Consider the following 1,061,891-nt stretch of genomic DNA (forward strand, 5'->3'; position numbering starts at 1 on the left):
ATATTCAAGTTAGTTCTGTCTCCGTTTGGAAACATCACTGTCAAATGAACTGTGAAGTTCATCAGAAGGGTCTAGACCTGAAACGTCAGCTTTCCTGCTCCTCTGATGCTGCTTTGGCCTGTTGTGTTCATCCAGCTCTACATCTTGTTATCTCAGTCAAACTTGTGCTGTCGTGTAGAGTTACAGGTAGGCCAGATTGTAGACATAAACATTGCGCTAATATGTGCGTCTAAAGTTCATTTCTGTCATAGGTATGAAATTGATTGGTGAAAATGCCGAGGAAGTAATTAGGGTCTAGGCCCGAAACGTCAGCTTTTGTGCTCCTGAGATGCTGCTTGGCCTGCTGTGTTCATCCAGCCTCACATTTTATTATCTTGGAATTCTCCAGCATCTGCAGTTCCCATTATCTCTGACCCCAGTAATTACTTAGTGTTTGTTAGTTCCCTGTGTACACATGCCTGTAGACACGTGACTCTTCACAATGGGGACGGTGGGAGCAGGAGGGGGGCGGTATAGCGCAGGCGCACAGGGACTGATGCGGTTGCTATGACTCCGCGGTCAACAGGCCGAGGCCCGGGACTGGAGCGGAGAGGGCAGGAGGCCGTAGCCGGAGAATCACAACCCCGACACGGCGCAACGACTGATTCAGGTCTACTTCCCGACGACTTTCTGCTCGCTGTTAGATCCGCTCAAGTCAGAAGGAGACCTTCCCCCCCCCCCCCGGGAGTGTCCGCGACACCGGGTTGGAGACCCCCCCCGGGAGTATCCGCGACCCCGGGATGGTGACCCCCCGAGTGTATCTGCGACCAGGGAGTATCCGTGACCCTGGGGTGAAGACTCCCCGGGAGTATCCTCAACCTCCGAGGCGGTGACCCCCCGGGAGTATCCTCAACCCCGGGCGGAGGGGGGTCCCTCCTGGGAGTATCTGCGAACCCCGGGACGAAAACTCTCCTGGGAGTATCTGCGACCGCGGGGTGGGGGGTGGGGACCCCCCGGGAGTATTCCCAACCAGGGACGGAGATCCTCACGAATCAAGAAACGTACTCAGTTCTTGACCCACTTTTATATTTAATTAAACATTTGTAAAACTTAATGTCTATTAGCAAGGTTAAAGCAAACTAGTCGTAGATATTCAAGTTAGCTCTGTCTCCCTTTGGAGGCATCACTTTCGAATGAACTCTGAAATTAGACGTCTAGGGCCTTCTGGAATTCAACCACATTGCATACAAGCATCCCAAGATATAAAACATCCCATTCTAGCATTATGTCTTTCTCTTACTGAACCAATTTTTTTCTTCCTGTTGAATAAAGTATGAAATGGTCTCAGAGTCCAAAAGCAGAGAGTGGTTGTGATCAGTTGTTTTTCACTCTGAAGGCATGTATACACTTGTGTCCCTGAGCACATATTATTAGAACAATTACTATTCAATATCTATTGATAGCCTGGACTTTGGTATACAGGGCATATTTTTTAAAATGTGCCAATTACTGAAACTCTGAGAAGTAGTGAGGAGAATAGTAACTTCAGCAGGCCACAGATGGATCAGTGAACTGGTGAAGCACGGAGAATAGGCAATGCATCACAGGAGATTGAGAAGTGATGCTATTTTATAGGAAGAATTAGGCGAGGTGATATAAATTAACATAATTTCAAAGGGGAAATTAGGAGTATGCATACATAAATCTCAGATGGCAGGATGAATTGGGAAGATTACTAAAAAATAGTAGTTGTTCAACTTTATAGGTGTGGCCGTGGAATAGAATACATCTGAAAATTAGGTAAATCATTATAAATTGTAACTAAGTGACCCAGTAAAGTACATATCCAATTCTGGCCACCAAACTTTCTTTAGGAAGTCAAAATCTGTAAGGGGTTGGAGAAGAAAACGCTATAGCAGTACATGGGGGAGGAGAAGGGGTTTCTGAAATACATGGGGGAGGAGAAGGGATTTCTGAAATCAATAGGGAGAGGAGGGAGGTGGATCGAAGATGGATGTAGGAGAAGATAGGTGTAGAGGATACAGACGGGTCAAAGAGCTGAGGACGGAGCCAGTAAAGGTGAGTGTAGGTGGGGAGTTAGGGAGGAGATAGGTCAGCCCAGGGAGGACGGACAGGTCAAGAGGGCAGGATGAGGTTGGTATGTAGGAGATGGGGGTGGGGCTTGAGGTGGGAGGAGCGGTTAAGTGGGAGGAAGGGCAGGTTAGGGAGGCAGAGACGGGCTGGGCTGGTTGTGGGATGCGGTCAGGGGAAGGGAGATCTTGAAGCTTGTGAAGTCCACATTGATACCATTGAGCTGCAGGGTTTTCAAGGACTGCAACTTCCCCCCCCCACTCAGTGGTTGAGAATGCCCTCGACCATGTCTTCCACATTTCCCGCAACTCATCCCTCACATCCTGCCCGCAATAACAGCCAAAACAGAATCCCCCTCGTCCTCATACCACCCTACCAACCTCCGGATCCAACACATCATTCTCCAACACTTCCATCATCTGCAATCCGACCCCACTACCAAAGATATTTTTCACACCCCACCCGTATCTGCTTTCCGGAGGGACCACTCTCTCTGTGACTCCTCTATCTGCTCCACATTCCCCTCCAGCCCCACATCACCCGACACTTTTCCCTGCAACCGCAGGAAGTACTACACCTGCACCTACCCCCTCACCCCCATTCCAGGCCCCAAGAAGACTTTTCACGTCAAGTAGATGTTCACCTGCACATCTGCTAATGTGGTATGCTGCATCCGCTGCTCCCTTTGTGACCTCCTCTACATCAGGGAAACCAAGTGGAGGCCTGGGGACCGCTTTGCAGAACACCTACATTGGGTTTACACTAAACAACTGCACCTCCCATTCGTGAACCATTTCAACTCCCCCTCCCATTCCTCAGACGACATGCCTCTTGCAGTGTCACAACAATGCCACCCGAAGGTTGCAGGAACAGCAACTCACATTCGGCTTGGGAACCCTGCAGCCCAATGGTATCAATGTGGACTTCACAAGCTTCAAAATCTCCCCTCCCCCTACCGCATCCCAAAACCAGCCCTGCCTCACTAACCTGCCCTTCCTCCCACTTACCCCCTCCTCCCACCTCAAGCCCCACCCAATTTTCCTACCTACTAGCTTCATCCCACCCCTTTGACCTGTCCGCCCTGCCTGGGCTAACCTATCTCCTCCCTAACTGCCCATCTGCACCCACCTTTACTGGCTCCATCCCCGCCTCTTTGCCCTGTCTGTATCCTCTTCACGTATCCTCTCTTCTATCCATCTTCTATCCGCCTCCCCCCCACTATTTATTTCAGAACCCCTTTCCCCTCCCTGACTTCTGAAGAAGAGTCTAGGCCCGAAACGTCAGCCTTCCTGCTCCTCTGATGCTGCTTGCCCTGCTGTATTCATCCAGCTCTACACCTTGTTATCTCAGATTCTTCAGCTTCTGCAGTTCCTACTAATCTCTATAACAGTACAAGGGACTTTTTAAACATTAGTTTATGAGATGTGGGGTGTGTTGTCTAGGTCACGATTTATTACCCATTCTTATATGTGGTGGCGAAAGTCGGTGCTGAGCTACTTCATTGAACCTTTGCACTCCTTGGGATGTTGTGCCATCCACAGTGCTGTTAAAAAGGGTGTTCCAGGACTTTGACCCAGTGGCTTCAAGTCAGGATGGGGCATGGAAATTGCTGGTGGCGGTGTTCCTATGCTTTAGCCATTCTACTCAGTCGAGCCTACAGGTTTTGAAACTATTTGATGAGTTCTGCTTGTGGATGGTACATATTGCTGCTTTTGAACATCAGTGCTGAAGCGAGTGGACATTGAATGTGGTAGATGGAGTGCCAATCAGTAGGCTGATTTGTCTTTTATAGTGCTAAGTCTTTTGAATGTTTTTGGATCCTCAGCCATCCAAGCAAGGGAAGAGTATCACTTTCTTATTCTTTTATCTTTCTTTTTTAATTCATTCATGGGTTGAGCATGTCACTGGCCAGGCCAGCATTTATTTCACAGCGTTAATGAAACAATTTCAAAGAAGTTCTGAGAAATGGTCGCCGGACCCGAAACATTAACTCTTTTTTTCTTTCACAGATGCTGCCAGACCTGCTGAGCTTTTCCAGCAACTTTGTTTTTATTCCTGATTTACAGCATCCACAGTTCTTACAGTCAATTTGCATTTTGTATTATACATAATATGTATTGAAGAAGAATCATACCAGAAATAGACCCTTTAAAGAAGTCTAGATTGTTTATTCCTATTTCCTACAATTTAAAGGTATTAGATGAATTGACAAGTTTATTCTGTAGCATGACAAGTCAGGAGTAAGAAGAATACTCTTATCATGCCTGAATGAGTGTATTTTCCCAGAAAACCCTCAAACATTTCAATGCATCACACCCTATCCACCAACCTAAAAATTCACACCCTTCACCTCTGGTGGACTGTGGCTGTAGTGTGAACTATCTACGAACTGCAGTTCAGTAACTCAGCAAAACTTCTTCAACAGGAAATTCCAAACCTGCAAACTCTATCATTTGAAAAAACAAAGACAAAAGGCACATGGAAAACCATTACCTGTAGGTTCAGCTATGAGTCACATGTCATCCTGATTTGGAAATATCATGCTTTTCCTTCACAACTACTGGATCGCAGTTCTGGAACTTCATTCCTCAAAACGCTGTGAAGTATATGCCTCATATGGACTACAATAGTTTCAGAAAGTAGCTCCCACACTTTCTCAAAGGAACTAAGAATGAGTAAATTGAAGGACCCATATCATGAGGAGCAAAAACAGAAGTTGCTGGAAAAGCTTGTCAGGTCTGGCAGCATCTGTGAAGAGAAAATTAGAGTTAACATTGCGGCTCTGGTGACCCTTCCTCAGAAGTTAACACTAATTAGAAGTTGACTCTCATTAGTTAACTCTAATTTTCTCTTCACAGATGCTGTCAGACCTGCTGAGCTTTTCCAGCAACTTCTGTTTTTGTTCCACATTTACAGCATTTGCAGTTCTTTCAAATTTTATGGACCCATATCATGAAATTAATTTTAAAAAAAATTAGGCTGAACTCAGTATTATAAAAAATGCCTTTCTGTTTTGTGCAGAAAAATGGCAGAAAATGAAGACCATAACCAGGAAGCTGAAGAACAAAACGTTACATTTGAGCAAGATGAGCACACTTACGAACATGCCATAGAAATACATGAAGTGTTAGATGAAGGCCGCTCTGAAGAGCCTGCAGATGGATTAGATGATACAAAATCCAGAGAATATGTTGTTGAGTTACCGTCAGGTAAAATCGCATTTTGAATTGGGATAATAAACTTATGTTCTTGCTGTGCAGAATCAATTGAAGTCTTTAAAAATGAGATATATACTTGTAAAATGAGAACCAGATTAGAAAAGGGGATTAAAAGGCTAAATCTTCCACAGCTAACAAGCTTGTCGGGACCAAATGCACTACTTCACTTCTTTTATTTCTACATCAGGCAAAGTACAGACTTTTTGCTTTTTTTTTCTTAATGATCCTATGTTTTTCCTCCTTCACAATGCTACTGCAATTGGAAATAAATATCTACCACATTATGTTTACTTACCCATCTATACCGTAACCAAGCGGAGGTTTAGGGACTGCTTTGCAGAACACCTCCGCTCGGTTCACAGCAAACGACTGCACCTCCCAGTCGCGAACCATTTTAACTCCCCCTCCCATTCCTCAGACGACATGTCCATCATGGGCCTCCTGCAGTGCCACAATGATGCCACCCGAAGGTTGCAAGAACAGCAACTCATATTCCGCTTGGGAACCCTGCAGCCCAATGGTATCAATGTGGACTTCACAAGCTTCAAAATCTCCCCTTCCACCACCGCATCCCAAAACCAGCCCAGTTCTTTCCCTCCCCCCACTGCATCACAAAACCAGCCCAGCTCGTCCCCTCCCCCCATTGCATCCCAAAACCAGCCCAGCCTGTCTCCGCTTCCCTAACCTGTTCTTCCTCTCACCCATCCCTTCCTCCCACCCCAAGCTGCACCTCCATTTCCTACCTACCACCTCATCCCACCTCCTTGACCTGTCCGTCTTCCCTGGACTGACCTATCCCCTCCCTACCTCCTCACCTATACTCTCCTCTCCACCTATCTTCTTTTCTCTCCATCTCCGGTCCGCCTCCTCCTCTCTCCCTGTTTATTCCAGAACCCTCTCCCCATCCCCCTCTCTGATGAAGGGTCTAGGCCCGAAACATCAGCTTTTGTGCTCCTGAGATGCTGCTTGGCCTGCTGTGTTCATCCAGTTCCACACTTCGTTATCTTATACCGTAACTAATCATTGGTGCAAACATTACACTTCTGTTCAGCTAAGAATGCTAAGGAAGTTGAGTGTCCTATGATAGAATACTACTGATTTATTTAACGTTATGACTGTATTGAATATTAATACTGTAATTGCTAGTGTCTTCACAATAAGTTTCGTATTGGAATTGTGATAAGTTCTCTTTTTCAAAGTGATATGCGTCTTCATTTTCCTTTTTCAATTAATTTCCCTTCGGCCATTACTTTTTTCCCCTTTGTTCATTCAAGGGATGAGGGCGTCACTGACCAGGCAGCATTTATTGCCCATCCTACTTGCCCCAGAGACAACCACATTGATGTGGGTCTGGAGTCGCATGCAGGCCAGACCAGCTAAAGATGGCAGTTTCCTCCCTTAAAGGGCATTAGTGAATCAGGTTGGTTTTTCCCTAAAAATTGGCAACGGGTTCATGGTCATTGTTAAATTCTTAATTCCGAATATTTTATGAATTCAAATTCCACCATCTGCTGTGGTAGGGTTCAAAGTGCATCCCCAGAACATTATGAGAGTCTCTGGATTAACAGTCCAGCGATAATCCTACTAGGCCATTGCCTCCCTTATGCAACATATGCCCTCCTGGCAGAAACAAATATACATTTATCATCCTACAGCAGATGTATGTCATCGATAAATAATGGCAATGTGAGAAAAGCAGAACCTCTGTGTATTTCAATTGGGGAAATTATTGAATAGATTTTTCATAGGACTTTTAATGGACAGAGTAATATGGCTTGAATTTGTTTTCATTGGCTGCAGTAGATTTTTGGCTTTTCATTGTTTCAAGGCCTAAATATTGGCTAATATAAAAACTATCCAATTTTGGTTGATTTAAAGGATACACTCATCTGCTCAACTAAATGGAGAAATATCAAAGCTTGCTGTTCTACAAGTTTCAGGTGGTGATGCAGTGAGAAACGCTATAAAAGCATTAGGAACACATTGATAAATTAGTAGTTTGGGAAAAATTTAGCAGGTACATTCAATACAGAAAAAAAATGAAGTGTTACGCTTTGGAAGTAAAAATAGAAAAATGGAAAATATAGTAATTTGAAGTGTCAGTTAGTTCAAGAGGGCAAGTTGTTACTTTTTTTTCTGTCAATTTCCTCATTGTATGAACATGGCTTGTTGTGATGGTCCAGTCTGCAACTCTTTTCTCATTGCTAAAGTGGAAGACATAGCCAAGTATAAATTTTGGAGCTTCCTAACCCTAGTTGGAGCTTTTATTTTAGGAGGTAGCTTTGAAAGAAAATTATTTCTGAGTTGTTTGCTAAATTAAATGAACCATTTGTTGATTGGAATCCATTTTAAACGGCAGGCCAGTGGGTCAAGCCTTTCTCCCACACAGGTTTAGGCGAACAGTTTACAAAGTCAGCCTGTCTCTGGCTATTTCTAATTCTTTTTCAACTAACAAAAAATGCCTGGATTGATAAAACATCAAGTAGTCAAACTAGAATGAAAATATTCTTCTGTCGTAAAAATATTCGATATGTTCAAAGAAAATGTAACTTTTTTTTGTTTTCTTACCCAAAGATACCTTAGGATATTCATGTTCTCAACTTTGGAAATTATGCTTGCTTTATTTTTGCATTTTATATAAATTAGTTTTAGATCAAAAAGTTACAACTCATTTGAATAGAGTTTGTATTAATCCACACCTATGAAAAGGGGAAAACAGTAACTTGTGTCATAGATAATGTTCACTGTTACAAAGTAACCAGCTTTTGCACAATTCTCTGTACCATGCTATTATTTAATTACAAATTGTGCAGAGCAAATAAATAGGAGTGACCTTGAACAATGAACTTAATGAATATCTAATTCAAAATATATGGAAATCCCCAAATGCAATATTAAAATGACAGATGAAAATTTCCATACCATGAATATCTCATTTCTGTCAAGTGAAAAATTGCAGCTCAATGGCTCTACCAAATACATTGATCCTGAGATTAAACATTCAAATTTGAGTGTCAAACATATATTGTGTCATTCCATCTAACACCATGCACACAATCTAACTACATGTTAACCTACTGTAGCTTTACATCTTTTGTTTCCTATCCACCTGTATGTGTGATAACCTAATTTATTGAAATTTCACAACATAAACGCATTGACTGTTGTAATAGTAAGTTCTGACTTTTCAGACAATGATATGGGAGCAACTTCAGTATCCTCAGCTTCTTTGATTGATGAAGAAACAGTAAATAAAACATCAGAAGAAATTATGTCAATGGAGAATCCTGAAGTTATCAATCCAACAGGTATTGTAAATTGTTAATAGAAAAAAAGGTGTTCAGAAACTACTGAATTCTTATTTTTAAAATTACTGTTGAAATTTCAGTTTAAAAACTATGAATGTGTTGGCACGAATGGCAGATATGGTAATACATCTATTAACATTAATAGTTTCTCAGTTTTTGTGATTTTTCAATTGCATCCTTTTGGATTCCACATATCTTGCCTCATGCCCTATTCAAAACTGGATGGATGTGTTGTTTTGAAGTTATTCTCCTTATTACAGCAGAACTATCTGCAGTAGATGCTCAAGTGCATTTCAAAATAGCTCACCTAGCCTTTCCAAAATCATATACCCTTCTTTCAGTGCACCACTCCTTACCAAAAAGAAAATGACCAACTTGGAAAGCTTATGTAGTATTGTGGATGCAAATATACAACTCTGGAGATGTGACTGTGCAATTGTTGTCAATTGATTTTGATGCTATCATTCCATTATTTTTGTTTAAAATGATAGGGGAATAGATTTCAGCCATGTTTGAAGAGATTGGATTTTATGGGTCCTTTAAGGTAGTGAGGAAAATAACGAAATGGTCTTGTGAAAATTCCAGAGGGCACAAATACCATGACTGACTGATCAACATTCTTTGGTAGAAAAGAAACCAAAGGGTAAACCCCACACCAACAAGGAAAAAGATACACAAAACAGAAACAGAAATTGCTGGAGGAGCTCGGCATGCCTGGGAGCATCTGTGGATAGAAAGCAGAGTTAATGTGCCAATGTGTGATCTTTCTTCAGAGGAATCTGCTCTGAAAAAGGGTCACTTGACTCGGAACAGTAATCCTTAGAATTCCAATAGTGCAGAAAAAGGCCATTCAGCCCAATGAGTCCACACCGACCCTCTAAAGGGCACCCCCACCCAGACTCATACCCCTACCCTGTCCCTATAGCCCTGCATTGCCCAAAGCTAACACTCCTAACCTAAACATCTGTGAAAACTATGGACAATCTAGCATGGCCAATCCACCTAACTCACACTGTAAAAGAAAATCGGAGCACCCAGCAGAAACCCACACAGAAACAAGGAGAGTGCTCAAACTCCACACAGACATTCATCTGAGAGTGGAATCAAATCCAAGTCTCTGGCACTGTGAGGCAGCGTTGCTAACGACTCAGCCACCATGCCTCTGCTTCCTCTCCAGAGATGCAGCCAGACCTGCTGAGTTTCTTCAGCAATTTCTGTTTTCGTTTTAGATTTCCAGCATTTGTAGTTCTTTGTTTTATTTTACGGAAGAAGATGTGGTCGCAATATGTATCTTGTAAAGCTTCAGGTAAAAAGATGTGATGATTTACCATGTGTGAATTTTGCTCAAATTGTATTGCTGGCACAAAAGACTCCAAAATTTTAGAATCACAGAGAACTGTTGACGGCATGAGAGTGATGGGTGTGTGGGCCTCAGTGCAGTAGGAAGCACAAGCTGAGAAGTCCTGGTATCTCAGTAGATTGTAGGGGTGGGAGTCTGGCAAAGATACCTTCAGAATACTCAATTTGGTTGTGTATGTCCATTAGTTCACACTAATTTTTTGTATGACAGGTTTTTAAAAATTGGTATTGTTATACTATTCACTTCCCTGCCTTCTACCTCCCCCAGACAAAAGCATTCCGAGAAGCTTAAAGGTAGGGCAAAAAGAATGACAAGAAACTGGTGCTGAAAGGGCCAGTAAGAAGAATAAAAGGAGAAGAGAATATGGATAGGCATTCTATCTCTTAACTGACATTAAAGCAAGGCCACTTGCTTTGTTCTTGTAGTTGGAAAGTAAGTTGTGCACAAATGTAAATCCAGCTGATTATTTTGCCTCTATTTTAGGTGAGAAATCAGTAAGATGAGACTTGTACACATATGAATTCTTCAATTCTCTTGGGAAGCGTATAATCTTGTAAATTTTTTGTGATAACATGCTCAATCACTCAGGATGCAATTTATTTAGTTAGATTATGTTTTATCTCAATTAATTTCAATGGTCAAGCATTTATTCTATTTTTATTGCAACCTAATTGATCTCATTCATTTGGAGCAGAAGATCTTGAATCCCCAGAACAAAATGTTGGGGAAAATCCTGTAGATGAAGTCACAGCTGTTGAAACGATGGTAGAAAACGATGTTACAACAGAAGACATGGAGTCAGCAGGTGGTGCTGACATGAGCAAACCAGGTAATTTGACATTTTTACAGATTGTAATATGTGCAGAATCTTACAGGGGGCTGAATGAAGTTGGCTGTTAGTGGCAGAATCCTATGAGATGTTTGGCAAGGCTTACCTTGACATTAAGAGCATCTCGTTCCATCATAATACTTTTTATAACTGCTGTAGCAAGGTTCTAGGCAGCAATAAGTTGTCTATTGACAGTGATTAAACCTTGTTAAATATCTTATTGATGGTGTAACTCACCTCATTGCCCTTCAGCTTTATATTTTATCAAATGTGCCAAACAAGCAAGACATCAAGAAAACTTGACATGTAACCCAAGTCTGGTGAATGCTGCTCACCTCTTGCACCAAAGGACTTCCATGTTGGACGTCGGGCACCAACATCTCAAGGTGTGCTCAATGGGCACAAGCCACATTCTATATTCACAGACATTGGCATCTAAGATGTTCCAGCCTCTAAGAAACTTCTGAAACATCGCCAAACAACTTACAGGATGCTTCTACACTTCAACACGGTGTCTTTGGGAGCAACAGCAACTATCATTATAATGTGCAGTAAAGACGCTGTTTGCACAGTGATATACACCCAATTCACTCGTGGACTGGATCAAGCTGCGGCTCTTTGGGCTCTTTGCTCTCTGTCAGAATGCACAGTCACTCTGAGCCTACATAGATGCCCACAAAATTCCTACTTTGAAAAACCTTTCCTTACTACTTCTGTTATGCCTTGCCATTCAGCGCTGACATAAAGGAAGGAAGCTTGTCATGATTACCAGCATGTCTCAGTCAAGTCAATAATGTTGCCGGTGGATCCAAAGAAAGACAATTCATGGAACGTTTACAGGATGGCTTTTTGGAACAGCTTGTGATGGAGCCCACAAGGGAGCAGGCTATTCTGGACTTATTGCTATGTAATGAGCCTGACTTTATAAAAGATCTTAAAGTAAGGGAACACTCAGGAGGCGGCCATCATAATATGGTAAAGTTCAGTCTGCAGTTTGAAATAGAGAAGGCAAAATCGGATGTAATAGTGTTACAGTTAAATAAAGGTAATTACAGGGGCATGAGAGAGGAATTGACGAAAATCGACTGGAAGCAGAGCCTAGCAGGGAAGACAGTAGAGCAACAATAGCAGGAGTTTCTGAGTGTAATTGAGGACACAGTACAGAGGTTCATCCCAAAGAAAAGAAAGATTATCCGGGGTGGGATTAGACAGCCATGACTGACAAAGGAAGTCAGGATATGTATCAAAGAAAAAGAGACAGCCTATAAAGTGGCCAAGAGCACTGGGAAATCAGAAGATTGGGAAGGCTACAAAATCAAACAGAGGATAACAAAGAGAGAAATAAGGAAGGTGAGGATCAAATATGAACTAGCTAGTAATATTAGAAATGATAGTAAAAGTTTCTTTCAATATATAAGAAACAAACGAGAGGCAAATGTAGACATTGGGCCGCTCCGAATTGATGCTGGAAGGCTAGTGATGGGAGAGAAGGAAATAGCTGAAGAACTTAATAAGTACTTTGCATCAGTCTTCACAGTGGAAGACATGAGTAGTATGCCAACAATTAAGGAGAATTGGGGGCAGAGTTGAGTATAGTAGGCATTACAAAAGAGAAAGTGCTAGAAAAGCTAAAAGGTCTAAAAATTGATAAATCTCCTGGCCCCGATGGGCTACATCCTAGAGTTTTGAGGGAGGTGGCTGAGGAAATAGCAGAGTCTTTGGTTGTGATCTTTCAAAAGTCACTGGAGTAAGGGAAAGCCCCAGATGATTGGAAAATTGCTGTTGTAACCCCCTTCTTTAAGAAAGGATCAAGGCAAAAGATGGAAAATTACAGGCCGATTATCCTAACGTCGGTTGTTGGTAAAATTCTAGAATCCATTGTTAAGGATGAGATTTCTAAATTCCTGGAAGTGCAGGGTCAGATTAGAACAAGTCACTATGGATTTAGTAAGGGGAGGTTGTGCCTGACAAACCTGTTAGAATTCTTTGAAGAGGTAACAAGTATGTTAGACCAGGGAAACCCAGTGGATGTTATCTATCTCGACTTCCAAAAGGCCTTTGATAAGGTGCCTCATGGGAGGCTGCTGAGTAAGGTGAGGGTCCATGGTGTCTGAGGTGAGCTACTGGCTTGGATTGAGGATTGGCTGTCTGACAGAAGGGAGAGAGTTGGGATCAAAGGCTCTTTTTCGGAATGGCAACCAGTGACAAGTGGTGTTCCGCAAGGTTCAGTGTTGGGGTCGTAGCTGTTCATTTTATATATTAATGATCTGGATGAAGGGACTGGGGGCATTCTGGCGAAGTTTGCTGATGATACGAAGATAGGTGGACAGGCAGGTAGTACTGAAGAGGTGGGGAGGCTGCAGAAAGATTTAGACAGTTCAAAAGTCACTGGAGTCTGGGAAAGTCTCAGATGATTGGAAAATTGCTGTTGTAACCCTCTTGTTTAAGAAAGGATCAAGGCAAAAGATGGAAAATTATAGGCCGATTAGCCTAACCTCGGTTGTTGGTAAAACTCTAGAATCCGTTGTTAAGGATGAGATTTCTAAATTCCTGGAACTGCAGGGTCTGATTAGAACAAGTCAGTATGGATTTAGTAAGGGGAGGTCGTGGCTCCCCACAGTTTAGGAGAGTGGTCCAGGAAATGGCTGATGAAATTCAACGCGAGCAAATGCGAGGTCTTGCACTTTGGAGAAAAGAATACAGGCATGGACTATTTTCTAAACAGTGAGAAAATTTGTAAAGCAGAAGTACAAAGGGATCTGGGAGTGTTGGTCCAGGATTCTCTGAAGGTTAATTTGCAGGTAGAGTCCGTGATTAAGAAAGCGAATGTAATGTTGTCATTTATCTCAAGAGGAATATAAATGCAGTGATGTGCTTCTGAGACTTTATAAAGCTCTAGTTAGGCCCCATTTGGAATACTGTGTCCGATTTTGGGCCCCACACTTCAGGAAGGACATACTGGCGCTAGAGCTTGTCCAGCGGAGATTCACACGGATGATCCCTGGAATGGTAGGTTTAACGTACGTTGAAAGGCTAAGGATCCTGGGATTGTACTCATTAGAGTTTAGAAGGTTGAGGGCTGATCTAATAGAAACTGACAAGATAATGTATGGCTTAGAAAGGGTGGACGCTGGGAAGTTGTTTCCGTTAGGCGGGGAGACTAGGACCCGTGGGCACAGCCTTAGAATTAGAGGGGGTAAATTTAAAATGGAAATGAGGAGACATTTCTTCAGCCAGAGAGTGGTGGGCCTGTGGAATTCATTTGCCACGGAGTGCAGTGGAGGCCGGGACGTTAAATGTCTTCAAGACAGAGATTGATAAATTCTTGATCTCACAAGGAATCAGGGGCTACGGGGAGAGTGCAGGAAAGTGGAGTTGAAATGACCATCAGCCATGATTTAAATGGCAGAGTGGACTTGATGGGCTGAATGGCCTTACTTCCACTCCTATGTCTTATGGTCTTATGGTCTTATAACCTTTACTCAGGGGCCCAACACAATGAATTCATTGACAGTTGGGAATTAAGAGCCTAACAATGACAGTGAAACCATTGTCGATGGTCAGGAAAAATTCATCTAGTTCACTAATGTCTTTTAGGGAAGGAAACAGCCATCCTTATCTGAGGTGGACTACATGTGACTCCAGCAATGTGGTTGACTCATAAATGTCTTCTGGATTGGGCAATAAATGCCCTCATCCCATGGAAAAATAAAGTAAAAGTCAGAGTGTTCTCCACATAAGAACTGAGGAGCTGAATGTCGGACTCCCCACCACTTGACTGAATCGTTCTTGTTGTAGTCTGTTTTCCTCCTGAAATGAGAGAGGGATGGAGAATGAGAGAGAGAGACAGAGAGAGATATATATTTTTTAAGGGAGATGTAAGTTGGTAATACAACTATTACTTCTAGTGCTGGCAGGAGGGGTCCTGGGTAAGTGATTAGACTGTGCTGAGCCAAGCAGTGTTAGTCATTTTGGGGTTGATGAGAGTGACTGATGGCATATATTGCAGGCATTAATGATAGTCGTAGAGCATTGAGCCTTATTGGGAGGTCAGTACAGTAGCAGAGGTGGAGTGAGTGTGAAGAATCAAAGATGGTAACAGTTAACGCTGGCAAAGTGGAGAAGGATATTGACATCCTACAGTGGTGTGCATTCCTCTGAAGAGCTAAGACTGTACCAACCCAGGTGCCAGCCTCAAACCAGGCTGACATGGTCTGGTGTACTGACCTGTAGTATTGATCCTTGAGGAAGAGGAAGTCTTTATACCACCCCAACTAGTAGGACCGCCAGGTCTCTGCCGACAAAGTGAGACACCTGTTTCCCCCTCTGCCATGTCAAGGACAAAATATCAGAAACAGTGCAGGGTAGCTCCAGACTTGTCTGGATGCATTGTGATTTTTTGAGGATGGTGTGGGTAGAAAGGATGCCGGTGAATTCCATATATGGACAAACACAGCTATCTCTTTAAAATAGGACCCAGTCCCCTTTCTCCAACCACTTTGTGAGCATTGTTTAGACTTCTTTGCTCGTCATCTTGTCCAGCCTAACTTGGTAGTGAGAAGAAACCATTTTAACTGACATCCTTATCAGTAACTGAATCTCAGTGCCAATATCAGTATCAGAGCCACTGGTGAGTTCTCAATGGTCCCACATCTTTTACCTTTCACATTTTCAATGGTACTGTTAGCCTGGCATTTTTGCTAAGTTCCTTTGTTACAAACACCATGTGTTCCTATTCAGTCTCATTTAGGTCAGGGTCACCAATTTTGTAAGTTTTTAGAAGTCTTATAATTCAAACTCAAATACCACTATGAATTTGTTCATTTGAAATTTATAGTCTTGAAAAAGGAAGCATTTACAACCACGACTCAATGATTGTTACCCTGAGCTTCTGTCTCAAGGTTTGCTTAATTTGGTGAAATCTCCAATAAATCAGACACTTATTGCTGTTAACTTTTTATCCCCTTGGAGTCATTTGTTCTAATTGATCTTGTCTATGTTGTGTTTGAATGTTTAGAAACAGTTTGTGTTACCTTTTACTTTAAAGGCCTAGTTAATACAGAATGAAGCAGTTTCTTGCAAATTGTTGTAAAGGTATGTTACTGTCTAAAGGATCATACAGGTGCAAACTAAAATCCATTGTTAAAAAGTTAGCTCTAATACAGTTGTTATACTTCTGATACATGAATACAAGGATTTTTTTAGAAAGTGCTAATAAGCCAGGAGAACACTGTTTCTGTCTTATTGAAACAAAGAAGTCTGGACCTGAAACTTAACAGAAACCTGATGCTTGCAGCTGTAAGTCAACGTATTAGGTTATTGTCTTTACCCTGCTTGCAATCCTGTGGCACATTTTTAGCACATGAGGCTAAGCAGTCACATGATTTTACAGTAATAAGGCCTTTATTGGCTCTAGTTAAACAGAGTATTACAATATTGTATAGATCAATGAATGTACATTAATTCTGTGTTTATGGCTAAACTAAAGTGTATCAAGAAATGTTAGTTTCCTTACTAATCTTCTCAATGATAAGGAGAGGCTAATCTTCCCAATGATAAGGAGACCATACAGATCAGTTCTGATCTGATTGAATAGTAGAACAACTTCAAGGGATGAAAGGGATTTTACATTTTGACAAAAAAATATAATATTCTGTTGTCAGGTATCCACTTGCCATGAAGCTATTCTCCAAGTCATATGCAAGAATGGTACAAGTTCATTGACTTCTTGATGTTCCCACCTTGCTTCTAAATCAAAAAAAAAGGTCTCTATTTGGCTGTGACAGATGACACCCAAATGAGTTTTAAAAGTTTCTTGGATGTGGAGTACAGGAGAAATGATTTGCAGGCCAATTAACTACCATTTCACATTAGTTTGCAATGGATTTTCCAGTTCATAAATATCTACTGTATTCAAACAACAGTGTGCCTAATCAATATTTATTTGTAAGTAACATTTTTGTTTGACCGCTTCTGTTCCCTCTTTGAACTGCTGTAAACCAATGATCACAAATAAAGAGATGGCAAGAGAAGGGCTTATAATTATTGACTGTACCAAAATTGGAACAGAAAACTGTTTAGAAGCTGAGTCTGATCAATCAAATATGAAGCCAGAAGGTAATGTCCAATTTTACTTGATAGCAAAATGTTATTACTTTATTCAATTTTATTACATTTTCAATTATTAACCAAGTTTATAAGAATTGTGAGCTAGTCTATAGTGAACTACACTTAGTCAGTCACTATTGTTGCATTTCGTCATTTCTTCAAAACATAAAATATATCTCATAGTTTTCTTTTTTGCCAATTATTTTTCCAAATGATTTGGAAAGATTTTATTGCAATTTTTGAGTGAGTTTTCAATGACATTGCCATTCTCAACTATTTCAGCAACCAGAAACAGATTAATTTGTTAAACATTTCGGGGCTATTTGTAAAATGTTGCTGTGTGGTGAGATACTGTGCTTACATTGGCAATATGACAGTATGATTTATTCATTTAAGGGGAGGCATTGGCCTAATAGTAATTGGGCTAGTAATCCAGATGACCAAGCTGATGTGCTGGGAACAAAGCTTCAAATCTCACCATGGTGGATGGTAAACTTTGAATTCAATAAAAATATGGATTTGAAGTGAGATCACCAATAATTTTCATTAAAAAAACCCATCTGGTTCCCTTCAAGGAAGGGAAATCTGCCTTCCTTACCTGGTCTTGCCTTCATGTGACTCCAGATCCATAACAGCATGGTTGACTCTTAACTTCCCTCAGATAATTGGAGGTGGGTAATAAATACTGGCCTGACCAGCAATGACACAACATGCCATGAATGAATTTATAATCTTAATTTTTAGATAAGATTTTAGACAAAGGTTTTTAAGGGTGGTAAAAAGGGCTTGGAGCAGATATGATATGAAGCTTTAGAATGTTGAAAGGATTAGATTTAGTGTAGTTAGATTGTTTAGGATGAATAGGGATTGTAGAATCAGAAAAATCTGTATAATAAGGCTTGATGGATGCCCATGGTCTTTATTTGTCCCTTTGAAATATTTACTTAGTTGTGAGCTCACTGGATAGAATAAACATACTATGCTCCTGATTGCCCTAGTTACTCTGTGTTCAGGTGACTCACTGGCAACTATGGTCATTGCTTTGTTTTGCTCGTTTTAACTGAAACTATCTTATTAGCTCTCCTGCTATTTTACTCTAAAGAACATTCAGTAATTGCATGTTCGACAATATTCAAATTATTCAGCATGCAAACAGAAGCACACACACATGTCATATCAAGTGTATATTAAAGGGGAACCAGCAAAAAATGATGGAGGCAAGATTTGAACCTCTGTAATGATCAGGTAAGGGGAATATTTTGCATTCAAAAAGGGAAACCCAATCCACCCACCTCCAGAGCACTACTTTTATCAAAGGCATAGTGAAGTGCAGGCAATAAACCTATTGCCCAGAAACATCCGTGTTTAAGCATTTTAATCTGGCTGTCAGTGAGTTGGGAAGAAGTGTCCAAAAAATTTAAACGAGGGCCTGAGCCATCACATCTCCATTACTCCTCCACTGTCACCCCACGAATAATATGACACAAATTTCTACATCCTACTCCAACTTCTGAAGTAAGAAGTAAAGATGGCTAACTGGACCACTTGTATTTCATGATTCCATTCATATATGTGCAAAATGAATGTGAATTCCTCAGTTTTAACAGTTATTTTTCAAAATAGTTGCAAAACCTCAACATTATGACATATATTTTAGGTGGATTATTATTTTTTGATACTTTTCTTTGATTTTTCTTGTGGTTTATTTAGACTTTGAGAAATTTTATTCTCATATTGGTGCTAAATAAATATAAGTTGTTCAGTTCTTTGAAACATCTTATTTTTTGAACTGGACACCACACACACTGTTTTCTAATTTATATACCATATATAGATTCATCAATTCATACGGCACAGAAAAGGCCCTTCAGCCCATCAAGCCTGCATCAGCTTAATTACCATTAAAAGTAGCTAATCCCAATTTCTTACACGTGTCCCATATCCTTAGATATTATGATATTTGAAGTAATCATCCAAATTTTTTTTTAAAGTTTGAGTAAGTGTCAATGTTGACTTTGATTTCTCTTTACAGATTTCTGCTGCCAGACCTACTGAAATTTTCTAGCAACTTCTGTTTTTGATTCTGATTTGCAGCATTGACAGTGATTTCAGTTTTTATTTAGCCTTCTATCACTACCCTTTATGTCCTATTACTAAGCCAGACGGTGACCTATCTTGCAAAGTGTCCTGCAGTTCCTTGTGCATTATCCCTCACACTCAGTCTCCCATATGGGACCATGTCAAAACCTTCGCTAAAATCCACATAAACTACATTAACCAAATTTTTTCATCCACACGTTGAGCACATCTTCAAAAAACTTGTAAAAAATCTGTTAGGCAGGACAAAGCCATGCTGAATATCCTTAATTATCCCCTGCCTTTCCCATTGGGTATTATTTTCCTTCTTCAGAATGTTCTCCAGTAGCTTCCCTACCACTAATGTGAGACTCACCGGTCTGTAATTTCCTGCTTCACTTCTACCATCCCTCTTAAAAAGTGAAACCACATTAGCTGCCCTTCAGCCCTCTGGTACTTCCCCTGTGACTCGAAAGGAATTAAAAATTAGTGTCAGAGGCCCTGCAATTTCCTGCCTCACTTTCCACAGCAGCCTAGAATGCAATTCATCTGGGCCAGGATGTTTGTCTGTTTTTAAGCTTGACAGAGCCTCCAATACCTCCCTATTTCCTATGTCAAACTGTGCAAGTTCCTCACAGTCCCTTTTCTTGAATTCAATACTTATATTCTCCATTTCCAATATGAAGACAGAAGAGATATATTCATTCAACACCCAGTATCCTGTGGCTTCATACATAGGTTGCCCTCTTCGTCCCTAATGGACCATACTCTTTTCCCTGGTTAACCTCATCCTTTTAATGTATTTATCAAATTCATTATAACTAATGTACATATATAGCTGTCTTGTTCCCAAGTCTCCTTTCGATTCAGATGGTTGAAGTGTCAGAGAGTAAAATTATCAACACATTTTTAAAATTGACTTTTCCAGTTGGTTTTATAGGTTACAGAATTGTTTCCTCCCTCTCCCCACAAACAGCTTTGGTACATCCTGATTGCAGGTTTTCAAATACAAATGTTAGTTCTGCTTTTTTCAAACTGTTTCAAGTGCTCAGTTTTCATACATTGACCACAGTGGTTTCATTTATGCAATATTTTGATGATTTACTGATTTATGTTTTCCCCTGTGCATAGAGTAATTCCACTTTAGCCATGTACAATTATCTTGTTGATTTTAACTCTGCATTTGGCATCCATTCCTTAAATGTTGTGCAGGAATGACACAACGTAATTCACATATCAATTTTCCCTTCTTTCCTTTAAAGGAGCATTTCATTTCAAATTACCTACTACAGCTCGCCCAAATGAGATGAAATGCTTAGTAGATACAGAATTTTGTGAAGAAAAATGTGTCCATGACGTCCTGTCACATTGGTTTGCTATGTTGGGACTACAGTTTAGCTCATTAGCATTTATTTTGAATTAATGTTTTCACAACTTTTTTTCTGTTGCATTCCTGAAATAGATGTGACAGCGAAATCAGACACGCTAGTTTTGGACTGTTCTAAATGTGCTACAACAGAAAGCCCTACACCAATTGTCTCAAATGAGTACCCAGAAGGTAAATGCTAACGTGTAGCAATTTATTGTTGATTTCTACTTGATGTTGTGTTACTTGTTTTCTGCATGCAAATTTGCCAATCACACAAAGGACTGCGAGCAGTTAAGTAGATTACTTTATTTGAAGGTTAGAACTAATGCCTGAAAAATCAAGAGAGGCTGAACAAACAGGCTTTTTCTAGGATTTAACACATAAATGCCAGCTAGTCGCATGGTGCTTTACATCTCTTTCTTCAGTATACATCTGGGATATTCGTATATTTTCATAAAGAATTACTGTATCACCCTATGCACTCATGTAAAAGTTGATTTTTTTCAAACAATCTATCAAAAGTCATGGGATTGACTTTTATACGGGTAATGTTTCTCACATGCATGGTTGATTTGGGCCACATTGAATGGGCAAGATGACCTTGAATAGGTGGGGAGCTGAGGCATTGCCAAATAAATTTAAGTTGCTTTTAACCTATTATAAAAGGGAGTCGAAGTTCATCAAATAAACTTTACAAATCTGATCCTCTGCTAAATATTTTTAATTATATATCGCTGAAAGAAACCCAAGGCAGCTATTGCATTTGCACTGCATTTTCGAAAGACATCCTTCCTTTGCTATTGTTTTTGAGTGATATATCAGTAAGTTGTAGTGAATTCCAAACAATATTCTTTCCAATTTAACAAAGAAATTAAATCCAATATAATCTCAGCTGCTATCACTGTAATTATTTCTGTAACTTTTCTAATTGCTGGATTAAATTTTTGCTATTCTTATTCATATTAGGAAGTACTTTCAGTAGTTTTACTCTTGCTTTTTCAATTGTAGCCCAAGCCTTTAAAGCAATTGCTTCTCACTTCCCAACTTCGTGTAACCTTTGATTCTGAACTTTTCATGCTTTCACCCCTGAAAAGCTATGGTCAACTTTTACATGGGGTATATGTTTCATTAAGGCCAAAAATCATGGGATGAACTTTTACATGGAGATTGAATTTTATAATAGGTATATACAATATGCCACAGTTCAAATTATTAGCTGAAATTTGTAAGTGAATTTTATGAACCATTGTCTGCAGTGAGCATTCTAGTCATTGTACAGCTGCTATACAGCTGTGGTTTATCACTCATGTAAAATATTGATTTACATTTTTCTATTATTCCTTCCCACCCAGCATTAACTGCTTCATCAGTATGTAGATTCGTTCAAGTGGGCTTTAAAGATTCCAGAGCATCTTTGAAGAACAGTGATTTTCTCAGTGTCAATGTCAACAACACATTCCCAACAAACAGCACCAAAAAAAAACTTCCAGATTAATTGGTTATTTGTTTCAATGCTATTTAAGTGATGCTATTAAGTGGACTTGACATGCTTATTTGATTTGGCCAAATTGAATGAACAAGATGACCTCCAGTAGCTGGAAAGCTGAAGTATTGCCAGATTAATTTATATATGCCTTAATGCTTTGTAAAAGGGAACCAAAGTCTGCAATATTAGGATTTTGGGGCGGCACAGTGGCTTAGTGGTTAACACTGTTGCCTCACAACACTAGGGTCCCGGGTTTGATTCCACGCTTGGGTAACCGAATGTGCGGAGTTTGCACATTCTCCCCGTGTCTGCGTGGGTTTCTTCCGGGTGCTGTGGTTTCCTCCCACAGTCCAAAGATGTGCAGGCTAGGTGGATCAGCCATGCTAAATTTCCCATAGTGTTCAGGGGTGTGTGGTTTACAGGGGGATGGGTCTGGGTGAGATGCTCCAAGGGGCGGTGTGGACTTGTTGGGCCGAAGGGCCTGTTTCCACAGTGTAGGGAATCTAATCTAAATTGTCCATAGCGCTCAGGGATGTGTCAGCTAGGTGTGTTATAGGGGGATGGAGCTGGGTGGGATGCTCTGAGGGTCAGTGTGAACTTGTTGGGCCAAAGGGCCTGTTTCCACACTGTAGGGATTCTTTGAGTTCTATGAATAAACATGAGACCTCAACCACATAGAAGGACAAGGGTAGCAGATGTATGAAAACACCCTTACCTGCAAGTTCACCTCCGAGCCACACATTATCTGATTTGGAAATGTGTCTATGTTCTTTCACTGATTGTGTGTCAGCATTCTGGATCTCCCTCCTTAACAGCATTATGGGTATACCTTTGCCAAGGACTGCAAAAAATCAAAAAGGTAGTTCACCATGACATTTAGGAATGACACAGGGCATTTAGGAATGGGTGATAAATGCTTGCCTAGTGATTGTCCAGTGATGTCAAAGTGCCAGGAATGATTAAAATACATTGGAGTATAAAATTTCAAATGATGTTCAATTAGCCGCTTGGAATGAGATCCTGGAAAATGTTTTCCATATCTTGAGAAATTCTGTTCAAGAGCATCAGACATATAAGACAAAATTCATAATTGCCACTGGGCGAGGTCAGCCTTTAACCAGCTGAGGATAAAAGTACTAGAGGACCAGAAGCTCAAACCTGAGATGAAAGCCATAGTTTACCAGGCAACAGTGACTCCACTTGAATAACCTGCAGTTAGTATCTCAAAGCACTGGAAAAGTACTACCAGCGATGCCTTTGCAAGATCCACAGCGGTGGGAATAGGAGGTCTTTGTGTCTATGTTAGAAACACACCTCCAATAGGAAACTGACTGAAATTCAGACATTTTTGGACATTAGTCTTTAATTGATGTGGAGGTGGATTTTCTGTTCAATTGGAGGCAGTGTAATCAGAAATGAAAATGGATGAGATGAAGTGTGGGACTCATTTAGACACTCCATTGGCAGCCTTCTGTGAGACAGCTGGTTGGCCTGAGGAAGATATCTGTGGTTTTGTATCAATGTTTTCCACTACACACAAAGAATTGAAATGGCTCATAGGAACTGGAGACCTTGCACTCAGGGCTGACAGTAAGTTTATCGCCCACTGACTTGGATCTGTTGCTGGGGGCCGTGAATGAGAAGAGGGAAGTTCTCTTCCCAGAGGCTTGCAAGATAAGGCTACTTTGTTATGCAGCAGAAGCATCTCCGTGTGGATTCCAATAATCTTGCTTAGTGCACTTAGTCGTACAATGTCAATTGAATGATGACCTCTTGAACTAACTAAATTTTCATGCTGATTCTTCTCCTCTCCAGTAATGGGCTACTGCAACTTTTTCTTCAAAGGAGTAAACCTTTTTAACTCTGATCAGTCTTTAACCTTATCTGTGAAAACATTCGTGTCTCTCTGACTTTCACCCAGTTAGTCTGAGGCAGGTGGCTTCCAAACACCAGATTTGGAGGTCAACCTGAATCATATCAACACAATTTCTTTTGGGTATCTTACCTCTGTTTCGTGGGGAACACATCCTAGAATGGTAAAATGTGGATTTTTCAAGCTTCAATAAAGCTGCAGAGGGGAATGACCAGAATTGGTTCTACAGCTAGGTTTAGGCCTATTTACTTCAGAGAAATACAGACCCTAAACAGATATTTTTTTTATTTAAGTAAGAGCTTGGACTCAATGTGGTTAGGTTATTAGAAATAAATAGAGATGGTAGGGTTGGAAAACATGAGTGTGCATTATTATTTGTGGGGATAAGAATTGAAAGACCTATGGACTTAGTTTGCCTTTTTGTATTAAACCCAGTTTATTAGAATGAACACATCAAATTCCTGATAACAAAGTGTGAAGCTGGATGAACACAGCAGGCCAAGCAGCATCTCAGGAGCACAAAAGCTGATGTTTCGGGCCTAGACCCTTTTGCTTTCATTTTCTTGTATTTATCCATGTTTCTCATGTTAGTCACATCAGCAAATATTTACTTTGCCTTCCTTTAGTTATTTTCATTTAAGCTATGTTTATTTCTCACTTTCTGTTTTACTTAGCAGAAGAACCAGAAACTGAGCCTGCAATATCTTGTGATGAATTAAGGGAGAAACTAGAAGCACAGATAGCTGCCATTGCGGCAGTGCATGGTAAAATTGAACCTGAAAAGACTAATGAAAAACTAGTTTCCAAAGGAACAGGTAAATCTGATACCCAAAGTGTTTTAATTTGCAGCTAATTAATGTTAAATTGGTTAGTTTTATTATCATGTTTTGAAGTGCTTTATAGAACTAGCAAAAACTCAAACAAAAACCCATTTTGATGTACAGAGAGATCGGGTGTTCAGGTCCATTGTTCCCTGAAGGTGGCAACGCAGGTGAATAGAGTGGTCCAGAAGGCATACAGCATGCTTTCCATCATCGGACGGGGTATTGAGTAGAAGAGTTGGCAGGTCATGTTACAGTTGTAATAGACTTTGGTTCGGCCACATTTTGAGTACTGCATACAGTTCTGGTTGCCACATTACCAAAAGGATGTGGATGCTTTGGAGAGGGTGCAGAGGAGGTTCTCCAGGATGTTGCCTGGAATGGAGGGTGCTAGCTATGAAGGAAGGTTGAGGAGATTAGGATTACTTTCATTAGAAAGAAGGAGATTGAGAGGGGACCTAATTGAGGACTACAAAATCATGAGGGGCATAGACTAGGTGGATAGCAAGAAGCTTTTTCCAAGAGTGGGGGGTCACTTACTAGGGATCATGAGTTCAAAGTGAGAAGTGGAAAGTTTATGGGAGATATGCGTGGAAAATTCTTCACGCAGAGGGTGGTGGGTGCCTGGAGCATGTTGCCAGTGCAGGTGGTAGATGCAGACACGACAGTGTCTTTTAAGATGTATCTGTTCAGGTACATGGATGGGCAGGGAGCAAAGGGATACAGACTCTTAGAAAATAGATGACAGGTTTAGACAGAGGATCTCAATCGGCGCAGGCATGGAGGGCCAAAGGGCCTGTTCCGGTGCTGTAATTTGTTCTTTGTTCAAACCATTTTAAAGTGAACGTAGTTGGCAGGTACAATGTCAACTCTATATTAGATCTCTGGGAGCAGAATTATCAAACTGATTTTTTTTGTTCATTTGTCCCGTTGGACATTGGTCTGAACCAATTTCCTCTCATTCCACACAACAACTTCACTTGACCAGAATAGAGTTCTTTAAAAATAACAGATTTGTTTAAACTGTTCTGTACTTTTTTAGGAATCACGTAAAAGCAAGTTCCAGTATGGAACATTTAATCTGAGCCTCTTGAATCAAAGGATATCACTGTTTAAAAACATGAATGGTTGGAATTTGTGTAAATGATTTAGCTTTAGACTATTACCATACACAGTCAACACTTGGTTCACCTGCACTTCATAGTTGACCATTGGTAGATAAAGATTAGTGAGGTGTTTGTCAAAATGTATGCATTTTTTAAAACTAGTTCTGTTTTATTGGAATAAAATAGCAGCCAGGCTTTATGTGCGGTGCATGTGCGAGGAGAGGCTGAGTAACGCATCAGAATTGGCCAGTTTGGCATCTAATAGTGATTTCCTTGTGTCCACCAATAAAACCAGAGGCTAAAATGTTGGTCAGACAGAACCCAGGCCTGTGCTTTTATGGTTAGAGTTTCCAACATAAACATCGACAACTTCAACAACCATGCTTACTTGATCCCATAGTATAAAATGATTGGGTTGAGCACATAATCATAACTACCCCGATCCTGCCACAAACACATCAGTGCTTTAGATTTTGACCCAGCCATTTCTAGGAAGTTTTGTGTAAATCATTCTTTGGTTAGAATAATGCTTTGCTTTTAATCATTGACTTACAAACAGCTAAATCCACTATTACTAATGTTAAAACCAAGTTTAAAATGTTGTATGGACAGAATCTCCTCATTGTGGTCAGTTTTATTCCAACACCTAGTTCTTTTAATCAGCTTGATATGGAAATGTTACAATGTGTTTCTGGTTTGGTCCAGAGGTAGGGATAGTACAACTGTGTCTTAAGACCCCTTCCCCATATAAGAGTGTAAAACTAGAAGCAGAAGTAAGTCATTTGGCTCTTTAAGTCTTCTCCACCATTCAATGAGATCATTGCTGATCTGGTAAACCTCACATCCATTTTCTTGCCTTTTCCCCATGACCTTTGATTCCCCTACAGAATAAATACCTGTATATTTCAGACTTGAATATATTTAATGACATGGCCTCTGCAGCCCTCTGTGGCAAAGAATTCCACCAAGTCCACGCTGTCTGTCTTAAATAGTGAGGCCTTCTCTGAGATTTTTCCCTCTGGTCTATCCCATAAGGGAGAACAATTTTTCCCCATCTACCTTATCAAGCTCCCTAAGCCTCTGAATTCCAATTCAGCCTGGAATGATTATAGGCTGAAATGCACCTAATCAAGCTCTCACCTAATTAATTTATAACTATCACCAGTCCATTTGACCTCTGCATCCTTACCAGACCCCACTATATAATGACAAAGACTTCAGGATAAACTAATAAGCAATTATTAAATCTCAAAATTTTTTTGGTGGTTGTTCCTAATCATGAGCATTTAATTGTTTATAAGGTTAGGAAGGCAAAAAATGTTCTTCTGGACTCATCTGCAAGTTTATTCAATGAGTATTTGAGCGTTACAGTGATTCTAAGTTTTCTCCCCACGTTTCCCCTGATTTAGTGATCTCAGATAAACCAATGGTGAGAGCACTACAATTGAACTCATTGTACTGGCTTAAGAATCATGAAATTCCTGCTATAATTCCTTTTTCTGTTGGGATTTACAGTAATCACAGTGAGAAAATGTGGTAAGGTTAGCATAAGGTATGGCATGATCTCTCCCGAAGAAGCAAAACAAAGCTTTCATTCAAGAATCAGGCACTGAAACTGGTTACACAGTGGTAACCCAGCGAGGAGTCAACTTTAGCTAAAATGCATCCTGCATAAAACAGGAGAGAGTACAATAGAAGCAAATATGATGAAACTTTGATGGTTTGTGTGCATTTCGGTATTTGAACAGAAACATGTAAATTAATCATTGCAAACATGCCAGCTCTACCAATCTCGAGATGCACAAACTGTTAGGATATGAATGAAAGAAGCCAGTGTCACTGTGTTAGAACAGCTTGAAATTTTGTCACATCTTTAAATTTTACATTTATTTCCCTTTTTCCTTTTGCTGGTAAGATGCTACTGAGTGCTTGGTTTATCGAACTCCATCAACTGCTGCTGACAGAGACTTAAAAAAGAGATCAGTTCTACAGGCATATCCTCCGCTACCAAAGACCCCACCACCAGACATTGCAAGTAGTACAGCCACAGGTACTGACTCCCAGAGTGTTGTTCCCAGTGCTGAAATATCAGAAATATATCATTGTACGTATTTCGTTTTATGGTTTACCTGATTAACTGACTTGACAGTAAGAGTTTTAACTGTATTTTGCAATGTCAGCCAGTGTTTTATTTGACTATTGGATGGCATATAATGGTTTGAAGAATTTACCAAACTTTGAATTTTCAGAAAACTGCTAAATATTCATAAACATTGTATTGTACGGAAGCAGAATGATTGAATTTTACGAATGTGCCTTTCCAGTTCATTTTAATTCTGTAATCAGATGTCTTCCTCAAATATACAGTTTTTGGGGAGGGACCGTTGCTTTACAGGTTTTTTTTAAAACTAACAGGCTATAATATAAATAATGACTATAAATAAATGACTCAAATGTTAGTTCAATAGAACATTACCAGGTTTATTTTCATGTTCCAACTAATTTATTGTGTTTTTTTAAAATTTAGTCAAAGTTGCCCTACTTCCTACCGGTGATGTTATGACCGTGGCACTTCCCATCTGCCTTACAACAGGGAAGCTAAAAGCACGATTTGGAAAAGAATTGAAAGTACCAGCAAATAAACTGGAAATAACATGTGACAGTAAGCCTGAAATAAGTAACGAAACTTTTTGGCACTATGAGAGAAATGACATGCGTGTTTACTGAAATGCAATCTACGGCATTGTAGGCCATGAAATCTTCCAGCCTGGCAGTTGGTCATTTTGTCAATCAGTTTGATCCCATTGTTTTTATTAACTTAAGCCACCTTGTCTTGGAAATTGCTTCCTCTCCAAATATTCGAAGTATTACGCTATTTCAAACAATTTCCTTTTTGAAAGTACTTATGCATTCTGCTGGAACAAAATTGTAGAAGAGAGTTCTACATTCTAATCACACACAATCTAACGATTTTCTTAACTGCCCGTTCAATTCTTTTTGTGCTTACTTTAGAACTGTACTCTCTCACGTATATCTCACAGGTCAATCTTCCATTTTCTAATGCCTCTAACAGGTCAATAACTATACCTTTTAAAGACCACTGGTTAGAACCCTAACCCTTTAAGTGTGGGTACATAACTGTAACACCTCCACCTCTGGTAAGATGCTAATAAATGCGGGAGTTATTCTGTTCCTTTCCATCCACCCCTACCACCCTTGTAACTTTTTATAAGGTGTTTCTGTCACAAGTATAGATCGAGTCAAGCCAAATTAAATGAACTTGATGTGGAATGCCAAGTGAAATGGATGTTACAGTCTTTTTGGTGGATTTGGACTATTGTTGGTACAAGGCTTTGCTTCAGAATGTTACCTACTTACACTGGATCGTCATAGTTTACCAGATGTACTGGGGCTTTCTAGCATAGATATGCAGCTGTTACATTCACTACTTTACAACCTGAAGAAGCAGATAAAAATTGATTAACAAGGTAACATCTAGGGTTAGTCTCGCCTGCAGTGCCATCAACCTGTCATGTGGCTGCAAATTGTGATTGTGACTATTGACACAACCATTTTAAAGTGGGGCCCATAAGATTTTTGAATATCAGTTTCCTTACTGTGGCTAGTCTTAAAAGTGATCTGTAACTTTCAGTTATTCTGGCTAGTACTAACTCATAGAATTCTAACAGGGTCAGGCACATTAGTAGCTGGCATAATGTAAATCTATTGTCATGATTGCAAAGGAGGATCATAGGATAGTGGAATTAATGGACAGAATTTTTTCCCTTCCTGGTCACGGTGAGAGAAATGGTGAGAAGGGGAATTAATCGGGCAAATCTGTTTGATGAGATGCCCACCCTTTCTTGCCATCTTGCTGAAGTAGGGTGGCACGGTGGCTCAGTGGTTAGCACTGCAGCCTCACAGTGCCAGGGACCTGGGTTCAATTCCAGCCTTGAGCAACTGTCTGTGTGGAGTTTGCACATTCTCCCGTGTCTGTGTGGGTTTCCTCCGAGTGCTCCGGTTTCCGCCCACAGTCCAAAGATGTGCAGGTTAGGTGAATTGGCCATACCAAATTGCCCGTAGAGTTCAGAGATGTGTGGGTTATAGGGGGATGGGTCTCGGTGGAAGCTGCAAAGGGCAGTGTGGACTTGTTGGGCCGAAGGGTCTGTTTCCACATTATAGGGAATCTAATATAATCTAATCTTTCAAGTAGAAGTCCTTTTGGAACCTGCTCAATTTCCCAGTAATGAAGACATTTAAGTAGTCAATTAAGGATCATTGAAGTGTCATAACTCCTGATCACCTTTTTGATTACCTGTCTTCCCATTGGGTGGGAAAGTTTCCGAAGGGTGGCCTGACTGCTGGTTTTGGATGGACTGGAGACAAAGCAATGGCCTCTGAAAGGCAGCCCTCTGCCCTTGCCTTTGATGCCCCTTTCCCTGCAGCCGGACCCCGCAATAAGATATTGAAGGCAAAAAAACCTGGAGTTGCTGGACTCCCGGGTAGACAAACAGGAGGCTGGAAGAACACAGCAAGTCAGGCAGCATCTTGAGGAAAAGAGAAGTCAGTGTTTTGGGTATTACCCTTTTTCAGATAAAGCCATCTACCTTCTCTCACTGCTGGATTACCCAAGGCTTATGCCTGGATTGAAGGTACTCAAATCCCAGAAGCTTGATGCCTCTGTTTGTCCAGCAGCTTCAGGCAATCCAGGATACCGTGATGAGGGCTATGATGGCCCGAGAAACCCACCTACACTCCTAATAAACTGATTACAACATAGCGAGTTTTGAGAAGATTTGTAGCTCAGGTTGAGGTTCTGGATGTGAGTTTGCTCGCTGAGCTGGAAGGGTAGTTTTCAGACGTTTCGTCACTTTTTTTTATTTGAAAAAATATACTTTATTCATAAGATGTACAAAAAATACAACATTTGTACACCTACCCAGTCATGCAAGCCGCTCCGGGTTACCCAGGGGGTACGTACACCAACTAAAGGAAAAAAACAAAACAAAGAAGAAAATAAACAAAGCCAAGAAAATACCCCGGCAGTCGTCACCCCGCACAGTCCCAGTTGGCCCCCTGACCAGGTGGGGAAGGCCCCATCTGGGCCCAGTTAACAGATAGGGCACTTTTTTCCATTCTGGACGAGGGGTTTCATACCGTGTTCTTTCACCACTGCGCCTTGGCGGCGGCTGCCCCAAGCTTTAGCATGTCCCTCAGCACATAGTCCTGGACCTTGGAGTGTGCCAATCTGCAACACTCGGTCGGGGTCAGTTCTTTCAGCTGGCAGACCAGCAAGTTGCGGGCAGACCAAAGAGCGTCTTTCACCGCATTGATGGTCCTCCAGGTGCAGTTGATGTTGGTCTCGGTGTGCGTCCCGGGAAACAGCCCGTAGAGCACGGAGTCCCGCGTCACAGAGCTGCTCGAGATGAACCTCAACAAATACCACTGTGTACCACAAATACACAGACCTCCTGTGCATAGGCACACTCCAGAAGGAGGTGATCGACAGTCTCGTTCCCCCCCTGCAGCCGCCTCGAGGGCAGCGTGCGGTGGCGCAGAGATTCCGGGCATGCATAAAGGATCTCACTGGCAGAGCCCATCTCACCGCCAGCCAAGCAATGTCCTTGTGCTTGTTTAAAAGTTCTGGCGATGACACATTCTGCCAAATGACTTGAGCAGTCTGCGTGGGGAACCACACGATGGGAACAACCCTCTCCTTTTCCCGAAGGGTCTCAAGGATACTACGTGCTGACCACTGCCTACGGCCTTGTGGTCAAAGGTGTTTCCCTTCAAAAATTTCTCCACGATGGACAGGTGGTATGGGACGGTCCAATTACTCGGAGTGTTATGCGGCAATGAGGCCAGGCCCATGCTTCGCAACAGCGGGACAGGTAGAACCTCAGTAAGTAGTGACACTTGGTATTTGCGTACTGAGGATCTACGCACAGCTTGATGCAGCCGCACACAAAGGTAGCCATCAGGGCAAGGGTGGCGTTTGGTACGCCCTTTCCCCCATTTTCCAGGTCTTTGTACATGGTGTTCCTGCGGACCCGGTCCATCCTCGACCCCCAAATGAAGTGGAAGATGGCCCAGGTGACCGCAGCGGTGCAGGTCCAGGGAATAGGCCAGGCCTGCGCCACATATAACAGTACAGAAAGCCCCTCGCACCTGACACCAGGTTCTTACCCGCGATGGAGAGGGACCGGAGCGTCCACCTGCCCAGCTTCTGCTTCAGTTTGGTGATACGCTCCTCCCAAGTCTTAGTGCACGCCCCAGCTCCACCGAACCAAACACCCAGCACTTTCAGGTAGTCTGTCCCAACGGTGAAGGGGATGAAGGAGCGGTCGTCCCAGTCCCCGAAGAACATGACCTCGCTCTTACCCCTATTGACTTTGGCACCCGAGGCCAGTTCAAACTGGCCGCAGATGTCCAATAGCCTACTCACCGACTGATGATCGGTGCAGAAGACGGTGACATCATCCATGTACAGGGAGGCCTTGACCTGAAGGCCTCCGCTGCCTGGAATAGTCACGCCCTTCAGGCTCACGTCCTTCCTGATGGAGGCGGCGAAGGGCTCCACACAGCACACGAACAAGGCAGGAGAGAGCGGGCAGCCCTGTCTGACTCCAGATCTGATGGGAAAACTGTCCTATTCCCACCCGTTGATTGAGACTGCGCCTACAATGTTGGTGTAGAGCAGCTGGATCCAATTGCGGATGCCCTCCTTGAACCCCAATTTGGAGAGGACATCCCTCATGTAAGCATGAGAGACCCTGTCAAAGGCCTTCTCCTGGTCCAGGCTGACGAGGCAGGTGTCCACCCGCCTGTCCTGCACGTAGGCGATCGTATCCCTGATGAGCATGAGGCTCTCAGCGATCTTCCTGCCCGGCACAGCACAGGTTTGGTCAGGGTGAATCACCGACTCCAGGAAAGACCTGACCTGGTTGGCTATGATAATAAAATGTGAGGCTGGATGAACACAGCAGGCCAAGCAGCATCTCAGGAGCACAAAAGCTGACGTTTCGGGCCTAGACCCTTCATCAGAGAGGGGGATGGGGAGAGGGAACTGGAATAAATAGGGAGAGAGGGGGAGGCGGACCGAAGACGGAGAGTAAAGAAGATAGGTGGAGAGAGTATAGGTGGGGAGGTAGGGAGGGGATAGTGTAGCATACTTGCCCCCACACCTCCTCCCTCACCCCTATCCCAGGCCCCAAGATGACATTCCACATTAAGCAGAGGTTCACCTGCACTTGCCCCCACACCTCCTCCCTCACCCCTATCCCAGGCCCCAAGATGACATTCCACATTAAGCAGAGGTTCACCTGCACATCTGCCAATGTGGTATACTGCATCCACTGTACCCGGTGCGGCTTCCTCTACATTGGGGAAACCAAGCGGAGGCTTGGAGACCGCTTTGCAGAACACCTCCGCTCAGTTCGCAACAAACAACTGCACCTCCCAGTCGCAAACCATTTCCACTCCCCCTCCCATTCTCTAGATGACATGTCCATCATGGGCCTCCTGCACTGCCACAATGATGCCACCCGAAGGTTGCAGGAACAGCAACTCATATTCCGCCTGGGAACCCTGCAGCCTAATGGTATCAATGTGGACTTCACCAGTTTCAAAATCTCCCCTTCCCCTACTGCATCCCTAAACCAGCCCAGTTCGTCCCCTCCCTCCACTGCACCACACAACCAGCCCAGCTCTTCCCCCCCACCCACTGCATCCCAAAACCAGTCCAACCTGTCTCTGCCTCCCTAACCGGTTCTTCCTCTCATCCATCCCTTCCTCCCACCCCAAGCCGCACCCCCATCTACCTACTAACCTCATCCCACCTCCTTGACCTGTCTGTCTTCCCCGGACTGACTTATCCCCTCCCTACCTCCCCACCTATACTCTCTCCACCTATCACATTTTATTATCTTGGAATTCTCCAGCATCTGCAGTTCCCATTATCTCCGGTTGGCTATGACCTTGGCCAGGATTTTGTAGTCCACGTTCAATAGTGAAATGGGACGCCAATTCTTAATTTCTTCCCTCTCCCCCTTCCTCTTGTAAATGAGGGTGATGATGACCCTCTTCATGGACTTGCACATTTCCCCTGCCCAAAGCGCACTATCGTACACCTCCAGCAGGTCCTGGCCGACCAGGTCCCACAGAGCGGAATACAGCTCGACCGGTAAGCCGTCTCTCCCGGAAGTCTTATTCCTCTCCACGGACTTGAGGGCTCTGGTCAGCTCGTCCAGGGATATCAGCCGGTCCAGCCACTCCCTCGTGCCGTCGTCTAAGACCTCCGTGATAGACGACAGGAGCGATTCGGAGGCCGTGCTGTCTGTGGGCTTCGTGTCGTACAGTCCGGCATAGAAGGATCTGCTGATCCTCGAAATGTCGGGCCGAGACGACGTCACTGAGCCGTCGTCCTTCAGCCGGCTAAGCACAGAGCTCTCTTTGTGCACCTTCTGAAAGAAGAAACGCGAGCACGTCTCGTCCTGCTCCACGGAGCGGACCCTGGACTGGAAGATTATCCTGGAGGCCTCCGCGGCAAAGAATGAGGCTTGCTGGCCCCTCACCTCGTGGAGGTTCTCCATGACATCGACCCCCATCAACTGCAGAAGGAGCAGGTTCTGCACCCTTTTCTGGAGTCACGACAGCTTTCCCCGCCTCTCTTTCGCCTTCTGAACACCCTTGAGGACAAAGAACCTCTTGATGTTCTCCTTCACCGTATCCCACCAGTCGCCCGGAGACTCAAAGAGGGGTTTCACGGTTCTCCAACCGGCGTACTCCCTCTTAAGCTCCTTGACGTTCTCTGGGTTCAACAGAGTCGTGTTGAGCTTCCACGTCCCCTTGCCGGCCGGCTGGTCGTCCTGTAAGTGACAGTCGGCCAGCAGGAGGCAGTGGTCAGAGAAGAACACCGGCTCGACGCCGGTGGACCTGACCGAAAACGCCCGTGACACAAACAGGAAGTCTATCCTTGAGCGAATAGACCCGTCTGGCCGCAACCAGGTATACCTCTGCTGCGCTCCGTCTGCAGGGGTGCTGAAGACGTCGAGCAGCTTGGCGTCCTTCACCGTGCCCATCAGGAATCTGGATGTGACGTCCAGTGGACTCCCCCCACCCGCTGTCCCCACGCCGGATCTTCCGTCTGCATCAATGATGCAGTTGAAGTCTCCGCCCAGGATGACCAGCCTGGACGTAGCCAGCAGGGGTGGAAGCCGCTGCAGGACGGCCAACCGCTCAGTCCGTACCGCTGGGGCGTACACGTTGATCAGCCTCAGGGGAGCATTCCTGTAGGTGACATCAGCCACTAGGAGGCGTCCCCCACCACCTCCTGAACTTGAGGGATGGTGAAGTCGCGCCCCCGCAGCAGAATAGCCAGGCCCAAGGAGCGACAGTTGTTACCCCCGACCAGATCGAAGGCCCACAGGTCCAGGCGCCGGACCTGCCGAGGTGCGGTATCCCGCACTCCTGCAGAAACAGGAGGTCCGCCTTGACGGTGGTCAGGTAGGCCAACGTGGACACACATCTTGCGGTGGACTTGACGCTGCGCACATTAATGCTTGCAACTCATTCCCCCATTGTGGGCAGTGACCGCAGTACCCTCCCCAAGTCCAAGGTCCAGCCCCTCCATCTGTCCCTTCATGCCCATTGCCCAGGCTAACTGCTGGACGCTCTCCGGGCTGAGGAAACCATCCGTGCTGCTTTCCGGGTGGCATCCCCCCGTCGGGGTTACGGAGGCAGGAGAGTCCGGCTCTGGGTCAGGCTGGGGATGCGCTGTTTCCTCCTTCCCGCCTGGAAGTTCCGGGGGGCCCTCCAGTGCCCCAGCGGCACGTGACTGGTTGTCGGAGGGAGCCTCAGGACGCCTCCCGTCACCTGGAAGCGTGGTGCTGCTTTCCTTCCCCCTTGAGATCTTTAACTTCTGCTTCGGGTGGGCCCTCTCCGAATCGCCCTCGTCAGAGGAGCTCTTATAGCCCCCCTGTAGCTGCCTCTTCCCGCCTGATGGTTGCGGTTCCTGGGCCCGCCGACACGCCTTCCTCCTCGCATTCCGGACTGTCGTCCTCTCCCCTGGGTCACCTGTAGCCGCCTCCATCGACTCCGGGTTGTCGGTGGGGGGGGAGCGGAGCCTGGAGGGGCACTTTGCTGGCATTGGGCCCATCCTGCGGGGCTGGGCCCTCCTGCACGACCTGGCCCTCCCGCACATTAGTGGGGTCCTTGCAGGGCCCTGGTGCCTTTCTCTCCTCCGGCGGGGGGCTGGCCCGGCATTGCCCCTGCTGGCGACCTGGGCGTAGGTGGTCCCCCGCCACGGACATGCCCTATAGAAGTGGCCCGCTTCCCCGCAAAGGTTGCAGCTTTTCTCTTGTGGGCAATCCTTTGCAAGGTGTCCCTCCTCCCTGCAGTTCCTGCAGATGGTGGCTTTGCAGTCGGCCGCCACATGACCTGACCTACCACGGGCATGGCAGACTTTAGGTTGCCCCGCATAGGTCAGGTAGCCCTTGCTCCCGCTGATCGCGAAGCTGGACGGTGGGTGTACGACGTTCCCATCCGCGCCCATCCTCAGCGTCACCTTGACCTGCCTCTTACTGGTCCAGATGCCAAAGGGGTCCATGATGTCAGTTAGGTCCCCTTCCACCTTCACATACCTTCCGAGGAAGGTCAGGACATCAACTGCTGGCACATGCAGGTTGTACATGTGTACAGTCACCATACGGCTCCTCTGCGCTGGCATCACAAACAGCGGGACAGCGGTCAATACAGAGAGGGGGCCCTCACCTCCTTTCTCCTTGAAAACCTCCAGGAAGCGCTCGCAAAGCTTGGCACTCCTGAAGGTCACATCGTAAAAACCTCCTCCGGGGAAATCCTGCAGGCAGTAAATGTCCGCAGCAGCGAACCCACAACAGTCCAACAGGAGCCTCTTCACGAAGAAGGTGTGGTCCACAGGTGCACCTTCATCCACCTTCTTCACGGAAACACAGATGGTGTTCCGGACCCCCTGACCTGGGGCACGAGCACTTGCCGCAGCCGTCGTTGCAGGTTGGCTGCTCCCCTGAACCAGCGTTAGGCCGAAGCCAGCATTAAGATCCACTGGTTGCAAGGGTGCACAGCCAATCCGACGTCTTCCTTCCACCTCCAACACAGCGCTCTCCTCCTCTCGGTCCACAGAAGAGTGGGTCTTTATTTTGTTCCGGATGTAAGCTGGTTCACTGAGCTGGAAGGTTTGCTTTCAGATGTTTTGTCACCATTCTCGGTGACATCATCAGTGAGCCTCCAAAAAAGCACTGGTGTTATGTCCCGCTTTCTGTTTGTCTGGTTAGGTTTCCTTGGGTTGGTGATGTCATTTCCTGCATTGGTGATGCCATTTCCTGTTCTTTTTCTCAGGGGATGGTAGATTGGCTCCAAATCAATGTGTTTGTTAATGGAGTTCCGGTTGGAATGCCATGCTTCTAGGAATTCTTGTGTGTGTCTCTGTTTGGCTTGTCCCAGGATGGTTGTGTTGTCCCAATCAAAGTAGCGTCCTTCCTCATCTGTATGTAAGGATACGAGTGATAGTGGGTCATGTCGTTTTGTGGCTAGTTGATGTTCATGTATCCTGGTGGCTAGCTTCTGCCTGTTTGTCCAATGTAGTGTTTGTCACAGTTCTTGCAAGGTATTTTGTAGATGACGTTCGTTTTGCTTGTTGTCTGTATAGGGTCTTTTAAGTTCATTAGATGCTGTTTTAGTGTGTTGGTGGGTTTGTGGGCTACCCTGATGCCAAGAGGTCCAAGTAGTCTGGCAGTCATTTCGGAAATGTCTTTGATGTAGGGGAGAGTGGTTATGGTTTCTGAGCCCGTTTTGTCTGTTTGTTTGGGTTTATTGCTGAGGAATTACTATGCTGATTACCACATGATAGGTCAAAGTATTTTGCATTGGGAGCTGGCATGTGAGTAAGTGTCTAACATAGCCCATTCTGACTAAAAATGGGAAAATTTTGCCTGAAGTCTTTTAGACCATAAGACATAGGAGGGGGAGTAAGGCCATTCGGCCCATCAGGTCCACTCCGCCATTTAAATCATGGCTGATGGGCATTTCAACTCCACTTCCCTGCACTCTCCCCGTAGCCCTTGATTCCTTGTGAGATCAAGAATTTGTCAGTCTCTGCCTTGAAGGCATCCAACGTCCCGGCCTCCACTGCTCTCCGTGGCAATGAATTCCACAAGCCCACCAGTCTCTGGCTGAAGAAATGTCATCTCATTTCAGATTAAAATTTACCCCCTCTAATTTTAAGGCTGTGCCCATGGGTCCTAGTCTCCCCGCCTAATGGAAACAACTTCCTAGCGTCCACCCCTTCCAAGCCATACATTATCTTGTAAGTTTCTATTAGATTTCCCCTCAACCTTCTAAACTCTAATGAGTACAATCCCAGGATCCTTAGCCATTCATTATACGTTAAACCTACCATTCCAGGGATCATCCATGTGAATCTCCGCGAGACACACTCCAGGGCTAGTATGTCCTTCCTGAGGTGTGGAGCCCAAAATTGGACACAGTATTCTAAATGGGGCCCAACTAGAGCTTTATAAAACCTCAGAAGCATATCGCTGCTTTTGTATTCCAACCCTCTTGAGATAAATTTATATTCCAACCCTCTTGAGATATGTCTTTTGTAGCCATAATTTTGAATTAACTTAGTGCTGATTGATTTGGAGCTCCTTACCTCTGATAAATTAATGAAACTGCAGATCCAAATCCTTACTGCAGTTTATGTATAGATTTATATCGGATTGTTTCAGTTCAGATGCAGGTGATTTACATTATTCAGTTCAGTAAGCCCTGTTGATTTGTTTAGTGTACTTACGATGAATCTTGTCAATATCAATATTCCGTAACTTGTTAATTTTGCTTCACAATGCTCTTGTAAAGTGCAAGGGGGTGTTTTATTACATTACAGATGCTGTGTAGATACATGTTATTGTTAAAACAATATATTTTTGAAAATATTGTGAAGAATGGGTTGCATTTTTTATTATATCATGAAGTCTACTATTTTCATGTTGAATGAATGGATCAGAAAATTTTTAATGAACATTGGGTGTTGATGAATTAATGTTTTGATGTTATCTTTTAGGCAAAATAGCTAAGGATTCTGAAACACTGGTTGATTTAGGAGTTAGACCCCATGGCTCTATCCAGCTGGAACTGAGATCTGTTGACCCTGAAAACCACCCAATCAAACTAATTAGGCCACAGCAGGAATCAACCACATCTGATGTGATAACTGTCAACATTCAGAAAGGTATTGCATATGCACCATCCCATGAATATTAGATACTATGATAAATCCATTCCGATTTGTCCAAGAATGCGCAGCTCTGCAGCAATTAGATGGATGCCTTAGAATTATGGAGAAAATTAAAGAGCAGTATGGATCTTTTATCTTTAACTTTTGACCCTTTTTATCAATTCTTGAACTTTTTCATTTTTAAATATGAGATGTGTGTAAACTTGTGATTAGTTCTTGCGTTTAATTGATGCCTGATGCACATAGAGAGGCCTTCTGCTGCCAGGCCTCATTTTGAGCATAAAGGTCAATGACATTTTCATGCAAAGAGTTGAGAGTTTTGGTGATGTGTTGACTCAATTTCCATGCAAGACCAATGAAGCTGTTGACTCATGTTATTCGCTCATAAATGTCTGTTCGAGATGAAATTAAAAACAGATTTTGGGGATAAGAGTTCTCGGGCCTTAGTTGTCTGCACATTGTTTCACAATGGTATATCGAGGTCTTAGAGCAATCAATAAATTTATTTATGCTGTTTTAGTGTACTAGCATGCTGATTGGAGGTATGGGAGAAGATAGACTTATACCTGCAGTTTATCAATCACTAAACTTTTAGTCTCAACTATTAGTTAACTGGAGAAAGACTGCAGAAAGCTACAACACAGAGTGATTTGTGAGCCATTGTGCATAAATTCCACAAGCACTGCTGTCTCACAATGCCAGGGACTTGGGTTTGATTCCAGCCTTGTGTGCTGTCTGTGGGGAGTTTGCATGTTCTTCTAGTGTGTGCATGGGTTTCCACTGGATGTTCTGGTTTCTACGCACTGTCCAAAGATGCGTAGATTGGGTGGATTAGCCATGGTAAATGTAGGGTTACAGGGATAGGATGGGGTGGCTTGAAAGGCTTGGGCGTTGCATTTCATTACTTCAGCCTCTGAACTAATGTGCTCCTCGTTTATAGTCAAGTATTTATTAAATTAAAACAAGAATATATGATGTCATTTAAGCATTCATAAAGTCTAGCATACAAACATTATCAAACCAAATGATTAGAGTCATATAATTATAGAGTCCTACAGCACGGAGGCAGACCCTTCAGCTCAAACTGGTCCATGCCAACCAAAATGTTCATCCACCCTAACCCCATTTCCATGCACTTGGCCTGTATCCTTCTAAACCTTTCCTATCCATGCCTGCGCCCAAATGCCTTTTAAATGTTTAGATTAGATTCCCTACAGTGTGGAAACAGGCCCTTCGGTTCAACAAGTCCACACTGCCCCTTGAAGAATCCCACCCAGACGTATCCCCCTATACCCCACTCACCCCTGAACACTACAGGCAATTTAGTATGGCCAATCCACCTAGCCTGCACATCCTTGGACTGTGGAAGGAAACCGGAGCACTCGGAGGAAACCCATATCCCATGCAGATAAGGGGAGAATGTGCAAACTCCACACAGTCGCCCAAGGCTAGAATTGAACCTGGGTCCCTGGCGCTGTGAGGCTGCAGTGCTAACCGCTAAGCCACCATGCCGCCCCAAAAGTGACTTCCCCAGGCTGAGCACTAAAGCGACCAGGAAAAATAGGCTGCCCGGAGACTTGAACTGAGATCCCAGCGGTCAGAAACCTGAGTGCTCACCATTACGCCACGGCAACCAGAGCATGTAATTAATGTACTTGCCTTAACCATATCCCCTGGCAGCTCATTCCATATGCGTACCACCCTCTGCATCAAAAAAATCATCTCTCAGGTTCCCATATATTCTTTCCCCTCTTACCTTAAATTGATGCCCTGTAGTCCCTGATTCCCCACCCCTGGGAAAAAGACTGCATTCACCCTAACCATTGCCTCATGATCTTATGCACTTCTATCAGTCTCAGCCTCCTCAGCCTCTGTTATGGTCTAAAGATAAAAGTCCTAGCTTGTCCAGCCTCACCTATAACTCAGTCCATAAGACCATAAGACATAGGAGTGGAAGTAAGGCCATTTGGCCCATCAAGTCCACTCCGCCATTTAAATCATGGCTGATGGGCATTTCAACTCCACTTCCCTGCACTCTCCCCGTAGCCCTTGATTCCTTGTGAGATCAAGAATTTGTCGATCTCTGCCTTGAAGGCATCCAACGTCCCTTCAGTCCTGGCAATATCCTTGTAAATTTCTTCTGCAATCTTTCTTGTTTAACAATATCTTTCCTACAGCAAGGTGACCAAACTGAATACAATACTCCAAATGCAGCCTCACTAACATCCTGTACAACTGCAACATAACTTCCCAACTTATATACTCAGTGCCCTGACTAACAAAGTCCAGTTTTTCAAAAGTCTTCTTCACTGCCTTGTTTCCCTATGACTCCATTTTCAGAGAACCAGCACCTGAACTCCAAGGTCCCTCTGTTCCTCTACACTCCTAAAGGCCCTACCATTCACAATGAAACCCCTACCTTGATTTGACTTTCCAAAATGCAACACCTCACACTTAAACTCCATTTGCCATTTCTTGGCCTGCTTCCCCAGCTGATCAAGATGCTGCTGCAAATTCTGCTAACCTTCCTCAATGTCCACAATACCACCTATTTTAGTATCATCTGCAAACTTATTAATCATGCCATGTACATTTTCGTCCAAATCATTGATGTAGATAACAAACAACAATGGGTCCAGCACTGATCTTTGAGGCACACCTATAGTCCAACAATCATCCTTACACTAATACTATTTGCTTCCTACCATCAAGCAAATTGCATATCCAGTTTGCCAGCTCTCCCTGGATTCAATGCAGTCTAACCTTATTTAGCAACCTACCATGTAGAGCTTTATCAAAGGCCTTACTGAAATCCATGCAGACTACATCTACTGTACTGCCCTCATCAACCTTCCTGGCCATTTCATCAAAGAACTCTAACAAATTTTGTGAGGCATGATCTCCCATGCATGAACAAAGATGTTAGCCTTACTGTTCCATAATTCCCAGGCTTTACTTTGCGGCCATTCTTGAACAAGGGCACAACATTGACTATCGTCTAGTCTTCAGGACCTCACCCATGGCTAATGATGACGCAAATTTAGCAGCCTCAATTTCTTCACTAGCATCTTGCGGGATATATCTGGTCAGTGCCAGGAGATTTACCCATCTTCATACATTCTAATATGCCCAAAACATTGTGATCTGAACTGTCCCCAACCTATCGCCACTCACTGTCCAAATTCCCAAGTATTCATGTCTTTCTCTGCGGTAAACACAGAGGAGAAATCTTCATTGACAACCCTACCTGTTTCTTGAGGTTCTACACGTACATGTCTGATTTAGTCTTTGCGAGGTCCTATTCTCTCTCTAGTTATTCTTTTTCCTTTAAGATACTTGAAGAATCTCTCTGGAGTCACCCAAACCTTCTCAGCCAAAGCTACCTTGTGATCCCTTTTTGCTCTCCTGATTTCCTTCTTCAGTAAACTCCTCTATCCCCTATATACCTTCAAGGATTCCCTTGATCCCTGTCAGCTGCCTGTATCTGAGCTATGCCTCCATTTTTTCTGGTCAAAGCCTCAATATCTGTTGTCAGCCAGGGTTCCCTACTCCTGCCAACCTTGCCCTTCACCCTCACAGCAACATATGGACCTTGAACTCAAGCTAATACACTTTTAAAGGCCTCCCACTTGCCAGAGTTTCCTTTGCCTATAAACAAACTACTCCAGTCAACCCCTGTAAGCTTCTATCTAATTCCACCAAAATTCACCTTGCCCTGGTTTAGAACTCGAACTTGTGGACCAGTTTTATCCTTCTCCATAACTATTTTAAAAATAATAGAATTATGGTCACTGGTCCCAAAGTACTCCCCCACTGTCACCTGTCCTGCCCTATTTCCTAAGAGTAGGTTGAGTTTTGCCCCATCCCGAGTAGGACCCTCTATCTACTGCTTGAGGAAGCTTTCCTGAACAATTTAACAAATTCCACGCCATCTAAACCCTTAATACGATGGAGGTCACAGTCTATGTTCAGAAAATTAAAATCCCCCACTTATGACAACCCTATTGCACATTAAGCTGCCAGTCCTCTCCCTCCTTCAGCCATGTTTCTGTACTGGATATAATATCCAGTCCCATGTACCTTTCCACACTCTGAGTTCACCGGCCTTATCTGTCAGCTTTCTTGCATTGAAGTAGATGCAATTTAATTCAACAGGCATTCCTCACTCTATGTTGGTATTCCAGCCTGACCTGTCTCTTCAGTTTGCTATTTCTGATTACTGTATCTCCTTCCAGCCTCACACTTGCCTACCTGCTGTTGAGGATCCCACTGTCCTGCCAACCCTCCCCTGCAGTACAAGCAAATCTGCCTGCCAGGATATTGGTCCCTCTCCGGTTCAGGTGCAACCTGTCCCTCTTGAACAAGTCATCCCTGCCCCAGAAATGAATCCAAAAAAGAATCTGAATCCCTGCTCCCAGCACTTATTCTTTAGCCGTACTTTCATCTGCCGTATCGTCTTGTTCTTACCCTCACTCGCACGTGGCACTGGAAGTAATCCAGAGATTACCTTTGTTGAAGGTGGTAATTGGAGGAGAAAATACTGGATTAAAACAATTGCTTGTGACAAACATATTCTGAAAGTGTTCTGTTTCAACAAGTAACACTGATTTCTTACAGATGATGATACATGTTTCTCTGTGGTGGTGGAAATCGAAAGACGACCTTATCACAAGCCTTTTTTAGGTGGCTTCAAGCACAAACTTACAGGAAAAGAATTTCATCATGCAGGAACACAGACTCCAATCAAAAAAGCAAACTGTTATTGTGTGGAGAGATTCTGCAGGGAAACACAGGTAAAAATTGATGCACTTTGGCCCTATAATTTGTTAGATTTTTTAAAAATGCTTTTCAAATTTTAATCTGCTATTTTGTTTTGTAAGTATGTTATTGCTTTCTTGAAAATTCCACCTTATGAAAAGTATTGTCCTGACATGTAGCTGTTCAGAAATAAACGTTCATCTTTAAAGCTAATTTCAACACTTTTGTAGTAACCAGTGGCAGAAATGTCAAATTAAGCCATAAAGGCAGTTCTTTTACTTTTCCATTCCTCGGATGAAATCCTGTTTCCCTGTGCAAGCCCAGTTAATAGATGTTGAGAACATTTGTCTTTGCAAGGACAGGTACAATATTAGGAGGATCTTTTAAGTTGTTTTTAACACTGAGAAGAACTTCCTACCACAAATGCTCGTCATTCCTAAGACCAGCTATTTCCACCTCAATAGTGCTACTAACTCTATCCTTGCCTGTGTTTATCAATAAACTCTTGGCTAGCCCATACAAGGGAAACTTAATTTAATTCAAACTCTACTGCCTGTGCCCTAATTCATATCAATTCCTGCTCACCCATCTCTCCCATTTACATCTATGAGTAAAGGATAAATGATCCATGCTAGTTCTCAGGTTTAGTTCTCAAGTTTAAGCAATGCATTGTTTTCATATCATGATATGGTCTCGCCACTTCCTATCTTTGAAATTTGCTTCTAATCCATAACCCTCTAAGATTCTTCACTCGCTGAATTCAGGCCTCTTCAACATCTCCAATTTTAAATGCTTCTCAATTACTGACCATGCCTTAGTTGCTTAGATACTACATGCTGGAATTTCCTCCATGAACATCTCTACAACCCTTTCCTCCTTTAAGACTCCTTTTAAAATCTACTTCTTTGAAAGAAAGACCAATCTGGTATAATATAGCTTGGTTCTGTAACATAATTTATTTCGTAATGCTGTTGGGAAATGCCTTGGGATGTTTTATAACATTGAAGATGCCATTTTATTTGTTATATTTGTTCTTCCTCAGTATGTTTTTACTATCAATATGCTAACTGCTTGCAGGATTTGGAAAAGAATGGCTCTTATACATCTGGAGTTAATTAGCCTAATTATTAATGGGGTAAATTTAACACAAAGCTAATGAGAAAATCAGAAAGGAGTCCATGATGTTTGTTTTCCACAAATTTCCCTTATTATAATAAACACTTATTTTCTTTTGTCTTTGGCAAATTTCCTCCATTTAGACAGTTTCTGACAAGAATCAGTATCAGCAAACAGCAAATGACACATCCACACAGATGACCAAAATCGGCTGTTATGTGTCCAATATCACAGACAAATTGGTTACTCCAGGAAAATACTTCACTGCTGCACAATACCATGCTCAGAGGTTGAAAGCGGTGAGTTATTAATGTATCAAAATGGATTATAAACATTTTTAAAACTTCTGAATCAGCAACCTAACTACATAATTATACAATTCTTCTTCCATGGTAATAGGTCAAATAACAATTTGTTGATTTAGTTGGGAGGAAGCTGATATAAAGTTATGGTTGATTGTTCTCATTTTCAGTAAGTGTTTTATCAAGTAAGATTCATGGCACCTGATCCACCATGGATCAAAGTGGCTTTTCTCGTGAAATTGTTTGCTCTTCACTGCATGAATGCAACTGGGCTCTCTTGGCATCTGTTTTATGGAATTCCATGGCAGCAGAACTGGAAGGGTTTGCCACTTCAGAAATCTTGTAACATTCACACACTGTCTCTGCTGGCAAGCCAGGCCGCTGCCATGCCAAGAGTCCCACTTCAGCTGCAGATGTCGCCTAGCCGGTGCTGCCATCTTGAAGGGTGCAGTGCCAGTGCCCTCAGTCACTGGACGAGCTTTGCTGCCACGCATGCCAGCCCCAAATGCCAGAAGGACTTTGTTGTGGCCACTGCCTCCAATCACTGGGAGAAGTTACGTCGGCCACTCTACACATGGCCCATTTTCGCAGCTGCTGACCAAATAGCCACAGAAAAGAAAGAAAAAGCGTGGAAGCAAAAAAATGGAAAGCAGATGAGCTTAATCTTATGGAGTACAGAAGCTCGTTGACAGTTTTGTGCAGTGCCAGATGTCTCTTCTGAATTTGGACCAGATTGTGAATTGGGTCCAGGCTGGTTTTGGCTGTTGGCATGGCATCCTGTGGCAGATGACAGGAAAGAAGTTGGCACACTACTGTTCACCTATCCAGCAGCACCTCCAGTTTCCTGTACATGATGCACAGTGTGAAGGAAAGTCCCTAGTTTATAGTGTCCAAAGCAATGTGCAGTCGGGTTTAAGTATAGTGCTAGCAATCTGAAGAGATGCTGCCTAAAGTTTGGCAACTCCCACATTGGTGGGTCCAGTGCAGGCAGCAGTAGAGGTCTCTCTTTCAGTTATAGAACATAGAACATTACAGCACAGTACAGACCCTTCGGCCCTCGATGTTGTGCCGACCTGTCATACTGATCTCAAGCCCATCTAACCTACACTATTCCATGTACGTCCATTTGCTTATCCAATGATGACTTAAATGTACCTAAAGTTGGCGAATCTACTACCGTTGCAGGCAAAGCGTTCCATTCCCTTACTACTATCTGAGTAAAGAAACTACCTCTGACATCTGCCCTATATCTTTCACCCCTCAATTTAAAGCTATGCCCCCTCGTGCTCGCCGTCACCATCCTAGGAAAAAGGCTCTCCCTATCCACCCTATCTAACCATCTGATTATTTTATATGTTTCAATTAAGTCACCTCTCAACCTTCTTCTCTCTAATGAAAACAGCCTCAAGTCCCTCAGCCTTTCCTCATAAGACCTTCCCTCCATACCAGGCAACATCCTAGTAAATCTCCTCTGCACCCTTTCCAAAGCTTCCACATCCTTCTTATAATGCGGTGACCAGAACTGTACGCAATACTCCAAGTGCGGCCGCACCAGACTTTTGTACAGCTGCAGCATAACCTCTTGGTTCCGGAACTCGATCCCTCTATTAATAAAAGCTAAAACACTGTATGCCTTCTTAACAGCCCTGTCAACCTGGGTGGCAACTTTTCAGGATCTGTGTAAATGAACACCGAGATCTCTCTGCTCATCTACACTACTAAGAATCTTACCATTAGCCCAGTACTTTGTCTTCTGGTTACTCCTACCAAAGTGCATCACCTCACACTTGTCCGCATTAAACTCCATTTGCCACCTCTCTGCGCAGCTCTGCAGTTTATCTATGTCTCTCTGCAACCTACAGCATCCTTTGTCACTATCCACAACTCCACCGACCTTAGTGACGTCTGCAAATTTACTAACCCATCCTTCTATGCCCTTATCCAGGTCATTTATAAAAATGACAAACAGCAGTGGACCCAACACTGAGCCTTGTGGTACACCACTAGTAACTGGTCTCCAGGATGAACATTTCCCATCAACAACCACCCTCTGTCTTCTTTCAGCAAGCCAATTTCCGATCCACACTGCTATATCTCCCACTATCCCATTCTTCTGCATTTTTACAACTGTTACTGGAGGTTGGGTGCTAATTGGATTGGGCTTGAAAGCCTATTCTTCTGAACTTTTTGTTTCTTTGGTTTTTAAATTTGTTCCAATGATCTGCAGTGCTGGACTTCTTATTTCTTTGTTTTTCTATTTCTTTTTCCTAAGAGTTTGTTCTTCAGAATCTGTACCGAGGTACCATTGTACCTAAGATGCCACCATAATGTGGTGACTTTTAAAATTTTCACTGTACTCATTTGACTACATGTAACAATAAAGCTAAATAAAAACCAGAAAAAGTGCAGATGTTGTAAGTCAGAAACAAAAACAGAAATTTTGAGGTAGGCTCATCAGACTCAAAACATTAACTCTTCACAGATGCCACCAGACCTGCTGAGCTTTTCCTGTGATTTCTGTTTTTGTAACAATAAAGATAATTCAATTCATATTCTCCCTGCACCCCTCACTTACAGGGCCACCTCCCGACTCGAACTCTGCCATTGCACATTATTCTAACCAACGATCGTTGTTTACAACTCTCACTATTGCATGCACCATATCCAATCAACAGCTCTGTCCCGTTCAAACTCCCATGCTAATAACTCTTCATGCCAACTTGAGTTTCCTGCTCAACCTGTCCTACTCATACATTATCATGAACAGCTTTAATATCCACGTTCATTATACTTAATCCCTCCTTTTGTCTCATTGCAGGCTCAAATTGGCCGATAATTGGGCCAGGATGTGCATTGCTGGGTGAGGGCAAGTGTTGTGGACATTCTCATTGTGTACAGGAAGATTGTCAAAGTAGACAAAAAAGAGCATGTGGTGACTGAGAGATATCAGTGGCCACTCAACCCAGCCAACTTCATTTTTCTTCATTGCTCTCCGTTAATGTTGTTGCTAACTTTTTCTTAATCTGCGCAAGCTTTGACTTGAAGCGAATAATTCCATCTCTTGTCTTATGCATACACAAGCTACACTCAATAAATCTTTGCCAAGATAAGGCCAGCACCAGAAACTTTCAGCTCCATCTCTGATGAGGAAACTTCAAAGGATGCCCGAAAAGGTATTCTCCTGCACCCTTCACCAGCTCAGGTCTCTTATCTGAGTGTATTCTCTTATCACATTAGATTCAAGAGCACAGTCTGATCAGTACATCACAGACATATCTACACCTGACGGAAAAAGGAATGTTCTGGCCTCTGGTACTCAAAGGACTCCTGGAGACCACTCGCCATCTCCGCACCAAGCAAAAGATGATTCCATAGCATTGGCCATTTTCAGAATGCACAGGCAGGCACAGAAATGGTATACAGATTTCTCAGAGATGTTCAGTAAATTAAATTAAAAGACCAAGGAGTCCTAATGTTATCAGACCTGTGACGGCTTCATTATACATATACCTGACTGTCTCCATCGGAGGTTAACAGCATCTATAGAGACCCAGGTTCAGCATGCTCTGTCTCTGCCAGATATATATTGCTCTTGTTATAGGTTCTTAATGTCAATGGCAGGGTGAAATGGGGTCCAAGGGATCTCAACCTCACTCTGGTTAGGGGCAGAGGTCCTCTTTTCATGGAGCAAGATGTTTCCATCAGACACCAAAGGTAGGCTAGGAGAGGTAGGACTTCAAGAAACCTCTCAGGAATTCCAGAGATGCCCGGCCCCTCCATGTCCCCATTGCCAATGTGCGCAAAGCCTCTAGAAATTCAAACCGAAGGGGATGAATTTGCGACCAGGTAGGATATTCTCAGTAACGCATCCAGGTATCACCGTCTAGTCTCCAGTCAACATTGCCAAGTACAGAGCATGATTTCTCGACCTCCAGCTTTGTAAGTTGGGCCTGCGCTTAGACATGGTGGAGAACAGAATAAGAAAAATATACTTTCTGAAGGCTAGATGGCATAGGTGAAATATGGCATGGGTGTAAATAACCTTTCTCTTTAGTGATCATATTTTCTCTTTCGTGGTTAAAAAGTATGCTCTAGTATATTTTCATTAATGTACCTAGTTAACTTGAACCCTCTTGAGAGAAGAGCAGTGTCTTCAGACGTCCAAAAAGGAAAGGAGTTATAACATCCAAGCACTGCTCATCTATCACAAGCAACCAACACTTTTACTACAGTTAGCCTCAGATGTCAGAGATTCTTCAACCGTGATGTTGAGGACTACAGCCGAGGCATGCACTTTAATGTGGACAATACTTAAGATTCTGCCCAGTGTTTATCCTATCAGGCTGTGAGTGATATAGGCTATGGGAATATGTCTGGCAGAATTGGGCAAGGTGTTCTTGCCCCCCTAATGAGACAAAAAACAAAATATTTGTTCATTTCATTTTCTGCTTCTTTTTATCAACTATTAATTTCCCATTCTCATTCTCTGCAGGACCCCAACTCTCAATTTGCTTACTTGTCTCCTTTTTAACTATATAGAGAAGCTGTTGCCTAACTCTTTTTGGTTAGATTTGTCTTATGCTTTCATTTCTTCCTCCTGGTCAACCTTATGGCCATTTTCTGCATACTTTATATTCTGACCAATGATCTGACTTGCCACTCATTTTTGTGTAATTAAGTCCTATTTTCTTAAACTTGATGCTTTCCCTACTTTAGATAACTGTGGATGCTAGGTCCTTAATTTTGATTTTTTTTTCATAATAGAAGCATACTTATTCTGAGTATTCTGAAATACCCCCTAAAATGTCCGCCACTACTTTCCTATTTACCGAGTAGATGGCTTTGTATGTCAGATGTGTTCAGCTTGCTCAACTTTCATGCCCACATAGTTTCCCTTATTTAGGTTTAAAATGGTAGTCTTAGATCCAGTCTTCTCTGTTTCAAACCAGATGTAAAAGTCAATCACATTGTGTCCACTATTATGGAGGGGTGCCTTAACCCTAGCACTGTTAACGCTGACTCCGCCACCCACCTTCCACCCCAAAAGAAAAGGTCCCCTTTCATTGCCTGGTCTGGAGCGCAGGCCCTATGAAGAAAGGCGGAGGGACTTGGGTCTGTTCTCATTGGAGAGAAGGAGGCTAAGTGGGGATTGAATAGAGACGTACAAGATGATCAGAGGATTAGATAGGGTGGACAGTGAGAGTCTTTTTCCGAGGATCATGACTTCAGCTTGTACAAGGGGGCATAGCTACAAATTGAGGGGTGATAGATTTAAGAGATGTCAGAGGCAGGTTCTTTACTCAGAGAATGGTAAGGGTGTGGAACACCCTGCCTGCCAATGTAATTAACTCAGCCACATTAGGGGCATTTAAACAGTCCTTGGATAAGCATATGGATAATGATGGGATAGTGTAGAGGTTTGGGCTTAGATTAGTTCACAGGTCAGCGCAACATTGAGGGCCAAAGGGCCTGTTCTGCGCTGTATTGTTCTATGTTCTATGTTCTATGTTCTATGTCTCACACTATGTTCTTATGTACTTAAGTTCAGTGTGTGCATATGGTAGCTGCCAAACATTGTCAGCTTTTACCCATGGAGTATGTTTGTAAAATTGAAAGCTCAGCTCCAGTTTTTAAGTGCTTTTATCTGATTACATTTGCTTAGCTGATGGTATAACAACAGTGTGATAGTCATGATTGTTTGAAGTCATATTTCTTGGTCAGTATTCATGCACAATGAATGACCTATGAAATGTAAATTGAAGCCAGATAGGTGACATTACTGAATGATTGCAGGCATGATTACTGCAACTTCCCTTAGCAGGGCCTCTAATTTGAAAACAAGGAACAAAAACAAAGTTGCTGAAAAAACTCAGCAGGTCTGGCAGCATCTGTGAAGGAAAAGACAGATTTAACATTTTGGGTCTGGTGGCCCTTCCTCAGAAATGAGTCCGGGCCACCAGACCCAAAACGTTATTTTGTTTTATCCTTCACAGATGCTGCCAGACCTGCTGAGCTTTTCCAGCAACTTTGTTTGTGTTCCTGATTTACAGCATCCGCAGTCGTTCGATTTTTATTTCTCTAATTTGAAAAGCTCACCTCTGGAAAACATACAGTGATTGATGGCATCAAGGGATATAGAAATAGTGTTAGCTCGTGGCATTGCGTAGATGATCAGCCGTGATCTAGAATGTTCGGCAATCTCGATGGACTAAATGGCTTACTCATGTTACTGATCCATAGGTTGCAAGGGCACGAGTCCCCAGTGGAACCAAGTGCCTGACAGAATGTAACCATCACCTAGCCTAGAATCAGATGAACTCTTTGACCGATTGCAGTGTTACTCCCTGACCAACCACAGTCCACCTTGATAACTTTAAGTCTGCTCCCCTTTGACTTTCACACGTAGTCATTTGCTTGAAGCAAACACTGTCAGTTTGCTATGTGAACTCCTGGTCTGTGCTACATGCATGACTTTAACATAGCACAGAAGCACACAGCAACACCACCCTTGAATGTTCAGTGCTTCTTACTGTGACAAGATGTCTACCTGTCTCTCTCTGTTCTCAAAGCTACTGCAAGCCACAGAGGCTGCAGCCTGTAGCTTGGCACTGAAGAGCTAAGAAAGCAGTTTCACCTACACAATTGCTGGCAGTGCTGAATTCAGTAGCTGTGCACAAGGGAAGCAATGTGAATTAGACAAGCTGGCATTATGAAATAAGTGCAAATTAAGTGAGCACTAGCAAAGCAAGCTAAGAGTCATAAGTATCTTGTGCAGGTGCAGGAGTTGCGTGTGTAACCATCACACAAAGCAAATTGGCAGAAATATGCATATTGTTGGCATTTCACAGTTCTGAAGTAAAATGTCGAAAAGCTAAAATGGTGTGAGTTGTTCTGAGAACATGTATGGCAAAGCTGATAGTTTGCAATTGCCAACTTGCATGGATGAGGAGGATGGTGTCGATGGAGTACGTAGGGTGGTACAGAGCATGTGGTGAAGGTACAGCGGAATGATTGCTGGGACAAGGAATCGGTGAACTGCTGCCGCCAGCTATCTGCCCTGATTTACCTGTTGGGAATTAGTACTGGCTAATTTCTTGGAGAAGGACAAGATGATTAAATGGCAGTAAAAAATAAGCTTCATCACCTTGACAAAAACTTTATTTTGAAAAATGTCAGTGTTAGTGCTTTGATGTACTATCAGAAATTCACGTGTGATTTTTATCTGTATGGTTTTATTCCTCTTTTTAGGTAATTGTGCTGCAGACCTACTTTAGACGCTGGGCTGCTAAGAATTATGTTCAACAACTGAGGATGCAAAGGAATCGGAGGATACAATGGGAACAGGAGCAAGAACTGAAAATTGAAATGGGAAAGCAAGAATACTTGAAGAAACAGTATGAAAGGAGAATGAACCCTAAGACAAAAGAAGATTTTGATCTACTCTTTCATGCCTTGGAAGGTATATTCATGCTTTAGGACAGACCTTATGTCCTTGCTTCCTGTAATATGTACATAATTTTTTAGCTAAATATTATTTTATCCTTAAACTTGTAAATTTTGTCTCAGTTCAGAGATGATATTCACTTTCAGTTCTGATTTTTTTTGCCTTGCTGTGACTCACTGGGTAACATGCTGGAAATCAAGCCCTGCTTTCCCTGATGCCCCATGAAAGTTAAAGATTTTATAGAAGTGCCTATAATTACCTAATTTACCTGACTTTTAGACCCGGATTGACAGAAATTATGAACCTGGTTTCTGCTCATATAAATAGATTCTAGCTACATGTAAATAATTATGAACCAATGACAGGTAATTCTGCTGCTTAAGGGGGTTACTCTAATATCCCTCAGAAAACTCTACACAGTCACTCAAACACAGGAAGATATGGATGTGAAAGGTGGACAGAGAGACGGGAAAGGCAATTCAGTGGTTCTTGTTTACAGGATTTGCTGAAATGATCCTTTTTTTGGCTTGTCAGGACTTGTTGCCCCTGGACCTTCCTTCTTGCTTGCAGGTGAGAAAAAGTGGTTCACATACGAAAATCTCTGACTTATTGATTAACTGCCACAACTTAACAATAACTGATGAGGGAACTTGCTTTCTTCAGGCTTGAAATTTTTTTTAAAGTGTAGAGAATGGACCAGCTCCTTCCTTTCCAGAGGCCCATGGTCGCCACCTAAACATTCATATCCACAAACTGTTCACCTGCCTAGCAGCCAATCAAATGGTTGTTGGCAGGTGGAACAGAGGGGCCTAGAGGTTCAGGTGCATAATTATTTGAAGCTTGCATCACATACAGACAAAAGTTAAGTAAGCATTTAGCATGCTTGCCTTTGTTGCTCAGTCCTTTGAATATAGGAGTTGGGATGTCATGTTGAGATTGTACAACATGCTGGTGAGGCCTGTTATGGAATACATTATCCAGTTCTGGTCACCCTGTTATTGGAAGGTAATTGTTAAGCTAGATAGGGTTCAAAAAAGATTTATCAGGATGTTGCCAGGTATAGAAGGTTTGAGTTATAATGAGAGGCTGGATAGGTTGGGATTTTGTTTTTCTCTGGAGCGTAAGAGGTTGAGAGGTGACCATATAAAGGTTCATAAAATCACGACAGGTATTGATAGGGTTAGTGGTGGCTATCTTTTCTCTAGGATGAGGGATTTGAAGACAAGGGGGCATATTTTTAAGGTGAGAGGACAGAGATTTTAAAAAGGCATGAGGGGCAAATTTTTAACACCAGGTGGTTTGTGAGGAAGTGGTGGATGTGAGCCAGTTACAACATTTAAAAGACACTTTGGTAAGTACATGGATAGGAATGGTTTGGAGGGCATTGGGCCAGGAGCAGGCAGGTGGGATGGTTTAGTTGGGTTATGTTTGGCATGAACTGGTTGGACTGAAGGGTCTGTTTCTGTTTGACTGTATGAATCTATGACTCTCGATGGCCTATGCTGCTGATAACAAGTCGTTATTTCCCAGACCAATCAGTTCCTTATTACTGGTCAGATCTCCATTCTCAGGTGCCCTTTGGCTCCAGCTTATCTGCAACTAGATACTTACCACTGTTTGAACGAACAGCTGTGTAAATAGCACTTACAATGACTGTTCGGTAACTTGCTTTAAAAAAGTACAGTAATCCTTTAATTTTTAGAGCAGTTCTTTTATAATTTTAACTTATATAATTTAGCCCAAATTACAAAAGAATAAAATGATATGGTCTTGATGATTTGTTGCTGGTCCTCATGGTTGTAGTGAGACTGAAAAATGAGATTACCTTTTATGTTCTCCATCTATATGTATTTAGTGTGGAAGCAGGAGGAGCTGAGTAACATAAACCGTACCCTTACTGGACCTGAGAGAAAAGCAGCTCTTTACACACTCCTTGAACAAGAAGCACAGCTCATTGCATCAATTTCTCGACACAAAATTGATGCTGCTAAGGAAACTGGACCAAAACTAATTCAGAATCTTTTGAATAAGGTCAGTGTTACTAATTATATTAAAACAGTTTCATACACGCCAGGTTTTATTTGAAATGTTGATCAAATAAGGCAATGAATATGGCAGATCCTGCATTAGGGAAATTAGATATTCACTGAACAGTATCTCTGGTGTATCGTGGAACAATATAAAACTAAACAGCAAAAATCTCAAAGCATTTCTTCTAGAACATATTTCAGAGGCCATTTGCCACATACGAATGTAATTCAAATATGCTAAGAGAAACTAGATTTTTCTCATTAGCTTCTCATAATTCCATGAAGTCTCTCTGCAACACTAGCCAAGAGCAGGGTGCCATTTAGTGGTAATTGGGGGTTGGGATTTTGACCTATATGGGAGGTAGATACAGAGCTACAGAGATGTGAAAATCCATGCTGCTAGCCAGCATGCCTGTTTCCAGTTACCATCCAATCATCAGGCCATCTCTCTGGACATTGGATAAGGGTCACAAGTGATTGATGACCAATTAAAAGGAATTAAAGGTCAGTTGAGGCCTATTTTTAATGCCTGACTGGTTGTCAGGCCATCAAGGAATGAGCCAACTGCCTGGAGGTGACCTCCCAGTGGCAGATCAGAGGTCAGAGCTCCAGGCAGGCTTCTAGGGCCCTCTTATTGTGAAAGATCCTCCTCCACAAGGAGGATATTTTTAGTTGAAAATTGTTAGTAGTTGGACATAGCCATTTTCTCTTGTTTTTTATCTGTACTAAATATTTGCTGTTGGACTTCTTGCTCCAGAGAATCTGTCTAACATTTCTAATTGGGCAGCGTGCGATCTGACTGCTAATTGGTCAAGTTGGAAAAAATTACTGACTGGAGATGTTTTCTAAACAAGGCAGGTACATGGCCTTCATATAACCTTGGCAGCAGAATCCAACTCAAATTTAAAGTCCTGCTATTGAATTCCAAATTTCAAGATGACTGTGGTTATATATGGAGTCATAGTTCACAAAGCACTGTAGGCTTCTCTCTTCATTACAGAGACGCAATTGGTTTTGCGTAGGTGGAGGGTAACCACTCCACAAGCAGGTGGTAAGGGGTGGGGTTAAACCTTCATGAATTGTTGAGATTGAACGCATATTTTCTACACAACAATCTAGCTGTGTAGCCAAGTGAACAAACCAACCTTCTGTGCCCCCTTTCAAATGTAAAATAATGATTGAAAATATGTAGATTGATAAGTGGCATAATTCATACTTGTTCACCTTTAAAAGTATAGTTCCATTGTTGTGATAAGAATTTCTTCCTTGTTATATTTACAACAAAATTCACATTCATCATCTCTTAAGTATGCTGGTGTTCCAGTCTAGGCAGGTTTGAAAGGCATTGACATCTGTATAAATCTTGCAAAAATCCATATGTTAATTTAATTTCTTATAATGTCAGTTCAGTCAGCTATTATTTCAAAATTGAAAATGCAGGCAAATATGTGGTACTTTGTCTTATGTTAATTTCAGCTTTTCTTTCTTATCAAGCTTTCTTTACTTTGTTTGGCTTAGGTGAAATCTTGCTAAGCTATTATTAACATAACTGTTCATATTTCCATCTGCCTGCCTAAAAACGTTGCTTTTATTTAATTAGGAATTTACATTAAAGAATAAAAACTAACAAAAATGCCTTGTACCTCAAATGTTTATTTAGCTGTACTTTTCAAATAAACTAATTGCACTACTCTCTCATTAAGTGTTAAAATAGTTTGATGGAATATATTTTATTGACCGTTTGCAATATGGGAAAAGCTTTTGTTCTAAATGCAATTTAATATGAGCTGTGAAAAGTTTTTTTTTAAAGCATATATATTTAACTGTTGTAGTGTGCAGATCCCATAAGGTGGAAAGCATATGATGGGAGAGTTACTGAAATGGACACACCGTTCACCATCCGGGCCAGAGAGTTACGAGATATTTACAACAGTATTAACATGAAATACTTGACCCAAGATGAGAGGCTGGATGCTCTTTTGACCCTAAAGCATACGGTCAAGGTATTGAAGTGTGTAAAATCGGCACAGAGCTAGTCATGTTAGTGCTTAGTTCAGAGCAGTTCTGAAGAAGGGCCACTGTATTTGAAATGTTAACTCTATTTTCCCTCTACAGATGCTGCTGGACCTGTTGAATTTCTCCAGCAATTTCTGTTTTTTATTTGTTATTAACCACTGATGATTTTTTTGTGTTAAAAACTCAGGTACATGCCTAGAAAAATATGTGCAGGGATCAGTAGATAAGATGAGGTTGTGATTTAAGACCATAAGATACATGTGCAGAAGTAGTCCATTCAGCCCATCAAGTTTTCTCCACCATTTGGTGAGATCATGGCTGATCTGATGATCCTCAACTCCACTTTCCTGTATTTTCTTCCAAACCCTTGTCTCCCTGATATATTAAGAATTCTGCCCATTTCCATCTTGAAAATAGTTTATGATCCTCAATAGCTGCAGTAAAGAAGTTCACAGATTCACCAGCCTCTGAGGGGGGAGAAAAAGCTCCTCATCTCTACCTTGTTCTGAGCTTCAGCCCTCTGCTCCTAGACTCCCCCACAAGAGGAAACAATCTGTCCAAATTTTTCATGTCAAGCCCCCAAAGAATCTTCTGTGTTTTAATAAGGTAGCTCCAATGAGTACTGATTTACGCAACCTCATGCCTAGGAAAAGCCTTCCATACCTAGGGTCAACCTACTGAACCTTATCTGACTGCCTCCAATGCCAGTTTACCTTTCCTTAGATAAGGGGGCCAATTTTTTTTTTGTACATCGATATTAGTGTAATTATGGTAGGGTGCAGATGTGTACCACTCATGAAAACAAAGACATTCAGTTTATAAAATATTTTAAGGAGTTAGCATAGGCATGGAAGAAAAAGGAAGAATTTTAATATTAGGTATTAACAATAATAAGATGCACATTAATAAGATCCATATGGAATCAAATAAAAATAAAATTAGGACTACAATATATTAATGTGCAGAGCTGGAAATTGCTGGTCATTGCTGGTGCAGTAACGACTGTCTCAATGGAAACATAATTGATAAACATATTGCTGATCGGTGTGTGTAGGTGATCAGGCAAAGAAGCAACATACCACAATGTGCTAACTATTCAATGCTTATTTCTCACTTTCTGGTAAATCTCAAAGCCAGCAGCGTGCTAATGATCTCCATATTCTGGCATCTCATTGTGTGTTAAGAAATCCGCAGCAGCCCCTGCACTAAACTTCCGGCTTCCCAATAGCAATGGCCACTGCCCACTTCCCACTTCCCAGCAGCAACCTGCAAGCTCCCATCGATCTCTCAACCAATCTTTACTTGCCCTTTGACACTTTCTCTGGAAGACAAAAGGATTTTAGAATAAGTTTCTTATAGTGTAATTGAATGGTGTCTGTAATTATGACTTCAGCCTCTATCATTAAATGCACTATGTAACGTAAGTGCTTTCCTCGTTTCATATTTTATTTGCTTTATAAATTCTAAGAGTTTGCCTTTTATCCTTGTCTTCCTTTTCAACTAAACATTAACTGTCTTTCATTCTCATGCTACAACTTGAATTAAATTGTAACTGTTTTCTGTTTTGCCTTCAAATGCTTTACAGTATTTATAGTTTTGTGATTTGATTCTTAAGTTCTAGGTTAAATGCTGATATCAATTATTTTTTCTGTATAGGAACATGACTGTAAGTTAACACAAGAAATTGTGGAATTGATTGACAGAGAGGCAGATCTTCTCATGAGACAAGTAAAGGAGTCTTACTTGGAAGGACTCAGACAGAGAATATCAACACTCTTTCTTCAGTATATAAAAACACCAACATTTAACCCAGAAATCGCTAGATTTCTTAAGGTACAAAAAAGAACTAACATGGTTTCATATGACAGGGTCAATTTAGATGTAAACATTTATACACTTCTGCACTTCTATTGTTCTAAAAGTAATCTTTCTAATATCTAGGATCAGCAAGAATCCTATGTACTAGGCTTTTGTAGATTTACATGCAGCTGGCAGCGTGAACCTCTGTACAATTCCTCCCTGATTCAGAGTTTTGTCACAACAAATCTGAACATGTTGATTTAAAGAAAGCAGTAAAGTAACTTCAGTTCTAGGAAAGAGTACTGAAAATATGGAAAAGCCATCAAAAAAAATCGGACCGTTGTGGCATTCTTGTTATCTAAAAATATGGAAGAAAAAGGTGATTTTTAAAATTAGCTCAATGGACATGGCCATCACCAGTATTTATTACTCATGCGAAGATGGTGATAAGCTGCCTGTTTGAACTGATACAGTCCATTGGGAGCAGTTACTCCCACAGTGCCACTGGAGGTGGTTCTCCATGAGTTTGATCCAGTGACATTGAAGGAATGGTGATATATTTCCATGTCAGGATGGCCAGTGGCTTGGAGGGAAACTTGTGGGTTGTGATGCATGGAGCAGCTGTCCTTGTGGATGGTGGGCAGGCTTTGGGAAATCAGGAGTTGACTTACTCACTGAAGGATTCCAAGCTTCTGACCTGCTTTAGTACCCACAATATTAGCATTTCTGTGTGCACTTCATGGAGTTGGAAATACTGAGAGACTCCAAGACATCAGAGTCCTGCCACTTCTGCCTTATACAATAAATTCAACCTCTAATGGAAAATACTGGATGCTATTTCTGATGACTTATGTTCAACTTTGCAGCAGTTTTGCTGCTTGCTGGCTAATCCTGGAACTATTTCATACATTCCTTTATATGGGATAATTAATATTCTGTGATGAAATTGGGCCTGATAGTAACACCTCTGGTTGAATAGTGAACTGACAAATGGTGATTGTAAGCCTCCAAGTGATTAAACCACTGATTAGTAACCCTCTCTGGCTGGAGCGTGATGTCATTACAAAGCTCCATTGTTGATGTTGGATGTGCCACTGCAAGCACAAAACTCGCACCCAATTAATTTTGGACAAGGCCATGAGGAGATCCAAATTTTAAGCTGTGCTGCACATCTGGCAACACTACTGCTCCATCCCAATTCCAGGTTTCCAATAGGTATGTTATGTTGTTATATTGTGACTAAGTGTAGTGTTTGCTCTTGTGTCTGGTATTTAGTTTTCATTTCCTACAGGTAGTATGGTAGCTCGGTGGTTAGGATTGCTGCCTCATAGTACTATGGTCCTGGGTTCGATTCCAGCCTTGGGTCACTGTGTTTGGAATTTGCATGTTCTCCACATGTCTGTGGATTTTCCTCTGGGTGCTCCAGTTCCTCCCTCAGTCTAAGGATGTGTAGGTGAAGTGGATTTGTCATGGTAAATGGTTACAGGGATAGGGTGGAGTGTCAGGTTTGGGTGCAGTGCTCTTCAGAAAGTTGGTGCAGACTTGATGGGCTGAATGACCTCTTTCTGTACAGTAGGGTTTCTATGATCCCGTGACCTTCAGTAGAAGGTTAGACTGATTTCTCCTTCGATGTTGCTGTGCAAACAGTAGAAATGGGGTGAACTGTTTTCAGTTTCCACACAGCAGCACAAATTGAAGGTTTAGTTAACTCTGTAAGGAGAAGATTCTATCTCTTTTATAGGTGCCACAGGATCCAATGCAATTGCGCAAAAATATTTACTTCTGTTCAAGCTGTGGAAGCTATTTACCATCCACAGAGTTCCCCTTGTCACTAACTTCACAAACTCTTAAAATATGTCGACAATGCTATAAGCTGAATAATGAAGCTCGACGTCGTGAAGAATCAAGCTTGTACAAAACAATGCTTAAACGGCTGAGAAAATCTGAGGCAAACTTTGAAGATGGATCCCAGCTGGCATTCTTATTACAGGTACAATACAATTCTTATGCAAAAGTTTTAAACAAATATTTTTTGGTATTCATTTTCTCACCTAATTATTAATGAAAATATATGTCAGTATAAAGCAGACCTGTTAATTTCATGCTGCTAAATGTTTCCTAATATTAAAAAAAATTCTAGTAGTCAGAAGTAATGTTACATGCAGAGATAGTAGGAACTGCTGATGCTGGAGAATTTGAGATAATAAGGTGTAGAGCTGGATGAACCCAGCAGGACAAGCAGCATCAGAGGAGCAGGAAGGCTGATGTTTCACGTCTGGTCCCTTCTTCAGAAATTTCTGACCCACAACGCCAGCTTTCCCCCTCCTCTGATGCTGCCTGGCCTGAAGTGTTCATCCAACTACACCTTGTTATGACAGTACATGCATGTACTTTTTATGTCAAATGGTTTTTATCTTTAAAAGAGTAAAATATTGTTGGTGTTGGGTAATCTGACAGAAGAACAGTGCACACTGGAAACACAGGAAAATGTAGAGAGGTGAATACCTATCTTTTATATTGCAGACAGAAGAGGAAGCATTGGCGACAACAAGAGTTGTACTTTGTCCGATACCTCCATAATAAAATTTTGCACCTTTTACAAAATAGCTATTTAGAGTTTAACATTTTTGAGCCACTACTTTTTAGTTTGACATTAAGTTATTAACTAACTATTATATTGGCAGGAACAAGATATGAAGCATCTGGTTGACAGTATTTGGGGAACACAATCTGCACTGAGTGCTTCAAAGAATCTGAAAGATTTAACAATGATAAGGTGGGACAAAAGGTTTGAGTGGTCACCATGGAACTGTATCCTGCTGACAGAAGAGGAAGCTGTGGCCCATCTTAAACTTAACAATATTGAAAAGGTACATAAACTCATTTCTCTTTTTTTAAACTTGCTTATTCTTTCATATTTTAGTACTTGCTGAATGTTGTTCGTTTTTTATGATCTCTCTTACTGTTGCTCCCTGTAAACCTTTTTCTTTTCTCTTGGGCTCATTTGTCTTTCCTCTATGGGTTTAGGAACTCATGACTTTGATTATCTAATGTTCCCAGTTTTCATAACTTTTCCTTGTGCTTCATGTCTTTCATTCCGTAGTGTTCCCATACTGTTCTTAAACTAATGATGTCAGCTTCAAGACTTTTCACACTCATGCTGCAAATGGAAAATACAAATATGAATTTACAATGTGTTCAAAGAAAATTTCATCTCTGAGCCTTCAACTTGAAATAACAGTGACTTACACAGGTTTGTGTTGTTATTCACCATGCAGGATTATGAGGCCACATTCGTTCGCAAGATCAAGCACCGGCACACTTTGGGAAAGACTTATTTTTCTCGGATTCCTGAAATAGTCAATTATGCACACACTTGCTTGATGCAAGACTTGACTTCCGCAAATAACCTTGTCGTTACAAATTCACTTAATTCTAAACGGAAGTTGTAGTTGTTAGACAGCCTTGTTGCGATGTTTAATTTCAATTAAAAATGACAGACTTGTTGAATAAAATCTGTAATTCAATTCCATTGTCATCAGTTATAGGTGTATATTCGTAACCCTAACTCTAATTAATATTTTCATAGTTTATAGTTCATTATATTACATGAACCTCATAGACTCAAGAAAGGCAAATGAACTGAAATGTAACTGAAACTAAATTTAAAATCCTTTTTGTAGAAAATTTTCTTCAACATAATTGAGTATATTCAGTCCTAATACTTTGAGACCATAATTATTTCCAGAGGCACCAGAATTACACAAAATATTTGGTGTGGTATTCACACAGAAAAAACAATAAGTCCTACAGCCATTTGCATATGCACTGGAAATAATGTTGGCTGCATTGCTCATACAATGTGGATGTCTTCAAATTGGTGAAAAACACAACATATCAGCTCAGGGTATTTAAAAAAAAGTGCTAGATACTTTTATGGAGAAGTAATTCTATATAGGTGCAGAATATTGGTAATGCAACCCTCAGTTTATTTCTGGATAATAAGTTTGTCAATTAAATTTTGGCTCAAAGATCCATGACATATCATGTTGTTAAGGAGTGACATTCAGTTCGGTGATGACCTGAATAGCATCTGAGCTGTTGGCCTCGGAAAATCAGAGTTCTCATTTTAACACTCAATACTTCTTAAAAAACATTTATCTAATACTCATTAAAATCCCATTATTGAACAGTTCCAACTGGGAGCACATCTCAAGAAATTGAGAGTGTGTAACTTGTAATTTTCCATCCATTATCTTCACTGAATAGAAAATCACCAGTTGCGTACATAATTTTTTTTAACATGCAGGCCTTGTAATTGCAGCTGCCTGCTGGATATGTGAGATTGGTGAATCAGCTCAAATGTTTAATAAAAGACAAAGAGATATATGTAGGCACAATATGATGGTTTGACAAGGGTGAAATTTCATCAGGTAAAGTATATCAGTTTGAGAAATTGAAGTCGCAATTCATCAAAGTGCTAAATTACTCCTCTCAGCGCCATTTTGGAAAGTTATGAGGAGATACAGATTTCATTTAAACACTTATTGAGCAGAACGATATGATTGCCCTTCTCCTCTCTCTGTCAGACACAACTATGTCTGAAAAGAATCATTTGGGATCTTATGAAAAATCCTGTTTAATCTATAAATCACATTTCACAACCTTTGTCATTAAACGTGGATATTAACTTAAAGCCCAGTTGTGTTTAGACTTTTTGCTTACAATATTGTTTAATGCACTGCATGTAATCTTTAAGGCATCAGTCCATCAGTTTTCAGCTGATATGCAATTCTGACAGTGTTGGAGCTCTGAACAAAAATACTACCACTTGTGTTCTAAATTTTACTACATAATTCTTAAAGATTCCAACCAGTGCCATGAAACATCAGTCAAAGCAAAGGCAGTGTAAGGTGTCACTGTATTGATTCAACATAAAATGGAAAAAACATTTTGGACATTTTGCCTTTAGTCAAAGTGCATCATTGGTTATCTTTAATTTGTCTACTTATTAAAAAATCTCACAGTCAGTTGGGGCCGCACGGTGGCTCAGGGATTAGCACTGCAGCCTCACAGTGCCAGGGACCCAGGTTCGATTCCAGCCTCAGACGACTGTCTGTGTGGAGTTTGCATATTCTCCCTGTGTCTGGGTGGGTTTCTTCCGGGTGCTCTGGTTTCCTCCCACTGTCCAAAGATGTGCAGGCTAAGTGGATTGGCCATGCTAAGTTGCCTGTAGTGTTTAGGGTTGTGTCGGTTATAGGGGGATGGGTCTGGCTGGGATGCTTCAAGGGGCAGTGTGGACTTGTTGGGCCAAAGGGCCTGTTCCCACGCTGTAGGGAATCTAATCTAATTAATCAAGTACTGAAACCGTGATTTTTACTTTATTGCATGTAGCAACCAAGAGAATTCTCTTTAAGTAAGCAAGTCAAGCCCCACAACTCAGCTAGGCTATTATCCCATTTAATGGTGGAATTAAGCAACGACTCCAACCAATAGTGTCTGTTTCTGGAAGTGTCCAGGGTTTGGTCCTTGTACAGTGTTGTTCTTCAAAGTTCAGTTAATGAAGGGCTCTGTGTTGGATTCTTCTACAGATCCCCATCCTTCAGGTCTATGATGTGATCTCATTGATTCCTTAGAGTCCTTTTATCCAAAATATAGATTAATTTTCTGAAATCAATGAGTCTGCAACTTACCAGAAGTAGCCTTCCTGTTTCATGCTACATTTGGCATTGATAGTTGTTTGAAGACACACGCTGTCTTAGAATTAGCTCATTAAATTCTTCAACAGAGCAAACATTTATCCTTATGGTCTAAAGCATCCAGTTATCAAGCAGGTGTCAAAACAGTTTTATTTATGTAGCCCCACTCCTTTTTCCAGACATTGCTAATTGCTTTCAATCCTGTGTAAGTTTGTCCTTTCCCTTAATAGTTTGTTTCAGACAGAGCTATTGTACCTTATTTCCATGTATAACAGTTTATCTTTGATGCTTTCAATCCATGAACAATTATTAAAGTTCTGAGATTTGCACTATCACACTATCACAGTGTAGGCGATGTATAAGCTTTGAATAAAGTTAAAAGTAGTGCTGTTAGAATGATTTGAAACTTAAAATCCCTGTGTTGAAATGATAAGCTTAAATAGCTGACTGAATCAATTTCACTTCCATCACATCCTCTCTTTCATGTTCCAGGTGTACAGAGCTTGGTATAATAGGGTTATGCATTATACACTGGAGTGTACTGCAAAGCCCCCCTCCCCGACTGATTCAGATATCAGAACCTCATCTTCGGGGGGCATATTGTCTACTCTGCAATGACACTGGTGGAACAATGAGTTGTATCTGCAATCAGCCACAGTCATTTGTGTAACTGATTAATCAGCCATGATTGTAGAGAGTAATCCTTGTCTCCCATTAAAATAATGCAACAACCTGAGTTATTGAGAAAACAGGAATCATGGCAGCTCCCAGGCCATTTGGCACAGACTCTAAGGTATATTACTGATGACTTGTACATTGCTGGTTTGTTAGTTCGCTGACGTTTCATTACCCTGTGCAGCCACCGATGAAGCGCTGTTGTCTTCTCCTGCCTGCTATTTAAACTCTGAGGGGTGTGGGATTTGATTACCTCAGTTCTGGTTTTCCTTCTCAATATTGTATGCATAGGGTCTGGTTCTATGCGTTTGTTGATGGCCTTCTTGATGGAGAATCAGCCTTCTAGGAATTCCCGTGCTTGTCTCTGTTTGGCCTGTCCTAGGATCCTAGTGTTGTCCCAAAGGAACTGGTGGTTCTCGTTATCTGTGTGAATGGAGATGAGTGAGTATTGCTCGTGTCTTTTTGTTGCTAGTTGGCGCTCATATACTCTTGTGGTTAATTTTCTTCCTGTCTGCCCAATGTAATGTTTGTCATAATCCTTGCACTGAATTTTGTACATTACATTGGTTCTGTCCATAATGGGTAAGGGGTCTTTGGTTCGAGTTAGCAGTTGACATAGGGTTGCCTCAACCCTACACCGTGTCAACTCTAACTCGAACCAAAGACCTGCTATCCTATATGGGCAGAACCAACATAACAGACAAAATTCTGTGCAAGGATTGTGACAAACGTTACATTGGACAGACAGGAAGAAAATTGACCATAAGAGTATATGAGCACCAACTAGTAACAAAAAGACATGAGCAATACTCACTCATCTCCATTCACACAGATAAGGAGAACCACCAGTTCCTTTGGGACAAAACCTGGATCCCAGGACAGCCCAAAAAGAGACAAGCACGGGAATTCCTAGAAGCCTGGTTCTCCACCACGAAGGCCATCAACAAACGCATAGAACTAGACCGTATACATATGCTACTGAGAAGGAAAACCAGAAATGAGGTAATCGAATCCCACACCCCTCAGGGTTTAAATACCAGGTGGGAAAAGACAACAGCGCTTCATTGGTGGCTGCACTGATGATGTTACCCAGCAGGGTAATGAAACGTTGTTGAACTAATAAGACCATAAGACGTAGGAGTGGATGTAAGGCCATTCGGCCCATCAAGTCCACTCTGCCATTTAAATCATGGCTGATGGGCATTTCAACTCCACTTCCCTGCACTCTCCCCATAGCCCTTGATGAACGAGCTCGGTGAGAGAACCAACCACAGTATCCACAAGCTGAGCTGCAAATCTACTCAAGAAACTTATTCATTGACCAAACAAAATAGTTTTCTATTACTGAAGTCAGCTGAGTTCTAATATAGTGCTCTCAACATATGTTTAATTGTCTGCCGCACCCTGTCTCCAACTATATTGGCAAAACATCCTTCATGGGCTACAGCACTGCCCTCAACACGGGGAAACAAAATGAAACAGTGTGATTTTTCACAAATTGCATTGCTAACTGCCTTGATACATTTGTGGGTCAATGTTTGTGACATTACATGCAGATTCCCAGTAGGTACTTGGAAGCAGCCGAATTCATCAAAATTTAGTGCAGTTTTCAATTTGACAACCAGGATAGAATGTCCACATGCTTCTTCAGGTTTCAGATCCCATTCCAGCAGATGGTGCAGTTTTGTGACAGTATCCCAGGACATCCTCAGCCTGTGGAAATCGCATCAAGGATAATAAACTCTGAACCTGCATTACCTCCTGTTGCCTAGTCATGTGAGCAGTCAGCATTTACATCACACACACACACACACACACACACACACATACAACATGGTAGAATAGTCCTGGATACAGCGGGACACGGAGGAATCTGACATGGAGGGCTCTAGAATGTCTATAAATGGACTTTCCACACAGAGATCCTTATTCCAATGCAGCACAAGCCATTTTGCACAAATGCAATAGCAGATTGTAAGTGCAGTAAGATTACTGAAATCGCCCCCACTCATCACCCAAGAAAGGTAGCATCACGTATTGTGAAATATTTACAGTTGAAGTAGAGAGAAAATCAGCTCCATTTATTGTGCCGTGTCTAAGACCTTGAATTGTCTCTGTAAATTACAGCAGCCAAGTGAAACTTTTAAGGTCACCTGTGATTACTTCTGCTTCATGGAGCTGGCCATAATGATTTTCCAATATTCAATGACGTGGCCAAGATTGCTTGTGGCAAAGATTTTATATCCTGCACGGTTTTAGAGCCATAGAATCATGCAGCACTGAAACATTCCTTTGGCTCAATTCGTCCATACCAAATATAAACCAAGAGAACTGTGGATGCTGTAAATTAGAAACCAAAACAGAAGTTGCTGGATAAGCTCAGCAGGTTTGGTAGCATCTGTGCAGAGAATCAAAATTAAAGTTTCAGATCAGGTGACCCTTCTTCAGAATTCATACCAAACAGGTTTCCTGAATGGAACTAATTCCATTTGCCTGTATTTGGCCCATATCCCTCCAAACCATTCCTATTCATGTACTCGTCTAAATGTATTTTAAATGGTGTAACTGTCGGTCACTGCATTCAGTTCATATGTGGAATTCTATGATTGCAACTGTTTGAAACCTGTACATGTAAGCACACAATTAATGTTGCACCTTGAAAGGCCTCACAATAGTCATCAGTATTCTTTGAATGTTATCAGTTATTCTATGGTGCAGACTGATGCAAGGTATTTCTTCAACCCCTCTGTCATTTCCTTGTTCTCCATTGTTAATTCGCCATCCTCAGTCATGAAGGGGCCAAGGGGATTCTGAAGAAAGGCCAGAGGACATGAAACATTAACTCTGCATTCACTCCACAGATGCTGCCAGAACTGTTGATTTTCTTCAGCAAATTCTGTTTCACTTTAAGATTTCCAGCATTGACTGTTCTTTATTTCAGTGAGGGGTCTATGTTTACTTTAATCTCTATATCTTCTTTTTCATATACACAGAGAAGCTCTTGAACTATGTCTTGATGTTACTTGCACTCAAACTTCACCCTCAAAGTTGATATCCTCATTTTTTTGTCATATTTTGTAGTTTTTTAAACTTTCCCATTTCTATGGCTTACCATTCATCTTTGCCATATTGTATGTTTTTCTCTCAATTTAATACTACCGTTTACTTCCCTGGTTAAACATGGTTGGCTTATCTGCTTCTGAGAATCAATCTTGCTCATTGAAATAAGTCTTTGTTGTGAGCCATGAACTAATTTCTGAAATGTCTGCCATTGTTCTTCAATTGTCTTTGCTACTAAACTCCTTTCACATTCCACTCTAATTTGTTCAGCCCTCATTCTTTTGTAATTACCTCATTTAAGTTTAGCGCAGTTGCTTTCTCTATCTCAAACTGAATATTAATTCTGCCATATTCCATCCTCTTCTCTTTCTTAGGGATCTTTTACCCTGACATTATTTAATAAATCTGCCTCATTACACACGACCAGATCCAAAATAGCCCGGTTCGTGGTTGTGATATTCTGGGAAACTGTCCAAAATGTACCCTATGATTTCTTCCATATTGGCCTCCTCTGCCAATCTGACTTTCCCAATCTACACGAAGGTTAAAGTCATGCATGATTAAAGTATAGCCTCTCTTGTATGCCCTCATTATCTCCTGATTTATACAATATCCTTCCATATAGCTACAGTTAGTGAGCCTACAGACTGAACAATGTCTCAAATAAAGGCAAACTGCCAGGAATCTGAAATGAAAGAAGTATTTGCTGGAAAAAGTCAGCAGGTTCATAGCTCCTCGGAAGTAGAGTCACAGGTAGACAAGATTGTGAAGGAAATGTTTAATAGGTTTGTGCCTTTATTGATCAGTGCACTGAGTACAAGAGTTGGGAGGTCATGTTGCAGCTGTACAGGACATTGGTTAGGCTACTTTTGGAATGCTGTGTGCAATTCTGTCCTCCTGCTACAGGAGGGATGTTGTGGAACTTGAAAGGGTTCAAAAAAGATTTAGAAGGACGTTGCCAGCTGGGGCTATTTTCCCTGGAGCTCAGAGGCTGAGGGGTGACCTTATAGAAGTTTATAAAATCATGAGGAGCATGGAATAGGATGAGTAGCCAATGTCTTTTCCTCAGGGTAGTGGAGTCCAAAACGAGAGGGCATACGTTTAAGGTGAGAGGGGAAAGATTTAAAAGGGACCTAAGAGACAGTTTCTTTCACGTGGGGGGTCATGCATGTGTGGAATGAGCTGCCAGAGGAAGTGGTGGAGACTGGTACAATTGCAGCATTTAAAAGGCTTCAGGATGGCTATGTGAATAGGAAAGGTTGAGAGGGATGTGGGCCAAATGCTGGTAAATGGGACTAGATTAATTTAGGATATCTGGTCAGCATGGTCAAGTTGGACCAAAGGGAATGTTTCCATACTGTCCAGCTCCTTGATTCTATGTTTGACTGCATCCGTGGAGACAGAAACAGAGTTAATAGTTTGAAGCCACTCTTATTCAGAACTGTTCATATCAACCATTTTCCATGTTGATCAGTAATGTGGAAATATTTCACCTAATATATCTGTCATTAGTTTGTTTGAAATTCCAGCAGGTCAGTTCTTGTCCACTATTTTTTGCATGATGTTATAGTTACAAAGTTTGGAACAAGGCTATCAACTATTAATCAACTATTGATTAAGAATGAACTGCTTTCTGCATGAAAATCAGAAATGTTGTAAACAGTGGATTTCTTAAGAGAGCTCTGTAATAAAATGCTAAACCTTTTATGAAGGATCAGTTTAGGATTTTGTTGGCATGTGGAGGAAATCTGCACTAAATTTTTATTACAATTTACTCTAAAAATACTGTAAACTTGTTAATGCTCTGTGGATCTTTCAACTCACTTCTTCCAGAAAATCAGGTTAGGTATGAAACCTAAGAAATGGAAGGAGTGCTTACATTTGAAGCTGGGAGCTACATGGTAATTTTAATGTTAAGATGTTATGCTCTTATTAATGATTAAAAAAACACTCACACCCTTTGTGTCACTAGTTCATGATACATTCGGAAAAAATAAATTATTTATTATGTCTTTCTTCTCCAAAGTGCCCTTGTTTTTTTTTCACTTACCCACTGATTTATCAGTGTTTTCTCCAAAACAAGAGAATACCAGATGAGCCGAGTTGGTTCTGGTCACTATTGAAATCTGGCCAAGGCAGTTTGATTTTTAACAAAAACACATTTATGTTTTTTTCATTTCAGTGTGTCATCATTGGAGATGAGAGTGTCTGGAAGTGCCATGGATCAGGTTCATTGTTTGCAGTTTCTGTTTTACTGGGCTTTAGTTGGCTTACCTCAAGGTAATTCAGCTGTTGAACATGTTCCTGTGCTGATGTGGTCAAACTTCAGGTGAGTGTGAGACCACCATTTGATGAAAACAGAGGTATTTTTCAGCTAGAAAAATACCTGTGACTCTACTTTCAAGGAGCTATGAACTTACTGACTTTTTCCGGCAAATACTTCTTTCATTTCAGATTCCTGGCAGTTTGCCTTTATTTGTAAATTCTTACTATTTACAGCCATCCACCATGAGTCAGATTCTGCTACAAAATGAAGCCAGGGAAGCGAACGTAAAGTGAAACCAAAGTAAATTCTCTTTGGAGAGCCAACTGCTGTCAGGAAATACATTCTAAATCAGCTATCAAAAAGATTGTTTAAATGTGGTCTAACTTCCATTGGGAAAACCAAATAATGTTAACTTTGAAGTGGTTGTTTCTATTTTCCTCAACTCAATTAACCTAAATACCTTAGTGAGAAGAGTAATAACTCAATAGGTCACAAAGTAATCTCCAGCTAATGGATGATATGTACTTGTTACGGGTGTTTAAGATTTCTGATGATTACGTCTTAGCTTTGTGATAAAACTGAAAGACTTGGACCTCATTTTTCAGCTCATAGTTAGCATTTCCTTTCTGAGTCTCCTTCAGTCAATGAATGGATTGTCAATTTTGATTATGGTGTTTGAAAAATGCTGTGGTGAGTGAGCCAACATGAGGATATACAACTAGCAATCTAAGATCAGCATTGGACAGATGGTTGGTAATTCAGTATGAGCTTATTAACATGAAAAGTTCTCATCTACAAGATTTGATTTGGAACCTTGATGATTTGGTATGGTCACCGTAAATCATGAATTGATCTAACCTTTTCTGTTGTGAAAGGTGAAGAAATAGCATTTACCATCAAGCTTATCAGCAGCTGGGATATTGTTAATGGAGATTTCCAGTCAACTGGCATCTATTTCAACATGGCAGTTCTAAATGGTGTCAACTGATCAGAGCGACTAGCTGGGAGAATCATCTCCAAAAATCACAGGAAATATAGCTTAAATTTGAATCAGTATACGAGAAGCTAACCAAGGATTGGGTGTACACGTGGGATTAAGGGGCAGATTTTTTTTAAAAAGCATAGAAGAAAGAACTCAATTTCTTCCTTTTTAAAAATCTGTATCATCTTCTTTTCAGGAAATATGATTGCACACCAAACCAAATTGTAAAACTTGTAGAAAGATTGCCATTTAAAAGCATACTGACAAGCCTTGACTATTTCAATGATCCTTTTATGTGAGACTTGTGGGTACCTGTTATAGGGTCATGCTATTATGATTTTCTTGCAAATTCTACTGGTGAAAACTGCAGTATTGTTATTATAATAAAATCTGTCTCTATTTAGGTTTTATTACTGAAAAGACTAAAAAGAAACATTTCATTTTTATGAAATAGTTTTACTACGCTTCATGTACAGTGAATGCCTCTTATTATACATGTGGCAAAAAGGGCCAGTGAAATGAATGGGATTAGGTATCTAATGAGATACATCTTTTGACGGTGTGCCTATTATGACTGAATTTCTTTTAGCTTTAGCACCACCGTTCTGAAAGTAATTAAAACAACATCTGCTTGTTTTCTACAAGTTAACAAGTCAAGAATAAGCAAACTAAATTAACTGAATTGCTAAACCTTTTAAAGCAAAACGTTTCCTGACAAATAATCGTAGCCAGATCTGTATCTACCAAATGCAAAATATTTACTGTGGTCTCATTTTACAATGTAGATTTGATGCTGGTATTTTTTGGAGTTCAACATTGTAGCTATCCTCCTCTCTTAACCTAACATATTTGAATGTGCGTTCAGCAGAGAGAATGACCCTCCACCAATGCTACATAAAGAGACTGTAGACATCTTAAAGGTACATTGCCAGTTGATTTTGTCTGGTTTTTGTGATGATTTGGTAGCTGTTTGTGCATTCTATAAATATTCAATGTTGCAAAAATCAATAAGGAGTGGTGTGGTACGTGCTCAGGGAGATTTTATTGGCTCAGGTCTATGGCACAAACCATTTACTTCCCACTCATGCATGTATTAATAAGCCTTTCCCAAGGGATTCATGACTTGGAGAATACAGAGAAGCCTATGCAGTAAAGGCCAAGCAACTCAATGCAGGAGAAGGAGGGTCCCATTACAGAATCACAGAATTGTTACAATATGGAAAAAGGCCATTTGGCCCGTTGTACCTGCACTGGTTCTATTACCCTGTGCCAATCTCCTGCCTTTTACCCATATTCCTCAAACGATTTGTATTCAAATAATCATTCAAATGCCCTCTCGAATGCCTCAATTGAACCTACCTTCATCACATGTTCAGGCAACGCATTCTGTATTCTAATACTTGCTGAGTGAACAAAGTTTTTTCTCTCATCACTTTAAATCTATGTCCTCTTGTTCTTTCTCTTTTACAAGTGGAAACAGCTTCTCTCTATCTACTCCTACTCCATCCAATCTGCTTACGATTTTGAAAACTTCCGTTAAATTAGGAGACCGTATCCACCCAATGTCTACAGAGGGCCTGTCTTCCACCTAAACTATAGTACAATAACATGTGACATTTCTGAACTTCAGTAGGGATCTTCCCTCTAAAACCCACCTTTTCTTTTACAATAGCCACACCTCAGAACAAGCCAAAGATCTTGTTGCCGATTTCTGTGAAGTTGACCGTGGAATTGATTTTCAATGGCTCTGTCACTTTGCAGATGGGATCAGGGAATGCTACATAATCCACAAAAAGGCAGGACTAGCCAGATCTCATTGCCAGGACTCTATCTAAGGCAAAACTTTCATTTGGAGGAAGTGAGTTATGTAAAAGGTGAATTTGTTCAATATGAACTCAGCCAGGCTGAGAAAGTTGTGAATTGGTTTGACCTCAGTCCATGATAGTGATAAAAAGTCTGATATCATCCTGGTAGGGATTGGAGGTGTACTGCAACTGAATATGCATAATGAACTAGAGACAGATCAGGGAAATTGAAAATTATTTAAGTGATCAGGAGCATCCAAAGGAACACACGTGGGAAGAGAGTAGACAAAGGCAGAAAAGTAGCGTCGAGTTAGGAAGAAGCCATTTCGGTGAGATGGAAAATAGATGAAAGGTATGTCTGCTTGGACGTGTTTCTGTGTTTATCTTACGGATTTTAGGAAGGAGTTAGAAATAGGTTATTCAGGTTTGGAGGACTATAAGGTTTGAGACTGTGGAGGCAAGATCTCCAAAGGAGATGAGGAAACTGCCCTAGAATTAATGGTTTGATGTTTGATACAAGAGGTGTGGTCCAGAGGAGGTAGGAGAACACATCTGAGAATTGATGTTTGGCATCCATCTACAATAGGAAGATCATGGTCGAGTTGGATGAAAAGAAATGCTGTAAGGATAGAAAGCAGAGTGTGATTTCAGATGTCTGTATTACAGACTGGAGGGAGGTGGAGGGCTCCCAAGGGCCTGTGCCAGGACTACTGTTAATTTTGATTCCATGTAGATGGTTCAAATTTGGAATATGGAGAAAAGTTTCAAAATTTGTCTGTAATATCAAACTTAGAGGCATAGCAATCAATGCCAAATGAATTGTTTAAAACAGCACATAGTTAGGCTAACAAAACAGAACACTGAGCAGTGGTATTTAATGCAGCTATGGTAATAAATCTTGTCAGAAGGGACAGAGAGAGGCAAAATGGACATCATGGCACAATTCTAAGCAGTGAGCAGGATCAGACTGACCCATCAATACTCGAAGGTGGCAGGATGTTGTGAGAGAATGGTTAGTAAAGCATTTGGAGTCATGGGCTTCATAAATAGTGACAGTAAATACAAAAACAGGAGAGCAATTTTGAATCTTTATAAAGTTCTGGTTAGGTCACAAGAAGAATATTGCGTGTTGTTTTGATCACCACATTTCAGGAAGGATGTGAAGGATCTTGAGAGGATGCAGGGGACATTCGCCAGAATGGCCCAGGAATGGTTTGTTTTTTTCAATGGTTAGATTGGAAAAGCTGTGGTTGTTCTTCTTTGGTGAAAGGGCATTATGAAAGGTTTGATGGAGGCATACAAGATCAGCAGAGGCTTAGATGATGTAGACAAGGAAAAGGTTAGCTGATGGTATAAGGATAGGGTACACAAATCTAAGACTTTGTTCAGGCGGTGCTGAGGAATGTGAGGAAGAACCTTTATGTGCAGTGAATGATAATGTCCTGGAGCTCACTGCCAAGGAGAGTTTTGGGAAGCAGAATCAGTCAATGATTTCAAAAGGATACTGATGGGCACTTAAAAGAAATGAATGTTACAGCTACGGGGATCAAGGGCAGTGAGTGGAACTGGCTTGATTGTTCTGCGGGAGCTAACAGTGAATGGCATCCTTCTATGTAATAAATGAATATGGCTATGATAATATGATTGCATAGGTCAGTTCACAAGACAGCACCTTGTCAGCAGGGGTCTTTTTGAACATCAGGGACTGACCTGAGACAATAACTGAGGTCAGAATGAAACAGATTTAGAATAAGTGCAGCAGAAAAATAGAAGTGCATAATGTCATGCTGGCTTTTCTCAATGATAAAAGGCTACAGGGAGGAGTCCAGGGAGGGATATGTAAAAGAGCTCATTGTACTGGGGGAGAACTCTTGGATAAAGAATTGGGTGCAGGAGAAAAAGCAACATAACTCACTGTTACACTGAGCTTGGAATTAATTCACATTGGAGCATAAGGAGATGAAGCTGAGACTTCTGCCAATGACAGATCATTCAGGGTCAGGGAGGGGAAATTTGGAGGGCATTATCAATGGCCCACCTTCCCACATTTTATTTGCTTAAAACTCTTACAGCTCTAACAACCCACTTCTGGGAAAATGTTAACTCCATTTCTCTTTCCAAAGATGGATTCAGACCTGCTGAGTATTTCCAGCATTTTCTTAGTTTATTATATATTGGGAGCAAGTTTCAAAGGAAGAACAATGCTGACTAAAGAAACTAAATTTCTAAAATCAATCTTTTAACTATGATCCCTGAAATGCACATAGAAGATAAACTACTTTTCAGCCGATTTTGTCTCAAAGTAAACAGAATTAATATGTTTATTTAATGCCCAAGCCATGTTTAAATTGTAAACATACCTTTATCCAACTGAAGATTTTTTCTTGTTTAGGGCAGTCTTGAGAAACTAGTAAGAGATAGTAACTGCTTTTACTGTTCTAAACCTGTTCAGTAACCAGTGCGTGGTGGACAGAGATATAACATGACCTTCACAAGCACAACTATGACATGATACAAATATATCTGAAGTATATGTCGTGATAAGTCATGGATTGTTAGAGGAGAAAATTTGTCTGAATTACTTGAAAAGACCACTGCTCCGTCCCTTGACCTTATGTGACTTCACTTGTTTTCAACGTTTACTTTGATTGCAAAATATTTCTTCTTCAGTTTCTCCTATTCAAGGTTCTCCTTTTTTACTTATTTTTGAAGCACATCTGTTCATACTTTTGAAAGTTGTATCTGAGTTTTCAATATTTATTTTTCAAATTAAAATGCTAAGAAATTCTGATAATATACAGTTGTTGGCCTGTACCATAAGCCAGAAGAACTATTGAAAGAGCTGCTGCATTGGAGCTTACTTGGAAATAAAAGTGAAAACTTTGCCTGTGCACATGTAAAACAAGACTTGAGGGACTGAATTGTTTACTTCTGCTGCTATATTTGTCTAACTTCTTTGATGTCCTGTTGCTCAACTTCTATTCAGATTTCGATGATACAGATACTGAGAGATTTGAGTTGTGATCTTTGTGGAATTCACCCAATGTGAGGGAGAGTCCCTGTTCACTTGTATGGTAATATCCTGCCAATCTGGGGAAAGTTGGCAGAATTGGCTCAGAAAAAAAAAAATCAGCACATTAGGGGCATTTAAACAGTCCTTGGATAAGTGTATGGATGATGATGGGATAGTGTGGGGGATGGGCTTAGATTAGTTCACAGGTCGGAGCAACATCGAGGGCCGAAGGGCCTGTTCTGCGCTGTATTGTTCCATATTCTATGTTCTAGGACAATTTTAAACACATGGATTAGGCTCAAAGCCACCTATCCAAGTGTTTTCCATTATCTATCAAGTCAATTTATGCCCTGTTTCTTCCTGTATCAGGCCCTCCCCACAAAGCAGGCATTTCCCTAGATCAATGAAGTTAGTTCAAGAATGGTCATGATTCACTCTTTTTCATATAACCATGTTAAGAGACATGGTCACTGGACCTGAAACATTAACTCTCATCTCTCTTCACAGATGCTGCCAGACCTGCTGAGCTTTTCCAACAACTTCTGTTTTTGTTTCTGATTTACTGCATCCACAGTTCTTTTGGTTTTTATTCAACAGTGTTAAGAGACTGACTAACAACAAAGCTAATAAATTGTTTAGTGCCATTTGCCTTCAAGTCATTTTGAATCATTTTAAATCAGTTTCATCACAGCTTGAGGACATTCTCGTTCGAGGAAATTATTTTCAGTGCCAAACCCATTTTCAGCTGCCGAAATAAAACAGCACCAGATCGTTACTCTTCAATCCATCAAGGAGCAGTTTTTACTGGAAAGAAAAACCAAGTAAATTATAACATTCTATTGCACTGTTTGGCTTCATAGGTTCATTTACTATTTTACTTCTGTGATTATGCAAACAATTTCCATTAGCAACTTGAACTGTGACTTGAGCAACCCAATTTCAAGCACATTCTGAAAGCAGAAACTAAATCCTAATAAATCCAACAATTGCTATGCTGGAACTGAACATATCATAAATGATAAATGCCATTTTGGATCATGTTACCACAGTTTGCAATTATTCCAGTACCTTTCAAAGCATTAAGCCACCAAACATGTTGTTATGCCCATGTTTAAGTTTGAAAGCTTCCATCAAAATTAATTCAGAGGAACTTAGGTGATTTGTCTGGACATTTCTGTATTAAGTTGAATATTCATATGCAAACACTTAATGAATTTCCTTTTCCAAATATTTGGCATGTCTAACCTAAATTCCCAGATGCAATTCTACTTGTTCTCAAAAGTAGAAATGTCTAAATAAATAAATTCCTTAACATGATAATTAGGTGCCTCCTCTGCAGAAAAGCACTTCGACATAAAATAAACTCTAAACTTGGCCAGATTTTTAAAACGTTCCAGCTGATGTGAGGTAAATTGAATGCACATGCATAAGTTACAATAAGTAATATTTTTAACTTCAACAACAGCATCTTTGACGTCCTAATGCTCATCCCCCAACTTCTATCCAAATTTCCATGCAACTGATGCTGAGAGATGTGAATAATGATTTTTGTGATTGGCCTAATATGAGATAGAGTCTCTGTTCATCTGTGCTGGTAATATCTATGCAATCCAAGGGAATGTTGGCAGAAATAGCTCCAAAACTCAGGAAATTTTAAACATGGGGATTAAGCTCAAAGCTGCCTATATTATGTGAGATAATGGGAACTGCAGATGCTGGAGATTCCAAGATAATAAAATGTGGGGCTGGATGAACACAGCAGGCCAAGCAGCATCTCAGGAGCACAAAAGCTGACGTTTCGGGCCTAGACCCTTCATCAGAGAGGGGGATGGGGGGTGGGAACTGGAATAAATAGGGAGAGAGGGGGAGGCGGACCGAAGATGGAGAGTAAAGGAGATAGGTGGAGAGAGTGTGGGTGGGGAGGTAGGGAGGGGATAGGTCAGTCCAGGGAAGACGGACAGGTCAAGGAGGTGGGATGAGGTTAGTAGGTAGCTGGGGGTGCGGCTTGGGGTGGGAGGAAGGGATGGGTGAGAGGAAGAACCGGTTAGGGAGGCAGAGACAGGTTGGACTGGTTTTGGGATGCAGTGGGTGGGGGGGAAGAGCTGGGCTGGTTGTGTGGTGCAGTGGGGGGAGGGGATGAACTGGGCTGGTTTAGGGATGCAGTAGGGGAAGGGGAGATTTTGAAACTGGTGAAGTCCACATTGATACCATATGGCTGCAGGGTTCCCAGGCGGAATATGAGTTGCTTTTCCTGCAACCTTCGGGTGGCATCATTGTGGCAGTGCAGGAGGCCCATGATGGACATGTCATCAAGAGAATGGGAGGGGGAGTGGAAATGGTTTGCGACTGGGAGGTGCAGTTGTTTGTTGCGAACTGAGCGGAGGTGTTCTGCAAAGCGGTCCCCAAGCCTCCGCTTGGTTTCCCCAATGTAGAGGAAGCCACACCGGGTACAGTGGATGTGTTTCACACAATGTATCAAGTTAGTTTATGTCTTGTTTTTCTCATGCAGACAATGCTCCAAAATATTTGACATCCGCTTCATTCAAATTTTGACACAGCCAAAAGGAGAGATGTTAAAAGAAGTAATCGATAGATCAGGGAGGTCGGTTGGAAGGAGGGTGGTAGAGAGTGAGGGGAAGGGGATGAGGTGGCACTTGAAAATTAGAATAATGGTATATTCCTGCCCCCTGCTGCTTTTTTCAGAGATGGTTTGTACAGCCGATTAGTTACCATCAGAAATGGCTGAGTGAGTCATTCAGCTCAAAAACAATTTGGGATGGGCAAAAAATACAGGCTTTGCTGATGTTGCCTACATTGAAGAAAATATAAAGAACACAGGAGGAGCTTTCCTACTTAGAAGATGTCTGGATGATTGGACTGGCAATCCTGCTACTGTGGCAATCATTTTGCAACCCCAAGATAACCTGACCTCCAGAATCCAGCCAATGCTTCAGTTTTAGTGACAAAAGTGTCCATAAGACAATTGTTGTAACTGAAGACAGAAGGACTGTAGAAGAGGCAGCCAGGGATTCAGCTGCATTGTTGCTTGCTATTGCTTTTAAGGTATTATAGCATCAACATAATACATGTTGACAATTTTAAAATCTTCTGCAGTTGTTTGTTCTTAATCTAGATGTGGCAAATGAACATACATTATATTTATAATAAAATACAAAAAAATGCTGGAAATCTGAAACAAAAAACATAAATTGATTGAAGAAACTCAGCAGGTCTGGCAGCATCCATGGAGAGAAAGCACAGTTCACTTTTTTTGAGGCCAGTAACTCTTTTTCAGAGCTGAAGAAAGTAGAATTAGGCTTTACAGTGTTGGTGGACTATAATCTTGGAGGCTCTCTGGGAGAACTCTCCAGATAAGTTACGATTAATGACTGTCATGGACATAAAAGCCTGATGTTTGATGGTGAGTTCATGGTCCAGGAGGAGACAGGAGGAGGTAGAGGTCAGTATTCCAGACAACAAAGTCACCACCCTGGTCCACAGGCTTGATTACAGTCAGGGTTGGATCTGAAAGCATGAAGTGCAGTCAGTTCAGTGGGAAATAGTTTGGAATGGGTAAGGAAGGGGGGCAGAAAAATTGAGCTGACTGATGTCACGTCGACAGCTCTCAAAGGACAGGTTGAGTATAAGTAAAAGACCAGATGGAGGGAACGTGTTGGAGGTGAGTGAAGGGGCCTGTGGCATAGGGAGAAGACACTTGTCCAAAGAAATAAGCGTGGAAGTGAAGGTGCCAGAAGAGGAGTTGAACATCATGTCATGCCTGAAATTCATTAAGGTGGCAGAGGGATAAAAATGAGACCTTTGCTGAATGTAGAATGTTCAGCATCAGAGTGCGGGAGGTCAGAAGGGATAGTAAATACCCAATGAGAGGAGAAAGGATGGAGTCAGAATGAAGGGAAGGGGGCAGGAGGAAAGATTCAGAAGGGTGTGGGTAGGTTGTTGAAGCTTGTGTTTATTAATGCCTAAAAGGAAGAGAACAGATTTCTTGTTAGAACATTGAAGAAACTGGAAAATGAAGAGGAACTGGGGTCAGGACAGTTCTGAGATAGTGTGAGGCAGTGCTGTTGGAGAAAGAGAGGCCAACAGTGTGCATATGGCAGTGTGTGGCATTGGGTGTAGATCTCAGGATGTGGCAAGAACAGCTGTCTGAGGAACATTGTACATCATGGAGATGCCTGTGATCCTGGGTGTAATTCAGGGCTGAAACTGAGCTGCAGGCAGTCACTGATGAATGTGATGTGACTTTGGTCATGAGTTTTGGCAAATACCTTGTCAAACACCAGGATTGACTACGAAAGCAATGACAGTGAACAAGACGGAAAATTAGAATGGAGATCCTGTCGGAGAGAGGAGCAGCACTTCAACATGGGCAGACCTGGAAGAGCTGTAGCAGTGAGTTAAGCAGTGAAATAAAACAAGGAACTATGGATGCCAGAAATGTGAAACAAAAACAGAAGTTTTCTGGAGAAACTCAGCAGATCTGGCAGCAGCAACTGCAAAGAAGGGGCACTGAACTCGGAATGTTAACTCTGATTTCTCTCCATAATTTATATTTAGATGGTTTGATCCTTTGATTAGAATAATTAAAAAGAAGAATAATTGTTATAAGCTTTGAGCTTTCCTGGATTCCCAGTTATTGACACTGGATTATTATGGGATATTTGCACATTCTGCTTATGTTGATAATGTTGGTAGAAAATTTGAGTATGAGTGAACAATGACAAAATATGCATTATTAAGCATAATTTTATGCATTGCTTCCTGATTACACTCCAACAACTATTTCTATTTCCATAAATATGTTTTGGGGAATGTTTAAAATACCTATTACAGTGCAGAGGAGAATTTTCCATATATTTACTGCATATGAATGGACTCAATTCCACATGTCTAATATAATTTTTAACATCACACAACCTACGTAATTCCATGGCACCTTCATATGTTCCAATGATAAGTTTTTGGAAGATGAGAACAATCACAGGCCACCCACTTCCTTGAGCGTGCTCCATCAGTCATTTTTTAAAATATCATTCAAGGGATATGGGTATTGCTGACAGGACCAGAATCTATTGCCCATACCTAGTTACCCTTGAAAAAATACTGGTGTTTTGTCTTCCTGAATCACTGCAGTCCATGTGCTGTACATTAACTAACAAAGATGTTAGGAAGTTCCAGGATTTTGACCAAGTGACACTGAAGAAACAGAGACATATTTCCAAGTCAGGGTAGTGAGTGGCTTGGAGGGGAACTTGTATGCCATGTGCTCCATGTATCTGATGCCTTTGTCCTTCTAGATGGAAGTAGTTGTGAGCTTGGAAGCTACTGTTTGAAGGGCTTTAGTGAAATTCTTGAAGATTGCGCACACTGCCATTACTAAACATCAGTGATAGAAGGAGATAATGTTTATAGATATGGTGCAAATCATGTGGGCTGCTTTGTTCTGGATGGTGTCAAGCTTCTTGAGAGTTGTTAGAGCTGCACCCTTCCAGGCAAGTGGAGAGTATTCCATCGCACTCCTGACTTGTACCTTTTAGATGGAAGCCAGGCTTTGGGGCCAGAAACTGAGTTAATCGCTGCAGGATTTCTAGTTTCAGATCTGCTGCTGCAGCCACAGTATTTATACGTCTGATCCAGTTCAACTTCTGGTCAATGGTAACCCTCAGGATGTTGTCAACATCAGAAATCACACAACACCAGGTTATAGTTCAACAGGTTTATTTGAAGTCACTAGCTTGTGGAGCGCTGCTATTTCACCAGGTGAAGTCCAACCCAGGCCAAAGCCAGCACTACCATGCACCGGGATGTTGATAGAATTAGATGATGGCTGCTTTGTACTTGAACTTCTAAGCTCTGTCAAGCTGTATAACTCTGTTTAGTGCTGTTATCTTTTTAAGAGATAAATGTCATGGGTTGGTGTATGGGTGCTCTTAGGTCTCCTGAAGAACAGAAGTAAATTCTAGCAACTATAAGCCAAATCTCTGCATAAAGCATGAGCAAGGCAAATACTGATCCTAACGGACCAAGTTCACTTTGACAAGCAGGTTTTGTAAAAAGAAAGATTAATTTATACAGCCCTTTACTTGTCCACTGGATACCTCGAAGTACTTTACAGGTAATAAATTATTTCTGATATGTAGCCATTGGAATAGAATAGCAAATATAATTATAAGATAAACATCAGTTTAGCATTTCTGGTGGAGTTTTATTAGATTTTAGCAAAACAAAAAGGGACTGAAGGACAAACACCGGGATTGTCTAGTATATCAAAATTTATAGACAAATGCCAAGACCTTGGTACAATTTCAACACTGTTGCATTTTAATATTGTCAAGGGAACAGTCATACTTCAAGGCAGTTTCTTCAAGTTCATTTCAAATTCTAGAACTCCAAAGTAGTTGTAATTCTAAAAAAAAACAAGAAGAACTTTAAATAAATGATGTACAAAGTACATGCATTTGATTTTACAAATAAAATATAATACTTTGGATAATAGCTGAACAAAACATGCAAATGTCTTCAATTTTCTGTGAACTAAGTAATGTTTATATTTTATTGTGTCTGCATGTGAATACTTACACAAGCCCACCTTTTGTGATTCACCTTCAGCTCCTTAAGGAATATGAAAAGTGCAACATATGAAGGTCAAATCATTAAAATCCATGAGCTGCAAACCTTCTTGAAACCGATTTTTAAACAGGATTCTCAGAATATCATTCTCTTTTTACAGAATGAGGTTGGTAATAGCTAATTTTTATGATCAATGTTAACGTATCAATTTTTGTTGAATGAATTCTGAAGTTTGTGCCTAAATTTTACCATTTTTACCTCAGCTTAGTGTCGAAGACTTCACATGTTATGGTCCTGATTATGGAAACAAAGAAATATTTTACAATATCCAGGTAAATACAGCTAAATAACAGAGTTTTTTGCTGTGTATGAATGTGAAAAAGTGTAAATGAAATCTCTGATTGCATTCCATGCTTTTGATTCAACACTTGCAACCTGTTGGACAAAGAAGCAAAGTTATTTTCTGTCTTTCTTATAAACTCTATTAAGTTTAATTAAGGTGTGACTGCATTTAGACAAAACATAAAGAAAGAAATCAAGAAAATACATTCTTACACCATCTTCCATGGCCTTGAGATTGAGGTGACCCAGATTGTGAGGAAAGCCTGTGTTTACTTCTTGTCTAATGCCCCTTTAAGAATTAGCATAGGCTGGTGAATATTGGCTAGTTGGTTTCCTGATTAAGCTATTATTGGGTTTCAAGAAATGATAAAAAGACCTGAGGTTGCCATGGAGATGAACAGTTTAGAAGCCAAGGGTAAATACAAGATTAAGAGCAATGTGGTTGGATTAGCCAATATTTTCAATGTGGCAAATCTGAACACACAGATGATTTGTGCATAGCGGAACAAGCAAGGTCCTCTTGAAATAGATCTATTTTAAGCTTTGCAGTCTTTGCACAATTTGTTGTGCTCAAGCAGAGCTCTGAGAATAGACCAGGGTCTGTGTTATTGTGAGACTAGGCTAGTAGAAAGAACAGAAGACAAGAAGATATTGTTATTTGGACAAAATCTGTTGCCACTATTTCCAGAGTCCCACCAGATTCCTAAAAAGGGATGAAGAAGTTAGTCTCTGGTGATGCTTTGTTAACTGAACTGTTGTGACCCATGTCTGAAATGGTACATAGATATGTGCCATGTCAGTCTTGATCATGTCACAGTAAATGGCTTTTCATTGGCAGGGAAATTGAGTTTAAGAGCTGCGAGGTTATGCTGCAGCTCTATAAAACCCTAATTAGACCACACTTGGAATATTGTGTTCAGTTCTGGTCGCGTCATTATAGGGAAGATGTGGAAGCTTTAGAGAGGGTGCAGAGGAGATTTACCAGGTTGCTGCCTGGACTGGAGGGCAGGTCTTATGAGGAAAAGTTGAAGGAGCTAGGGCTTTTTTCATTGGAGTGAAGAAGGATGAGAGGTGACTTGATAGGGGTGCTCGAGATGATGACAAATGTAGATAGAGTAGACAGCAAGAGACTTTTTTGCAGGGCAGAAAGGACTGTTATGAGGGGGGCATAATTTTAAGGCGATTGGAGGAAGGTGTAGGGAGATGTCAGAGCTAGGTTCTTTACATGAAGAGTGGCGGACATGTGGAATGCACTGCCGACAGTGGTAGTGGAGGTCAGGTATCTTAGGGACATTTAAGTGACTCTTGGATAGTCACATGGATGATAGTGTAATGTAGGATATGTAGGGTAGTTTGATCTTCATAGGATAATAGGTCTGCACAACATCATGGGCCGAAGGGCCTGTACTGTTCTAAGTTCTAAATTTGCTGGAATATGTCTACTGGCTAATGTAACTGAAAAGCCAAGACTGTTGAGTAGGAAATGAGGGATTCAACATAGCAGAGGATGATTTGGAATGACTGTGAAATTGTACAAGATTCCACATTTATGTGGCAAATAATATGAGTGCTTATAACCACAAAAGACGTTTCTTTGTTGCATCTAATATTTGAGGTGAGATTTACCTTCTTATTTGAAATATACTTATAGAGTTGTAGAATCATACATCACAGAATCAGATACTTCAGTCTAACTCATTCATGCCAACCAAGCTTCCCAAACTGAATAAAAAAACCAAAAGAACTACGGACGCTGTTAATCAGGAACAAAAAGGGAAGTTACTGGAAAAGCCGAGAGGTCTGGCAGCATCTGTAAATAAAAGATTTCCTTCACAGATACTGCCAGATCTGTTCAGCTTTTCCAGAAACTTCTGTTTTGTTTTTCCCAAACTAAACTGGTCCCATTTGTCTGCATTTGGCCTGTATCCCTCCAAACCTTACCTCTTCATGAACCTGTCAAAATGTCTTTGAAATATTGTAACTGTACTTGCCTTGATCAGTCCCTCTGGCAGTTCATTCCAGATATCTCTCCAGTATCCTCTGTGTGAAAAAGTTGCCTCTCAGGTCCATTTTAAATCTTTCTCCTTTCATCTTATAAATATGCCGACTAGTTTAGAACTCCCCTACCCAGTGAAAAGGCTTTGGCTATTCACCTAATCCATGCCCTTCATGATCCTATAAACCCCTATAACATAACCCTTCAGCCTCTGACACTCTAGGGAAAAAGTGATAGCCTCTCCTTATAACTTAAACCATCCAGTCTAGGTAACATCATTGTAAATCTTTTCGGCACATCTCCAATTTAATAACATCATCAGTTAATGAATGAATAGATTATGTTGATCTATTTGCTGCTTTAAAATTTTAAAAATTGAACTCTAGCCCATTACTTTTTTTTCCATTGGATTTGTGGGATTTCCTTTTTCAAAATTATCAGTCTGCATGGAATTGCAATAGATGCTCAATGTACTTTACAGACAAGTGGGTATTTTTGATGTCTCGAGCTGATCATAATTTTTATATATCAACCTTCCAATAAAAATGACCAGATGATGGTTGGAATCATCCCAACACTGGACAACGTGGCACTGGAAGTACAATTTGATAAATAGGGTGAGATGTACAGTAAGGAGATTCTCAACATTGAGGGCAAAATGTCCCACTTTCCACGCCAGTCTTGAACAGTGAGACATGTGTCTTAGTCCTGAACAGTGAGAGGCCTATTTGCATCCATAGTATGCACTAGTGTGCCATTATTAGTTACTCTTGCTTCAATGATATACAGTTTCCCATTCTCCCTCCCAGGGGATGGAAACAAGACAGTGTCAATTCCTGACATGAAAGCCCAAAGCACTCACTTGGTGACTCCAGCTTGCCACTTGCTCCTCCAGCCCTCCACCATGGGCACTAGTCACCAACATCTCAGGCATGATCTATGTGTAGCAACCATACGCAGCCCTATCTGTCTACAAACTTTGGCACTGGACATGTGTCAGCCTTACCATGTCTTCATGGCACATCTCCGAGCCACATACAATACGATTCTGCAGCTCAATGTTGCAGTGTGGACAACACTGGCATCTTTCATTGTAATGCCTTGCCAGCACACTTTGCTCACAGATACAGGTATCCAACTGTTGGTTTTGACTTGTAAGCACCTCAAAGCTCCTCTCTTGCTCTCCGAACGCACACCATAAAACCGTATGATAAAGGGACTGAATTAGGCCATTTGGCCCATCAAATCTTCTTCCTAATTCAATCATGGCTGATATGTTTCTCAACCCCATTCCGCTGCCTTCTGTCTGTAATCCTTAATCCCCTTACCAATCAAGACCCTATCTATGAGGTTGTTGACTTGCTTACCAAGCTGACGGGTTGTAGTTTAGACGTTTCGTCACCATGCTAGGTGACATCATCGGTAAGGCCCTGATGAACCTTTTCAAGATCCTTAAAGACCCTATCTATCTCTGTCTTAAATACACTCAATGACTTGGCCTCCACAACCTGTGTGACAATGAGTTCCAAAGACTAACCACCCTCAGGCTAAAGAAATTCCTCCTCATCTCAGTTCTAAAGGGTTGTCTCTTCATTCTTAGGCAGTGCCCTTGGGTTTTAGTCTCTCCTACTAGTGAAAACGTCATGTCCATATCTACTCTATCCAGGCCTCTCAGTATTCGTTAAGTTTCTGTCGGATTCCTGTTTGCTTCCTTCTCAGCTCCATCGAGTGCAGACCCAGAGTCCTCAACTGCGCCACATATGACAATATGATTCTAGTGAACCTCCTCTGGACCCCCTACAACACCAGCAAATCCTTCCTTAGATATAGAGACAAGAACTGTTCACAATATTCCAAATATGGTCTGACCAGAACCTTATACAGCCTTAGCTGTGCATCCTTGCTTTTATACAGTAGCCTTCTTGAAATGAATGCTATCGAGTTTTGAGAAGATTTGTAGCTCAGGTTGAGGTTCTGGATGTGAGTTTGCTCGCTGAGCTGGAAGGTTCGTTTTCAGACGTTTTGTCACCATTCTAGGTAACATCATCAGTGAGCCTCCGACGAAGCACTGGTGTTATGTCCCGCTTTCTATTTATCTGGTTAGGTTTCCTTGGGTTGGTGGTGTCATTTCCTGTTCTTTTTCTCAGGGGATGGTAGATTGGCTCCAAATCAATGTGTTTGTTGATGGAGTTCCGGTTGGAATGCCATGCTTCTAGGAATTCTCGTGCATGTCTCTGTTTGGCTTGTCCTAGGATGGATGTGTTGTCCCAATCAAAGTGGCGTCCTTCCTCATCTGTATGTAAGGATACGAGTGATAGTGGGTCATGTCGTTTTGTGGCTAGTTGATGTTCATGTATCCTGGTGGCTAGCTTTCTGCCAGTTTGTCCGATGTACGATGTCTGTGACAAACACTACATCGGACAAACTGGCAGAAAGCTAGCCACCAGGATACATGAACATCAACTAGTCACAAAACGACATGACCCACTATCACTCGTATCCTTACATACAGATAAGGAAGGACGCCACTTTGATTGGGACAACACATCCATCCTAGGACAAGCCAAACAGAGACATGCACGAGAATTCCTAGAAGCATGGCATTCCAACCGGAACTCCGTCAACAAACACCTTGATTTGGAGCCAATCTACCATCCCCTGAGAAAAAGAACAGGAAATGACATCACCAACGCAGGAAATGACACCACCAACCCAAGGAAACCTAACCAGATAAATAGAAAGCGGGACATAACACCAGTGCTTCGTCGGAGGCTCACTGATGATGTTACCTAGAATGGTGACAAAACGTCTGAAAGCGAACCTTCCAGCTCAGCGAGCAAACTCACATCCATGAATGCTAACGTTACAATTGACTTCTTAACTGCCAACTGAACCTGCGGATTAACCTTAATTCCCAAGTGCTTTCGTGCTTCAGATTTCCAAAGCCTTTCCTCATTTAGAAAACAGTCTACACCTCTTTTCTTCCTATCAAAATGCATAACCTCACACGTTACCACACTGCATTTCATCTGTTACTTCTTTATCCACTCCTAGCCTGTCTAAGTCATTCTGCAGCCTTCCCACTTCCTCAAATCTACCTGTCCCTCTACCTATCTTTTTGTCATGTGCAAACTTAGCAACAATGCCCTCGATTCCTTTGTCCAGATTGTTAATGTTTCATGTGAATAGTTGTGGTCTTAACACTGACCCCTGAGGAATTCCACAAATCACCAACTGGCATCCTGAAAAATATCCCTTTTTCCCCAGCTTTCTGCTTTCTGACAGTCAGCCAATTGTCTATCCATGCCAGTACCTTGCCTTAACACCATGGGCTCTTAGCTCACTTAACAGCCTCCTACATAACACCTTGTCGAAGGCATTTGAGAAATAGATCGCATCCACTGTCTCTCCTTTGTCTAACTTGCTCATTACTTCCTCAAAGAATTCAAACAGATTCGACAAGCATGGTATCCCCTTGATGACGGCATGCTGACTTTGTCACAAATTACCATGCATTTTTACCACTTACTCTGTAATCTCATCTTTAATAATGAATGATAAAATCTTGCCAATGACCAAGGTCAGGCTAGCCAGCCTATGGACTCTCATCTTCTTCCCCCTTCCCTTCTGAAACAGATGTGTCGTATTAGCCATTTTTCACCCTCTAGGACTCTCTCTAACTCTAGTGATTCCTGAAAGATCACCATCAACACCTCTGCAATCTCCTCAGCTATGTTATACAATATTCTGAGGTGTAGTCCATCCGATTTATCGGACTTCAAACCTTTCAGCTTCCCCAGCACCTTCTCCTTGGCAATGGTTCCTACACTCACCTCTGCTGCCTGCGTCTCTTCGAGTTCTGGTATATTGCTGATGTCTTCTGCTGTGAAAATGTGTGCTAAGTACCAATTCTTCCGCCATTTCTTTTTTCCCTATTACGACTTCTCCAGCTTCATTTTCCAGTGATCCAATGACCACTCTTGCCTCGCTCTTATTTTTTAGATGTTGAAAAAAGGTCTCCTACAATCTTCTTTTATATTACTTGCTAGCTTATCTCATTTAATCTTGTCCCCCTTATCACTTTCTTAGTTAACCTCTGCTGGATTTTAAAAGATTCCCAATCCTCTGGCTTCCAATTAACCTTCACTATATTGTATTCTTTTTCTTTTATGCAGTCTCTGACTTCCCTTTTGAGCCACAATTGCCTTATCCTCCCCTTAGTATGTTTCTGGGATGAATTTCTGCTGCGCCTCCCAAGTTATCTCCCTGAAACTCCTACAATTAATGTTCTGCTGTCTTCCCTGCCACACTCCCCTTCTAATCAATTCTGGCCAGCTTCTCCATCATGACTTTTTAGTCACCATTCCTCTGTTGTAATACCGTTACATCTGATTCCAGCGTCTCCCTCTCAATCTGCAAGGTGAACTCAATCATATTATTGGCACGGGCATATCAGCCCGAAACATCAGCTTTTGTGCTCCTGAGATGCTGCTTGGCCTGCTGTGTTCATCCAGCTCCACACTTTTTATCTTGGATTCTCCAGTATCTGCAGTTCCCATTATTTCTCATATTATTGGCACTGCTGCCTAGGGGTTCCTTCACCTTCAGCTCTCTTAAAATTGCTGCCTTGTTAAGCATCATTAAAAACAGAATTGCCTGTCCCCTAGTGGGCTCCACCACAAGCTGCTCCAAATGAAACCATCTCATAGACATTCCACAAATTCTTTTTTCTTGACACCCGCTACCAACCCAATTTTCCTAGTCCATATGCATGTTGAAATCCCCCCGATTATTGTAATCACGCCGAGTTATGTCAATCTCTCACAAGTACAATATTCAGAGGCTTACACAGCAAATACAACGAATGTGCATCAACCAAATGATCATGTCACAAAGTCAAAGAGGAATAGCCCTCAATCAAGTCCAGGGAGACAGCCTTCAGTCAGGGGTTCACAGCAAAATAAGTCAAGCCAGCATCCAGTATCAGTTCAGAGGCTTGAGCACAGTCTTTCAGCCTCTTGGAGCAGTTTGGGAGTTTATATTCACGACAGTTTGGGGAGTGGGCCATGGTTAGTCTGGCCGGTCCACTGAAACCAAACCCAGGCATCACGGTAAATCAGATCGGGGGTCTGCACAGAGATCAGTCAGGGGTCTGGTCACTCATCAGTTGCGGCTGCCCATTCAAGTAGATCAAGGGATTGGGCTATGGGACCAGTGGATCCAGCTGCGGCAGGGATTATTTTCACAGTTGTTGTTGTGTAACAAAGGTGCAAAGAGATTGAGGAGATGCACCAGCAAGTCCAGAAACAGCAGTGACCTTCAGTGGCTGCCAAATAATCTCCACATGAAAAGATTACAGCTGAAAGTCTCCACAGGATGCAGAGTTGGTACAGGAGGCTCAGAGCCTATTGTCCTCAATGACATTTCCTCACAATGACTGAGGTGCAGCGTTGCTGCAGGCTGAAGATGTTCTAGGATGTTCTACATGTTTTCACTGTACTGATTGAGTATATGTGACAAGAAAGGCTGTTCTATTCTATTCTATTCTTAAAGTACAGCAGCTTCCTACAGGTCAATATTCCTTAAGCCCAGGCCAATGAGCATTTACAACACTGCTCATTGTTCTTTCCTTGTATGCACTCAATATCAGGGGATTTTGGGAGTGAGTTTCATGATGGAGATTAGTTTCATATGTATTGGAATAGCCTTTATCTTTTACGTCAAACTCATCAAACCAAGTTGAGTAAATTTCTTTTCAAACAAGAGATATTTGGACAATTCATTACACATGTTGACAAATCACTGCATACCTAATTGAGTGAAACCCTCATGCAGAATACAAGTTGCAGTTATTAATTCTTGTCAGCAGCCATTAGCTACATGGATCTCAAAAGTAATGACCTGCAAAGGACGTTTTCAAATCAGAGTAAAATATTTGCCATGAACTTGGCTTTTAAATATTAATATGAATGCTGTGACTTGATTGCAAAATCTGACTGTCAGGGTTGAACAGGTACTTTTTAATCAATCTGTTGAGAGATGCTACTACACACCTCTGCAAAAGGTGGGATTTGAACCTGGGCCTCCTTGCTTAGAGGTAGGGGCAATACCACTGCACAAGAGCCATTATTGCAAGTACTACACAATATGATTGATTTCGCACAATTAATGGACGTTTGAATGTAAACTTCCAGTGTCTGACAAGATGATTCATAAAGTCCTGAATTCTTTTTCTAGTTAACTATCTAACCTACCACAAACAATTAAATCAATTTCAATAGTAAATAGGATTACTCATGACATTGACAGCACGGTATGCTGAGGGACACTTTTGTTTCACTTGAGTTCCAATGGAATAATAAGGTATGACTGAAGGCATCGCTTTAGGATGACCTTTCTCCGTGCAGTTAAATTGAAGCTTATAAAATGTCACAAGAATGGTACGGTGCTGATTAAAACAGAGCTCCCTGTGCATATGGAGAACAGCGAGAAAGGCAAAAATACTTGCATATTTATACTTGGTACTGAAAAAAGTTTTCAACTTCGTTTCTAACAGAATTTACCTGTCAGCTTTTATGACAATTGATCTACAGCCAAGGATATTCCTTCAGGTCAAAATGGCTGACTCATTTTGAAGAGGAAGAAAAGTTCATCTGGTATTTTTGATGAAAATGTGATAATAGACAATCAGAATCTGAGCTGGCAGCTATTTCTCTGTGATCAAAATTGTGATGCCTAAATTCATTATTGGTAATAGGAGAAAGAAATGGGCAAAAACATAACAGTGAAAAACACCCAAAGGCTGGTAATCTGATAATACTAACAACGTAACTTCTAAATAAATAACTTAGCATATGATGGAACATACTTTATTAGTGTGTTATTTCGGCTTATCTATTCTATTTATAGGGCAAAATAATCTGTCAATCAAAAGGCTTAACCTTCACAGGAATTATGGAAAACATCGAGAATTTCAAGATGTGAAAATAGCATAGTTTACCTTCCTGTTAGGCTAACAGTTGTAATCAATCATTTATTTCCATGATATTTGTCAAGTTTTATCTACCAGAAAAGAGAAACAAATTTTTCTGATTAGCTCTTAATTGTTCCACTTTTACACTTAATTGTTGTTGGTTTATTGGTCTTAGTTCTATTATTTGTGAAATAATAACATTCATACATTTAATGCTGCATATTTTCTGTCCAAAGCAAAATAATGAACTATAAATTACAGTCTAAAAATGTAAGAAACTAAGGAAAATATGCTGAACATTTAAAATACAAAGGAAATTAGCCCCCAGGATGTACAGTGTGGATGGTTGTAATAAATTATTTAAAACCCAAGAGTATGGGAAACAGAGTTCTATGAGATCATTTGGCTCTTCAAGCTTGTTCGGTCATTCAAGAAGTTCACAGTTAGTCTTATATTTAATTGCACCTTCTTGTACTATCTTCAAATTCCTAATACCCAAAGATGTATCAGCCCCTTTCTTGAATATTCTCAATTGTTGAGATACCATACAGCTCTGGGACAGAACTTTCCAAAATTTCATAACTCTTGTAGTGAATAAATTTCTCCTCATTGCAGTCAAAACAGATCTTGGTCATACTCATAACCACCCTTTTCTTGCTTCGGTATATTTTCACTGGCTGTCAAAGACCAGGGTGAACTGAAAACTAGAAATTTTTTAACAATGGATTATACATCATTTTGTTTCCTACTTGATTAAAATGAGCCTTTCTGGATAGATCAGCCTTACATGGCATGGTTCCAGAGTTGTTAGCCTCTTCATCTCCGGTATGTCACGCTTCAAGCAACCCTTGACCCCACCCATTCCACATAGGCCTGAACTATGGCCCAAAGCAATCACCTTGAAATCTGAAAAAATCCAAAGTCTGACACAACCCCGCTCATGACGCTATTGAAGTTGAGAGACAGTACCTGCATATTTAAAAAAGAAAGGGGAAGTGCAGTAACCTTTAATAATTTTTTTTCTTGCTTTTCTGTAAAGTGACTAAATTAATATCATATTAATGCTTGAACTATGACATGATTTAAAAATTGTTTATAAGACATAAATTATGGAATTTGATAGCATCACAGTGGGTCTCGACCCAGTACTATCAGTTGGAAAAGTCTGTCTATTCTAGCCCCAGATGCATGCTTTACACCATTACACTAAAATAGGCTCCTTCAAGTATTTGAGATAACAAAGTGTAGAGCTGGATGAACACAGCAGGCCAAGCAGCATCTTAGGAGCACAAAAGCTGCTGTTTCGGGCCTAGACCCTTTGTCCATTTGCCTTTTAATTGTTCTTCTAGAATCAGCTCCTACAATCCCTTTAGATATTATGTTCCAGATCGTAGCAATCCAATGTGTGAAGAAATTTCATCTCGCTTCCCCTCGAGTTCTTACGTTAATTATTTTAAATTTATGACCTCTCATTACTGACACATTTAGAAGAGGAAACCATTTGTTCTTACTTAATCAATCAAAGCCACACATAATTCTAAATATCTCAATGAAGTTCCTCTTAATCTTTTCTGCTTGAAGGATGACAACCCTGTTGCTCTAGCTATTCCATACAACTGAAGTTTTCAACTCTGGTATTATCCCGGTAAATTTCTGCATGTCTAAATCCCTCAACTCTTGCACCCTGTCAAAATTTTGATTAAATTTCCTCTCCGTGTTGTTATGATAAAAGTCTGCAGAGGAATGCAGGAAGGTTAAGCAAGTGGGCAAAACTTTGGCAGATGGAATATAATGTGGAGAAATGTCAGGTTATGCACTTAGGCAGGAAGAATAGAGGGACTAAATATTATTTAATAGGAGAAAGGCTGCAGGAAGCTGCGGCACAGAGGAATTTGGAAGTTTTTGTCCATGAACCACAAGAAGCTAGCAACCAGATTCATGAAACGTTGGCCTTTAATTCAGAGAATGGAATATAAAAGCAGAGAGATTTCGTTGAAACTATACCAGGTACCGGTCAGGTCACAGATGGAATACTGTGAACAGTTTTGAGCCACTCATGATTTTATAAAACTCCATAAAGTCATCTCTCAGCTTCTGATAGTCCAGGGAAAATTGCTCAAGCCTCTTCAGCCTCTCACAACAGCTCAAAGCTTCCAAACCTGGCAACATCTTAGTAAATCTTTCAAGTTTCACATCATCCTTCCTAGAGCAGGGGGACCAGAACTGCACACAGTATTCCAGTAGTGCTCTAACCAATGTCCTGTACAGCCGCAACATGACCTCCCAATTCTATACTCAAAGCACTGACCAACAATAACAAGCGTACCAAATGCCTTCTTCACTATCCTACCTACCCATGACTCCACTTTCAGGAGTGTTGGTGTGCAGCTTTTCTACTGAGGCAACTTATTTGAAATACAAAGTGAGCAGTACTTATTAGGCTGGAAATTGGTGATGACAGCCGAACAAATGTTATAATACCAACAAATAATATTAAAGCTCCACTTCAGCAGGGAAAATGAGAAGCAGGGGCTAATAATTGGTGGTGATATACCTTTTCTATCTCTTCTTTTGGAGGCGCACTGCCTCAAGACTGATTTTTTGATTAGAAATGCACGAATAGAAAAATGAGAGATCTCCATTATGCTCCGAGTGACATTTGAAGCCTATCCGTCTCTAGTACACAACGGTGCAAAATGCCAAGATCGTAGTATGAAATGGAAAGATTATGACTGTAGCAGTGCCAGCGAATACACCTCCAGCAAGATGCCACTACCAGATATATATTCCCCCTCCCATCCCTTGCCCGTCTTCCGCAGGAACCATTCCCGCCGGGAAACCCTGTTCCATTTTTCCTTCATCCCCAACACCCTCCACAGCCCCACAGCAGCTTCTGCAACCAGTGAAGGTGTAACACCTGCCCATTTACCTCCTTCCTCCCTGGTATCCAAGGGCCCGAACATACTTTTCAGTGAAGCAACACTTCACTTGCACTTCCCAGAATCTAGTCTACAGCATTCGCTGCTCACAACGTGGTCTCCTCCATACTGGGGAAATGAAGCGTAGACTGGGTGACCGCTTCGCAGACATCTACGCTCTGCTTGCAAAGAAGACCCTGAACTACCTGTTGCCTGCCACTTTCACACACCATCCTGCTCCCTGGCCAACATTTCTTGTCTCTGGCTTGTTGAAGTTTTCCAGCGAAGCTCAGCGCAAGCTGGAAGAACAACACCTCATTTTCCACTTGGGGACCCTGCAGCCTTCTGGACTCAATACCGAGTTCAATAATTTTAAACTGAGCTCTCCCAGGTCTCAGCCCCCTACCCCATACACCAGGCCCTGTTATCACATAGTCTGCCATTACACACCACTTATTTTTAGTCACGAACAGGCCCCATTAACAACTCTTCGCTCTCCTAGCCAGATTGTTATCAATTCCTTTGTCTATCCAACTGCACTTCTCTCTGTTTAGGCTCTATCCTATTGTTTACTCCCTACCCCATCCCCTTCCCTAATTTCTGCATATAAGCCAATGTTTTCCCAATTTCCCTCAGCTCTGAGGAAGGGTCACCGAACCCGTAACATTAACTCTGTTTTCTCCTTCACAGATGCTACCAGACCTGCTGAGCTTTTCAAGCAACTGCTGGTTTTGTTCCTGATTAAGAGCATCTGCAGTTCTTTTGGTTTTTATTTGGCACAATTAATATGTTTGTAATAAAGAAATAAATTTCTTTCAGTCTGTGTATTTCTAAATCAATAAACCCATAGAACAAATTATACTCCATTGAGGTTTAGTGTATGGTCATTTTTTTCAATGTTTCCCTTGACAGATGATTTGATTTGTGAAGTTGATTCTGTGAATCTGACCAATCAAATGTATTTTTTTTCAGCAATTACTTGAATCCTCAAACTCATCCCTGATTCTGCCAGCGGTTGATCAGAGCGCCATAAAACATCTGCAGGAAAATCAAAATTGGACCAAAGCTCAAATTGACCAACTTGACGTGTCAGAACTGGAAATAAATCCTTCAAAACCAAATTTAATCATCATAAATTTAGCAGCAGTTGACAGGTAAATCTTTAAGTACCTAACCATTTCCATATGGTGCGCTGCCTCCTCGTTTTTAAGCCGTAACTAGGCAAAAGACCGTCTGAATGTTAAGAACTGCTATAGAGCAACCAAAGCATTCAATGAGTTTTTACCTTTGATCCTTTTGTTGTCACTGAAAGTATGTCAAAATGTTAAGTACAAAAGCACATCACTAGATCTTAATGCATCAAGTGCAATGATAAACCTGATGATAAAGTTAGTTCATTTGTCATTTGATTCTGAGCTGTTTGTCCATGAATAGATAAATGTGAGCAGACTTTGATCTAGAAAAGAAGGACAAAGAAACCTATGATGAATCTTACAAGTATAATCTTCTGAAGTTCAATCTTCATGGGGAAGAATAGAGAAAGTATCATTTCTTGATTAAGTCTTTTGAGTAAGTTATCTGCTGCATGTATATTAATGGCTGAAAAGGACATTCCAGATGGGCAGAATCTCCCATAAGTGCCACACAGAGGACTTTCCCATTTGCAGAGTTGTAGGATAATCTCTGCAAACATGTTGCTTGTGGGCTGCCACCTGATTTCAAGCTTCTGAAACCACATGTCATTGTATTAGTGAACTCCTGCCCTTAGCTGCACTTGTCATTCGCTTGGAATGCCCGCCTAATCTTCCCACTTGTCAGGATCAATGACGGCAGTTTTGGCTCTCTTTCGACAGCATCCTTGAATTAGAGTTTTGGATAGCCTTCTGGTATTTTGGCAGGAGTTGCCTTCCTGTATAACATGCTCTTGGAGATACAGCCACCTTCTATCCTGTGCATGTGCCCACGTCACTGAAGTGTGGCTTATTTAGCTCCTCCCTCCTCTGTTGTTTGCACTCTGCAGGGTCAGTTCCCTCCGTAACACCACAGCACATTCCTCCATGATGCGTGACGGGTCTTCTCTCCCCCATTGACACCTTCGCTTGCAATCACAGCAGGTGTAACACTTGCCCTTTCACTTCCTTATTCCTTGCTGCCCAAGGCTCCAGCTACATATTCTAGGTGAAGCAATATGTTACATGTGCTTCTTACAATCTAATCCACCGTATTTACTGCCCACAATGTGGGACCCTTTACATTTGGGGACACAAACACAGGCAGCATGACTGCTTTTGGTAACATCTCTACTTTGTCCATAAAAATTGCCATTTCAATAAACTACCCTGCTCTCATGTTAACATTTGGTCCAGAGCCTGCTGCAATGGTCCATTGAAGCAGCTTAGATTACCATTAACATCCTTGATGAGGTTAAATTAATTAATTGACCAAATCGTTCACGGCAGTGAAGCCAGCACCAGTTTTGTACCATTCCTCTTTTCTACAATGATTCCAAGGGAATGTGTAACCGGCACTGATTTCCTTGAGGTCCCCTCTTCTGGTAGATGAATCTCACTGAGGGTGATTATCTGGATATTTTACTGAACTGGCTTTTTACCAACAAGGCCAGTTCTTCCCTCAAGTCTCTGAAGAAGAATCATAGTGGCCTTGAAATATTAACTTCAGTTCTCTCCCCAAACGTGCTGCCAGACCTGCTGAGTTTCTGTAACATCTTCCATTTTCATTTCTTCTCTCAAATCTGTCAGCTAGTATCAACCATCCATATACCAATGGTGATCACTGTCACCTTTACTGTGACTGATGCAAGGTCACTTTCGTGACTTCCATACCAGTTGCGAACATGTTGGCAAGAATGACTGAAGCAAATCAATGTTTTGGGCACATTTTCCAGCATATTCCTCATTAGGAAAGCGATTGCACAATCACACAGTAAGCTGCTGAGTTCCCGCTTCTGTTTCCAACATTGAATATGCCAGTCGGCCGGTTCACAGCTCCAGCTCCCTGAGGCTCCACACTTGCTTCAACACTGCTCACCCATCACCACAGGACTTGTAACATCAAATGATGGAAGACAGATGATAGAAAGATGATGAACATGGCTTCCATTCCATATCGGATTATAGTGAGGGTTATTGGATTATTGTGCAGTGCCAATCTTGCTTCCTCAAACTCAGTTGCAAAAAAATTCTAAATGCCTGGAGGTGGATCTTGGTGCACCAGGTGACCAGGACATCTTCTTTGTCCTGCCGTGCTCTAGGCATTTCACAACATGGTGGAGAACTGCCTTGAAGACATTTGAATCATGGACTGCTCTTATCTACCCAGTTTGCTAGCATTGGTCCTCTCATACCAGGATAGACAAATCTCTAGGCCACTGATGTTACAGATTCATGAACCACCCTCATTTGGTTTGTCCTGCCAGTCAAAGTTATTTACTGAGGTGTGGCAATGTTGCACATTAACACCTACTTGGAGCTTGAGGTAACAGCTGAATGAAAGGTGAGTACAAACACAGAATGAATCCTCTGAAGAGTGAAGCAAACCCAGCTGTGAGAGGCGCAGTCCCTCACATACACCCAGTTCAGCAGCCATGAATGAATTTTGAAACATAAACCTCAAAGTATTGAATTATGCTGAGGAATTGCATTAATAATTGTTATTGTAGCACATTTATATTAACAAGTGTTTCCATCTTAATGAACAGCTCAACTGATTCAAAACTGGCACAGACACTCATGGATAATGGTATGATTGATTCTAATTTTGCTAATTTTTCTTGTCATACATATGTTAATGATTGAATTTGCACTGATTGTCCACTTAGTGGGTTTTGATAGATGTGCTTAAACAGCCGACAGCACACAATAGTTACAGAATTAATACTGGAAGGAGTGGGGTTTTGCCTGCACCAGGCAACTGGCATGGGGTTATAGAGGACATGATGGTAACAGGTAAAAAGAGAGTTTTATGTGAGTTTTGGCAGGTAATAATAATGAAAGATATTAAATCCTTGAGATATAGCTTATTTAGAATAGATTACAAAAGCAGCTCATTTGGAATGTGTTCTTTTATTTCTCGAGGTCATGTGTTCAGATTGCTAAAGAGTCCACACTTGTCATTGTTCATATCCCATTAAAGACAATGACAGCAGTGGCAATGGATATTTATGTAACAACTTTAATGTGATAAAATATCAGAAGCAACTCATAGAAGCATTGTAAAACAAAATATGGATTGAGTCACATAATTAAACATTAGGTCAGATGGCCGGCACTTTGGTTGAATTGGTTTGAGGAGTGCCCTAAAGCAGCAAAGGGGAGGCTAAGAGGTGTAGGGAGGGTACTCTAGAGCTTAGCGCTGAGATATCTGAATATGCAACCACCAACAGCAGACAGATCAAAATTGGGGATACACCAGAGGCCGGAATTAGAGGACTCCACTGTCTTTGCAGGTTCTCAGGCTAAGAGGAGATCACAGAGCTTTGAAGGGATTTGAAAACAAAAATGAGAATTTTTCATGTCACTTGACAAAGTAGGTCAAGAAGCACGGAGGTGATAGGCAAACCAGGGACAGTAGTATTTTGGATGACCTCAAGTTAATGGACCATGGAATGCGAGGCACCAGCCAGGAGTAGACTGGCAGAGTCTGGTGTCAAGCTAGAGGATTATAAAGGGTTTGTCAGCAACTGAAACATAAGGTGATGTAAGGCCAAGTTACGTAGATGGAAAGACACAGTGTTAGTCATGGCATGCAAGGGTTAGGTCAGAAGCTCAACTAAATTTCAAATGTGTCTTCAAGATTGTGAGCAGACTGGTTTCATCACAGATGTTTGCCAGAATGGCTTCAGTCTTCCCAATATCTAATTGGGGGAAATTTCTGCAGTCTGATGTCAGACTTTCAGTTTGATAATTTAGCTTCAGTAAGGAGTTGAGAGTGGTGATGCTGAGGTAGAGATGGGTGTCTTCAATGTATGTAAGAAATCTAATGCTGTGTTTTTACATGATGTGGCTGAGGGCAGTAAAACTGGGGGCCATCTAATGATGACAATGAAATCAATGCCGATTGTCAGAAAAACCATCTGGTTCACTAATGTACTTTAGGGAAGGAAACTGCCATTCTCACCTGATCTAGCCTACATGTGACTCCAGACCCACAGCAATGTGGTTGACTCTTAACTGCTCTCTAGGCAATTAAGGATGGACAAAAATACTGCTCTAGTCAGTGATGTCCTCATCCTGTGAATGAATAAAAAAACTTCAAATGTTCTCTCAAACCAAAAACTGTAAATAGTCAAATATGTTCAAATCAGTATGAGTTATGAACCACTTATAAAGCATTTTTCAGAATGAAAATCTTTGGCATGTCATGGTCCGAAGATACATAGATGAACCATTCCCTGCAAAAATGAAACAATTATGAGTAACAACAGCATTGTTGTTCCTCTTGTCACCTTACAAATGCATTTTTTTGTAGTTCAGAAATCTGAAAAATCTTACTGCACAAGTTGGAATTCATTACAAATAGCTTTCCACAGCTTAATATTATGTTGGATGAACTCAGCAGGCCAAACAGCATCAGAGGAGCAGGAAAGCTGTTGTTTCGGGCCTAGACCCTACTTCAGAATTTGCATTTCTGAAGAAGGGTCCAGGCCCGAAACATCAGCTTTCCTGCTCCTCTGATGCTGCTTGGCCTGCCGTGTTCATCCAGCTCTACATCTCGTTATCTCAGATTCTCCAGCATCGGCAGTTCCTACTATCTCTAATATTATGATGCATTTTTGGAAATGTTCCAGGGCAAGATGGACTTCTCAAAGATGATGTAGACCTGCACCAAGTTCCCCTTTGCATGTACATATGCATTGTGGGATATGGGTATGCTTGAGTGAATAAAGCAATGTGCACATAAAGTAATGAGTTCATCTTTGTTCCAGGTCTATGATCCAGAAGTGAATTTCAATTAGTCTTTTAGGCAAAGTAGACAAAGTTTTCTCGTCAACATTGCTTGCACCTGCCATCATATGCACATCCTCCAATTGCAGTTACAACTGATCTCTGGCCAAAAGAATAACAGCTAAAACTATATGAAAAGTTTATTTGCGACTCCATTTCATCCTCGAGCTGGGATTCTCCAGATAGCAATGATTTCAAAAGGCCTCTGAGATCTTCAGACATGATCCAAACACTGCTTTTTGTCATTTCCATCTTTCTCCTACCCAATGACACCACCGCCTCCACTCCATCTCCACAAGCTCAATAACATTTAGGGTCACAATAAAGAAGGGTTTGATTTAAAATATATACAGTTTCGGAACGGGCAACTGATTTATATATAAGTGTAAAACAATTGTTTTTGTTCTCATTTAATCTTATGCAGGGTGGCAGGGTGACTCAGTGGTTTGCTCTGCTGCCACACAGCACTAGTGACCTGGATTTGATACAAGCCTGGGGCAACTGTCTGTGTGGAGTTTGCACATTCTCCCCGTGTCTGTGTGAGTTTCCTCTCAGTGTTCCAGTTTCCTCCTACAGTCTAAAGATGTGCAGGCTAGGTGGATTGGCCATGCTAAATTGCCCATAGTGTTCAGGGATGTGCACATTAAGTTGGTTAGTAAATGTGGCAGCACAGGGATAGGGTGGGTCTGGGTGTGGTGGCCCTTCAAAGGTTTGGTGCAGACTCAGTGGACTAAATGGCCTCTATTTGCACTGTAGGAGTTATATGATTCAAAAAGTGTGCAAAATATAACAGTTTGATGTATGCACAAGTTCAAAGTGGTGAACCTTAATTGTATGTATTTAAGAGCTTTGCTGTACAAATATTCTCAAGTGAACATTCCATCCATTGCCTTATTTCAGCTGATTATTCATTCAGTTGCTAGTAGTATTCATTCTTATCATGTTGAGAAAGTAGAAGTGTTTCAACCATATTAGATTTGACTGCCCTATTTTTGTTTTTTAAATGTGTCCTGGATATCATAAATCATTTCAGTTCAATTTCTAGATAAAGTGATTGGAATGGTAATCAATACTTTGAGAAAGAAAGGACTACCATTTTCTGGCATTTATACAGCTTTGAGATCTAACGTGGTGAGTAATAGCATTCTATAATTAAATTATGAAGTGTTCCGAGACTTCTGTATCAACTTCTAACCTCTAAGTACAGTTGTAAATTCTTCCATGTAAATCACTAACCCATTAGCCATTAATGGTTTATATGTTTTGTTCCATAAGTGGTTTGAATTTGCTATCACATTTTAGTCTCAAGCAATGCTGAATGAATAATGTTTCAAAATCCTCCAAGTGAAAATTGTATAAACTTGTACATTTTTAATTTTCTCTATTCTCCTGGCATCCTTTAAGAATGTATTGATTCTGATCATAGGGGGTTTAAGGAGGTGGGGTCTCAATGGGATGAATCCGGATTGTTTGGGAACCTTCCTGAATCAGTTCCTCACTTACATAAACTTGCCACCCTTTGCTTGTAGCATGTTCTGCCTCTGACTTGACCTTCTCAAGAATGGTTTGGGACATAGTCAGTGCTGACAGTTGGGCGATTGGGGGTACTGTTACGCAGGTAGGCAAATTGCAAGGGATCAAGGCAAACTAGGAAGCTGGAGTTGATGTCAGCCATGGAAAGCCTCTCGGAACACTTCATAATTTAATTATAGAATCATAGAATCCCTACAGTGTGCAAACAGGCCATTCGGCCCATAAAGTCCAACTGAACATCCAAAGTGCATCCAACCCACACTCTCCCAATCCCTGTCACCCTGCTTTTCCCATGGCTAATCCACCTAACCTGCACATTGTTGAAATGTGAGAGTAAAATGGATGTCAAAGCCACCAGGCGATAGTCTTGAGGCACGCTGCATGATTTTTCTCTGGCACCGGCATGATACTTAGAAGCAGTAACTGCTTTGGTGGACTTACAAAGAGGAAAATTGAGGTAGAACGAAAGTAATCTTGAAATTTTGTGAGACTTAATTTAGAATTGACAAGATTAAGATGGTTGTAAACAGAAATGGTGCATAAACAAGGGACACATTTTACAGGAAAATACACTGCAAGGCACACAGGCACATGCCCACAGTTGCAGGCACAGGGATACAAGCACACACACTCAAGCACACAAACACACAGACACATTCTGTCAACATCACATTGACTGGAACTATCTGGCTGCCTTGCTGAAATATTAGGCTGGAGTCAGTATATAATGGATCAAAGCAGGGCCTTAGAGACAGGACGTCCTCACTGGGAGATCTGCTGTAGATCCTGAGATAAATCTGGGGAGTTAGACAGAGCTGCCTGCAGGCCCCACCCTGAGGGAAAGAAAATGTAAAAATATGTAATTGGAAATTAACAAGCAAATTGCAGTTATCGTCCAACTTAAAGCATGCAAGATGAGTCAAATCAATATGGGGAAGTGATAGGTGAGTGGTGTTATTGCTAGACTATTAATTCAGAGAGCCAGGTAATGTTCTGGGGACCTGGGTTCAAATCCCACCATGGCAGATGGTAAAGTTTGAGCTCAAACCAAAAAACATGTAGAGTTAGGAGTCTAATGATGACCATGAATCCATTGACGATTGTCGGAAAAGTCCATCTGATTCATTAATGTCCATTAGGAAAGGAAACTGCCATCCTTACTTGGTCTGGACTACATGTGACTCCAGAACTACAGCAATGTGGTTGACTCTGAATGAGATGAACAAAAAAAAAGTCTAATTCAACAGTTCCCATCTGGACAGTGAGAATGAGCGACAGAGAGTTTTAGATTTTGGTGGGGGGATACACAGAAGAGTATAATTTTAGAGCATGTTTCAGTGATCACAGATGACACCATCACCACCATCCCCCCCCCCCCCCACCCCCCCAACGCGGTCTCCGAGGAGGGTACATGGCTGTCTTGCCTGCCAAAACTCTGTACATTGAAAGCTGCTGGGCTGTTCACCAGTACTCACCCTTCTCTGCAGACCAAAGAATTGCAGCTGAGAGAAAATGAGGCCCTTAAGTGACTATTAATTGTCTCCTTCAGAGCACTCACCAGGCCTTAGTTTGGACTTGCTGCCTTACCAGTATATGGTGTACTAAAAGGTAAGAGACCAGCCACATGCTTTATTTTCATGTCACTATCTTCAGATAGACCAGCAGAGGGCCTATAAAATTCAGCACATGGGCACTAAAGCAAGACTATGTACCATGGGTTTATTTACCTGTAGTGAGGATCTAAATGGTATGTAAGGGTATGATTCATTGTTAATGTTTCCACTGTTTGTAATCAAATTGTTTCACCTCTTTTTACTGATATTCTCTCTTTACCATTTCAGGTTATCAGAAAGACTAGCAATGAAGTTGTTCAAACTGGACGGCGATTAATGACCACAGATTCATTTAGCTCTGTTCTGTACCCACCCCTGAATGTAACAAATGGTACAAATACATGCATTCTTTTCCATGCTACCAGTCTGCAACTAACAGCCAATGGAACATTGTTCGACTTGACCAATAAAACTTTCATATCCAATTCAGTGGACTCCACAAACTCGATATGTTCAACCACTAATAGCACGTAAGTTGATAAGTACTAAAGACGGACATCACTTTCTTTTGTCTAAGTAGCTGATTTTATCTGCCCACAGTTCACAATTTGCAAAGTAAGGCATATTCCTGAATAACCACTAACAATTGTCTGAAGCTCACTTTTGGCAGCTTGGATGTGAATTTGTAGCTGCTTATGAGGTGTATAGGTCGAAAGAAAATTATGTCTATCCTGCTATCCAATAGGTTTATTTAGCAGATTATAATTTGCTTATAATTCTAAAGTATTCTTTTCCCACAAACTTGGACCTTATATTCAGCAGTGAGTCATTATGACACAGAAGGGTGTCAACTGGCCCACCTAAGCCAGTTCTCTGTGGTTTAATACAATCAGTCTCATTTATTCACCCTATCTCCATAGCCCTGCAAATATATTTCATTTGAATTTCCATCCAAACTTATTCTCCAATTGTTGATCAACTCTGCTTCCACAACACATGGGCAGAGAGCTCCCAGTCATCACCACACATTGTGTCAGAAATATTCTTCCTTATCATTACTGTGATGATGTTGTGGTTTTAAGAGGTGTGTTTTGTCCTTGTTTCTTTTGGTGGGAGACTAGGGGACAGGTGTAATATATGAGAATACAAACAACTCGTGAAGACTTGGTTTTTTTTAAAAAGGTTGAAACAATAGAAGCAGCCTGACTGGGTGTGATCGAGCTCCCACAGAACCAAGGATTTTACTTCAGTTTTCAGCAATTGTTGCTGGGGTCTCAGAAGGGTTGGAACTGTTACACATGCTCTCTGAGATTTCTCTGGATATTTTTTCTCCTGGGCTGTGGGAGTTGCATGTGAGACAATTCTGTTATTCTGAATTTGCCTTCTACCAAATGTGTGCTTAGGGACTGTTACTATATTGTAACAGTTACTGTTTAGATTAAAATAATCCATTATTCTATTAAGCTTTCCAATAAAGTTGATAGTTGAAGTACCTCTTTCTTTTGTTGTATTTTAACGATACTGTTTGAATAAATTGTGTTTTGCTTAATGTTGAGTAGTTTGACAAATCAAATTACATCTGGAACACAGAACCTCACATTTACCTTTAAAATAAGAATAAGTTAGGTTCTAGGCTACTTTCTTATTGTATTTTGAGGGGATCTGGTCTGATCCATAACATTACCTTTGAATCACTTGCACAAAATCTTATATTTGTGCTCCTGGTTCTTGTAAGATCAGCTAATTGGAAGAAATTCACCTTATCCATATTATCAGATTTCCCCTTAATCCCCTTTTATCCAGTAGCAGCTTCAACCCAACTCCCCAAACCTAATTTTCTAGGTAGCATTCAGGTTGGTGTCTGTGGATTCGATCTTCGTTATGCACAGAACATAAACTAGAAGTATTACAAACTGAAGTATTAATGAAAGGATTTCAGCAGAATTTAAAAGGGTCACTGATGACCCTTAAAGTTATCCTTTTAATGAACTATAAAACCGGCCCATTTAATTTGATGAGTTTGAATCTACAGCTCCGTGATATCCACAGAGAGATTACTATTTTGTAGTGTGTGCTCCCCTATAAAAACAACAGAACCAGGGCAGCAGAAATGCATGTGAGAGAACAATTGAATGCTGTCTCATCCATGGTCAGAAGCTGGTAATATGCGATGAACAAACACCTAGCATCTGTGTTATGATTTACTCTGAATTTGCTGCTCAATATCACAGTGACCATGAGCTATGCTTTGCTAAACTTGTAATTTTCTAAATGTATAGGAATGCTTATTTTCTAATGGTCATGGTATACATTTCTGCACAGTCTCAGGGCTGTAGTGAGGTGTCAGCCTAAATGTTTCAAGTGTTGTGCTCTTGGAGGCTTGAACCCATATTGGCATTGTAGGAGGTTATATTATTTATCAGTCATATTTTTATTCTAATCATACAATTTTCTGATTTTATATAATCCAGAATTAGCCAAAATGTCTTTATCTTGTGCTTTCAAATTTATGCATGGAATTCTGAACTTCAGGTTTAAAGAGTGATCTAATAAAACCTATCATGTTATGTATCTTATTTCAGATTATCACTAAAGTATTCACTTCAAAAAAATCCTCTCCTCTGCATTAATACTCTGGAGATCAGGTAATTTTCATGCAATTTCTGATTTAGTGACAGAGATTTGTTTTTATGCAAGCAAAAAGTTGTTGTAGTCTATTTAATAAGGTCACAACTTTCAAACTAGACTGATAAAGACCTAAAATAGCAGCTGGCTCCTGATAATTATGTAGTTACATCTGCTTTAAACAAAACTAACTTTGACATACATAAAACTCGTGAACAAAGCAAGCACATAGTAATACTTTAGTTTGTTAGTACTTAACCCAGCTCCGTTTTTAATTCCCAATTTCACCTAAGAGCTCTCTTATACATTATGATATCTTAAGCGTTCATCCACTTCTCCTCCTGAGATCAAACAAAATTTGTCACAGCTCCCTGGAACTCACTCAGGTTTCTCCTCAACGTTCCAGGCATTTTCTGAGATATAAAATTTCATGGAGAGCCTTCTATTAACTTTTTGCTCAACATCTCTCCAACTTAACATTAAAACCTCGTTCCTAAGGACTTCACAATTCAAGTTTGGCCTCACCTCAAACGTGCTCAGTGATTTAAAACTCATGGACATGCCCACAGTTCCTAATGGCCAGTTGTTGCTTGTCCTGGCTGTGGACAGACATGAATTGCTTTTTCCAGTGTGTCCTTGGGCTATCTACTATTTGTTACGAATGTTACTGTAGATTTCTCTCTGTAGCATCATGCTGGGAAAAGCTTCCAGCCTTTTTTCTTCTCATTAACTCTTCCTCCAGAATGAACATAAACTGACAGTTGGTGTGATCCCTGACAAAGTTAGTATTTCACAAGATTTTCATTCATCTACATTTAAATTCTGTTTATCAACTAAAAGCTGTTTTTTTAAAAACATGTGAATTATGAAATCAGATATTTGCAATAATTTTCAAGTTGAACATGTTCCAAGGGCATCCTCCATTATAAACATGGACATAAAAGTTTTTGATGGAAGAAATTAACTGTAAATAGATTTGGATGTTCTGTTATGTGTTGACTTTCCATGATATTCATACATCATCAAGACTATACATTATATTTAAGTAAAATTGGATTGGTGGGTAGGAAATTTTGGTTTCAAGACTTTTAAACATAATTCCATCACAATTTTTTAAAGTCATACATTTTGTGCCTTAAAATACAATGCTTTTATTTCATATTGTCACTTTTCAATGTCATAGCATCCTATATAATAAATCAATGGAAGTGGTCCTTTCTTAACTGTTGTTTATATCCTTTGGCTGCTGCCACTATCTCACCTCTACTCCTCACCTATGACTATTTCTTATAAATTAATTCCTTCAGTGTTTTCATTGTCATTTGAAGTACATTTGTCATAAGTCAAAAGAACATTGTTAACCAATTACATTGGCATGGTATTTTTTTCTGCTACATTGTAGGAAAACTAAATTCTTTTGAACAATTCATTTACCAAGCTGTAAGATAATTTACAAAATGGTTTGATTGTTTTAATTTCCTTCAAAGGTTTTTAATGAGGAACAAGTTCTATCCTGGATCTGCACGAAACTGGTTCAAATTAGATTTTGTTGAAATTGTGCAGGATGAGCTGCATGTCGCAGTGTTTAATGTGTCTGGTGTATCAGCACCACAGGAATATTCCTTTCACTGTCAGCTTGTAGGAACCAGCTGGCTTAACGGTGTGACATTCATCCCTGCTAACAAGGCAGCTAAGGCTTGGACTATCACCATTTCTGAATTTCAGGTAAGTAGGTGACATGGAATGAATTAATCTGCCGGACTCTTTATTATTAAGAAGCACAACTGTTGGTTGAATAGTAAGTATGAGAAGTTCAAATTTGGCTGCTTTCCATCAAACCTTACAATGATCACATTAAAGAAGCCAACATTTTCATTCACAACAGTTTTATTATGTTGGGCGAGTTGCTTTAAAAGACATACTAATTTTAAGTAGTATGAGGAGACAAAACAGTCCACGTTACATCGCTAGCCAACACACAGTCTCTTCGGATTTCAGTGTTTGCTGTTTCTTATCAGAGAAAATGAAACTGAGATCTTCTGAAAAGTGGCATATTAAAGCATCCTCAATTCAAGATGCAGTAATGCTGCTTCCTGCACCTGCTGGTGCACTGTTAACAATTTCACATGCTGTGAACAGAATCTGCTATTCCATTGCCCTGTGTGGAACAGGAAATGGTATAATCTGTAGTCTTATACTCGAGTGAGCTACATTTCAATGTATTCATCTTTTTGTACTTGGATCTGCTGAATAAGAAGAATTGAAGTTGTGGCTCCTTAATATGAGAAGCCCATGCACAGTATATTGCACACATTTTGGGTGTCCAAAACCTTCGCATTTAAGAAAGTACTTCTTGAAATGTAGCCATGTGTTCATTGTTGTAATGCTGTTATGGGACAACTAATTTGCATTCACCAAGGTCCCATTAACAGAAATGACAGCAATGGTAATCTGTTCCTTGAGTGGTGTTGGTTGAGGGATCACTATTGGACATGGGAAACAGACAACAGAAGACCTCCTTTTCTCTTGCAATGGTACCATGGTGTACTTGTTGTCAACTTAACAGAGCATAATTTTTTTTGTGGGTTATGGGCATTTGTTGATCATCTCCAATTGCACTTGAACTGAAAGCTTTGCTATGTTGCAGAGGGCACTCAAAGGCCAACCACATTGCTGTAGGCCATAGCGGGTAAGGATGACAGATAATATTCCCTAAAGAATATCAATGAATCAGTTAAGTTTTTGTAACAATTGATAATAGTTTTGTGGTCACCATTGCTGAGACTAATTTTTAATTCCAGACTTATCCATGGAGATTAAGTTCCACCAGCTACTGTGGTGGGATGAACCCACGTCTCCAGACCATAGTCTGGGATACTGTCCAGTGACATTACCACTCTATCACTGTCTCCTGCAGAATTCAGATCCCATTAGAAAAATAGCGCCTCTCGCAGTGCCAAACTCAAGCCAACTCAACACATTACAAGATTTATTACGTTGCTCTGCATAGAAGCAAATGCAAGTTTCTATAATGTAGATTTGCTCTTGACTAAAGTACTAAGCTATGCTTCAAATTTTCTTGTTTTATAATATTTTATTTTCCTCAACAGATTCAGGGTTTCAACGTGGAAAATAACCTATTTTCTTATGCAGTTGACTGTACCGCATTCTTCACTCATGCAATCTGGATGGCCCTGGTGACATCTCTGGTTCTTTTGTGCATCCTTACCTATGGCATCCATATGATCATGCAGCTAACAACTAATGATCGCTTTGATGATCCTAAAGGACAAGCTCTAACAGTCCCTCAGACTGACTAAGTTCGTTCATTGAGCTGAATCTGTTTCATCTCCTTTACTCATTATTTTCATTACCTGAATCAAATCTACATGGCAGATTTTACAGATTTTACCCTTCACAGTGTGATGAAGTTCATTATAATATTCACGTACTGGACCTTTAAAACTCATACTGATTATATATTTACACCACATTTCATGAAAGCCTGGAGGGTGCAGTGACCTGGGAAGACACCATACAAATTGTTCATTTGTGACAGTTTTCAAACTATGAAAGAGTAAAAATAAAAACAGCCATAAAAATGCTCACCAGGTGTAGGACCTTCTGATAGACAATTTGAATACGAGAAAGTAGGGAGATGATGGGGCATTAAAATATATGAACAAAGGCAAATGAAATGTATATGTTTGAAACTAATTTAGGCCTACCATGTAAATAACAGTCAGATGTCACATCTTGTTCCATTAGTAAACAAGAGATTGAGGTGACAAATTCAAAACTTAAGCTAAACAGCTAAACTGAGCACTCCAAACTGTAACAATAATGGGTTATTTTGGAGAAAGCACTGGTTATTGAGCATTTTTTGACAGAAGTTAAATTGACTTACATTTAAACTTACCATGATAATGTTATGAAGGTGGCCCAACTTCAGTGCGAAACTTATACTTAAGTAAAATATTTCATTTCAAAAATTACAAATACAGATTGGAAGTAGATTGACTCATTTAATAAATTGAAGTGGAGTCATAAATAAGTTATCCACATGCTCAGTTATTATTGATTTAAATTGTATTAGCAGACGCACTGTCTATCTGAGCTTCAGCTCTGATGAAAAGTCATCTAGGCTCATAGCATTAGCTTGGTCTCTCTCTCTCCATGGATGCTGTCTGACCCGCTGTCATCTCCAGCTTATGTTGTTTTCAGCACAGTCTTTCTGATATGGCTTCCCCCCACCACCACTGAGATTTGTATTCATGTCTGCAACAGCTAAAATTAAAATGTCAATCCACAAAGGTATAAAGTTATTTGGATGTTTGCAGGTGAAATACGTTAACAACAGATGAAATTTAACTGCCAAACATAACTCAATGTATAATTACTGTGGGCAGGTGACACAGAAAATTGTCAACAACATGAAAATCAGTGAAGCAGATTGCAAGAGGTAAACATTTGCTGCTGCGGTAAGATGTGTTCTCCCACATTTAGTGATGAATGATTGGTTGAAGTAACTGAAATTTTACATTGTGTTACTGAGCCAAGGTAAAATGATGTTTTCTCCAAAGCTCTTGTCATTTTGGCAAGCGTTCTTTAAAAAGTATTTAACCCTGTTCAAACCATCTATTTTGTTTCCAATATTCTCATTAACTTAGCAAGTATTCCTTATGTATGCAGCTTGGCCACATCAAGTTGTTTTCATCTTTGTGAAAATGAGACTGTCATGTCCCTAAAACATTTATGCAAATTTAAATTTTGATGATCTATTTAAATAAATGCAATTTAAAGCAATTATTGTTAAGTATTGGGATGGAATTCTGTCCAAACATAAATGACTTTATTTTAACAAATTTTCAGATCATTTACAGTTTTTAAAATGATAGTGCAGACTTAGTTAGAACACTGCATGGGAAAATTCTCTTTCTTTAATTTTGTACAGGAAGAGCAGCATTATTGGCTGAACTTACTGCAATACCAAATTGCAAATGAGCATTATATTGTATGTCAAACTAAACTGTTACAAATTTGAATTGGAGAAGGTCATTGACATGAAAAGGGAATACAGAGCTACTGAGGCCACTTCTCAGCACTTCTGAATCAGAAATGGATTGTTTGTCAGTTTGTTTTCTCTCTAGTAGTGAAGTTGGCTCAGTAGCACATGGTTGACAGGATGCAAACATATTTATGTTCCAATTTGTCAAACTGACTGCAAAATTAAGTACAGAATATTTTCAACTCTACTTTTTTAAGTCATCAATGATCAATCTAATGTAGGGGTTAGCAACTCTGCATTTTTGATTCATCATGAAATTTGCGTCACTGGGGAATGGAGCTAACACGATAAAAGATGGTGTTTGTTTTACTAATCTTTTATAAATGTAAGGCATATATAATATAGCCTTAATTCCTAGACTATGTGGTCACTGCACAAATCTGAAGAAAATATTGGGCCGTACTAAGTTTCACTATATAGACAGTGGTCTGTTTTTCTCTGCAGACAAGTTTGAAATAGAGTTGTCCCTCCAGATTCTTTTTGCAGTCTATCGTTATTTGTGGAAGTAATAAACTGGGGGTCGTGTCTCTGTCCTGAAAAAGGACTGGGCTGCAAGAGTCTGCTAATTATCAATGCTTGTTAACCTCATGTACGATAGTTTTGTAGGATAATTCAAATTTGTGGTGATGGAAGCAGATGCTGGAACATACTGGGAATGTCATGTCAGCTAATGAATATGTGATCCTCAGCAATAAACATTCTGTCTGGTAATCTATAAAAGTGCTGGAATTTATTTTAAATGACAACAATTTATGTGATTTTAGTTAAAATATGACAAATACAAGTCAACACTCATATTGCCAAATTATATTATTGGCAGATGAATTTTCACATCATTTTTAAAGGTAGAAGCTCTGAATGAAAGTGATAGTAATTGGGTGGAAAACTTTCATATAATTTTTCTTTGCAACTTGTGATCCCTTTGAATGATAAACATATCAGTTAATTAAGGTATGACAATCAGAGTGCAGATTTCAATTATATCTGGAACTGAAAGAATTAACTTTGACTGGAATCTGACCAATAATATCTTATTTGTTCAGAAGACCATTATAATTGTAAGTGCATGTTTTAATATTGATGCTTTGGATGTTCTCCATGGGCCAGATCTGCATTTATTGTCTATCCCTAGTTGTCAGGCAGACGAGAGTTGATCAATGGAGTTATAAACATATTCTCTAATCTAGCTTTACAGAGTTATTATGACACACCAGGTCTCCTGACACTACTGTTGCACCTCAAGAGCCCAAAAGCAACAATTATTGACAGTTCAGATTCCACAGGAGATGCAGATTTCCTTCCTTCACTGAACCAGTGCAGAAGTTACAACAATCCAATCGCTGTGTGATCAGTTACCTGTTTGGAGTTGCCAGCAGATTTTAAGGGTGGCGGGAAGGGGAGAGCAGAAGAATGAAATGCTTGCAGATTCTGAAGTTAGGGGACATCATTTTACATAATAAGTGCTCACTGTGTACCAGACCCGTGATTGTAAAACTCAAGGAAAGCTGCAACAGAATTAAATTATACCCTGAAAACTCATGGGAATCTGCAGTCGCTGGTTGAGATAAAAGTAGATCAACTTTCAGTTGTCTAATCATTTTAATGATTGTCATGGGCAGTGTTAACTATGCTGTTTGTTAGCTGCAGCAAGCCTCAGCAGATGGTCCAAAACATAGCTTGATAGTGCTGCTCAAAGCAAACATGCATCTCTTCAAGAGGAATAAAACAATGAATCGTGGATGCTGAAGATCGGAAACAAAGTCAGACATTGCTGAAGGAGCGCAACAGCTCTGGCAGCGTCTATGGAGACCAAGCAAAGTTAACTTTTCAGATCCAGAGAGTCATACCAGACTCAAACCATTAACTCTATTCTCCACAGCTACTGCCGGGCCTGCTGACTTTCTGTGGTAAGAGATAATGGGAACTGCAGATGCTGGAGAATCTGAGATAACAAAGTGTAGAGCTGGATGAACACAGCAGGCCAAGCAGCATCTCAGGAGCACAAAAGCTGACGTTTCGGGCCTAGACCCTTCATTAGAGTGGCTCTCTGATGGAAAGTCTAGGCCCAGAGCATCAGCGTTTGTGCTCCTGAGATGCTGCTTGGCCTGCTGTGTCCATCCAGCTCCACACTGAGTTTCTGTGGTTATTCCTGTTTCTCTTAAAGAGGAGTTGCATTGCGGCTGGAGAATGTACTTGTATGAAGCCTGGCAAAGAGTAAGGAATGGCAACGTGCAAAGAGTAGGCTCCAACCTTATCAGATTCTGTACTGGAGGTTTTGGTGGAGAGGAGGGGAGACAACCTACATCCGTAATGGGGCAGAAAGCACTTTAGGCCCATACCGAAAGGTCCTGTGGGATCAATGCCAGGAGTTGAGTTTCCAGCATCTAGATGTGGCATCACAAGAAATTCGACGATCTCACTCAAGTAGTCAAGGTCAGTGAGTGTTTGATAACTGCAACTGTTAACCTCAACCGCTATTTAATCACCAAACCTGTATCATTCACCTACTACCGGTCTTGATCAATCAGAACTCATGCCTAACATTCATGATTTCACCTCACCCTCATATAGTTAACATTACACCCAGATCTCATAAATTGTACATGTTTCCAGTTATTCAGCCATGATTTTCACATCAGCCAGAAAGATAGGATAATGTAACAGGGACTCCATCAGCAAGTGGCTATTGGTGAGGAAGGGAACTGAGCAGTTGAGCGGACCCTTGATGGAGGAAAGGGTGTCTCTGTCAGGAAAAAAACACATACAGGGAGAATGAGAGAGATGGACAGAGGCTGACAAAGGAGTTTCTCAACCAGATATGAAGTAAAGGCTTAATCCCATGCAAATACTCTGATTTCCCACTTTAACCACAACTTCACTTCATGCTTGTAGAGGTCTGATGCCAGTAGAATACAGAACCCCTGCTTCATAATGTTTGGACCTTCTGTATGCTTGAATCTTGCATTGCATATTTGCTGCTGTTGGCAGGATCCCACAGAAGCAGCTCCAGTGTGGTTGTGTGCTATGACTTTAGTTGAGGAAATTGGACTTTTAGACGAAACCCAGGCAGAGGCTCCCAATATGTATTCTCTTCACATTATGGGGCAAGAAAGTGGTGCTCCTTGTTGGATATGGTTTACAGATGAGTAGAAGCTGACAGATTTTGACGGAGATTGGGAACACCCAATGATCCAGTGATTGAAGTCTTGTTTAAGGTCATGCAGCTCAATCTAGCAACCAGGGGCAGCAACATGTGCAAGTAAGCAGCATTTATAATAGAACATCAGTATGGGAAAGTCCATCAGGAAGAGATACAGATGTTTAAAGGAGTTGTCAACAGGTTGTTTGTAGTATGGATTGCAATAGCCTGACACAGCTACAGCAAATGTTTTATGGGTACAAGTAAGCAGAAGGAGTGGACCTAGCCTTTGTATTCCTGGGACTGGTGAACTCGTTCTACCACACCATTGTTCTGGATCCCTCCTTCATACTGAACAAGGCAGGAGCTGAAGTGATTTAACAGACCTAAGTAAACAGTGCCAAGCTCTCCAAATTCAGGCAGTCAGATAGGTCCTGGCAAAGAGAGTGGTGATTTTTCTTTCATTCACAGGATGTGACATCATTGACTAGGCCAATGTTCGTTGCCTATCACCAGCTGAACTTGAGAAAGCGACAGGAAGCCAGCTTCTTCAAAGACTTTTTCCCATGTAGTGTAGCAACACAGACAGTGTAGTTAAGGAAGGATATGTAGGATTTGAGTTGCTGCAGACAGGCGCTACAGTTGTACAGGCAATCGGGGCCACAGGGTAACTAAGTAGGAGGGCCTACTCCCACCTGCAAGAAGCCCACCTGGACATTTCCGTTAACCTTCCCAGGTGGCAAAAGTCTCTTAGGGGTGGTGGGGATTGGTCTGTGGGAAGGGTGAGATGCGTAGATGGGAGAGAAGATGGACAGGTTGTGTCAGGTCAAGGAGGAGAGAGGGAGGAGGTTTGGGGCTGGGGGAGGGGAGGTGGGATAGTGATAGATGGACGCAGGTGGGGGATAGTATGGATTGGTCAGTGGGAAAGATGGAGCGGAGAGGTAGGGAAGAAGATGGACAGGTGTGTCAGGTTAAGGAGGCAGAGATGAAAGAGAGGGTTGAACATGGGTTACTTCTTAAAGTCATGTTAGAAAATCTAAGATTTTGAATCTAACAGTGGCCATAATTTTGGAGGGTAATGAAGGAAAACGCACAAGCCTTTGTGCCCCATAGCAGGAAAACATAGTTGGTGAGTAAGCTCAGGCATTGTGAAGCTAAGTGAGGGTTCATTGCATTCTGCAGCACTGCAGGGATAGGCAGAACATTAGATAAGCAGGAACAATTTTGGGGTGTGAGACAACTTGGTATTATTCATGATGGTCAAAGAAGTGGGCAATGAATCCCAGCTGCTTTAGTGCTGATGTGCCCATGGCAAGTTCTGCACATACACTTTAGCCCTCAAGGAATTGATGGGATCATAATGCAGGTTAAAATGAAAGTCATCCTTTCAATGAATAGATAAAGCAAGTGAAAATCCATCTAAATCTAGGAGTATTGTTGAATACAGCAAGCTGATGCTTGACAGCCAACTGCATAAATAGGAGCAGGACATGTACATGGGCAGCTCAGTTATCTTGGAAGCGGGTCACTATAAGGTTGGCTTTGTTCTCTCTGGCACATTGGAACATTGCTCTTTTGAATATGTCTTTGATAATCCTCCTCACCTATCTCAGGCTTCACCACATCATCTTCCTCCTCCAGAGGTTTCCTTTGTTCTTCCTGTGGCAACTGTGATTGTAGAGCAGCTATACACCCTGAGTGGGTACACTTCAACATCTTGGATGAATGTTCAGACATCAGAATTTCATGTTCAGGGCTCTGTTCTCCAGTGGTGCTTGGCAAAGGCCATGTAGTCTTATGTATGGAAATTAAGGGCATCTTTTATGTTTACGGCTGTGGGAAATGGATTGACATCCAGGCTATATGATTGCAGGTCCACGTTCAACAGTTGGCACAGGTATGAGATGTTGTCTCAGGACATCCTGACGTTCCTTCAATGTTGACCCTCACTTATCCAGAGATATCTGCATCAGATCCATGGATCCTGTCCCTTCCCCTTCTGTAGGTTGAGCATCAAGTAGCCACTGCTGCTGTTCTCTCAGGTGCATTCAGTGGTGGTTCTTGTGGAGTTGTAGGAGCAGAAGAAGAATCTGTGCCATGTTTTCATTTTAAGCAGATCAGTAAGAATAGTGAGAGCACACAGTCCTACTAATAGAATAGTTTATCCCTGACTACAGAGTCCAAAAATCTGTAGGTTCTGCCCTGACAGACGTTAGTTTTACATGTGCCCAAGTCCCTGATCAGTATGCACTCCATGTGATTCTGTACTGTTGTGTGATTTGAGGGGACAGCTCCTTACTTGCATATCACAGATGCTTGGAGACAGTTACTTTTGAAGTCATCACCAATGAAGAAGGTAAGGCTTTGTGTGAATGACCCTTGCTCCATTGACTAATGACTAATCACTGCTGATTGAAATAGCCCCTCACTTGGTTATACATTGCAGCCATCAACTCTGCCCCATTACAGGAAAAAAAGTGCTAATTAGCCTGGTCATTTTGTGTGCTGCCTTGTCAATGTAAGCACACAGTTTAGATCATGTTATTATCAATATGTTGAGCTTCAGAATTTGTGTTTGCTGCAGATATGCAGGCTTCCCTGTGACCCAATAGATCACTCCCATTCTGTACCTCCCCGACTGTTTCATAATTCCTGTTTTCCTGATAACCCTCACCTTCCCCGCTTGTTGGTTAATCTACTTTATTCTTTGATCAATGTTCCCAATTCACCACTGGTGTCTCTCGAAATTGATTTATATAAGCTCTTGACAGCCCTGTACCCTCTCCAGATCAAAGCCACAGTTGCTCAGAGATTCCATGAGCTGTTTCAAGAACATGCATGCTCCCCCCACCCTACCTCAATCCACCAGATCTGGAACTATTCCATTCAATTGTCTCTGGTCAATACAACAAGACCGATCCTCAGACTTGAACTCACCACAGCCTCCTTGACACCATGGAGAGATATTACAATTCCCCATACACCCTGGTTTCTGCTCCTTCCAGCAATGTTTGATTGTGGCCCTTATCCCAGTTTAAATTTGTAGCAATCCCTGCGCTTGATTTCAACCTACTGCCTGATTAACTATAATCTTACAGAGTAGAAATAGCTCTGAAACTGGACTGATAATTGTAACCATTGGCTGTTAGGAGTCCATCTTCAATACACTAACCAATTCCCTCCCTTCACGTTTGCATACTGTCATGCTTTTCAAGTGCATGCATTATCTTTTAACCATTGAAAATAGGTCAGACATTACACAATGCCAGTTTGTAGTCCAACAGGTTTATTTGAAAACACAAGCTTTTGGAACCTCGCTCCATCTTCAGGTGTTAGTGAGGTAGTATCACGCACAGAACTTGTAAACAAAACATCAGATGTCATACCACTGATGAGGATGTATCAAATGTACCTAAGATGCTGTTAAATCTTTAATCAGTTAGAAAGTTTTAATTGATTAATATGTATATGAACATCCCGGAGTTCCTTTCAAGTCACTGCCCTGAGGGAACTAAAAGTTTTATCAGTGACATTTTAGGTCAGACAATGCGTGTTAGGTGCGAGGAGGCTTTGTTGAGAATCTGTTTGTGTTTTTGTTTGGAGTCAGACTGGTTTTATTTCTAAAGTAAGCATTTATAAAATGCCATGCTGAGTGACTATCTACGAATTGTGTGTTCTTTGAACAAACGAGAATGTACACGCAAAGATAAATTTACCCCATAGTTTCATGTGGTAGCACCTTGGGAAAACCCATTGCCAACTTCTCTGACCACACCCTTCACCCGGGTAAGATTGAAGTTCTCAGCTGGGGACACAATTTCTGCCCCATACCCAAAATATAAACTGACGTTTTCCCAGCCACCATCAGTTCTGAGGAAGGGTCACCGCACCTGAAACGTTAAGTTTTTTTCTTCACAGATGCTGCCAGACCTGCTAAACTTTCCCAGCAATTTCTGCTTTTGTTCCTGATTTACAGCATCTGCAGTTTTCTTTTGGTCTCAATGAACCGGAACAATTGACAGAGAGATCCATGGGGGACCGGGCAAAGAAGGAGTGGAATTGAACCCCTACGGAGAGCCATTGCCCGGGGTTCAACAGGTATGTTCAAGCCATTGGAGAATGTGTAAACGCCTGATTCATCAGCTGAGCTCATAGGGTAATGCAAAACATCACTCAGGCACAACGCAATGCTGTCCGTGCTCTCAAGACCAATCACAACATTGACATCAAGCCAGCAGACAAAGGAGGATCCATCATTACACCGAATAGAACAGTCTACTGCATGGAAGGGTATGGACAGTTGAATAACCAGTAACATTACAGACACCTACCTGCTGATCCGACCGAAGAACACACCCATCAACTGAACAGACTGATCAAGACTTATGATCCAGTCCTTCAGAGTACCCTATGCATTCTCATTCTGTGTACTTCTCACCCAGGGGACTTCTACTGCCTTCCAAAGATACACAAAAGCCAACACACCTGGCCATCCCATAATATCAGGCAATGGTACCTTGTGAGAAAACCTCTCTGGCTACGTCGAAGGCATCTTGAAACCCATTGTACAAGGAATCCCCAGCTTCTGTCATGACATTACAGATTTCTTACAGAAACTCAGCACCCACAGACCAATCAAACCAGGAACATTGCTCATCACAATGGACGTTTCAGCACTCTACACCAGAATCCCCCATGACAACGGCATCACTGCAACAGCCTCTGTGCTCAAAACCAACAACTGTCAACTTCTAGACACCACCCTACAGCTCATCCACTTCATTCTCAACCACAACATCTTTACCTTTGGCAATCAGTTCTTCATCCAGACACATGGAACAGCCATGAGGACCAGATTTGCTCCCTGATATGCCAACATTTTCATGCACAGGTTCAAACAAGACCTCTCTGCTGCAGAGAACCTCTGACCGATGCTACATACACAATACATTGGCAAAATTTTCTTCCTTTGGACTCATAGCGAGGCATCACTGAAACAGCAACACAATGATATCAACAAGTATCATGCCACCATCAGTCTTACCATGGACTTCTCTTCAGAATCAGTCTCATTTTTGGGCACACACATCTCTATCAAGGACAGACATCTCTGTACCTCACTCTACCGCAAACCCAATTGCCTCACAGTGCCAGGGACCCGGGTTTGATCCCCCCTCGGGCGACTTCAGTATGGAGTCTGCACATTCTCCCCGTGTCTATGTGGGTTTCCTCCAGGTGCTCCGGTTTCCTCCCACAGTCCAAAGATGTGCAGGCTAGGTGGATTGGCCACACTAAATTGCTCACAATGTTCAGGGTTGTGTAGATGAGGTGGGTTATAGGGGGATGGGTCTGGGTGGGATGCTCGGACAGATCCTCTCTCATACACACTGACCCTCTCTCTCTCTCTCTCTCTCTCTCTCTCACACACACACACACACACACACACACACACACACACACACACACACACACACTCTCTCACACAGATCCTAAGACCATAAGACATAGGATTGGCAGTAAGGCCATTCAGTCCATCAAGTCCACTCCACCATTTAAATCACGGCTGATGTGCATTTCAACTCCACTTACCTGCACTCTCCCTGTCGTCCTTGATTCCTTGTGAGATCAAGAATTTATCGATCTCTGTCTTGAAGGCATCTAACGTCCCGGTCTCCACTGCACTCCGTGGCAGTGAATTCCACAAGCCCGCTACTCTCTGGCTGAAGAAATGTCTCCTCATTTCCATTTTAAATTTACCCCCTTCTAATTCTAAAGCTGTGCCCACGGGTCCTAGTCTCCCCGCCTAATGGAAACAACTTCCTAGCATCCACCCCTTCTAAGCCATACATTATCTTGTAAGTTTCTATCAGATCTCCCCTCAACCTTCTAAACTCTAATGAGTACAATCCCAGGATCCTTAGCCGTTCATCATATGTTAAACCTACCATTCCAGGGATCATCCGTGTGAATCTCCGCTGGACACGCTCCAGGGCTAGTATGTCCTTCCTGAGGTGTGGGGCCCAAAATTGGACACAGTATTCTGAATGGGTCCTAACTAGAGCTTTATAAAATCTCAGAAGCACATCGCTGCTTTTATATTCCAACCCTCTTGAGATAAACGACAACACTTCATTCGCTTTCTTAATCACGGACTCTACCGGCAAGTTAACTTTTAGAGAATTCTGGACCAACACACCCAGATCCCTTTGTACTTCTGCTTTACGAATTTTCTCACCGTTTAGAAAATAGTCCATGCCTATATTTTTTTTCCAAAGTGCAAAACCTCACTCTCATACACACTAACTCTCTCTCTCTCTTACACACACACACACTCACGCACGCACGCACATGTGCACGCGCACACACACACACACACACACACACACACACACACACACGCACACAGCCACACACACACATTCTCACACAGATCCTGTCTTGTGCACATACTGACTCTCTCTCTCACGCTCACACACACACACACACAGACACACACGCACACACACCCTCATAAACACACACACTCCCCCCACCTCTGCACATACATAAATCTAAGATTTGAATTTGTATTTTCAGATATACTCTATTTTCTTCCAAAAGCACTCAATTTATAGACAGTCCATGTGGCATTTTATAGCTTCCTACTTTAGAAATAAAACCAGTCTAACTCCAAACAAAAACACAAACAGATGCCAAACAAGGCCTCACACCTAACTTGCATTATCTGACCCAAAATGTCACCTCTTCTTTACATTGATAAAACCTTTAGTTCTCTCAGGGCAGTGACTTGAAAGGAATTCTGGGATTTACATTTCCATAATAATCAATTAAAACCTTCTAACTGATTAAAGATTTGTGAGCATCTTGGATTTGTTTGATACATCTTCATCAGTGGCATGACCCTTTGATTTTTTACTTATAAATTCTATGTCTGATACCACCTGTCTCATTAACATCCGAAGAAGGAATGAGGCTCTGAAAGTTTGTGCTTTCAAATAAACCTGTTGGACTATAAAACAAGAACAAAAACACAGTTGCTGGAAAAGCTCAGCAGGTCTGGCAGCATCTATAAAGGAAAAAAGATTTAACATGTCTGAAGCACCAAGTATCTCAATGAGGAAGAAGTTAGTTTGGAACACTGACTTAATTCCAGCATGTGGTACATGTGACTAGGATCTTGCCACATGATGGTAGGTTGACTCACCTTCTGAAGTGGGAGGACTTACTTGCTAAAGTTTGTCTTTAGGACAACATGGATTTTTGATCGGTTGAAACATTTCCGAAGCTTAAAAAACATGCTGACATGGATAGAAACAGGATCATGTTTAAAACAGAACAGAATATTTCAGAGTATTTTTCAAAGAGTGAAAACCCTGATGACAGTTCTGAGTCTTGCTTGAAAGGAGACGAAGGGTATTGATGAATCCAAAGGGTAAGAAGTGATAGTGTAGCCAATTCCTCCTTGGATTCTAATTCATAGCCACTAGACCCTGAGAATTTATTTGGGTTTTCAACAAGCTGCAATGTAATGATTGATGAGGCGAACAAGACCAAACCAGTTGTAAAACATTTGGGCCCATCATGAATATGAATCACGCATCCAGACTGTCCACAATCTAATACAGATTTTGAAAAGCAACATAACAAATAAAATCAGGGAGCCAGTCAATACAGACCACAAGCTGGTGTTCATTTAAAAAGTTTAAAACAAGGAGAAAAAGGCAACCTCAATGCTACAGAGTGCCACATGATCCCACAGCCATTTACATTACAAATCATGTAATGTAAATCATGCAGGCCAAATCTTGTGACAGCATCCATATTGTCAAAAGTAAAGAACAATAACAATATCTTAAAGCCAACTGTATGTTAAAGCACCACCGCAGTCTAAAGCATACCATGTCTGAGTGTCCATTGAGGGTTGTTCGCTGCAAGGTCTGGCAGGTTTTCTCACTGTATCTTACCAAAGTCACCACTTAACCGCATACCCCACCATTATGGCATCTTTCATGTCTGATTCAAGTTATACCTTACGAAGTGCTATTCCGAGAATCACTCACCACTCAGCAGATAAGTCTTAGTGGTTAGCACTGCTGCCTCATGGCGCCAGGGACACGGGTTCGATTCCAGCCTCAGGTGACTGTCTGTGCAGAGTTTGCACATTCTCCTCGTGTCTGCGTGGGTTTCCTCCGGGTGCTCCGGTTTCCTCCCACAGTCCAAAGATGTACATATTAGGTGGATTGGCCATGTTAAATTGTCCATAGTATCTAGGGTGGGAAATGCAGGGATTGGTAGGGGTTGGGTCTGGGTGGGATGCTCTTTGGAGGGGCATTGTGGACTTGATGAGCTGAATGGCCTGCTTCTGCACAGTAGGGAATCTATGATACTTCTTTGATATCCGCTGAAAGAATGGCATCGCTTGCACTTGCACTATCTTTCAAAGGCTGGCTGTTCACCCAGAGAAGTGTTGGCAATCCAACGTCACCCTTCACTATTTATTTCTGCGGCTATCCCTGGCTGAGTCAGCAATCATTGCCCTTCCCTAATTGCCCTGGAAATGAATGCCTTGCGAGGCCATTTCCTCAGAGTCAACCACATTGCTGTGGGACTGGAATCAGATGTGGGCCAGGATAGGTAAATATAACAGGCTTTCTCCTCTAAAGGATATTAATGATCAAGATGGTTTTTCAAAATAATCGACGGTGTTGCCATTACATGGTTACTTCCATAAACACTGGACCATTTTCATTTACTCCTTCATTCAAATTGCACCATCTGCCATTTTGGATTTTGAACTTATGTGTGGAGAGCATAAGCCTGGGGTTCTGAATTACTAGTCGAGTAGCATTACTACTGCGCTACTGACTGCTTACTGTAATTTCCAAGGTTAATGTCAGTGCAATATTTGTGATAAGCTTCCCATCAGAGGGAACACTGGCTAACATTTGAGAATCAGGGAAGCTTATTGCTGGCACATTTAAAGGACTTGAAACAATGTAACAGTTGAGGAAAAAAGAAAAAATTGGATACAAGTTCAAATTGAAAATAAAACCTCTAATATGAATCAACCGGATTACTGCTGAACTGCTAAAATTACTGCATCCAATGGCTAAAACAAAAACACAGAGGCAATCCTTAGCAGCATGTAGGATTGAAACATAATATTTAATGCCTCTCTCCATATGGCTAGAATGTGGTTATTATAGTTTGTTTTGCTGTTTCTTTCTCATGGTCAATAGAGTCAGAATTTGCAAACATGATGCTCGTGGTAGCAATAAATTGGCTTACAGAAGCAATGCCTCTTCCTATGGCAGGCTTACTCCCAGCCCTCACATTTCCACTCTTTGGCATCATGCAGTCTAAGGAAGTGAGTAATGGTATAGCCTTTCTAGAAATTAACAGTGTACATTTTGATGAATACAGTTTCAATTATTAAACATGCTTTTGAATGATTAAAAATTGATGTTGGTTCTCGATAATTTCTGCAATATATTAAAATAAAACAAGCTGGAATTAAATCCAGCACAGCATGGTGGGGAACATAACAAACATGCCCACTTTGTTGTGGGAAATGCTGCACATTAATTCCCGTCAGTAGAAATACTTCCTGGAATTAATTCGGAAAATTATTGAAACTCACCAGCTCGTGATAAGGTGACAATTGGTTTTGGTAATGAGTCATAGATTCATAGGGCCATAGAATTATACAGCCCAGAAACAGACCCTTCAGCCCAACTTGCCTGCAGTAAGCAGATATCCTAAACAAATATAGTTCCATTTGCCAGCATTTGGCCCATACACCTCTTCGTGTACCCATCCAGATGCATTTTAAATGCAATCATACCCATCTCCACAATTAACTTTAAAAAATTTACATTAGACACCAAATATTTTGGCATCTGTCAGAATCTAATGGGTCCTACATCGCCAGATGCCCTGCACCTAATCAGGGATCCAACTTTTAGAAAGAGACAGGAGTGCTGAAAGCCAACTCCTGCTTTGTCACCAATCTCCTTGTCACCCTCCCTTCAAATTGCCTCCCCATGGTCCCATTCCACCCTCCCTCGCCCGGTTGATAATTTCACTGATGATACACAAATAGCTAGGAAAGTAGACTGTGAAGAGGGCACAATCAGTCTGCAAAAGGACTCAGGTAGGTTAAGTAGGTACTCAAAGATTTGGCCGACAAAGTATAATAGGGGAAAATGTAAACTTGTCTGTTTTGGCAGGAAAGAAAGAAAAGCAAGATATTATTCAAAAGGAGACTGCAGAGCTTTGTGGTACAAAGGGATTTAGGTGTCTGGTATATGATTCACTAAAGGTTAGTGTTCAAGCACAGTATATGATTACGCAGGAAAATGGAATGCCATCATTTATTGCAAGGGGAGTGGAACATAAATGTATGTGTGTTTTGCAACAGTTATGCAGAGCATGGTTGAGTCTGTGTCTGTATACAGTTTTGGTTTCATGGTGTAAAAGAGGATGGAAATCATTAAAAACAGTTGAGAGAAGGTCACTCAACTGATGTCTAGTTTGAGGTGGGTTATTTTACATTGAAAGATTACACAGGCTGGGCCTTTTCTCATGAGATTTTTGAAGGATTATCAGTGATCTTAGACTCAAAATTAGGCTTTATTATCACGAGTACCTCATGTACAGAGATACAGCAGTACAGCCAAAAGTGTACAAAATCACCATTCTCTGGCGCGATCTTAAAAAGCAAAACCAGAATTTAAGGAAACAAGAGAAAAAGTAAAAGAAACAGAGCCAAAAGGAAAATTTTTTTAAAAAGTTAGATCTTAAAGTCCTTATCCAAAATAAAAAGAACAAGTCCAGCTCTTAAAATCTTATCTCCTTGAGCTTAGCTCTGACCTGGAGTTTCAGTCAGCCTCCTCCTTGGGCTTGGTCCACCGATAACCAGCTGCTTTTGTTGCTTCAGCTGCTGCCACTGATCTTCTGGAAACATATCAGATCCTGAGAGGATACGATGGGATGTATGCTAGAATTACATATCCCCTGGTGGGAGGGACTAGAACTAGGGGAAACAGCTTGAATATAAGTGATCTCCCTTCCGAAATGAAGTAACACTCTCAAAGGACTATGAGTCTTTGGTATTCTCTTCTCCAAGAGTGGTGGAAGCTGGACTTTTGAATACTTTTAAGGCAGACAGAGATAGTTCCTTGACTAACAAGGGAGTCAATGGTTTTCCAGGATAGGTAGGAATGTGGAGAGTGGCTACAATCAGGCCAGCTATCAGGTCAGAGCAGTCAGAAGAGATGGACAATTCATGCTCCTAATTCATATAATCACATTCATGTAGCCAGCTCTAGTGAAGTCCCAGGAGCACAATCAACAACAGCTACTTCTCCCACTGGCACTGCTGACAATGCGGGACTGTCAGCGTCAGATTGTCCTGCATCTCTGGGGTCCAAATCCCAGAGAGGGCTAAACACTGGTCCAATTATTTCATCAGGCCTCTCCCAGAAAATAAGAAAGAAACATCTGTTCTCCAGCCAATTCACAAGGTCAGGATCAGAAATATTAAATCCAACCCAATGAGTCACACTTCTATGATTCGAGTGGAGATACGGAATTTTCTCCACATCATGAGTTAAAAGCATTAATCAGTGTTTTCAAGTTGCATTTATCCATTTCAAAGACTCCCACCTTTTGTTGATTCGTGTTATTTGCTTGACCACATCTTTTGAAAAATGGAATCTGCACAAAAGAATGGCCCTGATGATGGTGATATTGACAGGAGTCGATCCTGGATGGTAGAAATTTATTTGATAATAGCCTGGCTAATTACAATAGCACTACAAAAATAATGTTTAGATCTCAGCTGTTCACAGTACTGGACAAGGCAGATCCAGAGACAGATCTGGCTTGAGAGACCATACCTTTTATTGCTGCTATTTGGTTACTATAGTAGTCAGTCACTGGACATATTCTCATATGGCTGGAAATATACTTCCACAATATAACAGTAGATTATTACACAAAAGGAAAGAGAAAAAATACATAGCAATTTGGAAAGATCTTCTCATGAACGGACTAACTTCTCTTTAGCATGATTGGAGTACATCGCTGGATTTTCTGTCGATTGTTTATGTTGCTGTTTATAAGTAGAAACTCTGATGATGCCCAAGCAACTTGCCACCTTATTGTTAAAGAACAAAGCTGGGCAATAAATTGCAACTTACAAAAATCTATCATCACATTCCCAAAGCAAATCGAAAGGCTGAGTTAAGCTGATAGAACCATATTGACCAGACATTCTGGTGCTGTCTGAAGAACTTATATACATAGTTGTGATTTTGCTGTGTGCTCTATTAGCTCTATTCATTTTTAAATCATTTCATGAATGGATTATGATCATGATTTTGGTGTTTCTTCATCTAGTGAATGAATTTCTTTTCTCTATCATTCTCTAGAATGAGATCAAGCAATCTATTGCCAATAGTTTATCAATATTATTTAATAACCACTTGCAACAGGTTGCATGATCATTCAATGAAACAAGCCCACTTCAGTTTTTCAAGCCAGAATGAGCCCAATGTCCAACTGCTGCATCCTCAAATTAGCTGAGACCAAATTTGACTAGATGTAGATTAATGCTGAACTTTACAATGGGTGGGGTGGTTTAGGGAGTGGTTCAGAGCAAGCTCATCTGCAATTAGCTGCTCGTGCAGCCCGTTTGCAGCCAGTGGGCCATTTTGGCTTCATATGGAACTTAGCCCCACTTAAAATGTCCTGCTTTCAAGAACAGCCAGCTAGTCAAATCTGTCCAGCAACTCTCTTGTCTCAGCACTTCCACCGGAGAAGACTGCACTAACTGGGACTGCGGAGAAGAAGAGGAACCAGTAACTAAGGAAAGGTGAATCTTGGATGTTGGTGGGACCAGGCCAGCAGTTGTGAGCGAGCTGAGGTATGGACAGAAAAGATGGGAAAGGAAACACTTGGGCATGAGACTGAATCTTGGGCAATTTATCTCCTGCAGACACAGTCAAATAGGAAGCACCAGTCCATTCCTTGGCCCAGCAACCAGCTTTTACTGACTGTATATTTGATGTGGGCCTACCCACTGCAAGAAAAACCATAGAAGCAGCAGGAGAACTTTGAGTCAACATTAAATGGTTGGTTAGGAGCCTGATGTTGACCATCAGGTGTCACTGAGTTCCCCTTCCCCAATGTGGGTAAAAGATGTACAAATGCAGGTACGAAGTGTGTAGACAGTGAAAGATGCTACTGTTGCACCAATTTTATGTCCCCTGCCAGCTGCTGGACCATGCTGTGAGCCATAAATTTAGCCCCAGGATTCATTATTTTCAAAAAAATCAGCCTACGAGATTAATCATCAAATGTAAAATGTGACACTCCCAAAAACATAAATGCATTCCTTTACCATCTGTGTAAATATCACTGTTTTACAAAGTAATGTGTCCAATATTATTGCTGCCTGGTGAACCTTGCTGCGGTCTTTTTGTTAATGGATCATAATGTTCTGGATTTAACAGATTAGTGATGGGTTTTATGCTCAGTTGTCCCTTCCTTTCTATGTGGCACCAATGCACCTCAACTGCAGCCAATGGCAATGACAATTAAGCTGATAATTCATGCAGAAGGAGTGATTGGTATCACTAAAAACACCATGAATGGAGTTACAAGCCGAGTCTTGGAATTGATGGTAATGTCTGAAAGGACTAATAGAGTTTTATGCAGAAGCAGTGAGTTTCTCTTTTGGTTAAATGGTTGTATTTTGTATTTTAAATTGAATACTTCATTTGTCCTCTTTTGAATCAAAGGAAAAGACTCCAAATTGAAAAACATCGGTTTAGGAGTGCATTGCCCTCAGCTCAAATTTTGGTAGTCAAAGCATATTGAGATAACGTCTAATAGAATATTTGTTATATTGAACAAACAACATCTTGACTGATTAAAGGGAACACTCCCTCTTCCAGTCAGAGGAAATGGAAAAATATTTTATGTTTTCTTTTGGCATTTGACTCTTGAGATTTTACCTGAATTTTAATTCATTGGTCACAGAGATAACATTAGAGATGTTCTATAATTATTTTAAAATAGTAATAAAACCTGTTTTAGAATATCTGCAGGTGATAATAATAGTTGTGTGTTTGTATCCAAGTGTAATTTCAGTTGATAGCAGCAAATATGTGCCTGACACAGAAAATTAGGCCCAAGAGGAATAGATGTTCAGGAGGCTCCCCACTAATTACATATTTTCAAATGTTTACTTTTAATAATCAGCAATAAACATTTGGAATCAAAGTCAAAATCATTATACATTTATTAAAATAAAGAAAATACAGAATAAAATCTTTCCAACATTTTTCTGGATATGACAGGATTCAAGACTGCAAGAGTACAACTCAAAAAGTGTTCTTTTTCTCTAAATACCTTTGACTTGCCAGAGTTTTTGTCCTCCAAGGTGGGGCAGTGAAGACAATCTGAATCATAGCTACCTCCAACTCAAACATGCTTCTGTAAGGGAACAATAAGTAACCAGATATAAAGGAGCCTAGTTATCTGTATTAGCTTTTCCATCTCATTAAACAGAACTCTCCTTGGAGAGAAAGCTAGCTTTCCATTTCTCGGTAAAAACTGACAAACTTTTCTGCTGATCCAGAAGACGTCATGATGAAGACTAATGATTGGGACCTAGCATCACTGAGGATTTCATGAGACAAATGGGATAATTCGCAAAAAATATGTTTGTCATATAACACCATAGCTAATAATAACTAGCACAATAAGAAGAACAAAGTCTTTGTGAATCTTTTCTAAATTCATTCATGGGATACGGGTGCTGCTGGCTGTGCTAGCATTAATTATCCATTCCTTATTGCCCTTGTGCTGAGTGGCTTTCTAGGCCATTTCAGTCAGCAATTAAAAAACGACCACATTGTTGTGAGGGTCATGTACAGGCCAGACCAAGTCAGGATGGCAGATTTCCTTCCTGAAAGGGCATTCAAGATTGAGAACTGAATTAAATTTTAGCATTCACCATGGAGGTTTCAAGCCCATCTGTCTCCAGAACATTAGTCTGGGATTCTGGATTAATAGCCTTGTAACATTACTACTGCACTACACTACGACCTCCCCAGTTCACCCGGATTAGTCTGCATGCTGCCCTGCTACAGACTATGTACTTTAAAGCTGACAATTCCATCCAGTGTTTTGGGCTTTAATTACATCTCAAATGTTCATTTTAAACAGTTTATAAGGTGCAAAGCCACATGGTGCTATTTGGAACTTACTTGCAATGCTAATGATCATTTTCAACCTACTATTAATCTGAAAGTTCTATGTGATATGAAGCTATTTGCATTTATGAATTATTCATAATCTTCTCCATTTCTATTCTCTTTCCATACACTGAGCATGCCGTTCTTTGATTTTTAAAGAAATTATTCCTTATGTAAATCCATGGTATCTCATCAATTTCCAGACTAGAAAGAAAATTATTCATAATAATTGTTGCTTATGATTTTTTTCAGCAAACCCACTCAGATAATGTGCTATACTTGTCATATAGCCGTGACTAATTTTCACATTTTTCATGTTGGTTAAATTCAGTCTCAATGCTTAAACATTTGATGATTTGCAATCAATACACTCTATACCAAACTATCTCAGCAAATATGCTAAAATTTGTGTTTACACCTGAAGCTTTATTCCTATTTCATTTCATCCAGCTATTTCATTGGTGAGGAAATTTGTGCACTCAAAATAGAATCCAGTGACGCAAATCATTTCATTATTTAAATGTTGCTCAACTTAAAAGCAAAATCATGTACAAAACGAAATATAGCAATATTGTTGAAGAAGCTCTTATAATATTGCATTTTATGGGACTGAATGTTGGTTGTATTATCTCCCACAGTATCCAGTTGGTTTTGTGACAATGTATCTTTCCTCTCTTGAAGGTGCTGAATCTGGTTCACATTTCAGCGGCAACCAGAGCTTTCAGTGCCTTTGTCAAATGACCATTCACAAAAACATAATGTTACAATGCAGATGGAGGCCATTCAGCCCATTGTGTCACTAGACACTCTCTGACCATATCTGTCTTTTCTCCACACTGCTACACATTATTTCTATTTTTTAAAAATCATCTAATGTCATTTTGATTGTCTTGATTGAACCTGCCTGCGATGTAATTTCAGGCAGTGCATTACTGCAAGCAAGCCTGGTTATGATTTTTGGTAAACATAGGGATCATATCATATCCAAACCAAATGTTAATTTTGGTCCCCACACTTATCCAACACTTTTCCCTCTTCTATGTTGAGATAACTGTAATCAATTCCTTCCCACTACACCGAGTGGGCACAGATAGTTTGGACAGGTTGAATTTGGTTCCAGTGGAGTTCAGAAAGTGAACAGAAGTTCAGATTTCCAATGGGCAATTACCCAGAGTTTGAAACCCTCTGAAAGTGTTCAACTCTAATTTAGAGTTGCATACATTAAATGGTTCTGACTTATTTACCCCACTTTAGTGACCCTCTGCTGACCCAACACACCCCAATACTATAAAACCACATCTGACAGACCCTGACATGAAACCCCCTTAACTTAACCCTGGCATGCCTCCCCTCCCATCCCACATACTGCACCCTCACACTTACCTGTCACCCTATCCACTCACCCATGCGGGCACCCAACTCTCACCCACCCACCTGTCACCCCATTTCTCACCCACTTATCTTACATCTTTACTTCATCTCTACTGCTAGTAAAATTATCTTTGGGATCTTTAAACAGTTACTGCAATAGTGGAAGGCTTCTAGATCATGTACTCACCACATTTCCCAAGATGGTCGAATCCAACATTAGGCCAGAAGTACAGGGTTCCAGTACCAGGTAAGTCAAAGACTAGTAGAATGGCAATCTGATGGTGATTGTCATTCCTCACAATTTGCAGCCCAATGAGTTTGCCAAGACCAACTACTGGTAGAAGCCAACATTATATTTACACAGATAGCAAGGTGTAGAGCTGGGTGAACACAGCAGGCCAAGCAGCATCAGAGGAGCAGGATTTTCTGAAGAAGAGTCTAGGCCCGAAACATCAGCCTTCCTGCTCCTCTGATGTTGCTTGGCCTGCTGTGTTCATCCAGATCTACACCCTGTTATCTCAGATTCTCCAGCATCTGCAGTTCCTACTATCTCTGACATGATTATAATTACACATCTGAGTCTACTGTGAAAACTGAGAGAGAGACTTCTTTCGCTAATTTGAGTGGGAGAGCTGAGATCCTGTGAAGTTCATATATTAGAAAATAAGAAATAGGAGCAGGAGCATGCTATCTTATCCATCGAGCATGCTCCACCATACAGTTAGATCATAGCTGATCTTTTCATGAGCTCAGTTCCACTTACCTGCCTGCTCAGCATAATCCTTAATTTCTTTACTGTTCAAAAATCTATCTTTATCTTTAAAACATCTAAAGAGCTAGGCTCAACTGTTTCACTTGTCAGGGATTTCCACAGGTTCACAACCATTTGGGTGATAAAGTTCCTCCTGAACTCAGTCTGAAATTTGCTCCCCCTGATTTTAAGGCTATGCCGCCTAGTTTTAGTTTCACCTGCCAGTGGAAACAGCCTCACTGCTTCTATTTAATCTATTCCCTTCATCACTTTATATGTATCTACAAGGTCCCACCTGATTTTTCTAAATTCCAATGAACACAGTCCCAGTCTACTCAATCTCTCCTCATAAGGCAACCTTCTCAATTCCAGAATCAATCTCCTCTACACTCCTTCCAGTGCTTGTATATCCTTACTCAAGTAAGGAGACCAAAACTGTACACAGTACTCCAGGTTTGGCCTCACCAGCACCCTATACAGCTTTAGCACAACCTCCTAAACTCAATCCCCATGACAATGAAGGACAATTTTCCATTTGCCTTCTTAATTAACTGCTGCACCTGCAAACCAACCTTCGGTGTTTCATGTGCAAGGATACCCAGGTTCCTCTGCATAGCAGCATATTGCAATTTTTCACCATTTAAAAAATAGCCCATTTTGCTATTATTCCTCTGGAAATAGATGGCCTCACATTTTCCAACTTTGTACTCCATCTGCCAGACCCTTGCCAATTAACTTAACCTATTTATATCCTTCTGTAGACATTCAGAGTCCTCTGCACAACTTGCTCTACCACTCATCTTAGTGACGGCTGCAAACTTTGGCACATTACACTTGGTCCTCAACTCTAAATCATTTATTTAAATTGTAAATAATTGCGGGTCCCAACACTGATCCTGAGGCACACCATTAGCCACTAATCGCCAACCAGAAAAACACCCAATTATCCTCATTCTTTGCTTTCTTTTAATTAACCAATCTTTTATTTGTGCTAATACATTACATCATTCGACGATTCTCGAATTACTCATAAAGCTGTGTACCTTTATCTCAATATGACTGAAATGCATTAAAACATAATATTTGAACTTTTTTGGTTTGTAAAACATGTCTTGAATTTCAGCCTTTACCATAAACTGGTGGTAGCAATTTCAGAAAAAAAGTAATTCATTTTCCAATGTCAGTTTTTATGTTTAATTAAATATATTCTAATGTTAAGCAGAAATACATTGGAGTTTGGCTCAAAGTCATGGGTATCCATAAATGATAAAATATTTACATTTTGGAATCATGGATTGTTGTTTTAAAAGATTAATGTTCATCAACAAACACAAACATTCTAATGTGCTCTTAATCTCACTGTTTGACACACTTTTGAAGAAGAGACTGGAAGCAAATACAATCGTGAGAAAGGCCTTAATTTATGGAAAGGAATGTATCTGTTGTTCAATCATTTGAGGACTAGCTATTATTACTGGCAGCTTTACTAATGTCATTTTTGCTGAACAGTTCAACATGTGAGTATATCCTTGTGTTTCTAAATAGTTTTAATTGAATTTTCCCGGTCAGTGTGGTTACCTAATTGCGCAGTTGATCCATTCTGAGAAAGGGTCACCAGACCCGAAATGTTAACTCTGATTCCTCTCCACAGATGCTGATAGATCTGCTGAACTTTCCAGCAACTTCTCTCTTTGTTAGTAAAATAGGAAATCTTGGAGCTGTTAAAAGATCCCAAACAGGGCATGATAGGAATTGCCAACAGGCTGACAAATATACCAAAGGAATTAGTTTCTGTGATTCAATGGATGGTAGTACTTAGAAAATCTAGTCAGGTCCTGGATAACTGTGGGTTGTGAAATTAAATGCAACTTTCAGCCCTTTTGATTTATTTTGCTTTTGTAGTTTGCTTGTTCAACTAAGATCATACAGATTTACACAACAGAAAAAAAGGCTCTATGGCCCATCATGGCCATGCATTTCAAAAATTACTTATAGATATCTATTTTCAGATGTATACACCATTTCTTTATTTGAGAATGATGAATAACTGGTACAGATAAAATGTTTGTAGCAAAATACTAATTATACAATGATTTAATCATTTGGGGACTTTCATGAGTAAACATCTAAAAATAAATATCTATATATAATTTAAATAAGTTGTACTAAATTTACACACTTGTCTGCTCATGGTACATTCCAAGCTATTTGAATTTGCAAGGGTATACATACTCAATTTGACAATCCAATATACTTGTGTCATTACTTGCTAAGATGGCTTAGAATGGAGACAATGGGAACTACAGATGCTGGAGAATCCGAGATAACAAAGTGGGGAGCTGGATGAACACAGCAGGCCAAGCAACTAAGATGCTGCTTGGCCTGCTGTGTTCATCCAGCTCCACACTTTGTTATCATGGCTTAGAATGGCCTAGATTTCGTGATCAGCCTTAAATTAAAGAAACTCATTGTTCACCAGATGTACAACTATCAATTGCCTTGACACTTCCTCAGGTTTTTGGATGGCAACTCATAGCACTTCAGGATCCCCTCTGAATCCCCGAATCAGGATGTATGATTTGTAAAAACAGGATAAGCAACAATGTAGCTCTTCAACCTAACAGATTCAAACATTCTCAATGAAGCGCGTGTTTCCAGTTGGGTAGGGCTGGGTCAGTTCAACAGAGTTTGCCAGGTCCACTGGTGTTGTGTTTGTGCCAGGTGGTTTGTGTGTCAGATCTGGAAGTTCAACGATGAGGGAAGTTCAATATGGGATTCTTACATTGAGGTGGGGGTAGGCTTGTGGGGTCACTAAACTTGTGAGTCTGAGCTTTGAGAATTGTCTGGTTTTAAGAGCCTATTCTGGGTGGCTTCCATGTGCAGGACTATTGCCAGTTGGAAGTGTCAGTTTCCCAGGCAATTCCCATTGAATCTTCGTTGTACATATTTCCAGTCCTGTTGTACAACTGCTGTCTGAAATGCTGTAATGACTATATGGGCATCATAATGTCTAAACCTTTGTTCTTACTTCTCAATAATGTCTTTTTACTTAGATCCTACCTAGAAGCCACCATACAGACCTGGGTCTTAGTTCATAGTGGAGTTGTCCATGATTGTAACCATTCTGCTTTTAACCTGACTCTGATTGCATGTGATTTACTTTGACTTCAGGGGAGCAAACTTGAAGATTGCGCTGTCCGAATTGCTGGAGGGAATATTTAAAAATACTTGCACTGTGTGCTTGTGTTCACGAAATAAAGACAAGGTCATTTTCTAACCACGGACTTAGCAAGAATTGCTGCTATCTGAGTAATTTTGAGTGTAATGTAAGCATTTTTATCACTCATGGATTTTGTATTTTTCAATATTTACAACACAAATTATATCCACCTCCAACTGTAGCATAAATCATTCTTTTTAAAATAGATATGCAATCTCAAAATAAAACTTAATAATACAGGAATGGTTGGAATATCTACAGACATCAACTCTATGTCAGCACTAAAGTCAGAAATCACTATTGTCATTTCGGCAAGATGTAAAGGGGGGACGATGGCCTGGTGGTGTTGTCGCTGGACTATTAATGCACAGATCCAGGTAAAGTTCTGGGGATCCACGTTCATCTCCTGCCATGGCAGGTAGTGGAATTTGAAATGAGTAAAAAAAAAATCTGGAATTTAGAGTTTAATGATGAACATGAATCCATTGTTGATTGTCAGGAAAAACCCTTTTGGTTTGTTTAAGGCAGGGAAACTGCTGATGTTATCTGGTCTGGCCTACATGTGCCTCCAGGCCCACAACAATGTGATTGGCTCTCAACTGCCCTCTGGACAATTTGGGTTGGAGAATTTGCCCTCACCCCATTAAAAAATTAAACTTTTGTAAAGAATTTGAAAAAAAAGTATGATGTGGATAATCTCTAATTTTGAGGTTTGGATTTTAGAGTAGAATACATTTCCACCAGGGCTATGTTTGGTTTTCATTGTAACTCAATGTGTTGAGCCATTTCCTCCATCTGCTCCTACACCAACAAGCACAAGCAAAATCACAGAATTTTTGTGGTGTAAAAGGAGGCCATTTAGCTCAATTGTGTCTGACTGTCTAAATGAGCATTGTGTCTTAGTGCCAACTTTCCTGCCAATTCCTCCATCCCACCCCACCAACCTCCGGATACACCCGGCACCTTCCCCTGCAACCGCAGGAAGCGCTACACTTGCCCCCACACCTCCTCCCTCACCCCATCCCAGGCCCCAAGATGACCTTCCATATCAAGCAGATGTTCACCTGCACATCTGCCAGTGTGGTATATTGTATCCATTGTACCCGGTGTGGCTTCCTCCACATTGGGGAAACCAAGCGGAGGCTTGGGGACCGCTTTGCAGAACACCTCCGCTCGGTTCGCAACAAACAACTTCACTTCCCAGTCGCAAACCATTTTTACTCCCCCTCCCATTCTTCTGATGACATGTCCATCATGGGCCTCCTGCAGTGCCACAATGATGCCACCCGAAGGTTGCAAGAACAGCAACTCATATTCCACTTGGGAACCCTGCAGCCCAATGGCATCAATGTGGACTTCACCAGCTTCAAAATCTCCCCTTCCACCACTGCATCCCAAAACCAGCCCAGTTCTTCCCCTCCCCCCACTGCATCACAAAACCAGCCCAGCTCGACCCCTGCCCCCCCAATGCATCCCAAAACCAGCCCAGCCTGTCTCCGCTTCCCTAACCTGTTCTTCCTCTCACCCATCCCTTCCTCCCACCTCAAGCCGCACCTCCATTTCCCACCTACTAACCTCATCCCGCCTCCTTGACCCGTCTGTCTTCCCTGGACTGACCTATCCCCTCCCTACCTCCCCACCTATACTCTCCTCTCCACCTATCTTCTTTTCTCTCCATCTTTGGTCCGCCTCCCCCACTATCCCTGTTTATTCCAGAACCCTCTCCCCATCCCCCTCTCTGATGAAGGGTCTAGGCCCGAAACATGAGCTTTTGTGTTCCTGAGATGCTGCTTAAGCTGCTGTGTTCATCCAGCTCCACACTTAGTTACCTCCATCCCTGCATATTGTTTCTGTTCAGATAACCATCCAAAGCTCTCCTGAATGCTTCAATTGAATCTGTTACCACCACATTCCCAAGTAATGTGTTCCAGGCACTAACTACTTCCTATATGAAGAAGATAATAAAATGTGAGGCTGGATGAACACAGCAGGCCAAGCAGCATCTTATTATCTTGGAATCTCCAGCATCTGCAGTTCCCATTATCTCTGATCCTATATGAAGAAGTTTTGTTTTCACCTCACATTTTATTCTTTCACAAATTACTATGTCTCAGGCTTTTGCTAACTTTATTTTTATTTTGGCAAGTTACAGAGCTGCACTGTTATCTGACAGAGTGAATAACCTGGTCACACATTTCCAGTTACACCTTTTTGTATATGAGTGTGAAAAGGTTAATTCTTGATTGGTTCAGTAAATAGCAACGGTGATGTGAAGATGTCATGGGCACGTTGTCAGAAGAAACTTGTAGGAGGCAGACCTAGGATTAGTGTGTCCCTTACAGTCTCAGTACTAATGCCACAAAACTGATAAGTACCCAACAATGTGGAAAATTGCCCAGGCATGTCCTGTACACAAAAGAAAACAGAACAAACCCATCCTGGCTAATTATTGCTCTTTGAATCTACTCTCATTCATCAGTAAAAGGGTTGGATTGTGTCATCATCGCTGGTATCAAGCAGTACCTGCTCAGCAATAACATACTCACTGACACCCAGTTTGGGTTTCGCCAGGGCCACTCCTTAGTTGGTTTCACTCCTCAGAGCCTTTGTTCTAATATGAATTAAAAAGCTGAATTGCAAAGGTGGGGTGAGAGTGACAGTCCTTGATATCAAGGCTGCATTCAACCAAGTCTGGCATCAAGGATTCCTAGCAAAACTGGAATCAATGGATATTGGGGGGACCTCTCCGGTGGCTGGAATCATGCCTGGCACATAGGAACAAAAACAAAGATGCTGGAAAAGCTCAGCAGGTCTGGCAGCATTTGTGAAGGAAAAAACAGAGTCAATGTTTTGGATCTGGTGACCATTCCTTAGAACAAAATATCTATTTTATTTCCTTCACAGATGCTGCTAGACCAGCTCAGCTTTTCCAGCAACTTTGTTTTTATTCCTGATTTATGGCATATACAGGTCTTTCGGTTTTACCTAGCACATAGAAAGATGGCTGTGGTTGTTGGAGGTTCAGGTAATCTCAGCTCCAGGATATCCCTGTAGGAGTTCCTGGGAGTAGTGTCCTTGGCCCCACCACCTTCAGCTGTTTCATAAATGACCTTCCCTCCACCATAAGGTCAGAAGTAGGGATGTTTGCCAATGCTTGCACAATGTTCAGCTCCATTGGCAACTCCTCAGATACTGAAGCAGCCGATACTGAGATGCAACAAAAGGTGGGCAATCTCCAGGGTCGGGCTTACAAGTGGCAAGTGACATTTGTACCACACAAATGCTAGGCTTTCACCATCACCAATAAGAGATAATCCAACCACCACCTGTTGATATTCAATGGTGTTACAATCACTGAGGCCCACTATCAACATCCTGGAGGTTTCATTTGTACATTCAATTTCATGTTTATTCACTGAGCTTTGAAGAAAACATTTGATATGGTTAGTTTACAGAAAAGAGATTTGTGATACAAGATTCTATCACGTCCAAACAATGTAATGAGTAAGGAGCATGCAAACCTTTGCTTCCTACTCAACAGAATGATTGAGAATTATAACCCAACACTTAACACACTTCTGACTGACTGCACACATCGCATCAGGGTCTAATTCGTGTGGAGCTATCATGAGTTGAAGCTAGCCTGCACTTCTTAAAGGTAAGCTGTACCTCTTAAAGGGACTGCTGACAGTGTCTTTGTAAATGTCTCGTAATGAAGAATGAGGATTACTTCATCAGCGGGCTACAGAGAATACTCCCACATTCTCTGTTGCCTTCATCTCAAAACAGACATCAAGCAGAATTTAAATTATGTGCTGAGCTCTGCCTCTTATCAACCTCTTTGCCCTGCACATAGTCTCTTGCTGAAACAAAGCTCAGGAAATAAACTCAAAATCTTTGTATTCTGGGAGGCACTCTTGTCCAGAAGAGAAACTTAAAGGTGCTAATATGTTTTGATGACCATTTCCAGATTAAGGATGCAATCTGAAAATCAATTGCGAGCTTATGTGCCTGAGAGTACTATTTTTCAGTCACAGCTAATCATCTTTCTCCATTTGATGTTGCAAAATAGACTCATTTATGGCACCCTTCTGGCTGCTCTTGGAAAAGTATTGCTTTTAAACTTGCAGTTGAAGCTTTGCCTGCTATTATCATTGGATTATGAGGTACTAAGATATGTACAGAATATGAACATTTCTTTACACTTCTGAAAAGCATTCTCTTGAGGAGAATTCCCACCATCCTTAAGTTTCCTTGAACAGTTACCTTGAGGATTCTGTCATGGTTATAGTTAGGCAAAGAATTTTGCACTGATTTACCTACTGTTATGATCCAGTGAGGGTGGATGAACTGGCTCCCCTTCTACCCACCTCCCTGCTTGGCTGCAAAATTCGCTTAGCAATGATTCATACTGTGTTGTGCCTGACTGAGGACATATGGCATTGTCACAAACACTGGTCAAATCCAAAATGAAACAGATCACATATCCTAGCTCTGTACGACCAGCTGTCTATCATACAAGATGAAGTTTCTGATGCTGAAAATATCAAATCCATCATCCATAATGTTTGATACCCATCTGCCTACAAAGGTAGTTAACACATCAAGGATTAGATCATATTATACATCATATATTTGTTGTATGTTCTCTGTCAGCAAGCAGCCATTCAGTCAGCTCCATCCATAGGATAACAATAATTTAAGTAACCAGATAAGACAAATTATATGTGTAAGTCTGAAATGTCATGGTGTCACTCTGAATCACAAACCAGCTGTCCTGCCTTCTGAGCTCACTGACTCCAAAGTGTGGGTTCAATTCCCATACTAGCTGAGGTTACTATGAGATACTCGCTTTCTCAACCTTTCCCCTCATCTGAGGCATGATGATCCCCAGATTAAACCACTCCCAGTCATCTCTCTGTAATGAAACAGCAGACCCCTTTGGTCGTCTGGGATTATGATAACTTTTCTTTATTAGTGCACATGATTAGTTGTCAATAAACTTTCAGATCTCTGATTCAATATGCATGCGTTTCTTCTAGGTGGTCCAGTTTCTTCCCACAGTCCAAAGATGTGCAGTTTAGGTGCATTGGTAATGCTATATTGCCCATAGTATCTTGGAATGTATAGGTTAGGAAGGTTAGCAATGGGAAATGCAGATTATAGGGTTGGATGGGGTGGGTGTAGGTGGGATGCTCCTCTTCAGAGGGTCAGTGTGGATTCAATGTGCCAAAAAGCCTGCTTCTGCTGTATTTCTATGAATATAGAGATAGCGGACGCAGCATCACATTATTGTACAGATGGGTCAGTGGTATGAACTGCTGTACGCAATGAAGATTGCTGCCAGCATTTTCTTTAGGTGGAGGAAACCCCATGCAATGTTTGTTTAGTCTGGTAAAAGAAATCCACTTCCTAGAGGAGGTCTAACCAAATGAGTTTTTTGAGAGTTAACAAGGTTATGTTTATTGCGTATCAGCAACTGGTTATGGGTAGAGTGATATAATAGAGATTACTACAATGACTTTCAGGAAGACCAGGTGTTAGGTCTCATTGTTTCAGGATTCTAATATATTCTCAAGCCCATTTGATATCATCATAGTGCGTAGTGTCTACAGTCCCCTCAGCATTAGCCCTTTCAATCCATTTACTGTATCTCCCACAGATTTTATTTCATTAACCTGCTACATTTGTATATATAATTATATTAATGGCCTCCACATCACTAAGCATTCCCAAGTCTCTGATTTTACAAATTCTGGTGATCTAGTAGTGTCGCTATTCTCGCAGCCTTGAAGATAAACAAATTTGATTCTTTCCTGGTAGTCTGAGACCTGTAGGTTCCTTGTTCTTTCAAACATTTTATTTGTTCTGAGGTTTAAATGATTGTTGAAGGTTTTCATTACCTTTTCGAAAGCATTGGTTGTTCCCTTTAACTCTTGGTGCGTTATAACATCATAAGCTAACCTCCCAATTATGTACAAAATTGCACTTACCTATTCAGCTTATAGTTTAATATATAATTTGGAAGCTACACTATATCTCAAAAAAATCTTTTCTCCAAGTTGTCCAATTCTGTGCTTTATAGAACATAGAACTGTACAGCATAGGAACGGGTCTTTTGGCCCAAGGTGTTGGGCCAAAAATGCATCAAATTAAATTAATCCCTTCAGTCTTCCCTTAGTCCATGTCTCTCCATTCCTTGCATGTTCATGTGCTTATCTAAAAGTTTATCAAATGCCCCTATCATATCTGCTTCCACCACCAGGACATTCTACACTCTACTATTCTCTGTGCAAAAAAACTGTCCCTCACATCTTCTTTGAACTTTTCCCTGTCACCTTAAATGCATGCCCCCTAGTTTTAGACATTTCAACTCCAGGAAAAGGGTTATGTCTATGTAGCTCTTAAATTTATAGAATTCTATCAAGTCTCCCTTCAGCCTCCATCAATCCAGAGAAAACAACCCGGGTTTTTCTAGCCCCTCCTTTTGATTCATACTCTTTAATCTAGGCAGCATCTTGATAAACCTCTACTGCACCCTCTCCAAAGCCTTTACATCCTTCCTGTAATATGGCAACCTGAATTGAATGCAGCACTCTAAGTGTGGCCGAACCAAAATCTTATAAAGCTGCAAAGTGTCATCCCAACTCTTGTATCCAATTCCCCAACTGATAAAGGCAAGCTTTATTTTGTCCAATTCTATAAGTAAATTTTCCTGACAATGTTATTTCTAGGATCATATCTTCCTAATGTGATTATACTTTGGATTGGTTTAAAGGGCCTTTATTTTCAACAATAGCTGTTGTGCTGCTTTTTGTTGTCTCACAGAGGATTTTCCTACATTTTGCAGCTAAGAATCCCATATTTTTGTAGGCAAAATGGAGGATTCATGCATCTGTGAAGAGAAAATCAGAGTTAATGTTTTAGGTCTGGTGACCCTTCCTCAGAACATTCCTCACGCGTTCTAAGGAAGGGTCACTGGACCCGAAACATTAGCTCTGATTTTCTCTTCACAGATACTGCCAAACCTGCTGATCTTTTCCAGCAACTTCTGTTTTCTCTCTTTCCCAGGTAAAATTCTTCACCTAAATGATTCTCAGCATTACCTGAGTTGCAGTTTGGCTTCTTTTTAAGAGCTGCAGGTTAACTTTATGTACTGCTAGTTATTAATGACATTAGGCTGCTTATTAATCTGTATGAAAAAATTAATCTATGAAAAAAAAATGATAATCTAGTCAGCATAAAATCAGTATGTTAGCTGAATTCTACAATTTCTGCACCAATTCTAATATATCCCTCACGGGCTCAACAACTTTGTCATCATTTTCTAACAGGGCAAATTTATCACTGAAATTTGTATGTATGTCTGAAGAACCATAGATCAGAGAATTCCTGCACTGTGGAAAGAGGCCTTTTGGCCCATCAGGCCTGCACACACCCTCTTAAAAACATCCCAGCCAGCCCCAGTCCCAGCCCCGATGCAACCACCCCCCCCCAACCCTATCCCCATAACCTCACGTTTAACGTGACTAACTCACCTAACTTGCACATCAGTCAACACTGCAGGGAAATGTAGCATGGTCAATCCACCTAACCTGCCACCTTTGGACCCTGGGAGGAAACTGGACCATGTGAAAGAAATCTACGCTGACACAGGGAGAATGTGCAAACTTTACACAGACAATCATCCAAAGCTCGAATCAAACGCAGGACCATGACACTGTGAGGCAGCAGTGCTAAGCACTAAGTCACTATGCTTAAATGAATGCTTAAAGCATTTCTATAAAATTTAATATATGTTCACCTCAGGGCGAATCTATTTCTTTTAATTGTGTTCCTGGCTTACAGATGAGGACAGATGCATTTTATATGACTCCTTCAAGCCTTTGTCCATTAATATTTCCAATCATAGCTTTTAAGCTTATATCTGAAATAATTTCAATTTCACAGTACAGTCTAACTGCCATCCCTCAAACAGGACAGCCTTTCCAACACATTTCAAAACACCATTGAAAAAGCATCAATAAAAATGATTGAAGACAATTACAAGAATTTTGGACCAATGGTGTAACACATCAATTGTAATAATTCATTTTAATCACTGAAAAAAATAAGATGTTGTCGTGAAATTATGCTAAGGTAAAAGCATAGAAATGTTTAACACAATTATACGTAATCTGTCTGCTAAGCCAGAAAAGTAAAAAAAAATTTAAATTAGTCATATTAATGCCTCCATAAAATGATTGCTAATGAGTTTTTCAGACAATACATTGCTTTACAATTTTAGAGCTTTATTTTCACTTACCAAATATATTCTTTCAACTAATCATATTTTAAATTCTAATTTGCAACTTCTGTGATAATATTTAGTGTCAAACAAGCTTATGATTGGGAGGAATTACATGTGCAGTTTTGGTCTCTTTTTCTGAGGGAGGATGCTCTTGCTCTCAAGGGAGTGCAGCGAAAGTTTACCAGGCTGATTCCGGGGATGGCGGGCCTGACATATGAAGAGAGATTGACTGGGTTGGAATGGTTATTGCTGGAGTTCAGACAGATGAGGGGGGATCTCATAGAGACTTTATAAAATTCTAACGGGACTGGACAGGGTAGATGCAGGGAGGACATTCCCAATGGGGGTGGGGGTGGGGGGGGCTGTCCAGAACTAGGGGTCACACTATGAGGATTTGGATAGACGGTTTAGAACAGAGATGAGGAGACGTTTCTTCACCCAAAGAGTGATGAGCCAGTGGAATCCATTACCACAGGCAGTAGTTGATGCCAAAACATTGAAGGTATTCAATAGGCAACTAAATATAATACTTGAGGTGAATGGGATCAAAGGTTATGGAGAGAAAGCAGGATTGCGTTGGACAATCAGCCATGAACGTGATGAATGGCAGAGCAGACTCAAAGGGCCAAATGGCCTCCTGCTGCTCCTATCTTCTATGATTCTATCTTTCTATGTATTTTGATGGCAAAATAATTGTCTTTTAATTTTATTTAAGCTCTAATGACTGCTTGGGAATATCCTGATTACAGAAAGTAGTTTTAACTTTGGGAAAGGATCCTATTTTCAAAGTTTTGTGACGACACCGCTTTTGAGGGATATTTTATCTCCCTCACATGGAAAGAAATGTTTTGAGTGTTGATCAGTGTATTCTAATTGCAGTTCCAGATGAAAACCATTTCTTCAATTGGTTTTGCCTTACTAACAAGTTGGACTTAATAGAATGCTTCAGTCTTTATCATGCCTAGTTGATTTCTAAAAGTAAGTGTAGCCTTTGAAATCATTTTAGAAATTACCATAAACATCATTTTAGGATGCAGGTCCACGCCATATGGTTTCATTAGGATCTATGCTGCACTGTGAAAATTACTCTTGTGAAATCAAGGTAATATCTTGAAGTCCCCCACCAAGTTTAATATGGAGCTTTTACTGATCAGATGCCATATTTTATTTTAAAATTCTACTTAATGGAGATTCTGCTGGTTACCAGACTATTTCTGTTTTAGCAAGAACTCCCTCCCAAATTAAACTTTGGACAGAATAATGATTAGTATTTTGTCATGTGTGATAAAAGGATTGAGATCTCTTAACACATTTATTATCATGGAGATAGAAGGTCAGTATTTAATTACGTCACCATTGCAATGTGACTTTGACATTCGTCAATTAGGTTCTGTTTTTGATTTTAAGTTACTTGCAGTTGAGTACAATTTGTACATTTGTATAATTGCATGTCAATGAACTGAAATGTGCATGTCTAAAGAAGTTGTTATACTGCGCATCTGTCAATAATAAAACATGCATAAGGACTGTTCACACGTACAGTAGGGGTTCTGCTTTCCAACTTGACGCTGTAGTTAGTCATTGCCAGAGATTAAATTCTGCTTCTCATTAAAATGCATTGGCAAGACAGGGAGCAGGGTTTTTGCATGAAATGGCTTACAAGTAGACAATCTGCACTCTGAAGGGAAATTATGAACACCTAACATTCAAACACTCATACTTACGAACATGATCTCATAAGAGGGTGTACTTTTAATGATCCAACATATAAACGTTTCCTATACTTATGAGCGGCTACTTTATGCTATCTTGCATTGTGTTCTGATTCGCGTACAAATCATCTTGCAAGTGGACTCAGTTGGAAGGCGATAGTAGGAATTGCAGATGCTGGAGAATCTGAGATAACAAGGTGTAGAACTGGATGAACACAGCAGGCCAAGCAGCATCAGAGGAGCAGGAAAGCTGATGTTTTGGGCCTAGACCTTTCTTCAGGCATGGGGGATGGGAAGGGGGTTCTGAAATAAATAGGGAGAGAGGGGAAAGTGGATAGAAGATGCATAAAGGAGACGATAGGTGGAGAGGAGACAGACAGGTCAAGGAGACGGGGATGGAGCCAGTAAAGGTGAATGTAGGTGGGGAATTAGGGAGTGGATAGGTAAGTCCATGGAGGATGATCAGGTCAAGGGGGTGTGACGAGGCTAGTTGGTAGGGAATGGGGGTGGGGATTGAGGTGGGAGGAGGGGATAGGTGGGAGGAAGGTTACGGAGGTGGGGGCAAGCTGGGCTGGTTTTGAGACACAGTTGGGGAAGGGGAGATTTTGAAGCTTGTGAAATCCACTTTGATACTATTGCGCTGCAGGGTTCCCAAGCGAAATAGGAGGCGCTGTTCCTGCAACCTTTGGGTGACATTGTTGTGGCACTGCAGGAGGCCCAGGATGGACGTGTATTCTAAGGAATGGGAGGGGAAGTTGAAATGGTTTGCGACTGGGAGGTGCAGTTGTTTAGTGCAAACTGAGTGTAGGTGCTCTGCAGAGCGTTCCCCAAGCATCTGCTTGGTTTCTCCCATGTAGAAAAGGCCACAAAGGATACAGCGGATGCTGTATACCACATTAGCAGGTTTGCATGTGAACATCTGTTTGATGTGGACGGTCTTCTTGGGGACTGGGATGGAGGTGAGGGGGGAGGTGTAGGGGCAGGTGTAGCACTTCCTGCCGTTGCAGGGAAAAGTGCCAGGTGAGGTGGGGCTGGAGGGCAGAGCGGAGTGGACAATGGAGTCATGGAGACAGTAGTCCCTCCAGAAAGCAGATGAGGGTGGGAAGGGAAAAATGTCTTTGGTGGTGGGGTCAGATTGCAAATGGTGGAAGTTTCGGAGGATGATGCATCGGATCCAAAGGTTGGTGGGGCGGTACATGAGGACGAGGGGGATTCTGTTTTCATTGCTATTGAGGGGAGGGGATGTGAGGGATGAGTTGCGGGAAATCTGCTCATGTGGTATTCTGTCTCTATTCTGTATCTGGGTTTAACTAGCACAGGAAGAGTTCGGAATGGGGATTGTAACAGCAGAGATACAGGGGAATAAAACCACAATGGAATCTAAATGCAACAAGAATATCAAATTCAAACTTTGTTTCAGAATTAAATAAAATGAAGGTTTTTGTCTTGCACTCAACAAGATTGCAAACGCCAATTTACACAACATGAGAAGAGGGTATGGATTGTCGCCAATGGAAATGCAGCAGAAGCTGTTAATTGTCAATTAAATTTAGGAGGGCAGGTATATTCTGATTGGTCAGGGAATTGGTCAGGGAGAATGCAGTAGGGTCCCTTAATGCAGAAAAGAGCACTTTATGAGCAAATTCCTCTTGTCTAAAATTCTGGGTATGAATATATGTAGGCCCTAGCAAATACAGATGAATCACATAGCGAACCTAACTAATAAATCTTTAAATTTCTGGTTTCTGCTGTAATTCTTAGCACAATCACGATTGTTAAGTAGGTGTTGCTCAGAGTCATAATCAAACATGATGTTAGTCATGGTCTTCTGAGGTTTTCATGCATGAGCTGGAATTAGGAGTGTAACGATAACCACAAAACCATCGTCGATTGTCAGGAAAAGCACACTTGGTTCACTAATGACCTTTAGTGGAGGAAGCTGCAATCCTTACCTGGTCTGATTGCCAAGTGACTCCAGATCCACAGCAATATTGTTGGCACTTAACTGCCCTCCAAACAATTAGGGATAGATAATAAATGGCAGGTGATGCCCATGTCCTGTGAGTAATTTAATAAAAAGAGATTTGAATGAGCTGAAAGTTAAAATGGGTGAAGGATGAAAGATTTGTTTGGGAAGCATTTAATGTATTCAGGGTGTAGGTAAAAAATTAATGGGTGAGGATCCTTATTGTCCGAAAGGTTGAGTAAAGCACCTGATGGGATGTAGGTAAGGAAGTTATGATGCTTGATTGGAAGCACCATCAAGAAAATTGACATTGTTTGTATTTCTTGTTGCTTTTTATGGACATTTCATTATAAACACCTTTATATCTTCCTTTTTCTTCAAATCTACCTTTTTGACCATGCCTCTGGTCACCTCCTCCATGTCTTTTCACTATTGGGTTTGAAATTCCTTTCCTACAGTATATGTAAACTGGTCCTTAGATTTTCTGCTAGAACCAAAGTGCCATCTCAAAACAAATAAAAGCTAAAGATTTATTTTGTGTGTTTCGGGTATTGGGTTTTTACCCTCATTATGTTTTGCCCAACGACATTATTGTAGTTTATCCGCAATCCAGACTTCTTTCCCTGGCTGGTCCTTTCTTTTCCCAAAGGAAGTGTAAGCAGACCAATTTGGTTCCATGTCTGAAAACAATAGGGATTGAGATTCTAAGTTGACCAGGAATTATGAAAATTGGTTTTTGTACACTTATAACAATGACATTCTGCCACTTACTAAGGTAATATAACAGGATTATTGACAATAGCTGGAGTCTGTTGCATTACTTAACGTGCAATCTTAAAGCAAAGGAGTTGTTTTAAACACACACTAACTTTCAAGCTGTATGTGCAATATGCACCCACAGGCCTTAATAACAGATCTGGGCCTCATTAACATTAGACTATAGGCTTCCCACTTGATCTTACCAGGAACAGAAACCCTGCCCATTGGCTCAGTGTAATTTTCAGCATGTTTCCAGGACCCTACTTAAAATCAGGTTATGTATCTTAAAAGAAAGTTTGATGCTCCTATTTCCTGATTGTTCTGTAATTTTGCTGCAAGAATTTTTTTTTTCAGGAACACGTTGGCAATGCCCCGGTCACCGTGGAAGACTTGGTGGAATTTTACAAAGACTGACAGATATCTGGTGATAGGTGGCAAAAATCAATAGTCCAGGCTAATTATTGGAGAACCTGGTGAAATACAGGAAGAATGCCAAAATCCTCCGGTGAATTACACAGCTAATTGTCGCTACCCTCAGCGCGATAAAGTGAATGTCTTCTGCCTCTCTCTGGCACTCTCATCTTTCGTGAGCTTGAGTATTCAGGAGTCACCAGATACAATCAACTTGAACATATGTGAGAGCAGTATTCCACCTTAGAAATTCTTTTTGCATTCTAAGCTAAATATTTTATAGCATAAGATCTATGTCTGTATTTTAAAGCAACATTGACCTCTATGCTAGCATCCCACATAATGATTGTCATTGGTTTTAACATATTGCAGCCATGGACAGATGACTGTGTTTTCAAGGAAGATCAGAGTTCTTGCTGAATTGCCATTATCCACTTTGGTAGAAATAGCAGTAAAATGGACTATTACTTGAATAAAAAAATTTCAGCATGCTGCTAAGCAGAGGGGCCTGGGTGTCCTTGTACATGAATTGCAGAAGGTTGGTTTGAAGGTACAACAAGTAATTAAGAAGGCAAATGGAATTTTGTCATTCATTGCTAGAGGGATTGAGTTTAAAAGCACAGAGGTTATGTTGCAGCTACATAGGGTGCTGGTGAGGCCACACCTGGAGTACTGTGTACAGTTTTGATTTCCTTACTTGAGAAAGGATATACTATCACTGGAGAGGGTGCAGAGGGGATTCACTCGGTTGATTCCAGAGTTATGAGGGTTGGCTTATGAGGAGGCGTTGAATGCACTGGGATTATATTCATTGGAATTTAGAAGAATCAGTGGGGATCTAACAGAAATATATAAAATTATGAAGGGAATAGATAAAATAAAAGCAGGCAGGATGTTTACACCAGCAGGTGAAACTAGAACAAGAGAGCATAGCCTCAAAATTAGGGGGAGCAGATTTAGGACTGAATTGAGGAAGAACTTCATCACCACAAAGGGTTGTGAATATGTAAAATTCCCTACACAGTGAAGTACTTGAGGCTTCCTCACTGAATGTTTTTAAAGCTAAGATGGATCATTTTTGAATAGTGAAAGTATAAAGGCTTATGGTGAGAAGGTGGGTAAGTGGAACTGAGTCCGTGAAAAGATCAGCCATGATCTTATTGAATGGCAGAGCAAGAGTGATAGGCCAATGCTGCTCCTGGTTCTTATGTTCCTTTCATAATTGGTAGTACGAGAAAAAAACAGGATCAACCAAACTTTCAGAAAAGCCATCATGAAGCTTTGCACGTACAGAATTTAAATTGCAAATATGTGTCAAACAAATGTTGTGCTTTCAGTTTATTTCACAGTCTGAATAACTTTGTGACTTTTTGTTTGGATATGGTGTCTTTTTTTTTAATTTTAACACTGCCATGAAATTTATTTTATGAATATTTGTAATTTCTGTCTTTAGAAACAGCTGTTTGAATACTTTTGCAATATTTTCTCTAAGTGTCAAAGATATTGTTAGCATTTAAACTGTACACTTTATTGCAAGACTATGTGGTTTTGTGACACTGTGGTAGTGCTTCAAGCTCTTGGCCAGAAGGCGCAGGCTCAAGTCCCACCTACCTGGAGGTGGGCCATAACATGTACAAAAAGTTTGAATTAAATAACTAATAATAATCCAGAGGACAGCTTGCCAGTATGTTGAGAATAATGGTCAGTGTTGTGTGTATGATGAACGAAGTGTAGTTGTTCAGGGGATACATTTTGAATTTTTCCCCATAATGCACTGTCTTTTGAGTTGCCGTCTCCAGCTTTAAATCTGTTGTGCAGCAGTGAATGAAACTCTCTCACGTGGAACACAGACACCTGAGGAATGCTTACCATTGAATTGTAGTTGTACGTTAATGATAACTGAATTAGTCAGCTCTGAATAGATCAGCCATTAGTGGTAGCACCACAACAACAAAACTTTGCACTGATAGGCACTAGCTTTGAACATTATAAAATATCCCACAGTACTTCACAGGAGCAATACCAAACAAAAGCACAGTGGAGGCCGGGACGTCAGATGCCTTCAAGGCAGAGATCGACAAATTCTTGATCTCACAAGGAATGAAGGGCTACGGGGAGAGTGCAGGGAAGTGGAGTTGAAATGCCCATCAGCCATGATTTAAATGGCAGAGTGGACTTGATGGTCCAAATGGCCTTACTTCCACTCCTATGTCTTATGGTCCTTAAAACTTGATAGCAAGTCACCAAGGGAGACATTACAAGAAGTGAAATTCAGAGTTTAAGGCAAGGTTGCTGAAGGTGAAACACTTAAAATTAGGAATGAACAAGGAGCCCGAATTGGTGGGGTGCAGAGATATCAGAGTTCTGTAGGGTTGGAGAATATTACAAAAACAGGGCAAGGCAATAGAGAAATTTTAAAACTACAGTGTCACAGTCAATGAGTCAATTTTGAGTGAATAAGCATGAAGGTGTCGAGTGAACAGGAACTCACGTGAGTTACAAATTGAGCAGCAGAATTTTGGATGTCCTCAAGCTTATGAATAATGGAAAACAAGAGACCACCCAGAACAAACTTGGATTATTTAAATCAACTGTGAAAAATACCATTGATAAGGGTTTTAGGGGCAGATGAGCTGAAGCAAAGTCAGAAATAGACTGTAAGAAATTATTAGATTTAGATGATGAAGACAATTTATGGTTGGAAATTCACCTTAGGGTCAAATTGGATGGCAAGATTGCCCAGAACCAGGTTCAGCATCAGCCCATGATTACGATAATTTGCATAGTTGATAGATAGCTAAGTAATAGTGAGACATAAAATCAGGATACATTTTCAACTAAAAGCTGTTTTTGAATGTGCCATAAAATATTGCAGAAAATAGTGTCGGGTTTTCGGAGCTGAACTTTACTGTCAGTTAACAAGTCCCAATGCAAACTAAATGCAAATTTTTCTTTTGCAACTACAAAGGATTTGCCATAAATTCTTTGGGGGCCCTCTTGCTTGGACCCTTACCCATTGATGGGCCTACTTCAGCTATAAAATAGAGATGAGTATTTATTTCAGATTTTTCACTTAATTTAGCAGTTTTAACTACAATCTGAACAGATTAATAATCACCCCAACAATTGTTGTTCACTCTCAAAATGTAGACTGTCATCTGATCCAATGACATAGAATACTCAAATCAATTGAGTTTAATTAAATGATGCATGTTGAGGTTGCTGTATAATTTGTTGCCTTGGGTCACAAACTCAACACTGTCCTTTGCATTCAGTAAAATCACAAAGCCCATTAATGAATGACAAGAGACAGGAAATTGAGACACACATTTGGTTTGAAGGAGAAAACACAAGTTTCCAGGCCTGAACCTTGTAATGAGTCACAAAAGTGGTACTAACCATGGCTTTCAAGAAACCATGAACTTCTAGACAATATCCCATTGTATTAGAGACAAAAGCAGAAGTTGCTGGAAAAGCTCAATAGGTCTGGAAGCAACTGTGAAGAGAAATCTAATGTAAGAGAAACATAACTCTGATTTCTCTTCACAGATACAGCCAGATCTGCTCAGCTTCCCAGCAACTTCTGTTTTTGTTTCTGATTCACAGCATCCACGGTTCTTTTGGTTTTTATTTCTTGTTGTATAGTTTATTTGTAATTTCCCTGTGTCTAATTTACTTACTCATCCATCTTAATGCAACGGAGTAAAGATTGATAAATTCAATTTTCGATGCTCAAGCAAACACATTTCTGTTAGTTTTGGAGTATTTGCATATAATAATAATGTCTTTAGAGAAATGTTGCAGTATCCAGTGAATAACGATGACCTACAGAGGATTATCAACAGAAGCCTTTCAGTTAACAGGGGCTTGAATGCAGTAATAACCTGCTCAATGGCACTCAGCTTGGGTTTTATCAGAAGGGCTCAACTCCTCACTTCATTGCAGCATTAGTCCAAATGAACTTTAGAGATGAACTCAAAAGGTGACATAAGAATAACTATTCTTGGTATCAGCTAGTCAGTTGACCAAGCAAGCTATCAAGGAACCGTAGCTAAACTAGAGTCAATGGGAATTGGGAGAAACCTTACCAATGACTGGAATCATATCAGCATGAAGGGACGTTGTGTGAGTTGTTGGGAGATCAATCATAAATCATCAATTCCAGGGGGTCACTGCAAGAGTTCTTCAGCAGTCTCCTAACACAACCATTTTCAGCTATTTCACCAATGACCCTCCCTCCAGCATAATGTTAGAGGAAGAGTGTTCACTGATGATTGTACAATATTCAGCCATCCGGACTTAGAAAGATATTGCTGTTCCTTAACTATTGCTGAGTCAAAATTCTGGAACTGCAGGTGTGCCTATCCTAATGGACTGTAGCAATTAAAGAAGATAGTTTGTAACCACCTTCTCGAGGGAAATTAATTGGTCATTGCAGCAAGTGTCTGAAAGCTGTGGGTTGCACTGCAAACTTGCTTGGGTAGTTTGTGGGACCTAAGATCTCATCTTGTCAGTGGCAGATGATTCCATCAAGCACAGGTACTTGCACTCCCAACAATGGTAAAATGTCAGCAGCAATCTTCTTATTTGACCACTTAATTGTCTGCTGGGCAGGAACCCATCTGCAACCTCGTCTGTTATGCAAGCTGGTATGGAAGTAAGAAGATGTCAGGCATAACATCCTATCTCCATTCATCACCTTACAGACCATCTACCTCCAAAGCTTTCCTCAGAGTGTTGATAAAGTGCAGTCCAGAAACCTGGACTATTGGACAGCTGAAAGAAGCTGACTAGAGGATTAGGAGAAAATTTGATACAGGCATTTAAAATAATTGCGAGCACTGATAAGTGCAAAGGGGGAAATTGATTCTGTTCTTGGAGGGATCAATAATCAGAGCATACCATGTTAAGATCATTGGCAAAATGGAGCAAAATGAGAAAGAATTGTGATATATATCAAGCTGTTAATCTGGGTTTCACCGTGTCAAAGGACAGTGGAAAGAGTTGAGGTGGTAAGTTCCAAAAGGAAATTACTTACATGCTTGAATAGGAGAGATTTAGAGGGCCATGGGAGAGCAGGGGAGTGGAATCAATTATTTTTTCAGAGGAATTACAGGCAAAATAGGGCAAATGGTCTGCTTCTTTGCTGAAGGGTCTATAATAGTGTGAACTGTGATATTTTAAAATATTCTGCTATATAATTACATAATCAATTGCTATCAGCACCATTTGTGATCTTAACATGAGTGAGAAGGCATTTGGAAACACTGTAAAGCAGGTTTAACTGCTGTTTAAGATACTATAATCCTTTTTGATCTACCAATGTCAACTGTTCAAGTCCTTAAATATTGGAGAGTGTAATGTAGATAAAGGGACAATTGGGATTTTTTTTATCTATGTACAAATTAAGGGAATTGAGTAGAATGTCTAAGTGACAAGGCCAAAGTGACAAAGTGCAGCGTAGAGTTCAGTGGAAACAGTGACTGAAAACTTGTACAGATGAAGGTTTATTGACATATTCATTTCAGAAAATTATACTGTGCAATATTTTGTTTGTGAACTTATTCCTGATGAGATTTTGTGATTGTACAAGATTTACAATTAATTCTCTTTGTATAATACAATTTATACAGATTCCAGCATGTCATGTGAAATGGTATTTTGCTGATTTACCAGAACTTTTTTTTTAACCAGACGATTCATGAAATACATACGGCTTTGTCACTGAGAAAAACATTATTGTATCTTGGGACTTGGGAGATTGCGATAAGGGGATATATAAATGCAAGTTATTTCTTGCTTTTTAGACAGTAGTTGCTACAATATATTGCACATTAACAAACTGTACGATGAAGAAAAGTTGGCAGGTTCACACTTGTGATTTCACAATATGCTGACAGTATTGCATAACCCAGAGGGGAGAATTGCTGAGAAGATACCAACTGTTACACTTCAGGCTATGAGAAATGATTAGAGACCAGCTTGCTATGATCCCATTCTTGATTTTGCTGTTCATAGTTTATTAGCAAAGGTCTGAGAGTGCTATCTTAGCTTGGAAAAGAATCAGTTTTGGTTATTATCAAGATAGAGAAGGATCAGCCATTTTTCAAAGTAAGAATAATAATCAGTTTTGATGTAAATTTTTTACTGTGTAATGACTGTACTTCAATGCTCATGTTTCTTCTCTCAATTTTTGGCCAAGGTTTTCCGTCAACATTTCCCAATCAATTTACTTGCATCAAGGGAATTAATGTAATTACAGCCTCTGGCCACTTAGTGGCTCCACGCGACAGGTGTATGGAACCAACATGTATACTTCTAAAAATGATGTCCATCATTTGATGGTAGACAGCACCACAAATCATTTACTTTCAAAATGCGATTCTCACATCATAATGTTTTTTTTTCTGCTTGCATTCTTTTACCACGCACACTCTTTCACAACTTTGTGTAAGGTACACTGAAACCTTGAAAATATTTGGAAAGGATTTCAAACTCACCTTTTCAAAAAATTGCAGTTTTCTAATCTGAGTTCACATGTTCAGTTTTGGCACCAAGAGAAAGTAGTTTTGGAACACAGGAAAGGAGACATTTTCCAAGAGAAACAACTTACACCGAAAAGAAAGGTCCCTAAATTACTCCCCTTGTGGTGTCTTCATCCTTCTGCTCAGTCATAGTCATACAGCAAGGAAACAGACCTCTGGGTCCAACCAGTCCATACTGACTGTAATCCCAAACTAAACTAATCCCACCTGTTTGAGTTTGGCCCATATCCCTCCAAATATATCTCAGTCATGTACTTATCCACCTGTCTTTTAAATGTTGCAACTATACTGGCATCCGCCATTTACTCTGGAAATTCATTGCACACACAAGGTACTCTCAGTTCTCCTCTCACCTTAAAAATATTTCCCTAAAGCTTTTGAGAAGATTCGTAGCTTGGTGTGTAGATGAGGTTGTAAACAAGCCAGTCTTGTTTGGTTGCAGACATTTTGTCACCCTGCTTGGTAACATCATCAGTGTGCCTCCAGTGAAGAGTTGGTGTTCTGTCTCACTTGTTATTTATATGCCCTGGTTTGCTGGGGTGGTTTGTATTGCTTCCAGTTCTGTTTTTCAGTGATTTGTATATTGGACCCAGTTCAATGTGTTTGTTGGCAGAGTTCTGGTTGGAATGTCAGGCATCCAGGAATTCCCTGGCACTTCTCTGTTTGGCTTATGCTATTATGGATGTGTTGTCTTGGTCAAATTAGTGCCCTTCTTTGTCCGTGTGTATTGAGACCAGTGAGAATTGGTTGTATCTCTTGGTGGCTTGCTGACAATAGGATACACAAATATCAAATGGCCACCAAGAGGCATGACCAGTTCTCTCTGGTCTCATAACATGCGGACATAGAAGGACACAAACTTGACTGGGTCAACACCTCCATAATAGCACAAGCCAGACTGAGACATGCCAGGGAATTCCTGGAGGCCTGACATTCCAACCAGAACTCCTTCAACAAACACATTGAACTGGCCCCAATATACAAACCACTGAAAAACAGAACCAGAAATGATGCTAACCACCCCAGCAAACTGAGGCATTTAAGTAACATGCAGGACAGAACACCAGCACTTCACCGGAGGTGCACTGATGATGTTATTTAGCAGAATAGCGGAACGTCTGCAATCAAACAGCGAGCAAGTCTACAACTTCAATATGCCCCTACCCACCCAAGTTGAATGGCAAGTATCTTTCCCTTATCTATACCCCTCATGATTTTATAAACCTTCATAAGATTTCTCATCAACCCCTACGCTCCAGTGATAAAGGTCCCAGCCTATCCAGCCTTTCCTTATAACTTAAACTCTCCATTCCTGGCAACATGCTGACAAATCTCTTTCTGGGCCCTTCTGAGCTTAATAATATCCTACCTAAAACAGGGCGAGCTTTGCCACAATGCATTTTTAGTTTTCAATAGGCCTCTATAACAATCTCAGGACTTTTCATCATAATACCATTAATCAGCTTGTGACTTTAACTTAAAGTTTCAAAAATTCACATGTGCCCCATATGGCAATGCATTCTAAAGCAAGTGTAGGCATGTAGATCCCTCTACTGCCTGCGATTTCTTTGCAATTGCAAGTATATGTACTCTAAGGTGCAGTGAATGGAATGGAGATACAAAAGATTAACTCAAAGAAATTCACTCTGAGAATGACCTACCTCATAGACGTGAAGGATAAAACCGCGATGGAGGATTTATCAGAAGGGTACTTTCAGAAGTTCTGCTAAAAAAGTAAGAATTGGAAGCAGAGATAACACGGTGTGAAGCTGGATGAACACAGCAGGCCAAGCAGCATCTCAGGAGCAGGAAAGTTTGATGTTTCGGTTCGGGACCCTTCTTCAGAAAAAAAATATATTTGATAACTAAAAATGCATTGTGGCAAAGCTCGCCCTGTTTTCGGTAGGATATTGTTAGGCTCTGAAGGGCTCAGAAAGAGATTTGTCAGAATGTTGCCAGGAATGGAGAGTTTAAGTTATAAGGAGAGGCTGGATAGGCTGGGACCGTTATCACTGGAGCGTAAGAAGTTTTTTTTTTCTCAAGAAGGGCCCCCACCCGAAACGTCAAACTATCCTGCTCCTCTAACGCTGCTTGACTTGCTGTGTTCATCCAGGTTCACACTGTGTTATCTCAGATTCTCCAGCATCAGCAGTTCCTACTATCTCTGTAAGAATTGGAAGCATCTTGGATCACGGTTCTGAAGAAATGATTTGATCATAGATAACATTTTGATCATAGAATCCCAACAGTGTGGCCCAACAAGTCCACACTGACCTTTGGAGCATCCTAATCAGACCCATCCCCTTATAACCCACCTAAGCTACACATCCCTGAACACTATGGGCAATTTAGCATGGCCAATCCACCTAACCTGCACATCTTTGGACTGCGGGAGGAAAATCACGCAGACATAGGGAGAATGTTCAAACTCCACACAGACAGTTGCCCAAGGGTGGAATTGAACCCAGGTCCCTGTCACTGTGAGGCAGCAGTGCTAACCACTGAGCTATTTGACTCATAATGTCTCTGTTTCTCTCTCCACAGCTGCTGTCAGACATCTTTAGTATTACCATTACTTTCAGTTTTCATTTCAGATTCCCAACATTTACAGTTTTTGTGCAATCAGCCCTATTTTCATAATCCACCAAACTATTGCTGGGACTCATAGAAGCAGGACATTCTGAATATCTTACTAAATATCAGTAAACGCAGGCACTAACAAAATTACAAAAGTTCAGTCGCTGATGTTATTGGATTAAAACATTACTTGTTCTCATATTACTCTTATAATGAAATGATAACTAATCAATTAATTCCCAGAGTCATCAGACCTTCCTGGCACTACTAACAATTCAGAGGCACAGATTCACTAATGCAAACATAAGAGGTATTTTGCAGGAAGGTAATTTTGCCATTAGTTGTATGCTGCATAGACCAGCTTCAGCTGAACAAATTCCCATGGTAACTGTAGCTGTAAGAATGTGAGCACTTTGCAAAATTCCCAGCGGGATATCATATGCTGTATGTTTACTCCAATTAAAGCAATCAGAATAATTCCAGCATAATTCCTGAAAGTCCACATTGAAAATATTTTTGAAACAGTGTTCAGAACAGTCAAAAGCATGCTGTAAGAGTAAGGCATCAATATTTGGTCCTCATAGTTAGACATTGCTACATTCTACAATTCACAAACAATGTGCACATCAAGCTCCCAACTCACACTATCCCATTACTATTTGCTCCCTTTTGTAGCCTGAGACCCAACATACATACTGATTCATGCCCAATTCATTTGAAACTACATCTAATGACTGACCATGCGTTTTTGCTAAACTGGCTTATGAATTCATGAGTTTTCATCATGTTGCGAATTGTTTTGACAGGGTCGGGTCTTGTGAACTTACAACTTTGCTGCAAAAATAACTGACCTGTTACAAGCTGTGAGTTAAATAGGAATATTATGTTATGTCCGTGATCTTGCTTAAGAAGGTAGACATTGCCTGTCAAGTTGCCTCAGCTCCACACATCAAAACAGCTATGTGGGAGGTCCTAATTCTGTAGGATCATATTACAAAAGATTGCGAACGAACTCAAAATATGAGATTTGAAAAGAGATAATTACAGAAAAGAAACATCTCAACTATTGACAGTAAAATTGTATGGGCAAGACTATTGGGATGTATGAACAGCAAAATTCAATACAACTTCAATAGTCTGGAAACAGCATTCAGGAGAGTAGTGGAAAACTATCAGAAGGAGCAATATCTACACCATGAGATTTTTTTCTGAAGAAGGGTCTAGACCCGAAATTTTGGCTTTCCTGCTTGTCTGATGCTGCTTGGCCTGCTGTGTTCATCCAGCTCTACATCTTGTTATCTCAATATCTAGGCCACAGCGTTTTTGTCACTGAAACTCTTTATCACAATAGAGGATGGTGCCTATAACATACAAAGATATCAACTTAAATTCACCTATCAGCTCACTCCTTCAAACACTGTAGTAGCAGTGTGTACCATTTACAAGATGCACTACAGCAACTCGCCAGGGTTCTTTTGATAGCACCTTAAAAACCTCTGACCTCTACCACCTGGAAGGGCAAGGGCAGCAGATATCAGGGGACACCACCACATACAAGCTCTGTTCCAAGTCACATGGCATCCTGACTTGGAACTAATGTTACTGCTCCTTCACTATCACTGAATCAAAATTCCCAAAATTCCTTATTTACAACACTGTGCACCAATCCCCCCTTTGGGCTACACTTGTTCAAGAAAGCAACACCTTCTCAAGGGCAATTAGAGATGAGTGATTAAATGCTGGCCTGGCCAATAGAATCCAATGTGCCATGAATGAATAAAAAAGATCCCGGAATAATAAAACAAAGTTGATTGTGTCAGCTTATCAATGTAGAATGATGTCAGGTTGACTCCTTTTTCTCCGACACTGCTTCCTGACCTGCTATTTCCAACTTATTCTATTTTACTTTGGCGAGTTGTCTTCGAAGGAAAGGCTGCACAGGCAAAACTGTATCCACTGGAGCTTAGAAGAATAAGAGATGATGATTGAAACACATAAGATCCTAAGGGGCCTTGACAGGATAAGTGTACTTTCTGTTACAAGAGTCTAGAACTAGGGGTCACTATTTAATAAGCAGTGATCGAAAATTCAAAATAAAGGTTGGACAAGGTTATTTTTTTTCTCTCAGAGGGTTAGTAGTACTTCAAACAGTCTTCCCGAAAAAGAGGAATTTCTGAATGAGGCAGAGTAGATAGATTCTTGTTAAGCAAAAGTTGAAAAGTTATCGGGGATCATGGTGGATTGTCCACCAGGAATCTCACATGAAAATGTACTTTGCCAAAGAAATGGGAAAATTCATCCCCATTTTCTGTATATGGCAGTGTCAAGAAGCAACATAGAGTGATCTGAATGTTCTTAAGTATGAAACTCAGTAAGGTAGCATGCAGGTGTAGCAAGTTATTATGGAGGTAAATGGAAAGTAGATGTTATGGAGATGTTTCAGATAGTGAGGGAAGCACAAACTAGAAGATAACAATATATTTATTTAAAACAAATCTGTGAAGGAATTTCTTCTGTCAGAAAATATCTGAAATTCTCTACCCTGGAGTGTTATGAAGCTATATTACTGAAAACATTTAAAGAATAGATAGGTAGAATTTTGAAATATCAAGGATTGGAGAGCTATGAGGGACTGGCGAGAAAGAAGTGTTGACGTCTGATGTAGATCAACCACAGGGCTTGAGGTTAGCTTGAGGGTCTGAATAATCTATTCTGGCTCCAATTTCTTATGTTTTGATGTATTATCGATGTAAATCGAGGTGTTTTTGGGGCGCTGGGAAGCTTGGTGACAGAAAGAGGCAGTAGTAACTGTTGTTGTATTACAAAAAACTGAAGGTACTGTCGTGTTTTTAAAGTGAATGCACAATCCTACTGCATTTGCACTGAAACATTGGCATGCTGTTTATTCAGAAAATAATGTTTTATAATCAGAGGATTGTTTGTTATCAGCACACTGAGATTAAGCATATTAAACTCTACAAGTTTGATCAACAGACACTTAGCAAATCGTCCTACGAAAAAGAGTTGATTTTTTTCAAAATAATTGACTCAAGTGAGTCATTTTCAACTATTTAATTTGTAGGTTTTTGTAATAGTTTTTACACTCAAAACATTCAATCTGAACAGTCAGCATTACAAGATCAGAAACAAAATGGGCCAAATAAATTTTCCCTAACTACCATGGCAACAAGTTACTTTAATCACAATATCAATTCATTTTCTCCTATCCTGGGGATTAATTTCTCTTTCCTGAGCAAGACTATCCCTCCAGCCTGAATTAATATGGTGGCTATCTATCTTTTAAGATGAAGACTATCAAATCCACTTTCTTATTCAGATAGTTCTAGAGTCGTGGAATCATATGTCACAGAAAGAGTCCCTTCAGTCCAACTTTTTCAAGCCATCCTGATTTCCCAAAATAAACTAGTTCCATTTGCCACTTGGCCCATATCCCTTTAAACCTTTCATATTTATGTACCTATGTAAATGTCTTTTAAATGACTATTCCTGCCTCTATTACGTCCTCTTCCAGTTCATTCCATATACGTACCACCCTCTGTGTGAATTATTTGAGATAAAGAAAATTTACTTAATTTGCCTTTCAACTTGATGCTAATTCATTCAATCGCCTTTTCTTTTCAATAATGAGAGCATGAATTTTCGCAAGTGTTCAAGCCATCTATCCCTCAATCAGCCTCAAAGATGATTGTCTGGCTATTATTCTCTATTCATTTTGAAGGATGTCACTGTGCATAAATTGGCTGCTCAGTTTCCCCACAATGCAACAGTGATTACAATTAATTGCCCTTAAAACATTTTACAAAAATTCAAATTAGGTGCATATGTAGCCTATTTGGCTCCTCGGACATTCCCCTTGAATAAAATCTTGACTAGCCTGTTTGTATTTCAAATTTCATATTTCCATTACCCCGATATCCTTTGATTCCATTGCCTAACAAAAATCTATCGATCTCCACCTTGAAAATATTCAATTATCTCATCTCCACTGACATCACAGGCAGTGTTTCAAAGTTGCACAACTGTCTGAGAGAAAAACGCTCTCATCTCTGTCCTGAAAGCAACGCTTAACTTTAAACAGGACCCACCAACAAGAGGAAACATCATTTTCCACATCCACCTTGTTAGGACTGTTCAGGATCTTACATATTTCAATCAAGTCACCATGTACTCTTTTTAAACTCCAGTGAAAATGGGCCTAGTCTGCTCAACCTTTTCTCATAAGACAACCCACTCATTCCGGGTATCAATTTTGTACACCTGTTCTGAATTCCCAGCAATGCATTTGCAATCTTAAATAGAGACCAAAGCTGCAAAAGCATTCATAAGTGGTAATGGGAACTGCAGATGCTGGAGAATCCAAGATAATAAAATGTGAGGCTGGATGAACACAGCAGGCCCAGCAGCATCTCAGGAGCACAAAAACATTCATAATGTGGTTTTACCAATACCCCATTCTTTGGGATATTCTGAGAGTATGAATACAGCTGCATAAATGCAAATAATTTCAAAATTTTGAAGCCCCCTCAACAGAGAAAGCAATTTTTTTTCTCTGTTTGATTGAATGGACGTTGGCACAGCAAAAATACAAAGCTGGCATTGTTATACTGCAATTTTCTTTAACTTGCAATTCATTCATTTTTTGTGACTATTTTAAGAAATTATTTCACATGGGATTTATTGTACACATGACCAAAGCAGCTTCACACTTTGATCTCTTCCTTGGTATTGGCTTATTTTTGTTTTTTTTTGCTCTCATTCTTCTGTGTCAGCATTTATAGTAATTAAATATCTTCATAAATTTACACTCCAAATTAATTTGAAATAAATATGGTGAAAAAACATTCAGTTTTTACAAGAGCCAACAGTACTACTTGACTGTAAGATAAGCAATTTCATTCAAAGACTCGTTGCCAAAAAAATTTCTGGCAAAATCCAATTTTCCAGGAGCAGAAAACTCATGAATGTCCTCTTCTAAATGTTATGTGCAACTGAAATATATTTGCCTATAATTTACACAGTGGAATTGAACTATAACTAACGAGCTGTTTACCAAAACTTTTCATGAGGATAGAAGCTTTTCAGCACAAATCTGTACCGTGTACAGGTCAGAACATAGTCTCAATAATGCGATCATATTCTAGCAAATCACCTATCATACAATTAACATCCTTGGAAAGGATCAAAAGCCTTTTTGTAGGCTGTTCGTATTATTAATACCAGAACACAGGTCTACAAGTTAACAGATTTTCACAATGTTATTGCCATGCGAAGTTGCTTGTTTTCTGTCAGTACCCTTTACCAAAGCAGATTTTCCAAGGAAAATTCTATTTTTGAATGCAAGGTTTTGGAACAACAGTAGAAAAATTCATTACAAAAGAGCATTTATTAGGGTAGAAGAATCATGTTTGCATTGGAGTGGAACTATAAACGCTAATGTTACCTGGTTTGTTATGTGGAACAGTAACTTTCCTAGATTGTCCGATGACAGGAATCACAAAAGGCTTTGGCACCATTGTCTACCAATGATTACGTGAGGTACTTGAAAATTAGCATAGGGTACATAACATTGGAGAGATGAATATGCAGGTCAGAAACAATCATGGAGGAGGAAGTTCCAATTCGTTAGCCACCGATAACTGTAAGTGGGGGCTGTAGCTTTAGGATGGCCTACACAAAGGTATTCCAAATGTTGCCAGTTCCTGTGACTTCAGGGAAAGATGCCAGAACCAATATCAGTTCTTGATATCAAACTTGGAAAGATGACTAACATCTGAGAATTTGTAGTTAAGCTTTCCAAGAGACGAATCTTCAGTAGCCTTCTCTTTGGTTGAATATTTAGTCAGATCCACATCAGCATGTACAACGCAATCCTTTTAAAATACAAGTAAAGGAGGTGTACCAATCAGTATGAAATTTGATTTTCTCTTTGATGTTTTCTATCATGGAATCCAATGCCTGTTCAATCATATCCTGAATGTGAATTCTGTGAGGATATTCAAAGCCAGTTGAGGTATTATCTTGCATATGTAATGCTGCATTGCCTTGACAGCTGCCAATAGAATCAACATTGTCATTTTTTTTCTATTCATTTGTGGGATGTGGGCATCGCTGGCTGGTCAGCATTTCTTGCTCATCCCTAGTTGTCCTTGAGAAGGTGGTGGTGAGCTGCCTTCTTGAGCTGCTGCATTCCTCCCTCCGTGGGTTGACCCACAATGCTATTAGGGAGCGAATTCCAGGATTTTGACCCAGCAACAGTGAAGGAATGGTGATATATTTCCAAGTCAGAATGGTGAGTGACTTGGAAAGGAACTTGGAGTTTGTGATGTTCCCATACGTCTGCTGCCCTTGTCCTTCTAGTTAGAAGTGGTCGTGGGTTTGGAAGGTGCTGTCTGAGGATCTTTGGTGTATTTCTGCAGTGCATCTTGTAGATAGTACACACTGCTGCTACTGAGCATCAGTGATGGAGGGAGTGAATGCTTGTGGGTGTAGTGCCAATCAAGCAGGCTGCTTTGTCCTGGATGGTGTCAAGCTTCTTGAGTATTGTTGGGACTGCACTCATCCAGGCTAGTGTGGAGCATTCCATCACACTTCTGACTTGTGCCTTGTAGATGGTGGACAGGCTTTGGGGAGTCAGGAGATGAGTTACATGCTGTAGTATTCCCAGCTTCTGATCTGCTCTTGTAGCTAGTGTGTTAATATGATGAGTCCAGTTGAGTTTCGGTCAATGGTAGCCCCCAGGACGTTGATAGTCGGGGATTCAGTGAAGGTAACACCATTGAATGTGAAGGGATGGTTGTGAGATTTGTCTCTTATTGGTGATGGTCACAGCCTGGCATTTGTGTGGCGCGAATGTCACTTGCCACTTGTCAGCCCCAGCCTGAATATTGTCCAGATCTTGTTGCACTTGAACATGGGCTGCTTCAGTATCTGAGGAGTCACAAATGGTCCTGTACATTGTGCAATCATCAGTGAACATCCCCACTTCTGATCTAATGATGGAGGGAAGGTCATTGGTGACGCAGCTGAAAATGGTTGGGCCTAGGACACTACCCTGTGGAGCTGCTGCAGAGATGTTCTGGAGCTGAGATGATTGATCTCCCAAAACCACAACCATATTCCTCTGTGTCAGGTATAATTCCAGCCACCAGAGAGTTTTCCGCTGATACCCATTGATTCCAGTTTTGCTAGGGCTCCTTGACACACTCGGTCGAATGCAGCCTTGATATCAAGCGCAGTCACTCTCACCTCACCTCTGGAATTCATCTCTTTTGTCCATGTTTGAACCAAAGCTGTAATGAGGTCAGGAGCTGAGTGGTCCTGGCGGAACCCAAACTGGGCGTCACTGACCAGGCTATTTCTGAGCAGGTGCTGCTTGATCGTACCATTTGTTGACACCTTCCATCACTTTACTGATGATTGAGAGGAGACTGATGGGGCGGTAATTGGCTGCGTTGGATTTGCCCTGCTTTTCATGTACCGGACATACTTGGGAAACTTTCCACATTGTCAGGTAGATACCAATGTTCCAGACTGGAACAGATTGGCTAAGGGAGCAGCAAGTTCTGGAGAACAAATCTTCAGTATTGTTGCTGGAATGTTGTCAGGGCCGGTAGCCTTTGCAGTATCCAGTCTCTCCAACCATTTCTTGATATCACGTGGAGTGAATTGAATTGGCTAAAGACTGGTGTCTGTAATGCTAGGGACCGCTGAAGGAGGCTGAGATAGATTGCCCACTTGGCACTTCTGGCTGAAGATTGTTGCAACTGCTTCAGCCTTGTCTTTTGCAGTGATGTGCTGGGCTCTTCCATCATTGAGGATGGGGATATTTGTGGAGCCTCTTCCTCCAGCAAGTTGTTTAGTTGTCCACCACCATTCATGACTGGATGTGGCAGGACTGCAGAGCTTAGATCTGATTCATTGGTTGTGGGATCGCTTGGCTCCGTCTATCACTTGCTGCTTTTGCTGTTTGGTGTGCAAGTAGTCCGTTTGGTGGCTTTACCAGGTTGATGCTTCACCTTCAGGTATGCCTGGTGCTGCTCCTGGCATGTCCTCCACCGCTCTTCATTGAACCAGGGTTGATTCCCTGGCTTGGTGGTAATAGTTGAGTGTTGGATATGTCGGCCCATGAGGTTACAGATTGTGCTGCGGTACAATTCTGCTGTTGTTGATGGCCCACAGCACTTCATGGATGCCCAGTCTTGAGCTGCTATATCTGTTTGAAGTCTGTCCCATTTAGCACAGTGACAGTGCCAGACAACTTGACGGAGATTGCTCTCAATGTGAAGGCGGGACTTCGTCTCCACAAGGACTGTGCGATGGTCACTCTTACCGATACTGATATGGGCAAATGCAACTGTAGTTGGCAGATTGGTAAGGATGAGATTGAGTATGTTTTTCCCTCTTGTTGGTCCCTCACCACCTGCTGCAGACCCAGTCTAGCAGCTATGTCCTTTAGGACCTGACCAACTGGATCAGTAATACTGCTGCTGAGCCACTCTTGGTGGTGGGCATTGAAATCCCCGACCCAGAGTACATTTTGTGCCCTTGTCATCCTCAATGCTTCCGCTGAATGTTGTTTAACATTAAGGCGCACTGATCCATCAGCTGAGGGAGGACGGTATGTGGTAATCAGCAGGAGGTTTCCTTGCCCATGTTCAACTTGAAGCCATGAGACTTCATGGGGTCTGGAGCCAATATTGAGGACTCCTGGAGCAACACCCTCCTGACTGTATGCCACTGTGCTGCCGCCTCTGCTGGGTCTGTCCTGCCGGTGAGACAGCATACGTCCAGGGATGGTAATGGTGGTGTCTGGGACATTGTTTGTAAGGTATGATTCTGTGAGTATGACTATGTCAGGCTGTTGCTTGACTAGTCTGTGAGACAGCTCTCCCAATTTTGGCACTAACCACCAGATGTTAGTGAGGAGGATCGACAGGACTGTTTCTGCTGTTTCGTTTCCGGTGCCTAGGTTGATGGTGGGTGATCTGTCTGGTTTCATTTCTTTGAGGCTTTGTAGCGATCGGTACAACTGAGAGGCTTGCTAGGCCAATTCAGAGGGCAATTGAGAGCCAACCACATTGCTGTGGGTCTGGAGTCACATGTAGGCCAGACCAGGTGAGGGTGGCAGATTTCCTTCCTGGAAGGACATCAGTGAATCAGATGGGTTTTTCTTACATAATAACAAAGTGTGGAGCTGGATGAACACAGCAGGCCAGGCAGCATCTCAGGAGCACAAAAGCTGAAGTTCCGGGCCTAGACCCTTCATCAGAGAGCAGTTTTTCTTACAATCGGCAATGATTTCATGGTGATCAGTAGTTTCTTCATTCCAGCCCTTTTTTTTGAATTCCAATTCCACCACCTGTTTTGGTGAGATTCGACCCCGGGTCCCCAGAACATCAGCTGGGTTTTTGGTTTAAGACTCTGAGTATATATTAATCTGGTGATGGATGGGCTCAATACTGACGTCTGGAAGTTTTGGTGTTTCAACTAATAATCTCCTTATCTTAGGAAACGTAATAAGAGGTATGGATAGAGTGGACAACCAGAGACTTTTTTCCCAGGGTGGAGGTAGCTATTATGAGGGGGTATAGTTTTAATGTGAATGGTGGTAAATATAGGAGATGTGTCAGAGGTAGGTTCTTTACTCAGAGGGCGGTCGGGACATGGAATGTGTTGCCAGAGAGGGTAGTGTAGATGGCCTCATTAGGGGCATTTAAGCAGCTATTAGATAGGCATATGGATGAGAGTATAAGGTAGGGGTGGAAGTTAGATATACCTTAGGTTTAGGGTAAAAGTTCAGCATAACATCATGGGCCAAAGGGCCTGTATTGTGCTGTACTGTTCTATGTTCTATAAGAAGTAGATCTATGACTACAGGCAAACTAGTCATAGAAGGCTTTGAAGTATCAATAATCTGCATAACTTCTAGCATCCAGAACAAGGGTCTGAAGACAGAAAATGCTAATCCAAAGGATTTCAGACACGTTGAGAGCAGTTATATTTGGTGTGGATTGTAGCACATTGTGCATGTTTACTGACTCTACTTTGTGTAGGGTTGGTATGGCGATGATATTTACACTCGAACCAGTGTCAATCTTGGTATTTAATGAACTTTGTCCTTTAATTTTGGGGTGTATCACACAGATGGAGGTGAAAGCTTCAACTTTCCTGGTGATGTCTATGTATGTGTTAAATTGACCACATGTACTGTCTGACTGATGTCTGTACGCTGCAATGTTGTGGGTACCTCTTCGACTTCATTGACGTGCTTTCATGACATAGATGGAACTTCGGAAATGTCTTGACACTGTTCTTCAGTTGATTCTTCCTCACATGCCGATATGGCGCACTGTGTTGCACTTTGGGTTTCCGTAAGCAATTGGATTGCTTGCACATTTTAGCCTCATGCGCTCGCCTAGGCCATAACTTACACACATTACAAAATGCGTGACATTGTTTCGGTGAGTGAGACAAGCCGCAATGTACAAGAGTTGTATGTTTTGTTGAATGTGTTGACTGTTGCATCAATTAATGGCACCAAACACTTGAAGATGTTGCTGGCGAGGTACGATTGGTTCAATCTTTCATCTTTTTTTAACGGTGCATCAACGGCATGTTCTTTGGATTTGTCTAGAAATGTCGTTCCGAAGGATTTAATGGGAATAGAGACAATAACCAGTTCTAACCAAGCTAGCATTGGTGAAATCATATGCCATACTATTATGTCAACAATTGCCTTTATATTGGCTGATTGTTTCATCTGGCTGTAGTTGATATGACATGAACTCTAAAAACCAAAAGAACTGCAGATGCTTTAAATCAGGAACAAAAACAAAGTTGCTGGAAAAGCTCAGATAACAAGGTGTAGAGCTGAATGAACACAGCAAGCAACATCAGAGGAGCAGGAAGGCTGACGTTTTGGGCTGAAGAAGTGTCTAGGCCTGAAACGTCAGCCTTTCTGCTCTTCTGATACTGCTTGGCCTTCTGTGTTCATCCAGCTCACACCTTGTTATCTCAGATTCTCCAGAAGCGGCAGTTCTTACTATCTGCTGGAAAAGCTCAGCAGGTCTGGCAGCATCTGTGGAGGAGAAAACAGAGTTAACATTTTGGTCTGGAGACCCTTCCTGAGTTCTGAGGAAGGGTCACTGGACCTGAAATGTTAACTCTGTTTTCTCCTCTGCAGATGCTGCCAGACCTGCTGAGCTTTTCCAGTAACTTTGTTTTTGTTGTGACATGAACTCAAGCTTGTGTATCCTGAAGTGGATTTGAACTTTAAGCTGCTCTTTTAATATCTGGAATATCAGGATCTTTGCGGTTACCATTAGGAATATTGGAGGGTTTGACTCTGATTTGTTCATTTCCAAATGTCATGAAGATTTTGACTGCCTGTCTTTCCTCATCATCAATTTGTTTTAGAGAGAGCCACTTGTATGAAAATAGTAGGTGAGAGCAACTACCAGAGATTCCCTGCCTGTCTTTACATAGACATGAGAGGGGGAGATTCAGTAGCTTTTCCTCGCGGTGCAGAAGCTTCTCCTATATTGTCTACAGAAAAGATTGTAGCCACTTATCCAAGAACCAATTAATTGGTTGTCACTGAGGTAAGCACTCCTGATCTACACAATGGTCTTGATCGAAAAAACAATCAAAAGGCTATCTCTGGGGAAAATGAGCTACCTTTTACACACACACACACACACACGCTGTGTTGATGTGTCTAACCTCTTTCTCCACTATTTGATTAAGGCTGCATTTTAAATAAAACTCAAATTGTGCTCCAGTAACTCATTTTTAACAATACAACACCTTCTTCCACAGTTTCCTTGATGTAAAAATAAGAAAATATTACTTGATTAGACTGCAGTCCAAAAAATGTGGTCTTTTCAACTTATGCTTTTGTTTTGGTTTTTGAGTATTTTACAAAGTGTGAAGTGGCAGAATTGACTGAAATCTAGACGCAGGTAAGGTTTTTTTTAATGTACAAAGCTATTTTGGACAGTAGTTTAATGTATGAATGCTTTGAAAAGTTGAAGCTGACCTTCAGCACCTATTAAATAAGTTTTTCTTCAATCCAATCTGCTGTGGCTTCTGAGTTTATTCTTAAAGAGAGAGATAAAGTACCGGACTCACAAATGTTTCTAGCTTCAGTGCAAGTTTGCGTTACATTAGCCTTGGTTCTCAGCTGTAACTTCAGCCCTGAACTCATTGTTCAGAAATGTATGCTAAGCAGTCACTACTGTTTTAATCTTTGCAGCCTTTAATATGAACTGCTGCTACTAAACACTATCGCTGATCACTTATAGTACTAACTTCCTGCCAGCATGATGTGCCATCATTGCATTGTTTCTTGGGCCAAACACCACTGCCAGTATGCTATGGTCTGAGTGCTGTCCAATATGCTAGCTCACTTAACATATATAATAAAGATTGGGTTCTTTTGGAGACAGATGTCTTCAAATTTATGAACAAAACTACTTACTGTTCTTTAATATCGTAAACTTTTATGTAGCCTGCATTCTGTGCTTACTGATGTTACTGTACCTATGCACTATACTGATTCCATTATATTGAGAGAATGACTGGTGAGGCAGGTACATTTATGCCAGAGTTTCACAATTCAGGATGTCATGTAACTATTTTAAAGGTACATGGTGTGTCTTGTCTGGAATTTATGCAAGAGTACAGCATATAGCAGGAATTTAAAATTATATGCTCAGTGATATGAAAGTCAATAACAGAGATCAAATTTACTCTTTTCATTAATAGCTGGCTCTGATTTACACTATGAACAAAGAAAATATTTAAAGACTTTTATAGACTGAATCCAGCAAGCACTTTGTAATGTCTAATCTTACCTATAGGTGGTGTGGAACAATTATATATGGATGGCTTTTGGCAAAGGCATTCCAGAAGTACTCTCCTGTGAAGTATCTAAACAATTTTCTGTAATTTTCTATAGTCTTGAAATACTTGAAATATCAGATGATTATAAAACCCACTGATGCATAAAAACTAATTCAGTAAAGAAATGATTTTATGTTGCACCATCTGAAGAAGTTTGCTTTCACTGGAATCAGAAGTGATCCATTAAGGGATCAGCATTTTCAATCTCGCATATGGGCATCAAGGGCAAGACTGGCACTTAAAAATGTGTAAAAGAAGAAGGTTTCCATGGAAACTGACGGAGGAAAATTGGAGACTTCAAACAATGATGTGTATCCTTCCATAGTAAAGAGATCAAAACTGGACACAGTACTTCAGGTGTAGTCTCATCAAAGTCCCATTAGATCAAGAAGACCTTACCTTTGTTTCCCAATAAAAGCTAACATGCCAACTACCTTCCTAATTATTTACTGTACCTGCGCATTAGCTTTTTTTGAATCATGTACAAGGACACCCAAATATTTCTGCATATAAATATTTGCTAGCTTCTTGCCTTTAACAATTACTCTGCTTCCCTATATTTCCAGCATGCTCAATGACTTCTGATTTCTCCACTTTATGCTTCACCCATGACATTTTTGTCAGATCATGTAAACTTTCCATATTCCCTTCCAAACACGTCTTACTTACCCATCTAGTTTTTTTTAAAATCTACAAATAAAAACAACAAAATTTCATATTGTTTCAAAATGTGATTTTTAGAAGAAAACCACAATATTTATGCAGTTTGTCTGTAGGTGAACTCAGAATTGCTCAGGATGACAAGTTTTTTGCATGGGTATGGTCATGTTTTCTGTTGACAGAACGTTGCATAGTTCTGTGTCTAACATTATGTGATCCAGTCTCAGTCTCAGTTTTGTCTTAAGAAGCTACCAAGATGTTTACAACAAGTTCTCCAACTGTGTAAAACAGGTAACAACTTTGCAACTCATTAATAAGTGAGCTTTTCTTTCTCAACTAATATCTAACATGGGCTTAAAACTGAAAGAACTAAAAATGCTATAAATCAGAAACAAAAGCAGAAAAACTCAACAAGTTTTGCAGCATCTGTGAAGAGAAATTAGAGTTAACTTTTCAGATCCAGTGACCCTTCCTCAGCAACTTGCATGTGGTTGCTGTTTTCAACATTTATCTCTGAAATATGCACAAGCAGACAGAAGACTTAAATCCAGTGTGGTTGACACTGAAGCAACCCCTGTTGTAAGGACAATTAAGGATGTCAGTGCCACATCCCAAAAATAAATAAATGAGATTGATGCTGATGCAACAGATATAACACAGTGTGGAGCTGGAGGAACACAGCAGGCCAGGCAGCATCTGGGGAGCAGGAAAGCTGACGTTTCATGTCAGGAACCTTCTTCAGAGATGGGGTAGGGAGCTCATAAATAAATAGAGAAGGGGTGGGGCTGGGGAAGGTAGATGGGATTGTGGTAGGTGAGTGCACATAGGCAGCGATGGGGATTAGTCAGTGAGGTGGAAGGAGTGGATAGGTGGGAAAGAAGATAGACAGGTTGTGCCAGCTCAAGGAGGTGGGGATGAGCAGGAGGGTTGGTCATGGGATGAGGCCAGGTGTGGGGAGATTTTTAAACTGGTAAAGTCCACGTTGAGACCATTGGGCTGTAGGCTCCCGAGGAGGAATATGAGGCGCTGCTCCTCCAGTTTCTGGGTGGCGTCATTTTGACACAGGAGGAGGCCCAGGATGGGCATGTCACCCAGGGAGTGGGAGGGGGAGTTGAAATGGTTCACAACTGGAAGGTGCTGTCATTTATTGTGAACAGAGAGCAGGTGCTCTACAGTGCAGTCTCCAAGACTCCGCTTGGTCTGACCAATGTAGAGGAGGGCACATCAGGAGCAGCGGATGCAATAGACCACATTGATGGATGTTCAGGTGAACCCCTGTCAGATCTGAGGGTTTTGTTTGTGTTGTTGGATGGAGGTGAGGGGGAGGTGTGGGGCAAGTGTAGCACTTCCTGCAGTTGCAGGGAAAAGTGCCGGGGGTGGTGGGGCTAGTAGGGAGTGTGTTTCAGACAAGGGAGTCGCGGACAGAGTCGACCCTACGGAAGGCAGAAGACTTAAATCCAGTGCAGTTGACACTGAAGCACCCTCTGTTGTAAGAACAATTAAGGATGTCAGTGCCTAAGGGTGGGGGAGGGAATTGTATCCTTGGTTGTGGGGTTGGATTGCAGGTGGCGGAAATGGCAGAGAATGATACATTGAAACCAGAGGTTAGTGGGGTGATACGTGAGGACAAGGGGTGTTCTGTCTTTGCTTTTGTTGCAGGGAGGGGGTGTGAGGGCTGAGGTGCTGGAAATGCAAGAGATGCAGTCGAGAGCATTTTCGACCACTGAAAGGGAGAAGTTGCTGTCCTTGAAACAAGAGGACATCTGGGATGTTTGGGAATGGAGCGCCCCGTCTTGGGAGCAGACATGGCGGAGGTGGAGGAATTGGGAGTAGGGATCGCATTCTTGCAGGAGGCTGGGTGAGAGGAGGTGTAGTCCAGGTAGCGGTGGGAGTTGGCGGGCTTGAAATAGATGTCAGTTTCAAGGTGGTCACCAGAGATGGAGACAGAGGTCAAGGAAAGAGAGAGGTATCAGGGATGGTCCAGGTGAACTTGAGGTTGGGGTGGAAGGCGTTAGTGTAGTTGATGAACCGTTCAGCACCGATACAGTCATCGATGTAGCAGAGGAAGAGGTGGGGGATGGGGCCAGTGTCACTACAGAAGAGGTACTGTTCCACATATCCTACAAAGAGGCAGGTATAGCTTAGACCCATGTTGGTTCCCATGGCCACCCCCTTAGTCTGTTGAAAGTGGGAGGAGTTGAAGGAGAAGTTGTTAAGGATAAGGACGAATTCAGTTCAGTGGATGAGGGTGTCACTGGAGGGGGACTGCTTGGTCCTGCGGAAGAAGAAGAAGCTAAAGGCTTTTAGGCCATCTGCATGAAGAATTTAAGTGTATAGGGACTGGATGCCCAATGCTGATGTTGATGCTGATGCAAAACTGCTTTGTGCTGACTCCTTCAACTGAAATGTAGATTAGCACTAATGGATACCAATATCCCAATAACCAACTAACAAAAAGGTATATGGATGTGAGTTTGCTCGCTGAGCTGGAAGGTTAGTTTTCAGACGTTTCGTCACCATTCTAGGGAACATCATCAGTGAGCCTCTGGTGAAGCGCTGGTGTTATGTCCCGCTTTCTATTTATCAACCTGAGCTACAAATCTTCTCAAAACTCGCTAGAAAAGGTATATCAACAGGAAAGCCTGTTATTGAGTTAGAAGGGATAAACACGTAGAATGGAAGAATTTATTTTTGTTTACAAACATGTATCACACATCTGAACACATTTGATCTGAGTAGTTTCGGTTCATAGTGATATCATTTGACGTCTTTCAGTTATCACATCAGCCTAACACATTCCAAGGAACAACTTTTTTCAATATTATATCTCCACCCTTCAGTATATCACAGCAATTTCAGTGATGTCTATGATAAATGATATTGTCTGTTCCTCTGAAATATCTGAACACTGTCAGTGACAAAGTGGTTTTATAAACACCAGTTGTACTTAATCTATGGTGCGAAGATAAACAAAAGAATTGCCCAATTTACTTCAAACAAATTAATTAAGCCTTTATCGCTCGGTTACATTTTCCAATGAACTAATCACATTTGGTGCGTTTGAGAAACTAAAATACTTTTCTCTAAATTGCTGCAATTTCAGTCAGCATTCTATATATTGTCTTCGTAAAAATCAGTAGATTGCATATGGTATGATTATATGAATATTGGATGATCATAATTATACTGCAAATCTAAAAGTCATTCATGGTAAACATTGGATGAATATCAGAAGCATTGATAATTGTTCAAATTATGCCTGTTACATTTCCCAGAAAATGAGAATCCTACATATTTAAAGAAAGCCTTTGTGGAGCTGATTTTAAGAAATTGATTTTTAAATCTTGCCATGTTTATTGAATGTTATTAACTTAACCTCCAAATAAGTTCAGAGTAATGAAATAAGGATGTGTATACTGCATTTCATTGCTGTAGTATTAAGAACATATAAGTGATGGGGATCATCCAGGCAGTAGTGAGCATAATATTGTACACTTGAAGATAATGATAGTGAAGGACAGAATTAAGATGGCATCCAGGTTAATAATTTGGGAAATTTGATTTTTAGCAGCTGAAAATCTATATATTGGGAAATATTATGGATTACAATATTGGTGAACAATATGTAGAACAACAATGGGGGATACTTGAAACAGTGCCCAAAAGTGCAAGAAAACCCTCTTTTACAAAAATCAAAGAAATGTCTAACACCATTGAGAAGTATATGTATAAGGGAGAAAAATGAGGGGTGGGAAACAGGTACAGATTAAAATGGAGACAATAGGTAACAAGGCACAGAGATTTGAAAGCAAGTTAAATTTTAAAAAAACATCAGGAAGGCTAAAAGGGACCACAAAATGAAAACAGCAAGGAATAAATAACAAAGCCAAAAATAATTCTGCAAATGTGCCAATAAAATAGAGGACCGTAGTGATGGGAATAAAACCAACAGGAATGTATCACTGATGACAATAATGGACAGAATTCTAAATAATTATTTTAATTGGGTATTCACTAGGAAGATTGAAAATACAGAGACAATATTGACTGATGAGATCATCAATGAGATATGTGCAATAAGATTTTAAATCAATCGAGTTCAAAGAGAATAATGGCTTTTGCCCAGAATGAAGTCACCTACAGTACTTATTTTAAAAGAATGTAGGTAAAAGATAGCAGGGACATTATTACACATATTTAATACTTTGTTCAAAAAGATGAAATGAAAGTGGAATGCCTGACAGCTAATGTAGTTCCCATATATAATGAAGGGGGTAGAACATTCCCAAGGAGTTATGCTTAACATAATTAACATAATTATGCTTAACATTGGAGATAGGAAACCTGATGAAAATCCGACTAAAAGAGAGAGTAGAAGAACAATGAGAAGGATTTTAAAAATAAAAGTCTTGCTTGATGAATCTTATATTTTTCCAATGAGGTAAGAGAGAGTAGGTAAAGATAATGTGGTAGATGTAGATTATCTGGACTCTAGAAAAGTCTTCAAGATGGTACCCCCACAATAGATGGATAAAGAGAACGTGAAGTCAGAGTAATAATGATAGAATAAATTGCTAACTGGTTGCAAGACAAAAAGCAAATCACAGGATAAGGGGTCTTTATTTAATATAAAGGAAGTTGGGGAGTGGCATTGTCCATTAAAATTAATGCCGGGACAGCATCGTTTACAAGTTGTAATAACAGTTTGAACTTTGGAATCACAAGCACCAGGATTCAGAACAACAATGAGAAATACATAAAATTGTGCTCAAAAAATGTGTTGGTAAACTGTATTCCACAAAAATGAAGTTTTCTATATTTTAGGTAATTTTATGGAGAAATTCTCTTCATTGCTGAGTTTGATCACACTATTCACAACTGTTGACCTAAAGAATGAATAAATGAATGAACTCATTGGATTAATCTAGCTTCCACTGTACTGCTTCATGCAATCTCACATTTAGCAGAGGTGGAGGTGCTTACCAATACTGGCACCTAACTGCAGATGCCCAGCTTTCCTTCTAATAGTGGCTTAAAACATCTTAAACAAAACTCTGATTCGTTAATTACACTGAGCAATCTGCCAGCATTGCTCAATTTTGGCCTATGTGTAACTTGAGACACCATCTGAAATGACCTAGCAAAGTTAAATATGGTTCACCATTACTTCCCAAGGATAATAGAGATGGGTAATAAATTTTTCCCTTGACAATGATGTCCGTAGCCTGTGAATGAATTTTTTAAAAAACCCTTGATTGCTCAAGACTAAATCCCAAAATAAGGGTTTTAAGAATTGAAGCTTTGATTTTGTGTGACATGAGGGGACACCTCAATGTCTGCACCTTGCTGTGTCAAAATTCTTCTTTATCCCTAAACCTTCCTTGATCTCTCCACATCATCCTGCATGTTGACTACTATTTGTATCAATCAGGTGTACTTAACAATGTCATTACTTTATCATTCTAAAGGTATGAGGAACTTAAGTTTACTTTGAATGCAATGTGCTGTTGATTTTCATTCATTAAGATTTTGTCTCCTTTTTTCAAAGAGCTGATTCATTAGTGCAAGTTGTCTTTGGCACTTTGCCAATGAGTAACAAAGGCCCTGCATTTCTATCATGCTTTTCAGAATGTCAGTGTGTTCCAAAGTGCATAATGGCCAATTTGATATTTTGGAATTGTTGTCACTGTTGAAATGTAGAAAGATTAGCTTCAAAGTGTTATAAGCTATTGAACCTACCAATCCAAGCCTGATCCCCTCAAGTCAATGCCGTTCCCATTATCTCTAATCTAGTTCTTGCATGTGGTCACTGAACAGGAATTAGAAGCAGGATATCCACTTGATTTATTTTAATGGCCAAAACTTCACAACAACTTTGTTTACTGAACCAAAATAGTAGAGACACTTAAAGGCGACATTATCAAAGTAATGTATTTAAATGTTGTAGATCTTATTATTGTCTTTGGATAAAATATCATATTTAAGTTGACAAACATTGGCACTCAACTAATGATTTGCACCTAATATAGTGCTTAATGTCAGTATTTTAAAAGGGAGTGTTTGCATTAAATATTTCGCTTAATACAGTGCATTTAGAAAAAGATGTGATTGTAATTTCAGTGACATCAATTATTTAAGCTGTATTTGAATGGCATAAACTAGAAGCATAATAAAACCAACGAGATGTGTTTGAATTTGAAGAAGAGAATGCAAACTTTTTTTATTAAACATGAATGCCAGCTCATAAATAATTTGCACTGTGGAAAAGGCTCTAACTGTGAAATCAAACCATTGCTGCCTGGAATCTTAAGCAGCTTTGTAGTACTTGGATGATGAAGGAGTTCCGAAATGCTAGATCTATATTATAGGTGCATACACACAAGCTCAGGCTGCAAAATGTTTTATATCTTAACCTCTTTTATCCCGTGTCATACATGGCTCAGTTTGATGGCACCCAGACCTCTAACTCGGAATGTGAGGAGCTCAAGTCCCACTATAGAAACTTAAGTACAAATTTCTAGGCTGAAATCCCAATGAAATGCCAGAGGAGTGTTGCAGGTGCCACCTTTTGGATGAAATACCAAACCAAAGGCCCTGCCTGCCCTCTCAGAAATCCCATGGCACTAGTTTAACGGAAACCTGTGGAATGTTGTTGTCCCAGCCAGCATTTATCTCTTAACATAATGAAGACAGGTGATATTCTCATTGTTACAATATTATTTGTGAGCATACTGTGCACAAATTGCTGACAGTATTTCTTGCACTGCGGTAGAATCTTATTCTAAAGTACATCATTGACTATAAATCATACAAATGCAACCTGATGTGTGAAGGGTGTTATATAAATGGAAGCCTTTTTTACAACCTTACAAACAGCTGACTACCATTCTACTTGTTTCAATGTCCTTCACATGCTCCTATAAAATTGCAACACCGATGGATGTTTGTTAATTCAAGGTATCATGGGATGTGGGGCCGAAACTAAATGAGTTCAGATACAGAAGACACTTCAACAAAATTTGAAAGAAATATCCTTTGGGATGTGAGCACCATTACAAAGGTAGAAATTATTGCCCAAGCTTAATTCAAATTATTGCTTGATTGATCATTCAAGGTTAAACTCAGTGTATCAGAGGGACAGACTGGGTAAGGCCAACAGATATCCTTCCCAAGGACTTTCGTGAACAATCTAAGACAATCACTATTAATTATACAGTTGAATTTAACAAAAGGACCTGAGTAAAGTTGGTCGAGATGTTTTGACTGGTACACAGCCAGATTGGGATGAGACAGGCTGTCGGGCAAGACAACCTGCGATGCGTAGTAGCATCCAAAGGGGGCAGAAGAGAGCAAATGGGATGATGTTTTTAATCACAGACCGCAGTGTTCCCTTTCATTGGTCAGGAGGCTAATTGTAGCATCCTAGCCTAAAAGAAATATTCTTGCTAGACTTGACCTAAATGTGGCAGTGGAAAGGCACTAAGTTGACAGGTCTGGCCTTTCAAGTCTTTTAGTTGTTACCAAGTTTCCCAAATCCTGAGAAACTGAACGCACAGACAGAAGTCTGCTAAAATTTGACACACAAAGCCTCATTAATACACTTAAGTCGTTAACCCATCTCTTGAAGTAGATTAGTCACATGTCACGTTGACATACTTCCATTAAAATGAGATGGATGAAAAAGCTGAATGATACATTCTTTGATACAACAGATAACATAGGACCTCTATTGTTGCAAAACAGTGCATTTATTTGACTGAACTTGAACAACATTAAATAAAAACCAAAAGAACTTTATATGCTATAAATCAGGAATGAAAACAGAAGCTGGAATATCTCAGCAGATCTGGCAGTATCTGTGAAGAAAAAATCAGAGTTAACATTTCGGGTCCAGTGACCCTTCCTCAGAGCTGGGTTCTGAGTTCTGAGGAAGGGTCACTAGACCCGAAACGTTAACTCTGACTTATTCTTCACAGATGCTGCCAGACCTGCTGAGTTTTTCCAGCAACTTCGGTTTTTGAAAAATGCCAACTTCTTTTCACTGACAGTAGGAACTGGCGATGCTGGAGAATCTGAGATAACACGGTGTGAAGCTACTTGAACACAGCAGGCCAAACAGTATCAGAGGAGCAGGAAAGCTGACGTTTTGGGTTGAGGCCCTTCTACAGAAGTGGGGGAGGGGAAGGGGTATCTGAAAAAAATAGGGAGAGAGGGGGAGCCGGACAGAAGATGGATAAAGGAGAAGATAGGGTGAGAGGAGACAGACAGGTCAAAGAGGCGGGATTAGACCCAGTGAAGATGAATGTAGGTGGGGAGTTAGGGAGGGGTTAGGTCGGTCTGGGGAAGACAGACAGGTCAAGGAGGCGGGATGAGATTAGTGGGTAGGAGATGGGAGTGGGGCTTGAGGTGGGAGGAATGGCTAAGGAGGCTGGGACAAGCTAGGCTGGTTTTGGGATGTGGTTGTGGGAGGGGAGATTTTGAAGCTTGTGAAGTCCATATCAGTACCATTGGGCTGCAGGGTTCCCAAGCGAAATGTGAGGTGCTGTTCCTGCATCTTTCGGGTGGTGTCATCATGGCAATGCAGGAGGCCCGGGTTGGACATGTCATCCGAGGGGTAGTGGGGGGAGTTGAAGTGGTTCATGACGGGCAGGTGCAGTTGTTTGTTGCAAACTGTACGTGTTCTGCAGAGCAGTCCCCAAGCCTCCATTTTGTTTCCCTGATGTAGAGGAGGCCTTGTCTGCTCCACACTCCCCTCCAGCCCCACCATCCCTGGTACTTTTCCCTGCAACTGGAGCCAGTAGTACACCTGCCCATACACCTCCCCCTTCACCCCCATCCCAGGCCCTAAGAAGACCTTCCACATCAAACAGATGTTTACCTGGACGTCTATTGATGTGATGTAGTGTATCCGCTGTTCCCGTTGTGGCTTCGTCTATATCAGGGAAACAAAGCAGAGGATTGGGGACCGGTTTGCTGAGCACATACGCTCACTTTGCACTAAACAACTGCACCTCCCAGATGCGAACTATTTCAACTACCCCCACTACTCTTCGGGCGATATGTCTACCCTGGGCCTCCTGCATTGCCACAATGACTCCACCCGAAAGTTGCAGGAACAGCATCTTATATTTTGCTTGGGAACCCTGCAGCCCAAGGCTATCAATGTGGACTTCACAAGCTTCAAAATCTCCCCTCCTCCAGCTGCATCGCAAAGCCAGCCCAGCTAGTCCCCACCTCCTGAACCATTCCTCCCACCTCAAGCCCCACCCCCATCTCCTACCCACTAACCTCATCCCGCCTCCTTGACCTGTCCACCCTCCCTGGGCCAACCTATCCCCTCCCTAGCTCCCTATCTGCATTCACCTTCACTGGCTCTAACCCCACTTCTTTGACCTGTCTGTTTCCTCTCACCCTATCTTCTCCTTTATCCATCTTCTATTTGCCTCCTCCTCTCTCCCTGTTTATCTCAGAATCCCCTTCCCCTCTCCCATTTCTGAAAAAGGGTCTCGGCCCGAAACGTCAACTTTCCTGCTCCTCTGAGGCTGCTTGGCCTGCTGTGTTCATCCAGCTCCACACCTTGTAATGTCAACTTCTTTTCACTGATTTGATTTACATGTGGATTTCTTTAAGGATCTCCTGTAGAGCATCACAGTGAGACAGGAGCTGAAGATTTGTTCTTGCAATGAGTTATGGTAAATGTGCTGTTTATGAACAGGGTTAAGAATGCTATATGGGAGAATTAAGTCTCATGTAATAGGCTGCTCAGGCATATTGCACATCATCACAGCAAGTGCTGCAATGTCACATGAATTTTTAGTGTGTAACCTTACAATAAGACAAAAACACAAAGTTTTTTTAAAGTAAGACTAATGTTTTCCTCACCTCAACACACTTTATCACTTTTATTAAACAGCACAACATTAGTTGGTGGTAGCAATTGAAATGACAAGCTGGAAAAGTTTCCTTCATTTGGAAAAATTTTGGTAAGGTCGAAGATCCCAATCAGCCATAAACGTGGTTGAATTCATACCACACATTTACAAAGTATTGTGTTGTATCTGACAACAAAGCAGAGTCAAGCAGTGAGCAATTCTGTACTCTTTTATACGCAATGGGAGCTTTGTCAAGGGATCGATGAAGGAAAAAGCTATGCACGAGGCAGGAATAAAAGTGCTCAATGCCTACGTCAATCTGCAAAAAATCCCATTATCAATCAGAATAAATTTAATAAGCACACTCAGCAACTGGGAAAATATTATTACTCTTATCAATGATCTGTGCAGACTTACAGAGAACTGTGAGTACGGCAGTTTAAAGGCAAATCTAATCAGAGACAGAACATTGTTTGTGTCTTAGATGAAACATTGTCTAACCACTTGAAGTTGAGGGATAAATTATTATTAATAATAAACCGTAATAAACTGAGCAGAAAATCTGAGGTCAGGGAGTAAAATTGTTTGGGAAACCATGTCCAAAAAACAACAGTAGACTCAAATGGAATATGTTATTAGCATTTCTGTATGGTCACAGCATACCTTCCTTGCATTGCCTTTTTGCCCTTTGTATTGCCCCCCATCCCACTCCAACTAACATCCTAAAATGTTGATACCCAGTGTCCATCAAAGAGGCTGAAAAATAAAGCAGACAGCTGAGACTACCAGATACATGCTTTGGTTTCCTTGTCAAGTTATCAGAGCAAATTGTGTCTTTGGCGAGTTTGGTAAGATGGGAGGCTGAATACTAATGAGTTGAACTGGGCTCTGAACAAGGCCTTTAACATTCAACGTAGAAATGTCAGGGTTAACATTTCAAGTCCAGTGACCCTCCCTCATGTTCTGAAGGGTCACTGGGCCCAAAACTTTAACTCCAATTTTTTTTTCACCGAAACTGCCAGAACCGCTGAGCTTTTCCAGTGACTTCTGTTTTCGCTCCTGATTTACAGCATCGACAACTCTTTTGGTTTTCTTTAACATTCAATAATCATCATCAATTAGCAAGTCACCAGCAATTAGCATGAATCTCGCCACTCTGCATGTCAAAACTCTAAAATATGGCACAGGTTGCTCACAATGTCAAAATGGGCCTCATTCACTTGCCGTCAGATTCTGCCACGCATCTTATCAAAATCTATTTTACGCAGGCCCCTATAAACTCTATCCTAAGTTTTTATTAATTAATTAATTCTTATTAATTACACCATTTTGGAGATTTTGTTTCAACAGATTACCCGTTAGCATCATATTAGGAGCAGAAACCTTTCAGACGACAATGTCAAATAAACTAGAAAGTTTGAATACGGTTACTGTTACAACCAAGTGAGGATAAGTGATCTGTTTCCCTCATCTTAAAACCCTCTGGGCTGGTTGCCACAAATATGTTTGCATTTCATATTTAGCATATGCCTATCATACTTCATTAAAACTTAGTTAGCCAGATCAAAAACTGCACAACAGCTAATTCCATGGATTTCTTGAGTTAGAGTGGAGTTTTATTATCTGTTAAACAACAATGAGAAATAAGGCAATGTGACGTACACATAACAGCAGCGAATAATGTTTTAAAAGGAAAAGGAGAGGTTTTCAATTTGGACAGGAAGACTAAAGCAGTTGCAGTGTAAAGTTTTCAGAATCCTTGAGTTATGAAGGTGAAACTTGAGGACTAATGTTTAGCTGATGTCCTGTTTCCTGAGGATTGGTAAAGCTTGCAGGTAACGTCAATTTCTTAGCGAGCAGCAGTTTTTCCAAGTTACTTGTCAACTGGTGCTTCTTTCTGAGGTTGAGAGAAAAAGGAGAGGAAGGGAGAGTGGAACTTTCAGCATTCCTGGTGTCATCAGTCCATGCGACTTTCTCTCCCCCCAACCAGCCTCTTTGTTGTTGAAACCGAACCGTTAATACATAATTCCTTTGCAGATTCAGAAAACTGTGTCATTGCAGCATTCCAAGCTGGACAGCTGAGGCAGATCAATCAAAATTTGAGTTTACCCTGCAAGTGTGAGTAAACAACAGATGTGAATGGCATGTTACCGCACTGATTAAAATAGTGATTACTAAGTAGCCGGTTTAGTATATTCCACTTGGGTTCACTGAGCTTGTCAGATAATCACAACAGCCAGTTTAGGCCAGTACAGTCATAGACTCAGAGATTGTCCCAGATATGAAGTCAAGGTAACTGAGTAAGGGATTAGGGTGGGGAGCAAGAGGCAGGGTAAATAGGGTGACAGGGTGGGTAAATAGGTAATATGAGATAACAAGGTGTAGACCTGGGTGGCCCGAAATGTCAGCCTTCCAGCTCCTCTGATGCTGCTTGCCCTGCTGTGTTCATCCAGATCTACACCTTGTTATCTCAGAATTTACGTTCACTTGGGATTCAAAGCTTGCCTTCCAAACTTTCAGGATTTCTGGAGTCAGTGTTTTTTTTTCATTCTTCAGACAGTTTCAGAGCGAAACACATTTTGGCCACAGTGTCTTCTCAACAGTAAAAAAGTTCTACCAACTCATAACTTCTCTGTCTCATTCGACAACTCTTAACATTGCCATTACATGTGGAAAAATTGTCACCCTTGGTTTATGTCACCTTTTATTTTGACTCAAGCCAGGAAACAAAAATGTTATGTCCTTTTCTCTTATATGTGTTGTACCATAGTTCTATTTCTCAAATTCTGGGAGCAACTTTCACAGCTCTTCCGATCAGTAATTGTTCATTTTTTACAGACTGAGTCTCAGCTCCACTTCTGATACTACACCTGATTGAAACAAACAGCAGTCTGGTCAGAATGAATTCTTTATTGAGGTATCAGGTAGATGGCTGCCAGTAACCTGTGCTTCATGGTTGATGTCACATGACTATGACAGACCAGAAAAGACATTTGAGAATCATTATCCATACAGGATACAGTTCAGAAAATGATGCAAATCTTATGATATCGCTCGGTCTTGCAGCATCCTAGCAAGATGAATTCACAGCATGATGTTTCCCAAATAAAGTTAATGTTTTCCATCCCTCAGGAGACTGCAAGTTTTTTTAACAGCACAATGAAACCCAAAATATCGGAATGATTTGTTCTCAAAATTTTAATGAGGGAATCTTGTGTCATTACTTCTTTTTCACAAAGCTCCAGTTACTTTGATTCAATCACACTTATTATTTGACTGTGCAAATATCTATTCACTCATTTATTCATTTGAATAAGATATCGCTTTATTAGAAAGCATGAGCAAAAATCATTATGAAGATATGTGTCTAATGCCTTTCTGGTCACCGTTGTCTGCGGTAGTGAAATCACATTTAAACTAAATGTAGATTTGCCTGATTTGAAGCTCTCAACTCTTATTGTAGTTAATGTGAATCAGGTTACTCCCTGGTGATTAAAATAATTACTTTCGTTGATACAGAAAATTTCTCAAAGTGCTTTGCAAAAGGTTCACGAAAGGTTAATAAATCATAAAGTACACAACTCACAGTCACTCTGGCAACAAATTTCAAATCAACATATTAAAAGGGATGCACATAAAGATACATTTTTAGAACTTCTTTGCTATATCTAATTGATTAACAAATATTGATAATGTGTGGTGTCAGTTATAGAATGACAGTTTAGAAATCAGATTAGCAGCAATTTTCATAGACGCTTACATCTGTAGTTTGTAAATGAAAGACGTGTAAAAATCAAATATGAGATTTCTTTAAAAGAATTGCAAAAAAACTAAAGGAACATGTGTTAAGATTTATAAAAACAAACTGCATGACATCCTGTACAATATCCCTCAATAAAAGGCTCCCTTGATTTAAAAACGTAGCCCCCTTTCATTTTGATTTGCAAAGAGATAAATTATTTAGAGATCACAGTTAACCTCGTCTTAACAAGCCGCAGGGAAGTTAATCTCACTCGAGGTTTGATTTCGGAGAGATGGAAGTAAGTACTTCAGTCGCTGCAGTGGAAAATACAATATTTTCAGAATTAATGTGATGTTCTGATTAAATTATACATTCATGATTATTCTGTAGCATTTCAACTCCACTGCTTCACCAAGCTTAAAGGGTTTAAAGAAAGTTGTTTCCTTTTGAGATGTTTACTGGAGTGATTGAACAACATAAAAGGCAAGTCCTGTCAGATGTTTTCTTTGTAAAATTGCTAATTAGAAAACTGCTGTAGAAAATAGATGGGGGCTTTTGTTGGAACAAGGGAAGCACTATTTGGAATATTAAGATTTTGCAATGTGTGTCCATAGGGAAATAGGGAGTCACTACCACCTGTAGGTTGAAGTCACAAAACTGATTTCTATCAACATTGCATACATTAGAAGTTTCATTATGAAAATTGGATGACATGCCACACAATCTCTGCAAATAGGGTAACTTATTAAAAGGCAAGTAATGAACAGTTCAGAATACCTCAATACTGCTTTTCTATAGAGTTTCTCCTAAAAACATACCTTGTTTGGAGAAATATTTTAGTCATCTGTCCTGCTATCTCCTTCTGCAGCCCAGCACTAAATTTTCTTTGATAACTGGCCTTGGACATGCTTTGCAAAATTTTAAGATGCTGATTTATAAAACACAAGTTATTCTCATACTGCAGACTGCACAAGTATTTTGTGTTGTGTTTCCAGGCTAGTTGTTTCAGATTATGTTTTAGTAAATGCACAGTAAATGACATGCTTGAACATTCATTTCAGAAATGTTCTGATTCCCATTCCAGCCCATATTCATAACCTTGCTCTGAGTTCTCTAAATGTGGTTTTACTTGAGCTTTCATCTCATTTCTTAATTTAACTCATTCACAGATGACAGCATCACTGGCAAGCTGCCTCCTGGAACCACCGCAGACAGTGTCAACATGTACATACACATTGTGAGAAGATACTCCCACAATGCCTATGGTAGAGAGATCCGTTTTTAACCCAACTTGGATGAAGTAACAGTGATGTATTCCAAAGTCAGGATGATACATGCCTTGAGGAAAATTGGAACTAGTGCTGTTCCATGCATTTGTTATCTTGACTCTTCCAAGTGTTAGTGGTTGTGTGTTTGGAAAGTGATGTTAGTGAATCCTTGGTGATTTTCTGCAACACATCTTGTAGATAGTATATGCTGAAGGCACAGTGCATGAATGATGAACGGTGTGATTGTTTTAGATGGTAGATGAAGTGCCAATAAAAAAGAAAGTTGTTTTATCTTTGATAGTCATACCTTGTTTTTTTGGTAGAACCAGGGACTGGTTTGGAGCAGAGGGGAACGGAGGGGGCTTGTTACATCAGGGCCCAACAAATGGGGCCCTAGTCCCTAGGATGCACACTGACCTCAGATCGGGGGTAAGCTCAGGTTGGGGAGGCCGTGGGCCACTGTTCATGGCTCAAGAATTGAGATTACTGTGTTCAGGTTGGCAGCACTACCACTGTACTGAGACCTGGGGTGCTGGGTTACTGTTTTCAGGTTTGGAGCAGGGCTCCTGAGCTAGGGTTGGGTGTGAGGCCTGGGCCAGGAGTGGCTCTGAGGCCCAGGATTTCTGTCCCAGTCTTTGTTTAAACACATTTCATTCAGGCGAGTATTCCAACACAATACTGACTTGTCTCTTATGTGAAAGTGAGTTAATTACTACATAACTTCCAGCTTCTGGTTTGTTCTTACTGCTATTGTATTTAAATGGCAAGTAAACTGAATTTTTTGTGATGACCCCTCCATCTTCCTGCCCCAAATTATGACGGCGGTAAATTCAATGATGATAATCCAAATATAATTCAATTGAAGGTGGTCATTGTTACACTTGTATTTGTGCATATGATATGAGAGCCCAAATGCCAACCTCTCTTCTTTCCAACATTATAATGGGGGACAGCTCATTGATGCAAAAATTAGAGATGGTTGGAGCCTAGGGAACTGTCGTGGACAACTCCTCTCTTAGCATTCTGGGTTGGGAGAGTTGGTCCTCATCAACTATTTTGTGTTAAGCATGATTCCAGCTACTGCAAAGAATTCTACCTGATTTCAGTTACTTTGGATTTTATCAGGGCTCATTGAAGGTACACTCAGTCAATTTCTGCCTTGATGTCAAGCACAGTTATTCTCACCTCATCTCTGGAATATAGGTGTTTTTGTCCACGTTTGGTCCAAAGCTGCCAAGATGTCTGGAACCAAATGAAACCTAACTCAACATCAATAAACAGATTTTTTTTTCTGAAGAAAGGTCTAGGCCCAAAACGTCAGCCTTCCTGCTCCTCTGATGCTGCTTGGCCTGCTGTGTTCATCCAGCTCTACACCTTGTTATCTCAGATTCTCCAGCATCTGCAGTTCCTACTATCCCTCAATAAACAGATCATTGGCTAGTTGGTGCTGCTTGATAGTTTCATAAATGACCACTTAGATCACTTTTCTGATGATTGAGAACAAACTGATGGGACAGCTATTGGCAGAATTAGATGTATCCAGCTTTTTGAGGATACAGCATATCTAGGAATTTTTCCATTTTGTTGTTTAGCTGACAGTATTGCAGGTGTTCTGGAACTGTCTCAATAAGAAAGATAGTTAGCGCTTGAGCACAATCCTCAGCATGACAGCTGATAACTTGTCGGTATCCATAGCATTTACTAGATTCATACAGACGATCTTACTGGCTAAAACCTGTCATCTGTGATGAGGAAAATCTCAGGAAGAAGCTGAGAATGATCACTCACTCAACACTCAAATCAAAGCCAAAAACTGCAGACGCTGCAAATTGGAAACAAACATGGAATGCTGGTGAAACTCAACAAGTTGGCTGGCATCTGTGGAAAGAGAAACAAAGTTAATGTTTAATTCTGATATGACTCTTCATTCATGCAACACTCTGGCTGCAGTCAATCACTTCACCCGGTCTTTTGCACTCACATGTTGAGTTCTACAAACATCATGGATAAGGATAGTCAAGGATTCTCTCTTCCTTGTTAACTGTTTTTTTAATTGTCCATCACTATTCATGACTTAGAATGACCAGCTGCCTCAGAACACCACGGACCTGGGTTCGATTCTATCCTCGGGCAACTGTCTGTGCAAAGTTTGTACATTCTCCCTGTTGCAAGGGTTTCCTCCCACAGTCCAAAGATGTGCATATTAGGTGGATTGGCCATGCTAAATTGCCCGTAGTGGTTGGGGATGTGTAGAATGGGTAGGTTACAGGGAGTTGGGTCTGGGTGGGATGATCTGAGGTTCAGTGTGGACTTGTTGGGCTGAAGGCCTGTTTCCACACTGTAAGGATTCTATGGCAGGACTACTAAGGCTTGATGTGACCTGTTGCTTGTGTGTTTGTTTAGATCTGTCCTTCGCACACTACTTATGCATATTGTGTATGCATGTCATCCTGTGTTGTAGCTTAACAGTTTGGCACCTTATGTTTTGTATTTCTGGTCATCACAAATCAAAACACTGGCTTTCATTATCACATATAATTCTTAATACCAAACTTCAGAAGCGCAGTACTTGCACTAATTTCACTACACAATAGAAACAGAACTGCATTGCTACTGTTATAAGAAGTAAAGAAGAAACAAACAGCATGCATCTTAATTTGACCCCAAGCTGAGGGTGGACCATACAGCCTCTCCATTATTAGTTAATGTTCATAATTTATTTTTCCTGAGATTCTGTGTTACAGTCAATTTGTTCACTTATAATGTGGTTGAAGGGGTTAATTTAAGTAAAGTACCGCAGGGTTTGGAATAGTGATTCAAAATAGAGACAGATAGGAACAAAAATAGAAATTGCTGGAAAAGGTCAGCAGGTCTGGCAGCATCTGTGGAGTGAAATCAAGGTTACTGCTTTAGGTCCAATGGGAAGGGTCACTGCACTCAAAATGTTAACTCTGATTTCTCTCCACAGATGCTGCCATACCGGCTGAGCTTTTCCAGCAAGTTTTATTTTTGTTTCTGATTTCCAGCTTCCACAGTCAGTTTGGTTTATATTTAGAGACAGATAGGTATTAATTATTTTTGTGAAGGGCTTTATTTTCTTTTAAAAGACAGTCTTTTGTAACAGTGTGGGTGAGTGTAGATCCCCGTGGTGTTAATGGAGCTTGTTTGTACTTTAACATTTACTACAGGCTGGGCAAACATGTGGCTTTTCAAGTTTAGACTGTGAAACTTCCAAGCCAGCAGAGTTTGTTTAGAAATCTGGAGGTTATTAGAGCTGAAAAAGTTCAGCTCTTGAATTTGTGAAAAGTTCCATGTTGGCAAACTTGAAAAGGTCACATCGAATTATCTCCAAGAAATGAATCCATCAGGAATTTGTCAAGTAGAACAGTGAAGGCCTGAGATAGGGATGTAATTTCTCTGGAGCTGTGTCTCTGTAACAGATAGAATAAGGAAACTTTGTTCTGCTGCATGTTGTAGATCTTGTTAACTATATTTAGAAAACATTTTATTTTGTTTCTTCTTTAGTGTAATAAAAGTTTATTTTGTTGTGAAACAATATCTGTAATCTCGTGTGAATGTTTCAGTGACCAACCCCCGTGTTAAACAACAAAACAAAGACAATTAACAAAAGATCCATCAAAGGTTACATTATGGGATCTAACGTGTTTAATAGTGTCATCAAATGGGCCCATGATGAGTTGCAATCAGTAGTACAGTTAAGGTTCAGCTGGAATAAATGTGGGCTGATAGGTAAATATTTTCCTCCTCCACTGATTTAACCCAATTTCCAATCAGGTTTCTTTATCCTCACAAAACAAAACAAAAATACCATGATTTGCAAAATGGTGTATACAGAGACTGTGACATGGTGTCATGGAGTCTGCACCTTTCAGGGGAAGAATTTCCACACCTCAATGAAATGTTTGTGCCTCAGAAACATCACTGAAAGCCTAATCATGAATTGAACCTTATTTTCTGCTTCTTATTATACTCACTAAACTTAGATCACTGGCTAGATTTTCCAATCCCTAATATGATGATAGGTGCAGCAAGTGAACTCATTCGGGCAAGAGAGCAAAATATCTGATTCTTGCCATCAAAATAGACTTTGGTGATTAAGGAGGTAGCTGATGCTGAAATGTTGTAGCTAGATGCATTATCAATGGTTACAATGACAGGATGTAGAGAATGTCAGAAACAAAACAGCTTCAGTGTAATGTGACTAGTCAGCAGACATGCTCAAGTTAGACTTTACCTTAGGCCTTGATACAGTGGGACTTGGAGGCATTTGACAAAGAGGATGTCTCTACATGAACCTCTGACATATTAGGACTTATTCAAATGGATGCTGTGAAAGCCACACCCTGCAAATAACGTAGAAGATTGTAAATGCGGTAATATCATTGTAACTTTGTACGCCGCCTCCAAAGTATGTTCTCATACACAAACAGTTCGATAGGAGAGGTAAGCAGTGCTGTGCCCTTGTGTAGCCCATGAGACCCATGGAATGTGTTTGGGAATTCACCACTGCAGATGAGACCTGCAATCACTTCTGATTGTCAACTCTGAATCCCAACATTCTTACTCCAATGCCCCCAGTTAGCTTCCTCAATTTCCTTAACACAGCATTGCCCCCAGATAATCTGCCTTAATGTTTAGTGTGCACACTCCCAGGACTGATTGGGGCCCACACTTCAGACCGACTTGGGAGGATAGCCCTGGCTGAGGACAGACCAAACTCCTGACTGATTTCTATGCAGCTTTCCAGTTGTCTTGCCAGTAAGCACCAGACTGGTGAACTCATCTTGCAGGACTGTAAAAATTGTAAGAACAAGGATCCCGAGCCCCTAATCACACCAAATTGCTGATTGACAATAGCTACACCAGTGGACTCACAATGCCCATGGCACTTCCTCACTGACCACATGCTCCTTGATTGAACTGAGGGCTGCGCCCCTTAGAATGTCTGAGACGGCCATTGGTTGAAGAACATGCAGTGTGTTTGCTGTGGATGTGACATTGATGTAGCACGGTGCCATTAAGAAACATGTCTGCACCCCCACCCCCATGCCTCCACCCCTCCCACTACCCCCTGGGCTGTTCACTGCTAGTAAACATGACAAGCCAAAAGGAAAGGCAGAACTACTGTGAGCCTGTGAATTCCAAATTAAGCAGCAATACATGAAAAGGCAAGACAGAGATGCTGTGATTATCCAAGTAGATGCAAAGTGAGTGAGTATTAAGAAAGCAAGCCAATAGCCCAAGTCCATATGTCCCTGTGCTCAGTGACCTGGCAGCAGAATTGCAGAGTAAGGTGTCAGTGAGTTGCAATGAAGTGCTGGGTTGTATTATGAATTAGTGAGAAATATGCTATGAAGATGCTGTGAGGCTGGTCGCTGACCCTTTGCCAATACAGTAACTTTCTTGGATGGAAGGTGCAGTCCATCGCTGCTCTGAGAGGATTTCCGAAGAGACCGGGCATTTCTGGCCAAGATAGAGTGTAAAATGCTATCAATCTGAAGCCACCAGGTAACCAGACTGACTTTTGAATTTAAAACCAAAAGAGCTGCGGATGCTGTAAATCAGGAGCAAAAACAGAAGTTGCTGGAAAAGCTCAGCAGGCCTGGCAGCATCTGTGAATTAAAAACTAGTGTTAATATTTCAGGTCCAGTAACCCTTCCTCAGATCTGATGGCAGATTGGAAAATGCCGGTGTATGTGCAGAATTTAGGGAGGGGCAAGGAATAGGGAGTAAACAATGGCTAGGGATAGTGCCCAAAGAGAGAGAAAAGCAGTTGGATAGACAAAGGATTGATAATAATCTGGCTAAGAGGGTGAATAGCTGTAAAAGGGAACTGTTAGTGACTAATAATAGCTAGTGTGGAATGGCAGGCTATGTGATAACGTGGCCTGATGTGTTGGGGTAGGGGGCTGGGACATGGGAGAGTTTAGGCCCGAAAATTACTGAACTTGATATTGAGTCCAGAGGGCTGCAGGGTCCCCCCAAAAAATGAGGTGTTGTTCTTCCAGCTTGGGCTGAGCTTCACTGGAAAACTGCAGCAAGCCTGAAACAGAGATGTCGACCAGGGAACAGGGCGGCTCGTTAAAGCGGAAGGCAACTGGCAACTCAGGGTCTTCTTTGTGAGCAGAACGTGGATGTTCTGCAAAGTGGTCACCCAGTCTACACTTTGTTTCCCCAATGTAGAGGAGAACGCACTGTGAGCAACTAATATAGTAGGCCAGATTCTCAGAAGTGTAGGTCAAGTGCTGCTTCATATGGAAGGAATGTTTGAGCCCTTGGATACTGGGGGCAGAGGAGGTAAATGGGCAGAAGTTACACCTTCGCCAGTTGTAGGAGACGGTGTTGTGGGGCTGTGGGGTTGATGGCTGTGTCGAAAATGGTGCTGGGAAATCTTCAGTGCTATTTCACATTCTTGTCTAGACTTGGAAACGTTCATCGCATGCACTTCCAATTTTCACCCCACCCTCACTATCACTTGGTGTATCTCTGCTCTTCTCTTCCTTTCTTCAACATCTCTGTTTCCAGCAATACCCACTAATATCCACTATAAACCCGACGACTGCCACAGCTATTTGGAGTATGCATCCTTGCACCTTGCTTCCTGTGAAGGCTCCACTCCATTCTGTCAGTTCCTCAATCTCCATCACATGCCATTCTGTTTATTTGGCAAGCGGTCTTGACAAGCTTGGTTCACACATGGACAAAAAAGCTGAATTCCAGAGTGAAGCAAGTTGGGCGGCACAGTGGTTCGTACTGCTGCCTCACAGCACCAGGGGCCCGGGTTCAATTCTACCCTCGGGTGACTGTCTATGCGGAGTTTGCATATTGTCCCACGTGTCTGCGTGGGTTTCCTTCAGGTGCTCTGGTTTCCTCCCAGAGTCCAAAGATGTGCAGGTTAAGTGGATTGTCTGTGCTAAATTGCCTGTCGTGTTCAGGGAGGTGTAGATTAGATGCATTATAGGGAGATGGGTCTGGGTGGGATGCTCTGACGTTCAGTGTGGACGTATTGGGCCAAAGGGCCTGTTTCCATACTGTAGGGATTCTATGAGAACAACAGCCCTGGACATCACGGCTGCATTTAACCGAGCGTGGCATCATGGACCCCCAGCGCTACTGGAATCAGTTGGTATTGGGGGCAAACTCTCCACTGGTTAGAATCATATCTGGCACATAGACGGTAGTGGTTGCTGAAGGTCAATCATCTAAGATCCAGGACATCCCTGCAGGAGTTCCTCTGGTTTGTGTCCTAGGTTTAACCATCTTCAGCTGCTTCATCAATGGCCTTCCCTCGCTCCCAAGGTCAGAAGAGGTGATGTTCAATAATGATTGCACAATGTTCAGGATTGTTTCTGACTCCTCAGTGACTGATGCAGTCCATGTTGAAACACAACAAGACCTGGACAATATCCGGGCTTGGGCTTATGAGTGGTAAGTAACAGTCACATCACACAAATGCCAGGCAATGACCATCTCCAATAATTCCAACTGTCACAACTTGACCTTCACTGAATCCCTCACTACCAACATCCTGGGGTTACCATTGGCCTGAAACTCAACTGGACTTACCACATGAACAGAATAGCTACAAATTGTGTCAGTGGTTGCAACAAGTAACTCACCTCCTGACTTCCCAAATTTTCTCAGAGAAAACGGTCCCTGTGGAACGTGAATAAGGGAGGGGACTATGTATCTGGTGGTGGCATCTCACTGGAGGTGGTGGAAATGACACCTGATGATCTTCTGAATGTAGATACTGGTAGGATGGTAGGTAAGAACAAGTAGAACCATATGGTTATTGCAGGAGGAAAAAGAGGCGGTGAGGGTGGATGTGTGGGAGGTGGGTTGGATGCAGTTGAGGGCCCTGTTGACAACTGTGCTGAGAATCTTTGGTTGAGGACAAAGGTGGACATCTCAGAGTCTGCCTTATCAAAGTTGGCCTTACCTGTTTTCTGTTGCAACAAATAACTCACCACCTGACTCCCCAAATTCTCTCCACAGGACACAAGTTAGGAGAGTGATGGAATACATCTGACTTGCCGGGATGGGTGCAGTCCCAACAACACTCAAGAAGCTTGAGTGGCCCTGGCAGAATCCGTCTCAGGCATCACTGAGTGGGTTAGTGCTATCCAGGTGCTACTTGATAGTGCTGTTGATGACACTTTCTATCACTTTACTGATGATTGATTTCCAATTTTTGTGGAATGATCATTGTCCTGCTTTTTTTGTACAGGACATACCTGGGAAATTTTCCCCATTCTCAGATAAATGCCAGTGTTGTAGCTGTACTGCAGCTAAGCTAGGTGTAGAGCAAGTTCTGGTCTCTAAGTCTACAGCACCAGTGCTACAATGTTGTCAGGGCTCATTTTGATATAAATGCTCAAACTGCAACAATGAAGATTATTGAAGTCATCTTTTATTTGGTTCAAGCCAAAGTGTGCAAATGTATTTCAACTAGTTAAATATTTACTTTTATATGCCTTTCATGATGCCAGGATCACACCCAATGAAGTACTTTTGACCTGTGGCACCTATTGTATTGTAAGAAATGTAGCTATTAGTTTGTGCAAACACACTAATGAGCAGATAATCAGTTTTCATTGATGTTGATTGAGGGACAAAGATTTCTGCAACTGGTGCGCACCGAAGGATATTCTTTGATTCAGTTCAATCAATTCATTGATTCATGTTATCAAATTACCATTTATTCAAGTACTTTTTTACTATGGACCGGCTGATAGTTGTGTTTGAATACTAGAGGACTGGTTAATCTGCCATTAGATAGCTGTGATCAAAAGAAGGGTGCACGTTCTCCTCTCATGACCTCCCAAGGCAATATATTCAAACTTCTCAGAAATACTCAATAATGAGTGGACACTACTAAAAAATGAAATTTAAGCTAGTTAATTAATAAGATTTATTTTTTAAAGATGACATACATTTTCAGTTTGGATGCTATCCATTATCAATAGTGGTTTTTTTTCAGAAGGAGAAAACAACAAAACTTACAAATGATGCATTCTGGTCAAACTGCAAATTTATTTCGAATTATCACTGATCTTTTTGCTGCTTTTAACCTCAAGGTTAGGAGAATACCTTCAGTTATCCAGGTGAGCAATGATTCTTAGACCATTTGTTTTCTTTAGTCATAAATGGGATGAGAGCGTTGCTGGCTGGGCAGCATTTATTGCCCCATCCCTAATTACCCAGAGGGCAGTTCAGAGTCAACAACATTGCTGTGGGTCTGGTGTCACATGTAGGCCAGACCAGGTAAGGCTGGCAGTTTCATTCCCTAAAGGACATTAGTGAGCCAGATGGATTTTTCCCAACAATCAGCAAGAGAGTTATGGTCATCATTAATCTGCCAATTCCATATACTTATCGAATTCAAATTCCACCATCTGCTGTGGTGGGATTTGAGCCCAGGTCCCCAGAACATCATCTGAGTTTCTGGATTAACAGTTCAGTGATAATACCACTAGACCAACACCTCCCTTTCAATCATGATGCATATTAATTACAAGAATTTAGAAAGAAATTTTAATTTATCCCACAAAGTGGAAATGGAGGCGTGCAAGATTGAAGCTTTTCATTATTTATTTGGATGTGAATATGAGAGGTATGGTTAGTAAGTTTGCAGATGACACCAAAATTGAGGGTGTAGTGGACAGTGATGGTCACGAGGTCAGCCAGGTGGACCTCATTGAATATGAGTTCCCTGATTGGAGCTGTTAATCTGGTCCAAACACAGAGCCCTAGCTGACAAATAACAAGAGGAGTGGCAGACATCTTGTTCACTCTAAGATCTGGCTTTGAGGAATCTGGATCAGTGTCAAGGACTCTGCACATGTGAAAAATGTTGATTTGATGATTGGGTATAATCTTCCATAGAGTTATTTCATAGTGGACAGTGAAGAAGGTTATCTCAGATTACAACAGGATCCTGATCAAATGAGCCAATGGGCTGAGGGAGTTTAATTTAGATAACAGTGAGATGTTGCATTTTGGTAAGACAAACCAGGACAGGGCTTATACAATTGATTGCAGGGCCCTGGGGAGTGTTGCTGAACAAAGAGACCCAGAGGTGCAAGTGCATAGTTCCTTGAAAGTGGAATCACAGATAGAATGGGAAACAGTCGTAGGTAAACAGAATGGGAAAGAAGCAGTTTGGTATGCTTGCCTGCACTGGACAGTGCAATGAGTACTGGAATTGGGACTCTGATGAAGGGTCTAGGCCCGAAACGTCAGCTTTTGTGCTCCTGAGATGCTGCTTGGCCTGCTGTGTTCATCCAGCCTCACATTTTGTTATCTTGGAATTCTCCAGCATCTGCAGTTCCCATTACCACTGGACTTGGGACGTCATGTGGCAGCTGTACAGAACATTGGTGAGGTCACTTTTAGAATACTGTGTACAGTTGTGGTCTCCCTGCTATAGAAAGGATGTTATTAAATTTGAAAGGCTTCAGAAAAGATTTACAAGGATGTTGCTGGGGTTGGAGGGTTTGAACTGTAAAGGCTGGGGAATTTTCTCCCTGGAGTGTTGGAGGCTGAGTGGTGACCTTTTAGAGGTTTATAAAATCGTGAAGAGTATGAATACAGTGAATAGCCAACATTGCTTTTCGCGAGCGATTGGCAGTCCAAAAACTAGAGGGCATAACTTGAAGGTAAGGGGGAAAAGATGTAAGAGCGATTTTAAGGAGCAACTTTTTCATGCAAAGTGGGATGTGTATATGAAACGAGCTGCCAGAGAATGTGGTAGAGGCAGGTACAATGACAACATTTAAAAAACATTTGGATGGCTATGTGAATAGGAAGGGTTTACAGGGATATGGGTCGGATGCTGGTAAATGGGACTAGATTAATTTGGGATATCTGGTCAGCATGGATGAGTTGGACTGAAGAGTCGGTTCTGTGCTGACGTCTCTATGCAATTTACATAGCTGGAGAAAGACTTGCCACCACATTCGTGATTGATTCCAAACTACTGCCATTTTAACTGGGCCCTTTCTTTAGGTGCTTGCTTGGTTCAGACAGAAATCTCATTAGCTTGTCCTGATTTTGCTCATTTGACATCAATAGAAGCTCAATGGCATTTAAAAATCTACTTTAATGCCTTCTTTATTGGTGAGCTAGAGAAATCTCTTTAAGATAAATCAAACCTGTCCCTGTGGAGCGAGTTAATAATTTTCCCTTAAGCCTCTCAAAGGAATACTTGTTTCTTGCTTTGCAGGTTCTCGCTGGCAAAATGGCTTCAAATCCCCACCCATCTCATGTGGCTTTTGGGGCAATGTGATTTTGTTCTGTAGATGCTGGTCAGCTGTTCCTCTGTGTCTGTTGGAATTAATTGAAGGCTGTTAACATTTACTCCCGACTTCCTGCCCAGGATTAAAATTTACCACTTAATGCCTGGTTTGTTGTTCTTGGCGGGGAGTCAAGACATTTCTCAACTCATCCATGTCAAGTCACCAAAATCTGGACCCCAAGTTTGAAATGATTAACTGAAAAAGGAGGTATGACAAAACCAAAACATACAAATATAGTGAACAAAATGTTAAAATATTTTTCAGCTATTTAAGCTTAAAATAAAAGATGGTTAACCGAGTGCCTCCTGATGACTGCTCACCCAAGGGATGTTGTCCTTAAATTACATGGGTTAGTAATGGCTCCAATCTTGTACCTTTTGTTCCAGAATTTCAAACCTGATTTTTCTGTCAGAGTGACTTGTTGGATTGCATTTCTGTTGCTGTGTGCCTTTGGCTATTGAGAAGGAGACAAGCTGAAATCTTCTGGGCCTTTTGCAATAGGAAAGCTAACAAATCGGTGAAGAAAATAGTGAATGCTGGAACCAATGTCTTGCTGTTGCCATGACAAATTTGACCAGAGGTGGTAAGTTTGATAGACTGGTTGCCTACAGCAAAGGCACTTTACAAATGAGCAAGCTAACGGTTACTTTCTGCTTGGATGGGCATTGCCTTTTGTTGGTGGGAGCTTGAGTGCCAGGCAGCCAATACCACCGAGCGTACAGTAAAACTCGGGCAGCCTTATGGCATGTTCAGTGGATTTGGTGTGGTCTCTTTCTTTCAGAGGCACTTTATGGTCCAAGGAGGGATTTCAGGGTGACAATGGCAATGGCTATCCCTGATGCATTGAAACCTGCAACTATTTAAGGCCTATTTGCCTGTTCCCAATTTATCCAAACCCACTTACAACTTGTGGGGCTAAGGCTAGATATGAGAGACTTAAATGCAGCAGGATTGATAGCAAAATATTTGACAGATTGGAAGAGCGAGGGAAGAAAGATTGACAACTTTTGTGGGGACCAGTAGTAAAATGGGGTAAGATGACAGTAGAAGATTTGAGTGCAGTTACATGATGAACTCCTTCTACTGAACTAAGGAGAAAGGCCTAACTTTACAGCTGGCCTTAGTGGTCATTCTGCTTGTATACACTCACTTGAAAATTCTTCAGGGATGTGTTTATAACAGTCCTAGCAGGGGTCGCTTCCATTTCATGAAATAAATCAACAAAACCTTTTCAAACTCAAGAAACAGAATTACATTTCATAGCTTATTTAAATCTATTGGAGCATTTTTCAAAGTATTGGTGCTTCTACAAATTTACACTAAAAGAACATTTCAAACAACTTTATCAAAAACAGGGAACAAACTGTAACTTTACTATAGCGATGTAATACGGTATGTATTTCTCTGAATGGGAATATTCTGCAGAAACAGGGCTGCACTTTTACATTCTCAAACTCCGGAGTAAATGACTTACCTATTCATTAACTAATCATTATTTATTTAGATACGTTATTTTTGTGCTCTTATAGTGAACAAGTGTTTATTACATATTCAATTTTATGTTAAAATGTTTTTGTTACAAAATTAGAGCTCTTTGTTTGTAATGAGCATCTTACTTTAATAGAGAAGGTAATTGTTTAAAACACATGTGGTCATATACAGGTTACAACTGTCTTCATCACTTTTGAGGGATTATATAAAAGACTTTTTGTACAGTGCAAAATGAAATGCTTGTATGCTACAGAAATACACTAGAAAAGCCTTTCAGCCAAACATATGATAACACCCAACAAGACTTCATCATTTTTGAGATATACTTCATGATTGACGCAACTATGGAAAAAGAACAACAAAAATTTTTAGAAATGTCATGTATTTTTTCTTTACAAGTTCAAATCAATTGCTTTGCTTGAGGCATCAAATAGAACCTTTGAGGGAATGAAGAGCAGAAGCCATGGCTAGTAATGTAAAAATGTTGGCTAATAGGTACCCACTGTTATGTACTGACAGCTTGAGTGTCCCTCCTTTATAAATGGGTTCAGTCTGGAAGAAGGTTGTACTTCTTTTCTTTTGATGTGGTGAAATGTCCAGTACCTATGACAATGCCTGAGGGATTTGTCATAAAAAGTAGTTATGAGGTAGCAAATACAAAGTGCAGAGAAAGAGTAACAATCCTAATTTTGTTGTTACTATTCTCATGTGTCTTAATCTTTATAAGTGTTGTTGTAAAGTTGTCATTTAGGAAAAGAAGTGACTGATCCCTAATAACATCAACATGATAAAGGTCAAACCTAGACACTCCTGACTTGTGCACAGCTGTGATTTGTCATTCATTGTTACTGATAGCTTGAAGTGTGGTTACAGCCCTGCTTAGTCATTTTGCCTGACATGATGATTAGGTGCCAAAATTAGAATGAAAGCTGTGTCAGTGACGTTGTGTAATCACTGGGTGCCCCATAATACACTCATGCACCAATTATGATCAGATTCGGAATGCCTTTCCTCGGAGGGATTTGACAATATGAATGCATCATTAACACATTTGTTTTTTTTTCACATTTCAAAAATCATTGGTGGATGGGATTTAAAATAATCCACCAACAAAAAGCTGAGCAATATGAATAGTATTTTTTTGTTTTTCTCAATTAGTTTCCTTGAATTATGCAACAGACAGAGGATTGTCAATACAACATTTAGTTTTCAGAGAACCAAAATCATTGTTGACACAAGTGAAAAGAATATATTATGAGGGCCTTTTTTAAAAATTTCCTCCTCGTGAGCAATAGTTTTCATATCATCTGTCAGTTGCGCATTGGACTTAAACTCAATGACTTGCTGGCTTTGATTTGCACAAAGCTCGTTCACGCTTTATATGCATCCCAAATATCAGTTAATACTTTAATAAATTGAATTATCATTTTGCATTTGACTTCCTCCCTCATTCCAGCCCTTAAACTGTTTCCTTCATCCTGATGCATTGAACGTTACAGATCCCATATCTTTACTTAAAGTCGGACAGCAATTCTACCAGAGCTCTGACCAGCAGTCACACCACTGACAATGCTCTAACCATGTTGTACAGTCCATTGCAATTTGTGAGTTCCTTGTCTAATATGTTGCTGTACACGAGTATGATGGTTTGCCTGTAAAATGCTGTGAGATTTTTCTAACAGACTCAATAAGGTGTGTATAAATTAGCACTCTTGAACAGAAAAGAGCAACTAATTTCAGCCTTTTAACTAACAGTTGCAAATGCTAAGGTGAGAAAACACCATAAGTGAAGTGCAGAAATAATTGCAATCATAAAATTAATCTTAGCGCTTTAGAACCATACCTGCTAATCTCAGGTGACCAGACAACACAGTAATTCTTATTAGTCTACAGTATAAGGGAGACTTCCAGTTTCACCTTCTTCAGTTTCCTCAATGGTCTTATAACCAAAGGTATCGTCTTCCATGTAGGTAAGACCTTGAATTTTCTGAGCTTCCTCCAATTCGTGTTTTGTTTCTCTTATGCATCACTTTGCTCTGCAAGTATTGAAGTAGTTTGGGAAGATTGTAAACGGAATAGAAACATGTACCTAACCCCTAACCTACCTTGTACATTCCTAATTGACCAAGCTGTTGTGTGATGCCTTTTTTCCTTTATTTATGAACGGGATGAGGGCATCGCTGGCTAGGCAGCATTTATTGCCCAGAGGGCAGATGAGAGTCAACCACATTGCTGTGAGTCTGGGGTCACATGTAGACCAGACCAGGTAATGACAGCAGTTTCCTTCCCTGAAGGGCATTAGTGAACCAGATGGGTTTTTCCAACAATCGACATGGTCATCATTAGATTCTTAATTCCAAATATTTTAATTTAATTCAAATTCCACCATTTTCCATGGCTGGATTCAAACCCTGGTTCCCAGAACATTATCTGGGTCTCTGGATTAACAGTCCAGCGATAATACCACCAGGCCATTGCCTTCCCTCTTTTAAATATTTCAGTATTGGAAGTGTTTTCATCCTAAGTTCCAAAACATTATGGTGTGTCTGAACATAAATGTCAATAAAATGCAACTTTAATCCTCTATGCTTCATTTGAATATAAACCACACTAAACCAAAATTTATGCTCCGTGGACGTGAGTTCCCTCTGTGCAGACTAGCTTGCCTAGAAAAGAAAATGTATTCAAAATGTCAAATCCCTGGAGCTTGTATTGAAAGCAGGCAGTATTTCCCATGTACCACTGTCCTGCCGGAATCATGGACATACAGAATTTCCACTCTAAAGACAACTTGACAATAGACAATAGACAATAGACAATAGGTGCTGGAGGAGGCCATTAGGCCCATCAAGCCAGCACCACCATTCATTATGATCATGGCTGATCCTCCACAATCAGTATCCTGTTCCTGCCTTATCCCCATAACCCTTGATTTCACTATCTTTAAGAGCTCTATCCATCTCTTTCTAGAAAGTATCCAGAAAGTTAGCCTCCACTGCCTTCTGGGGCAGAGCATTCCATATATCCACCACTCTCTGGGTGAAGAAGTTTTTCCTCAACTCTGTTCTAAATGACCTACCCCTTATTTTTAAACTGTGTCCTCTGGTCCTGGACTCACCCATCAGCGGAAACATGCTTCCTGCCTCCACAGTGTCCAATCCCTTAATACTCTTATACGTCTCAATCAGATCCCCTCTCATCCTTCTAAACTCAAGAGTATCTAAGCCCAGTCATTCCAATCTTTCGACATATGATAGTCCCGCCGTTCCGGGGATTGACCTTGTGAACCTATGCTGCACTCCCTCAATAGCAAGAATGTCCTTCCTCAAATTGGGCGACCAAAACTGCACACAATACTCCAGGTGCGGTCTCACCAGGGCCCTGTACAGCTGCAGAAGGACCTCTTTGCTCCTATACTCAATTCCTCTTGTGATGAAGGCCAGCATGCCATTAGTTTTCTTCACTGCCTGCTGTACTGCATGCTTGCTTTCACTGACTGATGTACAAGAACACCTAGATCTCGTTGTGCTTCCCCTTTACCTAACTTGACTCCATTAGGACAGTAATCTGCCTTCCTGTTCTTGCCACCAAAGTGTATAACCGCACATTTATCCACATTAAACTGCATCTGCCATGCATCCGTCCACTCAGCTAGCCTGTCCAGGTCACCCTGCATTTTCATAACATCCTCCTCACATTTCACACTGCCACCCAACTTTGTGTCATCAGCAAATTTGCTAATATTACTTTTAATGCCTTCATCGATCTCATTAATGTATATCGTAAACAGCTGCGGTCCCAGCACCGAACGTTGTGGTACCCTACTGGTCACAGCCTGCCATTCTGAAAGGGACCCATTTATCACTACTCTTTGCTTCCTGTCAGCCAGCCAATTTTCAATCCAACTCAGTATTTTTCCCCCGAAACCATGTGCCCTAATTTTGTTCACCAATCTCCTATGCAGGACTTTATCAAAAGCTTTCTGAAAGTCCAGATACACTACATCAACTGGTTCTCCCCTATCAACCTTCATAGATACATCCTCAAAAAATTCCAGAAGATTAGTCAAGCACGATTTCCCCTTTTTTAAATCCATGCTGACTCTGTTACTGCTATCCAATATAACTGATACATGACATAGCTGACTGACTGTGCTGTGCCGCAACTTTCACCCCGCAGTGGTCGAGAATGCCCTTGACCACATCTCCCGCATTTCCCACAACACATCCCTCACACCCCACCCCCGGCACAACCGCCCCAAGAGGATCCCCCTTGTTCTCACACACCACCCCACCAACCTCTGGATACATCGCATCATCCTCCGACACTTCCACCATCTACAATCCGACCCCACCACCCAAGACAATTTTCCATCCCCACCCTTGTCTACCTTCTGGAGAGACCACTCTCTCCGTGACTCCCTTGTTCACTCCACACTCCCCTCCAACCCCACCACACCCGGCACCTTCCCCTGCAACCGCAGGAAGTGCTACACTTGCCCCCACACCTCCTCCCTCACTCCCATCCCAAACCCCAAGATGACTTTCCATATTCAGCAGATGTTCATCTGCACATCTGCCAATGTAGTCTACTGTATCCATTGTACCCGGTGTGGCTTCCTCCACATTGGGGAAACCAAGCGGAGGCTTGGGGACCGCTTTGCAGAACATCTCCGCTCGGTTCACAATAAACTACTGCACCTCCCAGTCGTGAACCATTTTAACTCCCCCTCCCATTCCTCAGACGATATGTCCATCCTGGGCCTTCTGCAGTGCCACAATGATGCCACCTGAAGGTTGCAGGAACAGCAACTCATATTCCGCTTGGGAACCCTGCAGCCCAATCGTATCAATGTTGACTTCACAAGCTTCAAAATCTCCCCTTCCCCCACCGCATCCCAAAACCAGCCCAGTTCATCCCCTCCACCCACTGCATCACAAAACCAGCCCAGCTCTTCCCCCCCTCCCACTGCATCCAAAAACCAGCCCAGTCTGTCTCCGCCTCCCTAACCTGTTCTTCCTCTCACCCATCCCTTCCTCCCACCTCAAGTGGCACTTCCATTTCCTACCTACTAACCTCATTCCACCTCCTTGACCTGTCCATCTTCCCTGCATTGACCTATCCCCACCTATACTCTCCTCTACACCTATCTTCTTTTCTCTCCATCTTTGGTCCGTCTCCCCCTCTCTCCCTATTTATTCCAGAACCCTCTCCCCATGCCCCTCTCTCCGATGAAGGGTCTAGGCCTGAAACATCAGCTTTTGTGCTCCTGAGATGCTGCTGGGCCTGCTGTGTTCATCCAGCTCCACACTTTGTTATCTCCACACTGTGAAGGCGACTTTTGCCTGGCCACCAGGGCCTTGGTCCAAACGGAGCACTTACCATGAAGTACTGTAAAGTTGAACACGCTTTCTTTATTTCTTCATTGTTCTGTCTTTGTATTCAATGTTTTAGCTTATTCTTCTGTGTTTTAAGATGGCACCAAAGAGTGGTGACACTTTTCACTGTATTTTGTAGCAAAATACACATGGCAATAAATTAAGCAAATAAAATCAATTTATCAAATTGCCCATACCCAGAGATGTGCAGACTCGGTGGATTAGCCACAGGAAATGCAGCGTTACAGTGATAGGGTAAAGGGTTGGGTCCGGTTGGGATGCTCTTCAGAGGCTCAGCGTGCACTTCTTGGGCTAAGTGACCTGCTTCTACACTGTAGGGATTCTATGAATGTACAACCAAGAGCCGCCGGTCCATGGCCTTACCTATCAGATGGACTGTGACATAAATGTACATGAACAAGAGTTGGGTTGGTTAGCTGAATAGCCTGGACAGCTGGCTTGTGATGCCAACAGCAGGGGTTCAGTTCCTGCATTGTCTGAGATTGCCATGTAGAACTCTCCTTCTCAACGTTACAACTCGCCTGAGTTGTGGTGAGCCCTGGGTTACACCTCCAACAGTCATCTTCCTCTAAGGAGAGAGCTGCCCTCTGGGACTATAGTGACCTCATCTTTACATGAAAAATAATCAAAATTTCTGTATCAATACCTGAAGGACTCAGACAAGAACAACCTCAATCAAACAGGTTTGTTAGGGTAGTCATGAAACAAACACCTGCCCTACCTTTAATATGACCGCTTGTTTCTCCACACTCAGTGCAATATTATGGAATCATGCCACTCCTGATGCTGACTATCTGTAACCTCCAGAATGTGCTTCATTTGACCACCTTCATCAGGTCTATTCTTCACCTTTCATGTTGTGTAGAGTTCCAGTTTCTGTGCTCTGTTTTAGTAAATGCTTCCCATTCTTGGTGTCACCATTGTGAACTTTGCTGCTCATTCTTCGAGTTTATTTTTAATGTAGAAAATCCCTAACTACATGCAAAAGAGTAAAAGTTACAAAATGGCTACTTTTAGCATATACTGTGCAAAATTATGCCAGCTCAGTCTCTGATTTGCCATCCTTTGCAAACATTGTGTGTATAGTTGTGGGCTGCAAATGCATAGTTTTAAATTTGGTACTTCTAGTGTGAGCCAGAAGCAGAGTATTTAAAGTTCCACACGTAAACAGTGAGTTCTGATAGTACCTTCCCTTTTCACCTAACAATACTGCCATTAACAAATCATCAAATTTTGTAAATGCATCCAGTCATCTTTCATCAGCCGTACATGATACTATTCAATTTTTCTCTACTGCGTTTAGACAATTGCCACACAAAGGAAATGTGATGGAGGATGTTTTGGAATTGTTATTCCTCTGCAGCTTTTGTTTAAAATATGATCATTATCCGTAATTTGTGAGAATGCAATGTTTCTACTTTCCTTTTGATGAATATTTGTAGTTTTAGTCAGAGTTTGTGAAGGTCAGCTGATTTACTTAACAGAGAATGTAGTGCACACGACTGGAGTTTGAATATTTTATTTTGAGATATGAGCGAATGGTGTCTGTTTCTGGAGCGCAGTGGCTTCATTAACTGAAAGCAAATCATGGCTTTTTAAATCATGGTTGCTGCGCTTTTTCTTGCTGTATTTAGTTATTAATTCTTTGTTTGTCAGAGATCTTGTTCAGCTGTTTTTGGGAGTCTGGTGACCATTTTACAGATGAAAAGCAGAACTAGACCATTAGGATCATTGGGTCAGCCTCGCCATTCAGTAAGAACATGAATGATCTGATTGTGTTCTCCCTTAATAACTGTTGTTTTCCTTGCCTATCAAGAATATATCTATCTCTCTGTTTCAAGCACTTAATGTCCCTGCTTCTATTGCTTTCTGCGGCAGAGAATTCCAAAGTCTACCAATGCTCTAGGAGAAAAAAAATCTTCTAATCATGTCCTAAAAGGGAGACCACTATTTTTAAAACTGTCTGGGAGTCTCAAAAGTGGGAACATCCTTCTCATATCCACCTGGTCAAGACCATTTCAGAATCTTGTACAACTCAATCATTTCACAGAGATAGTAAGAACTGCAGGTGCTGGAGTCAGAGATAACACACTGTGGAACTGGAGGAACACAGAAGGCCAGGCAGCATCAGAGGGGCAGGAAAGTTGATGTTTCGAAGGGTCCCAACCCGAAATGTCAACTTTCCTGCTGCTCTGATGCTGCTTGGCCTGCTATGTTCCTCCAGCTCCACACTGTGTTATCTCAATCATTTCTCACCTCACTCTTCTAAAACTCCATCAGAAACAAGTCCAGCCATCCAAACTATCCACATGAGACAAGCTATCCATCTTTCTTGTCAATCTACCAAACCTTCTCTGAATTGCCAGCAATGCATTTTAAATTTTCCTTAAATTAATAAGACTAAAACTGCACTCAGTATTCAATATGTGGTCTCCCCCACCAATTCACTGTATAACTGAAGCGCAACTTCTTTAATTTTTTGTTTGATTCCTTTCAGTAAGGGAATTATCCCAATAGCTTTCTGCACCAATTGCAGAGGCTTAATTTCCTTCTAACCTTTGTGATGTTTTGATAGACTTTTCATGCTGAATAGAATTAAAATTGTAGCCAGTGCAATAATAAAAAGAATCCTGGAGGTTGTAAACAAAAACGAACACAAAACAATTCCTATCCTCTTTATCATGAAAAAATTAATTTGACACGTAGTTGACATGTAGACAAAAGCAAGCCAGTTAGTTTTACAAATTTGTGTCAATGCTTACCCACACGTCTTTAGCTATCTTACTTCAGCTCTTTCCAATTGCACAGTCATCTACCCCTTTCTGTGTCATGTACGTGGATTGACCTCAGTCAGTCTGAGCAGTGGCAGCAGCAACAGAGCAAATGAGAGTGAACTTGGGGTGAACAGTGGCAGCAGGATAAATACCTGAGGAGCAGGTTCAGTTAGAGAGAACCTGGAGGTGAACAGCAAGATAAATACATGAGGGTAACAAAGTGCGGGGCTGGATGAACACAGCAGGCCAAGCAGCATCTTAGGAGCACAAAACTGACGTTTCGGGCCTAGACCCTTCATCAGAAAAGGGGGATGGGGAGAGGGTTCTGAAATAAATTGGGAGAGAGGGGGAGGCAGACCGAAGATGGATAGAGGAGAAGATAGGTGGAGAGGAGAGTATAGGTGGGGAGGTAGGGAGGGGATAGGTCAGTCCGGGGAGGACGGACAGGTCAAGGAGGCAGGATGAGGTTAGTAGGTGGGAAATGGAGGTGCAGCTTGAGGTGGGAGGAGGGGATAGGTGAGTGGAAGAACAGGTTAGGCAGGAGGGGATGAACTGGGCTGGTTTTGGGATGCGGTGGGGGGAGGGGAGATTTTGAAGCTTGTGAAGTCCACACTGATACCATTGGGCTGCAGGATCCCCAAGTGGAATAAGAGTTGCTGTTCCTGCAACCTTCGGGTGGCATCATTGTGGCACTGCAGGAGGCCCAGGATGGACATGTCATCTAAGGAATGGGAGGGGGAGTTGAAATGGTTCACGACTGGGAGGTGCAGTTGTTCATTGTGAACCGAGTGGAGGTGTTCTACAAAGCGGTCCCCAAGCCTCCGCTTGGTTTCCCCAATGTAGAGGAAGCCACAACGGGTACAGCAGATACAGTATACTACATTCACACTTTGTTATCTTGGATTCTCCAGCATCTGCAGTTCCCATTATCTCTAAATACATGAGGAGCAGGGTCAGTCGGACTGTTAAGTAATGGGTTCAGTAAGAAGTTGAAAATCTTGGGAACACTTTCTGTGCCATGTGCCAGTGAGGCTAGCAATCCAAAAATTATGCAGTTAATTACTAAATACTAGTGTAAGTGGGAGGGCTTTGGGAATGTGGATCATTGAGATGTCTCCTGGGGCAGGTGGCACCTGTACAAGAAGGACGGGTTTCACCTAAACTGGAGGGGCGTCGACATCCTAGCAGACAGGTTTGCTAGTACCACTCAGGAAAATTTAAACTAGTGTGGCAAGGGGTTAGGAACCAGAGCAGTAGGTCAGAAAGTAAAATGACCGAGAAAGAGTCAGAAACTAAGGTCAGTAAGTCTGAGAGGACGAACAGACATAGAGAGGTTACTGAACATTGTGGGACTGGTAGACTGAGGTCTACTTGTTTTTATGTGAGGAGTATGGCAGATAAGGCAGAGCTTGAACTAGTATATTTAACTATGATATTCTAGCTATTACAGAGTCTTGGTTGAGAGCGAGACAAGACTAGCAACTTAATGATTCAGGATCTAGAGGTTCCAGAGGACTGGAGAATAGCTAACCTTGTTCCTTTGTTTAAGAAGGGAAACATGGATCCTGGAAATTACAGGCCAGTGAGACTTACGTCAGCAGTAGGGAAATTATTGGAGTAGATTCTTAGGGATAGGATTTGCTCGCGTTTGGGAAAATATGGACTTATTAACAATACGAGGGCTTTGTACATGGAAGGACATGTCTGGCAAATTTAACGGAGAAAGTGACAAAGATGACTGAGGGTAATGCGTGTTTTCTATACGGAGTTCAGCAATGTCTTTGACAAGGTGCCTCATGGCAGTATGATATAGAAGGTGAAGTCTATCAGATCTACGGTGACTTGGTAAGATAGATACAGAACTGGCTTAGTCATAGGCAACAGTAGCAATGGAAGGGTGCCTTTCTGACTGGAGATCTGTGACCAGGAGTGGTCTGCAGTGATCAGTGCTAGAACCCCTATGTTACAGGTGCTATATTAATGTAAATTGTTGTCATTTAGAAATGTATAAGCATAGCATTTTAAATTAGTAATTACCTACTTAAGTAGGCCAGTCAAAAACTTTCTGGACCTTCTCAGCAGAGCTACAGCTTAAGGCAGAATTTGTAGATTTCCCAGGTAAATCGGCACACACCCGAATAGTGCCAGTTCGACAAAAAAAACTTTGATATGTGAAAATATATGTGTTTCTGCTGCTTCCAAGATGTACCTACCAAAATCCTCCGCTGTTCATTTACATAGCTCTAGCCCACGCAAGGAAAGCACTGTATAGGCACAACACATATCTATAGAAGTTAATTATTTTGGTCATTTGCTTTGCATTCTTTCTTACCGCAATCCAAAACTATCATATTTAATTGAAGAGCTTTCAGTCCTGGAGAACTAAAAGAAACTTTTAGGCCTCCATTTCCACCACCCCCACATTGTTCTGACTATGATGTAGGATCAACTCTTGGGCAATCTCCTTCCTCATATAGTTCATAATGGTATGTTTCAAGTAAGTACTAGAATCTTGATGGTGGGGTTTATTTACTTCATACATACATGACAAGGTTGTTCAGGATAAATATATACAGCGTAACTTTACTCTCCCATTAACTGTTGGAAAGTAGGTTCCTTTATGGACTTTTGTAAAAGGCAAATATCACAGATAAGATGTACTTGCCCTTGAAAACTTCAAAATTGTAGATAGTTCCTTCAAACAAAACTCTGCTCTCTTTGCTTTTGAATCTTTTGACAAGTGGTTTTATTAATAATGATTTCAGAAATGACCCTCCCATATTATACCTGTACCTTAAACTAACCACTAAACTGGTATTTTAATCATTCATGGTCAATATCATGCCTGGCCCCATTTCTTTGTCAAGGCATTCCTTTGATTTTCTGACATAACAAGGTGTAGAGCTGAATGAACACAGCAGGCCAAGCAGCATCAGAGGAGCAGGAAGGGTCTAGGCCCGAAATGTCAGCTTTCCTGCTCCTCTGATGCTGCTTGGCCTGCTGTGTTCATCCAGCTCTACACCTTGCTATCTCAGGTTTTCCAGCGTCTGCAGTTCCTACTACCTTTGATTTTTTGTTTACTTTGGAAACCTTGTTAGTCAAAAGAGCAAGGTCATTTGATTTTTAATCTCTCCAATATGTCCGACACTACGCTACTTGAATGGCCTCCCCAGTGGATAGATCTTTTTTGTAGATTTTCTCTATCATAACTGCAGGGGCATTTTTATTCTTTATTGATTCACTCTGGAGCATTAGAGGCTGAGGGGTGACCTTATAGGGGTTTATAAAATCATGAGGGGCATGGATAGAGTGAATAGACAAGGTCTTTTCCCTGGGCTGGGGGAGGTAAAATTAGAGAGCATAGGTTTCAGGTGAGAAGGAGAAGATTGAAAAGGAGCAACTTTTTCACACAGAGGGAGGTGCGCGTATGGAACGAAGTGATGCAGGCTGGTACAGTTACGGCATTTAAATGGCATCTGGATGGGTGTGTGGATAGGATGAGTCTAGAGGGATATGGGACAAATGCTGGCAAATGGGGCTAGATTAATTTAGGACATCTGGTCAGCACGGATAAGTTGGACTGAAGGCACTGTTTCCATGCTGTGCAGCTCTGTGATTATGGAGGGTTTCTCATCACCAGACCCAGTCAGATTTCATGTTGGATTTCACCTCAATAACTATCTATGTGGCTTGAGTGACCCTTCTCTCGGCCAGTTATAGCTCCATTCTATCGCACGCTGAGTCCAGAGCAATTCACCACTACCAGGATATCTTAGAATGAACCAGCATCACAGGTGCCGACGCTACCTTTATTAGGCTATTGCATGCTCTGATAAATACTCTTAGTCCAGAGCTGCCCTGCATAGTTGCTGACATTTGCCCCAGCCATGGGAATGAAGGGGATACTGATTCACACTTTGTGAGTAAGGACTGGAGGTCCTGGTGTTCAGGGTGATACAAAGGCAGGATGTCCACTAACCCCAGGACCAGCAGTGGAGGCCACAACACTAGTCCATGCCAGCTTGGTTGAAGGTTGCCATCCAGTTAGTGCAGAGTCAGCCATCTGGAGGAATGTACAGCACTCTAGGAAGAGAGTCAAATTCCTTCTCCGCTCTGCCACGGTATGTACCACCATCTTCTCACTGATGCCTCACACTCATCCTCTCTTTCTGCTGTGGTACCCACCTTCCACCCCATCCCCTGACACCTGCGTGCCCTCTGTGCTGCCTACTCAATTAGACTGGACATCTCTCCACCAGCACCAACAATAACAGCTGTACCATCTATTTTCCTCTCTCTAGCACTTTCTTCTAACTCATTTCAGGAGGAAAACTGCCCACAATAGGGCAGATGAATTCAAGACTGGTAAGAATTTGCCCAATATTTGGCTCCTTAGACCTTATGAAGGGAGCATCCTGACTGAGTGCCCTGAGCAGCTGACTGACCATGTCCAAGCCAGGCCCCCTTAACTGGTAGTGGGAGCTGCCCTTGACTTCTTGTGAAGGGTGCCCCAACTGACAACATTCTCCCTTGATCTAAGTGAGGACTGCTGACAACCAAGACTGCTTTCTGGCAGTGTGTCTGTGCTAAGCAGCACAATGAAACACCCTGTGTGCCTGGTATCTTTAGCTGAGGTGCAAGGTGCAAAACTGCAAGGCAAAGTATCGCTAGGATCAGATTGAATGAGTACTAGAAGAACAGGTGTAGATGACTGAAATGGCCTAGTCGATGAACTGGCTGCATGTCCCTTAGCACAAAGTGTCCTGGCTGCAGCATTACACTGTTAGTTTCTGTTATAAGACCATAAGACATAGGAGTGGGAGTAAGGCCATTCGGCCCATCAAGTCCACTCTGCCATTTAAATCATGGCTGATGGGCATTTCAACTCCACTTCCCTGCACTCTCCCCGTAGCCCTTGATTCCTTGTGAGATCAAGACTTTGTCAATCTCTGCCTTGAAGGCATCTAACGTCCCGGCCTCCACCACACTCCGTGGCAATGAATTCCACAAGCCCACCACGCTCTGGCTGAAGAAATGTCTCCTCATTTCCGTTCTAAATTTACCCCCTCTAATTTTAAGGCTGTGCCCACGGGTCCTAGTCTCCCAGCCTAATGGAAACAACTTCCCAGCGTCCACCTTTTTCTAAGCCATACATTATCTTGTAAGTTTCTATTAGATCTCCCCTCAACCTTCTAAACTCTAATGAATACAATCCCAGGATCTTCAGCTGTTCATCATATACGCTAAGCCTACCATTCCAGGGATCATCCGTATGAATCTCCGCTGGACACACTCCAAGGCTAGTATGTCCTTCCTGAGGTGTGGGGCCCAAAATTGGACACAGCATTCTAAATGGGGCCTAACTAGAGCTTTATAAAGTCTCAGTTATACCCTACGATGTAGCATTGAAGTGTAGAAAGCATCCTGTAAGGGGATCAGAGGTGTATCTCAGGTTCTTAGAGGCTGGTCATGTGACAATCTTCATGGACATGTCTGTGGGTGGCTGGTGCCTTGGACCATGCCCTGAGATGTTTGTACCTGGTTTCCAACAAGGAGGCCCTTTCAATCACAAACTCAAATTATTTAGTACTAATCAGGCCAGCATGGACAAATTGGATGCAAGGGTCAGTTTTTGTGTCCACACATCTCTTGTGACTCTATTTAAAGGCAGAACTACATTGGGTGTTAGGAAATGTTTCCCTGAGACAATCACATTGTATAGCAGGCTTCTAGAATGAGCAGTCAACGCTGACACATTGAATTCCTTTGAGTGAGAACTGCAGTTATTTCTCATTGTGGCTGGAGATCAATCTCTTACAAGAAGTAAATAATCTATAAATTATAATTTAAATCAATGCGAGGGTCATCACTTGGACTCATTTAATAACATATCGGTGGAGAGAGGAATTTACTAGGTTATTTTTATCTTGATGTCTGGATCATCCCCAATAAATGACTAACAGTTGAGATGTAAATGCATTTAGAATCGTAACGCATCATTTTTATGTGGGACAGGATGGATGGAGCAATAGACAAATCTTTGTCTGTCCCTCAATCCTTATTCATGTACTGCTCCAGCATTTGTGTTCTTGTTATCATTGATGCTTATATAAATCGAAAGAAATGGAAAAACCTGAAACTTTCAAACTAAAGGTTTCTCACTTGAAAGACAGCAATTTGGCTTTAATCAGCATGCAACAGTGAGCCAAGCGATAGCTTTCCCTGGGAATGAAGCAGGCAGCTTTTAGTCAATAGGTTGATGCAGACAATCTGTTGTACAAGCTGTTTGAAGTATTGTGCAACAATTCACAGCTAAAATATTTTAATTTGCTGCAAAACCATAGATCATCAGTGCTGGCTTTTTTTATTCATAAAATAAAATATAAAAAATGATGTTTCAGGAAACTGAAATTCTCGGTAAAATGAACACTGTGGAGTAATGTTTCGCCCAATAATAAATGCCTGACGGTTGTTAGGCTGTGGAAGTTTTCAGATCCTCGATTACATCGCCCCTCTTGCACGGTGACAATTAGAACTAACTCGCCAGTAAGTGAAGCGGTGTGTTGGTGTTGTATTCATTGTTATCTTGAAACTGGTCTGTGAATTTACTGAGTTAAATGATCCCAGTCAAAGGAGCGGCAGCCAATTGTTTTGATAGTGAACTCAAGTGGTTTGAATGTCCTGACCAAGAAAGGAAACAAAAAGCATCCACTCCAGCTTGTTATTCAATCACTCTTGTACTGGAAGTCCGGATGTGGACAGAATTAAGTGCGGATTGTAATACTCTATGTGGTTCTTAATCATGTCTCTAGCCTTGCATGTGAAAAACAGACTTTGGCAAACTTGGGGTACGTGAACTGCATCATTCAGGAGAAGCGAGGGAAAGAAGTGTTTTATTTCGTTTTGAAAGCATAAATATTTTGTTAATTTCCTTTTGCTGTTTTCTCGAAGGTTCAATAGCAGGGAAATTTAATGAATAAAACATTGGTGCTACATACTGCAGTCGTACAGTGCTACATGCGACACCGAGCCTGAGTTTTGATTATTCTTTCTGGCATGTAAGACCGATTGTGAGAGTGAACTCAAGATTCATTGTTCAAAGAACTGGTAAAGAAATGCATAAATAAGGAGAGCAGAGAAACCATGCATGTTCTCCAGGCTTTACTTTGAACAAGATCCAGCTGCACAGTGGTTGATGCATATGGTTGAATAATACAGGAAGTTTGAGTGCTGAGGGAAATGCTACCTTGTGATTGATGTCTGTACGCCAAGCTGTCACCTTCCAAAGGGTATGCCCTCACTACATGACTCAAGTAGATTTCTAAATGCAACTTGCTTAGTTAAAAAATGCAAGGCAGTCTCTGACCTGTGTGTATCTTGGGACCAGTTGTTTTTGCCATCAACTAATGGCTAGATTTACATGCAAATGCATTGAATATTGTTTCGTTGATTGACAAAGTATTGATCTACAAAAGAGTCATAGTCGAACTACATGGAAACAGACCCCACGGCCCAACACATCTGTGCTGACCAGACATCCCGAACTGACCTAGTCCCATTTGTCCCACTGAAGCCTTCCTATTCATAAACTCACCCAGTTGCCTTTTCAGTATTGCAATTGGACCAGCTCTTCCTCTGGCAGCGTGTTCCAGATACGCACCACCTACTACATGAAAAAGTTACCCCGAAAGTCCTTTTTAAATCTTTCTTCTGTCAACTTAAACCAATGTCCTCTAGTTTTTGACTCCTCGAACCGAGGAAAAAGACCTTGGATATCAGCCTATTCATGCCCCTCATGATTTTATAAAGCTCATAAGGTCACCCCTCATGCTCTAGGGAGAAAAGCCTCTCCCTATTCAGCCTCTCCCTGTAACTCAAACCCTCTAACCCTTGTAAATCTTTTCTGCACCCTCTCAAGTTTAAGAATATCCTACTATAGAAGGGCGAGCAGAATTGTACACAGTATTCCAAAAGTGTCTCGCCAATGCCCTGTTCAGCCACAAAATGACATCCCAACTCCTACGCTTAATGTTTTGACCAATGAAGGCAAATGTGTCAAACACCTTCTTCACCACTCTGTCTACCTGTGACTCCACTTTCAAGGAACTATGCACTTGCAGCTCTTTGTCTGGCAACATCCCCCAGGACTCTACCGTCTACCGTACAAGTCCTGCCCTGGTCTGCCTTACCAAAATACACCTTGCACATATTTAAATTAAACTCCATCTGCCACTCCTTGGCCCACTGGCCTGTCTGATCAAGGCCCTGTTGTCCTCTTCACTGTCCACTATACCACCTATTTTGGTGTCACCTGCAAACTTACTAACCATTCCTCCTATTTCCACATCCAAATCATTTATATAAATGGCGAAAAGTAGTGGACTCAGCACTGATCCTTGGGGTACACCACTGATGAGAGGCCTCCCATCTGAAAAACATGCCTCCACCACAACCCTCTGTCTCCTACCTTCAAGCCAATTTTGTATTCAGTTGGCTAGCTCCCCTCAATAGTTTGTGCTTGGTTTCCAAAGTGAACTGCTGGCTAAAGAAGTACATTTGGAATCTTGCGATACTGAATGCCGGAGAGTTCCACATTCTATGTTGGGGTAGTTGGACTGAGCTTGCAATAGATCTTTGGATTTAAACACAATTGATTTGCCATCTTGTGTGATGTTCTTTCTTAGCCCTTTCTGAAATGCATCACCCTCCAGGATCTTCATCTTCATTGGGTTGTATTGCTACTGTACAGATTTCTTCAGGCAACATTTATTTGATTGATTCAAACATGTGTCAGTGGTCTGCCTGCCACATATATGAAGCATTTTAAAAGCTTGATCTGTGTAGTACTAGGAAGTTTAAAAATCTGAGACAACTATACAGATCTTCTTTGCTTTGGGGAGTAAACATAAGCCATACCATCCTTCGTCTCACCTGAGTCTAGATGGATCCCTCAGCCTGACCAGATCAAGCCAGAATAGTTGATCTGACCTACATAGCACTTCTTAATGTTGAAAGTGAGTCCTTCACAATGAGCTGCCACTGTCAGTGCATATAGATCTTTGTCTGCTGTTCGGTTTTACCCATCACTACAATATCATTGGCAATACACACATCCAGGAATGTTTTCTGTCATTCTGTCCATATAATGCTAACAGATCCTGACGGATCCTGGCAACATCCCCCAGGACTCAGAAGTGGTCCCTGGAAGCCTTATCTTCCAAATGCTGTTCTGGGAAGAGTGATTTCTTGAATGAACTGACCAATATCAATGCTAGGCATCCAGACTGGGAAAGGATCTTGCTCCTGTGAGTTTTGAATTCAGTTCTCCTCATATTGAGATTTTGAGTGACACCTCTTTATGGAACAAATTAAGATGTCGTGAGTCCAGACGTAGCCTGATCATGCAATCTGTCTTTCGCACATATGTAATTAAACAGCTCCAGTCTCTGTGTTAATGCTGTGCCAATACATTTCATATAATCTAGCCTTCTTTTCATCCAGCTCACTCTTAAACTTGTATTGTCTGTTCCCACTGCATTTTCTGGGAGGGTAGATTGATAGAATTTCATCTTCTGAAGTGCAATACAACATCAGCTTTGAAGTTTCCAACAGCATCAAATCTTTCTGGGTTTTTTCTATTGTAAGTTCTGGACTGATTCAATGGGAGTATTCTTGGGCTGTTCAGCTGTAATAGGTAAGTTGGCAATTTTATGAATGGTCACATTGTTGAGTTCCCTGCCCATTGGTAGTCCTGCTGTTTCTCATTCATGCAGAATTTTATTGGCTGGATTTCATCATCAATGTACAAATGCACTGGATGAGTGTCACATTATGTTCAGTCAGTTTTGCCGCTGTATGTTACATTATTGACTTCCAATGGTGCAGGTTCTCAGACCAGCAGGATGTTTGCACTAGCTCCCATATCACCTTTGGTTTTGAGATTATGTTTGCCAATTTTATTCAAACATGTGATGCTATCAGTGACAAAAGTTTCTAATTTTGATTTCATCCACACAATATGTCACATGCTCAATGTGGAAACACTATTGCCTTTGGTTGGAGGTTCTTCCACCCTGAATCTTGCCCACAGTTAGTCTTGATGTGCTTGTGATTAAGTAAATTGTGGGCACACTTGCTGATGTTGCTGACAGTATGTTGCAAATACTTTTTGCTCAGTTGCCTCTGATTATATTTCTGTAATTAGACATTCTGCTTATACAAGTCATTTTGCACCGTGTGACATGAAAACATCTTGGAACACAGGCAGCTATGCAATGGTCATACAGACCATATTTCCTGCATAGTTTTTTTGTTTTCTGTGTCCTAGCTACCGCACCAATACTCTTGAATGCAGCTAATGTGGTGGAAGCTGTTGTCCAGCTACAATGGTTTTATATTTTCTGCCGTCTTTTGGAATTGTGCTAAAGCAGTTACCTTTTGTTTGAAAATGAGCCGTTTGATCTAACATATCCTGCTGCATAGATTCATGATTGTCTGCTTAATGAAGTGAGGCTTTTGAAGCAGTGTACGTCCTTAAAGCTACCAGCTAATGGTCTCTCGGCTTTATGAGTAGATAATTCCCCTTCTGTGCAGCTCTTTTCATCCCAGTGTTACTGAATAGCTCTGGCTGCAGATTATCCTGATTAATGAGCCTGCTACTACTGCATCACTTTCTGCTAATTTCCTTCCATCCAAAGGAATGAAAAGCAAAGGTAAAACTGATGAGCAGTGCAAGTAAGGGATAAGAAAATCAGAAAGAATTAAACTCCAAACTCAACGCTTCCTTTTTGTTACTTTATTGTTTTCAAGGGATGCAAATGTCACTAAACCAGCACTTGTTTCCCACCCCCAATTGCCATTCTGCCAAATGTCTTCCAGGTCAATTTAAAAGGTAGTTAGTAGTCAACAACATTGCTGTCAATTTGAAACTATGTGTAGGCCAGACCAGGTAAGGCTGGCATGTTTCCCTCCCCAAAGGACAGCAATGAAACAGATGGATTTTGCAAAAATTGATGAAAACTTTGAGATCATGATCACTGGGACTTGCTTTTAGTTACAGATTTATTGATTAAATTCAAATTTCATCAGCTACCATAGCGGGATTTAAATCCACACTGCCAAATTATTAGTCCAGTGTTACTGCCGCTATGCCATTCATTAAAATACCATGGAAAACAGATTCTAATGATCTGTAAGTTATCCTTTTAAATAATGTCATGTTTGCTGAAGCCAATCACAATTAGGCCAATCTCAATCTCAATAAGGCCCTTATTCTAGAAGATTTCTGCTGGGGAAGAATTCTGACTCACTTGGTTAAAATTGCACTGATGTCTTCACCTTGTGACGAAAGACCAATTTACATTAATGAAGCATAAATCTGCTTCTGACAGCTGCTTTTGACACCTTGGTCACTTGTGGTTTTGAAAATAGTCATCACGGCGGTTTCAACGGGAATGGAACAGTAAATAAATTTATCATTTTTGATGCTAAGTTTCAGCTGGGCTCACTGGTTTAAAATATGTGTTTGAGTTTTAATCAATTGCACATGATTTTTCCAAACACTGTGGCTTGTCCCTCAGTCTCCACTCTTGTCAGAGCCTATTTTTTTCTCACAACTTCCATCAGCTGTAATGCAGGATTTGGGAGGCAGCCCTGAAGTACATTTAAACATTGTGACGTACCCATTAATTTCCATGGAGTGAGAATTTTGTTTTCAGTGGTCATTTGTATCACCAGTGTTCACGTTGAGATATTAATCACAGAAATATGTACTTTACATCATGAGGTAAATAGAATGTAACACAAAATTGGTAAACCAGTAATTGTTTGATTTTTGTTTTAAATAAAGAAAGGCAGACTAACCAGATAATTGAATTAAAGCTCATGTTGAGTACTGACTCATATGGGTTGTTATGAATAAGGAATTACAAACTACTGATGAAAGTAAAGTGAAATAATGCATTTTTCATAAGATGTAGAACAACTATGAAGCAGTTGCTAAACTGCAAATAATTTCAGTTCTATTGTGTTATGATATTTTTATTTTAAAGTACCAACCTGTAACAGTCTATCCAACATTAACAATAAGTAGATAATTGTTGACAAGGCTCTTTTTCAGGCACAGGGTACAGTCTCATTGAGGCAGGCAGCTTGCAAAATTTGTGCTGCTTCCTCAAAGAAACACATAAAAGGAAGGAAGCCAGTCAGTCTATTGTGGATATATTCACTGAAAAGAACTATCCAGTATAGTCCCACTGGTTCAGTGCTAGGTCCAATGCCCTGGAGGTTATGACTGTGTTTTGGTGCATCTAAGTGAATCCTGCTGTAATACAACACAGCAGGAAATGTGTTGTAGAGATAATGGGAACTGCAGATGCTGGAGAATCCGAGATAACAAAGTGTGGAGCTGGATGAACACAGCAGGCCAAGCAGCATCTTAGGAGCACAAATTTTTCTGATGAAGGGTCTAGGCCCGAAACGTCAGTTTTTGTGCTCCTAAGATGCTGCCTGGCCTGCTGTGTTCATCCAGCGCCACACTTTGTTATCTAGGAAATGTGTTGCAGTCTGGCTGCATATTCAAAAGGGGGATCAGCAATGTGTGAGATTAACATGTACCTCTCAAAGACATCCTTCCTTTCTTAAAGGGGAGCTGTATCCCTCGGACTGATTGTTGAGTAAAGTGTGAATTGTACCTTTTTTTTCTAAGAATAGTCACTAAGCTTGAGCAAAAAGAGCTTTACCGTAATGATGTCAGATCACATGGAACTGGAGCCTGAGTCTGCAAGAACACCCTCTTGCACCATGACTTGGAAACAGTTATGTTTAATAAAGCTAGTTAATGTGCACTCAGTGGTATATGGATCACATGTTTCCACACAGACCTTACTTCAGACTGTCTTTGGAAGACTTTGATAGAAACAAAAGTACAAGAAATGGATCAACCAGCATGAGAGTGGATTCACAGGTTTTCTGATGTGCTGCTGGAAGTATTAATTCTGGAGGATCTGGACCATGCAGATCAGTAAGGACAAATTATTCTCATTGGTGGTGGAATTGAGAACATGAGGACACTGATTTAGGGTGGTGCATAAAAGAAGCAGAACGGCATGAGAGAAACCTTCTCTCTGAAAGTGGAGCGAGTGGCCAAATATCTGGATTGCAATGCTGTGAGTATGCTGGAGACAGATTCAATTGTGGGCTTGGAAAAGGAGTTGGATAATTATCTGAAAAGGAAAAAATTGCAGAGCTCAAAGGAATAGGCAAGAGTGGGACCAGCTTCAACTCTTACAGGGAGCTGGTATGGATGCAAATGGCCTCCTGCTGTGCTGTATCTATTCTAGGTGCTTTCGAGGCGATTGGAGGAGTCGGACAATGTTCTTGCAAAAGTGAGTGACAAACTCTGACAAGTAACTATGAATAAGTGTCCATGAAGTCAAGTGCCAGGTTCTGTCCCTGAGGAGTTGACTGCAATGCCACGTGGATTCCAATGATCAACCATTGATCAGTAAACTGACCGAATGCATCTTCTCATGATGTTATCATTTTCCAGAACACTAGCTCTTTATGCTGCTCAAAGCGCCATCATTCACCCATCTGTAATTCTAAGCAATTAGTGCCCTCTCCAGCCTATCATGCAGATATTCCTTTTCACCCACACATAACTTCACTCCAATGCTCCAGCTTTAAGCCCTTCTCTTACTGCTTCAACAAACTTGCAATGATTCAGTTATGGCAGGTGCATCATGCAAACTCAATAAGACACAATTATGAATGTTCTGCCCGCTCTATTGCAGAACATGATCATCCATAATAGGATGGGACTGGATGGAGGTTGGGGGGTGGGGAGAGCAGACCAGCACCACACCCCCACACTATCACCCTGCCCTCAGCTAAGTTAGTTCTCTGTAACATGTAACTGGTTGTTATTGAATCCATTGCATTCAGTACCACCTGAATCCTCCTCCTCTCTCTCCTCATCCCCATCCACTCATCTTCCCTATTCTGCTGCCAAGTCATGCACATGACAGCTCTGATTCCCCAGGCTAATCAACTCCTCTGTTGTCCTGTTCACAATCCAGGGCCACCCTTAACATTACCAGAGATTAGCAATTAGGGTGACACGGTGGCTCAGTGGTTGGCACTCCTGTCTCACAGTGCCAGGGACTTGGGTTTGATTCCAGCCTCAGGTGACTGTCTGTGTGGGTTTCTTCCAGGTGCTGTGGTTTCCTCCCACAGTCCAAAGATGTGCAGGCTGGGTGGATGGGCACACCCAAGTAGGGATGTGCAGATCACATGGGTTATAGGGGATAAGTCTGGGTGGGATGCTCTGAGGTTCAGTGTGGACTTTTTGGGCCAAAGCGCCTGTTCCCACACTGTAGTGATTTTAAAAAAAATTCACCAATAAGCACAATCCAACATCCATTAAATGTGCACCAACAGATGTAAATTAAAAGCATTTTTTTTGGTCTCAGAAAGGTTAGCCCTTAAAATAATACAGGTCACAGAGGTGATGATATTAACCAACCTTGTGCTATCTGAAATTGCAGATCAGCATTATAGGCTGTTCACCATTACATTCACCCACTTGGCACAATTGCAGAATACTCTTGATGGAGCTGTGCTGGCACTCTGCCTCTCAAGGTGTTGAACCTGGTTCCAAAAAGGTTACTACTTGATTGACTTCAGTAGTACCACCCTCCTCAACCGTGTTTCTCGCATTTCCTGCAACTCATCCCTCACACCCCCTCCCCACAACAACAACCAAAACAGAATCCCCCTTGTCCTCACGTACTACCCCACCAATCTCTGGATCCAACACATCATCTTCTGCCACTTCCACCACCTGCAGTCTGACCCCACTACCAAAGACATTTTTCCCTCCCCACCCATATCCACCCTCTGGAGGGACTGCTCTCTCCATGACTCCCTTGTCTGCTCCACACTCCCCCAGTGCACCTTTCCCTGCAACCGCAGGAAGTGCTACACCTGCCCCTACACCTCCCCACTCACCCTCATGCCAGGGCACAAGGAGACCCTCCACATCAAGCAGATGTTCACTTGAGAATCTGCTATGTGGTACACTGTATCCACTGTTCCCGATGTGGCCTCCTGTACATCGGGGAAACCAAGCGGAGGCTTGGAAACTGCTTTGTGGAACACCTACATTCGGTTCGCAACAAAAGACTATACCTCCCAGTCGTGAACCACTTCAACTCCCCCTCCCACTCCTCAGATGACATGTCTATCCTGGGTCTCCTGAGGTGCCACTACGATGCCACCCGAAGGTTGCAGGAACAGAACCTCATATTCCGCTTGTGAACCCTGCAGCCCAATGGTATCAATGTGGACTTCACAAGCTTCAAAATCTCCCCTCCCCCTACTGCATCCCAAGACCAGCCCAAATTGTCCCCACCTCCCTAAACTATCCGTCCTTTCTTCCACCTATCCATTCCTCCCACCTCAACCCCCACCCCCACCTCCTACCCACCAGCCTCATCCCTGCCTCTTTGCCTGTCTGTCTTCCCTGGACAGACCAAACCCCACCCTAACTCCCCACCTACACTCACCTTTACTGGCTCCATCTCCACCTCCTTGATCTGTCCGTCTCCTCTCCACCTATCTGCTCCTTTATCCATCTTCCATCTTCCTACCCCTCTCTCTCTAGTTATTTCAAAATCCCCATCCCCTCCCCCATTTCTGAAGAAGGGTCCAGACCCGAAACGTCAGCTTTCCTGCTCCTCTGATGCTCCATGGCCTGCTGTGTTCATCCAGCTCTACACTTTGTTACCCCCACTGTGATGATGTTCAAAGAAACTGTGAAGAAAGTAAAGTGAGCTCCGAACAGTCTCTGTGTTAATGAAGATTATTTTCATGCAATCTACAAATAGGCACAAAAGCAATAAACTTTTAATTGTGTAAGCTACAAGACTCTTCTTGTTAGACCAGAAGTGTGGTTATCCTCATCCATTCTAGATAGCTTTAGGCTTGAAGGAACCCCACACGGGCAGCAGAAGCCAGACAAGTAGTGACTAGAAGCATCCCAGCCAATTTTTCACTTGTTTGAAGCTTCACTACAGAGTTCACACTGAGGCTTGTCCTTTCCTCCACCCATGAACAAGCCCTGTAAACATCACACCATCAATGTCCTGCTGTGCTATAGGTACAAAATAGTCTTAAGGTGAGGGGAGCCTCAGTATCCCTGAGTATTACCTGCTACAGATGTTATGTAATAACATCATGAAATATCTAATTTGCAACCTAAAACTGATGAGTACTTTCCAATCTGCTAGCTTCCTTGATGAGACTATTAAAGTCTGGAATGACAGGCTGTGCTTCCTTAACAACAATTAGGCTTTGATGCAGATTGATATTTTCACCATCCTGCAGAGTAATTATCAGGCAAGGCGGAATGTGGAAATCAGGCATGATGCTTGAAATGCATGTGACCTGATCCTTCACATCACTGCTCAGCTGTTGAAGTCGAAAATCTGCCCCAGTTTATGACTTTAAATAGATTCGGTTCATATAAAGGGTGCAGTACATTACAGAGAATCAGACTCCTGTACATTACCAGCTGTACATCATTCAACTTTATCACAAGAAACATTGCAAATCATTACTTCTGCCCTTCTTCATTGAAAAAAGTTGGAGCCACACATAGTACATCAGGGACATTACGTGATGACATCAGTCTGCAGCACATTTGACCTGGTTATTGGTGAGCAGAGAGTGTGCAAATGGATGTAGGTCCCATGAAGTGAATTGGTGAGAAAATATCCATGTGTGAGTTAAAAAACAACTTGTCTCTTGGTAGCCGTCAGATTGAAAGGCTAGCTTTAGTTTCTTTTTTGAACATCTTAAGGAGTCCTGTCAGAGATGCTACACTCCCAACTTTCCAGTCCTAGGACATTCTATTTCACTGTAGGACAGAAGCACAAGGAGCTTAAATAATTGACCTGGCTTCACTAAATCCTGTAGGGTTTGCTCAAGTGCATTGGGAAGTGAGCCAGCTGTGAATTCTGTCCTAGCTGCTGTCATGGTATATGAACAATGCGTTTGATCAGACTTATCACCAAAATAAAGACAGTGAAAATGATTACCCATGTGTCTAGTTGTGCCGATTTCTGAAACAATCATTTTGCAAAAGCTGGACTTCTCTGTCACACATGGAGCTTTCACACTTATTTAATGCTCCACTCATTTGATAATTTTTCTCATCATAAGGTCAAGAATCTGCTTCAGTGAAATAAAAAGTATTCATTGAATTAAAAGCATACCTACAATGGAGCTAAAATGGAGGTAAATGGCAGAGCATAGAGATATTGCGACATGATAACCAATTTCTTATTATGTAAATGCATCAGGAAATTATTTGCCCAAAATATATTGTATTTATCATTGGTTGTGTAATTGTAGTTGGAGCTACTGACTTCCTATGATATAGTTTATGTTCCATTTATTGAAAGCATTGTAGTACCAAGGCAACAATCACAGTTCAGCCATTTCTAAAGTTCAAAGGACAACCAACTGTTTCAAATGTGAACATTATCTCAAATGAGCAGCTAGCAAAAAAAAGTCGACAAACCGTCATTTGTGATGAATGGTGTCTCATGGGCTACAAAACAGACCATGGAATAATGAACTCTGTTGCAAAATATATACCCCTAACTGTTAGCTTTAGAGACATCTAAACTCCGAACAGTCCCATCTCCACAAACACCACCAGCAACTTTGTTGCGTGATCCAGTAACCATTAAATGAAATGATTTGGTAATACAGTCAATGTCATTGGATTTGCTGACTTTATTCTTCAGATAAATTAATAAATCAGAACTGTTGTGTTTTGTGAATGTGCAAGATTGAGATTAAGTTAATTCAACAGGTCTTAAATCAAGTTAATTCAAGAAAAAAATCATTTGACAATTTTACAAATCAGGCATTTTGAAAAAAATGTATATTATCAACTTTTTAAAAATACTTCATTCACTCCACAATAAGTAAATACTCCTTAAATGGTCAATAAAGTTCTAACTGCTGTCACTTTCTTAAAGATAATGTAACACTTATTGCGAGCTACAAATGGGGGCTTAAAAACAGAGGAGTTATCACTCTTCCTCTTGATAATAGGTGCTCTGAATGGCACTGGGTTAGTCTACAGGTACAGTAAGGAGGAAACATAATAGAATATTAGCATTTATTGCAAGTTGAATACATAAGTACATGGGTTATGTTTCAGTTATATAAGGCATTGGTGAGATCATATCGTGAATACTATAAATGTTGTAGAATCCCTCACTTAAGGAAAGATATTAATACTTGGAAGAAGTTCGGAGATGGTTTACTGGACTAATATCTGGAATGAGTGAGTAGTCGTTTGAGAAAGATTGGACGTGTATCCATTGTAGTGATAGATGATTCGCTTGAAACACGTAAGGTCCTGAGTGTATTGATCAGGTGCATGTAGAAAGGATATTTTCTTTGGTAGGAGAATCTAAAACAATGAGTCATTGTTTAAAGTTGTACACAAAAGGAGAATTTTAAAAAAATCTTGGCCTGAGTCTTGGGAACTCTGCTTCGAACACTTTTTAACAGAGTCCTTAAGCAGCAAAGGGAAAGGTGGTGAAAGGTTCTCAGTGGGAGATGGGAATGTGCTGTATTGAAAGAGCATATTTACGGGGCCAAGTGGTCTACCTCAGCTCCTAATTTGTGTATATGTCTGTTGTGGAGTACAAATATGTCCTCATTTAAAAGAAAAGCTGTGAAGAAGCATTTTTAATGGAACAGAGCGTGGAAGCTTCACACAAAATATTTTCTTCAGTCCTTTCTTGGTATCTTTTAAAGTCTTAACTCAAGATGAGTATAAATCAAGTGTTCCTGAAATCACCCCAAGTGGGGTTGTCAGCTGGGTTGCAAGATCTAAGGCAGCAGTGGCTGTTATGGAATTCTGCCCCGTCCCACCACCTCCTTATCTCACTGGTTCTCTATCCATCACTCTGTCTCTGCCAGTTCCCAATTGCAAATGTTTTCAGGCCCCAAAATGAAGTCATAATGGGGGAAATGTTTCCTAAGTGCTGGTGTAAATCTTACCTGACTTTGTCTTAACTTATCATTCTCAATATACTATAGACAGCAGGTGGAGCAGGAAGTGAAGGAAGCAGTTGGTATGTTGGCCTTTGTAGCAAAAGGATTCACTTACACAAGCAGGGATGTCTTGCTCTATTTGTACAGCACCTTGAGTCAGATCCCCATACCTGTCACAGAAAGTGATTGAGGTCAAATCATTTCAAGGAGTTAGATATAGTTCTGAGGGCTAAAGGATTCAAAGAGTATGGGTTGAAAGCAGGAACAGCTGATGGAGTTGGACGATCAGCTGTGATTGTATGGAATAGGACAGTAGATTGAAGGGCTGAATGGCCTACTCCTTTCATTTCCATCTTTCTATGTTTAGTACAAATGTTGAATCTACACTTTTTTTCACATTCATTGCAGTACAACTTCTTAAGTACCTGGGATAAGTTAACATTTCCGAAGACAGTTGTTACTGGCTCAGTTTGCAAGGTCAACCCTACTGACTGTACTGAACTAAGGCCAGACTTTTTAATCTGTTCAATAATACTTTTAAACATTGTTGTTTTAAACCATTCCAGTCTTGATTCTCTGAATCTCTTTCACATCAGTCAGTGCTGCAATCGGATGAGATCGCCGTACTCGTGGTCTCTTGCACATTCTCGATTTCCTTTCGTAGTAGGAGCTACAGATGCTGGAGAATCTGAGATAACAAGGTGTAGAGCTGGATGAACACAGCAGGCCAAGCAGCATCAGAAGAGCAGGAAGGGTGACGTTTCGGGTCTGGACCATTCTTTCCTGCTCTTCTGATGCTGCTTGGTCTGCTGTGTTCATCCAGCTCCACACCGTGTTATCCTTGATTTTCTTTTCCTGTATTTCAGGTGCTGAATCTATAAACTCTAGAATTCTCTTGTTCAGCCTCTCCACGTCCTCCAATGAGAAGTTCCTCACAATTTTAATACAGCATTCCCCCAAAATATGTAATAGATAATTGTGCTTATTTTAAAAAAAACTTCGCTTGTTAATTTTCCTCTCTTTGTTCCTCTTCAGCAGACTTTGTGATTTCACAGGACTCAGTCGAAGTTCATTCAGACCGCACTTCAACTTGGTGAATTTATATAGTTGGAGCCCGGGACCTCCAGTATGTTCTCGGGAAGGAAAAATCGGGCCCACAACAAAATCCACTCGCAGCAAGTGACCTGCGCTTTTCCCTAAAAAGGTAATAAACACCTCACTAAGAAAACTATCGCAGAGGGTAGGGGAAGAAATACGGGAGCGGGGCTGATAACAAGGTGTGGAGCTGGATGACCGCAGCAGCCCCAGCAGCATCAGAGGAGCAGGAAAGCTAATAAAGTAGCTTTTTCAACGATGTAGCAGAGGCCCACAAAGGGTTTATCGCGCCTTTCTCTGAAGTGTCGCTCTTTGATTTTATTCCCCAAATCAAAACACAAGAAACTCCCAGAATCAGAGCTGGAGTCGGGGCTAGATCTGGCACGGGCATGTTTTCCTATTAAATTGTAATTAATTTGTCGACTTTGCTTCATTCACTGCTGACAGTAACGTTAAATACTTGGATATTTAAAAAGTAACACGCGTTCAATTTTTCTTTGCTTTGCCCTTGTCCCATTGCAGGGACCATATATTTGGCTCACGTTGTTGTTGTGTGTGTAGAGAAGGTGGGGTGATGCTGTTAGTCTCGTAATCTGTCGCCCCATCTTTACCATTGAGGGATTTGAGTTCAAATGCGACAACTGTGGAATTTAAATATGATTAAAGAGGTGAATCTGGAATAAGGGGGAAACGCTTCACTGTGTAATAATGACAATCAAACTACTGGATTGATAGAAATCTCCGTCTCCAATTCACATCCTCATTGGTCATTGGGGATAAGAAATAAAATGTTCCATAAATGATTTTTTATACATTTAAAAATTCAAATTCAATGTGAATACAGCCTTTTACAAAACAAAAATAAATCCCTGAAGCTAACAATACAAAAAAAACTGATTGTTATTATTCTTGATTTGCTTAGATTTCTCTCTCCTCATCGTTTGTAGATCTTTTAAAATTATTTTGGCAAACAAAATTTATTTTTCCCTTGTACTTTATTTTCTGGCCGATGACGTGCGCTTCCGGGGTGAATTAATTCTTTTACAAGTGCTGGGTGTCTGTGATGATTATTGACACTCAAAGGGTTAACAGCAGATCGTCTCTTGCAGTCCTGGATCGCGAAAGGAGGAGACGCTAATCTGTCTGAACATCTGACTTCCTGCTGTGTTTGAGCTCCAGGTTGTGGTTCAATGACATTACAGTTTTGCTTTTCAATGCGAGGGCAGATCCGATTCTGTCCTCCGCCCCACCCCAGGTTTGTGAACTGTTGGAGTGCAGCGAGGGAGAGACAGGTCTAATACTGTAAGTTGAAAGAGTCTGTTTGCTGCTTGCAGAGCCCCACGTGTTGCTTGCTCACTAAGCTACAGGTTGGATACCTGTGACTTAGCGCTTCCTGGCGAACTTCCATCTGTGATAGGTCTATGCAAGCAAATCGTCCGGGACTCACTGAGCACCAACTCCGCCCTATTTCAGGCTCCACTTTATTAAGGAGGTGGAGAGAGAGAGAGTGTGTGGTAGACTGTGTGCAGGCAGTCAGTAACTAAGGCGTGTGGTGATGGAGGAGAGCGGGCTTTGCCTTTAAAGCTCTCAGTCTTCACACCCACCCCCCCCCCCCCCGAAAAAAAACCTTCTTCAGTCACTGGCTTCTCCCCAGTCTCTGTATTTCTTTAGTGGACCATGTTGGACCCGTCCTCCAGCGAGGAGGAGTCGGACGGTGTACTGGAAGGCGATGCCGCTAAGGAGCCACCGCTGGCCGGCGGGGGGAGCGGCGGGAGCACCCGCTCCCTGCCGGCCACCCGGGTCAGCGAGGGGCGAGGGACGGCCAGTGCTCGCTCCGTCAGCCCGAGCCCGTCTCTGGCCAGCGAGAAGGAGAGAGAAGAGCAGGAGAGGATCCAGCGGGAGGAGGAAGACTCGCAGAAGAGGAAGGCGCTGCAGCTCTACGTGTTCCTGCTGCGGTGCATCGCTTACCCCTTTAATGCCAAACAACCCACTGACATGGCCAGGAGACAGCAGAAGGTGAGTGAGAGCCCGGGGCACCCTCTTACCCCCGCACTTTACACTTTCACCCTCACTTCCCACTCTGCAGCCAAGCTGGAAACGCCTGCCGCTTACACCGAGCTTGCTGTATCCAAATCAATGCAAACTCTGCTTAGCACACTTCAACGTGTGCGTTTTTATAAAGAGTTAGCCGCACTCTTCATGCCGGCCCACTGTCCCTCGCTTCCTTTCCCTGCTGTTATCCAGCCCGCACTTGCAGCTATAGGAGCTACCCACCCACTGAAATAACGCCTAAACATACAATGATCGCCTTATACTTGACCAACTTTCTCCCTCCCCTCGGAGGTTGTCTTAATCGGAATAAAATCTCCAGCCTCAAACTGCAATCCCTTCGGCATTTAGCCACGCCGATGAGCACTTCTCGCCCTCCGTCCGATCTTATTTATCCCACTAACTCGCTCTTTTCTCAAATACTTTGAGTTGCTTTGAAACTTTTTTCTGCTTTCATCCCCCTGCCCCCACCATACCATAACAATTTGACTAATTCCTTTTCTAACATTAATAATATTCTTTTGTACTTTGCACTTGCTGTACCCTTTGAAATCAGGGTAAATTATTGAAACACTTCAAGATTTGTTTTAACTGAAGCTTCTCAACTAAATCTCCTGTCATATTTCTCACCCAAGAGAACAACCCCCAGCTTCTCCTGTCTCACTAAATGACCAGGTCTCATCTTGTGGGAGGGCTACGATTTACTAATACAAGCAAATAGTTGCTCATTTAGTTCACGGATGAGGAGGACCCTCTTTAGAGGGTAGAGGATCGGAGGCTTCAACTACGGAGGGCTTTGAGTTGATGTCATGAAGTATATTCAAGGCTGAGTCAGATCCTTGATCAGTTGGGGAATCAAGGGCTTACATGGAGAAGGCTGAAAGCTGGAACTGAGGATATTGGTTCAGCCTCAATCATTGACCTGAAAATCTGACTAGCTTACTTTTGTTCTTGTGGCTTAATGTCTTATCCGTGATGCCCCTCTGCTGAGCCTCTTCTGTATCTGCTCCAAGGCCTTGACATTCTAGCCAAATGGCTACTGCCCAGTCCTGGCCACCTGCTCCAATTGAGGCCTAGTCAGTGCTCTTTTATAGATTAAGAGCAACTCCCTTCCCATTGGCAGAAAGGTTAAGAACCAGAGGATGCTGCTTTTTGAAGTGGTTACCAAAAGTGACATGAGGGAAATGCTCAGTTGACTGAAGGGCTGGTTTCCCAATAGTGTGGATTCATTTCCTGTATCGGCTCTGCTTGTTGTGAAGGGCTGTCCTTGTCCATGTCTCCCCTTGCCTGAAGTGTGGTGACTGTTGGGTGACAGAACCAACAGCCGTCTCTACAATAAGAGCAGGTGCACCCTGGTACATCTGTGGTGGCTTTACGTCAAATGCGGGATGTGGTTAGGATCTGGAATGCACGAACTGCAAGTGAGATGGAGACAAGTCTAAATGTAGCTTTCAGAAGAGGATGTCATGATTACTGAAGAGATATTTCCAGGCCTGTAGGGAAAAGGAGGGAAATAAGACTGGCTGCTTTAGCAGAAAGCTTTTTGAAGATAAAATAAGCCAAATGGCTGTGCTGTTATCATTCTGAATTTTTTTTTGTCCTCTAGTCATCAGACTAAATATCTCTAACAGTCTCTCAAACTTGTGCTATTATGCAGAACTCAAAACCTGCAGCTTTCTGCACCACACTATTTCCAGTGGAAGGTCTGGAGAAATTGGAATTGTTCCCCTTTCAGCATGGTGACCATTAAAGATATGTTTAATAGATGCTGTCAAAAATTGACGGATAGAGAGAAACTGCTTCCATCAGTGAGAGCATCAGTAACTAGCTGACTTGGTTGGAAGTTAATTGTCAAAAAAATCCAAGGTGGTTGGGGACTTTTTTGTCAGTGGGTTATGATTGTAATAAGTTGCTTGAAAGGGCAGTCGGAAGTGACTTCAATAACTTTTCAAAAGCTATCTCTGCTTGAAATGGAGAAATTTGCAGTGTGAGTGAGGAAAGGCAGTGCAGTGAGACTAATTGGATGGTTCTTCCATACACCACACCAGCATGATGGGTCGAATGGCCGTCTTCTGCATTCTGATTCAATAGCATGCACTGTCACCTTTTTAAGGATTCCTGTTTTTTAAATCTGAGTTCAGTTGACATTAACTCCTGAGAAACTAAATGGGCCTGAGTTTTGAACCTTGGTTTATTTGTTACATTGTCAATTTGTTCACGTCAATGCCGTTCAATATGCGACCTCTTCACTGCAGGCTGGAAATACCTTTAGTTCCCTGCTGTGGTTCCACGTTGCAATGGTATCTTGATTCTGTGTTGAAGAGACTTTTTTGGGCAGGACATTCAATCAATAACAATGTTTGTAATTCAGTGAACAAATGCAACACTTTCTTTTCAAAGACTTTGTGAAAACACTAGTTCAGAGTAGAAGTAAAACTCCACTCTTGTGTCTACCTTTTAAATTTCACCCTTTACTTAAACCTGTTAGTGAAATAAGGAGATGGGGAAAATGACATTAGCGTAATTCTGCTTATTCAGTTTATTGTGAAACATTGTTACTTCCCTCTAGACCTGTGGTGCTAGAAGCTGCAGTTCCTTTTACATTTTGAAATGTAATTTTAATGTGCTCCCAACAATCCAACTAATTTTGCCTCCCAGTAAATCATCTGAATTGATTGAGATAATGAGCTTGCAATTGCATTGGACATCATACTAGACACTGCCAAACTCCATTTCCTTGGCTGTTTGAAGCTTTTGTTTTATTGTACCTACATTCGTCCTCTTAGCCTTGGTAGGGCATGTCACTTCTTCAGCTGGGTTGTTAATGCAAGTGACAGGGCTTTTCTTCCTTATGACATCATGTAGCTATGTTTTGTTTCTAGTCTACCAATTTGTTGCTTTATGATGTATTGCTCTGTAAGAACCAGTGTTATACAATTTAATAGGCAGTGTTTTTTGTTTCATTCATGTAGTAGTGCTGTCTCTAGATATCTAAGTAATCAGTTACTTGGATTAATTCGAGTTGAACTTTTGATTTGCAAGATGGACCTGTAAGTGTTTAGAAGCAGTTAGCATTAAGTGACAAGTGTTTTTCCTTGTATGTTCAGCCCTCAGGTTGTATCTGTTAACGATATGTCTAAGCTCACCACAATGACTCAAATGTTATTTAAATTGCTTTAAATATACACTTGTGGATTTTTTTCATGATTCTTGATGTGAAACATACTTGATTTCCAAGGTGTTTGGATGTTCAAATCCCTACCTGTTTGGTGTGGTCACATCTGTACCTGTGTATTTTCATCAAGTCACTGCTTGATGACTGCTATGTTTGGCTGTTTACGCTTGCCAGCTGCCTTCACAGAAGGAATCACTGCAAGTCATGTAGTGACTTCGATTCTCTCTGCAAAGTCCAAATTGCTTTATAATATGCATGGCAGCATTAATATCTAAGGCAGTTTCAAGAGACAATATCAAAATAATTATAATTCACTTTGTCTGCCTAAGTGAGTGAGTCACTTGATAGTTCTCAGATGAATTTTTACTTTCCAGTGTTTTTTTAAATTTATCCCCTGCTGTTGTGACCTGCATAGCCTTCTGAGTATGAGACAAGTGTTTTGCCTTTGACCCTGTACCTTGGAGCTTATGCAGCACAGCAGTTTGGTTAGTGAGCAACTGTGTGCATGTACACAAAGTAACGTGTCTAACAGTGGCCAAGTGAGCTACACTTTTTTCTCCCACATTGGATTTTATCATGGAAGTATTTATTCTGAAGCATCAATTGTTTTATCAGAATAAGTCAGCATTTGCCTAAGTTTTTGACACCCTTTTTTTTTTTGCAGCAAACATTCTACAAAGCTGAAGAAAGACCAGCTTTTGCACGGGGTATTTATAAGTTCAGGATATCTTTCAGCATCCCCAGTATTTTGGGCTGTCCATGTGTCCAACATTTCAGCTCACTGTTTGTTGTGCTTTGATTAACCTGATCTGGGTAAAGTTGGTTTCCAAAAGCATTATCAGATCGTGCTTGCATGGTGATTTATCTTTCAACTTTGGCCAATAACTAATTTTAACCCAACTTGGCTGGATTACTGGCATACTGCCAGTTATACAATGAAAAGCAGTTTTCCTTTTTGGAAACTGAGATCCTGGGCAAATAAATTATCCACTTTCAGGGCCTACACTCATCTCACAACCAGTCAATGAACTTTCAAAATGTGAAGATGAACAGTGTCTTTTCCTTTGTCACATGTCAAGAATAGCAAGCTGCTCGGGTACAATTTTCCAGTGAATTATTTAATTATGCCTTCATTACATTGCATTGTAGATTGAGTAATTGATGTATAGAATCTTTTCTTTGCATCATGTTTGTGTCTTTGGAAAACTAGTTAACTAAATGTCCTCTTTTGATCCTGTTATAAGCTGGAACACATTTCTCATTATTTTCCCAAATCCCTTGCAACTTTGAAAACTTGTATCCAATCTGCCTTGTTCCTTCCCAAAAAAATCTCTTAACCTTTTTCTGTTAAAAGGTAAGTTGGAAATATATCTTCTCTGGAACCATTGTCAAACCTATTCTCAACTCTTTCCCAGGATTTACATCCTATGGTGAGTGAGCAGAGCTGTACACGGTACTGTAGTCCAGATGAAGCCAAATCAATGTCTTTTGCTGTTGTAAAGTGTGATCCTAGGCTTCATTAACAGCTTTCCCAATCTGTCTTGTTGTCTTAATGACACAAGCACAGGTACAGCCAGGTTCCTCTTCCTATTCACCCTTCAATGTAATAAACTTCATATTGTCTCCACTTCCTTTGCATCACTTCCCCACTTTTGAACTTCATCTGTCTGTCCACTCCAGTTAATCAACTTCCTTTTTTATGAAGTTCTATGTTATCCAAGTTTCATATCATCCAGAAATTTTGAACTATTCCTGCACACCAAGGTATATTACTATTAAATATTAATTAATTGTATTAATACTTAATCAGAAAAAGCAATGTCCCAGTATTGACCCTTGGGGACCTCTGACTGCAAAACTTTCTCCAGCCTGAAAAGTCATTAGCCACTTTCAATTTCCAATAACCTTTATTAATTTTCCATCCTCATTGTTACTTCCCCTTTCATTCCATGCACTATACTCTTCCAATAATCTTTGCAGCACTGTATTCAAACTTTTTGAAAGTTCATGTACATAACATTAACAACGTTGCCCTCATTAACTTTCCCTCTTACTACTTGGAGGTTAAAAAAGAACTGATTTAATTAAGCATGTCACATCTTCTATCACTTCCAGCTCTTGAGGCATACTAGATTTGAAACATTAACTCTGTTCCTCTCACCCAGACCTGCTGAGCTGCTTCAGTGTTCTGTTTCTTTCAAATTTTCAGCATCTGCAGTTTGCTTTTAGTTTCACTTTTTTCTTGTGGTGTTTCACTTGTATCAATCAAAACAATTTCAGTGATCACATCAGTCGTATCAGTACACAAAGGACAGAATGAACCATATTTTCCAAAATCATGAAAAGTTGTCTCTGAAATCCATGCTTTCTGAAGCATTAAGAATTCCCTTGTGCCAGTGTCTAATTCAGGCTTGCCTTGAGCACTGGATTCCTTACTCCTTTTAACCCCAGAAATTTCTAACTGATGACTTCTTTCCAGATCCTAGAGAAATCTTGGGTTTTCCCCATTCTATCCCTCCCAGATTCTTGCCTTACTAGGGTATGATAATGTGGATAACATCCACACCATGTTTTCCCATCCTAGTGTTCTATTCCAGCTCATACTAGTGGACAAGTCCAAACTTAAAATGAAACGCATCCAGCAAATCACCAACTTTTTTGTCTAACACCACTGACCTTTTTGCATTAGACTGCAGATTTTCTTGAACAGCAGTCAGATGCCTATTACACAAAACAAATACACAATTTAAATATAGAAAATAGTAAGATATGACAAAATAAAGCTTAAACCTGTTTCCTGACACTACCTGTTACAGAAGCAAGTGTAGAGAAATGATATGCCTATCTCACCTCCTGGTTCTACCTCTGCATTGGACTGTGGAGTCAATGCAGTGAGACCTCTTTAAACTTGCCAGTGTGAAATTTTCACAAGTCTGAGAGCCTAAATCTAGTTCTAATAACCTAGTAATTTCTTACAAGATTTTCCTGCATTTGAAACTTACTAACTCCAACCCTTCTCCTGAGCTGGTTTTTTGTCCTCACTTCTAGAGTTGAAAGTTTCTTCTAAACTCAGCTCTGCCTTCTGAACTGAGATTTTTTAAAAAAAGTCTATCCACAGGCTTCTAAATTGAAAACAAAGCTAATGTTCTTGTGTATAATAAAATGAGGCTGGATGAACACAGCAGGCCCAGCAGCATCGCAGGAGCACAGAAGCTGACGTTTTGGGCCTAGACCCTTCTTCAGAGAGGGATGGGGAGAGGGTTCTGGAATAAATAGGAGAGGGGGAGGCAGACTGTAAGTGGAGAAGAGAGTATAGGTAGGGAGGGGATAGGTCTGTCCAGGGAAGACGGACAGGTCAAGGAGGTGGGATGAGCTTAGTATGTAGGAGATGGAGGTGCGGCTTGGGGTGGGAGGAAGGGATGGGTGAGAGGAAGAACAGGTTAGGGAGGCAGATACAGGTTTTGGTTGCAGTGGGGGGAGGGGATGAACTGGGCTGGTTTTGGATGCAGTGGGGAAGGGGAGATTTTGAAGCTGGTGAAGTCCACATCGATACCATTGGGCTGCAGGGTTCCCAAGCGGAATATGAGTTGCTGTTCCTGCAACCTTCGGGTGGCATCACTGTGGCACTGCAGGAGGCCCGTGATGGACATGCCATCTAAAGAATGGGAGGGGGAGTGGAAATGGTTTGCGACTGGGAGGTGCAGTTGTTTACTGTGAACCGAGCAGAGGTGCTCTGCAAAGCGGTCCCCAAGCCTCCGCTTGGTTTCTCCAATGTAGAGGAAGCCACACTGGGTACAGTGGATGCAGTATACCACATTGGCAGATGTGCAGGTGAACCTCTGCTTAATGTGGAAAGTCATCTTGGGGCCTGGGATAGGGGTGAGGGAGGAGGTGTGGGGGCAAGTGTAGCATTTCCTGCGGTTGCAGGGGAAGGTGCCGGGTGTGGTGGGGTTGGAGGGCAGTGTGGAGCGGACAAGGGAGTCACGGAGAGAATGGTCTCTCCGGAAAGCAGACAGGGGTGGGGATGGAAAAATGTCTTGGGTGGTGGGGTCGGATTGTAGGTGGCGGAAGTGTCGGAGGATGATGCGTTGTATCCGGAGGTTGGTAGGGTGGTGTGTGAGAACGAGGGGGATCCTCTTAGGGCGGTTGTGACTTTCCACATTAAGCAGAGGTTCACCTGCACATCTGCCATTGTGGTATACTGCATCCACTGTACCCGGTGTGGCTTCCTCTACATTGGGGAAACCAAGCGGAGGCTTGGAGACCGCTTTGCAGAACACCTCCGCTCAGTCCGCAACAAACAACTGCACCTCCCAGTCGCCAACCATTTCCACTCCCCCTCCCATTCTCTTGATGACATGTCCATCATGGGCCTCCTGCACTGCCACAATGATGCCACCCGAAGGTTGCAGGAACAGCAACTCATATTCCGCCTGGGAACCCTGCAGCCATATGGTATCAATGTGGACTTCACCAGCTTCAAAATCTCCTCCCCCTCCCCCCACTGCATCACACAACCAGCCCAGCTCTTCCCTTCCACCCACCATCCCAAAACCAGTCCAACTTGTCTCTGCCTCCCTAACCTGTTCTTCCCCTCACCCATCCCTTCCTCCCGCCCCAAGCCACACCTCCATCTCCTACATACTAACCTCATCCCACCTCCATGACCTGTCTGTCTTCCCTGGACTGACCTATCCCCTCCCTACCTCCCCACCTATACTCTCCTCTCCACCTATCATCTTTTCTCTTCATCTTCAGTCCGCCCATCCCCCTCTCTGAAGGGTCTAGGCCCGAAACGTCAGCTTCTGTGCTCCTGAGATGCTGCTGGGCCTGCTGTGTTCATCCAGCCTCTCGTTTTATTATCTTCTGCAGTTCCCATTATCACTAATGTTCTTGTGTGTCATAACGCCATGTTATATTGTCACAGTTCTGGGTGAGGTTCCCAATGTTATGGCCCAATTTGTTAAGTCTCTAGGTGGGGAAGAATTCAATGGCTCCCTTTCCTTCCTTGCGTTCCCCCCCCCTCCCCCCCCCCCCCCCCCCCCCCCCAGCCACCGCACGCGCACACACCCCACCCTCTTCAGTTGCTTGCAACCAGAAGTATTACATACTCAGGGAATCTTATCCCCCAATCCAAATTCTTTTCTTTTAAAAGAAGCCAATTTAATCAGGCTTTCTTTGGTTAACAGTGAGTCTGTTACTAAGCTTGTGGTGAATAGATAATGGAATGTTGATAGTCAAGCAGTTGACTTTTGGGTTTCTAGCATACCAGCTTAGTTGATCTTTCTTTAGACAGTGATTGGGCTGGCAGCACTGTACTTCTGTTTGCCTAGCTAGTTGGCTTCCAGCACACTCTCTCTTTTTCTGTTCATTAGCTGTGTTGCAGTAGTGTTTAATGGCTGTACTTGAAGCTGTGACTTTCACAACACAATTTGTGCGCACACCAGATTATTCGTCCCCATTGCACAGACCAGCACTGAACCCCTCATTTTCTCCCCTGTCTCAGTATATTCCTGTATGGGGAGAATGCAAATGTAGCTCTTGCTGTCTTATGGTCACAGTCTGACATATTTGCTGAGATTCTAGTTTGTGTGGGTCTCTCTCCTGACCTATGGAGACAGCACAATGTGAACACCTTTTTGTTAATGTCACAGTGGACTTCAGTCACCTGCTATATGACAATTAGATTTGGTGACTATACCAGAAGAATAGTTAGACACATTTATTTTGAAGGAAAATTCTTCAGAAGCTGTTGTCAACCATCTACCCCTCTTAGACATCCCAATTCTAAAATTTTAAAATATATAAACCATACACCCTCTGTCAATCTTGTGATTTTTTTTGGGCTTGCTGGCTTTGGCAAAAAATATATTTGGCCATGGATGGTGCTAGAGCACAGTAATCCATACCACCCACTTGACCATCATTCACCAAGGCTTGTTGGATGGTAATTAGCTGTTGGGACACCCTGAGATTCCTTTCTTTTCGGATTGGCTGTTGGATCTGGGTAAACCTGACCATAGACCAGGAAACCATCACTGATGAATTCCCCAATACAAAAGAGCCTGTTTTTAATGCTTTGTCGTTGGAAGAATACTACATATGTCTCCTTGAGCTTGATGCCAAGTAGAAGGGACCACTAAGGGAAAGATTCTGAAATCAAGGATAGTTTCATTGTACTCTGCAATTGCCCACACTAAAATTTTTTTTAACCAGGGACTGTATCAACTTTTCTTAGCATCAGAATTTTTTTCTGAAGAACAGTCTCGACCTGAAATGTCAGCTTTCCTGCTCCTCTGATGCTGCTGGGCCTGCTGTGTTCATCCAACGTCACACCATGTTATATCATTACGAAGTCTGCTTGCCTTCATTTGCTTACAAACATATGAAAAAAAAACTGAAGTAGACCATTCAGCCCCTACAGTCTGCTACACCATTCAGTCAGTTCATGGCTGATTGGTTTCTTTCTGATCAACATTCCAGTCTTCAATTCCCTTGCCTCAGAATTCATCTGTTTCTGTCTTTAGAAATTCAATGACTCCACTTAAGGCAAAGTTTCAAAGCCATATAGCCCTTGGGCCGAGTTTTCCCCCTCATCTCTTAAAGTGCAACCCTAAATTTTTAAAATAGTGGCTGAGTTTTAGACTCTTGACAAAAGTCATGGTAGCTCAGTGGCTAACACTGATGTCTCATAGTGCCAGACACCAGGTTTGATTCCAGCCTTGGGAGAATGTATGGACAGATATTCTCAAGGCCTGCATGGGTTTCTTCCCATTGTCCAAAGATGTGCAGGTTAGGTGGATTAGCAATGCTAAATTGCTTGTAGTGTCCAGGGCTGTGAGGGCTGGGTGAGTAAGCTGTGGGAAATGCAGGGGTAGGGGAGCGGGGGGTGGGGTGTGGGTGGGATGTGCTTTGTAGGGTCAATGCTGACTTGATGGGTCAAATTATCTTCCTGCACTGAGATTCTATTAAGTTTCCCCTTGTCAAGATCACCTTAGAATCTTCTACACTTCATTAAATTCAGCACTCACTATTTATCTTTTTAAATCTCAGGATGGGTTTTCTGGGGAGTAAGAGTTGGGCAAAATCCAATGGGGTGTGTATCTATACACTTGTTTGCAGATGAGCATTTGCTTTGGGCCTAGTGAAGTACACCTCTGTTAACCCTCCAAGAACTGCTTTCTTTCCAGCCAACTCCCCATAATCTCTTCACTCACCCCTAATATCATGTGAGCATTCAAGATAAGTGTGAAGCTGGATGTACACAGCAGGCGAAGCAGCATTTCAGGAGCACAAAGCTGCTGTTTCGGGCCTAGACCTCAGCTTTTGTGCTCCTGAGATGCTGTTTGGCCTGCTGTGTTCATCCAGCTTCACACGTTGTTATCTTGGATTCTCCAGCATCTGCAGTTCCCATTATCACTCGTGAGCATTGCTTGATATGCCTGCCCACACCCCTCCCATCCAGCCTCCAAATGACCATCATGGGAATTGCTGCCATTACATGTGCTTGCCCTTGTGGGTTTTAAATCTGTCAAGCATCTGCTCCAACTGAGGTTTCCTCCATCTGCAAGCTCCCTTTGGGCCAGAAGATCACCTCAAGGCACCTTTTGCAGTCAAATTCCAGCAGGACTTTAAGGAAATGTATTTTTGATTCCCAACACTTTTTGTTACACACCTCCATGTTAAACTTCAGCCGTTGCTGTCTTCAAATGCAAGGAGTGATGAAGCTGACAGCATTCTTGGACTCTGGAGAGTGTTGTAGCTACTTTGTATTTTGTCTTAACAGAAGTAACTGTCTACCTGAGTTATGACAGTGTAGATAATGTATTCCATGGATTCACTGCTTTGATTTGTTCCTTTTGCAGTAATGGTTGGACTGTTTTCACTTGAGTGAGAAGATCTCTTCAATGAAAACAGTCTGTGGGTGACAGAAATCATAGCACAAATGGATTAGAGGGAGCACTGTATAAACCCGAGACCCAAAGAAAACAGCTTGGATTTGTAGATGTGGGGGGGAAACTAGTTTGCTTTTACAAGTAAAAATAAATAAATGCTTTTTCCACTGTCATGTCCAATATTGATGATAAAAGATGATCCAGCCCACTGAGTGATGTCACAAACTGCTTTGAATTGTGTAAACAATATGACACTAGTAGCAATTATTCTGCAGTGGTTTCATGGGAGTAACAATGTTCTTTGTATCAGGAATATGTACAAAATATAGCCCTTATCTAAATATTCTATGCAATGGCTAATTATTTTCTTTCAGGAGTTGCGTTGCATTGCAAAGTAGCCTGACTCATGCTACTTGTGTTCTTTTTAATTTGTAATTTTTCCATTACTTAAATTGGTGAATTCATTTTGTGCTTATGGACCACTGAAGTTGATTGCCAGAACCTCATTAACTTGATGATTTCAAGCAATGTTTTTTGATTCTGCCATACTGAACAATGTCCTGATATAATATAATTTTATATTCTTGTTTCTAAGTGTAATTATACTTCTGTTTTAAAGCTATATTATCTTTTGAATAATGAGTACATTGTTAAAAGAAGGTTAATTTTGTCACTTGAAGAAATGATTTGATTGCAGAGTCAAGGAACTTCTACTGAGATGGAATTCATTATGCTATGTAATGTGAAATCTCACCTTCAGTTCAATAGTTCAAGATATTTGTAGGGTCCTCTGATACAAATTATGGTTTATGGACTTAATTTACACTTACCTCCTCACAAGCTGTAACAACTTGCTGTAGAGAATGGGTCCTTTTTCGTCCAAACTGCACATTTGTCTCAAGTATTTACTCCTGGTCTTTTATTTTGAAATGTGGATTGAACATTTCTTAATTATTTCATAGCAATTTTTCAATGCAACTAGATGGGAAGTGATTAAATTTTTAAGAGCAAAATTTAAGACAATCTGTACCTTGATGTACAAGTCTATAGATCCTTGTGTCTGAATAGGTAGATGGGTCAGTGAGGAAGGAATGTGAAATCATAGACAAAGAAGTGTCTGTGCTAAACTCTGAGACAGCAGTGTGGAGCTGGAGGAACACAGTAGGTTAGGCAGCATCAGAGGCACGGGAAAGTTGACATTTCAGGTTGGGACCTTTCTTCAGAAATGGAAGGGGAAGGGAGCTCAAATAGAGGGGTGTGCTGGGGAAGGTAGGTGGGATGGTGATAGGTGAGTGTAGGTGGGGTGTGGTGGTGGTGGTTTGGCCAGTGAAGAGGCGAGGTGCGGACGGGTGGGAGAGATGTCCAGTTTTTTGGACAGATCACATGACTGTCACTTCAAAGGAGTGAACTGACTAGCAAAGCTGGAGCCCAGCCTGAGAAGGACTCTCATTCACTAATCTTAAAGCCTGAGCATCCCCTTCACAATTAGACAACTGTTTTGACTCACGTTGCCTCCATTGGTCCTGTTTAGCTTTTCATTTGTGTCTCTCTGTCAGCTCATTCAGTCTCCCCACTCCTTGTTGTCAAGGCAAATACCTCTCTTCTCCCAAATGCTGTTGGCTGTCATGAGGGGTCATTGTGCACGCATGTTAACTCTACTTTCACTCCAGCGATGCTGCCAGACCAGAGTTTCTCCAGCAGTTTCTTCTTCAGATTTCTAGCATCCACAGATTCACAACAAATTAAATACACAGGTTCCTCTTTACTCATTCTCTAAATTTTCCAGAAGGTGTTTGACAATTTGACACAAAATAAGAACATATTAGCATGGGTAGGATGGCCAAACACAATGGCTGCAGAATGGTGAAGGTAATGAGAAGATTAGTTTGCTAACAGGAACTAGTTCATGAATTGGTTTTTGTGGTGGCAAAATGTGATACATGGGTGTCATGCAGTCATTGAGAATACTCACAAGTGAGGAGACTTTATGTATGATTGTCAGATTTGCTTACCTTACAAATTATAGGTCAGAGCAAATTGTAAAGATGGTACAGGGAGCCTACAAATGAATATCAAGAAGCTGTGTGGCCAAAAATTTGGATGTGGAAAGTGTGGGCTTCTTTCTGCTAAATGAAGAAATAAGAAAAGAATTAAATATCTGCAATACTTGATGGTACAGAGGGATCCCCCTGTCCTCCATGAAGTAGAAGATGAGATATAAACACTGAATGATTAGAAAGGTAAATGGAAAGTTTGTGAAGGAAAGGCCTGTAAAAGTCTTCCTAAAGTTGCTTGGGGCATTGAGACCCCCAGCTGGAGGATTGTGCACAGTTTTGGTTGACTTATTTAGAGGCTATCATTTGTTCGAAGCAGTGCTGAGATGGCCCATGTGACTGACTCTAGAGGGTGGGGATTATCAGGGGAAAGGCTGACCAGATTGGGCCTGTGTTCATAAGAGTTCAGAAGAATAGGGGATGATCTTATGAGACAAGATCTTAAGAGGACTTGTAGAGTGGATTCTTGAAAGGATAGTTCCCTTTTCAGAGAGACTAGATCTAGGGGACGCAATTCCAGAACAGGCCTTCTCCTTTTGGAGGTGAGCTTTTTTAGTGTTATGGATCTTTGGAACATTCTTCCCTCTAACTGTGTGGAGGTGAAGTTATAGAATATTTTCAGATTCATGATAGATCATGCCCCTAGCTAGTTAACAGTCCAAGGTTATCTGGAGTAGGTCCAAGTGTACTGTTGAGATTGTAGTTGGAGGAGCCACAATTTTATTGAATGGCAGAGCAAGCTCAGAAGGGCTGAGTGGCTTACTTTATTGCATCTAATTCAGAAGTATGTTCAGTTGTTTTGCTGATTTAGTGTAAATGCAGGACCAACATGGATTTTTTAAACAAAGCAAATGTATAATCTGGAATGTGCTGTCCAGAAGGGTGATGGATGCAGAGTGGATTGATGACATTAGAATGCTACTACAATTTCAGTTCAAATGCCAGAGAATCCATGCAGTACAGAGAGGCTATTCAGCGCATTGAGTCTGCACTGACCCTCTGAAGAGCATCCAACGCAGACCTCATGGTATCTCCATAACCCTGCATTTCCCATGGCTAACCTTCTCATCATGGACGCTATGGAGCAATTTAGTGCAGCCAGTCCAACTAACTTGCATGCCTTTGTCTGCAAGGGGTTTCCTTCCACAGTTCAATGTGCAAACATTACTCGGATAGTCACCTGAAGTTGGAATCAAATCTGGGTTGCTGATGCTGTGTGGCAATGTACTAATCATGAGTCACTAGGTCACTACCGCCGCCTCCCCCAGAAAGAAGCCCAAAATATGGGTTTAATTGAATGCTGACTTAAGGCTGTGATCCAGGGAGCTGAATTCCAAAGTAGTCTGTGCTCCTTTGAACATTCCAATGGAATAATGAGCCCAGAGTTTGAATCAATAGAAGATGTTGCAATTACAATGGCCCATCCTTCACGTTACCATTTTCAACCCTGACTTTTTATGTAGTGTTAATTTTGTTTAATTTTACAAAGCAGGAAATATCGTCCGAATTTAATTTGAAGAACAAGGTTTAATCCAGCCAGTTGTGACAGGATGCAAGGTACCAAGCCTGTTTCCAAACAGGAGAGGCTATCTGCTTCTTCCTGGTGGGGAAACCATTCATGATGTTGGGGATACCAAGGAGCTGATACAAGAAACTTGTTTGCTTCTGACTGGATGTTAATTGTGTTCATATACCAGTTGACAGAAATTATAGCTGAGCCTGCCAGAATGTAATAGTGGCTTGGTTATATGGAATGTGAGGGCCTATCTACTTGTTTTAAAACTTTTTTCTCAAAAGCTGAGAAGCAACCATTTGCCACTATCAATATATGATCACCTGTGTTGGTCTTTTTTGGCATGTTGCTTCACTGGAAGTGCTATCCTATAATAAATCTTGATGCCACCATTATTATAGTAACAGAACTGTGTTTTAGGACATGATAAATGCTCGTATGCTAAAATAGTACTTCTGAAGTTTTTGTGATGCATGTTTGAGAAACTTTACTGTAAAGTCGACCATTTGGTCAAGCATCTAAGCATGCAGTGGAGATCAAATTGGCCATGGCTACTGCAATTCTGTAATTCCCTACCCTGCGCTCCTTTTTCACAAATTGGCTCCCCTGTGGGAGCTCTGAATTGGACAGTTTACCCTTTTGGTGGTCTCCATCTGAGTATTGTATCCACTTGCTGTTTGTAGTCCTGGCCTGAATTTGAAATCCCAGCATGCAGGTTAGTGACAATTGTATTTAACAATTTTTTGTTTTGTAATTTACCATTTTTAATTTTCATTGTTTTGGGTGGAAGGTTGCTTTATTGAATCACACTTGTGATTATGATGCAAAACTGACCTTTTTTATTTTACTCTAACAATTGTATTAATGACAGCATCTGGGTGGAGGTTGCTATAGTAATCTCTCATACCAAGTAATATAACTGCAAGCTGCTTACCAGATGCACTTCCCAGTGTATGGGAAGGACTGATGCTTGCAGTGAAAACACTTGCATATTGTGACAGCTCCTAATTCACGTCTTGGCTTGGATTTAAATTGAACCACAGCTGCCAAAGTCACTTCACTATTCTTTATCTTGTGAATTCTTGATAGACAGCTGTTTGCTTAGACAGAATTTGTCCATAATATGGAGATGGGGTTTTGCTATATTTTTAATCTTGTTTGGAGCTAATGGGATGGTTCATAGGTTTTTAACGAGGGCTAAGAGCAGGAGCTTTTTAACAAACTACTTGAACAAATCACTTAACAAATCAAACTTTTTTGTTTAGCTGTTACTTAAGATGATGCTATTTCACACCTTTAGCTACTCTGTTGCTGTGTACAGATCGGGAATTTGTCTGAATCCTGGATGCTGCAAAACAACTGTGCTTGCCAACACACATTTCTGGATAACTGGCAGTATTTTTGTGGGTCCATGTGGTAATGTGCAGACATGTGGCAACAAATAACTTTTCTCTATACCACCACTTGTTTGTGCATCTCTGCTAGTTATTAATAATTTGTCTGCTTTGACATCTACAGAAACTGCTGTAGAACTGCTTTCTGTCCACAGGTGGTGCAAGACCTGAATTTCTCCCTTAACTTTTTTGTTTTTTTTTGCTTCAGCATCTGCAGCTCTTTATTTTTAATCTGCAACATTGAAATGCTTATTCTTTAAATTTTATCGACAGACATCTGATGGAGCATTGGAATCTTGGCTATAACAAAATTTCCAGTTTAAACTGGTGAAGTTTGAAGTCTGTTAAGAGGAATCTTTTTGAAGACCTGACTAAATTGCCAATTTAATGTTGGTTGATAGCCCACTTAAAAAGTCCTGGTCTATGCTCTTACCCAGCACAACTAGTAGGATTATTGCAGACATGTAATAAACCTATCCAGATGGTATTAAAGTCTTGTGGGGCTTGGACTAGCCTTCTGGCCCAGTGGTAGGGATACTACCACAGTTACAAGAGACTTGTAAGAGTATTGCAGGAAATGGGGTGGGGGGGGGGGGTAACAAGGTGGGTTTTTAACTTCCGTTCAATAGATCTATGAATTGCCACTAATATGGTGGCTAAATGTAGGTCTCTGCTAATCAATGAGACATTCTGCATATCTGGAGTGGGCCAGACATGAACACAGGCCTCCTGCCTTAGAGCTAGAAAAATGGCCATTGTGCCACCAAGAGCCCTAGAAATTCAGTGTAATACTGTTACTATCAGGTAGTACACCTGCTTTAATTGCAATCCACTGGTCCCAGTGGGGAAGTGAATTGGGTAAGAAGTCTAGAATGGATGTGGTTGGACTATGATTTTCATTAAGTTATCCCCATTGATTTTTAAAAACATACACTTATGGGTACATGTAGAACATTTGGGTCACCTATTCCAATGTGATTTGACTTCTGTGAAATTAACTCAACAGGGGTTGCTGTCACTTTCTTTTTTTTAAAGAAAAAGGATTGTTGCCTTGTCTGGACACTGTCCTTTAAATTGGGATTCATTTGGAAGAATGTAAAATCCCTATGACATACTTCTAATGGAGGATTCCTGCTACTTTTCTAGGGTCTGCCTACTGAAAAGGTGTCCATTTGATCACCAGAGTAGTCTAGGGACAAAGTTTTTAGTTGTCTAACTCACGTTATTTGAAGTGATTGAGACATTGTTTCAAATGTGAAGTTATTTTCCAATATCAGTTTGAATAATGCAATGTTAGTGGTGATTCCATCAATGGATGATGAGATGGCAATACTAGCAATATGTTGAGGGCTCACATTGTGGTTGGGGTTTCCATGATTGCCTGTAAGTTAAACAAGAATATAATACTTTTTGAGAGCTGCCATGATCTTGTGATTTATTATAGCAGATGAAGAGGTCAAGTATGAAAAGCAGCAAAAGTCAAGTCAGTGTCAACTTTGATTTTTCTAGTGTGTGTGTGTGTGTGTGTGAGAGACGAGGCATTTCCGACGTGACACATGACCTCTGTTATTCTCTCCAGATCTGACGTTCTCTTGCTACGTTCATCACCTGCTGTATTATCTTTGATTTGGGATCTTTAAAAGGCTTGGGTTACTTGCCTGGACCATTGGCAGGTATCAGCGACATCCTTGTACATACAGCGGTTCCTTCAACTGATGTTGCGTTCCTATGATTAACAGATCAAAAGCAATTTAAGTGCAAGCCTGACAATAGTGGCACAATGCCATCGAAACTGAAGTGTTTGAGGTTCCTTCTCAAACTAAATGTTTGCACTGCATCACTTCCATTAAATGGAGGCATAACCATGTACATTTCCTTTTTTAAAAAAAAAATGGTCAGGAACACTTCTTGATTTGAAACAATATGCAGGAGTTGTGTATGTGTCAGACATTCCTCCTGTGCAATTTCCCCCAACTCCCTTGCCAGGGACTGGATTGAAAAGTTCAATGTCAATGAATCTTTGGAACTTCAGACCCAGTCATGATACCTGACATCACTTCGTTTCCTGTGGATGTGGCCCATCTTCAAGCCATTGTCTAACTGCTAATAAACTGGTTGTTTTACTCCTAGCCACCAGGTGCATGGCATTTGATGTAGTTACTTAATACAAGTTTGCTGGTGAGTGGGACACGTGTCCCACCAACCCCCCGCCCCAAAAAATAAATTTGAGGCCTTCCTTCTGCTGGCCATCCCTCTGATCCTGGGCCTCCTGAGCCTCACTGAGGAAAGTACAGCATCTAGCCTCTGTCACTTGATTTCAGTGAGCCAATCCTCAGTGGCAACAATGCAGGGCTTCCATCAGACTGCTAGCTGCAGACAGGACTCCTGTCTATTGCTTCTCCATAGGGTAGTGTTTTCAAAAACTTAACATTTCCTCAATTAGAGTTTCTCTTACAAAACTGGATCCAGTACACATTTCAAATGAAATTCTGCCCCATTTCTGTGGGCTATTACTTCCATATTCTGCCATGTAAGGTTAATATTGGTGCCACTTGACCTAAAATCCATTGGATACTTGCTGATTATTTTCAAATTCAGCAGAGGAGAGCTTTTAATTTCACCAGTTTCTTTCAAAGATGAGCTGACTATATTGAAGTATTCATTGGAAATTTGACAAATTGCAGTGTAATTTGACTGAAAATTGAACAAGCCTTTCCTCACTTCTTTATATGTTGTACTCGTCTTGCCAAGCATGTGTTGTAATTCTAAATTTAACAAAGACCTGTCAATTTGATCGAGTCGCACTATCTTAAGATCAAAGAGGACATGATTTTTGGGTGGAAATTAAGACAATATTTCTCTCTCTCTCTCTCCTGGAGTCCTAGTTTTGTCAATCCTAAAACCAACTCTACTGCCTCATTTTGAGCTGATCAACAGTGTTAATGGGCAAAAAGGGCTCAACACTCTGGTACTTTGCATACAGACACAAGGGGTAATTTCCTTCAGCCTGAGCAGGATTTGATTATTGGCGCAACAGAATTCACTCGCACATGTGTTTCAGAAAGCAGACTTAGAATTTGCAAAATACAGGCAATTTGATAATCTGTGTTCTGCTTATGTACATTTGATGCCTTGAACATGACCCCCTCTGGTCACATTTTTAGTTTGCACAGACCCACTTAATTGTAGTCACTCCTAATACATATTCTGTCCTTCTGTTTGCAACATGAAAATGAGCCAGATTCTCCAAAGGCTGGCAACAAAAATACAGCAATTGTGGTTTCAATTGCCTTACAGAAAGTGTTACAGATGTCAGGGAGCATGACAAGCACTTGGGTTGCTTGGTACATGAACAATTAGTGTCTGAGGTTGAGGCACGGAATGCATACACATGCCTGTTCTCATGACAAATGAGATTGGCAACCTTTTAAGAAAAGTGAGAAAATCCAGAGAGCTGAACATTAGGTTTGACATGGCACAATTTATGTAATTATGTCAAGGGTAAACTTGCGGTAATTGAAATAGTCTTGGTACATTTATGAACATATTACAAAATGTTAGACTTTTTGTTAGTCAAGCATTTGAACTAATGTCACTTTTAGCACTGTGATACTAAGGTTCCATTGGCAGCAGAGCAAGAAGCTGCTGTGAGGAAATATTAATCAGAGCATTTTGTTTTCTCAATGCAGGTGTAGTTGCTTTTGGAAAACCCAGATGAGATTTTGTCCCTTTAATCGTGAACAAGTCCCCAAACCACTTTCACTTTTCAGTATCACCTTGCATGTAGCTGGGGCCATGATAGTTTTCTCTTGGAAATTCTACTCCTTGAAAGCTTAAAGCTTTTTAAATTCATACGTGGGCTTTAGACTTCGGCTAGATCGCCACTTATTGTCCATCACAAATTGCCCTTGATGTTGAACTGTCTTCTTGAAGCACTTCAATCCATTTGGTGAGTACAACTGCAGTGTTTTAGGAAGGGAGCTACAAGATTTTGACCCAGCAACTGTAAAGAAATGGCAATATTTCCAAGTCAAGGTGATGAGTGAGTGGTTTGGTGGGAAACCTTTCTAGTGGTGTTATCACACTTGCTGCCCTTGATCTTTTTTTAAATGGTAGTGGTGAATTTCTGCAGTGTGTCTTGTAGATGGTACTTGCAGTTACTTTCACATAGGTGGTGAAAGGATTGAATGTTCGTGGCTCTGGTGCCAATAAAAGGGACTCTCTTTTAAATCCTGAAAGGTGTGAAGTTTCTTGCATTGTTGGAGCTGCACATATTCAGACAAGTGGGAAATAATCATCATTATTTAAGTTATGTTCTTGTAAATAGTGCATAGGGAGTGGGAGAGTTGGTAGGTGAGTTTCTTCCTACAGGATTCATAGCATCTGACTTGCTTTTGTAGCCACAGTATTTGTGTGGCTAGTCCTGTTCTGATTTTGGCCAATGGTAAGTCAGTGACGATGTCACTGCCCAATGACCTTTTTTGAAATTTAACTTCTTTCATGGGGGATGTTATTGCTATGGTATGAATGCTACTTGCAATTCATCAGTGCAAGCCTGAATATCATCCAGATCTTGTTGCATTTGGATATGGACTGCATCACTACCTGAGGTTGCAATTGGTGCTATTAGTTGGTAAACTTGAGACAAGGAACTGACTTTTAAATTTCTGATTTAAAATAAATATTTAACAAAAAGACAGCAATTGTGGCTTCAATTGCCTGACAAAGTTGCTCTGTAAAATGAACAAATGGGGTCTGATGTGGCTGAGGCAAATGGCTAAAAATGAATTGCTGTTCATATTCATAATTGTACGAGGCAATAGAACAACACTAAATACATTTAGCTTGCTCCCCTGATAAGGCTGGGTCTAGACTGAAACCTGTAAGTACCTGTTTGGTGATGCTCTTGTAATGAAACTTCAGCCAACATACTGAGTCCCAAAGCTGTTTTCAATTTTGTTGCAATCTATACAGTTTTAAATGATTTGCAAGTTGTTTTATATTGATTGCCTATGATTTTATCAGCTGGTCCCTTTTTGAGTTCATTAACTGAATTGTCTCAATCAGGAAGTGTCATTGAGTGACATTTCAAACTTAGAATAAATTCGGAAAGGAGAACTTGTGACATTTGAGTTTTTGGACTTTTATTTTTTTGCTCTTTTCTGTGTGAGGAATTCCTCACCAAATCATGGCTCAGACACAATCATCCTGTGGAGAGTTGCAATAGCTAGCAACTGAAGTAGCAATGTAGAACTTGTGCATACCAAACCTTTAAACTTCACAATTTTCTTCAATAAATCAAAAGAAATATAGCTTAATAGTTAAAGCTAGCTTTTGACTTCAAGCTACTGGCCTGGGAGAAAGCCAGTATGCACCCTGCCTCAGGGTTTGAGAATCTGCTTATCTGCTCAGTTACAATGCTGACAGTTTTTTTTTTCCACCTCCCTTCTCTTGGTCAGCAGATAGACTTGGTGCTCTTTGGAATTATTGACTGGTCCTTGGGAATTTGTTGGATTCAATCTTCTAACTTTCATTCCAGTTTTTTTTCCACTGATATTACCATTCAATCTGCTAAGGTACTTACACCCTCTGTCGTGGTTTTTTTCAACAAAAAAAGTCTAAAACATTGCCTGTGCCTGACTCTCCAATCCACTACCTGGATGTCTTGCAATTTGTCTTCTATTCATTGTCACAGCAGAAAGCCTTCATGGACCACATCAGACTGAGGGGAAGTGTGCATGTGTCCCAAATAGTCTTGTTGGAATGCAGACATGGAATCCGATAGGGTTTCCTTTTTAGAATGATATATGCATACACTGCCGGACAAACTGGGGTCTGCGGCTTTTGGCTCAGACCAATTGGCTGTGATCACATGCTGGGGCTTTTTGCCTCGGTGACGGGGAAATTGAGTGGGGATTTGGGATTGTACACGGTCTTGGCAAAAACAAAAATCTGTGCGTAGAGCAACAAAGTCAATGTTTCATGTCCAACGTACTTCACCTATCTAGCCCAGATGCCTTTAAAATGGAAAGATCCCAAACTGAAGAAGGGTCTTGACCTGAAACATCAACTTTCCTGCTCCTCTGTTGCTTGGTCTGCTGTGTTCATCCAGCTCTATACCATGTGATCCCAAACTGAAACTAAGTTTTCTATAAATGTTGATCATCCATGGAATAACCACTTTATTTTCTCAAATCTTCAGCTTGTGTATGGTTGTCTTTTTGGTTTTCTGCAGATTTTACCCAAACACCAAAGTTTAAAACTTCACTATTTATCTCTAATTGACAACCAGTTCTCCAAACACTTGGGGTGGAAATTCCCTTTTTTAAAAAGTGAGATCATTGTTACCCAACAAAATGATCCACTGCTGGCTTTGCTTTTGTTTTGTTTGCCTGCCATTCAGGTCATGTAAAACTGACAATTCAGTAAAGGTGAATATTTTTCTCTTGATCAGTGGTCTCCGCACTAGCAACCCCGTGTCAAAAACTGTCCCTGTCCAAAGTCTAGACCTCCGGAATCTGCCAACAAGAAGGTAATTTTTGGGCTTTAGAGGGGTTGGTGGCCAAGGTGGGGAGTTGATACGAAGCCATGTTTTTCCACCTTTTTTGTGCCTGTGCCCCCCAGATTGGGGCAATTGTAGTCATTCTACACCCCCCCCGCCCCCCCCACCAACCTGACAGATTGGTAACTAAACTAACCACACTTCTCACCCACCTAGGATGGTAGATAATCACAGACTGGGAGAGTTGAGGCTCAAGTGGTCTACGTAAAAGCATTCATTGTTCTCTCATTAACAGCTTACAATAAAGCTGTGTTCAGAACAGAAAACTGCATGGCTGTTTTCTTTTGGTTCCTTGTTGGAAGTGACCATATCAAATGTTACACTTTTTTGTTTGGTGTCCATATATCCATGTCATTCTTTTTGAGGTCAAGCTAAGAGGAGTTTTCAAAAGGAATTGTATATTTTTCACAGTACTAGGATTTAATTATTTTCCTGAACACTTCACTTTGCCTGAAATCTGAAGAATGGAAATTCATCATCTTTGTTCCATAATTTTTAGGCATTTGCTTCAAGACTTAGGGGAAACACAAACATCCACCTCCTAACACAACAATAACAGTTTCAGTCTTCTAGTACAGAACCACCAGTGAATCCCCAGTTAATGCCCACCACCTGCATACAATTAAGTATGATTAGTGTACAGTCCAGATAATTGCTTGAAATGCTAATGAAGTATCAGTGAGAATCCAATTATTTTTGCAATTCTTCCAGGAGTACAGTACAACGTGGTGTGTGAATGTAAACATCTCTTGAAGATTTAAGATAGTAAGCCACCATATTTGCAAAAATGACTTGTTCAATTGTAAGAATTACAAACTGGCATAGGTCAATCAGCCCCTCAGATCTAGCCTATCCTTTTGTAAGACCATAGATGATTTGTCCCAAGCTTCAACTCAATTAATCTTTCATGCTAGTTCCTCAGCCCTGAACTCCCCACGTTCTAAAATGTCTGCTTCCCCTTAAGTATTTGCCTACAGAACTGTGATAGATTTCTTACCCTCCAATGAAATCCTGAGTCTATTTTATTTGAGCATTCCTTTACCCCTGTATGTCCCTTTTTTACAACTTCTTCCACTAATGGAAACCTCCTCTTCTTACCCCCCCCCCCCATTCTTCTAAACTCAAATTAAAGGCCTGACATTCAGCCTCCAGTTAAACCCTCCCTCACCCCAGAAATCAGTCGTGAGCCTCTTTAGAACTGCCTTCAATATCAGAATGTCCTCCTTTAAATAGAGACCAAAATTGGATGTAGTCCTCCAGGTGTGGCCTCACCAACACGTACAATATTGTTATTTTTAAGCTCAACCCTTACTCCTCTCTTAGCAATAAAAGCTAAAATGCCATTTATTGCTATCTGCACTTGCATGATCACATTGTTTCATGTGCAAGAACGCAAACATTCCTTTGAGTCTCTTTCCATCTAACTAATGACCTGATTTTTATTCTTAATGTCAAAAGTGCATGATCTCTCTTTTTGCTACATTTCAAACTCCATCTATTGCAACTTTGTCCACCCCCTCAATTTGTACAATCCCATTGCAGATTCCTTTATGTCACCATATTAACATACTCTTCCACCTATTTATTTGTATTGTCAGAAAACTTGGATATATTACATGGGTCACATCTTTCTGACTCCAGGTCACCAGTGTAGATTAATAAATAATTGAGGATCTTTTGTGGCACCTGTAATTGCGACCTTTCTGACATGAAAGAACCATTTTATCTTGACTGGTTAACAGAGGACAGTTATCAATCCATGCTAATTTCACCTCTCTCTCTCTCTCTCTCTCTCTCTCTCTCTCTCTCTCTCTCTCTCTCTCTCTCTCTCTCTCTCTCTCTCTCCCCTCTCTCCCCCCCCGTCTTGTGCAAGAGTCTTTTTTTTGTCACAATCTCAAATGCCTTCTGGAAACCCAAACGCCACCTCTCTGCTCCCCTTGATCAACTCTGCTTGTTATGCCCTTAACTAAGTTTTTCAACCACAATTTACACTTTACGTGTTGATTCTGATAGGCTTTTTAAAAGCTTAATGCAGTTTCTTCCTTTAAGTCTCTAGAAATTGACAGGGAAAACTGATGCCAAATCCTCTGGCCTGCTGCTGGGTTTTACTGCTTCATGTACTTTTAGTTTTTGATTTGGATATTGTCTGAGTTCCTTTTGTCCCAGTCACAGGGGCTGCTTCCTCCTTGATGATCAAGTAATGGCTTAAATATCGCCACTGTTTATTCACTAATGTTTCCTTTTTGTCTAAAGTCAGCTGTGACTATAGGCTACTCTTCCTTTGTATCTCTACAATTGCTCTTTTAAGTGGAGGACATAAATTTGACAACCAAGTTGCTCTCCCTTAAACTGAATTTGAAATTCTCCCTAATCATGTTTGCTAATTGCTCAAAATTCCTTTAACTGCACGATTCCTTAATCCTACCTCCAGACAGTGTCTCTTTTTTAGATCTTTAAACAGCCTTATCTTGGATGGTGCCTTACTACTTGAGTGTTGCAGCTCTATTACTCCAGAGTGGAGGATAATCCTTAAATTCTTGGATTGTACCATTATGGATGGTGCACATGCAGTGGGGAGACAAGAGTGTTCGTCTATATGTGCAGGATTCCTGGCTTTTTGATCTGCTCTTGTATTTCTAAACTGGCTAGATACTGCACCCCCCCCCCCCCCCCCCCCCCCAAGCATGTGACATATGTAGCTCTTGTGTTTTGCCAATATTTCTATGATCTGATAGTTGCCATTACCAAATATTTTCAATGTTTCCAACCTTATAGTGGAAAGTGAGTGAATAGTCTACGAAAACAGTCAATCTATAGCCTTCATGAGCTTTAGTGATTACCTTAACTACAGTTTAAGCTAGAATTTATCTCCTGATCTCCATTAATACAATACCACCTTTTTAATGGCAGCTAAATCAGGAAAATAATATGGTTACCCTGACCTTTGCTTTTGGCCCCATACCCGCTCCATTATTCTTAGCGAAGCGATGGGTTAGTGGTATTATCGCTAGATTAATTCAAACTCTGCTAATGTTCTAGGGACACAGGTTTGAGTCCTGCCATGGCAAATGGTGGAATTTTAATTCGATAAACATTTGGAATTAAGAATCTACTGATGACCTTGACCTTAACCATTGTCACTTGTTTGGGGAAAACCATCGGTCACAAGTATCCTTTTATTCTCACCCCTCTGGCCTACATGTAACTCCAGACCCACAGCAATGCGGTTGACTCTGAATTGCCCTCTGAAACAGCCTAGCAAAGCCATTCAGTTGTATCAATCGCTTATACAAGTCTGTTCAAGGGCACCTAGGGATGGGCAGTAAATGCTGGCCAACCAGCAATGCCCACATCACACAAATGAATAAAAATAATCTTCCACCTACCTAATTTCACACTTTCAGTTCAAAAGCTGTTTAAACCCCCGCTCCGTGCTTTGTTACCCCTTGACTATTGCATTTCTGACTTGTATCTTGTATTCTCAAATTTCCAGCAATTCAAAACTGTCTGTCTCCTACTACCTGATTTTTGCCCTTCATTACTTGTTTACATTTGTTACTGGTCTGATAACACTTGTTTACATTTTCATCCATGTTTACAAATTCCTTCTGGAGCCTCACCCTTGTCTGTCTTGCCTGCTTTTTGACTTTAAGGTCCCAAGGGTGAGTCTCAAAACCCAACAATGTGTGGTTATTTAATAAGGATGTGGCAGTTTAATAATCTGACGAGTAGCGAACATCAGTGGTTAGGTGTTTAAATAGAAGGGTGGTTTGGACATTACCACTTGAAGAGAGGCTGTGCTTAAACTAAAAATGCTTTTTTAAAATATGGCCAACTGAAGTTGCTTCGCTTCCTTAGTGTGGATCTGGAGGAACACAGGTCAGGCAGCATCAGGAGAGCTGACGTTTCATCAGGATAGAGTCTAGGCCCAAAACGTTGACTTTCCAGCTCCTCTGCTGCCTGAGCTGTTTCTCCAGCTCCACACTGTTTACTCTGACTTGGGCATCTGCAGTTCTTGCTATCTCAATGCCTCATTTCCTTTTGCATTTTTTTTATCAACAGAAGACCAGCAACAGGACACTTGCCCTTCAAGCCTGTTCTGCCATTCAATTCGATCATGATTGATCCAAGTCCTAAATGCATCTTGGTTCTGGTAACCCGTAGATTTTTTGACAGGTGTACAATTTAATCTTTATTTTGAATTGTTCTAACCTCATATTTGAGTGGTCCTGATGTCTTCTACTTTTCATGGAGAAATGTTTTCCGACGTCATCCCGAACAGCCTGAGGTTGTCATTGCTGCTTTAAGTCACAATCTGTGCACTTCCTAAAATTTCACCTTTTCTTCCTCCTCCTGCCATTCCCTTTCCACAAACTGAGCAAGATGATGCATAGGGTGGGTTTCCTCCGGGTGCTCTGGTTTCCTTCCACAGTCCAAAGATGTGCAGGTGAGCTGGATTGGCCATGCTAAATTGCCCATAGTGCTCAGGGGTGAGTGGGTTATAGGGGTTGGGTCTGGGTGGGATCCCTCAAGGGATGGTGTGGACTTGTTGGGCCAAAGGGCCTGTTTTCACACTGTAGGGAATCTAATAAAATCTCAACCAGAGTCCTGCTGGTTGTGGTAGCATTACCAACTACACGGTGAGGATAACAGAACACTTGTTTCATTTCCAAATTTTGTAGGAATCTGTTCTTTGGCATCAAGTCAGATCTTGGCCACAAGTTTTGTTTCTCTTCCTCCCACTCAGCCAAGGTGTACAAGAGGCAGAGCTTCTGTCTGCTGCCTCTTCAAAAATTTCCCTCAAGATGAGGACATCTCAGCTCTATTGCCTGTCACTCAGGGCAGTCAAGAGCCGATTGCAATGCAGTGGGTGTGGAATCGTATGTCGGCCAGACCAGCTAAGGACAGCAATTTCCTTCCCCAAAAGACTCTTAATGAATCAGATCATGTTTCCTGACAATAAGCGAAGGTTTTGAAGTCCTCATCAGACTCCTAATTCCAGACTTTTATAGAATTCAGATTCCATGAAGATTCATTGGTCTTGAACTACCGACGACTTTCTCTCCACAGATGCTGCCAGATCTGCAGTGTATTTTTTATTTTCGGCAAATTTTGCATTTGTTCCTACCTGGTCCTGCTTAGCTCCGTGCACAGCCCACTTTCAGCTTCCCCTAAACTGGGTGGCTGGCAGTGTTCTGCAAACATTCCAGTGAGTTAGGTAATCTTGCTCCTACAAGCTGAGCCAATAGAACTGTCCTAAGACAAGTGGAACCTGATTATTGTTGACATATCTAAAGTGATACTCATCAGTAGTACCACTTCTGCTGTACAAGATGTTTCAACATTAAATATAATGGATGCACAGTTTCATATTTGGATCACACATTGTGCTTGCATTAGGCACAGCCCCTAATGAGGACACTCTTACTACCAGTTAGCTATGGTTAGCAACTTTTTTTGCTGACAATGTGATCGTGTTGGCTCTCAGCAAGACTTTTAGCTGGTTAACTATTGATTTAAAATTTCAAGTCTCCATGATCTACAATAATGCGACTTTTTAAGACCTGTGGGGAATATTGGGAGGAAATGTTTCTCTTGGTTGGGGGGGGGGGGCGGTGGGGAGTGCAATGTGTTTTTTTTGGAATAATATTCAAGGGCAGTGGAACATCATCTCTACCACTTCTTAATGCAATAACCTCTTTCAGAATTGAACAAACACATTTTGGTCATTGAATTATTAAAAGATGTGGATTTTCATGCAAATGACAGCTGTTTTGGATTTGCTAGATAAATTGTTCCAGTCTGGGTCACAGTGGAAGTGTTTAATACTCTGGACCAGACTCAGCTGTTGATGTGACACCTAGAAAGATATTTTCTCCTTTCCCCTGGAAAATGAGGGGTAATTGAAATCGAGAGATACTGTGCTTGCTGTTTCTTTTTTCCACATGTTTAGAGGCTGTTGGCTCTCCTGCCAAGTTCTCTCGAATGCAGTTAACCAATTCTAGGAGTTTTTAAACTTTTTGACCAGGGAGCAACTGACCAGATGTTGTCAAATTCAGATGTTCTCCCTTTTTATTCTCTTCCCATTCCTTAGTCAACTTTACACTCCTTTTTCATAGCCACTTTGAACTAATAAACCCTGAATATTAAATTTCAGACCTTGACATTAACATTTGTATTGCATGCAGGCTAATGTTTTCTTTGGCTATTCTAAGTTTTCTGTGCTAAAATAAATAGGCATTATCTCTGTTTACACTGTGGACAATGGAGTAATCTAATCTAGCCATTGCTAATATTTGCATAAATCACAATTGAAGGGCACTTTCCCATTGAAATTTTGTAGTTAGAGGTCTGTCAGACTTAATTATGCCCCTTTAAATGCATGTTGCCAGAGTTGGTATCTTTTAAGATTTTAGAACATGCCCTTTTTGTGACCTGGCTTGAGTTCTAAGTTTAATAACAATTCTGAATTGTTTTAATTTTTTTAAACTTTGAAATAGACAAGTTAGATCCTGAAGTAAATTTTAAATGCTTTTTGCTTAATGAAGAAATGGTTCCTTAATGTTTTTCTAATACTGGGACAGAGCAATTAGCTCATTCAAGATGAGGTTTATTTCCTCTGTTTTTTTTGTTTGTTCTGTCTCTACCCAAGTGTATTCACTAATTTGTTTGAGGGAATGGAAATATCCGCAATGATTACTCTTTGGCCCATGGAAATTGTGAAAGGATAATTATTGCAGATGGGGTTTGTTTCAACAGTACTGTGAAGCCATCCACTTTGAATGGAGAAAAACGAAATGGACTGCTGTTAGAAAGCAGGTAAGAAACTGGAAAAAGTGCGTTAGTCACAGGAGACCATTGATATAGCAGCAGTATTAGGTCATTTGGCCCATTGGCTGCGCTACCATTTGATGATGGCTGATGTTTCTTACCCCCATTCTCCTGCCATTTTTCTCGGTAACCTTTTGATCCTCTTACTAATAAAGAACCTTCAATGCACTCTGACTTGGCCTCCTCAGCTTTCTGCAGCAGTGAATCCCACAGATTCACTGCCCTCCTGGTTGAATAAATTTGTCATCTTTTCAATGAAATGAACATTACCTTTTCCCATGCAGTGAGTACTTGAGGTCTAGGAATGTATTTCTAGAGCATGTGATGGCAACATTCATCTGAGGCATTCAAAACAGGAACTGAACTACAATTTCTAAATAAACATTGCAGGATTAGGTGAGCTCATCTTTCAGCTAGAGGAGAGCTGATGGACTGAATGGCCTTGCACTTCATTCATCTTGTGAGTCAAAGTAATCCATGGACTCTGACTAATGCTTTGGGGAGTGAAAATACCACTAAGATTGCTGGTTTAATTTAAATTTGAGTATTGAATCTGGAAGAGGAGAGGTAATAGCAAGCAAGAAATTGGAGTTCTGTGTTGACTTGCAGAGAAGGAAGTGTGTGACTCCCTGACTAATCTGCTCTGTGTGCAGCTTCAGACAGCAGTGTGGTCACCTGTTGACTGCCTTCTGAAATGACCAAGCAAGCCACTCTAATGTATCAAACCATAACAGAACAAGAAGCATTGAGGTGAGCAAGGACACCAGATATTCAGAGGACACAGCTAAATGCATCTGAGTTGGCAGAGTCCCATCTGATGGACTAGCGATAGATGAACCCAGAAGACCACAAGATATGGGAGCAGAATTAGGCCGTTTGGCTTAGCGACCACTTGATCGTGGGTGATGTGTTTCTCAATCCCATTTTGTTTTCGCACCTCTAAATCTTGATTTCCCCTTACTAATAAAGAGCCCATCTGTCTTTGTCTTAAATGCACTCAATGATTTGGCCTCTGCAGCAATGAATTCCACAGACACCACACTCTGGCTAAAGAAATTCTTCTTCCCTCTATTCAAAAAAAGCTATTGCTTCATGCGGAGACTGTGCCCTCAGATCTTTTCTCCTACTAGTGGAAACACCACCTCCATGATCTCAGTTCACCCGAGAACATCTGATGTTTTGGAGGTCAGGTCATTGTTTTGAGGTTGAAGTTTGTTGGACCTAGATCACTTTCATGAGGAGTTCAGCGATGTCCCTGGAACTAAGTGAATGGCTTTTGGTTATTTGTCGTCTGCCTTTGTGTTAAGTATAGTTGTAAACAATGGAGCCTTTATCCTGTTTGCTGTGATTTTCTATTTTTCTCAGAATTTGACACATCAGCAAACATGTCTTGATGTCAAGGACATCCTGCGTTGCCTTGAGTATACAGCTTTTTGTATCAAGAGTGGGATGAGACCAGGAGCTGAGTGGCCCTGGCAGAGTCCAAATGAATAGGAGTGTGCCTGTATTGTTGGACAACAGCTCTTTGAATAAACTCAGTGCCATTTGATCACTCCATTTGTGATCAAGTTGACAATTAATGTAGCAGTTGATCAGGTTGGATTTGGCTTTTCCTGTCCACAAAAAGAAAGCCAAGTGTGTGGCATTCACCAAACAAGGCGGTGAAGATGTTGTAATTCAGGGGCACCAGTCTTCAGTATTGCAGCTAAAGTGGTGTCAGGACCCAAAGCCTTTGACACTAACCAGTGTGCTTGGTTGGCTCTTGATTTATCATGTCGAATGAGTCACATTGGCCGTGCCTAGGGTATGCTGAAGCTTGGGATGATGGGAGGAGGCTGAGGTGGGCCATCAACTTGGTGCTTCTGTGTTGGCTGTATTTTAAACAGGTTGGTTTTATGAATATATTTCCCAAATGTTTTCAAAGTTCTTGTTAAAATATGCTTCCTTTTTTTTTGGAAGAGGGCACTTTATAATGTTTTTCAAATTTGTACCTCCCCAATTGATTCCTCTAGATTTAGTCATTATTTTTTCTGTGCCCAGTAACTCCTCATTGTAAAATGTCACAACATCTTTGACAAGAGAATTATTAAAGAAAGTGTGACACCTCAGTGCTAAAAAGCAATATTCGGGCACAGGTGAAATCTACACCAACGGGTAGATCAGGAAAGAGAATCTGAGAAGGAGCGGGAGAGGTTAGAGAATTCCAAAGCTTCTAGACCAGCTGCTGAAGGCATGGCTGTCAATGTTGAGTAATTGGGGCAGCACAATGGCTCAATGGTTAGCACTGGTGCCTCTCAGTAATGTTTGATATTCCATGTCCTCCCTTGGAGGCTGTGTGCAGTTCAGCTTTTTTCATAGTTACACCTAGTGTGTAAACAGCCAAAATCATGGCCTACCCTACTAATGCAGCTGAACTGCCTGGGGGAGGAATACAAGGTGCATTTCCTGATGACCTAGGGAATGTTTTCACTTTACTGCCTATATCAGACCCCTAAGTCCCTCTTGACTTAGAACTATACCAGATTCCCTTTATCTTGCTACATAATCAAAGTTGATCATTTCTAGTGTTTCTTCTTGTAGCCTTGGTATTCTTTAAAAATTGGTGACTGGAATTGGACAGCTTAGGCCATTTGAAAATGCTTGAATTATAAGTATCAGCTGCTGGACTACCTTTGGACATTGATTGGGAAGGAACCAAGTGGCAAAATCCAGTAATGGATGTGTTGAGCTATATGGCACCTCACACAAGTCAGCATGACCTGGAACAGTGCATGTACATTTATCTGTCTGCACAGTATAAATGCCCAGCACCCAACATGCAGAGCTGTTTTATTGTGAGTTTAGCAGCTGTCTTGGAGTATTGTTGGTGGTTGAGCAATTGTCATGCTCTCAACTTTTATATTGTGTACATTAAACTGAAAGTTAAAATAGATGTTCTAAAATGTGGAATCCACTTTTTTGTCAACAAGATCTGAGAGCTTGTACATCCTTGAGTCCAAACTTTTTTACAACTCTATTTCTATAGAAGACTTTATTTGTGAACTAATCTGTCTGCCTGCAAGATGTTTGCCAGCAATTATGTGAATTTAACAAGGTAAGCCAAGCAGATAAATCTGACAGTTGAAGCTGTGCTTGGCAGCTGCATAAAAATGAAAAGAACACTAGCTCCTTTGCTGTTTTTAGCAGAGTGGGGTGAATACTAGCACATGTCTGAGCATTATGGGTAAATACTTGGTCTAGTACGCCACTGAATCTGAAGATTGTGCTCATTTACTGAACTGCATTAGGTTGACTGGTCCCAGACAGATGCGCTGTGGGACGTTTGCAGTAGGAAGAAAAAGTTGAGTTCTCATCATTATGCATTGATTCTTGTCTAATTTCCATATAATTGGAAGGAGATTGTGTCCACTCCTTTGGATACTCAGACCAATAGAACAATATTAAGATATGATCAGAAGTGTTTTGGGCAAGATGCTTGTCAGCTTCCCACCTGGTGGAATTGTATAGCATATTGTGCTTGCCCTGTCCTACAATCAAAGGATTAGTGGTGAGATTGGGGGGGGCGCTCAAAATCTGGAACCAAGGCAATATTTTGAGCACTATATATTGGAGGAACTTTCTCAAAGAACTCTGGGGAAGCAGCTCCTCAGCATTGTGAACACGGCCTAAAAGTGTTCCTTTAGATCTCTAAAGGGAACACTCTGACATGGACTAAAGACAGTATACAACTGTGCGTGTGACATGGGGAGGTGATAATCCTGGACGATCACCTGCAAGAACTCTGTTCCCTGTCTCCATTACATCCTGTATTCCCCAACTCCCAAGACAATTCCTGTACACCCCAGGTTCAACTGAATGAACCTTCTCTGGACTATTTTCAATGCTTGTCCATCTTTTTCCCCCTTTTTTTTAAGGGCCCCAAAACTGTGTTCTCTAGTCCAGTTTTGGTCTGACTCGCACCTTGTACAATTGTTTGTCTTCACCACCCCCCCCCCCCAAAAAAAAATGCTATCTGCACTATATTCCCTTTGAAATAACAACGGTCAATTTGTTTGCCTTGGCTGTTGCCAGCTGATCCTAGATGCATGGTTTTTTTGTCGTTACATGTACTCAAGTCACCCAAATCCCTCTGTGCTGCAGCTTTCTGCAGTCTTTCTCCATATTAAATATCATTTGGCTCCTCCATTATTTTTGTCCATGTGTAAACTCATTTTTCAACACTTGTATTTCATCTGCCATTTTTTTGCCCACTTACTTAACCTGTCTATATCCCCCTGTACAGACTTTATCACTCTTACCACTTCCCTCCCCACCTACCTTTTGTCATCCACAAACTTGGCTACAGTGCATTCTCTTCTCTAATCCAAATACGATAAGTAATTGTGCATCAAGCCCTGATCCCTGTGGCACTCTACCTAGTTATGGATGACCATACTGAAAATAATCTTCCCACCTCCTTCATTCCAGTTGTGTTTATTAGTTACTCGGTCCTCCACACAAGCTAATGTACTGCCTCCAGAACCAGGGACACTCGAGTAGTCTTAGCATGTTGTTCCTTTTATCAAATGACTTCTGAAAATTCAAATGTCAGATATACCATTACCTCTAAAAGAACACAATCTTTCTCAGGCATGATTTCCATATTGAACCATGCAGTCTCTGCTTGATCATATGTATTTCAGCATGCTTTGCTATTACATCCTCTTTATAACGGAGTCTAACGCTTGACTAATGACAGATATTAAACTGAGTAGCCTGTGGTTATCAGTTTTCCTGTAGTCACTGGCTCAAAGTTCTCATTCTTATTTTTAAATCTCACCCCTTCCCATATTCTAGGCGTTTCCTCTAATTCCCAAAACCGTGCATTCTGGCTCCTTGAGTACTCCCAATTTTTGACAATTTTTCCCACTTCTTTAGGTATCCAGTCCCAGGAATTTCCTCAAACTGCCACTACATCTGCATTCTCTACCTCCTTTGTTCCTTTAAAATAACCACTGGCCACATTTTTGTTGGCCATCTACCCAAATGCCACTTTTTAGTTAGATTGGTGTTGCCTTTGCTTGATAATGCTCCTTTTGAAATATTTTCTTTTTTTTTTAAAAAGTTGTGGATGACTCCTAATGGCATTTATAATGTACATTGCTCATTGGTTTGTTTTTGTTATTGTAGTAATGTTGATTTGTAGGAGAGTGACTGAAGACTTGGTCAGATTATTGGACAAATGTTTTAAACATAAATCATGTTTTGAATGAGTGAAAATATATACCATTTAGTAATTGAAAGCAATTGTACCATGCAGCTGTTTCTGTTACAGAATACTTACCCCACATTAAATCCATGTTCAGGCAGTATAATCATAATAAACAACGTAAGGGTTTTTGAATTTCGGGCAGCATGATTTCAACTCTCTAAAAAGAAATTAGCACCAATAGATTTTTTGTCAATAACTATAGTGTAGGGAAGATTGACTAACTGACTACTAGTTTGATGCTGCCTCTCGTTACTTTAGTTGCTTTGTGTTTATCGATTGTCGTCATCAATTCATGAAATTTTGCAGGCAGTACTTCCTTTAACAGCAAGGAGTGTTTGGTAACCATTGGGTGTCTAATTTTATGTAATATAGATTTGGCTTTTTTGATGCAACACTGTTATAAAATTGAAGAACTTGTCTTGACTAATGCCTTGCTGCCTTAGAATGAGATGAATTGTACAAAAGCATTATCAACAGAGGAGTGAGCATTGCTGTCACAGGAATTATAGGGTTTTAACTCTTGGTGGGAAAACAAACACTGGGCAGTAGGACATGCGTCTGAGAAGAGGCGTTCATTTCCTGACAACACCAGTGGATGTTCCACATGAAATATTTAATTATTGTAATGAATTTGAAAGAAATTGACACCAAAACTTGGCATTCTAATGCAGCCTTTGAAACAATTGAAGGAAATAGGTAGAGCTCGCTTAGTATTTCCCGTTATGCTTCTGCTTCATAGCATAAATACATAAGAATCTGCTCATTCTTGAAACCGTTTTCACTGGCTTTCCATTTTTCTTTTGGTTATTTGTAGCTCTAATTTTGTATGAACATTAGTCATTTAATTCTGCTAAGAGGCTCCATTATTAAAGTTTTATGTATGAATAGAATCCTGCACACTTAGTCTTGTGTAAATATATGCATAGAGAAATCCAGAATGAATGTGGAATGGTCAGGTTTCATCTGTGCAGAAATTGTGTGCGTGATCTGACTCTTATTCCACTGACTTTCTAGTTTTTAACTGCAAGTCTTGGACTTGATCTCCATATGAGATGATGTTTCCTCTTACATTTTACAGAAATATTACATTTTATTGTTTCAAGTACAAAACATATACTTAAAAAAAAAAGTGCAGTCCAGCCCTTCCACAAGACCATTTGACTGGGCACAGGTATTTTGCTCTATAATTTTAAACTTGTGTTTGATCTTACGACTTGTGCATCAAACAACTAACCAACACTTGTTAGCCACTCTGCCTTGTGTATGATCAGACATATTCTCAACTCTAATTGGTTTAATCATGCATGAAGTTAATGATTGATATTTAGATTGGTTAAATAGTCACTTCCAATTCTTTAAAAGTAATGGTCAGTTTAGTGACCTCATTTCTTACCATCTCACGGTTCATTCTTTGTATAAATATTTTGTAAGGTCATCTCTTTTTTTTTTGTCCATAGTTGTGTACCTCAATCAGGTGACACCAGTGAACGATTTGTGTAACTGTTAAGAGGTTTGTTATTGGGGCAAAGAAGGATCAGTATTTGTTTTAAGGAAATGGTGACATAGATCACTTGTTTTGTTTGCATGCTCTATTTCATTTCACCATTTTAGCCAAATTCTGCTATTGTGTGCTCAGTAGATATAGGGTATGATACTGATCGCTCGGTAGATCAGAGGTTCGATCTATGACCAGAGAATTGATGTTTAAACCGTACTGTGGAGGCTTACTGTTTTGATTTTACTTTAAAGTAAGCTGTTAGATTGTTGGAGAAACTAACTTGTTGAGAGCATCTCTTAGAGTAGGAAACATACTGTTATTCTGTGTTCTGTACATAATGCCAGTTCCACACCAATGTGGTTGACTCTCTGCCCTCTACAGTAACATAATTGGCCACTCAACTGTAGCAAACTGCTTTTAGTGATTCTTCAAGAGGCAGTCCACCACCTACCCCTTCCAGGAAGCTGAAGATTGGCAATAAACTGCCAATATCATGTCCACTTCCTGGAGTGGGATGTTGTGTGCAAATCAAGAAATAATAGACTTGCTGCTAATGTTGCAGCTTTAAAGGTGAAGATATTGGAGGTTGCTAATGGTGCACTTATTGTACAAGTTGATTACTGGTCGATTCCTTCTGTAATCGGCTATGCCTGAACAAGTTGTACATGGGAAGTATTGTTTTATGCTAACTATGTGTAATAACACAACTTGCTCAAATGTGAAGCTAGCATGAGGTGCTATGTTTTGGAAAGACAAATCAGGGCAGGACTTGTACATTTACAATGGTAAGGCCCTAGGGAGTGTGGCTGATCAGAGTCCTTGGCATGCATGCTCAAATTTCTTCTGAAAGTGGAATCACAGGTAGATAAGATTGTGAAGGTGTTCGGTATGCTTGCCTTGGCCAGTATATTGGGTAAAGGAGTTGAGGTTTTGTGGCTATACAGGACATTGGTTTGGCCACTATTGGAGTATTGTGTGCAATTCTGGACAGACTCCCTCCTATAGGAAGGATATTGTGAATTTAGAAATGGTTCAGAAGATTTGAGGAAGCTGCCAGGGTTGGGGGGCTTGAGCTCTGGGAGAGGCTGAAATAAGCTGTGGCTATTTTTTCCTGGAGTGTCAGAGCCGGAGAGGTAACCTTGACAGAGGCTTACAAAATCATGAGGGGCATGGATAGGGTAAAAGGGCCTTTACCTAGGTGTTGGGTTAGTCCAAAACTAGAGGACATAGGGTTAAGATAAGGGGAAAGAATCAGAGGCTAAGGGGCAACTTTTTCACATGGAGTGTTGCGCATAGGTGGAATCAGCTGCCAGACAAAAGTGGGGGCTTTAAAAGGCATCTGAATGGGTCCATGAATAAGGAGAATTGAGGAATTTGGGGCCAAATGCTGGCAAATGCTCTTATAATTCTATAAGATGTGTTCAGTAGGAACAAGTTGGACTGAGGGTCTGTTGGTGCTGTATAGCTCTGACTCTTGACATCAATTTTTAAATTTTATTACTTGAACCCTATTTGCAAAGATGGAGAAATAACTTTCTTTGCCTCATCCTTGCTTCTACTGCCACTTTTTAAAAAATAATAACCTAAATGATGGATGAGGTGACTGACTAGTTGAACTGTTTAAAGTGTAATTGAGGATCTTTATGAATGCTTCCTGTTTTTCTTCCAATAGCTTTCAAGAGAGTTGCAAGAACATGACAGCAGTGTGTCTTTAAAAAATGCCACTGCCTGCAGTACTCGGATGGAATTAGGCAATGTACTTAATTTCTGGAGTGGATTCTCCTCTTGTGACTTGCAAATGATAGCAACTAAACTGACTATTCAGTTAGATTGTGGTCATGGGGAACTCTGAACCATCTTCTTTGGCCCCACATGTGGGCAAAATGAATTTTGTGCTTGTGACATGAAGCCACGTAATTCAGTGTTATTGTTGGATCTCCGCACATCTTAAGTGCTTCACAGCTAATGGAACACTTTTTTCCCCCCATGTTGCCCCTTGTGGTGAGGACAGGATCTTGCCTTTCAGATGAAATGTAAACCAATATCTCTGGTACAGAACTTTCTCTAAACTGTACTGGGATGTTGGAATGGAATCTGCCCTGTAATCCATGGGATGGGACATGATTCTGCAACCTTGGGGATGGGGAAAGTAACCTTCCTCCCCAAAGCTGATACCAAGGACAAATGATCAGTGACGAGTCATGATGATAACATACAGATGTTTTCCTGCTTGAGTCATTGTGGAGGTTATAACTGGGGCTTGAACTTCACCCTTTTTACAGGATTTGCTTGACAGGTTGGTCTTGGAATACTGTTTTTGTATCCTGTGAAGGAGCCTTTGACTTGGTTAATGGCTATTGTTATGTATTGATCTTTGGAAGTTCTTAGGAATCTTTCTCACTTTCAACTATAACAGACTACTTTTTAAGCATTTGAGGTACAGCAAATGCACAACACTACTAAAGTTCAATTTATATACACAGTTTAATCATGCCCAGATATTACATGAATCTCCTTTTTTGATGCCCAGATATTACATGAGTCTCCTTGTTGTCTGCCTGATGTTTACTGGGATTGTAACATCCATCTTATCTGCACAAATTCAGATCAGATTCCTGATTGAAAACTGCTATAAGTATTACAGCAGTTTTGAATACTCTGCTTTGAATGCTGTCAATACTTCTCAAGCAGGAAATACTGGGGCCAAGTCCCATTCTAGACATTTTGGTGCACAATTTGAGGTTCATGTTCTTTGCAGTGTCGGTACTGAGGGAAGGCTGCACCATCTTTCGGATGAGATATTAAATTGAATCCCCATGTGCCCTCTTTAATGAGCACAGGATTCCACTACTCATTAATTGGTGGAGTTCCCCAGGTATTCTGATCAACATCTAGCTGTCACCACCAACCAGTGCCTTGATTTACAGGAAACAGGCTTGATAATTACTTTTCTGATTTTCCTCCAGTATCCTGGGCACAAATGTAATGTGTATTTTCCAGTAGTGCCAAGCAAAGATTTATATTATACGCATCACTTGATTTTAGTGCTGATCACTGCCATAATGCTTAAATCCTGCAAAAAAATTTGTACTTTTCCTGTTCTACTAAATGATAACAAACGTCAGTTGCGATAATGTTTTCATTATTGGTTTCACTTCAAATTTTTAAGCAATTAGTTATCATAACTTCCTCCACTTGCCATCTCTATAAAACCATATTCAATTGGCATTACCATTTTCCATCTGACTATAAGCAGGTTATTTTTGCCTGTGATTTTCCATCCTTCCCACCTCTCTCATTCAGCTCTAGTTTTACTCTAAAACTGAGTTGGATGACTCCTTTTTTTTCTAACTGCTGGTGCTTGTTACCCCACCAAAAGCACATCCATTTGTCCTGAGCTCTTCTGTCAGTCTGCATGTTTAGTCAGTCTGACTTAGAAAACTGTCGCAACATTGGGGAAGAGGAAAGCCATCATTAGGCCTCACGCTGTTATTTAATCCCATATTTGATGTCTTAGTCAAGCTTCAAGTTAGGAACATCCAGGAACAGGAGTAGGCCGCTCAGTCTATCAAACCAGCTCCACTGTTTTACTACAATTATCACCACTCATCCATTCCACTCAGTGTCATTTTTATTTTTATTGACATGTTATCCCAAGACCTTTTTTATGTCATTGATATTAGAAATCTGTCATCTAGTTTAAAGTAGAAACTAACTGAGCTTTTCAGTCCTGAGTTTGAGAATTTCACAAATTTAGTAAATGATTCTTCTCATCTGTCTGAAGTTACTTTCCCTTTTTGTTTGTTTTCTGCTGGTTCTATGGGAACAATATTTTCTCTATAAACCCAATCTATCTATCTTGGAATGTACAAAATACTTAAAATGAGTTCACCTTGCATGCTTTGAAACTTCAGTGTATACAGACCCAGTTTGCTCCATGTCTTTTCACAGGACTTGCCTTCCTGGGAACAAATCTGGTAAGCCTTGTCCTTTGAACTCACTCTATGGCAATAACATCTTTTTGTAAGGTATGGGAACCAAAATTGCACGCAGGACTCCAAATTCCTATACTATTGAAGCGAGACTGTTACTCTTGTATGCAAATCCCGTTGTGATTAAAGGATTAGCCTTCCTAACTGCTGAACCTGCATGTTGGCTTTCATGTCTTGTTGACAAGGACTCCCAGGTCCCCCTCTTTTTGTTTCTCTTTTTTCATTCATACACTTTTTTTTCTAATCTCAGTACTTTAAGAACTACACTGTTCTTCCCTACCAGTGGCTAACCTTATTTTCCACACACTTACATCTGTGTAATGATTTGCTTAATAATAAAAATTGTTTTAAAGCATCATAAAGCTTTTATCTTTCTTTCAGAACACACTCATCTCCCAGACTTAAATATTTATTCCCATACACCCAAGTGACCATGTTGTGAATTGCTCGGGCCCTAAATATTGCAGTCTCCAACACCAGTTTCTATGGAGGAAAGTGCAGTCAAGAGGAGACGGTGATTATTTTAAATTGAAGAAAGATTGGAGGGGCTTGAAGAGAAAAACAGACTGGCGTGAATTTATGCTGCTTATTTGAGGAGCTGGTACGACCACTGACTTAACAGTTACATCTTGCGCTGTAACAATTGAGATTTTTCTCCTAAATTATGCTTTTTGACCTAATGCTGACTTTAAAGTATTAAAATTTATTACCAATAATATAAGGAGTTATCAAGGTCACTGTTTTGCTATTTGTAAAATCAAGTTCAGACTCATTTTCACCCAGTGGGAGTGAACTATTCTCGCTCTCTTGCACTTTCTTGCCTTCATATTTTGCTAAAGTGTGCCATTTAAATGAAGTATCACAATTTTGTGTACTCTTCAGGCTTGTGTGATCATGTGAAAATGGTGTAACACTCTCTTTTTTTCTTTCCTTGTTGAAATGAATGACCACTTTTAAGCCATTAATTTAAAGTACTCTTTAGTGTTTCTTTCTTGGACATTTGGATTTTCTTTGTAAATTGTGTGGTTCTCACTACATCAGCTAGCTGTTGGTTTGCAAGGGGAGATCAGGTTAGCTTTCCAATTCAATTTGAGTTAGCACATTGAAACTAATAGTGAAAGGAACTTTGCAGCAAGACAATGTGCATAATAAATGCCACTGGGGTACACTTGAGAACCAAACATGCAGTTCACAACAGTAGAGATAACGGGAACTGCAGATGCTGGAGAATCTGAGATAAGTGTGGAGCTGGATGAACACAGCAGGCTACTTTCCGATGAAGGATTGAGGCCTGAAACATCTGCTTTTGTGCTCCTGATGCTGCTTGGCCTGCTGTGTTCATCCAGCTCCACACTTTATCCTAATTCACAATAGTAGAGTGTTTTTTGGGGTGATCTTTCCAAGCTCACTCCTGATTTTAGGGGCATTACCTGAAATCTGGAATTTTGTGGACTGCATGTTTTCAATTCTCGATCTGCTTTCCTGAGGAGAATGAACATTCCACTTCATTTTGAATAGCTGTGCTTTTCTAGATGAGAACTTCTCTCTTTTTTTGCATGTTCACTACACCCTGTTCAAATAGATGGTACTCATGTTTTTGAGGGGCTGTTGCAACTGGCCTCAGATATGTGAAGTTTGATGTGTGACAGGATGGTTCCTCATTGCCTTCTCCTAACCTGTTTTGTTTATTTCTACCTTTTTTTAAAAATGTATTTCTACTGCTTTTTTTGTTTTGAAACTCTTTCTTTCTCCCCTTCCCCCCCCCCCCACTACTTGCCCATCTGCACCCCCTCCCCCCCCACCCCCCTACCGACCCCACAACCAAACCCAACCCCAAGACAAAAGGTCAGTCATTTGCTTGCACTCTTTTTTTGGCTGTAGTCTCTATATAGTTTTTTTGAGTCTCCTGTATCTCATCCTTTTTTCCTTTAAAAGCATATGACTTTTTCTTGTTCCTTCACAAACACTTCATAGATCATTATATTTTCCTTTTTTGGTCCTGGTCAATTTTCAGACATTTAATTATAGTTTTATTTTTTCCCAGTTCTCATAGAATCCTTAACAGTGTGGAAACAGGCCTTGCAGCCCAACAAATCCACATCACCCCTCCAAAGAGCATCCACCTGTACCCATTTTCCCCTACCCCTGCATTTCCCATGCCTAACCCACCTATCTTGAACATCCTTGAGCACGATCGGCAATTTAACATCTTTTGGACTGTGGCAGGAAACCAGAACACCAGGAAGAAACCCATGCAGACTCCCCACATAGTTGCCTGAAGGTGGAATTTAACCTCGATCCCTGGCACTCTGAGGCAGCTGTGCTAACCACTGAGCTACTGTGCTTTTCTTGAATTGTTGACTCCTTCCAAAGATGCTGAAGTTTTCCTATTTTGTTTTGTAAATATTGGATTTGGTGTGTAATACAGTGGCATAGACCCATCATAATTTGTCTTAATTAGCTACTGTTGAGGGACATGTACCTAAGTTACATCAGAAAGCATACAGTATCGAAAACAGGCCACTGTCCAACTGGTCTACTCATGGATTCTCAATTCTGCTCCACCCCAGTCACTTTCTATGCTGTTGCATCTAAGCCAAAGTGTTCTGTTTCCTTTGTCCCACTTTGCACTGACCTAATTTCCCAAAATTACATCAGCTGTTTCCCTCCACGACCCCTCCTTCTGGTGGCTCATTTCACATTCTTGCTATCCTCTGGATAAAGAAGTTTTTGCTAACTCCTTATTTTCCTAAATTCCTCACTTTGCATTTTATGACCTCCAGTTTCAGACTATCAACAGATAGAATGTCTTTCTTTTTTTCTGTCCTAGAAAACTGTTCCTGAATACTTTTCAGGTTACCCCCTCATTCATCTTAGATCTAGGGAAATATACTACAGCCTGTTAAGCTCTTTTTTAAAATCTATTCTAGTACCATTTTGAGTCATTTTCTCTCCTTCCATGTCTCTACCTTGTAGCAGATATCACACTTACTTGGTAATAGTTCAGCACAAAAGGTGACCATTCACTGGCAGCAAGATTGTGTAATATATAGTCACTTAAAACTGAGATGAGGAATTTCTCTTGAAGGTTGAGAGTCCTTGGGAAGTCCTTGCTGCAAAGCTGTGGGAGTGGAGACTTCTGTTTATCTAAAGCTGAGATGAATCCTTGCTCGGCAGGGGAATGGATGGTTACATGGCAGTGACAGGAATGTAAGATTAGCCTGTTGAATGGTGGAGGAGGCTCTAGGGCAAAACTACTTCTTCTGTTCCTGTTGCTTTTTTGGATGGTCATATTAGATGTTTTAAGTAGCTGATCTGTGAATCTGCATTTTTCCCCCCTAAGACTGAGAGCAGTGCAACTTCCTGCTAACAAAATGATTTAAAGTCCTGATCTGACACCTAAGCAAGCTGATTTGTTGCCAAAATATTGGGCTGAAAGTAATGATTTCGGCACTGAAGTATCTCTTTCAGTATTTTTTAAAGATTGCAGTAGAATAAAACATCACAAAGCTTCAATAAATATATTTCCAGCAAAATATTTACAACTCAGCCTGGAGTAAAGATAAGTTATTCCAATCTATCACTTTCTTCCTACAAATCAGGTCATCTCTTAAAATCTGAACTATAATGCCTATCAAATGCCCAACTATTTTCCAGTACCTCACCACTGAACCTGAAGACTAATTCTCAGGTTGGGTCTTAGTTGCAAGTCAGAACAATATGATAATACTTGATGTTTTACACTACAGTTCTCTTGGCACCATTTCTTCTTAGATTTTGAAAACTGATTTTTTAAAAAAAATTTTACTGTTCTAGAACTAGTGGAGTTAACACTATTGGTTTTGGTTTGAGCATTTTTTTGGGGAAAAGGGCTGAAGCAAATTGCCAATAAAACAGGGATGCTATTTGAGATAGAATAGAAAAGCAGATTAACATTTTTAAGGCCCACACTACTGTGCCCAGTTTTATCACCTTGGTTTCTTTTACAACAGAAAAGCGTGGATGTCACAAGTTTAAAGATCAAATCAGCTTAGTTAAATTTAAGGTACAAGAAGGAAGCAATTGTTGCTCAGGTGAACCTATAGACCACCAGCAAGTAGGAAAGAACAAATCTGCAGGAAAGAGATGCCAACATTATAGAGTAGTTATGTGGGACTTTTATTACACATGTATGACCCTAGGATAGCAGTAATGCAAGGGACAGCAAGGAGCAAATGTTCTGAGATGGTGTTCAGGAGAATTTCCTATAGCAATGTGTCCAGTCCAACATGCAAGGATGTACCGTTGGACCTGGTTCTTGGAAATTAACTTGCCCAGAGTAAGTGTTTGTGCTACAGCCTTTAAGTGCTAGTGATAGTTGTTATATTGAAGTTTTTTGGGACAACAGCTGAAAAACGAGTAGTCGATCCTGATGAAGAAAAATCAGTTGGCAGTGATCCACCCTAAATGGGGAAAGAATGGAGATGGGTAAGATAAACTGGAGTGAAAGTTTTTTTGGTGGGGAAAACCTGAGTGATATGCTACCTTCAGAGTATATGCTTTGGGTACAGTTGGGGTAAACCCACTCAAATGGGAAGGATAGAAAGAACAAATCCAGAGCGCTCTGGATGACAAAATAGGTAGAAATTAAGATGAGATTTCAGGTAGAAAATATAACTGAAACCAATGCACAAGGTTCAGATAGGATATGACTAGGAGTATTAGAAGGAAAGAGTAATTGAGAGACTGACAGACAACATGAGAAATCCCCAAAGTCTCTTAGGTATACAACTAAGAATAGTAACAACAGATGGGGTGATTATGGACAAAACAGTGAATTTGTACATGTGGGATGCTGAGTTATTGAATTAATACCTTTTATTGCTCTGAATGAAGGCAGTTGATGTTAACCAGGCAATGACAGTTTTGCCTGTCGCCAGACGGTCTCAAAGCTGGTAAGGAAGAAGTGATTTGATTGATTAAATTTGGTACTGCAAGTTGCCAGAATCTGATGTGATACAACTAAGGATACCACAAAGTGAGACTGGAAGTTGCTCTTGCATGGACCATAATCTTTGCCTTCTCTAGGATCTGGTGGAGAAGCCAGAAAACTGGACATTGCAAACTTCACCCTTTTTTCTTTTAAAGAAAATCTATAGATGTAAACCCAGCAATTAGATCAGTCAATTTATACACTGTGTGTGGGGTAGGGAATCTTCAAGAAACCATTATTAAAGATTAAGTTAGCAGCCATACACAAGCAGTTAATTAGGAACAACCATGACATTCTCAAGATGTTATATTAACTAACTTAGAATAATATCCCTAAAGTGCAGGTAGAGACCATTTTGCATCAAGTTTCCACTGACCCTCGGAGCATCCTACCCAAATCTAATTTCTCACCCATCACCTGACCCCAGTCCCTGTAACCCTGCATTTCCCATGGCTAACCCATCTGGCCTACGGAACTCTAGACACTACAGGGCAATTTATCACTTAACCTGCACACTTTTGCACTCGGAGGAAACCAGAGCACCCGAGGTTGGAATCAAACCCAGGTACCTGGTGCGGAGACATCAGTGCTAACCACTGAGCCACTGCTGCATGAACTTGCTGGAGGTTTTTCTTTTGAAAGTGTAACAAAAGGTGGTTGAAGGTAGTGCTGTTTGTGATGTACATTGCCTTTGAGGAGGTTGTCGCTATAGTGCAAACAGTAGAATTGAGTGGGAAGTTATTGAACAAAAGGGACAGTGGCAAACTGGCTGAATGATAAACAGATGAATGGACTTCAGCCTGGAGGAAGGCCTATGGTGGAGCTTGGGCTCTGCTTTTCTGCATGTAACAATGGTTGTATGCTAACCTAAACTGGTATGCAGAATAGTTTATACAGTTTGTGGATAACGTGAAACTGTAAGCTATGTAGACTGAAGAGAAAGTGTAGAACTTCAACAGTACTTGACAAGTTGGTAGAGGTGGGTTGATTAAAATGTCCCAAAATTCTTCACAGGAGCCTGACAAAATGTGACCATGCGAAACTAAGTCAGATGACCAGATACTTAGCCACGAGGCAGATTTGAAGAAAGTAGGGTGTATCACAGTTGCAGGAATGGCTATTAGTGATGGAGCAATTGTAATTTGGATTCATGAGCCTCCAGAATTAGAGGCACTGTTTCCTTTCACACGATCGATGGGGTTCAGATTTGTGGAGGGCTTTGAAAACCAGACTGAGCATTTTATCTTCCAGATGTTGGCTCCTTGTCAAAAATTTAGGTCTGCAGTAACGAGTGGCAGAGGAATGGGACTTGAGAGTTAAACAGGGAGTAGAGTTTGGATGACTCCCAACCTAGAATGTGGGCATGGAACGGAAATGTGTTCGAGTTTTTGTGTCTATGAATATAAATATGTAAATGAGCAGTTAAGGGTATCACAGAAAGATAACAACCTCACTGTTTTTAAGTAACAGGACCATGTCTACGCTACATAACTTCTTTTTTACTATCTGCTCAGACATTGTGGAATATGTGGGGTAGGTGGCACTTGAATGTATTTTGGCCTGGAGGAGTGGACACTATCCGGTGACCCCCCCCCAAGCGCTCAAAGTATTTGCATCTGGTCAAACTCTGTAGCCTTGCTGCACTGAATCATGAATAGGACTAGACAATTATAAACTAACTGCAGGAGGAGGTGGCACAAATATCCTTATCCTCAATGATTGGGAGCCCAGAACATTGTCCCTTTTCTTTTGTCTTTATTTTCTTTCCTCCATTAAAGTATTTCCATCTGTTTTTGGTCAGGATATTGATTGGATGATTCATCTTGGTCTCCTCCTGTAACTAATGGTGTTACAGATGTTAGTCTTTAGGCAATTTGACTTGCTGAATGTGCTATCATGAAGCTGCTGAGCAGCCTGAATACAGCAAAGGCTATGGGCCCTGACAACATTCTGTTGTCCCCTGGACAAGCTGTTCGCATTCAACTGCAGCGGTGGCTTTTACCAACTAATTGTTCAGAATTGCCCAAGTATGTCTTGTACACAAGAAGCATCGCAACTCTAATCTGGGCAATTTATGCCTCTTTTGGAAGTTGCCATCAACCTTGTGATGTCAATGACTCAACAGCCTGCTCATATTTCTTAGTTTGAGTTCCACCCAGGACACTTTGCTCCTGACTTCATTGCAGTCCAGGTTCAAACAGGGATGAGAGTGATTATTTGACAAAGTATTGGACTGTGACACCAGTTCTTGGAAAAATCAGTCAATGGAAATGGAGCTTGGTTGGCTGTTGGATAATGTTTCTCTCATTGGAGTCATACCCAAAGCACAGGCTATGATTTGTTGAAGGATAATCATCTAAACCCAGGATGCTGCTGTTTAATTCCTAAAGAAGGGTGCCCCAGGACAAACCAAATTCAGCTGCTTCATTAATGACCTGTCCTCTGAGAGAAGCATTACCCTCCTTCCATCTACCAGGCTCCGAAGAGGAGTGGGATGGAATACTCCCCACTTTGAGTAAGTGCATGGTGGAGGCAATGGCCTAGTGGTGGTATTGCTGGACTGTTAATCCAGAGGACCAGAAAATGTTCTCGGACCCTGGGTGTGAATCCTGCTGCAGCAGGAATGGTAGAATTTGAATCCCATTTTTAAAAAACCTGGAGTTGAGTAAAACTATATCACCAGGAACCCATCTCGTTCGCTAATGTCCTTTTTTAGCTGGTCTGGCCTACGTGTGACCCCCCCCCCCGACCCACAGCAATGTGGTTTACCCTTAATTGCCCTCAGTAATTAGGAATTGATGATTAATGCTGCCTGGCCAGCCAAGCCCTCATCACATGAATGAATAAAAGAACCTTAACATTCAACTCTGCTATCCAGGACAAAGCAACTCATCGTGATTGGCCCACATCCACCGCCAATGTTTGCATTCTCCACTGGTACACCAAGGTAGCAGTATGAATCAGCTATGAGATGCAATTGATGCTCATTAGATAGCATCTTACCACCTAGAACAAGGATTAATGGAAATACAGCTATTTAAATGTTTCCTTCTAAGTTACATACCAAACAAATTCCTGCAAATTGTGTCTGGGAGGAGAGCTGCCTGGAAGATGCTGCCTTTTGTTAACTAACACTATGGGCTGAACAGAAATGAGTGGTGTTTGCAGTGGAAAATTTGGTTAAGGTTTTTTAGATGATAAATTGATACTGACTTTGCTGTTCTGTCAGCATCACTAAGTCCAAATGCTGCAATTCCTGCACTGGACAGCATTGTGTCCAAACTGCACAGTCAAGTGTTCGAGGAAACTGCTTGGCCATTTCAAAAGGCACTGCAATAATTAGTGAGTATTGTTGGACTGTTACTAGTTTGTCACATCGTAGCCTTTCCTGTCATTTAGTTCCAATCTTGATCATATTCTTGATGTCACAACTACCATGTGAAAGGTATGATGCCAGAGATAAAATAGATCTATTTCTGGACTTGAATTTGCCAATGTGTTTTCTCCCAATTCAAATACATTGCTCTGTATATTATGCTGTTCCGCAATTTCATAATTTTTTTTAACCCTAAGAGTCTCAATGGTGATTTTTAAAACTGTCTGCTTTGTAAACTGTTCAAGACTTTTTAATCCTGAGATTTGAAACTTCAATTTTTTTTCCAGACAGATGGACAGTCCAGTGCCAGAGAATGGCTTATTAAAAGAATCAGACGGAACTTTGTTGAAAAGTAGTGGTGGAAGGCAGACTTTGAGGTGCCACTCTAACATTTAACAATTGTCAGACTGGTGCATTTTTCAAAATTTGTTGCAGAAAGGTTGAGTAATCACTAATGTTTCTAATTATTTAGATAAGTGTGGAGCTGGAGGAACACAGCAGGCTAGGCAGCACCAGAGGAACAGGAAAGCTGGCATTCCTTCAGGAAAAAAATTGATCCTTTATTCTGAGGAGGGGTCCTGACCTGAAACATCAGCTTTCCTGCTCCTCTGCTGCCTGGCCTGCTGTGTTCCTTCAGCTCCAGTGTTATCTGACTCCAGCATTGGCAGTTCTTGTTATGAGTGGGCAACCCATAGTGATTATGGGTATGAGGTGGCTTGTGAATATATATGCTATTTTTAGTTATTCATCAAATCCCTTCATTATGGAAGCAGGCCATTTGGCCCATTGGGTCAATGAGCATTCCTCCCCCTTCTCTCCCCTCCCCCACCCCGACCACATCCCCTCCCCTTTACTGTATCCCTCTAACTTTGAATTTCCATGGCTAACCCACCCAGCTTGCACATCCCTAGACACTATGGGCAGTTTATCATGGCCTTTTTACCTAACCTGCACATCCTTGGACTGTTGGAAATCTGAGCAAATGGAGGAAGCCCACACAGACATGAGAACATGCAAACTCCACACAGTTGCCCGAGGGTAGCATCACACCCAGGGCCCTGGCAACGCGAAGCAGCAGTGCTAACTTGAGCCACCAAGTCACTCCATTTGAAAAGTTGTTCTAGTTCCTTTTAAATATCCTGTTTTAATCATGAATAGACCAAACTGGAGCCTGTATTTTTTTGCCAATGGGCTCGTGTTACTATGAGAAGTAGTGGCTCAGACTAAGTAATGTTTTCCCAGATGGTGCAAGGTGTTCACACTGCCCAGCCATTGTACTTTGTGCTGAGCTTCAGTCCATGCTCAATATTGCAATGACTTGGCAGATGGCATCCTTGCTACCCTGAGACTTCTGTGCAACATTAATCCTGATCAATTAAGGCAACTTGGATGAAGATGATTCTCTTTTTTTTTCAGATGAAATTTGGCTTGCTGGAACTCTCCAGTACAGTGTGATGACTGATTTTGGAGATGATTCTAGAGTTTTTTTGATCAGTGTTATCTAGCCACACACTGTTCTGGTACCAAGGTCACCTACAGCAGAAGAGAATCTGTACAACTGGCACTTCGAAAAGGAATGTGACCTGCTGACTGAATACAGAGCAGCACAGGACAGTAGGTGGTTCTAAGTTCAAAGGTTTCAACACCCTGACAAAAGCAGCCATCTGAGGAAGTGAGAGGATTTAAAGCAGTCTTAAGTGCTGTCTTAAATTGCCCCGTTCTTTAAATATCTGCTAATGTTCCTTGCTTATAACTGGCAGAATTTAGCATCCGTTTGTAAAGAAAATCCAAAGTGATGCTGACGGTGTACCACTTAAACCTCATCTACCCCTTTAAGTGTCTTCACTCTTTTTTTTTCTTTGTTGCCCAGTTCTGGTTCTTCAAACAAAACAAAGGTAAGAATGCACAGACGTTGTGCGCAAGTACTATAAGTGGACTTCTAGACAGAATCAACATTAATTTTGATCATACTGACATTTCTGGGTGCAGTAACTTTTTGACTTGGAATCAGAGCTGGTTGCCTCTTGAGTCAATGCAGCTGCCATGGTATGATGCAGAGTGTGGGGTTTTTTGACTCCCCTTGCTCGTTTTAGCCCCAGGTCACAACTGAAAGCTTGTATTCAGTCATAAGATTTTGCCTGTATGCTCCCGCTCTTGCGCTCTATCCACTACTACCACCACCTCCTTGAGTAGCTTACTCCATCATTTTTCTTTCCCCTTTGTTGATTCATTACCAAGCTGATTTGATCATGGAGGCCATTAATAGTCAAACTGAGTGGCTTATGGTTGTAGTTGAGTTATTTTTTCAAATTGTTTTGTTTCTTTGAATAATCACCACCTGTGCAGATGCCCATATTGCTAGCAAGTCTATTATTTGAAGTCTTCTCTTTCCCCTGGTGAATTTTAAGTGTTCACAACTTTAGGTCAAAATTCTGGAACCACCTTGCAAGAACGATGGATGTTCAAATTGGAATGGCATGAATTTTGGGATTGTGTATTCACATGCAATTGTGACACCTTCCCTCCATAGGTTAGAGATGCTTTTGCAGCCTTGGAAAGCTTTTGTCGTATTATCTGCAGTCAGTTTTCATGTTTTGGTTGCTCGTGGCATGTTGTCATTGCTGGCTCAGCCAGCATTTATTGCCCATTTCCCAGTTGCCCTTTTAAGGTAGTGATGAACTGCCTTCTTGATCCACTTCCTGTAGGTACACCTGCAAGACTTAGGGAGGGGATTCTAGGATTTTGACCCAGTGACACTGAAGGGACACTCAGACTACACACCAGTACCACTAATGGTCACCAGTGGAGGACTGAATGTTTGTTTGTTTGTTTGTGGGTGTCCAGTGAATTGAATTGTCCTAGATAGTACCAAGCTTCTCCAATGTTGTTGGAGTTGCAGGCAAGTGAGAAGTATTCCATCACACTCCTGACTTGTGATCTGTAGGTGATGGATGGATTTTGGGGAGTCAGGAAGTGAGTTACTGGCTACAGTAATCCTAGCCTTTTGACTATGCTTATGTGCAAGTCCAGTTGCATTTTCTAGTTTTTATTTTGTGTGGGGGGTGGGGGGGGTGTGGAGGAGGAGGAGGAGGATTCAGTGATGGTAATGCCACTGAATTTCATGGACATTGTTCAGGTTATCTCTTGTTGTCATAGATGTCCATTGGCTTGCACAAATGGGTGTGAGGCCACTTGCAGCAGGCTGTCTGTTGTGATGCAATCTTAGATGTTCCTTCAAAGGAAGGTAGTAACCTGGCTTTACTGGCTGAGTGTTAGATGAAGGAAAGGTATCCTGATGACTCATTCAAGAATGTTTTAAAGAACGGAGATGTGGAAAGTCTCAATTTATTTGCACAGTGACCCAATGTTTTGAAATGGTACAAAATGTAGCGCCAGTGAGACTAGCTGTTCCTTAAAGAATCTTTTACTATCACCTTAGTTGCAAAATAGACATGTGAAAAATCCTGTAAAGTTCACACTTTATAAGAACAAAGGCTGCCCACAATAAAGGGGATAATGACCTTCTTAAGGTGGTATTCCCACTCCCCACCTAATTCTGCTATATTGGTGTTGTGACAATATTCCAAATTTGCCAGTGGGGTAAACCAAATTAACTAACTAGTTTTACAAGCTGAGCTGGAAGCTAGAATTTATACTGAGTTGTATTTCTGGAGAGGAGCTTCTATTTTTGTTTCTTAGGAAATTATCTGTTAGAACAGGAGGAGGAATAAGGAAGCATATTGTGCTTCATTTGCAGAATAAGTCTCAAGTGGAGGAGTATAGGGATTCAAACACAAATTGGTAATAATTATTTTGGGTTAATCAGGCCAGTTTGCACTTCTGCTTTTTTCAAAGATGCAGAAAGCAAGCTGAACAAGGTGAAGCTACACACCTCGGATGAGATTTACAGGAAAATGTTTTCTGATGAATCAATTTTTTTAATAAATGCAAAAACTTGCACTTGGTATTCTATTTGCTGAGACTGTCTTCATCTCGCTACTCAAATCTGATTCTGCTTATTTATTGAAAATCCCACTTTTTAAATCTCTAGTCTAGCTATTTTAAATGACTTGGCTGATCTCCCAAATTCTGCCATCTATAAAGTTTTGAGGCCATCTAAAATTCTGGCTGTGTCCTGGCTCGTGTTCTATTCTCATATCTGTCACTGATGTACTTTTAGGCATGATTTAACCAGAAGCCAAAATTGTAAAACACTCATCCTTATCCTTGTTTTCAGACTCTGCCATGGCCTGAACTCACCCTTTCTCCTTCTTTAGTCCAACGGTGCTCTGCTGTGCACCTTCAATCCTACCTTGTTGACCATCCGTGATTTTATTGGTTTCACCATTGAGGCCATTGTCATCAGCTGTCAAGACCATAATCTCAAACTTTTCTCTAAATCTCACTCATTCTATTTTTCTTTTCCTGTTTTCTTTATTTGCCTACTCTTTTAAAAATCTACCTCTCTCTCTCAAATGATTGTTAGTTTTGCTTTGTTTCTGTATAATGTTGAACTTTTATGACATATTTGCTGTATAAATTCAAGTTGTGATGGCAGTTGCTTTTCAAATGGGGTTGGTGCAAGAATGTCTGGCTTCAACTTTTTAAATTTTATTCTGAAAGCACGAAAGAGTTGAGCATTATACATATAAGCAAAGTGAATGTGGGTGTGAGAGGATGGTCAAAAGCTTTTATTAATACTTCTAATTTTCTGACATCAGTACATTTTGAAGAATATTGCAATCTTGTACAAGTTGACTGTTTTTGAGATAACCAGGTGTAGAGCTGGATGAAACAGCAGGCCAGGCAGCATCAGGAGCAGGAAGGCTGACGTTTTGGGCCTAAACCCTCCATCAGAAAATTCAGTCTAGGCCTGAAACATCAGCTTTCCTGCTCCTCTGCTTGGTCTGCTGTGTTTATCCAACTCTACACCCTGTTATCGCAGATTCTGCAGTTCCTACTATCTGAAACAAGTTGGGTTTTCCCCCCACTCTCAGGCGACTATGAAGTATAAAGCAATAAACAAGCTGCATTGAGGTGAATGGCTGGCTTCAGTTTGATTTAACTGGCATGCAAATTAAAATGCTGCTTTTTCCACTGCTAACAGAACAACATAGCACTGAAGTACTGCACTTTTTTCTAAATCTTCCATGGGACTTGGGTGTCACTAGCTGAGTGGGCATTAATTGTTCATCCTGGTTGTCCTTGAGGGTGGTGGTGAGTGCCACATTGAACTGGTGCCATCCATTGCTGTTTTGGGGTGGGAGGGGGGGGTGGTGGAGTGAGTTTGAGTGACCCAGCATCCTTCAAGGAACAGGAACATAATTCCAGGTAAGGATGGTGAGTGGCTGATGGTGATGGAGGAGAACTTGCATGTAGTGGTGTCGCCATTTATTGCTGCCCTTGTCCTTCTGTATGGAAGTGGTTGTGGGTTTAAAAGGTGAAGTGGAGCAGTCAGCTTTTAATGCATTGACCCCCTCACTGCTAACACCTTTTTTTTTCTTGTTGAAGGTGTGATATTTGTGGGTAAAGGAAGTTGCTGCTAATCGTCTTTCTATGTTCACCTCTGTCACTGTAAATCAATTAGATCTTTAGACCAAGAGAATGATTTTGAGGGTAGAGATGTCCTAGAGCAGAAATGACTGACCAACCACAAGTATCTTCTCTTATAGCAGGTATGACAAGGCTGAGGTTACCTGTTCATGTGAATTTACATGAATATTTAAGCCTAATTAACTGCGTTGCTCCCAACCCTCCATCTTTTTTTTTTCCCCCATTTCCACACGTGCTGGTAGTGGATCTGTACTGAGCTTGGAGTGCTCCAGGGTTTCTAGGGACATCCTCAAGTGCCTTTTTTATACTCCAGAAGGATGATTATAGTGTTACACTGGTATGGTTCCTGTATCACCCCCAGCATGGGTACTTCTGTAATGCTGTATCTCATGGTACTTGACTGGACAGATTATAGATTTGGCCTCTAAGAGTATGGAGAGATTTTTGAGACCTGTAGAGCCACTTGTGGCGGACAGCTTGTGAAATGTCCAACCCCAGTCAGGGGTCTCCTACTCGGTCAGATCCAGCTGGCCCTTGTTCTGAGCACCAGTTTTCCAGCCCAGACCCTGCTGAGCTCCTGGTGCCACTCCTACCACCTGCGACCCATGATCCCCTCATTTGTTATATTTTAATCTCAGGAGGCCATGGGTGTTGTATAGTTTTCAGGATTGCTATAACTCTGCAGTCTTTCTCGAGCTAAATTTGTTGGTTTTGTTTTGATGGGACTAAGGCTACCTTGCATAATGACTGTGGTGAAGATATGTAATAAAGGGCAAAAATGTCAGAATTTCACGTTACATGGTAATGTTTGGATGTGTGATCATTCTTTTTCCTGTTTCAGTTGCCTTTTTAAAAAAGAATCAAAATGACGTTGTTCTCAGATTCTTGTCAATTGATGAGTAACATTTTCTCGATTTACAAATACCATATTAACACTCTTTTTTTTTTCACTGACCAGAATGCCTTTAGTCTAATGAACTCTTAATGGGAATGTTTAGTTCATATTAAACTGTGATTGGGTCACAGATGAAACAGGCATAAGTCCAAAAAGAAGGATCTATCTCTTGGTATCTGTGCTCCAAACTACAGGGGGAACAATACTTTGGGGGAATTGAGAGAAGTGTTGTGGTTGTATTGAGGAAATTCTGGAAGTGGACCAGAAAGTGGAAGCCATGTGCTGGGTATTGGCCTCGGGCTTTCTGGGTTCAGATCTCTGCATCCGTTTTCTATCGTTTTGTGAAATGAGTTTATTATCAAATTCCCTGGTTTCTTTAATCTTCGTATTAAAGGAGTATAGTTTGAGAATTCAAATAGACCTACTTGGTATGTAGATGAATAATAAAGGCCACTGGGGTCCTATCAGATCTTGGCCCCATCTGTACAGGGGCAGTATGCCTTCAGCATGGAGTTGAATACCAAGCAGAATTATTTCCCCCTTGTTAATTATTTTCAGGTGAAGTCTCATCTGATGGAGCAGCACTCAAAGCTCGTGATTTCCAATGTGCCTGTTGGGACTATAACCTGGTGTATGACTTCTGACTTTGTTCATGCCAGTCCAACACTGGCACTTCCATCTTGATCTTTAATCTCCAGGATGCGTGGATCCCATGCAAGGACAAAAGCAGTTTAGTAGATAACTTTTTGACTCCGAACTGAAGCCTGACACAACTGCACATCTTTCATGTGAATATTGACAAATTTGGAATTCTAATATGGATTGCCCAATCCCTTAATCCTTACCCCCAGCAATGAATTTGTGCTTCCCACAGTGAGGGACAGATTTTGTGGTCAGCGATCATTTGATAACCAACTACTATATTTGGCAAATTATTTGTGGCCTCTTAGTTATGGAAGTAATGGATTTCCATTTGTTGCAAGAGACTTGTCTCTTTCCTTTTCTATATTGCCTGATGCCCTTACTATGGAAGTTTAATTTTTATTCTCGTGGGTGTGACTCACTTGACAAAAGGGGGAAAATATTGATTTCAGTTCTAGGCCGTAAATTGGGAAATCTCCCACCAAAAAACAGCTGATATGTAATATAAACCTGAACATGCTTTTCAAACGAAAAAAGCATGCTATCGATGATCTTTGACAGATGTTTCTTGCTCCAAAACCTGATACAAAGACTGAGGCTAGTCCAAAGTTGGCTATGGCCAACTTTTTGTCTGTCATTCTGTACAGATACGGATGTGGACCCTTTGGTCATACCAGTCCATGTCAACCATAATCCAAACTAAACTAGTCCCATCTGCCCGTGCTTGGCCAACCTATCTCCAACTTCTTTCTGATTCATGTACTTATCCAAATGTCTTTTAAATGTTGTAACTATACCCACTTTCACAACTTCCTCTGGAAGTTCATTCCACACAAATTTAAATTCTGTCAAAGAAAGTTGCCCTGGATATCTTAAGTCTCTTTCTCCTCTCCCCTTTTTAAAAGTATGCACTCCAGTCTTGAAATCCCCCATCCTAAGGAAAAACACCTGCCATTCCCTTTATCCATAGCCCTCATGACCTTCAGCTTGTATCAGGTCATCCCTTAACCCCAACGCTCCAGTGGAAGAAGTCCCAGCCTCTCCCTATGACTCAAACCTTCCATTCAAAGCAACATTGTTGTAAATTTACTGAACCCTCTCCAGCTTGATATCCTTTTGAGAGGGCATTCAGAACTGGACATAGTACTCCAGAAGGGGCCTCACCAATGTCCTGTACAATCTCAACATGATGTCCCAACTTCTACACTCAGTAGCCTGAGCAATGAAGGCAAGTGTGCTAAACACCTTAAACACCCTACTTCTTGGTTGAAGAAGAGATTGAACACTTTGGCAGGCCAAATGCTTGATGGATTAATGCAACAGGAGAGTAAACTTTGTGCCTTTGAAAAGCCATTTGTTTAGCTATTTCAAATTGGGTTAGGCACTGCCGAGAGGCAGAAGACTGGAGTGCATGCACTGATTGAATTAAGTCCATCAGATTTTGGCCCAGATATATCTAGCAATAAAACTAAATCTCTTTACTTTTATCTGACCCAAATTTGAGAGAAGTTCAATTGTATGTTTCGTAGGGAAAAAAGTTTATGTATGGAAAGTATGTGTGTATATAAGCTTAATGCTCAGGCATAGCAAGCTAAAGAAGAACTGTGCAGTTCATAATTTGAGAAGTGTATTTCTGTGGTCTCTAGCAATACAGGAGATTAGAGATTTTTCACTTGACTCCCTAAAATATCATGTGACTCATGAGTTTGTTGGGCTAATTTTTACTGATGGAGCAGTTTCCTCTTTGTCATTAGTGAAACTGGAAGTTGTAACTGGGATTAACCACCTTTTGAAAAGACAGTTAATGTTTTCACTGGTGCAGAGAGGAAAGAGACAGTCTTAGTCTTAGTGTCATTATGTGGCTATTGGTTTATTTTTAATAGGGTTTAGTTTTTTCAGAATATTGAACAGTAATTGGGGGAGTAAATTTGAAAGAACTTCGAGGAAGTAGCTAAAAGCTGCAGAAAAGATTCTTTACTGAGAGCGGGGTAATTCCTAGGATAAAATGATGACTCCAAGATATATTTGTACCTTTTAATGAGCCTGTTTCTAGCCATGTGAATCTGGCAATATAGCACAAGTCTGTCCTAATCTCACTCTATGACAAAGGCCATGCAGGGCAATGTTCTTCTAAGAGGTGCTCATTGCCTGGGAGTTTCTTTCTTAAAGAATGTCTTTGTCTTTTTAATGCTTTTTTTCTTAGTACTTTTTGAAATTTTTTTGCGAATACCTATGAAAAGCATCCATTCCTTTCCTTTCAACTTGCTGTTTTACTTTTTCAGAAAATTCATCAAAATCGAGCAAATCTCATCTGTCTTTTACAATGCCATGCTGGGGTCAGCTTAACTCATCAAATGCCTAATTTGTTTTAAATATCCATCCCCTTTTTAGTTTTCTGTTTATAAAAAAAAACCTATCCATTACTGAGGTATAATGACAAACTGTTGAGCTACAAGAAATGTCCCTATAATCCACTCTTGAAGGAGTGTCTCCCATAGCACTTGCCAATTCTCTGGCAGTTCTCCTGTGTCTGTGGAAGAGGTATGACAAACCCTTCTGCTATTGCTATTCCCACCTCCTTCAACAGCTTTTGAGAACAGGCAACTGGTCCACACTTGGCGTAGCCAGCTTTTCCAGTGAACGTCTATCCACTTTAACAAAGCCCATTTATTACCTCTGCTTCTGCCTGTATTTTGTCAATGAACTTTTGGATTGGAGTTTGATACTTAAAATGGACAAAATATTCTCATGGTTTGGTTCCTCTGAACATCTTGCCCTTTTCATTACCTAGCATACCTGCCACTACTTGCACCTTTTAATCTTTATTTACTCACATAGGAAATTTTGGGTTTTATTTTGTTAATACTTCTATTGTCATTCTCTTTCCCAACCTAATTTTAACTTCCTGCCTCCAACTTGTTGTAATTATTGCAAATTCACTGAGAATCATCCTGACATCCAATAAACATTTTTGTTTCATTGCATCCCCTGTCTCTTATCCAAGATGCCATGATTTTGGTTCCTCAGCCTTCACTCATGTTGGAATGTACTTGGCCTGTAGCTGTACATTCTTTCAAAAGCTCAACTATATGCCCACTTACAGATTTCCTCCATCAATCTTTGGTTTCATTTTACCCTGGCTAATCTCTTGTCATTTTGTTAAAGCTGCTCCTCTTTAATTTAGAACTTCTTTTTTGGATTATCCCATGCTAACTGAAACCTCTTCATGCCACACAGCGATCACATGTACTTACCTGAGTGTATGTTTGTTGTTCCCAAAGACAACATGACTGTCACTTCAGTGCTTCCTTCCCAGAACATGCTGATCAAAACAGTTGTTTTACAGAGCACATCTTAAATCCCTTCCCTTGCTTTTTTATTGCAAATATTAATTGCCCAAATACTGATTTAGATACTGTCTCAATGTGGTTGTTTATATTATCAGATGTGCAATGTCTGTGTCTGTCGTGCTCTCTTGTGCATGTTGTTTAGTCTTATTGATTATCCCTGGTAGCATGATCATTTTGCTTGTCAGCACTAACTGATAGTATAATTTCCCCAAGGACATAATCCCTTTGCAAAGCTACTATATCTTCCTGAATCAGTACTGCCACCCCAATGCTCTTTCCTTCCCATTCTCCTCTGAGCACATCAAATTTTAAATGCCCAAAACTTGAGGCTTCAAGTTGTTTTGTTCAGTTTACTATTTTAACCCTTGTACTTGTAGCCCTGATCTAATTCACCACTTTAGAGATAATGGGAACTGCAGATGCTGGAGAATTCCAAGATAATAAAATGTGAGGCTGGATGAACACAGCAGGCCAAGCAGCATCTGAGATGCTGCTTGGCCTGCTGTGTTCATCCAGCTTCACATTTTATTATCTAATTCACCACTTTTTTGTGCAGTAGTAAATGTACCTTTTTGTATTCCTCTTCTCCTTTCTACTAATCTGTGTTCCTTCTGTAGTTCTAGACAATATTCACTTTATTTCTCTACGCACCTCTTTAAATTCCTGTTCAGGGTTTATACAATGGTTCCACTCCCCTTTCAAATTAAGTTTTAAACTTCAACCAGTCATCCTGATTTGAATAAATAATTCTTGCTCAGAACTAGTTAGTATCCCCAATGTGAAGCCCTCCCTCTCATAGCATTACAATGAAAATGGAGTACAGTACTTTCCACAAGGTTTATAATCTTAGCTGTGTGCTGTACCATTTTATTACGTGAAGAAAATCTTTAGTTTGGACTCTTCTGAAATGATAAAGCATCTCTAATACTTTCGATCATTGGTGTTCTTTAAATTCTGGGAGGTGGTTTTAAAGGTCAAATGATTACTTTCATGCAGTAAACCTAGAAGGCATTATTGTGTTCTCCAGTTGCCATGGGAGAACATTACTATAGCTGTTCACAATTTAGTTTTTAAAAAAGATGCTTTAACTGGAATGAGTCAATTAAAGCTGCAGTTCAGTATATTCTGTGAACTCTTTGCCTCAGTCAGTGTGTAGATCCCTGAATTTCAAATTCACACTGCCTGGAGATGTCCTTAGCACTCTTACTATCTCCATTTGAATCAAAATGAATTAGAGCATAGAACCTGTTCTTGTTAATTTGCTTACAGGATATAGCTGTCATTGGTAGGGCCAGAAACCCTTCATTGTCCTTTTTGAAGGTAATGATGAGTTGCTGTCTTAACCTGCTGCAATCTGTGGGGTCGGTGCACCCAGAGTATTGTTAGGAATGAAGCTCCTGGATTTTGGGAATCAAAAAATGTTTTCAATCATCTGCATCTGAAAGGAAACTTGTACCTTGTGGTTTCCTGTTGTTCTTCTAAGGTTATGGGTCTAGTACAGACAAGAGATGCAAAAGTGGAGATGTGCTCCATACCACTAGCAGAACCTATGTGGACACTTCTTTTCGTTCTGTTCGTCCGTCCGTTCTTTCGTTCTTTGTCCCATTTGGCTTGTGATTCCTATCAGGAGGTCTGCTGTCATAGTATGTCATGATGGTCTATCTTGTATCACATACATCAACTGTAGCTCATGAGTAACTACTTTGAAATCCATCATCCCACTTTCCTTAGGTCAACCCTTTCTCCTTCAAGTTCCCCTGATCAAATGCTGAACACTTTTCTTTTTCTGGATGTCACTTGGTTCTTGCAACTTAACACAAAAGGTGTGTTAAAATTCAAGCTGGGAACAAACTTCTTAATCTGAGCTACAGTTTATCCACTGCCCTTTAATACCACAGAACCTTGATGCTAAGACATGAGTCAGAGTCCTAATTATAACTAACAGAAACGGACCCTTTTGATCCACCTTGTCCTTGCTGACCAGATATGCTAAACTGATCTAGTCCCATTTGCCAGCATTTGGCCCATATCCTGCTAAATCCTTCATATTCACACACCCATCCAGATGCCTTTTAAATGTTGCAATTGTACCAGCCTCCTAGCTTATTGCATACATGCATCACCTGGAAAAAGTTGCTCCTCACAACCCTCTTTAAATCTTTATCCTGTTACCTTAAACCTGTGCCCTCTAGTTTTGGATGCTTCTCACCTGGGGAAAATAGATTTTCACTTTGTCTTGTGGTCAGTATGTGAAATTAAGCATGTCTTAGCATCAAGATTCTGTGGTATTAAGGGCAGTGGATAAACTGTAGCTCTGAGATTTTTAAGCAGTTTGTTCCCAGCTTGAATTTTAACACCTTTTGTCACAAAATTACTTCTGGCTATCTCTGTCCTCCCAATTTTTGACATTACCTGTGCCGTCTTCTTCGGTTTGTCCTAAGCAAATGAAGTATCTACTTGTTCCAGTATGACACCACCCAACTCACTTCAACCTTTTACTTTTTAGTTTCTTCTAATATTCTTTAAGTTGTTACCTTTTTTGGCATTCATACTTCCTCTATGTTCCCAGCTTCTAGATTTTCTTATTTGATCTATGATATTTTGAAGGTCCTCTTATTCTGCAAGTAGTGCTGACATCCTCTGATGAAAGGTCAGCTTTTGTGCTCCTGAGATGCTGCTTGGCCTGCTGTGTTCGTCCAGTTTCACACTTTGTTATCCGTGCATTACATGTTCGTTCTTGCCTCCAGTTTTTATTCCTGGGAATGCATCCGTGTGCGTAGTACATCTCATTGTAGTCTTCACTCCAATGTATTGAATTGTTGATCTTTTGAACCTGTTACTCAATGTTTGGTCTCTGTGTATGCTCTATACCTCCAACAATACTTATGAATATTTAGTTACAGATGCTTTTTCATCATCTGCAAAATATGCATAAATGCCTTTGTTTAAGATGCAATATTTGAGATTAGTCATTCCTTTATGAACAGGTGCTGTGGTTAACTCTGAACTGTTTTTTATTTTTGATGTACAGAGACTTACTGCCCTCAGGGCATTAATACCTGGTGAGGTGATACTTGTGTAAGCTGCCATGGTATAAGAACTAAATTTTGAGATGTGGTCTGATAGAATCTATAAATATTTATTGCAGTGCTAGGATCCCCATGTGCCTGGGCTAGCACTGACCAATTCAGGTGCAAACTATAACATCCTTCCTTTGGTGTATCATGCTGTACATAGCTTCAGTAAAATGGAGACCAAGACCTTTTTGTATACCTTTTGGATCACATGCCACATTACAAGAATGATATCCAGAGCTCTTAGATATTTAACATTTAGCTGTGAAAAGTACCTCAACAGTTTACTTGCAAATTGTACATTGGCGGCTTTGCTTGGGTCAGAGTCTATCGCTCTCTTCACACAGGATTGTAGCCAGGTTTTGTTCTTACCAATTTCTACTTCAGAGTGCTATTACGACTTTGCATAATTTTCAAGATTACTTAAATGGAATGATTGTTTTAAGCTTAGTTTTAAAATCATTGCTTTAATTTTTTTAGGTAGCTTTAATGAATAATAAATGTCTTGAATATCCTTTTTGGCATATATTTGGTCACGGATTTCTGTTGTCACATTAATTCTGTCTCTCCAAGAGCTTTTAGATCTTTTGTTGATACTTCATCAATGCCTGGCACTGTTCCTGTTCTTGTCAATCTCAAGACATACTTTACCTTTTGGCAGCATGTTTGGTCCATCGTTTGCCTCTACCTTGAGGGATCCCTTTTACGGTATTACAATAAATGATGTAATTATCAGTGACAGCACTGAGGTATGTCCAATTTGATATCCATTAGGAAATTGTCTAATCAGACAAGAGATTTTTGAATTGCATGTTTCAAAATGTAATCTTTAAATTGCAAACCCGTCATCTGATTAGTTAAATAGGCTGTCAGTCAAAATGAGCTGCACAAATTGTATTGTCAATCTCCATTCTATAGCTGATTAACTGCATCATCTGTGTCCAATTTAAAAAAAAAATTGGACCGTGCCATCTCTGAATTGTGGAGGCTGAAGAGCAGATTGTAAAGCTGTCTTTTCAATTTCAGTTGGTCACAATCCAGTTTTTTGAACTGTTTTAACCTGCCATGAAGCACAATAAAATCCTTGCTGATAGGGAGAGTAACTGAACAGACTCCTTTTTCATCCTAAAGAAGTTTGATTCAAATTCCTAACTGATTCAGCCACTTTTGTCCCTCAACAGACTGCAAAGTCCTATTGATTCAAAATTGCTTGCTCTAAACTAATTTTATCAATATTTCCAGTGTCAAGCTTGAGAGCAGAATGCAACAATTTCAATGTAGCCTTGAAATAGTTTTGGCAAGTGTACTATGAATTTTTCTGTTTTCTGTTGTTTTTTCTATAATAGCAGTGCCAACCATTCTCTTCTCTTAACTAAGTGGTCTCTGAATGACTTTCTCCAAATATTTGAATCTGCGTAGTAGTGCCTGATAGCATGTGATGTATACATTCTCAACTATGCTTTTAATTTGTCATTGGTCAAGATAGACAATAAAATGTGGAATACTATGCCAGAGTTCTAGTAAAATACGCCACTATGTGAAGTAGCCATGTGGTGATTTGCCTTGCATCTCGCTGCAGAGCCAACCTCCACGTCCTGGGACCTTTGCAAACCTCTTGTGCTTCTTTTGGAGTGTCAAATAATTTGTATCAGAAGTGTGTATAATGTCAGTCATTAGTGGAGGAAGCTGGAAGGGAACAGAAGCTTTTAAGAGTGCAAAGAGAATGTATACAGGTTTAAGCTGTAAATAAAGTATTCTGGAAAAATGTAGCTTAAACTCCCCAGTATTTAACCTGGGAGATGTACATCCCCCAAAAAACCCTTCCAGAAGAACAAATAGCATTTCTTGATGCTTGTGTAATCTACTCATTCCATAGAGCTACATCTGAGTCTCAGCAAATAAGGGGCTATCATTTGACCTCCAAAGATTTACATTCTCTGAACAAAATAGCCCACCCCTTGCAGTAACCAATATGCTTCGAATAACAGCAGTTGATTCTGATTACTACCAGGGTCAGCTCTTGCTGATAAGAGGAAATGCAGGAAGTATTCAGTGTCTATTTCTAGAAAAAGTGTGGAGCTCAGCTGTTCTTGTGCAGTATTGTATTTTGTCAACCAGTAATATGTAACAAAATATCTTTTTGGTCACCAAATTGAAACCAGTTGCTGTGCACTTGACCTTCAAAGCTAAAGAAGCAGTCTGCCCAGAGATGCTTCTGCAACATCTTTTTTACAATTTCTTCCAGGTCAACCTAACTGGCCTTGCAGATTTTTCAGGCACAATTTTTTCTGTCAGGTTTCCCTGATAACATGAGGTTACAAAATGTGTTCATTAAATATTTGCTAACCGCATCCTCCTCAAGTCGATCATATTTCTGATATGTCTACATCATCCTATCTGTCTCCACATTCAGAACCTTTTTTGATGTTTCTAACATTCTGTCTGTCTGAATCATTTGAAAATGCTGCATATTTTAAATTGCAGTTTTAATGTTGCTACTCCAGGGTGAAAGGGAGCCAAGAGGACAGATTTTGTTGAGTTGGCACCTGACTCTATTAGGCACCTGAGGCCATAGGCACTTGTTAACCAACTTGCTTCGTCATTGGGAGATTTGTGGAGGAAACCAACAGCACAGGAGTATGGTCAGTAGCTTCACTGACATGTGCAAGGTTTTAGCTGAATTATGTAAGATATTACCCAAATGCTTATACCAGACTAGTCGAAAGTATGTGATGGATGGCAACCATTACACAAGTCTCTCAAATTGCTAGGAAAACTCCAAGTTTGGCAGCATCTGTGGAATGAAAGAAGAATTAGTGTTTTGAATTCAGTAACCCTTCTAAGGATGCCAGAAGAAAGGTGACTGGACTCTGTTAAATTTGCTTTCCCTCCATAGATACTTGCAGAACTGGAGTTTTTGTGGCAACTTGTTTTTGTTTTTAATTTTTCCAGCATCCACAGTAGTCTTTCCAGCAGGAAGAGGGTAACTTCTTGAAGGTAGGCATCCTTGGAGGCTTCGTAGTGGGGTGAGAACTCAGTCAGTAGGAAATGCCGATGCTGGAGTCTGAGATAACATGGTGTGGGGCTGGATGAACACAGCAGCGTTCCTACTATCTCCACGGCCTTTTTGTTTTTTTTGCTTCATTCCTAAAGCACATTAGCATCACACCTCAGTGTAGCTTGCCTTATTCACTTTTTAGCTCTTGTTAAATCCAGGAGTAATCTGATTTTCATGTGTTGCAGGAGATGCATTTTCTTCCCTTTAAAGTTAAATAACTTAAGGGCAGGACCTTACTTTACACTATTTCAATCATACCTTTTAGTAGGAGTTGGAAGTACAGAGAAGATGCATTATTGGAAAATGCCAAGCTAATTCACTCACTTCTAAAACCCTTTTAGCTACGCAGGTACTTTTTAATGTAGTTAAAAGTCACAATGTACTTCAAGGCAAGATTATGCAACAGCATCCACACAGCCACATCGCGATACTTTCAATAAATTTGGAAAGGCACTTCAGGGTTGTGGGGGAGTGGGGTTTGGGTGGAAATGAGTGCTGGAAGGCTTAGGGAGGACTTCCAGAGTGAAGGTGGGGTGGGGGGAAAACCAGTTGTAAATGTTGACACAGGCAGCATGATGAGAATCAGATGCTGGAGAGGCCACATTCGACGAAGAGCAGGGTAGTGGAAAGAACATGTTGGCCGAGTGGAATTATCACTACACCAGAATCCAAAGATCCAACCCTTGTTCTGGGACCTGGGTTGGAATCCTGCCATGGCAGATGGTGGAATCTGCGTTAGTTGAAAATCTGGAATTGCAAGTCTAATGATTACTGTGAAACCATGGTTGATTTTTGTTGGGAAGGACCCACTTGGTTCACTCATGTCCTTTTTTTGTTTTAGAAACTGCTGTTCTTGCCCAGTCAGGTCTATGCGACTCCAGATCCACAGCAATGTGATTGTCCCAAGGGCTGTTATAAATCAATGAGGGATGGGCAATAAGCACTGGCTTAGCCAGTGACAGCCAGATCCTCTGAACAAATTTTAAAAAAAAAAAAGTTAAGCCAGAGGATGACAAATTTTGGGTGACCTCCAGCTTGGAGAGAAGAACACTAGGGGGCTGGTGACAGATGTTTTGGAATAGTTAGGTCTAGAGTGGAGAAAAATCAAATGAGTGAAGCTGCAGTTGAATGGTGAAGAGCTGAGTTAGGCAATGTAATGGGTGAAAATAGATGGTCTTGTGTAAGTATATACTCAGAAGCTCATCTGTGTCAAATATGATAACGAGCTGGTGAAGACAGGGTCAGCATCAGGTAGTTCCCAGGTAGAACAATAGTGCAGTTAAGGTGTAGTTTGTGTTGGGGGCCCGTGAATAATGGCTTTGAACGACTCAATATTTAGTCAAAAGGAAGTTTCCATACCAGTACTGAATGTCAGACGAAGGCAGTTGCCAAGCAGAAACTGACAGCCAAGCTCCATACCCATGAAGACTGCCTCATCCAGGTGATGCTGTCAAAGCACAACAGTAAGGAAGGTCTTTACAAATACAGAACAGTGCAGTGGGGTCACATGATGTGTTGCATTACATGAACCCAGGATCACAGTTAAGGCAGTCTTCATGGGTATGGAGCTTGGCTGTCTTTCTGCTTGGCAATTGCTGTATGGAGGTCACCTCAGGAAGATCGGAAGCTAAATTCTCTTGATCGCTGAAGTGTTCTGAGTGGGAGATAACGTTCCTGTTGCGCAACTTTTGTTTGGTGTCCATTCATCTGTTGTAGCAGGTGCATGGTCTTCAAAATACCATGCCTCCAGGTATCTTTGCCTGCGGCACGTGAGACCATATTGGCCAAGTCACATGAGTATCTGTGCATATAGTGGGTGGTGTCACCACATGTGATGGTAGTATCTGTCAATGATCTCTAGCGTGTCTTGCAGAGGTTGTCATGACAAGGTTGTGTGGTGGTGTTGTCAATGTTGCCCTGAAGCGGAGTAGTTTGCAGCAAACAATAGTCGGGACTTTGGACTGAGATGGACAATACTGGCACCTCCATATTTGCATTCTCTCAACTTGTCACTGAGGAACAGCAGGTGGACAAGAAGTGAGTGGGGTGTACGGATAGGTCCGTAACAAATGCCAGACATAACCTCAGCAGTGTAAAAGGATTGTAAGTCAGTCTTCCACAATTGAGTACGTATGTAGCCATGTGAGTGTATTCCAGTCTAGCTAGGCAACTGTTCAGAGACTTGGGATGATGGTATAGTCCATTTATGTCAAAGGGTATAGATGGTAAAGGAGGACTTGGAAGGATACTTCATCTTTGTTACAATTAATAAGTTTGTGACTTCGTAGTCAGATTTCCACCACCTGAGAACCAGAGATCCAAACATGGAGTTCTGGGAAAGCTGGACAGGGTTCTTCACTTTTTTAATGGACATTAGAAAAGGAAAGAATGTTTGTTTGATTTATAGGTCATGGAGACAGTTAGCCAATTAGCCCCTTGAGCCTCCTTTCCCATTCAAATGGAACAAACCTGAGCTCAGGCATAACTCTAAACAGTGAGGTTGGAAGGTAAAGACTGCATTTTTATTTTTTTTGGAATAAATGTTGACCTAAAGAGAAGGAAAATACTTGAGTGGAGGGAATAGGTAACACAAATTTTGAGTGAAGACAAAGTTGTGTTCTGCAGCTTTAATAGATAAATGGTTGAGGGGAGTCAGATGTTGGCCTTCCAGACTGGGAGAGCTTGTTGATGGCATTAGGATTGATAGGAGTGAATCCAGAGCTAAGACACAAGGGAGGATATTTGAGCTAGAGGAAGGGTGGGAAATGGTAGGGGCAGGAAAGTTTTTTTTTAATGTATGAAAATACAGCAATGTTTTTAACTGGCATTGGGAGAGTGCTGACTGATCAAATATTCTAGTCAATCAAGAGGTCCATGTAATCAATGTAAAAACACACTAAGTGATGGAAATGTAATGCAGGGGCCATACACATCGCTATTATTTATTCACTGCATAAATCACTTAAATAATAATGCAACTTTGTCTTGTATAAAACTTACCAGCAGAGAGCCTTCTCACTCGTGTTGTCAACTGAGGCGAAATTCACTTGCAATTGAATCAACTGTTGATATTTCGCAAGGCCACTTGATTGAACAAGAATACTTACTTACATCCCAGTGAATAAATAAAACTATAATAATTGGACAGAATATATACCTTTTAAATGTCAAAGTTTACTGTATTAATGTTTGCCAGTTTATCAAGCATGCCAGTTAAAACAATCTGCTGTTTTGTATCAGTGAGAAGAGTAACTTGGAAGGTGAATCAAGAATTCTCTTTTCCCTCCAGTATATATTTCTGGTATTCACTTTCACTTTTCCTTTCCCTCTTGTATGACCTAACACACACTGTCCCATGTTTCTAAGCTAAGTGGATGAGTTAATATTACTAATTTGCAGACATGATTTGAGTTGGAACACACTGACCTCTGAATAATTTTGTGGGTTCAAGTCCCACCCTAGTAGTAAGGGAAAATTGCATCGTTGAACATGTGGATTTTCAGATGAAATATTAAATGGAATTCCCATCAGCCTGCTTGGGAGGTAGTTTATTTTAAAAATAAACTGCATTATTTTAAAGACCTACTAGAGTTATCCCAGTGTCCGCATCAATATTTCCCTCCATTAGCATCACTAAGAATAGATTAAGTGGTCATTGTCATTGCTTGTGGGAGCAATGAGCACAAGTTGACTTTGGTGTAATTCCAACATTACAACAGTGTCGACACTTTGGAAGGGACTTCATTGATTGCAATGTACTTTGGAAGTTCCAATGCTAACAGACAAAATGCAAAAAATGAGGCTTTTCCTTAGTATGATAATTCTTACAGAATGGAAAAAAGTTTTCAAATCTTCATGTTAGTTAATCATTAATGTTAAACCTAATTGTTACTTTTTCTATGTGGGTATAGTACCCTGTGCATCAACCTGTATATGTCGGCACTGAAATATCCCAAGATGTTTATATGATCGAATCCTCTCTCAAACTGCCAATGACCATTGAAAAATTAATGGCTTCATTTTACAGCCAGTAAGCATTTCAGTTGTGCTGAGTAATATCCCACAACAAGGTGACTATGTCACTGTTCTTTTTCAAAATAAACCATGGCATCTTTCGTTTGGCAGAAGTTTCAGCCAATGGCACTCATTCGAATCAGTGTGACGCTTCTCTGATGCTGTAGGCTGGGACTTCATTCATTGGAGCAGAGGAGGTTGATTTGGTGAGAGAAAAAAATCATGAGGGGCATAGAGAAGGTGAAGAGCCAAGTTTTTTTTCCCCCTAGGGTGGGGCAAGCTCAAACCTAGAGGGCATATTTTTAAGGTGAGAGGAGAAAGTTTAAAAGTGACAAGTAGATCAATACATGGAATCAACTCTGTGGAAGTGGCAGATGTGGACACAGTCATGATGCAAAAAGGTATTTAGATAAATTCACGAATGTGGAATGTTTGGAGGGATATGGGCCAAATGCAGGCAAGTGGGATGAAATTTTTTTAAAGTGAGAATGGTGGATGCTGTAAATCGGGAACCAAAACCCAAGTTCCTGGAAAAGCTCAGCGGGTCTGGCAGCATCTAAAGACAAAATTGAAGTGACGCTTCAGGTTTGGTGACCCTCCAGAACAGTTCTGGACTTGAAATGTTAACTCTGAAGAAAAACCAGATGCTGCCAGATCTGCTGAGCTTTTCCAGCAATTTGTTTTTTGTTCCTGATTTACAGCATCTGCACTTCCTTGGTCTTATCCTACTGTCTCCTAGATCATGACCCCACCCCCAAGCACCAAACCATCATCTCCCAAACCATCCACAACCTCCTCGTTCCCCAACCTTATGCCACCTGCTTCTACCTCCTTCCCAAAATCCACAAACCTGACTACCCTGGTCGACTCTGCCTCTCTGCCTGCCTGCCTCTCTGCTGGCCTGCTGCCTCCTGCCCCACCAAATGCATTGTCATCTATCTGGATAGTAAAATGTGAGGCTGGATGAACACAGCAGGCCAAGCAGCATCTCAGGAGCACCTGAGATGCTGCTTGGCCTGCTGTGTTCATCCAGCCTCACATTTTACTATCTTGGAATCTCCAGCATCTGCAGTTCCCATTATCTCCGTCATCTATCTGGACTCCATTTTATCCCCCTTTGGTCCATGAACTCCCTACCTACATCTGTGACACAACCCACACCCGCCACCTCCAGAACTTCCAATTCCCCAGCCCCCAACACCACATCATGGATGTCCAGTCCCTATACACCTGCATTTCCCCTACAGATGGCCTAAAGGCCGTCCGCTTCCTGTCCTGCAGGCCCAACCAGTCCTGCTCCACTAACACCTTTTATCCGCTTAGCCAAACTTGTCCTCCCGCTCAACAACTACTCTCTTGATTCCTCCCTCTTACTACAGACAAAGTGGTGGCCGTGGGTACCCGCATGGGCCCAAGCTATGCCTGCCTCTTTGTAGGTTAGATGGAACAATCCCTCTTCTGCACCTACACTGGCCCTAAACTGTGTCTCTGTGTGTCTCTGTGTGTCTCTGTGTGTCTCTGTGTGTCTCTGTGTGTCTCTGTGTGTCTCTGTGTGTCTCTGTGTGTCTCTGTGTGTCTCTGTGTGTCTCTGTGTGTCTCTGTGTGTCTCTGTGTGTCTCTGTGTGTCTCTGTGTGTCTCTGTGTGTCTCTGTGTGTCTCTGTGTGTCTCTGTGTGTCTCTGTGTGTCTCTGGTTCATCCACTTCAACACCTTCCACCCCAACCTTAAGTTCACCTGGACTATCTCTAACAACACCTCCCTCACCTTCTTGGACACCTATCTCCATGTCGGGCAACCTCTTAGAAACTAATATCCATTTCAAGCCCACTGACTCCCACAGCTACTTAGAATACACCTCCTCCCATCCAACATCTGGCAAAAAAGCCATCCCCTATTCCCCATTCCTTCGCCTCCACAGCATCTGCTCCCAGGATGAGGCTTTCCACTCTCGTACATCTCAGACATTCTCTGTTCTCTGTCCTCTGTCAACCACAACTTTCTCCCACTGCAGTAGTCGTGCACGCCTTCGACCATGTCTCCTGCAACTCATCCCTTACACCCCGTCCACAATAACAACCAAAAGAGAATCCCTTTGTCCTCACATACCACCCCACCAACTTCCAGATCCAACGCATCATCCTCCAGCACTTCTGCCATCCAACCCCACCACCAAAGACATTTTTCCCCTCCCCTGACCCTTGTCTGCCTTCTGGAGGGACCACTCTCTGACTCCCTTTTGTCTGATTTATTGGCTAGTTTGTACTTTCCAGATTCCCTTAAGTGTATGAGTTCAAGGGTACTGCAGATGAGCATACAACCTTGAATGTGTACAATTGAATATGGTTACATATTGCTAGGAGTAATGTCTTACTATCCTTAGAATTTTTTATAATCAACCTCTTTGGCCATTATGGCCTCTAGCCATCACCTCCTGAGGTTTGCCTGGAATCCAGTCTTTCTGGCCCTAAGACGGAACCACCACAATGCCTTAAGGCCCTTTGGGAGGGTGCTTGATAGAGCAAGCTATTGACTTGTTATCCTTAATTGTACCTACATTTGATCTCCACTAAATATGGCCCTGGGTACTATAGTATTGAAAGAATGGGTTTTTTGTGCTGCTGTCCTGATCCTAATCCCTGTGACTGACAGTAGCTACTCTCCTGGTCACATTTACTGGTTGTGGAGAGTATTTGTATTTTATTTACTTGAATATTCCAAATTGCCATAGTATTGACAATGTTGATCATTTCAAAAACTAAATTCCTAATGTTTTGTCAGCATTAAGCAATTTAAGTTGAATTCTGCTGTGTGCAAATGAGAATTGTACCTTCACTGAGGAGGCTGGACTATTTTCTAAACAGCAAAAATTTGTAAAGCAGAAGTACTGAGGGATCTGAGAGTGTTGCTCCAGGATTATCTAAAAGTTAACTTGCAGGTAGAGTCTGTGATTTAAGAAGGCGAATGTAATGTTTATCTCAAGAGGGTTGGAATGTAGAAGCAGCGATGTGCTTCTGAGGCTTTATAAAGCTCTAGTTAGGTCCCATTTAGAATGCTGTGTCCAATTTTGGGCTCCACACCTCAGGAAGGACATACTGGCCCTGGAGCGTGTCCAACGGAGATTCACCCGGATGATATCTGGAATGGTAGGTTTGACGTATGATGAATGGTTAAGCATCCTGGGATTGTATTCATTGGAGTTTAGAAGGTTGAGGGGAGATCTAATAGAAACTGACAAGATAATGTATGGCTTAGGGGTGGATGCTGGGAAGCTGTTCCTGTTAGGCAGGGAGAGTAGGACCCGTGGGCACAGCCTTAGAATTGGGGGTAAACTTAAAACGAAATGAGACAACATTTCTTCAGCCAGAGTGTGGTGGGCCTGTGGAATTCATTGCCACGGAGTGCAGTGGAGGCTGGGACGTTAGATGCCCTCAAGGCAGAGATCGACAAATTCTTGATCTCTCAAGGAATTGAGGGCTATGGGAAGAGTGCGGGTAAGTGGAGTTGAAATGCCCATCAGCCATGACTTAAATCGCTGAGTGGACTCGATGGACTGAATGGCCTTATGGCTGTTTTAAAGGTAGTTTTCTTATTGCCTTCCTTGGACCATTGTTTAATGACGCTGAGTAACTTGCCATACTTAATCATGAAATACTGATACACGCACTTGCAGCTCTTGTGTGAAATCTAATTCTTACCTGCTACAACTAACCATAATGTAATGCCACTTTATTAAGGCTTCAGCCAGACTGAGTGCAGCACCTAACTTATTTTCCATAGCATGCACTAATTACTTATTCTGTTAGCAATTTGTAGCATTCATTCCTGAAATATTTGAAATTTCCTAAATGTTTCTGTGACTATAAATTAATAGCTGTTGTAGCAGATGAATTCTTAGTGCTATCTTCTGCTCATTTTTTAAGTGTTACCCTGTTTAACACAGTCTGCTTGTTTGTTTAAAATGCAATATGCTAATTATTTTGAAATAGCAAGCTGAGGGATGTCGCAGTTCAGGCAGATTTGCCTTTAACTCTAATTCTATTTAGAAAACTAAATCATTAAGAAAACAGTTTAAATGTTTCTCGAGCTATCAGTAGACAGCTTTTGACTTCTGTGTTCTCAATGGATTCACAAATTTTGTTACCAGTAGCATATCTGATCAGAGATAACAATTCTAAAATATCTTGCCAGCTTCTTTTGGCAGTGTGTTTTCCGTTGTGGCTTTCACATATGTCATATATACTTCAGCCCCTCATCACTCCAACATCAATCATGACTCCAAGTGCTTTGTGGACTTGTAAACTGTAATTTTCTCTCTGGTAACTTCAGGCCTTCACTATAGCCTCCACTTTCTGGTGGGAGTTAATGACGTGAGATCTGTGTGCCAGAGTTTCTGGCAGTGGGAGCTGGAACTTTGGTTAGAAATATATATCTCAAGAATTAATCTGCTGTTTGTTTTTTCTTCCAACTCTTGACATTTTGTTTTCCTGCGCCCTGTCCCCTTGCTGCTGCTTCCCCCACGTTGGTTTTAAAAAATCGCCCATCTATACCATGTGGGGAGAAGGAAATAAAGGGACAGAAAAATGCAGGTCAGTTTGAGGTAGGGGATATTTAGAACTCCTGATTGTATCAGACAGGTAAATGGAGTGTTCAGGAGCTCACTCTGGCCTCAAACTTCCTAATGTCCCTGTCTTTTGTAAGAAGTGACATCAGCTCGCAAACTAAATATTGTTTGAACGCTTGCCAGTTCTTGGAATTACATCAAGTCTCCATCATACAAGTCAACAGCCTGCTCCAAGATTATCTTGACTGGGTGACAGCACCTGAAATCCACCCCAAATTTATCCTTTAATATTGTGAGCCCTTGTTCTCTTAACCCCCCTATTTTGTACTGGCAGCGCTGTATTTCTCTCCTAGACTTTTTTAAATGCTCATGGGATGTAGGCATTGTTGGCTGGGCCAACATTTATTGTCTGTCCTTAGTTACTCTTGAGCTGTCTTGACCTGCTGCAGACTATATGCTGTAGGAAAATCTACAGTGCTGTTATGGAACGAGTTGCAGCATTTTGACAGTGATCTAGTGGTGTGCTTGGTGTGGAATTTTGTAGGTGGTAGTGTTTGCAACTGCCTTTGTCCTTCTGGGAAGTGGTCGTGAGTTTGGAAGATGCTGTAATGGAGTGGTCAATTTTAATGCATTGTCCCCTCTTTGCTATCACTGTCTTAACTCTTGTTGAGTTTGTGATATTTGTGGGTAGAAGGAAGTTGCCACAAATCCCCTCTTTCCTTTGTTCACCTCCAGCATTGTAAACTAAAACTCTTTAGATCTAGAGACTGAATATTATCAAGGAGAAACTTGTTCTCACAAAATGTAGCCATTGCACTTTAGAATTCTGGTATAATTACACTTTCAGTTTGTTAGACACTCCTAAAGACTAGGAAGCTGGTGTGAATTTGGGTCCTTGCTCAGATCCAAAGACATCTGCCTTATCCCCACCCAAGCTTGCATGACGGCATTATATTGGTTCGATCTTAATGCAGTCTCTAATATTAACCCTTTCAGAACCATTTACCTTGTAGCTGAGGAAGCCGTTTCATTTGTGGCAGTCTTTTGGGAATGCTTCCAGAAGACCTCTGTAATATCAAGGCAGATGTAGAAAAGTTGTTTTAACAAATTTAGATCATGGAAACAATATGATGGTGTTTGAAAATTCTGTTGGGGCAGAGTATTTGCAAGTGGAGTGCTTCAAGTTATGAATGCTGGACTGAGCAGTTATAGTTACAAGATTAAATGACAATTGTTCAAGATTTCAAACATGTTCGTAGGTTAAAAACCACTTGTTGCACATAGCCTGTCCAATACAGTTGCAAGAATTATCTCTTGTAGGATGTGATCTCCTCTCATCTGCAATCCATCTATGTCCTTCTGTCCCTTCAAAGCTCCATGCGGATCAGGACTTGTCTTGTAAGCTAATACCTCCTTTTTAGAGTGGATTTGATAAGTGGGTAAGGGTAAAGAGGATGGAAGGACATAGGAACATAGTGAATAAACAATTATTGGTTCCCATTGTTACGTTGACTCGGGCCAGCTGGGCTGGTTGGTCTGTGTTGTAACTCTTATGTACTTCAGTTCCAAAGTTGGAATTTAAACAATGCAGATTTCAAAGAAAACCAGGCTGAAATCCAAACCATTAATCCCAATTTATTACTCAAATGATGATGATATTCAGAACATGTGCAATTGTCCTGGAGTTTAAGTAACACTAAGTGACTTTATCCTAAATGACCCACTGGGATATTCAACTGAAACCTCCCATAGTCACTTTTACAATTTACAATGCACAAATTGGCTATTCTTGTCCAACTGGTCAATGCTGATGTTTGTCTAGTCCCAGTTCTCATTCGGTTAGGGTATCTGCATATTCCTCTATTCTCTTATGCCTTATGTGCTTGCTTCTCCTTTAGAGATTTTGGTGCTGCTCACCTCAATTTTCTGTGGTAGTATACTGCACAATCTAACATCCAGTGGTATATCAATTTGCTTTTTAGCAAAGGTACATGTGAAATGGCAGGAGTAGAGTAATGCACAAGTATAGTAATGTAGAGCTGCAAATGGCCAAGACATCATGAGAATGTTAAATGCATGATTAACAGAATTCATTGGAAATGTCGCGGTCTAAATTCCCAGAGAATACCAGGAATGAGGAGATATTATCTTGCCACAATTAATTGGCCCAGGGGTGGCTATCTGTATTGGAGTTCAGAGACTATTAGAATGATTTTATAAAATACTGAGCTGGTACATGACAAAACAGTACTGTGGAATTAGTTTTTAAAAACTAATGTACATGAAGGGAAAATTGGAATTGCATTTTGAACTAAGAATTGTGGAAATACACTCCATCTTAACTTTTTTGATTTGAGACTACATGAGTCATAATGAATGATTATGACAAACATTTGCAGCTAAAAGTGAATGAGTACATAGGCTTGTGATGGCCTCGCTACCTCTGGACCATAGGTCCTGGTTCAGCTCCTATTTGGCTCGGAGCTGGGCATTAAGAAGCCAAGCAGGTTGAAAATAATAAGGACAGAGCTGGGAGACTGAAGTTGGCATAGTCACCAAGTGGCTTTCTTCTGTGCTGAAATGGTTGATTTTTGTGTACTAGCACGGCAAATCCAAAAGATTTTTCTTGAGCTCAGAATATAGGATGTCCATAAATCATTCATTTTAGTGCAACAGTGAAGAGAGTCATTCGATCCCTGGGACCTGTGATGATGAACTTTACAGATCACTTGGGTTTGTCCTGCTCCTCTGTTCTTTTCTGATTTTACTGTGCTTTTTTTAATTCCCTCTTTCAAGTATTTATCAAATTCCCTGTTGAAACCATATCAACAACCCCCTCAGGCAGTGGTTTAGCTCAGTTGTTTAGATAGCTGGTTCACGATGCAGCGTGAAACTAAAAGTGCAAGTTCATTTCCCATGCTGGCTGAGGTTGCTGTGAAGGATTCGCCTTCTCAGCCTCTCCCCTTGCATGTGGTGTGGAGACCCTCTGGTTGAACCACCCACCTGTTATCTCTGAGCAGCCCTATGGACTAGTAGGAATATGGCAGCTCTGGTTGGTAAAAGTAGTGTAGTTGAAAGGTTTTTCCTTGTTACTCAGGCTCTCTGGTTGTAAGCAATGGGAAACTGTGTTTTTGTCTCTTTACTTTAAACCTGTCATGAATTGAAATGCCTCCTGTGCTTACAAATGTCCCGTTTGCCCCTTGTGATCTCTCTCAACTATAATCATTCATCTCTAATAAAGTCCCATCTGTTTTCTCTCCAAATCCGTTTTCTTACTGTTATCTAAGATTGGGCTGAATTCATGCTTGAAATGTATATTGATCATAATTTTCTGACTCTTCCACATCTCTCCCACCCCTCCTCCAACTTTTCATTCTGTCTGTCTCTTCCCTTTTTACTGCTTGTGATGATTCTCTTGTACTATCAAGGTGACAACTGTCCAGTGCCCCATTTTCTGCTCCCCTTCTGCTTTATCATCCAGAGGATTCTAGTGCATTTCTACAAGTGGAAAAACCAAAGGGATAATCAACCAGCTCATGTTTTTGACAGATTGCCCATTGTCACATTTTGTCCTTTTTGATACCAGTATATTGAGACTAGGTTCCTGCTGAAATTAGCCCTCATCCAGCCAAATAATAACCTAGACCTTTTTGTCCTTCTCCATAACTAATCTAAACATTAAGTGACAGGTCACAGTTCAAGATGTTTGCCAACAGTGACACTTGCCACCTTTCTTCAACACAAAATCTGGTAAGTGGTTGCTCCTTCCTCCATTGGATAGGAAATGCACTGATCACAAGGATTCCACCGAACAGACTTAAGAAATTGCTGTCCTTCTGTGCTTCTAACACTCACTGCTCCATTTTGATATTGGGATAATTAAAATGTTTCATCCCAACTACTTTCTTTGTGTTTTTATTTTTGTTCGTAATCAGTCATCTGTGTAAATTTGTTCATCTATCCAAAATTTGGTGGATGTGTAAAATGCACTACTCACTTAATATCAAGTTTCTCAACTTCGGGCAAATATTGTGTGCTGTTTGTTCAGGGGTAAAGTCAGAAAGAACAGCAGCACAAGGATAGGCCCTACAGCCTGCTAAACCTGTGCTGACTCCTCATGCCTTGCTAAATTTAATAGCCTTTTGTCTCTATGCAGTCCATATTCCTCTTCCTTGCCTGTTTAGGTATCTATCAAATATATCCATCAAGATACCTCTTTTAAATGTTGCTGTTGTATCTGCATCTACCACTGCCTCTGGCAGCATCCAGGCAATCACCACCCTAGTAATTAATATTGGTAGGTGGGAGTGGGGTGGGGTTGGAGATTTGAGTGGTCTTCTCCAATTCCCGTTGGTCAGTCTCTATCCCTTCTCCCCTCTTTCCTTCCCTGCTTTTCTATACTTTGAAAACATTGAGCATGAAACCCTCTTTTTCTTTTGGTTGAGGCAGGTCTCTCCAATAGCTATTAGAATCATTCTGTCATAGCCATCTGCACCTGCAACATTCTTGTGTGCACATGCTCCAAATCTAACTTTTTAATATCTTTGTACTTTGATTATTTTTAACTGTCTTCTGTGCACTTCTTCTTCTTTGCTTCTTTTAGTTACTTTTGTTACTTACCTAGTTTAAACCTTAACAAGAGTACTGAGTCTATTTGAGAATTGTGGCCTCCACTTCATACAATGCAACCTATACATCTTGAACAGATTTCTTCTGTGATTTGATCCTAATGTCCTAGGAACCTGATGGCTTCCATGTGCCATGTCTTTTTTTTAATGCATTAACTCAAGCCATGCTCTGATTTTTACCTTTTTTGAACCAATACACTTTAACGTTCTGTACATTCCATTGCCTCATGGTGCCAGGCTGAGGAATGTGGTTCTTATCTGCCTCCCTGTTTGGGAATGTGGCAAACGATATCCACTAGGGTCTTCCAGTCCTGGATCCCCCTGCTTCCTCTTTGCCAGTTTGCTTACTTGTTACTCTGAACTCTGTTCAGCTATTGGCCAGCCAACTGTGGAGCCTGCAATTCAGCAAATGCATTGAGGCATGCCAGTGACTGAGTATGTTTAGGTGCCTCCAGTTCAGAGCATTCACTTTGAGATGTTAAGTGATGGGAGGCACTTCTAGCACACGTGGGTCTCTGACAAATTAAGTGTCTGACATTCTCAAGTGGTACAGAATTGCATGTGCTGTTCTAATTTTTACCACTGCAATAAATTGTGCAGAACCCACACTAAAAAAGCATCTTATTGGATTCAAGAAAGTGGTGTGACTTCACTCATCCAGATCACTGGAAGTCCATGAAAGATCAATAAGCAGAATCTGGCCAGAAAGCTTGTGGTAATCTAGTTTTAACATCTGACATTCTTATTGTATGGTTCTTAGACAACTGATTTTGGGGTGTAGAAATTGATTAGTGTACAAACAAGATAAATGCTCATCAATTTGCATTTTTCTTCCAAAGAAGCAGCATTATAGTTGACTATCCACAATTAACTTGGTTATCTTTAACTAGAACCTCAATTGGATCACCACAAACAGTGGCTACAAGAGAAGGCCAGAGGCTAGGAATGCTGTGACAAGTAACTACCTGACTCCCTAATGCTTGTCCATCGTCTGCAAGGAACAAGTCAGGGGTGTGATGGAGTACACCCCTCTTGCCTGGATGGGTGCAGCTCCAACAATATCGGGACGCAGCAGCCTGCTTGATTGGCACTATAATTCACAATCATCCACTCCCCTCAACAGCAGTGTAGATTACCTACAAGATGAACGGCAGAAATTTTGCCAAGGCTCTTTAGTCAGCACTTTCCAAACCCATGACAGCTTCCATCCAGAATGACAAGGGGAATAGATACATTGGAGCACCTACTTGCAATTGCCCCTCCAAGACACTCCACATCCTTGCACATGGAAATGTGTTGCCATTCCTTCATTGTGGCTGGATCAAAGTCCAAGAATTCCCACCCTAAGGGCATTGTAGGCCTACCTACAGCACATGGACTGTAGTGCTTAAGGAGGTGGCTCACCACCACATTCTCCATAGTAACTAATAAACAGGATGATCAGTGCTGGCCAGCCAGCAACATCCACATTTCACAGGTAAAGGAACAAAAAGCTGATTGTTTAGTGCACTTTTTTCAGTACCTGCAAGAATTTTCTTGTCAGAATGCTTGTTAGAAATTTGAGCTTCACTAAAATACAATTGATATACAATTGATCTGCAATGGACCAGACAGTTTACTTCTACTCTAGTTGCTGCACATACACCAGCTAACTCCATTCACTCCCTACTCTACCTTCATTTTTTTTCCACTGATTTAATGTTTTGTTTTCAAAGGTAGATGCTATATATGTGTACAGTAAAGATACTGATAACAATAAATGGAATGTTCCTTTTATGTGCACAACATCTAGAGACTGCACCAGACTAGAGTAAAAACTTTGAAGCTCCTTCAGTGTTGAGAACAGCTAAGACAATTCGAGGGAAGTGCTTTCCTAATTCTTTAAGACTGGGAATTGAAAGAAACAGTTAAAATAAGCCTATAGATGTGATAGGGAAGCAGTGATCCTATTAGGATAGGCAGAATTATGCTTTTACTGTGTACTTTGAAATATGAGTTGTTAAATGTGAATAGTTCAGTTGCTTTTTAAAATTCTTTCATGACAAATTTCTGGTTTTAAAATTAATAAAAGCAAAATCTGCAGCACTGTGTGTTTGTTTTTTCTGTATGAGACGATCTTGTTAGATGGTAAGCTTTCCTGAAGAAGGGTCTAGGCCCAAAACGTCAGTGTTCCTGCCCCTCTGATGCTTGGCCCGCTGTGTTCATTCAGTTCTACACCTTGTTATCTCAGGTTCTCCAGCGTCTGCAGTTCATACTATCTCTTATTAGAAGGTATTTTGTTTCTAATTTATAAAGCCAGATTTCAGTCTGGGATTTGACCTTGTCTGATAAAATCAGATGGCATCGTGATGACAACAGTGTTTAATTTAGATTCCAAATACCATGAATAGGTCCAGCATGGGGCAGACACCATTGAATAATGAAATAGAGCCTGCATCAGCCTAAAACACTCCGCTCTCCGTCTCTGCATCTCTGTAGGATGACTGCATGAGGCAAGTGGGAGAGCGAATCGTCTTTGATATACTGGTGCATTCTGATAGTTAGCAATCACCCCTGCAGTGATGAGCAACCAGTTAGTGAGGAGTCTGGGAATCCTGAGGGGAGAAGAAAATACTTGGCCTCTTGAGCCTGCTCTGCTGGACAACAAGATTATATTTCTACTTGGGCTTCATGTTTCCATCATCCCTCAAACCCTTTGTACCCTAGAATTCCATTCGGAGAGCTGAGAATCTTGATTTGCCTACCTCAAAAGGCCTGTGAATGCTCATTTAAGAGTTGAGCCTGAGACCGTTGTCTGGGTGGTTCAGCCATGAATACACAATAAGGTTTGGCTGAGACTTTAACTAGCCTATAGCAAAAGCTGCATCCAAGTGAAAACAATCAAAACATTGAAACTAAGTGTAGCAGGAATCAGGCATATGGCCTATCAAGCTCACTCCACTGTTCATAATCATGGCTGATCCTCTCTCGCATTGCCTTACTTCTACACTCACCATGCACCAATAGCCCCAAGAATTGTATGTCTTTTTTATCCCCCAGGTATATGTAGTGATTTGCCTTGTGGTAGAAAATTCCACAGGTTCACCACCTCCTCTGAAGACATTTCTCCTCCCTTTTGTATTAGTTCTGTTGGAATATTATCCATTCTAATTAGATGTGCTATCATCCTTCTTCACTTCAGTGTTTAGAGGCCTAATTGACCTGATCTCCCCTTATGACAAACATTCCTGTCAAAGGTTTCAGTTTGGTGAACATTGCTGTATTCCCTCTGTGTGACAAATATATCCTTTTTTGATAAGGAGACCAAAGCTTCCCATAATAATTCTAGTGTGGTCCCCTCATGGCCTGTGCAGCTGCAGTAAGGCTTCCGAGTGCCTGTACACAAACGTTTCAAGGAAGGCAAATGGTATGTTGGCCTTGCAAACTGCTGTACCTGCATGTTTTCTTTCAATAACTAGAGTTTGAGGACACCTCTCTGTCCCATTGTCCATTGCCATTGAACTAATATGCTGGGGAGAGCTAGTAAACTACAATGATAGTGACCTTCTGGTCTCTTGACTCAGGGTTCAAGTTTCACGTGCTTCGGAGGTGTCATTACATCTCTGAACAGCTTAGAAAACAAACAATATGCTGCTGTTTTGTTTTTCCCCACAAAAGTAGACAACTTCATTTATCTACGTTATAACACATCTGCCATGTATTTACCCGCTCATTCAAATTGTCCAAATCACCATCCAGTTTCTTTGCAGCCCATGCCCTTGCCGTCGCCGTCGCCCTCGCCCTGAGTCACTAGCAAATTTGGAAATATTGCACTCCATTCCCTGATGATGTGATTAACATATTGTGAACAGATGGGACCTAGACACTGATTTGTCATACTGTACTCTTTCATCTCAAAAATGACCCACTTTCTGAAGAAGGGTCCCAACCTGAAATGTCAACTTTCCTGCTCCTCTGATGCTGCTTAACCTGCTGTGCTCCTCCAGCTCTACACTGCATTTCTTTATTTCCATTGTTTGTTTTTTTTTGCCTTCCAACCAATTCCTAGTCCATGCCAGCATATCAGCAAGTGCTTCGATTTTGAGAAGCTTTCTGAAAATTTCAAATCTTCTAGTTACATAACAGTCAAAAACCAAGGTCAGACAAACATGATTTCCTCCTTTATAAATTGATGTTGGCTTTGTCAAACCTTGGTACTTTTTAAATATCCTTTTCTGTGTGATTGATACTGTCTTCTGTGATCTATTCTGTCAAATGCTCAATGTTTATTTCCATAAATAGATATCAAATGCTGGCTGTTTCTGCCCTAATAGTTTAAGTTTGCAGAATTAGAAGTGTAATAGTGCATTTTTTAAAAAAAAATTGACTTTTAATGAAAAGTCTTTCTATGCGTGCCACTTAAATAGTTCATTTTGGCTCTGACAGGGTATAGATATTTTCTAGTCTAATCGTGTGATGACCCACCCCTAGATCAGGTGGGACTTGAACCCATGTCTTCTGGCTCACCAGGTTGGGATACTCCCACTGTATCACAAGACCTAGCGACTTGGCTTGGAAAGATATGATGGGACTTTGTGGTCGGTGGAGGGGCATAGTTTGAATGCTGGCACTGCCTACTACTTTTAAATGTACTGCTCAAAAGGTGCCCTCACCCAAACTATAGCTCACGATAGAGGCTGAGGATGGAACTGGCCTGACTCTCGTGGCATGGGGAGTGGGGCTCGGAGGTGGCTGTCCTGCTATGGAGCCAGCAAAGAATGGGAATTCAAGACGTGGGCTTGCAAATTGCGTCACCCTGAACTCCTGCCCCATCCAATTAATTGGACATGCGATGGAGCTAGTAGTCTTTTTAATAGGATGCCACTCTCCATTCCTTTTGAACTCTACAATGTCTTCCTGGCTTGACCCTGCAATTCCCGTGAGGCTACTATGGAATAATCATTCAGCAAATTGTTAGTTTTTCAGCAGACAATTCTGGGTCACCCTGCTATAGGAAGGATGTTGTTAAACTGGAAAGGGTGTGGGGGTGGATTTTTTCCTGAGATGTTATCAAAACTGGAAGGCTTGAGTTAGAAGGAGAGGCTAGATAGGCTGGGATGTTTTTCCCTGGAGCTGAGGGGTGTCCTCTTTTATAAATATTTGTTTTTAAAAAAAAAATCAGGAGGCATAGATAACGCGAATGGACATGTTTTTCTCAAATCCGCCAGGATAGGAGGGTCCAGAACCCGAGGGCATTAGCTTGAGGTGAGAGCGGAAAGATTTAAAAGGGCCCTAAGGAGGTATTTTCTCACGCAGAGTGTGGTTTGCATATAGAATGAGCTGCCAGAGGAAGTGGTAGAGGTGGGTACAATTACAACAATTAAAAGACGTTTGGACAGGTGTATGGATAGGAAAGATTTGGAGGGAAATGGGCCAAATATGGACAAATGGGACTAGTTCAGTTTAGGTAACTCGATTGGCACGGATGAGTTGGGCCAAAGGGCCGATTTTCTGTGCTGACTGTATAAATATCCAAGTACTGTAACTGAATTATTAAGGGGAAACCTTTTGCAGCTTAATTTCAATGGGCTTTTTTTTGATGACCTATTCTTAAGATATTGTTTTAAGATCACCTATCCTTCTTGAGCAGTTGGTTTGTTTTTAAAGCATTCTGTGTCCTCCCCACATTTTTCCAAAATAACTGCAACTTCCAGCTCATTCTTCTTATCACCGGTTTAATACTGTGATGGGACATTTAAAAAAGGGGCACTTTGCTAAACTTTAGCTCAGCATCCCCTACTCTAAATAATTGAAATCTAGTGTAAACCCAACCTTTGCTTTTTATCTTTGCCAGATCTGCGAACATTTTGTCATTTTTGTTTCGTTGAAATGTTTGTTTCAGAAGTTTATAGCACGTTTTGGTTCAATGTTGTTAGTTAACATCCGAAGCCTTCATTTCTTTTTTTTGGTTTCTGATGACTCCTGCCTAGGTAATGCTGCTTCCCAGGAAGGTGATTCAGTGACTCTGCATCAAATTTATGATGGAATAATGGAGCATTTTATCAACAAGACTAGTTGAGGTAGAGATCTTCCCAACTATCATAGGATAAAGTTGGAAATAAATACTTGAAGTTGAGGAAGCTGAAGGCTCTGGGAAGAGGACTTAGATTTGGTAGTAATTTTGAACTGAAGAACCACCTTCTGTCCAGGAAATATTTACACAATCAAAACTGGGAAAGCTGCATCCACTGTTTGTAATGTCAGCCACACACAGAATTTTTCCTAAAACTTACATTGTTTGACTTAAAAATACATACATAAATTAAATACAGTGGAAAAATTCCAAATTCAACATTCTTAACATTGTCTTGTAAAAGCTAGCAAGACCAAATAAATCACGTTCCTTTTCTTAACAGCTTGATGCGTCTGTTTTACCTCCAACAATGCTTCAAACATTGATCAACACGTGGTGTAATCGGCGTATAAAGCTGTCTAGATAATAACACTTTTATTGTTGAAAGCACACACCATGCAGTACTTTGTATGCATGTGATGAATAACACAGTCTCTGAGGCACAGACATTTCACCTGCCTATTGACCACCATTCGTTTTGTGTTCACTTTCTATTATTTATTGATTTCCTGTAACAGGGGAACTATTTCATTGAAACACATAATTAACTGCTTTGGGTTAGACACCTGGGACTCTTAAGTGAAATAATGACCTAGTCAGTTTGAAGTTGTGATCTTGTTTTTCCTCTTTATATTACTTGTCGTCATCCCAGTGATGGAAATCTTTAGCCTTGCCTTGAAATCTGATGATCTGTAGGCTAATGTGTGAAATTAAATTGGAATTTTGGTCATTTTAGAATAGATATGAGCAGCTGATATTGCTCTGATTTTATTTATTGTCACATCTACCAAAATACAACAAAAAGCTTTGAGCTGTACAGGCAGATCACTAGTAAGCAAAGGATGTACAGAACAAGAAGACTTGTTCGGAGGTAACATTGCACAGGGCATGTGTTAGTTGAGATCAAGGTTAATAAGATCAGCATTATTTCAGGCTAGAGAGTCCATTCATCTGTCTTAACGGTTAGGAAGAAGCTGTTCCTGAACCAGCTGGAGCATGTTCAACCTTCTGTAACTTCTGCCTGACAGAGGTTGTAAGAGTTCATTACTGGGTTGCGATGAGTCTTTGGCTGCCTTTCCATGGCAGTGAGCTGTATAAATAGTCCATAGAAGGAAGTTTGGCCTCCGCAATGGTCTGAGCTGTGCACATAACCTTCTGTAGTTTCTTATGGTCCTGAGCAGAGCGTTTGCCATACCAGGCTGTTATGCACCTGGAACTATGCTTTCAATAGTGCATCTGAAGAAGTCTAACTAATATCTGAATTTCATCTTCACTGCTTGTGCCTTTTCACATATCCACACATTCATGTGTTGTCATCTCATGAATTCCATATTCTGGCCACCAATGCTTGCATCAAGTCTACTGCATGTCACCAATGGGCCATGTCTCTTGGTCCTAAGTTTATCATGTAATTTAGTTTCATCTCTTTATTTGCATCCTGCCTTTGGAGCAGGGTTCTGCAATCAGTAAGATTTTGATCCTCTTTTCTAGACGTCATTGTTTCTGGGTAACTTTTTTTTTGGAACCTTTTCAATTTTTAGTAGATATCATCATTTGAATTGTATAATTGTTCCAACCATCATATGTGAAGTGAATCTAATCTGCGGCTAGATTTATCCAGTCTTTTGTGTAAGAAAATAAATGTTTTGTTTGTTTTTAGAGTCCATGTCATTTGGGTTTACAACACAGAAATGGACCCTTCAACCGAATTGTCAATGCCAACCAGAAATCCTCAATAAATCTAGTCCTGTTTGTCAGCATTTGGCCCATATCCCCCTCAACCCTTCCTATTCATACCAATCCAGATTTCTTTTTGAATGTTTCTATTGTATCTGCCTTTACTGCTTTCTCTAGCAGCTCATTCTATCCACACACCATCCTCTGTGTGGAAAAAATTGCCCCTTAGGTCCCCGTTGAATCTTTCTCCACTCACCTTTTAAAAGTATTCCCTCTAGTTTTGAGCTTCCACCACCCCAGGGAAAACATGTTGTCTATTCACCCTATCCATGCCCTGCATGATTTTATAAACGTGAGGTCATCCCTCAGCCTCCAACACTCAAAGGCAAATAGTGCCGGCCTATTCAGCTTCTCCCTCCAGCTCAAACCCTCCAACCCTAGCAATTTCATTGTAAATAGTTTCTGAACCCTTTCAAGTTTCACAACATCCTTCCTATATCAGCAAGACTAGAATTACACGCAATGCTCCAATAGTGGCCGAACCAATCTCCTGTGTAGCCACAACATGACCTCCCAACTCCTGTACTCAGTGCATTGACCAATAAGGGCAAGCATACCAAATACCACCTTCACTATCCTATCTACCTGTCACTCCACTTTCAAGGAATTATGAACCTGCACTCCAAGGCGCCTCTTTCCAGCAACACTTCCCAGGGCCTTACTATTTAAATGTATAAGTCCTGCCCTGATTTACCTTACCAAAATTCAGCACCTCAACATTTATCTAAATTAAACTTCATCTGCCACTTCTGGCCCATTGGTCCATCTGATCAAGATCACATTGTACCGTCTGAGGTAACCTTCTTTGCTATCAACTATACCACGAATTATAGTGTCATCTGCAAACTTACTAACCATATGTCCTATGTTCATGTCCAAATCATTTTATGAATGATGAAAACCAGTGGACTTAGCATGGATCCTTGTGGCACACTACTGGTCACCAGGTCTCAAGTCTGAAAAATAACCCTCCACCACCACCCTCTATTTTTCCACTTTCAAGCCAGTTCTGCATCCAGATGGACAGTTCTCCCTGTATTCTGTGTGATCTCACCTTACTTACCAGTGAACCATGAGGAACCTTGTCGAATGCCTTACTGAAGTCAACATAGATCCTGTCCACCACTCTAAAGAGAATGTTTGGAGTCTTTACAATTCAAGCCATATTTAGATAATATCCAATGTCTTGCTGATTATAAGTTTCGTATGGAAAGTAATGAGAATGGCGCTTTTCAATAGTATAAAGTAATGCCTTAGATACTGAAATGACAGTATCGAGCACATTGAGGGCGGCACGGTGGCTCAGTGGTTAGCACTGCAGCCTCGCAACACCAGGGACCCAGATTCAATTCCAGCCTCGGGTGACTGTCTGTGTGGAGTTTGCACATTCTCCCCGTGTCTGCGTGGGTTTCCTCCGGGTGCTCAGGTTTCCTCCCACAGTCCAAATATGTGCAGGCTAGGTGGACTGGCCATGCTAAATTGCCCATAGTGTTCAGGGGTGTGTGGGTTATAGGGGGATGGGTCTGAGTGGGATATTTCAAGGGCATTGTGGACTTGTTGGGCCAAAAGGCCTGTTTCCACTCTGTAGGTAATCTATCTATTGTCCTCTGGACATGAGTGTTTATTTGACTTGAGTTTTTAGATCTGGGTACAAGTCTCGCTCGAAATATACACTTCCTCATTGCAAGGTAACTGACTGTGTCAATGTGCATTGTTTTAGAAAGTGTCCAAAAAGTCCAATCTATTTGTGTTGCTTTTCAGTATGTCTCCTTTATCTTGACTGCACAAACTCTATTTCAAAAGTCCTTGAACTGTTTGCATTTTTAATGGCTGTGAATTTACGCAGCTCATTGAAATATGAAAATTTCACAAATAACAACATTTGCACTTTTTTTGGGGGGTGGGTGGCGCAGATTTGTTACATGCATGGCATTGAATGTTTCAGCAATGTATGACAAAGCAAGCCTGGTGTTGGAGGTTTTCAAAGGCTATTTAAAAGTAGCTAGCAATAGGAGTTTGAATTCCATCAACCCAAGCCTAGCAGTTGGTGTTCCCTGAAGCCTATCAAAAGGAGATACTGTCTTCAACTGAATGTGTGAAATGAGATGGCTTGCCTTTTCATAAGGAGGACTCAATTTGCATTCTTTCATTTCATTGTCAAATGGGTATTCTTCTCGCCAGCATGTCTAAATCTACTAAGGAAGTGCCACAAGCAATGCTATATGGAATTTGAGCTCCCTTTTTTTGTCCCAATGAAGCCAATTATATTTGACCCCAGGAAAAATGATATTTTTAAACTTTTAAAACCCTCCAATGAGACCAATTGTCATCTTCAATCAAGGGAACTGGAGTGCATACATTTATTTCAACTGATTTAATTCTCTTCTTTCTTTCGTGATTTGCATGTTTACATTTTGTGCCGCCTTTTTAAAAGGGAGCAACTTGATTACTTTTGGTTAGGTGATACTGAGGAAAGTAGAGTTGCCTCATGTTCCTAACTTGATGAGGGAACCAATTTTTTTATATATGTTCAGTCAATTGTGTACAAACCAATTTGCAGCTATTAAGTATTAAATATGTAGACCGTCACACTCTTGTGTTGAAGATTGATTGATTGCTAACCAGTTGTAAACTGTTTTATTTCTCGTGAGGTTGCTGTGAAATTTGAGTTTTTAAACTGCTTTCCTGCAGTGAATTCCTTTTTGAACTATGGATTACACAAGCGCTTGATTGATTAAATTGTAAGAAATTACCTGCAGTGAAGTCAGCCATATATAAAACTCATTGCAATATCCTTTTTAGTGCCAAATCAATTATACCAGAATGTACAGCAGAAAGTGACCTCATCTGACAATAGGGCTTACTCAGTTTTTGAGGGGAAAAAGTCCTAATTATACACTTTAACCTTGATTATTTGGGACAAGTTGACTCTTGCAAAGATTACCAACTCCGAAATAATTGCAATGGTTTTTGAACTGTGCTTTTTTAAAGCCATATGTTATGCTCTGGACACTCACCAGAGTGGTGTATTTTCCATACAAAGCAAAAGAACAGTGGATGCTGTAAAGCAAGAACAAAAAGTTGCTGGAAAAGCTCAGCAGGTCTGGCAGCATCTGTGAAGGAGAAAACAGAATTAACATTTTGGGTCTGGTGACCCTTCCTCAGAATTATAGTGTATTTTACACTTTTTTTTAAAAGAAATAAAGCTTGTTTCATGGTGTTAGGACATTTCAAAGCCAGTATAGTCATTGTAACAATCTGTTAATGTAGTGCCAAATTTTGTTTTTTTCAGAAGGGTAACTATTGACCAGGACAGTGGGGTGACTCCCTTACTTACTTGAAAACATATTTCCAGCATCTCTTATACCCACTTAATGTGCACATATGCCTCACTTTAAAGTCTCACCTCGAAAGTAGACGTCTCTGATAGCACAACATGCAGTGCTCCTCAGTACTGTACTGCAGAGTTAACCTTAATTCTGTGCTATCCAATGACCCACAGCTAAAAGTAAGTACTGTCAAATTGTCAGTAGGTAAGGTAATTGTTGTACACTTGCTGTTGTTGAAAGAGTGAGCGAGCTGTTCTTTGTCAATACTACTTTTAGCTTCAGAAGAATGGTGTATCTTGATCCGTGTACAATAAGAGCATTGTTGATCAAAATGATGACCTATTGAGTTCTATACTATGATAGGGTCAGCCCTTGGCTAGTTTTGTTGGTGTATGACTGCCCTATTATGGAGATGCCATTAATACAACTGGAGCCAATTGACTGGTCAGCACTAAAATACATTGAAAAGCCCCTCCAGTTGTATTTTGCCCACTTGGACTTCATTTAGATGGTTCGCAGGTTGGGTGGCATTCATTTTTGCAGGTTTAACATGAATAGCAAAATGCAAAGAATGAGCAATTGGCTTGCAGTGTAATCTGTTTTAGAGGAGGGTTTAAGTGAAGGAAGTGGCTCATTACCTGAAAGATCAACCCATTAAATATCAAGACGCATAACGAAATTATCACTTATGATGTCTGCTGTTAATTTCAGGCCTAATTCACGCTTTTCAAAATAGCAAATTCAGTGTTGTTTTTGGAACAGTGACTTCACTAAGAAGACCATGCCAATTTCTTGTACAACTCACATTTGATGCCAATTGATTTAATTGTTAATAAACTGATGGGTTAAATACATAATATCAGGAAGCAGCATTCCTGATTATTGTGAAGTATAGCAGAAAAAATGTGACGTACTAGGGTCCTGACCCAAAAATGTCAACTTTCCTGCTCCTGATGCTGCCTGGCCTGCTGTGCTCCTCCAATTCCACACTTTTCTCTGACTCCAGCATTGACAGTTCTTACTTTCTCTGGTTTTCATGCCTTTTTAGGAATTTGACACTTGCTTAATTTGAAGGCTTTGGAAGGTTCAATAGCATTTGAATTTTAGTCGCTAAAAGATTTAGAAATAATCTGAGCGACAAAGGTCTATCCTCACCATTGCTTTAAACTTTTAAATGCTTTTACTTGTGTTGAAGTGCTTCGAAGCAGAAGTCACTACTTTAATTTAATTAAAACTGAAAGAACTGCGAATGTTGTAAATCAGGACCAAAAGCAGAAGTTGCTGGAAAAGCTCAGCAGGCCTGGCAGCGTTTGTGAAGAAACAATCAGAATTAATGTTTTGGCTCCAGTGACCCTTCCTCAGAACCTTAATTAACTAAGTATGGTTCAGCTGACTTAAAATAAGTCATGTGAATTAAGAATTGGAGAAACTCTTGTTTTATCCACTTTTTTTTGAATCTGGGAAAGTGGGTGGGAATTTATTTCCCAGAGGTAATGCAGTCTAGCAATCAATCAACTTGTCTTGGTATCCTGTGCTAAAACTGAGAGCCACAGTTGACCCTAAAAAGTTCTGTCAGATTGCCAGTCAGTTAGATCACTGTATTCTTGTGTGATCGGTTTAAATGAGTGAACAAGCTGTTCTTTCTGTCAAGTCGCCATGCAGTTCCTTGTTGAACTCTGTATTTGTGACGATAAGAGTTCCAGGATGATGAGTACAGTCAAGGAGCTGGACTGCTCAGTAAGGGCAAGGTATTTGGTCATTTTGTTTTTACTAAAATATAGAATCCTTACAATGTCTAAGCAGGTCACTTGGCCCGTCAAGTCCACATCTACCAAAGAGCATCCCAGCCTTTGACTGTTGCCATGGCTAATCCACCTGACCTACACATCCCTGGACACTATGTGCAATTTAGCACGGCCAATCCACATAACCTGCACATCTTTGGACTGTGGGTGCAATCCAGAGGACCTGGAGGAAACCCATGTAGACATGGGGAGAATGTTCAAATTCCACACTGGCAGTCTTCTGAGGGTGGAATTGAAGTGGGGTCCCTGGCACTGTGAAGCAGCAGTGCTAACCACTGAGCCACTGTGCCACCCATGTGGGCCTGACCCACTGAAAAGAAGCTAAAATGTTACCTGTAAAAGCCTTATCGTCCTTTGAACTTGTCACTAGCAGTCAGTTTGTTTGATCTCTTCTCCATCCAGAGTTGGCAGCAATAGGAAAGTTACTGTTGATCTCCATGTCTTGCACTATACCTGTATACAACAGCTACTGACTTGGCCTGAGTGGGATTTACTGAAGGATGTTTTCTAATCACCCTGTTCAGTGACTGTGTTGCACTCCTGCTGGAGGAGGTGGGAGTTGAACCTGGGTCTCCTGGTTTTGGGGTAGGTACACTAATTTATTGAAACATGACCTATGATACCTCCGGTAGTAGAGCCAAAATGACTACCCTTCTTGATGAGACTGATTTAAACAGAGGCATTTTAACAAAATACTGGAGGAAGATGTTAGTGTGCTTTGTCAAGGGTCAGAGTCGTCACTTTCAGGTCAAGAGGAAGGAAGAAATTTGAGGAGAAAAGCTGGAAGAGGAGTTGTTATCAATTGATGTTTACTGTGACTTATTTGTAAATGTTAAGAACTTCTTTTTAAAATTTTTACTTTGCTTACTGTTACAAGAGCAACATACCGTGGATGCTTGAAACATGAAATAAAATTGGGAACGCTGGAAATGCAGAGGTAGCATCTCTGGAGAGAGAAATAATGAATTTTTGATGTCCATGGTCCTTTGCTTTGTTAGAAACTCCAGTACCGTGGTTGTTTTCACACAGAAACTGCATTTGGGTTCAGTCCCCCCTCACTGCTGAAACTCTCAATTGTCAGAACTAATCATGTGCTGTTTCTCTCTATCCCCATTATTTCCTATTACTGTTGATGAAATATAAGGAGCAAGAGCAGAGCAAATGTGACGAGAACCCAGATTTTCTACAGTGCCAAAGCAAGTTTAAGTGTGGTTACTGCCTGTCCTAATATTGGACTGGACATCATTTAGCTGGAAGACTGAATTTTGAAACTGGCAAATAGAATTGAAGACAAATATAGTTTTTCAGCAAGTACCCAGGGATGTAATTCGTAAAGATATGTGATGTTCCTCTGTAGAGTAAAATTCCAAGCACTCTACTATTTCAGTTAGTTTACTGACTGACTGGCTGTTGCCTGTGTATTTTAGAATCAAACCTTTACTCCAATATCCTGCCTTTTTCAAAAAAACCAGATTTGTAGACTGACTTTTATTCCCCAAAGTCGTTTGTGAAAATTTGATCTCTTGCAAGCCAGCAAATGCAAACATTCTGTCATCTGTAGCTGACAATAGTGGTTTACTGTGTGTCAGAGCATGGCCGATCCATTCAAATATGGTTAAGTTGTGGATGGGGGAGGGAATGGGAATGTGGTATAGAACTTTCATTTTAAGCAATCGATTAGTTAGGAGACTTGAATGGGAAATGTGCCCTGTTTTTAAATTTTGGCTATCAAACTGGAGAGTCTTGTTTTTGAGGTGAGCATTTTGAATTGGTTGGGCAATAATCTTTGCAAACTGCGTATTTCTCCACAGGATAGATATATTTTGTCTTACCAGGGCTTTGTCATGCAGTGATGGTGTCTCTGTCTGTACCGGGCAATCCAGGCTCTGGTCCTACCTTAATAATAAAATGTGAGGCTGGATGAACACAGCAGGCCCAGCAGCATCTCAGGAGCACAAAAGCTGACGTTTCGGGCCTAGATGAAGGGTCTAGGCCCGAAACGTCAGCTTTTGTGCTCCTGAGATGCTGCTTGGCCTGCTGTGTTCATCCAGCCCCACATTTTATTATCTTGGAATCTCCAGCATCTGCAGTTCCCATTATCTCTGGTCCTACCTTCCCTTGATATGGTTAATAACGTACCTAAACTGACTGACACAAACTGTGTTGACTCGCTCGCATGTTGCATGACTTTAGGTATTGTATATTTCTTTTTGTATTTTTAATATCCTGTCTAGAGGTTAGGATATGGTTTGTATGATTTTAATGCTCACGGAAATGTAGACTTTACCAGAGGAGCTGTTGGGAATGTCGCCAAAAATGTCAGTATTGGCTGTGATCTCAGAGGAGAGCACTGATATTAGCTGGGCCTCACCAGCAATGTATCAACATTGACAGAAGGACTGTCTGTGTTTGCAGTACCCTGACTCTTTTTCTCTCCCCTTCCCCCCCAAGAGTATGTAAGCATCTGCTGAGCATAGTAGGGAGTACATCAGTCAACATTTCTCCATTGACCACTCCAGAGGATAATTTGACAACCACAGGTTTTATAGATTATGTTCTGTGAGTATTAACCATATCACTGAATGTACTTTGCTTGGTTTCTTCCATTTTAATGAGTAAGACATTGCAATGCAGACATTGTTGAACCAAGTAGTAGTAGTAAAAGTAGTATGAAATGCCAGGGCAGTACAAGAAGGTTTCATCATAATCTGTTACCACTGCCACTCAAAAGGAAGACAAGGTGGTTTAATGAAACGGTACAATTATCTTCTAAAAATATACATGCAGACCAATAAAGAGATGTGGAGTTCTTTTAAAAAACCCACCCCAAGAATTTGTCAGAAGCCAGGATCGTGTTTGAGACAAGTAGCTATGTGAACATTTCCCAGAGACCTGTACTAATGTGCCTGCTGCTGCCTTATTAGAGATGCATATATCATGAATGACATACTAGTCAGAGAATGTATTTATCACTGGTGGTATCTTTGAATTTTTGTGATCTCTTTCTCTCGTCTAATAGACTAAATTTGACTTTGTTATTCACCCATCATAAACATTTCTCAAATCCATTTTCTCAGTTACTTTGAGTGATGTAGCCACTGTGGTTGGTCCTACCTTATCCACTGAGAACCCTTGTCAAAATAAAGCGAATAGTGTGACAAGCTGGTTCGGAACGCTGCTATAAACTTTGCTCAACCTATTACTTGTATAGAATTGATTAGAATAATTAATTAGATTAGCTTCCTGACAGTGTGGAAACAGGCCCTTCAGCCCAACAAGTCCACACTGCCCCTTGAAGCATCCCACCCAGACCCATCCCCCTATAACCCACGCACCCCTGAACACTGCGGGCAATTTAGCTTGGCCGATCCACCTAGCCTGCACATCTTTGGACTGTGGGGGGAAAAGGGAGCACCTGGAGGAAACCCACACCGATATGGGGAGCATGTGTGGAGTTTGTACAGAGAGTCGCTCGAGGCTCGAATCGAACCCGGGTCCCTGGCGCTGTGAAGCTGCAGTGCTGCTATTCCAGATTGTGAATTGGAAATAAGGGAGAAGTGCATGGTTCCTTAAGAGGTAAAGTGTTTCTCTAAGCTTAGAGATGTACAAAGAAAATGTGTGTGAATGTAGCTGAAGATGTACAGCTAGTTCTGAAATTTTAAAATGTAACAATTAGCTGTGTGATTGCAAACCTTAGGATTGTTTTGATGTTTTGGCAACTAGCTGGAATCGGCCAACTAATTTAAATCAAGCACTTAACAATTGAAAGCCAATTGAACTTAAATCTGACGATTTTGGCAACCTCTGATCATTGCTACTGTAAGAAAATTGATATACCATTCAAGGTATATAAGGAAAGGGTTTTTGAAAATCAGCGTGAGTGAACTGCCTTCTGAGAAATAAGCATCTACCTCTTAGAAGAAATTGCTAAGGTCTATAATAGCACCATTTATCAGTAAAAGGTACCACGACACCTCTAGCTAAGAGTCCTCACAGAAGACTTTGTTGAAAATATCCCTGACAGCTGAATCTGCAGAATAAAGGCATCAATGACTTGCAAAGCAGGAGAAAGGTGTGTAGACTTAGAGTAAGTTTCTCTTTATTTTCTTTATTACTTGTGTTTCTATAAGTGGGACTTGTGTTTATTGAAACAGCAGACCAGCAGAATTTAGTTCAGTTAGGGAATAGTTAGTTAAGGGGGGGGAGCGGTTACTGTTCAGTTTGTTAGTAATTCTGTTAATTTGTTTACTGTTAGGGTTCAATAAATAAACAGTTACTTTGTTACTTCAAGTGAATATCAGATTTTTTTCATTTAACCGCCACTTCTCCATAACACTTAACCATGTCACAAGCTATCCTTCCAAACCATGTTTTTAATCAGATGAGTTCTGTCAGACTTCAATATTCTTAACTCTCCATCTTTGAGTACCACCCTCCCCTAACTACTTCCCATTGAACAAAATAGGTGGTTTATGTAACAATTTAGCAGCATAATTAAAACAGATTGTCATGCCATTATCGTGTTGCTATTTATGGCACTGTTTTCTGTTATCATGTGACATGGTCTGAAGGAATCCCTAAGATCCGACGGATGTATTAATTGAGTTAATTTGATTTTGAGTTGTTTGCATAAATATGGGAAGCTAGTAATCAGTTGGATGTGAGTTTTTTTTTAATACTGGCCAACTGAAATAATAATCATGGAAACATAGAAAATAGGTGCAGGAGTAGGCCACTTGACCCTTCAAACCTGTGTCATTTACGATCATGGCCAGTCATTCAATCTTTGTATCCCATTCCCTTCTCCCCATACCCCTTGATTCCTTTTGCTGCAAGGGCCCCTCCAGCTCCCTCTTGAATATATCTAATGAACAGACTCCAACTGCTTCCTTGTGGGAGAGAATTCCACACGCTCATGACTGAATGAATGAAGAAATTCTTCCTCATCCCTGTCCTGAATGGTTTACCCCTTATTCTGAGACTGTGACCGTTGTTCTGGGCTTCCCCCAACATTGGGAACATGCTTCCTACGTCTGGCCTGTCTAGCCCTACCAGGATTTTGTTTCTGAGATCCCCTTCATTCTTCGAAATTCCAGTGTAAACAAGTCCAGTTGACCCAGCCTTTCCTCACATCAGTCCTACCATCCCACGAATCAGTCTGGTGAACCTTTTGCAGGACTCCCGTAATATCAAATAGTGTTCTCCTTCAGACTCCAAGACCAAAACTGCACAGAATACTCAAGGTGTGGCCTCACCAAGGCCCTGTATAACTGCACCAAGACATCCTTACTTTGATACCCAAATCCCCACGCTGTGCAGACCAGCATGCCATTGGCTTTCCTCACTGCCTGCTATACCTGCATACCAACCTTCAGTGAATGTATCACCAGGTCTTGTTACACCTCACCTTTTCCTAAGCTATCACCATTCAGATCATAGTCTGCCTTCCTGTTTTTGTGGCCAAAGTAGATAACCTCACATTTATACACATTATATCCGTCCAAGTCACCCTGCAGCATTTAGCATCCTCCTCACAGCACACACTCCCACTTAGCTTAGTGTTGCTTGCAGACTTGGAGATATGGCATTCAATTCCTTCATCCAAGTCATTAATGTATGTTGCGAGCAGCTGAGGTCTCAGTGCCGAACCCTGCGGCATCCCAATTGTCACTGTCTGCAACTCTGAAAAGGACCCATTTATTCCTACTCTCTGCTTCCTGTCTCCCAACCAGTTCTGTATCCATGTCAATACATTATCTCTGCCATGAGCTTTGAGTTCACTTATTAATCTCTTGCATGGAGCCTTGACAAAAGCAGCCTTTTATTAAAAGCAGCATGGTGGTTCAGTGGTTAGCACCACTGCCTCTTAGTGCCAGGAATGTGGGCTCATTTCTGTCTTTGGGTGGCTGTGTCTGTCTGTGTGAAGTTTGCATATTTTCCCTGTGGGTTTCCTCCGGGTGCTCTGGTTTCCTTGCACAGTCCAAAGATATGCAGGTTTGGTGGAGTGGCCGTGCTAAATTGCCGATAGTGTCCAGAGATATGCAGACTGGTTTGGTTACAGGGATGTGCAAAGTGGGAGGGTGGGAGGTTCGGTGTGGATTTGATGAGCTGAATGGCCTGCATCCACACTCTGGGGATTCTGTGACTGTCTGTCTGAGTAAAAATCCTTTTAAGCAGAGTCCAAGTCCACAATCGTCCAGCTCATGGTTCTTGTGTGTACATTTGCTGTGGTAGTGCTAGTGACCAACTGAAGTGTTTACATTCAATTTCTGAGTTGTCCAAGGTCATGAAAGGTGCTAGATAAATGCAGATGTGCTTTATCACTACTTTTCAGGCTATTGGGGTAATGGGAAACAGAAAGAAAAGAGAATATATTGTGGCCGTAGGACACCCCTCTTGATGGAAACTGACTGATGTCTTGTCCTTTTATCATTAATAATCTGGATGCATTGCCAGAAGTGGAGGCAGTGACGCCTTAAAGAAATAAACATATTACTTGCCAGAAAATAGTTAAGAATGTATGGTTTGAGCAGGTACCTCCTGATTGGAGTTAGCACCTCACGATTGGTTCAATAGAACAGAGAACAGCACTCACTCAGCAGTGGAAGCCTCCGTGAAGGAATTGTTGCTATTTTTTTCATGAGTACTTTGCTTTAAGACACTTTGTTATATCTATTTCAGCAATAGTGTATTGGTTCCAAATATATCCTGATTTTACAATGTTTGGAAATTAATCAATTAAAGGACATAATGCACACAATGAAGGAACAGCTTTCCACTGTGCTAGACTGAGCTGTAAAACAGATTATTGTCAAAGGGACTTACAGCTTCCATTTTTTTTTCTCGTGCCAAGCTTTTATTTTGCTTCTCCTATTAAAGCCTAAGTGACTTCTGTTTTCCATGAGTAAAGTGGAGCTTTGAGAATTTTGGACTGTAAAACTATGTATCTCATTGAGATGATACTTCATTGGAGCTGAGATGGATTTTTAATTTAATGTTGAAGATGTTACAATGGCAAGGCAAGAGGACCATTCCACTTTAATCCACTGAGTGAGTGGATTGATCATTTCTTCAAGCAAAATTTACTTCACTGGAAACAAGTGGAGAGATTTTGAAGATGACAGGTGATGGTAATCAATGGTTTTTATTGGACATTGATATCAAGAGTTTTTTATTTAATTCATCTTGATGTGGGTGTCACCGGCTGGGCCAGCAAGTATTACTGCTCCCTAGTTGCCCTTGAGAAAGGTGGTGGTGTGCCACTTCGTTGAACCACTGCAGTCTACTGCTGTGGGTTGACCCATAATGCCATTAGGGAGTGGATTCCAGGATTTTGATCCAGCACTAGTGAAAGAAAGGCGATTTATATTTCCAAGTCAGGATGGTGAGTGGCTTGGAGGGGTACTTGGTCGTGGCATTCCATCCTTCTGACCTCATCCTTCTAGATAGAAATGATTTGTGGGTTTGGAAGGTGTTGGCTCAGGATCTTTGAATTTCTCTGGAGCATCTTGTAGATAAGGGACACTGCTGCTCCTGAGTGTTGGTGGTAGAGGGAGTGAATGCTTGTGGAAGTGGTACCAATCAAGCAGGCTGCTTTGCCCTGGATGATGTCAAGCTTCTTGAGTGTTGTTGGGGCTGTACTCATCAGGCAAGTGGGCAGTATTCAATTACACTGCTGACTTGTGCTTTGTAGATGGTGGACAGTCTTTGGGGAGTCAGGACATGTTACTTGTTACAGCAATTTTAGCCTCTGACCTGTTCTTGTAGCCACTGTTTGTGTTGAGTCCGTTTGAGCTTCTGATCATTTGATAACTCCCAGGATATTGATTAGTAGGGAATTTGGTGATGGTAACACCATTGAATGTGAAGGGGCGGTGGTTAGACTTGTTTCTTATTGGTGATGGTCATAGCCTGGCATTTGTGTGGCATGAATGTCACTTGCTACTTGTCAGCCCAAGCCTGGATATTGTCCTGATCTTGTTGCATTTGAATACAGACTGCTTCTGTATCTGAGGAGTCCTGTATGGTGCTGACCATTTGTGTAATCACGGGCAAACATCTCCAATTCTGACCTAATGATGGAGGGAAGGCCGTTGACGAAGTTGCTGAAGATGGTTGGGACTAAGGCACTACCCTGAGGAACTCCTGCAGAGATGTCCTGGAGCTGAGACGACTGACCTCCAACAACCACAACCATCTTCCTATGTGGCAGGTATGACTCTGACTCTAACCACTGGAGAGTTTGCCCCCAGATACCCATTGATTTTCAATTTTGCTAGGGCTCCTTAATGCCACACTTGATTGAATGCAGCCTTTATATCAAGGGCTGTCACTCTCTCGCCTCACTCTGCAATTCACCTCCTTTTGTCCATGTTTGAACCAAGGCTGTATTGAGGTCAGCAGCTGAGTAGCCCTGGTGGAACCCAAACTGGGCATCACTGAGCAGGTGCTACTTGGTAGTACTGTCGATGACATCTTCCATCACTTTACTGATTGAGAGGAGTGTGATGGGGCGGTAATTGATCAGGTTGGATTTGCCCTGTTTTTTGTGTAGAGGACATACTTGGGCAATTTTCCACATTGTCTGGTAGATAGCAGTGTCGTAACAGTACTGGAACAGCTTGGCTGGGGAAGCAGCAAGTTCTGGAGCATAAGGCTTCAGTACTATTGCTGGAATGTTGTCAGGGCCCATAGCCTTTGCAGCATCCTGTGCCTCCGACCATTTCTTAATATCACGTGGAGTGAATCCAATCTATTGAAGACTGGTATCTGATGCTGGGAACCACTGGAGGGGCCAAGATGAATAAATCACTTGACACTTCTGGCTGAAAATTACTATGAAAGTGTCAGCATTATCTTTTGCACTGATATGCTATCTTCAAGAATTATGGTGCAGATCAGAGATAAATTAACTGAATGATCAAAACAGGAAAAGTCATTCAATCCTTCAAATCCTGTGCTGACACTTAATTTGTACTCGGTTAAAGCACAGAGAAAAAAAGTCCGGCTGGTGATAAGATACTGCCGAAATGTAGTGAATGATTTGTGTATTCATCATTTTAAAGAGGTGTTTCCTCTGCTCCTTGCTCAATTCCAGCCTTTTTTTTGCTTTTTATTTGATATTCTCATGCTGTGTAGCTGATAAGACAGGTTGACTGAAGGAAGACCACACAGCTGAAGCTGGCTGTGCACTCTCCTACTCTTGAGTATGCATCAACCACATCGCTTCTTGTCAACTTGAAAAGGCACCAGGACTGAACAAAGGTGCAACCACAAGTACTGAAGGGAGAGTGAGTGAAAATTGTGGCGGCATTGGTCATTGGTTTCTGGTTGGTCTTGGACTTTAGGGAGGGCTGGAGGGGTGAACATCAATCCTTCTTTACAAGAAGTGTAAAGAGCAATTTAGCGACTACATGCCCATCAGTCTAACTTCCATAGATAATGGGAACCGCAGATGCTGGAGACTCCAAGACGACAAAATGTGAGGCTGGATGAACACAGCAGGCCAAGCAGCATCCCAGGAGCACAAAAGCTGACGTTTCGGGCCCAGACCCTTCATCAGAGTCTAACTTCCATGATGTGTAGGCTTCCAGAAATGTAATTCATGACAAAATCAAACTCACTTGGCCAAATAGGGGTAATTAAAGAAAGCTGGCATAAATTTGACAAGGGCACATCAAATTTGAATTGATAGGCAGATTAACTTTGTTTCCCACAGCAATGCTTTGCTAATCAAAGTAAACAATGGCCAACACCTTTTTCATTGAATTGATATGTGTCCTTTGCAAACAGAATGGAGACCTGTGAATGAATTAATGTAGCGTTCCATGTGGACAAGTGAGCCATGCTACAATCTGACCAACAATTGACTATAACTTCGTTGACGGTGTAATTTTCCTAATATCGGTGTCTGAGGGTTGGGGTGGGGGGAGGTGTTAACATTTGATCAGAAACTGAACTGGACTGGCTACATGAATACTGTGGCTACAAGAACAAGTCAGAGGTTCAGAAATCTGTGTTGCATATCTTGCCTCGTGGATCCTCCAAAGCCTGTCTGCCATTTTCAAGGCACATTCCTGGTGCATAGTGGAATATTCTCCATTTGCCTGGATGCGTGCAGACAAAATCATTCCGGAAGCTCTCAGCAGGTAAGGCTAAACCTAACTGATACTTCATTTGCCACCTTCACGACTGATGTTTGGCCACGCGCTCGGCCTCCTCCAATAGGACCTTCCATAACCATGGCCTTTAGATTTTAGGTTTTATAGATTTGAGTTTTTATTATTAGATCATATTGTATTAGATTCCCTACAGTGTGGAAACAGGCCCTTCGGCCCAACAAGTCCACACCACCCCTTGAAGAATCCCACCCAGACCCATCCTCCGATAAGCCACACACCCCTGAACACTACGGGCAATTTAGCATGGCTGATCCACCTAGCCTGCACACCTTTGGACTGTGGGAGGAAACCGGAGGAAACCCACGCAGACACGGGGAGAATGTGCAAACGCCACACAGACAGTCACCCGAGGCTGGAATTGAGCCCAGGTCCCTGGCGCTGTGAGGTTGCAGTGTTAACCACTGAGCCACCGTGCCGCCCCATTATCTCATGTACCCCCATATTTGGGTACAAGAGTGAAGTGAAAATTGTACAAATGTCACCACACGCTGCATCATTTTAGGTACAAAGTACCTAACTACAAAAACAAAGGAATAAATTAAATTCAGCACTACCTTACAGACTTTTGTTAAGCCATGGGCCTGCGTATGCTCCGAGCTGGGCTTCCCCCAGCTCTCCCCTCTGCTGGACATGTTTTACCACCAGAAGGACAATGGCAGCTGGTGCATGCTTGCAAGCTCCCATCCAAGGCACCCATCACCTGATTTGGAGCTACACCACTGCTCCAGGGCTAAAGTACTGGAAAACCCTTTGTAACAACACCAGGTTTACTTTGTTGCCAGCAGCAATTTCAGAAGGCAGCTTGCAACCGTCACCTTTAGGGCAATTGGGATGGGAAAAGCCTAAGATGCCCACACCCCATGAATGAATTGTAAAGAATTACTCCTTCAGAGGGTCAGTACAGACATGAAGGGCCAAATGATCACCACCTATGTAGTAATAATTGTGTGATTCAATGCCAGAGACCCATTTCAATCCGAAAATAGGCAGCTATTGCCATTGTTCCTCCTGCCGTCTCCAAAAAGTGCATTGTTGACCAATAACTAAGACTATTGAAGTGACAGACGGACACACAAATGCAAGTTCAGAAGGAATGGATGATGCACCCATGTAAATCTCTTTGTAGCTGGTCATCAACACCATGACAACTAAAAGCTGCTTTTGACCCTTGGAGTCAATTTGCCTCAGGACATAAGGAAATTCATCCTGGGATTCAGCCTGTCTCTTAATTAAAGCTGTCATCTTGATAGCGTGCCAAGCAGCAATTTCATTCTTTGATATCACCTTGCAATCAACTCGGGACATCCAGTGAATGAATTTGCTGAAAATCTGTCTCTTCAGACTCCTTTTATCTGATTTAGTGGCAACAGCCTAGGTACATCAGCTATGAATTGATTAAAAACTGATTTTTTTTTTAAAAAACCACTTAACCCTCAAATGAGTCGGTAGAAAACATGTTGTTGGCTTGTTGAATGAATCACCTGTGGCTGTTTTGAGTGTGAAAGTCCTGTGGGAAGGTAGCGTGGAACACTGACTCTCTGAGCCAGCTCCAGCAGCAGTTCATCTGTTCCGAAGTTCACCAATTGTTTACGAAATGTATTTTAGATTGAGAGTTGCATCTGCTGTAGCTCAGGAATAGGGAGCTGTCCAATTAGGATCATTTTGTTCCAACTAAATCTCATTCACAAGGCAGCTTTCATACCTTTTGGCTTTTCAGTCTAAGGTTTTCTTCTAGCTGTATAATATTGCAGCGAGTCATGTAGATCCTCCATCACCTGAAATGCCAGTCAGCTGGGAAAATTGATGGGGGCGGCACGGTGGCTCATTGGTTGGCTCTGCTGCCTCACACTGCCAGGGACCCGAGTTCGATTCCTCCCTTGGGCAACTGTCTGTGTGGAGTTTGCACATTGTGTGGGTTTCCCCTGGGTGCTCCGGTTACTTCCCACAGTCCTAGCACATGCAGGGTGGGTGGATTGGCTATGCTAGAGTTCCCCATAGTGTTCAGGGATATGTGGACTAGGTGGGTTATAGGGGGATGGGTGTGGGTGGGGTGCTCTGAGAGTCAGTGTGGATTTGTTGGGCCAAAGGGCCTGTTTCCACACTGTGTAGGGATTCTTTGATTTACGATCTGTGTACATTCTCAATTATGTATCAGACAAAAAATTGTGGATCTTGGAAATCTGAAACAAAAATAATAATTGGGGAAACCCAGCAGGTCTGTGGAGAGAATGCAGAGTTAATGTTGGCAAACCTGGAAGAGATGTTGCCGTGTGTACAACACTAAAATAAAATAAAGAACAGTGGATGCTGGAAATCTGAAACAAAAACAGAAATTGCAGATATTGTCAATTGTCTTTGTGAGCATTTTATACATTTTTGAATCATGCTATTCAGAGATGTTGTTATAAATCTCTGCAGCAGGTAGGATTTTGATGCCAAGACATAAGACTATGGACCAACTGCTGAAAAATGGGATTAGAATAGTTAGATTGACAGTGTTTTTGATCAGCACAGACTAGATGGTCAAATGGCCTTTTTCAGTACAGTAGACCTCTGCCTTCCCCATGCAACGGGGGTGCAGGTGTGGAAATTATACTGGCTTTGCTGCTGTTGGTTTTTTTGAATATAATGCCAGTTTGGAGAGTGAATAATGCTCTTGCAGGCTTGCAGTGTGTTTGGGAAATCAATAGTGGGCTAAAAAATTCTTCAAGAAGGATATGGTCTGAAATGAAATGGTCAGATATCCCAAAGATGTAACTAATGGGGTGCCATAGGGTTTGATCCTCAGGACCCAATTATGTTTGCTTATCAACATGCTGCATCTCTAGCCCTGTACTCATCCCTGGAACATCTGGACAACAAAGACAGCAACAGCAGATTCCTGCTGTTGACTGCAGGTCCACTTTTGGCACCATTAACCCCTCCCAGACTGGTCTCAAAACCATGTGACCTTGGTCTCCGCTCCACCCTCTGCAACTGGATCTTCCATTTTCTGATGCACAGACTGTAATCAGTGAGGATAGGTAACTGGACCACCTCCATGATAACACTCAACACTGGAGTCTCTCAAGGAGGCATCCTCAGCCCCCTTGCTGTACTCCGTGATCCTATGAACACATCAATGGAATGGAGGTTGAGAGAGTGAAGAGCATCAAGCTCTTAGGAGTGACCATAACTGACAACCTGTCCTGGACTTCCCACCTTAATGCGACTGTCAAGAAGGTACAACAACTCCTCCTCTTCCTTGGGTGGCTCAGGAGAGTTTTGGCATGTCTTTAAGGTCCCTTACCAACTTCATTGAAAGTTGCACCATTGAAAGCATACTGTCCAGGTGCATATAACTGCACAGTAGGGCTACTGCTCTGCCCAGGATCATGAACTACAGGAGGTTTTGGGCACTGCCCAGACCAGACCATCACAGAAGCCAACCTTTCATTCATTGACTCCACTTTGCATGGGTTGCTGCTGTGGAAAAGCAGCCAACATCAAAGATCCATCACACCCGGGTATTGATCTCCTACCTGACCAAAGAGGTTGTATGAGATACAGAATCCTTAACATACCAGCAGGTTCAGGAACGGCTTGCCGGCTGTTCTCAGACTGTTGAATGGACTCTAGCCTCAAATAATGTAACCTGTATGCTTAAATCTTTTTGATCTCTATTTCCTTTGATTGCTGTGATCTGTCTGTGCTGCACGTGAACAGAACTTTTCACTGTGTTTCGGTACCCATGACAATCAATATTTATAATCTCCTATTAATGACTCGGGTGCAGGAATGGAGCGTAGCTAAGTTTGCAGGTGACTGAAATAGTTGGAAAAATAAATTGTAATGAAGTAAGAAATTTACAAATTAATATGGATAGGTTAGGTGCATGGGCAAGTTTTGCCTGAAATTTAATTGGATAAGTGAGCAGTTATCCATTTTGGTCAGAAGAATAGAAAGGCATCCTATTATCTAAATGCAGAACAGCTTAAGAGTGCTTCAGTGCAGGGGAATCTGGGTGTCCTTGTGCATGAATCATGGAAAACTAGGGTGCATGTACAGCAGGTAGTGAAGAAGGCAAGTGGAATTTTACTATTTATTTCTTAAGGGACGTAAAGAAAAAAGTTTTGCTGCAACTGTGTGAGGTGTTAGTGAAACTACACCTGGAGTATTGTGTATAACTTTGGTCCCGTTAATTGAAGAGGAATGTAGTTACATTGGAAGCAGTTCAGTGGAGGCTCACTTGATGGATTCAAGAGATAAGTTTGTCTGCAGAAGGGAATTTGAGTAGTTTAGGTCTGTAATCTGTCTAGAGTTGAGAAGAGTGAGAGGATATCTAATTGAGGTATATAAGCTGCTAAAGGGGATTTACTAAGTAGATGCAGAGAGAATGTTTCCTCTTATGGGGCAATCTAGAAAAAGAAGTCTTAATGTTAGGAGAAGCAGTACCAGGTTTAAAACAAGATGGGGAGAAATTCATTGTCACAAATTTTGGGATTCACTGCCCAAGAGTATTGTGGATGCTGGGACATTGAGTTAATTTAAGGAGATAGGCAAACAGGTTTAAATTAGTAACAGGCAGAAGGGCAGTGGAGACCTGGCAGGAAGGTGGAGTTGAAGGTGAGATAAGATCAGCCATGACTGTATTAAATGGAGCAGCACCCGTGAGGGGCTGAGTAGCGTTCCAGGCTGAGTTCAATTAACTTGATGGTCGTAGACTCTCAACTTTCTAATCTGTATAGCTCAATTACTTTCTGGATAAACTCAATCATGTCAGACCTATGTTGCTGCCACTCTTTAAGTTAACTGAAACTGTGCCATACCATGGACACTTGGGCAGACAGGTAATCAGAAACTTTGGCCAATTCAATCCATGGACAAGCTCCTTGAAATGCAAGATTTCAAGCCATCTGCTAGGCTTCCCACCTATTGCTGCAAATAGGCATGTGCGCAGCTTGTTACCTGCTCCCACTGGGACATTGCAAATTCAAATATGTGGATGCCATCAGGCTATGCACTGAAAAATGGCCTTGTTTTACTGATAACAGATTTGCCATGCAGCAGGAAAGAGTACCTACTTTTTCAAGAACCAGAGGGAGTATACTTGATTGTGGAAAGTGCTAAGCTGGAGTGAACATTTTGCTGATGGTGTTACCAAGGAGTTGTAGACAGGTAATGCAAGGAAGGTGATCCTGCTGACCATTTTCCCAAACCAAATTAGTCCCACGCCAGTGTTTGGCCCATATCCCTCCAAACATTTCCTATTCACGTACTTATCCAAATGTCCTTTTTTCAAATGTTACAACTGAACCTGCATCCACCACTACTTCTGGCAGTTCATTTCACAGACAAACAACGCTGGAGTTGTGGAATTTGCCAGTTGAGTCCTTTCTTAAAACTGTTTTTCCTCCCTCGTCTCACCTCTTAAAAATATGCCACCCAGTTTTGAATTCCCCCACCCTAGTGAGAAGGCTCTGGCTCCTCCCCTTTTTGTAAATCTGATAGTAAAATCATGAGGGGCAAGGTGAGAATTGTGGCTTTAGTTTAGCTCATAACCAAAGCTAATTTCAAGCCAAAATGCAAGTTGTGTGCATAATCAATTCCAGCCACTGCCAAGCCCAGTTGACAAAAAGTAATATGTTTCCTTGTTAATAAAGTGTGAAGCTGGATGAACACAGCAGACCAAGCAGCATCTCAGGAGCACAAGAGTTGACGTTTCGGGCCTAGACACTTCATCAGAGAGAGGGATGGGGTGAGGGTTCTGGAATAAATAGGGAGAGAGGGGGAGGCGGACCAAAGATGGAGAGAAAAGAAGATAGGTGGAGAGGAGAGTATAGGTGGGGAGGTAGGGAGGGGATAGGTCAGTCCAGGGAAGACGGACAAGTCAAGGAGGTGGGATGAGGTTAGTAGGTAGGAAATGGAGGTGCGGCTTGAGGTGAGAGGAAGAACAGGTTAGAGAGGCAGAACAGGCTGGGCTGGTTTTGGGATGCAGTGGGTGGAGGGGAAGAGCTGGGCTGGTTGTGTGGTGCAGTGGGGGGAGGGGACGAACTGGGCTGGTTTAGGGATGCGGTGGGGGAAGGGGAGATTTTGAAGCTGGTGAAGTCCACATTGATACCATTGGGCTGCAGGGTTCCCAAGCAGAATATGAGTTGCTGTTCCTGCAACCTTCGGGTGGCATCATTGTGGCACTGCAGGAGGCCCATGATGGGCACTTCGTCTAAAGAATGGGAGGGGGAGTTGAAATGGTTGGCGACTGGGAGGTGCAGTTGTTTATTGCAAACTGAGCGGAGGTGTTCTGCAAAGCGGTCCCCAAGCCTCCGTTTGGTTTTCCTAATGTAGAGGAAGCCACACCGGGTACAGTGGATACAGTATACCACATTGGCAGATGTGCAGATGAACATCTGCTTAATATGGAAAGTCATCTTGGGGCCTGGGATAGGGGTGAGGGAGGAGGTGTGGGGGCAAGTGTAGCACTTCCTGCGGTTGCAGGGGAAGGTGCCGGGTGTGGTGGGGTTGGAGGGCAGTGTGGAGCGAGATGGCGGAAGTGTCGGAGGATGATGCGTTGTATCTGGAGGTTGGTGGGATGGTGTGTGAGAATGAGGGGGATCCTCTTTGGGCAGGTGTGGCGGGGGCGGGGTGTGAGCAATGTGTTGCGGGAAATGCGGGAGACGTGGTCAAGGGCATTCTTGACCACTGTGGGGGGGAAAGTTGCGGTCCTTGAAGAACTTGGACATCTGGGATGTGTGGGAGTGTAATGCCTCATCCTAGGAGCAGATGCGGCAGAGGCGGAGGAATTGGGAATAGGGGATGGAATTTTTGCAGAAGGGTGGGTGGGAGGAGGTGTATTCTAGGTAGTTGTGGGAGTCAGTGGGCTTGAAATGGACATCAGTTACAAGCTGGTTGCCTGAGATGGAGACTGAGAGGTCCAGGAAGGTGAGGGATGTGCTGGAGATGGTCCAGGTGAACTTGAAGTTGGGGTGGAAGGTGTTGAAGTGGATGAACTGTTCCTTGTGTTTCCTTGTGATGGGTTGTTCTTGTCCTAATTGAACATATTTAGTGGGTGGGGTTGGATGGGGGAGGGGGCTTGGGTGAAAAATAGTCTTTGGTAAATGGACATGATTCCGCCTCCGCCGCATCTGCTCCCAGGATGAGGCATTACACTCCCACACATCCCAGATGTCCAAGTTCTTCAAGGACCGCAACTTTCCCCCCCACAGTGGCCGAGAACACCCTTGACCACGTCTCCCGCATTTCCCGCAACACATTGCTCACGCCCCGCCCCTGCCACAACCGCCCAAAGAGGATTCCCCTCATTCTCACTTGCTGACACTTGCGTACATTTAATGATGTGTGGTTGTAAGGTACTGTAAAAATTGTTGTCCTTGGTTCAGCATCAACTTCAGAAAAACTTGTCTGTAAAATCGTGCTAAAGTTCTCATCTGTGAGGAAGGGATGCAGGTTTACAGGTTTAAATGGATGGTTTTAGCTGTGCAGCTCTGACATAATTAAGACTTCATTTATCTGTCACAATTACTGCGCACTCGATGTGGTTTAAGTGCTTCGTGATTGCTGCACTGCATTTCACTTTGCCTTCCATTTTTGCAATCCGTGATGAGACAGATCAAAATTGAAGTCCACGTGCATCCTGACAATTCATTGCAGTGGAACACTTTCATAATTAATCTTGCCTTTGTTTTTGCCCATACTCTTCTGCCTTTTTATTTATGCCTCTCATTCCCTGAAGGTGTATTTGCAGTGAGTAATTTATTTAAATTGCTTGTAATGTAGAATGGTGAATGCTGCTTTGTAATTGTTTAATTGACAGCAAATGTTTGAGATAATGGATTAATCAACCAAGAGGCCATCTAATAATTATTGTGTTATTCATGAGGGCAATAGCTTATTACTGCTTACTTGCCTCCTGAAAAGAATCCTGTCAAAATGATGAAAATTGATTATTTTTATATACATCCTTATATACAACAAAAGTTGGCTAGTAACTGTCTCCTTCCCTGAAGCAGCCTTGTGGACGGGAGTTACTTTGTATTAGCTTTTATTCAACAACCTGCACTTTTATAGGGTTTTTTTGTCCAATATAGGAAAACATCAGTTCACATTTTTTTTTCAGCAAAATTAGAGACTGAACTACTTATGTTTCACAGTGCACTTCGTAATTTGGAGCAGGAGGGCACAATCTTAAGTCTGAGCAATGTAGGTTATGGTGAGTTGTACGACAGAATTAGTTGACAAATGCAGCAAGGCTGTCTCTATGTTGGGGATAACTCTCACCGTCGTTTGTTTCTCACAAGCAGCATGATGCAATTCTCACCAGGCCACAGTGAGTTAACAGTTGACAGTTTTATTGTTGGTTAATTGCTCTATTTAACAGACCAACTCGATTCATTGGTAAGATGGGAGGCTGAATATTAAACTCACCAAGTAAGCTTGAAATCAGAAACTTGACAAGGAAATCCAATTCAGCTTGCTACTTGCTCCAAGTTGACCACCTTGTTGGAAACTGAGTACCAATGTCTCATGGAATGCTCCATGGGTACAGACCACATGTACCTTACATCCATAGATATTGGCATCTGCCTCTCAGATCTCTCATGACACATCTTGGATCCATTTATAGAGCACCTACACGTCACTCCTGCTTTCTGGCTGCCTTGATAGCTAGCATTGTAATGCTGCAGCAAGGACACTGTTCAGGGTCACGCGCCCAGCTCAAGAACAGGAATAGATTGCATCTCAGGCCCTTTTTTGTTTTCGCTCAGTGCTCACTTACTCTGACCTTCTCTCAGCACTCTGCCCTTGTCCCTCAAGCGGAGATATGCACGGTTTATTGCTGTTTTGCTGCACCACTTCCCCCACTTCCCCCACACAATCAGGAACCTTGTCATTGTTGTTAGCAGGCTGCAGTCTTGTCAGAAGGGTAAGGCTGCCTTCAGGTTCTGCCACAGTAAATCTAGGGCAGTCTCGGATATCAAGCCAAGGCATACTTGGGATGGTCAGAGTCAGGAACCTCTCCACATAAGCCAAACCTGAGGGTATTGATTTGAGGTGAGGTGGGAAAGATTTAAAAGGGACCTCAGGGGCAACTACTTCATGCAGAGCATGGTGCATGCATGGAATGAACTGCCAGACAGTGGTCATAGTATTACAACACTTTAAAATGCATCTGGGTGTATGAATAGACAGGGTGTGGAGGGATATGGGCCAAATGCTGGCAAATGGGACTAGTGGTGTAGGATATTTTGTTGGTGCGAACGCATTGGATCAAAGAGTCTCTGACTGTGGCTGTAATTGGTGAGGATGGGCAGCACAATACCAACTATGACACTCTGCTGGATAATGTTGGCTGTTTTCTTCCTGAAATGAGAGGCAGGTCTATGGAAGTCAGTAGTGGGTGGTACAGCTATTGCTGGTGAAAGGTGATGAGTAAATGAGGAAGGCAGCACAGAGAGCATGTGGTGTTTAGTAGTAATGTTATCTCAAATAATATTTTCTGATCTGTGCAGACCTCTGAGGTCCATTCACGGCAGTAGTTTCTAGAAACACAAACCACGTTTTGGCACACAATTCAGCATGGATCGAGCTTCCCAGCAGCTGTACAGCTTAGACGGATTTGGTTGGGCTGGTTCAGAGTGAGTCAGAAGATGCTGGAGGCAATAGTGGGAGTAGTAGAGCGTGAGCTTTGGTTTAAGGTGGGTGCAATGGCAGAGTGAGAGTGAGGTATTGGAGAGAAGATGGCAGAATCCACCTTTTTGGAGTGGAGAAGATGTTTACCTTCTGACTGAATGCTGGGCATTCCTTTGCCAGGTGGCTGAGACTGCTTTGCAGGGTGGCAACCTCAGACCATGTTGGCATGCTCTGTGGTATGGCCTCCATTACTGGTCTTGGGAGAGGCAGAAGTTCCACATCAGCATTACCCTGTCCAGGATTTCCAGCGGCCTTCAAGCAAAGCAGATGCTTTTATTCCTTCTGTCTACCATTTTTCCCAGAGGGCAATTAAGGCCCAACCACGTTGATGTGCATTTGGAGTGACATGTAGGCCAGACCAGGTGAGGATGACAGCTTCCAAAGGACAGTAGTGAACCAGATGATGGTAGTTTTTTGGCAATAGATTCATCGTCAACATTGCACTCTTAAATCCAGGCTTTTAATTGAATTCAAACTCCTCCATCTGCCATAGCAGGATTTGAACCTCTGTCCCCACATTAACAGTCGAATTACCATACCACGAGGCCATCATCAACCCATTTCGAAATGGCATTTGGCAAAAGGGGCAAGAATCAGCTGTAAGAGACATTGATACAATATGAATTGGTTCCATAGAGTTTTAGGGAGGGGTTTCCAGACCTGGTGCCCAAGTACCTGCCAGTAGCTAGCATAGCCACTGATAGTAGACATGAGAGTTTCTGTATTTTCAATAAAGATAAAATTCTAGAATAACTTTTTTTCTTTTTGTTGAATCATTTGCCCACTGTGTACCTCCCTACAGTCACTTTTTAATTGTGAAAGTATGGTGATAAGGCCAACTCATACTAGTTGATTCCATTGCCACCCAATGACCTCAAAAGTACACCTTTCGACAAACATTGGTGGACAACCATCAGAATAGGATCCTGCGTGAGAGGAATCAAAAATACAGGAGCAATTTCTAATGAGAGGCACTTTTTAAATGCACAAAAATGTTTCTAAAATTTTCTGTGACTCAATTAGACAAAAGTTGGGCCAATTGAAAAGAGCATGTTATGAAGACATTGTGACAATTTTGGGCTTGCATTTGAAGGATGATAGACACTGGAATTATTTTCTTTCAATTTGGTCAATTAGAGAACATTGGAATTTATTTACAAGGCATTGCATGGTAGTTGCATGTCATGTAATAAGTGCTTATTCACTGGAGTGACTTAAGTTCCACTTTTGCTTCCAATGTCTATTTTTGTGAAGAAGGCCACTGAAATACAGAAGCCCCATAGTTCAGCTTTCCTAGTTCTAGGAACAGTCCTTGTTGTGGGTCCAAGCATTTTACCTGGAGCCCTTGACCAGCTGGCTGTCATGTGAGAAGGCCCTGAGAGATTTTGTTGATATTTCCTGAGCAATTGTGCCCATAATGTTCCCCAGAAACAACTGCATATATTCAGTGATATCTGTCTTTTGTGCATTAGGCCATCAGACTGACCATCCGAACATCTCATACCTTATCTGTGATAATAGGAACTGCCGATGCTGGAGAATCTGAGATAACAAGGTGTAGAGCTGAATGAACACAGCAGGCTACGCAGCATCAGAGGAGCAGGAACCTGACCTTTTGGGTCTGGATCCTTTTTCTGAAGTAGGGTGCAGACCCAAAACATCAGCTTTCCTGCTCCTCTGATGCTGCCTGGTCAGCTGTGCTCATCCAGCCCTAATCCTTGTTATCTCACCTTATCTGAATTGCTTTTTTAAGAATGAAGACTTTGAGGTCAAACATTTGTTAAAAATTTTGTACAGAGAAATCTTGCATTCCTGTACATGTGTGGGAGAGACATTTTGAGGGGTAAACATTTTTAGCCCCGAATTATGAACTGAGTATTTTAACCAGTTTTGCATATTTGTGGAATTGGCTGTGTGTTTTACAATAGATCAACAATTTGGGATTTATTAAAGAAACCTAGTTGATAGAAGAGGAGATCTAAGTCTAACATAGAGAAAGCATGATTAGCCATGTCAGAACTGTGCAAAACAATTAAACTTTGTGACCTGTAGAGTTGGGGGATTAAAGACACCATGCAGTTCCCAACTTGTTGTAATGATATTAGGAGGGGTGACTAAACATTTGGTCAAAGACGGGTTTTAAATTGACTTTTCAAAATACTGAATGAGTTACAAGGGCAGAGGGGTTCAGAGTTCCAGGATTTATGGCTTAGTTGGCTGAAAGTACAACGGTCAGTGATGGGACCAAGGCTGCAAGCGATGCACAAAGACTAAAATTAGATAAATAGATCTTGCTAGAGTGAACTGATACTGGTAATAGGGATTGAGGATTGAGGTCATGAATCGACTTGAGCACTGCAGGATATGGTTTTAAAACTTGGGGCCTGGGACCCAATGCAGGTCATGGATCACCTAAAAGGCCGGGAATTGGTTTAATTTAACACACTGGCAGCAAAGCTGATTTTTATGGAAATTGAAGGATGAGCAGTTGGACCAAAGAATACTTTGAACAGTCTGGTCCAAAGGCAACAGGCATTTTTAACTTGCGTTTGACTTCTTAATTTAAATTTTGTGTTTGAAGTATACACAATTGCATTACAACTCTGTTCTTTGTCAGTTAAATTTTACTGTTCAGCCAACTTGTTTGTGAGGAAAGGATGAATCAGATAATGAAGTGGAGTCAGAATTCATCCAATCATTGATGAAGTTCATGTCTGTTGCTGTGAAATTTGTCAAGTGTAACCATGGCAAAACAACTGGGTGGACTGTTACTTTAACCGAGGGAGGACAAATAGATGTTATCCAGATGTACATATTGCACACAATAACATTTACATTTAAAACAATACACTGGATGTCTTTGGGGGAGAGCTGGTTTAATTTATCATACATTTGGTACTATAACGTTAAAAATCTTTCTGCAATTGACACATTAGTATTTTTGAGAAATTCAGAATGCAAACAATACCTCAACAGTTTTTTTTGAGTTCCGACAGTGTGGAAACAGGCCCTTCAACCCAACGAGTCCACATTTACCCTCAGAGCATCCTACCCTGACCCATCCCCCTATTCTACATATCCCTGAACACTACAGGCAATTTAGCATGGCCAATCCGCCTAAACTGTACATCTTTGGACTGTGGGAGGAAATCGGAGCACCCGGAGGAAACCCACACAGACACAGGGAGAATGTGCAAACTTCACACAGACTGTTACCTGAAGGCGGAATCGAACCCGAGTGCCTGGCGCTGTGAGGTGGCAGTGCTAACCACTGAGCCACTGTGATTTTTGACTAAACTTATTTCATTTATAAATAAACCGTTTTGAACATTTTTCCTTTTTAAAACGGGAATTAGCTACATTATGAAATAAATCCCTGTAATTTTCAGCACTTGTATATCGTAGTCTGCAGTTCGTATAATTTTGGCAGTGTGGCTGTTGGTGACAATGTGTTTTCTATCATGTCAATGTGGACAGCGTTTTAAAATGCAACATTTTAGTTTGCATGTCTCTGCTTTGCTTTGCTTTGTTTTAGATGAATGTTGTGTAACTTTAATCATGCTCTGGTTATACTGTTTTAAACAGTGTAATTTAAAACTTTACTTTGTCATTAGTGACTTTCCACTATAATGTTGTGACTTCCTTCACTGTTTTTGGTTCATTTCATATTTGATATTGATAGACCTTGACTGCAACAGCTCAAGATCTGTGATGGTTGATTGGCTTTTGAGATGTGCTCTAAAGTGCGATCTATGATTAAACTTTTGCAGTTCTTTTTCCCTAAACTAAACTGCAGCTGTGGCAAACGAACAATTTTTCAGGCTGCACCCTCAAACAACCTCTAATCAGCAGATTATGAAGCTCCAATTGATAAGCTTCATCTGTGCGGGTAAAACTAAATGAAAGCGAAGTCTTCCATCATGGTCCACGGATGTCAATTTTGAAGCAGTCCACAGATGAGGTCACTCTGCTTGTGGCCCATGGTGTCAAAGAAGCTGAAAATGTTGGTGCAGTAGATATGTTGCTGAGTCAAGAGATTTTGTGCATTTTTTTTTTGACCAATGAGTTTTAATAAATAGCAAATGGTATTCTGTCACATAACTTATCTGATATTGCCTATAGCCCTGTAACTGTAGCTAATCTAGTTGCCTAGTCCTTTCTGTGCCTTTGTTTTCCGGGGCCATTAATTTAAGATGAATTGATCAGCATTTTTTTGGCTGGTGGCATTGCTGTTGAAATTTGTTTTCTTTTGTCTTTTAAATTTGTCATCTCCCCAATAGCATCCATTCCAAAAATGTGCTGGGTTGCTGTAGGTTTGTATGCTTCATTTGTATAGAAGGCTCCAACTACTCCCTGATCATAAACTGTTGGCAGCACTTTACAGCCCGTTATTTACAGAGGCTGACCTGATGTAGATAAAAACCAAAAGAACTGTGGATGCTGTAAATCAGGAACAAAAACAGAAGTTGCTGGAAAAGCTCAGCAGGTCTGGCAGCATCTGTGAAGAGAAATCTGAGTTAACATTTCAGATCCCGTGACCCTTCCAGAAATTGGTATGAGTGATTCTGAGGGAGGGTCACCAGACCCGAAACGTTAACTCTGTTTGTTCTTCACAGATACTGCCAGACCTGCTGAGCTTTTCCAGCAACTTCTGTTTTTGTCCCTGACCTGCTCATTGGCCATATGCCAAGCCCATCTGTTTCATTTCTAAATTATATTTAAATTATAACCTATAACAGCTGTAGTAAAATGTATTCCTAAATACTTGGTATCCTTGATCCTGATCTATTTTCCCTATTTCTGTCAATGTACATAATGTATATAATACATATAAAAAATTTCTTCATGTAACTATTAATGAGTTGTGTTATATTTGCTATTAATGTTTAATTCCATCACTTTTTAATATCTGTGCCTTGCTTTTGCGGGGGTGGGGGGGAAATCACCTTCTTTTTAGATGAGCCTGCCCCTCTTTTTTTTGTTTCAAACAGCTGCAAAAGTTACCTGAGCTCTAAGAGGGCTGATCTCCATGTGGAATTAATGGATGCCTAAACAGCATTGCTGAAAGAACTGACTTGGCAAAGACCTGAAAATGGCAATAAGTAAGAGACCGGTCATTTTCAGGAATGACCTGAGATACAGAAAAAAATCTATTGACACCTTGTTCAAAGGCAAGGATGAGGGAGACCCATACACATGTGCTTACGTGTGTAGACACACTACACATGCAGTAAAAAGGGGGGAAAAATAATTTCTGTATTAAAAATTTTAACAAACGTTTAGCCACAAAGTCTTTTTTCCTGCAAGCAATTCAGATAAAGTATGAGATGTTCAGATGACCGTCAGTCTGACTGTCTGGTGCACAAGGACAGATGTCAGTGAGGACATGCAGTTGTTTAGAACATGCAGCTTAATTTTTAACCTTGAAGTCCAGATATGATTTTGGTAAATCTATATCCTGTGTGCTTTCCATGTCAAATCAGTTCTTCCAAATGTGTGGTGTCCAGAATTGCTGTCAGTACTCCAGCTATATATAATTGCATAAGGTTTTTATATAATTGGGAGTATGACTCTTGTCTCTCGATCTGTTGTTCCAGTTGCCATTTTGATTCATACTTTGGATTTAGGCAAGGCTTACTTCAGCTACGTTGAGTTTCATCTTCTTTCGTGATTTTGATCATGTGATGACAACTATTGGCTAAATACCTAAGCATTTTGTTAACAGCCTAATAATGCTTAGGTATTTAGCCAATAGTTGTCAAATACTTAGCTCTTGGTCACCATGAACCATGGGAAATTTGCTAGCAAATTATAAGAACGACACTTTGTGGAATGAAATATGCATTTTTTTATTCGTCAGAACTTTGAGTCACCCTCCTGATATAGAAACACAGAATTGTCAGGCATTTTATAATTATGGACGAAAAGAAAAATAGTCTGTTATACAGTGAGAAACTTCGGGTGGCACCCTGGCCCAGTGGTTAGCGCTGTTGCCTCACAGTAGCAGGGACCCGGGTTCAATTCCAGCCTTGGGCAACTGTCTGTGTGGGTTTCCTCCGGGTGTTCCAGTTTCCTCCCACGTCCAAAGATGTGCAGGTTAGGTGAATTGGCCATGCTAAATTGCCCCATAGGGATGTGTAGATTAGGTGGGTTATAGGGGGATGAGTCTGGGTGGAATGCTTTGAGGGTCGGTGTGGACTTGTTGGCCCAAAGGACCTGTTTCCACAGCGTAAGGGTTCTAAATATCTCAAGAAAGCTGTTTAAACAAAGTAAATGTTTCCTTTCGAGAAAAGGTTATATCAGAATTAAGGAACTATAAACAAAGTAAACACTCTTCTAAAATTTAAAAATCAAGTGAGTCAGCAAAAAAAAATTCAGATGCAATATTTCACCTTGAACTAGCAAACTAGATATATCAGTAAAGTATGCCAGTTGTTGTTTGAAATGATTAAAGATGTGTGTGCTTTTACTATGCTTTTTTTGCACAGGGAAGGCAATGGGAAATCATCTCACTTTGTTTTCCTCAATTACATTGTTCATTGAAGTTGAAAATGCTGTGAGCAACAAGAGGAAAGAACAGGGTAGTGGACATGAAGAAATGAGGACCTGACCTTGGGCATATACCCAGTATGCATATGTGCATGAATAACTATATTGAATTTACTCACAAAAATTGTATTTTTTATCTTTATAGCCTCTCTATTATTATAGTGTGTCTGAAAAGCTTTGAGTTTACATTAATGTTCTTCCAAGTGTGATTATTTTCATTAGGAGCAACAATCTTAACAGTTGGACATGTGCTTGCATTGCAATAACGCTGCAGTTTGTGTGTGTGTGTGTGTGTATGTGTGTGTGGTAGAATGCACTGTATGATAACATTGCCCATGAGCAACAAAGAGCAATGTATCTGTCTTCTGGAAACAAAACAGAAATTGCTGGAAAAGCTCAGCAGGTCTGGCAGCATCTGTGAAGGAAAAAGAGTTAATGTTTTGGGTCTGGTGACCATTCCTCAGAATCTGTCCGTCCACCTGGTTGTGATGATAATTGTGTTTGCTCGCTGTTTTATTAGCTATTTCAAAACAATATGTAATGTTCACTTTTAGTTATGGGTTAACAAGCATTATTCTTAAATGTTTGTTTTTTCTTTGAGGGAGGGACAAAGAATGGAATTGGTTCACTTTTCTATTTATTTTTTCTCTGGAATCTGAAGGAGAAAAACACATTCACAGAACCTTTCTGCTAATACAGCTGTAGTATCTTTATTTATCTAATTGCAGGGTAGAAGGAAAGCAATAATTAGATCTTTTTTCAGAAAAAATGTAATGGTGGCTTCATTGTCTCCTGGGAGGTCATTTGATTTCTGCCTAATTGAACATCTCAGTGTTGAACACAAACAGAAGTTGCTGGAAAAGCTCAGTAGGTCCAGCAGCATTCAGGAGAAAAATGAGTTAATGTTTTGGGAACTGTTCTGAGGAAGGGTCACTGCACTCAATGCGTTGACTCAGATTTTTCTTCTGGATACTGCCAGACCAGCTCAGCTTTTCCAGTAACTTCTGTTCTTGTTTGATACTTGGCATCCGTACTTCTTTCAGTTTATATCCAGTAGAGAACACCTCGGGTGAGGGTGGGGGACTCTTGCGATGCATCGGTATTCCTCCTACCTCTGGACCAGGAGACCTGAATTCAAGCCCCCATCAGTTATATAGATATTTCCTAACCCCTCTGAACAGGTTGATTAGAAAATATCTAGAACATATTGGAGTTTTTAGATCTCTGTGTGGCAAGTAATATAGGCTTATAGGCACAAATGATATCAAGAATATAATTTCAATACACCATTGCCATAAGTTTGGAATTAATGGTAAATATATTACAACATGGATCTAATATATTCTATGGATACAGTCTATGTTTTGAGAGACAAATCAAGTGTTAGAGGTCTGAGAGACATGGGCTATGTGGAAATGTGTGGCCAAGTCTAGTGAGAAATGCTGAGACAACTGTATGTTGAAATGACCTCGCTTTATCATGTGCTTTTCACAAGGAGTGTGGTGAGATTTGAGCTAAAATGAGGGATTAATACTTATTAAAGATGCTATTTACAGCACAATTTACCTCAGTTATAATCAGATTCCCATTTTGCCAAGCACTCCAAACAATCTCAATGTCACAAATTTGACCAGGAAACCAGAGTGAGCAACTGGTAGATCCAAGCCACTACTTACTCCCAACTGTTCCATGTTGGAAACTGGGCATCAACTTCTTGGACATGCTCCATGGGACACTGGGTACATGCAGCCCACATCCACAGTCATATCTACTAACAAATAAAACCCATCAGATCTATTTACAGCACTTGAATGCTGCAACTTAGGCTGCAATGGCAACTATGGTTGTAATGCTGCTGCTGCAAGGACATGCACCCAGTCCATGGACTAGACCAGGCTGCGTCTCTTCACTCACTGTCACAGCACTCGCTCCCAGTTGAGACTATCTTGATGTTCGCAGAATGCCTGCATGGTGTACTTTGCCTTGCCTTTTTGCACTTTGTGCCTTCTGCCAGAGAGACAGGCTCATATTACTTCTGGCTTTTGATGCTGTTTAACAAAGCCAAAGCTTGGTACAAAGCCAGAAAGCTTGTCATAGTTGTCAGCGTGCGTCAGTAACATCAAACGGGATAACCTTCACTCGGGTTCCTGGCACGGTTAACCTCCGGGTAGTCCAAGTCAAGTTCCACTTCTCAAGGGTTGAGGAGCCGAATTATGTGATTTCACATGACCTAACACTTACTGCCCTATGTGTTTTCTCTCATCATAGAAAATGTGCAGATGGGGAGCTGTTCTGAGTTGGTCAGAAGACAGCACAGAGGAAAGAGTTAGTGGTGTTGGGGTGAGGCTGAGTGGGAAAGATATTGCAGACAATACCGTGATTAGTAGAGCAGGAACCTTGGTTGGAGGTGGGTACAAAAGCAGAGATAATGTGAGATTTTTGAGAGAAGGTGGTGTCACTGTTGGCAGAGCAGAGAAGCACATCGACCCTCATTTTCGCCCACTGCTGGGCGTTTCTTCAGACAACTGAAGTAGCTTTCAAACCAGGTGACATTACTGGACCAGGCTGCTATATTGTGCCCTTTTCTGCAGGTCCTGGAGAAGAAGAACCCCTGCCAATGCACCACTCCATTCCGCAAAACCTCAAGGATCTTATTGACAAGTTGGTCTCTTTTATATTGTCATTGTGCCTAGCCCCTAAACCCCAGCTCTTCACAAGGGACTTGCAATAATTCCTTGTTTCCTTAGCAACAACACATTCATCTCTCCCTGATAAGTAAGATTCAATTCCCAATACAAGCCCAATCCTCTACTATACCCACTTAAAAATTAACACAAGTCACTCCTTTTGAGGTATGAAACATTTGGGGTTCTTTCCAGGTCTGTTAAGAAAAACTCAACTTTTTAACTGAAGAAATATCTTTGGGTGGGTCCTTTTGACGAAAACTATTTGATTTGGGAGAAGAAGGGGGGAGAAATTGAAAAGTGTAAAATTGCGGACGCTGAAATTTAAATGAGGAATTTAAAAATGTTGGTGATATTCAGCTGTGAGAGAAGAACAGGATTAAGCTTTCAGGTTCATGGTCCTCCATCACAATGTGTCTAAAATGCTGCCAAGGAAAGATAAATTGTGGCTAATCAAAAATAACTAGAAAATAAGAGAACTGGCTTAGAGTTAGGAGGAATAAATGAGTAGCATCTGAAGAAAAAATTTGTCGGTTAACAATGGAATGTGGAATAAAATTATTTTGTAAATTATTTTGCAAAAAAGAGCAAAGGTTAGTCCTACCTTATCTTGAATTCTGCAAAAATGCTTGTTTAGCAGTATTTCCAATCTTTTACTTGTATGATTGGTAACTTTTCAGTATGCACATAGTGTGCAGTGCTGTCTTTCTAATCCACATTGCTTAGTAGATTTGCTGTATTATCGTGATTGATGAATCACTGATGCACCGAGCCTGCACTAGGCCAAATGGAAGCATCAGAAGCAACGTTCCAGTTCTGGATGAACCTTGAGCAAAGCCACAGGCAATCTGAGATTGCCATCAATTTAGTCTCCAGTGTTATAAGTGTCCCGGTGATCAATCTTCAAATATGTAATCAAGAAGAAAAGTTATTGAGGAGTTAACATTGTTTTGCTTTATCTTCCAATTTCTTTAAACACTTTTTTAAATTCTGAAAATATTGGAAATAAAGGAACGAGAGTTTTTGCCAATTCACATACAGTACAATTGTATAAAGATTGTTTGCTTCGCTTTCCAATTGGTTGTGGAAATGCTTGTCCTCAGGAAAGGCATGAAGGGCAACAAATGACTGAAAAATGGGAGCAGATCATAGGCAGGAAGCTATACAATGAAATCTCCTCTGCCTGATAGGGGTGGCATGGTGGCTCAGTAATTAACACTGCCGCCTCACAGCACCAGGGACCCAGGTTCGATTCCACTCTTTTGGGTGACTGTCTGTGTGCATATTCTCCCCATGTCTGCTTTGGTTTCCGCCCACAGTCCAAAGATGTGCAGGCTGGGTGGATTGGCCATGCTAAATTGCCCATAGCGTTTAGGGATATATAGATTAAGTGGCTTGTAGGCAGATGGGTCTGGGTAGTATGCTCTGAGGGTTGGTGTGGACTTGTTGGGCTGAAGGACCTGTTTCCAAACTGTAGGGATTCTATGTTTCTACTGTTGTAGGTGAAACTGAAGTTATATTTTTTTAAACAAAAAAAAATTTAGCTAAAACATACCAGAACAGTTCCTGATTATGAAATAAATTAATGTTGGAAGATTAAGCTTTTCTGAAAAGCCGTAGGTTTGAATTTATAGGACTTTCCAGAGCTATCATTCTGTCCTATTATGGCTACTTTTTTGACTGAAGACCAGGCTGCCATGTTTTGTAATTAATATCTCAAAGTCTGTCCCCAGTAATGGAGATTCAGTGATTGGAAATTAAATCCAATCCGTTGTAATGTCTGTAAATTTAGGAAGGTTAATTGTCATTAAAAAAAAGCAACAGATTAGATGTTTTTAAAAATTTTGTTTTATTGTGCATCAAGATAGGATGTAAAATCAAAAGCATTGTATTTTCCTACAGAGTAAAAAGCAATTCAGTACGTCACAGTACACACGATATTTTAAGGTATCTTCCAGTGGTACAAGGTAGATTACATAAACATGTCAATTGACATTAGTGCTCATTTTTCTGTTGCTTAACTTATTGAGCTGATTGTCTGATAGAGATACAAAGAGACGAATAATTTAAGACCATTCTTTGCTCAAAATAACATCTGTGACAAAATGGGAATTAAAAATTCATAAATGCCTGAAATGATCAACGATTAACAGATGAAAAGCATTATAGAAACATTTTTTAAAATATTATTTATTTACAGTTAGAGGAATATTATCAGAGCTGTAGCAAAGTTGGGTTTGAAGTCTGGGAATCTAGCAATGAATGAATCTGCTGTGAAATTTCATCCTTTTTGTTGAGTTACAGGTTTTTAAATACATTTAGTAAGATTTATTATTTGTTACAAATTAACAGATTCTAGCTATAAATAACAAATAATAACATGTAACTCAAATTTAAACTCGATACCTCCTTGTATCACAGAGAAAGAGAGGGGGGCAGTTGGACATGACTTTTTCTTCCCCTCTCTCTCTGATGGTCCCGCCTACAGGATTATCTGAGCTGATCCTTTTTAGCTTGCTGTTTCTTGATCTGTCTTCTGTGCACTTCACTTGCTTGTAGAAGGCACAGAGTGCCTGGTTCACAATTAAAAGTCTCTGACAAATTACATAAGAAGGGTCAGCTTATAGCAGCTAGTGAGGGAAAATTTAAACAGGCGTTCTTCTGGCTTAAGGTACTTCGACGGATGAGAAAAGGACACCACCCGTTTTCATGGTTTGAAGACTGCTAGCAATATTGTCCTAATCTCCAAACTGTTTTAAGTATCGCAGTTGTTGGCAGCCAAAACGTCATCACTTCACAGACCAATCAGCTATCGTTGCTGGCTGAATCTGTCTCTATATACACCTTGGTGCCAGTCTGTCTGCAGTGACCTGCTCCCACTGCTTGAATAACAGTTCAAACAGCATTTTGCAATAAATGCTGGAAGCTTGACTTTTTAAATGTGCAGTCATCTCTCCCACAATCCTTGGTTTGTAAAACAGTTCCTTTCCTATTTCTGCCCATAATCAAACCCACACGGAAACTGGTTCTTTCCTGCACTGCATCCTATATCTTCTTTTACCTTCCCCCACGCTGTAGCCTTTCATTATTTTGTACTCCTGTAACTCTGAAGCCTCTTTCAGGCTTGTCTTTCTGTTTGCACGCCCCAACCCTTGTCTCTTGACTTTGCTTTCCGCTCTGGGTCCTTTTTCATGTTTAGATCCTGAACTCTGGAATACCGTCTGTAAGCCTGCCTCCAATCTTCACACGATTCAAATCTGTGGAGTAGACCGGTTTGAGTCTGGCATCCTTTTTAGATCTTGTCCAATTTTTACTTTCCATTCACTTTAATAAAGAGGAAAATTGCAAAAGATGAAAAGTGAACACCCAGTATGGCTCATTTCTCATGGCCAGGGTGGGTTAAAGTTGGGAGTCAGATGTTTAATCTTGTTTCTGATCAAAACTACCATCTTTTATTCTTGCATTCCCACTTTGTTCTTTGAATTGTGAAATATCACTGTCTGTCACAAAGTAACCCACACATCTGTGGTATTTGCAGAATATAGAGCAACCTATGCATCGACTGCAGTGATTTAATGTTGTGTCAACTAATAAATATCTAATTCTATTGTCCAATTTTTCAAGAATTGTTCCTTAAAGTGGGCTTATATTGCATGAAGGAGAATCTCACATGGTTTTTCTAGTTTTTTTTCCCCTTTTTGCAGCAGAGAATCTGAAATTTTGCATTAGATTGCCATTACCAGTCACAGCTTGCTACGTTGTGTCACAACCCATCTGTGCTATACAGGCACAAAAGGAGCACCATATGCAGGTTAATCCGAAAACCCGACATTGCAAGCCAGATGGTTGGAGTGATGATCATACTGCAGTGAAAGGCCCGCACTCGACTTTATTCTGCTGCAGTTCATTTAATGTTAAGGGAATTGTAATTCCCTAACTTGGGACAGCTGTGTACTGAATTACATTAAGGCTTGACTAGAACTTAATGCAATGACAGGGTCGTCAATGGCCACACATTATAACGCGAAGTAATAATTCAGCAGCCAAAGATGTCACAGGTGCTACCGTTTGTGACAGAACAGAATGTGTAAATTCTGTGACTCATTGCTGACCAAGGGCTTTCATGTTCCCCCCCCCCCCAAAAAAAAATTCCAGATTGACTGGAACTTGTGTATTTGTCTTTTGCAATTAATCCAGCAGCTAATGTGGTCTGCTTGCTTTTTGAAAGTAAGCTGTTTCTCTTGGTTCCTTCTCCCCACCTCTCTTCCCCCAACCCTTCCTTTCCTCCAAGCCTCATTGCCAGGCTTCTGCCAGTATCATTTTATGCTTAGTGTGAGTTAAGGGGCAGGAGTAGCATGCAGGCTGATTAACATACACAAAACTGTAGTTTCTACCAGTATCCTTTTCATGTCATTTCCAAGTGCTTCACATCACCAATGTAGCACCCATGTTAATCCAAATACTTCATTGTTTTAGAAATGTAGCTAGAGAATGGCAGCATTTCAAAGTTGGGTATTAAATAAGTTGACATTCAGTATCATTGAAAAAAGACACATTTTGTCAAAGCTTTTCATCTTATGCTGATCAGGACAATTTGCAAGAACACTAGTTTAAGGAGAAACCAATGTATATACTACATGAGAGAAGACTGCCAATTAGTTAACAAATGGAATCTGCTGCAATCACCATTAGTAGCATTTCTACCAGTTAATGATGACTGATGACTTGGCATTGTTATGGTATCTAAATTTTCTGGTGTAGACTGAATTCACCCCTTTCTGTCTGTTCTGATTTATTTCCTTGAATGAGTTTAAAATTTTAATGTTTTTTGCTAGTATATGAAAACTTGGATGTTGATAGAAACAAAGTTTTACAAATCACGATGAAATAGGTGACTCTTCAGAGTATTGATAGACTCGATGGGCTGAATAGCCTGTTTCCCGACTGTCTATTCTATTCTAAGTTTTTTTTTAAAATGTAAACCAAACCTAATCAAAGTTTTCAGGTTATTTTCTGACATGTAGTATCGCAGCAAGAATAGGCTGTAAAGAAAATGCTCCAACACACTGTCTAATTTTTCCGCATTCAGGGCAAAACAAATTTGGTGGCCTACCTCTATCCAGGAGCTTAAAATAGGAAAATATAAGGACAATAAATGGTCCATCTCATTCAGCAAAGAATCAAGTCAAATAAATCTTTCATGGTGCAAATAAAAATGCCATCTGCTTAACATAATCATGTCATTGAACTTAAATAGAGGAAATTAATTCTATGGTGATGCATTCCAAGAGAGTCCTCTGAGATTCCACAAAACAAATCTTTTTGAGATGAAGGACAGAATTCATTACCATTTGTAGTTAACTTTGTATCTGTTCACTGGCTTGCAATGATTTCTGTATTTGATTTACATAATTTTTGCTGATGCCATTCAAAACTCATTAATCTTGTGTTCTCCCACGTTTAACTCGCATTTACCACTGTTTTTGTCATCAGTTTAACTATTAAAGCCCCTTTGCAGCTTTCCGCTCCCATTTTCACTCCTTACTATGTCACTTTATCCAAATGTTATCAGCTCATTTAGACATGTGGTTTTCTGTCCTTCCATTAAGTAATTTACAAATATACTGAAACTCTGTTGCCCAGATAAAAGTTGCACAAATCCTTGGGAGACAACATTCATTGCATCCTGCCCGTTTCAGTATGTAGCCATTATTTACTAAATCCTGGAACCAGGCAATAGTTTTTTTTTGCTTAAGTTTCAGGCAGTTAGACTGTATGAGGATGCTTCTAATATACTTGGATATGAACAGAATGCTGCACAAGTGGATAAGGGACTTGTACTTGGGCTCCAGCAGTGAAGATTGCCTGTCCTAGACATGTTTTAATGAGGACCACTCCTGCCAGGTTAGTTCAAAGCCTGGTTTGTCACAAGAAATTTGGGTTTTTGTGGATCCATTCTTTGATCAAACAATGACAAGTTGCTGGCCAATGTCCCTACTTTTGGATAAGGAATTGGTTACAAAAGAAAAAGACAATCAATAGGATGCCTCCAATTATTGTTAACAGCCTCTTTTTCTTGTTTTTGTTTTTGTAGAATGTTATTTAATGACCTGTAAACACCCATATAAATTAAACATATAAAAAGGCAATGGCAATTCAATGTTCACTATCTATTAACTGTTCTACCCAGACTCTTGTGATTGATTTTTCTCTCAATTCTCCAAATTAGTTACCAAAAATTTTAAATTTTCATCTTCTCTTTCTGAATTCATTTGTGTTGCAATCACTGTTATTTTGATGTTCCCGTTAGATTATTGACTAATTCAGCTTTCTTACTCATTGTGAAATCAAAGAAGACCAGCTCTATGTCACCATCCCACTGTTGCTAAATTTGAGATCGCTCGTCTAATTTTGAGTACTGATTTAGAAGAAATTTCTTTCTATTTAAATAATGGGAAGATTAAAGCCTTTGTTTTTGATCCTGGATCCACATTTTGTTGGCTGTCTACTAATTCTATTCCATTGATTGGCAACAGTTTGAGATTAAGCCAGAAATTCACAACCTTGGTATCGTATTTGATCTCGAAATGAGTTTGTGAGCTCTCATTCACGCCATCTCTAAGACTGTCTGCCACCTTAATGTCAGAAGATTCTGCCAGTGACTGGCCCATCTGCTGCTGGAAATATCAATCATGCTTTGATTTACCTCGTTGAGTTACCCATTCTGCTGGATTCTGAGTGTTAACATGCATTCTACCTTCGGTAAATCCGAGGCTGTTCAAAACTCTGCTTGTCTCTTAAGTTGCAGCAAGCTACTGTCACCCCAGTGCTCAATAATCTACACGCAGCTCTCGGTCAAGAAGCTTCTTAATTTCAAAATTTTCATTTTGCTGAAAATTCTGTGGCTTTCCCCCTCCCTCCCCTACCTCTATCATCTTCTCCAACCATGCGGGCCCTCGGAGATATCTGTACTTTTCTAATTCTAGCTGTTTGCATTCCCAATCATAGTCACTTCACTATTGATGGCCTTCAGTTGTCCAGGCCCTTAGCCCCTAAACCCTGCTATCATTCTTACCACCTTTTTTAAAATGCTGTTTATAACCTTATAGTCATATTTATGACTATGCTTTTGCTTACTGGACTTAACGTTATTTATATGAAGTCTTTGGGAGCTGATCTGGTGAACTCAAAGCTTGTAAAGTGTACTTGCATTCAGTTACTTGAATCACTTTCAGGTTCCCATGTCGTCTCAAACTCTAAAGCTGAAGTTAGTTTCGCTGGTATACAATTAACAGTGATGGATTGTGTTGCTTTGTGACAGGCATGACAAAATTGGGAAAAGATGTTACTTGCCTGAAGCCCATTTAATTATACAGATAGTTTATTGTTGTATTGGGACAGGGTAAGAGCAGCGATCCATCTTTCTTTGTTTGTGCCAGTTAGGTTTACGGGTGCTGTGTCTGGGCTACGTGCTTGCCTAGCTGGAGAGTATTGGTAGCTTTCTCAGTGCGAGGCGAATCCTGTGCCAGCACAGATGCACTTCTAGCAACCGTCTCCCCTCTCTTCCCTTTACTGCATTAACTGCAGCCTGCCTTAGCAGTCCTATTATTTTCAAGTCAACTTTGATGTATCTTAGTTTTGATGCTGTTATCTTCCTAGTTTGCTAATGGTGGGCACATCAGTAGGTAAACCAGAAGGAAGGCTTCTGATAAACTTGTTCCTGTTATTCCGTGCTGCTGTTGGAGATGGGTATAAGAAACCTCGCGCTATTTATTGTGTGCTGTGGGTTATTGTAACTGTCTAGTGTGAACACGCATAAATCTTGGAGAGCAGGATAGATATTGGTGATCAAATTCTGATCTTAAAGTGATCCAGATTGACTGACCTGTGTTCATTTAGTTTGCATATTGTTGAATTCAGTAACATTGTAGTCACATTAGAATCATAAATTTACAACATTGAAGGAAATTGCTCAATCCTTCTGGCCTCCACCCGTCATCAATGAACCATCCAGCCTAACTCCGAAGCTAAATCACGTGGATTCCCAGACACTGAAAGGAAAATAGGAAATGTTGGAAATATTTAGCAGGTCAGGTTAAAATCTGTGGTTGAAGAAATAGTGTTAATGTTTCAGCTATCTTGTGTTTCAGGATTGGAAAATGATGCTCAGAGACTCTATTTCTTGCTTGTCATAACATCTTAAGATATGTTTAATTGGGGTAATAGGATTTACATACCAACAGAGGAGCAAGCGAATGCCATTCAGCCCGTCGAGTCTGCTGTGCCATTTATTATGATCAGAGGTCAATGAGGATGATGAATGCAGCCTCTGCCCATAGATTGTCCAGTCTGGCGCTACTGGTACTAGGTTGCGACTCCTGATATAGTTGGGGTCAGATATCACAATTGATGTGGATGTTTGGAGTGGAGTGTTCAGAACCAACTGCAACCGAACGTCCCAAGTTCAAGAATGGACGGAGCTTGTGATTTATGAATCCAAGTTGTGTTGATTTATTTTAGAAGATGAATTAGCAGTAGTTTAAGCAGCCTGAGTTGACGTGTCCTTAACAGGTCCTGCACTACCGGCCCTGCGTCTGTGTCTCTGCCAATCAAAATAAAAGTATATAGCAACTATTCAATTGAGGAGGAAACATTTTATCTCCTGTCCTGTCACCAGTTTGTATGTACTGTTAAATTGTGCTGTATGCTCTTTTATTGGCATAGCTCAGTTATTTTTAAACAACTTCGAGAATTATTGACATGAAATAGGGTTCATTTCCAACTGATGTGTCAAACGGTTCAGAGGCACTTAATTATTCATTTTTAGTTTTGACCTGCTGGCAGTAATGTTTGTTCTCTTCAGGCATTAACCTTTATTGCCTTGCATACTGCTCATTGAGTGGGATACAAGTTTTAAGATGGAATTCCATTTTGCTTCTGTCAGTATTTGACCATGTCTGTCTTGACTTTGGCAGATTAAGGGCAGATGAGTGCCACAAAGCTTTGAAATTGTGTAGCTGAATAACTGTAACAAAGAGATTCTGGAACTTAGTAATATCTTCCATGCTAAGTGTTCCTGTATGGAGGAGACAGGGATCAAAATTAGAGAGACAAGGATAAGGAATAGTCCAGTTCTCTGATGTTGCATCCTGTTGGGCCTGTGATTAATTTTTTTTCCTGGCACGTTGGCAATCAGAAGCAGATTAAACAAAGCAGGAACAAAGAAGAAGTTGGTTCACTTTACCAACCAGCCACTGATTTTGGAAATGTGAATTTGCAATCATTTTGTGTCAGCTGTCAGCATTGAGTTCAAAACACTGCCAATGAGTGGAAGCAAGAGTGAGTTTGAGGGTTTGTGAAGGTAGAGGGTATTGGAGATGGGCTGGAGTAAACAGTTCAGCATTGCAAACACAGGGAGGGAAATTTTAAATTTGAAGGATTGGTGGAGAAGAGCCAATATACATTAGCATGGATGGCGAATAGGGTATGGTCAGCAGAGTTTTGGTTGTGCTGAAGTATAAGGGAGTGTAGCAGAAGTGGAAGCTTGTTGATTCGAGCAAACTTTAGGGAGAACAGTGGTATAGGCTGAAGCTTTAGCAGCAGCTAGGGCTATGGTAAAGAATGTTAGAAATTTAAGTAGGTAGCCTTTCTGATTGCAAGATTAGGATGATAAAAGCACAGCTCCGGCTTAAATAGAGTGCTGAGGTTGTTAATGAGTCAGTTGTGCCCTTGATATGGCTGTGGAGGAGGATAAGGGGTAACAGTTAGGAGATGGCATTTATGCTGAAGCCGAAGATGAGATTGCTTTGTGCTTTTCAGTACTTATGTGAGCCACAGTTTCCTCCAGCTAAGGCAGATGTTAGACGCCTGAACAAAGTACTGCAGATGCCAGAAATATGAAATGATAAAATACAAAAAAAAGAAAAGCACAGCGTCATTGGAAAGAAAAGGCGTGTTAATGTTTCGGGTGTCTGACGAAGGTGAGCAAAGTCACAGACCTGAACTATTGAGTTTCTTTCCCTTCTGACAAATTGTGTTAATCCAGTGAGTATTTCTACAACTATCTGTTTTGGCTGCGGGTAGTGGACCATCTGATAGCACTGGCACAAAAGGGAAGGTGAAACTAATATCAGTATAGATATGGAAACTGTTCCTCCGTTTTACATATATCTCACCAAGACGGCTGCATGCAAATATGGGAGAGAAGGGAACCAAGGATAGATCTTTGTGGGATTCTGGAGTGATTGCAAAGAGATGCTATGGCTCCAGTAGGATCAGCAGAAGTACCACTGAGGTTATTGCTGTCCAGCTGGCCAACATTATCATAGAGTGCAGAGCTGCCTTGAAGTCCAAAACAGAATGATACAAGACATTTACTGCCACAACATGCTGTTCCTGGTTTTAGCTGGTAGGTGGAGACTTTAGTGGGCAAATGTCAGGATGGAGTAAGCAAATCACTGGCTGCAGAGGTATAGTGAAGAATAGAGGTTTTATGACTGGGAGTATTTTGTCTCTATTTTTATGGTATGTTTTTGTGGCAGCTTTTGAGGTCGGTTTCAATTCAAGGGCTCCGTTTGAGATCTTTAATGGTATTATGACTTTGTTTTGAATTTTGCATTGTATTAGGACTAGTGGCTCCAGGGCCCATTTTAATGGCACAACCTTCTTCGAGATGCAGGATCCACAGTGTATGTACTAGATCCTACCAAGATTTCATTTTAAACCACATTTACTGGAAACTGCAATAATCGAAAGCTGAATTTCTGATATATTAAAACACGAACTGTATTAATTAAATGAATATTATGATGGTGACAAATACTTGATATCTTTGCTATGCTCGATTAAATTGGAGATTCATATTTAAACTGATGTTGAACTCAAAAGAGGCTATTTTGCAACATTTTAAAATGTATCCTCTAACCCACTTACATCTAATCCACTTAAGGTCAATAAAAGGGGACTGCCAACAAAAGAAGGAATGCTCAAACCCATCTCTACACATGAAGGCTAAACTTTACCTTTGAACTTAGCATTTGCATATACTTTAACACGTTTATTTTGAGAGTATATTTGGTACCCCTTTGCAGGAATCACAGCTGACGTTTACTTTCCACTGCCCTAACGTGGGTGGGTGGTATTTGCAGAAATGCCAGCTCAGAATGCTGCAGGGGAGTGTTCATGAAAGTTTCGGCCACCATCCTCCTAAGTATAGTAAACTAGAGGACCTGTTTGCAGTAGTGTGATCGGTGGGGTGGAAAAACACTTCCTGATCTAACTGGAAAAGTCACTTGTGGTTACGATAAAGCTTATTGCACATTATCAACCAGTTACAGGCTACATTATCACAGATGCTGGAGGATGGATCCTCGTCACATCTGGTGTAAAGATGCAACTGGTAAATTTGCTGTCACTGTCCCCTTTCCTGGTAGGAATTGACAACATGTACTTGATGGAGTGAGGTAAAGGGAAATTACCTGGTAGTCCGACAGAAAGAAGCTCATTTTGAACAATGTAGTTGATTGCGTAACATTAACGAGGTACAAGTTGCATTGTTATGATAGATATTAGTACTGAATTTGAGGGAAACCTGGAATCATAGAATCCTAGAATCCCTACAGTGTGGAAACAGGCCATTTGGCCCAACAAGTATCACCGACTCTCTGAAGAGCATCCCACTCTGACCCAATTCCCCCACCATTTGTATGCGACTCTGCATTTCTCAGGACTAACACACCTAATCTACACATCCCTGAGCTCTATGGGCAATTCAGCATGGCCACTCCACCTAGCCTGCATGCCTTTGGCCTGTGGGAGGAAACAGGAGCACCAAGCGGAAACCCATATGAACGTGGGGAGAATGTGAACACTCCACCTCTTGCACCTTTGCAATTCAGAGTTGTTCCTCTGCCCACGCCCATAAGACACTATCACAGTGCTTAATGCAATCAGTCATACCCGCTTCAGACCCTTGCCCCCTAAATAACAACAGGGAGCTTGAAGAGGTGCAAACTCTTGTTTGTTTGAAATTCTAAGATGTTCTGCCCATGCCCATGTGATATCATATAGTGTGTGGCGCCTGAGTATTTTCCCTTTCAGACCCATGTGCTACAGGTAGGTTTATGCAAGTTACTGACCGGTGGAGCAAAATGTCGAATGATTATTGTACAGTTTGCACGTAAAGGCCGCCAGTCCTCCTTTTGAAGTTAAACTCTTTTATGTCGCTCAGTAAAACTTGATGTACAATAGAAACAGAAAATGCTAGAAATACTGAGCAGGTCAGGCAACTTCTGTGGAGAAGGATACAGTGGATGTTTCAGATTGGTGACTTTTTGTCAGAACTGAAATGTTAACTTACTTTCTCTTTCCATGGACGCTTCTTCGCCTGCTGACTATTTCCAGCTTTTATTTTGTTTTTATTTTGAATTTCCAACGTACACGGCATTTTGCCTTTGCATTTTGATGTGCTGTTGAGATGACCTTGCTCCACCATTGAATCAAACAGCTTTGAAATGTCTTGTTGTCTGTTCTTTATGTGGTGAAAGGGAAGTGTGATGATGATGGGATTTGGATGACCATCTGTCTGGCTTTAGTACACTGTTTGGTTTTTGCAGAAATTTCTAAGTTAAACTCCCACATATTTATTTTGGAACAGCTCACTGAAAATTGCTAATGATATCCGTGGAGGTGCTGTGGCAGACTGGCTGGCAGTTTTTGTGGCAATTGATGTATTTCCCGACTCCCCAAAGTCTCTTCACTAACTACAGGACATGTGTTTGGTGTGCTATGGAACACTCCGCACTTGCAGGAGTGCAGTTCCAATAACACTGAAGAAGCTCAACCCTATGCAGGGCAAAACAAGCTTGACTGATTAACACACAATCCACCTCCTGCACCGCTGACACACTGTGGCTGTAGTGCACATACCATCTGTAAAATTTTAATGCAGCAAATTGCCAACACTTTTTCAACAACAATGTCCAAACTCACGACCTTTGCCGTCTGGAAGGACAAAACCAGCTGATCCATGGGTTATTCACCATTTCTAGGTAACGCATCATGACTTAAAAATGCCTTTATTGACATTGAGTCACGAATTCTGCAACTGAGTACTTCTGTCCCACAGACTGCAGTAATTAAAAAGGCAGCTGACTGCCATCTTCCCTAAGGCAATTGTGGATGGTCATTAATAACTGCTGGCCTTGTGAGTGACACTGATCCTGTGAATGATTCAAACATTTGAGAAAGAAATTGTAATGAGCTTAAAAAAATGGCTTCATATAACAACATTCCACACCCATACTACTCTTCACATACTGAAGCTCCTTACATTGTCATCCTAATGATACCAATGTGGAGCAGTTGTCAAGAAACTTTTACATATAGATACAGACAAAGAAGATCGTAGTATCTTGTACGAAGCTACAATGTACCACATTATCAAGAAATCGTGGACCTAAAATATTCCCCAACTCTTAGCTTTTATCCATGTTGTGGATATTTCTTTTTGAGTGATCTCTCCCTATGTCTGTTGTCTTAATTTTATTGTTAATTCAAAGCACTTTACTTCCTTTTAATATCCGTCCGTCTGACCAGCACCAATATATTTAACTTAATCTTTCTTCATTAACTAGTCAGCTCTTCAATGGAACACTTGTCCCTTTTGGTTTAATATTTTCCGAGCTCCTGTTTTACTGAAGAACTATAGCTAGTTCAGGCTATAGGTTGGTTTGCTGAGCTGACTGTGGTTTTTCATGCAAATGTTCCATCACACTTTTTGAGGTGGTATTGTCAGTGCTATGCAGCCTCTGTTGAATTGGTGTTTCTCTGTCCCACTCTGAATTTATATGGTCCGGTCTGTCATGGTGGGCTGTCTTGTTTCCGGCTTTGTACTGATGCCTGGCAAACAAACAGCACCAAAAAGACACTGTACGCCCCAACACATGGGCCACTCAGCCCTATGTTAGATACAGATCAGAACTGACTAAAAGGCTCTTACGACCTCTTGGAAGGAGGATAGCACACAAACTGACAGCCACGCTTCACCAATTACTCTCAAAAACAAAAGACTCTATACCCACAATGAGCAGGACAAATGTGATATATAAAATAACATGCAGCAATTGTGAGAAACACTGCATAGGACAGCCGGGCAGGAAACTCATCACCAGGATACGTGAACACTAACTCGCAGCAAAACAGCATGACCAATTCTCCATCGTTTCAATACAGTCCAACGTAGAACATTTAGTTTAACTGGGACAAAGTTACAGTTCTAGGACGAGCAAAACAAAGACAGGCACGAGAATTTCTGAAGAATGGTTTTCAACGACTGACGCAATTAGCAAACATGTTGATATAGACCCTATTTGCAGACCGCTACGGTACAAAACCAGAAACGAGACTGCCCACCAGGACAGATGAACCATTATAAATTCAGAGTGGGACAGAACAACAGCGCTTAAACAGACTACACAGCACTGACATCGTCACCTAGAAAGCAGACAAAATGTTTGCATGAAAATCAGGCAACTCGGTGAACCAACCAACAACTCCAACTTTCCTAGGTGTCTTAGGCATATTAACCATCTCGTGCAATTTTGATCTTAAATAACTGGTACTGTCTAATAAGGTACTGAGTACCTAGGAATGAAAGGTAACGATGTAAATGGGTGGTGTGAACTAATAATAATTAGCATGGTGCAGTGGTAGTGTTTCTGCTTCTGAGCCAGAATGTCCAGATTCATGTCCCATGTGACTTGGAGATGTGAATCAACCTGTTTGAACAGGTTGATTTTAAAAAGTAAAACAAAATCTAAGATGCATTAATTAAATGCAGTCAACACGGCTTTGTGAGGGGCAGGTCATGCCTCACAAACCTTATCGAGTTCTTTGAGGATGTGACTAGAAAAGTTGCTGAGGGTCGAGCTGTGGATGGGTGTATATGGACTTCAGCAAGGCATTTGATAAGGTTCCCCATGGTAGGCTCATTCAGAAGGTCAGGAGGAATGGGATACAGGGGAACTTAGCTGTCTGGATACAGAATTGGCTGGCCAACAGAAGACAGCGAGTGGTAGTAGAAGGAAAATATTCTGCCTGGAAGTCAGTGGTGAGTGGTGTTCCACATGGCTCTGTCCTTGGGCCTCTACTGTTTGTAATTTTTATTAATGACTTGGATGAGGGGATTGAAGGATCGGTCAGCAAGTTTGCAGACGACAAAGGTTGGAGGTGTCGTTGACAGTATAGAGGGCTGTTGTAGGCTGCAGCGGGACATTGACAGGATGCAGAGATGGGCTGAGAGGTGGCAGATGGAGTTCAACCTGGATAAATGCGAGGTGATGCATTTTGGAAGGTCGAATTTGAAAGCTGAGTACAGGATTAAGGATAGGATTCTTGGCAGTGTGGAGGAACAGAGGGATCTTGGTGTGCAGATACATAGATCCCTTAAAATGGCCACCCAAGTGGACAGGGTTGTTAAGAAAGCATATGGTGTTTTGGCTTTCATTAACAGAGGGATTGAGTTTAAGAGTCGTGAGATCTTGTTGCAGCTCTATAAAACTTTGGTTCGACCGCACTTGGAATACTGTGTCCAGTTCTGGTCGCCCTATTATAGGAAAGATGTGGATGCTTTGGAGAGGGTTCAGAGGAGGTTTACCAGGATGCTGCCTGGACTCGAGGGCTTATAAAGAGAGGTTGACTGAGCTTGGACTCTTTTCATTGGAGAAAAGGAGGAGGAGAGGAGACCTAATTGAGGTATACAAGATAATGAGAGGCATAGATAGAGTTGATAGCCAGGGACTATTTCCCAGGGCAGAAAAGGCTAACATGAGGAGTCCTAGTTTTAAGCTAGTTGGAGGAAAGTATAGAGGGGATGTCAGAGGCGGGTTCTTTACACAGAGAGTTGTGAGAGCATGGAATGCGTTGCCAGCAGCAGTTGTGGAAGCAAGGTCATTGGGGTCATTTAAGAGACTGCTGGACATGCATATGGTCACAGAAATTTGAGGGTGCATACATGAGGATCAATGGTCGGCACAACATAGTGGGCTGAAGGGCCTGTTCTGTGCTGTACTGTTCTATGTTCTATGTTCTAAGTCAACAAAAGCTGAGAGGGTTTTTACAGCATGTGGATGGATGAAATAAAACTATTAGAATGCGTACACTTGGATTCCATCGAAGAGAATTGTACTTCTAGAGAACAACAATGGAGTATGTTTGAGACCTGTCCTTCATGTACTCTGAATAGTTAGTGGAGATGGTGACATGGTGGTTATTCACTGGACTACTTTTGCGAAAACAGGCTAATGCTCGGCTAAGATAACAAAGTGTGAAGCTGGATGAACACAGCAGGCCAAGCAGCATCTCAGGAGCACAAAAGCTGACGTTTCGGGCCTGGATCCTTCATCAGAGAGGGGGATGGGGTGAGGGTTCTGGAATAAATAGGGAGAGAGCGGGAGGTGGACCGAAGATGGAGAGAAAAGAAGATAGGTGGAGAGGAGAGTATAGGTGGGGAGGGGATAGGTCAGTCCAGGGAAGACTGACAGGTCAAGGAGGTGGGATGAGGTTAGTAGGTAGGAAATGGAGGTGCGGCTTGAGGTGGGAGGAAGGGATGGGTGAGAGGAAGAACAGGTTAGGGAGGCAAAGACAGGCTGGGCTGGTTTTGGGATGCTGTGGGGGGAGGGGATGAGCTGGGCTGGTTGTGTGATTGCGGTGGGGGAAGGGGAGATTTTGAAGCTGGTGAAGTCCACATTGATACCATCGGGCTGCAGGGTTCCCAAGCGGAATATGAGTTGCTGTTCCTGCAACCTTCGGGTGGCATCCTTGTGGCACTGCAGGAGGACTATGGACACGTCTCCCTATTTATTCCAGAACCCTCTCCCCATCCCCCTCTCTGATGAAGGGCCTAGGCCCGAAACGTCAGCTTTTGTGCTCCTGAGATGCTGCTTGACCTGCTGTGTTCATCCAGCTCCACACTTTGTTATCTTGGATTCTCCAGCATCTGCAGTTCCCATTATCTCTGCAACTGAAATTCATCAGATTAATCCTTAAAATAATGGGATTGTCTTCTGCAGGAAGGTTGAGTATTCTCTGGCATCTAAGAATGAGATGGCTTAATTGAAACTTGCGAAATCCGTTAGGTGGCTATGGATAAGATGATCCACCCACTCCTGCTGTTGCTAATTCTAAAACTAATCGACATAACCTCGGAATAAGTGGTAGGCCATTGTAGATGGAGATGAGAGAGAAATTCCTTCAAGGGTGGTGAATCTTTGTAATTTTCTACCCCCAGAGGTCAGTTGAAGCTCAATTATTGAGCATGTTTAAGATTGAAATTGATAGACTAATAACATCAAGGAAAAGTACCATTGAGATGGCTGGTAAGTGATGATTTGATTGAGTGGCCTGCTCATGTTTCGATGATTCTTCTCGGGTGAAATGGCCTAAGAATGTAATTTCTGTCCAGGTAAATTTTATACTTTTCATTCAAAGTGAAACCTGCGTTCTGTAACGCTTTCAGAAATTCAAAACACTGATTGTGCCCCTGCTTTAAAATGCCTTGGACAAATCTGTCATTCATATGATAAATTAGTCCCATTTTTTGCCCATCTAAAAAAAATGAAATATTGCACTTTGAAATATATCAGGGGTTGACGATATGTCAAAGGCTAATTTATTAAATCAAAATTGCCCTGAAGGGGCAATGAAAATGATTAACACTTGCAGTCTCGGGGCATCTGCAAAAAAACCCGCTATTAGCATCTAACTTCATGATGAGTGTGCTCTCGGCTAGTTTTACCAGATTGCTATCCACTGAGAACATTGGACTTCCCTCTGCTCTGCCTTACGCAATCGAATATGAGGTCTGTACATAGTCTGAGTGCACCATTTGGCTTGGGGACTTGGAGCAGCACGATAAACCATATTGTGGTCTCTGTGACAGGTGATATTACCACTCTCTGTAGTATACTGTGGAGCCATGCTTTAGCTTCAATGAATGTGGTACCCTCCTGGGAGGGTGCAAACACTCTGCCTTGGCATCGTGAATAAGATAATGTGTATTCTTCCCAAACTTCATGTACTTTGCAAGAGCTGTGGGAATTATTGATGAAATGCCTTTTCAATTATTGTCCTGTGATACTGTATTCATGCTTTCCAAAGACTAAATTGAGTGTATGCATTCCTACTTAAGAGAAATTGCATTTTTTTTGAGACCTGATGTCTCATTGATCCCTCACCCTTTATGGTTTAGTGTGGCAGTAAGCTCACCTTATACCTGTAGATCTGTCTCCAAGATGTTGCAATCTAAGCTTGCCAGCTGAATGTGCACTGATCTAAGACAAGGGAATTTGTTGGCTAAAACTGAAACTACTGCCCTTGTTTCTCCATATAATCTCTGACACTTTTCACTTCTGTTTTGCCTGTTAAGACCCTCTAGTTGACTTCATCGCAAGAAAGCATTTTTTTCTTGTTGTTCATTGGTAATTTATTGATCATTCTGATTTTCAAGAACTTTGTTCCTAAAAAGAAAAATTTTTCTGACTGGCATATTTTTGCCGCTTTTGTAGCAATGATGTGTTTAAACCTGCAGTCTTTCAGCTTTGGAAGCACCTGTCTCTCCCTTGCTGAGCGTTTATGGAGCTATGGCATTGCTTTGCTCAACCATGTGAGCCGCTGTAGTAGTTTCTTGTTCCTTCCAAATCTTTTTTGCAGGCTTTTGAGTTGCCATCTTGTGGCTTGCCCAACCTACCAATTCAGCCAAAAACCTCAGTGTTTCCTAAGATAGTAGCTCATTTCTGAGCTCTGACCTAAGCCTGGGTTGTGTACTGAATTGCTTATTCTGCACTCAACTCAGCTTTCATCACAGATGTCTTCTACTGCTGATCTGTGAATGAGTTCTTTGTTTAATGCTCCTCACCTACAACGGTTTGACATAGTGTAAATGTCACTGACGAATGGATTTCCCTGCCCACTAGGAAATTCCGAAATATGTAGCAAATGCTTTGAGGATGGACTTGAAATCAACAGTTGTCAGTTCTACACCCTGCACAAGGCTGTTGACAACTTCAGCCTGACTAGGATAAGATTAGGCATACAGGAGTTTACTAATTTGGTGAATCTGCTGTTTTGCATGTGTACCTGGTGACGCTGTTCAGATTGCTCCTTCTGTTCTATGTGTTGTGGAACCAGCTAGTGTTTTGAGGAGCATACTGTCACCAGCTATCTATTCCAGGTCCAAGGGCCTGTTTGGTTGACAGTGGTAGAGGATGAACCACTAATGAGTTTTAAGAGGGGATCAGACCAGATGCCCCTATTGTTCTCCTGCAATAAACTGCTAGTCAGTTTAACATTTTGTAAGCATGGACACAAACGTCTCCAGTGGAGCATTATCAATTCTCACTTGCACCTTTTTGACTTTCACTGCAATGTACATTAATACCAGATCAGTACACAGCTAGTGCGGTCAGTATGCAGTCAGGCTAAAGCTGCATATTTGACAAACCATGCTCATTTTATTTTTGCCACTCATTGATGGACTCACCTATCTTTTGGTTAATTATAGCCCTTTAAATTAGTTTCAGTCACCTGAAGAAATTCTCATAATGTGGTGTAATATCCCTGTTATGTTTTAAACTTTTGAAGTGCTTGCTGTCAGCCAATTTCGAACACCATTTACGTTGCTGTTTCATCTCATTGTTAGCTGGTAATCACAACATCGCATTGACAAGTAATCATGTTTATTTTACTTGGCCTCTTCTTGTATATTTTTTCCTCGCATAGATAACTACATAGTCTGAGATTATAATAGCCTTTTAAAACTATTCCAATTTCAGAGAAAACAAGATGCCAAGCTCCTTGTTATCTCAGATTCTCCAGCATCTGCAGTTCCTACTATCTCAACCAATTTCAGAGGAAGTCCACTTTGTGTAGGTTGATAGTTAAGTTTAATACAACGGTCTTTCTCTCACTAGGCCCTGGAACAGAATTCAACTTTACTAGTATTGTTGGAGTGACAGGGCTTTTTGTTGATTTTTATCTCCCCAGAATGTCCTTCCTCAATGCATCGAAATAGGCCAGACCCAGTTAAACATATCTTTTAAAACCAAGACTGTAATAGTAATGATTTCAGTCAAATTTTCAACAGGCTGTGAGAATTGCTATCTACTGAGTGGTGAACATTAGGTTCTAAATTCCAAGTTCAGCTGAATCACCTACTCCAACAAAGGCCACGAAAAATGTGCTGTATTTCTCTGAAGTCACATTTTAGTTAATTTTAAGCAACTTAATGTATCATAAAAATTATTATTTTTTTAAAGGTTTTTATTTAGTAAAGATTTAAACAGACAGAATTTAGTAACAGAAGAATTTAAATCAACCACCTCTGAAGGTCTGAAGGTGGTTAGCTTCCTTCAGGAAAAAAAGTGAAACCAAACATTCACAATCTGTGACTGTGCCACCCAGTTTCTTGCTGTTTTCGAGCAAGTTTTTGCTAAAATAAATGCAGAGTATATTTGATCTCTTTAATTGAGTTGTGCTGCTGTTAAAACTTGTACAAATCTCTATCTTGTTTTGCAAATTAAAATCCATTAAGATAACAGAATTCATTGATAGCATCACTGATGACTGCCTGGCTTATACTGCAGAATTATTTCACTGTCGAGATGTATCCAGATTGTTGTCATAAAGATCACAGTCAAATACTTGAATAATACTGGTTTTTATTCTGTTTGATCAGTTATGTTTTGATTAAAGCCAATCGAAGGATCAAAGGTTGGTGTCCATTTCCTAATGGCTATCATCTTCCTCTATAATCCTCTAAAATAAAGATGATAAAACGAACAGTCGTCTCAAATGGCTCAAGCCATTATTCATGCAGTGTATTGAAGCAGCTTTCATAGATGATAACATCATTTTGCAATCACTCAGTCAAATTTTTTTTCTATAACCAGGCCCAGATGTTTCAACTTTTCTTTAAAACTGTTCATGGAATGTGAACAGGGCTAGCAAGAGCAACTTTTGTTGCAAATTCCTTATTTCCTTTTGAGGAGTTGTCGTTGAGTCATATTGAGACGCTGTTTTTCACAATCCAGACAAATGGAGAGTAAATCTGTAACACTTGTGATTTGATCCTTTGTAGATGGTGGACAGGTTTTGGGGATTCCCGAGACAAGTTACTCATCGCAGAATTCTCAGTCTCTGATCTGTTGTCATTGATTGTATGGCTGGTCTAAGTCTTTCTGATTTGGGCCTGAACTTCAGTATCCAAGATGCTTATATGGCACAGAATGTTGCACAATCATCAGCAATCATTGCCAGCTCTGATGAAGGGATCATCTGTGATGAAAGGAGCAAGATAGACCATACATTCCATTGAGTCAGCGCCTCCATTTTAATTTTACCATGACTGAGTGAACACTTCAGTGCCTTTTATCTACTCCAGCCGTGTAGTCCTGTGCGCCCTTGGTAATCAAAATGAATCAATTTCTAAATATTCCCAATATCTGATCTTCCATTGCCCACTGGGTAGAGAATTTGAAAGACTCAATCCTCTGATTTTAAAAAAATTCCTCATCTCTGTTCTAAATGGCACTGCCTTACTTTTCAAATTGTGGCTCTAGACTCCCTATTGAGGGGAAATATTGTGCCAGCACCCACCCCATCTATCCTTTGAATTCTGTGACACAATAACTGAGGTCACATCCACATAGAACATTACAGCACAGTACAGGCCCTTCAGCCCTCAATGTTGTGCTGACCTGTGAAACCAATCTGAAGCCCATCTAACCTATACACTATTACATTATCATCCGTAAGTCTATCCAATCACCATTTAAATGCCATTTAATGTTGACGATTCTCAAATTATCGCTTTGATAATTCAGAGAATACAAACGAAATTTACCTAGCCTCTCTTCATAAGATAGTCCTGCCATCCTGGGAATGCACCTGGGAAATTTTTGTTGCGCTCCTGCTTTGGTAAAAATACCCTTCCTGAAATAAGGAAACACCATATACCATGTTGTTGGTTCCCTTATGGTCTTTGCCCTCCAGCAGTCTGGCAACTTGGTCAGTGTTGATACTGTTGAGAGATACTTTGTGTTGGACAGTGAAGCTCCTGCCCCAGAGTATGTTCTGTGACCTATTATCCTCAGTGCAACTTCCAAATGCTGCTCAAAACCTGAGGGAGTGCAGTGTTCTATATGCTCATGATTGAGGTTGATGTTGCCCACAGTCAATGTGGGATTTCAGCCCCCGTTGTCGAAGCATTGCCGTGAACCTTGAGGTTACTAGAGCCAAAAGGGTCTCTGCATGATTTTGTTAGAATAGCCAGAATTTCACTCTTGTCACAAAGAAAGTTTTTGCTTTCATAATGTGATCATAAATTAACCCCAATAACCAATTCAGCAATCTTCCTATGGAGTGAATAAAATTGTCAAAATGGCACATAAATAGTAAATTGCATCATTTTATTTTGGGGTTGAGTTGTTGCCTTGTGAACAGGAAGCTGTAACCAGGCAGTCTTCTGAATTGATATGAGGGCAAGTTGAATCTCCAGTTAATGGTCGAGAGTTGAGACTTTGAAGCTAGAGGGCCAGTACGCGTCAGAGGAGCGCACAAGTGCAAAGAAGTTTCAGTAACTGAGTAGGTATTTCAACTGGAAAGTACACCCTTTGTCACTTAAAATTGCTACCTTACAATTTAGAGGAAGCAGCTTAGTCACCCACTTTGTGGGAATGGAGGGGCCGCTCTTCAGTGTGGCATTTGGCTGCACCTTCACACAGCCATGTGAAGAAGCTATATAAGCTTTTGGAAGTTAGGAATGCTGGCATCCAATCTCATTGTAAACCAACCCCGCCCCCACCCCGTCAAATAACCTGTCCCCTCCACTGTGTCCACTGGATCATTAAACTCGATCAAGTGGAAGTTCCCAGCTGAGTTCTCAATCCCTGATTAATAAGACCCTTAAGCCTAATGCTAGTCCACCTTATTGAGCTGGGCCGTTTTTGCTGAACCTTGACCCCCAATACTGACTCTGCAGCAGGGTACAAGCACATGCCAGTGATCTAGGAGGGTAACTGCTCTTTATAATATCCACACATTTTCAACACTTGACTTTAAGAAGGTTTCCCATTCAGCCTGTTGTTCAGTCTTAAAGACAAACATATAATTCATTTGAAAATGTGTATTTTTAAGGTCAATCAAAACAAATTGAAGAAGTTGAAGCTTCATGGCTAAAGGAAATACTTGTTGCTGTCTTGCACAAAAGAGTGACGATAATTGAGAAAGAGGGCCAGAGTCAAAGCATCGGTATTGAAATATTCATTGAAGCTTTTCAAAGAGACAGCTCATGAGCGTTACATTTTCTGAAGATGCATCCCAACCTGAAATGTCAGCTTTCCTGCTCCTCTGATGCTGCCCGGCCTGCTGTGTTTCTGCAGCTCCACACAGTGTTACCTCTGACTCCAGCATCTGCAGTTCTTGCTATCTCTGTATTAACATTAAATAACGTGTTTACAACATTAGAAGAGGAATATGATCTCCTTTACTCCCCTACACCAAAATCCACTATGGAAACACTTTCTCCTTTCTGACTGAAACCCAATTTCTGATGTTTGTGACTAAACTGCTTTCTCTGCTTATTTTAAACGGTCTACCTCATTGTCCTTTTACCTCCGCAAACCTTGTGTTATGATCCTAGGGGCAGTAGTGCTTTTTAGTTTCTCATCTTCATTCCCCTTTGTAATTCCGGATTTTTATTTTTGCAGATAAGCTATGTATGGTGTGAAATAAACATTTCAGTTCTGCACGACATTTTAACAGTTCTCTGTTGGTATCTGGGAGTAGTGCAGTGATGTAGCGCAAAGAGGGAAGGAGTTGCTGAGTTTTTGTTGAATTCGTGGCTCACAGAGATCACCACAATCGTCATTCCCATTGCAGGGCTTCACATTTCATTCCTGATTTCAGCTTTCTGTCCTGCCAGATTTACGACTCCCAAGTTTTAACTTCTCACCACCCTTTGGCTTGTCAGTTCAGATCCCCTCACTACACCCCTATCTATTCATCCTGCCTGAGTTACCCAATGTCCCCAGCTCTGTAATTATTATAATACCGACAGCCCTTACTTGGTGCTACTGACTCGCACAGGACCTGCCGTAATTTAGATGAGAATTAAATTTATCGTCACATGTCTATATAAATGCAGTGAAATGTGTTTTCTTGCATGCAGAATGCCAAGTGTTGCCGTGCTCTGCTGCTATTTTGAAACACTAAATATAATACAACATGTTACTGCAGTGCAGTTCATCTTTCCCTCATCTTGTTATCCTCTGCTACTCGATTCATTGCTTGACATCAGTCATGGTCCCTGTAACAGGCCCTTGGGCCTTGGTTATATGCCCACTTTGCTCAGAACCGCTGAGCTGGAACCATGGGCCTGGTGTCATACCACTTCCTCCCCTTCCAATGCTCCTCCAGATGCTGCCACCGGAAGTGGGTCATTGGGGTCCTGGCTGCGGCCTCCTCCACCGCTGATGCTGTAACCTCTGTGCCATGAATCTGGGTCCAACCAATGTCCAGAGGGCAATTAAGAATCAACCACATTGCAGTGGGTCTGGAGTCACGTCACGTAGACCAGGCTCCAACCAGTGTCCCCACGGGGAATAAATACTGTGGAAAGGCTAATCTCCTTTGCTGCTGCCAACAAAGTCCATGCACCAGAGCTACTTTTGAGCTTGTTATTTGTGGTTGGGCATGGGAACAATCCAAAGTTTCTGATTTTCAGCTCTACCTTGCAATACATCTTGTTAGTAGATAATAGTGCGGCACCTTTAGTCACTAACTGCCAAAATTGGAATAAAGTTTTCTGATCTGGTTCCAAAACCTTATATTTTGTTTAAATATAAATCACTCACTCAGCCTGAAGTTCAGTTTGACCCATGAATTACAAGAGAATGAACAGTTGACTCAAAAGGCTGTTGTACATAATGAGATTTATTTAAAATGTTTTGCAGAAAATGATTATGGATTTAACAGGAAGATGAAATAAAACAATAATACAAAGATGTCAAAACTGCTACCTTGCTGTATGCCCAGCAAATGAATGCTTGAAAAAAATATGATATTAAAATGCTAAAATTTGTCTCTGATACACTCAGTCTTTGAAGTTGCCAATTCCTCATTGTTGCACCCATTCCCCTTCGGATTCTGTCAGGCTCCTCCTTCATGACTGCCATGCCAATCTCTAGAAACAAATGTGATATGTTCAATTTCTTAACCTCCTCATGAGGGATGGACACGGGCCGTACCCTTCTCTGAAGGCTCTTCCAAACCCACAGTACTGAATCATTTCTCTTTTTAAAACTGGAGGATACTTCTTTTTAAAAAATGCTGTTCATATTTACGCATTTTCTTCAATAATTTACTTCATGTATTCCTCTTTCTTTCTCCACAAGGCTGGTTAAGAATTATAGCAGAATGTCTGAGGCCCTGGCTTACCTAGTTTGGACAGTATTCATTGTCTGTCCAAACACCAATATGCCCCTTTTTTAATTCATTCATGGGAACTGGACATCACTGGTTAGGCAGCATTTATTTCCCATCCCTAATTGCCCAGAGAGCATTTAGGAGCCCCCCACGTTGCTGTGGGCCTGGAGTCATATGTAGGCCAGACCAGGTAAGGATGGCAGTTTCCTTCCCTGCGCTGTCTGTTTCATGCTGAGAGGTTTATTTTAATTTCAAACTTTAGTCAGTTTATTTGAGAGAGCCTGAAACCAAAGAAATGCTGTTCTGCATGCAGTTCAGTCGCTGAAGTGCATCTTGGTTAGTTTCAGAATTCTGGAGTCAATTTGTTTAATTTTGTCTCTAACTTTGTGACTGTTCGCTCCCTTTTCAGATATTCAGGTATGGTTTGGGAGATCCAGCATTGTCAGTGAGACTGAACTGTAACTTTGCTGTAAGCATTCCCCATCTGATCTGATAGAAACTGTAGTTAGGTGAACATTTTGGAAAATGAAATTAGTTCACAAAGCTCTTCTTTGCTGACATAAATCCAAGTGGGTTAATGCTAATACACAAAAGACTTAATTTAACTCACTCTTCTTAAATAACAAAAAATCTAATGAGACTTAAAAATGCAGCTAATGGTGAATTCTGTGTTTCTGAAGCATGAATATATTTCCATTAAGTAATGATCAGAGCTGCTTCTTTATAGGTCAATTTTAATTGAAGTTTGAAGTTCGATCTTGATAAAAATTATAGTAATTTAATTGAATACAGAACCTAATATTCCAGCTGTTATTGCATGTTAAATATGCTTTCAAGATCCACCCATAGTAATGTTTGCAGAGGGTTCAGATTTAAATCCAAAATGTCTTTGTATGTTCAGGAGCAGAAAAAACATTTGATATACAACTTTATTTCCATGATGTGTACCTATTTTCCATGTTTGATGGTTATGTTTTAAACAAATGCTTGCCAGAGCAATCTTGAGTTTGCACATCCTTTGAACTTATGTGTAGAATCGTACAGCGTGGAAACAGACCCTTCGGTCCAACCAGTCCATGTCGAATATAATCCCAAACTAAACTAGACCCGCCTGTTTGCTCCTGGCCCTCATCCCTCCAAACATTTCCTATTTATGTATACATCCAAATGTCTTTTAAACGTTGTAATCCACCACTTCATCAGAAAGTTTATTCCACACTCAAACCATCCTCTTTGCAAAAAAAAAGCCTCTGATGTCTTTCATAAATCTCTCTCCTTTCACCTTAAAAAAATGTGCCCTCTATCCTTGAAATTCCTCATCTTAGGGAAAGGTAACTCCCACCAATTCTATCTGTAGCTCTCATTATTGTATAAACTTCCTTCAGGTCACCTCTCAACCTCCAATGCTCCAGTGAAAAACATCCAGCCTTTCTTTATAACTCAAACTATCCATTCCCAGCAACAACCTGGTAAATCTCTTCTGAACCCTCTCAATCTTGTTAATATTCTTCCTATTACTGGGCGACTAGAACTTGACGTAGTATTCCTGAAGAAGCCTCACCAATGTCCTGTACAGCCTCAACATTACTTCCCAACATCTATACTCAAAGGTCTAAGCAATGAAAGGCTTGGTACTTTCTCAAAGAACATTTACAAAATTTAGTCAAACATGATTTTGCTTCCAACTTAATCAAACCTTGTCAATGTGGTTTTGAAAGAGTACCCTGCCATAACCTGCTTAATAATGGATTCCAACACTTTTCCTCCATGACAGATGTTAAACCAACTGACCTTTAGTTTCCTGCTCTATTTCGCTCCATTACACTGCCCTCTAACTATTGATTTTTGAAAATGGTGACTTTATACACTTTGGTTAAACCACCTTTTTGTTTGAAGAGCAACTTCAACTTCTCCAATTTCTTTTCATAACTGAAGACCCTCTTCCTTGGTACCATTCTAGCAAATATGTTCAGCACTCTCTTCAAGACATTCTTCCTCTTGTAGGATTAAATGTAATACTCCAGTTGAGATCTAAACAATGTTTTATTGCAGCTTAACAAAACATTTTCTTGCTTTGGATATCTAACAGCCCAAATGCTACAGACTTGTCAACCTACTCTGCCATCTGAAACATACCACTTCATGTTCCTGAAACTCCTTTCAAGCTGTACCATTTTGAGTCATTCAGCATAGATACAGGGTCTTTGGTGACTACATCTATCCTGGCCATCATACACCAAACAATACCAATGTCCCACTTACCTGCACATGTTCATGACCTACTATACCGTGGCATTTTAAGTAATCATCCAGATGCCTCTTAAATGTTGCAAAAGTACCTGCCTCCACAACCTTCTCAGGCAGTGCCTTTCATATATCTTTCACTGAGTGCAAAAAATTCTCAAATCTCCTCTGAGCCACTTCCTGCTCACCTCTGTGTCAGACATGTCTGCCATAGGGAAGATATTCTCATGACCGGCTGTCTATGCCTCTCAAAATTTGCGCATCTCAAATCAGATTTCAGATATGGTTAACTTCTATTATAGTAGACTGGCATACTAGAAAGATTCCCTTTCTAGTAAAGAATGACATTATTCATTACTCCACAGTGTAATTACTATGAGCAAAGGAACTGTAAACTCAGTGTGAATGTTTTTGTTGACAAGGTCATATGTTTGAGCAACATTTTTTTTTGGCAACCTATATATTAGATCTGCCAACTCACCAATTAGACTGGCTAGAAACAAATTACAAGTCTTAGTCGCTTACTTAGTATGGATACATTGATCAAAAATTCATTTTAATGTCATTTATCAGGTCTTTAACGAAAGAAAGTTACCCTCCCTTTGATTGTAATAGAGTTTTCTGTTCATATAGTGCACCAGCTGGAGCAGGGAAGTGGTCACAGCATAATCATAGAATCCCTACAATGTGGAAACAGGCCCTTCAGCCCAATAAGTCCTCACCGACCCTCGGAGCATCCCACCCAGACCTGTCCCTCTGTAACCCAGATAATCTACACTTCCCTGAACACCATGGGCAATTTAGCATGGCCAATCCACCTAACCTGTACATCTTTGGACTGTGGGAGGAAACCGGAGCACCCGGAGGAAACCCATGCAGACACGGGAAGAATGTGCAAACTCCACACAGACTGTTGCCTGAGGGTGGATCAAACCTGGGTCCCTGGTGCTGTGAGGCAGCAGTGCTACCCACTGAGCCACCGTACCGCCCTAGATGGAGAGTCTATCATGGTAATGTCAGCCAGTGCAGGAATTTAACCATGCTGTTGTCACTGAACATCTCAGACCAGCTGACCAGCTAACTGAGCTAACCGACACCCAAATAACACTGGACTTGGATGACAAGTAGCATGGCCTTCCATCCACCCAGGAAATAATTGGTGCTGCCACTGAGTGTAAAATGTGATGAAGTGTTTTATTTGCCTTGCTTCTGTTATTTAATATAGTATATGAGTGATTTTGTTTTAGGTCAGTTGTTCTCAAAGTTGTTTTTATTACTTGGGCTTTGCTCAGATGCCATAGACTAACTGATTGTCTTGAATCTTCAGTTGTCCCATGTGACTACCAGGGTCGTGGATGGCAAACCAGATGGACCTTAGACTATTTAACCCAACCGTTCCTATATTCCTTCTCCAAATGGAACTGGATATTAGGACGCTACCATACTGTGTCATACAGGTTCACAAATAGCATGTAGAAATAGTCAAACTGTACTGTGTTGTAGATTTCCATGTTTAACTTTTTTAAAAAAATGGACAACTTGCTGGCTTTCTGGACAACTCAAAATAGCTGAGGCTGATCGTGCCACCATATTTCCAGAATCTTCTGAGCCCCCTGTATTATGTAGATATTCCAGCAAAAGCTGACACAAAGTGCTGCCTCCAGTCAACTCAAAGCCCAAAGCTCATTAAATTAAATGGACAGTAATGCTATTAAAGTTACCACTCACCTTGTAATGAAAAGTTTGGGGATGGTAAAGCTACACTCTTAGCTTAACTTTCTTCCAATTTGCCCACGGAGATTGGCCTCGCACTGAAAATGCTTGTCTTTGTCACATGACTGAAAGCTGAGCTTGTTGAATGTTTAAATATACCATTCTGAGATTCTAAGTTAGTTCTTGTTTGACCTCCAGAGAGAGAGAGAGTGAGTGAGTGTAGGATTCCAGGCTGACTCAGCAGCCTGTCTCAAACCCTCGCATCTCTGGTTCCAGATGTTTCTGGCTGAAATGAAGCTTATAGTTTGCTTACAAGAGGGAAAAATACTGGACCCAGCTCACTAAAGCTATTCTAGGGCATTAACCTCCAGGAAGTTGTAACTGTCGTAGACTGATGTTTTTTAATTCCTCAGGTTATTACCCCTTTTGTTAATCCTATCTCTTGTTCTGTCTGCTATTATTTCCTGAGTGTTGGAGTAGCAAAGCAATTATCTAATTATTTTTTGTTGCTCGTAAACCTTATCTTTGAATTCATCTGAAAATATTTTGTTAATTATTTATTTCAAAACTTGAAACTCAAAACACAGCCTATTTCAGTACTGGACAGAAGTATAAAGGGAAAGGAGTACATCAAACAATACCTTGCTATCTTGACTCTGGAGGGGAAAACCAATCATAATGTTAATTTGTTCCTGTTTTGTCCGAAATATTCAAATAGCTCGCTGCCATCTACCAAGAAACATGTGAGGCAGACAAAGTAGTCCACTCTGATACTTGAGTGTCTGTTGATTAACTGGAAATCTCTGCCCACCTACCACCAGGACATCCTGTTTCAACTCCTTCTACATCGTGTGGATGTTTACTGCTGCAATGATACATGTTAGGCTACATGGTCAATTAGCCAGTTGGACCATCTTTTGTATCTACTGGTAGCTGTTCTGAGCCACTTGCAATGCTTGGAAACATTAGCAATTCATTTTACTCTTTTGCTGGCCCTCAGTGCTAAGTTATTTAAACAAAACTTACTATTGTAAAGGTATATTAATGTTTTGTTTAAGCATGCATCCTTCTTCTCTGTTGATGGACTCGTAGTGCTAGAGTTTGGTGTTAGATTGAGGCCACCTAATTCATTATACACCTCTTGAGTTGCAGTGTTACTTCTGAAGTGACCAATAAAGTTATGTGCATGGAAATATATAGTTAGTAGATATATTTTCCAGCTCATACCATCCTCCCACCAAAATGTTTTTTTCCTGGGCTTCCCTCGACATTTCAAGGCACTTGAAAGGGAAATGATGACCTTTAGACATGGAACAGAAGAGAAACCAGAAACTTGAGAAAAGATTCTGCAGTGTTATGTTGAAAACCTTTTGAAAGCCGAGAGTTATGGCAATGGCAAAGCAGAGGGCTTCAGAAAGGTAAATACTGTGGCATGGCTTAGATGCAGACTGACCAAGTCAGTGATTGTAACTGGACAGGAATAAGGAGCAAGTAATAACTGAAGAGTCAAATGTGTAAGAATTGAACACTTGTGTGAGGTGCCAGATTGCAGTTAATAGCAATGAACTGTATGCGAGCAGCAGTGAGCCTGTTCAGAACAGAGATACAAATGCAATGAAAAATTGCGTATTTTATGGTTCTTCTGATGAGCTGCAACAGAATATTTTGTAAATCAGAAGTGTGATAAGAAAGAACAATGTCTTTTAAGTTAGACTTCTAGACAACCAGCACTTCTGCACAGAAATACTTTAAAAAAAACGGTTGACAAGCATTGCAGTAAACTTGTTTGTTTTTATTTTGCAGCTGAACAAGCAACAGCTCCAGACAATTAAAGAGCGATTTCAAGCCTTCTTGAATGGTGAAACACAGATTATTGCAGATGAAGCCTTTTGGAATGCAGTTCAAAGCTACTATGAGGTATGGGTGAAGCTTAGTGACTTAACTGTTTCACAAATTGTCTTACCACTCTAGTAAAGATATTCTGTTCTGCTGGACATTTCTATGATTGACCTTTAAAGGGCAATACCAACTTGGTCATCATCCAGCTATGGGCCTTGCCTATTGAACCTGATTCCGCAGCATTTATTTGTTGCTCTTCCTAAAGTGGTTCCTGGATTGCCATTAAGAAAGGGAATTTATGATCCATTTATCCTCCAGCTGAGGTGAATTATAGAATCCACAACTACCGCATGGTTGAGGTTAGCTGACTCAAGACAGAAAATGGGAATTTACCCCTTCCACACCCATTTTGATTTAGCCCTATTCCCATTCCCCTTCCTCTGACTGTACCTCCTTCCCCCCTCCCCACTTTTGATGGTTTGCTTTGCCCTTATTGGGCTTTGCATGTAAATTATTCAATTAGAAACATGGGTGATTTGTTGGTGGTGATGAATAGATGGGAAAAAAGTGCATAGGTGATTCGCTGTGATGGGAGCAACAATATTCATTTTGTGTAAAAGCACTTCTAGATGAAGAAAGAAGAAAAGAAAAAGCAGAAGCAGGGATCTGGGGCTAATGTGGTCGAGTGGTAGAATCCATACCTCTTGGCCAGGAGGCCGTGGTTCACAGTGCCACCTTGCTCCCAAGGTGCACCATAACCTGTCTGGAGAGATTCATGAGAAAGCATCTGGAAACTGGGGGCTGGCACCACCTTTATCTTTCTGGTCCACTTGTTAAGCAGTGGTACACTGTACCATTGCAGCACATTTTTAGAGTTATTACTGTTGGGAAGGGTCTTACCAAGGCCACTTGGAAAATAATAAACTGACAGCACTAACTTATTATAGTTAAACACTCAATTATCAATCGTTTGAAGAAAATTAGTAGCTATTGTACATTTGCAATGTCTTTGTAAGTGCCTTGTTGAAGGTTTTCCATCAAAGTTAATGGCCAGTGAGATTGTTTCAGAGATAGGAGGAACTGCAGATGCTGGAGAATCTGAGGTAACGAGGTGTGGAGCTGGATGAACACAGCAGGCCAAGTGGCATCAGAGGAGCTGGAAAGCTGCCGTTTCGGATCTAGGCCCAAAACTCCAGCTTTCCTGCTCCTCTGCTGCTGCTTGGCCTGCTGTGTTCATCCAGCTCTACACCTTGTTATCTTTAGGCCAGTCAGGTTTGGATGGGTGTTCTAAGCTAAGTAAGAAATTGACTGGACACTGAATCTGAGAGTTGATTGATATAAAGAGGTGGACAGTACCTGTGAGGAAGGTGATCCATAATAGCAGTTTGAGGAGAGAACAGGGAGTTGAATTGGCAGGAAGTCACCAACTTTTGTTCATCTTTCTCATGTGTGCTCATCTGCTCCTTTTACAAAGCATTGACTCAACCAGTTGAATTTGCATGAAATGTTAGCTGCAAAGCAAGTTAATTTTGTTGAAATGTGGCATGGTAACCATTCCAGCTTACTGTCCAAGCACCGAGAATTTCTCCAGTCTTTTCCTGTCCAGTTGGTTGACCTAGTAGGGGGTTAGGGGTTGAGATGGTTATAATGATGCTGTTGCTTTAATGGTTGGTCAGTGTTCATTTTTTAAAAGCTTCATTTAATTCCAGAATGATATTGATTTTGGCAGTGCCCAACTGAGTGTCTGTGTTATCAGCATCTTACTGTGAGGGAATTGCAGAGCCTATATGCAACAGTTATCACAGGATGGGAAGCCTGGACTAATGACTGGGAAGTATGAGTTAAAATTCTGTGCGGGGCAGTTGGGGAATATAAATTCATTCAGTTAAATAGTCCCTGGAGTTGCGTAAGGGAGTTACAGTGACAATACAGCTGCAAAACCAGATTGATTTTGTATGACAATCTGTCTTCAGAAAAGGGAAATTCACATTGATGTGGTTAACTTTGATGTAGCTGAACAAGACATTCGGTTGAACTAAAGCATTATGCTTGCCACATTTAAAAAGGGTGGTTCACCACTACCTTTCTGAAAGTACTTGGAGGTTACCCAGAAATGCTCGTGTAATCAGGGAGACCACAGCATATGAATGAATTGAAAAGCAACACTTAGTGGAGAGGCTCTGGAGAAAGTAGGTATCAGAACATAAGATAAAGATGCTTTCTTCGGTTACTGAGACAGGTAGTTAACTACTTAGCTGTAACAAGCTTTTAAACAAAAAAAAATCAATCAACCAGGTTTCTTAATAAATGCAATTGTTTATTATCAAAACAAAAGTTAATGAACATGCAATTATTGGTTAACATTGGTCCCCTTACTTGAGGAGGGATGTAGTTTTATTGGAGGCGGCTTAGAAGAGATGCACTAATTTGATTCCAGAGATGAAGGGCTCAGCTTATGAAGAGTGATTGAGTAGTTTAGGCCTGTGCTGTCAAGTTTAAAAGAATGAGAGGACATATAATTGAAGCATATAAGATGCTAAAAGGGATTGACAAAGTAGCCATAGAAAGGATGTTTCCTTGTGGGGAAACCTAGAATGAAAGGCCATAGTTTTACGATAAGGGGTAGCAGATCTGAAATATTAGGGGGAATTGTTTCTCTCAAAGGATTATGACTGTCAAATTAGTTACTCCAAGTATTGCGGATGTTGGGACATTCAACCTATTTTTATAGTATTTTTCACAAAACTTAAAAATCAGTCAATTTTTCTACGATCTTTCAAAACTTTGCTCCTCAACGAAATATTAAATGTGAATCGTTTTCGTAATAATATGTCCACTGACATTAAATGTCATTTTTACATGCATCTTATTGTGAAGTGTGGTCAAAACTAAAATATTGAAACATGAGGATGCAATCACCAACATCATTTCCGTTGCTCCGTACATGTAACCTTTGCAATTATCACTGGTACTTGGAACATTCAAACAACTTTACATTCTTGACCCAGCATCAGAGATCATAGGGGGAGGTGATGGCCTTGTGGTATTATCGCTGGACTATTAAGCAAACGAACCACATAACATTCTGGGGACCCAGGTTCAAATCCTGTCACGACAGATGGTGGAATTTGAATTCAATAAAAAATATCTGGAATTAAGAATCCAATGATGACCGTGTATCCTTTGCCGATTGTTGCGGGAAAAATTCACGAATGTCCTTTAGGGAAGGAAACTGCCATCCTTAACTGGTCTGGCCTACATGTGACTACAGACCCACAGCAATGTGGTGGACTCTTAATTGCCCTATGGGCAATTAAGAATGAGTAATAAGAGATGACGTCATCCCATTAATGAATGCAAAGTGAGCAGTCGATAAAAGATAAGTCTTCAATGGCAAACTTGTTGAAAATAGTATGCCATCTTGCTTTTTGATTTTCTTTCTACCAAGGCTAGGGTGTTGAGTAACTTATACCAATGTCTCTCTCTCTCTGCATCTGTTATATATACACTCGGAAACATTTAAGAGTCAATATCATTTCTGGTTAATCAAATTGCTTTCTACATTCCATCAATGTTCCACAAGAAATAATGTTGGGATCACTGTTCATTTCATTGGTGTTTTGGTCTTCAGAATAAATAACTCAAAGTCAAAATTTGTAAATGATTCAAAACTACAGGGAAGTAGCCCTAATGCTAAGGAAAATGGCCATAAGAGCGTAAGATGTAGGAGCAGAATTAGGCTATCCAGCCCATTGAATCTGCTCTGCCATTCGATCTTGATGGATATGTTTCTCAACCCCACCCTCCTGCCTGCCCCCCTGTAACTCTTGATCCCCATACTAATCAAGAACCTATCTATCGCTGTCTTAAGTACACTCAATGACTTGGCCACCACTGACTTTTGTGGCAATGTGTTCCGCACGGTTGCCACCTTCTGGCTGAAGAAATTCTTCCTCAAGTCCATTCTAAAGGGTCATCCCTTCAATCTTAAACTGTACGTTTGGTCCTAGTCTCTTCTACTAATGGAAATATCTTCTCCACGTCCAATGCAATTCAATATAAGAAGCCCAGCAAACTCTCCAGTAAATGGATAAGAGATAGTAGGAACTGCAGATGCTGGAGAATCTGAGGTAACAAGATATAGAGCTGGATGAATACAGCTGGCCATGCAGCATCAGAGGATCAGGAAGGCTGACCCTTCGAAGGGCCTAGGCCTGAAATGTCAGCCTTCCTGCACCTCTGATGCTGCTTGACCTGCTGTGTTCATCCAGTCTACATCTATACTAAATGGGTAAATTTCCTTTAAAATTGATAATTGTGAGGCAGCCCACTTTGGTAGGATCAGCCAAAACATCACTTAAGCTTTAATGTAGGCTGAATCGGCAAGAAGAACAAATGAACCTAGAGATACAAAATCTGTTAATACGGAAAAAAAATGACAATCCTTTATAAGCAAAGCAAAAAGTACTAATGAAACTGTGGTAATCAAGTGTGGAGCTGGATGAACACAGCAGGCCAAGCAGCATCTTAGGAGCACAAAAGCTGCCGTTTCGGGCCTAGACCCTTCATCAGAAAAGAGGAATGGGGAGAGGATTCTGAAATAAATAGGGATAGAGGGGGAGGTGGACCGAAGATGGATACAGGAGAATGTAGGGAGGGGATAGGTCAGCTCGGGGAGGACAGACAGGTCAAGGGGGTGAGATGAGGTTAGTAGGAGAGAAATGAGGGGGTGGCTTAAGGTGGGAGGAGGGGATAGGTGAGAGAAGGGACAGGTGAGGGAGGTGGGTATGAGCCGGACTGGTTTTGGGATGCGGTGGGGGAGGGGAGATTGTGAAGCTTGTGAAATCCACATTGATACCATTTGGGCTGCAGGGTTCCTGCGGAATATGAGTTGCTGTTCCTGCAACCTTCGGCTGGCATCATTATGGCACTGCAGGTGGCCCAGGATGGGCATGTCATCTAAGGAATGGGAGGGGGAGTTAAAATGGTTCACCACTGGGAGGTGCAGTTGTTTGTTGTGAACCGAGCGAAGGTGTTCTGCAAAGCGGTCCCCGAGCCTCCACTTGGTTTCCCCAATGAAGAGGAAGCCACATTGGGTACAGAGGATGCAGTAGACCACACTGGCGAATGTGCAGGTGAACATCTGCTTGATGTGGAAAGTCATCTTGGGGCCTGGGATGGGGGATACATCCCAGATGTCCTCGTTCTTCAAGGATCGCAACTCTCCCGCCTCCCCCACCCCTGCAGTGGTCGAGGGCGCCCTTGACCGAGTCTCCCACATTTCCTGAAACTCATTCCTCACACCCTGCCCTCACAATAACCACCAAAAAAGGATCCTCTCATCCTCACATACCACCCCACCAACCACCGGATACAACACATCATCCTCCGACACTTCTGCCATCTACAATCCGACTCCACCACTAAAGACATTTTTCCATCCCCACGCTTGTCTGCCTTCCAGAGACACCACTTTCTCCGTGACTCCCTTGTCCGCTGCACACTCTCCTTCAACCCCACCACACCCGGCGTTTTCCCCTGCAACCGCAGGAAGTGCTACACCTGCCCCCACACCACCTCCCTCACCCCCAGTCCGTTTGTTCTCCTTCTGGGGAGGAGAGTGAGGTAGGATCGTGAGAAAATTGTGTCCGCTCCATGATGGGACTGAAAACAAGAAAGGTTGGAACTTACACAAGTGGTTATTGGTGAGGAGTGAAGTGGGCGAACCATGAGGTGCGTGTTGGCCATTGTGGGCAATGTACATACTTGCTGGCACCGCTACTGTCATAGTCTTTCCATTTCATGCTCCGATCCTGGCATTTTGCACCATTGTGTACTAGTGAGGGATGGGCTTCACACGTCACTTTGGAAAATAATGGTGATTTCTCATTTTCCTACTGAGTTTTTGATTAGGAACCCAAATCTTGAGGCAGAGCACCTCCAGAAGAAGGGACCGAAGCAGCATATCGCTATCAATTATTAGCCCCTGCTTCTCATTTTCCCTGCTGAAGTGGAGCTTTCATATTAATTTGTGGGTATTGTAACATTTGTTCGGCTGTCATCACCAATTTCCAGCCTAATAAATACTGCTCACTTTTTGTCTTTCAAATACGGTGCCACAGTTAAAAAGCTGCACACCAACACTCCTTGAAATTGGAGTCACAGGTAGGTAGGATCGTGAAGGAGGAGTTTGGTACACTTGTCTTTATCGATCAGTGCATTGAGTATCGGAATTGGAAGGTCGTGTTGCAGCTGTACGGGACATTTGTTCGGCCACTTTTGGAATACTGCATTGAGTTGTGATCTCCATGCTGTAGGAAGGATGGCATGAAGCTTCAAAGGGTTCAGAAAAGATTTACAAGGATGTTGCCAGGATTGGAGACTTTGAGCTATTGTGAGAGGCTGAATAGACTCCGGGCTATTTTCCCTGGAGCATCGGAGGCTGAGGGGCGACTTTATCGAACTTTATAAAGTTATGAGGGTATAGATCGTGTGAATAGCCAAGGTCTTTCCCCGGGGTCTGGGAGTCTGAAATGTCAGAGCATAGATTTAAGGTGAGACGGGAGAGATTTAAAAGGAACCTAAGGGGCAACTTTGTGTGTGTGTGTGTGTGTCATGTGTTTCCAGAGAAAATGGTGGGGTTTGGTACAATGACAACATTTAAAAGGCAACTGGATGGGTAGATGATTCGGAAGAGTTTAGAGGGATGTGGACTAAATGTTGGCAAATGTGACTAGAATTATTTAGGATATCTGGTCAGCATGGACGAGTTAGACCAAAGGGTCTGTTTGTGTGCTGTATTTCTCTATGGTTCCATGACTAAACTGCTGGAACGGCTCAGATCTGGCAGTAGAGAGAAATCAGAGATAACATTTCGGGTCCAGTGACCCTTCCTCAGACCTGATGATATCTTGGAAAATGCTCTTTTGTGCAGAAGATAAAGTTGGAGGAGGGATAAGGAGTAAGCAACAGGTGGAGATAGAGCTCAGAGAAAGCGATGGACAGTAGGACAGACAAAGGAGTGGATAGTGATCAGGCTCAAAGGATGAGTAGCTATTGGTGGGGACTGTTAGTGGCTAACAATGAGTTACCTGCAACAGCAGGTTGTGATAACAAGGTCTGAAGTGTGTAGATGGGGTAAGGACATGGGAGAAGTTCAAGCCCTGAAGTTTTTGAACTCGCTATCGAGCCTGGAAGGCTGCAGGGTTCCCAAATGGAAAACGAGGTGGTGTTCTTCCAGCTTGCTCTGAGCTTCACTGGCGCACTGCAGCAGGCCTGAACAAGAAACAAGGTGCTGTTTTGAAGCGGCAGGCAACTGGAAGCTCCGGCTCTTGTTTTTTGGGCCGAATTTAGGTGTTCTGCGAAGCAGTCAACAACAGTGCTGGGGAGTCTTCGGTTGAGGAAGATAGTGGACATTTTGGAGGCTCCCTTGTCAAATTTGGCATTTCTGGAATAGATGTGACAGAGGAAGCAAAGTGTGAGGATAGCAATAGAACACAATTACATAACTTTATCCATATCTTTTGTTGCTCTGGCATGATGAAGTACTTCTCATAAATTTGCATATTTTGTGGGTGATCTGAAACCTACAAGAGTGAGAGACTATTAGAAGCTTTCATTGCATGTTACAACTCCATGCTGTGCTAAAGGAAGACATGATGTGGTTGGAGATAATGGGAACTGCAGATGCTGGAGAATCTGAGATAACAAAGTGTGGAGCTGGATGAACACAGTGGGCCAAGCAGCGTCTTAGGAGCACAAAAGCTGATGTTTTGGGCCTAGACCTGATGAAGAGTCTAGGCCAGAAGCATCAGCTTTTGTGTTCCTAAGATGCTGCTTGGCCTGCTGTGTTCATCCAGCTCCACACTTTGTCATCCATGATGTGGTTGGGCTTAGTCTATACTGCTGAGGTGAAATGTATGTCACTGGGACCTGCTTCACTGCACATGTCTTGCAGGCCAAAATGATTGTGGGTGCCAAGGACATTAATTGACTGTGACTTAATTTATTGTTCTCATTTTGGATGATATAATGCCTGAAATCTGGAATCTGTATTTGTGATCATCCCAACTCTAAAACCCAGACCTCTATATGAGACATGTGAATAATCATTCGAGCTGCAGGATGATCTATGCATTTTAAATTGGTTTGTGGCTACAATTAAGGGCATCGTAGCTCATAGTCAAAATGGTAGTTACACAGACAAGTAATCTATATTTTTCTTGTGCTTTTGTGATTTTTACTAACCACCATTGCTGTTCTCCAGCTAACTGATGTTTCAAAGCTTTGTGACAAAATATTGAATTTGATTAAAGTCAAAATCTAAGTCATAAATGTAAGTTGGCAAGAATCCAGGCATAACTAAAGAGGAGTGAGATGCAAAGCAAAAACACTTCCTGTATCTTTGTTCCTTTCGTGTTGGGAGAGTTGAAATTGCTCTTATTTTTAACTGGTTAGGTATAAAGCAGCTATTATCAAAATGTGGACAACCTTTGTTGAGCTTTACCAGAGATGCATTAGTCCGTTTTGACCCTTTTCTGAACTTGGCGGCTACTTCTGATGAGCAGTGATCTGTGTTTTAATTTTAAGTGAGACCTAAATTAACATGATTGCCCCTTTATGACAATAGCGGCAATGTTATCGTTGAATAATTCCCTGCAATTTGTTATTTATCATCCCTTAATAAACCTGCACATTAATCATTCTGAGGTGGCTAATTCTGCGTTGATCATGTGATAATTTGACAGTGCATGCTGGCCTTTGTCGTGCGCTTTTTAGGATTGATGTCAGCAGATGGCCTAGTCACATGGGGTGGGTGTGCTGTAATGTACGTTGCTATGGTGTCCAAGATTCTCCTGAGTTGCTTGTGTTAGCTGCTGTTAGAAAGTGCTGCGTTGAGACCAACTGTTTCCCAGGGGCAAGTGAGCAGAGCACTTGAAAGGCTGAAGTTATTACTTAAAAGGCTGTTTGATTGTTTCCTTAATGGAATCTGCAAGTGGCTAGTGGTTAATAATCTACGGAATTTCCATCTTCCGGTGTGGTTCTGGAAATCTTACTGTGAGAAGTGCGCAAAGGTGAATTGCCATGTTTGGGAAGCCACGATATGGGATACAGAGAATAGTTACATACTTTTCTTGATGAGGTGTCTAGTGGAGAACGTGCTGTGTATAAGAGCCAAAAAATGAGAGACCCCCCCCCACAAATAAAAAGACCATGTCAGAACACAAAATAGGTTGGAGTCCATTTCATTAGATGGTGCATCTGCTAGAAGTTTTGTTGAATATCTGACTGAGATAATGTCACTGAACTCCTCTTTCCAAGCTTCACACACAAATATGCAACAGTAGCCCACACTTTGACTGTCACATGCAACTGTAGTGATTGTTGTGTAATTGGTTAGAAATGTGAGCCCACAACTCAACTCGTCTCTGCTCAAAGTGTTGTTTTTATCCTCTAGGCAGGAATTTTTCAATGGGATGCCTGTTGTTTTGATGTTGTGGAGAAGAAGTTGGGTTGGATGGTATGAAAATTTAATGTCATGGTGGTAGCCTACAGATCAAGATGTTTTTACTTCAAAATCACCACAGTGAGCGGAGAGGGCTCAGGAAGGAAAGGAAATGAAACATTGGAGCTGGCTGTCAGAGCAAGGGTTAATTCAAAGCATCCAGAAAATAAAGGCTGACTCTCTAAATGAAGTCACTTCATAGCTGTCTATAAATACTGCCATCTCTGGGATTGCCACCTTAAACATCTCCACAGTGGTTACCACTGCTGCCACATAGTGCCAGGGACCTGGGTTCAATTCCAGCCTCTAAGCAACTAAGTCTGTGTGGAGTTTGCATATTCTCCCCATGTCTCCCTGGGTTTTCTCTAGGTGCTCCGGTTTACTCCCACAGCCCAAAGATGTGCAGGCTAGTTGGACTAGCCGTGGGAAATGCAGGATTAGAGGGATTGGATGGCGGGGGGGCTGGGTCTGATGCTCTTCGGAGGGTCAATGCAGACTCAATAGGCTGAATTGCCTGCTTCCACACTGTAGGGATTTTATGATTCTACGCCTGTACATTCATCCCTTAAATTTCATCACTTTCTTCCTAAAGTCTTCACCTTTAGCTCAGCATCAGCAGTTTTTTTTAATCAAGGGATTTTTGAAGCCCTTGTGCCATTTCTCTATTGATTCAGATTGTTGTGTTTGTACTGCTTTCCTGACCTTGCTGGTGTGAATTATACTCTGCACGTTAAGTTTGCAGGTCATTTTATATCCACAAACTGTGATTAGACCAACAACTCAAAAAGTGGATGCTGCGGGCAGCCAATTACTCTCGCTAGAAACAACCCTTGGATTTCTATAGCACCTTGAACATGGGTGAAATGTCAAAATTTCACAGCAGTGTCACTAAACATCATTTCACAGAGCCCTGGACAGAAGCAAAACTTTGTCAGAGGTGGGTTTAATTAGAGAGAGATAGAGATGTGGATGAAATTCCAGAGCTTAGTGCTGAAAGCCTGGCTGTTAAAAGTTAAGTGAAGTAAGTTGAGGATGCAGACAAAACCAGAAAAGCAAGGGCTTTCAGAGAAACCCCTTTTGAGATTGTGTTCCCTTTTTCAGAGACCACATTTATCATGCTGTTTCCTGTGACAATATCGTGATATAATGAAAATTGAACTAACTCTGCCACAGAATGGAAAATGAGCACCCTTATGCAGCTAAACTGCAGTGATTCATGATGCAGTAGTATTCTTGCTGTGCTGATGACACAAATGTCAGTTTTTTCCTTTCCTGTCCTTTTTGAAGGTGTTGATTGCTTGCTGTGATAAGTGTTCAGAGGTGCCAAGCATCTTCCACTGCCTGACTCAATAAATATAATTAATAACCTCAGCTTTCATGGTGAGAATTTGTTGGGGAATGGCATCATAGCCGTGCCAGATCCAATCCCTACAGTGCGGAACCAGGCCAGTTAGTCTGCATCAACCCTCCTGAAGAACCTCCCAGACCCATCCTCTTACCATGCCCCTGTAACAATGCATTTCCCATGGCCAACGCACCTAACCTAGATACATCCCTGAACACTATGGGGCAATTTAGCATGGCCGATCCATCTAATTTGCACATCTTTGGACTGTAGGAGGAAACCAGAGCACCTGGTGTAAACTCGCGCAGACACTGGGAGAATGTGCAAACTCCACACAGTCACCTGAGGGTGGAATTGAACCCCGTGAGGCAGCAGGGCTAACCACTGAGCCACTGTGCCACCTTGTGAGATAGAAGGTACAAAAACAGAAGTGGCTGGAAAAGCTCAGCAGGTCTGGCAGCATCAGAAAAAAATCAGAGTTAATGTTTTGGAGTCCGGTGACCCTTCCTCAGAATAGAAATGGAAGGTGCTGTTTTGTGTTTGAAGTGGTTTCTTCGCATCACCATCCTTGAAGAGGCCAATACCATTGACATCGAGGCCATGATCATTAGAACCCATCTCTGCTAGCCACATTCTTCAGATGCCTGGGTCCCACTAACAAAGCAAATCTTCTTTGCTCATCTCTGAGGAGGCACTTCAAAGACTCCCTGAAGGTTTCCCTTAAGAAACGTAACATAGATTTCAATGTGTGGGAGACCTTTTTTCAAACAAAACAGACATGAAGGGACACAATTTTTGTGTCTGTATTCATAGAATTCATATTGTGTGAAACAGGCCCTTCGGCTCAACAAGTCCACACCGACCTTTGGAGCATCCCACCCAGACCCATGCCCCATAACTCACCTAAGCTACACGTCCCTGAACACTACGGGGCAATTTAGTACGGCCAAGCCACCTAGCCTGCACGTCTTTGGGCTGAGGGAGGAAACTGGACCACCCAGAGGAAAACTATGCAGACACAGATAATGTGCAAACTCCACACAGACAGTCGCCTGAGGATGGGATTGAACTCAGGTCCTTGGTTCTGTGCGGCAGCAGTGCTACCCGCTGAGCCACTGTGCCACTTTGAAGGCAAAAGAAAGAGTGGAAAAGGAACTCCAGGCCAAGGATCCATTCCACCTGACAGAAACAACAGTGTGTTTGGAGGTGTGGCTCAAGGATTGTGGTCATCAGCAGAGCTCATGATCAGTGACATGAAATTTTCTAGGTAGACAACTGTACTTGTCAGTGAGCAATTGCCGATGAGGATTTATTAAGTACAGGATAAAAAAGAGTTAGATATAGTTCTTTTGGGTTAAAGGAGTCACAGAAGACAAAAACAGAACACACATTTAGTTGGAGGATCAGTCATGATCTTACTGAATGGCGGAGCAGGCTTGAAGGGTCAATGGGCCTATTGCAGCGCCTGTTTTCTATTTTCTTTGAAGCCTCACAACTATTGATCATTTTTATTTATAAATTAGCAATAATCCTTTAACACTGGCAGCAGCCATACTGTAGGTTAAGAAGAAGTCATAGTGAGTGGTATGGCAGATTCAGGGAGGATGGATCTTGCCACTCCAAGAAGGTTACAGGGTTAAGACAGAGTGATACCCATGACGGATTTAAGAATGAGTTAGTTTGAGGCGTGGGGCCATTGTGTTTCATTAAAGCAGAAGGATGGGTGAATGCAAGGCTGGTGTAGGATAGCATAGGGTGAACAAAGTCCTGAATAAACAGACAAAAGGAGAAAGAATTGAAGAAATCTTTGGGTTTTCAGGGGGGCATGTCATCACTCGATGTTATAGAGCTTGAAGGAAATCATGTTTAAATGATATGTTGCTTGAGGCACATTTTGGCGTGCAGTGATATTCTTGAATGGGTAAATTCTGTTATCCTGCTTGTGACAGTGACCAAAGAGGATGCTGAACTGTTGACAAAGATTTGTGGAGCATATGGTGGTGTCTGAGACAAAGGCGTTAATTCTTCAACATTGAACTGAAGAAAATGCAACCCATTCAAGCATAGATGCATGTACAAGCTGTCTTGCAGCACAGATCGAGGGGAAAAACATAGTTATTAAGCTGATCCAATTTCTGTGAACAATTTCCAAGAGGCAATATGGAGATAAGGACAAGGAGAGAGCCTGGACATGTCCTTGGTAGAACTCCGAGCCAAAGGATGGAAAGAGAAGTCAGTGCTAGAAAGGCTGTGGCCATGGACTGATGTGTCCATGTGAGGCCAACGTTGTCTTGAACTGGATGATTGATGAGAGGACAACCGTATGATTGACTGACTATGTGAGTAGTTACAGGGAGGGTGTGAGGGGCAATGAAGTGTGGCCAGTAAAAGTGAGTATAATTTTTGATAGTGTTTCAATATAATTGCATGGTTATAAACCCAACTGGAGAGATTAAAATTTGGAGTTATGAGAATGATGTGCATTATGATGAAATTCTCTCCTTGTGTCCCTTTTTGTTTGCACTGATCAAGCTGGCAATCTGTGACTGGTAACATTTTAAGGGTGGTCACTTCCAAGAGTTGCTTGATGGCAACGTTCAATTCTGCCCAGCAATAGAGGAGGTGTTTTATTGCAAGGTTTTCGGTAGGTCAGTCAATTTGGGGATCACCTGAAGAGGAGTTCAAAGGTTTTCAGGTAGCAAGTGAGAGAAGGACAAAGACAATTCGAGAAAGGGAAGCAGATTCCATCACAGGCGTACTGCAGGAGAGGCAACTGAACGAGAGCAATTCAGTTGGATACTTGCTGATTAGACAAGAGCATTTGGAAAGCGCGGCACTGCTAGAACTCAGCAGAAAGCTCTAACAATCAGTAGACAGCTAAGTGTTGGTGCCAGGGCTCAGAAGGGATTTCTACTCAATAGGATTTTGGCAGGAGTTTTTCTTGCTGACTCCTGGATCCCATTGCCTTCTCAAAACCAGGTATTTCAGTAATTAAGGCAATAAGCCATATCCCATTGAAAGCTTTGCTTAGCTGTTCCTCAAATCGCTTGGATTTCCAATTTTAAAAAAAAACCAACATTCCACAGCCTACATTAATCTGTTGGCTTTATTTCCAAGGAATTCCTTTTTCAATACAAAGAAACTCCCAATACCTACAAACAGAAACTTCCAATTTTTTTTCCATTTGTTCCTTAACTGTAAATATGTAATCCTTACATCTGCGTTGAAATAGAAACATAGGAACACAGAAGTGAGGAGTAGGCCATTCAAGCCTGATGGCCTCATTGTGGCTGATCATCTGTCTGAAAATCATAATCCTGCTTATTCCACTATAACCGGGATGCCTTTAAAATTTAAAAAAAAATCTTTCTTGAATATATTCAGTGACTTGGCCACTGTGGTAGACAATTCCATAGATTTACTACCCTTTGAGTGAAGAATCTTTTCCTCAACTCAGTCCTAATTGTTCAACCTTGTATACTGAAACCGTGTTACCCAACACTAGAATCTCCAACCCAAGAAATGTCTTCCTGGAATCCGGTCTGTCCATCCCTATCAGAAATGTGTCTCAATCAGATCCCCTCTCATCCTTTTAAACTCTAGTGAATATACAGTCATTTGGATCAATCATCTTTTCCTAAGACCATGGTCCCATTGCTGGAGTTAGCCTAGTGAACCTCTGCTGCCCTTCTTCTATGACAGGCAACCCATTCTTAGGTAGGGTGACCAAAATTGCACCCAGCACTCCAGGTCTGATTGAAGCCCTTGTATAACTCAATAAAACACCTCTACTTATGAGCTCAAATCCTCTTGCACTGAAGACCAGCATACCACTTGCCTTCCTAATGGCTTGCTGTACCTGTCTGTTTACTTCCATTGATTGGTGTACCAAGACACCCAGATTCCTTTTGTACATTTACACTTCCCAATATATCACCATTTAAATAATACTTCTCTGTTGTGTTTTTTATACTACAGTGTTTAACTTCAGTTTGAGCAACATTGTACAGCGTCTACCATGCGTTTGCTCACTCAATTTGCCTAAATCACCTTGAAGTCTCCTTCCATCCTCCTCACAATCTCACCCAGATTTGTGTTTGCAAACTTTGAAATGTTGCATGTTGTCCTCTCGTCCAGGTCTATATATATCTGGATAGCTGGGACCTAGCGCTGATCCTTGTGGTACCATACTTAACAAAAGATCCATTTATTCTGAACCTCTCTTTCCTGTCAATCAGCCATTAATACTCTGGTGCAGCTGAGAGATTGGGGACTGAAAAGTTCTGGAGTGATACTTGCTTGTCGTAATTGAGCAAAATTGAAGCTGCGATAAATACCTAAGGCAGGACTGACTTGGTTAGGCTAGCTGTTGGTTAACACCTAGAGTTATATTGGTGAACGAGTACTGGAGTGAAGTTTGCATCTAGAGGAAATGAGCCCCAGGAAAAGAGGGTGATTGGCCAGAATAGTTAATGAGGCAATCCATGAGGAATCGCTCTTGAGGGAGGGCTTTCAAGGTGAAAATGTGAAAAATTGTAACCCCTTGTGAGATTTAATGAGAGCCAATTAGCTACTGTCATTATATCTGGAGGGTGTTGCTGAGAAATTGTTGGTTTCTGTCTTGATTGCAGTTTCTATTTACGCGGGCAGTGGCACGTTCGATCACATTCTATTGCACATTATTTTAGAATGTACGAGTGTTCTCACATCGAATAGTAAACTTTGTTGATCAAAACTGTGGTTTAATTCTCTTACTAAGTCTCCTGGATTTCTCTCTCTCTCTCTACTTTTTTAGAAATGTCAGTGTTCCCCAACAGATCTTAATATAAATCTGGTCTGAGATCATGACCACAAGGATTTGAGAAGATGGTAACAAAATCAACAGTTTGGAAAGAAAGGATGTTGGAGATGAGGCAGTGGTTTTCATGGGCAACAACAGTCATGGGTTTTGTTTTGAAAAGTAAGCAATGACAGTAGTTTTGAAGGGAAGGGAAATGGAGAAGAGAGAAATGTTTTGTTTCAGGCTGTGTGGTAATAAAGGAATTTGAGTGGTTGACATGCAGTGACAATGGGTCAACTTTAGTGACGTCTCGGGGCTGGGGACGTTTTGCAGTTTCACTTCTTTGCAGCTATTTCTTGAGAATGCCTTTGTGTTATACCGAGCTCGAAGCTCAGATTGGAATGGTTGTTAAAAGTCCAATGGGTGTTACGAGACAGAGAGGTACTGTTGAAACTGACAGCACTGCAGGAGGAAAAATTGATGTGAATTAGCATTTTGACACATGTACTCAGATGAGTACAGTGAAAAATTTACAAGTCACCAATCACAATGCCATCTTGGGCTCAAAAATACAGTTTCTTCAGTCCAAGTTCTAAGGGAAAAAGATTAGAAAATCAAGAAGTGAAAAGTTCAGCACTGCAGACTGTAGGAATAAACTAGAAAGTAGAGAAATAATACGTTCAGGACAACAGTCCTCCCAACCTTGTCCACGTTGGCATTATTTTGCACTGGGCTTTGACTCCAGGCTGCATTGGGCTTCATCCTAAGGTTCTTGAGGAACCCGCTCAAGACCAGAAGTTTGCGCTGAGGCTACGCCAGGTCAAAAGACTCCCATGTACTACTGAAAAACCGCACTACTGTGCTGCTGAGAGATTGCCATGCCAGGCCAAGAGGCCATCACACCCGGCTGGGAGAAGAGGAAGACCTCAAGACGCATTGAAATGACATGGTGGTGAGAAACTGGAATGCTGTGGGATTGGAAGACGGAATGGGTGACTGATGGGAGGAGGTGGTGAATCAGCTTTGTGGTGGCTGCAAGTAAAACATGATGTCTCAGAGTTGAGATAATATCCACGAGACTCTCCTGTCCAGATTTCTGAACTGCAAGAGCAAGTAAGATTTTTTTTTTGTGCTCCCCCGTTATCATAGTGTTTTTATATTCAGAATTATGTTCCACTTCTTGTTTTAGCATTGGATGTCATTCTCTGGTGTGTTTTTAACTTCTTATTTCTGAAAACCATCTCACCAAAACTTGCTCTGTGACTACCAACCTATACTTTGGAAAATAAAAGCAGATGGAAAGTCCGATTCATCTATTGGATAATATACTGGGTTTACCATGCAGGTGGTTTCTGCTCTGTATTTCTTTTTGGCACATGCATTGTTCTGATTCCATGAAGAATAATGAGCGTTAACAGATTTATTAATGAGAGCAATGCCTAACTACCTTCAAGAAGCTTTCTTTTGAGTTCCACTGGTTCTCTTGTTAATTTTAAAGCAGAGCTATGGAGCAGTGTCCTTGCTATCACCTAACATCGTGGAAATGAAATATTGGCCAGTTTGTACTCACAAACATTGTGGAAGTGTTTTACGCCCTGTCATGGACCATATTTTCCTCGAACAAATCTGGGAAAGATCCTAGAACAAAGAACCAATGCTTTCACTGACAAATGACTAGTTTTAACTAGTAAATAAAAAGAATGGAAATGTTTGCATTCGTGTAACTGGCTTCATTAAAAAAAAATAGGACATCCCACTGTGCTTTATAACGAGCGAGTTGGTTGAGAAGAGTACTCACTGTTTTGGCATCATAAACATGGCAGACAGTTTGCTCATGCCAAGATCTTGACCAATGGTCTGTTTATGGTGGTAGCTGATTGATAAATATTGGCCAGATTATCAGGAAAACTTCCCTCCTCTTATTTACAGTGATGCCAGACGATGCTGAAATGGGATTTGAAACCATAATCTTTTGACTTCTACCATGGTTGACACCTGAGAATGGAGACCATTTGGAATGTTTTGAAAGAAAAGTAAGAATGTGCTTCTGCATTTTACTGGGACTGTAATCTGTGCTAATTGTGCAGATCAACAAGGATGCATTGAGTGATGCTCCCCAGTTTAGGTAAAGTTTCCATAGTGCCAGAGGACTGTAGGTCTGCGCTCTCACAGGCGAGAGAACACTGGTGGTTTAACCTGAGGGTCACCACACCTTGAGTAGGCGCGAGGTTGAGAAGGTGAGACATTTATGGTTATCTCAGCTGAAACGGGAATTGAACCTGTGTTGTCGTTGTCACTCTGCATTGTAAACCAGTTATCCAACTCCTGGTTTAATCCACTGCTGGAGTAATGGCTCATGTCAAGTTCCTGGCTGTAAGCAGTCTGGCTGTGCAGGATCACTGGTTGCCGGGGGGCGGGGGGGGGGGGGGGGGGGGGGGCGCGTGTAATATGCAGCCAGAATGAAACTGTCACTCTACAATTTATTTTGTCACTGCCTCAGTTGGTCTGAATGTAGTTTGAACTTAGAGGTTAGTGCTTGAAGCAGGGGCTACATCCAAGAATGAAGTTTTTGCTGTCTTCTTGCTATATCCGTTGCTTTGTTGTACATGAAATCTTAAGGCAGTTATGTAAAAGCGCGGGTGGAATCCTGAAGGAGCCTTGGGGTTAAATCAACCAATTAAGTAGAAATTTGGATGCCAGGTGCAAGTAGGACAGACATGCTGGGATTAGGTCTCTGTGTGACTATCTATTTACTGCCAAAGGGACTGGGTCAAGCTAATTTGTGTGCATTGTACAGCTTGCTGCGATGCACAGATTGTGTGGGCAAGACTGGTTTGGAGGCATAACTTCAAACTGCAGGAAGCAAGTGTGCTTACATATGACTTTCCATCCGCCTATGGCACACACCGAAAGTATGTTGAAAGGTGTACAGCTTAAAATAATGTTCCCTTTGTTAGCAATTATTTTTTGAAATTTAGTAAATCTGATGACTTCATTTTTTTTCTCTTGTCGAGATAATCATTATAGATGTTTCAATGGTTTAGATTTTTGCAATGGTAATGATGTCAAAATTGTTGGTGAGTCATTACTCTTCAAGAACTGATCAGAATTTCTCCAGTATACGTACTCGTGGTTAAATGCTGAACACCAGAAGTTGGCTTTGGTGATTCTGCGGAAGGCTGATCGGACTGGAAATGTTAACTCTGATTTTTTTTTCCTTCACACGAGCTACCACACCTGCTGAGTTTTTCAAGCAATTTTATCTTTTTGTTCCTAATCCACAGCATCTGCAGTTCTTTCAGTTTTTCTTCTCTAGAGTGTATGTGCCAGTTCCCAAATTTGTAATCATTGAAGTCATCGGAAATACAACTTCCAGGTTGTTGGCCTTGTTGTTCAAGTCTGTGTAAACATTGCACCTTGTTGACTGAGACGTAACTGTGTTTTAATGGTCTTTTACAGTTTATAATTATTGCTCAACAGCCTCACTTTGCAAAAGTAATTTTATGTTTGAGTATCCAACTTCCTCATTATAAGAAATTTCACATTCTAATTTTTAAATAAGTTTTTGATAATTTAATTCCTATGTATGACCCAGCCATTCACTTTATGACCTCTAAAATTAAAATTATTAAAGGTGAGGGGGTTCAGTAGTTTTACGTTCTAGTCTGCGCTCCGTGAGGATGCTGCAATGAGAGTGGCTGACATTACATTTGTTGGCTCTCTGGGACTCCCTGAGACTCATTGCCTGGTTCAAACAGACATTGGGAAGGGTTAAGTCTGGCACACAGATGGTGAGATCTAGATCATGGTGAGCAAAATTTTTCAAAGCCAGCAGGGTATGACGTTAATAAAATGTGAGGCTGGATGAACACAGCAGGCCAAGCAGCATCTCAGGAGCACAAAAGCTGACGTTTCGGGCCTAGACCCTTCATCAGAGAGGGGGATGGGGGGAGGGAACTGGAATAAATAGGGAGAGAGGGGGAGGCGGACCGAAGATGGAGAGTAAAGAAGATAGGTGGAGAGAGTGTAGGTGGGGAGGTAGGGAGGGGATAGGTCAGTCCAGGGAAGACGGACAGGTCAAGGAGGTGGGATGAGGTTAGTAGGTAGCGGGGGGTGCGGCTTGGGGTGGGAGGAAGGGATGGGTGAGAGGAAGAACCGGTTAGGGAGGCAGAGACCGGTTGGACTGGTTTTGGGATGCAGTGGGTGGGGGGGAAGAGCTGGGCTGGTTGTGTGGTGCAGTGGGGGGAGGGGACGAACTGGGCTGGTTGAGGGATGCAGTAGGGGAAGGAGAGATTTTGAAACTGGTGAAGTCCACATTGATACCATATGGCTGCAGGGTTCCCAGGCGGAATATGAGTTGCTGTTCCTGCAACCTTCGGGTGGCATCATTGTGGCAGTGCAGGAGGCCCATGATGGACATGTCATCAAGAGAATGGGAGGGGGAGTGGAAATGGTTTGCGACTGGGAGGTGCAGTTGTTTTTTGCGAACTGAGCGGAGGTGTTCTGCAAAGCGGTCCCCAAGCCTCCGCTTGGTTTCCCCAATATAGAGGAAGCCGCACCGGGTACAGTGGATGCAGTATACCACATTGCTTTGACGTTGCTTTGATGTTAAACACAAAATCCAACCCAATAAATAATTTCTGACTAGAAACAAGTTCCTGAACTCTGCTTCATACCAACTGCACTTAAGTTTGATAATACTTAACTAAATTTAAACAAGGCTGCCTCTGCCCTCCTGTTGAAATGTGATTGGCTCCATCATGCTATTTCGGAGGATTCTCCCCAGCGCCTTTAGCTACTATCCTCAAGCAAGATCATTAAAATAAAACAAATTACTTGACCGTTATCACATTGCTGATTGTGACACCCTACTGTGTGCAAATTGCCCTATCATGTTTCCCATCAAACCTCCAATCGTGTCACCATTAAGTGCAGTTAAAAAGGAAGCCTCTAAAGGGCTTTTGCATATTCTAAGGTAACAAAAGGTCTGACGTAAATGCAGATTCTTTGACTTGATAGTTGCTGGTTTTTGTTGAGCATCTGTAAGTGCCTGGATACACATTGAGTAACTATTTTAAGAAAGAGATAACAGCAGCTTCAGTTGTTAGAAACAACGATTGGAGCTGGAGGAACACAGCAGGCCAGGCAACATCTGGAGAAGGGTTCTGAACTGAAATCAGAGATAGTAGGAACTGATGATGCTGAAGAATCTGAGATAACAAGGTGTAGAGCTGGATGAACACAGTAGGCCGAGCAGGAAAGCTGACGTTTCTGTTCGAGACCCTTCTTCAGATATGGGGGAGGGGAAGGGGATTCTGAAATAAATAGGGAGAGAGGGGGAGGCAGATAGAATTTGGATAAAGGAGAAGATAGGTGGAGAGGAGACAGACAGGTCAAAGAGGCAGGGATGTAGCCAGTAAAGGTGAGTGTAGGTGGAGAGTTAGGTCAGTCCAGGGAGGACAGACAGGTCAAGGGGGTCGGATGAGGCTGGTAGGTAGGAGATGGGGGTGGGGGTTGTGGTGGAAGGAGGTGATAGGTGGGAGGAAGGACAGGTTAGGAAGGCGGGGACAAGCTGGGCTGGTTTTGGGATGCAATTGGAGGAGGGAAGGTTTTGAAGCTTGTGAAGTCCACATTGCTACCGTTGGGCTGCAGGGTTCCCAAGCGAAATATGAGGTACTGTTCTGGCTCACTGATTATCACTGCAGCCTCAGCGCCAGGGACCCAGGTTCGATTCCAGCCTCGGGCAACTGTCTGTGCGGAGTTTGCACATTCTCCCCGTGTCTGCGTGGGTTTCCTCCTGGATGCTTTGGTTTCCTCCCCCAGTCCAAAGATGTGCAGGCTAGATGGATTGGCCATGCTAAATTGCCTGTGGTGTTCAGGGATTTGTGGGTTACAGGGCGATGGGTCTGGGTGGGATGCTTCAAGGAGACTTGTTGGGCCAAAGGGCCTGTTTCCACACTGTAGGTAATCTCATCTAATCTAATCTTAAACCATCGGGTGGCATCGCGGCACTGCAGGAAGCCCAGGATGGGCATATCCTCCAAGGAGTGGGATGGGGAGTTGAAATGGTTCGTGACTGGGAGGTGCAGTTGTTTGTCGTGAATCGAGCGTAGGTGTCCACAAAGCGGCCTCACAACGATGCCACCCAAAGATTGCAGGAACAACAACTCATATTTCGCTTGCAAACCCTGCAGCCCAATGGTATCAATGTGGACTTCACAAGCTTCAAAATCTCCCCTCCCCTGACTGCATCCTAAAACCAGCTCAGTTCGTCCCTGCCTCCCTAACCAGTCCTTCCTCCCACCTATCCACTCCTCCCACCTCAACAAGCCCCATCCCCATTTCCTACCTCCCAGCCTCATCCCACCTCCTTCACCTGTCCGTCCTTCACCTTGACTTATCTTCTCCTTTATCCGTCTTCTATCTGCCTCCCCCTCTCTCCCTGTTTACTTCAGAATCCTCTTCCCCTCCCCATTTCTTAAGAAGGGTCGAGACCCGAAACATCAACTTTCCTGCTCCTCTGTGGTCAGCTGTGTTTATCTAGCTCCATATTGTGTTATCTCTGACTCTCGTCTTCTGCAATTCTTGCTATGTTTCTCTTGATAGAATGTATGGTTATTTAAAGCAATTATATGATGCCCTTTCGGTGGTCAGCTGATGGGCTGCACTTCAAAGCAATTATCTGTTCATTAAAATGTGTCAGGCATGCCTTCAGCTTGAGACTGTGTCTTATGGCAAAAGATTTTGTTTTAAAAAGTACTTCTCAATGATCATAAGTCATGGAATGATTGCAGGTAGCACTTCAGACTACATCAGAAGCTGTCTAAAACAGCCAAGGAAAGAAAATCATGTAACACCTAAGAATTCTTTTTTTACAAAAATTTAGTCTCCTGTTACTGAAGAAATTGCTCCTGTTCTCATCCTTATTCCACATCGGACTGGCAAATGATGTGCAGTAAATGGAGTAATTGGACATTTGCCCAAGTGTAACATATTGCAGCAGCCCTTTCTCTAGAAATGGAATTTTGGATGTAATCTATGTAATGTGTGACAACTTATTTCAAATTGTGAGAGCAGTACTTTTCCTTATTAAAGTCTTAGAGCATTACATAATATCAGAACACTGTTACTTTGGCCAACTACTCTCAAATATCTTATGTAGGGCCCAATTACTGAGCATGGCTTTATATTTCAGATTTATTAATTGAATGCAAGTTCCACTGATTACTGTGTCTTGAGTGTTTTTGTCTAGGATACTCAGACTACCAGTTCATTGCCACCATCTCCCAATATGTTGCACTGCTTTCCAAGGAAGTATGTCCTTCCTTCAACTTGGAGATCAGAATTGCACACTGTATTCCAGATGTGGCGCCTCAAAGCTGTACAACTGTAGCAAGACTTCTTCCTGCTTGTACTCTAATCCCAATTTTTCAAAAAAAAAATGAAGGGCAGTATGCTATTTCCCTTTATTATTGCTGTGTAAAACTTCTTGTGAAACAATATTGACTTTGTAATATTATTATCTACTTCCTTAATATTAGACTCCAACATTTTCTTAGCAACTGTTGTCAGGCTGACTTGTCTGTAGTTGTCCCTTTTGTTTTCCTTTTGCTAACTTACAATGCACGAGGACAAGTTTGGAATCTAGGGGGCTTTGTTAAATTCAAATGGGTGCATCCATTACTTCTGGAGCTCTCTGTTCTGGACCTATATAATTGACTAAATTTAAAGTTTTTCAATTCTTATTTGAGACTGGAGTGTATCACTTTCAAACTGAATGTGGAATTCGATTGTGTGGCGATTGTTTTCGTCAAGGAATTTTGACTGTAAGATTGTGAATGTCCTTGCATCAAGAAACAGAAGAGGAGAGAAATAGGGAGGTCAAGGGACTGACCTAATGACTGCATACAACATTTTTAAATAAACAACTTGAAAACTATACACGTGGAGAAGTCCATTTGATGTGCATATCAATAAAATAGATAGTGAAGCATTTTATAAATAGTGTAAAGAACATATATGCATTCAGACATGGATGTGCATTCAGATCTTTGTTCCATTGTGGCAAAAGGTCAGATGAAACTGGAAGTACCAAGAAAGAAAAAGATGTGTTTCCGCTTTGAATGTGATGTACTGAAAGGGTGAGTGTATCAGAGTCATTCATTCTTAAATGTTTACAAAAAAGGTCTGAATGTCTTAGGACTGAGAAAACAAAAAATCACTCTCAGAACCGGAAACAGAAACCAAATGTAAAAACAAGAAAGTGAACATACACCATGCTACAGAGGAAATATGATAAATTTGGCAAACGAAAAGCGGCAAGGAATGGATAGCAGATAATTTATTACCAATGATGCTATAAATGGGGGCAAACAAGCAAATACCCCTGACCATGATGGGAATTCAAAAGAAAATGAAGGCTATCTATAGACAGACTAAAGAGACCTGATATAATGAGATCTTTATAGCTCTAACATGTTATAAAATGACAGTTATGCACCTCATAATAAAAACTTTGACAGGAGAAAAGCATTCATCAGATAGTGGGTGCAGTGCAGAAAAGGCAAAGATAGCAAGTGTTTGAAAGGGATGCAGTAGTAAAAAGATGGAAAAAATATGTAAAAGACTTGTACAATGGTCCAAATCAAGGGGTTCTCAACCTACAGAGCCAAACATTGGAAAGAAGTGCCATGGTATGGTTTGAAATTGATATGTGTAGGAAGGTTTCTATCATGGATAAAGAGGGAACAGAATTAGAAGAGCTAACAGAAATTTGTGATCATATATATATATATGCAAGGATATATTCCAAGTGACTAACACGAGTTATTTGTTAAGAAACCTGAAATAGTAGAAATCAATCATTTCAGAGCTGTAAACTTAATGGACTTCAGGACTCAATATCAAATTCAGTAACTTTAGGCCTGAACACCACCTTCCATGTCCTTTACCCACTATACAGCCATGGCCCTGTCATCACATGTGCTGCTTTTAGCACAGCCAATTTATTTTCATCTACTTCTGGTTCCCATGTTCAGCTTTTCTTTCTTCCTAGCTTACCATCATCCTTCCCTTTGTTTACCTAACTGTATTCCACTCCCTCCAGACTCGGTGTCTCCTTATTGTTTACTCCTTTACACCCTCCTCCATCTTCAGTGTATATACCATCTTTTCCTAGCTGTCTTCAGTTCTGAAGAAGGGTCATTGGACCTGAAATGCTAACTCTGCTTTCTTCCCACAAAATGTTGCCAGACCTGTTGAGTTTCTCCAGCAATATCTGTTCTTGTTTCAGGTTTTCAGCACTGGCAGTTCTTTTGTTTTATTACATTGAATGATTCCTTTGCCTCCGTTTTTACAGTACAAAAGGAGGATTGTTTGCCAGAAGTTTCAACAGAATTAATAGTAGATTGGAGACAGGAACTAAATAAAATCAATGCAAACAAAGCATCAGTAATGAGGAAATCAGTAGAACGGTCTTAAAAGAAGGGAGGGAACTCGCTGAAGGGAGCCCTAACTCTAATCTTCCAGAGCCGCCTAGATTCAGGAGTTGTCCCTCCGGATTGGAAAATTGCACATGTCATCCACGAAGCTACAAAACCAGGGATTGGAGACCTGTTAGCCTAATGCCTGTGTTGGGCAAAACATTTGAGTCTATAATCAAGGATGGAATAATTGAACAACATGAACATGGGGAGGTGGGGGTCCTGCATGGATTTGTGATAGGTTGCTCTGTCTGAGAAAGCTCATTGAATGTTTGGAAGAGGTAAGGTAGGGTAACATCAAGCTCATATGGACGTCCAGAAAGCGTTTGATAAAGTATCACCGTAGAGCTTGTTAACTAAGGTGCAAGCAGAATTGAGGGCAAATTGCTGACATGGCTGGAAAATGGAGTTCATTCATCATTCATTCACTCACTGATGGTCCCTCTCAGATGAGGATGACTCTCTCCCACTCTCAGGGGGAGTCCGTGGGTGGTTGTACAGACCAATATGGACAGCGCAGACTCTGCTACTCCTGGGGAATGTGGTGGTCCTGGGAAGGGGTGGGTGGGTCATTGGTGTGGCAGCGCACTCCTTTTGCTGTTTTTCCCTGGCTTCCACTTTTGCACCGATGGCGAGACCCAAGATGCTCATCCACTTCCCAGATGCTGCCCTCCACTTTGGTCAGTCTTGGGCCAGTGATTCCCAGGTGTTTGTGGGAATGCTGCATTTCGGCAGTGACACCTTGAGGGGATCACTGAAGCACTTCCACTGTTCACCTGGGACTGGCTTGCTGTTTCGAAGCTGGGAGTGGAGCTCCTACTCGGGGAGTCTTGTGTCAGTCATGTTGGATGATCAGCTTTATCCATCAGTTTGTTTGATCTGTAGCGTATAAATTGTACTGAAGTCTTTTGAAGCTTTTTATCTTGTATATACTAAACTAGACAATTGCTTGGCTGCTTTAAAGCTTTGACCCCCTTATGGATTAATCTGTGACCCCTGAACAAAATAGGGATGCACCTCCTTTTTTATTCTATTTTTTTAAAAGAAACTGCATCTGCTTCCAGTCATGAGTATCATGGAACCATATTTCTGTGCTGATGAACAGATCTAAAGCATTTCTTTCTCTTTGTGTCACTTGTTCATCCATCTTGTTATGAATGCTTCTGAGACTTTAGCCCCTGCCTCCAGGTTACAAAGACCGTGATTAATACAATTGTGCTTCCACTCTGATTGTACATTGACCTGCTGCAGAGTCTGTTGTTGGGGGTGTCTGTAGGTTTGTACGCATTGTTGCTGTTTTCTCATTTCCCTCCGAATTTATCCAACTCCTTCGGAAACTTAGCCACTACCAAAAGATCATAAAGTGGTGTTTGTTGGCTTGCGAAATTTTGAGGAACGTGTTATGGATTTTAGCAATGCTTCCCACAGTGTTTTTAATGTACCGGCACTGATCCACCAGCATCTTCCCTGGTGGCCTAGTGGTTAGGATTTGGCACTGCCATATAGCGGCCCACGTTTGATTCCTGGCCAGGTAAATTGGTGATGGTCAACTCCGCTAATTTATCGTGATGTAGCATTTCTGACTGATTTTTCAGAAGCAAAGTAGAAACTGGGGGCGGCATGGTGGCTCAGTGGTTAGCACTGCAGCCTCACAGCACTAGGGACCCGGGTTCGATTCTAGCCTCCGGTAACTGTCTGTGCGGAGTTTGCACATTCTCCTTGTGTCTGCGTGGGTTTCTTCTGGGTGCTCCAGTTTCCTCCCACAGTCCAAAGATGTGCAGGCTGGGTGGATTGGCCATGCTGAATTGCCGTAGTATTCAGGGGTGTGTTGGTTATAGGGGAGTGGGTCCAGGTGGGATATATCAAGGGGCGGTGTGGACTTGTTGGACCAAAGGGCCTGTTTCCACACTGTATGGAATCTAATCTAAAAACTATGGAGTTGGCAGGTAATCCACTTGTGGATGACACAGTGGCTCAGCGGTTAACACTGCTGCCTCACAGCACCAGAGACCCAGGTTCAATTCCAGCCTTGGGCCACCATCTGTGTGGAGCTCTCACGTTGTCCCCGTGTCTGCATGGGTTTCCTCCAGATGCTCTGGTTTCCTCCCACAGTCCAAAGATGTGCAAGTTACATGGTTTGACCATGTAATTGTCCAAGCTAGGTGGGTTAGCCTTGGGAAATGTAGAGTTACAGGGATAAGGTGAGTCTGGGTGGGATGCTGTTTGTAGAGTTGGTGTGGACATCTTGGGCAAAATGGCTGGTTTTGCACACTGTAGAGATTTTGTGGTGTGGCCAAGGAGCAGCGGACGGCAGGGAAACTCATCTCAACGCTTAAACTCTACTTGCAAAAAGCACCGAGCCAGAGCTAACTGCTGAGAGTAAGTTTTCTGATTGGGCATGGAGCTGGGGTGAAGAGAAGCAGTTGTAGCTGGTAGGAAATAGCCTTCAGAATTGACATCCTCAATAGGCTGGGTACATTGAACCCAATGTTCCATGGTCTATTTCAATTCCCGGTGTCTGAGAACAGAAACTGTTGGCACCCTGACGAACTAGAATCGTAATGTGTAGGAGATTGATGTCATGTTAACAAATCAGGGTAGTTTTCTTAAGTCAGGGGATGGAGAGCCACTGTGAGGTTTTTCCTGAGTCAGAATTGGAATATATTTGATTAATGAAGGGTCTGAACCCTCCCTTGTATCACCAGCTGGAGTTACACGCTCCACAATAGTTTTGCCTCGAGCTGATTTGTTAAACTACATTCTCGACCTAAAGCGTTTGTAATTAATTGTATCAGTGGGCTGCAGACTATGTTACAAGGGCTTGAGGAATCCAGTTCTCATTAGGCTGGTATTCATGGTCATACCCCAGCACTGCATCAGGCTGTGAGTGGTTAGTGAGACTGAGCTCACGTGTAGCAGCAGAATGGTGCTGATAACAGCAATTCAACTAAATTCACTGATTAGTGAAATAAAAACTGACTGTAGTGAACTAATATGGTTTTGATTTGTTCTGAAAGGATTGCTTGGTTTCATATAACAAGCAATATTTGTTTTTTTTCAGAGATCTTGGTGCTGCTGTAAGTGGCAAAATCAGGCATAAACCGAATGCGGTGAACTGCATTCCTGCTCATTTTTTAAAATGGTACAGAACGGCACTATGCAACCTATTGGATCTGTGCTGACCCTTCTCTGGAATACCTCAATTTATTAATATGCTGTGCGCGTAGCAGTATACAAGAGATGAATCACATCTTTTTAAATATTCAATGCCAATTTGCTTCAGTAAACAGGCCACCAATTTTCATGCCAATCTTCTCTGCAGTTGGGATTTTTGACTGGATTAATTGATGTATCTATCAAAAACATCGACTGGTGACATGAACAGATGGACCATATGATGTGTAACATGTTTGGTTGACATTTTTCTGTCCACTCTGATAACTGGGAGGGAAATATCACTGACAGTATTTTCCAGGTTCACGTTAGTTTCAAACAAAGCTAAACACTGTATACCAGGGCCAAAGGGCCAAATCTTTTGGCAAAGTGTTCTTTTCTCGAGTGAGTTTCATGGTGCTCAGTCCATCATGGTCCATGTCAACTTTTTCACACCATTCCCTTCAGCTTATTTCGTTATGCAAGTGACTCCTATGGTGACTGGCTCTTACACGTGTCTGGCAGGACCTGCTAGTTGTATTCACTGCTTGGACTTTGCAACATTCACATTGCTGGTACTGTATTTAAACACCAGATATACAGCACTTCAGGAGCTGCCTCTCCGTAGGGTCCTGCACTACTGAAACTGAACTAATGGTCCAGAAAGGCAAGCTGTCATTCCATTTCTCTGACAGGGTCCGCAAGCTAACGGCTGGCGTAGTTGAAAGAAGGGCAGTGCTGCTGCTTCTAGATCGTCAAAGGAGGCCAGGCCTCTAGACTTAGCCATCCTGACCCTGATAATGTCTCAGGTCAATGCCGTGAAATGCTCAGTGTTGCAGGAAAAAGCTTACCCCTGTAGAGTGCAGAAGGCCAGTAAGTGCCACAAGCTTCTTTCTGCTACTTTTTGTATATGCACGAGCGCCACTACTCATTCAAACTGTGCTATTGCGTGTGCCTCTGACAGTGGACTGCAGCTCCCACTATTGCTTGCATCATGTCCACTCAACAACTTTCGTCCACCTCCCAAGATTTTAACTCTTCCCCAGACTGCTGCGCTTAACCGCTCGTCCACTGAGCGCACCTCACCACCTCTCCTGCCCCTGCATCACTACTAAGTGACTCTGCAATTGACTTCCGTCATACTCATTCCCTCCCTTTATTTCATTGAGGGGATGAGAGGTGGGGAAGTTCAGCAGTGGTTAATAAAGTTTCCAGAAGAAGTAATAGGGCAGAGAGTGTGGAAAAGGTCAGGCACAGCAGATAAAGGGACAACTGTGAGAAAGGGGGCAGCCAATGCAGGGCTGAGGGTATTGTACTTAATTTCATATGAAGCAAGGCAAACAAACACAGACTGAAATTCAGCAATTTATTACATTGGTAGCAATTAAGCACATTTAATTTAAGACTAGAGGCTCTTCTCATTTAAGAAGTATCAGTGATTTTCATCGAATCCCTACAGTGTGGAAGCAGGCTATTCAGTCCATCGAGTCCACACTGACTGACTTTCCAATGTCCGTCCCACCGAGGTACACTCGATAACCCTGTGTTTCCTAATCTGCATATGTTTGGACAGGGGGAAGAAACTGGAGCACCTGGAGGAAACCCTTACAGACACGGAGAGAATATGCAGACTCCACACAGACAGTCAGCTGAGGCTGGAATTGAACTGATGTCCCTGGTCCTGTGACGCAGCAGTGCTAACCATTGTGCCACCATGCCACTAATGCCGTTTTCATCTATCGTAGTAAACCAAATAGCCCTTTTAAACCCGGGGACCATGAATGGTGGTAGCAATCTGACCCAAACATAAGATGGTGAAAATGGGATCAAAATAGTTAGGTGCTTGTTTTTGGTTAGTGCAGAGTAAGTGGACCGGAGGGCCTATTTCTAAGCTGTAGACTTTGATAACTCAGAATAGTAGTTAGAGAAACAGTCAGAGACTGATTCCAGGAGTAATTCTAATGTAACTTGCCTGAAGGGACCCGAAAGAGATTGGATTAACCATTTACTTTACACTCGATCCAATGTTACTTTCAACTCTCAAGTGGGCATCTGGTCCGATCTGAGTGTATCAATGGTACTAGAATAAATGTGGATTGAAACACACCAGGGAGACTAACTAAGCTATTCCCTCCTGGTCAGCTTTTCAACTTTCATCTTTCATAAACTTCTGCTCATACAACAATCATCAGAATTTATCTTAACTTATCCCACCACCAATCACTGGTCACCCTGTTCTGACTGGCCATTGTTGGTTCCTGGCCTGGCAATGCCTTGATTTAAAAATTCTCCCTCAAATCCTTACAAATTTTCACCCCTCTCTAATTCTGTATCTTTCTTGAAATCTCTGTACAAACCTCTGATTCTCAACACCCCACCACTGGCGACCATTCTTTGAGCTGCCACTATCCAAATTTCTAGCATTCCCACCATAATCACCTCTGATCCACTGCCCCTCTCCCCTCACGCCTTCAAGATATTCATGAAATCTGTCTTTGCCTGACTGATCGCCAGGCCACCTTTCCTAATCTCTGTGTCAGGTTCTGTTCGACAATGCTGTGAGATATTTTACTGCACAAAGACAAATTATTATTGTAGATGCTTATCTGACTTAGACAACACAACCAGCACAAGTTGGACTTAAAATTTTGAAAGTCAATTAGAGCTGAATTCACAATAAGGTACAGAAATTTAGCAATTGGACGATTTTTCATTTGACCCTTGGCAATGCTTTGCATGCAATTGTTAAGAAGTATTGTTGTGAATATCCACAAAAGCTTCCTGACAGGAACACTCTAATACTAACTATATAGATGTGTCTAGCCTGTTGTTACATAAAAAAAACAGTATTTTATGGGAATATATCTGCACACTACTTCCAAGGCAGCAGAAGGTTTAGTTTCTTCTCAGATTTTCATTCTTAGTTGAAAAAGAGAGATAAACAATTGCATTCACAAATGAGTGACATTGAGGTGGATAGAGCCTTGTGATACTGGGTATGAGTAGTTCACATAGCAGCAAAAACCTGTTGAATATGTTCAGCATACATAAACCTCCCTACATGATAGGGAAGCACAGATTCTATAGTTGACTCATTTACATGATGTCAGGATCAAAAGGATTTTCTTTGTTTCTAACTCACATTATGTTCTAATGTAAGATTCCAAGTTGAAAAAATTATAAGAAACGTTTCCAAACCAATCTTTTGTTGATAATATCCATCTGCATAACCTGGAATCAAGTTTGGTGATCATCTCACATGTTTAGAAAGGGCAAAATTTCATGAACATATGAAATCATTAGACAGCTTTTTGTTTTGAAATCCTGGATTTCGAATCATAGATTCTCAGCAGCACAGAAGGCGGAGTCTCTACCTAATATTCGTTTTGTAGCGCTCTGAAAGAACTATCCAGTTATTACTGCTTACTTGCTGTCTTCATGTAACCGTGCAATTTTCCCCTCTTCAAGCATTCAATTTTCTTTTCAAAGTTGCAATTTATTTCCAGCTTCCTTTCAGGCAGTGCATTCCAGGCTGTCCTATCACACTGCCAAGAAGATTTTCTCCTCCTTTTACATTTCATTCTTTTATCACACTCTGGGAATTTCTTTACAAGCAAGAAACTTTTCTATTCACTTTTTTTCCCTTGTGCCCCCACCCTCCCCTTTCCTTATCACGTCAGAAGTGGGGACACTGATGATTACACAATATCTCTCACCATTTGTGACACTTCAGATATTTAAGCAGTCTGTGCTCAAATGCAGCAAGTGCTGGACAATATTTAGGCTTGGGCTATTCAGTGGCAAGTAATACTCGCCTTACAATTATCATCTCCACCGAGAAAGAATCCAGTCATTGCCCCCTAACAGTCAATCCTTATTAACTATTGCTGAATCACCCACCATCAAAATTATGGGAGTTACTATTGACCAAGTCCCAATCTGGAGCTCCCATATCCATTGGCTATAGGAGCAGGTCAAAGGCTCGGAATTCTGTGGCCAATGTTCTGTCTCAATGACTGTCCACCATCTGCACAGTACAAGTCAGGTGTGCAATTGAAAGCTCTTCACTTGACTGAATGCTCAAAGTCAATGCCATTCAGGTGACTGATATCCCATCTAATCTCTCAACATTCACTCCTTCCATCACTGATGCACAATGGCAGCAGTGAGTGTCATCAACGCAGTGCACTGCAACAATTCACCAAGACTCCTTTGACAGAACTCCCAAACCGAAGACGTCTATTGTCGAGAAGAACAAAAACATCAGAAGCGTGTTAACACCAGCACCTGCAAGCTCCCTTCAAATTCCACACAATCCCAACTTGGATCAGTATTGACGGTCCTTCGCTGTCACTGGGTCGAAATCTTGGAAATTGGTCCATCATGGCACTAAGAACCTACATCCTATGGAATGCATTCATTTACGCAGAAGATAGCTCATTGCCACCTTTGCAGCAGTAATCAGGGAATTCGTAATCAGTGCTGGACAAGTCAATGACATAAGCACACCATAGATGATTTTTAAAAAAAATTATCTGCCTAAGTGTAATATTACACCATTTGGTGTATTTGCAGAATCTGGCCTGGCAATATTTGTCAATTGCTCTGTAGTCTTTGGATGAGCTTGGAGCTAGTTGGTTCCATGTGCCACAAAGTCACCCAATTGTCAATGATGATTGTGATCACTTCCACATGTAACTGTACTGCTACCATTTTGAGTTCCACTGGGATCCTTTGAGAAAACTGCCCTAAACCAAATAAGGTAATCCACTTCATATTACCCTCATGCAACACCTACTGTTAACCAGCCATCTGATGTGGGTTGCTTCATTAGCCACCATTTTAATATAGATTTGATAAAGCTGAACCATACGGCAGAAATTCCAAACAGCTCCTCACACCTTCAAATGTTATTCAAAATCTGTTATATGTCTGTAACTTTTCCACAAGTCTGTCTTCCTGAATTTTCATAATCGTTGACCTCTTTCACTAAAGGCATTCTATAATTTGCAAATGATTAATCATGCATGGAAATTGATTTGAAATGTTCAAATTGCTGGAGCTAAAATTGACCCAACGTAAGTCAAGTAAGAACAGGAACCAAGTGCATGGTTAAGTGTTTTATTTAGCACCATGGTAACACAAGCCTGATTATCACAGTTGTGGGTAGCCGATTAATTAGAACCTTCTCTGGTGCAAAATGGCCTCCCAAGGCAGATGCTAGCAGAGATCACTCATCACACATCACTCACCATTGAATAATTACGCCTCTCAAACCACTTTCACATAATTCCATTTATCCTCTGTGTATCCTGTACCACTCCAGATACAAAACTGCTTGTCATTTCAAATGAACTAGCCATTCCTGGTATCCAGTCTCATGCAATTATATGAAAAGCAGTTGTTTCTCAGCAACCTGGAAACCAACGAGGAGTGGGACTTGTTGCTAGCAGCATTGTAGTAATTCAGCAGGAAATTACAACTCTTAGATCTTGAGATAAGGGTTATTTGGGAATGTTTTGGGAACAGGAGACAGTTATTCAATACCCCTTGGCCTTTATGATCTACATTGTGAGTCTTTTTTATGCCTTTGGATCTGTGACTGTGTCGTATCATTTCAGAAGACATAACACCTGTGTCTGTTTTGAAATTTTTATTTGAGCTGGCTTCGTCGGCTAATGTTGACCATCTTTTCAAAAGCTCTTCTGGGTTAAGTGTGCATCGAAGTGATGGAAAATAAAGAGATTGCATTCAATTTTTTGAACTTTAGATTTCATTCTTTTCAGCCAGCCTCCATGTTCATCCTAAAGCCAACTAGTTTGACAGTTGTTGATGCAAGGCATTCTGCCTGATAAGGCAATGTTTATCTTCTCTTAAATAATACAACAAACTGGAAGTGGATATTGTGGTACTGAAGAATCCAACAGACATTTACTGTATCTAATAATTATGTACAAACTTGATAGGCTGAACCTTGTACATTCCTGGCTAGATGTGAGTTGCTTCGAGTTTTCTGGAGGGATCCTCACTTCAAGGCTAAGTGAGATTTCTCACTGTATCTTGCCAAACTTACATTTTTGACTACCGACAGCTCATGTGGTGTGCCTCACATCAAATTCTGGTCCCATCTCACCATATGCCATTCTTGTTACAACTTTCTACTCTCTCAAGAGGTCCACTAAAAGACTGTGCCACCTTTTTAATAGGCTGCAATGTACCCAGCTGGGTATTGGCAATTCAGGGTTGCCTCTCACTGACAGAGAAATGGCACAGCAGCCATAAAGTCACCCTGCCCATGGCTTGTACACCCTTGCACATATTCTTATTCTAGCCGTGATAATGGGAACTGCAGATGCTGGAGAATCCAAGTTAATAAAGTGTGGAGCTGGATGAACACAGCAGGCCAAGCAGCATCTCAGGAGCAGAAAAGCTGACGTTTCAGGCCTAGACCCTTCATCAGAGCTCCTGAGATGCTGCTTGGTCTGCTGTGTTCATCCAGCTCCACACTTCCTTATTCTAGCAGTTGTTTAACTACCATGGTACACAGTTTGTCTGTACTCAGATGCATCTCATCTAAGGATCCACTCAGAGAGCCCGATATTCTTTCCCCAGTGCATGGTGGTCACCTTCATCTTGTGATTATCCAGTAGAGCAAGCATTTGGATAAGTCTAAACAAGAGGTTTTATTGACAGCCAGCAAAAGATATTCTGACCCATGACCAGCAAACATAATGCAACAGTACTTAAGTAGATTTGGGCGATACAGCACACGTTAGTGTTGAGGGCTGAGATCATAAGGACATTAGGGCAGAATGTTCAATTTTTTTTGGGTAAGTCTGTGTCGCATGAGTTTTCTTGCTCTGTCTTCCAAAATGTGCCTCACTAATTATCACCCATGCTGCTGTAGCATCTCTCATTTTTGATTTCTGCCCCATCTTACCATGTGCCATTCAAGGAAGTAAGTCACCACTCTGTGGGTATCATGGAATTTATGTGCTTGCAGCATCTTATGCACCCAGGCAAACATGGTCAGTCCATTGTTGCCCTGTGTGGTTGGTAACATTTGCACCAGATGTGGCAAATGAGGCAGTTAGTGCCCTGCCTTGCAAGTATGGCCCTAGGGATCCTGCTGGGCAGGGCGTTGCCAATGCAGTCATCCTCTTCCCCCAGACCATCAGTCAAGGACACAGCAGCAGATCATTCCAGCTTGGACTATGGTTGCAAACTGTGTTAAAGTAGTCTCGGCCATCTGGAGGAAGAAGACAAATGTCCTTCACTACTCTGCCAGGGTAAGTACCATCATCCTCTCTCTCTGCTACCTCGCACTAAGTCTATCTCTGCTACTGTTCCCACCTCCCACCAAGGCTCATGCTGTACCACTTACACTGCTGCCTGCACCATCTTCCCCAATCACTGTCACCCACCTCAACCTCAACCCCAACCCCAGTAACCTTGCTGGCCGTCTGTGTGCTGCCTCCTTGCTTGTTCAGGACACCTCTCCGTGTGAACAAACACTAATATCATCTCTTAATCCATGAGGAAAACAGCCCCTAATAGGGCCAGAATAATCAAGATGGCTTCTATACTGCCCATCATTCAGTTCGTCACCCCTTAAAAGAAGACGACCCTGACTTTTGAACTCGGCCTGGATTTATTGTGCAGGGAATCCCCAAGTAAATACTGTTTCACTTGATTTGACCGATACCTGTGACATGATTCCTGGCTTGGTGTCTTAATGTGCTATGTTAATAAGACAGCAGTACTATGAGCATGCTATCTCTGACAGACGAGGCAGTGTGCAAAAAAAAGTAGTGCAAGGCAGTGATGTTGTGTGCCTCTCGGTCACGTAAAATGAGTGAATGCTATGGCAGTAAGCAGCTAGGCCAGGCCTTCAGTCTGATCCAGCCCATGAGCATGTCTTTGCAGTAGCAGTACAATGATAGTTGCTGGTGCAGCACTGAAGTGCATAAGCACCTTGTGAGTGGCTCAGAAAGTGCCTTGAGAGTACTTTTAGAGGCTGGCACATGTCGGGCACACGTGGTCGGAGCCTGTGGAGACTTTGGTGCCCAGTTTCCAACATGGAAGTCATTTGGAGCAAATGGCGAAGAATCTGTAATTTATTTCGAGTTTTCCTGATGTTGAGCTTGTTTGGTAAGATGGGAGTCTGAATATTAACGAAATAGGTAGGGCCATTAACAGGGCAGTTAGCAGGCAATAATTCCTCCCCTTAATTGGCAACACGCTACTGCCTAGCTATCCATGAAAAGCATAAAAGATGCCACCACTTGCTCCTGCCATTTAGATGGGCCTTGCTGCACTTGGCATCTGATTTGTGCCACACATCTCACCATAATTTATGTCACTCAGAACGAGGAAAGATTCTGCTTAGATTGATGTGTACACACAGTGACTTAAGCCACTAAGGAGGGTGTTAACTTCTCAGCCAGATGGTTGCAATCATTTCAGGATTGCACCTGACGAGATCGCTTGGCACCTGGCACTAAGGAGAACTTTACTTTAAATGACTTTGGGTGTTGTCACACTGGGTGAAGAAATAAGTTTTATGAAATTATTTCTGCTCCAATTTTTTCCAATTCAGTTCTGGATTTTTTTTCATTCATTCATGGGATATGGGCTTCACTCGCTGTTGCCTATCCTTAATTTCCCAGGGGACAGTTAAAGGTCAACCACATTGCTGGGGGTTTGGAGTCACATGTCAGCCAGACCAGGTAAGGATGGCAGTTTCCTTGCCTAAAGGATATGAGTGAACCAGACGGGTTTTTCCCCAACAATCGACAATGGATTTATAGTCATCATTAGACTCTTAATTCCAGTCCTTTTAAACTGATTTCAGATTCTACCATCTGCCATGGCAGGATTTAAACCCATGTTCTCAGAATATTACCAGAATCTCTAGATTAGCAGTCCAGCAATAAATACCACCAGGCCATCATCTTCCCTTTTATGCTAAGCAAGAAGAAATGCAGTGTGAGTTGATAAGATTGCTGATCTACCAAGCTGGACCCGTTTGTAGGGACAACATCTACAGCTCCTGCCAATATACCAGTTAACCGTAACCCTATTACAGTACTAAACACATGCTCCAAAATTCATCTGCTCGTTAAACCAAGCTATTTCACTATAGCTACAATGCTGAAATTTACCCGATCATGTGGAAAATTATTATGCCCTGTTTCCCAAAAAATGGGACTGGTCCAAATGCTCCATATGCCACCCTGTGAGCTGACTCTTAATCATCAGCAAAATAGCAGAGTTATCATTAGTGCATTATATTTCCTCACTGACCTCCATTTGAGTTCTGTCAGAACAACGCTGCTCCTGACCCTTGTAAAAACTTCATGCAAGTGTGAATCCATGATGAATTCTAAAATTGAAGTGAGAGCAATTGGCTTTAACACCAAAACAGCTAAGTTTGGTATTACAAAACCCAAGTAAAGCCAGTGAGAATTGGGGAAAAGTGTGCTGGCTCCTGCAAAAAAGAAAGATGGTTACAATCATTAAAAGCCTATCATTTCAACTCCAGAATATTGTTGGACAAAGATTCTCATCCAAGATAAACTATCACAGTTATTTTGTTAATGACCTTTTCTCGATTGTGGTCATTGGATTATGGACATGTGCAGACAGAAGGAGGCCATTTGGCCCATCAAGTCTGTACTGGCTGAAAGAGAAATTCGGTTACACCATATGTAAACTAAAAGAACTGGAGCTGCTGTAAATCAGAAACCAAAACAGAAGTTGCTGGAAAAGCTCAGCAGGTCTGGCAGCATCTGTGGAGAGAAATCCGAGTTAATATTTCAGGTCGAGTAACCCTTCCTGTAAACCAGTTCCGAGAAACTGTCACAGATGCCAGACCTGCTGATCTTTTCCAGCAATTTTTGTTTTTGTTTCTGATTTACAGCAGCCCGAGTTCTTTTAGTTTCAATATGGTGTTACTGAATTTCTATTCTTGTTTCACAGTTACACCCTAACCTGTGTCTCTACATTTTTAACTCTTCCATGTATTTATCCAAATCCCTTTCAAAGTAATTATGAAATCTTTATTTACTCTTCTATTAGACACATATTGCAAGGCTTAATCTTTGGTTTGCTAAAAAATAAGAGCCCCCAAGTCTTCTCTGATTTTTTTGACCAATCACCTTATATCTTTCATCTCTTGTTATTTGACCCTCCAGCTATCAGAAAGTATTTTTCTTTATTTACTCTTTATAAACCCTTCATGATTGCAGATACCACAATGAAGTCTCTTCTTTCTCTTCCATGTTGTAAGGACAACATCCACAGCTTCTCTAGACTATTCAGGTAACTGAAACCCTTCCATTCTAGTAAATCCCCGTGTGCCCTGTCTGTAATGTCCATACCCCTCCTTAAGTGAGTTAGCCAGCAATGTAATTCAGAAGTGGGGCTGAATCATAACATTGTGCTAAGCTCCATTTGTAATTGTTCAAATGATGAAACAGTCCATGCTTGCATGCCACAAATCTTGGTTAACATGCAGACTTGGTTTGACAATTGGCAAATAATACTTGTACCACATAAGTGCTAATGAATAGTCATCGCCAACAAGAGAGTCTAATCACCTCTCCTTTACAGTTGATGACGTTGGCGTCATCAAATATCCCACTACTTACACCTTTTGGCATCACAATTGACCATCAACTCAACTGATCCAAATGCAAAATAAATGTTGTCACTAGAGCTGGTCGAAAGTTCAGTATTCACGACAAAGACAGGGACTGAAGTCACAGGCTTCAGTTCTCCTACTGAGCTCTAGACCTGAGGACTGTGGCTCCTAGAGCCCTTGGCTGTGGTTACTGAGCCCTTTGTATCCTTACTGTCCTTGGCTGTGATTCTCAGTCATCTGCTGATTCCTCAAAGAATTTTTGTCAACTACAAGGTAAATTTTAAGGGGTACGATGGAATACTCATCACTTGCTTGGAAGGATGCAGCTGCAACAACACTCTCAAAGCTCAACGTTGTCCGGGGCAATACAGCCGAGTCAATTAGCACCTTATCCATCAACAGAAACAGTGAACCTTCCACTTTGGCTGCAGTATATATCATCAACAGGATGCCATGCAGCAATCCACCAAAGCTTTCTGTACCACTTAGGAGAACGAGCTGAGCAATGGAAATACCATGATGAGTAAGTCACATGCCATTCTAATTTGGACAGGGATCACCATTCCTTGGGTCAAAATCCTGGAATTCCTTTCTTATTTGTAATACTTCCACCACAGGAAATGAGCCTATCATCTCAGGGGCATTTTTTTAAATGGGCAATACATGTGGACAATGCCAAAGCTCATATTTCAAGGATGAAAGAACAAAATTTAGCCCCGAAGAAGAGTCATGCTGCACTTGACATGTTAACTGTGTTTCTCCACAGACGCTGCCAGACTGATAGAATTTCTCCAACATTCTCTGTGCCTGTTATAGCTCAGTTTGTCTAGGTGGGATCAGAAATTACTTTAAACTCATGCATGATATGAATTGTTGATTGTGGGGAGTAAGTAATATTTGGCATAATTTTTGTTGCAAAAGAGTTTGTTTTCTTCTTTGTTGCCCATGGAGACAATTATCCTTTTTTATCAGACTCTCTGAATCTGATTTTTGAGTGCATTCTTTTGACATATAGAGCATCGATTCAGTTGCAATGTTGGCTTTATGTAGATGTACATGTTCTAAATTCAGTACAGAGGTTTATGAGAACTCTACAGGAGAAAAATAATTCTCTGGACGTGGTTTTTAAGGCTGAGGATTCAAGTTCGATAACAAAACAGTAGTGAAAGAAATCAGTGTTAAGAACCATTTGTATTTTTGTATGGGTAGTATTGCCACATTTTCGAGTTGTGTTAGCTACTTGCAAGTTTCCTGTTTTTGTTCTGCTTAGTTGTCATTCGCTATCATTAAGTTTTTGTTCAAAGAATGGAACAATTAGTTAACCTGCATTTCAACATTAAGAATGAGCATTCAGTTAATTGATTAAACTCGAATTATTTCTAATGACATTGTTGCCATATTAACTGGTGCAAGAAATGTTGTGACCCCTTAGTGGATTTTAAATGATTTGTGTAGCAGACTTCCATGCCCTGACTGCTTCTTTCCTCATTTCCTCATTTCATTTATTTGCCCCTGAGAAACACAGTCTTGTTTAAGTGTTTTATAATATGTAACCACATATGATTTCTGAAGAAGGGTCACTGGACCCGAAACATTAACTTTTGTTTTTTCTTTCGCAGATGCTGCCAGACCTGCTGAGCTTTTTCAGCAACTTTGTTTTTGTTCCTGGTTTACAGCATCTGCTGTTCTTCTGGTTTTTATTATGATTATCCATGATTTTGCTCCTTGGATTTTGTGAACACCACGTATCTATACATAGACTCCACATCTTCCAGAGATCATTTATCCATGTGTGATTGTCACATGTTATCAGGTGAATTACAGTTCTTTTTGATATAGGAAGGGTTTGTGCCATGTGACCTGTGTACCATTACTTTATCAAGATTTAAATACCTTGCGGGCAGTATTAACGTAGCTGGAGATTGCTGGCACCGACACCTCTTTAAAAACTTAACTGTTTTGAGCATTAAAAAAGCAAATCCAAATAGCAAAGCCTAGTTACCAAAAAAAACACTTGGAACGGTTTGCTATGGAAGCCTGCCCATTGCCACGTGCTACTTTTTTTTCTTTTGGAAACAACCCATATATATTTCAAATCCACTCTTCACAGACTATCTTGCATTGAAAAGACCTATCTTTTTAAATTTGTTGCTTTATTTTAATCATTTTTCTACGTTGCTACATACTGCTGCAGGCATACAGAACTTTAACTATAGTCTTCATTTAACCCAGTCAGCCCATCAGAAACTGATGCAATATACTCAAGAGTTTCAAGTGGCAGCCCTTTGTGCATTTGCTGAGAGTGGTCCCTCGTCTTTTGTTCTCCAGTCCCTAAAGAAAGATCGCTAGGTACACATCGGTTTGCCAATGTGGAAAATTGCCCTGGCATGCCCTGTCCACAAAAAGCAGGACAAATCCAACCCAGCCAATTGTGCCTCACCAGTCTATGCTTGCTCATCAACAAAGTGTCAAAAGGTATCACCAGTAGTATTATCAAAGGAGCATGTAATAAGCAATATTTGCTGATGATGCTGTGTTTGATTTCTGCCAGTGCCATTTAGCTCCTGATCTCACTACAGCTTCTCTGTTTTATAAAGGCAGAACTAGGAGGTCAGTTAATTATTGCAATATTCAGCACCACTTGCAATCCAAAGATACTGAAGCAGTCCAGATCCAAATGCAGCAAGATCTGGTCAACATTCAGGCTTAGAGAGACTAGTGCCAAACAATGATCATACAACCATATAAATATTATGGCTATGACAGCAGGTTAGAGGCTGGAAATTCTGTGGCGAGTAACTCACCTCCTGACATCCCAAAGCCTGTCCACCATCTACAAGGCACATGTAAGGAGTATAATGGATGCTTGCCACTTGCTTGGATGAGTGCGGCTCCAACAACATTCGAGAAACTTGACACCTAACAGAAAAAAGCAATCTGCATGATTACATCCTCATCTATCACCTTGAAAGCTCACTGCCTTCACCACAAAGCATGGTGGCAACAGTGTGTACCATTTACCAATGAAGTGATTCACTAAGGCTCTTCTGACAGCACCTTCTAAAATGATGACATCATCTCTAAGGACAAAGGCTGCAGCTACATGGAAGCCCAACATCTGCAAGGTCCTTCCAAGTCTCTCCACTATTTTGAATTGAAACTACGGCCATGCCTTCACTATTAGGTCACTATTGTTGAACCACACCTCTCTAACACCATTCGCCCACAGCGCTGTGGGTGTTCATATACCCACTGCTGTGGTCAAGGAAGGTAACTCACCATCACTGTCCTCAGGACAGTTAAGGATGGGCAATAAATGTGGCACCCTTATAGTGACGCCCACATCAATTTGGAAAGAAGAAATAAATAAAGTTTAAAATGGAGATTGCTTAAGATCTATTTTGTGGTGACTGACAATGTACAATCTTATTTACCTGCTTCATCAGTGCTCTGGCAATAACTGACAGTTTAATAAGAGTCATGGAACAGTCTTATTGATGCTGGTAGTGCATCAGGTTTTAAGGCTGAACATGCACTGTTATTTGTTGTTCTGTGGCTCAGGGCAATGTTGTTCCCATCAGAGCTCTCTTATTACAGGAACCGTACCACAGCTACTGCATGCTGAAGGGAATATTAGAAGCAACCATTCCAAATCAGCATGTCTGTCACACTTAACATCAAGCAGCAGTTGGATTTTAGCTGATGGTGGAAAGCGACAGTTGACATTTTGTACTTGCAGCATTGTCAGTGTGGTTATTAAGCATTGCTGGATAAGGTTAAAAAAATGTCCTGGTGCCAGTGTGTTGTCATGTATTAACCTGCTAGCTTCTGTTTGATTTGATAACGTTCACATTTCTTAGCTGTACTGCTTGTGATACTTTGTTTTCTTAATTGGTTACTTGCGCCATCTATTTGCATTTGGGTGCATTCAGTGTTCTGAAATACATTTCAGAATATCAATATTATGGCCACGACAGCAGGCTAGAGGCTGGGAATTCTATGGTAAGTAACTTGCCTCCTGACACCCCAAAGCCTGTCCACCATCTACAAGGCACATGTCACAATACATTTTCAAAATCTCTAGCACTAGTGAGTATACAGGAAGATTGATTAATTTAACACATTGCTGGAAGACTCATGTAGGAGAGAGAGCATCCAATTTTCGAGGCATTTGGACCAGTTCCGGGGTAGGTAGGTACAGGTTATATCTTAATAGGACCAGGACAGGTATCCTCGCTTGTGTCGTTAGGTTTGGTTTAACCCAGCTTCTTGGGGATGAGGATAACCCAATTTTGGAGGCAATTAAGCTGGTAACAGGAAGTTTTAAAAAAAACTGTAAAGGATACTAGAAGACAGGAAATACAAAGATGAGCATCAAGGACACTAGAAAGTGGAATGTTGTCAATAAACAAAGTTAAGCACATGCTATCTGAATGTACTCAGCATTCACAACAAGAGTAAGTGATCTAGAGGCATAATTCAAGTTCAGTGGGGATGGTATAATTGCAGAAACATGGCTGCATGGTGATCAGGACTGTGAACTGTGTTAGTGAGGGAACGCCTCAGATTGGAAGAACAATGAATGGGATCTGTTTATATGTAATTCAGAAACAATAATATGGAACAGACACTGGTTGGAGTTTATATTACTGTGGGGCATGGAATTAACCCTGAAATGAGAAAGGCATGTAGGGTGGGCCATCTGTAATCATGGGTGATTTCAATCTGTATATAGACAGGGTAAACTAACTGAGCACTTTATTTGTGGAGGACGAGTTTCTGGAGTGATGTGAGCAGCACACTGAGGATCTGACTGACGATGGGCTATTTTGGATTTGGAATTATGTCATGATAAAGGGCCAATGAATAATCGTGTTGGAAAGGAATCTTTAGGAATGAGTGACCACCTCATGATAGAAATTTGCTTTATGTTTGAGAGTGAGGTTCAATCTGAAGCAATGGTATTAAATTTGAATAAAGGAAAAGGTACTGACATGAATTAAGGATTAATTATCAGACAGAAATTGAAATAACAATAAATGTGCCATTCTCATGTTTGCAGACTGAGACTAGTTAGGTACCTCAAGGATCTGTCTGGGGGCTCTAGCAGTTTGCAATATATATCAATGATTTGGATGTGGGGACCAAAAGTTATATTTATAAATTTTCAGATGATTCCAAGCTAAATAGGAATGTATGTTGCATGTAAGAGGTAAAATGTTTTCAGGAGGATTTGGACAGGCTTTGTGATTGACAGATGGAATGACATGTGGAAAAATGTGGACACATCCACTATGGTAAGAAGAGCAAATGTATAGGGTATTGATTAATTTACTTATTGTCACGTGTACCGAAATACTGTGAAAAGCTTTGTTTACACGCGGTATAAGCAGATCATAGTGAACAAAGGATGTACAGATCAAAAAGACTTGGTCAGAAAGGTTACATTGCACAGGGCACATGCCAGTCAAGGTCACATTAGCAAGATTAGTGTTATTTGAGGCTAGAGAATCCATCCACCAGTGTAGTAATGGCTGGGAAGAAACTGTTTCTGAGCCTGCTGTGATTACCTGTGTTTACAGGTGTGTCTTTATCTTCTGCCTGATGGAAGAGATTTCAGGAGATCAGTACTGGAATGCTATGGGCCTTTGGTGATGTTGGCTGCCTTTCCGCGGCAGTGAGCTGTGTCAATGGAGTCCATAAATGGAAGGTCGGCTTCTGTGATGGTCTGGGCTACGTACACCACCTTCTGAGTTTCTTACAGTCCTGGACAAAGTAGTTATTGTTAAGCACCTGGGCGTTATACTTTCAATGGTGCATTTGTAGAAGTTGGTGAGGGACCTTATGGACATGGTAAATTTTCTGAGCTACCTGAGGAAGAAGAGGTATTGTTGTGCGTTACTGACTGTCGCATCTATGTGGGAAGTCCAGGACAGGTTGTCGGTTATTGTCACTCTGAGGAACTTGATGCTCTTACTCTCTCAATCTCAGTTCAGTTCATGTATGTGGGGGCGTATTTACCTCCTTTCTTTCTGAAGTCAGTGATCAGTCCCTTAGTTTTGCTGACGTTGAGAGGCAGTTTCTTTTCATTGCACTACGTCAACAAGTTCCCATTTTATTTAGACTTATCATTGTTACATATCCATCCCACTGTGGTGTTGTTGTCAGCGAACTTGTAGATGGCATTTGTTCGGAATTTAGCAACACAGTCATAGGAGTACGGGGAGTACTGTAGGGGGCTGAGGATGCATCCTTGGGGAGCTCCAGTGTTGAGTGTTGTTATGGAGGAGGTGCTCACTGATTGTGGTCTGTGGGTCAGAGAGTTGAGGATACAGTCACAAAAGTAGAGCTGGAGACCAAGATCATGCAGTTTTAAAATCAGTCCGGAGGGGATAATGGTGCTGAAGGAAGAGCTGTAGTTAACAAGTGGGAGTCTGACATAGGTGTCTTTGTTGTATGGATGTTCCAGGGGTAAGTGCAGGGCTAGGGATGTGGCATCCTCTGTGGACCTGTTACATTGGTAGGCAAACTGTAGGGGATCAAGGCCAACTGGGAGACTGGAGTTGATATTCCTTAAATGGTGAGAGTTGGAAAGAGTCAGTATGCAAAGAGACCTATATATCCTTGCTGATAAGTCACTGAAAGCTAATATGCAGCTGCCACAAGCTATCAGGTGGGCTAATGGAATGGTTAGCCTTTATCACAAGAGGATTTGAGTACAGGAGTGGTCAGGTCTTGCATCAGTTGTACAGGAACTTGGTTAGACTGAACCTGGAGCACTGTGCAGTTTTGGCCGCCTTATCAGGGGAGCTCACAAGGAGTACAACAAATATTCATCAGACCTTTCCTGGGAGGGCGTAACTGTCTTAAGAGGAGAGACCCAGCACATCAGGCCTCTATTCTCTGGAATTTCAAAGAATGATCTCATTGAAATGTACAAGGAAATTCAAGGGACACACAGGATAGATACAGGGAAGTCGTTTCTACTTATCTGTGAATGAGAATCATGGGGTGCAATTTTAAAATAAAGACAACGCTATTTAGGATCGAAGAATTTCGTTTTTTATAAAAGACACTGATTAATCTTTGGAACCTCTACTGCCGAGGACTGTGGAAACTCCGTCTTTGAGTATATTTAAAGTAAATGTTGATAAATGTTTGATTACCAATAGTGTAGAGAAAAGGCATTGGTTGATAAACCATAATCGTATTAAATGGCAGAAGAAGCTCAATTGGCTGAAAGGCCTACTTCTGCTTCTATGGAACCTCTACTCCCAATATCATCACTTCAGAAGTAACCAAAATCCAGTGAAATTTTGCTTAGCTATCCAATCTGTATATCAGTTTTAACTAATTCTCACTTCTTGTCCTGGGAGCTGTGAGGCCCTTTTCCTTGAAAACTCTCATAACTGAGCTCTTAGAATTTTTCAGCTTTGAATGACCAGTGATTTTCAACCAAGGACTTCTGGGGGTCTGGAAGTTTCAAAAACTATGCTCTTGCACAAAGATAATTTGTTTCCGAACTACCCTGAATGATCTCCTTTTCTTGCAAAATATTTGTATCTCAGCCAGGTCCCCTTTGAACTGAACCAAAGTCTTTTGAATTAAGTTTTTAAAACTTCTCATCCTAGATTTGTTGAAGCACAATGGTTTAATGGTTTTTCTGTCCTGCTGTTAACATGCACAGTATAAATAAGCTTCCATTAATACTGCTGGGGTCCTTGAAGTAGCCTGCTCCCTGATACATGATGGTTTAAAATAATAGTTCAGGAAGCACTGAACTAATTATTTTTAAACCCCTTCACAAAAAAATAGACCAACACTTAGTCACTAATTTAAAATATAAACTCCTTAAAGTTGAAATTGTAGAGCTCACACATTTAATCAAAATCCCTGTCCCTTCTTCCTTCCCTCTGCTCTGTCATCAAAATTAAAACAACAATGAATGTGAAGGTAGCTGGGGATGCTGACTGCCTTTTACTCCTCACCCTCTGGAGCAAAGACTATTTTGGTATGACTCCCACAGCTCACTCAGAACTGGTTTCACATTAATTCAGAGATATTAGGAACTGGCAATGTTGGAGAATCTGAGATAACAAGGTGCAGAGCTGGATGACAAGATTCAGAGCTTGGCCTGCTGTGTTCATCCAGCTCTACATCTTGTTATGTGATAATGGGAACTGCAGATGCTGGAGAATCCAAGATAATAAAATGTGAGGCTGGATGAACACAGCAGGCCCAGCAGCATCTCAGGAGCTCCTGAGATGCTGCTGGGCCTGCTGTGTTCATCCAGCCTCACATTTTATTATCTACATCTTGTTATCCCTGGTCTCAAATTAACTTCAGTTTAGTGATGAGTAGGTCTAAGGCAAACCAGAACTGTTTGGGAGTTGAGGGGTTTATCGGCCAATCCATCAATAGCTGTTTATTACTTCAATGTTTTTGAGACTACATTTGGTTGTCTTTAAGTAAACAATTCTAAATCCCCATAATCCTCCTGTGGAGCACCAGAATTACTACTTGGCCCAGAAATCCTTGGGTGAGCTGAACTTTCAATGGCCTTTATTAACAACATAATAGAACTTGCAAAGAATGGAAGGCTATTATTCAAAGTAGTTGTTGCAGAATTTAATATGAAGCAGTTTTGAAGTTATTTCTTCCAGATTAATAATTATGTATCATAAAGGTTATACTGCAAAACTAATGAAAATGAGTCACTATTTCCTCAGGTAATTTTTAAGTATGATTAAAGTTTAATGAATTGGAGTAATTCTTCTGAAAACACTTGTGAAAAACAATATGCCAAATAGGCTTGAGATTCTCAGAGAGCAATTGTACTTATCACTTTCTCACTATAACAACAGGCTTTTAACATAGTAACATCCCAATGTGTTTCCAAGATGAGATTTCAGACAGATCCACATGAGATATTGGGACAAATAATCAATATCTTGGTCAAAGGGGTAGATTTTAAGGAACTCCCAACAGGAGAAGAATGAGGTGGAGAGGCATTCAGCCAAGAGTTGAAGACCTACCAGTAATGGTAAGGAGAAGGCAATCAAGCTTGTGCAAGATTCCAGAATGGCAATAATAATGTCTTTTAATGTTGTAAAACATGCCAACAATCTTCACAGAATTGTTACAAAAAATAATTGGCTCACATGTCGGAAGTGATGGCCTAGTACTATTATCACTGGACTGTTAACCCAGAGACCCAGATAACGTTCTGAGGACCTGGGTTCGAATCCTACCATGGTAGACGGTGGAATTTGAATTCAAAGAACAAAGAAAATTACAGCACAGGAACAGGCCCTTCGGCCCTCCAAGCCTGTGCCGATCCAGATCCTCTATCTAAACCTGTCACCTATTTTCCGAGGATCTGTATCCCTCTGCTCCCTGCCCATTCATGTATCTGTCTAGATACATCTTAAATGACATTATCGTGCCCGCCTCTACCGCATCGGCTGGCAACTCATTCCAGGCACTCACCACCTTCTGTGTAAACAACTTTCCATGCACATCTCCCTTAAACTTTTCCCCGCTCACCTTGAAAATATTGAAAATTCAATAAATATCTGGAATTAAGAATCAAATGATGACCGTGAATCCATTGTCGATTGTTGCGACAAAAACCCATCTGGTTCACGAATGTCCTTTGGGGAAGGAAACTTCCATCCTTACCTGGTCTGGCCTCTATGCGACTCCAGACCCACAGCAATGTGGTTGACTCTTAACTGCCCTCTGGGCAATTACGGATGGGCAATAAATGCTGCCTAGCCAGCGATACCCTCATCTTGTGAATGAATAAAAAAAAATCATGTATCGGTGATTACCCCTATAAAGCATGCTTCTGACAATTTAGTAAGTGAAGCAATAAAATATATACAATCAGGGCATGAGAGGAAGTTGAGTAAATTCTCAGCTTCCAATATGGGAATTGACTGTAATATTTAGATTCAGGGCAATTGTTGTGAAGCAAATAATTAAAACAATTTCTCTTCGATATTGAAGGAAAACGTAATTGACCAAAGTGGGACTTCAACCCATGATTCTGTCAATTGGGGTCCCATCATCTACCAAGTGAGATCCCTGATTGTATTAAAACTCCTTGCATAGCACCTTAATGCATTAGACTTAGCTCAAAGAGGCAACACTCAGACAGAGCCTCACTAAGATTGAGATCCTATCACAGATTGGGCATAGAAGTAAATTGTTGCTGGCAAATTGTTTTTTTTTGCCTTATGGCTCAAATTTCTTCTGTTGTCCAGAAAGACATGAGGACCATTTAAATACATAGTGATAGCCTCAATGTGGGCTGGATACTCATGTGGTACTGTTCCTGTCAGGAGGCTAGATTTGGAGGAATGGGCATACATTAAATGGTACTTGAGATTGAGGATTTTACAAAAAATGAGAGCAGTGAGCAGTTAGAACAAGGACAAATATTTGGAATTAGGGTCTTTCTTTAATCTTCACTTAAGGAATTTGTAATTATTTTTGTATAGTTATTGAGCATATGAAAGGAGCTTTGACACAATGACATCAGATTACACTGAACTGGAGCCTAGGTCTATAGGCCTCCAGATAAGATGTCCTGTCTTAGCACCCTCTGTATGTAGTGAAGTTCAGTACACCCTTGTGATATTATAAACTTCTGAACTTTCATAACTGTTGATGGATTGAAGGAATCAATAAAAGGTAAGAGAAAAGAAATGGCAACTACTTGTTCTGGAATAAACTAACAAAGACCAGCACAAACTTACACAGGAATTGAAAGCAAGTAGCCACATCTGGGGAAAACACGGAACTGAAATTACATGAACAAAACTGCTTCAACACCTGCTTCATAAACAGGATGCTTTATTGCCTCAAAGGATGAGGATTGCCCTGCAGAAAAATATAAGGAATTAATCACAGGAAAGCTTATAACAGACAATCAATGCCAAATGCAACAAGGAACAAAGAAACTATTTTCGGTTAGAAGACAAGCTGCAGACTTGAAGTAATTTGAATGAAAGAACTTAAAGAATCATCAGTAATGATCTGAAGGATAAAAACCTGAATAAGAGTCAAATTCTAGAACTCCACTTTCACAGAACTTCGAAGGACAAAACTGTACTGGTCAGTCCTGATGGTTGGTAGGAAAGAACACCTACAGTGTATTTTCAAACTGGAAATGTTGAGCAAGTTTTGGCAATGTCTGTCTAGTTTTAATTCATTCACAAGATAATGGCATCGCTGGTTAGGCCAGTATTTATCACCCTTCCTTAATTACCCAGAGGGGAGTTAAAAGTCAGCCACACTGCTATGGGTCTGGAGTCCATATGTAGGCCAGATCAGTGAACCTGGCAGTTCCCGTCCCTGAAGGACATTTAGTGAACGAGATGGGTTTTTCCAACAATCGACAATAGATTTAATGGTCATCATGAGAATCTTCTTTCCAGATTTCCTTCAATAGAATTCAGATTCCTCCATCGGCTATGGCGGGATTTGAATGTGAGTCCCCAGAACGTTCCCTGGGTCTCTGAATAGACAGTCCCATGATAATATCTCTAGGTCACCCCTCCCCCCCCCCCCCCCCCCCGCCCGGCCCCCCCCCCCCCCCCCACCGCCACCCAAAACAGAGTGAATGAGAGTTTCAAGTTTTGATTGTGATCTTCCTTAAGAACTGGAAAGTGCTGGAGCTGAGAAGCTTTTTAATCAAGTTTAAGCCAAAGGAAAGGGTGCAGGGTGTCAAGAAAATAACAAAAGGAGAATATATGTGATGGAATGGGAGCAAGAATGATTAAATGACATAAGCTTGCAGCAATTAGGTTCAGAACAATAATTCTAACTTCAATAATCAGAATAGAGGAAGGAATACGTTGATTTCATCAATTCACACAAATGTAGAATTCCATCCATTGCTTCGAAAGGTTTCTGAAAAGCTTGTGCAGATTACCTGAGACCGTGTCAGTTTCTGGCATAAGTTTGTGTTTATGCCTCCTTATCTTCCACATCAGATGCACCAAGAGCTACTTTAAATCATTTCATTAATCTGGAGTCACAGCCTTTAAACAAAAATGCAGTTGAATTAACAAGGTAGCAGTGGAACTCTGGTGCTGTCAGAAATGAGTTATTTTCTGAACTTCTAAAAGTGAATATAATACAATAATGCTTTTTTACTTAAAATTATTTGTATAATGAAACGCTCATGATGTCTGCATCTGCTTAAAGTAAACCTTTTTGAGACTTTCTCCTATCCCTGGTTCTGTTGAATTCAGTAGTCATGGTTTTGCTGACACTGACATCACTAAAAGTAGCTATTTAAGATAGAATTTTCATTTCTACTTTTTAGAAACAAGAATTTTAAATAAAATTGTGGGAAATTATTTCTCACCTGGAGCTTCTGATCCAGAACCGCTACAGTAGGAAAATTTGTAATTTCTTTAAAATGCCTTTGCAATCTGTCCCTCGTTACAAAAATATTCGGTAAGACTTTTGAGAGTTTGCATCAATTTGCATCAAAAAATACTGAAATTCTTCAGGATTTCCTCAAGAGTTGCAATTGGGACATTTGTTTCTCTCTATATATTCGTGATTTAGGTTTTGTTGCGCAGAGGACAATTTTGAAATTTACAAAACTGGGAGGAGGTCCACGTAGAACTCAAACACAGACAAATGGGTGAAGTGAGCATATAGCACATATGTGGAACAGTGTGAGATGAAGCATTTTGTTTAAAAAGAGCATAGACAGACAGTATATCATAAAGGACACCATATTTAAGAGCATGCAACAGAAGATCGACCTGGGTATATATGTGCATGGATCGGTGAAGCTGGCAGGACAGGCCTAGAGCATATTTGGCAAAGCTGTGGCTTTGAACCGATGTGCCGTGACAAGGTGAGAGGTGTGCCGCAAAATTTTAGAGAAGTGGGACTGCTTTGCCTAAGTGTCGAGCGTGTCCGTGTTTTTGAACTCCTCTGGAGCCTCAGTGTCTATTATTGAAGGCAGTATGTGCTGACACCAGGCACCCCAGTCAACTGCACATGGCACAAACCTCCAGAGCTGCACATCTCTAGACTTATCGTACCATGCATGCTTGGAGATTTGGCATTGTGTGCGTGTGGACAATTGCAAGTAAATATGATTTTTTTTACAAGCAACCTATTTAGCCGGAAAGCTTTGCTGTTTTGTTATTGTTTATTGAATTGAGCTGAAAAGGTAAAGAACTACTTAAAAAATTAGTCAGTCTTCAAGGCTTTTTTAATAGAGGCATGGAGTGCAAGGGCAAGGAGGTTATGCTGAAACTATACAAGACACTTGTTAGACCTCACCTATAGTATTGTGTACTGTTCTGTACAGTACATTATAGGAAGGACGTGAATGCATGTGAAGGAAAAACTGCAGAAGAAATCTAAGAATAATTGCAGGGATGAGAAACTACATGTGCAGGGATAGATTGGAAAGGTTGGAGTTGTTCTCCTTTGAGGCAAGGAGGTGAAGAGAATGTAAGATCAAAGTTTTGAAAAGCGTGAGAGTTCTGGATAGGGGAGAAAAAACTATTCCCACTCAAAAGAATTGAACGGTGAGAGTGCAGATTTAAAGTGATTTGCAAATATGATGTGGAACAAAAACTTCTTCACACAGTGACTGATTTGAGTCTGGATTGCGAAGTCTAAACATCTGGTAGACTCAATTAAAGCATTGAAGAGTGAATTAGAGTCCTAGAGATATACAGCTCGGAAACAGACTCTTCGGACCAACTCATCTATGCCGGCTAGATGCCCTGTGTAAATATTGTCCCATTTGCCAGCATTTGGCCGTATCCCTTTTAAACCCTTCCTATTCATACACCCATCCCGACGTCTTTTAAATGTTGTAATTGTATCTGTCTCCGCCTCTTCCTCTGGCAGCTCATTCCATATATGCATCACCTGTGTGAAAAAGTTGTCCCTTAGGCCCCTTTTATATTTTTATATTCTTCCCCTCTCACCTTAAACCTATTCCCCCATGCCTTGCACTCCATGCCTCTATTAAAAAAGCCTTGAAGACTATATATTTTTTAAGTGGTTCTTCACCTTTTCAGTTCAATTCAATAAACAATAACAATACAGCAAAGCTTTTCAGCTAAATAGATTGCTCATGAAAACATCATATTTACTTGCAATTACTATGGTCACTAGTTTTGTCCACACGCGCACTATACCAAATCTCCGAGCACGCATGGTACCATAAGTCTAGAGATGTTTACCCTATCCATGCCCCTCATGATTTTATAAACCACTATAATCACATCCCTCAGCCTCCAACACTCCAGGGAAAATAGCCCCAATCTAATCAGCCTCTCCCTAGAGCTCAACCTTCAAACCCGGGAAAGATCCTCGTAAATCTTTTCTGAACCCTTCCTAGTTTGTCAACATCCTTCCTACAGGAGGTAGACCAGAATTGCACACAGTATTCCAAAAGTGGCTGAACCAATGCCCTGCACAACCACAACATACCCTCCCAACTCCTCTACTCAATACACTGATCAATAAAGGCAAGCATACCAAACACAGCCATCTCTGTCCTGCCTATCTGCAACTCCACTTTGAAGGAATTATGAATGCACCCCCCAAAGTCTCTTTGTTCAGCAACACTTCCCAGGACCTTACCATTAAGTGTGTAAGTCCTGCCCTGATTGGCCTTTCCAAAATGCAGCACCTCACATTTATCTAAATTAAACTCCATCTGCTGCTCCTTGGCCCATTGGCCCATCTGATCAAGATTCCATTGTACTCTGAGATAATCTTCTTTGCTGTCCACTACACTTCCAGTTCTAGTGTCATCTGCATACCATACCTCCAATATTCACATCCAAATCATTTATATAAATGACTAAAAGCAGTAGACCCAGCACCGATCCTTGTAGCACACCACGGGCCACAGGCCTCCAGTCTGAAAAGCAACACCCCCACCACCACCCTCTGTCTTCTCCCTTTGAGCCAGTTCTGTGTCCAAATGGCTAGTTCTCCCTGTTTTCCATGCGATCTCACCTTGCTAACCAATCTACTGTGAGGAACCTTGTCGGACACCTTACTGAAGTCTATAGATCACATCCACCACTCTATCCTCAACAGTCCTCTTTGTTACTTCTTCAAAAACCTCATACAAGTTAGTGAAATATGATTTCCCAAGCACAAAGCTGTGTTGACTATCCCTAATCAGTTCTTACATTTCCAAATATATATAAATCCTGTCCCTCAGGATTCCGTCCGACAACTTGCCTACCACGGATGTCAGGCTCACTGATATGTAGTTCTGTGGCTTTTCCTTACCCCCTTTCTTAAATAAAGGCACTATTTTAACCAACCTCCACTCTTCTGGCACCTCACCTGTGGCTGTCAATGATAGAAATCTCTCAGCAAGGGGCCCAGAAATCTCTTCCCTTGCTTCCTACTGGGTTCTAGGGTATACCTGATCAGGTCCCAGGAAGTTATGCACCTCTAGGCATTTTAAAATGTTCAGCACCTCCTCCAAATAAGGACATTTTTTAAGACGTCGCTATTTATTTCCCCATGCTCTCTATCTTCCATATCCCTTTCCACTGTAAACACTGATGCAAAATACTCGTTTAGTATCTCCCTCAGCTCCTCAGTTCCACACATAGGTAAGTTTGCTGGTCTTTAAGATTCCCTTCTCTCTCCCTAGTTACCCTTTTGGCCTCGATGTATTTGTAGAGTCCCTTGGGATTCTCCTTAACCCTATTTGCCAAAGCTACTTTATGACCCCTTTTTGCCCTCCTGATTTTCCTCTTAAGAATGCCCCTACTGCCTTTGTACTCTTCGAAAGACTGTCTCCATTCTTGCTGTTTATTCCCAACATATGCTTCCTTCTTTTCCTTGACCAAAACCTCAAATTCTCTAGTCATCCAACATTCCCCACACCTACCAACCTTGTCCTTCATCCAAACAGGAACATACTGTCTCCAGACTCTCATTATCTCATTTTTGAAGGCTTCCCATTTTCCAGCTGTCCCTTTTACCTGCGAACATCCGCCCCCAATCAACTTTTGAAAGTTCTTGCTTAATACCATCAAAATTGGCCTTTCTCCAGTTAGAACTTTAACCTTTAGATCTGGTCAATCCTTTTCTATTACTATTCTAAAACCGATAGAATTATGGTCACTGGCCCCAAGTGCTCCCGCACTGACACCTCAGTCACCTCCCTGCCTCATTTCCCGAGAGTGGATCAAGTTTTGCATCTTCTCTCTTAAAGGGACATCCAAATACTGAATCAGAAAATTTTCTTGTTCACACTTAAAAATTAATCACAAATTCCTCTCCATCTGTGCCCTTAACACTATATCAGCTCCAGTCTATGTTTGGACAATTAAAACCTCTACTACAACCACCCTATTATTTCACAGATAACTGAGACCTCCTGACAAATTTGCTTTTCAATTTCCTGCTGATTACTGGGGGGAGGGGTCTCTAATACAATCCCAGTAAGGTGACTGTCCCTTTCTTATTTCTAAGTTCCACACAAATAACTTACGTAGATGTATTCCCAGGAATAAACTCCCTAAGTACAGCGCTAATGTTAACCTTAATCAGAAATTCAACTCCCCCCTCCTCTCTTACACCTCTTTCTACCCTCCCTATAGCATCTGCACCCTGGAAAATTAGGCTGCCAGTCGTGTCAGCCCATGAGTCATGTCTCTGTAATTATGAAATCCAAGGCCGATGTTCCCAACCATGCATTGATTTCATCTGCACTATCTGTTCGGCATCTTGCATTGAAATAAATGCAATTTAATTTATCAGGCCTACCTTGTTCTAAGCTTCGCTCCTGCTTGCCCTGCCTGTTTGACTTGCTCCTTGTCCAAGCTGTCTCAGGCTGCTCTCTCTCATCACAATATCCGCTCTACCCTGCCCCACCCTCCACCCTCACCAGTATAAATCATCCTGAGCAGCTCTAGCCAATCTCCCTACCAGTATTTAGCCCCCTTCCAATTCAGGTGCATTTTGTCCTTCTTATACAGCTCACTTCTATCCCAGAAGAGATTCCAATCATCCAAATATGTGAATTGTGTTTGAGAATTTAAATAGAATCAATGTGCACTAGTATGGGGAATAGGCAGGAGTATGGGGCTAAGCCACAATGCTCATTAAAGAGCTGGTGCAGACATGATGGGCTGAACGGCCTCTTGCACTGCAACAGTTCTTTGACATCAATGTGTCCTGGCCTACTTAGTTTAACCCCTTTAATTACTTCAGTATAGAATGGCCAAAAGAACAATATCAACAGGGTAGAGCAGCAATTGGAAAATATGGAAGATGAAGAGAAGGTGGCTTGAAAAGACAATGAATTTGATGGTTGATTTTGAGCAGATAATGGTGAGATGATAGTTACAAGATAGTTAAATGTATATATACATCTCGGGCATCTCAGCTGTAAATGGGATGTTGGTCTGTGGCACCTAGTTCTACAGGACAGTAGACATCTGTTAAATATTCCTTTATACACCTGAGATCTTTGGACAACTCAATGGAACATAAATAGAGGCCAACCATTTTGACTTCTAAACATCCAATGTTTTAGCTTTTTGCTCAGTTTCCTGGTCGTAGGTAGTTTGTACACCTACAAAAGAAAAAGCTTCAGTTAATGCTGTGGCATGTGTTTTAAATGTTTTTTGTTGGCAGCGTATTATAAGCTTCACAGTACTGGTGGGTATTCCCATCCAAAAATTGCTCCAGAGTTCAAGAAAAAGCAATGATAAAAAGCTATATTGCCAACTGATAAGCTGCAGTTAGCTAGTTTCTGACCTGGGTTTCCTAGCTGCAGAGCTGTTTATTCTGAAATGTTCATGTAGCTGCTGCATTGATAAACTTTTTGACACTTAAACATTGAGTAAGTGTCCAAGTAGCTGTTTGAGAGCTTTTAAAGGAATGTTATTACTCATGTGCTGCATTTTGTTGCTAACTAATTGAGGCAGAGCAATGCCAGTTTTGTTAATACCTTAAATTGTGATGACAAGTAATTTTCTCTTACTTCGGATGTGTGTAAAATTGGTATTTATGGTGACCATTTCATTTATCAAGATAACATTCGTTGATATTGTGGAATGAACCAACATTTCCTCTTTGGTCATCCAGTGAGAGGTTGTGCTCAGTCACCTTGGCTCTGCATGTGCGAAGTGTCCTGTTCTCTGACATACAGCTCAAGCTCAGAATCCTCCTGTACTAAGCCAGTAGGTAATGTTTCTACTCCCCACACACTTGTAGCACCGCTCAGTGATATTGAGAATGCCATTCAGAATTGCACTTTGTGACACTAACTTTGATCCAGAGCTGAAAACGGCATGTTAACTTGCTACCCTGCAGTAAATTTGATTTGTAACCTTCCCAAGAAGTGCATTCTCACTAGATTTTAATTCCAGAAGATAAGTGCCCACATTGAACTTTTTAAACCTTCAGGCTGAAGATCTTAGGTCCTTCAGTGTGACATCTGGTTTAAAATCTTCTTCCTGCAAGCTTTGACAGTCTGAAGGGTTTAATTAGCATTGATTCCTTTCATTAATGGTCATGAGTTCTGGATGTTTTCGCTTGAGTTCAGATGAATGAGGGAGGAATCTCATAAATTCTTATAAAGCGCTAACAGTTCATCCCCTCCCCCCACTGCACCACACAACCAGCCCAGCTCTTCCCCCCCACCCACTGCATCCCAAAACCAGTCCAACCTGTCTCTGCCTCCCTAACCGGTTCTTCCTCTCACCCATCCCTTCCTCCCACCCCCAGCCGCACCCCCAGCTACCTACTAACCTCATCCCACCTCCTTGACCTGTCCGTCTTCCCTGGACTGACCTATCCCCTCCCTACCTCCCCACCTACACCCTCTCCACCTATCTTCTTTGCTCTCCATCTTCGGTCCGCCTCCCCCTCTCTCCCTATTTATTCCAGTTCCCTCCCCCCATCCCCCTCTCTGATGAAGGGTCTAGGCCCGAAACGTCAGCTTTTGTGCTCCTGAGATGCTGCTTGGCCTGCTGTGTTCATCCAGCCTCACATTTTATTATTATAGACTGTGATGTTTGTTTTTGTCATGACTCACTGGGGTCATGAGTTGGAAATCAAGTCCCACTGTTCCCATTGAGGTCACAAAAGTTAATGATTTTAAAGAGAAATATGCAAAATCCTTCAAAGTCACCTGCTCCAAGGCCTTCTGGAGCAGAAATAGGAATGCTACCAGTGCAGAACAAGAAACCAATTTTTTTTAAGAAAGAAGGTATAAATGACTTGGATGGAAGACCAGTTGTGGATATTATAAATATACCTGTTCAGAGATGTTATAACATACCTCTGGAGAAGGTAGGACTTGTAAACATAGATCATCTTGGCTCAGAATTGGGAAAGGACCAAATTTCCACAAGGGCTGATTTTAAGAACCCAACTCTTTTTTTGATGTTAGTTTTTAATTGAACTCAATCTTAATGATCGCTGCTTAAGGGGTTTTCTGACTGCACACTTGGAGTCAGTCCTCCCTTTAAACTGTTCTCATTAATTATTTTTAATCAACCTGTTCAGCCCTGTTCTTGCATACCTCTGGAACAAATGGGACTTGAACTCCAAACTCTCTAACTTAATGTAAAGTCCACTGAGTACCATTTGCTCAATCAATTCTGTAGCTGTTCTGTTTGAACAGTAAAGATAAATGCATTGATGACTCTTCACAGCAAGCAGCAAATGTTAATGTGTCCATTGGGAAATAATTGGAAAATATTTAAAATTCATGTAAAAACTGAACTTCTGCAAAACTGTCATATGCTTCTCACAGTTGAACCCTCCAAAAATTGTTGAATCAATTTTTGAGGGTTACCTCACTACCATAACTTGCATTCATATCTAATTTATTCCCTTAATCCAAAAACTTCTAACATTATATTCCACAAAAGGAGACCATTCAACCTGGCAGACCTATGCCAACTCTTTGTAAGAGCTATTCAGTATATTCAACTCTCTTGCCCATTCCTATAATGCTGTAAATATTCCTACTTGTGTTTGATCATCTCCCTTTTAAATGTCCCCGTTGAACCCCTCACATCCAAATTGTGGTGAAACTTAGTCATTTGAGTCAGACATTAAGGGAATATAGGTGCAGGAAATTCTTGAAGGCTGAAAAAGGAGCCGACAAATAACCATTGTGCAAAAACAAATAGTAATCAATTGGAGATTGAGTTTACTGCAGGTTTGATTGAGTAATAAATTATGGCTGGAAAACTCATTGTTTAAATTATCAGACCAACTTTATTATTAAGAATTATGTTTTATTTTCTGCTGGTTCAATAGTCAGTCTAGAACTAAAATAAGATTAACTGCATACATTTAGGCTGCAGCAGAGTGACAATGCCTGGCATATTTGGAAGCAAATCAAATAATAAATTCCTGTATTTAGTCTACAAGCACTCAGTATAATGAGTGTTATATATACAATAAAAGCAGAGAGAAAAGTAAATATTCAGGTCATTTTTCAGCTGGAACAATACTTGATGCATCACTTACATATTCTTGGAGTTGATATTCCTACACATGGACACTTTTGAATTTTAAACAATGCAACTATTTTTTATGTAAATGATCACCCCTTTCATATTATCAACATCAAGTACCTTGATCCATAAGTAAGAAATGTTGCATACTGGCAACATGAGTGAGAAAGAATCACTTTTATTGTCAGGCCAATCAGCTCTGATCAAGTTTCAACCTGACCTTCAGATTAAAAACTCTTCCTTTATTGACAGTGTATTTTCACTTGATGTTTCAATCTTCCAGATCTATATAAGGTTATCAGATTCTGATGTGTGTTTTAGCAAGTGGAGCGACCTGTCACAGAGCCAGCTTCTATAGTACCTGACGCTGCTTTTTAATGTTGCTTGACCATATTTTCAAGTTTGTGTCAACCAGGCTTCATTACAAACTAGTGTGGTCTTTGACATGCTGTTCACATTGCTTCCAGTGTAGTGCCCTGTCTTTAGCTTGTAAAAAAACTACATATCAATGTTCGCAGAAGTTACTGAAAAGCTCAGCAGGTCTAGCAACATCTGCGAAGAACAAAAATCAGAGTTAACATTTCAGGTTCAGTGACCTTTCCCTCAGAACTGAGAACCCTTCCATTCTGGGGAAGGGTCACCAGACCCGAAACGTTAACTCTGATTTTCTTTTTCCACAGATGCTGCCAGACCTGCTAAGCTTTTCCAGCAACTTCTGTTTTTGCTCCTGATTTACAACATCCACAGTTCTTTCGTTTTTTTTAAGATATCAATGTGAATTGTCAAATATTTATTTTTCTGTTTCTAAAGCAGGTCTGATTTCTGTTTTGAACTCTCTTACCTCACAGTGGGTTTAGAACTGTAACAGCCCAGAATTTATAATCACCTTTGCGATGTTATTGATGCATGCAATTGTACCAATGAATCTTAACAGTGATTACATCCCTCTCAGGCAGCAAGAATATATATATATATATATATATATATATATATATATAATATGCTAGCCACTTAATTACGCATTTCATACATCATAGCCAATCCAAGACATGTACATTGGATTTAGTCTGGAGGACACACAAGTGTCTCTTCCATCTATTGAAGAAACCAACAGGTGAGTTCTGCGTAGCTTTTCTCCAAGAGGTCAAATGCTATTACCTTCAAACCAAACACTTGATTGGATAGTAATAGACCTCCTGTACTATTAAGCTCCCGACAGCCTGAAAATTCTGCTCTTGAGTCTGTGATTAATCACAGGCTAGCAGTGGCACCAACCACTGGGGCATTCACCAAGGATCAATTAAGGGATTCTTAGAGATAAGTGAGTATTGATGAAAATAGGGTCATGATAAATGGTGCCTCCATTAAGGCTGTCATGGGGTTGGATTCAAGGGCAGAGCAAGGTCTCTTGAGTGATTGAACCCACCGACCTTGTGGATGTTATGTTCCTCAATTAGGCTCCAATTATCCTTGCATGAGGAGCTCTCTGGACGGCCCCTGGCAAAAATCCCCACTCGGATTTGATCAGTATGAGGTGGTAGGATCTCCAACACTTTTCCTGTTGTCTGATCAGATGTGCCACATTCAACTTCCCAAATCTCCCAGGGTGTGGCCGTTAAATTCCACATATGCTTCTGGTTAAAAAGAAACAGTTAACATCACAGGACTTCCCGATACATAAAGAATTTCCTGCAGGACCACAGTGACTAAAGTTGAAGCTCTGATGCTTTTCTTTGTTAAAAGTCACATGACACAATTCCAATCAGCTGAGCTAGTGGGCACGTGCTGGATTTAACATTACATGAAAGAGAGCACTTTTGACACTGCAGAATTCCTTCAGTACTATACTGGAGAGACTGGGTAGATTCTTGGTGCTTCAGCCACGGAGTGGTCCTTGAAACCAGTTTGTCACATTGGAGAGAAATTGTAGCATTAGTTTCAAAATGCAGAATTGCTCGGAATCAGTTTCTATCTGAGAACCTCCATCTTATTTCATATGTTGACCGCATACTTGTGCTGCAACAGTATAGCGCTCATCAGACTCAGGCACAATTCTGGGCATCGGCCACTGAAGAGTTGCCAGGGAAACCGCATGTGCAAGGAAGCAGCCAACCACAGAGCCCGTACCACATCTGAGCTACCCCATTGGAAACAGGAGCAGCAGGACCCTGCTGGAGTGAAATGTTAGTGCAAGGGCATGTGCTCGGAATTGGTGGAATCAGTACTTTACAACTGATCTCGTGTGTTGTTAAGTACATACTGTCTGTAGTTTGATGGGAAAAGAATTGCCTTTTAACAGGCTGATAGTGTTCAGCGTTGTGTTAAAAATTGGACACAGTGTGCGGGAATGCGTTTGGCCTTCACCATCTCTGTATGACTCCATGTATTGAAATGGATGAATACTTTACAGGGATTAAAAGAACACACCTTAAGAAACAACAATGGAGCATTAAATAATGAATAATTGTTCCATATTTCCCATTTTTGTCAAACAGTACCCTGTGGAAATGTCATATAATTATGATTAATTTGCAACCAGTCTGTACAGATTGTGAAGCAACTGGTGCTGATCTACAAATGTCTTTGACAAATTTGTATCCTTATTCTTTAAACTGAAATTTTATTTTATTGGCTTTCATTTTAGGAAGTAGGTTTCATGAATTTAATAATAGGTGCATTTATTTGGCACACAGAATTCAAAATGTCCTGAGTATTTTATACAATGAACTATCGGGAAGTGCATTAATTTGAATGGAATTATGTTCACATAATGACATATTACAGTTGTTATTTCTCCATTTAATCTATTCATTTGGGTTCCTTAAATGTAAGTAATGGCTCAGTTGGCTGGATCGTTGGTTTGCGATGCATAGTGATATTGACAGCGTGAATTCATTTCTATTTCCAGTATAGTCATTGCAGGAAACTATTAAGGACCCTCCTTCTCCCCCCACCTGTTGCATGGTGATCCCTAGGTTAAATCATCACTTATTGTCTCTCTGTAATGAATGAGCAGCCCTATCGCCCAGTTGGAACATGGTGGCTTTATTAGACACCTAATGACCTAGAGATTAATGTATACTTTGAAAACAATGATGCTGTTTCCACTGCTTTTGAGAAAGCTTCCTTATGTCATCATGTTTTGTCACATTTGTGTTTCCTTGTGTTTCATCCTTGTTCATTTTACGTTCCTTTGGCCACGCATTGTAACTCAGCTTTACATTGGTGATGCTGTAGCACCTCAGCTTTACATCTTACAGAAGATCTCAGCCTGTATAATAGGAAAACACCTGAACTCCAACAAGCTGTACCTCTCATGGTGTTATAAGTTTTACTAGTCAACTGTCAAGCTTGCAAAATTAAAAGTATGTTTTAAATGAAGATCAATTTTAATGTGAGGATTGAATATGCATTCCGTAGTCAGTTTCTAATCTTACTTCATTGAATACTGCATTCATTTTCACTTATGGCAATCCCAGAGTCATATAATCCTCATGTTGTGGAAGCAGGCCATTTGGCCCATCAAGTCGACACTGACCCTCCATCAAGACCCACCACCCCCTATCCTATCCCTGTAACCCTTCATTTCCCTTCAACACTTGCGATCCACCCAGCTTGCACAACCCTGGACACTATGGGCAATTTAGCATGGCCAGTCCATCTAACCTGCACGTCTTTGGACTCTGGCAGGAAATCAGAGCATCTGGAGGAAACCCACGCAGACACAGAAAATGTGCAAACTTCACATGCACAGACAGTCACTGAGGGTGGAATCAAACCCAGTCCCTGCTGCTATGAGGCAGCAGTGCTAACTACTGAGCCATCACGCCACCCAAATATAGTCTCCAAACAAAAAGGAAAATAAAGCTGGAAAATAGTGGAAAAGTTAGAATTTCCATCAACATGGGCTCGGAGAAATAACCAATTTGTGTTTTAAAGACACAATTGGAATTGAAAGGGAAGAAATTAATATGGGTCACAGAAAAGGATGAAAAATAAGGATAACTTCCAGAGAGACTGGAATTTGAACAAGTTTTGGACCTTGCTCCTTACATGGGCTGTTGCATTTTTTTTCAATTTGTATTGTGGATCTAATCATAGTTTCAGGCCCATAAATATATGCCAACTCGGACTCAGGAGGAGCGTCAGGATCATTTATAGACGAGCCAGTTATTGGCAATCTGTCCAAAATAATGAACAGAGTAACTTTTCTGATTAGTTGGCAAATTCCTTTGCAACTACATTGGCTTCTACCCTTGTAGCATTAAGGGGAGGGACCAACTCTCACACATTTCATTGTTAATGTGATGTAAATTTAAACTTGACACCTACCTCGTGGAGTGGTTGAGGCAAAAAAAAGGTGCACTTAAGGGGAAACAAGCCAGGCACATGAGGAAGATTGTAAATATGTTGATAGAATGTTATAAAATGGCAAGAGTCTGAGATGGGGCATAATTACCTGTTTCCCTGTATGGTAAATTAGCTGTTTCTGTGCTGTGAATTTCTGTGAACAAATAAATTAATAACTATAATACAACATTTACAGGAAAAATTATATTTCCGGATCCCCAAAAGAACAATCATAAAGTGTTGCATGTATGACTATAAATAAGAAGTTCACCTGAGCTTACAATTTGTTTTGTAGAGGTGTATTCTTCATAAATTTCTCACCGCTGCAGAGTTAGTGTGGCATGATTCTTGGAAATTGCAATTGGCCTCAGCTCAGGAAGCTATTTGTGTATTCCACACCAGATTTTGATTTGAGGAACTGACTTTCAGGTATCTCTGAATCTGCTTTATCACTTAAATAGCTTAACTGATTTAAATGTTTTGTTGTTTTTGAATGCGGTTTGGCTACCCCAAGCCTTACTCGATTGTTTGAACAATTTCAGATAATTGTGCTAAACCAAGTTGGGGCTCAAAATGAAAATGTATTGTAGATGGTTTTTAAGCTCTTTTGTGCTTTGAAACTGGATTTAAAGGGATAGCCATTGAGCAAAATCTAGATTAAAAAATGTTTATTTCCACAGGCTTTCCCATAGCTTATTCACACCTTGGCATTTCTTAAATCCAGTTATGGGATAAGTGTATCATTGGCTGGGCCAGCAATTATTGCCCATTCCTAATTGCCTAAATAGAGACACAACCATATTTCATAGGTTCTTGAGTCACATGTGACCAGACCAGACAAGGATGGCAGACTTACTCCCTAAAGGACATTAGTGATCCAGATGGGATTGTACGACCAGCAACAGTGATAACCTGGTCGTAATTTAAGCAAATATTTTACTCCATTTTCTATTTTATTGAATTTACATTTCGCCATGTGGGCCTTGAACTGTTTTTGAATAGCTTTGCTAAGATGATTTTATGTATCATTTTATGTATGTTTTCTGCTTTTCTTAAAAAAATTGTTATTGGATTGAGTAATCCACTATTTTTACAGTTGGAATCTTAAATCTTCTACTCAGTTTTTGAGTTTTGTATAGTTTTAAGGAACTGTTTTTAGACTGACAAATGATCCATAGCTAAAATTTTAACATGTTTTGTTTTTCTTTACGAATAGCAATGGAGCAGCTCTGCATTACCACCATTTTCTGCTGTTGTCTGTGCTTTTTTGGCCAGGTTTTGTACTGCTCAAATTTGATGATTTGCTTTTCTTTCCATTCCAGAGTTTTCTGAAAAGTGATCGTGTCGCCAGGATGGTTCACAGCGGAGGGTGCTCTGCAAATGACTTTCGAGATGTCTTTAAAAAGAACATTGAAAAGCGAGTACGCAGTTTGCCAGAGATCGATGGCCTCAGCAAGGAGACGGTGCTCAGTTCCTGGATGGCCAAGTTTGATGCTATTTACAGAGGAGAAGAAGATCTGCGCAGTAAGCCTGCTCGGATGGCCATGAGTGCAGTGTCGGAGCTCATTCTTAGCAAGGAGCAACTGTATGAAATGTTCCAGCAGATCCTTGGGATTAAGAAAATTGAGCATCAATTGCTTTATAATGCTTGCCAGGTAAGCTGCTGAACGAGGTTTTCATATTGACCTTAAAAAGCGTGGTAGTAACTTCATCTAAAAATAATGTGGCCCAGTTTTGCATCTTTATATAATTTCTATTAGATTGATGTTGTTACTCCATTACAAAGCACATAAAGGGTTTTACAGTTCATTAAAGATAAGGTTCACATCCCTGCAATCTGATTGTGTAATATTACTTTCTTCCAGGTACGGTGGAAGTAAAGAAGTGGTTTGTAATAGGATTATTATTTTAAAACATCTTTTATGATCTCGTGGCACACTGGAATGTCTTGCAGTTAATAAAGTACTTTTGAAGCATGGTCACTATTGTTATGCAGTAATCTGTTTCTCCACTGCTAGGTCTTACAAAAAACAATGGGAAAAATGACTAGGTAAAGTACTTCAGTGATGTTACTTCAGGGCTAAGCATTGACTAGGGCACTAGTAGAGGCATTTAACTCTTCTCTGATATTGTGCAAAATGATCTTTTATGCGCACCTGACCAGACAGAGAGCACCTTAGTTTGTAATCTCACTCTTTTTGAAAAGGACTTCAAAAGGGAGGAACACTTCAGCCTGTGCTGCAACAAATCTGCCTGCTGCCAGAGTTGAATCTCACCGAGGCCGGGCAGTGCAAGACAGCGAGTGTGGAGACCAGAACATCAGTTGTGTTGGAACTCAGTGAAGGAACCCCATGAGTGTGAATTTGGCTCTAATTTAACAGGAATGTGATTTGCTATTGCACTTTTTAGAGGTGGATAGAAGCATATTATGAGACTGTGATTACAGCAAGGACAACAATATATTCTGGCCAGCAGTTGCCTTTAAAATAATCCTTTGGATTTTATTTCCTTGCAAGTTGGAGATTCCAAAGTCCAGCAATGACCGCTACCCTGCCATTTCTGGGAGGTGAGATAAGTGTATAATAAAATGATTTTAAATCTCATAACTCCAGCCTTGGCGATGGGTCAGGTCATAATGCCCTGGAAGTCTGCATTATTTGTTTATTCCAAAGTGATGTTGTTTCCAGCAGTGAGTCTCATAACAATTTGTTCTGGTTGACAGGAGATTGAACTGAATGATTTGAAGTGGTGCACTTTTGTATCATGTGAACATTCTTAACTCCGCCAAGTGTAAATCAATCCCGGAACTAGCATTGTTATCGTCCTTTGGATTGCGGGTACTAATACAGCATCAAATTATGAGCAGTTCTTTTGCCGTTCTGTAGTTCCCATCAGTTGGACTCGCGATTTGAGTTTATGAAATTCGTTTATCTGGATCCTTCGGAGTGGAATGATGCTACTTCTGGTTTGAGCCAGAAAAGACCAGCTGTTTTGTCAGTTTAGTGAGACAACTAGTGGAAATCTGATGTACAAATTCATCATCAGCAGTCTGCATAATGATGAACGTTTGACTCATTCAGTGAAATACTTCAAGTTGATGTCTTAAGGCTCCTGGATAGCCATATGTGCAGGAAATGCATCATCAATCCCCTTCCCTCCATCATAAGTTCAGAAATCGGACTGTTCACTGTTGATTGCAAAATATTCAGCAGCTCTTGTGACTCCTCAGACACAGATGCAGTCCATGTTCAACAGTGGCAAAGCCTGGACAGTGTACATGTTTGGGCTGACAAGTGGCAAATAACATTGATGCAGCACAGTGCCAGGCATTGACCATCTCCAACAAGAGAGTCGAACCATCACCTCTTGACATTCAATAGCATCACCATCACCAAAACTGCCACTGTCAGCTTCCTGGAGGTTGACATTGTTAGAAACTGACCTGGATTTGTCACATAAATACAGTAGCGAAAAGAGCAGGTTAGATCCAGGAATCTTGCGATGAATAATCCGTTCCTGAAGTCTTTAGAGCTTGTCCACTGTTTGTGATGGAACACACGCCACTTCTCTGGATGAGTTCAGCTCCAACAATACTCAAGAAGTTTGACACCATTCAAGACAGTCTGCTTGATAGGAAGCACATCCACAACCATTCACTGCCTTAAACACAATGCTTAATAGCAGCAGTATGCACCAACTTCAAAATGTGCTGCAAAAATGCGTTGTGGCTCCTCAGACAGCCCGATGAGATAACCAACAATCACTGTTATCTCGAAAGAGAATGGCAGCTGGTATATTGGAACACCACCATTTGCCAATTCCCCACCAAACCATACACTATCCTGACTTGGAAATATATTGTCATTCCTTCAGTGCTGCTGGGTTAAAATCCTGGAATGCCTCACCTCAATGGATCTTCCCACAACAAACGGACTGCTGTGGTTCAAAAAGGCAGCTCCGCACCACCTCTCACCACCAGTTGATGTGGGCAGTAATTGCTGACCCAGCCAACAAAGCCTACATTCGTGGAATGAACCAAGAGAAAAGACTGAATAGAATGAACAGATGAAATTTAATGCAGACAAATGTGAAGTAAGTCATTTTGCTAAGAGGAAAGCGGTGAGAGAATATAAACTAAAGAGTACAATTCTAAAAGGAGTGAAAGCGTGTATAAAACAATAGTTTGTCACCTGGTGTATAGTGTCCAGTTCTGGATGTCACACTATATGAAGGATGTGAAGGTATTAGTGACGGTTTTACAAGAATAGATCCAGGGACAACAAACATTAGTAATGTCAAAAGATTGGTAAGTTTGTTCTCCTTGGGCAAGAAAGACTTGAGAGAATATGATTGAGTTACTGACAATCATGAAAACCTGGAAAGAGTACACGGAGCAAACTAATCCCAATGGAAATATCAAAAATCTGAGGACAAAGATTTCTGGTAATTGGTGAATGAAGAAGTAGTGACATGAGAGAAAAGCTTTTCAGGCAGTGAGTAAGATTTGGAATATACTTGGGAGACTGTGATGGAGGTAGGTTCATTTGAGGAATTCAAAAAGGAATAGGATCACAATCCAAAAGGAAACAGTTTGTTGGTCTTTGGAGAGATAAGACAGGCAGCTGGGTGGCACTAACTCAGTTGCTTCTTTAGATGGCCAACATAGATAAGGAGGGCCAGATGGCCACCACCTGTGATGTAACCATTCTATGATTCCAAAGTATCAATTATGTTCCTTGGATACATTTGCATCCCAGCAATATTGATGAGTGCATCTTGGAAATAATGTAGCCCCAGACCAGAATTTACAATCTATTTGATATTAATTATAATTCTCAACTCCTGAATTATCACGTTTCCTTAGCTTTGAATTACCATGTTTCCTTAGCTTTTGTCTGCTTTACACCCTGAATGTGTACATTTCTGAATTGTTAGCTTTTCAAAAATTTCCTCATTGAATTTCAGCCTGCCCTTTTTCAGTCTCTTGCTCTTTCCTTAACTTTCCCTGTGACCTCTAAAATAAATATTCACCGTAGGAAACCGTAAGTAAGGTGCAGTGAAATTCACATCAACATAATACCGGTAGAGTGCTTTGGTACCAGTCATGTCATCGTTATTTTGAGATGCCACACTCAAGGTTTAAAATCCTATGAGAGTATTTAGGAAAATTCATTGACTTTTCCCTTATCCTGATTAATTTCATCAATGTGAACTAACAAAATGTCAGATTAATTCCTTATAAGTCATCCCATGATACTATATGGAATCTTGTTTTGTGAATATTGACTCATGTTTACATACAGAACATTAGTGACTGCTTTGGGATGCAATGATGTGATAGACAAGATCCAAACTTCTAAGGAGAAGATTGAAAGGATCATGTTGTGTTTGAGGGGATGAAAGATTTTCACGCGGTGAACACATAAAGTTTGTTTTATCCTGGCTGGTAAATCACTAACCAGAGATTGAATTCAATGTTACAGCTTCAGAAAACATCACTAAAACAGGCAGTGTTATTTGTTTCAAGTGACAACAATTGCAGAAACAATAGCATCTCTTAAAACAAATTAATTATTTCAACAGAGTGGGATTAGAATAGACAGCAATTTATATTCCATTGGTTGAAAAGGACAAATGGTTTCCTTCTGCAGTGTCATTTCAATAATTGCTTGAGGAATATATTTTTCATGTTATTGCTTTTGACTTTCTTCTCTTGCATTCACTGTCAAAGTATTATTCATTGAATATTAAGTAGCAGCTTTATTGATGAGCTATCTAACTAATGCTAGAAACCTGACATGGACCATTCAATTTTTTGCTCTCACCCTTTGCGTCAATTAGATAAGGAATTCCCTGTCCTAGTTTTCAATCTCATAGCTTTCACATTCAGTGGAACGCACTTCATTTTTAATAGCTTTCGTATAAAGTCATTATCCAATTCATCAGCTTTAACCCTTTTCAACACTCCTAAGGGACTGTCTCCTGTTCCATTTGGATCCACTTTTCCATTTCCCTCACAAGCATGACCTCAAAATCCTGTCCCTAATTATATTCTGCATTCTACTCTCACTCTGAGCACGGCCTATGATACCATTTCAATGCTACATGAAGCAAATGTGAGGCCTGTTCCTCATTGGACAAGGAATACTATTTAATACACATTACAGCTTTTTGAATTTGAAATTGAGCTGACCAATCTTAACAATTCCCTAACCTCCCTCGGACAACGGTTGCTACTAATGATTTTGCACCGCCATTTACAGATCTCTACAGCCATCTTTTATTGTTTGTAAGGTTGCATTAGCCAGGGGAAATGTGGGGGAGGGTGGTGGATCTGGGTGGGATGCTCTTTGGTGAGTTAGTGTGCACCTTTTGGGCTGAATGGCCTGTTTCCACACTGTGAGGAATGAGGAATTCGCTTAATGAATGCGCACGCACTTCAGCTATTCTTGCCTTTCTGCATGAAAGCATTGTTTGCAGCTCATTGTCTCAACAATTAAAATAGTTTCTGTTCTGTCATCTACAGGCAAACAGGTTAATTTTTCTCAATTAATTTTCATCTTGGAAATCTTATTTGTAAATGAGGATCCCAGTTGAAGTAATCCACAAAGGCATTTTTAATATCAAGCCAGACGAGGAATAATTTGCCCCCTATGTTGTGGAATTACCTCACTTGCAAGTGGATTAGCATCTAGTCACTATGTTGAAAATTCAGTAGTTTTCAGTGAAGAGGTTTGGATACGAATAACTTGCATTTGAGTGGTAGAAATTAGTAGCATGCTTCATACTTTGGGGTCAGGTCCGTGTGAATATTAGAAGGGAGAGTTGGACTAAGGCACAGTCATGGAAAATAAGATTTTAAAGCTTTCAAGGTAGATTGAGTACAGGGAATATGGAGAAGTTTAAGAATAGGACTTTTGCCATTCTTCTGAGAACAGAAAATGAGGAGCACGCAAGTTGATCAGAAATAGAGGAGTTAGAGGTTTTGAAAATATAGATTGAAGTAATGAGGAGTTGATCAAGCTGTAAAGAGCTTTATTGTTGATGATTTTAAATTTGATCTACTAAGAGGCAAAGAGTATAAAACAATAGAGACAAGGGCGATGTCAGTGGGATTGAACACTGCATAACGTGCAAGTATAAGCATTTTAGGTGAATTAAAGTTTATGAGGGGAAAACACTGGAGGTCACTGAGAAAGGTGTTAGAGAAGTTGGCTTTTAAGATTATAAAGCAGGGCGCACAGAAGCCAAGTTCCATCGGTCAAAATTCCCAGTCTTGGTAAGGATGAGGACTGGGGCATGGGGTGGGGGCTCATGGAAGACTGTACAGGGTCAGTGTTATGAAAGTTGAACTGCTGGACTGAACTGATGGATTGGACCTTGGATCAATGTGGAATCAATGATGCCTACAGCTAGCAGCAGCAAAGTCAGTTTAGCTTTCTTGGTCTCCAGAACATTACTGTCCTTTTGAAAGCAACAATTCAAGACAAGGAAGTCACTAGGAAGTACTCTTGGACCTTCCTCTGCTGCTGAGGCAAGTTGGACTGATGGTGTCTCTTGTGGTGACAGGTGGTGAAAGTGAAATGGTATTGGTGAGAAATACTCGTTCTGCCTTGACTGCTTCATTATCTTTTGGGGTCAGAAAATGTTAACTAGAAGCGAGCATTGTTAGTGAAGGATTTGATTATAAGTAGCATGTAGAAGAGGTGAATTGTTTCTTCAGAAAACTGGCTTCCTTCGCTCCTGAAATACTCAAAGAATTTGCCCTAGAAGCAGCAGTTGCACTAGTGATCATCTTCCAAAAGTCTATAGACTCTAGAATAGTTGCTATAGATTGGAGGGTAGCTAATGTAACCCCACTATTCAAGAGGTTACGCAGAGAGAAAACTGTGAATTATAGACTTGTTAACTTGACATCAACAGTGGGGAAGACATGCTGTGGTCCATTATGAAAGATCTATTAGTAGAACACTGGAATTAACTGTCAAGATCAGACAGAGTTAACATGGATTTATGAAGGGAATGACAAATCTGCTGAAACCTTTTGAGAATGTAACTGGTTGGGTAGATGAGGGGGAGCCAATGGATGTGCTTACTTGTATTTTCAGAAGGTTTTCAATAACGTACCATGAGAAAGATTAGCGTGCGTAATTAAATTGCATGGAACAGTGGTTGTGTGCCGTAATGGATTGAGGACTGATTGGCAGACGGGAAACAAAGAGTAGAAATAAATGTGTCTTTTTCAAATGGCTGGCAGTGATTAGTGGGTCACCACTGGGACCAGCTCTTGGACCCCATCTATCCAGAATTAATGATTTTGATGAGGAAACTGTATGTCCTACCTACAAGTTTGCAGCTGGCACAAAGCTTGGTGGGAAGGTGAACCTGCAGAGAAAGTTCAGTGTGATTTGAACAAATTAAATAAGTGGGCAAAGACATGGCAGATTTGGTACTTGGATAGATGTGAGGTTATCCACTTTGATAGCAAAAATGGGAGGGCACATTATTATCTGATTGGTGATTGGGAAAAGAGGAGGTGCAGAAAGACCTGCGTGTTCTCCGAGGCCACTTTCTGAACCAAGCATGCAGGTGCAGCATGGCAGTGAATAAGGCAAATATGCCAGGCTTCATAGTAAGAAGATCTGACAATGGGAGCAGGGGTGTCTTGTCGCAAACATAGAGGGCATTGATAAGACTACATTTGGAGTATTGTCTGCAATTTTGCTCTTTTTATCTGAGGAAAGATGTTCTGGCTATTCAGGGAGCCCAAAGAAGATTTACCAGTCTGATACCTGGGATGGCAGGACTGACATCTGGAGAGAGGCTAGATTGGTTAGGACTGGAGTGGCAGGGTGGCTCAGTGGTTAACACTTCTCCCTTACAGCACTGGGGACATGGGTTCAATTCTAGCCTTGGGCAATTGTCTGTGTGGAGTTTGCTTGTTTTCCCTGTGTCTGCATGGATTTCTGCTGGGTGCTCCAGTTTCTTCCCTCAGTCCAAAAGTGTGCAAAAGGATTAGCCAAGCTAAATTGTCCTGTGGTGTCCAGTGATGTGTAGGCTAGGAGGACTAGTATAGTAAAAACCCCATACGGGATTGTGGTGATGGAGTGGGATGCTCTTCAGAGAATTGCTGCAGATTCGATGAGCCAAGCGGCCCCATGCTGTATTATGGGGATTCTATGATTCTAAGCTCATTAGAGTCAAGAAGAATGAGGAGGATCTTCTAGAAACATGTTAGAAAAAAAATTGAACAAGATTATTCAGAGTAATTGTAGGAAGGATGTTCTCAATGACCAGGGAGTCCAGAACTAAGGGTCACAGTTTAAGGAAAAGGAGTAGGCCATTTAGGACAGAGATGAAGAGGAATATCTTCAATCAGAGAGTGCTGAGCCTAACATGAGAAACTGTCAATGCAAAAACAGTGAAGCCTTTCAAGAAAGATGTAAATCTTTTTTAGGGTGAAATAGATCAAAGGAGAGTGGGAGATAGCAGGAACAGGGGACAGAGTTGGATGATCAGCCATGATCATATTGATGGCGGAGCAGACTCAAAGGACAATTGGCTTCTTCCTCCTCCTATTTTCAATGTTTCTATGTTTACACTGTTGAGTTACAATTCCTTTGGGTTGTTTTGATGTGTTAAAATGCCTATTCAACTATCCCTGTTGGTGTTAGTAAGGAATTAAATACTGATGGTATAGCAGGCATCTTTCCAAAAAAGTTGACACCTTTTAGATCAGTGGTAATACCTGGTCCCTGAGGCAAAAGGTATTGCATTTCAGCTCCTCTCCAGACATCTTCACACAAATTGAATTTAACACAGTGCAGTACTGAGTGAATGAGGCCATCTTTTGAGTGAGGTTCTAAATCAAGTTTTTATGTGCACTTTCAGGACGATGCAGAATTGGTCCATGCGTGAGGGCCTTCATGCTGTGAATGACTGGAAAAGCTGGGGAAAAGAGAAATTCTGAGATGAGATTTGAGAGGTGTCCAATTAAGGGGTCAAGACAGAGTAGATGGGGGAAAATGTCCTGATTGATGGAAAGACCCAACAACCAGAGGCCACTGATTTAAGGCGAATAGCAAAAAAACCCAAGGCGATGTGAAATGAGGAAGTTCTGAGGAAAGGTTACTTGATCCAAAACATTAACTCTGATTTTTCTCCACAGATGCTGGCGAGGCCTGCTGAGGTTTTCTGGTCATTTCTGTTTTTGTTTCTAATTTACTGCAACTGCAGTTCTTTTGGTTTTTATGAAATGATAGCTCTTTATGCAATGAGTCGTTAGGATGTGGAGTGCACTACAAGAGAGTATGGTGAGCACGCATTCAGTTTTGACTTTCAGAAGGGAATTGGATAGTTTATTGAAGTAAAAAATTGAGAAGTAAACTGGGAAAAGTAGGAGAGTAGAATTAGTGGTGTCGCCTTTGTACGGTGCCAGCATAGGCTTCCTTCTGGGCAATGACCATCCTGTAGCTCAATTAATCAAAGAATGAAAGACAGTTCTGGCCAATATTTGTCCCTCAGTAAATACGAGTAAAACAGCTGCTCATCCCATTTATATCTGTGTGCAAATTAGCCACCACATTGACAATTCTGATACGAATGTAATTTATTGGCTGTGCAGTGCTTTGGACCATTCCAAGAGAGATGAAAAGCGCCTGTTCAATGCAATTTCTTTCTTCTTTGTATCCCTTTCTGTTTTACTCGATTTCCCCTTTTATTAGGAACATAAAATCTTAAAGGGTGACTATCTTCAAAGTTGCTTGGCTGCTGTGCCTTGATTTCAGATTAAAGTCTGAAGTAAAATTTGACACACTGCTTGTAGTCAGAATTTAATTACCTCTGCTAATGAGCAATGTCACTATTTCGATCTGTTGATGCTGATCATCTTTAATGGATGAAAATCTGCCCCAATCAGCACTGACAATACTTCTAAGGGACTTGCACAAGACCGCTGAATGTCAGATAAACTGAACTATAAATACTGTTGCGTTTAGAACTAGAAGAAGCAGTAACTACTTTGTCAATAACCCACCTGTAAGTTTTGATACTTTGAACTCAATAATTAGCAATGTGACTACATTCTAGTTAATACCATGTTAACAGCAGGTAGCATGCTTTATGTTGAATCTGTTTGTTTTTAAGCTGAAAGTTTGGAAATGGATCACATGACACTTTTTACATCTGAATGCAATATTATTTATCAAGTGTAGCGGTTTACCGTCTTCTGTAGTTTTTAGTTACTCGAAATACTAAGTTATTATGTCAGTTAGATAATGTGGATTTAAGGTTAATTCATTCTGTGCATTCTTTCAAACGGATTACAAGTCTAGAAGACTGTGGTCCAGAGTGAGGGCAAGTCCCCCAGCAGCAGCCATGGTCCCCAGCATGGCACTGCCAAGCAGGAACCTCCAGCCTCTGTGACAGCTCCAGAATTATGCCTTGGGGTCCTAATTCTGGCAGAAAAACCTGCTGGCATCCGTTCAGCTACCTAAGTGCTGGAAGCTCCAGCGAACTGTTTTAGTCAGCTGCAAGTTTGCTTCCTGGAAGGGTAAAAGTTCAGCACAACATGGTGGGATGAAGGGACTGTACTGTGCTGTACTGTTCTATGTTCTAAGTGTTTCTGCTGTTCAGGATAGGAACCTGAAAACCTGCCCTGAATTTTAAGTAGAATGGAGTTGTTGCTCAAATATTGATGACGAATACTTTACACATTTTGCTTGGAGAATCTCCCATTGTCCACTTACTTGCCACGACATCTTGTATTTGTACTAATTGATCTTGCTTCCATAAGATGCCATCATTGATCTGATTGGTGAATTTTTTTGTGTGTTATGGTGTATCTTGGGAACAAAAGTCAAATTAAGTCAATTAAGAGCTCTTGCAATGAGACTGAACTGTTGGTGTGATTTTGTGTGTGGGTGTCTCTCAAACTGATTATACCGATGACTTGAGGAATTCTCCTGACCTCTAAATAGACCAATAGATGAATAAATTAGCAAGAAAATCATACATGTTTAAGACATGTTGGGAATATATGGAAGATGATCAGGGGAGGCTCGAGTGGTCTGAAGGTCTTGAATGGTGTGCCTGACATCTTTCAGGTGCTGTGACTGTTTAATAATAGCATGAAAAGTGGCAGATTATACACTTACGTGGCAACCAATTCTCTTAAATGCCCAAAAAAGGCTTCTTCTCAGCTGCAAAAGCATTTTCTCTCTGTTGGGAGGACCTATCACCTGCAGGGGGAATGATAAGGTAAACCCAGTTTCCTCCTTTTGGACACTTTTTGGCCCATTGAGGGACGTCATGTTGCCTATAGACATTCCCACGCAACACCCCCATTCTCACCATAAAACACCATGGAGGAAAGAAAATTCTCAGTGCTTGGAGAGATTTAAGTTAATTAAGGAGAAGCAGTGTGAATTTCTAAAAGCTACATCATGCTTGACTAACCTAAATGAATTTTATTGATGAAATAATTGAGGATAGATGAAGTAAATGCAAGTGATTTTGTCTGTATGGATCTTAAAGATGAAGTGCTGCATTAAAAAAAGCTGTCGAAGAAAGTTGAGGCTCATTGAATCGGAGAGCCAGTGTCAACTTGGACAAGTAATTAGCTTGAAGATGAAAAATAACAATTGGTGGGAAATGATTCTTTTTCAGACTGGCGAACTGTGGGCTGTGTTTTTCTACAAGTTTGTGGCTTGAGGTTTTCTTGAAATATGTTAATGGCCCCTGGATATTTGAATACAGAATAATATCTCAAATCTTGCCAATTATACCAAAATTGGAGGAATGATAAACAATGCAGATGATGTGAATTTGCTTGCAACTGGACTTGGGTAGTTTAGCAGGATAGGCGGACAAGTAGTAGGTGGAATTTAATAAATTTTGGCAGAAGGGACGGGTAAAGGTAATATACTGTAATAATACAGTCAGCGTTCAGTGACAGAACATAGAACATGGAACAGTACAGCACAGTACAGGCCCTTCGGCCCACAATGTTGTGCTGTCCTATTAGCCTACTGAAATCAATCTACCCTGCATACCCTACATTTTACTATCCTCCATGTGCCTATCCAAGAGCCACTTAAAAGTCTCTAAAGTATCTGACTCCACTACCACTGCTGGCAGCTCATTCCACACGCCCACCACACTCTGTGTGAAGAGCCTACCTCTGACATTTTCCCTGTACCTTCCTCCAATCACCTTAAAATTATGCCCCCACGTAATAGTCATTTCTGCCAGATGGACAGTTGGACCATTAGTGCAGATCCGTGAATGAAAGATTATTTTGAGGGAGTCATGAGCAAAGCATGTGAGATCTTGGGCTCCATAAACAGAACTATTCAATCCAAAAGCAGCAAAACAAACAATGGTGAACATTTTGAAACTCTGGCTAGACCACAACTAGACTGTGGCATTCACTTCTTAACAGTTTAGGAAGGATGTGAGGATGCAGAGGAGATTTACCAGAATGGTTGCAGGAGGCAGGGATTTGGGCTACAAGGTTAAGTTGGAGAAACTGGATCATTCTGTTTGAAGCAGAGGAGCTTAAGTGGTAGAGATATAACAAACAAATTTGCAAAGTGAACCAAGAAAAGCTGTTCTCATTATCTAATGGTATAAAGGCTAGAAGTCACAGATTTAAGGTTTTAGGTGAAATGTAGGAGGGATGTGAGAAAAATCTTTGTTTAATGCAGCAATAAGAATAAGCTGGAATCCCACTATCTGAGAGTGCAGTTGAAGCAGAGATTGCACTAAGTTCAGAAGGAAATTAGATGGATATTTAAGGGAAATAAACTTGCAGACCTACTGCAGTAGAGCAGGGATGGGTGGGAGATTGCTAAATTTCTGTGTTAATGTGTTGACAAAAAGTAACTTGTGTATAATCTAGTTTCTGGCTTACTGTTGGCAATATCTCTAGCATTTCAAAAAAGGACATCACAAAATAGGGTCGATATAATGCCATTGCATGTTAGTTTTTGCTGTGTTTAAAAGTTGGTGAAATAGGGATTAATGTCTAATTTTTAGCATTATAGTGTCTCATCAGAGAAAGGTCAAAAAAGGAAGGTGTGATCATTAACAGGATAACCGAAAAAACAGGAGGCTGAATGAGCCCAGAACACTGTTTCACCTGTATGTTTGACTTACATATATTTGTAGAATCTACTGGTCTGTATTGTATACATTCTTAAGAGCTGCTGATGAGCCACATGGCAAGCAAGTCTCAGGAAGGTTCCTTGTCTGACCTTAAGACTGGCTACACTCACAGTTTCTTTTGATCCAGAGAGACAAAAAAAAACTTCTGCAAAACAGGCAACAAAAAGCCATTTATAGGTAGGTCATCCGAGCAATTCAACATGAAGGTCTGGTACCACTTGGTTATTTCCCTTAGGGATGTACTTGCTGAAGCCAGATTTATGCAGTGTCCACTTTCTATAAATTCCTGCTTTGGAAATAAAACCAGTCTGATTCCAGCTTAAAACACAAGACAGACAAAATGCATCATCTGACCTGAGATGCCACCTATTTATGCACTAATAAAACGTTCAGTTATGTTGGGGCAGTGACTTGAAAGAAATTCTGAGATTTGCGTTTTTAGCATTCGAAACCTGCATATCCTATTTAACTGATTAAAGATTTAACAGGAGGGAGTCAGCCAGCCAATTTGTTCAATACATTCACATCAGCTGTCTGATCTTTTGATCTTTTATTTATAAATCCTGAATCTTAATGCTGGTCTCACTACACCTGGTGAAGAACCAATGCTCCAAAAGCTAGTGTTTTCAAATAAATCTGTTGAATTATAACCTGGTATTCAATGATTTTTGACCTTGCCCAACCCAGTCCAACACCAGCACCTCCACATATGACCATTAAGTAGAATCACTATCACTACCTGTTCCGCATTCAAATCTTGAATTTATATAGAGCCTTTAACAATTACAAGATGTTTCAAAGCACTTTGGCTATAAAAAGTGTTGCTGTGATGTAGAAAACGTGGAAGCCAATTTGTGCGTTCTATCCCGGAGACATCAATTTCTGATAACAATAATTGAGGAAAAATTATTGGCCAGGGTACCAAATGTGATTCATGGGATCTTTTTGGCTTACTTGAGAGGTAGAACGGCCCTTGGTTTAACATCTCATCCAAATGATAGCATACAGTGCAGCTGTCCATTGGTACTGCGGTGAAGCTTCAGTGTAGATTATATGTTTGTGTCTCTGGAGTGGAGAATTGAACCCATGACATATTATTACAGGCAAGATTGCGACGTCCTGGGCCACTAATAACACTAAATACAAAAGGGTATTCAGAACTGGTGCCAGTGTGAGAGAGATCAAATAATCAGGTCTAAAATATAATCAACCATGTAGACGAGTATGTCTTTGCAACACTGATTTTCCTCACTGCAATAATATTAATATTTGCCTTATTATCCATCCCTCCAAAGTTGAAATTTAGCACTAATAAAAATTGGCTTTAATAAAAATGTCATTGTATTTCAGCATTGAAGCATGATTGTGACCTGCTTAAAAATGCACAATGCCTTATCTTCTGGGCAGGAGACAGGGGGAATGGGTAAGGAGAACAGTGGGTGCAAATACTAATAAAAAGGAAGAATGATTAGTATTCTATGCATCAAAAATTTAAACAAGGGTACAGTCCTAAAAGGAAAATGACAATCCCTTAATTAAATTCAAACCTGTTATTACTGATTCTAACAGATCATTTCAGCAGTTTATCAATAATCCGCGTTTTGGATCATTACTACAGACAGAATAATGACAGTGTTGCTTCGTAGAAGGACATTATTTTGAAGAAACAGTATTAATATTTTATAGTCATCAAAATCACAGCTGTCTGCTCTACCTCAAATAGCGGTTTGACATTTTAAGCACTGAAAATGACATTGGTGTCTCTCCCCACTGCAATGTGCCTACCAAGCTTCACTTCCCCTGGAGGCTGGAAACAATATGTAACCCATGTTTCCTTTTAGCAAATATTTGACCAGGCTAATGTATTATATGAATGCAGTTGTTGCTGAATATATCTGAAATGTGTTTTCTGTCACGATCCTTGCAATGTTAAAGGGGAAATAGAAGGTGACGATTTTTCTGTCACAGCTGGGCATGGTAGTCAGGTTGTCAGCTAAGGAAATGAAATGTCTGTTTCTCTAAGACTTTCAAGCATGACCTTTACGACCATCGTGTGATTAATAATGAGGTCCCTGACCCTCTTCACACCACAAGGCTATTTTCAGTCCTTGTGCTCTTACTGTTGACATTGATTGTCTCTTCAAAAAGGCAGTAAATAATGCTTCTTTTTAACGCAAGGATACATCAGTGTTTGGGTTTGTGAATTCAAATTAGATTGAATCCATCATACTATTTTCCCAAAGTGCTTGATCAATGGATTGTTTGGAAGTTGCTTTAGGGAGTGTTTTTGTTTTGTTGCTTTCAGTGTTGATGCAGCAACAGAATATGAGATATCTTTTTGGTTGTCTTGCGTTGAAACACTTTTTTAATAGGTGCAGCATTCAGAAAAATGGTCCTTTTGAGATACCAATCTTTTATGACTCAAAGGAAAATTTTTCTTAGAGTGTTGTTTCCTGATGGGACTTGCTGATTTACACCAGACAGAGATGAGACAAATGCATAATGTATTGGTGAATAACACTGAATGTAATCTTGTCTTGTTTCACATGCATTGCTGTCTCTGCAATCCCCGATTTAAATGCTAGACAGGTAGCCACCCTGAGAAAACATCTGTTTTGTGGGAAACGTTTGTGATCAGAAAATACTTATTTTTCTGATGATGCATATCGTTTATCAAATCAGTTCTTGTCGCATTTATAGATGAATCTGTAATTTAGTGGTGTAGCTTCACATTTGCTTTCCCCAATTCCTGTCTTGCTGTTTTCTTTTGCAAACTTTTGCACTGAATGTAAAATATACAGGCTCACAGTTACAGTACAAGTCAAATTTTACTGGAGTTGATCATTTCAAACAAGCCTTGTAGCGTTGTACCTATGTGATTGTGTTTAGAGTTTTGCCAAAAATGTTACTGGAATTGTGAATTGTTAATAGCACAACAGCATCTGGGACCTTTGGTTAACCATTCTACAAAATAGTGTACTTCCTTAACCAATGAAATTTGAGAGAGGAGAACCAAGGTGTACAGAGAGGCATGGGTCAGGTTATGACCCCTGTGACAAAAAGTCAGCAGCAGCATCCAGAGGAGAGGGAAGAAGGGGGAAGAAAAAAGAGAGGTAGATTCATTAGAACTGATGGGTATTGCTCTTTACTGTAGAGAAAGGAACTAACTCTGGGGATTCTCAGTTAAGTTGTAGTTCATAAATTTTAACATCATGTACAAAGTCGTGGTAAAGCTAACTAAGTACATATAAAGCAATAAATAAGTGACTAATATAATTAAAATGCATTGAGGATGGAAAGACATGTAATGTGTCACAGTTGCAGCATGTGGAAGTCCTTAATGCCAGTTTGCTCCAGAGCAAACACATCTGCAACAAGTGTGTGAAGGCCGTTCTCACAAGAATTTGAGCTGGAGCCTCAGCTGAGACACTGAGACCCATCTGGAAAGGGGAAAGTGACCTGGATTCTTTGTCTATTTGGGTATAAATGATAAAGACAAGAAATCATTTGTGACAATGGTATACAAGCAACCATACAGTGGTATGGAACATGAAGGAATAAATAATGAATGCATAATACAAAGACATGGCTGTAATCATGGGAGATTTTAATCTACGCATCGACTGGAAAAGTCAGATGGGCAAAGATAACCTGGATGAGGAGTTCATAGAATGTTTGTGGTAAGTTTTTTCAGACAGCATGTTCTGAAGCCACTCGGGCTATATTAGACCTAGCTTCCTTAGCTATATTAGACCTGGTATCTGGCAATACAGTGGGATTATTTGATCTCTTTGTGAAGATGCCCCTTGGTAGCAGTGATAGAATTTTACGTTCAGTTCAAAGGAGAGAGAAATGGGTTCAAGATCATTATTTTCAGATTTAAATTAGAGAGTAATGAGGGTATGAAAGCAAAGCTGGCAAAGTAAATTGGCAACTTAGGTTAAAGGATAGACCGATTAACGTAGTTATAGATATTTAAAGGAATATCAGGATTCATTGTATAGATATATTCCACTAATTAAGAAAAGTTCCAAGGGATGAACCTACCAAGTCTGATTTAAATAGTAATGTCAATGATATTATCAAACTAAAAGCAAAAGTATGCAGTTGTGCAAAAACAGAAATTGTTGAGGACAGAAGTGTGGGAGATGGATCAAAACAAGCTAAGAACCCTGTCAACCACAGTAGCAGTAAACCTTCATTGTGGGAAAAAAGTGGACATATGAGGCACCTGTTTGGAAGGTGGCACCATTAGAACAGATACAATAAAGACAGAGAAAATGGGAGAATAGAATTAATTTGTGAAGCTGTATAGCCAAGGTAATTGTGAGAGTCAGTGGGTTTATAATGTGTATCAGTGGCTAGCTTATCCCATTTTATGCCCACAGATGTTGCCAGACCTGAGTTTCTCCAGAACTTCTTTTTGTTTCAAGTCTCAAACATCTTCAGTTCTTTTGTTTTACTTTGGTCCTAAAAGAAGTAGCTAGTGAAATGGCTGATATATTTAATTTTCCAAAGCTTCCTTATTCTAGGTTGGTCCCATTAGATTGAAAGATGGCAAATGTAACTCATTTACTTGAAAAGGAAGGGAGACAAAAAGCAGGAAACAAAAGGCCAATTACCTTAATGTTTATTACAGGGAAAGTATATTATTAAAGAACTTTGTCGTGGGTCACAAGGATGAGTTCAAGTCAATCAAGCTGAGTGAACATGGTATCATGAAACAGAATCATCTTTGACCAATCGATTGAGTTCTTTGAGGAGGTTGTGTGCTCTGGATAAAGGGGAACTGTTGGATGTACTGTATTTAGATTTCCAGAATTGTTTTGATAAGGTTCCCATCAAAGTTTATTGTGGGGAAAAAGATAGCTTATGTTGTAGAGGGTAGCATATTAGAATGCTTAGATGTTTGCCTGGCCAAATGGAGAAGGCGAGTGTGCATCTTTTTCAGGTTGGCAAGGAACAAAATGTACTGTGCTACAGGAATCAGTAGTGGGATCTCAATTGTTGATCATTTATTTACATGATTAAATAAATTGATGGAGGTATGTTACCAAATTTGCTGATGCCACAAGGTATGTAGGAAAATAAGTTGTGAGAAAAGCACAAGGAGGCTCCAAAAAAGATACAGATAGGGTAAGTGAGTGAGCAATGATGTGACAAAAGGAGCATTATGGGAAAATTTTGACATTGGCCATTTTGGCAGGAGAAATGAATGGAAAGAAAACATTGTATGTAAATGGTGAGAGATTGCAGAACTCTGAGAGATAGAGGGATCTTTCTGGATGAATTGTAAAAGGTTAGTATGAAGGCACCATAAATAATTGGGAAAGCTGGTACAGTTTCATAGTATATTGCAAGGGGAACTGAATACAAAAATAGTGATGTTATGCTTCATTTGTATAAGACACTAGTGGGACCACAATTGGAGAACTCTGCAAGGAAGGATGTAAATGCATTGGAAGCAGTTCAGAAAAGGTTTATGAAGTTACAAGCTGGAATTAGAGGGATCTTATCAGGAAATAAGAGTTTAGAAGGAAGGAACAACCTGATTGAGTGATCCTAAGGGGGTTGACACGATAGATGTGGAGAGGACATTTCCCAGTATGGAGGAATTTATATCAATCACAACCTAACACAGTTGTGGAGCAGGCTGGAGGAGCTGAATTACTGGTGAAGTTTATTGCAGTATGATTGCTGTTAGAGTTCTCTATAGAATTGGAATTTTGAGGCAATCATCTTTGGGTAGATTTGCTGGTGCCAGCCTTTCTTGTAGTAACAGTATGCGATGTTTAAGTAGTGAAGGATTAATCACTAATACATCTCCAGCAGAAGAGGCACATGTTTAAGTAACAAGAAGTAACAAGGTATTAAGGTAGCAGGTTACATAAGCTGAATACTGCTTAACTGCATTAACACTAGCACTAGGTAAGAGACATATTATCTCCTGAATGATAACAACTAGGCCTAGGCTATGTGGATACAATTTTAAAACTGACCAAAACTGAACATCAAACTGGAACAAATGACTAGCTCCTCTCAAAAGCAATTATTTTGTATGTCAGTGCATGGAGCTATTTCAGTGTTTCCACATTAATACTTTCAGGTAGCATCAGAGGAGTAGGAAAGTTAGCTTTTTGGGTCAAGGACCCTTCCTCAGAACTGGGGAAAGGGGAAGGGAAATAAATCGAGGGAGACGGGGTGGGGCAGGGGCAAGGTAGGTGGGATGGTGATATGTGAATGTAGCTAGGAAATGGTGGGCATTGGTCAGTGGTGTGGGAGGAGCAGATAGGTGGTGAAGAAGATGGACAGGATGTGTCAGGTCAAGGAGACAGGAGGGAGGATGTGTGGGGCTGGGGAAAGGTAGGTGAGGTGGTGATAGGTGGATGCAGGTTATGTCAGGTCAAGGAGGTGGGGATGAGAGGCCGGGGGTTGGGAGATTTTAAAACTGATGTTTTCTGTGCTCAGGCCGTTGGGCTGTAGGCTCCTGAGATGGAATATGATGTATTACTTGCAAGTGTCGTCATTGTGGCACTGGAGGAGGCCCAGGATGAACATGTCATCAAGGGACCGGAAGGTGTTGTTGATTATCGTGTACAAAGTGTGCAGATGCACCACAAAATGGTCCACGAGTCTGCGCTTGGTCTCACTGATGTCGAGGAGGGCATATCAGGAGCAACAGATACAGTAGACCAGGTTGGAGGATATACAGGTGAACCCTGGTCTGATATGGAAAGTTTGCTTTGGGCCTTGGATGGCACCCATATGGGTCTAAGCAATGTCTGCCTCTTCATAGGCTAAGTGAAACAGTCACTGTACCACTGTTACACTGGCATCATTCCTCACCGCTTCTGCCGTTACATCGATGACTATATTGGCGCTGCCTCAGGTTCTCATAAGGAGCTTAAATAGTTCATCAACTTTATTAACACCTTTCACCCCAACCTCTCATTCACCTGGACCATCTCTGATGTCTCCCTCCTCTTCCTGGACCTCTCCATCTCTGGTAATCGCCTCAACACCGACATCTATTTCAAACCCACCGACTCCCATCGCTACCTGGACTACACCTCCTGTCATCCACCATCCTGCAGGAATGCGATCCCTCACTCCCTATTCCACTGCCTCTGTCGAATATGCTCCCAAGATGGAGCATTCACTATCCAACGTGCCAAATTTCTTATTTCAAGGATCGCAACTTACCTTATCCGGTGACCAAAACTACCCTCAACTGTATCTCTTGCATTTCCCACACTTCTGACTTCAAATCCCCTCCCCCAACAAAAATAAAGACAGAATCCCCCTGGTCCTCACATTACACCCCACCAACTTTCGCAACCAGTATATCATTCTCTGCCACTTCTGCCACCTGTAATTTGACCTCAATCCAAACATATATTTTCCTCCCAACCCTGTCTGCCTTTTGTAGGGCCCGCTCTCTCTGTGACCCCCTCGTCTGCTCTATACTCCTCACTAAACTACCCCCACCACATCTGGCACCTTTCCCTTCAACTGCAGGTTGTAGTACATCTGTCCCTATACCACCCCCTCCTCACCTTATCACACATCCAACTCTCCCTCTCGCCCCCGCCTCCTTGACCTGACATGACTTGCCCATCTTCTTCCACACCCATCTCCCCTACCCTTCCCATTAACCAATCCCCACTACCTCCTACCAGCATCCACCTATCGCCACCCCACCTACCTTGCCCCAGCCCCAGCCATCTTCCTTTCGCTTCCTTGACCTGACACGACCTGTCCATCTTCTCTCCCACCTATCTGCCCTACCCATTCCACTGAGCAAACCCTACTACTTCCTACCTGCGTCCAGCTATCACCATCACACCTACTTTTCCCCAGTCCCACCCCTCCTCGCTCTCTTTATTTCCCAGCTCCCTTCCCCCTCCCCAGTTCTGAGGAAGGGTCCCGACTCAAAACTTCAGCTTTCCTGCTCTTTTGATGCTGCCTGACCTGCTATGCTCTTCCAGCTCCACACTGTGTTATCTCTGATTCCAGCATCAGTAGTTCTTGCTATTTCTGAAATCTTTCGGGTACCTGTCTGTACAGTATTGACAAACTGGTGACTTCGGGACGAAAGGAGGAGGACACACACCATCTACATAAACGGAGTGGAGGTGGAGAGGGTGGACAGTGTCAAGTTCCCTAGGAGAGATAATAGCCAACAATCTGTCCTGGAACTCTCACATGGATGCAGCGGTCATGAAGGTACCAGAACTCCTGTTCTTCCTCAGGTGGCTTAGGAAATTTGGCATGTCCATCAGGACCCTCACTAATGCTTACAAATGCACCATAGAAAGCAATCTGCCCAGGTGCACAATGACTTGGTATGACAACTGCAGTGTCCCAGGACTATAAGAAACTACAGAAGGTGATGTGCCCAGCCCAGACCATCACATAAGCCAATTTCCCACCCATGGACTCCATTTCCACTTCTGGTTGCCATGGAAAGTCTGCTGGCATCATCTAAAACCCCTCCCATTCTGCTAATGCTTTCATCCTACCACTTCCATCAGACAAAAGATACAGAAGCTTAAACCAAATAACAGCAGGTTCAAGAACAGCTTTTTCCCTGTTGTTAATAGACTGCTGAGTGGACCTCCCTAACTTCAAATAATGCTGATCTTGCTTTGTGTACCTCCTGTGCAGCCACAACTTTGCCTGCCTGACTCTGTCTAAGCATCTTATCGTTTGTATGTCCTTGTTTGCTATGATCTGCCTGTACTGCTCACAAAACAAAACTCTTCACTGTACTTCGGAACATGTGACTACAATAAATCAAATCAATGAAAGATTAACCAAGATAGGAAATGAGTGCTCATTCAACCAACTGTTTGTGACTAGACTTTATTTTGAAAGTTGTCTTTTTTTATGGGGATTTGCACCAATTCCTTAATTGTTACAACTGATGCACATTAATTGTCATTGTCCCAGATTATAAATTTAAACTTTGTTTTTAACTCTAATGTCTAAAAAACGCAAATGTCTAAAACATCACCACAGAGATATCAGATCTACCGGAAAAAATGCTTACCTGGGAAACAGGGTGCGGGAGGTGGTTGTAATACCATGGTGAATTCTCCATTGTCGTAATGCGAAATTATCTGAGATTACCATTGCCTTAACTAAGAGAAACATTAGCCTTTAAATCCTGTTACACAGGCTTTTATCAGTGTATTGTGAACTCAGAAGCTAAACAAAGTCAGTGATGATGTCCAGTTTTTATTTGTGGAGCTTTTTCAGAATATTCCTACAGCAATCAAATAAAAGCAAAGTACTGCAGATGCTGGAATAAGATGCTGGAATAATTTGAAATAAGAACAGGAAGTGCTAGAGAAACTTGTCGGGTCTGTCGGCACCTGTGGAGGGTGAAACAGAGTTAACGTTGCAAGTCTAATTTGTCACTACTTCAGAACTGACCAAGAAAAGTCATATCAGGCTTGAAACATTAACTCTGGTTCTCTCTGCACAGATGTTGCTCGCCAAACCTGTTGAGTTTCTCTTGCAGTTTCTTATCGCTGTTACGCTTATCTTCTCTGAAGCAAACTTTTGTTCAAGTTCATTATCAGACTTTAGGAATTTTTGGCTTACTTCAGTTTAATGTTTAATTGTTTGAACGTAGGAATAGAAGTCTAGGATAAAACTTGTTACCAAATTTATTACCAGTACCTTTTCACCTTGTTCTGGAATGAAAAGGATATTGCAATGCATTTTATGCACGGCAGAAAAAGACATTGAAATATGCTCTTGACTGTGTTAAAATGGTAGAAGGAGTTGGAAGTATTAATGGATGTGTATGTGGTTTTGAACCATGTAACACTAGTCTGCCATTAACCTTTTAATTGCATGATGTATCTGTTCCAGGGTACAGCTCAGACTACCTGTTATAGTCATAATCCACAGTGAGGCATGCATGGGTAAATGTTGATTTAATCTGATGTGTTTAATGAAATTGAAGGGAATACAAAGCAAAGATTTACTTGGGCTAGACCAGCACACTGACGGTTATTGACTCTGGGCCCTGCGTGTGCTGATAGTTGCCAACATGCAGCAGTTTCATACTGTGACGCTGACAAAACGTGTTAAAATGTCACCATGTGTGGCAACATGGTGAGAAGATATTCAGAAGGTATTTTGCCTTCCAAATCCATGCGGCCCAACTGTTTGATTTAGTCGATCTCTTGTTTCACTTGCATTTTAATTCAAATGCACATGCCTGATAAAGACAAATTGTATGTCGTCTAATGCATGAAATAATGAGTGTTATAATGTACAGGCATTGGAACCAAGCATTAGTTTTTCTTTCATATAAACAGTGAATGCTGAAATTCTCAGCAGGTTTGGCAACATCTGTGGAGAGAGGAACAGATTCAATTAACTGGATTTTTTCGGTCCAGAAGTTCTATCCAGCTTTCCGACAGTCCCTGTATTTGTGAGAGGGGAGGATGTTGTGAAGAGACTGGAATGTTATTGCGACATAGGGGAAACCCAAATGCAGGAGGGCCATTTGAATTCATTTCAAATAGATCAGACTGCACTTGTTAACTGGAGTGAAGCTTGCTCCCTGCAGTGTTTGGCTAGGAACCATTAGATTGCCAAGTTGTTTAAATCTTCTGCCCTTAAAATTTTGAAACAAGCATCTGTTGTATCTCTGTCTTGGGGGGGGAGAAACGTCTGTTCTTGCAGCTTCAATACATTGTTGACAGAAGTCTGTTGGCTATCATTAGAGGTATTGTTACTGCTTGACTGCTTCCATAAACTAACATTATCATAGTGGCATGCATGCCTATAAATTCAAAGTCTGATTTGCAGCGCCTAGAGATTGTTGAGGGATGCTCAGCTGTTTATCACACGGGGTCTATGAATACAAATGAAAACACAAAGTACTGGAGAAATTCAACAAGTATGGCTCTATCAGTGGAGAGAGAAACAGAATGAACATTTGAGTCCAATATTACTTCTTCAGTAACGGCTGTTACATAGTCCTCAATGAATATGTCATCATCAGAAATAATTCCCCCCTCCTGGCAAGATAGTATACTGTGGCTGCTGCCCCCCAAAACACGGTGTATCCTATTGTTAGGATATGTGTTGTAGCCATGTGTCTAGATTTTCCATGGTGCCATTGGTCTGAACTGGTGTCTGTGTCAGAGGTAGTGACTGGCTCACTGCCTTCTTCCTCATTCTCCTTCTCCTGTCCCCTCCCCATGGGTTGGTTGCATGCGGAACGTGGCTGCTCCTTTTCTTACATTTTAACCTGGAGAGTGAATCTTACTGCTGGAAGTCTGCAATGATGGAACTGTGAGGCCTGGAGCATTGGTAGTGTAGCCACTGCAGAGGATACATCTGATGAGGTCAAAGGGAGCCTCGGAGTGAGTGTAGGTTTGTAGAATGATGATCAGGCACTTATGTTCCCCAATCTACCTGTGGCCATAGAACCTGTCAATTGTAACTAGCACACACCTTCAAGGGAGTGACTGAAGTCATGTTTCCCATCACCAGTCAGGCCCTGCTGCTGTCCATCTTGCCCACCATGTGAGTGAGGGTGTAGTGTTTCTGTGAAGCATGCAGCAGTGTAGAATATGTGAACAGGTGAATGTTAGTGTTTGGTGAGATGGATTGGTGAATGCAGTGTTATTGAAGCTTTGATTGTTATTAATGATGTAGTTACAGAAAAGCATGCTTGAGAACGGGATCTTGCCTTAAGTATTGCCTCACCAGGTACGTCACTACTGTCTGTGACCTACCTGGTGATTTCCACACACATCACTCGATCTGCAGTCTCCGTGACTTCCTTCAGATCCCTGGGTACAAAGCATGCTTCCACCTGTGTATCCACCAGGACTCCACTGCTGCACCCAGGTAAGTGGTAAGTGAAAGGGTCATAACCTCTTGAAAAAGAGACCAAGGAACTGAAGTTCTCAAGCTCTGTCCCTTCAGCTTTCTTCTTTGATCTAGACGCAAATCCTTCTGACAAACTGAAAAATGAATGAACACCATTCTAGAGGTGAGAAAATGAAGAATTTTTCATGACTTGCAGCTTAGGCCTGTTTGTAAGTCGGGCATCTCTTGAAAACTTAGTATGACTTGAGGTTACTAGGGTGCAGTGAGTGACCTCTTAGGCACAGTCTGGAAATGTGGGGCTATGTTATCACAGTCCACAAAATCAACCGCTAGGGCCGAACCTGTAGCAAATTGCTAGGTATAACACTAGTCTGCAGAAGTATTTGAAGACTAGCTCTCAGCACTAGGCACTCTCTTGACATGAATCTCGTTAGTGATTGCTCATAGAGTAAGGAAAGACATTTCATCACATTGTTCACTGCACTGTGATCGCCAATAGCTGAGCCTTCAGTCTCTGTCATGTAGTCAGATTTTTGGAAGTCCTGTTGAGTGTTCATCTGATCTGGCTCATTTGGAAGTTCAAGTGTTAAGCTTTGTCATGGTGTTCTGCATCTTTGGAAGGTTAGTAGATTGTCCAGTAATCCTGAAATCTCTCTAGTGTTTTCATAGCAAGCTTCAGGGACTTGGGTTAAGGGTCCCTTTTTAAAAACTTTTTTCCTGGACCACTGTTACACAGTTTGCAATGGTTCTTACATCTTCTCTGGTTCAATGGAATAAGCAGGAAAACCTTAGCCCTTCCACTCCTTTCTCATAAAGCAGTGGGCTTTCTCAAAAAGGACAGTTAAGACTTTGTCATCATTTACGTTGTAGCCCAACAAGGGAAGTTTTGTCTTTGTGACCGTGCCCTTCTCTTTCACTGTTAACTGATAAAGTAAACTACGGTCTACAACTCCATCGTCTGGTTGATTGCTGTTATCTTGTTTTTGTTACTTCTCACCATTGTTCAAAGAAAGATGTAAGATGTACAGGTACCTTCTGTTCCCCCTGGTGTGGTATTTCCTAAATGAAGGACCTTTCAAAATCCCTGACAGAGCATTCTGTTATTTCACCCGCTTCTGGGCTGACTTTGTGGTTTCTTCCATAGCACTGGACTGTCACTGGGCTCTATCTGTTTCGTAGTGACAAAATTGTGGACTTGTCTTCTTTAAGTGAAACAGTACAATGTAAATTGAATTTTGATTGGCTGTATTAGTTTCACATTTATTGAAGATACTACTTTACCTTGTCTGATGTGTTGGTGACATTTTTGCCAACATATGTGAAATGTTTCACAAGTCTTCTGGAATCTAGTTGAGATTTGTGCAGGTTTTAAAAGCATGAAATAAGTTGAACTAGACAATTAGAAGATTTTTAGATGACAGCAATCTCCTGGACATATGAGGGTTACGCAGAAATGATTATTTCATATATGAGTAAATATTTGAAAAGAAGCCATACTAACTTGGGCATTCAAATCTCTATTACTATTTAACCCATCTAATGTTGCAAAACTTAAATTCCAGCAATCAGATGGTCTCAAATCATTTATATTGCGGACTTAATAATATGGCTTTTCTCTTACTGTCTCAAAGAAGGCATTAGTGACCTTGGGCTTCCATTAAATTCGTTCATGCTTATGCTTGGCTAAGTACATAGTAGTTCACCACTGGCCTCTGCTGCTCTTCCTGCCTGACCATCAGGTGTATTGGAAGTATTCGTGGACTGGTAATCAATCCGTTTGGCTGTGTTGTGAACACACCTTTCACAGTCATCAAGTCTTGAATTGGGATTTAAACTCTGATCTCCTGGCCCAGAGATTGGGATTATACACTGCACCAGAAAACAGCCCAGTATTGTTTCATACTTATTCCCTGTTGTTAACCATAGTTTGCAAAATGTAAAGTATGGTGCTACTCTTAGGCCATCTCTAAAACCCAGAACTGATCAGTAAGATGGCTAACGACTAGCATTTGTGTCAGAGAACAATATTATCACCATCAACACAAAATAAGACAAATGAATGGAAAAGATAAAAACAGAAGAATGCAGGGCATTACATCTTTCATTTTGCTTTGTTTCTGGATGGTTAACAATTTCTGAACACAAACTTGATAGAGAATAACACATGTTTCGATCTTTATTTTAGTCAGTTGTCGTTTTTCAATATTCCTGAGAAAGCTGCAAAAGAGGACAATCCAAATGCAACATTTGAAGAGTGGCGTAGCTAGGCAAATGCACATGTGCCCTTGAAGCTGCTGCATGTCCAGCCAAATACAGCATTTCAGGATAGCTGTAACACTAAACTCAATCCTACAAGGTGGAACACAGTTCAGCTACGTCCTTTCTACAAAAAAGAGGGATAAATCCAATGTTGCCAGTTTACCACCCAATCAATCTATACTCAATCATCAATAAAATGATGAATGGTCTTGTTAACAGTGCTATCAAGCGACTCTTAGCTGTGTTCACCAATGATCTTAACTTAACAATGCACATTTCGGGTTCACTCGGGACCACCCAGCTTAAAGCCTCACTACAGACTTCATTCAACTGTAAACAAAAGGGCTGCTATCCAGAGTTTAGGTTCAAATGACTGTTCCTGACGTGAAGAAAGGATTTGATGGAATGTAACATCAAAGAGCCTGAACAATATTGAAGTCGATGTGATACGTGTCGATTTCTGTAGTTGTGTTGGTGGCAGAGTGTGGGGCAGCTCTCTACTGTCTGGAATCATACCTTGCACAATGGAAGATGATTTCGGTTGTTGGGAAGCCTGTCATTTCAACCCAAAAACATCATTGTTGGCGTTCCTCAGAGCAGTTTCCTTTGTTTAACTGCCTTCAACTGTTTCAGCAACTATCTTCACTCCATCATGAAGTCAGAAGTGGAGGCGATCATGGATGTTATGCAATGTTTCTTTTTTGTGTGTGTTCCTTCAGATAATGACGCAGTCCGTGCTTGTACATAACAAACCCTGGGCAACATGCCAGCTTGTATTTTAGGTGTGAGAAGTAACACTAGTACCATGCAAGTATAAGACAATGATTATCTCCTGCAATGTAACAATTTTCCCTTGTCATTTAATGACATTACTATTGATGTTTTGGTGTTACCATTGACCTGAAACTTAACTGACCTGCTACAAGAGCAAGTCAGTGTCTAGCAATTCTATGATCAGTAACTGACCTCCTGATTTCCTCACTGCCTTTTCTCTCTCTGCCAGGCTAAAGTTAGGAGCACGATGATATATTTTGCACTTCCTTAGTTGTGTTCATTTTTAATATTTAAGAAATTTGACACTATCTAATGAGTCAACCATCTGATTGATGGCAATCCCATTCACTTTCTTATGCATTCATGCCCTCCACTAAAAACATCTAGTATGTACCATCAACAAGATACACAGTAGCAACTCACCAAGGCTCTTTCACCAGCTCCTTCCAAATCTATGATCTGTATCTCCCAGAAGGATGAGGGCAGCAAGTTCATGGCCACACTAATACCCGCAAATACCTCTCCAAATTGCATTCCAAACAAACATAGCAGTATATTGTTAATCCTTCTTTTCTAGATCAAACTTTCATTTGTTATGGATGTATTCATGTAGGAAATTTAAACCTATTCAAGTAAGACATACAGTCAGGCACTATTGCTTTTCACAAATTCATTCAATTTGTAAAACCATGTCTTAATTGTTTTCAAAGGGTAAATTAATTCCAAGGAAGTAGCATGTTGCTAAATTAATTCTGGGAATGGATTCCATGGTTATTAATACTATGACTTTAGCACTTCTCAATAAAAAATGTCATTTTAGCTTTTGAATCAATGATTATTAAGAAGCAATTAATTAATAAGCACAATGCCGATGTTGACACTTTCAAACCGCGTTTGAAACAGCCCATTCGAGCCACTGTAGCAACCTTTGTGTACTATGTGGTCCTGTCTCAACAGTCCATTTTAACAAGCCTCACTTGCAGCCTTTATCCCAAATAACAAATTTACAAATGTATTTTTAAACATATCTGCCATCCCTTTATTACTTTGATTACAGGCATTGAGTTTGATCTATTAATCAATTCAAATTGGGTTGCAGCTGTGTGGAGACCTTTAAAAGAGATGTTTTAATGATGAATGACTGAACTCAGAACAAAATAGATATGTTTGAGGCACATTACTGCTGAAATTGAAATCATTGCACTAATTTGAAAGCTTTGGGAAATCGGTGTTATTTTTTATTTTTTTTGTTGCATTTCCTTAAGGCTTTGATCCTTTCTACCTCATGTGACATGGCTCGTGTTCCGTGTGCAGCTAAGTTGTTGAGAATATCACATTCAAACTGTTTTCTATTCTCAATTCGTTTTCCAGTGATGGTGTTCTGCTCTAGCAATCAGAAGTTCTGCCCCCGAGATCCCACTCCAACCCAGCCACACTGCGTCCAATTGTAATCCTTTCTATTTTTGTTTTGTTGGCATTGGCTAACTGAGCACACTCAGAGGATTCAACCTGGGACAATCCTTGATGCGACCTAATGATTGTTTGAACCCCAGACATTTCTGGGCCATTCTGGTACCTCAAAATATCATTGTTTGGGGGGTTTAAATAGAAGCATGTTCAGATGAATCTGGTCATCCATTTTACCAAATGGATAAAATCTGAGGGATTCTCATGAGGAAAGTTTGGAATGTCTATAACAAGCCAGACAGGAAGTTCATTTTGAGATCATTATTCTTTCCAGCAGCAAAATTAAATGAATTGCTCATTGTACCATGTACTTATGTCACCTGGCAACATAAGCTTGGTTGCTTGGGAATCATGTTGGCCATTATAATTTGAAGTGTGCCTGTGAACATCTAAAGATAAATATATCTTTCAAGACTGTATGGCCAACAGTGTTGCTTTATTTTTGTATCATCTGTCTTCTATCCCAAAATGATTCCAAACCATTTTCTGTAGTTATTGGGATTTAACTGAGAAGGTCTGAAGCATTAATCATCTCCAGCATTAAAGTTTTATAGTCCAGTCTAATCTATGTATCACTGAATTCGGAATTGCTTTCTATTGCCAGTTAGAAAAAGGATGGGGGTGGGAGGAAATAATAAGGACTCATAACCAGCTGTTGGGGTGTTTAAAGATTAGAGACTTTTCGTAGTTTTTATGGATATAGGGTCCATATTATAGAGGTTGCTGAATGGTCACTGGTCATGGTCTGTTAATGTTCTTCAGGGGTAATTCCATTTCACGGTTGAACTTCTTCCATACTCGGGGACTACAGAAAGATTTGTACATGATGGGAAGGATGTGATTGGTGGTGCAAATAAAAGTGCCACTGTTTGTATTGTAAAATTTGCCTATACAGGCTATATTCAAACTTTTCATATGAGGAGCCACATTGTATTATTTTTCTCATTTATGAGTGTGCAAATTTCAGGATTAGTTGTGGCACAAGATTGATTTTTTTTAAAAAAATCACATTTAATATGAAGCACTAAATGGACCATTTATAAAAAGAGTAGATACTGAAGATCACCATTTATAAAATAGAAAGCAGCAGAGGTAAGTTTTCCCCCTCTTGTTTAAGAAGCAGAGTTGGAAATACAGATTAGGCTCCAAGCCTTTGTACGAGACTGCGATGCTAACTACTGCCAGCATGTAGTTGGATAGAATGCTGCCATAATCCTCTTGTTCCATCACAAGCTACAAGGCCCACTCAGCTAAAGTGAGAGGAGAATGGGTAGGTATTTTGATGAGAAGAGGTTCATTTCTTAAACAAGAGGTTCATTTCTTATTGCATGATTGCAATCTGGTGCAAATGACTTTGTTACTAAGACTGTTGGGACACCTAGAATAATACTTCTGACCTTTTTGAAATGTTAAGGTGATCTGACTTAACCCTCTGCGTCCTTATGAAATGGTACAGCCGAATGCAGTCTTTAACAAGAACACTTTTTTGAGCCATTACTATGTATAACATCTCTCTCTCTCCCAAGTTTTTTTATTTCTTTTTAGGATTAGCATTTACACGTTCATTTCCACGTGTGTATAATATTTACTTCTACCCTAATTTCCCCTGGATCTCTGACTTCACACATTCAGGCTGTCTCGAGGAATCAGAGTTCTCCCAGAATGTATTCTCATCATATCTGGAAGATAAGTGGGTCTTTTGGCTTGTGGACTGCTGATCTTGATTTTGTTCTGAGCACTTTAAGTCTCTCCTCACTGAAGGACCTTTTGGCTCCTGGATGTCCTTCGAGGGAAACATTTCCCTGCTTAACTCTATCATCCATTACCTCACCTGGAGCACTTCCATTTCATGTTTTTCCTTCATGGAGGATGGCTACTCTGGATGAAATAGGTGTTTTCTTTGGCAGTGTCCTGGCTTCCTGAATCAGGCAATTCCCTCATATCCTGGATCTCCTGGGTCAGGTCATTTCTTATTGATTATGACTGAATCTGTGCATGTTCAACCTCAGTGGTGACATCCATGGAGTCTTATGCAACCCATCTTCAACCTGGAAAAAAAAATCTTTATTCTCAAACTGCTGGCAAATCTGGCGTGAGGCATTTAGCCTCTGCATTTCAACTTGTTGGTTATTTGAACTTTGCTTTCACCACCCTTTTACCTGGTTGCTTTACGGGTTCACACAACGTATTAACTTTCTTAGTTGTACTGCTTGTGGATTGCTGCTTACTTAGCATGATCTTCGTCAGCAGTACTGATGATCTTTCACTGGAAAGTGAAGAATTGACTGTTTCTTTAGAATTAATGTCACACCATCATCTGATATCGAATTCAAACTAGCCATAATGCGTTGTTCGCTAGGCTGTGTTGCTGTCTGAACAACTTCAGTTAAAGATTCATTATTGAGCTTAAGAGGGTCAAAGTGCTCATTATTTTTCTCATTTATGTCACCTCAAAAATTTATTGACTTTGTCATCTGAATTCTGTTTGGTGTTAACAGAACTGGAAAACACTTCTGGCTAACCCTGTGCAATCATTTTTTCCATCCCGTTGACTGTATGAAATAATTCTCTTATAGCAGCATGGGTAGCCTCTGTGGATTTTGTCATTTTCCTGGGCTCTGCCATGAATCCAGGAAGCTTTATGAAATATTTCTCTGGTTTTCCTTGACTGGTTATTCAACAACTAACATTTCTGTGACCTGTGGTTCCATAACTGGCAGGTCTTGTACCAATTGTCGTATAACAGGGTCCTCCTTGAACTGTCATAGCACGACTGGCTATCTCTTGACTAGATTAACTTCTTCAGTCATTTATATAAGGTTGAGGTTTCATACTCGAGAGAGTTCTTGATTCATGTTGCACATATGCATCCTCTACTCTCTGAAGCCCTTTTTTGCAAAGCTGCTTGTAGAATAACCTTCATCTTGAGGTCCACACCTTCTGGGTCATATTTTGGACTGTAACCTCTGTTCCTTTAACTGCGGTCTCAGAGGAAGGAAATGGGCCCTTTGGCCCAACTCATTCATACTGACCAGGTTTCTTAAACTGAACTAGTCCCATTTGCCTGCATTTGGCTCGTATCCGTCTAAAACTTTCCTATTCACGTACTTGTCCAGATTTCCTTTTAAACATTGTAATTGTACCAACCTCTACTACTTCCTCTAGCATCTTGTTCCATATATATATCACCCTGTGTGGAAAAGCTGCCTCTCAAGTCTCTTTTAAATCTTTCCCCTCTCACTTTAAACATAAGCCGTCAAGTTTTGGACTTCCCTATCCTGTGGAAAAGACTTTGCAAATCGCCTCATCCATGTTCATAATTTAAAAAACCTCTATAAGGTCACACCACATCCTCCTGCTCTCCAGGGGTAAAATGCCCAAGCCTATTCCACCTCTTGTACTTCAAACCTTCCAATCTTAGTAACAACCTTGTAAATCTTTCTTGCACTCTTTCCAATTTAATAATATCTTCCTTGTAGCAGAGCTTCTAGAATTGTATGCAGGACTCCAAATGTGGCCATATCAATGTGGAATGTGATCTGATAATACAGCAATGGTGCCCCAATCTTAAGCTTACAATTAATGAAGTATTCATTGTCATGAATCGCTTTTTGCCAAAATGCATTGATTGGATTATGTATTTCCCCAACGATTACGTTGGACATCTCGTCAATTGCAGGTTGATCCATATCATTAAAATCTCTGTCTGAATAATTCACTTCTTATCTGGAACTGTGTCTTAACTCTGTACATTTTCTCAAAGTGAGCTATTGTTTTACTGATTTAACATTCTTTCTTAACAGCTGGGAACTTGTTGAAGATTTCTTGTTCCACAGTACTGACAGTAAATTTTAACATCTGCTTTCTGAGTACTCTCCGTGTTAGCTTGTGATATGTGCCTTTAGGGTTTCTCTGTTTGAGTAATACAATTGATTCAGTTTGATCTCCTGTAATAAGTTTAATCATCCCTCTTAGGATTGATCTGTATTGCTTCCGGATATCTGCTTCACTCAAAATTTGTAAAACAAAACCTGTAAAAAAAATCTGACTAATTCTCATCAGTAATTCTGACAATTCTGTCTTTTATGAATTTAGATTTCCAGGCTTCATAGTCAACGTTTTTTTTTCACCAATCTCTACAGGATGGTGAACTTTTCTGTTCAATATATTAGCCAAAATGGAGATTTCCCTCCTTTTGTTGAACAAAATGGATGAACTTGCACCTTGTGCGATTTAATAACCAATTCTTGGCATTTGTGTGTAGCTTAGAGCTGTCTTCAGTGGGAATCCTTTAAGAGCCATTCACAAAACTGCAGACTAAGAACTGAGAACTTAGACCGCTCTCTCCAGGACTCCCTTGTCCGCTCCACACTCCCCTCCAAACCCACCACACCCGGCACTTTCCCCTGCAACTGCAGGAAGTGCTATACTTGCCCCCACACCCATCCCAGGCCCCAAGATGACTTTCCACATCAAGCAGATGTTCACCTGCACATCTGCCAATGTGGTATACTGCATCCGCTGTACCCGTTGTGGCTCCCTCTACATTGGGGAACAAAGTGGAGGCTTGGGGACCACTTTGCAGAACACCTACGCTCAGTTTGCAATAAACAACTGCACCTCCCAGTCGCGAACCATTTCAACTCCCCCTCCCATTCCTTAGATGACACATCCATCCTGGGCCTCCTGCAGTGCCACAATGATGCCACCCGAAGGTTGCAAGAACAGCAACTCCTATTCCACTTGGGAACCCTGCAGCCCAATGGTATCAATGTGGATTTTACAAGCTTCAAAATCTCCCCTCCCCCCACTGCATCCCAAAACCAGCCCAGCTCATCCCCGCCTCCCTAACCTGTTCTTGCTCTCACCTAACCCTCCTCCCACCTCCAGCCGCACCCCCATTTCCTACCTACTAACCTCATCTCGCCCCCTTGACCTGTTCGTCCTCCCTGGACTGACCTATCCCCTCCCTACCTCCCCACCCATACTCTCCTCTCCACCTATCTTCTCCTCTATCCATCTTTGGTCCACCTCCCCCTCCCTCCCTATTTATTTCAGAATCCTCTCCCCATCCCCCTTTTCTGATGAAGGGTCTTGGCCCGAAACGTCAGCTTTTGTGCTCCTATGAAACTGTTTGGCCTGCCGTGGTCATCCAGCTCCACACTTTGTTATCAAGAACTGAGAATTTACTGGATTTTGGATTTTGCTGACTTTCAGGTCTTTGGGGCCATGTCAGGTTTGGCCCAGTCCTGGGGGTTGGGGGGGTCAAGGTTTCTTATAAGCGCAAGAGTAGACTAGAGTGCGAACTGTGAAACATATAACCTGCTTCGTATCCCAGCATTGAGCTAAATTGTTCACTTAAGTTCATTTTTATTTGTCCACAAATTATGATGCACAGCATAGAACAGAGAACAGTACAGACCGTTTGGCCCATGATGTTGTGCCAAACTTTTGCCCTAATCCTAAAGTCTATCTAACCTCCACCCCTACTGAATACTGTCGTCCATATGCCTGTCTAATAACCACTTAAATGCCCCTAATGAACCGACTCCACTACCCTCTCTGGTAATGCATTCCGTGCCCCAACCACACTCTAAGTAAAGAACCTACCTCTGACGTCTCCCCGATATCTACCTCCGCTCACTGGAAAACTATGCTTCCCCCCCCCCCCCCCCCCCCCCCCACCATGATATCTACCTCCACCCTAGGAAAAAGTTTCTGGCTGTTTACTCTATCTATACATCTGTACATTTCGTACTCCTCTATCAAGTCACCTCTCATCCTTCCTCGTTCTGAAGAGAAAAGCCCTAACACTCTCAACTTTTCCTTGTAAGATCTTCCCTCCATTCCAGGCACCATCCTGATAAATCCTCTCTGCACCTTTTCCAACACTTCCACAGCTTTTCTGTTATGAGGCAACCAGAACTGGACACAATACTCCAGATGTGGCTGAACCAGGCTTTTGTATAGCTGGAGCATAACGTCTTGAACTCGATCCCTCTATTAATGAAAGCTGACACACCATACGCCTGCTTAACAACTCCATCCACCTGGGTGGCCACTTCCAGGAAACTGTGAACATGAACCCAAGATCCCTCTGCTCCTCCAAGAATCCTCTTCCTTTGCCAAGAATCTTTCCTGTATTCTGCTTTCAAGTTTGTCCTTCCAGATGAATCACCTCACACTTTTCAGGGTTAGACTCCATCTGCCACTTCTCAGATAGCTCTACATTGTATCAATATTCCTTTATAACTTAGAACGCACTGTCTACTACGCAACCCACCTTTATATTGTCCTGGAACTTGCTAATCCACCCTTCCACTCCTTCATCCAAAAATCACAAATAAAAGAGTACCCAGGACAGATCCTTGTGGCACACCACTCGTAACTGAGCACCATGTTGAATATTTTCTGTCCAATACCACCCTTTGTCTTCTAATTCTGAATCCAGTCTGCCACTCTTCCCCATCCCGTGCGGCCTTATCTTCAGCATGAGCCTACCATGTCAGCTTCTAAAAATTTTCTGAGAAAGGTTCCTGACCCGAAACGTCAACTTTCCTGCTCCTCTGATGCTGCCTGGCCTGCTTTGTTCATCTAGCTCCGCAATGTGTTATCAGCTTCTAAAAATTCCTAGTTTTTGAACAGCATTTAATCAGTGCCAGTGCTGTGAGAATATACCTGTTATACCAAAATGAAAAATAAAAAATAGGTAATTGGCAGTTGTTGCGTATCAGTATGATTGATTATGTGTATTTATTGTCTCAGTGCCTGCTAATCGAATAGTTTTATAATGAGCTAAATGTGCTTTTCACGATGGCATATCTGTTGCCAACTCATAATGATGATGAATTTTGTGTATAAATAGATCTCAATCTTCTCATAGTTTTACTTACCCTTGGCAGTAATAAAATTTCATTTGTGACCAGTTAACTACCTTTTAAGCTTAATTTTCTCTAATCAAGAATTATAAATGCATAATTTGCTGTGTAGCTTCCACAAAGTTTAATTTAAATGAATCAAAATGAAGGCTGTATTTAATTATTTTTATCCATGACCCTTACCCCATATTTCAAGAGTATCTCTAATTCATTTAAGCTGTACATTCTAATGCTCACAATTTTACAATAATGAGTCGACAATTGGGAGTAGGGGAGTGATTGAAACGTTGAAAAGCATATTGCCTGCCACTCAACTAATGGCAGCCCGCAAGAGATGTAACTTCAACATGTAAAGTTAAAGGGAATGTAGCTTCACTAGAATTGCACTTCTCCACTAGCTTCCCCTAGCCTCCCCATTGAATCCAGATTCCAGTTGCAGGACAAGCAAGTTTCCGTAACAGCTTGCAAACAGCTTCTACTTTGGAATGGAGTAAGCGATGCAAACCGTAGCTTCCAGGCTAATTTGCTAATCCCTTTCAACAGTGTCATACCTTCAGTCTGATGAAGGGTCTAGGCCCAAAACGTCAGCTTTTTTGCTCCTGAGATGCTGCTTGGCCTGCTGTGTTCATCCAGCCCCACACTTTATCATCATACCTTCAGTTGTTTACTTTCTGAGGCTCTGGTCTGATTTCAGTGGAAAAGTGCAGAACAGAGTGGCACAGTAGTTACCACAGACACAGGAAGCCAGGTTCGACCCTCAGGCTGTGTGTGAATTTTGCACATACTCCTTGTGTCTGGGTGCATTTGCTCCCAGTGCTCCAGTTTCCTCCCACAGTCCAGAAATGTGTAGATTAGGTGGATTAGCCTTGGGAAATGCAGGGTTACAGGGATAGGGTGCAGGGGGTGGTGGTGTGGGTCTGGGTGGGCTGCTCTTCAGAGAGTCAGTGTGAACTCGATGAGCTAACACCGTAGGGATTCTATGAGTACAACTTTGATTAAAGCAGCTGATCTTCTTTCTACCAAAAAGAGATTAAAAAGATGCAGTGGCATAATTTCAACAGCCTGTTCAAACTGTCTTTAGGAAATGCTCAGCTCCAATTTTCCTTGCTCTCACCAGCCAATGTGCCACATATCACAGGCAATCTGGTGATCCAACTTCCATAAATTTGACATTATTTTGTCCCATGCAAGGACAAGATCAAAGCGGTCTTGAGCGCTTACTGATGGCAGTGGGATGAACTTGAATTTGTTGGACAATGAGTTGTCTTGTCTGTCCCATGCTCTACCAATGGTTCCATCTTCTGCCTTTTACTGCAGTTGTCAAATGACCAACAGCCACAGATTCAGTCTTTTATTTTACTATCAGAATTGTAACAGGCAAATACTATTATATGAATCCTCCATAGTCACTGTATAAAATTTTGGACCAGAATTAAGCTTCTGTTGGCAGTTTTCAATGTATTTCCAGTGCCTTCATGTCACATGGGTTTTGTTTGTGTTGTTTCTGACTCCGATGCAGCACATGTCTTCGTTGTAGCGGCACCTTACTGTAGCAAATGTGCAGCAGTTTAGCAGTCCCTGAGTTGGAATTGCGGCTGTGCAGGACATTGGTGAGACCACTTTTAGAATATTGCATTCAATGTTGCTCTCCCTGCTACAGCCAAAATGCTGTTAAACTTGCAAGGGTTCAGAAAAGATTTACAAGGATGTTGTCGGGGTTGGAGGGTTTGAGCTATAGGGAGAGGCTGAATAGGCTGGGACCATTTTCCCTGGAGCATTAGAGGCCGATGGGTTAAAGAGGTTTATGAGATCATGAGGGGCAGGGTGAATAGCCAAGCATCTGGGAGTCCAAAACTAAAGGACATAAGTTTAAGTTGAGAGAGGAAACATTTAAAAGGTACCTGAATGTTAACTTTTTTACGCAGAGCTACCAGAGGAGGTGGTGGAGACTGGTATAATTGCAAGATTTAAAAGGCACCTGGATGGATACAAGAATAAGAAGGGTATGGAGGGATATGGGCCAAATGCAGGCAAATGGGACTAGATTAATTTAGGATATCTGGTCAGCTTGGATGGATTGGACTGAAGGGTTGGTTTCCGGGCTGTATAACTCTATGACTATGTGCGACTGTAAGTATCCAAAAAGTACTATAATTTTGTCCACCATCCAAGTTTCATAGTACAACAGAAGCACAGGAAGAGGCCTTCCAAGGACCCCACTAAGCTTGCATCAATTCTTAATCCTTAATTAGACCTGGCACTTACTGGCCAAATGCAGTTCTATCCCATTGTTCACCTCCCGTTTGTGTCTGTCAAGGTACAACTTAGTTATTGCTAACATGCCTGCTTCCACCACCTCCACTTCAGTGTGTTCCAGGAACCCACCACACTCTTGTGAACATTTCTCCTGCACTTCTCCCATAAACTTTTCTCTTGTCACCTTGAACCTACGCCCTCTTGTTGTTGACATTTACACCTCAGGGGGAAAAGCCTCTGACTATCCACCCTAAATATGCCGCTCATAATTTTGTAGACTTCTATCAGGTCAGCCCTTAGCCTTTGTCTTTCCAGTGAAAGCAATCCAAGTTTTTCCAACCTCTCCTCATGACTAAAACCCTCCACACCAGGAAGCATCCTGGTAAACCTTCTCTGCACCATCTCCAAAGCATCCATGTCTTTATGGTAATGTGGCAACCAGAACTGCATGCAGTATTCCAAATGTCTAACTGAAGTTTTATGCACCTGCAACATGATTTGCCAACTTTTATATTCAATGCCTCATCTGATGGAGCCAAGCATGTTGTATGCTGCCTTGACCACTGTGATCACTCGTGTTGCTACTTTCAGGGACCAGTGGATCTCTACGCCCAGATCCCTCTGTATGGTAATGCTCCGAAGGGCTCTATCATCATTATATAGTTTGCACCTGCATTTCATCTTCCAGAATGTATCATGTTGCCTTTGTTGAGGTTAAACTCTATCTGCCATTTGTCTGCCCAAACCTTCAATTTATCAATATGGCTATATCCTTTGACAATCTTTCTCACTATCTGTTTTGGTGGCATCTGCAAACCTATGAATCAGACCACCGATATTTTCCTCCAGACCAACATAATAATATTTTACAAGCTGCAAGATTAACTAAAGTTTGTATTGCATCATAAAGTCGACCACTCTGCAGTGCCAGTTTTATGAGGAACAAATAAATAGTGTTTTATCTGGTTCCTTAGTGGATGGTAAAGTATATACAATGCTGTGCCAGTTGTATTACAGAACATCTATAATTAAAGAACAACTTGAACAGCCAGTGATTAACCGACAAAACAACAGCACGAGATTTGCTGATTCTAAACAAAAACTTTTTATTAAAAGCCAGTGCTACAATCTGTTTACTGTAGTTTATAAAGGCATACATTGTGAACTGTTTTTAGTTTCTCCTACAGTCCAATAATTCCCTTGTCTCTATGAAGTCTTGAAAGTTCATTTGCTTTTCCTGGGACAAAACCAATTTATGCTGTAGTGTCTCGGATTTCGCTTGATTTCTCCTGAATATAACAGCTATTTCCTGAGGTATGAGATTTCATGAGATCCTTTTCAAATTTGCTTTTGGCTAAACAATCCTTCATTTTTCCTTCAAAGTTGTAATTTGTGTGCAGTTTTCAATTCCGCGTTATTTATCAAGCCTTCTTGTTTAGGGCTTTGAATATCAGGAATATCCCCGAATCCTGATGGCCCTTTATTTTCCCATGGTGCTAATCTCATGCTAATCTGAGATTGTTCCTTCTGGACCCTAGAAGGAGGAGCAACATTTCACATCTACTATCTTAAGCCTCCAAAGAATCTTGAATGTTTCAGTAAGTTCACCTTTCATTCTTATAAACTCTGAGTACAGACCCAACCCATTCAATCTTGATTTGATTTGCTTTCATTTAATTTCATTTATTGTAGTCTCATGTACCTAAGTACAGCAGAAAGCTTTGTTTTTTTGAGCAGTATAGGCAGATCATAGCAAACAAGGAAATAAAGATCTCAGAGTGCTTGGACAGAGCGAGCCATACAAGTTACAACTGCACAGGAGGTACACAAAGCAACATCAACATTATTTGAAGTTCAAGAGTCCCCACAGCAGTCTGATAACAGTGGGGAAGAGGCTTCTTGAACCTGTTGGTGTGTATGTTCAAACTCCTGTATCTTCTGCCTGATGGAAAAGGTTCTAAGAGAGTATTACAGGGTGGCTGGGTGATATTGATGACGTTGGCAGCCTTTCTGTGGCAACAAGAAGTGTAAATGGAATCAATGGATGGGCTGGGCTGTGCACACAACCTTCTATAGTTTCTTATGGCCCTGGGCTGAACAGTTGCTGTACCAGGCCACTATGTAGCCAGATTGAATGCTTTCTATGGTCCATTTGTAAAAGCTGATGAGGGTCCTTTTGGACATGCCACATTTCCTAAACAGCCCATGGAAGAAGAGGCATTGTTGTGCCTTCTTGACCGTTGAATCTATGTGGCAAGTCCAGAACAGGTTGTCGGTCATTGTCACTCCTAGGAATTTGACAATATTGAACCTCACCATCTCAGCTTCATTGATGTAGATGGGGCCGTGTCCTCCTCCTTTCTTCCTGAAGTCAGTGATCAGTTGTCTTGTTTTGCCAAAATTAAGAGAGCGGTTGTTTTCTTTGCACCACAACACCAAGCCCTCTATCTCCTCCTTGTACTCCAACTTATCATTGTTTGATATCTGTGCTATGACAATGGTGTCATCAGCAAAATTGTAAATGGTGTTTGCCTGGAATTTGGCTATACGGTCGTGGGTGTGCACAAACTACCATAGTGGGATGAGAACGCATCCTTGGGGGGCTCCAGTGCTGAGGGTTGTCGTAGAGGAGGTGCTGTTGTCTATCCACACTGAGGATATGGGTCAGGAAACTGAGGATCTAGTTATGGAGGGCAGAGTTTTGAGATTAGTCTGGAGGAGATTATGGTGCTGAACTCAGAGCTGAAGGTGTAGGAGTCTTTGTCGGTGTCCTTGTTGTCTGCATGTTTCAGGGATGAGCGTACAGCTAGGGAAATGGCGTCCACTGTTATATTAGTAGGCAAATTGAAGGGGATCGAAACAGGCTGGGAGGCTAGAGTTATTGTGGGCGTGCCCAGCATTTTGAAGCACTTCAGGATTATGGAGATCAGAGCCACCGCTCAGTAGTCATTAGGGCATGTGGCACATGCTTTCTTTGGTACCTTTCCTCAGTAGAACATCTGTATATCTAGGATCCCGTGTGAGTAAAACCTTTCTTCGGATAGAGGGAGCAAAACTGTTGACGGTATTCCAGGAGTGGTCTAACTGTACCTTGTATAATTCCAGCCCAACCCACCTATTGTTATGTTCTATTCCCTTTGAAATAAAGGACAACACTCAAAATGGAATGTTTCTGATCACCTGCTGAACCTGGATACTAGCTTTTTGTGTTTCATGTGCAAGGACTCCCAATCCCTCTGTGCTGAGTCTTTTTCTGGCTAAATAATTTTAAGCTCCTCATAATATTTTCCTACAGTAAATTTTGTCTGCCTACTCACATAATCTGTCCATCTCTCCCTATAGTCTCTGTGTCATCCGCAACACTTCCCTTCCCACCCATTTTCTGTAATCCGTAAACTCACTTCCATCATCAAAGTCAATAGTACATATTGTAGTAGTTATGATCCCAACACAGAGCGCTGTGGCACTCCTCTAGTTACAGTTTGCCATCCTGAAAATGCCCCCCTTATCTCAACTCACTGTCTTCTATTAGTTAAACAACCCTCTATCCACGCTAATATATTACCTCCAACACCTCTTATTAAGTGGTACATGCAGAACTTGTCAAACATTTTCTGAAAATTCAAATATATTACATTTACTGCTTTCTCTTCATCCTGCTTGTTATCTCCTCAAAGCACTGTGATAACTTTGTCAGCTGTGATTTCCCCTTTGTAAACCCATGCTGACTGTGCTTCATTATATTATGTGTCTTTAAATGCTCTGCTTTTGCATTCTTTCGTATAGGTTCAGGCATGCCCCAATAACAATGTTAAGCAAAAAGCTAGTCACCAGTTTTTTGTTTCATTCCATTCTGTTCATAAAGTGTTACTTTGCCAGCTTTCGAATACTCTGGAACTTTTCCAGTATCTAAGAATTCTGTGAAAATTGCTGCCAGTGCATTCACTAACTCTGCAGGCACTTTGTTTCATATGTTCATTGGGCATTTGATGTCATATTTTGGTTGTTACAATTGACAGGGTTACCCTTTTGATGCTAAACATGGATAATATCTAGGCAGTACGGCGGCTCAGTGGTTAGCACTGCTGCCTCAAACAGTTTGAGTCCTCCCTTGGGCGACTGTTTGGAGTTTGTATGTTCTCCCTGTGTCTGTGTGAGTTTCGTCTGGTAGCTCCAGTTTCCTCCTGCAATCCGAAGATGCACAGGTTAGGTGGATTATCCATGCTAAATTTCCTGTGGTGTGTATGGAGGTGCAGGCTAACTGGATTAGCTATGGAGAATGGCGTTATGGGGATGGATTAGGAGGCTGTGTCTGGGTGGGATGCTCTTTGGACAGCCAGTGGTGTGCCAATGGACCGAATGGCCTTTTTCAGCACAGTAGGCATTCTATGACTCCCGATGTAGCAACCTAATTACAATTTTTTTTTGGTGATGTTATGGCTGATTTTTTTTAAACAAAGGATCTCCAGTTCTTGGGAGGGGTGAGATGGAACATTGGTTATATTGAATAGAAATCATCTCACCCATATGCATGGAATTCAGTTTGCACAATTTGGAAAATGTTTTGGAAAAAAAATTCAAAATTTTAAATAAATACATACTGAAGATTTTATTGTGTTTGGGTGTGATTTCATGCTGCTTCTGAGAAGTTGTAGGAGAGGTTATTGAATCTGATCATGAAAAGAGTATTGAAAATGTTCTTTTTAAACCAAGGTGTGTCACTAAGCCCATGTGTATTTGATGGTTGAAGTTCTCAGACAGTGAGGTGTGTCATTCATCTCCAGGGTAACAGCTATATTGAAGTCAAAACAAGTAATAGCATGTGATAATGACCTTCCAGCTCTGAGTTTTATGAAGAACCCAATTTAGGCTTGCCAAGCCTTTTTAATTTTATTTATTCTTGATATGTTTGTGGCTTCTGCAATTTAAATAGGTTTCTGATCGGATTCATCTCTGGTCATAAATCTCACTTCTGACATTCACCAAGATTGATAGCTCTGCTGAGTGTGCAACTCCTTGTTAAAGCTATGTACTCAGTATATTTTTGAATTATTATTATGTTACACAGGATTTACAGTAGCCTTTGATATATTAGGAAAAGAAGAAGACACCAGAAGGAGGGGAAAATCGCTTCACAACTGACAGCACTTTGGATTCCCTTTTTCTGGTTATGTAAGACTGCTCTGATCAGACATTTGTAAATCATTGCAAGTAATGTCTAACTGGAAAAATTCTGACAGGGGGTGCTTGATACTATGGATCTGCAAACAATTACAATTATATGTAATGTGGAAATGTAGTTAATTATCTGCATCATCAGCCCTATTAATCTGACTTCATTACCTTGCCATTTTCAACCAGAAATTCATTAGGAATTCATCCTCAGGCATGACAGATACACGGTCTATCGTCATGTTAGTTTCTTTTAATAATTTTTCTCATTTTGTGATCATTAAGAATTCATAGCTTGTGGGTTTCAGAACCCAGATTCGAAATAATAGGTACTTAATATCACCATGTCTACATTGGCAGCCTTTAAAATGGGAAAAGGGAATGGATTTAAGAGGATTCAGAGGGAAAGCAGAGTGTGCTGAGTTATATAGTTAGCAGGAGTTGGACTTAGTTTAAAGCTGCCTGTCATTTCCTATTATTTACTATTAATTCATATATTACTTTTTGGGCAAGTCCATCAGATATCTCCCAAGCTTTCCATTCTAATTCCAAGTCAGATATTTACACAGAGTCTCAGGAGGTGGACAATGCCCATCAGAAATTTAAGTTTCTGGGTCAGTTCCTGCAGAATCAGTGCACTGAGGTATCTGAGGGCTCCTGACATGCATGAGATTGAAAGCCCTGAGCCACTAGGCCAGTGTTCTAGTGCAGCATTGAGAAAGTACAAGTGTGTCCAAAGTGCTATCTTCCAGATAATATATTGAATCAAGATTTCATCTGGCGCTTCTTTAGCACTGATTGAGATAAAAGAAGGGAATATTCCAGCAGTCCAGTTCAGCAATTAGTCATTATCCAGCATACCGGTGTGATTACAAAACAAAGACCTGCAGATGCTGGAAATCTGAAACAAAAACAGAAACTGCTGGTGAAACTTATCAGGCCTGGAAGCATCTCTAGGAGGAAAGCAGAGTTAACATTTCAATTCCAGTGATTCTTCCTTAGAACTCAAGCGATTATCTCGTCATTATCACATTTCTGTTTGTGGGTGGTGACTGTGCCCAAATTGATGGCTGTGTTGCCCTATATTGCAACAGTGACTGCACTTCAAACACAGTACTTCAAAAATTGTGAAGTTCTTTCAGATTTTTTTTTTGACTTGTGGGACGTGGACATTTCTGGCTGGCCAGCATTTATTGCCCATCCCTAATGCAGTTGAGATGGGGATGAGGAGTTGCCTTCCTGGACCGCTGCTGTCCATAGGTTGTGAAAGGTGCTATTCAAGTAGAAGCCCTTACTACTGCCAGTTGGATGTATGTGTCAAACATTATAAAGCCAATGTCGATCTAAGAACACATCTCTGAACCACATTGTTCATCGTGAGTGAAGGCAACAACCCGGCTAGAATTTGATTCAGTTCTTAATAAGATGCAACAAACAACTTCAAAGAGAATAGAATAATTAACTTTTTAGTTTAGGAGGAGAGAATTTTGTCCATTGACCTTGTGCTGCTGCTCTTCTCCCATCTGAATGATCAACATTAAAATCCTGTTCTTCCCTGATTCTCTTGAAATAATATACTTCATTGAAAATTTCCTCGAAATAGTTTTGGTTCCATCGAAAGATCATTTGGCTAACTTTGGACTATCCAGGTTTCCTTAAACAGCACAGTGTTTGATTCTTCTTCTACTCATTCTTGATGTGTACGAGCAAACTGTATTTCGGAGTTAATCCCTTTTCATATTTCAGTGAATTTCCTGAACTTTGCTATCTGTTTTGGTCAGTTTTTTTTTTTCGCAGGCATCTGGAGCAAGTTGAAATCAAGTGCTTAAATTAAAATGCCCAGATTTTGTGTACATCCTAATATTGGTCTTTTATTTAAGAAAGGAAAAAAGTGAGAGAAAATAATTTATTTTTTGTACTGTATGCTGTCCACCTACGTGTCGAGTTTTGCTCCTGAACCTCAGGGAAAAGATTCTCAACTTGGTTTTCTCCCAAATCAGTTTGCGAGGAGTGTCCAGGATTCGTATGGAATTGGAAATCACTCGCCAAGAGATTGAGATTTGGTCAGGAGCAAACCAGGAGAAAAATCACAGTCATCCTAATGGTGAACGTAAGATGGTCAGAAGTGTGAGCGTATTCAGAAATGTTTCTGAACAAAGTTGTCAAGGCTGTTCTCCACAGATGCTACCTGACCTGCTGAATGTTTGAAACATGTTAAGTTTTTGTTCCAGATCTCCAGCGTTGGCAATGGTTTACCTTTTGTTTTCTGTGCTAACTTCTTGAAATATGTTCCATATTTTAGCTGGACAATGCTGATGAACAAGCAGCTCAGATTCGACGGGAACTTGACGGGAGGCTGCAGATGGCCGAGCAATTAGCTAAAGTGAGTGTTGTCTGATAATGAATGCTGTACATATAATAAATATTATAACTGTATTTAAAATGAAACAATGCAAATTTACCCATGTTGAGTGGAGAAATGAGTTGCAAATATTACAGCAATGCCATTTGGGGAGTGATCACGTTGAGATAACTAACAGCATCCATGTAAAGGTGATGAAGATTCCTGCGAATAGTGCACATTCCCCAGTCTAGAAATATTACTTGCTTTAGAAGATTTTCATCACACAATCATGGAAATCTTCCAGTGCAGAAAGAGGCCATTTGGCCTCCGAACAATGTCCCAAACAAACCCAGCTTCCTGCCCTATCAGTGTAACTCCACGTTTACTGTGGATAATCCACTGAGAATACACATGACTAGACATAATAGATAATTTAGCATGGGTAACCTACCTAACCTGCACATCTTTTGGACTTTGTTTCATCTTTTGCATCCACATTTGACTGGGGCTGTTGTATGAAGCTAAGCAGGTTGATTTTGTCCTACACATAGAAATATTCAGTTTACCAGGCACAAGCAGAAATGCTTTCCCTCTTTGTGGGACCGTGGTGAAAGCATTCTATACAGTGACCCTAAATAGAGTTGATGACACTAATTGGACTCATTCTGCAAGATTTAGTTGTACAGTTTTCTGCCTCCAAGTCTCCCACGCTCCCACCATTGGTTGCTCAGCATGACTATCCTCTCAGTGCCCTGCCTTCCCATCTGAATTGGGAAATGAATAGATTCTTCATTACCTAGGAAATGACGCTAGACATAGTCAAATATCTTTTCTTAATTTCAGTATTCTATAAACAATGAGTAGAAATGTTCAAAGCAAATTTTATGTTTAATACTGCTTTATATTTTTTTCCTCTTCCCTAATTGCTCGCAGCATTGTCCTGGAGATTCATCTTCAATTCCTGGATTCTGGACCGTTAGAAACACAAACATGTAGTCACTACTGTTACTATAGGCTTCTTGGGCCTGCAAGGGGAATTCAAACTTAAATTCAATTAACAGAAAAGGGCCATGTTTAGGTCAGTTTAAACTTATAGACATGTTTCTGACGAGCATCGAATCACAATAGAAGGAGGGAGTTGAGTAAATTGTCCTTGTTTATGTTGCTAGCCCATGCATTATTCGCTGTACTTTTACAGTATCCGGCAGTGTCTGTCATTGGCACAACAGTTGTTATTAGCTTATTTGCTCTAACTACATCTGGATTTTTTTTTATTATTGCACTCTTATTTTGTTTTGAAAGGAGCGAAAGTTTCTGAAGTTTGTCCAGAAGGATATGGAGAATATGTACATTGAAGAGCTGAAATCATCTGTTAATCTGCTCATGGCCAACTTGGAAAGCCTGCCAGTGGCAAAGGGAGGCCCAGAGTTTAAACTACAGAAATTGAAACGGTCCCAGAATTCCTCCTTTTTGGACATTGGGGATGAAAATGAAATCCAGCTCTCAAAATCTGATGTTGTGCTGTCATTCACACTGGAGGTTGGTTAATTGGGATTCATGAAATCCTTACGCCAATGAGATTTTAAATTTGCCTCTGTTCAGTTGAAAAATGATTTGTTAGCATTTTACTGTAAATGGAAAGACACAAATGAATTTGTTCTTTTCTGAGATCCTGCTGCACGAACCCCTGACAGCTGAGCTTGAATGGAGTTGAAAGATGTGAGATTTATCTTTAAAGGTCACAAGTGAAATGCGCAGGATCCGTTCATCTTTGGGAGACACCGGGATACATTTGATCAGGTGCCGGGAATTCCACCCTTTAGGCATTTTAAGATCTCCAGGACTTCTGTAATGTGGACGCTTTTTTCTTTCAAGACATCACTATTTATCTGAGTTCCCTAGATTCCATGTCTTTCTCCACAATAAATACGAATGCAAAATATTCATTTAGGCTCTCACACGTCTCCGGTGGGTCCACACACAGACGGCCTTGTTCATCTTTCAGGAACCCTATTCTCTCCCTCATTGCTCTTTTGTCCTTAATCTGCTTATAGAATTTCTTTGGATTATCTTTAACCTTATCTGCCAAAGTTATCTCGTGTTTCCTTTTACCTCCCTGGTTTCCCTCTTAAGTGTGCTCCTACATCCCATGTACTCATCAAGGGATTCACTCGATCTCAGAGATAGTAAAAGCTGCCGATGCTGGAGTCAGAGATAACACAGTGTGGAACTGGAGGAGCACAGCAGGCCAGGCAGCATCCAAGGAGCAGGAAAGTTGAAGTTCCATGTTTATACCAGATATATGCCTCTTTCTATTTCTCGATCAGAACCTCAATATCTCTCGTCATCCAGTGTTCTGTTCTCTAGCCAGCCTTGCCCTTCACAGTAACAGGAAGATGCTGGCCCTGAACTCTCATTATTCCAGTTTTGAGTGCCTCCCACTTGTGAGTCAACCCTTGACCTGTGAACAGCCTCCCCCAGTCAACTGTTCAAAATTTCTACCTAATATCATTAAAATTGGCCTTGCCTCAATTTAGAGCTTTAACTTTTAGACCAGGCCCATTTCCATAACTATTTTAAGACCAGTAAAATTATGGTCACTGGTCCCAAAGTGTGCCCCCACTGGCACTTCAGTCACTTGCCCTGCCTTTCTTCCCAAGAGGAGGTTGAGTTTCGCTCCTTTTCTCATGAGACCATCTACATATTGATTTTGACAGTTTTCTGGAACACACTTAACCAGTTCAATATGATTGTTCAGAAGTGTATGGAAGAAGAGACATAGTGGACTCCAAACTTTGGCTATTTCCCTTTCTACAGAAATGTGCTAGATGTGCCGAGTTTCTCCAGCATTTTCTGATTTTGTTTTAGATTTTGAGAGCCTGCAGTAGTATGCTTTTATTTGACAGCAGAGAGGAGCCTGCTAAAAACTGAAGGAGGAGTGATTTTAACTATCACAGTTAGGTCCCACATCTTCAGATTTTCAGATATCTCAGGGAACATCCTGATATCAGAAATAAAGACAGCAATTCCAAGAGTCTGAGGAGGACTGACCAAAAAGCAAGTTTGTAAGGGTCATTGCATGCGGGAGATTTTTTTTTGCCAATGACAGTCTTCTCTAGTAACCGCAATACAAGAAATGCAAAGTTCTGATCTCATGGTGACTTTCATTGTTGATCACATGTCATGACATTGGCCGAGTTTGGTTGATGTGAGTGACGGAGCACTTCCTAGATAATGTTTGGCTATGGAAAATTGAACTGCATTAATGAATGGCAGGTTATCATTTTGCTCTACACTTTGGCTGATGTGGTTACCTCATTGCATTGTCAACAGGCACACAAGATTTAAGACAGTAACATTAATACCAATGTGCATCACTTCCCAATTCAACCTGTGCTTTTCTGCTTCATTTGGGTGGGATGAGAATGCCACAGGGCTAATAGCAGATAAGCTCCTAGTCACAGGGATTTTCCCCACACAGAGCTGCACAAATACATGCAGGTCAAGCTTTGAACAGATGTCATTGCCTGCATTTCCGTTTGCACCCAGCCTGCGCAATCTGACGGAGTGTTTGCCTGTGCTATGTGTGAAGTTGTCAGATCATAGTTCTGTGACTCAATAACCTAAAACATTTCCTTTAAAAGCCTGCAAAACTCTTTCCTAGGACAGACATCAGTTGTGCCTTGCATGTTACCCCACTCTATATAACTTGAAGTCACTGTTACAGAACACAAAAAAAATTTACCGCAGAAATGTATCATTATCCTTTCTCGGAATCAATTGCAGAATAGTTTGGAGAAAGAAAGAAAGTGAAAATGGAAATAAAATGAGAGCCTACAATTCTGTCAGTTAATTAGTTCTGGCTTTATTATAGACTTCCAAGATGTGCCCATCATCAGACAACTGTCCACTAAATGATGCTAGTCTAAAGCACAATATTATCCTTCTCTGCCTGTTTGCATTTGTAGATGGATTGGGAAGGATTGGTGGTCAAAGTGAAAAACTGAGGAAAGAAATTACATGGAATAAACATGTAGTACATTCCCATATAGTGCAGAGGAGCTGAATTCTGGTAACTATTTAACTGGTTTCCCAAGAATTCTGACATTTAGGATCAGTATTCTTAAGCTATTGATGAAAACAATCGCACATTGTAAATATTGGGACATGCACCCAATTTGATCTTTCCTTCTACAGCCTGTTGCCTGGGATTACAGTCTTTATGTACAGAAGTTTTGATAGTTCCAGGATTATTCAGGTATTATCTTTTACCAAATAGCATGAAGTCACTTCTTTTGAGTCATTTTACGGTGCTCTTGCAGATAACATTACTGCTTCTTGTAGTATCAGCGTGAGACTTTTACATGCCAGCTGTTGGTGAGGTGCTGCTGGCATTCCCATACATGAGATTTCTTGGCAGAGGGTGTAGGGGAATGGATAATTCAGGCACTGTTATTGGGCTTACGTAGTTTGATTTATTTTTGTTTGGTCCACCACTCAGCCACATTATAGAGCGCTGCGTAATTTGAATATTGTTCCAGGAGAGCCGAATGAGGCTTGTGCACAGTTTCACATCATTCACTGACAGTGGCCCATACTGGACATCTTGCACACTGCAAGCCCTTGTATAGAAAGTGAGCACTGGTGGGGTTGGATGCCAGTCATCAATCCCACTTTTGCTTATGATTGATTTAAAATGATTAACTCTTGCTTTTCAGGGATATTTTGCAGCCTTTCATTTAAGTCAAATGTGAACACTTGAATCTAATGCCTCCAGATCAGGAAATTTGGTGCATTTGATCATACTTCATTGAGTACCTTAACCGAGGAGACTCCGACTGGATCTTTAGTAGAAACAATACTTCTTGGGACTTTGTCACTTTTGCGAAATAAAAATCAATTCAAGCCTCAGAATGAACCTCTGCAACTGAATTAACTAACTCTAATGTGTCTTCCCAGGCCCACCCCAACACTGAGCAATTGACTTTCGAAATTAGATGCCCAATTAATGCCTTGTCTAATAATACATTTCAGCACAACATGTACATCTCTGAATGGCATTGAATCAATTTGTGGCAAGTGCAGGTAGTGACATAAGCCTTTGGAAACTTGGTAGTTCTGAGGTTACTGGGAGCAAGCAAATGCCAGTGCTGTGGAAAGAATTTGGTTTAGCACACGTGATACAGTTTGTAAAGTTTAGCAGCCACCTTCTAGGGCACACTTTGATGTCTGACCGCAACTCAGTTATTGTTTTGCTGAACAAGAGACCCATCCTAGTGGTAGCATTTTCACTCACTCGTACTTTTCTCCGCATCCTAATGGAGGATTGGTAGAAAAAGGCCAATGTTCTTTGTGCTTCAGACTTCCACTAAGCAATCCTAAAAATCCAATGCAGGATGCCATCCATGATGGAGACATCAACTCTTACTTCTGCTAATGCGTGTGTAAGCATACAGTCTTTCAAACAGTACCAGTTCTGGTAACAAGAAGGATGTGTTTTCAAAGATCTTCGGTCACTGTTTCTCAAGCTTCTTAATTGTGTTTATAGATTGTTATAATGGAAGTTCAGGGGTTGAAATCAGTGGCACCCAATCGTATTGTGTATTGCACGATGGAAGTGGAAGGTGGAGAAAAACTTCAGACTGATCAAGCAGAAGCTTCAAGGCCACAGTAAGTGACTGTATTTTGATCTTACAGATTTGTTTTGTCTGGAACATCTACGCCTTGTTTACTGTTTACACAAGTTCTGATCTTGTTCACATTTCATATCATTGTGCTTCCAAATCATACTTGCTTTCCTAAGTGTTCCTACACGTCACAGTATTCATCTGGAGGGAATCTGCATATTAGCCATGATGTGCCAAACTGGCCCTCAGCTTATTGTACCTTGTACCATCGTGTGTGTGTGTGTGTGTGTGTGTGTGTTTATATATTCTTTTTCATTCTGAAATCAATGCAAGTTTCTCTTCAAGCTTCACCTTGAAGTTGTTGACTCGTGGTAGCTGTATGTTTTCATGAACACCCTCCTGTACTTCACCTCGTCCACCCCTCAGCTCCAGTGATTGCATGTACTTCAAGTGTGAGGTTGACAGGACAAGCATGATGAGTCAGTTATATGTGTCATTGCAGTTGATCCTATTTCTATCCTCACCTGCAATCCAGACACACATACATCTGGTGAGGATAATGGAAGTACTGATCAACTTCATTCTCCCCAACCTTGGGACATTTGAATCAGTCCTGGACAAGATCAGATACCTCAGGACAATTTGTGCTTGGAATCTCACCCACAAGGTATAGTTACTCACTCAAAAACATGCTGAGCCACTGGGAGGATGGCAGTGTGGCAAGAAAACACACTCACTTGTCATTAACTGTATGTATGATATTTGTAAGCATAGTAAGGAAAATAAACCTGGGCCAGGTGTAATGAGTAGCCTTTCTTTTTACCAATACATCAGAGCTTTTAACTGTGCAGTGATCTCTTTTGGCATTTTATTATACCACTGAAAGAATAGAGCTCTCAGCTTTGTAAGCTCAGATTAGTTTTTAATGCATGTCAGTTGAACAAAAGGTATTACCCTGTTATTCTGTGTTGAATAAGAACAGAAACAGAGCAGCGATGTCAGCTGAATCACTGAGTTAAATATTAAATGTAAATGTACCTTTCATGCCTATTGTTTGTATAACTATAGCCTTTCAAAATGATGCAATGTAAATACGGCCTTCTCTCTGTCTAAATGAATAAAACACGTACAGCAAAATGGAAAGGATGAATGATTTGGTGGGGCACTAATAGGTGCTCATCTAATTGCTGTTTTCATTGGTAATTGGCTATTAAAATAAATGCTATCCATTTTAGCCATTTTTGTTATTTTGTTGAATGTACATTTCAAGGCCATTGGGTACATTTCTCGAAACATATTTTTTCGTTAGGAAGTCTGAGTGAAATGTCAAATAAAAAAACTGCACCATGGAGGGCACTGTTAAAATTGTAAAGGAAATTAAAGGTATTGAGATAAATCAGAAAGGGATGATGGGACACTTCAGTTTTTTAAAAAAATTGTTTGAGAAAGGAAAAGTTTCAGGTGAGAAGGTACAAAGTTTGAAATGGTGGGAAGGGATTTCTTAGAATTGAAGGCAGTGGAAATAACCACAAAACCATAAGATTTAAGAACAGAGAGAGGCCAGTCAGCCCATCTGTTTTAACCATTTAATGAGATCACAGCTGATCTGACCATCCTCAACTCCAACTTCCTGCCTTTTCCCTATAATCCTTGATCCCCTTACTGATTAATAATCTATTTTTCTCAGCCTTGAATATCCTTTATGACCCAGTCTTGACTGACCTCTGCAATAAAGAAATCTACAATATACTTGGATGAAATTCCTCTTTACGTGACCCCACATTCTGAAATTAAGTCCTCTGGCCCTAGAATCTCCCACAAGAGGTACTAAACTTGCTGCATCTACAGTAATAAGCTGGTTTCAACCCTGATGCTGTAGAGAGGAGGAATAAACTGGATTACTTTGTTAATTAGAGGGGATTTAAAGAAATCTTCATCGCCCAATATCTAGCTGATGCTTTCACGTTTTTTTTAACTGATTACAAACTAAAGCCGACTAACGAAGAGTATCTTTGTTCAAAGCGTTGACCAGTTCACCTTTTGAAAGATTGGAGAATTGTGCATTAGGACAACAGCCTAAGATTATGATAACCAGTCACAAAGCATGAGGCATTGTTACATCCCCGTTCCCAAACTTTCACATGTCTAAATATTGGAAAATGTAAAGGAAATTTTGGATCTTAAGGATGTGGGTACTGTTTACAGAAGAGAGATTTAAACCGTGAGAATAGCCAGAGCAGGTCCACAATGAGGCACACTGATTAATATCCCAATTCTGTAATTAGTTTTAAAAATTGTCCACCTGCCTAATTCCATTCTTCACAGCCAGATTTTCTCCTGCATCCCAAAGAGAGATCTTCACATCTTGAAGGGCCCCGTAATTAATTATGTCAAAACAACTGTTGTGTAGGCAAGCATAGCATCCATTTTTGCACACAGCAGCATCCATAAATTTAAAAAGTTAAATTTATGTAGCACCTGCTGTTGTCTCAAGATCCTGCAAAATGTCTTGCAGCCAATGAGATATGTTTTAAGGCAGCTACAGCTGTAGGAAATACTGCAAACAATTCACGCACAGAAGCGTAAATGTAGTTAATTCAAGTCTAAAACCTTGTAAATGAACATGTACCAGTTTTATTAAATATAACTATAAACAAGGAATTGTAACAAAGGACATCTTCTAGAACTCTGCAGATTTGCACTGCTATTCTGTTGACTCCTTTTTCACACACTTAGCTTCTATTCCTAAAATAATGTTATTTTTAATCTTTTACTCCACAACAACCAGTAATGTGATAATGGCCAAATGGCCTTTTTTAGTGAAGTTGGTTATCCATTGTTGTTTGTCATTTTATATAAACGATTAGCACAAGAACATGGAGTTTGGAGATGACACCAAAATTGTTGGTATAATGGACAGTGAAGAATGTTATCAAAGAGTGTAAGAGAATCATAATCAACTGAGCCTGTGGGATGAGAAAAGGCAGATGGAGTTTAATTCAGATAAATGTGACGTGTTGTATTTTGGTAAGTGAATCTAAGGCAGAGCTACACAGTTAATGGTAGGGCCCTGGAGAGTTTTGTTGAACAGAGAGACCTAGGGGTGCTGATACATAGTTCCTTGAAAGTGGCATTTCAGGTAGACGGGCAGAGAAGAAGGCATTTGGCATGCTTGGTTTCAGAGCACTGAGTATAGTCGGTTCTGGTATAATGCATGTTTCTTCAATGTGAATTGGCTTTAACGCGAATGAGGAATTTATACTACTATTTGTAGAACATGAGCTTTCTTTACCTGTGAAGGGTCTAGGCCTGAAATGTCAGCTTTTGTGCTCCTGAGATGCTGCTTGGCCTGCTGTGTTCATCCAGCTCCACACTTTGTTATCTCGGGTTCTCCAGCATCTGCAGTTCCTATTATTTCTTTCTTTCCCTGTATTGACTACAACATGATTCTGGCCCTGTTAGTTTAAATGGTGTGGCTATTGCACAATTTTCTTAAAATGTGAGATCACCAAGAGCAGAACGTTATATCAGAACCGAACATACAGGAGTTGGGACATTGGTAAGGCTTGAATGCTGCTTAAATTCTGGTCACCTTGCCATACAAAGGATATTATTAAATTGGAAATGTGCAAAAAGGATTACAAGAATGTTCCTGAGACTGGATGGTTTGCGTTAAAAGGAGTGGCTAGATAGATTGGAGCCTGGAGCGTAGGAGGGTGAGGCATGACCTTATGGAGGTTTATAAATCATGAGGGGCATAGATAAGGTGAATAGCCAAAGTCTTTTTCCCAGGGTAGAGGAGTCCAAAACGAGAGTGCATAGGTTTAAGGTGAGAGGGGATTGATTTAAAAGGGACCTGAGGGGCAACTTTTCACATAGAGAGTGGAACAAGCTGCCAGAGTAAGCGGTAGAGGCAGATACAGTTACAACATCTAAAAGACTTTTGGACAGGTATGTGGATAGCAAAGTTTTAAAGGGATATGGGCTAAATGTGGTTAAATGGGATTAGTTCAGTTCAGGAAAACTGTCCAGCATCTACAAGTTGAACCAAAGGGTCCGTTTCCATGCTGTATGACTCTATGGTTGTGGAATAATTATTGGGAAAACACCAGGGAGATTTCTCCTATTCATCTTCAGAACATTATGTGGTCTCATTGATATTCATTTGAAACACTGCTAAATAGATACATGGAAGTGAGGCCCATTGTCTTGTACTGATCAGGACTGACATGCAGGAAAATCAACATTAGAAAGGAAACGTTAATTCTGTACTATGAAACATTTATTCACCTGAAAGGGCATAAAGGCTATTCATCTGGAAGATAATACAACAATCCTTCAGTGTTGGACTGGAGCATTAGCCTAAATTCTATGCTCATGTCTCTGGGGTGTGCCCTGAAATTTTAACTTAAGACTAGCAAAAAGACGCCTGAAAAGAGAAGGAGGAAATAGTTTACACGCTCAACCTGTCAAGGGCTCATCAGGCTGAACTTCGTGTTGGTGGCAGGGATCATCTCAGCTCAAAAGCAGTGTTGACAGCTTGACCTAGGTTGCATCCTGTCAACGACAAACAGTTAACTTCCCCAGGGGCAGCCGTTTCTATTAAGGATCTCCAGTCAATCAGAGCACTGACAGCTCAGCAGCGCCAGCAGGCTGACCAAAGTGCTAGACATTGTTGGGGCTGTGCGTGGACAAGGATTGCCCAGCAATGGACTGAAACAGTGATGAGTGGCCTCCTACTTGACACATGTAAACTTTGAGAGATGAAACAGAGAAGGCCCACAATGGAAGAGGATGCAGACAGTTAAAATGACTTGTTGTATGAGAGGACAATTCATAAACTCCTTCGGCAACTCCAAAAAAGCACCCTTTGCCATCCGCAATCTATGCCAACAGACTGAGGAGACTGTGGGAAGAATCAAAGTAAAGAGGAGTCCCAGATCAATCATGATAAAATGTAGAGCAACCGAGTAGTTGATGGCTAACTGCTGAAGTCCTTGGATGGTTGTGAGAAGATTTGCCCTATGTGCAATATTGTGGCAACATCCTGTAGGTCAATATTTCTACTGATTGCAAAACAAAATCAAATAATGAAGAGTAGCTTTGTGCACAGTGTTGATCAGTCCACTTTTTGAAAGATTGGGGAAGTACATATTTGGACAATTGCCTAAGATTATGATAACCAATCACAAAGCATGAGGTGTTGTTACATCTCAGTTTCCACTTTCACATGTCTAAATAGGGGAAAGTGCAAATAATGTTTTGAGTCTTAAGGACATGGGTGCCATTTATAGGAGAGATTGTTAAACCATGAGAATATTTAGAGCAGGGACCCAGAATTAGGAGCACTGATTAATATCCCAATCTTGTAAATCAAGGCAATGCCAGCCAATGAATCATTGAATCCCTACAGTATGGAAACAGGCCATTTGGCCCAACAAGCCCACACCATCCCTTCGAAGAACATCCCACCCAGACCCATTCCCCTATTTAACTCACCTAACCTAAACATCCCTGGGAACTGTGGGCAATTTAGTATGGCCAATCCACTTACCCTGCACATTTTTGGACTTTGGGAGGAAACCCACACAGACACGGGGAGAATGTGCACACTCCACACAGACAGTTGCCCAAGGTTGGAATCGAACCTGGGTCCCTGGCACTGTGAGGCAGCAGTGCTAACCACTGAGCCACCATGCTGCCCCACATTCAGAGGTGTGCTGAATAAACAGCAAATCTCCCCTGAAGGCATGACTGCCAGGGTACATTGATATAATAACACAGTCTCTAGTCCTGTCTGGTGAAGTGTCTTCCAAAAATTCTGGAAGAAGAAATTCTTCCTTTTTTTTCCTATCTTAAATGAAAGGCCTCTTATTTTGAAGCCCCTTATTCTAGATTCACTGACAAAAGGAAACATCCTATCAGGATCTACTCTGTCAAGTTCCTGCAGAATTTTGCATGTTTGAAACCTATCATTCTGCTAGCCTCAATGAGTATAAGAACAACCTGTTCAACCTTTCCTCATAGAACAACTTCATCATCTTGGAAATCCACCAATCGAACTAATAAACTGCACAGTGAAATTATATCCCTTCATAAATAAAATGACTAACACCGTACACAGTATGCTGCATTCAGTCCCTTCATCTAAGTCATTGATATAGTCAGTAGCCGAGGCCCCAACATTCATCTTATGGCATTGAATAGATAGTTTGCCATGTTGAAAATGGGTTAGTTTGCCTGAATGTTAGTTAGCTATTCCTCTATTTGTGCTGAAGTGACACTGCCAACTCAATGAGATTTTACCAAATGCAATATGTAGCACATTATCAAATGTCGTTTAGAAATCCAAATACACTACATATACTGGTTGCCCTTTATCCATCCTGTTTCATGATATCCTCAAAGAACCATAATACGCTGGTCAAACATTTCACAAAACCATACTGACTCTGAGTGGTTGTATCATAATCACCTCACTGTCTTGCTTCACTACCTAAATATTTGAGCAACTTCCCAAAGCTTACTGCTGCATGCTGTCTCCCTCTTCTCTTGAATAGAGGAGTTACATTTGCAGTTTTCTAACTGACTGGGACTTTGCAGAATCCAGGGAATTTTAGAAGATTAAACCAATGAATTACCGCTGTTGCCACTTCTTTTAAGTGGATCCAGGTCTTCAGATCCAGGATATCCTCCAGGGTTTAGTCCCATTAATTTTCCCAATATTTTTGTTCTAGTGATCATAGCTCTAAATTACACTCTGTCACCTAATTTTCTCCTATTCTTGGGATGCTTTTTGTGTCTTCCATTCTGATCTTTTATTGCAAGAACTAAATCCAGGAGTAAGTATGTCATGCTTCTGTGGTATAAGGCACTGATGAGGCCATATCTCTAATGCCATGTGCAGGTCTGGTCTCCTTATCAAAGGAAGGATATAAATGCATTGGAGGTGGTTCAAAGGAGGCTCACTATATTGATGCCTAAATGAGAAGGTTTCCTTGTGAGGAAAAGTTGGATAAACTGGGCTTTTTTTCTTGCTGGAGTTTCGAAGATTGAGTGTTGGTTTGATTGAAGTATATAAGATCCTGAATGGTCTTGACAGGCTGGATGCTGAAACTTATGCATGAGTTCAGTTCTAGTGGCTCTGTTTAAAAATTGGCGGCTGATTGTTTGTTCTTTTTTAGATCAGAGATGAGAGGATATATTTCTTAAGGAGAATTGTGCGACTTCAGAACTCTGCCTGAAAAGGCAGTGGGCGTGGTATCATTCGGTATTTTTTTAAGATAGAAGAAGGTAGATTCTTGTTAGACAGGGTAACAAAGTGTTGTCGGGCATTAATTATAAGAATACTGAAATCCAGTTTATCATTAATCGTAAGACTCGTCTGACCAAATTCAAAGCAACTCTGGATACCAGTGCATTTAGATAAGATTCTCAAAACAAGTGCAACAGAAGTGGCACTTAACAAGGCAGTGGATTTAGCCAATTCACAATGGCATGTTGGTCCTCGTTTGGCTGGGGTGCTATCTCTTGCCAAGTTTTTTCTTGTGCCTTTCTGCACACAGTACCACAGAAAGGCAAGCCTTATTAAGTCTTTCAAATCACAAACACAGGCCTAAGTAACAGCATTCCTGAACTTTGACTGGTTGAGGCAATGCATTATTAGAATCTTATTGGCTAAATGAGGCACCTACAGTGCATTGCCTCTTCCTGACATTCTTTTTTACAGATAGAAAGCATGATTGACTAATTGTCTCAAATTTTGCTTATTTAGTGTAAATCCTTAAATGAATCAGACTCTTACATTACTGTGTTTTTTATGTGGTTGATTACATCAATTATTTTTAAATGGCTGTCTGCTTTTTGGATACCTCCAATAGGATGTTAACTATGGCTGTGTTTGGAAAGGCCATTTTACTTTTAAAAACAGAGTAATTTATTTATAAATTAAACAAGCATTGCACAAGTATACAAAGATTAGGCAATGGATAATACTTAAACATCTGAACAACAATGTGTGATATTAGTAGAAGGCAAACCAAGATGACTAGATAAAATATTCATACACGTTCAGTGAAAAATCATAAGAGACAAAAGTCAAAAGCAGTTGTATAGTTCGAAACCTAGCCTAACAAATTAAACCTAATTCAAAACTCACACTTAGGTATTTTGATTCTGTATTGTATCTAAACAGAACTCTTAACTCCTACAAGGTGGAAGTATGGAATTTGAAACATAAACAGATCAAGCATCATTTCATTGAATAGTAGAGAAGGGTCAATGCGCAGAATGGCCTACTTATGTTCCTATTTCATATGTTCATGTGTAAGACAGACTTAAATATTTATTCAAACCCTCTGCCATCCCTTCGTTGCCATTATATAAATCCCAGCCTTATTCTCTATGGTGCCAATGCTTATTTTAGCAACTCTCTTCCTTTTATATACTTGGAGAACTTTATTCTTTCATAGCATTTTTCCCAGTTTTCTCTTATACTGCAATTTCTCCTTCTTGAAATTTTTTATTCATCCATTTCTCAGTCACCAACAGCAGGGTAATGTGTGGCAACGCAGAAACAAAGATAAAATACATTAAACGTGTGTATTTTTAAAGATATGGATAGCATTACTCTTGATTCATGTGCCTTTGCAATAAGATAATTAATGAATCCTGTTTGACTGCACATAATAAATGTGATAACTGTACTAATTGATTACACAAATTGTTGTGGTAAAGGAAAAGCTATCCTCACTGTAATCTTAATGGTAAGGTCCTGGGGAGTGTTGCTGAACAAAGAACATAGAGATAGCTGGACTCACAGTCAGTACACTGTGGAGCTGGAGGAACACAGCAGGTCAGGCAGCCTCAGAGGCATAGGTGAGTCGACATGTCGGGTTGGGACCCTTCCTCAGGACTCGTGAAGGGTGCTGTTGAAGGGTCCTGATCCAAAGTGTTGAGTCTGTTGCACCTCTGATGCTGCCTGACCTGCTGTGTTCCTCCAGCACCACAATGTATTGAAGAGACCTTGGAGTGCATGTTCATAGTTTCTTGAAAGTAGAGTTGCAGTTCAGACAGGATAGTGAACAAGACGTTTGGTATACTTGCCTTTATTGGCCAGTGCATTGAGTATAGGATTTGGGAGGTTATGTTGTGGCTGTACAGGACATTGGCTAGGCCACCGTTGGAGTATCGTGTGCAATTCTGGTCTTCCTCCTATGGGAAGGATGTTGTGAAACTTGAGAGGGTTCAGAAAAGATCTGCAATGTTGTTGCCAGGTTTAGAGGGCTTGAGCTATTAGGTGAGGCTGAAAAGGCTGGGGCCATTTTTCCTGGAGTGTTGAAGGCTGAGATGTGACCTGCTAGAGGTTTGTAATATCATGAGGGGCGTGGATAGGGTAAATAGGCAAAGTCTTTTCCCTGGGATGATGGAAACAAGATTAGAGGGCATAGGTTTAAGCTGAGGAGGAAAAATTTAAAAAGGACCTAAGGGGCAACTTTTTCACACAGAGGGTGACGCGTGTAAGGAATGAGCTGTCAGGGGAAGTGGTAGATGCTGGTACAATTACAAGATTTAAAAGACACCTGGGTAAGAATACGAATAGAAGGGTTTAGAGAGATGTGGGCCAAACGCTGGCAAATGGGACTAGATTTATTTAGAATATCTGGTTGGCATGGGCGAGTTGGACTGATGGGTCTGTTTCCGTGTTGTGTATCTCTATGACTCTATTCCATCCTCCAGATTATCTTTACCAATTTACTTTGTACAATTTAAGTTGAAAATGAGCCATAGTTATTGTAGTACCTTCCTTGCATGTCCCTATTTTTTCTTGATTTATTCTTTGTTCTAGAAGGGGCTTGTGGATTACTCCCAGCTAAGATCCCTTCCTTTGTTATTTGTCACCTCCACCCAAACTCTTCCTCCATCTTGGTCATCTGAATGAGGATCATTGCTCACACTGAATCGATCTCATCCTTTATTAACAGAGCTGTTCCACCTCCAAATCTGTTCTCCTAGTCTGTAGGAAATGTAAAATGTCCATGAATATGCTAGTCCCAGCCTTGTCCACCTTGTAACCATGTTTCTGTAGTGATTGTCATATTGTATTCATTTATTTCTGGTTAATCCCAACTCATCTAATTTAAAACAAATGCTGTGATTGTTCAGAAAGAGGTGAATAGGTGGCAATATGTTATTAGGGCGTATCGGAGAGACCATCTCTTATTAACGTTAGTTAGACATTCACAGTGATCAGCTTACTATCTGTGAATGCAACTTGTTTTGACCAAGGCTTCCCTAACGAGTTTATTTTTTCTCCTCCCAGTATTGCATATATCTGCACGCTGGTTCAAGTGAACAGAGTGTCATAAATTCATGCTGTTTGATCTGGCTAGCATTCATGTGTTGGTGGTCTTCCTCTTCCTGTCATTGATACTACATTAATGTCTGTCGTGCTGACAGTTACGTTAATTGACATGAAGCCCAAGACACTGCATGTCAAGAGGGGAAACAACCGCAAAATTTCAATGAATTACTTAACCATTTTCCAAAAATACACCTGCCTTTACATTGTGAAGCTTTTTTCATAACATCTTGATTGTTTACTATTGCCTGGCAACCAGAAGATAAATTTAGAATGGGGATGTTTGAGATCAGGCATTCCGCACAGCCAAAAACAGAAAGACAGATGTGAAGGTCTAATGTTCCCAAGAAGGTATTAAAATGAACTTCCCATCTGGCACCTTTAACTGCCCACTGTATAAAATATATTTTGGGATTCAAATTTGGTGCATTTCTGCATTGCTTCTTGCATTTGTTTGCCTAATACCACCCCAAGATCAGGATAGTAATGAGAATACCTTCTGTCCAATATCTCTGAGAACAAGCAGGTAGTTTTAATGTCTGCTTTAATATTACTTCAGCCAGCCTGGTTATGGGCATCTTCTTGTTAGATAAGTAATGAGCCTTAATACATTAGGGATGATAAGCATCTCTCGCTGTTAAAGAGATACTATCAGTTACATGACTTGATGGGCATCACTCCACATCAAGCATGGGATAACATAACACAAGGAGTTAGCTTTCCAAGAATTATGATTTGACCTCCATCACTAACACCATTCTGCATCACACTGTCGCTGACTGATTCTCCCTGTCTACACTCCACACTTGCCAACCTACACATGTACGCATGCACACACCCCTTAATATTGGTGATTAATACAGAATGCCATTGAAACATTCCAGTGCAGGTTGAAGCTCATTGTGTCTGACTTTAGAATTTCTGGACGATTTTAACTTGGTGCCATTCTTCTTCCTTTTCCACATAACCCTGCACAATGCTTCTATTGAAATAACCATCCAGTGCTCTCATGAATGCACTAATTGAACCTGCCTTTGTGACGGTTCTAAGCCGTGTGTTCCAGTTTTTAATTACTCCGTGTACACAGAAACGTCAACTCATTGCCCTCACTGGTTTTTCATCAAGTAACTCAATCAAGTTAATCAAACACAATTTTTGTTCAACCACTTGCTGCTGATTCGCATTTTCACCTTTTTTCCCCCAAGTGACAGTTCTGTGCACATTAGATTGCTTAACTTGTTGTTGCCTTTCCCTTTTTCTGGAACAGAAGTGTAACATTCAGAATTCCATCTTCTGTTTACCACCATCAATAAAGTGTCATTTGGATGTAGCTGATCTTTAAGAAGGACAGCAGCCTGCAGTTGGGGTCATATTTTTGTGACCCTTACTTCTGCACTGAAAGGTAATCAACTGCATTCCTCTTGTAGATGCTAGTGTATGACATGGATCAATCTAGGTCACAGCTGGTTCCTCAGATTCATGTTATATTTGCCGTTATTTTGTTGGCTATGGCAACTATCATCTTAATTCTAATTTCCTACCTTATCATTATATCCTGTAGGAACTTGCTTTCAGTAAATAGAAACTTTTTTTGAACAACTCCACATGATTGTAAAGCCAAATTGAATACAATTTGTATTGTGAGCTGCGAGCATAAGAAATAAGAACTGGAACACGCAATTTGACCTTTCAAGACTGCTCTGCTATACAAGAATATTTGAGAAAGTGCTCCTACGATAGTCATGAGGGAAATTGAATTCTCATGATTAAAGTGACACAGACGCAATGTCAGACAATGAACAGCAAATGGAGGCTGGTATATAGTTGTTTCTCAGACTAACTGTGAGGACATAAACAACACGAGCCGATGGTGGCCATTTGTCCTTGGAGCCTGCTCTGCTATTCATTAAATTTACGGTCGATCCTCTGCCTCAGCCTTCTACTTCATATTGATTGATTCCTGCAGGACGATTGCACACTTGTTCATGGTGATATTGTGGCTGGATAAAAAATTTCAGCTGCTCTGTTTTTACTGGTGTTTTTTGATTAATTAATGTTGACCAGAATACTAAAAGGATTCCCTTATTCTTCTTTGAAATCCTGGTATGGCATCTTTTATTTCCACCTGGATCGCTACCTTAACATCTCATCTGAAAAATGCCACCTTCAACTGTACCATATGATCTGAAGAATCAGCTTTGATAATATATTCCGCTCAAACTTGAAGCATAGAATCCCTACAGTGTGGAAGCAGGCCATTTGCCTCATCAAATTCACACTCGCCCTCTGAAAAGCATCCCACCCAGACCCACCCTGTAACCCTGCATTTCCCATGACTAACCTACCCAACCTGCACATCTTTGGACACAATGAGGTACTGAGGAAGGGTCACCGGACCCGAAATGTTGACTCTGTTTCTTCCTTCACAGATGCTGCCAGACCTGCTGCGCTTTTTCAGCAACTTTGTTTTTGTTCCTTGGACACAATGGGGCAGTTTAGCTTGGCCAATCCACCTCACCTGCACATCTTTGGACTGTGGCAGGGAACTGGAGCACCTGGAGGAAACCCACACAGACACGGGGAGAATGTGCCAACTCCACACAGACAGTCGCCCGAGGGTGGAATCAAACCTGGGTCTCTGGCACTGTGAGGCAGCAGTGCTAACCACTGAGCCACCATGCCCCACCCACCAAGAGTCATTGACTATCGAAAAAATGCTCCGATAAAGCCAAGACTGACACTTAGAAAAGCTTCAGACACTCTGCCCTGACCTCCCAAGCATGTCTTGTGAACACATAAATCAAATTTTATTTTTCGATTTAGAATAGAATAGCAATTTATTGTCAAATGTACTTTTACCTGAAAAATACAATGAAAGGTTTTATAAGTTTCCCACCATGGTGCCAACATCAATGACAGAAGTCATCCATAACAACAAAAAAAAGAGTAGAATGAAGACAACGTTAATCACAGTTCAGTTAACTGTTCCTGGGCTCAGGGAACGCCAAGTAAGGAACGATGGAATAGCCTTAATGTGCAACTGGGATGAGACCGCCATGCCTGGAGATTCCAGTTTGAGACCGTCATGCCAGGCCACTGGAATACGAAGCCAGAAGCCTTCAAAAATTAGGCCGCCACGCTGGGACGAGACCACCTGCTGGGTCGTTGGGGTACCTGAAGGCTGAAGTTGGAGAAGACCTCCACGTGGGGACGGGACTTCCAGGCTGTGGCAAGAGCGCCTCACAAGGAGACTGCCAAGCTGTGACGGGACGGCCATTTCTCCTTCAGGTGCCTAGGCCTAGCCGCAGATCTGGATCTGCAGCCTAGCCTGCGAGTCCGGTCCAAAGGAGCCAGCTTGGGACCTTCTCCTTGCTGGCTGGGAAACCCAGGCTGGCTGGAGCCATGTCCAGCTTGCCCTGGCGTTGCTGCTGCTGCTGCTGCCAGAAGCTGCCTCCTTCACTCACCACACTCCAGACCGAAACAAAAAGCAAAGAAAAAAGAGAAAGAGCAGAAGAAAAGAAATAAGAGAAAGCCGACGAGAACAGATGAGCTCCAGGGTCAGCTCACCTACTCTGCCGTCCCACTCTGTCCTGTCTGATGAAGTGCCAATCTGCACTTCTTCATTCTTGAACCTTCCTGTTCATTCAGCACAATTTCTGGTGAAGATCTCTTGCAAGATACTTATTCATGGCGATCTCCACAAAAGTAGTGGCTTGGATCCAATGGAAAATCCCTCACGAATCCCAGTTATTTAAGTTTTCGTGCTTTTAGGACAATTTACCATTCCTTTGACACATGTAACCTTTGCAATGGAATTGGAAATAGTTTGACAACAGCAGTGTGGCTAATGATGAATGAGTCATATCTTGTTGAAAGTAATCTGGTGGTTTGTTCTGTAATCTAAAGACATGATAATAATATGATAATACAAGTATAACACCATGTTCTCACGTTTGAACATATTCCCTCTTTGACAGATTATTTGTATGACCACCTTTGGCTACATGTAGATTTGAGTCTAGGCGGTATACAGCAACTTAACCTATTTTCCTAATCAACCTGTTCAGAGATGTTACTGCACACCAAATTGGGATTTACACCTGGGTCTCTCGAATCATGAGGAGGGACGCTAACACTGTGCTTCAAGAGGGCCTTTTGCAAAAACTTAAAATTCCATTTAAACATTCAAACCTGCTGGAGCCAATTAAGCAATTCTGATCTACTTTGCGTAAGCTTTGCAGCTTACCCAGCAATAAATGACATTCCTAAAGGGGAATAAAAGCATGAGACATTCATGCATAATTAAAACAGACAACACTGCAAATGCTCAGGTCACTTCGGCATCTATGGAGGGGTAAAAAACCAAACTAACACTTCAGATCCATGATTTTTTTTTAATCAGAATTGTACATTGGAGCATCCCTTTTATATCTCCTATTGTACATCCAAACACAATGAAAGAATAGTGACCCAGTTGCAATTTGTATTCTTTTTAACAAAATTTATTTCTCAGAATGTGTCTGTCGTTGGTACAGCTAACATTTATTCTCTATTTGCACAAGGTTTAATTTTGTTACTTGCTCGACCAGTTTAGAGGGCACCTAAATTTTGTAACATATGGACTTGTAGTCCATTGTGACTTCTGGGTTAATAAAGCATGGCCTTGTTTCATACCAGCAACAACAATAAGGTTCCGCATGGTAGATTAATTAGTAAAGTTAGATCACATGGAATGCAGGGTGAGCTTGCCAATTGGAGACAAAATTGGCTTCATTGTAGGAGACAGAGGGTGGTGGTGCAGGGTTGTTTTTCAAACTGGAAGACTGTGACTAGCGGGGTTCTACAGGGTTCGGTACTGGTTTCACTTTTGTTTGTCATTTATATAAATGAGTGGGATAGGAATATAGGAGGCATGGTTAATAAGTTTGTGGATGACACCAAAATTGGTGGTATAGTGGACAGTGAAGAAGGTTACCTAAGATTACAAAGAGATCTTAATCAATTGGGTCAATGGGCCGAGTAGTGGCAGGTGTAGTTTAATTTGGATGCATGTGAGGTATTGCATTTTGGGAATGCAAACAAGGACAGGACTTATGCAGGTAATGGTAGGGACCCGAGTGGTGTTATAGAACAGAGAGACCTAAGGGTTCGGGTACATCATTCTTTGAAATTTGCGTCACAGGTTGACAGTTAAGCAGGCATTTATTACACTTGCCTTCATTGTTCCAACTTTTGAGAGTAGGAGTTTGGACATCATTTTGAGAATATACAAGAAATTGATAAGGCTTCTTCTGGAATACTGTGTGCAGTTCTGGTCACCCTGTTATGGGAAGGATATTGTTCAGCTGGAGAGGGTTCAGAAAAGATTTACCAGGATGTTGCCAGGAATGGAGGGTCTGAGTTCTTGGGCGAGGCTGGATAGGCTGGGACTTTTTTCACTGGAGTGTGGGAGGCTGAGGTGTGAGCTTGTAGAAATTTATAAAATCATGAGGGGTATGGATAATGAGAACAGGAAAGGTTGTTTCCTAAAACTAGGGGACAAACTTTTAAGGTGAGAGGAGAAAGATTTAAAAAGGACATGAGAAGTAACTTTTTTTAAAACACGAAGTGGTTTTGTGTATGGAATGAACTGTGGAGGAAATGGTGGATTCAGGTATAGGTACAGCATTTAAAAGACAAATCTACTCCAAAGCCTTAGACATTTAAAAGACATGTAGATAAGTTCATGAATAGGAAAGATTTTGGAGGGATATGGGCCAAATGCAGGCAGATGGGACCAGTTTCGTTTGGAAATATGGTCAATGTGGACTAGTTGGACTGGAGTTCTTTTTTCCATGCTGTATGGTTCTATAACAACAACTTTTAATGTAATAAAATATCCAAAGATGCTTCACAGGAGCAATACAAAACAAAGTATGTTATTAAACCATATAAAGAGATATTAGCCCAGATTTTACGATGGTCAGAAAATCTTTAGCAGTACAGTTGGGAGTTATACATGTGAATTCTGCAGAATCTCCATGGTATTAGATTCTGAGGGAACTGTGCATGAAATTGAAATTTTAAGGGCCAATTCCACAATGTTTGGAATCCTCCAAAATCCACCCAGAATTGAGAATTCAAAGGGTTTAGCTGCAGTTCAGTAAATAGTTGCTTAGGAAGGTTAGACCAATAACAACCTAGCCAAATTCCCAAGTAGTTATTCAATTGTCCCTTCCCCCAACTCATCACAATCCCTCCAACTACACATCGGTCTCCTGGGGCGGCACAGTGGCTCAGTGGATAGCACTGCAGCCTCACAGCACCAGGGACCCAGGTTCAATTCCCGCCTTGGGTAACTGTTTGTGTGGAGTTTGCACATTCTCCCCATGTCTGCGTGGGTTTCCTCCGGGTGCTCCGGTTTCCTTCCACAGTCCAAGGATGTGCAGGTTAGGTGGATTGGCCATGCTAAATTGCCCATAGTGTTCAGTGGTGTGTGGGTTATAGGGGGATGGGTCTGTGTGGATGCTCCAAGGGGTAGTGTGGACTTGTTGGGCCGAAGGGCCTGTTTCCACACAATAGGTAATCTAATCTAATCCTCCAGATCATTACACATTTCCCAAACCCTGGTCTGACATTCCACTACTGTACCCCCTCACCCCAACTAAACTGGGGCCAAGCCACCTTCTCTACATAACACAGCCTGCCATCCCCAGGAGCTGAATCCAATATCAGCCTCCATCCCACGCTGGTTCTGATATCCCCGGGCCTACCCTAAGCATTCCACCTCAGACCTGGCCCTTTTGCCACCTTATGCATTGGCATCTTTCTTGGCACCCTACTTGCCTGGCACCCTGATCTCAGTCTTAACTTATGTACTTTAGACAGCAACAGTCTGAAATGCGGATGATGAGCTTAAACTGTAGGTATTGTTTAATTGGACGGTAAGCGCAGGGATGACTGATAAGTGGCATTTGATGCAAGTTAGGATGTTGGCAGAGGCTTAGACTGCCTCAAAGTTATGTAGGATAGGGAATGGAATATTGGGCAGGACTGTGTTGGAATAGTCAAATATTGAAGTGCTGAGGATATGAATGAGATTTTCAGCTGAAGATGAGCTGAGATAGACAGAGATGAATAATGTTGCAGAGGTGGAAATAGACCTGGCATGAATTCTGACATCAAGGGCAGACACTCTCACCTCATTTCTGGAGTGCAACTTTTATCTGTGTTTGACCAAGGCTGTAATGAGGTCAGGAGCTGAGTGGTCATGGTGGAGCTGAAACTGAGTGTCAGTGAGCAGCTTATTCCTTTGGAAGTGCTACTCGATAGCACTGTCAACAAGAGTACGTTACCTGCACAGGTGAACCTATATCCATGTAAATTTATTAAGCAAAATTCCATCCTGAAATGCACCAATTACAGTAGAACTGAAATGTAAACCAGGGACTGCAGGAACAACTTAGAGTGCAAGGTGTTCATCAGGAGTGAAAGGAAACACCAGTCTAACTGGAGAGGTAAATGCATTGATAGTGCCTGCTTCAGCGAGGTTATTAAGCATGGAGACATTGATGTCTCAAGACACAGAATTGACTGCTGAGCGGAAATGGGCCAAACCTCTAGATTTCCTTGAACACTGCTGAGGAAAGTTACTCCAGTTCACAATCAAATTTGCCTGTTTGTGGCCTCTGCTACCCAAGTTTGGTTGGCAGAAATAGAAACTGCAGATAATTAGGTGATTGGAGAAAACAAAAAAAAAGGCAAAAATGCTAGAGGGGGTTGTAAACATTTACCAGAAATTAATGATGCTCACAGTTTTATCTGATTTAAGGTCTGCCTGAAAGGCAGCTTATTGGGCAGGACCTCAGCAGTAAACTTTCCTTCATTTCGTGTTTGCACGACGACCTCATTCTCAGGCGCAGGATGAGGTGGCAAATAAGCAATCGTTGCTCGAAGGGCAGCCCACCCCCCTGCAGAACATACTGTAAAATCAAGCAAACATTAGAGACATGATACAACCTCGTCCTGCAGATTTCTAGAGTTACATCTACCTGTGCCTCTTCAGTATCAGCATGTTTATCTTTACTTTTCAAAATCATCAGCCTTACAAGTTGATCGCTCCAAGTCACTACAACACAGTAGCCCCAAAGCACAACTTACAGCATTATAAATATTAAAATTCAATAAACCTTTCATTGCAACTTTCAGAGTAATCTGTCATTCTGGCTGACAAAGTTTTATGCTCCAACTCCCATTAGTGTCGTAACTTAAATTTGTATTAGGAAGCCTGTCAATATGACAAGTTGTAAATCAAATCCAAGCCATTTTGTTGCTCTAAGACAAACTGGCAGACTTCCTCAGTGGAGTTGCCATGGAAACCCTAAGTGAGGTACCGGAAGTACAGATCTTTTCTTGAAGAATTCAAGGATAAATTGAATAGTGACTCAAGTAGCTAGCTGAATTGGAACATTCACAAAATAACAGGATCAACCTTTACTAATGTTAATGAACGCTCATTCACAGCCAATCAAGCACTATACTGATAAATTTTTTATTAAACTTCAATCAGTGCAGAGCCCATTAAATACTGTCATTAAACTTGGCTTTTATTGTAAAGGTTGCTTCACAGCAAGAGGTTACTAATAACCTGCACTCTGCATGGCCCTCAAAATCTTGCTATGTTGAGCTGCAGGGTTCTGAGCTTCATCAGGAGAAAGGGGTAATGTTTGATCCTAAACCACAATAGCACACTATCAAGTATGCAATGAATTCAAAGCTTTCTTTTTCTCTCCTCACTTTATCACCTGGTCTCTAGTGACTGGGAGGCCACATGATGCACAGGTGGGACAAACAAATGAGCAGAAAAATGTATAATACAATGAAAGATTATCTGGACATTTTGGAGCATATGTATTTTGCAAATATTGACATTTTACTGCTGACTTTAGGGCTTGACAGTGCTGCATTTACATTAGTGCATTGAAAACGAGTTTTTCCACACGAAGTTAGTGTTTATTTTCCACTGTATTTGCCTAGGATTTTTCACAATTAAAATTCCAGCAATAACAGTATCATCTGCTAACGTGATTATGCGTTAAGACTGAAGTTTCTGCGCTGTGCCAGTAATGCCCACTCTTTCCACAAAACACATTCATCCATAGATTTGACACTATCCATGTAATCCTGAGTAAATGCCAGAAGTCTTTGAGCAGAGTTTTGTAAGGTTTAACTCACCTCCAGTACTTAATGCTTCCCTGGTGCACCTCATGGAAAGTGGGGGTTGGTTCATTCAATTGGCTGGACAGTGAGTTTTTGTTGCCAACGGCACATGTTCAATCCCCACACTGGTTGTGGTCACCATGGAGAACTCTCCTTCTCAACCACTCCCCTCACCTGAAGTGTGATGACCCTGAGGTTAAACCACTGCCAGTTGTCTCACTTGAATGGGTGAGCAGCCCCATGGCTCAGGAGGACAATGGTGACTTTACACGGACAGTGTCCTTTTTGCACTGCAAAAGTACTGGGTATTGCTAAAGCGTGATTAACTCGAGAGACTAGCAACTACTTTCTAAAAGTATTCAGCGCTGAGGAAATTTCCATCATCTTCTGGAATGATTATGTCATTTCAAGGCTGCAACGCGGGCAGCATGGTGGCTCAGGTGGGTTAGCACTCCTGCTTCACAGCACCAGAGACCTGGCTTTGATTCCACCCTCAGGCGACTGTCTGTGTGGAGTTTGCACATTCTCCCCATGCCTGCCACGGTCCAAAGTTTGGCAGGCTAGGTGGATTGGCCATGCTAAATTGCCTGTAGTGTTCAAGAATGTGTAGATTCGGTGGGTTGTAGAGGGATAGGTCTGGGTGGGATGCTCTGAAGGTAGGTGTGGACTTGTTGGGCTGAAGAGATGGTTTCCACACTTACGGGATTTTATGAACACTCCTTAACTGAAGAAAATTTAAAAAAGAGGCATTCCAGTAAAAAAAAAAGCAGTGAATGCACACCATTTGTTGCTGTAGAAAATGTAACAGGTGAATGGTCAGGATAAACCAGCGCGATAAAATAAAATAAGCCCTATATTGTGCAATTTAAGTGTAGAATTTAATTGGTGGAGGTGTTCAAAATTATGACTTGTTTTGATTAAGTAAGAAAGAAACTTTTTCTAATAGCAGAAAGGTGAGTAATTACAAGCGATTTTTGTGACTGGTAAATCAACAGATTTGACAAGGACTTTTTTTTTAGCCTAGTAAATTGTTGGTATTGTGATTGTATTGAAAGGGTAATGGAAGTAGATTTACCAGTAACTATCAAAAGTGAATTGGATGAATGCTTGAAAGGAGAGAAAAATTCAAGGCTTTGGGGAAAAGCAAGTGAGTGGGATTAATCAGCTAGCTGCAAGCACAGGCAGCATTATATCCTTCTGTCCACTACATTATTCAATGATTCTGTGATGACTAGCTGTTCAGTTTATGACATTGGAATTTACTAAAAATTCTTCAACAGGAAGATTTCTAGAAATTAGTTTTAATCAGGCAATAAAAAACCCTGTAGTGTAAATATACTCTTTTTCTCTTTTTAGCAGGCAGTCAATACTCGAATGTTTTCACAAATACCATGCTGACCTCACAATCTGTCTAAGGTCAGCTTGAATTGAAGTCTCCAAAAGAATGTCACTCCTTCAAATTTCTGACCCTGCAAGCCCATTTTTAAGCCGTCCTCACTTTTGATAGTCACTAAGCTTCTCAATACGTTGAGATGAAAAATCAGTTCATTGCCAACAAAGCATGAAAGCAAAAGTAATTGTCTCAATGCCACTTGGAAGAAAAAAGTATCAGTCAGAACAGATCTGCAGAATGTAAAACAGAAAGGTAATAAATGTCGTTGGGCACTGAAATTTGTTTTATATGCCTCCAATATGTTTCCCCACACTACTTGATTATAACTGATGACCTGAGCCAATTACTTTCGTTCCTTGGCTTCATTCTATTCTCCAATGGTCTGCTTGAGCTGCTGCCTACAGGGATTGGCTGGGGCTGTGCGATTGATTGATATTTCAATGCCATTTATTTATACCATTACTTTGACAGCTCGTTCAGATCCTTTAGCTGTTTGTGGGGAGAGCAGCCCAGCCCTAGGGAGAATGTTTTACTGACAAATGGTAGGCCAGTTCAGTAGTCCTGTGCAAAGCTCCCAAGAGCAAAAGAAAATTGCAAAACTGAGTGATTGCGATTTCTCTGCCTGAACCAAATCTTGTTGTTTATTTTCATTTTCTGATGCATAAATTAATTATCCTGAATGCAGCTAGAGGGAAATGGAACTGCTACATGTCGTGCAGAAAGTAAACAGCCCTTGGTGATGCAGTTTGAACTGAATGTGAACAGTTTTGTCATCACTCACTCTCTCCAGTGTTGAAAGGACAAAATATGATGTTCAGTGAAAGGAGTTTTGATGCTGGTGTCAGTCTAAATATTGTAGTTCTTTTTACTTTGTTACAGATGAGCAATCTTTATGTTAACCCTTTGTGCGCAACTCATATTGTTCCATGGTCAGCTGATCAGTAAAAGAGGATGGTAAATTTTGGGTGTGACTTCACAAACCTGCTCCACAGCATCATCTGGTGTCCGTAACCTGCAACTACACCAGTTGGCAAAACGAATTCATGTAGATAGAAAAGTACAGGCCTGGTGCTCACTGCTGGACTTCAGCCCCACATGTATGTTCTTGGGCCTACTCATTCATTTGGGATTATTTTAGTTTCTCTGTGAAATGGCGGATTTGGCTTAATGGCTTAAGGGATCAAGGGTTTGCTGATCCTACTTTGCTGCCTTTAAATAATGCAGTCACATTGCACCAATCTGGGAAACTTGGGGTTGATGAAAAGGAAAACACAACATTGACCAACAACTTGTTAACTTCAAGTCCATTAAGATTCTTGAGTCCAAAGACTGTCCATGTTAACTGAAAATATCAACTCTGTTTCTCTCTCCACAGATGCTGCCAGGCCCATTGGATTTCTCCAGCACTTTCTGTTGTTATGTTATGTCAAAAATGAAGAATATGGTTCATTATCGAACTACTGTCTATGGCACCTTACTATTGCAAATTCCTGCATTACAATTGTTTCATTGGCTGTAATTTCATTGGTACATTGCTGAAATTGTGAAAGGCACTATATAAATTCGAAGCTTTTTGTTCCAGTGAGTCCTTATTTGAGATGCTGTGATGGAATCAACAAGGTCACTATGTTTTCTTTTGTTCGTACTTGGGAGCTGACCTGTCAGTAGGAGAGGAATATCAAAGCAACAATGTTTGGTCTTTGAGATTTAAGACTGCCCAGCTCTCCCTAGCAAACAAAATGTACTGAATAAGGCATTTTTTTAAAAAAAAAGATTTTGATGGATGGGCAAAGGGAATTTAGAGCTAAATGAAAATCTGTCTTTTATTTCTTTGTTTTGTGCATAGCTGTGGGCCTTGTAACATGATGCGGATATAGCCACATTTAACCAATCGCTTGGCAAAGAATGTCTTGCTCTATTAATGGCAATTCTTCCACGTGAATCAGCAATTAATCTACCTGAGTAAGGCAGTCTCTGAAATTGAGCTGAAGTGGCTCACAAATGGGGATAGCCTTAAAGGTGCTAAGTTCTTTTTTTCACCAGGAAGATCATTTCATCATTGGCTTTGTAATTAGAAAATACTATTTTCTTTTAAAAAAGGTTCCTATGCTTTTGACATAAACCTGGAATGAATACCAGCTTAAAGTCTGTATTGGAACTGGTTCATGGTTCAAGCATTTAAAAAAGTTGAATCATTGTTTTCCTCACTTATCTTCCTATTGCTACATCACTGGTCCATCTCCACCTCCCCCCAACCCAGAGATCCTCCTTAAAGTGTTGACCCATACGAAGCTATGCTGCATCTGCATGAATTAGTATGACAGGCTTAAGAGGCTAAGGGTCAGTCAGTTGTTGTTGTATGCCATTTCTGCCCCTCCAGGCCTCCTGTAGTTTATCTGGCTAGGAGGGATCTCTTTTTATGTCTATGTAGAGTGTGAGAGGCTTTGGCCTCTCTTCAGATAACTGAAGGAGCTGCTGCTCCATTTCTGGCTGCATTTCAATCCAACGCTCCTGATCCTTCACCTCCCAGTGTGTAGAAGGCCGGGCAGATTTCAGAGCTCCTGGCTGGCCTGTTCAAGGGCCTTTCCAAGGCAGTTTGGTGATGGAGTGCCCCGATTGGCCTGGCTGTATTCCAGAGGTACATGCACGTTTTAGTGACGTCAACAGCACAGGTTCAATTTCTGTACTGGCTGGGGTCACTGTGGAAACCCTGCCTTTTCAATCAAATGAGAGCGCAGTCATATGGCCCTTTGGTGACTTTCATATATGAATGACTGGTGCACATCAGAAGTGATAGAGTGCATCATCAACCCAGACATACCATTTTAATTCAATTATTAAGTTTCTTGGAAAGTATTTTTTATTCGCGTTTTCTTACAGTAAGAACAAATATGGTTTACAAAAGAGGAAAAGCTCCATTGGCGGAGACTCATGCACATAGCCTTGTTTTGAATAGCAATGTAGCTTGTGATGCTTTTGTATGTAATACTTTGGAAACACGTGAATTTGCTAGTTTCAGTTATCAACACAGTGAGTCACAAGACGGCACTATTCCCTGAACCATGCCTTTAGAGTAATGGTGTAATGTGATGATGATATAGTGGTCAGCTTCAGGCTGCTGCTAATAATATGTTCTTGTTTGATCAGCTGAACTGTAGGATTATTAGATTACTAATCAAAATGCCAATTGTTAAAATTTATATTACTAGTACCAGCATCCAATTTATTAGGAACTGTCTCAGTAACTTAATAAAATGGTAAAACTCAGACGTCGGAGTACATTATAGAAAATGTGCCAAGGTAGAGGCATTGTGAGAATTTATGAAGAATCGCTGCATTCGGAACAGAAAGCCGAGACCTTGAAGGCTGTGAGAAAAAGTATTATGAGCACTCCATCCAGTCATACTGGCTAGGTCAGTACTTATCACCCATCCCTGATTACCTGGAGGAAAGGTGAGAGTCAGCCACATTGTTGTGGGTCAGGAGTCCCATGGAGGCCTGGTATGAACAGCACATAGCAGACCTGGTATTTCCTTCCCTACAGTGCATGAGTGAGCATTAGATTTATTTTAAACAACAATCTACAATTTTTCATGGCTGCGGTTAAACTAGCCTTTTAAATTTTTCATGCCAGGATTTTATTGACTTTCACTATCTGCCATTTGAGTCAGTGCCCTAGGCTACTGGATTGCTACTCACTGACATTACCCCATCCCACTACCTTCCCTTTAGGTTGTTTAAAGTCTATGTCAGACTATTAAACATTGCCTGTATTTTTTTTTTGCTATAGTTCTTCTGATAACTTAATAAACCTTTTCTGACTTTATCTCGTTAAAATAGTCCCAATGACTGATGTATTTTGCCAATCACTTCAAGGATTCAGAATATACAAAAGCAGATAATATCACCCCAGGGCAGCATGGTGGCTCAGTGGTTAGCACTGCTGCCTGACAGTGCCAGGACCTGGGTTTGATGCTTCCCTCGGGTGACTGTCTGTGTGGGGTTTGTATGTTCTCCTTGTGTCTGTGTGAGCTTCTTCTGGGTGCTCTGGTTTCCTCTGTGTCCAATGATGTGCAGGCTAAGTGGATTGACCAGGCTAAGTTGTCTCTTAGTGTCCAGGTATGTGTAGGCTAGGTGGGTTAGCCATGGGAGATGCAGGGTTGGGGTGGGTCTGGGTGAGATCTTCTTTGGAGCATTGGAGTGGAGTCGATGGGCTGAATGGCCTGCTCCCACACTGTAGGGGTTCTTTGGGTCGGGTCTGGCTACAGTCGACTGACATTTTTTGAGCAAATGTCAGAGCTTTGAGGTAACTAGTTCGAGCAGCTTGCATCCTAGGAGGGGATTTTTTTCGGGGGTATGCAACAAATTTGAATGACCTATCTGTGTTGAAATCTACTTGTACACGAAACAAACTGTTGTCATCCAAAGTGTTAAACAAGTTTTCCAGCAGATAATTGAGTGTGTGCAAGACAGGGTAAGCCAGAAGATGTTGAAATATGATTTACTGAGAGACCAGCTTGCTGCAATGTTCACTTTTGCACTCCAAGATAATGAGATTATAAACAGAGAAATCAGGAGACGGTGGCTGAAACAACATGTTCAAGAATTGGAACAAGACAGCAATCACTTTGCAGCAGTGAATCTCTATTCTTAAAAAGCTAGCATGTTGTGATTAATGCACAAGAAGCTTCAAAACCAGTTGAATCATCAAATGGAGTAGAATGAATCTCTAGAAAATAACATAATGTCGTAAAACAGGACATGGAGGGGACAGTTTGAAAAGCAATGGAGGAAAGTTGAAAATGTCACTAAGGCTGGTAAATGCTTTCATCTGCAGTGCCAAGAAAATGCTTTTAAGGGTAAAAATGTAGAAATCCCCTTGCAATCATTAAAAACTGCTGTGAAAAAGAAATGAGTGCCTTTTCTGTTTTAGGGGAATGAGATCTGAATTTGTCATTTGTATGTGTTGGACCTTCTCTATCTGCACTGTCACCTTCAGTGATCTGTGGGCCTGAACACCCAGATCCCTCTGCATGTCAGTACCCCTAAGAGTTCTGCCATTCACTGTATAATTTCCAAATGTACTTGGACTTTCCAAAATGAATCACCTCACGTTTTTCTGGATTAAACACCATCTGCCATTTCTCTGCCCATACCTCCAACTGATTTATTTCCTCCTGTATCCTCTGGCAATACCCCTCATTATCCGCAGCTCCACCAATCTTTGCATCCTCTACAAAACTTACCAATTAGACCAGCTAATTTTCTTCCAAATCATTTATGTAGGGTATAAAAGCAGAGGTCTCAGCACTGATCCCTGTGGAACATCACTAGTCACAACCCTCCATTCCGAAAAGAATCCTTCAATTGCTACACTCTGTTTCCTTTGACTGAGCCAGTTCTGTATCCGTTTTGCCAGCTCACACCTGATACCATGTGACTTCACCTTTTATATCAGTCTGCCATGAGGGACCTTGTCAAAGGCCTTGTAGACAATTGCTTTTCCCTTGTCAATAATCATCTTTGCTACCTCCTCAAAAAACTCAATTAGGCTAGTGAAGCATGACCTCCCCCACACAACGCCAAGGTGACATTATATTTCTAACAGCACTGTATCTGGGTGACTTAATATTGCAACAGTGAGGCTCACATTTTGGCATTTTTCAATATTAAATGCATGGTAATATTAGTTGTAATTTGAGATATTTGAATTGATTCTGATTGTGTAATCATCCTGGTTACAACGAAACTCACAACATTTAGTCACACAGTTTACAAAAACAAGATGATAACTGAGTCTTAGTAGGTCTCTGCGCTTGAAAAGTAATGTTAATCATGATTGATCTTCAGCTAAAACAAGCACCATGTAAAGGAAGGGCAAGGGATTGATGGCAAGTCGTCAGGTTAGTTAATTTCAATTTGATCACATTCTTTGTTTGACATTTATTTGATTAGTTTATACATTAAGGTGGGATGTCACCTAATGACGAAAATTCGTAGAGTTAGGAAGGGCAGTTTCCCTTTTCTTATTATTTACAGCACATTTGCAATCTCAATTATTTTATAATTTTTCTAAACACCCAGGCTTTGGGGATTCAGGAAGTTAGTTATTCACTGCAATATGCCTAGCCTCTGATGCTCTTGTAGCCACTGCATTTACGTGATCAGTCCACATGGTCGATCAGAACGCCCAGGATGTTCATGCAGGTGAATTCAGTGATGGTAACACTATTGAATGTCAAGGGGCAATGGTTAGATTGTCTCTTATTCGTGATGGTCAAGCCTGGCATTTGTGTAGCACAGTTGTTACTTATCATTTGTCAACTCAAGTATGGACAAGAATATTGTCCAGATCATGTTGCATTTGAACATGGACTGCTTCAGCATTTGAGGAATTGTGAATGGTGCTGAACATTCTGCAATCATCAGTAAAATCCCCACCTCTGACCTTATGATGGAGGGAAGGTCATTGACGAAACAACTGAAGATGTTTGGGCCTAGGACACTACCCTGAGGAACTGCTGCAGAGATGTCCTGGAGCTGAGATGATTGACCTCCAACAATCACGACCATTCCCAAATGCCGGGTATGACTCTAACCACCGGGGAGTTTGCCTCCTGATACCCATCGATTCCAGTTTTGCTAGGGCTCCTTGATGTCACACTCGGTCGAACGCAGCTTTGATGTCAAGGGCTGTCACTTTCACCTCACCTCCACAATTCATCTCTTTTGTCCATGTTTGAACTAAGGCTGGAATGAGGTCAGGAGCTGAGTGACCCTGGCAGAACCCAAACAGGTGCTGCTTGATAGCACAGTTGATGACGCCTTCCATCACTTTACTGATGATCGAGAATGGATGGAGGGAGTCGGAGATTGGCCGGGTTGGATTTGTCCTGCTTTTTTGTACAGGACATACCTAGACAATTTTCCACATTGTCTGGTAGATGCCAGTGTTGGATTGTACTGGAAGAGCTTGGCTAGGGGAGCAGCAAGTTCTGGAGCACAAGTCTTCAGTATTATTGCTGGAATATTGTCAGGGCTCATAGCTTTTGCACAGTCCAGTGTCTCCAACCTAATCTTGATATCACATGGGGTGAATTAAATTGGCTGAAGACTGGTATATGTGATTCTGGGGATGGCTGGAGGTAGGTGAGATGGATCATCCACTCTGCAGTCTGTTTATAGTGGATGTGTCCATTTGGGGCACAAGGAAAATGAGAATTATAAGAGCCTGTGAATGGCTGGGAATGTCCTAGAGAGAACATGAGAGAGAACAGAAGCCCTACCAGAGACTTGAGAGACTGTATCTACTAATCTGCAAATGAAGCATTCTTATTGAAGGAGATTGATTAGCCTTAGACTTTGTACACACAATGAATGGCGTTTTACTTTGTCAAGGGGTTAGGGTTTAAAAACCAGGAGTTATAGCTGTAAACTTATAAGGCTTTGGTTCGCACTGTATACAGTCTTAGTTGCCTAACTGGGATTGATGCAATTTTAGGCATTGAGGGATATCGAATAGGCTATAAATGGTGAGTTAAAATAAAAATTCAGCCATCACCATACTGAATGGAAGGGATATATGGCCTGCTCCTGTTTCTCGTGCTCTAATGTTAAACAACTGTTTCAGATTACTGTAAACCAGATCACAAAATGATGGAAATAGACTAGGTGACAAAAATGTTAAAAATAATTCAATTTTTAAAAAATTGAAACGGTGTACAGTATGCTGGACATGTTACTCATAGGACAGAAAGAAAGATGGGTTTAAACAGCTACTTTAACTGCAGGACATCCTAATATATTTGGCAGGCAATGATTTTTGTTTAATTCTAGCCACTGTTGTAACATAGAACATTTGGCAGTCAGTTTATATATAAGGACCCCCCCCCAAACACCCATGGTATAATAACCAGAAGATTTGTGTTGGTAGAGCAATAAATATTGGCTGTAAGTCTGTTTTGTTTTCCCAAATAACTTGATAAGATCTTTTACGTATGTCTGAAAGAACAGGCAGCACATCAAGGTTTAATGATCTGAATAATGGCATTTCCAACTTTGCAGAACTCCTGCCTTAAAGCGTTGCCCTAGATTATTTGTTCAAGGCTCTGGAGTGGGATTTGAACTAACTGCCTTTGCATTCAGTGATGAGAGTGCTACCACCACTGAACAAAGGTATCTCATTTGGTGGAAAGCTCTTGGTCCTGTGGACGTAATTTCAACTGTTGATAAAATCCCAAGCTAATTTCACAACAGTCAAACTGTCTTCATTCTTTCACCTCATTGGGTCATGATTTATGTGGCACTAGATAAATTTGCATACGGTTCTGATTTTAATGAGCTCATCTATATCCGTGTCCTAATGAAAAGTCATCTATCACTACTCCATTCCAGAAGGCTAACTTGTGTAGATGCTTATTCCCATGCTCCCTCATTGTATTACCACCTTGTTCTGTGGGGATTTTAGCACCTTGTTTTCATTTGGTTATTTAGTGCAGAAGTGTCACCGCTGTTGTCTGAGCTAATGCTTTTTCAAACTGATTGAAACAGGCCTTCACTAAATTAAGCAGGCCACTAAATGTCACACAAGATGCCACAGCTTACATGGATTTGATTTCCTGTTCAGTTGGCATCTCTAAATTGCTGTACTAATCAGCCAGCTTCCACTTCAGCTCATCACATTCTGCAGTGGACATATTTCTGCTGTCACACAGCCAGCTTTATTACTTATGACAAGTCAGTCACAAATTGTTTCTGTTTTGTGGCCTCTTTTGCTCACTGCCTCACAGTCAATCCAGCAACTCGTCACTGATATCAGGGCAGAAACAGCGTGGCCCGACTACTGCAAATAGATGTGTGTCTCCCAGAGAGCAATGTGAAAAGTGTGATTAATATGCAGTGCCTGTGTTAAACCTGTATGAGTTCACCCTACAGTTTGTAACAAGGGAAAAGGGATTAGTTCTTGGTCACATGTTTGATTAATCCCTCTATAACTAGAGAATGGAGAAGTGTCAAAGACACAAAATAAAATCAACTGCTGGACATTTCTAACAAAAGTGAAAAACTCTACATAATAGCAAGTTATAACTTGTCATGGAGAGACCCAATTAAGGGCCTGGACATAACTTTATCTGCACGAGTGATTAGGTCATGGTGGAGTTTACAGGATAAAACATGGACCACTTAAAATTCCCTGCACACTGTGTATTTTTAATGGGTGGAGAACTCGTCATTGGAGATGCTGGACAATTTTCTCAATGCTGGGAAGTGGGGAAGTGGGTCAGTGCTGTGGGGAGAAGAGGAAAACAAATATTGGAGGAAGATGAAGGGGAGTAGAGTTTTTTGAGTAGGATGGCAGGGGGTGAATTGGATTTGTCTTGCATACTTCAATTATAGAGCTCCAGTAGGACTGGCAAGAGCTTTTCCAAGTCTTACAGTTTTCTTATAACTGATGTTGGGTGGGTTGGTGAAGGGGAAGGGAGTGGGATTGGATGCCTCTGAAGAGGTTCTGAGACTGAAACAGGGAGAACGGTGGGATGCTTGGAAGGTGGAGCAGTGGCCTGTTTAGGCTGAAACAGAACAGAAGGCCTGGAGTGGAAGTTGGATGTCACATGTGGAACAAAGTGGCTAGTTCACTGAGGAAATCACTGAGGGTTGTGCATGCAAGTGTGCTGAATCCGGCAGCTAGGTCTTCATCTAGGATTGACTGCCAGTTTTCCTTCAACTCAGGAACCTGGCCCTCCAGAATAAAATTCAAAATGAGGAATAACAGTGAGCTCACCACGTTATTATAAAGTGTCAATCTGTCTCTAAGCTGGCCTCCTCCCATCTGTGGATTTCCTTTAAAGTGGTGCCTAGGCAGGTTGTAGGTAGATTTGATTCAGGATTTTGATCTTTAAAGATGCTGACATCTCACTAAATCCAAAAATGCTGATTAATATATTCCTAGCATTGGTTCAGTTAGTTGATTGTTGATAACTTCATCAGTTAGATGTCTGATGAAGGGTCATCAGCCAATAATTCTAGTTTCCTTTTTCTTTCCCACTTTCTCTTGCTCCCGAAAATGCTACCTGACTTCTGGATGTTTTCCATCATTCTCTGTTTCTGTTCAGGGATTTTGTTAATTTAGAATTATACCTACCTTCTAAGCCCTGAGATTCCATTTGGACCACTGTGCTTGTGCACATATTTTTTGGAAGAACTATTGAAATATGTCCCGCATTTGTGTTCAAAATTTTCTTTGCGGATATATTCAATTCTGTTTGGAAAATCACTGTTCCCATTATTATCGTTCAGCCGTAAATTCCAGATTGTCTTCCTGTTCAAATAGAAGGGACAATCAATGTTAACTGGTTCAATAGACAAATACAGACTGTTGTAGTTCTAAATCAGGAAGGACCTCATCTTCTTGTTGGCCACTCTTAGATCCTATAATTGCGTTCCTTATCTTTGGACTGAACATAGCCAAACGTCCTGGTCACTATTAAACTAGATTTGTTTGTGATAATTATTTCAGGGATATAGTCTTCTGCTATCATAGGTCCATGATTTGTGCGAGAAGTGGATCTTTAGGCTTACAGAGGATCTTGATGTTGGCATTTCAGGAATTGTTTCTGTTTCTAAATAGTGAAGCACATTCTTGCTCTAACTACCATTGGTTCAATATGACAAAAATGGGTACTGGGAGTTGAACTCGGGTACCACATTACCCTAGGAATGGTTTGTAAAGAAACTATTTAAAGGCACCGAAATGACAACTTCCACAATGTCTACAGTGGTTTGATGAAGCGTATAAAATAGCCATGAGGTTGTCCATTTCCTGAGAGCACAGGAAGCACTGAAACTACTGTCTGCCAAAGCAACATGGATTTGGATGTTATTTCCATGTAAAGAAGGCGAATGCTGGCCAGCAGTGTAGATTCAATTCATCCCAACACTTTTCATCTTAGGGATTGCAGTGTGTTGAGGTACTGTGCATCTGCGCATGCCTGGAAACCCCATCAGCACTTGGCTGGGCAGGAGCATTGAGCTGCCAAACAGTAGTTTAACACCTTGAAGTTAGTGTTACCAATGCGAAACACGTTCTTGAAGAAGCCATCAATGGCAACAGCTCTCTGATTTATCTAGCACCCTTCCTATTATGCAATGTTACCACGCAAAATTTCACACTGAGCCAGGTAAGAGCAGGTGACCAAAAACCTTTTCAAAGTGAGTGATGGGAGACGGAGATGTAAGATTCAGGATGGGAATTCCGGACTGGGACCTTAACAGCTGAATGCTTGTCTGCCAAGAATAAAGCAATTAAAAATCCAGTGTTCAAGGGACTAGGTTTCTACACAAGCATGAACATTTCAGATTTTTTTGTGGGAGTGGAGAAGGTTTTAGAGCCACAGAGTCATACAGCTTGGAGGAACCACCCTCTGTGTAAAACAGAAACTATCCCTCATATCTTTTACAAAGACAGTGCTGGGTGAGACCTGGAAAGCAGCTCCTGGATGAATGTGAAAATGAGGATACCAGTTTTAAGTTGAGAGCAAGTCAGTGTAGATGAGTGAGCACAGGGGTTGTGGGTGAGTGGGATCTACTGCCATGCTGTTGGTCACTAGGTGCATGATACCTTGTGGTGCAGTGCCTTCTCTCACTGATTGTCCCCAATTGGTGACTGCTAACTGTTGGACAACTAGTCTTGTTCCCTAATTCTAGTACTTTATACAATTGATCAATGAAACTGTTCAAGTAGCAATATGGTTAATATTCCTTTTTGTTCTCCCTCTGGGCTTTTACAACAGTTTACTAGAGATTAATCTTTCATACCTGGAGACTGTGAGACAGTACTATAAGTTAGCCTCCAAATGCAGAAGCCAACTGAGGTTGGCATTTGGAATTCACTCCACCCAATGACTATTGGTTCTTTGTTGACTATATTGTCATGGCCGTGCAACATAGAGCCGCAGATTTCTGGAAATTGTGCACTACTTTTGAAGAAAAACAGAGAATCCAAGTATATCTATCCTGTTTGTCTCATATCCAGAGGGAAGAGGAAAATAGAAAAAATAATTAATGAATGAAAATAATGTGTAAGATGCCTATTGGGTGAATTCTTCTATTGAGAACAAAGAAAAAAAAATAAGTGAAGTGGGGAAGTGAGGAGGAAAATATAGGAAGCGAAGACTGTTGAAATAAAAGAGAACCTGAAAGGTTTCTCCTGGAATGTCAGAACTGGTAAGGGTGGTGTTGCACCTTCTGGGGATAAAGAAGATGTTTTATTTTAATTCATTCGGTGAATGTGGGCATCATGGGCTAGGCCAGCATTTATTGCCCATCCCTGATCACAGACGGTAGTTAAGAGTCAACCACATTGCTTTGGGTCTGGAGTCATATGTAGGCTAGTCCAGATAAGGATGGTAGTTTCCTTCCCTGAAGGACATTAGTGAACTGGAAAGGTTTTTGCTGGCAATTGACGATGGTCATCATTAGACTCTTTAATTCCAGATATTTATTGAAATCAAATTTCGCCATATGCTGTGGCGGGATTCGAACCCGGATCCCCAGAACACTCTGAGGAAGGGTCACTGGACCCAAAACTTTAACTCTGATTTCTCTTCACAGATGCTGCCAGACCTACTGAGCTTTTGCAGTAATTTCTGCTCTTGTATCTGATTTACAGCATTTGCCGTTCTTTCGTTTTTTATTTCCCCAGAATATTACCTGAGGCTCTGGATTAACAGTCCAGTGATAATACCACTAGGTCACCACCACTTCCTCTCAATATATTTATATAGATGTGCCGCAAACAACAAAAATGCTTGCTGGATATTTTGTGTCAATCTTTGAAGAAAGAGCTTACTGACAAACTATCAATAGAAGTAGTGATAGCAGGATGAGATAAAAATTGATGGGCAGAATGTACTGGACAAGCTGACTATGCTTAAAGCAGGTTTCTGGATGGTCTGCAGGTTTCTGTTGTGGTGTACTGGGAGTGGGCATAGCATTTACATGTGCCACAATCTTTCACTCTCCCAGGGAAACTAGCCAAAGGATTAGAAAGTGGCACATATAACATTCTTGTGCAAAATATTTTGTAAGGATTTTCTTAAAATTAGAGTGTGGTCATTTTAACATCAGAGGGGGAATAACAGTTCAGAAATAATCATCGGGGATCTAGATAATTTGAGTAATCTCATGTACAATTTGTAAAACAGACCAGGTTTCACCATTTGAAGTTTCCAGTGGAGTAGTCAAAAGGGTTAATGAGTTAGTAAGGTGGAAGCTGTCTATGGATTTTAAGAAAATATTTGACGAAACATTGCATTAAAGGCTAGTTAACAAATTTTGGTCTTGTGGCTTAGGAGGTTGAATTTTGGCTTGTTTTAACATTAGAAAAATTGTTTCGAGGAAGGAAAGCAGTGGATTATGGTAAATGGTTGTTTTTCAGTTCAGATATTTCAGTATTTACACAGTTGGAAGCAAACTTAAGAGTATGGCAAACTTTGAGAATGATCCCAATCGATATACTTTGGATGCTGGATATCTGTTTGATCTAAAAACCAAAATGTTGGAATACTTAGCACATCTGTCAACATCTCTCGGGCAGCCTTCACATGCTTTTCCCCATTATAACTCCATTTCATGGCTTAAAACATTCCTTGTCACAGCTCCTCGGGTGAGAACTGAGAGAATGGGGCCTGTTAGAGAGGGCATAGCTCTACTAACATAGTTGGAAATTCATGGTTGCCATTGCTGCCTCAGAGCTCATGACTCCAAAGTTTCAGCTCACACTCCACTTGGGGTCATAACCCCAACTTTGTCAAGCCCTATTTGAAAGAGAGAAACAAAGTTAACATTCAGACCTGTGACAGGGAAAAGTTAGAAAGATGAGAAGTTTTGAACAAGTGGGACAGTATGGGAAAAAGGTCAAAAGGGCAGTTATAATGAATTGGTGAGTAGGACAGATTAAATGTCGAAAGGCCAAACAGGAGTGGTACTGAGTTTAAAAAAACAAAATGTGCATCTAGTACATGGCAAGAACAGGATCATGCTTAACTACTATCCAGAAGTGACAATTTCTGTTTTTTTTTCATAAAGGGGAATTAAATTAATTAAACTAGCGACAAAGAGCTGTCATAGATCTATTGGGTAGAATATCCTGTGTTTGTGCTGTAAATATTACATAATATCTTTGTAATCATTGTAATGAGGTCAGCCAGCTAGACGTAGAATATGAGTTACGCGTTTGGGCCTGTTAATGTGGTCCAATCGTGGAGCCCTGGCTGACACATTAAAAAGTGGAGTGTCAGGGATACTGACAATCTGATAGCCGACTCTGAAGAGGACTGCTCTTATGTAAATAAAACATGACTTGGTGAAGGGCCTGCGTGGAGTTATTCTAGTGGCGACATGAGAAAAGCACGATCCTGAAGAAAATCACTTGCAGCAGTCAGCTTTGAATCGAGATAGGCATTTCTGGCATCTTGCCTTTGTTTGGTAAGCTTGACCGGTTCAATCCTGCCAACAAAGATTAGGCCCAGGATGGGGAAAGAATGCACTAATTTTTCTGGGCAAATGACATGTGACAAATGGAAAACCATAAGTAATTCTACTGACAGCCTTTGGAGCTGCAGCTTGTTTTGTTATTGGGTGCCTAACGTTCACTGAGGCAGTAGTTACTAAAACCTTCCAAGAATTTAAACCTTTTTGGACCCAAATAGCAGCTTATAGTAGAGGATGGCATATTGTCCTGAGAAAAATCCCCACCAGGGTCATCCAGGAGTCTTTACAATGAAAATGTTGGCAATAAGTTATGTATGGTGACCAGACCTGATGCAGACGTGGCCGCGTTTGTTGGGTCATGCCCAGAGTGCCGACAAGGATAAAAATTACCGTTAGCAGCTCTCCCATATTTATCAGAATGGCCAAGTAAACCCACATCTACAATGCAGGTTATTTTCGTGTGTCCAATGATTTTAGTCATTATGAATGCCTGCTGAAAGTGGCTGGGCACGCATAGAGTTCATTTGTCAGACACAGGAATGGCAGTAGAAAAGCTGCACACTTCATTTTCAGTGCATGGATCCCTGGAACTGCTGGTCACAGATAGTGAGCCATTGTTTACCAGCAGGGAATTTGACTATTTCCTGAAGTAAAATGATATTTGTCATGTAAGGACAGCTGCATACCGTCCATCATCCAATGGCCTGGCAGAAAGAACAGTCCAAACTTTGGAGGCAGGTTTGAAGGAACAGCCGCCAGCCTCACTAAAATCCAAGCTGTCCTGGTTCCTGTTTGATTGTGTGGCCACCCTATACACATAGGCAGAGTTGCTATTAGGTAGAAGACTACGCACCAGGGTAAGTCTGATCTTCCCAGACCTGGGTGGTGGGTTGTGGAATGTGGGTGGGGAGTGGTTGGTGGTGGGGCAGGGTGAAATGACAAGCGAGAGAGACAGTTTGATACAGGGGACGAAGTTTGTGTAGGCACCACAGAAACGGCCCTGCACGGGGAAGAGGTTTGGGCGATGTGAGGTCAGGACCAGTGGCGCATAAAGTTCAGGAAGGTGCAACGGTTCTGAACAAGCATGTGGACCTTACAAAAGCCACAAATTCTCAGACACTGTGGGAGCAAAACATGCCCTGCCCCTCGGAGCAATCAGAAAGGCTGCTGGAACAGGTGGGCTCATCCTCTCCATCAACATTGATGAGTCCTCTGAATCAGAGATGGCCATGATAGATATGGCACCTCACACCATTGCCACTTGCCGAAGAGAGTGAGCTTCTAGTGAGGTGGACCTGGCACATGAAGTGAGCTCCCATGCGTTACACGCTGCCCGTATTGGACGCTGAGTCAGGGGAACCTGACCCAGCGCTATAATGCCCCAGGAGGCTCTCCAAGAAAACAGACTAACCTATGTGCTCTGAGGCCATAGGTGGAGAGGGATATATTGAGGTCAGCCAGGTGGATATCATGGAACATGCTTTCCCTGACTGGATCCGATTAACAGCCCCAATCAGGGAGCTCTGGCTGACAGATAAAGCATGGAGTGTCAGAGATACTGACACTTTCACTCTGCCTTTTCAGAGTCAGTTAGCAGAGTCAAAGTTGTTTATGTGTAAAAAGAGTTTGACTTGGTGAGGATACTGGCCTCTGTGGAGTTATTTTACCTTGCAATGCATCTACACAGAAGAGAAAGGGCCCAGATTTAATCGCTGGTCTGTAGTTTGCCTTATAATCTGACCTGCAGTAACAGTAGAGTTAATTTCAGTCAATGGCAGTGTTATTTGGCAGAAAAGGACAATGTGAATTTTCTGGTTCTGGCTGACAACTGGAATGATCTCATTTGTGATGCACATTGTGGTTGGATAAATTCCTTGCACATGAAAACCAGTAAGGTGAGTTACCAGATAATTGCTGCACGTCTGAATCTGGGAGTCCATCAAACTTTTGTTTGGAGAAAGGAAATGATCAGCTTGTCAGATTTTTGAAGCTGCAACCCACTTAGTACTCCCATTAACTGCAAGCTGACTCGAAAAGAGTGATTTTTCAATTCAAGCAGTTATCAGCATGATAATGAAAATGTGATGATTCTTTTGGTTTGATGTTTTGAGCCAGTTGCCTCTGGCATGGTTGGTCAAGCACAAAGCGTACTGCAGTATCTTTTTGGACCAATGTATTGATTGCTACTTTGACGGCTATGATGTGTTTACGACGCAAAATGCTCCTAGCTGCAGGAAAACCAGCACATTTAATGATGCTTAAACTACTAAGTCAGTAAAATAAGCTGTAATTACAATTTTGAAGTTTAGACATGCTTCAGAAAGACACAGAGGACTGGCAACCATCAGTAGGAACAATTTGGTTGTTATTTATGCAATGTCATCTTAATTCACTTGGAGTTTCCTTCATGTTTTGGCATACAGTTGAATCCTGATCTAATTGCATTCATTACGAGCAATGTTGCTACTCTCAATGGGGTGCCAGAAACATCTACACTGAGCTGTTTCATTGTGATATGTTGTTAATTGTATACTACAATCATATCAATCTCCAGTTAAACTGCTTACTGTTTATGTGGTTCATGAACGACAGTTTCAAAATCTAAAAAGCTGAAACAGTGAGAGCTAGATTCTGATGGAGTTGGATCAGTGCAGTTCTTGAGCGTGCTGTCTGATGGTCCTGTTGATTAATGCATGACTTAGTTTACAAGTGAACCATACAGAAGTGTTTCCAGTCCTTGACTAATATCAGTGAAGAGCGACCTGATTTCAAACAAGGCTTACAAAGGCTCACTGCCCCGGGTTAGAGGTGTTGACTATCTGCCAGGGCTGCTGTTCTTGATAAAGCAAACAACTGCATAAATTGGAACAAAAACAAAGTAGCTGGAGAAACTCAGCAGGTCTGGCAGCACCTGTGAAGAAAAAAAACAGAGGTAGTGTTTTGGGTCCGGTGACCCTTCCTCAGAACAGAATCTCCTGCATAAGCTGGAGATTTGAAATAAAAATGAAGTGCTGGAGAAACTCAGCATGTCTGGTAGCATCTGTGAAGAGAAAGCACAGTTAACATTTTGCTTCCAATAACCCTTCACCAGGACAATTCTGACAAAGGCTCACTGGACTTGAAATTTTAACTTTGCTTCTGTCTCCGCAGTTGCTACTAGACCAGTTGTATTTCTCAAGCACTTTCTGGCTTTACTCCTGCTCTTGGTAATAATCCAGTCAAAAAGTACAAAAGTGATGTGAAGTAATTGTGGATATAAATCAGCTATGATGCTCCCATGGATTAATAGCTTGCCAGTGTCTACTGTGTGGACTTGATTTGAAGAGTGAGAAGTGGCCAAACACGAGTTCAGGCTTGGGAAGCTAGTTTTAACTTTGCAGTTTAGGCTGATGTACAATCAATAATTGGATGAATTTTGCAAAGACAACCAGGTTCACAAAACCAGACTGTGTCTTGGATGCTCTCAAACCCTTTGCTTCCATTAAGCTATCCAGAAAGCCTTTTGAGGTCTTAATCACTCTTCACATGAAATAATGCTTTCTTACACTTGCATTAAACTTTCAGTGTGAATGTGCATCAGTTTGTCCAACAATTTTAGTAATTCATAAGAATATAAGAAATGAGGCAACAGTAGGCCATATGGTCCGTTGGGTCTTCTCTGCCTTTGCAAAATATTATAGTTGATATTTTACCTCAGATCCATGTTCTCTTGATTCGCTTAATGTCTAAAAATATATTAATTTCATACTTGAATTTATTTAATGATTGAGCCCCCTAGGGAGAATTCCAAAGTTAACCTAATGCACCCAGCAAAAAAAAATGTTGTCTGATCGAAAGTGCAGTTTACACCCACTCAACGTGGGATTTAATTAGTAGAATAAACCTACAATTGAAGTGCCTGACTTTCACTCAACAAACAGTTTTCCCTATTTGCTTTAATTCCAAACTCATAAGGCACTTTGTGATGTTTTGAGGCACTCAGAACAGGTATGATTGTAAGTTGAATGGTGTTTACTGACCCTGCACTACATTCACCAGCTTAAAATCACAAAGAACGGGAACAGGAATTGGTTCTACCAGTCCTCAAGTCTCCATTGACATTCCAGAAGATCATGGCAGAATACTACATCAACTCAGTTTTCCCCATTCTGTTCCCATATCTCTTTATTGCCTTAGTGTTTGCAAATTTAGCAATCTGAGTCCTGAATATTTTTAGGAATAGAGGAGTAATGGTAGAATAGATCCTTCTTTTTCCATTTCTTTTCTGACTGAAAACACTCTTTTTTTTAAAAAAATGTTTTATCCCCAAACAGTGAAAGATAAAGAACAGACAAATGGCAGGTTTTCTCATGAAACAAGACAGTTGCTTATTATCCAACGCCCAGAATGTAATTGCCACAGTATCCACTCACACTGTCACAAGGACATATGCAAGGAAAGGTCATTATAAAAGAGGCAGCCAGCACATAAATCTTACAAATTCAAACATTCACTCGTACACTTCTCTTTTTACGCGTTCATCTCACAACATTGCAGGCCTATCATTCCCATTTTAGTTCTCTGAAGAAACAGATGTTTGAAGTTTATGAAGACAGATCTGCAATGGCTTACTGCTTGATGTAGCAAGTTTCTCTGGCTTCACCCCCTTTTGAGGTATATTTTGGCCTTTGAAGTGAAAACTTGATTTGGTTCCTTAAATAGATAGATACTGGTCAGCCTGAATGAGTATGAATTAAACAACTTGTTTCAGAGACAGTAGGAACTGCAGATGCTGGAGAATATGAGATAACATGGTGTAGAGCCGGCTGAATACAGCAGGCCAAGCAGCATCATAGGAGCAGGAAAGTTGATGTTTCAAGAAGGGTCTCAGCTGGAAACGTCACCTTTCCTGCTCCTATGATGCTGAATGGCCTGCTGTATTCATCCAGCTCTACACCTTGTTATCTCTGAATTAAACAACACTTCATTTTCTGCTTGGAGACCCTGCAGCCCTCCGGACTCAATATCGAGTTCAATAATTTTAGAGCCTAAACCCTCCCATGTCCTAGCCTCTGACCCCACACACCAGGCCTTGTTGTCACATAAACTGGTATCACACACCACCTATTGTTAGTTGCTAACAGCCCCCATGAACAACTGTTCGCCCTCCCAGCCAGGCCGTTATCAACTCCTTTATCTATCCAAAAGCTCTGCTGTCAGAGACAACAGGAACTGATGATGCTGGAGTCTGAAATAACACAGTATGACGCTGGAGGAACATAACAGGCCAGGCAGCATCAGCGGAGCAGGAAAGCTGACGTTTCGGGTGGAGACATTTCTGAAGAAGGGTCCTGACCCGAAACATCAGCTTTCCTGCCCCTCTGATGCTGCCTGGCCTACTGTGTTACATTAAATGCCTTTTTTTTGTCTTTTTTGCCTGTTTTTTGTCTTCTGACCAGAGCGTCTCTTTCTCATTGTCCTCATAAATGGTCACTGATGCCTTGGCTATTGATATACAGTGGTGTTTGAGTTTCATCCATTTACATATCCTTGGGATCAAATGAGATTCTTCTCAAACTCATTCTTTGGAATTCCACTCTGAAGCCAGGAAATAAGTCCGCTGCAAATAGCTTTCTGTAATTGTTTGGATAATGTCAGCCATTAATCCACATATGGGTTTTTTGGGTTTTAATGCCTGCTCAATGAAATGTTCTCAAGGATTGTTCACATTTGAATATCTTTTCCAGAAAGGCAAACTAACTTCCAGGGCTCTGAGGGATTCCATGAAGTCTTGACCTCTCATCTCCATTTTCCTTCAAAAGCAGAGTGTCCACTCTCCAATTTGCTTTAAAAGTAGTGTCTATTTTCCATAAAACCTGTATTGCATGTGCATGAGCATGAAAATGTACTCAACAACCAATAGCAATAGCCATCTATGGTAGATAATTCTGAAGATTCACAGTCTCAAAGTGAAGGAATTTCTTCTCATCACAATCCCAAAAGGGTTGACCTGAGACTATGAAAGCTATTTATAGATTATCGAGTCAGGGGAAACAACTGCTTGGCATCTGCCCTGTCAAGCCCTCTAAAAGTTTAATTGTTTCCAATATGCTCACTTGATTCTTCTAAACATCAATGAATATAAGCTCATTCTACTCATTCCCTCCATGTAAAGCAACCCTTTCAACGCAGAAATCAAAGTTCAGAATCTTCATTTTCACCCTTCAACTGAAGAGCTTAGATTTTCTTAACCTTTCGTCAAAACTTTGCTCTGCCATTAACAAAGAGTCTCTTGGCCATTTCTGTAGCCTTTCCAGGATCTAGATGTTTTCTTTGGGCCCTGCTGATTCAAGCTCAACAAAATTTCAACATGCAAAATGGCAGACCTGGTATCTAACGATTAAAAAAAGAATTTGCATTTATATAGCTTTTCATAACCACAAGGCATCCCAAGTATCCTTCAACCATTGAAATACTTTTTGAAGGGTAGTCACGATTTGCAATGCAGGAATGAATTGGTTAGATGAAATAACTCTAGCCAGCTCAGATGTAGACTCCAAATTCCATGGATCAAGCGCACACCCACCTCAACAGTGATTGATCACTGAGCAACATGAATAGCTGAAGTGGAACGGAATTGTAGCTGGACAGTTCAAAAAAGTATTACCTGTCTGTATAATATGCTTTCAGTATTGAGGTGAGAAAGTTATCACTCAGCATCACTCGTTGTCGATTACTCATGCAGAAAAATGTATTTATTTATATAACGGGTCAGTAATATTACTGGGTATCAACTGAACTTCGAATGACAAGTGCAGAAATGTATGTGAATACCAATGACATCAATAATGATCTATGTGCCTCATCAATTTCAAAAGCAAAATGTTGCTGGTAGAAAGGACTGCCAACACTTTATTTCACTAAGTTTAGTAGATTCTAAATGTTTTCACAAGTTAATACAAAGAATTTAGCAATATTAAAGTTGTAAATGCTAACTACTGCTGTTGCATAGAGCTCCTTGGAAATTATATCTCTGCCTGATTTGATTTGATTTCATTTATTATTATCTCATGTACCTAGGTACGGTGGAAAAATTTTGTTTTGTGTGCAGTACAGGCAGATCATACCATACAAAATGCATTTGGGTAATAGAACACAGTGAGAAATACAATGTTACAACTGCAGAGAATGTGCATAAAGAGCGAGATCAACACTTACGTTTAAAATTTGAGAGGTCCATTCAGAAGTCTAATAACAGCAAACGAGAAGATTTTGCAAGTACGCTGAAATGTACTTCATTGTGTTGTGTTGAATTGTGTTAACTGAGGATCCTGTATCTATCTTCAGATAATTAATTTAATGAGAGTGCATATTTCAGATGAATAATCTGGAATCAGGGACCTAGAAATTAGCCATTAATAACTACCTCTTGTATGTTCTATTACTAAATCCTTGGTGCTTTCAAATTATTTATATTTAAAAAGATGCATTTAATTTTGGATGAAATTAAATAGTTTTACTAAATCTTTTGTGACCATTTGAAATGAAGCAAATTTATTACATTTTGTGCAGAATCTTTGGAAGCTGGATGACAGTGTGATAAATTAAATGCTGCATGTAGCTAGGCTGAAGTGAGGGACAGATAATCTCTTAATGTCACAGCTACAATAGCAGCTGTAATGCAGTAAGATATTCCAAGGTGCTTAGATGTATTACAAAATAATTTGATTTCAAGCTATGTAAAGGAGGCATTGGAACAGGTGACCAAAAGCTTGGTTGAAGTGAGGTGAGTTTCAGTAAACATTTCACAGAAGGAATGCAAAGTAGGAGTGAGGAGCGGGCATGAAGGAACTCCTGAGCATTAAGCCAAAATAGCTGAAGAATTTGAAACAACGGAGATTGGTGATGTGCAAGAGGCCAGTATTGGAGGTGTGTGGAAATTCCTTAGAGTAATAGGGTTAATAATAATAGGACGTTGAATAATGATGCAAATCATAGAGACCTAAGGGTACAGGCACATAATTATTTGAAGCTTTCATCACACATAGGAAGCATATTATTAAGCTGGAGACGGTTCCAAAGAGATTTACAAGCATGTTGAATTTGAGGAGAGGCTAGATAGACTGGGACATATTTCAGTGGAGCATAGGAGGTTGAGGGGTGACCTTATAGAGATTATAAAGTTATAAGGGGTCCAGATAAGGTGAATGGCAAGTGTCTTTTCCCTAGGGTGGGGTATTTCAAGACTAGGAAGAATATTTTTAAGGGGAGAGGAGAAAGATTTTAGAAAGACATGAGTGGCAATTTTTTTTACACGGAGTGGCTCATGTGAGGAATGAACTTCCAGAGGAAATGGTGGATGTGGATACAATTACAACATTTGCAAGACATTCACATAAGTACATGAATAAGAAAAGTTTGGAGGGTGGTTTGCTGAATATATTCAAGTTTGAGTTAAACAGGTTTTTGATTCACAAGGGAGTTATGGAGCTTTGAAAGTAATGGAAGGCAGGCTGGAAAGCACAGTCAAGGCCAGGATCAGATCAACCATGATCTTTCAAGGAACTGAATAGATACTGAGGGACGAAGGCCAAGCGCAGGCAGTTGGGACCAGTTTAGTTTGGGAATGTGGTTGGCATTGACTGGTTGGATGGAAGGATCAGTTTCCATGCTGTATGACTCTAGCAAAAGTTATTGAAACGGGAGGAGATCTGAGAACAAAATGTAAGGTTGCGAACTGTAGATTTCAATCTTTATTCTAAAACACACGCTGTGCACAAACAGCCATTAACTAATGCCTTTGTGTTCAAAATTTATTGCTGAACATCTTGTCAAATTTAATGCTAAACCCCACACGTAAGCATACATTTAGAAGAATTGTGTCCGTGTCAGGAGTAATTGCAAAACTGCTTATCTCTCTACCCATCCTAGCATTGAAAAGGAAGAACACCACACTAACAATAACAAAGACGTGAAAGCTAAGGTGTGATTTGAGGAAGCCTTATTGTGGTTTTTTTTCCCCTTGCACGTCGCTTTCCCATGGTACAGTGTATCACCACCAAAAATTGTTCACCTCACGGGTTACTGATTCCTTTTATTTTAAAAGCTAATTGGGACTTTATCTGTGTATTCAGTACACAATGTTTGCCACAGTCTTCAGACAATTATAAGAATTTGGCAACCTCCTCTGAATGGTTGGATCAATGCTGTTGGTGTGAGATGGTGAACATAAAGCATTGGGCACATGTAACTCTTCTGGCATAACTGAAGCTCTAACATTTCATGACAATGGATGAAGATGAGATAGTGTAGGGAGAGGGGCTTAGATTAGTTCGCAGGTCAGCACAACATCGAGGGCTGAAGGGCCTGTTCTGTGCTGTATTGTTGTGTGTTCTATGTTCTAATACCCCTGCCATAACAGCACAAATTGTCCAACTACATGGATCAAAACAATAGTGACAAAATATTCTTCATGTCTGTGTGATTAAAAAAAGTCAATGTAAACATTTATGACCATGCTAAATTTGGACCTATTAACTGTACATAAATAAAGGTGGAAGATCACTCCTTGCTCTCTATCGGTTGCAGGTGGGGCACGCAGGGAGATTTTACCACCACACATCCTCGACCAATTGTCAAGATCAAATTCTTCACAGAGAGCACAGGAGTTCTTGCCCTGGAAGATAAAGAATTGGGGAAGGTAAGGCTCAACTTTGCATTCAGGCGCTACATTTCCAAATTGGAAAGTCTTATTAGTGTTTTCATGCGAACATTGACTTCATGATGGCCACACAAGATAAAGGTCACCTTTGTTTTCTAACTGAAAGACTACAAAATCTCTTCACCATTTTGTGCTTCTGTCAATTGGAACTCCTGTTTAGTGTAAGTATCTGAGAATCATTAGCATCTGTACTCTACTATTGATGATGTGTTTCATTTGTACTACTGTACTTGTCTAACCTTTCTAGGACAATGTTGAAGAAAGGCAGGAGACAGAAACCTGGGAACTACAGGCTCGTTAGCCTCATGTCTGTCATGGAGAAACTGCTCAAACTCTGCTATAGGAAGGGTTTAATATTATATTATTAAGCTGGAGAGTGTTCAGAAGATATTTACCAGGATGTTGCTGAGAATGGAGGGTTTGAGTTATAGGGAGAGGCTGGATAGTTTGGGACTTCTTTTCACTGGAAGGTAGGAGGTTGAAGGGTGACCTTATATAGACTTAAAAAGTCATGAGGGTATAGATGAGATGAATGGCAGGTGTCTTTTCCCTAAGGGGGGTATTTCAAGACTAGGGGAACATAGTTTTAAGGAAAAAGATTTATTTTTTCAACACGGTGTGATTCTTGTATGGAATGAACTTCCAGAGGAAGCGGTTGATGTGGGTACAGTTACAGTGTTTAAAAGATATTTAGAGAGGTACAAGGATAAGAAATGTTTGGAGGAACATGGGCCAAAAGTAGGCAGGTTGGATTGGTTTAGTTTGAGAGTAAGGTTGGCATGGACTGGTTAGACCGAAAAGTCTGTTTCTATGCTGCATGATACTGTAAGTTATGATGTGAGGATGCTGAGAAAAAGTGAAGCAGAAGAGTGAGACCAAATGTGAAATGTTGCAGCAAAGGAAAGAAACTATACAGAAGCAAGAGAGAAATGTCAGGAAAAGTTATTAAAATTTGAGACGTTATTCAGATATCTGTGTATTTGCATTCTTAGCTGAAGCCCACTGAAGATTGAGGCCTGGAAACTCTACAGGTTCTGCACACCAAAAATAAGTGGTGCAGTGTGGAATAATGATCTGCAGTCTCTAAGGCCAGAGAACTCATCACAAATTGCAGCCACTGCATTATTTGCATTGCTCCGTTGGGTCCTTCTAATGAGGCGTGTAATCATTTGGCAGCCAGTGTACAGTGGGAGTGACAAAAACAGAAGTTGCTGGAAAAACTCAGCAAGTCTGTCAGCATCTGTGAAGAGAAATCAAAATTAACATTTGGGGTCTGGTGAACCTCCATCAGAACTGATAGTCCAGCAGCTAGGAAAATGTTGGTTTAGATGCAGAAGATAAGGAGGGGGAGGGGATTGGAAGTAAATGATAGATGGGGATAGAGTAATTTATTGAATGTAATGATAGTAAAACAATTACAAATGATATAGAAACAAAGAGGAAAATATAACCTAACATGGTAAAATAACCTTGGTGTGTGCATCACTGAGGTTCTGTATAACTTCACAAGGGGTGAACACAATTCTTGGCTATTAAAGGCCCCTCCTTGCCTATTGTCTTCATTGATAGACTAAACCACTCCAACCAGAGCAGCAAATCCTGGAAACACTGTTCCCTTAAGCTTAATTTCTGGCTCCATTCCTGTCTTATTGAAACCTGAACTCAGACCTCACGGAAATTAAAAATTTTATGAACTCCTCCTCTCAGACTTTTCAAAGTCATGATGCTGATATAACTCACGGGTTATATTATCCATCACATAAACCCCATTTCCATATCCTGTGTGTAAGACAGTTCATTGTCTTAGTATGTTGTCCAAGTGACAATGGTATTTAAACAACAGGAAACAACTTTATTTTCTATGATAACAGACTTCAGAAATCAAAATAATTCAGTGAATATAATAGCTGTGAGAATGATTTGAATATTCTTCCCAAGAAGCCTGAAGTTGTAACTGATAATCCTAGCGCTAGGATTGTCTAAATTTGAGCTGCATTTGCTGGAGTCGCATTCACTCTCTTATCAGGTATTGCTTGGTAAGTCAGCTAGATAAGTGCTCTCCAACCGGATCTGTTGGCTGGATGGCTGGATTGCAATGCAGTGACACCAACAGCATAGGTTCAATTCCCACACTAGCTGAGGTATCTATGAAGGACTATCCTTTTCAAAATTATCCCTTGTCTGAGGAGTGGTGACCCTCAGGTCTGATGAGAGGGCAGCCCTCCGGTCCTCAAGGACAATGGTGACTTTTACTGCAGCACACTGAACATTGAAACTAAACTTAAACTTATCAGTGGATATATTAACTCAACTAAATGTCAGTTGATTGTTGACTAGCTACACATTGTAGGAAGCTGTAGTTCTAAAATAGTAGATGCTCACAATTCATAAAGTCTAAACTTGGGCTGAGAAGTTGCAGGTGATTGTTTGCTTATGAACCTATTCAGAACTCCAGCATTTGAAATTTTGGGATATGGTGAATGAAATTCCTTGACTCAGAGTGATTGGAAGTTTAACTCGCTATCACACAGAGTAGTTGAGGCAAATGGCATAGGTGAGTATATGAGGGAAAAAGAGGAACTGATGAAGCTAATGTGATAAACAATTTTAAAAGTGCTTTTTAATGATGAAGCTTCAAATGAGAGGACTGATTTATGTGGTTATACCAAGTCTTGTGGTGATATTCACACTCTCTCCCTCGCGCCTCACTTTCCCTTGTGTCCTCGCTCTGCTTCACATACTGTGCAGCCTCTGTTATGCAGATTACTCACCACATGTACATGCTAATTCTCGCTGGGCTCCATGTGGTTTGGAGATAAATATTGCTGAGGAGAAGTTCAGGGCTTTGCGAAGGTAGCAGCATGCACTTCCCGTCCTTCCAGCGCACAGACTGTCCCAGTTGGCCGGCTTGCTCCACCTACTCTTCATGATCTTGCCTTGAACCTTGCGACCTCTCAGAGATGCCATCTGTGCATGTGGACTAGTTTTATTATTGCCCTGTCGGCAGTGTGTTGGACAGTTTAGTTCTAGAGGGGGGCAGTGATAACTAGGGTGAGCCCCACCAGGTAGGCCTGAAGTGATCCACTGAATGTGAAAGCTGCAGTCTGGGTACATAAAGTAGTTGTTTATTTGAGGAAAAACCATTTGGAAGTTATCTCCAACCTGTCTGTAATCTTTCCTTCTCTTTTCACTGGAAGGTGTTGATACTAGCAGTGGATGCCGTTCTTTCATGCTCCGGTGACATTGTTCGTAGACAGTAGTGTTCATGACTGCAAAGTGTTACCAATTAATCGCACACTAAAGAAATTCTGAAACCCTTTCAGATATGATGAGCTGGATTTGCCCGAGACACGAGCTCTAACAGTGTTTGCTACTAATTCAAAGTGCCCTTGTACTTGTGGGTGGTTTGCTTTTTGTGTGGCAAGTTGTTTAAGTATGAACAGGCAGTGTGGCAAAGTAGGAAACCAAGCATCAGAAACCTGAGCTGATTGCACAAAAACAGGTACATCTCTGCCGTACTGGCCACCAAAGGGTTGTGAAATAAATTGTGCACAGACTGAGAGCAAAGTGTATATTAGAATTGGTGACCTCCGGTAAAATGAGGAACAAAAACTGATTCATTAGGCCAAGGGAAAGTGAAACAAGGCCAAAAGGAAAAGTAAAAGAAAACAGCTGTGCATTTTTAATTCTTCAAAATCCAAACCTGAAGGCATGAAATTTCACACTCACAATAGCTACTTTTAAAAGCTTGATTAGCGGCAATTATCATAATTTCTTAAAGTGCTTAGACTTGAAATTACAGGATATCACTTCTGTAGTGAGTTTCATTTCATTTGTCACACAGACAGTAACTTCACCACTTTCAATATATCTTGATGGTGAGTCAAATAGTGAGGTGACTTCAGTATGGAGCAAGACAACTTGTACAGTAATCTTTAGAGAGCAGCTGTTAACCAGCCCTGTTTTGCCGAACCATGTATATTAATAAATTATGCTGATGCCATTACCTTCACCGCTGTTTCAAAAGCAGCTTCTGGCTTATTTAACTGTTATTTATGCACACAGTATGAGTGAGAAATTACCTTTCAAATCACATTTGTTATCAACACACACTCCTGCTGAAACACCCGTACAAACGCTAAAATCATAAGAAATAAGAGCAGAAAGTAGGCAGTTCAGCCAATTGAACCTTTTCTGTGATTCAATAGGATCACGTCTAAACTGATTGAGGCCTTAACTCAACTTTAATACTTGTCCCCCTTAACCCCTGACAATTAAACTGCTGTTTTGGAAGGTAATTCCAGAGGTAAATGACCATCTAAGAGAAGAACTTCCATCTTAAATAGGGGATCCCTTATTTTTAAACTGTAACTTGTTCCTTTCAGCATTGATATTGTTAAATCCTTTCAGAATCTTTTAGGTTTAAGTAAGTTCTGATCAGTATAGGCTCAATTTGACAATTAGACATCATTTGCTGGATGATCTGAATGCGCGACGAATGGCGCTGACAACCTATTTAGGATTGTCAGTTGGGCTCTCAGATAGGTGGATTGGCCATGCTAAATTGCCTGTAGTGTTCAGGGGTGTGTGGGTTATTAGCGGGATGGGTCTGGGTAGGATGCTCCAAGGGGCGGTGTGGACTTGTTGGGCCAAAGGGCCTGTTTCCACACTGTAGGGAATCTAATCTAATCTAATCAAATTAATCTAATCTAATCTAATCTAATCGCATATTTGCAAGTACTGGAACCTACATATATTGATAAACAAGCTCATGTTCTTTGCAAATAGGAATAATGTGTACATGCACTGAACAAAATGGGTGACAGCCATTCGCTGGGTCATTTTTCAGGAGAGCCTGGCCGGTTTTAAATGAAAACTATGCCTGGCTATTAGGGGGCTTGGGGACCGCTTTGCAGAACACCTCCGCTCGGTTCGCAACAAACAACTGCACCTCCCAGTCGCGAACCATTTCAACTCCCCCTCCCATTCCTCAGACAACATATCCATCATGGGCCTCCTGCAGTGCCACAATGAAGCCACCCGAAGGTTGCAGGAACAGCAACTCATATTCCGCTTGGGAACCCTGCAGCCCAATGGTATCAATGTGGACTTCACAAGCTTCAAAATCTCCCCTTCCACCACTGCATCCCAAAACCAGCCCAGTTCTTCCCCTCCCCCCACTGCATCACAAAACCAGCCCAGCTCATCCCCTCCCCCCACTGCATCCCAAAACCAGCCCAGCCTGTCTCTGCTTCCCTAACCTGTTCTTCCTCTCACCCATCCGTTCCTCCCACCTCAAGCCGCACCTCCATTTCCTACCTACCACCTCATCCCGCCTCCTTGACCTGTCCATCTTCCCTGGACAGACCTATCCCCTCCCTACCTCCCCACCTATACTCTCCCCTCTACCTATCTTGTTTTCTCTCCATCTTTGGTCAGCCTCCCCCTCTCTCCCTATTTATTCCAGTTCCCTCTCCCCATCCCCCTCTCTAATGAAGGGTCTAGGCCCGAAATGTCAGCTTTTGTGCTCCTGAGATGCTACTTGGCCTGCTGTGTTCATCCAGCTCCACACTTTGTTATCTTGGATTCTCCAGCATCTGCAGTTCCCATTATCCCTGGCTATTAATGATTGCATTCTCCATGGTGATGCCGTATCCAATCAGAATCCATTTGTCAACCAATCAACACTGTCCTGTCAGGCAGCCTCATAAATGTTGAACTCTTGCAAATTGTCTTGAATATCAGCAAATTCATGGTCTGTCCCATGAAATGATTAATGTTTGTAGCAATGTACATCTTTTCTTACATATTGGTACCACCCTTAACTTCCCCAGTTAGTCATGGATAGAAGACCATTCTCAGAGAATTCTTTTTTTAAACTCATTGGAATGTAGCCCTTGAATGACTCCTACAGCATCTCTATCAACTTGCTGCCTTTTAACATACTGTAAGAACTCATCATAGAGTTTACCTTTGCCAATTTGATATGTCAAATCTGTATGAAGAATAAAATCACCTATGATAATTATGGTTACTTTCTTAAAAGCCCCCATTTTTTTCTCGATGTAAACATTGTCCTGCAGTGTAGCTATTGCCAGGGACCATACTATTAGTGTGTAATTGTGCTCCTAATGGTGAATTTGAAAAGTATTGGCTATCAAATAAAAATTGCTGGCCCACTCTAATGGTACATATGGTTTGCCTCAACTTGTTACTCAAGCTGCTGAGCATGGCAGTTCATACACATTTGCTTTAGATGCTGGAATCCCTGGATTGCTGCCCAGATTATTCCTTATTCATATCAATAAAAGACTGAGTTACATAAAATGAATAGAAGAACACAATAGGTTGAATTAGTTCACTTTTTACAAAGATGTTCAACAGTTTACTTAATTAGTGATATCAAGTAGAACAATTTACCAGCTCTTTAACATAGAAAAGGGAGCGTCTTCTAGCTCATGCAACTTATATACTTTCAAGAAGATCATGAACAATGAAACTTCCTGGTTTTAGATGTATTCTATGGTGACATTATTGAGCTAAAGGCCCACACCTCTTGCCAATTTGGGCTCAGATGTTACTTGTTAATGAATTTGAAAATCAATGCACAATTGCCATTCTTGGAAAATTCCCAATCTAGTAAAGACAGTGTGTCTAATTTCTAAAAATGGAATTCAGTAACACGAATTTAGGCTGTTATCTCATATTCATTTTTCACATCAGGATAATGAAATATAATTATGCTGTAAAAGCCCTCTGAGGTAATTGTTGCCTGCTATGATGAGGTTGTCAGTAACATTACCATAATAGATACATTTCTAACTATTTTCTCTATAGAGAGTAAAGACAAGTATTTAGGTTCAAGGTGTCTACTCAGTTGTACACCCACAAATCTTAATTGTCATGTGTGGATCTCTGTCGTGCTGTTAATCTAGTCTGAAGTGTCTCTGGAGGAGGGCTTGTTAGCAGATAACTTAAAAACACCCGTTTGTCAGAAAATAAATGAGTCCACGTTAAAAACACATCTGTTATCCATTTAATGAAGTCAGTGGTTTTATTCACCACAGTAGAGCACATACAGACATGATATAGATGAATTAAGACACCAGTGACTTATTCAGTTGGTCACAGCATGACATATCCAGCTGGTGCTTTGTTTGTTTACAGCATATTTTTAACTATTGATTATGTGCATATTCTTCCATTGTGTCGTGAAGCTGCGTTGATTAGAGATGACTTATGACACATCATCTCAAGAAAGTGCATCATAATGCTGTGTTGTACCCCTCTAATCTCTATCTTTCCTGATGTGCTACAATTGAAAAAAATGTCCTATTTATCTATTTATTTCACAACTTTTCCAAAATTGATACAGTCAATATATGAATTATAATTTGTAAATTCTACAATGGAGTAGTAGTCTTGGAACTAACTTCATTACCGAAATAAAATCGTTAATAGAAAGATAGACCACAGAACAAGAGCATCTGCCCATTTTATCTGTGCCAGCTCCTTGGTAGAGTAGTCCATTCAATCATACATCCCAGCTCTGAATTTGCTTCTGTCGCGTTTTCAAGCAGTGCTTGCTCAATCACAATAACTCACTTTATTGAAGAAAAAATGTACTACCCTCTGGTTCTTTTACTAATCACCCAAAAATTTTCTCCAATTGTTCCTGATCCTTCTACCATTGGAAACAGAGTAACTAAGAGATAAAGATCAAAATTCTCTATGGCTTTGAATAATTCTATTCGTATCCTGTTAACTTTATGTACTTTCAGGAAAACAGCCAAAGCTTCTCCACTGTCTCAATGAAACTGAAGTCTTTCACCCATGGATAATTCCAAAACAGTTTCTTTGTTCTCTCCAAGACCTTGACATACTTCCCAAAAGGTGTTGCCCAGAATTGAACACAATGGCTGGATTTTGACTGCCAAGGCCTGAGGCGTTTGAATGCTTGAGCGCCAGATATACAACATGACCCCACCCACTTCTAGAGTTAACTGGGATGTATCTATAAGTGAGGATCTGATAAATAATTTAAATGTGGAAATGGGCAACTAGTTATGAACTTAACCCAGGATTCTAGTTTTAACAGATAACAAACTGATTTCCCAAGGTGCATGAAATTTAAAGGATCAATAAGGACAGAACACAGTGGAGATCAATTATACTGAAGTGTGCACAGCTACTGGGCTGTCAGTGTGAAAGATTTCTGCTCAGAAAATTTGAACAGCGAGCCAGAACTCACGATTCACAGGTGCTTTCCAACTTATTAAAGCAATTGTGGTAAGGTGACTTTCCTCACCTTGATCTGACCTTCCATGCTTCAGGCTTCATTGCATGTAAAAACAGCTGACCCAGTTCCCCTTGAGCGGACTTCCAGAAGGCAGAATAAAGAGAGATGGAAACACAAAGGAGGCAAGACCCCCAGCACGGGATCTACAGGCACAAGACCAGTATCTTCAACGTCAAGTAGTAACAGTGCCTCAGGGAGCTCAAACCTTCATGGCAGGTCATTGCTGAGCCAGCAGTCTCTGGGAACATGATGTCCATTAGTGTGGACACAGTGGGTGTGCAGTATGAGGGGTGACTATGACTATTACTGGAGAGATACAAGTCCCTGATTTTTTTTATTCATTCACTGGACTTGAACGTCACTCTCCCAGCCACTTCTTACTGCCCATCCCTAATTTCCCTGAGGGCAGTTGATAGTCAACCACATTACTGTGTTCTGGAGTCACATGTAGGCTAGATTGGGCAAGGATGGTAGATTTCCCTCATTAAAAGACATTAGTGAACCAGGTGGGTTCTTCCAGAAAATCAGCAACTTTTGTACAATCATTTTTAGATGCTTAACCGGAGATTTTTAGTGAATTCAAATTCTATCATTTGCCATGGTGGGATTTGGACCTGGCGCCCCAGAACACTACCTGTGTCTCTTCATTAATAGTGGAGTAATATTATGCCTAATAGCCCTCCGAGGCTTAGCCATTGTGTTGTAAAGGTTTAGAATACATTTCCTACCTTTAGACTCTCTTCCTCCAGTTGTTTATTGGACAGTCTAACTTTCAGCACAACTATGTCCATTATGGTATCGGATCGCCTTCTATCTGGCATTTTGAATAACCACACGTCTTTCTTGGGAATTTTTTTTTTGCTTGGGATTGAATTCTGGTTGACTGCTGAGGATTCTGGAAGAAGAGCAGCTTACGATCCTACCTGTGAAATGATTGACAATGAGGCAACACAGGTTCAAAGAAGAAAAAGTGACATGAGCAAAAAGAAAAATCCTGCAAATAGTAATTAGGATCTGGAGTGCATTTCCTGAGAGAGTTTGGATGTTGTTTCAGTTGAGGCATTTTTGTGTACCGCCCCTCATTTGGTTTAGAAAGACTGAAATTTTCTAAAAGCTGTTGCATAATAACGTTGAACCAGGGAAAGTCCAGTTAACCAGAATGTAACAATATCAAACAACCTTGACCTGTGTGAACTTTTTTTTTTGGATTTTGGAGCCCATTTGTCATGACGCTGAGCTGTTACACAATCAGTGACACAGTCTCGCAAATTTATTCTCTTTTGATGCTCTCACTGTGGTACGGACTGGTGCTCTCTCTCCATTCTGCCATTCTGCTCCTCCTGTATGTTAACACTACATCTAAATCTTATGGCATCATCAACATTTCATCAAGAAATCTGATCTCTTGTTGCAATCAGAAATCTTAGGCTTCATTAATAAGGGTTAGGGATCAAGAACAAGGAAGTTGATTAGGTTATTTGATCTCCAACACTATCTCTGTCTCAGCAATGAGTTCAGCAATATCAGGCCATCAACTCTTGTCTATCACTAACAAAAACAGAAATTGCTGGAAAATCTCAGCAGGTCTGGCAGCATCTGTGGAGGGAAATCAGTGTCCAGTGACCTTTCCTCAGAACTTGTCCATCATCTGTCCCCATTCTGTTCCACTTGCTCCTTCCTACATTTTGCAATAGTGTCAAACCAATTGCTTCAGTTTGAAAGAAGACATGTTGAACTCAGAATGTTAATTCTGTTTCTGCCTGTAGTGTTGCCACCAGGCCTGCTGAGTATTTCCAGCACTTCCCTTGCCATTTCAGATTTGCAGCATCAGCGTTGCTCATCTTTTGTTTCAGAAGTTTTGCTGAACTTTAATTAAAATTGGTTTGGCCTGAATTTAAGAAAAAGTAGCTGCGAGTTGATTTGATAGAGGCGTTCAGAATCATGAGGGTTCTAGATTGGGACAAATTGATCCCACTTGCAAAAGAATTGAGAAGGAAGGTACACATGTAAAGAATCAGAAGTGACATGCGAAAAGAAAATCCTGCAGCAAGTAATTAGGGTCTGGAATACACTTCCTGTGAGTGTGTGGATGTTATCTCAGTTGAAGCATTCAAGAGGAAGTTAGACTGTGACAAAATAATGGTGAATGTGCTGGGTTAAGGGAGGAAAGCAAGTAAATGGCACCAAATGAAATGCACATTTGGAGAACCAGCACAGGCACAGTGGAACAAATGACAGCCTGCTGTGCTAATTCTATGAAATGCTCATTTTTATAGCACTAACACCATTTTCTACTGATTCATTGATTGCTGGTCCTTCAGCCAGTAACAGCCTCTTCCTTGTCAACTTTGCCTCAACACTGCCCATCGTTTAATAGCCTTCCAAACACCTTTCCATTTAACTGAGCTTGCTCTCCTTCTAGGATATCTCTTTGCAGAGGAGGAGTGTGAGACACATCTGGAGTGTTAACTTGGCAATTATTGTCCATGTCCAAAAACAGCATACAAACAGCCATCAGATATATTAACTGCTGCTGATAGAAATCTCCATCTGCAGATGGCTTTCTGTTCACAGCGTGGCCAGGAACAATGAAGCAGAGCAGCTTCATGTCTGCAAAGGAAACTTGCCTGTTTCTCTCTCTCTGATAATAAAATGTGAGGCTGGATGAACACAGCAGGCCAAGCAGCATCTCGGGAGCACAAAAGCTGACATTTCGGGCCTAGACCCTTCATCAGAGAGGGGGATGGGGTGAGGGTTCTGGAATAAATGGGGAGAGAGGGGGAGGCGGACCGAAGATGGAGAGAAAAGAAGATAGGTGGAGAGAGTTTATGTGGGGAGGTAGGGAGGGGATAGGTCAGTCCAGGGAAGATGGACAGGTCAAGGAGGTGGGATGAGGTTAGTAGGTAGATTGGGTTGCGGCTTGGGGTGGGAGGAAGGGATGGGTGAGAGGAAGAACAGGTTAGGGAGGCAGAGACAGGTTGGACTGGTTTTGGGATGCAGTGGGTGGAGGGGAAGAGGTGGGCTGGTTGTGTGGTGCAGTGGGGGGAGGGGACGAACTGGGCTGGTTTAGGGATGCGGTGGGGGAAGGGGAGATTTTGAAGCTGGTGAAGTCCACATTGATACCATTAGGCTGCAGGGTTCCCAAGCGGAATATGAGTTGCTGTTCCTGCAACCTTCGGGTGGCATCATTGTGGCACTGCAGGAGGCCCATGATGGACATGTCATCTGAAGAATGGGAGGGGGAGTGGAAATGGTTGGTGACTGGGAGGTGCAGTTGTTTGTTGCGAACTGAGCGGAGGTGTTCTGCAAAGCGGTCCCCAAGCCTCCGCTTGGTTTCCCCAATGTAGAGGAAACCACACTGGGTACAGTGGATGCAGTATACCACATTGGCAGATGTGCAGGTGAACCTCTGCTTAATGTGGAATGTCATCTTGTGACCTGGGATAGGGGTGAGGGAGGAGGTGTGGGGGCAAGTGTAGCATTTCCTGCGGTTGCAGGGGAAGGTGCCGGGTGTGGTGGGGTTGGAGGGCAGTGTGGAGCGAACAAGGGAATCACGGAGAGAGTGGTCTCTCCGGAAAGCAGACAGGGGTGGGGATGGAAAAATGTCTTGGGTGGTGGGGTCGGATTGTAGATGCCTCCCTAACCTGTTCTTCCTCTCACCCATCCCTTCCTCCCACCCCAAGCCGCACCCCCATCTACCTACTAACCTCATCCCACCTCCTTGACCTGTCCGTCTTCCCTGGACTGACCTATCCCCTCCCTACCTCCCCACATAAACTCTCTCCACCTATCTTCTTTTCTCTCCATCTTCGGTCCACCTCCCCCTCTCTCCCTATTTATTCCAGAACCCTCACCCCATCCCCCTCTCTGATGAAGGGTCTAGGCCCGAAACGTCAGCTTTTGTGCTCCTGAGATGCTGCTTGGCCTGCTGTGCTCATCCAGCCTCACATTTTATTATCTTGGATTCTCCAGCATCTGCAGTTCCCATTATCTCTGTTTCTCTCTCTCTCGCTCGCTCTCTCTCTCCATTGTTTGGAAGCCTGATTCTGTATGTTTTGTTTTTCAGGTAATTCTCTATCCAACTCCAAATAGTCCAAAGACACCAGAATGGCACAAGATGATCATTCCCAAAAATAGCCAAGATTCAGATTTAAAGATAAGACTAGCAGTGAGGATGGATAAACCTCCAAACATGAAGCACTGTGGGTAAGTCTGGAACTGACAAGTTGCGATTAAAACTGTATGTGTTATGATTGGAGTCCAGTCAATAGCTGTCAAGGTCAGCAGTTCCTTTTTGCAGCTCAGGGCAGTGAATTTCAAAGTGTTGCCCACAGATCATTGATCCTTGAGAGTCCTCCAGGTGATCTGCAGGCTACTGTGAAATCTAAGTCTCTAACACACAACGCCATGACTAAAACCAAGTGAGAGAACAACCCAGAGCCCTCGTCGTCCTCTAGGGTGATAAATTTATTACATTTATTTGTGAGAAAATTGCAACCAATTTGCAGTTTCCCAAATCTGACCATGCTTACTGTAACTGTGCTTACCATTGCAATGGGGAGGATTGTAGAATCATCTTTCAAAATTACAGAGAAGAATTTTTATATAATTAATAACACAGATGTGTGTGGACTAAAAGAACATTCAAAAGTTCTCATCCAAGAAAAAGGAGTGACGTTTTGGATGGTGGTCTTTCTTGGTTGTGCTGAGAAAATCATAGGAGCAGTCCGATTACACAAAGTAACTGCATTAACTATCACCAGTAAATCCTAACCAAAAATGTCAATGTGGCATTTGTTCGTTCCCAGGTCAGATTGTACTTGATACCAACGGTTAATCTCTCAATGGCTTCACCAGGGGTACATGGTGGGAATTTAAAAAGAGCAAATGAGGAATATGTATATTTCTTACAAGTGCCATAGACATGAGTGAGTAGTATGCCCAGTTTAATATTGCAGATTAGAATTGAAGCAACTATGGAGCGTGTAGTTATAGATTTGGGTTTTTAAAGTAGTCATTGCTAGTGAATAGCCAGGTTCCCAGTCCCCAACTTTTCTTTGCATCTGCTCATAGTCTCAAACTCCCATCCCTTGGATTCTCAGCCTTCCACCCCTTTTTTCAAGTTCCTGATTTCTCCTCCTTCCCTCTCTCAGAAGTGGAGTTTTTTTGTTGCATTCTCCTTCAGTCTGTTGACCTCCGGCTTTGTCTAGGCATTCTCCTTCAGTCTGTTGACCTCCGGCTTTGTCTAGGGGCAGTAGAGGCACTGCATGGAACAGACTGAATAACCATTTTTAAGTTTGTTGAAGATAGGAGACAGGCAGAAGAAAAAATGAGAAGCGTTTACTGAGTGCATTTTGTATTCACTTCTCTGAATAAATTGATCAATGCACTACTTTTGTATGGAATGAGCTACACAGTCCAAGAGGTCCAGGGCTTAATCCTTTTCCTTGCTGAATGTAATGTCACCTCTGATGCAAGTGCAGAAAACATAATTTCTTTTTCATTCAAACAGTTCAGCTACCTCAGTGTATGCCTTAATTTACAATGTTTCATTTTGTCCCTGCCCTTACTTTGTATTTAGGAGAATATTTAAGGATCTTTTCTTGTTACCTTCTACATTCAACCTTGAAGAATTGACCTTGCATGACTTTGAATTTGATTCTTTAAGAGCCTTTCTATTCCCTACTTTGTGATATTTCAGTGCATTTATTTGTATGGTGTTTTTGATTAGTTTACTAGAAGTTTGCAGAAATAATATTACAGTTAGAAACTTATCAGGCTGGTAGAAAATCGCCGCTGATTAGGCAGGTACTTAAGTAATTTGAAAGGGTGGCCACTGTGCATTAGGAAAGACAACACCTGAGTGACACACAGTGGGGCCCACAAGCAGCATAAAGTCATGAATAGGTTATTAAGTCCACTGAGCCTAGTCTGTTGTTCGAGATCCTTGTTTTTCTGTGGTCTAACTCTATGTTCCTGCCATTGATCCAGATCTCTTGAATACCTTTGGTTATCAGAAATCTATCAATCTTAAATGCACCAGCTACTATGAGTGGAAGAAAGTTTCACACATTCCACTCTCTAAACATAAAAGTATTTCCTAATTTTGCTGCTTGGTCTCACAGACATCTGTGCCTTCATCACCGAAACCTCACAACTTGTAGCACTGGTCATTTAGCCATGTCAGTTGTGCTACTCAAGCTACTATAACCTTGAGCTTCTTTGCTTCACGTTCCCTCCAAAGATCAGCTGTAAACTTTTATTGGCACCTCCAGAATGGCTGTACTCCATTGTATGTTAAGTGATGCCCTCCCTGCCAGAGCTGAATAGCATACGCATTTAATGACAGTGGAGACAGGTACATTGGATTTTTTCTGCCATTGCTGGATTGCCTCCAATGCAGAGCACCAATAATTGAAACCAGTGACTGCCAAGTAAGATCCTTTTGCAGGAATGTCTTCTCTGCACTCAATATCCTACCTTAACTTCAACCATAAAAGAGCTTCCTCTATGTGTAAGCTTGCTTTTCTGTTGTTTGCCATGTCTCTTGACAGTTTTGGCTGCATTAGGCTTTAACTGCAAAGGCATGAAGATGAATACTAGAGGTGAAAGAAATGATCACTCACCCCTCTATTGGAGTCCCAGCCAGAGGCTGAAGTGAAAACAAAAATGCCAACTGCTCAGTAAGACCAATATTGAACAGGTCACCAGACTTCTGAAAATAGAGAAACTATCAGCTGCCAAACCCGCTTGCAAGGAGTAACAGGTGCAAGAGGTAAAAGAGAAGGAATTGGAGGCAAACAGAGATGAAACTGCCCAGAGCGGTGGTGAACTGCACAATGAGCTGGCCTCCTCCCACAAGCCTCTGGGATGAAAACCTCCCTCTTTTCACTCACAGCACCCAACATTAAATCCAGGTCAACATTGATGAAGCGGGGTTCTTTGACTTCTCATCTTGAGCATCCCGACAATGTCATCTCACTTTCTGATGGTGTTTTGGAAGGCTTTAGTAAAAACCATAGATGTCTCCCTCACAACAGCCTTATTGATGGTTGCCCTGGGGTGTCTACACAAGCCCCATACGTCACTTGTCCCACTTGCATGTCCATTTCTACTGGTTGTAAGTCAGCAGAAACCCACCTTCATCTCAGTTAAAGACCCAGCCCCTTGAAAATCAGAACTTTAATCAGTTTTCTGTTGGAAATAAGTTTCTGACCCTAAAACAAACCTGGTTTCTGTTTAACAAACTCTAACATGAAATTACAGCCAAGGTCTTTTTATCACTCTAGTATGGGTTGTAACAACATGACAATGACCAGTTCTCGTTTCTTCTTTGGTTGCTTAGGGAAAAGCATTGGCCAGGATACCAGGGGAAGCTCCCCAGATCCTCTTCAGGATAGTGCCACAGGATTTTGTACATCCACTTGAGAGATCTGACAAGACCTCATTTTTAATGTCTTAGCTGAGAGTCTGCAATGCTTCTTTCTTTTATTACTAGGAACCTGGATGGTGTACTTCAGTCTGTTTGAGTTGGGACTTGAACTTACAAACTAATTCAGAGCTGAGAGTATGAGTTTTGGTGTAAGGTCAAGTTCTACTTAGCCAATAAATACACGTTGGCAACTATAGACATGTAAATCACAGAGTATGAACTTTGGTGTTAAGGGATAGATTTTCTTAAGACGTCAAATTAATTAAATGAGAAAACAAGGCCTCTGATGATACTTATTTCCTGTACCACCCTTTGTGGTACTGCTGCTGTTCTCATCTAATATATGCAAAAAGTAGAAGGAAGATGGTACTTAATTTTTGTGTGTATTTTACTCTAACACATGTTCTTTCCACATTCTCCTCCAATGTACAGCTGACTGTAGGATCATCATGTGAGGATCGCAGTAGTTCTTAGGATTGTGGTGAGAAAGCCTGTATGTCTTAAGTCTTTATGACCATTAGCTGATCACATACCTGTTGAAGGCCTTGATGTATGCTGAATAAAAGCCAAAAGAACTGCAGTTGCTGTAAATCAGGAACACAAACAAAGTTGCTGGAAAAGCCCAGCAGGTCTGGCAGCTTCTGTGAAGGGAAAAGCAGAGCTAATGTTTTGTTTCTGAGGAAGGGTCACCGGACCCGAAATGTTAACTCTGTTTCTTCCTTCACACATACTGCCAGACCTGCTGGGCTTTTCGAGCAACTTTATTTTTGTTCTTGATATTTGCCGAAACCTTCTGTAAAGCTTTACACAAGAACCTTCAGTGCTCTTCTCATTTTAACAAGTGTTTCAGTGGCATTCCTGCCAGGACTCAGCGTATTGGAAATTGGAGATGATCTCTTATAGATGATCCTGCTGGGAGTCAGTTCTCTTCGTACCCAATGAGAGAAAACAAGGCTGGAGTTATGGTAGGCTCTCTCTGGCAGCCAGAAGTTACATTCACCCCCCTCGGTGAAGAAGAGAATCCAGTCCTACATGTGTTGGAGCTGATGAGCAGCTTGAAATGGCCTTTTATACAATGTTATTACTAATGCTGGCAAGGCCATCAAACTCCAATTGCCTTTTCTGTCTTTGACATGTCAAATGCATAGTGTGATACAGTTTTGTCAGCTTATACCTAGGCTAATAAATACACATTGACTGCAGTTGGCAGCTGTAGACCTGTGAATCACAGAAATAATTGAGACCGTGTAATGATGTGCAGAGCTGGAGCCTACTGAGATTACTATGCATTAGCTGTTGCTTTGTAACTAAAGGTAGTGGTGGATAAAACCAGTGTATCCATTATAGCCTTAGACATGTCAGCTAGTGACAGGGGAGGAGCAGACTCTTTCCATTTATCACAGATCCTACCCAGGAGTTACTTCATTGAGTCTGCCAGCAGGATATTTATTGTACTGAACAAGTCACTCAGTTTTCTTGCAAAAACTTCTTAGTATTTGCAAGGTATAACTTGATGAAATAATTTTTAACCTGATCCATCTCACAACAAATAAATTCTTTCTTAGTATAACCTCCTGCATAAAATGTAGGAGGCCATCTTAACCCAGCATGGAGTTGTACCTCAACCTGATTTTGCAACTCCCAGGTTGCACACGCCCCCACTGACCAACCGTCAGCAGACATTAAGGAGTAAATCTCTTCTCTCACCTCCCTCTGTCTCAATTTCATGCCTTTGGGGCGAATTCAGTGATACCACTCAAATCCCCTTCCTTCAGTAAGCATAGCTCGCCCTGGGAACTGAGCAGAGTAGGACGTAAACACTCTCCTATTTCTTGTCTGATAGGCGAAACATTATCAGCTGCTGAGGGTGGAATCTTTATAGGTGCCTGAGCAACGTGGGCTACAGTGAGGTGTGTGGCACAGTCGGGCGGCACATGTGACGAGGCTAATCTTAATGTCAACATAATCTTGCTCCAGCTTTAACAACTGCTCTTCACAAGTAGAATGGCGAGATTCCTGCTAGGCAGTGGTGAGATGCCAATTAATAGTTATTGTTGTTTGTTCACTGCTTTGGTAATGCTACAACTTGCCTCATTATCATTCAGCCTCCCAATTTATCAAATTCCCAGAACAGAATTAATGTCAGGCAAACCTGACAGGAAAACCACGGTTAACACCTGGTGGATTCAGCTCGCCACTGCCTACAAACTGCTTCCATGTTGGAAACCGGATGCTGACATCACAGGGTACGCTCTATTGGCACAGGCCACATGCATCCCATGTCCACTGTCATTGTCAGCTCACATGTGCCAGCCCTCTAAGACTTCTCATGGTACATCTCTGATATACTCACTGGTAACTTCCACATTTCAGTGCTGTATTGCAGGCTTAACCAGCAATTATCAATGCTATGCTGCAGCAGGGACACTGTACACTCAGGGACGTGCAACCAGCTGATGGATTAGACCAGGCTGTACCTCTGGGCCCTTGCTTTCTCATGCTCATTCACTCTGAGCCTACCTGGATGTCCTTTTGGGCATTGTCCCTTCAACCAGAGATACCATGCTCCTATTATTTTAATCTTGCTTTGCCGTTTAATACAGGTACAAAGGCAGGAAGCTTGTCATGGTTATCAACAGTTATCGGTCAATTCAGATGGCCCAAAGGGCCGAGCAGTGGCAGATGGAGTTTAATTTAGATAAATATGAGGTGCTGTACTTTGGAAAGGCAAATCAGGGCAGGACTTATACACTTAATGGTAAGGTCCTGGGGAGTGTTGCTGAACTGAGAGACTTGGAGGTTCGTAGTTTCTTGAAAATGGAGCCCAAGTAGATAGGATAGTAAAGAACATGTTTGATATGCTTGCCTTTAATGATCAGGGCATTGAAAATAGGAGTTGGGAGGTCATGTTGTGGCTGTACAGGACATAAGTTCAGCCACTTTTGGAACACTGCATGCAATTCTGGTCTCCCTGTTATAAGATGGATGTTGTGAAACTAGAAAAGGTTCAGAAAAGATTTACAAGAATGTTGCTAAGGTTGAAGGGTTTGAGCTATAGGGAGAGGCTGAATAAACTGGGGCTATTTTCTCTGGAGTGTCAGATGCTGAGGGCTGACATTATAGAGGTTTATAAAATCATGAGGGGCATGGATAGGGTAAATAGACAAGGCTTTTTTCCCCAGGATAAGGGAATTCAAAACTAGAGGGCATAAGTTTAAAGTGAGAGGGGAAAGATAAAAGGGACGTAAGGGGCAATCTTCTTGCGCATCGGGTGGTGCGTGTAGGAAATGAGCTGCCAGAGAAAGTGTTAGTGGCTGGTATGATTACAACATTTAAGTGGCATCTAGGTGGGTATATGAATGGGAAGGGTTCAGAGGGAAGTGAACCAAATGCTGGCAAATGGGACAAGATTTATACAGGATATCCAGTTGGCCTGGATGAGTTGGATCGAACAGTCTGTTTTTGTGCTGTATATCTCTACGACTCTAAGTCAAGAGAGATACCAGCCCAGACCTTGCTTAGGGCACTCCGAATCAGGCTCCTCTCCTCATAGGAGGTGAGACGTTGAATGAAGAACTATACGCTCACCTTGGCATTCTCTGCCTACAACAGTAGGCTGCTTTCCTCCTGGAATAAGAGAGAAGCAAGTATTAGTGGAGATGAAAGTGGGTGGCTGTGCTGTTATTTTTGGGTGCTGTTGGGGTACTGTACTGAGTGAGTGCTTAGGCAGTGCAGAGAGCATGCAGGGAGAGTGCTGTCAGGATTTGGAGTAGGTGAGAGGGAGTGGGTAAGATGTTGCAGGTAAGAATGAGAGTCGTAGAGTACAAGCCTTGGTGCAAGGTTGCAACAGGGATAGACCGAGGAGAGTTATTGGAGAGAAGATGGTGCCACTTACCCTGGTGGAGTAGAGAAGGACATTACTCTTCGTCCTCCTGTGCTGGGCATTCACCAGTCTTGGATGTGATTGCCATATTCTAGTCTTGTGGTCCCCACTGCTGGGAAGAGGAAATCCTATGCAATACTTCCACCCTGAGCAGCAGGATCTCCAGATTCAGCCCAGAGAGTGTTCAAGAATACCGTGCTATTAACTTTGCTACATCGAGTCACACTTTGTTTTTGTACTTTTATACGTTCATGATATTTGGGCATCGCTGGCAGGGACTATTAGTTGTTGCTCATCTCTAGTTGTTCTTGATAACTTAACGCCAGCCATGTCACTGCGGGTCTGCAGTCACATGTATGTCAGACCAGGTAAGGATAACAGGCTTCCTTTCTGAAGTGATAACACTGACCAGGATGGACTTTTACAAAACCTCAACGATAGTTTTTGTATTCCAGATTTATCAACAGAATCTAAAACCCAGCTCCTGCCATGCTGGGATTTGAACCCGTGTCCCCCAAGCATTAGCCAGGATGGACCTGATGTTTGTTTCAGACTTTCAGCACCTGCAGTTCTTTGTTTTATTCTCTGGATTACTAGTCCAGAGGCATTACTGCACTGCTACTCCACTCATCCCTGGAACATCTGGACAACAAGGACCCTTACGTCAGGCTCCTGCTCATCGACTACAGCTCTGCCTTCAACACCACTATCCCCTCTGGCATGGTCGCAAAACTCTGAGACCTATGTCTCAGCACTGCCCTTTGCAACTGGATCCTCCGCTTTCTGCTCCACAGGCTGCAATCAGTGAGGATCGACAACTGCTTCTCCTCCACGGTAATCCTCAAGTTTGAAGCCCCCCCGGGATCTTTCCAATTCACTTAATCCAGCTCTGTTTGCTTGCCCTTATGATTGCACTTTTATAAATTTTATAAAGTTATTCTCGGTTCCACTCCTGTCTTCCTGAAACTGAAAGTAAAGTTCAATCATCAGATGGGTACTTCTACTGACTAATGACTTCGCAATGAGATCATTATAATCCTACCATATTACATATTACCAGGTCTAGCAATCTGCCTTCTGGTCAGCTCCAGAACGTGCTGTTGAAGAAATATGTCCTGAAAATATTCTCTGAGCTTCTCATCTTTTAGCTGCCCTTGCCCATTTGACTTTTTCAATCGATTAACATCTCCTATTATTATCACTGTGCCTTTCAGATAAACTGATTTGATTTGATGTATTGTTGCCACGTGTGCCTAAGTACAGTGAAAAGTTGTGTTTGCGAGCAGTAGAGGCAGGTCGTAGTGAGCAAGGACATACAGATCGTAGGATGCTTAGACAGAGTGAGGCTTATGGGTTGTGCCTCACAGTAGGTGTGTGAAGCAAGATCAACATTATTTGAAGTTAGAGAGTCTGTTCAGCAGTCTAATAGTGGCAGGGAAGAAGCTGCTTTTGAACCTGTTGTTGTGTGTGTTCAGGCTTCTATACCTTTTGCCTGATGGTAGAGGTTGAAGGGGAGCGTTACAGGAGTGGAAGAGGTCTTTGATGATGTTGGCAGCTTTCCCGCAGCAATGAGTAGTGTAAATGGACTCCACGGATAAAAGGTTGGTTCTGTGATGCTCTGGGCTGTGCACACAGCCTTCTGTAGTTTCTTACCGTCCTGAACAGAGCAATTGCCTTACCAGGCTGTTATTCACCAGACAATATGCTTTCAACGGGACATCTGTAAAAGTGGGTCGGGTCCCGTTTCTTCGTTTATGCCACCATAAAGGCTGTATACCACTCACACAAGTGACTGTTTCCACATCTTGGTTTCCTGAACTTAAATCATGCCTCTCTATTGTGCTAATGTCATAATTAACTATCAGAGCCAGTCCTTCACCTTTTCAGAGTTTCACACCTTCCCTGACTGTCCTATACTGTTCAAGATCAGGTCCCAATACATGCCACCCAGAAGCCATATCTCCACAGTGGTTACTAGATCATATTTATTCATTGAGATTATACTCTCATCATCCATTCTTTTCTAATGCTTTGTGCATTCAGACTTAGAGCATTTACTTTATCATTTTGTTCTCAGTAGTAAATTCTAGTCTGATCTGTTGGTATTTTGTGGAAATATATTTTTTTGAAGCTAAGAAGCTGAATTTGTGCCATCACAACTATGTCTAACCTCAGCTTTCTCACTAGCACATGGTTGTGGTGACACAGTGACGAAAGAGGCTGGTGTGGAGCTGGGATTTAAAAATTGCTGCTTATGACAACCTATTGTAGCAGTTTAATTTTTTACAGAAACTTGTAATGAAATTCCCTCTTTGTGTAAAAACTACAGTTTAGAAAAATACAATTTCCTGTTTATTAGCAAAGGTACATGATAAAAAGCACTGATCAAAATTAGCTTTGTTTGGATGATGGAAGATTGACACTGATGAGGATGGTGTGTACATGGAATGAGCTGCCAGAGGAAGTGGTGGAGGCTGGTATATTACAACATTTAAAAGGCATCCGCATGGGTCCAAGGATAGGAAGAGTTTAGAAGGATATGGCCCAACTGTTGGTGAATGGAATTTGATCAATTTAGGATATCTGATCGGCATGGATAAGTTGGACTGAAGGGTCGGTTGCCATGCTGTATAACTCTATGACCCAAGAGGGTTATTGAGACATCACTTTTTGAACGTGCAGTTGAAGCAGAGAAACATTCAGCATCTTTATCAAAAAGTTTATCTGAGATAATTAAGATATGCGATCATCTTTAATGTGCGCCTTCTCATTAGCAAAATCTCTTCATTTACTCCAACTAAACCACTTGTACTTTTAACATCTCTATCAAATTTTCACTTAGTCTTTTCTGCTCAAAGGAAAACAATTGTAGCTTCTCCAATCCTACTTCCCTTGAAAGTTTCCAGTAAATTGCTTTTGCACATTCTCCAGAGCTTTCATACCCTCCCTAAAGTATGCCCAACATTTGAGTACACATTTCCAACTGGAACTACACAAGGAATTCATATAGATTTGACATAACTTGTTTTTAATCCAAAACAACCTATTGTAGCAATATGATGAAAAATAAACTTTCATTTTTAACCCCCTTTTGCCCCACTTGTGGCAGGCACAGGGACAGCACCCATAAGGTTCTGAATATTCACTGTACTCAGGCAATCGCCACACTTGCAGAATTCCTTTATAGCGCTCAGGCTGTGAGTAAGGTCCAATGCTACTCTGGATGCATTACCAAATAAAGTCGAAAGAATTGTGGATGCAGTAAATCAGGAACAAAACAGAAGTTGCAGGAAAAGCTCAGCAAGGTCTGGCAGCATCTGTGAAGAAAAAAGTCAGAGTTAACATTTTGGATCCAGTGACCCTTCCTCAGAACTGATGGCAGCTCGGAACATGACGGTTTATATGCAGAAAGTTGGGGGGGGGGGTGCGGGATGGAGTTTGGAGTAAACAATAGGATAAAGGATAGAGCTTAAAGAGAGAGGAGAGCAGTTGGATAGACAAAGGAGTTTATAACAATCTGGCTAGGAGGGTGAATGGTTATTAATGGGGACTGTTAGTGACTGATAGAGATGCAGGAACTGAGAGAATGGGATGGAGTCTTTACAGGAAGCAGGGTGTGAGGATATATAGTCCAAGTAGCTGTGGGGGTCAGTGGGTTTGCAATGGATATTAGTGGCCAGTCTATCCCCAGAAATGGAAACAGATGTCAAGGAATGGAAGGGAGGAGTCCGAGATAGACCAGGTGAAGGTAAGGGCCGGGTGGAAATTTGAAGCGATGAAGTTGACCTCCTCTGAACATATACAATGGACATGGAGGAATTGTAGAGACTCCGTCCCATTCTCTCAGTTCCTTGTTTTTCGCTTGGTGACCCTGCAGCCCTCTGGACCCCATATTGAGTTCAATAATTTTATGGCCTAAACTGTCCCATGTCCTAGCCCCCTATCCCACACCCCAGGCCTTGTTATCACATAACCTGCCGTTACAGACTACCTATTGTTAGTGCATTACCGTTGGTTTCAGTTACTGCCAGAATTGTTGTGCTAATCGCTACCAATTGAATGATGTAGGAAAATGAAGTATTATGCGAAAGTTTAAATATATATTTCTGGATAACAGGTTTGATGCATAGGCTGAGATTTCACATGTGTTTGTGATTCCAGAAAATTCTGGCTATTGTGAAAGCTGGGAAGCACTGTCTGAGACAAGAAAATTCAATGTTTGTGTGTTTGTGACACCAGGGAGAGGTTCAGCCTTGCCTGCTGACAGTATGTATTAGAAATATGGATTTTGTGGCCATGGATTTCTTTTAGGTTTATAAATGTAGGCAGGGCACTGCAATTTGCTGATGTGCACAGTGGTCAGGCAAAGCTCCTCGCTGACAGATAAATTGGAAAAATGAGCCTTGAGGGATTGGAAATGGCCTTTGAGTTCTGCTTCATGATATGAAGCATCAGCAAGGTTAGGCAAGCAGCATGCTTTGGCTTAATTGCTTTGCATTGTGTCCAGAACTTAAAGTACTTCCAAAAATACTAAAAATGTAATTACAACTTCAGATTAAGTATGATCCAAGTGTTCACTTACATGAGCTAGAAAGAAAATGCTAATAAGAAGGAGGAAGGATCTTTAATACTTTATTTTTTATTGTCATAACATTTCAATGTGTCGGTTGCACCATCATCAGCCACATTCTTTTAAAGACAGCGATATGAGGAATTAGTTGGAACCTTTCCCTTGGTGCAATGACATGATGACCATGTGTAAAGTGTCAAAACGTGCTATGGAAATAACACAGGAGCTGATGTTTACATGGATATTCGATAGCAACTTCCACCTCTTGGCCAGCATGGTTGCTCAGTGGTTAGCACTGCATCCTCACAGCACCAGACACCTGGGTTTGATTCCAGCCTTGAACAACTGTCTGTGTGGAGTTTGCACATTCTCCTTGGGTCTGCGTGCAGCTCCTCTGGGTGCTCTGTATTCATCCTTCAGGCCAGGTGAATTAGCTGTGGGAAATGCAGGGTTAGAGCGATAAGGTAGTGGGCTGGGTCTCATTGGGCAGCTCTTCAGAGGGTCTGCGCAGACTCCGGGCCAAATGGTTTGTTTCTACACTATAGAGATTCTACAAATGTAGAAATCCAGAAGGTGGTGTTCGAGATGTGATGTTTTTCTTAAAACACCGTATCAATGTCTAGCTTCACCAGGTGTTGAACAGTGAGACAGGATTCTCACCTGTGAGTAGTGAGAGTTCTTTATGCACGCAATAGCCTGTATTAACATCTCATTACTAGTTAATCTTGCCTCATTTATACACAATTTCTCAATCTCCCACTGGTGGATAGGCACTTGACAGTGGCATTTCCCAACATGAACAGCAAAGTGGTTACCTAGCAACTACAGCTCACCACTTGCTCCATCAGATGGAAGCTAGCCATCTTCATATCAGGGCGCATTCCAGTGGCAGTAATTGCGCACACCCATATCCTTGTACCTTGGCAACCAGCATATACCAGCTTCACCACAAGCTCAAGGCGCTCTCTGATCCACTCAAAAGATGTTTCTGGACTTCAATACTACACTTTGGAGCTCACCAGCCTCTCTTATTGCAAAGTTTCGACAAGGAGAGTTTGTGGGCAGGGGTGTGAACCTATCTCATGGATTGGAGAAGGCTGCATCTCTGTCTTGCCTTAACATTTTGCACTTAGTCTCCTCAGCCAGAGTTTAAAGGCTCCCAGTAATTTTGTTCTGAATTCCCATTTCAGCACAGAAAGAAAGCCAAGCAGCTCGTCATATTGCTGCACAGCACCGTGCTACATCAATCTCATACCTGTAACATGTGCCTGCAACACACTGCATATTCTTCCACCAAATGGCATATCCCACAGGCTAAAGGGTGTAGCCCTCTGTTAACTGAAGGGAGACACTCTTCAGTCAGGGGTCCTGGACCAATAAATCAAGAGCAGCATCCAGTATCAATCCAGCTGCTGGGATGCAGCTGGCCGGTCCCCTGAGGTGGTCAGCTTCCAGGGGAGCCCTTCATAAAACTTGCCAAAATGTACACCAAGCTAATTTCTGATAAAATTCAGCTTATTGTGTTCCGTCAAAAGCAAAAGCCAAATTGAAGACAAACCGCTTTTGGGAATTAAACCTCAAGCAAGTCTATTGGGGTACCAGGTGTGAACATGCTGTGAGAGTCTCCTGGGCGTGACCCTGATGGGACAGACTTTCCCTAAAGTTTCTCCTGATTTCAGCACAAAGTGGAAACCTAGTAGGATTGGATCTCAGTACCACAATGTAGTCCAGCCAACCTTTTGTATCTTGTAATGCTCATCTTAAGTAATGCTCAGAAAATCAAACAAGCTTGAATGGAAATACAAATCTCTCTCCTTTTTTTTTACTATCTCTCAGGCATTTTCTTACATCCAAATTACTTAGGCTTACTCTGTGTATCCATTCTACAACATGAGCAAATATTATGCGAATAACTCACATAAAAAGCAGCTATATTACGATGACGATTGACTCCTTGTTTTCTGGAAGAGCTGTCAGCCCTGACAGAGCTGGCAGCCATTCTTCCTGTGTGACAGTTTTTGATTAGTTTACTTTTCATCTGTGATTAACAATGCACAGTAAACCATTTATTTGATGGTTTCTTTAATCTGCAAATGGCTGCAAGGGAGACTAGCAGCTGCTGAATAATTGCTTCTGCAGAATAAGATGGAAACACTAACTTGTAGCACTCTGCTTTACTTCTTGCTCTCTTTCAGTTTTTGACTGCACAGTGGCTGAGACAGAGGGGCCTGGTGTGACAAGTGTAATTGCGAGAGTCACTGCATTGCTACTAAAATCTTCCTTGTACAAGAGTGACGTCGTATGGCATATGGGGAGTCACGGATGCTTTACGTGTTCTAGACAAGCCCATGCATAAGAAGTATCACCTTTCCATTATACATAATCTTTTCCTCCCCCTGTAGTTATCTCCTGGATCATTTCTCTGACTTGAGCTACATTTTCTTGTTCACTATTCCTCTATTCCCTTTTGTTATACCATGCCTCTCATCTCTTACCCATTCTCATGGATATTTGACCAGTTTTCGTATTTGTCCATAGACTTACCTGTTCATTCCACTGTCGTGTCCTTGCTCCAGTTATCTGATTGTTCTGGCTGGTACATCACCCAGGAACCTGCTGCAGGCAGGCAGCCCCTGATGAGATTACCTTTCTTTTCTTCATTGTAATCAGTACATGCATCAGCATCTACCCCTTATCATCTGATCCCTGTGCTCTAGGCTGTAACTTCTATTTAACAAAAAATGGGTTTGCAATATACAACACAGCTCATCGTTAACTTTTCTCCCAAGTTCACAGCATTTGAAAATTCACAATGTTTCCCTTTTGTATGGGAGGAATGTACTTTTCTGTCTAATCCCCATGTTCTATTGTTAGACTCTTCACATCTATAGTTAGATTCTTTCCATTCTGTATTTTTTCCCAGATTGTTCCATTCTCTGCATCTCTGTTCTCATACACATTCAAATTAACCTCCTTGCTCTAGAACTCTGTGCTCTATTAATGAAGCCTAAGGCACTTCTATATGCTTTATTAACTGCTCTCAACCTGTTGATCACCTTTTAAAGTTCGCACACATACACCTACTGTTCCTGCACCCGCTTTAGGGTTGTGCATTTTTTGTACAGTCTTTCCATGCTTTCCCTATCACAACGTATTGCTGCACATGCTTCCACATTGAATTTGATCTGCCATATATCAGCCCACTCCACCAATTTGTCACTGTCTTTATGAAATTCTACATTATCCCCCTTGCAATTTACAATGTTTCCAAGTTTCACATCATCGGCAAGTGTTGACCTTCTATGTCCTGATACACATGAAGGAAAGCAAGGATTCCAATAACAACCCTGGAAAACTCCATTACAAAACTTGACCCAGTCCTAAAAATATCAGTTAACCATTATTCTCTGTAATCCATAACTCAACCAATTTTGTTTCTAGCCAGCGGTTTAGCCTTGTGTTTTTATTTGATTAACTTTTAGGATGATAGTGTTACTGGCAAGGCCAGCATTTATTGCCAACCCTTAACCGTTTTTAAGCAAGAGGTGGTGAGTTGACTTAACTGAGTGACACACTAGGCCAATTCAGAGGGCAGTAAAGGAAAAACTACGTTGGTGTGGGTGTGGACCACATGTGGGCATGAGCCAGTTCAAGACAGCAGATTTCCATCCCTATAGGGTCATAGAGAGTACCTAAATTGACTTACTCTTCTGATCTCCAATTAGAACACACACAGGCTACTGAGAATTAATTATTCTTCCTACACAAACCATTAAAATTTAGCCAGACGATGAAGTACGGAACTAACTCATAGGTGGCACCAACATGTAACTCTATCTGAGTAAACTGTATAATTAATGGAAAATGACAGTGAATAACTGAAATTGCTAAGGCAATTCTGTTGTGTCTTGGTTAATTCACAATAAACAGTTTTCTGCACAATTTGACAGTTGAGACAAGTGTCTGGAATGAATATAATTTGGTGAGATTAATTTCTCTTGAGAGGACACAAACTAACCATATTAGTCAGCAAGCTTATTAAGTAGATGAATTCTATATGGTTGCATTTAGCAGTATTTCCAAAACTTATGTGACCTTGCTTCCCACGGAGAAATCATTTAACATTCCTCTGAAGAGATGACATAATCTCTTCCCTCTTGGTTCCCATATTTCCAGGTAAATCCTCTTGCTACTCCAGTAGCTATATCTGGATCGATTGGCCTAAATCTCATCGCCTAGGGAAACTAGTGCATCCAAATAACACAGTTATATCTGGCTGTTTGCATTGTAAGAGTTTAATTAATGAAACAAATAATCTCGGTCTCTGACTCTGTCTGTCTCTTTCTCTATGCGTGACTGTCGATCCTTTTTTCTCTCTCTGCCTGTCTTTCTCTGTCCCGGCTAGAGGAGAAGAGTTGACATTTAAGGCATATTCTTCCAGCAATTCTCTTTAATGACACCTAAGATGAGGACATTAGTTGTAGTGCATTTCTGGTAGCAGCATGAAGGAAGATAACGTGCCTGTCAACTCAGATGAAATGTAAGTCTGTACTAATGACATGTTTTCGTGAAATGTCAGTGTAAATGTAAGCTCCAAGGTTTTACTCAAATGATTGAAAGAATTAATGCAACATTGAATGAAGAATGAAGGTAAGTTGCTAGCCTCATACCAACCAACCCAGGCCCCACTGTGTCGCATTCTGTACTACACCATGATCTCATCAGCATCCAAACAGCAGTCAATGCAATCTTGGCCAAAGACTTCGCTGTCTTTACAATGTTAAAAGTCATACATGCTTTGTATTGGTTCAAACAAGATCAGAAAATCCTGAAAGGACACAGCACACTACAGAAATTGGAAGATGTAAGCTTCCTTAACAGAACTGGGCATGAGGAAAAGATGAGAGAGCACTGCAGGTATATGTCGGGTCAGGGATACAAAATGCTGGAAAATTGAAGCAGTTGCTGGGATAAGATGGGATTGGCTGTATAAAAGGCTAAGAAGCAGTCAATGACTGTCTCAGTGAGATAAAATGAGAACAGGTAAGTACAGCAATAGGAAACACATTCATGTGCCTTCCTTAACACAGACAACTTGGTACCTACCTCTTTATTGCTTCTGAACATAGGGTTTGGTTTGATTGGAATGAAGTAAGAAGTCAGACGTGGAAAGATAAATGTGTAGATGAGGAAGGCATGAACATCTGAGTCATAGAGCTAAGTATTAAATGTATCCACAAGATGGAGATGTTTGGGAAAGCTGTCACCCAAAACACGTTTGGTCTTGCCAAGAGTACTTTTAATGTAATAATGTTTCTCAGGATCCTTCACAGGAACATTTTAAATCAAAATCTGATGCCAAACTTCTTAAGGCAGTAGTAACCCAGATAAATTTAAGATCATAATGGGAGAAATTCATTTTACATTTTGATCAATTCTTCCCTCAAATTTCTTGGTCAGGCGCTCTGGTTGATTAGAGCAGAAAACTAATCCAAGAATGCTGGCAGCAAGCATTGGTCAGTGTGGAAGCGACATCCTTTTTTCAGTGTAATGGCCCTGTTCTTTAGCTTAAAAAATCCTGCTTTCCGACTTATTCTCCGAATTCCATGAATCCACGTGTGTCTTGAGACAGATTTGTCTCTGTTTGGAATATACTCCGTGACTGAGCATCTGGATAGAGCACTGCAAAGATTTCAAACCATCTCAGTGAAGTTATTTCTCCTTGGCTTCATCTTTAAGACAAGGTAAACAGCCTGTCAGCATTGGCTCTATCAGAGACTCAAGTAATTGTATAAGTTTCAAAGATCACCCCTCACTTGTTTAACTTCCAGGGGACTATAGGTTTATTCTACTCGATATTTACCATTGCATGATTAGAGGTAGTAATCAGCAAGTATTTTTTTTCATTCCCATAGTAACACAGTTGACAGTAGGATCCTGTGATAGTAATGTAAACACCGAGCCAAATACTGGAAAAGCTGAAACAACAGCGCCATCTAGAGTGAAACTTGCTTCCTACAGCCGATGTAATACAAACACCTCTTGCGCTCTTCAACTCAACAAATTACTCTTCCGCCGAAAATGCCTTTTGAGTGATGTGTAGAAATATAACACCTTTGGACATTTTGCCAGTAATTACTTTGAAAAATGTGACATCAATGGCAGTCGTGGTATGAACTGGAATATCCTTGAGGCATTCCACTCAAACTATTCTCGAGGCACTTCTTGGAGAGTCTCTCGTAATGCATTCTTTACACTTAACGTGTCTTTAGCACAAAATTCCACCCAACTTCCTGCCCCGAAAAAAGTTCTGGAGGACCACAAAAGTACATCAAGTGCAGAAAACAATGACTAATTTGGACTTTGGGCGCCCCTCCTCAGAATTGTAATGTTTTTCTCTCTCACTCTGACTCCTTTCTTGTCTCTAGATTTACCCTCCTCTCTCATACCACTACAGGTAAAGAGTCTACACAAATATTAAAATGATCTGTTTTTAGCACATCGGCTATATCAGCAACATATCACATGCCTGTACCCACGGAGGACTCAGTTAATTTCTGCTGTCACGTTGGCATGTGGATGTTGTCTCGGACAATGTGGTAAATTAATTATAGAGTTATCATGCTTTGGAGAAGGCCACTCGGTACATTCTTCCAGTGCTTGTTCTTTGAAAGGAGTATCAAATTAGTCCACTCCTTCCACACTCTCCTTATAACACTGCATTTCTTTCTGTCTCTATTTCAATTGGAATTGGCCCACAGCCTGGAAACCACACTGTGTGCATTTAAAGCATTAATATCAAATTCTTCTTGTCAGCTATTTTGATGGAAATGTGAACCCATTAAATCTGAATTAAGTTACCAGCCCTGTTAAACAGCACATAGAGGAATTTGATATAAATGCTTTCAGGTTTTGTAAGTTGTCACACATATTAATTTCCAGGCCTACAATTAAGAGCTGATCATATAAGAAATAGTTGCAGGAAGAGGTGATGCAGCCTGGCAAGCCTGCTCTGTCATTTTCAACCACAAAAACATCTTCCTACCAGTTCTCCATATACCTTCAGTTCCAGAATCTTTTAACCTCAATAGAAGCAAAGCCATGTTGGAAATATTTGGAACAATGCTGTTTTTGTCAGAAAGTGAATAGATCTATCATTTTATCAAACAAGATTCAGGAGAATAACAAAAAGACAGAACAGAACAGAGGGAATATTCCAGACAAGGAGCCCTCATTCCGTTGAGACACTCCCTGGTTAATCTTATTTCAATTTGCTTGCATTCTTTGAACAGCAGTTTGGAATGAATATAAGTAGATTAGTGATGTGGCTTCTGGATAAAACATCATTGCCAGTATGTTATGGTTGGAGCATTTGCTATATGTTAGGCCAAGTAACCTATACCATGAAAACTAATTTCTTGTTGAGACAGATGTCTTAAGGATTAATCACAATGTTGTCTAATTATACTGTTGTAATGTCAGACATGCACATAGTCTGGGTTCTGTGCTTACTGATTAATAGTAACTGCAAGCAGACAATTCGTGTGAGGTGGGTACCTTTTATAGTGTGACTGTGATACCATTCCATTGGCTTAAAAGTTTGGACTCGGATCTATGCAAGAGTGATACATCTGGAATGATGGAAGTCAGAGGTTCACCCTTAAATATTTTAAGCAGAATAATTTGTTATTGGTATTTGCTTTGTTGACCGTAGCATAATCCCAGCAAAGTACTCAGCAAAGATTTGTAAATGAATAAATTCCACTGCCCATGCTCACCTGGGGAAGTTCCCTTCCATTGAAAGGGAAACAAGATACCCAGTACAGCAAATGGCCCCTGAAAGTTGGAAGAAAATCTCTGGTTTGTAGTGGATTTCCAATTATACATCATATTCCTGGCAAAACAAAAGCACTCTGTGTAGTGCACAGTGCAGTGGGACTTAGGGGTGGTGTGGTAGCTCAGTGGTTAGCACTGCTGCCTCACAACACCAGGGACCTAGGTTCAATTCCAGCCACTGGTGACTATCTGTGTGGAGTTTGTACAATCTGCTTGTGTCTGCGTGAGTTTCTGCCAGGTGCTCTGGTTTCATCCCACAGGCCAAAGATGTGCAAGTTAGGTGGAGAGGCCGTGCTGCATTGCCCATAACATCCAAGGATATGTAGGTTGGATGGATTAGCTATGGGAAATGCAGGGTGATAGGGATAAGGTAGAGGGGGTGAGTCTGAGTGGGATGCTCTTCAGCGGGTCAGTTTGGACTTGTTGGGCTGAATGGCCTATTCTATGGCAAATGCATTATTCCCTGGACAAAGCGTCAACCTGTGAATTGACCCCTTTGCATTCATATTTTCCTTGAATTTCGGATCAACCCTTTATACTGTTCTGTTTTCATTCACTTGTGGAATGTGGGCATCATCGATGCTTCAAGGGACTTGTGGTGTGGACTTGTTGGGCCGAAGGGCCTGTTTCCACACTGTAGGGAATCTAATCTAATTGTTGGCTGATCCAGCATTTATTGCCTGTCCCTAATTGCACTTGAGAAGGCGGTGGTGAGCTGCTTCTTGATCTTCTGCAGCCTATCTGCTGTAGGTAGACCCACAGTGTTATAGAGAGAGAAGTCCAGGCTTTTGACCCAGCAACAGTGAAGGAACAGCACTATATGTCCAAGTCAGAATGATGAGTGGCTTGGAGGGGAACTTGCAGTTGGTGACGGTATTATCATGCATCTGCTGCTTTTGTCCTCCGAGATAGAAATGGCTGAGAGTTTGGAAGGTGTTGCCTAAAGATCTTTGGTGAATTTCTGCAGTGCATCTTGCTACTACTATGCCCCAGTGGTGAAGGGTGTAGATGCTTGAGGCAATGGTGTGGGTCGCTTTGTCCTGGACGATGTTGAGCTTCTTGAGTGTTGTTGGGGTTGCACACATCCAGGCAAATGAGGAGTATTCCATCACACTCCTGACTTCGGCCTTGTGGATGGTGGACAGGGTTTGGGGAATCAGGAGGTGAGTTACTGACTGGTATTCCTAGCCTCTCGGCCTCTGAACTGCTCTTGTGGCCATTATATTTATGTGGGGAGTGCAGTTGAGATTTTAGTCAATGATAACCATGAGGCAGCTGATAATGGAGAACTCGGTGATGGTAATGCCAATAAATGTCATGGGGCAGTGGTTAGATTACCTCTTCTTGGTGATAGTAACAGCCTGACATTTGTGTGGCTTGAATGTTATTTGCCACTTACAGCCAGATCTTGTTGCATTTGAACAGTGACTGCTTCAGTATCTGAGGAGTTGCAAATGGTGCTAAACACTGTTGCAATCATCAGCAAACATCCCCACTTCTCACCTTATAATGGAGGCAAGGCCATTGTTGAAGGAGCTAAAGATGGCTGGGCCAAGGACACTGCCTTGAGGAACTCCTGCAGAGATGTCTCCATGGTGAGATAACTCACCTCCAGCAACCACAACCATCATCAGATGTGCCAGGTATGTATGCCTCCAACCACTGGAGAGTTCACCCCTGATACCAATTGATTCCAGTTTTACTAGTGGCCCCTAGATGCTACACTCAGTTGAATGGAACCTTAATGTCACTGTCAGCTCTGGAATTCAGCATTTTTGTCCATGCTTGAACGAAGGCTGTAATGAGGATGGGAGCTGACTGACCCTGGCAGAATCCAAAGTGGTGTCACTGAGCAGGTTATTGCTGAACAGATGCTGCTTGATAGCACTGAACATTTCCCATCACTTTATTGATGATTGAAGGTAGACTGAAGGTATGGTCATTGGCTGGCTTGGATCTGCTCTGATTTTTGTGCACAGGATATACTGGGGCAACTTTCCTCATTGTCAGACAGAAGCCAGCGTTGTAACTGCACTGGAAGAACTTGGCTAGTGGAGCAGCAAGTTCTGGAGCACAAGTCTTCAGTACTATTGCCGGAATGTTGTCAGGGTTCATAGCCTTTTCATTATGTGGTGCCTTCAAACATTTCTCGATATGGCATAGAGTGAATCGAATTGGCGGAAGACTGGTATCTGTTATGGTGGGGACCACTGGAGAAGGCTGAGATGAATCATCGACCAGGCACTTCTGGCTGAAGATTGCTGCGACTGCTTCAGCCTTATCTTTTGCACTGATGTCTTGGGCTGTTCTATCATTGAGGCTGGGGATATTTGCGGAGCCTCCTCCTCCTGTGAGTTGTTTAATTCACAACCAGACGTGGTAGGACCGCAGAACTTAGATCCAGTCCATTGGTTGTAGGCTTGCTTAGCTCTATCGCTTGCTGCTTATGCTATTTGCCATGCATATAGTTGTGTTTGGTAGCTTCACCAGGTTGACAGTTCATTTACCAGGTATGTCTGGTGCTGCTCCTGGCTTACCCTCTTGCACTCCCTGTTAAATCAGGGTTGATACCCGGCTTGGTGGTGATGATTGAGTGGGGGATGAGGTTACAGATTGTGCTGGATTACATTTCTGCTGGTGTCGATGGTCCACAGCGCCTCATGGATGCCCAATTCTGACTTGCTAGATCTCCGCAAAGACTGTCCCATTTTGCTCAGTGCTAATGGCACACAACACAATGCAGGGTTATTCTCAATGTGAAGTTAGGATTTCATCTTCACAAGGAACACTATGGTGGTCACTCTTACTGATACTGTCCTGGATCAATGTATCTGCCGCAGAGATATTGGTAAGGATGAGGTCAAGTCTGTTTTTCCCTCTGTTTATTCCCTCACCACACACTGCAGGTCCAGCCTAGCAGCTATGTCCTTTAGGCTCTAACCAGCTCGATCAGTAGTACTGCTGCCGAGCCACTGTTGGTGGTGGGCATTGAAATCCCCCACCAAGAGTACATTTTGTGCCCTTGCCATCCTCAGTGCTTCCTCCAAGCGTTGCTCAACATGGAGGACTACCGGTCGAGAGTGAACAGTACGTGATAATCAGAACAAAGTTTTCTTGTCCATGTTTAAATCAAAGCCATGAGACTTCATGGGGTGTGTATTCAATGTTGGGGACTTCAAAGATGGTTGAGTTTCTGACTAATTTTAAAGGCTTTAATATATTCCAGTGTAGAAGCTTTCTTGACATTATTAGTTAATTGAATCACATTATGAATATGAGGCTAAGTTCCAAATGCTGGCAAGGTGCCTGGGACGTTGGTCATTGTGATAGATTTGCCAGCAGTCAAAATGATTTTTAACTTGTCTTTTAAGTACAGTTTGTATAGTTTGCTAAATTTGTGAGCAGTTAAAATGTTCATAGTTTATAAGTGATTTTTGGAGTATTGTTTGCAAATTTTGGCAGGTTTAATGAGCTTCCCAAAACCATCCCAGTATAATTCTAGACTTCGTGAGTATATAGAATAAATAGTGGGGGTGTGTACACATGGGGGTGAGTGTGGCAACGGGAAATTGGATTAATGAGGGGTTCGAGGGGATTTAGGCAGGATGGGCTGAGAGATAAGGGTAAGTGAGCATCTCCTGAAGGAGGCCAATGTGTCAGCAAACTGTACCAGGGATTTTCACCTGATAGCCTGGCATTAACCCTCCTCTATCTTCACCTGTGCCCCGGTGGAGGAGGCTACAGCCCATCCCTGCCACTCCGTCATGAAAATACATGAGTAGGCACCGCCAGTCAGGTAGTGGGATTGCGACTACCGATTTGTGGATGAAAACTCAGCTACGACACACTCCACATGAGAACATGTTAGTATTGAGACAGCTTTTTAAAAGTTTTATGTAAGGTGGTAGTGAGGAGACGGAAGGGCTCTTGTAAATCAGTGACCGTTCTCAGCTTGTAAGTGAAACAGTTGACAGTCTGAAGCCAGTCTTGTTAATTCTAAATTGAGTAAAGAAACCAACATTGTGATGAGCTAAGGGAAAATGGTTCTCTCCCATTACACTAATTGCAAACAAAGCAGTTCCATGACCCTAAGGAATGAGCAGGAGTCTGTGTGGCACTAATTACAGTACACGTGCAAGCATTGTCATTATGCCTCATAATTGTATCGACAGGTTTGGGATGGGGGAGGGCAGTGTTGAAGTGCACCTACACATTGTCGTCATAGAAATAATAGCTGCATTCCTGTGCCGGGCCAGCTTGTGTTAATAACTGCCATCAAGAAATGATCTTTTATTGTCACAATATGTCAAAAACAAAGTTACATGCTGTCCTACTTTCGTCACAGCCGTGTGAACAACATATAATATTCCTGTCTTCTGGAGGACTCCATTTTTAAGTCAGGAACCAGTCAATGTTATTCTTGTAATGCAATCCAGCAGTGACATTTCCAGCTTGTTTAGAACTGCAATGGGTTCAGCTACAATTTTAATGATTGACAATATGGTAGTCACAACAGTTAACGTGCAACATTCACCCACTATTTGCTGTCTCCAAAACATTTCTTATTTATTTACCTGTCAACTTAAAATGACATCTGATTTCCAAGAGAGCTCTGCTGGGTTGTGGTTGGTTTGTAGTTTTGCATGAGTCTTGAATTTTACACTTCAAGATACATTTAAAGCAAAATTTATTAATTAAGTGATTATATTGCCATCCATCAAAGGATGGTCCTCAGACCCCATCCCATATGTGATGAACCACTCAATTATTCAAGAAAAGGAGTTTGTAGGCCATTTTTTTTTCTTTTTTAAATATCATCAGTTGATTCTCTACAGTGAGGAAAATAGCCACAAAGAATTCAGGGTTTATTACACATTTCTAGTTGCCTTGGAAAGACAGCCTTGCTTAAGTTGTTGATAGTAATTTGATTCAATTGTCTGTCTTGCTGGATCACTAGAGGGCAGTCATTTGGCTGGACTGAAGTGGCACTGGGTTCTCCTATATAACGTTTTGTACACCAACACGGAGGAGGGATTTTTAATTTGTATGTAATATATCTTGTACGTTATTCCTTGTAGTAAACATCATTTTATTAGGGCAGGAGCATTAGACCATGTATTGCACAATGTATCTTGCTGCCGTTAACTTGTAACTATGTGATTTAATTGTATTACTGTCACAAAATTGAAGCTGAAATCAATTGTAGTCAGGCTGGATCCATTTTAACAAAATTATTGTTGAGCAAATTGGAGGAGAAATTAATTTGGGGTTTAGTTTTTGTTTAGTATGGGCTGACTTAGAGATTGCGAACTGCTTGTCAATTTAAAGTGCAGTTCATAAGTGCCAATTTTAAGGTGCCAGCTTTGCTTCCCTTTTTTCCTTGTTACTTTGGCGGCTGCAACATAGCAGTACATGTGATCTGCACCAATACACTATGTTTAATAAATCACTTAAGATTCCAGTCATGCTGGCATTGATCCTCTGAAATAAAAGTGTGTTAACCCCCGTGCCACATGAAGCGTGTTCAAAGTTATGGACTTAGGGTAACTGAATATTAGAAATCAGTGGCAGTGATGCTGATCTTTGCTGTGCACCTATTTCTGGATGTACTTGATGTCTATCTCCTGTTGCTATTAAGCCCACAAAGAGCTTGGCAACTAGAGGGCAGTCATTTAGCCAGATTGAGTGGGACTGGATTCTCCCATCTGACACCTCATGTAGGCTGGGTTTGTGGTGGTGAAAGGCAGTTTGGGAGATGTTGATGGAGCACTGCTCTTTAAATCTGTGTGATTTGGAGCTACAGTTGGATGAACCTCTGGTTGGATTGCTGGGTTTAAAATGCAATGCAGGGGAATAACTTACACTCCTGTGTCTTATGGTCTTTTGGAATACTGGCGCCTGCAGTGACTGGCATCACGCAGTATTGGAGGTGATCAATACTTAGCAGAGCGTCTACACCAATGAGAAAGTATCCAACATGTAGCAGGTTAGGATGAGAAAAGTCACATGGTGGGTTCTCATTGTACTAATGGACATCGCAAAGTCATGAGACTGTCTAACCATTGTGCTGTCTCAGCAAGGAGAGAAGTCCAGAACGTTGCAGAGGTGGGTATGAGTATGGATCAAAGAGAAACATGGAAGGGTTTATGGATCTGGGAAGCCCAAGGGAATAAAAGTCAAGCATCAATGTCATGAGCTTCTGGGGAAGAAGGTTCTTGTGGGTTTGAGGGCAGCCCAGATCATTGGACCACTGCAGTGTGAGTATAAGGGAGGGTCACAGAATTCCAAACTACTGAGTGGACGGGATTTGCCACTGAGGATTGCAATATGATGAGGGTGGGAGCAATGAATATATTAGAAGACATTAAGCTGACATTGCCTATCCCTCTTTACTGATACCAGCCTATGGTTGGTTTTAAGTGTAATTGTGCATAAATATTTGCAGATTCTGGTATGGTTTCAACAGAAGTAGTTTGCTTTGATATAGTGACTTAAGTGTTTTTAAACTGCCCACAGGCACTTCATGGGAGGTTTGCTGAACAAAATATAGCATAAACCACCAAAAGAGATTTAAGATCAAGCAAACAAACTTTATTCAAAGAGTTGGTTTTTTGAAGTATTGCAAGGGAAAGAAGAGAGATTTAGTGAGATCCAAAGCTCTGAGATGGTGAAAGAGATGGCTGCCAGCAGTTGGAAGAGGACAGAGTCCCCCAATGATTGTCAAGTTGGGAAGGATTTTAGAAATAGTGAATGATTTAAACACAAAGCTAAGACAATGGAGGAATTCCTCAAATAAGGAATGTATGTCAATGAGCTCAGGAATGATAGGTACACAGAATTTTCACCTAAAACTAGACATGAAAAACGAACTACTAAAAAGACAAAGTAAATGGACATTGATAATCTTAAATTGAGCATTTCCTTTATAAGTTACAAAGTGACCCCCTAAGTATTTCACTCAGTATTCCAAACTACCCTGCTTTTACATAACTATTCTAGATCGTTCTGATTTCCTACCCTTCAGCCAACTTCTGATCTATTAAAGATACTTTCATAATCTGTATTTCTCTTTTTTTCATGTTTCTGTTCTTTGAATAGTGTTCTGTTGGGAGAGTACCAGATGCTTGACTCTCATTCCAATATTCCCACAGGTCTGTCAATGGTTTTATTTTACAGGAGGTTTGTTGTAAGGCTCATGGTTCTCCTGGCATCACTTGCACACACCAATAGAAAGCTGGGTTCTCTGGAGAGCCTACAGCTTTGGACAGCTACATGAATTATCATCAATCTGTACATTGGCCATAAAAGTAAGACAGTTTTCTGGCTTGTGGGTGAGAGTGGTGGACAGAATATGCAGGCCTCAATGAGACTATTACTCTCCTTGGTCTGTTTATAAGTCTTTCTGCCACCATAGCTCTTCATTTAAAACACTTCAAGCTTGCCTCTTCCACCAACCTTCTGTCTATCCTAAAATCTGCTTACTTAGCTCAGTGTCAAGCATTTTTGCTAATGCTTCTATAAATCACATTGGTACAATGAGGGAACAGCTTCATAGCACCTAGGTGAAGTGTCATTCATGATATCTTAACTTTAGGTTCTTTGATTATTTAACAAACTGAACTCATGAGACAAAAATCAGCCCAGAAATGAAAGCAATGACTTTCATTACTTAATGGAGCATTTTTACATGGTGCAGCAACAGTACAATGCAAATACCACACAGTGGCAGCAGACTGCAAGTCATTTCACTGCTGAATATTTTCTTCCCTTCAATTAAGATTGTGTTTAATTCATTGAGCTCAAAGGCTTCAGACTGCGTAGACTATAAAACAGAAGAATTATATGTGTGGTTTTGACTGCGATTGTATTTTGATTGCATTGTTTCTATTCTTAGGAAATAAAATAGCTTTTCAGACTTGAGATATAAGAGACATCACAAACCAGCACTATCTTGTCAAACTTGTGTTATATCATTTCTAAGAGCTTCATTATGACACAAGAGCTAATATCCTAACCTCTAGTATTTTCCCCTCAACATACAAAACAGACTGTTTGAAATCATTCTGAAAATATGCAGTTTGAGTGCAGTTACCTTTATATGCATGTACAGAGAACAGTAATGGCCAATTTTCACAGCTTAGAATACTTGAGACTATTTTAGTATTGCTACAACTAACAAACTGTTTTCAGTGTTATTCATTAATGGGATGTCAGATCACCACATTGACAAGTTTACAAACCATTCGATTTTAGTAGAAGGTATATGCCTGAGTCTTTGAGAGTTTGTCAACCACATGAAATACGCAATTGAGGTTGAATGCATTTTAGACCTTTTCTCTCATGTTATGGAGAAAAGGGCATTTTCAGTGTGAATTATTCCTCTTTTAGACAATGGGTACATATATTGCATCCTTAAAGTTGGGAGGAGTTGGATAGTTTCTTTTGTTCTTCTTCTCTCCCGAAACTGTCAAATAAATAAGTAAGTCTTGATGCAAGAAAAAAAATCCACCACCTTTGATAATCTTAGCCGGAATACCATCAGGACCACTGCCTTTGTATTTCCAATAGTTGCAGCTCTCCCGGTGATGTAAGGTCAAGACATCATGAATTACTCCATGTACTTATTTGTGGTAGAGCTATTCCCTCATTGCACCAATTTGTTTCATAGGAGCATCAGCAAAATCATTTGAATTTGAGCCATCCAGAGATCCAACTGCAGGGAGGATATACTAGAGACTATCATTGCCACTATAAACTCTCAATTGCAAATTGATGAAGAAAATCACCATCCTCTGAGTGAAGGGGGTTTTTTTGATCTCTGCCTGTAGCTGGCCATAGTGGCCACAAAAAAAACTTCAGCATGATCAGCGTTTTGTGCATCCCATTGGTTTTCAATTCCACAATGCACCCTTTTATCTTACATGGCACAGTCTCAAATGTGACCTTGGGTTGTCTGCCAGGCAGTGAAAGCTGCTTAGTTTTGTTCCAGGAGCTCATGGATATGATCATCATTTCCCTTGAATCAATCCTGGCAATGATGATCCTCAAACCCAACGGCTTGGGTACAGCAGCCTAATGTGGCTGACTTCATTTGATTATAATGTTCTGGAACAGAGTTGTGTGAGAAGACTTTCTAAATGATTTGTCAGTTGTACTTCAAATTACTCTGTTCAGTTGAGCTCCTTTAGGTCTAAGACATTGTTTCTCTTTTGGACCTAGTGGGTTCTTGGTGCTCAGTGATATTTACGTGGATGCACTGATTGCATCTGTCTGTCTAGCCTGTATCTGCCAATTTGGATTGCTGGAGTGATGCAGACATTGCATAGCTCTTTGGCCAGTATAATAGATTACTCCAGGAGGTGCCATGTGTTGGTTTAGGATGCTTCCATTTGGTTTTGTCTTCTGGTGGAGGAAGGTGTTCATAACATTGAGGCTATTCAAAACATACTTTCGAAGCAAAAGGACACAATTTGCATTGGCTTTTCCCACCCATTTTTATCACAATGCTTCTACCGCAGCCAATAGAGTCACAGCCAATCTGAAAGTCCCCACAGAGATTATCTTTACTTCTTTGTTTGGAATGTCAGAATAGAATTTTCTGTAAATGCCTTTGTGCCTGGACATAAATGTTGATAATGTTGACACATTGATTACAATGTCCTGTACAATTGCGGGAAGACATCCCCATTTCATTACTGGTGTACAAGCACACACCAGGTCTCATTGTACCTCCCTCTTTCCTAATTTATAGTCATTCTGATAATAATCTGTTTTCCTGGTTTTTACTGTCAAAGTAGATAACCTTAATATCTACGTCTGCCGTACATTTGCCTACCTATTCAACTTGTTCAAATCACACTGACATCTGGGCGGCATGGTGACTCAGTGGTTAGCACTGCTACCTCACAGCGCCAGGGACCCAGGTTCGATTCCAGCCTCGGGTGACTGTCTGTGTGGAGTTTGCACATTCTCCCAGTGTCTGCATGGGTTTCCTCCGGGTGCTCCAGTTTCCTCCCACAATCCAAAGATGTGCAGGCTAGGTGGATTGGCCATGCTAAATTGCCCATAGTGTTCAGGGGTGTGTGGGTTATAGGGGGATGGGTCTGGGTGGGATGCTGCAAAGGGGCAGTGTGGACTTGTTGGGCTGAAGGGCCTGTTTCCACACTGTAGGGAATCTAATAAAAAAATCTAATATCTGTATCACTGGCAAGACCAGCGTTTCACACCCATTCCTAATTGTTCTTGAACTGAATGGCTTGGTGGCCCATTGCAAATGGCAGTTAAGAGTCAACCGTGTTGCTGTGGGTTATCTCTAATCACATGCCAATCAGAACAGATAAGGAAGGCAGTTTCCCTTCCCTAAAAGATACCAGTGAACCCATTGGGTTTTATTTAATAATCAAGAAAATATAACATAATTGTCATTAGTGAGGCTAATTTTGACTCCAGTTTAACTTGCTCATGGAATTTAAATTCCACCAGCTGCCCTGGAGGGATTTGAACTCCTGTTCCCATAGACTGCACCTTAGGAATGCTGCCTCATGACTTTACCATGTGCCATGTTCCATAGGCTTCCAATGCTTTAGGTTTGACTGCCCTCAATCATGCGGCAGACCAAGGCAGAAATGAAAGGGATCCTGCTCATATAATCTTCAGTACAAACCCTGCACGAAAATGAGCTGGCAATTGATCTCTGACTCCAGTCTCAATGAAACATATGTTGAAGTACAGAATGGGATTTAATTAGCATCCTCCAAAAGTTTGCTAAGTCTTCTGCAGCAGAGAAAAAAGCATCCATACAATTTCAATTTTGGGAAGGTTTTATTTATTAGTGTTTGATCAAACCCGTGCAACCTCAGCATTATAATTGAGCCCCATTGGTAGGACTCAAGGCAATGTCATCCACAATATTGGCAAACTGAATGGCAGTTCTTTCAGTCAGTGGGAAAGATTGCAACAGAAATGAGGATTTCCATTCATGTGTTATTAATATTAATTATTTCAAATGTTGAACTTTTTTAAAGAGATGGCAATCCCTATATCTGGGCTGATTTAAACATCCAGCAGAATCTTTAAAAATACTGATTAATTCTTGGTCCTGAATGTTGAATTTGTCAAGGACACCAAAATCCTTTGTTCTCACAATCTGAAATAAATAGTATGCCCTATTATAAGGCACTAAATTACTTGGAGAGTTCTTTCATTCCAGCAACCCAGGCTCTAGTTCCTCTTAAAACTGTATCCAAAGACCCAAGAATGATACAAATGAGTGATCTTTACAAGTTGCACTGCAGACACAGCTTCCTCATTCCCAATGAACGCTGAAGAGGAAAGGCATCTCAAACTGTGAATGTTGTTTCAAGTTTGGACATCTCTTTCACAGAGCCGTGATCCCACACTTGCTCCTGTCATGGTTGTTAACAGCAGAAAACTTGCAGGAAAGAAAAGCGCCCATTACTTTCAAAGCCCATACACATACTGGTGCTTCAGGGGCAGGCATCACCTATATTCCAGTCTCTAATCCATTTTGGTCTCTGAGCAGTTCCTGCAGTCTATAGTGAGAGCAGATGAAACATGTTGATAATGAATCAATGTGCCAACAAGCTGTTGCAGTGAAGGACTTGTCTGCAGCTGATGAATGGCTGTCAGAGCAATTGGCATTGCCCGAATAAAATAATGATTGAATATTTAAGACTCCTGGGGTTGGTAATGTCAACATGAGAGTGTCAATTCTGTCCCCAGAGCACAGCATTACAAGAGGAAATGTGGTACTGATTGAATAAAATCTGGGAAAAATAAAACAGTCATCTTGGTTTAATATTTAGGGAAAAGAAACATGGAATTTTGCTGGAATCTTTGCCAATGGGCGACCCCTCTGGCTTCTCTTGAAGATGATGTCAGGCTCCCTCTTGTGGAGGTCAGAGAAATATCCACAGGGATATCATTGGTTGCAGCCTCATGTCTACCATGTTTTTCTGGACTGTTGGCCAAAGCATGTTGAATGTTCTTTGCAAGCACGAATTGCAGAATAGTTTGGGGGTGGGAGTCAGGAAGGGGAGGGGCAGTTCGCTGATGGTGGATGAGGGAATGATGCGCTCACTGAATCAGTGAATGCATTAAAGGCTTCATCAAGAAAATAAGTGAGTTTGCACTGTCGGCTGAGGTTTGATGACTGTGCTGTAGCTACATACTGATGTTGCAAAAGAAAATCAATCAAAGTGGTGGTAAAAATATAGGACAGGTGTGAATGCCTGCATCATTGGTCCACAGAAAGACTAATAATCTAATTCTTTGCTTCTTTAGAGCATTGATGCAGATCAGTGAGAATGGGATGAAGTCTGGCAGCTTAACTGATGCCAGAAGGTGCTAGATTAAATATAGAAATGGATTCATGAACATCCTCTGTGCCACTTGCATATATTAGACCAAAAAGATTAGTGTTTAAGTTGTTTAGATTAACAATGCGATAACATATTGCTCTATCTTTTTACACACTGTGGCTAATTATTAATGTATCTGAGAAAAGTCCAATCTATCAGACTTATACTGTTACTTACCAAAAATATATCAAAAGCAGTCAAATATTACAAGGTCATTTTCTTTATAAAATGTGGCCTTGATCTAAATGTCACTTCTTCGAATGAACATTTTGTCAGCATTAGGGTATGGAAGAGGTGTTTTGTCCTCACACAGCATGTTGGAAATGATTTTAGATGTGAACTTGCTTAACATATCTGTACAAAATAGAGCCTTGAAAGTGAGCGCCAAGCTGTTATGGAAAAATAGCACAGATAAAAGATTAACTGGCGTTATTAGTTCAACTTCACTTAATCAGAATGCCTTTCCCCTTCAGCATTCTTTGCTGCCTCTTTAGCTAGTTCAGTGACAACTGAGTGAATTATCCTCGTGCAGTAGCATCCACTGGTCAGTAGATGGCACTTTATCCTTTCTTTATTTAGATGAATTAAATTGATACCTGAGTGTAGACAAATCATATGCAAGGCTTCGCTTTTCCTGTATGCTGGGACAGCTTTCTGCCATGCAGCAGACTCGTCCATCACTTTGTGCTGAAATTGTTTCCGAGCACAAATCACAGAACGAGTTGAAGTCTTGAAAAAGGAACTCTTAACGCTGCATGACCTTGGATTCTTGGGCAAATTTGTGAGCTGTGTTTTGAATTCATGTTCATCATGCTCTGGCACTAACCAATGGAGGACAGTAATAATCAAGGCCGGGGCATGTTTCTCTGAATCAGAAAGCAGCAGTGCCATGTCCTAAGCTAGCTGTTCTGAAGCTGGTTCTCAAAGTGTGTGATGATTGGAGCTTGTTTTGAATAATTGAGACAGGACGTGTTGGCATTGCAGCTGACTGCAAAACCTTTAAATGGGCTGCAGAAGAAGTGGGTTTCAGTACCGACACTGCACATGGCCAGTCAGAGGTGGAATTTGATCAGATCTCAGTACTTTTCATGTCCAAATGATTTCAGACCATTGCTAAACTGCAGAGTCTATGACCAAATGTTGAACCAAAACTGTGTAATATTTCTGGATATTCTAACCCTTTTTTTGTTTCCTTTTTAATGCTTTCTGAGCCAGAAAGTTATGGACACAATCTTCACTTGAGGTGCTGGAGTACACAATCCAGGCTGACATCTAAAGCACTATCCAAGGTGCTGTCCTTCAGAAGAGACATTAAAGCTGAGTCCCATTTGACTTGTCAGTTTGTACGTTTAAAACAAATCACAGTGCCATTTTAAAGATGGGCGGAGGAATTCCATCTACTGTTCTGCCTAACATCTATCCCTTGAACAACATCACTGAAACATTTATTTTATGAGTCGTTGTCAAATATTGCTATGGGCAAATTAGCTGTGCTGTTACCTTCCTGACAACATTGATGATATCCTGAGGTCATGGAAGTTGCTCTAGAAATTTAGTTTGTTTCTGGTGAACCTTCCTACTTATTAAGTCAAGAATTGTCAGACCTGTCAAATGGAATATGTTGTGGTCATCTGTGTGAATATCACTGATTTCTTTGGTCCACTGGAGCACTCTTAGATGCCTAAAATCCAACCTTAAAGTTGTGGTTGCCTTCCTGAAATTCTTTAAGTGAAACAACATTAAGTGAATTATTGTTTCCTATAGAAATCCATGTCAAAGCTTGAGCATCATTCTCAGGGCCTTCCTTTTCAGAGGGGGGAAAAAAATCACCCAGTAAATTAAAATACTTTCCAATGCTAAGTTCCATCATTGCTAAATGGAATAACTTCTAAATATAATAAATTATGGATAGAAAACAAAACCAAAAATGTAACTTTCTACATATAATTCAGCTACTGTCTGCTTGCACTTTCACAACCCTGAGCTCCAAAAGAAAAAGTGAATCATATTTGAGCAGAGAATGACTACATCTGCTCTCATTGTTTTATCAGGCTAAGAAGCCTAACATTAGAATTTAATCCAACACACAGCATCCTTCATCCCCAATAAATAGCACCTTGAGTCGGGAGCTGGATTGGACTTCACTCTAGTGCCATAAAATGTCATTTCAAACCATCTTGCTTCAATACTCCATGCCCCATTTCCCCTGTGACATTGCAGGTAGCCAGCTTCATCTGAATCCTACACATACTTTTTCCAGTATTTGTAGTCTTGCTTCATTGACTCCACTCTCTCTTGTGCCTATCCAAAAACACAGAGGCTTCATTTGCTCCATACACCAGTTTGGAAAACTGTGTGAGGGAATCACCACTCAGTCACGACTACATTTGTAGTTGAACACATAGCTTGTCACTTAGTCATTGCATAAAGTTGGGGATATGCAGCGATGTGACAGTGATGCTGCATAGGATTATAAACCCCATTGACTTTCCAGCGTTAAAGTGAAACAGCATGAATTGGAGTGACATTGAAACGTGTTTTAGTCTCCTGAGCAACCTGACTTGCACCCACCCTACTTGATATTTAAAAATCTGCCACATGAGTTGGGAGTGCTTGATATTGTCATTAGTTGACATTGATGGCTCATATTTGGCTCATATAATTGACAAAAAAAACACCTTAAGCATCAGTGGCTATTTAAAACACCAAGCTCTTCATAAGTTCTGAGGAAGGGTCACCGGATCCAAAGCGTTAACTCTGTTTTTTCCTTTACAGGTGCTGCCAGACCTGCTGAGCTTTTTGAGCAACTTTGTTTTTGTGGTTCTTAATAATGTTTTGACAGTTTCCAACAATATTTATGCCTAAACAGATTTGTTTGCCCATTTGACAACTAGTATCAAAGGGTACAACATTTCAAGATATTTACTGTCAGAACTGAGAGTTCTCCCCCAGATTTTCTCAAAATATTCTATTCCAAATCATGAAACCAACAGAGAAATTGGATTTCCGTTTCATTCATTTGGGTTACATTGTAGCCCAGATGCAGAGTAATTGAAAAACAGTGTGTAACCTTCACCCTGTCAGTTTGCCATTTTCTAAATCATGATTCCCAATTGTGTTAAGTGAATGAACTGAAGTTAAACATGTCCAATTGGAGACCATTATTTGGATGCTTACAGAAGGTGAGTACTATGGGATGAAATGCATTATTTCCCACTCCAACTCTATTTTAATTTATCCCTCTCCCTGTCTCCCTACCCTCCCTTATTTTTGTTGTTGCATTGCCCTATGGGGAGCCTGGAGTTGTTTCCATGAGTTAATTTGATGGTGGGTATTCAAAACAAAAAGCACACATGAAGAGATGCTAACTGACATAGGAATTAGTTGTAGTCAGGAGATTTATACCTGCAATGTTTCATCTGTAAATAAATCAATTACAAGTAAAGATTGGCCTTGGATACAGTTGTGTGTGTATAGATTTCAGTTGAAACTTCTTTAAAAAATAATTAAGGTGTTTATTTAACAGTTGATGTGCACACTGAATGTTTAGGCATGTGCTGCAGAAGTGTTTCTGTTTGTTTGGCTGATTTTTTTTATTGAAGACTGATTATCCAAGCACATCCAACTTTTATACGTTCTTTTGTCAAGACTAACCCTCCTGATAAATGATCCTTGCTGGCTGATTAAAACCTGTCCTCCTCCCACAGTTTCCCACTTAACAACAGCTCCAAAGTCTTAATCAATTCCAGGAGAGTTTAAAAAAAGCAAAGAGTGGTATACAAGAACTAAAAATGAAATAATGGCAGACAAAAAGACAGAGATTTGTTTGCACTTCTAGGCAACTAGAAATCTTAGCTATTGAGATGTGAGGGATTGTGTTACATTTTGGTGGAATCCAGCCTGAAAGACAATCAGAATCAGTGAGTCAGTTAATTATTGCTGAACAAGCGATCATGATGCCAAAGCTTTTTGTCCTGCAGTCAGTAGGATAAATGCAAGAATGTCAAATTTGCAGACATCGCTGAAATGTATGTTCCAGAAGCTGATTAATTGGCAAATTGACCCAGATTGGCCAATGCTTTACCACTGAGAAAGGAATGGAAAACCACATGTGCAACAAACTCCTCAAGCCGTCCTTGACCGCATTTCCCGCAACACATCCCTCACACCTCGCCCCCGTCACAACCGCCCCAAGAGGATACCCTCGTTCTCACACACCACCCTACCAACCTCCGGATACAACGCATTATCCTCCGACACTTCCGCCATTTACAATCCGACCCCATCCCGACAAGTGTAGCATTTCCTGCGGTTGCAGGGGAAGGTGCCGGGTGTGGTGGGGTTGGAGGGCAGTGTGGAGCGAACAAGGGAGTCACGGAGAGAGTGGTCTCTCCGGAAAGCAGACAGGGGAGGGGATGGAAAAATGTCTTGGGTGGTGGGGTCGGATTGTAAATGGCGGAAGTGTCGGAGGATAATGCGTTGTATCCGGAGGTTGGTAGGGTGGTGTGTGAGAACGAGGGGGATCCTCTTGGGGCGGTTGTGGCGGGGGCGGGGTGTGAGGGATGTGTTGCGGGAAATGCGGGAGACGCGGTCAAGGGCGTTCTTGATCACCGTGGGGGGAAAGTTGCGGCCCTTAAAGAACTTGGACATCTGGGATGAGCGGGAGTGGAATGTCTTATCGTGGGAGCAGATGTGGTGGAGGAATTGGGAATTCTGTTTCGATTTCCCTCTGAATGTTTCTGACTTGTTTGTGTGTGTGTATGTGTCTGTGTGGAGCAATGTAAAAAGAATAAATCATAAATTATGTCATTCTAGATTAACAATTCTGATGTCTTTTCTGCCATTGTTTTGCAATGTTTGTTTGCAATAAATTGTTATTTTCTTGTCAAATGGGGAAAAGAAACAAGTGTGTATTTTCTTTTACTCTGATTCAGACAGGTAGGGTTTGGTAATTCTGTAATTTAATCAATTATTTTACACTTGTGACAATCCTAAGAACTTGATCTCAATGCACTATCATAGTGAGTCTTGATGCAAGTTACTGGTCTGGTTGTTAATGTAAGTATGAGCACACTTGAGATTGTTCAGTAAGTGTGGAACCGTAGCTGATAATGGATGCTTGTTTGTGTTTTGCAAACTGATGCTGTTTGGTTAAGTGTTTGATATTCTTGTGTTTGTCCTGATGAGTGCAAGTCAAAAAGCTACTGTACCATGTCATATTGGCTTGAAACATTTGAGCAAAGGTGTGTGTCTGTGTGTCTGTGTGTTTGTCCTTATCTTTATTTTATCAGTCCTGGTTGCTAAGAGACAGTGGGAGTCCAGTTCATTCAAGGAAACCTTAGAAGTGAGGGGGTCATTTTCAAAAACTGTAAATAGAAGCATTGTAACTAGGTGTAATGCACAGTCCTTAATTTTAAGATGTAATTAAAGTAAATAACTCACAGCAAAAAAAATGAGGTCCTATTGCTGAAAGCTTGATTGGCTTTTTTTTCCTCCAGAAGGGGTCTGAATTTTGAATGATAGCTCAATTATTTTAACGATTAATCACTCAGTCTCTGGGTCTTGTGGATGATTGGAGATTATTTTGTCACTGTCTTTCTTATTCCCATGTCTTGCTGCATGAAGATGAAAATAGTTTACTTTTGCAGCAGCAGCAAAATGAAAGAAGGAATGTAGTATTCGGAAAGCTCCTTTCACGGATGGAGTATAGAATGTGCACTGAGGACTGAAAGTGCCTCGGGGCATTTGGTCCCCATTGGCTCGAGCGCTGAATGCTGCAGTGCCCAGAGCCACCCTGTATTGTTATCAGCTAAATGGGATCATGAGAGTCTGAAAGGTGTTTGAGAATGAACTGAAAATCATTTTCACAAGTGGATGATTACTTTTGCCAGCTGTTAACTGAACTTGATCAGAATGTCCTAGATTTCTTAGACTGCATAAATTGCTCTTTGGACCTTGATGGAGAATTTTCTTTATAAGAAGGAGCTCTCGGAGGGAAAAGTAGCTATGTGTATTGATTTCCCTGTATATTGATTTTCAGCATTGTTTGTACAAAGTTTCAGATGTTCAAATAATGAGCTCATAATTCAAGCTGGTGCATTCCTGAGGAAGAAAAAGCCAGCTCCCATTAGGATCTACAAAGACGACACTATTCTCCTTTTATGCAATACATTAATTTAACTGCTAATGGAAAAATGCAATTCGTGGTTCCAACAGTAATAATTTTTTCGCATGAATTTAGCAATAACTCATCTCAATGTTGATCAGTATGTCTGAAATCAACCCTCTGTAATGGCTCACAAACTAGAGAAACAACTTGGGGTGGAAATACGGGCAGAACTCTCCAACCTACTTCATTTAAATGGGAAAAATAGGAAAGAACAACAAAAACAGATGTTGCTGGAAACGCTCGGTAATTTTGGCAGCATCTGTGAAGGGGTAAAAAAAAACGGAGTTAGCATTTCAGGTCCAGTGACCCTTCTTCAGAACATTTCTGAATCTCATTTAACAGCTGCTAGATGTGTCTCAAACCCCTTCAAAGTCAGTGAGGTACATCATGTAGCATGATCACTGTTATAGCATGGTCATTGGTGGACTGTGGTCACTGTTGCGGTGTTGACTTGTAAACAGTAAACAAGACAAGGTCCCACAAATGTTAATTGATAGACAATTATTTTTAAATGATATTGGTTGAAGGATCAATGTTGACAAGGATACCACCGAGAAGGACCCCTACTCTTCTTCAGCTGTTAACTGAGATCTTTTGCACTTGCGGGACAGGACCTCTGTTTTACTGTCACATTCCAAACAATGTCTTTTCTGACAGTGCAACACTTCATCAGTCAAGGCTGAGGGGCACGAGCTAAGTCACAGCTGATACATTTTAGGATGAGACTTATTTGCAAAATTATTTTGAAGCATATGGAATCACAGTTTTAATATGTCCAGATGCGGATCAGTAATATTCCATAAATATTGGGAAGGAGAGAGGGACGAGTGGTGCATTTGCTTCATTTCAGAGTAATGGTGAGGAAGAAAGTGACTTGCTCTCCCTTTCGTCCCCTGCAATCAGGTAACGTAGGACAGGCTGGAAGAAGGAAGAAGACAAGGGAGTGCTCAATGAATGGCAAGACATTAAGAAGTCTATAGGAACAGAGGGATCTTGGGGTGCTGCTCCACAGATCCCTGAAGGTGGCATCACTGATTCATAGCGTTGTTAAGACAACATACAGGATTCTTGCTTTTCTGAGTCATGGCATGGATTATTTCAACAGGAAGGTCATGTTGGGGCTGTACAGAACTTTGGTTAGGCCACAGCTGGAGTCTTTTGTGAAGTTCTGTCAGAAGGATGTGATTGCACTGGAGGTGGGAGCAGAGGAGATGCACCAGGATGTTGCCTGGGATGGAGCATTTAAGCCAAGTAGAGAGGCTGGATAGGCTCGGGTTCTTTTCTTTAAAGCAGAGAAGGTTGAGGGGGAACCTGATCAGAATGTATACAATTATGAGGGACATGGACAGGGTGAATAGAAAGGTATTGTTCCCCTTAGCCAAAGGGTCAATGACAAGGAGGCATAAGTGAAAGGCAGGGGTTTAGAGGGGAAACTCTTTCACGAAGAAGGTGGTGGTGGGGGGCATGGGGTCTGGAATGCAATAGTTGAGGCAGAAAGCCTCACAATTGGTTAAAAAAAACTTGGATGAACACTTGAAGTGTCATAACATTGAAGGCTATGGGCCTAGTGTGGGAATGTGCGAGTAGTGGTAGATGATAGTTTATTTTTAGCTGTACACACTGGATGGGCCAAAGGACCTTTTCTGCATTTATAATTCTATTCTGTAAATCTTACCGGCAGGATTCCCAGCACCACATGGTGCCCTGCCTATGAAACAGAGGAAATCTGGTCAGCGTTGCAGAGTCGCACTGCACCACTGAAATACTTGGGCCCAGAAGTCAAAGGGAGCAGGACAGTCTCAATACTTGTGGCCTCAGCCAAGACTGAATCCTGCAATGGGTATGTCAGGGACGGAGAGGAGCCAGAAGGAGGAGAAAACATTACAACAAGCTTTCACTTCATAGTCACAATCTGGATCCTTGCCATTGCAGCCTCACAGATTACCAATATTATTCGATGGATAGTTCTGCAGAGTAGCACAAGCTCTTAAGGCGGGGCAATAACGAATAGAAGACTGAACTCCAACTCCCCACCAGTATTTGCATGCAGAGGCAGGGCTAATGGTGTGGTACCCTTGTAGTGAGCAGGTAGAGAGAAACTTAAGTCACTACCAGGAATGAGCATAATAAGGATTTTGTCCTGGATCGAGTCATCGTCCTGAAAGGATTAATGTTGAAAAGTGCTATTGGCTTACTTGTTTGACAGGCAGGCATTACTCTACCATTTCTAATTGCCCTGGAGAAGGTATCGGTTTACTGTGTTCTTGAACCAAACTCTATAGGATCTAGGTACACCCAGAGTACTGTCAGAAAGGGATTCCAGGACTTTGACCCAATGACACTGAAGGAATAGCAATATGTTTCCAAATCAAGATGGTGAGTGGCTTGGAGGGAACTTAGTTATGGTGATGATCCTGTGCATCTGCTTCCCTTGCCCTTGAAAATGGCAGAGGTTGCTGGTCTGGAAGGAGCTGCAGAAGGAACCTTGTTGAGTTCTTGCCGTGAATCTTGTAGATGCTACACCCTGGCTGCCTCTTTGGGAATCTTTGAAAAGCAGTCTGCTCGATTAGCAACTCATTGGCATTCTGTACCTCCACCACTGACAATAGCAGCAATGTGCCTGTTTACAAGATGCACTGCAGAAAGCCACTCAGGTTCCTGACAGAGCACCTTCCAAACCCACAACCACTTCCATCCAGAAAGACAAAGGCAGTAAATACATGGGAGCACCACCACCTGCAAGTTCCTCCCTAAGCCACTCACCATCCTGACTTAGAAATATTATCGCCATTAATTTAATGTCACTGGGACAACATCCTGGAACTCCCTCCCTAATGGCATTGTGGGTCTAGGTACAGCAAATAGACTGCAGCACTTCAAGAAGGCAACTCACCACCACTTTCTCAATTGCAGTCAAAGGTGGACAACAAATGCTGGTCCAGGCAACATCCCATGAATTAATAAAATAAAATCTGTGCTTCTAACTCAACTTTCCTAACCTCTGGGATTTTAAACCAAAGCCTGCACAAACTATTACATACATAGCATATTCTCCCAGTGGATTTTGCTGGAAGGTTTTCTTCTTCCTTTAAATGATTTGTATTACTTCAGAAGAGCTTGAGATGTGAATTGCCAATTTTTACAGCAAAGGAACATTTCATTTCTGTACCAACAAAGCTTTCACATTTACCCATGGTATTTCTCTCATTGTGATTTTGCTATAGACTGCTGGATGTTGGATGACCCAAGTGATTTCAATAAGCTTCCCTTGGTTAGCGAAAGAATGTGTGACAAGCAGTGAGCTTTGGGATTATCTTGTAATATTGTTAGTAAATTTGTAAATCCTGGTGCTGTAACACAGAGAACCATGTTGAACACCAGCTTTATGACTATGGTGTTAATTTCTTTGTTAGCTAATCCTGTACTGAGTAAGCAGATTACAGCCTTAAAGTAGACTGTTATTTGGACATTTGAGACCAGCTATCTTAATAGGGATTGATAAACAAAGGATAACAGAAGTACAGAACTGGTCAGATTTGTGAAATACACCTGTCTAACTGGGCTGTTACACCTCCTGTCTATAAAAGAGCTCTGGGAGATATTTGGTTCTTCTAGCCAACAGGATGCAAAAAAAAACCTTGAGGCACGACACCCAATATTAATATGTCCAGTATATACAAAGGGAAATAAAGATGGTCATATTGTGTGACAGCATGTCAAGAGCTGTTTATATAAGAACTGCCATCCATGATCTGCAACTCCTGATGATTAGCAGAATTACTGGAGCAAGTAACATCCTGGTTTGGCTGCTTTGCGCGAAAGATAACCCAGTTTAAAGTAAAGAAAAAAATTCTGTATTTTTCCACAACATTGATTTTATGGTGATCTGATTTATATCTTTGTACATCTCCATCTGACTGTACAGTTATCTCATTTACACAGCTCATTAACCAGTATTTATACAGTTTTTTTGATGTCAGATTATTGCATGTAGCATTGCTTTTCATAAAACTGAAAGTCTTTCTGACAGGACTTGTTTTTCCAATTATGTTGGTATATTCAGTCACTGGTAGACATAATATATTAGCCTAGTCAATGTGTCCAAAATGAAGTTTCTGAGAGCGCTGCTATTCAGTCGTGGTTGAGAGTGGAATAAAATCTAAAGCCAGAATGATAATGTCTTATTGGAATGGTTGAGATCAGATCAGTTGCATAATTATCTGCAGATTGAACTGTAGGTTTGGACTTGTGTAAGGGGCTAGACTAATGGGAGCAGATAAATGTCTATGAGTGACGTTTATAGTCAAACTGAATAGGTGAACACAATTTCTTTGGAAAAGACTAGCTTGTAATTCTCCACAGTGCTAACCTACACACACATTACAAGGGAGATGTGACAGAAAAGTTTGTTGATAATTTATTTGGGGTGGAAATTGGATTTTACTGCTATGTAGGTCACCTTGCCATGTCTTATTTCATGAATAATACTATAAACATGGCATTCAATGAGTGTCCTATTTCCCTTATTCTTAATACTGTTGTTGCCTATGTGTATTTTTATTATCTACTTAGTAAAGAAAATGAATATGTCTTTAAAATGGACCCACGCAATCTTACAAAGTGACTCCCAGAAGTGACATGATTACCCTTGGTCCAAATATGGGCAAGAGGTAAATTCCAGAGATGATGATAGAGTGCCTGCCCTTCACTTCAAGGCAGTATTTGATTGCATATGGCACCAAAAAGCCCTAGCAAAACTAAAGTCAGTGGAGTCGGGGAAAGTTCTGTCCTTGGTTGCTGTCATATATTAACATACAGGAAGTTCATTATAATTGTTGGAGATCAGTCATTTCAACATCAGGATATCAGTGCAGAAGTTCTGGATTGGAGCTTCCTAGACTCAATCATTTTCAGTTGCTTCACCAGTGACCTCTCCATCTTAAAGTCAGAAGTGGGGAAGTTTGCTAAAGACTGCATCTTTTGCAATTCCTCATACTGAAGCAGCCTGTGTTAATAAGCAGTAAGGCCCAGGCAACATTCAAACCTCAGCTAATGAAAGGCAAGTAACATTCACACCACACAAATTCCAGGCAATGATAATCGCCAACGAGGGAGAATTGACTATCACTCCTTGACAATAAATGGCATCACCGAATCGCTCACTCGCAACGTCGCAGGGATTATGATTGACCAGAAATCAACCTGGACCAGGATGTCAGAAGCTAGGAATTTAGTAACGAGCAAGTTACTACCTGATTCCCTGTTTACCATCCACAAGACACAAGTCAGGAGTCTGGTGGAATACTCCCCACTTGTCTGGATGGGTGAAGCTCCAACAACACTGAAGAAGTGTGACAATGCAGCTTGTTTCACGCACGCACGCACAAACACACGCACGCGCGCGCGAACACACAAACACTTGTCCCTACCTACACACGCCCCCAGACCCAACTTCACCTCACATACCCCCGTGCTCAGTCACATCCCTAAGCTGCACAAACCCCCACACATCACTACATACTCCCACCTACATGCACCCTCACACACTGCGTGCACTTGGGTTATATCAAATCACCTTTTGTTTCCCTTCCTGAAATAGACTTCTTATTGTATGCCCTGAAATGATTGTTGCCCACATGTTGCCTGAAATCTTGCTTCTTGGCTGCAGGTACCTATATGCACTTGGGCAAAAGGTTTGGAAGAGGTGGAAGAAGCGCTACTTTGTCCTGGTGCAGGTTAGTGAGTGATCCATTCAAGTTCATCTAACATTTCTTCCTACTTTGTCTTGGGATTACAGGTATTAATGACATAAACATATTTATTCCACGGGGATGTGTTTCTACGTGACAAATTTTGCATTAATGTTTGCAAATGATATAATTGTTCTGTATTATTTACGTACTGTTACCTGGGGATCCAGTGAAATATACCCACACAGCTAAATCAATCATGCCTGTTGTTTCAGGTTAGCCAATACACATTTGCAATGTGTAGTTACAGAGAAAAGAAGTCTGAACCTCAGGAATTAATGCAACTAGAAGGATACACAGTGGACTACACAGAGCACCAGCCAGGTATACACTATCAGCGAGACAACTATTAACTATTTTGTACTTGCATATCCGAATGTTTTAATCAGACAGCTGAGAGAGTGGTAATGTTGGTGAGTTGACTTTCTAATGTATTTCTTTTCTTGCTGTATAAAGAATGAGTATTGCTGTTGGACTCTGCAGTTTGTGTCAAAATGTATATTTGTTTGCTGCACATTTTGTTTGGCGTTCCTGATTTTGGATTGGTTCAACCCTGCACATCGCAATAAACAAATGTAAATAACATACCTCATGATGTTTTGAATGAAGCATGTCCTCTCATTTTCAACGGTTTCGAAAGCCAACGTAGAGGAGCAGAAAGGCCGTTGCATATGTTGGACTAATAGTCTAGCTGTCTCAATAGGCTGAACAGTTCCCTTTTTTGCTGTATGTTTCAATGAAAAATATAGATGATTAGTGTCAGGGTTTATCCCATCCAATCTTCATTGCTTAAAAGTGAAAAATTTGCTGACCGATGTATAAAAAGAGCTATACTGCACAGGTTGTTTTGTTAAGAGTTTTAGCAGCTTTGAATGTTTATCCATTTACCAAAAGTAATCTTAAATATTTAATTAATTAAATTAGAGCCGGGAAACTTAGGGTGCATTCTCAAAGTCATGGCAAAGTGAAGATATAATTTAAAGATATAAGTGGAACATTAGGCTGTATATATAAAACACCATAATACGTATGTACAGGTTTTGGGTCAAGGTTTGACAGAGTACAAGACTGATTATTCTTAAGAGTTAGGTTCAGCTTTTGGACAGTGCACACAAAATATTCTTGAATTGGGAAGGTTTACAGACCAGATCCTACATCTAAAGGAATCAATATCAAGGAAAGCCTAGAGAAGTTTCTAGTTTCAAGAAGGAACTTGATTAGTTAGGTGGGGTTGACTTTTCAAACAAGAGTTGAGCATGAGAAAGGAAACTATAACTTGATTCTTTTCATTCACATGTAGGTCTGGATGGTGGCCGAGCATTCTTCAACGCAGTTAAAGAAGGTGACACAGTTGTGTTTGCAAGTGACGATGAACAAGATCGAGTGTTGTGGGTTCAAGCTATGTACAGAGCTACAGGCCAGTCCTACAAACCTATCCCTCCATCCCAGGTCCAGAAGCTGAATGCAAAGGGAGGAAGTGCACAGTTACCAGATGTGCCAATCTCTCAATTCTGTGAGTACACCAAACCAATTTACTGTTACTACTTATTTGTTTAGAAACTACAAAATGTCAATGCTTTCCAGTCACACAATCCTTACAAGCCAACCGCCAGAGGAGCATGTGACCCCTGTAATTTTCTCAGCAGTGTTATGTTTCCATGTTTAGTTGTCTAATGTACAAGCATTGCCGTCAGAAGCATGTGGTTACTGTGATTGGAAAAATAGATATTATGTCATAGAGGAATTTTTGTAGACCTCACAGGCCCTTGAATGACCTGAGAGATAAGCAACCCAGGTGGCTAAAACACTTTGTCCTTAGCCTTCTTTCTTAGCTGTTTTCTAGTCAGAGACCAGATGTAACCTGAAAGACGCATGTTGGGACCGTTTGGATGATCCAGGACATTGATTCTGAACTGTATATTTCACTGTAGGCTTCAGGCATCACCTCATTCAATTGTCAAATATTAGAGCTATGCAACAAACTTTTGTCAACTTGCGTTCATAAAGGTGCATTGTCTTTCAGTAAATACTGTTCTATTTGTTTTTACACATAAAACAAGGATGCCATGCCACTTTGTCCAGCAATATGAAAATAATGAGAACTCCTGTGTTATTTATTTTTCAGCAATGTTGTAAATGCATTAATTATAAGCATATTAAGATATCATCAGATGTTTCCCAAGCTATAACTTATTCAAAACGTTTGTAAAGGTACAAATAATGAGTGCTAATTTAACATTACACAGAGTGTAGTAGTTTCATCTTTACAATGCAATACATGGCACTCATATTCCTGATTACACTTACAGTTCCAGGTGAAATTCATAAATTACTTTTAAATTTCACATCAAAAGCTCTTTGCATACACCCTGAAGGAGTTTACATAGATTCCAATCCCTTTAAACTCCATGGTCACTATGGTCAGTTGACCCTAGACTTTGGTCTTTCCCCATTGAGTCTTTGTTGCTTCTTCAAACTTTAGTGTATCCTTCAGTATGCAGTCCTGTATCTTGAATGTGTCACTCTGCAACATTCAGCAATAGAACAGCACTTTCTGTTGAAAATCAGCAAGTTTCTGGCAAACTAATGAGCATCTTTCAGCAAGGTGATGGTCCTCCAGCAACACTGATGTTTTTTTTCTCGTAGATATCCCTGGGAACAGCCGAAAGAGCACAGAAATCTGTGTTATGGAGTTAATTGGGATGAACCTAAAATACATGCCAATTTCAGATTTTCTTTACAAAAGTTCATTCCAGATGGAAATTGGTGACTGTCTTTTCCTTGGTAAAGCTGTTTCAAAAACACTGTGTAATGTCACTGAGAGGCTGTGTGTGTATGAAGCCTCTCAAGGCAAGACATACTTTTCAGTACCCAACACATGTTGACATTTGTTCTTAAAGTGCTGACATTGAAGCATTCTGACAAGTGACTGTCAGATGTAATAAGATGCAGGAGTGATACGAGCAGGACCAGCTGGCTTCCATTGAAGCAGTGCAAGACTGCTTAAATTGACGGCGAGCATGCTGCCAGCCCACCAGCCCATCCTGTTAGTTACTTCATTATCATGTGACAAGTTTTACACAGTCTGGTTATATGTGAAGCTCTTTGGAGATATGAGTGTCCAGTGCCACAATGTGAACTGCAGGTTACGTTCATTCCCTGATGCAGTAGCAGCTCAATCAAATAGCTAAAATCAACTTGTTGCAAACATTTGACATGTGCTGTTTGTACATTTGGAACACACTCACATTTAATACTTGTTAATGTGTATACTTGGCCACCTACCTCTTAAATAGAATTGTTGAGAAGTCTTTTCTTGGACGTTTCCTAAAAATGTGCCATTATCTTTTCCATATATCCTTTATTTAGAAGAGAGAGCAGGGATTCCGTGCAGGCGCCTGTATAACCAGCCTGTGATTTTTTTTTCCAGTGTGCTCAGCACGATGATAAATTAATCCCAGCCATAAATATTGTTAATACCAAGTTCCCATTTCTTTGCAGTGACGGTTTCCTAATCATAATTCTGATACTAATTGATTGCTTTTTACATTTTTGATACATTAATTTGCTTCCAGGTTCTTTATTTTAACTTTGTCTTCTCATATAAACTCTGGGCTGGGTTATATGGAGACATAGCTCTGGTATGGTTTTGTTTCAAAAACCTGTTTGGGAGCTGATAGTACTGTTTGTGCAGATATTAGCATTGTTAAACAACATCACTTTTTAGCATGTTAGGTGTAGCATTTTTTTTACTAGTAAAGAAAATGTGGAAAAGCTAACATCTTTAGACTGTTCCATAAGAATTTTTCCTTGTTATGAAGAAGTCTGAAATCAGGCTTCACACCAATGTTGTAATGTCTAAGTTTTCAATGATCGAGCATACTATGCATGCAAGAAAAAAGTCTCAATAGATGATCTATCTGCTCAGCTTGCCGCAAATATATGTCCTTCCATCCACAGCTTGTGGCCTACGCACCAGGTTCATTGTCGGCACACTGAGTTGAGAAAGGCTGTTGTTCACCATCAGTCAGCTCAGCAAGTGTTATGTTCAACCATAGTGATTGCAGTATTATGAGAATGAAGGAAAATCAATTGCAGGGACTTTTAAAAGATGTACCAGGAAAGCTTTCTACAGAATCATCCATGAAATGACAATCTTAACTAAATAGACCTCAAGAATAGGTAAACAAAAGGTTCACTCAGGCAAAACTGTATTTATTATGACTTCTCTGGTTATAGAATCAAGAATGTTTTGTAGTAAAGCACAAAAAAGAAGTCTGTCCATTCTTGTTTAGAGGTACAGAGGCAGGATTAGGCTGCACCCCAGCATATGTGCGACATAAGACGGTATTTTTTGACCAAAAGCTAAATGAGAAAGCAATCTTCCATTGACCAACATCTGATAATCATTAGTCATAATAAAACAATGCGTCATTTAAAATATTTCTTTTCTGACCATTCAGAGATTTGGCTTCAAAACGTTTACATGCTCTTTATGCCTTGTGCAATGTTGAGCTTGACGTAAAGAAGCAAGACATTAGATTTTTCATGGACATTGTTTGTGGCAGGACAGGTGATAGAATGTGGTAGCCAGGTGTCTAGTGTTGTACAACATAAACCATAGAAAATAGATCAGGAATGTGCCCTTTGGCCCACAGTGTTGTGCCAAACATGATGCCAAATTAAACTAATCCCTTCTGCCTTCCACTGGTCCATACCCCTCCATTATCTAAAAGTCCGTTAAATGCCCCTATGGCATCTGCCTCCACCAACACCCCTGGCAGTTCTTCCAGACTCCTACCATGCTCTGTGAAAAAAAAACTTGCCCCTCACATTTCCTTTGAACTTTACCCCTCTCATCTTGATATGCATGCCCCCTAGTATGAGGCGTTTCAACTCTGGGAAGAAGATCCTGACCGTCAACACTATCTATGTACCTCATAATGTTATAACTTCTATCAAGTCTCCCTCAGCTACCACTGCTCCACGGAAAACACCCTGAGATTTTCCAGCCTCTCCTTAAAGATCATACTGTCTAATCCAGGCAGCATCCTGGTAAACCTCTTCCATACTCTTTCCAAAGCTTCCACATCCTTCCTGACCAAAATTGAATGTGTGGCCTAACCAAAGCCTTATAAAGCTGCGACATGTTGTTTATGAAAGCCCTGGTTTGTTTTGATAGTAAGATTCATTACCACAGAGCTGGTAAACTGCACGTAGAAAAGGAATACTGAGAACCAATGGACTCTCTTTCTTGTGCTGTGGGGGCAATTTGTTTAATTGTCCAGTGTATTTGCATTTTTTTTGAGGGACCACATTTGCAGTAACTTGAAGTGGTTTACTTGTTGTTTGTTCACAAATTTTTATGTTACAGCACAGTGTGAAGATTAGCACGAACTTATAACAGGGCTGCCACCTGACCACACAAGCAAGGGTAGTGTCAGGACTGGATAACTTTGGCCTGAGGGTTTAGGGGACTATTGTGCTCAGGCCTGGAGATGGGAGCCTGGGCCAGCAATAGCACCTGGGCCTATGATTTTTTACCCTTTCCCTGCTGGCCACCACCATATTGAGAGGCTTCCTAATCATCCTGGCCCACAGAAATAGGTAAGGACATATCTTTGGGCTTTAACTGGATCTTTAACTGAATTATTAGCTGGAGCTGCGGAACACGTACTCCACACGTGCGTTCTAGTTGGATCTGGTAATAATGAAGTGATTTTGACATCACCAGACAGCATTTCAAATACTTAAATTATTTGAGCGTTTTTCAGGCTGACCCTGGGTCACTTACTTTAGGGACTTTGGCAAAATACTCCAACCCTCAGCAATGGTAGAATCAGATTAGTGGGTTTTACCCAACAATTTTCAGGAAAATGCCACCCTGAAAAGAAAGCCACAGTGTTTCCCTGCCAATTTTCTGAGTTGCTCCATTGTAAAAGCATCTTGTTTACATCTTTCTGCACCAGGTTTTTGTAAGTAAATATATTGTGTTTGATTTTGTAAACATATCTGTGTTTCACCTCCTCCATTTTCAGTATCATGCGCCACTTGTCAGTATGTTTGTCCAACAGTCAAGTTTGGAATTTACTTTTAGTCCACCAGGTTGCTGCAGAATGCATTGATTATTCCGTTACTGAATCAGTTAAATGTGTGCTATGACATATTGACTTCTTCTAAAAAGGATGCAGTCTCCAGCCATGGAGTTACTATTCTTGGGCAATAATGTCATACCAAATGTGTTTTAATTCCTTTGCATTCAATTCCAAACTTATAAGCATTTGAAACTGTTTGAATCATTCTAGTAATGACAGTTTTCCTATGGAACAGATTTGTAGTATCTGACCCAAGGTGTGGGTGGTGTGTGTGCCTGAGAGAGAAATTGTTGACCATTTGACTTAGGAGGGGTAGGCCATTCAGTCCATCAAGCCTGTTCTGCCATTTGATAAGATGGTATGTGTTTGTGTGTGTCTGAGTGAGTGCGTGCATGTGTATTATTCCACTTGTCATCGGTGGCTCAGTGACAAACTCAATAATTGTTTTTTGTGTTCCATTACTGTTTAAAGGGGCAGTGCTACTCAATTGGGATGTGTTGACAGGCTTTCTTTCTGGATGAACCAAGCAAGAGCCCACACCAGTAAAATACTGCTGCACTGTTGCCACATTATCAACTGTAACAAATTTGCCTTTCATCCCATTAATTTTTCTTAAACAATGAGCAATGTGGGTGTACCTGCACCAAATGGACTGCAGTGGTTCAAGAAGGCAATTTGCCACAAACCTCTCAATGTCAAGTAGGAAGGAACAATAAATGCTGGCCTTATTAGCTATACTAACTTCCCAAGATTGAATATGGAAAATATTGCACCTATTGCAATGTGCAGCTGAGTGCAATAACAACTGATCCTTTATTGTAACCACCACCATCCAAGATCATGCTGGAGTGTTCTACAAAACACTTTAGCCTGATGTCAAAGACTTTTAATTGGTTGCATCAGTCTGTTTGATCAGCACAGCTCTATATCTATCTACTGTCGAATTGGTTCACCTCAATATGCTTTGTTCTCTTGCTTTGCTAACATATAGCTGGAGCCAAGGGTAAGTGCTAGGTGTATGTTGGCAACTGTCTCTGTTTCTGTCATTAGAGGCTTGCTTTACTATTGTCTGTTAAACACTGCATGCAGCAGAAACCTGCTCTTTCACATGTCTATGTGCTGTGGCCCTCTGCCTTGTCTCATTTGTGCTTATCGTTTGCACATGCAAGGACCTTGTTTGAAATCGATCCCCTTGGTAGTGAGTTTACTTGCAGTGTCTAAAAAAGACAACAGCAGTATTTATGTATAAGTTTGAAAGTTTTGTTGAATTTAATGTTTTAATTGCCTTGCAGTTTTTTTAGGGAAATATTCAAATTCTCATTCCTGGAAATATTAACACTTCATTTTAATTACAACCTCGAAAGAATAATTCTTCCAGGAATATTAATTAACAGACGGCCTCAAATGTATTATTTTCATTTTGTTAAAAATGAAGGAAAATGCAACTCTGAGTGAATATGAGACTAAACTAGTTGCCATCTTCATGTTTCAGCAGTCAAAGACTTAACCCTGGAAAAGACTCCATTACTAGTATACCTTTAATCATACAATAATTGTGTAGTAGGAATCAATTAAGGTCCTCCCAGGTAAAGTTTGTTTAGTAAATTCATAACCTTAACCATACAGGCTAAGGGAAATCCACACAGAATAATGTTGGAATAATGAGGGCTTTTTCTAATAAGTTCATAGCTTACATGTTTTGGACGTCTTATAAATCCCTATGTTTCCATGAAAGAATTTGCTGTTGACCAAAACTGCCTTTGAAACACATTCAGAAATTTACTGAAATGCAGACATTTTAAATTTATTGATCATTTTTGGTTATTACAAGAAAGGAGTGGATTAACTTGAGTTGAAAACAGAATACATGACGTTCTTCAATAGAATTACTTTTCTAGAGTATCCAGTTGAGTACTGTGTCTGATTCTGGGCTATATCTTAGGAAGGATCTTTAGACAATTCGGATAGTGAAGAGGTGATTTATTGAAATGGCACCAGAGATGATGGCCTTGAGGTACGTGGAGATGCTAAAGCTGTGATTGTTCTCATGCAGAGAAGTTTAAGGGAAGATGAACTAATTGTAAAAATTACAGAGGGATTTAATAGAATAAATAGGGAGAAATTGTTTGCACTGCTGGGAAAATCAGTATCCAGAGGGTAAAAGTTTAAGATAATTGGCAAATGACCCAAGAGAAAGCCGACCAGGATTTTCTTTTTAAAGTTGCAAACTGTATGACCTTCACTGCTTGAAGGAGCAGTGGGAAGTGGTTCAGTTATCATTTTCGATAGGAAATTGGATAGACACTTGAAAAGTAAAATATGTGGGATCTGAATAATTGAATAGCTTGACCAATGTCCTCCTTCTGTGCTGTAAGACTTTGAGACCGTGGTCCAATCAGATCATTTTGACAGTGCTCTCTGGTGTCACTAGATCAATTGTTTCACCAATTTAAAGGAACTAATTTCGAACTGATCCAATCATTAATGTCTGTTCACAGCCCAAGTTTTTGGTGAACTTTTGAAACTCTATGTTTACATTTTCCATTGACCCTTAATATCACCTCGAGGCTGAAGACTAAAATTTAACTTTTTTTTAACCACTGATTTTCAGCAGGTGTTTCGTTAACTATGAGCATTAAAATGACATGTTTGTGTCACAAGTGATTTAGCATTTGCAAAAGCGACAACCGTGGGTATTAACTTGCTGTTTAAAGCTTGTATTGTACACAGGAATGACCAAACTTTGTTCTTAACCCTTTCACTGGTGCAAACCTGTATTTAGAAGTGCCTCCTGGACAGATTTTACAGATTGTTTTGCAACACCTGCTATCTCTCACCATTGTTCAGTTGCTGAAATTTTACACACCCTGTTATTCACGCATTGGTATAAGACTCAAAGGAAACAAAGCAGAAACTCTGACAAACCAGTTGTAACCCAACAGGAATGTACTGTCAATGCTCTGTAATTAGGGTGACAAAAAAAAATCTCAGATAACAAAGCGTGGAGCTGGATGAACACAGCAGGCCAAGCAGCATCTTAGGAGCACAAAAGCTGACATTTCAGGCCTAGACCCTTCATCAGAAAAGGGGCACACTTTGTTATCTGGGATTCTCCAGCATTTGCAGTTCCCATTATCTCTGAAAAAAAATCTCAGGTCTGTTGTAAATTACTGAGATAGTTGATTAGTCACTGTAATATCCCAGTTATTTTTTGTGGGTCTCAGTTGTCCTGTAGGAGGATCACAGCGCCGACGTTTTGGAGGAATTGCTACAGTGATGTCTCAAAGCAATTTCAGGATGAAAAATTCCAGTAGGTTTCTCAATGCTTCACGATCTTCACTGACTAGTTAGTTGGGTCACTGGGGCAGAGGTCACTTTATCTAAGTCCTCCTGATTCTGCAGAGTTTTATAATGCACAAGTGAGTGAGCTGTAAATTGTAATTCTCCACCTCCCGATCAGTTATTGGATTCAGCTCCCCAACCATTTGGACTTGTCTGCAAATTGACGATTAAACATAATTAATAATGCGTTACTCCAAAAACCTCTTCAATTTTTAATTCATAAATAACTGCCTCTAGTTTTACTGAAGCCATTTTAGGAATGGGAATTCCTCGGATCATTGAATGCAGTGACAGAAGTATGTTTATGAAGAAATTGTAAATTCTCTTTTTGAATTTCAGCAAGCATTCGTCAATCAAAGTCCTGAACAGAGATATCATCACAAATCTATTTACCGGCTCATTGCCTATATTCAGCATGAGACACTTTCCATCAGATTCTTTCTAGTCTTCTGGTGATCTAAAGCCTGTACTGATTATAATGCGGTCAGCCAGACGGGCCTCATAGAATAAGAGTTCCCTGATTTGTGCTGTTAATCTGGCCCAATCAAGGAGCCTTGGCTGACGAATGAGAACAGGACTGTCAGACATCCTCTTCAGTCAGAGCTGGCTCTGAGGGAGCTGGATCAGTGTCAAGGACTGTCCACATGTAAATAAAGGGTGACTCGATGATGAGATACCGGTCCCTGTGGAATTATTTCAGGGTCCAGCACACTTCAATTGACTCCAACTGGGTTGTATTATTCTTTCCATTATCGTCTCCTGCAAGTCAAGATGCAACTATTGCTAGGCAGAGGCATAAGTACAAACATGTTACAGACAATCAGACCAATTGTGAAGAGAGAGGACTTCATAGTGTTCAGAGCACAGTGCCATACAAAGTGCAGCAAAAATAGCACGATTCATTGCTGAAGCGTTAAATAAACTTGACCCACATTTTAGCCTTCAGGCATGTTTGATTGTAATATATTATTGATATTGCTGGTGGAACCTTCGCTCAGGGACACTTCAGGTACTTCACTAGAGTTTGTGGGTTTGGACAAAATATAAGTGCATCAAGCCAGTCCAGAAAACACAGCTATTTTATATCACATAACATTTGTTATTTCCCTCTCACAACATGTCCTCCCTGCCCCTCCCTGTTAAAATTACTGCTGTACACCATCTCCTTTATCTCACCCCAGAACAATCCATTCTGACCGCTCGTGACCCTCAATGTTAAGTTATGAAATCAAAATTGCTCATCTATTCACTCGTGAGACCATCTTTGTGGGGTTTGTGATCACAACCAACAAATTATCAAATTCAAGACAACAAAATGTGAGGCTGGATGAACACAGCAGGCCAAGCAGCATCTCAGGAGCACAAAAGCTGACGTTTCGGACCTAGACCCTTCATCCTGGATGAAGGGTCTAGGCCCGAAACGTCAGCTTTTGTGCTCCTGAGATGCTGCTTGGCCGGCTGTGTTCATCCAGCCTCACATTTTGTTGTCTTGGATTCTCCAGCATCTGCAGTTCCCATTATCTCTGAAATTATCAAATTCAGTTTTGTTTTATACAGTTAGAACCATAATAACAAAGAAACTGTGTTTCTCTCACTTCCTTCCTTAGCCTACATCTTATCAATCCATCCCCTGCTGTTCTCTTCCTGAATGTTAACTGATCAACATTGGAAACCTAAAGGAGCTCTAGGCACAGACTTTCTTCTGATTAGTGTTTGACGTAAAGGATTGCCTGGCCAAGCGGCACAGAGGAAAATGAGACAATTATATTGGTGAACAAAAATGGGCAGTTTCTAGTATGATTTTCATTCGTTATGGGATGTAATTGAGTGGCGAGTAGTACCGAGCAGGCCAGAGGTAGAGTAAAGGGTGGGACAGCGCTGAAGCAGCCAAGTTAAAATATCTACCGCCGTTTCCAAAAACATTGCTGTGATTAGGTCAATGGGTCATTTCTCACTTTGGGGTATATCTCAGAGTATAGCTTTTCATGATAAACTATAAAGGAAGCAACATCATGCTGTTTGAACATGCCCACTTATGTAATGATAGACCACAATGTGTAGATTTCCACTCGCCCAACACACATGCACACATATACCTGCTCAGGCAAAAATAGCCAGAGACGATAATGGAGGTAGGACTTCTGTGTTCACCTATCAGGGATCACTTCTTTCCCTAAATCCCAGCAATGTACGATCCTGAAATAGGACTATAAAATCTGAGTCATTGTCAGGTGCTCCACACAAGTTCAGAACGTCATTTTGTGCATAATTCCCCAGTTTGCTCAGACACTGGCTCAAATCCTTAAACTGTGAGTTTTAACACTAAAGGATATGGTCATTAATATAATGACAGACTAACCAGGTGTCTGCTAACACACCAACAGCCCCTCTTTACATTCAAGCTTCAATTAAAATTGCAGTTATTTGGGTGTAATAGCTGGAAAGTAATTTCTGGTGCCCCTTCTCAGCAACTGGTCAATACAATTATTAAAGTGAGGAGTTGGGGATATAGGAAGCAGGAAAAAAAATGACTTGAGCTATAAGGGTGAGGTGATGGCTCAGTGGTTAGCACTGCTGCCTCATAGCACCAGGGACTCAGGTTCAGTTCCAGCTTCAGGCACCTGCCTGTTGGAGTTTGCATATTCTCCCCTGTCTGTATGGGTTTCTTTCAGGTGCCCTAGTCTCCTTCCAGTGCCCAAGGATGTGCAGGCTACGTAGACTGGCCATGCTAAATTGCCCATTGTGCCCATGGATGTGCAGGCTAGGTTGATTAGCCATGGGAGATGTAAGGTTACAAGAATAGGATATGTGGGTAGGTCTGGATGAGATGATTTTCAGACAGTTTGTGTGGACTTGATGGGCTGAATGGCCTACTTACACACTGTCAGGATTCTGTGATATGTGCTCCGTACACCACTGATGACTGGTTGTAAATATTGAGCCAAGTCATACTAAACTTTTACGGGAGCCAACTGATCAAGATTTGATCTCACTCCTGATATCTTAAAGAGGAGCAAAAGTATAGGTGACCCCAGTCTGTACGAATGAAATTTTGTTGTTGAGTTGCAATGGGTCCATAGTCTGGTGGAAACTCCAAAGGTGGATATTCATTGCACAGTTTTTAGTGCTCCAAAACTATGTTGAATTTTCTAATTCTCAAGTGTTCTTACATGCAATGACTAAGAGAATATCGAGGGCTGGGTCTTAGGTCTTGAGAGGCTGGCTGTTTAGAAAGGGCAGTAGGTGCCAGTAAAATGCTGCCTGAGATGCATTCAGTTGTGGCTTTCAAAAGGAAATTGGATTAATTCCAGTATCAGGAAAATTAGCCGAGTTATGAGCAAAGAGCAGGTGAATGGAACTTAGTTGCTTTGAGAGTGAGGGAGGTGGAGTGAGGATGATATGGACTAAACAGTCTATGTGCTATAAACATTGTATGAATTTTATGCTATTTCCTGCTGCTCATTAGCCTTCCTCACAAGACCAGTTTTAAATGGACAGTTAAAATCCAGGAGCTCTGTCTGAAGAGAATTTTCTACTTGTTACGGATTGTGTCAAGCTGCCTGCCTTCATTCCTGTCTGTCCTTGTTTGTTAGTTGGATAAAATAACCAAAACTGCTGGTCCTGAAAATAGATGTAAAATAAACCTAACACCGCCTGTGTTTTTATCATCATACCTGAAATCCCATTAAACTCAGCTGTTAACAAATTTTACATGCCACATCCACCTTTGAAGGATGTCACATGGATTTGATTCTACTTTTGATGCTGTAAAGCTAAAGAGGATAGATTATTTTGCCAGTCCTTTCAGACACGTGACACTGTGTATCCTTCAGATTGTATTATATACAGGCTCCATCCTGCCTCATTGCTGAATGTTGGACTTGACGTGGATCAATACGATCTGGGGCTAAATTTCTAAAAATGACTGACTAGGTTAACATCACGTCCGGAGATCAATAATGAATTTTATCATGAGATTTGTTGTTACTGGGATCGTCTATAAGCTTTTGTCTCCCTTTCTGAAGAACATTTTTGTGAAGCAGTTCAATGCACTTGCATCAAGCAATTATCTTGGACCCCAAACCTGCCACTGCTGCACAAACACACTAAAGATTATACTTTTTAAGGTAATGAACATAAATTGACCTACTTTTGAATGAAAAGGAGGAGTCAGGTCAGTTTTGAGAGCAAAAAGAAAATCAATTTTAAGCTGATCAAAACTTGCCTTATGGTATAATAGAACCAATAAGAGGTGTGCTTCTTGAAATCAGCTGCCTCTTTTAGGCAGTGATGTATAATGCTTTCCTCTCTGTGCATTGGTTAACAGCTAAAGCATACTTGAAGTGTGGAAATAAATGATTCTAGCCGGAGCAATTTCAATGAATCACTTTTTTTAATAAACACAGGACAAAAGATCACTGAAAATGTATCTTCAAAATGCACAAAATCAACAGAAGTGTATGAAGGCACAGTCACTCTGGGCTGCTGTAGGTTGAAAGGATACTGGGTTGATGAGAAATTCTGTATGTGAATCAAAGGATCAAAGACCATTTAAAATAATTTAATTTACAAAATAATATATTAACACCTGGCCAGCAGAAGTCCTGAATTTATTTCCTGATCAACAAATACAAATAGGTCTTTTGGCAGAGTTTATGGCTTACAGAGGTTGTGCAGTTCAGAATGATTAAAACACAGTCATGTCATCTAGACTATTACTGTCTACATTAAACAAAAAGCTCCTAAAAACAATTTTATAAGAAATCCATTCATTCAAAGTCATTTGAATTGACTCAAAAAAACCCGAAAAGTAAAAGGCTTTGATGAGTATATACAAGAGATTTACATCTCATCTATTATTCAGTGACAATTAAGAATTGCAGTTGCCTTCTTAAATCAGTCCTTAAGTAAAACCTACCACAGAGCAATAACCAGACCTCTAACCCACGTAGATGCCACGTCAATACATGTGGGACCAATATGACTTGCCACACTGCTGCAGTGTCTTTGGCTGACTTAATATAGTGAGAGTCTGTATTGCACTTGATAGGCATTTCAGACCTAATGAGACCAAAGTCCGTCAGTAACAAGTTGCAGTAGGCCAAAAGGGGAAATGATTGGCATAGTCTCCACATGGCAAAGGTGTATTTTCCCATAGTCTGTTCCATTCAATCCATCTATCCAAGTAATAGTCGTCCAACTTTTGATGTGAGCAATGAAGCAATAGCTTTTGCCATCCACCACTTATACACTTGTTGAGAAATTCCTTGGCTTGTCAGCAGAAATTGCAACAATTAGGGAATTATTCAGTGCATTCTCATCTACAAGAAATTTATGATGCTTGTGTTCTGGCAAAACAGCAGGACATTGTCTTCAATCAGTCAGATTCAGAAATTGTCACAGGGACGCAGAGAATTTTTCTTTGTCGTGAGGTGTGAACATTGTTGGCTGTGCTAGCATTTGTTGTCTCTTGAATTGAGTGGCTTGCTGGGACCATGTCAGAGGGCAGTTAAGAGACAACCACATTGATGTTAATCTGAGCATTCATGTAGGCCAGAGCAGTTAAAGATGTTGGATTTCATTAGGAAATCGTATGGAATTATAACTACAATATACAGTGGTTACATAGTTCCTATAGAATGGTTTTAAATTCCAGATTTGGTTAAATTCAAATGCCATCATCTGCCATGGTGGAAATTTAACCTATGTCCCTATAGGTTTAGGCTAGGACTCTAGACTACTAGTCCAGTGACATTACCACTACACCACCGTCACGACCCCTTCACCACAGAGCACAGTATATGAATTAATTTTACATCATTATGCAGGAAAAAAAGTAGTGGAGGGGCAAACTCATGGAAGGGAACGAGAAACATGAAAGAGCAAACACTTAGTCTAGTAAACAAAACAATTTCAGATTGTATTCTTTTTTAAATCTGCAGCATTAATTTTCTTAGGGAATGGAGTTTTCAGACTTGTAAAATTTATTGGCTTTGGAGTGTGAGGGTGTACAATAATTATCACTTGCAATAGCATTGAAAGCTCATCTATTCCTGATTCTGAAAACCAATTTTTTTAATGCATCTTTTGTGTATAACTATTGTGAACGACATTAAATACACTCCATTACAGGGATTTCTGTGCCAATTTCATCCTTGTGGCCTTCAACAGCACACCCTGTGGAGGAACACAGTATCTGTGACAGCAACATTTGGATTCTTACATCTAGCTGTGCATCTGCAGACGTCTGCAGTTGCTGTCATACTTAATTTGTAGTAATGATGAGCACTGATATAAATACGGCAGAATCAAAAGCAATACATTTTCGAATGTTTGCAACAGTGGTTAAAGACTAGTATAAAACTCTGCTGTGCATGTAACACATTCTGTGCTCGTTGTCCTTCCATATCAATACAAAACAAATACCCCTCCATTTAAAGGTCTATTTTCCAATAAAAATTCTGTTTTCGAAAATATTTTATTTTTGCCAACAATTGGATCTGAACTTAAAACAAACACATCACATGCAGAATTTCATTATTGTCATTTCTTCTGCAGATGCGGACCGAGCTCAGAAGCATGGAATGGACGAGTTCATCTCTGCTGATCCCTGCAAGTTTGATCATTCTGCTCTGTTTGAAATGCTGCAAAGAAAAACATTAGAGCACAGGCTGAATGATTCATATTCTTGTCTGGTGAGTAACCGGCTGAGAGAAGGTGGCGGGGACAAAATGACTCTTCCCACCATGCTAGTTCTTTAAACACCTCCTGCCAGCAGTAGGATTAAGGATTTTCTACAGTTGATTTCAAATTTGAAAATGATACACTTGAAGACCACTGCTGTGTCACCAAAGGGAAAAGAGAATAGACCAAAGCAATGTGACATGAATTAGTCAATGGATGGCAGAGGAACTGGAGACTTTTAATAACCTCACAGCGCACATATTGGCTTTGCAAATCGTTACATTGGCGTTTCAAGGCATAACACTCGATCAAAACTTGCCATCTGTTTATATCTTCGGTAGCCCCTTATATTTGGTGAAACTTAAAAAAGGAGCATGACTGCTGTAGTTTTTCAGGGTGCATCACTTATTCAACTCCAGCAAGGAGTTTTCTGATTGTGTCAGCTGCAGTCTGCCTGTGTGAGGGTCATGAATTATTTTCCATAGGTCCATCTTGTATTCCCCCCACAATGCACCCCTAACCACATCCCATATCACGACAGTTTACTAGCAGCAAATATTTTGACTTGAATCTTGTTCAAACAGAGATACTCTGAAACAAACCCAAAAAATCAATTTTTCTTGTAAATGAGTTTGTTGATTGTGGATATCGGCACTAAGCTATTCAACTGCATAGAGGGAGTCCACATTTAAAATTGCCCTGACCAGTTGTGTTTTGTTTTAATGCCAATAAGATATTCAGACTGGAACTGTCATTGGGTGCCCGAGATTCATTTCAACTTCGCATAATCCATCCTGTCATGTACATTACGTAATAGAAACTGAAAGAACTGCAGATGCTCTAAATAGAAACAAAAATAGAAGTTGCTGGGAAAGCCCAGCAGGTCTGGCAGCATCTGTGAAGGAGAGAACAGAGTTCTAAACTGAGACAGGGTCACTAGACCCAAAACATTAACTCTGATTTCTCTTCACAGATGCTGCCAGGCTGCTGAACTTTTCTAGCAACTTCTGTTTTTGTTTCTGATCAACAGTACCTAATCCGACTGGCCCCGTTTTGGCAGTCACTCCCTCCCCCAACACATCCCATCCCCCCACACCCACCAATCCCAAGATGGCAGGCGAAGCAGTAGGGCCCCTGTGGCAGACCACAGCTCACAGTTGGCAGAACAAAGCTGGAGAGTAGTCAAGATGTATTTGGGTCTGTAGACAGCCACGAGGGGCAGCCCAAATGAGCAGTGACCCTAGCGGACCCCAGAGAAGGCAATAGCCCAGGAGGAAGCAACCACCATGCACTGGCCGGAATGCGGCCTGGGGCAAGTGAGAGACTCACAGCTAATCCATAACGAAATAAGCAAAGACTCTTCAGCACAAACCCTGCACCAGCACTCACCCGGCTCCACGACCAGAGGGTCCACTGCAGGATGCACCAGAAGTAAATTATTGCATTTTCTTTGATACAGGTGCTATGAAACTTATTTTATTTTATCAGTTATCTTATTTACCAATGTAGGGATTTAGTTATTTAAAATAATTCAAATTAGAGGGTACAGGGATAACATTGAATTATTTTCTAAGAAAGCTTTTACAGAAACTAGCTCCAGCTTTAATATTGACTCCTATGGGAAACAATACTTCACCTAGTCTTTTCATGTAGCTGGTGATTTTCAGGAATGTAGCCCTGACTTTAAATCAAAAGGAGCTGTATATTCTATAAGAATGGTGATCTGGAGATGTGTTAAAGGAAGTGTTATGTTTCTGACAGTGTGCTCTATTTTATTTGGAGAGATTGTGAGCAAACTACATTTTTTTTTTCCCTAAATTGATGTGTAGCAAACTGAGTGAGGGAAAGGAATTGACTAATCTCTACCTATTGGCTTATATGCTGTTACCCTTACCTTGCTTATGTTCTCTCATTTAACATTTCTGAGCACAGAATCTAGGCATTTAATAGACATTTAACCCATGGCCAATGTCGTTTAATCTTTCCTTTTACACCAAGAGCAGTCCATTTCTTATAGTCTCTCATTCCAACAATTGATTTGAGGTAAAGTTTGGATTTTGCTACACTGACTCAGCTTGGCACATCATTTAATAAAATGCGAGGCTGGATGAACACAGCAGGCCAAGCAGCATCTCAGGAGCACAAAAGCTGACGTTTCGGGCCTAGACCCTTCTTCAGAGAGGCTGCTTGGCCTGCTGTGTTCATCCAGCCTCACATTTTATTATCTTGGAATTCTCCAGCATCTGCAGTTCCCATTATCTTTGGCACATCATTTGTTCACTTTGGCAGGAACAAACTATGAAATGACTGATTGCAGAACTCTGTATTACAGAAGGATCTGGGTGTCCTGGTATGTGAGTCATAAATAGTTAGTATGGAAGTATAGTGGTGAGTGATTGGAAAAGCAAGCAAAATGTTTATTGTAGGGGGAATTGAATTTAAAAGTAGGAATTCTTTTTTAACCTACACTTGTATAGGAATTGGCTCTATCACATCTACAGTACTGTATTCAGTTTTAATCACCTTGTTTAAGAATGGGCAAGATTGCAATGGAAGCAGTTGAGGGACATTCCTTAATAAATTCCTGGAATAAGGAATCTATCTTTTGAGAAGATGTGATAATGGGAACTGCAGATGCTGGAGAATCCAAGATTATAAAATGTGAGGCTGGATGAACACAGCAGGCCCAGCAGCATCTCAGGAGCACAAAAGCTGACGTTTCGGGCCTAGACCCTTCATCAGAGAGGGGGATGGGGTGAGGGAACTGGAATAAATAGGGAGAGAGGGTTAGGCGGACCGAAGATGGAGAGAAAAGAAGGTACGGGGAGAGGAGAGTATCGGTGGGGAGGTAGGGAGGGGATAGGTCAGTCCAGGGAAGACGGACAGGTCAAGGAGGTGGGATGAGGTTGGTAGGTAGGAGATGGAGGTGCGGCTTGGGGTGGGAGGAAGGGATGGGTGAGAGGAAGAACAGGTTAGGGAGGCAGAGACAGGTTGGACTGGTTTTGGGATGCAGTGGGTGGAGGGGAAGAGCTGGGCTGGTTGTGTGGTGCAGTTGGGGGAGGGGACGAACTGGGCTGGTTTTGGGATGCGGTGGGGGAAGGGGAGATTTTGAAGCTGGTGAAGTCCATATTGATACCATTGGGCTGCAGGGTTCCCAAGCGGAATATGAGTTGCTGTTCCTGCAGCCTTCGGGTGGCATCATTGTGGCACTGCAGGAGGCCTGTGATGGACATGTCATCTAAAGAATGGGAGGGAGAGTGGAAATGGTTTGCAACTGGGAGGTGCAGTTGTTTATTGCGAACCGAGCGGTGTTTATTCATTGGAATCTAAAGGAATGAAAAGCGATCTTGTTGAAACGTAAAAGATTCTTGGGGAATTCAGCAGGATGAATGTTGAAAAGATCCCTTTGTGGGACAGACTAGAAATAATGGACACAGTTTGAAGATTAGGGGCAGTCCATCTAGAATGGAATTGAGAATTTATGCCTCTCAGAGGCTTCTAACTGTGTCGACTCTCTTTGCCAGAGATCGTGGAAGTGGTTATTGATCTTGGAAATATTGGCTTTGTTTCTTTTTCCACGGGTGCTGAGCTTCCCCAGCACATTTTGTTTTGATTTTGGATCTCCAGCATCTGTGGGAGCCCGTTTTTACATATGGGAACCAAAGACAATCTAAATAGGCAGGAAAGTGAAGTTGAAGCCATAGTCCAGCCATGGTCTTATTGAATAGTGGTTCAGTCTTGAGAGGCCAAATGACCTGCCCCCACTTGTAATTCTTGCACTCATTGTATGTCTTAACCTCATTGGCAGCTGGGAGCTCTCTTCACTACTCAAGCTCATCAACAGTTTTGCAACATCCACATGGCGCCTGCCAAACGAACTAGTTCTTTAATTGACATCCTTTATGTCACTAGACCCCTCATGAAAATTGCGAGAACAATTTGAAAGCTAATTTTCTGAAAGCTGACTGCCCTTTCCCTGCAGTCCTACTAATCTGAATGTATCATCATTTAGAGACACCCTGGGGAACAGGAACAGAAACAGTATCCAACAACAAAGTATTTGAACTGTATCATTGAGCAAATGGCTCTTAAGCATCTAAATCACAAGAAACCCACCTGAGTTACATTCTAAGAAGCATAGTCATAGGTAGAACAGTATGTGACTTCTGTCAAACATCAATTTGGTGAATTGAGCCAAGAACAGCAAAGAAATGTCTAGTGAATGACATACAAAACCCATACTCATTGTCCACAAATGCAACTTTGAAACAACTTAGTATTGTTGAACTCTAATAATTGAAGCATCTCTGTTCACCTTAAGTTTATGGTCAGTGCACCACATGCAATAAGTGGCAACTGTATTGGTCAACACTGGTCTTTGAGAGCTCAGTTTGAGTTGTCTAATATAGTTAATTTGATAGATGGGTTCAATCCAAGTTTTCTGTAAGAATACATTTATGGATGCTATTTTTGTAAGAATGTCAAATAGTATGAGCAGGACTTACTTAAAACACATGAGTATCTGCAGGTTTTGGAAGGTACGTTATAACTATAATTTGTTGTTTAAATGGAGATATGAAGAAAGACTAACTTCAGAGGGGCCTAAACAGTTATTATTTGGCGTATCATAATGATGCTGAGTGAGTAGGACATATTGTCCTTATTATTTATGTTCCTGCGGACATCATTTAGCAATGTGTACTTGTTAGCTTCGGTGTATTTTACACTTCTTAGGTCGTTCATTTCCTGTTGATCTGAATATATTTAGAGATTCTACTATGCATCTCTTAACGTCAGAGATTCTGATTTGCCCTGTAAATCAATTCACACAAGCATTTGTTTTATTTGCACATTCAGTGGCCAGATGTTAGCACTTCTGTCATCCAAAAACTCAGTAATCCTGGTTTTTCTTTGAAGTACTGCAAGGGCGCAGGTGTTTCTACTTGCAACTTTTAAACTAATAGTTTTTTTTCCTGACATATTGTTCTTAATATTGATTATACTAATGAAGGCTGTGGATAGAGGGCAGCCTATAGACATACTGTGCTTGGGATTTGCAGAAAGCATTTGACATCAGCCACATAAAAGGCTATTGTGCAAAGTAGGAGTTCATGGTGTAATGTTAATGTATTGGCATGGTTTAAAGCTTAACTGGCAGGCAAAAACAGTGAAAGTCGGTCTTTTCCTGATTGTCAGGATGTGATGAGTGCAGTCCCAAAGCAGTCTGCGTTGGGGCCTCAGGTTTTTGCAGTTTATATCAAAGGCTTATATGATGGGAGCAAAGGCACCCAGTTATAATTTCTTCCAACCTCATCCATCAGGCAGAAAATTTAAAAAAAGCTTGAACAGATTCAAGTACAGCTTCTTCCTCACTGTTACTAAACTTCTGAATGGGTCTCTCAAAATTTAAACTTAATGTTGATCTCACACTTTGTGCACCTTCTCTGCAGCCATAACATCATATTCCTCACTTTGTTCTATTATCCTAGTGCACTTTGTATGGTATGATCTGTCTGTACTGCATGCAACACAAAATATTTCACTGTACCTAGGTACATGTGACAATAACAAATCAAATCAAAAGAAGAAAGCTGAATTTGTAGATGACCCAAAGATAGGTAGCAAATTATCTTGTACAGAGGTTGTAAATATTGCAGATGCATTAACTGAATGGGCAAAAGTCTGCAGTTGGATATGACCTTGGTAAATGTAAAGTAGTTCATTTCAGCAGAAAAGTTTAAGAAAACAAAAATCTTACTTAAATTGGAACTGACTGCAGAATTGCAAAGTGGAGAAGAATCTAGGTGCTCGAATGAAACTGAGATAAGAGATTAGTATGCAAGTACAGCAAGTTAATAAACAGATTAATAGATTACTATCCTTTGTTATGAGAGGAATTGAACATATAAACGAGGATGGTGTGCTTTAGGTATTTAGAGCATCGGTGAGATTACATCTCAAATTGTGGAGTTTTCTTTTCCTGATGCATGGAAGAATGCAAAATAATTTGAGGCAGTTTATTGAGGGTTTACTAGATTTTTAGCAGGAATGATCAGGTCATCTTATGAAGAAAGTTTGGAGAAGGGTGAAGAGTGACTAGATTGAAGGACATGGAATTCTGAATGGTCTTGACTTAGAAAATATATTGCTGTTTGTGGGTTAGTCCAGAATGAGGGAGCACTGTTTAAAATTAAGGGCCTCCCTTTCAGGACAGAGATTAGGAGACTTTATTAGCGATCACACAGTAATGCAACTTTGCAACTCTCTGCCTTAGAAAGGCAACGGAGTCAGTGTCATTAAATATTTTGAACGTTATTGTAGATAGATTCCTGTTAATTTACTGTAGCACTCCTCATTTATTAGTTCTACTTTGATTGGAAGAAAGTTTGTGCAGGAATTCTGAACAATACATTTAGAAACCGTTGTCTGATGAGATAATATCAACATGATTTTACAAAAGGCACATTCTATTTATCAAGTATTAGGAGTTTTTTGAGGATGTAGCTGATAGGATAGATAACAGGGAACCAGTAATGTTTGTGTTTGGATTTACAGGAGTACAAGAATAAAGATGCTTTTCAACAATTGTCATCTGTTTTGTGAGACCACACCTGGAGTAGTGCTTCTAGTTTTGGTCTGTAGGTTTAAAAAAGATACATAGTATTGCTGATGATAGAGCAAACATTCACTCGACTGGTTCCTGGATGAAAGGGTTATGCAATGATGGGAGGTTGATTAGGTTAGATCTGTATTCTCTGAGGTTCAGATGAATGAAAGGTGATCTTAATGAAATGTAAAAGATTCTGAAGGGGTTTGACGGCTAGAGGCAATGAAGTTGTTGGCCCTGACTGGAAAATCTAGAACATGGAGAACAGTCGTGGAACAAGGGGCTGAAGTAAGAAATCACTCTCAAAGGGCATTGTGGAAGAACCATCATTACCTATCTCAGTGTTAAATATATTCAGAACTTTGGCCTATCATGAAATCAGGGGACCAGGTAAATTTGTGTTGTTGAAGCCAATGATCAGCCATTATTGTACTGAAATATGGAGCCAGCACCAAAGCCTACTCCTGCAACCACTCTCATTTCTTATGTCCCTGCCATTAGAGATGCTGCTATTCAGCTAGTTTGGTTCACTGCTGAAAAATGATTGGACACAGTCAAGATGTGGGATCTGACTATATCACTTCTGAAGGCCTGTGTATCAGAATGAGTTGTTTCCTAACCTTGCTATTCCACTGTGAATATGACACTGCCATCTGCCTTTCAGTGTGAAGGATTCCGTAAGGGCGTATTGCCCATAAAAGGATAAATATCATGCAACAAGTTACTTCCCAATTCAAATCTTTTCTGCTCTTAGTGCATGGATCGTCAATACTGCCAATAAGCCTCATAACTCACATAAATGCAGTTCCACTTCGACCACAATTCATCAACTTCAGATTTCATCATAGCCTTGATCTGGATATGAACACATGACATCAAAGGAGAGGTGAATGTGTCTACCCTCAGTGTTACAGCAGCATTTGTCCATGTGTGGATGAACAAGTGCTGATGGAACTGAGGTTAAGGGAGTCAAAGTGCAAGCCTACCAGTGGCTAGAATCCCACTTGATTGCAAACCCAAGTTGTTGCAGTTATCAGATTCCAGACTTTGCGGCCTGGAAGATATATCTGCTTTCCAGAATTAGACTACACTTTCTGCATTGAATATCTACTTTCTAATTCCTCAAAGCTATTACTTGAAGTCAGGAAAAGAATGATTGAACACTTAACAGTTACCTGGATGGTTGTGTTCACAATATTAAAATAATTAACATCATCTTAATACAGCAATGCAGTAAATTGACTTTCCCTTCACTATTAGTGTATTGTGAGTGCTGCCTATACTGCCTACAAGATTTCGACAGTAGCAACTCACCATGCTCAGCTTACGCTCTCTTCAACTTGGCAATAATTATGTAGAGATGTATGAGTAGAACTGTCAAGGGAACAACTTTACCATCAACTTTTCCTGCATATCACACACCATTCTGACTACATTTATTACCATAATCACCACCTCCAGCCAAAACAGTCCAAAGTTGTGCAGGTTAGGTGGATTTGGCCATGCTATAATTGCCCGTTGTGTTTAGGGGGATGGGTCTGGGTGGGATGCTTCAAGGGGCGGTGTGGACTTGTTGGGCCGAAGGGCCTGTTTCCACACTGTAGGGAATGTAATCTAATCTAATCTTAATCTTAAACACTGTTGTATAAGGTAATGGCTCTAAAGGAGTCAATGTTCATGTCACATTGAGCTCCACCTAATCGGATGATTTCAAACAATCTTTGGTGGTGACAGTGAGTTCTGCAGTAGCCTTTGTAGGGAGCTGATGTAGATAGTACAGCTCCTGAGAATCGTGCCTGATGTGACCTGTATCTGTTTCTATCATACAATAAACAATCTTGTCAAGTAAAAGAAGTGTGAGGCTGGATGAACACAGCAGGCCAAGCAGCATCTCAGGAGCACAAAAGCTGACGTTTCGGGCCTAGACCCTTCATCAGAGAGGGGGATGGGGAGAGGGAACTGGAATAAATAGGGAGAGAGGGGGAGGCGGACCGAAGATGGAGAGTAAAGAAGATAGGTGGAGAGAGTGTAGGTGGGGAGGTAGGGAGGGGATAGGTCAGTCCAGGGAAGACGGACAGGTCAAGGAGGTGGGATGAGGTTAGTAGGTAGCTGGGGGTGCGGCTGGGGGTGGGAGGAAGGGATGGGTGAGAGGAAGAACCGGTTAGGGAGGCAGAGACAGGTTGGACTGGTTTTGGGATGCAGTGGGTGGGGGGGAAGAGCTGGGCTGGTTGTGTGGTGAAGTGGGGGGAGGGGACGAACTGGGCTGGTTTAGGGATGCAGTAGGCGAAGGGGAGATTTTGAAACTGGTGAAGCCCACATTGATACCATATGGCTGCAGGGTTCCCAGGCGGAATATGAGTTGCTGTTCCTGCAACCTTCGGGTGGCATCATTGTGGCAGTGCAGGAGGCCCATGATGGACATGTCATCGAGAGAATGGGAGGGGGAGTGGAAATGGTTTGCGACTGGGAGGTGCAGTTGTTTGTTGCGGACTGAGCGGAGGTGTTCTGCAAAGCGGTCCCCAAGCCTCCGCTTGGTTTCCCCAATGTAGAGGAAGCCGCACCGGGTACAGTGGATGCAGTATACCACATTGGCAGATGTGCAGGTGAACCTCTGCTTAATGTGGAATGTCATCTTGGGGCCTGGGATGGGGGTGAGGGAGGAGGTGTGGGGACAAGTGTAGCATTTCCTGCGGTTGCAGGGGAAGGTGCCGGGTGTGGTGGGGTTGGAGGGCAGTGTGGAGCGAACAAGGGAGTCACGGAGAGAGTGGTCTCTCCGGAAAGCTGACAGGGGAGGGGATGGAAAAATGTCTTGGGTGGTGGGGTCGGATTGTAAATGGCGGAAGTGTCGGAGGATAATGCGTTGTATCCGGAGGTTGGTAGGGTGGTGTGTGAGAACGAGGGGGATCCTCTTGGGGCGGTTGTGGCGGGGGCGGGGTGTGAGGGATGTGTTGCGGGAAATACGGGAGACGCGGTCAAGGGCGTTCTCGATCACTGTGGGGGGAAAGTTGCGGTCCTTGAAGAACTTGGACATCTGGGATGTGCGGGAGTGAAATGTCTTATCGTGGGAGCAGATGCGGCGGAGGCGGAGGAATTGGGAATGGGGATGGAATTTTTGCAGGAGGGTGTGTGGGACGAGGTGTATTCCAGGTAGCTGTGGGAGTCGGTGGGCTTGAAATGGACATCAGTTACAAGCTGGTTGCCTGAGATGGAGACTGAGAGGTCCAGGAAGGTGAGGGATGTGCTGGAGATGGCCCAGGTGAACTGAAGGTTGGGGTGGAAGGTGTTGGTGAAGTGGATGAACTGTTCGAGCTCCTCTGGGGAGCAAGAGGCGGCGCCGATACAGTCATCAATGTACCGGAGGAAGAGGTGGGGTTTGGGGCCTGTGTAGGTGCGGAAGATGGACTGTTCCACGTAACCTACAAAGAGGCAGGCATAGCTGGGGCCCATGCGGGTGCCCATGGCCACCCCCTTAGTCTGTAGGAAGTGGGAGGAGTCAAAAGAGAAGTTGTTGAGTGTGAGGACGAGTTCAGCTAGGCGGATGAGAGTGTCGGTGGAGGGAGACTGGTCGGGCCTGCGGGACAGGAAGAAGCGGAGGGCCTTGAGGCCATCTCCATGCGGAATGCAGGTGTACAGGGACTGGACGTCCATGGTGAATATGAGGTGTTGGGGGCCAGGGAATTGGAAGTCCTGGAGGAGGTGGAGGGCATGGGTGGTGTCACGGACGTAGGTGGGGAGTTCCTGGACCAAAGGGGAGAAAATGGAGTCCAGATAGGTGGAGATGAGTTCGGTGGGGCAGGAGCAGGCTGAGACGATGGGTCGACCAGGGCAGGCAGGTTTGTGGATTTTGGGAAGAAGATAGAAACGGGCCGTGCGGGGTTGGGGAACAATGAGGTTGGAGGCTGTGGGTGGGGGGTCCCCTGTGGTGATGAGGTCGTGAATGGTGTTGGAGATGATGGTTTGGTGCTCGGGTGTGGGGTCATGATCGAGGAGGCGGTAGGAGGTGGTGTCGGAGAGTTGGCGTCTGGCCTCGGCGATGTAGAGGTCAGTGCGCCATACTACCACTGCGCCACCCTTGTCTGCGGGTTTGATGGTGAGGTTGGGGTTGGAGCGGAGGGCTGCCCGTTCTGCGGGGGAGAGGTTGGAGTGGGTGAGAGGGGTGGAGAGGTTGAGGCGGTTAATGTCTCGACGGCAGTTGGAGATGAAGAGGTCGAGGGAGGGTAGGAGGCCTGGGGGTGGTGTCCAAACCATCATCTCCAACACCATTCACGACCTCATCACCACAGGGGACCTCCCACCCACAGCCTCCAACCTCATTGTTCCCCAACCCCGCACGGCCCGTTTCTATCTTCTTCCCAAAATCCACAAACCTGCCTGCCCTGGTCGACCCATCGTCTCAGCCTGCTCCTGCCCCACCGAACTCATCTCCACCTATCTGGACTCCATTTTCTCCCCTTTGGTCCAGGAACTCCCCACCTACGTCCGTGACACCACCCACGCCCTCCACCTCCTCCAGGACTTCCAATTCCCTGGCCCCCAACACCTCATATTCACCATGGACGTCCAGTCCCTGTACACCTGCATTCCGCATGGAGATGGCCTCAAGGCCCTCCGCTTCTTCCTGTCCCGCAGGCCCGACCAGTCCCCCTCCACCGACACTCTCATCCGCCTAGCTGAACTCGTCCTCACACTCAACAACTTCTCTTTTGACTCCTCCCACTTCCTACAGACTAAGGGGGTGGCCATGGGCACCCGCATGGGCCCCAGCTATGCCTGCCTCTTTGTAGGTTACGTGGAACAGTCCATCTTCCGCACCTACACAGGCCACAAACCCCACCTCTTCCTCCGGTACATTGATGACTGTATCGGCGCCGCCTCTTGCTCCCCAGAGGAGCTCGAACAGTTCATCCACTTCACCAACACCTTCCACCCCAACCTTCAGTTCACCTGGGCCATCTCCAGCACATCCCTCACCTTCCTGGACCTCTCAGTCTCCATCTCAGGCAACCAGCTTGTAACTGATGTCCATTTCAAGCCCACCGACTCCCACAGCTACCTGGAATACACCTCCTCCCACCCACCTTCCTGCAAAAATTCCATCCCCTATTCCCAATTCCTCCGCCTCCGCCGCATCTGCTCCCACGATAAGACATTCCACTCCCGCACATCCCAGATGTCCAAGTTCTTCAAGGACCGCAACTTTCCCCCCACAGTGATCGAGAACGCCCTTGACCGCGTCTCCCGTATTTCCCGCAACACATCCCTCACACCTCGCCCCCGCCACAACCGCCCCAAGAGGATCCCCCTCGTTCTCACACACCACCCTACCAACCTCCGGATACAACGCATTATCCTCCGACACTTCCGCCATTTACAATCCGACCCCACCACCCAAGACATTTTTCCATCCCCTCCCCTGTCAGCTTTCCGGAGAGACCACTCTCTCCGTGACTCCCTTGTTCGCTCCACACTGCCCTCCAACCCCACCACACCCGGCACCTTCCCCTGCAACCGCAGGAAATGCTACACTTGTCCCCACACCTCCTCCCTCACCCCCATCCCAGGCCCCAAGATGACATTCCACATTAAGCAGAGGTTCACCTGCACATCTGCCAATGTGGTATACTGCATCCACTGTACCCGGTGCGGCTTCCTCTACATTGGGGAAACCAAGCGGAGGCTTGGGGACCGCTTTGCAGAACACCTCCGCTCAGTCCGCAACAAACAACTGCACCTCCCAGTCGCAAACCATTACCACTCCCCCTCCCATTCTCTCGATGACATGTCTATCATGGGCCTCCTGCACTGCCACAATGATGCCACCCGAAGGTTGCAGGAACAGCAACTCATATTCCGCCTGGGAACCCTGCAGCCATATGGTATCAATGTGGACTTCACCAGTTTCAAAATCTCCCCTTCTCCTACTGCATCCCTAAACCAGCCCAGTTCGTCCCCTCCCCCCACTGCACCACACAACCAGCCCAGCTCTTCCCCCCCCCACCCACTGCATCCCAAAACCAGTCCAACCTGTCTCTGCCTCCCTAACCGGTTCTTCCTCTCACCCATCCCTTCCTCCCACCCCAAGCCGCACCCCCAGCTACCTCCTAACCTCATCCCACCTCCTTGACCTGTCAATCTTCCCTGGACTGACCTATCCCCTCCCTACCTCCCCACCTACACTCTCTCCACCTATCTTCTTTACTCTCCATCTTCGGTCCGCCTCCCCCTCTCTCCCTATTTATTCCAGTTCCCTCTCCCCATCCCCCTCTCTGATGAAGGGTCTAGGCCCGAAACGTCAGCTTTTGTGCTCCTGAGATGCTGCTTGGCCTGCTGTGTTCATCCAGCCTCACATTTTATTATCTTGGAATTCTCCAGCATCTGCAGTTCCCATTATCTCAAGTAAAAGAAGTGTCTTTGCTGTTTGGACTCACCAATGGTCTATCCTTTACCACTGATAATTGGACAGACCCTAGACAAGCACAAAAGAGAATGAGTGGCAGAAACCAACTACCTCATCCATCTCTAGCCCAATATCACATGGTGGCATGGTGGAAAATACCACAGCATTCCCACAGGAGAATCAATTAAAATAAAATCCACTGTTTGAGAAAGATAAATTACAACCTTCTCAGGGCAATGATTGTTGAACCCTGTCAGGAGAGACTACATGTTTTGAAAAAAAATTGGAGAATTTAGTTTGTGTTTTTTTTTGTTAGTGTAAATATTTGGCTTTTTTTTTGACTTGCTTCCAAAAGAGCAATTCACTTGTTCATCATATATGCTTCACCCATTGTTTTTCCTATCTATATTAGCAGCTGGAGACATCTCCAAACTATAGTGTACAGTGTATCAGAGTTGAAAATAACAATAGGAGGCTGGGTGAAAAGAATAAGCATTCTTCTAAAACACAACCACACACATTAACAAATGAATTAACAATGTTAACCTGAATTAGAAAATAGTTTAGACTTCGGTAAAGAGAAGATCTCAGTGTACATTTCTCAGAAAGTTTAGTGTTGAGTTAAGGTCTAATCATTGTTCCTTACCAAATTTAGTTTGTGTGAGCAGTGTTTTTCCAGTGTGTGGCCCTTTTAAACATCTTGTGGGTGGCTCTGCATGTGTGACGTTTGACCTAGAACAAGATATGAGTGATGTCCTTCAGACTGCTGTACATATATTTACTTACATAATTTAGTGGGAATATTAGGTATAAATGTAGCTTACTCACTGATCTTTGAGTAGTTTTATTCACTTTTATGAGGAATAGTCACTTGTTGAAAATCAAGAAAAAATGTTTGTATGTTAGTATGATTGTATGTTACTATGATTGTGTGTGCTTTTTAATTGTGAATAAATATTTCTCCAAATTATCACTGTTTTTCATTTGCTATGTGTAATTAAATTGTGTACTTCATACTTGGAAGTGACAGGGATTTTTCTTAGATGCTAATCAACCAGAAAAGTATTAACAAAGGAATATATATATATAGATATAATTCAGGTGATGGATTTGCAGAAAAAAGGTTGTGTAACTTCATCCATAGCTCAGGGAGAAATAAGGGGAAATATTTTTCCTAAGGGGACACATTCATTTTTCAGAGATTGACTCAAGTAACATTGTCTACATATTTTTCTAGATTTAAGACAAAAGCTTTAACCCTGAGAAGTTCAGCACTGAGTGTCGTACATTGTTCAGTTAGCCACTGGAAAAACCTTGGGCAGACGCTAATGTGTTAGAAAACAGTTGTGACAGATCTCTTGAACAGTCGAATTACGGGAGAAATCTTGTCCTTTTCACCTCCGTACTTTGCCCTAAACCTGTTGGGATTTGTATTTTTGGCAATATTCAAATTGTAATATAACAGCACTCATGTAAGTGACAGAAACAATGAGAAATAAGAGCCGCTCAGCCACTGAAACCAATTGTATCTCAATTCACAATGCACTATATATCATTCTCATCACACTTACACCAGACACTTAGTCATGTGGCAATGCATTTAGATATGACTGAAGTCAGAGCATTCCATTTTGTGTTATTGTATCTAATATTAACAGATGGAAGGTAGGCAGTTTTTATCGAGTTGTACATTTGGTGATTACAATGCTTTTTATTTATTAGTCAGTGACGGAAGCATGGGAATGCTAGTCAGTGACAGAAGCCTGATCAATTGAGAGAGTCAGCTGATCCAATAGCAAATCATGATTTAAACCAAAGTGATTTTTGTTCATTACCAATCAGTGAAGGATAGAATAGAATAGAATACCTTTTATTGTTACATGTACTCCAGAACAGGAGTACAGTGGAAAGTTTTTACAATGACTACCTTTACTGGTGCCATCATAAGTATAGGTACCTAGGTATAAATCTTAGAGTAAATAAAAAGTGTTGTTACAGAGTGAAAGAGTGGCCTTCGACAGAATAAAAATAGATAAAATTATTTTAGTTTTTGAAGTAGAAAAGTTAATTGTATGGACCAGATGTGAGAAGTAACAATGGAAATTGAGAACATTGAGGCATCTCCCAATCCTACTTGCATTTAGGGGAAGCATCAGAAAACTGGACTACTCAATGTTATACCACTGTTGTTTATAAGGGGATAAAGACAAAATGTCTAACTGTGGACTAATCAGCTTTACATTGATGCCGTGAAAATATTTAGAGGAAATAATCTGGGTTAAAATTAATTGACATTTAGAAGGGTTGGGCTAATAAATGGAAGTTAGCCCTAATTTGTTAAATGCTATCCATGTTTGTCCAATTTAGAATTATGGCGTTATACAGCACAGAAACAGAGCATTTGGTTCAACTCATCCATGCTGACCAGATATCTATAACCAGCCTAGTCCCATTAAGTTTTTTCGATGTAAAGAGGGTTGTCAGCAATGTTGTTGATGTCATGTGCATGAACTTTCAAAATGTATTTAACCAACATACCACACAATTCACTTCTTGGTTAAATTAAAGTCCATGGGATTTAATAGGCAGTTGTGTATGTACACAAGATTGGTTAAGGAACAGAAAATACATAGTAGTGGTTACGCTGTATTGAGGCACACAGTGGTTTGTTAGAACTGCTCATCTATATTATGATATGGTTATGCTGAACCTTTGCAGAATACGTGGACCTCAATTCCAGGTTGAGTTCTGGGCATCATACTTGCAGGAAGGATGTCAAGGCCTGAAGGACAACGTGTTAGAGATTCATCGAAATAGTTCCAGAGATAAGGGACTTATGATATTTAGAAACTGAAGAAACTGTCTTCTGTTGTTATTTCAAAATTGTGAAAAATCTAGTCCAAGGTTCTGGTGTAATATGGAGGGATTGCTGTATTTCAAACAAGACATTCCATTCAGGCCTCTGTTGAATGTAAAAGATATTCAAGTACTGTTTCAAAGAAGAACTGGTCAATTCTGTGAGTAAGTACTTATCCCTTTGCTGATAATCTGGGTCATTATTGCAAGAATGGTTGTTGGACCTTGCGCAAGTTGATTACATGTTTCCCACATTGCAACAGTGAACTCATTGGCCACAAAGCTTCAAGACTTTAGGAGATTGTGAAAGGTGACATGCAAATGATATTTCTGAAGTATAGGTCATTATTGACCATGCACATCTATATACAGATATGTAACATAGTGAACAGAATGGGCCAAAGAGAACTGAATAGCAGAGCCTCTATATTCAACCTAAAGCTCACTTGGAGGACACCAGAGTTTACCTGGTTCTCCCCTCCATCCCAACATCTCCCGATCCACAATTGCTGATTAAGTGCAGCAAAGGCTGAAAGATGTCACTTCTGGCTATTCAAGTCGGAAAATATTGGGTTCTTAGTAGGAAGGCTGTCTGCCTCCCTTCCCATTGTGGACAAGATGGTAGAGCAACATGAAAAAGATTGCCTGTCAGTCCATCCCACAATTCCCCCCCCACAACCAAAGAGACAGTAAAACCCAGTCTGGAGTCTCACTTGTTATGTCAGGCCTGATAATGTCCTAGTTAGGCTTGTTGAGCCATCCTTGACCCTGGGTCAAGCTGAGACCAGTAGTAAAAAGCCATACCATCATGTTGGCTGAGGTCAAACAATTCAACACAAACTAAGGAATGAACGTGAGATTGTCCTGATTTGCATGATTTAGCTAAATAGAACCCTTGGAGAATATGAACTAATTGAATTCATTATACATCTTACTGTGTCATAAACACTTCTGCAGATGCATTCTTCTCCTCATTATATAACATGTACATTTTATAGTGTCGTTTGTTCCATGTTTGGCCTGTTTCTCTTCAGTGTCAATCATTAATGTTACATTGTTGATCCCAGTGCCATTACCGATATTTTATAGCATTATCAGGAGATCACTGTCAACTGATTTCTGTTTGTATGACAACTATGACTCCATTGTTAGCTCTGTAGGAAATTTTGGATTTCAGCTGACTTTTTGAACAGTTGAACAGGATTATCTGCTAATGTTGTTAAATGTTAATGAAACAGCATTCACTGAACAGCAGGATGTTTGCATTAATATATTTACAAGTAAACATAGCAAATACGTTGTTCTTTTCATTAATTTACTGGGTAATCTCATGCAGTTTCTTTCTATTCTGTGATGTTTTTATGTATATATTCCAGGGAACAAGATAGCTGTATTTCAGATCTTAGCTACACTGAAACCTGTTGTGATTGTTTGTGTAATAATGGACAAATGAGAAAATGAGGCCTAAACATTATTTCATCATTAACATGGAATGAAAGTGTTTGCATCTTTCCTATACTCAAACTTTCATTTCTGAATGACAGTACAAACGGACTGTGCAGCCAAATAGAGTAAGTTATTCCAGGCATTGACTCTTCATTTATTAAGTTTTCAGTCTCAGTAATGTTTTTGGAGAGAAAAGTGCAGGACAGGAAAAACATTGATTCGCTTGTCTGGCAATGATGGAATCCTGTTTGAGTGCTTTGTCCTGTGCTGTTGCTGCACTGATCATTGTACTTGATTCAAGAGTTACATTCGCAAGTGTCCTAGAAATGACTTGCATGAGTGAGGGAATATTGCAATGAATAATTAGTGAGGTATCAGTTTAAAATTGTCATCAAAAGGATGAGTTAGGTTTTTGAGAAATCACATCACAAAGGGACTTGGAATGCTTCGACATTGGAACTTACTTTGGTGGAGATTATTGCATATTTTAAGAGAATGATTACCAAAGACTGAAAGAAAAGGGATATCCAGGACTCCAAGAGGAAGACAGTGGGTTTAGTGTTGGATTGGTCTCACAAAAAGCCAGAATAGGTGCAATAAATTGAATGGTCTCCTGACTTTACTGTTAATATCTACGGTTTCCCTTTGGCTTTTATTTCTGCTTTGCTTTGAAAGATGGATGAGCTAAGTATGGTTCCTTTACAAACCTTTATGTGCTGGTTTGCCAGGTTCCTGAGACAGAATATATCTGGAATAGAGGATTTTTTTTTAAAAAATGCTTCATAATGTGGCATAAAGAATCATTTCCTGAGCTTGACCTGTTGCTACAGAGTGGAACAGACTTCTCAGGATTTCTTCTAGAAATTGACCACTTTTTAAATTGGTTTATTCACCACTGGGGAGGGTGGCGTGCACATTTGTTCTATCAAATAAACGAAGTTTGCATTTTTAGTCCTAACGGGATTTTTTTCTTGCTCACTTTGTATGTTTGTCAGGTTCATATCCAGGTTATTTTGTAGGGTTAAAATGATTTACTTCCTGACATTCAGTCAGTAATTTTACTGCATCTCAGTTTTAGATTAGATTCCCTACAGTGTGGAAACAGGCCCTTTGGCCCAACAAGTCCACACCACCCTTGGAGCATCCCACCCAGAACCATTCCCCTATAACCCACACACCCCTGAACACTATGGGCAATTTATCATGGCTGATCCACCTAGACTGCACATCTTTGGACTGTGGGAGGAAACCGGAGCACCTGGAGGAAACCCATGGGGAGAATGTGCAAACTCCGCACAGACAGTTATCCGAGGCTGGAATCGAACCCAGGTCCCTGGTGCTGTGAGGCTGCAGTGCTAACCACTGAGCCACCGTGCTGCCCTAGCTTGCAAATTTTATAAAACAGCAAGGGCCAATTGTAATGAAATGTCTTTCTTTGGTGTTGGTGAAAAGCAGAGTGTGTTCCCAGTCAAGTGGAAGGTATAACAGACAATAATAGAAATATCATACTTCATATTAGCAGCTCTCCTACTACCTAGTCAGAATATTGTGAGCTCAACATCTATTCTGAAGACCAAGCATGTAATCTAAGCTGTGCAGCACCAACACACTACGGCATTGTTGGAGATGCTGTCTTTTGAATGAAATGTTAGACCCGATCCCCATCTCTTCCATCAATTGAACATAAGCCATCTCTTGCCACTATTTCAAAGAAATACAGAAAAATCTCCCCTGACTAATATTTATCTGGCCATTAGCACTTTACTGTTTGTGGGGCTTCCATCTACAAATTGACCGCAGTTTTGCCTACATTCCCACAGGGACCATACTTCAAAAAATGCTTTAGCTGCAAAGTGTTTTCAGGCATTCTGAGGTCAAAGAAGCAGCAGTATGTATTGCATGAAATGTGTTGCTTTTATCGTTTTGTTTTTTGGTGCATAGAGCATAGATTGTTTGAAGCAGCAGGCAAAGTGGCCTCTTGTACACATGTGCGCAGTCTTCAATGTTTTGTTCCTCCTTCCAATTCTCTAGAATTGATATTTTAAAATTATTTTTGAACTTAAGTGGGAGCATAACTATAGAGAGGAGCTATCATGTAAGCATCAACTGACCATTCAGCAAATAACCTTTCTTAGTTCTGTGGCACACCGTGCTCATGTACTTTTAAAAATAGGTCCTTTCAAATGCAGTTCAGCACTCAGTTGAATGATTTGACACAAGAATCAACCTTCTCTTAAAGGCTTGAACATTGAAAGTTCCTAATTCAATACTTTCCTGCAGAAAATTTAATGAAAAAATGTATTCTTTCTCTTCTGCTGCCCTTGGCATATAAGGAGAGGGATAATAGAGGTTGCTTTATTGATTTGGTGTGTGAGTCGATTGTGATTTTCCTCAATATGAATTGCTTCCATAGCACAATTAAGGGTGCAAGTAGAAATACACTATTAATGGCATGTGGACCTCAGCATTGTGAATAATGACTCTCGCACATACTGTGTCCTTGCCTCTTTTGTATCGAATATAAGGCTTCTGATGCTTACTTGTCATTTTCTTGTCATTGTAATCCATTTTCAGGTTTGCCAAGGCTTGCGTTCATTACATAAAGTAGGCAGTTTTTGCAAAAAATAAATGATTAAACTGAATATTGAAGTCTCTCTGAATTATCGAAACTTCATACTCAAGGAACAAAAGTAGTTCTGCAATGTTGTTGCATTTTTCCATAATCTTCAAGTATATGTTGAGATAACATTGTAATGATCAAGATGTTTAAAGTACCGTTGTTGGCATTCTCGCAAGACCTTATGTGCAATCTAAAATTATTATTATTATTGGCACTTTCTCCCAACAATATTGAATCCTGGAAATAATGTCAGGTTATTTCACCAGTCTGTTTGTAATCCTTGATGTCACAGATTGTCATTATTTTTGGTATTCACATTCCATGATTGTGTCTATTTATAATTGCGACAGCATGTTTATCAAGCTGTCAAACATTGGGATATTCCAAGCTCAAAAAAGGCATTGTGAAACAAAATAGTTTAATGTTTGATTATCAAATTTCAAATTTATTTATTTTTCATTCTTTTGCAGGATGTGGTTAATGTTGGCCAATCCACTGTTAATTGCCTATCTGTAATGACTATCGAGAATGTGGTGGTATATCCCTTCAGTTAGTGTTGGGTAGGTGCACTCATAGTGCTGTTAGGGAGGAAATTCCAGGGTTTTAAACCAGCAACAGTGAAGAATGGGGGATATAATTCCATGTCAGGGTCGTGGATGGCTCAGATGGATTTTGTGGTTCCCACACCATTTGCTGCCCTTGTTCTCCTAGAGGGTAACAGTTACAGGTTTGGAGAGTGCTGTTGAATAAACCTTGCTGAATGATGGGGGTTGACTTTACTGACTTTGGCGCCCGGGCATTTGTATTTCGACGTCCTCTGTGAGGATGCAGAGTTGAGTTGACAGGTATTTAGTTGTACAGTTTGATAGGAGTGCTCCCAGCTCTCATGAATGTTGTTCTCACAGCACCAGGAGTCTGGGATTGATTCCACCCTTGGGCGACTGTCTGTGTGGAGTTTGCACGTTCCTCCTATGTCTGCATGGGTTTCCATCGGGTGCTCCAGTTTCCTCCCACAGTCCAAATATGTGCAAGTTAGGTGGATTGGCCATGCTAAATTACCCATCGTGTTCAGAAATGTGTAGGTTAGGTGCATTAGAGAAATACAGGAATGGGGCAGGGAATGGCTCTGTGTGGAATGCTCTTCGGACGGTTGGTGTAGACTTGTCGGGCCAAATAGCCTGTTTCCACGCTGTGCAGATTTTATATATAAATGGCTCCCTCGAACATTTACAAAATTAGTAGATATCACAAGAATATGTGATATTACTTTTTTTTTAAATGAATGCCTCTATCGATATAACTAAGTTACTACTTGGCTTTTAAAAATAAACTGAACCCCTTCGTAGAGTCTTTTATAAGGTGCATTTTTTTCTGATAAGACAATGCTGATAACATCACTTAGTCAGTAAAACGTGGTGCCTCCATCTGGTAGATTTAGCATTCATTGTTCTTACTGGTAAGTTGACACACTGCACAGGCAGCGTAGTGTGTGTTGACCCTGCTGTTGCAGGAATCATATTTGCTGTTGCTAATGTTGTCTCATTTGCTGGTGATGTTGTTCATGTTGTCTCCCTGGATAGTGATGTCTCCAGTGTCCATGGTCAACACAGTGTGGAGCTGGAGGAACACAGCAGGTCAGGCAGCATCAGAGGAATAGGAAGGTCGACATTTTGGGTCGGGACCCTTCACGGAACTCTGATTGCTGTCTACGTAACGTTTGTTCACTGTCGCTGGGGTAGAAAATTCCTCTCTAACAGCACTGCAGGTGTCCCTACACTCCAAATTCCACGGCAGCTTGAGAAGGAAGCGCGCCATTACCTTCTTGGGGTAGTTCGGGAAGGACAATAAATACTGACTTAGGCAGTGCTGCTCATATCACATGAACAATGAAAAAAACTAATGGAGAGTGCAGTCTTGCAAACCATTTCTGGTTAGATGCTAAACAGTATTATGAATTGTAGCAGTGACTGTTCAGAAACATTGACACTATGTGCAAGGCAATTGACCAGTTCTAATGTGAAGCAATAAGTATATAAATAAGCCCTGTATAGAGAGGATTTTTTTTTGTCTTGATCGTGAAAAATGTTGACATTTGGGCCAACTTTATTTACCTATTGGAGTTATCATTGAGAAGACTTGTTTTACTACTTCTTGCTGATGCAGTGCAAGATTTTCTACTTTGATTGTTAAACAGATTCATCCGACTACTTTATGATCACTGCACTATGCAGAAGCTATGGACAATTTTGCACATTGTCCTGCTCATGCAGGAAACAGTTGGTTATTGGCAATTAATGTATTTGAGACCCAAATTGTCTTAATGCTACATATTTTGTCCGTTATTGTCGGTTCATTGTTTTTGTAAGATTTGTTTCCTTTATTTCATGTTAATGATAAAAATAAAATAAACAAGATCATTTAGAATTTATTATAGCAATCAAAGTATTTGGCAAATGGGCAAATTCAGACACAGGATCTCCCCTTCAGCTAATTCCACGTTCTGCCAGCCCCTAACCAAGCCTTGAGGCTGCATGCAATACCTCTCTAACTGGCCACATTGTATTTGAGTTATGCCTGTCATTAACAAGAATGACATTCTTGCTATTCGTGCTGAAAAGAGGGTTCATATTGCTTGTGTTGAAAGACAAAAAAGTTAAATGATAAGGAAAGAAAACGTCATTATCAGTTCTGCTGTGACCCTCAGCCAGTCAAAAACTTTCAAGAAAATGCTTTAATTATTGTACTTTTCATTTTGAGATTATTCTATTTAAATATGAGATTCCAGACTTAAGATACAGCTAAATTGATAATGGCTGAGATTAATTCTCAACTTTTACAATTAAATTCTGTTCTATTTACCTTCTTAGGGTTGGTTTAGTCCTGGACAAGTTTTTGTTCTCGATGAATATTGTTCCCGTTATGGTCTGCGAGGATGTCATCGGCATCTCTGCTATCTCAAGGAGCTGATAGAACGCGCAGAAGGTGGCACAATGATCGATCCAACTCTACTGCATTACAGCTTTGCTTTCTGTGCCTCTCACGTCCATGGCAACAGGTGAATTTTTTTTAAACCAAAAATCAATAGCAAACATAAATGATTGTGTGCACATTTAAAAAATAAGACAAACACAGCCCAATAAGCAGGGTGCTTGTACAACCCCTTCCTGATAATTCAACTGATAGCTGTCCAAAAGTTGTTGAACAGATGTATCATTTACTGAGGATTATTATGTAACCGTGTTATTTTATTCAGTTAAATTAAAATGTGGACTGTGGGGGCTACAATACTGCCCACTGACATTAATCAAAAAAAAAGAAAGCTGTGATCAAGCCTAATATTAAGACTATAGTGTCAAATAGTCAATTGACACATGCTGACAAAGTTCACAGACAAAGGATGGCCACCTGACTGATGTCCTGAAGACCAACAAACACCTTTGAAACTATACCCCAGCAAGGAATCTAAAGGCATTTTGAAAGAAGTTGAGACAATTGACCGCAAAAAGGCATACTTAAAAATGCATAGCAGGTATGTTAGGGACTTTAGATCAAACATGTGTTCTTCTTGAGATTTCAGTCATGTCACCGTACATATGGGTCTGAAGTCAACTCCATCTCACAGATGGAGTTTAACTTAAATAAATGTGAGCTGCTGCATTTTAGAAAGGCAAATCAGGGCAGGACTTATACGCTTAATGGTAAAGTCCTGGAGGGTCTTGCTAAGTAGAGATTGCAGGGTGCAGGTTCATATTTCCTTGAAAATGAAGTCGCTGGTAGATAATGAAGAAGACATTTGGTATGCTTGCCTTTATTGGTCAGTGCATTGAGTATAGGAGTTGGGAGGTCATGTTGCAGCTGTACACGACATTGGTTAGGCCAATTTTGGACGTACTGCATGCACTTCTAGTCTCCCTACTATAGGAAGGATGTTGTGTAACTTGAAAGTGTTCGGAAAGGATTTACAAGGATGTTGCCAGGGTTGGAGGGTTTGAACTATAGGAAGAGGTTGAATAGGCTGGGGCTGTTTTCCCTGGAGCATTAGAGGCTGAGGGGTGACCTTATAGAAGTTTATAAAATCATGAAGGGCATGGATAGGCTGAATAGACAAGGTCTTTTTTCCAGGGTAGGGGAATCCAAAACTAGACGGCACAGGTTTAAGATAAGAGGAGAAGTATATAAAGGAGACCTGAGCTGCAACGTTTTCATAGAGAGGGTGGAGCATGTATGGCACAAACTGCCAGGGAAAAGAGTGGAGGCAGGTACAATTACAGGAGTTAAAAGGCTTTTGGATGGGTAGATGAATGGGAAGTGTTTAGAGGGATATGGCCAATTGTTGGCAAATGGGACCTAGATCAGTTTAGGATATTTAATTGGCACTAATGAGTAGGAGGGAAGGGTCTGTTTCTGCGCTGTATGTCTCTATGACTGTTGTATTGCAATGAAGATGTTTACAAAGTTGCATGGTTCTGACAGTGCTGTTCCCTGTAGTGTAGCAATGGCAACACTTCAAAGGTGCTTTACAGACTGGAGATTTGGGATATCCTTTGGTTGGGCAGGATGCTATATAAGTGCAAGATTTTCTTCCTTTATCTTCATCAAAAATGTTTATTTCACCTTAAATTCTCCAACCTTTCTTTTCCAGTTAAAGGATCAGATACAAACCTCTGTGGGCACTGGAAATAAATTTTCCTTTGTAAATAATACAATCGTGTATCATAGTTTCCATTACAGAAAGGTGGGCCTCCTTATAAGATATGATGGCACTTGCCTGAGCAGCTATCAAAATCAATGGCCAAAGTGACAAGCTCCCAACCGTTTACTGATACTTGTTTCGAGTAAAGGTCATCAAAAGTGACATCCTCCTGGCTCACCTTTCTCACATGTCGTCTCACATAGCATTAATTGGCTCCTGACAAGTGTAACTTAGAATTGTCACCCACTCAAATGAGCTTGAATACGACAGAATCCACCAGCGTCTCAGCACTGACTCCAATGCACTCTGACAACTCATAAGCAGAGTGAACATTAGTCAGGAATTACTATCTCACATCTGTCATTGAACTGAAAGGAGATGACACACTGCCATCTTGTCTGCACCGGGATATCAAGGGGATGTTACTCACTAATTCATGTCATATTTATCACATTGTATTGATATACTCCTCAGATCTTTTTGCTCTGATAGTATCACTTCTGTACTGTCTGAGAAGGGTTCCAACCTTGTCAATCTGCCTTGACCAAGCCAGTTCACAGAATGATATTCTTCTCTTTGTTTTAAAAATAAATTTTCCAATTTGTGATCATTTTTATTATTAAATGGTGACAGAACTGTTCTTCCAGCAATGACATACGTAACTTAAAGGATACATTTGTAACGCTAACCAGTTAACCTAGTGTGACCCCTCCGAAGCTTGATCATGGTTATTCTGACAAGATGACTTACATTCACTCCACTGGGATGTTTCAAACAGTCAGTACTTTGCTATAACATTCTAAGATGTGCAGTGAAGCTGTGTGTGAGGAATGAGATGTGACTGCTACCAATGCTTTGTCTAAATCTGCATGAATTGTTCCACATTTATTCAGCAGCGTTTATCCAAGCATCACAATTGAAGTCAAAGAAACAGTACTCACTTATAACTAACAATGACTTTCTTGTTACGAAATTCTAAGATTTTTTTAAAGATGGTTTTGACCATAATCTGATGAAACTTTTATTTTAACATGAGAAAATAAATTGAAAAAATGAGCCTTTTAAGTCACAGAGTCATACAGCACGGAAACAGATCCTTCGGTCCAACCAGTCAATGCCGACCATGATACCAAACTAAACTAGTCCCACCTACCTGCGCTTGGCACAGAGCCCTCCAAACCTTTCTTATTCAGGTACACATTTAAATGGCTGTTAACCATTGTAACCACCTGCATCCACCACTTCCTCTGAAAGTTCATTCCACACATGAACCGCCCTTTGTGTAAAAAAAGAAATTGCCTCCATCCCTTTTTTTTAATCTTTTCCCTTTCACCTTACAAATATGCCCCCCAATATGTCTTGAAATCCCCAACTTGAGAGGAAAAAAAATCTACCATTCACCTTTCTCTACTTGTAATTTCTCAACCTCTATAAGGTCACCCTTCCACCTCCTACATGACAGTGAAAAAATGTCCGAGGCTATCCAGCTTCTCCTGGCAACATCCTGGTAGATATCTCCTGAAACCACTCCAGTTTAATAATATCCATCCTATAACAGGGTGACCAGAACTAGACACAGTACTCCAGAAGAGGCCTCACCAACATCTTGTATAGCCTTAACATGACATCCCAACTCTTGTACTCAAAGGTCTGAGCAATGAAGACAAGTGAGTTAAACATCATAACCACCCCATCTATGTATAATGCAAACTTGAAAGAATTATATACCAGTACACTAAGTGTCTCTGTTCTACAACACTACCCAGGGCTCTCCCATTAATTGTGTATGACCTGCATTATTTGTTTTACCGAAATGCAATACCTCAAATTTATTCAAACTAAGATCCATCTGCCATTCTTCAGCCCATTGACCTATTGAAGACTTCTTTGGTGCCCAAATTACCTGACCTCTAAATGGGTGTTTTGCAATATTATGTAATGTTGTCAAAAAATATATGCTTTCCTGGTTTCCAAATGTGGCAACTTTTGATCCCCTTTGTTCTTCCAGTGTTTTTTTAACCCTTTTCTTAGGAATCGATGATTGCAGCAAACATCCAACATGACACTCATATACCCATAGTCCATCTCAGACAAGTATCCCTAGTTCACAGCTGTGCCTAAAAGCAAAGGCCAGAATGCTTCCTGCCTCTGGGGGATGTCATGTTCATGTTCAGTACAATGTTCTCATCTTTTCGGGAATCACTGAGCAGAGTTTGGGAGCTAGATACCTTCCTCCTTATAGCACAGGGAAGGTTAGGCCAATTGTGCATCTCTGATTGAGGTCAGCTAAATCAAATTGGGAGTCAAACCTGCCTTTCTGCACACTTTTTACCAAATCAATTTGTGCCTTTAGGAGCTCATTGGGTTACTGTATGCACCATCTCACAAAATATAATGAAGTATCAATGCTTGGGAGGAGCTTGTGTTGTGAGTAATTTAGTCAGCAGCACTTCTCTCCAGATTCATATGAAAAAGTACCAGACCTTTCCTCTCTACCTCCCCTGATTCCCCCTGTATGTGACTCGATCGTACAGTATACCTTTCACTTGTTGGCTCAACCTCTTGCCAGTCATTCTGACAACTAAATAAATTGTTTATTTTGGTAATGGTCTGAACTTCAAACTAATTTCTTTGATGAGATAACTGATTGTTAGCAGTGATATTTTCAAAAAACAGAAATATATTAAATATTATTTGATTAAGTATGTTGGGCTAGACTTTGCAATAGGAATAATCAGAAGGATATCAGCACTCATTGCCATTAGGGAAATATATAAAATTGCAGCATCTAGTGCCTGCACTTGCACAGTTAAAATGAGGAAGTTGCTTTCCACACTGCACAGCTCCTCCGAAACTGATATATCACTGAGAGACTTTAATCACAGTAACAGAATATTGACCATTCGGCTCATCTAGTTCATTTTGGTCATCAAATAGCTTATCTAGTCAGATTTTATAGGACTTGGCATGTAACCTTCAATGCTGTGATGTTCCAGGTGTTCATTTGCAAACTATTTGGACTGGTTGGATCAAGGGTTTGTTTTCACACTGTAAGAGTCTATGGCTCTATGATTTAAATGTTATGATAGTTCTGGCCTCTACTAGACTGTAAGGCAGGCCTTGCCATCTAGGTGAAATTAGAAGTCTTTCTTAAACCTCTGGTCTTTATCTTAAATCTAAGCACCTGACTATTGATCCTTCTATTAAAGAGAAAATTTTCTTCTTCTCAATCTTAACTCTGCTCCTGATGACTTTGTACACCTCAATCATGTTCAACTTTGTCCATTTCTGAAATGACCTTAACTCTTACTGGTTTATAGTCACTATCACCAAAATGCTCCCCCACTGACACTTCAACCTCTTACCCAGTTTCATTTCCTAAAAATACAAGAACACTGTACATTGGAATCTATTCAATGACTTGAACTTTTGGGGATAATATTAATTAAACACAGCAGAGGATAGTTATTGCTGAGGCATCCAGGTGTAAGTGAATTCACTGCTCTTGTGGTGCAAAGGTAGTGTCCCTGTCTTCAAGCTAGGAGGCCTGGGTTCAAGTCCCACCTGTTCCACAGGTGTGCAATAAAATCTACGAATGGGTTGATCAGAAAATAGCTCATGTATAAGTGAATCACAAAGGATGCATTATACTGCCAAACCTGAAAATTTACTTTTGCTGATATGCAGTTTCTCTTTGCAGACTTTCATGTACTTAAAGATTCAGAAAGTTTCCTTACTTCCATTTGCTTCATCCCTCATTTCATTCAATCTTTCTCTCCTTCTCTTCACTTTCCATTCAGTAAATTAAGCATTCTCTTTTGACATTTCTTTACAGAGACAGTGGGCTGGATATTAACAGGGCTGTGGGTATGGATGCAGGTTTGAATGGGCTGGAATTCCCCACATGCTGTAGCATCCTAACAGAGCATATGTGTTCCCACCTGGAAGTTAGCCTCACTGGTAAGCTTGGCTTCCAGCCAGGCAGGGAAGACTCTAGATCAAGTAGGTCCTAAGAAAGAGTTGGGAGAGCGTTTAGGGGTTTTACAACTCCTGAGGCATTCAGTATCTGCCCAAGGTGAAGGTTGAGGGTCTCGTTACCCAAACCAAACATCCTTGTATGAGATAATAAAATGTGAGGCTGGATGAACACAGCAGGCCAAGCAGCATCTCAGGAGCACAAAAGCTGACGTTTCGGGCCTAGACCCTTCATCAGAGAGGGGGATGGGGAGAGGGAACTGGAATAAATAAGGAGAGAGGGGGAGGCGGACCGAAGATGGAGAGAAAAGAAGATAGGTGGAGAAAGTATAGGTGGGGAGGTAGGGAGAGGATAGGTCAGTCCAGGGAAGATGGACAGGTCAAGGAGGTGGGATGAGGTTAGTAGGTAGATGGGGGTGCGGCTTGGGGTGGGAGGAAGGGATGGGTGAGAAGAAGATCAGGTTAGGGAGGCAGAGACCGGTTGGACTGGTTTTGGGATGCAGTGGGTGGGGGGGAAGAGCTGGGCTGGTTGTGTGGTGCGGTCGGGGGAGGGGACGAACTGGGCTGGTTTAGGGATGCAGTAGGGGAAGGGGAGATTTTGAAACTGGTGAAGTCCACATTGATACCATTAGGCTGCAGGGTTCCCAGGCGGAATATGAGTTGCTGTTCCTGCAACCTTCGGGTGGCATCATTGTGGCACTGCAGGAGGCCCATGACAGACATGTCATCAAGAGAATGGGAGGGGGAGTGGAAATGGTTGGCGACTGGGAGGTGCAGTTGCTTTTTGCGAACTGAGCGGAGGTGTTCTGCAAAGCGTCTCCAAGCCTCCGCTTGGTTTCCCCAATGTAGAGGAAGCCACACTGGGTAAAATGGATGCAATATACCACATTGGCAGATGTGCAGGTGAACCTCTGCTTAATGTGGAATGTCATCTTGGGGCCTGGGATAGGGGTGAGGGAGGAGGTGTGGGGGCAAGTGTAGCATTTCCTGCGGTTGCAGGGGAAGGTGCCGGGTGTGTCGGGGTTGGAGGGCAGTGTGGAGCGAACAAGGGAGTCACGGAGAGAGTGGTCTCTCCGGAAAGCAGACAGGGGTGGGGATGGAAAAATGTCTTGGGTGGTGGGGTCAGATTGTAAATGGCGGAAGTGTCGGAGTATGATGCGTTGTATCCGGAGGTTGGTAGGGTGGTGTGCCGGATAAAGTAATGCATGAGCTTTAACCTTTTGCACACTTCCATAACGATTTTGTGTCTAGGAAATGAGCAATGATGACCAATTTTGTAATACTTCCCAATACATACTCCCTGTCTGAATTTAAAAATAAATAGAGACCTGTTTGTGTTATGCTACTAGCCTGATGTTTCCAAACTTTGGAAAGCTGTAAAACTGGCTCAAGATTTGGCAGGCTTTGGTTCACAGCAGGTTCCTGGATAGCTGTTTAAGTGAGTGGAATGTCTACAGCTTCCACATTAAAGGTGTCTCAAAAGGGATATATTTTAAACTATGTATAAATGGCCCGAAAGTCTTCACGCAAAATTGTACCTCTTGACTAACAATGCCAGTGTGGAGTGACCTCTTCTTGGGAAAGGATAACAATTCAGCTTTTTTTTATGTTCAGCATGGATTACAAAATCCTTTTGAATTTGCAGGAGTGCCTTCACAGTTTATTAGCAACCTGCAGTCATTGATTGCAAGACTCCATGTGAACACTTTATACCATTAAGTATAGGAGTTGGGATGTCATGTTGAGGTTGTACAGGATGTCGGTGGGGTCACTTTTGGAGTATTCTGTACAGTTCTGGTCACCGTACTGTAGGAAGGATATTATTAAATTGAAGAGAGTTCGGAAAAGATTTATCAGAATGTTGCTGGGAATGGAGGGTTTGAATGACAAGGATAGGCTGTATAGGCTGGGACTTTATTTACTGGAGTGTAGGAGGTTGAGGGGTGACCTTATAGAGGCTCATAAAATCATAAAGGGCATAGATAAGGTGACTAGCAATGGCTTTTTCCCTACAGTGGGTGAGCTCAAACTGGTCGGGGAGGCGGGGTGTGGAGGGCATATTTTTGAGGTGAGAGGAGAAATTTTAAAAGGGACCTGAGGCGCACCTTTTTCACGTAGATTGTGATTTGTGTGCAGAATGAACTGCCAGAGGAAGTGGTGGATGCAGATGCAGTTACAGCATTTAAAAAATGTTTGGATAGGTGCATCAATGGAAAAGACTCAGAGGGGCCAAATGTAGGCAAGTGGAACTGGTTTAGTTTGGGAAACCTGCTTCGCATGGGCCAGTTGGACTGAAGGATCTGTTTCCATGCTGTATAACTGCATTATCTCTGATACATTTTAACCTCACTGTAAAGCCTCTTCCAGGGATGCCTAAGCTGAAGAAGTTACCCTCCTCCCTCCGGACATACCTCAGGGGATCTCTCTCCCACAGCAACTCTCTTGTCCACCTATCTTCTCCTCTTTCCATCTTCGATCCACCTCCCCCTCTCTCCCTATCTTTCTCAGATCCCTCTCCCCCTCCCCCTTTTCTGATGAAGGGTCTTGGCCCGAAATGTTAGCTTTTGTGCTCCTAAGATGCTGCTTGGCCTGCTGTGTTCATCCAGCTCCACACTTTGTTATCTCAGATTCTCCAGCATCTGCAGTTCAGGAGGGAAGAGCTTTTTTCCTTGTTTCTGTTCCTGTATTCCAGTCTGAAAAGTGAGACATAATTGCAAAATGAAAACAATCAGTAGATTTGAGTTGTATTGACATTCTAAGGATACTACAATTAGAACATTTAGCACTTGCTCATTTTACATATCTGTCATAGCACAAGATTCGGCCCAGCTCAAAAAAAGTAATGATCAGTCTTAAAGTTCACTGAAGATCACTTGCAGTCTATAGTCAAATTACATTTGAAGTGTCCTGCGCACCAATATGAAACCACTAAGTTCCAACCTAATGTCCATATAATGCATGTTGTTGAGGTTCCTTGCTTATTGTGACTTATGTAGATATCAGTGCAGATTTTAACTTTCATGCTACTGTGATGTATATGAAGGATGCAGCTCTGGACTGTGTCTCATTTAAAGAGTTCTAAGAGGTGAAGATGGACTTGATGGCATCTTTCTGTCTGTACTACAAGAAACCTTGGAGAACCAAAATAGTGTCCATGGCGGGAGGGGAGTTCATACACTTATAGCATGAATTGCACCAGGCACTGTTTTGGTAAAATATTTGATGTGCACCTGCTTAATATCCATGGGAAATATGGAGAACAAGCAGATCATAATGTGCAACACTGATTTAACACCAGCACTGTCATTTTGGAATTCCACGGTCTAGCCGATGTCCTCCCTTAATCGCATCAGTTAAGCACACATTAAGCGGTACAGATTCCCATTTCAAAGTGTGGAATCATAACTGCATTAATGTTTTTTGTTGATTTTTCGCTTCTGGTTCTTGCTGAAATTATACATGTTTTTGGGGTGTTCTACTGTTGTTTCATATTTCAGTAGTTTGTAGTGGATGGGGTGGCAAATGCTGAAGGGCTTTATTTGCAGATTTTTCAGGTTTCTGCTTGAACCAGTTGCTCCCAGACATGGGGCCATCCATTATCCTGTTGAATTGGAGCTGGGAGAATAAGCAGATGTCATGCAGAGATGTCTTGGACTTCTGAAAAGAAAGGGGAACATACATAACAATCTGAGAGTAAGGAAGATAGTAAAAACTTTATACGACATCAACATCTTGGAGCTGAAAAGAAATAGTGGAGTTAGAGGAAGTGGGGTTTGAGTGGGAGGATTAAATATAACGACACTGTCATCTTTAATGTTTTCAGCCTTGTTGATAGCCATGGCCTCGGCAATGACCTTTCTCATCATGATTAGCTCCATCTCCTGTTGGAAAATATTGTCAAGCCTTTCCCCCTCTAATCAGTTCCTACTGCCTCCAGTTGTGTACCATCTAGTCTACAAAATCATGAGGGGTATAGACAGGGTGGATAGCAAAAAGCTTTTTCCCCAGAGTGGGGGACTCAGTTACTCGAGGTCATGAGTTCAAAGTGAGAGGACGGAAGTTTAAGGGAGATGTGCGTGGAAAGTTCTTTACACATGGGTGGTGGGTGCCTGGAACGCGTTGCCAGCGGAGGCGGTAGACGCAGACACATTAGCGTCTTTTGAGATATATTTGGACAGGTACATGGATGGGCAGAGAGCAAATGGACACAGACCCTTAGAAAATAGATGACAGGTTAGACAGAGGATCTTGATCGGCACAGGCTTGGCGGGCTGAAGGGCCTGTTCCTATGCTGTAATTTTCTTTGTTCTTTGTTCTCTTACAAGAGAGCAAGAGTGCAGACAGTGTGTCAGTGATTATCATGCAATAGAGTTCAGCAGTACTGCTGGCATGATTGAATAACTGACAATGCATGTAAGTTTTGGGTGGTAAATATGAGGCTTTCTACATATGTGAGAGGGAGCTGAAGTCCAGAAATATTAAGCATGAGTCATGATCAGTAAAGATTGTTGGTGGAGAAGTCAGAGAGAAATGTGAACTTTGTAGTAACTGAGCTTAGTGGTGCATTTGGTCGTTATTAAAGTGATTCATTAAACCTGTTATGGTGCTGCCCCAGGTTCATGGGCTATCTCCTGCCGTTGATTTCAATGAATGTTTCCACTGTCTTTTTCTCATGTTTTTTGAGGGCCCTCTAGCTCCCAGAAGGTCAGGAAGTCTTTCCATCCAGCCCACCCAGGGCTCTGGTGTAAAACCTGAAAACAGTTGTACCCATTCTCTCTAAAAGGTGCACTTTGGCTTTAAGTAATTCTAGATACAAGGCTAATATGTGCAGTCAATGAACAATATGGTTTGTGCTGGTTGAATGCAGCTGGCATGAGAATAACCAGACAACACAAGGTGGCACAAAGGCTGTAGGCTATCATACATCATCACTAGGCTAGCCATTGTAAGCAGCATGCAGATTTAAATTTAGGTGATTATATTTCAGCTTTTCATCATGCATTCTTTTCAGAGAATTTCAGCAATTGATTTGCATCTGCCACTCCTTGCAAAGACATAGGGAGAAACTGAGCAAGGTTTCAAGCCTGTCTAATAGAAAAGGTGTATTAAGATGTTTGTTCTTTACATATAACTAATAATTCTGTGTCTTTTGGTTTACTGGGGACAATGGTTCATGAGCTGGACAAACAAAACAGCTAATGCTTTGCATATGAATGCCAAAACTAATACAGAGTCACTGTATGCTTTAGTGATTGTGCCTGTGTGTGTTTGTGTGAAGCCCTCTTTTAGATATAAGTTGCAGCTTGTTATGTATTCCCTGATTCGAGCGTTGTAAAGATTTCTAAGAACTGCAGGAAAGTCTGACCATTTCCTTGGCCAGTTGCATGCATGTAGGTGATCATCATAATTAGCCCATCCACTTAGCACATTATGGTACTGTGGATTCATTTCTTGCCACCTTAATATCTGCCTTTTTTTGTCACATTTATTCCCAGTGGTCTTGCCGATGTGCCTGTGTATGCTTCATTGAATTAATCGTACAGTTGTTTCTTGTGATAAATTCAACATAGTTCAATGATGTGGGCATTACTGGCCTATGATTCTATACAGTTTGGACAGATGCCAGTCACTGTATAAGCTCTCTGAACTTACAACTACTTGACAGCTGGGCAGTATTTTTGCTGTGATAAGTTGGTGAGAATGGGAGAGGTGGGTAAGGCAAATGCGAGAAATTTTACCCCTGGCTGGCATGCCAGGTTGCCAGCACCATTCCATCCTTGAGCCATTTTGCTGGAGGTCAGCTTAGAGCAAAAGCTTCACGTTGCTTATGTTAAATGTCAATTAAAGACATGGTTAAGAGTGGAATTTTCTACTTGTCCTGCAGACAAGATGGTGTGGAACGGGAGGTTGAGGGCTGGAATTTCTAGAGTCTAGAGGACTAACAGGAGGCATTGCTGCACAGACGGAGCCCGGCATTTAATTGTACTTAAAAGCATCCCATGTAATATCTCACAAAGCAATTTATTTCAGTGGAGCTTGGCATTGTATCCCTGATACAGCAACTTGCCACTGGCCAAAAGTATTTCGGCGCATTGCCTGTTTATCACAAAACAGGGAGAAATGGCATCATTTATTTCCGGAAGTAGACACGAGTACCTTCCTTGCTACACCTATATGTTGCTAATTGACTAATGTGACAGATTTCCTTCGCATTAACCTGGAAGAAACCAAATTGGATTGTCAGATCTTAAGTTGCAGATGTATCCAATGTTTTATTTATTACATAACAATAGATTACAGCAAATCATATAATTTTTCCCTGTATTCATGGGGGAAAAAAGTGACTATGGAAATGTATGCAATATTGATCTGGATATAAAATGGTGAATGGAACATGGTGGTTATAGTACTCTATTAATAAGTGTAGCATGCAAGTTCAAACCCCACTATGGCTGTTAAAAGATTTGAATTCAATTTAAAGTCAAATCTGGAAACAGAAATATTACAGTATAAGTGAACAATAAGTGGTAATATGGTGATTCAATGGTTAGCACCACTGCCTCACAGTGCCATAGACCTGGGTTCAATTTCAGCCTCGGGCTACTGTCTGTGTGGAGTTTGCACATTCCCCCTGTGTCTCTGTGGGTTTCCTTTGGTGCTCTGGTTTCCTCCCACAATCCAAAGATATGTAGATTAGGTGGATTGGCCATGTTAAATTGCCCATTTTGCTTAGGGTGGGAAATGCAGGGATGGGTTAGAGAGTGGCTCTGAGTGGGATGCCCCTTAGAAGGTCACTGTGGACTCGATGGGCCAAATGGCCTGCTTCTATGATGTAGGGATTCCATGACGTCTTTTTGGGAGAGAAAAACTGCCAATCTAGCATTTCTGTGAATCTAGTTGACTCTGCTCTCCCTCTGACATGCTCTGACAAGCCATTCTGTTGTACCCAATTACTGTCAGGACAGCAATGAGTTGGCAATAGTGGTGCAGTGATAATGTCACTTGACTAGAGACCTAGAGATATAAATTCAATTCCCTCCAGGGAAATACATTAAATTAATTTTAAGCAGTTGGATTCGAAAACTGTTCTCAGTAATGGTGCCATGAAACTGTAATTGATCATTGTAAACAACCACCTGATTCACTAATTGAATTTAAGAAAGGAAGTCTGCATTCATTACTTAGTCTGGCCTATGTGTAACTTCCTGTAAATCCAAAAGAATGTGGTTGGCTGCCCTGTGAAATGGACTATCAAGCCACTCACCTTCAGGAAAAACCCAAAGCAACAAAAATGAATGGACCACCTGGCATCACACAACAGTAAGACAGCTGCCTCTGTCATCTATGCAGTATCCTCCTTACTAACATCTGGAAGCTTCTGTCAAAATTGGGAGAACTATCTTCCCAGTCATAAAACAGCCCGACAAAGTCATACCCTCCAATACAGCGTTGCAGACAATACATTCACCATCCATTGTTATGATCCATCCCTTATGGTGGAACAGTGGTACAGACTTTAGGACGGAATTCATCTGGAAGTCCTCGATTTTGACTCCAAAGCCTATGAAGGCTTCTGTTACATATTCCAGTGTGGGTGTGGAACAACCTCCGGTTCTTCCATCTATTAACCACCCAACAGATGATGAATCAGTACTTGAACACCACGAGGATGAAGCAAGAATCAACAAGAACACAGAATATACATTGGATGGGGGACTTCAATGTTCATCAGCAAAACTAGCACAATATCAATACTGCTGCATTTAGGAACTGAAAACTGACAAGTCCCCACAGGTTCTAATGAATTTCATCCTATCATAGAATCATACAATACAGAAGAGACTATTCAGACCGTCAAGTCCAAATTGCCCAAATTACTTTAAATCTATACTAATCCCATTTTACAGCATTAGACCTGCATCCTAGGGTCTTAACAGTGGATATTGGGATTATAGGTGCATTGCTTTTAGTTTTCCAAACTTCGGTGTCTTTGTAATCAGATTGGAAATTACCAAGGTGACTCCTCCATTCGAAAAAGTAGGGAGAATGCTAGAATTGACTATTGATGAGGTTATGGTGGGGCACTAAGAAAAATTCAATGCAATCAAGGAGAGTCGGCATCATTTTGTGAAAGAGAAATTGTGTTTGATAGATTTATTATCATTTTTTGATGCTACTTTAACATGGATATGGTGTACCTAAGTTTGCAGGCAACTTTTGACAAGGTGCCACATCAAAGGTAAGAACACAAATGAAGAACTTGGAGGTAATATAATTAACATGAGTGGAGAATTGGTTAGCAAACAGGAAGCAGAGTGAGGGAATAAGTGGGTCATTGCTGATCCTCAACTATTTACAGACCAATATTAATGATTTAGACGATGGGACTGAATGTAGATATTTTGCTAATCAATTTGTTCAGTGATATTTGTTCATGGTCTGATCAATCTGCCTGCCACAGATATATCTGTCCATGATATTATTAGTAGTGGTGACCATCATGCAATCCTTGTGAAGACAAAGACCCATCTTCACACTGAGTATTCCCTCCATCATGTTGTGTGTAACCTCTACCATGCTGAATGAGATAGATTCAGGTCAGATCATGCAAATTAAAATGGGACATCCATGAACTGCAGTGAGGTATCAACAGTGGCAGAATTGTATTAATCCCAAAGTATTAGCTCATGGTCCATTACATCCCTCAGTCTACCATCACCATCAAACCAGCTGACAACCTGGCTCAATGCAGAGTGCAGGATTGCACATTAGGAGCAGCATCGTATATACTTAAACGTGAGGTGATAGTGGTAAATAGTGACACTACAAACAGCTCTACTCTCTTGTCTTATCCAGTTGTAAAGGGACTAAGTGCAGGAGAGTATCCACAAATATCCCTGTACATAACTGTGGGAGACCCCAGTGCAAAAGATAAAATTGAAGCATTTGCAACCACATTCAACATGAAGTGCTGAGTTGATAATCCATCTCGGCCTCCTTCGGAGATCCCTAGTATCACAGATTCCAGTATCCAGCCAACTTGATTCAATCCATGCTGTATCAAGAAATGTTTGGAGGTACTAGATGGCACAAAGGCCATGGGCACTCTCATCATTTCAGCAGTAGTGCTGAAGATTTGTGCTCTGGATTTTACCATGCCACAAGCCAAATAGTGTTCCACTACTACAGTATGTTCGCATCAATGTGGAAAGCTGCCCTTTTCTGAAAAACCAGGACTAACATAATCATTGTTCCTTCCCTGTTGATGAATTTCTTTCCCAGTAGCAATGGGGGTGTACCTATACCAGCTGAAATGCAGTAGTTCAAGTGCTATCTTCTCAAGGGCAATTAGATGCCGGCTTTTCCAGAGATGTTCACATCCCATGAGATAATACCAAGTCCTAACCAGCAACACACATCGCCTGAGAATGAAAATAAAAAGTGTATAGATTTTATTTATAGCTGTTGTACTGTTTGAGAAGAACTTACTCCACTTCCCACACCCTGCTACCCTCCCTAGTTCAGAAAGCCTCTCTTCTCTTTTTACACCCCATTCACTCCAGTCTCTGCCTCTCTGTCCTCTTCACCTATATTTTAAGTCTTCTCCTTTGCAACTTCAGCCTAAAAAGGCAACAGAATATTGAGGAAAAATTTTCTCCTTGCTTTCCTGATCTGGAACAAAAAAAAAGTTGCTGGAGAAGCTCAACAGGTCTGGTAGAATCTGTGAATTAAAAATCATAGTTAACGTTTTGGGTCTGGTGACACTTCCTTAGAACTTTAACTCTGATTTTTCTTTTTCCTCACAGATTCTACCAGAGCTTTCCCAGCAACTTCTGTTTTTGTTCCTGATTTACAGCATCAGCAGTTCTTTCAATTTATTTCCTATTCCTGATCTGGAACCTTGCTTATTGAGTGCACAAATTGCAAATCTGAACTGGCAGACCCATGACTTTGTGATCAAAACTGTTGGAAAATTGTTTGAAGTATCTTCCCAACTTTCTAACAGTCCTGCAGGCTCCTTCCGTGAACAAAGCTCCTTCAGAGTCAAAAAAAAAATCTGGGTTCAAAACCCACTACACCATGTAATGGAATTTGAATTCAAGAAAAATCTAGAATTAAGAGTCTATTGATAGCTATGAAACCATTGTCATTCATCAGAAAATGCATCTGGTTCACGTGTGTCCTCTAGGGAAAGAAATCTGCCATCCTTACCTGGTCTGGTCTAGATGTGGCTCCAGACCCATAGAAATGTAGTTGACTCTGAATTGAGATGGGCAATAAATGTTGGCCTAGCCAGTGATGCCTTCATCCAGTAAATGAATTTTTAAAAAAGGGAATCTTGATTGTATAAATTTATGTATACCTTTGGTGACATTTCATATTGATGAGTCAGTGAACTTCTGTTTTGACTTTCAAAGTTTGAACAGGTATTTTTCCTTCTGTCTTTCAGACCAGATGGAATTGGAACTGTAACAGTTGAAGAGAAAGAAAGATTTAATGAAATTAAGGAAAGACTTCTATGTCTCCTTGAAAACCAGATCACCCACTTCAGGTAAGCTGGTTTTGATAAAATAAAACAAAGAACTGCAGAAATTTGAAACAGAAATTCCTGGAGAAATTCATCAGGTCTGTCATCCAAAGCTGCTGGGGCTAACATCCAAGGTGATGGACAGGAATGGGAACGGGTGTCGGATCCAGTCATAGATCTAAAGCCTTAGCTCAAGTTGAATGTTTTGGGGATGCATGTGTGTGGGTGTTTGCAGAATGGACTCCAGTTTGAGGCACAGGATTGTGGCAGGAAAGTCTCTCGGATTCCACATGAATCCCAGAGTACAATCTATTCCACAGAATACTTCCAAGAGTTACAAGCTGTCATTTGACCGAGGTAGCTCTTGTCACATGTTTGTCTTGCTTTTCACTGTGGCTTCCTTCCTGGGATGTTATAACTTGTTAGAGTCTTTGACCAGACTTTTAAATTAGGTTTCCACCTACCTGTCGTGGGTGCTGCTAGAATTCTGGCAATTTATTAAGCGGTAGGTGAAGGAATACTTTAATTAAGAGCTTAAATGACTTTCAAAGAGAAGAGCTACTAGATGCTATTTTAACTAGTAGAACTGAGCATAGAATTCACACTCATCCTATTTTGGACCAGACAAAGTAACTTTCAGATGTAGTGTTAAAGACCACCATTAGAATGAAGTTACAATCATATATAGTTGAACACATTCTCAGATTATCTCAAAGCGCTTGACAAGCAAAGGATTAATATTGAACTGTAACCACTGGTATTATATCAGTAAATGTAGCAGGTGAAAAGGCCACAGGTTTCTACAAACAACCAAAGAATTAACAAAATGTGATTTTGTGAAATTTGCAATGGCAAAAAATATAGCCAAGACATCTCTACAGCCTTCCACCAAATGATCTTTTATGTTGATGTGAGCAAGGACGCTGGCCCTTGGATGAACATTTTCATCCAAGAACATCACTTCTAGTTGTACTGCACTCCATTGCTAGCACACTTAAATCTAGCATAGGTTGCACACTATAATCTGACTAGGGTTTAAATCTACAAGCTTCTATTTCAGACAAAAGGTTATTAACTTGAAGCCAAAACTTAAAGTCTGCTTGTTAAATCCAAAGTTCTAATTTTCTCTGTTTAAATCAATGTCTCATGATGTGATTCCTTAGTTGTCAAAGTTTTCTATTCACTTTTATCATTAGAAGAGCAAATATCAATCACAAGTGACCTGACATTGCTGCCCTTCCATTCTGTCAGATTTTGCCTGCAGACAAAAGAAGATTACAGAATAAAAGCATGTTGTTTAACTTAGAGAGGTCTTGTGGTGCAATGTTGACACCCTTACCTCTGAGTCAAAAGCTTTAGTTTCATAACTACAAGAAGGTGTATCATTAGCAGCCAAACTGGTTGATTCTTAATCTACAAATCCCTCCAATGTGGCAGTGGCATGTGATGATGGCAAGAGAGTTTTCGGCTCAACTTCCCCATGTTAAAGGACTCCAAGCACTGGTTCTTGAATCACTTCATTCTGATGGACTACCACAAGGTTTATTTGGTAAAAATTTTTGAACAAAGTGGGCTTCCACGTAAAGGAATAGGATGTATATTATGAATGCATGTTATAAAAAACATTTCAGCTGTACTTCCCTGCCGTATAATTTTCCCATTCTATTTTTAATGGAACTGCCAATGTAAATTTGTCACGCTGTAGTTCCACCCATCGTCCCTGCTTCTTGGATATAGTAGGAACTGCAGATGCTGGAGAATCTGAGATAGCAAGGTGTAGAGCTGGATGAACACAGCAGGCCGAGCAGGAAAGCTGATGTTTCAGGCCTAGACCCTTCTTCAGAAAATGAAGAAGAGTCTAGGCCCGAAACGTCAGCTTTTCTGCTCCCATGATGCTGCTTGGCCTGCAGTGTTCATCCAGCTCTACACCTTATTACTCCTGCTTTTCAGTTGCAGCATACCACAGAGGGAGAGAATACAGTTCCAGTATGGTGACTTTACTAAAGGTGCTTACAACAAATTACAGATATTAACATTGATTATTCAAATGCATGCCCTACATCAATTATTCCCTATTTTTACTGTTGACTGTGTCGGTAGTGCAGGGTAGGGAGTTTAATAGAGATGTAACTTGAGTGTATTGGATCGGTAACATGTTAAACATTATGTCTGGACGTCAGGTGAAATGGCTGACTGTGTCCGATCCGATATCATCTGCTTTCACTTTCGTATTAAAGTACGAACATTTCACCCACTGTGTTCAACTTCACAGATCAGGTCTGCACTTGGAAATGACACTGAAATATTAGTGCATGAATGGTCAATGCAGTCACACTAATTGTTCTGTTTGGTATTCGAATGGAGATTATTTTGATGCATCTATTAAAACTTTAAAGTCAATTCAGACCAGAGATAATGGGAACTGCAGATGCTGGAGAATTCCAAGATAATAAAATGTGAGGCTGGATGAACACAGCAGGCCAAGCAGCATCTCAGGAGCACAAAAGCTGACATTTCGGGCCTAGACCCTTCATCAGAGAGGGGGATGGGGAGAGGGAACTGGAATAAATAGGGAGAGAGGGGGAGGCGGACCGAAGATGGAGAGAAAAGAAGATAGGTGGAGAGAGTATAGGTGGGGAGGTAGGGAGGGGATAGGTCAGTCCAGGGAAGACGGACAGGTCAAGGAGGTGGGATGAGGTTAGTAGGTAGATGGGGGTGCGGCTCGGGGTGGGAGGAAGGGATGGGTGAGAGGAAGAACCGGTTAGGGAGGCAGAGACAGGTTGGACTGGTTTTGGGATGCAGTAGGTGGCGGGGGGAAGAGCTGGGCTGGTTGTATGGTGCAGTGGGGGGAGGGGACGAACTGGGCTGGTTTAGGGATGCAGTAGGGGAAGGGGAGATTTTGAAACTGGTGAAGTCCACATTGATACCATTAGGCTGCAGGGTTCCCAAGCGGAATACGAGTTGCTGTTCCTGCAACCTTCGGGTGGCATCATTGTGGCACTGCAGGAGGCCCATGACGGACATGTCATCTAGAGAATGGGAGGGGGAATGGAAATGGAAATGGTTTGCGACTGGGAGGTGCAGTTGTTTGTTGCGAACTGAGCGGAGGTGTTCTGCAAAGCGGTCTCCAAGCCTCCGCTTGGTTTCCCCAATATAGAGGAAGGCACACCGGGTACAGTGGATGCAGTATACCACATTGGCATCACCTGCACATCTGCCAATGTGGTATACTGCATCCACTGTATCCGGCGTGGCTTCCTCTACATTGGGGAAACCAAGCGGAGGCTTGGGGACCGCTTTGCAGAACACCTCCGCTCAGTTCGCAGCAAACAACTGCACCACCCAGTCGCAAACTATTTCCACTCCCCCTCCCAATCTCTAGATGACATGTCCATCATGGGCCTCCTGCAGTGCCACAATGATGCCACCCGAAGGTTGCAGGAACAGCAACTCATATTCCGCCTGGGAACCCTGCAGCCATATGGTATTAATGTGGACTTCACCAGTTTCAAAATCTCCCCTTCCCCTACTGCATCCCTAAACCAGCCCAGTTCGTCCCCTCCCCCCACTACACCACACAACCAGCCCAGCTCTTCCCCCCCACCCACTGCATCCCAAAACCAATCCAACCTGTCTCTGCCTCTCTAACCTGTTCTTCCTCTCACCTCAAGCCGCACCTCCATTTCCTACCTACTAACCTCATCCCACCTCCTTGACCTGTCCGTCTTCCCTGGACTGACCTATCCCCTCCCTACCTCTCCACCTATCTTCTTTTCTCTCCTTCGGTCCGCCTCCCCCTCTCTCCCTATTTATTCCAGTTCCCTCTCCCCATCCCCCTCTCTGATGAAGGGTCTAGGCCCGAAACGTCAACTTTTGTGCTCCGGAGATGCTGCTTGGCCTGCTGTGTTCATCCAGCCTCACATTTTATTATCTTTCAATTCAGACCAGATGCTTTTTTCACTTTTTTTTATGAAACCATCGACTTCAGACAGGATAAGAGACGTTACAGAAACCCAGTTAAATTGAAAAGCCTCTCCTGCAACACTTCCCTTAACAATCAGGCCTACACTGTGTTCTGTTTCCAATTTAAAATAATAATAGTCTCTGCAATCACTCCAAGGAGGAGAGTTAGTGTGAATTGAAGTAGATTGAATGTTGTGTGCTTTTCAATTTCTGTTCATTTGATCTCAATTTGGTAATCTTTAGAAAATGAGCTTTGGTTGGGAGCTGACTTCAAAATCAACATTGTGCATCAGATGAATAGATGTTTAATTCCTGCCATTTTTATTAAAATTGCTTGTCAGTGGCAGATTAGATATATATTGTTAAGCCTGTCTTTATCAGTATCCCTCAAATGGGCTGTGGGATCTCCACGAACACAATAATCTGGGGCTACCATGAGCTATTGTATATGTTGTTACTAATTTAAAATAGGTTGAAATAAAATGTCACTTGTTGGAGCTAGCACAGATACAACAAAAAATTGAGTGGTCTCCTTTAGCTCAATGTCACTACCATTCAGTCAACATTTGGAAAATTAGTTATTCCTTAAATTTTACCATAGTTTAAAAAATGAAGGAGATCTCATCAAAACCTGTGCAGTCCCAACGGGTCTAGACTGGGAAAAGGTGGGAAGCATATTCCTGATGACTGGAGAGTCTGGAACTGTGGGTCACAGGTTAAGGATACTGGAAAGATCATTTTGGATTGAGATCAGAACTTCTTCACTCACAGACTGACAAGCCGATGGAATTCTCTGCCACAAAAGTGGCTGAGGCCAACCACCTGAATGTTTTCCAGAAAGAAGTAGGTGTAATTCTTAGGTCCATGGGTATCAAAGGACGTGGGGAGGAAGTGGGAACAAGGTACTGAATTGGACGATCTACCACGATCATATTGAATGGCAGTGCAGATTGGAAGGTCCAAATAGCCTACCCTTACACCTATTTGCTGTGTTTCTAACTTCAAAGGTGATTAATTTTGTCCAACTGTTCTGATGCACTCCTCTGAAAAGGCAGGAGAATAGCTGCGATTGCAGCTGTGTTCAATTGCAGCCAAGCGATACAAAGAAGGAAGGCAACTAATTAATGAGAAACTTGGGGAGCATTTAGCAAACACAGTTTCCTAAAGTTTGGAGATGACTAGTTTGTTGGCAAATCAGGAGCCATTGATGCGTTCACTCCATCTCCAGACATGACCTGACAGCTATGGCCATGTGGGATTTTTGTTTTGGCAAAGCCATGGAAATCATTTCCATTTTGAGGTGTCATAGCAATTTGTCTCACTCGGTAGTACCCACCTACCCATGGGGTTGAGAGTGAAGTGACTCAGACCTCACTATTGTTTTTTTTAATTAGAATCATCCTTTCCTAGTCTGGCCACCATTTATTGTTTGTTATGGCACACAGGGACAACTTCTTAATTTCCCTCCTTCAGGGAAGGTTGAGAATGACGTGCTGCTGAGAATCTGAAATTTGGGTCCAGGTACAAGATGGCTGCTGGTGCAAGTTAGTTACAAAATGGCTTCCAGCCTGGGAACTGTAAATTCTGCTAGAGCTGCTCTTTTAGCCTGGGAACTCCGAGTTCTGCTACAGCTGCGTAAATAAAGCGGTAATGATAAGATAATACAGCACTGACCGATTTAACTGACCTTCAGTAGCAAATGTTATGGCGCAGTATGGCGAGACAAAAAGTAACCTAAGCATTGTGACCTAAATTGTTTAATACTATTGGATTATGTAACTGTCAGTGAAGCAATATCATGTATTGATTGATAATTGTTTGAATACACTGTGCAATCGCGCCATGTACCCTGCTTGAAGAAAAGTATAAAAATGTCTATTAACCTATGATGTGCAGCTCTTCTGAGGAATACGGAAGTGCTCAACTTCAGGATTCCTGATCTGGATTCCTGATATTGGAAGTGAGGGACAACCAAAAAAACTCTGCCATCTAACTTTTAAGACCTTTCATCAGAACTGAGAAATGTTAATGAATTTATAGTTTACAAATAAGAACAAACTGAGAGGAAAATAAATGCATAAAAATGAGCTCACCGTTGGTCAATCATGAGTTGAGTGACCTTGAGGTAAATTATCCAACATCACACCTACCTTCTGCCAACAGTGTCTGCCATATCTGGGAACTTGCCCAGCACCCTGTTCAATGCTTAGTGAATTTGCATACACTGCATGAGCTGACAGACTATTCCGTGACCAGTAACCCTGCAACTGAACTAAATAAATAGTTGGTTAAAAACACTAAGCACCGATTTGAATAATGTAATCAAACATTTAACCATTCATAAATCATGCTGCATTTTTCATGTAGTCATTAAGGTTGATCAGTGTTCAGAACATCTGCAATGAGATCTCCTTTATTTTAGGTAGTGCATGTAATCCTTGGAATCTGTAGCATTCAATCAGTCACATCCTCATAAAAGTAGATAGTTGACAAAGCAATACAGAGACGATGCCTAACTGCTCATGAAAACCTGCAGAGGGTAGCAAGTGAAATAAAACAACACCAGAATACACCACCTCCCACCCACCCTCCTGCAAAAATTCTATCCCCTATTCCCAATTCCTCCGCCTCTGCCGCATCTGCTCCCACGATGAGGCATTCAACTCCCGCACATCCCAGATGTCCAAGTTCTTCAAGGACCGCAACTTTCCCCCCACAGTGGTCGAGAACGCCCTTGACCAATTCTCCCGCATTTCCCGCAACACATCCCTCACACCCCGCCCCCGCCACAACCGCTCAAAGAGGATCCCCCTCGTTCTCACACACCACCCCACCAACTTCCGGATACAACGCATCATCCTCCGACACTTCCGCCATCTACAATCTGACCCCACCACCCAAGACATTTTCCCATCCCCACCCCTACCTGCTTTCCGGAGAGACCACTCTCTCCGTGACTCCCTTGTTCGCTCCACACTGCCCTCCAACCCCACCACACCCGGCAACTTCCCCTGCAACCGCAGGAAATGCTACACTTGCCCCCACACCTCCTCCCTCACCCCATCCCAGGCCCCAAGATGACTTTCCACATTAAGCAGAGGTTCACCTGCACATCTGCCAATGTGGTATACTGCATCCACTGTACGCGGTGTGGCTTCCTCTACATTGGGGAAACCAAGCGGAGGCTTGGCGACCGCTTTGCAGAACACCTCCGCTCGGTTCGCAATAAACAACTGCACCTCCCAGTCGCCAACCATTTCCACTCCCCCTCTCATTCTTTAGATGACATGTCCATCATGGGCCTCCAGCAGTGCCATAATGATGCCACCCGAAGGTTGCAGGAACAGCAACTCGTATTCCGCTTGGGAACCCTGCAGCCCAATGGTATCAATGTGGACTCCACCAGCTTCAAAATCTCCCCTTCCCCCACCACATCCCAAGACCAGCCCAGTTCGTCCCCTCCCCCCACTGCACCACACAACCAGCCCAGCTCTTCCCCTCCACCCACTGCATCCCAAAACCAGTCCAACCTGTCTCTGCCTCCCTAACCTGTTCTTCCTCTCACCCATCCCTTTCTCCCACCCCAAGCCGCACCTCCATCTCCTACCTACTAACCTCATCCCACCTCCTCGACCTGTCCGTCTTCCCTGGACTGATCTATCCCCTCCCTACTTCCCCACCTATACTCTCTTCTCCACCTATCTTCTTTTCTCTCCATCTTCGGTCCGCCTCCCCATCTCTCCCTATTTATTCCAGAACCCTCATCCCATCCCCCTCTCTGATGAAGGGTCTAGGCCCGAAACATCAGCTTTTGTGCTCCTGAGATGCTGCTGGGCCTGCTGTGTTCATCCAGCCTCACATTTTATTATCTTGGATTCTCCAGCATCTGCAGTTCCCATTATCACTAAAACAACAAACATGTAGCTCATAGTGTGGAGCTTCAGAACAGTCCTGCCCTGAAACTTTCTTGCTCCTCTGCTGCTGCCTGGCCTGCTGTGTTCTCCAGCTCCACACTGTGTTATCTTTGACTCCAGCATCGGCAGTTCTTACTGTCTCGAAAGATGTAGCTCACTTATTTCAGAACAATGAACCGAATAGGTTGCAGATATGGATTAATATGATTTAACTCATAAGCTAAGACCCTAGAATTGGTATTTAAGCTCAAACAAAATAGACACAGGCTTGAATGATCAAGTGAATAACAAGTATCTCTAATATGCTGACAGTAGATTAGGATTTTATACAATGTCTGATGGAAGCAAATTCTTGCCATGTCTTTTATTGATCTCGACACAGATTACAAGTTCCTGACTGAACTTAGAGTCTTCAAGTAATAGTCATTACTGTAGTGCAATCTTTCTAGCTCTTGGTTGTGTATGGACATTATATTAAATCCTTTCTAAAGTAATTAGTACAGTTTGGCATTTCTCTCTATACAACTATGTTAACTGGAAGACAAAATATTCTGAAAGGTAGAACTGGAACTGCACTGTTCATGGACAGACGTAGTGTTCAACATATTGTTACACATAGCACTGATGGAAATCTTCACTATGGATGAACAAATAACTGCAAAAACTTTAGAAGGACCTACAACAATAAATGAAAGTTTAATAATTAATCTTGAAATCATCACCAATCCCAGTCGCCCTGATCTTAGCTGATCTGAGAGTTATCAGCTAACATGCTGAAAATGATACTTTTGTAAGAATGAAGCTGCTTAAACATTATACACGACTTTATTACTGTAATTTTAACCTTATTCATGTGCAATGTGTTTAGAAGTTAATTTTAAGTAAAACATTTTCAAGCATTTAACCATTTGACAGATACTTCATTCTTCTTCTAATTTTAGATGTATATTTATCGATATGACCTAATCAATCTACTTTAATTTTATTTTCTCATAAAATAATTAAGTTTAAGCAAATGTGATTTTTCTACCTCCTCTTGCATCCCAGATCCCAAAGTCCATTTTAGATATTGGAAATTCCAAAAAAATTCCAAAACGGGTTTGATTCATTGAACTGACTGTCAAACACTTGATGATTGATTCAATGGTGTTAAGCACTGATCTCGCACTTCCAACAGAACTACAATCGAAGAGAACATAGGTCAGAAATAGGAATACAATACTGATGCTTCCATTCTCATTGCCACTCCCTGCAAGTATAGCGTCCCGTTAAGAGTGCTGAATTTGTCGTGTAGGCACAACAATGTCAATATTACATCTGGAAAAGGGTCAAATGTAGAAGAACTGCTAATGGTTAACTTGTGTTGATGAACAAGAGTTTAAGGTTTGATTGTATGTGAAGACTGAATGTAGAACTTGTCAGTAGCTGAACTGTATTGAGATGCCATAGCACTGGTTAACCTTTGAAGACTGTAACTTTTGAAAGTTTCATATTTACATCATTTTCAGGTGCATGATTCTAACCTGACTGCTAGGATGTAGCTGCTTCAATTAGACCATTACAGAAAATTATCGCCCAGCTTTGTGCCACAATGCATTCACTAAAATTGTCATTTACAATGTTAGTAATGGATCAACCATTCACTCACTCACCTCTGAGTCAAAAGGTAGTGGGTTCAAATTAGAAACTTGCGCACTAAAGTCCAGGCTGTGAAACTGAGGGGGTGCTGTATTTTTCTTGGAGCTATTTTTGCAACAAGATATTAAACGAGGCCCTATCTGCAATCTTGGCTGGATGCAAAGCATCCTGTAAGCATTTTTTGAAGAAGAGAATACTGGTTATTCCCCAGTGCCTTGGCCAATGTTTATTCTTCAATCCATGTTACAGCATAAGAAGATTATCTGATCATTATCGTGTTGTTTGTAGGAGATTACTTTACATATTGGCTGCTACATTTCCCAAAATACAACAGTGACTATACTTCAAAATTAGATAATTGGCTGCAAATAGCTTGCAGATATTGTGACGTTGTAAAAGTAGCAATTAAAATGCAGGTCACTTCTCTTTAGCTCTTTAAAATTTAATATAAAAAGGAGTTGTGCAATATACATGCATAACTAAATTTAAAACAAAAGCAAAACATTTCCTGATATTGGACATCTGGAATAAGAGTGGATAATTCTGGAAATACTCAACAGGTCTGGCAGCTCAGTCGGGAGAGAAAAAGAGCAAAGATTTCAGTGGTGACCTTCCATTTGGACTGGGAAAGGTTTGAGCAAGTAGAGGAAAGAGTAGAAAAATGTACAAAGAGGATTCTGTGATAGTCTGAAAGGCAAGAAGCTTGCAAAAGATTTCCTGGCTTGAAAGCGTGATTGTGGCACAGGTGAAGAAATGAAAGATAGGTCTTGTTGCATTGAGAATGCAGGATTCTGAACAGCTGCTGTGTGAAAGCAAAATAAAGGAAATAAGAGAGAAATTTCAAACCTTCAAGCAAAAAAAAACAAAATGGGCAAGAATAATGATTTAACATTTTTGAACTTGGTGTTGAATCCAAAACTGAAACGTTCCCAATCAAAAGATAAGGTGCCTGCTCTTTGACACATCCAGTTTGATCTTGACTGATTTAGTGCTGGTACAGCTGATTATATATTGATATGATTGTGTACACTTATCAAGCCCTTTTTAAGGTCCACCATAACTTGTTACATAGAATTGTACGCTATTTTTGTTTAACTTTAAAGATCTCCAAATTTTCCATTCATGTCCTAGGTACTGTTTTCCATTTGGACGACCAGAAGGTGCACTAAAAGCCACGCTCTCTTTGCTTGAAAGGGTATGTTCAAATTATAATGGAAGTGTATTCATAATAATTGGAATTGTTTTAATGTCTTTCCCCTTTGTTACATGTCGCTTACTGGAGGTGGTTTGGAAGTCATGTAGACGCCAAGATTTGTTCCTTTCATGCAAAGCAACTTACTACAACTGTGGTGGAATTTGTGTTTCATGACACCATCGTTAGTTCTCTTTGCCATCCAAATGTATTTGGAAAGATTTGAATCAGTAGATAAGCAAGTATGCTTCATGAATTAAAACTTTTTTTACTTCCAGCTATTGTTTATACACAGTAAAGTAACATTCTTTGGCCAGATTATTCTTCAACTAAGTTCAGAAATTTCTGTTTTACCAGTGATTTCAAACATCAAATTCAGGGCATGCGATAGGTGCCATTTTCAGTTTGTCAGCCCAAGCAATGACAAGTAAACATGTGGTGTCCAAAAGTACTCGAAAGAAACCATTTTGTAATGAAATAAGTAGCTTTGGTACTGTTTGCTGCAATTCGGTGGGGATTTTCATTATTTTGACCATTAAGGAGGAGCTGTGAACAATTAATTTGTTTTAGCTAGCAGATGCAATTACAATAAAAAGTATGGATGTAGTCAAGAGGCTTTAATATCTTTGTCAATAAGCAGAATCATTGTACGTAGATAACACTGGTCAGGCCTCAAAAATCATCAGCGCAATGTTGCAATTGAAAATTGGATGCATCGCAAGGGTAGAACTCACACATGAGGAAAGATCATTTGAACACACTCTTTGACATTGATGAGACATTTTGAGAACAAAGTGTTTGCAGACACCAACAATCCGCTGATAAATATCAACTGCACATGCCCGTTTTTGATCTTTCTCATTCTGTGCATGTGTATGCACATGCACAATAAAAAAGATTGTTTGAATTCTTTTTTTAAAAAATCTGCTTTGCACAAGATCTGTTTCACATTTACCAATATACTCTTTCATTCAGTTCTTTTCAAGCATTTGCTGGGTTTTTTTTTATTGTATCTGGGGTGGCAGCAGATACAGCCTGTTGAGAACTGTGTTTTTTTTATATACAGTACCTAAAGCACTTTTAGGTAATTTGTTAGGTGCAGAGTAATATGTGATGATAAACTGATTACCCTGTGACTCTTCACCTAAAAAAAGGGACGTCTTTAATTTTTTGCTGTGCTTGGAAAAATGAAATCCAAGTAAACACGTCTAACGTGTACATAATTTAAGCAGAAGACATTATGATTACAAATAAAAAGTGTAAAGCAAAGATGAAAATGCAGCTTTAAGAAATGGATGAACATGGATCAGATTACCGTCACCAGCACAGAGATTAGGAAGCTTAATGGTTTCATTAAAAAAGGGGCTTTTTTTTAAAATCAGTGTGGTATTAATGGTTATTAAAACTAACGTAAAGACGTACTGTACTTGGGAGAAATAGAAGCATAAAGTGGTAGGAATACTCAGAATCAGCAAGTGTGGAGAGAGAAATGCATTTAATATTTCAAGTCCAACATGGCATCAGTGGAATGTTCCCATCTCTTTTGTTTAATTCACTGAACCATACATAACAGGATACTATGGGCAATTTAGCATGGCCAATCCACCTAACCTGCACATCTTTGTCTGCACGGGTTTCCTCCCACAGTCCACAGGGAGAATTTGCAAACTCCACACAGACATTTACCGAAGACTGGGATTCAACCCAGGTCCTTGCCACTGTAAGGCAGCAATGTTAGCTGCTGAGCCACTGTCCTTGCTGTTTTGCACCTGCCACCTTCATGAAGAGTGGATTTATGTTAAAAGTATGGGTGAAAAATACCCTTGTGGAACTTAAATGCTGTTCAGTTTCAAATGAGATACTGTACATTTCTTAAAGGCAGGGAGCAATAATTAGTTAACACGGCGTGAAGCTGGATGAAAACAGCAGGCCAAGCAGCATCAGTGGAGCAGGAAAGCTTGACGTTTCGGGTTGGGACCCTTCTTCTGAAGAAGGGTCCCAACCTGAAAAGTCAAGCTTCCCTGCTCCTCTGATGCTGCTTGGCCTGCTGTGTTCATCCAGCTTCACACCGTGTTATCTCAGATTCTCCAGCATTGGCAGTTCCTACTATCTCCGTAGCAATAATTAGTTGCTCAGTTTCTGTTATTCTTATAAAAAGTTCATTCATATAACTGACCTCCTTTTCACTGTCAAACAGCCGTAATCAAATTATTACAATGGAAAGCCAAAGGACCTCAACAGATCTTTTAATTTTTTAGTACTAATTCATTTGTGGGACTTGGCATCACTAACTGGCCAGCATTTACTGCCCATCCTTGGTTACCCTTCAGAAGGTGGTGGTGAACTGGCTTCTTGAACTGCTGTAGTCCTCCTGCTGTGCGTGACCCACAATGCCATTAGGGAGACAATTCCAGGATTTGGACTGAACAGCAATGAAGAAACAGCAATATATTTCCAGTCAGGATTGTGAGTGGCTTGGAGGGGAACTTGGAGGTGGCGGCGTTCCCATGTATCTGCTGCCCTTGTCATTCAAGATGAAAGTGGTCACAGGGTTTGGAAGGTGCTGTCTGAGGGTCTTTGGTGAATTTCTGCAGTGCATCATGTAGATAGTACAGACTGCTGCTACTGAGCATCAGTGATGGAGGGAGTGGATGCTTGTGGATGTAGTGCCAATCAAGCGGCTGCTTTGACCTGGATGGTGTCAAGCTTCTTGAGTGTTGTTGGGACTGCACTCATTCAGGCAAGAGGGGAGTATTCCATCACACTCCTGACTTGTGCCTTGTAGATGGTAGATAGACTTTCGGGAGTCAAGTGGTGAGTTACTCGCCATAGAATTCCTGGCCTCTGATCTTCTCAAGTAGCCACTGCATTTAGGTGGTGATTTCAGTTGAGTTAATGACTAATGATAACTTCCAGGATGTTGATAGTGGGAAATTCAGTGATGGTAACACTATTCAATGTCAAGGAGTGGTGGTTAGATTGTCTCTTATTGGTGATGGTCATAGCCTGGCATTTGTGAGGCACAAACGTCACTTGCTACATGTCAGCCCAAGCCTGGATATTGTCCAGATCTTGTTGCATTTGGGCGCAGACTGCTTCAGTAACTGAGGAGTCGCGAATAGTGCTGAATGTTGTACAATCATCAGTAAACATCCCTACTTCTGATGTTATGATGGAGTAAAGGGCATTGATAAAGCAGCTGAAGATGATTGTGCCTAGGACACTATCCTGATGAACTTCCGCAGATATGTCCTGAAGTTGAGATAACTGACCTCCAACAACCATGGCCTATGTGTCTCTATATGGCTCTAACCACCAGTGTGTTTGTCCCTGATACCCATTTATTCCAGTTTTGCTAGGGCTTCTTGATGCCACACTCCATCAAGCACAGCCTTGATGTCAACGGCTGTGACTCTTAACTCACCTCTGGAATTCAGCTATTTTGTTCGAACCAAGGCTGTAATGAGGCAGGAGCTGAGTGGCCCTGGTGGAACCCAAACTAAGCATCACTGAGCAGGTCATTTCTGAGCAGGTGCTGCTTGATAGCACTGTTAATGACACCTTCCATCACTTTACTGATGATCGGGAGGAAACTGATGGGGCGGTAATTGGCTGGGTTGGATTTGTCCTGCTTTTTAATGTACCGGACATAGTTGGGCAATTTTCCACATTGTTAGGTAGATGCCTAGTGTTGTAACTATACTGGAACAGCTTGGCTGGGGAGAGGCGAGTTCTGGAGCAGAAGTCTTCAGTATAATTGCCAGAATGTTGTCAGAGTCTGTAGCCTTTACACAGTACAGTACCTCCAACTGTTTCTTGATATCATGTGGAGTGAATCAAATTGGCTGAAGACTGGTATCTATAATGATGGGGACCACTGGAGAAGGCTGAGATGGATCATCAATTCGGCACTTCTGGCTGAAGATTGCTGCGAAAGTGTCAGTCTTATCTGTTACACTGACTTGCTGGGCTCTTCCATCTTTGGCATGTAACAGCATCTGTAGAGAGAGAAAACAAGGTTAAATTTCCAAGTCTAATACGACTGTCTTCATAAATACTGAGTTTCTTGAGCACTTATTGATTTTTTTATATCAGATCTCTCGCATCCAAAGTTTTTTTTTATTGAGAATGGTGATAATCCGTGTTTCACATTTCAAGATGCACCTGGGCTGTATTCGTACGTTAAAATTATAATGTTAGTAATTTATTCATAATATAGGACAGTGATAGGAGTGCCATGTCTCTATGGACTCTAAGCCTTTAAGGGTATTTTTCTCCCAACTGTGTTCCCTCCTTTCTTACTAGCGTTACACAATACAGAGTGAACATATTCATGAACACCAGGTGGACTCCACTACTTTCATGCCTATAGTCAATTTGTTAATATTGCCATTTACTATCCAGGTTATATAAGTTGTTCAGTTGCAGTGGACATCACAACCAAGACTAATTCTGGCTTCAGATAATTTTCACACATATACTTTCGGTAGCAGCCTGTGGACAAGTCCGAAGAAAGAATTCAGCACAGATCAGCCTTTTGAAAAGCATGAAGGACATTCCACTCTTGGGTGACTGGCTGTGTGGAGCTTGCACATTTCCTGTGGCTGTGTGAGTTTCCTCCAAGTGCTCCAGTTTCCTCCCACAGTCCAAATATGTGCAGGTTATGAAGATTGGCCATGCTAAAATTGCCCTGTAGTGGTCAGGAATGTGCAAGTTAGGTGGATTAGCCATAGGAAATGCGGGTTACAGGGATGGGGGTAGGGATGGGAGGTGGGTCTGAGTGAAATGCACTTCGGAGGGTCAGTGTGTACTCAACAGGCTGAATGGCCCACTTCCACACTGTAAGGATCCTATGAAAAGTGGGTGGGGATGTTAGGAGAAAAGATATCATGTGAGGAATTACATTCATTTTCCATTTGCTTATTTCCTTTGATAAAGGTTCTGATGAAAGACATAGCCACTCCTGTGCCACCTGAAGATGTCAAGAAAGTAGTACGAAAATGTCTAGAGAGGGCTGCTTTGATCAATTACTCTCACCTCTCAGAGTATGCCAAAATAGAAGGTTGGTATGTTTTGATATAGTTGCCCACGTGGCACGGAGAACCAATTGAGATTGTGAACCGAACACTTTGTCACAAGTTTTGCTTCCCATTGAACTAACCCAAGCTTCTGAAAATTCATATTGCTTCATTGCAATTTCAGTTGGTGAACTGCAGAATCTTCTTCAATCCATTGCATTAATCTGCCTCACGGGATCTTCTCCCAGAACAGAATACCTTTTACGAGGCTGCTTTCTTCCTCTAGTCCCTTGTGGAGCCTTGTTAAATAAATAGCTTATGTGGATTTAATTTTTTTTCAACCATTGGCTAATTTACTTTCTCTTCTTTCTGCACTGTTTTGTCATTTCAAGCAGCCAGTGGAAAAGAACCAGGTAATTGGATAGATGCATTGGTTGATAGTTACACCTCTTTAAAATAATTCAGTGCCTGACACTAACTGTCTCTCAGATCCTGTCCTGTACTGGAGGAGATTGATGGTTATTTGTTTGACTTGCATTCAAGCAAATGCAAAGTGCTGTTCTTTATTCAAAATGCCTCACATTATGCTTATAAACAGAAGGCACATTGCTGTTTTGTGGAATAGGCTTGGGACAGCCTGATCTGTACACAAAAACAATCAGGGCTGACAGTCGAATGCAGTGCTGAGGACATACTACACTGTTAGACGTGACATTCATTTCTGCAAGGATAGATGTCAAAGAGCTCATAGCACTTGCACAAAAACAAAGGAGTTATAAGCAATATTTAGGTCACCACCTGTCCATCAATCATCATGATTAAAAAAGGCCAATTTTCTGGGTGCCATCCTTGTTTCTGTATTTGGGTTGGCTGAACTTGAATTAGGTGGTATGTTGCAGTAATGATTGTACGTCAACAAAGTACTTCATATGTTTTAAAGAATTTTAAAACGGCTGATGATCATGAAATTATGAAAGCAAGCATTTCTTTCTTTTAGTAATCTTTCCTTCAGCCGATGTGGCCCAACGGTGTGTATCCAATTTCTGATGGAAGTTAATGACAGTGAAAGTCCACATGTAACTGGACAAAGACCCATTAACTATTGCACTCACAGAAGAGGATTGAGGTGTTGGGACTTCAAAGACGGAATGGAAAGGATTAGGTTTAAATTTTTGAGCAAATAATTGTATTTAGAGAGAGAAAGCATTCATTAGGATTATCTTTAAGTAAAGTATGTGATAAAGGAACAAGTGTAATCATCTCAAAAGGAAATAAGCGTTTTCAAGTGGCACATTGATAAGTGACAGAAAAAGCCATATTTCAGAGGAACTGAGACACAGTTGTACTGTAGCCAGTCCAATTTTGTTAATCGTTTTTGATAACACTGGATTTAAGCAAGAGAAACTAAACTGAGTTGTCAGTTGCTACATTGCAGAATAAACCTGGACTGAAAAATTAGGTAGTGGTAATCTACTTCCTCCTGACAAAAGTAAACTTCAAAAGTGTTAATTTTACTCCTACTGGTGAGGAGAAAATCAATTGACAGTTGCTTCAAGAAGAGACTAAAATGATGGATCCATTTTTCAACTGAGAATTGATATTTACCTGAATTGCTGTTCAAGTGCCAGATATCTTGATGAGAACTTATTGGGATAAAGATCAAGAGGATCTAATGGCACAAATGCCAAACTGGGAAATTTAACCAGTCAAAAGCAATCTTTAAACAAAGGTCCACATTAAGATACTGCAAGTTAAATTGACACCTTTTTGTAGTTTGAAAATGATTGGTATCCTTATCCAAGGAAATAAATCATGCCAGATCAAAAATTTTGAAAGATCAGTGTCACAGCTGAGAAAAAAATGTAATCCTTTATGTAACTGAGTTCGCTCATATGGTAACAACTTTAATTACAGATCACAATTAATAAGCTCCTTTGTATAAGGCTTGTGACTAAAATTAAAAATTTTAGCGTTGAGACAGAATTGTAAATTTCATAATAAATTAGTGGTGTATGTTGATGACACATTTATGAATATAAATTAGATAGCCATGAGCATTAAATTTGCCAAGATTTTGTGAAATGATTTGGTCTACCCAAAGAATAATATGAAGATTATTGAAGCTTAGGTGTAACTGTAATGTTATTGGTAAATAGGATAAACAGGGAGATGTATAATTGAACAAGATCTGCAGAGATTTAACAGCTAGGCATATTAATGTAATCTCATGAGGAATATAAGGTGAAACACATTGGAGCTAAAAACAGTAAATGTGAATACATAATAAAAAGTGTATTGTTAAATAATGTGGAGGAAGAACATTACTTGGATGTACTAATTGGTGAAAAACTGAAAATGCTATCAAATCATATTTAGATGGTTATCAACACAAATAAGAGCATCCAATGTATTAATCAGTGCTAACTCAAACTGACACATTGATGAGATTAATTGCATATGTCTAATTTCCTTTCAATAAATTGTTTCCTGTCAACGTTGTGTAATGTTCCTTTAGTTCCTTCATTGCCATGTTTTATTTGAATTGTTGAAGCTTAAATATTCTACAAAAGAATTTTCAACACATTAAGCTTAACACAACCACATAAAACTCTTGAAAATCTTCAAAACTTCTTTATTATTGTTTCCTGCTTTTATCAAAATGCAAGTGCGCAGCAACAGCGATATATAATTCAAAAATGGTTCTCAATAAGGGATACATGCTGCTGGGAAGAACAAAAGTAGTTAATGGTAATTAAAGTGAACATTTTTAAATGGGTTTCAAGGACAGAAGACTAGGAGGCAGAATAAAGTAAGGAAGTAGTTAAAATGACACACGAGATCCTATAAGCTTCACTTACAGTATAAAAGCATGAAAGCTGTGCAAAGTCTTTATAAATCCTATTCCGAGTTAGCCCTCCGCTGATCAGTTTTGAATACCAAAGATATCATAGACTTGACAGTACAGAGAAGCTTTACTAGAATAGTATCCTGGACGAGGAACAAGATTAGATGAAGGAGCAAAAATAATGAATGGTTTTGATAGTATAGATAGGAAAAGTTATTTCTGTTAGCCTGAGAGTCTGTAAACAGAGATAAGCTAACAGGCAAGATAATCTGTAAGATGAGTTTTTTTCTTATTAACAGTGAGTTGTTTGGATCTGGAACATGCTGCCTGAATGTAAAAGTGTAAGGAATGAGCAGGAAAATGGAAATCATCACAGAAGTCTTTTAAATCCCAGACACCTTCAGTGCTATAGATAATTTCTAATCAACTTGTTCAGAGAAATTACTACATTTCTCTGAAATGGGTGGGACTTGAACCCATGCCTTTACGATTGTGATACTTAATCTGCCGTAACTTGGGACCAAAGTGTAAAAGGAAATGGTTGAGACTTTTAAAAATACACTTCCTAAAATGTTATTCTGAGGATATATTAGATGCTGACAAGTTCAGATTATTTCCCTTTCCTGTGCACTTCAGAAGGTGTTAATGGGCTTGATCTTCATGCTGCTGCATACTTGTGCTGATGCTATTTCCACAATGGTGTCAGATTGGTATTGGCAAATTGAAGGATTTGTGACTTGATCTGCCAATATCCAAAGATTTCAAGTTATATACCTTGGAAGGGGATTGGCAGGTGATGGTGATTTTGTCACATTTTGTTGAGGTAGAAAATTAGCCTGGACCTCAGCTAGGTCACAGCACTGCGCTTCCATTATTTTAATCATCTCTTGGCTATTGGGTAAACCATCAGCCAGGCTTTTGTGATGAAGATGTGAAATACCAGGTTGTGATGCAAAACCAAATTTTTAAGGATGGTGGCCATGTTGGGGATTAAAAAATTGGCATCTATAACTACATTACGTAGCATGGCAGCAAGACGTTGAGACCGGGTGTTACAAGATCCGCTACTTGCAGGATTCGTTCTGAATGGACTGATCTTAATCAGATAGCAGACTCCTCTCCGGGGCTTCCATAGTCTTAGCGATTCTGGCTTAGGGAGGGACAAAAGCTCCCATAATTCCTCATCCTGCTTGTTACCCAGTAACCCCTGCTGGATTGTGGGTGATGACAAGGCAAAACTTGCCTGTGATACCCTTTACAACTGATTAGCATGTTGGCATTCACTTGAATAGTCTTTTACACAATATTTTTCCTTAGTTCTTGTTCATACTAGAAATGGAATCTATAACAAACTAGAATTACCTCATTTCAGATCAGTGACGTCCTACATAGCCGGTATGATATTCTCCAGTGACATTGAGGAAATGAGTAAAGGCCCATGAGCCAAAAACGGAATGGCCCACAGTGCTGAGTGTGCTTTGTACGTTGATGTATAACCTGTAAGGCATCACTGATGAACTGCCCCTCATTATACCTTTAATAGAATATTACTTCTGGTGTTGCCTTGCAGAAAAAAAGAGTGGAGAAGTGGGCCTATATGATTCCTCTTACAGAGATTGAGTGTAGACTTCAAGGGTTCCTCCTCCTGTGTTTTAAAACATACTATGATTCTGTTCAGTATCAGCCTAATAGTGAGCCTGTCAACAGCATGGGCAATGATGAGAAATTTGAAAATTGTGTGAAATGCTGATTGGGATATTGGGAGTAACTCACTGCAACTTTGAACTAAGCTGGAGGCATCAAGATGAGATTCTCACAAGGCAGCAAGTTGTCATTTAAAGGGGGATTATTGCTAATTAAAGACCTCATTAAGGCCATAGCTCTCCTCATTAATATGCAACTTTCTATCCTACCACTCACCATGAGCAAACTAAGCACCAAGAATTCTGAACATTGAAGTCAGAATGAGAACCTGGTGACTTAGCTGCTAGTCATGAAGGACTTCTATGTTGGCCGCCACATAGTAGCATCTCAGAGTATGATCAGAGGGCACCAGCCATATACACCCCTTGTGCAGAGACAATGGAATCTGATAATGGCGAAGCCCTCAGATTCTCGTGGTATCACTCCCTTTCCCTTGCAGGACACTTCGGAAGTTGACACCCGCCTTTCAGGGCACACAAGATACTGACAGCGAAAGGCTGCTGTCGGGACACTTTGTCAGCAGGGACAGGTGGCAAGCTCACAGATTGGCTCAGGCTGCATCTCAGGGCTGCTCGCTCACTTTCTTAGCACTCAGTCACTTAGAACCTGCCAGCATCCCTGTCCTGCCCTGCCATGCCATTCCCATTAGTGTGGTCACACACCAGACAACTTGCCTTGCTGGTCTGCTGTCCTGAGTCAAGGGGGTCTGCATCTTGCTGTACAGTCTCTCGCCTGTACCATGTACCAATAGCATACGCGGTAAACACATTGCATGGTAGCCACAATCAGCCATGCCTCAAAGTCTTAGGGAACAAGTCCTTACTGAAGTCCATGAAGATACCCATCAGGCATGGGGATACAGCACAGTAGGGCAAGGACAGCCTCTGATACCAATCCAGAGGATTGGCCATGGTTAGTGTCCCATTTGGGTGTTGTCAGCCAAGGAATCAGTGCCTGTGGAGTCTGATGAGGGCATGGGGTGGGAATAAGTGGGGTTGCTACCACTAGAAGAAGCATCAGGAATCTATTTGTGAGGAATGGGGTGCTTCAGGCTCAGTGGATAAAGGAATATCAGTTGTGACAGTTGGGCAACTGTATTTGTATGGGGGGGTGGATATGATAAAGCATGGATGAAACTTGGTCGGTCCAAGGTCTGGAGCATCCTGATTTCAAGAGGAGAAGGCATATGACTACTCCTGGCATGGTCACCTCTCAGACTATGGGCGGGGGAATAGGGGTGGCCAGGTGTAGGCTTCATGTGGATGGGTTATGTGCGGAGCCGTGGAGTCTGTGTGGTCTGTAGGAAGGACTATCAGGAAGGTGAGCTGGATGTTTTCAACTTCAGTGATGCACAGAGGCAGAGGCTGCAATCCACTGCCCAAAGAGCATTCACTGTCACTTTCCATTGAGCTGGAAACCACACCGATGTGAAAGAAACTGGTTGCTATTCCTTATAGTGGGGATGGGTTCAATGTCTCAAGCTGTGAGGGAAGGGGTTACAGGGTGCAATGATGTGAGCTCTTCAAAGGGTAAGAACATGACATACAGAACCCATGCACTGTACAGGACACAGACCTGTAGATTTCCCAGTCCCTGGCAGTCCTTAAACATTGACTTCCCATGTGGTCGACACATGCCTGGCCCAGACATTGTTGACCAGTTTATTCAGGGCCAATGCCACAGAGACTGGGGAGAAAATACAAATGTCTGTCTGAGGTGGGAGCAATGGTACCAATGGAACTCACTGCCTTAGGTACACTTTGTTCTTCTTGCTTTGACATTCTACAGCAGTCTCTCAAAAAAGACATTAATCCATGGTACAAAACAGTGTAGAGCTGGATGAGCACAGCAGGCCAGGCAGCATCAGAGGGGCAGGAAAGTTGACATTTCTGGTTGGGACCCTTCTTCAGAAAGAAGGGTCTGAAGAAGGGTCCTGACCTGAAACTTCAACTTTCCTGCTCCTCGGATGCTGCCTGGCCTGCTGTGTCCCTCCAGCTCCACACTGTGTAATCTCTGGCTTCCCATGTGGAAGCATCTGCAGTTCTTGCTAGGTCTTAATTCATGGTATATGCTGGATGGACGTAAATTTAGACATCATGCTGGCGCAGCTACAGTCAGGGCTAGTCAGAGGTTCAAACAAACAAATGTTTAAAACAAAATCAAAAATTTATACAAATATGATATGGCAGTGTCACCCATAACACTCATTAGGTTTTTGTCTTTCTCGCCCTGCTGCTATTTCTCAGTGTTGCCCCTGGTTTTGCATTTGAGGTGGGAAGGAGCATGTTCCATGCTAGAGTCCGTCGGCACTGGAGTATTGATCAGATGAACCTAGAGAAATTTGTGAAGGACTGTCAGTCCAGAGTTTCCCTGCACAGTTTCTGACATTTGCATCAGGTATGGGGAAAATGGTGCCTGGAATGCAAGGCAAGGCCCTGGAGATACAGCTGGACAGTCTGGAACTGTTGATTTTCCTCTTTGTCCAAACCCAGCAGAGGAGGCCACTACACCTGGCCATGCCAGCCTGGTCCAAAGTTTCACCCAGGTTCAAGTAGTCTGTTTCTGGAGGATTGCCCAGCAATGTAGGAAGAAGGCCACCTGCCAGGAAAAGTGCCACGATCTTTTGTCCAATACCTTACACTCACCATATATCTGCTGCTGTACCCACCTCTCACCAAGTCCCACATTGTACTATGCTCAGCATTGCCTTCAACATCTCTTTCTCACCCTAACACACCGAACCCCGATACCAATAATCCTGTGTCCTCCTTGTGCTGTCTACTCATTCAGTCGGGTCACCTGCCCAGTCTAACAAAATGACAGCTGTAACACTCCCTTTCTTCTCTCTTGATACCCATGTCTAAAGGAAAACAGGCCCCAACAGGGCAAAAGCATTTGGATAGGCAGTGTACTTCTTGACATTTAGCTCCTCACACTTTATATGAGAGGATCTGACTCTGAGTACCTCGTAGCTGATTGGTTGCATCCAAGCCCCTGGATTGGTATCAGATACTGCCATTGTCTTTCTGTGCCAGGATCACATGAACAAAGGCTATCTCCCTTGACCTGCCTGAGGTCTGCTGACAACTGTGAGAAACTTCCTGTCTTTATCTATGTAAACAGTAAGGCTGGAATATCTAGTCCAGGGTGCAAAATGCAAAACTGCAAGAGAATGTAGGGATGCTGTGAGCTCAAAATAAGTCAGCACCATGATAGCGAGCAAAGATGCGAGAGATGCAGCGTGGTCCAGCCTGTGAGCTGGGTTTGTGTCCCTGAATGCATAGTATCCTCACTGCAGCATTTCAATGATTATTGCCAGAATACCCTAAGGTGCTGTATAGAAGTGCCGAAACATAGTGTAAGTGCATCGGAGATGTGCCATAAGGGTTTCAGAGTCTGGCACATGTTGGATGTCAGTGTATGAATGTGGCTCGTGCTAACAGAGCGTTTCCAATATGTTAGTGTGTGGTGTCCAGCATGGAGACCCTTCAAAGGAATCAGCAAGCTGAAGTCACCAGGTACAAATTCAGGAATCCTCAAATGTGTGCGTTAATCTCTAGAACTAACTAACTCAATCGCTGAGCTATGAAGAAGTGATCAATTTGCAGTGAAATACAGCTTTGTCTGAAACAACCATTTTCTGTATTTGAATTTACTTAAAAAATGAAAATGGTTTTTAAAACCATTCTGAGATCCAGAAAACTACTTCAAGGTCTAGAAGTAGGTTAGAGTCCAAATACTATTGTCCATAAGCAGTTGTAGTGATCATCTTATCACAGCAGTCAAGGTTACATTTATTATTGCATAAATTTCACTCTAATTACTGGATTGTATTAACATTTCTTATTACAAGATGTGAGATATGTTGAAAAATATATGTACACTGACATGTAAATGTGATATGTCACATGGCTCAGGCGGTGGCAATGTTGAACCACATGAGTTGTTGTGCAGTTCTTGTACTGTCTTAAGTTATATTAAAAAGTAGTGTTACCTTTGTACTTATTCCAAGGTTGATCACTTGCATCAATCACTTGAGTCTGGCTGTTGCCAGTTTATCATTTTGGCTGCATTTTTTGAATGGTGTTGTAGCCTTGTAATCTGCTCTAGCTCGCCTGTTGTTCCATACGGGTCATCCATTTGCACATTTAAGTGTGTTTTTTTATTACTTTGCCCATTCTTGTGTCTGAAGTATTCACAATAATTGAACAGCTACATTGAGACTCACATTTCCATTAATATATCTGTTCAAAGTGCTCTTTTACCAATAGTCCATTATATCGTGGGGGGCTGTTAATTGAACTGCTGAGGATGCCTGGAGCCAATGGCCTTGGTACAACTCAGCCAAGTGCATTCTTTTTAAGGCATTTTATGTTTATGCCTCATTGCTTGCCTGTGCATCAGCCTCTTTATTATTCTATTACATGGTTATTGTTTGTTCTCTCTCCACTTTTCTTATATATATATTAAAACCCATCTTCTGCGCCTGAACATCGCAGTGCAGTCACCCAAGTCTAAGCAGCCTCCATGGCAGAATCTGCCAGCCAAAAAGCAGACAAGTGTATCCGATCTGAGGCAAAGTGGCATTCCTAAACAGAACACAAGTACTGTAACTGCTTCTTTCATGTGTCTGACAGACTTTAGTGGTGTAGCTGATGTCTAGTGCAGTTGATTAGTGTGGCTTCTGCACGTGAGAGATGCATTTATTCTGTACCAGAAGTGCGTTCCCTCAGATCATGTTATTATGGCAGAAAGCCGGTTTATTTTTCTTTTTGCGAGGGAGGTACCAAGGCTGTCTGTCTGAAAATTTACCGTAACGAAACTTAAAGAAGATGTCTTGCAGATATTGCTGTTTTGAATAAGGTTGTCTCTTCTTGTTTTCCTGGTACACAAGAATCAACTCCCACTGTCATAAAGCCCACAGCCTCCAACCTCATTGTTCCCCAACCCCGCACGGCCCGTTTCTATCTCCTTCCCAAAATCCACAAACCTGCCTGCCCTGGTCGACCCATCGTCTCAGCCTGCTCCTGCCCCACCGAACTCATCTCCACCTATCTGGACTCCATTTTCTCCCCTTTGGTCCAGGAACTCCCCACCTATGTCCGTGACACCACCCACGCCCTCCACCTCCTCCAGGACTTCCAATTCCCTGGCCCCCAACACCTCATATTCACCATGGACGTCCAGTCCCTGTACACCTGCATTCCGCACGGAGATGGCCTCAAGGCCCTCCGCTTCTTCCTGTCCCGCAGGCCCGACCAGGCCCCCTCCACCGACACTCTCATCCGCCTAGCGGAACTCGTCCTCACACTCAACAACTTCTCTTTTGACTCCTCCCACTTCCTACAGACTAAGGGGGTGGCCATGGGCACCCGCATGGGCCCCAGCTATGCCTGCCTCTTTGTAGGTTACGTGGAACAGTCCATCTTCCGCACCTACACAGGCCCCAAACCCCACCTCTTCCTCCGGTACATTGATGACTGTATCGGCGCCGCCTCTTGCTCCCCAGAGGAGCTCGAACAGTTCATCCACTTCACCAACACCTTCCACCCCAACCTTCAGTTCACCTGGGCCATCTCCAGCACATCCCTCACCTTCCTGGACCTCTCAGTCTCCATCTCAGGCAACCAGCTTGTAACTGATGTCCATTTCAAGCCCACCGACTCCCACAGCTACCTAGAATACACCTCCTCCCACCCACCCTCCTGCAAAAATTCCATCCCCTATTCCCAATTCCTCCGCCTCCGCCGCATCTGCTCCCACGATAAGACATTCCACTCCCGCACATCCCAGATGTCCAAGTTCTTTAAGGACCGCAACTTCCCCCCCACGGTGATTGAGAACGCCCTTGACCGCGTCTCCCGCATTTCCCGCGACACATCCCTCACACCCCGCCCCCGCCACAACCGCCCCAAGAGGATCCCCCTCGTTCTCAAACACCACCCTACCAACCTCCGGATACAACGCATTATCCTCCGACACTTCCGCCATTTACAATCCGACCCCACCACCCAAGACATTTTTCCATCCCCACCCCTGTCTGCTTTCCGGAGAGACCACTCTCTCCGTGACTCCCTTGTTCGCTCCACACTGCCCTCCAACCCCACCACACCCGGCACCTTCCCCTGCAACCGCAGGAAATGCTACACTTGTCCCCACACCTCCTCCCTCACCCCCATCCCAGGCCCCAAGATGACATTCCACATTAAGCAGAGGTTCACCTGCACATCTGCCAATTTGGTATACTGCATCCACTGTACCCGGTGCGGCTTTCTCTACATTGGGGAAACCAAGCGGAGGCTTGGGGACCGCTTTGCAGAACACCTCCGCTCAGTTCGCAACAAACAACTGCACCTCCCAGTCGCAAACCATTTCCACTCCCCCTCCCATTCTCTTGATGACATGTCCATCATGGGCCTCCTGCACTGCCACAATGATGCCACCCGAAGGTTGCAGGAACAGCAACTCATATTCCGCCTGGGAACCCTGCAGCCATATGGTATCAATGTGGACTTCACCAATTTCAAAATCTCCCCTTCCCCCACTGCATCCCTAAACCAGCCCAGTTCATCCCCTCCCCCCACTGCACCACACAACCAGCCCAGCTCTTCCCCCCCACCCACTGCATCCCAAAACCAGTCCAACCTGTCTCTGCCTCCCTAACCGGTTCTTCCTCTCACCCATCCCTCCCTCCCACCCCAAGCCGCACCCCCAGCTACCTACTAACCTCATCCCACCTCCTTGACCTGTCCGTCTTCCCTGGACTGACCTATCCCCTCCCTACCTCCCCACCCACACCTTCTCCACCTATCTTCTTTACTCTCCATCTTCGGTCCGCTTCCCCCTCTCTCCCTATTTATTCCAGTTCCCTCCCCCCATCCCCCTCTCTGATGAAGGGTCTAGGCCCGAAACGTCAGCTTTTGTGCTCCTGAGATGCTGCTTGGCCTGCTGTGTTCATCCAGCCTCACATTTTATTATCTTGGAATCTCCAGCATCTGCAGTTCCCATTATCTCTCTCTCTCCCACTGTCATAAACCCTGACTGAGACATCTTGGAACCAAGTCTTTAAAAAGATTAGCACTTACAAGATGGCAGTTGCCAGAGATTATTGTATTTTAAGCCTAATGATGCTGAAATGGAGATTAATGTCAGGTAGTGTAACACTGTTGCTAAAATGTGTCTTGTGGGAGAACAGCATTACTCATATGGCCTTTGAAAACAAGGTCAACACATAGTTCGTACTTTATGTTAATGGCATTTTTGTAAATTTTTGCAGTGAAATTGATGCACTCTTTCCTGTAGGTTATTCTCATTTACTTGAAATAGCTACGCTAAAGGTGTGAGAACTGAAAATGCTAGATCTAAACAGGAACAGAATATTAACAATAAGAAAGACATGGAAAAAAAAAAGCAACATTTGGGCTTTTGTAGGGACATATAAATTACAATGCATCTCAAAACATAAGCAATATTTGATAAAGTAGTGCTTAGATTCAGCCTAAGAATATGTTTTCTTCGGTCGTGTTAGTGAAAAGTAGAAGTGAAACCATTTTATTTACATCTACATCATGTCAATTCGCACATTCAATTTTGCCAAAGAAACCAAAATGTGATCCACAAAGATTGCTATGATAAAGGCCACTTAGAATAGATAAAGCCGATTGGCTTACCAAAATATTGCAAAGGTGGGCTTCAGACATCAGACCAACCTTGTTTCACTAGGATGTAATTTTTTGAGGTATGACAAAGCTGGTTGTGTGGATCCTCAGTAGGCAATAGCATGTCAGCAACACAATTCTTATCCTTTTATTTCCAATTCTGATGTCCAGTCTAGCAAAACTCTGTGCCAGGAATGAGGTATTGCAAAATGTGCACTCTCTGGTTTAGGTTTTTTCAAAACTTCAAACTCTCTGTCACGTAATAACGGATAAACAATGAGCAGGTATCTGACTTACAGCTTTGTCATAACAATGAAGAGGAAAGGGATAGCCACAAAAAAAGAGCTCTCTGTGATCAGTGTAAATTTACAGCAAAACGAAAAATGTTGAAAATGCACGATACAAAAAGGAGAGGAAAACAACAAACTGAATTTAATTGAATAATTGTACAGTTGTTTAAACTTGCTGTTAATCCATATCAGGAAGTGATTACTGTAAGAATCTACATCTACTTTAAGTTGTATGCCATTTTTTTTCTGAAACAAGTACTGATATTCCCTCCAACATTGGCCATTAACTTCAGGCCTTGAATGTTTGGGTGATTCTTGCGTACTCCATGAAAACTGTGCTCTTGTATGTCAAATGGAACATCGAAATTCCTAGTTTGAAAAGGGCATATTGACCCTTTATTAAGGAAAAGAAAAATTGACATTTTTTCAGATTTAATTTAGCCTTGTTGCTTGCCCTTTCAGTATATTGGCACAATGTTTTATTTGCTTACCTAAACAGAAGCATCACAGTTGATGTTCTTGAGCTAGCTGTGTTGTGTAATGCATGCCACTGTGTGCTAATCCTCTTGAGTGGCATGATCTCTGTTCATAATTTTTAGCATGTACTTACCTTGCCATATCACAGAATTGTCTTGACAATTTTGAGAACTACAAACAGAAAAGAATGTTGGTCACAAATTGAACTAAAAGTTTAGTGCATAGTAATGATAATGTGTTAGAAGCCATAATTCTTAAAGAACTAAATAGTCAAAAACAAATGCAGAAATTGCTGGAGAAGCTCAACAGGTCTTGCAGCATCTGTGCAGTGAAAGCAGAATTAATGTTTTGAGTTCAATTACCCTTTTTCAGAACATTCTGAAGACAGGTCACTGGACCCTCACTGTTAACACTATTTTCCGTTCACAGATGCTGCTAGACCTGCTGAATTTCTCCAGCGATTTCTGCATTTGTTTGCTTCAGATCACCACATCTGCAGGTCTTTATTTCGCAGCTGAAAAATCGGCACAGTTAAAAGGTGAAGTAAGCCCCTCCAGTAAGTGAGCCAAGATGGCTTGAGTGTCACTAGATAGTGCCCTGTTGGCTATCATTAGCAAAAGCTTGGGAAATTAGGCATTATGCCTCTCTGATGGCATTGAAAATCAGTAGAGAGACCATTTTCGGAGAAAACCAGCTTGTATTCCACAATTTTTAAATGAAAGTGATCTTATGAGATCGCACCTTGATTGCTGTGTATATTTCTCATCTCCATACCTAAGGAAGGATAAGCATACTTTGAATGCAGTAAAGAAAAGGCTCGCAGGATGGTTTCCTAGTATGAGACTGTTGTCCGGCTATAAAACATTGGCTAAGTTAAGCTACAGTCTCTCGAATTTGGAAGAGTGGGAAGTAATCTCCTTGAAAGATAAAGTCTGCTACAGGGGTTTGACAGGATAGACGTTTAAAGGTTCTTTCTCTTGCCTAAGGAATCCGGAACATGCAGGCCTGTCTCAGAACAAGGGCTGAGATGAGGAGGACTTCCTTCATACTGAGTGTTGTGAAGCTTTGGAACCACCTTGCACACAAGATTGAGGCTGTGGACATCATTAAGTGTATGTAGTGATTGTAACAAAGTGAGCCAGGTAGACCTCATGGAATATGAGTCCCCTGATAGTGACTGTTAACCTGGTCCAATCAGGGGCTCCTGGCTGACTGATGTACGCGGGTATATCAGACCTCCTGATCACTGAGAACTGGACCAGTGTCAGTGTCAAGGACTCTCCACATGTAAATTAAGGGTGATTTGTTGAGGGGATACCGGCCTCTCTCAAGTTACTTCAGTGTATTTAAGATTACAATTTCCATTTGTCAAATGATACAGGTAGTGTACAAGAACGTGAAGCTGAAGGAGAGGATCAGCCGTTGTCTTAATGAATGAGGCTTGAGAAGTTTATATTGCCTCCTGTTTTTATTTCCTATGATCTCAAAGAGTTAAGGAATATTGTCAAATTACTATAAAGTGAAAAATTCTAGGTTTGTAAGACTTTTACATGGAAATGCTATTACAGTCTTAAACACAAATTGAGACAGATTTTCTTACACTGTCAGGAGGTTAATGATCAATATCTAACTGAAACTAGATATTTTAATGAGACAATATTTGTTTAGCCTGTCTTATGGATTCAAATCTGTCAGTTACAGAAATGCAGTGACACTTTATTAAGCATGTTTCAACTTTACAAGCAGTTCCTTTGAAAATTAATTTCCCTTTATATAGGAAAGACAGATCTGATCAAGACGTTTAAAATGTTAAAATAATGTCATAAGATAGTTACACAAAACGTATATGGCCTGTGAGACAGGAATGAGGGGGGAGATGTAATCTAAAAATTAAAGTGAATCCATTAAGCCTTTTCCCCTCAAATTGCTGGAGAAGATGAGACCATTGTAGCTTTCAAGACTAGACTTGGTGGAGTTTTGCTTGAGAGGAGTTACAGGACAGGCTGTGTGATCTAATGGGAAGATGCTAGGGCTCAATGGTTTACTCTTGATCATTACAGCTCACAAATAATTGTGGTAATGAGTGATGTTTCTCTGTAATATATGTGGGAAGCTATTCAGCTAACATCATATTAAGAAACTACAATGTTTTTTCTATTACTTGAAACCCGCATTCCTCTTGATGGGATAAAATCAAGGATGATCTTTCTTTTTCTTTTGCACCGGTCATTCTGCTCAGGCTGTCCCATTGGAGGATGAAACAATTACATTGGCAGAAGAGATAGTGGATAGGTCTCTTCCAGTGAAGTGGAACAAAGTCACAAAAATTTTGGATTTGATTTGGATGAGATTATCCTGCTCTGAATGAAACATCTAGCTAAAAAGCCATGCATCAACAAAATGCCTTACATCAAGCAGGATAGGCAAAGCACTGAACGAATTACTCCCACCTTACAGAAGGAAAGCATTTGAGATCCAGAATGTCCTTTGCTTCCAACCGATGGAGGCCATATAAGATAAAGATGGACCAAAGAAAGTTGGAGTAGCAGTGATCATTTTAATGACAAATGAAAGACTATGAGGTTAGGTGTAATAGAAGATAATTTTGTGCATTTAGATTTAAACTTCCATATTCCATTGTGTGTGGAGTCATATGTTATTAATAACCTAATGGCACAACAGTACTACTTCTAGCATGATGTTGGTAAAGGAAGTGTTCACAATCGTAGACTGTAACCTTCAGAAATTCATTGAGATAGAAGGCATTTATGATGAGCAACTTGTTGTGTTTCTTGGGAAATTCCTGTGAAGAAAAAGTAGTTTTGTCGTTGGGAAGTATGTATGCATGCAAGGGATGAAAAATCGGGTTACCTCAACACACTGCCCTTTTCTTTTTGAGCTAAAAGTTTACGTTCCTGACATGCCCTTTCCTACGAGAGGACTGTGCAAGGACTGTATTTGTTGCTTGGATTTCATTCAGATTGTTGCATAGTCGAAGGGCCTTTGACCTTTCTGACTCCTTGCACCCCACATGTGGTGCACACAATTTGCCCATTTCAAATGAGCAGCAAAAGTCCAAGTGCATTTTGACCAGAACTCTCCAAGCTGCATTCTTCACTTCCTGTTGCTGCAAACAAACCTGTACGGTGCTTTAGTGCTAGGTCCTGCTTCAGACTAGATTTAATTAAAAAAAGGATAAAAATGAAAAAGAATGGATACTGGGATGACCATATGGAACCAATGGATAGCTGCACTTTGCAGTATAAGGACAGCAGACACAAATGGAACAGAACCGCCTTTCCAGACTGATTCACCCATATAATGTTATGCAGCTATGTAATCTACTTTGCGAGACCTACAGCCAACATGCACTTCAGGAGAAATATTTCTATTACCAACCAACAGGACCGTAGTTATTAAATATTTTGCTTTATTCCAAGATAATGGAAGTGATCTTTAATATGAGCTCTTGTTATCCACAGATGCCTCTTATTAATAGCAACAACATAGAACTGCACACTTACTCACTTAGTTACATGAGATAATCCATTGTACTTCATTCAGACTTTTAGGAACAGCAATGGCCAGCGCACAGAAATTAATTTGACTGCTATCAATCTCTAACTGGTCAGTGCCCATGGTCTAAACTTTCACTGAGATGGTAACTTTTTTTTTAAAGTGTGCACACTGGCTTTGTTTGCCTATCAGCAGGCAGCAATTTGGACCTGACTAGGCCTGTTCTGGAGATAGGCATGCCCTATTCCTCCACAGTTTCCCTTGAGAGGGTGCAGCTGATTCATAGCACTTCAGAGGCATCACGAAACATAGTCTGCATGAAGGAACCTTGGAATATAAATTTAAAGATCCTCCTCATTTCAGGCTCTGCTCTGCGCCCATACCCCATGGCCCATCATGCCTTCTTTAAGTACCTAAGGGACTTAATTGTCCTTTCACCAGCTATAGACTCTACAGAATCAATAGACCCTGTAGTGGCAACAGGCTGTATTTTAAAAACAGTCATTCATTCATTCATTACATTCACCATGTTACAAAAAAAATAAGTTTCACTACAGAAGGTATAATCAGGCTTGGTTGAGAGCACAGACAACCTTTAGACTGTTAAGACAGCTGAGCCCTAGGAAAAGCATTGCTTGATTGACAGCACTGGCTCTCTAATCTCTTTTGTCAATTGCACAATGTTTACTAATAAAAAGTTAAATTGCAATTTTTGAAATTGACATGTGAAATGGTTTGGATGATTCAAAATTTTATTGCGCTGGTGTTAAAAAAAAACTACTTTTAATATCATGAAAATTAATGATATTTTAGACATCTCATTGTCACTATTGGCTCCATGTGGAAGGGTGGCTGAGAGTCAAACCTAGTATGATAGTCATGAGTGACCATGGATAGCATGTAGGGAGAGAGTGAGTCAGTGAGAGTGGTAAGGGCTAAGAAGACCTTATTTTTTCATTCCACTTTGGATGAAGTCCCACTGCACTAAGGCAGACTTTTTAAACTGCCTGCTTTGACACTGTCATCCTCAGTGGGTGCCTCAGACCCTTTCCTGAGTCAGATGGACCAACCACAGCCTGCACGGGACCCCTGGCACCGAGATCCTGTCCTTGCAGGTTCGTTACCCTGAAGCAGGCATGCAAACCCTGGGAATTCTCCTGACTCCCATGACCCACCTCAAAATTGAAAATTAAGACGCATCATCAGTTGTTGTCATACCTACAGTGCTGTTAGGAGGAGAGCTCCAGGATTTGGGATCAATGATAGCTAAGGAACAGAATTCCAAAGTCAGGGTGTTGTGTGGCTCAGAAGAGAATTTGCAATTGATGATGTTCCCCTGCATCTGCTTATTTTATCCTAGGTGTTGGAGGAATTAGGTTTGGAAGTAGGAGGCTTATTACTGAAGATTACATGGCAATGATGCTCAGCTCTCTAGCACATCCAAATAACAAGCAATTTTTCATTGATTATACTAAAATTCCCCACGTTTCCACGCACATTAAAACAATACTGTGATTCATTAATAACTTGCTGTTCATTGTGCAGTTTTATATTAAAGTTTTTCTTACTCTTGCATATTATACAGCAATAAACAGTTGGACTGAAATTATTTTTATTTGACAACAATAGAGACCTTAAGCCAAAGAGCCCCCGCCAAAAGATTGGAAGATGTAATTCGACTGGCTGAACTGTGCATTGAGGTACTTCAGCAGAATGAGGAACACCATTCAGAGGTGGGTTGTTTTTAAATTCAGTGAAATGGACATGTAACAGACAAGGACCTTATGAATGGTCATCTCAATCTTGCTAATACCTGAGACAATTTCTCCTTTAAATCAAGTTGATGCCTTGGGCTTGATTGCCAACCTAACGTTTGAGTGTGAAACTGTGTAATAAACTGCCCACATGATCTTTCTTTGATTCTCATTGATTTTAATGTAAGTGAACATTGGCTGGTTTCTTTGATGGAGAACCAGTCCACAATATCACTTTAAGTTCTCATGGCATGTTAACAATTCAGCTTGTTAACCTTGCAGAGTATTATTGGCATCAGCATAATTTCTGAGTGTGATTTCAATCCATTAATTGTTATCGCCACTGTTAAAGCGGCTGTCTCTAGCATTAATCAACCATTTTACCTACCTGCTTCATTCACAGCAACAGCGTATCTGGTTTGCAAGCTGCCTTGACACTTGACATGTACAGAATTGTTGCATCCATGTATATTTATTGAATAATACTGAGCCTGTATTCACTAGAGTTTAGAGGGGGAGAGGGAATCTGATCGAAATGTATAACATTATAGCTGGATGTTTTTCTTGATTGGGAAACCAGAACGAGGAGGATAGTCTCAGGATTCGGGTTCGTAAGACATTTAAGAATGAGATGAGGAGAAGAATCTTCACTTGAAAGATAGTGAATTCTAGAAGTCGGTAAAAACAGTGGTGGCTAATCACTGAATATATCCAAAAAGAGATTGATGTATTTTAGATTTTGAAGGCATCAAAGGGTATGGGGTGAATGCAGGAAACTGACATGATCACATCGAATGGTAGAGCTAGCTAAAGGTTTGAAAGGCTTACTCCTGTTTCTAGTTTCTATGTTTCTCTGTTTAACAAATAAGTAAAAATGCACTAATCATCACTAAACCTCTTTTCTGCTGCTAGGATGGTTGGTGTAGCCCCTATTTTCGGTTTAAACAGGTTGGACCTCAGCTGATTTCTTCTCAAAATATATGTTGCATTTGTTACAGGGAAGCAAAAATTTTCAGGAGCAAGTGTCGTCAAATTTTGAGCGACACAGTTCAGATATACACTTTATAAAGCAGAAAATGCGAGAAATACTTAGGTGGAAAGAGCAATCACAATCAGAAATTGCTGAAAAAAAACTTGGGCCAGAAACATTAACACTGCTTTCTATCTCTGCAGGTATTGCCAGACCTGAGTTTTTCCAACAATTTCTAATTTTGTTTCGGATTTCCAGCATCAACAGTTCTTTGGGTTTTTTTTGTTTGGGTGGAAAGAGCAACAGGGTTAACTTTTCAAGTCAAATACAACTCTTCGACAGAACTGAATGAAGGTAGAAATATAGTGGCCTCTGTAGCCTTGAAAGGGAGAGGAAGGGATTAGTACTAAGAACAAAAGGGAAGTTCTGGGATACGGTCCGTGGTGTAAAGAGATTGAATGAAAAAGATATGATGGAACAAAGGGCAAAGGGCATTTGTCTGGAGTATGAATGGTGGAATACCAGACACTCTGCCCAATGCAAAGCCATGAAAAACAGGACTCAAGATATGAATCAGAATAGACAATGAAGTTCTTAAATTGTTAAATGCAAAGTTGAGTTCAGAGAGCTGTAAAATTCCCAGTTAATAGAAGAGGTGGTGTCCCTTGAGCTGGTGAGGAAATCCATATTTATACTTAATCATACATATTTGGTGCAATGAATTCTCTAACATTTCTAAACTGCTTTCTCTGAATTATTGCCTCACACCACCCCACCTGCGACAACTTTGAGCTTGACTGAAGACTTTTTGCCAGACTTTGACAAAAAGCTGCTCAAATCCAAATTAAAGAACTTTTCACAGTTCACTTAGTTTGTTAGTTCATCAAAAAACATTGGGAGGCTTTTTAATCACAATCTTTCTCTTCTGAATCAACGTTGGCTTCTATCTAATAGGTTAATACTCTACAGAGACGCTTCAAACTTCCTTCTGATCTCCAATTACATTAGATTTTCTTTTAAATCGAACAGATGTACATCCGATATCAGAATTATTCCCTTCCTTGAATGTGGATAACCAATATGAGAGAGTTATTGGATACCAACTATAGATGCCCCTAATTCCAGTCAGTTACAAACAGGCCAATGTGCTGCCCCGATGCAAAGACACTACTCTGAACTAAATATTGATTTTGAGGTTGGTTGGCTTGCTGAGCTGGTTTGTTGTTCCGCAGACGTTTCATTACCATGCTGGGTAACATCCTCAGTGCAGCCTCTGATGAAGCGTCGATGTGTTTTCCTGCCTGGTTTTTAAACTCTGGAGTCCGTTGCGATGGATTGCCTCACTTCTGGGTTTCCTCTGTAGTGAAATGTATATGGGGTCGAGTTCAATGTGTTCATTACTAGCATGCTTCGTGGAGTGCCACGCTTCCAGGAATTCTCGTGCTTGTCTCTGCCTAGCGTGTCCCAGGATCTTGGTGTCGTCTTAGTCGAAATTGTGGTTCTCCTTGTCCTTGTGGATTGTGATGAGTGAGTACTGGTCGTGTCAATGAACACCAACTGACTGCAAAAAGACACGACCAATACTCACTCATCACAATCCACAAGGACAAGGAGAACCACAATTTCGACTGAGACGACACCAAGATCCTGGGAAAGGTCAGGCAGAGACAAGCACAAGAATTCCTAGAAGCGTGGCACTCCACGAAGCAGGCTATTAATAAACACATTGAACTCGACCCCATATACATTCCACTACAGAGGAAACCCGGAAGTGAGGCAATCCATCGCAACGGACTCCAGAGTTTAAAAACCAGGCGGGAAAACACATCGACGCTTCACCAGAGACTGCACCGAGGATGTTACCCAGCATGGTAACAAAACGTCTGCAGAACAACAAACCAGCTTGGCGAGCCAACCAACCTCAACACCCACAACCCAAGCTACAGATCTACTCCAAAACAATGACTGATTTATTTATTTCAGGCCTTTTAGATTACACAGGAATTCCATCTTATGTAGTTATAATCAATATTTTAATTTTTGGTGCTTATTTCTGTTGGGAGAGGGTTCTGCTCCTTCTGGCTTTTCATCTGAACATTTAGATGAAGTAATCATTCAGAATATTATTTATTTTGTGATCTTCCTTAGTTTCCAGTGGATCTTGTATATCTTTCCTCTGTTTGCCTTTTGACTGAATGGAACTAAAATAGTTTTGTTTTAGTTCTTCTGCTTAACTTCAGCCACTGAGCTTGTTTCCCAGGTCTCTGCCTATGTGGCCTCTTTTCTTAACATTGTGTTTGTCTCAGTGAGTCCCTACCCCTTTCAACCTACTGGACTTACATGTGATCATTTTTCCTGTTTTTATCACTTTTTAAAAATCCATTTAGGATCAAGTTTGAGCTTGTCGACTTTGGCAATCCTTTATGTTTAAAGAGATGGAAATCTGGATGCCTTGACTGTATTAGAGATTTTTTTTGTTCATTTTTGAAGCATGCTGTGATGGGATTCAATTATAAAACAACTAATCTGACTGATATCCCCAGTAGATGCATTTTAGGAAAACTTGCTCAGCTGTCACATTCTTAATCCTAAATCAGAGGATTACAGATTCCAGTCACACACTGGACAGAAACTTGCTGACGTTTCTTTGCTGTAGAAGTAATATCCTAGATCACTTCACGGAACAAATAAAATTTGGATTTCAGCCAAAACAGGTATAAGAAAGGATAACAAAAATGCTAGAAAGAGCGGTTTTTTAAGCAGAAATTTAAACTGAGCTAAGTCCAGTTGAGTTTTTGAGCATGATGCCCATTTGCCTGAAGGCAATAGCAAGAATGGAAATCTCACTGGATAGATTCAAGCATAGAGATGTGAGCAAAACGGGCATTTATTTGGGAGGTAACCATATGTTGAAGGATTTTGGAAATAGAATTTTTGTTACACAACTGAGGGGCTATGATCATGTGAATTCTCAAGGAGCTGGAAGAAATATTACAAAGACTGAAGAGCTATGTTTGTGTGGTTTATGAAAACCTTTTGATGATGGGTTTGAAAAGATGGTATCTGAAGGACGAGATGATTTCAATGTCATTCCGAAGCAAAGTGATGCAAAGACTTACACACACAGTCTATGTTCTATCAGTACAACAAAAGAAAGTTTTAGTTGGTCAAATGGGCTACTTTGCTGTTTCAGTAATTTCAGATATAAATTAAATATTCCACATAAAACAATTATTCTGGTGTCCTGGAAGCATTGTATTCTTAAAACAGGTTCAGCTCATTGCTGGTTACTATGTAATACAACGAGCACTATAAAACAATGACAGGAATTTTGTCAATATAGACCTATTTGTGAATCTTTGAGAAATGTAATAACAACAATTCTTTGCAGAATTGTGACTTAAGAGTCAACAGTAGATATTCATAATTGAATTCAGAAGAATTAAATGAATCATTAGCAATTTTTTGCTAAAATGTAAACACCAAACAATAATTCTGCAAAGGCACAATAAGAGAAGTGTGAGTCATCCATGGCTAACAAAGGAATTTAAAGATAGTATTCAAACAAAGCTGGTGGCTTATAAAGTTACTAAAAAAGTAATATATCTGAGGATCGAGAAGATTGTAGAATTTGGCAAAGAATAATCAAGCAACTGAAAAAGGAAGAAGAGAATATGAATGTAAACTGGCAAAGAATAGAAAACTAGATTGTAAAAGTTTCAATGTGTGTACAAAACAGAAAAGATTAGCCAGCGATAAATATGAGTTCTTTACATGCAGAAACAGGAACATTTATTATGGGAAATAGAGAAATGATAGAGATGTTAAAGAATGAATTTGTAAATGGCATGGCAAGGACAGGAAGGTATCAGACATCTCCCAGAAAAATACAGAATCAAGAGATCAGATAATGAGAACAAGGAACTGAAAGAAATTAGTATAATGAAAAGGTAACACTTGATAGATTAACAGATGTTAACAAATCCCTGGGAGCCAGTGATCTACATCACAGAGTATCGGCTAAAGAGATAATGGATTTAAATCAACTTCTTAAATCCTGTAGACTCTAGTCTGGTACCTGCAGATTAGGAAATTGCAAGCATATTCTCGCCACTTGAAAAAGTAAGAGGAGAGCAAATAGGGGAATACAGACCTTTTAGTCTGATATCAATGATGAGGAAGATATTAGAATAATAAAAGATATGATAACACTTCAAGCAGAAGACAGTGATATAATTGGGCTGGGCCAACATGGATTTATGAAGGAGAGATCACGCTTGACAAACGTGTTAGAGTGTTTTAAAAAATGTTAGTAGCAGAATTTATATGGTGGATCTGTTGAACCTGGTGTATTTGGATTTTCAGAAGGCTTTTGATAAAATCTAAGGCAGGAGTTTAGAGAACAAGAGTAGAACATTTGGGGTGTGGGTAATCTATCTGCTCGATGCTCTGATTCCCTGATGCCAGATACTTTAATTACCATTGAACGGACTGGTGCAGGCACAGTGGGCCAAAGGGCTTGTATTCTCCAGAGTATCTCATTTTTGGAATATATGAAATCTGCAGACAGCAGAACATTATTACAATCAGTTGTTCATTCTTTAACAAGACTATTATCAGGTCATGTTACTGTGTGAAACTGTCTATTTTGTTAAATTATTGTTTGCTATTCATTTAGAGAGAAGTAATCTCAGGGAATATCTCCTGCTATCTCTTCTTCACAATTATCAGTATAAATTCTATATAAAGAGCCTTGACTCTTAAACCTAGTTTAATGAAATTAATCTCAGAGAAGTGTACTAAATTCTGAAAAGGCACCACAGGATGCAGGAAGGATCTTTCCCCTTGCTGGGCATCTAGAACCAGGGAATATGGTCAGAAAATATAGAGATTGAAGTGAGATTCATTCAGAGGATGTTGAATCTTCAGAATTCTCTATCTGGTGGACTGTGGAATTTCAGTCATTGAATGTATTCAAGACAGGGAGGTATCAATATTAATGACATCAAAGGACATGGGGACAGGCCAAGAAAATACCATTGAGCTGGGTGAACAGTTTATGATCTCAGAACGGGGAACAGGCCTGAGGGGCTGAATAAGATGCTCTTGCTCCTATGTTTCGATGTTTTGACAAACATTCAAAAACATTGACCATTTTACCCTGACATCAGACACGTTAACGGGAGAGTGTGTGCCCTCCACTGCATGATCCTGCAGAAGTTGTGAGCAGGCTTTCTTCTACCTCACCTTTGTGTCTAAATATTATAAATCAAAGCAGTTATGAACAATCTGAAATATCCTATACAGTTAATGTGCTTTATGTAGGAACTATAAGTTTGACATTGCCTCCTTTTAAATGTATGGTAGCAAATGTTGATATTCTAGAAATAATTAGCCTAGTTTATTGCTAATCTGATTCATATTTATGTTTCATTTTTCTATGAATTTAAATGGCAAAAATGAACTACTGCAATTTGAAGACACAAAAAGTAAATGTAAATTAGATTATAGACAAGTAAGGTTAATTATTTTTGGAATATATAAAATCTGCAGAGAGAAGAACATTATTATAATCAGTCATTCACTCATTAACAAGACTAATATCAAGACATGTTACTGTGTGATACAGTCTATGTTTTTAACTTGTTGTTTGCTATTCATTTTAGAAATAAGTTGACTTATGATTCAGCAAGTAATCTGAATTCAGTTAGGAATAGATCCTGTTATCTCCTCTTCACAATTATCAATATCAATTCTGTATAAAGAGCTTTGATTCTTAAACCTAGATTAATGAAATTGCCTATATTTCAGTTTTCTATTATACAATAATTACTGTTAGAAAATGTTTAAATTGCAACAATGTCAAGAAGCAAAAATCATTTATTTAATTGTAACTGTAAAAATAATCAGCAGATATCAGTGGTGTTAACGGAGAATATTACTTTTCTTGGCTATTAACACCTTCTTCCCATATACTGACAGTAGAATATAACTGATTTAACAGTGCATTTTGCCGGAAATAAGTATAGGATTAATTGCATTGTGGCTGAACTGTGAAGTGCTACTCCACACAAGGTTTCTAGTTGTAAAGCCTCAAGTCAAAGTCCTGAATAGATGGATCAATGTCTGGACTTTGGGTGGAGAGTGAGGAAGATGCAATCACAACACTGGTCAATAAACGGTCATCTGTATTTCCAGCATAAATGATGTTATTTTCAAATTAAGTCATTAACTTGTATTTAAATGTTTGGATTCTTTTCTTTTTTTATTCAACAAACACTTTCATACGTGCGGATACCTAAAGGGAAGAGAGGTATGTGACCGGGGGAATTCGATCATTGGGCATTTCTTAACATTTGCTACCATAAATGAGCTGTGCATTATTTCTGATCATTTTAAAAAGTCAGTATCAGAGCAGGGAAATAATCTTTGTACCTTCCTGTTCCACTGAGTTGACAATTTAGAAATAATGATTTCGTAGTTCAAATCTTAAATGTGTTTTACCCACAGTAAAGCATATTTCCTTGAAAATCTTTAACTGAGACATTAATTGCTCTTTCATTTTTGGTTGAAATTAGCACGTACTTCACATGTGAAAAATAACTAAAGGTTAATTTGAATTTTTCTCATGTTTATTTGTAAATAAAATCTGACTCCAAAAAGGTATACATGGGCAAGATCTTTTCTCCAAATAACAATGAATAAGGGTCTTATTGATAAACTTGAAAGCATCTGCATTCTCCACCGCACCCCCCAACCCTCATGAATGTTCCTGCTTCTTTCTCTCCTTCCCCATTTTCTTCACAGAGTGTCAGAGTTTCATTTTTGAAGCTAGGATTCAGAGGCAACACTAAATGATGGAGAAAGAAGAAATGAACAATTGTCAGTTCACTGGCCTCTTGCCTTATTCATGTGCACTACTTGTTATGCACATCAAGCTTATTGCTTGCTTTCGATAGTTCATCATTTTAAAAAAGATCAACACCAAAGCTTTTAGAGCCTTCCCTTAATTTTGCACAAAAATCCACTATGGTAGAAAATTTCACATGTCTTCCAATTTGCCATGACCTTCCTGATCAGAATCTGAGCTTTACCATTTCTTCACTTTTTTGCCAGTTTGTGGCTCCATTTCTATCTTAAATGAAACTGACCAAAACAGATTCTTTATCTCTGAGATGCTATGTTTAAAGACCCTTTATTATGAATAAAAAGAGACATTTTCAATAACTCTGAAATCAGTTAAGTCATTAAATATGATTATTCACACTAATTGTAACAAAATGCGTGAGTTAGAACAGTGCAATTTACTGTCTTCTCCATAATGCCTTTAAAAGGCCAGTGACTTTCACAATTATGTTTTAAATCTAGCTTAGCAACATTGAGGATCAGATTCTAAGGCTTTGACTACCTGTATAAAACTATTAGTCTCCATTCCACTTTCTACTGGAGACATTTGACTTTATTAAAATGGACAGCTATCAGTAACTTGCTGTCACTCTCCTTCACTAATACCTGCTCCCTTCCAGCTTCCTGGATAGGAAGGTCAGTACAGCACGTGGCAAAAGTTGAAGTCTTGTTTACTAACATAGTCCAACTTTTTGGCATTATGACGATCAGAAGGAGAGAAAGAACTGGAGGGGATGGAACTGGCGCACTAAAATTTTACTTGTGTTGCACACAGTGTTCAAGTCATCTGCCTAACAAGGTGCTAAACTGAAGAAAACAGAATGAGACTATTGCCTTTTCCCCTTCTTTTTCCAGCCCATCCATTGTAATAGCCAGCGTTCAACACTTGGAAAGCAGCATCCCTGCACAACTTGGTTACTCATACTGTAATAAATTTTAATTCACTTAATTGAACATTAATATTTTGCCTAAATGCTCTCCCTATAGATAACTCACAATTATGTTTATGAATTGATAAAATAGTTCTGGATTATTCAATAACCTCAATGGAAGACCAGACAATTTCCAGTCATGAAAATGCACCAAAAGCAATGAGGGTAGGATAATCATATCTGTTGCTGGATTCACACAGCTGAAAACTATAATTCTGTACATGGTTTTACAAATTGGGAAGAATATGTTCATACAGATATACTTTTTTTTAAAATGAAGGAATATTTAACATCTACTCATTTCTTTCGGTGCAAGTATATGCAGAAACCTCATTGGGAGCGTTAACTGTATCTAGCAATTATGTAACCTAGCTGTTGTTGTGTAGCCTTAAATTGACATTTGCTCGTTCTTCCATAGGCCTTTGCCTGGTGGCCTGACCTAATGGCGGAACATGCAGAGATATTTTGGTCACTCTTTGCTGTTGACATGGATGCAACTCTTGAAGCTCAGCCCCCAGATTCTTGGGACACCTTTCCACTTTTTCAACTTCTCAATAATTATTTGAGGAATGAGCGTAAGTATCTGTTGGTTTTCAGTTGTATTGCTGTGCTCTATTCAGATTTGTTCCAGCATCTTTTCTAGTAGTGGTGCCACATTTTGCATAGAAGCAGGAGTTGGCCATTCAGCCCTTTAAGCCTTCTGCACCATTCAGTATGATCATGGCTGATCATCGAATGCAGTTCCCTGTTCCTGTTTTCTCCCTATACCCTTGATCCCTTTATCCCTAAGAACAACATGTAACTTTTACTTGAAAACATCAAATTATTTATCCCCAAATGCTTCATGCGACGGAGAATTTCACAGGTTCAGCCCTCATTAGGTGAAAAAAAAATTGTCCTCATCTCAGTCCTAAGTGGTCTGTCCTGTATCCTGAGAGTGTGTCTCCTGCTCCTGGACTCCTTAACTCGGCAAAACACCCTCCCTCTTACATTTCAATCAGATGCCCTCTCGTTCTTCTAAACTCTAGTGAATGGAGGCCCATTTGAAATATCTCTCCTCATAGGACGGCCCTGCCATCCCCGGCTCTCTGCCTACGTATCAGTGTTAGCCTAGCTCTCCCTCAATAGCAAGTATATCCTTTCTTTAATAGCAAGACTAAAACTGCACACAGTATTCCAAATCTGATCTCACCAAGACACATACAACTGCAGTAAGATAACCCTATTTCTGGACTCAAATCCTCTTGCAATGAAGGCCAGTATACTATCTGCCTTCCTATTTGCTTGCTGCACCTGCCTGTCTGTTTACTTTCATTGCCTGGTATACAAGAATACTCAGATCTGTTTGCCCATTCGTAACCTTACATTAACTTGATTTGGAAAATTAACATGCCCAGTTCACCACCACCTTCCACATTGTCCAAGGCACATAATATACCTTCCACATGAAGCATTTGTATTATTTTTCAATCCCGTCTGCTGCATTCAGTGTTCACAATACAATTTCCTTTACTTTGGTGAGATCCAACAGACTGGGTGACCGCTTTATGCTCGCTCCTTAAGAATGACCCTAGCTTCCAGTTGCTTGCTATTTCAAGAAACCTCTTTGCCCCAGTGAAGAAGAGTCTGACGAGAAGCGTTAACTATGTTTCTCTCTCTTCAGATGCTTCCGGACCTGCTCAGTTTCTCCAGCACTTTGTTTCTGGTTCGGACCCATAGCATGTCGTCTTCATTGGAAAATTCTTGTTTGTGTGCTACTTCAAACAGTAATACTTTGCACATGAAGAGAGATTTTGCAAACAGGCTCCCATGGAACACTTTATTTTTCTTGTGGGATGACACAGCAAAAATTCAAGGTGTGATAAGTAGCTGGCTAATGAGATTTTCTGAGCATTAAAATCAAGAGGCAGTAGGTTGTGAAGACCACTGATTTAATTCTGTATATGCACACCAACATTCCCTCTGATTGGGAATACATGAACAAATTTTTAAAGTATGCAGTTCCCATTTTAATTTTGCACCAGCACATTTAAAGAGTCAGGCTCATATAAGACCGACATGAGGACTTTTAAAGGAACATTGATACTCTTCCAATGGTTGGAAACTTTTGCCATTGGCACAAATTCAAAATAGCTACTGAAGTGTATCTTCTGTTTGAAAATTAGGATAATAGGTCAGCATAACATCATGGGCCAAAGGGCCTGTACTGTGCTGTACTGTTCTATGTTCTACGTCCTAAAATGACTCTACACATTGATACTGAGGAAGACAATTCACAACTTAAAGGGGAAATCTAGTTCACAATCAGATCCTACTGCACAATGAATTAACCCTGTGCTAAAAGACAAATAGGTCTTGTTTCACCTGTTGCATTTTAGTCCAATGCCTCAATAATTTAGTAAGCAGAACATGGCAACAAGAGTGCTTTGAAGCACCAGTATCTATGACCTTGGTGTGCAGCATGAAATTGGGTGTCTTTGCGATGCAGCGGAAGTGGGATTTGGAAAAGTTTGCAAAACGTTAGCTTCAACTTGAGACAGTAGAAAGAAATCATTGACAAAGCAACAGATTCTCTGGATAGGATTGAAGATTATAGTTTGTGAATCCCCAATGTTTAATTACATGAGCTATTTATCAAAATTGTGGTTGACATTTTGAAAATGATGGAGATTATGTGGATAACCTGACATGCACATATTAATTGTAAATTAGCTTCACTCACAGTAGAACTCCTGGTCCAGCAATGATATAACCATGAAACCTCTACACACATTTTCATCCTTGTCAAAAAAAAAAGCCAAAATCAGCAACTAGTCCTATCTAAGGTTACTCATGATGAAGTTCGAGGTACATTGAGTATTTTTGAGCAATCTCCATCACAGGAACTCATACATTTCGCCAAAGTGACCTCATTAATTACCTGCCTTTCTCCTCTGTCAGGTCTGATTCTGCCCCCACCTTACCATGCAATTTACCAGAACAACTCGCCTTTTGACAGATTTCTACTGGAAAATTGGCATTGCTTGTGCTTATTACTTCTCCCTCTTTCAATCTAGCAGGAAAGTTGCCCCCAGTAGGGCAGTTAGATTCAATATGGCTGGAGGTCTGCCTGATATTTGGCTTTTTGCCCCTTATGTGGACTGAATCCTCATTCTGATTGCCCCAAATTGCAGATTGCCTGACTATTTCTAAGCCCCTAGACTGGTGTTGGGGCTACCTTTGACTTACTGTACTGGATCTTCCGAGTGACGGCTATCCCACTTGACTGAGGGAAGTTGTCAACCATGAGTTTCCTGCCTTTGCGTCCGCTAAACGGCAAGAAGTATTGTAAACCCTGTAGCTCTGACTAAGGGGGCATCATTCGCAAAGGCAAGACAAAGATGCTGTGAGCATCCAGGTAGGTTTGAAATGAATGAACGCAACAACATCTTAATGAAAACTGAGAGAACTGCAGATGCTGTAAATCAGTAGTTGCTGGAAAAGCTTACCAAGTCTGGAAGAAAAATCACCGTTACCGTTTTGGGTCCAGTGACCCTTTCTCAGAACTGGATTTAAAGAATCTACTCAACATTTTAATGAAGCATTTTAAAATCAACATGCTTCTCTATTGAAGTGTAACTGTTTAAAAAGAATTGAATGGTCAAATAACATAACATGGTCTCTGGACAATAAAAAGGCTAGTGTTAATAATTAAAATGGACGGTGAAGTGGAATCAAATTATCCATAATAGAGCCCAGAGGGACTAAGAAAGTCATCTCTCATTATCCGAATCTCATTATAAAATAAAAAGGTGAGGGTCCCAGTGGATTACTTTTTATTTTACTGTATTGAGCCAATTAAAAATATCATATTCTTTCAAGTCATTTAACTCAACTTTCTGGATCAAAAAAATTGTGTGTGAGCAGATTCTTAAATCCTCAATGCAGAGCAATCCTGCACACTTAACACCATGCCTTCAATTGAAATATTGCCAATACTGTGTATCTTGTGGGTTCTAGAAATGAACTTGTAGGACTGATGCTTAAATTGGGACAGAGAAACACAGTTTGAGTTTGACAAGGCATGTGTAGACAGTGGGAAAGAAATAATCCACTAATGATTTCAAAGTAAGTCTGAGCAGACATTCATTAAGGGAAATTACTGAATCTATTTGTCATAGCAGGTTATAGAGTAATAATATGACGCTGTCCTTGGCTATTCACATTCTGCTAATCAGTATCTGTGATAGCCATATATACTGTTACAGTTTACAATTAATTTGTGATCTTCGCCTTCATTTCATTGCTCTGAAGTCTTCCACTATGTGAATACTGTTAACCATATGCCTGAAAATGCATTTTTTTTTCAGTGCTACGCCAGTGTTGTTACATGGAGTCCCTACACAGTAGAACTAAATACCTCATATTCAGCCTGATTTTCACTGTTTCTCAAAACAATTAGAATGGATAGTAAAGTTGTTCACTGCATAGATTTTATGATGACAATTATTATTCAGCCACGTCTTAGAATTACGGATTGGCAAATGATAATTTTCTTATTAAGTAAACCAATCCAATTCCACAAGTATCTATTCTCTATGACAGTTACTGATTATGTTGCAGAGATCGTTTATGATGAGGAACAAATGCATCTGATAAATCTTCCATATATTTACATAAAAGCTGGCACAATTTATTTTGGATTCTGCACATTAATTGCTTTTGAGAGTAAGCAAATTAACCTGTGATAGAAAGTGTAACATTATTATTTGAATAAGTTGTACAGCAGTTAAAACAATCAAAGAAATCAGCAGAACGAACACGGAGACAAATAGAAGAAGTGAACTATCACACCAATACAAAGCGTAGCTCACAGTATAGCAATGCATCAGGAGAAAGAATAAAGACATCAAGATAGAGAAGAAAGAAGAGAGCACATTAAAGGGAAATTGAGCAACAATAAAGGAAGTGGAAAAAGTAGAGACCCAGATATAACATGTCAAACAATGGAAGGAGCAGACACAATAAGGATGTCAGTGGAAAGACTCCAAAAGAGAACACACAGCCTTTCATCGAACGAGTAGAGGTTCTAATAGGGAGAGTAGGGACAATATTGGAAGGATTGAGAACATCGTTAGAGTAGACATGCCTTCCTAAGACTCTACAAATCTGGTGGCAAGAAAGGTGGTTCAAAAGCAACACTGTCTCCTAAGCCAAAATGCCGAGCATCGAGATGCTAATCACTCAAAACTGGCTCGACTGGACAGGTTGTCGGTATGCCTGACTTGAGATTCCCAAAGTAGTTGTTCCATTTGGAATACAGTTGCAACAGGCGATTCCCAATGGATGGCTAGTGGAAATGATTTAGGGGTATCCTCATAGCATCCCTGAGGAAACTCATGATAATCTTTGGTTTGTGATGAATCAAAATGTAAAAAGTTTATTCAAAAATGCAACAAACACTTCAAGAGACTTTGCCCAAAACATGCAGAGTTGAAGTTGAGACATTGGAGAGTACTTACAAGCATCTATCTTATCTACTTAATCCTTTAAGCCTCATTTTCCCCACATGTAGCAGAGTCTGCAGACCATATATTAAAATTATTAGCCATGTCAGAATCTATCCAACCAGAGAGAAAGAAAGTCATTGTCTATCATAAGGAACTTCCAAAGAAGGAGAAGTTAAAACATTTACAAATTAAGGTTGTAAAAGTGAGAGAATTTGATTTAGGGTGTCAAAATCCGATCTGTCTTGGTTATGTCTGTTTGTGTGTTGTAATGGATCTATTAAGCTTGTCTACAGTGCGTCAAACTCAGCTAAGAATTGCAGACACTATTATTATAGGAACCAAAAGTTTGTTAGAGATAAAGAGAGTCAGTAATTGGTAACAACAGGAAAATCCTTTTGAGCTTTATTAGAGGACTGGAAAGGACTTCATGGAGATACTGAATGATTTCTCAAGACATACTTATGGTACACTCCCGCAGGAAGAGGGAGAGATGCTTAACGAGCATTTTATATTGGTATTCACCAAGGAGAAGGATGACCTCACTGATGTTGAGGTCAGTGATGAGTGTATGAATAATCGACAGAATGTCAATATATTGAAGGAGGAAATTTTGAGTATCCTAAATTGCATTAAGATAGACAAGTCCCCAAGGCCAGATGGGATCTATCCCATGTTACTGTGAGAGGCAAGGGAAGAAATAGCTGGGTCATTAGCAGATATCTTTGCATCCTCTTTGACCACAGGAGAGGTTCCACAGAACTGGAGATTAGCCAATGTTATTCTCTTGTCGAAGAAAGGAAGCAGGGATAATCCAGGAAATTATAGGCCAGTGAGCCTGACATCTGTGATGAAGAAGCTTGTGGAGAAGACACTGAAGGACAAGATATATGCACATTTGGAAGAAAATGGACTAATTAGTGACAGGCAGCATGGTTTTCTATGGAGAACATCATGTCTCACCATTCTGATTGAATTTGTTGAAGAGGTGACAAAGATAATTGATGCGGGAAGGGCTGTGGATATAGTTTACATATGGACTTTAGTAAGGCATTTGCAGATTGGTACAAAAATTAAAATCACATTGGATTTGGGATGGGCTGGCTACAAAACTGGCTTGGTCATAGAAGGCAAGAGGGTAGCGGTAGAATGATGTTTTTTCAGAATGGAGACCAATAACTAGTGGTGTTCTCCCGATATCGGTCTTAGGTTCTCTGTTTGTAGTGTACATATATAATCTGGAGGAAAACATGGCTGGCCTGATGAGTATGTTGGCAGATGACTCCAAGATTGGTGGAGTTGCTGAGAGTGCCGATGATTAGGAAAGGATACAACAGGATATAGATAGATTGGTGACTTGGGCACAGAAACGGTAGGTGTAGTTTGGAACCATAGAAACCCTACAGTGTGGAAACAAGCTCTTTGGCCCCACAAGTCCATACCGACCCCCAGAGCATCCCACCCAGACCCATCCCCCATAAGCCACTTAATCTACACATCCCTGAACACTACAGGCAATTTAGCATGGCCAATCTACCTAGCTTGCACATCTTTAGATTGTGGGAGGAAACCGAAGCACCTGGAGAGGACCCACACAGACATGGGGAGAATGTACAAACTCCACACAGACAGTCGCCCAAGGGTGACAGCAGTGCTAACCACTGAGCCACCATGCTGCCCAATTTTAGATCCAGACAAATGCGAGCAGATATATTTTGGAAGATCAAATTTAGCTGTGAATTATACTATAAATGGTAGAACCCTTAGGAATATTAACGTACAAATGGTTCTGGGCATGCAGGTCCACAGTTCCCTAAAAGTGGCAACACAGGTAGCCAAGGTGATTAAGAAGGCATATGGCATGCTTGCCTTCATTGCCCGGGGCTTGCAGCACAGAGTTGGCAAACCACGTTGCAGCTATATAAACCCTTGTTAGGTCTCATTTGGAGTATTGTGTGCAGTTTTGGTTGCTACACTGCCAGAAAGATGTGGAAGCTTTGGAGACAGTGTAGAGAAGGTTCATCAAGATGGTGAGAGCATTGGCTATGAGGAAAGGTCAAAAACGCGAGGAATGCTTTCACTGGAAAGATGGTGACTGAAATGAGACTTGTCAGAGGTCTACAAAATTATGAAAGGCATAGATAGGGTGGATAGTCAGGGTTGAAGTTTCAATTACAAGGGGACACAGGTTCAAGGTGAGAGGGGGAAAGTTTAAAGGAGATGTGCAAAGGAGGTTTTTCACGTAGAGAGCTGTAGGAGCCTAGAGCACACTGCTAGAAGAGGTGGTGGATGCAGGCACATTGGTGACGTTTAAGAAGCATCCGAATGGTTACATGAGTGGGGATGGAATAAAGGGATACAGACTGAATGAGGGCAGGAGATTTGTTTTTTAGTTTAGTTAGGGCACGATAATCACACAGGCTTGGAGAGCTGAAGGGCCTGTTCCCGTACTGTACTTCTCTAATGTTCTCTCCTTTTGAAATTATAATATTGATTTTAAATGACTATTTCACATCAGAACTCATTCCATGGGTATTACTGAGAACATATTGTACTGATGACTTTAAGATGTTACAATGGACGTGGACATTGAGTTATAGAGTCATATAGCACGGAAGTAGACCCTTCAGTCTAACTTGTCTTTGCCAACAGATGTCCTAAACTGATCTAGTTCCATTTGCCAGCATTTGACCCATTTCCCTCTAAACCTTTTCTATTCGTGTACCCATTCAGATGACTTTTAAATGCTGTAATTGAACCATCCTCCACCACTTCCCCTGGCAGCTTGTTCGAAACGCACACCACCCTCTGCAAGAAAAGGATGCCCCTCAGGAACCTTTTAAATCTTTCCCCTCTCACCTTAAACTTATGCCCTCTAGATTTGGACTCCCCCATCTCAGGAAAAAGATCATGGGATGGGCTGGCTACAAAACTGGCTTGGTCATAGAAGGCAAGAGGGTAGCGGTAGAATGATGCTTAAGTTATGCTATTCACCCTATCCGTGACCCTTAAGATTTCATAAACCACTTCAAGGCCACCCCTCAGCCTCTGACACTCTCATGGCACTCACCTGACAGTAGCCACCCTTCACCCTATTGTTTACATACTTAACATTGCATTAGAGTTTGGAATTATCTCCATGAACTTTGAAGAGGTCCGAGTGCTGCTAATATTTTAAAAGGGGCCTCAAGTTAGGTCATGAAAATTGTAGACGCAGAAACTTGTCTTTATTAATCGGTGAGTTGCCAGGAAGAAACTGTCAACACTTGACCACTTTGACTTTGTCTTACCATAAATAGTTCTTCTGCTTCTCAGAATACACATAGCAGTTGTTTGTTGGCTTTCCCACAGGGGGATTTGACTACAAGGGTGAAGGTGTTTTGCTACATTTGCATATAATCTTGTTGATACCTCAGAGTTTCGTTTTGATCGCCTAATCTAAAGAAGGGATATACTTACCATACAGGGAGTTTAACTGAGGTTCACCAGATTAATCCCGGAGATTGTGGGATTGTTTTATAAAGCGATATTGAAGAGACCTTGTCCACGTTCCCTGGAGACTCAAAGAATCAAGGCTGACCTCATTGAAACTGAGATGTGACAAGTTGAATACAGATGAGAGGTTTCCCTTTTCTGATGAGTGTAAAACCTGGGGACATAATTTTAGAATAAGGAAGGTAGGTTATTTAACACTGAGGTCGGGAGGAATTTCTTTTCTGAGACAGTGGTGATTATTTGGAATTCTCAATACCATGGGGATGTGGAGGCTTGCTCATGGAGCATGCTCAAGATGGAAATCTGGGTTTCTGGATATGAAGGGACATTGAAATAATGTGGGAAAGTGGCATTGAGGACAATGATCAAATTGAATAGTGTAGCAGCCTCAGTGAACTGAGTGGCCTAATCTTGTTCCTATATTCCTTCATTTATATGTTTACATATTTGATTCTGATGGTTTTGAAGATGTATCAGCTCTTCCCTATTTCTTAAATCTCAATTAATAAAACTGACCTGCTTCAAAATCTTTGTCCTTCTTACAAATTTAACAATCCCATGATCATTGTCCACCCTCCACTGTGAAAGACGAGTGCTGCCTTTGGGTCTAAACAAATACCAACAAATTGACGACTAAAAACTACTAAAAAATTGACTCTTCCTAGTGTATCCACGTCGACTCTTGATAATCCATACGGTTTCAGAAATAAACATCATTATCGTTGATATCTACATAAATACCAATGAGTGGATCTTCCCCCTTGTACTCCCAAGTTCTGCATCCACCCTGAACTGTGGCAGTGGGTTAGCAACACTGCTGCCTACACTCTCACTTTTTGCTACAGAGAATGGCATCAAACCCTAACTGTACCTTCCCCTACTACTACCACCACCAGATTCCTCCTCCTCCTCCCCTCTTGAGTGGCTTCCTGTACTATGGTCCCATACCCTGTTAGCTCATCCATCCTGCAGCCTTCTTTCTCATCCAATGAAAGATATACCAAAGGTACTGAAAGGCTCAGCAGATTTCAGCTCCTGGAGTCAATAGAACAGCCCAAGCACAAGATCTTCTCCAGATATTAATACTGATTCTCTGTACAGTTGAATGCTAAAAGGGCTTCAATGGACTTGAATTCTAATATGGACCATATCACTTTTATGAGCTATGCCTTTTATGGACAGACCCCTATGATAATTCACTGCAATAGTAGCATATTTAACTGGTTCTGATTTAAGACAGTGGATGTTGGATCACACAGTTAAACTACCTCCCACATAGGTTCCCAATGCCACACAGGCTTTTCCCATGTTTCACAAAGTGACTTAGTTGGCATGGATCCTACAGCCTTCAGGAACACACATAAATTGAATTTGGGGCAGCAAATATAAAGCAACCCCAACATAATCTTGCATGAGCATCAGGCTGTGACCAGTCATATTTCTTACCCCATGGAAAGTGACAGGCAGTGAGGATAATCATAACAAGACTGTGACGCTGAATGCCTCCCGTTTGGTCCTCCCAATATGGGAATGCTCAACATCGGGACGGGATAATTCAGCCCATGAGTCTGGAAGAGAAGACTGCTGCAAAATTAACTTGGTTCAACATTTGTTAAAATTATTTGCATGTCCACCACCTTTTATTATCAATGTTCTGTGGTTGGTCTTCATGCTCAACAGAAAACTGTATGACAGACTCCATCATTAAGCTTTGTAGTTATAAAAGCCTTTGAAAATATTTCAACAATATATTTAACATATGCATGATATATGAGCATGGACATTTTTATTTACCTGTATTACGTTAGAATATCTTTCAGATGTTGCCTTCCATTATGCAAATGATTGCCATCGTAAATCACATGACTTGAATTGATGAAGACTCTGCCAAGTTACTTCATTGAATAAACTGTAGGAACTTTATGGGTTTGTTCCAGCATAAATTTATATATATTTTTTAAAAATGACAAAGATTCTGCAGAATATAGTGCGTACGACTTAATGACTGCATGTTCCTGGCAGGAAGCCTTGCCTGCTGGGCTTGCATATTGAGAAATCATAGGTAGGCTCTATAAATCTTGCTGTTTATTAATTCATAATGGATGGGAAATCATAAGGAGCAGGTCTGCCATTTCAGCAGATCTCTATTTCGGCAAAGATTAAATCACAACAACTGATAGAGAATGTCGGCATCAATTACAAGATTAGATGCTTCTCCATGGTATTCACATATTTGGAATCTGAAAAAGTGCTGATTGCTGAAAGAGACATTCAGTCTATCTGTGCAATATGTTAAACCTTCTATGATTATCTGTGAATTGGCAATGATTCTTGAGTATTGTTTTTATTGATGGTGTTACAATGACAAGGGTCTGGAAATGTAATGGGTGTGGTTTTGAATTGATAAATATCGACTTTCTAGATATGCAAGTACAAAGCCTCAAGCATAACTTAAGATTAGCTGATTTTAGAGATTCTCCTGGCACTGGGGATGAGTCGCTGGAATATTGGTGTTGAAAGTGAGGGAAAGTTGCACACAAGACCTCGTTATTTTTTCCCACAATATGTAGATTAGTAAAAGGAACTGTATTTCCTTTCAAAAATGACTAAAGGAGACCAAAGAAGAGAAATATAGTGCACAGAAGGGTACTGTTGAACTTTGAAGGCTATGCAGCAGGCAAAATAAGTTTACATTTTGAGTGGGTGTTGGGTCGTGGGCAGTTACTAATAGACGGCGTGCAAATGAGCAGAAACAGATGACAACCGGTAGGTGAAAATTACAAACTGTGATCTAAGCACACTTTGAGATCAGCTTTGCAAAAGGTTTTTCATGGAAGAGAGATGGTAAAAAGGTAGAAGACTCTGAGGAGAAGGTATCAGGAAATGGACTGAGGCACCTGAGAGCTCTAACACTGATCGTGATGTGGCGAGTAGCGGATTAGAGTGGAACAAAATAGCACAGCACAATGTGTGGAATCAGCCTGTAAAAGGCTGGGGAATGGAAAGGGAGGAGAATCTGAGGTTAGTTTGCAATAAATATCTGAAGAGATTTGAAAGTGAGGACAAACTTTGAATTTGGTGGTTGCTACTTGTGGAAATGGCTTTATAAAACCTTCTATATCTAGCCAGAGAATCTGATTATGTTATTAAAAGATTTAATAATTCTGTGTAAGTTATGGTACATTTACATTCACACAATTTACAAATAAAGTCATTCAGAACTTGCATGTTGTCAGATTTTTCATCGTGCATTCTTCAGCAGAGAATCACAAAAATAGCAAATTTTAAAGGGAACAAAATTTTACACTTTTTTTTCCCCCCCAATCAATCAGCACCCTTTCTTACAGTATAAATTCTTATTCTCTTTAAACCACGGTATTCTTGCAATTCTGCCTTGAGGAGAGAAAGACTAAAACCGATGACTGTGTGCCTCTTCTTTCTGTAATAGTCAGGTTTTGTGTAGCCAATAACTAAAGACACAAATATACGAATAGATTATGGATGCGTTCAGATAATAAAAGCGCAACCAGCTGCAGACAGTCACACAATGCTATAAGAAACTGTGTTCGCTGTCAGGGTCAGTTTTGGAAATTTGTGTGATTATTCTCTGTGGCCCTCTATGTTAAACACAGCATGCAAACAGACCAGCTCCCTAGACCTAGTGTAACAGTAGATCTGACCATTGTCCCAAAATGGGACACAGTTGTCAACACAAACGCCTTTAGACAGCACTGTACACAAAATGTATGGATGGTTGATTGTGAGGTGCATCATATTCAGCTGCACACTTTGTCCTAATATGCTGCCAGGGAAACAGAAGGGGTGACTGAAACCAAGGTGTTTAATTCAGTTGGAGCAGATTGGAGTGGACTCCTCGGTTGCCATCACACAGCGCAAGTAACATCTGTGTCGAAAATAAAGTGTGCTTACTTTACGGAAGATCTTGTTTTGCCCAGTCTTGAGGGATGTGATAACTAGTTAGAGCAACTGTGAAGGCAGTGCAGCAGTCAGTGTCTCAGTGGGTGGCAATGGCAACAGTAATGACAATAATGCTCGCTGAAACACACAAAGCACATACAGTGTGCTTTTGCAGAAACAGCCTTGTTTTCGTAACGATGAGGTGGTGTGCTTTTACAGCCAATGCACTTAGAAATGGAAAGTACCACCTGAGCAGGTTTGAGGACCGTACATGTTATCTTTTGTGTAGCCACATATCTCTAACGTTCGCAAGCGCATCATTTGGTCTACTTTTTCTCCAAACATATAATGATTGTCACGAACAAGTATGTTAATGAATATAGCAGTAAGCAAATGATTGAAGTGCAACAATGGTTGAAGGCAGATCATGGTATGAAGACGGAAAGTGCATTCATAAATGTAATTAATACAGTATATCCAATTTCATTTTTTCTTAACCTGTTTACAGTTAGACCATCGGGATCATACCAGTTTTTAATCATTATTTATGATAAATTTCAAGCCTAAACTTGCCAATGACTGTCTACCCAGAATTCCATCACTTTTTCAAAGAAGAATTGTTTTATGGTTTCTCTTCTAAATGGTTGGGCTTGAATTTTAACTTTTTTCCTCTTTTTTAAACTCGCCCCACCATGAGGAGAAAATCTCTCTAATTTTAGCTGATCAATATTTTTCATCATTTTATGCGTCTTGGTTGAATCACCCTCAAATTTCAAGATTCAAGGGAACACAAAATCAACTCCATGCAAACTGTAAGGTCACATTCTGGTGACTCTACACTGCATCCTTTTCATGACTAATCAATCTCCCCCGTCATTTGAATGCACGTAAGTCTGTGCATGGGTGATCTAACAGTAAGTCCAAATCAACTTTTGAAGTTTCAAAGAAAAAAAAAACGTTCCTTATGATCTTAGAGATAATGGGAACTGCTGATGCTGGAGAATCCAAGATAACAAAGTGTGGGGCTGGATGAACACAGCAGGCCAAGCAGCATCTCAGGAGCACAAAAGCTGACGTTTCTGGCCGAGACCCTTCATCAGAGAGGTGATGAAGGGTCTAGGCCCAAAATGTCAGCTTTTGTGCTCCTGAGATGCTGTTCGGCCTGCTGTGTTCACCAGCCCCAACTTTGTTATCTTGTTTCCTTATGATCTTGGCATTTTTGTTTTAAAATCTCCAATCATGTTACAGGATGAAATAAATTGATAGAAACGACAAATTGTCTCAATGAATAAATAATGGTTGTTGGGGTGTGGAAGGGAGGAATGCATGCTCAGAGAGAGCAGACAGATGGGCTACTTGTTAGACAAGTTTTTAAAAAAGCATATTAAAATGTTAGCTAGAACATAGAAAAATAAATAACAATACTATTTTCTACTTCCTGCAAGGAAAACAAAACTAGGTCTCCAGGGCAGCCCATAGCTAAGAAGTGAAACATTTAACATACAACACAACAAAAAATATTAGTAGAAGCTAGTTCAAGCTGACTGAATGAAAATCCTGATGTTTCTCTGTGTTAAGAGAAAAGAGTCCAGAGCTGGCATATATGAAACAAAAGCCTTGAAATTGATGTCATTAATATAAATGTCTAAATGTTTTAGGTGCTGTTTTTCAATTATTTTGTTTGGTGTGTAACAAATCTGTTTACTTCAAATTATTTCAGCTACCTAAAAATTAAATGGGGAATGGAAATTGATTGAGCACATTTCAAGTATACATTGTCGATAATATTTGAGAGTATTAGTATTATTAGAATGTACATGGAAATCATACATAGAATTTGCAAAACACAAACAGAGCATCCAGACCAATGGCTATGCCATTGTTTATGCTCTGAAGAACCTCCTCTGAGTCTTTTCATATTATATCATCCTATCAACATTTCCTCCTGTATCTAAACTATTCATTGGAAAGTGATAATGGGAACTGCAGATGCTGGAGAATCCAAGATAATAAAATGTGAGGCTGGATGAACACAGCAGGCCCAGCAGCATCTCAGGAGCTCCTGAGATGCTGCTGGGCCTGCTGTGTTCATCCAGCCTCACATTTTATTATTTTATTCATTGGAAAGGAACTGTTTCATCCCTGTGCTTAGGGCATGTAGTGTGTTATTTAAGAAGGCAGTTCTAACACCAAACTTTTGAACTTGGAATGAACTGTCAGTGGTAGTGCTATATCCTTGTGAAATTGAGTGGATGTACCTTGATACATAATCACATGTGAGTTATTGAAATTTGTTGGGCTTCCTCATTCCAAAAGTGTTTTGGTTCTAATATGTCCTCCAGCACTTCTCTGATTTCTATTCCAAGTATAATCGAAATTTTTTTTATGTATTTCCATACATCCAAATGATGCATGATCACATGTATTTAAAATATCTATGAAAAATTTGAAGTGTAACGAATGCAATTCATTCTTCTTTCAAAGCTCAATTGTGCAATGGAAAATTTCACAAACATTTGCAAGAATTCTTTGTTCCGCTGGTGGTGCGTTACATTGACCTAATGGAATCAGCGATTGCCCAATCTATTCATAAAAGCTTTGAACAAGAAACATGGCAACCAGTGAAGTAAGTAACCCCAAATACTTCCCTTTGAATCAGCTTTCCTTTTCTTATGAAACCAATCTGTTGGTGCAGAGCTAGGTTGAACAGTGTAAGAGCTTGCCTGTGGTGTCATAAGACGTACAGTCTGGTGATGTAGCCCTCACATTGTTATTCACTGCGCATTACTTTGCTGCAAGAACCTGTGAATGACATTCGAGAAATTGAAAAAGGGATCCCAGTTGATCAAATTAAAAGTTGTTCACACAATAAAAGAGCACAAATCACGAACACATCAGAACATAAGAAATAGATGCCACTGAACCTCTCAAGCCTACTGTGCTGTGAATGATCTTTGATCTCAACTCCATTTTCACACCCACTCCCTATGCACCTTGTTTCTCATAGTCCAGAAATCTGTTGGCCTCAGCCGTCAATATCTTCAGTGATCCACGATGTACTAGCATAGAGAACTCCCGCTGCAAAATTTGCGACTATGCATGAAGAAATTTCTCCTCCTCTCAATCGTAAATAACTAGCGCTTTATTTTTACATGATGCCCCAAGTACCAACAATGAAAATATCCCTCAGATTCTTTACTAGTAAGCCCTGTCAGAATTTCATGACTCACTGAAACCATTTCCACAGTGATCACTCCAAAGCCCACAAAAAAAAAGCTGCATTAGGACACTATTTAAACAGGCCAGGACACACTACAACACTCTGGAACTACACAGGAAAGAGGGAGAGCACCTACACAAAATCCCCGCAACTTCATCCACAGATACCTACTAAACAGACAGCAACAGAAGGGTACAGTATGCGCTAACACTCTGGCCACACTGCCCTACATAAAGAACATATCAGAACTAACAACAAGACTCCTAAGACTACGAGGAATCACGGTGGCCCACAAGCCCACGACAAACGCTCACGAGAATTAAAGACCCCATTCCCAAAACATGCAGAACCAACGTGGTTTACAAAATATCATGCAACGACTGCCACAAACATTACATTGGAGGGATGGGAAGGAAGCCAGCCATCAGAATACATGAACATCAGTTAGTAGCAAAACAGCACAATTACTCTCTTTAATATTGGTAAACTCAGACAATGAAGGCTATCAGTTTAACTGGGTCAAGGTAACCATAGTATAGGAACCAAGCCAAACATAGACATGCACAGGAATTCCTGAAGGCATAGTTCTCCGTCTGTAATACAAACAATAAACACATAGAATTGGACCCCATATACAAACCCATACAGATCAAAACCGGAAGTGACACTACCCACCATAACAGACCAAACAGTATAAGTTCCGAGTGGAGTAAAATAACATTGCTTCATTGGAGGCTCAACTGTTGATGTCACCTAGCGTGGTGACAAAACATCTGAACAAAAGGAAGCCAGCTTTGCAAGCAAATCATCAACCTCACCATACTTACTGACACCTTTAGTGTCTAGAAATATTTCTATTCTTAAACATTTTCAGTGCCTTGACCCCACAGCCATCTGTGGTAGAATACTCCATGGGTTCACCCACTGACTAAATTTCTCCTCATCTCAGTTCAAAATGGCCTGACCTTTGCCCTGAAGCCATAACTTTTAATCTAGACCCTTAGCCAGGTGAAACATTTGCTCCATTTAGCCTGTCCAGCACTGTCAAAATTTTATACATTTCCATGAGATCCCATCTCATTCTTCTAAATTCCAGTGAATACAGGCCCAGTCAACCTAATTTGTTCTCATGGGGCAAGCTTGCTATCCCAGGAATCAGCCTGGTGAAACTTCATTGCACACCAGTCTCTACTCATAGGTCAATCCTCTAATTTAAGAAATAGTCTTTAGAATTTTTGTTGTACCATTTATGAAGTACGTATATCCTTGTGAAAGTACATCAGAATTCTTGCTGTGGTTTCATTTAAGGCCCTGTACAATTGCAGCCTGACTCTTTTAGACTAAGTGACAGCCAGTCCCTCACCATTTTAAAAAGCGCTCCATTTTTCTTTTCTTTCCACAAAAGTGAAAATCTCACATTTCCCCATATTATGCATCATCTATCATCAACTTACCCATTCAAATATGCTTTGCAGGTTTCTTGTAACCTTCTCGTAGTTAACTTTTTCATTTTGATTTGGAATGTCAGCAAAATTGGGTGCATTATGCTTGGTCCCTTCATCTAAGTCATTAATATAGATTGAAACCTGCTGAGGCCCAAGTAATGTTCCTTGTAGCACCTTATGAGCAACAACAAGCCAATCTGAAAATGACCTGTTTGTCCTGGTTAATGTGATCCTCCAGTCTTTGAGATATTCAACCTACATACCAAACATCACATTGGCTCTGAAATTCACATACCAGACAACTCATTTGTGTGAGATGAAGTACACCATATTAAACAGCATATCCCTTCAGCTGTTTGCAACAAAATGGTACTGACATAACCAACGAGATTGGACTTGCCAACCAATCAGAAATTTTCTGTCATGCTGTATTAAAGTTGGTTTTGCCTTTAACTGGTATTCTTGCCAATTATCCTAATGAGAACAGGATGCAAAACTTCAACAAAATGTTAATTAAAAATAGAAAATGCTCAGCAGGTCTATCAGCATTTATGGAGAGAGAAACAGTCAAATGTTTTGAGTCCAAAGATGATTCTTTGCAACTCGAATTTTGAAACATTAACTCAGTATCCTTCTCCATAATTGCTGCCAGACCTGCTGAGTTTCTCTAGTACTTTTTTTACTTTTTCAGAGTCCAGCATTTGTTGTGTATTGCTTTTATTCAATAAAAAAATCTTTGTTCAACAACGCTCAACTCATATGCCGCTAAATATCTGCTTATTTGTCTTGTTGACTCTTTTTCCCATTTTAGATTAACTACAAAATCTAAATTGGTTGCCCAGGGATATTAGCACTGGTTGATAATTTTCCAGGCTGCTCACATTGAACTAATTTAGTTGAGCAATTCACATAACGAGACAAAGACCAATTTGGTTTTGACAGCCAAAGTTCACAGTGTAAAAATAAAACTGCTGACTGCCAGAATTTGTTTTTATTAAAATATACTGTTCTGTTGGTTTTAAGGTTTATTTTAAGAAAATAATATTCAGACACGGATTCATGCCTTTTCCACTGTGTAGGAGATGAAAAGATTGGAGTAATAACTTGTGCTAATTTATATTTCAGATGCTTTATTTTAGTCAGTATTGTAACCAATGGGACATCTTACTCAATCTTAAGTATGATGAATCAAAGGAAGCATCTCTTCAATGCAGTGCACCCTCAGCGGGACACTGAGCAAAATTAGTATCTGTGCTAAATGACCATTGTTGTTTTTCCAGTCAGTTCTTCAATCTTGCTTTGAGATTTGGCCCTGGAATTAGGGCAGCACAGTGGCTCAGTGGCTAGCACTGCTGCCTCACAGTGCCAGGGACCTGGGTTTGATTCTCTCAAGTGACTGTCTGTGTGGAGTTTGCACATTCTCCCCATCTCTGCATTGGTTTCTGCCAGGTGCTCCAGTTTGATCCCACAGTCCAAAGATGTGCAGGCTGGGTGAATTGGCCATGCTAAATTGCCCATAGCATTCAGGGATGTGTAGGTCAGCTGTGTTAGCCATGGGAAATGCAAGGTTACAGGGAAAGCATAGAAGGATGATTCTGGGTGGGATGCTGTTTGGAAGGTGAGTGTGGACTTGTTAGGCTGAATGGCCTGTTTCCACACAGTAAGGATTCCATCACACTGGTTTTCAGATGATAATATTTAACATTTTTGTTTGACATAGATTGAAATAGATCATGAATTTGGCAAACAAATTTAGTAGGAATTTTGTTTTAAACAATGCAATTTAAAAACTGGAAAATAATTGTGAACTCAATTATCCATCAATATTTTCCATAACCAGCTGCCTCCATAAGTCTTGTCTAAAAGGTTAAAATTAAACATTGTACACCATTTAAAAATGTGCTTCATTTGAAAACACTGTTACCTCCATTTAAAGATTTGTGTGTTCTGCGTAGCTCTAAACTAGCATTTCGGGCCTAGTATATTAACAGTATACTACTTTCTGGATTACATGAAAATACCATCTGTGCCTATCTGTTTAGCTGATGTCTTCGATTCCATATCAGAAGAGGGAGTTCTGTCTATCTTCTGGCCAATATGTCCCTTTAATCCAACATCATTAAATGAGGCATCTATTTTCTGCCTGAGATATCTTGTGTACTGATGAGTTCCCATGTTTGCCAACATGCTTAAAAGAATTTATTGAAAGGGAGAAACGTTGTTGTGGTTTTCATTTTTATTGACAACAAATGACAAGCAGGTGCAAGGCATATATGTTCACTGCTGGTGACAATGAAACAATGCTGTTTTGTAGCCAACAGACAAATGGGTGATTGTCACAGGAAATGTGACAATAGACAATAGCTGCTGGAGTAGGCCATTCGGCCCTTCGAGCCAACACCACCATTCATTATGATCATGGCTGATCATCCACAATCAGTATCCTGTTCCTGCCTTGTCCCCATAACCCTTGATTCCACTATCTTTAAGAGCTCTTTCCATCTGTTTCTTGAAAGTATCCAGAGAGTTGGCCTCCACTGCCTTCTGGGGCAGAGCATTCCATATATCCACCACTCTCTGGGTGAAGAAGTTTCTCCTCAACTCTGTTCTAAAATGTGAATTCCTATGTCTTCCTGACCCTCTGAGGAAGACACCAGCACAGGTGTGTGTGTGTGTGTGTGTGTGTATGTATATAACTCCAATCTGGACATGTGTGCAACTTCAATCTGTATAGACAGACAACCCTTCTCTGTACACACATGCAACTTTAATCTGTACGCATGTACATATGCAATTTGCCTACATTTACAGCCCCAATCTTTACACACATACAATTCCAGTCTGTCTAAACGTGCAACTTCAATCTGTACACACATACAAATCAAATCTGTACACACATACAACTCCAATTTGTTTGTACACACATTGGAGCTGCTAATTGTTAGTGCACATTGTGTGTTCAATCTCCAACATCACTTCGTACCTTAGTTTACTTTAACAGTAACAGTATTTTGCCGATAAAAAAAAGTCTGATGTGCCACAGGCATGTCATCGGGGCAAATTAAAGAAACACAAAGACAATGACTAAACTAAAACATACAACAATGCCTTTGTAATTCCTAAACAGCGGATTGTCAGTTATCATCTGCTGTACTAACATCTCACAATAGTTTTAGGTGATTAGCTGACTGAGGACCCGAGGTAAAAAATGTGTACATGGTTTCATGAACTCACATCAATGAATATGATCATGTGGATTGTCAGCAGTTTCATTGAATTACTTTTGCAGTATGAACCATCTTAGATTATTCATTCTGTTAGCTTTGAAGATTATCATCTTTAACATTATTTCTTAAGATTATGACTTCTGCTAACCATTATATCTTCTAAAAGGTTATTCTGAATTATAGTTGTCTCGCAAATCTCATTAATGTTTATAAGTCAATTTATTGTGTTGATATAAACTGTTAGCTTGAGTTGGAACACACTACTCCTCCATTGCATTGAACAAGCTGCTTTCTTATCACTGAACCTTGACAGTTTGATCCCATTGATGTTACCATGACTTTTTTTTCCACAGGAACCTCACCAACAACCTCGCTAATGTGAGCCTACCAAAAGTCCCAAGTCTGCCTCTTAATCTTCCTCAAATGCCTAGCTTTTCTCCACCATCTTGGATGGCCTCTTTATATGATTCCACGTGTGTATACTGTTAAAATGTGTAGTTGCTTGCTTGTGAAGTCTGCATGCAGTATATATTTGCTGTTGTGTCAAATGTGTGGGTTTAGCTGCAGTCATGATACAAGATAATGAGCTACTGTTATTGCATGAGTACCATGTAGTTCATGAGCATTTGATGTCAGTAGGAAAGTTTGCAAGGAAGCTTTTGCATGCAACAACTGCTGAGAACAGACAGATATTTGAAACAGTGTCCCCTTTTCATACTGAATCTAAATCATTCACTGTAACCTTTTTGATACAATGATGCAGAGGAAAAATTGAAGGTCAAGATTCATTTTTAATTTCAGAATGGTTTAGTGGCACACCTAAACAGTGTGTCATAAAGAACTTGAGGACTTCCATCAGAAGGGACAGCATGCTTTGATTGTGTGTTGCAATCAGGGCCAAGCCTAGTAAAATCCAAAGCAACAACTAAAAATTAAAAATGATTTTATTTCTGAACAAGGGTCTAGACCTGAAACGTCAGCTTTCCTGTTCCCCTGATGCTGCTTGGCCTGCTGTGTTCGTCCAGCTCTGCACCTTGTTGTCTCTGAATTAAAAATGTATGTTCTACTGTCAGATTATGTCATTGAAAAGCAGTCAATCATCTTTTAGAAAATAGAGTGTTTTTGGCCTGGTGTTGAGTAGTTACAACAGTAAAGATATGTCTGCAATATCAGACCAACACACCGTTAGAGCTACAGCCTTGTGTTTTGTTCGTGACCTGGAGACATCAAACACACAACCAGGAGTAGCTCATTGGCTTCCAGAGGAAATGTGTATGCCAAAATAAATGCCATGGGAGTGAATGCTGGGACAAAGTGATGATAGTGAACCAAAAGACATTTGTAGAGCCTGGAAGAGAATGCCCTGCTCTTTCTAACCTACAAATATCATCTTTTAGCCTCCAGCAGTCAATATAAAAGGAGTTCTTTTGACACCTTCATAAATAAGACTGGTGCACATTGCATACTTATTTCATATTCATTTGGTTGTTATAAACTTTGTCAAAGAACAGATTTTAATTTTCAAATCTGACTGAGAACTGCTGGCAAATATTCAACACTGATTCTTGGTGGTTTTTCTAAAGTTAGTTCAACAACATATACCACAGAAAGTCTGAAAACCATGCTTTTATACAGCAGGTGAGGTGAGAGTGACTGCCTTTAATATCAAAGCTTAATTTGATCACGGGTGGCATCAAGAAGTCCAAGCAGAATTAGAGCCCATGAGAATCCGTGGTTTGTGGCGGGGTGGGGGGGATTCTCCACTGGTTGGAATCATACGTAGCATAACTGAAGATGGTCGTGGCTTTTGGAGGTCAATTGTCTGAGCTCCAGGACATCTCTGCAGAAGTTCCTCAACATATTGGCTATAATATTTATAGTATGTAAAGATTCCCTAGATTCTGGAAAGGTTGCAGGAGATTGAAAAAAGTGCTAATGTTAATGCCCTTATTCAAAAAGAGACAGACTAGTTAATTTAATATCTGTTGTTGGGAAATTGTTGGAATCAATTACTAAGGAAGGAATAATGGAACATCTGGTAGTCAAATTGCAAGCATCAGAGTTAGATGGTTGTATGTAGCATAAATCGTGTTTGACTAATTTGCTAGAGACCTTCAAAGGTGTAGCAAGCAAAGTACTTGGTGGGAATCATGTAAGTATACTATATCTGGATTGCCAGAAGGGATTTGATAAGGTGCCACAGAAAAAAAGTTAATGCACATAGCAAAGTCATATTGGGTAAGGGTAAGATGTTGGCTTGGATAGAGGATTGGCTAACCAATAGTAAGCAAAAGTGTCAGGATAAATGTGTCTTTTTTCTGGTTGTCAGTCTGTAACTAGTGGGATGCTGCGTTTCATCTCAAGTTCCCAATTATTTATGGCTTGTATTAATTATTTAGATGTAATGAAAGTGGTGGTGTAGCCAAATTTGCGGATAGCACTAAAGTAGGTGGGAAAGTAAGTTGTAACGAAGAAATAAGAAATTTACAAGTGTTTATAGACTGGTTAGGTGAATGGGCCAAAATGCGGTCAGTGGAGGTTAATGTGATAAGTCCGAGGTTATACCGTTTGGACCGAAGAATAAAAAGGCAACTTATTGTCTGTATGGAGAGAAACTTTGGAATACCCTAGTGCAGAGGGATCTAAATGTCTTTATAGATGAGTGGCAGGAAGCTAGCCTGTTGGTACAGCAGGTAATAAGGAGGGCAAATGGAATTTTGGCATTTATTACTGAAAGGCTTGAGTATACAAGTAGGGAAATATTGCTGAAACTTGCAAAGCATTAGTGAGACTGTACCTGAGGTAATTCATTTTTGGTCCCCTCGCTTGGAAAGATTGTGATTATATTGGAGGCAGTTCAAAGAAGGTTCGTTAGATTAAACCCAGTGGTGAAAGCCATGTTTTATGAGCAGAGGTTGAGTAGTTTGGGTGTTTACTCATTGGAGTTCAAAAGAATGAGAGGGAATCTAGTTGAGATGTATAAGATACCAAAGGAGATTGGCAAAGTGGATGTAGAGAGGATGTTTCCTCTTATGGGCCAACCTAGAATGAGAGCTCATAGTTTTAGGATGAGGGGTGAGAGATTTAAAAAAGAGGTTAGGGGAAATTACTTTTTTAAAAGGGTCATAAACCTGTGGAATTCACTACCCTAGAGTGTAGAGGACACCAGGACACTGAATATACTTAGGGAGGATATTTTCAGATTTTTAGTTAGTAAAGGTTTAAGGGGATATGGGAGCCAGCAGCAAAGGCCGAGATGAGATCAGCTGTAATTATATTCAATGATGGAACTGGCTCAAGGGGTTGATGGCCTACTCCTTCACCTACTTCTTATGTAGTATCCTGGGCCTAACCATTTTTAGATTCTTCATCAATAATTTTCTATCCATCATAAATTCAGACATTGACTGATGAATGCTCAATGTTCAGCACCATTTGTGACTCCTCTAATATTGAAGGTAAAGGTAAAGTTTCCATAATCCCAGAGGACCATAGGGCTAGTATGTCATTAGAGAGAAAGAGATGACTGGTGGTGCTTTGACCAGACCGTCACTGTGCCTTAGGCAAAGGGAGAAGTTGAGAAGGTTACCTTCATGATAACCACAGCTGATGCAGGATTTAAGGCCACCCTTTTAGCATCACTTTGCAGACCACCTGTGACCACCCAGTTGAGCTAACTGATACCCCAACTGAAATAATATTTGTCCAAATGCAGCAAATCCTGGATAATATCCAAGCCTGTACTGAGATGGGGTATGGAACAATTTACCATGCAAGTGCCAAGCAATGACCATCCCCAACAAGACAAAATCTAACCATTACCCTTTGACGTTTAGTTATATTACCATTGTTGAATCCCCACTATTAACATCTTGGAAGTTACTATTGACCAGAAACTGAACTGGGCTAGCCAAGTAAATATATTGGCTACAAGAGTAGGTCAGAGGTTTGGAATCCTGCGGCAAGTAACTCATCGCCTGATTCTTCATCAGTCCATCATTTACAATGCACAAGTCAGGAATGTGATTAAATACTCCCCGCTTGTTAGGGGAGTCAGGTCATTTCCAACAACGCTCAAGAAACTCGATACCAACCAGTTAATCAGCACCGTATTCATAAACATCCACTCTACCTGCTACTAATGCCCAGGAGCAGCAGTGTGTACCAACTACAAGATGCACAAGAAATTCACCAAGACTCCTTTGATAGTACCTTCCAAACCCCCATGGCCCCAGTTATCTCAAAGAGCAAGGGCAAGAGCAACAGAACATACTGACTTTGAAGTATATTGCTGTTCCTTCAGTGTGGCTGGTTCAACGTCCTCGAATTCCCTCCCGACTTACACTGTGGATCTATCTGCAGCACAGGCACCGTAACGTTTAAAGAAGGCAGCTCACCAACATCTCCTTCAAGGACAACAGGGAGGGGCATTTCGTGATGGCTCAGCCAGTCCAGCCCAAGTCCCCTGAATGAGCAAAGAAAAAAATAAAACCTCTAATTAAGCAGGGACCTAGACTTGAGTCAGTGATGGCAGGGAGGAGGTTACTATGTGGAGGTTGCACAGTGGAATGGCTGGTCAGTACAAAGAACAGTGGATGGCTTCAATGGGCACACCCCTTCCTGATGCCTGGGCTTTAAATCAAATATTGAGTATGTTTAAATGAGGGATCCTCTTACAAGACTGCTAATCATCATCCTCGGCCCAAAGGTATGCAGGCTAGGTGGATTGGCCATATCTAAATTGCTCGTAGTACTTGGAGATATGTAGCTTAGGTGGGTTATAAGGGGATGGGTCTGGGTGGGGCTTGCTGGGGTGGAGGGCCTTTCTCCACACTGTAGGGCTTCTATGATTCCATATGGTGATCAACCTGCTGTGCTCAGGTTCATACCAACAGTGGTGGGATAAGGCCCTTTTTAAATGGGTGTTAATTGGCCATGTAAATGTCTCAATTGACATTGGGAAATGAAGGCCATCCACAAGCTTTTCTTCCGTGGTCTTAACTGAGCTGGAACCAGTAGGTGGCAGGATCTCCATGGGCCACACTCCTGCCTGTGCCCCCTCACACCAACCTCCCATTTGATATTCCCCTCCCTCCCCCACACCTCCAAGGGACAGCACAAAATTCCATGTTACATTTCGCAAATGTTTGCAGAAAAAGTCTAATAAAGTTGCAACATCAACTTGTACACTGTCATGTTTAAAAGAATCAAAATTAAAGTCCTTTAATACTTTTAGCTTAATAATAACAAAATAAAAAGAGTCATTTAAGACTGAGATGAGAAATCTCTTCAGTTTGACCATGTTAAATCTTTGGACTTCATTACTCCAGAGGGCTGTGTCATTGAGTATGTTCAATGTAAAAGTTGATAGATTTCTGAAGATGACTAACATCAAGAGATGCGGAGATATTGTGGGCAAGTTTCGTTGAGGTAAATGTGCAGCCATGGATCTAATTCAAGGGCAAAACTGGCTTGACAGACTGAATAGCCTACTCCTTTTCGAATATCCATAATTTAAATGGGACATCTTGGCAATTTCAGTGTTGTTTTGACGATGCAAGTTGCTCCCTGTGCAGGTACAAGCCCCAACTGGTTCAACAAATAAACCTCTTCGAACCACATCCCTCCAACAGCTTTGGAAAATAAGTAGGGATTATTTGTCATATTTAAGATTTTGGTTTCATGAAATTGAAGCAAAGGCTTTCAAATCAATTGGCAGGTGGTCAACATTAACTTCCAAAATATTGTGTTAATATGGTGCAAATATTTACGCCACAGTAAAGAGAGCAATGTGGTCTTGAACAATCAATATCTTGTTGGTATTTGTAAAGGGGAATATGATCTGTGAGCTGAAAGAATGTAATCCTCTTGGCTTAATGCCTTTCTGTACAGATGTTTGATATAATTGCAAGGGGGAATTTAGTTGTTGCAGACGCTTCCTGTTTAGTTGATAACTAATCAAAACTGTGCATTGCTTGCAATTCGAAGTTGTCATTCCCTCACAGCCACCAACATGCATAATGCATCAGTTTCAAACAAGTTGGTGGCCTGCTCACTGATTTATCAGCAAGAATTACAAAGACTAGACTCTCAAACTTAGCGACATTAAAGAGGCGATCCTTAATTAGTCTTCAAATTAAGTTAACTTAAAACAACCAGATGCAAATGTTTGAAAGACAGTTACAGTAGCACTTAAAGAAGTTCATATCGTATATCTTACTGACTGCCAATCACCTGCTGCCACTTGATATCTGTACTGTCTGCCAGGTACAACTATCAGATATCCTTCTTTTACCGTGAAGAACAACATGACTCTGAATGTGGGTGCATATGTTTGGTATTTGTCTTTTGTCCTCTTTGCACGCTGTCTTTGCTAGGAAATTGATTGCTCCATATTTCATTACAAAAATCCCAATGTGTGTAGTTGGCACTTGTATTTAGCTGATCCCTTTCTGAATAGGCTTTGATCCATTTTAAGAGATTTAGTTTTCCATTGTTTTCACTGTGAGCATTGGTCTATAAGCCTACTAAAGTTGAGCAAACCCTTAATATGTTTGTCAACACAAAAGATTGCATACTGACATATAGGACAAAGAGCTAATTAAAATAAGAAGTTAAAAACTCAAGGCTGTAATTAGTTCACAGTCCTCGGTTACAAAGTACAACCCATGTGTGTTCCTCGTTTTCAGCCATTTCCGATGTGTATGTAGTTTGGCGCAAGTCCCTTTAAGACGATATTACGAATTGCTTTTAAAATGTTGTAATTTTTAGAATAAATATTGCCATCTATGCATAATCTTAGTTTCCCAGCCAATTTTACTGTGTTATTTCCCAATAGTATTGGACTTGATGAATAGATGCTTATTTGTAACCAAAAGCTGTTCAATGTGAGAAGTTCTCAACAAGAGATAATTAACTTTCAGGAGGTATTAGAGGCAAAAGCAATATAATTTGCAGGTCTGTTTATTTATGTGGACCTCGGTTAATTTTCAACAAGAATTGGCACTAAATTAGGTTGTATTTTAAAATCAATTTGAATGTTGTCAATCTCAGTCTGTGATGGTTGGTGAGTTCTTAAAGGGAGTTGTGTTGTAAAGGACTATTTCACAATGACTGATCATTGAAATTCCATCAGAGTCCTCTGCAAAGAGCCTTTCATCCTAATAGACTGGAAATCACTGTGAGCAGCACATTTATTGCAGCACTGTCAGATTCTGTGGTCCATTATTTGAACATGTGCATCGAAAATAAGTTGGCCAAATTCATCTATTAAAATAACAGAAACAGGAGATTGGTATCAATACATCAGTATCCATATGAGAATATTACTCTCCATAATTTCCAGACTTAAAAAGATATCACAATCCAGCTGGAATTATTTATTTTTGTCTCTCAGTCACTGCTGCTGGAGTTTCAGGAAGCTCACTGATTTCAGTGTTACTCTTAATTGTTTCTAAAGACCATTTCAAACTGTAACTTTGATGTACTTATTTCTGCAATTGATGTATTGAGAGCAAAGATGCACCCACACTTACATTAACAATAACAATGAGATGCATAAGAAGTAATATTCAGGAATTTAGATTAACAAAGCTTTGAGATAGTTCGAAAGTTCTGATCAGTTCTGTAGTGCGAGTCAATGTTCATGACAAGATAGTTACATAACTGAGAATAACAATGTATTATGTAATATTAATTTTTCTGTCAGTGCAGACAATGTGAAACATAAGAATAGCCTAGATCATTCAGCTCTTCAAGCCTTTGCTAACATTGAAGTACATCAATTTACACATTAAACCTTTTTGCACACATTTGTTTCCCCTATTGTCAATAAACTGAAATGAAAATCTATCAATCCGCTTTGAAATTTTCAATTAGCCCAGCCTTGACAACTTTTAAAATGAGATAGTTCCAGTTTTTTGTGTGCGTTGTGTAAATAGGCTTTTCTACCATCAAGCTTTGAGTGACCTGGTTCTAATTTTAAGGCCGTAGCCTTTTGTGCTAGACTAAAATTAAAGTATTATGAAACTGTAGAGGCAGTAGATATTCACCTCAGCTCTATTTTATTGTGCTTGAGTTGAACATCCAGGTGGTCGTGAGCATCAAAACATTTGGGAGGATGACCGTAAGTTGTTGTTATTTGCAACAAAAGGAAACCGTTTTATGGGGAGAGTAGAGGGAAACAAAATCACATTAAATATTAGAGAAATTTGCTGGAACTTTGCATAAATGGATACTGAGCACATGACATTAAAGTAGAGGAAAGAAGCAACTGCTCAAAAGTGCTTTTAATTCTGTAAAATCCAATAGGCTAATTAGAAAGGACAACGTTTGGAAATCCTCTGCAAAAAGTGAAGAGTTGGATATTGTAAGTATCCAGCCAGCCAGGAACTAAACCACCACAGGTAAAGTAATCTCCACCTATTGGTAGGAAGCCTCAAAAACCTTTGCTGGAAGTGAGCACTGTGAGAGTTAATTACCATTGATATCAATTATTACTGCTGTCTCTGTTTTTTTTCAGATGCTTATTTAAACTTGCTTATTAATAACTGAATGATCTTTTGGTGATACAGTGTTCTGTATCCATTCTACTCACAATTCATTTGCACTGATTAATCCAGTGGGAATCTTAGCTACAGAATCTCTTGAGGAGACACAAGACTTTGTGATTTTTTTTGGCAGGTGTTTATCAAAGGAGAGGACATTGGAACCTGTTGTTGAAAAAAGTAATTTTAATTAACTTAGTTTTTTATATTAGGATGATTACTTCCTAGTCTGCAAGCAAATTTCTTTTGTAAATTTCCTTCATGCGTTCTGTGAATCATTTGATAGAAATCGGTTGCAATTAAAAGCTAGCTTTTAAAAATATGTGATGATGTTCTGGTCATCATTCTGTGATTCAATTTGGAATTGAGCCTGTTAAAAGACATCTATTTGGCTTGGGTTAGGGGTAAGATTTAGTCAAATATGGATGATGTGTAAACTAGTGTACATTAGTGGCATAGTGTTTAATATTTATGCACAGTGCCTTGGGATATCTTATGTGTTAAAATGCTACATAAATACAAGCTGTTATTACAGAGCACAGCCATGGTTGACCAGCTCAAGAATAAATGAAAAATTCAATTAAACAGTTAACTGCTCAGCAGTTTGATGATTCCTGACACTTCATGTTTGAATACATAGTCAAGAGAGATTTCAAGACTATATTATAGCTTTGGAGGTTAAACGTAGAGCTGCAAGACATGAGTTTTGCTGTTACCTGAACCTCATGATTAAATTACTGCCTTGTAATCATTTCCAATGGCCCTTTATTCTCTGTGTTAAACGCAGATGCACATATGTCTAAAAAAAATAACAGATGTAGGACAGTTACCTGTGCAGTGTTTTTGACCACTGTGACTTTTGTTGAGATAAATAAATACCAACTAACCATGATATTGTTGTTGGACCTCTATATTTCTCAGATCAACCCACCAATCTATTTAACCATAAATCCAAGGAACAGTGCCTTTTGTAACCAAGATGTAAATTGCCCTATCAAAAACTCCATGATTACACAAGTGCTTGAATAACCCTGACCATTGAGTTAATCCTTTAATCCTTTCACACCTGTTTCTTGACATCCCTGGAGTCTTCTCCCTTACTACTTTTTCAATTTTACCTTTAAAATATTATGTGCGATATAATATACATTTTCCTTTAGACCTTTTACTTATTTTTATTTTGTTCAAAATGATAATATTGAACATAATGGAACACAGTGATAAAAATATTATTTTTTGTGTGCCCTGTTGCTATTCAGCACTGAAAGCTGGATGGAGCATAGGTAGAGGCAGATTGGAGAAAATCACTTGGATCAAACTTTGCATATTGCAAAAATGTAGGAATAAATATCATGTTTTTATATAATTCTTCAGAAAGCTAGTTGATTGGATCTGCATGACTGTTATATTCACAATTTATTCGATTTTTAAACTGTGTCTTGCTAAGCACCTGGTATTTTTAAGGTCAGAAGCCACATTGTACCAGATTATAGTCCAACAGGTTTATTTGAAATCACGAGCTTTTGAAGCACTGATCCTTGATCAGGTGAAGAGAAGAGAAGCACACACCAACAGAATTTATGGGCAGAGAGATCGACAGATTTGTGCAAATGGAGTGATTGGAATGTCGACTGACTGAATAATAATTCTCTACAGGCAATCAAAAGTCTCAGATGTTATGACTAATGTGTCAGCAACTGAATAGCCAGTGAAGGGATGATCTAGAATCTGGTTAATTGGGGCAGAGAGATAATTACAAAAAATTAAAAAATGAGATGGTGCTGGAGGCAAACCAAATGGCTGGAATAGCATGAATGGTATCAGAGTCACATGCCGAGGGTCTAAGCAAAGTAACAAGTAATCCAAAACTGTACAAACTAATTAAGGTAGAGAGACCGTAACAAGTTATCAAGTTGATGGTGTCAAAACAGGACAGTAAGGAAGATTATGCAGATACGGAACAGTGTGGTGGGGTTACATATAGTGCAACGTGAACCTAAAATCATGGTTGAGTCTGTCTCCGTGGGTACACCATCTGACACTTTTGCCCACTTGCAGAGACTTACTATTTGGCCTGTCAACATTCCACTCACACCATTTGTATGATCTTTTAATCTCTCCGCCTATAAATTCTATGCCTGTGTGCTTCTCTTCACTTCACCTGATGAAGGATTTCAAACAAACCTGTTGGACTATAACTTGGTGTCGTGTGACTTCTGACCTTGTCCACCCCAGTCCAACATTGGCACTTCCACGTCATGGTAGTTTCAATTTTTGCAGTAGAATGTGAATCAGGGATTAAGAGTGACTGCCATTTCTGTGTACAAACTTCGCACAAATTCCAAATGTGCTTGCAGCATCAGTATTTGATCAGTGACCTGGAAATGAAATCCCAGCCACCTATTCCACTCCCTAACTTGGGGCGCTTTTGGTATTAATCTCAGCATCAGCTGGCTCAGCCCGAAGAGGGGAGCAAACCTTGGACCTTTTGATCATCAATTTATTTAAGCAACTGAGCCATCAGCAGTGTTTACTGTCAGTTTGTCGATGTGAATCTTCTTTTTTGGAAGGATATTTTTTATCACTTATTTCCAATAGTCTTACATCATAAAACTTGGCCAATAAATATTGAGCTGCTTTGAAGTGTTATCATTTGTAACCGTGTCTGAGACATGAACCTAATCAAGGTAATTATAGAAGTACTATTCTCATCAACTGTTTCGTCCACAATAAAGGGCGTTTCAGTCATATATCTGTTCAGCAAATCACCAGTCGCACTTTTGAATTCAAAACTCTTCAAGTTGTTATCAGTGCTATATATATAAACTGCTTACCTTGGCTGCTCAGTTTATTAATCTTCCATTAATCAGATGGCATTGAGATAGTTATTGATAACAAGTGGCTAATGAAGAGGAACTACTTTTTTCCGTTCTATCTCAATCCCTGATGCATAAGGCAATGATAACAACCAAACTATTATCAATGATATTTCATGTATTAGATATCTATGTTTGTAGTGAATATTACTTCTGTGTTGTTGTTAGTCTCTTTTGCTGTCTAATTGCTCTACTTTGACATGGCCCATGAAACGAAAAGATACGCATATGTCACTGTACTTTTCCACTTTAGGAATGGTTCTTCCATGTCTGAGGATCTCTTCTGGAAGTTAGATGCACTGCAGATGTTTGTTTATGATCTACATTGGCCAGAGCCTGAATTTTCCCAGCACTTGGACCAGAGACTCAAACTCATGGCCAGTGACATGATTGAAGCCTGCGTAAAAAGGTAAGTGCGGCTGTACAACTGGTGATACAAAACCGTTCACAAAACAGTTTTGTGCTTTTCTGTTTTATTTGATGAAGCATTACTACTATCAAGATTATGGAATTGATGGACACAATCCAGGACCAATATATGTTGCATATGGCTAAAAAGGCCACAGTGGAACAACTGCCACTGGCATTATGGCTTTGTTACAGGTGAAGTACAGCCTCAGCCATGATCCGAGAGACAGCTTGCTGTGAGGCACACAATGATTGGCCAACCAACATGGTGCCTAGATGCCAAAGATAAGGCTGGGGAGGGAAGCAATTGAATGCAAGCTGTGGAAGTATGGGCTAGCAGTAGCCTCCAGGGATATGCTCAGACAAAATGGTTGTGTTACCTCATTGGTGGCTTTGAGGTTTCCTACAGTGACCACTGAATTGGCTACTGTACTCCAAAGAAAATTTCCCACTGTGAATGAAATGGCCAATGGGAACCACTGAAAGGTTTCAAATAAGCGTTAGGCCTGACTTGGATAAGCCGTGAAACTATTACCCATTTCATACACATTCACTGAATGTATACAATATACACATTATTCTAGAATCAGAGAACTGTTATGGTGCAGAAGCAGGTCATTCGTCCCAATGTGAATGCACCAATCTCTGAATAGGCACTATGACTTAATGCCATTCTTCTACCCTTTACCCGTTGCCCTGCATATTATTTCTAATTAAGTGAGTGTCAAATGTTCTCATGAATTCCTCAATTTAACCTGCCTCCGCCACATTTCCAAGCAGCGCATTCCAGACTTGGATTACTTGCTGTGTGAAAATGTTTTTGTTGCATGACATTTACTTCCTTTGCAAATTATTTAAAACCCATCATTCTTAAAACTTTTATGAGTGGGAACAATTTCTCTACTTTTGCTCTGTCCAGACCGCTCATGATTTTCAAAACTCTGCATTAATTTCTTCTTAACCCACTCACACTGTAAAGACTTCTCCTCGCCAAAAAATGTTCCCCTTCTCCAGTCTGTCTTCATAATTGAACTATCCCTTCCCTGGAACCATTCTTCTGGACTCTGTCCAATGTGCTCACAGTCATTTTATAGAGTGGGACCCAGAACTGTATATCATGCTCCAGCTCAGGTCGAACTATGTCTTATAAGGGTTCAGCATTACTTCCCTTCTCCCATATTCTATATTCTGTTAAAGACTATTGTATGCTTTAATAACTGAAGTCAGTACCTATCCTCTTTAAAGACTTATGTACATTTACATCCGGGTCTTGCTGCTTCGACATCATTCAGAAAAGTACTCTTTTTCAATTATACTATCTGTTTTTATTTAAATTTCTAACTGAAATGTATACCTCACACTTCTCTGCATTGAACCTCATCTGCTGCTTTTCTACACACTCAACAACTTGTCAAAGTTTCTATGAAGTTCTACACTGTCCTTACAGTTTACAGTGCTTCCAAGTTTTGTATCTAATGCAATCTTTGAAATTGTACCCTGCACACCAAGATCTAGATTAGTAATATAAATCAGGAAAAGTAAGGATCTCATTAGCAATTTCTGAGGACACATACTACAAATCTTCCTACAACCTGAAAAATACCCATTACTCTGGTTTCCCATCCCTCTGGCAATTTTGTTTCCATATTCCTACTGCAACCTTTCTCACAAATCTGTTGTCTGACGCTGTATCAGGCATCTTTTGGAACTCCATCTGCAACACATCAACAGCACTGCGCTCCGAAAACCTCTCTCTTCCCTCAAGTGGAGTTTGACAGACTTTTGATGCAGGGTGTGCGTGTCCAGATCATATTGTTGTATTGGGTTCAACAGTGCCCATTTCATCTGGAAAACTGGTATTATCTAATTGAATTTTGAGGTAAATACATGCAGTGCATCTCTTTCTTAGGTAAGACCATACATAATTTATGGTAGTTGGTTGATGGGTTGTTAGGAAGAAAAATCACCGTTGGGATTTAGGTGTTTTTGCGAAAGGGCAGTGCGGGCATATGGATAAAACTTTTACAATTTTTGGTGAAATATTGAATTTTTCGTAACTAAGTTGGTGCTGGAAAATGGTAACTTGGTACACGTGCCACTGTACTCTGGCACACGTGACGGTAAAATCTAATTCTAATTCTTTTGACATTTCCTTGCTGAAAATTGTCACATACATTTTCTCCTCTATTCATCCGGATTTCCCAGACAACTGATTAACAATGGTTAGAGGATAAGTAAATTGACCTGTTACTCCGAATTTCAGCTCTTGACAGTCTAATCTTATTGGATGTTGCACATGATCCGAGGTAGAAGCCACATCTTTATCTGGATTTCATTTAAAAACTAAATGTTGAATCAGATTTTAAAATACCTTCATATGGTTCCCTATTTTCTGTTGATATTCATGTTTCCAATAAGCCTTGAATTCTAATGACATAGCCCAGGGAACTTGTTGGGTATTATTCAGCTGGAGAGTTATGGAAGCATGTTTTAGAGCAGCAGGTAGCCATTTAATTGAAGGTATTGCATAAATCTTCTTATTTGAACTGTCTGCAGTGAGTCAGCTCTCTCTTACATTTGGACTGAATAATTCCTCAGTGACTCTTCAAGTGGTGTCATTTGTCCTCCTCCTTTATGCGAAAACAAAGAGAAACAAGCCTTGGGTTTTTTAGGGGTCCTGCTCACAGAGCTCCCTACTCAGAAATGATCAGTATTGGTTTGTACATTCTGTGGAAGATTTCCATTTCCCAGTTAGTCTTCATGATTCAAATTAAATATTTTACAGCCTAGTTTTAAAGAATAACACAAATACATGAACAAACCTTTCGCGCAACAGTGCAAGCCCAGGAACATTCTACGCATGTACACAGTTAAAGGAATTGCTTTGAGAGCGCATGTATTTGGCCCTGTGTTACAAATTATGTTTTGAATATCAAAAGCTGAACTAGGTTATTTGAAAGATCAATTTTTCAGAATACCTTTTCTGCATCAGTTTTATAAAATGTTTTCAAGTCATCTCAAAGTTTGATGAAGATCTTTGTTCAAAAATGTTGATAATAGCATGTATATCTTTTGAAAATAGTTGCAATTTTCCTTCACAAGAAAGAAGATAGTAACTAACCATATCTCTTTTGATTTTTGGGTTCTGCTAACCCACTATTACATTGTTACATGGTCAATATTAATATGAGAGCCTGGTCTGTAAATATTGGAGAGATATATTTCCTTCTGCATGGAAATGGGGATATTGGATTCAAAATAGCTGAACCAACCATTACCCACAAAATGAAGTTTCAATAAAAAGTCATATCAGTCACAAAATGTTGACTCTGTTTCCTTCTCCACAGATGCTGGCAGACTTGCTGTGTTAATCCAGTACTTGAAGTATTTTAGATCAGATCTCTAGCTTTCACAGTGCTTTGCTTTTAATTCACAGAAAAGAGCCTGCCTGTGAATGTACATTTCAAGAGGGATGCCAGAATATTATCAGGGGCAGGACTTATGCTTGAGTATGTTTCCCGTTCTTTGTTAAGAAGTTGGGAGTCACAGAGATCAACTAAAGTGTCTTACAGCCACCCCTGTTGAGCTTAATTTAACACACATCAAACATTGCATTCAGATTGTCTTGGTTTATATGGCCTTGGAATTATTGATATTGTGATACAAATCTTCACAAAGCTACAGTTTATAAGAAAAATAAACTTGATGAAGAAGCATATTCAAGTAAACCAAGCTGTGTATTATGAAGCAAGTTGAAGCTATTTTCTCCCCTTGGATGTGGCAACAAAGGAAAAATGCTGTTTCCAGGGAATATAATCCTTTCAGTTGCAGTTCCATAAACCTATTTAAAGAATAATAATCACAGCTGTTGAGAGAGAGTGACAGGTTAATGAAAGCCTTGCGTTTCTGGGCCTGGGTTACGTGTATATGAAAGGTATTTGTTTCTGTTATTCTGGCACATTGAGCTTCCCTGATAGCTCAGCAAGTTAATCCAGTGAGTAGTTGACAGCCTTACAGACCAGAAAGCTGGCAGGTTGGATCTCTGGTCCATGAGGGTAGAAAAGGAACATGGAATGAAGCATAAAATGAGGCTTAAAAAAATATCTATTTTCAGTATAACTACAGTGAGAGGCATCTTGGTATGTGAGTCATTGGAGCTATTTTGCAGTACAGCAAGAATTAGGAAGGCAAATGGCAAGTGGCCAATCATGAAGGAAATGAATATAAAACAGGAATGTTTTGCTGCAGTTGTGTGGGTCATTTTTGAAATGATATCTGGTGCACTTTGAGCAGTTCATGTCTGCTTACTTGAAAACGGATAGAATAGCATGAAAGGCATTTAGAGAAGGTTCACTGAACTGATTCCTGGGATGAAGGTTGGAACTGTTGCCCCAGCATTCACTGGAATTTGGAAGAATAAAATGTGATCTTGTAACATGAAGGGAATTGACAGTGTGAATTATGAAAGCATGTTTCCTTATGTGGGACAGACCAAGATGGTAGAACACATTTCCTATCAAGATTACTCCCATTTAAGATGGGGATAAGGAGAATTTTTTTTACACCTCTGGGGGTAGTTTGTTGTTCTTTGAAATGCTCTTCTTCGGACAACAGTGGAGACCAGGTCACTGAATATTTTGTTACAAATTCAGTTATTCATGACGAACAAGAGACACAGAGTTTTGGAGGTAAGCAATGACATGGAACTGAGGCCGCAAAAAGATCAGATTATTGAACAACAGAGGACCAAACATTTCACATCTGATTGTACCTCACAATACGTATATTTGTAAGAGAATCCATCAAAACGTTGAAATACAAGAGCATTTGAAACTGAGGATGAACCTAAATGCCTGAATGCTTACTTCTGCCATGAAGTGTCATGAGCAGTGTTTCAAAAGAATTAACCCAAGCAAAACCATTGACTTTGATAGATATGTGATCGAAGCAGTAGGCAGGCTGAAAAGGCTCAAGACCCAGAGGCAGTTGGTATTCATTTGAGAGAGCTGTGAGAGATGATTAAAGAAATTTCTGGCCACTGATGATCAATATGAGAGAGAATGACTGACACTGGCTGGAACAACATGATTGTTCAGTGATTAGCACTGCTGCCTCACAGCACCTGGTTCAATCCCACCCTCGGGCGACTGTCTGTGTGGAGTTTGCACATTCCCCCTGTGTCTCTGTGGGTTTCCTCCAGGTCCTCCAGTTTCCACCCATAGACCAAAGATGTGCAGGTTAGATGGATTGGCCATGGGATGTGCAGGATTATAGGATTGGTTGGGGGGGGGGGGGTGGGATAATCTTTAGAGGATCAGTGTGGACTCGATGGGCCGAATGGCCGCCTTCTCCACTGTAGAGATTCTATATCTGGCTACCAGTGTATTGAAGACAGGCTAATGTGTGCTGCTCATATTCATAAAAATGGGAACAAAACAGATGTACTCAATTACAGACACATTAGTCTTAATTCCATTTCACAAGAATTATGGAATTGTTAGCTGAAAGTAAACTCTGTATAATAGTAAAAAGCAAGCATTATGGATTCATAAAAGGAAGATATTTCTAATCACCCTTTGCCATTTTTTTCACAGAAGTGGCAACCTGACAAGGTTGTGTTAATGCCTGCATTGTGTTTTAGCGAAATAAATTTATCATGATGCCGTTGAGAGAGTTCGGAATTCTTCATTGCCTAAACTTCAACATGTCCCAGAAATAAACGCAATCAAATATTGAACAACTCAGCTCAGCCAATACAGTTCAAGTCAGAAGAAGTTATGCTGCCTGTGTTCAGCGCTTTATATCACTTTGAACAATGCATCTAGCTCTGGCTGCCAACACAAGGCATATAGTTAATGTTGAAGGCTGTGCAGTGTGTGTTGACACTCAGTCAGTGCCGATCAGCTCCTGATCTAATTACAGCCTTGGTTCAAACTGGGCAAAAGAACTGAATTCCGGAGGTGAAATGAGAGTGAACAGCCCTGTCTTCAAGACCACATTTGCCTGCATATGGCACTAAGGAGCCTTAAAAAAAATTAAAGCCAGTGGGAATCTGGAAGAAAACTCCACTGGTTGGAACCAATATCTGTACAAATGAAAACAGTTGTGGTTGTTGGCTGTCCGTCATCTCAACTCCAGGACATCTCTTAAGCAGTTCCTCGTGATAATCTTCAGGCCAACCATCTTCAGCTGCTTCATTAATGACCTTACCCCCCATCGTAAAGTCAGATGTGAGGATGTTCGCTGATGATTGCACAATGTTCAGCAGCATCCACAAGCCCACAGGTACTGAAGCAGTCCGTGGCCAAATGCAGCAAGACCTGGACAATATCCAGGTTCGAGCTGACAAGTATGGTGTTTGTTCCACACTAGTGTCAGCTAATGATCATTCACATGCATTGATGTTACTATCATTGAACACCAAACTATCAATATCCTTGGAGTTACCACCTGACCAGAAACTGAATTGGACTTGCATATAAATACTGTGGTTACAAGAACAGATCAGAGGCTAGGAATCTTGTAGGAAGTAAGTCACTTCTTGACTCCCGAAAGCCTGTCTCCTATCTAGAAGGCACAAGTCAGGAGTGTACTGGAATACTGCCCACGCACCCAGATGAATACAATATCAACAAGCTTGACACCATCCAGTGCAAAGCAGTCCTCGTAGTTGGCACCACATTCACAAACATCCAAACCTTGCATCAACAATGCATGGTGGGATCAGCGTCTACAAGATAGACTGCTTTAATATAGCAAGTGTCCTTAAACAGCATTTTACAAACCAACAACTACTACGTCTAGAAGGACAAGGGCAGCAGACATGTGGGAACATCACACAGACAAGTTTCCTTCTAAGCCAATATGGGTATTCCTTTACTGTCGTTGGGACAAAATCCTGGAACTCCCTCACTTAGGAGTACCTCCACCAAATGGAGTGCAGTGGTTGAAGAAGACAGCTCACTACCACCTTCTCAAAGGCGACTGGAGATGAGGAATAAATGCTGCCTATCCATTGATGTCCATATCCCCTGAATGAATGAAAATTCAATGGTCGATCCCTAATGTCAAAATCCTGAATTAGGAGAAACTTGAGCTTTTCATAGTGAAGGCTAAATGTTATGAGCTGCGATCTTAAAGACATATAAAGTCAGTTAAGATGATGGAAATGGTAAAAATATGATATTAGTTTAAATTAAATCATGACAATAGACCAACGTGACATTGTCCTAAGTTATATCCCTTCACTTCCAGCACAGATTGACAGCTGATTTGGGCCTGGGAAGATGTTAAACTGGCATAATAGCCCCAATATAAGACTGGCACATTTCCTCCTGGGCTTTACCTGCATCAGGTAACCTGCTCATCTGTGGGCCAACTGCATTCTATATGTGGTTGATTAATGGCCTTCAGCACCTCCTAGATGGTGAAACATGGCAACATTTCTGTGGGCTGAGGGCTAGCCTCCTACTTAGTCACTTTGTGCACATGGAAGACAGCCAAGGAAGTTCCAGATAGTTTTACTCAACCTGTCCAGAGTGGTCTTTACACATCTCTGGAGCAGGCAGCTGCATAGTTATATGATTTGAGCCTGGGTCTCTTACATCAGAGGTAGGGAGACTACCAGTGTTCCACAAGAATCCCTCCTAAGGAACTTCTCCCTACACCCCACCCTCATCCACAATTTCCTCCATGCTGATCTCCTGTACAGGCTGAGACCACCGGCCGTATGTAAAAATCTGGCCAGCCGATTTCAACTCGCAAAAGGTACATTTTGAATTGTTATTGAGAGTTTCATCCTGACTTACAGAGTGACAGTGTATAAAATAGATTTCCACATAAAATGGTGGAGATATTATAACTCTGGAAATATTTAAGAAATCGTAGAACTCTAAGAACTTTCTGGTAGGTTAATTACGATGGGCTGAATGGCCTTCTACATTGGTGTCTCTGTTACATAGTGTCACTGCAGCCAAATACTCTGTCAACAGACAAGAAAAGGTGTCATAAGCAAGGTTTGCAAAGATTGCAGAAAGGGGATGTGGATTTCCAGTATAGCTGACATTAATACTGTTTGTACCTGGCATCCATGAGTGGGCAAGCCATTTGAAGAGGCTGACCAAAAACTGACCAGGAGGAGGCAGCATACTTGGCTACATTCTCCTCCCATCTTAGCAACTCACTGAAGAAAGCATCAATGTTTTTTGAGAGAAAAGCAATTTAGTGAGGAAACATGCTAAAACAAGGGCAAAAAAAATTGTTTTCTAACTTGTATTTTTGAACTGCTGCATGTTTCCTCACTAAATTGCTTTTCTCTCAAAAAACATTGATGCTTTCTTCAGTGGGTTGCTAAGATGGGAGGAGAATGTAACCAAGTATGCTGCCTCCTCCTGGTCAGCTTTTGGTCAGCCTCTTGAAATGGCTTGCCCAGTTCAAAAATACAAGTTAGAAAACAATTTTTTTTTTTGCCCTTGTTTTGTTATCTCTACAAATTATGCAGCATTCCTAAAAGTAGGTTGGCAATCTGTTCTGTGAACGTTTCTGCTGTTGTGATGAGAGCAGCTGTAGCGATTGTAGTAAGGTCAGCTAGGTGGCTCTCATAGAAACAAGTTCCCTGATTGGGGATGTTAATCTGGTCCAAACAGGGAGCTCTGGCTAACAGATAAAGAGAGGAGTGTCGTGCATCCTGCTAACTCTGAGACCTGGCTCTAAAGAAGCGGGATCAGTGTTAAGGATGTTCCAAGTGTAAATAAAGGATAACTTGGTGATGGGACACTGGTCTCTGTGGAGTTATTTCAGTAGTGGTGACAGAAAAACAGACTGCTGAAGAAATTTGCTCGCAACAGTCGTCTCAGAGTTGGGGCAAGTGCTTCTGGCATCATGCTATTATTTGCAAAGCTTGATTAATTCGATCCTGCTGTCAAAGAATGGGCCTGGTGTGTGGAAAGAATTTGGAAAAACAACATTAGAGCAGATGGAAAGCAACAAATCATTCTCTTAACAGCATGTGGGCCCACAGCTTTTCGGGTTATTAGGAGCCTAACTTTCCCTGAGGCACCAGATGTTAAAACCTTTCAAGAGTTGATGGATTTAGTTGAGGACCCAAGCCTCCTGTAATTCTGAGATGCTATCGGTTTTACTTGGCAGTTGGAGAACCGCAGGAATCCATATTGGAATTTTTGACTCGGTTAAGATGGCTGGCAGAGGCATGTGACTTTGCTTTAACCCTTAACGAGATGCCAAGAGACTGTTTGGTATGTGGGATGAATGATGTGACCATGCAAAAGTGGACTGGTTTGTTGATTCCTTCGCTTTCTAGCTTCCGGATTTCTACCTTTGCTTTTGCCTGCAAGGCAGGCCCTGCAGAATCATGGAATTACTTCCTGGTTAGCTTGCAAGATGACCTTGTCTCCTCTGATAGCCCCTGGACCTGAAGTCCAATGAATTCAAACAGGCACTGCAACTGGTTTTATTGTTGAAAAATGTGGCAAGTGGAACATATGAGTAACAGGGTATTCTGATGGAAGGGGACACCCTTCCACGAAGCTTGGGGAACACACATGGGTGAAGGGAATTGCAAACTCTCACTCAGGACATAACCTGAATAGAAGGGCTGTCGGTTAACCCACAGCAAAACCCCAAAACAAAGCCAAGCCCCAAACAGATGGTTAACGTTTTCTTCAGGGTCTGGGCTGGCCTGCTATTTTGCTGCAGGTATGTGGACTGTAGAGAGCAAAAGAGTCCCGTTAGACCTAAATTGAAGATGAGAACTTATAGGCTGGTGTCCAGGAGAATGCACACTCTGGAAAGCCCACCTAGTTTGGAACAGTTGAATTGCTTAGCAACATACAAATCAGAATCATTCTATATAAAAGTCTAGTTAAATGGTCACCCTGTTATAAACGAGGTTGATACTGGCACGGCCATTTCAGTGATCGCAGACCAGTCTATAACAAAATTTACTATGGACAACAACCCTTGGGTTTGTGCAAGACCTTGAAATGAGAACCTATACTGAGGAACCTTTACAGATTAAGGATACATTTTCGGTTCTGGTCTCTTATGAGAAGCAGCTGGTTCAGTTACCACTAGTTGTGGTATAAGGCTTGGGCCCAACTTTGATGGTGTGAAATTAGTTGAGAAAGATTTGCCTAGATTAGCTCACATTCTTCAATTAGAAAATGGCTGCCTGAGTGGTGCCCTAATTAAATACCTGAAAGCTTTTCAAGAAGGTCTAAGGCCTATCAGAGGAGACAAGGCCACCTTGCAAATTGACTAGGAAACAAGTCTGTGATCCTGCAAGGCCCATCCAGTGCCATTTGCCTTATGGGCAAAAGTTCAGGCAGAAATCAGAAGGCTGGAAAGTGAAGGAATCATCAGACCAGTTTGCAGAATGGGCAGCACCATTTCTACCAATTATGAAACCTGATGGGTTGGCTCACCTTTGTGAGAATTTTAAACAATCGGTGAAATGCCGGTAAGGGACTGTCCTTCACAAAACTGGACATGAGCCGTGCATACTTGCAGTTGTAGTTAGATAAGGATTTCCAGAAGTATGCTGCAATTAATACCCGTAAGGGTTTAAACTAATATATGAGACTGACGTTTGGGGTATCGTCTGCCTGTGGTGTTTTTCTGTTGGATGATGGAGAGTGTTTTATAAGGTCTACCCCAGATCGCCATTTATCTAGATGACATGCCAGGGAAGACCAATAAGGAACACTTGGAGGACTTGGACATAGTCCTTAGGTGCTTCTCCCAGGTGGGTTTGTGCCGTAGAAGGAAAAAAAATGTGTTCCAGGCACTCCGTGTGACCCACTTGGGTTGCAGTCAATGAGTCACTCGTTGGAAGATAAAGTGAGGGTGATCAAAAGTGCCCTGTTTCCCACATCTGTACCAGAGCTTGGGTCTTTCCTTGGGCTGTTGAATAATGACAGGAAGTCCATACATACTGGCCCCTTTGCATCAACTTTTTAAGTAGGTTCAGCCTTGGAAATGGTTGCATAGTCGTGCCACAGCTTTCAGGGAAGTGAAGAAACAACTATTAGCCTCCAGGTGATGACACACAATGATCCCAAGTGAGATCTGCTTTTGACATGTGATGCATCCTCCACCAGTATCAGGGTAGTGTTAACTCATAGGTGGCCTAATGGAGGGGAATGCTCAATAGCATTTGCATCCAGGATTTTGACTGATGCGGAGTGAATATATGCCCGATCAAGAAGGAAGGTTTTGCAATTATATTTGGAGTCTGGAAGTTCCACCAATACCTTTATGAATATAAATTTGTAATCTTAGTGGGCCAGAAACCCCTGCTAGGTCTCCTTAAAGAGAACAGGGCAGTGTTACCCATAGCTTCAGGCCAAATTCAGTGGAGGGCTCTAACACTAAGTGCATGTAATCATGTGTTGGAACATGTCTGGGAGGCCAAGTAGCAAATGCTGATGCGTTGAACCACCTCCCTCTGGCAGATACACCACTGCTGGTACCACCACTGGAAAAGTCTTTTGGACCCTCTTCTAGTCACCGCTGACAATAACAGACTTGGACACAGAAGGCTCCAGTCCCGGCATAACTGAAACAGCTGGTTGTGAGCCATAAGGGCCATCACAATCAGAATTGAAACCTTTTTGCACCCAGAGGCACCAGATGACAGTAGAGCATGGCATTTTATTTCAGGGAGCAAGAGTGTTTGCCCTGAGCAAATTTTGTCACCCTATACTGGGTCAACTCCACCAGAATTATCCAAGGGTTTCCAAAATGAAAATATTGGTGGGATATTATGTCTGGTGGCTGGGATTAAATGCAGATATAGCTATATTGGTGGGCCAGTCCCCAGAGTGCCAGCAAGGATAAAATTACTGATCACTGCTCATTCACATTTCTGGGAATGGCCAGGTAAGCCCTGAACTTGGCTACATATTGAGTATGCAGGGCCTTTCATGGACTCAATATTCTTAATCATTGTGCGCATGCCACTCAAAGTAGCTGGACATGCATAGAGAGATAATAGGAACTGCAGATGCTGGAGAATCCAAGAGAACAAAATGTAGAGCTGGATGAATGCGGCAGGCCAAGCAGCATCTTAGGAGCAAAAAAGCTGACGTTTCAGGCCTGCACCCCGATGAAGGGGCTAGGCCCGAAACGTCAGCTTTTCCACTCCTAAAATGCTGTTTGGACATGCATAGAGTTCATTCATCAAACATGGGGATGATAGAAAACTGTGCAGCGTTTTTTGCAATAGATGGACTCTTGGAATTGTTGATCTCAGATAACGGGCTATCATTTACCAGCAGGGAATTTGAGAATTTCCTGAAGTTGAATTATATTCTACATATCAGGACAGCTCCATACCATCCATCATCCAATAGTCAGGCAGAAAGAGCAATCCAGAGTTTGAAGGCAGGCTAAAAGAAACAGCTGACAGATTTGCTAGATGCCAAACTGTCCCAGTTCTTATTTGATTATAGGAGCACCCTCCCTAAGACTACAGGGATAGCTCCAGCCGAGTTGCTACTGGGGAGGAGACTCCACACCAGGTTAAATCTGTTCTTCCCAGACTCAATGGGAAGGATGTGAAATGGCTTCAGGAACACCAATGCCAGACGTAAGACTCCACTAAGCAAGAGCGACAGTTTACTTCAGGGAATGAAATTTGGTGTTGGAATCACCAGAATGACCCTGAATGGGGTAAAAGGCATGGTTGACATGAGGTCAGGACCATTGATGTATAAAGATTGGGTAGATGCGATGTTCCTGAACAAGCACATGGACTATATGAAAGCTACAAACTCCCAAACGGTGTGGGAGCAAAATATGCTCATCCCCTTGACTGACTTTCCAACTGTTCTGGAAGCCATTGTTTCTCCCTCTCTGCAAAGCATTGAAGATACCTCAGAACCTGAGATGGACATGGCAGATGTCACCGTCTTGATGCCTTCGCTACCTGAAGAAGAGAATGAATTTCTTCCAAGACAGTCTGGGTACAAGAGGCAAGTTAATGCATGTTAAATGCCATCTGTTTCAGAGGCAGAGTTAGAGGAACCTGACCTGGGAGCTGAAGCGCTCCTAGGAGGAGCTACAAAAAAGGAAAACCCAGCCTATGTCCTCAGGTTTGGAAGGGGAGGGATGTAAGGATTGTAACGAGGTCAGCCAGGTGGTACTCATAGAAGTAAGAGATCTCTGACTGGCCCAGATTAACAGTTTCAATCAGGGAGCTCTGGCTGACAGGTAAGAACAGGAACGTCAGAGGTTCTGTTCACTCTGAGAGCAGATTAAATATCAAGGACTGTTCATGTGTAAATAAAGTGTAACTTGGTGAAGGGCTGCCGGCATCTATGGAGTTATTTCAGCAGTCACAGGAGTTGTGCAACAACAGCTTGGGGACAATGTCCACATTGAAACCTGATTGAAGACAGTTGGTTCTAATTGAGGGAATCCTTCTGAGACACCATCAGGTGGCAGAGTGTCAACCAATCTCCCATTCAGCATGCCAGCAGTAATGCCTATCTGTTGCCAGCTGGGCTTGGCAGCAGCTTTGACAGCTGTAAAGGTACCAGGGAAACAAAATAATTAAAACAGAATAAACAGAAATTACATGAATTTCAATAATAGAATCTACTTGTATCTGTCGTGCACTTAATTCAAGCTAACAGGCAATTTAACAGACACGCATGTTAAATTTCATCCTTCTAATCAGCCTGTCTGCTCTAAGTCTCTGTGATGCCATTAATTGCTTACGTTAGTGTGGGTTGAATTTGGTATGTTTATGGATATCTTTACTTTTGGAAGAATTTCCTTTCAATCACTAACACATACTTAACCATACCACAGGGGAGCACATACATGTAAATATTAGAAAGAGGAAATGTTTCATAAGTTCACTATGACTAAAATCAGTTATTTTTGTCAAACATGGACCGAAGTGTTTGATTTCTTTATTGATCATACAAGAAGAATTCAACCCTGCAAAATTTATTTTACCAAGAATTGTATGTTTTAGGGTAGTTGGAAGCATTATCAGTAATAAAGGATGTTTAAGCCTTATAATGTAGTTTTACATATTGGAGCCTCAATGTGCAATGACTTGATTTCATTTTACTTGGTCAGCTTAGCTGCTTTTGATACAAAGTGAGTGGCATAGTAGTGAGTCTGAAAAAGGCCTGTAATTTGTTCAGTTTTCCCATGGGACAACTCACAGTACCTTTAGTGGAGTTCTGGAAACAGGCTGCCATGTAAAAGAATATGCCTGGCGTGTGGAGCAGTAAATTTAGACATAAGCCCACCATTTTTATAAATGGAGATTTGGGTTATCATAACTGATTTTAAGTGTGTTTCCCTGCATCAGTTTGCTTGCATATTCCTAATTCTTTGACTATTAGCAGTTTAGCAGCAACTATCTACCAGCAGCAATCATATCTGAAAGACTGCATTTTTGTTTCTATTAAACAGAACAAGAGTTGCATTTGAAGTCAAGTTACAAAAAATGAACAAGTCAACAGATTTGCGTGTTCCTTCTTCTGTCTGTACCATGATCAATGTGCTTGTGGACGCCAAGAAACAGTCTACAAAACTGTGCATTTTAGAAGGTGCACAAGAGGTAGACATTAACTTTATTCATTATTTCACTTCTCTTTGTATTTTCCACTGTTAATGCATTGATTGCTTGACTTTTTTTTAATAAAAGCTTTTTCCACTGTGATTTAATTTGACAAATGTTTCAAAAGTCATTTTATTTTAAAGCATTGACTTTACATTTTGGGTGAACTTGAAGCTGCAACCATCCATCCCACCATAAAGCCCTATTCAGTTGTCCATTAGGACTGAATAACACCTTGTGTTCTGGGTCTGTTTCCTGACAATTAACTTTCCATAGAAATGCTTAATGTGAAATCAGGACTTTATCCTTTCATCTGCTTCAAATAGAAAATAAAAATAAGAAACTGGATTTGGTGTGATCTCACAATAGACATCATTCTTCACATGACAAAAGAAATGTCATGTTTGAAGCTGTACACTCAAAAAAGAGTGCATTTCCAATTGTTATGATCTCGGTGGAGATTGGTAGCATAGAAAAAGAAGAAATCCAAAATCCCGATTATTTAGTGAAAAATTGAAGTCACAAGTTTCCATGGTTTAAAATAAAAGAATTTTTAATATAAAGGAGTCAAACAAAGCAAATGCAAAATATTATGTTGTAATTTCTGAAACTGTCATTCAAAACCAGTTTTAGTTAAATGGGCAAATTATTGTCAATTATAAAAAATAAATTAGACATTAATCATAAGATGACAAATACAACTAAGGCACATCTTAAGAATTGGCACAGCAGCCCAGTCAACATTACATCTCTATCACAAAGTCCTTATAAATTCTATCTGTCTCACAAAGAATTTCAGTTGCTCCTCTTTTCGGATTTAGCCTGATCCTCAGCCAACAACAGCACACAACCAATCCACGCTCCACAGACATGTTTTTCACCAAAAATGGTTCACACCTGCAGACCCTTTTCAGCTCTGTTTGCAGTAGTCTGATGCGTGGATCAGATGCCTCTGATGCTGTGTTCAGAGAGCTGAACCATCTGCAGCAACAGTATGTGTTCAGATTCTGTATCTAGACTCCATTTTCTTAAGCTTGCCTGTTGTGCACCATGAGGTCACTAACTGAGTTCAGATGGCTCACTGTCTTTTTATAGATTTTCATTCATGTTCAGTCTTTCCAGAGATTTAGTTGCCATTCATAGTTTCCATAGAAACTGAAAGGCCTTTGCTGTTTCCCTCTTCATTAAGTTCTACCTCAAAAAATACAAACTTTGAAGCTACCCATTTCATCACACGATAAAATTAAAGAAAATATCTTAATTATTTTTCTATCTTAACCTTTTTTCTGAAAGCCTTACACAATTTGCCAAACAACAAATTAGTATGAAGTAAAATTAGAAAAAGTGCACTGTATTATCTCACCATTAGCATTCATTGGTGAAAATGGATTTCAAATGTATTTATTCAAATTAACAATTAATTAGTTGAATACATATTAGAAAATGTTTTGCAGTGTTTACTGAGTGAACTGTTTATGTGATTGAATGCTTTCTCCCATTATTGCAACAAAACATAGGGATTGATTGGTTAGGATCGGCTTCTGCTTTTCTGGCAGATAGGAATCGAGCTGAAAAGGTCCTATTCATCCCATGCTTGATTTCCAATTCTCGGCCATGCTGTGTGAATAAAGTTTCAAGTAGGAATGAACACACCATCCACACGCAGAGAAAGGAAAGAGGGAGACATGTTATAATGACTCAGTTCAAAACAGCATTGCTGTGCAGGCTGCTACCTGATGAAAGTATTCTCTGCCTCAGACGGAGTGAGAGCTAGGGAAATTACAAAAAGATATGTTTTTCTTTTCCCAAGCAATGTAGTTTATGGCCTTTCCAGTTGACAAATCCATTTGAAATTTGAAAAACAGTATGGTTTCTTGGGCGTATTGTCAACTTTTGAAAATAGGGACAATAAATCAGTGACAATATCTATCCTGTCTCCGATTGTCTGAGATTGTCGTGCTTGCCTGCAAGATTTTTTCAAAGCCAGCCTAATAAGAGGTTCCAATTTGGAGCTCTGTCCAATCAAGAAGGGTGGGCAGGTTCCTGAGGAACAATCAAAGGGCCTGAAACTCTGCAAGGTTGAAAGCAACTTTGGGAGAGGTGAGCAGTGTAGAGATAGCAAGGAGAGTGTGAGGACACCTCAACATGGGGGTGCCAAATGAGCGGAGCATCAATATCAAAACTAAAGCTGGGTAGGCCCCTTGGGCAGAGGAGCACATTCTCCTGTTGATTAATGTGTTCTGTGGTTGAGGCCCATTCTATCGGGAACATCATTGAGGCATGAGTCCAATCCTACTATGCACCCAGTGCCTCAACTGAGTTGCCAGGATCAGCACTGAAAAGGAGACGGCTAGGAGGATCCTCAAGCAGCATTCCTAAGCTCCTGTTGTCCTTACAGTTGGTAATTACTGACCATCTGTCACTGTCAGACAGGGACTGATCCATCACTCACCAGTTTCTCGAAGATCACCCAGAGACAGGAATGTGGCAGCCTGTGGAACAGATGTTGACCTTTCATATTTTGTTCCCAATCACATCTCCATTCCTTCTTTGCTGGTGTGATAAGATTGCATCCCTAATCTTTGCTGTTTGCGGGATATTTGTTATGGAGAAGTGATTGTCTCCCCAATGTGAGATTTAAACATTTTCTATTTCTTTTGCTTATATCGTCATTGGAACAGAATAAATACATTTCATTTAAGTTCTCCCCCATTTAGTTGGCTTTTGACATTATCATTTAAGATGAGTTTATTTTCAGTCTTACGTCATACCCTCATGATTTACAGATTGACTTGAATTTTGGCTAAATGTTCATCATTGTCCTTTTTGCTTCTTCCTGTGTTCTGCCTTGTTTCCTTCATTTATGTTCCCCATCTCCGGTTCCAGTTTAATAAGCAATGGGTAAGTGTTGCTTTTGTTTATTTTGTGTTCCATCTTGTTATTAACCTCTGACGTTAAAAAAGGAGAGATTCTCAGTATGACATCCAGATATGAGTGGGAGCAAGTTTTGGTGACTTTGGTTGGAAGATTTGGAAATTGATAAGCAAGCAATGGATCAGCTGGCTTCCACTGAAACCAAATGCCAAAGGCGTTACCAAAACTGAGGACTGTTCTTATGTTTGAACCTGATTAATTAACTTTCTAAACATGTGTATTGGTGGTCAAAGGTGCAAAAATAGTAACAGTAGAAATTCTATATTATACAACTTTCTTTTACAATTTCTAATTTTACATAAGCAAAGGAATTGTTTCCTTTATCCAATATCTGTCAGAAGTTGCGTTGAAAATAATTGATCCCCTTACAAGTCTGCATCTTGTACACAGTAACTCTCTGCATCTTTTTTTTTGCAGCCCTGCTGTCAGCCCTGCCCTGCCCCATCAGCAAGAGATCCCTTCCTTTCTCTACAAACAATTTCAGTGTGATTCCATTATTGTGAACTTTGCATTTCTTTTCTCTGAGCTGTACTGCAGAGCTTGTAATAGAACAAATTAAAATTATTGCGAGCGTTTTAAAATTATTTTAATAAATAATTCTGGTTGCCATGGTGAAATGGTGAGCGCGCTGGTTTCTGAACCCTGTGACCTGAATTCAAATCTAACGTCAGCTTTTGTGCTCCTAAGATGCTGCTTGGCCTGCTGTGTTCTTCCGGCCCCACACTTTGTTATCTTCAAGTCTAGGTGTAGCCTTCTTCCTGGTGAAGGGAGTGATGAGCATTGGAAAGTCTTGTTTTCTATACAGTAAATGGAAAAGCCCTGGGGAAAATTGATGCACAGAGAGAACAGAGTTCACGTACATTGTACCCTGAAGGTGGCAACGCAGGTCAATAGAGTGGTCAAGAAAGCATATGGCATGCTTTCCTTCATTGTGCGGGGTATTGAGTATGAGAGTTGGCAGGTCATGTTATAGTTGTATATGACTTTGGTTCGGCCACATTTGGAATACTGTGTACAGTTCTGGTCGCCACATTACCAAAAGGATGTGGATACTTTGGAGAGGGTGCAGAGGAGGCTCACCAGGATGTTGCCTGGTATGGAGCGCGCTAGCTATGAAGAGAAGTTGGATAGATTGGTATTATTTATATTAGAAAGATGGAGGTTGAAGGGGGACTTGATTGAGGTCTACGGAATCATGAGAGGCATTTACAGGGTGGATAGCAAGAAGCTTTTTCCCAGAGTGAGGGACTTATTTACTAGGGGTCATGAGTTCAAGGTGAGAGGGGAAAAGGGAGATATGTGTGAAAAGTTCTTTACACAGAGGGTCGTAGGTGCCTGGAACGTGTTGCCACTGGAGGTGGTAGGGGCAGGCACGATAGCATCATTTCAGATGTATCTAGACAGATACATGAATGGGCAGGGAGCAGAGGGATACAGATCCTTGGAAAATAGGCAACAGTTTCAGATAGAGGATCTGGATTGGCACAGGCTTGGATGGCCGAAGGGTCTGTTCCTGTGCTGTAATTTTCTTTGTTCTTTGTTCTTAAATATGTGAGCATTTTTGGAATTTTGAAATGCCACAGTGTTAAAATTATTTTAGCCTGATGGCTTTCTTTCTCACTTGGTATTAATGCCAAGCATTCTAAGGTCACATGCGTCATAAAGGAGGTAGGAATCATATCTTTGAATGTCTGCTTCGACGTGACACCTTAACCTCAAACTCCAGTAAGTCCTGGTATTATACCTACATGAATATTCCCATTGTGTGCAGTAAGGTGGACAATTTTCTGTAGGCCCTCACCCACGATGTAGCAGTGAAATTTCCACATTTCATTTTGGTGCCTTACAACAATCGAGGAAGAGGAAGTGATCATCCCATCAGTTTGGGCTGGATTTAAATCTGAGTTATGTTACAAAAAGAGCAGTTTGGTTTCCTTGATTCTGTCCTCCACTGTTCCAAAGCTGACTCGTACTTTGTCTATGCTGAGTCGACTACGTTCAATCGTGATTTAAGTAGGAGTCAACATTATGTGTTGCAACTGAACCATGGTGACACCACATTATTCTTCTATTCTAACTCCTTCTGTGACAGGAAAAAATATGAAAATCAACAGAGCTCACACACAATATAGAATGTTAACTTTAAACTATTATCATGAAAAGTAACATTTAGAGGAAGGTTGTGCAAGGTAAAATTTTGCAAAAGAATGTTTGAAATTTCAATCTGTTTAAGTTCAATATCAACGTGCAATTTTTTGTGTTACTTCACTTTTCAACAGAAATTTCCCCTCCATGTGTAGCATGTGTAATGGAGAGAAAGGTGGAAAAATTTGGGATCGGATTCTCAACGTTGAGAAAAGGATGATTTTCCACTTGACCCTTAAATAGTGACTTCTGAATCTCGCCACTGCGTGGTGACTGTCTTATGCCTATGCATTTGCATTTCCTTAAAACATCAATTTGCCTCCAATTCTCCTTTCTTCCATGAGAAACCAGATGGGTGCAAATGCTGAATGTAACTTCTTCCAGTGACACTGCATGCTGCATGGTTACCATCCTCCTTGACCCTATTATGTGCAAGTTGGCATCAGCAAATGACCAACCTCACCATATCATCATGCCTGCTCTCAGGGCAACTCGAACACCAAGCACTCAACTTCCTTAGGAGCTCAGGGACATCAATGAATTGCACGTTTCTTCCAACCTGCTTTGTGTGCAGGGACAGACAAGTATCCCATCCATCTACAAAGGATGCCTTTGTGCTTACATGTACAAATGCTTCTTATAGCTCTTTGCTTGCTTTCTTAATGCTGTCTCACTTTAGTGCTTACTAACCAGCCTCATATTGCTTTCTGAGCACACAGGGCCTTTAGTGCTCATTTACAAGCTGCCAAACTCTGAGCTTTGCACAGCTTTATAGTCCCGAGGGAAAGGCATGCAGCATGTGACAATGGGAAGCGTTGAACAGCCTGTCTATCAGTCAGACAGGGACGGATATGATGCTACATCATCCTCAGAACTGCAACAAGTGCAAGCAATTTACATGGCAAATACACTGCATGTGTTTCAAGCAAAAGATAATGTGTGTAGGATCAGTCCATTGTCGAGTAAAGAGGCACTACAGTCAGTTAGTGGATATGGCTGCAGTGAAGAGGCTCTTCCTATCTCAGACTGCTGGTTTGGCCATGATCAGTCAGGCACTTAGATGTGTCCTTGTAGCAGTTAAGTCTATACCAGGAGTACTGTTGAGACAGCAGCCCAGCAAGTGGACTGTCACATTTGTGCCTACCATGTCAGTGTGGGTGGTGGGACACAGTCAGTCCTGAGGGTTTCCTCACTAATGATCAGAGGGTTTATCATGAGCTGTCTGTGGAATCTTGGAAAAGCGGGCAACTTGAGTCTGGGGCGCATTGTGCTCCATGTCTGAGGGAATGCTGTCAATGAAACGGACCAGCAATAGTTCTCACAGTGGGTTGTCTCAGTGTATAGGAGAGGCTCAGACATGCCACAGTAGCTCTGGCCTCAATATCAAGTGGACCAACAAGGGCAAAGGAATTCCTAATGTAATGTGCTCTTGAGGTAAAGTGAAGACATCAATTGTTAGAGAAAGACACCCAACTAAAATGGGGGTGACTAGACTTCCACCAAAGCCAGGGGTTCAACAAGACAATAGAGAATATGGAGAATGGGAGAACTTCTACAACACAAGCAGAGCCTGAAAGTCACTCATGCTGACTGCGCAGTTACTTCACTTATGGAGCAAAGTAGATTAAATCTGTTTCTGTGTTTTTGTTTGTTTGAGGGCCGTGCTGGAAGCAATTGCATTATCGAGTCTCCTGCATTTAGTAACACTGCCATCAGTTCATGCTTCATCGCCAGGCCTTTCATTGTCCAAAAATGAAGAGTAAAAGTTATAGCCACAATAAATCAGGAGCCATTTGTATTGTCTGCACTAATTGCCTCCTTAGCTAAGCAAATGTAGTGAGAACAAAACAGTGAAAAGCTGAACGTGATATTCCCATTTCACGAACACATTACAGGATGTTAACCCATCACAGCTGCCAGATTCTCTCTCAGTGGTGTAAGTCTGCAGGAACATGGTCTGGGATACAAAAGGCAATCTGTATTTTAGTTGGAGGATGGTGGTGGAGAGCTGGCTGGCTGGCTATCCTGGTGGCTTCCGGACAGAATTCTACTCCAAAAATATGACAGTTTAGATGTTCACCATACAATTGGATACAGTAACATATCTCAATGATCCTTATGGAAGCATGACAGTGACCACCTTGAAAGGTTTTTGATCCACACATTGTGACGGAGTCATATGAGCCTTCATTGTTATGGGTGTGAGGGCTCAGAAATTTGTTCAATAAACATGTCAACATTCTGACATCCCACACTATTGACCCGCACAAGGAGAACGCTGTGACTGGAGACATTTTCCCTTAGTCCAACACAGAAGACAACATAGAAGGGAACAACAACAACAGCTCTGTGTTGCAAGTGCTTGCAAGAGCAGTGACCTTCAGCGGTGGCTGTACTACCACTAGAGGCAGAAACAGCAGGTAAAGATCCACCAAGGAGGTGGAGAAGAATGATGAGACCCAGAATCTACAGGCCTCACTGTCATTTTCTTCGCCATTCTGAAAGGTGCCAATTAAGGATGTCCTACTCCATCATTGCTGAAGTTTGAAAACTGCTAGAAGAGGATTTGCACTCAGAAAAACTGGGTGGCACTCCCATCCAAGTGGATTTCAAAGTCACAGCTGCCTTGGATTATTTTAATGCCAGCAACTTATTTCAAGGAGCAACTGAGGACTGGCATGCCATCTTCCAGTCCCCAATCCATTAATACATCTGGGACTTAATCGTGCCATTTTTCTCCAGATCGCACCTGTTCATACTTTACCCTTGTAATGAAAAGAATACAGCGTCTTGGGCATTTTCCACCATCACTGTCTGCCCCCAGGTTCAGGGCACTATCAACTGCACACTCATTGTTTGAGAGCACTCTACCAGCAACCTACCGAGTTTTTGTACAGAGGAGTACAAATTATATGTGACCACCGATTCCAAGTACTGGAGGTTTGCTCCAGTTCTCCTGGGAGCAGCCCTGGGGTTTTCTGTACTGTAGAACTGACAGGTTCCTGCCTTTAACCAAAGTCTCCAGCCCTTGCAGGAATGACTACAGGGAAACACATCTCCTCAAACACGGCTAATGACACCTTTTAAAAATTCTCAGACAGTTGCAGATTGAATATCCAAGACCTTTCATGCTTCCACCAGAGTCACAGTTGAACAGAAGATGAAGTTTCAGTTCTTGGACTGCATCAACAGGGCCTGACAGTATAGCTTAGGAAGGATGTCATCATCATGGTAGCATACTGTGTCCTTTCTAACTGAAACCAACAAAGTGAATGATATCCCAGATAATGAAATAGGGAATTGACAGAAATCTTCTGAGGATGAAGATGTAGACTGGCAATGAGGACATTAGCCAAGAAGGCCATGTGAGAAAGTGTGATTGAGCCAGAGAGAAACTAATTGAAACCCTCTTCCAGGATGAATGAGCTGAGTTTGAACTTTATTTAATTATTTCTGATTCTGTTGGCAATCGGGCAAGCAGCCCTTGTTTAAAGCAAGGGATATGTAGGCCTTTTCAGTTTTGCAATCCATGACTTTTTGGTGTTACTGAATAAATGTCAAGCTTCCATGCAGTTGAACATTGAAGTGGAATCACTTGAGGATACCAATATACACATAGTTGACATTCAGTGATATATCCTGCATGACCATGATAGAAAAGTCACTGAGACAGTCTACTGACATCACATGAGGTGAAGGTTAGTTTGCTCTTACAGCATGTATAAAGATATCATATCTGAACATTATGTAGGGAAGTCTCTCATGGGTGCAGCGAGGCAAATGATTTTGGAGGGAATTACCCTGGACAGACATGCAATGTCTAAATGATCAGGCTTCAATTCAACAGGAGACAGAATAAGAACAGTTAGCTATTTTGAGGCAACTATTGACCAGTTTACCTGTTTGCATAGATGGTAATGATATTGTCATTGAATGTTTTGGTGAGTTGTAATTATAAATATACAGTTAATGGTAGGGCTTTGGGGAGTGTTGCTAACAAAATGTCCTAGGGATGTAGGTGCATATCTCCTTGGAAGTGGAGTCGCAGGTAGACAGTGTGGTGAAGAAGGCACTTGGCACGCTTGCCTTCATTGTTCAGAGCATTGAGTGTAGGTATTGGGATGTCATATTGTGACTGTGCAGGACATTAGTGAGGCTGCTTTTAGAATGCTGAGTTTGATTCTGGTCCCCCTGCGATAGGAAGGATGTTGTTAAACTTGAGAGAGTGCAGAAAAGATTCAGAGGTAGTTCTGCTAAAACGCGTACTTTGTTAACATGAATTGGCTGTAATGTGACTGATGAATAATGGAAGCTGTTTGGAGAAACCAAACTTCCTACTGTCTGGATAAAGTGATTTTCTATAGCAGTTTCCCTGCAACATGATTTTTTGTGGCATTTTTCTATAATACCATTTTCTATTGCACAAGGTCACGCAATAACACAACTATCATGTTATAGGCAAACTACCTGTACAAGGATGTTGCTGGGATTGGAAGGTTTGAGCTAAAGGGAGATGCTGAATGGGCTGGAGCTTTTATCCATGGAGCATCAAAGGCTGAAGGGTGATTTTAGAGGTTGGTATAATCATGAAGAGTATGGATAGGTGGAGTAACCAAAGTCATTTTCCGAGGATGGGGGAAGTCAAAAAATAGAAGATGTAGGTTTGAGGTGAGAGGAGAATGATTTAAAAGGGACCTGAGGAGTAACTTCTTCACACAGAGGGTGGTGTGTTTATGAAACAAGCTGGCAGAGGCAGGTTCAATTGCAACATTTAAAAAGCATCTGGATGGGTATGTTAATAGGAAGGTTTTAGAGGGATATGGGCCAAATGCGAGCAAATGGGATAACATCACATTGGGATGTGTGGTCAGAGTGGACAAGTTGGACTGAAGGGTTTGTTTCCCTGCTGAAAGATTATGAATCACAGAAAGGAAAAATTAACTGATGACCGCAAAGTTTTTGATATTTTTATATGCATGCACGACAATCCTAATCAAGGCTTGGTACTCTACAGTCCTTGAAGTACCAGGTTAGTTCTCGTAAGTAAAACTCCCTATAAATGACAATCAGGTGTATGGAGACAATATTGTCTGTTATTAATAAAAGATGGGACTCGTTAGATATTTCATTAATCATAACAATTTAAAGTCTGGCGGTTCACAAAAAAATAAGAATAACATGGTTCTTGAAGAATGCTTTATTTATCACCTATTAATTTGTTACTAACCTTCCAGCTTTATTGATCGAGAAAAATTTAATTTTATCTTGTTAAATTTGTTGTTACCAAGAATTCTGTGAACCCAAGTGAACTGCTGCGTGCTGTGCGAATGCAGAGCCCCTTTTCCAGCTAACAATCAGCATCTCTCGTTTCTCACAGAGCAGCTTAAATGACTTAAGAAAGAGAGTTGTCAGACATAAAATGTTGCATTAATTGAATCTTCTTCCAGCCTTTCATTCATCCAAGTGGATGGGTCTTTAGAAAAAGCACACGGTTGTCCTAATTGCAATGAAGCCGACAAAAAAGTATCCTTCACATTCCTGTGCCTGAATGAGGTCTACAACTCAATTCACTCAGATAATAGACCTATTAGCTGCTTAACGCGACAGTGTACATGGGAAGCTTTCCAGCACTGAATGTAAAACAGCATTGGGTGGGGAGATTGTGCTCAAGGTTTTCTATTTGAAATCCCCCAATTATAGTTTTTAATTGTGTCTGAGGTAGAACAAGACATTGTTTTCACAATCATTTCTTCTTTTCTCTGTCAATTTGCAACTTTGTTCTCATTTTCAAATTACAGCAGCAGTATCACTCAAAGATCGATGATTTGATTGAAGAAACCTTCAAAGAAATGATTTCCCTGCTGGTTTCAAAGGTAAGAAATGGTTGGTTGGGGAATTGTGCTGCTTAATGGATGTGACGATGCTAAAAGTTTCTCCTAGCTCCCGACACTGTTTCAAGGCAAGGCAACGTCAAATCATTTCAGGGATTGAAACTGAACATATTGGGGTTCATTGTGGGCCTTTTGCAGTCCTCAAAACACTTAATTCACTGCTCGATTGACACATTACAATAATCTGGAAAAAAATTCATTTTTTAATTTGTACAGGTATACCACATGCTATGAATTATACAAATCCAGAGATTATTTCTTCATTCACTGTAGATTCTTAAAAAAGGAATGCAGTGTTTACATGATATCTCTCAATGGCTGTAGAAAGGACACATCAGTCATTGGCACTTGCAATCATTCAGTTATGATAAGTCAAAGTGTGTGTTCATTCTTTTTTTGTGTGCCTGAGACAGTCAGTAAAAATATCTGAAACCCTGTGCTCAGTGTCAAATGTAGTGGTGCCTATTATGATTCTCTTCCTTTCTACTCCAAGTAGGTGTTTCTCACTGCAGTGCTGAGTCTCAATTCATGAGCATCAGCATGCTACGTTAATAATCCACAAGTCTTTATCACCAAGCAACATCTTCCTTTCAGAATGCTGGCATAAGAACCTGTCGCAGTTAACATTCTTGTAATGTTTATAGGCCATTTGTATTAATTTGTTTATATAATTTAAGGAGATTTTGTTGTGCATCAATATCAAGATAACTTAGGTAACTGGGCTCCATCTTTTTACTGATCCCTCTTGGTTGAGATACAAGGTTGCATCTAGTCAGTAATCTGCCCTGTACTGATTACATCATTAGGTGGCCTGCAACCTGGAGAAAAAGTTTAATTTTGTGTTTAGGATGTTAGAGATCAAAATTCTTCAACACTTCTTTGCTAATTTTATAAAACATGCTGACTGCCTGAGCTATTACATGAAGATAGGCCGTTTAATTAGGCTGCTGAAAAATTATTACACATATGAAGTTCCCCACAAACAACAGGAAACTAAAGTCAGTACACAAAATGTTTATGAGTGCCCATAGCACCGAAAAAAGTGTTTAAAGTGTTTCACAGAAGCCAAAGGAACAAGGCAAAGTATCTAGCTAGGGGAGTTGATATGGGGTAGTTGGGAGGTAAGTAGTCAGTTTTAAAGAGGGCATTGGAAGAAATAGAAAGATTGAGAAGGCATATTCAGCACAGATGGATCTGGATGTCTGAAGCCAGGCCTATCAGTGATATGGCCAAAGGGTGCTAAGGATTAACAAATGAACAGTTTGGCACAACAAAGCGATGGATGTTATGGTGAGTGTTGTAACATGGGCAAAGACTATAAAGTGAAGGTGAAGTAAAACAGGTGATTTTAGGAAAGGGCAAAAGTAATAAATTTGAATTGTTGAATTGGACTGCTTCGCCTTCAGGTTTTTGTGAGGGAAAGAATACAAGGAGCTAAGTTTTGGGTGAGATGAAATTTATAGAGCATGGAGGATGAGAGTTCAGTCAAGATAGCATTGGATTAATCAGCCTGAATTTTCCAAAGTGTTGGAAGGACAAGCAGAATGGCAGGAATAGTTGTCAGGAAGGGAGCCTGATAGCTTCCTGCCACTATCTTATGTTGCCACTTACAAGAATGTCAATGGCTTAGACACTTGTCAAGAGGCCAATTGAGCCAACTGATTGGCCAGATAAGGGCCAGTGCTTGTTTTCTGCCAGCATGAGGCCATTACCGAAGGGCCGACCACTAGGTCAAACCGGGCAGCCCTGCAGCCAGGGAGGAAACACCTTATATGGAGGCTCCATGGTACCCCCCCCCCCCCCCCCCCAAGCAGCAAAAGCACCACCAAGACTCAGCGGTAGACATCCCCCCCCCCCCCCCCACCTTCCCGGTAAACCTCCACAATGGAGACCGGGCTCATCGCTGGCAGCTCTAAGATGTGGGCCACCTTCACTAATTGGATGACAGCTCCACTACTGACTTCTTAATTGGTTGCCACCAGCAAAATGCTGCCCTGACAGCTACTGCTCACTGGCATGTGGGTTTGCCTCCTGCTTTCAGCTCTGAAGCTGGAACTTTTCTGTCACCTGGGAAGTTTAGCCCATTGAGGCTGGGGCAAAGGGATATGTGAAGGGTTCAGTGGCAGATGAGGTGAGATGGGTTTAGAGGTGGATAGTGTTCTGAAAACAGGATGAGAAGGTCTGTTTGGACTGAGTGAAATACTTAGGTTCGGGAGAGTCTGGCACAGCAACACGAGAGAAGGAGCTGTATTGACGGACAAAATTTTTGTCAGGGGCCAAAGATAGTGCCTTAAGTGACTGTACCATTTAGATTAGATCCAAAAGTAATTACATCTTGTCCAAGATTGGAATTAAGAAAAGCAATCTGACACTTTCCTTTCTTGATTCCTCCATTTTTTCCAAAGGAAAAGAGGAGACCGTCAAGAACTCATCTTGAGAATACTGCAGTCCTTACTTCTTCAGCTTACCTCTCATTCTGAGCACTCTCCTACATAAATGTCTTAAATATGATTGCAGGTTATTATCCCCCTCTTCCTTACCTCTGGCAGTGTTGTTCCTCCAATCTGGCAAGCCTACAGGAAATATGATAGGAAACAGGACACGTGAGGCCAGCAAACTAATAGAAACTGAGGAAAGGGAAATTAAACGTGAGGCTTGGTAAATGGAGGCAGCATGCAGAACTTCCCTTGTTCTGTAACAACTGGACCAAAATATTCCAAAATGTGCAGGGAATTGGGATGTCATGTTCAGACTGGACAGGACGTTGGTGAGACCACTTCTGGGGTACTGTGTCCAGTTCTTCTCGCCCTGCTATAGAAAGGATGTTATTGAATTGGAGAGGGCTCAGAAAAGATTTACCAGGATGTGCCCAAAACTGGAGGGTTTGAGTTGTTAGAAAAGACTAGATGAGTTGGGACATTTTTCACCGGAATGTAGGTTTGAGTGGTGACTTGATAGAGGTTTATAAAATCACAAGGGGTTGACCAGCAAATGTCTTTTCCCTAGGGTGGGAGAGTTTAAAACCAGGGGGCAGTTTTTAAGGGGAGAGGCAAAACATTTAGGAGGGATCTGAAGGGCAACATTTTCACACAGAGGGTTGTTCGTACGTGGAATGACCTGCCAGAGGAAGCAGTAAGTGCAGGCACAGTTACAACATTTAAAAGACATTTAGACAGGTGCATGAATAAGAAGGGTTTAGAGGGATATGGGCCAAATGCAGGCAAGTGGGACTAGGTTAGTTTAGTTTAGGAAACCTGGTTAGCATGGATGAGTTGGACCAAAGGGTCTGTTTCTATGCTGTATGACTCGATACACAGTGCACATGGTGAGAAAATATGCGATAGAAGAGTTATCTCTCCCAAACAGGTAATACAACTTCATTTCAAACTGCGTAAGATCATTACCCACAGCTCATTCTTGTGTAAAATTTATAGGATAACTGGTTAAAACAGTAGAGGTTTGTTGTAATGTGTGTTCACATTTCATGTGATGGCGTAACTGTTTCAAGAATCTGCCCCATATGTTTATTAGATCCTAACATGGTTATGAAATTTTCTCCCCCCAACTCCACCTCAAGTTTGTGTTCGTACTGGAAGGTGTACTCTCCAAATTGTCAAGATACGATGAAGGAACTTTCTTCTCCTCAATTCTATCATTCACTGTAAGTATACCGAAGAATTCATACTATCTTTTATGAATAAAATACTGCAGTACGCTAATTGAATTGAAACACTTTTGAAAGTCTTGAAATCAAGCATTTGCTTACTTCCTGCGAATGGATAGAGTCTTCAGGGAGAAAATCAAAAGCAGCCCTCTAGTTTTAGCTGCGGAAATTTATTTTGAGGCCATAGATTCATTTGAATTGAACCAGCAAGTTGCAGGCAGCAGAAGGACCTTCTAATCCAGATCACTGGATTCAAACCAGCCCAGAAACTACTGAGTTGACAGCAAAGTAAGGAAGAGGATTTGGAGTAGCAGTTCCCAGGTTAATTTTGTGGGCTTTGAAGAAAGTTCTTCTGGCTCCACAAAAAAAAATTACTTGGCTCACACATCGGCAAAGCTGGTCAGAGAGTGCATTCTGCATGATTAAAGCCAGTTCTATCCTAAACCATCAGTTACAATCCAATTTGCAGATTGAAGTAGGCTCACAGACTGAAACAGACCTACAGTCTCAGCTGCCCAGCAGTAAAATTCACAGTTGCCCAGTTAACGGGCAGTTAGGTTGAGGCTAGTACCCCATTTCAACAAATTAAAATTGACGCCATGATGGGAACCGGCAGTAGTGACGAAGCTGGCTCCCATCTATGCATATCAGAAAATCAGCTGGATCAGAAACTTTATATGAAGGTTCATCCACTCATATTCGCACTGGTTAAATTATCGTCTTCGTTTTAATACTTTCCTGATCCTGGTACTATGTATCCATTTTAAAAAAAATTTTAAAAATAATTCTAGTATATTTGCAAATCTATACTGAGGGCCTACACCAACAACTTTACTTAGTCCTCGACACAATAAAATTATTTTAACTCATTGAGTTCTGAAATTGATATCCAGGGATGCACACCTAGACATCAGCGCATGGGACAAATGGTTTCCTATCATCTATACTGCTGTGGTTGTCTGTCCCTTCCTCGAGTACTGCGCTGTACCTCAGACTCTTTCTGCTTGTATCCAACATAGCATTCCCCTGACTTGTCTCATTCAAGATAGAGCAGACCTGACCATTAGAGTTCTTCTTGGTTTCTTCTGAACCAAGCATTACAGAAGGATGAGGCCATACCTGAAGCAGCCAGTATATGACCCCACTATCAAGGATATATTTACCTCCCCCAACCTTATCTGCCTTCCAGAGGGACAGCTCTCTCCGCGACTCCCTCGTCCACTCCACACTCCCCACTAGTCCCACCACCCCCGGCACCTTTCCCTGCAACTGCAGGAGGTGCTACACCTGCCCATACACCTCCACCCTCACATCCATCTCAGGCCCCAAGGAAACCTTCCACATTAAACAGATGTCCACCTGCACATCCACTAATGTGATATACTGTATTCGCTGTTCCCGATGTGGCCTCCTCTACATCGGGGAAACCAAACAGAGGCTTGGGGACTGCTTTGTGGAGCACCCACACTCGATTCGTGACAAACGACAACACCTCTCAGTCGCGAACCACTTTAACTCACCCTCCCACTCCTGGCCTCCTCCAGTGCCACAACGACATCACCCGAAGGCTGGAGGAACAGTATCTCGTATTCCGCCTTGGAACCCTGCAACCCAATGGGCTCAATGTGGACTTTACAAGCTACAAAATCTCCCCACCCCAACGTCATCCTAAGACCAGACCCACTCACCCCCGCCTTCTGTCCGTTTTTTATCCCTCCTATCCGGTCCTTCCACCTCACAGACCATCCCCCCTTCCCCCCACTTCCTACCTACTAACCTCATCTCTACCGCCTTGACCTGATCATCTTCCTTCCCATCTACCCGCCCCTCCCTCCTCACTGACCAACTCCCATTCCAACTCCCGACCTACACTCACCTGTACTGGCTTCATCCCCACCTCCTTGACCTGTCCATCTTCTCTACGTGTCTGCTCCTCTATTCACTTTCTATCATCGCTTTCCCCTCTCTCCATTTATTTCAAAGCCGCCTCCTCCTCCCCCATTTCTGAAGAAGAGTCCAGACCCGAAATGTCAGCTTTCCTGCTCTTCTGATGCTGCCTGGTCTGCTGTGTTCATTCACCTTGTTATCTCTGTGATGTTCTGTGTTTGTGCACTGACAGCTGACAGTAAACAAATAGGGCAAAATACATTGTTAAATTTAAGAGCTGACCCACTGATTCTGCAGCTTTAACCACGCAGAACAGTGTACAGTTTGTACTTCCTCTGCCTCACAGAAACTTGCTTGCAGAGATTAACACCACTGTGTAATAAACCTCCTGATGTACAGCTGACTTTAATTCTGGTGCCTAGATGTGGGACAGGGACAGATTTAACTAAAACCTCAGTTTATGTCGAACAGCATCCAAGTTCTGATTTCTACTGTGGGAATCCACTGCAAATATGTAACAAACGTTGATCTGTAGCTGGTGAGCATGGAACTCGGAGACTCCAGCCATAGCATTATGGTGGAAGGGGTTTCTAGAGTTAGCTGGCTTTCACTGTCACCTTCTCTTCCGTGCCTTGTATCCAATCTTCTTTTCTCTTTCTCCGAAGGTGAAAGCTGCTGCAAAGTACGTTGATGTACCTGTAAGTATTGCTACTTTGTGATTTCATTTTTGAGTAGTAATTCAGAAAGTCAGTGAGTTATTGACGTTGACTGTGCAACCTTGAAATAGGAATGTGTTACATTTGCCAGTGCAAATTTAAATCATCTGGAGGTGCACAGAAAAATTTCCATGAAAAAGGAGCATTTTTCAATTTATTGCTTTAATTCTCTTAAAATCACAATGTTTTTATCCCTGCTCCAAAGCAGTAATAGATTAGATTCCCTACAGTGTGGAAACAGGCCCTTCGGTCCAGCAAGTTCACACCCCCCCACCTTGAAGCATCCCACCCAGATCCATCCCCCTATAACCCACACACCCCTGAACACTATGGGCAATTTAGCATGGCCAATCTACCTAGCCTGCACATCTTTGGACAGTGGGAGGAAACTGGAGCACCTGGAGGAAACCCACGCAGACACGGGGAGAATGTGCAAATTCCACACAGACCTGAGATTGGAATAGGACCAGGGACCCAGGATCAATGAGGCAGCAGTGCTAACCACTGAGCTACCATGCCGCATATTAGAAGTGGAGCTGATTATATCTGGAATGCACAGTATCTTAAATAGGAAAATGTGAATATTTCTTTCCCAGTTGTGCTAACAAAATAATCTGGATCAATGGTAGTCAATTGTATCAATTGATTAGTGCATTTTGTGTTTCATGGTTGGGAAGTCGATTGAAGGGGTGAGATAAAGTAGGGGAGAATAATGAATTTTCTTGACAGTCTTTCTTGCATTAATTCTTAGATGCCTGAAGCACATTGACAGCACTTACTACTGTGAACTCAAAGCTTTCCCTACATTTTAGTGCTTAAAGGAAAGTATAACTCTTCTGTGGAACTGAAATGGGCTGTGATGTCTTTATGTTTTCCAAATGGGTGGGGGACAACCAAGTGAAATAGATTACACAATTGCACCAGAGCAAGAGGCAAAGGAAGTGCTCAAGGCAGTAGGGAAGAGATATAATTGAAATGTTGATATTGTTGGTAAGTGCTAACAGCAGAGAAAGAGTCAACCCCTGCAAACAAGATGATCGGGAAAAGAAGGGGTAATCAAAATGGAGAGTATAAATTGTGGTTTGAGGTTGTTGATCTTGATGTTGAGCCTGAAACAGAAAAAAAGGCCATATGAAAAAGGAGCCTGAGCTTGTGTTGGACTTTGCTGGATTACTGCAAGAGGCCAAAGATAGAAATGTGAGCATGAAAGCAATATGGTGTATTGAAATTATAGACAACCGGAAGCTCGGGGTCAGTGCTTGCAAATAGATAGAAAAGATGTTCAATAACAGTCACCCAGTCTGACTTTGATTATGCTAACGTAGAAGAAATTACATTGTGAACAGCAAATTCAGTAGATTAGCTTGAAAACATTGCTTCACCTAAAAGGCACTACTGGAGCATTGGGAGAAAGGAGGTAGAGGGGCAATTATTCTATTTTCTGCGATTGCATAAGAGAGTGATATGAGGGGGAGGTTTTAATGAAGATGTGGTGGGACTGATGGAGGAGTGGACCAGGATGTCCTGGAGCATTAGACCATAAGGTACAGGAGCAGAATTTGGCAATTCGGCCCATCGGGTCTGCCACACCATTTGTGTCTGATACATTTCTAAACCCTATTCTCCTGCCTTCTCCCTGTAACCTTTACTAAACAAAAAATCTATCTATCTCTATCTTAAATACTGTCAGCAACTTGGCCTCCGCAGCCTTCTGCAGCGATGAGTTCTGCAGATGGAGAGAATGATAACTGCAGAGAGCTGTTTGGTAGTGGCATCAGAAATGGCTGAGGATGATGCTTTGAATACATAGGGTGGTGTGGTGAAAAGTGAGGACATGGGGAACCCTGCCACTGCTCCAAGAGGGAGGGGTAGTGATGGGGCTGACATGGCTGAGGGTCAGCCATGGTGTGGAGGATCCTTGGTTTAGGCAAAAACAAGACATTTCAGAATCACTCCTGTGTTATTATTGGAATAGAAACAATTAAGACTGAGAAACTGTGAGAATGGAATGGAGTCCTTTATAAGGGGTGGGGAAGAATCATCAAGGTAACTATGCATTTGTAATGGATAGTGGAAGCCTATCTCTAGAAATGGAAACAGCAAAGTCAAGAAATGGAAAGAGAGAATCCGAGATGGATGAGATGAAAGCGACAGAAGAATGAAAATTGGAAGCAAAATTGATTAACTTTGGGGAGGGAATTCCAGGATGTTGATCCAATGCCACTGAAGGAATGGCCTTCTATCTCCAGGTCAGGATGCTGAGCGGCTTGGAGGAGGGCATGCAGCTGATGTTGTTCCCATATATTGGCCACATTTGTCCTTCTAGATGAAAATGGCCGTGTATTTAGAGGGTGCTGTTTAAGGAGTCTTTGTGAATTTCTGCAGCTACTGAGTGTCACTGGTGGAACGAGTAGTTGTTTGTGGATGTGAACCCCGTTCTGAGGAAGGGTCATTGCACCCGAAATGTTAACACTGATTTTTTTTCTTCTCTGATGCTGCCAGACCTGCTGAGCTTTTCCAGCAACTTTTTGTGCTCCTGATTTACCGCCTCTGCAGTTCTTTCAGTTTTTATGCCAATCTAGTGGCTGCTTTGTCCTGGATGGTATCAAAGTTCTTGAGTTGGAGCTGCAGTCACCCAGGCAAGTGAGAAGTATTCCAAGACACTCCTAACATGTACCACCTTAGCTATGCACAGGTTTTTGGGAGTTGAGATGAATTGCTTACTGCAGGATTCATAGCCTCTGATCAGCTCATGTAATCACAGTATTTATATTCTAGTCTACTACAATTCCTGGTCAATGGTAGTAGGGGATTCAGTGATGATAATGCTGTTGAATGTCATGGGGTGATGATTAGATTGTATCTTATTGGAGATGGTAATTGCCTGGCATTTGTGTGGCACAATTGTTGCTAAGAAATGGAAAGATATTTAAAGGAGATGAGGTCAGTGACAGTCCTAGAAACAATACTTTGCTGTTAAGAGTCTGGTTATGATAAGGGATAGACAGGAAGAACGTGTTAGTTGATGTTTTAAACTGAATTCTTTGTCTTTTCTATACTATACAGATTTTTTAGCTTAATTTGGTAAGTGATGGGAGGAAAATTAAAGTTTAACCAATCCAGATGGAAACATAAAACAAACTAGTTTTTATTACAATGGTAAAAAATGCATAAAGAAAAGAACACTTTATGATGCTTCAGTGCTGCTTACAACTTTACTGTTCACAGAAGAGCAGAATGATTGCTGTATACCAGAAGACAAATCAAGGTGTAAGCTCTATGTGTGAATCTATTCATTAGACTGCAGCTTTTTATTTGTGTAATGCCAGTCATGTTAGCCAAAGTGTTCTTTACATAGTCTGTTATTATTGAGCTATAGAGGGAAGAATGGATATCTCTGATTGTATTACAATGGTGTTTAGCTTTGGTTTCAGGAGACATCACATTACAAGACAAAACTTGAGTAGTTTGTACCAATGATTTCAACCTTCAGATGCCTTGGAATAATTACATTTGTGTTTGTTATAGTAGTAACTTCCATTACAGGTACAAATGCTGGACTCACATTTCCTCAGAGTTAGCCAAAACTCTCAAGTCGAATTCTGATGTAAGGCGAGTGATGTGGCTCGGAAACAAGTTGGAACTGAGCATGGTATTCCCACTGGGAGTTGAGCTATTCCCTAAGCTTCTCAGTGACCTTAGGGTGAAAAGGAAATTTGTCTGGCAAGATGGCTTAACTTATTGCATTACTTGCTTACTGCTTTTATCTTGATAGTGCCCAATGTACTGCCCTCAGGCAGAATGTGGGCTTGTATTATGAGTCATTGGTGACAGTGTTCAGCCTTTTTTCCTATCTGGAATATCCTAGAATTTCAAATGCAACTGCTTTGAAATTGGGTTGTTGCTAAGAGCAAGAGAGATTGAAAGATCACCATGATGTGGCTACCAATTTTGCTATCACTGAACTCTATGTAGCTTCCTACGATCTCATTTTGCTGAACCAATTTATTATTGTAGTTGGGTGACTAATCCACACCCACACTTCAGTGGTTACTGCATGCTTTCCCTGTCTTCGTTGGGTCTTTGAATTCCCAGAAGAGTCGGAGCTTGTCTGCCTGGTCCAGCAAGATTGTGCGTAATCAGACTTTGTGTTGCATAATGAGTGCTTTCCACCTAAATTAATCATATTTTGTGCTGCATGTCTTGCCATTTTCACCACATTGCTGCAGTCTTATCACATATAGCCGTTGTTTCATCTTCAATTTGTGACTTGGATCTTTCAGGAAGAATTTTATCCCTCTATCCACCTCTTACTTCTGACCACTGAGGCGGCATGATTGATATCAATTCTTCAGTTGGTTAGTGTCTGTAGATTTTCTTGTTTGGGGATTGAGAGCAGTAAATTTTCAGTCTAAGTTTAGAACTAGAGGCAAATAACATTCAAAATAGAGGAAGATTCTCAATCTCTTTAGGTTAATGTTCAATTCCCACAATGGTTTGACTTGATCTAATAACAAAGTCAACATGAAGTGAACCTTGTTACTTGCTGAAAATGTGGAATGTAGCAGAAAATATTGGAAGCCCTCAGTTTGGCCATAATGTATCTCTGGAGATAGAAGCAAGGGTTAGCATTTTAGGACAATGACCTTGTGTTCAAATTCATGTTCTAGCAAGTAACTTAGACTGACTGGAAACTGTTCATCAAAGAGTCTAAGTTGCTCACTTCACTAATGTTTATTTACATTTGACCTAAAGTGCATTTAGAGCCATCCACTGCACCTCTTGCCGTGCCCACCTCCCCTCCCTCCACCCTTCTCTCATCAACCTCTCTGCATGATCCCATTCAGTGCCTCCAAAGCAAAGACCTGGGAAAAGGCAACATGGAATTCCTGTCAGTTTTTGAACTGTCTTGAAAAACCACTGTTGTCTATTTACATACTGCCCTGTACGGAAACTGACAAAAGAAGGAAAGAATGAGTCGGGACGTTCAGAATGATTCATGTAGAATCAATTACGTTGAAATCTAATTGTTGTTGCCAAGGGCCAAATAAGAACACCATTTTAAGTTACCAGGAACCTACAAGCAGTATGAAGATGAAAATCCAGTTCATCTGTTTTTAGTCATGATGGTGATTGAAGAAGGAATGTAAATCTGAAAATTTCTCTGCAGTTGGAATGATGGTCTGAATGGATGGAATGCCACTGGATTGCAGAGAGTAATAGTGCAGTCAGTGAAACCGCACATCACGTTTCCTTCTGTCTGAAGCCGTATCCTAGAGCAACCAAACATGGGTAGATACAGGGAGGATGTTCTTGATCGTGGGTGTGTCCAGAATTAGGGGTCACAGTCTGAGGATTCAGGGTAGACCATTTAGGATGGAGATGAGGAGATATTTCTTCATCCAAAGTGTGGTGAGCCTGTGGAATTCATTACTACAGGAAGTAATTAACGCCAAAACATCGAATGTAAGTAAGAGGCAGGTAGATACAGCACTTGGGGTGAATGGGCCAAAGATTATGAGGTGAAAGCAGGATTAGGCTATTGAGTTGGACAGTCAGCCATGATTGTGAAGAATGGCGGAGCCAGCTCAAAGGGCCAAATAGCCTCCCTCTGCCCCTATCTCCCACATTTCTGTGTTTGCAAAACTGCCACTGGTGCTCCAAGTATTGGTCGAACATTTTATCTAACCCCAGTAACATTGCTAAAAATGACAGAGAGATGCTACCTGTCTGTGGTGGACAGCAAAATCAAGAATTCTCTATGAATAAAGACATGCAGATGCTGAAAATCAGAGATAAAATCATGAATTACTGGAAAAGCTCAGCAGGTTTGGCAGCATTGACAGACAGAAACCTTTTGGGTCCAGTGACTCTTCTTCAGATCTGAAGAAGGATCACTGGATCCAAAACATTAGTCCTTTCTGGATGACTTCATGGATGTAACTAATAAACTTATCTATATTAGTGACCAACCCTTGCAGAATATGTTTAAAATTCTTGGACTAATGTATTTTTAATAGAGGTTCAGTGTTGTTCAAATCTTTAGTGAAAATGTGGACCACTGCAAATTGATCTTTCTGCAAACACTTTTACATTCCCTGTCTGGCCTTCGCACTTGTTCTTGTGTATGTCAGTTTTCACAATACTTAGTACCTAATTCTAAAGGATTAGTGTTGTGCTGCTGTCTGCAATTTGTGGAATGAAAGGTGGTGTATGGTCTGCAAGCCTCTTCAGTTCTTCAGGCTCTTCAGGAAACTTTTAGAAATGCAAGGGTTGCATATCTTACAATAATAGCTAGCTGACAGCCCAATCAATAATACTCACCAAGTGTTTTATTTTGTAAACCATAATGTTGTCATTACATCCTGCTTGTGAGTCTGATAGGAAGGACAGGCAGGACCAGAGTAATGAACCTGGTGGGACTGGCAGTCTGATGTGTATTTATTTTAATGCAAGGAGAATAACAGCTTAGGCAAATGATGAATACTACATGGTTAAAACATTGTACTGCCATTACAGAAATTTATTTGACAGAAGAGCAGGACTGGCAGCTCAATATTCCAGGGTTTGGATGTTTTCACGCAAAACATAGGGATGTAAAAGGAGCTGGGGAGTTACATTACTGTTTGAGGAGAATGTCACAACTGAACTAGGAGAGAACATTTTGGAGGGATCATCCAGCGAGGCCGTACGGGTAGAACTCAATATTATGAAAAGTGCAGTCACCCTGATGGGGTTATAATTTAGGCCTCCCAATAGCCCGCAGGAGATAGAGGAACTGATATGTAAACAGATCATGGAAAAATGTCAAAACAACAGAGTTATTGTCAGGTGATGTAACTTCTCCAATATCGACTGGGACTCCCTTAGTGCCAGGAGCTTGAATGGAGCAGAATTTGTTAGGTGTACACAGGAGGGTTGCTTGAAACAATATGTAGACACTCCAGCTAGAGAGGAGTAATACTAGATCTTATATTGAGAATTGAGCATTGCCAGGTTAACGAGGTTTGAGTGGGGGAGCATTTTGGGAATAGTGATCATAATTCCATAAGTTTTTAGATAATTATGGATAAGGATAACACTGGTCCTTGGTGAAACTTGGGGGAAGACTAATTACAACAATATTAGGTAGGAACTGGAAAAATTAGATTGAGGATAACTGTTTGAGGGTAAATCCATATGTGTCATGGGGGAATCTTTTGAAGGCCAGCTCAGCAGTGGTTCCTGTGAGTATGAAAGATAAGAATGGCAATTTCAGGAACCCTGGATGACAAAAGATATTGAAAGTTTGGTTTAGGAGGAAAAAGGAGTCAGAGATAACACAGTGTGGAGCTGGAAGAACACAGCAGGTCAGGCAGCATCAGAGGAGTAGGAAAGTTGATGTTTTGGGTCGAGACCCTTCTTCAGAAAATGGAAGAAGTGTCCCAACCCAAAATGTCACCTTTCCTGCTCCTCTGATGCTACCTGGCATGCTGTATTCCTCCAGCTCCACAAATTGTTATCATATGCCTCCTTTTTCTTCCTAAAACAAACTTTCAATATCTTTTGTCTCCAGAAAGAAGAATATGCATGGTTTAGGAAACTAAAATCACACAAAACTCTTGATATAATATAGAGAGAGCAGAAAAGAACTTAAACAATGAATTAGGAGGACTACAAGGAGCCATGAAATGTTCTTGGCAAGTAGGATTGAGGAGAATCCCAAGGCATGTTATATCTTTATTAGGAGCAAGAAGGTAAGTACTATTTTCTGTGCTTATGTGACAGTGAATGAAGCAGTAGGACCTAAACTTGCTAAATATCCCTGCCTTTCCTTTCCAGTACCACTTCAGTGCTACAGAATATCCGAGATCCCTTCTTCAAATGTTGAAGTTGTTAACTTGTAATTTCTGAGCTTACATCCTGTCCAAGATTGCTGCCCTGTATTAGATGTCAACCAAATGGGCCTGCATTCAATATCTTGGATTCTTTATTAAGATGTATCATTTTATCTTACATCTATTACACAGTCCCGCAGCGGTTGTTGACTTTGGCCATTGGTTGCTACCAAGCATGCTGGGCTGTTAATTTCGGCAAACTACATTGTTTTCACCTCCAGGCCTAACATTTCCATGTCACCATCTATTTACATGGACTTTGGGACCTGCCGTGTTTGCTCATTTCCATCTTGTTATTTTCCAACAATTATTTGGCTAAGATCTTGCCGGAGACATTAGTTCACATTCCTGAGCTTCTATGATATCAATGTCGAACTCCACGTCAGCTGTGTAAGTGGTGGTCACAGCAGTGTCTTTCCCTGGAGAACTAAGATAGGTCGGTATATAAACAAATGTGTTTTTCTGCCTTTGTCCAACCTTTAAGTGATTATTTTCCCTTTGAATGGCTTCCACTATGTATACATAACTGCAGCAACACATCCTGCTCCTGATCACATTTTCTTGAGACCTGATGGAAAGTGTTAGGAGATGTGTTCATTGGGTTGTGTTTGATGATTAGGTGCCACTAAGATTGTTAGCCAGTCAGCACTTACTGTCTAGGATTAAACCTGAACAGTGGCCACTTAAGAGTGACATTGGATCGGCATAGTGAAACTTTATCTGATTGTGTACAGGGCAAAACTGGGAACAAAGAATGTAAATACTTTACATATTCATTATCAATTGTATGTTCATAAGGAAAATATTTCCAGTAACAACAGCAAGGTGTAAGGTGATGAGTGTGAACAGGAGCATTATCAGCCACATAGAGGGATAAGTAACTTGCCATGGAAACGGGACTGAATTTGGGGTGTGGATATTCCATAGAAATAATGGGCTTCATTTTCATGCCAAGTCAGACAGGTTTCCTGGAAAGTTTGCATGACTAGCTAGAGTACTGATCTGTCAGAATGTTGCAACATCCGGCCTACTTTCAAGGATGCAGCTTCTGAGGGCAAAGTGGGGGAATTGGGAAAGGAAAGTGGACTTGGTGGGAGTGGGGAAACAAACAGGCAAATTCAAGTGTGAATTAAGGACTCTGTTTCATCTGGATATTCAAGGGAGTGTAGGATTGGGGACTCATCCTTCAATGTGGTTGCAGCCTGTTGATGGGCTGGGGAGAGGGGGTGTGGAAAAGGGTGGAGACACATCCTGCAAAACAGCCCGAGGTGGACGCACCGGTCTGCGAGAGTCACGCCACTAGTCATCCTGTGCAAGAGCTTTTCCTATGCAATCATAACTTACAGCTCTGGCTGCAGATGTATATTTTGTGCCATTCACAAGCCTTCAGATTATACTATTGTTTCAAGGCATACCGTTGTTCACCCACTCATTGGCCCTCCCAGCTGTAGGGACCACCTGCCAATTAAATTGAAAACCTCCTCAAGGTCTCTTGAATCCACTTGAAATTCAGCCTAGGTACAGGATCCTAGAATTATATTTCACCCCTGCATTGCATAAGCCTTTTATAGCAGTTAGATTGTGGATTCCTGATGGGCAGGCTGTAACACTTGCAGTATTTTGAATCTTCAAAATTAAGAGCCTGGCCCTGTATACATTATTTTCTCCTGGATACTTGTAAGACAAATGGTTTGTGTTCCACAATCTGGTGAGCACCTTCATTAACTGCTGTTGCTTTAATCTGATCGCTTAACTCCCAACTATCCTCATTCAAGATTAGTAATTGATAGAAGTCACTATTCAGCAATTAAAGTTGGCCATAGAGCCACTGTTATATGTTAAGTGCAACACATTTAATTAACACTTACATACAAATCAACTAATATCTTGGCAATACATCTTTGGCATGAACATTTCCGTTCCCACTATTCAAAACACTTGCTTTGTTTGCATGTGAGCTACAGGTATGAACAAGTAGTAGAAACACAATAATTAACTTGGTGCTGTATTTTCCTTGCAATTTTTTCAATAAAACCTGGATTATATGCTTGAGTAGCTCAGTTCCTTTTGGTTGAGGTTGCTCTTAGACACAGCTGATCAGAAGCGCAAAGACAACTCTTTCTTTTTAAAAAAAATCTCCCTGTTGTTTCCTTGGTGCATTTGTGCTCATCAAAATGATAATGGAACATCTTGACACCTTGTCAGCATCAAACACTCCTGAGTCAGGACAGCAGTGGCCAGATGCAAACTATATCTTTCTAATTACACAAAAAATGTGCACAATTTCCAAACTCAGCATGAAATTTTCCACTTCCCACAATCATCCCCTTTACAAGATGACTAATTTAGTGCCAATTTGTGTCAAGTTATAGGAATTTTGTACTGAGAACTTCACACCCTAGAATGAGATAAGCAGTTACCAAGGGCTATTTCATTCTCAGCTCCTGAAGCAACAGATAGGAAATCTTCATCACACCAGTTGGGCAAGATTCAAACACAAGTCACATAATTACAGAATTGCTGAAATTATAACACTAGAGGCAATGCAGACAATCATATTTCCCCAGTACAAGCTCTTCAAAGGGAAAATCTGCTTCTGTTGTATTTCCCTGCCCTTTCTCCATGTTCAATTAGGTCTTTTTTGTTTAATTTCCAGTTTCATTTTAAATGACATATTTGTACCAAGTAGTCGCTTGTCAAATATTCCACAATTTAAGTGAATAAATAACTTCTAATTGTAATTAATATAGCAAGTAATTAAGGTTAGGGAGAAAACAGGTCTTAGCTGCTAATTGATTAATTGGCATCCCAAAAATGGATCTTGTGGTGCAGTGGTAGCGTCCTTACATCTGAAGCAGGAAATGTGGGGTTCAAGTCCCACCTATTCCAGAGGTGTGTAATAACATCTTTGAACATGTCGATCAGTAAAATATAAAAATTAAGATGTACAGAAAAATAAAGTTGGTATAGCCGGGACTGGATAACAGAACAATTGGACTGATACAGCCAATAAACTTTCTGCACAAAGTCCATACCTTTTAGTTTCTGTTTTACCAGTCTTTATTAAATGATATTCACAGCTTCCATCTTCGTTCTGCTTATTACGATTCCGAGCCTGAGCCCTATCTTAATGATGACAGTTTCACCTCTGCACTGGTTCCGGATTGAAATCCCATTCCAAAGATTTAAGCAGGTAACCCAAAGGAATGCTTCAGTGCAGTACAGAGGGAATGCTGCATTGTTAAAGATGGCATAAGTGGATGAGATGTCAATCTGAGGCCCCTGTTCCGGCGTGAGTGTACATAAAAGATCTCATGACACCATTGTTGAAAACAGCAAGGTACTGTTAGTCAATACTTCTTTTAAAAAAAGTTCTTAAAATAGACTCTTACTTATTTCTTTTGCTGACGTCTTTCTGTGTCCGAACTGGTTGTTGTTTTTCCATACATGGAACAATAACCACTCTCCAAAATTATTTAATCAGTTACAAACTTTTTTTTCCCCTTAGAGTACTGCATGCAGTTTTGGTCTCCTTGCCTAAGAGAGTATATACTTGCCATTGGGAGAGGGCAGCAGAGGTTCAGTAGGCTGATACTAGTGATGGCAGGATTGCACTATGAAGAGAGAGTAATTCAACTGGACCGCTGTTCACTAGAGTTTAGAAGAATGAGGGGGATCTGAATGAAACATAAGATTCTAACAGGACTGGACAGACTGGAGGCAGAAAGGATGTTTTCCCTGGTTGGGTAGCCTAGAACCAGGGAAACATCTCGGGATATGGGGTTGACCATTTAGGACTGATATGATGAAAGTATTTTCACTCAAAGGCTAATGATTCTGTACTACAGAATGTTATGGAGCCTAGGTTCTAAAGTATATATTAAGGAGAGAGATGCATTTTTTGATATTTAAAGGTATCAACGGATATGGACAGAAAGCAGTAAGATAGATAAAACACTGAGATAGATCGTATTGAATGGCAGAGAATGCTCAAAACATCAAGTGGCTTACTCCTGCTCCTACACTCTGTGTTTCTACAAGATGTTCTGATATAGTCAAAAGCATTTTATAATAATGAGATAACACACTGTGGAGCTGGAGGAACACAGCAGGCCATTCAGCATCAGAGGAGCAGAAAAGTTGACGTTTTTGTGTAAGGATTTCATTTCTGGAGAAGGGACCTGGCCCAAAACGTCAACTTTCTTGTTCCTCTGACACTGCCTGGCCTGCTGTGCTCCTCCAGCTCCACACAGTGTTATCTCTGATTCAAGCATCTGCAGTTCTAACTATCTCTGAGTGACTTTTATAATCGTGATTTTTTTTTCTGTACCTCATTGCTGATTCACTGAAAGTAAAAATATTCGGGATTGTTTACACACTCAAAGTCTTTTATAATTTTGGAATTAAATACCCATTAATCTTCTCTGCTGCACTGAAAATTCTCTTGTCTTTTTTTCATAACCATAACATCTTTCCATGTATCACTCCTTATGAATGTTCCTTGTATCTTCCAGGTTTTTGACAACCTTCTTTAAATTCTTTGCTCAGAAATATATGTAACACAGTAATAGTCACATACCTATAGTTTAAAAATTTAGAATCACTTGGTTCTATTTTAGTTTGTTCTTCTTTTTATAAATTCCTGAATCCAATTCATTTCTTTATTGTTTAAATTACATCCGACCCTTTAAAGCTCTTTTATAATGATTTTGTTCTGCTCCTCAATTATGGTAAGAACCTTGACTTTCAGTTTTATTTATTTTCACAGTTCTTTATCCTGAAATGTCTTAATTCACTTTTAATTTCTATACACAGCGTCCACCCACTGTGCATCAATTGCACTCATCTCCAATTTGCCATAAGGCCTAATTTGACAGTAATAACAAATATTAATATAAATCTCCTGTATCTAATTTTAAGTCATTGACAAGAATGGACAATGTAAGATGTTGACATGATACTTGTTATGACCTATATTTTACTAAAATGAGAAATATCAACTTACTGCCACTTTGTTTTCAGCCACCTAGCTAGCTCTATTGCCATATGGATAAACCCTGTTTGATACCATGCATCTTAAATTTCGTTTAGAAAAGACTCAATACAGTGCCTTATTAAACATGTATTAGTCAAGTTGTTTTGCCTATATTACAATAGTGACTACACTTGAAAAGCATTCAATTAGATGTGAAACTCCTAAAACTTTTAAATTTATTCCTTTCTTATAACAGTCAAGAAGCTAAAGGCAGTTCGTAACTGAATTTCTCTGTCCTGTCAATAAGCAAGAATCACTGCCCTAACTGGTTGAGTACTGAAAAACTGTAATCTAAATTGCTTGAACTAATTGTGTGTCAGAACATTGTAGATATTCTAATAACAAATATCTACAATGTTATTGCACCAATCTATTTACAATTGCAGACAGTATCCAAATCAATTCTAAGTAGGGTAATTGGTTGGAATCCAAGAAATAGAAAATGAACTGCAAAATGGAGTTTTATCAAAAGTGAGTTTCTGCTAAATAATGAACATACCACAGTCTTCTGTTCTAGCTGTACCTAAACGGTCTTTTTAATTTAAATTAACTAATTCAAAATCAAAAGTCTTTTTTTCATTCTTCACATGGGAGTCAGTCAGAATTTTTCAATTGTGGAAGTTGTACTAATTATAACTGTACCTGATCCCTCACCCCACCCTCAAAACTTGAGGAACACTTCACTTGGGAAGAGCAATTGAGAACCTACCTGATGTATTCTTTTCTTACTAATCCGTGGATGCGCTCAGAAAGAGAAGCATTCCTGCTGACATCCAGGTGAGATCAGATAATTCTATATATGGGAGCACCAAACGTGGGAGTTTATTGGATTCTGTTTACCTCAATTACACATGCTACATCTATCCGCTGAACCCAGACAATGCAGTTTCCATGTAGGAAATTTTCCCATAATCTTGATTGACCAATTTATCATTACTGTCCTTTAAATACTGCAGTCACGCAGCAATTGGAATGACCATGTGAGAGCAAATCTTTGGTTTGGATATAGACTTTCAGCTTACATGTGCAATCCTAAGAAGATGTATCAAGCTCAATCTTCATCTCATGTGTGTTGGTCTTGAACTTTCAGTTCTAAGGACCTGTACATGTATCAATAATTTGCATTCTACATGGACAGTCCATGTTTGTGTAGGCTGTGTGTTTTGTTCTATCCATTGATGAAGCTGCTTATCTTGTGTGAAGTCCTTATCAGGGGGATTCACATGTAATTGGGCATCTATTAAATCTGACAAATATACAGGCACTATCAATCATATAAAATAGGATATGAGGTGAGCCCTGATTCCACATGTTGTCTGACCTCTGCACTATTAAGGAGTAGCTTACCAGGAATCCCTATGTGACAAGAAGGTTCTCTGGTGAGACAGCAAACAGCATTAGGATGCTGAGATTGAAGGAAGAGTGCATATTTTAGGTACAGAGCCTTCTCTGAACACGTTCATGATTCAAGATATCAAAAACCTGAATGCATGACAGTGAGCTGAATTTCAAATGGAAAGTTAGTTTTTGACCACATTTAGTTATTAACTGGGCATGATCGAGTTCCCAGCCATTCTCAATAGTTTCCCAAACCATCTTACAAATCCTTAGGGCTCACTTTTTAACATACATCCCTGTGCATCTCATGATTTTTGCAGGCAGTGGAATTTGGGTTTGTTGATTGATAGAGAGAATGATAAATCATCTAACCACCCCAACCCAAGAGGTCCCTGACATACGTCAAAAAAAGAATTGTATAAGTAACAATTTTAACTGTAAAGTGCCCTAAGGATATGTAAATAAAACACGCTTGGCCACATGTCAATTTAAGAAACTGTTCTCAACAGTCGAAGGCCTGGCATTACACATATATAGATGTCCATCTTTCATTAGCCATGAAGGTTTAAATCAAATTCACGTAGAAACTCTATTTATTTGCTGTCTAAAGGTATTTGTAATTAAGAAAAATGATGTACAGAAGATGAATTGCATGAAGTGTCTAAATATAACTATTCAATCCTTAATGTGCTATCACGTATGAGTATGCATTGCCTTCTCAACATTGCACATATTCTTCAAGAAGGATTTTTTTTAGACTATGCTTTCTGACTTTTTGTTCTAGGATGTGATAGCCCGTTTGGATTTACACAATGTGAACTGTTCCCAAAGCTGCAGTTACCATGGGAATTTTGCTCAACATAATTCTTTCTAATATTTAACTTGATTTGCTGGTTTTCAGCTAGCACCTAAACGATGTTTTACACCAACAATTTCACCCTTTTATTTTGGATTTGTAATTGTTCGCTTCTGAATTGTGATCAGCATCAATGAGCAGGAATGGCTATTGTTTTTTTTGAATTGAGCATTGTAATTGCCTAACCATTTAAATGACTATTTAACACTCATTCAGATAAATACATGAGAGAAAGGGATGATTATTTAATTCTAATTTCTTCTGGTGTTCAGCCTTAGTAATGTTTTGTCTCTAACTCATTAATGCACTTAAAACACCCAATATATCCACTTCATTCTGTCCTTAAAATACACTAGTCAATATACCATTCTTCATTCTGAATAGACTTCTGAAAAATGCTTAAAGTAGACATTTACTGAGGAACATAACCATAACACATCCCTTCTCTATCCCCACCATCTTTGAAAATATCACACACTTGGTTTTCTTAGTTTCCTTTTAGCAATTTCTATATCCACCACTATACAAAAAGCATGTTTTTCCTCAGTCTGTCTACTCTAATGATGCAACAAAATATTTATAATGTATACTTCCCACCTCGCTTTCTAATAGTGCTCCTCATTGCACGTTGTAGAGACATATATTCAGGGGTGTTTTGGCTATTGCGTTTTCAGGAGCCATGTCAGCATTTTCAATATATTGGCCATCTTGTGCCTCGACGGAAATTGTACAAACATGCTTCCGGTCTTGCTGTAGTCATGCGAGCTCTGCCGTCAGGCTGTCACTGTAGTTGGCCAACTTACAGGCAGTTCAAGCATGAACTAGTTGACCTGTGAGCTTGCAACTTGGTGTCAGGATGGGGCTGACACTGAGTGTTGAAGAGTTACATGGAAACGCAGTACTAAAAGAGGAACACAGGGATGTTTGAGCAAATGTGAAAATCACAAAAAGGAACGTAGAAGCAGGCCACGGCTGAAAGCAATAGGGAAGGCACATTGGCCACAAATTTACCTTCCCGTGGCACTGGTCAAATACCAAGTGACATATTTTTCCACCCACAACGGCAAAATGACACAATTGGTATATAGTTAATTCATGAGCCAGAGCAGCTATGAGTAGCTACACTTTTATCAGGGAGACTTACAAGGTGTCAACTAAATCTCTGCAAAGAACAAAGAAAAAAGACAGAAATTTTGAAAGCCCCAAAAGCACACATTGGACCTTAACTGAAGGTAACATGTGAACAATGTGTACCAACATGACAGTTCAAGGTAAAAACCAGTCGACTAATAGCCTGTTGATAGTTATGTGAATCTGGGCACCTGAATGATGATCGCATCAAAGATGTAATTATTTTAGGCTTAAAAGATCCTACTACTGCTACAAGAAGTGAAGTGGTCTCTGAGGAGTTGTAAACATGTAAAACTCTGAGTTTGTCAATCAATGGGTACAGCACTGACTTGCAGTAGTTATGTGACCTCTTCCATGCGGTGCTCCCTATCAGAAGCCACCTCACAACTAGTGAGATGGCTTCAATACAGGAAAGTCTGTTGGTCTGTGAACTCACAATTGCTTTATACCATGCTGTAGATTGGCATGTTTGAAGATAGATGTCCCAAATCTGATTCGAGCATGTGGATAGCTAATGTTAAGGAGAACATTGGCAATAAGTCTGAAGAGTTATCAATAGGTCAGGAGCCATCAGTAAATAATCACCCTTTCTTCATTATAGTCATGAAATTATGTTGAGAAGAAATGCAGTTTAGAGCAGAACAATCAAGTGTGAACAGCTTGTTTTATATTCCATTCCACTTCTTCGAAAATAGCACCACGACAATGTTTAATTGCACAATCGGTTTCTTTGACCTTCAGCAAAAGGTTAATCAGTTAGTTCTCAAGCTAAATCTGTTGTTGTGAAAAGGCTGCAGAGTCAGGCCCCACCAAACACTAAACAGCCTGAGATACAGAAACTGCACCTGTGGGATTATGTTTAACAGCAGGAAGTGAGAGGTTTTGCAGTGTATAATTAAGTGGGGAATTTTTTGTTCTATTGGCCCATGTGTTCATCTGGTCAGGTTAACTAGTGATTAACCTTCACCAAAGCTACTGAAGTCTACACCCTGAATTAGACTTGTACAAGCCTTTCTACCTGTGAAAAGCCATTCTTTTAGATAACAAGGCTGCTTAAGAAAAGTAAGACGAAACAAAACAACTTTTTCTTTCTGTCTAACAAAAGTCCATTCATCCTGGCAGCACATCTAACTTGTTATGTAGACCCGTTTCCTAGTGACTGCATATGTGAATGAGTTCATTACTAATTAATACCCAAGACGTACAGGTGTAATTTAGAAAGCCTGAAATGACACATAAAAAAGTATGTGCCCTTGATCCATTTAAAATACATAGTGCACAGCTTTCATAAAGAATTGAATAAGTAGCACTCTTCAGACCCCTTCAAGGCCTGTACAGCTAGTTGATTTTCATGAATTCTGGAAATACACCCTGTTCAAAACTTAAGAAACCTACAATGCACAGTTTTTTGTAAAGGGAAAGACAAGTTGATGCCAGTGACAACATGCAAACATTACTTGCCAGCAGTGGTGAAAGCATAATCCAATCGAAAGAAATGCCTAGAAAAGTTAATAGAGTAAATTTACCCCCATTTCCAGCTCTGGCCAAGTCGAGTTCATTCTGAATCATGCCTACACAACAACCTATCAATGTGTTCTTTGTGGATCCTGCAGTGATTATGAAATGTAGCAACTTGGCTATGTACAGCACCATTGCTGTCTATCTGGCTGGTTTTATTGAGAATACATGCCATTCCAAAATTATTGTGAAAGTTTTGTTCCTGTTCCCTCTAGTTCTCTTGCCAATGATCTTAAGTCTGTCTACTCCATTAAAATGTTTCCCCTTATTTGCTTGAACAAATACACTTGTAATTTTGAATACCTTCCTTACCATCACCTTCAGCTTGTATACTTTAAACAGACGAATGCAAGCATATTTTATCTCTTCACATAACTGAGTCACGCATCACGGTATCTTGAAAAGGTCAACATGTCAGCATTGTCATTACATCTGACAAAAGAAGATGGTATTCCCCTCCTCTCTCACATCAACTAATACAGCAAGAATATCAAGAAAATTCATTCTGGGTGTGAAACCAAGCCGATTCACACTTCTTTGGATTCATATATTTTATTTATTAGTTTGCATCATTTAAATTTTACAGAACTGTATATTTGAAAAGCATAGTTATTGAATGGGTTGATAAATCCTAGTCAAAACACCAAGATTAATAATATCGCTAATCACTAAAAAATACAGTTTAAAATTCACCTGATCCCTAGCTTCAATGGTACACAACTGCAGAGTCAACATCAGCAGAATCTTATCAGGTTCAGCAATATAGGCTTTTGGTGAGATGAGTGGTAGAATGGGTTGAGATGTTCAGCAAGCCTCATTCTTGATGATCTGATGATTTTTGCGGTATTGTGTAGACTTTTTTCAAGAGGTACGGCGATGGTTTTGCATTGACCCAGGTGACAACCTTGGGCCAGGCTGGCATGGCCTTTACTATTGGCCTTGGGGGAGGAGGAAGTCCCACCTGCAGCAACCGTTCAACATGAGCTCCAGCTGGGCCAATTTGTTGCTCCCAGCCTGTCAAGGGCAAATACAGGGCTGCCCCACACTGACGGTGCTTGTCTGGCGCACGACAGCCTTCTCAACTTGGCACTGACACCAGGGATGCCCGTCAATGCCCGGATCTCTTGTGAATGGCGAGTTGCTCCAGGAACGATGCGTTATAACATGGGCTGGAAATCAAACGAGATACTCGTCTTAATAGCTGAGATGCCAATTGATGTGGCATGTTTGTTAAGATATGGAAAAGAAAACGTGTTTGGCCTTGCAGCATTAATCACCCCACCAAACGTGACATGACTTGCCAAAAAGTATAAAATTCAACCAACTGTTTTAAAAAAAGGACATCTTTGATCAAATGGATATACCAGAGCTATAACTGGACTTGAGTGCAGGCAAAAGTTGCATGGGCAGTCCAATTTGATTTGGAAAAAGTAATCAGACAGATTGTAAAATTGACATAGATATTTTGTTTATTTTGCTGTGCTACCTGAGATTGGTTTCACCCCGTATTTGTTCCATTGTTTCATGGAATGTATTGATTTCATTCAAAGACTTTTGCTCGTAATTTCCAATGACAAAGGAACTGCAAATTATTTAAAATTTTGACTTGTAGGTTTGTTGAATGCTCAAAACCCACTCAGTGTCCCAATGAAGTTATCCCTATATAACATCGACAATTCTTGCTATTAGACATAAGCTTCCACATTATGTCAAAATCACTGACTTAATTTACAGGCCTTAAGGAGCACACCTGCAGCACCTCCTTATGACCATTTCTGTTACCGTTTTTTACAGCATTTCTAATTACAACAATAGCTGTGTTATCTCAGTAAAGCATGGCATCCAAAAAAACAAACTCATAGCATTTCATAATTGTTAGGATGCTTACCACTAGCTTATGTTTTTTCGTCATTTCGGTTGCAGTTGAAAAGTAACCCTTTTTCTAATGGTGTCACAAAGCAAAGATTCTTAATAAGCTAATTTCTTCCTCTCATTTGGATCTTGAATAAATTCAAACATGGCTAATTCTTGTCTGTAATTTCCATTCTCAATGATGGAAGTTTTCCAGGCTCTGAATAGTTGGAGACCGGATATTTGACCGCAGATGTGGGTCAGGGAACATGTGGATGTCCTAATGCAGTAACTCAATAAATATGGCATGGGCAAATTCCCCAGTCCCTGGAAACCTTGGCAAAAAAAGTGAATTAGAGTCAGAGACTTCAGACAGTTCCAACCTCGTTAACCTGGATGATTTCAAGGAAGCGTTAAACAGATTAACTCCTGGGCAAAGGTAACAAAGTGCAGAGCTGGATGAACACAGCAAGTCAAGCAGCATCTTAGGAACACAAAAGCTGACATTTCAGGCCTAGAAGGGTTTCCGATGAAGGGCCTAGGCCCAAAACGTCAGCTTTTGTGCTCCTAAGATGCTGCTTGGCCTGCTGTGTTCATCCAGCTCTACACTTTGTTATCTCAGATTCTGCAGCATCTGCAGTTCCCATTACCTCTAACTCCTGGGCACATCTACAATTGACTTTCCCCAGAGCCAAACCCTGATCATCCACCTCTGTCTGACCAATTTTCTTACAAACCCTCGATCAGAGAATCCTCCTCCAGTCCATTATTCAACTCCAACCTTCAACTTCCCCCCCCAAACGCATTCGACAATTCCTGTAACTTCCTAATTTCCCTTTAAACCCTGCCAAATCCATCTCCTTCCAAGCCTGACCTCAGCACCCTCGTACCCTACCTATCTAACACCTGTCAACACAGGCATCTTGTCACCCTGCCAACCGAGTGAGCTGCCAATCACCCACCTACCATTATCCAACTGGCATCCTGACATGCAGCCACCCAACCCAGCTGCCATCCTACCCACCAAGCTTGTTCAAACTCATTCATCTTTGCACTGAGAAACTGTTTAAATGATCTGCATTTAGAATACGTTTACAGGAACACAGGAGCTAGTGATATGGACATGGGGATCAAATGGAATGTTTCCAAAGTTTCTTGATGACACAAAATTATCTGAGAATGTGAGTAGTAAGGTGGATCGAAAGTAGCTTTGAGGTGATTAGACAAGCTAAAGTAGACTAGAGCATGGCATATGGGATATGCCTTTGGAAAATGTAATGTTACCCACTTGGTAATAAAATAAAATGAGATCCCCAGAGTATTTCTTAAATAGTAAGAGATTGGGAAGTCTTCATGTCCAAAGGAAACCTGGGGTGCCTTTGATCATAAGTCATTGAAAGCAAACATGTAGGCATAGGAAGCCTAGTGAAATATTGCCATTTATTGCTTGATGATTTGAGTAAAAGAGTACTGATCTTGCTGCAATTGTTAGAGCATTGTTAAGACCATACCTGGAATGTTGTGTATAGTTTTGGTGCCCTCTCCTAAAGGAAGGATATATTTTTCATGATTGATTGATTTTTATTGTCATGTGTACTGAAATATAGTGAGATGCTCTGTTTACAAGTGGTGTAGGCAGATCACACAGCAAGCAAAGGATGTACAGATCAAAAAGACTTAGAGGCGTACAGGTTACATTATCTGAAGCTAACGTCCATTCAGTCATCTGATAATGGCCGGAAAGAAGCTGTTCCTGAACCTGCTTGTGTGTGTCTTTGGGCTTCTGCATTTCCTGCCTGACTGAAGGGGTTGTAGGAGCTCATTACCAGGGTGCACTGGGTCTTTGATGACGTTGGCCGCCTTTCTGCAGCAGCGAGCTGTGTAAATTGAGTCTAGGTCTTGAAGATTGGCTTCCATGATGGTCTGGGCTGTGCACACAACCTTCTGTAGTTTCTTACAGTCCTGGGCAGAACAGTTGCCATACCAGGCCGTTATGCACCCGGGTAGTTTGCTTTCAATGGTGCATCTGTAGAAGTTGGTCAGGGACTTTATGGACACGTCAAATTTCCTGAGCCACCTGAGGAAGAAGAGACGTTGTTGTGCCTTCTTGACAGTTGCGTTCAGGTGGGAAGTCCAGGACAGGTTGTCAATTATCGTCACTCTGAGGAACTTGATGCTGTTTACTCTCTCAGCCTCAGTTCTGGTGATGTAGATGGGGGCGCATTCTGCTCTGAGAAGTGTGAACTGGGGGAGATATTATCAGGTTAGGACACAGGCCAATTGGGACTGAGATAAGGAGGAATTTCTTCATTCAGAGGGTGGTGAATCTTTTTTCTCTACTTCAAAGGGCCGAGGAGGTTCAGACATAGAATGTGTTGAAGACTGATACTAATTGGTTTCCAGAGATTGAACATTGAGTTATGGAGATGGTGCAGGAAAATGACATCAAGGTAGAAAGATCAGCCATGACCTAACTGGTAAAGTGGGCTTGAGGGACGAATTGGCTCACTCTTTCTCCATCCCGCATGATCCTAAAAAGGGGACATGGCTCATCTTCCTCTGACAATCCAGTGCTACGAAGAAGGAATCCTTTTTAAGGTATGTGCTGCTTTCCTGAACAAGCCATGTTTGGAAGACCCACCCTGCATAGCTGCATCGTTGCAGGGGCAAAAATGGTGTGGAACAGCTGGTTCCCACGTACCCACTCCCCCACCCATTTCAAGAGCAATTACGTTTCAACCACATCCCATTGGTTATAAAGTGCTTTGGACATCCTATAATCATAAAAGTTCTTAAAATTCATTCAAAAAAGAAAAAATCAGAAATAATTAAAGATAAGCCCTTAGAATGCTTGATGTGTGTGTCTAGTCTAGTACAGTGCTCAGAAATAAACCACAGCCAGGGAACCCTTAACATGCAGCTTATCTGTATCAATGGTGTAATAATGCATTACTGATCTGTGCCTTAATATTTATTGAATTCTCGTGGATCAAAAGTTGCCTTTGGTAATCTTACAAATTAGGTAAGAGTACGATGGCAACTTGATTTATATTACACTTGATTTTTCACTTATATGTGCAAGAATACCAGACAAGCTGTACATTTATTAGCACCCAAGACATTTCACCTACCCCCCGACTCCGATATCCTATGCCAACTTAATAGTGACTTAATAGAAATTCAGCTTGGGATATATTGACCAATTTTAATTTGTTAGCACTTCAGGGATATGATCTCAAATAATACTATACTTCAGATTTTTAGTTGCAATAGATGTTGTATATTGTATGACAATTTGAAACTCCAATTGTCTGCCATTCCCACTGGCAGTATAGGAAATCCCACAGAATGATGTGCATGATAAACAGAAGTTCTGGATTGGTGTCCCCAGATTAGCCAAACCTGTGCTCACTTATCATTTGACCACCTGAGCTAATCAGAGTGGATTAGACTGTACTGGATAAGACAAACAGTATAGTCTCCCAGTCCAATCCTGCATGACAAGGGAGTCACTCGAGCTAATAAGGCTGGGCTAGAAGGAGTTCATCTACAGCGATGTATGGCTGGATCAGTTCAGGGCTAGGCACAGCATATATTTCTGCATAGTAAATAATGAGCGTGTTGACAGCAATGTTAGACAATTGACTGCAAAATGGTCTTGCCTGTGTTGTGAATAAGTACATGACTTTTTTTTAATATAGCTGAAATTGGGCTGTCGTATTGCTTTTCACCAGATTGTTCTTTAATGTTCATTGATGCAATGTAGTGATGGTCCAGGATTTTAGAGTCACAACAAGTCAAAAAAAAAGACATTTTTTTCCTATTTACCAAACCATTGTGCTTTCATTTTTTAAACATAGATCATATTAGTAGGCCAATCAGTCTACCGAGAGGCTTCCTTAGCCATCCAGAAGAATTCATAAGCAATCCTCTAAGATTTGACTCACTGAAATTTTACAATGCAGGGATCAGTTGCATGTGAAAACAGGATGAAATAATCTACTCCTCAGATGCGATGCGGCTTAATATCAGTGAAGCACATTGCTGAAATTCAGCAGGGCTCAAGCCCCTGTTTCAGAGTATATTCAAGCTTATTGGTGATGCGCGGAAAGAAAATTTTCAATTAACAGATCACCAGTACGTGAAACAAAATTCAGAGGTTTCACTTGCACTGTCTGCAAAAAGAAAGAATTCTTCTGGAATTTGGCCCCACTGCTGAAACCCAAGCACCTGAGCCTTTGATTCATAGTGCTGCCTATCAGTCTAACTCAATTGCCTCAGCCTTAACTTTGCTGGACCAGGTCACTGGATGAAGCACACAAGTGTGCAGATATTCCCTCTCTGTGGGTGAGGCAAATTGCCCTCATAACCAACCAATGAATGCCATTGAAGGACTTGCACAGTTCAAAGTTCAGATCCTGAATGGTAGCAAGCAGCTTGAAGGGACAAATGGAAAATTGCTTCAGCAATTTAAAAATTTGACGATAAAACTTGCAGCCTAGTTTGGAATCTCCATCTCTGTCTTTGTGGCAGCAGTGGAAAGGTTAGCAGCCAAATTATGGGGGTCACTCCCTATTATAACTGCTGCTTCCATTGTTGCTTTATCAGTTAGTGCAGCAAAGAGAAGACTTGGAGATGTATAAGAGCCGACAACTCCTTTAATAAAGGAAGCACATGCTGGAAGGAGAGTTTCTAGCTGCTGGGTTATGCCTTGCCAGAACGGAGTGTGGATCAAAATGTTGGGAAAATTGGAAAGATTCCCTTTTCCACAATCAACTCTGACCTGAAGTGTACCTACACAATATGTAGAAGAATTTATTTTCCCATTAAGATTAGATTGTCAAAAAAATGCCTTCATGTTTACGTTCTACCCTATTGCTAGACAATTGAGAAGTTAGTTCAATCTCATATCTCAACAGTTTGCCCTTTGAAAGGAGCGTAAAGCCAGTGTCAAAAGGTTATGGATTCAGATGTCACTTCAGAGAGACAAGTACAAAATCTAGGCTGATGTCCCAATGCAGTGACGCTGGCCTTGTAACACTGAACTCAATTGGAATCAAAGAAAATCCCTCCAGTCACAGGAACTAGCCCAAAGGAGGTCAGTTGTGGTTACTGGGGGCTAATCTCCTCAGGCTGTACCAGTGTTTAGGAGGTACAGTCAAGGAAGTGTAGGAGACTAGCTTCAGTGCATTATGAAAATGCTAGATACTGCAGCCACATTCCATCAGTGATGGAGAGTGTTTATGTTGAAGGTAATGCATTGTATTCTGCACAAGTGAGCTACAATGTCCTTGAAAGCACAAAGTTAAATTCATGTGACTGCACCCATCCAGACAAATGGAGAGTGCGCCACTGCCCTCCTGCCTTACAGTTTGCAAGTTGTGGACAAGCTTTGGCAAGTCATATTTACAGTTTGGAGATGAATTGTCTATTTACCTAATCTAGTAGCATGTATTTCTACTGCTGTTCACATTGAGTTATGAGTAATTATTAACCCCTCCCTGGCCTCCGGCCTCCCAGGTCATGGGGGATTCCATAAAGGTAACAATTCAATCATGGGAATTGTTAGAAACTCTCCTGTTGAAGGTGACCGTTCCCCGGCACGTCAGTGGTATGGTTGTTACTTGGAACTTATAAGACCAAGCCTGAATGTTACCCTGCTTTGTTGCATGCAGGCAAAGATTGCTGCATTATGAAAAGTTTTAAATGAAACTAAATACCATGCATTAATCAATAAACACCACCCGTTTCTGACCTAATGATGGAAGGAAGCTCATTCATGAAGCAGCTCAAAGTGGCCTAGGATACTGATTTCAAGAATTCTTACAGTGATTGCCTGGGCCTGAAAGAGATTAGCCTCCAGTAACCAGAACTGCCCTCCTTTGTGAATGGAGAGATTTTCTCTGATTCCTATTGACTTCAATTTTACAAGGCTCCTTGATACCTCAATTAGTTAACCATTACTTTGATTTCAGGGCTGGTAATTCTCATACACCTCTGGCGTTCAGCTCTTGTTTGACTATTTTTGACAAATAGTTAATGAGGTTTGGAGCTAAATGTTCCTGGCTGAACTAAACAGCAGTGAGCGGGTTATTTCTGTGAAAGTGCCAACTTGTAGCACTGGAATAACATCTCACCAAACGTTCCTGGTGATGGGGTGTAAACTGATGCTAGGAATACTGACCAGTTTGGATGTGTCTTGTTTCTTGTGACCAGAACATCAGTGAGACAAACAATTCCACAGCAAATCCATTTCTTTTGGCTCAATTGATTGCTCACGAATGTCACATTTGCTTGCATTTTTTAATGGCTATGGTCTCAATGTTCCAGATTCACTGGTAATAAACATTGTCTTTGGCTGTGAGCATAGACACATTATCAAAATCTGCTCAATTCACTTATTTCTAATATTCTTGAACAATGGATCAGAGCCACACACAAGCAGAGTAAATTGTAATGTACCAGGTTAGTTGGGAACCTGGACCTACCAGTGAGTGCAGAGGTTTTTTGATGTGGGAAGGAATTGTTGAGAGGATCACCCACAAGTCTGGTTCCACCGACCAGCGCTTCCTCCGCACGCAACAAAAACAGAAATTGCTGGAAAATTTCAGCAGGTCTGGCAGCATCTGTGGAGAGAAATCAAGAGTTAATGCTTCAGGTCCGGTATCCTTCTTTAGAACTCCCTCCACACTCATGGTATCAGACATCCACGTACTGCACCTCTGGAGATTTGTGCATGCACAGTCGATGGGGGTGCCTTGTTTCAGCAGATACTGCCTTCAGTTACAGGCAGTGTTACTCTGGATGAGATCGAAAGCACAGATGTAGCCTCAATGTCAGGTAAAGCACCACTAAGTCACAATAATTTCACAGCACAATTCTCACCTTGTTGCAGTACGCACACTGATTGCAAATTATTGCTCCAAAACACAAATCTTCAGCTTTGCAGCTTGAATGTTGATGGGGCTCCAAGCCTTTGCTGTGTCCGGTATGCTGAACCATTCCTTGATTTCACGTGGAATGAATTGAACTAAAAGTAGATGTCGCTAACAAAGCTGACCTCAAGAAGAAATGAAGATAGATTGTCTGATTATGGCTTGTGCTGGAGATGGTTGAAAATGTTTCAACTTTGTCTTAATTTTTGCTGACATGTTGCGCTGTGCCTTCATTGAAAATGGGAATGTTTTTGGAGGGTTTGGTATTTGGTCCTTTTCGCTTGTACAATTGCTACATCAATTCTCTCGCAGGCAATGTGGGAGGGAGTACAGAGGAGATTTCTGATCACTGGAAATGTTTGCAGCCTGCTCTCTCAGACTGTAATGACCAAAATGAGCAAGAGGTAGATTTCTATTTCCAAATTGTGACTTCAGACAGTGCTTGGATTATTTGTGCTGATTGACTGTGTGTCTTCATATGACTGAGTAGAAAAACATTTATTTATATAGCATCTTTATTCAGCCACCTGACATCTCATGATACATCAGGTCCAGGTAGGGATAGAGCTCAATGGAGAGAAGAACAGTTGGGTTAGATAAAGGAGTTGATAATGATCTGGTTAGGAGAGTAAACAGCTGTTATTGGGGATTGTTAGTGACTGACAATAGGTTGTAGTAGGGTAGGGATCTAGGACGTGGAAGAGTTCAGGCCCTAAAATTATTGAATGTAATATTGAATCCTGAGGGCTACAGGGTCACTTCGTTGAAAATTAGGTGTTGTTCTTCCAGCTTGTGCTGAGCTTCACTGGGAGACAGCAGTAAGCCTGAGACATAGATGTTGGCCAGGGAACAGGGTGGTGTGTTAAAGTGGCAGGTATTGAAAGCTCTGGGCCTTTTTGACAAGCAGAATGTAGATTGTGGGAAGTACAGGTAAAGTGCTGCTTCACCTGGAAGGTATGTTTGGGCCCTTGGATTATGGAGATGGAGGGCCTAAATGCGCAGGTGTTACACTTTCAGGGGTTGCAAGGGAAGGTGCCGTGGGCTGTGGGGGGGTTGTTTGCAGTGAAGGAAGAATGGACCAGGGTGTCCCTGAGGGAGTGGTCCCTGCAGAAGGTTGACAAGGGAGGGAAGGGGAATATCTGTCTGGTGGTGGCATGTTGCTGGATGCTACAAAGAGACAGGCATAACTGTGGCCCATGTTGGTACTGATGGCTGCCCCTCTTACCTGAAGAAAATGAGGGGAGTTAAAAGAGAAGTTGTTGAGGGTGAGGATGAGCTTGGCCAAGCAGAAGAGGGTGGTGGTGTTTGGGGATAGTTCAGGCCTTTGCTCCAGGAAGGAGCAGAGAGCCTATGTTCTGTTTTGTTTTGTTGCACTTGCAAATCTGACTACGTAACAGTGTCTTTGAAAGGAATAAGAGCAAACAGGAGAGAATAGTAGCAGTGTCACTGCTGTCTGGAGTATCCGCCGATATTCCTTCAGGATTTGGTGCCAAGGTTGTCCTTTTTAAAGAAAGCTAAGGTCTTAAAATCTCGAAGCAACATGATAGCCTTCACCTTTGAAGAAGCAATATCAGAGACAAAGATCTGTTTAATCTCTAGCCCGCCCTATAAGACAGTCAATATTTATCCTGTGACCAGGTTGTAATTACACTGATATCTTGCCGAAAAGAAAATTATTGTATCGGCTGTAATGTTACAAAATATAAGCAGTGAAACAGTGTGAGAGTTTACATGAGAGCCTTGCATAGATGACCAATAAACCTGTGTATTGACAGCCATCACTTTGCAGCTTGTAGACATGAGCCATCTACTATGTACATGTTACTTATCATTTGTGTGGCTGTACCTAGGGCATAATCTTCCCAGTTCCTGAACAATATAACCAATGGTGAGAAAGTTGGGGGAATTGCATAGTATCAGCATTAAGAAGATTCCCAATGTTCAAAGCAAAAAAAATCCCATTTTCCAATCAAGTGTTGAACACCATGATAAGATTCTTACTAGTGACCAATGGGCAGCCTATTTGCAAGTATTAGTATGCAAAACATTCATTATTATGTTATCTTGCCTGACTGATGCGCAGTTTCCCATTCTTCAACCTGCCAGATAGACACTAGATGGTGATCATTCTCAGCATGAAAGTCTGAACAGTAACATAGTGACTCCAACTCACTACTCATTCATCAAGCTTAGACACCAGGCGCCAACATCTCAGGGCACTCTCCATGAACAGCAATTGTACGCGCCCACAGACCACCAGGACCCCCGGGTCCCCATTGGCAAAACAGTGTGACAATTTCCCTCTGTCATATGTATCTGGGGCATTAACAAGAGAACTATGCAAGGCAGGTGCAGACTGCCAGTGCTTGAGATACCCACTATGAATCTCATCAAAATTAGCTTGACATTGCATAAAATTCAGCCTTTGATGTCTTTTCATGAACCTCTGGATCAATTCCCAGATCTTACGATATAGGTTTATTCTGCAAACCTGCTGCAAAATATTTTCACTGCTGTAATTTAAGGCAGTTGCTCTGAAGCATTAAATAAGCATTTCTACCCTCTATCCATTTAATTCAGCACCTCACTATTTATCAAGAAAGGGGATCTGAATCTTCCATAATGTATGCATTCCCAACATCCAATCTTGTTTCCAACAATTGGAAACCTTTCCCCAACTTGTAACTATTCACCTTTTAAGGGACATTCCTTTAAATGCTGGCTACACTTCTTTAACAGCTGGGACTACATTGGGTTATGTTTCTATCCTCTTTAAACTAGCTGACTGAAGGAGGTCTAAACTGGATTACAGATTCAGACTGCATATCTAATTGGCCCCAAAACAAACGTAGATGAAGGTTGACGATGCTATTTCAGATAAGCTGAAAGCTTGCAGTCGCAGGTTTCACTCTCCATTCAGTGGGAGTAGAACCATAGCTCACGTTATAATTACACTATTGTTGGGAAATTATGATGATATAAAGTTACAATCTGGCATTAGTTGGACTTTCAGTGTGACTCCAGTTCACTTCCCTAACACTGGTATGAAATGTAGCTAGACACTTGGTTTCATTTGTCTCTCTACTCACCCCAAGCCTTGCTTTTATTGTACTGTTTCACTACTGGTACTGTTCATTTCAAGACTCATTGAGTCAATTTATTGGTTTGGACAGAATGATTTTACAGGCAAAGAATTAGAATCATGCTTATTGGGTGCTGGGAGGGGGAAGCAGATCTAGAAAACAGGAAAGGCAGCCTCTCAAAAACTAACCAGCAATATCTGTCATTGAGGTCTTTGTGTCATCAATACTCTGCAGAGAAATCCTAACAAATTTAAAACCCCCTCTTCATGCTGCTCCCCATGCCTCATTACACTTCAGATTCTGAACATCATTTTGATTGCCTTTGGTAAAAACATTCATACTGATTGTTCCCATGGACATTCACACATTAGTGCATGAAAAATAAGATGATAGATCTGAGATCAAAGTTCGAGTTGTTTGTATTTTTTTAATAAGTGCTAACTCAGTGTGAGAAAGCAATTTGTTTCCTCTTCATTTTACGTTAGTATAAAAGGTGACCTGCACAATCTGATGAGCTGAGCGATGAAGTTTAATGGTGTTAATAATGAAAGAATTGTTTGCTTCCTTCCTTAGTACCTCAGTACCTGCTGACAAACTAGAGAACTTGACAGTTTTTCAAGATGTGCACTAATAAGGGATGTATCATATAGCCATTCATTATAAATAATTACTCTGTGCTAGTTACAATATAGAAAAAAATTGTTTTAAAGAACTGTAATTCTAATTGGTAAATGTCAGCAGCTGCTGCTGTGAATCCATCCAAGTTGTGTATGTTCTAGTAATAATTAGTTACTGTCTCAAGACTGCAGACTGCATGACAAAATCTATTCTCAAGGTGTGAAATGCCCATATGTCTCCTTGTCTGTGACAGGTGGATGAGCAGTGAGGAGAGTGCTGTCTTGAATTTAGTCTTAAAAAAAACATAGCAAGTCTGTCAATCAATTTGGGATGAAATTTACCAAATGGTGATAAAAATGTCAAACTTCAGCCCACTTTAAAAGTTTGAAAGTGTCCTAGTTTTTGAGTGGTTAGGGTTTAAATGTGCAATAAAACAGATAATTTTCATACACATCCATCATTTTCACGCAAGAGAGGTATTCCTTGGGGTGAAAGTCTAGGGCTTATTGTCCTGTTTTTATTACTTGCTTTCCCTCTGCTTCTCTGATCCTTACCGCCTCATTTCAACAATTTCTTGAATTCATCCCAGTGAACTCAGTGCAATGCGTTTTAAAAGTGTCATTCTTTTTTGGCTTTGCTTTTGATTTCTTGTTTTGTTGGCTTGTGAAGTGTCTATTCAATCTGAGCCTGCTACTGGTGTGAATTTACTACTCCTGCAGGCTGAACATTATGAAAACCATTCAGGTTGTGATCCCAGCATAACTACTTTAATTGTGCTCACTGCTGCCCTCCAGCATTAAACCTGCCAAAGTTTGCAGAGACATGAGATTTGCTTCAGGCTCTGTGCATAAGTAACATTGTGGGTTCATCTCTGTCACCTACCTGTCATGCAATTCAATAAAGATGGCCCCTTTTCAGTGTTTATTAGAGAAAGGGTATTTGGTCCACCCCTCCCACCATCAGAGACCACAGCAATGAAATCATCAGTGGCAGCACTACATAGCAAGTCACTCATTGTATCTTCCATTAGGAATTGTTTGGTTTCACATTCAGTGCTGCACAGGCTTCCTCTGTATGCACAATTAGAATCGTAGAATCCTTACGGCATGGAAGTAGACTATTCGGCCCATCGAGTACACACACACCGACCCTTCAAAGAGCATCCCATTGAGTCCCCATACCTACCCTATCCCTCATCCCTGCATTTCCCATAGCTAATCCACCTACCCTGCAGATACCTGGACACTATGGGTAATTTAGCATGGCATATCCACCTAAACTGCACATCTTTAGACTGTGGGAGGAAACCAGAGCACCTAGCGGAGACCCAGTAGACACAGGAGAACATGCAAACTCCACACAGATGGATGCCTGAGGGTGGAATTGAACCTGGGTCCCTAGTGCTACATAAATGGATGTAACTATGACCCAACACTTCTTTAGCTTGAAACAGTAACCATGTAGAGTGCAGCAAAGACCATTGTGTTTAAACTACATGTGAAAATATGGCTTGTTGGCTCTGAAGCAGTTGGGGACACCCCAAGGGGTGATAAGGTGCCATGTATATATGTAAGTTTTCTGTTTCTTTTCCAACTGTTTACCACGAATGCTGGATGACTGGCAACATTTTCCAGTATCAACAATATTTGGGCGGCATGGTGGCACAGTGGTTAGCGCTGCTGCCTCACAGCGCCAGGGACCTGGGTGCAATTTCACCGTCAGATAACTGTCTGTGTGGAGTTTGCACATTCTCCCCATGTCTGCGTGGCTTTCTTCCAGGTGCTCCGGTTTCCTCCCGCAGTCCAAAGATGTGCAGGTTAGGTGGACTGGGCATGCTAAATTGCCCATAGTGTTCATTAGGTGTAGATTAGGTGGGTTATAGGGGCTTGGGTGTGGGTGGGATGCTCTGAGGTTCAGTGTGGACTTGTTGGGCCGAAGGGCCTGTTTCCACACTGTAGGGATTCTATTAATCTATGAGAAATGTTTCTTTTTCTCTTCAGTGTCTGTTGTTATTTATGTTATAAATTTAGATATTTTGTGAGGCAAGAATTAGAGCATCAGTTAAAGAAGGCTAAAATTTAAAAAAAACCTTTGGATGTTGGAGATCTGAAACAAACAAAAACAGAAATCGCTGGAAAAGCTCAGCAGATCAGGCAGCATCTGCTTATGTTACCTGTGCTCAAGAGGGGTCACTGAACTCAAAACATCAGGTCTGCTGCCAGACCTCCTGAGTTTGTCTAGCAATTAGTTTTAATTAATTAAAACTACAATGGTAATGAGTGGTAAAGTTGCTGTGCATGTTGTGTTTTACACTTGACACTATTTTACTCATGTTCATCATAGCAATGTATATCCATACACAGAACAATAGGAAAAGGAAACTTGAGAACTTATTTTCATATTAATAACTTGGGAGGTGGAGTAATCCTGTGTAAAAGGTTTTAACAACTTTCCTGTTTGCAATTTTCTATCAGCAAGAACAATTAAAGGGTGCCTTCCTCCGCTAAGCTTTGTAGACATTAAACTAAAATTTGCTGGGTTAGCCAAAATGCTATTAAATGTAATAAATGAACTGTAATGAAGTGATTAAAAAAGCAACTGGTTTTAATGTGTTACTGTGTGTTGCTGAAGGAATGTATGCTTATATGAAGTACTGTAACTGGGCAGTAATGACTAATTGTCACAATAACTCAGGAAACCCTGAAAATTGCTTAAAAACCAATACAATGAATCAGATGTGATATTCTGGACTTACGAGCAGCTAAATTTATGATTGTCATAGAATTGTGATGTGTGTATATATATCACAATGTTGATTAAATGACATAAAAGTGGTGAACAGTCTGAGCAAGCTAAAGCTGAGGTGAAAGTGAAGTCCAAGAGACAAGCCTCTTTCTAAGGAGACACAAATAAGGCTTAATGAGTGATTAATTTAACTGGCCATGGTAGATAACAGTTGTGGAATGTCCAGCAGGTTAAACCCGTCCGTTTCTGGAGACAGGACTGGGCAAAAGTTTGTAAGCACAGCCTGTTTGTATGGATAAAGGATAGAAAGAAAGTTTACTTCAGAGCACAGTTAGCTAGTTCAGCATGTTGTCTGATCATCAGCTGGAGTTTGGGGATAGAGCAGACTGATTACCTATTTTGGTCTGATCCTTGGTCAAGTCCACATAAACATGTTCACCGGCAATTGTAAGTATTGCCTGGGTAAGATTTTTGCAGTATTTTTTGTAGTGTGTTTTTTTTAAAATAAAGAACATTGAGTAAATTCTATTTTTAAAACTGTCTTGGGGAATTGATGTCTAGAGTAAACCAGGAAAGTTGAGAAAAAGCCTAAAATTTCCATCCATTGTTTTAAACAGTTGAAAAATCAAAGACTGCAAGGCTAGAGAAATCCCAACAAGCACTACCTTTATGTGTCATGCCAGGCTGACCATAAACCAAAAGGACAGTCAGCCATAAAATTTTGTGATTGCATTTTCTTTTCATAGTTTCTGATCAACATTACCATGATATGTGATGCTCCTACTGTTTAGACCTCCGCATGTTTGATTCCTAAAGTCACCATTCCGCCATATTCCCTTCCTATTGGTAGCCATTCTTTAATTTTCACCAAATGCATTGGGTAAAACATATTGACACAGCAGACTATACCTTAAGATGAACAAGAAAATTATGCTCTTGATATCTCATATTTATGTCTGATACATTGCTTGTTGCATGGGTCTGGTGATCATGGAGAAATCAATGGTCTGGACCTACTGTATGGATGATGGAAGTAGAAGTGAATAGAATTTTCCCCATCTGCTGCCTCTGGAAAACAGCCAACATAATTCAAGACCCTTCCCAACTCTCTTCCATCTTCTTCCATCAGGTAGAAGATACAAATGTTTAAAAACTCGTAACTCTTCCCTGCTACTATCAGGCTTTTGAACAACCTCTCATATTTTAGAGTTGATCTTTCTCTGCCTTGTCTCTGTGGCTGTAAAACCACATTCTGCACTCTGCTCTGTTACCCTGATATACATATGTATGGCATGATTTGCCTGTATAACATGCAAAACAATACTTTTCACTGTATCTTAGTACATGTGACAATAATAAATCAAATCAAATCAAAATGTGGGGGAATAAGGAATAAATGCAAGTCTAACAAGAAAAATCACATTGAGACATTTCTTTTCATCTATTTAATTCTAGCAACCTGGAATGGACCTAGCAGACACCTACATCACATTTGTACGGCAGAACCAGGATATACTTCGTGATAAGGTCAATGAGGAAATGTACATAGAAAATATGTTTGATGTAAGTATCTACCCTTGCAAGGCATGCTGAGAAAATAACTCAATGAATGTTTTCTTGAGAGGGATAAGTAGCATTTGGAGACCCGGTGTCCTGCATGGTGTTAAGTGTTGACATTAATTTCCGTGCTGAACCCGTCTGCCCCTCTCTGTTATATGTATTCTCCAGAATAGAAATTGTGTTCCATGAGTTGATGTTTCAATTTTTGTATTTTTTTTTATTGTGTTTCTCTGGAGATAGTGAGTATTAGGACCAAACTTGTGTGCTTACTTCTCACAAGAGATTATATCACTGTACTATTTCCAGCTTGTTGTTTATGTAATGTGGATACCAAGACTGATATTTCACTCAGAGAGAATAACCCTGTGGTATACCGAGCATAGTTGTACACTGTCTTAAAATAATTCATTTTAACCAGCAGTGCTAAATGAGTAAATCATCTCCTTCATACCATGTTTTCTCATGCTCATTTCTCTCACATTAATATTGACAAATTAGTCTAATGGATTTTATTGTTATGGGTGCTAAATGGATCCCCCTTTCAGTAATGTAGCTAAATATTAGGGTGGTAACTTTGGTTTTCCCCTTTGTAAAAGAGGGAAAGCACTTTCATCGATTGACGTCTATATGTTGTTTGGTCTTGGTGTCAACCATATGGAAAGTATCACAAAGTCACTGGATAGATTTGATTGAAGAACACCACAACTCTGTAAACTTAGCTGTGAGAGCATCTATCTGCTTCTATTGTCCCCTATGTAGAAATCCTGCAGGAAATGTACACCTGTTTTAACCAGCACTTGCATTTTATTCAGCATCACTTCCAAAGTCATGAAACAGATGAGAATTGTATATCATATTCCATATATTTTATCAGGCGTGTGTTGATAGATTCCTGAATTCCTGACACAAAGTTCTTCTGCATTCAATTACAAGTTCAAGGTAAACATTAGATATAGTAAGGGCAGCTGCCAGGGAGCTCCATTTTCTACTGTTTCTCGGTAAAGCAAATTCTCAGCTCCGAAGAATCCAGGTGCTTTACTTTGAGATTGTCAGATGCTTCATTAGATCCGCAGTTTCGGAGAAAGTAGCATTTAATGTAGTTTAAGAGAAGCCTCACACATTTATAATTGGATTAAATTTATACAGTTGAGATAATTTATTGATTAGCTTCCCAATCTTGCTACATATTTCGTAACTAGCCTGAATGTATCATGAGGAATGGCTTGAATACAGACTGTTCGAACAGCACATCATTTCATCTCACTATGCCATTGTCTACATTTTGATATTTTGTTCACTGTTCCTATGTTATTTCGCCAAGTGAATTTCCTCCTAACAGTGACATTTGGCCATCTTAAATTGTAAAACAGATATTTCATGATCAATTGTTTTTAACAGGCAGGCATTTTGTAAGTTAGTTGCTAGTTTCCAGGAATTTCAATTACAATGTATATTTTTATTTAACAGGTTACTGAGTTTTGGCTTTAACAGTTAGTTAAATTTGCCTCTGGCCTGAACACATTCATTACTTTGCATTATTTAAACCCCATAAAAATTTCCAGAAGTGCAAGAAATGTTTCCTCAAAATACTGATGGGGATCATTTGACTTTGTACAATACTGTAATCTAGATAATAATGAGCCAACAGCCAATTTTACATCACCTAATCTTCATTTAAATTAAACTTTAATGGAAATTACCTCACAAAAGTTTTAATACTTTAATGACTGAAGCAATGTTACCTGGTAACCACGTAGTATTCTTAGATGTTGTACTTACTTTCAAAAGCCTTTCATTGTCTGAAAAAATATAAAACTATCAAATATTCTGGGATATCTTTTCACCTCAGTGGCAGGTGAAGATGAATTTTCATTAGCTCACATCTGGTGTGCCTTTTTGACGTTCCATGTTTCTTGAAATCGGCTGCCCTGAAAGAACTAATTTCTACCAGGCTATTCTGAGTTATAGACCTAGGTGATGTCTAGATACATTTAACTCTCATCAGTTCTGAAGTGTGCTGGTTTGAGAGCTACAGATAACTTTAGAAATCGATTACTGATCTTTCCCAACTCTAAAAGGGCAAAAGTGAAGTGGGTTCTGTGCCATGTTTGTGGAGTATTTCAGTAACTCTGTCAAGGGATGGCTAGACTGACAGTTAAGGAGGGATTGACTACGTTAGGATTGTTTTCACTGGAATTCACACGAATGAGGGGGATATCTCATAGGCAGTTATAAAGTTATAACAGGACTAGACAGGTTAGATGCTGGGAGGATTTTCCCGATGGTGGATGTGACTTGAACCAGAGGTGACAGTCTGAGGATTTGTGGGAGACCATTTACAATGGAGATGAGGAGACATTTCTTCACACAAAGTGTGGTGAGCCTATGAAAGTCATTACTACGGGAAATAATTGATGCTAAAACATTGAATACATTCAAGAGGCAGCTAGATATATCATTTGAGGTGAATGAGATCAAAAGTTATTGGAAGAAAGTAGGATTAGGCTACTGAGTTGGACGATCAGCCATGATCATGATGAATGGTGGAGCAAGCTGGAAGGGTTAAATGGTCTCCTCCTGCTCCTATTTTTAGTGTTTCCATGTTTCAAGGTTTATAGAAGGATATTCCTGTTGAGGTGGTAACTACTGCAAGTGCTTAAAGGCAATCTGAAAATATCAATAAATTTGCTCCTTGGATCCATGTATTTATTCATTACTTTATTCACCGCAAGGAGCTTTTTAGCATAGATAATTTTAAATTCTTCATGTTGAAATTGAAGAGAATTGTATAATATCTCAGTCGTTGTTCCCATTAGAACGATCCAGAAGTATCAAAATATTCCTGTCCCATGATCCTTTCAACATCACTGATGTAAAAACCAGAATGACATTCGGCGGCTTTTTCAGTCGCTGCTTTGCCTCAAAATGCACCACTTCATACTTGTTAGTAATGCTCCCTCTGGGAATATTTATTTAGCAGTTCATGCTAGTTGGTTGAGAATGGAAGCTGTACTTACTTTTGGGTTTTGTATAATATCCTTAATGCTAAGGTTTATGTTAACACTCAGCAAGCAAATCAGATCTGAGTAATTGTGCACAAGCACATATGGTCATAGTGTACATTCTCAGAGACATCAGATTGCACAACTTTATCTAAACTAACGACCAACTTGCAGCCACTCTCATACATGGTACACGGAGAAGGCCATACTAAGATAATGAGGATTATGGCATTGTTTTGAATATTATGTACCATACCATTGAAAATTATATCTTTTTGTGGGATTTTATTTTCTTTAGAATGTTGATATTAATCCTATTTGAATGCGTTACTATCTATTGTAACTATTCTAATGTTGGTTGAACCAATACGGTCAATTTTCATCTTGTTTTTCTGGTTATTAGAATTGATAACCTGGAAATAGGGAGGGGTGAAAACCAGATACACTAACCTCCATTCATAATTCTCTCAATCTAGAATCTGGGAAGAGAAATACCAGAATTTTACCCGAACATTTCCTGATAGTATTCGTACGTTTATTCGTGCTGATTTCTGTTTTCATCTCCTTTTCAGAAGCCATCAGTTTCATGTTGAATTACTTAGAAAGTTATTCTCCAACATTTCAGCCAGAGGATCAGTGTTCATATAACTTTCTTATGGTTAAATCAGCACAGAGGATACTTGAGCCCTGATGTCTTCCTCAGCTGACATTTCCACACCCACATTTTACAGGGAAGTCACTGTATGTTGACCAGAAATCAGTTTTATCAGCCACCCTAGATTCCACAAACTTGCTTAATCTTTTGTATGATGGATTTCCTCTTCTTTTGATAGATTAATGGAACATATGCAATGAAAAGTCATCAAGTAGTCAGGCACCAGCAGCAGGAAGCCTAATGTATTTACACCTGCTTACCATCAAGCTGCTGAGGCGAATGCTAGCACTCCAATCCTTGCTATAGCTGCGTTTAGCTAATTTGACTCAGCCTGAGAATCAAACCTTCCTACTTCCCAAACGTTGTGGTTCAGATATACACTTGCTGAATTCACTGGCCGTAATGAGAGATTCAAGTATTGCTCTCAAGCAGTATTGTGAAACTAGATTAATGCATTCCTTAATCTCCTACACCTAGGCTTAAATCAATCATTGGATAATGATATGAGTATCTCCGCTCTCTAACTGTGCCCCAAACCAACCCTTGCTGATAGTGCAGTAAGTTTATGCAGTGAGCAGCTGGCATCATGCTGGCCAAGGTGGTTAAAATTATAGGTGAGTGCAGTTTAGGAATAAACCATGATTCACTTTGCAATCAAATTGCACAAAATACGGAGGAATGGAATGGGAGATATAGCAGTTTGGATCGGAAATTGGCATACTGAAAGAAGACAGAGGGTGGTAGTTGATGGGAAATGTTCATCCTGGAGACCAGTTACTAGTGGTGTACCGCAAGGGTCGGTGTTGGGTCCACTTCTGTTTGTCATTTTTATAAATGACATGGACGAGGGCGTAGAAGGATGGATTAGTAAATTTGCAGATGACACTAAGGTTGGTGGAGTTGTGGATAGTGACGAAGGATGCTGTAGGTTGCAGAGAGACATAGATAAGCTGCAGAGCTGGGCTGAGAGGTGGCAAATGGAGTTTAATGCAGACAAGTGTGAGGTGATGCACTTTGGTAGGAGCAACCGGAAGGCAAATTACAGGGCTAATGGTAAGATTCTTGGTAGTGTAGCTGAGCAGAGAGATCTCGGTGTCCACGTACACAGATCCTTGAAAGTTGCCACCCAGGTTGACAGGGCTGTTAAGAAGGCATACAGTGCTTTAGCCTTTATTAATAGAGGGATCGAGTTCCGGAACCAAGAGGTTATGCTGCAGCTGTAGAAAACTCTGGTGCGGCCGCACTTGGGAGTATTGCATACAGTTCTGGTCACCGCATTATAAGAAGAATGTGGAAGCTTTGGAAAGGGTGCAGAGGAGATTTACTAGGATGTTGCCTGGTATGGAGGGATGATCTTACAAGGAAAGGCTGAGGGACTTGAGGCTGTTTTCGTTAGAGAGAAGAAGGTTGAGAGGTGACTTAATTGAAACATATAAAATATTCAGAGGGTTAGATAGGGTGGATAGGGAGAGCCTTTTTCCTAGGATGGTGATGGCGAGCACGAGGGGGCATAGCTTTAAATTGAGGGGTGAAAGATATAGGACAGGTGTCAGAGGTAGTTTCTTTACTCAGAGAGTAGTAAGGGAATGGAACGCTTTGCCTGCAACGGTAGTAGATTCACCAACTTTAGGTACATTTAAGTCGTCATTGGATAAGTATATGGACATACATGGAATAGTGTAGGTTAGATGGGCTTGAGATCGGTATGACAGGTCGGCACAACATCGAGGGCCGAAGCGCCTGTACTGTGCTATGTTCAAAATGCCGACTGACTGTTCGCTGCCAAGGTTCATATTGGAATCATTGCTAATTCAGAACTGAGCAGAACAGTATCAGTCCGTGTCAGGAGTGCTGGGGAGATAATAGCTGAGGTAAAAAAAAAACACTTCTTGTCCTTAAACAAAATTAGTTTTGACGAGCTGCACACAGCATAAACTTCCTCCAGTTGTGAACCAGTTAGAATCTCACTCAAGGATAATGATAGTTGGTGGAAAAGGCTGCTTGACACTGCCAAGGAACAGCCTTCTGAGTTGAGATTCAGCATGTTGCTGGGGCAATGTACATGGACCTTTTCTGAGAAGCTGACATATTACATCTGACCTGATAGGCTGTAAAGATTAAATAATTACCACAGTTGTGGACGCTTCTACTGTGACAAATGTATCCTTTGATAACTGGTAGCTTCTGTTTTCCGGGAGGCTTGTGATACAGGTTAAATGATATGTATTTAAATAATTGCTTCAAGTGCAACATTGAATCCATTAGACTAATAGCTCCATTTGTATGTCTTTGCTTTAATAGGCATGTTCTTTCATGAAAGCTTCTAGCCATTTATTATGGCAATTTATTTAAATACGTGTGTCATTGCAAATATTTTGATAACAGCAATTCGCAGCCATCACTTCAACATGCTGGCTGTACTGTGTGCAAGGTTCTGTAGCAGTCTTGAACCAAATAAATCTTGTTGACATTTCTGTCTGTTAGAATATGGGTGACCAAAGTGAAACTTATCTCTCATGCCAAGAATTTTTTTGTAAGGCTGAATTAGGCAGTTGTAACGGAAATATTGTCAGCTGTTTCAAGCGGACCCGTTGCTAATTTGTGCGAAGACAATGATTTTTCTGAAGTGGTGATGCCCTGCAGGGGTAGAATAATTAGTATTCATCCAGCTGGCACTTCACAAAGCACCAAACCTGCATTAGCAACTCCAGCCTGGGTTTGGTACTTTTACTGAATCTTGTCAGCATATGCTTCATCTCTCCAGTGTTTTATTTTTGTCTTGTGTTGCAATTTGTTAAGTGCTAAATCCTCAAGAGGCAGACTGACTGAACATATCAAGAATACTAGAATAGAATTGGTGTTTCCTAATCATGAATGACAAAACACATTAACGACACTACTTCCGTCAAAAGCTGTTTTATCCACTTTAAACTGTTATCCTTTTAGGGGTTTCAACTCACCTTATATCATTTGTTAGTCAGTATCTTTAAGTTAGAAAAGTGCTTATTTATCAAAAGTTTTGATTAAATATATTTCTGTATTCAAGCTCCGGTATTGCCAGTTTACCAAGCTGACAACTGATTCAAAAGAAAATAATATGTTCAGAATTTAACTTTTAACAACAGTGATGGTCAGCTGCCATGCTGAGTAACTAATCTTAGCTACGTCATAGGGACTACTGTCAGGCTGAAGCTGGGTCAATCCTCAGACCTCTGATTTGCAATTCCATGTATCAGTTTATTCTTCCACGTTTTGAATTGTGGATGAGGTACTTAGGTGCAGCAGCTGCGTACCTTTATATCATTAAAACTAGCTCCCTCGTATTTGTAGCATATACCTCGGGTGAATAAAAGAAATCAGACCAAAGTTATTATCGCAATTTTAGATGTGCTAATTGTGTCAGAGGACAGGAAAGTTGCTAGTGTAACAATTCTTTCCAGAAAGGAAAGTAGGATAAGCTAATTACAGGAGATAATGGGAACTGCAGATGTTGGAGAATTCCAAGATAATAAAATGTGAGGCTGGATGAACACAGCAGGCCAAGCAGCATCTCAGGAGCACAAAAGCTGACGTTTCGGGCCTAGACCCTTCATCAGAGAGGGGGATGGGGAGAGGGAACTGGAATAAATAGGGAGAGAGGGGGAAGCGGACCGAAGATGGAGAGTAAAGAAGATAGGTGGAGAGAGTATAGGTGGGGAGGTAGGGAGGGGATAGGTCAGTCCAGGGAAGACGGACAGGTCAAAGAGGTGGGATGAGGTTAGTAGGTAGATGGGGGTGCGGCTTGGGGTGGGAGGAAGGGATGGGTGAGAGGAAGAACCGGTTAGGGAGGCAGAGACAGGTTGGACTGGTTTTGGGATGCAGTGGGTGGGGGGGAAGAGCTGGGCTGGTTGTGTGGTGCAGTGGGGGGAGGGGACGAACTGGGCTGGTTTAGGGATGCAGTAGGGGAAGGGGAGATTTTGAAACTGGTGAAGTCCACATTGATACCATTAGGCTGCAGGGTTCCCAGGCGGAATATGAGTTGCTGTTCCTGCAACCTTCGGGTGGCATCATTGTGGCACTGCTGGAGGCCCATGATGGACATGTCATCTAGAGAATGGGAGGGGGAGTGGAAATGGTTTGCGACTGGGAGGTGCAGTTGTTTGTTGCGAACTGAGCGGAGGTGTTCTGCAAAGTGGTCTCCAAGCCTTCGCTTGGTTTCCCCAATGTAGAGGAAGCCACACCGGGTACAATGGATACAATATACCACATTGGCAGATGTGCAGGTGAACCTCTGCTTAATGTGGAATGTCATCTTGGGGCCTGGGATAGGGGTGAGGGAGGAGGTGTGGGGGCAAGTGTAGCATTTCCTGCGGTTGCAGGGGAAGGTGCCGGGTGTGGTGGGGTTGGAGGGCAGTGTGGAGCGAACAAGGGAGTTCTCACACACCACCCTACCAACCTCCGGATACAACGCATCATCCTCCGACACTTTCGCCATTTAGAATCCGACCCCACCACCCAAGACATTTTTCCATCCTCACCCCTGTCTGCTTTCCGGAGAGACCACTCTCTCCGTGACTCCCTTGTTCGCTCAAAATTTCAAAGTTTCTACCAGCCTTAGTGTGCAATAACTGTTTCCTAATTTCAATGCTGAAAATACTGACTTCAATTTTTTGACTGTTCCTTTAAGTCCTAGATTCCCTAACTGGTGCAAATAGTTTTACTCTATCTACTCAATCAATTTCTTTCAATATCTCAAACTGTTAGCAAATCTCACCCTTTACTTTCTAAGTTCCAGACAAATGTAGATTGCACAATCTCCCGTCATTGTTTAACCTTTGGAGTTTCAATTTCATTCTTGATAAATTAGCTGTACTTTCTACAAGACCATTGTGTCCTCTCTGAGGTTTGGCACCCAGAATTGCGCACCAGGGTTTTGCACATCTGAAGCATCATTTCTCCCTCATTGTATCCTGATGCTGCTGATATAAAGATCAGCATTCCATTGGCCATTTGATTATTTTCTGTCCAGTTTCACAAAATATTGATGAGAACAAAACTCTTAGGGCTCTTTGAATTCCCATTGTGTCTATCATTTCCCCATTTAGAAAGTATCCTATTCTGTTCTCTTTAGATTGAAAGTCCAAAATTGCCTGTTTTTAGATTTCAGTTGTGGTATAAATGTTGACCAGGGCACTGAAGAATTCCAATTTTCTTTGAATAGTACCATGGAATCATTTATGTCCGCTACATGAGGCCGATGGGATCATAGGTTAATGTCTTGTATGAACAATGGCTCTACAACACTGCTGCACTCACTTACTACTGGGTAGAAGTGTCAGTCTACCGTAGTTAGTGACTCTTGAACACACAACACTCTGATCTAGAAGCAGGAGGCAAGACTGACTGTTGGTCAAATTCGAGAAGAGTTGACTGATGTAATTTAGGGTCCACTGGTAGGTCCACTTTTTTTCTTTGTTTATGTGGAGGATTTGGACTGGAATGTGGGTGTATGGTTATTTCCAATGGAACAAATTTAAAGGAGTTTTTACACTTTAACAAAGAAAATTGGTTTTAATAGAGAAAATCTAGTTTCTCTGACTGGAGTCGAATGTGAGAATCATCAAGTAGAAAAAGTGACTTCATTGAAGAATGCTGTTGGAGCACAGAATTCTTTGTCACAGAGTGAACTTGGATTAGACATCCTTGACATTTCTGGTTGGAAGAAATGAATAAACATTTGAAGCAACAGAAGAGGCAGGGCTGTGTAGAATGAAAATGGCAGTGCGAACGTGGTTGGATTCTTCTGGCAAAGAGCCACAACTAACAGAATGGACCAGATATCTCACATGCTGTAAGCCTTGGCAGAACCATAAACCATGATTTTTTTTGTGCATCTAGGATTCTGCCATTGTTATAAGGAAACTGGTTTTGGTAATACAAGCATAAGTCTGGCACGCAAGAGTAGCTCTTTTGCAATACCAATTCTGGAAATGCTCTGAATTTCTGCTCACTAAATCTGAGCAAAGATGAGGGGTAAAAACACAAAACGTTGATGCACCCTGTGAACACAACTGAATTAGAAAATGAGCCAAATGGGAACTCCATGTTTTGTGCTGGTTTTACAAGATTCTTCTCATCGCTGTATTTTTCAATATTTGACTTCAACTGCTTAGAAACAGGTAAAGATTGGGCATCAAACTTATTGTGCATTCCAGTTTAATTTATACCTGTGAAATGCCAGGCACTGCAGCCAGTTATTGATGCAGGTTGATTTTATATGGATTAACCCTTTGATTTCCCGAGGCATGCTTGTGGATCAAACGGTGAGTAACCTTCCACTACTGTGAATTGGATGCAAAATCCCACCCAGAAACAAACGTTGCTATTTTCAATACCCCATTTTAGAAATGCAACATTAATGTGACCCTGCGCCATTTCTGTGATTCATTCATGGCAGTCTGTGGGTGTCTAATCATCTTCTAATAATCTCAACATATGTCTGTTCTTTTTCTCTCTGGGAATAGTGTTATGTTGATGTTTATGTTCATACTGCACAGCTGGAGGGTGGGGTTGAGAACATGTAATACATATTTTATTGGCATAACCTTGTCTGTCAGTGAGCTTTTACACATCTCTAGTGAATAGAAGGCAGCTAGACAGACTAAATAGCAGAGCATTGCAGGGGCAATTGAACAGAGCGCAGAGCAAACTTGGGTCAAGTTGTAAAAAGAACGAGTAATGAATGGGCATTATGATGTATATTTTACCCAAGAATTGCATAAATGTCAGAGGACATATTTACCTCTGCAAAATACCTGTTTCAGCCAAGGTTGATCTGCCAGGGTTTAGACATTAAGATTCATTCATTACCTTGAGCCTCCAACTCTTTAAAACTGTCCACTGTTTTTTGGAGCTTCTTCCAAGGACAGAATTGAATGGTGAATAATATTCCATTATCATTCATTATATGCAGAATTCTAGGCTTTCTTCTCAATTTCATATCCATGCAATCCAGAGGCACCCAGATTTAGGAGATGTTCAAAAAGCGGCCAGTGGGTTTTATCCAGGACTCCATCGGTTACAATGATGAATAGATCTGTGGAGAATTAGTACAAGGATTAATAAAACCCACGAAGGCGAGGTCAGACATTCTTTTATGTGTCTTACAATGTTTCTGCCTTAATGTTTCCATTTGTCATTCTCCAATTACGAGCCTGAAGATTCATAGCTACTGTTCAGGCCTGTAGTGTAGGCTTCTCAGACTATAGTGTTATCAAACCTCCAGAAGTGTCCTGGAGTCTCCAGGAATGAAAAATTGATCTCTTGAGCAGAGCTGGGAACTGTTCCTTTGGACTTGTTTGTTTACTGGATATAAAAATGACAGAACTGAAGCGGGGCAAAGTCTGTGACTAACAATGAGAAAAACAACCAAAGGGCTAGCTAATAGCCTGATCCTTTTCCAATTATTCTGGGAAGTGATGCACCGGGTGCGTAGGTTTGTCTGTGATTAATAGACAAGATCATTTGATGAATCCTCCAGAAGTAGGTTGAACCACAGTTGCCCACCCTACCAGACCAAGAAGTGAGCTCCAATTTCCATCTCGTTTTCTGGTGCAGAAGGCAGTTCATGAAATGGTTGCCAATATTCAATAGGTTAGTAGTTTTTGTTTCTTTTTAATTTGGTTATGGGGCTACCTGTTGCAAAGGTCATTTTTCATTTTGCTGCATCAGCGAAATAACTGCCTATGGTTTTGCTCCAAAGGAGTGATAGCTAATGGATATTATCTACTCCAACCAATAAGATGGAAAAATCTTTAAACATCATTAATGGCTTATAACTTAACTCATTATAATATTGCAGAAATCCCCAAACTCTTTATGTATGCATTGAATATCCTATAATCATAAAGCTTCTTTATAGACCACATAAAGACCATAGCTAAAATAAATTGAGCGCATTAAAGTGTACTAGGCAGTTCACATTTCCCTCAATGTGGATTGCACATTCATAACCCATATGCCATTTTAACATATGAATAGTTTTGACCAGAGAGTGAGTCTTTCATTTCTTCATATTGATGTTGCAATGTGTCTGTGAACCTCTTGCTTCATTATTATATCCTCTGTTAACATGTTTTTCTTTCTGTTGATTAGTTTCCGATTTTATTTTGAATTTTCAACAAACGATTCTGAAACCAACTCATTCTGCAGACCTTTTGATTGCCACAGTATTTCCAACTTAAACTGTTATATATTTATATGCATACATGATCACAGATGCCAGTCTTCAGCCAGATTGATTCACTACATATGATATCAAGGAGCGTCGGAGTGCACTGGATATAGCAAAAGCCGGGAGCATCAAAAACCTTCCAACTGTGGTGCTAAAAAGTTGTGCTGGCTATTTACTGGGTTGCACTCGTTCAGAAATCAATTGTCCACTGTGACTAAAGACTAGAAAATGGATTGCATTCCAACAGATCCGTGGATTAACACATTGTCTAGAAACGGGACATAATGAGAATCTATAATTAATAACGATTCCCAGAAATACATCAAAATCATAACAAGGTGGGGGTGAAGAATGATTGATTGAATTCAAGTTAGTGTCTTCTGTAACTGCACTATTACAGTTTTACTAGTGGCATCGCAAACTTGTCCATTACTCTAACATTTCAGAAATTAATTATGTTTCTTTCTAGAAATAGCACAGGAAAAAACAAAGTCATGTCATTTGTTTAACATAAACTTAATTACCACCCCCACTGTTCTACCCCCCACCCCCCCCCCACCCCCAACCCTATCAAGCTGTTTGGTTAGATTTGCTCTACATTTGCCCATTGATCACAAAAGAGGGCTTGCTTTGTTAACCTAGTAAGCATGGGTCTGAGTCACAGAAAGAGGTTGAAAAAATTCATTGGCTTAATTTAAATGTATCATCTTCAAAGTGCTTGAAATAAGATATTATATCCGATAATCTTACTTTGTGAGCAAGTAAAATAATTTTAGGCAATTAATTCAGCACCTGCTCCATGACAATTAGGGATGAGCAAAAAATGCTGGCCCTCGCTAGTGATGCTCACATCCCAAGAATATGACATTTTCTTGAACAAGTGCCATGGGAGCCCTCTAGATGTGATAATGCAGTACACTGAAGTTCAGGGGATACTAACGTACAGATCTATTAAATGCAATGGCTGTTTATCAATTGCCAGTCTGCCCTTGCCCAGTTTCAGATGTGTGCCATTAATCATCTTCAAATTATTTTCCAGTTAATTTACTGCAAGTACAGTCATGATCTATTCATCTGGACTTAACAATTTCAGACTTCAGCTAAAGTCAAATCCAGATAATGGGCCTTTTGTTCCCTTCAGATTATCAAGTTTAAGTTCAAAAAACAGAAGTTCTTTCTGTTCTGTTCTTTGCCCTCTCAATTTGGGATATTTCCTTAATTCTAAGTATGATTCCTCTGACCTCGGCTTTAATCTAGTCCAAGCTAATGGGATGAAAGTCTGCGATTTCTTTTGATTGCTGTGCCATGAACAATATAGTCTGGACAATCTTAACCATGCTTCCAGAGGGCAGAAGACCACAACAGGAGTGCTGATTATGACTCATTATGAATTGGAAATCTTTATCTAAGATAAGTAGGACGTGGAAAATATGAATAAAGTGCTGCCTCATTTGGGTTTCTGCAGCTTTATTGCTTCAGTGTAAAGAAAACTTTGTCCTGTCTCTAAACTATGTACTTCACCATTATTACTATTCGCTATTCATCAATATTAACTAAAAAGGGACAAGGATCTAAAGACTTTGCAACACATCTCTTACGATCAAATGATTACTAATTTTCATGGTATAACATTGTATATATTATTTGTTCATTACTCTTCACATTCTTCTTTTGGAAAACAGGAGAAAGATTTGCTTGTGAATGCTCCTTTTAAGGCTGTACCCATTGTATACCAGTTGATGGGATGATAAATCTTACAAATCAGGAGTTTTTTGTTCTGACCTAATACGATTCAATTCATGAATGTAGAGTCATAGAGTCATACAGCATGGAAACAGACCCTTTGGTCCAACCAGTCCATGCCAACCATAATCCCAAACTAAACTAGTCACTCCTACCCGTACTTGGCCCATGGCCCTCCAAACCTTTCTTATTCATGTATTTATCTATATATATTTTAAATATCTCAACTGTACCCACATCCACAACTTCCTCTGGAAGCCCATTCCATACATGGGTGGCATGGTGGCTCAGTGGTTAGCACTGCAGCCTCACAGCAGCAGGGACCCAGGTTCGATTCCACCCTCGGGTGACTGTCCGTATGGAGTTTGCACGTTCTCCCCGTGTCTGCGTGGGTTTCCTTCAGGTGCTCTGTTTTCTTCCCACAGTCCACATATGTGCAGGATAGGTAGATTGGCCATGCTGAATTGCCTTAGTGTCCAGGGATGTTTAGATTAAGTGGGTTGGAATGGGAAATGCAGGGGTAAGGGAATGGTCTGGGTGAGGTGCTCTTCAGAGGGCCGTTGTGGACTTGTTGGGCCCAATGACCTGTTTCCACACTGTAGAGACTCTATGAGCATGAATCACTGTCTATGTGGAAAAAAAAGAAATTGTCCTTCATATATTTTTTAAATCTTTCTCCTCTCACCTTAAAAATGTGTTCCCAGCCTTGAAATATCCCACCTTGGGAAAAAAAGACACCTGCCATTCACATTATTTATACCCCTCTTGATTTTATAAACCTCTGTAAGTTCACTACTCAACCTATGCTCCAGTGAAAAAAGTCCCAACCGATGCAGCTTCTCCCTATGACTCAAACCTTCTCTTCCTGGCAACATCCTGGTAAATCCCCTCAGAACACCCTCCAGCTGAATAATATTCTTCTTATAACAGGATGACCAGAACTGGACATGGTACTCAAGAACCGGCCTCACTTATGTCCTGTCCAACCTCAACATAACATCCCAACTCCTGTACTTAAAGGTCTGAGCAATGAAGGCAAGCATGCTTAATGCCTTCTTAACTACTCTATCTATAGATGACAAAAACTTCAAAGAATTATGTACCTGAACCCCTCGGTCTCTCTGCTCTACAACACTACCCAAGGCCCTATTTTTAATAACATAATTCCTGGCCTTGTTTGTTTTACCCAAATGCGGTACCTTATATTTATCCAAACTGAACTCCACCTCCCCCTCTTCATCTCATTGATCCATTGATCAAGATCTCTTTTGTAATCTTTTAAAACCTTCTTCATTATCCACTGTACTACCAATCTTGGTCTCCACAAACTTACAAATGTCGCCTTTTAGACTCTCATCCAAATCATTTCTATTGATGACAAGCAAGAGTGGACACAGTACTTAACCCTGCAGAACACCACTGGTATCTCTCCGGATTTCAAACACAAGACAGCTTATTGCTGCATGCCCAAACAGTAAGATTCAAATCCTGCATCTTCTGAGACAGGAGCAATGATGCCCTTTAAACACTTAGTTAAATGCTTAATTGAAAGATATTCCAAATTGGAATTCAGCAGATTATGGCTCGTTACGGCTCTGTGCAGAATTTGAATACCCAGATCTGATTAATGCCACATTACGTTTGCCTGATGGAACAAATGTACAAAATAAACCTAGATTCCAAGTGGTATACCTGGCTATCTGACTGATGTGTGGTAGGGTGGAAAGGATTTATAGATAAACATGCCAAAGTAATAAATAGAATCTGAATTTGCACAGGTCACCTTATAAGTTATTTTCATTAGCTTGTATAAACTAAATAGACTTGTGTGCCTGTTGAAATTAGTGATGATATTTATTGCCAGAATGAAAAGCTCATGACTGCCCATTATATCTCAACTAAGCATAAACTAAACCATCAATGAACTACATATTTGGATGTATTAAGGGTTGCATTCTTATTCTTTTGTTAAAATCCATTTTACATATAGTTGCATCCTCTTGCTTTGGACAGAACAAAGTTGCTCTGCCAGTATGTGTTCCTTCATTGCTCCAGTGAACAAAGTCAATGCTATTTCCTTCTTCATGCCATAATCAGTCTTTTCCTTCTTCCACCTTTAGAAAAGGATGGATGGTATAAGTTCAATGATGTACTTGAGGCTATTTGAGGTAACGGTTTCTATCTAAAGCCCTTCATGTGGTGTTTCTTGTCACTTTTTGTGCTTCTGAAAGTTGTGTTGGTTGCACAGTCTGATGAATTATCTTCATGTCTGTATTTTTAATTAGTCCTGAGCTTTATAATTTTTGTATAATTTACGTGGACACTTTATGAAAGGATGCAGTAATTGTTTTCAACTTTGGGATGTTTGCCAATGACAATTTCACTTGTGTATTTCCAGCTATGTTTAAATTTTAATCATTGAGTCATACAGCATGGAAACAGGCCCTTCAGTCTATGCCCACCTTGTTCCCAAACTAACCAAGTTCCATCTGCCTGTGTTTGCCCCATATTCTTTAAATCTTTCCTATTTGTGAACTCGTCCAAATGTCTTTTAAATGTTGTAACTATACCCACATTTATCACAGTCTCTGGTAGCTCATTCCACACACCAACTACTCTCTGTCTAAATAAAGGTTGCCCCTTATGCCCTTTTTAAACCATCTCACCTTAAAAATTGCCCCCTAATTTTGAACTCCCCCAACACTACGAAAATGACCCTTGTCATTCACCTTACCTATGCGTCTCATGATTTTAACAACCTCAATAAGATCACCCCTCAACCTCCTATGCACCAGTGGAAAAAGTCTCAACGTCTCCAGTTTATTTTTATATCTCAAGCCTTCCATTCCTGGCAACATCCTGGCAAGCCTTTCTGAACCCTCTCCAGTTTAATAATATTCCTTCCTATCACAGGGCAACCAGAACTGCACACAGTAGTACAGACAAGACCTCACCAACGTCCTGTGCAATCTCAACATAACGTTCCAACTCCTATACTCAAAGGTCTGAGTAATGAAGGCAGGCGGGCTCAATGCCTTTTTAACTGCCCAGTCTACCTGTGATGCAAATTTCAAAGGAATTATCTACTTGAACCACTGGGTCTCTCTGTTCTACAACACTGCCCAGGGCCCTACCATTGATGCACAGGTCCTGTCCTTGTTTGCATTATCAAAATGCAATACCTCACATTTATCCAAATTAAACACCATCTACAACTCTTCATCCCATTTATTATTATTTATGCATTAAATTTATTATTTGCACAATACAGTTGATTAAAATCCTCCATTCTGGAGCCCCATTAGATAATAAAAATGTGAAACACAAAAAAAGAAGTTCAATTAGAAAATAATTTGTGCTGAAACATGTGAATTCACTTCTGTTATTGAAATATGAGTTCTTTATGAGATGCTACTTTTTTAAAATCAAAACTCTTTCATTTAAGGCATAGTCATTTTCAGTGTATTGAGTAAACGTAACTTTCTGTTGGTTTGTGATATAATGGGAAGATAAAACATCCCAGTGCACCAGTAGCAGAGTGATGACACAGGATCTTGTGAATGGTGGTAGTGTCCCTACCTCTGGACCAGGAGCCCTGGTTCAAGTCCATCTCCCACAGAGGGGTGTCATAAGACATCTAACCAGGTTGGTTAAAAATATCAGTGTACCCTCATTGACCAAATCCAATCCAAGAGGGAAAGCCAAAACCGCACTGACAGCACAAGTATCTTCGATGTGAATTGTGTGTTTTTAACTCTCAAATCCTTTACTGCAAGATCGTAGAATATTACACAGGTACTGGAAAATTATTATCATGACTAAAAATGGGAGATGACGTTGCTCCAGATCTTGAACGCTGTCAAGTGATAATGCTGGAGGGAGGGCAGGGGAATTTGCAATGGCCCTGAAATCAATTGTCAGCCAAACAATTCAATCCTATCTTCAAGATTTAATAAAATTCATCTTAACTAACATTGATTCTACTTACTTGTATGGTATAAATTTGAATTCAGTATCCTTAAAGTCTTCAAATAAAGGCAAAGTACAGTGGATGCTGAAAATCAGAAACAAATGTAGAGAATGCTGGAGAAACTCAGTAGATCTGGCAGCATCTGTGGAAAGAGAAACAGTTAATATTTTAAGTCTGGTACGACTTGTTCAGAACAGGAGAGTCAGACCAAATCTCGAAACATTATTTGTTGCTCTCTTCATAGACGCTGTCACATCTGCTGAGTTACTGCAGCATTCTCTGTGTTTGCTCCTTAAAATATTGATAACTCTGAAGTTATTTCTAAAGTGAAGAATGTTTTACAAGAGAATAAAAAACGATTGAGATAGCAAGAACTGCAGATGCTGGAGTTAGAGACAACACAGTGTGGAGCTGCAGGAACACTGCAGGTCAGGACGCAGCAGAGGAGTAGGAAAGTTAATGTTCCACGTTGGAACCCTTTTTCAGAGTTGGGGAGGGGGAAGGGAGCTGGGAAAAACATAAAGGGAGGAGGGTGTAGGACTGGGAAAGGTAGATGGGATGGTGATAGGCGGATGCAGGTTTGTCTGAGTTCATTACGATGAACACTTATTGACTTCAATTTTGGAAGGCCATGTTTAAAACAAAAATGCTCAATACCAAGCGTTGATCTTTTAGAACCCCATGCTTCATCCTCAATGATCCTCAGTATTCTGTCCAATCTGGTACCCAACATGTCAATTATGCAGGACCAGGTTCAGGCTCTTACCTGTGCTGAGCTAATTGATGACTAGTGAGGTGGCTATGGCTAGAGCTAATGGCCTCTACATAGCTGAATTAAACATTGTTGTTTTTCATCATTGTCACAATTCAATAACCAGGATGATGTGTTCAACGGGGTTCCATATATTTATTCTGATTCAGTCAAAAGGAAAACAGCCAAGAAGGTATTCCAGGTGTGCTGATCAACGTTCATCCCCTAATCAATGCGATCAAGCGATTCGTTCATTCACTCTTTATGGGATTTAAACTGGAATGAATTGTTTGCTGCATTTACTTGCTTAAGAATAATTGCACTTCAAAAACTATATATTTGGCTTTGAAATGCTAATGGATCTCCCAAAGATCTGAAAGTTCTGGGCTATGAACATGTGCAGATGTTCAGTAAGGAAGAGTTCAGTCTATAGAAATAGGCAAGATTTTATAAATTCCCAAGGTTCACTGTCCATGCTGGTACATGAAAAGTTACTCCTTTACAGAGTGGTCAGTATCTTCACTGTTAACTACCTCCAATCACCTCTAACAAGTGATAAGGAATTAAACATAACCAATACTTAAAAGAAGTTTCCAACAATGATTCAACATAAGGATCCAAATTATACCCGAAACCACAAGAATGAATGTTGAACCAATATAGATTCAAGCCAATTAATCACCTCTCACTGTCTATTATTTTTATCAATACTATTCTGATTTTGTTTAATACTGCAGATGCATTCAACTGCAGAGTTGCTCTTTGATGCCCACTCTGGCCATCATGTCTTGTCTGCTTTGACCATTCACTGTGAGTTTTCTTTTTATTGGGATACCAGTCTGTAATTTTTGCATTCAGTGCTCCCCAAAAAAGTATGAAGTTTATTACTTCACAGTTCTAAATGATACTATAACTATGGAAGCAAATATGTTTGTTTGTCTTGATGATTTTATAATTAGATAAATGTCACCTGCTGAAAATAGAAGGATTGCTGCAATAATGAATAGAACAGCAGGGTTGTTGATTGTACTCTTTGGTGTGCTTTACATAGTCAGTTCACTCTTCTGCTCATATTCCCCAGTTAGTGTTGTCACAGCTTCAACAACAACTTGTGTTTAGATAGTATCTATAATATTGTAAAGCATTCCAACTGTATCACAGGATTGTATTCAGAAAAAAATTGATAATGAGCCAAAGAAGGCTATATTGGAACAGTTAACCAAAAGCTTAAGTAAAAAAGATATGTTTTAAGAAGCATTTAGGGGAAAATAGAGAGATCATGAGATAGGGAATTCTTCTGTAATATTAGGTGAACTGCTGTTGAAATTCTGTAGTTTAATGTTTTTAAAGCAACATTCCCATTGAGGGACTAATTGCATTTAGGAACTTCTCTATTTCTGATGCAGTAGTATTTATAATTAGTTAAAAGCGACTTTTATAATTTTGCAATTGATAAATCATTTCTACTTTTCATTTTTTTTGTGTCAGATCTCCCTCCTGTGCACCACAATGACCCTTTCTACAGACAGGAATTAATTCAATTCAGTTCAGTGCAGCTTTTAGAAATTCAAGTATTTCATATCCTGGTGAAAGGATTTTATATCAAATTGGCAAATCCAAAGAACAGGCACATCTGTGAAATCTGAGAACATCTTTGGTTCAGAGGTATTATTGGCATGATCCAGAAAAATAAAGAGGAAAATATACAACTCCACATGTTGCAACTGCCCATATGTAGCAGAGAAGGTAAAATTCAGCTAATTAACACAGCAGACTTAAACAGGCACCTCATCTGTCAGTGTAGTTAGTCTCCTGTTGGTGCTCAGCAGGAGCTGGTAGTGCTTCTCATTCTTTCTTTCTAATGGTCTGCTGCCCACCTAATTTTGCCTTATTGTCAGCTACTACTTACCACAGCTTGAGCTCCTCCCAGGGGGCTAAATTATTGTCAAAGGATTAAGAAGATGTAGCCTTGTACCTCTGACATTTCTGCCTTCTTTTCTATGCCAGAACACTAATTAGCTGTGACTAATTAAGAGAAATGTTCCCACTGTAGAAATCTAATGCAGGAAGCCACGGAGCAGCAACAGAGTGCAAAGGTTTGAGCAGTGGTTTGATTTGCTGATACACTCAGGCTTGCTGCACTGAAAGAAGAGCAAAAATAAGATCATCTTTCAATGCAACCAGTATGGAAAGCTTCTGCTATCAGAGTAGCTGTTGCGTTGGCTCTGCTTAACTGTGAGGAGCTCAGAGGAAGCTCAGCGCGTGAAAACAAATGTTTTTCCTGACACTTTCTGGTTGTCATCTCTCTATTTAGCACCACAGTTGCATGAGCAATTTGTGTTTTGCTCTGTGTGCTATACAAAATATTATCTGCTGATCAGCATGGGCCCTGTTATTAGAAACTTCCTGCTAACTCTCAGCCAAAGTTGATGTGTTACCAAAGTTCAACAAGAAAGGTGAGGGACTTTGTTCTTAACTGGACTTTGTCACTATTTCTAAAATGCAAGATGACTTTTAGATTTATGCAACCCTTTTTAAAAAAAAACCCGGGGCTATAGTTGCCCAATGAGCTGCCATTTTCACTTTGTCAATTTTGGTTTGCAATCAACTTTATTAATCTAGGAATCCTTCCTCAATACCCTTCAAAATGAAGAGGCAGACCTGGAAACCCAGCCTTCACTGAAGTGTCAATTTGATTGTATGCCATGCAGGGAGATGAAATGATCTCAAGTGGCTAAGTTTTCCAAAAGGTAAGAGAAGGAAGAAAGAGACTGTGTTTATTAAGGGCTTTATCATGTACTCCTCTAATCACGACATTATTCATATATAGGTAAACACTTCTGAGTGCTACTGTTCTTTCAGCAAATAGATAGCTAGTCCCCACACTGCAAGAGGCCAAAAACAAGAAATTAATCCATAGCCAGGCAATCTATATTTTTTGTGGTATTAGTTGAGGAATAAATGGTGGCCATGACAAAGAGAGCACTCCCATGCTTGTATTGACGAGTATCATGGGATCTTGAACATTTATCTGATTGGCCAAACTGGGCATCAGTTTGTAATTCAGTGGAATGACCTCATAGCTGAGCTTAGAAACTTTTAATAAGCCCATATCTTTTTGCTTTGTGTTACTGACAGCTCCAAAGATGTAGTTGAGGCTCATTAAAGAGAGTTGATTAATATACTGCACTCTCAATAACAGATCGCGTACTGTGTGGAAATTATATAGAATGGCAAGAAAATAACAGTTTGAAAGGGCCACGAAGAAAAGATTCTCGAAAGAAACCATAGCTTTTTTTAAGTTCTGCAATAAATTCTGTCAAATAAATCATTTTTTTCACAAATTGCCCCACACAATTTTTGGAGGATTTTTGTTAAAATAATTATTTCTAGCCTTCAGCTTATATTGATATTGTCTGGGACTTTACGTTGACAATAAATGACAGTTTCACAGCAACTTCTGGGTTATTCTTGATGCTTCTTGAAATTTGCATAGATCACTAAATTGCATGAACATCTAATCTTTATACTTTGGTAGAGGAATAGAGAATGTTTTCCTTTAATTTTGTGAGTCTAAGAAATATTAGATTAAAAGTATCTCAGATAATGAGCTATAACTTTACATAAATGTTACAGTTACACAGCAAGGTGTGAAAGCCATGTTCAATACAGCTCTTAGTTCTTACATCCTTTCTAGTAATTTTGTTTTCAATTCCAATAGATTTGTATTACTGTTTCAAGTAATAGATGTTTTCTCATGTTTTCATGTAAAGCAAGACATATAACTTGAACTTTTCCTAAACCTACACAATCTCTTATCTGCTAATTCCCTCTAAATTCAAATATGTTTGTAGTTTTTATACAGCTGCAAGAGTGAAATTAAGGGAAAAAGGATCATTTGCAATGCACAAATTCATGGGAGCTCAGGTCATGAGAAAGCATCAAATTGAAAAGTTGCAAATCCAGCAGCAAGTCTAGCAAAGATCAATGTTAGGTTTCAGTTTTGCATCGTTTGAAATGCAATATTTTGTGGCAAGCATAACATAGGAGAAAGAAGACATACCAGACAGATCAGTAGGGACCCAGACCTGAAACTCTTCACACCCACTGATTTTTCACCAATAAAGCCTGACCATCTAGCTGGCTATGATTGTGGGAAAATAAAACAATAGTGACTAGGCTAGCACAGCACCAATTGTAAACCTGCACCAAATCCTGCGTAAATTTATACCATTGGTTTGGTAACACAAATAGCTGTTCAAGTCATTTCTTAACTTTTTTTTCAACCTCCCTCTGCTTTCAGGCTTGTGTAGCTATCATTGGCAATATTTCAATTATTCTGCTATGACTGCAGTGGTGAGTTTACATTTTTTCAATCAATCATTGAACATGCCTGATATATATGAGTTAAAATCGCATGTTCAGTCATTTGAAGGTATGGAGTTTCCAAAAGTAGAAGTTTAAGTTGTATCTTGTTCATATACTGACTAGTTTTTAGGCATGTGTGGTAAATCAGAGATGATCATAACATGATAGATCATCTGTGGAAAGGTCGACAGGCAGCACCTTATGACACTCAGACTTGGGCCACTTACTTTGTAAATGGTACTGATGAACAGGCTTACGTCACAACCTGCTTGAAGAGTGCCATCATCTTACATTTTCTGTTCCTAGCTCTTGTGAATATTGACTCTGGTCTTTACCACTTGCAAACATACCGCATTCCTGACTGTTGCCTTTTGGGATGGTTGATCCAGTGTGCCTACTAAAGGTAATCTCTTCAACCTGTAGCACCTCCACAAGCCACTAATGGATGTTGTTCTGCCTCAGCACTTCACAGCAAATTCTTTTTCCCACCTAAGTTCTTCCCTTTGTTTCACCCCAACCATTTCTGTGGCCTTGTTTTGACATTGGAAAGACCAGAAAATATTTTCAACCTTTTAAATGGCTTTCATTTTTAGGGCCCACAGCTCTTCAATGTTTGTTGACCATGCACACTTATCAGCAGAATCCTTTCAACACATGTCCAGCACCAAGCCTAATATGGATGAAGGCTCACAACATAAACAAGGCAAACATAGAAAAACTCACTAAGATGGCACTCTATTGCCAGGCACAAAATGCAACATTCTGTAATCATTTAACTTTGGATGCTTACTGATGATTAATCTTCTGTCATTAAGGGTGCAGAATTCTGAGAGTACATGTTCTGGGCTGGAGAAGAACTTAAAATGGGAGAGAGTGGATCTAACGGTAAGGTCCATGTTGGCACCAGGGACATAGTTAGAACTAAAAAGGAGTATCTGCTGTGAGTGTATGAGAAGCTAGTCGCTAAATTTTAACGTAGAGCCTTAAGTATAACAATCTCTCCTTCACTAATTGAGCTGTGTGCAAATTGGCATAGGATAAATAAGGTTTGAGAAATGATTGTGTAGTTTAAAAACTTGAGTGACAAGTGGGTTCTTGTTCCCACACATTGGCACAAATTTTGAGGAAAGTGGGATCAGCAAAACTGGGACAGCCTAAACCTGAAGAGTGCTGGGACAGGAATTCTGGCAAGCTACGTATTAGGAAAGAACAGAGGGTGTCAAACTAAACAAGTGGGGTGAAGGATCAAAAATGGATAAATGGAGCAAATCAAGGAATGGGTCAAAACAGGAGAGTGAGGTAATAACATAGAAAACAAAGATTGAAGAATGGCAAGAAGGGCCAGAGAGAAAAAAGCACTGTGAATGCGTCAACAGTCAAAACCAGATGTTACAAAGATAATATAGGGAGGGTTTGGAGGGATATGGGCCAATTGCAGGCAGGTAGGATTAGTTTAATTTGCAAACATGGTTGCCACGGACTTGTTGGACCGAAGGCTATGTTTCCATGCTGTTTGACTCTATGACTGACTCTAACGAAAAGATTAAACTAAAGGCTCTGCTCCTCAATATCCATAGTATCCATAACAGAATAAACAAATTTATAAGTAACAAATTAATAGCGCACATTTGTCTACAGGATTAGTGCCAGAAGACTGGAGGATAGTAAATGTTGTCCTCTTGTTCAAGAAGGGGAGTGGAGACAACCCTGGTAATTAGAGATCAGTGAGCTTTCCTTTGGTTGTAGGTAAAGTGTTGGAAAGGATTATAAAACAGAGGATTTACAATAATCTAGAAAGGAATAATTTGATTCAGGATAGTCAACATGGTTTTGTGAAGGGTAAGTTGTGCCTTACAAACCTTATTGAGTTTGTTGAAATGGTGACTAAACAGGTGGATGAGGGCAAAGCGATTGATGTGGTGTATATGGATTTCAGTAAAGCATTTGATAAGGTTCCCCACGGTAGGCTGTTGCAGAAAATTCAGAGGCATGGGATTGAGGGAGGTTTAGCAGTTTGGATCAGAAATTGGCTAGCTGGAAGAAGGTGGTGGTTGATAGGAAATGTTCATCCTGGAGTTCAGATGCTAGGCGTGTACCACAAGGATCTGTTTTGGGGCCACTGCTGTTTGTCATTTTTATAAATGACCTGGATGAGGGCATAGAAGGATGGGTTAGTAAATTTTCAGATGATACTAAAGTCGGTGGAGTTGTAGATAGTGCAGAAGAATGTTGCAGGTACAGAGGGACATAGATAAGCTGCAGAGCTGGGCTGAGAGGTGGCAAATGGAGTTTAATGCAGAGAAGTGTGAGGTGATTCACTTTGGAAGGAGTAACAGGAATACAGAGTACTACGTTAATGGTAAGATTCTTGGTAGTGTGGACGAACAGAGGGATCTCAGTGTCCACGTGCATACATCCCTGAAAGTTGCCACCCAGGTTGACAGGGTTGTCAAGAAGGCGTACGGTGTATTAGGTTTTATTGGTAGAGGGATTGACAGTGAGAGCTTTTTTCCTCAAATGGTGATGGCTAGCACGAGGGGGAATAGCTTTAAATGGAGGGGTGATAGATATAGGACAGATGTCAGAGGTAGGTTCTTTACTCAGAGAGTAGTAAGGGCGTGGAATGCCCTGCCTGCAACAGTAGTAGACTCACCGACTTTAAGGGCGTTTACATGGCCGTTGGATAAACATATGGATGATAACGAAATAGTGTAGGTTAGATGGGCTTCAGGTTGTTTTCATAGGTCGGCGCAACATCGAGGGCCGAAGGGCCTGTACTGTGCTGTAATGTTCTATGCTCTGTGTTCTGTTGGAGTAATAAATATGATTTGATGGCCATTATGAAGACTTGGCTGCATCACAACAAGAATTTTATCCTCAGTGTTGAGGGTTTTAAGCCATTCCAGAAGAATAAGAAGTCAGGTAAAAGTTGCTGGTCGCGAGAGGTGAGGGGTGGTGGGGCTGCGGACGTGGTGGTGGAATGGTTGCTTTCTTAATCAAAAATGTCATTGATGTAATGATTAGAGCGAGCCTTACTTCATGATATCAGCATGTAGAATTGGTTTGGGTCAAGATGAAGATATTGGGGGAAATACATTATTAGGGGTGATTTACCTAACTAAATACAATGTTAGGACTAAGTTGAAAAAGAAACAAAATATCTGGTGCTACGTTAAAGAGATCAGTAATCACTGATGATTTTAGTCTTTACAGAAACCAGAAAAATCAGATCAGGATTGATATTTTAGATGAGGAGGTCATATAATGCTATCAAGATAATTTCTTAGAGCAGCACATTCTGGAACCAATCAGAAAGCAATTTTAGACTTGGTATTGTTTAACGAAATTGGATTAATTCATGACCTGAGAGTAAAGGCACCTTTAGGTGGCAGCAAGCACAATGTTATTGAATTTTACAGCCAGATTGAAGGGAAATGATTGTGTCTAAGACTAGTATTTTAAATCTAAATGAGGACAACTATGTGGCATGAAAGCTGAGCTAGCCAAAATGATTTGACATTCTTGACAGGGGTATAAGTCGATAAAGAAGCAGTAGCAGAGACTTAAAGGGATGTTTCAGAATACTCAATTTCTGTTTAAAAGAATAATTCTAAGGCGTGGACCAAGCATCTGTGGTTAAGCTAGGGAAAGCATCATACTGAAAGAAGTGCATATAACTGCACAAAGGTGAGTGGCAGGTCAGATGGTCAGTCAAAACATAAAGAATGTCAGAGAGTGGATTAATCAGAGGAAGAAATTAGAGTGTGACAGGATGCGAGCTAGCAAGGAAAAAATGGATACCAGGAGTTTCTGCAGGAATTTTAGAAGGAAAAGAGTGAATAAAGTGAATGTTGGTCCTCTAGAGAGTGAGAGTAGGGAGTCAGTAGATAGTAAGGAAATGGCAAGTGAACAAATTTATCTTCACTATAGAATATACAAAAGAAAATTCATAAGAGTCCACAGGATCCCTACAGAGTGTAAATAGGCCATTCAGCCCAACAAATCCACGCTAACTCACCAAGGAGCATCCAGCCCAGACGCAAACTCATTCCCCTAACCTATCCCTGCATTTTCCATGGCTAACACACCTAACCTACACATTCCTGAACACAATGGTTAATTCCAGTAACTGTTGTAAATCAGGAAGTGGAAGAAAGAGAAAAACTTAGTGAAATTACAAACAAGAGGAAAGCAATACTGAGAAAACTGATGGTGTTGTGGGAGGACAACCCCTGGCCACTGATAAACTTCATTCTTGGGTTTTAAAAGAGCTGGCTAATGAGACACTGAATGCATTGGTATTAATTTTCCAAACAATTGCTAGATTCTCAAAGGTTCCACCAAACTGGAAAGTAATATACATATAACTCCTGAATTCAAAAACAGAAGGTGACAGAAAATGGGAAACTATAGTCCAGAAATTTGATGGGGAGTGGCTTGGGAAGGTGTTTGTGTAATGATCCCAGTTGAAGTTTCCAGTCTCAGACTGAAATCTGGCTTGACAGATCTTTTTTCTACAAAATACAAACACGCAAAGCTACATGTTTGGTTCAGCAATAATACAAAATAGGTGAAGCTATTTACATGTATCACAATATCACTTAACAGTACTCAAACACCCGAGAGAGTTTGCTTTTCTATCCTCAGCTAAAGGTGTAACTTAACAGATTCTATCAACTAAATTTCGATTTCACAGTTTGGTAGCCTCATCCTTGATTAGCCTCACAGCTGAGCTTAGACTTTCTCACTTTCAAGTTGCCCCTTCAGGGTTCTAACCAAACACTTCTGGTCTGAAGCTTTCAAACTAAAATTCTTACACTTAGGTAACCTATTTTCAGACTTTCCTGAATTAACTCCTTTCAAACCATGCATACTATATTACCCCCTGCACCGTAAACTTCTACTTTGTGAAACTCCTTACTCATAGAGAAATTGTTTTTTACATTTAACTTCAACCATAACTTCCACAAACTGAAACCAAAAGCTTTGCAAGCAGCTTATTTTCCCTAAACAAAAGGATCCTCATCTAGCTATTAGTTCAAAACCTAAATTCATTAATAGATGATACTAAAATATATGTACATTATATACCTTGTGTCATATTAGAATTGATCATTAAGGAATTTATAGCACTTACAAAAACTTAAGGTACTGAAGAAGGGTCAGCATGGTTTTGTGAAAGGGAAATCATGTTTAAGCAATATATTGTCATTCTTTGAAGGAGTAATATGTGCTATGGATGAAACGGAGATCTTTGATAAAATGCACTTGGACTTCCAGAAGTTTTTTGACAAGGTGCCATGTGAAAAGCTATTTCACAAATTAGAAGCGTATGTTGCAGGGCTAATATGCTACCATGGATTGAAGATTAGCTAGCAACTTGATAGCAGAAAATAGTTTGCATAGAGGGGTCTTTTTTAGTTTGGCAGGATGAGATGAGTGAGGTCCCAAAGATTCTAATTGGACCCTCAGCTTTTCATAATTTTTATTTTGACGAGAGGAGCAAAGGCAGTGTCACTAAATTTGAAAACAACACAAAGATCGGTAGGAAAGTATGTTATGAAGAGGGCTTACCTATCCACGTCTGCAGTCTTATTAAGTGAATGGCATAAGTCTGCCAGCTGGAGTATAATATAGGAAAATGTACAAAAGCATGTTTGACTGAGAAAATGAAAAAAAGCAGAGTCTTACTTGTAGAAAGAAAATATTCTGGGTGCCAAGTGATCAAGATAGTCTAGTATATGAGTCACAAAATATTGATATACAGGTGAAACAAGTGATTAAGAGGATAAATGGAATGCTATCTTGAACATATGAGAAATTGAACACAAAAGTAAGGACGCTCTATTTCAGTTATGCAAATGTTGGTGAGATCACATCTTAAATATTGTGTGCAGTTTTGGTGTGCATATTTAAGGAAAGATGTAAATACATTGGAGGTAGTTCAGAAAAGGTTTACTAGATTGTCTGCTTGCCTTGCGAGGAACGATTGGACAGATTAGGCTTTTATTTCTTGTGTGATGTTTCGAAGAGTGAGGGGTTCCTTTCTTGAATCACATAAGATCCCAAATGGCCTTGATAAGGTGGCTGTAGAAAGAATGTTTCTTCTTGTGGGTGATGAAGGGCTTTCCCCTATCAGTTGTTTCAGAGTTAGAGTGCACTCTGTTTTGAAAAGTAGGGTTTGCACTTTGAGATCAAAGATAAGGAGACGTTTTTTTTTCCCCTCTGACGGTTGTCTATCTTAGGCACTTTCTACTTCAGAAGGCAAGATTGGCAGGGTCATTGAATACATTTAAGGCAGAGGTAGATTGATTTTTGTTAGGCAAGGCAATTGAAGCTTGGGGGCAGATGGGTATGTAGAATTCAAAACCTTCTCAGATTAGCAATTATTATTAAACGAGGGAGCATGTTTGAGGGGCTACATGTCCCACTTCTTCTACTATGTGTGTTTGTGAAACCTTTCAGACCATTTACAATATTACCATTTACATAGGAGGGGTGATTCCTCATTTGGGAGCTCCTGATAGAAAGCAGCACATGCACGGAACAGCAGTCAGAGAAACATGAGCCCAAACTTTTAACGACAAAGCAGCCCCACAGCAAGAGCCTGAAACATGCATTATGCAATTAGATGCAATGCAATGCATAATGTAATGGCCATGTATTTTGTTTCTGTTAGCCTTCAATAATAAGATGTGCAAAACAACTTCATTTTTAGTAACTGTATACTTACTATCTACAATATAGGAAGCATTAGTGGGTCATTTAGCACCAAATATGAACACAATCTATGATTAGATTTCTAAGCTAGCTGCTCTCCTGTGGAAATGTTCAACCAAGCATAAAAGCACAAGGTACATAATTCTGAGCCTCACTTTAACTTACGGAAAGTGTAATTAGTAGTGGTTACAAACCCAATAATTCTATTAACTACAGCCTGTTTCTCTTGGTGTCTCATTCTGATTACTGTACTGAGACAAATCACATACACTCCTGCACCCATCACTCTAGCAAGCCAAGCAGACTGGCTAATACCAAAGTCATTTTTTTCTCTCTCTAACAGTGAATAGGAGCAGGGAAGCTGATGGGCTTTTGTGCTCTCAACCTCTTCTGACACTAGTAATTTGAATGTAATGAGTGTTTATGAAATTTGGCTGTAATTAATTCTTTGTTAAGTGGCAGCTCTCAAGCTGTGTGAGGGGCCCGTGGAAAATGCAAGCAAAAAGATCACCTAGATCTAAAATAAAATGATTTCCACCTGTTTGCGTGCACACACATTGTTCAGGGAAGGAATAACAATATATAACACATGCAATTCCTGGTGACTAAATGCTCCATTTTTGTTTCATTACCAGTTCAGTTATGTTGTTTTTTTAGTTCATTGCAGCTTCCTACAGACATGTTGCTAAACCTCATTTTCCATTGTCATGCATGACAACCTCTGTATAATACTTGTTAGAGCCTAGGGTTGACAAAGAGTTTGCTCTTGCTATTGTGGAGCTCGTGGGCTGTGAGTGAAGCCTCCGCAGCTGCAAGAGACCCAGTTTGGCTCAGCTGCAGCGTTTAGGCAAGTGCAGTCTCCCGGCTTTGTCAGTGACGACCAACAATAGGTGCTGAGGGGGTGGGGTGTCTTTCAGTGCCTGTAGTAATGCTGCACACAGTTGGGGATCAATGCCAGTCATTCATGTTGTACCTCTTTTCATTGCAATGGATTATTAATTCAAGACTAAAGGTTAGGGGGAGGTGGTAGTGCAAGCGTTTGGAGCAGTAAAGAAAGACGATGAAGTGAGAGTGCTTATGGCCCTGCTAAGGTAATTTTCTTATTTATTAGAAGCCATCAACCCTGAGAGTGCTGCATCCCTGTTGACACATTTCATTATTAAAAATGCACGAGTACTAACGTTCTGAACATTGTAGTAGCTTATCATTGTTGAATTCACCTGAGTCATCCCACTAGCATCACCTCTTAGCTGTCTCTAAAATATCGTCGCTCATACTGGCTCAGAAAATGTTCCTAAACAGTGAGATTAGACTGATGTTCTGTTTTCTGTGCTCCTGTTGATTTGTTGGACCTTTCTGAACTGGAAAGCGAGCGGAGGCTTGATGAGGAAATAGGTTGTTAATGTGACTTACCAGGCTGGAGTCATGGACAATTGGTGTGAAGAAATACAGAGGTCACACCGTGTCAAACACAACAATTCTCCTTGTTTCCTGTGGTTCTTGAGAAATGTGGGCAGAAAATGAAGTGGATAATCAAAGCCTTACAAGCAATAAGTGAAGAATCAACACAGTAATATGATTTTTTTAAAATCACAAGCAGTATTATATATCACGGATTGTAAGTGACTCCATCATGTTTAATTATCCTCTTGTGAGAACGATGTGGCCGTATTTGACAGAAGCAATAGGAGTCCCACCCGCAGGCTGGAGAATCTGCAAGTTGCCTCTTTTCAGGAGAGCCCACTGAACTAAGTGCCACATGAGCACTTAACTGGAGAGGAGCTGGCCTTTCACAGGATCAGTGACCCATGGAGGGGTGCAGGTGTCCTACCTGCCTGGATCAGAGGTCAGCAGTCACGTTGAACAATAGCACCAACAGGGAGGCAGTGGCCACTGCCAGTACATCTGAGCCCTCAGGTGATGACTGGATCCCAGGTAACAGGACAGAGGGTTGGCTCCTCGTGAGCCCCCACCCCTGTCCAGCCCATAGTTTGATGGTTTCAATTGACAACAGGGCAGAAAAGCCGTCTATGAGCCTTCCTGTCACAGATGGAATCAGGGTGGAAGAGGGAAGACAGCAGAGTCCCCATTCACCTGACTAAACAAATGACCCTCCACCCCCGCATCCCCCCACCACACTCAATAGGAGGAAGGGCATTAAATTCTGCCCCTCATCTTTGTTGAATCTGAAACTGTAGTGAAACTGGAAACATCTTCTTATGCATTCATACTCGCAGATTTAAAGTTTAAAATCAAGATCTTAGTCCTTTTGTTATGCAGTTATTGGGATTCAATGAATATACACAGTGCTAAATTCACCCTATTTGTGCAGTCTGCTGAACTGACTGTCAGAACTCTCGATCGATTGTGTAATCTGCTAAAACTGCATTGCCAATGAGAATGGTTGGGCAGGAGCATGGCCTGACCCCAGTCATAATGAAATGACAGAACCATTCCTAAGCCTAGTAGCTCTTTACCTCCAAGTGTGGGGGAGAAACTTTATCTAGACTTGACTCAATATTGCTGCAGTACTGGATCTGAGTTCTAGAGACTTCAAGAGAAGTGTAATCACTGATAGTATTCTGCAAATAGTCTTAATTAAGAACCCTCTCTGATGAAGGGTCTAGGCCCGAAACTTCAGCTTTTGTGCTCCTGAGATGCTGCTTGGCCTGCTGTGTTCATCCAGCCTCACATTTTATTATGTTGGAATTCTCCAGCATCTGCAGTTCCCATTATCTCTTAATTAAGAACAGGTTTGATGATCCTAATAGCCGTTTTATATTCCATGTTTCCTTATGGACATGTGTTTCTGAAATTCCCTCAGAATTCAATGATCTATGCAGGTGCTTAAAGACCAGTTTGTTTTTATTAAATCCAAGTCAGACTTGTTTTTTGATGGTACTACAAAATGGACAAATGTGAGGGAGTACAGGATAAGGGCATATAACTTTAAAATGACAGTGCGTCATTCAGGAGTGATATTGAGGACCACTTGTAAACATAATGCATTGTGTGAAAATCTGAGCTTCTCAGATTTCTAAAATTGTTGATTTTTTTCAAAGTGGTGCATAGACTAAAGATTAAGCTTCTCCTCCTTGCACTGTCACCTAATGCCTTAACCAATAGATACAGGCAGATGGGTATACAGTAACAGCCTTATCAAGGACAGCCCTATGATTTTGCTTCCTTGTCTGTGAGGGAGCACTTGGCTTGCATTGTGTATCTCCCCATGGTAAAGTAACTAAGATGGGAAATTCAGCAAGGCATTGTATGTTGAATCTACAATACTGAAATACTGTTTTTTAACAATGACGGTTTGCTCATAGCCCAAGTAGGGTCAATATAGTCATATGTTTTGTGTTTAAAATTTGCATGAAACTCACAACCAACATTCTATTATATCCTAAGATGGCTACATGTCATGGTTATGATAATAGGTTGAAAAATATTGTAAACCTTTGACTAATTTAGTGATGCAATGTTTAAAAGGGAATTATACTTTTTACGTAATATGAGCACAAATAAATACTGATCCTTTCATCCAAATTATCTTTATTCCTATTTGTTGTTTTCTGAATTATAGCATAATATCTTACAATGGGTAAAAGCTTAGACAAGTCAGATGTAGAGTGGTATGCTGGCCTTTTTGCATTGACCTGTGAAACTAGCTGAAATTATTGATTTGTGGGATGAGGGTGTCACATTTACTGCACATCGTTAATTGCCCAGAGTGAGATGAAGATTCAACTGCATTGTTGTGCGTCTTAAATCATATATAGGCCAGAGCAGGTAAAGATGGCCGATTTCCTTCCCTAAATGACATAAGTGAACCAGATGGGATTTTGTGACAATCAGCAATGGTTACTTGGTCACTGTAAGATAAGCTTTCTTTTCTTAATTCAATTTTTTTTAATTGAATTCACATTTTACCGTCTGCCAGGTCTCCAGAACGTTAACCTGGGATTTGGCATTTCCAGTCCAGTGACATGCCACCACCTCCCTAACTGCAAAAAAAAAATGTCTATAATGGCAAAGTTAAAAGATTGTATTTTGATTTTAAATTGCGTACTGCCTAAATTTACTACATTTGTATGTTGAGTATTACACTTGCTCAAAGTGAGTAGGCGAGTATATGCTACCTCAACATACTTAGCCACCAAAGCTGAAAGATGCTGTCAACCTAAAATGGTTCTGTCTTTCCCGTTGGTCATATTGGATTTGGTCATATGGTGAGTTGGCTTAATTGAGCAATATTTTAAAAAAATCAGGTAAAAGTGGTATCGAAGTCAGATTTAAATCTGCATTTGTTTATTTATGTTGAATAAAGTTTATGCATGTTTTTCTTCCTTTGAGTCTGACTTATCTTGAAGTAAGTCAACCAGCCTGACCTTCAGATACTTTTCACTAAAAATCAAGAGGACTGATCTTCTGAACACAATTTTTAATTTGTTGACAAATTATTTTCCATGTGGTTTAAAATGAGAAGCCCATGAGTAAATAGCCAATGATTGGGCTACACCCTGTTTATGATTTGCACAAGGTTAATCATCGTGTCTTAAAGAAAAGCAAATGTACTTTTGGATTCATAATGTGGCTGCAGAAATTTTGTTTTCTTCCTGCAGCAATGGTACACCAGCTCAATGAAAGTCATCTGTGTCTGGCTGACAGACCGTTTGGATCTGCAACTCCATCTCTACCAGTTGAAGACGCTCATAAAAATAGTCAAGGTATAAACAGCTTTTCCCTGATTTCTCAAAAGGGCACATGGAAACATTTAAAGGTGTTACCCTGACATAACAAATAACTGACAAATTCCAATTAGTTTGTAAAAAGAGGCAAAGGTCACCTTCGTCTCGATGACATTATCTGCATCTCATGCAATGAGGTGTTCCAACATACTTGACATTGTAATATTGCATGCTTTCTAAGAGAATAGAGATTTGTCAGACAGGTTTTATTTGGAAGTAAAGTAACGACTATTCAAAAGGCAAACTCAGTGAATCATTAATGATCAGGATTAAAGTCAGGATCAGATCTGTACTTGTATAAGGGGAGGACAGAGACAACACCTTCTTTTCAAGATTAAGATACGATCTTGTAGACTTGTAAAATGCAGTGATATAATGGTGCGTGGGAATAATTTTGTTTTGTGGCTGGGCTCTGATTTCAGAGTCACTTCCAGGTTTGACAATTTGGGTGTAACATGCAATTTTTGTTGGTTTAGACAATTACAGACAATGGATAGGCTTCCTGTTGGCCCTCCATCATTGGGAACCTATCAGCAGAGAGAAAGCTGCAGACTGTTAATGCAGATTAGGGAGAGCGCAAGAGAGAGAGAGAGAAAGGGTAGACTCTCAGCATTTTTAAAAGCTTGTAGAATACAAATGACCACAGATACTAGACCACCTTTCTGAATGGAGTAGGGGATAAGACTTACTATAGGACAGTCAACAGCTGTAAGTAGACTGTATGGTGAGGTGATGGGGAAGAAATTCTGGACCTATCTGACTCTGGTGGGCTTCCATAATTCTCCCCAAAGTGTGTGGTCTGCTGTAATAATGTTAACAGTAGCTTATGCCTGGCTAATCTGATTGAATGTTTTAACGTTGTGGAATTGAAGGTAAGTTATTTACCTGATTAGGAAGTTGACAGATCAGAAGAAAACAGAAGATGGAATTGTATGCCAATTTCCCACTCCCCAGCTTCTCTCTGCAGAATCGTGGTGAACATTAAATTGGATGATGAAGGCTTAAAGTTTCTGGTCACCTTTGAGCCATATTCCCTCCACTTTTCATGTCTTCTGTTGTCTACAATCTGTTTTATTAGATATATTTGGGAAAAAAAAACTAATTGGACCATCCTGTACAATATCCACCACCACAGATGATTAACTGTGCTCTAATGCTATAATGGCAATTCCTTCCCGAAAGAATATTAGTGAAGCAATTTTGCTTTACAACTATTAGTAATAGTTTCATGGTCATCATTACTGAGAATGACTTTATATAAATCAGATTTTATTGATTAAGTTTCAATTCCAACAAATTCCATGGTTAAGATTTGAACAAATTACCCCTCAGTCTTTATTAGCCTAATCTCTGGATTATTAGTCCAATGACATTATCACTCTGCCAATATCTCTTCTTGTATACACGTTGGTTATTTCTGTTTAATCCAACGTTCTGTGAGAATTCTTGTCTTCCTCCCAGCATGCACTGACACTGAGGTGACCACTGTTTTCAACTTCATGCAATGTGGAAAGTTGAGACCACTTCACGTGATACTGACCAACTGCTGTCAGCCAGCTAATCATTTGATCAAGAAAAGTAGTTCGAAAATCTATTAAAGTTGCATATGACACAGCTGAGGAGTGAAAGAAGGAACATTGCTAGGCCAGAATTTACTGAACTAATCTGCTTATTATAAAGGAAGCTTTTGATTCTATCTTCAATGTGATTTTTAATTTGTTGGTGTCACTTCTCAAAAACGGATACTTAACTCATACCCGGTTACATCCTCCTTATCCCCTCCTGAATTATCTCCTGTCTCTCTCTCGTCCTGTCTTCCTTGTCCCACTATCTCTTCTTTTCCATTTTCGACCCAACCGCTCATAAACCCACACTTTTCCAGTCCTCTCTCTTTTCCGCCCTCTCACCCGTTTGCAATTCTGTCTTAGTGTGTCTGCCACCTCTTTCATGCTCTCCTAGCCTTTGCCCCTTCCCCACCCCTCCTCTCACACCTAGTAAGATGATGGTGGCCTGGGTTTCGGCCCCTCCGTCTGCTTTTCGTTTATTTTCTCCTTTCTTTTGCTGTCTTGTTAAAAAGTTGTGTTTATCTCTTGGTGAAGAACTCAAGTCATGTGTATTCCCAGCGTGTCGGAGACTGTTTGGCTTCCCGGCTGCTTCTGCGTTGTCAAGGCGATCCTAGCACCGACCCATGGCTGGTGCAGCAGAGGGGAGTCAGGGTTCCCGATTGCATCTGCGTCCATTGAAGGATTAATGGAGGTGGCGGCGGTACCGGGTTAGGGCCCGGGAAAAGACCCTCAAGGCATCAGCAGCGGCTGGATCGACCAGGTGGCTTGGGGGTCAAGCTTGGGCTGGCGTTGTACCCGGCAGCATCGGTCGGGTCTGCATTGGCCAGGGCTGTTGAGCACTTATAATGGCAAAGGCGTTGTTGGGGACAAAGTGGGTCTAAAGGATGTTGGCTTCCATTCCAACGGAGACCTGCCCCCCAAGCCCATGGCCCATGACCCAGCCCTTAACAAGAAGGATTGTAAAGTTGAACTTTTTTTTCGATTTCTTCATTTTTCTGCCTTTATGTTCTACGCTTCAGTTTATTTTTCCTTGTCTTTAGTTGACGCCAGAGTGGCGACACTAGAAAAGATTTCTCACTGCATTTTGTAAGCATCCTTTCTCTCCTGCTCTTTTTGCCTGTCTCCCACCCTGCTTCTGATCTGCACTATTCACCCTTTATCATTCCCTATTGCTTGTCTCTGTCTCTTTGCTCCACTTCCGTCCTCTCTGTCTCCCTCTCTCTCATCCATCTCACAACCTCACATTTCCACCTGAATCCATTCCAGCTTCCTATCTCTATCATTCCGTCCCACATCTCGGCTCTCACTCATTTTCATCACACCCACTCCTTATCTCTCCTGATTGAAATTCTGAAATTGGTCAGTGCTGTGAGAAATTGACTAGGAATTCTTGCCAGCAGCACAGTGCTAAGAATTTGCAGCGATTTGACTCTGAAAATGTCTTACTGCCGCCCTAAGTGTATCTATTATATTTGGAACCAGCGGAGATGTTTTCGATGCACCGCCTCCCTTCAGCATTGGTCCTGACATTGTCATGGCAGTGCCCAGATTAGATATCATTGTGACCAAATACTGGCCCTGTTCCCTGTGGTATTTGGCATGTAGGTTCCAATTATGGTACAAAGCATTTAGATTGACATACCAAACTAAATAAATTAATTGTGCTGAGGTCCCTTTAACACAATAACTGTATAATTGCACTGAAAATATGAAAATGAAAGTAATTTATTTTGACATTTTAAATTATGTAAAATAAATTTTAATACCTTAATATTTATGTGAGATACAGTTTGGGAGTGCATTAACCTTGGTAATGTAGCAAATGTAGAAGCCAAATTGCATACAACAACTCTCAAACAACAATATAATCATCTGTTGACCCCGGATCGTACGGTATAACAAATCAGCGGAAATAGATAGAATCATAAAGTCCCTAAAGTGTAGAAGCGGGCCATTCGACCCATCAAGTTTACACCGACCCTCCGTAAAGCATCCCATCCCTACCCTATCCGAGTAACCCCACATTTCCATGGCTAATCCACGTAGCCTACACATCCCTGGACGCTATGGGCAATTTAGCATGGCAATCCACCCTAACCTGCACATCGTTGGACTGTGGAAGATCTTGTCTCTTTGCTAACTATATATCACCTAGGTATATTTTGTAGGCTGCAGATTCTAAAGCATCTTAAAACGCCAATATGGTGATCGCCAATATGGAATTTAAAATTGTGTTTTCTTGCTTCAGAAATCGTACAGGGACTTCCGGCTGCAAGGAGTTTTAGAAGGGACATTGAACTGTAAAGCATATGAAACCATCCACACCCGTTTGACAGTTGAAGAAGCCACAGCATCGGTGTCCGATGGTGGAGGCCTCCAAGGTATCACAATGAAAGATAGCGACGAAGAGAGCGAAGATGTGAAATAGGACGGAAAGGAGGTGGCTGGTCGTTTGGACTCTTTTTTTTCAACCAGTGTTTGTACCATTTTTTCAGAGGACGGTGTAAAACATCATTCTGGTGTAACGAGATTATCCAACTTTAGATCATAGCCGTAGGGTGGGAGTGGGATGGGAAGGTATAATTGTGGTCGAACTCTGTGCTGAACTGTGCAATGAATGTCCATCTGCTCCCAAATCAGACCATACCAACACAGGGGGTAGTTCTCCCAACTCACAGAGGAATTGTGCATTCGAGAGAGGAGCTGCCAGGAGACTTGGCTTCCAGCTTTTCGCGCGGTGGGAGCATACTGGCAGGAAGGTTGGTGGGGGGGCGGTGCGAGGGAGGTTGGCAGTGGGTGAAGTGCCCATAAGTGCCAGGGCAACGTGATATATCCCGAACGTTTACACATTCCTAGCGAGGAAATCATCACCAGATATTGTGGACTCCTGTCGGAGCAGTGTGCGAGGCTATTAGTCATTTGTGCTGTTTGTGGTCTTAATTGGTGACATGAAGCAGCATGATAGAATAAACAGCCATGTTATATTGAGATGTCAGTTGTGCCTAATGTTCCGGGCTTCTTTGTAAATATTGCGATGCCTTTATAAATGCAGCTTCACTAATACTGTGCGCTTTCTGCGGTCTGGCACAAGGGCAGTACCGCACGTTTGATCTGAAGATTTTAAAGAGAGTCTGGGACCCGGCGATAAATGAAGCAATTGTGGGAAATCGTTCAGTTCAGTTCAGCACCCCAAATTGAAATCTGACGTTTCCTTGCTTTTTTCTTTTAAAACCTATATAGTTCCGGTGTCGTTGCTGAGATCGAGGATCTGCGTGTTTTAAGAAAGCATCATTCCCTCTGTTGTCCTCCCTACCGTAGTACCCGCGTTGTCATCGATCTGCCGAAGATACTATTAAAATCTCCACCTGTCTATAGGGAGACGAGTCAAATATTGAAGTATTCCCCGAAACAGTCATGGCCAATACCATTGTTTGTCACAATTAAAAATCCGATAGCAGAAAAGTCGAGGCCGTCATTGTAGCAAACTCGCTTCTGTATTTCCAATTTGTATTTTCTAATAGACTTGCCCGGAACAACAAGAGATGGTGTGTCTGTTCCTAGGAAAGAATGTTTCAAGGACCTGATTGACTGGACACTTTATTCCCCCTCCCCGGGTAGTTGCTGTATTTTAGAAACAAAAAATCGGCATAGTTTAATGATCAGAACAGAATCTAACCATAATCACAGATGCAATAAGTGGATTTAAGTTGCATTTTATATCGCGATAAATTGCAGTTTTTTTTATTAATCATCTCGTTCATAAAGTGTGACAAGATTTAACGTTCGATTCTGCATTTCTAACCTAAACCACAAATTATTCGTCAGCAAGTATTACCGTGAGAGGGACTGCCCGCCGTCTGTGTTTAAACTCAGCGGTTCAGCGCTATGGAAATGAACTTTCACTATGTTAGCGTTGGCCGGAGATAAGGGAAGCAATGTCAGTTTATCCCGGCATCCACGCGGAAATAGTTAGCACTCTCATGTTTGGAATTGTGCTGTGAGTGGTTATCTTTCTGTAAATAAAGCGTGTACAACCTTCATGCAGTGTAGAAATGTCTTTTAAAAACAACACTGAAGAACAATACAGAACCAAGTGCTAATGCATAGCCATTTGAGATTGGGCTCAGGTCCACGTTTGCACACAATGCTACACTCAGCTTTTCAGCGTGTGACTGGACTTATAGTGCATTTTCTAGTTTTATTTTAGATTACAATGTATTTGAGTTTGGGACAGACTGTATGTCTGCTTCCAGGCCCCACCAGGTAAAAGTCGCCACAACGCGTCAGCCTTTGATAATTAATGTTGTGAAATAACAAAATAATGTAGCAACCTGCCATCGCGCTCTGAATACTTGACAGTTTATTTAATTTTGTTACAAGGTCCTGAGAGAACAGTTGGATTTCGCTGCGGAGAAGTGACTAACTTAAACCATTCGTTGTCTCTTATAGATTGGAACATGTTTCATAAGGGTCTACCAATGGGGCGAGGTGCTTGTTGATACTGCAGACTAACACAATCAGAAATTGACAAAATGGCCTTTTCAAAAAAAAGAGTCGTAATTAAGGTTATTTGATGTGTCCCAGACAATATTTGGGGTCAAAATGTAAGTGCAGAATCTGTGTTTTTGTCACTTCTGTCGGCGTTAGACACACTGTGAACAAAACCGTGAGATACAGAAAAGTAGCCTACCTTACTTCCCTCAAGAGATGCATTAATTATCATTTATTTAATTTATCATTCAAATCTGTTGAAATGCCTGTTGACTACACTGTCGTAAATCCGAGCTAAGGTGATGCTTTAGGGTTTACAAGATGAGTTCAAATCTAAATGTAGACATTTGCAGTTGTTTTGTTCGAAATCACCACAAATGCTGAATGGTACATTGGACTCATATTAATGGGAATGAAAACACGCTGAAATTTAAATATTAACTTGCCGAAACAGCATGTCCAAATATGTCAGAAAGAATGCATTCCTTTCTTAACTAACGATGCCAAGATTTTTAAAACAAGTGTTACAAAAATAAGACAAGACCACCATGATTCAGGTTTGTGACCTGATATTTTGAATTATGACGGATTTATTCGCAGATTAACCATCGAGGGTAATTCGTTTGCGTTATTGACACTATCTATGCTGCAATCACCAAAAATCTCAAATCCATGATAGCACGAAGTAAAGGCTATTCGGCCCATCTGATCTATACGAGCGCTTGTGCTTTTCACAAACTTTCTATTGTCCCCTTTCACTTCACCTACCACCATAGCTTTCCATTCCCATTTTTTCCTGTTTATCTGCTTGGCCGAAAGGATTATATTTGCTTCTTTAAGAAGAAGATGGCGTCAAGAATCCTTGGAATTTGCTGCAATATTTGTCCTTGATTGAGGTTTCAATGGAAGCTGTTAATTCACTGTGATATGCTTGATTCAGGATATCACCATGCAGGCAACATCCGTTTCACAATCAGCATCTGATCTGTCCACACAAGATGAACAGTTTGATTTCAGCCAGAGACACTGGTCGAAAAATAAAGCATTTCTGCAAAGACACGAGAATGTAATCTATTACCTGTGGGTCCTCCTATTCTGCCAGTAATTCCCTCGAATTAGGAAATGATACATTGTTGTTATGTACATTATTGGGACTCCATGGCGACGAGGAAGGTGCTTGCGTTTCTTCGTTGAGCAGGATATATTGCTTAAACAGAATCAAAGGCAGCAATGAGTATTTACACACATCGCCTTTGTCAAGGTTTCACACAGGGAAAGCGGTTCCCAGCTGAAAGAGGGAGACTTAAAAGTCATAAAAATCACTTTGGTGCGCAGCGCTAATGAAATGTACAGTTGAAATCAGTGAAACGTTCGGGCAATTGCTTCTGCGATCTAATGTATTTTTTTTTTGCGTTTTTCATCCCTTGTGGACAAATATGAGAAACGGCTTGCAAATGTACCGTAAAGGTGATGCGCCAACAGGCCCATGAATCGCCAGTTCTTTTGGTACTAAAGGAATACATTTAATAGAGAGAGACAGGGTCAGATTGTAAGGTCCACTCTAGAAGCAAATAAAAACCTTAACTGAAAAGTCCACACGGACTCCGTGCAATAATTTGTGGACATTTCACATCACAGTACGTACATCGTCTACAGTTGGCATTGACGTCGCTATTTGTGACTTTTTGACAAATTGCTGAAAATTCAAGTAAGTGCTTGTGATTCGCGATTTGTTGGTATTGTAACAAGACACGCCAATTTCGTATAACATTGGTTTACAGTATGTTGCATGCAATTCTAATCAATATAAAACTAATTGCTGATTTTTGTTTTCGTCGGTGGGTTTTAAAACTACTCTCATACTCCAAGGTCTGCAAATGTGAAATTATGAAGAGGAAAATAAGTATAAAGCCAAACCTGGCACCGCTGACACAAGTAAAGGAGGTCAGTGTGTGCCACTTTCTGGCTGGTCTGTACAAAACCCTCACTGCTGTACTCTCATGGCAGAAGTTATTGGCCTGTTATTCCGATGTGCATTTACGGTCCGCTTATTACTTCGTCTATATGAGGCGGGACATGTGCGACGTTAAAGCCCGCGTTTCCAGGAGGGGAGAGAGGTACCACTTTGTTCCCATCAATAAAAGGCAATGGGTTTCAAACACAGCAAGTGCAGATGTCCCGAGGTACAAAACTGTATGTGAGTAGCCTATTAACCGACGACGTGACAGCATCACATCGTACGACTTGGAATGGCACTGCCCCTATGTACAATGCGTTAATGCAAGTGCAAATAACCAGCAATAAGTAGACTCTTTTGTCAATGCTTTGTAATTGAAGTGCTTCTAGTTAAACTACTCTGGCAGCTTAAAAACTGCTTTCGGACACTAATGGGCATTCCATAGATTAGGAAACTGGGGCACAAAAAGTTGCCAGACATGAAGTGCGTCGTCTTAATGCTGCTAGCGATGCTACTAACGCAGAGGTAATTGGCAATGTTTCTTGTCACTATCAACATGTATTGTGGCAGACGCACCTAAATGTTTTAGTGTTCAAACTCTTGTTTTCTTCTCCCGCAATCTCGTACTGTGAGGCACCGTCAACAGACGCCAGCGTCAGACTTTCCAATAATGTACATTCCCTTTGGCTAATATTCACCGAGAGCAGGGCTTAAAGCATGTGATCGTGCTCCAGTCGTTTAATTGGTAATAATGAGGAGCAGCTGAACGTTGTGTTAACTCCCCCCATCAAAAGATCAAGCATAATAGCGGTTTAATGGAAGAGGGGCCTGAGCTACCAATTTGAGTGCGTTGCATTCACAGCACGTTAGTGAGAGAAAGACCATTTCGTTTAGGGTAAAGGAGCATTCAATGTTGTGGTAAAACAGTATCTGGGAGCGTTAAATTACGATTGAGGGGAAGAATTTAAAATATTTTTTAGATAATATTGAAAATATCAACGCAGACATTAGGCAGAATAGTTAAAATACGTCTGCAATGGGTGAAGATAAACGTATTTCAGTACTATGAAAATCAAATGACTTTTGTTCTGTTTCTATTTACCTATTCTGTTAAATTTCTGCAGCCACAGTCTATTTTTATAATTAAGTCGGCCATTTCAGAACGAGCTACCTTAACCTATGCTGCAATTGCTATTGATGCTGACGAGGAAATATCCACACACAGCCGGCCCTTGCTCTCAAATTCGGCCAATTTGAAAATTTTATAAAGTCACAGTTGTCTAACTTTCTCAAACCACACTTTATTGAAGACGCTTTGTTCTATGTTCACCCCGACGCACCAACAACCAAATATTAGTGTTCCCTTAAAAATGTCATCATTCGATTAACCCGTATCACACCATCTTTTCTTTTAGCGAGAGGGCAAATTGAAAAGAGATCCCAGCAATTCTTGCTGCACATCCGACGAAGAATGTAACATTCAAAGAGCCCGTGACTCGTTCAAACCTGCTTCGTCTCTTTTCATCCATATGGATACTACTGGAGAAGAGATCCAAATTGATCCTCCAGTGTTGCATTCCAACAATACACTCCGAGCTTTGTCGTTGGCTTTCAGCTGAATCTGATTTTGAACTAACATATGCCCCTGCCTGACTACTAACTAGTTTAATATTTCCCTGAATCTGGCCCGGCCACTTACATTCATATCATTTCATACTGTTTTCACCTTGAACATTTTTGTACCACTACCCCCAACCAATTTTTGGTCGTTTTCCTTACCCCCCCCCCCCTCCCCCGGGAAAAAAACCACGTGATAATTAGATTCTCAGACAAAACCACCGTGAAACTAAGGTACCAACAACGTGGGCATCCCAGGATTATTGTTAAAACCTTTTTTCTTTCTCATGCAGACCACGGGGACGCGATTTTACAAGCAGCTTCAGTTGGCGAAAATTAAGCACTTGTTTATCCACGAAATAAATGACATCAAATATAACATTATCGTTTATCTATTTACTTTTATTATTATTTGTCAATTGTGTGGGCGGTTCAGGTTTTACAAATTCCAATTCGCCCTGAGAAAGGGCTTTGTTTTTACATTCCACAAGACACAAATTCCTCAGATTGCTCAACTGCGTTTTAGTGTTTTGAAAACAAGCAGGTTTTCACAGAAGCACGGACAAAGCCGTTTCCGAAGAACTTGCATTCAACAGAATCTGTCCTGAATTACGTGATCTGATTGGGGTGGAAGATGGTATCTCTTAGCGCACAGGGATCTGGCTTCGACTCCGCCGTGTGTACCAAAAATGTGCAGGTTAGGTGGATTGACCATAATGTCCAAGGATGTGTAGGCCACGTGAATTAACCATGGGAAATGTAGCGTTATAAGGTAGGGGTATGGGTGGGATGCTCTTCAGAGGGTGGCTGTGGACCCGATGGCCGAATGGCCCACAACCTCGCTGCAGGGGTCAAATACCAATTTCAATTCAACCACCGTATTGATGTCAACCTGCCGTGGAACTGAAGCAAATCAATTTCTAATCGGCCTGTATAAATGTTACTTCAAAAATAAACTAAATGTGCATGACACCCTCACAATAAACGAAATTCATATGAAAACAGTGATGCAACCGCGACCGAAACAAGTACACATTAGCTGTTTTTGCAGCTGAAGTGTGCTAGCGGACTTTTAATTAAGGATTGTTCGTTTTGCTAAGAAGAGTTACTGGGCTTGTTCAAGTTAACAGGTGTTAATGATCAATCTATCCTCTGTGTTGACTACGTGTGACCTGTAAACTGGACCAGTAAAGGAAATAATACCCGAAGAGGCTAAAAGCTGATTTGAATTATGCCTGTGTATTTTTCTTTTGATCTTTCAGTGCAACATACGACACGAATCCATTTATGTTCACGACGCTAACAGATCATATTCGAAATCCAGTTTTTTTTCACACGGAATTCCCAAAAATCGCTACAATTTAGCAGCCATCTGCTTCCAGACATGTGGGTGACATCACGCTGAATAAACGAGAGGAATTGGCTATTAATTGCAATGAAGCAACCTCAAAGGAGAAAAAGTGCTGATGCAGTAGAATTTTCAGCTTGTGACGAAATTGTCATTTTGCAGTCAGTTTCAACTGTTTTTTACAATAGTTTCTAAGTTTCAGTGTTACCTAGGGCCCCATCTTTAGCAACTAGCTTCTCGAATTCATAAATAGTACTCAAAAGGCGAGAAATCGTGATGTCCTCAGAACCTTATGCTTAAGGCAGACAAATCATTTGCACAAACCTAAGAATCGTTTGATCAGACATTTGTCAGGAAGATGTAACAATTGCAACTCAAGGTGTACCTATTACCGGGCTCAGCTATGTAGATTTGTGGTGGGGAGATAAGTGATAAATGCTCCTAATTCTGCCACATGCTAAGACAATCTGCTCAGAACATGTGTGCAACTGGAGCTCACCGGCTGGCTTAGTGACAGCGCTGCGTTATTCGTTCATAATCACTATTACAAAACAAGTGGCCACCATTCCATAATAATACCCTTCCCAAAGCATAACCTTGACATGTTACCACGAAACGCGGATGTCGGTGTCCAATTGCGGATTCAATTATCGGTTTGCTGGCGCTGTTGTGTTGAGAAGCGTACAGCAATGACTAAATTAATGTTGCAATTTAGCACCGCATCGCCAACAATGAGCACCTCCTCCACACCAGCTTTGTTTTCACCAGATCAGTTGAGTGTTTCCACACACATCGCAGTTTCACGGCGTATTGTTGCTTGCACAGAAGTAGCACGTACATTATAAAATGACAGCAGTTCGAAGAAATATCGAAATGGTCTCCTGACGGCTTTCGGATGCGTTATGTAGAATAGAAATTGGGTTACAGTCTGAGATTGATTGCGGACTTTACTATGGCTCAAATTCGAAGAATTGTGGCACAATCAGAAATGCCCCCATTCGACTGCGACATGATCAATGAAAAGACGATGTGGGGATTTGTGCAATGTGCATTGGTCAATTCAGTGATGCTCATCCATACTGGGATCACTGACCCGTCCAGGAGAGTTCGTCCCCGATGTGCCTTGCTACATTGAATCCCGAGTGCAGGAGGTCGTGTGGTGCGGCTTTTAGTGCACAGCCGACAGTACTTGGATTGGGAACCCCCAGAATACTATGTGCAGTTGTCTGGACTTCCTTTGGCACTCTTATGACGCATGTCCAGTGTCTCTACCTCCCAAGTTCAAGTACCATCTGCTCCAGAGGGTGACATAACCCATCTCAACAGGTTGATTAAAATAGCCAGAGTAGTGTCAAATGGAAATTAACTTTATAGTTAACACACAAGGGTATATAAAACAGCAAGGTCAAATCAAAAGCAACTCCTTCCTGAACATTTTGCACAGATCCACATTAATGGAATTATTCACAACTCACCAAACGTTAAGCAAGTGTCCATGTTAAAGGATCGTATAGTTTTGGCAGCACATAATAAAAGGCCTGAAAGAGCTGCGGATCCTGTAAAAACAGAAGTTGCTGGAAAGGCTCAGTAGGTCTGGCAGCAGCTGTGAATAAAAATCAGAGTTAACGTTTCGGGTCGGGTGACCCTTCCTCAGAACGTGTATCGAGTTCAGTTCTGAAGAAGGGTCACCCGACCCAAAACGGTAACCCCAATTCTTCTTCACTGATGCTGCCAGACCTGCTTTGCTTTTCCAGCAACTTCTGTTTTTGTGCCACAAAACAAAAGGCCCATTGTGTCCGTTCCAAGTATCAAGCATTTATCTACTCTATTCCTGTCTTCTGCACTTGGCCCGTAATAGCCTTGCAGGGTATGGTGTTTAAAAAGTGCTCATCTAACTACTTCTTAATTGCCTGTATCACCCTTTGAGGTAGCGAGTCTCAGATACCCACTGTTGGCTGGGTTAGTGCCCTCAGTTAGCTTAGTTAACTGAGATATACCAACAGCATGGGTTCAGTTCCCGTATCTGATCAAGGTTACTATGAAGGTCCCACCTTCTCAACCTCAACTCCTTGCGTGTGGTGACCCTCAGGCTAAACCGCAACCAATTATGTCTCTCTAGTAAGAAAGCAGGACAACATACATTTGAAATGCTCATTTTAGAGAGGACAAGTAATTCTGCATGTACATTTGAAATGACTCACCTTGAATGGATTTGTGAAACTATACAAGTGTACAACTCTTTCTGTTGGCAATAATATATTTTCAACAAAACAGTATACATGGGATTCAAATAAAAGCTGCAGAGCCTACATGTTAGCTACAATATTACTTCAACTTAGTACAAGTTACAAGGCAGCATGTAGACTATTTTATAAGTCTGATTGGAGTAAAATTATGTAGATTGCTTGAATCCTTTAGTTTAATAAGTATTACCATTAAGATAACAAGAACTAATGATGAATTTCAGTAGCCGTGATATGGAGATATGGTGTTGGACTGATGTGGACAAGGTCAGAAATCACACAATACCAGGTTCTAGTCCAAAGGTTTATTTGAAAACACAAACTTTTGGAGCCTGAGGAAGGCCTGAGGCTCAGAAAGCTTGTGTTTTCAAATAAACCTGTTGGACTATACCCTGGCGTTGTGTGATTTCTGACTGAATATCAGTAGCAGTTTAACATTGTTTATCTTGTGGTATCCAGGTGTGGGCATTGCATGCAAGTCTGCACATTTAAAAAACACATCTATTGAATGGAAACTTGAGAAGGTGGTGCTCAAACATCTGATCTGTAGCCTTAAAAACTTGGAACCAGTAACATTCCTTGGTGTTTATCTCACAAATATTCCGGCTGCAGCTCTTCAGTGTTGCAGGATGAAAATAGTCACTGTACATGATGATAACAGTAACTTCTTTACAATTAATATCTGTTATGAGATAAATAAGAATTTAGTAAAACATCCCAAGGCATTTCACTGTGTTCTCTCTCAAAAAAATTCTGAGTCATATATTGAGACTTAAGAGCTCAGTGAGAGAACAAAGTTTTAAGGAGCTTCCTTAAGGAGGATAGTTAAGTTTGTAGCCAAGATGCGCAAGGACTGATTCCAGAATTTAGGGCTTTAGTAGCTGAAAACATAACTGCCAGTAGTGGATAACTATAATTGGGAATGCTCAAAATACTAACATTTGAAGGAGCACAGGTACTCCGGAGAGTTGAGAGGCTCTAGATCACAGATTTAGCAGGGTCCGAGGCCATGGATTTTTTTTTTACTCTCAGCACAGAGCAAAACAATGAAATGTAATGAGCAGATTAAAACAGTAGGGAAAAGTAATGTGCTTCCAACTGGAAGGATGTTATGCACTATCATAAATGAAGGGAATTAGAAGTGAGAATTAGGGGTTATTCACAGAGAGTACCAGAGAATAATACATGGGATGGCTGTCTAGCAGGGAAGGAAGAGGCAGGTAATGTGGAATTCCTCTAGGAGTGTGACATTTTAAGTATTAAATAGTAGTGAGAGAGCTGATGCATTGGGATAATACAACCTAGTGAAAATCCATGGCACTTTAGGCAAATGAAAGGAGGGCCCAGAAGAGCAGTAGCCACCAGAGACTCAAATGTCAGGGGAATGAACAGGAGCTTACAGTTGCCAACAAGAATGCCCCATGGCAATTCTCCGTGAGAGCTTACACATTTGGATTGGGAAAGGAGAACAGCCAGAAACATTGTCCAAATAAAAAGTAATGCCATTGTATTAAGGTACTGCACTCAGAGGTTTAGCTGGAAGGGAAAAAAGTTAAACAGCAGGACTTTACCCAGTGCCAAGTGCTGGTGAACTCAAAAATAGTATAAAACCAATTCACATGTGGTTGCAGAAATGGTACAGGAAGGATGAATTCAGACTCCTGTGCTTTGGGATTGTTTTCAGCACAAGAAAAGACCTGTCCAAGTGAACAAGTTTCACCTCAACAGTGATCATTGTTCTGACAGAAAGGTTAACTACAGTATTGCCTTGGGAAAGGAAATAAACTCACTTAACAGAGAGATGGAAATAGAAAGGGAATAGGCAAAAGCAAAATGCTTGGAATTGTGAAATAAAATCAGAAAATCATGAAAATACTCAACAAGTCAGGCAGCATCCATGGAGAGAAACACAGTTAATGTGTTTAGGTTGATGATATAATATTTAAGTTACACAGAGATCATGAGAACAAAAATTCATAACTTTACAAAATCATTTAGCATAGAAGAATTCAGATAGGGGCCAAGTGTTAGGCAGTCTGAGATAGCTTTGAGTACCTTGATGCTCACAGCGTGGTAAGTAGGATTTGTGACTAACAGCTGCAAGTCAGTCACCAAATGGCACTATGACAGAGTGATATTAACAAAAATCTGACTCAAAAGATTTGGGATGTGATATTCCTTGCGTGAGGATTAGGTTCTGGAGTATCAAGTTGAGCAGGAGCTTATTTAAATGGAAGAACATTTGGGAAACAGTGAACATTACATCAAGTTAGGACCAAGATAAGAGCAAGGATAAGCATGGATAAGCATTATCAATAAGAATGGACAAGAGCAAGGTACAATTACAGGTTTAACTGGAGAAAGAATAATTTCAGTAAGCTGCAATGTAGTTGAGACTTGGGAGGCTTTAAAAGGCGAGATATTTTGGGTAGAGTAGTCACATTACCCAGAAATCAACCATTCACTATTTCACGGGAATGTTCTATATTTGAGGCAGTTGCCCAGTGTCACAGATTCATTGCTGGTGAGACAGCAAACCTCCGATATTTGTGGTCTTTGGTTTTTGTGCCTAAGCAGCGCTCTTGTCTTGATAATGCATTCCCATTGTCTAACATGATTCCTTCCCAATCCCACAATCTCCCCAGCAACACACAATCTGATCCAACACCCTTACCTGTCCCTCTCCACCCTGTTACCACACCGTCACCCGACCCTCACCCTGCTCCGAAACCCTCACCACCACCCTGCCCTGCTCCTGGAGCCTTGCCAGCACCCCCAGTCACTGCCCTCTCTAACTCCAGATTCTGAGCTCGTATGTTCTTTCTGGTTATTCCGAGATGATCCAGGACTCACCACAAATGTAATTTTGAAAGCCAAACAAGTCATAATCCCACAAGCTCCGGACCAGTGCCCATGCTCGAGCATAAATGGGGACAGACAAGGACAAGAGATGTGTGTGAAACTATGTATTGATCCAGCATTAATAAGAATATCGATCAACTCATCATGTCATGTGAAACATATAAATTCTTTCAACCTCACCAATCAAGAGTAACTCTCCTTTCACACAAAATCCCTTTGAAGCAATAGTGCAAGATTGAGACTGATATTTTTCATGTCTCTATTAGCTGTAGTGACTGATTATATTAACAAATTTCCTTTTGTGAAACAAATCAAAGATACATCTGTAATCAATATTGACAAATTGTTCACTGTATTTGGTATGGTCAGTGAACCTCAACAAATTGTGTCCAACAACGGTCTGCTCTATACTATTATACTGGTGCACCCCTTCCAAGACAAATGCAAGAAATGGGGTGCTCACCATATTACCTTCTCTTCAGTACTCTTGTTTGAATGGTCTTCAGAATGTACTGTTCATAATTAAAACCCAGGATCATTAAACATTGAGCCACTGACCCTGATTTTTGGATAGCTATGTTAGATCTATGTGTTACTCCCCTGGACAATGGGCTAACTTCACAAATAGTTCTATTGTTGTGCAACAGATCTACACAGTTCTTCCCTGCAACTCACTTCCCACTTAACCATATGTCTGCAACACATTCATGGGAAGAAGGGAGAGACAATTATATTCAAAAAGCATTCAGACAGTTAGCCTAGCTTGAATCAGGATAAAGATAACACGCTTGAGATTTTTGCTCAATCATATGGGCTCATGGAGAAATTCTTTGTTGTTATATCCAGCAAAGGTCATACAATAGTGTAGTGAGCAATGGTGAACTCTTGTGAAGGAATTGACAGTATACCAGAACTGTAAACTATCAAAACCAATCACATGGGATGTTGACTTGGTTACTGAAGATACCATACCAGGCAACAACCACGCATCTATGAGAAACACCACGCATCTAACCGCAATAATAGCATTCCACGGAGTGAAGCTATAATCCCATGTGATAGCCAAATAGTAAATAGTTCTTGTCGTGTCATACATTTACCAAGGTGTTATTTGAACATATAAAGGCATTATATCTATCCGTATATGTTTATTGGAAAAAGATTTCCCATTCATTAAAGGCAAAAGTTGAGGTGAGGTCACTGTTGTTTGATGGCGCAGATTACAGACCACAGCAGAACTGTACATTTAAGACAGTCACATGACATCACAACATGTGACATTCACTATGAACATATTCTCCTCATGTTCTCCTTGTGCCATGAAGTCAATGTAGTGACTTCAGGTTAGTCAGGAATATAATAATAGCATGTAACGTACAGTAACGTCAGTAAGCACCAAACACAGACTACAAGTGTAAGACTGTGTACTATAGTCATGCCAGGTGCCAATGTTAGAAACAATTTAGTGACATAATCAGGCAGTCAAGGTAAGTATAAATGGCACATTCAGCAACATCTGATGTGTGCATCGTCCTAACCCCACCAGCGTGCCTTTCCAATCCGACTCCTGCACATCACTTTGGATTTACCTTGCAGACTGTCTTTGTCCTCTGTCTATGCAATTCCTGTTGTTCCCATCTGACCACGCACCAGTAACACTCACCTTTTTCTTAATGCAATGCCATCCCTCTCCCTTGTAGTCATCATTACCATCTATTATTGAATCATCTTTTTAGCATATGCCATTACTTTCCCTCTTAGGTTTCTTTGTTCCCTCTTTACAGGAGAAGAGAGAGGGAGAGGTGGGGAAATGAAGGTGGGCCTCTAGCCATCACAAGACTGACATTTGCCGAGAAAGCTTTAGGGAAGAGTCAAATCTCAGAATGCCTGGATCTCAAGAATGGAGAAATTAGGCTATTCCAGCAGTTTAGTGTTGTGGTATTTATTACACAGCTGCAAAGCATATAACACTCAGTTATGTTTACAAAAACGCATTCACCAGTGAAATATGATCTTGTGCATAACGTTCACTAAAGAACTAACTTTAATTATTGAAATTCATGTGTTTAATCTCCCACAAGCCCATCAAGTGTCCCACAGGAGATGCCTCAAGAGATAGTTAAAGATTCCTCTGATATATTCCAAGCATGCACCATCATAGGACTCTTGCAGACTATGTTTCAGCTCAAGTTCACTGAGTGGGACTAGTAAGACAGGCAGGTGGATTTTCACATTGTGTCTCACATCAAAGTAAGAGCAGATGGTGAAGAGTGAATCATGTGTCATGGGCTCACAAAAGTGTACAGCACTCATCAAAAACAACCATTTAATTATCTAGTCCCATTTTCCAGCACTTGACCTATAACCTTGTATGCCTTGGCATCTCAAGTGTACATCTAAATACTTCTTAAATGTTATGACAGTTTCTACCTCTGCCACTCTTACAGGCAGTGAGTTTTAGATTCCCACCATCCTCTGGATGAAAAGATTATTCCTCTATAAACATACTGCCTCTTAGTTTAAATCTACACCCCCTGTCATTGATCCCTCCACCATGGAGGAAAGTTTCTTTCTGACTACTTTTGTCTGTGCCCCTTATAAGTTTATATTCCTCAATCAAGAGCTCCCCTCATTCCCCCCCCTCCCCTGGCCAACTCAGTGTGTGCTGCTCCAAGGAATATAACACCAGTATATCCAATCTCCTCTCATAATTAAAACTCTCCAGGCCAGGCAACATCCTGTAAAATCTCCTCTGCAACATTTCTAGTTCTATCACATCCATCCTATAATGCTGATTCACGACTGCAGACAATACTCTTACTTTAACGAGCCTTTTATACATTCCCTGCTTTTAAACTCCATGCCTCGGTTAATAAGGGCAATGACCCCAAAAGCCTTGTTAACCACTTTATCTATCTGTCCTCCTACCTTAAAGAACTGGTGGACATGAACACCAAGTTCCCTCTGATCCTCTGTGCTTCCCATTGTTTATCATGCAGTCCCTTGTCCTGTTGTTTATCATGCAGTCCCTTGCCTTGTTTGTACTGCCTAAGTGGGTCATCTCACACTTGTCCCAGTTGAATTCCATTGGCCACTCATCAGCTCATCTGACCAGCTTGACTATAATCTCCTGTAATCTGAGGCTATCCTCTTCATTAATTAACACCTCACCAATTTTCATGTCATCTGCCAACTTACTGATCAACCCTCCTACATTCAAGCCTAAGTTATTTTTACATACCACAAAAAGCAAGGGCCCAAACACTGATCCCTGCAGAATCCCCAAAAGCCAGGTTTCCTGTCACAAAAACAATTGCCCTCTGCTTCCTGCCACTCAGCCAATTCTGGATTCAATTAACCAAGTTGGTTCAGATTCCATGGGCTCTACCTTTTCCATCAATCTCCCATGTAGGACCACATCAAAGATCTTGCTAAAGTCCAAGTGGACTACATGAAATGCATTGCCTTCATCTACACACCCGGTCACCTCTTTGAAAAATCAAGTTGGTCAGACATGACTTCCCCTTAAACCATTCTGACCATTCTTGATTAATCTCTGCCTCTTCAAGTGCAGTCTAATTCTGACCCTCAGAGTTGTTTGCAATAGTTTCCCCATCACTGAGGTGAGGCAATGGCCTAGTGGTATTATCACTGGACCGTTAATCCCGAGACCAAGATACTGTTCTGAGTTCAAATCCAGCCATGGTCGATGGTGGAATCTGAATTCAATTTTTAAAAAAATCTGGAATTAAGAATCCAGTGATAACCATGAATCTGTTGCTGGTTGTCAGGAAAAAATTCCCATCTGGTTCATTCATATCCTTTAGGGAAGGAAACTGTCATTTTTACCTGGTCTGACCCACATGTGACTCCAGACCCATGACAATATGGTTGACTCTCAACTACCCTCTGAGCAATTAGGGATGGGCAATAAATGCTGTCTAAAGGCGATGCACTCATCCTGTGAATGTATGAAGAAAGAAAACTGAAGTTAGGGTCATTAGACTGTAGCTTCTTGGTTTATCCTTGCTCCCTTCTTGAATAATGCTACCCTACTGGCTGTCTTCAAGTCCTCTGACACCCCTCCTGTGGCAGGGAGGAAGTGAAAGTTATTGCTAGTTGCTTTGCTATTTCATGTCTCACCTCAATCAACAGTTTGGGATGCATTTCATCATGCCTTGGAGATTTATTTACTTTTAAGCCAGCCATGCCACTCAGAATCTCCTCGCTGTTTATCCTAATTTCTTCAAGTATAGCACAGACATTAATTTTTATACCCACACTGTCCCTCTCACAAGTGAATGCTGACAGAACATATTAATTTAGAACCCTTTGTCTGCTGGCTTTACGCACAAATCATCATTCTTGTCTTTAATAGGCTGTACTCTTTCCCTAGTTATCCTTTTCTCCCTATGTGTGTAGAATAACTCATAAGTTTTCTATTTTACCTTCCACTATTCTTTCATGCCATTTTTCTCTCCTAATCTCCTTTTTAAAGTTTACTCTTGCACGTTTTGTACTCCAGTAGGACTTCTGCTGTTTTAAGCTTTCCGTGTCCGCCATAATTCTTCCATTTTTGCTTTATTCACTCCTATATAATCCCCTTATATTCAGGGTTCACAGTATATGTTGGTTCCACCTTCATCTTTATCTCTCAGATCCTCACTCGTCTGGCAAGTTAATTTAAATCCTCACCAGCAGCATTATCAAAACTCCCCTCAAGGATGCTGGTTCCATTCCAGTTCAGGTGCAACCTGTCCCACGGCCCGCAAACATGGTCCCAATGTCCCAGAAACCAAAACCCTCCTTCCTGCACAATCTCTTTAGCCATGTATTCATCAGTACTAACCTCCTATTTCTATACTCATCAGTGCATGAAACTGGAAGTAACCCAGAGACTACTACCTGCTGGCTGTGTTTTTTTGGTCTACATCCTGAAGTCTCTTCTGCAGCCACAGAAAGGTCTGTTCTTTACAACTGAATCCCCTACCACTATAGTTCTTCCTCCTCCCTTTTTGTGCAGCAGACACACCCATGGTACCATGAAGTCGGTTGCTGTCCCATACACAGTCATCTCACCTAACAGTGTCCATAACAGTATATCTGTTAGAAAGGCAGAAGGGCACAGACAATTCCTGCACTGCCTGCTTTCCTCTGCATTACCTGATACAAAACTGAAGAGCCCCTGTCAAAGAGAAGATCTGCTCAGGTGGGCACAGAGACCTAGCTTCCTGGATGATCTTTGAACAGCTGCAGACTAAGTGTGAGGTCGAGGCAGGATTTTCAGTGTCACTGAGTGTGCTTGCACAGAAGTTAGAGGTGTACTCCTCAAGCAGAAACACTTTAATGTGTGGACCTTTGTGATGCTGCCTATATCCATGAAAAGAGGTGTTACGAGCATGGAAGATTAAATATGGCAGTCCAACATGTGTGTGCTGATCCTCACTAACGGTTTGCACTCTCTAAATGCCACCTTTATCAGCATGACGGAAACCTTGTGTTGGAAAATCAGCAACACTCTGAACTGCAGCAAAGTACATCCCATCTCACTACAAGAAGGGAAAATGAGTGATCCATACAAGGGAAGATGAAGAAAGCGGGTATGGAGATAGGACCGAATTTTAGAAAATTCTATTTCTCACCCATTGTCGTCGTTTGATCAGTTGCCACTATTGTTTCATTTCCCAATTTCAAAGTCTGTCCCCTGCATGCAGCAGGTAGAACAGACTTTGATAAGGCATTCAGGCACAAAAACCTGCAGGACATTTGATTGAGGGCATCCCAGCAGTCAGAGATTAGATCTGAACAGCCTGCCTCCAACCATGACAGTTACACTATACAGGAGTAGCAGAAAAAGGAAGAGTAAAGACTTTGCTGTTGCCAGATGAGTAAACTGACACAACCTAATTAAGCCATACCATTATGTGCCTTTCTGAGCAGCTATCTGTGCTAATACCATGGCCACATCGCACTCCCTTGTCAAATTCTTATCAGAGGACTATGTCCTCTGCAAATTGCTTCTCTTTTCTCATTTCCTTGTGGATGGTCTTGCACAAGTGACAGCACACCTTGCTCATTCTTGAGACTCTGGCTGGTATTGAAAATTGCTTCCAGACAGTCTAAACAGCTCAAGCGTATCTTCACCAGCCCTGATTGTTTACCTGATAATGCATTTTGTTATCACATGTCTTCGATTTTTAGGCTCGGGGCCCTCATTGTTAGGCATTGTTGATGGCGCGAAGCCTATCATCCAAGTCAATGGCCCTTGTCTCCAATGACCCAACTGATAAACCTGTGCTAATCACTGAGAAGCTCAGGGAGAATGCACTGGCTCAGGACAGATTATTCCAAACATCTCCCTGGAGATTTTGTACAGACCTACCTGGTAATATTTAGTCATTGTACATGAGCTGTACATTGAGGAAGTTGAAGATCTTACAATTCACATACATTCTGGTGATCTGGATTGCCACATGTGACTCCTGTAGGAAGCCAGCCAAAATGCAAATCTGAGCACCTGCTGGTTCAGACTGGTATCATTTGCAGAGGAAGTTAGCACCATTTCCAGCTCTGGTAAACACAGTATATGTTGAAGCACTTGTAGCCAGCAGACTGCAGAGTTCTACAAATATTTTATTCATTCTTTCATGGAACGTGTGCACTGTTGGCAAGTAAAGAACATGTTGTCCGTCTTTCTAAGTCATGTTGCAGCAAGATGCAAATGTCTCCTGCAACCTTAAGGGATACACTGAGTCTCCCAAGGAACTGTTGCTCAAACATGCCCATTAAGCTGATCTTCTGCCTATAAAAAATTGTGTTAAGGATTTTGACTCCAAACATTAACTATAACTGGAGGACAATCAACGTAGTGAAACCCACTTCGCGTTGTTCAATACTCATTGGCCTCGTTGTGAAAACTTATTGGTCCTCCTTAACCTGAAACTCCATGGAGGCAAGTATCCCATTTCCAAGTCACCATTTATTTACACTTGGAGAGTCATTGTCACTGATTCAGCTTCCTCAGAGCCAGTTTTCAGAGTGTACAGAACCTCTGACACTCTACTTTGTATCTGTCAGCCAGGACTCCCTGATTTAACCAGGTTTATAGCCTCACTCAAAGAAATTTAAGGTCCACCTGTCTGACCTCATTACAGTCACTACATACATCCCCTCTGAGTCCGAGGACACAGACTAGTTCATTTTGTTTTGGTAGCTCCTCCTTTTGAGGTGTTTTAGCATCCGATCAGGTTTCTCAAACTCTGCTTCCAATATGGACGGTGTAGAATGCACTTTTAGTTTGCTTATTGCATCCAGAGCATATCAGAAGAAATTCATTCCTTTCAGCAGGCAGCAAAGGAATCAAGGTTGCAACAACATCCACCTTGTCCATCTCACGAGTCCGAGATACTTTCAAACACTTGATGGAAATGGAGAGTCCACAGGTTTCAGAGCACTTGAAAAGACAATCAGGGAGCTGGTTACATTTTGCTCCTGCACCATTTGCGAGTTTGCAGCTTTTGTATGGTCCACATGCTTGTTCGTGACCATTGCACCTACCCAAACATTATACATCACTGGACCTGATCTGACATCAGCCATGCCTACTATCAATGTGGAGCCTTTCCCATGGCTGCCCTGAAGTAAATTGTCTCTTTCCCTTGGCGGAGTCTTATGTCTGGTGGTGTCATTCCAAATGCTGTTTCACCCTTTCTCCCCAGATCTAGGAAGACCAGATTTAACCGGGTGTGGAGTCTTTTCCCCATTAGCAACCTCTACTACAGCTATCTCTGTGGTTGCATGCGTGGTGGCCTTTAATCCGATAGGAACCAGGACAGCTTGGTGCCTAGTGAGGCTATAGCCTGTTTCTTTAAGTCTGCCTTCAAAGTTTGGACTGTTCTTTCTGCCAGACCATTGGATCATAACTGGTTCTTCACTTCCCTGAAAGCTATTGCTTTGCTATGTAAACTTTTCCAAGGCTGATCCTTCTTTAGGAGTTAATGCAGAGGTGCCAGGATGGAGGCTAGGTTATATATGAACTTTCTTAAATAATTCACCAATCCAAGGAAAGAGCTATGCTCTGGTACAAACATGGGATCTGCCCCACTTTTGATTGTCCTCACTTTTTCTTCCAAAGGGTGTACCCAGGTCTTGTTGACTATGTAGCCCAATGTACATCACTTGGGGTGCCTGGAAAACACATTTTTCCCTTCTAAGGCATATGCCTACCTAGTCCTCCAATGTATTTCCTATGTCCAAGTTCTCTAAGTGCTCCTTATTGGTCTTCCTTATTATTAACACATTTAGATAAATGGTGATCTGGGGTAGACCTAGTAAGTTGCTAGACCATAAGACATAAGAGTGCAAGTAAGGCCATTCGGCCCATCAAGCCCACTCTGCCATTTAAATCATGGCTGATGAGCATTTCAACTCCACTTACCTGCACTCTCCCCGTAGCCCTTGATTCCTTGTGAAATCAAGAACTTATCGATCTCTGCCTTGAAGGCATTTAATGTCCCGGCCTCTACTGCACTCCGTGGCAATGAATTCCACAGGCCCACCACTCTCTGGCTGAAGAAATGTCGCCTCATTTCCATTTTAAATTTACCCCCTCTAATTCTAAGGCTGTGCCCATGGGTCCTAGTCTCCCACCTAACGGAAACAACTTCCCAGCGTCCACCCTTTCTAAGCCATACATTATCTTGTAAGTTTCTATTAGATCTCCCCTCAACCTTCTAAACTCCAATGAATACAATCCCAGGATCCTTAGCCATTCATCATACGTTAAACCTACCATTCCAGGGATCATCCGTGTGAATCTCCACTGGACACGCTCCAGGGCCAGTATGTCCTTCCTGAGGTGTGGGGCCCAAAAGTGGACACAGTATTCTAAATGGGGCCTAATTAGAGCTTTATAAAGTCTCAGAAGTACGCCACTGCTTTTATATTCCAACTCTCTTGAGATATACAACAACATTACATTTGCTTTCTTAATCATGGGCTCTACCTGCAAGTTAACTTTGAGAGAATCCTGGACCAGTACTCCCAGATCCCTTTGTACTTCTGCTTTATGAATTTTCTCACCATTTAGAAAATAGTCCATGCCTGTATTCTTTTTACCAAAGTGCAAAACCTCACGTATGCTCACTTTGAATTTCATCAGCCACTTCCTGGACAACTCTCCTAAACTGTCTAAATCTTTCTGCAGCCTCCCCACCTTCTCAGTACTACCTGCCCGTCCACCTGTCTTTGTATCATCAGCAAATTTCACCAGAATGCCCCCAGTGCCTTCATCTAGATCATTAATAAATAAAGTGAACAGCTGTGGCCCCAACACTGAACCCTGCAGGCCACCACTTGTCACCAGTTGCCATTCCGAAAAAGAGTCTTTTATCCCAACTCTCTGCTTTCTGTCAGACAGCCAATCCTCGATCCAAGCCAGTAGCTCACCTCAAACACCATGGCCCCTCACCTTACTCAACAGCCTCCCGTGAGGCACCTTATGAAAGGCCTTTTGGAAGTCTAGATAGATAACATCTACTGGATTTCCCTGGTCTAATATACTTATTACCTCTTCAAAGAATTCTAACAGGATTGTCAGGCATGACCTCCCCTTACTAAATCCATGCTGACTTGTTCTAACCTGACCCTGCACTTACACGAACTTAGAAATCTCATCCTTAACAATGGATTCTAGAATTTTACCAACTACCGAAGTTAGGCTAATCGGCCTATAATTTTCCATCTTTTGCCTTGATTCTTTCTTAAACAAGGGGGTTACAACAGCAATTTTCCAATCATCTGGGACTTTCCCTGACTCCAGTGACTTTTGAAAGATCACAACCAAAGCCTCCGCTATTTCCTCAGCCACATCCCTCAGAACTCTAGGATGTAGCCCATCAGGGTCAGGAGATTTATCAATTTTTAGACCTTTTAGCTTTTCTAGCACTTTCTCTTTTGTAATGCCTACCATACTCAACTCTGCCCCGATTCTCCTTAATTGTTGGCATACTACTCATGTCTTCCACTGTGAAAACTGACACAAAGTACTTATTAAGTTCTTCAGCTATTTTCTTCTCTCCCATCACTAGCCTTCCAGCATCAATTCGGAGCGGCCCAATTTCTACTTTTGCCTCTCGTTTGTTTCTGATGTATTGAAAGAAACTTTTACTATCATTTCTAATATTACTAGCTAGCCTACCTTCATATTTGATTCTCTCCTTCCTTATTGCTCTCTTTGTTATCCTCTGTTTGTTTTTGTAGCCTTCCCAGCCTTCTGATTTCCCAATGCTCTTGGCCACTTTATAGGCTGTCTCTTTTTCTTTGATACATTTCCCGACTTCCTTTGTCAGCCATGGCTGTCCAGTCCCACCCCGGATAATCTTTCTTTTCTCCATCATCTGCTGAAAAATTGCACAGGCTGATGATAGCCCACATGGCAGTTTCATATATTGGTACAGACCCTTATGGGTATTAATTGTAGCATATTTCTGGGAATCTTCATCTAACCACAACAGCAAGCATGTAAGGCTCATGTCCAACTTCGTGAAGGATAGCCCCCCACCAGCTTTTCATATAAATCCTTTATGTGAGGGATTGGGTAGTTAGCCAGCTGTGAAAAGCTATTTTAAAATCCCCACAAAGACAAATCAACCCATTGCACTTCACAATCGGCACAACCAGTGTTGCCCATTCCACAAACTGGACTGTTTTGATGATTCAGAGATAGTTGGAGCTGCAGATGCTGGAGAATCTGAGATAAGAAGGTGTAGAGCTGGATGAACACAGCATGCCAAGCAGCATCAGAGGAGCAGGAAGGGTGGTATTTCAGGCCTCGATCCGTCTTTAGAAATGATTTGATGATTCTTTCACTTTCCAGTCTTTTGATTTCTGCCTCTATTTTTGCCCATAAGGCAAATGGTACCAAGTGGGCCTTGAAGTATTGTGAAATTGCTTCCTGGTCAACATGCAAGGTGGGCTTGGCTTCTTTGATAGTTCCGAGAACTTGCTGAAAAATGCTTTGGTTTTTAATTAGGACTTTACTCAGGCAGCCATTACCTAATTGAAAGTGTTGAACCAATCAAGTTGAATCTTTCTTGACCAATGTTGACCCACTGAGCTTGGACCCAAGTCTTTTACTACCAATAGTGATAACTGCACTTCATAAAAGACCGGAACCAAAGTTGTGTCCTTAATCAGTAAAGTTTTCCTAGTATAGGTTCTCAGTCTAGCCATGGTCTTATACAAATGTAAGGTTTGGAGTCCAGAGTGCATTTTATTAAAGACTAGTTCTGTGATCATTGAAATAGCCATGCTTTATCAACCTCCTTTAGAACAGTGTGGCCATTTAACCAGATGTTTATTTTGATTGCTTCTGATTTGGACCTTGCTAAGTAGTTTGACTGTTCCAAACCAAATGTAGGTGGGTTTTCCAGGGTGTGTACTCTCCTGGATACCAACCTAATGAGTCACTTTCTCAATTTTAGTCCAATGGGACTCTCTGTTTTGAGTCCACATTCCTGCAGCAATTACAATGTCTTACTGGCCCAGATCCTGAACAAAATTTTAACTGTTCAGCCAAGTCTTTGCTTTGTTTTGGGGTTTTTCTATGGGGCGACTTACAGTCTCCTTGTTCAAGATATGTTCTGAATGAGGCTTTGCTATTCCTTTCACTCAAGTGGTGTTTCCCAAGCTCAGTCAAACTGGTGAGCATGTCCCCAACCATCAGATTACCCTGCAACTCAAATGCTCCACTTGCCACATTTTCTGATGATAAAGCCAGTTGTAATGCCAGTTTGAAGTCTAGCTGGCCTTCAGCTATTAGGCACATTTGCATGGTTACAGCAGAAATCCCACACACCAAACAGTCTCTCAGCATCTCTTTAAGGGTTAAACCAAACTCACATCCATCTGCCAATCATCTTAACATGGTCAAAACTGCTGATGCAAATTGTCCTAGTGCTTGAATTGCTGAGTAAAACCGATAGCATCTCAGAATTAGAGGAGTCTTGGGATCATAATATTCCTTAACTGATTCCATCCATTTTTGAAAGGTTTTAGTATTTGGTGCCTCAGGGAAAGTTAGGTTGCTAATAACTGAAAAAGTTGCAGGTCCACAAGCTGTCAGGAGGATTGCCCATTGCTTTTCATTTGCCCCAATGCCATTTGCCCTGAAAATGTACTGTATTCTTTCCAAATAATGGGCCCAATCTTCAAAGGCATAATTGCATGAGTCAAGCTTCTCAAATCATGGCACGATTGCTGGGATGCTTGCCCCAGCTCAAAGATGACTGTTACATGAAAATTTCTTCAAGTGCATTCTTTTCTGTCATAGCCATTGAAATAACTCCAGATGGGCTGGTAACCCATCACCAAGTCAGCCTTTATTTATACATGGAGTGTCCTTGAGACTGATCCAGCTCCCTCAGATCCACCTTTCAGAGTGGACAGGATGTCTGACACTCCTGTTGTTATCTGTCAGCCAGAGCTCCATGATTGGACTGGATTAATAGCACCAATCAGGGTACTTATGTTCTTTGAGGGCCACCTGGCTGACTTTGTCACAATCACTAAACAACTGAGTGTTGCAGACGGGCACATTCGAATGCCCAGCTGGGTTACATGTCAAGGGTTATACTAAAGGTTGGGTTAGACACTGAAGAGGTGCAAAGAGAGGTTGTTGTCAAAATCCTTTCAACAATTGTGTACTGGAGCCAGCAAACGTCAGACTGTGTGCATTGCAAAGAATGTATGTTATCAACTAAGAATGTTGAAAACATTTAAAACCAGATTGAAATAACATGTAGTATATAGGGAAATTTTACACTTTTCACTTATGTAATTTCTGATTTGAATTACTTTCACCCTTGGGCATTTCTGACATGTAACAAGCTGTAATTATTTGGTCCACTGCCATCATATTGAGTGAAACATGTTGAATGGAAACAAATTGAATATTATTTACAATTTCTATAAGATTCAAGTAAAAATGTTTTTTTGTAATTTCTTTCCACACATTTTATGAATAATGGATATATTTTGAAAAAAATGTGTCTTTGTTTGAAGCGCACTTTCTCTGCTCATTCCCTCTCCTGTGAAAGAGCAGGTCTACAAGGGGAAGGCTACTGATACTCCTGCAATTGTGATAGTGGTTATCATATTATTGGTCCCTCACTAATCGTTCTGGTGCTGCCAATTTTACTCCTCATCTGAGTTTCTGTGTAAAGCAGCATGATAATTCTGTGGCAATCTACAACAGTGGGAAAGTGAAGATCAGGTGCACAGATATCCAAAAAGTGAAAATTGCTTCACTGTGGTGAAATTCACCCCTGAAGTAATAGAAATACTCTCAAAGTACTTGATAGCAGCTCAGAAATGGTAAACATTCTCTGAGAACAAGATTGAGTAAAGGTTTTTCAATTAGCAAAGCTACAGTCATGTGGCTGACTGTTTATTTTTTAATGTATTTTTTGGGCCCCATTAGTTGCTTCTGTTTCTCTTCTTTGGCTTCTGCTGGTCAGTTCTACAAAGCACAGGACACTTATAATCCCATAGTTAAAGTCGAAATGCCCTGTTCAAATAATTGGTGGCAAGCAGTTATGGCATTCACATTGTCAACTCACCTTGCATGTAGCCAAATACATTCCAGTTAAATACACAAGTCTATGGTTTAGCAACAGCTTCTTGACACTCACTGTCAATTTTTAATGTTTTAAAGTGACCATTTTCTCCCATATTCACTTACACTTTTAAATTCTAACTTCACTCCATCTCCCCATCCTTATCTCTCAATTTTTATTGGTGCCACTAAATGTCAGTCTGGAAGGTCCATGGTAGAACTTCAAAGTCATTGAGTATAAGACAAAATGCTTGCCAATTGTGAAATGCAACACAAGAGGCATATCAATAAGATGGAATGCAGAGAAGCCGTGTGGCATTCCCTCAAAATTTGCCCATTTGCATAAAGCAGCATGGGGAGTGGACTGGTGTTTCCCATACTAAGTGTTGCATCCTTGCTGTCCAAGGATCAGTTTTGGGACAATAATGCTTTGTAACTTTTATGAGTGACCTAAACTGAGGCAGCATCTTCAACTTATTTTGAAGGATCTGGCAGCATCCAAAGTTATTACACAAGTTTCAAGGCATGAAATATCCTTGAAAGATGAAGTGGAAATGCTGTCTTTTTTCATATTTGTAGATCTATATTGAAACTGGAATGAAAGATTGAGCAGCTACACAAGCAGAACTGATAAGCTGTAAGAAGTTGAGGCTCAATTGTACCATTGAAACTGTAACACTTAAACAATCAATTCTTGGGAAATCTTATTTCAAATTTCACTAACTAGACTATACATAGACTCACTCCTTTATAAAATCTGAATTTTTAAAAACAATTTGGAATATTTGAATAATCATTTACAAATCCTACAAATTACTTTGCACTCTGCAGGAGTAAACTTAATGTGCAACGAATAGAAGGGTCACTGATCTTATTATCTTGGAACTATGGGACATCTTCAAGGTTATAAAGTTACATATAATTATCAGTGGATTTAATTTTGGAAGTAGCAGCAGCCATAGTCCCTGAGACCTATGCTCTTATTGGAAGACTGGTAGTGAGTGTAAGCTGAGGGTCATCACTCTCCAGACAAGGGGCAAGATTCAGAAGGAAGGACCTTCATGGTAACCTCAACTAGTGCAGGAATTGAACGCAGTTCTAGAATGGTGTTTGCATCACGTACCAGCAGTTCAACCACCTGAACTGTTACATACTATAGGAAGAGCATTTGGACCTGAGTCCTAAATGGGGTAGAGGGTTACAAATGATCCACTGCAACCAAAGCCTAAACTAGATGTTAAAACAGAAGTGCACTTCGCATCTTTACACAGAAATGTCACGGCTGCTCACAATTTATTTCGATCATATATCAACATTTTTAACTTCCATCCTGTTGGAAATTGGGAAAACGTTCTTGAGCACCTTCCTGTACAAAAATAACAATTGTGAGTGCCTTCATTGTATCGCTCTAGTGATTCTCCTGCGTGCTGGGTGACGATTCAATCTAATTACACCGAGAATGATTGCATCCGTAAAAAGTCAACAACGAAAAACCTCGTCTCCAATGGCAGCTATGTTTCCGAGTCAGAAATGTCTGGTTCAGCCGTGTGGTGTTGTAGAATTAGGATGGCTTTACAATTCGAGCAATTTCTGACGAATCTGCATGTATGATGCTTCGAAAATATTCTAATGCAAACTAGCTTACGTTTTGTTACAGTCTGTAACAGCGACTTTTTTTTCTATTGCATTGTTAGTGCTGTAGAAAGACTGCTATGGGACTGGGTTGTCAGGATGAAAGTCAATTGGAGCATAACCTGGGGGAATAACATCTAATGTGTAGTTCACCTTCGACAAGTAAATGAATTATACACGTTTAGAAGAGAAAATCAAAGTTTTATACATTTAGTCCTATTTTCATCTTATTAATCGACCTTAGAACGAAAATCAATGATTTTCTTTGGCGAATGACGGAGTCAAGATCCTGATGTTATCAGGGATGTTAGAAATTGTATTTCACAGAATGTTGAAACCAGTGAACAATATCAAGGTGAAGAATCGTTGTAAAGGGAACTCTCAAACCCATTTACTGCCCGATCTAACAACGAGAAGGAATACATTCTCTCAATTATGACCGTTTAAAACTAAAGGGATTTTGCCAAAATTACTTGGTACGTCCGTGTCGTTCGCTGGTGTTCGTCTCTCGGAAAATAATCCTTTCAAAAATGAGCACGTTTCAATGTAATATATTTATTTAATGTATTCACCTACTGCCAAGCACATTCGATTTTTGTGTTGTTACTCCAAATTACAAGTGACTACTTCGCCCATGGTCATCTTTTCACTAAAATGATCTATCCTACGAATTATCATCAGTCACGTGCCAGTCAATGTAAAAATACAAACCAAAAAAAATCATGTTTTCCCAAAAGGCATATTTTTGGCTTCTATTATTTTTGAAGTTGATCTTGAAACTGTCTCTGGAGAAAAACAAAAAGTGTCAACTTTATTCATTTCAAGTAATTCGTGTGAGAGATGAAGGAATACCCAAATACTGAAGGAAGTGTTTGCACTTTTTGACTTGCTGCCATGTCAAAAATAATTCAACATCGTGCTTCTACCAATATCACTGATATGCATCCGCACAATTTGTGTGCAGAATGTAAGAAGACAATAACTGAGCACCTGAAACATTTTCGGGGACACTGCTTTGGGGGTTCATCTGAGGCTAAAGGTATTACCACATTATCCTCACTATCTACCCTGGTTGCATATTGATTCTAAACTCTTCAACCTGCTGGCTGTGACATTCCCCTGCTGCCTCCTGGTGATGTGCTGTGATCGTGAAAATCGGTTTCAATCGATTACCTGATCGACTGGATTTTTTCTTGAAATCATAGTAGATGATTGTCGGTTTATTTGCACTTAGCTTAGATCCAGTAGTAACGGCATATCTTGTCAGGTCGGTAATTAGTTTAATCTAATTTCATTTACAATTACACGTTTGGATTCTCGCTATTTGGTTTAAAGCCTCTCTTCGCAGAACAAAGACGGGTGTTACACATCTTTGTGCAGCTGGTTAGTTGAACAACCAGGTTCGAGAGCTGTGGGACCAGTGTTTTGAACCAGCTTCTCCCCTCTTCCGATTTTTTGTTTTGTTCAGCTGTTTAAACCACACCGCTCAGGTGTCCACAAGTCGGAGTTTCACACCCGCAGCTGAACTTGATAGTCAGAGCACTGCAATTAACGTCTTAAAGCAAAGCCCATCTGTTCAGTATGCCATTCCACTGCCCTCCCTCTGTTCCATTGTCACAACACTGGCGAGACTGTGAGAGCACATCAGAATTACAACAGTTCAACTCAGCAACGAAATAAAGAATAACGCTGTGATGCGTTTTCCTCGAGTACCGTTCTTTGCAAATATTGTAACCACAATGACTTTCGTGTAGGTATCACTGTGACTGCAGGCCAAAAGACAATGAGCGAGCTTTACCCAAGGAACGTCTAACTGGAGCTTAATTTCTCTTCAGTATGCAAGGTGCACATAGTATTATTTGTTTACATCAAGTACAAATCAACATTTTGGTCAGTGCTTACCACAAGATCTCCCACATTTCCGGTGGACACGTATTTTGAAGAGACATTTATGTGCAGAGGATTAAGTTGGGTCCGTGTCTACTATCAATCTTTACAGAAAGAAAAGTAGTTTGACTTTCTTAAAATGTGTAGTATTTGGTCTCTTTACCTGGCCCTTTCCACCCAGGGTAGACTGTACCTAAAAAGCAAAGGGCATGATCAGTACTGGGAGTTCCTTGTCAATTCGATCAGTTTGAACTTGACGTCCTTGAGGAGCATAATTGCTGTGAGAACGAAGTGAGCGAGAGCTGTTCAGGGTGCTTGAGCTAGTCGTGAACCGAGATAAATGTTGGTGGAGAAGGAGAGGATAGAGGGTGGGATTGGGTGAGATGGCAAGGGAGGTTGAAGGAGGGAAGGCGAAAGAGAGGCGTCGAAGAGGGAGAGACGGAGGGGTTAGGAGGGATCGAGAGCGGAAATCTGAGGGGGGGGGAGAGAAGGAGGGGTATGGAGAGGGAAACGAGAAAGGAAAAGTGTAGGAGGGATGGAGAGGGAGGGGGGAGATGGGGGAAAGGGGGAGTAGGGGAAAGAGAAGGGGGTGTAGAGAGAGAGGACATGGGAAAGAGGGGAAGAAGGAGAAGGAGGGAACGTTGAATAGTGAAGGTAGGAAGGGAGAGGGTAAGAGAGGCAGAACAGGTGGAAAGAAAAGGCGAAGCATAGAAAAGAGATGGGGGAGAGCGAGACGAAGATGGTAACAATGAGAGAACCAGGAAAACAGACGGAGGGATGGAGAACAGGGATGAATGGGGAAGAGGAGATGGTATGAAACAGGGATAGGAAATTTAGAGACAATATTCAGTTTGTTCCTATCAGAAATTATCATTTCTCTCCAAAAACTTCAGTGGTCAGTTCTACTCCAGAATCAATGTTAAGAATCGAAACTTTGGGTTAAAGTTAAACAATGTGTGTGTGTGTGTGTGTGTGTGTGTGTGTGTATGTATGTCTGTCTATGTGTGTGTGAGAGGGAGCGTGAATGTGTGTACGAGAGTACGTGTCTCCGTGCGCGAGTGGAAACTTATCCATGATATAAAAGAGATTCTTCCCAAAGCTCTCACTCATCTACCCAGACACGCAACAGAATCCAAACCCTTGGCAGGCAGGATCGAGGATAGAGATCATTGATGAGCTGATATATTTTCTAGAAAATCCTAAATTGCAGGACCTTTTGTTCTCGGAAATTAGATGCTTCTTTTACTTACTTCGACTTGGCTTCCATGCATGATCTATCTCCTCTAAGGTGCATCCTCCCAGGACTGCCTGGGCTGCGAACTTCAGACTGATAGGTCAGAGATTGACAAGAGAATGCTGTCCGGCCTCACTAAACCCCATCGCCTACCACCACCCCTCAAACCCCGAGTCCCGGCGGCGTGGCCCTAACGCCGCTCGCTGCACCACAGCCCCAACATCAAGTCTGCCCGATTCATTCCCACCATGATTCTGCTTGTAATTCGATTGGTGATGTTTACTGGCTTTTCGCACTATTTTCCGATAGATTAGCGCTGTCGAAATGCCCGGAATGTTGTTATACTGTCCACCCCTCCACTCCTGCGCTGAGCTCATAAAAATCTACGGGTGGGACAGGATTGGGAGTATCAACATGCCAGTTCTTTGGCCCTGTTGAATAGTTGTTGTCGTTTTGCTTATATTTCAAGCAAGGAGAGCGTTGAATGTTAATCCACTGGCACCAATATCGTAAGTTCCTCGTTAAAATACATACTGTAGTTAAAGCAGGTTTACGGTTAATTGCTGAAAAATACAAGCCTGGTCAGACCCAAATAGACTCCCTGACATATTGAGCCAAATGGAACTCGATCATCATTCCAACACCAACAAACCAATAAAGTGACTATTGACTCACTGTCAGCATTGAGTAATCAAAGGCAAAAATAAGAAACAAGTGGGTCCAGCAATATCTGAAAGGGACTGAAATGCAGTTCTAACAGCCAATGTCAAATCTGAGTTGTGTAAGGCTACATCACAGAGATAGCTCCACACTGTGGTCAAGGTGACCGAGTTTAAGATAACTAATCTCAGCTGGGAATGAGCCGTGTGCCCATGGGATCAAGAACCACCTTCCGTTAGTACAGGCCTGGACAGTACGTTGTAGCTGCGCTCGCAATGAAATTACACGAGCCTTTGCTGTCCACGTAGCGTCAAATCCATTCGTCATTGCCTGCGCTCTTGAAATTGCCTTGTGAATTTAGACGTTGACAGTAGAGCATGCACATTGCTGTCAACAGCGCCGCATCAATAGCTGCAGTGATGCTTTCGAACCTGTTTATTGTGGCTTCGGAATGGACAGCTCCGTGCATTTCTGGATTTGTACTAACGTTTCGTTCTCCGCCATCATTTTTAGTAATGCGAATACGTACAGAACGTTCAACGGAGAATTCGTACATTCTAATATTCCGATTTCTGGCAGGTAGGTAGAAAAGGTGTCCTTGGGTATCAAACCATTCGAGCAGATTGTGCAATACAAGTGGAACGCGCAGTTGATTTATGATCCGTACAAGCATCTGTAGTCACAAAAGCAGAAGTTGCTGGAAAATCTCAGCAGGTCTGGCAGCTCTGTGCAGAGAAGTCAAAGTTAACTTATCGGGGCCGGTAATCCCTCCTCAGAACGTTGATTTTCTCTTCACGGATGCTGCCAGACCTGGTGAGCTTTTCCAGCAACTTCTGTTTTTGTTCCTGATTTAAAGCAGCCGCAGTTCTTTTCTTTAGTTTTTTTTATTTAGTAAGCCTCTGTATTCTCCCTGTCGAGAAAAGGTGATTCGCTTTGTCTGGGCTGAGACATTGAACTGGCTGCCCAGGAATAAGTTGTTTGTGATCCGCCCTAACTCTAACAGCGATGGCCCTGAATTAGAACTACAGTTAATAGGTACTCTTCGCCCATGATCACAATCGACAACCAAGAAGCTCCATTTTGCTCCCCGTGTAATGATGGTAATGCAATCCTGGTCCTAAACCAAATAGTTCACTTTAAAAGTTGTTTCAAAGGATTGAGCAGCCCCAGAAATTATTTAAGAACGAATGCGGCCCCTGTGTTTGGATAGTCCCCTTCACCCAAGGAATTTCTTCATCCAAAGGGTTGTGAATCTGTGGAATTTCCTGCCCAGTGAAACACCTGAGGCTACCTTGTTGAATGCTTTTTTAAATGCAAAGATAAATTTTTGAACAGTAAAGAAATTAAGGATGGTGGTGAGCAGGCGGGTAAGTGGAGATTAATCCACGAAAAGATCAGCCATGAATTTATTGAATGGCGGAGCAGGCTCAAGGGGCCAGATGGCCCACTCTTGCTCCTATTTCCTATGTTCTTATGTTCTCCCCTCCTCGTGTAGCAGAGGGCAATGCAATTTAGTGTAATCATCGCCTCTCTTAACTTCCTTCTGTTACCTAGTAGGCGAGAAGAACTCGAAAAAAGCCTCGTTGTCACTGCCTTCTTCAGATCAACCCACTGAACACTGAACACAATGATTACAGCCTGTAATAGATTTAGATTAGATTAGTGTGGAAACAGGCCCTTCGGCCCAACAAATCCACACCGCCTCTTGGAGCATCCCACCCAGACCCATCCCCTATAACCCACCCAATCTACCTAGACTGCACATCTTTGGACTGTGGGAGGAAACCGGAGCACCCGGAGAAAACCCACGCAGACACGGGGAGAATGTGCAAACTCCACACAGACAGTTGTCGCTGCAATCTACGTCGGTATCACTCAGTTTAAACACCACAGCGTAAAACTGTACCAGGTTCCAAACAAAATTGCTTCTGACTCACTACTGAGATTTAGGTATGACCCGCACTGGTGAGGGATAGCTAGCCAGGTTTCAGTCACTCACCTGGGGCCTGTTCTTCTCTGAACTCCAAGCTCAAGATCCTGCTTCCGCGATGCTTGTTCTTAGGTCGCACTGCGCTGTCTTCAAAGCTCTTACTTGCACATGGTTTCTCTCAGAAAGTTCGATTCATGCCCAGGACACTTGTAATTCTCAGATCATCCATCCAAGGGTCCTATAGACAAGATACACCATTTTGTTACTGTCCTTCCTTCAGTCTTTAATTTAACAGCCTTGACAACCACAAAGGTCAAGCAGCCCTTTAGCAGTCCTTATCACCAGATTCCTGCTGAAAGAGCAGTGCCTGGTCCTGCCTTAGGCTATAGTTACTGTGTAGTTGGCCACTTGCCCCCACCCCCTCCCCATCATCCTTGTAAAGACTTAGCTGTCAACCTTTCTGGTACAGGCTAGGAACTAAGATGTCACCAAGGCGCTACAGCCTGAACGCCTTTTGTCTCACTCTTGCACCAGAGATTAAAGCAGAGGTAGAGAAATGTACGGAGCAAAGCCCTCCTGTCAGAAAGGGAGGAAAAGTAACAATGGCCGGAACTCCAGAAAACGAAAACTCATCTTTTGAAAAAGTTAAAGCTGCTAAAGTAAAAAGTTGGAAGAAGTTAAACAGAATAATCAAAGCCCTGACCATTTGAAATCATTGGCGGTCCCAAACAGCATCTGAAAAATAAAGACAGTTTAAAAGTTAGGGTGTTGTGTTCGTTAACAAGGGCCCAGTACTATTTGAAAGTTACACTCCACACAATTATGCTGAAAAATTTCCAAACTGTGTCCTAACTTACTAAATAAAAACAGAAAGAACTGCGGATGCCGGAAATCGGAAACCAAAAAAAACAGAAATTGCTTGAAAAGCTCAGTAACCTGCTGAGCTTTCCCAGCAATTTCTGTTCTCGTGCCCTAACCTATCCAGCTCTTCCACATACTGAGGCAACATTTTTCCTCCGTGTTTCAACATGTTCACGTTTCGAATTTAAAGCCTCGACCATTATTTTAATTCATTTCGATTTCAATATCTTGGATCCGTGAGGGCACGATAATGTAAATTATCATTACATCTGGAGTAAAATTTTTATTAGAAAACTAAATATCGAAAATTATCTATTGACCTGTAGCGGAGCTGTTTCAATTGACTTTCAATAACCAAATTTTTGTTCATCTAATGAGAACATTGTAATTTATAGAAATTAAAGGCAACTGCCCCTTAAACAAAAAATAATTTTGGGACTGGAGTGGAGGGGACGGGAAGAAGTTTACAAAACCAATTTGCAAGCCTGAACCAATGAGTTTTTTTGGGGGGTGGGTGCAGTGGTAGTTATCATCATCTTTAAGCCAGAATGTCCGACTTCAAGCCTAGCTGCCCCATCCATCTCCCATATCCAAGGCCCCGACTCTTCCTGGCCGCCACTATCTTCAACGTGCGCCCCATAGCTTCTCAACCTGCTGGGTTTCCCTTACTTCGATATCCAGCAGGAGTTCCAATGTAACGTAGTCTGCTCAGTGATTTAAACGGCCAGCATTTCAACATTTATCAAGACAAAATTTGCATTGCAATCGGTTCGTTCGGGCCGACCCAAACGCTTTACAGCTAATGAAATACTTCTGGAAGAGGAGTGAAAGGTAGAAAATGTCACAGCGCAGAGAAAGATCCCATAATAAACAATCAGATCATCTGCTTCAGTATGGTTGGTTTAGGGATAAATATTGACCGGGAAATATAGTCTTTAAGCTGACGGGAAGGCTAACAGAATGTGAATGTGTCAAAGGATGCAGGTGGAAATGTCCATGTTGGTGGCACATTGATTCCAGATTGCGACCTGTCCCGTGGAGGAATTCAGTTCTCTGCCTAATGAACGGGTCCTCAGTGAAAATCAAAGCGCGACTCTGGGTTTCTTTTTGTTTCGCTTTGGCCAAGTGTTTTAAAGGGCGTGTGAAGAAACGAACGCAATGAGCCAAAACAAAAAAGGAGCTATTGGCTGACAATGATTCGGGAATGAGCAAGGTTTAAACCTTTGGACCTCTGACAGAAGGGAGGAACGAGGTGGGGGTGGGGGTGTGGAGGGGAGTTTTGGAAGGTCCTTATTGGAGTGTGAGGAGAGAGGTAAATACATAGGGATCGTTGCTGGGACTGGTTAGATTTCTACCTCCCCCTGCGCTCCCCCTATCCCCAACCACCAAATTCCCCGTCACCCCACCCCCGGGCTGGGAGTGGTGTCAGTCACACCCTCCCTCTCTCACCTGCAAAGCGAGAGAAAGAGAGGGCGAGTGTGTGTGTGTGTGTGTGTGTGTGTAGTATATTATATATGAAAGGAGGCGCTTCTTCCCCTGGCGGGCGGGCGAAGAGCCGGTTCTCCAGTGACGGAGCCGAGCTGAACGCCTGCCCACTGCGAAAACACAAATAAAAACTTTAATTGCCGAGTACATGCGACGAGTTCTCGACTTTCTCAACTCCTCTCCAGCCTGAAGCGGTCCATGGGCCGTTCTGGGCTCGGCGCGTTGGCAGCGTTTGTCAGGAATGTTTAGTGACTATCACCCAGGCTGCCAGAGGCTCGGAGTGTCTCTGCTTCCGTCCGAAGCTGCATTAGGACCAAAAGAGGCGTCTACGTAAAGACACACACACACACACACACACAAACCATCACAAAAACAGCAGGACTCATACAAACAGATATGGACAACTCTTATCCTCAGCGTTACCGTGCAGATAAGATCCTGGGAGCCACTTCTACAGAGAGAGAGAGTCTACACCCTGCAGACGGCATGCTCAGCACTTCCAAACCCTTGGCTTTCTCCATCGAGCGAATAATGGCCCGGACTCCGGAACCAAAGAGTGGTCCTTCGCCAACCGAGCTGCCAGGCTCGCTGTGCAAGGGCGAGCCTAAACACGTGTTGCACCTGAACTCCTCCGTGCCCTGTATGATACCCCTGGTGCCCTTGGCTTACGACACTCGCTCGAAAGCTGGCCTCAGCGCCTCGGAGCCCCGCAAAAGCCACCCGGAGGCTCCGTACGAGTGCGGCCGCGCGGCCGGTTGCAGGCTCTCTCCCCCGCTGGAGCAGTACAGGGTCATCCGTCCTCGGGTGGTTCACCAGTCCTCTTTCCATGCCATGGGCGCTCTGTGCTACCTGAACTGCGCCGAGAACCCGTGCACCCCGCCGGCCACTATCTTCAACGTGCACCCGATGGCCTCTTACCTGCTGGGCTCCCCACTGGGGCTGCAGCAGAAAGCAGTCCTCGGAGACAGGAACAAGCTGGTGTTGCAACCCGCGGTGGAGAGGTACCCTGCGGCTTTCAAAGAGCTCTCGCCCGCTCAGTTGCAGCATTATGTGAAGGAAAGCGCTCAGTTCCTTTCCGAGAAACTCAGCTTGAAGCATTCCTCCAAACTCGGCAACTCCTCGCAGAACAACAAGCCCAAAGTGTTCACCTGTGAAGTCTGTGGCAAGGCAAGTTTTTTTTTCCCTCTCACACACATTCCTATTAACCCGATGGGTTGGGGGGGATTTCCACAATCAGTTCTTGAGATACCCTAACGCGTCCCCTTGTCTGCGACTCCCTTTCCCTCCTCCCCCCTTTTTTCTCTCCCGTTCTGTGTGTTTTTAGGTCTTTAATGCCCATTATAATTTAACCCGTCACATGCCGGTGCACACTGGAGCTCGACCATTCGTTTGTAAAGTCTGTGGCAAGGGATTTCGCCAGGCCAGCACTTTGTGCCGACACAAGATCATTCACACCCAGGTAGGTCTGGTTCGCTTCGTCCCACCGCCGGCATTGACAAAGAGAGCACAGCATTCACTTAGAGGCAGCGGCATGGGGCCCGGGACCGTGGGGGAGTTCGCTGGGGAACACAAGGTGGGAGAGGAAATCCCCGAGGTGCGACAGGAAGGGGTAATCATATCATGGTGTCGGGAAGAAGCAGAATTATGTGATGGGAAGGGCGGAACAAAGCGGGTGAAAGAATACAAGGAGATAAGATGCCGCTTGGCCTGCTGTGTCAATCCAGCTCCACACTTTGTTATCGAGGGAAAGGACACTGACCGAATATAGACAGAGGGTGAAGGCAGGCAGTGCAGTTTATCACTCCCTTGGTGACATGCCACCTCAGGTTGTCTTCTCGGTGTCTGTGTATAGCCGCCCCCTCCCTCTGTTCACTAATCACTTGCCCCCCTCTCACACTCTCCCTGAGCAAGGAAGGGGTATTGCTTTAGTTCGCACATTCGCTCTTTGAGTTGACAGTGGATGCATTGTTTCTGGGCAACGAGATATCTATTAGTTTAAATTGAACATGTTCCACTTTACAGAGAGATTTACAGTTGGTTTTCTCCCATGTTGTAAAAAGAAACGGGGAATTCGGGGCCAGCTTGTTGCTGTTTTAGTGACGGGCCGGAGAATGATGTTTATAATGCCCAAATGTTCGAAAAAGTGAATTGTTTGTGCAAATGCTAGCACTGTATCTTTTCCTCTTCTTTGAAGCCGGCCCGGCGTTTTCATTCTGCAGCAAAATTGACGGAGTTTTCATTTTCTGTTTGTTGTTGCATCCACTGGTAGGAAAAACCTCACAAATGCAACCAGTGTGGAAAAGCGTTTAACAGGAGTTCCACACTCAACACTCACACCCGAATCCACGCAGGTTACAAACCCTTTGTCTGCGAGTTCTGTGGGAAAGGCTTTCACCAAAAAGGTAAGGCGTAATTGTCACGAAATCTGAGATTAGTTATTTCAAAAGAAAGCGTTACCTGCAGTAGGCAGAGCCCTGGTAATAAGCTCACGTCTAATGAACTTCTCATGTCTTTTTAAAACTAGTGATTTGAAATAACTTTTAGGATTGTACAAAACGAATGTGAAAATACTCGACATTTTAAACGTTGTATTTTAGTTTGAAAAATTTCCTATTTGGATAAAGTTTCTGAACAATCCAGTGAAGAATTTATATATGTCACACAGTCCAGGTGAGCCAAAGAGTTTGTAATATTTTGCGTGAGTTGTTCAACTTTGAAACGCACCACTACCTTCTATTCCAGGTAATTACAAGAACCACAAGCTGACGCACAGCGGAGAGAAGCAGTTTAAGTGCAGTATCTGCAACAAAGCTTTTCATCAAATCTACAACCTCACCTTCCACATGCACACTCACAACGACAAGAAGCCCTTCACCTGCTCCGCCTGTGGCAAAGGCTTCTGCCGGAACTTTGATCTAAAAAAGCACGTCAGGAAGTTGCACGACAGCTGCCCCGGACCCCGTGCCTTAGCGGCGGACATGTCGGCAGAGGAGCAATCTCGGAAATAACCAGTCAAGAGGCGGCAGACGCACAGCCAGCATTCATACATATATATATAAAACTCCATATATCGTGTAACCATTGGGTACAGTTTGCATGCAGATTTCTATGATCCACAGATATGAATAAGGATTCAGACACGGAGATTGTTGGGACTTGAAAGCCTTTTATCTAAAACAGTTTGGGGAACTATTTCGCTTCATCTCAGGTTTGCAGAGATGTTTTAAAAATATATAATGTATTTATTTGGAGTTTTTCGAGTTTATTGGTGCATGGATTTCGTTCGTTTGAATATTCTCATTCTCACCTAGTTATAGGTTATATTCGCGTTCATTAAATTCGCTGGAAATGGAGATGGCGGGGCTTTTATTGCGGGGTGGTTGAGTGGTGGCGATAATTATTATCTTGATACCCTCTCTCTCTTCGATGTTAAAAAAACAGCCCCCATTTCTGTGTGTTTAAAGGAATGTCCATCCACACCAGGAAGAGAAATTGTTACGACGTGACTGATGTATGTTCTGAACATTAAATAAATTCTCACAATTCTCCAGGGTTATTTTTGGGCGCTTTGAGAGCATAATTTCAATTGAATCATTCCGGAAACTGATTTTACATTTTATCACTGTGTAGCCGTTCAGTATATATAATCTATAGGTTGAAACCTTTCTATCTCTGATACGAAACATACTCTGTGCAGTGTCAGATGCCTCTCATTTTCCCTGGTGTATTGAGTACTACATTACTGCGTAAGGCATTTGAATGGATGTATTTTATCGATAGCAATAATCTGTGGTCAAATTTCCTGCAATTTGCTATCCAAAATGTCAATTTAAACAATTTGATCTGTGCTTCTAGTAGAGTAACAGAAGAAAGCGAAAGCAATGCATAGGTTAAACAGTCGAAGGAGAGAAAATAACAGCGGTGCAAGGGGGTAAGTGAGTGACATTGTTTAGAAAATAATAATCTTCCAGAGCAATGGTAATTCATCGAATTTACAACGATGCACTATCACTGAAATATTGTTCTGTATTTTCTCATGCATTTTGCAGAACTCAGTTTGACTGTTCTCGATTTATTTAAATCAAAACGCTTTTCATCCACATAAAAGGTAATTGCAGCCTGCTGTCTCTCCCCCTATTAACATGCAAACTGTTATGACGTTAATTAAGGGGAGTAATGAATAAAGTGTGGGCTGCACGCGGCTGATTTGAAGGTTTAATGATGCACAATTATCGAGTCCTCTTGAAAAAAACCCTCCTCGTTGAACAGTTCCGATTTGGTGTGGAAACGGTGTCATCTTAAATTAGCGTAATAAGCAGGACAGCAAGTCGGAAAACATGTTTTCTCTCTCTCTCTGCTTTTGGCGGGAGAGAGAGAGAGTTTTAAATGAAGACTCGGGATTGCATTTTTAAAGCAAAAATCAAAAAGGCAGCTCTTTCATTTTAACCAATTATTCAATGCGACACAAAAACAGGGACGAGATTTCAATAAAACGACAGTAATTCAGGGAAATGTATAAATTGACTATTTGCTCTCTAACAGTGACACAAATGGCAAAGAAAAAGTTCGGGTTCTTCAGTATCCATACACGGTTTCATTTTGTCCATTGTTGCTTGTTTATTGGGATGTCAACTTTTACTGTTCAATCTCCGCTTGTGCCATTGTGGAGACAGGGTGGGAGCAAGTTTTTGGATAGATTGTGAAATAATTGCTGGGCTCCGGGAGAGGAAGATGGGAGCGAGGGTGGGTTTATCCGTCAAAGAACCGGCATTGTCACGATGGGCCGAATGGGATATCTTTTTACAAGCAGAAACTTCCTTGCTTGCTGCCCTGAGACCTCAATGAGCTGATGACAAGACGAGCTATAGGATTTCGACCTTTTAAAAAATATAACAGTAGTCTAAATTTCGTTGTCAGGGCATTCTCACAAACAAGGCTTTTGACATTCGATTTAATATAATCGTTAGGGAAAATTTGATAGCTGCTTTAAAAAATGTTGATAATGAAAAGCTCGGTTTAGCGATTGAGACAAATGTATTTAAGGATGTGTAATTAAAGGACAGCTCAGTAATGGTTGAAGAAACAGACAAACTTTAGACAGCTTCCAGTTGCAAATTGAAAGCGTTTGACTTTTTTTAATAAAGTTTTTTTAAAAAATATAACCAATGTTAGCAAACGGATGAGGCAACCAGCATAGGATACACAGAGAGAGGGGGCTGGTAGCTTCGGCTCATCTGGTTAATAGTTAATTGTGAATTGCTGTTTTTTTCCATAAAAACGGGAAAAGCTGTAGCTGTAAATCGGCAGTGACGATTTATTTTCCTATTAAGACGCGGGTCTTTCCTGCAATTCTGTAATCGGGGAGTGAAAATGGTATTTGGTAGCTAATTATCACCGAGCCTGGAACTGTCGGAGTGTCATTAGAACAGCGGCTGATCATTTCCAACTCCAATGAAATTCGTGCTGCTCACTCAGTTCACTTCATCCAGAGGCAAAGACGCTCATTAATACGGGGCCCAACTTGCAAAACAAGCTTAGAAGGCTCCGCGTTTCTCAACCTACATTGAAGACCGCCGTTGAAATAGATTCAACGCTCGCCGACCCCTGTGGTAATGACACTTTACATAAGATCTTATCTGCTTATAATTTACTGCCAAGAGAAAAGGATGGGGATAGGGGAAGAATACATGAATTATTCTGCCTGCACGGTGCTGGAGGAGAAATAATTTTCAATGGATTACTGTTATAAAGTGCAAGGGAAAGTTCAAACATACTGGCTTGCACATTTGCACGCCTTAATTCGTCAATGGTTGCTGCTTTGATCGCTTTACTGCGGTAGTACGATCATTCTAAAGATCTCCACAGATCTTTAATCCTCTCGGTTCCCTATGGCGAAGACATGGTCTGATTTGTAGGATTCCTCACACGTCTCCTCCTAACCCCCTGGCAGATCTGGACCTGGTTTGGAGAGATCGTGGGGGTTTGGGGGAAGCTGGGTTTGATTCTGGTCCACTCGGGATGTTTATTGGTGAAGGTTAAATCATTCAGACATGATGCTTTGGTGACCATGTTGTAAAGTAATTCAATGCTGATTTTTGTTTTGAAAGGTGAATTTAACTGACCACAGGTAACCTTACAGTAAGTAAGCCAGGAATATATTTCAAGCAACATTATATGTACGTTGATATGCTACTGAGATGATGTCCAAATGAGTAACTGCTGGACTCATTTAATACAGGTGGAATTTAAGGCTCCGCGTTGTGACTGAGCGAGCAAACTGAGCGGGACCTCAGTCTAGTGAGTGAGGTGGACATGAGGATTTTTCGTGAAAACAAAGAACCAGCCCAAAATTGTATTATGCATTTTGTTTGTTTCCACTTATAGCAGGGTTTTATCCACAGTTGATCGCAAACTTTCTCTGGGTTTATTTTCAGGAGTCCTAATCGATCAGTTCATTTTAAAATGGGGATCCGCTTCTTCGGACTATGAAACTGCGCTGAACGCCCTCATTATCTCAAACCAATCTTTGCAATTGCTGGATGGAGGGCCGGTGTGGACGTCTCAGTCACACTGCTTTCCCGAGGTGTCGCGCTGTCTGCGCTCACTGGAGACCCTGGGATAATTGAAAAAGAAACGTAGGAGAGGTTGCATGGGGCCGTGTGGGTTTGGAGAGCATATGTCGTCCGAATAAAACAGTCCCAGAAATCTGGGGATGACAGACACTGTCCCAAAATTAACAGGCAGTTGCTGTTCTCTGTCACACCAGCCCCAACTCCCCTGCCCATTTCCACTCGTGTTTCTATTGACTTTGGAATGGTTATACAATGATCTTCACACGCACCAACAACGATTTACCAGCACTGAACTAATACCTTAAATAATAAGTGATAAAAACACAGATTCGTTTTTAAAAATGTAAAATAATAACTGGTTTGCTTTTGAGACGAACTTTTGCAGTTTCATCTAACGAATTTCCGAATAATATTTTATGGTTAAAATGCAAATAATATTTATTATTTATTGTAGAAATAATTCCTCGTGAGCTTTCGCAATAGTTCCGAAGTGCTGGGAGGCACTACCCAGTTGGCACCCTCTGGTGGAAATGGTCAGGAATCGCAAACTTTTGCTGCTTCCGTTCTCACATATTGTAACTAGTTATGTAAAAGATGATTTCTCAATAAGCTATTTGGTTTTCTGCAGGAAAACGGGCCAAGCAGAAATCTTCTAATTTATAAGCACAGAATTAACATTGGGATATAGTGCATAAGTAATTCAAGCGAAGACAGCGTTTTCAAGAAGGAGAAAGTCAAAAGTGTTAGGGCTAAGTGGATCAAAGGACCTCAGGAAAGAATTGGGAACAGGTTGCAGATACTGAGTTAGATGATCAGCCATGGGTCATACTGAATGGCAGATCAGGTTCGAAGGGCCAAATAGCCTTCTTTTGTTCATAGATTTTATGTTTTAATAACTGGTGATTAGCCAAACAAATGGAAAAAAACAAGTGAGTTTGGACTGAGGCTTTGTTTTTACTAACAGAGTTCAGTTGCTGAGATTAGTCAACAATCCATTGCAATGTCATCACATGGCTACCAAGGTGTTAGAAGAGATGAAAAAGCATTTCAGTCTTTTTTCTTTTATTTTGGAATTCTATGGTAGAAAATTACAAAACCGTACCATAAACAGAAAAACCATTAGGTCCACCAGCTTTAACTCAACTTTGTCATTATAACATCTAGTTTCATCAGAACAATTCAGTTTGTCCATCTCTGTAACTACCTTGACACATATTCCAATAAGCTTATAGTCTTTGGAGCATTTAACTGGTAGCTTTCATGAGCTCTTGATGTTTCAAAATATGTTACAGATAATTAAGTATTTTTGCTATAGTGGATGCACCATTGAAATGCGGGAATTGAGGCGGCTAATTGATGCACAGCAAGATCCCACAAAGAACAATGAGATAATTCAGAGATAACAAGGTGTAGAGCTGGATGAACACAGCAGGCCAAGCCACATCAGACCTTTCTTGTCTAGGCCCAAAATGTCAGCCTTCCTGCTCCTCTGATGCTGCTTGGCCTGCTGTGCTCATCCAGTTCTACACCTTGTTATCTCTGATTCTCCAGCATCTGCAGTTCCTACTATCAATGAGATAATTCGCCTGGTCATCCAAATTAGTGATTGGTTGAGGGAGATTAATCTAGACACTGGGGAACTCTAATGGTTGTTTTATAAGAAAGAAAGCAAGACTCGTGTTTTTGCCCTTCATGATCATCTGATGGCCTGAAGTTCTTTGCAGGCGATGGCACTTTTTAATGTGCTGTTACACAGGAGACACAACAGCCTTCTAGAGCACTGCAAGCTGCAATGTTACATTGATCAGGTTGTTTGTGCAAAACCGAAGGAATGCAGTGTTGAAAATTGAAAACAAAAACAGAAAACACTAGAAATGCTCAGCAGGTCAGGAAGCCTTTCTTGAACAGAGAAACAGGATTAACGTTTTAGCTCAAATACATTTCATCAGAGCTAAGGGTAAGGCCCCTGAATTTTTTTTTCAAAATAGTGACATGTGATCTTTTACTACCACTTGATGGGGGCCTTGCTTTAAAATCCAGTTCAAAAATTTGTTTCTAAAAGCATAACACAGGACTTAAGCCTGGAATTTAGCACTTAAGTCCAGGAATAAGTCTTATCCCCAGAATCTACGGACTCCACAGCATGCATGCTTGCATTGAGTTGTGTTTTTTACCCAACAGTATTCAAATTTTAATGTCCATTTCAATATGCATCAATGGTCTCGGTTGAATATTTCATTCAAAGGACAGCAGCTACTTTGTTTCAGTGTGACATTGAAGAGTCAAATGAGGTTATTTGTTCAAGCTTCTGAATTGGGTTTGAATCCAGATCTTCCCGACTCGGATAAGCGAGTGTTACTCCTCAGCTGGACCATTTTTCTGCATAAGCAAAAAAGAAAAGGCCACCTTCAACATGGTAAAAAGTTAAACTAGTTTTTATTGATTGGGTATGGTTGCTTATTAATTTGGTTTTCTTTACACTTGGCTGTTGAATTTTTCTATCATTGGTATTAACCCTGGATGTGCCTATCTGTGTTCTCTACCATAATGTGAAAAAATAGCAATGGTAAATAGTTAGAGATAATGGGAGCTGCAGATGCTGGAGAATCCAAGATAATAAAGTGTGGAGCTGGATGAACACAGCAGGCCAAGCAGCATCTCAGGAGCGCAAAGGCTGATGTTTCGGGCCTAGACCCTTCATCAGAAAAGGGGGAATAGGGAGAGGATTCTGAAATAAATAGGGAGAGAGGGGGAGGTGGACTGAAGATGGATAGAGGAGAAGATAGGTGGAGAGGAGAGTGTGGGTGTGGAGGTAGGGAGGGGATAGGTCAGTCCGGGGAGGACGGACGGGTCAAGGGGACAGGATGAGGCTAGTGAGTAGGAAATGGAGGTGCGGCTTGAGGTGGGAGGAGGGATAGTTGAGAGGAAGAACAGGTTAGGCAGGCAGGGACGAGCTGGGCTGGTTTTGGGATGCAGTGGGTGGAGGGGAGATTTTGAAGCTGGTGAAATCCACATTGATACCATTGGGCTGTAGGGTTCCCAAGTGGAATATGAGTTGCTGTTCCTGCAACCTACAGGTGGCATCATTATGGCACTGCAGGAGGCTGAGGATGGACATATCGTCTAAGGAATGGGAGGGGGAGTTGAAATGGTGCATGACTGGGAGGTGCAGTTGTTTACTGTGAACCAAGCGTAGGTGTTCTGCTAAGTGGTCCCCAAGCCTCTGCTTGGTTTCCCCAATGTAGAGGAAGCCACACCGTGTACAGCGGATGCAGTATACCACATTGGTGGATGTGCAGGTGAACATCCGCTTGATGTGGAAAGTCACCTTGGGGCCTGGGAGGTGGTGTGGAGGCAAGTGTAGCACTTCCTGCGGTTGCAGGGAAAGTGCCAGGTGTGGTGGGGTTGGAGGGGAGTGTGGAGTGGACAAGGGAGTCGTGGAGAGTGTGGTCTTTCTGGAAGGCAGTCAAGGGTGGGGTTGGAAAAATGTCTTTAGTCGTGGGGTAGGATTGCAGATGGTGGAAGTGTCGGAGGATGATGCGTTGGATCCGGAGGTCGGTGGGGTGGTATGTAAGGACTAGGGGGATTCTCTTTTGGCGGTTATTGCAAGGGCGGGTGTGAGTGATGAGGTGCGGGAAATGCGGGAGACACGGTCAAGGGCGTTCTCGCGCACTGGGCGGGGGGAATGTTGCGGCCCTTGAAGAACGAGGACAACTAGGATGTACGGGAGTGGAATGCCTCATCCTGGGAGCAGATGCAGCGGAGGTGAAGGAATTGGGAATAGGGGATGGAATTTTTGCAGGAAGGTGGGTGGGAGGAGGTGTATTCCAGGAAGCTGTGGGTGTTGGTGGGCTTGAAATGGATTTCATCAGCTTCAAAATCTCTCCTCCCCCACCACTGCATCCTAAAACCAGCCCAGCTGCTTGGCCTGCTGTGTTCATCCAGCCCCACACTTTGTTGTCATGGTAAATAGTCAACTGTTAAAGTAAGTGCCAGAGAACATCTGCTATGTATGACCAAACTTAATGGATCTGCATCAACATCAAGGGAATATATTGTTGAAACTATGGGACAATTGTTTGCAAGGGCATTAGCTATTGCCACTTCGTGCAGAGCTTAATTAATTAGGCAACACTGGCAGTGATGGGAAATGAACATTTTTCCTTCCCCATCCTCAAGAAGAGTCATTGGAATCAAAACATTAGTCAATTCTCCACAGATGCTGGAAGGTTTCTTCAGCACTTTCTGTCTTTGTTCCAAAATTAGCATCTCAGTAACTTGCTTTTATTTCTCTGCAATTCTTGGGGTAATTTGATATTTTTCAGATCATTATGAAACATTCGTTTAAGTAGAATAATCCATAACCCATGAATTAATTTCACATGTGAGAGAATTTTCCCAATGCCACTATTGACTAATTGCCAGCCCCAACTGAGAGCTTTGGAAAGCTGGTCTTTGCAATGACCCAAGATAACAAAATGTGAAGCTGGATGAACTCTGATGAAGGGTCTACTGTGTTCATCCAGCTTCACACTTTGTTATCTTGGATTCTCCAGCATCTGCAGTTCCTATTACCTCTTCACAATGACCTACTTGTGTTTGGTAGAATGGTTATATGTCAGTTGTAGTATTTGGCATTCAAATTGTTGCACCTAGCGATTTTGCCAAACATTTTCTATGCTTGTTGTCATATTAAGAAACAGAAATATGAGGAGGGAGAGTTACGGAAGGAGAGGCATGGTCATTATTTTTTCAGGATATCTGAGGATATGGTTCTGACCATTACTAACTGTAGTTGGAGGAAGTGATCTCTAGTCATGACTGGTCACTACGTGAGGGCTTTTATTACAATAGTTGAGAGGGAGTGCGAGAAAGAACTTGGACATTATTAAAAACGGAGGACAGCAATGCTTTTTTGTTTATGGTAGCAGGAGATGTGGTCATTACTTACTGAGGTAGGGAAACATTTGTCATTACTTATGAACAGGGAAAACAATGATCATTTCATGTATGTGGGAGCTGTTGTCATTATCTTTGCATTGGTGGAGAATTACGGCTATTATTTCAAGAGGGCGAAGCTGTGGAGAAGAGTGATGATCATTATTTGTTTGGGGGGAGATTTGTAATTATTTGCAGTGGGGTTGGGGTGTTAGAGCAATGGTCATTTTTATAGTGGGAAGAGTTATGATCACTATTTGTCTGGGGGGGGGGAATTTTGTAATTATTTACAGTGGGGTTGGGGTGTTAGAGTAATGGTCATTATTTATGGTGGAAAGAGTTATGACCATTATTTGTAGACAGCAAGAGCCATTATCATTATTTGTAATGGGGAGGGGAGAGTTATGACCGGTATTTGTTGAGGGGAAGAGCTGTAGCCACTTCTTGTAGTCATATTGTTAACGATTGAAACAGAACATGTTTACAATTGTGCCTCATATGGTGACCAGACTAGTTCATCCTCCCAACATAAACTTTTTCATTTCATTTCATTGTTAGTTTACAGCTTAGATGAGGATTAAATGAAATCTTTAATACAGAGTCTGTCAGCTTTGTTATTAATTTGGAGTCATATTATGTGACAGAAGATGTCTGGATATGATTAAAAAAAGATTATTTGATTCTGCTTGGCTCTACTACATTGCTTGATGGTATAGTTGTCATGGAGAACAGATTGAACTCAAGATTTTCAGTTATCTAATCCCAGCACATTATATAGCAGGGAAGAAAGCATTTGGAAACTTAAATATGGATCTCAAATATAATGCCTTAAAATATGAAGCAACAGCTAGATTAAGACGACCTCTTCACAACTGTAAAGCTGACAGACTAAGTCTCAACTGGGAATCAGACTCAAGCCCATTGTTTAAACGTTGTGAATATTTACAATAATTGTTCGCCATAATTCTTTGGGAATGAATTTACCGTGATAATTTCCATTTAAGAACAGCACTGCAGGTTTAGTGACAGACTTGTGTATCATTTCGAATAACACACTAGTCAAATAACAAGAAATCAAAGGGCAATTAAGAGCCCACCACATTGCTGTGGGTCTGGAGTCACATGGAGGTCAGACCAGGTAAGGATGGCAGTTTCCTTCCCTAAAGGACATTAGTGAACCAGGTAGATATTCCCCCAAAAATTGGCAATGGATTCACAGTCATCATTAGACTTTTAATTCCATATTTTTATTGAATTCAAATCCCACCAACTGCTGTGGCAGGATTGGAACGCAAGTGCCCAGAATGTTATCTGGGTCTCTGGATTAACAGGCCAGTGATAACACCACTCGGCTATTGCCCCCAACATGCTATCTCTTATCCTTTGTCCGATAGATTGTGTTTATCGTTCGGCTAAAGTCCCTTTGAACCACATTGGTTGATTGGATTTGGACTGCCCAGAGTATATTTGAAGATTGTATATATAATTTGTTTAGTTATCTGCAGAACAATTCTGGAAAACAATCTTGCAGAATCCAATTTTCATTGTTCCACCATTGGAAGTTGTGACTTTAGCTGCCTGGTTTTGATTCTCTCCTTAAACCTCTGCATCTCACTATCAATTTCTTTTCCTGTGAGATTCCCCTTATGATCTACTTCTATGGCAAAGCTTCTGATCACCTGTCCCATTATTTCTGGCTGTGACTCAGTCTCAGCTTGTGTTTGACAGACAATAGACAATAGGTGCTGGAGTCGGCCATTTGGCCCTTCGAGCCAGCACCACTAGAGACAGCTCTCCTATGAAAAGCCTTGTGGAGTACATTAAATAAAGATTACAGAGAACATTACAGCACAGTACAGGCCCTTCGGCCCTCGATGTTGTGCCGACCTGTCATACCGATCTGAAGACCATCTAACCTACACTATTCCATGTACGTCCATATGCTTATCCAATGACGACTTAAATGTACCTAAAGTTGGCGAATCTACTACCGTTACAGGCAAAGCGTTCCATTCCCTTACTACTCTCTGAGTAAAGAAACTACCTCTGACATCTGTCCTATATCTTTCACCCCTCAATTTAAAGCTATGCCCCCTCGTGCTCGCTGTCACCATCCTAGGAAAAAGGCTCTCCCTATCCACCCTATCTAACCCTCTGATTATTTTATATGTTTCAATTAAGCCACCTTTCAACCTTCTTCTCTCTTATGAAAACAGCCTCACGTCCCTCAGCGTTTCCTCGTAAGACCTTCCCTCCATACCAGGCGACATCCTAATAAATCTCCTCTGCACCCTTTCCAAAGCCTCCACATCCTACTTATAATGCGGTGACCAGAACTGTACACAATACTCCAAGTGCGGCCGCACCAGAGTTTTGTACAGCGTCACCATAACCTCTTGGTTCCGGAACTCGATCCCTCTATTAATAAAAGCTAAAGCACTGTATGCCTTCTTAACAGCCTTGTCAACCTGGGTGGCAACTTTCAAGGATCTGTGTACGTGGACACCGAGATCTCTCTGCTCATCTACATTACCAAGAATCTTACCATTAGCCCAGTACTTTGCCTTCCGGTTACTCCTACCAAAGTGCATCACCTCACACTTGTCTGCATTAAACTCCATTTGCCACCTCTCAGCCCAGCTCTGCAGCTTATCTATGTCTCTCTGCAACCTACAGCATCCTTCGTCACTATCCACAACTCCACCACCCTAGTGTCATCTGCAAATTTACTAACCCATCCTTCTACGCCCTCATCCAGGTCATTTATAAAAATGACAAACAGCAGTGGACCCAACACCGACCCTTGCGGTACACCACGAGTAACTGGTCTCCAGGATGAACATTTCCCATCAACTACCACCCTCTGTCTTCTTTCAGCAAGCCAATTTCTGATCCAAACTGCTATATCTCCCACAATTCCATTCCTCCACATTTTGCACAATAGCCTACTGTGGGGAACCTCATCGAACGCCTTGCTGAAATCCATATACACCACATCAACCGGTTTACTCTCATCTACCTGTTTGGTCACCTTCTCAAAGAACTCAGTAAGCTTTGTGAGGCACGACCTTCCCTTCACAAAACCATGCTGACTATCCCTAATCAATTTATTCTTTTCTAGATGATTATAAATCCTATCTCTTATAACCTTTTCCAACACTTTACCAACAACTGAGGTAAGGCTCACTGGTCTATAATTACCAGGGTTGTCTCTACTCCCCTCCTTGAACAGGGGAACCACATTTGCTATCCTCCAGTCATCTGGCACTATTCCTGTAGACAATGACGAGTTAAAGATCAATGCCAAAGGCTTGGCAATCTCCTCCCTGGCTTCCCAGAGGATCTTCGGATAAATCCCATCTGGCTCAGGGGACTTATCTATCTTCATCCTCTGTAGGATTTCTAATACCTCTTCCATGTGAACCTCAATCCCACCTCGTCTAGTAGCCTATATCTCAGTATTCTCCTCGACAACATTGTCGTTTTCTTGAGTGAATTCAATTTAAATATTATCTTACCGCATGATAATGCTGTGCATTTTTGTTTACTGGAATTTACTTGCTTTATGATCATCAAAATCTCTCAGAGATGGATCTTCATCCAATTCATAGCTTAGTTTTAAGTTCTACAAGGCATTGCTTTCCACAATTTTTTATGGCACTATTTTTTCAGTGCCTTAGGATAATTGTAGTTGAAATATTGTTTATGTTATGAGCATAGTGGCCAAATTAAATGCTAAACTATCAGAAGAAATATTTGAAAACCTAAGCTGCATCAGGCATGTTCCTGCTTCAAAGGTAAATTTTCATGTACCTGGAACAGATACTTTGGGAAGCGGAATCTCATCCAGGAGTGATGGGGATGAGAGTATTTTAAAACTGTAATTTCTACATTTCATTGGAGGGTCCAAAGAAAGACAAATCCTACACTTAGCAACTAATGGTCAAAAAATGGTATTCCCAAAGATGATTACTCAAATAATGTCTTTATTTCGATGACCAGCAATAGTAGTTATTAACCATGTTCTGAATATTAAAATTAAATATATTTCAGATGAAAGTCATCTTAGTTTTAAGAATAACAAATACTCTTTTCTATCAAAAATAGAGTTGGAGTTTGGGCTGTGTTTTTTTAAAAAGTTATTCATTATGGAAATATTTTATAACGACTACTTGTCATAAAAGTTACCAAAGTCAATGATCAAAAGAACAGTGGCTCAGTGGCTCAGTGGCTCAGTGGCTCAGTGGCTCAGTGGCTCAGTGGTTAGGGTGGCTCAGTGGCTCAGTGGCTCAGTGGCTCAGTGGCTCAGTGGCTCAGTGGCTCAGTGGTTAGGGTGGCTCAGTGGCTCAGTGGTTAGGGTGGCTCAGTGGCTCAGTGGCTCAGTGGTTAGGGTGGCTCAGTGGCTCAGTGGTGAGCACTACTGCCTCACAACGCCAGGGACCCAGATTTGATTCCACCCTCAGGCAACCTTTTGGGTCTTTGTGGGTTTCCTCCAGGTGCTCCACTTTCCTCCCACAGTCCAAATATGCATAGGTTAGGTTCATTGGCCATGACCAATTGCCCATTACGTCCAGCGGTGTCCAGGCTTGGCAGATTAGCCATGGGAAATGCAGGGATACAGGGTAGGCTGTGAGTAGGATGCTCTTTGGAGGGTTGGTATGGGTCCAATGGCCTGCTTCCACACTGTAGGGATTCTATTCTTTGAAAAACTATAATGATAAATTTAACATACCTCATTCTGTCTTTGAGTCTTCCTGAGCTACCTTCCATTTGCTTATCAGGATACTCCGAAACTTCAACTGCAAGTAATTCACCAACTCTCTACCCACACCTTGAAGAAGCTTTTGTGCCTCATCCTGATGCTATGACGTAGTTGAGGCTGCAATTGTCCACATTCAAGTTTATAGCTGTTGTTTCATTTCAGGTACTTGCGATTGCTCTAAAGATGTAACTTGTTTGAAATTTGTTTCTCTATTGGATTATGTCAGGTTGAAACACAATTGACCCTTAATTATTTCAGCACAGAAAGAGCAGAAATCACTGCAAAATACCACTAAAAGTGAACACAACTCATGCTTAATAAATATCACCCTGGGCCATGAGCAATGAGCAGCCAGAGTTATGCTATCTGTTTATTTTCAGAAAGTACTAAACTTTATGGTTTAGTTTCAATTTTTATTTAGTTTCCTGTTGATATTCAGTGGAAATCTGCATCCAAAAATTAACCAATCAATATACTGGGTAATCAAAGTATATGTGACTTTAAAATTTATTTTATGACATTGTTTTTTTTAAATCAAGTAGAATGATATAAGAAAAAACTTACTAACACTATATTTTGATGAAATGGTTGCTGGGATATATTTATTATATACTTTGCTTACTGTTCCAGATTTTCTCATCAGTGAAAACTTAAATACTCAGAAATTGAAATTGAAACAATAAAACTATCAAATCAATACCATACAGCAAGCAATTGTTAACTGTATTATCAATTTAATTTTCGATGCCCTCATTTAGTGACTGATATCATACCTTGTTAACTAACATCAAAGATTAACTTATTCAAGCGAGTTCACAGCAGATCAACATATTTTAAGCTTTAATATTGTCTGGTGCCATGACAACCATTCTTTAATCTTTTACTCTCTTTATCAAACTGAGCAAAGCTCTAATAGGGTAGATATAATAATAAAAGACCAGATTTCAATTATTATTTGATAAAGCAAGGATGAGATGTTTGAAATCTAGGTATTGAAGTTCTTTTTGTAATAGTGTGACAATGGTAGATAACAAATTGATAGTTTTATGTATAACTTATTATCCAAGTGAGAATTCAGTATAAAACTTTGGTATCCTTTTCCCATGGCCCAAGACTGCAGCTGAAAATAGTCAGCTAAGGAATGAATGAATTTTCCCACAAAAGTTTTATAAGAAAAAGTACATTGCAGACCTGTAATTACATCAGGAGGTCATTTTAGAAAACTTCATATTTATGATTTGTTACCCCTGACATGCTTCATCGAATCTGAAGGATGTTCATTTAGATCTTTTTACCTCTGTCAGCTCTTTGAAAGAGTTATTCAGCTAGTCTGAGTCATTCATTCCTCCTCCTAGTGTTTAAATTGTATAATTGGCATGTATATATCCAATTCTCTTTCAAAATTGTGATTGATTTATTTTCCACCATCCTCTCAGACATTGGTGGATCATAAAATCTCATTTTTAAAAAAATATATACTCATCTGTCCTCTTTGAAATGGTACCATGAAACCTAAAGTCATGTGAATGGTATTGGTCCATTAATTTATTAAACAAATCACTCATCAGGAATTGAGTAACTCAGTGACTTAGCTTATTCGAAACAGCAAATATATTACAAGTTAGGAAACAGGTAACACAGCAAAGCAACTTATTTCTGTGCATACTCTTATATTATGTGTCACTATTAGTATATAACATAAATTTAAAAGACACATTTTTCCACCTCTAACAGACATGTTCATGATATATTCACTGCATCATAATATGTGCCTTGATTGAATAAAGATCCAGATTCCATCTTAACTTGGGCTGTCTGCAACATGGCATACTGAAGGAAGCATGCTACTCTTTGTCACAGAATTGCTTCTTGTTAGCCTGGGCACTGAAACTCCTGTGAATGCAATACTTGTATATATTAGTGGGCTGTAATAAATGTCTGTTGGATCTTTCAACATCACACTACCCACAGCTAGTTGTTTTGTTACGACAGATAACATAAGAATTATCACATCAAGTAAAATATCCTGGTGGAGGCAAAATGTACAGCCCTCCAGCCAACCTGTCTGGTAAGCTGAGTTGTAACATTATGCACAGCATAATAAAATAAACATATAATACCCACAGCACTGCTATACATATAATTTTATTGAAGGCATACACATCAGACATTTACTAAAATTTGCCTTCCTTTTTACATTTTGAAAACTAATGTTTTTGCTGATTAAGTAAACAGTTTATTTAATGATTTACTGAATTAATTTGTGGATGCATTCCTGCTGAATCAAAAAAAATATGGGTTTGAATTGCACTCTAGGAGCTAAACTCCCAACTGAGGCTGATATTTTGGTTCAGCACTGATATAGGGTCAGAGGTGCCAACTTTTCAGTATAATGTTAAAGCAAAGCATAAGTTGCCTGTTCGCATAAATGGGATAAAATAACCTATGGAATTTTTTGAATAAGAGCAAGAAGTTCCTTTGGTATTTTTAATGACTTTCTCATCCCTTAACCAATCAATCATTAACCGATTGTGGGGCATTATCTACAAACTGACTTGGACATTTACTTGCAAAGCAATCACAATAACAAAAAAAAATTATTGACTGTGACATACTTTGAGGGCCCTGAAGATATGAAAGATTCTGTCTAATGACAAAACTCTTCCTGCTATTACCAAGTTGTGTAATTTACGAACAAGATGGGAAACCATGAAAAGGAAGCCTGATGATATGTAACTTCACAGTGCACCACATAAGAACAAACAGGGCATTAATTTAAATTCAAGTTATGGCTAATTGACTTTCAGAAAAATCATTGAAATATTTAAGGTAATAGTGAGCCAGATTTTTTTCTGTATAGTTTTCATTCACTCTTTTTTTTCCTACATGTAATCTTTCAATTTATTCAAGTGAATAACAAATTTTCAGATGGCTTCAATTGTTTTGTCATTTTCTTGTTCCATCCTCTAGACGCAAGATGCAGAAAGATCTTACATTTATGTAAGACGTTGGCCTAGACTTTAAGAAAAACAGTCAATGTCAGCCGATTGACATCACTGTTACTGCACACCAAGGTATCTGTATCTTTCTGTCAGATTCAAACTCCCAGTGGACAAGCAGAAACAACACCACAAAGATTTCTGGTGCTCAATGTGATCCATTTTCAGGATCAGTGGTGCCTTTAATGATTCCCTTTTTGATTGTTTCTCATGAATGTTGGCACGTGATGCAGGCAAAGTTTTCATCTGTTTTCATGGTTAGTTTTTCCTGGAACGGGTCACCAGTTTTGTCACTGGAGGCCATATAGCAGACCAGGAGTCTCTATTGCTTATACCACCTGCCATTAGTGTATTGGGAAGATTTACAAATCAACAAAAAATGTTTAATAATGTTTTGGACAAAATTAATGTGGCCATCAACTCCTGGAGTGGGGCGCAAACCCAGAGATCTTGGCTCAGGGGCAGGATGTTCTGCACAATGCCATAAAATCTCCTTGTGCTTTACTATTGATGGCAAAATGCAAACTCTTATCATATTATCAGGATGTGTCAAGGCATTTTGCAGTTAATGAATGTTGTTTGAAGTGTTTCACATTGTTCAAATTCTATAAATTGTCTCTGGCTAATAATTTGAATTAAAATGTATAGCTGTTGATTAATTGATCAATTTTTTTGCTTCAAAAGCATTAAATTGTTTGGCTTATCCTCCTATTTTTATGTGGTTGAACTGCAAGTTTCTGCTGCACAACTTGAAAGCACACAGACGAAACCTTTTCAACAACATTCATCCCATTTCAAACATATTTCATTGATTGGAAATTATTTTAGAACAAGCTGTATTTACAAACATGGTCTTTTCTTCTGTCCTTTGTTACTCTATCATTTTCTCCGTGCCTTCATCCAACCTCTTATGAATCAAAGGGGTGGTATGGTGGCTCAGTGGTTAACACTGCAGCCTCACAGCACCAGGGACCTGGGTTCAATTCCAGCCTCAGATGACTATCTGTGTGGGGTTTGCACATTCTCCCTATGTCTGCATGGATCTCCTCTGCATGGTCCAGTTTCTTCCCACAGTCCAAAGATGTGCAGGCTAGGTGTATCAGCCATGCTAAATTGCTCGTAGTGTTCAGGGATGTGTGGATTATGGGGAATGGGTCTGGATGGGATGTTCCAAGGGGCAGTGTGGACTTGCTGGGCCAAAGGGCCTGTTTCCACACTGTAGGGAATCTAGTCTATTCAAAGTTGTGAAGATATTTAACGTTGAACAGTAATTACTCATCATGATAAAAGGCTAAAGGAAAGGAAAACAATGCACCAAATTTTAAACTAAAATAGATTTTATATTTATGATAAATTACTTTGTCTGCCTGCTCTTCCTTTCTCAGTTTTCAATTATAAGTTCCTATGTTCACATTTAATGTAGTAACTTTTTATGCAATTTTCCAATGCCATAATTACAGTTTTTATTATAGATTTGAATATATTAATTTATAATTGAATATAAAGTATAAAGAAGGGGTTTTAATTATGTCTCTGTTCTCTTTGACCATTTTTCAACTGAAGGTTAAAGTTGAACATATTTATTGATTTCCAGTAATGAATTATCTTATTAAAATCTTACATAAAATGTGAATTTCATTGAACATTCCAACACTGCAAAGGCAACGCTTTTCCATAACTATTATCTATGCAGCCACTCAGCAGAGCTATATTTGGAATTCTAACATTGAAAGGCAACACTGATCTGTCACTACCCTGCCACTGTGGGCAAAAGGGTGCATAAAAGCAAAGAACTGCAGATCGTTCTGGAGATCTGAAATAAAAATGTTGGAGAAACGTTGCAGGAATGGCAGTATTTGTGAAGACAGAGTAAAGTAACATTGTCGTTACATTTTGAGTATGACAGGGCTGAGTTCCTCTAGCATTTTGTTTTACACCACTAGGTGGCATGTCTATTTAGTTCCCTTAAAGTCAGTCAAATTGCACTCAATTTTCTGCAGGTTATTTGTGGCACGGTTATAGTGTTCCTACATCTCAGTCAAAAGGCCGGGATTCAAGTTCCACCTTGCCCCCACAATAATAAATGTTATTACATGTCTAACCATGTACTGAGGGAATGCTGGACTATTGAAAGAGTTGTCCTCAAATAAGGCACAGAATTGAGACTCTAATTGTTCCTTCATGGAATTTTAAAGATTCAGTGGCTCTATTTGAAGAGTTGTACTTTTGATGTTCTGGCCAACATTTATCAGTCAGCAAGCAAGTCTAACACTGCCCCTTGAGGTTAACTACATTCTCATTGTCAAATTCCCCATCAACCACATCCCCAAGGTCACCATTTGTCAGGAACCAAAATGGCCAAGCCACATTACCTAATTCACTGCAAACACAGATTAGAAGTTGAGCATTGCTCAGTGATTGCACAGAAGGTGGATCATCTATGGAATGAGCTGCCAAAGGAGGTGGTGAAGTCTGCTACAATTACAACATGTAAAAGGCATCTGGATGGAAATATGAATAGAAAAGGTTTAGAGCGATATAGGCTAAGTACTGGCGATTGAGATTAGAGAAATTTAGGATACCTGGTCAGCATGGACAAGTGGGACTGAAGCGACCATTTCCACACTGTACATCTCTATGACTACGAGTAACTCACCTATTAAATCCCAGAATTCTTTCCACCATTTATGAGGCATAAGCCAATGCATAATGGAATGCTCTTCAATGGAGGAAGTGGGCAATGTTTCTTCCATAGCATCTTCTAAACTAACAACGTAGAGGGTCAAAGACACATGGGAACACAAACATTTTCACTTCATAAATGTTCTTTACTTGAAAAAATTTTGCTTTAATTCCTTTATCATTGCTGGGTTGCAACCATGGAACATCCCAGGGAAACAATACTGTGGACTCACTTATACCAAGCAGACTTCAACAATTCAAGAAAGGAGCTCACCATCACTTCAATAACCATTTGATATGGGAGACAAATGTTTTCTTTGCCAGTGGCTCACTGGTTCTATGAATAAATTTTAAAGAAACATTGTTTGGCTAATTAGCTCATTGCTGTTTGTGGGAGTTTGCACTGCACAAATTGGGTCATGCTCTACCTACAGAGGACAGATAACACGGACCAAATCTTCCGAAGAATGATGGTCACCATCGGATTGCCACAATACTTCTTTGCTTTTACCATGCACAGTAGTTATCTAAATTGGGCCCCTTGAATGGTGAGGAGTGTCTGCGAGCCTTCCAGTGTACTGCAGGATCAGCATTGGAGGCCAAACATGCCCTTATTTACAGCATTAACTGTTGTATTCTGAAGTTTAAAGGCCCCAAAGGTAACCTTAAAAGCTGCAGAGAGATAGCACATGGTAAGGAAATAATGTGACAGCTAGGTGGTTTAAGGGATAGAGTTGTTGGAGGTCCAGGTGCGTGAGAACAGTAGGGTTGCAGTTCAGGAGATCAGTGGGCAAGATAGCAGACAGTGGGTGAGAGGGTAATGTGAGCTGGTGAGAGTTTGACTGGGGAGTGTTCAGAGAGTGTCATGTCAGGATAGGTGTTTATCGTGTCACATTAGGTTGAAAGGTGATGGTTCAGGTAGTCAGGTCAGAAAGTTGTGTGAGAAAACTGTTGAGTGGTGAGTAAGAGGCTTAGTTTTGTAGCTCCCTAACAGTCAGTGCAGGTTTTAACCCTTCTATCTTTACTTGGGTAAGTCAGTCAGAATCCTCAGACATATTCAGTTCACCTCAGAGTTGGGGATCTTTACCAGAGGGTTTCAGGTGCCATGCATTTAAACTTCACAGGACATTTGTGGATTGATGCTACGACACACCATCTGAGGAGCCCTGTCATGCATCTTTCAGGATGGGATACTGCAATGATCATCTTCCAATCGGAAGATCCAGGCCCGTTTGTCAAAATACTATGTTGTCTATAAAACGATTTAGGGTGAACAGAAGTCAGGAAGATGGCTAAATAAATGCAAGTTATTTCTAATGAAAAGGCCTTTCTTTAACATTGTTTCTCAATGGCTCTAGGACTCCATATCATTTAAAGCAAAATTTAAATAAATTTTGCAATAATGTGGTCAAATGTATTCATTCAATTGCCCCTTTTTAAAATTTCTTAACTGAAAATTTTATTTGAAGGCCTCAATATCTCCCAAAAGCCTATATTTGGACTTAAGATCACACCTCTAAACAAAGAAATTATTACCGAAACATGTTCTGCCAGATTTCCCAGCCTAAATAAGTGTTATTCAGTTAAACTCTACAATAATGCCATAATACCTTCCATGGTATCAATACTGTAAAGTATTACACATTTAATTGCCCAGATGTTATGAATAGCCAAGATGAGGATTTCAATGCCAAATGAGATGAACAGCAAGTTAATTTGTTTATGGTTGAGGTAAAAATAGATCCAGAATGCTCGGAGAGCTCCACGCCCTTCTGCAAAAACTGATGCACACTTGACAGAGCAGACAATATGACAGGTTAGCATTTCCACCAATGTACAGAATTTGAGAGTGCAACACTCTGTCTAAACTGAACGGCAATGTTAGGTTACATTATGTCCCATTGTGAGGTTTGCTTCTACAGTCTGTAAACGCATATGGGTCTTCTAGCCCTGAATCAAACTGACGCTTGCAATTAATAAATGAACTGAAAAAGTTGTCTTGTGTATTTAAGTATTTCACTTAGTTTTTCTGTGAGGGCTCAGAAAGCTATCTCATCTGCAAGTTTGATATTTCATATGATGCTAGCAAATGGCTTATTGTGCAACTGACTACTGAAAATGTTTAGGACCCTACATTAAACAAATCTCAGAAGCAGCTTGGCATTGATTGTGTCGAAATTGCATGCTTCTGGCGTATGTACGACTCATCTGCACCAGTGTGGCAGGTGCATGGACAGAGAAGAGCATGAACAGAAGCAGAATTTTTACCACTTTCAGCAGTATTGATATTTTATTGCTCAACTTTGCAGCCCTGAACTTATATCAGTCTGTCAGTTACTCACATCACCATGATTGAAAACTTTGCACAAAGCTGGGTAGGCTGGGCTTTTTTTCACTGGAGCGGAAGAGGTTGAGAGGTGACCTTATGAAAGTTTATAAAATAATGAGACGTATAGGTAGAGATGAGGGCAGTTGTCTTTTCCCTAAGATAGGGATTTTTCAAGACTAGGGGTTACATATTTAAGGTGAGAGCAGTGGGGTTTAATAAAGACATGAAGTAAAACTTTTACACAGTGGTTGGTTTGTGTGGAATGAGCTTCCTTACGAAGTGGTGGATATGATACAGTTACAGCGTTTAAAAGACGTTTGGATGAAGGCATAAATAAGAAAGGTTTGGAGGAATATGGGCCAGAATCAGGTAGCTGAGGCTAGTTAGGTTTAGGATTATGTTCAGTATGGACTGCTTGACCAAAGCGTCTGTTTCCATGCTGAATGGCTCTATGATTCTATGTTGTTGAAAACAATATTTAAAAAATAAATTCCACAATAATATGGTAAATATATTAATTCAATTGCCCCTTTCTTTTTTAATTTCTTAATTAAAGATTATATTTGAAGGCCTCAATATCTCCCAGAAGCCTATACTTCGACTTAAGATCACACTTCTGAACAAATACATTGTTACTGAAACATGTTCTGCCAGATTTCCCAGTCTAAATAAGTGTTATTCAGTTAAACTCTACAATAAAGCTATAATACCTTCCATGGTATCGATACTTTAAAGTATTACACCTTTAATTATATAGATGTTATGAATAGCCAAGATGAGGATTTCAATGTCAAATGAGATGAACAGCAAGTCAATTTGTTTATAGCTGAGGTGAAAATATGAGCCAGAATGCTAGGAGAGTTCCCTGCCCTTCAACACAAACTGATGAATATTTGACAGAGCAGACAATATGACAGGTTAGCATTTCCACCAATGTCCAAAATTTGAGAGTGCAACACTCTGTCTGAACTGAATGGCAATGTTAGTTTACATAATGTCCCATTGTGAGGTTGGTGTCTGTGGATTCACATGGGTATGCTAGCCAGAGTCAAACTGACACTTGCAATGATTAAACTAACCAAAAAGGTTCTCTTGCATGTTTCAGTACATCAATTACTTTTTCCGTGAGGGCTCATCTATGCCAGGAATCTACATCTGAGGTTAAATTGAGATCTTAAAGAAAGGAAGAACAATTTGAGCATATGTGGAGTTTCCCATCATGGTGATGTGAGTAACTGACTGACTAACAGATAGAAGTTCAGAGTTGCAAAGTTGTGCTGGATAGCACCAATACAGATGAAAAGTGGTGAAAACACTGCTTCTGACCATACTCTTCTCTGTCCATACAACACACCGTGCACCTAACCACACTAGTGTGGAAGAATGATGCATACATCAGAAGTGTGCAATGTCGACACATTTAATTCCAAAGTGCTTCTGAGGCTTATTTGACGCATATTCTGCTAGGTTAGACCATGCAGGTCTGTATAAAGCAAGGTCCTAAACATTCCCAGCTTAATATGTAGTCAGTTGCACAAGAAGTCACTTACTGGTATTAGTTGCAGTGTCAAACTTACAGGTATGATAGTTTTGAATTACTGTTTGTCTGCAAAGTGTATGGACATTCTTTTTTTGGAGGAGTTTTATACCAGTGTCCAGAAAAGGGATTGGAGTTTCTTGTTGGTGCTATAGTTGCAATCTCACTTGGGCTGCACACCAATGGAAAAATGGAACACAAGCTGTAATGAGGAAGTGTTTATAGAGGTTGGAGTAGGTTGACTCTCCACAGAAGAAACAATCCACAAAGGTATTTAGAGAACAGCACATACTCCCTCCAAGTCGGGGAGGAACTGTCGCCCGTCTCTGAGAGACAACAGTGCATACATAGATGAAGATGCAGCGTGGATGCATAGACTTCTATGAAACAACAGTTTAATTATTAAATTCTTAAACAAATAACCCACACTTATAACTACTAGGGAAATCTCAATCACTGCCTTCCACTACTATGATTTCTGTAACTAAAACCAAATGTTATTACCCAAGACAGTTCATAGCTGGCCAGGCTGAAACTCTGCTCAACATCTTCGCCATGCCTCCTGATGTAGATTACCTTTTGCACAATGTTAGTCTTCAAAGTATTTTTGAACAAAAGGATTTCTTCAGGCTCCTTATACACAAGTCTCTGTGCTAAGTATGTGCCTTATTTAGAACTATCCATGCACATGATTAAACCTGAACATGTTGGCCAAATGCATGCCTTGTTTGGATTTATCTATGCACATGAGCAATTCCAAATATTTTGTCCAAATCATGGCTATTCTGGTAGAGACAGCAGTTCCTGATTTCCTGCCATTTCAACTCTTAGCAGATCTGACTGACTCGGTGTAATTCCATTCACATAACAGCCCATTGCTAAGCCTCTTATCGGTTTCAATTATCTTCAGCCTTATCCAACAGGACAATGTCTGAGACACCTTACATTCAGCAGGTAGACAGATATTGAATCGCCCAAATTTGTTAAAAGGATCTACAGGTGGATAACACAGCTAGAATGTTGTACCAATGATGATGATCTCCCTAAATGACTCTATTTACGACCTTATGATGGAAGAAAGGTAACTGATGAAGCAGCTGAAGATGGTTGAGCTGAGGATACTACCCAGAGGAATTCCTGCAGGAATGTCACGCAGCTGAGATGATTGATCTTCCTTTGTGCAAGATATGACTCAAATCTGCGAAAAGCTTTCCCACAATTCCCATTGACTCCAGTTTTCCAAGGGCTTCTGGATACAACACTCTGTCAATTGTGGTCTTGATGTCAAGGGCTGTCACTTTTACCTCCCCTCTGGAATTCAGCTCTTTTGTCCATGTTTGAACCAAGGCTGTGATGAGGTCAAGAGCTGAGTGTCGCTGGCACAACCCAAACTAGATGTCACTGCGCAGGTTGTTGATAATACTTTTCATCACTTTACTGATAATTGAGAGTAGACCAATGGCCGGGTTGAAATTGTCCTGCTTTTTCACTACAGGACATACCCAGGAAATTTTCCAGATTTCACTTGAAAAGAACTCAGATAATTCTTTTTCTACTCATTTGTGGGATATGGGCATCACTGACTGACCAGCATTTCTTGCCCATCCCTATTTGCCCGTGAGAAGGTGGTGTGAGCTGCCTTCTTGAACCGTTGCAGTCCTCCTGTTGTAGTTGGACCTACAATGCTATTAGCGAGGGAATTCCAGGATTTTGACCTGGGACAGTGAAGGAACAGCAATATGTTTCCAAGTCAGGATAGTGAGTGACTTGGAGGGGAACTTGGAGATGGTGTTCCTGTTTGTCTGCTAGATGGAAGTGGCCAGGGGGTTCAGAAGGTGCTGTCTGAGGATCTTTGGTGAATTTCTGCAGTACATCTTGTAGATAGTACACACTTCTGCAACTGAGCATTGGTGGTGGAGGGAATGGATGCTTATGGGTATAGTGCCAATCAAGTGAGCGGCTTTGTCCTGGATGGTGTCAAACTTCTTGAATATTATTGGGGCTGCACTCATCCAGGCAAGTGGAGAGTATTCCATTACACTGCTGACTTGTGCCTTGTAGATGGTGGACTGGCTTTGAGGAGTCAGGAGGTGAGTTACGTGACACAGTATTCCTAGCTTCTGGCCAGGTCTTGTAGCCACTGTGTTTATGTGTGAGTCCAGCTGAGTCTCTGGTCAATGATGGTCAGGATGTTGATAGTGGGGGATTCTGTGTTGGTAACACAATTAAATGTCAAGGTTTGGTAGTTAGATTGTCTCTTATTGGTGATGGTCATCGCCTGACATTTGTGTGGCACGAATATCACTTGCTACTTGTCAGCCCAAACCTGGATATTGTCCAGATCTTGTTGCATTTGAACTGCTTCAGTATCTGAGGAGTCATGTATGCTGCTCAACATTGTGTAATCATCAGCGAACATCCCATCTCTGACGTTATGTTGGAGGGAAGGTCATTGAAGAAGCAGCTGAAGGTAATTGGACTGAGGACAGTACCCCGAGGAGCTTCTGCAGAGATGTCTTGGAGCTGAGATGATTGACCTCCAACAACCACAACCATCTTCCTATGTGTCAGGATGATTCCAACCACTGAAGGGTTTGCCCCCAATCCCCATTGATTCCAGTTTTGCTAGGGCTCCTTGATACCACACTTGGTCAAATGCAGCCTTGATGTCAAGGGCTGTCACTCTCACCTCACCTCTGGAATTAAGCTCTTTTGTCCATGTTTGAACCAAAGCTGTAATGAGGTCGGGAGCTGAGTGGCCCTGGTGGAACCAGGGCGTCACTGAGTAGGTTATTTTTGAGCAGGTGCTGCTTGGTAGCACTGTTATTGACATCTTCCAATCACTTTATTGATGATTGAGAGTAGACTGATGGGGCAGTAATTGTTTGGTTTGGATTTATCCTGGTCTTTGTGTACAGTATATAATTGGGCAATTTTCCACATTGTTGGGTAGATATCAGTGTTGTAACTATACTGGAATAGCTTGACTGGGGGGCGGGGTGCAGAGAATTCTGGAGTACAAGTCTTCAGTGTTATTGTGCGAATGTTGTCAGGGCCTGTAGCCTTTGCAGTAAACAATGTCTCCAACCATTTCTTAATATCTCGTGGAGTGAATTGATTTAGCTGAAGACTGGTATCTGTAAAGCTTGGGGATCACTGGAGGAGTCCGAGATGGATCATCCACTCAGTACTTCTGGCTGAAGGTTGCTGCAAATGCTTCAGCCTTATCTTTTGCACTAACATGTTGGGCTCTTCCATCATTGAGGATGGGGATATGTGTGGAGCCTCCTCCTCCAGTGAGTTGTTTAATTGTTCATCACCATTCACAACTGGATGTGGTGGGACTGCAGAGCTTAGATCTGATCTGTTGGTTGTGGGATCACTTAGCTCTGTCTATCACTTGCTGTTTTTGCTGTTTGGTGTGCAAGTAGTTCTGTTTGGTGGCTTCACCAGGTTGATACCTCATGTTTAGGTATGCCCAGTGCTTCTGGCATGCCCTCCTGCATTTTTCATTGAAACAGGGTTGACCCGTGGATTGATGGTAATGGTTGACTGGAGGATATCCAGGGCCATGAGGTTACAGATTGTGCTGGAGTACAGTTCTGCTGCTGTTGTTGGCCCACAGCGCCATCATTATAGGATGCTGACTTTGGACAGTTTAAATCTATCTTGCTTAGAGTTAAACCAGATATGTTCAGGTTACCAGTCATCCAAGTAATTACAAGATTGACACTGGGGTGAGCGTTACTTTTTAAAAAAATTCCTTGAAGAGAATGAAACCACAGCCTTCCGGTAGAGAAATGCATGGTACAGGCAGAATATTACTCAAAATCAAAGGGATGCTGACAGCAATCTTAAAACACTGAGACCAAAACAATGCAGAAAAAGTATATATCATTAAAAACTAGCACTTCTCAGTAGAAATGAATGCTTTAGTTTTCATGTTGCACACTATGTTGATGAACCACAATCAGCTTAGAAGTGATATATCTGCAATCAACATCTTTATTCAATAAGAAAAAGACTTTACAATTACCATAAAAATGTTTGCTATACCTAAGAGAAAATATGCACCACCCACAATTATGTTGGTCTCTCCGTTCTTCATGACTGAGCAATAAGAAACCATCAAAGCATTGGAGGAACTGTTCAATTTTCTTCCAATTGCAGACAAAACATTGCAATATGACCATCAGACATGCTTAATGGTATAGACATTAGGTGTTAGTAGAAGGCTTACTGCAGTCAATTCAGCAATTTATAAGGGGCATCAAAACAGCATAGTTGACTTTGCTATCTTCATTGAAAATGTTTAAAATGATGATGTTTCTCAAACATATATATGCAAATGGAAGGATTAGATCTAGCTAAGATGGAGTAGGTTTCTTTCAGAAACACATCAATCTTCTCAATACAGTTTGAAGAGACCAAAGATATTCCATGGGAGATAAACGTTCAACAGTCACATTAATGCCAGTCACCATTCACCACCTGACACATGTCCATTTTTCATCCGCTCAGATACATTCATCTTATGCGAGACCGCCAAGATTGTCACATGATCAGTTGCAATCACTAATGAATGGGTGTCCAAGACAGGGACAGCATTAGAGAGTCCTGCCAGAGGGCTTGGACCACTTGAAGTTCTGCTCAGCTAGGCACAGCTGGCAAGTACTGAGGGTCACTCTGCCTTGGCCCTTGCTCAGCCAGAATCTCCTGTGCTGTTTCTGTTCCAATCATCCAATCTTGCCCAACACAGATAATCGTAAGCCAGTCTTCTTGCAGGGTTGAGAATGTCAGCCATGACTGTTGGAGCTGTTAAAGCAGTGGCTCAAGCCACCTACCTCCAGTTCTGCAGAAACCAGACATGTAGCACAATCTGTGAGTAACAGTAAAAGGAAAATAAAATATTTCTAGTTGCACGAGAAAAGAATCATTTAGGTGTTTCACTATCTTATCAACTTCATATAATTTGGGTGCAGAAATCCTGTACAAAGTTGGAACCAAACTCTTTTACTGTAACAACAGGCTGCCTAGCCAGTGCACCAAGTTTATTGGTGTGCATCAGCAGAAGCATTTTCTATATCTCCCCTGAGTGCCCATCCAATTCTTCCGTTTGTGATTTTGCCACCCAGGGTACCAACACATGGACCGTCTTATTAGTAGCTCCTAGCTATAGCCCACACATAACAATGACTGAGTCAGTGGAGATCCCGACTCCACACTATCAGCAATGATTATGTGCAGTGCTAGTATCTCAGCTGATAGCTATGATTATCAGATTCCATGACAGTACTTCTTCATCCGAAATCTGCTACTGTTCTCAGTCTTCCTGATGAGGCTGCCTGGTTTGCTATGGGGCAGTTCTTGGTATCTGACAGCAGAAATGCTAAAATGGCTATTGAAATGAGGTAAGGATGGGATGCTGGTGAAAGAGGTATTTGGTCACAACTTCAGCTTTCACCTCTTGCCAGGTAGCAGAGTGAGGGTGAGGTGAGATCTCAGAAGGGGCTTAAGGCAGGAACATATGGCCATCTGCAATGCTTTCAAAAATGGTGGATGCAAAGGCTTCTGTCAAAGCTATCATCTTGTCTAGAGCAGACATGCCAGGTTCCCTCTGTCCTGTTCTGCTCCATCCTGTTACAGACTACTTTGTTCTGCAAGAGACAGAGGAAAAAAAATGTGATCATGTTGCCATGTTTTTGGGTGATTTGCCAGACAAGGGCGAATTCGTGAGAGCAATGAGAAGTTGTTATCAGACTGGCAGTTTAAAAAGTGAGAGAGGGTATGGTGGAATATCTGATGTTTTACCTTAGTCCTTTGGAAAAAATTGGATGAATTAGTGACAGACAGCATGGTTTTGTACGAGGAGGTTCATGTCTCACTTACCTGATCAAATTTTTTGAAGTGGTGACAAAGATAATTTATGAGGGAAGGGCTGCGGATATAGGTTACATGGACGTTAGTAAGACATTTGATAAGGTACCATACAAAAACTAAAATTGCATGGGATTTGGGGCGGGCTGCCTATAAAACTGGCTTGGTCATAGAAGGCAGAGTAGCGGTGGGAGGGTATTTTTCAGAATGGAGACCAGTAATTTGTGGTGTTCCACAGTGATCAGTCTTAGATTCTCTGTTTGTAATATATATGAATGACCTTGAGGAAAATGTGGCTGGTTTGTTTGCAGATGACACAAAGATTGGTGGAGTTGCTAACAGTGCTGATGATTGTGAAAGGATACAATGGGATATAGACAGATTGGTGACTTGGGCACAGAAATGGCAGGTGGAGTTTCATCCAGACAAATGCAAGGTGGTATATTTTGGAAGATCAAATTTAGGTGAATTATGCTGTAAATGGTAGAACCCTTAGGAATATTAGCATACAGATGGATCTGGGTGTGCAGGTCCACGGTCCCCTGAAAGTGGCAGAACGGGTGGTTGAGAAGGCAGATGGCATGTTTGTCTTCATCTGCCAGGGCATGAAGTACAAGAGTTGGCAAACTGTATTACAGCTTTATAAAACCCTTGTTAGGCCTCATTTGCAGGTTGGTCATCACACAACCAGAGGGACATGGAAGTTTTGGAGAAAGTGGATGGAAGGTATATCAGGATGTTGACTGCATTAGCTATGAGGAAAAGTTACAAAGACTAGGATTGTTTCCATTGGAATGATGGTGACTGAGAGGAGACCCACAGAGGTCTACAAAATTATGAGAGGTATAGACAGGGTGGATAGCCAGGGTTGAAGTTTCAATTACAAAGGGGCACAGGTTCGAGGTGAGAGGAGGAATGTTTCAGGGAGATGTGCAAAGCAAGTTTTTCAGGGAGAACAGTAGGAGTTTAGGACGCAGTGTCAGAAGAGATGGTGTAAGCAGGCATGATGGCGCCATTTAAGAGACATCCATATGGCTTCATGAATAAGGAGGGAATAAAGGAATACGGACGGAATAAGGGCAGAAGGTTTGTTTTGTTTCAGTTCGGTTAGGGCATGATGATCGGCACCGGCTTGGAGAGCCAAAGGGCCTGTTCGTGTGCTGTACTTTTTCGTTCTTTTGGGTAAGCGAGCCAATAAAGCTGAGTATGACCGAGATTTGGACACCTCTGCTGGTTGAAGGTTTCCTGGTGACATACGTGTGCCTATGATACAGGAGGTAGTGCACTGTAATGACGCTGCGTGTGGGATTGGAGCCAGTTTCACATCGTACTAGAAATAGCCTGCATTCCTAATCCCTTTCAAACCCCGCTGTGTTTAACACTGACGTGAGTATGTTACCGACGACCAGTAATCTAGCAGTTCCAGGCCGCGTTTGTTTCTGAATTCTCTCCCACCCTGTCTGGTTTTACAGCAGCACGATTAATAGGGATAGAGAGGGCGTCACATCTTCGGGGGCTGCAATATATTGTTTCTTGGTGTTTTTTCAGGCCCGTTTTAGTAATCCATTCACCTACAAACGGCAGTCCTCCCTCTCCCAGCCCAAGCTCCCGAACAGCTGGAAATTGACAGACGCTACAGTCTTTCCAGGGAGCCGGTGCTGGCCTCACACTCCAAGCCCTTTAAAAGCCTCGCTCGCTGTCACAGCGCCTATATTTAGAATCTGTGCTTCCAGTCCGTCTCGCTGGGCGAGGAAACATTTCCTAACGTTTGTTTTCACTTCCTGTGGTTTTTAAAAAAACGCGATATTTTTCAAGCTGCATTCGCAAAGCAGGTTCTGGTTTAAAGCCTGGACTGTTGAAGAAATACGGAGTGGTCGTGACTTTATAAAGCAACCAGCAAAATATTTACTTGTTGCCTGTAATATGGTGTGAAACAGACATTGAATCTCTTCACTTGGCCTCTCTTAAAATATTGAAAATCAGGTACTTCTTGCAAGCTTTTGTTTCCGAAGTTAGTTTCTCTCTAAGTGATTTTGTTTTGTTCAATATTGTTACGAGGTTTCACTATTATAAGTGTTGCCTAATTAGAAATTGTTGATTTGGTTATCCTGGATCACTCATTTTCACTGAGTGAAACTGTGTCGACTCAGAATCCTCACAAAATCTCCATCGTTTGGCTGAAGTGAATGCTGCTCAGCGTGGACTGAGTTGGTCCCTCCACCCGTTCTGGCTTTTGTATGGTCTGTAGCAAGTTTGTAGTTTAATGGGCATTGGGATTCTGCCCATGTTTGGCACCGCCAGTCATCGAATCCCATGGTATGCTTGAATTTCATCGGGTACTTGGATGAGTAAAGGGGACAGGATAGGGCAAAATAAACTTAGGATGTCTTGTAATTTACATCTGTTTGTAACTCACTTGTATTTTATGCTTGAACAATGTCTCCTTGTTTTTATCCCACAGAACTAATAAACCCATATCATTGAGGAACAGATCTTTATGTTCCATATATATTGTAACAATGCATCTTGATTTGGTCTTCCAATAATGACCCACAGTCCTGTATGAAACGACCACATAAATTACAGTGTGGCATAGTGGCTCAGTGGTTAGCACAGCTGCCTTGTGTCAGGGACCCAGGATTTGATTCCAGCCTTGGGTGACTGTGGAGTTTGCATGTTCTCCACATGTCTGTATGGGTTTCCTCTTGGTCCTCTGGTTTACTCTCACAGTCCGAAGATGTGCGCGTTAGGTGGAATGGTCTTGCTAAATTGTCCCATATTGTCTAGGGATGTGTAGGCTAGGTGGATTAGCCATAGAAAATGCAAGGTTATGGGGATAGGGTAGGGGATGGATCTCGATTGGACGCTGTTTGGAGGGTTGGTGTGGACTTAATGGGTTGAATAGCCTGCTTGCACACTGTTGGGATTCTATGATTACAGGACTCATTTTGTGAACTGGCAGTGATTCCAAACATTTGCCCACTTTGACCTTATTGTGGTACTTGAAAATTGCTGTGATCATAGATGTCTCAGAGTGGGCCATGAGTTACTGTAGAGGGAGAATGTCATCGGCTGTCACCACCGTCGACAGCATCCTGCCTTGCCTTTTCGCACTTTGCAGCCTCATTCAGGTTCACAGTACTTGTGCATTGACATTCCTGTTCTTACAGACACAAAACTAGCAAACGTGTCACAGTTTTCAGCAGTGATCAGTCAAGGGGCAGATATATTGCTGTACAGCACCATGTTCCAACAATGTCACCTCTACAGCAGATACCAGCAGCTTACATGGTATGTGCTCAGCAAGTGCCTCAGCCAACTGGTCAGGTCTCAAAGTCCAAGAGACAATTCCTCAGCCAAGTCAAGCTGGACTGTCATCAGTCCAGGGGTTGGGGGGGGGGCGTGCGGTGTCAAGCCACAATATGTCAAGGGCATTGTCCAATATCAGTCTAGGGACTTGAACGTGGACTATCGGCTGACGGAGGTGGTCAGGGTCTGAAGTTCAGTATCACTGCAGTCTGGGGACTGGGCAGCCCTGCATGCCCATTCTGAGGATTCACTTTAAGTCAGGGTTGGGGTGGGGGTGGCTAAACAAACTAGGCATTGCATTATAGTAAAATTATACATTTAATTTTATGTGAAATAGGGTTTGCAATAGGAGCACCAAGACATAATTCTTGGATTTGTGATCTGGGAGACATTTGTTATCTTAGTCATAGCAATTGAACAAATCAGGAATGTAAGTGGGTTGGAAAAAGATAACGCTGACCTGAAATTTGAAAACAGTTCACAATTCTACCGATGTAAAATGGGTATCCAAGTACTAAATATATTCCCAATCATACCTGGCCCAAAGGAAGAGAGTGATGATTATTGAAGCTCAGTCATCTCAGCTCCAGGATGTCTCCACGGGAATTTCTGTGGATAGTGTCCTTGACGCAAATACCTTCAGCTGCTTCATCGTTGATCTTCCTTCTATCATAAAATCAGAAATGGAGACTGCAGTCTGGGGACTGGGCAGTCCTGCATGCCCATTCTGAGGATTCACTTTAAGTCAGGGTTGGGGTGGGGGTGCAGTGAAATGCCTGGAAGTCAGTGGTGAATGGGGTTCCACAGGGCTCTGTCCTTGGGCCTCTTCTGTTTGTAATTTTTATTAATGACTTGGATGAGGGGATTGAAGGATGGGTCAGCAAGTTTGCAGACGACACAAAGGTTGGCGGTGTCGTTGACAGTATAGAGGGCTGTTGTAGGCTGCAGCGGGACATTGACAGGATGCAGAGATGGGCTGAGAGGTGGCAGATGGAGTTCAACCTGGATAAATGCGAGGTGATGCATTTTGGAAGGTCGAATTTGAAAGCTGAGTACAGGATTAAGGATAGGATTCTTGGCAGTGTGGAGGAACAGAGAGATCTTGGTGTGCAGATACATAGATCGCTTAAGATGGCCACCCAAGTGGACAGGGTTGTTAAGAAAGCATATGGTGTGTTGGCTTTCATTAACAGGGGGATTGAGTTTAAGAGTCGTGAGATCTTGTTGCAGCTCTATAAAACTTTGGTTAGACCGCACTTGGAATACTGCGTCCAGTTCTGGTCGCCCTACTATAGGAAAGATGTGGATGCTTTGGAGAGGGTTCGGAGGAGGTTTACCAGGATGCTGCCTGGACTGGAGGGCTTATGTTATGAAGAGAGGTTGACTGAGCTCAGTCTCTTTTCACTGGAGAAAAGGAGGAGGAGAGGGGACCTAATTGAGGTATACAAGATAATGAGAGGCATAGATAGAGTTGATAGCCAGAGACTATTTCCCAGGGCAGAAATGGCTAGCACAAGGGGTCATAGTTTTAAGCTGGTTGGAGGAAAGTATAGAGGGGATGTCAGAGGCGGGTTCTTTACACAGAGAGTTGTGAGAGCATGGAATGCGTTGCCAGCAGCAGTTGTGGAAGCAAGGTCATTGGGGACATTTAAGAGACTGCTGGACATGCATATGGTCACAGAAATTTGAGGGTGCATACATGAGGATCAATGGTCGGCACAACATTGTGGGCTGAAGGGCCTGTTCTGTGCTGTACTGTTCTATGTTCTATGTTCTAGAACATCAGGACATTCCAAAGCAATTTACAGCCAATGAATTACTTTTGAAGAGTCTCTCACTACCAGTGAGAAAAACATGGTGGATAATTTGCATACTCCCATAACCTGTGAGCGACAATAATGAGAGAACTCACTCTGAGACTATTGTTGAATCAAGTTGGTGAATATGTCAAAACTGTGAACAGACTATAATAAAAAATGTCTTGCTCCTCAGTTGGACTGTGCTTCAGGTTTACCACCTCTCACCCTTTCTAGAATCCTTGTGTACAAAATAGCCTCAGTGCTACCCTTAAAAATGATCAGTTGTGGGGCAGATTTTGTTCTCTATGCATTTGCATCACCTTATCCTGATCACTTGCTGGTTTAAGGTAGAAACTGCTTACATGCTGTAGCACATAGCATAGTTAGTGACTGAGAACATCAGATTTCTTTCAGACTGTGGTTAAATGAAATGAATGGGTTGTCTTATGAGGATGGGTTAGACAGGATGGGCTTGTTTCCACTGTTGTTTAGAAGAGTGAGGGATGACTTGAATGAAGTGTATAGGACCCTAAAACAAAAACAGAAGTTGCTGGAAAAGCTCAGCAGGACCTGGAATGGTTTAAACAATGTGAATGTGGAAAGAGATAACAAGGTGTAGAGTTGGATTAACACAGAAGTGTCTAGGCCCGAAACGTCAGCTTTCCTGCTCCTCTGATGGTGCTTGGCCTGCTGTGTTCATCCAGCTCTACACCTTGTTACCTCAGATTCTCCAGTATCTGCAGTTGCTACTATCGCTGAATGTGGAAAGGTTGTTTCTTCTTGTAGGTCATTCAAGAACCAGGGGGCACTGTTTTAAAATTTAAGGGCCACCTTTTAAGACAGGTGAAGTTTTATTTCCTCTCTGGTTGTGCAACTTTGGAACTCTATGCCTCAGAAGGCAGTACAGGTGGGGTAATTGAATATCCTTAGGCCAGAGGTGGGTAGATTTGTGTTAGGCTGGTGATCCAGAATGTGGGAATATAGAATTAGAAACGTAGTTAGATCAGCCATGATCTTATTGAATGGTGGAACAAGCTAGAGGGGCCGAATAGTTCTACTCCTGTATTGTATATTTGTATTATAAGTAGCTGCTCTGGTTTGCCGCAACAAAAGTAGCTTTCAGTGTTACAAGTGACAGCAGTAACAGAATGTTCCATTCACTGTGATTCCTGAAATAATGATACTTTTATTTCTAATTATGAAATATTCTCACAACAACAAAGATGCAGGAAAATGGACTTCCTTCTGATTTTCTGCCCTACCATTTTTGACTCCAACCCCATCAAAAAATTGTATTTATGTAGCCTTTTAAATGAAAGAATATGACAAGGTCCTATGTGGAATGGATGCTGATACAAAAGGAACAAGTCGAGCAGATAGTCTTTTGTGGTTTATTTTTAAGGTGAAAGGAGCAAGATTTGAAGGGAACCTGAGGGGCAACTTTTTCACAGAGGGGGTGTTTTGTATGTGGAATGAATTGCCAGAGGAAGTGGTAGGTGCAGGTGCAATCACAACATTTAAAAGACATTTGGATAGTTATGTGAATAGGAAGGATTTATGCGCCAAACACAGGTAAATGGGACTAGTTTAATTTGGGGAACTTGATTGACGTGGATGAGTTAGACCAAAGGGTCTGTTTATATGCTGTATCAGATTATGGCTCTATGAATAAAAGTTCCAGAAAATAGGAGCGTGGCAGTTTAAAGTTCTGCAATTAGTGATATAGAGAATTGGTGGCAATGACTGCTGACAGGACGTTAGCAAGCTGGAAGAGATTGGAGAGATTAAATTCTTCCAACTCATAGGCAAAAGGAATAATTTGAATTTCTTGTATGTTTGGCTGATGGGTATCAACAGATTAGGAAGGGTATTGAATAATGGGAGACCTGGACATTTGTGCAGGAAGGAGATATGTGGTGGAGTCTTGTATAAGTTGGTGTTGAAAAGCTAGCAAGTAGTTTGGAGTTGTTAGCATTTACGTGACAAAATTATGTTTCATAGTTTCAGTGGTAACAGGCAGTGCTTTAGAAATTGTCTGGGGATAGAATGTGGGGTTCAACTGGCCTCGCTCAGCCTAAGAAAGTGACTGGATGACTGGAGAGAAGACTCAATCAGTGGCTAAGGGACAGATTTTACGATGAGGCAGCAAAGGCAATACCTTTATAAAATCCGAAAGAACTGTGGATGCTGTAAATCAGAAACTAAAACAGAGGTTGCTGGAAAAAAATTCAGCAGGTCTGGCAGCATCTGTGAAGAGAGGTCAGAGTTAGCCTTTTGGGCCCAGTGACCCTTTCTCAGAACCGTTCTGAGGAAGGGTGACTGGACTCAAAACTTTAACTCTGATTTCTCTTCACAGATGGTGCCAGACCTGCTGAATTTTTCCAGCAACTTCTGCTTTTGAAGGAAATGCCTTTTGGTCTTCTCACTGTTTTGAATGGAGGAGGAGTTATCCCTAAACATGTCGCAGATGACAAAATATCTCCAAAATTAAGTGACTTTGTTTGACAATTGAGAGTTCAAAGAAGTGATAGAAATCTAAAGCAGTGCATCAGTACAGGCTCAGATATCAATACAAGTGCAAACCTTGTCTGTGGCTTTCAGCTCATTAGATGGTATGATATATTGTATCACTTTCCTGGTACAGAATCCAATATTCCTAGGGTTTGGTTTCACTTTAATTGTCCATGTTTTTGCCCTCCTGCTCCCCAAACCTAGCATAAATACAATTCCGTCCTCAGGCATTTAGTAACATTCCTAGAAATGAAGGCAATTCTGCAGTCGGTTTATGGTGAGGTGGATGCATGATTAGAAGTTTGAAAATAGAAAATCTGATTCATAATTTACTGATGTACAGAGATTAATAATTTCCTACTGATCTGTTTGTCACGTAGTAGAGGTGGATTGAATGAATTTCTAGGCAGCATTTTTAAAGAATGAATTGAGTTGTTGATGCTCAGTGTGGCGTTAGCTGTTCCATGTTGTGCACTGTACTTGAAAGTTTAAGGCATATGACTTTCGTTGTTTTATCTTGAGACTTGTGAAATGGCAAAAGGAAAAATGATTGAAGATTCAACTTTCGTAAGGATACAAAATAAAATTGGAGCTGTGGAACACAGACATGAGAAAACTCAGGACCATAAAAAGCTTAATCTACCATTTTAATCCAACTGGTCACTTCCAGAATTCAGAATAAATAAGCACAGATGCTGAGGAGATGGGGTTATGGGGATAGGGTTATCAGGAAAATGGTATTCTTTTTGATGATGGTAATAAACAGTCAGATCTTGTATCTTTGTCAACTTTAAGCCCTGCCCCTGTTCCTGATCCCCCTGATGGCTTTTATATTGAGGCCTTCACAAAAGTGACTCAGAGGTCTGCCTATTTCATTCTGTGTTCCACTTATAATTGCAGATTAAGGTTTATCAGACATTTAGAATCTACATACAATTCTGAAGATGTCCTCATCTCTGGGCCAGAAGGTTCAAGTCCTACCTGCTCCAGTGGTGTGGCATAGTATTTCTGAGCAGGTTGACTAAAAATGCTTACAAATTGAAGGGACCAACAAATGGAGCGCATTTAGTGTAAAGCTCCTACAACTAATATTCTAAGACTGCTGGATGCCAATCCACAAACAAATAAGTTACTCTTTCTCTTTAAAGAAAAGCCATCTTTTGTAAAGTTAGGCGGTGCATGATTGACCCTCCTGGCTCTACAGAATTATTTTAGTTCACTCCCTGCCTGCTGTCACCACCCTTTAATCCCCTGATTACTTCCTTCTCTTTGACATTAAACTTCCACCCAATGCAGTCACTGGATTTCCTACACAATCCAATGTGAACTGCCCATGAGCGCTGCCTCAGAGCTGGCACCTCATTGGCATTAGATAGAGGAGGCTGAATGCCAACAGCATCAGCCAGTCAACCTGGTTGTACTCTCGTTCAGTCAAAATTTCCCCAGTTGTAAGGACATTTGACTCAACAGGAAAATTCCAAATCTTTGATTATCTCTGAAAGATAATCCTCCCACTATATTTGAAAGGATTTCCCCAACTCATGTCATGATCTTAAATTTTCTGTCAAACTTTGCAGAGGTCACTAGGGATATGGCAATCTTTGAAATGAGTTTGCGGGAGGCTAGTAAATTTTTATAGGCTCACAATAGGCGTATCAATGTTCGTAGGAGTCAATGGGAAGAAGTATAGTGTCCCCAGACAGCTAAATTTGAAAACTGTTGCAGGTATAGCAATTACCAAAATGTTATTTCACTTTTCACAGTATATTGACTTGTTTATTGAATAGTTATGTGATGGTTCTTTTCTTTTTCATGTCCTAAAATGGGTGTGGATTGCTTCCTTTCCTTTTCTGTAAGCAGGCTTGATCATGTTTTGGTTGTTGAAACATAAAAACAGAGCAATAAGCCGCTGCCTCTGTTGTGGCCACCCAAGATACCAGCATCACAAAGCTATCCTGGCTTTGCGGAGGGAGGATATAAATGCCTGGGAGAGACGAGCACCATTGGCCCCAAGACACATCAAAGAGGTGACCAGTGCAGGCTACAAAGTCTTGGTGCAACCATCCAACAGAAGAGCCATCCATGAAAAGGTGATTCTGAATGATTCATTGTGTACAATGTCTCTGGGCCCAATTTTAATTGGTTCTACCAGCACTCCAATTTCAGGTGGAGCAATTTTATTTCTGATTGAAACTCATTTTTAAAAAGAAACGTCAAGAAACCATGACCACGTCAGTTAGCACTTCTATACGTTGATAGCTATGTTTATCTCTCAACAGGAATTAGTTGCCCACTCAGAACAAATTTCTCAACTGATTCTCCAGATTTCCTCGCTATTCTGGCAGCAATGTTATTGAGCGATTTCTGCCTCCAGTTTTCTTTCACTTTAAGTGAACTGTTCTGGATTAATAATGATACTGTTTGTTTGAAGGCAGAAAATTTGCAAGGGAGCTTCACTTTGTTGTTGGAATATTCTTGTTTCAACAGTTCTAATCTGATATTCTAATTCAGTTCTTCCTAACATTGCATTGGTGAGGTGCTTTGTTTTGTAGTGCTTATTCATGTAGTTGTTTATCTTCAAAATATCTTCACAACAATATGTAACATGGAGCAAATCATAAATGTAAATAACGAGCAAGCTACTCCCAGGCTTTCACTTTGTAACAAATATGAATTCTTCCATAGCGCTTGCAAGTTCAGAAGATTCCTTCAATTGCCAGTTAATCTGTCTCATAAATGCATAGCTGAAGTCTGTTCTTCTTGTTTTGTTTTCTAGTTCTTCCTCCTTTTTAATGTTCATTTCCATCTAAAAGATTCTTGTTTTTCTTTTAAAATGGAGAGAACAGCTTAAGTAAAACAGCAGTCCACATGTTATATACAAGCACAGTGGGTCAGCTAGAGTTTCCATATTGACAATTCAGGTCCCTGCTCAAAAGTACACCCATTTCAAAACAAAAATTTCCCCATTCTACATTGTGTTTCCACACTGCTGAATTTGCATTTTATTATTGCACAAGCTGCTCTGAACCAATGTAGTAGAGATGTTTTAAAGCAGAATGTTTCTTTAAAAGTTTAAAATTGTCTTAATTAAAGATTGTAATTGCTGCAAAAAATGGACTTACTGTGACATATAGGTATTTTTAATTTCTGTCACGCCACTATCTACAAGAGCTGAGTTTTAAATGACTGTTTCCAAATGTATGAAATAATTATTTAATTATGTTCAGGCATTGTCGTTGACTTATTAATGAACTAAATTAAAATAAAATCCAAAATCTTTAAAAATTTGTCTTTTTGTCCCCTAGCACCCAAAATAACGAACTTAATTTTTAAGGAATTCTACAAATTTGCAAATAAACACAAATAGTGAAAACTTCCTCTGGTTAGTAATTCATCCGTGGGCTGTGGCAGAGCTTGTAGCAAGACCTACTTTAGTTTGACCTCTTATGAACCTGGTGTAAAAGATTGCAAAATAGGTATGCTGAATGTAAATCAGATGTCAAATTCTGTGATTTTCCGTGCCAATTATTCCAATTTCAATCAAATGAACAAGAAAAAGGCTCAACTGTGCAGAATCTCTAAGCTGTTAATTGTTTTTTCCGTAATGTCTGCAGCAATCATTTTTAAGATTGCATTATTAACCTCTGTAAAAGCCTGAAGTGCCTAAAACATGAATTAAATGTTTGATACTAGTTTACAAAATTTATATAGATATTGATTCTCGCCCTGCCAATTCTATCTCAATTTACTCATGATCAGGTCAAAGAAATTTAAAATTATGAACATAAGTGGGAGCACAAAATCACCAATTCGTACAAAGGATTTGTTTATCTCTGACATATTGGCTTGTTGAGGCGTAATGTGTTTGAAGTTCACTTATGAAAGAAGAAGCTATTTTTATAATGTCTCCCTTTTTTAGGATTATCGGCAGGCAGGGGCAATAATCCAGGAAGATATCTCCGAGGCTTCTTTAATTATTGGAGTGAAAAGTCCTCCAGTGGAGAAGCTAATACCCAAAAAGACTTATGCCTTCTTTTCACACACCATTAAAGCCCAAGAGGCAAATATGCCTCTTCTGGATGCTGTCGTTGAAAAGGTATAGTAGAATTTTTGTTAGCAGTGCGTGGAACTTGATTTTACTGACCTTTAAACACCCCTCATAAGATTACTTTGTTTGAACATTTTCCATATCTTCATTGTTATTTATGACAATGAATACAAACAGATCCTTATTGTGCTGTCTTCAAGATTTGTTGAAAATTCTCTTGATATTCAGACTGATATGCTTTGGATGAGTACAGAGGTGGACTTACACCTTGTCAGCATTATCCCACCTTGAGGCCATTTTCCCAGAGAAGGATTAAGGGCTGGTATTTTCCAGTATCACATAGCCAATTAATGTAAGTTAATTGGCCTTAAGTAATTAGTTTTAGAAGCCAACTGGAATTTTTCAGTCAGTTGGAGGGCCCCTTCTGATGGCAGCTCTGCTAGCTGCTCTGGAGGGAAGGTGCCTGTTCTGCCTGTCTGACTCTAACTCAGGCCACTCTGTATAGAGGGATTCCTCTATCATGATGGCAGCCTGGCTGTTGTGACCGCTTTTAGATTAAGAAATGGAAGCTGTCTGTCTGCAGTGCCTGAAATGGCAGGTGTCCGCTCCTCCTGAGCTGGAGTCACTGCTATTAGCCCATCCACTGTCAAGGGATTAAGGACGTTGAGTTCACCCTGTGGCCACAAAGTGGCTAATCCAGGGGGTATCATGGCCAGGAGATGGCAATAAACAGTGTGTGATTCTGACCCTTATCTGACATCTGGGGTCAACCCGAAAGCAAAACTCTTGTCGCCTGTTGTTGTCGAGATTACATTTTTGTTTTATGAATGCCTAACTAATATGTGAAGGTTTGTTTCAATATGCCTAGGTGTATATTGTTGATCTCTTTAGAATCTGAAATCTTGGAAACTGAGATGGTCAGTTGTGTCCACTACGTGCTGTCAGAAGCCAACATTTCTCAACACTTTTAACATGATTTTAAAGAAGTGTGGTGTGCCCGTAATAAATAAATTAAAATCTTTATTAAAGGAGGTGTAATTAAATAAACAAAAACTCTTGATTAGGCAGGGACTTGAGATCAAAAGAGTTCAGCAACACTGAAGAAGGGTCTAGGCCCGAAATGTCAGCCTTCCTGCTCCACTGATGCTGCTTGGCCTGCTGTGTTCATCCAGCTGTACACCTTGTTATCTCCGATTCTCCAGCATCTGCAGTTCCTAGTATCTCTAATATAATGTTGCTTTCTTGCAGTGCTCAATCATTTGGGCCTTGATACAAGAGGCTGTCTGACTGGAAGCTGGCCAGAGGCTGAATCTATTCAAGGCCCTTCTAAATTGAATTCAATCAAACCTGCCCACAGCTAAAGAATTAATTGTGGTGTCTGAGAAGCAGCATTGCTGGAAAGAAATTTGGACCCAATTGTCTGGTTCAAGCTGGATTTGTGTGATTGGAGACAGCAGTATAATTTTTCAGATATTGCTTTCTGTTTGGAAACAGCAACATTGCCAGTGCACAGTAGGCTGGGCTGGGTCCAGGATGTAGGAGTGAGTCTATATTATTCGCTCAAAAACAAATAGATAATGTTTAAAACTTGGACATTTTTAATGTGATTGCAATAATTTAAAAACATGGCATAGTGTATATCTATAATAAATAAGATGAAATCTTCATTAAAGGTGTTTTGATTAATTAAACAAAAACTCTGTATTGGGCAGGTGCATAAGAGCAAAACAGTCCAGCAAAATTCAGTTTTTTAAAGGAATAAATAACTCCTTCTCCCTATGGTGATAAAATAAATCAGTTAACAGAATACTATAAAAATTCTTGACTCTTTGTAATTATTGCCTATTTAAGACATTGCAGCAGAGTGTGTGTATTGAGTAACTTCCTCCTTGAATTCTCCTTGTAGGGGAGGAGAAAGAACTGCAAATATTTGAAATCTAAAGTTTTAAAAAGAAATGATGTATATGTAGCTGCTGAAAGTGCCAGTATTTTCTGGTCTTTTTTCAAAAAACTTTTCCCAGAGTCTCCCAGTTTTTTGTTAGTAACGTTGAGGTTTTTCTCTGTTTTATGGAAGACTTTTTTGGTTTGTGTGAAGACCCTGGATAATTTAAATTTGAGTTTCTATTTCACTCAAACATTGAATGCAAGCGAATGCTTTAATGTTGCTAAACTTGTTTAATCACTGCAAGAGATCGTACTCCCAAAGAACTCATGTTGCTTTTTGATGTACTTCTAGGAAATTCGCCTGATTGATTATGAAAAAATGGTGGATAGCAAAGGAACAAGAGTTGTTGCATTTGGCAAATGGGCTGGGGTAGCAGGTACACTTATCCCATTGTAATCTTTATCTGTTGGAACAAATACATGATGACCTGAACAATACCTTCCTAATTATTTCATCCTGCTGGTTGTTACAGGAATGATCAACATTTTACATGGTTTGGGACTGCGCTTCCTTGCTCTCGGCCACCACACACCTTTCATGGTAAGAGTCCTCTAGTTTTCCTGCTTTTGTGTGGTATTGTGCTCCTGGGTTTGTTGACGTAATAAGTAGGATGGATAAAAGAGAAGCATTAGACTGAGTATGTATTTGGATTTGATAAGATATCCCATGAAAGCTTACTGCAGAAGGTTAGAGTTCCTGGTGTTGGGGTCATATATATTAGCATGAATAGAGGATGAGTTATTTAATAGGATACAGCCAGTTTGAATATATAAGTCATTTTCAGGTTGACTCCATTCTAATTAATGGACTGCCATGCTAATTATGCTGCGACTGCAACTATTTATAAACTACAATAATAACTTGGATGAAGAAATGACAGTGATGTAATCAAATTTGCAGATAGATGGGAAAGCAGTTTATGATGAGCTTAGTTTTCGATCCCGAGGTGGGCGGTAGGTACACGTTGAATTTGGGCTGGTGATCCCTGGAAACATTTCAGAGACAAACACAGGCTTGTATAATATGAAGGCAGGCTGATTTAAAAGGCCCATCTTGGTTCCCAAAGACTTCATTGCAGTTGTGTTCTTGAACCCAGGCCCTCTGACTATCACACTGCCCCATCTGCTCCCCATGCTCCCTGTATGTCAACTCCTGCCAAGCTTTTCATCCCTCTTCTATGACCTCTTGTATCCTCCATGCCAACCTCTTCCCCCTCTACTCATTCCCATTGTCCCTTAACTTTTATACCAACTTACTGCACCCCACATCTAAATGGACTCTTTATGGGTCCTGTGAAATCTGAGTGACAATGTATCCATCTACATGATTTCAACAATAAATTCACATGGTCCTGCTCAGTTTGTGTTTCTTCTCTGTGTGAATCATGTCATTGTTTTTGTGACAGGGAAACAGAGCAATCTGTCAGAAATGAAGCTGCAAATTCTGTATCAGGTTTTAGCTTCATTTTGGGTATGCTGTGGAGTCTCCACAACTCCAAGAAAATCTAGGCCAAAGCGATATGGATAGGTTAAGTGAGGATCAAAGATTTGCAGGTGGAGTAAAATATTGTAAAATGCGAGGTTGTCTGCTTTGGCAGGGTAAGAATAGAAATGTAGAATGTTATTTAACTAGAGTAAGACTGAGTATGTGTATGTACAGAGGAACCTGGGGATTCTTGTATATGGAACACAAAAACTAGCATGCAGGTACTGTGGGTAATTCAGAAAGTATGTGGAATGTAAGGCCTTTTATTGCAAAAGGAGTAGAAGATACAAGTGGAGAAGTCATGCAACACATTTTGGGATATTGGTAGGACCAAGAACACATTGAAGTTTAGTAGAATGAGAAGCAGCAGATTCTGACTGGGTGGATGCTGGGAGGATGTTTTGTCTTTTGCGGGGAGTCTAGAGTTGTCAGGTACAGTCTAAAAATAAAGGCTCTTCCATTTGAAATGGAAGCAAGGAGATGATTTTTTTCTGAGTGTCATTACTCTTGAAATTCTCTTTTCAGACAGCAGCACAGCCTGGGTCATTGAATATATTCATGTTGCAGAGTTTTGCTTGACCAGGTTGACCAGGGTAATAGGAAAGGAAATAGAATTAAGACCAAAAACAGGCAAGGCATGATCTTATTGAATGGCAAAGCAGGCTCAATGCCTACTCCTCTTATTTTTCATGATCTTAAGACTGACTTAATCTTATTTTGTCAGTACTCTCCCAACTTAATTTCTTTCCACTCCTCCCTTTTGAAGATGTTGTTGTCTTAGTTGCTTTAGGTTAGATATGTTAGCTGCTCTTTCTGTTACATTGTTCATGATTTAAGATTTAGTTTCTCCTAAATAAAGTTTTCAGAATGTTGTTCACCGGTAGAGAATAAATTATAACTTCTCCTGATAGTCAGTGACACAAGTTTCAGTAGGGGCTATTGAATTCACATCAACCTTTAGTGAATCCAAGCTGTCTGTAACGGTGGAAATGAAGACACATGGCTTTTTTGTTCAGAGATTTTATTGACTTATTCAGTCTTACACCTTTCACCATCCTCCACCGCACGCCCAACCAAATGTCACTGTGGCTTTCCATTTATACATGCTCAAAGACAATTAATATCTATCACATATTAATGATAATATTGATGTCAACATTTAAGAAACTCGAACAATTTGATGAACCAGACGTTAGCAATCAGGGCCTCTCTAATCCTGGGACCCAGGCTAATTGAGACTCCTTCTGACTGAGATCTGCTCACTCCTAGCACTTCTCATATCTATACAGGTGAATTACTTTGGAGTTAACAGAAAATCCTCATTCATAATTTTGCTAATGTTTTAAATAAATGCAGCTGGCCTCTAGCTTCACTTTCACATCCTTGGATTTTTGATGGCCAGATTCTGACACGAGAGTTTTCAAACCTTTAACAAAAAGGCCAAACCTCCCATTCATCCTAACACCATCTAACAATCTAGGTCCTCGATAAATATTCGTGAGTATATCTTTTAGAGCTGCTATTTTAAGGTTAGATGTAAGACAGCAGTTACCACAGTGCTTCTCCTGCTTTGCTACGGTAACTGTGCTTGTCGTGTGATGGAACCCCAATTTTACGAGTGGTATAGGGGTAGGGTGATGAAAATTGGGAAAATGGTGGGAGGGCAGATGCTATTGGGAAAAGGTGCCTTCAACGAGGTTCTTCCAGTGAATCTAAGACTTGGAGCCATCAGAGCTGAGTTAGAGTTATCTGGTAAGCTGTTTTGTTAAGGGGTATTGGTATATTCATTCAATGCATTCTTTTTTCAGCATATTGGCATGGCTCACAATTACAGGAACAGTGCCCAGGCAGTGCAAGCTGTTCGGGACTGCGGTTACGAGATCTCCTTAGGTTTAATGCCTAAGTCCATTGGACCAGTTACATTTGTGTTCACAGGCACCGGTAATGTCTCCAAGGTAGGTTTTATGTGTTTTGCTCAGTTTGAGGGGAATGAGGGTATTACTTTAATGTCTCTTTGGTATTCTTTTTATGGTTATTAAAATAAGATCACAAAATGTGCATTGAGCCAAGGTCAAGATAGCTGAAGAGATCCTTTTATTTAAATATTTAAATATTAAATATATTTAAGTGTATATATATAAATATATTAAATATATTTAAAATATCTACAAAAATGTTCTCACTTCAAAAAAAATGGAGTGTATATATGTGAAATGTATCTGTTTTCAATTTGCTTACATCATAAAATTGTTCAATCTCATGCAAGAAAAGGCATTAATAATGGCAGGAGCTGGCTCTAGGAAAACTAATTACAGTAATTTTTTTCCTGCTTTGTTTGCTAGCGAGTGTTGGAAAAGTGCAGTAAAGTCTTCCATGCTATCCATGCAGTCAAAGTTTTTGTTTTTGATGTTATGTGCAGCAGTGCATTTTGTGGTGGGAGTCGGCAAACTAAGAGAAGGGAAAGCAACACTATTTTGCTTGTGTCTTAATTTGTGATATCGGAGTGTGAAGTGCCCTTCAAAATGGTACCGTAATTTTTTTCATAATGTCACTCGGTGAAATCTTGCTTTTTTTTGAGGATTCAGTGCATCATTATTCACCTGAATCACATGGTTGAACATGACTAGGATGTGGCTTGTCCTTGAGTGGGGGAGGGCTAAAGTCAAAACAAATGTTTGGAAGTATTATTGTAGACAGTGGGTGGTCAGTCCATGGAGTAGCACCTTGGGGAAATGGTGAAAGGTGCTGATACCAATACATTTGACTAGAAATTAGATGCATTTCAGAAAATAGCATTTTACAATACAGCGCACAAGTAATTGAAGAAATAACATGTTAGGTATAGCATGCTTAGAAAGAACAGTTAACTGTGGAGTTATGGTTCTCAAAACTGTAAAGCGGAGATTTCCTCACATCATGTATGGATCGGTTGTAGACTAATTGATAGCAAATTGATGCTATCATTATGTAACAACTTCTTTATTGTTACAACATGTGACTTTCAGGATGGTAGCAGAGGAACGAGATGATTTTTGGATGACTTTGAAGAGCAGCTAATATGTTCACTTGCAAGAACAGTCATTGAATGTTGCTGGAAAGGGAAACGTTGTCTTGCTCATATCAGGAAAAACGCAAGAATATCTCATCTCAAATGATCACAACAATTTATACTACGGGAGAAAAGGAGTTGATTGCATGGAAGTTGACTGATTAGTTGGCATGTTGCCGCAGAGTAAATAATGGGAGGAAAATGCTCCCCAGACTCCAAGGTAATTAAAAGAAAGGCACAGGGCTTAACATGTTCCTTTTGTTTGCACAGATCTGGTCTCTGTACATAAACATATATCACTTCTAGGAAGGATAAATAAGCCACTATACATGCTTTACTGGTTATTATAAATTGGTTGTTAATATAGCTGTTTGCTCACTTGGGATTATTTAGGCACTTATTCATGTATCCAGAAGCTTATGGAGCCTATAATCCCCTAGTTTAGCTAACATAATTTTCTTTTCAGCAACATTCAAATTCCTATATCTAATGTGAACCGCTCAATGCTTGTGCAATTTTCACTGTTTAATCGGAGTTGTAGTTGCCTTCAAGGTCATTCCCAAAGGGGTTAGATTTGATTGTCTTTAAAATCATGCCTGTTGGTCATCATTGCCAGCCTTTCGATAATCAATTCTGAGTGTTGGTTTGCTCCTGCTGGCTGGCTATTTGTGTGCATTGAGTTAGTACTACTGCGAGGAAAAGAAATACATCTGTCATTTCCAATTCATGAGTGGATTTGTTTTACCTTTATCAAGAAATGGTGTTAAATAGCTTGTGGTTTAATAAAATAATAAAGTGTGAAGCTGGATGAACACAGCAGGCCAAGCAGCATCTCAGGAGCGCAAAAGCTGACATTTCAGTCCTAGACCCTTCATCAGATCAGGTTTAATAAGCACAGTTTTGCTCTGACTTATACTTGAGAAATAATTTCTAAATGTTAGAATGTTTCACACATCGAACTGAGTCCTGTATATGGACTGAAAGACCACATGAAGGAATGTTAGAGTTGAATTCCCCCTATAGCAGCCACCCTGTATGCAATTATTATCAACATTATTTTGGAGGGGTTATGCAAGAGGAATATGATGATTATTTTCGATTAACTTAGATTGGGGATGAGCTGAGGATTTTAGGAGTGAGGGACAAATTGTTGAGGGAATTGAACAAAACCTTGAAGGGAAAAGATAGGGGAATTGGGCTTGCTAAATTCCTCTTGCAAAGGGCAAGCATGGCATCCCTCTGTGATATAACCACTTCATGATTCTAATCCTAAGAGTTGTACATTTCAATGAATAATTGCATTGTCAAAAGATTTTAACTATTTTAAGTGAACTACATGAACTTTGTTACATGTTGCGAGGAAAGTGCTGTTTTTCTATAAATTTTATTGAGCATTGCCTTGAAGATGCTTCTTGAAAATTATTCAAGATTTTTGAAGCCCCTTGTTTCTTTTCTTTTGAGTTTTTATTTCTACTTGGGCTGTTTCCTACTTTACAGTTATAGTTGATATTTAATTTACAGTTGCTTTGATGTAAATCTAAAACAATGAAACTAAAATAGGATGAAACACAATATTCTTCTCGATAACTAACTGCTGTTACCTTTCCAGGGAGCACAAGAAATATTCACTGAACTTCCTTGTGAATTTGTTGAACCACATGAGCTTCAAGATGTTTTTCAGTCTGGAGGTATCTAATAATTATAATTTGCTTTATCCACTCTTTTTATAGTAATCTGATCTGATGGATGTCTTGTACTTGTGTGCTGTCATGTTCACTGGCTGGTCCCCACAATGTTGAACATTTTTGTGTGTTCTGTGTGTGTTGTCTGAACTAGAGAATGTGAGCACTCTATATTGTCTGAACTCAGGAGTGTGATTGCTGGAACTCTGGTGTGTTAGTGCAGTGTGTATGTCTTACCTTGTATGCATCAACGTAGTGCGTGTGTCTTGACTTGAGTTATTGGCAAAGTGCATTTGTCTTGTCATGCTTGTCTTTAGCATGATATGTTTGTTGGAACTTAGGACCATGAGCGCTGTGCATTCTCTGATACTGTGTAGGGAGCCTATTACAACACTGCTTGCACATGAGATAATGGGAACTGCAGATGCTGGAGAATTCCAAGATAATAAAATGTGAGGCTGGATGAACACAGCAGGCCAAGCAGCATCTCAGGAGCACAAAAGCTGACGTTTCGGGCCTAGACCCTTCATCAGAGAGGGGGATGAGGAGAGGGAACTGGAATAAATAGGGAGAGAGGGGGAGGCGGACCGAAGATGGAGAGTAAAGAAGATAGGTGGAGAGAGTGTAGGTGGGGAGGTAGGGAGGGGATAGGTCAGTCCAGGGAAGACGGACAGGTCAAGGAGGTGGGATGAGGTTAGTAGGTAGCTGGGGGTGCGGCTTGGGGTGGGAGGAAGGGATGGGTGAGAGGAAGAACCGGTTAGGGAGGCAGAGACAGGTTGGACTGGTTTTGGGATGCAGTGGGTGGGGGGGAAGAGCTGGGCTGGTTGTGTGATGCAGTGGGGGGAGGGGACGAACTGGGCTGGTTTAGGGATGCAGTGGGGGAAGGGGAGATTTTGAAACTGGTGAAGTCCACATTGATACCATTAGGCTGCAGGGTTCCCAGGCGGAATATGAGTTGCTGTTCCTGCAACCTTCCTGCAACCTGGGCCATCTCCAGCACATCCCTCACAGGCCCCAAACCCCACCTCTTCCTCCGGTACATTGATGACTGTATCGGCGCCGCCTCTTGCTCCCCAGAGGAGCTCGAACAGTTCATCCACTTCACCAACACCTTCCACCCCAACCTTCAGTTCACCTGGGCCATCTCCAGCACATCCCTCACCTTCCTGGACCTCTCAGTCTCCATCTCAGGCAACCAGCTTGTAACTGATGTCCATTTCAAGCCCACCGACTCCCACAGCTACCTGGAATACACCTCCTCCCACCCACCCTCCTGCAAAAATTCCATCCCCTATTCCCAATTCCTCCGCCTCCGCCGCATCTGCTCCCACGATAAGACATTCCACTCCCGCACATCCCAGATGTCCAAGTTCTTCAAGGACCGCAACTTTCCCCCCACAGTGATCGAGAATGCCCTTGACCGCGTCTCCCGTATTTCCCGCAACACATCCCTCACACCCCGCCCCCGCCACAACCGCCCCAAGAGGATCCCCCTCGTTCTCACACACCACCCTACCAACCTCCGGATACAACGTATTATCCTCCGACACTTCCGCCATTTACAATCCGACCCCACCACCCAAGACATTTTTCCACCCCCTCCCCGGTCAGCTTTCCAGAGAGACCACTCTCTCCGTGACTCCCTTGTTCGCTCCACACTGCCCTCCAACCCCACCACACCCGGCACCTTCCCCTGCAACCGCAGGAAATGCTACACTTGTCCCCACACCTCCTCCCTCACCCCCATCCCAGGCCCCAAGATGACATTCCACATTAAGCAGAGGTTCACCTGCACATCTGCCAATGTCGTATACTGCATCCACTGTACCCGGTGCGGCTTCCTCTACATTGGGGAAACCAAGCGGAGGCTTGGGGACCGCTTTGCAGAACACCTCCGCTCAGTCCGCAACAAACAACTGCACCTCCCAGTCGCAAACCATTTCCACTCCCCCTCCCATTCTCTAGATGACATGTCCATCATGGGCCTCCTGCAGTGCCACAATGATGCCACCCGAAGGTTGCAGGAACAGCAACTCATATTCCGCCTGGGAACCCTGCAGCCATATGGTATCAATGTGGACTTCACCAGTTTCAAAATCTCCCCTTCTCCTACTGCATCCCTAAACCAGCCCAGTTCGTCCCCTCCCCCCACTGCACCACACAACCAGCCCAGCTCTTCCCACCCACCCGCTGCATCCCAAAACCAGTCCAACCTGTCTCTGCCTCCCTAACCGGTTCTTCCTCTCACCCATCCCTTCCTCCCACCCCAAGCTGCACCCCCAGCTACCTACTAACCTCATCCCACCTCCTCGACCTGTCCGTCTTCCCTGGACTGACCTATCCCCTCCCTACCTCCCCACCTCCCCACCTACACTCTCTCCACCTATCTTCTTTACTCTCCATCTTCGGTCCGCCTCCCCCTCTCTCCCTATTTATTCCAGTTCCCTCTCCCCATCCCCCTCTCTGATGAAGGGTCTAGGCCCGAAACGTCAGCTTTTGTGCTCCTGAGATGCTGCTTGGCTTACTGCTTGCACATGGCCTGATGTCATTGACTAAATCAAATGGCAAAGTGTGGAGCTGGATGAACACAGCAGGCCAAGCAGCATCTCAGGAGCACAGGAGATCTGATGAAGGGTCTAGGCCCAAAACGTCAGCTTTTGTGCTCCTGAGATGCTGCTTGGCCTGCTGTGTTCATCCAGCTCCACACTTTGGATTCTACAGCATCTGCAGTTCCCATTATCACCTAACATATGGTGATTGGCTTTTGAAATATCATTTAATAAACTGGCAAATCCATTTATTAGAAGAAAACTTTTTTGCTTCCTGCTTTCAAATTGTATTTGGTCTTAAACAAATACCAGTAAATTTGGTTTGATGCAAAGGTTACTGAGACAAATGCAAATGAACCCTCGTTGTAACTAGCTGGTATAAATGAGTAGGTCTGGGAAAGTGCACAGTACAGCTTGCTATGATGAGTAGTTTTACATCGGGCAGGATTTGGCATTTTTTTTTATTAATTCATGGGATAAGAGCATTGTTGGCTAAACCAGCATTTATTGTTCATCACTAATTGCCCAGAGTAATCTTTAGAGTTAACCACATTGCTGTGGATCTGGAGTCACCTGTAGGCTAGACCAGGTAAGGTCCTTCTTTCAAGGACATTAATGAACCAGGTGGGTTTTCCCCAACAACGGATTCGTGATCATTCAAACTCTTAATTCCAGATTTTCTTTTTATTGAATTCAAATTCCACCATCTGCCATGGTGATATTTGAACTTGGGTCCCGAGAATACTATCTGGGTCTCTGGGATAACAGTCCAGTGATGACGATTGTAGGCTGTTCCCTTAAACCTATTTTTAATCAACCTGTTTAGGGATGTTATGACTTCATTTCTGAAGCAAGTGGGACTTGAACCTGGGCCTTTTGGCTCCGAGGTAGGGAAACTATGTCTATGCCACAAGACCCACCTAGTTACCTTGCCTCAGCATATCAAGTCTTTTCTGGTTTGACATTATCACCAGCAGACAATACAAAATGAAATGGCTACCATTTGCATCCTGGTCTTGAAGTTATTGGCACTCTTGGGGGGTTGGCAAATGGGTAGTGGGGTAAATAAAATTATTTGGATTTCTCCACTGTTCAGCACAGATAACAGTAATTAAAGTACTGTGAACTGTTCAGTTTGGAATTAACTATGTGTGATTCATTGCACAGATCAAAGAAAGGTTTACTGCACGGTTCTCAGCCGTCATCATCATGTTGTTAGAAAGAGTGACGGGAAATATGACCCTGTGGAATATCAACATCGTCCTCAATTATACACCTCACGCTTCAGCGTTGATGTAAGAAAACATTTGGTTTGTATAAAATATCAATGCCACAGGATGTGATATAAATATTCCTGAACCTGAGAATTATCTGAAAGGCCGTTGTTTTTTTCTATTGATTTAAGCTTAGTGCCCAGATGCTAAAATGTCCACACTGCTTTTTAGATTGCTCCATATACCACATGTTTGGTGAATGGTATTTATTGGGATCCAGATACGCCTCGATTACTCACCCGATTGGATGCTTCCAATCTGCTGGCATCGGCCAAAGATTTTGACCCAGCTAGTGATGGTTGCCCAGAATTACCTCACAGGTAAGTTGATTATAAACTTGCTTTCCTACTTTCTGACATAGTAGGAACTGCAGATGCTGGAGAATCTGAGATAACAAGGTGTAGAGCCCGAAACGTCAGCCTTCCTGCTCCTCTGGTGCTGCTTGGCCTGCTGTGTTCATCCAGCTCTACACCTTGTTTACTTACTTGCTGAATGGTTTATCAGAACACCTTCTGTGAAAAGCATTCACACAAAGTTTCCCATGTTTGTGTTATAATATTAGGGGAAGCAGGCTTGACCATATTCAATAATTCTGCTTTTTTTAATATATCTTCTAAATTATATTTCACTATATAGTGGCACTTGTATTTGGAACAACTCTACAAACACGCACAATCCCTTTTTGCTCTTAGTATGGGAGTATCGTATAACATGAAGTGTTGTGTTGTGCCTCTCTTCCAGGTTTTTGGCAATCTGTGACATTTCTGCTGATACTGGTGGCTCCATTGAGTTTATGACTGAGTGTACATCCATTGACATGCCATTTTGTATGTATGATGCAGAACAACAGGTTATTCATGACAGGTAAGACTCCCCACATTAATAATGGTAAATTGCATCTAGGAACTTCATATTGCATTGACTGACTCAATTCTTTCAAGTGATTATTCTAAAGCATTTGCAACTCCTGCAAACATTAATGTAGTAATGATGGTTTTTTGATGTTACGTGAGTCGTGAATATTGTCAAGGCCACCCAGGATGACTTCCTTACTCTTACTCCTCAATATTTTTGCGGATCTTTTTATGCCATCTGAGAAGGTGTTTAATGGTTTGCTGTATTATCTGAAATGGCACCTTCAGGAGTGTGGCATTCCGTCAGCGTTCCACGAAATTGTCAGACCAGATTTTTGTGTTCAAGGCTGTGAAGAAAGACTTAAGCCAAAGCCTTTTGACTTGATGTGTAAGCAATTTTCATGCAGGGATTTTCTTAAAAACCTTTGACAGTTAGAGTGTTAACTCAAAAGACAGTTAAGTATTCCTGTTTGAATCTATACACAAGTAAGCTTATATATTGTATGCGTAAGAATTCACAATATTTCTGTTTTATGCAATCAAGAAAAATACTGCTTGCATTAGTGCCAACATAGTGTAGAGCTGGAGGAACACAGCAGGTCAGGCAGCATCAGAGGAGTAAGAAAGTTGACGTTTTGGTCAGGACCCTTCTTCAGTGCTGTCCCGACCCAAAACGACAACTTTCCTGCTCCTCTGCTGCTACCTGACACCCTGTTTTCCTCCAGCTCCATGTTATGTTGACTCTGGTCCAGGATCTGCAGTTCTTGGTATCTTCGAGTGACTTGCACTTGTGCAATGTCCTTAATGTTTCAAGATCTCTAATGGAAGATCACAGGAAATATACCCAGGCAAAAGATTGGCACCATAACTTTGAAGAAAGCTATGTTTAAAGAGCATCTTAAAGGAGGAGAGAATGATGGCAAGGCAAAGAATTTGAGAGAGAACATTAGAGCTTAGGGCTGAGGCATTTGAAGACAGAGCCACTGATGGTGGAATAAGCCGATCAAAGTTAACACATCCATTTGCAGTTAGCGGGTGGAAATGGGTGTCAAGCAAGCCCAGTATTTCTTGACTTATGTTTTTGGAGCAGGAGTGGTATGTCCGAGCAAAATTCCATTATCAGGAGCATACCTTTGGAAAATCAGCTTTTAAATTCAGACACTCTCTTTGAAGCAAGCTTTTCCTCCACTGCAGATATGGTTTAATTGGAGTCTGTGTTATTGTTTTTACTTGCAGCCTAGAAGGCAATGGGATCTTGATGTGTTCAATAGACAACCTGCCTGCACAGCTCCCCATCGAGGCCACGGAATATTTTGGAGACCAACTTAGCCCATATTTATGGGAAATGGTAAAATGCATGGTAGTGAGAATGAAATAATGGAAAGGATTTAACCGATGGTACTGTGATTTCCTACTCTACATCACACTTCTTCCTCTTGTTGTCAGGCAAGAGTTGTAACCATCCTGGTCATGGATCAGCTGTTCTGCTTTGTCATTTACCAAGATTTTGGAGAGGTCTTACATAAGAAATGTGTACAGGACAATGCAGCTACAACAACATACTCCTTGGGGATTGGAAAATACTTCCGATTGTAGCTATTTGGGTATATTGGATCAAATGATTGTAATAATCTCTCCGTAGAGATCAAAAACATTTGAAAAGATAGTTCAATTTCCAGTGACCGACTGGAAAAAAAAACACAAAGATTCAAGTTTTAAGACCTTTCCTGCCACAAATTTAAAATCAACATTGACTAAACATTAAACTTTCAGCATAGCCAAAATTTTCCTATGATTATACATTATACCATTCTTCAAGTGGATTCTTCATTCTTCAGGAACCAGTTGAAAAGTATTCCTGATGGCTTGATTTCATTTTCCTTCCCCAACAAGGTAACTTCCCAGAATTGACTTTTACTGTAAGCATTGCATCAACAATTTCTTCTCTTTAGCCTAAGCTAGACAAATCTTCCAGCTTCCTTCAGATCCCCAGCGTTCTGCATGATTACCGATACAGTCAGCTTTTTCTCTGCTTCAAGCACAGGACTAGCTGCCTCTACCTCATCTGTGTCTCTCAGGCTGGTGCAGAATAACTTTGAGCTTATGAATTTTGTGGATATATTAGAAATGCTGTGTAACCAAGTTGTACAATGGGTTCCTGTGGATGTTTCCTTTCCCCAAGCTATCTCCATGGCAGTTTGAATCACATGGGTCTGGCATCCAGTCAGAAGTGTGAATTAGAAGTCATTTACAGCCCTAATTCTACTGTAGAATTTGTATTAAAGAGACAGTTTAAAACATAACCATTTATAAAATGACCTTCCTAACCTGTAAGGTTGCCAGTTAAACTCTCAATATGGAGCTGAAGTGACCAGAAAAGATGACACAGTACACACCATTCTTTTGAGCCACTATTTTAGGCTATCTTTATGCAGGCTGATCATCTTCCTTGCCATCTTTTAAACAAGCAACATATTCCATCAAAAAGGGCATAAAGGTTCATTTTCGTTGCTCCACTATCTCAGAGTTGCACAAAGATTACTTTGCAAAAGCTAAGCAGTTGGTTTATGTTTGTAAATGATACAGTAAATAACTGCGTCTCATTTGTGATGAGTTGGCACTCTTTTACTTTATTCAACAAATGTAATTGGGAACGCTGATTCTTAGGAGTAGTTAATTGGCTGTCCTTGGTTTTGAGCTATAGGGATCCATGCCACTGTCAAAATATGAGGTGGCACCATTCATTCCTCTGTTTTGTTTTTAACCTGAACTATGAATGATTTTAACCAGCCTGCTTCCTGGCATTGCAATTGGGTTAGCATTCACATCTTCTGCGGGGAAGTTTTTTTTAAAGCCAGTCCAAATCTCATGACTATAACGTGCTGAGAATGTTGGAAATGTGAAGTAAGAGCTGAATACACTGGAAATACTCAAATCTAACGCCATCTGTGAAGAAAGAAATAAAGCTTCAGGTTGATCACCCTTCCCCATATCTGGGAACACCTGAGATCATTCCAAATTCAGGGAAATGTTAGGAGAGATTTAAGAATAAATGAGGAGGCACCAATACTGGGTGGAAGAACAGAGATTAAATCGCACACTGGAGTTAACATTTCTATCTCTCTCTAAAATAATACGATTGAATCTTTCATGTTCACTGAGGAAGGCAGATGGGGCCCCACTTTAATGTCTCATTTGAGAAAGCAGCATTCCCTCAGCTTTGCACTAAATTGTCAGCTTTGAGTTTTTGAATCCACCAGGTTCTGGGTTCAAGTTCCACTCGGGAGTTTGAATCTGAGAGAGAACACCGCCAGCTGAGCCACGAGCGATCCAGTATGCAAAATTGAAAGGAATGTGAGGGAATTGCTGTTTCACCTGAAAGGAGAGTTTGAGGCCCTGGAGGGTGCCACATCGGGGGGTGGGAGGGAGACTAGTCATTATATTTGTTACAGTTGCATGGTGAGTTGCTGTGGAAAATGGTCTTGTTGGGAGTGGGTGATTGAGAAGAGGACCGTTGTGTCATAGGATGTTCACTTTGAAAAGTTGCAATGGAAACAAAGGGGAAAATGGTTTTGATGATGGTTGTTTTGTGGAACATCTCCATTCATTTTCACAAGCATGCCCCTGAGTTTAAATATTTGCTGTAGTCCCACTCTAATTTCTTTACTTTTTGATTTCAACAACGTTTCAATGAATGTCAGTATAAGCTCGAGGAACAGGATCTCATCTTTCAGTTTGGTGTTTTGCAGTCTTCTAGAATCTACATTTGAGGTCTACAGTTTGGGATCATGACCTCCAAACCCACTTTTTGAAGGCAGCTGTTAGTGATGAATCTGGATTACTATGTACATATCTCTCCATCTTTTGAAATATCTTTTATTTCTTGTCTTTTTGATTTTCATTGTCATTCCCTTTCTCATCCGATTGTCCCTCCAGCCATCCTACCACAGATATCCCAGTTTATCCTTTCCTCCTCTTCCGGCCTTATTTAAAAACTGTTGTATCTTTGAGCACCTTGACCAAGCAGCACTGACCTGAAAAATTAAGGCCTGAATCTTTTCTTCCGGGTTGAGAGTGAGGAGTGGAGAGATTTCTTGCTTCTGAAGACTGAAGTGGGAGTAAATGTCTCAGAAGTTGTGATTTCCTTTCTGGTACATCAGGTTTCTCTGGGAGTTAGGCCAGGTGATCCTAGGACAGATATGGAGTCTACCTAGTGTGAAGGCCCACTGAGTAGAATGCCTGCCTTGACCCTCTGGCACTGTGTTCAAGAGTCCACAGCGATGTGGTTGACTCTTAACAATTAGGGATGGGCAATAAATGATGGCCTAGTCAGTGACACCCGCATCCTGTGAATAAATGAGAAGAATGTTTTCAAAAAGAATGAGACATAAAACATCTCTCCAGCCCTTAGCCTTCACGATGTGTCAAACCCACACACATCTCCCATGCCAGCTATGCAACTTCATTCCCCACCTGATCTCAGTTGCCCATGCCTTCCATGCCAATTTCAGTCCTTCTATCCATCCTAATGATCCTTTATAGCCTTTGCGCCTACCTATGCCTCTCGACACACCCAAGTCTCCTTCAAAGTGCTGTGCTAACTTTGTAACAACTTGTGCCAATTTAAAAAACCCCATCCACCACTCTTTGCTGTACACATATTATTCCAACTAACTGAATGCCCATCATACACAGACATCAGGGCCGCTGCTGAGATGGAATTAAGTTCAACATGTTGATTGCAGACTTTGTAAAATCTGACAGGTTTTTCATCTAAACAAAAACTGTTCATTACATTTACATGACTTAAACTGCATAATCCCTTATTAACAAACATTTCATTCAAGTGCTTAATTCCATATGACAGCGATAATTGGAATTCAAGTTTTCTTTTTAATTTGACTTTATTTTTCTAACCGACCTGTTCAGAGATATGCTTACACACCTCCTGGAGTAAGTGGGACTTGTACCCATGCCTCACCTCCCGAAATCATTCTGCAAAATTTAGACATTTCCTACCAAGTTTAATCTGTGACATTCTGTTTCATGGGCCAAGGTCATCAAGGTCAGACACGAGTGGAGGGAGCTATTGAGTTACCTGGTAGCTGCCTCTACAAAATGTGCACGCCTTCCCTCCTCCCCCTCCTATAAAAGTGGTGCTTTCAGATCTCTGCCTTCTCCAGGCCAGCCTGTTGGGCACTTCCAACGTTTTTCTGTTACTATTTGAAATTTCTCCAATGTCTTTCTTGCGGACAGTGTAATTTGTACTTGGAAATTTCAAGGTGGAGGAGTTAACCTTTATCAGCTGATTTGGTTTAGGTTAATGTCGTTGCTGGATAACCTATGTAGAGTTGATGTTTACAATTGGATTAGCCTCCTTTTGCGGAAGCTGACACCCTTTTCGACATTTTCTTTAAATCTGAATTTTATTTGATATTTCTAAAAGGCGTTTCTGATTTCCTTCGATTACAGTTGACCTCTGACGCTACACAACCCTTTGAAAAGGAGAACGATTTAACGCCGGTTATTCGGAACGTAAGTGAGCTTCAGCATTTGGCTTTGTACATTTTATTGTCTGCCACAGCTCCGATAACTTTTTAATGTATGTTCTGTTTCAAACTGATTGCTTCTAGGCCGTAATTGCATCGAATGGTTCACTGACTCCTAAATTCAAATATATCCAGAAGCTAAGAGTGAACAGGTAAGCTGTACTGTGGTCTCAGCTGTCAACTATGTTGTGACAAATACTCTGTAAATCATAAGTACTATAAACGTAAACTATTACAGTGTTGCATTGAGCTGTGTTTTGTGCATCTGGTAATGGGAAGAAATTATTGTGTTTCTTTAAAGTATGGAATTGTTTTAAATTGGATATTTTTCATTGCTTTTGTTTTCAATTAGTGACTTAACTCTAAGGACTCAGTGTCAGTGTTTTTCACTGAGTCGGGATCACTCAGAACCCCTTCAAAAGTGGAGCATTTGTCCTGCTTCCAGGATTTCCACCCCACTCCCGGGTTTCTGATTTTTCGAGAATTCTTTTTCGCATGTGACCTGACTGACTTCTATTGTGGAGAATGGCACATCCCATTCCTCAGCAGTTTCCATGGAGTCTGCCAGTATTTTAAAACATAACACCTTTGATGCAATATGAGCTATGAATGATAGTCTGTCTGAGAGTACATCTTCCTCATGACACCCATGTCAAGGTATGCCGCTCCTTCCACACAACACACTCCTGCTGTTCCCTAGTGCTAAGGCCTGGCACGTCAATGCCTATTTGTGCACTGTACATTGTAGAAGAACATACTACTGTGGAAGTTGGAGGAGGGGGCGAGAACACAGAATAGATCTAAAGTCAGGAGCAAGGTCCAATCAGATATGGAAGGAATGTGAAGGACAGTCTAGTAAGTAGAGAACACGTGGACAGGATAAGGCACATGAGAGGTTTAGAACATTACATTGTATCTATTTTAATGCAAGGAGCTTGACAGGTAAGGTGGATGAACTGAGAGCTTTGACCAACACGTGGGGATATGATTTGTTTGCAATCACAGACATTGTTGAAGGAAGGACAGGACTGGCCGCGCATCGTTCCAGTGTATCGAAGTCTCGGATGTGATTGGGGGGTGGGGGTTTGTGGGTGTGAGGTGGGGTAATTACTCTATTAACAAGGGAACTGTTGACTGCAGTAATGAGGGATGATGTCTCAGAAGGCTTTTAAAATGAGGCTACGTATTTAGAACTTTGAAATAAAGGGGTGATTACTTAGCTGGGATTATACTACAGGCTGCTGAAAATCAGAGTAAGATATGTCGGCAAATCACGAGGAAAGCAAAGTTATAGTTTTAGGGAACTTCATCTTGCTAACATTGACTGGAATTGTCTTTGTTTGAAAGAATGAGACTGGGTGGAATTCTTAATGTATATCCAGGAGAGCTTTTTATGTTGATATGTATGTTGACCTAAGTAGGCAGGTAGATGATTTAGATTTTCAAAATTTTTTTTAATTGTCATGTAGATGGGGCATTGCTGGACCTAATCCTAGGGAATGAAGCTGGTCAGATGGTTGAAGTTTGAGTGGGCGAGCATTTTGGGGGATAGTGACCATAACTCTAAGTTTCAAAGTCATTATGGAAAGGGATAAGAATAGTGCAGAAGTGGCTAAGTTGGGGAAAGGTTGATTTCAATGCCATTATTCAGGATCTGAGAAATATAGAGTTGGAGTAGCTACTTGCAGGTAAGTCTACATTTGGAAAGTGATAGTCTTTTAAAAATATATATAGTGAGAATTCAGGGACCACATGTTCCTCTTCAGAGCAAAGGCTGCAAGCCCAGGGAACCTTAGATGTCAAGGGATATTGAGAGTTTGATAAAGAAACCGAAGGAAGCATGTGTCAGGTATGCATTAAAGACAGGGAAGGCTATTCAAATGTATATATGGTGTAGGAAGTTGCTTAAAAAGGAAATTAGGAGGGTATAGAGGGGCTATGAAACGTGACACCAAGGAAAACACCAAGGCTTATACACATATTAAAAGCAAGAGCATTACTAGGGAAAGAGTGGGAGCTATTAGAGACTAAGGGGACTCTTTGTGCATGGAGGACCTAAAAGAATACTTTGCATCTGTATTCACCGAGGAGAAAGACATTGTAGCTGGCGATATCATTTGGGACGGTGAGGTTCTAGAACATGTTAAGATTAATAAAGAGGGGTTACTAGATGCTTTAGCAGGCAGGCAGGTACATAAATCCACAGGGCCTGACAAGATGTATTTCAGGCTGCCATGGGCAGGGAAGGGAGGAGATTGCTGGGACCCTAGTGGATGTATTTAATACTTGCTGGCCCTAGGTGAAGTGCCAGATGACTGGAGGATAGCTAATGTGGGTCCTTCATTCAAGAAGGGCAGCATGGGCCAGTCATGTAATTGTAGACCAGTCGGTCTGACATTAGTGACAGGGAAATTATTGGAAAAAAATTCGGAAAGGCAGGATCAATATTTGAAAAGGCAGGAATTGAACAAGGATGGTGAGCACAGATTTGTTTGAGGGAGATCCTGTCTGTTTAATTGAACTGAGGTTTTTGAGAAGGCGACTAAATTTATTGATGAGGGTAGTGTACTTGTTGTGGTTTACATGGACTGCAGAAATGGACCTTTGACAAAGTCCCATATGAAAGGCTGGTCCAAAAGATAAGAGCCCATGGGATCCAAGGCATGTTGGCAAATTGCGCTGAAAATTCGTTTACAAGCAGGCAGTGAAGGGTGATGGTGGAGAGTTGTTTTTGTGATTGGAAGCCTGTGACCAGTGGTGAGTAACAGGAGTCAGTGATGGCACCCTTGCTTTTCTTATGTATATTAATAACTATGAATGTAGAAGGTATAATTAGTAAGTTTGCAGAGGCCACAAAAAATTGTGTTGTTGACAGTGTGGAGGTTGGTCTCAAGCTACATCTGATTTGATCAGCTGATAAGTTGGGTCGAGAAATGGCAAATTGAATTTAATTCTGATAAGTGCAAGAGGATGCATTTTGGGAGGCCTTATCAAGGGAAGGATATACAAAATGAACGGCACAGCCTCAGATGGTTGTGAGGAGCAAAGGGACGTTGATGTACACGTCCATAGACCCCTGTCAGTACAAGTAGACAGGGCAGTGAAGAAGACATATGGGATGCTTGTCCTTGTTAGCTGGAGTGTACAACATAGAAGGATGGAAGTCTTGTTACAACCTTAAAACATTATTTTGGCCACAGATAGAATTCAGAGGCCGATTGGCTGTTTACAAGTTCTAATATTAGTCTACAGATTTAACCCTAGCCAGCTAGGTTTTGCAGCCCTGGGAAACCAGGAAATTTCAAGGAAGAGGGGCCAGACTCAGCTAGAAAGCAACTACTTGTATTGAACTGCTTTGTGGACCCAGAGGTGTACAACCAAGCTATAAAGCTCCAACAGACAGCCACCCTCCCTATCTAACCCTCTTTCTATACAAGGACCAACAGGGTTGTTTGTAATCCCTCACCAGCTTTAGGGTCGAAATTGGACTTCAAGAACAATTCATTATCTTTCAATTTAACACTCAACAGTCTTCTGGACTCAACTTTGAATTTTGATCATAATATCTGCCTCCATCTTGTTTTATGTGTTCATTTTCTGTCTTTGTTCCGTTTTACTATTTTGTCTTCATTTTGTCTCTTTCTTTGCCCCTTTGTGTTATATTCAGATGGCGTTTAAGTAGCAGTTCACTTTCACATGCTGGATACAATCTTCATTTCTCCACTATATCCATCAACATTCTTTTTCACTGTTGCAGCAGGTAGTCTTTTGTTATCTAATGTGCCCTGGCCTTGGACCTTTCAAAGATCTCCTTGGTGCTTCAGTCCCATCCCCAACTCCCACTTACTTAGAAACTCAATGAATTAACGAAGAGGAATTGAAATGTAAGATCACCGAAATGTTAAAAAAAGTCTCTGCTTATCCCCATGGATACAGCCTAACCTTTTTCCCCAAGAAATGTTTATTTTAATTTTCAGATATCCAACGTCCTCAATAGTTTGATTTTGTATTTAGCATTGGATCAACCTCCTCGAGAATCCTCACTACCCAACTGGAAGATAAACCTGTCAGTAAGGTTAACTGCCAGTGAGGACCCTGTCAAATATGAAAGACATGCAGCATTTAGTTTCAGAGATAATGGGAACTGCAGATGCTGGAGATTCCAAGATAATAAAATGTGAGGCTGGATGAACACAGCAGGCCAAGCAGCATCTCAGGAGCACAAAAGCTGACGTTTCGGGCCTAGACCCTTCATCAGAGAGGGGGATGGGGGGAGGGAACTGGAATAAATAGGGAGAGAGGGGGAGGCGGACCGAAGATGGAGAGTAAAGAAGATAGGTGGAGAGGGTGTAGGTGGGGAGGTAGGGAGGGGATAGGTCAGTCCAGGGAAGACGGACAGGTCAAGGAGGTGGGATGAGGTTAGTAGGTAGCTGGGGGTGCGGCTTGGGGTGGGAGGAAGGGATGGGTGAGAGGAAGAACCGGTTAGGGAGGCAGAGACAGGTTGGACTGGTTTTGGGATGCAGTGGGTGGGGGGGAAGAGCTGGGCTGGTTGTGTGGTGCAGTGGGGGGAGGGGATGAACTGGGCTGGTTGAGGGATGCAGTGGGGGAAGGGGAGATTTTGAAACTGGTGAAGTCCACATTGATACCATATGGCTGCAGGGTTCCCAGGCGGAATATGAGTTGCTGTTCCTGCAACCTTCGGGTGGCATCATGGTGGCAGTGCAGGAGGCCCATGATGGACATGTCATCAAGAGAATGGGAGGGGGAGTGGAAATGGTTTGCGACTGGGAGGTGCAGTTGTTTGTTGCGAACTGAGCGGAGGTGTTCTGCAAAGCGGTCCCCAAGCCTCCGCTTGGTTTCCCCAATGTAGAGAAAGCCGCACCGGGTACAGTGGATGCAGTATACCACATTGGCAGATGTGCAGGTGAACCTCTGCTTAATGTGGAATGTCATCTTGGGGCCTGGGATGGGGGTGAGGGAGGAGGTGTGGGGACAAGTGTAGCATTTCCTGCGGTTGCAGGGGAAGGTGCCAGGTGTGGTGGGGTTGGAGGGCAGTGTGGAGCGAACAAGGGAGTCACGGAGAGAGTGGTCTCTCCGGAAAGCAGACAGGGGTGGGGATGGAAAAATGTCTTGGGTGGTGGGGTCGGATTGTAAATGGCGGAAGTGTCGGAGGATAATGCGTTGTATCCGGAGGTTGGTAGGGTGGTGTGTGAGAACGAGGGGGATCCTCTTGGGGCGGTTGTGGCGGGGGCGGGGTGTGAGGGATGTGTCGCGGGAAATGCGGGAGACGCGGTCAAGGGCATATTCCGCCTGGGAACCCTGCAGCCATATGGTATCAATGTGGACTTCACCAGTTTCAAAATCTCCCCTTCCCCCACTGCATCCCTCAACCAGCCCAGTTCATCCCCTCCCCCCACTGCACCACACAACCAGCCCAGCTCTTTCCCCCCCACCCACTGCATCCCAAAACCAGTCCAACCTGTCTCTGCCTCCCTAACCGGTTCTTCCTCTCACCCATCCCTTCCTCCCACCCCAAGCCGCACCCCCAGCTACCTACTAACCTCATCCCACCTCCTTGACCTGTCCGTCTTCCCTGGACTGACCTATCCCCTCCCTACCTCCCCACCTACACCCTCTCCACCTATCTTCTTTACTCTCCATCTTCGGTCCGCCTCCCCCTCTCTCCCTATTTATTCCAGCATTTAGTTTAATATGTCTCCCCTCCCCTATCTAGACAGCCTGCCTTGTTAATAACGCAGAAATGCACTGCAGCATGTCTGCGTAATCTTATGAATTTTAGTTGCATTAATTTGAAATTTAATTTTCAATCATAGAATTTCAAAATTAAATTTATCTGTTTGCTTGCTATTTGCATGCACTTTTTCTCTGACAGCCCCTAGAACTGTGTTACCTGACAGTCTTCAATTCCTCTAAACTGCACTCTGTTGTTTTTAGGGAATCTGCTCAAATGAGGAACATGAGTGCAAAAGGCCGAGTGTTGTTACTTGGTTCAGGTTATGTATCGGGACCGGTATTGAACTATTTCACCAGGGACACAGACATTGAAGTAACTGTAGGTAAGCGCCACTTCTGTACCTTTTTTAAAGTTTTTGTTTTTATTGGGTTTTGCTTTATTGGCCTGGTAGCTATGTGTAATAACATGCAAAATGAAGTCAAGAAAATTCCCTGTGGTATTTCTGTTGAGATTGTCAATGAACGCAAACAAAGATGAGTGAAGTAAGTATTTTTGAAAATGTTTACAGATTATAATTTTTAATGAATCGACATTTAAAATTATTGATGACCTAAAGGGAAAACTGAAGCAGCAATTGCAAACTATGTGGCAATACACAGCAACTCACTAATTGCCAAAAACAGGAAAAACTGTCGTTTACAATATTTTATGTAATGTTTCAACAGTAATGCGTTTAGTAACTGTTTGGAAACATTGCTCAAAATATGTGAAAATACCTTTTCTCTCCCTAATTGTAGAAATTAAAAGCAGTATGTTCTACCTCAGCATTCTCTCAAATACCCCTCCTGCTCGGTTTGCACCATAATTGTCTCCTATACTTTTAATTTGAAAACAAAGATATTCAGAAAAAAATTGCTCTTTATCAATCTACAAAGCACATTCCAGGGTTTAAAAAAAAGACAGTCCTGAATCTCTGAAATAACTGAGCTGATTCAATAGGTTGAAGCTGATAAATGATTAAGTTAAGCTGTTACAGTCACGTTGACATCATTTACAAAGCAGTCGTGCATCACAGTGTTTGAAAGCCAAAATGGAAAACAAGCTACCACAGTGAGAGATTTGGGTAAGTCTGACTTCAGTACAATGAGGGAGAAACTGTTCACATCAAGTTTCCCGTTTCTGCTACTGGAATCAGTAAAATGACAGAAAATCAATGGGAGGTGATCCGGGGAAAAGGTACGATGCACAATCACTTCGTATCCCTGACAGACAAGAGCTCAACGTGCCAAAAATGCAGCCATGGATAGCGAAGCAGATAAGTGTCACAACAAAATTAACAGGAAAAGCATGCAACAATGGAAAAACAATTACACCCATCCTGGCATATAGATGAATGCAACGAAGTTCAAAGGCTCACAAACAGATTGTATGAGCTACTAAAGGGACATGAAGCATATCAAAATCAATACACAAAAGATTAAATTACATGAGGAAGAAGGAGTAAGTCAGGTGCAAGTCTCCTTGATAAGAGATAATGGTGATATTGTCAAAATAAAGAAATGTTGGACGTGTTGACCAATTACTTTTTGTCAGTGTTTATAGTGGAGGAAGAAGTTAGCATGTTGGAAATTTCAAGGAAACTAATATTGAGTCGGGGATTCACCAAATTAACAAAAGAAATGGGGCAAATAAAAAGTGACAAATTGCCAGGACTGGATGGTTTCCATCCCAGGTTTTTAAAGGATGTAGGTGAGAACAGTGCAGTTGTTCTAAGGATAATCTTTTAAAAACTTTTTTAACGTTTGTAAACTGTTCCTCTTAGACTTAAAAAATTATGTATTTCGCTCTGCTATCTAACAATGGTTACTGGGGAAAACTAGGGAACGTAGACCAATTCATTCAGGGTTGTCCAACACTTTCCTGTGGCAAGGATAGCATTTCAGTTTATCCCCCATTCAGGTGGAGGGATGGGGGTCAGTGATCAAATTTTTAAAAAGGCAAGTGTTACCACAGCAATGAACACAAATTCAAGAAAGAAACATCCTAAAGCAATAAATCGCTCATTTCAATGAGTAATTAAAATTAACCATTTAAAGCATGCCAAAAAGTAGAACTAACTAATTGGACCTCTCTCCTCCTCGTTTTCTTGGTGAAGAAGCAGAGCAGGAGAGAGATAAAAGATGGGCCCGGATACCTGATCAATAAGAAAGGGGGCGAGAAGTGGTCTGAGCTAAGGACTGTGAAGGAACAGTAATATATTACCAAGTCAGGATAATAAGTGACTTGAAGAGGAACCTGAAGATGATGTTCCCATGTATGTGTTGTCCTCATAGAGGTTAGTGGTCATAGGTTTGGTGGAAGGTGTTATCTAAGAAGCCTTGTAAACATATGCACTGCTGCTACTGAGCATCGGTGGTGTTAGGAGTGAATATTTGTGGATATGGTGCCAATCAAGTTTTGGACCTGTGTCAAGCCTCTTGGGATTGTTTTGAGTTGCACTAATGCACTTGGAAAATGGTGAGTATTCCTTCACACTCCTAACTTGTATATTATAGGTGCTGAACTATCTTTGTGGAGTCAAGAGGTGAGTTCCTCACCGTAAGATTTTTAGTTTCTGAGTTGTTGCCGTAACCACTGCATTTCTATGGCGAGTTACTGCTAATGCCCAGGATGTTGATTGTGATGATTCAGTGATGGCAGCACCATTGAATATCAAGGGATGATGATTTGATTCTCTCTTGTCGGAGATGATCATTCCATGCCGCTTATGCATTGTGAATGTTGCTTGCTACTTTTCAGCCCACACCTGGATAATGCCCAGATGTTTTGGAAATGGACTACTTTAGTAGTGTCCTGCGATGATCTATGTTTGATTCGCTAACATTCACCACATTTATTAGCAAGTTAGAAGATGAGATGGAAAGCCACATATTTAATTTTGCCAATGATGTAACTGCAGGTGTCATTTATAATGTGTTCATGAACTGTGCAAGTCAGAAATGACAAGGTCAGCACTTATTGTCTAACTCTAGTTGCCCTTTTTTTTAAAAAAAAAAGTGATGAGCCTTCTTGAACTGCCGAATGACCTACTTTAAATATTATGCCAAACCTGAGAGGATTGACAGGGCCTCGGATTGAGATTTCCTGAAAAACTGAATCTCTGACAGTGCAGCATTTCTTCACTATGGCATGAGAGTCAGATTTTGAAATCAAACTTCTGGGTTAGGATTTAAACACACAATCTTTTAAGGTGAGAAATTTTAATGCTATCACTCTCAAAGGTGACACACTCAAAGGAATAAGGACTGATCATTCTCTGAACGAAATGAAGGGTTTGAGCATGTACAAAAACTGCTTTAATATCTCTCTTAAAATATATCATATTAGTTGGAAGACTTAACAAAAAATAACTTATGAGAGTTCTTAAGAGTGCATTTTGCATATTTTAAGTTTTTTTAATTGAACAGATAACAAGAGGTTAAGCTAATATCATTTGATTTTGTTTGACAGCATCTGCACTCCAAGACCAGTTAGAAAAACTGACTTCCACGCACAACCATACAACCCCAGTACTACTGGACATGAACAAGGACAGAGACAAGCTGTCCTCACTAGTGAAATCCCATGACCTTGTGATCAGGTTAGTTCATTGTCTTTGTAAGGCCTAATGTCTTTTTCTTCGTGTCCCTCTTTTGTCTTCTCCCTTGTGTCGATGTAAAGCTGGTTGCTTGCTTTTATTCGCCTCCGTTAGTCACTTATTTCTTTTCTAATTCCACTTTGCCAAAGTCCCTCTCACCTCTGTATCTTTCCAGCTAAACGAAGACCTCCTCACCACTTTTTCATAGTAATCTCACTTTTTTTTGTCACTTGTTTCAAATTTCCCCTCTCATTCAACAACTCATGACTATACCACTTCAGTCTACACATGGCTACTTGCCTCAATGTTCCCAGAGCCTTCACTGAACACCCTTCCCTCCCCCCGCAAATATACTTGTTCCCGAAATTATCCTTTCTTGTCACTCCACACATCCATCTCCCCATCCGCATTGGACCATATTCCTCCCTTCTTGATGCTGTGTAATTTTCTGCACTACATTTTATGTACGTTTGTTTTCAGCAGGCTCGCCAATGGTGATGTCTTCCCTCATTCTAATCTGAAAATCACCCTGCAAAGTAAATTAATGCATTTAACCTTCGTTCTCACAAGGATGGACTTTTATCTATTTAAAGGATCTGTTTAAGAATGTGTTTTTGGTGCAGTATATTATTGTATTTATGCTGAACAAAGCTGTGGAGCAGTGACAAAGTAGTTGGACTGTCATGGTGACGTTTCAGTGCATTGTGCAAAGATTTCTGACTACATCTGGAGAGTTTAGAGGGAGAACGGAAAAGAGACAGGGAACCTTAATAGGATCTCCCAGTAACCTTGATTTTTGGGTTAAACAAAAGTGGGGGAAGCCTACATTTGGGGATGATTTGAGGAAAGTTTTATATGTTATTATCATTCGTCAGCTTGAGGCTGAATAATTACCGCATATCACTGTTTTGAAAGAAGCACAGAGCTGAATTTCTTGTCATAGGTTCCCTCACCTCTCATCTATCACCCACCCACACTGTATGTTTCAGTCCCACACTGTTTGATCATGGTCTGGTCCTACCCTGCCTGTCACAGATTCCCTTGCCCCAACACCTGGTCTGTCACAAACTGACTCTGCCTATCTGTAGGTACTCTGAAGCAATCTTTTATGATCTTTCTTGCCCTCATATAGTTTGCTGCCTGGTGTTTTTCATCCTGTGGTGCTGAAGGAGTGCATCAAACATAAGGTGAACATGGTGACAGCAAGCTACCAGTCTCCTGAAATGAAAGAAATGCACAACAGGTTCGTATTGTTTAAAAGAGTCAATTGCACAAAAGTGAAATTTTATCCATTGTATCCTTTTAGTCTCTGTCATTGAACTTCCAGCTGAATGGATTGCTATTTAGCTTTGTATTTGTCAAGTGTATTGACTTTACCTCAAAATAAATTTTATAAAATGTTTGTAAATCCTCAAGTGTTCAAAGTTTTGAGAAACTTCAATAGAATAAATTGGGAAAGATAGTTTTGACTGGTCAATATGGCTTTAAGTAGAGTGTGTGAATTTATCATCAAATGAATAAAAAGAGAGTTTAAGATTGCTGCTTGGAGGGTTGACAGGATTTTACATACTGTACCAAAATCAATAGTAGACATAAATGTATAATTTTATAAAAAGAGTTTTGAAGTTTTTGGGCCAAGGCAGGGATTTAAGGCAAGAGGCTAGAATTTAGCAGCCTCCTAGAAACGGCTGGGAGATGCTGGTGATGGAGTGTGGGAAAATAGCATGCGAAGGGTTGTGGTCATGAAATAACAAGGAAAAGTGGCAATCGGACTTCCTGTTTTCTTGTATCATAGGTTATCCTGTCAGCCCTCTGGCTAGGTGTTAGTGGATGAGGAGCTCCAACAGCAACTCATTGGCTACTGGTGTCCCATAAACAACGGAGGCAAGGTTGTTATGAAAACAGAAATTGCTGGAAAAGCTCAGCAAGTCTGGCAGAGTCTGTGAAGATAAAATCAGAGTTATCATTTCGGGCCCAGTGACCCTTCCTCAGAACTGATAGTAGCTGGGAAAATGTCAGTTTATATGCAGAAAATAGGGAGGAGGGGGTGTGGAGTAAGGAGTAAATGATAGGATAGAGCCTAAAGGGAGAGAACAGCTGGACAGACAAAAGAGTTGATAACAATCTGGCTAGGAGGATGAATAGTTGTTAATGGGGAGGAAAGGTTACCCCTGGTAGTCTAGACTCTTGTCAGGGCCCCTGCCATGCTGGTAAAACTCCCCCTAGTTATACAATTTTAGCAGTGAGCCCAGATAAGCACAAAATTGATATGGCTTTACATGCTGTCAAAACCTGTAACTACTGAGCTGCTTTATGCAGAACATGACAGAAAATGCGACCTTGGAAGCTGATCTAAGGATGTTACATTTATAAGCTAACCTGGTACAAACTAATGAATAACTTAAAAAGAAGGATAACTCATGAACAGCCCTGGTGTGAATATGATGTGTCACTGAAAGTGCAATATGACATGGACTTGTCATAACTTAAGTTGAAGGCATATATAACACATCATTGCCTGTGTGGTGCAAAATTAGAAATAAGATGTAGCATCTATGATATGCAGAAAGACTGTGGGTTACTGTGAATACATTTTGGAATTGTTTATGTTCCTCTGTGTCCTCAGTCTTTACTCCACTGTGATGCAGCCATGATCGTATTGAATGGTAGAGACTGCTTGAGGGGCTGAATGGCCTATCCCGTTCCTATTTCATATGGATATATTTGCCCTTACATTGGTTGGAGTGGGAAAGTATTTTGCTTTTCTCCTGTTTTGTTCAAGCTGTCATGCCCCTTCTCAGTCCACGTTGATATTCTCAATCCTTCTGGTTTCTAGCATTAGTCAGAGTGGCTTAGACTCTGTGCTGCTGTCATCACAGGGACACTGAGCAACATTGTCCTAATGATTTGCAATTATGGAAATTATTCCTGACAACAGAGTCCAACAATCTGATAGAAGCAGTGGCAAATAGGAATGACAAGCAGTCTAATTTTAATAGCAGTAAGTGGACACTGAATCTAAAATCCACACATCTGAGTATAATGTTTGTCATATACTTGGCTAATCATTAACAATTTGCTCTCTGCACTTGCTCAGAATTTGATGTAAACTTAACTTAGTGTGATTTAAGTTTTGAGTTGTACTATAACCTTCATGGTACTGGTCCCTTTTAAACAACTGCTCACAAGATCATGAATTACTACTAATTCAAACAGTGATGATGTGTGGTCCTTTGAGCAATGTTCACATTACTGGCTGTCTGTGGAGGAATGATGAAAGGTCGCAAAAATTTTTTTTTAGCCAGTTTCATGGGGTGATCAATATTTTTAAGATAAAAGGAGAAAGATTTTTGAAGGAACCTGAGGGGCACCTTTTTTCAGAGGGTGGCTCATGTATGGTAGGAACTGCTAGAGGAAGTTGATAGGTGCAAGTATAGTAACAACATTTAAAAGACATTTTGGACAGATGTATGTATAGGAAAGGTTTGGAGGGATGTGGACCAAATGCAGGCAAGTGGGACTAGTTCAGTTTGGGAAACTTGGTTGGCACGGGCGAGTTGGACCGATGGGACTGTTTCTGTGCTGTACAGCTCCAATGACTTGAAACTTTACCATCATAAATCACTTTTTTCTTTCTGTTAGTTGCAGTGTAACAAGTGGGATGTCAACAGGTCCTTTAATCTTGTTTTCTACTAACCTGATATTAGACTATGTGAATATTCAAGTATAAACTGTTAGTGCTGATGGAATCTTTGCCCCCAACAATGGACTTCAATACACACTGAGGGTTCATGCATGAGCATTCCTACAGAATAATTACAAAGTCTAATTTATACTTTGCCAGGAGATTGATTGTCTTCATCATCTCACTTATTCCCCTACTCACTCCTTCCTAACTCTGCAATTGCCTAACCAATTGTGCTTGCCTGAGTTTACAGGATGCAAACTGCACCGTGACCTTAAAGCCAAACATCTATCTTGATGAAGATCATTTGGAATTTTTTTATAGTTAAAAATAACTTTTTTCTTAAAAGCAGCTTGTAGGAGTGATGACATGCATAGGCAACATCTCAGCATAGTGCTAGATATTGTTACACTTGTATTGAAACATGACAAATAAATGCTTTTATCATGTAGCCGTTAACTATAATGTGATGATAATTATGTATAGAAATGAAAAATGAACCTCAAAGTATGTATCTGTATGACACTTGTAATTATTACAATTAGTAGCTTCAATTATTAGAGATCTACTAAGATGCCATGAAGTCAATTAAACATCAGAGACCAAACTAAAATGCCACAGACTATTTAAGAAATACTTGCAGAACTGAATAATGAAGGAAGCGTGTAACACCTCACTTTCTTCTGCATTCATGCCCTCTACTATGAAAGAAAAAAAGATAGTTCGAGAGGATGGCTGAACAACTGGCTCAGGATGAATCTAAACTTGTGAATATCACCGGAGCTTTATCACGTCTCCTCTCAGCCACCATCTTTCCAGTGAAAACAATCCTAGTCTTTTTAATCTTTCCTCATAGTCAATTCCCTGGAGACCAGGCAAAATCTGGTGAACCTTCTCTGTACTCTCTCTGAAGCTTCCACGTCTATCTGGTGGTGTGGTGACCAAAACTGCACACAATAGTCCAAATGCAGCCTAACAAGGGTTTAATATTGCTGTAACATGTTTTGCTAACTCTAGTACTCCAAGCCTCGGCGATGAAGGCAAAAGTGCCATATGCCTTCTTAATTGCCTTGGCTACCGGTGTTGCCACTTTCAGGGAACTGTGGACCTGCATGTCCTGATCTGTCTGTATGTTAACGTTCCTAAGGGTTCTGCCATTCACAATATAATTCACACCTAAATTTAATCTTCCAAAAGGCATCACCTCATATTTTTCTGGATTAAATGCCATCTGCTAGTTCTCTGCCCAAGTCACCAATCTATCTATATCCTGTTGTATACTTTCACAATTGCCAGCACTATCAGCAACTCTGCCAGTCTTCATGTCATCAGCAAACTTGCTATCAGGCCGCCCAAATAATCCTTCAGATCATTTATATATTACTGCAAATAACAAAGGACCTAAGATAGAGCCCTGTGGAACACCTCTAGTTCCTGGTCTCTATTCTGAAAAACATCCTTCCACCACTTCCCTCTGTCTTTTATAACCAAGCTTGTTTTCTCTCCATCTAGCCAGGCCACCCCAAATCCCTTGTGTTTTTAGTTTTTCTACCAACCAGCCATGTATCAAATGCCTTACTAAAGTCCACACTTTACACTTACAGAATTACTTTACACACTTACAGCACTTTCCTCATTAATTATCCTTGTCACCGCTTCAAAAAATTCAATCAGTTGGTGAGACATAACCTTCCCCGTACAAAACCAAGCTACCTGTCACTAACTAGTCCATTTTCCTCCAAATGTACATATATCTTGCCCCTTAGTATCTTCTCCAAAAGCTTCCCCACTACAAACGTCAGGCTTACCAGCCTATAGTTTCCTGGATAATCATTGCATCCTTTCTCAAACAAGGGAACAACATTCGCTATTCTCGAAAACTTTGGAACTTCACCTGTGGTCAACGAGGATGTGAAGATATCTGTCAATACCCCAGCTATTTCCTCCCTTGCCTCTTTGACCACCCTGGGGTAGATCCCATCTCGTCCTGGGGACTTGTCTCTGTTAATGCAATTTAGCATTCCCAAACTTCCTCTTTCAATATGTTGACTTTCTCTAGAGTATACACATACCAATCCCTGACCTCAGCATTAGTCATGTCCTTCTCCTTGGTGAAAACTGATACAAAGTACTCATTCAGGATCTCCCCCACTTCCTGTGACTCTACATGTAACTTCTCTCCTTCGTCCTTGAGTGGGCCTACTCTTTCCCTCAATACCCTGTTTTTCCTAACATATGAATAAAATACCTTGGGATTCTCCTTGACCCTGTTTGCTAAAGACATTTCATGGACCCTTTTTGCCTTTCTAATTGCGCATTTAAGTTCCTTCCTAATTTCTCTGTACTCCTCCAGGACTTTGCAAGTTTATAGCTGCCTAGACTTGTCGTATGCTTCTCTTTCTCTTTTGACAAAACCTTACAATGTAGGGATTCTGTGATTCTATTTTATATCTAAATAAGCTGGAAGCTGTTAATGGACAAAATAGGAAGGAGATTTGAATGACTTGGCACTGCTGGAGGTATCTGATCCATCAGTAGTTAAACTGGTTCTAAACAAAAAGACTTGTCCGGCGAACAAGGGCAAGCAAATTCTGGAACAGCAACTGCAATCTCAAAAGTACAATTGACAACGTGGTCAAGAAGACCGGGCAACATCACTGACAGTGCCGTAGGTTGTGACAATCATGAGATCTGGTTGCACCAACAACACTGTAGCCTTACTTGTTGTTATAAATAGTCAGACTTTTTTTTGGAAATGAGGGGAATGTTGAATGTATACGCTTGTTTTTGAAATAGTTCTCCTTTTAAGGACGCCATGTGTTGTAAATATAGACTCTCGTAGTTAGCCTGTTGTGCAACTGCAGTCCCGCACACAGATCAGTTGCTTTGCTGAAATGACTTGTGTTTTACTTTTTAAAGCAAACTTGACTTGGAGCTAATCAATCCCTGGAAAGTAATTAAACATTAACCTGACACATTATGAAAAATTACCGGGAAGAAGAGCTTGTGATTACTTTTGAACATTTTCTTTCATTGCTAATGTCCTGTTCAGTGTACTGGATGCTGGGATTACAGTTTTAACTGAGGTTGGTCTGGATCCAGGGATTGACCACATGCTGGCGATGAAACGCTTTGATGAAGTAAAAGAGCAAGGTTCTCTGGTGAGTACTATTATTTGAAGCCATTTATCTCCACAATGGATTAACTCCCAATTTGCATTCAGAGTGTGTATGCCAGAGAACTTAAATTTTTCAAATTCTGTTAATTAGTCTAATGTATCAAAGCAAAAATTACTTTTGAAATCAGACTTGTCTGTTATGTGGTGATACCTAGATAACTGCAATGATGAACACTACCTATGATACAGTGTGGCTTGAATAAAATAGAAACTACATGGGAACATTAGCCACTCTGCCTTGCTGTTGGACTGATTCATTGTGCATTATTTGGTTGGGGATCGTGGGAATGTATCAGACCATATAGAGTGAAGGGGTGGTAATGCTTGTTTTCATAAGTTGTGTGAGTAGACAGATTTTATTAGAAGCCATCTATACTGACAGTGAGGCACATCTCAAATCAAGTTCTAAACTGAAATGTGCTTTGCCTTTTCTGAGCCTTGACTTACTTTGGTGTAATTTGTTTTTCTTTCTTCAGATAGAGTCTTTTGTTTCATTCTGTGGAGGTCTCCCTGCCCCTGAATGTTCTGATAACCCCCTTGGGTACAAGTTTAGCTGGAGTCCATCTGGAGCTCTGTTAAATACAATCCGCCCAGCCACCTATTTAAAGGATAGAAAGGTAAAACATTACTTTTTAGTTAATTGATACCTACCTGTTTGTTTCGGGCAATCTGTTTCAGCGTCAAACAACTGTTGCAATAGTTAGTTTAAAAATCATCACAAAGAGCACTTCCTTTCGTAGCTAATCAGTTACTATGCATATTGGATCTGATGGCACGTGTTCTTAGGATTTTTTTTGACATGGTGTAGTATCTTATGCAGGATTTTTCCAACTTCTGAGTAGTTAAGGTCTGGAATTCACTACTTAAAGTGTGGTGGATGTCGGTTCAATTGAGATGGTTGTTCACTTGAGTAGAAATAACGTGCACGGTCATTGAGTAAAGGCAGGAGATTGGCATTAATTCGTAACACTCATTTGAAGAGGCAGTGCAGACGTGGACTAATGGTCTCCTTCTGCACTGTATCACTGATTCTGTGTGTAGGGTGAGAGGTGGGTGGGTGATTGGTTGCCAGGAGGGTGAGGGGTATGGAGAGCTATGTGTGTTAAAGAATACAAGTTGATGATGGGGTAGTGTAGCAGTTGGATGGGGGAAGAGGGTAATGTGTGCCTGGTGGGTGAGGTGAAGAACCGGGTAGGTGGGACATAAGTTCTAGGTGAGTATGGGGGTGCAGGTGCCAGGTGGGCAGGGAATAGGGTGCCAGATGGTGATAGGTATTGGTCTCAAGAAGGTTGGATGAGAGCTGAAGATATGTGGGAGTGGTGGGGGTGGTCAGGTCGGAGGATGGATGTAGTTACAGCCTGTTAGGTCGGCTTCAGTCCAGAGAGTAGTGTTGTCAAGTCCGGTTGATTCAGGTAGTTGAATAGTGTTGTCGCTGGCAGTATTGTCTTGGATCTGGGGACTTTAGGTGTTGGAAGGTTGGATGTTCTTGGGTGGAGAGGGTCAGATCCATGAGGGATCAGGAGCTTGAGGAACCAGAGTTTGGGAGAACAGGTGGGAGTTGGGTGTCAGAGTTGTGGGGTGGGGGCATAGGTGCTGTGATGGTCGGGGGCTGGGGGACGGGGAATGGGAGTTGGAGGTGGTGATGGTGTTTGAGTCAGTGAACAGTTGAAGGGGACAGTGAGGTGTTGCCAGATTAGAGGGATAGGTACCAGATACCTGAAGGGATGGGGTTGATAAACATAGAGCAGCCTTTAATTCCTCTAACCTTTTTTTACAGAAGTATTGAGGTAAATAAATTGGAAGCCCCTGAAATCTCTGATTCTAGCTCAGGGGTGTTTTCAAGAGATTTCCAGATGGTGGGGAACTGCCCACTGAAAGTTTCTACTTCCTGGGTAATGTTGGAACTTTCACATGGTCCCCATTTGTATGTTGCAACAACGGGAGAATCTGGGCCACTGTCTTTTAATTATTGAGATGCATGTTTTCATTGAGGCAATGATATTCTTGGCTAGTTTCAGACATATTCCATTTTGAAACTTTAATTTGTAATGATGCATAAATAAGCTGATAAAATAGGAAACTGATATTAGGAGGCAGTATTCTTCTAATTAATGTCCTGTATGTTGTTCAACACTATGTTTGAACATGGGATAACAGATTATTATGTAACACCCTTATAAAAGCTTACCGAGATATCCTTCGGTACTGCCAGCAAAATTGTGAACTTTGCAACTGAATTCTGAAGCTGTTATTGCACAGCAACCCAGAGGATTCTCCAGTTCACTTTAAACTTTGTGATTTTTGTACGTTGTTAAACCTGCAGGTAGTTGACATCCCGGCTGGAGGTGCTATTCTTGACAGCGCTAGTCCAGTGGCTGCCTTCCCAGGTTTCAACCTAGAGGGTATACCAAACAGGGACAGTCTCAAATACGCAACATGGTATGGCATCGAATCAGCTCGTACCTTGTTACGGGGTACCCTCAGATATAAGGTAAAAAGTGAAAAATTCAAAGTTCTCAATTTGAGGTGAAAAGTTGTAATTTATCAGCAGAAAATGTGTGGAATACCTTATTATCCAAGGCTGATTGAGCTGAGTTTCATCAGGAATTGGGACGGAAAGGTGCTGGTGAAAGTGATTCTCAGTGTGGAGGTGCAAGTGTCATGTGAGTAAGGAATGGGATGCCAGGTGGGTGCTAGGTATTGGTATCAAGAAGTTTGGATGAGAGCTGAAGGTGGTTGGGAGCGATAGGGTGGCCAGGTCAGAGGGTGGGCGCAGTTGCAGGTTGGTGGGTTGTGTTGGGTTCAGTCAAAAGGGCAGTATTGTCAGGTCCAGTCCGTTCAGTATCGTCAGCCTTAAGCAAGTCTCTGATGATTTGGCACCTCTCCCTCTCTCTTATATCTCGAACAAGTGAGGCTGAACCCTTTTTGTTTTCTTTTGCTATGTAAGTGTTATTCCTGATGATTAATGACATGGGCAAAGATGAACAGGCCAAAGAGCATCATTAATGTAACACACCCCTGTTTTAATCCTTTTGTGGATCTCGAGCAGTTCTGATGTTGTCCTGTCATTCTAAACCTTGTGTATCATGCAGTCTTCGAAGAAGAGAAATCTCATTGAACAGCTTCAGTTAAATTTTTCCATTAGTTTAAATAGGTTCAATGCCATCATGGGATCTATGAAGACGGCATATAATAGTCTCCTTCTATACCGATAAAATAACCTTGTACCACGCTCATCCTGTGTGGCACTGGGCCCCGGCCAGAGATAGAATACACTTTAAGCCAGCATCCTATCTCCTTTCTGCAGTGTGTGTGGGAATGCTGGAGTGCATCTGTTCAATTGAGCTAATCATGGTTCTTTCCATTGTCAGAGACAGCCCCCATCATCTGTCCTGTGCGTTAGTCTATTCTGCAATGTGAAACTGCTATCGCCTGGGTTACATTAATGCTTTGCTGCAGAACTAGAATGTCCTCCCCAGGGCGCTATCCTGCGTGAAACCTAAAAGAGCAACCCTTGAGGTATCCCTTTCCAATCTCTCTAGTTGGAATCAAAATGATGCAAAATGAAAAGTACTCTTCTCAGGAAGGGTCAATGGACCTGAAACACAAACTCTGATTTCTCTGTACCGATGCTGCCAGACTTGCTGAGCTTTTCCAGCAATTTCTGGCTTTAATGCAAAGTACTACATTTTGGCACGAGTTTGAGTTCAATAGTTGACAGACAGCTGACATATTTGGAGAGTGGTTTTGCGAGTGTACAACTCCAGACTTTTGTCAGGATTTGCTTTCTTTGCCTGCACTCTCTTGAGTCATCCACAAGGTAGTGGAGTTATTTGTTTATCTCTGGGAGCTTGTTTCATGAATGCCAGGGTTTAACCGCATGACATTGGAATTACACACTGCGCGTCTGGGGCACAAGCCTTCTCAGAGTTCCTCTGGATCTTTAACTTGGGGCCACAAGGGACCTAGTCTCACATTGACACCAAAGGGAGGCACGCATTGAGGACTTGCTGACTGAGAGACTGTGTCCTATAGGGTGAAACTTACACATTTGACTTTTAACTTTCATATTGCTGTTAGTCAGCAGTGCAGAACGAAAATGAAAAGCATACAAAAAATTAGCATACAAAAAGAAGAAGCAGGCTAACTGTTTTCATCCAAATATGAGACACATTACTGCAATCTTGGTATACAAGTTCGGTATAATGAATCTAATATTTTGAGGAAGTAACTACATTAGTGAAGAGGAAATGTCTACAGTTATACTTTAACTGGACTTCCAGAAGACACCTGGCACAATTCCACTTGAAAGAATTACCTTAAATGGAAACTCTTGGAAGAAAATGCAAATTATTAATCTGACTTGGAAATAGGCAAGATAACGGAGAATAGGAAAAACAGGTATGTTCTCAATTTGGAAACAGTACCACAAAGATCTGTGCCTGGGCTTTAGGAAGGATGCAGTACAGTTTCACTGAAATGTTCCCCGGACTGTGGGGGTTGTATTATGAGGAGATGTACCCTAAAACATAGAAGGTCATGAATGAATGAATTGAGGATTTAGGAACTTTGAAAGGAATTGGAAAGGCACAAACAGGAAAGCATTTCCTGGTGGTGAGGTAGTCCAGGACAAAGGAAGTTAATCCTAAAGTCAGTGTCAGCCATTTGGGAGCAAAGTTAGAATACACTTCTTTGTACAGTGATGGTAGAAGTGTGAAATTTTGTCCCACAAAAGGTAGTGATCCAGTCAATAATTTTTGTCTATGATTGATAGGTTTTTTTTTGCTAGGCAGGGGTGGGGATCTTGAGCCAAGAGAGACAAAAAAATTGATTAGCTATGACCTCTCCGGATTGTGGAATAGGCGAGAGCACTGAATGGTACATGTCTGTTCTTTTTTGTTCCTACTTTACTTCCTGGATATATTAAGAGATCTATTATTGCATTTTGTATCTCCAATTAAAATTTTTTACATTGTTTTCGATTTTCCATCTACGTTGAACGACCTTACTGTAATTGCTCATGATGCTCAACTGACATATTTTCAGATTTTCTTGCAGATTCATTTTGAGCAATGTAACGCACTGAGTTTGGAAACTAACTTTCAGATGAGTCATTTAAATGGCTAATATTGTTGCTTACTGTGAAGGAATTACTTAGTGCTCCAAGATTAGTCTGGCTGTTCTTCTTTACTGAACTCTTTTTCCTCTCTCTCTCGTGCTCTCTCTCTCGCGCTCTCGCTGTCTCGCTCTCTCTGTCTCGTGCTCGCTCTCTCTGTCTCGTGCTCGCTCTCTCTGTCTCGTGCTCGCTCTCTCTGTCTCGCGCTCGCTCTCTGTCTCGCGCTCGCTCTCTGTCTCGCGCTCGCTCTCTGTCTCGCGCTCGCTCTCTGTCTCGCGCTCGCTCTCTCTGTCTCACGCTTGCTCTGTCTCGCGCTCGCTCTCTCTGTCTCACGCTTGCTCTGTCTCGTGCTCGCTCTCTCTGTCTCGCTCTCTCTGTCTCGCTCTCTCTGTCTCTTGCTGTCTCGCTCGCTTTCGCTGTCTCGCTCTCGCTCTCTCGCTCTCTCGCTCTCACTGTCTCGCTCTCTCTGTCTCGCTCTCTCTGTCTCTCGCTCTCTCTGTCTCTCGCTCTCTCTGTCTCTCGCTCTCGCTCGCTCGCTCTCTTGCTCGCTGTCTCGCTCTCGCTGTCTCGCTCGCTCTCGCGGTCTCGCTCTCGCACTCTCTCTGTCTCTCGCTGTCTCGCTCTCGCGCTCTCTGTCTCGCGCTCACTCTGTCTCGCGCTCACTCTGTCTCGCGCTCACTCTGTCTCGCGCTCACTCTGTCTCGCGCTCACTCTGTCTCGCGCTCTCTCTGTCTCGCGATCTCGCTGTCTCGCGCTCTCGCTGTCTGCTCTCGCTGTCTCGCGCTCTCGCTGTCTGCTCTCGCTGTCTCGCGCTCTCGCTGTCTCGCGCTCTCTCGCTGTCCGCTCTTGCGCTCTCTCTGTCGCGCTCGCTCGCGCTCTCGCTGCCTTGCTCTCTCGCTCTCTCTGTCTCGCGCTCTCTCTGTCTCGCGCTCTCTCGCTGTCTGCTCCTGCGCTCTCTCTGTCTCGCTCTCTGTCTCGATCTCTGTCTCGCTCTCTGTCTCGCGCTCTCTCGCGCTCTCTCGCGCTCTCTCTGTCTCGCGCTCTCTCTGTCTCGCGCTCTCTCTGTCTCGCGCTCTCTCTGTCTCGCGCTCTCTCTGTCTCGCGCTCTCGCTGTCTCGCGCTCTCGCTGTCTCGCGCTCTCTCGCTGTCTGCTCTTGCGCTCTCTCTGTCGCGCTCTGTCGCGCTCTGTCGCGCTCTGTCGCGCTCTGTCGCGCTCTGTGGCGCACTCGCTGCCTTGCTCTCTCGCTCTCTCTGTCTCGCGCTCTCTCTGTCTCACGCTCTCTCGCTGTCTGCTCTTGCGCTCTCTCTGTCACGCTGTCTGTCTCGCTCTCTCTTTCGCGCTCTTTCGCGCTCTCTCGCGCTCTCTCGCGCTCTCTCGCGCTCTCTCGCGCTCTCTCGCGCTCTCTCGCGCTCTCTCGCGCTCTCTCTGTCTCGCGCTCTCTCTGTCTCGCGCTCTCTCTGTCTTGCGCTCTCTCTGTCTCGCGCTCTCTCGCTGTCTGCTCTTGCGCTCTCTCTGTCTCGCGCTCCCGCTGTCTCTCGCTCCCGCTGTCTCTCTGCCTCGCGCTCTCTCTGCCTCGCGCTCTCTCTGCCTCGCGCTCTCTCTGCCTCGCGCTCTCTCTGCCTCGCGCTCTCTCTGCCTCGCGCTCTCTCTGCCTCGCGCGCTCTCTGCCTCGCGCGCTCTCTGCCTCGCGCTCCCTCTGTCTCTCGCTCCCTCTGTCTCTCGCTCCCTCTGTCTCTCGCTCGCGCTGTCTCTCGCTCGCGCTCTCTCTCTCGCGCTCTCTCTCTCTCGCGCTCTCTCTGTCTCGCGCTCTCTCTGCCTCGCGCTCTCTCTGCCTCGCGCTCTCTCTGTCTCGCGCTCCCTCTGTCTCGCGCTCCCTCTGTCTCGCGCTCCCTCTGTCTCGCGCTCCCTCTGTCTCGCGCTCCCTCTGTCTCTCGCTCCCTCTGTCTCTCGCTCCCTCTGTCTCTCGCTCGCGCTCTCTCGCGCTCGCGCTCTCTCGCGCTCGCGCTGTCTCGCGCTCCCGCTGTCTCGCGCTCCCGCTGTCTCGCGCTCCCGCTGTCTCGCGCTCCCGCTGTCTCGCGCTCCCGCTGTCTCGCGCTCCCGCTCGCTCTCTTGCTCGCTGTCTCGGTCTCGCTCTCGCACTCTCTCTGTCTCTCGCTCTCACTCTCTCTGTCTCTCGCTGTCTCGCTCTCGCGCTCTCTGTCTCGCGCTCACTCTGTCTCGCGCTCACTCTGTCTCGCGCTCACTCTGTCTCGCGCTCACTCTGTCTCGCGCTCACTCTGTCTCGCGCTCTCTCTGTCTCGCGCTCTCTCTGTCTCGCGCTCTCTCTGTCTCGCGCTCTCTCTGTCTCGCGCTCTCTCTGTCTCGCGCTTTCGCTGTCTCGCGCTCTCTCGCTGTCTGCTCTTGTGCTCTCTCTGTCGCGCTGTCTCGCGCTGTCTCGCGCTGTCTCGCGCTGTCTCGCGCTGTCTCGCGCTCTCTCGCGCTCTCTCGCGCTCTCTCGCGCTCTCTCGCGCTCTGTCTCGGGCTCTCTTGCACTCTCGCTCTCGCTGGCTTGCTCTCTCGCTCTCTCTGTCTCGCGCTCTCTCGCTGTCTGCTCTTGCGCTCTCTCTGTCTCGCGCTCTCTCGCTCTCTCTCGCTCTCTCTCGCTCTCTCTCGCGTTCTCTCGCGTTCTCTCGCGTTCTCTCGCGTTCTCTCGCGTTCTCTCGCTCTCTCTCGCTCTCTCTCGCTCTCTCTCGCTCTCTCTCGCTCTCTCTCGCGCTCTCTCGCGCTCTCTCGCGCTCTCTCGCGCTCTCTCGCGCTCTCTCGCGCTCTCTCGCGCTCTCTCGCTCTCGCCGCCTTGCTCTCGCGCTCTCTCTGTCTCGCGCTCTCTCTGTCTCGCGCTCTCTCTGTCTCGCGCCCTCTCTGTCTCGCGCCCTCTCTGTCTCGCGCCCTCTCTGTCTCCCGCCCTCTCTGTCTCCCGCTGTCTCGCGCTCCCGCTGTCTCGCGCTCCCGCTGTCTCGCGCTCCCGCTGTCTCGCGCTCCCGCTGTCTCGCGCTCCCGCTGTCTCGCGCTCTCGCTCGCTCTCTTGCTCGCTGTCTCGCTCGCTCTCGCGGTCTCGCTCTCGCACTCTCTCTGTCTCTCGCTCTCACTCTCTCTGTCTCTCGCTGTCTCGCTCTCGCGCTCTCTGTCTCGCGCTCACTCTGTCTCGCGCTCACTCTGTCTCGCGCTCTCTCTGTCTCGCGCTCTCTCTGTCTCGCGCTCTCTCTGTCTCGCGCTCTCTCTGTCTCGCGCTCTCGCTGTCTCGCGCTCTCGCTGTCTCGCGCTCTCGCTGTCTCGCGCTCTCTCTGTCTCGCGCTTTCGCTGTCTCGCGCTCTCTCGCTGTCTGCTCTTGCACTCTCTCTGTCGCGCTGTCTCGCACGCTCTCGCGCGCTCTCGCGCGCTCTCGCGCTGTCTCGCGCTGTCTCGCGCTGTCTCGCGCTGTCTCGCGCTGTCTCGCGCTGTCTCGCGCTGTCTCGCGCTCTGTCTCGGGCTCTCTTGCACTCTCGCTCTCTCTGTCTCGCGCTCTCTCGCTGTCTGCTCTTGCACTCTCTCTGTCTCGCGCTCTCTCGCTCTCTCTCGCTCTCTCTCGCGTTCTCTCGCTCTCTCTCGCTCTCTCTCGCTCTCTCTCGCTCTCTCTCGCTCTCTCTCGCGCTCTCTCGCGCTCTCTCGCTCTCTCTCGCTCTCTCTCGCTCTCTCTCGCGCTCTCTCGCTCTCTCTCGCTCTCTCTCGCGCTCTCTCGCGCTCTCTCGCGCTCTCTCGCGCTCTCTCGCTCTCGCCGCCTTGCTCTCGCGCTCTCTCTGTCTCGCGCTCTCTCTGTCTCGCGCTCTCTCTGTCTCGCGCTCTCTCTGTCTCGCGCTCTCTTTGTCTCGCGCTCTCTCTGTCTCGCTCTGTCTCGCGCTCTCTCGCTGTCTGCTCTCGCGCTCTCTCTGACTCGCGCTCTCTCTGACTCGCGCTCTCTCTGACTCGCGCTCTCTCTGTCTCGCGCTCTCTCTGTCTCGCGCTCTCACTGTCTCGCGCTCTCACTGTCTCGCGCTCTCACTGTCTCGCGCTCTCACTGTCTCGCGCTCTCACTGTCTCGCGCTCTCTCGCTGTCTGCTCTTGCGCTCTCTCTGTCTCGCGCTCTCTCTGTCTCGCGCTCTCTCTGTCTCGCGCTCTCTCTGTCTCGCGCTCTCTCTGTCTCGCGCTCTCTCTGTCTCGCGCTCTCTCTGTCTCGCGCTCTCTCGCTGTCTGCTCTTGCGCTCTCTCTGTCTCGCGCTCTCTCTGTCTCGCGCTCTCTCTGTCTCGCGCTCTCTCTGTCTCGCGCTCTCTCTGTCTCGCGCTCTCTCTGTCTCGCGCTCTCTCTGTCTCGCTCTGTCTCGCGCTCTCTCGCTGTCTGCTCTTGCGCTCTCTCTGACTCGCGCTCTCTCTGACTCGCGCTCTCTCTGACTCGCGCTCTCTCTGTCTCGCGCTCTCACTGTCTCGCGCTCTCACTGTCTCGCGCTCTCACTGTCTCGCGCTCTCACTGTCTCGCGCTCTCACTGTCTCGCGCTCTCACTGTCTCGCGCTCTCACTGTCTCGCGCTCTCTCGCTGTCTGCTCTTGCGCTCTCTCTGTCTCGCGCTCTCTCTGTCTCGCGCTCTCTCTGTCTCGCGCTCTCTCTGTCTCGCGCTCTCTCTGTCTCGCGCTCTCTCGCTGTCTGCTCTTGCGCTCTCTCTGTCTCGCGCTCTCTCTGTCTCGCGCTCTCTCTGTCTCGCGCTCTCTCTGTCTCGCGCTCTCTCTGTCTCGCGCTCTCTCGCTGTCTGCTCTTGCGCTCTCTCTGTCTCGCGCTCTCACTGTCTCGCGCTCTCACTGTCTCGCGCTCTCACTGTCTCGCGCTCTCACTGTCTCGCGCTCTCACTGTCTCGCGCTCTCTCTGTCTCGCGCTCTCTCTGTCTCGCGCTCTCTCTGTCTCGCGCTCTCTCTGTCTCGCGCTCTCTCTGTCTCGCGCTCTCTCGCTGTCTGCTCTTGCGCTCTCTCTGTCTCGCGCTCTCTCTGTCTCGCGCTCTCTCTGTCTCGCGCTCTCTCTGTCTCGCGCTCTCTCTGTCTCGCGCTCTCTCTGTCTCGCGCTCTCTCTGTCTCGCGCTCTCTCTGTCTCGCGCTCTCTCTGTCTCGCGCTCTCTCTGTCTCGCGCTGTCTCTGTCTCGCGCTCTCTCTGTCTCGCGCTCTCTCTGTCTCGCGCTCTCTCTGTCTCGCGCTCTCTCTGTCTCGCGCTCTCTCTGTCTCGCGCTCTCTCTGTCTCGCGCTCTCTCTGTCTCGCGCTCTCTCTGTCTCGCGCTCTCTCTGTCTCGCGCTCTCTCTGTCTCGCGCTCTCACTGTCTCGCGCTCTCACTGTCTCGCGCTCTCTCGCTGTCTGCTCTTGCGCTCTCTCTGTCTCGCGCTCTCTCTGTCTCGCGCTCTCTCTGACTCGCGCTCTCTCTGACTCGCGCTCTCTCTGTCTCGCGCTCTCTCTGTCTCGCGCTCTCTCTGTCTCGCGCTCTCTCTGTCTCGCGCTCTCTCTGTCTCGCGCTCTCTCTGTCTCGCGCTCTCTCTGTCTCGCGCTCTCTCTGTCTCGCGCTCTCTCGCTGTCTCGCGCTCTCTCTGTCTCGCGCTCTCGCGCTCTCTCTGTCTCGCGCTCTCGCGCTCTCTCTGTCTCGCGCTCTCGCGCTCTCTCTGTCTCGCGCTCTCTCTGTCTCGCGCTCTCGCGCTCTCTCTGTCTCGCGCTCTCGCGCTCTCTCTGTCTCGCGCTCTCGCTGTCTCGCGCTCTCGCTGTCTCGCGCTCTCGCTGTCTCGCGCTCTCGCTGTCTCTCGCTCCCTCTGTCTCTCGCTCCCTCTGTCTCTCGCTCCCTCTGTCTCTCGCTCCCTCTGCCTCTCGCTCCCTCTGCCTCTCGCTCCCTCTGCCTCTCGCTCCCTCTGCCTCTCGCTCCCTCTGTCTCTCGCTCCCTCTGTCTCTCGCTCCCTCTGTCTCTCGCTCCCGCTGTCTCTCGCTCCCGCTGTCTCTCTGTCTCGCCCCCTCTCTGTCTCGCCCCCTCTCTGTCTCGCGCCCTCTCTGTCTCGCGCCCTCTCTGTCTCGCGCCCTCTCTGTCTCGCGCCCTCTCTGTCTCGCGCCCTCTCTGTCTCGCGCCCTCTCTGTCTCGCGCCCTCTCTGTCTCGCGCCCTCTCTGTCTCGCGCCCTCTCTGTCTCGCGCCGTCTCTGTCTCGCGCCGTCTCTGTCTCGCGCCGTCTCTGTCTCGCGCCGTCTCTGTCTCGCGCCGTCTCTGTCTCGCGCCGTCTCTGTCTCGCGCCGTCTCTGTCTCGCGCCGTCTCTGTCTCGCGCCCTCTCTGTCTCGCGCCCTCTCTGTCTCGCGCCCTCTCTGTCTCGCGCCCTCTCTGTCTCGCGCCCTCTCTGTCTCGCGCCCTCTCTGTCTCGCGCCCTCTCTGTCTCGCGCCCTCTCTGTCTCGCGCCCTCTCTGTCTCGCGCCCTCTCTGTCTCGCGCCCTCTCTGTCTCGCGCCCTCTCTCTCTCTTGCGCTCTCTCTCTCTTGCTCTCTCTCTCTCTTGCTCTCTCCCTCCCTCTCGCGCTCTCCCTCCCTCTCGCGCTCTCCCTCCCTCACGCGCTCTCCCTCCCTCACGCGCTCTCCCTCCCTCACGCGCTCTCCCTCCCTCACGCGCTCTCCCTCCCTCACGCGCTCTCCCTCCCTCTCGCGCTCTCCCTCCCTCTCGCGCTCTCCCTCCCTCTCGCGCTCTCCCTCCCTCTCGCGCTCTCCCTCCCTCTCGCGCTCTCCCTCCCTCTCGCGCTCTCCCTCCCTCGCGCTCTCTCTCCCTCGCGCTCTCTGTCCCTCGCGCTCTCTCTCCCTCGCGCTCTCTCTCCCTCGCGCTCTCTCTCCCTCGCGCTCTCTCTCCCTCGCGCTCTCTCTCTCTCGCGCTCTCTCTCTCTCGCGCTCTCTCTCTCTCGCGCTCTCTCTCTCTCGCGCTCTCTCTCTCTCGCGCTCTCTCTCTCTCGCGCTCTCTCTCTCTCGCGCTCTCTCTCTCTCGCGCTCTCTCTCTCTCGCGTCTCTCTCTCTCGCGCTCTCTCTCTCTCGCGCTCTCTCGCTGTCTGCTCTTGCGATCTCTCTGTCTCTCTCTGTCTCGCGCTCTCTCTCTGTCTCGCGCTCTCTCTCTGTCTCGCGCTCTCTCTCTGTCTCGCGCTCTCTCTCTGTCTCGCGCTCTCTCTCTGTCTCGCGCTCTCTCTCTGTCTCGCGCGCTCTCTCTCTCTCGCGCGCTCTCTCTCTCGCGCGCGCTCTCTCTCTCTCTCTCTCTCGCGCGCTCTCTCTCTCTCTCGCGCTCTCTCTCTCACGCGCTCGCTCTCTCTCGCTCTCTCTCACTGTCTGCTCTTGCGCTCTCTTTGTCTCGCTCTCGCGCTCTCGCTGCCTTGCGCTCTCGCGCTCTCGCGCTCTCTCGCTCTCTCTGTCTCTCGCGCTCTCTCGCTGTCGCTCGCGTTCTCTCTGTCTCGCGTTCTCTCTGTCTCGCGTTCTCTCTGTCTCGCGTTCTCTCTGTCTCGCGTTCTCTCTGTCTCGCGCTCTCTCTGTCTCGCGCTCTCTCTGTCTCGCGCTCTCTCTGTCTCGCGCTCTCTCTGTCTCGCGCTCTCTCTGTCTCGCGCTCTCTCTGTCTCGCGCTCTCTCGCTGTCTGCTCTTGCGCTCTCTCTGTCGCGCTCTCTTGCGCTCTCGCTGCCTTGCGCTCTCTCGCGCTGTCTCTCGCTCTCTCTGTCTCTCGCTCTCTCTGTCTCTCGCTCTCTCTGTCTCTCGCTCTCTCTGTCTCTCGCTCTCTCTGTCTCTCGCTGTCTTTCGCGCTCTCGCTGTCTTTCGCGCTCTCGCTGTCTTTCGCTCTCTCGCTCTCTCGCGCTCTCTCTCTGTCTCGCGCTGTCTCTCTGTCTCGCGCTGTCTCGCGCTCTCGCTGTCTCGCGCTGTCTCGCGCTCTCGCTGTCTCGCGCTCTCTCTTTCTCTCTGTCTCGCGCTCTCTCTCTGTCTCGCTCTCTCTCTGTCTCGCGCTCTCTCTGTCTCGCGCTCTCTCTGTCTCGCGCTCTCTCGCTGTCTCTCGCTGTCTCTCGCGCTCTCTCGCTGTCTCTCGCGCTCTCTCGCTGTCTCTCGCGCTCTCGCTCTGTCTCGCTCTCGCTCTGTCTCGCTCTCGCTCTGTCTCGCTCTCTCTCTGTCTCGCTCTCTCTCTGTCTCGCGCACTCTCTGTCTCGCGCACGCTCTCTCGTGAACTCTCGCGCTCTCTCGCGCTCTTGCTGCCTTGCTCTCTCTCGCAGTCTCGCGCTCTCGCTGTCTCGCGCTCTCGCTGTCTCGCGCTCTCGCTGTCTCGCGCTCTCGCTGTCTCGCGCTCTCGCTGTCTCGCGCTCTCGCTGTCTCGCGCTCTCGCGCTCTCTCGCTGTCTGCTCTTGCGCTCTCTCTGTCGTGCTGTCTCGCGCTGTCTCGCGCTGTCTCGCGCTGTCTCGCGCTGTCTCGCGCTCTCTCGCGCTGTCTCGCGCTCTCTCGCGCTCTCTCGCGCTCTCTCGCGCTGTCTCGCGCTGTCTCGCGCTGTCTCGCGCTGTCTCGCGCTGTCTCGCGCTGTCTCGCGCTGTCTCGCGCTCTCTCGCGCTCTCTCGCGCTCTGTCTCGGGCTCTCTCGCTCTCGCTGCCTTGCTCTCTCGCTCTCTCTGTCTCGCGCTCTCTCTCTGTCTCGCGCTCTCTCTCTGTCTCGCGCTCTCTCGCTGTCACTCGCGCTCTCTCGCTGTCACTCGCGCTCTCTCGCTGTCTCTCGCGCTCTCGCTCTGTCTCGCTCTCGCTCTGTCTCGCTCTCTCTCTGTCTCGCTCTCTCTCTGTCTCACTCTCTCTCTGTCTCGCGCGCTCTCTGTCTCGCGCGCGCTCTCTCGCGAACTCTCGCGCTCTTGCTGCCTTGCTCCCTCTCGCAGTCTCGCGCTCTCGCAGTCTCGCGCTCTCGCAGTCTCGCGCTCTCGCAGTCTCGCGCTCTCGCTGTCTCGCGCTCTCTCGCTGTCTGCTCTTGCGCTCTCTCTGTCGCGCTGTCTCGCGCTGTCTCGCGCTGTCTCGCGCTGTGTCTCGGGCTCTCTCGCACTCTCGCTCTCGCTGCCTTGCTCTCTCTGTCTCGCGCTCTCTCTGTCTCGCGCTCTCTCTGTCTCGCGCTCTCTCTGTCTCGCGCTCTCTGTCTCGCGCTCTCTCTGTCTCGCACTCTCTTGCTGTCTGCTCTTGCGCTCTCTCTGTCTCGCGCTCACGCGCTCCTTCTGTCTCTCGCTCCCTCTGTCTCTCGCTCCCTCTGTCTCTCGCTCCCTCTGTCTCTCGCTCCCTCTGTCTCTCGCTCCCTCTGTCTCTCGCTCCCGCTGTCTCTCGCTCCCGCTGTCTCTCGCTCCCGCTGTCTCTCGCTCCCGCTGTCTCTCTGTCTCGCGCTCTCTCTGTCTCGCGCTCTCTCTGTCTCGCGCTCTCTCTGTCTCGCGCTCTCTTCCTTCTCGCGCTCTCTCTCTGTCTCGCGCTCTCTCTCTGTCTCGCGCTCTCTCTCTGTCTCGCGCTCTCTCTCTGTCTCGCGCTCTCTCTCTCTCGCTGTCTGCTCTTGCGCTCTCTCTGTCTCTCTCTCGCGCTCTCTCCGTCTCGCTCTCTCTCTCTGTCTCGCTCTCTCTCTCTGTCTCGCGCTCTCTCTCTCTCGCGCTCTCTCTCTCTCGCGCTCTCTCTCTCTCTCGCGCTCTCTCTCTCTCGCGCTCTCTCTCTCTCTCGCGCTCTCTCTCTCTCTCGCGCTCTCTCTCTCTCGCGCTCTCTCTCTCTCTCGCGCTCTCTCTCTCTCTCGCGCTCTCTCTCTCTCGCGCGCTCTCTCTCTCTCGCGCGCTCTCTCTCTCTCGCGCGCTCTCTCTCTCTCGCGCTCTCTCTCTCGCGCTCTCTCGCTGTCTGCTCTTGCGCTCTCTCTGTCTCTCTCTCGCGCTCTCTCCGTCTCGCTCTCTCTCTCTGTCTCGCTCTCTCTCTCCGTCTCGCTCTCTCTCTCCGTCTCGCTCTCTCTCTCCCTCTCGCTCTCTCTCTCCCTCTCGCGCTCTCTCTCTTGCGCGCTCTCTCGCTGTCTGCTCTTGCGATCTCTCTGTCTCTCTCTCGCGCTCTCTCTGTCTCGCGCTCTCTCTGTCTCGCGCTCTCTCTGTCTCGCGCTTTCTCTGCCTCGCGCTCTCTCGCGCTCGCTGCCTTGCTCTCGCGCTCTCTCTGTCTCGCGCTCTCTCTCTGTCTCGCGCTCTCTCTCTGTCTCGCGCTCTCTCTCTCTGTCTCGCGCTCTCTCTCTGTCTCGCGCTCTCTCTCTGTCTCGCGCTCTCTCTCTCTCGCTGTCTGGTCTTGCGCTCTCTCTGTCTCTCTCTCGCGCTCTCTCTGTCTCGCTCTCTCTCTCTGTCTCGCTCTCTCTCTCTGTCTCGCTCTCTCTCTCTGTCTCGCTCTCTCTCTCTCTCGCTCTCGCTCTCTCTCTCTCGCGCTCTCTCTCTCTCGCGCTCTCTCTCTCTCGCGCTCTCTCTCTCTCGCGCTCTCTCTCTCTCGCGCTCTCTCTCTCTCGCGCTCTCTCTCTCTCTCTCGCGCTCTCTCGCTGTCTGCTCTTGCGCTCTCTCTGTCTCTCTCTCGCGCTCTCTCCGTCTCGCTCTCTCTCTCCGTCTCGCTCTCTCTCTCCGTCTCGCTCTCTCTCTCTCTCTCGCGCTCTCTCTCTTGCGCGCTCTCTCGCTGTCTGCTCTTGCGATCTCTCTGTCTCTCTCTCGCGCTCTCTCTGTCTCGCGCTCTCTCTGTCTCGCGCTCTCTCTGTCTCGCGCTTTCTCTGCCTCACGCTCTCTGTCTCGCGCTCTCTCGCGCTCGCTGCCTTGCTGTCGCGCTCTCTCTGTCTCGCGCTCTGTCTGTCTCGCGCTCTGTCTGTCTCGCGCTCTGTCTGTCTCGCGCTCTGTCTGTCTCGCGCTCTGTCTGTCTCGCGCTCTGTCTGTCTCGCGCTCTGTCTGTCTCGCGCTCTGTCTGTCTCGCGCTCTGTCTGTCTCGCGCTCTGTCTGTCTCGCGCTCTGTCTGTCTCGCGCTCTGTCTGTCTCGCGCTCTCTCTGTCTCGCGCTCTCTCTGTCTCGCGCTCTCGCTGTCTCGCGCTCTCGCTGTCTGCTCTCGCTGTCTCGCGCTCTCGCTGTCTGCTCTCGCTGTCTCGCGCTCTCGCTGTCTCGCGCTCTCTCGCTGTCTGCTCTTGCGCTCTCTCTGTCGCGCTCGCTCGCGCTCTCGCTGCCTTGCTCTCGCGCTCTCTCTGTCTCGCGCTCTCTCTGTCTCGCGCTCTCTTGCTGTCTGCTCCTGCGCTCTCTCTGTCTCGCTCTCTGTCTCGATCTCTGTCTCGATCTCTGTCTCGCTCTCTGTCTCGCGCTCTCTCGCGCTCTCTCGCGCTCTCTCTGTCTCGCGCTCTCTCTGTCTCGCGCTCTCTCTGTCTCGCGCTCTCTCTGTCTCGCGCTCTCTCTGTCTCGCGCTCTCTCTGTCTCGCGCTCTCTCTGTCTCGCGCTCTCGCTGTCTCGCGCTCTCGCTGTCTCGCGCTCTCGCTGTCTCGCGCTCTCTCGCTGTCTGCTCTTGCGCTCTCTCTGTCGCGCTCTGTCGCGCTCTGTCGCGCTCTGTCGCGCTCTGTGGCGCACTCGCTGCCTTGCTCTCTCGCTCTCTCTGTCTCGCGCTCTCTCTGTCTCACGCTCTCTCGCTGTCTGCTCTTGCGCTCTCTCTGTCACGCTGTCTGTCTCGCTCTCTCTTTCGCGCTCTCTCGCGCTCTCTCGCGCTCTCTCGCGCTCTCTCGCGCTCTCTCGCGCTCTCTCGCGCTCTCCCGCGCTCTCTCTGTCTCGCGCTCTCTCTGTCTCGCGCTCTCTCTGTCTCGCGCTCTCTCTGTCTCGCGCTCTCTCTGTCTCGCGCTCTCTCTGTCTCGCGCTCTCTCTGTCTCGCGCTCTCTCTGTCTCGCGCTCTCTCTGTCTCGCGCTCTCTCGCTGTCTGCTCTTGCGCTCTCTCTGTCTCGCGCTCCCGCTGTCTCTCGCTCCCGCTGTCTCTCTGCCTCGCGCTCTCTCTGCCTCGCGCTCTCTCTGCCTCGCGCTCTCTCTGCCTCGCGCTCTCTCTGCCTCGCGCTCTCTCTGCCTCGCGCTCTCTCTGCCTCGCGCGCTCTCTGCCTCGCGCGCTCTCTGCCTCGCGCGCTCTCTGCCTCGCGCTCCCTCTGTCTCTCGCTCCCTCTGTCTCTCGCTCGCGCTGTCTCTCTCTCGCGCTCTCTCTCTCTCGCGCTCTCTCTCTCTCGCGCTCTCTCTGTCTCGCGCTCTCTCTGCCTCGCGCTCTCTCTGCCTCGCGCTCTCTCTGCCTCGCGCTCTCTCTGCCTCGCGCTCCCTCTGTCTCGCGCTCCCTCTGTCTCGCGCTCCCTCTGTCTCGCGCTCCCTCTGTCTCGCGCTCCCTCTGTCTCTCGCTCCCTCTGTCTCTCGCTCCCGCTGTCTCGCGCTCCCGCTGTCTCGCGCTCCCGCTGTCTCGCGCTCCCGCTGTCTCGCGCTCCCGCTGTCTCGCGCTCCCGCTGTCTCGCGCTCCCGCTGTCTCGCGCTCCCGCTGTCTCGCGCTCCCGCTGTCTCGCGCTCCCGCTGTCTCGCGCTCTCGCTCGCTCTCTTGCTCGCTGTCTCGCTCTCGCACTCTCTCTGTCTCTCGCTCTCACTCTCTCTGTCTCTCGCTGTCTCGCTCTCGCGCTCTCTGTCTCGCGCTCACTCTGTCTCGCGCTCACTCTGTCTCGCGCTCACTCTGTCTCGCGCTCACTCTGTCTCGCGCTCACTCTGTCTCGCGCTCTCTCTGTCTCGCGCTCTCTCTGTCTCGCGCTCTCTCTGTCTCGCGCTCTCTCTGTCTCGCGCTCTCTCTGTCTCGCGCTTTCGCTGTCTCGCGCTCTCTCGCTGTCTGCTCTTGCGCTCTCTCTGTCGCGCTGTCTCGCGCTGTCTCGCGCTGTCTCGCGCTGTCTCGCGCTGTCTCGCGCTGTCTCGCGCTGTCTCGCGCTGTCTCGCGCTGTCTCGCGCTCTCTCGCGCTGTCTCGCGCTGTCTCGCGCTCTCTCGCGCTCTGTCTCGGGCTCTCTTGCACTCTCGCTCTCGCTGCCTTGCTCTCTCGCTCTCTCTGTCTCGCGCTCTCTCGCTGTCTGCTCTTGCGCTCTCTCTCTCTCGCTCTCTCTCGCTCTCTCTCGCGTTCTCTCGCTCTCTCTCGCTCTCTCGCGCTCTCTCGCGCTCTCTCGCGCTCTCTCGGGCTCTCTCGGGCTCTCTCGGGCTCTCTCGCGCTCTCTCGCGCTCTCTCGCGCTCTCTCGCGCTCTCTCGCGCTCTCTCGCGCTCTCTCGCTCTCGCCGCCTTGCTCTCGCGCTCTCTCTGTCTCGCGCTCTCTCTGTCTCGCGCTCTCTCTGTCTCGCGCTCTCTCTGTCTCGCGCTCTCTCTGTCTCGCGCTCTCTCGCGCTCCCGCTGTCTCGCGCTCCCGCTGTCTCGCGCTCCCGCTGTCTCGCGCTCCCGCTGTCTCGCGCTCCCGCTGTCTCGCGCTCCCGCTGTCTCGCGCTCTCGCTCGCTCTCTTGCTCGCTGTCTCGCTCGCTCTCGCGGTCTCGCTCTCGCACTCTCTCTGTCTCTCGCTCTCACTCTCTCTGTCTCTCGCTGTCTCGCTCTCGCGCTCTCTGTCACGCGCTCACTCTGTCTCGCGCTCACTCTGTCTCGCGCTCACTCTGTCTCGCGCTCACTCTGTCTCGCGCTCACTCTGTCTCGCGCTCTCTCTGTCTCGTGCTCTCTCTGTCTCGCGCTCTCTCTGTCTCGCGCTCTCTCTGTCTCGCGCTCTCTCTGTCTCGCGCTCTCTCTGTCTCGCGCTTTCGCTGTCTCGCGCTCTCTCGCTGTCTGCTCTTGCGCTCTCTCTGTCGCGCTGTCTCGCGCGCTCTCGCGCGCTCTCGCGCTGTCTCGCGCTCTCTCGCGCTGTCTCGCGCTCTCTCGCGCTCTCTCGCGCTGTCTCGCGCTCTCTCGCGCTGTCTCGCGCTGTCTCGCGCTGTCTCGCGCTGTCTCGCGCTGTCTCGCGCTGTCTCGCGCTGTCTCGCGCTCTCTCGCGCTCTCTCGCGCTCTCTCGCGCTCTGTCTCGGGCTCTCTTGCACTCTCGCTCTCGCTGCCTTGCTCTCTCGCTCTCTCTGTCTCGCGCTCTCTCGCTGTCTGCTCTTGCGCTCTCTCTGTCTCGCGCTCTCTCGCGCTCTCTCGCTCTCTCTCGCTCTCTCTCGCTCTCTCTCGCTCTCTCTCGCGCTCTCTCGCTCTCTCTCGCGCTCTCTCGCTCTCTCTCGCGCTCTCTCGCGCTCTCTCGCGCTCTCTCGCGCTCTCTCGCTCTCGCCGCCTTGCTCTCGCGCTCTCTCTGTCTCGCGCTCTCTCTGTCTCGCGCTCTCTCTGTCTCGCGCTCTCTCTGTCTCGCGCTCTCTCTGTCTCGCGCTCTCTCTGTCTCGCGCTGTCTCTGTCTCGCTCTGTCTCGCGCTCTCTCGCTGTCTGCTCTTGCGCTCTCTCTGACTCGCGCTCTCTCTGACTCGCGCTCTCTCTGACTCGCGCTCTCTCTGACTCGCGCTCTCTCTGTCTCGCGCTCTCACTGTCTCGCGCTCTCACTGTCTCGCGCTCTCACTGTCTCGCGCTCTCACTGTCTCGCGCTCTCACTGTCTCGCGCTCTCTCGCTGTCTGCTCTTGCGCTCTCTCTGTCTCGATCTCTCTCTGTCTCGCGCTCTCTCTGTCTCGCGCTCTCTCTGTCTCGCGCTCTCTCTGTCTCGCGCTCTCTCTGTCTCGCGCTCTCTCTGTCTCGCGCTCTCTCTGTCTCGCGCTCTCTCTGTCTCGCGCTCTCTCGCTGTCTGCTCTTGCGCTCTCTCTGTCTCGCGCTCTCTCTGTCTCGCGCTCTCTCTGTCTCGCGCTCTCTCTGTCTCGCGCTTTCGCTGTCTCGCGCTCTCTCGCTGTCTGCTCTTGCGCTCTCTCTGTCGCGCTGTCTCGCGCTGTCTCGCGCTCTCTCGCGCTCTCTCGCGCTCTCTCGCGCTGTCTCGCGCTGTCTCGCGCTGTCTCGCGCTGTCTCGCGCTGTCTCGCGCTGTCTCGCGCTCTCTCGCGCTCTCTCGCTGTCTGCTCTTGCGCTCTCTCTGTCGCGCTGTCTCGCGCGCTCTCGCGCGCTCTCGCGCTGTCTCGCGCTCTCTCGCGCTGTCTCGCGCTCTCTCGCGCTCTCTCGCGCTGTCTCGCGCTCTCTCGCGCTGTCTCGCGCTCTCTCGCGCTGTCTCGCGCTGTCTCGCGCTGTCTCGCGCTGTCTCGCGCTGTCTCGCGCTCTCTCGCGCTCTCTCGCGCTCTCTCGCGCTCTCTCGCGCTCTGTCTCGGGCTCTCTTGCACTCTCGCTCTCGCTGCCTTGCTCTCTCGCTCTCTCTGTCTCGCGCTCTCTCGCTGTCTGCTCTTGCGCTCTCTCTGTCTCGCGCTCTCTCGCGCTCTCTCGCTCTCTCTCGCTCTCTCTCGCTCTCTCTCGCTCTCTCTCGCGCTCTCTCGCTCTCTCTCGCTCTCTCTCGCGCTCTCTCGCTCTCTCTCGCGCTCTCTCGCTCTCTCTCGCGCTCTCTCGCGCTCTCTCGCGCTCTCTCGCGCTCTCTCGCGCTCTCTCGCTCTCGCCGCCTTGCTCTCGCGCTCTCTCTGTCTCGCGCTCTCTCTGTCTCGCGCTCTCTCTGTCTCGCGCTCTCTCTGTCTCGCGCTCTCTCTGTCTCGCGCTCTCTCTGTCTCGCGCTGTCTCTGTCTCGCTCTGTCTCGCGCTCTCTCGCTGTCTGCTCTTGCGCTCTCTCTGACTCGCGCTCTCTCTGTCTCGCGCTCTCACTGTCTCGCGCTCTCACTGTCTCGCGCTCTCACTGTCTCGCGCTCTCACTGTCTCGCGCTCTCTCGCTGTCTGCTCTTGCGCTCTCTCTGTCTCGATCTCTCTCTGTCTCGCGCTCTCTCTGTCTCGCGCTCTCTCTGTCTCGCGCTCTCTCTGTCTCGCGCTCTCTCTGTCTCGCGCTCTCTCTGTCTCGCGCTCTCTCTGTCTCGCGCTCTCTCTGTCTCGCGCTCTCTCGCTGTCTGCTCTTGCGCTCTCTCTGTCTCGCGCTCTCTCTGTCTCGCGCTCTCTCTGTCTCGCGCTCTCTCTGTCTCGCGCTTTCGCTGTCTCGCGCTCTCTCGCTGTCTGCTCTTGCGCTCTCTCTGTCGCGCTGTCTCGCGCTGTCTCGCGCTGTCTCGCGCTCTCTCGCGCTCTCTCGCGCTGTCTCGCGCTGTCTCGCGCTGTCTCGCGCTGTCTCGCGCTGTCTCGCGCTCTCTCGCGCTCTCTCGCGCTGTCTCGCGCTGTCTCGCGCTGTCTCGCGCTGTCTCGCGCTGTCTCGCGCTGTCTCGCGCTGTCTCGCGCTCTCTCGCGCTGTCTCGCGCTCTCTCGCGCTCTCTCGCGCTCTGTCTCGGGCTCTCTCGCACTCTCGCTCTCGCTGCCTTGCTCTCTCGCTCTCTCTGTCTCGCGCTCTCTCGCTGTCTGCTCTTGCGCTCTCTCTGTCTCGCGCTCTCTCGCGCTCTCTCGCTCTCTCTCGCTCTCTCTCACGTTCTCTCGCTCTCTCTCGCTCTCTCTCGCTCTCTCTCGCGCTCTCTCGCTCTCTCTCGCGCTCTCTCGCTCTCTCTCGCTCTCTCTCGCGCTCTCTCGCGCTCTCTCGCGCTCTCTCGCGCTCTCTCGCGCTCTCTCGCTCTCGCCGCCTTGCTCTCGCGCTCTCTCTGTCTCGCGCTCTCTCTGTCTCGCGCTCTCTCTGTCTCGCGCTCTCTCTGTCTCGCGCTCTCTCTGTCTCGCGCTCTCTCTGTCTCGCGCTCTCTCTGTCTCGCTCTGTCTCGCGCTCTCTCGCTGTCTGCTCTTGCGCTCTCTCTGACTCGCGCTCTCTCTGACTCGCGCTCTCTCTGACTCGCGCTCTCTCTGTCTCGCGCTCTCTCTGTCTCGCGCTCTCTCTGTCTCGCGCTCTCACTGTCTCGCGCTCTCACTGTCTCGCGCTCTCACTGTCTCGCGCTCTCTCGCTGTCTGCTCTTGCGCTCTCTCTGTCTCGATCTCTCTCTGTCTCGCGCTCTCTCTGTCTCGCGCTCTCTCTGTCTCGCGCTCTCTCTGTCTCGCGCTCTCTCTGTCTCGCGCTCTCTCTGTCTCGCGCTCTCTCTGTCTCGCGCTCTCTCTGTCTCGCGCTCTCTCTGTCTCGCGCTCTCTCTGTCTCGCGCTCTCTCTGTCTCGCGCTCTCTCGCTGTCTGCTCTTGCGCTCTCTCTGTCTCGCGCTCTCTCTGTCTCGCGCTCTCTCTGTCTCGCGCTCTCTCTGTCTCGCGCTCTCTCTGTCTCGCGCTCTCTCGCTGTCTGCTCTTGCGCTCTCTCTGACTCGCGCTCTCTCTGTCTCGCGCTCTCTCTGTCTCGCGCTCTCTCTGTCTCGCGCTCTCTCTGTCTCGCGCTCTCTCTGTCTCGCGCTCTCTCTGTCTCGCGCTCTCACTGTCTCGCGCTCTCACTGTCTCGCGCTCTCACTGTCTCGCGCTCTCTCTGTCTCGCGCTCTCTCGCTGTCTGCTCTTGCGCTCTCTCTGACTCGCGCTCTCTCTGTCTCGCGCTCTCTCTGTCTCGCGCTCTCTCTGTCTCGCGCTCTCTCTGTCTCGCGCTCTCTCTGTCTCGCGCTCTCACTGTCTCGCGCTCTCACTGTCTCGCGCTCTCTCTGTCTCGCGCTCTCACTGTCTCGCGCTCTCACTGTCTCGCGCTCTCACTGTCTCGCGCTCTCTCTGTCTCGCGCTCTCTCTGTCTCGCGCTCTCTCTGTCTCGCGCTCTCTCTGTCTCGCGCTCTCTCTGTCTCGCGCTCTCTCTGTCTCGCGCTCTCTCTGTCTCGCGCTCTCACTGTCTCGCGCTCTCACTGTCTCGCGCTCTCTCGCTGTCTGCTCTTGCGCTCTCTCTGTCTCGCGCTCTCTCTGTCTCGCGCTCTCTCTGTCTCGCGCTCTCTCTGTCTCGCGCTCTCTCTGTCTCGCGCTCTCTCTGTCTCGCGCTCTCTCGCTGTCTCGCGCTCTCTCTGTCTCGCGCTCTCGCGCTCTCTCTGTCTCGCGCTCTCGCGCTCTCTCTGTCTCGCGCTCTCTCTGTCTCGCGCTCTCTCTGTCTCGCGCTCTCTCTGTCTCGCGCTCTCTCTGTCTCGCGCTCTCTCTGTCTCGCGCTCTCTCTGTCTCGCGCTCTCTCTGTCTCGCGCTCTCGCGCTCTCTCTGTCTCGCGCTCTCGCGCTCTCTCTGTCTCGCGCTCTCTCTGTCTCGCGCTCTCTCTGTCTCTCGCTCCCTCTGCCTCTCGCTCCCTCTGCCTCTCGCTCCCTCTGCCTCTCGCTCCCTCTGTCTCTCGCTCCCGCTGTCTCTCGCTCCCGCTGTCTCTCGCTCCCGCTGTCTCTCGCTCCCGCTGTCTCTCGCTCCCGCTGTCTCTCTGTCTCGCGCCCTCTCTGTCTCGCGCCCTCTCTGTCTCGCGCCCTCTCTGTCTCGCGCCCTCTCTGTCTCGCGCCCTCTCTGTCTCGCGCCCTCTCTGTCTCGCGCCCTCTCTGTCTCGCGCCCTCTCTGTCTCGCGCCCTCTCTGTCTCGCGCCCTCTCTGTCTCGCGCCCTCTCTGTCTCGCGCCGTCTCTGTCTCGCGCCGTCTCTGTCTCGCGCCGTCTCTGTCTCGCGCCGTCTCTGTCTCGCGCCGTCTCTGTCTCGCGCCGTCTCTGTCTCGCGCCGTCTCTGTCTCGCGCCCTCTCTGTCTCGCGCCCTCTCTCTCTCTTGCGCTCTCTCTCTCTTGCTCTCTCTCTCTCTTGCTCTCTCCCTCCCTCTCGCGCTCTCCCTCCCTCACGCGCTCTCCCTCCCTCTCGCGCTCTCCCTCCCTCTCGCGCTCTCCCTCCCTCTCGCGCTCTCTCTCTCTCGCGCTCTCTCTCTCTCGCGCTCTCTCTCTCTCTCGCGCTCTCTCTCTCGCGCTCTCTCTCTCGCGCTCTCTCTCTCGCGCTCTCTCTCTCTCGCGCTCTCTCTCTCTCGCGCTCTCTCGCTGTCTGCTCTTGCGATCTCTCTGTCTCTCTCTGTCTCGCGCTCTCTCTCTGTCTCGCGCTCTCTCTCTGTCTCGCGCTCTCTCTCTGTCTCGCGCTCTCTCTCTGTCTCGCGCTCTCTCTCTCTCGCGCGCTCTCTCTCTCTCTCTCGCGCGCTCTCTCTCTCTCTCTCGCGCGCTCTCTCTCTCTCGCGCGCTCTCTCTCTCTCGCGCGCTCTCTCTCTCTCGCGCGCTCTCTCTCTCTCTCTCGCGCGCTCTCTCTCTCGCGCGCGCTCTCTCTCTCTCTCTCTCTCGCGCTCTCTCTCTCACGCGCTCGCTCTCTCTCTCTCGCTCTCTTTCACTGTCTGCTCTTGCGCTCTCTTTGTCTCGCTCTCGCGCTCTCGCTGCCTTGCGCTCTCGCGCTCTCGCGCTCTCGCGCTCTCTCGCTCTCTCTGTCTCTCGCGCTCTCTCGCTGTCGCTCGCGTTCTCTCTGTCTCGCGTTCTCTCTGTCTCGCGTTCTCTCTGTCTCGCGTTCTCTCTGTCTCGCGTTCTCTCTGTCTCGCGCTCTCTCTGTCTCGCGCTCTCTCTGTCTCGCGCTCTCTCTGTCTCGCGCTCTCTCTGTCTCGCGCTCTCTCTGTCTCGCGCTCTCGCGCTCTCTCTGTCGCGCTCTCTTGCGCTCTCGCTGCCTTGCGCTCTCTCGCGCTGTCTCTCGCTCTCTCTGTCTCTCGCTCTCTCTGTCTCTCGCTCTCTCTGTCTCTCGCTCTCTCTGTCTCTCGCGCTCTCGCTGTCTTTCGCTCTCTCGCTCTCTCGCGCTCTCTCTCTGTCTCGCGCTCTCTCTCTGTCTCGCGCTCTCTCTCTGTCTCGCGCTGTCTCTCTGTCTCGCGCTGTCTCGCGCTCTCGCTGTCTCGCGCTCTCTCTTTCTCGCGCTCTCTCTCTGTCTCGCGCTCTCTCTCTGTCTCGCGCTCTCTCTCTGTCTCGCGCTCTCTCTCTGTCTCGCGCTGTCTCTCTGTCTCGCGCTGTCTCGCGCTCTCGCTGTCTCGCGCTCTCTCTTTCTCGCGCTCTCTCTCTCTCTCTGTCTCGCGCTCTCTCTCTGTCTCGCGCTCTCTCTGTCTCGCGCTCTCTCGCTGTCTCTCGCTGTCTCTCGCGCTCTCTCGCTGTCTCTCGCGCTCTCTCGCTGTCTCTCGCGCTCTCGCTCTGTCTCGCTCTCGCTCTGTCTCGCTCTCGCTCTGTCTCGCTCTCGCTCTGTCTCGCTCTCGCTCTGTCTCGCTCTCTCTCTGTCTCGCTCTCTCTCTGTCTCGCTCTCTCTCTGTCTCGCTCTCTCTCTGTCTCGCTCTCTCTCTGTCTCGCGCACTCTCTGTCTCGCGCACGCTCTCTCGTGAACTCTCGCGCTCTCTCGCGCTCTTGCTGCCTTGCTCTCTCTCGCAGTCTCGCGCTCTCGCGCTCTCTCGCTGTCTGCTCTTGCGCTCTCTCTGTCGTGCTGTCTCGCGCTGTCTCGCGCTGTCTCGCGCTGTCTCGCGCTCTCTCGCGCTGTCTCGCGCTGTCTCGCGCTGTCTCGCGCTGTCTCGCGCTCTCTCGCGCTCTCTCGCGCTCTCTCGCGCTCTCTCGCGCTGTCTCGCGCTGTCTCGCGCTGTCTCGCGCTGTCTCGCGCTCTCTCGCGCTCTCTCGCGCTGTCTCGCGCTCTCTCGCGCTCTCTCGCTCTCTCGCGCTCTCTCGCGCTCTCGCGCTCTCTCGCGCTCTCTCGCGCTCTCTCGCGCTGTCTCGCGCTGTCTCGCGCTGTCTCGCGCTCTCTCGCGCTCTCTCGCGCTGTCTCGCGCTCTCTCGCGCTCTCTCGCGCTCTGTCTCGGGCTCTCTCGCACTCTCGCTCTCGCTGCCTTGCTCTCTCGCTCTCTCTGTCTCGCGCTCTCTCTCTGTCTCGCGCTCTCTCTCTGTCTCGCGCTCTCTCGCTGTCACTCGCGCTCTCTCGCTGTCTCTCGCGCTCTCTCGCTGTCTCTCGCGCTCTCGCTCTGTCTCGCTCTCTCTCTGTCTCGCTCTCTCTCTGTCTCGCTCTCTCTCTGTCTCGCGCGCTCTCTGTCTCGCGCGCGCTCTCTCGCGAACTCTCGCGCTCTTGCTGCCTTGCTCCCTCTCGCAGTCTCGCGCTCTCGCAGTCTCGCGCTCTCGCTGTCTCGCGCTCTCTCGCTGTCTGCTCTTGCGCTCTCTCTGTCGCGCTGTCTCGCGCTGTCTCGCGCTGTCTCGCGCTGTGTCTCGGGCTCTCTCGCACTCTCGCTCTCGCTGCCTTGCTCTCTCGCTCTCTCTGTCTCGCGCTCTCTCTGTCTCGCGCTCTCTCTGTCTCGCGCTCTCTCTGTCTCGCGCTCTCTCTGTCTCGCGCTCTCTCTGTCTCGCGCTCTCTCTGTCTCGCGCTCTCTGTCTCGCGCTCTCTCTGTCTCGCACTCTCTTGCTGTCTGCTCTTGCGCTCTCTCTGTCTCGCGCTCACGCGCTCCCTCTGTCTCTCGCTCCCTCTGTCTCTCGCTCCCGCTGTCTCTCGCTCCCGCTGTCTCTCGCTCCCGCTGTCTCTCGCTCCCGCTGTCTCTCGCTCCCGCTGTCTCTCTGTCTCGCGCTCTCTCTGTCTCGCGCTCTCTCTGTCTCGCGCTCTCTCTCTGTCTCGCGCTCTCTCTCTGTCTCGCGCTCTCTCTCTGTCTCGCGCTCTCTCTCTCTCGCTGTCTGCTCTTGCGCTCTCTCTGTCTCTCTCTCGCGCTCTCTCCGTCTCGCTCTCTCTCTCTGTCTCGCTCTCTCTCTCTGTCTCGCTCTCTCTCTCTGTCTCGCGCTCTCTCTCTCTCGCGCTCTCTCTCTCTCGCGCTCTCTCTCTCTCTCGCGCTCTCTCTCTCTCGCGCGCTCTCTCTCTCTCGCGCGCTCTCTCTCGCGCGCTCTCTCTCTCTCTCGCGCGCTCTCTCTCTCTCTCGCGCGCTCTCTCTCTCTCGCGCGCGCTCTCTCTCTCTCGCGCGCGCTCTCTCTCTCTCGCGCGCGCTCTCTCTCTCTCGCGCGCGCTCTCTCTCTCTCGCGCGCGCTCTCTCTCTCTCGCGCGCGCTCTCTCTCTCTCGCGCGCGCACTCTCTCTCTCGCGCTCTCTCGCTGTCTGCTCTTGCGCTCTCTCTGTCTCTCTCTCGCGCTCTCTCCGTCTCGCTCTCTCTCTCTGTCTCGCTCTCTCTCTCCGTCTCGCTCTCTCTCTCCGTCTCGCTCTCTCTCTCCCTCTCGCGCTCTCTCTCTTGCGCGCTCTCTCGCTGTCTGCTCTTGCGATCTCTCTCTCTCTCTCTCGCGCTCTCTCTGTCTCGCGCTCTCTCTGTCTCGCGCTCTCTCTGTCTCGCGCTCTCTCTGTCTCGCGCTCTCTCTGTCTCGCGCTCTCTCTGTCTCGCGCTCTCTCTGTCTCGCGCTCTCTCTGTCTCGCGCTCTCTCTGTCTCGCGCTCTCTCTGTCTCGCGCTCTCTCTGTCTCGCGCTTTCTCTGCCTCGCGCTCTCTCGCGCTCGCTGCCTTGCTCTCGCGCTCTCTCTGTCTCGCGCTCTCTCTCTGTCTCGCGCTCTCTCTCTGTCTCGCGCTCTCTCTCTCTGTCTCGCGCTCTCTCTCTGTCTCGCGCTCTCTCTCTCTCGCTGTCTGGTCTTGCGCTCTCTCTGTCTCTCTCTCGCGCTCTCTCTGTCTCGCTCTCTCTCTCTGTCTCGCTCTCTCTCTCTGTCTCGCTCTCTCTCTCTGTCTCGCTCTCTCTCTCTCTCTCGCTCTCTCTCTCTCTCTCGCGCTCTCTCTCTCTCGCGCTCTCTCTCTCTCGCGCTCTCTCTCTCTCGCGCTCTCTCTCTCTCGCGCTCTCTCTCTCTCGCGCTCTCTCTCTCTCGCGCTCTCTCTCTCTTGCGCGCTCTCTCGCTGTCTGCTCTTGCGATCTCTCTGTCTCTCTCTCGCGCTCTCTCTGTCTCGCGCTCTCTCTGTCTCGCGCTCTCTCTGTCTCGCGCTCTCTCTGTCTCGCGCTCTCTCTGTCTCGCGCTCTCTCTGTCTCGCGCTCTCTCTGTCTCGCGCTTTCTCTGCCTCGCGCTCTCTGTCTCGCGCTCTCTCGCGCTCGCTGCCTTGCTGTCGCGCTCTCTCTGTCTCGCGCTCTGTCTGTCTCGCGCTCTGTCTGTCTCGCGCTCTGTCTGTCTCGCGCTCTGTCTGTCTCGCGCTCTGTCTGTCTCGCGCTCTGTCTGTCTCGCGCTCTCTCTGTCTCGCGCTCTCTCTGTCTCGCGCTCTCTCTGTCTCGCGCTCTCTCTGTCTCGCGCTCTCTCTGTCTCGCGCTCTCTCTGTCTCGCGCTCTCTCTGTCTCGCGCTCTCTCTGTCTCGCGCTCTCTCTGTCTCGCGCTCTCTCTGTCTCGCGCTCTCTCTGTCTCGCGCTCTCTCTGTCTCGCGCTCTCTCTGTCTCGCTCTCTCTCGCTGTCTGCTCTTGCGCTCTCTCTGTCTCTCGCTCCCTCTGTCTCTCGCTCCCTCTGTCTCTCGCTCCCTCTGTCTCTCGCTCCCGCTGTCTCTCGCTCCCGCTGTCTCTCGCTCCCGCTGTCTCTCGCTCCCGCTGTCTCTCGCTCCCGCTGTCTCTCGCTCCCGCTGTCTCTCGCTCCCGCTGTCTCTCTGTCTCGCGCTCTCTCTGTCTCGCGCTCTCTCTGTCTCGCGCTCTCTCTGTCTCGCGCTCTCTCTGTCTCTCGCGCTCTCTCTGTCTCTCGCGCTCTCTCTCTCTCGCGCTCTCTCGCTGTCTGCTCTTGCGCTCTCTCTGTCTCTCACTCGCGCTCTCTCCGTCTCGCTCTCTCTCTCTCTGTCTCGCTCTCTCTCTCTGTCTCGCTCTCTCTCTCTGTCTCGCTCTCTCTCTCTCGCGCTCTCTCTCTCTCTCGCGCTCTCTCTCTCTCTCTCGCGCTGTCTCTCTCTCGCGCTCTCTCTCTCTCGCGCTCTCTCTCTCTCGCGCTCTCTCTCTCTCGCGCTCTCTCTCTCTCGCGCTCTCTCTCTCTCGCGCTCTCTCTCTCTCGCGCTCTCTCTCTCTCGCGCTCTCTCTCTCTCGCGCTCTCTCTCTCTCGCGCTCTCTCTCTCTCGCGCTCTCTCTCTCGCGCTCTCTCTCTCTCGCGCTCTCTCTCTCTCTCTCTCTCGCGCTCTCTCTCTCTCGCGCTCTCTCTCTCGCGCTCTCTCGCTGTCTGCTCTTGCGCTCTCTCTGTCTCTCTCTCGCGCTCTCTCCGTCTCGCTCTCTCTCTCCGTCTCGCTCTCTCTCTCCGTCTCGCTCTCTCTCTCCGTCTCGCTCTCTCTCTCCGTCTCGCTCTCTCTCTCCGTCTCGCTCTCTCTCGCCGTCTATCGCTCTCTCTCTCCGTCTCGCGCTCTCTCTCTCTCTCTCGCGCTCTCTCTCTCTCGCGCTCTCTCTCTCTCGCGCTCTCTCTCTCTCGCGCTCTCTCTCTCGCGCTCTCGCTCTCTCGCGCTCTCGCTCTCTCGCGCTCTCTCTCTCTCGCGCTCTCTCGCTGTCTGCTCTTGCCCTCTCTCTGTCTCTCTCTCGTGCTCTCTCCGTCTCGCTCTCTCTCTCTGTCTCGCTCTCTCTCTCTCGCGCTCTCTCTCTCTCTCGCGCTCTCTCTCGCGCTCTCTCTCTCTCTCGCGCTCTCTCTCTCTCTCGCGCTCTCTCTCTCTCTCGCGCTCTCTCTCTCTCTCGCGCTCTCTCTCTCTCTCGCGCTCTCTCTCTCTCGCGCTCTCTCTCTCTCGCGCTCTCTCTCTCTCGCGCTCTCTCTCTCTCGCGCTCTCTCGCTGTCTGCTCTTGCGACCTCTCTGTCTCTCTCTCGCGCTCTCTCTCTCTCGCGCTCTCTCTCTCTCGCGCTCTCTCTCTCTCGCGCTCTCTCTCTCTCGCGCTCTCTCTCTCTCGCGCTCTCTCTCTCGCGCGCGCTCTCTCTCGCGCGCGCTCTCTCTCTCTCTCGCTCTCTCTCACTGTCTGCTCTTGCGCTCTCTCTGTCTCGCTCTCTCGCTCTCGCTGCCTTGCGCTCTCTGTCTCTCGCGCTCTCTCTGTCTCTCGCGCTCTCTCGCTGTCTCTCGCGCTCTCTCTGTCTCGCGCTCTCTCTGTCTCGCGCTCTCTCTGTCTCGCGCTCTCTCTGTCTCGCGCTCTCTCTGTCTCGCGCTCTCTCTGTCTCGCGCTCTCTCTGTCTCGCGCTCTCTCGCTGTCTGCTCTTGCGCTCTCTCTGTCGCGCTCTCTCGTGCTCTCGCTGCCTTGCGCTCTCTCGCGCTGTCTCTCGCACTCTCTGTCTCTCGCACTCTCTGTCTCTCGCTCTCTCTGTCTCTCGCTCTCTCTGTCTCTCGCTCTCTCTGTCTCTCGCTCTCTCTGTCTCTCGCTCTCTCTGTCTCTCGCTCTCTCTGTCTCTCTCTCTCTCTCTCTCGCTCTCTCGCGCTCTCGCGCTCTCGCTGTCTTTCGCTCTCTCGCGCTCTCTTGCTCTCGCCGCCTTGCTCTCGCGCTCTCTCTGTCTCGCGCTCTCTCTGTCTCGCGCTCTCTCTGTCTCGCGCTCTCTCTGTCTCGCGCTCTCTCTGTCTCGCGCTCTCTCTGTCTCGCGCTCTCTCTGTCTCGCGCTCTCTCTGTCTCGCGCTCTCTCTGTCTCGCGCTCTCTCGCTGTCTGCTCTTGCGCTCTCTCTGTCTCGCGCTCTCTCTGTCTCGCGCTCTCGCGCTCTCTCTGTCTCGCGCTCTCGCGCTCTCTCTGTCTCGCGCTCTCGCGCTCTCTCTGTCTCGCGCTCTCGCGCTCTCTCTGTCTCGCGCTCTCGCGCTCTCTCTGTCTCGCGCTCTCGCGCTCTCTCTGTCTCGCGCTCTCGCGCTCTCTCTGTCTCGCGCTCTCTCTGTCTCGCGCTCTCTCTGTCTCGCGCTCTCTCTGTCTCGCGCTCTCTCTGTCTCGCGCTCTCGCGCTCTCTCTCTCTCGCGCTCTCTCGCTGTCTGCTCTTGCGCTCTCTCTGTCTCTCTCTCGCGCTCTCTCCGTCTCGCTCTCTCTCTCCGTCTCGCTCTCTCTCTCCGTCTCGCTCTCTCTCTCCGTCTCGCTCTCTCTCTCCGTCTCGCTCTCTCTCTCTCTCTCGCGCTCTCTCTCTTGCGCGCTCCCTCGCTGTCTGCTCTTGCGATCTCTCTGTCTCTCTCTCGCGCTCTCTCTGTCTCGCGCTCTCTCTGTCTCGCGCTTTCTCTGCCTCGCGCTCTCTGTCTCGCGCTCTCTCGCGCTCGCTGCCTTGCTCTCGCGCTCTCTCTGTCTCGCGCTCTCTCTGTCTCGCGCTCTCTCTGTCTCGCGCTCTCTCTGTCTCGCGCTCTCTCTGTCTCGCGCTCTCTCTGTCTCGCGCTCTCACTGTCTCGCGCTCTCACTGTCTCGCGCTCTCTCGCTGTCTGCTCTCGCGCTCTCTCGCTGTCTGCTCTTGCGCTCTCTCTGTCTCGCGCTCTCTCTGTCTCGCGCTCTCTCTGTCTCGCGCTCTCTCTGTCTCGCGCTCTCTCTGTCTCGCGCTCTCTCTGTCTCGCGCTCTCTCTGTCTCGCGCTCCCTCTGTCTCTCGCTCCCTCTGTCTCTCGCTCCCTCTGTCTCTCGCTCCCGCTGTCTCTCGCTCCCGCTGTCTCTCGCTCCCGCTCTCTCTGTCTCGCGCTCTCTCTGTCTCGCGCTCTCTCTGTCTCGCGCCCTCTCTGTCTCGCGCCCTCTCTGTCTCGCGCCCTCTCTGTCTCGCGCCCTCTCTGTCTCGCGCCCTCTCTGTCTCGCGCCGTCTCTGTCTCGCGCCGTCTCTGTCTCGCGCCGTCTCTGTCTCGCGCCGTCTCTGTCTCGCGCCCTCTCTGTCTCGCGCCCTCTCTGTCTCGCGCCCTCTCTGTCTCGCACCCTCTCTGTCTCGCGCCCTCTCTGTCTCGCGCCCTCTCTCTCTCTTGCGCTCTCTCTCTCTTGCTCTCTCTCTCTCTTGCTCTCTCCCTCCCTCTCGCGCTCCCTCCCTCTCGCGCTCCCTCCCTCTCGCGCTCCCTCCCTCTCGCGCTCCCTCCCTCTCGCGCTCTCTCTCTCTCGCGCTCTCTCTCTCTCGCGCTCTCTCTCTCTCGCGCTCTCTCTCTCTCGCGCTCTCTCTCTCTCGCGCTCTCTCGCTGTCTGCTCTTGCGATCTCTCTGTCTCTCTCTGTCTCGCGCTCTCTCTCTGTCTCGCGCTCTCTCTCTGTCTCGCGCTCTCTCTCTGTCTCGCGCTCTCTCTCTCTCGCGCGCTCTCTCTCTCTCGCGCGCGCTCTCTCTCTCTCTCGCGCTCTCTCTCTCACGCGCTCGCTCTCTCTCTCTCGCTCTCTCTCACTGTCTGCTCTTGCGCTCTCTTTGTCTCGCTCTCGCGCTCTCGCTGCCTTGCGCTCTCGCGCTCTCGCGCTCTCTCGCTCTCTCGCTCTCTCTCGCTGTCTCTCACGCTCTCTCTGTCTCACGCTCTCTCTGTCTCACGCTCTCTCTGTCTCGCGTTCTCTCTGTCTCGCGTTCTCTCTGTCTCGCGCTCTCTCTGTCTCGCGCTCTCTCTGTCTCGCGCGCTCTCTGTCTCGCGCTCCCTCTGTCTCGCGCTCCCTCTGTCTCGCGCTCCCTCTGTCTCGCGCTCCCTCTGTCTCGCGCTCCCTCTGTCTCGCGCTCCCTCTGTCTCGCGCTCCCTCTGTCTCGCGCTCCCTCTGTCTCGCGCTCCCTCTGTCTCGCGCTCCCTCTGTCTCGCGCTCCCTCTGTCTCGCGCTCCCTCTGTCTCGCGCTCCCTCTGTCTCGCGCTCCCTCTGTCTCGCGCTCCCTCTGTCTCGCGCTCTCTCTGTCTCGCGCTCTCTCTGTCTCGCGCTCTCTCTGTCTCGCGCTCTCTCTGTCTCGCGCTCTCTCTGTCTCGCGCTCTCTCTGTCTCGCGCTCTCTCTGTCTCGCGCTCTCTCTGTCTCGCGCTCTCTCTGTCTCGCGCTCTCTCTGTCTCGCGCTCTCTCTGTCTCGCGCTCTCTCGCGGTCTGCTCTTGCGCTCTCTCTGTCGCGCTCTCTTGCGCTCTCGCTGCCTTGCGCTCTCTCGCGCTGTCTCTCGCTCTCTCTGTCTCTCGCTCTCTCTGTCTCTCGCTCTCTCTGTCTCTCGCTCTCTCTGTCTCTCGCTCTCTCTGTCTCTCGCTGTCTTTCGCGCTCTCGCTGTCTTTCGCTCTCTCGCTCTCTCGCGCTCTCTCTCTGTCTCGCGCTCTCTCTCTGTCTCGCGCTCTCTCTCTGTCTCGCGCTCTCTCTCTGTCTCGCGCTCTCTCTCTGTCTCGCGCTCTCTCTCTGTCTCGCGCTGTCTCGCGCTCTCGCTGTCTCGCGCTCTCTCTTTCTCGCGCTCTCTCTCTCTCTCTGTCTCGCGCTCTCTCTCTGTCTCGCGCTCTCTCTCTGTCTCGCGCTCTCGCTGTCTCTCGCTGTCTCTCGCTGTCTCTCGCGCTCTCTCGCTGTCTCTCGCGCTCTCGCTCTGTCTCGCTCTCTCTCTGTCTCGCTCTCTCTCTGTCTCGCGCACTCTCTGTCTCGCGCACTCTCTGTCTCGCGCACGCTCTCTCGTGAACTCTCGCGCTCTCTCGCGCTCTTGCTGCCTTGCTCTCTCTCGCAGTCTCGCGCTCTCGCAGTCTCGCGCTCTCGCAGTCTCACGCTCTCGCAGTCTCGCGCTCTCGCTGTCTCGCGCTCTCGCTGTCTCTCTGTCTCGCGCTCTCTCGCTGTCTGCTCTTGCGCTCTCTCTGTCGCGCTGTCTCGCGCTGTCTCGCGCTGTCTCGCGCTCTCTCGCGCTCTCTCGCGCTGTCTCGCGCTCTCTCGCGCTCTCTCGCGCTGTCTCGCGCTGTCTCGCGCTGTCTCGCGCTGTCTCGCGCTCTCTCGCGCTCTCTCGCGCTCTCTCGCGCTGTCTCGCGCTGTCTCGCGCTCTCTCGCGCTCTCTCGCGCTCTCTCGCGCTGTCTCGCGCTGTCTCGCGCTGTCTCGCGCTCTCTCGCGCTGTCTCGCGCTCTCTCGCGCTGTCTCGCGCTCTCTCGCGCTGTCTCGCGCTGTCTCGCGCTCTCTCGCGCTCTCTCGCGCTCTCTCGTGCTCTCTCGCGCTCTCTCGCGCTCTCTCGCGCTGTCTCGCGCTCTCTCGCGCTCTGTCTCGGGCTCTCTCGCACTCTCGCTCTCGCTGCCTTGCTCTCTCGCTCTCTCTGTCTCGCGCTCTCTCTCTGTCTTGCGCTCTCTCTGTCTCGCGCTCTCTCGCTGTCACTCGCGCTCTCTCGCTGTCACTCGCGCTCTCTCGCTGTCACTCGCGCTCTCTCGCTGTCTCGCTCTCTCTCTGTCTCGCTCTCTCTCTGTCTCGCTCTCTCTCTGTCTCGCTCTCTCTCTGTCTCGCGCGCTCTCTGTCTCGCGCGCGCTCTCTCGCGAACTCTCGCGCTCTTGCTGCCTTGCTCCCTCTCGCAGTCTCGCGCTCTCGCAGTCTCGCGCTCTCGCAGTCTCGCGCTCTCGCAGTCTCGCGCTCTCTCGCTGTCTGCTCTTGCGCTCTCTCTGTCGCGCTGTCTCGCGCTGTCTCGCGCTGTCTCGCGCTGTGTCTCGGGCTCTCTCGCACTCTCGCTCTCGCTGCCTTGCTCTCTCGCTCTCTCTGTCTCTCGCTCTCTCTGTCTCTCGCTCTCTCTGTCTCGCGCTCTCTCTGTCTCGCGCTCTCTCTGTCTCGCGCTCTCTCTGTCTCGCGCTCTCTCTGTCTCGCGCTCTCTCTGTCTCGCGCTCTCTCTGTCTCGCGCTCTCTCTGTCTCGCGCTCTCTCTGTCTCGCGCTCTCACTGTCTCGCGCTCTCTCTGTCTCGCACTCTCTCGCTGTCTGCTCTTGCGCTCTCTCTGTCTCGCGCTCACGCGCTCGCTCTGTCTCTCGCTCCCTCTGTCTCTCGCTCCCTCTGTCTCTCGCTCCCGCTGTCTCTCGCTCCCGCTGTCTCTCGCTCCCGCTGTCTCTCTGTCTCGCGCTCTCTCTGTCTCGCGCTCTCTCTGTCTCGCGCTCTCTCTCTGTCTCGCGCTCTCTCTCTGTCTCGCGCTCTCTCTCTGTCTCGCGCTCTCTCTCTGTCTCGCGCTCTCTCTCTCTCGCTGTCTGCTCTTGCGCTCTCTCTGTCTCTCTCTCGCGCTCTCTCCGTCTCGCTCTCTCTCTCTGTCTCGCTCTCTCTCTCTGTCTCGCTCTCTCTCTCTCTCTGTCTCGCTCTCTCTCTCTCTCTCGCGCTCTCTCTCTCTCTCGCGCTCTCTCTCTCTCGCGCGCTCTCTCTCTCTCGCGCGCTCTCTCTCTCTCGCGCGCTCTCTCTCTCTCGCGCGCTCTCTCTCTCTCGCGCGCTCTCTCTCTCTCGCGCGCGCTCTCTCTCTCGCGCTCTCTCGCTGTCTGGTCTTGCGCTCTCTCTGTCTCTCTCTCGCGCTCTCTCTGTCTCGCTCTCTCTCTCTGTCTCGCTCTCTCTCTCTGTCTCGCTCTCTCCCTCTGTCTCGCTCTCTCTCTCTGTCTCGCTCTCTCTCTCTGTCTCGCTCTCTCTCTCTGTCTCGCTCTCTCTCTCTCTCGCGCTCTCTCTCTCTCGCGCTCTCTCTCTCTCGCGCTCTCTCTCTCTCGCGCTCTCTCTCTCTCGCGCTCTCTCTCTCTCGCGCTCTCTCTCTCTCGCGCTCTCTCTCTCTCGCGCTCTCTCGCTGTCTGCTCTTGCGCTCTCTCTGTCTCTCTCTCGCGCTCTCTCCGTCTCGCTCTCTCTCTCCGTCTCGCTCTCTCTCTCCGTCTCGCTCTCTCTCTCCGTCTCGCTCTCTCTCTCCGTCTCGCTCTCTCACTCTTGCGCGCTCTCTCGCTGTCTGCTCTTGCGATCTCTCTGTCTCTCTCTCGCGCTCTCTCTCTCTCGCGCTCTCTCTCTCTCGCGCTCTCTCTGTCTCGCGCTCTCTCTGTCTCGCGCTTTCTCTGCCTCGCGCTCTCTGTCTCGCGCTCTCTCGCGCTCGCTGCCTTGCTCTCGCGCTCTCTCTGTCTCGCGCTCTGTCTGTCTCGCGCTCTGTCTGTCTCGCGCTCTGTCTGTCTCGCGCTCTGTCTGTCTCGCGCTCTGTCTGTCTCGCGCTCTGTCTGTCTCGCGCTCTGTCTGTCTCGCTCTCTCTCGCTGTCTGCTCTTGCGCTCTCTCTGTTTCGCGCTCACGCGCTCCCTCTGTCTCTCGCTCCCGCTGTCTCTCGCTCCCGCTGTCTCTCGCTCCCGCTGTCTCTCGCTCCCGCTGTCTCTCGCTCCCGCTGTCTCTCGCTCCCGCTGTCTCTCTGTCTCGCGCTCTCTCTGTCTCGCGCTCTCTCTGTCTCGCGCTCTCTCTGTCTCGCGCTCTCTCTGTCTCGCGCTCTCTCTGTCTCTCGCGCTCTCTCTCTCTCGCGCTCTCTCGCTGTCTGCTCTTGCGCTCTCTCTGTCTCTCACTCGCGCTCTCTCCGTCTCGCTCTCTCTCTCTGTCTCGCTCTCTCTCTCTGTCTCGCTCTCTCTCTCTGTCTCGCTCTCTCTCTCTCGCGCTCTCTCTCTCTCTCGCGCTCTCTCTCTCTCTCGCGCTCTCTCTCTCTCGCGCTCTCTCTCTCTCGCGCTCTCTCTCTCTCGCGCTCTCTCTCTCTCGCGCTGTCTCTCTCTCGCGCTCTCTCTCTCTCGCGCTCTCTCTCTCGCGCTCTCTCTCTCGCGCTCTCTCTCTCTCGCGCTCTCTCTCTCGCGCTCTCTCTCTCTCGCGCTCTCTCGCTGTCTGCTCTTGCGCTCTCTCTGTCTCTCTCTCGTGCTCTCTCCGTCTCGCTCTCTCTCTCTGTCTCGCTCTCTCTCTCTGTCTCGCTCTCTCTCTCTCGCGCTCTCTCTCTCTCTCGCGCTCTGTCTCTCTCTCGCGCTCTCTCTGTCTCTCGCGCTCTCTCTCTCTCTCGCGCTCTCTCTCTCTCTCGCGCTCTCTCTCTCTCTCGCGCTCTCTCTCTCTCGCGCTCTCTCTCTCGCGCTCTCTCTCTCTCGCGCTCTCTCTCTCTCGCTGTCTGCTCTTGCGACCTCTCTGTCTCTCTCTCGCGCTCTCTCTCTCGCGCGCTCTCTCTCTCGCGTGCGCTCTCTCTCTCTCTCGCTCTCTCTCACTGTCTGCTCTTGCGCTCTCTCTGTCTCGCTCTCTCGCTCTCGCTGCCTTGCGCTCTCTGTCTCTCGCGCTCTCTCTGTCTCTCGCGCTCTCTCTGTCTCTCGCGCTCTCTCTGTCTCTCGCGCTCTCTCTGTCTCTCGCGCTCTCACTGTCTCTCGCGCTCTCACTGTCTCTCGCGCTCTCTCTGTCTCTCGCGCTCTCTCGCTGTCTCTCGCGCTCTCTCTGTCTTGCGCTCTCTCTGTCTCGCGCTCTCTCTGTCTCGCGCTCTCTCTGTCTCGCGCTCTCTCTGTCTCGCGCTCTCTCTGTCTCGCGCTCTCTCTGTCTCGCGCTCTCTCTGTCTCGCGCTCTCTCTGTCTCGCGCTCTCTCGCTGTCTGCTCTTGCGCTCTCTCTGTCGCGCTCTCTCGCGCTCTCGCTGCCTTGCGCTCTCTCGCGCTGTCTCTCGCTCTCTCTGTCTCTCGCTCTCTCTGTCTCTCGCTCTCTCTGTCTCTCGCTCTCTCTGTCTCTCGCTCTCTCTGTCTCTCGCTCTCTCTGTCTCTCGCTCTCTCTGTCTCTCGCTCTCTCTGTCTCTCGCTCTCTCTGTCTCTCGCTCTCTCGCTCTCTCGCTCTCTCGCTCTCTCGCTCTCTCTGTCTCTCGCTCTCTCGCTCTCTCGCTCTCTCGCTCTCTCGCTCTCTCGCTCTCTCGCTCTCTCGCGCTCTCGCTGTCTTTCGCTCTCTCACGCTCTCTTGCTCTCGCCGCCTTGCTCTCGCGCTCTCTCTGTCTCGCGCTCTCTCTGTCTCGCGCTCTCTCTGTCTCGCGCTCTCTCTGTCTCGCGCTCTCTCTGTCTCGCGCTCTCTCTGTCTCGCGCTCTCTCTGTCTCGCGCTCTCTCTGTCTCGCGCTCTCTCTGTCTCGCGCTCTCTCTGTCTCGCGCTCTCTCTGTCTCGCGCTCTCTCTGTCTCGCGCTCTCTCTGTCTCGCGCTCTCGCGCTCTCTCTGTCTCGCGCTCTCGCGCTCTCTCTGTCTCGCACTCTCTCTGTCTCGCGCTCTCGCGCTCTCTCTGTCTCGCGCTCTCTCTGTCTCGCGCTCTCTCTGTCTCGCGCTCTCTCTGTCTCGCGCTCTCTCTGTCTCGCGCTCTCTCTGTCTCGCGCTCTCTCTGTCTCGCGCTCTCTCTGTCTCGCGCTCTCTCTGTCTCGCGCTCTCTCTCTCTCTTGCGCTCTCTCGCTGTCTGCTCTCGCGCTCTCTCTGTCTCGCTCTCTCTCCATTGCGCGCTCTCTCTCTCTCTCTGTCTCGCTCTCTCTCTCTCTCTTGCGCTCTCTCGCTGTCTGCTCTTGCGCTCTCTCTGTCTCTCTCTCGCGCTCTCTCCGTCTCGCTCTCTCTCTCCGTCTCGCTCTCTCTCTCCGTCTCGCTCTCTCTCTCCGTCTCGCTCTCTCTCTCCGTCTCGCTCTCTCTCTCCGTCTCGCTCTCTCTCGCCGTCTCGCTCTCTCTCGCCGTCTATCGCTCTCTCTCTCCGTCTCGCGCTCTCTCTCTCTCTCTCGCGCTCTCTCTCTCTCGCGCTCTCGCTGTCTTTCGCTCTCTCACGCTCTCTTGCTCTCGCTGCCTTGCTCTCGCGCTCTCTCTGTCTCGCGCTCTGTCTGTCTCGCGCTCTGTCTGTCTCGCGCTCTCTCTGTCTCGCGCTCTCTCTGTCTCGCGCTCTCTCTGTCTCGCGCTCTCTCTGTCTCGCGCTCTCTCTGTCTCGCGCTCTCTCTGTCTCGCGCTCTCTCTGTCTCGCGCTCTCACTGTCTCGCTCTCTCTCGCTGTCTGCTCTTGCGCTCTCTCTGTCTCTCGCTCCCTCTGTCTCTCGCTCCCTCTGTCTCTCGCTCCCTCTGTCTCTCGCTCCCTCTGTCTCTCGCTCCCGCTGTCTCTCGCTCCCGCTGTCTCTCGCTCCCGCTGTCTCTCGCTCCCGCTGTCTCTCTGTCTCGCGCTCTCTCTGTCTCGCGCTCTCTCTGTCTCGCGCTCTCTCTGTCTCTCGCGCTCTCTCTGTCTCTCGCGCTCTCTCTCTCTCTCGCGCTCTCTCGCTGTCTGCTCTTGCGCTCTCTCTGTCTCTCACTCGCGCTCTCTCCGTCTCGCTCTCTCTCTCTGTCTCGCTCTCTCTCTCTGTCTCGCTCTCTCTCTCTGTCTCGCTCTCTCTCTCTCGCGCTCTCTCTCTCTCTCTCGCGCTCTCTCTCTCTCTCTCGCGCTCTCTCTCTCTCTCTCGCGCTGTCTCTCTCTCGCGCTGTCTCTCTCTCGCGCTGTCTCTCTCTCGCGCTCTCTCTCTCTCGCGCTCTCTCTCTCTCGCGCTCTCTCTCTCTCTCTCTCTCGCGCTCTCTCTCTCTCGCGCTCTCTCTCTCGCGCTCTCTCGCTGTCTGCTCTTGCGCTCTCTCTGTCTCTCTCTCGCGCTCTCTCCGTCTCGCTCTCTCTCTCCGTCTCGCTCTCTCTCTCCGTCTCGCTCTCTCTCTCCGTCTCGCTCTCTCTCTCCGTCTCGCTCTCTCTCGCCGTCTATCGCTCTCTCTCTCCGTCTCGCGCTCTCTCTCTCTCTCTCGCGCTCTCTCTCTCTCGCGCTCTCTCTCTCGCGCTCTCTCTCTCTCGCGCTCTCTCTCTCGCGCTCTCGCTCTCTCGCGCTCTCGCTCTCTCGCGCTCTCTCTCTCTCGCGCTCTCTCGCTGTCTGCTCTTGCCCTCTCTCTGTCTCTCTCTCGTGCTCTCTCCGTCTCGCTCTCTCTCTCTGTCTCGCTCTCTCTCTCTCGCGCTCTCTCTCTCTCTCTCGCGCTCTCTCTCTCTCTCGCGCTCTCTCTCTCTCTCGCGCTCTCTCTCTCTCTCGCGCTCTCTCTCTCTCTCGCGCTCTCTCTCTCTCGCGCTCTCTCTCTCTCGCGCTCTCTCTCTCTCGCGCTCTCTCTCTCTCGCGCTCTCTCGCTGTCTGCTCTTGCGACCTCTCTGTCTCTCTCTCGCGCTCTCTCTCTCTCGCGCTCTCTCTCTCTCGCGCTCTCTCTCTCTCGCGCTCTCTCTCTCTCGCGCTCTCTCTCTCTCGCGCTCTCTCTCTCTCGCGCTCTCTCTCTCGCGCGCTCTCTCTCTCGCGCGCGCTCTCTCTCTCTCTCGCTCTCTCTCACTGTCTGCTCTTGCGCTCTCTCTGTCTCGCTCTCTCGCTCTCGCTGCCTTGCGCTCTCTGTCTCTCGCGCTCTCTCTGTCTCTCGCGCTCTCTCTGTCTCTCGCGCTCTCTCTGTCTCTCGCGCTCTCTCGCTGTCTCTCGCGCTCTCTCTGTCTCGCGCTCTCTCTGTCTCGCGCTCTCTCTGTCTCGCGCTCTCTCTGTCTCGCGCTCTCTCTGTCTCGCGCTCTCTCTGTCTCGCGCTCTCTCGCTGTCTGCTCTTGCGCTCTCTCTGTCGCGCTCTCTCGTGCTCTCGCTGCCTTGCGCTCTCTCGCGCTGTCTCTCGCTCTCTCTGTCTCTCGCTCTCTCTGTCTCTCGCTCTCTCTGTCTCTCGCTCTCTCTGTCTCTCGCTCTCTCTGTCTCTCGCTCTCTCTCTCTCGCTCTCTCGCGCTCTCGCGCTCTCGCTGTCTTTCGCTCTCTCGCGCTCTCTTGCTCTCGCCGCCTTGCTCTCGCGCTCTCTCTGTCTCGCGCTCTCTCTGTCTCGCGCTCTCTCTGTCTCGCGCTCTCTCTGTCTCGCGCTCTCTCTGTCTCGCGCTCTCTCGCTGTCTGCTCTTGCGCTCTCTCTGTCTCGCGCTCTCTCTGTCTCGCGCTCTCGCGCTCTCTCTGTCTCGCGCTCTCGCGCTCTCTCTGTCTCGCGCTCTCGCGCTCTCTCTGTCTCGCGCTCTCTCTGTCTCGCGCTCTCTCTGTCTCGCGCTCTCTCTGTCTCGCGCTCTCTCTGTCTCGCGCTCTCTCTGTCTCGCGCTCTCTCTGTCTCGCGCTCTCTCTGTCTCGCGCTCTCTCTGTCTCGCGCTCTCTCTGTCTCGCGCTCTCGCGCTCTCTCTCTCTCGCGCTCTCTCGCTGTCTGCTCTTGCGCTCTCTCTGTCTCTCTCTCGCGCTCTCTCCGTCTCGCTCTCTCTCTCCGTCTCGCTCTCTCTCTCCGTCTCGCTCTCTCTCTCCGTCTCGCTCTCTCTCTCTCTCTCGCGCTCTCTCTCTTGCGCGCTCCCTCGCTGTCTGCTCTTGCGATCTCTCTGTCTCTCTCTCGCGCTCTCTCTGTCTCGCGCTCTCTCTGTCTCGCGCTTTCTCTGCCTCGCGCTCTCTGTCTCGCGCTCTCTCGCGCTCGCTGCCTTGCTCTCGCGCTCTCTCTGTCTCGCGCTCTCTCTGTCTCGCGCTCTCTCTGTCTCGCGCTCTCTCTGTCTCGCGCTCTCACTGTCTCGCGCTCTCACTGTCTCGCGCTCTCTCGCTGTCTGCTCTCGCGCTCTCTCGCTGTCTGCTCTTGCGCTCTCTCTGTCTCGCGCTCTCTCTGTCTCGCGCTCTCTCTGTCTCGCGCTCTCTCTGTCTCGCGCTCTCTCTGTCTCGCGCTCTCTCTGTCTCGCGCTCTCTCTGTCTCGCGCTCTCTCTGTCTCGCGCTCTCTCGCTGTCTGCTCTTGCGCTCTCTCTGTCTCGCGCTCTCTCTGTCTCGCGCTCTCTCTGTCTCGCGCTCTCTCTGTCTCGCGCTCTCTCTGTCTCGCGCTCTCTCTGTCTCGCGCTCTCTCTGTCTCGCGCTCTCTCTGTCTCGCGCTCTCTCTGTCTCGCGCTCTCTCTGTCTCGCGCTCTCTCTGTCTCTCGCTCCCTCTGTCTCTCGCTCCCTCTGTCTCTCGCTCCCTCTGTCTCTCGCTCCCTCTGTCTCTCGCTCCCTCTGTCTCTCGCTCCCTCTGTCTCTCGCTCCCTCTGTCTCTCGCTCCCTCTGTCTCTCGCTCCCGCTGTCTCTCGCTCCCGCTGTCTCTCGCTCCCGCTCTCTCTGTCTCGCGCTCTCTCTGTCTCGCGCTCTCTCTGTCTCGCGCTCTCTCTGTCTCGCGCTCTCTCTGTCTCGCGCCCTCTCTGTCTCGCGCCCTCTCTGTCTCGCGCCCTCTCTGTCTCGCGCCCTCTCTGTCTCGCGCCCTCTCTGTCTCGCGCCCTCTCTGTCTCGCGCCGTCTCTGTCTCGCGCCGTCTCTGTCTCGCGCCCTCTCTGTCTCGCGCCCTCTCTGTCTCGCGCCCTCTCTGTCTCGCGCCCTCTCTGTCTCGCGCCCTCTCTGTCTCGCGCCCTCTCTCTCTCTTGCGCTCTCTCTCTCTTGCTCTCTCTCTCTCTTGCTCTCTCCCTCCCTCTCGCGCTCCCTCCCTCTCGCGCTCCCTCCCTCTCGCGCTCCCTCCCTCTCGCGCTCTCTCTCTCTCGCGCTCTCTCTCTCTCGCGCTCTCTCTCTCTCTGCGCTCTCTCTCTCTCGCGCTCTCTCTCTCTCGCGCTCTCTCTCTCTCGCGCTCTCTCTCTCGCGCTCTCTCTCTCTCGCGCTCTCTCTCTCTCGCGCTCTCTCGCTGTCTGCTCTTGCGATCTCTCTGTCTCTCTCTGTCTCGCGCTCTCTCTCTGTCTCGCGCTCTCTCTCTGTCTCGCGCTCTCTCTCTGTCTCGCGCTCTCTCTCTGTCTCGCGCTCTCTCTCTGTCTCGCGCTCTCTCTCTGTCTCGCGCTCTCTCTCTGTCTCGCGCTCTCTCTCTCTCGCGCGCTCTCTGTCTCTCGCGCGCGCTCTCTCTCTCTCTCGCGCTCTCTCTCTCACGCGCTCGCTCTCTCTCTCTCGCTCTCTCTCACTGTCTGCTCTTGCGCTCTCTTTGTCTCGCTCTCGCGCTCTCGCTGCCTTGCGCTCTCGCGCTCTCGCGCTCTCGCGCTCTCTCGCTCTCTCTCGCTGTCTCTCACGCTCTCTCTGTCTCACGCTCTCTCTGTCTCACGCTCTCTCTGTCTCGCGTTCTCTCTGTCTCGCGTTCTCTCTGTCTCGCGTTCTCTCTGTCTCGCGCTCTCTCTGTCTCGCGCTCTCTCTGTCTCGCGCGCTCTCTGTCTCGCGCTCCCTCTGTCTCGCGCTCCCTCTGTCTCGCGCTCCCTCTGTCTCGCGCTCCCTCTGTCTCGCGCTCCCTCTGTCTCGCGCTCCCTCTGTCTCGCGCTCCCTCTGTCTCGCGCTCCCTCTGTCTCGCGCTCCCTCTGTCTCGCGCTCCCTCTGTCTCGCGCTCCCTCTGTCTCGCGCTCCCTCTGTCTCGCGCTCCCTCTGTCTCGCGCTCCCTCTGTCTCGCGCTCCCTCTGTCTCGCGCTCCCTCTGTCTCGCGCTCCCTCTGTCTCGCGCTCTCTCTGTCTCGCGCTCTCTCTGTCTCGCGCTCTCTCTGTCTCGCGCTCTCTCTGTCTCGCGCTCTCTCTGTCTCGCGCTCTCTCTGTCTCGCGCTCTCTCTGTCTCGCGCTCTCTCGCGGTCTGCTCTTGCGCTCTCTCTGTCGCGCTCTCTTGCGCTCTCGCTGCCTTGCGCTCTCTCGCGCTGTCTCTCGCTCTCTCTGTCTCTCGCTCTCTCTGTCTCTCGCTCTCTCTGTCTCTCGCTCTCTCTGTCTCTCGCTCTCTCTGTCTCTCGCTGTCTTTCGCGCTCTCGCTGTCTTTCGCTCTCTCGCTCTCTCGCGCTCTCTCGCTCTCTCGCGCTCTCTCTCTGTCTCGCGCTCTCTCTCTGTCTCGCGCTCTCTCTCTGTCTCGCGCTCTCTCTCTGTCTCGCGCTGTCTCGCGCTGTCTCGCGCTCTCGCTGTCTCGCGCTCTCTCTTTCTCGCGCTCTCTCTCTCTCTCTGTCTCGCGCTCTCTCTCTGTCTCGCGCTCTCTCTCTGTCTCGCGCTCTCGCTGTCTCTCGCTGTCTCTCGCGCTCTCTCGCTGTCTCTCGCGCTCTCGCTCTGTCTCGCTCTCTCTCTGTCTCGCTCTCTCTCTGTCTCGCGCACTCTCTGTCTCGCGCACGCTCTCTCGTGAACTCTCGCGCTCTCTCGCGCTCTTGCTGCCTTGCTCTCTCTCGCAGTCTCGCGCTCTCGCAGTCTCGCGCTCTCGCAGTCTCGCGCTCTCGCAGTCTCGCGCTCTCGCTGTCTCGCGCTCTCGCTGTCTCGCGCTCTCGCTGTCTCTCTGTCTCGCGCTCTCTCGCTGTCTGCTCTTGCGCTCTCTCTGTCGCGCTGTCTCGCGCTGTCTCGCGCTGTCTCGCGCTGTCTCGCGCTGTCTCGCGCTGTCTCGCGCTCTCTCGCGCTCTCTCGCGCTGTCTCGCGCTGTCTCGCGCTCTCTCGCGCTCTCTCGCGCTGTCTCGCGCTCTCTCGCGCTCTCTCGCGCTCTCTCGCGCTCTCTCGCGCTCTCTCGCGCTGTCTCGCGCTGTCTCGCGCTGTCTCGCGCTCTCTCTCTGTCTCGCGCTCTCTCTCTGTCTCGCGCTCTCTCTCTGTCTCGCGCTCTCTCTCTCTCGCGCGCTCTCTGTCTCTCGCGCGCGCTCTCTCTCTCTCTCGCGCTCTCTCTCTCACGCGCTCGCTCTCTCTCTCTCGCTCTCTCTCACTGTCTGCTCTTGCGCTCTCTTTGTCTCGCTCTCGCGCTCTCGCTGCCTTGCGCTCTCGCGCTCTCGCGCTCTCGCGCTCTCTCGCTCTCTCTCGCTGTCTCTCACGCTCTCTCTGTCTCACGCTCTCTCTGTCTCACGCTCTCTCTGTCTCGCGTTCTCTCTGTCTCGCGTTCTCTCTGTCTCGCGCTCTCTCTGTCTCGCGCTCTCTCTGTCTCGCGCTCTCTCTGTCTCGCGCGCTCTCTGTCTCGCGCTCCCTCTGTCTCGCGCTCCCTCTGTCTCGCGCTCCCTCTGTCTCGCGCTCCCTCTGTCTCGCGCTCCCTCTGTCTCGCGCTCCCTCTGTCTCGCGCTCCCTCTGTCTCGCGCTCCCTCTGTCTCGCGCTCCCTCTGTCTCGCGCTCCCTCTGTCTCGCGCTCCCTCTGTCTCGCGCTCCCTCTGTCTCGCGCTCCCTCTGTCTCGCGCTCCCTCTGTCTCGCGCTCCCTCTGTCTCGCGCTCTCTCTGTCTCGCGCTCTCTCTGTCTCGCGCTCTCTCTGTCTCGCGCTCTCTCTGTCTCGCGCTCTCTCTGTCTCGCGCTCTCTCTGTCTCGCGCTCTCTCGCGGTCTGCTCTTGCGCTCTCTCTGTCGCGCTCTCTTGCGCTCTCGCTGCCTTGCGCTCTCTCGCGCTGTCTCTCGCTCTCTCTGTCTCTCGCTCTCTCTGTCTCTCGCTCTCTCTGTCTCTCGCTCTCTCTGTCTCTCGCTGTCTTTCGCGCTCTCGCTGTCTTTCGCTCTCTCGCTCTCTCGCGCTCTCTCTCTGTCTCGCGCTCTCTCTCTGTCTCGCGCTCTCTCTCTGTCTCGCGCTCTCTCTCTGTCTCGCGCTGTCTCGCGCTGTCTCGCGCTCTCGCTGTCTCGCGCTCTCTCTTTCTCGCGCTCTCTCTCTCTCTCTGTCTCGCGCTCTCTCTCTGTCTCGCGCTCTCTCTCTGTCTCGCGCTCTCGCTGTCTCTCGCTGTCTCTCGCGCTCTCTCGCTGTCTCTCGCGCTCTCGCTCTGTCTCGCTCTCTCTCTGTCTCGCTCTCTCTCTGTCTCGCGCACTCTCTGTCTCGCGCACGCTCTCTCGTGAACTCTCGCGCTCTCTCGCGCTCTTGCTGCCTTGCTCTCTCTCGCAGTCTCGCGCTCTCGCAGTCTCGCGCTCTCGCAGTCTCGCGCTCTCGCTGTCTCGCGCTCTCGCTGTCTCGCGCTCTCGCTGTCTCTCTGTCTCGCGCTCTCTCGCTGTCTGCTCTTGCGCTCTCTCTGTCGCGCTGTCTCGCGCTGTCTCGCGCTGTCTCGCGCTGTCTCGCGCTGTCTCGCGCTGTCTCGCGCTCTCTCGCGCTCTCTCGCGCTGTCTCGCGCTGTCTCGCGCTCTCTCGCGCTCTCTCGCGCTGTCTCGCGCTGTCTCGCGCTGTCTCGCGCTCTCTCGCGCTCTCTCGCGCTCTCTCGCGCTCTCTCGCGCTCTCTCGCGCTCTCTCGCGCTGTCTCGCGCTGTCTCGCGCTGTCTCGCGCTCTCTCGCGCTCTCGCTGCCTTGCGCTCTCTCGCGCTGTCTCTCGCTCTCTCTGTCTCTCGCTCTCTCTGTCTCTCGCTCTCTCTGTCTCTCGCTCTCTCTGTCTCTCGCTCTCTCTGTCTCTCGCTGTCTTTCGCGCTCTCGCTGTCTTTCGCTCTCTCGCTCTCTCGCGCTCTCTCTCTGTCTCGCGCTCTCTCTCTGTCTCGCGCTCTCTCTCTGTCTCGCGCTCTCTCTCTGTCTCGCGCTGTCTCGCGCTGTCTCGCGCTCTCGCTGTCTCGCGCTCTCTCTTTCTCGCGCTCTCTCTCTCTCTCTGTCTCGCGCTCTCTCTCTGTCTCGCGCTCTCTCTCTGTCTCGCGCTCTCGCTGTCTCTCGCTGTCTCTCGCGCTCTCTCGCTGTCTCTCGCGCTCTCGCTCTGTCTCGCTCTCTCTCTGTCTCGCTCTCTCTCTGTCTCGCGCACTCTCTGTCTCGCGCACGCTCTCTCGTGAACTCTCGCGCTCTCTCGCGCTCTTGCTGCCTTGCTCTCTCTCGCAGTCTCGCGCTCTCGCAGTCTCGCGCTCTCGCAGTCTCGCGCTCTCGCTGTCTCGCGCTCTCGCTGTCTCGCGCTCTCGCTGTCTCGCGCTCTCGCTGTCTCTCTGTCTCGCGCTCTCTCGCTGTCTGCTCTTGCGCTCTCTCTGTCGCGCTGTCTCGCGCTGTCTCGCGCTGTCTCGCGCTGTCTCGCGCTGTCTCGCGCTGTCTCGCGCTCTCTCGCGCTCTCTCGCGCTCTCTCGCGCTGTCTCGCGCTGTCTCGCGCTCTCTCGCGCTCTCTCGCGCTCTCTCGCGCTGTCTCGCGCTGTCTCGCGCTCTCTCGCGCTCTCTCGCGCTCTCTCGCGCTGTCTCGCGCTGTCTCGCGCTGTCTCGCGCTGTCTCGCGCTGTCTCGCGCTGTCTCGCGCTCTCTCGCGCTGTCTCGCGCTCTCTCGCGCTCTGTCTCGGGCTCTCTCGCACTCTCGCTCTCGCTGCCTTGCTCTCTCGCTCTCTCTGTCTCGCGCTCTCTCTTGTCTCGCGCTCTCTCTGTCTCGCGCTCTCTCGCTGTCACTCGCGCTCTCTCGCTGTCACTCGCGCTCTCTCGCTGTCTCTCGCGCTCTCGCTCTGTCTCGCTCTCTCTCTGTCTCGCTCTCTCTCTGTCTCGCTCTCTCTCTGTCTCGCTCTCTCTCTGTCTCGCTCTCTCTCTGTCTCGCGCGCTCTCTGTCTCGCGCGCGCTCTCTCGCGAACTCTCGCGCTCTTGCTGCCTTGCTCCCTCTCGCAGTCTCGCGCTCTCGCAGTCTCGCGCTCTCGCAGTCTCGCGCTCTCGCAGTCTCGCGCTCTCTCGCTGTCTGCTCTTGCGCTCTCTCTGTCGCGCTGTCTCGCGCTGTCTCGCGCTGTCTCGCGCTGTGTCTCGGGCTCTCTCGCACTCTCGCTCTCGCTGCCTTGCTCTCTCGCTCTCTCTGTCTCGCGCTCTCTCTGTCTCGCGCTCTCTCTGTCTCGCGCTCTCTCTGTCTCGCGCTCTCTCTGTCTCGCGCTCTCTCTGTCTCGCGCTCTCACTGTCTCGCGCTCTCTCTGTCTCGCACTCTCTCGCTGTCTGCTCTTGCGCTCTCTCTGTCTCGCGCTCACGCGCTCGCTCTGTCTCTCGCTCCCTCTGTCTCTCGCTCCCTCTGTCTCTCGCTCCCGCTGTCTCTCGCTCCCGCTGTCTCTCGCTCCCGCTGTCTCTCTGTCTCGCGCTCTCTCTGTCTCGCGCTCTCTCTGTCTCGCGCTCTCTCTCTGTCTCGCGCTCTCTCTCTGTCTCGCGCTCTCTCTCTGTCTCGCGCTCTCTCTCTGTCTCGCGCTCTCTCTCTCTCGCTGTCTGCTCTTGCGCTCTCTCTGTCTCTCTCTCGCGCTCTCTCCGTCTCGCTCTCTCTCTCTGTCTCGCTCTCTCTCTCTGTCTCGCTCTCTCTCTCTCTCTGTCTCGCTCTCTCTCTCTCTCTCGCGCTCTCTCTCTCTCTCGCGCTCTCTCTCTCTCGCGCGCTCTCTCTCTCTCGCGCGCTCTCTCTCTCTCGCGCTCTCTCGCTGTCTGGTCTTGCGCTCTCTCTGTCTCTCTCTCGCGCTCTCTCTGTCTCGCTCTCTCTCTCTGTCTCGCTCTCTCTCTCTGTCTCGCTCTCTCCCTCTGTCTCGCTCTCTCCCTCTGTCTCGCTCTCTCCCTCTGTCTCGCTCTCTCCCTCTGTCTCGCTCTCTCTCTCTGTCTCGCTCTCTCTCTCTGTCTCGCTCTCTCTCTCTCTCTCGCTCTCTCTCTCTCTCTCGCTCTCTCTCTCTCTCTCGCGCTCTCTCTCTCTCGCGCTCTCTCTCTCTCGCGCTCTCTCTCTCTCGCGCTCTCTCTCTCTCGCGCTCTCTCTCTCTCGCGCTCTCTCTCTCTCGCGCTCTCTCGCTGTCTGCTCTTGCGCTCTCTCTGTCTCTCTCTCGCGCTCTCTCCGTCTCGCTCTCTCTCTCCGTCTCGCTCTCTCTCTCCGTCTCGCTCTCTCTCTCCGTCTCGCTCTCTCTCTCCGTCTCGCTCTCTCTCTCCGTCTCGCTCTCTCACTCTTGCGCGCTCTCTCGCTGTCTGCTCTTGCGATCTCTCTGTCTCTCTCTCGCGCTCTCTCTGTCTCGCGCTCTCTCTGTCTCGCGCTTTCTCTGCCTCGCGCTCTCTGTCTCGCGCTCTCTCGCGCTCGCTGCCTTGCTCTCGCGCTCTCTCTGTCTCGCGCTCTGTCTGTCTCGCGCTCTGTCTGTCTCGCGCTCTGTCTGTCTCGCGCTCTGTCTGTCTCGCGCTCTGTCTGTCTCGCGCTCTGTCTGTCTCGCGCTCTGTCTGTCTCGCTCTCTCTCGCTGTCTGCTCTTGCGCTCTCTCTGTTTCGCGCTCACGCGCTCCCTCTGTCTCTCGCTCCCTCTGTCTCTCGCTCCCTCTGTCTCTCGCTCCCTCTGTCTCTCGCTCCCTCTGTCTCTCGCTCCCTCTGTCTCTCGCTCCCGCTGTCTCTCGCTCCCGCTGTCTCTCGCTCCCTCTGTCTCTCGCTCCCTCTGTCTCTCGCTCCCTCTGTCTCTCGCTCCCTCTGTCTCTCGCTCCCTCTGTCTCTCGCTCCCTCTGTCTCTCGCTCCCGCTGTCTCTCGCTCCCGCTGTCTCTCGCTCCCGCTGTCTCTCGCTCCCGCTGTCTCTCTGTCTCGCGCTCTCTCTGTCTCGCGCTCTCTCTGTCTCTCGCGCTCTCTCTGTCTCTCGCGCTCTCTCTGTCTCTCGCGCTCTCTCTGTCTCTCGCGCTCTCTCTCTCTCGCGCTCTCTCGCTGTCTGCTCTTGCGCTCTCTCTGTCTCTCACTCGCGCTCTCTCCGTCTCGCTCTCTCTCTCTGTCTCGCTCTCTCTCTCTGTCTCGCTCTCTCTCTCTGTCTCGCTCTCTCTCTCTCGCGCTCTCTCTCTCTCTCGCGCTCTCTCTCTCTCGCGCTCTCTCTCTCTCGCGCTCTCTCTCTCTCGCGCTCTCTCTCTCTCGCGCTCTCTCTCTCGCGCTCTCTCTCTCTCGCGCTCTCTCTCTCGCGCCCTCTCTCTCTCGCGCTCTCTCGCTGTCTGCTCTTGCGCTCTCTCTGTCTCTCTCTCGTGCTCTCTCCGTCTCGCTCTCTCTCTCTGTCTCGCTCTCTCTCTCTGTCTCGCTCTCTCTCTCTCGCGCTCTCTCTCTCTCTCGCGCTCTCTCTCTCTCTCGCGCTCTCTCTCTCTCTCGCGCTCTGTCTCTCTCTCGCGCTCTCTCTGTCTCTCGCGCTCTCTCTCTCTCTCGCGCTCTCTCTCTCTCTCGCGCTCTCTCTCTCTCTCGCGCTCTCTCTCTCTCGCGCTCTCTCTCTCGCGCTCTCTCTCTCTCGCGCTCTCTCTCTCTCGCTGTCTGCTCTTGCGACCTCTCTGTCTCTCTCTCGCGCTCTCTCTCTCTCGCGCTCTCTCTCTCGCGCGCTCTCTCTCTCGCGTGCGCTCTCTCTCTCTCTCGCTCTCTCTCACTGTCTGCTCTTGCGCTCTCTCTGTCTCGCTCTCTCGCTCTCGCTGCCTTGCGCTCTCTGTCTCTCGCGCTCTCTCTGTCTCTCGCGCTCTCTCTGTCTCTCGCGCTCTCACTGTCTCTCGCGCTCTCACTGTCTCTCGCGCTCTCTCTGTCTCTCGCGCTCTCTCGCTGTCTCTCGCGCTCTGTCTGTCTCGCGCTCTGTCTGTCTCGCGCTCTGTCTGTCTCGCGCTCTGTCTGTCTCGCGCTCTGTCTGTCTCGCTCTCTCTCGCTGTCTGCTCTTGCGCTCTCTCTGTTTCGCGCTCACGCGCTCCCTCTGTCTCTCGCTCCCTCTGTCTCTCGCTCCCTCTGTCTCTCGCTCCCGCTGTCTCTCGCTCCCGCTGTCTCTCGCTCCCGCTGTCTCTCGCTCCCGCTGTCTCTCTGTCTCGCGCTCTCTCTGTCTCGCGCTCTCTCTGTCTCGCGCTCTCTCTGTCTCGCACTCTCTCTGTCTCTCGCGCTCTCTCTGTCTCTCGCGCTCTCTCTGTCTCTCGCGCTCTCTCTGTCTCTCGCGCTCTCTCTGTCTCTCGCGCTCTCTCTCTCTCGCGCTCTCTCGCTGTCTGCTCTTGCGCTCTCTCTGTCTCTCACTCGCGCTCTCTCCGTCTCGCTCTCTCTCTCTGTCTCGCTCTCTCTCTCTGTCTCGCTCTCTCTCTCTGTCTCGCTCTCTCTCTCTCGCGCTCTCTCTCTCTCTCGCGCTCTCTCTCTCTCGCGCTCTCTCTCTCTCTCGCGCTCTCTCTCTCTCGCGCTCTCTCTCTCGCGCTCTCTCTCTCTCGCGCTCTCTCTCTCGCGCCCTCTCTCTCTCGCGCTCTCTCGCTGTCTGCTCTTGCGCTCTCTCTGTCTCTCTCTCGTGCTCTCTCCGTCTCGCTCTCTCTCTCTGTCTCGCTCTCTCTCTCTGTCTCGCTCTCTCTCTCTCGCGCTCTCTCTCTCTCTCGCGCTCTGTCTCTCTCTCGCGCTCTCTCTGTCTCTCGCGCTCTCTCTCTCTCTCGCGCTCTCTCTCTCTCTCGCGCTCTCTCTCTCTCTCGCGCTCTCTCTCTCTCTCTCGCGCTCTCTCTCTCTCGCGCTCTCTCTCTCGCGCTCTCTCTCTCTCGCGCTCTCTCTCTCTCGCTGTCTGCTCTTGCGACCTCTCTGTCTCTCTCTCGCGCTCTCTCTCTCTCGCGCTCTCTCTCTCGCGCGCTCTCTCTCTCTCGCGCGCTCTCTCTCTCGCGTGCGCTCTCTCTCTCTCTCGCTCTCTCTCACTGTCTGCTCTTGCGCTCTCTCTGTCTCGCTCTCTCGCTCTCGCTGCCTTGCGCTCTCTGTCTCTCGCGCTCTCTCTGTCTCTCGCGCTCTCTCTGTCTCTCGCGCTCTCACTGTCTCTCGCGCTCTCACTGTCTCTCGCGCTCTCTCTGTCTCTCGCGCTCTCTCGCTGTCTCTCGCGCTCTCTCTGTCTTGCGCTCTCTCTGTCTTGCGCTCTCTCTGTCTTGCGCTCTCTCTGTCTCGCGCTCTCTCTGTCTCGCGCTCTCTCTGTCTCGCGCTCTCTCTGTCTCGCGCTCTCTCTGTCTCGCGCTCTCTCTGTCTCGCGCTCTCTCTGTCTCGCGCTCTCTCTGTCTCGCGCTCTCTCTGTCTCGCGCTCTCTCTGTCTCGCGCTCTCTCTGTCTCGCGCTCTCTCGCTGTCTGCTCTTGCGCTCTCTCTGTCGCGCTCTCTCGCGCTCTCGCTGCCTTGCGCTCTCTCGCGCTGTCTCTCGCTCTCTCTGTCTCTCGCTCTCTCTGTCTCTCGCTCTCTCTGTCTCTCGCTCTCTCTGTCTCTCGCTCTCTCTGTCTCTCTGTCTCTCGCTCTCTCGCTCTCTCGCTCTCTCGCTCTCTCGCTCTCTCGCTCTCTCGCTCTCTCGCTCTCTCGCGCTCTCGCTCTCTCGCGCTCTCGCTCTCTCGCGCTCTCGCTGTCTTTCGCTCTCTCACGCTCTCTTGCTCTCGCCGCCTTGCTCTCGCGCTCTCTCTGTCTCGCGCTCTCTCTGTCTCGCGCTCTCTCTGTCTCGCGCTCTCTCTGTCTCGCGCTCTCTCTGTCTCGCGCTCTCTCTGTCTCGCGCTCTCTCTGTCTCGCGCTCTCTCTGTCTCGCGCTCTCGCGCTCTCTCTGTCTCGCGCTCTCGCGCTCTCTCTGTCTCGCGCTCTCGCGCTCTCTCTGTCTCGCGCTCTCTCTGTCTCGCGCTCTCGCGCTCTCTCTGTCTCGCGCTCTCTCTGTCTCGCGCTCTCTCTGTCTCGCGCTCTCTCTGTCTCGCGCTCTCTCTGTCTCGCGCTCTCTCTGTCTCGCGCTCTCTCTGTCTCGCGCTCTCTCTGTCTCGCGCTCTCTCTGTCTCGCGCTCTCGCGCTCTCTCTGTCTCGCTCTCTCTCCATTGCGCGCTCTCTCTCTCTCTCTCTGTCTCGCTCTCTCTCTCTCTCTTGCGCTCTCTCGCTGTCTGCTCTTGCGCTCTCTCTGTCTCTCTCTCGCGCTCTCTCCGTCTCGCTCTCTCTCTCCGTCTCGCTCTCTCTCTCCGTCTCGCTCTCTCTCTCCGTCTCGCTCTCTCTCTCCGTCTCGCTCTCTCTCTCCGTCTCGCGCTCTCTCTCTCTCTCGCGCTCTCTCTCTTGCGCGCTCTCTCGCTGTCTGCTCTTGCGATCTCTCTGTCTCTCTCTCGCGCTCTCTCTGTCTCGCGCTCTCTCTGTCTCGCGCTCTCTCTGTCTCGCGCTTTCTCTGCCTCGCGCTCTCTGTCTCGCGCTCTCTCGCGCTCGCTGCCTTGCTCTCGCGCTCTCTCTGTCTCGCGCTGTCTCTGTCTCGCGCTCTGTCTGTCTCGCGCTCTGTCTGTCTCGCGCTCTGTCTGTCTCGCGCTCTGTCTGTCTCGCGCTCTGTCTGTCTCGCGCTCTCTCTGTCTCGCGCTCTCTCTGTCTCGCGCTCTCTCTGTCTCGCGCTCTCTCTGTCTCGCGCTCTCTCTGTCTCGCGCTCACTCTGTCTCGCGCTCTCTCTGTCTCGCGCTCTCTCTGTCTCGCGCTCTCTCTGTCTCGCGCTCTCTCTGTCTCTCGCGCTCTCTCTCTCGCGCTCTCTCGCTGCCTGCTGTTGCGCTCTCTCTGTCTCTCTCTCGCGCTCTCTCCGTCTCGCTCTCTCTCTCCGTCTCGCTCTCTCTCTCTCTCTCGCGCTCTCTCTCTCTCTCTCGCGCTCTCTCTCTCTCGCGCTCTCTCTCTCTCGCGCTCTCTCTCTCGCGCTCTCTCTCTCTCGCGCTCTCTCGCTGTCTGCTCTTGCGCTCTCTCTGTCTCTCTCTCGTGCTCTCTCCGTCGCGCTCTCTCTCCCTCGCGCTCTCTCTCTCTCGCGCTCTCTCTCTCTCGCGCTCTCTCTCTCTCGCGCTCTCTCTCTCTCGCGCGCTCTCTCTCTGTCTCGCTCTCTCTCTCTCGCGCTCTCTCTCTCTCTCGCGCTCTCTCTCTCTCGCGCTCTCTCTCTCTCGCGCTCTCTCTCTCTCGCGCTCTCTCTCTCTCGCGCTCTCTCTCTCTCGCGCTCTCTCTCTCGCGCTCTCTCTCTCTCGCGCTCTCTCTCTCTCGCGCTCTCTCTCTCTCGCGCTCTCTCTCTCTCGCTGTCTGCTCTTGCGACCTCTCTGTCTCTCTCTCGCGCTCTCTCTCTCTCGCGCTCTCTCTCTCGCGCGCTCTCTCTCTCGCGCGCGCTCTCTCTCGCGCGCGCTCTCTCTCACTGTCTGCTCTTGCGCTGTCTCTGTCTCGCTCTCTCGCTCTCGCTGCCTTGCGCTCTCTGTCTCTCGCGCTCTCTCTGTCTCTCGCGCTCTCTCTGTCTCTCGCGCTCTCTCGCTGTCTCTCGCGCTCTCTCTGTCTCGCGCTCTCTCTGTCTCGCGCTCTCTCTGTCTCGCGCTCTCTCTGTCTCGCGCTCTCTCTGTCTCGCGCTCTCTCTGTCTCGCGCTCTCTCTGTCTCGCGCTCTCTCTGTCTCGCGCTCTCTCTGTCTCGCGCTCTCTCTGTCTTGCGCTCTCTCACTGTCTGCTCTTGCGCTCTCTCTGTCGCGCTCTCTCGTGCTCTCGCTGCCTTGCGCTCTCTCGCGCTGTCTCTCGCTCTCTCTGTCTCTCGCTCTCTCTGTCTCTCGCTCTCTCTGTCTCTCGCTCTCTCTGTCTCTCGCTCTCTCTGTCTCTCGCTCTCTCTCTCTCTCGCTCTCTCTCTCTCTCTCTCTCTCTCTCTCTCTCTCTCTCTCTCTCTCTCGCTCTCTCGCTCTCTCGCGCTCTCGCTCTCTCGCGCTCTCGCTCTCTCGCGCTCTCGCTGTCTTTCGCTCTCTCGCGCTCTCTTGCTCTCGCCGCCTTGCTCTCGCGCTCTCTCTGTCTCGCGCTCTCTCTGTCTCGCGCTCTCTCTGTCTCGCGCTCTCTCTGTCTCGCGCTCTCTCTGTCTCGCGCTCTCTCTGTCTCGCGCTCTCTCTGTCTCGCGCTCTCTCTGTCTCGCGCTCTCTCTGTCTCGCGCTCTCTCTGTCTCGCGCTCTCTCTGTCTCGCGCTCTCTCGCTGTCTGCTCTTGTGCTCTCTCTGTCTCGCGCTCTCTCTGTCTCGCGCTCTCGCGCTCTCTCTGTCTCGCGCTCTCGCGCTCTCTCTGTCTCGCGCTCTCGCGCTCTCTCTGTCTCGCGCTCTCGCGCTCTCTCTGTCTCGCGCTCTCGCGCTCTCTCTGTCTCGCGCTCTCTCTGTCTCGCGCTCTCTCTGTCTCGCGCTCTCTCTGTCTCGCGCTCTCTCTGTCTCGCGCTCTCTCTGTCTCGCGCTCTCTCTGTCTCGCCCTCTCTCTGTCTCGCGCTCTCTCTGTCTCGCGCTCTCTCTGTCTCGCGCTCTCTCTGTCTCGTGCTCTCTCTGTCTCGCGCTCTCACTGTCTCGCGCTCTCTCGCTGTCTGCTCTTGCGCTCTCTCTGTCTCGCGCTCTCGCGCTCTCACTGTCTCGCGCTCTCACTGTCTCGCGCTCTCGCTGTCTCGCGCTCTCGCTGTCTCGCGCTCTCTCGCTGTCTGCTGTTGCGCTCTCTCTGTCTCTCGCTCCCTCTGTCTCTCGCTCCCTCTGTCTCTCGCTCCCTCTGTCTCTCGCTCCCGCTGTCTCTCGCTCCCGCTGTCTCTCTGTCTCGCGCCCTCCCTGTCTCGCGCCCTCCCTGTCTCGCGCCCTCCCTGTCTCGCGCCCTCCCTGTCTCGCGCCCTCCCTGTCTCGCGCCCTCCCTGTCTCGCGCCCTCCCTGTCTCGCGCCCTCCCTGTCTCGCGCCCTCCCTGTCTCGCGCCCTCCCTGTCACGCGCGCTCCCTGTCACGCGCCCTCCCTGTCACGCGCCCTCCCTGTCACGCGCCCTCCCTGTCACGCGCCCTCCCTGTCTCGCGCCCTCCCTGTCTCGCGCCCTCCCTGTCTCGCGCCCTCCCTGTCTCGCGCCCTCCCTGTCTCGCGCCCTCCCTGTCTCGCGCCCTCCCTGTCTCGCGCCCTCTCCCTCTCGCGCCCTCTCCCTCTCGCGCCCTCTCCCTCTCGCGCCCTCTCCCTCTCGCGCCCTCTCCCTCTCGCGCTCTCTCCCTCTCGCGCTCTCTCCCTCTCGCGCTCTCTCCCTCTCGCGCTCTCTCTCTCTCTCGCGCTCTCTCTCTCTCTCGCGCTCTCTCGCTGTCTGCTCTTGCGATCTCTCTGTCTCTCTCTGTCTCGCGCTCTCTCTCTGTCTCGCGCTCTCTCTCTGTCTCGCGCTCTCTCTCTGTCTCGCGCTCTCTCTCTGTCTCGCGCTCTCTCTCTGTCTCGCGCTCTCTCTCTGTCTCGCGCTCTCTCTCTGTCTCGCGCTCTCTCTCTGTCTCGCGCGCTCTCTCTCTCGCTCTCTCTCTCTCACGCGCTCGCTCTCTCTCTCTCGCTCTCTCTCACTGTCTGCTCTTGCGCTCTCTTTGTCTCGCTCTCGCGCTCTCGCTGCCTTGCGCTCTCGCGCTCTCTCGCTCTCTCTGTCTCTCGCACTCTCTCGCTGTCTCTCACGCTCTCTCTGTCTCGCGTTCTCTCTGTCTCGCGTTCTCTCTGTCTCGCGTTCTCTCTGTCTCGCGTTCCCTCTGTCTCGCGTTCCCTCTGTCTCGCGTTCCCTCTGTCTCGCGCTCTCTCTGTCTCGCGCTCTCTCTGTCTCGCGCTCTCTCTGTCTCGCGCTCTCTCTCTCGCGCTCTCTCTCTCGCGCTCTCTCTGTCTCGCGCTCTCTCTGTCTCGCGCTCTCTCTGTCTCGCGCTCTCTCTGTCTCGCGCTCTCTCTGTCTCGCGCTCTCTCTGTCTCGCGCTCTCTCGCTGTCTGCTCTTGCGCTCTCTCTGTCGCGCTCTCTCGCGCTCTCGCTGCCTTGCGCTCTCTCGCGCTGTCTCTCGCTCTCTCTGTCTCTCGCTCTCTCTGTCTCTCGCTCTCTCTGTCTCTCGCTCTCGCTCTCTCGCGCTCTCGCTCTCTCGCGCTCTCGCTGTCTTTCGCTCTCTCTGTCTTTCGCTCTCTCTCTGTCTTTCGCTCTCTCTCTGTCTCGCGCTCTTCCTCTGTCTCGCGCTCTCTCTCTGTCTCGCGCTCTCTCTCTGTCTCGCGCTGTCTCGCGCTCTCGCTGTCTCGCGCTCTCGCTGTCTCGCGCTCTCGCTGTCTCGCGCTCTCGCTGTCTCGCGCTCTCTCTTTCTCGCGCTCTCTCTCTCTCTCTGTCTCGCGCTCTCTCGCTGTCTCTCGCGCTCTCTCGCTGTCTCTCGCGCTCTCTCGCTGTCTCTCGCGCGCTCTCGCTGTCTCTCGCGCGCTCTCGCTGTCTCTCGCGCGCTCTCGCTGTCTCTCGCGCGCTCTCGCTGTCTCTTGCGCGCTCTCGCTCTGTCTCGCTCTCTGTCTCGCGCACGCTCTCTCGTGAACTCTCGCGCTCTCTCGCGCTCTCGCAGTCTCGCTGTCTCGCGCTCTCGCTGTCCTGCGCTCTCTCGCTGTCTGCTCTTGCGCTCTCTCTGTCGCGCTGTCTCGCGCTGTCTCGCGCTGTCTCGCGGTGTCTCGCGCTCTGTCTCGGGCTCTCTCGCACTCTCGCTCTCGCTGCCTTGCTCTCTCGCTCTCTCTGTCTCGCGCTCTCTCTGTGTCTTGCGCTCTCTCTGTCTCGCGCTCTCTCGCTGTCTCTCGCGCTCTCGCTCTGTCTCGCGCTCTCTCTGTCTCGCGCTCTCTCTGTCTCGCGCTCTCTCTGTCTCGCGCTCTCTCTGTCTCGCGCTCTCTCTGTCTCGCGCTCTCTCTGTCTCGCGCTCTCTCTGTCTCGCGCGCTCTCTCTCTCGCTCTCTCTCTCGCGCTCTCTCTCTCTCGCGCTCTCTCTCTCTCGCGCTCTCTCTCTCTCGCGCTCTCTCTCTCTCGCGCTCTCTCTCTCTCGCGCTCTCTCTCTCTCGCGCTCTCTCTCTCTCGCGCTCTCTCTCTCTCGCGCTCTCTCTCTCTCGCGCTCTCTCTCTCTCGCGCTCTCTCGCTGTCTGCTCTTGCGCTCTCTCTGTCTCTCTCTCGTGCTCTCACCGTCTCGCTCTCTCTCTCTGTCTCGCTCTCTCTCTCTGTCTCGCTCTCTCTCTCTGTCTCGCTCTCTCTCTCTCTCTCGCGCTCTCTCTCTCTCTCGCGCTCTCTCTCTCTCTCGCGCTCTCTCTCTCTCGCGCTCTCTCTCTCTCGCGCTCTCTCTCTCTCGCGCTCTCTCTCTCTCGCGCTCTCTCGCTGTCTGCTCTTGCGACCTCTCTGTCTCTCTCTCGCGCTCTCTCTCTCGCGCGCGCTCTCTCTCTCTCTCGCTCTCTCTCACTGTCTGCTCTTGCGCTCTCTCTGTCTCGCTCTCTCGCTCTCGCTGCCTTGCGCTCTCTGTCTCTCGCGCTCTCTCGCTGTCTCTCGCGCTCTCTCTGTCTCGCGCTCTCTCTGTCTCGCGCTCTCTCTGTCTCGCGCTCTCTCTGTCTCGCGCTCTCTCTGTCTCGCGCTCTCTCTGTCTCGCGCTCTCTCTGTCTCGCGCTCTCTCTGTCTCGCGCTCTCTCTGTCTCGCGCTCTCTCTGTCTCGCGCTCTCTCTGTCTCGCGCTCTCTTTGTCTCGCGCTCTCTCTCTTGCGCTCTCTCTCTCTCGCGCTCTCTCTCTCTCGCGCTCTCTCTCTCTCGTGCTCTCTCTCTCTCGCGCTCTCTCGCTGTCTGCTCTTGCGCTCTCTCTGTCTCTCTCTCGTGCTCTCTCCGTCTCGCTCTCTCTCTCCGTCTCGCTCTCTCTCTCTGTCTCGCTCTCTCTCTCTGTCTCGCTCTCTCTCTCTGTCTCGCGCTCTCTCTCTCTCTCGCGCTCTCTCTCTCTCGCGCTCTCTCTCTCTCGCGCTCTCTCTCTCTCTCGCGCTCTCTCTCTCTCGCGCTCTCTCTCTCTCGCGCTCTCTCTCTCTCGCGCTCTCTCTCTCGCGCTCTCTCTCTCTCGCGCTCTCTCTCTCTCGCGCTCTCTCTCTCTCGCGCTCTCTCTCTCTCGCGCTCTCTCTCTCTCGCGCTCTCTCTCTCTCGCGCTCTCTCGCTGTCTGCTCTTGCGACCTCTCTGTCTCTCTCTCGCGCTCTCTCTCTCGCGCGCGCTCTCTCTCTCTCTCGCTCTCTCTCACTGTCTGCTCTTGCGCTCTCTCTGTCTCGCTCTCTCGCTCTCGCTGCCTTGCACTCTCTGTCTCTCGCGCTCTCTCGCTGTCTCTCGCGCTCTCTCTGTCTCGCGCTCTCTCTGTCTCGCGCTCTCTCTGTCTCGCGCTCTCTCTGTCTCGCGCTCTCTCTGTCTCGCGCTCTCTCTGTCTCGCGCTCTCTCGCTGTCTGCTCTTGCGCTCTCTCTGTCGCGCTCTCTCGTGCTCTCGCTGCCTTGCGCTCTCTCGCGCTGTCTCTCGCTCTCTCTGTCTCTCGCTCTCTCTCTCTCTGTCTCTCGCTCTCTCTGTCTCTCGCTCTCTCTGTCTCTCGCTCTCTCGCTCTCTCGCTCTCTCGCGCTCTCGCTGTCTTTCGCTCTCTCGCGCTCTCTTGCTCTCGCCGCCTTGCTCTCGCGCTCTCTCTGTCTCGCGCTCTCTCTGTCTCGCGCTCTCTCTGTCTCGCGCTCTCTCTGTCTCGCGCTCTCTCTGTCTCGCGCTCTCTCTGTCTCGCGCTCTCTCTGTCTCGCGCTCTCTCTGTCTCGCGCTCTCTCTGTCTCGCGCTCTCGCGCTCTCTCTCTCTCGCGCTCTCTCTGTCTCGCGCTCTCTCTGTCTCGCGCTCTCTCTGTCTCGCGCTCTCTCTGTCTCGCGCTCTCGCGCGCTCTCTCTGTCTCGCGCTCTCTCTGTCTCACGCTCTCTCTGTCTCGCGCTCTCTCTGTCTCGCGCTCTCTCTGTCTCGCGCTCTCTCTGTCTCGCGCTCTCTCTGTCTCGCGCTCTCTCTGTCTCGCGCTCTCGCGCTCTCTCTGTCTCGCGCTCTCTCTGTCTCGCGCTCTCTCTGTCTCGCGCTCTCTCTGTCTCGCGCTCTCTCTGTCTCGCGCTCTCTCTGTCTCGCGCTCTCACTGTCTCGCGCTCTCACTGTCTCGCGCTCTCTCTGTCTCGCGCTCTCACTGTCTCGCGCTCTCTCGCTGTCTGCTCTTGCGCTCTCACTGTCTCGCGCTCTCTCGCTGTCTGCTCTTGCGCTCCCTCTGTCTCTCGCTCCCTCTGTCTCTCGCTCCCTCTGTCTCTCGCTCCCTCTGTCTCTCGCTCCCGCTGTCTCTCGCTCCCGCTGTCTCTCTGTCTCGCGCTCTCTCCCTCTCGCGCTCTCTCCCTCTCGCGCTCTCTCCCTCTCGCGCTCTCTCCCTCTCGCGCTCTCTCCCTCTCGCGCTCTCTCCCTCTCGCGCTCTCTCTCTCTCGCGCTCTCTCTCTCTCGCGCTCTCTCTCTCTCGCGCTCTCTCTCTCTCGCGCCCTCTCTGTCTCGCGCCCTCTCTGTCTCGCGCCCTCTCTGTCTCGCGCCCTCTCTGTCTCGCGCCCTCTCTGTCTCGCGCCCTCCCTGTCTCGCGCCCTCCCTGTCTCGCGCCCTCCCTGTCTCGCGCCCTCCCTGTCTCGCGCCCTCCCTGTCTCGCGCCCTCCCTGTCTCGCGCCCTCCCTGTCTCGCGCCCTCCCTGTCTCGCGCCCTCCCTGTCTCGCGCCCTCCCTGTCTCGCGCCCTCCCTGTCTCGCGCCCTCCCTGTCTCGCGCCCTCCCTGTCTCGCGCCCTCCCTGTCTCGCGCCCTCCCTGTCTCGCGCCCTCCCTGTCTCGCGCCCTCCCTGTCTCGCGCCCTCCCTGTCACGCGCCCTCCCTGTCACGCGCCCTCCCTGTCACGCGCCCTCCCTGTCTCGCGCCCTCCCTGTCTCGCGCCCTCCCTGTCTCGCGCCCTCCCTGTCTCGCGCCCTCCCTGTCTCGCGCCCTCCCTGTCTCGCGCCCTCCCTGTCTCGCGCCCTCTCCCTCTCGCGCCCTCTCCCTCTCGCGCCCTCTCCCTCTCGCGCTCTCTCCCTCTCGCGCTCTCTCCCTCTCGCGCTCTCTCCCTCTCGCGCTCTCTCTCTCTCTCGCGCTCTCTCTCTCTCTCGCGCTCTCTCGCTGTCTGCTCTTGCGATCTCTCTGTCTCTCTCTGTCTCGCGCTCTCTCTGTCTCGCGCTCTCTCTCTGTCTCGCGCTCTCTCTCTGTCTCGCGCTCTCTCTCTGTCTCGCGCGCTCTCTCTCTCGCTCTCTCTCTCTCACGCGCTCGCTCTCTCTCTCTCGCTCTCTCTCACTGTCTGCTCTTGCGCTCTCTTTGTCTCGCTCTCGCGCTCTCGCTGCCTTGCGCTCTCGCGCTCTCTCGCTCTCTCTGTCTCTCGCACTCTCTCGCTGTCTCTCACGCTCTCTCTGTCTCGCGTTCTCTCTGTCTCGCGTTCTCTCTGTCTCGCGTTCTCTCTGTCTCGCGTTCTCTCTGTCTCGCGTTCCCTCTGTCTCGCGTTCCCTCTGTCTCGCGTTCCCTCTGTCTCGCGTTCCCTCTGTCTCGCGCTCTCTCTGTCTCGCGCTCTCTCTGTCTCGCGCTCTCTCTGTCTCGCGCTCTCTCTGTCTCGCGCTCTCTCTCTCTCGCGCTCTCTCTCTCTCGCGCTCTCTCTCTCGCGCTCTCTCTGTCTCGCGCTCTCTCTGTCTCGCGCTCTCTCTGTCTCGCGCTCTCTCTGTCTCGCGCTCTCTCGCTGTCTGCTCTTGCGCTCTCTCTGTCGCGCTCTCTCGCGCTCTCGCTGCCTTGCGCTCTCTCGCGCTGTCTCTCGCTCTCTCTGTCTCTCGCTCTCTCTGTCTCTCGCTCTCTCTGTCTCTCGCTCTCTCTGTCTCTCGCTCTCGCTCTCTCGCGCTCTCGCTCTCTCGCGCTCTCGCTCTCTCGCGCTCTCGCTGTCTTTCGCTCTCTCTGTCTTTCGCTCTCTCTCTGTCTTTCGCTCTCTCTCTGTCTCGCGCTCTTCCTCTGTCTCGCGCTCTCTCTCTGTCTCGCGCTCTCTCTCTGTCTCGCGCTCTCTCTCTGTCTCGCGCTCTCTCTCTGTCTCGCGCTGTCTCGCGCTCTCGCTGTCTCGCGCTCTCGCTGTCTCGCGCTCTCGCTGTCTCGCGCTCTCTCTTTCTCGCGCTCTCTCTCTCTCTCTGTCTCGCGCTCTCTCGCTGTCTCTCGCGCTCTCTCGCTGTCTCTCGCGCTCTCTCGCTGTCTCTCGCGCGCTCTCGCTGTCTCTCGCGCGCTCTCGCTGTCTCTCGCGCGCTCTCGCTCTGTCTCGCTCTCTGTCTCGCGCACGCTCTCTCGTGAACTCTCGCGCTCTCTCGCGCTCTCGCAGTCTCGCTGTCTCGCGCTCTCGCTGTCTTGCGCTCTCTCGCTGTCTGCTCTTGCGCTCTCTCTGTCGCGCTGTCTCGCGCTGTCTCGCGCTGTCTCGCGGTGTCTCGCGCTCTGTCTCGGGCTCTCTCGCACTCTCGCTCTCGCTGCCTTGCTCTCTCGCTCTCTCTGTCTCGCGCTCTCTCTGTGTCTTGCGCTCTCTCTGTCTCGCGCTCTCTCGCTGTCTCTCGCGCTCTCGCTCTGTCTCGCTCTCTCTCTGTCTCGCTCTCTCTCTGTCTCGCGCTCTCTCTGTCTCGCGCTCTCTCTGTCTCGCGCTCTCTCTGTCTCGCGCTCTCTCTGTCTCGCGCTCTCTCTGTCTCGCGCTCTCTCTGTCTCGCGCTCTCTCTGTCTCGTGCTCTCTCCGTCTCGCTCTCTCTCTCTGTCTCGCTCTCTCTCTCTGTCTCGCTCTCTCTCTCTCTCTCGCGCTCTCTCTCTCTCTCGCGCTCTCTCTCTCTCTCGCGCTCTCTCTCTCTCTCGCGCTCTCTCTCTATCGCGCTCTCTCTCTCTCGCGCTCTCTCTCTCTCGCGCTCTCTCTCTCTCGCGCTCTCTCTCTCTCGCGCTCTCTCTCTCTCGCGCTCTCTCTCTCTCGCGCTCTCTCGCTGTCTGCTCTTGCGACCTCTCTGTCTCTCTCTCGCGCTCTCTCTCTCGCGCGCGCTCTCTCTCTCTCTCGCTCTCTCTCACTGTCTGCTCTTGCGCTCTCTCTGTCTCGCTCTCTCGCTCTCGCTGCCTTGCGCTCTCTGTCTCTCGCGCTCTCTCGCTGTCTCTCGCGCTCTCTCTGTCTCGCGCTCTCTCTGTCTCGCGCTCTCTCTGTCTCGCGCTCTCTCTGTCTCGCGCTCTCTCTGTCTCGCGCTCTCTCTGTCTCGCGCTCTCTCTGTCTCGCGCTCTCTCTGTCTCGCGCTCTCTCTGTCTCGCGCTCTCTCTCTCTCGCGCTCTCTCTCTCTCGCGCTCTCTCTCTCTCGCGCTCTCTCTCTCTCGCGCTCTCTCGCTGTCTGCTCTTGCGACCTCTCTGTCTCTCTCTCGCGCTCTCTCTCTCGCGCGCGCTCTCTCTCTCTCTCTCGCTCTCTCTCACTGTCTGCTCTTGCGCTCTCTCTGTCTCGCTCTCTCGCTCTCGCTGCCTTGCGCTCTCTGTCTCTCGCGCTCTCTCGCTGTCTCTCGCGCTCTCTCTGTCTCGCGCTCTCTCTGTCTCGCGCTCTCTGTCTCGCGCTCTCTCTGTCTCGCGCTCTCTCTGTCTCGCGCTCTCTCTGTCTCGCGCTCTCTCTGTCTCGCGCTCTCTCTGTCTCGCGCTCTCTCTGTCTCGCGCTCTCTTTGTCTCGCGCTCTCTCTCTTGCGCTCTCTCTCTCTCGCGCTCTCTCTCTCTCGCGCTCTCTCTCTCTCGTGCTCTCTCTCTCTCGCGCTCTCTCGCTGTCTGCTCTTGCGCTCTCTCTGTCTCTCTCTCGTGCTCTCTCCGTCTCGCTCTCTCTCTCCGTCTCGCTCTCTCTCTCTGTCTCGCTCTCTCTCTCTGTCTCGCTCTCTCTCTCTGTCTCGCGCTCTCTCTCTCTCTCGCGCTCTCTCTCTCTCGCGCTCTCTCTCTCTCGCGCTCTCTCTCTCTCGCGCTCTCTCTCTCTCTCGCGCTCTCTCTCTCTCGCGCTCTCTCTCTCTCGCGCTCTCTCTCTCGCGCTCTCTCTCTCTCGCGCTCTCTCTCTCTCGCGCTCTCTCTCTCTCGCGCTCTCTCGCTGTCTGCTCTTGCGACCTCTCTGTCTCTCTCTCGCGCTCTCTCTCTCGCGCGCGCTCTCTCTCTCTCTCGCTCTCTCTCACTGTCTGCTCTTGCGCTCTCTCTGTCTCGCTCTCTCGCTCTCGCTGCCTTGCACTCTCTGTCTCTCGCGCTCTCTCGCTGTCTCTCGCGCTCTCTCTGTCTCGCGCTCTCTCTGTCTCGCGCTCTCTCTGTCTCGCGCTCTCTCTCTCTCGCGCTCTCTCTGTCTCGCGCTCTCTCTGTCTCGCGCTCTCTCTGTCTCGCGCTCTCTCTGTCTCGCGCTCTCTCTGTCTCGCGCTCTCTCTGTCTCGCGCTCTCGCGCGCTCTCTCTGTCTCGCGCTCTCTCTGTCTCGCGCTCTCTCTGTCTCGCGCTCTCTCTGTCTCGCGCTCTCTCTGTCTCGCGCTCTCTCTGTCTCGCGCTCTCTCTGTCTCGCGCTCTCTCTGTCTCGCGCTCTCTCTGTCTCGCGCTCTCGCGCTCTCTCTGTCTCGCGCTCTCTCTGTCTCGCGCTCTCTCTGTCTCGCGCTCTCTCTGTCTCGCGCTCTCTCTGTCTCGCGCTCTCACTGTCTCGCGCTCTCTCGCTGTCTGCTCTTGCGCTCTCACTGTCTCGCGCTCTCTCGCTGTCTGCTCTTGCGCTCTCTCTGTCTCTCGCTCCCTCTGTCTCTCGCTCCCTCTGTCTCTCGCTCCCTCTGTCTCTCGCTCCCTCTGTCTCTCGCTCCCTCTGTCTCTTGCTCCCGCTGTCTCTCGCTCCCGCTGTCTCTCTGTCTCGCGCTCTCTCCCTCTCGCGCTCTCTCCCTCTCGCGCTCTCTCCCTCTCGCGCTCTCTCCCTCTCGCGCTCTCTCCCTCTCGCGCTCTCTCTCTCTCGCGCTCTCTCTCTCTCGCGCTCTCTCTCTCTCGCGCTCTCTCTCTCTCGCGCTCTCTCTCTCTCGCGCCCTCTCTCTCTCGCGCCCTCTCTGTCTCGCGCCCTCTCTGTCTCGCGCCCTCTCTGTCTCGCGCCCTCTCTGTCTCGCGCCCTCTCTGTCTCGCGCCCTCCCTGTCTCGCGCCCTCCCTGTCTCGCGCCCTCCCTGTCTCGCGCCCTCCCTGTCTCGCGCCCTCCCTGTCTCGCGCCCTCCCTGTCTCGCGCCCTCCCTGTCTCGCGCCCTCCCTGTCTCGCGCCCTCCCTGTCTCGCGCCCTCCCTGTCTCGCGCCCTCCCTGTCTCGCGCCCTCCCTGTCTCGCGCCCTCCCTGTCTCGCGCCCTCCCTGTCTCGCGCTCTCGCGCTCTCTCTGTCTCGCGCTCTCTCTGTCTCGCGCTCTCTCTGTCTCGCGCTCTCTCTGTCTCGCGCTCTCTCTGTCTCGCGCTCTCTCTGTCTCGCGCTCTCTCTGTCTCGCGCTCTCTCTGTCTCGCGCTCTCGCGCGCTCTCTCTGTCTCGCGCTCTCTCTGTCTCGCGCTCTCTCTGTCTCGCGCTCTCTCTGTCTCGCGCTCTCTCTGTCTCGCGCTCTCGCGCTCTCTCTGTCTCGCGCTCTCGCGCTCTCTCTGTCTCGCGCTCTCTCTGTCTCGCGCTCTCTCTGTCTCGCGCTCTCTCTGTCTCGCGCTCTCTCTGTCTCGCGCTCTCACTGTCTCGCGCTCTCTCGCTGTCTGCTCTTGCGCTCTCACTGTCTCGCGCTCTCTCGCTGTCTGCTCTTGCGCTCTCTCTGTCTCTCGCTCTCTCTGTCTCTCGCTCCCTCTGTCTCTCGCTCCCTCTGTCTCTCGCTCCCTCTGTCTCTCGCTCCCGCTGTCTCTCGCTCCCGCTGTCTCTCTGTCTCGCGCTCTCTCCCTCTCGCGCTCTCTCCCTCTCGCGCTCTCTCCCTCTCGCGCTCTCTCCCTCTCGCGCTCTCTCTCTCTCGCGCTCTCTCTCTCTCGCGCCCTCTCTGTCTCGCGCCCTCTCTGTCTCGCGCCCTCTCTGTCTCGCGCCCTCTCTGTCTCGCGCCCTCTCTGTCTCGCGCCCTCCCTGTCTCGCGCCCTCCCTGTCTCGCGCCCTCCCTGTCTCGCGCCCTCCCTGTCTCGCGCCCTCCCTGTCTCGCGCCCTCCCTGTCTCGCGCCCTCCCTGTCTCGCGCCCTCCCTGTCTCGCGCCCTCCCTGTCTCGCGCCCTCCCTGTCTCGCGCCCTCCCTGTCTCGCGCCCTCTCTCTCTCTCGCTCTCTCCCTCCCTCTCGCGCTCTCTCTCCCTCTCGCGCTCTCTCTCCCTCTCGCGCTCTCTCTCCCTCTCGCGCTCTCTCTCCCTCTCGCGCTCTCTCCCTCTCGCGCTCTCTCCCTCTCGCGCTCTCTCCCTCTCGCGCTCTCTCTCTCTCGCGCTCTCTCTCTCTCTCGCTCTCTCGCGCTCTCTCGCTGTCTGCTCTTGCGATCTCTCTGTCTCTCTCTGTCTCGCGCTCTCTCTCTGTCTCGCGCTCTCTCTCTGTCTCGCGCTCTCTCTCTGTCTCGCGCTCTCTCTCTGTCTCGCGCTCTCTCTCTCTCTCGCTCTCTCCCTCCCTCTCGCGCTCTCTCTCCCTCTCGCGCTCTCTCTCCCTCTCGCGCTCTCTCTCCCTCTCGCGCTCTCTCCCTCTCGCGCTCTCTCCCTCTCGCGCTCTCTCCCTCTCGCGCTCTCTCCCTCTCGCGCTCTCTCTCTCTCTCGCGCTCTCTCTCTCTCGCGCGCTCTCTCTCTCTCGCGCGCTCTCTCTCTCTCGCGCGCTCTCTCTCTCTCGCGCTCTCTCGCTGTCTGCTCTTGCGATCTCTCTGTCTCTCTCTGTCTCGCGCTCTCTCTCTGTCTCGCGCTCTCTCTCTGTCTCGCGCTCTCTCTCTGTCTCGCGCTCTCTCTCTCTCGCGCGCTCTCTCTCTCTCTCGCGCGCTCTCTCTCTCTCGCGCGCTCTCTCTCTCGCGCGCTCTCTCTCTCTCTCGCTCTCTCTCTCTCACGCGCTCGCTCTCTCTCTCTCGCTCTCTCTCACTGTCTGCTCTTGCGCTCTGTTTGTCTCGCTCTCGCGCTCTCGCTGCCTTGCGCTCTCGCGCTCTCTCGCTCTCTCTGTCTCTCGCACTCTCTCGCTGTCTCTCACGCTCTCTCTGTCTCGCGTTCTCTCTGTCTCACGTTCTCTCTGTCTCGCGCTCTCTCTGTCTCGCGCTCTCTCTGTCTCGCGCTCTCTTTGTCTCGCGCTCTCTCTGTCTCGCGCTCTCTGTCTCGCGCTCTCTCTGTCTCGCGCTCTCTCTGTCTCGCGCTCTCTCTGTCTCGCGCTCTGTCGCTGTCTGCTCTTGCGCTCTCTCTGTCGCGCTCTCTCGCGCTCTCGCTGCCTTGCGCTCTCTCGCGCTGTCTCTCGCTCTCTCTGTCTCTCGCTCTCTCTGTCTCTCGCTCTCTCTGTCTCTCGCTCTCTCTGTCTCTCGCTCTCTCGCTCTCTCGCTCTCTCGCGCTCTCGCTCTCTCGCGCGCTCGCTGTCTTTCGCTCTCTCTCTGTCTCGCGCTCTCTCTCTGTCTCGCGCTCTCTCTCTCTCTGTCTCGCGCTCTCTCTCTGTCTCGCGCTCTCTCTGTCTCGCGCTCTCTCTGTCTCGCGCTCTCTCTGTCTCGCGCTCTCTCTGTCTCGCGCTCTCGCTGTCTCGCGCTCTCGCTGTCTCGCGCTCTCTCTTTCTCGCGCTCTCTCTCTCTCTGTCTCGCGCTCTCTCTCTGTCTCGCGCTCTCTCTCTGTCTCGCGCTCTCTCGCTGTCTCTCGCGCTCTCTCGCTGTCTCTCGCGCTCTCTCGCTGTCTCTCGCGCGCTCTCGCGCGCTCTCGCTGTCTCTCGCGCGCTCTCGCTGTCTCTCGCGCGCTCTCGCTCTGTCTCGCTCTCTCTCTGTCTCGCGCACGCTCTCTCGTGAACTCTCGCGCTCTCTCGCGCTCTCGCAGTCTCGCGCTCTCGCAGTCTCGCGCTCTCGCAGTCTCGCGCTCTCGCAGTCTCGCAGTCTCGCGCTCTCGCAGTCTCGCGCTCTCGCAGTCTCGCGCTCTTGCGCTCTCTCTGTCGCGCTGTCTCGCGCTGTCTCGCGGTGTCTCGCGCTCTGTCTCGGGCTCTCTCGCACTCTCGCTCTCGCTGCCTTGCTCTCTCGCTCTCTCTGTCTCGCGCTCTCTCTCTGTCTTGCGCTCTCTCTGTCTCGCGCTCTCTCGCGCTCTCTCGCTGTCTCTCGCTGTCTCTCGCGCTCTCTCGCGCTCTCTCGCTGTCTCTCGCGCTCTCGCTCTGTCTCGCTCTCTCTCTGTCTCGCTCTCGCTCTGTCTCGCTCTCTCTCTGTCTCGCGCACTCTCTGTCTCGCGCGCGAACTCTCGCGCTCTCTCGCGCTCTTGCTGCCTTGCTCTCTCTCGCAGTCTCGCGCTCTCGCAGTCTCGCGCTCTCTTTGTCTCGCGCTCTCTCTGTCTCGCGCTCTCTGTCTCGCGCTCTCTCCGTCTCGCGCTCTCTCCGTCTCGCGCTCTCTCCGTCTCGCGCTCTCTCCGTCTCGCGCTCTCTCCCTCTCGCGCTCTCTCCCTCTCGCGCTCTCTCCCTCTCGCGCTCTCTCTTTCTCTCGCGCTCTCTCTCTCTCTCGCGCTCTCTCTCTCTCTCGCGCTCTCTCTCTCTCGCGCTCTCTCGCTGTCTGCTCTTGCGATCTCTCTGTCTCTCTCTGTCTCGCGCTCTCTCTCTGTCTCGCGCGCTCTCTCTCTCTCTCGCGCGCTCTCTCTCTCTCTCGCGCGCTCTCTCTCTCTCTCGCTCTCTCTCTCTCACGCGCTCGCTCTCTCTCTCTCGCTCTCTCTCACTGTCTGCTCTTGCGCTCTCTTTGTCTCGCTCTCGCGCTCTCGCTGCCTTGCGCTCTCGCGCTCTCGCGCTCTCTCGCTCTCTCTGTCTCTCGCACTCTCTCGCTGTCTCTCACGCTCTCTCTGTCTCGCGTTCTCTCTGTCTCGCGTTCTCTCTGTCTCGCGTTCTCTCTGTCTCGCGCTCTCTCTGTCTCGCGCTCTCTTTGTCTCGCGCTCTCTCTGTCTCGCGCTCTCTGTCTCGCGCTCTCTCTGTCTCGCGCTCTCTCTGTCTCGCGCTCTCTCTGTCTCGCGCTCTCTCTGTCTCGCGCTCTCTCTGTCGCGCTCTCTCGCGCTCTCGCTGCCTTGCGCTCTCTCGCGCTGTCTCTCGCTCTCTCTGTCTCTCGCTCTCTCTGTCTCTCGCTCTCTCGCTCTCTCGCGCTCTCGCGCTCTCGCGCTCTCGCGCTCTCGCTCTCTCGCGCTCTCGCTGTCTTTCGCTCTCTCTCTGTCTCGCGCTCTCTCTCTGTCTCGCGCTCTCTCTCTGTCTCGCGCTCTCTCTCTGTCTCGCGCTCTCTCTCTGTCTCGCGCTGTCTCGCGCTCTCTCTGTCTCGCGCTCTCTCTGTCTCGCGCTCTCTCTGTCTCGCGCTCTCTCTGTCTCGCGCTCTCTCTGTCTCGCGCTCTCTCTGTCTCGCGCTCTCGCTGTCTCGCGCTCTCTCTTTCTCGCGCTCTCTCTCTCTCTGTCTCGCGCTCTCTCTCTGTCTCGCGCTCTCTCGCTGTCTCTCGCGCTCTCTCGCTGTCTCTCGCGCGCTCGCGCTGTCTCTCGCGCGCTCTCGCTGTCTCTCGCGCGCTCTCGCTGTCTCTCGCGCGCTCTCGCTGTCTCTCGCGCGCTCTCGCTGTCTCTCGCGCGCTCTCGCTCTGTCTCGCTCTCTCTCTGTCTCGCGCACGCTCTCTCGTGAACTCTCGCGCTCTCTCGCGCTCTCGCAGTCTCGCGCTCTCGCTGTCTCGCGCTCTCGCAGTCTCGCGCTCTCGCAGTCTCGCGCTCTCGCAGTCTCGCGCTCTCGCAGTCTCGCGCTCTCGCTGTCTCGCGCTCTCGCTGTCTCGCGCTCTCTCGCTGTCTCGCGCTCTCGCTGTCTCGCGCTCTCTCGCTGTCTGCTCTTGCGCTCTCTCTGTCGCGCTGTCTCGCGCTGTCTCGCGGTGTCTCGCGCTCTGTCTCGGGCTCTCTCGCACTCTCGCTCTCGCTGCCTTGCTCTCTCGCTCTCTCTGTCTCGCGCTCTCTCTCTGTCTTGCGCTCTCTCTGTCTCGCGCTCTCTCGCTGTCTCTCGCGCTCTCTCGCTGTCTCTCGCGCTCTCTCGCGCTCTCTCGCGCTCTCTCGCTCTGTCTCGCTCTCTCTCTGTCTCGCTCTCTCTCTGTCTCGCTCTCTCTCTGTCTCGCGCACTCTCTGTCTCGCGCGCGCTCTCTCGCGAACTCTCGCGCTCTCTCGCGCTCTTGCTGCCTTGCTCTCTCTCGCAGTCTCGCGCTCTCGCAGTCTCGCGCTCTCGCAGTCTCGCGCTCTCGCAGTCTCGCGCTCTCGCAGTCTCGCGCTCTCGCTGTCTCTCTGTCTCGCGCTCTCGCTGTCTCGCGCTCTCGCTGTCTCGCGCTCTCGCTGTCTCGCGCTCTCTCGCTGTCTGCTCTTGCGCTCTCTCTGTCGCGCTGTCTCTCGCTGTGTCTCGGGCTCTCTCGCACTCTCGCTGCCTTGCTCTCGCGCTCTCTCTGTCTCGCGCTCTCTCTGTCTCGCGCTCTCTCTGTCTCGCGCTCTCTCTGTCTCGCGCTCTCTCTGTCTCGCGCTCTCTCTGTCTCGCGCTTTCTCTGCCTCGCGCTCTCTGTCTCGCGCTCTCTCGTGCTCGCTGCCTTGCTCTCGCGCTGTCTCTGTCTCGCGCTGTCTCTGTCTCGCGCTGTCTCTGTCTCGCGCTGTCTCTGTCTCGCGCTGTCTCTGTCTCGCGCTGTCTCTGTCTCGCGCTCTCTCTGTCTCGCGCTCTCTCTGTCTCGCGCTCTCTCTGTCTCGCGCTCTCACTGTCTCGCGCTCTCACTGTCTCGCGCTCTCTCTGTCTCGCACTCTCTCGCTGTCTGCTCTTGCGCTCTCTCTGTCTCACGCTCACGCGCTCCCTCTGTCTCTCGCTCCCTCTGTCTCTCGCTCCCTCTGTCTCTCGCTCCCTCTGTCTCTCGCTCCCGCTGTCTCTCGCTCCCGCTGTCTCTCGCTCCCGCTGTCTCTCGCTCCCGCTGTCTCTCTGTCTCGCGCTCTCTCTGTCTCTCGCGCTCTCTCTGTCTCTCGCGCTCTCTCTGTCTCTCGCGCTCTCTCTGTCTCTCGCGCTCTCTCTGTCTCTCGCGCTCTCTCCGTCTCTCGCGCTCTCTCTGTCTCGCGCTCTCTCTGTCTCGCGCTCTCTCTGTCTCGCGCTCTCTCTGTCTCTCGCTGTCTTTCGCGCTCTCGCTGTCTTTCGCTCTCTCGCTCTCTCGTGCTCTCTCTCTCTCTCTCTGTCTCGCGCTCTCTCTCTGTCTCGCGCTCTCTCTCTGTCTCGCGCTCTCTCTCTGTCTCGCGCTCTCTCTCTGTCTCCCGCTCTCTCTCTGTCTCGCGCTCTCGCTGTCTCTCGCGCTCTCTCGCTGTCTCTCGCGCTCTCTCGCTGTCTCTCGCGCTCTCTCTCTGTCTCGCGCACTCTCTGTCTCGCGCACGCTCTCTCGTGAACTCTCGCGCTCTTGCTGCCTTGCTCTCTCTCGCAGTCTCGCGCTCTCGCAGTCTCGCGCTCTCGCAGTCTCGCGCTCTCGCTGTCTCGCGCTCTCGCTGTCTCGCGCTCTCGCTGTCTCGCGCTCTCGCTGTCTCGCGCTCTCGCTGTCTCGCGCTCTCGCTGTCTCTCTGTCTCGCGCTCTCGCTGTCTCGCGCTCTCTCGCTGTCTGCTCTTGCGCTCTCTCTGTCGCGCTCTCTCGCGCTCTCGCGCTCTCTCGCGCTCTCTCGCGCTCTGTCTCGGGCTCTCTCGCACTCTCGCTCTCGCTGCCTTGCTCTCTCGCTCTCTCTGTCTCGCGCTCTCTCTCTGTCTCGCGCTCTCTCGCTGTCTCTCGCGCTCTCTCGCTGTCTCTCGCGCTCTCGCTCTGTCTCGCTCTCTCTCTGTCTCGCTCTCTCTCTGTCTCGCTCTCTCTCTGTCTCGCGCACTCTCTGTCTCGCGCGCGCTCTCTCGCGAACTCTCGCGCTCTCTCGCGCTCTTGCTGCCTTGCTCTCTCTCGCAGTCTCGCGCTCTCGCAGTCTCGCGCTCTCGCAGTCTCGCGCTCTCGCAGTCTCGCGCTCTCGCTGTCTCGCGCTCTCGCTGTATCTCTGTCTCGCGCTCTCGCTGTCTCGCGCTCTCTCGCTGTCTGCTCTTGCGCTCTCTCTGTCGCGCTGTCTCGCGCTGTCTCGCGCTCTCTCGCTGTCTGCTCTTGCGCTCTCTCTGTCTCTCGCTCTCTCTGTCTCTCGCTCTCTCTGTCTCTCGCTCTCTCTGTCTCTCGCTCTCTCTGTCTCTCGCTCTCGCTCTCTCGCGCTCTCGCTCTCTCGCGCTCTCGCTCTCTCGCGCTCTCGCTGTCTTTCGCTCTCTCTCTGTCTCGCGCTCTCTCTCTGTCTCGCGCTCTCTCTCTGTCTCGCGCTCTCTCTCTGTCTCGCGCTCTCTCTCTGTCTCGCGCTGTCTCGCGCTCTCTCTGTCTCGCGCTCTCTCTGTCTCGCGCTCTCTCTGTCTCGCGCTCTCTCTGTCTCGCGCTCTCGCTGTCTCGCGCTCTCGCTGTCTCGCGCTCTCGCTGTCTCGCGCTCTCTCTTTCTCGCGCTCTCTCTCTCTCTCTGTCTCGCGCTCTCTCGCTGTCTCTCGCGCTCTCTCGCGCGCTCTCGCTGTCTCTCGCGCGCTCTCGCTGTCTCTCGCGCGCTCTCGCTGTCTCTCGCGCGCTCTCGCTCTGTCTCGCTCTCTGTCTCGCGCACGCTCTCTCGTGAACTCTCGCGCTCTCTCGCGCTCTCGCTGTCTCGCGCTCTCTCGCTGTCTGCTCTTGCGCTCTCTCTGTCGCGCTCTCTCGCGCTGTCTCGCGCTGTCTCGCGCTGTCTCGCGGTGTCTCGCGCTCCGTCTCGGGCTCTCTCGCACTCTCGCTCTCGCTGCCTTGCTCTCTCGCTCTCTCTGTCTCGCGCTCTCTCTCTGTCTTGCGCTCTCTCTGTCTCGCGCTCTCTCGCTGTCTCTCGCGCTCTCTCGCTGTCTCTCGCGCTCTCGCGCTCTCGCTCTGTCTCGCTCTCTCTCTGTCTCGCTCTCTCTCTGTCTCGCTCTCTCTCTGTCTCGCGCTCTCTCTGTCTCGCGCTCTCTCTGTCTCGCGCTCTCTCTGTCTCGCGCTCTCTCTGTCTCGCGCTCTCTCTGTCTCGCGCTCTCTCTCTCTCGCGCTCTCTCTCTCTCGCGCTCTCTCTCTCTCGCGCTCTCTCTCTCTCGCGCTCTCTCGCTGTCTGCTCTTGCGCTCTCTCTGTCTCTCTCTCGTGCTCTCTCCGTCTCGCTCTCTCTCTCTGTCTCGCTCTCTCTCTCTGTCTCGCTCTCTCTCTCTCTCTCGCTCTCTCTCTCTCTCTCTCGCGCTCTCTCTCTCTCTCGCGCTCTCTCTCTCTCTCGCGCTCTCTCTCTCTCTCGCGCTCTCTCTCTCTCGCGCTCTCTCTCTCTCGCGCTCTCTCGCTGTCTGCTCTTGCGACCTCTCTGTCTCTCTCTCGCGCTCTCTCTCTCGCGCGCGCTCTCTCTCTCTCTCGCTCTCTCTCACTGTCTGCTCTTGCGCTCTCTCTGTCTCGCTCTCTCGCTCTCGCTGCCTTGCGCTCTCTGTCTCTCGCGCTCTCTCTGTCTCTCGCGCTCTCTCTGTCTCTCGCGCTCTCTCTGTCTCGCGCTCTCTCTGTCTCGCGCTCTCTCTGTCTCTCGCGCTCTCTCTGTCTCTCGCGCTCTCTCTGTCTCTCGCGCTCTCTCCGTCTCTCGCGCTCTCTCTGTCTCGCGCTCTCTCTGTCTCGCGCTCTCTCTGTCTCTCGCTGTCTTTCGCGCTCTCGCTGTCTTTCGCTCTCTCGCTCTCTCGCGCTCTCTCTCTCTCTCTCTGTCTCGCGCTCTCTCTCTGTCTCGCGCTCTCTCTCTGTCTCGCGCTCTCTCTCTGTCTCGCGCTCTCTCTCTGTCTCGCGCTCTCTCTCTGTCTCCCGCTCTCTCTCTGTCTCGCGTTCTCGCTGTCTCTCGCGCTCTCTCGCTGTCTCTCGCGCTCTCTCGCTGTCTCTCGCGCTCTCTCGCTGTCTCTCGCGCTCTCTCTCTGTCTCGCGCACTCTCTGTCTCGCGCACGCTCTCTCGTGAACTCTCGCGCTCTTGCTGCCTTGCTCTCTCTCGCAGTCTCGCGCTCTCGCAGTCTCGCGCTCTCGCTGTCTCGCGCTCTCGCTGTCTCGCGCTCTCGCTGTCTCGCGCTCTCGCTGTCTCGCGCTCTCGCTGTCTCGCGCTCTCGCTGTCTCACGCTCTCGCTGTCTCTCTGTCTCGCGCTCTCGCTGTCTCGCGCTCTCTCGCTGTCTGCTCTTGCGCTCTCTCTGTCGCGCTCTCTCGCGCTCTCGCGCTCTCTCGCGCTCTCTCGCGCTCTGTCTCGGGCTCTCTCGCACTCTCGCTCTCGCTGCCTTGCTCTCTCGCTCTCTCTGTCTCGCGCTCTCTCTCTGTCTCGCGCTCTCTCGCTGTCTCTCGCGCTCTCTCGCTGTCTCTCGCGCTCTCGCTCTGTCTCGCTCTCTCTCTGTCTCGCTCTCTCTCTGTCTCGCTCTCTCTCTGTCTCGCGCACTCTCTGTCTCGCGCGCGCTCTCTCGCGAACTCTCGCGCTCTCTCGCGCTCTTGCTGCCTTGCTCTCTCTCGCAGTCTCGCGCTCTCGCAGTCTCGCGCTCTCGCAGTCTCGCGCTCTCGCAGTCTCGCGCTCTCGCAGTCTCGCGCTCTCGCAGTCTCGCGCTCTCGCTGTCTCGCGCTCTCGCTGTCTCTCTGTCTCGCGCTCTCGCTGTCTCGCGCTCTCTCGCTGTCTGCTCTTGCGCTCTCTCTGTCGCGCTGTCTCGCGCTGTCTCGCGCTCTCTCGCTGTCTGCTCTTGCGCTCTCTCTGTCTCTCGCTCTCTCTGTCTCTCGCTCTCTCTGTCTCTCGCTCTCTCTGTCTCTCGCTCTCGCTCTCTCGCGCTCTCGCTCTCTCGCGCTCTCGCTCTCTCGCGCTCTCGCTCTCTCGCGCTCTCGCTGTCTTTCGCTCTCTCTCTGTCTCGCGCTCTCTCTCTGTCTCGCGCTCTCTCTCTGTCTCGCGCTCTCTCTCTGTCTCGCGCTCTCTCTCTGTCTCGCGCTGTCTCGCGCTCTCTCTGTCTCGCGCTCTCTCTGTCTCGCGCTCTCTCTGTCTCGCGCTCTCGCTGTCTCGCGCTCTCGCTGTCTCGCGCTCTCGCTGTCTCGCGCTCTCTCTTTCTCGCGCTCTCTCTCTCTCTCTGTCTCGCGCTCTCTCGCTGTCTCTCGCGCTCTCTCGCGCGCTCTCGCTGTCTCTCGCGCGCTCTCGCTGTCTCTCGCGCGCTCTCGCTGTCTCTCGCTCTCTGTCTCGCGCACGCTCTCTCGTGAACTCTCGCGCTCTCTCGCGCTCTCGCTGTCTCGCGCTCTCTCGCTGTCTGCTCTTGCGCTCTCTCTGTCGCGCTCTCTCGCGCTCTCTCGCGCTCTCTCGCGCTGTCTCGCGCTGTCTCGCGCTGTCTCGCGGTGTCTCGCGCTCCGTCTCGGGCTCTCTCGCACTCTCGCTCTCGCTGCCTTGCTCTCTCGCTCTCTCTGTCTCGCGCTCTCTCTCTGTCTTGCGCTCTCTCTGTCTCGCGCTCTCTCGCTGTCTCTCGCGCTCTCTCGCTGTCTCTCGCGCTCTCGCGCTCTCGCTCTGTCTCGCTCTCTCTCTGTCTCGCTCTCTCTCTGTCTCGCGCTCTCTCTGTCTCGCGCTCTCTCTGTCTCGCGCTCTCTCTGTCTCGCGCTCTCTCTGTCTCGCGCTCTCTCTGTCTCGCGCTCTCTCTGTCTCGCGCTCTCTCTGTCTCGCGCTCTCTCTGTCTCGCGCTCTCTCTCTCTCGCGCTCTCTCTCTCTCGCGCTCTCTCTCTCTCGCGCTCTCTCGCTGTCTGCTCTTGCGCTCTCTCTGTCTCTCTCTCGTGCTCTCTCCGTCTCGCTCTCTCTCTCTGTCTCGCTCTCTCTCTCTGTCTCGCTCTCTCTCTCTCTCTCGCTCTCTCTCTCTCTCTCGCGCTCTCTCTCTCTCTCGCGCTCTCTCTCTCTCTCGCGCTCTCTCTCTCTCTCGCGCTCTCTCTCTCTCGCGCTCTCTCTCTCTCGCGCTCTCTCGCTGTCTGCTCTTGCGACCTCTCTGTCTCTCTCTCGCGCTCTCTCTCTCGCGCGCGCTCTCTCTCTCTCTCGCTCTCTCTCACTGTCTGCTCTTGCGCTCTCTCTGTCTCGCTCTCTCGCTCTCGCTGCCTTGCGCTCTCTGTCTCTCGCGCTCTCTCTGTCTCTCGCGCTCTCTCTGTCTCTCGCGCTCTCTCTGTCTCTCGCGCTCTCTCTGTCTCGCGCTCTCTCTGTCTCGCGCTCTCTCTGTCTCGCGCTCTCTCTGTCTCGCGCTCTCTCTGTCTCGCGCTCTCTCTGTCTCGCGCTCTCTCTGTCTCGCGCTCTCTCTGTCTCGCGCTCTCTCTGTCTCGCGCTCTCTCGCTGTCTGCTCTTGCGCTCTCTCTGTCGCGCTCTCTCGTGCTCTCGCTGCCTTGCGCTCTCTCGCGCTGTCTCTCGCTCTCTCTGTCTCTCGCTCTCTCTGTCTCTCGCTCTCTCTGTCTCTCGCTCTCTCTGTCTCTCGCTCTCTCGCTCTCTCGCGCTCTCGCTGTCTTTCGCTCTCTCGCGCTCTCTTGCTCTCGCCGCCTTGCTCTCGCGCTCTCTCTGTCTCGCGCTCTCTCTGTCTCGCGCTCTCTCTGTCTCGCGCTCTCTCTGTCTCGCGCTCTCTCTGTCTCGCGCTCTCTCTGTCTCGCGCTCTCTCTGTCTCGCGCTCTCGCGCTCTCGCGCTCTCGCGCTCTCTCTGTCTCGCGCTCTCTCTGTCTCGCGCTCTCGCGCTCTCGCGCTCTCTCTGTCTCGCGCTCTCTCTGTCTCGCGCTCTCGCGCTCTCGCGCTCTCGCGCTCTCTCTGTCTCGCGCTCTCTCTGTCTCGCGCTCTCTCTGTCTCGCGCTCTCTCTGTCTCGCGCTCTCGCGCTCTCTCTGTCTCGCGCTCTCACTGTCTCGCGCTCTCACTGTCTCGCGCTCTCTTGCTGTCTGCTCTTGCGCTCTCTCTGTCTCGCGCTCTCACTGTCTCGCGCTCTCACTGTCTCGCGCTCTCACTGTCTCGCGCTCTCACTGTCTCGCGCTCTCACTGTCTCGCGCTCTCACTGTCTCGCGCTCTCACTGTCTCGCGCTCTCACTGTCTCGCGCTCTCACTGTCTCGCGCTCTCACTGTCTCGCGCTCTCACTGTCTCGCGCTCTCACTGTCTCGCGCTCTCACTGTCTCGCGCTCTCTCGCTGTCTGCTCTTGCGCTCTCTCTGTCTCGCGCTCTCTCTGTCTCGCGCCCTCTCCGTCTCGCGCCCTCTCCGTCTCGCGCCCTCTCCGTCTCGCGCCCTCTCCGTCTCGCGCCCTCTCCGTCTCGCGCCCTCTCCGTCTCGCGCTCTCTCTGTCTCTCGCTCCCTCTGTCTCTCGCTCCCTCTGTCTCTCGCTCCCTCTGTCTCTCGCTCCCGCTGTCTCTCGCTCCCGCTGTCTCTCGCTCCCGCTGTCTCTCGCTCCCGCTGTCTCTCGCTCCCGCTGTCTCTCTGTCTCGCGCTCTCTCTGTCTCTCGCGCTCTCTCTGTCTCTCGCGCTCTCTCTGTCTCTCGCGCTCTCTCTGTCTCTCGCGCTCTCTCTGTCTCTCTCTGTCTCTCGCTGTCTTTCGCGCTCTCGCTGTCTTTCGCTCTCTCTCTGTCTCGCGCTCTCTCTCTGTCTCGCGCTCTCTCTCTGTCTCGCGCTCTCTCTGTCTCGCGCTCTCTCGCTGTCTCTCGCGCTCTCTCGCTGTCTCTCGCGCTCTCTCGCTGTCTCTCGCGCTCTCGCTCTGTCTTGCTCTCTCTCTGTCTCGCGCACTCTCTGTCTCGCGCACGCTCTCTCGTGAACTCTCGCGCTCTCTCGCGCTCTTGCTGCCTTGCTCTCTCTCGCAGTCTCGCGCTCTCGCAGTCTCGCGCTCTCGCAGTCTCGCGCTCTCGCTGTCTCGCGCTCTCGCTGTCTCGCGCTCTCGCTGTCTCGCGCTCTCTCGCTGTCTGCTCTTGCGCTCTCTCTGTCGCGCTGTCTCGCGCTGTCTCGCGCTGTCTCGCGCTGTCTCGCGCTGTCTCGCGCTGTCTCGCGCTCTCTCGCGCTGTCTCGCGCTGTCTCTCGCTCTCTCTGTCTCTCGCTCTCTCTGTCTCTCGCTCTCTCTGTCTTTCGCTCTCTCTGTCTTTCGCTCTCTCTGTCTCTCTGTCTCTCTGTCTCTCTGTCTCTCGCTCTCTCGCTCTCTCGCTCTCTCGCTCTCTCGCTCTCTCGCGCTCTCGCTGTCTTTCGCTCTCTCGCGCTCTCTTGCTCTCGCCGCCTTGCTCTCGCGCTCTCTCTGTCTCGCGCTCTCTCTGTCTCGCGGTCTCTCTGTCTCGCGGTCTCTCTGTCTCGCGCTCTCTCTGTCTCGCGCTCTCTCTGTCTCGCGCTCTCTCTGTCTCGCGCTCTCTCTGTCTCGCGCTCTCTCTGTCTCGCGCTCTCTCTGTCTCGCGCTCTCTCTGTCTCGCGCTCTCGCGCTCTCTCTGCTCTCGCGCTCTCTCTGTCTCGCGCTCTCGCGCTCTCTCTGTCTCGCGCTCTCGCGCTCTCTCTGTCTCGCGCTCTCTCTGTCTCGCGCTCTCTCTGTCTCGCGCTCTCTCTGTCTCGCGCTCTCTCTGTCTCGCGCTCTCTCTGTCTCGCGCTCTCTCTGTCTCGCGCTCTCTCTGTCTCGCGCTCTCTCTGTCTCGCGCTCTCTCTGTCTCGCGCTCTCTCTGTCTCGCGCTCTCACTGTCTCACGCTCTCACTGTCTCGCGCTCTCTCGCTGTCTGCTCTCGCGCTCTCTCTGTCTCGCGCTCTCGCGCTCTCTCTGTCTCGCGCTCTCGCGCTCTCTCTGTCTCGCGCTCTCTCTGTCTCGCGCTCTCACTGTCTCACGCTCTCACTGTCTCGCGCTCTCTCGCTGTCTGCTCTTGCGCTCTCTCTGTCTCGTGCTCTCGCGCTCTCTCTCTCGCGCTCTCTCTGTCTCTCGCTCCCGCTGTCTCTCGCTCCCGCTGTCTCTCGCTCCCGCTGTCTCTCGCTCCCGCTGTCTCTCGCTCCCGCTGTCTCTCGCTCCCGCTGTCTCTCGCTCCCGCTGTCTCTCTGTCTCGCGCCCTCTCTGTCTCGCGCCCTCTCTGTCTCGCGCCCTCTCTGTCTCGCGCCCTCTCTCTCTCTTGCTCTCTCCCTCCCTCTTGCTCTCTCCCTCCCTCTTGCTCTCTCCCTCCCTCTCGCGCTCTCCCTCCCTCTCGCGCGCTCTCTCTCTCGCGCGCTCTCTCTCTCGCGCGCTCTCTCTCTCGCGCTCTCTCTCTCTCGCGCTCTCTCTCTCTCGCGCTCTCTCTCTCTCGCGCTCTCTCTCTCTCGCGCTCTCTCTCTCTCGCGCTCTCTCGCTGTCTGCTCTTGCGATCTCTCTGTCTCTCTCTCTCGCGCGCTCTCTCTCTCTCTCGCGCGCTCTCTCTCTCTCTCGCGCGCTCTCTCTCTCTCTCGCGCGCTCTCTCTCTCTCGCGCGCTCTCTCTCTCTCACGCTCTCTCTCACGCGCTCGCTCTCTCTCTCGCTCTCTCTCTCTCGCTCTCTCTCACTGTCTGCTCTTGCGCTCTCGCGCTCTCTCGCTCTCTCTGTCTCTCGCGCTCTCTCTCTGTCTCTCGCGCTCTCTCGCTGTCTCTCACGCTCTCTCTGTCTCGCGTTCTCTCTGTCTCGCGCTCTCTCTGTCTCGCGCTCTCTCTGTCTCGCGCTCTCTCTCTCGCGCTCTCTCTCTCGCGCTCTCTCTGTCTCGCGCTCTCTCTGTCTCGCGCTCTCTCTGTCTCGCGCTCTCTCTGTCTCGCGCTCTCTCTGTCTCGCGCTCTCTCTGTCTCGCGCTCTCTCTGTCTCGCGCTCTCTCTGTCTCGCGCTCTCTCTCTCGCGCTCTCTCTGTCTCGCGCTCTCTCGCTGTCTGCTCTTGCGCTCTCTCTGTCGCGCTCTCTCGCGCTCTCGCTGCCTTGCGCTCTCTCGCGCTGTCTCTCGCTCTCTCTGTCTCTCGCTCTCTCTGTCTCTCGCTCTCTCTGTCTCTCGCTCTCTCGCTCTCTCGCTCTCGCGCTCTCGCTCTCTCGCGCTCTCGCTGTCTTTCGCTCTCTCGCTCTCTCGCGCTCTCTCTCTGTCTCGCGCTCTCTCTCTGTCTCGCGCTCTCTCGCGCTCTCGCTGTCTCGCGCTCTCGCTGTCTCGCGCTCTCGCTGTCTCGCGCTCTCGCTGTCTCGCGCTCTCTCTTTCTCGCGCTCTCTCTCTCTCTCGCGCTCTCTCTCTGTCTCGCGCTCTCTGTCTCGCGTTCTCTCGCTGTCTCTCGCGTTCTCTCGCTGTCTCTCGCGTTCTCTCGCTGTCTCTCGCGTTCTCTCGCTGTCTCTCGCGCTCTCTCGCTGTCTCTCGCGCTCTCGCTCTGTCTCGCTCTCTCTCAGTCTCGCGCACGCTCTCTCGTGAACTCTCGCGCTCTCTCGCTCTCGCGCTCTCTCGCTCTCGCGCTCTCTCGCTCTCGCAGTCTCGCGCTCTCGCTGTCTCGCGCTCTCGCTGTCTCGCGCTCTCGCGCTCTCGCGCTCTCGCGCTCTCGCTGTCTCGCGCTCTCGCTGTCTCGCGCTCTCTCGCTGTCTGCTCTTTCGCTCTCTCTGTCGCGCTGTCTCGCGCTGTCTCGCGCTGTCTCGCGCTGTCTCGCGCTGTCTCGCGCTGTCTCGCGCTCTCTCGCGCTCTCTCGCGCTCTGTCTCGGGCTCTCTCGCACTCTCGCTCTCGCTGCCTTGCTCTCTCGCTCTCTCTGTCTCGCGCTCTCTCTCTGTCTCGCGCTCTCTCTCTGTCTCGCGCTCTCTCGCTGTCTCTCGCGCTCTCTCGCTGTCTCTCGCGCTCTCGCTCTGTCTCGCTCTCTCTCTGTCTCGCTCTCTCTCTGTCTCGCTCTCTCTCTGTCTCGCGCACTCTCTGTCTCGCGCGCGCTCTCTCGCGAACTCTCGCGCTCTCTCGCGCTCTTGCTGCCTTGCTCTCTCTCGCAGTCTCGCGCTCTCGCAGTCTCGCGCTCTCACAGTCTCGCGCTCTCGCAGTCTCGCGCTCTCGCAGTCTCGCGCTCTCGCAGTCTCGCGCTCTCTCGCTGTCTGCTCTTGCGCTCTCTCTGTCGCGCTGTCTCTCGCTGTATCTCGGGCTCTCTCGCACTCTCGCTCTCGCTGCCTTGCTCTCGCGCTCTCTCTGTCTCGCGCTCTCTCTGTCTCGCGCTCTCTCTGTCTCGCGCTCTCTCTGTCTCGCGCTTTCTCTGCCTCGCGCTCTCTGTCTCGCGCTCTCTCGCGCTCGCTGCCTTGCTCTCGCGCTGTCTCTGTCTCGCGCTGTCTCTGTCTCGCGCTGTCTCCGTCTCGCGCTCTCTCTGTCTCGCGCTCCCTCTGTCTCGCGCTCCCTCTGTCTCGCGCTCCCTCTGTCTCGCGCTCCCTCTGTCTCGCGCTCCCTCTGTCTCGCGCTCCCTCTGTCTCGCGCTCCCTCTGTCTCGCGCTCCCTCTGTCTCGCGCTCCCTCTGTCTCGCGCTCCCTCTGTCTCGCGCTCTCACTGTCTCGCGCTCTCTCTGTCTCGCACTCTCGCTGTCTGCTCTTGCGCTCTCTCTGTCTCGCGCTCACGCGCTCCCTCTGTCTCTCGCTCCCTCTGTCTCTCGCTCCCTCTGTCTCTCGCTCCCGCTGTCTCTCGCTCCCGCTGTCTCTCGCTCCCGCTGTCTCTCGCTCCCGCTGTCTCTCGCTCCCGCTGTCTCTCTGTCTCGCGCTCTCTCTGTCTCTCGCGCTCTCTCTGTCTCTCGCGCTCTCTCTGTCTCTCGCGCTCTCTCTGTCTCGCGCTCTCTCTGTCTCTCGCGCTCTCTCTCTGTCTCGCGCTCTCTCTCTGTCTCGCGCTCTCTCTCTGTCTCGCGCTCTCTCTCTCTCGCGCTCTCTCTCTCTCTCGCGCTCTCTCTCTCTCTCGCCGCTCTCTCTCTCTCGCGCTCTCTCTCTCTCGCGCTCTCTCTCTCTCGCGCTCTCTCTCTCTCGCGCTCTCTCTCTCTCGCGCTCTCACTCTCTCCCGCGCTCTCTCTCTCGCGCTCTCTCTCTCTCGCTGTCTGCTCTTGCGCTCTCTCGCTGTCTCTCTCTCGCGCTCTCTCCGTCTCGCTCTCTCTCTCTGTCTCTTGCGCTCTCTCTCTCTCGCGCTCTCTCTCTCTCGCGCTCTCTCTCTCTCGCGCTCTCTCTCTCTCGCGCTCTCTCTCTCGCGCGCTCTCTCTCTCGCGCGCTCTCTCTCTCGCGCGCTCTCTCTCTCTCGCGCTCTCTCGCTGTCTGCTCTTGCGCTCTCTCTGTCTCTCCGTCTCGCTCTCTCTCTCCGTCTCGCTCTCTCTCTCCGTCTCGCTCTCTCTCTCCGTCTCGCTCTCTCTCTCCGTCTCGCTCTCTCTCTCCGTCTCGCTCTCTCTCTCCGTCTCGCTCTCTCTCTCTCTCTCGCGCTCTCTCTCTCTCGCGCTCTCTCGCTGTCTGCTGTTGCGATCTCTCTGTCTCTCTCTCTCGCGCTCTCTCTGTCTCGCGCTTTCTCTGCCTCGCGCTCTCTGTCTCACGCTCTCTCGCGCTCGCTGCCTTGCTCTCGCGCTCTCTCTGTCTCGCGCTCTCTCTGTCTCGCGCTCTCTCTGTCTCGCGCTCTCTCTGTCTCGCGCTCTCTCTGTCTCGCGCTCTCTCTGTCTCGCGCTCTCTCTGTCTCGCGCTCTCTCTGTCTCGCGCTCTCACTGTCTCGCGCTCTCACTGTCTCGCGCTCTCTCTGTCTCGCGCTCTCTCGCTGTCTGCTCTTGCGCTCTCTCTGTCTCGCGCTCACGCGCTCCCTCTGTCTCTCGCTCCCTCTGTCTCTCGCTCCCTCTGTCTCTCGCTCCCTCTGTCTCTCGCTCCCTCTGTCTCTCGCTCCCTCTGTCTCTCGCTCCCGCTGTCTCTCGCTCCCGCTGTCTCTCGCTCCCGCTGTCTCTCGCTCCCGCTGTCTCTCTGTCTCGCGCTCTCTCTGTCTCGCGCTCTCTCTGTCTCGCGCTCTCTCTGTCTCGCGCTCTCTCTGTCTCGCGCTCTCTCTGTCTCGCGCTCTCTCTGTCTCGCGCTCTCTCTGTCTCGCGCTCTCTCTGTCTCTCGCGCTCTCTCTCTCGCGCTCTCTCGCTGTCTGCTCTTGCGCTCTTTCTGTCTCTCACTCGCGCTCTCTCTGTCTCGCTCTCTCTCTCTCTGTCTCGCTCTCTCTCTCTCTCTCTCGCGCTCTCTCTCTCTCTCGCGCTCTCTCTCTCTCTCTCGCGCTCTCTCTCTCTCTCGCGCTCTCTCTCTCTCGCGCTCTCTCTCTCTCGCGCTCTCTCTCTCGCGCTCTCTCGCTGTCTGCTCTTGCGCTCTCTCTGTCTCTCTCTCGCGCTCTCTCCGTCTCGCTCTCTCTCTCCGTCTCGCTCTCTCTCCGTCTCGCTCTCTCTCGCCGTCTATCGCTCTCTCTCTCTCTCTCGCGCTCTCTCTCTCTCTCTCAGCGCTCTCTCTCTCTCTCTCGCGCTCTCTCTCTCTCTCTCCAGCGCTCTCTCTCTCTCTCTCTCTCGCGCTCTCTCTCTCTCGCGCTCTCTCTCTCTCGCGCTCTCTCTCTCTCGCGCTCTCTCTCTCGCGCGCTCTCTCTCTCGCTCTCTCTCTCGCGCGCTCTCTCGCTGTCTGCTCTTGCGATCTCTCTGTCTCTCTCTCGCGCTCTCTCTGTCCTCGCGCTCTCTCTCTGTCTCGCGCTCTCTCTGTCTCGCGCTCTCTCTCTGTCTCGCGCTCTCCCTCTGTCTCGCGCTCCCTCTGTCTCGCGCTCCTCTGTCTCGCGCCTCCCTCTGTCTCGCGCTCCCTCTGTCTCGCGCTCCCTCTGTCTCGCGCTCCCTCTGTCTCGCGCTCCCTCTGTCTCGCGCTCTCACTGTCTCGCGCTCTCACTGTCTCGCGCTCTCACTGTCTCGCGCTCTCCACTGTCTCGCGCTCTCACTGTCTCGCGCTCTCTCTGTCTCGCGCTCTCTCTGTCTCGCACTCTCTTGCTGTCTGCTCTTGCGCTCTCTCTGTCTCGCGCTCACGCGCTCCCTCTGTCTCTCGCTCCGCTGTCTCTCGCTCCCGCTGTCTCTCGCTCCCGCTGTCTCTCTGTCTCGCGCTCTCTCTGTCTCTCGCGCTCTCTCTGTCTCTCGCGCTCTCTCTGTCTCTCGCGCTCTCTCTGTCTCAGCGCTCTCTCTGTCTCGCGCTCTCTCTCTGTCTCGCGCTCTCTCTCTGTCTCGCGCTCTCTCTCTGTCTCGCGCTCTCTCTCTGTCTCGCGCTCTCTCTGTCTCGCGCTCTCTCTCTCTCTCGCGCTCTCTCTCTCTCGCGCTCTCTCTCTCGCGCTATCTCTCTCTCTCTCGCGCTCTCTCGCTGTCTCTCGCGCTCTCGCTCTGTCTCGCTCTCATCTCAGTCTCGCGCACGCTCTCTCGTGAACTCTCGCGCTCTCGCGCTCTCGCTGTCTCGCGCTCTCGCGCTCTCGCTGTCTCGCCGCTCTCGCTGTCTCGCGCTCTCGCTGTCTCGCGCTCTCGCTGTCTCGCGCTCTCTCGCTGTCTGCTCTTTCGCTCTCTCTGTCGCGCTGTCTCGCGCTGTCTCGCGCCTGTCTCGCGCTGTCTCGCGCTGTCTCGCGCTCATCTCGCGCTCTCTCGCGCTGTCTCGCGCTCTCTCGCGCTCTGTCTCGGGCTCTCTCGCACTCTCGCTCTCGCTGCCTTGCTCTCTCGCTCTCTCTGTCTCGCGCTCTCTCTCTGTCTCGCGCTCTCTCTCTGTCTCGCGCTCTCTCGCTGTCTCTCGCGCTCTCTCGCTGTCTCTCGCGCTCTCGCTCTGTCTCGCTCTCTCTCTGTCTCGCTCTCTCTCTGTCTCGCTCTCTGTCTCGCGCACTCTCTGTCTCGCGCGCGCTCACTCGCGAACTCTCGCGCTCTCTCGCGCTCTTGCTGCCTTGCTCTCTCTCGCGCTCTCGCAGTCTCGCGCTCTCGCAGTCTCGCGCCTCTCGCAGTCTCGCGCTCTCGCAGTCTCTCTGTCTCGCGCTCTCATCGCTGTCTGCTCTTGCGCTCTCTCTGTCGCGCTGTCTCTCGCTGTATCTCGGGCTCTCATCGCACTCTCGCTCTCGCTGCCTTGCTCTCGCGCTCTCTCTGTCTCGCGCTCTCTCTGTCTCGCGCTCTCTCTGTCTCGCGCTCTCTCTGTCTCGCGCTCTCTCTGTCTCGCGCTCTCTCTGTCTCGCGCCTCTCTCTGTCTCGCGCTCACGCGCTCCCTCTGTCTCTCGCTCCCTCTGTCTCTCGCTCCCGCTGTCTCTCGCTCCCGCTGTCTCTCGCTCCCGCTGTCTCTCTGTCTCGCGCTCTCTCTGTCTCGCGCTCTCTCTGTCTCGCGCTCTCTCTGTCTCGCGCTCCTCTCTGTCTCGCGCTCTCTCTGTCTCGCGCTCTCTCTGTCTCGCGCTCTCTCTGTCTCGCGCTCTCTCTGTCTCGCGCTTTCTCTGCCTCGCGCTCTCTGTCTCGCGCTCTCTCGCGCTCGCTGCCTTGCTCTCTGCGCTGTCTCTGCCTCGCGCTGTCTCCGTCTCGCGCTCTCTCTGTCTCGCGCTCTCTCTGTCTCGCGCTCTCTCTGTCTCGCGCTCCCTCTGTCTCGCGCTCCCTCTGTCTCGCGCTCCCTCTGTCTCGCGCTCCCTCTGTCTCGCGCTCACCTCTGTCTCGCGCTCCCTCTGTCTCGCGCTCCCTCTGTCTCGCGCTCTCACTGTCTCGCGGTTCTCACTGTCTCGCGCTCTCACTGTCTCGCGCTCTCTCTGTCTCGCACTCTCTTGCTGTCTGCTCTTGCGCTCTCTCTGTCTCGCGCTCACGCGCTCCCTCTGTCTCTCGCTCCCGCTGTCCTCTCGCTCCCGCTGTCTCTCGCTCCCGCTGTCTCTCGCTCCCGCTGTCTCTCTGTCTCGCGCTCTCTCTGTCTCTCGCGCTCTCTCTGTCTCTCGCGCTCTCTCTGTCTCTCGCGCTCTCTCTGTCTCGCGCTCTCTCTGTCTCTCGCGCTCTCTCTCTGTCTCGCGCTCTCTCTCTGTCTCGCGCTCTCTCTCTGTCTCGCGCTCTCTCTCTCTCGCGCTCTCTCTCTCTCTCGCGCTCTCTCTCTCTCGCGCTCTCTCTCTCTCGCGCCCTCTCTCTCTCTCGCGCTCTCTCTCTCTCGCGCTCTCACTCTCTCCCGCTCTCACTCTCTCGCGCTCTCTCTCGCGCTCTCTCTCTCTCGCGCTGTCTGCTCTTGCGCTCTCTTCGCTGTCTCTCTGTCGCGCTCTCTCCCGTCTCGCTCTCTCTCTCTGTCTCTTGCGCTCTCTCTCTCTTGCGCTCTCTCTCTCTCGCGCTCTCTCTCTCTCGCGCTCTCTCTCTCGCGCGCTCTCTCTCTCGCGCGCTCTCTCTCTCGCGCGCTCTCTCTCTCGCGCGCTCTCTCTCTCTCGCGCTCTCTCGCTGTCTGCTCTTGCGCTCTCTCTGTCTCTCCGTCTCGCTCTCTCTCTCCGTCTCGCTCTCTCTCTCCATCTCGCTCTCTCTCTCCGTCTCGCTCTCTCTCTCCGTCTCGCTCTCTCTCTCTCTCTCGCGCTCTCTCTCTCGCGCGCTCTCTCGCTGTCTGCTGTTGCGATCTCTCTGTCTCTCTCTCTCGCGCTCTCTCTGTCTCGCGCTCTCTCTGTCTCGCGCTCTCTCTGTCTCGCGCTTTCTCTGTCTCGCGCTTTCTCTGCTCGCGCTCTCTGTCTCACGCTCTCTCGCGCTCGCTGCCTTGCTCTCGCGCTCTTCTCTGTCTCGCGCTCTCTCTGTCTCGCGCTCTCTCTGTCTCGCGCTCTCTCTGTCTCGCGCTCTCTCTGTCTCGCGCTCTCTCTGTCTCGCGCTCTCTCTGTCTCGCGCTCTCTCTGTCTCGCGCTCTCTCTGTCTCGCGCTCTCTCTGTCTCGCGCTCTCACTGTCTCGCGCTCTCACTGTCTCGGAGCTCTCTCTGTCTCGCGCTCTCTCGCTGTCTGCTCTTGCGCTCTCTCTGTCTCGCGCTCACGCGCTCCCTCTGTCTCTCGCTCCCTCTGTCTCTCGCTCCCGCTGTCTCTCGCTCCCGCTGTCTCTCGCTCCCGCTGTCTCTCGCTCCCGCTGTCTCTCGCTCCCGCTGTCTCTCGCTCCCGCTGTCTCTCTGTCTCGCGCTCTCTCTGTCTCGCGCTCTCTCTGTCTCGCGCTCTCTCTGTCTCGCGCTCTCTCTGTCTCGCGCTCTCTCTGTCTCGCGCTCTCTCTGTCTCGCGCTCTCTCTGTCTCTCGCGCTCCTCTCTCTCGCGCTCTCTCGCTGTCTGCTCTTGCGCTCTTTCTGTCTCTCACTCGCGCTCTCTCTGTCTCGCTCTCTCTCTCTCTCTCTCGCGCTCTCTCTCTCTCTCGCGCTCTCTCTCTCTCTCGCAGCTCTCTCTCTCTCTCCTCTCGCGCTCTCTCTCTCTCGCGCTCTCTCTCTCGCGCTCTCTCGCTGTCTGCTCTTGCGCTCTCTCTGTCTCTCTTGCGCTCTCTCTGTCTCTCTCTCGCGCTCTCTCCGTCTCGCTCTCTCTCTCCGTCTCGCTCTCTCTCCGTCTCGCTCTCTCTCCGTCTCGCTCTCTCTCGCCGTCTATCGCTCTCTCTCGCCGTCTATCGCTCTCTCTCTCCGTCTCGCGCTCTCTCTCTCTCTCTCGCGCTCTCTCTCTCTCGCGCTCTCTCTCTCTCTCGCGCTCTCTCTCTCTCTCTCTCGCGCTCTCTCTCTCTCTCTCGCGCTCTCTCTCTCTCGCGCTCTCTCTCTCTCGCGCTCTCTCTCTCTCGCGCTCTCTCTCTCTCGCGCTCTCTCTCTCTCGCGCTCTCTCTCTCTCGCGCTCTCTCTCTCTCGCGCTCTCTCTCTCGCGCGCTCTCTCTCTCGCGCGCTCTCTCTCTCGCTCTCTCTCTCGCGCGCTCTCTCGCTGTCTGCTCTTGCGATCTCTCTGTCTCTCTCTCGCGCTCTCTCTGTCTCGCGCTCTCTCTCTGTCTCGCGCTCTCTCTCTGTCTCGCGCTCTCTCTCTGTCTCGCGCTCCCTCTGTCTCGCGCTCCCTCTGTCTCGCGCTCCCTCTGTCTCGCGCTCCCTCTGTCTCGCGCTCTCTCTGTCTCGCGCTCTCTCTGTCTCGCGCTCTCACTGTCTCGCGCTCTCACTGTCTCGCGCTCTCACTGTCTCGCGCTCTCACTGTCTCGCGCTCTCACTGTCTCGCGCTCTCACTGTCTCGCGCTCTCTCTGTCTCGCACTCTCTTGCTGTCTGCTCTTGCGCTCTCTCTGTCTCGCGCTCACGCGCTCCCTCTGTCTCTCGCTCCCTCTGTCTCTCGCTCCCTCTGTCTCTCGCTCCCGCTGTCTCTCGCTCCCGCTGTCTCTCGCTCCCGCTGTCTCTCTGTCTCGCGCTCTCTCTGTCTCTCGCGCTCTCTCTGTCTCTCGCGCTCTCTCTGTCTCTCGCGCTCTCTCTGTCTCTCGCGCTCTCTCTGTCTCTCGCGCTCTCTCTGTCTCGCGCTCTCTCTCTGTCTCGCGCTCTCTCTGTCTCGCGCTCTCTCTCTGTCTCGCGCTCTCTCTGTCTCGCGCTCTCTCTCTCTCTCGCGCTCTCTCTCTCTCGCGCTCTCTCTCTCTCGCGCTCTCTCTCTCTCGCGCTCTCACTCTCTCCCGCTCTCTCTCTCGCGCTCTCTCTCTCTCGCTGTCTGCTCTTGCGCTCTCTCGCTGTCTCTCTCTCGCGCTCTCTCCGTCTCGCTCTCTCTCTCTGTCTCTTGCGCTCTCTCTCTCTCGCGCTCTCTCTCTCTCGCGCTCTCTCTCTCTCGCGCTCTCTCTCTCTCGCGCTCTCTCTCTCGCGCGCTCTCTCTCTCGCGCGCTCTCTCTCTCGCGCGCTCTCTCTCTCGCGCGCTCTCTCTCTCTCGCGCTCTCTCGCTGTCTGCTCTTGCGCTCTCTCTGTCTCTCCGTCTCGCTCTCTCTCTCCGTCTCGCTCTCTCTCTCCATCTCGCTCTCTCTCTCCGTCTCGCTCTCTCTCTCCGTCTCGCTCTCTCTCTCTCTCTCGCGCTCTCTCTCTCGCGCTCTCTCGCTGTCTGCTGTTGCGATCTCTCTGTCTCTCTCTCTCGCGCTCTCTCTGTCTCGCGCTCTCTCTGTCTCGCGCTCTCTCTGTCTCGCGCTCTCTCTGTCTCGCGCTTTCTCTGCCTCGCGCTCTCTGTCTCACGCTCTCTCGCGCTCGCTGCCTTGCTCTCGCGCTCTCTCTGTCTCGCGCTCTCTCTGTCTCGCGCTCTCTCTGTCTCGCGCTCTCTCTGTCTCGCGCTCTCACTGTCTCGCGCTCTCACTGTCTTGCGCTCTCACTGTCTCGCGCTCTCTCTGTCTCGCGCTCTCTCGCTGTCTGCTCTTGCGCTCTCTCTGTCTCGCGCTCACGCGCTCCCTCTGTCTCTCGCTCCCTCTGTCTCTCGCTCCCTCTGTCTCTCGCTCCCTCTGTCTCTCGCTCCCGCTGTCTCTCGCTCCCGCTGTCTCTCGCTCCCGCTGTCTCTCGCTCCCGCTGTCTCTCTGTCTCGTGCTCTCTCTGTCTCGCGCTCTCTCTCTCTCTCGCGCTCTCTCTCTCTCTCGCGCTCTCTCTCTCTCGCGCTCTCTCTCTCTCGCGCTCTCTCTCTCGCGCTCTCTCGCTGTCTGCTCTTGCGCTCTCTCTGTCTCTCTCTCGCGCTCTCTCCGTCTCGCTCTCTCTCTCCGTCTCGCTCTCTCTCCGTCTCGCTCTCTCTCCGTCTCGCTCTCTCTCGCCGTCTATCGCTCTCTCTCTCCGTCTCGCGCTCTCTCTCTCTCTCTCGTGCTCTCTCTCTCTCTCTCGCGCTCTCTCTCTCTCTCGCGCTCTCTCTCTCTCGCGCTCTCTCTCTCTCGCGCTCTCTCTCTCTCGCGCTCTCTCTCTCGCGCGCGCTCTCTCTCTCGCGCGCTCTCTCTCTCGCTCTCTCTCTCGCGCGCTCTCTCGCTGTCTGCTCTTGCGATCTCTCTGTCTCTCTCTCGCGCTCTCTCTGTCTCGTGCTCTCTCTCTGTCTCGCGCTCTCTCACTGTCTCGCGCTCTCTCTCTGTCTCGCGCTCTCTCACTGTCTCGCGCTCTCTCACTGTCTCGCGCTCTCTCACTGTCTCGCGCTCTCTCACTGTCTCGCGCTCTCTCTCTGTCTCGCGCTCTCTCTCTGTCTCGCGCTCTCTCTCTGTCTCGCGCTCTCTCTCTGTCTCGCGCTCTCTCTCTGTCTCGCGCGCTCTCTCTCTCTCGCGCGCTCTCTCTCTCTCACACGCTCTCTCTCTCTCACTCGCTCTCTCTCACTGTCTGCTCTTGCGCTCTCTCTGTCTCGCTCTCGCTGCCTTGCGCTCTCGCGCTCTCTCGCTGTCTCTCGCTCTCTCTGTCTCTCGCGCTCTCTTGCTGTCTCTCGCTCTCTGTCTCTCGCGCTCTCGCTCTGTCTCGCTCTCTCTCTGTCTCGTGCACTCTCTGTCTCGCGCGCGCTCTCTCGCGAACTCTCGCGCTCTTACTGCCTTGCTCGCTCTCGCAGTCTCGCGCTCTCGCAGTCTCGCGCTCTCGCAGTCTCGCGCTCTCGCTGTCTCGCGCTCTCGCTGTCTCGCGCTCTCGCTGTCTCGCGCACTCGCTGTCTCGCGCTCTCGCTGTCTCGCGCTCTCGCTGTCTCTCTCTCTCGCGCTCTCTCGCTGTCTGCTCTTGCGCTCTCTCTCTCGCGCTGTCTCGCGCTGTCTCGCGCTGTCTCGCGCTGTCTCGCGCTGTCTCGCGCTCTGTCTCGGGCTCTCTCGCACTCTCGCTCTCGCTGCCTTGCTCTCTCGCTCTCTCTGTCTCGCGCTCTCTCTCTGTCTCGCGCTCTCTCGCTGTCTCTCGCGCTCTCTCGCTGTCTCTCGCGCTCTCGCTCTGTCTCGCTCTCGCTCTGTCTCGCTCTCGCTCTGTCTCGCTCTAGCTCTGTCTCGCTCTCGCTCTGTCTCGCTCTCTCTCTGTCTCGCGCACTCTCTGTCTCGCGCGCGCTCTCTCGCGAACTCTCACGCTCTTGCTGCCTTGCTCTCTCTCGCGCTCTCGCAGTCTCGCGCTTTCGCAGTCTCGCTGTCTCTCTGTCTCGCGCTCTGTCGCTGTCTGCTCTTGCGCTCTCTCTGTCGCGCTGTCTCGCGCTGTCTCGCGCTGTGTCTCGGGCTCTCTCGCACTCTCGCTCTCGCTGCCTTGCTCTCTCGCTCTCGCTGTCTCGCGCTCTCTCGCTGTCTGCTCTTGCGCTCGCTGTCTCGCGCTGTCTCGCGCTGTCTCGCGCTGTCTCGCGCTGTCTCGCGCTGTCTCGCGCTCTGTCTCGCGCTCTGTCTCGGGCTCTCTCGCACTCTCGCTCTCGCTGCCTTGCTCTCTCGCTCTCGCTGTCTCGCGCTCTCTCGCTGTCTGCTCTTGCGCTCTCTGTCTCGCGCTGTCTCGCGCTGTCTCGCGCTCTGTCTCGGGCTCTCTCGCACTCTCGCTCTCGCTGCCTTGCTCTCGCGCTCTCTCTGTCTCGCGCTCTCTCTCTGTCTCGCGCTCTCGCTGTCTCGCGCTCTCTCGCTGTCTGCTCTTGCGCTCTCTCTGTCGCGCTGTCTCGCGCTGTGTCTCGGGCTCTCTCGCACTCTCGCTCTCGCTGCCTTGCTCTCGCGCTCTCTCTGTCTCGCGCTCTCTCTGTCTCGCGCTCTCTCTGTCTCGCGCTCTCTCTGTCTCGCGCTCTCTCTGTCTCGCGCTCTCTCTGTCTCGCGCTCTCTGTCTCGCGCTCTCTCGCGCTCGCTGCCTTGCTCTCGCGCTGTCTCTGTCTCGCGCTCTCTCTGTCTCGCGCTCTCTCTGTCTCGCGCTCTCTCTGTCTCGCGCTCTCTGTCTCGCGCTCTCTCGCGCTCGCTGCCTTGCTCTCGCGCTGTCTCTGTCTCGCGCTCTCTCTGTCTCGCGCTCTCTCTGTCTCGCGCTCTCTCTGTCTCGCGCTCTCTCTGTCTCGCGCTCTCTCTGTCTCGCGCTCTCACTGTCTCGCGCTCTCACTGTCTCGCGCTCTCTCTGTCTCGCGCTCTCTCTGTCTCGCGCTCTCTCTGTCTCGCGCTCTCTCTGTCTCGCGCTCTCTCTGTCTCGCGCTCTCTCTGTCTCGCGCTCTCTCTGTCTCGCGCTCTCTCTGTCTCGCACTCTCTCTGTCTCGCACTCTCTCGCTGTCTGCTCTTGCGCTCTCTCTGTCTCGTGCTCACGCGCTCCCTCTGTCTCTCGCTCCCTCTGTCTCTCGCTCCCGCTGTCTCTCGCTCCCGCTGTCTCTCGCTCCCGCTGTCTCTCGCTCCCGCTGTCTCTCGCTCCCGCTGTCTCTCTGTCTCTCGCGCTCTCTCTGTCTCGCGCTCTCTCTCTGTCTCGCGCTCTCTCTCTGTCTCGCGCTCTCTCTCTCTCGCGCTCTCTCTCTCTCGCGCTCTCTCTCTCTCGCGCTCTCTCTCTCTCGCGCTCTCTCTCTCTCGCGCTGTCTGCTCTTGCGCTCTCTCGCTGTCTCTCTCTCGCACTCTCTCCGTCTCGCTCTCTCTCTCCGTCTCGCTCTCTCTCTCTCTCTCGCGCTCTCTCTCTCTCGCGCTCTCTCTCTCGCGCTCTCTCTCTCTCGCGCTCTCTCTCTCGCGCGCTCTCTCTCTCGCGCGCTCTCTCTCTCGCGCGCTCTCTCTCTCGCGCGCTCTCTCTCTCTCGCGCTCTCTCTGTCTCGCGCTCTCTCGCTGTCTGCTCTTGCGCTCTCTCTGTCGCGCTGTCTCGCGCTGTGTCTCGGGCTCTCTCGCACTCTCGCTCTCGCTGCCTTGCTCTCGCGCTCTCTCTGTCTCGCGCTCTCTCTGTCTCGCGCTCTCTCTGTCTCGCGCTCTCTCTGTCTCGCGCTCTCTCTGTCTCGCGCTCTCTCTGCCTCGCGCTCTCTGTCTCGCGCTCTCTCTGCCTCGCTGCCTTGCTCTCGCGCTCTCTCTGTCTCGCGCTCTCTCTGTCTCGCGCTCTCTCTGTCTCGCGCTCTCTCTGTCTCGCGCTCTCTCTGTCTCGCGCTCTCACTGTCTCGCGCTCTCTCTGTCTCGCACTCTCTCGCTGTCTGCTCTCGCGCTCTCTCTGTCTCGCGCTCACGCGCTCCCGCTGTCTCTCGCTCCCGCTGTCTCTCGCTCCCGCTGTCTCTCGCTCCCGCTGTCTCTCGCTCCCGCTGTCTCTCGCTCCCGCTGTCTCTCTGTCTCTCGCGCTCTCTCTCTGTCTTGCGCTCTCTCTCTGTCTTGCGCTCTCTCTCTGTCTTGCGCTCTCTGTCTCGCGCTCTCTCTCTGTCTCGCGCTCTCTCTCTGTCTCGCGCTCTCTCTCTCGCTCTCTCTCTCTCTCGCGCTCTCTCTCTCTCGCGCTCTCTCTCTCGCGCGCTCTCTCTCTCGCTGTCTGCTCTTGCGCTCTCTCGCTGTCTCTCTCTCGCGCTCTCTCCGTCTCGCTCTCTCTCTCCGTCTCGCTCTCTCTCTCTCTCGCGCTCTCTCTCTCTCGCGCTCTCTCTCTCTCGCGCTCTCTCTCTCTCGCGCTCTCTCTCTCTCGCGCGCTCTCTCTCGCGCGCGCTCTCTCTCGCGCGCGCTCTCTCTCGCGCGCGCGCGCTCTCTCTCTCGCGCGCTCTCTCTCTCGCGCGCTCTCTCTCTCGCGCTCTCTCTCTCGCGCGCTCTCTCTCTCTCGCGCTCTCTCGCTGCCTGCTCTTGCGCTCTCTCTGTCTCTCTCTCGCGCTCTCTCCGTCTCGCTCTCTCTCTCCGTCTCGCTCTCTCTCTCCGTCTCGCTCTCTCTCTCCGTCTCGCTCTCTCTCTCTCTCTCTCTCGCGCTCTCTCTCTCTCGCGCTCTCTCGCGCTCTCTCTCGCTGTCTGCTGTTGCGATCTCTCTGTCTCTCTCTCTCGCGCTCTCTCTCTCTCGCGCTCTCTCTGTCTCGCGCTCTCTCTGTCTCGCGCTCTCTCTGTCTCGCGCTCTCTCTGTCTCGCGCTCTCTCTGTCTCGCGCTCTCTCTGTCTCGCGCTCTCTCTGTCTCGCGCTCTCTGTCTCGCGCTCTCTCGCGCTCGCTGCCTTGCTCTCGCGCTCTCTCTGTCTCGCGCTCTCTCTGTCTCGCGCTCTCTCTGTCTCGCGCTCTCTCTGTCTCGCGCTCTCTCTGTCTCGCGCTCTCTCTGTCTCGCGCTCTCTCGCTGTCTGCTCTTGCGCTCTCTCTGTCTCGCGCTCACGCGCTCCCTCTGTCTCTCGCTCCCTCTGTCTCTCGCTCCCTCTGTCTCTCGCTCCCTCTGTCTCTCGCTCCCGCTGTCTCTCGCTCCCGCTGTCTCTCGCTCCCGCTGTCTCTCGCTCCCGCTGTCTCTCTGTCTCGCGCTCTCTCTGTCTCTCGCGCTCTCTCTGTCTCTCGCGCTCCCTCTGTCTCTCGCGCTCCCTCTGTCTCTCGCGCTCTCTCTGTCTCTCGCGGTCTCTCTCTCTCGCGCTCTCTCGCTGACTGCTCTTGCGCTCTCTCTGTCTCTCACTCGCGCTCTGTCCGTCTCGCTCTCTCTCTCTGTCTCGCTCTCTCTCTCTGTCTCGCTCTCTCTCTCTCTCTCTCGCGCTCTCTCTCTCTCTCGCGCTCTCTCTCTCTCGCGCTCTCTCTCTCTCGCGCTCTCTCTCTCTCGCGCTCTCTCTCTCTCGCGCTCTCTCTCTCTCGCGCTCTCTCTCTCTCGCGCTCTCTCTCTCGCGCTCTCTCGCTGTCTGCTCTTGCGCTCTCTCTGTCTCTCTCTCGCGCTCTCTCCGTCTCGCTCTCTCTCCGTCTCGCTCTCTCTCCGTCTCGCTCTCTCTCCGTCTCGCTCTCTCTCCGTCTCGCTCTCTCTCGCCGTCTATCGCTCTCTCTCTCCATCTCGCGCTCTCTCTCTCCATCTCGCGCTCTCTCTCTCTCTCTCGCGCTCTCTCTCTCTCTCGCGCTCTCTCTCTCTCTCGCGCTCTCTCGCTCTCTCGCTCTCTCTCTCTCGCGCTCTCTCTCTCGCGCGCTCTCTCGCGCGCTCTCTCGCTGTCTGCTCTTGCGATCTCTCTGTCTCTCTCTCGCGCTCTCTCTGTCTCGCGCTCTCTCTCTGTCTCGCGCTCTCTCTCTGTCTCGCGCTCTCTGTCTCGCGCTCTCTCTCTGTCTCGCGCTCTCTCTCTGTCTCGCGCTCTCTCTCTGTCTCGCGCTCTCTCTCTCTCGCGCGCTCTCTCTCTCTCACACGCTCTCTCTCTCTCTCGCTCTCTCTCACTGTCTGCTCTTGCGCTCTCTCTGTCTCGCTCTCGCGCTCTTGCTGCCTTGCGCTCTCGCGCTCTCTCGCTGTCTCTCGCTCTCTCTGTCTCTCGCGCTCTCTCGCTGTCTCTCGCTCTCTGTCTCTCGCGCTCTCTCTCTGTCTCGCGCTCTCTCTGTCTCGCGCATCTCTGTCTCGCGCGCGCTCTCTCGCGAACTCTCGCGCTCTCTCGCGCTCTTGCTGCCTTGCTCTCTCTCGCAGTCTCGCGCTCTCGCAGTCTCGCGCTCTCGCAGTCTCGCGCTCTCGCAGTCTCGCGCTCTCGCAGTCTCGCGCTCTCGCAGTCTCTCTGTCTCGCGCTCTCGCTGTCTCGCGCTCTCTCGCTGTCTGCTCTTGCGCTCTCTCTGTCGCGCTGTCTCGCGCTGTGTCTCGGGCTCTCTCGCACTCTCGCTCTCGCTGCCTTGCTCTCGCGCTCTCTCTGTCTCGCGCTCTCTCTGTCTCGCGCTCTCTCTGTCTCGCGCTCTCTCTGTCTCGCGCTCTCTCTGTCTCGCGCTCTCTCTGTCTCGCGCTCTCTCGCTGTCTGCTCTTGCGCTCTCTCTGTCTCGCGCTCACGCGCTCCCGCTGTCTCTCGCTCCCGCTGTCTCTCGCTCCCGCTGTCTCTCTGTCTCGCGCTCTCTCTGTCTCTCGCGCTCTCTCTGTCTCTCGCGCTCTCTCTGTCTCTCGCGCTCTCTCTGTCTCGCGCTCTCTCTCTGTCTCGCGCTCTCTCTCTGTCTCGCGCTCTCTCTCTGTCTCGCGCTCTCTCTCTCTCTCGCGCTCTCTCTCTCTCGCGCTCTCTCTCTCTCGCGCTCTCTCTCTCTCGCGCTCTCTCTCTCTCGCTGTCTGCTCTTGCGCTCTCTCGCTGTCTCTCTCTCGCGCTCTCTCCGTCTCGCTCTCTCTCTCCGTCTCGCTCTCTCTCTCCGTCTCGCTCTCTCTCTCCGTCTCGCTCTCTCTCTCTCTCTCGCGCTCTCTCTCTCTCGCGCTCTCTCTCTCTCGCGCTCTCTCTCTCTCGCGCTCTCTCTCTCGCGCTCTCTCTCTCTCGCGCTCTCTCTCTCTCGCGCGCTCTCTCTCTCGCGCGCTCTCTCTCTCTCGCGCTCTCTCTGTCTCGCGCTCTCTCTGTCTCGCGCTCTCTCTGTCTCGCGCTCTCTCTCTCTCGCGCTCTCTCGCTGTCTGCTCTTGCGCTCTCTCTGTCGCGCTGTCTCGCGCTGTGTCTCGGGCTCTCTCGCACTCTCGCTCTCGCTGCCTTGCTCTCGCGCTCTCTCTGTCTCGCGCTCTCTCTGTCTCGCGCTCTCTCTGTCTCGCGCTCTCTCTGTCTCGCGCTCTCTCTGTCTCGCGCTCTCTCTGTCTCGCGCTCTCTGTCTCGCGCTCTCTCGCGCTCGCTGCCTTGCTCTCGCGCTCCCTCTGCCTCGCGCTCCCTCTGCCTCGCGCTCCCTCTGCCTCGCGCTCCCTCTGCCTCGCGCTCCCTCTGCCTCGCGCTCCCTCTGCCTCGCGCTCCCTCTGTCTCTCACTGTCGCTCTCGCTCTCGCACTCTCTCTGTCTCTCGCGCTCCCTCTGTCTCGCGCTCCCTCTGTCTCGCGCTCCCTCTGTCTCGCGCTCCCTCTGTCTCGCGCTCCCTCTGTCTCGCGCTCCCTCTGTCTCGCGCTCCCTCTGTCTCGCGCTCCCTCTGTCTCGCGCTCCCGCTGTCTCGCGCTCTCGCTGTCTCGCGCTCGCTCTGTCTCGCGCTCGCTCTGTCTCGCGCTCGCTCTGTCTCGCGCTCGCTCTGTCTCGCGCTCGCTCTGTCTCGCGCTCTCTCGCTGTCTCGCGCTCTCTCTGTGTCTCGCGCTCTCTGTGTCTCGCGCTCTGTGTCTCGCGCTCGCTCTGTCTCGCGCTCGCTCTGTCTCGCGCTCGCTCTGTCTCGCGCTCGCTCTGTCTCGCGCTCTCTGTGTCTCGCGCTCTCTGTGTCTCGCGCTCTCTGTGTCTCGCGCTCTCTGTGTCTCGCGCTCGCTCTGTCTCGCGCTCGCTCTGTCTCGCGCTCGCTCTGTCTCGCGCTCTCCCTGTGTCTCGCGCTCTCCCTGTGTCTCGCGCTCCCTGTGTCTCGCGCTCCCTGTGTCTCGCGCTCCCTGTGTCTCGCGCTCCCTGTGTCTCGCGCTCCCTGTGTCTCGCGCTCCCTGTGTCTCGCGCTCCCTGTGTCTCGCGCTCCCTGTGTCTCGCGCTCCCTGTGTCTCGCGCTCCCTGTGTCTCGCGCTCGCTCTCTCGCTCTCTCGCTGTCTCGCTCTCTCGCTGTCTCTCGCTCCCTCTGTCTCTCGCTCCCGCTGTCTCTCGCTCCCGCTGTCTCTCGCTCCCGCTGTCTCTCGCTCCCGCTGTCTCTCTGTCTCGCGCTGTCTCTCTGTCTCGCGCTGTCTCTCTGTCTCGCGCTGTCTCTCTGTCTCGCGCTCTCTCTGTCTCGCGCTCTCTCTGTCTCGCGCTCCTGCTGTCTCGCGCTCCCGCTCCCGCTGTCTCGCGCTCCCGCTGTCTCGCGCTCCCGCTGTCTCGCGCTCCCGCTGTCTCGCGCTCCCGCTGTCTCGCGCTCCCGCGCTCCCTCTGTCTCTCGCTCCCTCTGTCTCTCGCTCCCTCTGTCTCTCGCTCTCTCTTTCTCGCTCTCTCTGTCTCGCTCTCGCTGTCTCGCGCTCCCTCTGCCTCGCGCTCCCTCTGCCTCGCGCTCTCTCTGTCTCTCACTGTCGCTCTCGCTCTCGCACTCTCTCTGTCTCTCGCGCTCCCTCTGCCTCGCGCTCCCTCTGCCTCGCGCTCCCTCTGCCTCGCGCTCCCTCTGCCTCGCGCTCCCGCTGTCTCGCGCTCCCGCTGTCTCGCGCTCCCGCTGTCTCGCGCTCTCGCTGTCTCGCGCTCTCTCTGTCTCGCGCTCGCTCTGTCTCGCGCTCGCTCTGTCTCGCGCTCCCTCTGTCTCGCGCTCCCTCTGTCTCGCGCTCCCTCTGTCTCGCGCTCCCTCTGTCTCGCGCTCTCTGTGTCTCGCGCTCTCTGTGTCTCGCGCTCTCTGTGTCTCGCGCTCTCTGTGTCTCGCGCTCGCTCTGTCTCGCGCTCGCTCTGTCTCGCGCTCGCTCTGTCTCGCGCTCGCTCTGTCTCGCGCTCGCTCTGTCTCGCGCTCTCGCTGTCTCGCTCTCTCGCTGTCTCTCGCTCCCTCTGTCTCTCGCTCCCTCTGTCTCTCGCTCCCGCTGTCTCTCGCTCCCGCTGTCTCTCTGTCTCGCGCTGTCTCTCTGTCTCGCGCTGTCTCTCTGTCTCGCGCTCTCTCTGTCTCGCGCTCTCTCTGTCTCGCGCTCTCGCTGTCTCGCGCTCTCGCTGTCTCGCGCTCTCTCACACTCTCGCTCTCGCTGCCTTGCTCTCTCGCTCTCTCTCTCTCTCGCGCTCTCGCTGTCTCGCGCTCTCGCTGTCTCGCGCTCTCGCTGTCTCGCGCTCTCGCTGTCTCGCGCTCTCGCTGTCTCGCGCTCTCGCTGTCTCGCGCTCTCGCTGTCTCGCGCTCTCGCGCTCTCTCTGTCTCGCGCTCTCTCTGTCTCGCGCTCTCTCTGTCTCGCGCTCTCTCTGTCTCGCGCTCTCTCTGTCTCGCGCTCTCGCTGTCTCGCGCTCTCTCACACTCTCGCTCTCGCTGCCTTGCTCTCTCGCTCTCTCTCTCGCGCTTTCTCTCTCGCGCTTTCTCTCTCGCGCTCTCGCTGTCTCGCGCTCTCGCTGTCTCGCGCTCTCGCTGTCTCGCGCTCTCGCTGTCTCGCGCTCTCTCACACTCTCGCTCTCGCTGCCTTGCTCTCTCGCTCTCTCTGTCTCGCGCTCTCGCTGCCTTGCTCTCTCGCTCGCTCTCTCTCTCTCGCTCTCTCTCTCTCGCTCTCTCTCTCTCGCGCTCTCTCTCTCGCGCTGTCTCGCGCTGTCTCGCGCTGTCTCGCGCTGTCTCGCGCTGTCTCGCGCTCTCTCGCGCTCTCTCGCGCTCTCTCGCGCTCTCTCGCGCTCTCTCGCGCTCTCTCGCGCTCTCTCGCGCTCGCTCTGTCTCGCGCTCGCTCTGTCTCTCTCTCGCGCGCTCTCTCTCTCGCGCGCTCTCTCGCTGTCTCGCGCTCTCGCTGTCTCGCGCTCTCTCTCTCTCGCGCTCTCTCTCTCTCGCGCTCTCTCTCTCTCGCGCTCTCTCTCTCTCGCGCTCTCTCTCTCTCGCGCTCTCTCTCTCTCGCGCTCTCTCTCTCTCGCGCTGTCGCTGTCTCGCGCTGTCGCTGTCTCGCGCTCCCTCTGTCTCGCGCTCATGCTCTCTCGCTGTCTCGCGCTCACGCTCTCTCGCTGTCTCGCGCTCACGCTCTCTCGCTGTCTCGCGCTCTCGCTGTCTCGCGCTCTCGCTGTCTCGCTCTCTCTCTGTCTCGCTCTCTCTCTGTCTCGCGCTCTCTCTGTCTCGCGCTCTCTCTGTCTCGCGCTCTCTCTGTCTCGCGCTCTCTCTGTCTCTCGCTCTCTGTCTCGCGCTCGCGCTGTCTCGCGCTCTCGCTGTCTCGCGCTCTCGCTGTCTCGCTCTCGCTGTCTCGCTCTCGCTGTCTCGCTCTCGCTGTCTCGCTCTCGCTCTCTCGCTCTCGCTCTCTCGCGCTCTCTGTCTCGCTCTCGCTGTCTCACTCGCGCTCTCTCGCGCTCTCTCTCTGTCTCGCTCTCTCTGTCTCGCTCTCGCTGTCTCGCTCTCGCTGTCTCGCTCTCGCTGTCTCGCGCTCTCTCTCTGTCTCGCGCTCTCTCTCTGTCTCGCGCTCTCTGTCTCGCTCTCTCTGTCTCGCTCTCTCTGTCTCGCTCTCGCTGTCTCGCTCTCGCTGTCTCGCGCTCTCTCTCTGTCTCGCGCTCTCTCTCTGTCTCGCGCTCTCTCTCTGTCTCGCGCTCTCGCTGTCTCGCGCTCTCGCTGTCTCGCGCTGTCTCGCGCTCTCTCGCGCTGTCTCGCGCTCTCTCTCTGTCTCGCGCTCTCTCTCTGTCTCGCGCTCTCTCTCTGTCTCGCGCTCTCTCGCTCTCTCGCGCTCTCGCTCTTTCGCTGTCTCGCGCTCTCTCACACTCTCGCTCTCTCACACTCTCGCTCTCGCTGCCTTGCTCTCTCGCACTCTCTGTCTCGCACACTCTCTGTCTCGCGCACTCTCTGTCTCGCGCACTCTCTGTCTCGCGCTCTCTCTGTCTCGCGCTCTCTCTGTCTCGCGCTCTCTCTGTCTCGCGCTCTCGCGCTCTCTCGCTGTCTCTCGCTGCCTCGCTGTCTCTCGCTGCCTCGCTGTCTCTCGCTGCCTCGCTGCCTCTCGTTCTCGCTGTCTCTCGCTGCCTCGCTGTCTCTCGCTCTCGCTGTCTCTCGCTCTCGCTGTCTCTCGCTCTCGCTGTCTCTCGCTCTCGCTGTCTCTCGCTCTCGCTGTCTCTCGCTCTCGCTGTCTCTCGCGCTGTCTCTCTCTCGCGCTGTCTCTCTCTCGCGCTGTCTCTCTCTCGCGCTGTCTCTCTCTCGCGCTCTCGCTGTCTCGCGCTCTCGCACTCTCTCTGTCTCTCACTTTCGCTCTTGCTGTCTCTGTCTCGCGCTCTCTCTGTCTCGCGCTCTCTCTGTCTCGCGCTCTCTCTGTCTCGCGCTCTCTCTGTCTCGCGCTCTCTCTGTCTCGCGCTCCCGCTGTCTCGCGCTCCCGCTGTCTCGCGCTCCCGCTGTCTCGCGCTCCCGCTGTCTCGCTGCCTCGCGCTCCCTCTGCCTCGCGCTCCCTCTGCCTCGCGCTCCCTCTGCCTCGCGCTCCCTCTGCCTCGCGCTCCCTCTGCCTCGCGCTCTCTCTGTCTCTCACTGTCGCTCTCGCTCTCGCACTCTCTCTGTCTCTCGCGCTCCCTCTGTCTCGCGCTCCCTCTGTCTCGCGCTCCCTCTGTCTCGCGCTCCCTCTGTCTCGCGCTCCCTCTGTCTCGCGCTCCCTCTGCCTCGCGCTCCCGCTGTCTCGCGCTCCCGCTGTCTCGCGCTCCCGCTGTCTCGCGCTCGCTCTGTCTCGCGCTCGCTCTGTCTCGCGCTCGCTCTGTCTCGCGCCCGCTCTGTCTCGCGCTCGCTCTGTCTCGCGCTCGCTCTGTCTCGCGCTCGCTCTGTCTCGCGCTCTCTCGCTGTCTCGCGCTCTCTGTGTCTCGCGCTCTCTGTGTCTCGCGCTCTCTGTGTCTCGCGCTCTGTGTCTCGCGCTCGCTCTGTCTCGCGCTCGCTCTGTCTCGCGCTCGCTCTGTCTCGCGCTCGCTCTGTCTCGCGCTCTCTGTGTCTCGCGCTCTCTGTGTCTCGCGCTCGCTCTGTCTCGCGCTCGCTCTGTCTCGCGCTCGCTCTGTCTCGCGCTCCCTCTGTCTCGCGCTCGCTCTGTCTCGCGCTCTCGCTGTCTCGCGCTCCCTCGCTGTCTCGCGCTCCCCCTGTGTCTCGCGCTCCCTGTGTCTCGCGCTCCCTGTGTCTCGCGCTCCCTGTGTCTCGCGCTCCCTGTGTCTCGCGCTCCCTGTGTCTCGCGCTCCCTGTGTCTCGCGCTCCCTGTGTCTCGCGCTCCCTGTGTCTCGCGCTCGCTCTCTCGCTCTCTCGCTGTCTCGCTCTCTCGCTGTCTCTCGCTCCCTCTGTCTCTCGCTCCCGCTGTCTCTCGCTCCCGCTGTCTCTCTGTCTCGCGCTGTCTCTCTGTCTCGCGCTGTCTCTCTGTCTCGCGCTCTCTCTGTCTCGCGCTCTCTCTGTCTCGCGCTCTCTCTGTCTCGCGCTCTCTCTGTCTCGCGCTCTCTCTGTCTCGCGCTCTCTCTGTCTCGCGCTCCCGCTGTCTCGCGCTCCCGCTGTCTCGCGCTCCCGCTGTCTCGCGCTCCCGCTGTCTCGCGCTCCCGCTGTCTCGCGCTCCCGCTGTCTCGCGCTCCCGCGCTCTCTCTGTCTCGCGCTCCCTCTGTCTCTCGCTCCCTCTGTCTCTCGCTCCCTCTGTCTCTCGCTCCCTCTGTCTCTCGCTCCCTCTGTCTCTCGCTCTCTCTTTCTCGCTCTCTCTGTCTCGCGCTCTCGCTGTCTCGCGCTCCCTCTGCCTCGCGCTCCCTCTGCCTCGCGCTCCCTCTGCCTCGCGCTCCCTCTGCCTCACGCTCTCTCTGTCTCTCACTGTCGCTCTCGCTCTCGCACTCTCTGTCTCTCGCGCTCCCTCTGTCTCGCGCTCCCTCTGTCTCGCGCTCCCTCTGCCTCGCGCTCCCTCTGCCTCGCGCTCCCTCTGCCTCGCGCTCCCTCTGCCTCGCGCTCCATCTGCCTCGCGCTCCCTCTGCCTCGCGCTCCCTCTGCCTCGCGCTCCCTCTGCCTCGCGCTCCCTCTGCCTCGCGCTCCCGCTGTCTCGCGCTCCCGCTGTCTCGCGCTCCCGCTGTCTCGCGCTCTCGATGTCTCGCGCTCGCTCTGTCTCGCGCTCCCGCTGTCTCGCGCTCCCGCTGTCTCGCGCTCCCGCTGTCTCGCGCTCTCGATGTCTCGCGCTCGCTCTGTCTCGCGCTCGCTCTGTCTCGCGCTCGCTCTGTCTCGCGCTCGCTCTGTCTCGCGCTCTCTGTGTCTCGCGCTCTCTGTGTCTCGCGCTCTCTGTGTCTCGCGCTCTCTGTGTCTCGCGCTCGCTCTGTCTCGCGCTCGCTCTGTCTCGCGCTCGCTCTGTCTCGCGCTCGCTCTGTCTCGCGCTCTCGCTGTCTCGCGCTCTCTGTGTCTCGCGCTCTCTGTGTCTCGCGCTCTCTGTGTCTCGCGCTCTGTGTCTCGCGCTCTGTGTCTTGCGCTCGCTCTGTCTCGCGCTCGCTCTGTCTCGCGCTCGCTCTGTCTCGCGCTCGCTCTGTCTCGCGCTCGCTCTGTCTCGCGCTCTCGCTGTCTCGCGCTCTCTGTGTCTCGCGCTCTCTGTGTCTCGCGCTCTCTGTGTCTCGCGCTCTCTGTGTCTCGCGCTCGCTCTGTCTCGCGCTCGCTCTGTCTCGCGCTCGCTCTGTCTCGCGCTCTCGCTGTCTCGCGCTCTCTGTGTCTCGCGCTCTCTGTGTCTCGCGCTCTCTGTGTCTCGCGCTCTGTGTCTCGCGCTCTGTGTCTCGCGCTCTGTGTCTCGCGCTCTGTGTCTCGCGCTCTGTGTCTCGCGCTCGCTCTGTCTCGCGCTCGCTCTGTCTCGCGCTCCCTCGCTGTCTCGCGCTCTCTCGCTGTCTCGCGCTCTCCCTGTGTCTCGCGCTCCCTGTGTCTCGCGCTCCCTGTGTCTCGCGCTCCCTGTGTCTCGCGCTCCCTGTGTCTCGCGCTCCCTCTGCCTCGCGCTCCCTCTGCCTCGCGCTCCCTCTGCCTCGCGCTCCCTCTGTCTCGCGCTCCCTCTGTCTCGCGCTCGCTCTGTCTCGCGCTCGCTCTGTCTCGCGCTCTCTCGCTGTCTCGCGCTCTCTGTGTCTCGCGCTCTCTGTGTCTCGCGCTGTCTGTGTCTCGCGCTCTCTGTGTCTCGCGCTCTCTGTGTCTCGCGCTCTCTGTGTCTCGCGCTCGCTCTGTCTCGCGCTCGCTCTGTCTCGCGCTCTCGCTGTCTCGCGCTCTCTGTGTCTTGCTCTCTGTGTCTCGCGCTCTGTGTCTCGCGCTCTGTGTCTCGCGCTCGCTCTGTCTCGCGCTCGCTCTGTCTCGCGCTCGCTCTGTCTCGCGCTCGCTCTGTCTCGCGCTCGCTCTGTCTCGCGCTCCCTCGCTGTCTCGCGCTCCCTCGCTGTCTCGCGCTCTCCCTGTGTCTCGCGCTCCCTGTGTCTCGCGCTCCCTGTGTCTCGCGCTCCCTGTGTCTCGCGCTCTCTGTGTCTCGCGCTCTCTGTGTCTCGCGCTGTCTGTGTCTCGCGCTCTCTGTGTCTCGCGCTCTCTGTGTCTCGCGCTCTCTGTGTCTCGCGCTCGCTCTGTCTCGCGCTCGCTCTGTCTCGCGCTCTCGCTGTCTCGCGCTCTCTGTGTCTTGCTCTCTGTGTCTCGCGCTCTGTGTCTCGCGCTCTGTGTCTCGCGCTCTGTGTCTCGCGCTCGCTCTGTCTCGCGCTCGCTCTGTCTCGCGCTCGCTCTGTCTCGCGCTCGCTCTGTCTCGCGCTCGCTCTGTCTCGCGCTCGCTCTGTCTCGCGCTCCCTCGCTGTCTCGCGCTCCCTCGCTGTCTCGCGCTCTCCCTGTGTCTCGCGCTCCCTGTGTCTCGCGCTCCCTGTGTCTCGCGCTCCCTGTGTCTCGCGCTCCCTGTGTCTCGCGCTCCCTGTGTCTCGCGCTCCCTGTGTCTCGCGCTCCCTGTGTCTCGCGCTCCCTGTGTCTCGCGCTCGCTGTCTCGCTCTCTCGCTGTCTCGCTCTCTCGCTCCCTCTGTCTCTCGCTCCCTCTGTCTCTCGCTCCCTCTGTCTCTCGCTCCCGCTGTCTCTCTGTCTCGCGCTGTCTCTCTGTCTCGCGCTCTCTCTGTCTCGCGCTCTCTCTGTCTCGCGCTCTCTCTGTCTCGCGCTCTCTCTGTCTCGCGCTCTCGCTGTCTCGCGCTCTCGCTGTCTCGCGCTCTCGCTGTCTCGCGCTCTCGCTGTCTCGCGCTCTCGCTGTCTCGCGCTCTCGCTGTCTCGTGCTCTCTCTCGCTCTCTCTCTCTCTCGCTCTCTCTCTCTCTCGCGCTCTCTCTCTCGCGCTCTCGCTGTCTCGCGCTCTCGCTGTCTCGCGCTCTCGCGCTCTCTCTGTCTCGCGCTCTCTCTGTCTCGCGCTCTCTCTGTCTCGCGCTCTCTCTGTCTCGCGCTCTCTCTGTCTCGCGCTCTCTCTGTCTCGCGCTCTCTCTGTCTCGCGCTCTCGCTGTCTCGCGCTCTCGCTGTCTCGCGCTCTCGCTGTCTCGCGCTCTCTCACACTCTCGCTCTCGCTGCCTTGCTCTCTCGCTGCCTTGCTCTCTCGCTGCCTTGCTCTCTCGCTGCCTTGCTCTCTCGCGCTCTCGCTGTCTCGCTCTCGCTGTCTCGCTCTCGCTGTCTCGCTCTCGCTGTCTCGCTCTCGCTGTCTCGCGCTCTCTCTCTGTCTCGCTCTCGCTGTCTCGTTCTCTCTGTCTCGCTCTCGCTGTCTCACTCGCGCTCTCTCGCGCTCTCTCTCTGTCTCGCTCTCTCTGTCTCGCTCTCGCTGTCTCGCGCTCTCTCTCTGTCTCGCTCTCTCTCTGTCTCGCTCTCTCGCTCTTGCTGTCTCGCTCTCGCTGTCTCGCTCTCGCTGTCTCGCTCTCGCTGTCTCGCTCTCGCTGTCTCGCTCTCGCTGTCTCGCGCTCTCTCTCTGTCTCGCGCTCTCGCTGTCTCGCTCTCGCTGTCTCGCTCTCGCTGTCTCGCTCGCGCTGTCTCGCTCGCGCTCTCGCGCTCTCTCGCTGTCTCGCTCGCGCTGTCTCGCTCGCGCTGTCTCGCTCGCGCTGTCTCGCTCGCGCTGTCTCGCTCGCGCTGTCTCGCTCGCGCTCTCTCTGTCTCGCTCTCTCTGGCTCACGCTCTCTCTGTCTCTCGCTTTCGCTCTCGCTCTTGCTCTCGCTCTGTCGCGCTCTCGGCCTCTCGCCCTCTCGGCCTCTCGCCCTCTCTCTGTCTCGCTCTTGCGCTCTCGCTCTGTCTCGCGCTCTCGCTCTCTCTGTCTCGCTCTCACACATTCTGTCTTTCTTGCTTTTTCCCTCTCCCTGGTAGTGCAGCACTAGCAAAGGCTAAATTTTTGCTTTCTGCTGGTGCCCCAATGTGATCAAAGGACAAGAAAAACTCGTTGTCTTTGGCTGTGTGGATTGTATTTGAGAATGCTTTGACCATAAATTCTGCATCAATCAACTTGCTGATTTTTTGCCTCTCCTGATCTGTTGGTCAGCTCTCAAATCCTCCTAAATTTCTCTTCTTCTTCAATTCTGACATCTTGTACATCCCCAGTTTTCATCATTCCATCATTGACCGCTATGTTTTCTGCTGTCTGGGTCCTCCATTCTGGAATTCCTTTCTAAACCTTCCTGTTCTCCCCAGTCTCTTTTCCGCTACCCCCCCCCCCCCCCCCCCCACATTTAAGATACTTGTTAAAGACTATTTCTTTGATAAGATCACTTCTCCTGTTTCATGTTGTTTGGTGTGAAATGTTCTCTGTTAATGTTCCTGTGATCCTGCACAAGTTTCACTGTATAAGGACGCTGTACAAATGCAAACTACTATTGCATTCCCATCTTTCCTGGATACTTGCACTATTGAAGCATTCAGACACGTTTTCATGGGTCTGTTGAATTTACTAATGCTCAGAATTCACTTCAGAATATTTTATTCAGTATTGTGCTTCACTGAGAAATAAATTTTCATTCAGTTTCATTTTTTTTTCATTTTTTACCCAATTTCCCAGACAGATTTAAGGTTTATATGTTCCTTTATAGCCATGGCTTTTAATAGGCCCATTTTTGTGAAGATTATTTCTTGTCTTATATTTAATATCAGCATCTGTTTTCTGCTCCAAATCCACATGAGCAATAAACCAGCCTCTCTTGGCTGAGTAGGTTTTCCTGTAGATTTTAGCAGATTTAAGGAATTGGCTTTTGTGATTTTGTAAAGAAAGATTTAACCCATTTTCATCATCCCTGCAAAGAAGTTGATTCATTAAATATTCACCACAGCCATCATCTATTCCATAGGAAACAGTGTCAAGCACCTTAAACAAGACTGATCCTGGATGATGCTTAATCTGTCGAAGATTTTTTAAAATTTGCAGTGCAGACCAGTAATGAGACATAAATGACCTGAATACGTATTGTCCTGATTCCTCTTTTAGGGATATGCGAATGTAGTGAAAGGATTTCATAAACTGGGATTGATCAATCCTGACCAATGCCAGCTACTTAGTCCTGAAGCTCCTCCGATAACTTGGGTATGTCTAAATATTTCTTAAAAAAAAATTCAATGAAAAGTAACAGATTTATTTTGAGATGTTTTGATGCTCAGTGTGCAATGATTACTGCTTAAAATATGGAATACTGTCCTTCACTAATCCTATTTCTGAACTAAATTGGGGAAGTGATGGTATTTTCGCCGGAGTGTTAATCCAGAGACCCAGATAATGTTCAGGGGACCCAGATTCAACTCCCGCCATAGCAGATGGTGGCATTTATATTAGAGAAGATCTGGAAGTCTAATGTTGACCATGATTCCATCGTTGATTGTCGGAAAAACCCATCTTGTACACTAATGGCCTTTAGGGAAGGAAACTGCCATCCTTACCTGGTCTGGCACAAATGTGACTCCAGACCCACAGCAATGTGGTTGACTCTTAACTGCCCTCTGGGCAATTAGGGATGGGGAATAAATGCTGGTCTAACCAGTGGCAACCTCATGCCATGAATGAATTTTTTTTTAAATTACTGTGTTACTAACAGTAGCTGGTTCATTTTTTTTAAAGCTATTTTGTAATTTATTTTAAGTGCTTATTTCTCCAAACATTCTGATTTGAATGTTTTTGCGAAGAGCTGAAACTGCTTTTGTTTATCATTATTTAACTTTTTTAAAATGTAATAAGAGAACATTGATTTTCAACATGGAGAACTGTTTACCAAAAGCAGTCCTGGTTCTTTGAGCAAGAGACTAGGATTGCTACAGTCCCAGCCCTTCGTGCATTTGCGCTATATTATGTATGCAACAAACTCCGCCCCAGTCCTGTTAATCAGATTACACTCCTTGCTGTTTGTGTGTTAACATGACAGCTTTAACTTTGTGTATATCTTTTGAAAACAGCAAAGATGTTCACTTTGTTTGGGAAACAAAGGAGTCAGGATTTTTCTAACCAGTTAATTGAAATGGTATATAAGTTTAACAGTGTAGCATGAGAATAGAAAGTGCTTTCTTTGTTATTTTCCAAACCATTTGAAACTCTAATGTTTGTTGAACAGAGAGAACTGATGTGTAACTTGGTGGAAATTACACCATCCAGTAGTTTCCAAAGCCTCCAAGAAGCTGTTTATGATAAGATTGGAAGAGATGATCACAGAATGAGCACTCTGACATGGTGAGACAAACACTGATTTTATTTCTACTCTTGATTCTTAAAGGTTACTCACTGACTCCACTCCAGTTTTCTGACAAGGCTAGAGTTTTCAGTTGGTATTGCTGGTAATCAGTTCTGTGATAAATTGATGTCTTAGCAGTGAGTCAAACAATGTATATGTCCTATGCCTATTCATGTTTGTGTAGTAGTTGATCTAGCAGTCTGGCTGAGGGCTCGGTGAACACAATTTCAGGGTGCATGAGGGTGAGGGTGGCAGAGGTTATAGCAGGATGGGGAATACTTCTGAAAATCAAACTTGCCACCTTCAGGACTGTGTGTAGAAGGAAGAGTTGCCACGTATTTATCTGCTTTGATCAACCACTGGTGATAGAAACCTTCCCAATTGAAAGATGATACAGCTGGAATTCCTTCGCTGTAATTCAACTGTTTACTAGAGCAATAGCCAGATTTCCTATATGAAAGTATGCCATATTTCTGAGTTCTTGTGGAGAGAACAGGATAGTGATATCTTCTTCACACTCTGCTTGCGCTGTTATAGAAACATTGAAATTCTGTGAAAATATGTTAGTCTCTTTGGGGTTTCTGATAAACTTAGAATCCTACATTCGTTCTGAATTGTGTGACCATTTTAACTTTTTGTTTATTCATTCATTGGACGTGAGCATTGTTAACCAGATCAGCATTTTTTGCTTGTCCCTAACTGTCTGTTAGAACGTGATGGTGAGCAGCCGCCTTAAACTGCTGCAGTTCATGTGCTTTAGGTAGATCTACATTGCCAGTAGGGAGGAAGCTCCAGGACTCTTGATCCAATGACAGTGGAAAACAAATCCTACTATATTTCCAACTCCAGGATGGTAAGTGGCTTGAAGGGGAACTTGGTGGTGATGTTCACGTGTATCTACTGCCCATATCCTTTCTGGATGGTAGCAGTTGTGGGTTTGTGACATGCTGTCTGAGGAGCCTTGGCACATTTCTGAGGTGCACCATGTAGATGGTATGCACTGCTGCAACAGTGCGTCAGTGGAGAGAGTGAACATTTGTGGATGTGGTATCAGTTCAGTAGGTTAGCTTTCTCCTGGATGTTGTCAAGTTCCTTGTGTTGTTGGAGCTGCCCTCATCCGGGTAAGTGGGGAGTATTCCATCATACTGTAATTTATGCATCGTAGATACTGGATAGTCAGGAGGTAAGTAACATGCCACAGAATTCCTGGTCTCTGACCTGCTGCTCTTCTAGCCACACTATATACATGGACATGGACTGCTTCAGTATCTGAGGAGTTGCAACTGCTGCTGAATATTATGCAATTAGTAGCCAACATCTCCACATCTAATCTTACACTGGAGGGAAGATCATTGATGATGCAGCTGAAACCGAGCACCAAGGAGCTCCTGCAGCGGTATCTCGGGTTGAGATGACTGACCAACAACTACAATCCTCTGTATTAATTATGACTCCAAATAGCAGAGTATTTGTCCCTCACATTTTTCTCTTTGCTCTCTCTCTCTCTCTTGCATGCATGTGCGCGCGTGCGCAGACACACACACAGACACACCCTAAAGATATGATGAAATAGAGAACATGTTTCCAATTTAAAAGACTATTTGTTTTAAATGGTTACAAATCTGTCAAATGCTCATTGTGACATTTATTTGCTTTTGATAAAGGCTTGGACTGTTTGAAGATGAACCAGTTCGGAGAGAACAGAGCCTTCTAGAGACTTTTGCGAAGCACATTGAGCCCAAACTTGCCTATGGTATGAACAGCATTACACTTTGTTATGTTTTAACTTTACTGTATTTACCAACTTCTTTTTACTTCAAACAATGCATTAAGAAATTACAAAATATGAGTTAGAAATAAGAACAAAAGGTGTGACTTGCAGAATTGAAACACCTTGCTTTTAAACTCCAATTGAAATTTTAGCCCTTTAGTTAAACCCCTGGACATTCAGATATGCACAGAAACTCCATTTATGAGAAGTTCATGTCAGTATTTGCTGCTACGTCCATCCCACTAACTCAATAAATAGCAATATCATTGGATATTAGTTGGTAAGTTACCTTAAAAAGAATTTTTTTTCTATTCTTAGTATTTTGTGTTAAAAATAAATTCTAAGAATGGAAATATCTGTATTAATGTAGTGTTTGTCATGATCACCCAAAGCACATCACAACAAATAAAGTGCTTTAAAATTTTAGTTGAACTGTGTGCATGATGAGGAAGGTATGGAACCTTTCACTCGAAATAGTTTCCAGTTCTGGTTGTACATCAAATTTCATTTGGTCAACTAAATTTGCATTTGATAGCAGTGAGAGGGTGGTCACTACCTTAGTGAGAAAAATGATAAGGTAAATAGGGGGTGGGGAACTAAAATGCTAAAATTAAAACAACTGTGCTGCCAATAAAGTAAATCCGACAATGTATGTAACAAATCTCTTTTAGATGAAATCTGTCTTATTATCTCAACAGAATTTGCTGGTTTTATTTAAAACTGTACAACTGCCATCTCATTCAGTTGAAGTGAGAAACAGCAAGACGTTGAGAATCCTTAAATTCCTAGTGTATTTCAGAAAGACAAGTTGGCATCATTCAAATTCACGCGCTATGCTATAAATATGTATCAGTAGCAAACTACCATTATGCATATTAATAGGAAATCTCAACTAATCATTTCAGTGAAAATTGTCCACCTTGTGTTGAAGGTTGAGTTGGAGAACGATCACTTGTTTGTTGCCATCTGTGTCAGCCCTTCTGCATTAGGGACAGGTTTAAATCAGCTCTACAATCAAGTCCCCAAGGCTATAATGCTTGAGGTTTGCTGTTAAAAAAATTCTTGTTGATGCTTTTCAGCTTGTACTCATCAGGATAATTTGCAAGAAATACCAAATTAAGAATAGACAACATTCATGCTACATGAGCGGAGAGTGCTGATTGTTTGGCATAATCAAGGATCAAGGGTATAAGGTGTGAAGATGATTTCATATAGTGTTTTGGCCATGATCTTATTTCAATGGAATATATGATCCATTCCCACCTTTGTTCTTTATGCTAAGTTAAGATCGCTATTGTACTGGAGTGGTCTGTTCAACTACATTTAGAAATCACTCGACACTAGGTTTTAGTCCAACAGGTTTATTTGAAAAAAAAACAAGCTTTTGGAGCCTCACACCTCCTCCAGGTGTTAGGTGACGAATGAAGGGAAAGATCACCTGAAAGAGTTTCCGAAAGTTTGTTTTCAAATTATCTGGTGTCGTGTGATTTCTGACTTTGCCCACCCCAGTCCAACACTGGCACCTCCACATTATCCACAGCTGAATTTCAGTGGGCAATATGTTTCGTTGAGAAGATGTGGAGCAGTGGCCCTCTATCTTCAATATGAATATTTGAAAACAGGTTTTGATTCCAGTTATCTAACATCCTTGTTTGAACATTATCTGTTTTATCTTAGCTCCTGGTGAAAGAGACTTGGTTATCTTGAGGAACAGTATTGGTATTAGACACTCTTCGAGTCAACTAGAAACTAAGCACGATAGTCTGGTGGTCTATGGTGATGTTGGTGGTTTTTCTGCAATGGCAAAAACTGTTGGCTATCCTTGTGCCATCGGTGCTGAGATGGTTTTGGATGGTAATTCCTTTAACTTGTTCATAGTGATATGTTCAATGATCATATTGATGCTTCTCTTGATTCAGCATACTTCTGGTTTCTGTGGCTGTGCTGAACCATTATATGACAAATTCTGGACCCTAATGAAAATTTACACATTGAACCAGATATCCCAGACAAAAATGATACGAATACATCCCTTACCCCACAGTTTCAGGCAAATTTGGACCAATGTAGAGACATTAATCTTGTTCTTAGAAACTTTGTGCATTCAATACCATAATCTGGGTTGATGTTAACACATTATTGAATGTGTTGCACCGTTGGAGGTTCCAGGTTCACTGAAAGCCTATTGCTCATTTCCTGCCCATCTAGGTAGGTATATCAGTTTCATCACACTATTCTCGTAGTGTTCTGAGAAATAACGTTTTTTGTATGGGATGTGAACATGGTTGGCAAGAGCAATGTTTCTTTTATTCACCTCGAGGGCCAGTCCTGACAGCACTTCAGGATTAACGATACGTTTCTGTGTCCGAAGTCACATGTAGGCCAGAACACGTCAGAATGGCAGATTTCCTTCCTAAAAGGACATTACTAAAGTAGATTTTACTTTTAATGGCAATCAAAAAAATGGTTACATGGTCACCATTAAACTGGCTTTTAATTTCAGCATTTTTATTGAATTCTAATTTCACCATTTGCTGTGAAGAAACTCAAACCCGTGTCTCCAGAACAGAGACCTGAGTTCTGGATTACTAGTTCACTGACGTTACCACTGTCACCACCTCACCCCAATCAATAACAAAACAAAACTGGGTCAAATGACCAGTCAATCTCTTCTTAGGTTCATGATTCGTGTCAAAAAAGAAAGATATGGTGCTGCAGACGTGAATAATAATTGCAGAACCAATTTCTGGAGTAAGGATTATGGGCAGAAATGCCAATGCAGATGCCACTCACAATCTGTGTTGAGCTTGTTGAAAAACTGTTATGTTGTAATTATCAGGAACATGCTGGGAGAGGGTGGGAGCTGTAAGGTTTAAAGCTTCTTAAATTATTATAAGGTTTCGTAGGATAAATGAAGGCAAAATATTTCCACTTGAAGAATCTGAAACAAAGTTTGCTATTAATTGACACCAGTAAATCCAATAAGGAACTTCAGAGTGACTTCTTTACAAAGAGCATGGCTAAAATGTGGAGCCATTTGTAACAGTTGAGGCAAAATACAGATGCATTTAGTGGGAAGCTAGATAAATGGATGAGAAAGCAAGAAACAGAAGATTATTTTGACAGTATTAAATGGAGGGAGGAGCCTGGGGAGGATAAGCACCTATTTTAGTGGTATAATTTTAATGTAACTGTGTCAAGACTTTTAAATATAAAACTAAAAGTGTTATTCATTTGTTGAGTGTGCTTGGTGGAAGTGTTAAGTCTGTAGTTATTAGACGTAATAATGACAGAACATGTTTGTCCTTTGCTTGTTTGTTTGTTGATAACTGCCTCAATCTGACGTGTGCTTTCCTCTTCACCCATCAAAAGTCATTATGCTTAAGCCACTTGCTCCTTTGAATTCCTTTACATTGTTGAAATTTCATTGTATTTTAATAGGTGAAATCTCCACTAAAGGAATACTTGGTCCAATGACCAAAGATATCTATCAACCAATTCTGGATCGCATCAAGGCTGAAGGCATTTTGTACACCTCAAGGAGTACCTTTTCATGACTTGGAAATTATTCAGTAATATTCCAATCTTAAATTTTCCAGAGATTTTATTTACCAGAAGTACTTAGCAAATTTTTAACTGTAAGTTCTAAATTGCTCCTGTGAAATTCTTTTGTCCACTCACTGCTGCTGGTCTTTCTTTGGACAGACAACCACTTGGGGAGATCTGCTGGTGTGTACAGTCATGATTAAGTAAAAAGGTGCAAAACTTAATGACACTTTTAATCATTTGCAGACTTCAAGTTGCAATAATTAAATAATAATCCTGGACTTATTTGTTTTTTTAAAAAGTCACATCAGACAGCTTTTCAGATTTGTGAATAAAGCTGACCATTATCCAAACGGTTTCAATACAGTGTACAATTTATTGGTAATACTTTGTGAGGAGACTTCTTTCTATACACAGATTAAATCATGCTTCTTTGCCTGATCTTGTCTCACTCAATGTATCTTAGAATATTTTAAGTTTCAACATTGCTACAAAAATGATGTTTATTGTTTGAAAAACTGTTTAAAAGCTAAGGCTTTTCTCTTAATTCTTCCTGGAGAAGTCTCAGGGTTTAAATATCGACTTCCCTCTTAAATTTTTCAACTTCAAAAGTCACAGGTGTTAAAACATTAGATGTTATCAAAGCATTTCATGGGAAGTGCTTCCTTTTTAACAAACCCCCCCCATCCCACAATGTGCAACCTTATTCAACAAAATGTTGAGAATTGGTGCTCATCTATGCCAGTTGTAAAAGCATCATCTGTAGAAAGGGGTATCTTAGAAAATTCTGATCACTTAATTCTAATGACCTGTACTTTTGTCTGTTTACAATGCTTGCAAAAATAAATGCACTCATCACATTAAGGCCCAAGAATACATGTAGAAATATTATCTCACAGTTGCCTAACTTCTGTATTGGTAATACATTAGCTTTCTAATATGTTCTTAGATTTTTCATACATGTGAAAACCCGCTTTGCATTTTTGAAATAATTGAGTTAAATTTTACACTAAGTTGTTTTTTTTCTTTGTTTCTCCACCCCCTCTGTATGACTTTTCTCTCAATGCAGCATTTTAAAAACTTTAGTTAGTGATTTAGTCTGTGAAATAGACAGATGAAAAGGACAGAGTAAAAATTCCTGCATCAAAATCCAACAGAAGTGCTTAGGATGCTATTCAGATATATGTTAGAGACTGAGGCGGGCAGTAGAGACAGGCAGCAGTCAGAATGATAGAGCACAAGAGACTTGTGCTTTGGTAGGGTCTTGCAATCAATTTTCATTCTGTCCTAAGTGTTTTTTTTCAAACGAGTTACTTAAAGTGTTCATCCAATTCCCTTAGATTGTGTCTGTAGAATTTTCATTTATTACCCATTCAGTTGGTACATTCCAGATCACAAACTGTTTCCACATGTCGCTTTTGGGTTTTCTTGCAACAGACCCTCAGTGACTATGAATAAACAATCACTTATCTAAACCATTCATTATTTTGAACAGCTCTGTCAATCAAAAGAAGAGCAACCCCTGTTTTTCCAATCTCTGTACATAACTGAAATCCCCTTGATCACCATTTTATTATTTCACTTTTAAATTAGCCACATCTTTTTTGCATCTCCACCAATTCCCATATTTTCAATCTCATACATCCTGCGCTGTGATGAAGCAATGCTAACCACTGGGCCAGTTCAAAATGGCTCTAATCCAGTTAGACAACATACCATCCAACATTCTTAATTAGTGTTCTTGTTATTCATGGCTTAATTACTGACTTTTCAGATGAAAATGTAATTTT

The 1,061,891-nt window shown here is 43.2% G+C and overlaps 7 protein-coding genes across 32 annotated transcripts; 5 read left to right on the forward strand and 2 right to left on the reverse strand.

Annotated features, from left to right (window-relative positions):
- Positions 1 to 528: 528 nt before the first annotated feature.
- On the forward strand, positions 529 to 63,396 carry iqub (IQ motif and ubiquitin domain containing). 5 transcript variants are annotated; one of them, XM_048549574.1, is made up of 19 exons: positions 529 to 649; positions 5,092 to 5,279; positions 8,480 to 8,596; positions 10,651 to 10,785; positions 16,804 to 16,902; positions 20,432 to 20,527; positions 24,372 to 24,512; positions 27,540 to 27,674; positions 28,152 to 28,286; positions 38,727 to 38,894; positions 43,518 to 43,693; positions 44,918 to 45,073; positions 52,325 to 52,535; positions 54,376 to 54,551; positions 56,383 to 56,553; positions 58,223 to 58,399; positions 60,108 to 60,356; positions 61,051 to 61,236; positions 61,645 to 63,396. In XM_048549574.1, exons 2-19 carry the CDS (start codon positions 5,096 to 5,098, stop codon positions 61,816 to 61,818), a joined length of 2,886 nt encoding a protein of 961 aa, XP_048405531.1. In that variant the 5' UTR covers positions 529 to 649; positions 5,092 to 5,095; the 3' UTR covers positions 61,819 to 63,396. The 5 variants fall into 5 exon arrangements, with proteins under 5 accessions (XP_048405531.1, XP_048405532.1, XP_048405533.1 ...); XM_048549575.1 differs by having other exon boundaries at positions 24,375 to 24,512; XM_059652337.1 differs by lacking the exon at positions 529 to 649 and adding an exon at positions 6,563 to 6,708 and having other exon boundaries at positions 5,172 to 5,279.
- A 6,597-nt stretch (positions 63,397 to 69,993) lies between these two features.
- On the forward strand, positions 69,994 to 112,081 carry atp6ap1b (ATPase H+ transporting accessory protein 1b). 2 transcript variants are annotated; one of them, XM_059652238.1, is made up of 10 exons: positions 69,994 to 70,123; positions 82,488 to 82,620; positions 82,718 to 82,786; positions 95,656 to 95,837; positions 98,402 to 98,442; positions 101,692 to 101,777; positions 104,021 to 104,262; positions 106,315 to 106,377; positions 107,845 to 108,082; positions 109,468 to 112,081. In XM_059652238.1, exons 1-10 carry the CDS (start codon positions 69,999 to 70,001, stop codon positions 109,675 to 109,677), a joined length of 1,389 nt encoding a protein of 462 aa, XP_059508221.1. In that variant the 5' UTR covers positions 69,994 to 69,998; the 3' UTR covers positions 109,678 to 112,081. The 2 variants fall into 2 exon arrangements, with proteins under 2 accessions (XP_059508221.1, XP_048405294.1); XM_048549337.1 differs by lacking the exon at positions 69,994 to 70,123 and adding an exon at positions 71,865 to 71,968 and having other exon boundaries at positions 82,494 to 82,620.
- Positions 112,082 to 228,296: 116,215 nt separating this feature from the next.
- cadps2 (Ca++-dependent secretion activator 2) lies at positions 228,297 to 835,581 on the forward strand. 17 transcript variants are annotated; one of them, XM_059652338.1, is made up of 32 exons: positions 228,297 to 229,074; positions 380,718 to 380,831; positions 445,843 to 446,175; positions 491,657 to 491,737; positions 493,001 to 493,237; positions 497,247 to 497,368; positions 542,334 to 542,445; positions 554,832 to 554,971; positions 598,704 to 598,770; positions 599,001 to 599,109; positions 600,086 to 600,298; positions 614,781 to 614,917; positions 637,700 to 637,887; positions 653,951 to 654,052; positions 664,675 to 664,738; positions 669,674 to 669,797; positions 670,146 to 670,166; positions 678,802 to 678,906; positions 687,873 to 687,976; positions 697,224 to 697,380; positions 712,189 to 712,330; positions 717,950 to 718,069; positions 729,272 to 729,427; positions 743,878 to 744,025; positions 746,912 to 746,926; positions 754,903 to 754,977; positions 758,573 to 758,656; positions 761,212 to 761,244; positions 795,705 to 795,812; positions 811,542 to 811,589; positions 829,853 to 829,957; positions 833,792 to 835,581. In XM_059652338.1, the coding sequence occupies exons 1-32, from the start codon at positions 228,736 to 228,738 to the stop codon at positions 833,969 to 833,971; spliced, it is 4,083 nt and encodes a 1,360-aa protein (XP_059508321.1). In that variant the 5' UTR covers positions 228,297 to 228,735; the 3' UTR covers positions 833,972 to 835,581. The 17 variants fall into 17 exon arrangements, with proteins under 17 accessions (XP_059508321.1, XP_059508324.1, XP_059508322.1 ...); XM_059652341.1 differs by having other exon boundaries at positions 795,705 to 795,776; XM_059652339.1 differs by having other exon boundaries at positions 670,149 to 670,166.
- A 33,848-nt stretch (positions 835,582 to 869,429) lies between these two features.
- On the forward strand, positions 869,430 to 872,911 carry fezf1 (FEZ family zinc finger 1). Its single transcript, XM_048548777.2, has 4 exons — positions 869,430 to 870,532; positions 870,690 to 870,824; positions 871,635 to 871,767; positions 872,108 to 872,911. Exons 1-4 carry the CDS (start codon positions 869,762 to 869,764, stop codon positions 872,371 to 872,373), a joined length of 1,305 nt encoding a protein of 434 aa, XP_048404734.1. The 5' UTR covers positions 869,430 to 869,761; the 3' UTR covers positions 872,374 to 872,911.
- A 29,124-nt stretch (positions 872,912 to 902,035) lies between these two features.
- On the forward strand, positions 902,036 to 1,060,542 carry aass (aminoadipate-semialdehyde synthase). Of its 5 annotated transcripts, none has more exons than XM_048548995.2 (24): positions 902,036 to 902,147; positions 910,541 to 910,770; positions 912,600 to 912,776; positions 914,965 to 915,049; positions 915,146 to 915,213; positions 917,967 to 918,113; positions 920,817 to 920,895; positions 924,606 to 924,733; positions 924,884 to 925,032; positions 925,454 to 925,576; positions 926,803 to 926,914; positions 931,039 to 931,101; positions 931,200 to 931,267; positions 937,071 to 937,192; positions 940,321 to 940,450; positions 941,580 to 941,690; positions 947,185 to 947,293; positions 947,787 to 947,927; positions 949,634 to 949,801; positions 1,053,557 to 1,053,652; positions 1,054,668 to 1,054,783; positions 1,056,449 to 1,056,537; positions 1,058,233 to 1,058,409; positions 1,059,997 to 1,060,542. In XM_048548995.2, the coding sequence occupies exons 2-24, from the start codon at positions 910,549 to 910,551 to the stop codon at positions 1,060,110 to 1,060,112; spliced, it is 2,796 nt and encodes a 931-aa protein (XP_048404952.1). In that variant the 5' UTR covers positions 902,036 to 902,147; positions 910,541 to 910,548; the 3' UTR covers positions 1,060,113 to 1,060,542. The 5 variants fall into 5 exon arrangements, with proteins under 5 accessions (XP_048404952.1, XP_048404953.1, XP_048404950.1 ...); XM_048548996.2 differs by lacking the exon at positions 902,036 to 902,147 and adding an exon at positions 902,221 to 902,243; XM_048548993.2 differs by lacking the exon at positions 902,036 to 902,147 and adding an exon at positions 902,314 to 902,447.
- LOC132210717 (RNA-binding protein 25-like) lies at positions 1,005,815 to 1,006,234 on the reverse strand (the record flags this gene model as incomplete). Its single annotated transcript, XM_059652618.1, has 2 exons — positions 1,005,815 to 1,005,859; positions 1,006,193 to 1,006,234. Coding segments are annotated over 2 exons (87 nt in total), but the record flags the coding sequence as incomplete, so codon positions are not given.
- Positions 1,042,865 to 1,046,110, reverse strand: LOC132210718 (chromobox protein homolog 8-like; the record flags this gene model as incomplete). The annotated part of the gene is made up of 2 exons (XM_059652619.1): positions 1,042,865 to 1,042,918; positions 1,046,066 to 1,046,110. Coding segments are annotated over 2 exons (99 nt in total), but the record flags the coding sequence as incomplete, so codon positions are not given.
- Positions 1,060,543 to 1,061,891: the final 1,349 nt, after the last annotated feature.

The sequence above is a fragment of the Stegostoma tigrinum genome, chromosome 18 (assembly GCF_030684315.1).
Source record: "Stegostoma tigrinum isolate sSteTig4 chromosome 18, sSteTig4.hap1, whole genome shotgun sequence".
In the NCBI taxonomy this organism is placed as follows: Eukaryota; Metazoa; Chordata; class Chondrichthyes; order Orectolobiformes; family Stegostomatidae; genus Stegostoma; species Stegostoma tigrinum.

Coding starts and splice junctions, on each gene's coding strand:
- iqub (XM_048549574.1), top strand. CDS start 5,096: ATGGCAGAAAATGAAGACCATAACCAGGAAGCTGAAGAACAAAACGTT. Junction 43,694..44,917: donor GATTCTGCAGGGAAACACAG/GTAAAAATTGAT, acceptor TCCTCCATTTAG/ACAGTTTCTGACAAGAATCA. Junction 45,074..52,324: donor ATGCTCAGAGGTTGAAAGCG/GTGAGTTATTAA, acceptor TCCTCTTTTTAG/GTAATTGTGCTGCAGACCTA.
- atp6ap1b (XM_059652238.1), top strand. CDS start 69,999: ATGAGAGTGTCTGGAAGTGCCATGGATCAGGTTCATTGTTTGCAGTTT. Junction 82,621..82,717: donor TTCTCTTTTTACAGAATGAG/GTTGGTAATAGC, acceptor TTTTTACCTCAG/CTTAGTGTCGAAGACTTCAC. Junction 95,838..98,401: donor AATTTAGCAGCAGTTGACAG/GTAAATCTTTAA, acceptor CTTAATGAACAG/CTCAACTGATTCAAAACTGG.
- cadps2 (XM_059652338.1), top strand. CDS start 228,736: ATGTTGGACCCGTCCTCCAGCGAGGAGGAGTCGGACGGTGTACTGGAA. Junction 493,238..497,246: donor TGCTGTCATTCACACTGGAG/GTTGGTTAATTG, acceptor TTGTGTTTATAG/ATTGTTATAATGGAAGTTCA. Junction 664,739..669,673: donor CGCTCTCTTTGCTTGAAAGG/GTATGTTCAAAT, acceptor CCTTTGATAAAG/GTTCTGATGAAAGACATAGC.
- fezf1 (XM_048548777.2), top strand. CDS start 869,762: ATGGACAACTCTTATCCTCAGCGTTACCGTGCAGATAAGATCCTGGGA. Junction 870,825..871,634: donor ACAAGATCATTCACACCCAG/GTAGGTCTGGTT, acceptor ATCCACTGGTAG/GAAAAACCTCACAAATGCAA. Junction 871,768..872,107: donor GAAAGGCTTTCACCAAAAAG/GTAAGGCGTAAT, acceptor CTTCTATTCCAG/GTAATTACAAGAACCACAAG.
- aass (XM_048548995.2), top strand. CDS start 910,549: ATGTTTTGGTTGTTGAAACATAAAAACAGAGCAATAAGCCGCTGCCTC. Junction 910,771..912,599: donor GAAGAGCCATCCATGAAAAG/GTGATTCTGAAT, acceptor TCCCTTTTTTAG/GATTATCGGCAGGCAGGGGC. Junction 937,193..940,320: donor AGACATTGAAGTAACTGTAG/GTAAGCGCCACT, acceptor TTTGTTTGACAG/CATCTGCACTCCAAGACCAG.